The sequence below is a fragment of the Rhynchophorus ferrugineus genome, unplaced genomic scaffold (assembly GCF_030347505.1).
Source record: "Rhynchophorus ferrugineus isolate W39M unplaced genomic scaffold, kcgeb_rfMv2 rfM1, whole genome shotgun sequence".
Classification (NCBI taxonomy): Eukaryota; Metazoa; Arthropoda; class Insecta; order Coleoptera; family Curculionidae; genus Rhynchophorus; species Rhynchophorus ferrugineus.
The window spans coordinates 45008430-45912800 of NW_027472580.1; the positions used below are offsets into that span (position 1 = coordinate 45008430).

At 31.3% G+C, this 904371-nt stretch overlaps 19 protein-coding genes and 1 non-coding gene across 29 annotated transcripts; 11 read left to right on the plus strand and 9 right to left on the minus strand.

Moving 5' to 3' along the window:
• Positions 1-407: 407 nt before the first annotated feature.
• On the minus strand, positions 408-558442 carry LOC143206852 (extracellular serine/threonine protein CG31145). Of its 3 annotated transcripts, XM_076419661.1 has the most exons (11): positions 558175-558441; positions 512846-512886; positions 428246-429277; positions 371176-371457; positions 270541-270665; positions 234978-235056; positions 174564-174656; positions 126557-126800; positions 106041-106234; positions 102160-102300; positions 408-1782 (listed from the first exon to the last, which is right to left on the minus strand). In XM_076419661.1, exons 3-11 carry the CDS (start codon positions 428470-428472, stop codon positions 1584-1586), a joined length of 1584 nt encoding a protein of 527 aa, XP_076275776.1. In that variant the 5' UTR covers positions 428473-429277; positions 512846-512886; positions 558175-558441; the 3' UTR covers positions 408-1583. The 3 variants fall into 3 exon arrangements, with proteins under 3 accessions (XP_076275776.1, XP_076275775.1, XP_076275777.1); XM_076419660.1 differs by lacking the exon at positions 512846-512886 and having other exon boundaries at positions 558175-558442; XM_076419662.1 differs by lacking the exons at positions 428246-429277; positions 512846-512886; positions 558175-558441 and adding an exon at positions 424382-424625.
• On the plus strand, positions 150555-283900 carry LOC143206854 (uncharacterized). Of its 2 annotated transcripts, none has more exons than XM_076419664.1 (2): positions 150555-150712; positions 283030-283900. In XM_076419664.1, the coding sequence occupies exons 1-2, from the start codon at positions 150694-150696 to the stop codon at positions 283893-283895; spliced, it is 885 nt and encodes a 294-aa protein (XP_076275779.1). In that variant the 5' UTR covers positions 150555-150693; the 3' UTR covers positions 283896-283900. The 2 variants fall into 2 exon arrangements, with proteins under 2 accessions (XP_076275779.1, XP_076275778.1); XM_076419663.1 differs by lacking the exon at positions 150555-150712 and adding an exon at positions 282881-282927.
• On the plus strand, positions 281828-282874 carry LOC143206855 (uncharacterized). Its single transcript, XM_076419666.1, has 2 exons — positions 281828-282148; positions 282433-282874. Exons 1-2 carry the CDS (start codon positions 281897-281899, stop codon positions 282823-282825), a joined length of 645 nt encoding a protein of 214 aa, XP_076275781.1. The 5' UTR covers positions 281828-281896; the 3' UTR covers positions 282826-282874.
• Positions 453271-453375, plus strand: LOC143189385 (U6 spliceosomal RNA). The gene has a single exon (XR_013003844.1). It is a non-coding gene; the product is annotated as a U6 spliceosomal RNA (small nuclear RNA).
• Positions 497937-566431, plus strand: LOC143203609 (uncharacterized). The gene is made up of 4 exons (XM_076415872.1): positions 497937-498148; positions 498433-498928; positions 499018-499339; positions 566257-566431. Exons 1-4 carry the CDS (start codon positions 498092-498094, stop codon positions 566429-566431), a joined length of 1050 nt encoding a protein of 349 aa, XP_076271987.1. The 5' UTR covers positions 497937-498091.
• A 1267-nt stretch (positions 566432-567698) lies between these two features.
• LOC143206866 (trehalase-like) lies at positions 567699-594724 on the plus strand. 2 transcript variants are annotated; one of them, XM_076419688.1, is made up of 9 exons: positions 567699-567820; positions 573347-573551; positions 575793-575928; positions 579184-579335; positions 587725-587980; positions 591973-592259; positions 593899-594083; positions 594209-594363; positions 594415-594724. In XM_076419688.1, the coding sequence occupies exons 2-9, from the start codon at positions 573349-573351 to the stop codon at positions 594574-594576; spliced, it is 1536 nt and encodes a 511-aa protein (XP_076275803.1). In that variant the 5' UTR covers positions 567699-567820; positions 573347-573348; the 3' UTR covers positions 594577-594724. The 2 variants fall into 2 exon arrangements, with proteins under 2 accessions (XP_076275803.1, XP_076275802.1); XM_076419687.1 differs by lacking the exon at positions 567699-567820 and having other exon boundaries at positions 573153-573551.
• Positions 594725-596292: 1568 nt separating this feature from the next.
• On the minus strand, positions 596293-600109 carry LOC143206862 (pyridoxal-dependent decarboxylase domain-containing protein 1). The gene is made up of 12 exons (XM_076419680.1): positions 599948-600109; positions 599509-599852; positions 599223-599464; positions 598943-599172; positions 598820-598891; positions 598374-598625; positions 598250-598321; positions 598048-598191; positions 597730-597958; positions 597349-597633; positions 597085-597300; positions 596293-597017 (listed from the first exon to the last, which is right to left on the minus strand). Exons 1-12 carry the CDS (start codon positions 600053-600055, stop codon positions 596836-596838), a joined length of 2376 nt encoding a protein of 791 aa, XP_076275795.1. The 5' UTR covers positions 600056-600109; the 3' UTR covers positions 596293-596835.
• A 251-nt stretch (positions 600110-600360) lies between these two features.
• On the plus strand, positions 600361-605702 carry Ptpmeg (Protein tyrosine phosphatase Meg). Its single transcript, XM_076419673.1, has 17 exons — positions 600361-600750; positions 600902-601063; positions 601188-601344; positions 601405-601618; positions 601682-601802; positions 601860-601947; positions 602026-602178; positions 602240-602485; positions 602536-602678; positions 602741-602970; positions 603024-603206; positions 603307-603414; positions 603465-603629; positions 603733-603849; positions 604437-604669; positions 605129-605413; positions 605468-605702. The coding sequence occupies exons 2-17, from the start codon at positions 600942-600944 to the stop codon at positions 605558-605560; spliced, it is 2658 nt and encodes an 885-aa protein (XP_076275788.1). The 5' UTR covers positions 600361-600750; positions 600902-600941; the 3' UTR covers positions 605561-605702.
• Positions 605703-605780: 78 nt separating this feature from the next.
• LOC143206882 (neuropeptide CCHamide-2 receptor) lies at positions 605781-614255 on the minus strand. The gene is made up of 7 exons (XM_076419726.1): positions 614123-614255; positions 613785-614004; positions 611754-611860; positions 607212-607468; positions 606580-606700; positions 606233-606398; positions 605781-606017 (listed from the first exon to the last, which is right to left on the minus strand). Exons 1-7 carry the CDS (start codon positions 614140-614142, stop codon positions 605913-605915), a joined length of 996 nt encoding a protein of 331 aa, XP_076275841.1. The 5' UTR covers positions 614143-614255; the 3' UTR covers positions 605781-605912.
• Positions 614256-623038: 8783 nt separating this feature from the next.
• Positions 623039-642663, minus strand: su(r) (dihydropyrimidine dehydrogenase su(r)). 2 transcript variants are annotated; one of them, XM_076419667.1, is made up of 18 exons: positions 642349-642663; positions 642175-642285; positions 640662-640805; positions 640421-640609; positions 636329-636513; positions 636086-636269; positions 635800-636029; positions 635493-635737; positions 633532-633716; positions 633270-633476; positions 633053-633217; positions 629895-630047; positions 629598-629838; positions 629401-629543; positions 623961-624134; positions 623624-623872; positions 623332-623489; positions 623039-623271 (listed from the first exon to the last, which is right to left on the minus strand). In XM_076419667.1, the coding sequence occupies exons 1-18, from the start codon at positions 642382-642384 to the stop codon at positions 623193-623195; spliced, it is 3078 nt and encodes a 1025-aa protein (XP_076275782.1). In that variant the 5' UTR covers positions 642385-642663; the 3' UTR covers positions 623039-623192. The 2 variants fall into 2 exon arrangements, with proteins under 2 accessions (XP_076275782.1, XP_076275783.1); XM_076419668.1 differs by lacking the exons at positions 642175-642285; positions 642349-642663 and having other exon boundaries at positions 640396-640609.
• Positions 642664-644840: 2177 nt separating this feature from the next.
• LOC143206858 (scavenger receptor cysteine-rich domain-containing protein DMBT1) lies at positions 644841-825532 on the minus strand. Its single transcript, XM_076419672.1, has 13 exons — positions 825289-825532; positions 709161-709381; positions 696760-697010; positions 693240-693457; positions 689498-689653; positions 685777-686011; positions 683031-683243; positions 666761-667013; positions 658957-659133; positions 646815-647035; positions 646515-646753; positions 646047-646271; positions 644841-645148 (listed from the first exon to the last, which is right to left on the minus strand). The coding sequence occupies exons 1-13, from the start codon at positions 825386-825388 to the stop codon at positions 644982-644984; spliced, it is 2676 nt and encodes an 891-aa protein (XP_076275787.1). The 5' UTR covers positions 825389-825532; the 3' UTR covers positions 644841-644981.
• Positions 825533-833142: 7610 nt separating this feature from the next.
• On the plus strand, positions 833143-841536 carry AQP (aquaporin). Its single transcript, XM_076419727.1, has 5 exons — positions 833143-833302; positions 840505-840701; positions 840759-840951; positions 841040-841260; positions 841318-841536. The coding sequence occupies exons 1-5, from the start codon at positions 833235-833237 to the stop codon at positions 841512-841514; spliced, it is 876 nt and encodes a 291-aa protein (XP_076275842.1). The 5' UTR covers positions 833143-833234; the 3' UTR covers positions 841515-841536.
• Positions 841537-841977: 441 nt separating this feature from the next.
• Positions 841978-843881, minus strand: LOC143206871 (uncharacterized). 2 transcript variants are annotated; one of them, XM_076419697.1, is made up of 4 exons: positions 843243-843877; positions 842845-843158; positions 842617-842783; positions 841978-842568 (listed from the first exon to the last, which is right to left on the minus strand). In XM_076419697.1, exons 1-4 carry the CDS (start codon positions 843787-843789, stop codon positions 842226-842228), a joined length of 1371 nt encoding a protein of 456 aa, XP_076275812.1. In that variant the 5' UTR covers positions 843790-843877; the 3' UTR covers positions 841978-842225. The 2 variants fall into 2 exon arrangements, with proteins under 2 accessions (XP_076275812.1, XP_076275811.1); XM_076419696.1 differs by having other exon boundaries at positions 842075-842577; positions 843243-843881.
• Positions 843882-844497: 616 nt separating this feature from the next.
• On the minus strand, positions 844498-876750 carry LOC143206863 (atypical protein kinase C). Of its 2 annotated transcripts, none has more exons than XM_076419681.1 (13): positions 876646-876750; positions 873553-873898; positions 873226-873491; positions 861250-861300; positions 857106-857191; positions 851562-851835; positions 850731-850912; positions 849422-849609; positions 849084-849364; positions 847900-848029; positions 847091-847229; positions 846920-847035; positions 844498-846038 (listed from the first exon to the last, which is right to left on the minus strand). In XM_076419681.1, exons 2-13 carry the CDS (start codon positions 873810-873812, stop codon positions 845951-845953), a joined length of 2061 nt encoding a protein of 686 aa, XP_076275796.1. In that variant the 5' UTR covers positions 873813-873898; positions 876646-876750; the 3' UTR covers positions 844498-845950. The 2 variants fall into 2 exon arrangements, with proteins under 2 accessions (XP_076275796.1, XP_076275797.1); XM_076419682.1 differs by having other exon boundaries at positions 850731-850903; positions 876646-876748.
• Positions 876751-878095: 1345 nt separating this feature from the next.
• Marcal1 (SWI/SNF-related matrix-associated actin-dependent regulator of chromatin subfamily A-like protein 1) lies at positions 878096-881344 on the minus strand. Its single transcript, XM_076419683.1, has 7 exons — positions 881301-881344; positions 880813-881245; positions 880535-880754; positions 880351-880485; positions 879623-880300; positions 879283-879565; positions 878096-878551 (listed from the first exon to the last, which is right to left on the minus strand). Exons 2-7 carry the CDS (start codon positions 881183-881185, stop codon positions 878225-878227), a joined length of 2016 nt encoding a protein of 671 aa, XP_076275798.1. The 5' UTR covers positions 881186-881245; positions 881301-881344; the 3' UTR covers positions 878096-878224.
• Positions 881345-882143: 799 nt separating this feature from the next.
• On the plus strand, positions 882144-884055 carry LOC143206879 (glutaminyl-peptide cyclotransferase). 2 transcript variants are annotated; one of them, XM_076419722.1, is made up of 6 exons: positions 882144-882285; positions 882340-882670; positions 882998-883322; positions 883374-883510; positions 883566-883765; positions 883830-884055. In XM_076419722.1, exons 1-5 carry the CDS (start codon positions 882205-882207, stop codon positions 883721-883723), a joined length of 1032 nt encoding a protein of 343 aa, XP_076275837.1. In that variant the 5' UTR covers positions 882144-882204; the 3' UTR covers positions 883724-883765; positions 883830-884055. The 2 variants fall into 2 exon arrangements, with proteins under 2 accessions (XP_076275837.1, XP_076275836.1); XM_076419721.1 differs by having other exon boundaries at positions 883566-883707.
• Positions 884056-884884: 829 nt separating this feature from the next.
• On the plus strand, positions 884885-886429 carry LOC143206884 (kynurenine formamidase). The gene is made up of 5 exons (XM_076419728.1): positions 884885-885108; positions 885270-885391; positions 885450-885632; positions 886056-886229; positions 886283-886429. Exons 1-5 carry the CDS (start codon positions 884930-884932, stop codon positions 886372-886374), a joined length of 750 nt encoding a protein of 249 aa, XP_076275843.1. The 5' UTR covers positions 884885-884929; the 3' UTR covers positions 886375-886429.
• A 39-nt stretch (positions 886430-886468) lies between these two features.
• maf-S (MAF bZIP transcription factor K) lies at positions 886469-887303 on the plus strand. Its single transcript, XM_076419729.1, has 3 exons — positions 886469-886625; positions 886684-886837; positions 886912-887303. Exons 1-3 carry the CDS (start codon positions 886590-886592, stop codon positions 887121-887123), a joined length of 402 nt encoding a protein of 133 aa, XP_076275844.1. The 5' UTR covers positions 886469-886589; the 3' UTR covers positions 887124-887303.
• On the minus strand, positions 887190-888561 carry Mt2 (tRNA (cytosine(38)-C(5))-methyltransferase). Its single transcript, XM_076419723.1, has 4 exons — positions 888402-888561; positions 887881-888350; positions 887629-887824; positions 887190-887577 (listed from the first exon to the last, which is right to left on the minus strand). Exons 1-4 carry the CDS (start codon positions 888454-888456, stop codon positions 887288-887290), a joined length of 1011 nt encoding a protein of 336 aa, XP_076275838.1. The 5' UTR covers positions 888457-888561; the 3' UTR covers positions 887190-887287.
• An 8738-nt stretch (positions 888562-897299) lies between these two features.
• On the plus strand, positions 897300-899483 carry LOC143206874 (uncharacterized). 2 transcript variants are annotated; one of them, XM_076419703.1, is made up of 6 exons: positions 897300-897621; positions 897682-897862; positions 897929-897991; positions 898160-898244; positions 898313-898624; positions 898673-899483. In XM_076419703.1, exons 1-6 carry the CDS (start codon positions 897508-897510, stop codon positions 899025-899027), a joined length of 1110 nt encoding a protein of 369 aa, XP_076275818.1. In that variant the 5' UTR covers positions 897300-897507; the 3' UTR covers positions 899028-899483. The 2 variants fall into 2 exon arrangements, with proteins under 2 accessions (XP_076275818.1, XP_076275817.1); XM_076419702.1 differs by having other exon boundaries at positions 897929-898244.
• The last annotated feature ends 4888 nt before the right edge of the window (positions 899484-904371 follow it).

A 904371-nucleotide genomic window follows, 5' to 3' on the forward strand; every position in this document is an offset into this window, starting at 1 on the left:
CGATTACTGTTTCTTTCTATGTTGACGACAATCTCTTCGATCGCCAAATTTGCGTAAGAACTTAAAAATATTATTTGAATATTTTATGTAGTTTTTGTAGTAATTTCTTTTAAGAAGCAGAATTATAGGCCGATTACTTTTGGTTTTCGCCACAATAATTTGTTTCATTGGTCTTTTCCGACTTTTTTAACAAAATTCAACTCATATCATGGCACAACCGTCAGATTGGCCTGATTTAGCTCTGCCAGGCATCTGGTTAATATTTAAAAAACTAATCTCAAAACTATTTCACATAATCACACCATCATATCAGGAAAAGACCATTTCAGGAAATGTTTTCAGTATTATAAAAGAATATTAAACGTAAATTGTGGAATTCTATAAGGATTTGAAAAGAAAATAACATGTTTGAAATATAAATTATATTAAAATATTTGGTAACAACAAAACGAGAATGATTTGGTATCTAGTATATAACACAACTTCTTCGTTCTTACTAATTATGTCGATATTTTTAAAACAAAGACTAAAACCCAAAACACATCACAATATATTTTCAGTATCACCACCTTAGGAGAAAACTAGCTACAAGATAAAATAATTAAAATTATTATAAGTTCTTTGGTCAATGATGATATAATATTTATACAAAGAAGAATTTGCAGTAAGATATTTACACAAAAGTGTATTCGTATTTATATCCTTAAAATTATCTATTAGGTTGTATGTATATATTTATATTCACACATAATTTAATTACGTTATATTTTGTTACTTTATTGTTCTTTTTTTTATAACTTGTTTTGGCTTGTTTATTATTTATATATGTATCATTCCTAACTATTTTAATTCCCTAATAAGATATAAAATAAGATAATCTTTATTTAAATTAATCTAAATTCTTGTTTATCCGGCACCCTGTTTATTATATCTTTGATATTCATTTGAAATATACCAAAAATATTTAACAAAGACGTTTCGATTATTAATAGTATTTTGAGCAATACATTTTTAAAAAACATATGGTTCTAAATTAAATAAATATGTGGTGAATATGATTACAAGTTATTTCTGGTATATTAAGTAGTTTTTACACGTTAAACGCTGTGGTTTTGTTAAATTAATGTACAGTTTGGTTTCATCTTCTTACTGGCCGTTTCTTAATTCTAGTGCATATGTTAATTATTCTATATACATGTACAGTCATCTTCGTTAACATAATGATATAACAGTTATATATAGTGTGGCAAATGCTGCATTAAAAATAATTAATAAGTTAGAAAGAAATATTAGTTTGGTTTAATAATTCCTATTATATACATAGCCTGTTAGATTATTACACTTTTGCATATATACAACAAACATCATCTATATACGTTCGTAGACGTTACATATTTTTAAATTGATAGCATTACGTATCCAATATAATTGATTTTTTTTAAATAAACATGAACAGCAACAATAAACAATTATATTGAATACTCTTTGTTTCTTTAACATCTTAATCTTAAGTAACAACATAATATTGTTGTTACTTAAACGGTATTCAAATATTGTCAATCCTGTTCATGTTGGTTAGACTGCTATTGAATATCGTCGACTTTATTACTCTCTGACAGAGGATCTTCACCTTTCTGAAGGCAATCTCGTATGCCTTTGAGGATAATTTCAACTCGTCGATCTAATGCCACCAGATGGGGTTCCCAAAGGATGGGAGTAATGGGGTCTGAGTTCATGCTATCTTTCAGTGCAGCGCTTAGTTTTGTTGGACCATTATGGAATCTGAAAACGAAAATGTATTAAAAAGTATAGTTTAAAATTTGCGTTGATTTTCTATGTGAATTTGAGTAAAAAGTGTAAATAGATTTATTATAAAACTAAATGGTTGGTGGAAATACCATAAATTGATTTTAATGAGGTGTAATATAGACGATTTATTATTGATTGTACGATTGACGAGATTTTGTTCGATTTTTTTTATTTTAAGGTCTCCTTTTACCAATCAACTATGGGTTTATCTGGACCGGACCTACAGTTTAACGTGGGCTCCGAACCACGGTCCTCAGCATTAAAGCCTACCGACTGGCGAGTTACCAACTTTAGAAATCATCCCAGAAGACATCCGGTCTTATCCAGACTGATTACTGGCGTGACTGGGATCATTTTCCTTGTCGGATTTTACACTCTTGCCTACAATATTCACAAATTTTAAACAACCACAAACATAAATTTACGACCATGCCCCAGCAGGATTCGAACCCACGGCTATTCGAACAATAGGAGGACCGTCCTGTCGCCTTTACCACTGCGCCACCAAGCCGGCTGTTCGATTTTTGTTTTGATTTGCACAATTTTGACGTATGCTTAGTTAATACAAATTTTTATTGATTATGATTAATTTAACATGTAGCAATTTACTATATGACTTACGACTGTATGATAGGGATGACAATTTTTGTGATAAAACATCACTAATATATTTCTCCGTCTTATGGTAAAATCGGGTGACAATGTAATATTAGGTGCTTGTATATGTAGCCACCGCTATAACTTTTTAGGCCAGCAGAAATATATTCACGCTGGATTATATTTGGTTGTATCGATATTTTTGCCCGATATTCTATGATCGATATATCGATAATCGTTTAAAAAAATCAAATACATTTCTTAAACATTATAAAAAAACCATTTAAATATTTTAAATAAACCTTTTAAAAAGGTTTGGTTATTTCGGTACTTGATTTTGAATAATTAGTATATTTTTGTACTTAATTGTAAGGGTTTATTAAAAATATCAATATATATTACAAAAAACTATCGATATTTTTTTTTCGACACGATCGATATTATTATAGTATAAAGACCAGCAATAGCATAAAGTAGTAGACAACCAATAGTATACAACCCCTTCTCTCACTCTCTCCCTTTTTCCTTTGTACTATTTCATTTCCATAACACTTCCGTATAATCTTGACCTAACATAATATCCTGCCCATCCTCCCGTCGACTACATGTAACTTTATCACATAAATAAAGAAATTTAAATTAATTCCTGTTTTTTGTTCCCGTACAAATTCCTTCCACGGAATCTTACCGAGTTACTGAGTGTTCAGATGAACATGCATTTTGATCAGCCATATCTATTGGCGAAAATATGTATTAAATAAGTATTAACGTAAAATATGTTAAACAAGCTAAGCAAAACTGTTAATTTCGATGGCTTTGACATTACATAAAATAACAGATTTCCGTTTGGTGTTATTGAATCTTTCTCTGTCTATACAGGCGCTAATTATAGAAAATTCAAAATTGCATTTTTGACATTCATTACTTTTATTGTTCGATTTGAAGAAATCTGTTACTAAAATCCATACTCCCTTATATCCTAATGGTCGGTTTTGGTTTCAATGATTTAAAAGTGGTGATTTCAATGATATTGTGAAAATGCCCGGTGAAAACCCAGCTTATGCCCTCAAAGAGTTTTCGAATTCCTGTATTTAACAAATCTTCCGAAATCAAAATCAAATACTTCTTTATAATAAATTTTTAATTATTTGAATAAATCAGAATATAGATAGAAAGTATTTATTGATCTCTATTTAAAGAACTTTTTCAATATATTTTATATAATTTATTTATATATTTTATATTTATAATTTATTAATTCCATGATAATTTATGTCTTGACAGGTTCAGACACGCTAAATTCTTCATAAGAAAGTCATTGCGGTTTGACGCTAATTAATGTAAACAATGATGTGCGTAATTATTGTAAAACTGCAATGACTGAGAAACGAAATAGGTATTCCCATAACTGTCACAGAAAACAAAAAGAAACATTAAATATGTAGACGAGAATGTTACAAGGGAAAACAGGAATCGCTATAGCTTGAGGTTTAAAAAATAAATTCCGAAGAATGTAGTTGCGTTTCGATATAGAGGAATATGTTTCGAAATGATTAAAACAGTGTCGTGGCAAAAATATGACAATTGAAGGTCTTATTCATCAAGAAAAGGTTCAACAATTCACAATAAAAGTAGGACATATAAGATTCCGTGGTAGCAAGGGGTGGCGTCATAATTTAAATAATAAGAAAAGAGATTATTTTTTTAAAAATATGCGGCAAGTGCAAAAGTAAATGAATAAGTATGTAATGAGTGGAGAGACAAATATACAAAGCAGACCGAGGGATATGACACCGAAAATATCTTTAGCGTTGATGAAGCAGGACTTTTCTATAAATGTTTACCGAACAAAATCTGATCAACAAACAATACCGGTACATACAAGCTTAGCTGCTCATCTTTGGAAAATACAAAACACCGTCAATAATTTGTTAACAGAGTACACGTCAAAAACTAGGGCTTGGATGACATGTGATGCTTTAAATGATTGGGTTGATAAGGAGATGAAGAAAAAAAAAGGTTTATAGTCACAATTAGACCCGGTAGGTGTCTGCGATAAAGTTATCCATTTAACTTTATCGCAGACAAAAAGGAATTTCGCGTGTTGATAAAATATTGCTTTTTGAAGGGAAAAAATACAGTAGAAGCAAAAACCTGGTTTGATACCGAGTTTCCAGACACTGTCTTAAGAAAATCAACCATCAAAGATTGGTATGCTAAATTTAGAGGTGGTGAAGTGAGCATCGAAGACGGTGAACGCAGTGGACGCCCAAAATAGGTTGTTACCGACGAAAACATTTAAAAAATCCACAAAGTGATTTTGAATGACCGTAAATTGAAATTAATGAAATAGCAGACACTCTAAAGATATCAACAGAACGTGTACATCATATCATTCACGAATATTTGGGTATGAGAAAGCTCCGTGCAAAGTGGGTGCCGCGCGAGCTCACTTTTGACCAAAACAACGACGAGTTGATGATTCGGAGCAGTGTTTGAAAATGATCAAGTACTAAATCCGAGTTTTTGCATCGATATGTGACAATGAATGAAACATGGCTCCATCATTTCACTCCGAAGTCCAATCGACAGTCATGTGGACTGCATAAGACGAACCCGCTCCAAAGCGTGGGAAAACGCAACAGTTCGCTGGCAAGGTTATGGCGTCTGTATTTTGGGATACGCTTGGAATTATTTTCATTGACTACCTTGAAAAAGGAAGGACTATCAACACCAAGACAATTCACCGTGCCACAAGTCAGTGAAAGCGATGGCGAAAATCCATGAATTGCCACGCTTCCTCATACACCGTATTCTCTAGATCTGACTATTTCCTTTCTAAGATCTTAAAAGAATGAACGAGGTGATCGCCGAAACTGAGGCCTATTGTGAAGCAAGGGACAAATCGTACTACAAAAATGGCATCGAAATGTTGGAGGATCGCTATAATAACTGTATCATCCTTGAAGGGAATTATGTTGAATAAAAAGAACTAATTTTGCCAACAAAATGTGTTTTACTGTGGCAGGCCGGGGACTTTCTAATTGGCCTGTTACAATGAAATAAAGGTAGATTTATTATTTGAATTTGTGTATCTTGACGATACTTGAATATTTCAAAATGGTACATGGGGCCCCTCTTGGCAAGACCCTAACAGAAAGAGTGTAAAGAGAGCAAAATTTGACTGAAAAAGGTAGATTGGAATAATATTTTATTAGGTTCTGTTGGTCATAATAGTTTTCATTCATTTATTACAGATATATTGTTATTCATTCTGGGTACGTGAATGGTTTTATACCTGGAGCAGATTTAGTGTTTTCACGGGCGACTACCATGGAAAAATTAAGCATAACATATTTTTGCTGTGGTTTGAAAATCAATTGTTAAAGAACGTGGAGAAACCATCAGTTATTTTTATGGACAATGGACAATATCGTAGCACACTGGCGGAAAAAATCTCAACAAGTGCATCAACAAAGACTTTCAAAACATGGATTAAGTTTTGAAGAAATTATGTTAAAAACTATTTGAAATTTTTGTTCGGCAAATATAAATGACATGTTTATTTTTTTAGAAGTAAGCCTGAAAAAAAATACACAGTAGATCCGATGGCTGAACAATATGGTCACACACTATTAATCGAGTTGATTTAGGGTGTGGCAAAGAATTATTACAACAGACATGCTGGTGGAAAAGGATACCTAAGCAAGAACTGTTGGGATATGTGGAAAGAAGCATAGTCTACAACAAAACCTTCGGTTTGTATGCACTCAGTCAGACACACAGAGGAAGAAATTGACAAATGGTAGAATCGTGAAAATATTTTAAATAGATTGGAAATTAACAGCTTAGTGATTTGCTTGAACAGTAACTCAGAAAGTGACAATGGCTAAATGAAACTCTCGAGATATGTGATAATGATGCAATGCTGACAAAGTGATGAGAGTGGAAACAACTAAAGCAATAAATATATTACTTAGAAGAGAACTGTAGAAAATTTTATTCAAGGGTGTGAAATATTTGTGTGCATAGATATGTTTGTGATTGTTCAGAATTATACATGAGCAGAATGTATAAGGTGAGGGTAGAGTAAGGTTAGAATGTATGAAGGGCGGTTAAATACTAACTGCCTTGAATATATGGTAAATGCATTAGAAATAATTCACTGATTAATTTTATTAAGAAGGGTGTACACAGGTAGTACCAGTAGAAACAAAAAATACAGTGATATTAAAATGACTTGACAGGGAAAGACACCATCGAAAGAAACAAGCACTCAGCGTAAAAAGATAAATTACTCTCTAATGTAAGTAAAATACATTACTAGGATATACGCCTGGAACTCTACCGCATGGGTGGAGTGGAAAAGAGTTCAATGTAAATATAAAATAACTCTAACCTAAAAAACGTATGAACTTATAACTGTATAAACTATTGTGGCTGTATAATTAACTGTAGTTTATTATTCGATAATATATGCATTAGATGTACCATAATGTTAAAATAAATTATATTTGATAATATTTTTGTTTCATTATTTTACTTAGCATTTTTAAGAATTAATTCTCAGAATTTTGTTATATGTCAAAGACAAAATAAATTAAAACTCATAGTTGATGATAGTTCACTGCTACTTTGGGTAGACTATATACTCATACATAATTGATAGGTCAAGTTGTGATAACTGTAGATTTAGATTTACAACCTGCCGCAATCACCATATAATATTTATTTTAGTTCTATTTAAATGTTATCCGAATGTTCGGGCAGAAAAACATCTGTTGGTTCCGCTAGTAAAGCTATAAGTTAATATTTTGAGGAGAGGGAGGATTTAAAAACAAAGTCATGAATGACGAGATTGCTATTTTTCGGCATAATAACCTGAATTAAAATGTATATATTATCAGGTGGTGAAAGTAATAGCTGGACGTATCACGTTCGTTTGTGAATAAAAAATAAAAAGTAATCGCCTGCGTTGATCCTCGACTATGTTGGTAGTTCCTTTTTGATTGTTTTTTTTTCAGTTATCGCGAGTAGAACACGATTCACTCTATTTCCTTCTACAACTTCCCGAATAAAAAGTTTGAAATGATTGGTTCCATTTTAAAAAGGCCCAAATAAACACATAATTTCATTTTGATTCGTAACATATTGATCGGAATAGTTACAATTATTGTACTAATATCTAATATTAAACAATGTGAGTAAAGTATGTTAATTTGGTATTCATTTAAGAAATTTAAATTACAAATTGCTGAAGAATATTAATTTACTCATTGCTTTTATAGATTACCTAGAAGTGTGCCAATTTTCCTTATTATTTAATATATCTTTATTTAAATTTAGATTAATTTTTATTAATTAGGGTTTATCAAGACTGACTCACCGCCATTAGTGAAAGATCATCCAAAAAGGTAAGCGTTTTTACCCAGCTTTGTTGCTAGCCTGACTGAGATAACTGTTCCTTGTTGTTGGGTTTATACTGTTAATTGTTACATTGGTATTTACAAATGTGAATACCTCTAGCGGGATTTAAACCTACTGCTATCGACTGAGTACGACTGCGACGTCGCATTTAATATCAAGTCACAAACATATATATGCAGAGGTTACTCCTTATACCTTATACAGAAATTGACTATACTAGGTATGCGTGTCATAAATAGAGTCATCAGAGTCCTAGCATATTAGAAATAGTCATAGTCAGTGGCATCTTGGACAGTGATATTGTTTTTTTACCTCATATAGAGACTCTAACAGTTGAATATAGATTAATAGTGAGCTACCCAATAAGAAAATGGAGAAAGTCATTATAATTTATATGCACCCATCAGCTAAATAATATTTTTAATGATTGCATAATACACTTACATTTAGATGGTCAAAAGATTAGTAAATTGGTTTATTAAAGTTTGCAAAGGCAGCAGAGTCATATAATTACATATGTTGTGTTACATTTTAACATCGTTGAATAATAATATTTTATAAATTTACTAAAATATGGCGTTAACTAACACATAATAACCTAGTGCTGGTACACATACTATTTTTTCACGAATTTTTAAGTTACTGATATTGCCTACAATATTCTACGGGTGTTTTAGTTCTACCAGACAGACAGAGGTATAAAAGTAAGGATAACTGACATTCTTATTTTATTGTTCTTAAGAGTTGGTTTGAATTTTATAGAAAATTTTAACTAATATTGTTTTTATAACTGTATTTTAATAGCATTTACGGTAAAAAATGTTTTGTTATATAAAAACAAATAAAAGTGTTGTATTACAAAATGTGAAGGTTCAATTAGAGTGCATTCCTTTCCAAAGCAACCTGCTCCAGTCTATAAATAGTTTTTACAGTAAAAATTGATAAACCTAAGATAACATCTTGTGATTTCTTACATATTCTTTGCATTTCAAACTAGATGATTGCAGATCTAAAAAAGCATTACTTAATCAAGATGCAAGTCCTAATAGTAATCTAAATTTAAGTTTGTTTATGTCTAATGTACTTTGAATTGAAATACAGAGATTGAATCTCAGAGATTTTCTCAAAGCTAAATTAAAATCTCTAAAAGTAAATAAAAATAAGTGCCAATATTTTTTTCAAAGGAAAATTCAATTGAAAAGTTTGAAAATTGGAAATTATAACATATGTGTCTTCACTGAAACAGAAGATAATCGTGGTTTCTTCAGGCAAGTAGGAACCAGGTAATATTGTAAGCAAAAATTATTTTATATATTTATACATTGAATAGACCTTACATTATATGTCAGCAAATGTCTGTATTTTTTAGTACATTAATTGTCTGGAGTATCATCAGCAGGACATTGTACGAAGAAGAAAATTAAATAATTCTAATTGGTGTTATGTTGTAATTATTAATATTAATCAAGTGTAATTTGTTTTGCTGAATGAAAAAAGTTACTAAAATTTCAGAGGGCAAATTTGCATCCATATATATTAAACACTAAACATCACCATTCATATATTTTATTAAATCATATTAAATGCTCTTGCAGAAAGGGAAATTATAATTGAATGAAGTGTGTTTTTAAAGAACAAACATTTCAGCATCTTTCAGTTTAAAATAATAAAGTTTTGGTTATAACTTTATAAATGGGATATATAATTGCCTTCTGTGTTTTTTAGTCTATGGGAATTGCATTATTATTATGAAGCTCATTCTATTATTGCGATAATTGAGGATTCAAATTTCGTTATACGGATGTCATTGTTTCTCAGAATCACTATTCAAAGGCAAGATTGTTAAAGCAAAGAAGAAATTTAGCAAGATTGGTGGGATTAATGTCCAGGACTGTAGCTGGGACCCTACATTAAAACAGAACGTCCAGTCACTAAAAGACTTCAAGAGGTTAACATGTATAGTTACCGATATTTCTTAGACAAAGGACTTTGAATTAAATTCACTATAGCTTATTTTCTATAATGTATAGTTTTGAACTAACAAAATACCATTTTAAGAAAATTATACCTGTCCGTATTTATCTATGAAAATGTTAGAAGTCATCGGGTGGTGTTCAAAAAGATGTTCATAGTTGAAAGACAAATTGTTATAGAAAACAAATGCGACAAAGTAATTTTGTAACATGACAATGATTGCCATATATATATATATATATATATACATATATACATGTATATATACATATATATACTATATATGAAGTTCTGCATTTTTCTAAGGCATTTATGATATATATTAAGTTCGTGCTAATGTATTCTCAACAATGTCGAGTTTAAGCTATTTTGAATAACTGGTTTTTAATGCAATACAAACTTGCGATAAAAAAAACTTTTAACGCAAAAAGGATCTGAAAAAATATTTTTTTACCCTGTTTATATTTGAAAGAAGAATTAACTGAAAGCTTTTTCTCTGACATTTTCTCATTGATATTTAAACGCTACTGGAATTATTCAGGATCGAATAAAAATAAATGGGCAATGCTCTATATCGTGAATTCGAGCAGAACTGAGTGACACTCCAGCCAACATTCGAAGCCTTAATAATTTTCCGATTTTCACGGGAAACAAAAGAGAGAGTAACAATATAATATTTGGGATTGAGACAGGAGTTGCGTTTTTAGATTTCCGCTTGAGTTTAACAGCTCAATATCGTTTCAATTGATTTATTTCAATATATCACCAAAGACATGTTTTTTAATGTCGAAGATCGTTACTGTATCAATTTACATACTTGTAATCAGCAATATTAAGTAGTAAATTATTTATGATGTGTTTAAAATGATTTAACTTTGTCGTTAACTTTTTAGATATTTATAGATACTATCATGACCTAATATTGTTGTTTATAACTCCTACATTTCTTTTTTTGAAATATATTTTAAAGTCTCCTTTTACCAACTAGAGGTTTATCTGGACTGGACCTACAGTTTAACGTGGCCTCCGAACCACGGTCCTCAGCATTAAGCCTACCGACAGGCGAGTGACCAACTTTAGAAATCATCCCAGAGGACATCCGGTCTTACCCAGCCTGGTTACTGGCGTAACTGGGATCATTTTCCTTGTCGGATTTTACACTCTTGCCTAGGACAATCACAAATTTTAAACAATCACAAACATAAATTTACGACCGTGCCCCAGCAGCATTCGAACCCGCGAAATATTCGAAACAGTAGGAGGATCGTTCTATCGCCTTAACCATTGCGCCACCAAGCCGGCTCCTACATTTTTGATCATCACTTCAGAGTAAGATAAATTATAATGATATAAATCCATGTATGTGGGTGTATCATAAGGTAGTATTCTTGGGTCAATGTTGTATTTACATTACACCAGTGATATCCCTAAACGAGAAGTAACAATGGTACACTTAATGATATTATTGCCTTACAAGTTACAAGTAGCAACATTGAGACAGCTCTAAATATATTAGTGTATATATAGTTAATAAAATTAAATGCTACAAAGCATTAGCAAAGAAATTAAATGGTTTGCAAAAAAAAATACTGAGACTGCGCAAATACAAAAACGTCGAAATACTACAGCTACTCGATAATAGAGATCTTTCACGGCGATTGCAGAGACAAATATTTTTTGAATTGGTATAGTTATGTGTGAAAAAAGTACCGTGTTGTAAGCTGATATGGAGTAAATCAATACATTCATGAAAGGTTAAGTTTTGGTCTAAAATCTTAGACCTGGACTTCAAGAATTAAGAAAATATTATGAAATTGTCAATAACTGGTTGTGATATGTGTCATATGCTTTCTATATTAAATTTTATCTTGAATAAGTATAAATAACATTTGTTTATATAAATAACATTTGTATAAATAACATTTGTATAAATAACATTTGTTTTAACTACAAATAATTCGAGTCAATACATTACTTATTAAATATTCAGTTTTAAATAGTGTTTTTTGTTTGCGACTTTATTTAATAATATATTACACTTTTCATCAAGAATAATTCTCATCTAGTGGATGATTTTCTACGATACAATACTTGTCGTCAATAATGCACATACACTGTGTTGTAAGGATGGAAGGCTGATGTAAGGAATATTTTTAATTCGCTAAAAGTTTTCCGAACGGTGCTCAACGATTTGTTATTTTGTGTTTTGGTGTTCCAAATCAATGCTTTGAGTTAACATGTGTCTCATACAACTTTACGCCTTCTAAAACAGTGTGCTGTGCTTTTTTATGTTTTCCATGTAACAACTGCTGATTAAGTGAGTCTTAAATTTAGGATATATTAATTAACAAATATATCCGGATCACTATTTTGTATAGAAAAGAATAAACTATATTGTCTTCCTTTTATAAATACATCTAAATGCGGTACATCATTTTCAAGCTCCATACAGATTCATACAGTCGATCGAGAGAAAACAACAAAAAAATCTAGAATATGTAGATTTTGTGTTACATTCATAATTATATAGAAATAATAATTAAATTATTGTGTTATTCTTGGTGGTTTAACATACATTGGTTTTAAAATATGGAAAAACAAGAGTAAGTGCAGAATGTAAGGTTAAATTTTTAAATATTATAAAATCCAAACAGCATCAATTTTATTTATAGTGACGACGACATTGAATAAGTATCAACGTATGCAAAAATTTAATGATAACAAGAAGAGAGAAGAAAATGATTTTTGTTGTGTTGGAAGTAGTCAATTCATTAATGAGGTTTGTCCATTAAGAATGGTAGCAAAAATTGTAGTAACTAGTAATAATTAGACATTTATTTTAATCATGATATATTTTAGTAATGATTAATAATAACAAATATAGAATTTGTTGAATGAAATCGAAGAATGAGATATTGAGAGATGAATACGTTACAGGATTTTGCTAGGAAGCAAGAACAATGGAGAGTGGTACTATGAAATAAATTAATTTCCTAACAAAAGTAGACCTGTATCAAATAAGCGAAATATAAAACTATCAATGATGCTCTAATGATCTAATAGCAAATAACGAAATGAGAACGCATTATTATATAAGAGTATAGGTAAATAAATTGTTGTTTTGTAAAAATCATTATGTATTGATCGGATATTCCTTTCAGCTAAAAAGTATGATTATCCATTTGTTTTAGGCTAGTAAATATACAATTTGTTAACTAAAAGTTCGAGGTAGTCAATTCATTAATGGAGTTTGTGTATCAAGGATAGTAGCTGGATTTGATTTAAAATATTTTGGTTTGTATATGGTATTTATTAGTATATTTGTATTTGTATTATTTGTATATGATGTTTATGTATATAGCAATTATAGTGTTTTTAGAAAAATACAAAGGCTGGACATATAGTAATTATAGTTTTATTATTTCATTTTATTCAATAATTTCTAAAAACCAAATGTATTATTTCATAAATTTTTCAATGTTTATTTTTCTCTTTATATATAGTTTCAACATTAAATCAAATATTTATCAAATTTGGGTATATTTATTTAAAAAAAAATTATATATAAAAAAGGAGTAAGTAAATGAAGCTGTATATATGCATGCGCCAAACATGAATTATTCATTGTTTCAAAAATAAATTTAGGCCAAAATGCGCATGCACCAAATACGGAGCTCTTAAATTTAGTATATCAGTTAATAATAGTTGATTTATACACGCTCTGAAAGTGCGTGTCCCATTGACGCGAAAAGTTGATAATCGGACGGGGCAAGGTCTGGAGAGTACGGTGAGTGTTATAACATGTCACATCCAAGTGCTTTAACGCTTCCTTGACCGGTTTTGATTTATGAGACGGCGCGTTATCGTGCTGTAAAATCACTATAGCATGTCTTCGGACGCATTATGGGCGTTTCTCGATTAACGCAAGGTTCATACTGATGATTTGTTGTGGGTAGTGATCACTATTAACTATTTCACCAGGTTTCAATAGTGTGTAATATATCAGTTCACTTTGATCCCACCAAACAGAGAGTATTGTTCTTAAACAAAATGTATTATTTCATAAATTTTTCAATGTTTATTTCTCTCTTTACATATAGTTTCAACATTAAATCAAATATTTATCAAATTTGGATATATTTATTTAAAAAAAAATATTTATATATAAAAAAAGGAGTAAGTAAATGAAGCTGTATATATGTATGCGCCAAACATGAATTATTCATTGTTTCAAAAATAAATTTAGGCAAAATGCGCATGCACCAAATACGGAGCTCTTAAATTTAGCATATCAGTTAATAATAGTTGATTTCCTTGACATATAGTCTTCATAATGTTTATCAAACTGGCGTTCGCCTTTTAACAATATTTTTCCTCGTCCAAAAATACTGTTTAATCAAAATATAATAAGTCACTATGTAATTTGTAAACATATATTATTGGAAAATTTTGATATGATTGTAGTTTAGTATTATTCAGATTATATAGGTCTGTCAAGTAGTAGTATGGAGATGTCAGATTCGAAACTTATTGAATGGCCAACAAAACATTAGTTGCACTTAGTTTTATTTTTCGGGATTAAGTAAAAAAAAAACGATATGAAATCGAAGTATTGATTTTCCCATTTTGATCACAGCAAATTCAAAAACAGTGCAATTAATGAATGAAAGATTCAATGAATTGAAAATTTAAGATGGATGCTTCTGAGCAGATCATTGATAAACGAAAAAACTGTTATGTGAACATGAAGGTAACAAAGGAAGATGTACTCTATTGATTGGGTTATCCAGAGATTTTTGATCTATGGTCTGATTAGGGAGCTTTATTTTTATGAGAAAAACAGTAGAATTTTGAACATAATACTTCACTGTGCCGGGAAAAAGAGTGAAAATGTAGCTGACAATATTGTAAAGAATAATAATGTACACGTTTCCACACAATTTCCCTCTTCATAAAATAATCCCCCAAAATTAATCCATAGTCCTTTTTTCAATTAAAATTAAGAACGATATTAGATTTATAAAATCGGCGGAAAACCTGTTAATACCGAAAGCCTTACTCTTGCCTCAACATCAAATATTATTTTGTTATCCTCTCTTTTGTTTTCCGTGAAAGTCGGAAAATTATTAAAGCTTCAAGTGTTGGTGAAGTGTCACTCAGTTCTGGCTGGAATCACGATCTAGAGTACCTGCGATTTACTTTCTATCCGATCCTGAATAATTCAACCGTTTAAATTTCAATGAGAAAAAGTCACAGAAAAAGCTTTCGGTTAATTCTTTTTTTTAGTGTAAGGGAAAAAACTACGTTTATTCGAATCCATTTTCAGCTTGCATTTCAGTTTTACAACGTGAAACGTGATTGAATTAAAATACATCAGAACGAAAAGTAAAGAACGAAGTTGATATAAATAATGCAAAAAACTAGAGTAATATTTTAATATTTATTTTGGTTTCTATATCTGAAAAATCTTAAAAAACATTGACGTTAATTTTCAGTTAATTAATGCATTATTGGATGATTGTTACTTGAATTTCATGCGTTTTTCATCAAAAGGTCGATTTCGTCACAGAAGTATATGAGGAATTCACCTTTCACTCTACAGAAATATCCAAAATTTTGTGATCCACGCATTTATATCTCAACTGGGTACTAATTGTCACATTTTAAGCTAATTATTTCATTTCTTATTCAATTTCCGGGAGATACGTATAGAGTTTGTCTTAACTATCATATTTGAGATACTTCAAGCCTACAGACGAAAGAGTGTAACAGTATCCAAATTTCCATTGTAATGTCTCTCTTGAATACGCGCCATCTTAAAGAAGTAAAAGGCTTTTTACTTCAGAAGTAGATGCCACTTTCTTCTCCTGCTGTACTGATCCTAAATATTTGAACTTCTGCTCTTGCACTAACTAGATCTCGTTACGATTTACAATAGCATCTGTATCAGTGAACATTGGATAGGTTAAAATGTTCGTAGTACCATATTGATTGGAGCATGGCCTCTTTTTTAAAATAATTTTGCATTCATTACTATGTTGAAAGGCAGTGGGAAGATGTGAGATGATGACGATTACCCTTTATAAACTGGAAGAATTCAAGAGATAAATGCATTACATCGCATCTATGACAAATTAGACTTTGAACATCAAACTGCACATTGCAAGTGCAAAAATGTGAATATGAAACACTTTTTGTTTGTCAACTGGATGTCAATATCGGGACTATTCAACAAAACAGCGTAGAAATGAAAAGTTTTTGCAATAAAGTTAGTTACAGTATCACAGTAATGCAACTTGTGCTTTAACAATATAGTAGAAATTGAAGAGAACATTAAGTTAACAATTTTAGTTATAAAATGACACGGTTGTAAAATAATTCATTCAGGGGTAATTGGTTCATTACACTGAAATCATATACAATAGTGAGGATTATACTAACAGTTAATATTTTCGCCACTATAATTATGTTTTACTAAAATGATTATTCTTTCGTTTGAATAGACATTTGATATGTCTGGAAATGTGATATAAAGTTACTGTGTAAGAGTATGACTTACATGGTTGTTATTGTTATGGCTAATCTTATTCATTTATGAAAATTAGTTAGTTATCATCGGAAGACTTTGCCAGACTCATATAGTTTTAGTCACTCACAATAAATAATTTTTGATCCCAGAAAATACAGAGCGTAGTTGTTACTGTAGTTATTTCATTTTTGCATCGGTGAAGATGATATTGCCCCCTTAAGAATTATTTTTTCACTATTCTTATATTTCTATTACTAGGTGTCTGGAAAGTCATTACCGTTTTTTTTTATAAAAATACTACAAATAATTTAAAAACATGGAAACATATATTCATTCAAAGTATTGTCCATTTTTCTATACATCTTGTCCACCTTTTAGGCAATTTGTGGATGCCATTTCAAATAAAAAACTATTTGTCCCTTGAGCAAAACCATCCAACGAGCTATTTTATAACTTCTTCGAAATTGGAACTGCTCTGAAAGTGCGTGTCCCATTGACGCGAAAAGTTGATAATTGGACGGGGTAAGGTCTGGAGAGTACGGTGAGTGTTATAACATGTCACATCCAAGTGCTTTAACGCTTCCTTGACCGGTTTTGATTTATGAGGCGGCGCGTTATCGTGCTGTAAAATCACTATAGCATGTCTTCGGGCGCATTATGGACGTTTCTCGATTAATGCAGAGTTCATATTGATGATTTGTTGTCGGTAGTGACCGCTATTAACTATTTCACCAGGTTTCAATAGTGTGTAATATATCACTTCACTCTGATCCCACCAAACAGAGCGTATTGTCCTGCAACCAAAAGGATTTGGCCTTGCAGTCGACCAGTCGGCTTCGCCAAGTGATAACTACGATTTATTGAGAAGGCGAAAGAAGAGAAAACAAATTCACTTTTCATCACCTGTCACTATTCGATGCACAGGCGATTTTTCGATTTTCCATTTGCCTGTCATTCAATTGATGTGGATCTTTCCATATTTTCGATTATTCCCATTGCACGTAATTGGATCGCTAATTGTTTATTGAACCACATTTAATTGATTATTGAGTTTGGGCTGGGTCTTCATCCAACAACTCTTGCAGATTCGCATTTTTGAGCTTTTTTCGGTCTACCAGAATGTTCCTGGCTTGCACATTGAAATTACCACTTTTGAATTTTCGAAATCATGTCTCATATGTTTTTAAGGTTAGAGCATGCTCTCCGGGGGAAGGCGCAAAACGTCATACCCCTCCTAAAGTCAGCGGAGACAGGAACTTTCGCAGTCACCGACCACGAAAAAGCCGAGCTCCTCGCTAAAACCTATGAGGCCCAAATGGAACACCTCCCTCCTGCTACAAATATAAACTTATAAAAATATAAACTCCGTTCGTTCTCAAGTGCCTCCGAGTTATTTTTTAAATCATCTAGTCATTCCTAAAATACTCACGCAAATGATCAAGCAAGATTCGGAACAAGAAGGCCCTGGGTTTCGATAATATTTCGATAGCTCAACTCAAAAATCTTCCCTACAAGCAGATCGCCGAATTAAGTAATATCATCAACGCCACTCTGAGGCTGCAACACTTTCCATCCACATGGAAACATGCATTCATCGTAGTTATCCCCAAAAAAGGAGCTAAGTCATCACCTTCTGTCTACAGACCTATCAGCCTACTAAGTTCCATTTCCAAATTTGCTGAAAGAGCAATTCTTTATGCTCTTAATGATTTTACGAAGACAAACAATATCATTCCAGATGAGCAATTCCACAAGGCTCCTCCCTGGCACCCGCTCTATTTAATATTTTTCTTTCAGATATCCCTAGGAGCCCACAAGTTGAAGCTGCTTTTTACGCAGACGACACTGCTTACTTTGCATCTTCAAGAGTAGCACCGCACATCCGAAGCAGACTCCAAAAACAACTCGATGAGAAGGTCCAGTGGTTACATTTCTGGAGATTGCAGGTCAACCCACAGAAAACCCAGGCCATCTTCTTCCACAACAAGCGTTTTGCACCGAGCATTTCGCGTCTTAAAATCGAGAACGCCGAAATCCCATGGTCAGAAGAAGCCACCTATCTCGGTCTTGTCTTCGATCGCAAATTTAGGTGGAATTCCCACATTCAAAAGTCTCTCCATAAAGGTCAAGGTATTGTTAATTTTGTGTTCCCGCTTATTAACCGGGTCAGCAGGCTTCCTCTATCTATAAAATCTCTCCTGTACAAGATGCTGGTTCGATCAGTCGTTCTATACGGCTCCAGTGTCTATCTAAACTACGTCTCACCTAGCCAGGTGGAACGTCTTCAAGTCTTTCAAAACAAAATTCTCAGGAGAATAATCAATGCCCCCTGGTTCGTCAGGAACAATCAAATTCATAGAGAAACAGATGTCCCCCAAGTTTACGATTTTATATCCGAGGTTTACTCGAGATATTTCTCCACTTTTCGTCTCTCGGACAATAGATGTATTACCGAGCTGGCCGATATTTTAGGCCAATAACTCATTCGGCTCTTCGTAGCCTTATTCTATCACAGCCTACACTACCCCGTCGTGCTTTAACTCCAAATTGTCTGGACCTTCTCCGGCGAGCGATTAACTCATGTACCGCAAGCTGCGTGGTGTGATAACGACGCCACATCCTTGCCAGGCCGTTGTGCCTCTTAACGGTGTTACCAGTTACGATCACCCTCCTTACTAACAGTAACAAGTATCAGTTAGGGTCATTGGATCAGCTGATAGGGTGGGGTTTAGTGGTTAGCCCAGAGGCAGTCTCCACATAACAGGATTCCCCTACCCGGTTCCAGGCCAAAAAAAAGCATGCTCTTCGTAAGTTTCTACCAGCAAACGAGGACTTTCGGCAGTTTTTTTCTTTTGATTAATTAAGAAAAGCAATTCATGCTGCAAATGCACGTTTTCAGGCACGAAACTGTAGGTATACATCTATGACGGTGTTACTTTCGAAAAATATAACATGTATAGCTTTGAAGCTTGATCTCAGCAGAGTAAAATGACATATGTGGCAAATCATAACATTGCATACTTAAAACTAGCGACATCTGTTAGAAAAAGCGGTAAGGACTTTTATTTTAATGGAAAATAATTCAAAGTTGGAACCACTATAGAGACAACACTAGTGAACCAGTGGTATTTCAATGAAAGCCAAACTTCAAATTTCTGTACAAATCACTCATGAGGTGAGCATCTAAAATAAGGAAATCTATTTTTATCGGTTGTTCGATGTGCAGTCAATTTTATTTTATGGGCATGATGAGAGTATTGAACATAAAACTACGTTTCTATGACAAATATAGAGGAACTACAACATCGAATGGGCATATCTGAACCCAAAAGCAGGCAGGCAGGATATGTAAATGGTCACGATTAAATATTTCTTATAAAAATTATCTAAATTATTATATTTATAATGAAAATATTTTCGTTGATTATTTTGCGACATAATCGTTTATTTTTAAAATAATATATTGGTCTATAAGATCTACGAACTTCAAATGAAACCAATGAAAGAATATCTCCCGACTAAGTGGTTTTCTAAAACCCAAATAAACCGTTTCAATCTCGCAACGGGTGGTTATTTATTTTCTCGGCGTTCGTTTGTTTTTCTTTATGGGTGCGGAAATCGAAAAATTATTAAAGCTCCAAGTGATCGTCGAGTGTCACTTGGCCCTGTATGCATCTACGATCCGAAGCATTAAGCTATTCGTCGTTTATTTTCGATTGGGCTTTGAATAATGCAGTGGATGTTTAAATTTCAATAAGAACAGAGTTGAGCCGATTTCGGTTAGGCTGGCGATGAAGTTAAATGCAATTTAACTAAATTCTTCGTTTGAATAATCTTTTACTAAATTCTAAATGAGTTCTAGCAGTTCTTATGAAATATTGAAGTATGAAATATTTGTGTATCATTGGCAATAAATAGATGAAGGAAATTTCGATATTTGATATCAGATTTACTTTTTTATAGTTGTCTCTTACATTTTAGAATATAAATGATTAAACATAATTTTAATAATATATATGCTGTAGTATTATAGTAAGTCAAAATAAATAACAAATAACAGTTACGGTATTGAAATATTTGGAAACTAAGAACGCGCTGTTATTAATAATGTAAATAGAAATTTAATTTCATAGGCGAGTTTGGAGGATAGTTTGACGTCCACTATCCAGGTGATATTGAAATCTCCTTTTCGATCCATTTTAGTGGTTTGTTTCAATCGTTATGTTAAAATACGTGAAGGCATTTGATTGCTTCTTTTCATCTTTCTGGTGTACATATCTTATATAATAAAGCTCAGACCATCTAGTTTAAAACTACATGAATGGCGAACGGGTGAGGCAGAGGGGTCTGTTTTCTAATAGATAAGAATCCTCAGTGTCGATTTGTATCGCCGTTCAATCAGTCGTTCCTTATTTCCATAATATAAAACAAGTTTTTTAATCCCGATATTTGAATGGCGTCGTCAGTTTAAAAAGAAGCTTATGCAAGTTTACAAATTCGGGTTAACTTTTGGACTAGAGCAGATGAGAACTATTATTAACTTATTTGAGGTCTTGCACTCAGATCTTCAATTCGTGTGTCAAGATTGCGTTTTGTTTTAGATTTTTTCGTTCAGATGGCCGCTAACAGGTCAGGTGACAACATTGCATTGGACATCACTTTATTTAATTCAATTTTTTTAAATTTTTATTGGAATTTATTTTTGTACTTTGAAATTCGGAACGTGTGAAAATGTATTACAGTTCAAAGTAGATATAAAGTATTTTTGTTACGTTTGTGGAAGTTATATGCTCGATAAACGTGGAAAAATAATGAGAAATCCACTCAAAGATGCGTAATGATTTACATGTTTATTACAGGTTATTAGTATATTGGTTGGGATGTAATTTGGATTCATTAAGTTTTATTATTTTTTGTGTCTGCGGAGCTCATTATGAGCCAAGACAACAAGACGTGATGTCTATACCTCTTGTGAGCCTACAGAACGTTTTATTACCACCTATAATGAATTATGAATTATAAATAACGAATTTATTAAATATTTCGAAAAGTAAAATATGATTAAAAAACGGTCTGCTAATTTGGATTTAGTTCCCCCAATTTTCCTCATAAACAGCTACCAGTCGTATATTTGCAAATGAAACGCGGTCCCACTGAAACTATTCCTTGCCTTCTGAAAGAGTATTATAAAATTGAGAGATATTTTCTAAAATTTCGACCAAGGTATGTACTTACAGATGGTGAGAGTTACTCCAACTCTTGAAACCAGACAAGCATCAAGTCAGTAAAAGGCTTTTAAGTAACTCAAATTAAAAAAAAGCAACACAAAGAGGACGAATGTGAAGGTGATGATAACTATCTTTTTTGTATTCGTGGAATTGCATATTGGAAATTTATTAGCCTTGACCAAAATGTTAATTTTACTAAAACACCCGGGGTTTTGGAGAGCAGATGACCGGTTCCAACAATTACAAATAACAAAATCGTCAAAATACATAACAAGGTCACATATCACAGGAATCAAATTCTAGTGAAGCTCAGATATCGTATTTATCATATACTTTAGGTGATTTTGTGATTCAAAACGTTTTAAATACCTATTCATCAAGATGGAAATCTCCAATTGCAATAACCAATGCACATTGCCTAACGAACTAAAAAAAATAATTGCAAAAGGGGGTATCACAAATAAAAGCTGACGTAACCGTCTAATCAGGACCAGTGTGTTATTACACTTCTAATAAAAGATAAATATTTTAAACTAAATACGTCTGTACGCCTTGTGTATTTTAAAGTAATATGTATCCTATCTTAAGCACTTCAACAACAATAGATTTATTTCATTGTTACTAAATCCCAGTATATATTCTTTAAAGTTTTAATATATATAAATACACTGAATACTAGAATAGAAAGACAACAATTCTTGATAAAAAATGGCCCTAAAAAGGTCCTATTTTCTTTTAGGCAGTTTATATTCCAAAGGAGAATTAACCGAAAGCTTTCCTTTGACTTATTCCCGTTGAAATGTAAACTCAATTTTCTGGAATTAATCAGAATGGATTGAAAAATTTATGGTCAATGCCCTGGATTGTTAATTCAACTAGAATCGAGCGATATCCGGATAGCATTGAAGGGCTTAATCATTTTTTAATTTAACAAAATCATTTGATTTAAATGTGAGTCACGTTATTGCTTTTAATAGATAGTCATGTTCATTTCCGGTATAGATTTTTACTACTAGAATTTAATAGTCCGATGAAAAATAGTAAGAATGAAGAGCCATGATTTCATTATGATTTCGGCATGGCTAAACTGTGAAACAGAAATATTATTTGCGTGTATGTTATATCTTGTTTACGCTGTTTGTTTTAAGAGTTAGGTATTATGGGTTAATAATCATGAATCTTCATGATAATTGGCCTTCTCCTATAGTACTGGTTTTTCGCTATCTTAGCCATTCAGAAATCGCTATATTCGATTTACCTCAGTTGGAGGTAAATGTTTTCTACATTCCAAAGGCTGCGCTCAAAAATCAAAAATCTGTATATAGGATATCCTTTTAAATAGGGGGTTAAAACAAAATAGAAGAAGGCTTTAAAAGCCAAAGGTTTGAAAGACTTGCATAAATGAATTGTTATTTGAAATGTTTTATTATTTCTTGATTACAGTATATTTATCGATATTGACAAGTAGTGAAATTTTAATTATATTAGCGGTCAACAATGTATGTGGGGCTATGTAAAATAAGGACTTGGTAATGAAGATGGTAAGGTACTTAATTGATAGACAATTAAAACTAATATTACTCAATAAACTAAATTACATAGAGAAATCCAATTTTAATTAATACTATGGAATAATGCACATAATACATAATAATTATTATTCAATAAATAGATAACCCGGTGAACTTCGTATTACCTACATCTATATTGAAAGTTTTCTCCAACAATAACTATAGCCACTCGTCGATTGTCGCTTAATTAATTCTCTTCGCATGATCACCGGCAGGTGTTTTGTCAAGTCCGATGATAAATGTTATAAATATTTGCAATGCTATTTTGAATATTTTAACCAAATCGTTGTTCTGATGAAGAAACGTTTGTAGTTTTTGGACAATAGTTTGTACTGGTGGAATGTGAGCACAATGCCTACCAATTTCCGCACCAGAATTGCCCGCTACCAGAAAGAATTTAAAATAAATTTGTATGAATTGATTACTTTTATCTAGTAGTGTTTATCACGCCTAGTAATTGATAAGTTCGTCCTTGTATCTCTAATTCCTTAAGGTTTGTTAAACTTTTTCTGATATAAATTTGAATACTTGGATTTGCTGCTTTCTTTTAGAGCTTTACAATGTTGATAAACTAGTGTCATTTCCCCTATTGTAACTGATTTGTTGCTATCAATATTCATTTCAGATCGTAGTAGAATGCTGATCTGTTGGATCACAGGAGCACTGAGTCTGTAGAATAGCTCAATTTCATTATATCGTTGTATTTGATATGCACGAACTAGTTGCATTCTAAGCCTATCAACTTCTTGTTACTCTCGAATGCAATATATTATAACGACTATTAACATTTTCTGTCTCTCGCTGGTTATTAATGAGGTCATTAGCACGTGAGGTAATTCGTCGCATATTTGATTTTGAGAACCTAATTCAGGTTGTCTTCTCCTTAGCGTTGTCAATAAAAACGCAAAGAATGTTCTCGCGCAGTAAATTTGTGACTAAATATTAACAATCATGAAATACTTTTACAAAGTATGCTTTACCATATATAGTAACTCTATTATTGGAAAATGTATGCTCAATATAACTCGAAATTACCATTATTATTTTTCACTTGATTTACGTTATCGAATCGATGCACCTACCAAAAATTACTTCTACTTGGATATGGAATATAAACCATGGTGAAGTATTACATGGTCAGTACCTAGTAGAAATTATCTTCAATATTTAATATTTTATATGTCCAATAATATATATTCTATTCGCGGTTTGATGATAGTAACCTGTAGTTTTAATCAGTATTGAACATTTTTAGTCACAAAATAAATTTCCGAACGCACCCATAAATATTTGACAACCTACAATAATACCAATCCTTTGTAACAGAAACAAAGACAGTGAGACAGTCACATTTTGTATAAGACATTGTTGTACAAAATTGTTGTTTTTACTAGTTTGCTCGCAATTATTGAAACACTCAGCTAAAAATTGCTCATACTGTTTAAAATCTAGTAAAGCTCCCTTAATGGAAGATTTTACTAAATTGCTTTTTCTTTCTATATTTCTCTTGATTTATCGATTTGACATTCAAAATCAAGGTAAAACATAAACAAATGTAATAGTGCCATCTTTTGTCAACTACAAAACTTATTGAACAACTTTTTACTGTATAAATATAATAAATAAAAATAAAAAAATTGCTCAAAAATTGCTTTATTTCTTTTTACGTTTGATGTAAAAGTTGCATGGGATGTTGTTATTTATTGAAAAAATTAATAAAATTTGAAAAAAACGATTCAATTTAAATGATATTATCCTTAAAAGGTTTTGATAGAGTCATGGATTGGAATCAAAGATAATATCAAAATTAAGTACCGGAGTGTAAATCATCTTTATGAAGAAGTTAAAGAAGAATTCTAGAAGTTTTTGTGCTAATGAATTATTGGTAATGCAATTATCAAACAAAAAGATACAAAAAAGAAAAAACTGATATTAATGAGATTGTTTTTGGTGTAAAAACTAAATAATCACAGAACTATTTACAGAACTAAATACATAACTGAAAACTGTTTATTTTATAATATTTCAGAAAACTGTTTCTAGAACATAAAAAAAACGAAAGCTTTTCTTCTGTCCTCTTTCCATTCAAATTTAATCGGCCATCGCTGGAATTATTCAGATTCGGATAGAAAATTAATGGTTGGTGCGTTGGCTGGTGAATCCAGCTCGGATCGAGTGACATCGCACCACACCCCAACATTGAAAAACTTTGATAATTTTTCAATATCAATTCAGGGAGAGAAAAAAATACAAAGGGGAGAATAACAAATTAATATTTATTGTAGAGATATGTGTAGCGCTTTTGTATTCATCAGGTTTTTCTTTCTTTTGATGGCTTTAATATTACTTAATTCTATTTGTTTTTATATGTAACTTAGTACTAGTCGTTATATTCAAGAATGCGACAAGATTTTAGACTTACATATCATAGAATGCTTTTGAGAAATGTTGTATTTTGATTTATAAAATAATGTTCTAAGATATAATTTAATTTATTATTTTAACTTAATTAATTTAATTAACCAATAATATTAATAATTTTAAAATAAAAATAAACAAAATATTACATTTTACAAGTAAAACAAGCAATAAATAACTGCCAATGTATTTTCATTCTATGAAACAGTTATTGAATTAAATTTTTCAAAATGAGTTTGAAAGCCTTATTCTATTCGAAAAAAAAAGTTTCAAATGATTTAGGTGCATTCATTTATTACGTAAGACGATATTTACCAGAAAAATGAAATTAAGGCCTTTTATTTGAGGGTTTATTTGTACCTATTAAGGGTTTAGTATTTTCTACTCTTTTGGTACTGTCTTCTTTTTCAATATTTGAAATATAGCCATTCATTTTTATTTATGAAGTTACATTGCCCTTTACGATGTATTTATGTTGTTGATGAAATTGTATTTAGAACATACTAAACAAATTCTTCCTATTAGCGCATCTTGTATAGAGGTATAGTAAAAATCGCAAGAAGCATTCTTGAATGGGGTCCTAATATTCATGTCTAAACACTATGGTACCAACAGAGATGCAAAGTGATCTGATACATTAACATGCCTACGGTGGCTTCGCGCATATATTTTTATAACATTTCGATTAACACTGTTTTATATATAATACTGTTTTAGGTGTTCTTGTGTTTGATTTTTATGTTCTTTCAACTTTTTATTTTTGTTATTACCTCTGGTTAATAGTTATCATAACTTGACCTCATATCTATTTAACAAAACTTACTTAATAAGGACGTAAAAAACAAACCTTCCATCGTACAATATTTGAGACGTTTAATTGAGAATGTCTCCTTCTTCTTACTATTTAAGTCCCGAGGCTCTTTTTGACGGGCGAGAGGAGTGACTCTGTTACGGAGAAAAAATCTCGCAGCTTACAACATCCTCCGGCTCGGTCGGAAGAAACAAGAAGTAATGAAAAAGTTTACCGAACAAATTTAAGATTAAATCCACAGAGTGTTTAAAAGAAACTTTGTTTTTTCTCTTCAAATAATCGAAAGTTGTTTGTAGTTGTGAAAAAAAAATTGGAGTTCTTTTTTTTCTGTTTAGAACGGATGAATGGATGGGTCAGATAATTTTTTTGGTTGTTGGAGTATTGCTAATGCATAAAATGGAAAATCCGACTCAGGAGATTAGAAAGTATTAGCTTATTACATAATTATTATGAAAGTTTGTTAAAAAGACAGTAGAAATTTATGAATTACTAGCTGACCCGGCAGACTTCGTACTGCCTGAACGGATAAATAAAAGACCTAAATAATCCGTAATTAATAAAAAAAATGCTCGGTATGAATGAGTTTTTATTATTATTTTCGATTAATTACACATGATATTTCATACTTAAAAAACAGTGTTTTCATGAAATACTGGCTATTTATAAGGTTATTCAAATAGATATTTACAGACACACACAGTTATGATACAGTTTGTCAATAAATTACGTATAGAACACGCGACGTATAATTGTCCATGCGCAACACAGGGAAACTCCAAGTTGATTCCGCATACTTCCAACGACTGGCCTTGATATTTATTTATGGCCATCGCAAAGGCCAGACGTAATGGAAATTGTAAACGTTTAAAATCGAATGGTAAATCCGTTCGAATCATCGATATACGCGGGATCAAAACATCCTTTCCTTTGTATTTTCCCTTTATGATTGTTGCCTCAATGACGTTATTCATCATCTTTTTCACAGTCGTGTTCCATTGCACAGTCGAGGTAGATTAATGTTAGGCAGCCTGATGACAACTGAGCCTACTTTTAACTTCAAATTGTGAGGTGGTAATCCAGGCAATTCCAGTGAATTTAAAAACACCGTGGGATAGTTGACTACATCGTCCTGGTTCATAACGGTGTCGACTAATTTCAAGGAAACCAACTGTCCCGAAAGAAAATTCTGAATGGTGGCATTGAGATCCTCGACAATCTCGAATCCTCGACTTTTTTCCTCCTGGCCATTTTCTAAGTGGACTGCCAAATGGACTACTGTAGGGTGTCTTTCATGGATCGCAAATGAAAAGATACGCTAAATTGCTTCGTTGCAACTTACATAAAGACTCATCTGGTACTATGATATTTCATCATTTGAATTGGTTACAGTGGAGATGGCCATATCGCTATCTTTGTTAACATATTTACATAAGTACTTTATCGACTTCACAGAGTTACAATATTCCACATTGATGTGAGTCTCAAAAGCTTTAGATAATATTGGCAAGTTTGGCACGATTCAACGATTGCCTATATCAACACTTAGTCCTCTCACCTTCACAACTACCGATCGCCCATTGTCCGCAACTGATCGCCGACGATATAATGGGTATCCATCATTTCCCGTTATGGTTTCAGCAATTAGGTCTCTTGGGTATCGCTTGAAACACTTGCCGTCCACTATACAGGGTGAATTGTAGTTGAAAACTCCGCAAGGTTCATGTATCATGTGTTTGGTAACTACTGCAGACAATTTTGGGTTAACTGTGTGAGAGTGGGTATGAAATTGTCCTGTATAATATGTGTAGCACCAAATGATGTCATCTGGAAACAGCTGTTATATTTTTGACCAATTGTGGCAATTTTACCTCCAGCAGAACAAAATCCTGTACATTCACCACTGTATTTTAACGCCTTGAAATTTTTACAAATTATTGTCATTTCCCCAATTAATACCAATTTGTCGGCACAATAATCTATTGGCGCATCATAGTGGAATGCAGCTCGTTCCAAGATAACAGCAGCACTGTGTTGCGGAATCACTCAATTTCATTATGTTGTGCTCGCTGTTGTTGTGTTTGATGTGCACGAACTCATTGCTTTATAAGCCTATCTACTTCATTGTATTCTCTAAAGTTATCAGTGTCTGACATAGAAATACAACTATTTTCTTGATCTGCTTCTCTCTGGTCATCAGTGCGGTTAGCACGTCAGGTCACCTTCTCCTCGGTATCGTAAATTGTAATTAATCAAAGTGAGAAAAGTTCTCGCGCACTTAGCAGTAAAGTGTCACTATTATAAAAAATCAACAAAAAAAGAGCCCATAATTTAAAATGTCACTATCACGAATGATCACCGAAGTTAAGAAAGTTCTCGCGCTGTAGATGCATGTCGGATTCGATCCTCGACATCAAAGAAAAAACAAAATTGTGGTTTTTATTTAATTTCGAGCATCTTCATACTTATTCACCTTTTAAACCTTCCCTGGACTACCACAAATACAGTATACAGTATTTGAGACCAAAATTATCCAAATTGGTCCAGCCGTTCTCTGTTAGCGAGACTAATAATGAACAACGATTCATTTATATATATATATATATATATATATATATATATATATATATATATATATATATATATATATATATATATATATATATACAGATTATTATATTACAGATTGCAGTATTGCATAGCAAAACTAAAGTTAAATAATATAATAAGGGAATATGTATTAATGCCTACTATGTATTTTTATGAATATTTCTATATTTTTTATTAAGGTATACAATTTTACTACTTGATATAAATAATGGGAAGGAAGTTTAGGAAGTGTTAAATTATATCCAACTATAGCATTTTCTTCTGCTCGATATTATATACTTTTATTTTAACACAACTAATTCGTACTTATTTACTCCAATCGTCAAGTTTGCTATATTGCTTCAGTTCCTTTAAATTAATAATTTAAATATAATTCCTTTTGCATCGAGCCTCCTTTCTAAACCCCTCATTTATAAATGTGTTATGTCACCATCTGCCATAATTAGGAAGCAAATTATTCTCAATATACGTGTGCATTTTAGTGGTAAGAACATTATTCTGAAGAACTTAATTATGACAGACTGGTTAAGTACGTGTTAATATTCTTCGGCCATGATATATGTTTCAGCAAATATTTCAGATTCTGTACACATTTTTTATGGAACTCATTATAAAGCTATAGTGTGCGGAGAATGCCAGACCACTTAGTGAGATTATAGATTCATAGTTAATAAGAATAAATTTATTCTAGTTATTAAAAATTTAATTGCTTTAATAAGCATTAAATTATATGATCTATTTTAATTAAGGATCAGTAATTAAATTTTATAATTAATATCTATGGTTTAATTAAAAAGTGACATTAAAAAATGAATCTTCCGCGAACTGAAAACATCGAATCAAAATGCTATTAATAATTGATTAAATTTCCAAAAAACAGGACTGTTCCATATAATTTCGGGCCCCATTCGCTGCTAACGTCGTTTTCTATGACTGTTCTAAATATTAATACGTCCTGGATTATTAATGACTTAATCTGCTAGTACTCCCTTTGTGTAATATAATGTTCTTTCATTTCAGTCGTCTTCACAGAGGAAAAGACAAAATCTTTTGCTTATTTAATGAATGTTTTTACTCCGCACTTGCCTTGTAATTGTCAGCGTGGGCAAATTTTAGCACCTTATTACATCATTTAGGATTCTATTATGCGATTTTGAGTTCCACGGGTTGAATTTGCCTTATAATCCGATGGTTGAATGCCTATTTTATGGAGCATTTTGATATTTTATTAATAGGTGAATAATTATTAAAAATTTTTCGTCTTTTTAACTTCTTGAAAAATAAATGATGTACATAGTTCACAATCAAGAGATAATACCAGTATTAATGTTGTTTTGACTATTTGGTATGGGTTTTATTTGGTACTAGATTTTATGACAATAAAATATTAGTTTAAATAAGAGTTGCTGAGTGAACATAGTAGTAGAGGAGTAAATGAGACAATGACTGTAATCGCTTGTTTCAGATAATGGATATAGCAGATATATTATGTTAGAATATGTATTATTATTAATTTTTAGCAATTCAAGTTATAGCTGGGCAAATGTGTTGCAGGTTTGCACATTTATATAGAGACTGTCAGGGACAAATTAATATTTTTCTGCATCGTATTGTGACCGGCATTTAAAACTATAGTTAGTCCAATTTTTTGACGCTGTATCTCCATGTTACCGGAAGTATGGGAGAAAGTTGATGAAGTGATGGTGAAATTTTTCTCCAAAAATGTATTTTTAAGCAAAAACTAGTCGATAGTCAAAAAACTAGCTACTGGAAATAGTAATTACTATTTCAGTCAAATTCACGCTTCAACTGTTTTTCTATTTGTGATAACAGCCGGGGATGCACGAATTCCTTCCCGTATTAATTTTGAGAGAGAAAAGGACGGAGATAATTGTTTGATTCTCTGTGTTGTATAGCTCAGTTCATTTTAAATAATTTTAAATTGGCAAGTGGCAGTGTGACAAATGAAGTGGAATAATGATCTCAAATATGTTTCATCGCATTTTAATATTCCGAAAGTAACCATGACATAATATAATTAATGTAATTGGTTTATTTCTATTTCATTCCAACATGTGCTTACGATTTTTTTTTGCAATCATGTCATAAGTGAGATGGGATGTATGTATTCGTTCTCAAACTTTCTTTGAGAAAGAAACGAGATAATTTCTGGATTCATTAGATTAAAAAAAACAGTTTCATTTTGAATTATGTAAAATTATGTTTATGTTTTATATATCAATAAAATTGGAAATACTACTTATCCTGTGTATATATTTGAATTGATTATAAAAAAGAATGCGGTAATGACCACTAAATATTCGTATCGAATTTTCGCAATCAATCTTTAGCAAGTATTTAATCATCGCACTTAATTTTATTTATCGTTTTAATAAGATTTTAACATTCAAAACGCTTGAACAAGCATTGAGAGTCATACTACGAAAAAAAAACATAAAACCACATATATTTCAAAATAATTAATAATTCATAATTAAAAAGTAGTTGAATGAAACTAGTTGAACCGAAAATGGCAATTGAAAATGAAAGTACTCGACTGAAACAGTTGATAGTAAAAAGTAGTTAAATTAGTCGGACCGGAAATAACGACTGAAAGTAGTCGACTCAAACAGCGGATGGTAAAAAGTAAACAATTACTAAACAAACGATAGTTTCCAACGTTAGTTATAATATAATAATAAAAACAAAAAGTATCGTAATTAATTAACACAACAGTTTCGACTAGAAGATGAAGTTACCGCCGAGCAACAAGTTAATCAAGAGAGCAAAATATTTGGTCGTAATATCCAGCTGAAAAATGTAAAATCGAACCGACCATGATACAAAGCGGAAATACCGTTATCCCACCCCCGATCCTGAAAAAACATTGTATAACGAACGCGGGCTAAATTGGGTACCGTTACGTTCTCTTTAAATAAAAAATACTTCCTGAAAACTGCTTTTTACTGACGCTAAAACGCCAAACCGTATATTTCAAATGGAAATCGTTCGGGATGCGTACACCTTCCGAAACAAAATATGTTTCTTAATGACGAGAAAAACAGAAATAATGGCCCTTTCATTTAATATGAGTCCCGTATTAATGTATTTACCTGTTTGCTTTTTATAAGAAGGGGAATTTATATGTTTATATATGTTTATATATATATATATATATATATATATATATATATATATATATATATATATATATATATATATATATATATATATATATATATATATATATATACTTGATATATACTAAATCTACTTTATAAAGAGAAAAGGCATATGGCTCATACTGGACTCTGGTGACTACATTGACCAAACGAGTCACTTGAGCCAATGGGTTATACAAACCTTTATATATTACAACATATGAAATACCATCTACATAACCATAATAAAACATAAAACCATTCTCTACTGCTAGCGCATTTTACCGACTCCTCGTTTGGGGGACTGTCGGAACAGAACTCGCACACGCGAGTAGCGCACACTAGACAAAAATAGTCATCCTCCTCAGTGTCTGAAGGAACCTGCCAAGTTTTCTTTACATTCTTCTTGTTAACTTTTTTATTAATTATCTTAAGAGAGTGGTTCTCTATTTTTTTCTCCAATTTTTGCGTTATGGGATGTGCTTTCCACTGAGAGTCTATTGATGCAGAAATACATAATAATTCAAACATAGTTTAACTAAATATTTTGCATTAAAATCAAATAACATAAGTGTGATGATAGGTTGTTACGATTTAAAATTATTGGATCGCTGCTAAAGCAACATCGTCCTTTCAACACGATATCGTCATAAATTATATATTAATAAAAAGTTAATAGTTAAAATATATTTTAATTAATTTATATTCTACTAATTTTTTTCAATAAATGTGAATTTTTACAGTGAAAAAAATTCGCAATACATGAATACCTGGCTTTATTAATAAATGTCTGTAGGTCTTTCTGGGTGTTGTTCTGGTGCCAATTTTAGCATCATATTTGGCATACAATATTACAATAATAATCTAATTTTATTTATTTTAAGTGTGTTGAAGTTATTCTGAATAATAAAATAATTTTATTATACATTTGTTTTTTTATTCCTGTTTTATTTCAATGAGCTTATTGAAATATCTAGCAACAATGAATAAATAATCCAATGTTTTAATCGGCTTTAGTTTAGAATTATTATTATTAGTTACAGAGTCTACAGAGGAAAGCACACATTTCAAATTATTAACAGGTCAACTGAAAAGTTTTTTGGCAAAATTATTTTTTTTTTTATTCAACGTAATTCCGTTCAATGGTGATATACTGATTATAGCGACACTCCAACTTTTCGATACAATTTTTGTAGTACGATTTGTCCATTTCTTCAAAATAGGCCTCACTTTCGACGATCACTTCTTCAATCGATGAAAATGTTTTCCCAGTGAGCATTCATTTGAGATCTGAGAACAGGAAATAGTCACTGGGGGCTAGATCTGGACAATACGGTGGATGAGGAAGCAATTCGAAGCCCAAATAATGGATTTTTCCCATAGCTTTCAATGACTTGTGACACGGTGCACAATCCACCGTGTCACCAGTCTTGGTGAAGCAACACTTTCTTTTTCTTCAAATGCGGCCGTTTTTCGGCGATTTCGTTCTTCCAACGATTCAATGACGCTATGTAATAGTCGCTGTTGATGGTCCTTCTTTTTTCAAGATAGTCAATGGAAATTATTCCATACGCATCTCAAAATACAGACGCCATAACCTTGCCAGCCGACTGTTGCGCTTTCCCACGCTTTGCAGATGGTTCATCGTGTGCAGTTTACTCGAATGACTGTCGATTGAACTTCGCAGTGAGCAGATGGAGCCATGTTTCATCCATTGTCACATATCGATACAAAACCCACTTTGCACAGAGCTTTCTCACACCCAAATATTCGTAAATGATATGATGTACACGTTCAGTTAATATCTTTAGAGGTCTGCTATTTCATTCAATTGCAATTTACGGCCATTCAAAATCATTTTGTGGATTTTTAAAATGTTTTCGTCGGTAACAACCTCTTTTGGGCGTCCACTGCGTTTATCGTCTTCGGTGCTCATTTCACCACGTCTAAACTCTGCATACTAATCCTTGATGGTTGATTTTCCTGGAGCAGTGTTCGGAAACTCGGCATCGAGCCAAGTTTTTGCTTCAACTGTATTTTTTCCTTTCAAAAAGCAATATTTTATCAACACGCGGAATTCCTTTTTATCAGTTTTTTTCACAATAACAAAACTTGCTTCACTCAAAATGCTATAATTCACAAACTAATGATCCGACTGATGTCAAATTTATACAAGCATCTTTTGAGGTTTTGATTCTAGTAGCGCCATCTATGTGTCAGGCCGGGGACTTTTCGATTGACCTGTTATTGTAAATATACCCAAAAATTTATATGAAAGTGAAATAAATATTTTAATAAAGAGAAGGTTAAGTTGGTTTGACCATTGTTATCTCTACCAATAACGAAATTTACGAAAGTCGAATGCAAATTTAACGGCTGTTATTTAAACGTTCTCGCAATTCTGAAGAATCTTCGGCGCCCAACCGAACACTTGGTGGCTGTTCCAACATCTAACTGGATTAATTCGGATTATGTTGTTTCGGCATTTTATTTAAAGGATGCGATAAATACGGCCTCAATTCCGCCACGTACATTACTGGGAGCGTTTGGTGGCGCATAACGTAAACCGTTGTTGAATTTTAAACAGGCGAAAACGCAGACGGTTTGATTGGTGAGCGGCGGTTGCTTTAAACATTTGTTGCAGTTTGTTTTACGTCAACAACTTTAATATTTATGCATAGTTAAGGTCTAGGGTTATCAGCTCTGTTAATTGAGAAAACTTTATTGAATTCTTTTTGTTTATCACGGGCGTACTATTCAGGTACGGTTACTAATTAAAAAATGAATTAGTTTTTTATTTATATTTTAGTCTTTGGTGAAAAACACTCGGTTATTTTTCTTTGTGGTTAAAATCAATCTTAGGAAACATTTAGTATACAATATCAGCAAATTTTTTTTTGTATTCTTAATTCATCGATGATACGTCACCTATTACAATGTTGTATATATGTTATAGAATAGTGGTTAAGGCCTAAACGGTGAACGAGTGAGATGGATTTGGTCTGTTTTCGAATAGATAAAAATCTTCGGTGTCGCTTTATATCGCCTCCTCTTTCTTTGAATAAAACAGTTTTTAGGCTAATAGACTTGGGTATGGGGAAGAACTGTGATTATCCTGTGAACTGAAACAAACCCTTTCACATATTTTAACTGGCGTAGTCGGTAGGATTCCTCTTTTGAATTCATTCAATTAATCAGTATCACATTAATTATCAAGAAAAGAAGACAGATCAACACTGAATTGACAATCATTCTGCAGTTACTCAAAATGTTCCTTGGTGTAGTTAAGTAGAGTTGGGGTCAAAGTATGGCTGCTGAAGCTGTAAGGTCACAACAGGTGCTCAAAGACTCCTAGCCATAATCTATTCCAATTAAGAAACATTCATTGGATTTGAAAAACATCCCTATTCTATGGATTTCCCGCACATGCATCACAATTCAAGGTGTAAGGCCATCAAAGTAGGATTGACGTTGCTGTGAATTAACATAGTCTAGGGATTGTAGTAGTTCAGTTTCTCAGCCGTAGACTATTAGAATCTGGAGTCATTAAAAGTTGGAAAATTATACTATAGAGGAACTCTATGTAAATTTAGGTAAAAACAGTATCATTTCGAAGATATTCGAAAGAAAACTGGCGGACGAAGTAACGCAATCGAAACTCAAAAACAATTTTTAGAACTGTAAGCTGTAGCGTTGATTCTTGTGGCCGTTTCTTTTGGAGGCAGTTATTATATAATGCTTGTTACGGCCCTGAATATTGCGGTCAGATTCAAAGGCTGTGTAATTTAAATTTAAGGTCCACATGGATGGTGAGATAGGTATTATCTGTTTTCGAATAGATAAAAATTCTCAGTATCGCTTTGTATGGCCGCTCAAGAGGTCGGTTTTAGTTTGAATAAAACAATTTTTAAAGTAAAATAATAGTTTTTTATGTCAAAACCTTCAACTCCATTTTATAACTTATATACATGTATTGAACTATCGCCACTGTACTTTTTAACAATTTTTTGTCATCTTTTAGTCTCCTTTTCCTAACTCGGATTTATCTGGACTGGACCTACTTCTTGACGCAGGCTCCGAACATTGGCATTAAGCCTATCGACTGGCGAGTGACCAACTTCGAGATCATTCCAGTAGATATCCGGTCTTACCCAGCCTGATTACTGTTGTAAATGCGATTATTTTCTTTGACGGATTTTACGGATTGTCAACTAAGCTGGATTTTTAACTATTTATTTAAATGCTTAGATATGATTACATCTTGATATATTGATTTTTTAAAGAGGATGAACAAAATAATGCAAGTTATAAAATATTGTAGAACAACTAATTTTTGACGGCTTGTACGACTATCGCCGGTAACATAATATCTTCCATGATTGAACGTCTTTAATAGCAGTATAGAATTGTAATTTATAGGCAAAAGCAGAAGTAATTTAATCGATACACACTTATTTTGATAATCTATGTTGAAATCAATAATAAATTCAGTACTTGTGTACTTTATCAAAATACAAAAGGATGTTTTCATATTTTCAAAGATTTGTTAGGATGATTTATCCGACAATATTTTATATTGACTTCATAGCAGTGACTGATTATGTCAACTTGTCCACTTTTTGAAAAACTATTGTCTGAGTTTATATATCAGATGTATAAATCGATGATGATCGTCATCAGTAGTAGAGAATAGTTTAGTAATAGATCAATGGATGATAATTAAATGGAATTAAATTGAATAGTGATGTATGATTGTATTTTCTCCTTATTTTTGTGAATCGAAATGGAAGAAAATTTTTTACCCGGATTTTGTCTACTCAGCTATTATGAGTTTAAATAAAAATATTATAAAGATGGTAACTAGAGCCACATTTAGTAACAAAACTATTAATTTTAGAAAGATTCTGAATTAACCTCTAGTTTAACATCAATCTCAAAACGACAGTGCAATTAGAAGAAGAAATGAAGAAGAAGTGGCTTATCCAACTAGTAGCATAAACATATAGCAAAGTTATTATATACTTGAAACAAAGAATCCTACAGACAAGAATATACTTAGCGATAAAACTTCTTACGTTAAGAGCTCTTAACATATAGCAACCTCCTATAAGAAGCAATAATGGAATATGGGCCTGAGATTGCCTAGAACAATTATATCAATATATTTAACGCATCCTTTAGACTGAAGCATGTATCTGCGTAATGGAACGTGGCGAAACTGATCTTTAAATTGCGTTGGAGAGTATTTGAGAAAAAGGTTACTTGAGAATAACAATAAAAAAACTTGGACTACCATTTTGATTTTAGATAAAAAACTCTACAACTAACCGAATCTGTAGAATAACGAACAATATCAAATGTTTTTGGGAGGAAAATAAATATGCTATGCATTTTTCGTCGACATAGTAGAAGCCTAAAACAAAATATGTCCACACTATTAGCAGCGAATAAAAATTAAGAAGCATCTGTAAAGAAACTGCAGGTAGCTAGTGTTAAAATAATAGAGTTAACCAAACAATTGCTAATAAAACTACTCGAGCTCAAATTAGTCCCACCAATTTGACTAACAATTTATTAAATAAATCGCCTTACTGTACTGAAAATAGTGTCAAATAATTAGATATGACGTTGGATGCCAAATTAAAATGGAAGGGACATATAAAGAATAAATAAAAGATATTGAAAGTAAAATATAGAAAACTATGTTGGCTTCACAGACGAAAATACAAAATGTCAATACATAATAAGATTATAGTTTACAATCAAGTATTAAAATCGCCATGGCTATGTATGTATAGAGATAGATTTACATCAATTATACAATATAGGATATCATACGTTCTTTACAACACAATTAACTAAAATTGCGATCTTTATGTAGGAGGAATAAAACAAAGGATTTCTATTAAGAGGCCAGACCCACCAGGACCCGGGGGAAATCTTAAATCTCGACAACTTTCCCAGATCATTTTATAAACGAGATCTTCGTAGTTTGTTGCAAATCATTACGAAAGTTTTATGTTTAATAATAATGTCTCTCGAGATCGTCAGCAAAACTATCCACGAACTAGAGATATAAGAATTATCTATTCCTTATCGCGGAACTTTTTTATGAATATGTTTTAAATAATATTATTATCGGTATGTAAAATATCTTATATAATTATATATTTAAATGTATAGAGAACCTTTTTTATTATCAATGGGCAAAGCAGTGTTTTATAGCTTTTTTTGGTAGTTTCTTTGATAGCTAACTAATAAGTGAAAAAAGCTTTTGGCAATACAATCTGTTATAAGATCTCCCCTCGGAGCAACTACCGCTGACTATCTAATGGAAATCGTTTACCTTAGAATAGAAGACCTTACGCTTGTATCAGTTAATTGTATGTAGAAGAAAGAACAATATCAATGTTGTTTAAGTGTTATTATAACGTACAGAATATTTTTGGACTGACTTGGATACAAAGCAGGGTTTTTAAAGGATAAAATCTGTAACATAATACTAAAGGAATACAGATGTAAATTGCATTCGATTTAGAAACTTGGAGGAATGGTGTTATTTTTTATTTAATTTCTCTCATTTTATATTAACTACGAGTTTAAGGATAAATTGAACATGGTTGTAGAACACGAATAAAAAGTATTTAATGCTATATAATATCACCATTAACACTAATACATTTCTTCTAACGCATAACCTTTTTTTTCATTCTGTTGGTTAAGTTTTTATTGTGTAGAGAAAACAAAATCGTACAATGCAAAATTGGGGGAGTAGAAAATGTGCGGAATCAGGTCAAGCTTCGTAAAGACTCTCAACTATTCGTGAGATATGTACATTACTACTTTCATGTTAGATCTAAAACTACAAACTCAACATTGCAGGTGTTTTAAGTTATGTATGCAGTACTATATTTTTTTTGTTATTTAAAATGTACTGGATAAACGCGGGCCTTTCTAAATGTATATAAATATTAAGGCGAAATGTTTTTTATACGTCGAAGATCACGTTTACGCATACTCGCTTGTGTTTGATTTATTACATTTATTCTTTGATTTGAAGAAATGCGATGCTGCAGTCCATCAAATACTTTGAGAAAATTATGAGTACGCCCCTCAATTATATCCCAATAGCTAATATTGGTTTCAACGATGTGAAAGTTCTGATTTTATGTCAATGACAAAGAACTTGCTGGAGGATTAAAATAGATCGAAGATAATGAATTCCATAATTTCAGGACTTTTATATTCTATGGATAAAATGGCAGCTGCCTGAATTAAATGAAAACGTAATTTTGAATCGTTTCAACGTCACAGTTTTATCACTTTCGCCAAGAAGAAAGTAGAGGTACAACGACAATTAAAAGTGAAAAAAGATATGGGTTGATCCAGGGAGGTCCTTCATATAGACATTGAATTGTAATATGCATAGCCATAAAATCTTGCTGTGCAGATGGTGGTATCCGTAAGGTGCAATGTGTATTACGAGCTACTAAAACCGAATGAAAGTGTTACTGCTGATGACGATTGAACTTGAATAACTTAGTTTTGCAAAAATATTAAAAATAACAAGTAACAGATGCGAAGTCATGCCTTTACATGACAAAGCTCGCTAACACGCCGCAAAAGTTTTTAAGAATACATTGTTGTAGCTCAAAAGGGAAGCTTTTTGCAGCCTACACGCTAGCTCATCAAACATAACGCCTTCAGACCTATAGAGCATAGCATGGATTATAAAAAATGATGCAAACCATTTTGATTAATATCTATTGTTCAACTCGACAATTTTCCTCTTCACTACATAGTATAAAACAAAGTCGCCTTTTCTGTCCCTATATCCCTATGTGCGCTTAAATCTTTAAAACTACGCAACGGATTTTGATGCGTTTTTTTTCAATAGATAGAGTGATTCAAGAGGAAGGTTTATATGTATAATACATGCATAATATACTAAGGCAACATTGCTAATTTTAGAGGTTTCTAACGTGATGTCGTAAATTAACCTATTTTTTAGGCTTATTTAGCAATTAGCAAAAACGCTGCCTAACCCTACGAGTTAGATCAAATTAATGTACTACAGTATTGTACACCATAAAAAGGTCTACAAAAAAGTCCGCGATGGTATATGTTTATCTTTTAGGGATAACCCACTTTAACCATTTTTATTGTTTACTTTTTACGTGAGAAAATGGCTTATTTACGAAGCTATTTTAAGCAATACGGCATTAATCCTTATCGAATTAAGTACCTTAAATACAGTGTGCAATTAATATAGATCAATATGGTTCCTTACAGCATGTAAATTAAACAAATATTTTCGGAAATATTACAAATTTAAAATTTGCGTTTAAAAATATGTAATGTAATAAAAATTGTATGAATTTAGATATTCCAAAGATAGCAGGAAATCTTCATAGTAAGTATAGGGGAAGAGGAATTGTTTTACTCCAAATTTAATGCATGCAGGCCAAGGGCAGTAATGAATGAACCAAAAATACTGGATCGATTTTAATCATGTTTTCATTGAGTGACATAGGCATATATATTTTATGCCCGTGCAAAGTCGGAGCGGGCCGCTATGTTTTTATATACAACGTTCATATTTTTTCTGTAGTGTATTTAATTTAGTATCAGCATTGCACCCGTGCGAAGCCGGGGCGGGTCACTAGTTTATTATATAACGTTCCTAAATTTGGATGGATTAACTTTGGCAGCCTATGGCGGTTATGTCGTCTTGAGAATATTCGTAAATGTATATATTGCACTGATCGTGCCCATTTTATGATAGATGATGTAACTTTTGGAAGTCTACTCTTCAACTACCTCTTCTTCTTCAGATAGGAATTTAGAAAACTTATATGCGAAAAATTAATAGCCGAAGGTTTTTTCTGCACAGGACCACACAATGCATCCAGTGGGTGCTATACAGAGGATACTAGGATGGATACTGCATGAACAATTTGAAGGTCACCAACATCACACAAATTGACTTCGATAGACATTTTCCTGTGGGATTCTCTGAAGTTGCAAGTCTAAAAATAACAGATCGTGTCTTTAAAATCAACCAAAATTTGACTGGATTTATGCTGCAGAGTTATTAAAAATTGGACACATTGAATGGTCACTACTGTAAAAGTATATTTGAAGGATGCTACATTTTAGACATAATGTAATATATAGACCTTTCAACTAGAAAATATTAAAAAGACGTAGAAAATATTACAATCATATAAAATGTATTATGGTGCAATATTTACAGGCGTGTTACATCAAAATGAAACGCCTATACATGAAATTTTAAAATCAGTAATATTCTTTCAAAATATCGATTTTTATTATTCCTTGAGTCTTCCATTTTATATCAGTTGTATGCCAATTCATTCGCGGGACAATGAAATTATAATTTTTATATTTTGCTACTGTTTCCGCAAGATATTATTGATAATTCATTTTTTAATTATATCGTGGTATAGTTCATCAGTTGTTTGATAATATATGTATCTGAATAAGTTATGTATAAAATTACTACCTGTATTAACTTCGAAATATAGTGTGTCCATCTAGTGGGAAAGTTTAAACTTCAAAGAGTTCTGAATAAAAGAAAAACAGTTATGCATAAAAATATTCCTATTTTCAGCAGGGTTTATTTTTTGCATAAAATATTTCTCAAAAGCATTTTATCGGTTATAATACATTCTTCTAATCGAAATTGTAAAAATGTGAAGTAACAGTTACCTTTGGAGCATTTTCGATGTTTCTCTTTTTTTGGATTAGTAGCGGGCCAGTATATATCCAACTGTACTTTTTATCCTACATTATTAAATCGTTGACTAAGAAATACCTAAATATTTACGTATTCCATTAATATGTAGGAGCGGAATCCGAACTTGTTTCTTTGAGTGCAGAACCCGCTTTACCAAACTTATTTATCATTTTCTTTATCAAATTATTGTATATTTATAATAATGTAAAAAACAGAGAATATTAATTTAATATCCTAATATAAATAGACCCATATTGAACTAAGATAATTCAAAAATCATTTATTATTGCCGTTTCTCAAAAGCTTATCTTTATTTCGTTTATATTCGTTTGAAATTTAAAACTTCCAAATAACAATAAAAATGTTCTCTGGCTTTCGCAAATTCCATTTAACCTCAAGTATCAATCAATCGGCTTTTATTTTTACCGTCGGCCTTTTTTGTCCACAATTCGTTGGCGTATTATTTCATGTTTTGATTCATTAGAGACAATTTGCAAGCGAAAAACAAAATTCAAACGAGTGATTTAATTTTTTTTAGTAGTAGTTAGGAGAATACCAGGGTATTCAGTGAGTTTTGATGAGTAATTTATGGGAAGAATACACTTTAAAACTACTGAAGAAACATCTGATTACAATAGTAATGTGAGTTTGTTTTATTCGGAGTAGGGATGCAGAAAGAATATCGATATATCGATATTTTCTGAAAAAGGTATCAATATTTTTGGCCGATATATCGATATTTTTTTATCCGATATTTATTCAAAATAAATTAAATATAATTTCTAATAAAAAAGTATTAAATAAAATTCAGTACCAATTTTAAATTGGTACTATTTTTTTTAGGAATATCGATATATTTTTTATAAAATATCGATATTTTTTATACTTGTTGCAAAAAATATATCGATATTTTTTTTGTCCGATATATCGATATATTTAAAAAAAAATATCGAAATACCGATATTTTTTCGGTGGACAACACCCCTAATTCGGAGGTTATGATCGTTTAGGCTCATATTTTGACTTTCTCACACTTGAGGTGAAATTTTAGGTTCATACCATCCAGCTTCTTGTTTTAATTCTTGGCAACAGTGGTATGATTAGCGATGAGATGATATTGATATTGAGATAACTGCTTAGTGTAATCCATTATGCACCCAAAAATGAAAAGCTTTTCTCCAATTTTCTGGTAACATTTGAATATTATGTTTATCAAAACTCTGAAAGCTTATAATTGCCGCAATGTCTCATATATTGAATAAGATTAGCTTTTTCTTCCAATAAGCAACTAAATCAAATTAAATGTAATCGACTGCTGTATTTTCTAATGATGTTCTTCATATTGGGTACCCTATAATAATCTACACGTTATTAATCCAATTAAATATATAATTATTATATTTGAGCCATGAATCAATTTTGATCAGTTTATCGTTATCGCTTGCGACATCATTTTCCCTTCCAATAAATTGTATTTGAAAATCTCTTAAACTCTTAATAATTCTCTTAATCTACTGGCTTATTTACTATATTGATTGCATTTAAACATTTCGAAACTAGGTTTCTAGGGGACTTTTGGGTTAATTATAGATCAATCGTTCGAACAAATCTTTAATTAGAAAATATTTATATTCTAATTAACATTCTAAATATATACTTTAACGAAAATGTAATGAAACATGAACAAACAACTAAATTTTACGTATTGAGAAACGTGTAGTAGTTATAACGATATATATTTCAAGTGTAAAAAGCAAAACGTGTACAGTTTTCGAAGCGAAATGCTTGCTCTTAATGAGGAGAAAACAGAGATAATGGCCATTTATTTAGTCTGCATGGAAAATCGTTGTTTTTACAGTGGTTCGCATTTTATTTTAGATCCATGCGGAGTGCGGAACAAAAAACCGTTCTTAAATTTAATGTGGGTTTGTTGCTTTTATTGAAACGAACAATTTTGTCGATGGAAAAGTTTTAAGAGAATCTTTTAACTTTTGGCAATGGGTATTGTCTAAACACATTAATTTAGGTACTATATATACGAATGACTATTAGTCTTAATTGACTTTAAATTATATTTTAAAAAGAGAATTTGCAGTTGCGTAAAGTGATTAACTTAATATATTTAGTGATAAAATAGAGAATGAGGTAGAATAATAAAGATGAATTAAATTTTTTTACGACATTCTATAGTAGAAGAAGAAGTTCCAACCTTTGAGTATATAGAGTTATCGTGAGCTGATACTATTATAGATTATTTTACCTTTAATAGTAATTTATTAAACGTTGCAATTATAACCAGGTAGTCCTATAGTTTTTTTAATATAATTTACACGCTGTTGGAGAAAATCCAAGGTCTTTTCAAGAATGTTTTTCAAAATAATTTAGACTTCCTAAATTATTATTAAAATTATTTAAAACAATTAAACTATTTCCACGCCATTTTTTATTTCTCTATCGAATACTTATTGTACCATACCTTTCATTCTTTCTCATAGATACAAATTCTGTCTATGATATTTCTTTTTTTTGGTTTAACTCGTGTGCTATCCTTACATCGAACTACTTTTATTTAATATCCAACCTTTTCCTAATGGTACTTTGAGAAATTACTATTATTGAATAGTAGTTTAGATATTATTAAATACATGAAACCAAAACTATGCTAAATTGACTGTTATAGTATCAGAATTCGAATGTATTATCTATTGCAGTTAGTAAATTTATTTTATTAGGTATTAATTTTTCAAATCGGATCCTATTTTTCCTTCCCGTTTTATTCTAGTTAGAAAGAGATACAATGCTATCTGATGCGTCCGAACATGTAAACCGAATTAAAAGAATAGAAGAAAAGGAGAAATATACTCATGTCAAAATGACTTGATAAGGAAACGTGGAATGGAATCATACGCCTAGAACCCGACTTCGTGGTGTGGAAAACAGCAGCAAAGAGATTCAATGCTATCTGGTGTATCCGAACATGCAACACTGAATTAGGAGAAAAGAAGAAAATGAAGAATGTACTCATATCAAGATGACTTAACAAAGAAACGTGGGTAGTTCAAAGTTTATTATATTCAATAATATAACTCTAACTACAAACTATTGTGGCTGTATAATTAACTGTAGTTTAACTCCTTCAATAATATATGCATAGATATACTACAATGTTACAATAAATTATATTCATATAATAGCTTGTTATATATAAGCCAAAGAAATTTAAAAATCAAAATTGATGAAATAACATTGCGACGTTCTGACGACATACATTTTCATGACTATATTGTAAATAATCATGTAATTCATATGTTCAGCCACCTGGCTTGCGTTTTCACCCTTGCGCAGAAAAACTGTAAAATATATCGTTTCCTTTGCTGGTCTCCATCTGTAAAGTGACTTCAAACAAAACTGTGTTAACCATTCAAAACACTGTCAAACAGTTTCTTTTTGGTAGGAAATGTGAGCTTTTAATACATCTAGCGTAAACCGATCGGACTTTTAAGGCGCCAGATATAATTTGTTGAAGCCACCTATTAGCAAATAAATACATTTCTTTTTACTAGATCTAATACTACTTTAGTAATATATATTATGGTCTATCCAAAGTAGCAGTGAATTCAAGTCATATTAATTCAAGACGTCAAAAGGTCGCAATGTTGCCGAATTTAACTTTAACTTTTAGTTTATTTTATCTTTTATATATTACAACATTCTAGTGAAAATAAAACATTGAAATAAAAATGTTATAAAACATCATTTATTTTAACATTATCGTACACTCTTGAGTGTTACTTTGGATAAGCTATTGTATTGTCTTAATAAAAAATTGTAGATTTTTACAAATAAAAAGTATGAATGTATTAAAATGTGTAGTAAAGTAAACATACAAACTACAAACAAGTAGATTCTTAATGTAGATCATTCTAGGATCTATTTGGCCGCATCCTGTGCACCATTTGTTCATTTAAATGTCAAAAGAATCAATTTGAATTTGGCAAAGGTTTTGGCAAGCGTCACAACTGTTACTAAAAAACGTATAAACATATATATAACTGGTCGTAGAAAATCGCATAAATAAAATCAGAAAACAACATAATCCGAATTAATTGTGCTTGGTTCTTAGGCTACGGACCGAGTGGAGAAAAGTTAGAGTGGCTCCGGAGTTGCAAACTTATTTAAATAACGACCGCTAAGTTTGCATTTAGTTTCTCGGCAACTTGGCTACTTCAGATGTAGTGATAAATAAAGATTAACATGGCCGATTTTAATTTTTTTTAAAAGTGTTTGAGCATATACTGGCATTTTGAAATCATTGACTTTAAAATGTATATTTCCTAGTCATCTTTTTCGCTACTGAGTCAATTATTTTAGATTGCATATTGATTTTGATATAACCTGTAGTTATATTAATACAAACAAATAACATTTACTAGCCGAAGCTTTTCTTTTATTGCTTAATTTGTTCATAACAATATGTGGATATTGGTTTTACTTTTATAAATTATTGGAGCGCAAATGACTACCTACAGTTAAATAAAATAATTAACTTATATAAGATATTTGTAAAAATAGGTGACTTGTATAGCAAAAACACATGTTCGACGATGTTTTCACACAGCTGGCGATTATAACAATACGTTAAAAATTAATCATATATTAATATTATTTGGTAATAAATAACACTCTTAAATTTGAGGCACTTCAGTAGGTACTCTAAAATTTTAAAACACAATAAATTAATAGGCGAGATGAAAAGTTAATATATAATATTGTATAATACGAATTTTATGTTCAAAATTATATATTATTTTATGTTCAAATGAGATAAAAAATATTTTACAGATAAAAAATAATTGTCTCGTACAGCTTTACATTTTTTATCACTCATAGAGACTAAAATTAGTTTATCCCGAGTTGATCCAGTACAGTTGTGCTCTAAGTCGAGAGCAAACCGAAAAAGCACTTTTGGACACGAAACTTTTGTAATTAATTGTTAAAAACTGGGAATATTTCCTTTATGAAGCTGTTCGGCGAAGTTGCTGGAAATAAGTATTTAATATCTCTCTTGGGAATAACTTCGAAGGTCTGTTATAAGTCTACACTTGAGAACTCGACAGTATTGATATCTTGGTTTATTATTTTTGGAAATTATTGGCGTTATTTACCGTTTTATATTAGTTGTGTAACGATGTAATTATATGAAAATTCTTATAACCTCTTATTGAATATATAGTAGTTTTGTCTTGCTGTGTTTTAGATATGTCTTATTTGTGGTACTGTTTTAAAACTTACATTAATCTTTGCAGGATAACAGCTGATTCGACAATACTCTGGTTTTAATAATTAACAAAAAATTGTAGCTTAGACAGCCTATCAAGCCTATTCATAAAAAAGTCTCAATTCAACAAACAATAACAACAGCTCTTTTAACAAATCATCGACATTAATTAAGTTATATGGATATTTTGATGTCAAAGATTTCTTCTGTATGATGTCCAAATTGATAAGATAATAAACTTTAATAAATATTTTAAGCTTTTGTTATCATCTGAGTGTAAAAATGTATGATAAAATACAGAATACAAATGTAAAAATCATTTTACATTATACAACGAATCCTCTCCTATAGCTCATACTATTGCAGTGCAAATATGGGATTGCACTAAGACATCAAATCAACTAGTATTCCAACGCACTAAACAAAGTTCTACGATTAATTACGAGTGCTTATATTTTGCCTTGCAACATGAAATAAGGTTGCTAAATCACAGAAAGCGGAAGCAATACAGCTTCCGGACAACACACAAGAAATCAAAAGATTGAGGCGAATCAAACCACACGAAATTGTTTAGTTTATAAGTGTATTTTTAATTTTAGCTTAAGTAGTTTCAGTAGATTAGTTTTATTTTAATTTGGGAAATACACATTGACGTATTAATCCCGTACTAGCCTGGCTTGTGTATTAATGCAAGTACAACAGAACAGTATTAATAAATTAATTGTAAAATAAGATTGTACTAAGCATATCTAAGGTAAGATGTAATTAATAAAGAAAAATTACTAGACTATGGGTAAAAAAGGATTTTTATTGAAAGTCTTCCGAATTCCCGTTTCAGATTGTTAGAATAGTTGAGATGATATGGTACTTATATAATGAAATTGGATTAACGGTTTCATAAAAATGTTTATATTTTTATACCTAGGTTGAGATTGATTTAATTAAATATACTAATAAAAAATTACAGCAATCAACCATTAGATCAGAATAACTTGCGTCAATGTATACTGATGGAAGCTATAGCTATATAAAAGTTATAGTTATAAGCTCAAAGGATCAAAAAAATCCTTGGTCAATCGAATCAAGTTGTTAAAAAATATTAGTTTTGATACATTTTGGCTATTGGGGAAAATACAGATATACAATATCTTTATCGATTTTATAGATATATCAGTGTTTTATCAAGAAGTCTACGTCATGCAAAAGTCATTTTCTTCCGTCCGAAATTCTTCGCCAAAATAATTTTTGGGCTTTTTAATCGATTCATTGTGTTATTTGCAGTTGGACGACACATCACTTTATTTGTTGATTACCTACTGTATACTGATATTATATACCGGTGAGAATTTCCAGGCAAAAACCATATATGTAGCTTCGAATGAAATTATTTATGTTCAAAATTTGAAGAAGTAGTAATTTATTTATAAACTTTTTTCAAAATTAAACATATATATAAGCACTGGATATGTTTAGTATTTTTTTAAATTTACTAATTTATTTACTACCATTGTTTTGTTGGACTTGCAACAATAGACACATGAGTACGGGATAGATACATCGCTATGAATTTCCTAAAATTATTTCACCAACTTCACATTCAGTTTTATAAAAGTATTTTGGGTTTGGTAAATAATTATTCAACATTAGAGGTAATTAGATTGATTGGTTATAAACTAATGTTCAATAAATAGTATTTAATAACGAAATGTAAATAAACTAATGAAATTAATTGACCATAATTTGATCATTTTTATTTTAAAAATTATGTATGCTATGAACATAAATTCTTATTCAGTATAATTGTGAAAAAGTAATGAAAATGTGCAGTAAAATCTGAACACGATTAAAGTTGACTAATTTTTAGGGATATGCAATAATAATCGTGTTACTTACCTAGCTAAATACCAACGCAGATAATTATCTTTCGGCATTAGTATTGGAGATTTAAAAATTAGAAAATAAACAGTTTGTGTATTTGTTTTACATAAAAATTGTATATCTAATATAATGAACATAAAAATCGTATATAAGTTAAAAGTTGGAAACGTCAAAACCATATGTTTTTTTATCCGTTTTTTCCAGAAAATGTAATTGTCTAACATTAATTAATTAAATCGCCCGTCAAAATCAGGATTATATTCAACTCAGAGGTTTCCGCAATATTTGGTTGATGTCTAAGACGTAACTTGGGATCCGTTGGAAACTTTGGAACGCTTGGTGCATCATATAGATTAATGTATCGAATTAATGCATATTTGATGGAAAATTGATTTTGTAACTTTCGCTACGATCCATTGGCCCGAACTACCGATAAGTTTAGATAGTTTTGACATTTACGAATGCAGTTTCATTGCTAGTTGGAGATGTAGATTGCTATATCTGTACTGTAATATCTATAGTTGTTATCTATATATCTATATAATTTTTTTACACGTGTGTATGTAACTGAAACTATCATCCTAAACCGTTGGATCGATTTTGATGCAATTTTTATTATGTGTTTCAGTGGACCTGGGATGATTTATATTCACAATTGGATCGGTAGGTGACGGTGTGTGTTTCAATTTTATGACACAGCATACAGAAAAATTAAAGTGTGAGAACAACGCCGAGTTAATCATGTGCACGTATATTATTTCTAATTCAAGTAGAGTTTGTAATTATAACCATTGACAACATAATTTGTTATTAGATAATCTTATATTATTTGTTTTATTGTTAAAATACATTATTCAATCGAAAGGAAAAGTCAATGTTCGGACAGGAGAATGTCTGCGGAGTGTGTTTGAATGTTAAAAATGCGAAGTATCAACGTTATAAATTGTAACTTATCCTGCTATATTCAATGCTTTTGGAATTTTTATATACTAAATAACGGTTTTACATTTCAATATTATTGGGTTGTTCCGTTCATAAAGACGCTAATTAAGGAACGCTGAAAATTACATTTTCTACATTTATTACTATTGCTCGATGTGGATAAAACTATCGACAAAGTCTATCAAATACCAGTAAAAATGTATACTGACAATCGATTGAAACTGTTACTACAGACGTTTATCGATGTCACATAAACAAATTGACATATGTATTGTTGAAAAAAAGGATCAGAAACAGCGAGTAACAGAACATAGAGTAATAGAGAGAAAACTCAATAGGGGCCTCTAGAGAAAAATTTTGCTTTGCCCATCATCCAGATGGAGCTTCAATCGCCCATTCACGTAATTTAATTGGTCAATTTAAATTTCCATTATAGGGATCAGGACGAAAAACATTTTGCTGTGAAAACATTTGATTGGCTCTTTAACAAAGTTTGGCATGTGACAGCCTTGAAGTCACGTTTAATTGGCCAATAAAATTAAAATAAAAATTAATTTAAATTCTGAAAAAAATATATTAAATAACATCTCCTGTGTTCATATAGGAAAATCAGTCAAGTTGCAATTTCTCAATTCGTGGCATATATCCCTAGTTAGTATGGAATGTAAATTATGTAAGAGGCCCTCATATTCATCCTCTTCATATTATACTATAGGCCAATGATATGAAAAAAAAAACTTATGATGATAGATTAAAAAAAATGCCTAACTATCTTGGTTAATTTGCACTTACTTGGGCAATAAAATAGAAGCACTATTTAAGTCCTGAATCGCTTTGCACCAAAATTCCTAGTGTATTCAACTTCGGTTAATCCTCTCTTAAAAAGTTTGCATTCTGTATATATTATTTTAGTGGAGTTGCAACCATCAAATAATTGATCCAAGAATAAAATTATATCGCTGTGTGTATAGCTTGTTTCGGAAGGCTATTAATTTCTAAAATTAAAAATTAAATATTTCATATTTTATACGATTATTAAAATTACTCCAACATACAACAACAAAACAAGCTGTAATGATCATAAATTTCTTTTATACTCAATCCAATCTGTTTGAGATTTTTAACATTAGCAATCATTTTTTAAAGACAGCCAAATATATCTTTCAAGGAAAACAATTCTGCATTTATTTACTATCTTTAGATCCGGGTACACAACACTTTCTGGATCGAGAATTTACTCTACTTATTGTACTACCAACTTATATATACTACTGAACTGATAATTTAATAAACGTTATAAAAATCTAAACACGCTGTATGTCAGACACACTGAAAATGTTGTCCGAAAGCAATAAACAATAAGCGCACTATAGCAACGAAATGAACCAATCAGATCCCGTCGCGGCTCTTAGCATAGCGAGTAAAGCAAGTAATAAGTTAAAAGTAGCGACATTTAAATGTTGCACGTCGCAAAACATTTCTCCAAAGTTTCCTATAAAGTCAAATCTCTATTTCTCTGTGGCAACAGAATTACAAAGTTGTGAAACATGCACTGTTGCAGCTTAAATTGTTATTTCCATCTTACCCAGCGTACTCACTAGATCTAGATATAGGAGGTCTACGTTTTGAAATGGTGAAAAAATGTGAAAACACAAGATGGCTCTGTGGATACAGCATTGATATGTAGTCAAAAAGATAGTATAAAAGATATTGTATTAAATTTGGTTCAAATGCCTTTTCAAAGTGAAAAAAATTATCAGAATTCATGCAAGTGCCTAATATTTCTTCATAACACTTTACCTGGTTTTAGAATTAAATGTTTAAGCTAGATTTACAAGCTTTACAGCTTCATAATAGAGGTTTAAGAACAATGGATTACGATACAGACACTTCTCACTTTCTCAACAAAAAATCTTTTAACAGGTCAGTCGAAGTTAGGCCCGAGGGAGATATTAAATCCTTATTCACGGCAACTTTCTTAGATCACTTCATAAAAGAAATCTTCTCAGTTTGTAACAATTAATTACAAAAGTTTTTCGCCAGAAAACTGTTTTTTTTTTCGGTTTGCTTTCTCTAAGCTCTAAACGTTCCTCGCCCTGCTGCTGCAACTCCAGGAACATCCTAGATTACGAGGTTTACCTTTCTAATGTATAAACCGTCGTTCCCTTTCTCTCAGCGCCTCTCTCCCTCTCTTTTTCTCTCTCTTTAAGAGGGATAAACATAAAACTTTAAAGTTGTTGCTGAAAGGCTTTCTTTAGATTATTTTAAAAATTTCCGACTCGAATGTGTTAAAGATGCTTTTCTGTTATGGTTTGTTTCGAAGATGCATTCGATTTAGCTGATAAAAAGGCAAGACGCGAAATCTTAATATGCTTTAGCTTAGTTTAGTAAAGAACGGCCAGTACGGTTTTTCGTCTATCTTTAAAATTCTTATAGGGTCGTTTATGTTTATACTCCTCCACTATAATGGGTTGGCCATTAAATTTTGTTCCATAAAAGGCAAAAATTGTGTTTAAACTACAGTTTATGTTAATAGTGCTTTTCACATAATTTAACCTTACAAAAATCGAAAAAAGTGAATTAAAGTACGCATTATTACTACATCCACCTTATTTAACATAAATTAGGCCCATGTAATTTTATAAATATATACGTGTACATTTGGATTCTGAATTAAAAAATAAATTGTAAAAATCCGTTCAACTTAATTCATAGTGTTTACATTAGAAATAAAATAAAATAGATTAAACATATTAATAAAATAAAGTAGATTAATTTGGATAATTATGATTTTTTCAGTAAAAATTCGTAAAAATAAAGTAATGAAAATAAATTTTCAATTTATGTTTTTATAACTTATTATTTTAGTTTTATATATCATTGTCATGTCAGTTACAATACCCAAATTAAAGCACTAACATGCACAGCAAGAAATTTAACTAAAAGAAAATTGTTATTGAACTTAAACAGCCATAATTAAGGTAAGTAGCGATACTAAAAGAAGTATTACTTGACGGGATTGAAATACAATTTGTTGGGACACCATAGTAAAGCAAATAATGAGAAGTGATTATTTATATGTATGTTTAATATAAGTTAATATGCAAGTTCCTTCTCTCACGAGAACATGAGTTTTAATAAAGTGTTATTGTACTAAAATCTAATATTTATACAAATACATCTGCTGTTATAGGAATTAAACATATATTTTAATAATTTCAACTGTGATTGTGTTTAGCAAGTAAATAATAAAAAGAAAATGTTGAACATAAATTGCAATTGTTCTGAAATTGTGCTACATAAAATGAAATAATAAAAAAATGTTATTGGTTTATTAAAAAAATATCTCACATATACATTTATGACTGTAAATAATACTATGTCAATAAATATTTAAATAATTTTATTTAAATATATTTATGCAAAGCCTAGTTACATAAATTTACGTTCTTACAAATAATTTTTCAAGTGTAAATAGGGACAACGCCACCTGTCATCTGAAAATCAGTGGAAAAGCAAAACTTATTGGAGAAGGTTCTTTTTTTTTTCTTTTTCTTTGTAGAAAATTTTATATTTTTTATATACGTACAGTATATCTCTATAGATACATTATTAATATACCTAATACATTATTATTAAAATAATGTTAGTTTAACAGTACAAACATTCTAACATAAAGGCAGATTAATTAGTAAAATTAAAACGAATATAACTGATATTAATTAGAGAGAAAAAGTTTAGAAGTGAAGAGAAATTCACAATAATATATTACCTGGATCTAATTTTGCAATATTATTAGAACAATTAAATTATATTTCAAAAATAGGCAATGATAATAATCGTTATCTGCTCTATAAATATGAATGCATACTGTTCGTAGTAATCCAAATCTAAAATAAGAAGCGTTTTCTGAATTAGGGGGGAGATTATATTGGCGTCTTTTTAGCAATTTAATACGTTTTGAGCTTAATTATTTTCTTACTGAAAGAATCTGTTTTCATTATTGGTAAAAGCTAGGATGTCCATACCCAATAAGAACTATTTTTAACAAGATGTACTTTAAGTACGTCAGTGGAAAAAAAAACTTAAAACACTAATTTAGATACTGCTTCTCAACTTCCTCCCCATGATAAACTATACATGGCGTTTTGGTATTAATTAATAATAAAAGTTATTGGATTTTTAAACGAAAGTCCGTTAAGACCTCAATTTTGGCGAAAAATTCATGTTAAGTTAGAAATCCTCAAATATAGACACATAAGCTCTTCTCCTGTTTAACTTAGACCTAATTGTAAAAAAAAATATAATAAATTAAAAAAGAAACATGTCTGTTTTTTTATAAATTCTATAAGAGTAAAACGCTAATCTAGTATTAATATTTAATAGTCTCAATGTTCAATTTCCTTATGGTGTGTGTACAGAAAATGATTCTTTAGAATATTCAAAACGTACAAGTACGATATGACGTTAGCTTGAAAATCGATTCAGTATTACGAAGCTATTTAAATAACCGCTGTTCAAATTTACATCTTTGGCTGTCTAAAGCAAGAAACACGGCAACAAACAAGACAAGTTAAACAGACTAACCCTTATTACGTTATAATATTAAGATGTAATGTCTTGTAATATCAGCCAATTTTTATAATAGTTATTTATTAAAAATTTCGTTAATATTTGAATTTTAATACCTTAATATTTTTCGATTTTAAAGGATAACAAACTTAACAACATTTAAATAATTGAAATATTTTTTTACAAGTATGTGTATAAGTTCGGAACAAAATATGTTGTTAGGTTTGATATTCAATCCGATTTCCATTAATTGTCAGCAGCTGTTATCAGTTCAGGGACAGGTGTTTTTGTGCTCAGCTAGTCCAAGCTAATATTTTATTACAATTTTAATCTGGACGTGGTCCCCACAATGGACCAATAATATTTAGAAAGCACTCTTAAATGGGTGATCTTGGGACCATGTTTATATCGTCTTCAGAAACACTAAAGAGCCGGAAGTACAAAAGTTTTAAATTGACAGATATATTTTATTTTAAAATCCTGTGAAACCAACCAAACCAATTCAGATTTGGATCGGATGAAATTTAATCAGAGATCTTTGGTGACATTAATTTATTTGTATTTTGCTTAATATTTTAATATATTTTGTAGTGTCTATTAATTTTAATTCTATGCAATATAATTTTGTAGCTTTTACTAAGAAATCATTGATTGTTAGAACGCTATTATATTAAAACATACCGACAAATGTATCTATAGGTTTTTACAAACTACAAGCATTTTTGACATAATCAAGAAGTTCTTTTTACATAAAGTCTTCGAATAGAATTGGAGATAAGTACGAATATAATATATATATAAATTTAAGTAATGAGCTGTAAGCATGTTCATTTCATGCCTGAACACTAAAGAGGTTAAGAGATTAGTTGAATTGTTTCTTTTTAAGGAAGTAATTTGTGATATTTTAATTGAAGTAAAATGTTTATTGTAATTTTAAACCAGAAAATAGTGATAGTGACATGGTTAAAACAATCAATTGTGTAGACCGTGCTGAACAGGTTAGTGTTAAAAGAAAAATAATAACTAAGCGTTGCTTGTTTTTTGTCGATGAAGAGAGTCAATAGAACTTTAAAGGACAAAACTTGAAATATCTGCATTGCAAAATCTAAATGTGTGTATATAAAATGATATTGATAAAATGATATACAATTAGGAAATAAGTTTTCATAAACCAAATTACATGTTACAATGGTACATTACATATAAATATATGAAATGTGAAAAATTTTAAATTAATGTTTACAGAAGATGATATGTTTCTGATATGTTATAAATTATAATTAAGTTATTTTTTGTTATTTAAGTTTATTATTTTATTTTAGTCTTCAATTATTCCAGTAGAATAAAAAAAATATAATTTAAATAAAACTTTAAATTATATTATTATTGGCCGGCTTGGTGGCACAGTGGTAAAGGCGATGGGATGGTCTTCCTACTGTAGCGATAGCTGCGGGTTCGATCCTGCTGCGAGCATGATCGTAAATTTATGTTTGTGCTCGTTTAAATTTTGTAAATGTTTTAGGCAAGGGTGTAAAATCCGACAAGGAAAATGATCCCAGTCACGCCAGTAACCAGGCTGGGTAAGACCGGATGTCTTCTGGGATGATTTCTAAAGTTGGTCACTCGCCACTCGGTAGGCTTAATGCTGAGGACCGTGGTTCGGAGCCCACGTTAAACTTTAGGCCCAGTCTAGATAAACCAATAGTTGGTAAAAGAGACTTTAATATATATATATATATATATATATATATATATATATATATATATATATATATATGTAAATATATAAATTATATTATTAGTCTAATGAGTATTTGTTAAACACTAATTGTTAGATAGTGATTTTTAATGTTTTTTTATTTTGTGCAATGTTGGCAATTTTAATTTATTTAGATCACAAATAAAGGGAGTAGCCTCTGACCGCGTACAGTTTAAAGCTTTATCTAACGATGATATTAACGTAACCCTTAGTAATGAAACGGATTACAGGAATGTAAAAATGTATCTCATTGAGATGAAGAAAAACAGTTCATTCAATAAACTCGAATACCAGACTTATCAGTTAAAAAGTGATAAGTGGTATAGAGTAGTCATTAGAGGATTATCGTCCACAACAAATCAAGACGATATTAAATCGGAATTACGGGCTTGCGGGCACGTAGTAGTGACCGTCACGCCTTTAGCGAAAAACTAATGTGGCGATTGAAATGAAATGGTGAAAAACAAATTAAAACTTTTCCGTTGTTCTACGTAGACATGACACCAAACGAAAATAATAAAAATATATATGACATAAATTATTTACTATACTGTAGGATAAAAATGGAACCTCTGAATAAAAATAATAATATACCACAATGCACAAACTGTCAAAATCTTGGACACACTAAAAATGTTTGCAGTAGGGAATCAAGATGAGTGAAATGTGCCGGTAAACATCACACAACTCAGTGCAGAAAACAAAGCAATAGTGTAGCGACATGCGTGTTGTGCAATGAAAAAGGTCACCCTGCCAATTATAAAGTATGTGCAGTATATCAAAAAAAAAATAAAATAAAAGAACTCCAGCCAAAGAAAATTACAGCAGAACAACGCTTAAGACAAATTGACAAAGCCAAAAACTCTGAAACGAGCCAACTATCGTCGACATGATGAAATTGCTTAAAGAATTCCAGACTGAAAAGATACAGAAATTCAGTCTGTTAGCAGACAGGGTAGAGAAATTGGAGAAATCCGGATTGGAGAAAACTACCCAAAACAAGTTAAAGAGAAACAAAAATGAGTAATTCGTTTTTAAGAATTATAACTTGGAACGCAAACGAACTAAATCAAAGAGTCCGGGAAATAGAATTATTCTTAAAAACAAATAACAAAGATATAGCTGTCATATTGGGAACACATTTTTCTAAAAAAGAACTACATTAAAATACGGGGTTATGATGCTTACTGGACACTACACCCCAGTGAACGGACTCGACGCGGAACAGCTTTAATAATTAAACAAAATATACATTTCGAACAAGAAGAGATTAAAACTGAAGAAATACAAGCTACGATAATTAGTATCGAAAAAAACGGGACTGAAATAAATATTGGCACTATATACTGTCCACCAAGACTTAAAATAACACAACAACAATAAAAATGACTGAATACACTATAGAGGTTAAGATTCATTCCAATAAAAATATTAACATTGCATTGGTGATGAAATGTTGTAACGAATATTAAATATCATTGTATGATTTCAAAATTGTAAATGTTAAAATATATTAAAAATAATGCATTTGTATGAAATAGGCCTAGTATATATCAAAACATGTAATGGGATGGATATCACCTCAACTTATATTTTGATTTGAATTATAATATCCATCTATTGCAGTTAGACGTAGTTTCGCTTTGAATGTGTTAATTTGCGAGATATAGTTGTGTATAGCGGTTTAGCGGTTTGAACTTTGTTCACAATATTTTGATAAAACTAAATATGAAACAGTTGTAATTTTTAATATATTTGAACTTAATTAGTTTAATAATACCTGTAATGAAATGTATAGTTGTATAATTTGAACACTAAGCCCAATATGTATATTCGCGTTTAATGTATCAAAACATTTAGTTAAAAGGCACATCATTAGATTAAATGATGATGAGAAATCCTGTTCGCGTTCCCAACGCAATTTATTAACCTATTATCATTCTTTTTTATATGTTCGCATCGTCTAGTATCCCTTCCGAAACATCACTACTTCTAAACGACTAAGGCGTTGAAAAGGACCACGTTTCCCTTCTTCCGAATCCTATTTGCCAAAAAAAGAATTTGTATTATCTACAAAAATAGCTATAAGAATATCATTCATAAAATTAACTTTATTGCAATAAATCTTTTTAAGTAGTATATTTCAATTAAAAATAATTTGTAGCGTGAATTAGAGTCAAAAATTAAAATAGAGGGCTCATTAAATATATTGGATAGCATTTCAGTGTTGAAGTTTTATACGCTTTTCAGAGACACCTGAACATTGTTGATTTATAGGTTAGTGGATTAAAAGGAACACATCTTTGATTAATAATGTAAATTTATATAAATAAATTATATTTGAATAAAATGAAAGAACCGGAATTATTATTCTTCAACTAATCATCAATAGTATTACTATGATCAAAAAATAGTAAGACTTTGACTGTGCGTAGTTCGAAGTAAGAGTTCGCAAATATATTACCACCAATCCAATTTTCGAAATTGTTTTCAATTCAATTCATCCTTCTTCTGCATGCCTTCTTCAATTCGATCTTCAAATATTCCGTCGATGCACTTGTTTGAGTTTAACTAGAGAAAGATATAACTTTAAGATTATAAGATTAGATATTTTAAGTTGTCGAAAGTTTTTTGATAGTCAGAAATTGTAGTTTTAAGAATATAATACGACTTAATTTATATTATTGGCATGTTTGACTGTAGTATATTACAGTTTGATGATAATTCATCTTGATTTTATGATAGATTATCTCCCAACAGTTGTCTTTGGTAAAAGATAACTTGGATAAGAGAGCAGACAGTATTCAAAGTTCTTTTTGGTATAAAAAAAATATTGTTAGTGGATTATCTTCAGGCTGGTAAAACAATTATGTTATAATTGTAATTTTTGAGCTAGCAAGATGACAAAATTTGTAACGAAAGAAGGAAATATTTGTTTTTTATCAAGACAGCACACTTTTCCACCCAATTCAATAAACTATCCCGGAAATCAGTGAATTAAAGGATACGTTGCTACAAAATCCACCCAATTTTCCAGATTTATCTTTATTTGATTTTTAACTTCTTCAAATGTGTTCGATATTTGTACTGCAACCGTTTACTAGTTTCATTGATTTATTGGATTTTATATAGCATTCATAAAAAATTATAAGATCCTTAAAATTGACTTTCAGCGAGATTATATTGAATTTAATGTGTTTCATTCTGGAATCGTTCCAAGTATATTTCTCTATATATTTCGAACCTAGAGGCTTGTTCTTAAGCCATTTAAAATTCAACAGTGGTTTCAGATAATGTATGTTCCTGAACGCTGCCTCTATTTATTGTATGGTGTACATAAAATGTAAAACAATCTAATCTTAATGAATTGCTTTATATTCTCCGTTCGCCGAGAAATCCAGAACGAGGACTGTAGTTGCAAAGTTGCTTAAATATTAAGCTTAAATTTGCATTTAACTTTTACGATTTGGCAACCTCAGATAAAAATTCATCCATATCGAACGCACTACATATATAGTATATAAAAAATGTAAAATTATTTCATCCGCAACATCCCTTTTTATCCTCCCAGTGTATCCACGGCTTTTGAATTATTTACCAAATAGGTAATTTAATCGGAAGAATAAAGTGGCGGAGAACATGAAAAATATTTGGACAAATCGCTTCAGATTTTACTTTAAAATTACTTGGCCCCCTTTCTTGTAAAAGGGGTGATTTATAACGGTACGAGAGAAAATAAAATTTCATATTCGGGTTCAATTTTTAAAACCAAAGGGAAAAACAATACGAAAAATAACTTTCATATTGGGAAGAGGTTACAAAAATTTGAATCCGTTTCTCAAAATCATAAAAAATACATCTCGCTCTAAAAAAAACTTTATTTTACTTGATATAATTTTATACAGTAAATATGTAAATTAAAATTCAAGTTGTTAGGTGTAAATTTAGAGATATCTTTAGTTTATACATAGTGTGTTTTTTGTATTTTTTTCCAGTTGTTTGTAAACCGCGCATTGCTGTTATTAGGATTGGTTAAATATTAAGTTTTACATCTATTCTGATCGATTCTGGTGATATTTTTCACTTTATAAATGCATTTATCGAGAAAATTTATCTTATGCAACTTTTTCCCATTATTCTAGAGATACTGTTTCGAAAGTACTATATTGGTTTGGTAGAGATCCAATTTCTGTATGGATCTAAACAATTTCCAGACTCACTGGACTTATGGACTAGTGAACTAATATAGGCCTTTTGTGCTTGAGATTATCGTAGTGGGTCCATTTTTCATCACCGTAGTCAATGTATACCACCGAAAACCTTTATTTTTAAGCAAGCAATTAAATCGCGATGTTGAAACAGTTCAATTTTCAATTCTTGTGATAGCCATTTTCATGACATTAAACTTGCTACTTTTATATCCTGCTTTGGATAGGCTGTATATGTTTCTAAAACTTCTTTACGGTCATTGGCAGCAGATCTTTTCAAATCAGATATTAAAAGTAATGATTTTTGAAAATGCAATTTTAAGCATTACATGATTAGTGTCTGTATATAGTGAATAAATCAAAATAATATTAAATGGAAATCTGTTATTTTTTGTAGATAAATGGGAAAACCATCGAATGTAATAGTTAGTTTACATTGTTTAACAGTTTGATTTGATAGTTCGCTTTTTACCTATAGATATTGCTGATACTATAATGAAATGCATACCAATATGTCTCTCAATGTTGTCTCAATGCCATATATCAATAGTAAGTGCACAATATTCTTAGCTAATCCATTATTTGCGTTTATATAGAAACTCGTTGTGCTAATCTAGAATACGTAATAACTAAGATTTGTTCACAGCTTTGTTGATAGATTGAAAATTACTCATATATATGTATTAATATCATGTATATGTAATTTTGATCGATGAAGCTAATGTTATTCCAAATAATAATATTTAGGCACAGAATTATGACGGAAATGTCGTGGTCCTATTTACAATGAATTTCTTCCATCAAACTGAACCAGTCACTAAATAACAAGAAAATATTGCAAATAACAAGAAGTGATAAAGTGATTTAAATAATGAAATAATATTTTATATCATGTTAATAATAATATATAGTTAATAATAATATAGTTATTAATAATAATTAAATGTAACTTAATTGGTAGATTAAAAGTATCTCTGTTTAAATTTAAAATCGAATAAAATTTAAGTGAATTCAAGATTTTTTCCATTTTCACAAGTCCGTAAAGTAATCTTATTCGTTTTCAGGCTGTCGTGCCAAAGAGTGAGCCATCTCTAAAAAGGGCCGCTTTTTTTTGTTATGCTTATAAGCCCGTAATAAATTAAACCCTCTTTTGTTTGCGCAATCATTTGCGATGGTTACACTGGCAAAGAGCGTACAAATAAAAAGTGAGTTTTTCTGTTTGTTAAGCGATATTTCCATTCTATGGTTTCGTACTTCGGTCGGGGGGCGCAGGGGACAGGTCGGTTAACTGGCGAAAAGGGAGAGAGAGAGAGAGAAAGAGTGTGCGCAGGGTGACGCTTGGAATGGCAGCTTAATTAGGAATTTACCTCGGTAATATAAATGTTAGGTTTGGCTTTCCCTTTGACACGGAAAATATTACTTTAATTGCTCGGAGGTCTAGGAATCGACCAAGTAATGTAATGAATAATATTTTACCACCTACGATCGTGTGTAATTGCTTTATATTATGTCAATAATATGTGACATAATTGCCTTCCTATAACTAGGATGTGGAAGAATATTTTTAAATTAAACAACTGGTGGATCGTTTTAGTTAACGGAGAAGGCTCATCGTCTGATAACATAAAATAATTCAGGAAATCCCGTACATTACAGTAGTACAGTCTCGGGTTTTGCTACGTACACGTTACTGCAATTTTTATTCATAGAATTTCACGAATTGCTTTGTTGTTTGTTTGAAGTGACCTTCTCTTTTATCAAATACAGCATGTAAAGTGGAAAAGTTTTCATTTTTAAGCATTTTAAAATAACAAAATAAAGACAGTCTGAACCAAATGGAAAATAATGTTGACAAAAAAAATAAATAAAAAAAAAGCAATATTTAGTTATTTATATATACAACTATATACAACTATTGCTGTATCTAAGCTGCATTTTTAATGGTCCTTAAAGCAAGTAAATATACAATTTTTATAACATTAATCTATCCTTTTAGTGTTAATGGAAGTGGAGCGCCTTTTTTCCATCAAATCAAAATCTACGTAAAAGTCCAAGCATGGATTTTATTGAAAATTGCTCTTATCAGAATTTATAAAGAATTCTTCGTCAGAATTGATAAAAAATATCTCTTATCAAGAACAAGAATGAATTTAATAAAAGCGAAAGAATATATACTTAGCAATAGAGTATTGCTTATTTAATTATTTGAGTTTTTAGGTTAATCCTAGCGAGGCCTATCAATCTTAGTGGCAGGATCTCCCGCGTTGCCTACCTTGATCTCATTGCATGTCCATTATTGTTATTTTTTTTGGCCTGGAACCAGGAAGGGAAATCCTCTTACGGATACCTGGTCGGGAAGACCAGCAGGAATAAGCGAGTTGGACTGGTTATGTGGAGACTGCCTCTGGGCTACCCACTAAACCCCACCCTATCAGCTGATTCAGTGAGCCTAACTGATACTTTTTACTGTTAGTAAAGAGGGTGTTAAGTTCCACCTGGCTAGGTGAGACGTATTTTAGATAGACACTGGAGCCGCATAGAATGACTGATCGAACATCTTGTACAGGAGATATTTTAGAGGGAGAGGAAGCCTGCTGGCCCGGTTGATAAGTGGGAACAGCAAATTAACAACATCTTGACCTTTATGGAGAGACTTTTGAATGTGGGAATTCCACTTAAATTTGCGATCGAAGACAAAACCGAGATAGGTGGCTTCTTCTGACCATGGGACTTCGGCGTTCAAGACGCGAAATGCTCGGTGCAAAACGCTTCTTGTGGAAGAAGATGGCCTGGGTTTTCTGTGGGTTGACCTGCAACCTCCAGAAATGTAACCACTGGACCGTCTCATCGAGTTGTTTTTGGAGTCTGCTTCGGATGTGCGGTGCTACTTTTGAAGAAGCAAAGTAAGCAGTGTCGTCTGCGTAAAAAGCTGCCTCAATTTGTGGTCTCCTAGGGATATCTGAAAGAAAAATATTAAATAGAGCTGGTGCCAGGGAAGATCCTTGTGGAACTCCTGCGTAGATGGTTTTCCGGCTAGATAGGATAACTTTAATCTTCACCTGGAACGATCGTCCTGACAGAAATAATTTGAGCTGTTAGGTCATCAGGTAGACCTAATCGGATGCATTTCGCCACTAAGCCTTCGTGCCAAACCTTGTCAAAGGCTTTGCTTAGGTCCAAGAAGACCACTCCAAGTCTTTTACGTCGGCTAAAAGCACAGAGTTGATTTTTGCGGCCAGCCGATGAGCCTGATGAACGCCTGAGTGTTTGGAGCGGAACTCGAATTGCTCATCTGGAATGATATTGTTTGTTTTTGTAAAATCATTAAGAGCATAAAGAATTGCTCCTTCAGCAAGTTTGGAAATGGAGCTGAGTAGGTCTGTAGTCAGAAGGTAATAAGTTAGCTCATTTTTTGGGGATAACTGCGATGAATACATGTTTCCATGTGGATGGAAAGTGTTGCAGCCTCAGAATGGCGTTGATAATATTACTTAGTTCAGCGAGCTGCTTGTAGGGAATATTTTTGAGTTGGGCTATCGAAATATTATCGAAACCCGGAGCCTTCTTGTTCCGAGTGTTGCTGATCATTTGTGTGAGTATTTTAGGAATGACTAGATGGTTTAAAAGATAACTCGGAGGCACTTAAGAACGAACGGAGTTGGTATTCATAACGATTTCCTCGTTCTCAGCAGCGTTTATATTTGTAGCAGGAGGGAGGCGTTCCATTTGGGCCTCATAGGTTTTAGTGGGGAGCTCGGCCTTTTCGTGGTCGGTGACTGCGAAAGTTCCTGTCTCCGCTGACTTTAGGGGGGTATGATGTTTTGCGCCTTCTCCACGAGGCTTTTAAGGAGTCGCCAGAAAATTGCGGGGCCATCTAGCCTTTGGTCCGATAGAAATGAGTTCCATTTCTTGGATCGCCAGGCAATCCATTATTGTTAGTGTTAGGATATAAGCTGGTACGTCGTGCATTACCATCCTTTCGTACCATCTGCATATGTCATACTTCATCCTAGCACAGTTTATAATTGCTATCAATTATAGCTATTATCGATTATATGCTGCTTATAGATTATTTGTTGTTTATAAGCTATATGTTGTTTGTCGATATATGTTGTTTATTGGCTAGATGTTGTGATTATGGTTTATTGACAATCAGAAACATACATGAACGCCACTAAATGTGCTTCCTGCCTGCTTTTGATGACACCGTATCTAGCATGTTTGCCTCTGAATTTTTTCTTGTACGCATTGCACGTTCATCATAGTCGGAGTTAGGAGAAATGAGTGCACAATTCCGACAGAATTACTTATTTATTTATATATCTACCGGTATTTATATACTTATTTATATATTGAAAATTTCAGCTTTCGAGTTGTATTAACCCCTGCCATTAGGGTTAATAGTACTTGTGTTTCCCTTGATATCATTGCACGTCTATTATTGTTATTATTAGAGTATGAGCTGGTACGTCGTGCGTTACTTTCCCTTCGTACCATGTGCACATCCATAGGTGTACCATCGCTCATAGTCTAGTTGATTTTATAATGATTGCCCGTCAAGGTTAATGACTACTATGTACTTAGATTGTTGTTAACCATCCAGGTTATTCCATCGTTATTATTGACTACCATTGTCATCGTATATTTATTGATTATCAATACCATCCATTATGAGTATTTGTCGATATATTTATCTATCCATACTATTATTTATCAGTATTATGATCCGCCAGCATAATTAATTACCTCTACATTTATCTGCCAGTATTTTAACTGTCAGTACCGTCATATTTCAATATTACCTAAGATTGGAAATATCTATGGTAATAATTACCGATCCCTACTATATTTGAAATATATTTTAAATTGCTCAGGTACTCAAATGAAGCTGTTTTATTTGCTTCATTTGCTTTTACGCTTGAACAGCGACAAAAACTGCTCTGGAAGTTGTCACACGGTTGCGCTTGTTGTTCCGAGTGAACAAATGCGGAACCCATGTACCGACATCTTTATCATGCCTAACATTTCATGCAGGATAACCAAACCTAACCAATTTTTCACGGTTGCCATCGAAGGAGAAGAGTCACCGAACACATCGTCTAAGCGCTCTTTGATTGCGATGCGAGATTTCTCTTCCAAAAACAAGAATCAGCGACCAATATTGCCCTTTTCCCATTATTCTAAAATCCGCTGACACACCCGTTTCTACACGCAGTCAAAACAAAACTAAGAGTCTGTTCCGGATGAAATTTTCGACTGTAGCTGTCTACGAAAAAATAATACACGATAGTAAATCTCTTGCGTTAGTGGCGTCACCGGGCGATGAGACTAGGTTTGTCGGACCGCCCTCGTATAGATTTTCCATTAACTCATTGAATAAAAATATTAATAGTATTGAATAAAAAGGTAATGATATTACGTGAAAAATGATTTTAATTTTCAAATTTTTGTGATATATACTTGAATTAGTTCATGACGTGATTATGGTGATCAAATTTCTGTTGTGGTTGTTTTTTAAACTACAAATATGGATCCAACATAACAATCTAAAGTAAAAATATAAAGAATTATAGTAAACAATAGATATACATTATACTGAATTTTTTATAATAATCTCTCGATGCCTTTATTGGTATTTGAATTACTTATTTTATGTTTGTTTTCGAATATATATTTCAAATAACCGAATACAGTAAAAATCAACGAGAGAAAGAAAAACAGATTGCCTCCCACAATCGCATTCTTTTTTTGTGAAAGGGGACGTTGTTATTGGAAAAGCCGCGGGTGTTTTTTTTATGTCCGATTCTTCCACTTTACATTCGCGGAAAGAGTTTTGATGATAAAACAATACCAAGAAGCTTGCTGATTAATTCATACAGGCCTTAGGATATTATTTGCATTATGATCACATATCTGTGAACTGGTATGGTAAAACTGGTAAATACATCAGAGGTTGTCTTTGAAGTTACTCAGTTGATATCATGAATTTGAAATGTGTTGTTTTATTTCGATTGAAAATTTGGACGACAAAACATTGCGATTTAAATTTTCCTTTACCTTTTTATATTTAAGTATAATTTTATTTGATATTCATCTAAATATAGCATTTACTCTGGTGCATTATTTAAAGGATAATTTAATAAATAATTGTTTATGTTTAATGTTTAAGAATCGTTATTTATTGGGCTTGATATTTCTTAGCGTTTACAAAATTGTAAAAATGTTATCTTAATCTTAGTCTATAAAAATTTCTTAAAAATATAATATTAAAATCCAGACAAAGTGAACGAATTCTACACATATTTCTGTGAAGTTCTGCTGCATAATGGTTGCGGAGTAGATACTTCCCGCTAGCGTAGGCGTAGGATTTATAGTGATAGTGATAGAAGAACCAAATAATTTTATTGAGATTTGTTAAAAAATGTATTTAACTAATTTCATGTTAGTTCCTAAATTAGGTGTAATTAGCAGATATAAAGATTAAATATTATAGTTTTACTTCTTCATGCTGTAAGAGTTTGATAATTTACAAATTTATTCTTCTGACCTACCTAACCATGCTTCTTATGTTACTGAATTACCAGTTACGAATTATTTTACACAGGTACAAAACATGTGCGATGAGCTACTAAAAATTGCAAAGTAAGGCTAATAAGAGTAGAGTGTGTGACAACGAAATGAATGAATCTAGAGAGTAATAAAAAGTGAAAGCTTTCGCTATAGCGTATTGTTAACGCAATTAAAGAGTAACGAGAGCGGTTGCTACCGCTGAACCAAATCTAGTTATCACTTCAATTTCTTAAAATAAAAAAAATGTCTTAGGTTTAAAGCAAATTGAAATTTTGTATTTTATTCCTGCAACTAATTTCAATTTGAATTATTGTTTGCGGACTATTTTATTATAAAATGAAATTATAAATGAAAGTCCATCCACGCATATTCTCTCAGATTGAGAGAATTAAAATGGCCAGAGTATGTTGTATTTTTCAGATTTTGTTTTCTTTAGATCTTGGAATTAAAACTTTTTTAGGGGAGATAATAGAACCTACCAATAGAATTCTAGGAGTGAAGAAAAGAAGTATATTAAAGGTATTAGAGCTCACTAGAGTACCGTTGGCTTGGTTGGCGCGGTGTTCAAGGCGACTGGACGGTTATTTTACTGTTGCGATAGTCGCGGGTATGAATCCTACTGGGGCATGGATGTACTTTAAGTTGTAATTGTAATTGTAAATATCTTTATAGCCAACAGCAGTAAATCCGACAAGGAATAATCATCCCAGTAGCGCCAATAACTAGGTTGGGTGAGACCGGATGTCTTCTGAGATAGTCTCTAAGCTGGTTACTGGCCAGTCGGCTTAATGCCGAGGACCGTGGTTTCGAGCCCACGTTAAATAGTAGGTCCAGTCCAGATATACCCTGATTGGTAAAAAAAGTCTCTAAAATATAACAAGTTTAGAAAAAACACTAGAGTACCCACCTCATACTTATAATGTATTCTAACGATACATGAGATCTTAGATCATTTATAATTCTTATATGTAAATAAAAAATTGCAAGATTATTAAATTAATAAAATAAAAATATTTAATTAACAAAATATGTTTAATATATTTAATTAATTTGAGGCTAAAGACACTTAAAACCCTATTGATGTTTTCTCTCCATATAGTTGAACGGCTAAAACTTCACGTACACGTCGATGATTTATTACGCTTAATTTAATTATTCATATTGCTACTATAGGTAAAACTTAGGCGAAGCTCTTTATCCTAGGCACTTTATATAAAACCATCGATTGCAGATTACTTAGTTATGATAAAGAATGAAGGGTATATCAAAGTAATTGCAATTGAAACTAATACCTTTCAGTAAAAATCTGTGTCTAAAACATGGAAGTGGACTTTGAACGGTCTTAAGCTCCAACCAGTCCTAACGCCGATCAGTATAATAAAACCCTAATTAAATAACTTTTTTCTGGTCCTTTCCTATCTGCCCTTAAACAAATTCGAACTTTCCGTTGAGAATGGCTTGTCTTTGGCGAGTAATTAAAACGATTTGCATACCTTGCCGTTTAATCAAATAAAAGAGCGAAAACGGTTGTAAGGCCGAGAGAACAAAAGAATGTCCCAAAAGAGAGGCTGTAAATTGCTGAATGTCGTTTAAATGGAGCCTTTCCAACTTTACCAACTGTCTATAATTACCCTTACGAGTTCCGAACAGGTATTTTAGGTACTGGTGTTAAATACTTTTTGTTAAAAACTTGTCGCCTAATGTTGAAATATAACATAAAACTATACTAAATAGCCATCATTAGAATAATACTTTTGGACTAATTTTTTTAGGTTTATCCAGAAGATATTTTCAGACATTAAAAAACTGCTATATTTGCCATGCTATATTCGGATTATCGGAGCTGTCGTAATGACACTTTCTACATTCCTTTTCATGTAAACTCAATTTACCAATATTCGTCAGCAGATTCTTAAGAATTAAACCTGTTTTTGATAATATTACTCGCTACTGTTTCCTTCCTAAGTGCTCCTCTAGATCTCTATGCCCTTATATTGTTTTAGTGTGTGTAATAAGTAGGTTGCTATTTTTTTGGAATGGAAACATCAATAAGTACTACATTTTTTCTTCCTTATCAGTCACTGTATGCGTAGTCTATTAGTTTGGACCATTGGTCTGTGATCATCAGATCCTTAACTAACATTAAAAACTAACCTTTAACTAACCTAAACTTAACTATCTGTGGATGAAGTTTAATTTTTTCTTTTAGAAAGTTATTTTTGTATTCTGGTTAATGGATTTGTATGTTTTGTATTCTGGATATTCTGGTTATTCTGGTACTAATGACAGAGGCCTTAACTTTATTATGAACTCGCATCGAAGATCAGTTTTCATAAATTTTTTGTCAATTCTCTCGGCCTGTTTTGTTTTTAGACTCTATATTCCTCCATAGCTCCGATTGAATCGATTAATTATACTGACAGTATGACACCTACCAATATCAGTTGATAATTATATACAATTTTGAGCATTTATATTTATTATCATTACTATTATTATTATCATTACTATTATTATTATCATTGAAGAATGTACCTATTGACACTCACAATTGTAAATAATCATGAACATGAACTACATTCATGTCTATATCGTCTGGACCATTTCGGTTAACAAACCGGCAGGTAAAATTATTATTTATTTTCACTAAATTTTTAACATATGTAAACTAATAGTTGAAATTATATGAAATATTGACAGTTTAGTATAGTTTGAAAGTTTAGCATTAAAAATATTATCGAGAAATCGTATGGGTCTGTCAAATTATTAAATAATTAACATCAACTTTTGATAGAGTGAAAAAACCTAATACGTACAAACCAATTTGGGTTTATAAACAAGCATTTAACAAATGACCATAGAATAAGAGATATAATTAAAAAAAGCTATGAAGGTAAAAATGTAATAAGCTTTCGAAAATGTTACCGAAACATAAAATAAGCTAAAGCAGGTGTACCATAAGAAAATGTATTGGGGTCAATATTTTACCTACTCTACACCGATGTATATCACAAATTAAAAATATCACGATGCCTGTATTTGCTGATGATACTGCGATTCTTGTTTTCGGAGACAATAGCGAAGAAGCCACAAGAAAATTACAACAGGTAAGTAACAGTGTAAATAATTGGACCTAAACCTGGAAAATAAAAATTAACAAAATTAATATTTACAGTTGCAGTTGCAAAGTACCAACAATAAATATCAATTCATACAGCAAAAACGGTAAGTATCTCCGAATGAACATTTATGCAAAACTTCGATGAAAGGAACATGTATAAAGAAAAGGAAAGAATTGGAGTTTAAATATAAGAAAATATATTGTTTAATTGATAGAAAATCACAATTATTAGTACATAATAAATCGCTGGTCTACAGTCAAGTATTAAAACCCATATGGTAATTTAAATGCAATACAAGTTTTCCAGAACAAAGTCCTGAGATTTACTTACACTGAGAGGTTAAGATACCGACTATAACTTAGAAAATCAAGAGAATCGTAAAGATAATCAAAGAGACATAAGGAGAGACTCCATTGTCATGTCAATATCGAAGTATTACAACTCTTGGATAACACCAGAACAGGACACAGAGTCAAAATAATCAAACCATTTGATTTTCTGTAGTGTTGTCTAATAAGATACATTTAAGAGAAAAACAGTGGGTTAATATATATACCTTATACATTATTACACCAGAGATCGAGGTAGTGCTGAAGGGTCCTCCTACATATACACCTAGATCTAAGCAATTTTAAAGATAAATTGTAAATTATTAGGCAACGACTAGCAACAATGTCATAAATAAATAATAAAAATCAATTTCTGAGTCTAGGGATAATCAAATTAATTAAAATATAGCCATACATTAATGACCAAATGCACAATAGGACACCGATTCTACTTATTGTAAAATGCATGTAATTTTCATTCCTTTAGTGTACTCTTATTCGATCCCATATGTTTTTTTGAAAAATACATTAATCGCTACTGATTAAACTCTGCTATTCCATTTGTTTAACTTGACTTAATACCTATGATACATATGTCACTAATACACATGATACTTTTATGATTATATGAGGCAAAATGGTACGGTTTACCATGGAAGAGTGTCTGCTAGATATTGCGTATTAATAGTGTTAAATCCTGCCTTTGAATATTTTAAAATAGAAGTGCGGCTAAAACCTGCAGTTTTTTACATACAGTACTGTAATAAATATATGTTACATCGCGTGACTATTACGGCACTGGCTACGGATTGTACTATATTCGAGGAATTCCGGCCATGTGCAAGTGCTTTTGTTAAGATTGGATCGTGTAACGAGTGCTGAGAGTACTTGGTTTGTCTTCTGATACATAATATTCTCATTGGTATTTATTATCGCTCTTCAACAAGTTACCTTTTGGTTCCACGAAATAAAATAGTATTTTAAAATAAATTAATATTTTTTGGCGTTTAAACCAATTCACGTTTCATAACTTATGTATTCTGTTTGGTGTGATCATTATAAAAATTATTTACAGGTTGGGAATTTAGAGATATTGAATTTTGGAATTTGTTTATATAACTTTTATTTTAGATATGCTAATAAGATATTTAGTAGTAACTTCTATTGTTTAGTTGTTAAAACAAATGCAAACAGAACATTGATGCCTGAAGATTTCGTGTTTTTGCCCCTATAAATTGAAACACTTTAATGTTAATAGCAGTAGCTTGTTTTTTTTTTGTGATTATTATAATACCATTTCTTTATAGGAAGTTGTTCTCTTTCTTGATAATATCACACTAAACATCGATACTAAAATCCTTAAGTCACTGGTGATGTATTGAATTTCATACAAAAATACATTTCAACAAGATCATGTAAGATAACTTGATAAAATATTTGAATATCATTTACATTTTTATGATGAAACAAGAAAATTATTCAATTGTTGGATAACTTCAATACATTCCATTTTTCAGACTTACAATTATCTGGCTTTGGACAACATTTTGAAAATGATAGTTTTTTTAGACATAATTTTTCACAATAATGCATTGAAAACATTTAATTTAAATATGTACCTAATAGAACTCTTAAGATGTTATTTGAAACTGCTGTAGTTAACAATTGCTAATTGTAAAGTTGAGTAAATAAACACAAAATGAAAATAACAACCGGCGAAAAAAAAAAGATAAAAAACAAGAGTAATTCGCCATGTAATTGTGATCGAGTCCGTTGTTTTTGATACCGGTAATTGACTGTTTAACAAGCGATTGATTCGTTTAATTATTCAGTGTCTTAATTGGGGTGGAAAACGAGACTTTAATTATTTTTAGCGGAGGTCCGTTCTTCAGAAAATAGATGTCTCGGAACGTAGTTTATTATAAATGAGGCTCAAGCTCCTTGTTGTTTGTTTTGTTAATGGATTTCGTCCAGGCCATCTGGATAAATTAGCTTCGCGTCGCATTCAACGCGGTATCTATTTAACTTCGACATTGTGAGAAACCATTAAAACTAAGCTAGTTAATAATGCAAAATAATTACTAATGTAGTAAGAATATTATATTCGTGTAAATTTGTCCATCGTAGTACTACTATATACACACACTGAATAATTAATATTAGAAGATTGTTATTATATTTAGATAGAAGACAAATTTATCTCATATCTTCTCTCCTATATATTTATCGGCTTAGCGAAAATTTTGGCTTACATGATGGTTTTTGATGAAAACGGGAACACCTGGAGGAGTGAAATTTGGCACGGTTAAAGCCTATATCGAGCAAGAATTTTATAAAAATTTTGTGTAATATGGGCAACAAATAAATACTCTATATAAAAAATACTATGTCAATAGCCTTTCAGGAATAGCCTTTCAGATCGGTGACACAAAATATATAAACAAATATTTTAGACATGGTCCGTGTAGTTTTCTATTCCTAAAAAGCAATGTTTATTGCTAAAATAATAGGAACAAACTAAGCGGTTTTAAAAGAGTATCAAATTTTTGTAAGTACGGACTGTAACATAGTAAACAAAGTTATGATAAGGAAGAAAATACGAATAATATTGAAACTGAACTTGTTTGAAGATTATGGTAAGAATATGTCATAAAACTTTTATGTTTAAACGACTTTGGTATTCTATTTATATATTCCTGAAGATAATTCAAACATTTACAATTCTGTAATGATTACCAAATAATCCAAAATCACCAGAAAATATACAGTCCCAAGAGAAAATCTTCCAAACATTCAGGCAATTCATCCGCCATCCGGCAATGATAGAGACAAGAATTATATAAACAGTTATGATTTTGTATTTACAGCATGGTGTATGATTATATTCTAGAAATTTAATTTTGATGGTGAAATATTTGTTAACTGTGTTTAAATTATTTCAGACACAACGGCTAAGTAGTATGAAGAAATAAAAGCTAACAAGTATAAGACTACTTGGATGGAAGAGCCACAGTCTTTATAAGAGGATCTTATGCTAGTATCCTTTAAAAATTTTTTAAAGTAAAAATTAAACTTGCTAACAGCCACATTTGGGACACACCTTGAATAAACCTTGAGTAACACCTTGAAACCGCAGTCATATATCTGCTATCTAAAGAATAACATAGGTAAGCGACTCTTTTCTAAAATTACTGTGTTTAATGAGTTTTGCTTTATATTTTATGTCGAAAATATCACAGTCTTTTTGGAAAGAAGCTAAAAACTGATTGTTGGGTATAATGCGATTAATGGATGGTTATTTTTATATGTTGATATGTTCGCTATTTTTTAAAATGTTTGCATTATTCTATGAATTAAATAAAATTAGTAGTAATATGACATTATTGAATTTTTTCATTTACTATTTTTAGTATTTTCACAACTTTCGTATATGTTCTGTACAATAATATATCGAAAAATAATGTTCCAACAACCCTTGGTAAACTTAATATGTTTATGTTGTTAATAATTATTTTATTTCTGTCATCAGTTGTGAAACATTTTTTCCATATTATTTGATAAGTTTTATACTATGGAGTATCAAGAAATGTAATTTCCTTGAATGAAAAATAAGAAAAACAACTCATTTTTATGACACGTTTTTTTAATTACCATTTGCAAAATAAAAATAAAATTTAAATATTTTTTAGTTTTTTAATGAAGTTTTTATATAATTATATGTATTAATATTAATCATTAACAGATATTAGACACATATTTATTATTTAAAATATTTTTATAGTAGTAATTAAATTACAAGGAAAAACAGGGTTATTTTCTGGAAACCAAAACTTAAGTCCATAGAAAAATGTCATGTTATTCATAATCCAGACAATTTTTCCTACGCTCGCTCAAATTTGTTGACCTGATCCGCGGCTCCTAGAACAGCGTTCTGTTCTTCGCCAAGCGCTGCAAGTAATGCGGCGAACACTGGAACTAAACAAAGCCGAATCGCCGAACTCAATTCTGCTCATGCGCATTTTCAATTTTCTCTTGAAATTAGTTCCGAATGCTCAGGTCTGTACCCACCGTTATACGGTGGATTATTCGTCGTTTCTGTTATATTTTAATCAACTCAGGATAACTCAGCTCGTGTACACGGTGCGTAATTTTTAAAATCAAAATATGACATTGTGGTACTGTTAAATGCTGACAGGTAATTTGAAATCGGAAGACAAATCCTTATAAAGATATAAGGTAATGTAAGAACATTTGAAATCGTATTAAAAGGGAAAGTGAGTGTGTTAAAACATTATTAAACAAAGTTATTTAATTTTATGTAATGTTATTTAAGATTTTCTGTTACTTTCGGTTATTGCCGCATTGTTGAAATTATTAGAGAATTTTGGCAAGTTTGGATAAAAACCGATTAAGAATTGTATAGTACCCTATATTTTACATTATGTGTCCGCTTTATCGGAAGGTATATACAGCTGTGATAAAAAAAACTTGACATGTGTGAAAATTTCATCTCAACATATATTAACAAAATACGAGAACAAGAAACGACTGTTTTCTTTGCTTACAAGATATTTAAAATTTCGCCGAATGTCTAATGAACACAGAACACCTAAGAAACATTGTTCTTACTTAAGGACTGATAGTAATTGATATGGTTCTGGAGACAGTTTATCATTGTACTATAGGTAATTCTAAAGGTTATTTAGATTTTTCAGTAAATTTTACTGGTATTAACTTCTGATTCATTTTCGATTTCTTTAGTAACCTTTTAACAAAGCACTAACCAAATATTGCAGATAATAAATACATTCAATTATGCATCAAGAGTTAAAATGAATTTTGCAAAGAATATTAACAATTATACAACGCTTCATATAATTTTGATTCCTCAAAATTGTTAGTTCCCGTGTGGGACATAACGACAAATTAGAAAGCAGTAAATAAACGAAAGTCATAGAAGGCGAAATATGTAAGAATGGAATAAATAAGCAAATAACGATGCAATTTTATTTAAAAATGTAGGTAAAGAAATTATTCTTGTAATCAGTCTGGTGTACTTATTGTTCTTGCAATGTATATTTTAGGTGAGAAATTTGAAGATAAAGATTATATGAAAACATAAGCGAAGTAATGAAAATATGCAGTAGTTAAAATGAAACTAACTACATAATTTGCATAGATGATATACATAGGGACAAAAAAATTATTAATTAAGAACAATAAATTTCCAAATATTTTAAAGCATTGATAAATATTAAGGTATTTAACGACTAATGTTATAAGATATGTGACATTTTATTGTTTGAACTTGAAAAATCAATAGTAAATTTAATGACTGCAAATACATCCCTTTGATATACATTGATATATATTTGATTACATTATACTAATTTAATATACAAACATATATTACTTCATTTATTATTATATATTAATGTTTATAACATAAAAGTAAAGAAATATGAGGTATATTTATAATTGATGCTCTGAAGATGTTACAGCTCTGAAAATAATCTTCTTCTAACCTAATAATAATTGTGCTATAACGTTCATTGGTGTAGTATTTTAAACTTATCATTACTTTGTTGACTAATGAAACTTGTATATTTTCAAAATTTGCGTTGTCTTACCAGGAAAGCGCAAAGAACGCGAGAAAATATGAAAGTTAAAGTTTAACTTTGTTGACCAAATATTGTGTATCCACCTGTGTGTAAAAGAAGATAAAACTTTTTTTAAATGTTATGGATATTATTTTATATAGATTTATTTATATATAGTTTAAATTAACAAGGATGATGGAGTTGCAATGCAAACTTATTTAGAGAAAATAAAAAAAGTCTGAAAAAGAGTTTAGTTATTTAAAAACACAAATTATAAGGAATACAATTTCTATCAGATGCGGACATAAGTTTCGTCTCTTTGACAGAATAATACGTCAGATGTAAAATAATCTTTTCTTTACATCGTTTTTGGTTTTCTGGCGAGTATGCATAATTATTCCAGGATTTGTAACTTTTAAGGATATATTTTTAGTAACTTTTCAACAAATATATATTAATTTAACCATTACTGTTATCAATAATGTTAATTAAATGTTTTAGTGGGGTTGAATATCTTGGTTCTATATAAATTGGCCTTAGATTCAATCGTGAAACTTTAACGATATATCATAACAGTGCAACATAAATAAACAAGCCGAAGTTCAAGTTTATTAGCTCGGGCCGCTACGCCCAAGAAAACATATTGACGCATACCTAACACAAGCAGTTTCCATATTGAATGAAGCAAACCTGGAAACTATACGACTCAGATCCACCATCCCCTGTTTATTGCATAAACGAAGTCTCTGTCAATCTGCTCTGCAGGCATTAACTAATGTATGAGATGTTTAGAACGTCTTCTGACCTGCCGCTGATGAAATAAAACTGGACAAGAAACGTCAATAAAGATTGCGGTTAATTTTTAATTCAAATGGAGGACATTGGGTCCGAATTTTCTCAGAGTTATGATCCTTTGAGAATACATGATGAGGGTAAGGAAATGTGTAGGAATAGCTAAGCCACAAGAAGCTTTTACGATATTAATTTTTTTTTTAATTAGAGGCAATTAATTTTTGCTCACATTCAGTTCTTACTGATTTGAATTTAAACTCATTGAGCTTTTATTAGTTTTGCAATATATTATATGTATAAGTTATATCGCCGGTTTGGTTACGAAGATCGCGTGTTTATGTTAGATAGAAAGGTGTGTTTGGTTTATATTAGAATATTGAACAGTCGCTATTTTGTTTTTTAAAATAAAACATTTCTTAAAGTAAAATAAAATATTTTGTTGCCTTATATATATTTTATAACTGACGCTGTCGGTAAGATTCTGGGAAGGTCATAAAACTGTTCTTTATTGAATTCATTTAATTAATCGGAATGAACTTCAATTATTATCAATCAATTTCTTATCAGTTTATTATAATTATAACTTATGATTTTCCAACCGTTTCGCAATTCATAGTTCCTTGGTGTGGTTAAGTGGAGTTGGATTTGGGTTAAACGTTGTGCAGCTGAAGTTGTAAGGTAACAAAAGTCAGATTGAAGGTATTCAGAGAACCTTAGCGATAAACTATTACAATTATGAAATATCGGATGAATGCTTTGTTTTCAAGTTCAGGGTATAAACCCATCAAAGGCGGATTGAAGTTGTTGTGAACTAACGAAGTTTACTCGAATTTGGACAGAAACTTGCAGGTTGTGCGGCCACCAAAAGCGGATTGGTGTATCTCAGTCTCTCAGCCGTATACTATTAGAATTTAGACTCACCATGCCGTGGAGATTCGTTTAAAAACAGAGCTATTTAGAAGATCAATGCAAATGGTGGTCGAATGTAAAGGCGATAGTCATAAATAATTTGATTGCAAGTGTAATCTGTCCAGACAGGACAACGACTACTTACATCCCTACACACGATCGTTTCTTTAAGAGTGAAGTGTTATAAAGCGTGCATAATATCAAGCTCTTGTCGTGAAAATGGTGAATTCATGTTAATCTAGATGTTGTGATGAGTGAGACGTCTAGACAAAGGATAGCGGTTTATATTAGAATAAGCTTAACGCGACAGCAATCATTTGGTGTTCGTAGTTTGACAGCTGCCTATGCTCTCCGTAAAATAAAACAGTTTTTAAAGTAACATAAATGTTATTGCTGTTTTAAACACTTCATATTTTATGACCAATATCAATGTGAAATGATGTTGGCAGGGTGTATAGTAATTCTGCATACTTTTTAACACTCAATATTTTAATTGCTGATAATACACATTCAAGTTAACTGTATATATCAATTGGTTCAATAATTACATTTATTTTCTACTTTAATTACATTGGTCTTCTTAATTACACCTAGGATGGCTGTTAATTACTGCATTTTACATTTTTATTTATAGATAATATTATAAATGTGACGATGACAAATATTATTAACTTTATTTTAATGGTGGTTAATACTTAATAGTGACAATTATTATATCAATTAGTAACTGAATGTTCTAATAGGAAACTGTTTTTTTCTTAGAACTGAAAATTATATTTATTTTTAATGACAAATATTTTCGTTGTTTTCGCTTTAAAAAAAAGTAGTTTGGTGGCCAACTACCCGAGAGACTGCTTTTGTTAGATATTCTGTTAGCGTATTTTTAATTTCTGCAGATTTAAGAGCATTTTCGTTATTAAAAGGTTACTCCTATCAATTAAATCAGTTTTACAATTCAAACCTCAGTTGTATTGTAAATCAAAATCAAAATAAAGAAATAAATAAAATGAATTATTCGATTAAAAAAAGAAAGGTAAAGATTCAGTTTTAGTTTTGATGAATGGGCATTCAATTCTAATAAAAAAATTATCCACATAAATATTATTTCAGATAAGATACATTGGAATTAATGCTTCCCATTGATGAATAATTGACAGTCGATGTGACATCTCACTAGATAGATATATTGTTTCAATAATAAATGAGGGTCTCAATTTTATGCTAATATTGGGAAATCTGATCTGACTGACCTTCTAGACCATTATTAAACTTCATACTTCGTTCCAGTGAAGGATTTAGGTCCAAAACCAAATCCTGCAGTTCATGAGCAGATAACAAAATCTTATTTATTTTGTCTCAAGTTAAAGACGTAGTTGATTTTCTAATTAATTTTTGAGAAGTATCATCTTGATTTATTGAGACATTTGATTCATTATTTGTATTGTTTTCCAAAATTTCAATGAGTTAATCTATGAGTTGGTTGTCATTAGCGGCTAAAACTTCAAAATCTGTTGACTGAAAATCTTCAAAACTTCTATGCATTTGATGCATAACTTGTAAAATGTTAGTGACTTCGGCTTCTTTGTCCGGCAATGCTGAGATATCAATAACAACTTCCGGCACTAGGTTTTTCCAGCAAGTATTTATAATTGATGGTCTTAAGTCAATATTAAACTGTTTTCAACTTCAGGTAACAGTCAACGAAGGATCTGCTTCCATACATTGTAAGATGCGACTAAAAGTACGCCCTAGATAATATCGTTTAAATGTTGCTATTATACCCTGATCTAATGGTTGCAGAAGCAAAATTGAGGTAAATATTGTTAATAATAAATATTTAAGCTTCTCAATTAGGTTCACGCACAATCCTGTAAATAGAGGGGGTGCTTTATTACGAATTAAAAATTGGTCAGGCACCGAACATGAAAGCAGAATAAAATGTAGAAATAGATCAAAAGAATTGACAAAGTGAGAATATGATTAGGAATGTATCGCATGTCCTTTACCAGGCAAAGAAACAGGCGGCATACTTTTAAGTTCAGAAGTTCTCACGTCCGCAGTATATTTACTAGTTTTAGTCGAATGCCTCGAATCCTACAAGATTATTTCGAGATAGTATTCGTGCAATGTCACAGAAAACAATGGATAATCTCTTCAATATTAAGTTTGTTGTTCTTTATTTGTTATATGAAATAAATTTAGTGAAGAATTTCATTCATCTAATTTTGTGAAACATGTGGAATGCTGATATTTGTGTCCAAATAAATTCATATTTGAACACGAATATGCGATAACCATCGATCCGGATAAATTATGCGCGGCTATTCCTTGCAGACCTGATGGTGTTAAAGTTACGGGCGTGACAAGCCGCATCTCCAGCGACAGCGGCTATTTTCGCGCCGTCAAACGAAATGAAATTTCGGTTGGGCCTTGCTAAATTCTGACAAGTGGTTTACAATGCTAAGAGCTCGGAGCGAAATTGATAACGACTCTACAAATTGCTTTTAATGCACGCTCGGTAATATTTGTCAAGGTGTTTAATAGAAAAATATCGTTTAGAAGCAATAATGATCTTTTGGCTCGTCACTAGCGACTGCTTTGCTTATAGCATTTTATTTTCATCGAAAAGTTGTTTCAGTAATATTTTCGTTTTTGAACTACTAAATTTCTATAAACTTACATAATATTGATAATAGAAAGTACAAACAACAGTTGTGTATATTTAGGAAGAAACAATTGTATTAACATAAAATAATAAAACTATTATATAAAATAAAATTGTTAGTTAGATAAAATTCAATATATTACTTTGACATAGTTATATTATATTAGGTATTTGCTTGAATTTTGATATGTGATATCTATTGGTGGTAATCCGAAGAATTACAGTACTACGACAATTCCAAGGGCAAGAAAACATGGGTTAGTCCAAGAGAGCCATTCACACTAACACTAAGGTGGAATGTTTATGGCCATACATTCTTGCTGTGAATCTCGTTATCATGGCATCAGCAAGGTGTTGTATATTACGTAAACTGTATAGCTGTTTAACCCAAATGAATCTTATTGCAGATGTCACCGATGTCACTCGAACCAATTGAACGACGTTTTGTTGTAAAAACCCCAAATATAGACGACGACAAAGGCAGATAAGCCATCTTTTTATATGACAACGCTTGACCACGCGTCCTAAGAAAAGTGAAAGATATACTGTTATAGGTTGAATGAGAAATTCCACAATATCCATTGTACCTACCAGATTAGCGCCTTCTGATTGCCATCTCTATAGAACGAACAACATGGCATGGCTAGTACACGAATTTGATTGATTGCCTTTTTAAAATGAAAACATGATAAATATAGATTCTTAATATAGATTTTTAATTTAAACGGACAACGGAAAGACTACGGGCAATTAAAAATATATTTTGTAAAGATAATTTGGGTAATTAAACAAAATTTTCATTTTGTTAATTTAAGGTGGTAATCGGAATATCGTTTGTTTGCTACATTTGTTTCGATGACAAAATAAAACGATATCTTCTTAATAATCCTAATTCAACATAATCAGAAATTGAGCTTGACAAACTGAATGAAGTGAAGCACATGATGAAAACACATTTTACTGTAACTTTTATATAATGAAACAAAAATAAAATTGTATATAATTAAAAGATATATAAAATAGAAACTGATATTAATTGTTTTTTAGTGTTAAAGCTCGAAAATGTTATTATCGTGATAAATCATTTATTTTAGAAGGTTTGTCGGTAGCTTATTTTCCCTAAGGGTAATTATATTATCGATGATAATTTATATTTGCATTTGATAATTCAAATATGGAATTTTTTTTCGTATCTACCATACCATAAAAGTTTGTAATAAAACTTGCTAACTAATACTTAAATTACTATTGGCAATGTTGTGAAGCTGCTGTGCTGATCTATAGAAGAATGATGTAATGCATTCTGTTGAACTATAGGAGAAGACATAAGTTGAGTTTCTGTAGTAATGACGTATTTAGAAAAAAGTTAAATTAAATTCTAATATAAAATAACTTAAATTAATTATACTAAATTGATAATATTATATAAATTATGAATATTATGGTTCAACTCGCGAGTTCAGATGACGATAAATTTAGACGTTATGTCAGGACAGAGTCTATCGCACTGAGTTTGGTATTGAGAGTGTGAGAGAGATTGCTTGTTTTTCAATTTTAATTAGAACAGTTATTCTTTGAACAGTTTTGTTACAACTAGTATGCTACATGTTTCTCAGTATTGCTGACAGTACGATCCTTTGTCAACTGATGATGATAAACTTCTTGCCCATTTACCGTGTACAGATACCTAGACTGTACCTGGACACTAATGATTGCAAGAATGTGATAATCTTATAACATGCCTACCATTCGGACTGCCTGCTGCCTACAATCATGCATGGAGGATGTTATGATTTTGGCGACAACACTGGTCCTCTCATCCTTATTACTGGCTGGATCATTGCGAATAAATATGTAGACATCTTCAGTGATGAAGTTCTTACTATGACTAGCATATTGCTGCCGAACTCTGCCATATTCCAATATGATAATGTGGCCAGCCATAAAGGTTCAGTCTTGAGTTGGGGAGCATCAGAATATCTTCGTCAGATCTCAATATAATTGAACCGTTAAGGGGAGTTTAGGGCAGAAAGTGGGGCAGCAATTCCAGCTGTTTTAGCTGAGCAAATACTTTTTTTAGAAAATGCTGGCTCAACATCCACTTATTAAATAAATATTGAATATATTAATAAATACATTTGTATAATGAATTGCACGGATTACTGTTGTGAGAACGAAATGCTTAATATTTTCAGAACATTGATATGCACGTGTTGTAACTAAGCATGAAGAATATATTTTTCAAACTGATTGTTACTAAAAAACTAGTTCTCTCGTCGTCGTTGGAGAACTTCTTCGGTGGCTCTCGTAGCAAACTGCCATTGGAGCCATTTTATTTATTTACATTGCGAGCACCAGCAATTCACAGACTCAAGCTAACTTCAATTGGATGTAAATAATAACGCATTCACTGTACTTACTACTAATTTAGTACATTAATTATTTATATTGAAGTAAACCAAGGCGATGGTTTTTCTGGGTCTTTCAACCTCTTGAACGACCTCTTGAACCTGAAGGTTTTACCTTTATATTTTCACCCGGTGCGTCCGCAACGTCCGCCCGCAGATCGTATCATATTACATAGGTATATTGCTCCATAAATAAATATCTTTGCGTTGTTAGGTAAAAAAAAATAATACAAAACTGTTAAGAAGTCCTAAACAGTGACCTATTATTATATTTAGTTGGTGTGATATTAATTTTCAACAATTAATAGTCTCAATTATTAATATAGCCTTTCTGGAGGATCTGTTATAATTTGAGCGACAACATGGTGGTATTCAGTTGGTCTTTTCATTTACATCGCTGGACGCGGATCACTGAGGTACTCTTTTTATGGCAAATTTTTTTTTAGCAAATTGCTGTCGAGCGCTGCCATATTTCAAGCTGATAATACACCTATACGCACAGCAAAAAAGTTCAGTCTTGACTTGAGGGGCATCAAAATTTCATCAAACATCTTCCCTGGCCAGACCAATCTTCAATCCTATAGACAGAGAACATAACTGAACCATTTTAGAGCAGAGAGTGAAGAGTGGATTTCCATCTCCAACATCTTTGAAGCAATTATCAGATGTTTTGGTACAAAAATGGGACAACATTCCGTTGAAAACTATTCAGAAATTCTACCAATCTATTCTGGGAATAAATGCAGCTGTCATAAAAGCAAATGATGGTTCAAAAGTTTATTAATAAGTAACTAACCTGTTTACTTATTTAAAATATTACTGCGCTAGAAATATTACTCACACTAAAGAACTCCACAGTATGAAGAACATTTTTTATGAACTCATCTATTATTCTACTTAGTTGATGTGATCTTAAGTTTCGTCAATTAATAATCTCAATTAACAAGATTAATCGCTAAGATATAAAAAATTAGGATAGTATCTCTACGCTTTAATAACGTGTAACTCAGATGAAGGATTACGTAAAGGCGTAATAAGAAAGCACAACAAATTGTTGAGGTTAATTGAACCAATTAAAGGGGAAGCACTGTGCGCAGGTCCCAGTTGGCAGGTTGAAGCGATTCATTCCCTGATAACGGAGCCAAGATATTTGCACATTAGCCCACTACGTTTTTTTTCCGGTGCGTCTTGGCGTCGGCTATATTAAAATTTTTGCCATCCACACCATCAGAGGGGTGGCGTGAGATTGCGCTTTGTGTACCCAACCGGGGAACGTGATTAAACCCCATTTTTTTGCGCTCGGGCACGGCAATTACGCGACGGCGAAAGTCTAAAATTACAAGATATTAAATTTCCGGGGCCTGCGAGATGCGGCGCCGGATCCTCCGGCCGTTGTCATTTAAACAAGTGTCACTTGCTCGGCCTTAATTAAAACAAAACGGCTGCCGCTTTTTCCGCTGACGCGATCTGGCGTCGCGCGATGCAAATTGTCGCGACGCCGTTCGATCAACTTAATCCGCTCGACTTTTCCAAATCCCTCCGACGAGATCTGTCTTTTGTCTTAAGGGTTCCGCGGCGCGTTTTTACGGATACGCCTCGTCGTACATCGCTAAGACGGCATTACCGTCAGATTGTCGTTACGCAGGATCATATTTCTCGCGATATCCTACGGGAATCCCGCAGCTTTCGCTTACTTATGTTGTATGTACTGCCTGTCATGGAAATTCCACACGTTAGCCCATATTATATAATTAGTTTAGTTAACGCGTAACGTATTAAAGGGGCGTTCTCTTCTAGAAATTTCAAAAACCCGTTTTTTTATATTTCCAAAGCTACAGGATTTTTCAGACCATCTTAAGATAATGTTTCAACTCCATAAAGTGGACGATGTTAAAGTTAAATCATTACCCTGCGCTATTGAATAGGAAAGGATGAAAATTCTACTTCTCACTTTGACCGAGGTTAAGAAGGAAATTGATTGAAATTGTCTTTTTGTCCTTTTATTGAAAAGGATAAAAAGAATCATTGATGAAAATTATCTTATTCCGGATCATTTTTTCAGGAAACAACATTCGATTATTGATCAGGTTCACACAAACACCAATATCGTAGAAAAATCGTGCAAATAAAGTTATTTTTATTTGTTGCTCAAATTTTTATTTGAGTGTTATAGTGAGTGAGTTTATAAGTTTCGCATGCGTGCTTAAAGCATAAGATTAAAATTCTTTTCCATGACCGATATTCAAATATTTTCATATAAAACTGATCGATAATTCAGTCAAACTAAAAGATATCTACTCTGACTTGAGGAAACTACAAGCAGGCGTTGTTATACACTCGCGACTTTCCTACACTCAATAAAAATGTTGCTATTACATTTGCAGATCGCACTGCTATCCTAAACATTGCAGATAATAACACTAAATCAACTGAATAGCTATTGCTCAAATACAGTTCTGGGTTGAAAAATGACGCATCAAGCACAGTCAATTGCTTGGGGTTGTATCAGACAAAGCAATATAAAAATCATATAAAGATTTCAAAACAAGTTACTGAGGTCTTATTAATGCTTCATGGTACATTTATAACGACGATGTGCATAAAGACATGAACCCAGAAACTGTCGATAATGTTATCAAAGAAGTATGACCAAAGACATGAACACAGGCTCCATCAATACATCAATGTTGTAGTTTTCCAGCTCCACATTATGATGGCTTAATCAGAATATTAGAGGGAGTAAAACCACTTGAAATAATTCAGTGAAGTATAAATAAATCTGCGTTCAGATTAAAACCAGTGATATAGATGTTAATCCCAAAGGTGTCTATCGTAAATTAGGTACCTACATTAGGCAATAATAGATTAAGTGATTTTAAACCGCAAGAAGATAGGATAAAAACAAATAGCTAATTAGTGTTAATTTGATAGATAACTATAATAAACAATGAAATAATATATTTCCAAGAATGAGCCCATTAAGAATATTCCCTTAAGTGAAATTTTCAAAATTAAATTATTTTCTATGATAGAGATGTTTTAGTGATGCGGCGCTAAACTGCTGCACCTAAAAACGAAACTTGCTACGAAATAAAAAACTCGCTGTTTTTTTAATTTATTTTTACCATTTAAAAGTTCAACAGTGTCGAAATGACGATATTGTATGAACCGTCTCTAAAAAGCCAGTTTCGAGAAAAACGCGTTTAAGGTTTCGTTTTTAGATTCCGTGGTTTTCATGTCGCGTTATTAACACAGCTATATTTCCGGAAATAGTTTGAATTTCGAAAATACTCTTAAGGACATATTTTTGAAAGTTTAATCTCTGAAAAAAACTTTTAAAAAATCGATTTTTTCAAATTTATAGACTAGAATACCCGCTAAGTATAAGTTTATGTCAATCCAATCCAAGAATGAAATTTAAATATTATTTTTGAAGAAAACTTTGATAGACAACTTTTATGTCTTACTTTTAACGCTAATTGGTTTTAAGGGATTTATAACAGATTGTGTTAAGATTTATTAAAGCGAATCGGGCATATTTGTAACCAACTTAATGTTGAAGCCTCGTCGAAATGTGAAAAAACTATTTTTTCAGTTCATTGGAAATATCTGAATTTGTACTGAATAAATAGAATTTGTGAAAAATTTGATTGAAAAAGACTATGACGAAAAGGTTTATGACAATAACACTCTATCGATTTCAACATGCGAATACTGATTTTGGCGTTGTAAAAGTGGTGATTTTGACACCGAAGACAAAGAGCGTTCTAGAAAGCCAAAAAGTGTGAAAAGAAGGATTTCAAGGCATTACGCGATGAAGCCATCAATGGGGATTATCGACTACTATTGATGCTTTTGAGCCGAGTACCGCGCGAAGTACGGGCGGAATACCATCAATTGGAACTCAAAGAAAGGATCGAACTCAAAGCACGGACAAAAGTACACTTTGAATGCTCAAAGCTAATATTCATGGAAGAGCTGCTAAGAGAGCCACTGCCACTTGTCACCACTTAGTGGGTCACTAATAGAGAATAACATAATTTTTAATTAACAACATAACCCCGGCACATCAATTTGGCTTCAGAAAATACTATAGATATTTTCATAAGAATGGAAGCAAGATGTTATACAGTTAAAATCTTATACTTCAGATAAAGCCTCCATGGTTAAGCATGACGATGCCTATTCGGAAAGAAATAATAGCAGGAGCGTTACAGGGTAGTGTGTTGGAACCGATCCTTTGACTGATGTACAATGAATCACGTGGAAAGAGAAATGGCACGAGTACAGATAACTAACAACCCAGCTATATATGGTTTTAGATTTTAGCAACTAGAAGCTCTTAATAAGGTAAATTGCTAGGCTCAATCCAAATCAGCAACTTATTTTATAAAACTGCTTCTGCTTTTAGAATTATTCGATAAATTAATTATTTTACTACGTTTGACCATTACCGGTCATTTATTGAGTTAAAAAGTATAAATCAGAAATTAGCAGATATTTTGAGTCTTTTATGCTGCTTGGGAATCTGTTTCATGCATTAGGGTCCAACAGTAAACGGTCATTATGCCTTCGTCCCAATATCCTTGGAATGACCTTGGCGATTTTTACTATATTATCATGTAGCGCTTGTCGCTCGTGTCCCCAAAATTTTGTGGGAAAATATGAATGCAGAAAATATACTCCAAGAGACATTTTCTGCATGTAACGTGCTTATAATCCAGTGCTTTATGGTTACCGACAAAGTTGTGAATTACACTTTGAAATGATACCCATGCTGTTGCTTCATTAAGCTTTAGACATTTTGTAAACTTTGCGCCGGCCTATAGTTTTCAAATATCAGGTCCGACAAATATTTCTTCTTCGATTTTTACGTATGACAGTTTTGGAAACAACGTTTGGTTAAGTACTAGAAAACCGAAATCCTTCGTGATTGAGCTTGGACGACTTTATTAATAAGGCCAAGCTTAATGTGAAATGGTGGCAACCAACCGTCCTGTCGATTCATAAGTGCTGTTAATTCCAAGTGGGACTAGTAGAATTGGAATAAAATTGATTTGGAATCAATACAATTAAATAGCTGATTCGGATGATTTTACAAAATTTAAATTTAAAAAAATTTTCCTGTTAAAAGTATGTCTGTTTATAAAAATAATGTTTTTAAATGTTGAATTAATTTGTTTTCTATTAACATGAAAATGACATGAATTTTCAAGTTAACTTTTTTACGTTATTATTCAGTAATAAATAATAACTTTAATATTTTCAATAATGAGACAACAACACCTCAAAACTATTAGATTCTAATTATTTAGTCTATATAAGATGAAATAGCATCTGATTTTAATTATCACCTTATAATAACAAAATCATTATGCATATCCAGCGAACTTTCGAACCTTTCAATTAATCCCACTTTGCCGCGTTCCCAACGCAAATCAATTAAACTTCCTTAATCTCCCTAAAGTGTTAAGTAGGCGGAAGTCAAAGAATTTAACTTGCTAAACTTACTGGGTGTTCAATATTTTTATAAAAAACTATTTTGTCTATATATAAAACCATCTTGCTTTAAGAAAGACAATAATGGAACAGATAATACTGTAAATATAATCCTATTTAAATTTAAACTGAATTCTTATATCTTAAAAATATTACAATGATTTCTTAGAATATCCAGTGCCATGTTCAGGTATATAGTCTATCCAAAGAAGTTTTGTACATACGTCATCACTATGTTTAGTGTATAGCCTGCCGCAATTTATAAATTCGTTTTAGAATAAAACAATATTTTCTTTTTTATTTTATTCTAGTTATAAAGAGACACAATGCTGTCTGATAAGTTCGAACGTGTAACCGACCTAGCCTGCTAAAGTCGTCCGGTTGTCAAACGTATGCAAAATTCTTCCAAACAATGTAATTTTAATGCTTTGCTTGTTTTGAAAAATTTCAAATCGCTGCTAATTATTACTTTTATTGAAGCCAGACAGAACAAATTGCGTCTCTAATGACTAACTTTCAACAGGACCCAGATAATGGTGGCCCCCTCTTGCCAGTAGTATTCGTTAGAGAGGTAAGCATTTTTGCTGTTAAATATTAATTTGCTGCGATTTTTATTAGACATATTTTAGCGTGTTGCAGCTGCACTGAATATTAGTATGGACACGGTCACTGAAATATCTCAGAAAATGAAAAATATAATCTTGAATTCGCCGAAAAAAACTGCCCTCATACGAAGCGTGTGACAAATCAAGATCAGCTTGATGTTAGGTTTATCAGAGATTAAATATGGTGAGTAGTTTTTCAATACAAACATAATTTAATAAAATTATTTCAAAGGAAATTGTTGGTCTAAAACGTATCGAAGTGGTCTAATGGAACTTCCGGATATTGCTTTTAAAAGAATACAATTTTTAAAAGCATATAATGAAAGGAAGGAAGATTATTATTTCTTAGACTCATTATTTACATTTATGTATTTAGATTAGGCATGGATATTTCAGAATGGGATCAATATACCCAATGGTCACTTGTCAAGATGATAATAAAAATAATGTTATGACAATAAAAGTTGATGGAACAAGATAACGTTAGAATAACAATTAATTATATGTGTGTAATTGTTCAGAATATACATGAGCGTTTGCATAAAATGTGTCAGGATACACAGAATATTAACTGTTTTGCAGATATGGCAAATGCATTAAAAAGGATGCAGTGATTAAATGTAGTTTTATCAAGAAAGATGTATACATGTATTAGTAGAACAATCTAAGGAGAAATATAGTGATATCAAAATGTCTTTACAATGAAACACTGTACCGAAGGACACAAGACCTAAGCGTCAAAGGTAAATATGCTCCCTAATGAAAGTCATATATATTACTTGGATATACAATTGTTAATTAAGTGGATTAGGCCTCCAGGGGATACAACTATATAACAAACGCGTCTAGACTCTAGCTCATAGGTGGTATGGAATAGAGTCCAATATAAATACAATAAAACACAACCCTAATCTACAAACTATTATAACTGTGTACTTGATTGTAGTTTAAAGTCCTTCGATAATATAAGCATTAGATTTAGTATATTGTTAAAATAAATTATATTTCATAACATTATTTTTGCTTAATTATTTTATTTAGATTAGAATTTTGTTGTATGTTAAAGTCAGAGAGTGAGTCTGTAGAGAGTGAAGTATCAAATTTTAAGTTGATAAATCTAAATGAAACGTTTAACTGTGTTTTATGTAATGAACTTTTTTAGAAAAAGGCTTGAAAAAAGATACACAGTAGATCAGATGGCTACCTCCCTATCACTGCATAATCAATGAAATCCAAATGTTTTGGGATGTGGCAAATAACTACTACAATAGATATGCAGGTCGACAAAGATATAAAGGCAAGAACTGTTTGGATATATCGAAAAGATTGTCTGCAGTGAAACTCTTTGGTTTGCATGAACTCCATCAGACACACAGAAGACATTGACAAATGGTGGAATGTCGCAGTTAGTGAATGAAACTTTCTGGATATGGTATTATGATTCAATGCTGATAATTGTTGATAGCTCAGCTATAATTTAATAATGACAGTCAGTTATCAGCCTCCTCGGTGCACGATATTATGCACGAATAAGCGAACTCAACAGATAATTCTTTCTTTCTAGTATACAAATCTTATTCAATTTTAGTTAAAGCTATTTTATTCAATTTATTAGTCAGACCCATTTATCTATGTGAAATTTAAGTACAATTTTAAGTTAAATTGGTAGCAATCAATTCGAACATATTCAAATATCCTGATTAAACAAAAAATCCAAATTCTGTGAATGTTCCTAATCTATATCAGAAACGTCTAAATCTACAATGAGGTTCATATAAGGATATTTTTATATTCTGGAATTCATAAACGAAACGCTTAACAATTTAGGAATTTTAATTCAGCACCGAGGTCAATAATTAGAATCTTCGAGTAACTTTTTGGAACATATTCCCAATAAAGGTTTAATATACATTATTTTAGACAATAAAACAACATAAACTTGACTAGATGACTTGAGATCTGAATCTGAATAGTTACAAAATACATAATAATGTAATTTCAACAAGACTTTAACATTTAATATGCTATATATATATATATATATATATATATATATATATATATTGTTAATGGTTAATGGGTTACAGTAATACATGTATATATATATATATATTACATTCATTCTCTTCTTCAACGAGTTTTTTTTATATATTATTCATAGCATTTTTTAAAATTAGTTCTATATAAATTAAATCATTTAATTAATTTGTATTATAAATAGTTTGTATTGTATTTAGAACACCTCTAAATATTTTAAAATACTACAAATTAATACTGTTTTATTCAAGATTTGTTTAAATTGGCTATTGAGATTGGAGTTTGGAAGGCTCAAAACATATCAATGGGTATTTTCTATAATTTATTTGAGGGTCGTTGTAGTATATCTGTAGCGTAACTTCCTAATATGCAAATTAAAGATGTGCGTCAACAAACAGTGTTGGTAGCAAGAAACGTCGTAAAACAAGTAATAGCGTGATTACTGACTTAAAAGGAAATATGATAGATTGTGTCGTAGCTGCTGTAGCTTACTGAAGTAGATTAGATTGTGTAGATATATCCTATTGAAATTGTTTATCTATAGAAAAAAAGTTAATACAAGTATAAATTGCTTAAGGGGATATTCTAGCCTAGAGATTTCAAAAACTCTTTTTTAATGTTTTCAAAGCTTAACTCCTTAAGAATAGGACATAAGGGATTTTTTCAAAATTTAAAGTATTTTCGGAGATACATTTGTTTTAGTGACGTGATATCTTAAAACAGAACATTAAACGCGTTTTACTTGAAAGTACTTGTTGCGACGATACATCAGGTTCTACTAAAGCGATTTACATGAAATTTTTTGTGAGGTTTTTTGATACATTTTTCTAGGATATCCTCTTAAGGAATACTACAGTAAGTGTGTTTCTGTAGATCCGCTCCATTTATAATAACACTGTCACTATTTTCATTTTGAAAAAGGTGCTATTTAATTTAAATAGTACTATTCTAAAACCCAGAGCCAAAAGTTGGTATGTCAAGATGTGCTCTGTATATGAGTATCCAAAATCTATGTCTTGGCATTTATATCCAATATCGAAGCTTTATTAAGATGATTTAGCGAAATAACATTTCAAAATATACTATGTATAATTACTTTTAAGTCCTTCGATAATATATGTATTAGATCTACTATAATGTTAAAATAAATTATATTTGATAACATTTTTGTTCAATTAGTTTATTTAGATTAGAATTTTCTTGTTCTTCAGGGTTGATGCGGCAATATTTCTATGTTTCGACGTCACAAATATCCATGACGCATTAATAAAAAACGTTGAATAGACTATATAAATTGTTATACATGAAAATCCTATATAAATGTCGAATGGAGTTAGTTATGTATATAATCTTATCCCGGGTTCAATTTTATTTAAACAAGATTCACATCAAAAGTATTAAAAAAATGCAATACTATAAATCGTGGGTTCTTGATATTGTTTAGAAAATAGTATAATAATTCACATACCTTAACTGCCAGACCTGTTTAGACCTAAATTCTACCTGCATTACTTTATGGAGCTCGAATTGTGTATATGTTATTTCAGCAACTGTTTAAGGCTGTTTTTGAAGTAACCAGATTGACTCGTAGGCTCCGTTTGACTTAAATCTTCTTATAAACATGACTGAAAACAAACTATAGGTGCTAGCGCAAAAATATACAAAAAAAATTGCAAAAAATGAACACAAACTATTTAAATCAATACCACGCGTTCAGCCCTATTCTCATATCAACGTAAATAAAAACAAAAAAATCTAATTCAATCATAACATAAAGCGTTAAACTTCGAATTGGATGGGAGATGGCACCGAAGCTCCCTGCACAAAACTTACAGACCCATTCCGAAGTCCCTCGGTATCCACTGTCGATGCTCTCGTTAAAAAGGTTTCGAAATGTCCATCGAGAGCAATATTCAGGACGGGCACCTATCTCGAATATCTAAATCGTATTTTATTTTATCGGTATCGGTAAAAGTGTGGAGCCGTAAAAGCCATCTCCACTCCATATATCATGATCTTTGCCGGGTATCACTCCACTATGTGAGTGAAATACTTAATGAAAGCAAACACTAACCGCTAAAGAACAATATTACTTTAAAACATATTATACTTTGACGATTTGCTTATGTTTAATGTGTTTTTCATCAGATCACAACGAATACGTTTTTATAGATTTTAGCAAAATATAGGTTTATTTATATTCAAAATTAATTTATAATAAATTAATTTATAATCAAAATCAAATTAATAACCCATGAACTAATAATTTAAGTATTGTACGAACATAAAATAATTGTTTTCACGCATATGAAGTAACGTAATCTTCGAAAGATTTTTGTCAATTTATGTTTGTTTAATTTTTCTTTGATATTATCCACTTTTTAAGATTCTAACCTGATCTTAAATTGGTGTAGATATTAACTAGTATTGATAGTTGTTGATTGTTGTAGAGAAAGATCAAATACTACTTAGCACAAAATTTAGACAACTATTTGTTTTTAATATTTAATATAGACAAAGAATAATTTTCTTATTTACTAATATTTTTTTGCTGGGGTTGTATGTTAATTAAATGCAACGATACAGTACTCTAAGATTTAGGCCCACTGCTTGATTTTATTAAGTATTTTTTTTTAAATTGGAAGCTTATAACCATTAATATGTTGTTGGGTTTTGGCACGATTGCGTTGTGAAAAATGTTATTTCGTTTACCTTATACGTCATTCCTTTAGTCGTTTAGGTTCAATTTTATGTAATGCATAATGTAGGATTTTTATGTCATATTTTATATTAGATATATAGATTTAATACATCCAAAAAAATAGAACAGTCATAATAAATTACTGATTGAATTATATGGTTTAATTATTTTTGAGCAATTGAATTATTTGATTCAATAATATATTATATATCTCGAAAACTACATAACATAATACATTACAGATATTTACAGTTTTACTATAACTTTTGAACAAACATTGTGCAAATAAAATAAAATTGTACTTATGCATCATTTCAAGTACTTATTCATCACACAAGCAACAGCTTTAATGCAAATCTGGGTTTTGTTTTTTACGAATAAAGATAATATAAAAACATCAAACCAAATTTGCCTTTCCTACACATTTATTAGTATAAAATATTTATATATAATATGAAAATTGTATATATCCATATCTAACAAATAACAAGCTTTAGAAATATCTTCGTTTCATCGTATCGTTATATAAAACTCGTTAAATATAATGAATATGGTAATTAAAAAAAGAGGTATAGAAAAAAATTTAAAAGGTACATTTCCTTTTCAAATTAAATATTTTTTCTGGGACAGAGTTTTTTAGGGCAACTTTTTAATTGTTTCGTTAATTTTTATACATGAATGCAATTTAACACAAAAAGAATTGTATCTCGAAAAAGGTTTTTCCATTTTTGTTTAATTAGTTATATTTTAAGGGTTAATTACAATGACATTCAGTATCATAAAAACTAAATCAATAAATGCAATATGTGTATTTTAACGGATTAATTATTTACACTATATTCATTTTTTATTCCTTCAATAATTCTAACGAAGCCTATTTAATTTTCTTAAATTAATTATCAATCATACTGTTAATTAGTTAACTTAGGATGATCTATTACACTTAATTTTATTTTATTTATCAAGTCATGTATCTTGTATCACGTATCATGTGCTTCGCTGACCAATATATAAAAAAATTATAGTCATATATAACTGACCAATACTTCAGAGTTAAACAAGAACATGCCTATATATAACTTGAGGAAAATACAAGCAGGCATGTCACAGAGAAGTGAATTGGGACCGGTCCTTTATCCATTTTACACTTGGGACTTGCCTAAATTCAATTTAAAGGGAAATAACAACACTAAATTAACTGAAAAATTACAAAGAGCCCTTACTGAAATACAATGCTGATCAGAAAAATGATACATTAATATGAATCAAAATAAAGCAGTGCATATTGAAATCATCACCAAAGGCCTCAAGTATAAGTCAGTATATAGAAATTAACAAGTAGTTCCATATCGAAATACAGCCAAATATCATCTCAGCATGACTCTTCATGTTGAGCTAACATGAAAGGCGCACGTTAAGAAAAAATGTGAAGAACGTAAGCTTTAATATATAACAAATGCACTGGTTAATAGGTAGATATTCAATACAATCAGTATATAATAAACTTTTACTTTACCAACATGTTTAGTAACCAATGTAGACTTAACTTGTTCAACTCTGGGGTTGAACCAGTCAAACCAATATAAATATTAAATAAAGATCCAAAAACAAGGCACTGCTAGGTATTGGTGATGTTACATGGTACATTCGTAATGAAAATCTGCATAAGGGTCTGAAAGTAAAACTATAGACTCGATAACGTTATCAAGGACTATGCCCAAAGACATGAACAGTAGTTTACAAGCACATGAATGTTGAGGATCTTCACCTCCTAGATAATGATGACTCAGAAGATTAAAGAGAATAAGACCATTCTTGTACTTTGTAATTTTAAAACCGTAGCAAATTAGGATAAAAACAAATAGTTTATTAGTGTTATTTTACTAGACTGGTATGATATAATAACTAATAATGAAAAATATGTATCTTGAAAAATTCTCTCAAAAAACTAACGATGTACGGTATATTCGCAGTGTGTTGCTCTTTGTTACAAAAATAATTATTTTTTTCAATAAATAGCGTATAGTTAGTGTGTAATAGGTTATGATATCTATTTTTTTATTTATATTATTTATTTATTAATTAAAAGCGTCGCCTTTTTACCAACTTGGGTTTATCTGGACTTAACTTACTGCTCAATGTCTGATCGGTACCACGGTTCTCGGAATTAAGCCTACCGACTGACGAGTGACCAACTAAGTGATGATCATCCCAGGGCACATCCGGTCTTACCCAGCCTGGTTACTGGCGTGATTAGCGTAATTTTTCTTTTCGGATTTTAAAATGTTATCGTATGTAAAATCAAAATGATAAATAATAACAAACATACATTTAAAATCATTTCACAATAAGAGGAGGAATTCACTAGGATGAATGTCCCCTTGACCATTGCGCCAATCAAGTTAACATTTACTTATTTAATAAGCTTATATTTAATATCCGATTATGCTCTTAACAATGTATTAAACCTTGCATTATAATATGTTACCTATCCTGAAAATTATAATTATATTAAAACCGACAAAAGATTTTATCTCTTTGTTGCTGCTGTTTACCCGTTTCGCAAAATTTAATCCCCATTCGGCTCACGCATTAAGTCTTATATGACATCAAACATTCATAATTAACTGTTTTCGTTAATACGTCGGGTGATGTAATGATGTCACTCGAGGTTCCGTTCGAGAAAATTGAGCTGCTAGACCCGAATGATATTACCCCTTGTTTACGTGAAGCACAGAAAGACGGGAATGACTAAGGCTAACTGCGGAAGGTTTTACAATTTGTATTTCAATTCAATTTGTTGCTTTTTTTTAAGAAAATCATTAATTACAACATTTTATTTAATATTACTAATTAATTGAGTATGCGATTGATTAATATTGTGGTTTAATGATTTCCCAACGCATTAGCATTTGGAAAGCTTATAGTTTTAAACAAAAAGTTAAGAGTCTAAACTCCCTCTATGTATTGCAGTTTTAAAATATAAAAATAATAAGATACAAATAAATTAATGTAAGTTTAACAATAACTACGTATTATATTAAGTAAATAGACAGTAAAAAATCTGTAAATAAAGAAATTAATTAATATACAATTTACTTAATTAAATAATTAATAATTAAATTTTGTGTCGATAAATGCCAATGTGAAACTAAGCCAATGTAAACGATAACATGAAATTTTCAAATAAAAGCCAATTTCACTGACGAAATCAAATAATTTCCGCAAATTTTGTGACAAGAAAATACTCTGCTATGAATCAGATATCTTTTAATAGTAATTACATTGCTGTGAAAGATAGGTTCCTCACATTGGAGACATATGATTATATATCATCAAAACGAAATTTTTTAAAAATGTATCTTGCCAATTCCCTTCTAGCAAGTTGCACTCAAACTGAAACAGTATCCATCGTATAATCTATGAATGGGAAAATATTTAATATTTTTATAACGAAGTCATATAAAGGAAAATAATATATTGGTGATAAAATTTTGATTGCAGGTATGAATGCAGGTAGCCATAATGTACCAATCAAGAACTTGTGAGAGCTTGTCAAGATAGTCTTCAGAGAGACTAAGGTATTATTTAGTGCCTACATAGCTATAGAAAATAATATTCTAAAAATTATTGTCTTTAATATAAATTTATTGCTAATACAATAATCCCCATATATTAGTCTATTAGTGCATTTGGTCATTCTCTACATCTTCAATATTGTCACTATATTATTATCTTCAATTATTTCAGCGATTAAGGATTGTACTTTGGATGCAAATTGTAAGTTTAATAATAGAATAAGAGTAGATTTTGTCACTATATTATTATCTTCAATTATTTCAGCGATTAAGGATTGTACTTTGGATGCAAATTGTAAGTTTAATAATAGAATAAGAGTAGATTTTGTCCTTTGTCAGCAAATATTTTAGAATCTGCGACTATATAGTGGTCAATAGTTCAGGCAAATTAAGATCCTTAGTCGTTCATGATGTAAGGTCCTCAATGTGTTCCTCTCAAGAGAGTAGTCTATTTTGAGGTCTGGGATCATATCAGATGGATTTATTGGTTAATATTGTTTTGGAAAGTGTCAAATCCGACGATTTTCGAAATCCGACCTATAGCATCAGTGCGACATATAAAACGACGTCAACATATACGAGAATCGCCAGGTGGCAATACGTTTACAAAATGTATCGTTTAGTGCCGATTTTAAACTGGTAATGTCATTGATACTTAGTAATGTGCAATAAAATCAATCGTTCGTAAGATTATCACCATCAATGGAGAACGATTTCATTCCTCAGGTACCTATTTACATATTCACATTTTTATTTATAATATGAGATCTTTGAATTTTAATGATACACATTTGATAAATATATTATACCTTTGCTTGCTCTATCAGTAAAATCATACTAATTATCTTGGGTTAAATGATTTCTTAAGCTCATAAGAAGCCTCTGATATTAATGAGTTTTATTTGCAAATGTCTCTCTTTAGCTAATGGTTGATTGAATTTTATATAATTAATAACTTTAAATAATAAATAATTAATGTAACAATTAAGAAACTAATGATTTACAGATCATAATAAAGGATTTTGTTAGAAGTGTCACGATATTGCTCTTGAAATAAACACTACAAATTAGGAAACACAATATTTAAATGCGTATTTTCAATTATTTATTAAATCAATGTAAATAATTTGCTTCCTGCCTTACTGAGTAAATAGCCTAACGAAATTATCACTCAGCTATACCCTATTAATAGAAGATATATAACTTTTCCTGATTAGGAACATCAAGTTGTATTTATAAGTTTAACGTTACATCATCAGAAAATAACATTGTAGAAAATTCCCTGATACAAATCAATATTCCAGTGATCTGGGTAATTTATTGCATCTAAAGTAACTGATTCTCAAGATTCATTAATTATTACAGTCTAAATAAGAGTTCTCATATATTTTTTCTACATTCCACAGTATTTTTTACTTATTCTTTCAATACAAATGATTAATTATTAAAATAACCAAATCTTCAATAATAGATCATTGTACGGATTAAAAAGAACATTAAGATTGTTGGAAAGGTTCGTATTTAACACGACCTCATGAAATAAGTATGTTTCCATTAATGGAAAACGTTGGCAGGAAAACGAATTTCCTCCGTTTGGCACTTCAACTAGTTTAACACAAATAATCTATTAGTCGAAATAAATTGCATTTTAATGTCGTGAAGTAGTTCAGCCTTGTCTTTTTTCCTTTCAAGTTTGACCTTTTACATTTATGTCGAAAGGAAACGATTTTATTATTTAGTTTATCAGGCAATGAAATGTTTAATTATTTTGTTTATTAAATTACTTTGTTTTTGGTTACTATCGCAACTTAGGTATCTTCTATATATTAATCGGCTTTGCGAAAATTTGGCGTCCCCTTTTGAGGAAGATGGGGACACCTGAAGGTGTAAAATTTGGCACTGTTAAAGCTTATATCGAGGAAGAATATTTATGACCAACATTTTTGTGTAATATGCACTACAAATAAATAAGTTCCCATAAAAAAACACACCCAAATCAAGCAGTCACGAATAACGTCAGATTGGTGACACTAAATATATAAACAAATATTTTAGGTCGACGTGCAGCCTGCTCCAATTCTTATACGATTAGATTTTCTGTTGTCCGTAAATCAAAAAGGGAAAAGGAATTTGTAAAATCAAAATTTGGCAACGTTGTACCGCAAAATGCCGGCAAGTAATTTTGAATCGGAAGACAAATTTCAACATTTTACATATAAAACGATAATAAAGTAGAAAGTGAGTGTGTTAACATTATTAAACGAAGTGTTATTTAAGATGTTATGTTATTTTCGGTTATTCCAGTATTGTTGGAACTATTAAAGAGTTATGTAAAGTTTGGATTAAAAAAATTATAAAAAAGAAAAATGATATATAAATGATACATTTTTTGTAGAGAACAAATTAATGTGTCCGCTTTATCGGAAGGTATATACAGCTGTGAGCGAACAACCCGACATATGCGAAAATTACATCCCAACATAGATTAACCAAATTGGAGAACAACAAGAATCAACGAGTTTGTCCTCTTTGCTTACAAAGTATTTAGATTTTCACAAGCAGCTTTTGATTTAATTTGATATCTGGTGAACAGAGAACAGCTAAGAAAAAATGTTCTTGCTTAAGGACTGATATGGTTCTGGGGACATACTATATTATTGTACTAGAAGTAACTCTAAAGGTTATTAAGATTTTTCTGTAAATTTTAGTGATATTAACTTCTGACTCATTTCAAGTTGTATTAGTAAATGCATTTCTTGATAAAGCACTAACTGAATTTTACGGGTAAAAAATATGTTGTATATAATAAGTAGTAATAAATAATTTATGCATCAAAAGTTAAAATGAATGTTGCAAAGAATATAAACAATTAGAAAATACATTCAAAGAATTTTAAATCGTCATTTGTTGGTGAGTTGTTAGTTCCCTCGTTGGAAATAATCCTACAGAAAGCAGTAAATAAACGAAGGGCTTAAAAAGCAAACTAAAGATGAGCCATATGCACGGGTGAGATCGACGAATGGAATAAATAAGAAAACATTTAGGTAAAAAAAAATTTAATCAGCCTGTTATACTTATTGTTTTTAAAATATATATTTTAGGTGATATATACGGATAAAAGATAATTATAATATGGAACACAAGGGACAAATAGAAGAAATTATGAATTATTAATAGTATATTTGAAAATATTTTAAATGATTGATAAATACTAAGATATTTGACGATTTATATTCTGATATATATGACATTTCACTGATTCAACTGTGTATCAACTATTTTGATTATTTACTTTATGTACTTAAGTTTTGAAAAATCAATAGTTAATTCAATAATTGTATATACATTGCTTTAATAAACATTTTTAATTATAAAAAATAAATTACCTAATTGTGTTTCTTATTGTTTTACTATATATGCTAAAATCAAATATCAATTTCAAAATCGTTTTATTCATATATTCTCTTATATTATCTTAACTTATCTTATCTATCTTTATTTTAATAACTTGTATTACTTGATATATTATTCTATATATATATATATATATATATATATATATATATATATATATATATATATATATATATATATGTTTATAACATAAAAGTAAAGAAAAATAATGTATACTTATATGTGATGCTCTGAAGTTGTTACAGTCAAATACCATTTGAGAAGTTTAGTGGGTGTTAGTTTTTGAGTTAGTTATTTTATATGTTCTAATATACAGATATTTACTATTTTCATTAATGTTATATATCAAATAACTACTGATATTGTGAGTGGGAGATTTTTTGGAAGAATATATGCATTTTCTCCGTTGTTTTAAAATAAAATTATTATAATTACTGTAACTAACCTGTAATTGACAACCAACATAAAACAATTTGGGTCGAACCGCTGAATTGGTTTACTATCTAGGTATAATATTAGATATTTACTACGTTATAAAATTCATACTCTGATGTTTTAAAACTGGTTAGGCAGGATTAACGATTGATGAGATATTGAATGAAATGTATGGTACCAAATAAATCTTAAATTGATTCATAGATGGCAGCAGTTTATAGCGGTCAGAGGGCAAGTCTGCCTCCCTTTCTCTCTCTCTTTCTCTCTGTCTCCCTCTATTTATTTCTCTCTAATGAAAACGCGAACTAGATTAGAAAATAATAATCAAGGTTAAAGGTCTTTTAAGTTCTCCGATAAAAAAGGGATCGAAAAGCTAGAGGAATATTGGATTGCTCATATTACGCTTTCTCAATTCTTGAGTGTTCAGGAAGTATAACATTTAATGAAGAATCTTCCATTATTCATAAAATTATTAAAATTGTAAATTCCATGTACATGTTGATTGAAAATTTACAAAGTTAACCTATTGTCTCGTTTTTAAGCCATTATGGCTTAAAAATGAAACAAAAATAATGGATAATCCTTTGATGATTAATAACAATCGTAAATATGTGATATGAAACGTAATTGTGTAATTAACAATCAGCAGCTCCGAATCAACAATTAAATCGAATTCGGCTGAAACAATAAAGATCAGAAATCAATTTTTTGCCAGTAATACATTTACAGATCTATAAATTATTAAATAGCGCTATTTCGATTGTTCGCTTTATATATTGATGCAAATAATTAACAGCCTATTATTCGGAATCATTCCAAAGCCAATCCCATTTATAATGCTCGTTATTTATTTAGCGATAACGAATAACTACCACTGGATATTTTACAGGTCGCAAATGGGCAGGTGGCAACAGTTGTTCGGATGAAAATTATCGCTATTTAGATGGAGATTAAGCAAATACTGACCTTAATAGGGTTTCGAGAGTGGCCTGTCTAATCATACAGCATTGTAGTACCGGAGCCAGTATGGAAATTTCGTCATGGAAAGGTTTCCCGAAACCACGCCCATGATCCAGATGAAGGGTGAAGGTATTGTTACCAAATAATCTGGAAAAAATATTCGAAATAAGGTACAGGTGTAATATATTATATCACTATCATAATATATTAGATATTATATCACTATTATAATATATTAGATTTAGATAAATATGCAGGATGAACAATATATAGATACAGTAATATTTTCTATTCATACTTCTGTCTAATTTTAATGTGTTATATTTATTCATTATATCTTAAAGAGCAGAAACATTCTAGCATAGTCCCATGAATTGTAACTGCGTGACACCTACTGAGATGTATCGTTTACAAGGTCTACTGTAATTTGTGCGTACAAGCTTGAAAAAATTATACATCTTGACGAAGTATGCAGTGGCCGCCCGAATATTGCCACATATAGTTAAATATCGCAAACATATCGAAGATTTGGTACAAAATGATTGGTAAATCATGCAAAATATATGAAATTGTGATTATACAGTTTTTTTTTGATTTTCCTATTAATTAGTAGACATTAGTTTAGACAATGAAATATAAGTTGATTTGAATCTAAAATTGTCTCATTTTTCTAGTAATTTAGGTTTCTCATCATCATGTGATTTTATTTCCTTAGACGCAAACAGAAGCGAAACATTCTGTAGTATATATAACTGTTGACTACATTGGTTAGACAAATTAAAATTTTAAATTACATATGTCGAATACATGTTTTTACATTTTATTTTCAGTTATATGATTTTCAAATATTTTTTTAAAAGTCTAGCAACATGAGATCAAGTTGTCAAAATAGTTCCGTTATGTGTGTTCCGCCATTTGAAAAATATTTCTTTTATAGGTCGCTTCAAATGTATAACTAGAACTAAACTACTAACTACACCAAACGTTTTGCAGATATGTCAAATGCACTAGGAATTATATCTAATTTTGTGAAGGAAAATGTACAAAAGGAGTAACAGAAGTGATGTCAAAGTGACTTGACAATGAAAAACAGGAATGAAGGAAAGAGGAACAGAACGTCAAAACGTAAATACGTTCTCTAATCTCAGCGGCAGTTGAGACGTTGTAACGTTGTGACGTAATACATTTTAATAACTATTTTATTGGAAGGACTATATAATTGATCTTGGTATCATCATGGGTTTACCTAATGCATAATATAGTAGGTCTTAGCAGGTTTAGTCTAGTAAATATGCCTGTTTAGCTGTGATAAGTATCACTGTATGCCTTAAGTTTAAATATTTTTTGAAACAATCGTATCTTATCCAATGTTTGTTCTATTTTTGTAAAATTTTCTGTTTCATACAATTTACTTAGTATCCAATGTACTTGCTTTTGAAGTATTTTTATCATCTTTAAATTGCATGAAATTCAGGTGCAGTAGTGCAATCTGTTTTTTGTTATATATTTTTAGCGAGTAATTCCAATTCTTTAATCTTTTCAACCAATGCGTTGTTGCTGCTGCAAATTTTCGAATATTCTTTACCAAATCTCGCAGTAATTGACGAATGATCGCATTTTTATGATATCTTTCACTTTTGAGATCGCTTTCTATGATATTGAACATGATATGATCATATGTCTATGATATATATCAGGGTTGATCAACAGGACAAATGCGAGGACCATTTTGATCGATGGTCGATCACATAAAGTAACTACTGCATCATTCAAAATATAATATCTAGTATCAAAGTAGCTTATCCCTTCATAAAAACTTAAGCCATTTTCCGACGGTAATAGCAAAATATTTATTTTGGGAAATTTCAGATTTACTTTTTAACGATTTTAAGAGTGAATGTGGCCAATTGAAAGGATGAGTAGGTATGTAAAAGAGCAGTTATGTAATGATATTAATATATGCTCCTATTTTTCCCTTCATTGTGATAAATTGACAGATATAAGTGATACAGCACAATTACTTGTTTCCATTCTTATGAATTTTAAGGTTTTTACATCTAGAGTAGAATTGCAGGGTATGATTTGTATGTGTTTTTATGTAAAATATCCCATTTTAAATTAGTTTCAATAACAGCGGTTGGCATGACTTGGTTGCACAAATGGTTTTATAATCCTATATTAAAATGAAGCGTTTTTGAGCTATTAATGCATAACTTAGCACTAAGAGTTAGGTAGCAAGAGACATAAAGAGGTACTGGGCATAATATTTAAAATTATTATAATTCAATTCGAGGAAGTTCCCTCAAATGGCGTCTCTACCAACTGCAGCTCGATAAAGGTTAATCTAAATTATTACTACATACTGTTCTCAGATAAGCTAGGCTAAGCAGAGGTAAATTTCTGCACCGATTTTATGATTTATTGCCCGTAATTATAGATTTTCTTCACGAACAAGATGGAAACTGTGATGATTCAAATGATGAAACTTGGCTTGGTGAAAAATTTTACTTCATTAAAATCATTTAAGTTTATAATTACAAGGTAGAAATAATAACAGTAATAAACAGTAAAGTATGGCGGATGACCTGCAAAAACAAAAAAAGTATTAGTAATAAGATCGACAAATAAGTCGCGGAAATCCAAAAAGTAATTAGGGTTAAAATTAAATAAGATTGCAGGAAATTATTATTATTATTGCAGCGGGAATTAATTGCAGAAATTTGTTGAATTCATATCTTTTCCTTTTAAAAATATTTCAGTGTGAAACTCATTAGCCAAAAGTTCCAGAGATATTTCCAATGAATCAAAAGGCAAATGAAATTATATTTTTACCAACTCACTTACGCGTAACATATTTAAGCTAGAAATTCTGAAGAATATTTTTGCAAATATATCAACCGAGAAAAATATTCCAAAAAATTACCAATTGTGCAGAATATGTCTATTCTTATTTGGAATCTGCATACTTACATAAATCGCTATTTTTTTTTCAACCGGTCAAACGAAAACTAAGCAACGTTTTGTCCTAACTGATTTCCACACTGAATACTCATTATTATTATCTTTGTCAGGATATACACATAATTCTGATTCCTTGGGTAGAAACATGAATACTGAGTCTTCCGATTAAATGTTAAGGCAAAAAAGTAAATCCCAAATCTGTCTTTATCTGTAGCTACTTTGAATTAATACATATTGTTAAGAATTACCTATGTTCATTAAATTCCCCTGGGCGTGACTTTTTGGCCATTTAAATAAATATTGTTTTTTACGCAGGTAGATAAGGTGCATTTAATTTAGTAAAAATATATAGTGAAAAGCGCTTGTATCAAAAGTTAGGTCAGTAAATATATTTTCATATATCGCTGGAATTCACCTTATTCTGAAACACAGTGTGTAATCATTTATGCATTTTATACCCCTCTTTCACCTTAGACTACACCTATGACAACAACTCGACCGTGACACATTTTTAAGATAAAAAGTAGATGTTATAAAAGTTGCCCATCACTGATATATATCACATCATGTCGATATGTCGGAGTTATACATTAGCATTGAGAGGATAAACACTCGAAAAAGGTGGATTTTAGCCTTGATTAGCATAAATATAAATATATACACTATATAGTAATATATAATATATGTATACTACATAAATTTATGTTATATACGATCCAGAATATCAAAAACGCTTTATTAAATTAGTGAAATTCATGCTAGAGGAATTCCTTTTTTCAATGTCACTTTCTAACAATATAATTTACTATCAGATTAATTATTGCTACATATACATTGAATTTTATTTAATGTTTTCCCAATAATATATGACGTATTATTATAATAACATTAATATTGATTAATTAACAAGCAAGCTAAATATTTACCTAAAAGTTTCATAGTGATGACGGTCCATATTACCGATCAAAAAATCAAACACGGACATGTCCATGAGATCAAGCAACCTGCGGCCTTTGTCGTACGGTGGGATTTCACGGACCATCTGACAGTAATTGGGATCTGTCTCCCACTGGGCTTTTCGGCGCTTGTGGTAAGATCGGCGCCATGGATGTCTCCATACCTGTAACAAGTTATTATGAATAAATATAAGTAAATGCACTTCGGTTGCTATATTGTTATTTGATTGTTTGACAGGAGGGGTGATCCATTATCGGATATATCTTTATTTTACTAAATAGTTTACGTAACGATATCGATTCTAATAAAGGCTTTAATGGCAGAGATCTTCGAACTATGTTTTTGAATTATTAAACAATGAAATTGTTCTTGTCGATTTATCATAAATAGTTGAATATTCAAAATCAATGTTGATTGTGTTATTCATCAAGTTTTGTTTAGTTTCTGTATTTATCGTAGAATTAAATAATGTTATAGTGATACATTTGTTTCGTTATGTTTTCTTTAGTTATTCGGCCAAGATAAACAAATGAGACTTCAAGAGCTTGCGAAGAGATAAGCTCAGAAGAACAGGCAGGATTTAGGCTCAATTTCGGTTCTTTATGGAGTAACGTATTACATGTGGAAAACGAGCAATTGTCGTATTTATTCATTTTCGTTCTGAACTCGACTGCATCAACTGGCGCTCATTTTATTCAGGCATCTTGCGATTGGTTTATTAGTAATGTGCGAAATAATTTTCAAATTCCTTTGAGATCCGAGCCGGTGTTGGCCACGAAACTTTAATTTCTACACTTTCTTTAATTTCTATACTTTTCAACATAGAAGTAGATGTAATTATGCGAAAAGTTTTTCAAAAGATATATGACATTGAATAGACACTTTCAAATTTCTATTTTGCCAAATTTTTCGTAAGGTTTCGAAATTTTAATGCTGCTGCAATTTGATATTTACAGATATTAAATGGCGTCTTTCTCTTTCTGAGTCTGCAAGTTTTTCTCTCAGATTGAATTAGAAATGAAATCATTCGCTTAAGAAGCGACAATCTGTTGAGGAAAAAATTCAGAGACGTAGATAACAATAGTTTGGACATGTCTATTGAATGAAATATGAACGAATTCCTTATAGAATTTTGTGGCGAAATCGACATTTTGGCTAGAAGACATGGATCAAGCCATCTAGAAAATAGGAGAATAACATTGTCTGGTGTCACAACTCATTCGGTTGACCGGCAATTTCGGCAAGATCTATTACTTCAGCGCAAGTTTTTCTTAAAATATGATCATTTTATTTTAAAGCTTTTATTAACTGGATTTGTAACATCGAAAATCTATTTTTCTCTTCAATGATAGGTAACGCGTTGAATAAGCAATTCCTTATGCAGCTGAATGTTTATGCAGATAAAACCGTTGATCTGTAATAATAAAACTACGGGCTCTCATTTCACCAACCGTTTTACGAACTAAAAAATTAACACTAGGATGATCTTGTCTCTGAAAATACAGCACTATTTAATGTCTTTTTTCACTACATCGCATTTCATCTTATATTAAAAAAAATTCTTCATAAAGTCAGTCTGCATTTTAAATAGTACGACAATAATGTAATTGGCTATTAGTATGAAGAAATTTATTAAATTTAGTTTCTATGAAGTAGTAAAATATTCTTAAGAAATAGGTTGTCGAAATAATTCAAAGAAATAACAATATCTTTTAAGGGTACGTTATTTTCTGTTTCCCATAAAATGATTTTTACGTCTCACAAGCTTTTAACCCGGTAGGCTTTTGGGATTAGTCTACAATATGAGCAAATTGCTAAAGCAAAACTGTAATCAATTGCTGGAGTCTCGCCTGAATGGCCGTTCTCAACACTTTTTTGGGGCCATCCCTGTATCTGCTCTACACTGCTAATATCCCAGCAATAATAGAGACAAGACTTGTTACATTTGCTGACGATATAGCTATTATGGTATAATATATATTTCGGCCTGAGGTTGTAAAAGAGTACAAATGGCTGTGAACAAGATCTGCAAATGGACTAGAGAGTGAAACATACAGCTCAACAGCTCCAAATCTGTCCACGATAACTTTGCTACTAAATATTTGGGAATCCATCTTGATGGCAGGTTAAATTGATAACATAATGTTAGACAAAAGGCAGAGTAGATCGTATTCATAATAAAGCAACTGGTTAGTCGGAAGATACTCTCAATTTGACCTAAAATATATTTGTTTATCACTCAATCCGAAAGCTAATTTTGTGGTGCAAATATAACGTTGCACTAAAACATCATACCAACTGGTCATGAAATGCTGCCAAGACAAAGTTCTGCTGTTAATTACCAATGCTTATCGCTACGTAACCATAGAGAAGCTGTAGTATGACCTTAAAATCAAATGGATGTACGAAATTTTTCGTCAAGATTTCGCCTTAAAACATGAAATAAGGTTACTAAATTACTACAACCTGGAAGCAATACAGCTACAGGACGACATGCAAGAAATCAGAAGAGTGAAGCGAACCAAACCCCATGAAGTTCCATAATGTAAAGTGTTAAACTCTTAATTTTAGCTTAAATAGTTTAATTTTATTTCACTTTGGAAAATACATACTGATTTATATATCCCGTACTCGCTTTGCTTGTACATTGATGCGAGTATAACAGAACAACAGTGATAAACTAATTAGTAAATTAAGATTGTACTAAGAATATTTAATATGAGATGCAATTAGTTAAAAAAATAATTTTTTTTGAAAGAAAAACTGATCGCTTAAATGGTCGAAACTTTTAAAAATTATTCAATTTTATGAAAGTCGCACGTAAGTTAATTTAAGAAGAAAGCGCGTGCACAACAAAGAGAACGGTGCTTTCTGCGCGTCCAGATAATAAAAACCCATTCTTCTTTTATCTTCGCAATATCTTCCTATAAATTAACTCATTAAAGTACGCTCGCAAAGGTTCATTTTGACGAAAACATCTGTTCAGCATGCCTTTCAACGTAACGTTCGAAAATTTTATTATTATGGAAAAAAGCCGCCTTCCATCCGATAGAAGACAAACAAAAGCGCCGGATTTTTAGCTCACGAAATTGTCGACAGTTTAATCGTGGATTCTTAACTGTTTTAGAGGTGTTTGTGTTCGGAAAAAGCTTATTGTCGATTGTTATTTGCACGTATACACTAAAACCTCCTTGTTACGATTCAGTAAAATTATAGTATATTTTGTGTTAAATAAGAGAGAAATATAAAAGGAAAGATCACGATTTCAAATAAACTATTTTGACATGACTTTAACGTTTATGTCAGTTAATTTTTAAAGTGTTCACCTGTTTACTGACTCAGGAATACACAGTACTAATTCATTTAATGAATTAACTAACAAAACATTTAGTTCGAGTTAATTTGACTTTATTCAGCAACGTACTACCATACCACAATATCAAGAGAATATTCATTTCATCCTCTTTTTCTTTAATTGTTTTCATAGGACTTGTTCTTTTTTAATTTTTTTTAAATACCTTTCTGGGGCAACTACCGATTTTCGAAGAGAAAAATATTTAATATATCATCGGTGTTTTTATAACTTTGATACAAAATTCCCTGGGTCCTTATATCCCAGACTCTTTTTACTTATTTTGTGTCCTACATATGCTCTATAATCGTCTCCACCTACTAAGATATTTTATGTTTATGTACTCTTTCACGAACTTAATATTGAAATAAATCCCTATTTGTTATCCATCTATCTTTGTTAATTTCATGTATTTAATTTCTACTGATTTTCTCTTGCTTTTATCCCTGCTTGATAATACCCACATCTGGCAACTGAATATGAGAGTTGGTTTTCATATTCTCTATACACTAGTATTTTGGTTTTGCTTGATATATTTTTTTTTGTTAATGTTGTTAATGTTTATTATCTGCTACTGATTTTCATTTTTATGGCTGTGAATAACATACTAATCCCTCTATAATTAATACAGTTCCCTTTGTCTCCCGTTTATGAACCGGAACAATAAGCATTATTCACCAATCCTTTGGAATCCGATTCGTTATACTCTCCATACTCTACTATACATTTCCATTAATAATTCAGTTTCTCTCCTGATATATTATTATAAATATTCCGGTACTACTTTTTCTTAGTCTGGTGTTTGCTGCCCTTTGCTCCGATTTTCTCAGTACAATCTGTAATTCCTCATTTTTTATACCCTTCGTGCTCTCACTATCTGTTCTTCTTATCGGTATATTTGTTCATATGTTGATTCCTATGGTCAAAGCAATTCATAAATCTTATGTTATTTTTCTCTTCCGGCAATTTTTCTGTTGTAGTTGTACAGGTTTGATATTAATATTATCTAGAAATCATATGGATCTGCCAACAGGAGTTTCTTGAAACTTACTGAGTGACAGTTCTAAGCATGAAGTGCTGTTAAATATTGTGCTTAATAAAAATACGAAGAAATAGTGAAAAGTTTTTTTATAGTGCATTTTTTTAAATTTAAAACTACACATATACTGCAACATGTAACAATCGACGCAGCATCATAAATAGCTTAACTATAGAATAATATATACATAATATATAAATATAAAAATTAATATAATGCATATATACTAAAATTACATCTACATTTCCATAAAGTTGTATCACGTTTAACTTAATTAAACATAAAAAAGCTCTATTCAGTTAATCCTGAAAAAAGGTAAAATAAAACGATAATTGATTGACTGATATGCGGGTTAAGCATAAACTAGGAGGAACAAATCGATAAAAATTGAAATAGTGTATAACCTACTTAAAATCATTTTCTAAATTTTTTTCATCCTGTTCAAAGCAATCATCATTAGGGATTTGTTTTAATTAAATTTACATTAAAAACATTAAAACCTTCACCGTTTCTATTTTAATCTCTCCAATCAATTAAAATTATATTGTCGAAGATATTATTTGAGTCAGAAAGTCCGATTTGATTACATGCGGAATGATAACAGTTGAATTCTTATAAAAAAGTTAGTGAAAGAGAAAGTGATCAACAACTGCAGTAATTGCTTGATTAACATTGTGTCAAAAACGTTATTCTAAACACTATATAAGTAAATGAAAGTTGATTTATCCATAGTGGGCAAATGCTTCAAACTGGTAACCAAATATATGGAAAGAAATTCCTAATCGTATCCTTTAAATATTCGATTATTATTTTATAAATTTAGATTAATGGGCATGGTCGGTCGAGGAAGAAATAAATTATATCATCTAAGTACACTGGGAGTGGAGGAGAAAATAAGTAACTGGCTGTCATAAAAAATTGTACTAATTAATTCCGACACTTAATAAAATTCGCTTTGTTTACTTAACCTGGCACTATGTGACATTTGGCAGTTTTACTTCAGTGTGAATATATATTTGTAGCGACCTTCAGATGTTTCGAATTTTCCCGCAATTCTCAGCAGCCCACAGATCTACTCGAGGCGTTGCACATACCTGAAGTTAGCACCCACGTGTCGACTGTTCGTAGCACCTGAAGGTAACCCTGCAGCGTGCATTTCTTTCTTTTTAAATTATTATAGTGTGATTTTGTTTATTGTTAATATCTTGTTCATTGTTTATTAGTGATATCTGTTCGTCTAAAAATATATATTTTTTCTGCATGTAATTAGATTCCATTCGTTCCTAGCCTAGTATTTTGTCTTTATCTAGCCGCACCTGTATCCTAAATATTAAATGAATAATTTTGAGCATTGGACCAAACACACTTCTTTATTGCCAAAGATAAAAGGGAGATTTAACTTTAGTGGCAATTTTGAAGAAATATTTCGCGACGTCTAATAGCAAGATGTTAAAATATTTTAAACTTATAATTTGTTTTAATCGCTATGCTCAGATCCGCGAAGACATTTGGTTGTTTATTTCGTTTATATGGTGCGTTTGTTGTTCATTTGTTTATGCGCCATTTTCACTGTGCGTTCCATAGGGAAGAGAGTGTTCAGTTTTTTATACGATTTAGGGATTAAATTAACCTAGGAACTGTTGTATACTCGGATGCACAAATTTTAACAAAGAAATGCAGCCTCGTTTTCCTTTGAAGAACTATCCGAATGTCTTAAAAAAATGGGTTGGATATATTAAAAATACCAAACTGACTGGATTAAGCATGAAAGACAATTATGATCGTTATCGTGTGTTTTCTTGTTGTAAGTTTTCTTGTGTAAGTTTCTTCATTTTTATAATCATTAAAATATTTACTTTTTAATTTCAGAAATTAATTCTCTTAGGAATGAAGCTATGTAAACAGGAGATATTCTTTATAATTGGATTAACTATTTAATAGTTGCAGTTTTAAGAGAGGATTAACCGTAAGTTCAATACACGAGGAATTTTAGTACAAAGCGATTCAGTACTTAATTAGTGCAACATTTTATTGCCCAACTAAAAACGAATTTGTTAAAGTACCATCAATTAAAAATTTAATAACGACTTCAAGGGGTTCATTTCTCTAATGAAAAATATATTCTTATTAAATTCTTATAATTTTTCAATATATTGGCCTAAGGCTACTTAAACAAGATAGTTTGAAATTTCTTTAAAGCTATTAATCTTGAAGCTATTTCTCTTAAATTCAGGAATATACATCCCGCAACAAGCATGTTTATAAGAATAATTTAAAACGCTCATCATAAGTTTTTCATCTCATTCGCCTTTAGGAAATTATGAAGAAGATGAACACGAAGACACTTTCCAAATGATCCTACACGAATAAACAATATTTTATGTTGTACCGTAGTATATATTTCAGATTATTTCGTAGTCTCCTTCTACCAACTATGAATTTATCTGGACTGGACCTACTATTTAACGTGGGTTTCGAACCACGGTCCTGGGCATTAAGCCTACCGACTGGCGAGTGACCAACTTAGAAATCATATCAGAAGACATCCGGTCTTACCCAGCTGTGTGACTGGGATCATTTTCCTTGTCGGATTTGACAGTCTTGCCTAGGACAATCACAGATATTAAATAATCACAAACATAAATTTACGACCATGTTCTAGCAGGATTCGAACCCGCGGCTATCGCAACAGTAGTATGACTATCCCATGGATGTCTGGATGTCTTCTGGGATGATTTCTAAAGTTGGTCACTCGCCAGTCGATAGGCTTTAATGCTGAGGACCGTGCTTCGGAGCCCATGTTAAACTGTGGGTCCAGTCCAGGTAAACCCATAGTTGGTAAAAGGAGACTTTAAAATATATAAAAAAAATATTTTAATTCAGTTTAAACTTTTAGTAAAAAATAATAAGGGGCGTCAAGATATTTTATAGATAAATTTACATTTTATATACATACGTTACGAATATTTATTATATACATATATTTATTTATTTAATTTCAAATATAATTATATATTTTTATATTTTTATACGGAATTTTATCTAATAAATTTTGTCAGAAATTAAATTGGTTTTTATTTAAATTCAGACTTGCCATGTGATCACGAGAGGCATCTGCGTGGAAAACTTCTTCGAATAACCAATGAAATGTCTTTATAGCAAAATGTTTTCGTTACAGTTGCTTGTAATGGACATTTAACCTGACCAATAAGATTATTTGAATGGGTGATTAGATGTAGATATTGGATTATCCTATTTGTAATACCCTATCTAGATATTGGATATAGCGAAACTTTTCTCCAAAGACCCCTATTGAGTTTTATTTCTATTTTACTATTATCATGACCTATCTATGCCTTATATATATATATATATATATACACCATTTTTGTTTCTTTGAACTCGTTGAAATCAAAATCGACAATCGTATATGACGGAGTAGCAGCATCTGCATAAGTAAATAAAATTTCGTAATACTAAATAGAAAAATGTTAATTTGTTAACTGGTGTTTGATTCTTGATTTATTTCAAATTTATCAAATGATCTGGTTATTAAGAAACTAAACGAACATTTAAAATTGGAAAATTTGAAAATATGTTATATATAATGTATTTAACATGTAATTAATTATAACGTTCGACAGGCTCTCATTTTGCGGAATAAATCAAAACATCATCGTCGACGGTTCAAAATATCCGGCTGTTATTTAACGTGCCTAACGTTTTTTCCTTCCCTAATAGCGGCGTTTTCAGAGGGCGGTCCCGAAATAAATTAAACACAGGGTGTTGATGGGGACGTTAGAAAATCAGGGAAGGTGCCGACCAGACATTTTTAAACCGAATTATTCATGATATAATGAGCTAATTTACGATTACCGAGCAGTAAAAGGGAAAATATTTATGAGCATATTTCGCGAATGTAATAAAATTTTACGTTTTTATTATATGGGAGAGGCCCGCGCTTCTTCTGTAATATTATTTTTGACATGGCTATATTTTTGATTCCCTCTTTATAAAAATAAACATTTAACTATATTGGCAAATATACTTCCGGTAAGGAAGAACGCGGAAGAAAATTATTTTATACGTGAGAATATTGAGAAGAATGGCAAATTAAATGGTTTATGAAAGCGAGGTGAATGAAGTAAAAAGCTGACAACACAGCCTCCTTCAACACATCCATATTTTAAGACACCATTCAAGGACGACACTTCGAAAAAGCAGTTGGATCAGGCGGTCAAGTGTTTTATATTCTGGAGGGTGTAAATCAATCCTCAGAAAACCCAAGCCCAAAAAGCATTCTGCATTGCGCTTTCAACGGATGGTTCTGTTGGCGATCTCAAATCCAGAAGGCTATTTAGAAAGGTTCGGGCGTAGCAAACCTGCTATCTCCTCGGCTCTGCAAAAACACCAGACTCCCAATCTCTATCAAATGCTTATTGTACAAGACAGTAATACGATCCGCCTTTCTCTACCGATGTGTGCTTCAGTTTTTTGACACCAAACCAGGTGAAAGGGCTTCAAGTTTTCCAAAATAAGTTTCATAGGACGCTTCATGCTTGATAGTCCTTTGCGAGCTCATTGATATATTGGGCTTTAGCACCTGTCATCATCCTCTCTTCAGGCTGTAACGACTTTTTTCCGTCGTTGCAGTCCTTACTTTTGCCCCACGTGGTACTAGCCCGTCATGTGTAAACTAAACTTTTTTTTTGTTTACTAGCTAGATTCCGCCAGGTCCTTGTGTCACACCTGATTGGTGGGCGCCATACCCCAAAATTAAGCTGTAGCAGTAATAATGTCTTGTAATTAGCTGTGAGGTGGTTGGTTTAGTGTTATGGTAAGCCCAGAGGCGGTTCCACATCACCTTGTCAAACTTGTCACTTCAAGTCCAGTCTTCCCGGCCGGGTATGCGTCAGGAATTCCACCGCCTGGTATCAAGCCAGAAAAAAGAATGATGTATGACATTACTACTTCTAATGCTTAAACAGTGTTTCGGTATTGCACATATTGCTTGTTTATGTAAAAGCTACGATTATAAATTTTGCAATGAAATGTCCTTACATTATTGAGCCCACATCTAAATTTTGACAGATTTTATAGCCAATTTATTTCATATATCCTTTGATATAAGTTGACAACAAATGTGGATAAATAATATACTTAATATTGGAAATGTTCAGGGTGATTAAATAATTAACCAATTTATGCCTATTGCTTATTGTTTTCAATTGTTTGTAATTAGAAGGGCCCAAGTTTTATTAATATTTCGCATGTGGTAAAATTGCGTTTATATATTAAGAAGGAGTTTTTGTCCAATAAATTACTTTTTTGATATCAAGACCTTCGATCAGATTGTTGAATTGCTTAATTCTGCTATCCTCTTTTGGTCAGTTTGTAGAAGATTGTAATAAAGTACCGCCTTTATGGCCTACTAGATATACAGGAGATGCTTTTTTGAATACATTGCCTATTTTGCACCAATATACAGGCTAAACCTACTACTAAAAATATGGTTTTTACCATTTTTTTCGGCCTTAAGTGGAATATATCAGGTTTTGATAAGTCTGATTTTTCTTTATCGTACTGTTAGTTATAGATAAATCACAATTATAAACAATCATAGTCATAAAGTCAATCCATGTTCTGCAAAATTCAAACCCACAACAGTTACAAAGAACGCGAATACAAGTTAGCTAATTAATTAGCTGGACAAATGAGTCATATTATTAAATCCTGCATCTTTGAGCGTCATTTCAGAGTAAGATAGAGAGGCGAATATTCAAAAGTTAGTCTGCTTGGAGCAATATTGTAGCTGTTCCATACCAGCGAAATCCCAGATATAACGCGGGAATAATAGCCACATAAGTTTTTCAGAATGTAGTTCAGAAGTCCTGAGAAGTATTGCAGGTGCACTCATATACTATAGGACTGATTACTTATACCAATATCTTCAAATACCGATTGTGGCTTAAGAAATTAGAAGAATCACAAGTGGACATGAGGAGAAGTCATAACATTCTTGGAAAACTCCCGAACAAGGTACAGACTTACAATAATCAAACCACTTGATCTTGTGTAGTGTAGTGTAGGGAGATGCATTTAATAGGAAAACAACAGTCTTAATACATAAACATTATTACGCTAGAAACTAAGATAGGGCGCATGGGGCCTCCTTAGATCTATACCTATATTGAAGTTATTGTAAATATAAATTGCAGGTTAGTCAGCAACCAGTAGTAACAATGTAATAAATAAATTTTAAAAAATATATAATCACCAACATTACGAGCTTTAACAATGTTTAAATTTGTGTTTGAGAAATTCGAAGTGATATTAGCAAATAGAATGAAGGTTAAAAATTATCTTTATGCGTTTCTAGGAAAGAGAAAGAAAATTTAAGAGAGTCTGAAGATAAAGAGTTACATTCGTAAACTATATGAAACACTAGAAAATATTATAAACGCGCGGTGATTAATACTTAGAATCACGTATTCGAATAAAACCATATTTAACAACAAACATTTAATGAGGCCTTTAACATATTACCTTAGAGAAACCGTTTTATTGAATTAAATTGAATTAATTGGATTATTAATTGGATATTATTAATTAAATTGAATTATAGTATATTCAGTTCAAATATATAGTATATTTATAGCATACTGTATCGAGCGTATGTGTATACACATATAAAAGATAATTCAAAATCTTCGAGGTTAAATGGCCGAAAGTTTAGAATTCTGTTATAGTAAGGATGTTAGGCGAACAACATTCCAGAATAAATATTTAGCTTAAGAATGCGGGTTATCGGGGAATTTAATATGTAAGGATTCTTTCAACAGAAGATAAGTTTGAATCAAGAATCTCTGAAATAGTGCTCTAAAATATATATTGGAACTAGGCTTTATTTCATAGTAGTTGCTTTGTATATTCAAAGAAAAGTTAAATTTAGTTAAAATATAGCCTATATATATTAATTCGTACGAGTACTACGATACTGGTAATTCGTTTGTACGATTGTTTAAGGAATAATGGTTAATGGTTTCGTTAGGTTTTGATTATTTTAGGATACGATTGGATTGGCAGTATCGTTTGCATGGTGGTTGGTTTAACATATTCTTATCTCTTATATTAAGATAAATGAATGAAATGAACAGCGACGCAGTTGATTGTGACCACTTTCCATTTTTTGAAAACACGTATTGATGAAAACTAGAACAATATATATTAATAAAAATATTTTCCATAATTTTCGACAACCTCTTTCCTTCTTTCTGACATGACGATGCTGTGTTGAAATAACGACAACAAGTGCTTCAACAATGGCTGCAATTAAGAATACATAAAATAAGTTTCGAAAAAACTATGTTAAACAATAAACTATTTCAAATTGTTACTCGGTAAAAATAAATGAACTATTTAATTGCATTTTATGTAATTTACTTTTTTTAGAAATAAGCTTGAGAAAAGATACATGGTAGATCAGATTGCTGAACGTTATGACCACAAATTATTACGTCTTCCTCCCTTATTACTACATATTTAATTCAATTGAATTGATATGCGGTATTGCAAAGAACTATTACAATAGAGATTCAGGTCGAGAAAAATATCCAAACCAGAACTGTCTCGATTTATGGAAAAAAGCATTCTTAACAATAACACTTTCGGGTTGGATGGGCTCGATCAGGTATACTGAAGAAGAAATTTGTAGATGTTGGATATATGAGCAAGTTTTTGATAGATTGGAAATAAACAGCTTAGTTGTTCACTTGAGTAGTAATTCTGTGATTGTGACAGTGATTGAATAAAACTATTAATGTTGGTTTAAGATTCAATGCTGGCCATTACCAAGATAGTATGATGACAGAGGAAACAACTAAAGGTCAGCATATAATTAATATACTTCATGTGTAGGAACTTATATTATAGAGTGGGAAAGCTTTATGTGCATGTGTGTTATTGTTCAAACTATACATGAACGTTAGATTAATATGTATGATGAGAGAAATAATACTAACTGTCTTGCAGATATGGTAAATGCATTTAGTAGAATTCATTGATTAAATCTAGTTTTATCAAGAAATATGTCCACAAGTATTAGCATCACAAACTAAGGAGAAATATTGTGATATCAAACTGTGATGACACGATAAAGTATTATTAAAGTATTATGATAAAGTATTGTGGCTTTACAACGAAACACTGTATCGAAGGACACAATAACTAAGCGTAAAAGGTATTAGACGTAAAAATACGCTCTCTAATGAAAGTAAAATACTTTACTTAGACATAAAATTGTTAATTAGGTGAATTAGGTCTTTGGGGGATACCACTATATAAAAAAATCGCCTAGAACTCTACCTCATGGAAGGTGTGGAAAAGAGTTCAATGTAAATATAATAAAACAACTGTAATCTATAAATTATTGTTGCTGTATAATATATGCATTAGATGTACTATAATGTTAAAATAAATTATTTTTGATAACATTTTTGTTTAATTAGTTCATTTAGATTAGAATTTTGTGATATGTCAAAGTCAAAATGTTCTAAAACTCAGAATTGATGCGGCAACATTGCGTCATCTTTTCAGAAGATGCTTGCTAAGAAGTTTACTGCTGTTTTGAATAGACTACATACTACTACATGGTTCACATATATACATAATACAAACAGTATACACTTGTAAAACTGAAAATAGATCCTAAATAGCCCAGGAGGTTGATGGGTCATTAGTAAATAAATAATAATAATAATAAAAGCCGACTTAATTGACGCAGTGGTAAAGGCGACAGGGCGGCCCTTCTGCTGTTGCGATAGTCGCGGGTTTCAATTCTGCTGGTGCATGGTAGTAAATTTATGTTTATGATTATTTCACATTGTGATTGTCCTTAGGTAAGAGTACAAAATTGTATTAGGTCCAGTACACTTAAACCCTAGTTGGTAAAAAGGAGACACTAAAATGTAACAAAAACAATAATAATAACAAAAGAAATATCATATGTTTTTATTTTGATAATATCACAGCATTTTTATACTTTTTATACCTTTTTATGTTAAAATAATTTAATTACATTCCATACAGGAACACAGTATTTGCGGGAAGTCTTATATATAAATACGGTTTGTTTTTTGAATATTTCAATAACAAATTATCTTGTTAGAGTATGAATTATTCGCTTAAAAAGCATCTGCTCAGCATCTTTTTCGGCTGACTTTTCGCTTTTCCGTCGGCGTGGCTCGGCTAATTTACGGCGCAGCGTTCGAAAATGTTATTATTATGGAAAAAAGGCCCAACCCTACCGCAGGGAATGAAATAAAAGCAGCGGGATTTTATTACGGCGTCAAGGAATTATCGACGGTCGATTCGTAGTAGGTAATTCTTTTTGGCATTCATCGTTCGATGAAACCGCTATATATACATCGCGCCACATTCTGGAATATATTTGAATATATTTTCGTTTACGTAGATTTCTATACTTTTATATAAACGATGTTTTATTTATTGTCAATATTAGCAATATTGCTTTGGGTGAAAGCCATTTTGACAGTTTTTAATTGAATTTTGACTAGTTTGGTTCATAGAAAAATTATATATAGAAAAGGATCTTAAATGAGTGACCTAGAGACCATATTTGTATATGCTTCAGAAATTCCAGACGGACGCAGGTATAAAAGTTGGTGCAATTAACAAATTTATATATTTTGCTCTATGCTTGGTCTGGAATTTAACCGGTTATCTTTGAGGACAAATTTTGTGTTTTTTTTTTTGTATTTTTGTTTATAATTTTGTGGTATTTATTAATTCTAGTTGTTTATGATTAATTTTGTAGCCTTTACTAAGAAAGAATTGCTTGTTAGAAAGTTTTTATATTAAAATATACTGTGTATATAAGTGGTTTCGTAGGAAGTATTTTTTTAAGAACTTTGTTTTATCAAGTCATTTTGCATAATATTTTCATGCATAAAAACGAAACAAAGATCCAATAGGATGCATAGTTTTCTAAATGAAACTGCTCTAAGCAGAATGACAAAATGAATTGAATCCCTGGTAAGATTTTAAATGAGCAGAGAAGGGTTTGTTGATTGTATTTCAGACTGAAGGACTATAGACTCAGACGTAGAAGAGCATTGCTTAATAAAGACGCAATTTAAATAGTCTTTTATTATGGCCTATATACATCGAATTGAAATACACAGTCTATCTTCATTCAAAAATTCTTTTCAAATTGGAAATAGTACATATGGGATTTTCCAGAAATTATTTCTACAATAAAATCTACAAATAGAATTAGAGGTAAGGACCAATATAATGTTTTAAAACGAAGTAAACCGTGATATTTAAAAATTGAAATGAAAAATGTAATATAGATTTTTCTATATAGATTATATGGTAACCTAACTTATAAGTTCGGACAGGAAAATAATATGCACTACAATACCAAAGAGATCTAAAAGTGAGTTGAATTGTTTTCTAAGAAAATAAATTGTGAGATTTTAATTGAAACTAGATGTTTATTGTTAATTGTTATGAGCAAATGACGACAATTTTTAACAAAATTAATTGTGTAGACCATGTTAAATGAATGGTAATAATGGTGTATGAAAATGTAGCGACCTTGAGGCATGTCGAATTTTACATAGTGAAATAGATATAATATAATATAATCCCAATCTAAATCCAATAATAATAAATATAATCCCAGATGTTAAACATGGGCGGGGTGTCAGCAGCGCCAACTAGAACCCGATAACGAATAGCTGGCAACCTCGAGACGTTTATCTGGGATGTTATTGAAGGGTATTTCCATTAATTTCAGTACCCGACCATCGTTTGGTTTAGACGTGCCACCATCGACTGCCTCGTCTCCAAGTAACACCCTTTCCAACCTTTTTTTTATCATTTGCATTTTTACATTGTTTCAATAAATAATGGTCACATAATGTAAACACACTGTTTAATTTTGTTTTACCTCCATTCAGCGATCCACATCATTTACCCTAAAGTGGTGACCCTGACGTGATATTTCGCAAAATTGGGTTTGGACTCGTGAATGGAGGGTACGTGCAACATGGTGTATATTACGTGGCCGTTATATTTTTTGTTTCAACATTTTCAATATTTTAAAAACTATTCTTCGATTTTACCTTTGTTCGTTCAGCATTACATTCATTCAAACATTTGTTCCTCATTAAATTTTATTTCAGCGCTGGAACAATAGACCTTAAATTTCATTTCATTATTTCCATATCATTTTTTTAAAATTTTTTTGACCAAATGTTATTTCTTTCACAATCTTTTGAACTCTTAGAGATGTTTACATTACTGTTTAACCATCAGCGTCTCGGCTAAACATTTCTTTCGGCGCTATGTTTAAATCTTAATGTCTTCCTTCGCTCGCCGTCTCCGTCATAATGGCAGACATTTTGATATGAAAGGTTTTGTGCAGCTTCAGTCGGATACCGTCGTTATTTGTTTTTTTTTCTGAATTACCGTAACGTATGTGACTACGGATTAGTCACAGAGCAGCTCCAGAAGCTAGGTACCGATTGCAGTCACCGTAGACTCGTCATGTCTTCGCCGAGGTACCAGAATTAACGATGTCTCGTCGTCGAAGAAAATAAGCTACCACGTTGTCAAACAATCGATCCTCCCACAGCGTCGATTACGGCAGCCCTGTCCGAAAAATAGCTTGTTTTTAATGTCGTGGATGGACCACATTTAAGTGCCAAAGCGACGATGAAGCAACGGTATCTGTATCAACGGAAGATATCAACAGCCGTACCAGATCGCAACCGTACCAACCACAACCGTTTCGATTTATCATATGTTTCAAAGCCCTTTTCATGCAGCACATTTTGTTTGGTACATCAGAATTTTTTCTAAAAAAATTTTTTCTTACATTTTTGTATTTTTATTTGATTAAAATAATTGAATGTAAAATTCTGGCAGGGTAGTATTGTAGTAACCTTGAGGCATATCGAATTTTACATAGTGAAATAAAGATCTACAAAATACCCCGAAATATAATCCCAGATGTTGAACACGGGCGGGGTGCCAGCAGCGCCAACTAGAACCCGATAACGAATAGCTGGCAACCCCGAGACGTTTATCTGGGATGTTATTGAAGGGTATTTCCATTTATTTCAGTACCCGACCATCGTTTGGTTTAGACGTGCCACCATCGACTGCCCAAGCCTCGTCTCCAGGTAACACCCTTGCCAGCCTTTTTTTATCATTTGTATTTTTACATTTTTATATTACTTCAATAAATAACGGTCACATATTGTAAAGACCACTGTTTCATTTCGTTTTACCTCCATTCACCGAGCCACATCATTTACCCTAAAAAAAGAATCAATAGAACTTCAAAGAGAAAACATTTTTTAAATATATATTAAGTATTAGTAGTTAGTTGAATAGAATATGATTTACATACATTCTAGTATATTAATTTTTCCATATTTTTTATATGTTGATTGCCATAATGATTGCAAAATAGTATTTATATTGTTATTATTATGTATATATAATATTTTTATAAACAAAAAATTTCAATTAAATATATTTTTTTAGCTTTCCCGCTTGTGGCACTTTCTGCGGTTCTGAAGTGTATAATTAAAACATTACTTTTCATATAGAGATCGCTTTATATGCCTGATTATTCTATGGTTTGGTTTATCATGTCATCGTAAATAGACTTACGTCGGAACAACACTTGTAAGGTGTGTATATTTATTTTGAAAATCTTAGTTCCGTTCGTGAAATACATTACGCCCATTTTATGGTTGGTATAATCCTCAATTAAAACAATCAATTCGATTAATGAAAGACCATTTTCGCAATGTGTTTATTCTAAATAAAAATATGTATACATAAATAGGTTGTACGTAAAATACTTTAAGGATATTGGATATGTTTGAGATAATTGACATATTTCGAAAGGACGCTATTGTGAAGGCAATATAAAAAAATGGATTACACATAAATATATTTTGAGTTCTTTATATCTTGAATAATCGATTGCAATTAAAGCTTTCGAGCGAAACATTACAACTTGAGACGGCCAAAATGATCTGAAATGAACAAACCTAAATAGAAACACATAAATCCACCTTATAATATGTTCCAACCTATTCGTCTTATTTATCTTATTTATTGTTACTTCTGATATTCCTTTGTTTCGATTACGGCCACATTATTTGGCCGAATAGTACACCAAGAAGTTTTTAGATTCGAAGTAGGTGTTGTTTTGAAGTGTTAAAATGTCAGAAGAATGAAAAAAAGGTCACTTTCAACACTTCACGCTATTAAGTAAGCTGGGTAAATTAAAATGTTTTCGTGAATTATCTTTAACTCGCCAGTTAGTATAAAATATAATTAAAACATCAGGATATAAAGTGTTATTAAAACATCCGTATTCCTCATCATTGGATCCAGAATATGCAAACATATTACTGAAAGGAACTTATAACAATGTTTATTCTATAATCCACAAACGGTTTAACAATCTAATGCCGACCATCAAATCTCAGCATATACTTTTCGAATTAGCCTTTTCATAAAACCGTCTTTTGTTATCTCAAACTCTGAAAAGTATTCACGACTAAACAGCCTAGAGTATACGAGGCTAAAAATACATCGCCCTTATTTAACTTGCTGCGGTAGGGCTGGGTCGTTTTTTTATCCTATAATAATAATATTTTCGAACCGAGCTGATTGAAATGAATTAAGGTCCATGCCGAAATATCGTGGGTGAAGGTTTGCTGAAAAATGTTGAGCAAATGTTTTGAGGCCATACAGTTTATAAAGAACCGTTAATGTAAAAATAATTGAACTCTATTCTTCTTTATGCTATTTAAATTGTTATGTACATGTATTGTACCTTTGATATTATTGAGTTATTCAGTGTATACAGACGTTAATCATGCAACGCTCACAATTGTATTTTTGACATTTATTTTGTTGTTTAATTTGAAGAAACTCGGTGCAGAAGCCCATCAAACACTTTCAGAAACTTATACTATGTTACTCCATCTTATCCCATTTTTGGATTTCACTTAAATATTTGAAAGTAATTATTTAAATATCAATGGTAAAAAAGTTAAGTTAATCCGTAGTTAATCAATCAATTGCTTTTAAACGTTTACATGCATAGAAAAATGAAAAGCTGTGATTAAAATTGGAAATGAAAAGTTTTAACATTGGGGTTTCATTTCTTACCAGAAAAAAAAGGTTTCTGTAGGATATTGTGTCTGACGACCGAAAATGGACTTACTACATTACGACATACAAATTACGACAATTAGCATTGCTAAAAGTCATGGATTCGTCCAAGAAAGCCATTCATATCATGACCGAAGTGGAATATTCATGGCCATAAAATATTGCCATAATATATGATGGTATTATTAAGGTGTAGTATGTTATGAACTGAAACCGAATTAAACTGTTACTGCAGATGTGTATCGATGTCAATTTTAATGGAAAAATTGAATGAGATATATTGTTGTATAAAATACTAGGAATAGCAAGTAGCAGACAAGTCATCTTCTTGCATGATAATGCTCGGTCGCACATTGAAAGAGTTTTGAAGAATACATTGTTGCAGCTCAAGTGGCTAGTCATATTAGGGATGCCGAAAAAACATCGATGTATCGATATTTTTGAAAAAAATGATATTTTTTGCTCGATACATCAATATTTTTCGATATTCTTCTCAAAAAAGTGTAAATAAAGATAGTAGTAAATGAAAGTATCCAACTTTTGGATGCAAAGTAAAATATAGATATGAAAAAGCTAGGATTTTTGAAAAAAGAGTATTGAACTTTTGTTTTGGAGTTTCTCTCTCCTGATCATCAAGTGAATTTTGCATGGCTTGGTATCCACATTGGTGTTCCCTGATATATCGATATTTTTTAAAACACCGATATATCGAAACATCGATACTTCACGGTCGACATTCCTAAGCCAGAGTCCTCATCAGACATATCGTCTTCAGACTACCATTTGTTCAAATCGATGCAGCATGGCTTAGTTGACGCAGAATATCGAAATACTGATCATTAAGAAATCAAAATCGTTCTTTTGAAACAGTATCCCCATGTTGCCTGAAAGGTCGGGAAATGTTGTAGAAATGGAAATATTTTGAATGAATATCGATAATTGATGTTGATTACAAATGATCACAATACATGAAAACAACTAATACATGCCATAGATAATGGCATATTTGGATCCTTCAAATGATATAGAATATACAATATTATACTATAGTTTCAGTACTGGATGTTTTACAAATATTTTGTCATAGTACTGTCACCAATAAATATTTAGAGCCGACTTGGTGGCGCAGTGGTAAAGGCGATGGGACGGTCCTCCTATTGCTGCGATAGCCGCGGGTTTGAATCCTGCTGGGGCACGGTCGTAAATTTACGTTTGCGATTGTTTAATATTTGTGATTGTCCTAGGCAAGAGTGTAAAATCCGACAAGGAAAATGATCCCAGTCACACTAGTAACCCGGCTGGGCAAGACCGGATGTCTTCTGGAATGATTTTTAAGTTGGTCACTCGCCAGTCGGTAGGCTTAATACTGAGGACCGTGGTTCGGAGTCCACGTTAAACTTTAGGCCCAGTCCAGATAAACCCATAGTTGGTAAAAGAAGACTTTAAAAAAATAATAATAAAAAAAATATTTAGACTTTTGTCTAGGAATCCGGATTATATATTTTTAATATTTATTTTGCACCCTTCAAAACATCTTCCTTGGACTCAATGTATTTGGAGTTGTTTCCAGTCTTCGAAATAGTTGTTAAGTTCGATTTTTGGAATGGCCAATCTCCTTAATATATTTAAAACGATAGCCTCGAAGTAGTTTTCACTTCAGAACATTAATTAGAAGTCCGAACTACGCCCAAGTCGAATGGTTGCGTAATCATATTACTTATATTTCTCATAAAAAGATCGTCTTACAAGAAGTGTAAATCATTACTTCTTATTGACAGTTTTGGCTGATGGAACGATCTTACAATTGAATTAATATTAATTATATCAACTTATTCATTATTCGATAATATTTTAACAAGTGGTACCTTTGTTGGTGCTATTTTACTGGAGGGTAAGAACGCTGCGAAACTCCCTTCCAGCATGTCTGGATTACCGCAGATGGCGTGGGATGTGTCACAATAGTAGGAGCATTTCCCATGGAAGCATAAATTGTCTGATGGCGAGACGAAGAATGTATTCAGCAAATCTCCTTCGGCCTTCTGATATAGTTCTGTAGTCATGTTGAGGAGACGTCCTGTTACGGGCATAGCTCTACGGAATCCCATTAATCTGAAAAAATAAGCAGTTCATTATTAATCTTGCTATCATATGTTATTATTATATGTTATGTATTATTATATTTTATTTAATATAATTTATTTAATTTTGTTAACTCGATTTATAAACATACTAGGAACAATTCTAATCATTTATAGTATTGGATTATCTTATTATATTATGTTAATTCCATAGAAGCATGACATACTCAACATGGTTGATATATTTTAAGTTCTTATTGAATCTAATAATGTTATTTTTAATAATATTATTATTTTATAGTTAGTAATTGTGTTTTAATGTCGATTAAAATAAAAATAAAAATAATATATTTGTGTAATCTTTAATTATAATTCTTAAATATTTCTTATAATAATGTTTTAAATGTTTAAATATATAATATCTGTACGTATGACAGAGTAAATCTATAAAGGTTTTAGGTTAAAAAGGTGTATGTATAAAAAGCAACGCAAAATGCAAAAAAATAACTTATTGCATTTTGCAAAGTAAATTTTAGTAACATAATCCGGTATTATAATATTTCAAATAGTTTCTTTATTTATTATTTTTTACAAAAACTGTAATCATTCATTGGGAAAGCGAGTAAAACATTTAGTTTCCAAAGCTTTATACACTATATTTTGCGAAAGTAAAATAAGTTCCTTGTAAAACACCCCGTAATTACATATTTGTTGAGACACAATGTCGATACCAAGAACACTACAATTCATATTGATTGCAGTGTCGAAAGTACTTCTTATAAGTTGCCTTATACATCTCCGCCATCCTGAGAGGTTACGTAACTTTCAAGGCAATAACAATCCAAAAAAGAATTAAACTTTTATAATGAATATAATTTTAAGTTTGACGAAACAAGTTCTATATTAAAATCGTGTAAAAATGGAAGGATCGTGCTGTGGTTTTGTGGTCGATAAGTTAAATTATATATAAATAAGTTTCTCAATTTTATCGGGCGTTATCAAAAAGTCCTAAATAATACAAGTATTACAACAAAATGAAACTTATTATTATTAGTTTCGCAATATCTACATAATGTGGCAAGCAGAGTGTCGTTATTTTTACTTACTGTATATTATGAATTATAGACGAGTCAATTGTTGATAAGTTGATATACTTATGGTAAAATAAGAAGCTATGAATTAGGTTTTGGTCTATTTTTTATCTAATAAAGAGCCTATTAGAGCAGATTAAAATAGCTATGTGCGATCTTGTTTTTCTACATATAGAAGATTGAGTGGTAGGAGTAACTCTATCAATGACATCATTCAAAAATCACATGAAGCATACGTAAATCGCACGATGAGAGTCTCAAACGGGGGAGCTCTATAAGTATAATCCATCGCAGGGTCTAGCATTTTATTTCCTGAAAATCATTACGGTATGGTAAAACCGCTGGAATCGATTAAATCATGACAGAAATGATTCAGTCCGGCAATGCTGCTCGAATAATTTTAGCGATCCGAAAAATTATCCTCAGCATAGAGGAAATCTGTAATTGTACCTACGCTGTAAAAAGGCGACAGTAAAAATTGTCCAGGTATAAGTTTTCTATCAATTGTTGGAAAGGTGTTTATGAAGATCACAAAAATGGAAGTTCTCTAGTTCTCTAGAAGTCATATTAGTACTAATTTTACTTAATTTTGTCATAAAACTTAAAGAATAGAACAATGCAAACATTTTAAAATGTATTAAACGTATCGACGTGTAAAAATAACAAACCATTAACCGTACTAAGCTCAATATTTGTTTATATAGCTTCTTTCAAAATAGACTGCCATATTTTCGACCCAAACTAAAATAGAACTCATTAAATACAGTAATTTTAGAAAAGTGCCACTTAACTATGTTATATATTAGACTTCAGTTATATCACTACGGTTTCAATATGTTACTCCTTCATTATTTCTTCTTCATAAGATATTCCTTCATAAGATATGTTTTAAATGTGCTTGTTAGGAAGTTTATTTTTTAGTTTATAACTTGAAAAGATACTAGCATAATATCCTCTTATAAAGACGGTGGCTCTTCACGAAGCTTTCTGTACAGATCAGCTTTAATTTTTTCATATTACTTATACTTTGTCTTAGGTAATGGTAACAGGTAATATTCTTAATTTATGGTTTTATTATGTCTACATCAGAGTGAAATTTCTACATATATAATCATTACTGTGAATTTGACTGTGAATGTTTGAAATCTCTTCAGGAATCTATAAATAGATTACTATAGTTGTATAAACATAAGAGTTTTACGGCATATTCTTAACATAATTTTCAAACAAGTTGGATTCTAACATTATTCGTATTTTCTTCTCTATCATAACTTTGTTTATTATGTTACTGGCTATACAATAATTTGATACTTTTTAAAAACGCTCAGACGGTACATATTATTTGAACAATAAACATTGCTTTTTAGGAAAAGTACATTACACGTAGCGGCGAAAAATGATTCACAAGACATTTCATTTTGGCTTGATGATACCACGAATGGAGAGATACTCTCTCTCGCGCAGACTCCAAACGATTCGTTCATGTCTGTACTCACCATAAGGTATATTCCACAGATTTCTCATCAATTTGGTATTAGAAATGAATATGCGACAACCAGTGCACAATTGAAAAAAACTTTCAGAGACGTACGTTCTAATGGTTTGAGATTCCAATAACAGCTTATTGGTTGAGAAGTAATCATGAGTAGAACCCCGAACGCCGGCTATGGATTGATGATGATCATATCGATCGTTTTTTTTACTTATTGATGCTGATAATTATCTTTAATTAAATAAAATATATAACATCTTTATTACATTATATTATTTACACGATTAAGAGTTTTTAGAGAGTTGCCAAATATTTTTTCTCTTGATAATTATAGCGAATGGAATTTACATGTGAAATGGAATGGAATAAAATTGCTTTGATTTTGAAACGTTAAAATTTGTGGTTATTTCTTTCAAACAGCTACTATATTACTTAATTTAATTAGTGTCATACTTGCATTGTTTAAATTTAAACCTGTGAAGTTAAATTGTAATCTGTACAACACGATTTTTTGCTGTTGAAAAATAAAAGCCGCATCCCGGGCTATTGGTATACGCGCTCTTAATTTCGGACATAATTAAACTATAAATATTAACAGCGCCGGACCGGACAGAAGCTGGAATCAATTTGGCTCAAGTGAAAAAGTTAAATCCGCACTGAATTATTTACGCTACCGCGGTGGCTCTGCTTTGGCCATTGCCGTTACTCATCGTGATCTCTGGGGCTCTCCTTCCCGGGACATCTCGTTGGGGGGAGGGTTTGGCGGAGTGCCGCCGCGAATTTTCCATCGGTTTCTTTCGCGACGACGACGCTCGACTAATTAGCAGTGATTAAAACTGAAAACTTCGTCTAATTTATTCCGATCTTGTATACGAGTTTTTACGAAAAAGAAGGATCAATTAGTTTACTGCTCTAATAGAATTGTTTAATTTATTCGACGCACTTCAACTGCCAAATTTAAAGATCTAAAATGATTTGTTGATCACTGATCAGCTTTTAGTTTGTAAAAATATTACAAATTGGCTCTGGTATATTAGAAACCTTATCTTGTTAGAATTTATATAGAATGCCGAAGGTATTACCGTACCTTCTGTTATCTTAAGAGGTTAAATTCTGATTTATTGAACAGGAAGATCTATTCTTTGCATATCAGACTGAACAGATGATTATAGACTCAAATGTGGAATATCATTGCTTATCTAAGATGCAATTGCTAATTGTAATTTTAACAGAAAAGTTAACAGTCTTTCATTAAAATCTACATCGATAATTGAATTAAAATACATAATAGGTATATTCATTGATCATTTTCCTTAACCTATCGAAAAGGAAAATAAGGCTACAAGTTAAATGGAAATATTGGAACAAGCAGTGGCTCGGGCCACATTAGGATCTTCAAAAAGGATTATAAGTGAAAATGTAATATTTATTTTCAAAGAAAGTAAATTGGGAAGTTTGAAAACTGAAAATTATAACAAATGTTTCTCCGTAGATTCTTTTGAAATCGACGATTATGTGCCTTCAAATTCATGCGGGTAAGGACCCGATAACATAACAGCAAAAAGACTAAGGACTAAGTGTATATGTGGTAATATTAAAACCAAGAATTGTTACATATATTTATATATTAATCAGCTTAGCGAAAATGTTGCCTCCCTTTTTGAAGAAAACGGGGGCATATGGAGGCATGAAATTTTGCTTATATGCAGGAAGAAGTTTTAGGCTTAATATTGTTGTGTAATATGTGCTACAAATAAATATATTCCAATCAAATCAAAAACGCCCAAATCAACCAACCTGGTTTAGCTGTCAGATAGATGAAACAAAATATAAATATAAATGCCAAGCGGGTGGTATTGTGTGCTAAGCTCTTGGTGCCTGATAATAACGTTCTGGGATCGAATCTCGCTGAGAATAAGGGTTATTTTAAGTTTATAAAGTAAAATAAAGATAGCGTTTGTTAAAATTAAGTGAATGTTTGGTTTTTACATTTGAAACGATATTAAAACAGAAAGTGAGTGATTAATATATTATTAAACGAAAATATTTAATTTTAAGGATTGTTTTGTGTTACTTTTTTTGGCAAATTTGGATAAAAAACGACTAATAATAGTATAGTCATGTAAAATTATGTTTTACATTTTTTGCAGAGAAAACAAATTAATGTAACCGCTTTATCAATAGGTATATACAGTTGTGCAAGAAAAACCCGACATAAGTGAAAATTTTATCTCAAAATAGATTAACAAATTCCAGAATAACAAGAATCACCTGTTTTCTTTACTTGTGTTCAGATCTTTAAAATCATTATATTGATTTAATTTGATGTCTGGTGAAGAAGCAGAAAAAAGAAAAATGTTCTTGCTTAAGGACTGTAATTAATTGATGGCTAGGTTATTAAGATTTTTCTGTAAATTTTATAGCACAATGCATAATTTAAAAGCACGAACACTGCATGTAATAAATAAGTTAATTTGTATATCAAGAGTTAAAATGAATATTGCATAGAATATTAACACTTATAAAATAGTTCCTTAGAATTTTAATTGGGACACTTGGGATATAAGACAAAGTATAAAACAATAGATAAATTAAAACTATAGAAGACAAACTAAATATGATGCTATCTGCAAGGGTGAGATCGAAGAGTGAAAATAAATAAGCAAAAAACAATGCAATTTGATTTAAAATTTAGGTAAACAAATTATTCTTTTAATCAGCCTGGTGTATTTAGTGTTGGTTGTTATATATATTTTTTTAGGATTTAAAATGAAACTAACTACATAATTTGCATAGATAGAACGCATAGGACAAATAGAAGAAATTATGAATGATTAACAGTACATTTGGAATCGTTTTAACGCGTTGATAAATATTAAGGTGTTATTTTGGTTATTTACTTTATGGATATTATAAGTTTTGGAAAATAAATAGTTAATTTAATGATTGTAAATATAATCTTTTAATATATATTTTTAAATTGTAAAAATAAGTTACTTAATTGTCTTCCTAATTGTTGTACATTTCTGATCTTATATTGAAAATGTTGCGAAAACCAACAACATTGGTAAGACATTATTTTTAAATTAGATCTTTACTATGAGAGAAACATGATTAATTGAATAAATTGTGTTCAAATTTCGACCATAGAGCGATCCCTAGTTTTAATTATTCTGTTATTATGTTACATTATCTAAACGTTATTTAACGGTACTAGAGCCTATTTTAATTCGTTTGTATGCGAAGCGATCTTTAGACTTACTTTTTACTTTTAGAAAAGGAATGTACAAAAACATATTTTACGAAAATTCTCATTCGGATGTTATGTTAGCAAATGCTGATAAAACGATTTGCAACATCCTGAGCAAAGGCAATGCAATAAGAAAAATAATAATTAGGTGTTGCTTACTCTGGTGGATGAAAAAGAAAGCATTCCAAAGGGAGAAAATGAAGCATTTTGTGTTGCTATATATAATATGGATAAAGTCCGATTAAGTACCTATTAAAATATATGAAAAGAAAAGGAGGTTCCGTAATCGGCATTGTAATATGTAGTTACTATATTCAGTAAATTCAAATATTGTACAATTATAAAATAAGTTATCAGTTTTAGATTACATATTGTTTTTTTATGTATTTTAAATGTTTCATATAAATGTTAAGTAGTATTTAGTTAAAATGTTTTTCTAAAAATTATATTTTTTAACTTCCCCCTGTAGTAAATAAACCCACTTGGTGCGCATACAAGTGGTTAAGAGATGTGAGAATCCAGTACTTCGACTTCAAAATAAGTGAGTGTTTAACCAATAATTTAACATCGATCGTCATCGATAACATCATCGATTCTTAGGACGCTATAGGAATATTTTATGTACTTCCAAACAAAAGACGTGATGTAGAAATCCTGAAGACATTAGCTATAATATATCCTAAATAACAGTGAAAGCATGGCATCACGTCATAACAATTACTGTTTCAGTCAAATTCACGCTTCGAGTGATTTTTTATTTGTGATAATAGACGGAAATGAACGAATTCCTTCCCGTATTAATTTTGAGAGAGGAAGGACTGATCTAATGTTTCATTCTCTGTGCTGTATAGATCAGTATATTTTAAGTAATTTTAAATTGGCAAGCGGCAGTATGAAAAAAAGAAAGAAATAATGAGCCCAAATATATTTCATAGTGTTTTAATATTAGGAAAGTAACAAAGACATAATATTATAAAAGTAATTGGTTTATTTCTATTCTATTTTGTTCCAACGTGTGCTTACGAATGTTTTTTTTATAGTAGGTATTCCTTCTTGGACTTTCTTTGGGAAAGAGCAGATATAATTGTTGGATCCTATTATGTTCAAAATAACAGTTTCGGCTTGAATTATGTAAAATTATTTTTATATTTTATGTATTTGAGTTGATTGTAAAGAGGAGTCGAGTAATGATCACTAAATATTTGTATCGTATTTTCTCAATCAATTGTTATCAACCGTTTAAACATAGCACCCTTTTTAAATTTAATAATAATTTTATTTGTCGTTAATCAGGAATATTTTAAGATTATTATTCGTTGAAACTTCAATAAAAGAAGTTTTAACATTCAAACAAATAACGACAGATTTAGAAAATCGAAAAAGTCAACCAAAACACCTAATAGTTGCTAACATAACATAAATACAATAAAACTTTTATTTAAAAAGGGTTTGGTAGTTATTGTACTATAATTTTTAGGTTCATCATGGATTAGGTTTTTCAATGATTAGGTATACGTTTACATTTTATTTAGTAGTTATGGATACTGAAAATCTTTAGTATTTATTTAAGTTGTATTGTACTATTTATAATCATTATGCTATGTTATTTAAAAATAGCAATGAATATATTAAAACACGATAAAACATTAGTGGTGTATTATTCCTTTTTACACATCCACAGAACATTCAGTATAAACGTAATTCTTTTTTCCTCCTCTTTTTTAAAGTTATCACGTGAATGAATACATCTCTGTCTCGCTTATACTATCATTTATTATCTATCATTAAGTCCTTTCCTATCTCACATTTTATACAGACAAGAAGTCGTACATCTTCGTCTGGCATCACGAATGGAAAAAAACAGTCGAACCGTGCATTTCACTGAAAATAGTAATTATTATTTTCAGTCGCTATTTTATTGACTATCGACTGTTTCGACTATTTTGCGACTATCGACTGTTTCGACTGTTTTCAGTCGAGAGTTCCCAACGCTAATATAAATCTATGTAAGCATAAATTCGGCACATTATTTTCAAGGTCATGGCTAGAACGGCATAGCCAGAACGTTAAAAACTAGTGGAACCGAAAGTACTTGATTAAAATAGTAAAAATAGTAGTAAAAGTAGGAAAAAATAGTTTAACACGTTTGCTGCCGATAACGAGCTATCGCGTAATGTGTAGCTTTCACCGGACGCCAATTACGCTCCAGCGCGTTATATGAGCGATAATCTTTCTAAGCCTTGTATTTAGTTCGGCATTAGCAATGTGCCCGTATATATATATATATATATATATATATATATATATAACAACTAATTCTTATATATATATAACAACTAACAGTTAATTCTACAACGCCTTAATTATATCCTATAATGCCCATTTTATCTCGCGAATAGTGGGACCGAAAATAGCGGCTGAAGATAGAAACAATGAATAGTAAAAAATAGTCAATTACAAAATAGTCGATAACGTTATGACGCTTAGACGTCATAAAATAAGGTAATATGAGTTCACTGTTTCATTAGATAGACTATAGTCTATAGAAGAAATAAACATATTTCATCACTACTAGCATCCCATTCGTTATCTTAAGATCCTCTGACATGACACTTTTTACTTCTCAAAAAATTAGCGGAAATTATTAACATAATTTATTATGTTAATTATTTCCGGATACTAATTTACGATACAACACAGTTTCTGATGGATTTTATTAGGAGCTGTCCCGAAATAAATTAACGTTTGCCAACAGAGAAGCAAATCCGATCGAAAATAAAGAATATTTAAGGCCCGACCGCCGATCGTTTATTAATTTTAATAACGCGGCAGTTCACCTTGCGCCGTAAATCTTCTTAACTTGTTGGCGGAGGCAGCCACGAGCCCCGATGTATAGATTTTCTAAGCCCAGGAGTATAAATTAAGACCCAATGAAAAATGCGGTTATTTGTCTCGAGAAAGAGTATTTGTCTTGATACTGTTTATAATCATCAACGTTTAATATAACTACCCTTCTAATGTTTAACAAATTTAATATTTGTCTCATATACCACAACGAGAGAACAAGGATACGTTGAAGAAACCAGTGTTTAAAAAGGTAAGGAAATTTTGGTATTCAGTTTATGTATTATAAACAATCACCAATGTTTACCTATCAAACAGCTAAATAAACACTATCTACTTTTATGATTCAGTATAGATAACTATTTCAAAAGATACTTCGGGTTCATCAATTTCATTTCAATTTCATTTCAGTTCAGTTTCAGTTCATTCAATTTTAACAAAGCAGATTGTTACCACTAGAGAGTCTTGATATTTCTGAGTTACGAACCTAATTAATTAAGAGCATAACTTAATTAAAAATGTTAATGTATTAATCTTAATTACGAACGTACAGAGCATAGACAAACTGATTTCAACTCTCGACATATATACAATATTTATTGATGAATTAGATACGTAGCCAACATTTGCTTTTAAAACGGCTGTAATCCGTTGCGGAATACACTCGTAGAGTGTCTGCATAGTTGCCAACGGAATGTTATCCCATTGCTAAAACCATTGCATAGAATAACCATAGAAAAACCTATTACCAGTGATTTTGGAGGTTAATACTATTCTCTATGCTTTAAAACTCCCCATAACGATTAAATTAAGTTGAGGTCTTGCGATTTGCTGGCCAGCAAAGATGTTTCATAGCATTTTGATGCTTCTAAACCCAAGAGGGAACTTTTTTGTCTATGTGCATGGACGTATTATAATCTTGGAATATGACAGTGTTTGGCAGTAGCATGCTCGCCATATTCAGAACATTATTATTGAGGACGCCGAGCAATGTGAATGAGAAGACTGGCTGAATAACACGACATTAACTTCTAAATCTGAGCGGAACCTCCCCAGTGCTGGATTGTAGTAAGCAGCCTTCTTTTGAGGTTTTCCGTACATAATTCTCTTTAATGTCCGCCTGTCTGTGCCAGTTAATTTTAGGTTTCGCCCACCATTCCTTTTCGCCTATAAAATTTAAAAATAAAAACTTTTATTTTCCATCATAAACGACACTGCCTGGTCACTTGTATTATAAAGTAAAGAAAAATCTTATGTGTAGACATCTCGCTGATTCCATCACCCAGTCTAACAAAAATACACCATTCTTTATTTTGAACCGACAGGCCATATCGGCCGAGTGATGAAACATATATAGGGTAGGCAATGTTTTAGAAGGTCATATTATTTCGACTTTATCAATACTGCCATGTTTAACATAATCACATACAGTGTCTAGACGGAAAGTATTGTGTTCGTAATCGACTGTTGCATGTGGCAGTGTCGAGAAAATGTTTCTATTCTAGCAGTGGACTTTTTAAGTGACTACTTCCCTTGGTACCATATTTAGTTGCATTAATGGTGTCACCAGATCGGCCACCATACTTGACAACTATTGAAAAAAAGTAGTTCAAATAATATTGTAAATAAATAAATACGTTTAGATAGGTATTATGCTAAATAGTCTGTATATAGTGGAATATAAAATACTTATAGTAGGTAGGTTAAATAGGGTTTTTGTCTATTTTTATTTAGTTATTACAACGATTATTATGAACATATTTTATTTTAAAATGTTTTTTTATGTTAAAAATCTAAATAAAGTTTAAAAATAAAGAATAAAGTTTGATTATTTTTAATTTTGAGTGTGTTCCTTATTTATTTTTTGAAGTTGGTTCAATTTTTTTGTTAAAAATATTTTATTTTTATTTTTTTTATTGTAAGATATTTATTCAATAAATTAATAAATTATGCAGTTATTTTGTTTAATATTAAAATGGTAGGACAAGTAAAGGTGTAGCCCGTATGAAGAAAATGATTGAACTATGAGTGAAAATAAAGAGGGCTTCAGGTCCCGGGGTGTGCTACCTCCGTTTGAGAGCTAAATACTTTAACCCACCCCATTCCACTAAAGAAGCAGATATCTACAACATTTCTAAGAGGTATTATGTATTATTATATGCTATTATATTACGGTCTATAGTTAGTGCTTAAAAAGCACACTGAATTGTTTCTGCAGTGAACGAATTCCGATTTTCTGTCACATCAGATCAGCAGTGACATTATACACAAATATCTGATTATTTTAGATAAAAAATATGTGAAAACTTTGAAAATTGACCCACAAATGACAGAGAAATCGGCGAACATATATTAAGTATATATATAAATAGAAGGCCTCCGCAAAAATGAGTACCACTTTTTGCAACTGATGCAATTTTTCACATCTCACTGTGTTATATTAATATATAATATATTAATAATTAATTATATTAATAATTTAAAAAGAAACTATTTTGATATTCGATTACAGTAGATCACTTGCTGAAGTGATCTATTACATGTCAGGATAGTTATATTATATAACTGAATTTATATAACAATACTTATTGCCCCCGGGCAGATTCTTGACGTTCTAGCAGATTAATAAAAAAAATATTCGACTAAAAATACGGTTGCGAAATTGTAGAAAATATATATGAGAAAAAAACTATTTGATTCTGAAAATGTTGCTGGGCGTGAATTTAGAAATGGTGGTTTTGGCTGAAAATTAAAATAATAATCAGCTGTTCTGGAGCCATCCGTTGAAAAATATAATATCCAAGAATGCTACATTAAAGATATTGGGTGTTATAATAATACGCTTTAAACCAGTTATTAAACATTGTTTATAAAATTTTTAAATTACCAAAATAAAGAGAACCATAAGTTAATTAAAAATATATTAAACTAAATAAATAATTAAATTAAATATATTATTACAATTATTATATTGTTACAAATTCAATTTTAGATTCTCAGATTCTCAGATATTCTAAGATTTTAGTAAACAAACTGAAGAGGTTACTGATCCTGCAAGATAAAAAAAAATTAACGGATATTGATGGGAGAAATCTAATGTTATTAAGGGAATATTATTTTAATTTAATCTTGAAAGTAATTTCACACTTGACGTCATCTTTTAGAAAGTAAAAGGTTATAACTCTATGGTAATTTCCATCTTCCTTTTGCTTGTAAATTATTCAGGAACACGTCAGTATCCTATGTCTAACTCGGTTATCCTTCGGAACGACGAATATCGTTCTGAAACTTATATTTCGTTACCAAATCTGGAATCTCGTGAAATATTTTTTTTTCCATGGTTTATTGACTTCGAGTTTTTGTCAAAGTAATAATAAGAATTGCATGGATATTTTTAGAACTTACGATAGTTTAAATAACATTAAAACAACTAAATTTATTACTCTAAGTTTCAAAATGATTCTTATAAAAATATTGGATTATTTATTATAACACTACTTCAATCCAAATGATCTAGCCGTTTTTTAAATTGTTTTAATCTAGTTTTTAACCATTAACTAATAATAAAAGCTTTATATATTACTTCCTTTTTTATATATATTTTAAAGTCTCCTTTTACCAATTATGGGTTTATCTGGTCTGGACCTACAGTTTAACCTGGGCTCCGAACCACAGTCCTTAGCATTAAAGTCTACCGACTGGCGAGTGACCAACTTTAGAAATCATCCCAGAAGACATCCGGTCTTACCCAGCCTGGTTACTGGCGTGACTGGGATCATTTTTCTTGTCGGATTTTACACTCTTGACTAGGACAATCACAAATTTTAAACAATCACAAACATAAATTTACGACCGTGCCCCAGCGGGATTCGAACCCACAGGCAGCTCAACAGTAGGAAGACTGTTCTATCGCCTTTAACACTGCGCCACCAAGCCGGCTTTATATATTACTTTTTTAATAAGTACCATTTCAAATAGAGAATTAATAGTATCGTGACTGAATTTCAAGATAGTTAAAATGCTCTATAGCATCAAGCCTTGTATAATTTTTTTCACTTTAAAATGGTCTTTTTTAAGTTGGTACAATATAATATATTAATCAAAATATGTTCGATGTTGGTTTGGCAGTAGTCTGACAGTCGATCTATTTTCGCATTTCTTTAGCATTTCGAAACCGTGTGTCAGCCCAGACATGTTGCATAGATCTGAAGAATTGGTAATTAGAAGGTGATATGTCTGGTTAGTTTTTTATACGCTGGGTGCAGCAGAACAGTGTATACATACATAGTGAACATATGCTGCAACATGTGTTGCCACGGGCGTTGTGTTTGTCTGTGAATGTTTTTATTTTGGTATTGCCATGAAATCACTTTCTTTTGACTTTTGCTGTATGTATTATACTAGAGAGTGATCAACAGAGTATACTACATTTTTGTAACTTGATAACCAACTGTACTAGCTAATTCATCGCTAAAGTAGAATTAATAATGCACAATGAATCATCTACTTAATTAATTAAGTAATATGTTCACATATCAGATCACGTCTAGAACTATAAGATAACCTGATTACTTTTTTTTTGTCATGTATTACCTATTATTCGGCTGAGGTTGATTAGAAGTAATAAATGTAAGCTTAATATAGTTTTATGTCACCGTTTGGTCGTCTCTCCACTACCCTTTAACATTGTGGAAATATTTAAAAGGAGGCAGACAGTCCAGATCATGATGATGATGATTGATGCTATATTGTTGCCATGTAATATCGTCGAGTATGACTTTTTTAGATGATAATAATCGACCGCTGGTAAGCCTCAAATATGAGAATTTCTCATTCTTTTATAAGCATCGGAGCATATGGTGGCTTTTTATTGTAGATCCTCCTTTATTATCAACGCGTATGCGGTATGAATCTGTTGGAACCACAGTCTTTGGTATTAAATCTACCAACTTAAAGACTATTACCAAAGCTGGTTAGATAATACTTAGAATTTTTTTACAACAGTTTTAATTTACTAAAAAATATATGACTGAAAAATGAGTCTAGACTTTTTATGGTACCATGTATCATAAATATTTATCACAGTATTTCTAGATGAACAGATACGCTTAAACTTTCTTTTAAATTTTTTATATTTAGTAGATAACAAGAACTGTCTGCTGCTTTCTACTTGTTTTTGTGGCTATTTGATATCAATACAAAGTAATCAAAAGCGATCTTTTTGATGAAAATTTACACGCCCAGGAAAAAAAAACGTAATTGCAGCTAGGGGATATTTTCCAAGCACCATTTCCCATGCCAATTAGGTGAAACAGTATCGGAGTAAAGCTAATGGACTTTTAATTCTTATTCTATCAGCTGAATATATCAGGTAATTTCACTGACAAGCCAGATATGCTTAGCTTTTGTAAATTATCAACTTATTTAAATATAAATATGTACACACTAATTAATACAATTAAAGTAAATATGAAATTATGATGATTGTTATCTATAGGAATATTTTATTAATTATTATTCCATTACTCAAGTATATGCTCATCTATAATACGTATTCATTATTACTTAAGTTTAGCTTTAAATCGGTTATTTATTTGTATACTATGTATTTTTTCCAGTGTTTTTTGTCAGCTTTCAAAATGTATTGTGTGATTCAGTTTGTGGAATTTTCTCTCCAAAAACCAATCCAAGACAATTCTTTTAAACCAATTTCATTTAGTTTAGAGCATAGCCAAAAGTCACGAGTTCAATGAATGAAACAGGCTGGTTGCCGAATAATACGAAATCTTCAGGAACCTACGCTGTGTAAGAAATATCTTTCTTGAGCATAATGGAAATGTCTAGAATTATAGGCATATACATCCGGGCTCTTGAGATGAAGGCCATTAAGCAAATAACTCAAATAATATTATTTGTAAACAATTTAATCCATCGGAAGAAATTCATTATGGGGAATATCATTTAAGTCTTAGTATATTTTGAAGTTATGAAGTATTTTGTTTTATTTTAAGAGAAATTGGTTGTTCTATCCCAGCTGGGAAGCTTATTCTTATAGATACATTGTTGTAGTATTGTTGTGTTACAAATTTCCATAGTATAGCCTGTACTGAATGATTTTTCAAATGATGGTGTTTAAAAATTCCAATACTTTACAGATGAGCAATTGAACTACTACAGTTAGCCTTTCGTAGTCATACACCCTAAACAACAAGCTTCCACCTAAATTTCAGTTTGCTAGTTTACGATAAATTTAAATCGCCTTTAGTCACCTTACACCCTGAATTACGATGGATATGCTAGGAATTCATAGGCAAGGGATGGTTTTCAAAGCATGATTGTTCCCTAATTCTAATAGTTAATGTTAGTAATAATTTAATCAATCCACTTTTGGTGACCTTACAGCTTGAATTGCGATATTTTTGCTGAGGTCTACTTAATTGTGCCACAGAATGCTGAAACACGCATTTGAAATACGAAACACCTGAGGTTTATAAACAAAAACTTTTAATTTACTTTGAAGCTTGTAACTTTTTAGGAAGTTGTCACTTAGTGGCTCGACAATAGATTTTGGTACAACGGACATGCTTTATAATGAATAATAATATGATTTTCATTCATTACTATTTGTTATTTAGAGGTATAATACCTATTGCAGCCGGCTTGGTTGGCGCAATTGTAAAGGAGACAGGACGGTCCACCTAGTGTTGCGATAGTCGCGGGTTCGAATCCTAGTGGGGCATAGTCGTAAATTTATGTTTGTGAGTGTTTAACATTTCTGATTGTCCTAGGCAAGAGTGCAAAATTCGACAAGGAAAATAATCCCAGTCGCGACAGAAACCAGGCTGGGTAAGACCGGATGTTTTCTGGGATGATTTCTCAGTTGGTCAGTAGCCAGTCGGCAGACTTAATGCCGAGGATCCTGGTTCGGAGCTCACGTTAAACTGTAGGTCCAGTCCAGATTAACCCTCGTTGGTAAAAGGAGACTCTAAAATATAGACAAAAATACCTATTACATTAATATTTCTACCAAGTATAACCCAGAATTATTTTATTATAAGTTTCAATTAATAAGTTTAGTATTTATATATTATTAAATAGTAATTTTATTAGTTAATTATTAAAATTATATACGTGCATTATACATTATACAATTGTTCTTAATTTCTTTAAAACGCACCATAGGATTTTCGGTGCTTTTTCAGGTTAAATCAAAAACTTGGTCTAAGTAAAGAAACGAGAAGGAAAAAAAGCTTTTCACAAGATTTCAGTTCTGATAACGAAATATAAGTTTCAAAACGATATCCGCCGTTTCAAAGGATAACCGAGTTACATATAGAATACTGACGTGTTCCTGAATAATTTAAAAGTAAGAGGAAGATGAACATTACCATACAGTTATAGCATTGTAATTCTTAAGAGACGACGATGAAGATTAAATTAAAATATGAGTTGCCTAATAATATGATTTTTTGAGCAAAACATTTACATCTTAGTTTACTGAAATTTTAATAAATTTTTCCTAATAAGTTGTTAAAACATCACAAAAGCATTAAAAAGGGACTTCGAATCCCTGGAATTTAAGGATTTCCTATCGATAATATATAATATCTTATCTATTGATTTTTAGATTTATTGTTGTTGTATTTGAGCTACAATATTAATTTTTACATTAAAAAAAATTAAAATGACGATCTCTTACTTGAAAAACTGCAAGACAACCGATCTTGTAAGTCTGGTAAACGTTTTTGTTATCTACATATATTTTTATCTTCATATTTCCATATATTTTACATATCTTTTTTTGCTTAAAAGGGAAAAGAAAAAAACATATTAAATTGCCTTCTAATAAAAAGTTCCTATAATTTTAGTCGTAATTTAATTCTAATACAGCTGTTGCTGTCAATTAGCCAAGAATCAAACAATTATTTTGCAATATGAAATTAATTATCTTTCATAAAAGAAACTCTTGGATAGCCTTAAAAATAGTGGTTATTGATGGATAATTTTTTGGAAAATAATAATATAGACAATAATTCACAATAAAGTTGTACAATTTGTGTACATTCTTTGATAAGTAATGTGTTGTTCATGGTGTTGTCGAAAAACATAATTAATGGAAATATCGTTTCTCATAGCTTCTTTAGGATCGTTTTTTACACATTTATACATTACAATTTTTCTTTTATTATTGTTGGCAGACATATATAAGAAAATTCCAATTAAATAACTATACAGCATTAAGTATGTTAAGCTAAGTCAGTTATACCAATATGATCACTATATATCAGTAAATATATACTTTTTATATTTGTTAAAAAACTAAATACACAAGACCCAAGAAATAATTTAATAAGCAGACGTATTTTTTCCTCTCACATAAGACATGGCGCAAGATTGGATTTCACACATTCGTGAAATTACTTTTAAATTACATCTGTAACTTCATTTGCAAACACGCTGAGGGGTAAACAACTTAGGACAAATTGTCTCCGTCGCTTGTCGCGGAAAATAACATTTACTTAGCCAGCGTTTAAAAAAAGTTTAATTTCTATCTTCGATTCTTGTAATTTAATTAATTAATAAGCTTTTTTACAAACTACTGGACATATTTTATGAAATATCCTTTAATAAAAATAATTTTTCATGCTATCACAAATGGTACTATTTTAGTAATTTATATAATAGGTGATTCTGTTTGTTTAATTTCCATAATACTTTCACAATAAGTAGAAATGGAATAGTAAATGGAATTCACTTTTAGCGATGTAAAAATAAAATTAGAACGAGTATACAGCTCTGCAACAAAAAAGCTGTTTGAAAATGTTCATCTGATTTCTAGGTATTTTGATATGCTCGAAACGAAACTAATATGGGAAAAATCCAAGACGACAGGAATTGGTTTTATTACATCAGTAAGGTTTGATGGGTGCATTTAAGATCCAATTCGATACAGCACAATGGTTTTTTATAGATTCATTAAACAGAAGAAACCTTAAAGCAGTTCTGTTCGACAACGGTGGTTTTTATGAGAGCTACGGTAGGCAGGTATGCGACTATTTCAAAATTTTGTGCATGTTGTTCGGACAACAAGCTGAATTTGTAAAATTCCATTGTTTTATGTCTATGGAATAGCTGAGTCTGAGGAAATTATCACCAGAGGACCAAAAAGAGTCGGCCACCGTGGGAGCTTAAAGTAGGTGGAAAGAGCCTTCACCAAGTAACATTGGTACTTCCATAGAAAGTACGTTTACTATGAATGATGAAACAAATTGTAAAATCATACTTCACAAAGATGAAGATTAGTTTAAATACATGATTTCAAAGTTTTCTGGCCTCTTAGAAGCAAAAATAATAAGAGTGAAGAGCAAGGTGAACTATATCACCAGCACATTAATGAGATGGTGAAAAGATACCAATGAAAATGGAGAATCTTAATAACATCAGAATATTGTTGGATGCTTCAGAGTAGCCGTTGCAAAATAGGCGAAACTGTATAAAGAGCAGCCTCATTGAGAACATAATAGGTTTTAGTGTGGCTAGTGAGCTTGTATTAGGTAAAAAAATACGTATCATTAATGATGTGTAAACAGCATATTTTTCAAGTCTAATCTCTTTTATTTTAATGTAATAATTCGTTTAACATATTTACCCAAATTATCGAGACACGTTTTGTCGTATGACAAAAAGAAAATCATTTTAGGAATCAACACACCTAAAAACATAAAGATTTTGTCACAAAACCTATGCAGCTCCTAGTTTTTTTTTGCAGACCTGTGTTAATCGTATTGGTTCGTAAGTGTTGAAAGAATATGCTAATGTACACCAGAAAAAGGATAATAGTATTTAAAAGAGTACCTAGAATATATGAAAAAGCTTACTATATGTAAAAATCAAAAATATTTCTCATATATATGGATATCTTTTGATATTTATAGAATTTGCACATTATTGCTTTAGAAATCGGGATATCAATCTAATATTTTATTTTTCTTAAATTAAAGTACAGCTTATCGACATTAATAATGGCAAGAGAGCGATGTAGGGCATATACGCCATTGGTATGTTACCTATTATTAAAAACACATACAACTACCGTTTTAGAGGTTTTAAATGCAGCTAATTTGATAACAAAACATTTAAGTTGAACAAATGAGTTTTTCAGATTAGTTTAGCTATTAAAGTTTCGAAGTAATAACCAGATTCGAACAGAGGTAAATATTATGTTTGGGTTTTATTCAAGAAAACTTACCACTTAGTTCAAAATTAAAAATCATTTTTCATGTAAGTGATGCTCCTAAGTCATAAACTGCTCGTCGTTGTGTTATTAACACTGCGGGGCATGAATCTTATATCACCCAGCGTTGAAAAACAAAATTTGTGATTGTTTATAATAAAAATGAAAATTTTTATTCAGAACGGTCACTCTTCTAAAGCTCTCTTCAGAGTACCTGGCTTCAGTAATAGATTATGTATAAAATATATATATTTTATACATAATCTATTAATTGGCTCACTCATTGAAAAAATTTAAATATAAATATAAATATAATATAAAATATAAATAACAACAAATTAAATATCTAAAAACCGAGGTTTAAAACCAGCAAAATGACAAGTTGATGCATAAATATTTTTTAGATAATCAGACTTTCGAATTAGGATTAGGAATTACAAATTGATTTTGCTATTAAAGGTAAACAAAACTTGAAAAAATTAATTTGATCAGATCATGGTTCATCATAATCAGTCTAATTATGTATGAGTGTTGCTATTTATATTGCGAACCTAATATTGAAAAGACTGAAATTTATTAACGAAAATAGCATAGTTGTTTTTCGAAGTATTCTTAATAATGATCAATACACTTTTATATTCGCTTAAACCAACCTTAGTGTACCATTCAGAATTCACAGATCTACGTTATTCTAAGGGCATGGTTGCTACACGTCCAGTTATTCCGAAGAAATAGGTGATTATATATCGGATTTGGCCTATACTGTGGATTGTTGCTTTGTTGGGGGTTCATATGAATAGATCGAAAATTCGTTGCCTGTATAGATAGTAACACAGCTATTGAAGTACTGCGATTTTATTGCACCGTTTCTTTGCTTATATAATATTTATTATATTATTGCTAATCCACAGGAGCATCTTTTTGAGCTTTAAATGAACAACTGATTCTCGATGATTTTCACGATTTTCGTCGCTGAGCGAACCTTCGACCATGGTTATACCACGATTATGTGAATGTGTTTCCATATATATGGCAAGTAGTGCAACCGCATAAATGCTTTTTTGAGTTTGTAAATACAGCAAGCTTCTTGTATGGGAGCTGTTTATACTGAGTTACCGAAATTTCATCATATCTAGATGCCTTTTTTCAAGTAAGTCTGTTGGCCTATCTGGTGACAATTTTCTTTCTAGTGACGCCCTTGCCTTTTTTGAATAAAATTAAATTTGTTTTTGAAAGAACTTGGCGGGAGCTCGGCTGTTTTACGATGAAAGACGGCCAAATTTCCCGTGTGGTCTGATTTGAGAGGGATCACCGTAAATAACAGAAGTTCAAATGACAAAGGACAATAGCGCTCAAATGATACAATGTCTTGAGTAAGACATATTTATTAGGGATAATCTACTAATAGGAAATACTAGATGGAGCTTGACAACACTTAATATTGCCAAGACCCAAAATAAAAATAGGAGGAGTAATCAAATATAAATCAATGGTATACACAAACTAAACATTTAGTATTTTTCAATGTAGTCATCTCCGTGCTCTATATACTTTTGCCACCGATTTGGAAGCTTGAACATTTTTCATAGATTCTTTTTCATAGAAAGTTTGAACACGCGTCGGCCAATTGTGCACATACTCCTCTATTTCTTCATTGCCTTCAAATCTTTTGATTCTGAGTGAAAGTGAAAGTGATTCTTTCAAGGGCAAAATGTCATCCAATTCATTTCTTGAAATTCAGCCAAGTTGATGAAAAAAACACTTCCATAGCTTATACCCAATTCTGATGAGATATTGTAAGTCCTTATCTGGCGATTACCTTCAATAAGGTCTCGAACAGCACGAGTGTTGTCATTTCTAAGAATTGTTCGTGAGCGTCGATCATAACTTTCATTGCCCATCCCTGACTGCTCTGACCCACGTATACACTCGATTCTGAGACAGTGTAACATCTCCTAACTGTGCTTTCAAACGAGTGAACATTTCCGATTGTTCATCGCCTTCATTGGTTAAAAACTGTATGGTGATGCGTGGTGTAAGAAACGAAGATAATCGCGCTCAGTCATGGCTGTACTGCGGACAGAACCCAGCACAATTACTACCCACATCGGTGTCCTCATTCCTCATAAACCAAATAACACTTGAGCATCGAATTTTCTAGATCGGACTATGTGTTAAGGCAAATAGTAAAATTACCGTTGATATTTAATTCCCCTCGTGGCAACTCTCGTATCTCGCCTGCCATAATAAAAACAAACTTGCAATTAGTTATAATATTGCGATGATTTATATTAGGAAAATATTAGGATAATATAAACGACATATTTAATTTCTCTATATACTGTTACAAAATAGACGAGTTTCTATATATTTGTAATTGAAGTATTGTAACTGAATTGAATATAAATATATATATGTAGTTGAATACAAAAAGTAAACGTCATTCGCATTTTTCAAAATTTAATAAATTTTATTACTCTATGACGCGACAAAGGCTTTTTGTTGCAATCTCGAGGAGCGGCGGACTTTTCCTCGCGGAAATTTTTGTTCTTTTTTCCGCCTTGCGTTAAACTCCCTGGAAGAAATGGAGACCATCGGCACTGAGCGGAATGCAATTATGACGGCATGTTGTAAGGAAAGTCTTAAGGCTATTAAGTTTTAATATAGCGTACCGCAGCGTTTTTCGAAGCTGTTTTAATATTGTAATGTCGTGCACGAGTTGTACAACGTCCCCGGCGCCAGATATGTGTATTAAAAATACAAAATTACCTTAAATAAGCGACTAACGGTTCAACAACGGAAACATTATGACTAATTACTTTAAAGACACATTTATGGCGAAATATACAAGTTTAATTATAAAATATACAATGAGTATTGTGTATCTTGACTGTTTATATAAAAATGTTGTATAAAAATACACGTTGACAAGTTATAAAATGTGTAGGGTTTAAAAATAAAAACTTACTTTGTCTTCCTTTAGAACGTCTTAACGAAAACCTTATGTAGAGACACATAAATAAACAAATCTATAATATAAAAATGAATCGCAAAATGTGTTGGTAAGCGCATAACTCAACAACGCCTGGACCAATTTGGCCAAATCTTTTTTTAAAATGTTCGTTGAAGTTCAAGGATGGTTTTTACTGCGAGAAAAATTAGAATTATTGCTGGAAAAACCCTAAAAATAGCCCTTTTCTTTTTCCCATACAAATGATTTGTAACTAAAACGTAGTCAATTTGAGCTTTATTGCTATGGTATAAAGTTCATATTAAATTACAAGCACTCACTGTTGTCTAAGCAATGTAGGTGTGTTCCTAACGTCAAAGATCATATCTATCAAAACAATGTGCGTGTGTGCATTGGAGCACAGAATACATAGTTGGAGGAGTTTAATGTCGCGTTCCGAAACTCGCGTTTCTTTTGTATTAGTTTCGGCACGCGAGATAAAATGCATCAGTTTCCACGTCATTACATCAGTCAAACAAAAATCGCGTTACAAACAGTGTTTTATTATTTTTAATATCCAAATTTTAAATAAATAAAACAATTCGTACGGCTTAAAAGGATTTGACTTCAAGTCATAACAAATTTAAAAAAAAAAAAAGTTGTCTGTTACCTAATCTACTGAGTTTGCTTTTGTCAACTGATACACGAAACAAATTCGTATATCGTGTTTTGTGCAGAGTGTTTAGTTAGTTAGTGTTTGTTTAGTTCGTGATTAGTGAAAAAATAATTTATATTTGATATGCCTCCTATAAGACGAAGCAATTTAGGTAGAAGAACCAGAAATGCTATAAACCAAGCTAATTACCGATCTAATCGTACTGCATAAGAACGTGACGACGGAAATGAACGTGAAAGAATTCGGATATCACAAACGCGTGAAGCGCGAGCGCGACATTCAACTAATAATCGCGCAAGTTTGAATCGAGCTGTTTTCAGTTACGATGTGTCAATTGACTACAGTAACTACCAATGTGTTGTTATTGGTTCTATGAACTTGGTTTGCTCACACTGTAAGGCATTAAAATACAAAAACGAAGCCAATGGATTGTGTTGCGCAAATGGTAAAGTGAAACTGATACCATTGGATCCACCACCAGAAACATTGTACTCATAGGTTTCAGGAATAGGAATAGATTCTATACACTTTTTGACACATATCTAACAATATAACAATTGCTTTCAAATGACTTCATTTGGGGCAACAAATGTAGTTCGGGAAAATTTTATGCCAACTTTCAAGGTATGTATTATAGCAGTTACTCATAATTATTTTAGCGAACAAAATTTTCTGTCACCAAAGTTAAGATGTGTTACTAATCTTCAATTTCTTAATCATTACGAAATATATCACTTAGTCATCATATTATATGGTGATTCAGTTTCAGTGACACTTTTATTATATTTTATATTTGATAGATATTAGTTAAAACTAAATATATACTTTTTAAGATCAAATATTATTTAAGTTTGATCACTGACAATCCATTAATTAATACCACACCATAATTTTTTTTATTTATTTACAGATACAAGGGCAAATATATCACAGAGCAGGTTCACTGTTACCAGTGTCAGATAGCGACAACAAATTCCTGTAAATTTATTTTATGGGCAATTCACCATAAGAAATTGATCTCCGTTGTGCACATAACAATTTAGTAAAGAGGTCTATTGTAGAACAATTATAAACTTTATTTCATCAACACAATCAATTGATTATATTGTTTAAAACTGCCCTGGATCTGATGCCATCCGATAATCACAAAATTGTACTCAGAGCTGATAAAACACCTGCAGGTCAACATACAAGACGTTTTAATGCACCAACTATTGATGAAGTTGCTATCGTTGTAGTTGGAGAAAACTTGGAATCCCGTGATATTGTTTTACATCGTCGGAATGATCAATTACAACGTATAAAGGAAACACACCGCTCATATGATGCACTGCAATATCCCATTATATTTTGGCAATGTGAAGATGGCTACGATTTATCAATAAAAATGATAAATCCCATTACAGGTAACTAAAATATTAGTTTAGCTATGGCGATAATATCTCAGTCACTATATTATGTATTTTAATTTTATATTTGAATGTTATTAAAACAAAATCTATTTACAGGTTCTGAAACCAACAAAAAAGTCAGTTCAATGAACTATTATTCATACCGCCTAATGATTCGGGAAAATGAAGATAATCACATATTGAAATGTCGGCGATTATATCACAAATATGTTGTTGACATGTATGTTAAAATTGAAACGGAGAGATTAACATTCATCAGGTTGAATCAAACCAAACTCCGATCTGAAGAGTATATTCACCTTCGAGATGCGATTAATACTGATGGAAATGCACAGAATGTCGGTCGGATGACTATTCTACCAGCAACATACATCGGAAGCCCTCGACATATGCACGAATATGCTCAAGATGCCATGTCGTATGTTCGTCATTATGGTACAGCAGATTTGTTCATCACATTTACATGCAATCCGCAATGGATAGAAATTAAGCAGGAGTTATTCCCTGGGCAATCACCCATTGATCGTCATGATATTACAGCCAGAGTCTTTAGACAAAAGTTGAAATCTTTAATGAATTTCATCGTAAAACATAATGTGTTTGGTGAGACACGCTGCTGGATGTATTCTGTGGAGTGGCAGAAACGAGGATTGCCACATGCACACATTTTGATTTGGTTGGTTGAAAATATAAGGCCTAATGAAGTTGATGTAGTGATATCAGCTGAAATCCCTAATGTACAAGTAGATCCTGGATTGCATGAGGTAGTTATCAAAAACATGATACATGGTCCCTGTGGAACTCTTAATCAAAATTCACCGTGTATGATGGATGGTAAATGTTCAAAACGATATCCACGGACATTAATATCGGAAACAATTACTGGTAATGACGGTTATCCATTGTATCGTCGCAGATCGACAGCAGACAATGGAAAATCAACAATTGTCAAATTAAATCAACAAGATATTGAAATAGATAATCGTTGGATTGTTCCATATTCACCCATTTTATCAAAGACATTCCAAGCACACATCAATGTTGAATCTTGCCATTCAGTGAAATCGATTAAATACATTTGCAAATATGTAACCAAAGGGAGTGATATGGCTGTGATTGGAATTGGTGCAGAGAATTCTAATGATGAAGTTACCCAATACCAAATGGGCCGCTATGTCAGTAGTAATGAAGCAGTTTGGCGAATATTTTCTTTTCCTATTCATGAGAGACACCCTTCTGTTGTTCACTTAGCTGTGCATTTAGAAAATGGACAAAGAGTGTATTTTACAGCACAGAACGCAGTACAAAGAGCTGCTCAGCCACCATCTACTACATTAACCAGTTTTTTTGAGACATGCCAAAACGATGATTTCGCACAAACATTGCTATATTCTGAAATGCCAAAATATTATACCTGGAATCAATCCTCAAGGAGATTTATACGACAGAAACAAGGAAAACCAGTTCCAGGATATACAGATGTATATTCCACCGATGCGATTGGCCGGATTTATTCAGTACATCCAAGCAATGATGAATGTTTTTATTTACGACTGCTATTAGTCAATGTACGTGGCCCAACATCATTCCAACAGTTACGAACTGTTGATGGTGAATTGTGTGGATCCTACAGAGAAGCCTGTCAACGTTTGCAATTGCTTGAAAATGACGCTCATTGGGATCAAACTCTCAATGATGCTGTAATATCATCACACGCTCATCAAATACGAACATTGTTTTCTATAATCATATCTGCATGCTTCCCATCAAAACCAATTGATTTGTGGATCAAGTACAAAGATTATATGTGTGATGATATTTTGTATCAAATACGGAATAGAATGCGAAATCCAAATATACAAATCAGTGAAGATATTTACAATGAAGCATTGATTTCAATTGAGGACATGTGCTTGATAATGTCAAACAAACTATTAATTCAATTAGGCCTGACCACGCCCAATCGTCCAATGCATGGCGCTTTGAACCAAGAGTTGCATCGAGAAAGACTGTATGATCTCAACGCTTTGAAATAATTAATTCAAACAAATCTTCAATTGTTAAATGAAGAACAGAAGTATGTATTTGAAACTCTTATGAAAGTAACAAATGATGAAACTGGAGGGATTTACTTCTTAGATGCACCTGGTGGTACAGGAAAAACTTTTTTGATTTCATTAATATTAGCAACAATTCGCTCACAAAATAAAATTGCACTTGCACTCGCTTCGTCGGGAATCGCAGCAACTTTGCTTGAAGGTGGTCGAACAGTCCATTCAGCACTAAAATTGCCATTAAATACGCAAAGCAATGAAACTCCAACCTGCAACGTTTCGAAGAACTCTGCAATGGCAAAGGTTCTGCAGCAATGTAAATTGATTGTTTGGGATGAATGCACGATGACATTGACAACATCTTCCCGTGTTGGAAAACCATCAGATTTGTTTATCTATGCGCCAGGTAATCAAACAAAATACATCGTATACCACAAAGCACTACAATGATAATAATAATAATAATTATGATTCACATGATTAACAATAAAGCGATTACTTACTTTTAAATCCTTATATATGTTTTATTTAATTATTTTTTATTCACAACGCCCTATCACCAGGGTGATGGTTCTGTTCAGGAGAATTTTTTAAAATACGTAGGCACAAAAACTGCCACATTACAAATCTTTTTGACAGGACGAAGTCTGTCGGGTCAGCTAGTAGAAAATAAAGAAACATTTTATTAAAGGTAATTTGTTGCTTTATTGAGGGGCTCAAATAATAAAATGCAAAAAAACAGTAACTAAATTAATATTAAAATATTTTCGTAAATTACTACTTAGCTGGCTTGGTTGGCGCACTGGTAAAGGTGACAGAACGGACCTACTACCGTTGCGATAGCTGCGGGTTCTAATGCTGCCAAGGAATGATCGTAAATTTATAAATGTGATTGTTTGTAATTGTATATAAATATGATTGTTTGAAAGAAAAGAGTGTAAAATCTTACAAGAGAAATGATCCCAGTCACGCCAGTAACCAAGCTGCATTAAGTATGTTTTCTGGGATAATCTCTTCTAAAGTTCGTCACTGGCCAGTTAGTAGGATTAGTGCTGAGGACCGTAGTTCGAAACCCACGTTAAGCAATAGGTTTAGTCTAGATAAAAAAATACTCACAGTAGGTATGAAGCAGATTTTAAAATATATATAAAATATAATATACAAAAAAAGCTATTTATAATACTACGATTTTTATCAAAAATGAAAGAAACTAGTGCCTTATAAGTGAAATGGCTAAAACAAACAGGACTGCTTTTAGATACATAAATAAATTTGGCCGTTTAAAAAAGTAAGAGTAATTTGCTAGTTAGAGACGTCGAAAAATCAAACTAAACTAAATTATTATGGGAAATCATTATAATTTGAAATAGGTTTTCAATTTTATATATTTTAATATTTAAAAAAATAGTTATCGAATTAATTAAACAGTTACTAGTTTAAATAGTTAAATTATGAATTTTGTATGTAAAATTAACGTTAAATTTGATATAACTAAATTATTTTTTTATATAAAATATTTAATTAGTATTAATTCATAAATTCTATATCTATTCATAACTTAATTTTCCTCCGAATTTGGTTATTTAACTAAAATAACTTAAATTCTTAAATTACTCAAAATATTCAGCTTATTTAAAAAAATGCATCTATTTTTCGGACATGTATAACTACAGTTGGTAAATATTTTAATTTAATTTCAAAATTAAATAAATAGAGTGCAAGTAGTATATCACTTAGGAATACTCACTTTTAGTTTATGACTAAATATTTATATGATTCTGGTTTAAAACCTTAAAAAATCTTATAATAAAAATTATTATTGCGACTATGAATAAGCTCTTGATGTATTGAAAATTTAAAAAAATATTTTAATATCTGATAATAATATTTGTGGATATTTTTATTACATTTCTTAATTTCATTCACTTTACATGTGGGTAAATATCGTCTTTTTTACTCATTTGATGACAATTATGAACATTGAAAGTGTTGTTATAATATTTACTATTAATAGTTAAGAAAAGTATACAAAAGTTACAAGCAAGTTAAGCAAGTTGCACAAAAAGGCTGTCCATTTCATGTCATTTCAATAAGAAAAAAATATTTAGTGTTCATTATATTAGTCTTATATTATAAGTTAATATTAATTTTTTTGGATTCAAGCGTCCGATCACTTAAGTGAATTAAATTCATTAATAATTCTTTAGTCGGTTTGGTTGGCGCAGTGGTAAAGGCGACACTACGGTCCGCCTACTTTTACCATACGATTGCATTTAATGTTTGTGATTGTCCTATAAGTATAAAGTGCGACAAGGAAAATGATCCCAGTCACGCCAGTAGCCAGTCTGGGTAAAACCGTATGTCTTCTTGGGTGATTTATAAGTAGGTCACACTTAATACCGAGGACCATAGTTTGGAGCCCACGTTAAACTATAGCTCTAGTGCAGATAAACCCTCGTTGGTAAAAAAGGAGACTTTATATAAAAATTATTAAACAATTTATTAAAAATTATGTTATTGATTCAGTACTTCTAAAAACCATATTCTAAAAAGTGGTACATATGTAAGTGCTTATCATATTACATATAAAAAACATTAGTATCATGATATAATACATAATGTAATATTATTAATTTTGGGGCAAGGCCATTTATAAGCGATCGAATTTTTTTTTAATTCAATATGTTATATATAGTTATAATAGTTATAATAGTTAAGAAACTTTCTTCATATTACATTTCTTATTTTATAGGAGACTAACATTGTACCAATAAACCTAGCTAAATTTGATCTTGCGTTTTAATGAAAATTTTAGATTAATTTGTGAATTCAAGATAATCTATTCTATTTATATTATATTCTTCAAATATACGTATAATTTGTTAGAACTGGCATCGTCGTAAATTTAACTTTTGGTATACAGGTACCAAAATCCTCCAAAATTAGACTCTTAGTCCTAGATAGGGCAGATCATATTTTAACGCTTATATACGATCATATTCAATTACATAACAGGTCATTGAAAAATACTATGGTAGGCCGGGGCTTCCATAATAAAACACATTTTTTAGGCAAAATTAGTTTTTTTTTATTCAACATAATTCCCTTCAAGGGTGATACATTGATCATAGCGACCCTCCAACTTTTCGATACCATTTCTGTAGTACGATTTGTCATTTGTTTTAAAATAGGCCTCAGTTTCGGCGATCACCCCTTGATTCGACGAAAATTTCTTCACAACGTGCATTCTTTTGAGATCTGGGAACAGGAAATAGTCGCTGGGGGATCTGGTGAATGCGGTTCATGAGGAAGCAATTCGAAGCCCAATTAATGGATTTTTGCCATCGTTTTCACTGACTTGTGACACGGTACATTGTCTTGGTGAAGCAGCACTTTCTTTTCCTTCAAATTCGGCCGTTTTTCGGCGATTTCGTCCTTCAAAAGGTTCAATAATACTATGTAATAGTCGATGTTGATAGTCCTTCCTTTTTAAATCAATAGTAGTAAGCCTTGCCTTGCCAGCCGACTGTTGCATTTTCCCACGCTTTTCTTATACCCAAATATTCGTGAATGATATGATGTACATGTTCACTTGATATTTTTAGAAAGTCTGCTGTTTCATTCAATTTCAATTTACGGTCAATCAAAATCATTGTGCGGATTTTTTAATATTTTTGTCGGTAACAACCTCTTTTGGTTGATAAATCCTTGATAGTTGATTTTCCTGGGGTAGTATCCGGCATCTCGGCATCAAGCCAAGTTTTTGCTTCAACTGTATTTTTTCCCTTCAAAACGCAGTATTTTATCAACACGCGAGATTTCTTTTCATCTATTTTTTTTTCACAATAACAAGAGTTGTTTCACTCAAAATGCTATAATTCACAAACTAATGATCCAACAGCTGACAAATTTGTATACGCGTCTTTTGAGGGTTAGGGCTAACTAAAACATATATGGATTTGATTATATTAGCGCCATCTATGTGTCAGGTCGGAGACTTTTCAATTGACTTGTTAGTTTTCACTGCACAATACATCTGTGCAATAGAGTAATAGGGTCTAGTTTATTCTAACCTTTTAACAATTTCGAGTGATAAATATACAGACAGTTTACCACATAAATAATATCCGATACACAACAATCATGGCTGCTGGCTTAGTTGGCGCAATGGTCCTACTACTGTTGAGATAGTCGCGGGTTCGAATCTTGCTGAGGCTTAATGCCGAGGGGTTCGGAGCCCACATTAAACTGTAGGTCAGGTCTCAGATTAACTCCCGTTGATAGAGAAGGTTGGAGACTTTAACATATTTAAAAAAAAACAAAATCATAGGTGATTATTTTTAATTGCAAATTATGTTTTGGTGGTGTCCATTGGGAAAAAATTAGCATTAATTTTTCAACTTGATAATACTCGGTTACATTTTACTAATTCCGTCAAAATCCAATTGGAGGCTTTAACTGCATTATGACACGTCTGATTATCACTTGTTTATGTTAATTGTCCATGGTCTACTTGGCGAAATTAATAGTGAAGTCTCATGGGGTGAGTTGGCGCTCGGGTACAAATAACGAATAATACCAATGATGTAAGGAAATATGCTAACTAGTATTTAATAATCTACAATGCATTTAATATTTTTTAATAACTTTTAAAAATAAAGTCTTAATATATCCGTGAAAAAAGGAATGAAATGAATGTTATAACCGTTTCAAAGGAACATGATTTATAACAACAGATATAATCAAATGGCGAAAATTTAATTTGCTGTTTAAATTTAAATTTCATTTCAATTCGATGGTTATTGAAATGTCGAGAAATATCGGGTTTTATTTCCGCATTTTTTTACATTTTTTTGATAATCTTCTCCATGGAGAAGGAGACCGAACGACTGAAAGCGAAATGCAATTACAACGGCATGTTGTAAGGAAAACCTCGGGGCTATTAAGTTTTAATATAGCCAGCCGCAACGTTTTGTGAAGTTATTTTAATATTGTAATATTGTGTCCTGTGGCTGTCGTGTAATGCTAATGGTCTCAGGCGGCGAGTACGATGGAAATATACTACATGGAAATATACTGAAATCTAGTATACCTGTCTGAAATTTTAAAAAGCAATTAGAGTTAAAATAACTGTATTATTTACAGAAAAACCTAAATTTATATAAACTAATAAACATATTTTTCAAAATGGGACTTTAAATATTAGTTTAAATTAACTCAGCCTGTTTTTTATCTTGATTTGAGATAGTGTCCAGGCAAGTTAAGCGTATGAATGAAAATCTTTCAGCAAGTAACGATGACAAAAATGAAAAAGAAAAAAGTAAAGTTAATATTTATATTCTAGAGATATCTTCAATCTTATAATGTGTTTTTCATTAGATAATTGGGATGATGAAAAATTATCGAGAATGATATTTTTTCACCATCAAGGTTTGATATTCTATGTTTAGATTTGGTCAAATGAGCACCGAAGACGGTCAACGCAGTGGACGCCCAAAAGTGGTTGTTACAACGAAAACGAACCGACGAAAACATTTTAAAAAAATCCACAAAATGATTTTGAATGACTGTAAATTGAAATTGAATGAAATAGGAGACACATATCAATATCAACTGAACGTGTACATCATATCACTCACGAATATTTTGGTATGAGAAAGCTCTGTGCAAAGTGGGTTCCGCGCGAGCTCACTTCTGACCAAAAATAACGACGACTTGATGATTTGGAGCAGTGTTTCAAAATGATTAAGCATAATAAACCTAAGTTTTGCATCCATATGTGACAATGGAGGAAACATGGCTCCATCATTTCACTCCGAAGTCAAATCGACAGTCATCCGAGTGGACTGCACATGATGAACCCGCTCCAAAGCGTGGGAAAACGCAATAGTCGGCTGGCAAGGTTATGGAGTCTGTATTTTGGGATGCGCATGGAATAATATTCATTGACTACATTGAAAAAGGAAGGACCATCAACAGCGACTATTACATAGCGTTATTTTACCATTTGAAGGACGAAATCGGCGAAAAATGGCCGCATTTAAAAAAAAACAAAATGCTGGTTTACCAAGACAATGCACCGTGTCATAAGTCACCATGAAAACGATGGCAAAAATCCACGAATAGGGCTTTGAATTGCTTCCTCATCCACCGTATTCTCCAGATCTGGTCCCCAGCGACTATTTCCTGTTCTCAGATCTCAAAAGAATGCTCGCTGTGAAGAAATTTTCGTCAAATGAAAGGCCCATTTTGAAGCAAAGGACAAATCGTACTACAAAAGTGGTATTGAAAAGTTGGAGGGTCGCTATAATCAGTGTATCATCATTGAAGGGAATTATGTTAATGTGGTAGGCCGGGGACTTTTTAATTGACCTGTTATATCCCAGGTCTAAGAAACATTTGCATCATGAAATCAAAATGAGTCGACGTTGGACTTTCACCGAGTAAAGACGTGTTCGGAAAGATGGTCAGTGAAACGAAACAAAAGTGTAACATCTGTGTTACAAATGCGGAGTTAAAAAAAGTCTAACAATAACGTTTTAAAGAATGGTGAAAAAGTGAAAGTGCGATCGGAAAAAAGAGCAGTAGAGTAGAAAATAAATGCAAAATGCCATAAAACGTTAAGCACAAATGCAAATGCAGCGTAGGATAATTTGAAACATAAAAATAATAATATTATTTCAATAATACGTAAAAAAATATATGGAGAAGAACACTGCACAAAAAACGAATAAAATGGAAATATCGACATCAGTGGTATCACATATTGCAGTTTTGAATCTAGTGAAGACAACTAGAACCCAGAACAAACAGGCACTCTAAAATGTGTGTATGAACGAAAAGTCGGCATGGGAAAGTCTTGAAATTGCATTAGCCAATATGCAAAAACAAATAAATTCCGTCCAGTTACAACTAAATAAACAAAGCTCTGAGAGCAAGGACAAGACAATGATAAACAAAAAAGCCAACAAAAGCAGTCCAATTCCACCAATTCTAACATATGTAATAGATGAAGAAGAACTGCAGAAGGAAGTAGGCTGGATAACGGCTAAAAATAAAAAAAAGAAAAGCAAATAATTCCCCTAAGATCTTCACCACAGCAAATAAAAATAAAACAAAACAATGAACAGAATAAAGAAATTAGAATGTCCAGGCTACCCCCAATTATCGTAAGTAATGTTACCGACATTAACTTGCTTTACAAAACACTGAGGTCCAACTGTATAGTATTCAAAGCAACGGTACTAAACAATGGACAAATAAAATTTAACGCCGAATGTCGAACAACATTCACCATTCATAAAAATAATGGATTACTTAGAGTTGCTAAAACTGCGATGGCACTCTTATGAAGACAAACAAAACCAGAGACATCAAAGTTATGGCAAGAGGGCTTCCATAAACAGCTAAAAGTAAAAAAATTATCGCAGAACTAAACCAAAATGGGCTTAAATGCTTAAATGCAACAAATATTTAAAAAAAAGAAAAGACCAAAAATAACAAAGGAGACATTTTAGCCCACAGGAAGCCATTACCTCTGTTCATGTTAGCCTCTTAACATGATACGGACTCAAAAACCATTATTAGTATTAAAGAAATTTTAGGGTTCGAAATAAAAATCGAACCTCGAAAAAAATTTAACTTAATACCGCAATGCAAAAGATGCCAATTGCATGGACACACACAGAAACTCTGCAGAAGTGAAGCTAGATGTGTAATATGTTCAGATAAACAGATAACTACAGAGTGTAGAAAACCCAAAGAAGCTAAGCCGAAATGGTTAAATTATAATTAAGCGCATCCGGCAAGTACTAGAGGATGTGTAGTTGCTAAAACACTAGAAGAGAGGAGAAATAGAGTACCTCCTCAAGTTAAACCAAGAAACTATGAGTGAAAAAAGAAACAACCGAAAAAATATAACAAAGTTATTGATGAAATGACTTATGCCCAAAGTATCAATCAAAATAACCAAAAAGACACAAGGGAAGATGAAGCAACCACCAATTGCTACTTAAACTAATAGGAAAGCTGGACAGACAAAAAAAAGATCGAATATTTTTCCGAAAGGATTGAAAAACTAGAATTGAAAAACATTAGGCCAGTGGCCCCAAAAACCCGAAATGGCAAATAAAGATATCCGAATAGCAATTTGGAATGCTATCGGAATCCAACAACATCACGCTACCCTATAAGTATTCCTAGATATGCAAGAAATAGATATTTGCCTAATATCAGAAACCCATTTAACAAAAGAATTCTTCATTAAATTTAGAGGATATACATTTTATCATACCACATATACAGCCAACACCGCAAGGGGGGAAGTGCAATAATAATAATAAAGAATATTTCTCACCATCAAGAACCCGGGCTCAGTCTATCAGTATTGTCCTCCAATATACAATAAAAAAAGGAATATTATTTGAATGTCCTAAGCAACCTCGGAGAAAAATCTATAATTGGAAGTGATTTCAATGCAAAAAATACAAGATGGGGATCCAGAATTACAACAACTAAAGGCAATGAACTGCATAAAGAGGCTGCTGAACTAAGATGTAGTTACATATCAACTGGAAACCCAACTTATTGGCCGACTGATCAAGAGAAAACCCCAGACCTGTTACATTTCTTCATAGTAAGAAACATAACATCCAACTATATAAAAGTCGAAGAAAATTTTGAGCTAAGTTCATATCATACGCCAGTGATTCTGACGTTGAGCGAAAATATAATAAGAAAAAAAGAAACCCAATGTTAACAAACAAAAGAACAGGGTGGGAAGGATTTCCTGAAGAATTGAACAAAAGAATTCGACTAAATGTACCCCTTAAGACAACTGAACAATTAAATTTTGAAGCAGCAAAATTCGTAGTAGATTTTCAACAAGCTGCTTGGAACAATACTCCAGAAATTAAGAGTACAACTAAAGGAATTAATTATCTCAAAGAAGTGAAGGAAATGGTAGCTGAAAAACGTAAATTACGAAAAAAGTGGTAACAAAACAGAACACCTGAAAATAAAAATAGTTTAAACAATATAACTCAAAGACTGAAAAGGGAAATACTGGAAATTAAAAACAAAACCATAAATGACTATCTGAGAAATTTAACAGATGATAAAGAAACTGATTACTAACTCTGGAAAGACACAAAATATGTAAAGCGCTCATGTCAACACAGTCCACCTATAAGAGACCTATGTCGGAATTGGGCATGTGACAACCACCAAAAAATAGAAGAATTTGCTGAATATCTAGAAAAAACTTTCAAACAAAACGAAACTAATATTGAACATAATTTGCCGGACATAGAAGCTGAAAATTCGATGATTGAATTAGTCACACCGAAAGAGCTAACCAAAGTTATTAAAACTGATATTAACCCCAGGAAATCACCAAGCTACGATTTAATAACTGGAGAATTACTGCGAAAGCTACCAAGAAAGGGAATTATAAAACTGACCAATTTGATCAATACAGCATTTAGATTAAAACATGTCCCAGACATTTGGAAGATGGCGGAAATTATAATGATCCCAAAACCTGGGAAGTCATCAAACGAAATAGAAGCCTATAGACCTATATCACTGCTGCCAGTAATATCTAAGGTTTTTGAAAAGCTCCTGTTGAAAAGAATAAAACCGATCATAGAGAGAAAAAAATTAACAGTCAACAATTGACCAGGTCCACAGAATGACACATGTTATTGAAAAAGCCTACGAAAGTAAAAAAGTATGCTCAGCTATATCTTTAGATGTAGCACAAGCTTTCGATAAGGTTTGGCATGAAGGTCTTGTTCGTAAACTACAAAGAAATGCTACCAAAAAAACACACTGAACTATTAAGATCATACATTACAACCAGAATGTTTAGAGTCAAACAAGACAATCTCTACAATAAAAGAAGCTAAAGCAGGTGTACCACAAAGAAGTGTACTGGGACCAATGCTTTCTGTTTACTTTACTCTTGTGATATACCACAACTGAAAAATATCACGATGGCTACATTTGTTGATGATACTGCGATTATAGCTGTCGGAGACAATAGTGAAGAAGCCTCACGAAAATTACAACAGGCAAGTGACAATATAAATAATTGGACACAAGCTTGGAAAATAAAAAATAATGAAAGTAAATCTGTACATGTGCATTTCACCTATAAACAGACCGTAGAAGCACCAATAACATTAAATGATACTATCATTCTATATAGCAACAACGCTAAATATCTCGGAATGAATCTCGATGCAAAACTTCGCTGGAAGGAACATATAAAGAAGAAAAGAAAAGAACTGGAATTGAGATATAGGAAAATGTACTGGCTAATTGGAAGAAAATCACAATTGTCAGTACATAATAAATTGCTATTATATAAGCAAATATTGAAACTTATATGGACATACGTTAGTTAGACATATACAGAGTTCAATTATGGGGATGTTCTGCAAAGAGTAGCATAAATAAAATATAAATTTTTCAGAACAAAGTCCTGAGGGGTATTGTGGGTGCACCCAAATACTATAGGACTGATTACCTACATCGAGACCTTCAGATACCCACAGTCAGCCAAGAAATCACAAGAATTACAAGGGGGCATGAGGAAAGAGTTTATTCTCATGAGAATATTGAAATATTGCAGCTTTTGGATACCACCAGAACAGGACACAGACTCAAAAGAATCAAACAATCTGATCTTGTGTAGTGAGGTGCATATATTAAAAAATACAGCAGTGACATGTATAAACATTATTTCACCAGAGACTGAGATAGGGCCGATGGGTCCTCCTAGTTATATACCTAGTTTTAAGTTATCATAAAGATAAATTGTAGGTTACACGAAAACAACTAGTAACACTCTATTAATTAAATAATAAAAAAAATGAAATCAAGATACCTGATTGGTGTTCAAATTATAATGTTGGATTGCCCTATTATCTGCTTTCTGCTTTGCTATATTTCATCAAAAAAATCAAATCAATTATACATTTATGGATTCTAGTTCATTAAATAATTACAATATTTTTATCAACGTTATTTACTTTAATTATGGGCATAAATCATGCCTACTTATGTCTGTTTAATATACATGAGGGTGATATGTAATAATCTCATCTCTCATCGTCATTAATTAACAATAATAATATTATTTTTTGTAATAATTTCTTTTCTTGGTTTATAATTATGTGCATGTACACATTTCGTAATGGTTTCAGTTTAAAAATACTACTCTATTGAGAACAATTGGTACAATATATATTAACCAAAATATTTTCATAATTTTCTTCTTCTGCCATTTTTGCCAAGAGGTTGATGTCATATCGAAGTAACGATGATCGTTTGGCAATTATTCAAGCATTCATTTATTTTTGTATTTCTGAAGTATTTCAAACCCGTTAAGAAAAGCCATGTCGATTTTATATGAACAAATGGTAATGACATGACGCAGGATGGCAAAAATGCCCATTCGAGCTGCGACAGTGTATATACAACTTTTGCAACGTGTAGCCGAGAGTTTCAATGCAAGATGATTATTTTACGTCCCTTACTCGCTATTGCTGGTCTTTTTTTGCAAGATTATGTTTATTCAAATGGCGTTGGTAGATATTTCCCATAATAGTAACATGGTTATAGCAACTTCTAATGTACCAGAACTTGCTGATTCCATCTTTTGCACGGCAATACTTTATAGACATGAATTCCGCCTCGGTGCTGATGTGGATGATTTTCGTGGACTTTTTGCATTTGAAATTATCGTAGTAGAAACATTTTTCATCAACAGTTACATTATATTACGGCAAACTCTTTTAATCTGTCTAGAAAGCACTGAAACCGCAATGTTGAAACGGTTCGAAATGGGATTTTCAGTCAAATAGTTTGATAGCCATTTTCCTTCCTTTTGGATCCTTCCCATCATATGGAAACATCTAAAAACAGTTATTCAACTGCTAAGCTCTTTGGAAGTTCTTTGAGAGTTTGAGCGGAGTTTTTGTATGATAACTTTAGCAATTCTTGTGTTCGAACTCTTTTGGTCCTCCAGGTCGTTTTGTATCATTCACATTAAAATCACTACCTTTAAATCGTTCAAGTCAAAACCCAGATATCGGCATCATTATAGTAAGTTTCTAAAACTGATTGATGTGACACCACATTTATTCAAATAAAAAAATGTCACTATCACAATTTTTTTTGTGGTCATGATTATTGTCTGTCTATGGGAAAGGGAAATAAGTTGTAAAATGTAAAGAAATGTCAAAAGCATCTAATTTAACAGTTGTTTGCATTGATATTTTGCATTTTGCAAAAGGTATTGCTTATTTTGATATTGATATTAATATTGCTTTTACTGTTTGTTTTTACTATATACGAAGTATACTGTTGTGATAGTCGCGGGTTAGAATGCTGCTGGGACATAGTTGTAAATATATGTTTGTGATTGTTTATAGTTGTGACTGTCCATAAGCCAAGAATGCAAACTCCGACAAGGAAATTGATCCCAGTAACGTCAGTAACCAGGCTGGGTAAAACCGGATGTCTTCTGGGATAGTTTATTTCTGGGATAACTAGCCAATCTGTAGGCTTAATGCTGAAGACTGTAGCGTGGAGCCCATGCTAAGCACCGGGTCCAGTTCAGATATACCCTAGTTGGTAAAAAAGACACTTTTTTCTTTCACTGCTCTTTTTCGAAAATTACCTTTTTACCGACAGGCTCTTATTATTAACGGCTAAACTGATACGAATATACAAAAGATTACAAAATTTGTTAACTGGATTTTCCTATTGCCGTATTATAAATTGAAAATATAAAAATAAAGGAGGAAAAGCACGTGGAAAATGTTTAAGGCCTATCTACCATCGAGATAGTTGTGTGGGTTGATGTTTTTAAGTTTAACAGCAAATAGACAACGTAAACAGTAAAACCATCAGGACGATAAAAAAACGTAGCACTTTCGAGAAAACCCTATAAATCCCGCGTCTGTATAAACTGAATTTCGATCGATTTCGTCGCAAAATGCGAAAGGCTCTCGTCTCGGTTTCATTCCGCCTCGAGACCTCTAAGTCTTTATAAAATTCGACGACGATATGTTTCAAGATCGCAACTGACTCTCTGAATACGCAATAACGTTCCTATTTATTTCGAGATTTTCCGCCATTCTCTTTGCCCTTTTATATTTAGGATATTAAAATATATTACGTCGCCAAACAAGGATTTAATGATGTAAGGAAAAACTGATTTGTGATCCTGCAGATATATATTGCTGGGAAGAAAATGACATATCGCATTAAACGGATGTAATGTTATTTTCGAGGTTTATTTTAGGTTATACGTAAAAAATTATGTGGCATCAAATGTTATATTATTATTTTTCAGGGCGCCATATATATATCTCGGTTTAATAATATAAATTTAACACCTCACTCAATTTTTGGGCTAAATTTAATTTTATTCAGTAAGGTACTCTTCTTCAAGAGTGATACATCCAGTCAAGCGCACCTTTAATTTTTTATACATTTTTCGTGGAACGCTTTGCAGCAGCGGCAGTGGCGTCTTCATTTGGACCAAAATTTGCAGTACTCTTTTGATATAGTTAAGTATCAAACCAACTCGAAGTGTAATTTTTTAAATTTGACTAATGTTGTCATAGATTTTTGATATGGTGCACTGTTTAAAAATGGAAAAATTTAATTCAGTAAAACTACTGTAACTTTTGTGTTAAACGCCAAATTGATTGATACGACGAGGATAGGAAACCCTATCAATAAGGCACATTCAGTTCAACCTATTCTGCAAACTAGTGTTTGGCATTACGGTTGGGCTTGGATTTCTTAAGAAGAGGCATAAATATTCGTGAAGCGTACATCTCTCTCTCGCTCTTTCCCATTTTCCTAATCTACGATATATTATAACCATGCAAATATCAAGACTTCTGTAAATTTTAACTATAAAATGGGTAATACTTGTCAATCAATAATCTACAAACGTTATATAAATAAGTTTATTTTAATTTCTTTATAAAGTTTCGGGTTATTCTAAGTTTATCAAAAATTCTCCTTTCTCCAGTATCGTAACTCAACATTTGAATTTATCTTCTGAAATAATTTTTAATGCGCCTTCTTTAATACCACTATTCATTCTTGTTTTTATTAAATTCTGATCGGCTTGATACTGGTAAGCATATAGTTAAATCTCTGCAAATTTCTTCAAAGGATTAGTGATAATAATTAGAGGCTACAAATCCGCAAATTTTGTAAACCAAAAATCAAATTCTATCCGCCAATATTGCGACGTGTTGACATCAAAAATTTTGATAATGTGCATTGGCTGTTTTATTGGATGATCTATAGGTAGGCAATATAATGATTGAACGTCAAATTTTGATCAAACTACCTTGCGTAAAAACCGACAATGATAATAAAGAACGGATTCATCTAGTTTGTTAAGACTAGGACAGCATCGTGTATCATGACGAAAGCTATGGATATCTATCGAAATGTACGACATTTGAGATCTGTCGGAAGCAATGGTCTGTTAAATGGCCCACAAACTATGCAATCTGTAGCACGATAAGTTGCACAAAATGAGTCCATTCGATAGTCGAAACGATAATTGATTAGTCTGTGACATTATCGTACAATAAATCGGACGATGCAGTCAAATTGTTTGGAAGTTTTCCAGCTAAAATTTTGTTTTGCGTTCGAAAATCGTGTTTGATATATGATGAATCGCCAAGCATTCAAGAGAGCATTTGATTTGTTGCTACAATTTCAAATTCAGAGCGCTGATTGTTGACGTTACAGTGCAGTGAATATCTAATAATGTGGCAACATTAAAAAGAGTAATTAAAAAGAGGCCAAATTAATGATATCAAATTTTATATTAAGTACAATATTCGAAAGGCTCAGGTAAAGGAGGCGATATATATATGACCCGAAATTATGGTCCTTTTATTTACTTCTTTGATTACTTTTCTTTTTTCTATTCACTTCCCAATCAGAAACCAGTAGCAATAGCTACAGATGAAATAGCTAAAGAAGATATGGATGTACTGATACTTATGTCCTAATAATAAAATTGTCAGTTCCTAAATAATTCAACCTGATGATTAATGTTACTTCTACATTAGTTTCCTCCCTTAATTTTGTATCTTGTTCTGTTATTAGAGAACAATTATTTCAGCAAATATTATATATGTGGGTGTAAGTCGCTGCTTCTACTTCTAATTTATCATCTAATAAAGCGACGACTCTTGTCACTATAGTTTGTTTGTTATATTAGGTGGCGATGTTGATCTGCATGCCCAACCGGACCCCTTGAAACGTATTATAAAACTTTACGACCGATTGATATTCAGGTGTTTTAAGTGTATCACCAAAACTCAAAACGACTGATTGCATCGATTGTCCGTCCAACTTGTAGTACAACTACAGATTGCATAGTACTTTAGACATTTATTACGATAATAAATATCTATATATTAATGCGGCTTAGCGAAAATGTTGCTTCAGTTTTTAAGGAAAACGGCAGCACTTTGGGACGTCAAATTTACCACGGTTAAAACTCATATGAATGAAGAATTTTTAGGCCTAAGATTAGTTTGTAATATGCGCTACAAATAAGTTAATTTCAATAAAATAAAATGCGCTCATATCAAGAGGACAAAATATATAAATAAACACACAAAATATATAAATAAATATTTTATGCTCTATTTTCATTCGATTTGGGCGACGCTCTGCCCGCTCTAACTCTTATACGGAAGGTTATTCACCGTTTCTGTTGTACGTACATCAACCAGGGACGCGTAATTTTTATATCAAAATCTGGCAGCAGGATACTGCTAAATACCGGCAAAGCAAGTCTAAATCGGAAGACAAATTAAATTTTATATTTGAAACGATATTATAACGGAGAGTGAGTGTGTGAAAACATTATTAAACGAAGTGATTTCATTTTAAGCAGTGATGTTTAAAAAATAAATAATAATATGATCATGTAAAGTTACATTTTACATTTTTGGTGGAGAGAACAAATTGATGTGTCTGCTTTATTGAAAAATTTCATCGTAACATTATTTTCATTATAAATGCATTTCCTAACAAAGCACCAACCAAATATTGTAGGCAATAAATACGATAATTTGTGCATCAAGAGTTGAAATGTTGAAATGAATATTCTAAAGAATATTAATAATTATGAAATAGTTTCATAGGATTTTAATTTCTCATTTATTGGTGAGTTGATAGTTCCTACGTGAGAAATAAAACAAAGTAGAAAGCAGTAGATTAACGAAAGCTGTAGAATGAAAACTAAAAATGAGATGATAGAGATTTTTATAAAATACATAAAATAATAGCTTGAAATAAATACATTTACTGGCAGAAAAAAAACGCAGCTACTATTTTAAAGATCAAACATTTCAATGTCATAAATAAGCAAAGAACGATGTAATTTTATTTGGAAATTTAGGTAGTTAAATTAATCTTTTAATCAGCTTGGTGTATTTATTGCTTTGCTATATATATTTTAGGAGATAAATATGGATAAAGATAAATATTATATGATACATAATTAAGTAATGAAAATATGCAGCAGTTAATATGCAACTAACTATTAATTTTCATAGACTGATCACACCGGACAAATAGAAGTTAGTATCAATTAGAAATTTTAAGTAACAACAGAACAGTAAATTTGCAAATATTTTAACGGATTGATAAATATCAAGGTTTCTAACGATTAACGCAATAAAATATGTAACTATCTCATGTTTTATTCTTTGAACCTTGTATTAAGTATATTGATTATTTGATTATTCATCTAGATAGTTTTAAAAACTCGTTAGTTTTTGTATCATACTTAATTTAATGATTGTAAAAACATTCATTTAATATACATTTTTAAATTGTAAAAAATAAATTATCTAATTCTGTTCGTTATTATCTTAGTATAGAAGCTAAAGTCAAATATCGATTTCAAAATTGTTTTATTTATATATTATCTGTTTTAAAACAGCTTGTATTAGTTAATTTATTACTCCCTGTTTATGTTTATGATACAAAAATAAGGAAAGATCATATATACTTATATTTGTTGCTCTGGGGTTGTTCTGGATCTTATGTTGAAAATAGTGTCAAAACAAGTTGTAGTAACAATACTATTATTAAATTAGTTTCATTACTCTATTATTTCAGAAACATGATTAATTTAATAAATCGTGGCCGAATTTCGCACACTGGGCGATCACTAGTAATTTATTGTTATTATCATAATTGTTGTTAGCAATCTATCAAGCTTAAAAATTGTAATTTAATATTAATACCCAGCTTGACTATACCATAAAAGATTATTTATATGCCTATATACATTTTAAACTCGTATTCTTTCTCTTATATATACATATTTTTTATATTATTTTTATATATTCTGTAATAAATTAAATTTAATTTTCCACTGAACTTAGAAATCTGAAATAGCAATGAAACGTACACTATAGATTGTCTTTTGATTACAAACTACACGAGTAATTTTGTCTACGTCAGAAAATAGTTGTTTAACTGCGTTTTGATTTAATCAAGTTGAATTTAAATTCCAACAAGTAAGTTCAGGTATTTAATATAATGCGATAAGAGCATAAACGGGCAAATTATCGAATCGATGAAGTCGATTCGAGTCGAGTAAAAAACTTTTAACTCGAATTAATGAGTTATCTGGTCGGTTTAGTTGCCAAAGTTCCGAACCAATTGCCGGTATCGATCAAAGCCAATTATTACCGGAGGATTTCGACAACACACTAACTTATAGAAACAGATAATTAGTTTGGAATTTCGTTGAGAATAAGTGGTATAAATTGTAAATTAAAAATTATGTTTCAATCATAAAGTTATATTTCATATGAAGGATTATTCTCAGAGATGACTGCGGAAAAGGAAGACTGACTAGGAAATACCTATTTTAGCTACTATTCTAACATAATAGCTACTCTATTTGAAAAATTGTTTAGCGTTTACTTAACCGCTCTCGGATCGACACCTTTAAAAATATTATATCAAATAGCTCGTTTTAGGTTATGACTTGTCGTTGTTATTCGTGGTGATCGTTTGTCTTATAAATTGATGCATTCATCAAGTAACAACAGAGGCAACTAAATACAACTGAAAAATCTGTTACTGTAATTTGAATCGAAGTAATATATATATATATATATATATATATATATATATATATATATATATATATATATATATATATATATATATATCCTCTTTAATATGTGAAAAGTATAAAGATAGAAAATATCACAGTCCTCCTTTGTTTAGCCTGTCTTTATAATATTTGTCGTTTATCAATATGTATTTTTGACATATTTAATAGAAATTATGCAAAGATCTACTATAGACAAAATATATTTAACCATTTCAATTACTCTATGGTATGTATGTGACTGAATTCAACGAACAATCTGAAATTTCGACATGAAGATCATCCCGTTAGCGTTGAGTAGATGCGTTGATTATGACTTATTGGCATAAACAAGAAAACCACGCAAGCAAAAATTAACCACGGTCACATTGCACAATTTTGTTGGCCAATTTACTTTATACCAAATGAAGATAATAGTGTCATCAAATGCAACCAGCTCGATTCGTGTTAAATATGACTTTTTGACACAAGTTGTAGCAATAACAAACACTTATTTTAACAATAAAACATTACCATTTGTATGTGCTCATCAACTGTGTAAGTTGTGACAGTGAATTTTGAAATTAATGGATGAATAATAAATACCATATTAGAGTTTTCTAGGTGTTACTCAAACTGATGCCAAAAACAACGGAAAATATGGCCACCGCCGGCTGTCAACATCGAAAAGTTCTATAAAAGCTGCTTTGTTCCTAGATTATTAATAATCCACCGTAATAACACCGTAATAATTGATCTTTGAAATATCTAATATAATATCTATATTATAGTATTACAATATAGTATAATGGAGTACATTAGTACCCTGGTGCTTTGTGATATACTCCTGTTTCAAACCGCCACAAAAACTCATTCAGATTGCGGTTGAACACCGCTAATTACTCCCTGAAAGAGGTTGCACTTATGGCCGAGTATGAGCAGCACCTGTTGTACGGTTAGCTTACTTAAAATCTCACAGTCTATGAATAGATGACAGTTAAACGGACCAGTGATGAATTTAAAGCTACTGCGCTGAATATTCAAAAAATCGCTGATAAAACAAACTGGTATAAAAGATATAAGCACGTGCTTTCTTTAGCGTTCATATACATAAACAAATTAAGTAAACATTTATTCATATATATGATATGTGCATTATATATTGTATTGTTACGTATAAACTTATTATGTCTTAGACTCTATTCAATTTTATTGAATATATATTGAATTGTATTTAAAAACAATAGAGAAATATTGCTTTTGTAAGTTACTAAAATTTTTGTCAACTATGGATAAAACCGGGAACTATTCAACCTAGTCGGAACAATATTTTAAAACAAATCTTTATTTCTGTCGTAAATTTTATCACACCTTACATCTCAAGACTGTATTTAAGTTACAATTTACGTTTGCGCTGAAAATAAATCTGACAAATTTGAATTTAATCAGGTTAAATAATTGGGACGAAATAATTGCAGATTAGAGTGTGCTGAATTTATGCCTGAACGTTTCTTGTTTTACGCGTATTGTCTTAATTCGACGAAATGACGAAGAGGATCGTCGAAAATGTAAAGAGGCAGCGAGGAAGAGGCGAGAAAAAATGTATCGTAATACCTAAAAGTTTTACCGACCTGTATAAATGAAAATCGGCAATTTATGATCTGGTTAAGCGCTATGATCTAATTAAGTTACAGCGCAGATAATTCAAAAAATTATTGACAAAATAAACTGCTCTTGCTCTTTTTGTAATGTTCTCTGGAATAAACGAATTACAAATTTATTCGGAGATATGCTATATGCATTATATATTTATGGTTGCGTATACAATATATAATGCATTAAACTTATTATATGTTAGATTATCTTGAATTATATTCTACTTGAGTATATATTAAAATATATTGAAAAACAGAAGAAAAATATTGTTAATATAAGTGACTAAATTTGTTGTCATTTGTGGATTCGAAGCAATTATTTTTTGACATAAAACTTTAGTTCTGTCGTAAATTTATTGAACACACCTCACATCTCAAGATTGTAATTAAGTTATAATTAACGTTTGCGCTGAAAATAAATCTGACAAATTTGAAATTAATCAGGTTAAATAATTAAGACGAAATAATTGCAGATTAGAGTGTGCTGAATTTATGCCCGAACGTTTCTTGTTTTACGCGTTTTGTCTTAATTCGACGAAATGACGAAGAGGATCGTCGAAAATGTGAAGAGGCAGCGAGGAGGAGGCGAGAAAAAATGTATCGTAATACCGAAAAGATCTACCCACCTGTATAAATGAAAATCGGCAATTTATGATCTGGTTAAGCGCTATGATCTAATTAAGTTACAGAGCAGATAGTTCAAAAACTTATTGACAAAATAAACTGCTCTTGTATTACTGCGGTTTTTGGTATGTCAACAGATAATATCATTTTTGTAACGTTTTCTGGAATAAACGAATTACACATTTATTCGGAGATATGATATATGCATTATATATTGTATGGTTTGGTTTGGTTTGCTTTGGTTAAAGAAAAGTTAAGAAAACTTAATCATCATATGAAAATAGATTTTTTAAAATTTTTGTTAAAATTGAGAGGTTGTCGACATTAAACGACACAGCTTGCTCAAAATCTTACGGTAGTCTATTAATAGATAGCAGATAAGGTAACCAGTGATGCATTTAAAGCTACTGTGCGGAAAATTCAAGAAGTCACTGATAAAACAAACTGATATATATATGTTTTGATAAGGTATCAGCACGTTCTTTTTTTAACGTTCTCTAGAATAAACCAATTAAGTAATCATTTTCATATATATGATATTTGCATTATATATCGTATTGTTACGTTTAAACTTATTATGCCTTAGAATCCTTTGAATTCTATTGAATATATATTAAATTGTATTGAAAAACAATAGAGAAATATTGCTTATGTAAATTACTAAAATTTTTGTCAACTATGGATCAAACTTGGAACTATTCAAGCTAGTCGAAACAATTTTTTTAAATAAAACTTTATTTCTGTCGTAAATTTTAACACACCTCATATCTCAAGACTGTATTTAAGTTATAATTAACGTTTGCGCTGAAAATAAATCTGACAAATTTGAATTTAATCAGGATAAATAATTGGAACGAAATAATTGCAGATTAGAGTGTTAGATATGTTAGATTATCTTGAATTATACTATACTTGAGTATATATTAAAATATAATGAAAAACAGAAGAAAAATATTGTTAATATAAGTGACTAAATTTGTTGTCATTTATGGATCAAACCGAGAACTATTCAAGCGATGCGAAGCAATTATTTTTTGACATAAAACTTTAGTTCTGTCGTAAATTTATTGAACACACCTCACATCTCAAGACTGTAATTAAGTTATAATTAACGTTTGCGCTGAAAATAAATCTGACAAATTTGAAATTAATCAGGTTAAATAATTGAGACGAAATAATTGCAGATTAGAGTGTGCTGAATTTATGCCCGAACGTTTCTTGTTTTACGCGTTTTGTCTTAATTCGACGAAATGACGAAGAGGATCGTCGAAAATGTGAAGAGGCAGCGAGGAGGAGGCGAGAAAAAATGTATCGTAATACCGAAAAGATCTACCCACCTGTCTAAATGAAAAGCGGCAATCTCGGCGTTGTGCCTCTCGTAGTCCGTGAAGTAAAAGTGATTGGGAAGGGTCTGCTGCTCCCTGGGGAACCTGTAAAAGAACAGAGGAGAGTTTATTTAAAAATCTGGCGTGTTTTTTTGAGTTATCAACGTGTACAATACGTGATTGTAACAATAATTTAATGGTAATTTAATTATTTTGGACAATAATGAGTTAATAATTAATCAGCTCAATTTTAATTTTCAATAGAAAGTAATTTTTAATAGGAATTATTTATTTATTTAGTTAAAGTAATTAGAATAATTATTAGTAAAGTATATTTTTAATTATTTCAGTCACTATTCTTCATAGGAGAAAAGATGTGCATTTTGAAGCTCTCTTATAGTAATTTTCTGTTATCTATTTCAATTAGACTACGTCTTATCGATCGAAAAAAGTATTAATGGGAAGGAATAATTTGTGATGAATATGAGATACTATGTAGATCGAAATATAATTTAAATGGGGCACATGACTAATTAAATAAGAAAATTTAAATTTTCCACACAGGTTGTTTTCGTAGTAATTAGCTAGATTGGATTAAACACGTACGTCGCTTGAGCAGAGTGTCTCAACTAATATGATGCTGTTGGTGCGCCAGGACTTTCTTCACAATATTTTTCACCAAACCTTGCTTTTCCCATTCTGACTTCGGACAATGTTGGTATCCTGTTTTTTACTTTCATGGTCTTGAGTCATGTCTTGTCTGGACACTTTCGTCATTTTTAACCGAATAACTTAATTTCTAATGCCAACACGGAGAGAAGCAAAATACATTACATAGCTTACATGTGTTAAGCTGTAAAAGTCTCGGCCGATCCGACATTTTACTTCAGTAGTAAAAGTCACTTTCTACTACTGAATATTTACAACAGTAGTTGATTCGTTAGTTCTACTTTCTTAAGTCTTTGTTAGGTCTTTTTTTTAAATTCTCAAACTATACGGGTTTGCAATGCAAACTATATCATGCAGAATGCTCGAAGTCTCCTTATATATATCAGCGTATATGGCGTTATCATATATAACAAATGTGTCTATATTTCTTGATATTTACAGTAGACTGACTTTATTGGTTTGAATATTCCAGCTAAATACAGAAATAACTTGTAATATTATTTATGTTTATAAAAGACCTACGTACTTTGTTAATATCAGATATATCGAAGATATTAAAACTATTGAAGGACGTTTAGTGCCATATTCACGATTTTTTTTTTCATTAGATTAGATCTTATAATATAATCTTACATTAGATATGCTTAGTACAATCTTAATTTACAAATCAATTTATTACCACTATTTTGTTGTACTTGCATTAATGCGCAAGCAAGGCGATTAATACATCAGTATGTATTTCCTAAATTAAAATAAAACTAATCTACTTAAGCTAAACTTAAAAATATACTTATATACTAAACAAGTTCGTGTAGTTTGGTACGCTCCAATCTTCTTATTTCCTGCGTGTTGTCCAGAAGCAGTATTGCTTACAATTTGCTGTGATTTAGCAACTTTATTTCATGTTTTGTGGCGAAATCTTGGATCACTTCGTGTTTGCATTTAATTCCGAGGTTATCGTGCAGCTCATCGTTGGTTATGTAGTTCATAAACATTGGTAATTAATCGTAGAACTTTGTATTGGGTGCGTTGGATTACTAGTTAATTTTATGTTTTAGTGCAACCTCATATTTGCATCCCATAAGTCCAAATTGGCTTTATGATTGATTGATAAATCAATATTTTTTTGATATTATAACATATCAAGTTGAGATTATCTTCCGACTAACCAGTACAGTTGCTTGATTTTGAGTCTAATCTGCTCTGCTTTTTGTATAATATGATATTTGCAATCTAACCTACCATAGAGATCTATTCGGAGGTATTTAGCTGATTTTGCTTGAGGAATCGGCCATCCGTCAAGTGATATAATTAGGTTTTTGTCATTTTGCCGCAACGTAAGTTAACATGGGCAGATTTGGATTTAACATTTTTAATAGTTTTGACCAGCAGTTTCTCAAATAATTTTGATATCGCAGGTAGCTGCGAAATAGATCTGTGAGATAAAACTTGTTCAGCCGATTTGTCAGGTTATATTCACCGAATGCTGCTACTTTTGATTATCACTTATATCAGAAGCATATTTAAATAGCAATTTTAAAATGTTACCAACTTTCCCAAAAGTTTTATAGACAAAACCAAGGTAATTCTAGAAAATGTTTATCAAAATAACCATTTCAATGTCCCAGTCTTTTCGATGCTATTCCTGTTAAACCGTTTACTTTTAGTGGCTTTAAACCATCGTCACCAGGCATCATTCATTCATGCATCGCGGTTTCGTGCTTACCAGGCCAAAAAATTGCTGCCTTGGCACACGGTTTAGAAATGCACAAAAGTGTGAAAATGAATTGGTGACTGGATCGCTATCAAACCAATTTTCCAATAAACAAACCCTCATCGGACACAATTTCGCCACATATATGAGACAACTTTATACAAAAAATATATAAAAATATATATAAATATATATATATATATATATATATATATATATATATATATATATATATATATATATATATATATATATTTAACCAACTAATAACTTTAGCAAACCACTGCTACAAACACAGAAAAAATATATATATACACAATAAAAGATACAGTGGGTAGGCAATTTTATGATCACCATAAAAAGCTCGATATAACTCCGATTTACCATTTCCGCAACGTGATATGTTTAATACGAAACGTGTCCTCATTCCGCTGACTGGATGATACAGTAAAATTACAAACGCAATTTCAAATAACTTTCTTTAGCTCTATTTTAAGCTCTCGTGATATCGGGAATGTGAATGGAGAAGAACAGCACGAGGTCGTATTATAAAAATCTTGAATAAGAGCTACCCCATATATTTTATAGTTATTTGGAAAGTAATTGCCATTTTTATTCGTTTGTTTTATTATTTCAGTTTCCTTTTTCTTCGTTATATTATACTATGTGAAATTTTGATAATGTTTATTCTTTATACAATTTTCGCGGTATATAATATCTATGAAACAAACAATGCAATCAAAATATGCTACATCTGGTAAATTCGGTGAGGATTTATGTACATTTTCAGATTCATTTTCATTCTTTCTTCGTTTAAAAGTATGTTATAATCGATAGCTATCTTCATTGGTGATTTTATTAATTTGAAGTTCAAAATTCCTATTCTTCGGGACTTTTGATTTAATTCAGACATCTTGATTAATTATATGGCACTAATCAATTGACAAACGTCTTAGCTAATTGTCCCATATTTTAACTGCGAATTACCTTTATACAAAACCGCATTCCCTTGAGATCTGAGAACAGGAAATAGTCGCGGGGGGCCAAATCTGAAGAATACGGCGGATGAGGAAGCAATTTGAAGCCCAGTTCATGGATTTTTGACACGGTGCATTGTCTTGGTGAAGCAACACATTCTTTTTCTTCAAATGCAGCGGTTTTTCGGCGATTTGGTCCTTCAAACGGCCCAATAACGCTATGTAATAGTCGCTGTTGATGGGCCTTCCTTTTTCAAGGTAGTCAATGACAATTATTCCATGCGCATCCCAAAATACAGACGCCATAAACTTGCCAGCCGACTGTTGCGTTTTCCCACGCTTTGGAGTGGGTTCATCGTGTGTAGTCCACTCAAATGACTGTCGATTGGACTTCGGAGTGAAATGATGGAGCCATTTTTGACCCACTGTCATAAATCGATGCAAAAACTCGGGTTTATTATGTTTGATCATCTTTAATCTGTTTTTGGTCGAAAGTGAGCTCACGCGGCACCCACTTTGCACAGGCCTTTCTCATACCCAAATATTCGTGAATGATATGATGTACACGTTCAGTTGATATCTTTAGAGTGTCAATCATTTTGTGAATTTTTTAAATGTTTTCGTCGGTAACAACCTCTTTTGGGCGTCTACTGCGTTCATCGACTTCATGTAAAATGATGCTCATTTTACCACATCTAAACTTGATTCAGCATACCAATCCTTGATTTTCCTGGGGCATTGTCCGGAAACGCGGCATCAATCCAAGTTTTTGCTACAACTGTATTTTTTTCCTTCCAAAAGCAAGATTTAATCAACACGAAAATTCCTTCTTATCCATTTTTTTCACAATAACAAAAGTTGCTTCACTCAAAATGCTATTATTCACAAACTAATGATCAGACGGCTGTCATATTTATACATGCATCTTTTGAGGGTTAGGGCTAACTAAAAAACATATGGATTTAATTCTAGTAGTGCTATCTATGTGTCACACCGGGGACTTCTCAACTGACCTGTTAAAAAAACAAATAACCGTTCAGGCCAAAATCAGAGAAATAGTATAATAGATTATCTTTCAACCAAGGTAATAAAAAACATGTTTGCATTTATATGTTGTATTAACAATGATCTATCTTGATGGATGGCTACATAAATGCTAAATTCACGCTATGTGACTAAATCAGTCTCATCAAATTGATTAAGATATATGAACAAATCGGAAAAATATTAAAAGAAATCATTTATGTAAATAAATTAGCTGACTCGAGACGTTCTCCTGTCTAGGCTATGAATATCCAATTCGAACTGGAATAAAGAATTTTATTTTTTTCCCCAAAATATACTGTTTATTGTAATGCTTTTTGATATACAGTATTTTTATTTAAAAAATGAAATTAACGAATTTTTAATTAAACGAAATCGGAAAGGTTACTCTCGGCATATAGATAAACAATAATGTTGATTAGGGTTCCTGTGGCGTGCTGACGGCAGGTTAAAATTATGCTATTAATTGAGTGAGTTAAAAAAGTACATTTTATGTAAAGTTATTCTCGGAATGAACCTTAATGCCAGTGAAGTTTTAGTGGAAGGAATATATAAAGAAAAAAATTGGAATTGAAATATAAGAACATGTACTGGCTCATTGGAAGGAAATCACAATTATTAGTACATAATAAATTGCTATTATATATACAGAGTTCAATTATGGGGATGTTCTGCAAAGAGTAACGTAAACAAAATACAAATTTTTCAGAACAAAGTTCTGAGAGGTATTGTGGGCGAACCCAAATACTATAGGATTGATTACCTACATCGAGATCTTCAGATACCCACAGTCAGTCAAGAAATAAAGAGAATTGCAAAGAGGCATGAGGAAAGACTCCAGTCTCATGAGAATATTGAAGTATTGCAGCTTTTGGTTGCCAATAGAACAGGACACAGGCTCAAAAGAATCAAAGCATATGAACTTCTGTAGTGTTGTGTAGTGAGATGCATATAATAAAAAATACAGCAGTGACATGTATAAACATTATTTCACCAGAGACTGAGATAGGGCCGATGGATCCTCCTAGTTATATATCTAGATTTAAGTTATCATAAAGACAAATTGTAGGTGAGTCGGAAAAGACTAGTAACAATGTAATTATTAAATAATTGTAAAAAATGTAAAGCTATATAAAATTAAAGCGAAATAAATCATGAGTTGTTGGCTAGATCATTAACATCAGTGATAGAATTAGCATCAAACTCAACAGTTATAAAAAAGTGAGGTAAAATATAGGATAAGAATTCTCCTTAACATTAAAGTTATGGTGATAAAGATGGAGAAAGTGAACATATTCCTTGAAACTCCTCGGCATGGTGAAAAATATCCGGAGGAAATAAATCAGTGGCATGTCGGAAAATACGTCCGGGACAAACCGAAAAATTCGCTTATTTTTCGCGTGATTTCCCGTAACACTATATTTAAATTCGACCGCAAAAGGTGCGATGAATACTAAGCGAGTCACATACGTGAGAAACACAGATTTTATAAAGTGCTAAAACGGTTCCAAACCGTCGACTGTGATTTTGGCCGTATGCTTTTAAAATTATTTACCTACATAGCCGATCTACTTAAATCTAAATTTTCTTGTTGACACTTCAACACAAAATCACAAATTTACATAATTCTTCTGTCCTCGTGTATCTAATTAAACTTTTCATAAACGGTTCCAGTAGGTGGCTGCAATAAGGTTCCTCGATATTTTGAAAATATTTCTGATTTCACCAGGTGTATATCTATCAGAATGCCATTTTGATGGTAACCGCCGCAATAATGGCGGTTGCTATGTAATAAATTAAATTTTATATTATATTAATATATCATTGTAATATTAAAATTAAAACGTGCTCAACTGAACTTAATTCCCATAACACTCATTTATCCATCCATACTCCTCGATATTTGCTGGCCCTTTCATGGGATGTACAGTGTCTTACATTATAGAGTATGTGTTAATTCAAAATTTATTTAGAATAAGAAGAGGCTCGTCGCGTTCGAATATGATGCCGAAATAGTACAAAGGTGATTTAAGTCCAAAGATGAGTCGGCCGGTCCTTCCTCTGCGTCAGGAAAAGTTTCACTTCTATTATTAAATCTGCCACAAAGACCATTGAAAACACTATTAACTGAAACCATATTTCAATAGAAATTGTTTTTGCGTAAATTTAATTCTTCTGTGCAAATAATATCATTGGAGCAACAAAAATCGTTCAAAATGGGAATGATCATAATTTTGAATCAACAAAATTCAGGGCTAAGTGTATAATTAAATTGTTTTTTTTTCAATGCTTGTCGTTTTTGAAAATATGTTCTATGGGTGACGAGGAACAAAAATTAACATACGTTGAATATACAACCACATCTAGCAGATGGAGGTGAGAGAAATTGTGACAACTTTGAGGATACTTTTTCATCAAATCAAAGTAAATTGATCCAGTTGTACAGCACCGTTTCCAATAGATTACAAAACGATAAACACGTTATTATCATTAAACCAGGCAAAGTACAATATGGAGAGCACTTACGAAGATGCCGTCTAGCAACTATTAATGAAGTTGCACTTGTTATTGCTGGCGACCCATTTTAATGTCAAGATATACGTGTACAATACAGACATAACACTGTGCATATGATCCAAGGTAATCATCGTTCTTATGATGCTTTGCAATATACATTAATATTTTGGAAAGAAGAAGATGAATATCATTTAAATCTTAAATACAGAAATCCAGTGACAGGTACAATATATATATTATTTGATTTCTTTGTGGAAATAATTTCTTTTTTATCTGATTTATCTTTCTATTGTGCTTTTTGTTGTTTTTCTGAGTACCATATACATTTGCCCGATTCTGTCATCAGTAACGTAGATTGAGCAACTGATAAAAACAACATCATACCCCATATATTCCGCAACATATGTAAGAATATATTCAAGGCGCCATGATTTTGGTGCTTACATACTGTCGACCAGATCTATTCATCAGATTTACGTGCAATCCAAACTGGGATGAAATTAAAATTAAAATTAATTTTAAAACAACAACAAATCAAAAATTTCAATTCAAATATTTAAACATCAATGCATCGCCATGATACTACTAAACGTGTGTTCAAACAAATTTAAAATTGTTGATAAACTTGATTACACATCACTCGATATGAAAAATGACATTGAACAATACAACGTCTGTTCAGTACTTTATTTATGTTTTATTTCCGTATATACTGTAAAAAATATGTTAACATTTGATAAATATAATAGATACATGATACTTTGCAGAAAATAAATTAAACCAAACTTGCAATGAAATTATTATTAAAATTTTGCGATCTAATAAATTTATTACTGTTTCAAGTCAACAGGTAAAGGTGATTTTTTTAAAGATCATTGCTTTATGTTAGATTATATTTTATATGTTAAATATCGAATGTAACCCAATTATGCTTTCATCATTATGAATACATTTTTAACCTGCCATCGGTGCCGCAAGGAATATTCTTTATATCTCAGTTAACAAATCCCTTATTTTTCAGACTGCTCTCTATTATCTTAATATATGTGTATGTAGGTACCCGTTGCTTCTTTTATCCAAAAGGCCCATTTTGCTAAGTCGAACAACCGAAAATTTGGTCCATCTTTCATTATATATTCATATATCATTATATTATATTATATATCTAAACCATCATAATCTGCGTCTTTGTTTCGAATTTGTCAATATTTTCTTGAACCACTACTGATTGTCGTATCTTAATCGAATAACTACACTTTAACACAATCTTGGACAAACCCGTTGAACAATCTCCTTTGAAATAGTTTATGTTTATAAACTCCTGCATTTGGTTTAACTGGATGCCATTGAGATATACAATAGCAGATTGTGCATTAGATCACACCGCGTTATTGAAATTTTAATTTGAAATTTTTCCTTTAAGCTCTTCGATTTACTCTTTGCAAAAAAAATGATCATTTATAAACAAAATAACAATTTTTTTTCTAAGCCTTTTTTCTTACTGATTAATAAATTAATAAAACATCTAGAAACTAAAATTCTAATCGGAAAACGGATCTCTGATAAACGGTTTAGCTTTAATAAGGATACGGTTTGGCTATATGTTAACTCAAATCTTTGATATAAACATATGTATAAAACATATGTGTAGGTTTAATATAACTTTATATCAAAGCGATAATTTTTTTTATAACATCTTTATTAGATACGCTTAGTACAATCTTAATTTACAATTAATTTATTACTACTTTTCCTATGTACTGGGATTAATTAACAAGCAAAACGAGTGCGAGAAAATACATCAGTATGTATTCCTCAATTATAAAATTATTATTATTTATTAATTATTAACTTATAGCTATAGTTTACACTAAATGTATATACTTTATATAAGTTCGTATGGTTTGGTTCGCTTCAATCTCGTGACATTCTCCTGCGCGCTGTCCAGTAGTTGTATAGCTTCCACGTTAGTATGATTTAGTAATATTCTGTCGTGTTTCAAAGCGAAATCTTGGATAACTTCGCAAATCAGTTTGATTTCCAGGTCATCGTGCAGTTCTTCGTTGGTTACATAGCGATAGGCATTGGTAATCAATCGAAGAACTTTGTTTTGACACCGTTGTATGACTAGTTGATTTGATTTTTAGTGCAACCCCATATTTGCACCCCATAGCTCCAAATTGGCTTTGTAATTGTATTATAGATCAACCTCTTTGATTTTAGATCAAGTTGAGAGTATCTTCCGACTAAGCAGTATAGTTGTTTTATTTTGGTTCTAATCTGTTTTACTTTTTGTTTAACGTGATGCAATGCGATAAATGTATTGTTTTTAACGATATCATCTTATTTGAGTTTATCCTCTGGCTTCTTGGTGGTTAAACTAACATTTATTTTGCTTGCTTTACTAGATATTTTGAAGCCTACTGTTTCTACTTCTTGCTTGATGTTATGATATGATTTTGTGTATAAAATTAATATTCTATATACATTTAGAGTTTAGCATATTAACAACTGTTTCTGATTATGGTGAAATTAATCATCTTTTATTTGAATATAATTAATTATTTAAAAATGCGATATTATGTATAATTAAACAGTATGTGTATATACGAACTTTCTAGTTAGAAAACTTTATAGAATAAGTTTTCCAAGGATGTTTTTAAAACAAACGTCATAAAAAATCCTTTTATCTCACTAATAATCCCATAGCGTAATGTAAGTTAACCATTAACTCATTAATGTTATGTTTTAGTAAGTAAAATAAAGTTTGAAAAAAAATTCAGGAAGTCAAAAAGGAATTATTACTGCATAATATCGCTATGGTAACTTGAAAACATCCTTTGGGCAGTTTATTATTTTAAACATGCGTTCTATATATTTTCGCCCAAACTAATTTACCCGTGAGTATAATATTCAAGATGAATGTAAATATAGGCATGAATATGCATTTTTTCACAATTAAAACTCAAGATAATAAAACTATTTAATCACAAAACGTAAAAATTAAACCTAAAGGTAACGCTGTAATTATTTATTAATTTTATCAATGTTTTATGCTAACTATAGTTGAATCGGCATTCATTCTAAACTTTAGACAGGTCAGGTTTATTCTATATGTCCTTACTTTGCACTAAAAGCAAATATTTATCAATATGTCCTTTTTTATTAATTACATCTTACATTAGATATGCTTAGTACAATCTCAATTTACAAATTAATTTATTGCTAATTTTCTGTCGTACTTGAACTAATACACAATTAAGATGAGTACGGGATTAATACCTCAGTACGTATTTCTCAAACTAAAATAAAACTAATCTATATAAGCTAAAGTTAAGAATATATTTATACACTAAACAAGTTCGTGTGGTTTGGTACGCTTCAATCTTCTGATTTCCTGCGTGTTGTCGAGTAGCTGTATTGCTTCCATGTTGCTATGATTTATCCTTATGATTAACTGATAAACCAATCCCTTTGATTTTAGTAACTTCTGGCTAACCAGTACGGTTGCTTGACTTGAGTCTAATCTGCTCTGCTTTTTGTCTAACATGATGTTTCCAGTTTAGCCTACCATCAAGATATATTCCGAGGTATTTGGTTGATTCTGCTTGAGGAAACGCGCTTCCGTCAAGTGATCCAATTAGATTTTTGTCATTTCGCCGCAACGTAAATTTAACATAGACAGGTTTGGTGCTATTAAGCTGTATTTTCCAGTCTCTGGTCTATTGTATTATATAGTACAGTCTATTTGTAGATTTTGTTGGCCACTATTTGTACTTTCTTACAGCCTTAGACAGAGATACAACTTTTACCATGATAACTGCGCATCGGCAAATGCATCAAGTAAAGTTTCTTTTGTAAAATATCACCCTTGAGGATTAATATACATAACCCCTTGAATAAAACATCCGATACAGGCCGTAGACGAATATTTTGCCAACTGCAGTTTGTAAAAATGTAACCGAACCAGTTTATAAAATTTGATTTGAGTTGGTACTAGTGGGCTATGTTGCCAAATGCATATAAACCGGCAAACGTTTTAAACCAATATTCTAAGTTGATGCCATAACATTGCGACATCATGAATTTTTATGACGTGCATTAGCTGGAATAATAATTTTGTATTATTTATTGAAACATTTTTCTTATTATATTTCCCTCATTTGTCATATTATATATTTATTATATTTGGGATTTATATATATATAATATATAATATATAATTTATATATATATATATATATATATATATATATATATATATAATATATTATATATATATATATATATATATATATATATATATATATATATATATATATATATATATATATATATATATATATATATATATATATATATATATATATATATATATATATATATATATATATATATATATATATATATATATATAATATATTATATATATATATATATATATATATATATATATATATATATATATATATATATAATATTTTAAAAAATTATGTTCCATATATTAGAGGGTTGTTGTTAATAGTACAACCATAGTAACTTATAATATAATCAAGTGGAGATTCTTAAAGTGCATATATTTTCGACATTGGAATGTAGTAATTTTAAAAACTCGATGCAATTCAGAAATATAAAACCACCAAAGATTTGATTCTAAAATAATTTCTTGCAAATGGTAGTAAATAACAAATAATTTATTTCTTTTATTTAAAATCAATATGCTTTAATCGTAAAGTTTTTACACAATTGTTCACCATTTTTAATATTAATTACAAATACTCAATATAACATAACTATAATTTAAGAGAACTATAAATGTAGTAAAACTATAATTAAGTATTTTGTTTATTAATATGATTTATTTGTATTTCTAAGTATTCATAATGTATCTTTTCACGACTCGCATTTTGTTATATAAGGTTTAAATAATGCAAATTTATATTCAATGTTATTCTATATAAATGTGTATTTTATATAAATGTGACGTAATATATATTATTATTTTATTGAATGTATTTTATTTGACAGACTGCTTAGAAAGTTATGAGTTAGTAATTTGAATGATGAATTTGAATAAGTAACGTGAATGATTTAGATTAGAAAAATTTTTATATCTTAATTAATGTTTATATTCTTAATTAATATGTATTTAATTATACAAAACAATGTGTGCAATGTGTTTTATCTGTGCTAGGAAAATAACTCTATAACTATAACAAATTTTTGTTATAGAAAGGGTATGAAATTGTCATGAAATAATTGTTGGGGTATATAGGTAGTACCTAAACGAAATGTTAAGGAACGTATATGAGATTGCAACTCAGTTTGTTACAAGAGAACAACTGGAAAATCTGTAACACTTTATCTCTGAAAATATTACTGCAATAAAGTAGATGATGGACGTGGATCTATACAGTGCTAGAGTCCCAACTGAAGATCGGGTGCTTGTGAGTGAGATCGTTATAGCACGAGACATGGCGTCAAAATTGCATTTAATAAATGACAGTTAGTCTGTATGTCATTATTTGACGGCTTCACATAAAGCTATGTATGAGACACTCTAATTTCCGCGGTATCTTTTTTCCATCTCTTTCATATCCTGGTGAAATCATTCACCTTGCTCTTTACTCACATCTCCCAAACTTTCCGGAAAACAATCATCGAGATGGAAATGAAGAAAATTAATTTTTAGAATCAAAAGACAACCTAAAGCTTGAAGTGCTTTTAGCTTTGACGACTTTTTTATAGCTAGGATTTCTATAGTGACCTATAAATCTTTCTATGACCTTCTTCCAAAGTAATCCACTCCTTTTTTAGATGACCAGTCATAGACCTGATTAATTGTGGATGAGTCATAAGCCGCCTAATGTCTGATTATTGAAACTATGTATTTGAAGCAATCTCCATCTTTGGAAAGTGATGTTATAAATTGCTTCATCAATCCCAATTGTGGTAAAAGAACTTTATGTGGAGGTACCAATATTTCATGTATCACGTTCTTTTCACCAACCTTAAGTTGCCTCAGGGGCTAACTCTTTTTGGTTCAGTGATTTGCTCACTCTCTGCTATCCCACAGTCATAAAAAGCAAGGGGCTCTTACTTTTATTATAACAAGAAAACTAAAAGATTCCTTATTTTTATAACAATACTGACATACTGTAAACGTTTCATTTTCATTCAAAATACATTGAACTCAGGACTTCAGTTCATTGAACTTGTTTGATGCAGAATCTTGTTTGATGCAGACGTGTGTAATTGTAGTAAAATTCAAAGTTTCGAAAGCGGCTCTTTCGTTTTTAAAAGAATAACAGATTACATTGGACCGAAACATCATCAAATTTATATTAAAATTACACAGGAATATGTCCCAGAAGCTTCCTAACCCCAACTATAAAAGGGATCTATGAGTGTGGGAAAGTGTACGGAAAAAATATAGGTGAAACTGAGTGGATGATAAAAACACAGAAAAAAGAAGAACAACGGTGTGTGAGATATGGACATATGGTACAGTAAAGTTTGAACGAACAATGTACGGATACAGGCTACAACATTTATTTTAATAAAATTGAGGTTTTATCCACTTAACAAGACTATTTTGAGAGGGTTTAGAGATTTACAAACGTCAAAACAATCTCGATAAATACAAATAACTTTAAGACTAATTACTTAGCGAATCAAGAAAAAGATTGCGAAACGTCGGCTAGATTAACTTACTAAACACGGCTCTAATACAGAAATCAATATTTGATTTATGTTGTAGTTTCTATAAATAAGAAACATTTTTCGAAAATACGAGTTTTAATGGTTATTATAATAAAAGCAGAGATGGTTATCGTTAAATGGTATGTTAAAATTTTTATTAATATTTTAATTTTTTAAAACTCTAGCTTATCTTTCGTGTTAAATTACACATGCATTATTACAACTAATTGTAGTAAATAAAATAAAGCTTCCGAATATAATCCAACGAAATAAAGACAGAAGTTGGACTTGGAAACATCACGATATTAACTTACAATATACCCAGCATATTTTATTATTCTAAAAGTGTATCCTATATATTTCTGGACAAACTAAATTACCCTGGAGTATAATATTCGACAAGAATGTAAATAGGCGCATGAATATGCAATTTTTTACAACAAAAAGTTGATGTAATAAAACAATTTAATTCAAAATCGTAAAAATTATACCTCGAAGCCATGCTGCTATTATTGTATCAACATATTTTGTGATCTATCGGTAATTTAATGAACAACGTTTTATTATGTTCTCTAAATTATACATAAATTCAATTCTGTAAACATAATTTACGTTTTTGCAGCAATATATTATATTATAGAATTGGGGTGTGATTTTACAAACAACTGATGTGTAAAAACAAATATTTATATATTAATATAACTGTTGTACGCTTCACAATAATGTTATATATATTTATAAGCATATAAAATAGTTTGAAATTATTTTTTTTTAATTTGATTGTGAAGAATCGGTACAATTTATTTTATTTAAAGTATTGTCCATCGACAGACGCTACTTTTTCCAATTTTTAGACAATTTACGGATTCTATTTAGAAAGAACAATGTATCTTTTGAGATTACCCATGAACCGACTTATTTTTTGGTATCTTCATAAGTTAAGCACTGCCCAGACAGGTTACGACTCCATTTCGGATTAAGGTAATAATTAGAAGAAGCAAAATCTGGAGAATACGGTTCTAAGTATGTTTTCAGCACTTTTGCAACATGTGGTCCATCGTTGTCATGGCAAAAAATAACATTGCATCAATTGTAGTCAATAGCGATCCCCATTGATCCTTTATCTCAAAATACTTTCATATATTCGTCTTTTTTGGCTATCCAAAATGGTCTCCTTTATCTGGAGTGTCAAAGTCACTACATTTAAAACGTCAAAATCAGTATTCACATATTCAAATCGGTAGAGCGTTGTTGCCCTAAGCTTCACACAGTATTGAATGGCATTCAGGTCACTTTTCCTTCACAATGTAGCAAAAAGTAACACTTCCCGCAAAAGCGATTTACTTGGTACAAATTCATATATTTTCAATGCATCGCAAAAAATGTTTATACACACTTCGACGAAATGGCACATACTGAAAAGTAACACTTGTATAGAGTAGTGTATAGAGGGTTAACTGAACGAATATAATGCATTTCATTGGTTAGTTTAAATTACCATTTACCTGTAAAGGAACTATTTTATTATTTATTTTATTATCTATTTTATCCCTGACCTCACATTCTTCAGGCCAATTCATTTTGAAATAAAATCCAACTATAATTTCTCATGATATATAAATAAAAAATAATTAAATGTAAATATAAAAAAGCTGCAACCTAATCGAGAACACATCATATCTTCTGGGAAATATAATAAAAATTGTCTATACCGCCTTTTCCCTTTTTCATATTTTTAGTGCAATCAATTTAAATAAGATGTATTAAAGTTCCTATCTTTTTATTCCTTGAAACTGAAAACAGACTAAGTATATGTCTTTTAACACTTTATTTACTTGTTCTATACAAAAATGTAGGTTATAATTTGCCTCAAAAGTTATAATTATTTTTACAATGTTACACATTCCACAACAGTGTGGAATGGATATTAAAACGGTTAAAGTGTATGATAACATATACATCAGAATTGAGAAAACATAGGAAAAAGTAATACTTTAAAGAACGGCAACCAAAAGTAATTTATATGATATATATAAAAATTACTAATGTGCTCTTATTATGAAAATTTTTTTTTAGGATTTAAAGGGATAGCTTAAAGATCTATTAACAATATAATAAAACAATTATGGGATACTATCTTGTCTATAAAATCAGTTTCAACTTGTTGGTCTACGAATTGTATTATTTTATTTTATATTAATGTATTTTGTAAAAAAATATGTGTTTAATGTATAGATGACCATAGAAATAAACAATCGCGTTATAAAAATGAGATAATCAATTGTTTTTCTAGGGCAATTCAAACGAACCAATAAAAAAAGTTGTCTCAGTGCTTGTGTTGGTGGGATCACCCGAAACATTTTCTCGGTTTCGCCTATCAAAGCTAAACCTTTACATAATACTCTATGACGCCTGTCAGCGTGGCTCCAACACAAAGTTTGTTACAAATCTACCCAATGTGATTTTGTAGGAATGTTCGTTTCGTCGGTCTTAATGTGTGGCTGTCGACTCGATTGTTTGTCCGAACACTCACTACTCTTATTGTGGAAGGAATTCGCACGGGAATAGAAAACACCGGCTGAATAAAAACTTGTTTAGTTCGATCTTAAATACCACATGTGGTCGACGGGAGGATGGACAGGATATTTATTAGGTTAGGTTAAGGAAGTACGGAAGCGCTATGGAATTGGTACTGTTACAAGGGGTAGAGAAAAGAGAGAGCTGCATCTTCGTGGTCATCTTTTATAGCCGGGAACCGCATGGTACCAATCCACCAGCGTTGCCAACCTTTGAACTTAATGTAGATGTACATTTGGTGGCTTAAATGAACTCAGCGGTCGCTACAATATAATAACATCATTTGTTATAAATTATTTAAACTTAATTGATAGGTAAATAATAATCTAATTCTGAACTAAATAATTTAATGACTAATTTCTGAACTATAATTTTCTTTGGAAACAAAGAGAAAACAAAGACGAAGACTCTCTTTATATTTAAATACCTATTTTAATGAGTGCAATTAGTTTTTCTATGAGTCTAGATTCTTTTGGCGATTGTTCAGATCATCTTTCGTACATTTTTTCTAGCAATAGTGTATTCAAAGTTTTTTATTCTTGGAGTATGGTTAACGGCAATAGAACGTGAAAAGTAATTTAGAAACGATAATATTCCCTTTGCGTTCCGTAGAAAATGCATTCGTTCAGCATGCAATTGTAAGAAATTTTAATGCATAAAAATGGATCTAAAATACAAAGCTTCATAAAAATATGGTACCGTAATTGTTAAGTGAATACTGAATTATAATATATTGATTATAATTATGTTTTTTTACCAAAAATATATTTACGGCATATTTTGAATTGGTATATAATGATAATAATAATTTTTAGAATATCTTACTTATATATTGCTAGAAAATATAGTTAAGGGGTTAGAACTCATTTCAGGAATTTTTTACAGAAAAATATACAGTTTCTTAATATGGGCTGATCGATCTTGAAATTAATTTGAAAGCCTCGCATCTCTTATAGTGGAAATATGACATCAAATGACTTCTACGAGTTTTTGGTATTGTTACGAGATTCTAACTGGTTTTATTTTGTTGACTTGTAGCTTACTGGCAAATAACTGCTAGTTCAAAAAATCGTACAGGAGCTAGTTTAGAGTCGAGTTTTATTATTTTCGTGTCTAACTCACATTGTTTCCGTTGTAAGAACTATCCCCAAATTTCTCGTATAGAAAGTAGAAATTCTTTGTAATTATATGTATTTTACGCCCGTTTCTACTATAAATATAATAAAGCTGTAGTTAAGGATAATATTGGATTAATTTTGTTGCCATGTCAATTAATTGGCTTATCTGAACGTTCATAATTCATCTTACAACGAATAGCATTTTGTTATATATTGCTCAAATATATAAATTCAGTTATAGTCTATTCAAAATAACAGTGAAATCACGTCATCAAGATGATTAATGTATTGCCTGGTGCAATTTGTAAATTCGTTTTAATATCAGACAATATTTTGCTTTTCATTTTACTCTAGTTAAAAAGAAATACAATGCTGTCTGATACGTTCGAACGGTTGTCAAGCATCTGCAAGATTCTTCAAAACATTATTGATAAGAGGTTACAAATCGGTAAACATTGTTTTGGCGCTTTGCTTGTTTTGATAAATTTCAAACCGCTGATTAATAATTGTAATTACTTTTGAGAATTACTTGAGAATACCGAGGCCGAATAAAGTCAGCCAGAAACAGATTAGGTCTCTAATCAATAACTTAGAACGGGATGAGTTAATGGGGACCCATTCTTACCAGTAAAATGCGTTAGAGAGGTAGATAGGTTGAGGAGATAGATAGGTTGAGAGGTTGATACTGCTGAACTGTATGGATATTGTATGGTATGGATATATTAATATTAGTATGGACTCTGTGAATAAAACCTCTCAGAAAAAAAAACAATATAATTTTGTTTCTACATACCTTAATCTTTTATTCATAATATAATATAATTATTTCAGAGTAATTTTTTAGTCTGGAAACTATTCATAGAAAATTTAGGAATATGCAGATCTTTGAGTATGTAGAATATCCCTTTATACACTGTTGGGTAATATAGGACTTAAATAGTGATAAGATTTTTTTTTATTACTCTTCGTGAGTCCACAATCTGCCCTATTGGCAATAAGTATTTCTTCTGTTTATATTATATATACATGGCATGTAGAAAATCACTTCATTAAGCAATCTTCTGTATAAAATTTTATCTTAATTAATTAGTCTTATTCTAATGCTTATTCTAAACTCTACATATGTCCAGTAATCAGATCAGGTGGTGTTAAACGTTTTAGTCTACGCACTTCACTATCACGTCGCATATTTAGCTGGTTAGCGAGTACATTGGGATGCACTGACACTCTTTCGAAGTACTTCACACAAATACGTTGGATTACAATCGTTATAGGTTCTAGAGGAATATCGCGTTGTATCACTTTATTTGAAATATAGTACGGAGCATCAACAATGGCACGCAAGACCTTATTTTGGAACCGTTGAATGATGGATATATTAGATTTGCTAGCGGTACCCCATAGTTGAATTCCATATGTCCAAATGGGCTTGAGTATAGACTCATACAGCAATACCTTGTTATCTAATGATAACTTGGATTTGCGCCCAATGAGCCAATACATTTGATATAATTTTAGTCCTAGTTGTTTCCGTTTAGAGAGTATGTGCTTCTTCCAGGTTAGGCGTGGATCTAAATGCATACCAAGATATTTAACATGCTCTGCTTGGGGGAGTTGACGATGATTGATATTTACTGGTGGACATGTTCTTCTACGCAGGGTAAACGTTATATGCGTGGATTTTGATTCATTGGCTTTAATGCGCCATGTTTTCAACCATAATTGTATTTGCTCCAGGTGGGTTTGTAGGTTTATTGATGCTGTGACTGGATCTTCATGGGATGCCAAGATTGCTGTATCGTCTGCATATGTTGCACAGTAGTTATTTTTGTGGTGGGCAGATCAGCCGTATACAGAAGATACAGTACTGGACCCAGTACACTACCTTGCGGAACTCCTGAATATATGGGATTTAATTCGGTATGTTCATCGCCTTGATTTACAATAAAATGTCTATCAGTGAGATACGATTTTAGCAGCTGATAGTCCGGATGAGGGAGAAGTTTCTTTAGTTTAACCTGCAAGCCCATATGCCATACTTTGTCAAAAGCCTGAGATATGTCTAGGAAAGCAGCCGAACAATATCTTTTGGCATTTAGGTCAGCGTTTATTTGGTTTACAAGTCTATGCACTTGTTCTATAGTCCCATGCTTATTGCGAAAGCCAAACTGATGTTCTGCAATAATTTTTCTTTTTTCTATTATATAGTTTAGTTTTTTTATGTATAATTTCTCGAAAACTTTCGAGATTATTGGTAATAAACTTATAGGTCGGTAGAAGGTCACATCTTCTGGTATTTTTCCTGGTTTAAGTATCATTAATATTTTAGCTACTTTCCAGATACTAGGGAAGTAATTAATTCGTAGCATAGCATTAATGTTAATAGTTTTATAGCCTTTTCTGATAGTTCTTTTAAAATTTTGGTCATAACCAGGAGCTTTTTTAATATTAATCTCTCTCATTATTGTATGTTTAACTTTTTTGACCGTTAATTTCTCGTGCGGTAAATCCATTTGAAATGGCGAATCTAGAAAGCTAGTAATTTTATTTTCGTCATCTTTATGTAGCTGAGACTGGAAAGGTTTAAAAACATTTTTTAAGTGTTTTGAGAAAATGTCGGCCTTCTCTTTATTGCTTCTCGCCCAATTATTTTCGCTTGTTTTAATAGGTGGGTTATGCTGCTGGGATCTCCTAAGCTTTTTTGTTGTTTTCCACAACGAATAGTCTGTAGCCTCAGTTGATGTCAAGTTTTCTAGGTATTCTTGAATGCCTTGGTTTTGTTCAATTTGGATTAGATCTCTCAGCTCTTTTATGGCCCTATTAAATTTTCTTTTATTCTCTTCAGTCCTTTGCTGTTGCCAATTTCGTCGTAACTTTCTTTTTTCTGCTATCTTTTTCTGTATTGTACATGATATATGTGTATTTTTTCTTGGAAATGTTTGACTGTTAGGAGTCGCGGAATATGCTGCCTCCTGTATATTTTTTGTAAGATTTATTGCTGCTATTTCTATATCCATTTCAGTTTGTAACGGTAAGTTTAGAGAGATATTTTGGTCTAAGTTTTCTCTAAATGAGGGCCAGTTAGTTCTATTATTGCACAGAGAAGGGGGTTAATCTTTGATGGTAATTTTTGAAGAAATTGTTACTATTATTGGTGAATGACCAGAAGACAGGTCGAAACATGATTCTGCCTGACACTTTTTTGGATCAATATTTTTTGTAATACAGAAATCTATTGTATCTGGTTTTTTATTTCTGTCTGAAGGGCAATATGTTGGTTCACCAGTAGAGATATGTTGTAAGTTATTTATCCTTATGGCTTTTAGCAGTTCTCTACCTTTTGAGGTTATTATTCTTGAACCCCACATTAAATGTTTTGCATTATAATCTCCTCCTGCTATAAATCTATTACCTAGCGTACTGAAGAATTTTTGAAATTGTTTTGCCTTGTTATTATGTTTGGGTGGGCAATAAATCGCAGAAAATGTTAATGGTCCATGGGCTTCCTCTATGGTTATACTGGTGGCTTGAAGGTAGTCTTTGCGGAATTTTTCTTTTTCGAAATGCTTTATATCATCTCGAATTATTATGGCTGTACCTCCATGTGCTTTATCATCAGGGTGATTTGTATGATAAAGCTTATATTTAGGAACTTTCAAATAATTTTTGTCCGTAAAGTGTGTTTCGGAAACCATCATAACGTCAATATTTTGTTCAATTACGAACATTTTTAGTTCCCTGGCGTGTTGTTGGAGCCCATTGGCATTCCAGACGGCGATTTTGTAGCTATTGGTTTCAGGCATTAGGCAAGTTTGCTTATGACGTTTGTGAGTAGACCAAGCATCGTACTCATTTGATCCATTAGTTTGGCCATCATATTTTCTAATCTTGAGATGTTGCTAGTTTCAGTAGGTTGAGATATTGTCTCTCGTTTTTGTGCTGAACCATTTTCAACTATTTGGGCATAAGTTATGTCTGGTTGACTTATTCTGGTTGGTAGTGGTAGATTGGTAGTAGTGGATTGTTTTTGTTGATGCCTTTTTTCCCTTAAGGTAGGATAGAGTTTCTGCTGTAGTTGCTTGTGAACTGCGCAACCCTTGTAGTTCGCTGGATGATTTCCGTTACAGTTAGCACATTTCACTTTTTCTTCGCGAACTTTACGAGTACAATCTCCTGTCTTATGTTCTCCTGCACATTTTACGCATCTATATGATTTGCGACAGTAAGTATTTGTGTGCCCGTGCGCTGGACACCTTGTGTATTGTGGTATAATTCTTTTTATATGTGGTGGTTCGCATTTAATAATATTATTTTCCAATTTGGTGATTTCATACACCGCCTTATTATTTCCATTAGGTTTTATATCTATATAAAACATAGGCAGTGGTTTTTTTATCGTGTGATGTCGTATATTGTGAATATTTACGACCTCGTGACCTTTTTCAGCTAGTGATACCTTGATGGTGTTAAAGTCCGTCCCGTGATGTAATCCTTAACACGAATTTAAATGTTCTCTCGGATTTTGGCCTGAATGTATGGTATTGGGTGTTTCTTTCATCTAATTCTTTTATAAGAACTTTAAAGTGATCCGCTTCGAACAATTGGATTTTAATTGTTTCATAGCTCACTGTTTTAATTGTGTAGTTCGTAGTAATGGTTTTCAATAAGTCATGGATGTTTTTTATTATTCCTACCTTATAGACTGTTATTGGTGGTGGTTTGGGAACAACTTTTTCAGGGCTTGGTTGTATGTTCTCTTCAATTTCTTCCGACAGGTTGCTAAAACTGTTTTTTGTCTCTCTCGGTTTCTATAACCAATGGTCACTGATTCTTGTTTGTTTCCTCGCAATTTCTTCTTCTGGACTTCTCAGTCGTTTTTTGTTAATGACTGTAGTCCATTCTGATGATGGAGTTTGCGTTATTGCTGTTTGTTCTAATCTTATATCAAAGTGTGCAGGTGATTTGGTTGAATCGCTATGGTTTGCCATTTTTTAATTTTTATTATTTTATTTAATTTACTTCCAGGGGATAAAAAAATAAAATAAATACATTGTTTATTTCACGCACTTCATTTTTCACTTACGTTATTTTAGCACTAGTTTTTGACCAAAAATACTATAAATGAATTTCAAAAGGACTGTTGTAAAATAAGATGAAGTAATTTTAAAACACTAATAAAAATGAGATGCAGTCCTTTTGTCTGGTCACGTAAACACGTATTCACTACACTTTAGGTCCACTGAGAGACGGATACCCGCATCTGTTATGCGTTTTTAACACTCACTTAAATAACCGTAATAAAATACCGTTTTTTTTTAAAGAAAGGTATCTTTTTATAGCTTGGACTGTATTAAAAATACGTCTTCACCATACGAAGTTTGGAACTGAACTGTCAGTGATAGGATAACCATGAAGAATTTTAGTAAAACTTCCAGACATTTACTATTTTAAAAGAATACAATTTTTAAAAGTATATAGTAAAATCAAGGAGGACTTGTTAATTGAATTTTAGTATTTAGATGAGATATAGATGTTATTGAATATTATCAGAATGGGACTAATATACCAAACGATCACTCATGGCAAGATGATACTAAACATTGTGTTAAGACAACTAAAGTTGATGGAAAAAGGTAAACTTTGGAATAACAATTGATTCGGATTAATTAGTCATAATATTTTTAGAGTAAATTATATAGCTTCGAGAATACGAAATGAAACAGTGGTTATTTACATGATGTGACCTTTATTTATTGACGTTGAAGGTTAAACGGCGATAAAAAAGTTGAAATTACAAATAGATAAAAGAGACGGCAGCGGTTTTACCTGGAGACGAGGCTTGGGCAGTCGATGGTGCCATGTCTAAACTGAACTATGGTCAGTGACTGAATGATCGGGAGTGCCCTCAATAATCTCCCAGATAAACGTTTCGGGGTTCCCAGCTATTCGTTATCGTGTACTAGTTGGAGCTGCTGGCACCTCGTCCGTCCGCCCGTGTTCAACATCTGAGATTATATTTCTGGGTATTTTGTAGACCGTTATTCCAGGATATAAAATTCGACATGCCTCTAGGTCGCTACACATTTATTAGTAATTCATTCCGGATATATTGCTGTTCTTGATTGAATAAAACTTTCAGGAAAGTGGGATCATGATGCGGAGTGATGAAATTAAAAATAACTAAAGGTTATAATTAATATTAAATAACAGTAAGAAGTTGTATTCCAGAGTGGGAAAGATTTATGTGCATAGACTTGGGTGTAATTTTTAAGAATATACATAAGCATTTATAAGCAATACATAAGCAAGAATATTAACTGTTTTGCATTTATGACAAATGCATTTTTACGAATGCAGTGATTAAATCCTTTATGAAGAAAGATGTATACAGGTAGTGACAGAACAAACTGAGGAGAAATAAAGTGATATTAAAATGACTTTACTAGGAAACACTGCACCGAAGGAAACAAGAATTAAACGTAAAAGATTAATAGACTCTCTAATGAAAGTAAAATACATTACTTAGATATACCACTCTAGATTAGACCTCCAGGGGATACCATTAAATAATAAAATACTCTTATATATTAGATCACTGATTCATAGGCATGGAAAAGAGTACAATATAAATACAATAAAACTAACCCTAACTACAAACTACTATGACTGTATTATTAATTGTAGTTTTAAATCCTGCGATGATATATTCATTAGATGTACTATAATGCTAAAATAAATTAAATTTGATAACATTTTTTTTCATTATTGTATTTAGATTAGAATTTTGTTGTCAGAGCCAAAATGAACTAAAACTGGGAGTTGATGTGGCAACACTGCAACGTTTTGACGTCATCAATTTAGATGACGTGAGGTTACTGTTTTATTCAACGGACCATATATAACTGGATATATTATATGACTATTGGGTAATATATTATATGTTGTGTAATATGCAATATTATTATATTATATATACAACTATATAATATATGGGCAAAATAAATCATCTTTCTGTAGCGCTAGTCGTTGAGAGTCTCAGTCTTAGGTCGTGGCCTCACAATACCGCTTTTGCAAACGAGTGACTTTTTGTGTATACATTGTCACTAAAATGAGTCTCGTCAATAGAATTATTTTTAAACTAATGTAGGAGTCTTAACGAACTTCCGTTTAAATACTAAAGTATTATCATTTGAATGTATTACTCAATCGTGTAACATGGACGTGTCTCTTCTGATTTCACCTTTCTGGTCCCACCAAGCAACATATTGGATTTGCAACTGATATTGATTGTCTTGCTTCATCTATAATTGTTTAAGCTTGAATTTATTTCTAATTTCTTATTTGTAGTCTCATTTATGATATATGTAGTTGCTTATTGTTGATAAGTCAAACCTTAATAACTAAGATAATTCTTGAAATATTTGACCTGAGTTTTAGCAGAGAAATTTCTTCAATTTTACATTAATAAATTGTATTTGCCTTCTCGTTCTTTATGTTGCAAAACAAATAAACGCGAATTTTAGTTGTGTATATTTTCTCGATATTTTTTACCTAAAACACAGACAAAGATATGTACCATACTATCAAGGAAATCATAAATCGTTCAGAATATCTATGGTACTATATGGTACTCCATCTGAGTTCGATATTTTAGACCTTTTAATTTTGGGTCGTTTAATGTTTGGTTGTAAAAAAGGTTTGAACGATAATGTAAAGGAACTAGGCGGGATTGTCACTTCTTTTTAATAGTGTGATCTGTCGCCGTTGCGAATAATTACCATGAAGGGCAACATTGTTAATATTTCTTCGAGGGTTGTATTTTTCAGATGTGATCGCATCCTAGGGATGTTAGAACTTCATAAATGTTCATTTCTAGAGATGCGATTGCTAGAGTCACTACGTTCATTGTACTCAGTTTATTTTATTGCGTTTCATCAAATGGTGAGTTTGTTCGCAGAGTGTTCCAGTTTTCTCTTTTTAATTCTCATTTATTATTTATTAAATCTCCTTTTATTATATTTTATTTATTACTTTATATTTATTAGTGTCCATCTAAAATATTCTATTGACAATTTTCCATTTTTTATTCTCTATTTATTATTTTATATTTATAATTCTCGATTCATTATAATACTTACATTATTTCACTTATCTATTTATTTGTTCATTTATCATTACCTGTTTTACCGTCCTCTATTTTATTAATTTCTCGAATCGTTGTATGGTCTACAGAATTTTTAAATGATGGCAAATTAAAGGTAATAGTTTTAGATAATGGTTGCAACTGTAATTTGTATTTATTTAAAAGTATTTTATAGTCCCGAAATAAACGTCAAAGTGGCTAAAGTTACTGATGCGTAGTTATGATTTATGGATAACACCAAAAGTTGTTTCGGTTGGCTCTTCGTGACAGCGTATCTAGCGTGTGATCTTTTGCTTTCTACCTTTTATGCATTGCACATTCATCATAGCTGGAGCTAGAGAAGTGAGTGCACTAGCAACAGTACTGTTCATTTATTTATTTGAGAATTTAGCTTAATCCTGGCGAGGCCTGTTAATTTTATTGACAGTAAATATCTCCTGTTTCTTCCCTTGATCTCATTGCACGACATTATTGTTAGTGTTAGGACATAAACCGATACGTGTGGAAAACCCTTCGTCATGTCATATATCATCCTAACATAGTTTTTCATTGCTATTAAGGATCGTTATTGTCTGTTTTATAATAATTGTCCGCCAATTATTGACTAGTATGGAGTAAAATAATTGCTAACCATCCTGGTTATTCTATCTTTGCTATTGCCTACCATTGTCATCGTCTTTTATTGATATTATCAATACCAACCATTACTAGTGTTTGTCGATACATTTATTCATTGTTCATTCATTAGCTGCTAATATTTTAATCGCCAGTGTCGTATATTTCAATTACCTGACAATAGAAGTATCTATCTACGTAATCTTTTTAATTATATTTTAATATAACCGTTGTGATGGAAAATTGGTTTCTTAGATAGTTTTTATTATGTTTGCAGAATTACCACCCGACCATGTCGACATCAAGATCTCGAACGCTTATCTATATTATATATTTTGCCATTTATTGGGTAAGAACCTGTTTTATCAATTATTTTGATATATGTTTTAATTTATTTAAGATGATAGATTACTTTATGTTGCTTTATTAAATATAATTTTATTCTACGTCCTGGGTTTAAAAACAACCCTACAAACAAAATGATTATTTTTAAAACGCGTTAAATACTTTTAGCTGATTCGCTCAGCTGAAGGACATTTAACATTACTTTTATTAAATAGTGATATAATTTTAATTCGAACGGAACGGAAGTTGAATTAAAATGAATGTATAATAAGTAATAATGGAACACCGTAAACATACGGCATCTTTTGTACTACGAATTAATTTCTATACCTAATAACAATTTCATTTAAATTAGAAGATAATTACTGATTGAAGCAAATGTTTAAAAATTAAACCCAAGATAATTCTATTAATGTTACGTTCCACAATATTGCTATTAAATAGGGGGGCGCGTTCATACGTATTAGAAGATAAATTTCCAATTTATAATTCAATATGGATAAACAAAGAGTTTACACAAATGCCGTTATCCATGTAACAAAATTGCAAAACTTATTTTATGTATTTCGATGTTTGTTTGATTTAATGAACGTGCTCAAATAATCCAATTTTATTTATACGGGCAATATTTCAATATTTGACCCGACGTAAAACAACAAATAAAAAGGGGTACGTTGAAAAACAAGTCTTTGCCGAACTAATTTCGGCACTAAATATTTTTACTGATTCACAGGCTGCCATATATATATGGGAATCGTATTGTTTTACTATGAGTTATTTTCGAATTGGAGTCTATTGTTTGGATATGGACATATTTTTGTATGCGATATGAATGATGCATGTGCACGTTAATGAATTTAAAGTTAGCTTTAAACCAGTTATTGTTTGCTGTGTTAAATATTTTAAGTGTTCGATTTGTTTAAAGATCATTTTTGTTACTTGTTCCGTATTACGCAACATTACCTATTACTCAACATGAAGTTCGAATTATGGTAGTTGGTAAAAAATGGACCTACTATTTTTAAACAATCTGATGGTGAATGATCCATTTAAAAAGTCGCCCGAGAATATATACTGTCGTACTAGACGGATATGTCGGTGTATAGACGTACGGATATACTGTAGACTGATTATTATTTCAAAATCACGTTCCACATATATTACAACTAGTTTTTACAATCTAGTTTTTTTTAGTATTGTTCTTAGTCAAAGACCTTAGATCCAAACTTTCACTATCCTAATTGTAATACTTTGAGGTTTTCATGTTCATGCACTCTCAGTGTTGCTCCGAAGAAATGAGTTCTGATATGGTTTTGATTACATTAATATTTGATGGCTTTGTTAAATTCCAATTGTTATCCACTGTAGGTCTACACATACTTCAAGATTTCTTAAAAATTCGTTTTTAACATTTAAACTTGCAGTTTTTCAATGATAGTTGGGACTGTTGCCTTAGTCACCTCTATTTATTGAGCCTTTTATAAAGTTATGCTCATTTCTTCCTAATATGTTACTTCCATATGAGCTTGTTATGCCCAAGAACTTTGCTGTGCTTCCATAGGGAAATACACTTTAATATTAGACCCTTTTAGTACAGTCAGATGAATCTAACTTACTCACGATTAAAATCCACATGTTGAGAATTCGTGACATATTCCGTATTTCCTGGTCTAATTAGTCAAGTTACTTACAACTGTTTGTGATTTATTTATAGCTGTTTTATCATTTTCATGTTATGTTTATGTTATTTATTATATAAATATATCTCATATATTTATCAGCGGGTGTAGCAGTTATTATTTCTTTACATTTAGATATATTACTGGAATAAAGCAAGTACAAGTAAGATATAAGGAATGAATAGTCCTTTGAAGTGATGATCAGAAAATAATTTGGGGAGTCTGGCTCATATGTTACATTATTTATTTGCTAACTTGAAAAGTCAGGTCACTCAAGTAAGTGGAACGGTTGTCTTTTGTAGATTTGCCCACATGCATTAGACATACACCTAGAGCTAATTTTAAACAAATTTTAAAAAGCCCATTTAGATATATTCCAACCAGTGATGATTGCATCAGCAAAAGAGTCGTTCTGTCGTCTTGAGAACTACACTATCAAACTAGCTGAATTTTTAAAATAAATTAAGTAGGTACAAAAGGAATGTAGGACTAAGATTGAACTAACAATATTTTCTGTTAGGTTTATTAAGTTATTTTATTTATCAGAGAATAAAAACATTTTATCATCACATTTATTTAATCAATGTAGTGACTTTTATAATCACCTTTTATGGCAAACTTTTCAGCACTGGTCAGTTTAGTAAGTCAGAGCCTGGTGCCTTCTTTAGACTGATGTCATTTTTTATAACTTTGGCGACTTCTTTTAATGTAACATGTTTAATAAAAATATTTTCGCGCTCGCTGATCGCTAGATTATGTCCAAGCCCAGGTTCCTTTGGTTTGAAGTTTTGTTTTAAATAATCGGCGAATGCTTCAGATTTTCATCTATACAAATGATTACAAAAACACTTTACTTGTGACTACTCCATATATACTCAAATTGATTTTATGTTGTTAAAACAAACACTTTTGTTTATGGACGTACTAAGAAAAGGAAATACTCTTGCTGAATTTTTCACTAATGTCTATAAGTAGAATGTTTCAATAATAATATGCCCAGTTCAATAAGAATAGTCGCTTTTGAAATAAAATGGGTTTGCTAGGATTCTTGTTTGAAAAATATGGATCAATGACATCGCCAATATGAAATTGGAATCAAACAGTAACTTCTGGTAAATGCATTGCCACCTGGTGAATCTCGTATGGGATGGAGTCATTCCATATACTTTCATTGTGTTTGTTAATATAACTCTTTGTCAAAAAATGCTTCTAATAATTTCTATTCCTCCATGTTAATGTCCTTATATTAATTGTGATATCGTACAAGTGTTATATTATTATATATCATCCTTACTATTTACAATAATAAAAAAATATCTGGGGTTGGTAGACGCAGTGGTTAAGGTGGATAGTCGCGTGTTCGAATCCCGGAGTCCATTGATATACTTATATGTAATCGTAATTGTAAATAGCTCTAGACAATAGTGTGAAATCTGACAAGAAATAGCTATAATCATAACACAGTCGTGCTAGTAAGTAACCAGATTGTGTAGAATCGGATGTCTTCTGGGATAGTCTTTAAGTTAGTCATTGCCCAGTCGGTAGGCTTAATATCGACTACTGTGGTTAGCAGTAGGTCCAGTCCGGATGAACTCTGGATAGTAAAAATCTGAATCAAATATTTCGAATTAGATCAAGTTATGTTATGAAACAAGAAAATAGTATGACTTTATTAACAAAATAGTTTAAAATATTAAAAAATTAAAATTTATAATTTAAATAATATATATGTGACACAAGAATTCTGATGACAATCAATGTTACTACAATTTTGACGCCAAACAAGATAATAAATTAAACGCGATTGATTTTAAAGAAAAAAAAAATAGTATTATTTGTTAAAAATATTAACGAATTTCGGCATATTTACAATCACATCAATAATGTTAAAATATGAATGAACAATATTGAATATACAGCAACAACGCTACTAAAATAACAACTCGTTTATCAGATAAATAATTGATTTCACCGGTGCACTGATTTAACACATGTACCAACGAGGGAATATAAAAACCCGGGGATGTATTGAAAGGAAGCACCACTTGTTACGGTTGTCTAAATATGTCGACGTTAACAAACTGCCGGTAGACATCATTTAGGGGTGAAAGGACGGCGGGGACGTCGGACTTCCCCTTTGGACGCAGGGTATATATAATGGCGCCGGAGATGTCCTTAATGTCACTTAAATGTATATTTTAATGAAGCCAAGGCCTATCTCGGCATATTAACACACCGTAACATATATAATTAAGCTGTTGAAATGTTTTAAATTCATTTATAATTGTTGTTTTAATATATATTTAATATATATATATATATATATATATATATATATATATATATATATATATATATATATATATATATATATTGTATTTTTTGTTTAACATTATAATTTTTTTATTATTTTAATTGTTAAATCTATTAAAATCAGTTTACATCAAAGAATTGCAATCTGCAACTGATCAATGTATCTTTTCCTTCACAAATCCGGGATTCCATTGTTTTGGGTCTGTAATCTAAACGAACAAAAATCCCTGTAATACAAACCAAGGAGATGCCTATTGCATCTGCAAATGTAAAGCCTAAAACAAGTGAAGAATTCACTAATAGGTAATAAAATGTGGTAGAGTAGACCTTAAATACTAATACCAAACAGAATTACAGTACTTCACAAATTCACTTTCATATCCTTGGGGCTTGATTTAGGATGTGTTTACTAGCACACATGAATATTCACCAGTAATTAGTATACAGTAAAAATCATCGTGGTCCAGAGATTCGGCTGCTTTCGGTACTATTCGTATATCGTTTGGCACAATATACTCCTGGGAGACCAAAATGCTAAAAGTCCATGTTGCCAAATTTACCGTTAAGCTATTTGTTTTATGCATGTAATTAATTTTAGTAAAATCATTTATTTAACAAGACTTTCTGAAATTAACTGTTATATTTTGTTGTGAAATGAAGAGTCAAAGGTAAGTTTAGTTTCAGTTGTTACAAATAAAAAAGTAAGTAAATTAATATGTCAAGTTTGTAATAAGATATACTTAACAGCAAGAGAAAGAAATATGGGAAATTTTCACCATGAGCTTGCTGCACAAAGCCGATGACAGAAAGGATCATCTGCTCTCTCTGTGTCCTCAACTTTATGATTTTAGTATCCATACATACTGAATTTCGGAAGTATCTCTGTCGGATCCATAACACAGATGTTAAACAATCTAAGCTATATTTTAGGAATTTGCAGGACTTGGAAATCTGGAAACCACAGAACGATAATGAACGAATAGTATTCTTAAAGAATTTTTCAGAGAACAAGAAGTTTCAAAAAATTAAGAAGTTTTATATAGAACAACGGTATAGGGTGCAATTGTCAAGGTAGTAAGTTCATAAAAGTATCGATGTGATTATTATCTTAAGAATTAATTTTAGGTAGACTACGATAAGGCAAGATCTGTGTCTTAATTATAGCCAAACTGATAGATTAGATCTCACAAAACATCCTATATACTTATCTTCTAGATATAATTGTAGTAGCTGAATTATGACTTTCGAATTGGAGCCGCGTTTATTGATATCAGAAGGATATCAAAGTTTTACAATCGTTACAGGTTGCATCTTTAGGGCCTGAGCTCAAGTGTCATGTCTAAAATTACATATGTTTTATTGACATTTATATCTGTATATTTAAACGAATAGTGGAAATATGTTATTGATAATGTAAAAAGAATCAATTCATTATAACAATATATCTTCCATCATATTATTCCGTCTTCCATCGTAGTATATTCCACACTTTGCTATATGGCACCCTGGTTTTCTTAGGGGCTCTATAATATTTGTACCAATCAATATGTTTGTTTCTTACCGACACTCCTAAATCGAAGATCTCAATAAACAGGGCCATTCCCATAAGTCTAGAGAATATGAGAGAAATTGCGGGATTTTACATCATTTAATGTACTCAAAATAAATATTAATATTCTCTTGCTTCACCCTCGTAACCTAAAGGAACAAAAAGTAAGCGATTTAAATAACATGTCAGTTTTTGTCTTAATACATTTGAAAAATACAACCCATGCAAAATAATCCACTAGCAATATAATTCTAATTAAGTAAAATAATATGCGCTAGCGTTATAAACCATCATCATATGAGACTTTGTATTTTTAGATTCTAGTTTTTCTAAATACATGGTAGGTGGTTTTAGAAGTACAGAAGTTTTGAGTTTCAGGGTGTTATAATGTGTTCTTTTCGGTCAACATCAAAACTAGAAGTTATAAAACAGAGATAATAATTACTTCTTGAAAAACTGAAGGAATTTGACTAATAGCTGTATAATGGGTATATGTCAGAGTTGCAAATATATTATTCAGTTCTAGTTGGATAACACATATTTATTTTCTGTTTGCCTACATTATAAGCCACATTAATGATGCACTTGGCATGAAACTATTTTTGTGTTTCTTTGTAGCGGTTATTGTGGATTAGTTTTCTAACATATTAATTATATACTAACATTACTAAATGTTGGCACAAAGACTATGAGTGCAGTACAAAAACATTAATGCAAAACTTATATCGGTAAGCATTAATTAATTCTCAAAGTATAGGAAGCATAGTTGTCGTTTTATGTAAACGATAGGGCACAAATTTGTATAAATATAAAGGACTCTGAAATAATGTATGGAGCAATTAGTAACTTTAATTGCGATCCAACACAACACCATTTGCAGTTTGGAGTTACATCAACATCATTGAACATTATTGAAAACTTTTAATGATCATTTTTTAATGTTTTATAGATCGCAATACATTGTAATGAGCTAAACACTATCGAGGATGAGTAAATTGAAGAACTGAAAATTATTTCTCTAACATCGAAATACCGACGAGAAAATGGAAAACACTAGTATGTACTGTTGAGTAACATTTTAAAACAATTACAAAATGCATAATTTTTGACAATAAGGTTTTGTACTGTATGTATTTGTTTGTATTTTTTGTATTATATTATAATAGGCAAGTTATATTTTAAAATTTATATTTGTATAAACATTTATATTACATAATCATTTTATATGTTTATGCATAAAATTATTACAAATTTAAGCTATTTAGTATCATATAAATAATCTTTAAAACTTCATAGATATTTTCCAGAATCCTCGCAGAAAGAAAACCAACAGAGAAATGATTTTTGTTTTAGGTCGCATTGTTGACGTTTTATAGTACCAAAGCGCGATATAAATTTGGCCCGAGATGAATCCCGTTGAAAAATCCTCTACAAATAATCCTTCTTCTAAAGTAGCATTTTTTCCAAATATAATTTATGTCTGGATCTCCCCTACATCGTGCGGTTTAAGTAAAGGGACATCCAGACCGAGAATATATTCTTATTCATGGCAAATAAAGATGGTCCCTGGAGAAATTTAAAATGGGATTTTTATGTATGTCAGAAGAAAGAATGACATTATTCTGGCGCCGCCAATGACGTACGCCTCTGATAGATAACGAATCGGTCCAGATGGACGTGACTGGTGTACGGAACGTCTCCATATCGGCCCCGTATGTTTGAATGTAGGTGGATGTTCATTTTTGTTTTTGTATTGGCCGTGACGCCATTGAAATCAAACCTGTTAAGAGAAATAGGTTTATAGGGTTTTCATTGCTATTGATATCACTGTTAAGTGAATTATGACGTTAAGTGAACCAACCTATATCACGGCTTAGGAAATCATTGAAAACAATATATTATTATACAATTAACTGAATAATTTTTTAATAGTTACGTTGATTTTAAACTTTTAGTGTAAAATATTTTTAATATAATATACTTTAGATGTGCACCTAAGTAACTTGTATATGATAAAAGGTACCACCACCAGCTTAGTAATGTAAAATTATTTGATCATGATCCAAGATTGTGCCTGCACAAAAAATCGCGAGAACATTCGGAGAAGATTCTCTGCTCAAGATTCAGCTCTCTGTATTTACTGGTGATCGAAAGAACGTCGTGACGCGTTCGGTCCCTGTAGGAAAGTCTCAGCCCCCAACAACCATTTGACGGTTTTCATCGTTTGGTTCAGATAGAACGTGTTGTTTATAACCATACTTATTAACCATTAACCATGTTAATGACATAACAAAATAAAATAAATGTCTTGTGAATCACTCTTCGACATTACGTGTACGGTGTTAATTTCCTGAAAAGCAACGCTTATCGCTAAAATAAAATATACCGTGTGAGCGTTTCTTAAAGAATATCGAACGATTGTAAGTTACGATAAGAAAAAAAATACCAATAAAAATTTAAGCTTTCCTTGAATATTGTGGTAGGAATATTTCATGAAACTCTTGTGTTTATACAGCTTTAGTATTCTACTTATATATTTCTTAGAGAGTTCAAGGATAGAAACAAGGATTATATACACAAGTACAAATTTGCATTTACTGTATAATGTATGGTTATATCCTAGTAACTTGATTACTGTTTTGAAGATGAAGTGGTGATTAACTATGTTATACTGAAATTATTTCAAATACCGCTAAGCTGTATAAAAAATAAAAAATTAGTATAAGATGATTTGGATAGATCGGAAGATATTATGTTATCTACATAGTATGATATTATATCTTTTAAATTAATAAACTAAAAAATTAACCTGCTAACAATTAGGACACATGTTGAAAAAAATTTAATAAATAAAAATGAATAACATCTTGATACCGATCAGGCAAGTGACTGCTAGTCTATTGTCTAAAATTACTGTATTTAACTTCTATTTATCTATTTAGGTAGAAAATATGGTAGTTTCGAAGTCCTTTTAGACTAAATACATTGATAATTAGAAGGGATGGGAAACAAACTAAAAAACCAGTTGTTGAATACAGTGCGGTTAATGGGGGGTTATTTTTACATGTTGTTATATTTGATACAAGTATTTGCATTGTTTTATGATTTAAATAAAATTAATAGTAAAATGATATTATTGTATTGTTTCTTCTTCTTTTTACTAGTACCTGTACAATTTTCATATATGTTCCGAACAATATTGAAAAGTAGTGTTCCCACAACCCTTGCTAAACTTAATTTTTTATAATGTTAATAATTATTTTATTTGAGATTATTATTGAATATATTTTCTCTTGCTAGTTGTCAAATAGTTTTTCAATATTATTCGAGAAGTCTTGCGCTATGAAGGGAAGGATCAGTGTATAAAAATCAAATTTATTTGTTAAAAATTCCCTTCAATTTGATGAAAAAAAAACATAACTCATATTTTTAAATATTATTTCAGATTTCATAACAAGATTCTTGCAAGGAAAATAAAAATATTTTAAACACATATTTAATATCTAAAAATATTTTTGTAATAATACTTAAATTATAAGGAAAAAACAGGGTTATTTTCTCGAAACCAAAACGTATATCATTCATAATCTCGTCAGTTTTTCCAGTTATCGCTCGAATTCGTTGGCCCGATTCGCGGCTCCTGGGATATGATTCCGTTCGTCGAGAAGAGCTGAAAGTCATGCGGCAAACATCGGAACTAAGAAAAATGCACGCGCAATACAATTTTGAAGACATTTTGAAAAGCGTTCAAATCAAAAGTTCGCCGAATTCAGTTCTGCTCATGGGCATTTTGAATTTTCGGTCTAATTTCGCCCGGAATGCTCAGGTCTGTATCCACCAAAAGAGCTGTTTAGGTTTTGCGATGTAATATTTATGTTTATGGATGTGCTGAACAACTTCCTTTTGTTAGAGGACGACACGTTTCTTGACAATATGGTTAAATATGTTAAACGAGATATTACAGTAAAATAAAAGAGACTAGGCTTGAAATATATTATTTTACTAACAAACCATTAATGATGCATATTTTTTACATAATATACGTCCAGTACACACAAAACCTTTCCATAACATACATTAAAATCTTTCATTTTTCCTGGTGGAGCTCTTCTTTGTACATTTTCGCATGTGGGAAGAATCCGGAAGATCTCTCTGAAACGTTCAACAATAGTCTGATATCATTGAGATGATGCATTTGCCTTAATATTTTCTTATATTCTCAATGTCTTTAATGTCCTACTAAAATCCTTTATGTTACATTTCAGGCACCTTTTCCAAACTTTCCGGAAAGTAGAGGAGATGGGAATGAAGAAAATGTACTTCTAGGCACATTAGGCAACCTAAAACTTTCATTCACACATTCACTTACATTCTGTTGACGATTTGTTTATATTAATTCTCTGTCTGTCATGGTCGTAATGAATTATGGATGAGTCATAAGTTGTATAATGTCTGGTCCGAGCACCGTCCCTTACCTTATTTTTTGATAGGCCTTGAAAAATTGAAAATGTATTTCTGAAACAATCTCCATCTTTGGGACGTGATTTTATAGACTGTTTCATCAATCCCAAATTAAATCAGCAGCGATAAAATAACTTTATATGGAGATAACAATGTTTCTTCGAGGCCGTCCCCTTTGTCTCATTAAAATTAAGCTCCCTCAGCAGCCAACACTTTTTGGTTACGTGATTTTCTCGGTCTCTGATAACCAATCAAATTCGTGTAGGATTATTTGAGTTTTATAGACTGATCTACAGGAATGGAAGCGAATAAAATCGTCAATGTGTAGCAGAACTGCTTTAAGGCTTCTTTTTGGTGAATCTATGAAAATACGCTATTGTGCTGAATCATATTGGATCTTAAATCTATAAAAAAAATCTGACATCCTGGAATTTTTTCCATGTTGTTATCGTTTTCAGCATAACAAAATACAAAAATATGAGTTAAAATGCTTAAACATTTTTTTTTGCTGCAGATCTGTGTGTATCTGAAGGACAGATCTATGTCCTTCACTGACTATGTACCAACATCACACATTTTATCTTCTCTTCTATACACATTTTTCCTCTATCAAGAAATCGTTAGTTATATGCTGGCCCATCGAGTGTAATACCTAATCACTTTATGCCACATTCTATATCTGGTGGGCCAAGTTGGTGTAGTATACCATGAACTATTAAAACCTAGAGAAAGAGTTAACACTAATCTGTGTTGAACTAAGTATTCATCATAAAACATCCACAGTACGCCAAAGGTATGATTTAATCATGATAACGTCTCATATATCAATACCAGTTTAAGAAGTGTTGATTTTTTTGTTATAAATTGCCTAAAATATGTACAAAATGTATAAAACCAATTGGCCAATTATTTTTATAAAATTTTAACAATTCATTGTAAATAGCGTGTTTTCTTTAGGACAAGAATCAGAAAGTGTAAGACACTTGGTACACATAATATTTTAGGGTAGGTTTGGTTTGGTGAATGGAGGTAGGTCGAAATCAAACAGCTATAGTTTACGTGATGTGGCCGTTATTTATTGAAGTGATATAAAATGTGGAAAATAAAAATATATAAATGGAAGCGGTGCTGGGTTTACCTGTAGACGAGGTTTGGGCAGTCGATGGTGCCACGTCTGAACTGAACTATGGTCAGTGACTGAATGGTCGAAAGTACCCTCAATAATCTATCAGATAAACGTCTCGGGGTTGCCATATATTCGTTGTCGTATACTAGTCGGCCATGCTGGCACCACGCCCATGTTCAACATCTGAGATTATATTTCTGAGTATTTTGTAGATCGTTATTCCACGATGTAAAATTCGACATGCCTCAAGGTCGCTACAATACTCCCCTGCCAGAATTTTACTTACAATTATAGGCAATAAAAATATAAAAAGAGTATGAAAAAAATAAATACGATTACGAATAAATGATGCATAACGGACTTGTTAATCAACCTAGTATTATATATAATACTTTTTATGTTAGATTTTGATTGACTCAGTTGTTGTAAATAAGTCCTCTTTTACTTCTGTAACAAAAACAACAATACATTTACAGTATACATTTTATATTAGGTAAAATATCTTTCCATTTTTCATGCCTTCATCAAAAAGTGAGTATTTTACTGTAGCTGTCAATATTTCTTCTTGCTATGTGACCACCCCATTTTCAATTTATTTTGTTTTCTTATGATGTTACACACTTTCCGTTGTTATTTGATGTATGTATTTTTCACTTATATTTCATCAAATATATTGGAATTTTATATTAATTGTCTATCCGAAGTGCAATTATATATGGTTGGTTCAATCTATTTTTTAGAGCATTTTGTTTTGTTTGTGAAATATAACAATAATACTGTTTCAATCAACGGCTTGTTATTTTTCCTGTAGTTTTGTATGAATTTTTTTAAATTTCAATTTCAATATTTTAATATATATATATATATATATATATATATATATATATATATATATATTAAATGTTTTCAATTTTCAAGATTCAAAATGTTATCAATTATTAATTGTCTCGATTTTATTATCATAAAAAGTACTTACATTTCACTGTTGAAATATAAGTAATATTAAGTAACTAATGCTAATTACATTTTTTGTAAGTAAATTATAACAGAAGCACTAATCTACAGCAGATCCTATTAATAATCAGTAACGAATCCAGGATTTTGGTTTTTACTTCATTACGATATTGAGTTTATAATTATTAATACAATAATAGAAGTGTAAAATTAACAAAGAAGGTTTCTACTTTTCAAGGATTATTAAAATACAATTCATGGTATGCTCTGAGAGACTTAATGGTATAAGGACATTATTATTGCGAATTACCTAAAAAGAACTTCCAGCATTGATAATATAACTTCGACAATATAACATCTTTAAATTCACATCACTATGCCCATTGATAATTAATAAATGTTTTAAAATTTAAAATGGTCTGGATAAATTCCTTGAGTTTACTGTTAAAAATTCTATCTTAATGAGTAAATTACTCAGTTCAGCAAAAAAGGGTATATATAAAAATCCATTGTTAATGTGAATTATTTTTAAAAAGACAGCAACCTCAGCCTACTATTCAATGTTTGCATGCATTTTGATCATAGATTAATGAAAATAAGTAAAAAAAGTATCAATATAAACAACTGTTAAATAAACTATTCGGCTTTAGTAAATTCGATGGTTTTGGATAAGAAAAATATTTTTTCCATAATTTTTCATACAACTGAAATATTTATGGGACATTCAAGATGGAGTTTTGGACAATCATTACTTTAGTTGTTTTATTTGAAAAATCCAATGATAAACACATTAAATACTTTTAGAAACGATTTAAATGTAGTGATATTGATGTAAATTATAAATTGTTCGTGCATATTGTCGACCAGATCTGTTCATTACATTTACGTGCAATCCAAACAGGAATGAAATTAAAATTTTATTGTTGGTCAAACATCAATGCATCGCGGTGAAACGTAACACCGCACGTGTCTTCAAACAAAAATAAAAATCGTTAAACATGATTACACATCACATTTTTATACATGAAAAATGACATTTGAATAGGACAACGTCCGTCGGGTAGCTATTAAACATGCAAAGTTTAATTTAGATAAAATAATTATTCATGTCTTTATTTTTGGACTGAGCTTTCCATATTTTCCAAATACAGATACTTTAGTGCATACATGTCTATTAATTTAGTGATATTTTCATTCTTTCAAAATGTGTTGGTTTTTTTTTAGTGAGTTACTATGTTTTAATAACCATTAAAAAGACAAATTCTATTCAAGTAAAGAATGAAAGGAGGGATGTTTTGTAAGACTAAATACTGCTAGATGAAACGTTAAATTAAAAAATATATTCGATTTAATCACATATATATTGATTATTCTATGTTTTGGCGAGTGTAACAAAAGTATAAAATGGGCAAAGCAATTTCCTTTATTTAAGTAAAATATGATATTCGATAAATATTTACTTAAATAAAACACAATTTAAAAAGTGAATTATTTTTTCATACCCCTGATGTTTTTATATAATATTACTTTAATATTTCAACCCTATTTTATTTATGTTAGTAATTTCTTTTCCGAAAGTGAGAATTTAACAGATTGATATTACGTACAACGCATCATCGAAGCCCCTGTAGAACGGACGGTACTACGCCGGCTCGTAAATTCAAGTTATAGACATTTGCATATGGCGTTATAAACCGAGAAGCTGACATTATTACGGGGGATGGAAAGGTGTATTCCCGGATTATATGGCTCCGATGTTCAGAATGATGGCTGTAAACTTTAGACCAATTTACGAGACAATTAAGTATGCAAGCCAGCTCGCGCAGAAACGAAACTACGTAGTTAGGTTTTATCTTTCAGCGCAAAATATCTTTCGCATCCGAATAACGACAAAACAAAAAATAATGAGGAATTAGACGGGGCTCGGACAAAAAACAGTTTATAAATGCAAGCATTTCTACCTCTTCATTATGAAAAAAATATAAAATAAACTGCGATAAAGCTGAAAGTATGACTCTAATTTTGTCAACAACTATATAAAATATATTTGAGTTAAAATGTTTTAATGATATTGTTGTAATAGCCCTAGGATTGTTGACATAATATTGATACATCAACATAATTTTTTATCTATATATTAATCGGCTTAGCGAATTGTTTTCGTCACTTTCCAATAAAATTAAATACGCCTAAATCAAGCAACCATGAATAGACGTCAGATCGGCGACATAAAATATAACAGTTCAACTGAAAAGTCCCCGGCCTACCATAGTATAACACATTTTCTTGGCAAAATTAGTTTTTTTTATTCAACATAAATCCCTTCAACGGTGATACACTGATTATAGCGACCCTGCAACTTTTCGATACCATTTTTGTAGTACGATTTGTCCTTTGCTTCAAAATTGGACTCACTTTCGTCGATCACCTCTTCATTCGACGAAAATTTCTTCCCAGCGAGCATTTTTTTGAGATCTGAGAATGAACAGGAAATAGACGCTGTGGGGCAGATCTGGAGAATACGGTGGACGGCCCAATTCACGGACTTTTGCCGTCGTTTTCACTGACTTGTCGCACGGTACATTGTCTTGGTGAAGCAGCGCTTTCTTTTCTTCTTCTACGGCCGTTTTTCGGCGATTTGGTCCTTCAAACGGTCAAATAACTCTATGTAATAGTCGTTGTTGAGAGTTCTTCTTTTTTCAAGGTAGTCAATGAAAATTATTCCATGAGCATCCCAAAATACAGGCGCCATAAACTTGCCAGCCGACTGTTGCAATTTGTTGCGACTGTTGCGATTGCGATTCGTGTACAGTCCACTCGGATGACTCAATTGTCACATCATTCATTGTCACATATCGACGCACAAATTGGAGTTATTACGCTTGATCATGTTCAAACATTACTTCGAAACATAAACTCGTTCTTTATTATCAAAAGTGTGCTCGGGCGGCACCCACTTTGCACAGAGCTCTCTTATACCCAAATATTAGTGAATGATATGATGTACACACTCAGTTGATATCTTCAGAGTGTTTGCTTTTTCGTTCAATTTCATGATTTTCCTGGGGCAGTGTCCGGAAACTCGGCATCAAGCCGAGTTTTTGCTTCAACTGTATTTTTTCCCTTCAAAAAGCAATATTTTATTATCACGCGAAATTCCATTTTATCCATTTTTTCACAATAACAAATTGCAAGTTGCTTCACTCAAAATGCTACAGTTCACAAACTAATAATCCGACAGCTGTCAAATTTATACACGCATCTTTTGATGGTTAGGGCTAACTAAAAATCATGTTGATTTAATTCTAGTAGCGCCATCTATGTGCCAGGCAGGGGACTTTTCAATTGACCTGCGTAGATAATTCGTTGCTTCTGTTGTATCAAATAAAAATTAAAATTTGGCAGCACTGTGTCGAGAAATGCTGGTAGGAATTATTTAATCGGAGGGCAAAACCTTAAATTCTAAATTTGAAACAATATTAACAAGTTATTTCATTTTAAGCAGTGTTATTTAACGATTTTGTGTTATTTTTGGTTATTGCTGTATTGCTGGAACTATTAAAGAGTTATGGCAAGTTTGGATAAAAAAACGAATAAGAATAATATGACCATGTAAAGTTATATTTTTTGTACAGAACAAAGAATGGTGTCCGCTCTATCGTAAGGTCCAGAATAATAATACTCGTCTGTTACAAGATACTGCTTACAAGATATTTAGATTTTCGAAATCAGCTTTTCATTTAATTTGATGTCTGGTGAGCAGAGAACAGCTAAGAAAAATTGTCCTTACTTATGGACTGATATGGTTCTGGAGCCATACAATATCATTTTACTAGAAGTAACTCTAAAGGTTATTAAGATTTTTCTGTAAATTATAGTGGTATTAATATCTGGTTAATTTCAGGTTTCATTAGTAAATGTATGTCCTAACAAATCACTACCGGATTGCAGGTAATAGATACGTTAATTTGTGCGCATCACGAGCTCATTTGTTGGTGAGTTGTTAGTTACCATGTGGGACATAAGATAAAGTAGAAAGTAGTAGATAAACGAAAGCAATAGAAGCTAAATTAAAGATGAGCTATCTACAATGCCGATTATATACAAATTTAGGTAAAGAAATTCTTCTTTAAATCCGCCTGGTGTATTTATTGTTTTTGCTAGATATATTTTAGCTGAGAAATATAGATAATAGCTAAAGACTATATGAATATATAAATGAAGAAATGAAAATATGCGGAAGTTAAAATGAAACTAACTACATAATTTGAATAGATGAAATGCATAGGTCAAATAAAAGAAATTATGAATGATTAACAATACATTTCTAGATTTTTTAAAAGCATTAATAAATATTAAGGTGTTGAACAATTAATTCAATAACATGCTTTTATCAATTATTTTCTTTATTTACTTTATAGAAATCGTTAATTTAAAGATTGTAAATACATTCCTTTAATATACATTTCCAAATTGTAAAAAATAAACTACCTAATTGTGTTCGTTATTGTTTTAATATGCATGCATGTGAAGAATTTAAAGATTGTAAATACATTCCTTTAATATACATTTCCAAATTGTAAAAAATAAACTACCTAATTGTGTTCGTTATTGTTTTAATATGCATGCTAAAATACAGGTGTTAAATTCTAATTGATATGTCAATTAAAAATTGTTTTATTCGTAACTCTGTTTTAAAGTACAAATATGTATTAATTCATATATTATTCCATAGTTATGTTTTATAATTTGTTTGTATATTTGTTGCTCTGAAGTAGATACAATTCTGGAAATAATATCTTAGTTTTGATACTCCATTATAATGTTCAGTGGTATAATAATTCACACTTCTTAATACTTTGTTTTTATTGAAACTTAATGGAAATTGGATATAATTAAATTCAATTTAAAAAGGTTAGTGAGTGTTGTTCAGATAGTTTGCATATATTTTTAATGTTTTGTATGCAAACATTTATTATTTTAATTAATATCATAACATAATTTTTAAATTAGTCTGTTTATTACAAGAGAAACATTATTAACTTAATGTTGAGATTATTGTTGTTTTGTCAATCTCAAAATATTGCGAAAACAAGCTAAATATTTCCTTAATCATCCTCAATAATTCACAGCTGGCTCTCGGAGGGAGTGTCTAATTCTCAACCAAAACGCTGCTTTTTATGCTGCAGAACTACATCTTCTGGCCTTGGAGAATATTTAAATCGCAAATTTCATATCCCTTTTTATGATATCGATCCATGTGTCTTCCAAGCTGTTTACTTGATCTTCCACCCAAAACATCAATTTCGCCACAGAAGCCTAAGGGGTTAGTTCACCTTTCATACGAAAAATATGTCCAAACCACAGCAATCTGCATTTTTGAATCTGAGTCTGCAAGTTTATAAAATGCAAATGTAACTGCAATTATTATAAAATATCCTCTCCTCCACACTCTCTGCCTCAGAAAAGTAAAAGACCCTGCAACTTGGCCGGTTGGTTATTTTAGCAATAAATGCCACTTACTGCTGCTCTATTACTGACTTTGAGCACCTGATTTACAATTGCATGATAATTTACATCTAAAACGTTCTTCCACAAACTAGTGGAATGCGATAATCTTATCTATACAATGTTAATACCCTTAATTTAAGTTATCTCATATGTTCCTGCTGAGAGAGAGACGAATAATAGCAGATTGTTCCACTGAAATAGCATTACTACCAAAAGTGAGGGAAAAGTAATGTCTAACTGGTCTTATGAAATGGATATTTTAAATCCTAGACAGTAGACACAACCAATGAATGATTATTTTAAGGCAGAGCTCATGTTTGGCTATGAGCCGAATATATGAATATCATCAGTAAAACCGGAAATGTTAATATTTGGACATATGGCATAGAAGATGGAACTTGTATCAATATTAAATTGTGTAGAGCTAAAAACATAACACCAATTTATTGTGTCTCCTATTACTTAATCTCCTATTTTTTAATATTTCCAAAGAGGAGAGAGAGTTGGTCTGTGAGATTCGCAGAGTCTGCAGTTGTCCGGATCCTATATTTTGTTTTAATGGTGGAAGTTTGGTGGTAAGTATATAAGGTAGGCCATCTGAGGCCACTGTAGGTGATCTATTTTTTTTTATAGAGATACATAATGGCAAATATGGAATTGATAGGTCAAGAAAAATATGGAACGCTACTGAAATCTGCGGATCTACTTGACGCAAAGACGCTGCTAGTAATCTCTTTATCGTACTAATTTTGGTGTATATATGGAAATAAATAATAAGTAATCTTATGTTACGGGTATTTTATGTTACAACAAAAGTCATAAAATTGAATTGCAGTTATTACATTAATTATTGTTAGTCTCGCTAAAAATCAAGAATGGCTGAGCCGATTGGGCTAATTTACATTTCTGCAATATATGTGAAAGTCCAGATAGGGTTTCTCTTGTGATAAAATATGGAACAATTGGAAGAAAAATAGTCACCGTGGCTGTCATCATTAGTTTCACTGTCACAAAGGATCGACATTATTGTATTGGTCGGTAGTAAAATTGTATAACTACAAATTTTGAAAACTCGTTTAAACTACCAGCTACTATTATCAAGCCACGGTAGAATATATGGTTTATTCAATGTTGAAGATAATTTATCGACATTAGCCGTTTAACACATTTTCTATTTTACATGAGCATTTCACATTTGTCATTATTTAGTCGCAACAAGTTCGTGAACACTAAAGTGAGCAACACTTCGTGTACATGAAAGTGCACAACAGTGAGCACAATACTACGAAATTGAGAGATTCTGCAGGCGCAGTGCTCCATGAACGTACAGCATTGCTCTATGATCTGGAAATAGATTATGATGCCAACAAATCAGTTAGAGTTAGGGAAATACCAATCGTTTATCAATATAGTAAGCCATTAAAATTCACCGGTGAATTTACTGGGCCATGTTGTCAAAATTGGTCCCACCACCATATCATTAGGCTTACTAGCTTCTGGGTAGGAAATTATTTTAGTTTAGTTATTTTAATATAATAGTTTTTTACAAATGAGGTCCTTTGGCGCAACGCATATTGCACAGGACAATTGCATATCAACTTTCAAAGTAATATACTATAAAAGTTCTTTGGTAATATTCCAATTTGTATCAAAAACAAATTAACAAATTCTTAAACAATTGTAGATACAAGGACAAATTTATACTTGCTAGGGGGACTGTTATTACTACCAGACACATATAATCAATTTTTACAAATTTATTTTATGCATATTCCGATGCTGAAATTGATAGGCGTTGTGCTGATAATCCAAGAGTGAAGAGAAAAGCATCATTACTAATTTTTATTACAAAACCATAACTAACTAAACTGTTAATAACCCTATTGATGGCAATAAAAAAAAAACAATGGCAAAAAAAAGGTATAGTTATTAAGTTTACGATGTGAAAAGACAAATTGCATCCTTTTGTATGGTGACTATTTTATTCTGAAGCAAACGTGTCTGATCTGTTTGAAATCAGAAAACGAAGATAAAGAAACAAACTGGTGCTTTCAATTCAGTTCTAAAGACTCCGGGGCTAATTGCACTGTGTTACGCGATCGAAACTCATTGTGCATCCAAATGTTTTGTTGGTAATCGCTGACGTATACCTGCGAGAGGGTAGTGTTGAAAGGCAGCACTTGTATATCGCTTAGTTTTACGCCTGTCTATTTAATACAAAGCAGGATATGCTTCTACTAATTAAAAATTACGTACGTATACTAAAACTGAATAGAAATAATAATTAATATAAATTATAAAATTTAATTGAAATATATATAAAAATATATTTAAGAAGAACTTTTACGTTTGTTTATAACTTGTTTTTTCTATCAATTTTTCTTATACTTTTAATATTTATTTCAATTTTTAATCAAATCAATTATTTACAGATATATTTCTATAAAGCTATAACTGACCTCAGCAAAGAATGGGGTCATAGGTAAAGAATCAATAGTGCAGATTATTCGAATATTCTGGCAGGTCAATATTTTCATTTTTGAAATCTACAAGAATTGCTCCATTAGTAGTATGCAATTTGTATAGAATATTTTATTGTATATCATGTTGTCTATCTTTGGAGCTTTTGAAACTGTCAGTACACTGAACGATAAGTCTACCTAATTTACACAACCATTTGTTTGCGTAAAATGTCATATTCGCCACTGCATTCTGTATCAATTATAATAAGGAATAAACCAATCTAAAATATGGGAATAAACTTGTAGTATTCTTGGTGACGACATTGTGTCTATAATATGTATTAGATCATGTAAATTTGGTTACGGCTACTCTAATAACATCGTAGCATTTAAGATATCTACAGTCTTAGATTTGTCGGCCCAATATACTTTATCCTGAATATTGGCTTTTTGTTCGGTTGGAATATACCTATAGAATAGGCACAACTGCAACAATTGGTTATGACTTTGGGAAAATGTCCTGGATATGGTTGTATAGACACTGTGTGTATTTGTTGATCTTCGTTACCCAAAAAGTAGATTTGAAAACAAATTACATCGCTATCGGTAATTGAAAATAGAGAATCAATTTGATTGGTACAGTCACATATATTGAATATTCAGTTTCAAATTTCAGATTCAAAATTATGACTATTCTCATTCTGAACCAGCCAGGAAGCAATAATTGAATTCGATTTATTAATTGTACAGAAACACACTTTCGATTACTAGCTCTGGTGGAACATTTAGTGATGAAAGTGAAATGTGCTCTGATGCACAGCAAAACCGACTGATTCATCTTCATAATTAAATGCACGGCACTGTTAACATTTCTTCCATATTCTAGATAGCGACTTGTGCATATGATAAATAGGCCATTTCGGCGTCTATTCGAACGTTACGTATCTTTCGTTGTTTTAATCTATTAGATCTAAGACGTTCATTGTGTTGTTATTCCATTTAAACGCGCGCTTGCAACCTGGTCTCTTAAATTTACATTATCCGTTAAGTGTTTTTCTATAGTTCTATTTAACCCATGGTTATGGACTATTTCTGTACTATGTGCATGAGTATTTTGTTAATAAACAACAAATAAATATAAATAAGTTAAAATTTACAGGAATGTAAACATTATTTAATTAGTGTAAATAGAAACGTTGGGAATAAAACAAACAATGACAATTATTATTCAATATATTACTGTAAATTAATACACACTGTATAATGTAAGACCCACACTATATCCCATGAAAGTACTTAGTACTTTCAGCAAATATCTATGAGGTCGTATGAATACATCAGTGTTATAGGTAGCGTTGAGAATATCGACTAAAAACGACCATCGACTGTTTAGTATTTGAGTACTTGTTACGTCTCTCGATATTTGTTCAGGCCTTTTGTTAAAACTTGTCTTATTGAAGTTTCAACTAATAATAATCTTAAAATATTCCTGATTAACGACAAATAAGAATTCAAAAACCGACAAATAAACTATTGTATTTAAAAATGTTAAATTAAAAAAGAGTAATTGATAAAGATTGATTGAAAAAATATGATGCAAATATTTACTGGTCATTACTCCATTCCTCTTGACAATCAAGTCAAATAAAAAAATATATAATTTCCATCATCCATTTTCCAACATTCAAAATGAAACTGTTCCTTTGAACATAATATAATTCAGCAATTATCTCATTCTTTTTCTTTCGCAAAGAAGGTTAGAGAGAGAATATGTGCATCTACGTCTCACTTATGGCACGGTTTAAAAAAATCAAAAAAAGTAGAAACACATTGAAATGAAATAGAAATATACCAGTTACTTTTATTAGATTATATCATTATTTCATTCCTTTTTTCACACTATAACTTGTCAATTTACGCATGTTCAAACCATTGTAATCTATGTCTCTGAATTTGATCTTCAGTTAAGCACTGATTGTCGCATCTTGAACGATCCCGGAGAGAAACATGTAGAATTTTCCTTAGACATCAAATTTGAAAGACCTCAAGCTTAGATATATCAGACCCAGTAACAACGTCAAAGCCTCGAAACCATATAGATATGTTGACAAGATAGGCGTTCAAAAGAGGCAAAAGGTCATTTTGCACTCGCACACAGCTAACGGAATCAATGTAGGACCCCTGAAGGATGGCATTACATAACTTCTAGAGGAATGAATGCTTCCAAAGCTGCCAAAAGTGAGGGCCAGTATATACAGTCGAAAGCACCGCGAAAATCAACAATCGCACTCTTTCCACATCTAATACCACAGGGTACAAACCAAGACATACCGATATTCTCAGCTTTTTTCCTCGCAAACTATTTAAAGGTTCATTTATGTTATCTTTATCCTTCGTAGAAGAACACGTCCACCAGTGAATATCAATCATTGTCAACTCCCCCAAGCAGGGGATGTTAAATATCTTGCGTATGCATTTAGATCGACGCCTAACCTGAAAGAAGCCCATACTATCTAAACGAAAACAACTTGGACTTAAATTATAACATATGTATTGGCTGATTGGGCACAAATTGAGGTTATCATTATGTTAGATGTAAGTCTATAATCAAGCCTATTTGGTCATATGGAATTCAACAATGGGGTACCGCTAGCAAATCTAATATAACCATCATTAAACAGTTATAAAATAAAGTATTGCGTGCCACTGTTGATGCTCCATACCATGTTTCAAATGAAATGATACAACGCGATATTCCTTTAGAACCAATAATGAGTGTGATTCAACATGTTTGTGTGAAGTACTTCAAAACAATGTCAGTGCATCTCAACGTATTCGCTAATCAGCTAAATATGCGACGTGATAGTGAAATACATAGACTAATTATATATATATATATATATATATATATATATATATATATATATATATATATATATATATATATATATAAATATATATATATTGCCTATTGGGCAGATTGTGGAACCACCAAGAGAAGAGAAAAAGAACCACCAAAGAAAATTGTGTAATCTTCATAAACACCTACCCGACAATTTATAGGAGAGTTATACTTCGATTTGCTTTGTTGCTCTTTTTCAGGCTATGTACAATTATCGCTTTCTAACATGCTGACGATATTCTATCTGATCATAAATTTATGTTAGCAACACATGAAGCCGTTGAATTAATTGAATATCTAAATGAATATTCTAAATCAAATTTTACAATATCATTAGCTTAACTTTACTTTTAAGACTAGTAACATAATAATAGCCTATAAATATGAAATAAAAGACCTAAAAAATATAATATTTTCTAAATCGAGTCCCTTATATATAAAGACTCAACAAACATAGCAAGATAAAAAATTGTCACACATATATAAATAGATACTTTGATTATTAAGCTGATTGAAATTTTTAAATTCATTTATAAGGTCTCATTGCTTTCTGTGATTATAATATTTATTCAAAGAGACAAGTAATTTGGAGTAATAGAGTAGATATAATTAAAACATTTAAATTTTTTGTATATATTTTAAAGTCTCCTTTTACCAACAATGTATTTCTGGAATATCTGGACTGGACCTACAGTTTAACGTGGGCTCCGAACCACGGTCCTCAGCATTAAAGCCTACCGACTGGCAAGTGACCAACTTTAGAAATCATCCCAGAAGAAATCCGGTCTTACCCAGCCTGGTTACTGGCGTGACTGGGATCATTTTCCTTGCCGGATTTTACACTCTTGCCTAGAACATTCACAAAATTTAAACAATCGCAAACATAAATTTACGACCATGCCCCAGCAGGATTCGAACCCGCGGCTATCGCAACAGTAGGAGGAATGTCCCATCGCCTTTGCCACTGCGCCACCAAGCCGGCTTTTAATAGTCATGTTCAACATAACTCATATATTCTGACAACAATAGGGAAAATAATCAGGTTTCGACGTTGTTTAAATAATTATTCTGTCCATCTATATGTAATTGAACTCCTCTTAAACAATTGGACCAAATTTAATGAATTTTTTGTATTCTTTTATGTGGATTCGATAATGGTTTAGATTCACGGATCACAGATCGTGTAGCAATATGGTTATAGTTCTTTAAACATTTAAACATTTTTTGATTTCAAAAACAAAATCACTAATTGGATGTTACTATGGTCATCTTATAGAGTTTTTTTCTATTGCCGAAATCAATTATTCCATCCAAACCAAAAGACAATGTTAGAGCAGGACACCGTTTGTTGGCGGCTCCGCTAGTAGACTAAATAGGACTTTAGAATGTGGAGTAGCTGTAGTAAAAGAACACATTAAAAACTAATTGCAAAAAGTATATTTTTCATTATAATTTAGAAAAGTATTTTGGCATTTAGTTGAACGAAATCCTAGCTTAAAGAGCATTAATTCTCTCGAATAGAATCTAGTTCGCCAGAAATTTACGACACTCTAGGAAACGATTTAATACAGATAAACCTTTATCATTTCAAAATAATTAAATATGCTCTTAGAGTCGAAAGAATTTTTGAAAAACTAAGTTATCTTGTCAGAGAATAAAGTAACTTTAACTAAATGAATAGTAATGGAAATTAGTAAACATTATCAAATATCATTCCAAATAAAAAATTTAAGGGGGTAACATTATGTTTATTGAAGATATTAGCATCGATGTTGATTGATAAAATTATTAGGTTCGTTTATTTCTTGTTTTACTTGGTACGACAATAATTTTCTATGAAGAAGTTTCGACGTAAATTTGATAACTCGTTCATATATTTGTTATAAAAGGGGATTGATATGGCCCTGGTTCTCTAAAAAACAAGACGGTGTGATTATGTTAAAGTGGAAGATGTGATGAGTGAATTATCTATAGGAGTTTTGTTAAGTAGGCCGGCAATATCGCTCATGAAGTTGTGAAGGTTTTTGTATGGCATAAAGTTAAAATTTATAGATTTCATAATTGGCGTTCGAGGAGAATATAAAACTGCTCCATTTTAATTCATTCTATTAATAGGAATCAAATTAAATTAACAATCTATGCTTTGACCTTAGACACAAGCTTTGCAGTTCAGGCTATAAGGCAAGGTACAAGTTGCTGTGAAATTTACATAATTTAATAACATAATTTACTGGAAATTGGATAGTAGTCTACAATCCAGTGTGTCAATTGTACCACCAAATATGGATTACAGTAGCTTATACCATACAGGGTATATCATGGAAGTTTTGATCAAACAGTGTTATTTAGAAGATCATCAAACTGGCGTCGCTTTGACAAGTTTTTTAATTAAATTTTAATAGTTAAATAAAATTTTTAAACCCTACACATTTCATCATTTATTTACACCTAAGATGAACTGATGAGTTATAGTGTTCTTTATAATGAAAAAATTGATTGTGTGTATTGTGCAAAAATGTATTGTGTAATAAAGTCTAATTATAAGAGTAAATATGTATAAGTATAAATTATTATTATCAGAAGGTGCATGACGAAGCGCGAGGAAGATGTGAAGGGCGTTTTAAAGCTCTACCGACATAAGAAAAGAACCGTCAGATTTTATAAACCCTATATATCGCGTTAGACGTCTTGAGCTATTATTTTTAGATTTTAGTGAGTAATGTGCATAATTGGTGTGATATTCACTAATAATCTACCAGTATTTCATAACGCAGTACTTTAATAGATTGATTTTGATTCAAAAGGCAGACTAACTGAATTAAAGAACCAGTAATTAATATTGCATTTGGAAGATATTAATTACAGTTTTAAACTCTCATACAATTTCTATACAAATGGGAACAAAATATTTAGGAAGAATTTAATGAAGAAATGATAATTAACATTTTTATTTTACAAGTTTTAATATTTTATCTATTTTATTAATATCTGCGTCTAGTTATAGGATGTAATATTTCTATTTATATAATTGTAAATCAATTATTATGGCAAACGACATATTTCTGTCTCGAGCAATAGAAAAAGTACAAGTGGCAGTCAACAAAATCTACAAATGGATGAAAGATTGCAAAATTCGACTAAATAGCTCCAAATCTGTCCACGTTAATTTTGTATTGCGCGAAATAATAAAAACTTAATTATATCACTCAATGGATGCCCGATTCCTCAAGCAAAATCAGCTAAATACCTTGGAATCCATCGTGACGGCAGATGAAATTGGAAACATCACATTAGACAAAAAGCAAAACACATTAAAACCAAAATAAAACAACTATTCTGGTTAGTCGGAAGATATTCTCAACTTGGTCTAAAATCAAGGAGGTTAGTCTATAAGACAATTATAAAGCCCATTTGGACCTATGGGGTGCAAATATGGGGTTGCACTAAAAATTCAAATCAACTAGTTATACAACACTGTCAAAACAAGGTTCTTCGATTGATTACCAATGCCTCTTGCTACGGAACCATCGAAGAACTGCACGATGACCTGGAAATCAAATGAATTTGCAAAGTTATCCAAGATTTCGCCTTGAAACACGAAATAATATTACTGAATCATACTAACGTGGAAGCAATACAACTGGACACTGCTGCAGGATGTCAGGAGATTGAAGCTAACCAAATCATACGAACTTATATAAAGTGTATACCTTTAGTGTAAACTATAGCTATAAGTTATTATAATTTTATTATTGAGAAATACATATTGATGTATTTTCTCGTACTCGTCTTGCTTGTGAATTAATCCAAGTACAAATGAAAAGTAGTAATAAATTAATGTATAATTAAGATTGTACTAAGCGTATCTAATAAAGATGTAAAAATATATATAATTGTTAATATTTGATAACGCCCAATAATATATCCAAGAATATTTATAATAAATACGTAATTTGATTATAAATTATTTAAATATAGATGTATTGTCTTGAAATACACAGCTTTAAATTATAACGATAAACAACTTACTATTCAACGAAAATGCAATTATTATTTACTCTACCACTTTACATCCCTTATTCGTGCGTCAGCAATAGCGAATACAATATGTTTCCTGGTCTATAAACGGGCATAATTAGTACAGCAATATATACCGAAGGCGCTCTGTGTCTTTCTTTGTCAAATATGAGTGGCGCTTTATTTGATTCAAAACAGATAAGACACGTTTCCAGGAATTTCTATTCAGTACAATAGAAAGCGAAGAAATGCATTTTTTATGTATATAAGTTTAAAATTCAGCGTAGTTTAATTGCTAATTAATTCGGTCAATTTTATTAAGTAATGATTTATTGTGAAATAATGGATACAACTGATATATTATTTGAAATATTATAGTTTTAAATATACCAAATTAAATCGAGATTTTAGACAAAAACTAGTTATAAAGAAACCATTGGAATAGTGTGGACGGTGATTTGGATTTTACTGCCTAGAAACCGCAAAAATGGACGAACAATGAATCTAAATAAAATCATTATGGTATGATGAGACCGCTGGAGTCGCCAAATAATAACAGAAGTAATTACGGTCCATGAGGAAACATTATTACAACGGCTTCTCTTTCTTATGCGAATCTAGCTGTCGGAGAGAGCATGTTCAGCATGGAAAAAGGCAATAAGTGTTTCCATATTTAAAAAAGGAGAAACAGATTTTTCATTCACCTGTCGATTTTGGGCTGCTTTAAAAGTTCCAAAAATCATTAAACTTCTTTAGATATCTTTGGAAGATTCCATTGGTTGCGTGCAAGTGTAAAATTATTTGTCAAATTCATTTAAAATCTGAGCAGGTGTTCGACAAGTAGACCTCATGTTTTGAATACTTTCAAATAATGGTGAATGGAATTGGCCGAAAATAACATTACTTTTGCATTCTAAACAATTGGCGCAAAAGCTTTCTTAGTTGGAATTTATCACGACGAGCCTATCTCCAACAATTTTAGCCTATTTTTTGATTTAAAATCATAGTATTAGATCCGAGCCCTATTCACGGTTTTCTGTATGTATAATATTATCGAAAGATATTTAATAAATCATGATATTTGGAACATGAAATTGAAATGTTAATCAAATTTCTAGTTCTCTTGGTGCTGGTAATCCGGGAATTTACTGAATAATCGAATAAATACGTAAAATTAAAATTGAAATAGAAAATATACACCACAAGGTCATGTTATAATCTACTGCTGGAACTTGAGGGAACTTCATAAACCCTCGATCAATTATAACAGGTGTTTTACAGAATAATGTATAGGGGCCGATACTTGAAATGAAATAGCAGGAAGGCGTGATTGTAGCCTTTAATGTTGACGAAGAGTAGTGGTTCTGACATTTTCTATGTATGGGTGAATATGTAATATGTTACGATAACAAATTAGTACTAAAAGCAGAAAGAGTATTTTATTATTTTATTACTATTTGTTTATAATTATGTGTTATTATAATTTCACTTAAATGGGAGTTAAATTTAAAAAAAACGTGTGGCTATGAAAAAAATAGTTTTTATTTGGTGGTTACTTATCTACCTTGCTATTGGTGACAACTGTTTCTCATCACAAATGGCGATGCTATTTGGCTTAGGACAATGTTAGTCTTCTATTATTTATATTGATTTCTATGATTTTGATTCATGTCTTTTTCAGAAGTGTTCAACTATATGCGATCCTGTTCGAGCTGGTTTTCCATGCGAATGGTCGACCTTCAATTTAAGAGACATAACCAAATTATTCTAATATGAGTTTCTAGAATTGTTCTAGAACAGTCAGTTGATTGTCGCATCTTAAACGACATTAAATGACATTTCCACATTAATACCTCAATTGAGAGAAACCTGTACAATTTGCCGTAAATATCGCATGGGAAAGATATGCATTATAGTTTTGATTATAATATTTCCTCTTTTGCGTACGCAGCAATTCAGAAAGGCAAAATCTCCTTTTGTTTGCGATTTAACCTTATAGTTACAGTGCTATATTCATGTCCTTCATTACTAATTAGATCTAGCTTGCTCTAATTAGATCTCATTTAGATTTACAATAACAAGCTATCCATCATTACTCATTTTTTTCTTCATTCTCAATCTAGATAGCTTTGGAGTGTAAACCTATATCATGAAGAATGTTATAAACTTCAGTTGTCACCTAACTATATTGAAAATCAGCGGTGATACATCTAATTGCCGAATACCGGCTCGGATCTCAACTGAATTTAAGAAATCATGTCGAAATCGTACACAGGTGTATTTGCTACAAAATTATTAATATTCTGAAACTTTCATTCGTGCACCCATGGAATCATGTAGAATCATGGTGTAATAAAGATGTTTGCATAACGAATGATTAACTTCTTATACCATTCTTGATGACCTTGGTCGCTTAGCTTTTCCCAGTATGACATCAGTCTTTATGCAATTTGCGAATAAGAGGAATGCTGGAAGAGGACACATAATTTAAGTGAAACACGCCATAGCAACCATTTTCCAAACACAGTAGCTAAACCTAAAGCTAAAGAAATATAATTATTCTTTTGAGATACTTTCTAGATTTAGATTTAGTTCCAGAAAATCAACTTTAAGTAAATTTTCGAATGAAAACTAAATAGCATCCGCTTGGTAGCCATGGACATGAAGGTATTTTATATTTGTGATTGTGATTATAAATGTCTATATACAACAGTATAAAATCCGACAAGGAATAATCATCCCAATTACACCAGTAACCAAGCTGAATAAGACTGGATGTTTTCTGCGATGGTCCGTAAGTTGCCTAATGGTCTTCATACCGAGTAGTAGCGCTACGTTGAGTAGTAGGCAGTCGAGATAAACTATGGTTGGCAATAAAGAAAAAAATTGGTAACAGAAAAAAAGGAAACCAAACTGACTAAAAAGGTACTTTGTTACATAAGTATTAAAATCTTGTGAAACTATTATATCAATCATAATTAAATATTTTAAATATATTTATATCAAATTTAAATAAATTTAAACCAAATATAATACCTAATATATTATAATTTAATTTTTTCTAGGAAGATTTATAGTTGGAATATTATCAACTCTCTCTTAATTATGCAGGACTGTATGTATGGCAGGTGAATCGATGATACTCATCAGGCTGTTTAATATGTACCATATTTAAATTGAGAAAAACTGTTTAGTTGTATTTGCTTTTAAAGTTTTAATATATTAAATAAATGAATGTGTTTTGCTGGCATTATTCTGGTTTATAAATCGGTAATGACGTATTCGATTTTTTAATTTGTTGTTCTGAATAAATTTCAGTAAAACTTATTGATGTAACAATAGCAATACTTGGCAAGAATTGTGTTAATATATACGTTACAAAGAATATTATCTGAACCAGTCAATGGTTGTAAATATACAGGAGATGGAAATAATAATAACAGCTGACATATACCTAATATTTATCTGTTAATAAGATGTTTTCTATTAATAAGTCGAGATTTTCTTTTTAGAACAGATACAAAAATACTCCTCATCATCGGCTCTAACACTTCCCATAATAGTTTAGCTATTTGGTGACATTCTGATGCTTCTCAAACTAAGCATTTTACTCATGCAATATGACAGTGTTTGGCAGCAATATAGAGTTATAGTAATAAACTCATCACTGAGGATGTTGAAATATACATTGGCAGTAGTCCCACCAGTGATGTGAATAAGGTCAGCTAAATATATCACAATATTGCAGCCCAAATTATAAAGGATTGATTCTTGACCCAGGTAAGTAAGCAGTCCGAATTGGGGCTCTCCATACATAAACCCGACCGTTTGTAGGAAACAATAATAAACAACAATAAACGATGATACCACATTCTTCTAGTTCTCAAGTATTCAGGTTTTATGGTTAGCGTAGGTTTCCATTATAAAGGATTTTGCAATCGCATACCATCCATGAATATTAGTTTTGTGGGACTCGCGCCATATTATTTTTGTCGAAATAGTATTGATCAAGGAGTATTGTGATTTGCTGTGACTCTTGCCGCAGCATTTTCATGTTGTCTGGCTACGTTCTTTTTTAATGTTCATTGATCTGTCAGTTAACTGACTCAAACGAAACTAAATCGAAGATTCAGAATTGGTCATACTCGTATGCTGATATTAATGATGCAGTAAGCAGTTGTTCGGTTACTATAAATGTTTCTATTTTCGATAATCTGGTATTGAGAATTTGAGCGATTTTCACTTAATTATTCATGATGGAAAATACTTTTATTTGACATATCGACGACTCATAAGCTTTGTTTCAGTATTTTAAATTTTGTCTTACTACATCCCATATTAGATACAATTAGTAAACTCTGACATTAACATTTAATTAATTACTAATATTCTATTGTATTTGCATTATTTTATGCTGTAGTACGAGTGTGAAATAAATAAATTAATACATATTTCTTAAAACTATAATTAATAACTATAATAACTTTAATTTATTAATAAAATTAATATATGTTACATCGGCAGTATCGTTTCCCAAGAATAAAAGTTTCTACTGCTCTAAATCGGGCACATTTTATTTGATTTTAACTGGAGCTGTAAATTCATTCATATAACTGGAATCAAATTACTTATCAAGAAAATAAAGCAGTTTGGCATTGGATTTCCATTCGTTCCGAAGGCACTCGAAGCATTCGCTTGTGTAGTTAAGTGGAGTTCGTGTAAAAGTGTCGTAGCTGAAACTGTAAGGTTTTAAAAGGTAGATTGAATGTACTCGAAAATATTTAGCCATGAATTATTACAACTAGGAAACATTCTTCTTTTGAAATATGCCCCTAGTCGGTGGATTCGTGCATCTCAGTTCAGAGTGTACGGCTATCAAGAAGATTGAAGTTGGTGGATACAAAATCAGTTTACTATAATTTGGGCAGAAGCTTGCAGCTGAGAGGAATCTTGGAGAACTACTCTATATAGGAATAGCGGACGCTTAGCGGGAGATGCCTAGGCGAGACAAGGACGATGCACATCACTTTGGCTACTTTTCCACATTTTTTTAACTATCAACAGTGATGCAAAAAGTACAAATTAAATAATATGGTTCATAATAGCATTCAGCACTACATATATTATTGTCTTTCTATGAAATAAGTAAAGAGCATATTACAAAAAAATGTAATCTTCGTTTGCACCGAGGAATTATGCTTTTTAACAATTTCGTTTTGTCTCATCGAGATGGAACAATGTAAGATATCATGGCCGATCAGCTTAGTGATCCAAAGGATGTTTTCATCCACTTCTAGGTGTATAAATATAGGTTTAATAAATAATTTTATCGAAATTATAAATCGAGCTTTTAAACCAACTTTTAACAGTTGAGAGAAAAAATTAAACATTAAGTAAATGGTGAGTTAAGGAAGCTATCTTTGTTGGGTCCCAAATACATTAAATTGCAGAAATCCGTATATTCTTTATTAATGAATATTTACAGAATAAAAAAGCTGATAACTCATATGAGCGTTTCTCTAAAAATCAATTTTCTATACTCCAATTTAGATTTTTTTTAACTTAGTTGTAGAGATCTCAGTAAAGAGCCGAAGAGTGTCATCAACATATTTTCATGACGGGACGGATATGTAAGAGCCACAAGAATGACGTAATGCTTGTGGATTTACTTACAGAGGATACCTATAATGTAACATCCAAAAGACAGCGATTTCATGAGCCACCAAATGTTTTGTAGATCCACTTATCTGGTAAGTTTTTTTTTTAAATTTGGAATATCCTTAAACAAATAACAGCAATACTTTAAATGTGTGTTTGATTAATATTTGTTGTTTAATGTTTAATTAATGTATTTAAAGGTGTAATGTGTTTAAAACTAGTTCGTAATTTCATAATTTTCACAAACCAGAAGCTAAATTGGATAAAGGAACCAAAGGAAACAATATTCTTGACTATATTTATTTCCTTTTATCTGTGTCTTGCATTTGGGACTAATCTGTAAAATGAGAAAACTGTGATCACAGAATACTGTCAATTACTGTAGCCATTTGATTTCGAAAAAAAATCATACGAAGGGGGATTCTCAATAATTAAACTTATTAACTTATTCACTTCTTAATACTGATACCCCGACAATAAAAACAACCGTATTTGAAACATTTCCTGACGACTATAGACAAAATACAGGTAGAAGCCAACAAGATGGACAGGTGGACTAGAAACTGGAAAATACTGCTCAATAAGTCTAAATCTAGCATTGCTGCGAAATGAATGAATGAATGAATGCGAATGAAAACCCTATAATAAGTAAAATTTCTCGACATTTAACTCGATAGTAGGTTAACTTGGAAACATCACGTTAGAGCAAAACAAACCAGCTGAGACTCATAATCAAAGAATTGTACTATCAAATCACAGCAACTTAGAAGAAACATAATTACAGGCCAACGTGCAGGAAATCAGAAGTTGGAGCGAACCAAACTCTACGAGCTTGTGTAGTATATGAGTATTACTCTAACTATAGCTTAAGAAGTCTAATTTAATTTTAATTTAGGAAATATATACTGACGTATTTATCCGTCATTCATCTTGGGTGCATACTAATTTAAGTATAACAGAACAATAGTAATAAACTAATTTGTATATTAAGATTGTACTAAGCAAATCTAATGTAAGAAATAACTAAAAAATATATCTTCTCCTTGGGGAATGAGTAGTTAATAGAATGAGTTATAAATACGCTTTTTATTTATAGGAAACATAATATTTACCATTCATGATGTCTTACCTATACATTTGAAAATTTGCATCAATTTTGATGTATCTAATAATAAGGTACACAATGTTTATGATAAGGCTTTGAGTGTACAGAAAAAATTTAAAAATTAATTTATGGTTATTATAAAACAGACTAGTGCTAAAATCCAAATTTCCTACTAATAGGAAAATTAAAATTAAAATATTAAGTTAAGTTAAAATATTAAGCCCTGATCAACGGCAAAACGGGACTATTATATTGGGCGCGTACTTACCTCATTGGCTTGAACAAAGCCTGCAATTCATTCGGATAATCGATGATTAATTTCAGCTGTGTTCCCCCGGACTTTTGAGCTGCAACAAATAAATCAAAGCGTTAGACAGGTCAATGTAAATGGGGCGTGGATGAAGCGAAAGCACGCCGACTAGATCAAGTCGCTAAAATTGTTCGCTCCGGTACCCATGCGGTTTTCCAATCAAATCCTGAGATATCCAGGTGGGCTTTCCGTTTAATTATATCGGCGGCGCGCGTTTGAAAGTAAAAACGGTCCGAATTTTATAATGGGAAATATTAATTTGTGGAATTTAAATGTAAAACTAGATAAATGTTAGGAAATATAAGTAATGTATAGTCTATATAAAGTTATTTTGTACATACGTCATTTAAATTTGTGACGTTAAAACGACGCAATGTTGCCGCATCAACTCTGAGGTTTAGTTTAGTTTGGCTTTGATATATAACAAAATTCTAATCTAAATAAAATAATTGAACAAAAATATTATCAAATTTAATTTATCTTAACTTTATAGTACATCAAAAACCTACAGTTAATTATACAGCTACAATAGTTTATAGGTTAGAGTTAAAACCTCTTATCACAATTGCTTTCAAGAATTTTGCATACGTTTGACAACCGGACGACTTTTACCGGCCCATTCATTTACGTGTTCGAACTAATCAGACAGCATTGTGCCCCTTTTTAATTAGAATAAGATGAAAAGGAAAATATTGCTTCATTCTAAAACGAATTTACAAATTGCGGCAGGCAATACATTAAACATCTTGATGACATGTACAAAAAACTTTGAATAGACCATAATTCTTATGTTTAATACAGTTTCGGTTTTTTGAATGTTATGAAAGTTTATTTAAGTTAGAAAAATCACCGGTCAATATGATAAGAATAAGTTTATCCAGTAATTTTTAATTTACATATAAGTAACATCGAATTTTTCAATATTCCACAGAATAATGTTTGATACATGAATAAGATGGCGTAAAATTTAGATATTAAATATTGTAATATGATTAAAAGTATCAATGATAATTCCTCGTTTTGTAAAGATCAGTTTGATATAATAGTATGTTAAAGAAATATTTTTATAACAAATTGTTAAAAAATTTCTCAGTCAAACTAAGAAACATATATTTTTTGAGCAAGAATCATTTTATTTATCTATATCATCTCGGTTTTTTAAAATGTCTGTCGAAGAATCGCAGACGTTAAATATGATATGACGTATTTATAGGCAAGTATGATGAACTTTATCGAATTATTTTAAATATTTATATATATATATATATATATATATATATATATATATATATTCGTCTCATTTAGTCGATTAAACAGTTCTACCTGTTGAATCTACAAATTAAAAATGATTCAGTGTTCAAATAGTTCAATAGAATAGAATTTCACGTGTATTTCGAAAGTTTGACAAAAATGGCAGCAAACTGTAAAATTTGATCAAAACGTTCATTTTATATATTTATGCTATCACTCTCATCATACCGCCGCTATTATGTTTAAACTTACCAACCAGTTAACTTAGCATTCCCAAATTATATAGAATATAATCAATAATAATTAATAGACTATTACTCTATAAAAGGTTTTTGAAACAATTAATGCACTTTAAAAAACTTTATGTTTCTTACTTTCTCTTTCTAGCAAATTCAGATATTGATTTATTAAATTTTTACCCATAAGGAAAATATCATATTGGTGGATAATGCAATAAAATGCAAGTTTGTTCTAACATAGTTCATTCGTTCAGGAATTTATCACTATGTTGGATAGAGAGACCAAAGTCACACTGAATGAAGCTACGTCTTCTAATACACAGCTTTCGCAGTCAGGTCCGTAAATAGGCACGTGATATAATTTCTCTTCTAAAGAAACGACCACAGGAATGTACTTGGTCATTGTCTGAACAGCTTATATTTGTTGTAAAAATATGTTTGAGTATCGCCTGTAGTTTCGTCTGATAATTTGCCTCTGCTGGTCTTTTAAGTGACTTGGTTTCTACCTAAATTTCCATGGTATGCCCTATATGGAATGATTCCAATAATCTACGGCTGAGAAACTGAGCTACTACTATCCGCCTTTGGTGGTTGTTCACCATAAACTGCAAGATTTTGTTGAGATTTTAGTAGACTATGTTAATTCACGTCAACTTTAGTCCACCCTTGATGGCCTTATATCCTAAACTGAAAATGTTTATGTCGGGAATACACCAGGACTGTTGTCAAAGCTTGAATGTCCACTAATTAGAATAGGCTATGGCTAGTCTTTAAAGCAATTTCCGAGAACCTTTAATCCACCTCTTGTGACCTCTTGAACCCTGTTTTGTTAAATAAAAATTTAATTACAAAATATTTATAAATAGTTTATATTTATCATTATTTATCATTCTAAGTTACTGTAACTAATCAATAACATTACAACTATTTTTAATCAAACTATATATTTATAGCGAACGCATGTTATATAGTAAATAATTATTCTAACCATTCCCTCTTTAACCTTTAACTCCAGATCGTATTTATAACCGTCGACCTCTACTTCCATACGATTGTTTTCTTTTTAATGGATTTCGATATTAAACTTTTCGCAGTTCGGGAGTCTTTAACAAAAGTTATATGATCATATTTGAAAAAGTTTTGATGACGAAAAGTTCCTTTTATTCCGCTGATGGCCGGCTGAAAGTTTTATGGCGAAGTTTACGAGTTTTATTGCTTCAATTGTAAACATGTAAGTTTGGGAAAATTTACTTCTTTTGTACACGGATTGCGACGTGGGGTTAGTTACAGGAAAGTATTTCAAATACATTAGGCCGCATAGGATGAAATAATAGGTATATTCTTGAAGAAAAGTTAATTTAATATTAGACGAACAAGACCGATTGCGAAGAAATGTAAAAAAGTGTTTATATTTAGGGTCTCCTTGTTACTAACTAGGATTTATCTGGACTGGAATCTGGTAGTCTCTACGATCATCGGTATTAAGTTTTAGTTATAAATAACTATTTTAATTATTTATTCTTTATTATATGAGGACACAAAAATTGCTGAGATAAAAATACATGATATCTATAATTGTTTGTTTTTTTTATTTGTATCTATAATTGCACTAATTTTAGAAGTATGTCAACGTGAAAGGATGGGGCCTTGGATTTTATTAAATATAATTTTATTTAAAGTGATTTTCCAAAGTAAAACTGTCAAATGTAAAAAATGTTAACCGATAAAGTTGGATGAACAAAGTCATGACTGTAGCGTTTTGGATAATACACGTCCTTCCTTGCATTTGGTGAAGAGAAAATCCTCTGTAATCAAGTTTCTGAACGTCACTCTGTAAGTATAAGATGAGCTATCTGTTAACTTGTTATTTATAATGCTGTTGAAACTATACTTGTAAATACATGTTAGAGTTCACAGTTGATTGGTCTATTGATGGTTTACTACCTTAAAACATTAGTTATGATATAAGGAAAGTGGCATATGGGCTCGGTAGGTAGCCGTACCATAGGTTTGATAATATTGAACGACAATGACAGCGCAAACAGCACCAAACGCTAAGAAAGTATGGTTAATACCAAGAGCGCGAGAGTGGGTAAACAGGTCCTGACACATAGATGGCGCTACCGTAAATAAATCCATATGTTTTTTAGTTAGATCTAACCCTCAAAAGATATGTGTATACATTTGACAGCTGTTGAGTCATTAGTTTGTGCATTATAGCATTTTGAGTGAAGCAACTTTTGTTATTGTAAAAAAATGGATAAAAAGGAAATTCCCGTGTTAATAAAATATTGTTTTTTGAAGTGAAAAAATACGAGAGATTTAACGATTTTAAGATTTAAACGAGATTTTTTATTTGGATTATTTCATGTTTAATCTAATTTTTATTTCACGAGCAGCCTGATGCACATTTTTGTTAAATACTTCAACTGTTATCATTGGATTAAAACTCTGAGTCATAACATATTCTCATGAAAAATAAATATATATAAATCAAATATAAATAAATCCTACCCAAAAATTATCTAACCCTGCCGCACCTAATATTTAGTCCAAGTATAAAACAATAAGACAAAAAGGATAGTTATCAAGTCTCCATTATGTTTACCGTAAGATTATATTCTATATATTTTTCATTTTGATTTTAGAAAAAAGTAGGACAGCACGTAGTTGTATGTGTTACGCAGTGGTCCTGAAAGACGATGAAACTGAGATATGACGGAACCAACAGTTTCTAAAAGTATTTGATAAGCTTCAGCAGCATTTCTTCAAATCAAATAATAAGAGTAATGAATCTCCATACAGTTTTTTCAGCGTTCTATGATTAGTATCTGTATGCATTGAATAACTTAATAATACTAAATAGAGAAGTTATTTTAGGTAGACGTATGTCAAAACCATTGGAAAAAGCTATAACCGTAAAGGTTTAACAGTTGTTTACATAGATACTTCACATTTTCACCAATAAATATCGCTCAACAACATAAAAGCAATCACCTATTAGTTCAAAATCCCAACAAAACTTCAATAATGACTTGAATGAATTATAATTATATGTAAGTTTGAGTAACTGGGATTTCTGTTTGTTTGCGTAATGTCGAGAGGAAAGATTATTTTGCAAACAATATTAATAGGAGTTACTTCACAATAAATAACTTTGTCACCGGGTTGGTAGCTTTTAATACCACCCTACCTCTGTTCATGAAGTTATAATATTAAGTTCAAAATGGGATTGGAATTCACAAATAGGACTTTCTCGGAAGGAAATAAACACAGTAGTTATTCTAATTTCATTCCCCATTAATACTTTAGCACTGGAAAAGAGAGCACACTCAACACATTTCTATGTAATTTATGTTTTCATGCAGAGTTCTATAATCAATAATGCTGCGATATTTTGTAATTATATCTACGAGTATAATCATTCCAACTTCCTATTTCGAGGGACTTATGTAAAGACACATGGTCACCCATTAGTTATGAAGTCTCACAAGCTATATAATAACGTCTCATAACTTCGCAGCAATACGGGCATGGTTGGTATTTGTCACAACAGAAAAGCAAACTTAGTATTTAATATCATACAGCATTTATCGATCGAGCCATAATCGCACATATACATGATTCTTTTAATCCAGATGGAAGCTAATTTTAAATTTAGAATCAGAATAGCCAAATCGATCTACTATAATAAAATTCGTAAAATTCAATAATAGTTTTTGTAAACGAGTACATTTTTATTCTATTTTGAGTACATGTTTCCAACAGCCTTCTGAATTCTCCAAATTATCGCCTTTCGTAATTATGCATGAATGCGCATATACCAAATGAATCGATGATACGGTCTATTTAATATGTACAGTATTTAAATTGAGAAAAGGGGTGCATTAGTTTATGCTTTTAGAGTATAAATATAATAAATAAATTAACATGTTATGGTCCCGTTATTCCGCGCACGTAAATCTGTAATGATGGATTCGATTTTTCAATGTATTGTCCTATTTTCATAACACATGTTAAATTGGTTTTTGATTATATTACAGAGTTTGCTTTGTATAAATATATTTAGTTTTTATTTGGTCCATAGGGTTATTGTAATTTGTATTAACATCGATATATGCTCAAGTATTTATGCATTTTGTTCTTATTCATTATGTTAAGTATTCATATAAACCATGATCTATTTAACGAGTATTTCAAAGCTTTCTTTGTAATTATATATAGAACTTCAATTTACACATTTATTTTGGAAATAAAATAGATCTGCTAAAGCCAAATTCTATTTTATTCATAATGAATTTTTATGGATTTTACGAAGCTTTTAATTTTTCAAGTCACAGAAAAGTATTTGTAAAAACTGTATGGTCACTGCTGATTATGTTTTGTTACGAAGAAAAGATTGTGGCAATATTGTAATAGGATGTCCATCGCATGTGAGTAATGTTTAGTAAATCTGGCGTTATTAACCATATACATATTTTTTAACGTATGGGAAAGGTATGGGAAATATTATTTTAAAATTATATACATCATACATATTGATTAGATTACTTATTATGTGTTGCTAAGTGAGATTATCCAATGGATCTGCTTACATTTCGAAGTTATGCAGAGATTGACCAACAAAATTCAACAAAAATGCGTGGAAATAATTGTCAGTTTCTTAAGATCCTATAAATTGATAGACCGTGATTTTCTTCATCCATTATAATCATTTGGATAACGGCAAAAACAAATAAGAGGATGTCAAGTTAATACAAAAATATACATTTCAACTTTGATTCTAAGCGAAATGAAAGCCTCTATGAAATGATAGTATTAGTTAAATTGATGAGGAACTTTTAGAACAAAATGAATTAGGGGATACTGTAGCCTAGAAAATAAAGAAAATCGATGTTTTTAATATCTTCCATGCTTAATCTTTTAAGACTATACACTTAAGAGGATTTGTAAACCATTAAATTATTTTAGGAAATATAGCTGTTTTAGTGATTTTAAAACCGTTATTGTCGGGACTACTATTTTTGAAACAAATTCAAAATGTTTACTATTTTTAAAAAACTTGGAAATATTAAAAGAAAATTCGGACAGCCGTAATTTGGCCAGCACCTACCATGATCTGCTATTATTTACCTCGTAACTCAATAAATTATTCAACTATGTAATTATAAATAAAACTTCCTGATTGTTATTTCAACAATCCTTCAAGGTCATGACCTATTTTTTTCTGATGAATACTATATTTTGCTGTGTTTCATAGCTAAAGTTTTTAAATACAATTATACTGTTAATCCTTAATTAACCTACCTTACCATCACATATATCGCTTATTCATAATTTGTATATTAACAAGGTAAAACAGACTCTTTTTTATCGCCATCTCGTACTGAAAATTAGTCTAAATTCCGGTGCGTTTAATTCCATGAAGGCTCATTAGTTTATTTAAATTAAGACCAGGGGATAAAACGCAAAGTGGTCTAACGGCATTTACATTCATTTGCATTGTTTCCTCTTTCTTGTTGGAATATATCTTAGCAGGTCTTTCGCTGTTAGTTAGCCATCTATTTCTTTATATCATCCCATAGTTATTGTTCCATATTTAAGTTATGGAATTGACAGGGATAAAAACAAATAATTGTATTTTAATTGAAAATTAATTGTTCAAACGAGAATAAGTACTGACTGAATGGTAGCTAGTTCTAATTTTCAAATATGACATGACTTACTTGAAATATGGTTTAGCCTTCTCTATATAATTTTTCAACGTATCAAATTATAACAGAATTTGGTTTTTTACTATTATTTAAAATTTGGAAGATCGATAGCATCACTTATCTAGGTTAAGATTTTTCTTTTTTTTTTGGTTTCAGATTTTTAGGAAGGATGTAATACAATTAACTAAAATATTAATATTTATTATATTATTATTAATAATTATTATAAATAAAATTTATCAATAAGTCTGACAAAATTTCTTTGACTCCCATTTTTCTGAGACCACCTACTTCATCAACCTGGAACTGTTTGAATTTTTTTTTTCTTTTTATATGTTCTTTAAGCAATAATGAATATCTAGTAAAAAATGGATGATAAAAATATTGCTTGTGTTTTGACAGCACCTTGGCACCTTGGTTGGCGTAGTGGTCAAGGTGACAAGACGGTCCTCCTAATGCTGGAAAAGTCAGCGGGTACGATTCCGGCTGGGACATGGACGTGAATTATTTGCTGGGTAAGACCGGATGTCTTCTGGGATCATCTCATCGGTTTTCTCGTCAATGGGCGGTAGGCTTAATGCCGAGGACTGTGTTTTGGAGCCCACGTTACGCAGTAGGTCAAGTCCAAATAAACCATAGTTGATAAAAACAGACACTAGCATATAACAAACAAGCACAAATACATTCTGATACAAGCCATTTATAGAAAAATTATGAAAAATATGTTTTTAAATGCATTGCTATTGATCTCTGACTATTATGACCTGGACCCGAACTTTTCAAGGAGAGTATCAATGACGTATATTTTAATTTTTTCTAAGATTTATTTTAATAGTTAGGCCCGATATTTAACATAATTAAAGATGTGCTTGAAATGTGTTATGATGTGAGTGCAGCCATGATTCAGAAGCAACTAAATCTGTTGAGTAGTGTAATTATTTTAATAATTAATATATTATTCACTAATATTTTCATCTCTTTTTATGAAATTTTCAAGATGTTACACAGCCACGTTTTATTACATACATTTTTCTGTTACATTTCTAATAATCGTTGCTAAATTTCCCAAAAAAAGACTTAGTTACTATATTAGTCGTCATTCTTTTAGAAAAGGGAGATCAAACAGTTGTTTGGGTATTTGTTATTGACACAAATAACTTCATAATATATCCATATAATACTAGTACCATAAAAAATAAAATTGCAAGCTTAATCTCATTTAATCTTATATAAATTTACCGATCTATTGCGAGTGCTATAAAATTCATTTAGTCAAAAAGTGCATGTATACCTCCATTCATTCGTCTATGCTCTAAAAGAGTTAGATACTCTTTCTTATAGTTGCTTGCTTTTGGTAAGTCTTATCTTGGTTACGCATATAGTTCAGCAATGTGGCAGTAACTTATAGTGAAGAATATAACTAGCAGCGACTGGTATGCCTCATATAGTATACCTCATTTCAAACTTTCATTTAATTTCCCGTTTTAATTTCATTTCTATATCAAATATTAAATAATTATAAATGTTATATTGCTTTATGGTAAAATTTGAACTATTTTTTAAAAAGTTATTTGAAAGATCTCTCTTCTTGCGATTATAATTGCCTGCAAAAGAAAAGCAGTTATTTTTAATTGATTTCTATGTATTTTGGTATACTGAACATGAAAATACAATCACTACACCCGAAGATAAAAATTACTTCAAATATATAGTTCCAAAGTTTCTCCTCTAAGAAAAAAAGAAAAGGAAGGTATTATCATCGGGCCAGATATTCGAAGGTTTATGACTGAATCACATTTCATCAATACTATGACGAATCCTTAAAAAGAAGGGTGGATTGTTTTAATAAGGTGATAGAGGAACTTTTAGGCAATCATAAAGACACTAACTATAAACAAATTTTCAATAGAATGTTAAAAGTATTTCAAAGTTTAGGTTGCTCAATGTGTAAGTAACTTTTCTTTATCCCCATGTCGACTACTTTCCGAAAAATTTGGGAGATGTCAGTGAAGTGCAAGGTGAACAATTTCACCAAATTAGAGAAATGAGAAAAACGTACCAAGGAAAATTGAAAACATCTCAACGATACAGATTACTGTTGGACGCTTCAAAAGACCTACTAGATTCTCCCACAAGCCAAAATGTACAAAAAAGAGCCTCACTGCGGAAAAGAAAAGGTTTTAGTGTGTACTAGAAAACCTACATTAGATAAAAAAAAGTGTATCGTTCATGGTTTGTAAATATAAACATATTTCATATTCAAGTTTATTCTTATTTATTTTACTGTTAGTTCTGTTCAAATCACAGCAGAGTGCTGTACCCTTCAGAATGCTCTGTTCTAAAAAACATCTGAGTTACTATTGGTGTCGTAAAAGTGTCGATCATAGAAATGAAAACCTAGTCTCAATCATTGTAGGGTGAGAACGTGATTTAAAGCGTGAACTTTTGAACGTAAAATTAAAAATTAATTTTTTATAAACAAGGCTCCATCTCAAGGAATTTTTTTTGTTATTTTCGAAACGGTAGATCGAACACGTAAAAAATGGGGAGTGTAAACTTAAAAATTTAAATTACAGTTGATTACAATTGAGCTACAATGTCATTAAATGTGGACCACCATACACAAAAAGGATCATCCCACAATGCGCCAGATGCAATACATATGGGCATACCAATTGTCGCAAGTTATACAGATGTGTCAAATGCGCAGGAGAGCATGCGACGAATGATTACATACAATACACGTGACGATAAAGTAAAATGCATCAACTGTAACGGTGACCATCCTGCAAATTATAGGGGATACCTAGTCCACAAAAGCATTGTAACAAAAACTTTATACAGTACTGGGAGAAAAAAAGAAACTTACAGCCACCAAGACAGCCTATACCATTTAACCAATACAACATCCTCATATATCATACGCACACGCACCAATGTGACCATTGAAGAAATACGCGGGCCATTAACAATGAGTGATATGTATTGTCCAACTAAACACAATAACAAGACAGAACAACACCACGGATTCTTTAACACGCTGGGTAATAGATTCATTGGCGGATGATACTACAATGCAAAACATGTAATGTGGGGTTTTAGATTAATAATACCAAAAGGAAGAGAATTGGTTAAAGCAATGAAAACACATAATTTACAGCATATCTCTGCTAGTGAGCCATATTAATCGTCTTCTGGGGCCATACGCACTTTCAACTACATACGAAATCATACCTCACAGACAGACATTTTATTGTGAAACAGGATGATGAATATACTAACTTACATCCAATATATCCGTTCCGCAAGGTATTCTTGGCCCATTGTTATATCTATTGTATACAGCAGACCTACCGACCTCAAGAAGTACTACTGCTGCAACATATGCTGATGATACAGTGGTTTAATCGTCACAGAAGGATCCAATATCAGCCACAAGAAACATCCAACTTCAATTTCATCAAAGTCCAATTGTGACCGAAAACGTGGCGTATCAAACAAAAGGGACAAAATCTACCCATGTGACATTCGCCCTTTGTAGAAGAACTTGTCCCTTAGTAAAAATGAATAATTATAAACTCCCTGAAGCAGCCAACGTTAAATATCTGGGAATACGTATTGATCGACATTTGACATGGAAAAAAACATATAGTATATAATACATATACTACATAGTAACAAATAGTACAAAACATAAACAGCTTGGGCTTAAACTAAATCAAATGTATTGGCTGATCTAAATTATCAATAGATAACAAGATTTTGCTGTATAAGTCAATACTTAGGCCCATTTGGACATATGGTTCTGAACTGTAGGCTACTACTAGCAAATCTAACAGAGCAATCCTTCAGAGGTACCAGAATAAAAAAATTCGAGTCATCGTCGATGCCCCATATTACGTCTCCAGCAAACTAATTCAGCCCTTAGAACCTATAACGAGTGTGATTCGAAGTGTTCTAAAAGACTGTTAGTTCATCGGAATGCACTCGCCAAACAGTTAAATATGCGCGATGACAGTGAAGTGCGTAAGCTTAAACGCAAACTACCGAGCTGATAAAAGACATATAGAGTGAGATATAATTATCTCTAGAATAAGTCAGAATAGTCTTTAGAATAAGTTAGGATATACTTTAAAATAAGTTAACAAAACATAAATAAACAAAAAGGAAGGCGTTTTCGGATTCAGCACACCCAAAATCACAAAGATTATGTCACAAAATCTAAGCAGTTTTTAGAATGTTTTTTGAATACTTATATTAGTGTTTGCTGAGAGATCACCGGTGACGCACAATTGTGCAATATATTTATTGAATTTTTATGAATTTTTAGCCGTGCTGGAATCACCGCTCCAGTCATATGTTTAACGGCATAAACAAGTCTTCCATCACGAAAGCTGAGGTTTTCTCGCTATGTATCCTCTTAAGAAATGCCACCATTCAAGAGCCGTTAAAAGGTCAATGACGAACGATCTCATTTCACCGAAATACGGACTGGAAAATATAAAAACGGCATTCGCAGTTTCCTCTCAGAAAAAAAGGGGGGAATCTTCCAGACATGCGAGACCAGATTTTTTGGGCTCGTATACTTTCAGTCAGTTGTTTGACGTTGTATAAAATTGAAAACGAAAAAGAGAGACACGAGGTGATGATGAATGGCGTCAGGGAAACGCTTCCCCATTACAACATGCTGATAAATGGACGTAAATGTTATTAACCTGGTGTGCATTTTATGCCGGAATGGTAATTCGGCTGAGATAACTGGAATTAAATGTGTGGAGCAGTGAGAGGATGAGATGTTACATGATGGTAGAAGGTTTTTCACTTAAGTATGGGAATAAAATCAATGTAGCCTAAAATTGAATTAAACTACTAGGTCTAAAGAAAGGAATGATCATAGCGGTTCCTGAAACACATAAAATTATTATTTAAATTTAATTAAAGAAATTATATATATATATATATATATATATATATATATATATATATATATATATATATATATTTAAAAAAACGTTATTGTAAATAAAATTTCGTTAAATACTTATTATTTGCTGAATTACCAAATAGCTCAAATATAAAAACGATTTATGTTTTAGTGGGTAGGCCCATTTTAATAAATAAAATAAAATAAATATGTAATATACTTGAATTACGCCATTAAAGGAAAAGTAATAGATAGGTTGCGGAAATAAATTATTCCGCAATTTGAGAAAATGTATTCCTGATGTCTAACTGATTGAAATGTTGTCGAAAGAAATAGTTTGTGAGGTGTTCACGATAAAGTATATCACATACATACAACTTTGTAAAAACTAAGAGAAATTTGCTAGGAAGTTTTAATGCATCCACCGTATAGCGCCGACATTGCACCAGCGGTTATCATTTTGACCAATCTTTGCGAAATTTTTAATGGCATAAACAAATTTATAATTTAAATGAATGGGAAAAAGTTGATACTGTGTCGTTGAGATAACATACAAATATGACAAATGTCCTTTGGATAATTACCAAATGAGATCTACTCGAATTTTGTTGATGTATCAGCTATAAAGAACAGCATGAGACTAATAGACAAGTTTCAAACTTACTTAAAAATAATAAAAAAATTGAATAGATCTTTCAAGAATTAGATAGATATTAGATATTTTCACTACAGTTCGCAAAAAATCTACTTCTTTAAAACAAAAAGGAAACCGACTTTATAGCAAGGGCGTATATAATAATGTATAAAATAATGGGTCTTTAGATAAATAAATGTTTTGTACGGTTTCTTTTGAAAAAACCCTTCAGCCATAAATATTCCCACGCCCCGAATCTAATATTTAAGATTTGTTAGTCGCAAATTAAACAATCACAAACATAAATTTACGACCTTGCCCCATCAGGATTCGAACCCGCGACTATCGCAACAGTAAATGGATCATCCTGTCGCCTTTACAAATACGCCACCAAGCCGGCTATTATTTATTTTGACCAATCTATTAGTATATATAAGCAAATATTGAATATTTTGTAGATACCTTGAGGCATGTCGAATTTTATATCATGGAATAACGGTCAACAAAGTATCCAGAAATATAATCCCAGATGTTGCGGCAACTAGAATAGCTGGCAACCCCGAGTGGCAAAGTTTCAACTTTAGACGAAATGAGAATTCTTATATTCAAAAACCAATTGCAACTTAGGGATATTGTCCTGTGACTATTTACTGTGAATATCTTTAGTAAATTTATCTATAAGTAACAGTAATACAACTAACGTTGGAAGGTGGTTAAAGATGTTAGTATATCCACATCCATTTCACGTCATATTCATGTTACAGGTTAGATCTCTATCTCAAAGGTCCCTTCAAAGGCAAAAAAATATAACAAGTTTTAATTTTTAAGTTAATAATTTTAAGCTAATTAATATATATTTATATATATATTAATATATATATATATATATATATATATATATATATATATATATATATATATATATATAGTATATATATATATATATATATATATATATATATATATATATATATATATACATATTTGTATATAGACCTTTAAATTGTATGTATTCTTAGAAACAAACAGGAATGGTTTTATTCTTGAAGCAGAGTTAATGTTTTTCTCCAAGCCCAAGAGCGACTTCAATGGAGAACTGAACCAGAATATATGTTTCCCTGGTCAACTATTAATTAACTTAAGGAAATATTATATTATTATTGTTATGGATAATGCATAGCATAATAGTGGAAAAGAATAAGTGGGTCGATAAAGCTTGCAAAACATAAATTGAATTTTGAAGACACCATTTTGAAGAGTGAACTATTTTAAATTATTGCTACGTAAATAAAAATGAAATGTTTAATTGAGAGATGTATATTTATATTTTCAGAAATATGCCTGCAAAAAGATACACTGCAGATCAGATGTCTGATCAGTTATGCATTCTTGATAATTTTGTGATAGGCTTGAACAGTGAATCAGATACTGAAAGTGACAGCGACTGAATGAAATTTTTGACATATGAGCTTATAACTCAATACTGGCAATTGTCAAGAGATGAGAGCAGATACAACTAAATGTGAATATTAAAATATTAATATAGGGCAACTGTAGAAAGTCGAAAGTAGATTGTGCAAGATTTGTATGTATATATATATATACATATATATATATATATATATATATATATATATATATATATATACTCATTCCTTTGCAGATGATATGGCAAATATATTAGGGAGAATGTAGCGGAATGTTTTCAAGAAAAATTTACCCAGGTAATAACAGAAATAATAAGAAGAAAATAAAGAATAATACATAGCTATACATATACAAATAAATTACTTTATACGAAAACTTCAGATAGAAACACAGCAACGAAGGAAACAAGAACTAAACATAAAAAAGTAAATATTCTCTCTAATGAAAGTAAATACACTTGGATGTACAATTATTAATTAAATTGATTAGGCCCCCAAATCTACTACTACTTAAAAACACGCCTAGAACTCAATGTCATAGGTGGTGAGGAAAATAGTTCAATGTAAATATAATAAAATAAATCCGCAGTACTGTAGTTACAGACTGCTCCTTATAAGAAACATGTGCATTAGATATACTATAATGTTAAAATAAATTATATTTAATAACATTGTTTTTGTTTCATTAATTTATTCATATTAGTAATTTGTTGTTAGAGTTAAAATAAACCAAAAGTTAAATTTGATTCGGCAACATTGCGACTTTCTGACGAAATTTTGATGACGTACATTGGCTGTTTTATTCAGCGGGCTAAATACTTCTATTTTAATTAGTCAAAAATGTGTATAATTAACTTTTATTATTTATCTATTTTTCTATCCACTAATATTAATGGGATCGACTATTACTTATTTTTCATGCATAAAATGTTCTTATGTTGCTGATTTCTAATTATTACAGAAACATATTAAAGAAACAAAATACATTCACATAAATCGGCATGATTTTTCGAGCAAGTCATCACTCCACAAAGTCAAACCAATCGGGCTAGAATCAATTTAAAGGAACACAAAGAGGTTTGGCGTTGTAAAATTTGATTTATAGCTCGCGTTAGAACACCCTTTACCTCCCCACATATATTTTTTCACCGTAAAAATAAATAGAACCATATTAACGTTTTATAAATTTCGAAATTACATCGAATTCGTAATAAAAGTTGTGCCGCATCATCAATCACAAAAAAAGAGGGCCGAAAACGTAAAACGTCACAGCGGCATGAAAAATTATTTTTAACGAGCGGAATTATTTGTAAAGCTAATCAAGAAATATTGAAAGCTTTGTTGTGACGCCCGGCTCATAATTTATCAAATTTAGACTAAAAGTAACTCGGTTTGATGGCGAATGCCCCGGTGCCGCGTTTCCAAATTATCGGAAAAAGCTGCACAATGTGTTTTGATTAAAACGCTTTATCTGTACTTTTCAATTGACTGCCAAATTGATTTTTGTGTTTCGGGTTTGTTAAGGCGCCTCATTGTTGCCGTTGTTTGTCGGAAATAGTCGATATTTGCCTTTTTTTTTCGTTAGCCCTAATCAGGGCCATTCAACTTCCAATCAAAACGATCGACACAAAACAAAGGTTCTATTTTGGTCATCTAATTCCGAGTATAGATGGCGCGCAATCGTCATCCTAAATAGATTATTATAATAAATATCCTACTGCGTTTAGGTAATTATAGTAAATACATTTTTATAATTATGATATATAACCCATGAAAATTATTGACATTTTCATAATATATATAATGTATAAGAGTATAATATATTATTAAATCTTTTATATATAATATTTGTATATATTTTATATATAATTTTCTATACATGTGTATGTAATTAAACTCCTCGTAAAAGGTTGGAATTTTTTTAAAAAATATTTTAAAGTCTCAATTTTACCAACAGCGGTTTATCTGGACTGGACCTACTGTTTAATGTAGGTTCTGAACCACTCTCCTTGGTATAAAGCCAACCGACTGGCGAGAGACCAACATAGAAATCATCCCAAAAGATATCCGGTCTTACTCAGCCTGATTACTGGCGTGACTGAGATCATTTTATTTTATCGGATTTTACACTCTTGCCTAGGACAGTCACAAATATTAAACAATCACAAACACACATTTACAACCATGACCCAGCAGGATTTGGACCAATTTTGATGAATTTATTTGTGTGTATATGAATTCGAGAAAGGTTTTAGATTCAATTAGATCTGGTATCACAGCAATTTTTGAAAATATTTTTTAGATAGAACAGAAATTAGATAGAATAATGGGATTGTTATATGTAGAATAATTTAAATATTACATTATATTGATATATTACTTGTAATATTAAAAGTAAAACGTGATCTCTTAGATACTAATTTATTTATCTGGCCTCGTATATATCAGCTGATTTATAGTGTGTGTCGCATTATACAGTGTGTGTTAATTTCTAGTAATATATTAAATAATAAAAGTAACATTTTCAATATATGGTAATATTTTGAAATATTGTCATTGTATTCCTAATCTGTTTATAGTTTGCCCAATAAAACAGTCAATATACGTTATCAAAATATATGACGCAACCTCGAACTGTTATCAGTAAACTAACATTTTGACATCAGGGTCGACTAGTACCAACACAAATTAAATTTAATAGATGGATTCGGTTAAATGTTCCGTAGCATCAAAGAGCATTCTATCTCTTTTTAACTGGGGTAAAATGATAAGTGAAAGTTCTCTACCACTTTAATGACGGATAATGTAAATTTAAAAAACCATGTTGTAAACACATATGTGAATAAAAATAGAGAACAACGCAATGAACGTCTTCGAGCTAATAGATTGAAGCAACGCAAGGGACATCAACGAGACACTGACACACACAGAGCACTAGATCGATAGCGCGTGCAAGAACGTTGCGCATTTACACGCGCATCACTTTATCGTCTTACGTTCAACTCTGAAACTATTGTCATGCATTTAAGCAAAGTAGGTGAATCAGCCGGTCTTTGCTGCGGATCAGAAAAGGTTTCACTTCTATTATTAAATATGCCAACAGAACTATTGAAAACACTTTTAGCTAAAGCCACATCTCACCTGGAAATTATTTTTGTGTAAAATTGGTCAAGTCAATTCTAGCTTTCAAACGATATCATTTAGAGCAACAAAAATCGTTCAGAATGAGGATTATCGTAATTTTGAATCAACATTCAAGGCTTACGGTCAAATGTACAATCCAATTGACTCTTTTCCTTCATTTCCTGACGCAGATCTAAAATGTCTGCAAATCTATTTTACGTGTAACGAGAAGCACACAATTGGTCCAGTTGTTCCACACCGTTTCCAAAGATTAGACGATGGATCAAACGACAATAACTTTTTTATCATTAAACTGGACAAATTACCATATGGGGAGCAAGTAGAGGGAATCAATGTACGAAATACTAATTATTTTTAAGACTTATTTTCACATATATATTTATCTAAACAGCTCGAACCAAAAAAAAAATTTCGAAATTTTTCGAAAAACATGGCAAAATTATTTTTCATACGATAACGTGTATGTGTAACCTGATAACCTCAGGGTGTATTTAGCTGGACAATATTTTTTCTGATTGTGAATCTCACGAGCTTTGCACAATTTAACCAGTAATGTATTTCACAGAAACTGAAAGTGTTGTCCCAACTAGGATCACTTTAAAAGAAGAGACGTACACGCTGTCAAAAAGTAGTTGAGTAATAAAATAAAAACTCTAAATAAATACATTTTACCTAGCGTGACAGGCGTAATTGCCATTCTAGTCACGCTGGTAACCAGGCTGGGTAAGGCCGCATATCTTCCGAGATGGTCCCTAAGTTGGTCACTGATGGTAGACAGTGGGTAGATTGAATGCCGAGAACTGCGGTTCGGAGCTCACATTAAGCAGTAGGTACAGCTCAGATAAAACCGAATTGGTAAAGACATACTCTTTCTCACTGAAGATGAATTTAACTAGAATGTAGAATACCTTCAAAGAGAAAATCACATAAAATATTAACATTACGATGAAATCTACTAAGCAAATATATTTACTAGTTATATTATTTGTAATATTAATTATATTAATATATTTTGTATATTCATTACTATTAATATGTTTAATTCTTAAATTATATCTGTTCTAAATTTCGCTATAACGGCTCAATTATTTTGAGGTCGGGCGATTGTGCTGGCCAGTGAATGTTTGTGATATTTGTGACCAGTGATGTTATTTACTTCAATTTGAAGAGGAAAGCGGTTGAATATCATAGAACGGCATGTGTGAAGACTATGGCAACCATGCTCCATCGATTTAAATATGTGAATATTGGTTTCAACGTTTTAAAAGTGATTATCTTTACACCTCATAGTATTTGACGAGTATTTGAAGGCATAACTCGATAAAACCATCAATGGGGCTCGTTATCGACTACAATTGATGCGTTTGAGCCGAGTACTGTGGGAAAACTGCCGGAATAGACCGAATACAACAATATTAATTAACAACAATACGTTAACCTAATTTATAGGCCGAATATAGTATTATAAAAATTAAGTAGTACAGTGCACTAATGATTTTTTGGTTATTTTAGTCGCAAGTCTTTGGGCGTAATGTGAAATAATAGGAGTGGATTAATGAATACGAAAAAAACAATACTAATAGGAGTTTAATTGATTCTGTAATGAAAAAGTTTCGGACGAAAGAACCTTCAGACGGTTAAACTAATATCGGAACTTTCTATCTAGAAAAGGGCAAGCTAAGAAGTTTCATTCTGACGGCAACTTTAAAGTTGGAGGGGGTTTTGCCCCACCCAAGGAACATTTATCATAAAATTAAATGTCGATTTTTAAAAAGCTGCAAGCGTTTAAGTTCAGCAACTATGAAATTTCTCTTAAAAGTTCAGACACTACGTATTTGAAAAGTATAGTTGATGAGTTGAGAAATAATGCATAAATATTCTTTTAAAGAATCTTTTCATCTTCCTCAATCTTCTAGTATATTATTTTTATTGTATTTCCTGAAATAAAATGAGGAATGAGGGCAATTATTTGAACATAAGGAAATTGTTTCAAGCATTTTTATATATTAATTGGTTTTTATTCCAACGGGTTAAAAACCAAATTAAGGTTTTCTGAAAATATTCATAGGTCGGAAAAACAATACAAATTTTCAAAATCAGCAAATGTTTAAAAAAAATGTTTTCAAATGTTTAAACCATCTCAAAACTATGGATATATTTGCAAAATGTAGATATTGGATTCCCTATGAACTTAAGTCGAGAAAAGTTAAACGAGTGAAGAAGTGGCTTGTCTCATTGCTCCATTATAAAGAAAAATTTATTCTTTTTGCATGGAATTATGGTGGATGACAAGTGGATCTACAACGATAATTCAGCGGACAAAAAGCAAATATTCATGACATTAAGCTAATGCTGTGAAAAATCTACTACTACTATTCTAGTCAACAGAAATCATTACTGAGAAAAAAGTTACCAACGATATATGCAACGGAAATGCTTTGCTGCGAATGATTGACTGAGTGACATATAATAAGAAAATCTGCGAAGCTATACACCTGATTGATGTGAAATTTGACATAATCACTTGTTTCTAGCCGTAAATACCCAATAATAACACAAAACATTATTTAGCAAATCCTATCCGAAACAGAGCTTTTAATATATTTTTAAATGTATCAGAATTCAACTACCCTGTTTCCAAGTTTTTATAACGCCGTTTTAATTGCTATTAATTTTATTTTTCTTATTCTATGTTATTATTTTATTAACGTTAATACCTTGGCTTTAATTAAAACATTTAAGTAACTCAATTTTTCATTTGTAGTATTTAATTTCTTATTATGAACGTAGATTATTATTTCTCTTATTCTCTAACTGAATCATGTTAAGATTTGCAATAACAGATGATCCGTCAGTAGTCAATACTTTAGGTAGGTTTTGAAATTATAACTGCTCTATTTTGTAATTTAGCGCTATATTTAATAATTATTATAAGTAAATAAACAGGTATGTAAACATTTTTCATGGTGCAGACTTAAGGGAACCCGCCCTGTAAAGTAGCGGGAACCCATCACGCTATAGATTACCTTATGGTTGATGTGGAAATCTATGTAATGAGATAATACACTGATAATACCAAGATAACAGTAAACTGATGGATTCTGAATAATCAAATACTATACCTATAGTCAATTCAAAACAGCAGTGACACGGGAGACCTGTCAAAACATCGCAATGTTGCTACTCTGAGTTTTAATACATTTAGGCTCTGACATATAACAAAATTTTAATACAAATATGATGATTGAACAAATATTCTATTAAATATCATTTATTTTAATATTATAGTGCATCAAATGCTTTTATTATGGAGGAACTTAAAATTACAATTAATTTTACAGCCACTATAATTTATAGGTTAGAGTTGTTTTATTATATATACATTAAGTTTTTTTCCACACTAGTATCAGTAGGGTTTTAGACGCGTTTTTGTATGTAGTGGAATCCCCCGAAGGCCTAATCCACTTAATAAACAATTGTATATCTGAGTGATGTATTTTACTTTCATAAGAGAGCATCTTTATATTTTACGCTTACTTCTTATTTCTTTCGAAGCAATGTCTGTTTGTAAAGTCATTATTATATTACTATATTTCTCTTTAGTTTGTCCTGTTACTATCTGTATACGTCTTTCTGATAAAACTACATTTAATCACTGCATTCTCCTTAATGCATTTGCCATATTTGCAAAACAGTTAGCACTATTTCTCTCCTAATATATAAAGCTTTCGCACTCTATAATACAATTCCCTATAATTAAAGTATATTAATTGTCTCTGACCTTTAGTGGTATCCTCTTTCATCACCCTGCCTTGGTAATCGTCAGCATTGAATCATAAACCAACATTCATAAAGTTTTATTCAATCACAGTCACTTTCAGAAATACTAGTCAAGTTAATAACCAAGCTATTTATTTACAGTCTATTAAAAACTTGGTCAAGATTGTACCATTTGTAAATTTCTTCTTCAATGTGTCTGATCGAGCTCATACAAACAGAAGGTATTATTTTCGACAATTCCTCTTTCCATAAATCCAGACAGTTCTGGTTTGAATATCCTCCTCGACCTGAATATATATTGTAATAATTCTTTACAATACCCCATATCAAGTCAATTGGATTAAAAATGCAGTGATAGGGAGCGTAATAGGAACGTAATAATATGTGGCCATAACATTCAGTAATTTCTACTAAGTATCTTTTCTCAGGCTTAATTCTAAAAAAGTAAATTACATAAAATGCAATTAAATATTTCATTTATATTTACCGAGTAATAATTTGAAATAGTTCATTCTTTAACATGATTTCGTCGAAAACTTATTTTATGTACTTTAAGCCATTCCTTAATTGCAGCCTTTGTTGATGAACTTGTTGCGATTTTCTCCACCAATGTACTATAAATATATAGCAATACTGATAGTTCCTCCAAGTTCTTTAAAAGCTGATTTTCAAACTACTGCAAAGACAAGTTATGGTTCATTTCTTCATGGTAATCACCCTTGGACTTAGAAAAACACTAATTCTGCATCAGGAATAAAACCATTCCTGTTTCCAGCATGAAGAAATATATGTCTGCAATGCACACATGTTATGACTAACAAAACCTAATAGGTCGTTATTCAAACGTTTACCTTTTGCTATAAACCTTTGTTGTTTTTACACTATATTTATTATCATCTTGCTATGAGCAAGCCAACGTACCATTCTGAAATATTCATGGCTCTTTTAAATATATAAATTGAAATAATTCTTCCTTGATTTTGTTATATGCTTTTAAAAATTGTATTATTTTAAAAGCAATCTCTGGAAGTTAAACCCCTTCGAGGGTTATCTTTACTCCACTTAAGTCCTATATTATCCAACAACAAACGGATGTTCTACATCTCTCAAATAGCTGTATATCTTTTGGATTTTTGTGGATACTTTCCAGACTAACAATTTTCTCTGGAATAATTGTATTAAATTAAGTTTCGATTGAAAAAACCACTTACTGTTTTATACATTTCGTATATTTCATCTCTGAAACAACAAGATTGATCTTAATTCGTCAGTGTAGCTGCAAGGCGCAAAAAACATTTTCAATAAAAACCACGGCGATTTAAAATTTATTAAAACAAAGCGTTAAAGCAACGTTTGCCGGTTTATAACCCGTAATTATAATATTTTGAAGAATTTTCAGACGTTTGGCAAACATAAAACTTTTGCAGGCTCACTCCGTTACATGTTCGAACTTCTCTAACAGCATTCTATCTCTTTTTAAATAGAATAAAATGACAAGGATAATATTGTCTGACTGTAAAACGAATTTACAACTTTAGACAGACATATATTGTCACTTTTGTCTCATTGACTCGTGTCACTGCTATTTTGAATTGACTATATATACTTTAAATTCCAAGTTCGGAATCCAAGAGCAGCAATTTATTTATGTTACCTCCAATCAAGCAGATATCAGTTATGTTAAATAAAATCGGTTCATTATTATTTTTAAGTTAATAATATTCTTTAAATTTTACACCTAGTTTCCACTATAAACTTCTAGCCTCTGCTTGTATGTAATAAAAACGATATATATTTTAAAATATAATAATATGACATAAAACATACAATGAAACATAATAAATATAATAAACGTAATAAATGCTTCTCTTAGTGACGTAACAAAAATCTGTTTTTGTTTAATAAATCGATGGAACAAGTTAATTAGCGGCTTCGTCGACAATTTATCGAACCATTGAACTATGCCAACATGTTATCTCATCCTAATTAGATGTTGGATGTATTCCCTGATGAGTGAAACTAATATACCAGAACTGGCAATTTACTGCAATGATTTGTCGAACGGTCATTATCGGGTTGTTGCGGCGAATAAGAGTGATAATTGAAAAAGTCTTAATTGGTGTTTGTGCGTTGTTTTCATTTCTTCATTCAGTATTGGCAAATACAATTTGGTATTAATATCCATATATTTTAACACATACGGGGATCAATTTCTAGTAATTGAAAATATAAACATCTGGTCAACTATATAAAATAAATAGTTGTTTTTTAAATAACATAAGGGCAGAAAAGTTCTGAGCCTAACACAAGGATGGCGCTAATTTTATTGCATTCGCTTTTTCAGTTAGTACTAACCTTCAAAGAAAGCTTTTAAAAAGTTTATAACATTCTACTGTTAAGTTTGTGAGTTATTAGGCTAAGAGTAACATTACTTTTGTTATATTCAAAACAATGGATTAAAAACAATTTCGTGTTTTAATTTAATTCTTCTTGGCGGAAAAAATACAGTTTAAGCGAAGCAATGGCTTGAAAAGTGTTGCAAGGACTCCGCTCCATCAGAATCAACAGTAAAACATTGGTTTGCCGACTTCAAACGTGGTCATACAGACACCGATGATGTCGAATGCAGTAGACCTCCAAATGATGTGGAACCACAAACTATTTTTAAAAAGCCACAAAATTGTTTTAAAGATTGAAAAGTGAAGTTACGTCAGTTAGCTAACATCGTAAATGTATCAAAGAACGCGTAGGCTTTATATTGGATGATCATATGACTATGATAAAGTTCTGTAACTGACAAGACAACAAGTAAAAACAGGAACGTGTTGATGATTCTGAGCAGTGTTGTGCCATGCCAACAAACCGGAATTTTTGCATCGATATGTGACTATGGATGAAGCATGGATCCATCACTTCACTACGGACTCAAAATGATCGTCATCTGAGTGAACAGCAACTGATGACAGATCTATTTTGAGACAAAAGATAAATCGTTCTATAAAAGTGGTATTGTGTGGCTCTTGATGGAAATTACATTGATGAATAAAGCCAATTTTGAACAAAAAAATAATCGCGTTTTCTTCGTTACGTCCTGTACGGTTCAGCATCTGTGTTAATACAGTCCATTAATAGTTAGAAGATTAATAAAGATCGAGGCATTATTACTAATTATATAAGTCCGAATGAGCGTGGAAAAACCTTAAAATCGATGTTTAGTGAGGATGATAGCAGAAGGCAATTGAAAACCCTAGAGTATATATTAACTAATGGAATTTTTAAATGACAAAATTCAGGATAGTTGTAACTCTTTTATACTCCATGATCTCTGAAACTTTAAAAACTGAAAAATAGTTTGTCATCAAACTTTACATATCCTGAATGCAACAGGCCATCCTATTTTCAATGAAATCTTTATTTTTTGATGAGATGAAAATAAGAAAATTTTTATAGCGAATAAAAATCAATCACTGAGTAATAGAAACAATACAAACATATTACTTTTTAACGTACAGGTCTAGTTGGATTAGAAGTATGGAAGACTATTGGTGCAAATGGTATGGATTATTATTTGCTTAGTGTGTTTGGTAGTTATAAGAGATATCTGAAATGTGGCAACATGACGATATCGTGTCGAAAAATTTTGGTTTGTTAGCGATATATTTTTGATATATTTTCACACTCCTTGGGTATTTAAAAAACGTGTACAACCAAACCATGCTGCATCGATTTGAGGGAGTAGTAATCAGAAGAAGAAAGCTCTTCTTTTTTTACTTGGAAATAGTTGATTCTACAATTGTTAAGCTGTCTGAGAATAATTTGAAAGTTGGATCCGAATTTCCGTCCGATAAGTTTTGCAATTCATTGTTTTCGAACTTTATTGATCCTCTAGGTCGTTTCTTTTTGTCATTGATATCAAAATAACCACTTCAAATATTGAAATCAAAACCGACAATAGGAAAGTGATGGATAAATATCACTATAGGTCTCTAAGAGTGTTCGATGGGCTTCCGCATCAAATTTGCTTCAAATAAAGCAACAAAAATAATGGATATCAAAAATGCAATTTTGAATACTCAATTATTATCAGTATATAATGAATAAATCAATAATATTAAATAGAAATGAACCATAGTTAGATTAGGACAGTCGAACAAATACTAACTAAGCTAATATTTAAAAGCAATAAATACGAATTTACATTACTACGTATAATAGATATAACAATAATAATTCCCAGCCACATGTCAACGATTATGTACAATGATTATTAAATCAATTAAATAATAATACATTTATTATTAGTTTCCTTTATCCATAGTTTATTAAAATATTCCAGTGATTCCGTTCTTCAGTAAGAAACTACAACCTCTTAAGGTCATCCTAATTTAGATTTCGATTATTTATCGGTTTAATGGGAATTCAACGGGAAGACATTCGAGCTCGGGGATCAGTAGGTCTCGAGAGTTTCGATTAATTTGTCGGAGAAATTAATTTCGGAGTTCTAAGGTTTAAGTCATTTTAAGCTATGTGCAATTCAGATTTTGATTATTTATTTATGTGGGGAATGTAATAGAGAAGCGAGATCCAAATATATTCCTATTTACATTTTCAAAATGTGCTAAACTGGAAATGTAATTTATAATTCTATTAAGATTAACACTATGAAAATAAAAGGTGTAATATTATTGAGCATTTTCCTAATTTGATAAAATTGTTTAATATTTCATTATCAATTTAAAAATATAATCTTCTGTACTTCTTTGTGAAGTATGTCTTGAAAGTTTGACAAAAATGGAAATCTACAAATTAACAAGAATTATTTTAAAATAAATTGCATCTTCCTGTGTTACTGATACTTCCTATTAACGATGGCAAGAGATGATTTAGTATTTAGTGTTCTCGTTTTAACAAAAATTAAGTTTGAAGATGAGAAAATCAGGCCGAAGGAAACTATGATTGGAGGCAGTACTCGTTATTCAAGCATACGGTAAATAAATACAGACAGAAATGCCTTCTATAATTACTTCCAGCATGGAATTCAAAGGTCGTAAAAATTATCGAGAAAAGTACTATCTAGTAATGGACAATATTTTGAAAATAATGTAGCACTAAAATTAACCTATTCCAAAAGCGACCTCTAGTTTTACGAATGGTTACTTGTATGAAATAAATTAATACTCAAATTTTAGTCTAGTATATTTAGCATATCTATAATCTAGTATAGGCATAATATACTTTACTTCGTTTAGCAAAGTAAAACAATATTCCTCCTTTATATTAAGCCCCCTCCCATCACACATCAAACAATGCTTGTGTATCAGATAAAATATAGTTCTTGTGTATCACGTAAACCCCCTATAATAAGAAAACTGCGTGTTCAAAAATAAGATGTTGATGATGACTCTCTATCTGTTCGAATTGATTTTGCATAAAATAGAAATACATTTCTATAAGCGAATTTACGCTGGAAAGCTGGAAGGTAAAGAATAAGAAATTCCTCCCTGTCAATATACTAATAAAGCACTGTTATATGACAAAAAGAGCAATTTGGACATAACAAGTCAATTGAAAATTCCCCGGCCTACCATAGCAAAACATATTTTTTGGGTGATACACTGATTATAGCGATCCTCCAACTTTTCGATACAATTTTTGTAGTACGATTTGTCCTTTGCTTCAAAATAGGCCTCAGTTTTGGCGATCACCTTCTCATTCGATGAAAATTTCTTCCCAGCGATCATTATTTTGAGACCTGAGAACAGTAATTAGTCGCCAGGGGGGCCAGATCTGGAGAATACGGTGAATAAGGAAGCAATTCGAAGCCCACTTCACGGATTTCACTGTCACGTTTTCACTGACTTGAACAACGGTGCATTGTCTTGGTGAGCAGCACTTTCTTTTTCTTCAAATGCGGTCGTTTTTGATGGTACGCCGATAAATAATGGAGCCATGTTTCATCCATTGTCACATATCGACGCAAAAACTCGGGTTTGTTACGCTTGATCATCTTCAAACACTGCTCCGAATCATCAACTCGTCGTTGTTTTTGGTCAAAAGTGAACTTGGGCGGCACCCACTTTGCACAGAGCTCTCTCATACCGAAATATTCGTGAATGATATGATGTACGCATTCAGTTGATATCTTTAGAGTGTCTGCTATTTCATTCAGTTTCAATTTACCGTCATTCAAAATCATTTTGTGTGCTGTTTTCGTCGGTAACAACCTCTCTTATATATATATATATATATATATATATATATGCTATTGATTCTAATAGATTAGATCTGCTGTTTTTTGGTTTATTTTATTTAATATACTACTTATTGCCGGAACCTATAAATCCCGTCTCTTTCTTGAATTCTCAAGAAAAGCTGTTATTTTCTGTTATTTTCGTATAATATCAGTACAGAAAAAGTGACGTAAAAACTACTACTAAATTTTACCTCGACGTATTTCAATGTAGAAAGTATGTTGTTTTGCAATTTGCCCATTGGAGTAGGGAATATGGTAGGAAACCCAAAATAGGCATGTCGTCCGCTGAGAAAAATATCGTTATTTTCGCAAAGAAATTCAGGCAAGTAAAAATATTGATATTTTTTAAACACTTTAAAAAGTGTCAATATTTTTTAAATATTTAAAGTGTGTAATTTTTTTTTGACAAAAATATCGACATATCTATATATCGGCCAAAAATATCAATATTTTTTCAACATTCTTAACCCAAAGGTTGAATGAGAAACTAATGGCATCACTTTTTTCTCAATGTATTTTTGTATTAAAATATTAAAATATAAAAAAAGTTCATCAACTTTTTACGTTAATATTAACGGATAAACTAGCGCTGTGCTCTGCTTTTTAATCCTCTTGACTCGCCTTGTCCGATCCATGCCATCAAAAAGCCTTAACATTCAAAATTAATTCCAAAACTCTACCGATATCACTATTTCTGAAATACCATTGGGCATTAACAGCATTCCACAGTACTTTCTTCTGGAACCTGAATTAACAGGTCAATTGAAGTATTCCCAACCTGACATATAGATGGCGCTACTAGAATTAAACCCATATGTTTTTTAGTTAGCCCTAACCTTCAAAAGATGCGCGAATAAATTTGACAGCTGTCGGATCTTGGCTTGATGCCGAGTTTCCGGATACTGCCTCAGGAAAATCAACCATCAAGGATTGGTATGCTAAGTTTAGACGTGGTGAAATGAGCACCGAAGGCGGTGAACGCAGTGGATGCCTAAGAGAGGTTGTTACCGACGAAAACAGCACACAAAATGATTTTGAATGACGGTAAATTGAAACTGAATGAAATAGCAGACACTCTAAAGATATCAACTGAATGCGTACATCATATCATTCACGAATATTTCGGTATGAGAGAGCTCTGTGCAAAGTGGGTGCCGCCCAAGTTCACTTTTGACCAAAAACAACGACGAGTTGATGATTCGGAGCAGTGTTTGAAGATGATCAAGCGTAACAAACCCGAGTTTTTGCGTCGATATGTGACAATGGATGAAACATGGCTCCATTATTTATCGGCATACCATCAAAAACGACCGCATTTGAAGAAAAAGAAAATGCTGCTCACCAAGACAATGCACCGTTGTTCAAGTCAGTGAAAACGTGACAGTGAAATCCGTGAAGTGGGCTTCGAATTGCTTCCTCATTCACCGTATTCTCCAGATCTGGCCCCCCTGGCGACTAATTACTGTTCTCAGGTCTCAAAATAATGATCGCTGGGAAGAAATTTTCATCGAATGAGAATGGTGATCGCCAAAACTGAGGCCTATTTTGAAGCAAAGGACAAATCGTACTACAAAAATTGTATCGAAAAGTTGGAGGATCGCTATAATCAGTGTATCACCCAAAAAATATGTTTTACTATGGTAGGCCGGGGAATTTTCAATTGACTTGTTATGTCCAAATTGCTCTTTTTGTCATATAACAGTGCTTTATTAGTATATTGACAGGGAGGAATTTCTTATTCTTTACCTTCCAGCTTTCCAGCGTAAATTCGCTTATAGAAATGTATTTCTATTTTATGCAAAATCAATTCGAACAGATAGAGAGTCATCATCAACATCTTATTTTTGAACACGCAGTTTTCTTATTATAGGGGGTTTACGTGATACACAAGAACTATATTTTATCTGATACACAAGCATTGTTTGATGTGTGATGGGAGGGGGCTTAATATAAAGGAGGAATATTGTTTTACTTTGCTAAACGAAGTAAAGTATATTATGCCTATACTAGATTATAGATATGCTAAATATACTAGACTAAAATTTGAGTATTAATTTATTTCATACAAGTAACCATTCGTAAAACTAGAGGTCGCTTTTGGAATAGGTTAATTTTAGTGCTACATTATTTTCAAAATATTGTCCATTACTAGATAGTACTTTTCTCGATAATTTTTACGACCTTTGAATTCCATGCTGGAAGTAATTATAGAAGGCATTTCTGTCTGTATTTATTTACCGTATGCTTGAATAACGAGTACTGCCTCCAATCATAGTTTCCTTCGGCCTGATTTTCTCATCTTCAAACTTAATTTTTGTTAAAACGAGAACACTAAATACTAAATCATCTCTTGCCATCGTTAATAGGAAGTATCAGTAACACAGGAAGATGCAATTTATTTTAAAATAATTCTTGTTAATTTGTAGATTTCCATTTTTGTCAAACTTTCAAGACATACTTCACAAAGAAGTACAGAAGATTATATTTTTAAATTGATAATGAAATATTAAACAATTTTATCAAATTAGGAAAATGCTCAATAATATTACACCTTTTATTTTCATAGTGTTAATCTTAATAGAATTATAAATTACATTTCCAGTTTAGCACATTTTGAAAATGTAAATAGGAATATATTTGGATCTCGCTTCTCTATTACATTCCCCACATAAATAAATAATCAAAATCTGAATTGCACATAGCTTAAAATGACTTAAACCTTAGAACTCCGAAATTAATTTCTCCGACAAATTAATCGAAACTCTCGAGACCTACTGATCCCCGAGCTCGAATGTCTTCCCGTTGAATTCCCATTAAACCGATAAATAATCGAAATCTAAATTAGGATGACCTTAAGAGGTTGTAGTTTCTTACTGAAGAACGGAATCACTGGAATATTTTAATAAACTATGGATAAAGGAAACTAATAATAAATTTATTATTATTTAATTGATTTAATAATCATTGTACATAATCGTTGACATGTGGCTGGGAATTATTATTGTTATATCTATTATACGTAGTAATGTAAATTCGTATTTATTGCCTATTTTGGGTTTCCTACCATATTCCCTACTCCAATGGGCAAATTGCAAAACAACATACTTTCTACATTGAAATACGTCGAGGTAAAATTTAGTAGTAGTTTTTACGTCACTTTTTCTGTACTGATATTATACGAAAATAACAGAAAATAACAGCTTTTCTTGAGAATTCAAGAAAGAGACGGGATTTATAGGTTCCGGCAATAAGTAGTATATTAAATAAAATAAACCAAAAAACAGCAGATCTAATCTATTAGAATCAATAGCATATATATATATATATATATATATATATATATATATATATATATATATATATATATATATATATATATATATATATATATATATATATATATATATATATATATATATATTTAGTTACTTTAGATTAGATCTGCTATTATAGTATTTTGCGAAATACCAGCGCTTCAAATCTTAATCGCAACTGTTCAAATTACATTATAATTAATACCTCTCCGAGCTCGCTGAATCTGCCGAAGACCTGCCGATTCCGCCACGAGACCGGATTCCGATTTCTGACCCCACTGGCTTTGTAATTGAATGCAGCGCCAGTCATTCATCAACGTCGACGTCGCGACACAACAATTTTGCTTTGAAATGAGCTGCATGGTGACTAAATAGACTTTAACTTATTCACGAGGGATACAGTGGATTCATGCAGTTGGAGATGCAACTATTAATAAATGATTTCATCACTGATATTATTGTAAGAGATTTTTAGGCACAATAATTAAGAAAACGTTGTTGGCAAAATACAACCTACAGGATCAAGGAGCTAATTTCTTAAAAATAGTAAATTTTTCTTAAAACATATAAATATTTTAGGATATCACAAATTTATTCAAAATAATTTCTCTCGGATGCTCTTTTTTATTTTATTATTTATATACTTTTTACCATCCGTTCCCAGAAGATATCCGGCCTTACCTAGCCTGGTTACTAGGGTAAGTGGGAAGATTTTCCTTGTCGGATCTTACGCTGTCACCTTATGGACAATCTCAAATCACCAAATAAATTAAAAACTATGCCCCAGGAGGATTCGCACCTAGGACCATGGCAGCAGTAAAAGACTTCCTGTCACCGTCTGCGTCAACCAGGTCGATACAATGCATTTCTGCACATATTGTATCTAATTGTAAGAAATATTGAATATTGTATTTACTTTAATCTACTTAATCGACCCACAAGACATAGGACGAGCCAAGAGAGCTAAATCATGCGAATAGAGCGATTATAGAATCATATGGAAGAACAAATAATTTAGTGTTGGAAGACACACTACAGTGATAAAATAACCAAAGGCTGTGAGTTTAAAGTCTTTTTAAATAAATAATTTCAACGATGCATAATGCTGAAAAAATATTTTTAACAAAAAAATTTAACTGACTTCAAAAAATAAATAAGAGACTATAAAAAATCAAAAAAAAAAACAAAACATTTAAAAATAAAATATGTACATAATAATCGTTGTAATAACTAAATAGAAATAATCAAAAACCTTATTTAACCTATCTACTACACGCATTTTATATTCTTGAGACTGCCTAAACCTATTTATCTATTTATAATATTATTTTAACTACTACCAACTGACCACTTTGAAGTCGGTGCCGAACCCAACCAATTATTAACAATTATTAACAATTATCTTAATTTAGATTTGTTTTGTTGGTAATTTAATTTTTTGTATTGTCGCAAAATTATATTATTATTGTTGTATTGCTTGGGCTAAAATATGTACATTATTATGTACATAATGTATTTTAAAATGTGATGATTATTTTTTAATTTTCAGTGAGTTCCTTATTTATTTTTTGAAGTCAGTTAATTTTTTTGTTAAAAATATTTTATTTTTCTCATTTTAGTGTCAGATATTTACTTAAAAATTACGCAGTTAATATATTTAATATTACAGTGGGTAGGCCAAGTAAAAGTGTAGGCCGTATGAGGAATAATAGGAATAAAGAAACAATGATTGAAAATAAGGAGCATTTCAGGACCCGGCCTACGCTACCTAGCCTAGGTGATTTGACAAATGTTCGATCTAAGCAACAACAAAAAGTTATCGTCCCCGCCGAGAATAGAACTCGCGACCTCCGTTTGAGAGCTAAACGACTTAACCATTACACCAAAGAAGCAGCGTTTTACACTGTTTCTACGAGGTCTTATACGTTATAGTTTGTATTTAATAGCAGACTGGATGGCTTTTGAACTGAACTACTTTCGTTTGTCCGTCACATCAGCTTAGCAATAGCATACACAAATATCTAATTACTTTGGATAAAAAATATGTGAAGATGTTGTACGTGCCTTTGAATTTTCAGTGTTTCCCTCGATTTCTACCCCTTCCTCCATCAGATATTGATTTGGTTCCAATGGGACCACCTCGGAAGAGCACTCTTTCGAATAAAGAAAGAATTTTGAAAATCGACCCACAATTGACGGAAAAATCAATCATTTAAAAAATATATGCAACCGAACATAGAACCTCCTCGTTTCTTGAAGTCGATTAATAATATTTTTTTAACAGTTGGCCTTAGTGAAAAGGGCAACATCACGATTAGTGAATTGTAATATGGCATATATATTATTTAGTGCAACAAGTGACTGAAAAAACAAAATGAACCAGGGTCCTCGAAGAAGAGTAAAATCCATATTAGTAGATTGAAGTTGTTGGTATAAGATGTCTGGCTAACGAAGAAACAATCACCAAATCTCAGTTTTTTATATGATAAATTACTCCGCGAATATCTGCGGAATTAGCGCATGTGTACTCACCTGCATAGAATAAACCGTAGATAAGGATAAACTGTGTTGCCTTCCTTTTCTAATGGTGGTACATTCATTTCGAGTCGATCAAGTCAAAACAACAAAAAAATTTAGAATATTTAGATTTTGTGTTACAATAATAATTCTGTAGTTATAATAATTAAATTGTTATTATTATTTACTTTTTTAAATAATATGTGTTAATTCCAAAATTTTACCATTTTTGTTAAACTCCTAAAACTAAAATAAATCTAATAATCACGATAAAAAAAATGTAAGTAAATAAAGTTGTATATACGCATGCGCCAAACTCGGATTATTCTCAGTTTTAAAATTAAATGGAGCTCAATATGCGCCAAATCCGGAGATATTTATGAAGTAATGTATCCAATTTTCTATGGTTATATAAATATTAATTTTGATTAACCAAACGAGCGTAATTAAATTGATTTCAGAGACTTATATCTGATTTCACCACATAACTTTAGTGTTTTATCGACGCATCATGTAAAATAATTGTATAGTGTAGGTAATACATGAATCCTTATAAACCAAACAGCATTGCAGAGAGTGAGAATTAGAGTCTATTCAATAAAACTGCCAGTACGCGTCAACAAAATTAATTATGCCAGCACGTGGCAATGTTGTCGAGTCAACTATAACTTTTGACATTTGCAGCTATCTAACCTATAATTATTATCACTAATGCTTTGACGAAGTTTGTAGACTTTTGTCAACAGTATCGATCAATACCAACGCAAAACGAATCAGTTCATAAAATGTAACCTAATCAGGTCATAAAATAACTGTTCTTTTTTGGTTACATGTTCCGGCGCATCAGATAGCTTTCTGTCTCTTTTTAACTAGGAGACTATAACTAAATGAGAAAGAAATCCACTACGAGTTTAAAAAAAATTTTACATTTTTACAAACTGCACTTGGCAATATATTCGACGGCATCTATAACGGGAATTGGATGTTTTATGGCAAAGACTACACATACTATTTGTGAACAATGATAAAATAATCATAATAAATTAGGATAATAAAAGCACAAAGGATATTAATAATTATTAATTCGATATCATATTATTAATTGTCCTAAAAATAGGTAATCAGTATTAATATTGCATTACAGCAAAAATAAATAAATGAATTTCTCCTCAAGTAACTCCTTAAGCTTGTTCCGCTCTCACGCAGTCTTAAGAAAGTGAAATTATTCGCCTCGAAACGATATAAATAAGCTCTGGATGTTTCCAGCCAGCTAGGTCGACGCTACCACTTTAAATTTGGTTTTAATTATGTATGGAATATATTAGTCGAGGTTTATGAGGTGAAAACATTAAGATTTTAGCAGGGCCAATACAATTTGGGGGTGAGACACGTTCGAATTAAATGGGTGTAAAAAATGTAATTGACGTTTAGTGTCATGATAAGTTGTCTCTAGATCAATAATATAAATTTAAAAATTAATTTTCCTAATACTAACTAAGTTGTTCTTTGTATACAAGCTAGGTAATATTGAAGTGTCACTATATCTTTATATTGAACACTGTAATTGAGGTAACTAAATTACTTAGAAAGAGTTCATCAAAAACAATGATTTAAAGCTGGCTATACAAGCCTTCATTCATATGAACGGACCAAGGTTATTGCTGAACTAATTAAATGCAAAAAGTTGTGAAAATGAGCCAACTTAGTTTCATTTAAAGCTTCCATACTTATATGCACTTGATGAAAATAAAAAGAAGGAACTGATTACGATGAATCTGGATCAATTTGGTTTTGGTAAAAAATTAACCACCAAGTTATTAATCACAATATATAACTGAAACTGTCCTGTGACGCAAATGGCAATTTATTGATGTGTTCGACAAGAAGTCCATTTGTATGTTTGGATTCGGTGAGCTCCAATAAGATGGTTTCAGTTTGTGGATGAATTGACACTGACGATTAGACTGAATTGTTTAGATTTTGAGCTTTAGTGTTTTATTTATTAATATCTATAAGATGGTACCGAGCTATTTCTCTTAGGTTACTTTGTAATTGTCTTAAAAACCACCACCATTATCATTAGCCACTAGCCTTATCATTTTATTCAGGTCTGAACTGAATTATTCAAATTGTTTAATTTACTAATTATATATTACGAAAATGGTCTTAATATTCGATAAGATTCATATAATGAGAAATATTACTTTTTATATAATGGTTAGTTATAATAAACAATAAAATTCTGAAACGCTATAACACACTATTTCCTAATAAATCTAATATGTTAAAGGCAAAAAATGTTGACAGGCAAAATTGAAACTTACCAACATGTAAAACTGGCTCAGTTCTCATTTCGTGAAGAATCTGTTCTACTAACGGAGTATCCTTGGTATATAATTCGTGTTGGGAAATCTGATAGTGAAAAAGTTCCAATGTGGTGGCATTTTTTCTGGAATAAAAAATAGTAATAAGAAAGGAGGTATTCTTCAATATTTATCTTGTAGCTTAGCGACTAAAATTACCTTAATAATAAATTAAAATAATAAATAAAATCATAATACCCATATCAATAATACCCATAAAAGTCATTAAAGTTACTATAAACATGAGGCAAGTGGCACCACTATTTCATTGAATAATTAATATTTTTCGATAAAAAATACGTCCTACATTTCTTTAATTTGCTTAGGCAGTATAACCCCTTATTATAAAATTTTATCAGGTCTATACATTCAAAAAAGTGATTTACAACAGACGATGTTACTATGTATTAAGCGCAAAAAATAGGGAGCATCTTGTCATGCATCAACATCAACAGCATTTTGTTTATAGGTCCAGCTTGGTGTGATATGTGATGAGTTGCTAAAATGTAATGAAACCACTAATCACTAGCGAGCCGACCACTGCGCGAAAAACTGCCGGATTATGAGCAAAAACGCAACAATGTTATACTTCATCATGACAGCTCGCAACTACATGTGAGAATCGATGAAAACATGTTTGTAAAAATTAATGTGGAAAGTGCTACCATCCGTCACATTATCCAGACTTTGTTCCTTCTGATTACTACTTGTTTCGACATACGAGTGGTAACCTGTCACCGTCAGCGCTTCACGTTTTAGGAAGATACTAAAATGGGTCGATACGTGGATAGGCTCAAAGGATACATTATCTTTTCGAGATGGAATTCGTAAATTGCCTGAAAGTTGGGAAATAGTACCCTATCGATGAACAATTTTTTGAATAAAATACATTCTACCAATTTTGGACAATAAGGCTTAAAATTAAAAAAATCCTTTAAAACGAATTTATAGGCCCTATATTACAAAATTATGCTGTATGTAATAGTAGTAGTAGTTATAGTTATGAGTCAACACGTTTAAGAACTATAACGATACGTTTTAATATATCTGAAAAATGTATATTTGTGTTTTTTAACTAGAAATGTGCAAAATCTAATTAGGAACACATCTCAGTCATATTATTACCCACATAAGATAATTTATATTATAGATTTTAAACTATCCATATTACAAATAGATCTAGTCCAATATTATTTGAATGTGGCTAATATTTAGTAAGTATACTTTTTATTGTAAACATATTAAATTCAATATCTAAATTAAGTTAAGCCAAAAACATTTTAACTTAATGGGAAATTTAAATATGCCCTACATTTTGTACTTTATATTTATGAAAGATTAAATAAAAACAAAAATGTTATTACCGGGAGAAGAAATTATAATTTTGCTCCATATTGTTTTCGGAAATATAAAGAAGAAAAAAATGTTTTAAAAGTAAATTTTGCTTTTTTGTTGCTTCATAAATTAAAACTGATACAGCTATTTGATAATTTTTATAAAACATTGCTGGTTCTTTATAAATTTATGTTTGTATATATTATAAGCATAATTATGAAATAATGGATATAATTATTGTAGATAATCATTAACAAATAAAACGCAGATTCTTCGAAGGTATATAGCATTCTAATCATTGATATCTTCCTATAAGTCAAGAAATGAACTGAAGGCACTAAGACAGTGTAGCTTAAAACGGCTAATTCTAAATGTCCATTTCATTTTGATCAGCAATTTGTATTGGTAAAAATGCTAAATTAGTTATCGGATGGTTATGACAATTCGATACATAAAATAACATATTTCATATACAGACGCTAATCATGGAATGCACTTCAACTTTCATTACTTTTGTCGCTTAATTTGAAGGAATCTGTTTGTTACCGAAACCTATGAAACAATTGTTTCATAGTTTCGAACAATCGTCGGCTTTGGTTTAAGCTACTTGAAACATGGCATTTTATGTCAGTGAGAAAGAAAGGCTTGAAATTAATGAATTGGAAGACCTGTTAGACAAAAAGCTTCAGATAGCTTAACAGTTGAGGAATCAACGGATGGGATTGGACATATTCAAGCGTTTTATTTTACGTATTGTACCAGGCGATGAATAGTGTAACTTTGACGATAATCCCAAGCGCAAAAGTCATGAGTTAATCCGGGAAATCCATCCATATCGATACTGAAACGAAATATGCACGGCCATAAAGTCTTGCTGTGTATGGGGTGGGATCAGCAAATAATAGTATATTATGAGCTTAGAACCAAACGAAACTGTTTCTGCAAACTGCAGATGTCTACTGACTTAATACCTGACTACTACTTAATGAATTAAATAACGAAATTCTGCAAAAAGAGGATCCCCACACAAGGTTATCATCAGACTTAGCGCCTTCTGATTATCATTGGTTTAGATTAATACAGCATGGTTTAGCTCTCAGATAGTTACGATATACTAAAGGAGTGTAAAAGTGAAGTATTGCCATTTTGTCGGAAAGGTGAGAAAAAGTTTTAGATAAGATCATAGAATATTTTTATTAATATACACTATAACACTTCAATTCAATAAATGCCATTTTGAAGTGAAAAGTAATTAAAATACATGCCTAATTATAATCATTCAACATATCGCTGCCACATCGAAGTAGAAGTAGTAGATCATGAATAGCACATCCCCAAAATAACATTAATAAAATTAATGGAATATAATTAATTATAATTATTAATAAAAGAAAAAATAATATTGTTTTTAATGTTAAATAACAGTATTACTTTACATCCTGCAGCCAAATATAATTCTACTATTTTATCAATAACATATCTACGAGTTTAAAAACATATCCTGTTAAAACTTACGATAACCCTGCAGTAGCCAATATTTTTCCTTGATTGTTTATGTTTCCCATCACGTTTCACTAAACCCAATATATGCATTGATTTGTATTAAATCAGATGTTACTCCTGTTAAATCCGCTCTGTCTATATAAGAAAAAACAAGTTGAAAGATTTAATGTAAGTTCTTAAGCTATCTAGGTTGGCTCAATAAAAGAAAAACTAATGAATCAAACCACCAATCTGAGTTTCTCCTAGTTCATTTATATGTTGCTTATGAAAGTGGAACCCAAAAAAATCACGTCTAAAAATTTTGGAAAATTATTTATTTTCTACTGTTAACTAAATGCACATTTGGTGATATTGAAGATGAACTTATATATCTACAGTACATACCTATACGTACACACAGTAGTCTATTCCAAATAAAAGTGAACTCAAAACACCATGAGGTTTAAGTTAAAAAGAGACATAATGCTGTCTCATACGTTTGAACATAACCGAATCAGCCTACAAAATTCGCTAAACGTTGGCAAAATTTTTCAAAATATTAGGAGATATAAGCTACAGGTTATAAGCCAGCAAACGTTTAGCACTTTACTTGTTTCGATAAATTTCAAATCGCTGATTGAAAACCGAGCCCATACAAAAAACCCTAAATTACATTATTTTAAATAACATGAGTTTACTATTTTATTGAACGGGCTATATGTTCAAAGTTCATCCACATTAAAACACGCATATTTTTCAGTTTTCAGTTAGTATTACAACTGTAATAGTTAAAAAGGTTTGGCTTCATTATGTCCTAACGTACCAAATGTACGCAGAGTCGGACATAACACTGAACTAATTGTCTCATAAATTATTTATAAAACAGTGCCACAAATTGGTTCTGCAAATTAAAATGTATGTTAAAGAATATAAGTGCTGGGGATTTAGTGAGTCCTCTGTTGCCGGAAAAGTTTAGAAAACCCTGTGCTAGATGGCCATCCATCTCTTGAATATTGAAACAATTCATTCCAAAGAATATATGCATACGTACCACAAAAAAAAACAAAAATAAACTCTTCAACGATTACTTTATTATTCCATTATTTTTTGAGTATATCGTTAAACATTCAGAATATAATTAAACGTGTAATTACTTGAAAATGCGAAAGGTAACGAACAGTTTACGGGCTATGAGGAATTCACGCTCCGAAACTTGTTTAAGTCATTTCGGGTTATAATTAAGAAGTCGGTCTGACGTATCTAAATGACTCGGAAGAGATTTTTTAATTTTGGACGGGATTTAGTAGAAATAAAACGACGTGGAATGGGCGAGGAGGAGCCAGTTTGTCTTTAACTTTTTTTATTTGTTTTCCACTGTTCTTGTCAGTTATGAATTGGAGGTGTTATTATGCTCCGGAAAACCTCAGATTAGATGGTTTTTTGTCTAGTTTATTGGTGTTTTGTTTATCTAGGCTTCACTTAATTGACAAAATAATTCTTTTACAACTAAAACTAACCTGGATTAATAAGGGTAGATTAAGAGAAAAAAATGTTATTCACTAATATGGAACGTTACTTTTTTAGTTGAAAAGAACATTTAGTAATGTTTGAGCTTCAATTTTTATATTAATTTAAATTTTTATAAAACTATAGGAAAAAAGATACATTATTATTTAAAAATTTATCATATGGAAAAAGAGTGAAACTTTAGTCAGAGATAGATAGATCTGGAGAATTAAAGTTACACCAACTAAATTTCTTATCTGTTTCGAATTTGTTTACCTAAGGGAAACTTATGACTTTATTTGATTATGTTTTGATGACTCTTTTATTTGGTGACTCTTAATTTTACATATAGGAGAATATCATGTTAACTATTGTATTTAATTATTTAATTATTACAAAAGGTTTAATTTTAGATATTAAATTAAAACAGTTATTATAACATATTTCATTCTTATCTCATGGCTCTTAAATATGCGCAAAATATATACCAAATATGAATAGTTTGGAGTTACCAAAAATGTACGGAAAAGACGATATAATGAAAGCAAATGACGATATAATATGAACTAGAAAAATCTGTAAATACCAAAACAGTCGATTAAATATGACAAATAAAATTTTTAATTTTTTATTTTCGAGTGAACAGAATTATATTCTATACATGATTATGAGAGCCATATATTATTATATATTATAGTATTATATAAGAACCTATATATATAATATTATAGTTAAAAAGTCTGAAAATACCCTATTTTTATTTGACATAAAAAAGTAAGTAAAGTCAGAAAATATGTCTTATCACCACAAAGGTTATCACTGCGTTAATTGTTGATTTCTTAGAATTGACGGATTTAGACTTTTTAATGGAATATAGTCTAAACTTTTAAATGAGGGTTTACAATTTCAAAAATTATCAGTAAAGTCACCTTTAAGGTGTACATAATAAACGAAAATGAACTACTGGAAAAAAAGGAAATCAAGACCTGAAGTGATCAGAATTTCCATCACACATTACGGCTACTTTAAATGAAACAAATGTTTCCAACTAAGAAGTAAGAGAAGTATCATAAGATAAATAGACTAAAATGAGCTAAAACAAATTAAAACTGGACAAATTAAAACTGAAAGAGTGTCCTATGAACGGATGAGGACAATTTTCAGGTTTTTGGAATAGACGCAGTTTTGTTTGCGAACTAAAAGTCAACAAGCCTTATAATTGTACAGTGTGCAGACTGTTAAGAAGTATAGTGATGGTATGGGGATAATAAGTCCGTCCATATTATTAATGGAAACTGACTAAAGATGGCTATCTTCAGGAAAATGCGATTCCCTCTAGAGTGTAATTGGCGGAAATTTTGTTATTCAACGACAATGATCTTAAATATTCATTGATATGGTATTAGTAGTTTCACTTTTCTCCTGTAGAAATCGAACTAGTTCAATAGAAAAGTGAAGAATCGATGTCCATCGATCCACAGTGGTGGGCCTACTTACAAAGTGAATAGAAGACTCGTGAAATGACGAATAGTTAAGTAAGTTAATAAAAATTATGAAAATATAAATGAAATAAGTAATATGTAAATATATAATGAAAATTAAGAGTGTAATAAATAGTGTATGAGTGTGTATGTGTAGGGGGTGGAGAAAAGATTAGATATAAACCTTTCATTGTATGAGAAAAAAAATTAAAATTAACTATACCTATTAGAACTTCATATGTTTAATTAGTCTGATATGCAGATGTATAATTTATGAGTTTTTGTTGAACGACGCTTGTTTTTTCCTATTCATGTGGGAGCCTAACGAGATCTGTGCGTGCAACAGTATTCAAATAAAAGTGCTTCCACATTATGTGAAGTTGGTGTTGAGGTATTCCATCATTAATTTGAATAGGATAAAGACTATTTGGGGACGTATGCGAATTTATTCATTTAATTACAGAAACAAAAAGATATAAAATTATTTATCATATACGGTACATCACTGAATATTAATTAAGTCATATACTTTCTAAAATAAAAAATAGAAACCAGCATATAGACATTACTTGAAATAAAATGTTTTAATGTAAAATGATGAGCTTTAAATATTAGCTACTAATAAATACTTTATAGTATATATAAATAATACTTTTAACATCCAAAAAAGATAGTTGGATTGTGATTGGTGACGATAACTGGATCTATTTTGACAAACCTACGCGCAAGAACTCATAGGTTATTTCAGGGCAACTATCCATATCGAAACCAAAGCGGAATAAATTTAGTTATGAAGTCTTGCTATATGATGGAATCAGCAAGCTGTAATGAATGGCGAGCGGCTCAAACCGATTGTACAAATTTCTCAATAAGTACTTTTCTAGAATGAAAAAATTAAAAGAATACATGCAACCACCAAATATTTAACAACCTGGTATTTTGAAAATATAAACAATTGTATGTAGACAAACACAAAACAGACTCAAGTTAGCTCTTATGAATCAAAATATAATTTACGTTTACATTTTGAGCTAATAAATAACATAGATAATTAAAATATGTTTTAATTTTCGACAACGTTTAAATTAAATTTCAAAATTAAGCGTTTGCAATAATTAACACAAAAATCCAAATCATTTCTAGTAATAATTACAATTCATTGATTAGTTATTATACAGTTGTTTAATTATATTAAAAACGATAATATCCCAAATGTAGAAACAATATATTTCCGGATATTAGTAATTTAGTAACGAAATTAAATCGAAAATATTAACGTACTGTTATTTTGAAATGTGATAAAATGGTTTAAAAGAAAAGAAATGGTTTAAATCGAGTAAATTTCGAATACTTATTTTTTATCGTAATTTGTATTTAGCAACAAGAATATATTTCTACAAAATTATAACTATTACGTATATCCGGAAACAACTATATATAATATAAAGTTTGTTTTTGGGATTTAATTTTAATTAATTCATCAATAAAAACGAAAGAGATAAAAGGATAAGAGAAAGAGTGATTCTATATTTTGTGCGAAAACAGATATGTAATCGTTTGTTGTCTAAAATATTTATTGAAATAGGTCTGTTATTAAGAATAACAATAAAATCTTAATAACTACAATAAAGTCATTATTTTACACAATCTACAACACTAACACAAAAGTCATTTTTTAATTTATTCCTTATTAACGATTCAAATGGACTGTTCCGATCTCTTAACATATTTAATACCGTTAGTACGACTACGAATTGTTAGAGAAATTACGACCAAAGTTAATCAACCAGAACTAGGATTGAAGGTCTAATCGGGTCTAATCAAATATCAATTAAAATGCGAGAATCGACACGGTCCCAGAAAAGGCACGCCCTTTCATTAGGGTTAAAATTTGTCATGGTTTCGAGTGGCTAGTTGTAGTTGTTTTAGTAAAGTGGTGTCGAACTGCGGATGTTAATTCGTCACATATAGTGTACGACTGAGGATGAGTTAAATGAAAGTTGTTGTTGTAGCGTACAGTAACACAATTTCAAAAACTTCTCAAAATATTTTTAGTATGCTACTTTAATCTCATTTGTCTCTTTTTTCAGTTCATGTCGGCACATATCTGTTATAACAGTTTAATTCTGTTGAGTCTGTTAGCAAGACTTTATTATATTACTTCAGCGTCCTTGAATACACGGCCACAGTCCACGGCATTTAGCCTGACCAACTAGCTAGTGACCTACTTAGAGACCATCTCAGAACACATCCGGTCTTACCCAGCCTGGTTACTGGCGTGACTAGGATGGTTATTCCTTGTCGGATTTATTCTGCTGTTGCCTATAAAGACATTTACAATTACAGTCACAAAACACATCCATGTCCCAGCAGAATTCGAGCCCGCGACTATCGCAACAATAGGATCCTTAATCATTCCACCACCGGCAATACGCTGCGTTGAAATGGTTTGAAATTGTATTATCAGTCAATTCGTGTGGTTAGTAATTTTTCCTTTTTTTTTAATCTTTCTGGTCACATCAACTTCTAAGCTCTCTGAAAATTCTTTGATAGGTTAAGCTAGATTTTCGTTCAATAAAAAATAATTCATTGTCCTCGACGTTTTGGGTTGTACAGGCTCTTGCAATCAAAATCACCAAAAAATAAAACTTTGAAAACGTTGAAATCGATTGGGATATGACGGAATAACAACATCATAAGTTTTTTGATATTTAAGATATTCGATGGAGCAAATTTTTTTCTTCTCTATTCTGCACGAAGGAAATTTGTCTCAAAACGTGTGAAGTTGGACTGCTTCTTTTTTGTTTTTATTTATAGGAGAGTTTCTATATGTAGGCACCGCTCCTCTAGCAACCCTTTACGTGAATCTATTGTTGTGACTGGGGATGTAACATCTCTTCCGCATTGCATACTGTTGTCCTCCTACAGCACTCAGCGCCAATGTTACCAAAGTAAAAATCGTTTGTATATTGTGTCAGTTTCCTTTGATATTTCATGTTATGCTGAATTATATCCTGCTTCATTGTTCTCATATTGAAATCTAAATATATGTAGCTATTTATAATGCTTTGGGTAATACTGAGCATGTCTATTAATGCTTTGTTCTGGAATATTTCTAATACTCCAATATTTCTGTTGCTTGCTGCGCCCCATAGTTGAATTCCGCATGTCCTATATACACCAAAGAACTCAATAATTTTAAATAAAAAAGTACTGTTTTACGTGAATTGATATTAAAATCATTGAATTTAATTGTTACCAATAGAGATTGGGTTGTTTAACAGTTTATTCCTTTGATAAATCATATTTTAACCAATAGATTCTGACTAAAATACATGCAAGCATATCATAAATAGCTTATTATAAAATACAACCAATTGAACATTTGAAAGTACTTTTTGCTATAAGTATTATAATATCACCAGCTTATCTCAGGGTGATCAGGCTACAACTTGTTTTTCACCAAATCTATCATGGAAAAATAAATAGTGAGCCCATTGGAAAAATTTCAATTACAAGTGATAATACAAGATAAATGAACTTCAAATAAGGTTTATTCGAGAACTAAAAAACCGATAAAAAATAATCATTAGACTAGAATACCGATAAAAAAAGGGTAAAACCCTCCGATCCATATGCATTGGCAGCAAGGTGTGATAGTGGGTGTTCGGGACCTTACCCGGCGATCGTTTGATTTGCTGGCGTTACGGCCCGAGGGATTCAAGACACCCCTGAAACGCAACTATGTCACCCCTTGTTTGCCTTGAATTACTACCACGTATCTGACCGGTAACCGTAACAACGGGGGCCCATTTGTGGGTCAGACAAGGACCAGGATCTGCGATTAAGCCTGGGAAACGAGTATTTACAGTTAGTATTCGTTAATTGTTTATAATTGCCATGTAAGGTACCCTTTAGTTGAACCGAGAATGATACTGTTGTTGTATTTTCTCAATTATCACTGTTATTTATTAACCGAGTTAAAAAAAGGAGAAGGTTCTATATTCGGCTGTATCTTTTTTTTTAATGTATGTTCGCCGATTTTTCCGTCAATTATAGACCGATTTCCAAAATCCTTTTTTTTTTATTCGAAAGAGCGCTCTTTCGAGGTGGTCCCATTGGAAAAGAAGTTAGGATGGGTTAGCAGGAAGGGGAGGAAATAGGAGGAAAACCTCAAGTTTCAAAGGCACGTACAATGTTTTTACACATTTTTTATCTAAAATAATCAGATATCGGTGTATAATTTTATTGCTGAACTGATATGAGGAAAAATCGGAAGTAGTTCAGTGTAAAGATCAGTCAGTTTGCTTTTTAAGCACTAAACATTTCATATAAGACGTCGTAGAAATGTTATAACAACTGTTTGTATGGTGTAATAGTTAGAACGTTGAGCTCACACGCGGAGGTCATGGATTCATCAAGCATTCCTTATTTTCAATCATTGTTTCTTTATTACTTTTTGCTTTACTACTTTTTTGCCTCTCAGGGGCTTTTAATTTCTATTAAAATAACTGCGCAATGTTTTGAGTAAATATCTAACTTAACGTAAATAATATTTTTAACAAAAAATTTTAACCGACTTAAACCTACAAAAAAATAAATAAGGAATTCAATAAATAGTAAAAAATAATCAAACTTAGATTTTTAACACAAAAGAAAAGTTTTAAAATAAAATATGTGTATAATAATTGTTGTAATCTTATATATAAAAATGAATCGCAAAATATGTTCCTAAGCGCATAACTCAACAACGCCTGGACCAATTTGGCCAAATCTTTTTTTAAAATGTTCGTTGAAGTTCAGGGATGGTTTTTACGGCGAGAAAAATTAGAATTATTGCTGGAAAAACCCTAAAAATAGCTCTTTTTGTTTGAATTTGTTTCGTGTATCAGTTGACAATTCATCTGTCATCTGTCAAAAGTCATCTGTAACAGACAACTTTTTTTTTTTAAATTTGATATGACTTGAACTCAAATCCTTTTAATCCGTACGAATTGTTTTATTTATTTAAAATTTTTTATTTGTTTAAAATTTAATTCAAATTTTAAATAAATAAAACAATTCGTACGGCTTAAAAGGATTTGAGTTCAAGTCATATCAAATTTAAAAAAAAAAGTTGTCTGTTACAGATGACTTTTGACAGATGACAGATGAATTGTCAAGTGATACACGAAACAAATTCGTATATCGTGTTTTGTGCAGAGTGTTTAGTTAGTTAGTGTTTGTTTAGTTCGTGATTAGTGAAAAAATAATTTATATTTGATATGCCTCCTATAAGACGAAGCAATTTAGGTAGAAGAACCAGAAATGCTATAAACCAAGCTAATTACCGATCTAATCGTACTGCACAAGAACGTGACGACGGAAATGAACGTGAAAGAATTCGGATATCACAAACGCGTGAAGCGCGAGCGCGACATTCAACTAATAATCGCGCAAGTTTGAATCCAGCTGCTTTCAGTTACGATGTGTCAATTGACTACAGTAACTACCAATGTGTTGTTATTGGTTCTATGAACTTGGTTTGCTCACACTGTAAGGCATTAAAATACAAAAACGAAGCCAATGGATTGTGTTGCGCAAATGGTAAAGTGAAATTGATACAATTGGATCCACCACCAGAACCATTGTACTCATTGGTTTCAGGAATAGGAACAGATTCTATACACTTTTTGACACATATTCAACAATATAACAATTGCTTTCAAATGACTTCATTTGGGGCAACAAATGCAGTTCGGGAAAATTTTATGCCAACTTTCAAGGTATGTATTATAGCAGTTACTCATAATTATTTTAGCGAACAAAATTTTCTGTCACCAAAGTTAAGATGTGTTACTAATCTTCAATTTCTTAATCATTACGAAATATATCACTTAGTCATCATATTATATGGTGATTCAGTTTCAGTGACACTTTTATTATATTTTATATTTGATAGATATTAGTTAAAACTAAATATATACTTTTTAAGATCAAATATTATTTAAGTTTGATCATTGACAATCCATTAATTTATACCACACCATAATATTTTTTTTATTTACAGATACAAGGGCAAATATATCACAGAGCAGGTTCACTGTTACCAGTGTCAGATAGCGACAACAAATTCCTGCAAATTTATTTTATGGGCAATTCACCACAAGAAATTGATCTGCGTTGTGCACATAACAATTTAGTAAAAAGGTCTATTGTAGAACAATTACAAACTTTATTTCATCAACACAATCAATTGATTATATTGTTTAAAACTGCCCTGGATCTGATGCCATCCGATAATCACAAAATTGTAATCAGAGCTGATAAAACACCTGCAGGTCAACATACAAGACGTTTTAATGCACCAACTATTGATGAAGTTGCTATCGTTGTAGTTGGAGAAAACTTGGAATCCCGTGATATTTTTTACATCGTCGGAATTTTCAATTACAACCTATAAAGGAAACACACCGCTCATATGATGCACTGCAATATCCCATTATATTTTGGCGAGGTGAAGATGGCTACGATTTATCAATAAAAATGATAAATCCCATTACAGGTAACTAAAATATTAGTTTAGCTATGGCGATAATATCTCAGTCACTATATTATGTATTTTAATTTTATATTTGAATGTTATTAAAACAAAATCTGTTTACAGGTTCTGAAACCAACAAAAAAGTCAGTTCAATGAACTATTATTCATACCGCCTAATGATTCGGGAAAATGCAGATAATCACATATTGAAATGTCGGCGATTATATCACAAATATGTTGATGACATGTATGTTAAAATTGAAACGGAGAGATTAACATTCATCAGGTTGAATCAAACCAAACTCCGATCTGAAGAGTATATTCACCTTCGAGATGCGATTAATACTGATGGAAATGCACAGAATGTCGGTCGGATGACTATTCTTCCAGCAACATACATCGGAAGCCCTCGGCATATGCACGAATATGCTCAAGATGCCATGTCGTATGTTCGTCATTATGGTACAGCAGATTTGTTCATCACATTTACATGCAATCCGCAATGGATAGAAATTAAGCAGGAGTTATTACCTGGGAAATCATCCATTGATCGTCATGATATTACAGCCAGAGTCTTTAGACAAAAGTTGAAATCTTTAATGAATTTCATCGTAAAACATAATGTGTTTGGTGAGACACGCTGCTGGATGTATTCTGTGGAGTGGCAGAAACGAGGATTGCCACATGCACACATTTTGATTTGGTTGGTTGAAAAGATAAGGCCAAATGAAGTTGATGCAGTGATATCAGCTGAAATCCCTAATGTACAAGTAGATCCTGGATTGCATGAGGTAGTTATCAAAAACATGATACATGGTCCCTGTGGAACTCTTAATCAAAATTCACCGTGTATGATGGATGGTAAATGTTCAAAACGATATCCACGGACATTAATATCGGAAACAATTACTGGTAATGACGGTTATCCATTGTATCGTCGCAGATCGACAGCAGACAATGGAAAATCAACAATTGTCAAATTAAATTAACAAGATATTGAAATAGATAATCGTTGGATTGTTCCATATTCACCCATTTTATCAAAGACATTCAAAGCACACATCAACGTTGAATCTTGCCATTCAGTGAAATCGATTAAATACATTTGCAAATATGTAACCAAAGGGAGTGATATGGCTGTGATTGGAATTGGTGCAGAGAATTCTAATGATGAAGTTACCCAATACCAAATGGGCCGCTATGGCAGTAGTAATGAAGCAGTTTGGCGAATATTTTCTTTTCCTATTCATGAGAGACACCCTTCTGTTGTTCACTTAGCTGTGCATTTAGAAAATGGACAAAGAGTGTATTTTACAGCACAGAACGCAGTACAAAGAGCTGCTCAGCCACCATCTACTACATTAACCAGTTTTTTTGAGACATGCCAAAACGATGATTTCGCACAAACATTGCTATATTCTGAAATGCCAAAATATTATACCTGGAATCAATCCTCAAGGAGATTTATACGACGGAAACAAGGAAAACCAGTTCCAGGATATACAGATGTATATTCCACCGATGCGATTGGCCGGATTTATTCAGTACATCCAAGCAATGATGAATGTTTTTATTTACGACTGCTATTAGTCAATATACGTGGCCCAACATCATTCCAACAGTTACGAACTGTTGATGGTGAATTGTGTGGATCCTACAGAGAAGCCTGTCAACGTTTGCAATTGCTTGAAAATGACGCTCATTGGGATCAAACTCTCAATGATGCTGTAATATCATCACACACTCATCAAATACGAACATTGTTTTCTATAATCATATCTACATGCTTCCCATCAAACCCAATTGATTTGTGGATGAAGTACAAATATTATATGTGTGATGATATTTTGTATCAAATACGGAATAGAATGGGAAATCCAAATATACAAATCTGTGAAGAAATTTACAATGAAGCATTGATTTCAATTGAGGACATGTGCTTGATAATGTCAAACAAACTATTAATTCAATTAGGCCTGACCGCGCCCAATCGTCCAATGCATGACGCTTTTAACCAAGAGTTGCATCGAGAAAGACTGTATGATCTCAACGCTTTGAAAGAATAAATTCAAACAAATCTTCCACTGTTAAATGAACAACAGAAGTATGTATTTGAAACTCTTATGAAAGTAACAAATGATGAAACTGGAGGGATTTATTTCTTAGATGCACCTGGTGGTACAGGAAAAACTTTTTTTATTTCATTAATATTAGCAACAATTCGCTCACAAAATAAAATTGCACTTGCACTCGCTTCGTCGGGAATCGCAGCAACTTTGCTTGAAGGTGGTCGAACAGCCCATTCAGCACTAAAATTGCCATTAAATATGCAAAGCAATGAAACTCCAACCTGCAACGTTTCGAAGAACTCTGCAATGGCAAAGGTTTTGCAGCAATGTAAATTGATTGTTTGGGATGAATGCACGATGATGATGGCACATAAAAAATCTTTGGAGGCTTTAGACAGAACCTTAAAAGATCTACGTAGCAATAATAACCGATTTGGTGGTGCAATGATTTTATTAGCAGGAGATTTTCGTCAAACATTGCCAGTGATTCCACGATCAACGCCAGCTGATGAACTCAATGCATGTCTAAAGTCCTCCAATTTGTGGAAACATGTTAAAGTACTTCATTTAAGCAAGAATATGCGTGTCGAGTTGCAAAATGACCAATCTGGAAACATATTCTCTAAACAACTCATTGACATTGGTAATGGCAAATTTCCTATAGACATGTTGACGGCTTGCTTTTGCTATGACTATAAACAAGTCCCAGGGGCAATCATTAAGTGTTTGTGGTATTAATCTAGAAAACCCATGTTTCTCACATGGTCAATTGTATGTTGCCTGTTCCCGTGTTGGAAAACCATCAGATTTGTTTATCTATGCGCCAGGTAATCAAACAAAAAACATCGTATACCACAAAGCAATATAATGATAGTAATAATAATAATTATGATTCACATGATTAACAATAAAGCGATTACTTACTTTTCAATCCTTATATATGTTTTATTTAATTATTTTTTATTCACAACGCCCTATCACCAGGGTGATGGTTCTGTTCAGGAGAATTTTTTAAAATACGTAGGCACAAAAACTGCCACATTACAAATCTTTTTGACAGGACGAAGTCTGTCGGGTCAGCTAGTAAGTAAATAAAAATAAATAAAAACCTTATTTAACCTATCTACTACACGTATTTTACGTATTTTCTTCTATATACACACCATTTAGCTTAATACCTACCTAAACCTATTTATCAATTTACAATATTATTTAAACTACTACCAAGTGATAATTTTGGTTTCTTCTAATAGATAGCTTTAATGTTGCACTATAATAGTACATAGAATTTCAATCAAAAATTGCATTTTGAAAATATAGATTCTAGAAGATCATTTTCATTATATTTTACTTTTTACTTCCGAAAAAGAGAAAAACACAGTACAGGGTTATCGAAAATTGTGTTGTGTTTATGGTGATATGTGTATGAAGTAAAGTGAACGACAGTCACAATACTCTGCAAGCGCTTGCCCCATCGATGCGAAATTATTTATTATTGGTTTCTGTAGCGATCAGAATTTACTCTTCCTCCAGGTTTCAACAGTTTGTTGTATGACAGCAACCTGGTCTCACCAGACACAAAACATGGTTTTGTGAAACAAAATAATGGGTCTTTGAGTCGATGAGAGATCCAGTCTCCATTGCCAGTTACTATCGGATGCAGAAATATCATCTCATACATTTTAACTAGCAGTTTTTCCAATTATCTGTTATTCACTTCATGTGGCACCCATCATACCATCTTTGTCACTGCTCAGAAGTTGCGTCTCGGTTCACATTTAATTTTTCTGCCAATTCCTTATGAGTTTCTTTTGGATCGTCACGCAATAACTGTTGCAATTCCGTATTTTCAATCTTTTTCGGTCCACCAGCACGGTAGAACGGTACAAACCTCGCGCTGGGCGCTCAATCACTAAAGAAGTTTATGAAATCCTAAGACATATTGAGGAGACCTGACACCTTTCATCTTATGATGTCGCTACTTAACTAAACATCTATCACGAAACCGTTTTAACTGTGTACATAAACTCGATATCCCCAGAAGATCAATGACGAAACATGAATAAAAAACATGAACACATGAATGAAAGTCATTGTGACTAAAACTGAGAAAATAAAATTAAATGTAGCCATTTTTAAAGAATATTAATAGTTACGAGCGATTAAAACTGAATTACGTGCGATAAATCATCATCATCTGAAAAATATTCATAAAAGATTGAAAAACACATATTCATATTCATCGAGGAAGGTGGCAATAACCGCTTGGTGGGGTAGGAAAAGAATTATTGAGCATGTGTTCTTTTAACTTGGACAAACCATCGATTCAAATTTTTATATTCATCATAATTTAACACATTAAAGTATAACAACGTATGTGTTATTAATCAAAGTAGATGATTTATGACACAATAAAAATACAGGGGTTTCATAAAAAGAAATATAGTCGTATACTATTAGGAAAATATGGTGAGAAAAAATATGATTTTCATAATGCATAATATTGACTATAGATAGTTAACGACCGAATTAAGTTCGTAGAGAATTTGTAACAGGTCAGTTGAAAAGTCCCCGGCCTACCATAGCAAAAACACATTTTTTTGGCCAAATTAGTTTTTTTAATATACACTGATTATAGCGACTTTTCGATACCACTTTTGTAGTACGATTTTTCCTTTGCTTCAAAATAGGCCTCAGTTTCGGCGATCACCTCTTCATTCGACCAAAATTTCTTCCCAGCCGGCATTCTTTTCAGATCTGATAACAGGAAAGAGTTGCTGGGGGCCAGATATGGAGAATACGGTGCATAAGGAAGCAATTCGAAACCCAATTCATGGATTTTTGCCATCGTTTTCACTGACTTGTGACACGGTGTATTGTCTTGGTGAAGCAGCACTTTCTTTTTCTTCAAATACGATCGTTTTTCGGCGATTTCGTCCTATAAACGGTCCAATAACGCCAGGTAATAGTCGCTGTTGATGGTCTTTCCTTTTCCAAGGTAGTCAATGAAAACTATTCCATGCGCATCCCAAAATACAGACGCCATAACCTTGGCAGCAGAGTGTTGCGTTTTCCCACTCTTCCAGTCCATTCGGATGATTCGATTGGACTTTGGAGTGAAATGATATATCGATGCAAAAACTCGGGTTTATTACGCTTGATCATCTTCAAACACTACTCCGAATCATCAACATAATGTTGTTTTTGGTCAAAAGCGCGGCACCCACTTTGCACAGAGCTTTGTTATGCCCAAATATTTTTGAATGATATGATATACACGTTCAGTTGATATCTTTAGAATGTCTGCTATTTCATTCAATTTCAATTTAAGGTCATTCAAAATCATTTTGTATATTTTTTTAATGTTTTCCTCGGTAACAACCTCCTTTGGGCGTCCACACCGTCTTCGGTGTTCATTTCACCACGTCTAGGAAAGTGTGTCCGGAAACTCGGCATCAAGCCAAGTTTTTGCTTCAACTGTATTTTTTCTCTTCAAAAAGCAATATTTTATCAACACGCGAAATTCCTTTTTATTCATTTTTTTTTCACAATAACAAAAGTTGCTTCACTCAAAATGCTATAATTCACAAACTAATGATCCGATAGCTGTCAAATTTATACACGCATCTTTTGAGGGTTAGGACTAACTAAAAAAACATATGGATTTAATTCTAGTAGCGCCATCTGTATGTCAGGTCGGGGACGTTTCAATTGACCGATTACCTCTTAACTAACCCGCTGCTGCTGTAGCAATCCTATTGATGGTGAATCCCAAAGATTGCTAGACTGATCTAAAATATTTTTTGAGGCTGATGATCTTCCATTCCGGACTTATATCTACGCGGTTTTGTTTACTGATAGTGCATTTTTGGTCATTGTTGACCAAATAAGAGAAAGATTATTTGTCCACATTTAAACTACTCTGTTATTTCTGCATATTTAGATACATCATTTTATCAGCAAAAGAGCTATCTGATGTTGGGCCGTTAAAATACTTGAACTAAACATCTTTAAATTTTACCAAACCCCCTTCTACATGTTTCTTAACCCTATTCCCATCTTCGTATACATTATTTATCATACTAAAATATTTAATAATTAAAATGTATACTTATTTTTAAAAAGTCTCTATTACTTTATATGTTATGTTACAACACAAATTTATAATAGCACCGTAAACTAAAACTACTGTTATGCAAAGCAGGAAATTAAATGACACAAGTTAGAATGAAATTTAATGAAACATCCATTACGTCGTTGGCTATCGTAATAATCGATACACATTGAGTATTATCGAACAAAATCACACTGGTTAAATCGCCGAATGTACCCACGCTCTGTACAGATTTTAATTGGTACTATGCCAATTTCCATTGTCTGAAAAATAATTTCCTGATCTGATAGAGGAAATTTAAGTTTTCACACTATTTATCCGTTTAATGGATATTAGCCTCGCATTTGATTGTGGCCGATATTGAAACTATAAACATGTTTGGTGTAATTATATTCATTAAGTACCAATATTTACTTCGGCAAGTTTCCTCTCTACTGGTGCTAGTAATTATATCTGGTGGCAATTACACAAATCAAAATGTTTGGAATGTTAAAAATGAGTCAAGCATTGATTACCAAGAATACTATATCGATTTCATATTATATATAAATTGATCGTAATTAATTCTAACTAATTAAAACTACAATTACTATACGTAAAACTATTTATCAGCTTTCCAAATTACTTTTCTAAATATATTGAGAAAAGTTAATGCGAATCTTAATAGAAGTATAAATATAGAGATTATATTGTAACAAGTGATAAATAATGGTTGGTAAATGGTAAATAATTTATTGCTACAATATAATAGTATAATAAAATGAAGTATTGTAGTTGTCTTTAACCTTTCGATGACATGAACTAGTTTTTGTATATAAAAAAAATTAAAAATGCCTCAAAAGCCTTCACAGTTTAATGCTACAGTTATCAGAAGACGACAGAAATATGTACCATGAAAAGAGAATATTTATTTCTAATGAAAATACAATTCTAAAAGAGTCGTAATAAACATTAATCGCTTTCATATATTAGTGAATAAAAACCAAAATGATCTCAAACTTTAAAAAACTATATCAACAAATTATAAAATTGACTTTACTAACTTTTACTTACTATTTTTCACAATAAATTTTACCATTAACTGGGAACATATTTAATAAGTATTATCACTGATCAAAAGAAAATAGAGTAAATTAAAAGAAAACATATCTACGCCGAAGAGTTTTTCCATTCTTCTTTAACGTAATACATTGTTTAATTAAACATAGTTACGTCTTATAACATATGTATTAATAATGTAGTTATGATCAAAGGTTCAGTTATATTAATATTTAGGTGGTAATTTCTTTTATAATTGAAATATTAGAAAACATGTAACATTAAGAAAACCATCGACATATTCCTATCATTAATTTTTTGTTAGCCTCAATATATTTTGAGGGCTCAAGAAAGTGACCCCGTTTTCAATTACTAAAAATTCTTAAATGTACGTTTAACTTAAATACGTGCTTTAAATTTAATTAAACAGTAGTCAGGTGGTATGGTTTATTTCTGATAACCAAATAAGGTATTTTCAAAAATGGTTTCACTTAATGTATTAAAATGTTTGAAATAAATGACAAACCTCATGAAAATATTTAAATTTTATAATCAAACGTAACAGGCCAATTGAAAAGTCTCCGACCAGCCACATAGATGGCGCTACTAGAATTAAATCCATATGTATTTTAGTTAGCCCTAACGCTCAAAAGATGCGTGTATGAATTTGACAGCTGTCGGGTCATTAGTTTGTGAATTATAGCACTTTAAGTGAAGAAACTTTTGTTATTGTGAAAAAATGGATAAAAAGGATTTTCGCGTGTTGATAAAATATTGATTTTTAAAGGGAAAAACACAAAAACTTGGCTTAATGCCGAGTTTCCGGACACTGCCCCAGGAAAATCAACCATCAAGGATTGGTATGCTGAGTTTAGACGTGGTGAAATGAGCACCGAAGACGGTGAACGTAGTAGACGCTCAAAAGAGGTTACCGACGAAAACATTTAAAAAATCCACAAAATAATTTTGAATGACCGTAAATTGAAATTGAATGAAATAGCAGACACTCTAAAGATATCAACTGAACGTGTACATCATCAACATCGACTATTACATAGCGTTATTGGACCGCTTGAAACTAATTTTGGCAAAAAAATATGTTTTACGATGGTAGGCCGGGGACTTTTTAACTGACCTGTTATAATAAAAGAATCTACACGTAGAACTTTTTTATTGTTAGGATAAAGTTATTATATATTGGTGGTATTGTTTTCGGGGATGCAAACTGAAACCCATCATTTTATTAAGAATGGCCCATTTAAATCGCGGACTCAAAATTATGAAAAGGAATTAGAGAGATTATATATACAGTAGATGGTTTTAATATTATTTTCAGCTAGATGTACGGGGGATAGGAAACATGAATACCATGCAATTTAGTATATTTTGTTACGTGTTGAAAAAACTGCTTCTGTGTATATAAATAATGCGGCGAGTATTTATTGCTCAATTTTCATGCCTTGTAGTCTTGTAGGTTATATTTCAGTGCATTAATCACTTTGTTCTGTGACGCTTAAAACCAATGATCTGTGAAATATGTGATCTCTCAAATATTGTTTAACGGTTCAGGAGCGATAGTGTGAGATCAATAGTAGGCGAAACCGAAAATTTACTAACATATACTGAAAAGCATTGAAAAGGATTGTACATTTTGCCCGGTCAGAAACTTAAAACAACTGCGGTAAAAGTAGCAAGAGAACTCAACACTCACTTGAATAATACTGTTTCGATAAAAACAGTAGGGTGAGCTACACAAAGCTAACCTTCACGGAAGAGTTGCAGTTACAACAGTGAATCTTCGTATGAGAGAGCTTCTGTTATGATTTGGGCGATAATATCGTGGTATACAAGTTCTAAATATAACTAGCATATTGCTGCCAAACACTGCTTATTCCAAGATAATAAAGCGCTCAAACGTACAGCGAAAACGGTTCAGTCTTGGTCTGAGAAGCATTAGAATATCGTCAAACACATTCATTAGCGAGCATAGTCGCCAGACCACAAAATAATTAAATCTTTATGGGAGGTTTTGGAGATCACTTGGAAACTATTCATACACTATTCCGCTATATACACTATTAAATTTCAGCTATTTTAAGAGAAAATGGTAGCTTAACAGGTGTGCATATTATTTTATTCATATTATTGTAATATAATTTTATACTCAATATCAATCCATATTTCAGTGTAAACATATTTCTAAGTTTGTAAACATGACTGCAAACCCAACAAGTACCGGGAAGTTTTGTATTTTGCCTTTAACTGTCCAAAAATTTCATTAATTGCTGCTGAAGCGCGTATAATGATAATGAATGAACATGCTGGGAACGGTGTCAGATCAAATCATTATATAAGTATTAGAGTCAGTATCTTGTAGTGCCTTGGATCAGTAATGAAATTTGAGAACTCGGAATTGGAGAAGCTACTAACAGGTAGCGTTGGGAACTATCGACTGAAAATAGTAATTAATATTTTCAAATGTCAGTTCAACTATCTTTTTTTTCAGTTCGTACGAATCCTTTCCTGTATAAATTGTGAGACAGGAAAGGACGGAGATAATTGCTTGGGGCAGTTAATTTTATATGTAAGTTATATTTTCCAACGGTAGTATAAGCGAGACGAAGATATATAAATTCCTTCACGAACTAACTTTAAAAAAAAAGGAAAAAAAATAATTACTGATTTCTATTATAATAATAATACATAACATGCAATTTATAATTTAATTTTAAATGAGGTAGAATTACTTTAACTTTTATATTTGAATTTTCTGTGGACCTGTAACAAGGAATGGAATTTGTCTATGCTATTTGAAAATACCCCACAAATATTTTATTGCATTTTAGTGTGTTAATTGTAATTTTTAAGTAATATACTATAATAAATATAGACAATACAATAGAACTGAAATAAAATCTAAAAAGTAAAGATGTACAATAACCATATATACTATATAAAAATTAAACATATACCTAATCTTTGAAAAAGGAACTGATCCATGATATAATTAAAAATGATCTCAATGAAATACTATAAATGCTTTATTTATTATTGAACGGAAATATTTTTAACAAAAATCGAGAGAGTTATTGAAATATTACCTATTATTGCCATAAAAACAGTCAAATTTTTTTACTATTTATCATTCCCAATTTTAATCTTTTTCCCAATTATATATTTTTTGCCCCATTACATTAATAATCTACAGACAATAGTACCAAAATGCTATAATATTAATATACAATATATCATTAGTTACAAGCATACCATCAAAAAAATCATAAAACTACATATATTACATATAAATCTATAAGTATAAATTGGGTACATTTTTGTCAAAGTCGCGCCTAGGACGACAGAGCTCGAACGTTACAAATCAGTCGAATGAAACTAGTAGAAGCAAAAATAGTAACTAAAAGTATGAGTGAAACAGTCGATAGCAAAATGTAGTCAATTACTAACAAGCCGTTTACCTCGTCTCGTTTACATTAGAGTAAGATTAACATTAGTGAATATGAACCTGCGTTATTGGAGCTCCTTTTCTTATCATTTAAATCAAATAAATACAAAGTTAATTAAAAGTTTTTGTTTTCAAACACTAAAAATGATTCAAAACCTAAATAATAATATTTAATATTTTAATATAATGTATAATAATTTTCAAATTCACATTTACAAATTATACCTAATTTGCCCGTCAAAGGATTGAGGCAGTATTTCTTTGCCACCTATCTATGGAAGGATTTTACGTACCCTCGAGAAGCGTACAACACCAGAGACAGTAAATACCCCCCAGATCGGCACATTCCCTAATTAAATTTTCATATTGAATAATAGCGGAGATCCGGCGGCAAATTAGAGGCGTCTTGCACTCGGATGCTCCGTAATGATGCGTCGAGGAGGCTTAGGAACCGGGGAACGCCTACTACGCTTTATAATTATCGGTGGTGAGCTCTCGTAGTGGCGAAATTCGGAAGGTGAAAGTTGTACGATGCAGTGTATAGGCCAAAGTATAATTTATTGCTCGATAATGCGGCCTTGTATTAGTTAATTGTAGGTACACTGGTTAAACGATAATTATCGGTATATAAAGTTAAGCCCGGCGAGGCAGCGTCTTCAATAAATATGTTTTAGTAATTTCGATATTGAAATTCAATGAAGTAGCATAAATTAGTATTAAACGTTGTATTTATTATAATTGTTTTAACGCAAAAATTATTTTATAAAAGATAAAGAAAGATGGAAGAAAAAGAAAGAAAACTGTTATTTTTAGTCTTAAAGTATTTCAGTTCTTAAACTTTCATTTTTAAAAGTGTTGTACAGTGGTAGTATGTAGTGCAGAAGCCGACCCTCTTACTGCTTACTGTTTTGGCAGTCCTAGTATTGAATCCCACAATGACATAGATGTAAATTTATGTTTATAATTAAATATAACATCGGGATGGATAAAATAATATTAACCTGACATATACACAAAAACTACCATATATACCTTAATAAGGTGTCACTATTTACTTTTAAAACAGATGCAATTCTTAGCTTCCAAAGGAATGGTGTCCCATACTTATACCAAAATATCCGCCAATTGATTCATTTATGTTGGCCATAGAAACCTAAACCTCACTCACTTTATGAAACTCCCCATAATGGTTCAATTATGTTAAGGTCTGGCCATTGCGCTGGCTAAGACAGATGTTTGACGATATTCTGATGCTCCTCAAACTAGGAATAAACCTTTTTGGTCGTATGTATGGACGCATTATTACCTTGGCATATCGCAAGACTTGGAAGAAATATGTTAGTTATGGTGACAACTTCATTGAAGATGTCAAGATATTCATTTGCAGTTATTGCCAGTGATGTGAATTAGAAGAGCAGCTGAGTATATATAGCTACTATATATATTGTAGACCGTAGAACTCTTTAGTGGTTGTACATACATAAACCCGGTCGCTTTTAGAACAATGTAAATGATGTTTCATCTATTCTACCAGTTTCTTTGAGTCATTAAAATTCTAGGTTTCATGATAATTGCACAACTTCTTTCGCAGCTTAGCCTTGGCTTCCGTCATAAAGGGTTTTGCAATCATGAGTGTTAGATTTATGGAACTCCCGCCGTACTGTTTTGTGGAAACATTATTACACAAGCAAGTATTAATATTTGTCGGTCCCTGTCAGCTAACCTTGGATTTCGGTCACTATTTTTTTCGCCGGTGATGTTTTATTATATTTTGTGTATGCTGTCTTCACCGAAGATACTGTCATTCGTGGAATGTTGACGAATTCAGGTGTTTTCGTAACATACACTCGCACTAAACGATCACCGAGGATTTTACCTACCCTCCACTCACTTTAGAAGCCTACGAGATGTCACATTTCACAGAACAAAGCGTAAATTCACTGAAATATAATAATATACGAACGGGAATCAAATATAAACGGTAATATTTTAAAATAACTTTATTGATCAATATACACAAACTAAATATTTCACATCCGTGCTCTACACACTTTTTCAATGATTTGGAAGGTTGAATATTCCTTCTTCATAAAAAGTTTGAAGGCGACTTGTATGCCAATTGCGCATATACACATCTGTTTTTTCATTGCTTTCAAATCTATTGCCTCCAAGTGATACTTTCAAGGTAGCAAACAAAACATAATCACAAGGTGACAAGTTAGGGCTATAAGGGAGGTGATCGAAGGTCTCATAGCGCATTTCTTCTAATTTATTCCTCTTCAAAACTGCGGTGTATGGCCTGGCGTTGTGAAAGATGATGACGTCTCGAATGAACATATCCCGTCGTTTGCTTCGTTGTGGACTGTAACAACTCAGAATAGTAAACTGGATTCACTGTTCGTTGATCGTGAAGAAAATCAATAATAAGTAAAACTCCACTTGAGCCAAAGAAAACCGTTGCAAGCACTTTACCGGCTGAGGGGCGGGTTTTGCTTTTGACTGGGCAGCTCTCATCCTTTCTTCACCATTTTTGATTCGGGAGTGTAATATGATAAATTTCCGATGGTTTAACGACTTCATTGGTTAAGAACTTTATGATGCGTTGAGCAACAGACGAAGATATCTCGGGCACACTCATTCATGGCTGTACTGTTGACAGAACCGAGCACAGCTGCTACCCACACCGATTTTCCCCCTCGTCATACACTAAAGAGCACTAGAGCATAAAAGTAAAATTAGCGTTTATATTTGATTCCCCCTCGTATTCCGTATTTTACCTATAATATTTTTTCGACTTATATGTTAGGTGTATGAAAAATAATTCAAGTTTATTGTTAAAAAATTCTTATCCGAAAGCCTATTTTGCCGTGGCTCTAATTATAAATGTTTTCATTGAATTCCTATTATCATCTAAAATAAGCGAAATCATTGAAACTATCGTTCTTGCAAGCCTCTATTATCACTTCGTTGCCTTCTTTAAATATATTCATAGATGCAATTACATATAGCTTCGCAACATGAATACCTTTAAAGTCTACCTTTAAATATATTTTTAATTATTTAGTTAAGTATTAATGTATCAATTAAGTAACAGTGGTCCTTAACCATACCCTTATTATATTTTTTATGACACCTATCCATATTATCATTTTTAACTATTTTTTCGGATTGTATGTAAATATTAGGCAGTTCACGTTGAATATCACTTCACCAGTGAAAATTATATTAAAAACTGAATGGAGCCATGGCTCTAACACGTCTGTAAAATGAATGATGATCATATTTCGAAGTTCCCTACCATACTCCATCTAGAATGGAATGATATATATATTTGTCTGCTTCTGAATTGTTGGTAAATATACTGTTCACTTTATTGTCCCTTTATTTTAGATAATACCGCAATATTAATTAAAATATTACACTAATAATTTTTAGTAATATAGTCTATTCAAAATAACAGTGAACTCAGGTCATCAACATGTGCCTGGCGCAAATTATTTTAGATTTACACTTCTTATTTTAGTCTATTTAAAAAGAGATAAAACGCTGTCTGCTAAGTTCGAATATCTAACCGAATCAGCCTGCCAAAGTTGTCCGGTTGTCAAATGTCTGCAAAATTCTTTAATATATTAATTATAATAACTACAGGTTATAAACCGGTAACCGTTATCCGAATACTCTGCCTATTTTGATAAATTTTATATCCCTGCTTATTTTTACCACAAAATATTTAAATATTGATATTGAAAGCCTGTATATTTTGTGATTATTACTCTGACTCGAAATGCCGAAGCCAGACAGAACAGATTGCGAATTAGTTATTTCGAACAGGCACGAGATAATGGAGTAAATAATTGGCGGTAAAATTATGTAAAGAGGTAAGCATTTTTGCTGTTAATTATTAAGTTGCTGCGGTTTTCTTGAAAATATTTTAGCGTTTTGCAGGTGCACTCAATATTAATATGGACAAGGTCATTGATATATCTCAAAGAATTAAAAATATAATCTTAGATTCGCCGAAAAGAGATCGTCCTTATATAAAGGGGATGACGAATCAAGATCGGCTTGATGTTAACTTTATCAGAGATCAAATATATGAAATATAGAAACAGTGGGCAGTTGTTTTCATCACAAACTTAATTTAATACAATTATTTCACAGCAAACTGTTAATCTGAAAAGTATATAGAAATATAGAAGGCTTAGAGATATCTCTCTGAGGGATGTAGAGCATCCCTTCATAGATTACTAGGTAATATAGGATTTAAATAGTGTTAAGATTCCACACGAAGGGGTCAAATGGAACAGCCAGACATTACTTAAAAGACTATAATTTTTAAAAGACAACAAAAATTTATTGAAAAAGGTTGTAATAAAAATTGATTAGGTTTTATTAGCCACAACATTTTTAAAAGTTCATTGCAGATATATTTTTCTTTATGCTGGAAACAGGAATGGTTAATAGCCCCTTCGGTGTGGTATGTGTGACCAAATGTAGGATATAATTAACATATGATAACTGTAGGAAACCTTATTGTAGAATATTGAAAGTGCACATATGCACATATATGTGTGTAACTGTTCAGAATTTACATAAACATTTGCTTAAAATGTGTGAGTAGAGATAGAATAATAATCTTTTTGCAGATATGTCAAATGCATTAATTAGGCAGAATGCAGTGATTAAATCTAGTTTTATCAAGAAAATTTTATACAGGTAGTAACAGAACAAATTAAAGAGAAATACAGTGATATCAAAATGAATTTGCAAGGAAACACTGTACCGAAGAGTTCAATGTAAATGTAATAGAATACAACTCTAACGTACAAACTATCATAACTGTCTAATTAATTGTAGTTTTAAGTTCTTCGATAATAAATGCATTAGATGTACCATAATGTTTAAATAAATTATATTTTATACCACTATTTTTCTTTAATTATTTTATTTAGAATGTTGTCGTATGTCACACCCAAAATGAAATAAAACTCAGAGTTCATGCGGCAACATTGCGACGTTTTGACCTCATCAATTCAGATGACCTGAGTTCACTGTTTTATTGAACGGACTATATATTACTAGTCTGAAATACGAAAAAAATATATTCGTTGAATTAAAAGAAAGAGAATTATCTACAAATAAGGGTTCATTCTATAATTAATATATAATAAGATGGTCGTATTTTTAATGTAAACCTTGGAATATTCAAATCGTAATTAAAGTTGATATTGTTGGGAGATGCGAGATTCTCGGAGGATTTTACGCCTGGAGCGTTACGCTACAATCTGAAAGTTAATGAAGTTAGCAGATGAAAGAAACTAGTACCAAACAAAAAATAAAATCCAAAGTAGGAATACAAAATCAGCGTTGTAGCTTTTTTATACATTGCTGCGTTCAGATCAGAAAGGCTTATGAAAATTAAACTTCTGGTAGTATACATAATTCATATTATTAGCACATGCAAGATCATATCATTTAATATGTAGGGTTTTAATATACCGTAGGATTTTTGAATAAGTAATTTCGCTTGTAACATAACGTCATAAGATATAAATTTTCACAAAACCCTCGAAACTGATTAGTTTTAAGTCAATTTATTGTCGTACGCTGCCGAGAGTTTGTAAATATGGCCTGGGACTTGAAAAATTCTTCGGTCAGTTTCTTAGTCATTTTTGTCTTTTAATCAGTTTTCAAAAAAATTAGTTAGACTTTATATATTAGATGAACCAAGAGTTTTCTTTTAACGTTAATACAAAAATCAGATTCTAAAATGTTTTCTTAATTGTTTCTTTGGATTCAATGAACAACAAGCTTTTATAAGATTGACGATGTTATGTCGGCATTTTCTGTAAAAACACCGCTTGTTACTGGGACCAAAACTGCATCCAAAATGCTTCTCAACTTACCTAGTAAGCCTATTCTATTTCTATAAGCGTCTTAATTAAAATGTTTAAAAGTTAAAATACTGATGCAGTTACTAACAATTTTGATAAATTTGTCTTGTCATCAATTAACAAAATACATAATAGGAGGTTTCCCAAAGAATATTGTCGGAATGTCTCTAAATTTAAGACTCGGTATAGTAACATTGTTGGAACTGCCGGTAATCATTATTGGGTTATTAACTCAACTAAAATTGGTTGGCTAGAGATATCATCACACCTATTAAGGAGTATATCTCTTCTTCATTGTCACTATCATTGACCTCTGTTCGTCCAGCAGCACATTCAATAATCTAGACAGAGGCCGAATACTTACAGTTTACACAGGACAACAGAAGGTCTTTTAGTTTTTTTGCATGTGTTTTCTTTGCATATATATATATATATATATATATATATATATTGTATTTGATATATTGTATTTTTCTGCATACCTTTACTATTTGCCTAGAATTGATTTATAGACGCCATTTTCAACCTTGTAGCTAAACCAGGTGGAATTAAATATTTCCAAAATACATGGAGCATAGACATTTGACAATTTTTATATTATAACAAAAATTAAAATGTTTAATTAGTCCAATAATATAATGTTAAATATATATACATTTAATTTTTCATTATTTTATGCTAAATACGATGTAAATCATTCAATACGAATGAAAAAATATCCTATATGATTTCCTACTTCTATATTGTTATGACCTTAAATATAACACCAAACATTATCAGTAAAACGTAGCACTTGTCCTCGGTTCTACAGTTTGGGGTGCTACACTGTCTCGAACTACACGAACAAGTCTCACAAATGACAACATTCCTGTTCTTCGAGAGCTTTCTCAAAATGATTGCCGGTTAAAGGTTGACGAAATCTAATCAGAATTGGATATCAGTTATGGAAGTGTTCGTGACGTTTTCAGGTTTTGCCAAGGAATAAATTGGAAAAAAATGCGCCGGGAAACCCTCGAGCACCCTCCTTATAGCCCTGACTTGTCACCTTATGATAATTTTTTTGCGCCCTTGATAGTATTACTTGACGCAAAATATTTGTAAGCAATCAAGAAGTAGAGGAGCATCTACGCAGCTGGCGGTAATACGCCTTCAAACTGTTTATGAAGAAGGAATTTCAAGCTTCTAAATCAGTGACAAAATTGTATAGAGTACGGAGGTGTCTATATTGCAAATATGTTTGCAATATGTTTAGTTTGTGTATACCATTGACTAATAAATCTATTTGATAAAATTACCGTTTATGTTTGAATCCCTATCGTATATTTGTTCTAAATATATATTTATATATTTCATCATTGTTCAAATTATATTTAGATTTAGCTTTGAATTTTCTTAAAATTCTCGCTCTTTTTCTTTCTTTCTATATAATTTGTTTTGTTTGTCGGAATTCAGTTTGTCGGAAGACGGTTTGCTTCTGAGAGTTTACTGACTGAAAATGAAAATGAATAAAAAATGTTTAATTAGTCCAATAATATGAAGTTAAATATACATACACTTAATTTTTCATTATATTATGCTAAATATGATATAAATCATTCAATGCGAATTAAAAAATATCCTATATGATTTCCTATTTCTATATTGCTATGACCTTAAATATAACACCAAACATTATCAGTAAAACGTATATTAAAGTACCGGCAGTTCAATGTAATTGGTACATTCAAAACACTTGAAATGGAAATATTACTCAACTTTACTCAGGATATTATATGACGCAAACACTAAAAAAATAGTCTGAGGTGCCATGCATTTATTACGTTAAATCATTGAGTTAACATTACTCACTTATACGTTTCTAACGCATCCCCCGCCCTCCCCCTATGTAAAGAAAAATAAGAATAGATAGACCCCCTACAATATTATAATATTTTTGTTATATCTTAGAATCTACCTTTTACCAACTAGGGTTTATCTAGACTTAACGTACTGTTTAATGCAGGCTCTGAAACATGCCTACTGATGGCACTGGTGAGTGACCAACCTAGAGATAATCCCAGGAGACATCCGATCTTATCCAGCCTGGTTATTGGCGCAACGGGAACCATTTGCTTACTTGTCGGATTTTGGACTCTTGCCTTATGGACAACGACAATTACAAAAACAAACCTAAATTTACGACCATATCCCATGAGGATTCAAACGTGTGACTATTGCAAAAATAGGAATTCGTTTCACCTGAACCACTTATCACATGATCTAAAGAGAATAAAATAGGCATTTGGTATGTGTCCCTTTTTATTTTTCAAACAAACAAAAATTTTAGTACATTTATTTGTACTTACAAAATAAGACATGATCGAACCACCCCTCCTGTCAAATATCTCCTGTCTTACGAATATAAAAATAAATAAGTGGTCCCTAATTTATGCTGATGCTTACTGAACTGACTTTTACGTTGGTTACTGCTCAATGGTAAATTTGTGGTTATTTAAAGTTAATAAATGAATTACTTATCAAAAAAATATTTGTTCATGAAATATGTATTATTTAATTAGTTAAAAAATTAATTGATATATCTTTATCAATTTGCATGGAATACACAACACGGTCAAAAAACGTTAGCCAAAAAATGTATACAATTAAAATATTTTCCTTTGTGACATCTCCGACAAAACTCACCCTACGGTGTGAAAAAATGTAATTAAGAAATGCAAAAAGCTTAATCTATATGCTGATTAATTTTCATCAGAATTAATAACAGGGGAACACATTTAAATTAATTTTAATAACCAGATTTTCTGATGATTATCATTATAAGAACAGATAATTTTGCCGAATTTTAATTAATATAAATTAGATGAACGCTGTAATACCCAAAATTTCTTAATTCTTCCGTAATACTTAAGTCATAGATACATTTTACAATTTATGCTATTTTCGCATTTGTCTTTCCTTTCTACTCTTTTGCATTTTAATGGAACTTTATCCTTTTGTTTCGAAGTAAATATTGTGCAGCGCAACAGACAATATTACTTCGACTTGGAGTCAATATACTTATTCGTTTATAGCGTTGTTTCGCTGTATTTAGCCAAATATTGAGTTAAATTACAATTTGCGAAATGTATTGTGTCAATTTAAGCTATTTTAAATACATTTAAAATTGTAATAATATAGTTTAAAAGTTCGTAAAAATAATACAAGTTTGATTTCTTGCAGGAACATGCTGTAGTAACAATTTTAATAATAAATAATTCACTTGTCGTTTATATAACAGATCAATTGAAAATTCCCCGGCCTACCATAGTAAAACACATTTTTTTGCAAAATTAGTTTTTTTATTCAACATAATTCCCTTCAAGGGCGATACACTGATTATAGCGATCTTCTAACTTTTCGATATCATTTTTGTAATACGATTTTTCCTTTGCATCAAAATAGGCCTCAGTTTCGGCGATCACCTCTTCATACGACGAAAATGTCTTCACAGCGAGCATTCTTTTGAGAACAGGAAATAGTCGCTGCGGACCACATCTGGAGAATACGGTGGATGAGGAAGCAATTCGAAGCCCAATTCGTGGATTTTTGCAATCGTTTTCACTGACTTGTTACACGGTGTATTATCTTGGTAAAGCAGCACTTTCTTTTTTCTTTTTTTTTTCTTCAAATGCGGCCGCTTTTCGGCGATTTCGTGCTTCAAACGGTCCAATACGCCACGGTCCACGTTATGTAATAGTCGCTCTTGAAGGTCCTTCTTTTTTCAAGGTAGTCAATGAAAATTATACCATGCGCATCCCAAAATACAGATGCCATAAACTTGCCAGCCGACTGTTGCGTTTTCCCATGCTTTGGAGAGGGTTCATCGTGTGCAGTCGACTCGGATGACTGTCGATTGGACTTCGGAGTGAAATGATGGAGCCATGTTTCATCCATTGTCACATATCGACGCAAAAACTCGGGTTTATTATGCTTGATCATCTTCAAACACTGCACCGATTCTTCAACTAGTCGTTGTTTTTGGTCAAAAGTGAGCTCGCGCGGCACCGACTTTGCACAGAGTTTTCTCATAACCAAATATTCGTGAATAATAAGATGTACACGTTCAGTTGATATCATTTTGTGGATTTTTTAAATGTTTTCGTCAGTAACAACCTCTTTTGGGCGTCCACTGCGTTCACCGTCTTCGGTGCTCATTTCACCACGTCTAACCTTAACATACCAATCCTTGATTGTTAATTTTCCTGGGGCAGTGTCCAGAAACTTGGCATCAAATCAAGTTTTTGCTTCAACTGTATTTTTTCCATTCAAAAAGCATTATTTTATCAACACGTGAAATTCTTTTTTATTCATTTTTTTCACAATTACAAAAGTTGCTTCATTCAAAATGATATAATTCAAACTAATGATCCGACAGCTATCAAATTTATACACGCATCTTTTGAGGATTAGGACTAACTAAAAAACATATGTTCTCAGGCCGGGGTCTTTTCAATTGAGCTGTTAAATTTATTCTGAGTTCAACATACTTTATTGAATTTATCTCTATAGTTTTCTTATTACATACATTGCATGTTGCTATTTTATTTTCAGTTTTTACATTTGTATGGATCTTTTTATTATGGCAATTGCAGCTTTATCCATTAATAAAGCACCATTTGGTTTTAAAAAAGCTGTAATTCTTCGCGAAATAGCTTCGTAGAATGTTTGAATAGTCTCCAATAGAACTTGGTCTCTTTCTTATTAAAGTAGCTGTATAATAATTCAATAAAACTCCCTATAATTGGTATTCTGATACTATGTGTATATTCGTATTATTATCATGCAGTATGACAATGTTTGGCTGCAATATGTCTTTGGGGTTCTCCTTACATATAGGCGGCCGTACTGTTTTTGTTTATACAGTATTAGTTACGTGAGTGTTGACTTCTTTATGTTATCTAGCCAAGGTCTTTTTTAGTATTCGGTCAGTGTCTGTTAGTTAACTTTAGGTTTCATCCATTAGTCTCCTTCGCCGATGATATTTCACCATGGATATACTGCGAATAATGTCGTTATTACTATAAAACGTTAGATAACACCTTCAAGATCAAATATTTAACAGATCGCTTGTTTTAACCATCGTAGAAAAAAACGTATAATACATTGAAATTCAACCTACAAGACCTGGCATATAAACTGAGTAATATATAAGGGTTGCACTATTTATACCAAAACAGTATTGAATAAAGTCACATATCTATAACTATAATTATTCAATAAAGTTATAATAAAGCGTGTTTAGAAGATCTTATATAAATAGCTTCATTAGACAAACACAAAAGTTCTTTAGGTTTGAAAATTGAGATTCCTAAAGGTTATTTTTGTCATATTTTACTTTTTATATCCAAAACCGACACAAATACACATAGTATCAGAATATCCAGCTACTATTTGTGGTGTTATAAAACTGGCTTTAAAAAGGCTTGTTCAAATTAATTGGTTCATAACAAGTTCAACAGAAAGTACCACGAGTTTCTTCTACCCACCTTTAACAATATTGTTAGTAATAATATTGCACACCTGTGTAGCTGCATCTAGAATTATAACTGAGCTGTTGCGGTCTTGCAGATGCGGTAGTATAGATAACTACGAGAAATTATGGGTGTAGTCAGCAAGAAGTACATATTGGGCGCATGTTCAGTGCTTTCGTTGATTAACCAATAGGAATATTGACAGGCATAGGCACTTATCAATAGTTACAACGTATGTAGACACTTGTTTAATGTTTTTTACTTAAAAATATACATTATCTATTAAAAATATACTATTATCATATAGTATCTAGTTTCATTTTTGACATTTTAGTGTATAATGTTAAGTATTTTATAACGATTCTGTAATTGTTTAAAAATAACTGGAAACAAAACAGAGATATATTCATTCATCTCAGTCTTAACAGTATTCCTACATTGTATCGCAATATAGAACGGAACCTTTTAAAAATTTTCGACACCGTGAACATCGATTATGCATCGAAAGGCATACTTAATAAGAGATGCTATCATACTTGACAATATTAACCATAACAATAAAAAAATATGTATATGTATAAAAATCATGTAAATTTAACTCTATTAGTTATCACTTTAAATTAGTGTTTAGAAGTGTTTTAAATTATGCTCATTGGTCTATGAACACGTAAACAGGTCGTTTACACGTCTACGTTTTTAAAATGTAAATTATCGCTGTTATTCAACTATCGACTGATATCATATCATCGAATTTTCAATAATATTATTATTTAATTTGAACGAGTAGCACACACGACCTATCGGTACCATGGCAACCATAATACTTCGAGAAAGTATGATACAAAGGCTAAAGCTATGCATAAAGATCATCATTTTATAGTAAGAGATAGTGACTCAGAATTAAAATCCATCTATACGGTTGTACCACAAGATAGTCTCCTCGAATCAATGTTGTGCTTGTTCTGTAGTAGTTATGGCCCTATCTGTTAAAAAGTAACAACTCCTACATTTGCAAATCATATTTACTTGCTCGCCAAATGCAAAATATTAAGGCAGCAACAAGTAAACTGTGAAAGGCTCTCAATGACATTATGAATAAGGCCAAGAAAAGGCAATTGAAGCTAAAGACCATCAAATCTATACACGTACATTTCACTTATAGAAAGATAGATTAACTGCTCGTGATACTTGCCTTCAAAATAAACCCCTATGCGAACAAATCAAAATAATTGGGCAAAATATTGATTTGGATTATAAATTTGTACCAAGAAATGCTGTAAGCAAGAGTATGGCACATAACCAGAAATGCTATGGATAAGACAATATTAATAGGATTAGTAATCAGACAAATCAAAAGATTAAATGATATAAACAGAGTTTCTTCGAGAAATGTGTAAGTGAATTAAGCCCGGAAGATAACTCACTATGGAAAGCAACTCGGATATTTTAAAGACCAATTATTGGAGTACCGCCTATTAAAAATGATCAAAATGCATGGGTTCTAGGTAACGATGAAAAAGCTGAATTATTCGCAGAACATTTAGCTAACGTATTTCAACCGAATGATATAGAATCTACAATAGATTAAAGTTTATCAGCCTGATGAAGCTGTAAATCTGATATCTCCGATGGAAGTTGCCACAGAAATTGACAAAAATTTCAATCCTAAAAAGGCTCATCGAATTGATGATATTTCACCTATGTTATTAAAAGAGCTGCCACGAAAAGCAATAATCATATTGACATATATATTCAGTGGCTGTTTGAGACTGAACCATGTTCCAGAATGTCTTAAATTTGCTCGAATAATTATGTTCAAAAAACCTGATAAAACAACAGAACAAGTTGGATCTTATAGGTCTATTTCTCTGCTACCTGCGATATCAAAATTATTTGAGAAAGTACTGCTAAAACGCATGTCCGCATGAGTCCCACATGAAGGGGCATTCTCAACACTTGAACTTATTTCGGCTGTAGTTGCACAAGGTAGTGTCTTGGGGCCATTTCTATATTTTCTCTATATTGCTGATATCCCAACAACAAAAGAAACAGTACTTGGAATATTTGCTGACGAAAGAGTTATAATGGAAAAAGGGATTATAAAAATGTATCTCTATCTAAGGCTATAGAACAAGTACAAGTAGCGGTCAACAAGATCTAAAAATTGACTAGAGACTGGAAAATACAGCTTAATAGCTCTAAATCTTTCTATGTTAATTTTGCGTTGCGGCGAATTGGCAAAAACTTAGTTATATCACTAGACGGATTCCCGATTCCTCAAGCAAAATCAGCTACATACCTCGGAATATATCTCGATGATAGGTTAAGCTGGAAACTTCATGTGAAACCAAAAGCAGAGCAAATAAGACTCAAAGTCAAGCAACTGTCCTGATTAGTCGGAAGATACTCTCAACCTTATCTAAACTTAAAGAGATTGGTTTATCAGTCAATCAGGAAGCCTATTTGGACCTATGGGGTGCAAATATGGGGTTGCACTAAAAGATTAAACCAACTAGTAATCCAACGCACCCAAACAAGTTGTACGATTAATTACCAATGCTTATCGCTGCGTAGCCAACGACGAGCTGCACCATGGTTTTGGAATCAAATGGATATAGGAAGTGACGCAAGATTTTGCCCTAAAACATGAAACCTGGTTGCTAATCACATCAACGTGGAAGTAATACAGATACTGAACAACACGCAAGAAATCAAAAGATTGAAGCAAACCAAACCACATGAATTAGTTTAATGTATAAGTGTATTTCTAACTTTAGCTTAAGTAGATTAGTTATTAATCCCGTACACGCCTTGCTTCTATATTAATGCAGGTATAATAGAACAGCAGTAAAACATTAACTTGTTAATTAAGATTGTATTAAGCATATCGAATGTATGATATAATTAATAAATAAAAATGATAGAAACATATCTAAACAAAGTGCTTTGCAGCAGTGTTAACACTTCACGCTATTTAAAAGGGAACATTAACAAACACAAGAGTACTTGAGGTAAGCCAGAGACATTGTATGAATATAAAATGCATTATTCGATAACAACGGACTTATTCAGAGTTTGGAAGAGCAAGAACTCCTCGTAGTAGTATAGTTAAGAGAAACTATATGTGAAAAAGTATTAGAGAGTAGAGTTTTAAACATGTGCAGGTGTAGCCATAGACCTGAACATCAAAGACAATAAAACAAGATAAACTAAAAAATAAAATTATTATATAGTGGAAACTAGTTGTAATATATGCCTAGTTCTTTTAAATAAAAAATAAAGATTCTATATATATATATATATATATATATATATATATATATATATATATATATATATATATATATATATATATATATACTCCAAGCTACGTACACGTAATACCCCTCGTTCGCCTGATAATTTGCGGACAGTATCGAGTTTAATTACCATTTGAATATTGCAGCACACACTTTAAAAATAATAGAATAACGAAGCGTATTTAGAAGGGTTTGTTTTTGTTGATTGTATTTTGTCGTGCTGCAATTTTCATGCGGGCTCATGGGAATACATCAAAAAATAAATCTTTTTGAAAATTTGAACAGCTGACTCGTGTAGAAAAAAGCAACAGCTTTTTTTCACACCGGGATGACTTTTTAATGAAAAATGGAAACCTTACTTAATAATTCACGATCTAATTTAAGTTTACCATTGCTGCAATTTAAGCCGGTATTTTTGGTTTATTCATAGAAAAAAATTTTTTTCATTTTTTTTCAATCAAAACATGAAAAGTATATTATTTAAGGTGTAGTTGTTTAGTTGATATGATAAATTAATTTTGAAAAGGTCGTTCTCATATAGTTACCATATCACAATTAGTCTTATCGAATAGTAAAGATTTGTGTTTTAGATTTTATTATTGGAATAAAACTTATTTTAATTGGTCGTTTCGACCAAAACAAAAAATTGTTGCAAATTAATTCAAATTGGACATTGGATATTTTCGTGTTCTCTATGAATTTGACCTCTATGAATTTGAGATGATAGTATTTCCATTTGAATAGACGTACATTAATTTTGTTATTTAATTGGAAACAATCTTCTGTTGAGGCACATTAAACATTTATATTAAATGGTCGATTTTGACGTTAACTCTTTAAAAGGGCCGGTACTGATATGTCAATGAGAAAGAGTCTCATTCTTGGAGAATAAGAAAAGGTTATTAAATAATCAAAAAGACATGTAGGAATGTTCGTCCGGTCGGTCGGTCGGAATGTTTGGCTGTCGGTGCGATTGTTTGTTCGAATACTTACTACTATTTTGTGGAAGGAATTCGCACGGGAGCTGAAAACACAGGTTGAATAAAATTTGTTTATTGCGATATTAAATGATACATGTGGTCGACGGGAGAATGACCAGATAGGGTTAGGTTAGGTAAAGGAAGTACGGTAGCACTGTGGAAGTGGTACTGTGACAAGGGGAAAGAGAAAAGAGAAGAGAGCGAGAAGTCGTCGTGGTGGTCTTTTATAGCCGGGAACCGCATGGTACCAATCCACCGGCGTTGCCAACATTTAAACTTGCTGTAGGTGAATGCGTGGTGACCTAAAGGGTCGTAGCGGTCGCTACAGACAATTAATTGGGAAATGTATTGAAGAAAACCCTTAGACAGCTTAGCAGTAGAAAAATCAACTATTTCCTGACGTTTACATGCGACGGGAATTATCCAAAAGGAGAAAAATTGGTTACCACACAAATTTACTTTCATTGCTGCTTCAATTGTTTTAGCGTATTGTGCGATGTAATCGATGTAATCTAGGCCATCCACATCCACATAAAGCCTTGCAGTACATAAGGAAAAGCACAGTGTATTACGAGTATTAAGAGCTGCTAAAACTGAATGAAATATATCCTATTGCATGACAATTTTAGGTACTGCCGCAGCTCGAATAGGAAGTTCTGCTACACTCAGCCTACACACCAGGCACTTTCTGATTACTGTTTGCTTATATCGGTGGATTTATAGCTTGGCTGGAACACGATTTTGAAATTTTGGAGAACTGCAAAAATGGATCGATACCTGGATTGCAGCAAAATCAACATGATTCTTTGGAAATGATATCTCCATGTTGCCAGAACGAAGAGCAAAAGTTGTAGAAAATAATGGCATGCAAGTACCCAATATCAATAGACGCACACACTTTTTCTTTAGTTAAAATATTTCAAAATTTAGAAAGATTAGTTCAAGAAAAAGAAATCGAGATTTCTTAGGTCGGAATTGGCCATAATATTTGCAGTTATGCTTAAAAGAGGACCTTCATACGAATTTTACCAAATTACTAGTAACATAGTAGTAACACAACTAATTTAACTAAAGCTAATATGAACTATAGAGTAAAAACCCTACATTTTACAATCATCATAGTAGTGTTATCTCAAAACACTTTTGTGTATTCCATTGCTGGATATTACAGTTTATCAACAGCTGGTTTTAGTATTTTTATATATGACATTTAACATTTTATCTACGCTTTTATTCGCTATCAGTAGTAATAAATTTCTTTAAAAGAATTTTATAATGGGTTGGGACGAGAAGCACAACGTCGCTAGGATAGTGCGATATGGAGAATATCTAATGATACATGCGATAAGAATTACTATTAAAACACATATAAAATTATATTTCGCACATAATCATATTTCACACATCATATTTCATCATGGTTCATTAAAATAATGTATGCGATTTTTATTAGATTTTATTAAATAAATCTGTATTTTGTACCATTGTTTCTTTATAAGACAAATGCCAGAATACATTTTAACTGATTAAAAATTACACTGAATTTGAATAATGGAATAAGAGAAGACTGTAGTTAATGGAATGGGAGGGTATATATACTTTTATTACACCTAGTTAGAAGAATAATAAATGTAGTTTAATATTTATCTTACTGTTATAGAGATGATTCGTATTATATTTTTCAGCTTTAGTTGCAGCCTGCATCATTTTGTACAATTTGCGACTGGTCCATTTTGTGATAGAAAAGCCGAAAGACCTTTTAACCTGATTGTTGCTTTGGTAGTAATATTAACTTGTTTTGATTTTGATTGTTTATTTTTTTAGGTACTGAGTTGAAAATATTTATTTCTTTTCAGCTTTTATTACAGCTTGTATCATACCGTACAACTTGCAACCTCGTGATATAGAAGCCGAAAAACTGTTCCTAGCCTTTTAGCCCTATTTTTGTTTTTGCGGTAATACTAACTTGCTTTCAATTTAATTGTCTTTTTAGGTACAGAGTTGAAAAAATAATAATAAAAAAGTAATATTTGTAAGTCATCATCTTTAGGTATAATTTACTTTTTTGTTCTAAATAGCATGGGTATTTTCACATATCCCTATATAACAAAAAAACTTCAATATTTATGCAATCATATTATCAATTAGATAACATCATTGTTTGTTATATACTTAAACTTAATTAAACAATTTAAGATTTATTTAGATGAAGCAATATAATATTTTTCATTTTAATGGTTTAATTTTTTTCCTAATTGCATATTAAAAAAGAATTTTTAGTTGTGAGTCTGCTTCGAGACACATTGCGATGCATCAGGCCTAATTATAATAAAGATGTATTTTTAATTTTTCACTTCATATACTTTTCTGCGATTGGAGTTAATATCATTTAAATATAAGGATATTATATATTGACACTGAAAGTTATAACTAACTCAATTTAAATTATTTAATTTATTTAATTTAAGACGAATCTCATCAACTAATTACTATATAATTTAGAATTTCTTACAAGGTAAGACTATTTTACTTGTCAAAAGTTTCGTGTTTGCCCGTCATTAAAATCCCCTTCGCTCATCGTAGACCAGGCATTTTTTGATTAGACCTCGTGCAAGCTTCATTTACACGATCTAACTGTTTCAAACTCAACGAAAAGTTCGAGGGGAATCAGGTTAATTTTTACGACGCACTAAAGGAATAAAAATAAACGTGAAAGAGAAAGTTACGAGGGTTTAACTGTTTCCTATCCTCTTCGGCGTGTTTCCCTTTGCCGGCAAATAGGCACGGGCCATGCTGAGTTTGCTTTGGCACGGTCCAGTTACGAACGATTTGTGTCCGTCACTGTTGTCCGGGATCCATTTTATTGCCCTTTTTTCTCTGCCGCCGACCGATGGAACGAACATCGCAAATTTACTTACAAGACAAATTTCCAGACCGTTTGTGTGACCGCTTTTTCAACCTCTCCGCTCTCCCCGCCAATGTCACCCTCTGCCACCCTATCGTTCTGTTTTTCATTTTATTGTCGACCCATCTTTAAATTATGGACGTTTTGGTCGACCGGAATTTGCCCGGTTTTTTATTTACTCTCGCCCACTAGCCGAAATGTATCAAAACTTAACTAATAAAACAAGTTTTTTATTTTCATGTTTATATAGTTAAAATTAATAGTAAATATTGTCAAAACAAAATCGCTTCTTATCCATTGCTTGTATTGCAATTATAGTTGTATGTATATTATATCCCGAAATATTTTAATGAAGTAATTTATTAAAGCAAGTGCAAATATATTAATAACATTTCAACATCGATTGTTGCCTCAATGACGTTATTCATCATCTTTTTCACAGCCAGTCTTGTTCCATTGCACAGTCGAGGTTGATTAATGTTACGCAGCATGATGACAACTGATCCTACATTTAACTTCAATTTGTGAGGTGGTAATCCAGGCAATTCCGGTGAACTTAAAAACTCCGTGGGATAGTTGACTACGTCGTCCTGGTTCATAACGATGTCGGCAGATTTGAAGGAAACCAACTGTCCCGGAGGAAAATTCTGAATGGTCGCATTGAGATCCTCGACAATCTCGAAACTTCGACTTCTTTCCTCCTGACCATTTTCTAAATGGACTGCCAAATGGACTTCTGTAGGGTGTCTTTCATGGATCGCAAATGAAAAGATATTGATCCGTTGCTACTTACACAGCGACCCATCTGGTACTGTGATATTTCGTCATTTGCATTGGTTACAACGAAGACGGCCATATGGCTACATTTGTTAACATATTTACATATGTACTTTATCGATTGGACAGAGTTACAATATTCCACATTGATGTGAGTCTCAAAAGCTTTGGAGAATATTGGCGAGTATGGCACGATCCAATGATTGTCTAACATTTTGTCCTCTTACCTTCACAACTACCGATCGTCCATTGTCCGCAACTGATCGCCGACGATACAATGGGTATCAATAAATTCCCGTTATGGTTTCAGCAATCAGATCTCTTGGGTATCGCTTGAAATACTTGTCGCCCACCATACAGGGTAAATTGTAGTTTAAAACTCCTCAAGGTCCATGTATCATGTGTTTGATAACTACTGCATGCAATTTTGGGTCAACTGTGGGAAAGTGGGCATGAAATTGTCCTGTATAATATGTGTAGCGCCAAATGATGTGATCTGGAAACAGATATTATATTTCTGAATGTTGGCCAGGAAGTGCTTAGAATCATTTCCAGTCCCAGAAACTAAAGAGCGTCAAGGATCTGGTTGTGGCAATTTTACTTTGCCTCCAGCACAACATAATTCAGTAGATTCACCACTGTATTTTAACGCCTTGCAATATTTACAAATTATTGTCATTTCCCCAATTGTTACCTATTTGTCGGCACAATAATCTGTTGCCGCATCATAGTGGAATGCAGCTCATTCCAGGATCACAGGAGCACTGTATCTGCGGAATCGCCCAATTTCATTATGTCGTGCTCGCTGTTGTTGTGTTTGATGTGCACGAACTCGTTGCATTCTAAGCCTATCTACTTCATTGTCACTATTTAAAGAACGCAATACTGACATAGCAATACGACTATTTTCTTGATCTGTCTCTCTCTGGTCATCAGTGCGGTTAGCACGTGAGGTAGCTCTTCGCACATTCGATTGACTGCGACGACCTAAATCAGGTCGTCTTCTCCTCGGCATCGTAAATTGTAATTAATCAAAGTGAGAAAAGTTCGCACTTAGCAGTAAAGTGTCACTATCACAAATAATCAACAAAAAAAGAGCACATAATTTGAAATGTTACTATCACAAAGGATCACCGAAGTTAAGAAAGTTCTTGCGCACGAAGATTGTCGGATTCGATCCTCGACATTACATTACTGTCGAGAGATTTGTGTTGCAAGTAAATTTGTGATGTTCGCTATTGGATGGGTTATTCTGTCGACCGTAGAAAAAGGGCAATAAAATAGATCCGGGGCAACACTGACGGACACAAATCGTTCGTAACCGGGTCGTTCTAAAGCCAAGTCAGCAACGACTCTAAAAGGAAATAAGGGGAACGTATAACTTCCCATGCAAACACCACATTTACCCTCGATTTTTAGTCGTTTTATTATAAATTAAAAAAATCCCTTAACCTACGCAATACTTTACCTCAATTTTAGTCGAGAAAATATCAGTTAAATTATCACATCAATTATCTATTTCTCTACCAATTTAGTAGCCATCGATTACTAAAAAAAAAACAATTTTTTTTCGAATCCGTTCAAATCAATAGAACGAATATGTTATGAACAGTAATTATAGAGCAGTCGTTTTTATCGCTCAATTATTGGAGCCCTTTGTAAAAGACCACAATTTTTACCGATAAACGAACACGAATCGAAATGTATGTAATTTCTGTCTCAATCTAATTGACATTTATTTGAATAGGAAAGTGTCGTAGGATTTGATTAAAAGGGATAACGATTTCTTTCGTTGAAAACCAATAATTTATGCCTAATTGAGTTCATCGTTAAAATTGATGTTATATATTTATATACCGATAAGAAAATTGACTATTAAAATACAAAAATACAAAGTACAATTGATTTATTTGTTTCCAAATTAATTTCACCCTGTTCAAAGTAATATACTTCAATACAATTCATGTATGTCAACTTTTTTCCAACTTTATAAATACTGTTGGTTCGTCCATCGATCGATGGACGAACTTGGATTTGACTTCGTCAGAAGGAGAAACCTCAAAGAAAATAGGGCGATTGGGAAATGAGTGTAACGAGTTGAATTTTTAAAGCAGGTTCACGAAAAATCTGTGCCAGAAGGCGCATTATCCTAACAAAAACATGAGGCTACACAAAACACCCAAATGATACTTACTGTCAACAATCTGACCTAAGAACAATATTATGATAGTCGAGTAAATTATCTCATCAACTTGAATTTTAACTTTCTTTGAATGCTGATTGCATGTTATATGATTGTTATACTCATTATAATACGCTTGGTAAAATTTTAATAGTCAGCAGTTATAATTTCATAAAAATCGAAAACTACCCTTTTGTTGATGAATAAAAGTGAATTTTAAAGTCTTACCATAAAATATGGTATGTGGTAGTTCTGTCATCCTATGATCAGGTTATATAGTTCAAAAGGAAGTTGAACACCAACAAATCAATTAGCTATTTAGAAATAAATTATAAAATGGTGGATTTTTTCTGGCTAATATTTATTTCTGTTTAATGTAGATTGGCTTTAAAGATTATAAATAAGCATTCTTAATGTATAATTCGTTAAAGAATGTTAAATTAAAAACAATTGTGTTAGTAATAAATTACATAATTATTTTGCAAAATTCGGGGGAGTACGTTAATATTTGAGAAATTAACGTTAGAATATTCCGGGAAGAGTATCTAAATTAATCGTGAACTACAATATATTGTCGAATGTGTCAGAAATGCAAACTGAAATAATTAAGTTAATTAAAAATAGCAGTCAAAAAACAATGAAGAGATAATCTTGATGAAACAATCAAAACATCAAAAGAAACATGCTATATTTTCTTGCTTTGGTATATTTATACAAAAAATAAGAATTTTCCATTTAGTAATGTCGCAATATTCAGTGCATAGAGGCGCTAATTATGAAAACTCAACTATGAACTCAAAAATGTATTGTTGATATTAATTATTTTTGTTGTTTGATTTAAAACACTCATATCACAATCGGGTTCAATTTAAATATGATGATTAGATGTCAATGACATGAACAGCCCGGAGAATCATGAATTAGGAAGCAAAATGGATTAAAGAGTCAGCAATACCACCAGCAATAGCGAGTAAAATATCCAAAGGTTAATCCCTCCATGACACCTGGCGGCCTCACATTGCGTTAAAAGCTGTGAGAAGTACGCTGTTGCAGCTCGAATGGTTCTGCCGCATCCTGCGGACTCATTTGATATACCGACTTTTGATTGCCACATGGTCAGATCGATGCAACAAGGTTTGGTTAACACAAGGTTTCTAAATACTAAATAACTGCAAAAATTGATTAATGATTGGATGATTTACCAAACAAACATCGTTATCTCGACACGGTATTACTAGGTTGCTAAAATATAATACCTTTGAATAAAATTGTCATTATGTCAGTATAAAAAATTCATGCACCCAACAGCCAATTTCATCTTAAAACTAATTTTTCAATATAATAATAGATAAAAAGCGTCTTAAAAACAAATTCATTTTTAACTTTAAAGTTAAAAACTTGAATACTGCGATTTATCCACAACATGGAACCACTTCCCATATCCTTTATACCTTTCACTTAAGATTCCCTAGTTACCAATATGATATTGAATTACCACCGTGAAATCCAGATTTAACGCCTCCTTTATTTTATGAGATTCAGAACCAAAATTCTCAATATATTACAGAAAAAATTCCAACAATTAACCAATCAATTCCGTGTGCAAGTTGGTGAAATAATAGTTTTCTCTAAATATAAATGTAACCTTCACTCTTTGATCTTATATTAAGTTCATTATACTTTAGCAATTCTTAGAATTTAATTTTTGTATTATGAACTATATTTCTTTACTTTTGAAATTATTAATATTCCGAAATTTAAGTGGTTTGCAGTTCAAGGCTTGGTTCTCCTATTTCCTTTCATAAGTATCAAATTTAATAAATGATCTAAATAATAAGAAAGTATTAAAAAAAGTGAAAATACATATTATTACAAGTTATATTTTAAAAATAGATAAATAATACATTTGTATATCTATATATTGTATATTATTTCCTTCAAATATAAACAGTCCTGTGCAGTGTTATTTACAACTATTTGTCCTTCATACTTGAACATTTGTTTGACGCTATCGACCGTGCTGTATACTCCACCTGAAAAAATATTTACTCGTTCTCAGTGTTTCCCACAGGGAGGTCCCGACAATGTCTGGAAGACTCTCGCAATCGTCTTGGAAGGGTATTGACTTTAGCGGGAAAATCCGAAAAGGAAAGCTGCAAATAGCGGCTGCAGAATAACGGATTAAAGTTTTCAGTGATTCTCTTCGCCCGTTTTTTTGTCTCTTGTCTATGGGGAAAGTTTGTCGGCGCAGAAAATTGGAAAATTAAGTTCTTAAGATGTAAGCATATATATATATATATATATATATATATATATATATATATATATATATATATATATATACGTATATATCTATATACGTATATATCTATATACGTATATATCTATATACGTATATATTTATATACGTATATATCTATATATATTTCCGTTAAAATAAGCCGTCAGTCAGGCGCAGTGGTTAAGGCGACTGGACGGTTCACCTACTGTCGCAATAGTTGCTAGTTCAAATACTGCTGGAGCATGTTTGTAAATGAATGTTTGTAATTATGTTTGTCCCAAGAACAATGGTTCAAAACCCGATAAGAAAAATGATCCCAGTCACACCAGCAGCCAAGCTGGGTAAGACTGGATGTCTTCTGGAATAATCTCTAAGTTAGTCACTTGTCAGTCGGTAGGATTAATCCCAGAACCATGGTTCGGAGTCCACCTTAAGCACTAAGTTCTATAATAATTTGAACTAAAATAAACCCTAGTTAATAAAAAGGAGACTTTAAAATATGACAAAAAAAATTAAACTAAATTCAAAAATGTTATTAAAAATGACACGGTTGATGGGCTGAACAGGTGGTAGGATTTTAAAAAGATTATAAGGCTGTGAATCATTCTACATGTAATTAAACCATTCTACAAATAGCTATATACACATATGCTAAGTTTATAAAGTAATTAAATAACATTTTACATAAGCATCAAATTTTCGCTGTATTCTTATAGAAAATGCTATATTCAGAGAGTCCAATTATCTTGTTATTTTGTTAGTGGCTAAATTGAGCTCAATGAACTTATAGTAACTATTTATTCCAACTGCATTACCACAAGAAATAGTCAAAAATAGTGTGATGTAAAAATCTTGCTGTTCATTATGATTTGTTTCTGGATGCGAAATTGTTGAAAAGAAATTATTCCTTTATTGAGCATCATTTGCCTTTAGCTATTGGTTTTAAAAGTTCCGAATTATGGGTTGATTGGCTTTTATTCGCTACACAGATTCTTAGTTCGCTTATACAGCGTTGGCTTTAATATTCGCGACTTTTTCATCAAACATTCAACTCAGATTAATCTCGAAAAAACGTTTCGTAAAAAATAACGTTGGGAACTATCGATTGAAAACAGTCGAAACAATCGATAGTTAAAAAACTAGCGGCTGAAAATAATAATTACTATTTTCAGTCAAATGCACGGTTCGACTTTTTTGTCCTATTCGTGATATCAGACGATGATGTACGAACCCTTTCCTGTATAAATTATGAGAGAGGAAAGGACGGAGATAATTGCTTGGAGCAGTTAATTTTATTTTTAGTTTAGCACTTGGAGCAGTGCTTATATTTTCCAACGGTAGTATAAACGAGACGGAGATGTACCTTCACGTACTAACTTAAAAAAAAAAGAAAAAAAGTTACTGAATACTATTAATATGCAATTAATAATTTCAACTTAAACGAAGTAGAATTACTTTTATATTTTAAAGTTCTGCAGATCTGTAAAAAGGAATGTAATTTTTCTACAAAATGGAATATTACCCCACAAATGTTTTATCGTATAATCGTATATCGTATATCGTATTTTAATATGTTAATTGCTATTTTCAAATAATATATTATAATAAACTAGCTGACCCGACAGACTTCGTCCTGTCAAAAAGATTTGTAATGTGGCAGTTTTTGTGCCTACGTATTTTAAAAAATTCTCCTGAACAGAACCATCACCCTGGTGATAGGGCGTTGTGAATAAAAAATAATTAAATAGAACATATGTAAGGATTGAAAAGTAAGTAATCGCTTTATTGTTAATCATGTGAATCATAATTATTATTATTATTATCATTGTAGTGCTTTGTAGTATACGATGTTTTTTGTTTGATTACCTGGCGCATAGATAAACAAATCTGATGGTTTTCCAACACGGGAACAGGCAACATACAATTGACCATGTGAGAAACATGGGTTTTCTAGATTAATACCACAAACACTTAATGATTGCCCCTGGGACTTGTTTATAGTCATAGCAAAAACAAGCCGTACTGGAAACTGTAGTCGTTTAAACTCAAATGGCACATCAGTCGGAATCATTGGGATGCGCGGTATGAGAACATCTTCTCCTTTATACTTTCCTTTGAGTATAGTTGCTTCTATCACATTGTTTAGTAATTTTTTATCGCTAACCGTGTACCGTTGCAAAGACGCGGTTGGTTGATATTTCGCAACATTATAACCACCGATCCAACCTTTAATTGAAGATTGTGAGGTGGCAATCCTGGCAAATCCAGCGAGTTTAAAAATTCCGGTGGATAGTTGACTACATCATCTTGATTAGTAGCCGAATCAACTGGTTTATATATCCTCAATTCGCCTGTAATTTGTTCTTGAATTTTGAAATTTAATTCATTTACATCTATGTTTTTGCAGCCAGTATAGCTCGTTCGCTCAACCAATCATGGTTTCTGTAATTTTGAGAAACATCTGGAAACACCTTCTGAATAAGTTCATCTTTTGATCGAGTTAACTGACAAAACCTTTGAGGAAAGTTAATGCAGCCAGTCAACATGTCTATAGGAAATTTGCCATTATCAATGTCAATGAGTTGTTTAGAGAATATGTTCCCAGATTGGTAATTTTGCAACTCGACACGCATATTCTTGCTTAAATGAAGTACTTTGACATGTTTCCACAAATTGGAGGACTTTAGACATGCATTGAATTCATCAGCTGGCGTTGATCGTGGAATCACTGGCAATGTTTGACGAAAATCTCATGCTAATAAAATCATTGCACCACCAAATCGGTTATTATTGCTACGTAGATCTTTTAAGGTTCTGTCTAAAGCCTCCAAAGATTTTTTATGTGCCATCGTGCATTCATCCCAAACAATCAATTTACATTGCTGCAAAACCTTTGCCATTGCAGAGTTCTTCGAAACGTTGCAGGTTGGAGTTTCATTGCTTTGCATATTTAATGGCAATTTTAGTGCTGAATGGGCTGTTCGACCACCTTCAAGCAAAGTTGCTGCGATTCCCGACGAAGCGAGTGCAAGTGCAATTTTATTATGTGAGCGAATTGTTGCTAATATTAATGAAATCAAAAATGTTTTTCCTGTACCACCAGGTGCATCTAAGAAGTAAATCCCTCCAGTTTCATCATTTGTTACTTTCATAAGAGTTTCAAATACATACTTCTGTTGTTCATTTAACAGTGGAAGATTTGTTTGAATTAATTCTTTCAAAGCGTTGAGATCATACAGTCTTTCTCGATGCAACTCTTGGTTAAAAGCGTCATGCATTGGATGATTGGGCGCGGTCAGGCCTAATTGAATTAATAGTTTGTTTGACATTATCAAGCACATGTCCTCAATTGAAATCAATGCTTCATTGTAAATTTCTTCACTGATTTGTATATTTGGATTTCCCATTCTATTCCGTATTTGATACAAAATATCATCACACATATAATCTTTGTACTTGATCCACAAATCAATTGGGTTTGATGGGAAGCATGTAGATATGATTATAGAAAACAATGTTCGTATTTGATGAGCGTGTGATGATATTACAGCATCATTGAGAGTTTGATCCCAATGAGCGTCATTTTCAAGCAATTGCAAACGTTGACAGGCTTCTCTGTAGGATCCACACAATTCACCATCAACAGTTCGTAACTGTTGGAATGATGTTGGGCCACGTACATTGACTAATAGCAGTCGTAAATAAAAACATTCATCATTGCTTGGATGCACTGAATAAATCCGGCCAATCGCATCGGTGGAATATACACCTGTATATCCTGGAACTGGTTTTCCTTGTTTCCGTCGTATAAATCTCCTTGAGGATTGATTCCAGGTATAATATTTTGGCATTTCAGAATATAGCAATGTTTGTGCGAAATCATCGTTTTGGCATGTCTCAAAAAAACTGGTTAATGTAGTAGATGATGGCTGAGCAGCTCTTTGTACTGCGTTCTGTGCTGTAAAATACACTCTTTGTCCATTTTCTAAATGCACAGCTAAGTGAACAACAGAAGGGTGTCTCTCATGAATAGGAAAAGAAAATATTCGCCAAACTGCTTCATTACTACTGACATAGCGGCCCATTTGGTATTGGGTAACTTCATCATTAGAATTCTCTGCACCAATTCCAATCACAGCCATATCACTCCCTTTGGTTACATATTTGCAAATGTATTTAATCGATTTCACTGAATGGCAAGATTCAACGTTGATGTGTGCTTTGAATGTCTTTGATAAAATGGGTGAATATGGAACAATCCAACGATTATCTATTTCAATATCTTGTTGATTTAATTTGACAATTGTTGATTTTCCATTGTCTGCTGTCGATCTGCGACGATACAATGGATAACCGTCATTACCAGTAATTGTTTCCGATATTAATGTCCGTGGATATCGTTTTGAACATTTACCATCCATCATACACGGTGAATTTTGATTAAGAGTTCCACAGGGACCATGTATCATGTTTTTGATAACTACCTCATGCAATCCAGGATCTACTTGTACATTAGGGATTTCAGCTGATATCACTGCATCAACTTCATTTGGCCTTATCTTTTCAACCAACCAAATCAAAATGTGTGCATGTGGCAATCCTCGTTTCTGCCACTCCACAGTATACATCCAGCAGCGTGTCTCACCAAACACATTATGTTTTACGATGAAATTCATTAAAGATTTCAACTTTTGTCTAAAGACTCTGGCTGTAATATCATGACGATCGATGGGTGATTGCCCAGGGAAAAAACTCCTGCTTAATTTCTATCCATTGCGGATTGCATGTAAACGTGATGAACAAATCTGCTGTACCATAATGACGAACATACGACATGGCATCTTGAGCATATTCGTGCATATGCCGAGGGCTTCCGATGTATGTTGCTGGAAGAATAGTCATCCGACCGACATTCTGTGCATTTCCATCAGTATTAATCGCATCTCGAAGGTGAATATACTCTTCAGATCGGAGTTTGGTTTGATTCAACCTGATGAATGTTAATCTCTCCGTTTCAATTTTAACATACATGTCAACAACATATTTGTGATATAATCGCCGACATTTCAATATGTGATTATCTTCATTTTCCCGAATCATTAAGCGGTATGAATAATAGTTCATTGAACTGACTTTTTTGTTGGTTTCAGAACCTGTAAACAGATTTTGTTTTAATAGCATTCAAATACATAATATAGTGACTGAGATATTATCGCCATAGCTAAACTAATATTTTAGTTACCTGTAATGGGATTTATCATTTTTATTGATAAATCGTAGCCATCTTCACCTTGCCAAAATATAATGGGATATTGCAGTGCATCATATGAGCGGTGTGTTTCGTTTATACGTTGTAATTGATCATTCCGACGATGTAAAACAATATCACGGGATTCCAAATTTTCTCCAACTACAACGATAGCAACTTCATCAATAGTTGGTGCATTAAAACGTCTTGTATGTTGACCTGCAGGTGTTTTATCAGCTCTGATTACAATTTTGTGATTATCGGATGGCATCAGATCCAGGGCAGTTTTAAACAATATAATCAATTGATTGTGTTGATGAAATAAAGTTTGTAATTGTTCTACAATAGACCTCTTTACTAAATTGTTATGTGCACAACGCAGATCAATTTCTTGTGGTGAATTGCCCATAAAATAAATTTGCAGGAATTTGTTGTCGCTATCTGACACTGGTAACAGTGAACCTGCTCTGTGATATATTTGCCCTTGTATCTGTAAATAAAAAAAATATTATGGTGTGGTATAAATTAATGGATTGTCAGTGATCAAACTTAAATAATATTTGATCTTAAAAAGTATATATTTAGTTTTAACAAATATCTATCAAATATAAAATATAATAAAAGTGTCACTGAAACTGAATCATCATATAATATGATGACTAAGTGATATATTTCGTAATGATTAAGAAATTGAAGATTAGTAACACATCTTAACTTTGGTGACAGAAAATTTTGTTCGCTAAAATAATTATGAGTAACTGCTATAATACATACCTTGAAAGTTGGCATAAAATTTTCCCGAACTGCATTTGTTGCCCCAAATGAAGTCATTTGAAAGCAATTGTTATATTGTTGGATATGTGTCAAAAAGTGTATAGAATCTGTTCCTATTCCTGAAACCACTGAGTACAATGGTTCTGGTGGTGGATCCAATGGTATCAATTTCACTTTACCATTTGCGCAACACAATCCATTGGCTTCGTTTTTGTATTTTAATGCCTTACAGTGTGAGCAAACCAAGTTCATAGAACCAATAACAATACATTGGTAGTTACTGTAGTCAATTGACACATCGTAACTGAAAGCAGCTCGATTCAAACTTGCGCGATTATTAGTTGAATGTCGCGCTCGCGCTTCACGCGTTTGTGATATCCGAATTCTTTCACGTTCATTTCCGTCGTCACGTTCTTGTGCAGTACGATTAGATCGGTAATTAGCTTGGTTTATAGCATTTCTGGTTCTTCTACCTAAATTGCTTCGTCTTATAGGAGGCATATCAAATATAAATTATTTTTTCACTAATCACGAACTAAACAAACACTAACTAACTAAACACTCTGCACAAAACACGATATACGAATTTGTTTCGTGTATCAGTTGACAATTCATCTGTCATCTGTCAAAACGTACATCTGTCATCTGTCATCTGTAACAGACAACTTTTTTTTTTAATTTGATATGACTTGAACTCAAATCCTTTTAAGCCGTACGAATTGTTTTATTTATTTAAAATTTGGATATTAAAAATAATAAAACACTGTTGGTAACGCGATTTTTGTTTGACTGATGTAATGACGTGGAAACTGATGCATTTTATCTCGCGTGCCGAAACTAATACAAAAGAAACACGAGTTTCGGAACGCGACATTAAACTCCTCCAACTATGTATTCTGTGCTCCAACGCTCACACGCACATTGTTTTGATAGATATGATCTTTGACGTTAGGAACACACCTATATTGCTTAGACAACAGTGAGTGCTTGTAATTTAATATGAACTTTATACCATAGCAATAAAGCTCAAATTGACTACGTTTTAGTTACAAATCATTTGTATGGGAAAAGAAAAGGGCTGTTTTTAGGGTTTTTCCAGCAATAATTCTAATTTTTCTCGCCGTAAAAACCATCCTTGAACTTCAACGTACATTTTAAAAAAATATTTGGCCAAATTGGTCCAGGCGTTGTTGAGTTATGCGCTTACCAACACATTTTGCGATTCATTTTTATATTTAAGATATAGAAAATATAATAGAACTTAAACATATACCTAATCATAGAAAAAAATCTAATTCATGACATAATTAAAAATGATATAAATATATATATATATATATATATATATATATATATATATATATATATATATATATATATATATAATTGGGTACATTTTTGTCAAGGTCGCGGCTAAGATGACAGAGCCACATTAAAAATCAGTCGAATGAAACTAGTAGAACCAAATATAGCGACTGAAACAGTCCAGTAAAAGGTAATCAATGACAATTAAATGAGATGAAATATGTTAATTATTAATTTTAGTCCGTTTTAATTATATTTCAAAACTCTTCGTATTCTTTGATCACAGAATAAAAACTAGTACCCAACTGCCCAATTATTGTATACCAATAAAACATTTTATAATAGAAAATTAAAAAAAAATAAGTACAAAACTCAACTTTCCTAGAAAACCTTAATCTCGTAAACCATACACTCAGTTTGTCATCTTTTTAAAGAGCTAAAAATCGTGAACAGCGGAGATCGTATCGCTGAGAGACAGAAAAACAAGATTTATATATATCCAGCACTATTTTTTATAGTTTTTTTACGAGCACCGTTCATCGTAATAAAAATTCGACTTCTTTACCTTGTAGAGTTAAAACGGCCCTCGAAATGAAGAAAAACGCAGCGAAGGAAAAGCGCAGAATATGAATCGTCGTTAATAGACCGTTATATCGACATTATAAGGTTACGATCCATTTTTATATGACACAAAATTATCTTTTAAAGAATGCATCAATAATTCATACAGAAAATCCAATTCTTATATGTTTTCTTTGTTCGTTTCCTTTCTTTGATTTTTAAATAAACAATTTCATACTTTTTTACAAGATTGTGAACTAATTTTGAGGAATTTGAAACATATTGTGAAACTTTCCACTACAAAATGTGACACCGCATAGGACGCTCATACAGTCTAGTATAGTCTATTCAAAATAACAGTGAGCTACGTCCAATTGTTTAATGTATTACCTGAAGAAATTTATAAAATCGTTTTATAATCAAACAATATTTTCATTCTTACTTTATTCTAGTTAAAAAGAGGAACAATGATGTCTGATACGTTCCAACATGTAACCGACTGAGGTTACGAAAGTCTGGTTGTCAAATGTCTGCAAAATTCTTCCAAATACTAGTTATTATAACTAACTTAAGTCATAAACCGGCAAACGTTGTTTTAATGCTCCGCTTATTTTGATACATTTCAAATCGCTGCTATTATTACTCTGACTAAAAATGCCGAAGCTAAGCAGAACATGTTCCGTCTGCAATCAATTACTTCGAACAGGAACGAGAAAACGGAGGCCTTTTTGCCAGTAAGATGTATTAGAGAGGCATTTTTACTAGTAAATATTAAGTTTCTGCGATTATTACCGAAAACATTTTTGGCGTTTTGCAGCTGCACTGAATATTAGTATAGGCACACACTAAAATATCTCAAAAATGAAAAATATAATCTTGGGTTCACCGAAAAGAAACTTCATTCCTCAACCTCAAACTCTTCATACGAGCGGGTGACATATCAAGATCAGCTTGATACTAGTTCTATCAGAGATCGAATATATGAGATATATAAAAACAGTGAATAGTTTTTTCGATAGGAACATAATTTAATACAATTATTTCATAGGAAACTGTTAGTCGGCAAAGTATCCATAGAAATCTTAGATAGACGCAGCTGTTTGAAGGATGTAGAACATACTTTCATACACTGTTGGGTAATAAAGGATTTAAATGGTGTAAAGATAACCCTCGAGGAAGTCTAATGGAACTTCCCGACATATTTAAAATAATGCAATTTTTGAAACAATATAATAAAATCAAGGAAGACTTATTTCAACTTCAGTATTTAAAATGGACATGAATATTTTATAATGAGAAATTGCGTCACTTATGGCAAGATGATAATAAACATAATGCTAAGATAACAAAAGTTGATGACATAAGGTAAACGTTGAAATAACAATTGATTAGGTTCTATTGGTCATAACCTTTATTAATAATTCATTGCAGATATAGTGTTCTTCATGCTGGAGATAGGAATGGTTAATAACACGTTCGATTTGGATGAAGTCGATCAGACACATGGAGGAAGAAATTGGCAAATGATGGATGGCACTTGAATAAAACTTGCTGAATGTGGGATTATGATTCAATGCTGACCATTTCCAAGGTGATGGAACAACTAACGGTGAGCATATAATTAGTATCTATACATGTATGTATGTAAGATATCGTATTGTATAGTGTAAAAGATGTATATGTATAGATAACATATGTGTGTAATTGTTCAGAATACGCATGAGCATTTGGTTAAAAATGTACGAGGAAAGAATGAATAGCAACTGTTTTGCAGATATGGCAAATGTTTTAATTCAATTTTATGAAGAAAAATGTAGACAGGTGGTAACAGAAGCAACTAACTGATATAAAATGTACTTGACAAGGAAACACTACAACGAAGGAAACTAGAACTAAACGTAAAAGATAAATATGCTTCATAAGGAAAGTAAAACACCTTTCTTTGATATAAAATAGTTAATTAGGTAGATTAGAGATTATAATCAATTGTAGTTTAAATTCTTCGATAATATATGCATCTGATAATACTTTTATTTCATTATTTTATTTATATTAGAATTTTGTTAAGCCAGAGCTAAAATTAACTAAAACTCAGGGTTAACGCGGCAACATTGCAAAGTTTTGACTTCGTCAATTCAATTTTGACGGCATGAGTTCAATGTTTTGTTCAACATACTATATATTAGGTATATCAATACGTTTATTCCGTTCAACAAAGAAAAACGTACGAAGTAAAGTAAAATTGTCTGATATAAAACAACATAACGTAAGATTGGATATCTGTCAACAATATTGTTATATAAATATCAATTTTTTTTTTCTTATATTTAAGTTAGCGACGTTTTGTTCTTTAATTCCAATTCTGCATCTGCAGACATATTTGTTATTGGAACATATTTGATTATATTTAGAAGCACATATAATAACTTAAGTTGAAAAAGAGTTAAGAAGAAGTTAAAGAAGGGTGAATATGGCGTCTAAGGCAAAAGATATAGAGAGAGATAGAAAATGTATATGTGTTATATTACGCGACTGTTGACGGGCCTGACTACGAAAATTGTATATTTGAAGACGAAACGACATGCTTATATGGCCGAAGTATTGTGATGAGTGAAGCGCTTAGATGTGGGTAGTTTGGTTCATGTTCGAATAGATTTAAATTGTTCGTTCTTTCCTGAAATAAAATAGTTTTGACGTTCAAATTTACTTTCTGTATTTTTTTGTATTTTCGGGCCCTTCATATTTTCATAACTTATATTTATGATACCACCTTCTTAAATCTAGTAGTATTAATCTGTAAAAGACATGATATTCTAAATTTCAACTTAAAAGTCTCAGTAGTTTCTGTGAAGCAACTTTCCATATTTAAAAAAAAGCACTATCTTTGCTTTAACGAAAATGCAAGCGGGCTGGTCTGCAATGTATCGATCAGAACTCGAATCTTAAGCAAACTGAAAGTATTAGATGATTCTCTTGAACATCAATCACCGACCGAATCTAGGATTGACAGAATCGCAGTCGTTATAAACCATAAATATAATAAAGTAGCAGTGAAAATACAGAGACACAGAGACAGTAAAAAACGATATGGGATGTCACTTAAATTAAGGAAAGTACTACATTTTTAACAGTGATGTAATTTGTATTAATATGATATAATATTAGATCTGGTACCCTGAAATCAAAATAACTATTTAATAAGATTAAAATATCTCAATAAAACATTTAAATACGCTTTAATATTTAGAACGAAATTTGAAACAGAGTGATGCGCGTACTACGCCAAATATATTCAGATGTTCCTACTAACCTCAGGGTATCACCGTAGCAGAATACGCTAACGATATGGCAGTGATATATAATAACACGAGAATCCAGTATCAGCTACAAGAAACATTCAACCCTTCTAAATAAAATCCAAATTATATGATTGAAAATATGGCGTATTAAAATGAATGAGACAATATATTTGCGAAAAAGTACACGTGATCCAGTGAGCATTAACAATTACCAAATCTCACCAATAAAAATGTCAAATACCTAGTAATATTTTTAGATCAGAATAGGGGTGATGTATATTTTAAAAAAAATCGATATCTATTGTGATATATCGATATAGCGAGCAAAAAAATATCGGCCAAAAATATCCATAGCTTTTGCAGAAAATATTGATATATCGATATTTTTTCTCCACCCCTAGATCAGAATTTAGTTAAGAGATGACTTGTAAGAAACATATATTTACAGATGGTAAAGAAATTGAGTTTAAACTAATCCAAATGTATTAGACATTAGTTGAAGTTATCCTTAGGCTAGTAAAGTTACTAGTAAATACTACAAAACTCTCTTTCAGAGGATCCAATATTAAGTGCTATTATAATATGTTTGCAATAAGCCCGATCATCGTGAAATAACCCGGAAAACCTACAAAGAGTAGAACTTAAAGTGATAATCTCAAGTCGGTACGTCCTAATGCACTCAATAAACACTTAAATCTGCGTCATGTCTATGAAGTGCATAAGTTACCATTTAACAATAGTGTATTAGATTTAGATATAAGTTTGTATCGATCAATTACTAAAATAATTACTGGCAATAATTCTAAAAAAAGTAAAACTTTTCATCAAATAATGATAGTTCCATCAAATAATGTATTAAAGAAAATAACATAAAATGGGTAGCAATGAATAATATTTTGAAAAAATTTAAAGAAGAAGATATTGTATCTAAGAATTACAAAAAATTCTCAAAATTAATTATAGCAATAACTTATATATATTAATAAAATTTATTATTACATGGCCTAATATTAATCTAATTCTATAGCAGAAATTAAATAATAGTGTCTAGACTTCGTTTTTCATCTGTTCATATTTGTCCGTCGAAAAGAAACACACGAGTATATAAGTGAAAGAAATTTTTTTCACTGATAGTAAAAACTAAACAATGCTTTTTATTGTTCTATTAGATAAAAGTCAAACAGACTAAACAAAATTCAAATATAAGCTATATAACTATATAACTTCAACTTAAATAAACCAGCTTCATATAAATCTACAGGGATAGGGTGAAAGTAATATTTAAAAGTGCATTAAAGAAGTTAACAATTATATCTCACCATTAAATATTCGTGAATTATGGTATTAAAATATATTAGAAACTGACACGTCCTTTAGGAGTGGCACAAAAATATTTAAACAACAGCAAGGTTCCTTGAATGTTCCAGCATTAATTATTATACGTTTTTAGGTGATTGTTCTTCGATATATCTTGAATAAGAAAAATTGGGAAAAAGAGGGCCAAAATGATATAGATATTTTCAACACGAGAGGCGTAATTGTATAACTGGCTGGATAACAAATGTAGTCTAGACACCATACTTGGTATATATGAATTCCTCCCTCTATGAGTATAAGTGACTTCTTCCTGTTCTCACGCATGTAATTACATTTTTTGGAAATAATTTTGTGATAAATAACATTATTTCACAGAAGAAGCTTAAGAAGATTTCAAATTCGTCATATGTTTTGATTGGAAATGTGTGTTAATTTTAAATCAAATAGTTCTTCATTGATCGACAGGATTTGGCTCTTTTTTAACATATGGTTGTTTTAACGACAGAAAATTCAATTGGGTCCAGTTCCAGACCAGTCCAGAGAATAGTCAACATATTTTATTTAATATATTCTAGTTTATATATAAATATCAGAGTTCTGCAGCTATTGTTAATATAGCACTTCAAGTATGCTTCTTATCCGCTACAAGCAGAAGCTTTATCTTCAAGAAACATCCTCTCTATCTAAATTTAAGCTACGGTACAACAGAACAAATACACAGATTAGTCAACCAAATTAACAAAAACTTAAATAATTAAAAATATTGCTGCGTTGCATTTCTCGATATATCTCAAGCCTGCGGCAAGGTGTGGCACTCTGCACTACAGGTACTCACTCAACTACTGAAATCATACCTCACACACACACACATACTTTATTGTGAAACATAATGATGAGTAAATTGATCTATATACAAAAACATGGCGTATCGAAGCAAAGGAGACAAAATCTACCCATGTGACATTCACACTTTCTAGAAGGACTTATCCCTCAGTAAAATTGAATAATTATGAACTGCCGCAAGCAGGCAATGTTAAGTATCTAGGTACGTATTTTGATGGACGTTTAACATGGAAAAAACATATAGTGACAAAACGCAAACAGCTTGGGCTTGAACTAAAGCAAATGTATTGGCTGATAGGGCGTAAATCTAAATTATTCTTAGATTTTTTTTTTTATTACTCTTCGTGAGTCCACAATCTGCCCTATTGGCAATAAGTATTTCTTCTGTTTATATTATATATACATGGCATGTAGAAAATCACTTCATTAAGCAATCTTCTGTATAAAATATTATCTTAATTAATTAGTCTTATTCTAATGCTTATTCTAAACTCTACATATATCCAGTAATCAGATCAGGTGGTGTTAAACGTTTTAGTCTACGCACTTCACTATCACGTCGCATATTTAGCTGATTAGCGAGTACATTGGGATGCACTGACACTCTTTCGAAGTACTTCACACAAACACGTTGGATTACACTCGTTATAGGTTCTAGAGGAATATCGCGTTGTATCACTTTATTTGAAATATAGTACGGAGCATCAACAATGGCACGCAACACCTTATTTTGGAACCGTTGAATGATGGATATATTAGATTTGCTAGCGGTACCCCATAGTTGAATTCCATATGTCCAAATGGGCTTGAGTATAGACTCATACAGCAATACCTTGTTATCTAATGATAACTTGGATTTGCGCCCAATGAGCCAATACATTTGATATAATTTTAGTCCTAGTTGTTTCCATTTAGAGAGTATGTGCTTCTTCCAGGTTAGGCGTCGATCTAAATGCATACCAAGATATTTAACATGCTCTGCTTGGGGGAGTTGACGATGATTGATATTTACTGGTGGACATGTTCTTCTACGCAGGGTAAACGTTATATGCGTGGATTTTGATTCATTGGCTTTAATGCGCCATGTCTTCAACCATAATTGTATTTGCTCCAGGTGGGTTTGTAGGTTTATTGATGCTGTGACTGGATCTTCATGGGATGCTAAGATTGCTGTATCGTCTGCATATGTTGCCACAGTAGTTATTTTTGTGGTGGGCAGATCAGCCGTATACAGAAGATACAGTACTGGACCCAGTACACTACCTTGCGGAACTCCTGAATATATGGGATTTAATTCGGTATGTTCATCGCCTTGATTTACAATAAAATGTCTGTCAGTGAGATACGATTTTAGTAGCTGATAGTCCGGATGAGGGAGAAGTTTCTTTAGTTTAACCTGCAAGCCCGTATGCCATACTTTGTCAAAAGCCTGAGATATGTCTAGGAAAGCAGCCGAACAATATCTTTTGGCATTTAGGTCAGCGTTTATTTGGTTTACAAGTCTATGCACTTGTTCTATAGTCCCATGCTTATTGCGAAAGCCAAACTGATGTTCTGGAATAATTTTTCTTTTCTCTATTATATAGTTTAGTTTTTTTATGTATAATTTCTCGAAAACTTTCGAGATTATTGGTAATAAACTTATAGGTCGGTAGGAGGTCACATCTTCTGGTATTTTTCCTGGTTTAAGTATCATTAATATTTTAGCTACTTTCCAGATACTAGGGAAGTAATTAATTCGTAGCATAGCATTAAATATATATGTTAATAGTTTTATAGCCTTTTCTGATAGTTCTTTTAAAATTTTGCCAGTAATTAAGTCATAACCAGGAGCTTTTTTAATATTAATCTCTCTCATTATTGTATGTTTAACTTTTTTGACCGTTAATTTCTCGTGCGGTAAATCCATTTGAAATGGCGAATCTAGAAAGCTAGTAATTTTATTTTCGTCATCTTTATGTAGCTGAGACTGGAAAGGTTTAAAAACATTTTTTAAGTGTTTTGAGAAAATGTCGGCCTTCTCTTTATTGCTTCTCGCCCAATTATTTTCGCTTGTTTTAATAGGTGGGTTATGCTGCAGGGATCTCCTAAGCTTTTTTGTTGCTTTCCACAACGAATAGTCTGTAGCCTCAGTTGATGTCAAGTTTTCTAGGTATTCTTGAATGCCTTGGTTTTGTTCAATTTGGATTAGATCTCTCAGCTCTTTTATGGCCCTATTAAATTTTCTTTTATTCTCTTCAGTCCTTTGCTGTTGCCAATTTCGTCGTAACTTTCTTTTTTCTGCTATCTTTTTCTGTATTGTACATGATATATGTGTATTTTTTCTTGGAAATGTTTCACTGTTGGGAGTCGCGGAATATGCTGCCTCCTGTATATTTTTTGTAAGATTTATTGCTGCTATTTCTATATCCATTTCAGTTTGTAACGTTAAGTTTAGAGAGATATTTTGGTCTAAGTTTTCTCTAAATGAGGGCCAGTTAGTTCTATTATTGCACAGAGAAGGGGGTTTATCTTTGATGGTAATTTTTGAAGAAATTGTTACTATTATTGGTGAATGATCAGAAGACAGGTCGAAACATGATTCTGCCTGACCCTTTTTTGGATCAATATTTTTTGTAATACAGAAATCTATTGTATCTGGTTTTTTATTTCTGTCTGAAGGCCAATATGTTGGTTCACCAGTAGAGATATGTTGTAAGTTATCTTTCCTTATGGCTTTGAGCAGTTCTCTACCTTTTGAGGTTATTATTCTTGAACCCCACATTAAATGTTTTGCATTATAATCTCCTCCTGCTATAAATCTATTACCTAGCGTACTGAAGAATTCTTGAAATTGTTCTGCCTTGTTGTTATGTTTGGGTGGGCAATAAATCGCAGAAATTGTTAATGGTCCATAGGCTTCCTCTATGGTTATACTGGTGGCTTGCAGGTAGTCTTTGCGGAATTTTTCTTTTTCGAAATGCTTTATATCATCTCGAATTATTATGGCTGTACCTCCATGTGCTTTATCATCAGGGTGATTTGTATGATAAAGCTTATATTTAGGAACTTTCAGATAATTCTTGTCCGTAAAGTGTGTTTCGGAAACCATCATAACGTCAATATTTTGTTCATTTACGAACATTTTTAGTTCCCTGGCGTGTTGTTGGAGCCCATTGGCATTCCAGACGGCGATTTTGTAGCTATTGGTTTCAGGCATTAGGCAAGTTTGCTTACGACGGTTGTGAGTAGACCAAGCATCGTACTCATTTGATCCATTAGTTTGGCCATCATATTTTCTAATCTTGAGATGTTGCTAGTTTCAGTAGGTTGAGATATTGTCTCTCGTTTTTGTGCTGAACCATTTTCAACTATTTGGGCATAAGTTATGTCTGGTTGACTTGTTCTGGTGGGTAGTGGTAGATTGGTAGTACTGAATTGTTTTTGTTGACGCCTTTTTTCCCTTAAGGCAGGATAGAGTTTCTGCTGTAGTTGCTTGTGAACCGCGCAACCCTTGTAGTTCGCTGGATGATTTCCGTTACAGTTAACACATTTCACTTTTTCATCGCGAACTTTACGAGTACAATCTCCTGTCTTATGTTCTCCTGCACATTTTACGCATCTATATGATTTGCGACAGTAAGTCTTTGTGTGCTCGTGCGCTTGACACCTTGTGCATTGTGGTATAATTCTTTTTATATGTGGTGGTTCGCATTTAATAATATTATTTTCCAATTTGGTGATTTCATACACCGCCTTATTATTTCCATTAGGTTTTATGTCTATATAAAACATAGGCAGAGGTTTTTTTGTCGTTTGATGTCGTATATTGTGAATATTTACGACCTCGTGGCCTTTTTCAGCTAGTGCTACTTTGATGGTGTTAAAGTCCGTCCCGTGATGTAATCCTTTTAATACGAATTTAAATGTTCTCTCGGATTTTGGCCTGAATGTATGGTATTGGGTGTTTCTTTCATCTAATTCTTTTATAAGAACTTTAAAGTGATCCGCTTCGAACAATTGGATTTTAATTGTTTCATAGCTCACTGTTTTAATTGTGTAGTTCGTAGTAATGGTTTTCAATAAGTCATGGATGCTTTTTATTATTCCTACCTTATAGACTGTTATTGGTGGTGGTTTGGGAACAACTTTTTCAGGGCTTGGTTTTATGTTCTCTTCAATTTCTTCCAACAGGTTGCTAAAACTGTTTTTTGTCTCTATCGGTTTCTGCAGCCAATAGTCACTGATTCTTGTTTGTTTCCTCGCGATTTCTTCTTCTGGACTTCTCAATCGTTTTCTGTTAATGACTGTAGTCCATTTTGATGGTGGAGTTTGCGTTATTGCTGTTTGTTCTAATCTTATATCAAAGTGTGCAGGTGATTTGGTTGAATCGCTATGGTTTGCCATTAGTTTCACGCACTTCATTTTTCACTTACGTTATTTTAGCACTAGTTTTTTACTATAAATACTATAAATGAATTTCAAAAGGACTGTTGTAAAATAAGATAATAAGAAATAATTTTAAACACTAATAAAAATGAGATGCAGTCCTTTTGTCTGGTCACGTAAACACGTATTCACTACACTTTAGGTCCACTGAGAGACGGATAGCCGCATCTGTTATGCGTTTTTAACACTCAATTAAATAACCGTAATAAAATACTGGGTTTTTTTAAAGAAAGGTATCTTTTTATAGCTTGGACCGTATTGAAAATACGTCTTCACCCTACGAAGGTTGGAACTGAACTATTCTTAGATAACAAGGTTTTGCTGTATAAGTCAATATTTAGGCCCATTTGGAACTATGGTATTCAACTGTGGGGTGTACTAGCAAATCTAACATAGCTTCAGTGGTTCCAGAATAAACTGTTGCGAGCCATCGTCGATGCAAAGTAGTCAGAAAGAGTTAGTGCGTCCCAATGCACCCGCCAAACAGTTAAATGTGCGAGGTGACAGTGAAACACACATAAATTGAGATACAATAATTTATAGAATAAGTTAAAATAGTATCTTATCCTAAATAAGTTGGGATAAACTTTAGAATAAGTTAGAATAGTGTCTAGACTAAGATTTAGATTATAAGTTTGTACAGTAGATCACTTACTGAAATGATCTTCTACATGTCATTATAGTTATATTGTATAATGGAAATCGTAAAATAATACTTATTGTCTACGGGAAGATTGTTGAAGCTTTAAGAGTTTAATAAAAAAAAATTTAAGGTTCAGATTTTTCCAGCATTAGCAATATTTTGAATAAAGTTCTTAATATTTTATTTCACATATATTCTATACCTGGCTATAATATATTATATTAACAATTAAATTGACTATGTGGTTGTTAACATCAATTGATATCGAAGATAGTTTAAATATTTTCGGAACCCTATGGATATAATTTTAAATTTAAACCATTCTTGAATCAACCTAAATATATTAAAAAACTTCCATCAATATCGGTTTAACTGCTTAAGAAGTGTTCAATTACATATATACGGACAGGAAAATTATATATAAAGTCATACAGCAGTAATTTTGATTGCAGTCATTAGCTTTTTTATTGTTGCCATTAAGTAAAAGGCTGCCTCAATTTTACAAGTTGAACAACAATGTCAAGTTCACACACAAATCATCTCCTATAAGTACCACTGCCTCTATCAAATTGTAGGATATTATCGTCACGTATTACATAAAAAGAATACATGATACATAATAATAATTTGTCATTATTACCAATATTACTAAAATCTGCAATGTAAAAAATATTTAACTAAATTGCAATTACAAAATCAGAATTATTTTAAAATCAACATTTCCTTGATGTTAAAGTTTATCTGAATCCGAAAGTTTGACCCATAACGAGAAGTTTTGATTCTCTTTAATTTGGAGACATTTAGGAAGTTTTCCACAAATGTCCACATTTAAACAAACCTAATTTCCAAGCCCACCTAGTCGGCGAACGGGAAAAGTTCTCGCCTCGGAAAATAGGAAAAAAAAAGAAAAACAATATAAACTCTAATCTATTCTTCTGCAGCGAGAGTTATTTGCTGCTTTTCTTTCTCGATTCCTTTACCAAATTCAATGACCTTAGAAAGGGATTATATAGGGCTCCCACACAATGTCAGTCTCTCCCTCCGGAATTGACCGAGATAGTGTCGGTATATATTTTTTTAAGGTGAAGTGGAGCCAAAGGGGATTTACAGTAAACCTTTAAATTTTGATACTGACAGTCCCGAGAATATTGTCATTTGTGTACACCTTTTTGACTCTATACAGCCACTGCTATCGAATAAAATAAGAAGAGAATTGTCATGATTTGGATTTTAAAAGTATTTCATATAATATTTTACAAAAAAAAATATATAAAAAGAAGATTTAAAATATATTATGCTTATAAAATAGTGTCACAGGATATTTTTTTTATTTTAAACCTTTATTGTGAAAGTTTGGTACATAACAGGTAAATTGAAAAGTCCCCGGCCTATCGTAGTAAAACACATTTTATTTGTCAAAATCTAGCAAAAAAGAACTATCTTTTTATTCAACATAATTCCCTTCAAGAGTGATACACTGATTATAGCGACTCTCCAACTTGTTGATACCATTTTTGTAGTACGATTTGTCTTTTGCTTCAAAATAGGCCTGAGTTTCACGATCACTTATTTCTCTCGTTCGATGAAAATGTCTTCCCAGCGAGCACCCTTTTGAGATGTGAGAACAGGAAATAGTCGCTGGGGGCCAGATCTGAAAAACACGGTGGATGAGGAAGCAATTCGAAGCCCAATTCAAGGGTTTTTGCCATCGTTTTCATTGACTTCTGGAAGGGTGCATTGCCTTGGTGAAGCAGCACTTTATTTTTCTTCAAATGCGGCCGTTTTTTCAGCGATTTCGTCCTTCAAACGGTCCAATAACAATCGACTCGGATAACTGTCGATTGGACTTCGGAGTGAAATGATGGAGCCATGTTTCATTCGTTGTCACATATTGGCGCAAAAACTCGGGTTTATTATGCTTGATCATCTTGAAACACTGCTCCGAATCATCAACTCGTCGTTGTTTTTGGTCAAAAGTGAGCTCGCGCGGCACCCACTTTGCACAGAGCTTTCTCATACCCAACTATTCGGTAATGATATGATATACACGTTCAGTTGATATCTTTAGAGTGTCTGCTATTTCATTCAATTTCAATTTACCGGTTATTCAAAATCATTTTGTGGATTTTTTTAATGTTTTCGTCGGTAACAACCTCTTTTGGGAATCCACTGCCTTCGGTTCTCATTTCACCACGTCTAAACTTAGCATACCAATCCTTGATTGTTGTACTTCACTCAAAATTCTATAATTCACAAATTAATGATTTGAGAGCTGTCAAATTTATACACGCATCTTTTGAGGGTTAGGGCTAACTATAAAACATTTGGATTTAATTCTAGTGGCGCATCTATTTTCCCACCTTTAAGGCAATTTACGGATCTCGAACGAACGATATATCTTTTGAATTTATCCATGAATCGACCTATAATACCTATAATAAATCCTTTTTGGTATCTTCATAAGAAATAAAGTGCTGCTGGTAAAAAGTATTAATCAGAACAAGCAAGGTCTTGGCAAAACGACATATATTGAAAATTGAAGCTCTTTTCAATGGGGCTCCAACATGAAGTTAATTAAAAATGTACCTGATGCAATTTAATATGCAATAGCGCCAACTGTTGTAAATCCTTTAAAATTGTATAGGGTAATAGTAGAATGAAACATTTAGACAGGCTCTAAGTTCGAATTCGACTCGAAGTGCCATTAGTACCAACATAATTTAATAGAGGCTGTAGTTGGCGCACTGGTCAAAGCGACAGGACGGTCCTACTGTTGCGATAGTCACGGGTTCGAATTCTGCTGGGGCATGGATTCACTTTATGTTTGTGATTGTAAATGTAAATTTCTTTATAGGTAACAGTGGAAAAATGGACAGGGAATAATCATCCCAGTCACGCCGATAACTAGGCTAGGTAAGACCGGATGTCTTCTGGGATAGTTTCTAAATTAGTCACTGGCATCGGACGTGGTTCGAAGCCGACGTTAAACTGAAGGTACAGTCCAGATAAACCCCTGTTGGTAAAAAGGAAACTTTAAAATATCAAAAGAAAAAATCAATATAGCTCCTATAATAACCAACTATACTAAAAAGCTTTTGATCTAATATGTTAGTCAATCAGCCATGGAAGTTAACTAATAAAACAACTGCTTTTAGTTAAGATTCAACTATTATTTTAGACATTTTCAGATTTTTTTATTGGAAAGACTCTCTCATTCAGTCCAGCACTCCTGTATTTTATTTATACCTTTTGAAGAACAATCTGTATTTGCCTTTTATTGAATTAAAAAAAAAGTAAACGCTTTTAACATTTTGTGTCCGCTGGCCTTTATTAGCTCACCATCAAACATCATGCGTCGCTGCCTTATATATTATATGATAACAAATTATAAATAATACAACAATTACTATAAATATCACTATACTTACATTTAAACTTTCTATCAACATAATATTTGATTATTGAAAAATAACAATAAATTGAATGCAAAAATTTTACAGATATTTAAAAAATATTTTGGGGTCCAAAATATAGTACTTTTGAAATTATTATAAATTTAGTAGAAAATGAATTATATTTATATTAAAATAAAAGTCACACTAGTAGTACTAATTTAATGAAACCATGATATAATGCATTTGAAAAGTAATGGTCACTGGAAAATTATATACTATCTAATTTGTTTTTTATTGTCTAATTTTCGAGAACGTGAAAAATGCAGCACAGACCCATCGAAAATCATATGGTGATGATTAAAACGCCAGAAAAAATGATGGGTCGAAACCCGGATGAGATGGACAAACAGTTATAAAGTCACCGCAATCGTCAATGAAGGCGATGTATTTTGTGCAGAGCTGAAACAGAATATTTCATTATAAATTGTTCCAAACTGGCTATATCATTAATTAGACTTTCTGCTGTCGACAACTAACTAGATTGAAGCAGATGCCAAAAAAAAACTCTGGACAAAAATTGAGACAAACTGTAAAGTTGGGTTCAAATTTGTCTTGTGGTAATTATTTGGTTCAATTTTTGACTCAGAAATTCGACAGTGATTACGACTTTAACAGAAACGTGGAGATGTTATCGATCAATAGGATGAATGAATGATGATGATGATGATCAATGAATTCACTTTCAAACATATTAGAAAACTGAAAATACTTTCCCCTAACTCATGCTTCTGTTTCAAAAGTATGTAAGAAGTTAATGTAACAAGTAACAGATATCCCAATCAGATGAGAGATCAACGAGGACCAAAATGGATTATAAATTATGAAAAGCCCATGTTAACATTCATTCACAATGTCTGAAATCCTTCCTACGGACTTTATGCTAACCTCTAAAACCAAATTGTATGGCTTACTATTTTGATGTTACTTTTGTAAATAAAATAAATCAATTAAAAACATTTTTGAATAAATTTTTATTTAACAGTCATACAATTTTTAATATTTTTTCCTATAATAAGACACGAAATACAAATCCTACTGTATAACAATGTCGGATAATTTAAGATTTTAATAAATTGATGCGGTAATAACATGGTTTTTCAGTCAGAGTTAATATTGGAAATAATACTGGAATAATATTAGAATAAAATTGGAATTGATATTGAAGTTATTTTAAATATTTAATTTAATTTAGTTAGACACTAATTAATTTCTAATTAACTTGTAGATTTAAATACACATTTATTATTTATTACATTTAGAGCTATTTTCAGCAGGTTTATATATATACTTCGCATAGAGATAATGCAAATACAATTGCAATAAATCCTATTGAAAGTTTCGCATTCTAATGAATCATTTGTCAAGTTGCCCATAAATATTATAACCCACGAATAGAGGTCTACCTATCTCTTATTACGTCATTACTTGTCTCTAAGGATTCTTAGTATGTAATGACTAAATCATTCTAGGCACTATGTTGGGATTTTGAATAAACTTTTACGGTTTAAATATGAAAATTACCCTTTACAAAAAGTCGAAAAGTTGTTCCATCTTTAAAATTTTAATATCGATAAAAGCATATGTCAGCAATCAATAGGATGGTACATATAATACAATAATCGGAAAACACAGAGATATAAAAAATGGCAATGGTAAAGGAATACTTAATTTTTGTCCCCCGCATAACATGATAATTTCAAATACATTATTTGAAAATCATGAAAAAATCAATATATATTGATAGAAAGAGGGAAAAAAGGTTATTGATATAAGTCTTGTGCGTACATAGGGTCGACCACATCACATTTACGAGCGCTCCAAACTGGGATGAATTTTAAAAAATTTTACCAGATTAAATATCAATACAGCGCCGTAATTGACTTTAAAGTCCTGGGCCTGGGCAATCAAATAAATTGAGTTATTGTGCTAAGAGTGACACCACTTTTGTTATTTTCAAAATAATTTCGTGTTTTAATTTTATACTGCTTCTTGATCAAAACAAATACCGTTCAACGAAGCAATGGCTTGAAAAGTGTTATAAGGACACCGCTCCATCAGAAATAATAATAAAACATTGGTTTGCTAACTTGAAACGTGGTCATAGAGACTCCGATGATGCAGAACACAGTGGACATCTAAATGAGATGGTAACTTCAGGAAACATAAAAAATCCACAAAATCGTTTTGTATAATCGAAAAATGAAGTTGCGCGAGTTAGCTAACATCGCAAATATATCAAAACAACTTGTTGGTTTTATAATGCATGAGCATTTAACTCTGTTAAGAAAGCTCTGTTCAAAGTGGGTGCCGCTCACTCACTCTTTTGCTCACTGTTGACCAAAAACAAAATCATGTTGATAATTCTGAGCAGTGTTTAGTCATGTTTAAACGTAACAAACCGGCATGGTTGGAACATGGATCCATCGCTTCACTCCAAACTCAAAACAATCATCTGAGTGGACAGCAACTGGTGATAGGCCTATTTTAAGGCAAAAGTTAAATCGTTCTACAAAAGTGATATTAAAATATTAGAGCGGCGATGGAGTGATTGTCTGGCTCTTGATGGAGATTACGTTATTGAATAAAACCAAATTTGAACAAAAAAAACACGTTTTCTTTGTTACGCCGTGGACGAAAAATGGCATCTGTCGGGTCTGTTAATATAATTATTCATCATTTATAAATATGATAGTATATGAATGGCGAATAAAAGTTCTCTAGTAGTATGGATTTTACAACATGTCCATCAAACCTTTTTTTATTTGAAAAAATAAACTTTTTGCACGTAATCGATCCTGAAGAATGAATGAAATATTTCGAGTTGATTTAATATCATTCACGTTTCTTGATTTGTCAGATGGTTTTTGCAATTTTGTTATACGAGGACCGTAAAGTTGTAAACGTTTCCCTGTAAGTAATTTGCTAAAACAACATGTAGTTAAACGGTCGACAGGAATCTAATTAAATTTTCAAATTGGTAGTAAAACTCGAGATGAGATCCCCGAAATTGGACGTCGGAATTTGCGTGAGTCTTACCATTGCGAAAGTCTTCTCAACTCCTTCAATATTTTCTCGACGAATTCATAAAAATATTTATTAAAAAACGTACATAGTGCGTTCGACTAAATTAAATATTTTAATTTTTAGCAATTTATTGGGATAATTCGTCTCACGTGGCAAGAAATGATAATTCTAATATAAAGCCGACCTAATTTATAACATTTTGTTTGAAAAATTAAAAAAGCTGTTTATTTATCAAGATGGTTAAATAGAATTTTATTAACATTAGAAAGTAATTAACGTAAAGTATGAAAATTTACAATATACATGTCAATCATACTAAATGCGTCATAAAGAAACTTGGGAATTATATAATATAAGTTGTGCAGTTTAATAAATATCAAGCTGAAATCATACCTAGATATCTACTAAAAGAATATTTTTACATTATAATTTAAAAAATGGAGTTATAATTTAGTACATGTGATATGAGGTTTAAACAATATAGTGCCACCGGCCACATAACCCGTGAAATAACACATGGACTGAAAATTCATATAGATTGTCCCAGTTTTATTGCATTCATCGCTTTTTCAGTCAGTACTAACCTTTAAAAGAAATTTATTAAAATTTGCGAATGAAGCGATGGATCCATGTTCCAACCATGCCGGTTTGTTACGTTTAAACATGACTAAACACTGCTCAGAATCATCAACATGTTTTTGTTTTTGGTCAACAGTGAGCAAACGCGGCACCCACTTTGAACAGAGCTTTCTCATAGTTAAATGCTCATGCGTTATAAAACCAACAAGTTGTTTTGATATATTTGTGATGTTAGCTAACTCGCGCAACTTCATTTCTCGATTATACAAAACGATTTTGTGGATTTTTTATGTTTCCTGAAGTTATCAAGAGTGACAGTACTTTTGATATTTTTAGAACAATTGATCAAAAACAATTTCTTGTTTCAATTTTACACTGCTTCTTGATGGGAAAAATACCGTTCAAACGAAGCAATGACTTGATAAGTATTATATGGACCACTCCATCAGGAACACCAACAAAACGTTGGTTTGTTGACTTCAAACATGGTCGTAGACACACTGATGATGCAGAACGCAGTAGATATCAAAAGAACGTGTTGGTTTTATATTGCATGAGCATTTGACTATGAGAAAGCTCTGTTCAACGTAGGTGCTGCGTTTGCTCACTGTTGACAAAAACAAGAACGTGTTGAAGATTCTGATCAGTTTTGGCTATGTTTAACTGTAACAAACCGGAATTTTTACGTCGATGTGACAATGGATCCAAATATCGATCCATTACTTCACTCCGGAATCAAAACTACCGTTATCTGAGTAGACAGTAACTGGTAAACCTCGTCCAAAGCGTCCAAAAACACAACAATCGACTGGAAAAGTGATGGAGGTATTTTGAGGTATGCGTGGTGTAATATTCATCGACTATCTTTAGAAGGAAAATGCCACCAACAGTAAATGTTATATAGCATTATTCTAACGCTTAAAGGCCGATACTGCAAAGAAACGACGGCATATGATAAAGAAAAAAAATTTAGTTTCATCAAGATAACGCACCGTGTCACAGGTCAATCAAAACAATGGCAAGACTGCATGAATTAGACTTTAAAATCCTCCCAAATCCACCGTATTCCCCAGACTTGGCTCCTAGCAACTATTGGCTGCTCGCAGACCTCAAAAACTTAAAACTGTTGAATCTGAGGCCTATTTTGAGCAAAATGATAAATCATTCTACAAAAGTGGTACTAAAATGTTAGAGCGGCGCTGGAATTACTGTGTGGCTCTTGACGGAGATTACTTTGACAAATAATTTTGAACAAATAAAACGCGTTTTCTTGGTTACGCCCGGGACTTTTCAGCTCATGTGTTTACATTGGCCCCTTTAACAACACTAGATTTGTCTTTATGTGGTCAATTTCTAGATAAGTCAAAGTTATATGAAATGATGTCCACAATCACCAGTGTATGGAAGGAGCATATTTAATGCAATATCAAATAGATTCGGCCGAGTTTATGTAAAATGTCACTTAAATATTTGGGCAAAGTAGTGCATAGGTGCCATTAAAGTACCCTTTGTGCTATTCCATACATAACCGAATGATTTCTGGAATCTTCTCTAAATTAGAAACCTAGATTAAACAGTAGATTCGATCTAGATAAATCAAAGTCGGTAAAAAGCAGACTACAAAATAAGGGTGTTTTCCTTTAAAAAATAATCCTAGATACAATTTCAGATACCTTACCAATGTGGGCCTAGGATTTTGGTTAGTGGAAAAAGCCGAACTCAGTAGCCGATACGAGATTTTGTTTTAGAGACTGGGGATTTTAATACTATTGTGAGTAGACTTCTATCAAAATAAACACTAAAAAGATCATGTAAATGAACGACTTCGATGTTCCCTTAACCTTAGTCCCTTAACCCCCCCCCTTTAGTAAAAACTGGATAAATACTTATTTTATATTATATGGTATGTCCGAAAATTTCTGTGACTTTTCTGTATGCTAATATATCGACACTCTACTATATTATATAATTTAGCTTTACTAAAAATCTAAAAAAAATTACATTCCTTTTATTTTATGTACAAGTCTTATATATTATCGAATGATGAATTTTGTTCAGATTATCAACGTCAAAGTCACTGTATTTCCTGCGGCTTTCAATAATGGAAGAAATGAACAAATTATAGCGAAGCTGAGATGATAAGTAAGGTTTATGAATATATATTAACGCCAGTAAACATCTATTACTACACTATATATTGCCGGTACAAAATTAATTCGACAATGTAACTAAAATTAAAATTATAACAAATTGTAGATGTCACAATACCAACAAATTACTAGGATAAGGAAATTTTCAAATCTCACATAGTGGCAGATAACTTTCAATTCTATTAATTGTCCTAAAATATTGATAAACGCAACATGTGATGAATCATTTTTCAAAAAAAAAGAAAAAAAAAAAAAAATATATATATATATATATATATATATATATATATATATATATATACGTCGAACATAACCAAACTGAATTGAAATGGTATTCATTTTATTTAAGTCTGCCTGCTCTCCACCGGTCAGTCATAGATATCTTCTTCACTTGCGTGTAATTTATAATGCTAATTTAAGCGGACGTCGCATACTACTAACGTTCTTTATTAAAACAGTACTATATCAAATAATAAAATATATTTCTACTTTCAATAGTTTCAAATCATAGTAATCGATATGTTGAAATATCTAGGTATCGTATTCAAAACTAAATTAAAACAAGCCCCAGAACTTTATCATTCAACACATATCGAAAATACATAACAAAATGTTCAAAACATTTCATTAGCGAAACACACAGCTCTGGATACATACAATCGCATTCACATTACCGCTAACTATATGCGGTATAAATAATAATTTCGAAAATAGATCTAAAGGTAATAAATTCGTAATACTCATTTAAGCCTAGGGATTAACCGGGTACAACTAGGGATCAAATTGAGAATATTAAATACGCTTTTATACATTCGATTGAGTATTTTGACAAGAGCTTTCTATATTGCTCATTAATTGTTTACCTGGGTGGTGTAGTAGGATACATTTAGAAATTATTAAATGTTCGATTTAATGTTACATTAAAAGTATCTTTTACTGGTAGTTTAATAAATGTGTAATAAAAACTAATAGTTCAACGCCTACAAATACGTTTCGGAGCCATTTACAGAAAAAGGCACAACACAAATATTGGTGAAAATACCAACCTTAGACAACCTAACTCATTTCATATATTAGATGGTTTTGAGATTTTTCTACATAAAATAATATTTTGCCATTTAGTATTATTGGACTATCCAGTATGCACAGATGCTTATCATGAAATTCTCAAAATTGCATCTTCGACATTCATCACTTTTTTGATTTATTTAGCATATCGAGATGCTGTTACATCATATTTTAATTATCTATTTTGGCTTCAAAGATTTGAAAATCGTAATTTTGTTGTTAATAGAAAAAAACGGTCTGGAAGATCAAAATAGTTCTAATAGATTGAATTGCTTATTGGTCGAAAAGCCAGTTTAAACTCCCAAAAGGCTAAATACATGGCTTAAAAAATGGCTGCCAATTATTGAATTAAACTAAAAATTTAATTTCAAACCAAACCAAACCGTTTCAACGTCAAGGTTTCATTGCTTGCTGAACAAAAAGATTAGTCTTCTATGATGCATTGTATCTGACGGTTAAAGTGGATCTAGTGCGATACTCCAGATGCAAAAAGTCATGTGTTAATCAGAGAAGGTCATCTATATCCACACCAAAGCAAACTATTCATGGCCATTAAGTCTTGTTGTGAACATGCTGCTATTAAAATGGTGTAGTGTAATTTGAGCTGCTAAATTTGGATAAAACTGCTACTATAAATAAATGCATGATATAAATATGCCCTCAAAAGTCATCTTCTTACATGACAACGCTCGACCACACGTTGCAACAGTTGTGAAGGAGACACGGTTGCATCTTGAATGGGATGTTCTGCCGCAACCAGCACCTGTTCTAGCTTTTTAACAAACAGTTTTTAAAGCAAATTAGTACTTTTAACCTTTGCAATTTTATAACCGACTCAGTCGGTAATATGCCAGGGTGATTGAAAAGCTGTTCTCTTTCGAAATCAATTCCGGAATTAAACATCAAGAAAGAAGACAGGTTGACGTTGGATTGACAATCGTTTCGCAGGTACTCGAAGAATTTCTTGGTACACCAAGCATGCGAAAAGTGTTCCAAACTTGCGATTCTTGGCACATGCATCATGTGCAAATCAAGGTGTAAAGCCACTAAAGGCGGGCTGAATTTACTATGAATAAACATCTAGTCTAATGGAATTTGGACATAAGCCTACAATTCAGCAACCAAAAACGGATTGTAGTATCTCTATTTGTTAGCCAAGTCTGATATATATATATAGAATATAGAATCACCGAAACTTGGAAAACTTCATAATCTTCATAGGCAAACTGGCGGGCGAAGATACAATCGATACTCAAAACAGTTTTACAAGAACTATAACCTGCACAGAAGGAATAACGACCACGTACATCCTTGTAGCCGTGTATTATGAACATCTTATTAATAAATAAATACTGTGTATATGTCAGGTGTTCAAATTATTTTGACTATCCCCTCCATGAATATATATTATACCATGCAGCTTTACGTCCTTGGCCATCGAGGCCATGTGCAAAGATAATTTGTTTCAAGACTGACTAATTGGTGGATGAAATGAAATTAGTTCGGTTTGCTTACTAACAGATAAAATCCCCAGTGTTGTTTTGTAGCGAGATTCAAGTTAAGTTCTTTCTTTCTTAAAGTAGAATAATGGTTTTGTATTCCAAACAGTTTCGTATTTTAAAATTTATATAGGTATACAAGTAGATAAAAATACACACATGAACGTACATAAGAACATAAATAGATTTATATAAATAAGCATATGTAGATTGATAATTAAATATAGATAAATATTTTCATAAATTTGGGAATTTTAAAACTTTATCATTAAAAAAACATCTATGAGCATCTTACTTTTTCTCTATAGTATTACTATTTACTTATTAATTAATACTTGTATTTCTTTTACTGAATGTAAAACCAAAAATTATTTGATTGCTGTGAGCCGGGGTCGTACTTCAATGTTAACTAAGGATAATAATACCTACTTTGAGTGGCGTGTCATTTCCTGTTAACAAATCTTATAATTCGTTTCTTGGATTTTGCACCAGAGCTAATTGCAAGATAATTTTCGTTGTTGCTACACTTGGTTTGCTTTATTAACTTTTATTTTTTACTCAGTCAAGTCTTAGTCAAACTATTAACATCTTTATTTTCATGTTTTCTTATTGCTAAGTATTCTCACTAAATGCAGCTATAGTGGTAACTTCCATTAATAGTATAGAAAATTTGTAGTATAGTATACACTTAATATAGTTTAATATTTTATGTATTTTTTTAAAATGGATTTCATGATTAATTTTAAAATCTCGAAATAAATCTACTTTCAACACCCGTTATATAATCGCTGGTTTATGCTAATAGCTATATCATTGGAAAATAAACGAAATCGGATATTTTTAATTAAATTAAATCACGTCCATACAAACCAACTCCGCTAGATTACAACCTTATCCGAATAATTCCATGGTCAATACATGGACGAAATACACAACATTCACCCTTATTTGTTTCCCTCTATATATGTTTTTTTAATATTTTAATTTATCCCCACCGGTTGAACAGGAAATAACCGATTGTATAGTCTCGTCCCCTTTTTCGTGACCAGGAAACTTTCACGCGTAAATCTTTTTCGGTTGACACAGGATATAGGGAAAGAGGGCCGGTAAGATTTACAGAACGCGAACCCCAAAGAACATATGCAAAATATCCACGATGGAGAGAAACGGCAGCGTATTAGTTCAGCTGTTTAAAGTGCCATTTTCGCGAATTTATTCTCTTCTAGTGTGTTTTTAAACGATGATTTATACTCGTTCGTCGTCTGATGGTTGGTTATTCGGAACTGGTATTAATTGAATATGGTCAAGGTTCGTGTGTTTCGTTTATTGAGTTATGTGGAAAGTTTGGAGTATATCCATTTCGATATATCACGATTAGGAGGGCCGGCGACCTGAGGTATTTTCTGGTTATCGCATTATCTGTTGCGTTAGATAAATAAATTGATGTTTAATTCAGTTGTAGTTACATCCTGATGGAATATGTACTGTTATTCTAATCCAAATAAAAATAGACGACAAAACATAACGATACTTGTGTTTTCTGGACTTAACAACGTAAACGAACTAACATGGAAATAACTATAGCCAAACATAATAGAGACATCAAACAACCCTATCGCACTCAAAATGTGAACAATGATAATAGACGAAATAGAGGTAAATATTGACGTAAGACAAGGCGATAACCTTAGTCTATTACTTTTAACATCATAATGGACAAAATAGTAGAAAAAGTGCGTATAGGACATCATGCATATAGCAAGTGAAGAAACGGCTTCCAAATCTTATGTTATTCTGACGATCCAACATTATTCGCTGACACAGAAGGCGCATTACAGTGGTTCATACAGGCTTTTAAGACAGAGACTGAAAGTGTCAACATGGAAATATCGACCTCTAAAATAGAAAGGATGGTAATATCCAGAGAACCACGCAGATTCAAACTGGAACTAAACAACCAACTAATAAAACTGTCCAAATACAGCTATCTGGGAACAGCTGTATTCCCTTGTGGGAATCTCATGAACAATGTGTGTAGACAAATTAATAAGTCAACAGAAACAAAAGTAAGAATTTATAAGATATGGGTAAGGCCAGTTATGACATACACAGCTGAAGCATGAGTTGGCACAGCCGAAGCAGAAAGGATAGAATGCCCTAACGAAATGAGAGTATAATACAATGTAATAACAATCACACGATATAGATTAAGATATCTAAGAAGGAACAGATATATTCGCGAGGAATGCAACATGGAAGACGTATTAAGATGGATACGAGGCACGAAGAAGACTCTTGAACGAACACCTCTCCAGAGTGGAAGACAGCAGAGTGGGGAAAATAGCGAGAGATGCCAAACCATTAGCCATACGGCCACTAGGACGACCCAAAGAGGTGGAAACACTGTTGAAATACTCAGGCAAAATATATGATTTTACCCATATTAGGCTTCCAAGCTTCCAAAAAGAGGAAAAAGAAGAAGAAGAACAAAAACAGAAAAATAAATCGATATAATAAAAATTTAAATAAGCATCCAGGTCCAAGTCCAGGTTAGTCAGCTAGATATGCTGCGTATGGTTAAAACAAGATATTGCAGTGTTGTCAAGATACAATGAAACATCTCAAACAATGACTCTCTCACACCCACAATTTCTCACTCTCTCACACTCATATTTGAATATATTTGGGCAAACTACTTCAGTAGCTTTCAGAGGGTTTGGAAGTTTCATGTTCCTGCGGAATAACGGAAGTAGCTTGTTCTAACTGTCAACACCATTACCTAGGTCTCCTGTGTTGCCAAAGGGTTTTATACAATCAAGCATAGTCATGAATCATTGTATTAGATTGGTTTAAGCGCTTGGTTGTTTCTTGTCGAGCCTTTGTCTTTTGTCTTTGTCCTTTGTATGCCTTTGTCGAGATTTTTAGATATATTTTATCTTTATTGCTTCCTGTATTTTCGATTTCTTTTGTATTCCAAGTTATTGCTATTATTTTTATGATGTAAAAATCATTCAATCATGTGAAGTAATTCTTACATGTTATAGGAGAGACGATGGGCTGTAAGACAATGTATTGTAACGATAGCTTCCGTATTTTGGTGTGATTACTTATTCTAATTGTGGATATTATATTTTATTATTAGTAATACCAATTAAGCTTCTTGTAAAGAAATAATAAAAGAAACATAAAATATGGCATTAAAATAAAATATGATGAAAACGCAAATAACGCATTTCGAAATACTTTGCGACTCACCATGTGTAGATTCACCGTTTATAGATATTAAAGTCCTGCTCAGGTAAAAGAGGTTTAGCCTAAACAAGGAAGTGATGGAAGTTGATGCCGAAATCAAAGACTATGAAAAATAATGGAGAACATAAAAATAAGATGAATCATATTTGTCATATAACCCACGCCTTGGAGTGGGTTCATCGTGTGCAGTCCACTCGAATGACTGTTGATTGGACTTTGGAGTGAAATGATGGAGCCGTGTTTCATCCATTGTCACATATCGATGCAAAAACTCGGGTTTATTACGTTTGATCACTTTCAAAGGCTGCTCCGAATAATCAAGTCGTCGTTTTTGGTCAAAAGTGAGCTCGCGGGGTAACCACTTTGCACAGAGTTTTTTCATACCCAAATATTCGTGAATGACGTGATGTACACGTTCAGTTAATGTCTTTAGAGTGTCTGCTATTTCATTCAGTTTCAATTTACGGACATTCAAAATCATTTTGTGGAATTTTTAATGCTTTCGTCGGAAACAAACCAACTTGATGGTTTGTTTTCCTAGAGCAGTGTGAGAAAGCTCGGCATCAAACCAAGTTTTTGCTTCCACTGTATTTTTTCCCTTCAAAAAGCAATATTTTATCAACACGCCAAATTCCTTTTTATCCATTTTGTTTTTCACAATAACAAAAGTTGCTTCACTCAAAATGCTATAAATCACAAATTAGTGATCCGACAGCTGTCAAATTTATACACGCATCATTTGAGGCTTAATAACTAAACTAACTAAAAAAGGCTACCTAAAAACATATGGATTTAATTCTAGTAGCGCCATCTATGTGTCAGGTCGGGGACTGACAATCAATTGACCTGTTACCATAACTGTATATCATATTTACTCTATTCCATAACTTTCCATAATAAAGTACCCAGTAATATTAATTAAAACCTTGAAATACTTAATTAACATGGTCGCTACATATTTTTAATTATTTCGAGTACGTCTACACCGTTAAACCTTTAATAAAAATGGAATATAATATTGGAATAAATTGTAAAACCTGAAATTAATATTTATATAAACATAAACAAGTTAATTTGTAATAAAAAAGGCAAATACAAAGGTATTACAATAATACCTAAAATATAAAGATAAATAATAAGATAAGAAAAATAAAATCAGATATGCAAAAGCCTTCTCAATTACTTCCTTCTGTGAGTTACTAAATACTTACTAATATTCGATATCGTTTATTGTATCAATTTGAAAGGTTTATTAAAAATAATTAAAAGGTTTTTCAAATCTTTAAGATATAACTTAATAGCTAACAAAATATCGATACATCGATGTATTTTATCGGCATTCCTACTTTGGACCACAATCATCTAACAATAATTGGATCCACAATGACTATTATTCAATCAACCGACGAAATCATATGACACCAACAAGAGATTTACACATAAAAGTTTCCTGACGGTCGAGGAATTGGGAAGATTATTCATTTGTTTATTTCCTGCTATGCCCGTACAGTTTTATTCAAATGTATATACATCTAAACGAGAATCGTGACAGCAGGGTTATTTATAATAATCAGATTGTAAATATGTCAAGATTATTTTGTGATAATAAAAACAGTATTATTAAAGCATTATTACAACAAACACATTACTAGGTTTTATTCATATCATTAATATATTAACATAGCTCGACTTGTAATAAATTGTTCACCATGACATATATACTTTATATTTTATTGTATTTTTTCTACATTAAAAATATCAAATTTCGTCAGTGCAAAGAATATTATTAATAAAATAACCAAACCAAATTGATTTCGATGATTCAACCATAACGATTTTCGCGCGTAAGAGAATTTTCAGACGAGCCGCAAAAACATAAAAATGGAGATTTAGAGGTAGTACTGGATGAAGATTCATTGAATAAAGAAAAAACAAATCCTTATAAAGAGATAGTTAAACAATTTTTAGATGTCTAAAGGTCCGTGAAATGAATGGAATGTAAGGAAATTGTTTCAATGCCAAAAAAAAAGTTTTCCATCTTATTGTTGCCTGATATACTAATAAAGTAAAAGGATCGGACGAAAACGGTTAAATTTGTTGATCACTATAATTTTTACCATGATGTTTGCTAATTTATCTGCTAAAATCGATGAGCTTGATATTAATCTATGTAAAAATTAATATCATTTCATTTAGTGTTATTCTAACGGCTCTTCTAATTACCTTTTCGGCATTTATTACGAATACGTTGTGGTAAGTTCATCAAACACTTTTACCACTCAATAATTCGAGAGTATTGATTTTGATGTCTAACTGGACCACAAAACAAGTTCGAAGACAATAAATTCAAGAATTGATTTTTAATACTAAATCTTTCTAGACATTTACATACTATGAGAGAGACCAATTAGTAAGAAAAATACTTATAATGACTGGCGATGAATCTGTTATGACACAGCTCAGAAAATCATGAGTTTTTCAAGAAGAGCTATCCATATCGACAACCAAATGGAATATTCATGATCGTAAAGTGTTGCTCTACCTATGGTGGGGTAAGCAGGCTGTAGTATATTACAAGCTATTACAGCTGAATAAAACTATTACTGGAGATCCTTACTGACGACACCTATCGTAGTCACCATACATAGCGCCTTCTGATTACCATTTGTTCAGATAAATACAGCATAGCTTGCTACCCCACGGTTTCTAAACACTTAAGAAGTGCAAAAATGAATAGATGATTAGATCACTACCTAATCAACACCATTGGTATCGTCATATTGCTGGAAAGATGGAAAACAGTTGCAGAAAACTAATATATGCTGTACCAAATCTTGTTAATGAATGTCGATTCAAAGTAAAAAAAAACATACATGCGACATAATCATCAGGAGGACTTATTTTTTATATTGTAATACATTTTATTGCCGTGTATTTTAGGGAATTTCAGTTGAATGCTTCAATTATCATTGAGAATCATCTTCAGATAATTTGGCTGCCACATAACACAATTTGACTATACGCTTTTGAACTCACTAAATATACATATTAGAAATGAAACTGATGTTCATGGTTTTGTCGGACTTAATGCGTTCTACAGTTAGACGGTTTTTGTTTCTTTTTTGATAGAACTACAGAACTACTATATAACAAATTTTCATTTCAAATGGATTTTATTTTTCATAATCTCCGTTTTCTTCAACACGCTTTTTCATTATCAGTTTTGTAAAAGTACTCTAAGGTATTTTTCGGCGGAAAGTAGATTACATCTAGGCTATTATATTATTATAACATGCAAAGAATTCCTCTGTAGCGACCGCTACGACCCTTTAGGCCACCACGCATTCACCTAAACCAAGTTCAAAGGTTGGCAACGCCGATGAATTGGTACCATGGGGTTCCCGGCTATAAAAGACCACCATGACGACCTGTCGCTCTCTTTTATTTTCTCTACCCCCTTGTAACAGAACCACTTCCATAGCGCTACCGTACTTACTTTACTTCAACCAAATATCCTGTCAATTCTCCCATCGACCACATGTATCGTTTAATATCGCAATAAACAAGTATTTCTTCAATCAGTGTTTTTAGTTCTCGTGCAAACTACTTCCAAAAATAGTAGTGAGTGTTCGGACAAACAATCGCATCGACAGCCACACATTTCGACCGACCGACCAGACGAACATTCCTACACCTCTATTGTCCTTGTTTCCTTATTAAAAGCTTAGCTCTGATCATGGTTTATTATTTTTATTTATTAACTACGTAAAATAAACAACCACATTTTAAGCAAACATTATCCCTTATTTAGTATTAAACAATCTTAACGAACATTAATACCAGTTAGATTCGATCCTAGTATGTTAATGTAGACAAGCTGAACTCTGATACTATTAAAAAGGCTTATCACACGGAGTCATCATTTGCTAGTGGATACACTTCACAAATTGCTGACAATGCAAAAAACTTGGACACCATAGGCGTCACGTGGATACTCTGTCCTTATCGCTTTCACCACTCCAGTATCGCTAAATCTGAATAAATATGTTCATTAAATAAACAAAAAATCCCGATTTAACGAAATAAATTAAAACAACAATAAATCGCATGTAATTAACGAAATCAATTAGAACGACTTTTAAACCAAACTAGAAAATTACACACGGATCCCTGTTGCTAACAGACCACTCAATTAACCGAATTCCCTTGGAGTCCGTCCCGGATATTTCCTGCTCATTCATGTGGGGTTCGTTTTAGAATCCTGTAAATCTTACCAAAACCGAGATCATGTGTCAACAGGAAAAGATTTACGCATAAAAGTTTCCTGGCTGCGGAGGATCCGAGGAGATTATTCATTTGTTTATTTCCTGCTCCACTGGCAGGAATGTATTAAAATATACAAAAATCTAAATGGAAAACATAAACATGGGTGGATGTTGGTTTTTGTTTCGGCCGAAATGGCCAGTGAGGGAAATTTAGAAATCGACCGCGCAGTAAATACGATAAGATCTTAATCCGCATTTTCCTAGATCCATTTAATTAAACGAAAAAATCAAGAACTCTTTGTTATTTCTGGATAAATAAAATTCCAAAACATGTACAGATATAATGTAATTATCTTTGTGTTTTTTTTAATTTTTGGGGCAATATTGTATTCGAATATACGACTCTTTTTACATTTTTTATTATATAAATTAAAAAAATAACTTCGTAAATCTCTAGTAATAATTATAAAATGAAGCCTAGAATCAAACTAGTCTAGAGTGTTTAATCCACAGAATAATATTAGCCCAAAGCAATGATCCATAGAACATTCTAGACATAAAGAAAACGTCGTTATTTTACTCCATACCAAATTATTGCGCTTTGAAAATGGAGATACCAGAAGGTACTTTCAGTCATAGTTTCTTCATTATCTCCGCGTGGTGTTCATGGTGATTAGTGGTTAAGTGGAAAATAGTGTCAGAAGTGGTTTGGTCTTTTTAATTCCGGAAATTTTTATGTTAAATATGATCTTCACCCTGATCGAAAATTCTTTAATAAAATCGATTAAATTTTTAAACATATGCCGGTAGACTGACATTACTTTGTCTCGCGACATTGTTACACTAAACACCTAAATTACTTCTCAGTCAATTACATCAGACTGTGTACCAAAAAAAGCTTGGAATTTCGTAAATCGCTCATCTGAAACGAAACGAAATTAAGCCAAACCGAGAAACATCTGAAAATGTTAAGTATTTGGAGGAATTGAAAAGGAATTTATCATCTAGCTGCTCGAACTTGGCTAAACGTTAATGGTATCTATTTTCAATTACTAACACAATTGAAGTAGGTGATTAAAAAGACATCCGAAATCATCAAATCAAGTACGACAACGCTAGACTACGTAGATTTTTATTGATATGACATATATTTAGAGTATTATTGATTCGTCTTTAGAACATATGTGAATAAATTCGCTTTAAGAAAACATGATAAAACTTATTTCTTCACCAACACATTATTTGACAATTTAGCATCTATAAAAATATTCTTTTTCATTATTTGCTCTCAAGAGTAATTGAACTATGATGTAAATCGGCCAAGTGTCTACAAAATGATGATGGCGGGTTTATTGTTTAGAGCCTTGATAATCCACATTTGTAGAAAATAAACGAATGTATACACTTTTTTGCTTATTGTTTTATGTAAGATTCTGCGTTACAAACTGAAGATCTGCTCTCGGAACGATAATGAATCCGTATTTTTAAACCTTTGTTGATGTTCATGATTTTTCAGGTCAACAGTTCAGTTTATGTTACATTTGGTTCCATGGACATATCCTAAATCTCCAATAACATATTCACATACTTCAGCACTAATGGGGTTTGGGTTAATATAAACATCTTTTATTAAATAATGCCATTTAATATGATGTTATCAATATCATTTGTTACATTATAAGCGGCTTGGCGCTAACATATTTTACAATTTTTACTATCTTGAAATAAAATTTCGAAAACAAACAACAATCTTTAAAGGGTTTATTTTAGCTTTTGGAACTTGGAACAATTCACTTCACTATAAAATTGCCATTAAACATCAAAATCATTGCAAATATTGCTCCACTATCTTGTAGAAGATTTCAGGGAAACATTGTCTTAGTTCCTTAATTCACACTTATAGTAGTAAATGTTTGTAAATGATTAAATTTCCATACCAGTTAAACAAAAATGCTCTCTGCAAAATGAACGAGCATGTACTGGTTTACCAATATTCAATACTACTATTCAGTCGAAGTTAGAAAAAAGTGGCGTCATATAAAAACTTTTTAACTTTGTTATGGCTACAGATAAAATTATTATTCAACAAAGATTTTGTATTTACTGTTCATCCCTTAAAAATTCTAAATAAAACTGATCACTGCAACTAGAACCCTTAAACATTGTGACATATACCATATACTTGATTAAGTCTCATTCCAACATAATATCTTATCAATACATCTAATTAACTATTACTTAATGACACTATCTCTTTATTACTTTCAAACACAACGAAATATGTTCCAAACATGTGAAATTTTATTATGTACGTATTTTATGAATGTGTATTTAATATTTTACAATATAAGTTTGATTTTAATATAATTAAAGGTTGTATGTCTACAGAAATTATTCCCAATCTATATTTCCTATTAAATTCAGCGAAAGCGAGAAGAAGGAAATTAATTTAAAAGCAAGATAACATTATTTTTCATGATTCTTTGTCGTTGCATGAGTTTATCTCTATATTAATGGAGGTCCCATTCAGGCCCAAACAAGGCTCGATTTTTTCGTTTAATTAAATTCGAAAAGGGAGCGAAAAAGAGGGATTAAAATCTTATCCTGTTTGCTCTACGGTCGATTGAGTTTCCCATAATGTCGATTTTCGACAAAATTAACAATGTTCATCGTTTCCGTTTCAGGATATTTTCTACATTTTAATGTAATATTGCTGGTTCGGCCAGGAAATGGACCATTCTGTCGATTCACGATGGAAATTATTAAGATATTATTAGTAACTTGTAATTCCATGGGGCCTTTTATAATAATCTTATCATTTAGTGTCGAAAAAAATTGAAAATAATATTTATTATTTTAGTATAACTACAATTATTTTAAGCTACATCATCTTGACATAATAGTATAGATATTTATTTTGAGACTTACTAAAACGTTTTACTTAAAACATAAAAAAAGTTTAAAAGCTGTAGAAATTCTGAATCCCGTTAGAAGAAATTTGGCCATGAGAAAATCGAAAAGTAGATATGGAAAAAATTGGAAAACGTATATAGTAATATTTTCGAATTACTTTGTGCTATTAATTAATACATTATTTATTATGTATATTATTTTTACCAGGTCTCTGGCAGGACTTGAAGCCTGTTTCAATTTCTATACATATTCAACATAACTATACAATATAGAGACATAGCATGGGGATCTAAATATGGACCATCCTAACCATGTGTGTGTTTATATATAATAATATATATAACTGTGTTATAACTGTGTTTTTTAGCCACCAGATATACTCGAGATATAAGAGCATGAACAGCTTATTACCTGCAAGAAATTTACATGAAAGAACAAGTAAAATTCGATAATCTTTATGTTGAAGCCTCACTGACAGGTTTCACTTTATAGTATGTGCCATTTCGTCGAAGTGTGACATTATTTAACAATTTTTTTCGGTGCTTTCAAGGCACATATCATATCTTAATTTGTACCGAGTACATTGCATTTGCAGGAAGTTTTACCTTTTTATTACAGTTTCAAGAAAAAAGCGGCTGGAGAACATCGAATGCTCAATTTAACATTTTGACAGTGGTAATTTTGAATCTTGACCTTGCTCTTTCTGATTACTACTAGTACCTGTGAGTTACAACCTGTCTGATCAACACTTCACTTCTTATTAAGATACCACAAAATGGATCGATTCGTGGATAGCATCAAAAGATACATCGTTCTTACGAGGTGGAATCCGTAAATTGCCAGAAATATGGGAAAATGAAGTCGTTATCGACAGACAATATTTTAAATAAAATACATGGCACGGATTTTTCACAATATAGCTTCAAATTAAAAATAAATATTTTATATTAATTTATAAATAGTATAAATATAATATTAGTGAGATAATATTCACTCTTTAAGGGTTTTAGTTAAATTTAGAGAAATAATATACTATAATTATATGAAATAAAATATGCAAAGTAATGTGTTACAACAGACATCATAACAAATACACGTCACATTGTTTACAAACTAAAAAGTTATAAATTACTTCTCCGGCAAAATGCCCAACGCCAAAGGCCACATTACAGCACCCGGGCAAAACGGCCCACCTTTTGAGGGGTTATCTAAAATTGCGTGACTACAAAGGCTTAACGGAACTAAACTTAGCGATATCCTTTACAACATTATATAATATCACGAAATTCTCAACATTTTCTCAGTAATTAAGACCCTTCGGAATGATGTTTACATTGTTTTTTCCATTATAACATTAAATTATGAAAGTATTAATATAACATACAACTCAAAGGTTAATATATTAGGTTTTGTATTGCGGTTTTAATCATTTTATATCAGGCCGCTTCGGTATCTTTTTACTACACGCAAAATATATCCTGAATATCGTAGTATTAGATCCAAATTAAGATAAAAAAGCAAATTTTTAAGTTCGGCAATTATTCTTGACTGTTCTTTCGAGTCCTAATATCTTCCAGACACGAGATAATGCATACCTTATACAAAATTTATATAACCCTATTTTTTCAAAACAGCAGTTAAAGCTTTTAAACGTAAATCATATTATTGTAAATATCATTATATAAGCAGTAAGAGAACGTAGCAGAGAAGAATCGTGTTTTTGAAACCACAGAAAATGTCCGTTCAGGAATACTATTTCAGTAGTCGTGGTGTGTGATACACCGCACTACTAACGACATTTATTAAAAATAGTCGTTGTATTCACACAACGATAAATTCAGAATCATTTTAATGTTGAACGGTATAGTCGTGTTTCGAAATGTGATTGTGAATGAGAGTTTATTCAAAGTTTTTTTGTACATACGTTATCAAGATGCTTAATGTGTTGCCTGCCACCAATTGTAAATTCGTTTTATAACAAGGCAATATTTTCTATCTCATTCTATTCTAGTTAAAAGGACATAATGCTATCTATAAGTTCGAACATGTAATCGAACTAACCTGGCGCAGATTGTCAAACGTATACAAAATTCACCAAAACAATAGTGATATAAGAGATTATTTCAGAGAATTGCTGCTTATTATAACTTTTATTGAAAATTCCGAAGTCAGACAGAACAGATTGCGTCTTTAATCAGTTATTTTGAACAGGGACGCGATAATGTATAATGAAATCTTGCCAGTAATATTCGTTAGGGCATCAATAGAGGTAAGCATTTTTACTATTAAATATTAATTTTCTGCCATTTTAAGTGAAATTATTTTTAGCGTATTGCAGTTGCACTGAATATACATGTAGTATGAACACGGTCACTGAAATAATTTAAAAAAATGAAAAAATGATCTCGGATTCATCCAAAAAAAACCATCCTCATACGAAGTGGGTGAGAAATCAAGATCAGCTTGATGTTAGCTCTATCAGAGATTAAATATATAAAATGTATAAAAACAGTGAGTAATTTTTCAGTACAAACATAATTTAATACAATTATTTCAAAGGAAACTATTAGTCTGAAAAGTATCGAATAGGTCAAATGGAACTTCCGGATATTGCTTTTAAAAGAAAAAAAAATGTTTAAAAGCATACAATAAAATACATAAAGACCTATTATCTCAATGTATGTATTTAGATGAGATATGGATATTTCAGATTAGGATCAATATATCTATAGTCAGTCATGGCAAGATAAAAATAGTGTTATGACAACAAAAGTTGGTGGAAAAAGGTAAACGTTGGAATAACAATTGATTAGGTTTTATTAGTCATAACATTTATTATTAATTCATTGCAGATATATTGTACTTCATGCTGGAAACAGGAATAGTTAATAACACCTTCAGTTTGGATGAACTCGGTATGACACATTGAAGAAGAAATGGACAAATGCTGAAATTGTGATCAAATGTTAGATAGATTATAAATTAACAGCTTACATATCCACTTGAATGAAACTTTCTGAATATTTCAAGATTCAATACAATTCAATTTCAAGATTCAATACTGCTAATTTCTAAGTCAAAGTGACGAGAATGGAAACAAGTAAAGATGAGTATATAATTAATATAATATAACTGAAGAAAATCTTATTGTACAATGTAAAAGATTAATAATATAAAAGAATGCAGTAAGTAAATTTAGTTTTATCAAGGAAAATGTATACATGTGTTATCAAGACAAACGAAGGAGAAATACAGCGATATAAAAATGTCTTTAAAAGGAAGCACTGTAAAGAAGGACACAAGAACTAGGACTAAAAGTTAAATATGCTCTCTAATGAAATACGGAATACAACTACAAACTACTACAATGTAAATGTTGAATATACGACACAACCCTAACCTACAAACTATTATATACAATTTTGTTGTATGTCAAAGCCAAACTGCACTAAAACGCAGAGTGTATACGGCAACATTGCGATGTTTTGACGTCACATAGACGTCACGTACATGACCTATGTACAAACAAACTTTGAATAGACTATAATTAAGAAGTGATGGAATAAAGTTTAAACAAAAAGATCACTGAGACCTGCGACTAATGACGCGACTAAACAAGGAGGTTATCAAAAAGCACTAACTTTGGAAAACAATGAAAGAGTGCCACAAGACATGGAAAATTACATCAGAATGGTTTTGTCGATATAATAAAATGAAATGTCCAAATGATGTTGACATAACAATTAAATAACAGCATTTTTTTTTTGTTTATAAGTGACCATTTTGGTTTATCAGGAATAGTAAAAAAGACGAGAAAAAAACATCTTAAAAACTAGGGGAACTACATGAGCAACTTCTACACTCCGAGAGAGTTTTTTCCTGAAAATGGATGCACATTTTTTGGTTTTGTTACCTGATTATTTTTGCCAAGACTAAGATGATAACACATTAACCACAATATGGTAAAGTTGTTCAAGAACAACAATGACATTTGTAAGAAAACATTTTACTGGGCTGTTATTTTGTTTAGTGACTCTGTAGAATCGCCTTCTTGATTAGCAGACATTTCAGCTTGTGACTAATTTTATGGCTACTTGACAGCTTGAAATCATAACACGTGGAATTGGAAGAATTCCTCCTGCCCTCTAAAAGAATACCTCGGCAAAATGGACAAAACGTAGTAAGTCATTTATTTCTCAAAAACATCATAGTTCCCTACCAGACCCTATGTAATGTTAAACCATACGGTTTAAACATATTTTATTGTAATTCGAACAATTATCTCAATAAATATTTAGTTTTAAAATTAAATAACTGGTTAGTTCTTAATAAGTAAAATAATACGAAAGTTGTTATCGGGTTTTCGGACTGCAAAAAGATCTCATGGAACATTCTGGATATAAAGGTAACATCAATCGTTTACCTGGCCAAACCTTATTACATTTTTAAAACAAATTGAACAGAAGATAATATTCGGACTTAAATTAATTGATATATTACAGGAAGGGTTATTTAAGGTTCTATAGAAAATAATCCCTCTCTGACATATTTAAACTTCATACTATTTTTGACATGATATGTTAAATATTGTATATAGATATGTTATTGACATTTTATTGAAATGATGAAATTATACTATATCTAAAGGTTACACACCCTAGATCGACCATACTCTTGAACGCCGCAAAACGGAATAAAGTTACAGGACATGTACAACACCTGACATATTCAAAATATTTATTTACTAATAAGTTGTTGAGCTATTATATACTTTTAGAATAGATGCAATACTTCGTGGAATAAATTTGTAGATTTTCTAAATTCTAATAAAATGCTGTTCGATACTTGTACCAAAATATCCACCAATAGCTTCAATGATGTTGGAGATGGGCATCTAATTTTCATTATTTACTCAAAAACTCCTCATACCGGTTCAATTATTTTGAGGTCTGGCGATTGTACCGGCCAGTGAAAATATTGGATTATATTGTGATGCTTGATACCCAGACTGAATCTTTTTGAACCAAAATGTATCAGTGTTTGGCAGCAATAAGGCAATGATAGTAAGGAGGATTTATTATTGAGGATATTCATTCGCAATAATGGGGCTAATAAATAATGTAGTTTTGTGAAGCTCCCCCCGTACTATATTTATCCAAACAATTTTATTCTCGAGAATGTTTAGTTCTGCTGTCACTTTTGCTGCGGTAGTTTTATATTCCCTGTCCACAATCCTTTTAAATGTTAGCCGGTTTTTGTCAGTTAACTTTAGTTCTCGCCTTATTTAATATTTTTCCTCGAAATTTTAATAAACTCAATTATAAATTAAAGGAAATTATTGCACAGTTAAAATATATATTGTATATTTTGTATTTTGTTTGTGTTAAAATCACTTTTTTTAATTAAAATTTTACAAAACATCCAAAGTATGTACATAGTGAGAGGATTACAACGAAAGACAACATTATAACCCTTCATTCGGAGCAACCCCATTTAAAGGGTTTATCTCAATTCGCGTGACTACAAAGACTTAAAGGAACTAAACTTAGGAATATCCTTTACATCATCGCATAATGTCACTAATTTCTCCACATTTCTGAGTAATTAAGACCGCCCGAAACGATGTTTACATTATTTTTGTCGCTATTAAACTAAATTATGTAAATACCGGAATGATATACGACTTCCTTAGTTCAGCTTTATTACCAGATTCTAAAAATAAGCTAATATGGTTCCATTTAAAATTATTTGTCCATTTATTTTAATGCTATTTTTGCACATCGACAAAATACTACAATAAATTACAGATAATGACCGAAAAATATTCAGTTTAGGTATCGTAGAAAGATTTTTTAAGCCAAAATTATTTGTTCTTGAATTTTTCCGAAAAATAGGATTCCTTTTACAACGTTAGATGTTATACAATGTTTCAAAGACAGATTCATATTGCTAAGAATAGCTACTAATCATTATGTTTTATTTTGTTTCTTATAATCACCTTTGGAAGATACGGACAACTAACAAAGAGACAAATAAAACATATGGTAGAAATAATTCATCATGGTTTTATTTTAATAAGAAAATAACGATTAATAAATGTTACATAATAATAAGTCTAGAAAGTACTAAACATATAACAAATATATTTTAAAAATATAAAATAGTTTTAAGGAAAAATAGCAATCAAATATTGACATAATATTATACAACAATTCTAACATATCGATTATTCACTAATATGTGCAAGATAAAGTATATTTATAGTAGATAAATGAAGGACAATTATGTTTATGAAACATAATAAACACATAACATAAGGAAAGTTATGTGGTATTATTAGAATGATTATGTTCTATGAAAATCTTAAGCTTAAAGAATAGGTGGAAAGGAATGGAAGTTATGGTAACTTAGGCTAAATACATTTTCATTTATAGGGTTATCCAACTAACTCACTAAAAAGATACATCGAAGATTACACAGTTCAAAGGTAATTCTTTAGTAAAAAGTAATATGTAAGAATCAGTTGCTTTTGTTTTATTTATAAGATATTGTAATTTGAACTTTCCTACTGGACACATTGTTCTTATGTTATATAAATTGAAAGTTAATAAATAGTTATAACTCTATTTTTCAATATTATCTCGTTTTAAAAAAAATTAATTTGATTTGTGAGTCACTTCCAAAAACTTACAATTTATTCCAAAGCAAGCTGTCAGAGAAAGGCAGTAAACAGTAAATATTTTTTTTATATTAAATTGTAATTTGGGAAAAAAACGGAAGCAAAAAATTTTAATCTATTAATTAATAGTGAAAATGTATAATAAATAAGCAATAATTAAACAGGTAATATTAATATAACTTACAATGATGCTATTTGGAAGATTGAAAATAGCAAACGTGAAAATATAAAATGTCAAATATTTTCCAGAATTTATAACTGTTTTAATCTGAAGTTGGTTTAAATGAAACCGACCGTCAAGTTTTAGTTGAACAGTGATAAATGGATGGATTGTCTAACAAGTTTTTACAACCAAGGAGGTTAAATGCGCGGGTATATTAATCTAATGTCGACTTGTCTGATAATCGCTCATATCTCACTTTGGGCTATCGCACACGAAGGACTGGGAGGAATCATTAATCTGATAGGCTTGAGCTAATCGCAATCTGTATAATAAAATGACATAATAAAACCAGATATTATTATCTTAATTAGAGCCTGTAATATAGATATAGAATTTTTGTATATAAATATATAAATATGTTGATAAATAAAATTTCTTCAAACACAATTGTATCGGGCTATTTACACCATAAAGGATTGCCTTATATAATATTCTTAGTGATGTGACTAAGCAAGTGCTTCTATTTAGCAACTAACGTTTATCGAACATTATATCCAGAGCGTTTAAACAAATATTATGAATTACCTTGCTAAGGGTTAAAAACTAGATACTCATTATTAATGGTCATTAAATAGGTTTTGCGCAAACATACTTCATGATTGTCAGATTGTCATTATGATTATTATTATACAGATTATATTAAAATATTAGAATTCGCCTGAAATGAAAGTAAACAGAAGTATGGCTCTTTCAAGGTGATACGACATCTTTCTAATATTCTCATATAAAACGTGGAGCAAAAGTCCCTCTACTATTTTGATTGCCTATAAATTTGCTCAAAGAAAAAATAAGTATGTTTGGTTTTCATGAGTTTCAAGTTTATTTGGCCTTTACATTTTTTTTCGTTATGATTGAAAAATTATATCGGCTAAATGGTGACCGTGATTCAATGGTGTTTTATGAATAAATTGACGATTCTGTGTTCCCCAAAACAGACTGTTCTGTTTATTGACATGGTCACTGAGAAGAAAATGGGCTTCATCGCTTATTATTAATTTAGACGAAAAATCTTCACCAGATATCCTTAGAATTGCATTACTGTACTCAACTCGTTGATCAGGATCGCTTAGATCTGATCAGAACATCAGTTTTAAAAATTTGCCTTAAACTGCGTGCAGAAAGGTGTAACTGGTAACCACGTCTCCGAATTGATCTTTCTAGAGACTCTTCAACACTATCGCTGACCAGAGCCGTGTTACGAGACGTCCGTTGTCTTCCAGAACGACGCCTGTCTGCTGTCGTGCCGTACTGTCAAAAATTGTGGTTTTGTAGGGCATTGGACGAGGATTATTCTTGACGCAATTTCCCCTGAGTGGCAATGTAACGATTATTTTCAATAAATATTGTCACTATTTCTGCTCGTTCTTGGGGCGTATATTTATCCACAGTAAAATTTGAACTTTAGTGATTAGAAAATTTTAGTGATTAGCTTAAAAGTGGAAAAGGAAATGATTTCACATTACAATCTCATTCTAATATCAAATATAGTTTTTGTTTCCTGATTATTTATATATTGATTTTGATAAAAACGTTGAAAAGTTAACAGTTGTTTTATTACATATTTAAATGCAATAATAATAATAGCCTGACACTCAACAATTCATATATAGTTCTTTCAAAATAACAATAAACTCAAGTCATCACGACGTTGAATATATTGCCTATGCAGTTTGTAAATTAGTTTTAAAATCAAAAATAGTAAAATAAATAATTTATTTAATATTATAGGAAACTAGAACCATTTTTGAAACACGGTCTGATTATTTGGATTTAACCCCCCACATTATAAAAAGCTTTTTATTGATCGGGTCTAAAATCGTCTATACTGGTGTTTTCAATAAATGTTAATAAAACAGAAAATGGAAATATTATGGTATATCGAAAACAATTTAGCGACTGTTTACACTTTAAGAATGGTTTCGGCAAATGTCATCGTAAAAAAGCAGGAAACAGCAGCACAACACGACCATTAAAAGAAGCGTCGTAAAAAGCGGCGAATCATTAACGCGCGAATTATGAAACAATCAAATATTTCCGTACGGCGGGTCCGGGGCGGCCAGGAAAAAATCGGCCGTTTTAAAGTCAGTCGGCGTCAGGTCCGAATAAAATTTGTTTGCGAGAAGGAGGCCGCTGTTTATGATGCGATAAAGTGGATGGCAATCCCGTCAAAATTTATGCAAGCCCGGAGGGAGGCTCGGGCGCCCGCCGAATAAGGCCATGAAATTTTATCGTCGAACACGAAAAGAAATTTAAAGCTCTGTTATCGCCTCATATTTTTTTAAATTAGACGTTTCGGCTATTACTTAGTATTAGGACGAAAATATTTATGGTCATTGTCGTCGAAGATTTCGCGCCCGTAACGGCCATTTTCGGTTCGTCGTTGATTCTGGTCCTGACTCCGTCAGGTTATTAATTTTCCATTAATTTTAAAACGATTTTAGTCTTTCGGACGAAGAATACTGGTTACCAAATTATTAATCAAAATCGATTAATATTTTTTTTTTATTATAATAGGCATCAGACATTATAGTTTTATGTGCCATAAAATAATATGAACAGACGTCTTAAAAATTAATTCGCTGTAATTCCTAACCTCAATACTTTCTCAACTTGAACAACACATGGCAATGCTACATACAGCATTACTATTTCATCAAATTCTGCCAGTAAACATTAATTAAACATAAATTAATTCTAAAGATTTTTGTGAATTTGAAGCTTTATTGAGAAAGATCTGTACAATCTATTTTATTTAAAGTATTGTCTATCGATAGCGCCTACTTTTTCCCATATTTTAAGCATTTTCAGGATTCTATCTGAGGCTATTCATGAATCGACCCATTTTTTGATACATTCATAAGAAGCGTAGTGCTGCTCAGAGAAGTCACGAGTCATATGTCTGAACAAGTAGTAATTAGTAGGAGCCAGGTCTGGAGAATACGATGGATAGGGTTTTCACCTGTTTTGCAATCTGTCCCTGAAGTATTCCGGCTATTTTTCGCGCAATTCTCAGCTCGAACGCATCAATTGTAGTCGATAGGGATCCCATTAATGGTTTCATCAAGTGATGGCTTCAAATCCTGGTCTTATTAGTTTGTGGCTGTCCAAAGTACTATTTGCCTTCGGTTCAAGAACAACACTTAATACTTAGAAATTGGTACTCCCATTTTGAAGTGGTTACCATACGCATTCAATGACCTTTAAACGCCCTTCTCGTCAAATTGAAATAAAAAGTAAAATTTTCCGCAAATGCGATTACCTCAGCACATATTCACGATTTCAACGCAATGAAAAAAAATGTTCGCCGTTCAGCGAAGTGACATATATCGAAAAGTCAAGCCTATTATTGAGACTTTAACATGAAGTTGGTTACTAATGTAGCCGATACAATTAATAACGGCATCTATTTTCAACCACTTAAAATTATTTTATAAGCCTGATATATTTGCACAGGACATAAAGTAAACAATGCTCAATGCAATGAAAAATGGAAGGCATTAAAAATGTGAACATATCCATTGAATACATATTATCTATCAATATATGGATAATATTGACATATACATTACATATACATTCTTTTTAGTAAGCATAATTCTAAAATAAAGTATTTCATACAGATGTTACAGATCCAAAAATAATTTAAGGTTCCTCTGTATCGCTATGTTCGTGAAGTTAATAGAAGAAACAAAATCCATTGTATGGTATGAGTTAATGAAGGAGGACATTCTGCAAACAAAAAATTGCTTTGGAAAATAATATAAAATTATAAATAATGTGAATATTTTGAATCATATTGAATATCACGATGTTTTTTATTGTTATTGGTTTCACTATAGGAAAATAATGTCCTATCATATTTCAGCAAACTGAGGAACTTAATTATCAGGATCAATACTTTTTATTAGATATACAGAATAGTATATATTACTCATCCCATTAACAGAAATACCATTTAATAAAAATAATTATCAATGAAAATAAAGTTACCATAAATTTTAAGTGGAATCGCAAATAAATATATAACAATTATCTTATCTCACCCTATACCTTTGATTTAAACAAGTAAAATAAATATGGTGCATGCATTTACGAAACGTGAATATAGAACATTCTAGCAAACACTTAAGAGGGTGAGCGGCAGGAGTAAAGCCATTAACTACAACATTCAAAAACAAAGTGAACGTTCATAAAGTCATACGATGAGAGTATCAAGCAATGGAGGGAGTTATTCAAGTAACTATACAATTATGATCCACCATAGGGTTTATAACGAGTAGACGTAAAAGCGTGCAATTGTCGTTGTTATTGAATTTCGAGCTGTTTTCGACTGTCTATACCGGCGTTCACTTTGAATAGCATTTTATCAAATTATCTTCATATAAAATGAATGAAATGAATACATACAAAAAAAATGTGAATATTACAAAACTCATTCAATAATCATTACAGCTCATTATAGATCTTAAAGGATAACATTAATTTCAATTGCGGATGAAAATCGAAATGTTTCTATATATTAAAGAAATTGGTCATCGATATACCGAAAGTATTTTCCCGTAATGTTCTTCGTCAACTACTTCTCCAAGTATTTCCTTTCAGTTTTGCTTTAGTTAATGATTATATATAGCACTTCCTAAAAATTACAAATTCCGATAAAAACATATTCATTCTATTAAAACTTGGTTGAAGTAACATTAGTAACAATAATATAATCCTAGTAGATAATATTTAATTATATTGAATAGCTATTTTACATAAAAAAATAAATCCGACATATCAAATTGCTGCAAAATAATTTACAAGATGACCTAAAACTAATCACTAAATAATTCCAATAAAAATGTTTTTAATTAAACTGCCATTAGCAACAAATAACTTTATAATATTATTTAATTTCTAGATCTCTCTTAGTAATTATTAATGATGTTTGAGAGGATATTTGAAAATACCAAGACCTTTTAATTTTATATTTACGCTTTATACAAAGTGTTCATAATTTGACTGTAAATGATTCACCGCCTTTTATAGCTCACAATTTTACGGGTTTGTAAGCCTGCTTGCAGCACACTTTTTATGACGACATTTCCCAAAACTTGTCAAAGTTTATGACAAACAATGGCCGTATAAAAATTTACCATGATTAAAATTGTAATTTTTATAAAGCACAATTTTTAAAGTGAATTAATATAAGACCCAATATATTGAATTATGTAAGAGCAGAAAAATATTAAAGACTTCGTAGTGTTTTATACTTTAAATATTATATCCATTTTAAGTTAAAAAACATATACACATATATTTAATTTAGTTTTTTTAATGTTTATGTTCATTTAGGTATAACTTCTCTAATATATTCTAATATATTATCAGAACAATTCAATTCTGCATTATAATTTTTTATCCTCTAAGGGGTAATGAAGTAGAATTTGTCTCTCTTGCTTTAAGATGAAAAAAATTACATGGCGAATGTGAATCGAATGCTCAACATTTTCACTTAATAATAGAAGATTCATAATTTAGCTGTACATGATATACCTTTCTTTATATTTCTAATGGTATATTTTGGTAATTTTAAACATGTTTGGCGCTTTTCACGGCCATTCTTACAAGAAATTGTTGAAGTTGATGATAAATGATAAACGCATAAAATATCAATTACATTCTAATTAATTTAATAAACTATAAATAAGTAACAATGAAAAACTAATCCAAAGGCATAAACTTGAATCGGTGGATATTATAAGATATTATAAGTACTGTTCTCAGATCACACTAAAGGTTGTTACCTATATTAAGTCAAAATATACTCCAAACTGCATTTATTCTAATATGATTTACAGAGGAAACCCTGCAAATCAAACTAATCCAATTTTCAGATTCATTTGTGGATACTTTTAGCAATAAACCAATCTGTATGCAAAATGTTGGGACTTTTGCATATAGATATCTCACGGATCGTAAGACGTTTATAAAATACAACTATTCAGGACTTTCTAGTTATTTGTAAAGAGATGCCCCAAAACGCAGATATTATAATTCCACCATATTTGTAAAATTCGTTATTTCCGTTATTTTTAAGTAGAACTTTCCTTTATTTTTAAACTATATATTGAGTGTTTCATTACACGAACCATATTATTTTTAACAATTGAACATTATTAAATATAAATATGAATATACAATATGAATAAAATATATTATGAAAAGAACATTAACAAAAAAATATACTTACTCCAAAATGATACTCTTCAATTCCCCTAAGCTAGGATTCTCTTGATCGTCGACCTCAATTTTCTTAATGACGCCATGGGTTCTACCGATTTCCAGTTTATATTTTTCTCGTTCCATACTATCCAAAGCCAGGTAGTCAACGAGATCGTTGAAGCCATCGAACTGCTCTTTTATTCCGAGATTCTTGATTTTCTGTGATCCACTTTTACCAGTTGATTTCGCGGCACTATGCACAATGGTATCATTTGGAAGACTTTCTTTGGATATATTTCCGCTCACAGCACTGAAAAATATATATATATTGTTAGAGGATTGTATTATAATAGTTAAATATTAAATTTAAATAAACTTAATATTAGAACAAAATTATCACTAAAATAATTTCAATTAGTTGCTTATAATTATTATTTAAAATTTGATTCACATCCTAATTTTTTTGAATATTTATATGAAATGCAACAGCAAAACTGAGTGTTTTAAAATAAAAAATGCATCGGATTCTGCACTTTTGTAAGAATAATCAGAAATGTTAAATAATCACAAACATAAATTTATGACCATATCCCAGTAGGATTTGATCCAACGACAATCGCAATATCAGGACACCATCCCGCCGCCTTTACGACAAAAAACATTTTAAATAATATTTTATAGGTAATAATTTTAAATAGGACAATAAATAAAATATTAAAACACAATTCAAGTAAGTAATAAAGCAGTTTTCCCTCTAATATGACGTAACAAAATACTTAAAAATCTTAAAAAATGAATTATAATAATACAAACATAAAAGTTACTAGCGTCAACATGATAAACTGAAAAACCCATAACTTAAAAAGGGAACTAAATAAATACTATTACAAAAACAATATACTTTTATCATTATATTATGAATTATCATAGATAATTCATTTATTACACATATGCAAATTTGAGGAATAGTTGAAATTATTTACAAAATGACTGAGTCAAATTTGGCCTCAAAATAAACGATACGAAACGAACAGAAATGTTGGATCTGGGGTTATCGATAAATACATCCCGATAAATACACCTACCAGTAGTAGAGATGTCATACTGTCCTACTGTCTGGTGTGAAATAGTGCCATCATTGGTGCTATGAAAATAGTATGGTGAAATAAAAATGGTGAAAACTGTATTAGAAATGTCACGCAAATGTCATTAAAGGGGTACGCTAGCCTAGAAATTTGAAAAAAATTCGATAATTTTCATATTTTCTCAAAGATTAATCCTTTAAGAGGATTTTTCAGAATATCAATTACTGTATAACTTACGGGTATGGTAAAACAACCATAACTCAAGTTTTACCGGACTGATTTTTTCAAATGTTGACTTCAATCCCACCTTAACAAATTGAGCTTCTGTCAAACCAGTCTGGTTAAGTACAAATGTTTTAATTCATTAGAATAAAACATTAGCATAATAAAAAGCAGATTTTAAAGATATTAGGAAAAAATTATCAAAAAGAAAATAGATAGTACACCCTAATCACATAGTCAATTCAAAATAGCAGTGACACGAGTGTCAATATATGTCTGTCTAAAGTTAACCTCGCCATTTTATTATATTTAAAACGCGATAGAATTCTGTTAGAGAAGTTCGAACATGTAACGGAATGAGCCTGCAAAAGTTGTCCGTTTGCCAAACTTCTGAAAATATTATAATTACGGGTTATAAACCGGCAAACGTTGTTTTAACGCTTTTAATAAATTTGAAATTGTCGCGGTTTTTAATGAAAATATTTTTTGCGCCTTGAAAAAAAATATATATATAACCATAAATTCGCCAAAAAAAACCTTGTTTATGCGAAAGAGGTGACGAATCAAGATCAATCTTAGTGTTTCAGAGATCAAATATACGAAATGTATAAAACAGTAAGTAGCTTTTTCAATCGAAACATAATTTAATACAATTATTTCAGAGAATATTGTTATTCTGGAAAATATCCACAAAAATCCAAAAGATATACAGCTATTTGAGAGATGTAGAACATCCGTTCATACATTGTTGGATAATATAGGATTTAAGTAGTGTAAAGATAACCCACGAAGGGTTTTCATGGAATTTCCAGAGATTGCTATTAAAAGAATAGAATTTTTAAAAACATAAAACAAAATCAAGGAATAATTATATAAATTTACAAATTTAAAAGAGCCATGAATATTTGAGAATGGTACATTGGGTTGCACATGGCAAGATGATAATAAATATAGTGTAAAGACAAAAAAGGTTCATGGGAAAAGGTAAACGTTGGAATAACTATCGATTAGGTTTTGTTAGTCATAATATTTATTAATAATTCATTGCAGACATATAGTTTTTCATGCTGGAAACAGGAATGGTTTTATTCCTGGTGCAGAATTAGTGCTTCTCTAAGTCCAAGGGCGACTACCATGGCAGTAATTTGAAAATCAGCTTTTAAAGAACTTGGAGGAACCATCAGTGATTATTATGTACAATACACCATATCTACCTAGGAGAAAATCCTAACAAATTCACCAACAAAGGCTGCAATTAAAGAATGGCTTAAAGTAAATAAAATAAGTTTCGTGGAAATCATGTTAAAGAATAAGCAATTTCAAATTATTACTCGGTACATATAAATTAAATATTTAATTACATTTTATGTAATTTACTTTTTTAGAAAAAAACCTTAGATTACTGAGTATTAAGGCTACAGAGTAGTATGTCTCCCACCCTATCACTGCATTTTAATCCATATGGGTTGATATGGGGTATTGCAAAGGATTATTGCAATAGATATTCAGGTCGAGGAGGATATTTAAACCAGAACTGTCTGGATTTATGGAAACAGGCCTTGTCGAAAATAACACCTTGGTTTTCTATGAGCTCGATCAGACACATTGAAGAAGAAATTGACAAATTGTAGAATCTGGAGCAAGTTTATAATAGATTGGAAATAAACAGCTTGGTTATTAACTTGACTAGTATTTCTGAAAGTGACTGTGATTGAGTAAAACTGTATGAATGTTGGTTTATGATTAAATGCTGATGATTACCAAGGCAGGGTGATGAAAGAGGAAACCACTAAAGGTCAGTATATAATTAATATACTTTAATTATAGGAAATTGTATTATAGAGTGTGAAAGCTTTATCAGCATGTGTTTTATTGTTCAGAAGATACATGAATGTCTGGTTAACATGTATGAATAGGGAAATAACACTAACGGTTTTGCAGATATGGCAAATGCATTAAGGGGAATGCAGTGATTAAATGTAGTTTTATCAAGAAAGATGTATACAGATATTAAACTAAAGAGAAATATAGTAATATCATAATGACTTTACAAGGATACATTGCGTCGAAAGAAACAAGAACTAAGCGTAAAATATAAATATACTCTCTAATGAAAGTAGAATACATTACTCAGATATACCATTGTTAATTAAGTAGATTAGGCCTTCGAGGGATACCATTACATATAAAAACACGTCTAGAACCGTATCAATATTAGTGTGGAAAAAAGCTCAATGTATATATAATAAAATAACTCTAACCCATAAATAATTGTGGCTGTAAAATTAATTGTAATTTTAAGTTTTTCGATAATAAATGCACTTGATGTACTATAATGTTAAAATAAATTAATTTAATAGAATATTTGTTCAATAATTTTATTTATATTAAAATTTTTAAATATGTCAGAGCCCAAATGTACCAAAACCCAGAGTAGCTGCGGCAACATTGCGACGTTTCCCGTGTCACTGCTATTTTGAATTGACTATATACAGTTATCTGTATAGCTAGCACAAACAATGGATAAAAATCAATCAATATTATTTTAAACGATATTTTAAAAGATCTGGTAAATGATATCAAATACAAATATGTTGTTACTATAATATAACATTTTCTATTTGCTCTCAGATTACTTATCATTTAAGTCAACTTTGAACCAATGTTAACAAATGAAATAAAAATAAGAATAAATAATGCCCATTTAAAGAGCTTATTGATATGTGAATATTTTGGTGAGAAACCTAATGTTTTCGATCTATAAAAATTTACCAATTGAATTCAAAACTTATGCGAATTATTGGTGTAATGAAAGAACGGTTGTTATAATTGTTCTCCACTATTTAAACTACTTATTAAAATTGTTCCTTCGTACTCTATATTGAATATTCTTCACTACAATAAAACCTATAAAGCATAATGAAATTAAATACTATTTGAGAATGTCGGTATATAAAAAAACAAAGTTAAAAATAATTAAACGTGATACTACCAATCCATGTTTTGTTCGATATTATATTTCATATAACGCCTATAAATAGAGCTTATTAATAAGCTGAACAATCTTGTCTATATTATTACAATCTTCCTTTTCTAGCATTACCAAAATAAATGAGTATTTATTTTTTTTGATATTGGGTAGTTTTTATGAAGAATGGCGATATTTTTCTATATATATTTTTTACGAAAATATATATAAAGATTGCTAATTAATTTTGAAGGACTTTTGCTGAAAATTAAAAAAAGAATTTTGTTGAATTTTCTGCAACATGTAATAGCAGATGTCTTTTCAAACTATAATTTGAAAACCTCTCAAAACATGAAAAACACGTCAAAGTAATAGATATTATTATTATAGTATATAAATATGTTCTTTCAGTTTTAATTTATTTTAGAGTGGAATGTAGGGAATATCAAAACAAAGTGAAAAGAATGGATATTGGAATGCATGAACATACTTATTAAATGAAATAATAATCGATGATAATTATACAAATAGAACATATATTTATAATATATATATATATATATATATATATATATATATATATATACAAACATAGTAAGATTAATCAATACAATTTTCAGAAAACAATACCACTTTACTGGTCAAAATAAGCAACTAAATATTATAGAAAAATAACTAAATGCAACATTAAACTAATTAATTAAAGTACCCCAGAGACTTAGCTTTGCTGGGGCCACCGTAGGTTTGAAAGTTTTTACATGTAATACTAATTAAATTTACTTTTTTAGTTTAATTACTCTGCCTTTCCTTCGTTTACATATATAAGTTCTTTAAATTAAGTTTAACTGCATCTATATAAAGGGAAATCTATGATGGAAGACTATTTTAATAATATGATTATTCAGTCATAAAATTAATCATTTGAGTGATACGCTTTAGCATATTCCAGTGAAAATTTAACTAAACTGTTACTTTAAATATCTGAAGTATGGTTTGAATAGTTATAGTAAAGAGCTTTCTTTGGATAGGTTTGCATACTCATTTGATGAAAAAGTTGTCCGCAAATAATAAATGTATATATGATATATCGCCCGACTGGTGGTTGAAGTAAATACGGTTCATTTATCTCAGGCTAAGAGACCAAACGAGAGGCGTGACTAGACGTAAGAGTTTCGTTAATATTAGAATTTAACTAAGCTGAAAGTATCATTTGGGATGACCAACATATCATATCATTTGAATCGCCAGTGCTTTCCGATAATTAAAATGATTTTAAATCAAAATATAAGCTTTTGTTTTTAAACACACCACATTTCATAATTTATATAACTCTACCACTTACTGTATGATTATATATATTTTATTGTAATAGATTAAAGAATTCCGCGTCTTCCAAATTCAATATCCTAAATAAATTTATTTAAATTAAAGACGCATTAGGTTATTACAAAACAATGATGGATTTATCCTGATTTGCCCGCATATACAACAGTAATTAAAATAAAAAATTCTAATTTACATAATTACTAGCATATTTTTCTAGAATATGTAAAGCGTCACATTGAGCATATGAAAATTCAAGTGATCCCATGCTTTAGTACAGCAGTGCTGCACCCTTCTAAAATGCTCTATACTTCTAAATCACTACAGTACGACGACATAAGACATTAAAGTCTTTGATCTTATAATCGCCACTTTTATTGACCATTATTATTGTTTTTATTGACTTTTATTGACGCCATTTCCAGACTACTGTCTGATATCTTCTAATTGAAGCTAGCTTCATCGGCATAGGTTATAATACGCGTTGTCAGCTGTAACACTTTGTACCCATTAACGTTCTCATAGAGTTTATGGATCCTAATATTAACTATGAGAGAAAGATGAGTTAAAAGATAGTCAGTTGGTGAGAAATCAAAAGAAATATTATAAAAATATGTATTGTTAAAAGAACGAATTTGCAAGATAACAAGCGCTACTTGACTGTGCGGACAATAGAAGTCAAATAGAGAATAGAGCATAGTTCATAAATGAAATTTAAGCATATAGAATCAGTAGACTTTTTAAACTATATCAACTATTAGAACATAAAATTAGCGAAATAGAACTTTCATAAACTTGATATTTCATTCTATAAAGAACAAACGAACAGTATCTACAAGTTTAATAACACAAACTATCTATATAATGTTACAATTTTTAAAAACTTCAATTCAATTATATAATTCTGAAAATTTTGTCAAATATTGATTTAATAATTTTCATACATATCGATTATCTAGTTATCTTGGCCCTATATGATATGGCTAATAATAATATATTATCATTTTAATTGGCGCCTTGGTCGCCAGATAGATAGAGATAAAGTTATAAGTGTAATGTTATTTACATTACAGCTATAGAGCCAAATGTAGAAGAGTATAGCTTAACCAAAAAATTCCTAATTTTAATTAATATAGTAATTTTTTGCATTACGGCCGGTGTATATAATTGAATTTGCTGAACATGTGCTTGTTAAAAGAATTTTTACCGTAATCATATATTTTTATAATATACAGATATATAAACAGTTATGTAATTTTAGACTTGTTTTGTTGATAATTTAATTTTTTATATATGTCATAAAGTTATATTATTATTTTTGTACTATTTGGGCTCGGCACCGACATCAAAGTGATCAGTTGGTAGTCGATAAAATAATATTCTAAATAGATAAATAGGTTTACGTAGGTATTAAGCTAAATTGTGTGTAAAACATATATAGTAGAATATAAAATACGTGTAGCAGATAACTTAGGTTAAATAAGGTTTTTGATTATTTTTATTTAGTTATTACAACGGATTATTATAATATGTACATATTTTGTTTTAAACCGTTTTATTTTTTATTTATCTAACTTTGATTATTTTTTAATATTCAGTGATTTCCATATTTATGTTTTGAAGTCGGTTCAATTTTTTTGTTAAAAATATTTTATTTTTCTCTTTTTAGTGTTAGAAATGTATTCAATATATTACGCAGTTGTTATATTCAATATTACAATAGGTAGGCCAAGTAAAAGTGCAGCCCCTATGAGGAAAAATAGGAATAAAGAAACAATGATTGAAAATAAGGAGTGCTTCAGGCTCCGGGGTCCGTTAACTAGCCTAGGTGATTTGATAAATGTTCTAACTAAACAATAATAAAAAGCTATTGTCCTCGCTAGGAATCAAATCCGTGACCTCCGTTAGAGAGCTAAACTCCTTAACCATTACATCATAGAAGCAGTTATTTAGAATATCTCTACGAGGTCTTATATGCTATAGTTAGTACTTAAAATGCAAACTGAATGGCTTTTGCATTTGCCTCTGAAATTTAAGCGATTGACTCAATTTCCCGCCTTCCCCCAACTTGATTGATTATCTTGATTTGGTTCCAATGGGACTACCTTGGAAGTGCACTCTCTTTCGAATAAAAAAAGAATTTTGAAAATCGGCTCACAATTGACGGAGAAATCGGCGAACATACATTACATATATATACAGCCGAACATATAACCTTCTCCTTTTTCGAAGCCGGTTAAAAATAGCAAATTCTACCGAAACTATAGATCAACGAATTTTATAAATAACTACAAATGCTGACTCAATCAGATTCTTTATAATTACAAATTATTTTGAAACAAATTTGCACATTGAACGAACCGGTAAATATTATTACATTAGGCGCAACTACCAAGTAGTGATAATAGAAATGTTTAATTTTGTTATCTGTAAAGTTCAAAGTATCAAATATCAGAAAAAAAACATACACCGAACATTGTTAGCCAACACAAAATGCATACAAAACATTGCCCCATTATAAAACAGAATATTAATATATAATAAAAATAATATCTGAATAAATAAAGATGAAATTACGATCAAATAAGCATTGGTTTTTATACCAGTGCAACCATAAATAACCGATAACAGATTTCTATAAAATTACAACTGAATAAGCCTTAGTACAATCCTGCCTATATTGTCACATTCTTCGTTTACTTTTCTATCGGTATCGTTGGCCATAAATATCGCAAAGCTCAAACGTCTTCCTCCATTATTCCACTGACAAGCTGATAAAAAGTCGAATTAATTTCAAAACTGGCTATATAGACTGTCTCGTCAAATTTTTATAGCAGCTCACGATGTATTTAAGGGGTGGATACGGCTTGTCGTAGACCTGCAATATTGCCTTTCGGCGGTCGAAAATCATTTTATTTTTAACGTTATTGAATTTGCGATAGGAATTCCTAAAGATCGCTATTGATTTCGTTCTATCGTGATTGTGTATCGTGTTTATCATATTTATATATGCGTAGAACTAATAAAAGATTGATAAGGGTTTTTTATCTGACCCTAACAAAACATACAAGCAATAATGTGGCCTTGTGATGTTAACACTGAACTTGATTATCGACCCTATATTAAACATTAGATTCTTGCAGATTTTGTGCAGTCCCTATCCTCGTTTACAAGTAAACTTTCTCTTTTACACTCATCGAAGTTTTCTCACAATCATGGTATTGCACATGTAGTTAGTTTAACAGTACAAAAGTATACAACAAAAAATAAAGGTTGATGGGATTTTATCCAACAGCATAGTTAATTAATGGGGAAGGTAGACCTTTTGTTCCAAGTAGAAATAGTGTAGAAAATAGTGTTACAAGATAATGAAACTAATAGACTACGAAGATGAGATACTAAGGACTGATAAAGTTGCATACTCTTCTTCGGATTATTTTTATAGCATTTTTCAGAACGTCACTTATTCGCAACTATTATAATTAAAGTAAACATTTAATTATTTAAATACTTCACTAAACTACACTGTGCTAAATAAGATGGATATGGTAATTGATAGATGATTAAAATATGATTGATAACTTAACAAGAGGTTTGTATTCTCGAAATTCTCTTTTGTAAACAGAGACTTTGTAACTTTTGTCGTTGAGACGCAAATTTATTATAAATGGTTGGGACAGCCATGTAAAATGTAAATTACGCTAATTGTAGAATCATTTCGGTTCTAATGTTAGAGGCTTCAATTTATTAGACCTTTTAACTGAAGTTTTCAATATATATGACATGGAAAAGAATTATGACCTGATAAAAAACATAATGTACACATTATATTGAACGTCTGGTAAATATAAACAGGCAAAAAGATACCAAGTAGACAAAACAGACGTCTTCAACAAGGATGATTCCCATCGGCTCGTTGTCGAGTGTTTAGGATAGCGAGTGTTTAAGTACCGTGGCTAGACGAAACGTGTCGAATGGTAGATCTGGTAGAGGACTCCTTGTGGCGCCTATAACCATAAATACCAAGAAGACCCGAAATCGTGGAAATGAACAGTCTCTAGAAGACAACAGTCTCGAGCAACCGTCGGTGCGTGAACACTTTCAGACATTCGCGCTACCTATTTACCCTACCTGCGTCCAGCACGGTCAATTCCCCGAGTGGAAAAATCATTCGAAACAAAAGGACCAACAACCCAGTGAAAACACCGGTGACTGATGGCAAGCCAAATAGGCTTGCCAGAAGTAGCCGACGATAATCAGAATAATCATAATCAAGTCAAATGGAAACAAATGTACGAGGAGTCGCGCAAGGAGAGTGCACGGGTCCAGGAACAAGTATCCCATCTCTTCACACAAATAGAAGTACTGACAAAAACAATCCAGGCCATGAGCAATAACTACCCAACGAACAGGAACCAACAAAAACCAGTACAGAAAACCATAACATCTAATATCAACTTGAAAGCAATGAGCGATCAAGAATACATAGCGAGAAAATAAACAACAGACGACGAAACCAGATCCGAAGAAGGGTTCCCAATGCCCAATAGCCGAAAGAAAGAAAGGCTATCACTAATGAGTAACCAAGGGAAGAAACCGAAGTTAACCGGGCCGGCTGTGACAGATAATGACACCAGCAATCCACCAATAAAAAATAAACCCCTGACAAGACCATGGCTAACTCCCACACCAAACACCAGCGAAGCAGCTAAACCGGACAACTTCAAGACACCAAAGCAGCCAGTTCCAAACTATCAGCTGAAACGACGGAGAGCACCGTAAATAAACGTAAGCGTAATTTTCCCAATCAAAAGTCAACGAATTTGCGAGTTAAGATGAATAACAAGCCAACACGCCATTCAAATAGGCATTACTCAGACAAAAAAGGAGGGTGTATTCTTTAAAACAGAAAAGGATTTCCATGCGTTGACTAAAATTTTAGACGAGCGGAAATATTAATACCATTCGTTCTGCCCCCCGGAGGAAAGATGCCTCCGGGCAATCTTCAGGGGTCTGGCAATTTTTGTAGCGACAGATGAAATTAAATTTGAGCTCGAAGCTCTCGGGTTTCATCCCAAATTTATCCAACGTTGGAAAACCAAATCAGGCAACCCAATTCCTATCGTAAATGTGGTGGTTCCGAGAGAGGAACGCCATATTTTTAACTTAAAATATTTCATGAACCAATCAATCAAGGTCCATGCTCAACGTAGCTCAGGAAAACCAACTCAATGTTTTAACTGCCAAACTTTCGGCCACTCCGCAAAACACTGTCACGCAAGCCCCAGATGCCTAAAGTGCGCAGGGGAACACGAGACAAGGGTCTGCGAAAAAGAAAAGATATCTCCAGCCAAATGCAGCACTTGCGGTGAACCACATACAGCCAACTTTTCTGGCTGTAGCTGCAGGCCGGCAAACAAATCAGCAAAAACAAGGTCGTCAACATTTCCAGCACCATCTACCTAGTCCGCTCCACACCAGACATCAGTCGGGGGAAACGAGGGAGGTAGGCGACTCGCTAATAACCTGGCTAAGCCCGGACAGGCAAGCCAACTGGCAAAAATTTGGATTCCTCAAACGCAGCTTGAGGAATCCATCTTCCAAGCGCTTTCCGCGCAAATCAATTCATGCCCATGAATGGACACTAGGCTCCTCAGATCCCTAAACATAATGTCCTGGAATGCACAATCAGTACGCAACAAGAACGAGGAACTTGTCGACGTACTGACCAGTCACTACATCGACATACTTCTGCTCCAGGAAACATTCCTCAATCCATCCATCCGTTTTCCGATACCGAATTATAAAATCTACAGAAACGATAGAACCACTGGCAATGGTGGTGGAACCGCAATCTTAATTAAAAAGGTAATCCGTCACTTCTTATTACCGTCACAACATACGAACAGTTTTGAATCAATTTCCATCTCAATTGTTCTATCAGACAGGCCAGTCAAAGTAATTTCTATGTATCGGAAATGCAGGTATTACGACCCCTACGAATCCAGGACCGTATTCGATGGAGACGTACCCAAAATTATTGGCGGCTAATCAGGCAGGGGTTGATACCTACCGACTGAGTTCGGATCTGGGTCTAGGACTGATAATCCCTGGAGAACCGACACACTACCGCAACCTGCACACACTTCCAGCAACCCCGTTGACGTACGAGTTCTCGATGAAATGGACTCCGATCACCGCCCGATTACTCTGACAGTGGAAGACTCCCAGATGATCGAAACCCCGTATGAAAAACAAACCCGAAAAACGGACTGGAAAATATTTAAAGAGATCCTACTGAAAACAGCTCCAATCCCCAAAATAAACAACCGCGAACAAATGGAGGAACCAATTACCAAGCTCACAAATGATATTCAAATTGCTCAGAAACAGGCAACGGTCACAATTCCACCTCCGCAAGGCAATTACAAGACAGCATTGCCGCCAAATATCAGGGAATTATTCGCCATGAGAACAGACTCCACAGAAGAGCTGGTGTAACCTTAGACCCCAACGTTAAAAGGGAGGCCAATGAGGCATCCAGTCAAGTCCGTGAGACAGTCAAAGTCTGGAGAGAGGAGAAGTGGGACTCACTTCTCTTCAGTCAAAGACATATGGAGAATCTCGAAAAGTCTAACGCGGGAAGTCAAAAAAGACATTCAGACAGCAGACCCCCCCCCTGAAATCTGAAGGGTCAGGTAACTTCGCAGTCTCAGACAGCGAAAAAGCCGAGCTCCTGGCCAAATTGTTCGAAAAACAAATGGAATGCCTACTGTTTAAAAAGGGAAGTGGAGCCACTCGAAACAAAAAAGTCACCAGAGAGGCCAACAATCTAACGAAATAAGCGCCTCCAAATTATCTCCAAAACCATCTAGTTTCACCAAAGGTGTTACAAAAAATCATCAGCAATCTTAAACCCAAAAAGGCACCTGGATACGATGAAATTTCAGTATTCCAACTCAAAAAGCTCCCACACAAGCAGCTGTCGATATTAACCAACATCATAAATTTCATCATGCGGCTGCAACACCTCCCAAAAATTTGGAAACATGCACACATAGTTGTGATTCCGAAAAAAGTAGCAGATTCTTCGCCTTCAGACTACAGGCCCATCAGCCTGCTTAGTTCAATGTCGAAGATTGCTGAAAGAGCGATCTTTTTTGCAGTCAACCGGTTCACTGAGCAGAACCATATCATACCAGATGAACAACACGGGTTCAGAGCCAAACATTCACGTGCACACCAGACCACTAGATTGGCCGCAGAAATTCACTTCGCCACGAAGAAAAAGCACAAGCTCTGTGTGATCTTTTTAGACCTAACAAAAGCGTTTGACAAAGTTTGGCACAACGGCCTAATACACAAAGCCATCGAAGCAGGTTTACCCAAAGACCTGATAATTTTACAGCGTTCCTTTTTGTCGGATAGATCCTTTCAAGTAAGGATCGGTAATACACTCTCCAATCCTAAATCAATCAAAGCAGGAGTTCCCCAAGGTTCCCCATTAACCCCAGCATTATTCAACCTCTTCATGTCACACATCCCAATGAAGAAAGATGTGTAAACCGCCAAATAAGCGGATGACACAGCTTTCTTCACCAGTTCCTGTTCTGCAAATGCTGCTCAGAGAAAACTTCAAATTCAATTAAATGCCACAGTCCAATGGTTAAACTTTTGGTGGTTGCAAATCAACCCCCAAAAAACCCAGGCCATAATCTTTCACAATCAGAGAGACATCCGCGCCTACCAGCTGAGAGTGGAAAAAGTCTCAATCCCGTGGCGACAAGAAACCACATATCCCGGCCTCATCTTTGACCGTAGATTCCTATGGTCATCACAGATAAATAAAGCAATCTCCAAAGGCTACGGTGTCGCCACAGTGCTTAACCCTCTCATTTGTAGAAAAAGTAAATTGTCCCCGATGATTAAAGTTTTGCTTTACAAGCTGATTATCAGACCCGTCATGTTATATGGATCTAACACTTGGTATCGGTTTATCAGGCCGAAACTAGTGGAAAAGCTTCAGGTAATGCAAAATAAACTTCTCATGCAAACTCTGAACGCGCCATGGTTTGTAAGAAGTACCCAAATTCATCGGGAAACTGACACACCAGAAATAAGACAGTTCGTTTTCTCCTTATACAAGAAATTCCATGCAACCTCAGCTCTCTCCAACAATTCCCACATCAGATCCCTATCAGAGGCGTTCCCAATCAGGTAACCCCGAAAACTATCCCCCCAAAAGCGGTTCTTCATCCCAATCCAAAGAACTCATCCCGCCAAAGGTTCTCATACCCCAAAATAAAGCGCCTTCACGGCAATCCTCTCTTATAAATTGTGGAATTTTTTGGGAATTCCCTAAGAGTCCGAAACGCACATGTTTTATCAGTGTGAGAAGTTCCTAGTTGGAGGAGTGTTTCCCACACCGATATTCTCAGCGAATCGGGATACAGAAAAGGGTTTCTTAGACCAGCCTTGTCCACCATCACCAAGAACCCTAGGGAGGAGGTTCAGCGTTAAAACACTGTGCATCCACAACGAGAACATAGTCTGAGAATGAAGAAGAAATAATTGAATGAGCATTAATTGAAGAAATTATTGTATTAATTGAAGTATTATTGAAAGTATAGAATCCCTGTCTACATTAGCCAATCTACACTTTTCGTTAATAGTAAATACATGTGATTTGAATCATAATCCTTTTCCAATGACGTACTAATTAATATATTTTAAATGTATATATATATATATATATATATATATATATATATATATATATATATATATATATATATATATATATATATATATATATATATTCTTTATTATCAATTAAATTACTCGTCTTTGGGTATTAATTTACTCAAGGAAGAGAGAAAATAAATTGTATCTAATTTACAACTTTATTTTCTCTCCCGCATCTCAACAGTTACATAGTCTCCTTCTGATTATTTACTATAGCATTCTTCTGAATCTGGCATATATGCAAATGTTATAATATAAAGGAACAACCCTTAATTACAAATATACTTTCCACATATTATAGAAAATGCACCGTTTTGATTTTTTCGAACAACCTAGTGGTTCTATATGTAAATATGTCTTTGAAATTATCAGATCTGATAATGTTTTTTTATTTCCCAAATTTATTTCACCTTATAAACAAAACTACATAGTGCTAAGTGAAGTGATTCAAATACAATTAATGATTTTACAGGAGTTCTTTGAAAATTCTGTTTACTTTCATTTGTATAACGTTTTAATTAATGAAGATAGTGATGCAAAATATCGATATTTTTGTTAGCCAAAATTTTTCGATATGTTTTCAAAGGAAGATTAAAAATATTTGTAAATATAAATACTTATATAACGATATTTTTTTAAAAACATCGAAGCCGACATATTAATATTTTTTAAAATATAGATAATTCGAATTATTGAAAGTTTCCTTAGCGGCCAACATCCCTAGATGATGATTAACTGATGTTTGATACATTCAAGTTTATGAATAATTAACGCAGTTTTTAGGACATTTTCAAAATAGAAGTATATTCATCTTTGTGTAGTTATTATTACTGTTACTTATAACACAATATAAATACTCGATTTCTAGTCGTAGGTTGTTTATAACGATACATTGCTGATTGACAAGTAAAGTTATAGTTCTTGTAGCGACAAATATAAACTTTAACTTAATTTAATTTATTTCAAGAATAAGAAGTGGTGATTTGCTGCACTCATCTACGCACTAATAATAGTGCCAATATGTTCGTGTTGTAATCACAGAATATTCCACTTCGCTGCCGATGTGAATTGCAGATAAAGCCGTAATATTTTTGAAAGAAAGTTAACATTAAAAAATATATTTATAATATATTTAGAAATTGGAATTCATGAATAATGAATGACCATTGTAGGATACCGTGTTTTCCTATTTTAAGAAATTATCTATAAGCTGGAATTAGTATGCTGTTAAAAGTACCACCCAGTTTGCACATTCAGTTTAGCGTAGCTTAACTTTCGATATTTTAGCAAATCTCTATGTATGAATCAATTCATATTCATATATTCGTATAAATACTCGAATACTAGCCTAAAAATATGAATGTTTCCTTATTTTGATGCATTTATAACGGTATTTTTGCTTTTATAATGCCTATTATTCTTCAAAATAAGGAAATAAATTAATATCAAATCAACTAACACCTTTAAAAACCCAAATCATTATCGACTTTTGAACTCGATATGAGTCATACTTTAAAGGCATATACAACGTAAACAGATTGCGTTTTTATAAACACATGCATAAAACTCAGCAGCGGCACTAAAATATTTTACATCAACGAAATAATAATGAATTTGTATGACACAACGTAAAATAAATATAATGTAATAGTATATAATATACAATTTCAACAAATATAAGAAAGGTTTTTGAAGAACTAAATAGATTTTGAATAGCGTTGGGAACTATCGACTGAAAACAGTCGAGTAGTCCATAGTCGCAAAATAGTCGAAACAGTTTATAGTAAAAAACTAGCGACTGAAAATACACGGTTCGACTGTTTTGTTCAATTCGTGATGTCAGACGAAGATGTACGAACCCTTTTCTGTATAAATTGTGCGAGAGGAAGGGACAGAGATAATTGTTCAGAGCAGTTAATTTTATTATATATGCTTATAGTTTCAAACGGTAAAATAAGCGAGACGGATACGTACATATTCCTTCACGTACTGACTTTAAAAAAGAAAAGGAAAAAAATAATTACTGAACACTACTAACATGCAATTAGTAATTTCATTTTAAACAAAGTAAAATTACTTTTAAATTTCAATGTTCTGTGGATCTGTAAAAAGGGAATGGAATTTTTCTATGGAATGGAATAAAACCCCGCAAATGTTTTATCGTATTTTTATATGTTACTTGCTACTTTCTAATAATATACATACATACAATTAAAATACCATAAATATAGACAATACAATAGAACTTAAACAGTACCTAAAAACTAAAGATGTACAATAACCACAAATACTAAATAAATTTTAAATATATATCTAATGATAGAAAAAAATCTAATTCATGATATAATTAAAACTGATCGCACAATAACTACTAAAGCTTTTTTAAATAAAGAAGTTGCTTTATTTGTTATTGAACGGAATTTTTTTTTAACAAAAATAGAAAGATTAATCGAAATATTACCTATTATTGCCATAAAAACAGTAAAATATTTTACTATTTATCATTCACAATTTTAATCTTTTTACGCTATTACATTAATAATCTGCAAAAATATCGTTCCAAAATGCTGCTATATTAATATACTATATATTGTTATTTACAAAGTACCAAAAAAATTACAAAACTATATATATTACATATAAATCTATGTAAGCATAAATTGAGTAATTTTTGTCAAGGTCGCGGCTAGGACGACAGAGCCAGAATGTTAAAAATCAGTTGAATGAAACTAGTAGAACCAAAAAAAGTAACTAAAAGTGCACGACTGAAACAGTCGATAGCAAATACTAAAAAATCAGTCGTACAGAAAATAGTGACTGAAAACAGTCGACTGAAACAGTCACTGATAAAAGCAGTAAAATCAGTCGAACCATAAATGGCGACTGAAAGAGTCTATAGTAAAAAGTAGTCAATTACTAAGCAATCGATAGCCGATTTCAATCGATAGTCCCCAACACTAAAACTGTGCCTCAATTATATTCAGAGTAAACAATTTTCGGTGAACGAATATTTTATTAAAAGCGTTGAATATAAATAAGACTGAATAAATAAAATTAAATGTCTCTAAAAATTATTTCTGGTATTGTTCTACAGCTATTGACAAAAATAGATTGAAATTGATCACAGCGCAGATCAAAATCTACGACAGAACAAACTAAGATATCTTACCGTATAATTCCATCCCATAATTCCAAGTTAATACCACTTTTGAAAAATTAAATAGGTTAAAATATATGGTGGGTAAACTTAAAATAAAAAATAAACATCTGGTTAAAATAAATAGTGTAATATTTTTTGTTATATTTTAGAGTATTCTTTTTATGGTATATTTGCTGATAAAAAAAAGTCCGAATTAGTCATCGGTATAAGCCTACCGACTAGTGAGTAGCCTTACTCATTCAGCTACCAAGCCGAATATTGTATAACAGTTGCATAATTCTTATTTTCTTAAACTAAAAAAGATATTTAATTAAATAATGTATTAATTTTATCAACAGCTTTAATTATATCTATCTGAAGATAAAATATGTTAAAAGCAAATAAATCAACAATTTTACTGAAGTAGATAAGCACTGATTGAATTTCTGTAGGATTCTGAAGGGATTTTTTTGGTATAAAACTTACAATTCTTATCTGGCAGGATTTATCCTTCCTTGTCACGTTTTCTGTTCGCTGTTCTATCGATACCCATTATTTTACTTAAAAGCGGATAAATAAAATCAAATTAATTTGTGATGGCCTTAAAAGTGATACTTTGATTTTAAAAAATAATTGGTAACTTTACTAATATTTACTAACATCTTACATCAATATTAATACGCTGCTTTATTATTTAAATACATTTTAGTACAACAAAATTTCCGAAAATAATATTTTTACAATTCAATCAGAAAGTGAGTCGCTAAATTTTTCTCTTCATTAAGCGAAACATATTGTGAACGGATGCTGCAGATTTCTAATTGTAAACTCATCTCAAAAATTTTTAAAATATCGGGAACAATTTCCATATTATTATAACTTTTCATATTGCGTCGAAAAAAGAATGCTGGTTTAGCAGCAATCCAATTATAGATCCATTTTCGCTCTCTTTCCGCATTTCGAAACCGTGTTAAGCAACAGCCTCTGGTGAGCACTCCTCTGCTCTCCTTGGCGAGCACATAAAATGCGGCTGAACTTCCCATTAGAGATGCTACAGTCTGATCTACAACTCGTAATCAACATGCTGGAACACTGTCATGCAAGAGGAACTTTTTTGTAACAATATGTCATTCAGTTTTCTCAGTTAACGTCAATAGACACCTGTAATTCATTTGCACCATATGCAGAGCAAAAGAAACAAATCTCATGAAGATTCAGTTCCTTTGTCGATATGGATGGTTCTCCTGGACTAATCTATTAACATTTTGCTCTTGAATCTTTCCTCTCGCATGTAAACATCTAGAAATAGTTAATTCATTAAATGAAAGCTGTCTGAAAGTTTCCTAAGAATTTTAACTCGGTTTTCATCAATTAAGTTTTGAAATCCAATGTTTTCGAACTATTTTTGTTATCCAAGACGTTTCTTATGATCGAGCAGCATCGCCATAAAATTACAAAAGTGTTTAGTGATAAAAAGATGAATAAAAGTAATGTCGAAAATGCAATTTTAAGGTTTTGCAAGATTACTATCTGTATACACGGAACTCAATAATAGTATTCTAAAAGGAAACTATTGAATTTAATAGTCGTAGTTAATTGCTTAACAGTTATTTACAATAATACTCTACAGTTTTACCAATGAATATCACTGATAAAAATGCATGCAAGCACCTAATATATTGTCTATAATGCCAGATACATCTCCACCTACATCGGATAAGAACCCCAGCCAAACACAGAGACGGTTCCATCACCTTGATAAGGCCAAGTACAGGGTAGTACAAACAATTATCCTCTTATCATCATGAGAATGACATCAGATCTCCCTCTTAGTTCCATTAACCCTAGCTTCCATTCTTGACTTGAATCTAACAATATTATTTTACAGAAAATCTTTAATAACTTTTCAAAACTTGTTTCAAATATGTTACTTTTACCTCGAATGTTTACCTTTCATCAAAAAAAGGCGGACTATCTGTAATAAAAATTTGTTATGTTTAAAGGAACTAGAGAGACAATATAATAATATTAGTACATCATTATATCTGATAAAATAGTTACATTAGGCTCCTATAAATAACAATTAATTAAAAATTAAGCAAAAACACATCCCTATTCACTAGATTATCCATTGTTTTTACAATTAACACATGATTTAATATAGTACGTTAGTACGTTCCGTCTTATGAAGCAGAAAGATGGATTTTTTCAGACACATTGGTTGAAATTTTACACAAATTATAATAATATTTTCTATATAATGAGTGCTTAATTTTCATAAAGTGTCTTACATTGAAGTCTGCGTTAGTGCTATTTGCACAAATAGTATGCAATTATTTATAATGTTAAAATAAATTCGCCAAAAAAACTGGTTGAAAATAGTATAGAAATTCAGTTTTTAAAATATACTTTAGATTTCAGGATTATCAAAAATATTATAAAATGTTTTCTATTAAACCAAATTTTTTTTTATTTTCTGAGGAAGCCTTAAGACAAGACGTGATAACTAACTGAACATAAATGTAATTCTGAGAATTTAATAAATAATATGTTAGCGATACAAAGAGTATTTCTAATCAATAATGTATAGTTGATAGATATTCGCATCACAAATTTAATAAAGTGAAAATGAAACAGTTTTCCAGCAGCAGCTCGAAAAGTAATATAGCAAAGTTGCTGACAGATTAATTCCTCCCCCTTTAAGAGTCGGTAAAACATCATAAATATTTGACGATAAAATCTATTTCTGCAGTTTATTCTCCGAAATTAATTCGACTTTTTATCAGTAACTTTGGTAACTGTCATATTTGTCAACTATTTCTACTTTTAATTCAACGGCTACAGAAAAGATGATTTTTATTAATCCGATTATATTAATCCTTATACAAGAATAAAGATTATTGAAAGAAAATAGATTGGTACCAAGATTTTCTTAAATTTTAAATATGTCCAAATTAATTCTTACAATTCACAATCGTACAATTCATTGGTTTTATCTTCATAGTTATATTTTGTGGAGCGGCTACTACTGAATGCAATAATGATCTATTATGATGCAACGTGTTTTCATTTCTTGGCATTTTATTTTCAATATACTGTACTTGTCTTCAATTTTTCTAGGTACTAAACCAGGATTTCTAAAAAGTTCCGCTTATAATAATAACAATAACTAATAACTAATCAAGCTTCTGGATATTTTAAGATCCAACTGCAATACTTTTATCTGAAAGGCTGGATAATGTCGAAACACTGACAGTGTATAGCATAAAAGTAATTACAAACCTAACGTAGCTATGTGAAGATACAAAATTCCCCAGAATGGCCAAACTTAGAATAGAGAGAGAATAGTGGGTATGCAAAAAGTTAAGGATCTGCAGGCAGCTCATAGAGGCAGTAGTGGTAAATACTAAGCTAACGCTAGTTCTCCTAGTTATTTAACATTAATTTTCGTACATAAATATCAGGGTATTTTTTGCTGTTTTATCATGTCTAGTCCAGTTAAAGGCTTTTTCTTGTTTTAAATAATTCTAAAAAATGGTTACATCTGTACTATATAAAAGATATCTTAAAATAACCCATAGATAAATTAATTCACTATACTTATTTCTACACTATTGAGCTATTATTGGTCGGATTCTTCCTTGTCCGTTAAATTTAATTTAAAAACAGTTTAGCTAAAATGTAAATATCATACTGTAGCGACCTTGAGGCATGTCCAATTTTACATCGTGGAATAACGGTCTACAAAATACCCAGAAATATAATCCCAGATGTTGAACACGGGCGGGGTGCCAACAGCGCCAACTAGAACCCGAGAACGAATAGCTGGCGGCAACCCCGAGACGTTTATCTGGGATATTATTGAAGGGTATTTCGATTCATTCAGTGCTCAACCATCGTTTGGTTTAGACGTGCCACCATCGACTGCCCAAGCGTCGTCTCTAGGTAACACCGCTGCCATCCGTTTTATCTAATTGTATTTTTCTCATTTTTTTTATATTCACCGAGCCATATAATTTACCCTAAAATACATATGTGTTTGTTACATACAAGGTGCACAGTACTTTTTTCGTGACTCTTGTTCGGACTTGCAGTGTGCAATTTCCTATTTAGAATCGGAATTGTGGTATTGAACCGAAATGATAAATCAACTATTAATTTCTGGACATAATATTTCAGGAAAGGCATAAAGAGCTTTCTTAATTACTAATCACGACATTATGGAAGATGAGCAGGAATTGAATTAAACTATTATTGTTACCGGAATTGAAGTTTTCGGTGATTATATTTGAGAATTCAGAAACGAATGATACCTCTGCCCCTGGATCTATTTGATTCTTTCTGACAGACCATGGAACATTCATAATGATCCCCAATGCTTAGTTTTGGGACATTTATAGATTTTTATAAAAATCGGCTTAAAGAATCAAGATCGTACGTTCGAGTCACATAGAACAACAGAATGAGCCATTGATTCATACACATGGATTTTAATTAAAAACAATTACTTGACCTACATAGAAGAAGGAACAGTACTATGCATGTACATAAGTTAAAATATGTGAAAGTATTAATCACAAAAACTAATAATTTACATTAAAACTGATTTATACAAGGAAAGGAGAGGCGACTGGTTGAATGGAGATCTAAAACGATACTGAGGGTTCTTATTTATTAGGAAACAGAGCCCTCCGTCTTACTCGTTCAGCATCACGTAGTTTAAGTAATAGTAACACTAACAGATGACCGGATAGTTTGGACCCTATTACATAACACCTCCCTCCCAAAGCAACGATCACACGGATGTACGTGGTTCTCATTCCATCTGAACAGCTTATAGTTGTTATAAAAATTGCTTTTGAGTATCGAGTATTACTTTGCTTCGCTAGTTTAACTTTGAAGAAACTCGAAATTTCACTGTTTCCACCAAAATTTCCATGATACCCCTCTACGGAACGATTCTTCAAATTGAGGTGACACTAGACTCCAATAGTCTATGGCTAAGAAACTGAGTTGCTATAATCCGCCCATCTCCCTGATCTGTAAGCTTCTGTTTAAATTCTAGTAAACCACTTACACTCCACTTAATTACAGAATAGAATAGAGTATGGCTGAACGGATGATTCGTATTACAGAGTCTCATTCGTATTACGTAATAAATATAACAGAAATAGCAGTGCATCCTGTGGAACGAAAAATGTTCTCTGATTTTAACGTAGAATCTCGGTTTTCTAGATATGAATATATCGGGATTCCAAGGTCCCTGAATATACCAAACTTTAATGCTTTGAAAATTATTTTATAATGCCACACTGTGACAAAAAATTCTGTTGGATGAATAATTTAACAAAATCACTTTGAAAATTCATAATTTATTGATATACTCCTTAACACCTGAGCAATACACAGTAAAGTTCAAAATTAAGAAATATTAAAGCCAAATATTTTCATAGAAACACTATACCGACATTTCCAATAAACCGGTACCAAAAAAAGCCAAGTCGTATATATAAAGAAAACCAGAAAAGTTCTCATAATACAAAGATCAACGGGAAACGAAATAAAAAAGGCAATACCTTTCATTTTATCTAACTTCTATTGAATCCCACTTGGGTAGAGGCAAGACAAAAAAAAAGAAGACAAGAACACAATCGACGATATGGTCGGCAACAGGTGACTCGCCAATATTGCCTCTGCGAACTTTTTGTCAATCGGTTATTCGGTGTTGCTTCTTCCTCCGATATCGTTCTTAAATATCGCCCGCTCAGGAAGTTTCCTTCTATTATTTACTTGACGGGCTGATAAAATGCCGAATTAGTTTTCGGGATGCTGAAGTTATATATTGTCCAGTAAAATATGAGGTTTAGGGAGACATATATATTAAATATATTTTTTTTATTTTTTACATATATATATATATATATATATATGTATATATATATATATATATATATATATATATATATATATATATATATATATATATATATATATATATATGTGTGTGTGTGTGTGTGTGTGTGTGTGTGGGTGTATGTGTAGAGAAAACAAATGCATTTAATTTTTTCCAAAATATTTCAGGACTTATTCTAATGTAAACGAACCGATATTGTAAACACTTTCAAATTAGTGATATATATTTTTAACAGTTATTAACTCAATTGTGTTGATACTAAACTCACCTATCGTCTGCTTGCGATACGATATACAAGTCCACTGTACAGTTAAGTTCACCAACTGAGGAGAGAGACATCTACAGAGAGCAGTGAATGAATTATCGGTATGGTCTTCTTACACCGGGTTTCACATCACCCCTCCAAACTCCTCAGTCGTCCATTTCTGTTGTAAACACAGATGCTCTCGCATTCATCATATCAGTGTTAACAATATTCCTATACCTGCAGTCGATCGATTTAGATTCCTGAGAGTCATATTTGATTGGTGGCTCACCTGGAAGCATCACATTACCGGAATGAAAAACCGGATTTCTGGTGATCTTTTTATGCTGCAACGGCATCATCGCACAGGTGCTAGCCAGAAAGCCATATTGAAATCTGGTGATATGTGATATCTATCGACCATCCTCCCAAAAATGGATTATGACTGTCTCCTATACAACGTTGCCTCCAACCTCAAGACATTTAGATATTATCTAAATACACATATATATAACTAAAATATAACGAAAATTCCTATGCAGATAATGTTTAACGATAATTTTTAAAATGATTAATTGTGCACAATATACTGAACAAATGCAGTGTAGTAACAAAATGTATAACGTCCTGATGGATAAAAAATAGGTTTATATATATATATATATATATATATATATATATATATATATATATATATATATATATAATGTCAGCAAATGACGATAATTTTTATAATGATTAATTGTACACAATATACTGAACAAATGCAGTGTAATAACAAAATGTATAACGTCCTGATGGATAAAAAATAGGTTTATAATAGGCAAAAATTGAAAATTTTCCATGGCAAAATATAAATGTTAAATGTTATATTGCTTTTAGTCACGTTAACCTCTTGGATTTTTTGGTGACTGGATCTATAGCTTAACGTGGGCTCCGAACCACGGTTCTCGTCATTAAGCCTACCGACTGGTGAGTGACCAACTTTAGAAATCATCCCAGATAGTCATCCGGTCTTACCCAGACTGGTTACTGGCGAGAGTGGTGTCATTTCCCTTGTCGGATTTAACACTCTTGTCTAGGACAATCACAAATATTAAACAATCATAAACATAAATTTAAAGCAGATTTCGAACCCACGACTATCGCAACAATAGAAGGACCGTCCTGTCGCCTTTACCACTGCGCCACCACACCGGCTCATAGTTACATATTTATAATATGGATAGAAAATGAGGTTTCGTCATAAAAATTGTAACACGTATTCAGTAAATTAAAATATTGCATTTCCCCCTATAGCAAATAAACCTGCTTGGCGCGCCCTCAGATGGCAAAAGCTTGGAGGAACAAAATTTGGTTACAAGTTTATACCATACTTTGTAGATCATATTCTAAGCCTATCTATTTTGTAATCGGGTGTGCTAGTAATTTATATAAAATTTACTTGCTGGGAATCTCCAAAAATATTACCTATTTTTATCTCATGTAACAATATAATGTAAAAATTACTTTATGACATGGTAACACCTTCTAATCATCAGTCAAATCAGAAATTTAACGACATCAAAAAAACATAATATCGCCTATATCGCGCATTTCAATTCCTCCCCCAGGCAAATAAGGCATAAGCCCCGATAAATATTTGACGACGCCACCTATTCCGCCACCAGTTTCAAAATTAAATCGACTTTTTATCAGCTTGTCAAGGAAATAATGGAAGGGGAAACGTTTAAGCTTCCGATATTTATGAGCCAATACTGTCTGAAAAAATGCCGGTAAAATTGGTGACGATAACATCAGTAAGACTTGGCTTGTTGCTAAAAATTTCTGTCGATGGTTTTTATCTTTATTACGGCTTCCATTAAACATGAGATAATGCTATGATATTATGTGTACATTATAATGTTTATTAATTCACTATAGTCACTCGACATTATCTACACTTTGCATTATTTGCAATATGTATCTGCGATATCGTTTATTATTTGTATGTTATAATATTGTATATAAAAACCATACCTAAAAATTTAGGTTATACTTGTCATGTGAGATAATTTGTTGTTCTATATGGCTCACTCTGCGCATACGCATTTCAATAATCAGGATGTGTTTATTATTCGCTGGTTATGTTTTTACTGACTTATTAATTTCTTATATTTGATTATAAAAATTTGGTAAAAACAAACATAAACATTAGCTTTTTATTGGTAATTAAAAAATTATTGTGAAACGGAAGCAACAAATTGAGTTTATGATTATATATTAACACCAGTAAGTATATTATATAATATTTGTACAACATTCATTAAGCGTAACTAAAATTACAATATGAATAACTATATGTGACAAAAATATATATTATACATATTATATATAATTATATATAATTATACATATTATATATAATATACATATACATAAATACATTTAATATAATAAAATATATTTAATATTTAATAATAATATTTAATTTAATATAATTTTTTTTAATATATTTTAAAGTCTCCTTTTACCAACTATGGGTTTATCTGGACTGGGCCTAAAGTTTACCACGGTCCTCAGCATTAAGCCTACCGACCGGCGAGTGACCAACTTTAGAAATCATCCCAGAAGACATCCGGTCTTACCCAGCGTGGTTACTGGCGTGACTGGGATCATTTTCCTTGTCGGATTTTACACTCTTGCCTAGAACATTCACTACAAAATTACAAATTTACGACCATGCCCCAGCAGGATTCGAACCCGCGGCTATCGCAACAGTAGGAGGGCCGTCTCATCGCCTTTACCACTGGGCTACCAAGCCGGCAATTTAATATAAATGAAGGCAATATCGTACATGTTTGGAATATGCAAAGTACATAGATGATACTAGATAAAAATATAAATTTGCAAGGAAATAATTCAGACAAGGTACATTTAGAAGAGTATTGGTGATGTGAAAAAACCAAATGCAAAAAAATACATCAATAATATGTGAATATACATAATTGAATAAGTTGATGTTTTTACGTGGATATTAAAATATCGTATTTAACGTCAACTTTGATTTGTTTCGTTCGGTTTCATTAATGTTTTCAATACCCCAATAAAGTTCAATGTTTTTATTTTAAATTATTTAGTAGTTTTTCCAACTTTCAATTCAACTGTTCTGCTAAAATATTGATAATTATAAATCACATTGTGATGAATTATTTTTCAGGGAAATCATATCCTTAAGTAAATTTATTTCTCAACGAGACAAAGAACATAACCAAACTAAAATAATATTTTAATAATTTTATTTAAGTATACCTGCGTTAAGCTATCGAATCATGTGCTACATTTTGTTCACTTCCCTGTTGTGTGAGATTTTGAGAATGTTATGTCAGTTAGTTTGCTTTTGACAGCCATCAACAGTAGACAAACTCCCAAGGAAAGGCTTGATAAATACTATGAGGATAATATAGAATTAATGTAATATAGTTAAGAAGTGGCATAAATATCACTGAATGTTAAGGTCGCCCAAAAGAGAATGCCAGAAATCGTCAATAAAATCTATAAAATAGTATTGGATGATGCGTGAGGTACCTGAGGCTGTATGTGTCTCAAGCATCACAAATATTAGTCAGTGCTTTTGGATAGATATGGGATACGAACTACCAAGCATATTCTCCAGATATAGTCCCCTCTGACTATTTCCTATTTTCAAACCTAAAGAAATGGCTGAGTTATAAGAGACTGAGCTAACATATTATTAAGAAGGAATAAGAAACATAATTATGTTGAGAAATGAAACGTTTTTAAGTCACTGACTTATCAAACCGTCCTCGTATTAACTTCAACATAATGAAATAAAAGTTAGTGAAATTCAATGTATTGTAATATGTGCAACACTAATTAGCTGCTATTGCCCACCCCCCAGATTTTTGAATCATTAAAGATAATAATAAATGACAATAAATAAAAAATTAGGAAAATTCTATTAAGATATGTCATCAAGATAGAATTACTTTATTTAAAACTATGTAAGAAATTATATACTTCCTCATTTCTAAAATTTAACCCAAACCTTGAAAAGGAAATACTGGAAATTAAAACAAAATCCATAAATAACTATCTGACAAATCTAACAAATGACAAGGAAACAGATCATTCGCTTTTGAAAGCAACCAAATATTTAAAACAAACATATCTACACATGCCACCTATAAGAAACCTACGTGGAAATTGGGCATGCAGCAATAGACAAAAAGCGGAAGCATTTGCTGGTCATCTAAAAAAACCTTCAAACCATACGAAATTCATATAAATTAGTCACACTGAAAAAATTAAGCAAAGTTAACAAAAGTCTACACTAATTCAAGGAAATAACCAGGCCATGACTTCTTAATAGGACAATTGCTGCAAGAAATATTAAGGACTATATTATAATACTATAACTATATTATAGTATATATTATGAATATAACAATAATACTACTAACTATACTATGACTATATATAATTATAATTAATTTTAAAATTGACCAACTTGATCAATCATTAAATCACTTGGAAAATCACTAAGAGATATAAAAGTCTATAACACTACTTCGCTGCTACCAGTAATCTCTAAGATATTTGAAAAATTCCTGTTGAAAAGAATAAAACCGATTATAGAGAGAAAAAACATAATACTAATACACCAGTTTTGGTTTATTAACATTCGACCTGAACAAACCTATGAAATTAAAAAGGTATGTTCAGCTATATTCTTAGCTGTAGAAATGTATGGCAGGACGGCTTTATTCATAAGCTACAGAAAATGTTACAGAAAAACACAATCAAATATTAAAATCTTATAATGCAGCCAGAATATTTACCAAACAAGAGGAAGGCCACTATGTAATAAATGAAGCAGGTGTACCACCAAGAACTGTATTGGGGCCAATTTTTTACCTATTCTACTCATGTGATATGCCACAAATGGAAAATATCACGATGCCTACATCTACTGATGACACCGCGATTCTTGCTGTTGGAGACAATACCAAAGAAACCACACCAAAATTGCAACAGGCGTGTGACAATATAAATAATTGGATCCAAACTTTAAAGAAAAATTAACGAAATAATAATATTAACGAATTATGAAAGCGAATCTGTTCAGGTGCAGTTCACGTATACAGACCGCACATGCACCAATAACAATAATAAATAATACCATCGTTCCATATAGCAACAACGCAAACATCTTGGAATGATACTGATGCAAAACTTCGCTGGAAAGAAGATGTAAAAAAAGAACTGGAGTTGAAATATAGGAAAATATTTTTTAACTGAAAGAAAACAACAATTATCAGTACATAATAAATTGTTGGGAATGGGGATGTTCTGCAAAAAGCAATGTAAATATAGCACAAGCTTTCCAGAATAAAGTTCCAAGAAGCATTGTAGGTATAGCCAGATACTGCAGGACTGATTACTTACACCAAGACCTTCAGATATAGACGGTCACTTAGGAAACCAAAAAAATTGCAATTGAGTCGAGCAATTCTCATGTCGATATCAAAATAATACAATTCTGGGATAGCACCAGAACAAGACCAGAAAATAATATAGGTCCAATGTGTCCTAGATATATACCTAGATTTAAGCTATTGTAAAGACAAACTGTAAGTTAGTCGGCAACGACTACTACCAATGTAATATATAAAAAAAATAGTTTGATCAAGAATCGCCGGCTTTATGTCCATGTAATAATTACTGTATTCAAAAACAAGAAAGCGTTTCGAAAGCGAAAGAAATCGTAATCGATCATCTAGTGGGCCTCAAAATTCAAGTGCAAGGATTGTTGTTTGATTGTTTATATATTTTCTCTAAATATAATTTTTTCTAGAGGCCCCGAATTATCAGCGGATAACTCCTGTATCTTGAAGACTGTAATACATATAACATAATATGTGTGTAATCAAAATTAAATTAACACCAAAAATCCAACTCATCAATTTCCTAAACCGTCCTATTCGTATAATTTATGTTCATTGGAGTTTTGAGACGAGTAGCAATAATTGTTTCCTTAAGAAAGCTGGAAAATCGCTTGTCCATAAATGCAATGCTTAAAGCAGTCCGCTAAGTTGCGTTTCATTTCTAGTGATTCTATTTTTAACCACAACACTACATATTATTTGGAGATTATTGACTATATATCATCTGTTTCATATTACTTAAATTTCCAATTAATAAGCGCAGTATCATTTATAAACCTCGTATTAACAATAATTTTAATTCGAAATACATAAATCATTGCTTTATGATGCTTCCGCATTGATTTGAATAGGTATTGTCATTATTTAACACCATAAACTCCATTTGCATTGTATTATTTAACAATTATATATGAGGCACTGTTTAGGTATATCCCTTTATTTTATTCGATAATCTAAGATATTATTATATATTTTGTGAATCCGCAGAAAAGAAATGAATACATTTTTTAACCAAATTCCATGTGCTCAGGCTAACTTCATTTCACTTGTGTTATTTACATCGGAATTTAAATATATGAATTAGGTTTAAATTTTTATTTACGGGTATAGAGTTAACTCTTTAGTAATTGTTAAATGTGGATAACCTCTATAATCAAGTATTTTTGCTTACAACGTACATGCTTATGCTCTTCCAACTACCCTACATAATAATCGCGTTAGTTAGAATAATAAGTGTTAGTATAAATTATTATAGTATAATCTTATCTTTTTGTGACACTAACCCTAAGATTTTAAATAGTCTGAAAATACAATTTACTTGAGACGGCTTAATTGACGCAATGGTAAAGGCGACAGGACGGTCCACCTACTGTTGCGACAGTCGCGGGTTCGAATCCTGCTGTGGCATGGTCGTAAATTTATGATTTTGTGATTGTTTAATATTTGTGATTGTCCTAGGCAAGAGTGTAAAATCCGACAAGGGAAATGATACCAATCTCGCCAGTAACCAGATGACGACCTTGGATGATTTCTAAAGTTGGTCACTCGCCAGTCGGTAGGCTTAAAGCCGAGGACCGTGGTTCGGAACCCACGTTAAACTGTAGGTCCAGTCCAGTAGCTTTATGACTCTTGGTTATCTATATTATGTGTCACTCTCATGAAAATGTTATTGCAACAAATGATATGATCTAGACAAGGTAACTCTTAAGTAAATATGAAATACTTCAGCAAAAGCAGTACAAGTTTTTTAAAATATTCGCTTGCGTTTTGTTTTTTATATCACTCAACACAATAATGAAGCCCACCATCTGTATTTATATATCGATTGATGTGTACATATTGAATTTTCATAAAATAAATCTTAATATCTTTATATATATATATTATATATATATATATATATATATATATATATATATATATATATATATATATACATATATATATATATATATATATATATACATATATATATATATATATATATATATATGTATATATATACATATATATATATATATATATATATATATATATATATATATATATATATATATAACTTTTGAGGATATCAATAAGTCGACCAATTTTTTGATATCATTATAAGAAGTAAGGCGCTGCTTAGATAGGACACGCCTCGTATGTCGGAACACGTCAATAGGAACAAGGTGAAAGACATCATGGGTGAGGCAACACTTCTTATTTTAACATTTCCAAGTGTATTTTCACCGGTTTTGCAATATGTGACCAATCGTTGTCATGCTGAAGAATAATATTGTTGTGGTGTTTGCTCGTATTTCGCCCGTTTTAATAGTTCCCGAGCCGAGTAATGCCGAGCAATGCCTTCAAATCTTCATCTTCAATTTTTTTTGGCTGTCCAGAACGCTCATTGCCCTAGGTGTCAAAATCATCAACTCTAATACGTCGAAATCAGTATACACATATTGATATCGATGGAACATGGTTGCTATAAGTTTTATACGATATTCGATGACCTTCATCCGCATTTTTATTTAAATTGATGAAAAAAAGTAAAGCTTCCAACAAATGCGATTTACTCGGTATAAATTTAGATATTTAAATTCATCAGCGCATTGAAAAAAATTTGTTCACTCTTCGACGAAATGATAGATACCTAAAAAAGAAGCCTGTCAAGGAAGGTTTCAACATGAAGTTCGATTTAATGCACAGTAACACTATTTGTCATAAATCCTTTAAAATTAGTTTAAAGGTCATCATATAATTTCTAATTTTGTTGTCATATTAAAATTTTTTTCAATGCAAACTATATTCTAATTTAGTACATGAGTTAAAAATAGTGTTCGAATATCTGAAAATATCGTATTCAAACCAATCTTTGAAATCATTTAAAACTATCTCATAGTACAAAAATGTTTTGCGATTTCTAGATAGAAAGAGCAACAGTTATTGCTTTGCTGAGTGTAACTGACAGGACATGTCCCGAGAAAGCCTTCTCAGTTCGCGTAATATAGCCATGTGTTTATTCCTAAGCGTATCCTGTTGTCAATATACTGCTGTTTTCTGAACGACAAAACAATTTTAGTTATTACAGAAACCTATTCGAATTTCGCCATGACGCCGACAAGTTATTAATCATTTAGGACTGTCGAATATATATCTGTTATAATAGAAATCGAAAAGTTGCGAACTCCATAAAAACAATATATCACTTTTCTTTTATTCTCTATAGTTGACAACAAGACATTTATCTTTTATAAATAAAAAAATCGATATAGACATTCATATAATTATTTAATCTTAATTGTTATATATTGCATAACTGTTTGTTGTAAAGAACTTTGTTCCCGTTTCCACCTACACAATTTAAAGGAAAAGCAGTCGATAGAATAAGTTTCTGATGCGATCGAAATACATACTTTGTAGATATATCATTAAACGAAAATTGCTAAACTTCAACAACCACCTGAGCTTTTGTAAAAGTGATCATAATGGAGAATATTTTGAACTTTGAACTGATTTTAAATTATAAATCAGAACTCCAAAGGTAAATAACAATAAACATATCCGTAAAATTCAATACACTTCAGTACCACGACAAAATCATAAAATATATTCCTGTACGACAACTATTACTTCGCCATTGAGGAAACGGGGAACAAAATCTGAGGAAAAAACGTATTGTGTTTTTAAAACTCTCTCCCTCGTTCGCACTTTCAGCTACTCTAAAACAAGGTGAAGAAAATATTTAACTATAGGCTATCCAAAATAATAGTAAACTCATGTTATCACGATATATAATGCATTGCCTGCCGCAATTTGTAAATTCGTTTTAAAATCAGACAATACTTTCCTTCTCATTTTATTATAGTTAAAAGGAGATACAATGCTCTCTGAATATTTGCAAAATTCTTCAAAACAATAGTGATAATATGTTATAAACTGACAAACGCTGATTTGGAGCTTTCCTTGTTCTGAAAAATTTCAAATCATTGCTTAATATTTATGATTAGTCTGATTGAATATACCGAAGCTAATAAATATTCAGTCCGAAACAGATTACGCCTCTAAACAATAGCTTCGACCAGTAACCGGATAACCGGGGCGGGGCCCCTTCTTACCATTAAAATGCGTTAGAGAGGTAAGAATTGATACTATTAAATATTGAGTTGTTGGGATTTTTATGGAAATAAATTTAACCTGTTGCGGCCGCACATATTAGTATGCACGCTGTGACTAATTCTTTCAAAAAAAAGAAAAACAATATAATGTTGGATTCACCAGGTCTACATACGAACAGAGTGCCGAATCAAGACCACTTTGAAGTTAGTTCTATTTGAAATTGAATTTATGAAATGTATAAAAACAATGAGAAGGTTTTTTCAGTATAAACATAATTTAATACAATTATTTCAGAGGTAACTGTAAGTCTGGAAGGTATCCATAGAATACTGAGGAATATGCAGCCCGTTTAGCTCTTTCAGCGGGATGTAAGTATTTAAATAGTGTAGAAATGCACCACAAAGAGGTTTAATGAAACTTCTAGAGATTGACTTGTAAATAATACAGTTATTAAAAGTATATAATAAAATTAAGGACGCTTTATTATTTTCTTACATTATGTCTTTCTCCCTATCACTGCATATTTAATCAAGTCGAATTGTTATGGGGTGTGGCAAATAATTAATACAATAGGCATGCTCGTCGAGGCAGATATACAACCAAGAACTTTTTGGATATGTGGAAAGAAGGATTGTTCACAAAAACACTGTTCGGGTTGGATAAACTCGGGTTGGTTGATATCATACACATAGAAGAAGAAACTGAAAAATGGTCGAATTATGAACTAGTGTTAAGTTGGAAATTAACACTTAGTTAATGACTTGAATAGTGGCTCAGAAAGTGACAGTGCGTGAATCAAACTTTCTGGATGTAGGATTTTGATTCAACGCTGACAACTACCTAGACAGGTGAAGGTGAATATATAATTAATGTAGGAAAACTCTAGGAAGGTATATTGCAGAGAGTAAAGATTTGCATAGATATGCGTTCTTCCGAAAATATTTGAGAACCTGGTTAAAATGTATGAGGAGAGAATGCATGAGAATGCATAAGATGAGAACTCTTTTGCAGATATGGCAAATTTATTAGAGGAAAAGCAGTGATTAAATCTAAATTCAAGATAGATCAAGATATCCATCAAGATAAATGTACAGAGACAGTAACAAAAGCAACTAAGGTGAAATGAAGTAGAGAGAACAGTGATATCAAAATGATTTGACAAGGGAATATAGTAACAAAGGAAACTAAAAAATTAAACAAAAAAGTCAAACATGGTCTCTAATGAAAATAAAATACATTACTATATGAATATACAATTTTTAATTAGGTAGTTCAGAAAAATATTCTATGTAAATATATAATATATATAAAAAACAAAACTATAGTAGCTGCAAAATTAACTGTAGTTTAAGTCCTTCGAAAATATATGTATTAGACTGTACTATAATGTTAAAATAAATTATATTCGGTTATATTATATTTGTTTCAGTATTTAATTTAGCCAAAATAAACTAAAAGACAAAGTCAATGTCTTGACGTCATTAAATTAGATAACGTGACTTCACTCTTCTATTCCATAGACTATACAATACATTCAGGATTTCCACAAAGCAGCATACTAGGTCCGACGACCACAAAAATTACGACTACGGCAACATGAACAGATGACAAGACAATATATGCATCTCATGAAGGCCCATAATATTAAACATTAAATATAACATAAAAAAATAACATTAAATAAATAAATAATTATATTATATATTAACATTAAAAATTAATATATAATATATTATATATAACATTAAAACATCCAAACACGCCATAACAAAATACAACTGAAAATTTAAAAAGTAAAAACGTGTATAAACTCTCTCAGGCGGAGGATGTTAAATATACTGGAATATATTTATAACAAAATCTAACTTGGAATAACTAAATACTTGCTAAATAAAAACAACTTGGATTTAAATTCATCCAAATGTGTTGGACATAGGTCGAAGTTATCATATAACGAGAAACTGTTCTAGAAATTAATACGCTTACAGGCCCATTTGGCCGCATGGGATCCGACTATGGAGTACTTCTAACATAGTATCATTCAACGGTGTGATTCAAAATATTGCGTGCTAAACTCCATGCTCCATAATATGTCTCTAATGAAGTAATATAGCGCGATATCGTCTAGAACAATGTACTTGTTAATGAGTTAAATGTGTGATGGCAGTAAAATGCATAGACTAAACCATTTTCTTGTTATACTTTAGAGAGGCTTCTTTTTACCAAGTAGAGTTTTCTGATTGCTGATTGCTGATTGGGATGATTTTCTTTGTACGATTTTGCACTCTTGCCTTAAGGACTTATAGTATTTTAAATAATATATTTTACACAACATAATAATTATTGAAGTGATATTTTACATTTCATGTTTATAATAATTATCGTAATTATTGCCCTTTGGTCAGATTATTCGAAATACTAAGGATAAAAGATCGTCGAGTATCGTCCTAGAAAAATAAACAATTTATTAAAGTATTTTAAGTAAGTCTTAACGTCTAACGTCTTAACCGAAAAATGATTCCTTGCCAATTACATGAAGGAATATAGCTTACATTGAATAAAGCAAAAGCCATTAAAATTTCCATTATAAATATTATATCACCTTATATAAAGAGAAATTATTTTTAACTAAATATGTATGAAAGGCAGAGTCTTGGTAATTAATGACTGCCTTGTTCTATTCCTTGGTTATCAGCCCACCTCTTTAACTGACAAAATCAAAAAAGTTAGATAATATTGGTGTTGCCCAGTGCAATGTTGGTGCCATTTTAGGGTTAGCCTATGTTTGAACATTAGGCGAGATGAAGTGCGGAATGTAATTAATATTTTTGGGATCAATTTTGTTACTAGATCGGGAGATAAAGGAATAAAGGAATGAAATCATGTCTACAGAAACAAATTTTCTTGACAGATCACTTTAATTACCGTGGTGTGACCCACTCCAAATTCCTTCATGATAATGGCATTTGCAGTATACTTTACGAAATTATATCGATATATCAGTATTTTTTAAAATATATAAATATAGATATAATACTAATATTCCTAGCAAAAAACGCGTATTCACAACAACAAAATAAACCTTCACATCATTCTAAAAGCTCAGCAATCACCTGATATTATTCCCTGTTCGCATAACTCAAATTAACACTTCACAGAAGACATCTCAGAAGACAGAGTAGCTTAGTAAATATTTAATTTTTTAAAAGCTATCTTAGTACAAAAAGAATTTAATTTAACACATTTACTATACTCCATTAATTGATTACCAATAATGATCTCGCGTGATACACACTAATTTTCCGTTCCTTTATATAGAACTTTTCGGGGTTTATTCAATTAATGACTGTTATATGTAATTCATAACGAGCCAGGCTATTACGGCACAATATTCAATAAAACCGAATCTTCATCATTTTTTAAGCTGACGCTCAATAATGTTACCGATTATTCATATTTAATTTTACCCGTTCTTTTTTTTGCTAACCTAAGCTTGTTAAACTTTACAAAATTTTAACTAAAACATTTACAATTAAACATCAATTTAAAATAAATAGCCTTGGTAACTGGAATTGACCGGGTTTGAACATAAACTGGTAGATGATTGGCGATTTTATTATTGTAATATCAATAAACAAAGATGAATATTATTGTCTAGAAATAGAAGAATACAATTTAGCTCCCTTTAAATCTGTTGGTTACATTTTGAGTTCACTTGATTACCTTCTAAAGCTATAAAATATATTATTTCTTATTTGCTACATTTTTATGAAATTTATTTAATTTTTTAAATCTTCTAAATAATGAATAGCTTATTTAGCTTTTGATTAATTGTGGAAAATAGTCGATAGAATTGACACCAGAATAAGTCTATGTGAAGATAGAAATAGATAGAATTTTTTAAGTAAAGAAGAGCAGTTTTCAGAAATTTTAAGATTATTTCGCTTTCCTGGAATTTCCAAAATTTAGTGTTGTTATTTTCTATAGGATCTTATATAGGATATAGGACAGATTTATTATAGGATCGAATATTTAATTGATATAGGATGGAATAGATGGTAATTCCATGTAAAATAATTTGTTGGATAATAGTTTACGATCAAAATTGTTACAACACTTAAATTTTGCTTCTGAAATGCAATACAAATTGAGGTAAATCTTTGTTATTTTAGGACATCCCTAGAAAGTCATTGTATTTTTCAGAAAATGTATGGCAGTCCGAAACCACTAATATGAAGAATTGAAGACGTTAGTAGATAAATATCAATGCCAAAGACAAGAAGAATCATTCCATTACGGAATCATCACATGTTGATCGATCCATAATTTCCGAAAGTTTGAAAATCGTAGGAATTATTTAAGCATAAGAAAACTTAATTTAATGTGAAATAAATTGAAGCCAAAGGACATCGCGAAGCGATGTTGCTTATATAAATTATTGCTTCAGTATCAGAAATATAAGTTGTTTTGCGCCGTAGTGGTAGACTGTGGTTGTGGACAAAAAGGACATATGCAATTTTCTTTTATGACAAGGCCCTAACACGTTTTATTAGGCGACTGCTTAAAGAATATAAAAATTGCTGTATATTTCAGATCTACACCTCTATTTAAATCTTTACAAAATTCCCCTAAAAGAATGCGCCATACTTCACTTGAAGGAGACTTGGAGAAAAAATTATAGCTTCTAGTTGAATAGGATATTTTGAATAACATCTTCATTTATATTATTATTGGAAGTAAGAAATAAAATGTAAATGTAAAAGTCACTACAAGGAATTTAAAATGTATTATTAATATAGATGTATGTTATGTTTTTTTCACACAATGATATTGTGCGATTCCGCAGGCGCGATGCTCCTATGATCCAGGAACAAGCAGCATTCCATTATGGCCCGGAAATAGATTATGGTGCCAACAAAGCAGTTATATTTGGAGAAATTACAATCGTTTCTCAATATTTTATGACACCTGCGGATCTACCAGGTTATGTTGTGCCCGTGAAAAACTAACATTTCTACAATTGGATCGACCACTTAATTCATTACGCTCTTTAATGTCTGAGATGGGAGGTGGTTCTAACGTCTTCTCCTTGGCCAACATTTGAAAATATAATAGTGGTTTCTAAATGCCTTTGACTGGCGCAACGCAACATTCAAATTTGCATGAGAAATAAATTATCCCAACCTATAGAGGATTACACAAGGATAAGTTTATCACTTACTAACGAGTGTTGGTAACCACTACCACATGCAAATAATCGATTTTAATAAATTTATTTTATTAGCAATCCGGACGAGGAAATTGTCAGGTGGCTTAAGATCTAAAAAAGAAACAAACTATTATCCAAAATTACACAACTTTATTCATCATAAAAATGATTTAGACAAAATGTTCAAAAGATCTCTGGATCGAATGTTATCTGACAGCCATAAAAACATCATCAGATCTGATAAAACATCGGTGAGCATACGAGGAGGTGTAGTTCGTCGACAATCGATGCAAGAGAGATTAAAGAAGGTATTGATATTTTCGGAAAAAAATTGTAAGATAGATCCATAGAAAAAATAGAAATTTCACGGTATAGGCGACCTTGGGAAATGTTTTGTTTAGTTCAATCAACTGTAGCGCTGCGATCGCAAATTGTGATTGGCTAGTTTAAATTCTGGTGCCGCCACTAACATGAAATGTGATTGGTCGATCAAATTGTGTGAAATAAGCATTTTCTATGGGCGTCCATTTTTATGTTTGTTGTTTGTAGGTTATGGTTTTTGTTTAGATCACGAAATTTTCGTTTTACGTTGTGCATATTTTCTGTTTTACTATAATTATTATAGAGTAATAATATAAAAATTGATGACAATGCGTCAGTGTAGTAAAAGATGTAGTGTACCGGGGTAAAATTCTACTACGAAATTAGACATCGTTTCCCAAAGAATGATCTCGCTCCTTTCCAAAAATGGGTTGATCAAGTAAATAGTAGTAAGTTATCTGGATACACCACAATGTAAATATATCAACGTCATGGTGTTTGTTATGGACATTTTAGTGAAAAATTTAGAATTATCCTTCCTTCACGAACAGGTATTTGGGTAAATACATATCCATCATTGGTTTTATCAGGTACGTATAAAATTATCTATTTACTTCATGTCTGTTTACATATTGTTTGTTTACAGAAATTCAAAACCTTATGAAGATGTTAGTAGTAATAAAATTCAATTAATCTACCAAGTTCTTCATATGCTGTCAGTGTGATGTCTCTACATAAAGAAGTCTTACAAGAAGGTAACAATTAATATAACTGGATAATTAGTAGTAATAAATACTACTTTTAATTGTAAAATATCCCCAAAATATTTGCAATACTTTAACTTTTTAGAACAATCAGTGTTCAATCATTTTATAGTAGAGGAATTATATATTTAAATTTGATTGCCTTGTTAAGAAAATATTTGTTATAGTGCCATCAATTAAAAATTTAATTGCTACTTTTAGGGGATTTATTACCTTAAAGAAATCTATTTTGTCTAAATTTACAAATAACTACATTTGTTTAACAAATCTTAACCAAGATTGATTAAAGATTTTTGTTGGATCTATTAGAGGTCATGGAGGTAGAAACAGCATCCTTCCCCTAGTATGTTCGAGAAATTTTTAAAAGGGCTCATCACTTCAATTTTTTCATATCATTCTCCCGGAGAAAATTGTGAAGAAGATGAACATGTTAGATAACTTATATTCTCTTTTAACGGAAGATCTAGTACCACTTGAGGTTGTTAAATCACCAGTTGAGTCTATATTTTCAGTTCCAGAGAATTTTGCTCTGAGGAAAACAAGAGTATAATATTGTATTTTAGTCTTATTTCAGGCTATTTAACAAAACTTTTGAAAAAGAGACAGCATGCAATATTTGTCTATATTCTATATTAAGTAGTTCCACAGATTAAATACTCTAAAATCTAAATATTTTTAAAAAATACATAAATTTTTAGTGTTTCGACTGTCCAGTCCATAATGATTTTCAAGACCAAATTTTAAGTTATTATGAGGTGTGATTGTATTTTTGGTTTAATGAAGTTAATGTAATATCAACAGAGAAGGATTTAAAGTTTACTTTCACTATATCAAGATAAGTTAGAACTCTAATAGATCTAATAGATAGAAAATTGATGGCACTAAACATATATGGGAAGGCGTTATAGAAGAATTATAGATATTTTAATATTGCCTATAATAGAGTTCATAATTGTTTTTTTTTTGCTTTTTGTTTATATGTATTTATATAATTTACACTTATGTATATTTGTATAGGATTTTATTTTAATAAATTAATTTTAAAATTTAAATTTTATTTTTATTTAAATACTATTGGCCAATAAATGTGACGTCACAAAATAATCAGCAGACCAATCAAAGCAAAGTATTTTCCTTACAGGTTTCTACATAACTATTTTAAACTAACCAATAAAATTCGCGTTGTCAGCGCCGCCAATGATTGGACTAAGCGAAACTTTGCCCCACTGCTTACCATTGCAGTTGCACACCCTTGGATAGATCTAGGTGATGTGAAATTCACCGGGTCATCTAATTATATTTCATAATTCAGTATACAATTAAAATAAATTAACACATAAAATCGTTAAAAATATACAAAGGTCTGAATCAGCAATTTAGCATGTTCTTCGAAAACTTTAGAAAGATATTAAACGTTAACCTAATTTTCAGGCTGAACATAACCTCATTAATTACCTCCCATTAGCAACATGGGAAATAATATATCTTGATAAGGTAATAAGAAAATACCTTTTATTTATCATTTTAAGCTACTTGTACAGTGTTTAATAAGTTCGGCTGTTGGTTTTTTGTTACCGAGAAATGCCTTTTACGTTCAAGAGCGTTCTCACCGGCAATTCAATTACTCCATTTTTCTTTCCAATGTTTTATGCGGGACTTGTTAAAACACCTCGCAGGTTATAAGCCGACGAAATGGGTGAACGTGAAACGATCATTAAATATTTAACAACACTCCAATGAAATATCTTTCATACTGTTTATTTAATTTTCTACATAAATCTCTCGTTATTGTTTGAAATTTCGCCGGGATCTACATATTCATCTTTTTAATTGCTCCTTGTTCCGTTTCGACTCTTTCGCGGCGTCAGAAAAAAGAAACGTCAACGGTTTTTTTCTCTCTCGTTCTCTCCAGTCGTCATTGTCGAACGAAATAATGGCGACGCATAATCCGTTTAAAATCGAAGGTTCTTTTTCATCTCTCGCAATGAAATCGATATTACAGATCTCTTAGACAAATATTTCCCTTAGTTTAAGAACAAATGTGTCAACTTTGATGTATATCAGTTATGAAGTGTAAAAAGATCAAAACAACAAGAACTTTTATGTTACTTTAAAATTATCTTATTTTGTGGAAAGTAATGTTAAAGTGAGTTAAATTTTTTTCAAGGAAATCATAAATCCTTCGGGATATCTATGGTATTTACTATCTGGTAATTCCATATTTTAGACCTCTTTAAATGTGGGTCATTTATGTTCGATGTTAAGGTTTGAACAATAGCGTAAAATTAACTAGGCGGTATTGCCGCTTCTTTTTAATTATCGGATTGATGAATGACAATATTGCTGATAATTTTTCGTGGGCTGTATTTGCCAAATGTAATATCTTAACGTTTACAAGGAACGTCAGAATCTCATAAGTGTTCATTTGTGAAGACGCGACGCTTAGAATCACTACCTCTTTTATTCTGTTGATTTGACTGTGTATTTGTGCAGTACAACCTGACTTTGCTCTCAAAGTATTATTTATTTATATATCTGAACCCAGTCTAGATAGATATTTATGATAATATCTAGATAAATATCCAATTATATTTACCTATTTTATTTTCCTCTCTTTTGTTATGTATTCGTATATTTCCCATAATATTTAAATTACTGTAAGTTAAAGACAAAAACATTTATAATTATGAAGTATTAAATTATAACCGTACGCATATGATATATGGTCTATTCAAAATACCAGCGAACTCACATCATCAATATGTGCCTGTCGTAAATTGTAAAATAATTTTAGAGCCAGACAATATTTTCCTTCCCACTTTATTCTATTTAAAAAGAGACACAATGCTATCTGATAAGTTAGAACATCTAACCGAATCAGCCTGCTAAAGCTATTGTCAAACGTGTGCAAAGTTCTTCAAAATATGAATTATAATAACTACAGGTTATAAACCGGCAAATGTTATCTGAACGCATTTCAGTTTTGATAAATTTTAAATCGCTACCTATGATTACTTTAATTCAAACTGCTGAAGCCAAGAGAGAGCAGATTGCGTTTCTAATCAGTTATTTCGAACAGGAACGAGGTAATGGAGTAAAAAACTGCCAGTAAAATTATTTAAAGACGTAAGCATTTTTACTGTTTATTATTTGTATAAGTTGCTGTGGTTTTTACTGAAAATATTTTAGCATATTGTAGCTGCTCTGAATATTAGTATGGACAGTGTCACTGAAATATCTCAAAAAAATTAAAATATAACCTTAAATTTATCGAAAAGAGACCGTCCTTATATGAAGGAGCTGTCGAATCAAGATCAGCTTAATGTTTGTTCTATCAGAAATCAAATATATGAAATGTATAAAAGCAGTGAATAGTTTTTTCAACGTAAACTTAATTTAATATAATTATTTCAGAGTTATTAATCTGAATATTATCCATAGAAAGTTTAGAAATATGGAGCCCTTTGAGGAATGTAAAACATCTTTTCATAGACTGTTAGGTAATATAATATTTAAATGGTGTAAAGATAATCCACAAAGAGGTATAATGGAACTTCCAGACATTGCTTTTAAAAGATTGCAATTTTTAAAAGCATATAATAAAATTAAGGAAAACTTATTATTTCAAAATGTGTATTTAGATGAGACATGATTATTTCAGAAGGGGAACAATATCCCCACTCATGGAAAAATGATAATAATAATAGTGTTAAGACAACAAAAGTTGATGGAAAAAGGTAAAATTTGGAATAAAAATAGATTAGGTTTTATTGTCCATAACAATTATTAATAATCCATTGTGGATATATTGTTATTCATGCTGCAAACAGGAATGGTTAATAACAACTTGGGTTTGGATGAATTCGATCAGGTAGATCGAATAAGTTATCGACAAATGATGGAATTGTGAACAAATGTTAGATTGTAAATTAACTGTATTAATAATAATTGTAACAGCTCAGTTATTCACTTGAATGAAATTTTCTGAAAATGGGTTTATGATTCAAAGCTGAATATATCCAAGACAGGATGATTAGAGTGGGAAAACTAAAGGTGTGATATAATTAATATAAAATAACTGTAGGAAATTTTACTGTAAAGTGTGAAGTTTTATGTGCGCAAACACGTGTGTAATTGTTCATAATATATATATGAGCATTTGGTTAAAATGTGTGAGGAGAGAAAGAATACTAATTATTTTGCAGATATGGTAAATGCATTAGGGAGAAAGCAGTGATTAAATCTAGTTTCATCAAGAAGGATGTGTATACAGGTAGTAACAGAACAAACTAAGGAGAAATACAATGATGATTGAATGATGATCAAAATGACTTTACAAGGAAACACTACACCGCAGGAAATAAGAACTAAGCAAAAAAGGTAAATATGCTTTCTAATGAAGGTAAAACATATTACTTGGATATATAATCATTAATTAGGTAGATTAAACCTCTAGGGGATACCACTACATAAAAAATGGACCTGAAACTCTAGCTTATAGGTGAAATGGAAAAAAATAAATGTAAATATAATAAAGCACAACCCTAACCTGCTAACTATTACAACTGTATAATTAATTATAGTTTTAAGTCCTTTGATACAATATCCATTGGATGTATTGTAATGTTAAAATAAATTATATTTGATAACAGTATTTTTTTATTCAATAATATAGTTTTGTATATTTAGCAGTTAAATTATTTAAAAATTTTGTTTTTAATTCCACCAAATTGGTTACTCAGGTTAGGGGTGTTGGTCTTAAAATTTCGAATATCGATTTTTAAGGAAAAATAGTGAAATATTAGTCTAAAAAAATATATGTATTCTCTAAATTTTTTAAAGATTAGTGATATTTTTGATAAACCTTTAAAATTAAGTTTCCATGTTATTAAAAATTGTATTCTGAAAAAATATCTAAAAATATCGGCTCAAAAAAATATCGATATATCGATATATTGGGCAAAAAAATATCGGTCAAATATATCGATCTTTTTTTCAGAAGTTATATCGATATTTTTCTGCATCCCTAGCTCAGGTGCATATTTATTTAGAGTTCAGAACTGTCACCTCGACATCAAGATAGTGCACGCTTAGAATTTCCTTCATTTGTTTTATCGTTTATTGTGTGTATTGAAGTAGCTGTTATGTAATTTATTTTCATCTCTGTTTTGTCTATTTGTTTAAAATGTTAAATTATTTTTTATAGTTTTATTTAAATATAATTTATATTTAACGCCCTGGGCGTAAATTTAGCCCTACAGTAGTTTAGGAATTGGACCTATTGGACTTATTGGACCAACTCTTTATGTCTAGACGTCTCATTGATCAGACTTTTTAGTCTAAAAACACTACTTTCGTAACCAATGCCGTATCAATCTCCCGATATAAGCAAAGTTGAGCACAATTTGAATTACTTGTAATATAAAAATATCATAAGGTTATTTTGTTTTGAATTTATTCAATTAAGCGGAATCAAATGAATTACTAAGAAAAGAAGACGGATTGACTTTGGGTTGGTGACCGCTGTTACTCGAAGCATTCTTTAGTGTAGTTAAGTAGAGTTCGGGCAAAAGTAACGCAGCAGTTTATGGTCAGAAATGTAGGAATGAATATGTCCAAAGACCCCTAGCCATAAAATATTTCAAGTAATTTCACATGCATTGTGACGCAAACACTTGCGAACACGCTGTGAATTAATATAATCTATTGGAATTTGGACGGAAGCTTGCAGTTCAGGGTGAACGACCACCTGAAGCAGATTGTAGTAACGTAGTTTCTTAGTCGTAGACTATTGAAATCTTCAAAGGCAAACTGGCGTGCAAGGTACAATCCATACTCAAAAATAATTTTTGCAAACTATACACAGTCCACACGAAATAACGACCACGTACATCCTTGTGGCCGTTTGTTTAGGAGAGAGGATTTGTGTTACAAGGTACAGATAAAGTAAGCACTTTGGCCATGTTTTAACACTATCTTAACGGTGAATGAGTGAGACGGACCTACCCGTCTGTTCTAATAGATAAAACCCTCTGTGTCGCTTTGTATCGCCGTTCAAGTAAATTAAGAGATTTTGTGTTTAAAATTATTTCCCATTTTATATCTTTTATAAAGCATAACATTAGACCCAAAAAAAGATGCGATAAACAGATAAACAAAAAAACCAATCCGATCAATGGCTTATAATACGGCGATTCGGACATGTTTGCACAAGGTGGAGTGAACGATATTCTTACAGACTTTTGTAGCGAAATGAACTATTTGCAAGGAAGATAACATATAAATATCGAAAAAACATGAACTATCGAAGGAAAAAACTTGATTTGCAATACATACATATGGCAACAACGGTCTATATATTACCCAAAAATATTAAATAATAAATATTGCTGACTCGATATATTGACCTGGAATGATACTCACGAATTTGTACTAGGTTTTGTTCACTGACCACCAAAATATAGTGATGTGTATCATCCGTCAGTCATTTCCATTTTCTCCTTCCAACTTATGATCTACACTTTGAGCAATGGTGCTTCAATGTTATTAAGGGGGCAGTCACTCGTAAATTTAAACGTTACTCCGTAAATATATTTAATTCAGATCAGATTTTACGTATTTTGTAGCTTTTCACGATTTGACGATTACAAATTCTATGTGATAAAACTAATAATAAGATGGAAAATATTTGTATACCTAATACATAAAAAATAATAACTTGGAAATAAAAATGTGTTTAGTTTTACTTCGTAGAGCTGAATAACCCTCTAAAAACTATTGTTCTTCTTTTTTTACTGTACCTACAAATGATTCATTGTATCAATAAGAGAGAATTTTGAAAATGTCTTGTTCAATTTAGAACGCAACTTGATGTTGCCATTTGTTCACAATTTTAGTATTCTAGGAACTTCTTGATAAATGCTCTATCAAACTTAAAATAACATTATCTAATTCCAGCAAATATATTTTAAAATATTCTATTTTAGAAAATATGTACTGCAATCGATTATTATGATAAATGTTATAGAAAAAAATATAACTAAAATTTTATTGTTAATTAGTTCAACAAATTCAACCAGGAACAACTCGCTTAAAGTTATCGTAAAATCCAATATAGTTTGAACAGATTTAAAAAAAAAAACATTGATATACTTTTTCCACTAAATACCCAACACAATGTCAAATGACTTGTTATCAATGTATGTAAACTCCACATTATAAATATCAATTGGACATAATCTATAAAATTAATGGATTTAACAGTCTCACCTTTAAATTAAATTTCAAAACGCTACTTAATAAACAATAAGACAAAAAAACATATTATGTTTTCGCAAACAATTTCGAGAAAACTTCAAGATCCTGCAATCCATATACTTGTACAAAATTTATCTCCGTAGGCTTATCGAATAAATGTCTATTCAAGAGCAATCTAAAATTAAGCAACCGGATCTAGATCCCAATATTGTGATAATATTACTAGGAATTATATTCAGATAATTGACATCACAATATTAATTATTGTTAAATTTTACTTTAATTATATGTCTATTAGGGGCGTGCATGTATTTTAGTAAGCATTAAATTTAAAGCAAAGTCCGATGCAGCAATGTAAATAGCTATTAAATTCAATGTTTTTAACATATTCATGTATAGAATAACATCACGTTAGACAAAAAGCAAAACACATTACAACCAAAATAAAACAACTATACTGGTTAGGAGATACTCTCAACTTGATCTAAAATCAAAGAGGTTGATCTATAATACAATTATAAAGCCAATTTGGACCTATGGGGTGAGAATATGGGGTTGCACTAAAAATTCAAATCAACTAGTCATACAACGCTGTCAAAAGAAGGTTCTTCGAGAAGTTAATAATTAATAAATAATTATAATTTTATAATTGAGGAATACATATTGTTATATTTTCTCAAACTCGTCTAGCTTGTTAATTAATCCAAGTACATAGCAAAAGTAGTAATAAACTAATTGTAAATTAAGATTGTACTAAGCGTATCTAATAAAGATGTTATAAAAAAATGTATAGAATAACAGTTTATCATTAATCATCATTGAAGCAATGAGTTGATTAGCAGAAGCTAATCAAAGAACGCTTAAAATTATATTTGCGATTTCAACAGCTAATTTTTAGAAGTTTTAATTTTTTAAATTTTTCTCAATTGACAAAGTCTCCTTTTACCAACTATGAGTTTATCTGGACTGGGTCTAAACTTTAACGTGGGCTCCGAACCACGATCCTCAGTATTAAGCCTACCGACTGGCTAGAACATTCACAAATTTTGAACAACACGAACATAAATTTACGACCATGCCCAAGCAGGATTCGAACCCGCAGCTACCGCAACAGTAGGAGGACCGTCCCATCGCCTTTAAAACTGCGCCACCAAGCCGGCTCCCAAATATATTTAAAAATCAATTACTATCAAATCATCATCATCATTAATCACCTACTATTTAATAAGCTAATAAAGATCAATGTTTTAATAATAGGTATATTAAATTCCTCGATTTTTACCTTTGACTTGAACAGCCTATTTCGCGATGCTCCATTGTTAGCCCCCCACTTGATATCAAAATAGCATCTATTAACTATTTTTATATATATATATACATATTTTAAAGTCTCCTTTTACCAACTATGGGTTTATCTGGACTGGGCCTGCCTAAAGTTTAACGTGGGCTCCGAACCACGATCCTCAGCATTAAGCCTATCGACTGGCGAGTGACCAACTTTAGAAATCATACCAGAAGACATCCGGTCTTACCCAGCCTGATTACCGGCGTGACTGGTATCATTTTCCTTGTCGGATTTTACACTCTTGCCTAGAACATTCACAAATATTAAACAAATACAAACATAAATTTACGACCATGCCCCAGCAGGATTCGAACCCGCGGCTATCGCAACAGTAGGAGGATCGTCCCATCGCCTTTACCACTACGCCACCAAGGACTATTGTGTTGTGAGGAAATTTTAAACATCAATTTGTTTTCGATTTAATGTTTATGTCATACAGTAATTACATACAAACAATTAATATGTATATATCTACTTGACAAACTAGAAAAATGAAATATATAAGAGAATTAAACCCAAACAGTACCTGAATTACAATATCGAAATCCATATTCTTACAAATAAAACAAACAACATATTTAACATAAACTAACAAAATTTTCAGAAAATTTAATATGTAATTAACACTGTTTACCCTTGCAGATAGATATAGAAGATAAACAGAATAAGAAACCCTCATTACATAATATCAAATCATCAATTCGGATTAATATTTTCCTAATCGTTCAGCATTTCGTATAAAAATAGGCTTCAAATGCAATAGCATACATACATAATATGATGTAGCAGAATAACGAACAGAAACTACTTAATTAAACTAGGTCGATCCAATAAACCCCTAAAGCATTTTGAAAGCGTTATCCTACTATGGCCTTTTGAGACTTAATAATTATCTTATTTCTAATTGCAATAATATCCTTTCCTCTCAACAACTTGAGGATATTCTAAGAATACTAAATATTTACTGATTAGACTTTTAGGTGTTTTATTATTGCTTTAAATTATTTTGATTTTTAATTTAAAAGAACTTTCTGAAAATAAAATCATAATATTTTCAATTCAGTTGAATTTAAAAGGTCTCAGGAAATATATCTTTCGTATTATAACTCAGGGATGCGTAAATGAAATATATAAAATATTTATATAAGCAAAATTCATTTCTTATCAATTTAAAATATTCTTTTACAAACAGTACTATCTATTCCCTCGTACAAATTATATCATTAAATTTCAATGATACATCATCGTTCCAAAACCTGTCGCATATAAATTTTTGCTCCCAAAAATAAAACAATTTGACCTGCAGTTCAGCTAGATAAATAACCAATAATTATTTTCATACAGTTGGGCTACAACTGTATGATAACATGCAACAGTCTGCGTTACAAGATAAATAATTTCGATTTCCCAAAATATTCCAATGTATCGTAGTATTTTAGAAATAAACTAAAACAGCTTATTTTCAAATAAAATAATTATTTTGAAATCAGAACGGGGATACCACAAAGTAATGCACAAGGGCAAATACTACATCTACTGTAAGTCAGTCATATCCCAAATCATAAATATGGAACTATGGCAACTTTTACTGACGATACTGCAGTCATTACCTGTTGTTTTTATAGGCTGCTGAAAAACTTCAAACGTCCATTGATAGAATTAACTAGCGTTGGTAACTATCGACTGTTTAGTAAATGACTACTTTGTACTATCTACTGTTTTAGTTGCTATTTTCGGTTCTACTGATTTTATTACTTTTTACTATCGATTATTTTACTTTTATATTGACTATATTGAATATTTTCTTATTGACTTTTTGGTTTGGATCTAACTCTCTCGATTTTTGTTAAACATATTTGCGTTCAATAAAGCATTTATTTTACATAAAAAGCTCTAGAAATTATTGTGCGATCATTTTTAATTATGTCATGTATTAGTTTTTTTCTATGATCGGATATATGTTTAAGTTCTTGTATTGTATTGTTTATATTTATTATAATATATTATATAAAAATAGCAATTAACATATTACAATACGACAAAACATTTGTGGGGTATTATTCCATTCCATAGAAAAATTCCATTCCTTTTACAGATCCACTGAACACTCAAATATAGAACTAATTTTACTTCCTTTGAAATGAAATTACTAATTATATGTTAATAGTATTCAGTAATTATTTTTTTCCTCTTCTTTTTTAAAGTTAGTACGTGAAGAAATATGTACAAAAATATAAGCACATATAAAATTAACTACCTCAAGCCACTATCTCCGTTCTTTCCTCTCTCACAATTTATACAGGAAAGGATTCGGATATCTTCATCTGACATCACGAATTGAAAAAAATAGTCGAATCGTGCATTTTTAGCTCTAGCCAGTTTTGCAATTTCGCTAGTTTTTTGAGTATCGACCGTTTTGCAACTATAGACTGTTTCAACTGTTTTCAGTCGTTAGTTCTCAACGCTAGAATTAGCACTCGGGCTAATACCTTACATATTTGAAGAAATGATAGAACATTAGATCCTTTTTGCTAATTTAGCTAAACCCCTGGGAATGACATTGACGGTAGACTCCACTGGAAAGTTCATGTAAAAAAGAAAATAGCAGAGCTTAACATCAAACTGACGAAAATGTAATTGGGTACTTGAAGAAAATTTCAAGTTATCTACAAACTGCTGCTGTATAAGCAAATTCTGAAACCCGCTTGGATTTATAGCATTCAACTCTGGGGTTGTGGCAGCAAGAGCATCATCTAACTAACACAGCGCTTCCATAACAAAGCACTTAGGAATATAGCTGACGCGCCCTGATACTTTCGCAACATAGACATCCACCGAGACCTTGAAATGTATATTATTGACTAAACTATCGCCAAATTTCTCACTAGCCACAAACAAAGATTACGCAACTATATGGAGGCTATTCAACTCCTGCACAACAAAAACCGCATAAGATTGAAGAGGATGAAGTTCAGATGAGTTAGTGAAACCGTGTTAGTGTAAAGTATTGTGTGGGATGTGCTACATGTAACTTTAGTGCAGTTAAGTTACTAAAACACAAGGCGAACTAGCGAATAATGACATTAGTTTGACTAATGTGATATTCTTAAAAATATAAACATTATATATAAATGAAACAAATACATATTAAATATTAATATATCAAATTATAATAAATTAAAACAAGTTTGAATCTTCAAGGATAAGTTCTCACTCAGTGTGTAAGTGAAAGATTTACAAACTATGGATCAACCAATATAAAATCATATCTATCTTCGACCACCTTCACGACTGATGTAATAATATTAATGTTAAAACGTGAGCTTTCAACATGAAGCATGCCACCATATTGCAAATGTGGTCATGGAACTTTCGAAATACTTCAATGGGCTATTCTACACTATCCGCTGTATACAATACTTTACATCTTTAGAGTAAGATTTTTCTTTCTATGATGAAGAGAAATGTATAATAATTACCTATATAAAGCTTGAAAGATGAGGAAAACGTGAATAATGATATAAATTTATTTGAATAATATAAATTAATTTATATAATAAATTAAGATTAAAGTTTCAAAGTTGCGAAATAAGCACTGTACACAGATTTTTAATGAAAAATACAAATATTTAGACCGTCCAATAAAACAGCCAGTGTTCGTCATAGACGACGTCGAATATATTGCCAACTGCAGTTTTTAAATAGATAAAATTCGTTTTAAGCCGGCAGCGGATTTTTCATTCTCAATTTATATAAGTCTAAAAGCGATATAATGCTGTCTGATGCATTACAACTTGTAAGAAAATTCGATTTATGTTGCGATGATAATTAGGGAATATAAGTTTTATTGGACGAACTATAAAAAAAATGCTTCACTGTATTAGAACTGACTAATTTCAAATCCAGTGTCGATCAATCTAGGTCAACTATTTTTCCTTAAATTAAGTATGAGGGCAGCTTGACATGTTAGTGAATTTTTGAATTTCGTGTCATTTTATGCTTCAAATCAAAATCCATTATGTCGCCGGTGATCGTTTTCCGTTTCAAGGTAATCAATCGATCACTGACTGACACCGCGTGCATCCCCAAGAACTGTAGCCGATCGACAGACACAACTTGACTTTCCTTGGCCACGTTAATCTACAGAAATTGACTAATCTGATACTTCTTTAGTCTCTGTGATGTATCTTTGATGGTCTTTTGTGATGTATCCATGTTTCGAAATGATGCTAAAACTCGCTCGTATTGTGGCTGAACATCGCCAATCACATAGTCAAGCGTAAATAATCGCTGCAGACATCACAGGGATAGCTATTTCAGCTACTATATGATGTACTCGCTCATTTGAGATGAATGCACTCTCAACCACCGTCACGTACTTTCATTTCTCGATCATACAATATCAATCCATTAATTTTATCGACGACTTCTAGCGCGAAGCCCTCTTTTAGCAGCGTGAACGTTCGACCACAACGGAACTCACTAAACTACTTCTTAACCACTATGTACAATCCTCATAGTATTTACCACAACCTTCCTGAGCTTCGGTGGTAAATTTTTGCATGAAACAATGCTTTGCACACGAAAATCACATTTCAATTTTGTCAATGGTCAATGTCAATGGTGGTCAAACACAAGCTAAATTGCACAGCTTACTCAAAATCTCACTGAGTAGTTTATGAATAGATGAGAGTTGAGGGCAATAGTGATGCATTTAAAGTTGCTGTGCCGAAAATTAAAAAAGATATGAATTATCAAACTATCCTCATTTAAATATGAACAAAAACCATCAATCGAATATTGCAATTGATAATTTGAAAATAATTACATATCTAGATTTGATCCCCACAAAACTATTGTGTGAGTAAAAGATTTTAAAAAATCGTTAATTCGGTTCACACTTCTTATATGTAAATTATAACAGTTCTTTTGAGCGTCAGAATTATATTCAAACATTGACATGAAAGTTCGATAAAAATATTTGTTTGTTAACGTCTCATGTTGTTGAGTGGTATACTAGAACAGACTGAGCAATACGTGATTATAAATAACTTGGCTAATATTTTTAAAGGTATTGACCTAACTGACAAATAAAGAAAAATACTTACAGAGAAAAATATACAACTGAATTAATACAATAATCAAACTACCTGCTTTTTTTCTGTAACATTCTCTTTCTGAACGTAACATAATGCTTTTCGGAATCAGATACACTTTTCCCTGTTGCTAGTATATCAATCTGTATATATATCATCATTAATACTATTAGGAAAAGCACAGTCATTCCTCCAAAGTACAGTTTGGCACGCTTTCTCCGAACTATCCACTCAAAATAGGACATTTTAGATTATCACTTAAAACTGCGACAGTTTTTCACTATAAAAACCGAAAACCATTCGCATCCTCCTAATTCAGAGTATTCTCAAAGACTAAGCCATTAATTTTACATTTTATCTGTAAAATAAGATAAGAACACTAGCTCTCAAGATTATCAAATGTCGTATATCTTATTGATAAATATTTATACAGAAAAAGTTATTCAATCAAGACTATATATATAATAAAAATGCACTAAAAAATATCAAAACAATACAAGAAATATAATTAGATCTAAAAAAAATTAATTTTCTTTACAAATAATTACGTCTTTTTTAAAACAATATTAACTTTAAGGCTTAAATTTGAGATTTCTTAACAATTAAGTACATTTTAAAACCATTGGCCATTTTTTTCTATGGTTTTACATCATAGTTCAACTCGAGTGATGGCGTGAAAGCAATGATGCCAACGGATTCCAATAAAAACGGATTCTAAGTTTAATAAAACCATCAGTCGTGTCACTAGCAATGTAAGATCCATCCTTGATTTATCTCAAGAATTATACTTTTCAACAGCTCCCACAGTTTATCATTAGGAGTATGCATAGATTCTGGTCATATTCAACTCAAAAAAGGCACTTATTAAGGTAAATTGGTAAATTATATATATTTGCACTCTTTCTACTACTATAATTTTCTAGAACTGTTTCCCATCTTTCTGACGACCTAACAGTACCGTGTCGAAAGAACGACATTGGTTCGGCAGCGATCTATTAAACGGATCTATTTTCATGCTTATTCAATATCACAAAACCGTGTGCCATCCAAGACAACCTGCATAGATCTGAAAACCTGATAATCAGAGTGCGCTATATCTGTTAGACATCTGCAATTACAGTTTAATCCGGTTTTAGCAGGTCGTAATACACTATACCTTGGTAATCCCACCACATGCACTACAAAATTTTATAACCATGAGATTGTCGTAGTAGATCCACTTTTCGACGCCAGTCACCATATACCACCGAAAACTCTTCTTTTCCACCTGGTAAGTAATGAAACCACTATGTAGAAACGGTTTAAAATGTATTTCAGCCAAAGTCAAAGTTGTTTGGTAGATATTTTAGGTTCCCTCTAGATCTCCTTAAATGTTTTTCCATCTCATATTTAAGTAAATACGGATATATCTCATTCATCAACTGTTAAGTTGTTTGAAATTTTTTTTGGGGGTTTAAACAAGGTTTTCATCCAATAAGACTTAAAATTTATTCTCTATGAAATGTTATTGTCATCCAGACTACTTTTTTATAATAGGCATCAGAATACCCACCATCAGCATATGTTTCCAGAAGCCATAAGTGTTTAATGGGCTTCGGCAGAAGATTTCTTTAAATCATACAACAAAAATAAGAAATATTGAAAATGCAATCTTAGAAATTAAACAATAGATTAACAGATAAGTTTAATAGTTAAATACATTATTTTTAATACTCTTGGTCACCTTTTCTTTAACTTTCAAGCGGCAAAAGCTGGTCTGCGGTCTAAGCTGGTTTCAGAATTTGCTTATATAGGAGAAACTTATAGACAACTTGGAATATTATAAATTGAATATATCATAAATTGACACATAAAACAGGTTGATTACATTGATACTTCTTCGGCATCTTCATCAATAAATGTCGGCTATGTGAATAGTTAGCAAAAAACCTAGTTGACCTAGATTATATTTTGTTAACGAAAATATTCGAAATCTATATTCAAGTTTTTGAATGCCTTGAGAAACAGCTACTTTAACAGACAACCAAACTTACAATTATGCATCTTTAAACTTAGAGGACGCCCAAGACGAAATTCCCAGATTCTCAGATAAAAATTATTGCTTCTAAAACTTTACTATGGAAAATATTACAATTTGATGTACCTGCTTTGAAAGCATTATTTTTCTGAGCTAAGCTATTTCAATTAAATTTTTGTCTAACTTAATTCACTTAAATTTAAATACGGTTTGAAATTTAGCATTCGATTTTCTCAAAAGACAGCTAAAATATGTTTATTTTTAACATAACTTCTTTTCACTGAAGCTTTGGATTGAAATAATGTATAATTCGTATGTATGCAACTTTTGATCGAGATAAAATAGATATAACTTTATTTGCTATTATATTGTGTATGGTGTAAAACAGAAAGGCAGTTTGTGTCCTAGCTTTAAGTCATGTGATACATGGGCTATATCATATATGGCTCCAGTTTTATGGCATTCACCGCTTTTTCAGTTAGTATTAACCTTCAAAAGAAAGCGGTTAAAATTTCATGATATTCTACACATAAGTTTGTGAATTAAGAGTTTGTGCCAAAATTGACACTAGATTAGTTATTTTCAAAACAATGGATCAAAAATAATCTCGTGTTTTAATTTGACAGTGATTCTTCATGGGAAAAATATTATTCAAGCGAAGCAATGCCATGAATTATGGTAAAGTTTTATAAGAACTCCGCTGCATCAGAAATAACAATAGAAAGTTGGTTTGCTCAGTTCAAACATGGCCTTAGAGACACCGATGACGCAGATATATATGGACGCCCAAAGGTAAAAAAGGACGCGCAAAAAAGGAGGTGGTAACACCAGAAAACATTTTAAAAAACACAAAATCGTTTTAAATCATGGAAAAGTAATTTTGTATGAGTTATCTAACAACGTAAAGATATCAAATGAACGTGTTGGTTCTATATTGCATGATCATTTGACTATGAGAAATCTGTGTTCAAAGAGGGTGCCGCGTTTGCTCACTGTTGACTAAAAGTAAGAACGTATTGATGGTTCTGAGCAGGGTCTGTCTATGTTTAAACGTAAAAATCGAGATTTCTTGCATCGATATGTGACAATGGATGAAACATCGATCCGTAGCTTCACACCGTAATCAATACGATCGTCATCTGAGTGGACAGTAACTGGTGAACCTCGTCCAAAGCGCCCGAAAACACAACAGTCGGCAAGAAAGGATATGGCGTTGGTAATTTGGGAAGTGTGAGATGTACTATCTATCTTCAGAAGGAAAATATTATATAGCGTAATTGGAGCATTTGAAGGCCGAAATTGAATAGAAACGACCGCATATGGCAAAATAAATATATTTGTTTCATCAAGATAACGCACCGACACAAGACAGTCGCAAGTCAATCAAAACAATGGCAAAAGTATATGAATTGAACTTCGAATTGCACCCACATCCACCCACACCACACCACCCAGATTTGGCTCCCAGCGACTGCGACTACAGACCTTCAAAAAATGCTCATCAGTAAGAAATTTCGCTCGAATGAAGAGGTTATCGCTGAAACTGAGGCCTCTTTTGTGGTAAAAGATAAATCGTTCTACAGAAGTGGTATTGAAACGTTAAAGCAGCGCTCGAATGATAGTGTGACTCTTGTTGGAGATTACGTTGATGAATAATGCCAATTTTAAACAACAAAAACGCTTTTCTTTGTTACGTCCACAACTTTTCAACTCATGTGTTACTTATATACTTTAGTGCTACTATAAAAAAAACTTGAGAAACGTAAGAGGAATGAAAAATTAACGAAGTATCAGATATCCATATTTGTTTTCTTTTATATTTTACGCTGAGTATTGAATCTTGTGAAACAATATTTCGTGACACTTATAATATAAACAAATATATTAAAAAAAACACTCACCTATTAGTTTTCTGCAACAATCTGTTCTTGAAACTGTTGTAAGCCGATCCGGGACCATCTTCACCCACTACATATTTGATCCTACCATGTGAAGGCATCAGATGTTTCCTAGATACTCCCAAATCCATTTGAATATCCATCACCAGCATCAACGTAAACAACACGGCCACAACACTTACACACACAACGACGCGTTCTCTTAACTTGAATCCAAATCGCAACATCATCGATGTTTTAACCGATCGCTCCTCGACACAAGAGTTTACAGTACCACTTTGGCACACAGGTGTATCTACGCGTTCCTTTACGGTGGAGACAATCTGATCGGGAGGAGGACTGTATTTTGTTTTCGTGCGATTTTTGACCTGATAAGATTTAACCTCGCTACCGTTCACCTCTTGATGAACAGGCGGTTTTCTCAGTACTAATTCGCTGACGACAAGCGCATTTCTCTCACTATTGGTATCAGATAAGATCGAATTGTTATCTAACAGTCGTAAATTACCGTTCTGATTATGTCTGGGTTTCTCGACAAATTTCGATGTGTATTTCAACAGGGTTTTATTAGCTTTATTGTCTAACTTCCTCAGAAGCTTGTGAACGGAAAATCTTGATGATTTCTCCTCCTCGTTCACATCCTCAGGAGATGATTTGAAATTATCCCTAATGCATAAACTTTTCTGATCGATTCTTTCTCGATGATTATGATCGAACGATTTGGTTTTCCAGAACGGTTTTCTCTTATTCTTCCTAACTAGCACTGGGCTATAATGCTCGTGTATGTAACCGATTTCTGGTGTGGTAAGATCGTCGGATGACAACGATGGCACTGCCTGGGTTTGATAGGTGTGGTTTTGAGAATATCGTCGCGCTAAGATGATCGAGTTTTCTGGTCGTATCTCCGGACGATACTGGGCATCGCACTGATCGTGATTGGTCGAGATTACTGCTGCAGTTCTGAAGCATTGCAGCTGTGAGTTCGTACTGGGCTCCAGTTTAAGTACTGCCTGGTTGTATGTACCTGATCTTTACCTGAAAAGGAAAATGTAATTAGATAATTTAACTATTTAAAAAATATTACATGTATCTTATACAGAGGATATACAAAATAATATGAACATCATGCAATATAATATATTTTGTTAAAAGTTGGCAACGCTGCTTTCCGCTTGTAAGTCTTGTAGGTTATATTTCAAAGTATTATACGATTTTTTTTCTGCGAGTTATAAATCAAGCGACACAGACATAAAGCTTCAGTCACACGCCTTCTCTGGTCAGCACAATCGCCGGACCTTAATACAATTAAACTGTTATATGGAGATTTGAAGCAGGACATAAGGGGTAGATTGCCAGCTCTAAAATCATTGAAGCAATGAGCGGAAGTTTTTGTATAAGAATGGGCGACACTCTGTTGGAAAACTATTCGCTTTACGAATATCTTCCGCGAAGAACTGCAGTTGTTTTAAAAGATAGCTCAACATCTTATTAATAAATAAATATTGTGAATATGTTAAATATTCATATTATTTTTCTCACCTAAACTATATATTACAAAAACAATATATTCTCCAGGCTGATTAAAATAATAACTTCTTTACCTAAATTTTTAAATAAAATTGCATTGTCCTTTGTTTATCTATTTCACTCTTCGATCTCGCCCTTATAGATATTATTAGCAGCTTATATTTAGTTGGTCTCCTATGGCTTTCATTTATCTATTACTATCTACTTTGTCTTATGTCCCGTATGGGTTCCAATTGAAATTCTATGAAACTATTTTATAACTGTTAATATTCTATGCAATATTAATTTTAATTCTTGATGTACAAATTAACATATTTATTACTTGCAATATTCGGTAAGTATTTTATTCTAAAATGTATTTACTAATGAAACCTTAAATTAATCAGATGTCAATACCACTAAAATGTTTTAAAAAAATCTTAAGAATCTTTAGAATTACCTTTAGTACAATGATTTACTATGTCTATAGAAACAATATCAATTAACAACAATCCTTAAGCAAAGACAATTTGTGTCTTGTTTTCTTCACCCGGCACCAAATTAAATCAAAATTATTGATTATTATTGGTTTGATAAAAATTATCAATTCAAGTTCAATTATTTCAATTCGAAGAAAAAGTTAATTTTTCGCTAAAAACTTTAAAAATATGCATTACCTTATAACAGAAATCAACGTTTCATATCTCAAATCCATCATTTAATAGCAGCAAGAAATCGTTTCCAGTTCACCCGCCATGAATTATGAAACAAATCGTAGGATGTTTATGAGACACTCAGAAAAATCCCGTTTTGTAATTCTTAAATCCACAACGGAAAATATATCGTTGCGCGCCTCTTCTCCATCTACTTCGCAGGACGAAAAAAACGAACGGGGGACCAGAAGAAAAAAGAGAGGGCTCTGAACACCCCCATAAAATATGTAGGACGTTTCACGTCGGCAGACGCTGAAAAATGATCCTCTTAAATGTATAAAAACAAAATAGTGTAATCTGACGTTTATTTTCTCAAAAGTTCAGAAGGCAAATTTAGTTAAGCCGTCCTCTGTGATGGCCGTTGTTTCCGACACAGAGAAAAATCGTCTTATTATGCGCCCAAAGTGTCTCGAATAAAACGCATTGTGGGGCCAGTTCCGTCGACAAAAGATCTCAGTTTAAAGTCAATCGGTTTTGAACAATACCAAATCGAATACGCTTAGATCAAGGCAATATCGCGATTATCAGCGCTATATATTATAATAATTTTTACTATAAACTAAAGATTGGCCAATAGGCATAATGATATAATAATTTAAAAAAACTATATCACGACATTACCTTAGTCTGTCCGATAAAACAGTGAACTATTGTCAACTAAATTAGTGACATTAAAATGTCGCAATCTAGTCGCATTTATCTTTTACTTTTAGTTCCGTTTGACTTTGGTATAATAACAACATTCCAATAGAAAAATAATAAAATGTTACAAAGTATAATTTATTTTAACACTATAGCACTATATATCTGATGCATATATTGAGAATTAAAAGTACAATTAATTCCGCAATAGTTCGTATGTTATAGTTGGTTCATTATGTTGTTTTATTATATCTATTTTGAATTCCAAACCACCTATGATAACCTCCGCAGGTCTAATCCAGCTAATTAACAACTGTATATGAAAGTAATGTATTTTACTTTTATTAACCGACTTCAAAAAAGGAGGAGGTCCTATGATCGGCTGTATATTTTTTTCATATATGTTCGTCGATTTCACCGTCAATTATGAACCGATTTTCAAAATTATTTTTTTATTCGAAAGAGTGCACTTCCTAGGTGGTCCTATTGTAACCAAGTTATCGAGGGAAAACATAAAATTTTAAAGTCACGTACAAAGTTCTCACATATTTTTTAATCTAAAATAATCAGATATCTGTGTCTAATGTTATTCCTGAAATGATGTGACGAGAATCGGAATAAAAGCCATTCAGTTTGCTTTTTAAGTACTAACCATACTATATGACAATCCCTAGAAATACTGCAGGGAACCGCTTTAATGGTGTAACGGTTAAAACATTTAGCTTACACGCGGAGGTCGCGGGTTTGATTCCCAAAGGAAGCTGCAACTTTTTTGTTTTAGTTTGATTGAAACATTTGTCAAATCACCTATAATTGGTAGCGGACCCTGGAGCCTCAAGCGTTCCTTATTTTCTGTCATTGTATATTTATTCCTATTTTTCTTCATACAGGCTGCACTTTTACTTGCGCTATCGATTCTAATACTTATAGTGAATATCTAACACTGAATAAAGATAAAATATTATAATATTATATATATATATATATATATATTATATAAAATATTATATATATATATATATATATATATAAACGGTATATATATATATATATATATATATAAACGGTATATATATATATATATATATATATATATATACGTTTTTTGTTCTAGGAAAGTTAACCTATTATGAAACTAGTTACCAACAAACGGGTAACAGTTGTAAATCTATTGGCCAAAGTAAAAGTCTAAAAGGTGCTCAAATGTAACAGTATCAAAATTTTAAAAAATAAAATGTACCAATAGATTTTTACCACAAACTCGCTCAATATTTGAATAGTGTCAAATTATATTGGATTTTCACAAAATATCTATTAAATTTATATGCATTATAAATTCTATCAAATTTATTTACAATACAATTTATAAAACACACATCAAGTAAATTTTTCTACCTACGTTTTATAGACAAATCATTATTATCATTGCCTTGTTGTTTATTAATTTTGTTTGTAGGATATTTGTGTTGATAGATTGGATTATCCTTTTTAACAAATATAAATATCACTGTAATATAATAATTAAAAATTTAAAATGTAGAAATTTGTTTGAATATTTATTATACGTTCGTGTTCAAGGACATTTCCTTGATTATTTTATTATAGTAAAAACCAAACAATTAGAGCCAATAAAATAAAACCTTTTACAGTCAAATTTCAATAGAGTACAAAAAGTCAGAAAAAGAATAATTTTAACTCAGTTACAAGTAGATCCATACCGGCCCACGTTACGTGTTTAAGTTAATAGAAACAAAGAATTATAAAATGAGTAATAACGATAGTGTAGAGTTAAGAACGTAAGTAGTTCAGATTTCACATAAAAACTATATATAACAATATAAACTCATTATACACAAAACCATGTATTTAAATTTCAGCGAACACAATGACCAGGATGGACAATGGAAACACTTGGAAAAAAGGCGAGAGGTATTACAGAAAATGTAAGTTTTCAAAATATTTTGAATTGAACATATTCTTGCATATTTGCTTTGATAAATTAGCTAACGCAAATTATCTTTTAGACAAGATGTTATGCGTAAAACAGGGTATTGCCCCTGTAGATTCGGCGCAATTGATCTCGAAGAAGGAATTTATCAAAGAAGTAAATCAGGGAGCGAATATGCAAAGAAATTGGAAGAACTCATAGCTAAAATATATAGTGTACAACAACTACCGATACCAAAAGAACACTGTAAATAATCTCAATCTAAACATATTTAAAATATATATACTAAAATTAAAAATATTGTAAAGCATTTTCTTAATTTTATTTATACTAGTGACCGCCCTATAGCCGAAATTCGACCACAATTAATCATGTTCCTCTAATAATAAAGTGAATAACTTAAAACTTATGTTCACAGTATCATAAATATATTTTATATATAACATTAATTAAAATAATAAATGTTTATATATTAAAATAACTATCATGTAAGTATACCTAGTTTCTATTAACTTTCAATAATCAACAAAGTATTAATAAGTTTAAATACCACTGAATATTACAAGAAAGTATTATAAGTAAGATTATTTTCAGAGCGCCCAATATGGTCTATTTTTACTTTTATTAGATAAACGTAAATAGAATATATATATAATAGAGAATATACGAATAAAACTATTGACTATTGACACTGATATTTGACATTAGCATGTGTATTAAAACAATAACGAACACAATTAGGTTATTTATTTTTTACAATTTAAAACTACAGTATTTACAATAATTAAGTTAACTATTGATATTTTAGAACTTATGTCTATAAAGTAAACAATCAAAATAATTGATACATAGTTCAAGAAATAAATCCTTATAATATTAAATGTTAAACACATAAATATTTATTAAATTTATTGTTAATAATTCATAATTTCTTCTATTTGTTATTATTTCATTATAATATTTATTATATTATTTGCATATTTTCATTACTTCATTTATGTATTCATACAGTTTTTATTTTTATCCATATATCTCACCTAAAATATATATTGCAAAGACAACAAATACACCAGATTGATTAGGAGAATAATTTCTTTACTTCTTCTTATTTTCTTTCTTCTTCTTATCCTCGAATTTTGTTAATCTATTTTGTGGTGAATTTTTTTTCACAACAGTATGCAATTTAAAATACACATTTATTTATCTAAAGTCGTCCCAACAAGTTTCTTATTTATTAATTTGAAACACTATTTTAATTTTTACGAACAATATCCTTTATATTATATTAAGGCTTTTTTAAGGTATAATAAAAAGCTTATCTCCAGGTAGATTCGACCCTAGTTATGTCATTGTCGACAAGCTAAACTCTTAGCCTGGGCGGCTAGCCTTAAGTGCAGAAACTATTTGTTTAGACATTTTATCACTGATCTGACAGCTATATCGAGTTGCTTGATTTAGGCGTATTTCGTTTTATTGGAATATACTTATTGGTAGCGCATATTACACAAAAATATTAAGCCTAAATCATATCAAATTTCAAACCTCCAGGTCACCCCGTTTTCCTTAACAAGGCAAGTAAAATTATCATTAAACCGATTAATATATAGGCCTATCAAAAAGTCGTTTTGTGATTATTATATGTTCTAAAGCGCAGAACCTAAAATCAAATCTATATGTGTATTATTAAACAAAAATTGGAAGTTCGGTGGTATAGTCGTATATCTGAAACGAAAATTGATTATATATTTCCCTTGTTTCGGCAACATTATTCAAGAACGCTTTGACGAAAAAACGTCAACGGCCAACAATCATTGATGCATATTTTGTATTTGTTCTTCAATTCGACAACACGTGCCAAACAAGCCACGCTGTAATAAGTATGTTAGGTTTTCTTCTAATAAGTGTTACTATCCATTGTCTTCGAAAATAATTCTTCCTCTAGGCCTTTCATTCCATTAGCATCAAAATCAAAAATGCTAAATCGTCATAAAACTAGTTTATAATATATATATATATATATATATATATATATATATATATATATATATATATATATATATATATAGATATATATATATATATATATATATATATATAGATATATATATATATATATATATATATATATATATATATATATGTAGATATATATATATATAGATATATATATATATATGTATATATATATATATATATATATATATATATATATTCTAGGACGTATCCACGAAAGCCTCTCTAATTTCATTACAATCGAACTAACGCTATAGGCTCACGTGGAGTATAAATGAACATATTTTTATTTTTAATATATTGAAAAAGATAATAAGGATCATTAGTAGAAGGAGTATTGGCCACGAAAACAGCTAAACATTTTATTTGTTTACAACGCTTTAAGCTGGGTTTAAGTATTACATATTTGTATAAATAAAAACCAATGCGTTTATTGCGATTAGATAATTCAGTTTTCTTAAGTTATATTATCCCATTTTATTGCGGTCACTAAGGTGGTATGAAAAAGATAGTTGAATGTAGGGTGATGGAAATACTAAATATTGTTTGCAATATTTCTTCGAGGTCTTCTATGGTATAGTTAGTGCTTAAGTTACTATTTCCGATTTTCCGTCACATCAGCTCAGCAATGACATTATACACAAAATCTGCTTATTTTATATAAAAATTATATAAAAAATTTGTACCTGCCTTTAAAACTTGAACATTTCCCTCGATTTCCCCCCTTTTCCCCAACAGATCCTGATTTGGTTCCAATGGGAGCACCTCGAAAGTGCACTCTTTCGAATAAAAAAAAATTCTGAAAATTTGCCCAACATTGACGGAAAAATCGGCGGACATACATTAAAAAAAATATACAGCCGAACATTGACCTCCTTTATCGAAGGTTAAAAACAGTAAAAATAAAGCATAAGAATTAATTGATACTGGTGCTTATTGAACCCGGTATATTTACACTGTGAGCTTTTTCATAGTATTTCGGTATTCGCTCCTTTGTACACGTTTCCGATAAATAGCTTCTTGGAAACTACCGGCAATAATAGGCATGTGGTTAAATTTTATGACGAGATGTACAATTAGTGATAAGGAAAACTTTCTACCCCGAAAGGAGTTGTATAATAATTATAATAAATGTAAAGGACATTGCAAAAAATGGAATTTTTATTATCGTTATTCAAGCCGTTAGTTTCTTTGGTCCCATTGTCAATTATTTAATTTGATATACTATTTATTATTTTGATACTTCAATATATTATTAACTTGCCAATGGACTTTAGTTACGTCAACTTCTTAGATTTATCAGTGATTTAGCCTATTATTTAACTTTGGCTACGAACTACAGTACCCCATTCCAAAAAAAGATCTGATCACCCAGTTTGGTTACTGACTGGACTGGCCAAACTCCCTAACCGAGAGATTCGGGGAGCATCGAGGAGCAATGAGCTTATTTACAGTTAATGTATTTTCTTCAACCAAAACCGAATTTGTTTGAGTACTATCCGAGAAAAAAACAATTACATTTTATTGAATTTAAATGTATTCTATCTTAACATTTACAAGTTTTATTGAGAAAAAATGTCAAAGGACACGTCATTGTACAGTTTTGTTATGACTGTCCTTCACTTCACCAGTGAGTACAAGTAGTTCTGCTGGCACCGGAACTTCTTTTTCCCGGTACATTGCCACTAGGAAATCTGCCAAAAGTGTATAGTACTGCAACCTTGACTGGCTGTTTTGATAAATACTCTCTTCGAAATCAATTTCGTCTGTATGAGTGGAGTAAAAACATGTTTCCCGCATGGTATGTTTTCTGAAAAGAAAATTACTGTTATTAACTTATAGAGGCAAATCTTGCTATAATAAATTGAAATTAAGAATATTTAAAATGCGTAATTCGGGATGACTGAAAAATACTATTATGTCAAGCAAATGTTTGTTCGTATATATTGATCGTTTATTCTTTAAGCGATAGATGTGGGATACTCAAGAATCTGTTTTCAATATTAATTTCAATTTAGAGCCGGATTATCAATATGAAAAACGTAGAAATAAGTCAGAAGATCCAGATGGAGTGACTGAAGTTTAGATAGAAGATATTAGATTCGATATAAGAAAAGGCCCCAAATAATAACATGAAAAGAATTTAACATATTTCAGTAATGTATAACTATACTTACATTCGCCTTGCAACATCTAGTCGATTGTCTAAATGCTTCCACTCATCGTCGTTGATGTGATTACTATATTTAAAAGACATATGTTAGTGTCGGTATTTAATGTACTATATTTATATAATGTATAAATTAAATTACTTACTACGTAGTTTTCTGTGATTCTGGTATCGATAAAGTGCTGGGGATCATCTTGTACATTAAGAAACTCAGAAGGAAATGTTGAAGTATACGACTGATGTACTAGGTTGCAGTGTATCTGAAAGCGTTCTAATAGAATTTTTCACTCATACCTTGTTTATAAAGTATTGTGCACTGACCATCACCCTACATTCAACTATCTTTTTCATACCACCTTAGTGACCGCAATAAAATGGGATAATATAACTTTAAGAAAACTGAATTATCTAATCGCAATAAACGCATTTTTTTTTATATTTATACAAATATGTAATAGTTAAACCCAGCTTAAAGCGTTGTAAATAAATAAAATGTTTAGCTGTTTTCGGGGCCAATACTCCTTCTACTAATGATCCTTATTATCTTTTTCATTATATTAAAAATATGTTCATTTATACTCCACGTGAGCCTATAGCGTTAGTTCGATTGTAATGAAATTAGATAGGCTTTCGTGGATACGTCCTAGAATATATATATATATATATATATATATATATATAGAGAGAGAGAGATATATATATATATATATATATATATCTATATATATAGATATATATATATATATATATATATATATATATATATATATATATATATATACATAGATAATATATATATATATATATATATATATATATATATCTCTCTATATATATATATATATATATATCTCTCTCTCTATATATATATGTATATATATATATATATATATATATATATATATATATATATATATATATATTCTAGGACGTATCCACGAAAGCCTATCTAATTTCATTACAATCGAACTAACGCTATAGGCTCACGTGGAGTATAAATGAACATATTTTTAATATAATGAAAAAGATAATAAGGATCATTAGTAGAAGGAGTATTGGCCCCGAAAACAGCTAAACATTTTATTTATTTACAACGCTTTAAGCTGGGTTTAACTATTACATATTTGTATAAATATAAAAAAAAATGCGTTTATTGCGATTAGATAATTCAGTTTTCTTAAAGTTATATTATCCCATTTTATTGCGGTCACTAAGGTGGTATGAAAAAGATAGTTGAATGTAGGGTGATGGTCAGTGCACAATACTTTATAAACAAGGTATGAGTGAAAAATTCTATTAGAACGCTTTCAGATACACTGCAACCTAATACATCAGTCGTATACTTCAACATTTCCTTCTGAGTTTCTTAATGTACAAGATGATCCCCAGCAATTTATCGATACCAGAATCACAGAAAACTACGTAGTAAGTAATTTAATTTATACATTATATAAATATAGTACATTAAATACCGACACTAACATATGTCTTTTAAATATAGTAATCACATCAACGACGATGAGTGGAAGCATTTAGACAATCGACTAGATGTTGCAAGGCGAATGTAAGTATAGTTATACATTACTGAAATATGTTAAATTCTTTTCATGTTATTATTTGGGGCCTTTTCTTATATCGAATCTAATATCTTCTATCTAAACTTCAGTCACTCCATCTGGATCTTCTGACTTATTTCTACGTTTTTCATATTGATAATCCGGCTCTAAATTGAAATTAATATTGAAAACAGATTCTTGAGTATCCCACATCTATCGCTTAAAGAATAAACGATCAATATATACGAACAAACATTTGCTTGACAGAATAGTATTTTTCAGTCATCCCGAATTACGCATTTTAAATATTCTTAATTTCAATTTATTATAGCAAGATTTGCCTCTATAAGTTAATAACAGTAATTTTCTTTTCAGAAAACATACCATGCGGGAAACATGTTTTTACTCCACTCATACAGACGAAATTGATTTCGAAGAGAGTATTTATCAAAACAGCCAGTCAAGGTTGCAGTACTATACACTTTTGGCAGATTTCCTAGTGGCAATGTACCGGGAAAAAGAAGTTCCGGTGCCAGCAGAACTACTTGTACTCACTGGTGAAGTGAAGGACAGTCATAACAAAACTGTACAATGACGTGTCCTTTGACATTTTTTCTCAATAAAACTTGTAAATGTTAAGATAGAATACATTTAAATTCAATAAAATGTAATTGTTTTTTTCTCGGATAGTACTCAAACAAATTCGGTTTTGGTTGAAGAAAATACATTAACTGTAAATAAGCTCATTGCTCCTCGATGCTCCCCGAATCTCTCGGTTAGGGAGTTTGGCCAGTCCAGTCACTAACCAAACTGGGTGATATCAGATCTTTTTTTGGAATGGGGTACTGTAGTTCGTAGCCAAAGTTAAATAATAGGCTAAATCACTGATAAATCTAAGAAGTTGACGTAACTAAAGTCCATTGGCAAGTTAATAATATATTGAAGTATCAAAATAATAAATAGTATATCAAATTAAATAATTGACAATGGGACCAAAGTAACTAACGGCTTGAATAACGATGATAAAAATTCCATTTTTTGCAATGTCCTTCTTTACATTTATTATAATTATTATACAACTCCTTTCGGGGTAGAAAGTTTTCCTTATCACTAATTGTACATCTCGTCATAAAATTTAACCACATGCCTATTATTGCCGGTAATTTCCAAGAAGCTATTTATCGGAAACGTGTACAAAGGAGCGAATACCGAAATACTACGAAAAAGCTCACAGTGTAAATATACCGGGTTCAATAAGCACCAGTATCAATTAATTCTTATGCTTTATTTTAATTGTTTTTAACCTTCGATAAAGGAGGTTAATGTTCGGCTGTATATTTTTTTTAATGTATGTCCGCCGATTTTTCCGTCAATGTTGGGCAAATTTTCATAATTCTTTTTTATTTGAAAGAGTGGACTTTCGAGGTGCTCCCATTGGAACCAAATCAGGATCTGTTGGGGAAAAGGGGGGAAATCGAGGGAAATGTTCAAGTTTCAAAGGCAGGTACAAATTTTTTATATAATTTTTATATAAAATAAGCAGATTTTGTGTATAATGTCATTGCTGAGCTGATGTGACGGAAAATCGGAAATAGTAACTTAAGCACTAACTATACCATAGAAGACCTCGAAGAAATATTGCAAACAATATTTAATATTTCAGGCGGGAACTATAACATTTTGTTGTTGTCATTGTTTCTTTATTCATAATATTCCTCATGCTGGCTGCCTCTGTATTTGGCCTACCCATTGTAATATTAAATAAAAAAAATATTTTAAAATAATAATATTTTAAGTAAAATATTTTTTAACAAAAAAATTTAACCGACTTCAAAAAGTAAATAACGAAATCACTAAAAATTAAAAATTAATCAAACTTTAACTTTTTTTGACACAAACAAAACATTTTAAAATAAAATATGTACATAACAATCTCTGTTATGACTAAAAAAATAATTGAAAAGCTTCTTTAACCTAACTACTAGACGTATTTTATATTGTAGTAACAAGTCAATTGAAAAGTCCCCAGCCTACCATAGTAACACACTTTTTTTTGGCAAAATTATTTTTTTATTCAACGTAGTTGCTTTCAAGGGTGATACACTGATTATAGCGACCCTCCAACTTTTCGATACCATTTTTGTAGTACGATTTGTCCTTTGCTTCAAAATAGGTCTCAGTTTCGGCAATCACCTCTTCATTCGACGAAAGTTTCAACATTCTATTGAGATCTGAGAACAGGAAATAGTCGTTGGGGGCATATCTGGAGAATACGGTAGCTGAAGAAGCAATTCTAAGCCCAATTTATGGATTTTTGACACGGTGTATTGTCTTGGTGAGGCAGCACTTTCTTTTCCTTCAAATGCGGCCGTTTTCCGGCGATTTCGTCCTTCAAACGGCCCAATAACTGTTGCTGTTGATGGTCCTTCCTTTTTCAAGATAGACAATGAAAATTATTCCATACGCATACCAACCTACAGACGCCATAACCGTGCCAGTCGACTGTTGCGTTTTCCCACGCTTTGGAGCGGGTTCATCGTGTTCAGTCCACTCGGATGACTGTCGATTGGACTTCAGAGTGAAATAATGGAGCCATGTTTCATCCATTGTCATATATCGACGCAAAAACTCGGGTTTATTACGGTTTTGTTATTGTGAAAAAATGGATAAAAAGAATTTCGCGTCTTGATAAAATATTGCTTTTTGAAGAGAATAAATACAGTTGAAGCAAAAACTTGGCTTGATCATCTTCAAACACCGCTCCGAATAATCAACTCATCGTCGTTTTTGGTCAAAAGTGAGCTCGCGCGGCACCCACTTTGCACAGAGCTTTCTCATTCAGTTGATATCCTTAAATTGTCTGCTGTTGCTATTTCATTATGTTTTTATTCACGGCCATTCAAAATCATTTTGGGGATTTTTTAAATGTCTTCGTCGGTAACAACCTCTTTTGGGCATCCACTGCGTTCACCGTCTTCGCTGCTCATTTCACCACGTCTAAACTTAGCATACCAATCCTTGATGGTTGATTTTCCTGGAGCAGTGTTCGGAAACTCGCCATCAAGCCAAGTTTTTGCTTCAACTGTACTTATTCCCTTCAAAAAGCAAAATTTTATCAAGACGCGAAATTCTTTTTTATCCATTTTTTCACAATAACAAAAGTTGCTTTAGTCAAAATGCTATAATTCACAAACTAATGATCCGACAGCTGTCAAATTTATACACGCATCTTTTAAGGATTAGAGCTAACTAAAAAACATATGGATTTAATTCTAATAGCGCCATCTATGCGTCAGATCGGGGACTTTTCAATTGATCTGTTATATACATATAATTTAGATTAATACCTAAACTTATTTGTCTATTTACAATATTAAGTTAACTACTACCAACTAATCACTTTGAAGTCGGTGTCAAGCCCAAACAATACCAAAACAATAATATAATTTTGTGACATATACGAAAAATTATCAGTATACGTAGCTCCGGGCCATCCTTGTTCATGTCTTGGAGGGCGTTTATCCTTCCGTCCTTCCGTATAACTTTATCATTGAGTTTTTTGATTGTTATATATGGGCTTTTACTATACCTAGATTGTTCTTGTCGTCGAATATTCAATTACGGAGAGGGTGATCTGATTATGATTGATCTTCCGCCTTGTTTTCGATTTCCATATTAAATTGCCGATTGCCTTTATTGATTTTAATTTCTTTCTTCAAATCTTCGGTGACTTCTTTACTGGGTCTTTCCTGTATACGCATTCGCAGTTAGACCTCGCCTTATATGTTAAATAGTTGTCAATAAAACCGAAGCCAGCGGCCCGAAAGCTGATAATAAAAATCCCATTTATTTGCAAATGTCAACCGAAGCAATTACGAACAATAAACAAAATGCCCGCCCCTCCGAAACCAAACAAAACATGTATATTTAATCTTTGCCGACACCCCTGACCAAAACCCCAAGGTCCGTCGGGAGTGTACCGCCGTCGACTGGTCGGGGTTGTTTTAACCTCGGCATCGCATTAAAAGGGGGGGGGGACAAATCGTAAACCGTCCGTCCAACCAACCCTCAGTTCTACCAACGGCCGAAGAAAGAACGCGAAAAATAACGGAATGAGTAACTAATTATGAAAAATTAAATATTGATGCCTCATTTGATGGTGTCCGAAATTGGGGACATCGTTTACTATCCTGATGGATTTTTATTATTTACGATTCTCGTTCCGAAGAGAATAGCTGTGAGTTTGTTGAGGCATTTACCACTGAGGATTGATGTTACAACATTAATATTTTTACCGTGTTAATGCAGTTTATAAACTTATAAATAAATTACCACTCTAAAATTAATTATTATTTAATATTTATTACTTAATTTTTACTAGTAACTCGGTGAAGCTATGTTAGTCTTAGTAGAGTCGGGTACATTTTAAAGACGATTTTAAACGACTAAATGTGTGCGCACCGCTAGTAATTGTTTATGAGAGTTGTCATTAGAAGGTATTAATTCATTTGTAGATGATGTACCTAAGAGAGAGTACTCTAGGAGAGTGTGGTGATTAAATCACAAGATAAGGAAGGAATTGCAAGAAATATACAGAGGGCCTAGCGGACAAACCGAATAAAAACAATGACATTGGCAACAAAAGTATAGTAACAATCGATCAAGAATCTGAAACAGACACAGTTAAGAGTATGGAGGCGATGCTTCAGAGATTCCAACAAAAAAGTGATTCAAAAGGAATACGTAAGATGGTAAACGTGAAACACAACAATACTGTCCAACAACGAGAAGAAATGTAGAAAGTTAAATATATTATAAGATTATATGATACCAAAAGCGCTATACCTCATTGTTTCCCTCACACAGGATTAAATATCAGTCAGTTATTAGTCAGGATTAGGTATGAGTATCTCAACATCCTTAATGATAATGTTACGGTCAGTAAAATAGGGTCATATTCTAAGATGATGTACTCATATACACAAATGACAATAAAACCTAGATATTAAAACCATAATAACTATAATTTTAACCAGATAGGCACCCATAATCTTGTTCTTTCAAAATTATCATTTCAAAATCTTCAAACGCGTAAAATTTTAATGCTTCTTGTTCAATTTTCTCAACTAAAGCTTATCGAATGACATTTCTCTGAACTTTTACTCTCGTAGTTTCAATTTTGTGTAAAAAACAATGAATTTACTATAAAATTGAATCAATCTTATAAAATTAAAATAAATAATAGAACACAAACTCATGTGGATGAAATTTACCGAAATGTCTGTTCAACGTTTTGACAATAGACACAACTAAATGACTTATGGATATATTATGGATGATATTGGATATCAGTTTCACGTCCTAGACCAAAATGAGGACGTGTAGGTGATTGGATTGTACCTACCCATCGCTTAAAAATGACAACGTCGAATAATAACCCGAAAACTGCCGAAGTTAAACAAGCACCAACAATACATCACTGAAAATAGCCGAAAGAGATATTAGCGAAGCGGCTATTTCAATTTTGTTAATAAGGTTAATCGAAATTGTTAAACCACTGTGATATTTACAACATTTTAATACATTCACGATAAATATTTTGCTGCTTAAGAGGCTCCCAGGGAACAGATATTGTTAACTATCAACAATATAGTTTAGCGTCTGTGAAATACGAAGGGTTGGAGTTATGACCTGAATTCCTAGACAGTCTTGATGCCTGCTTACGTGCCTTGGTGGATTTTTTATATTTGGTATATGATTCATATGCATCCAATAATACAATATAATTCTCCTTTCACAAGGAAGTAAAAATCTGTATCGCATATACTTCAAACAAAGAAACAACTAAAAGTCTTGGTGTAAAATAATTTCTATTTAAATAACAAAAAGAAAATTAATTAAACTTAGTATTTTCGTTATATCTAATCAACGATATATGTTAATTCTACATCGTGAAACTCACATGAATTACTTAAATAACTACGAGTCCTTCGTACAGTAATCGTCCTTCGTACCATAATAGTCGGTTTTCCTAAAACTTTAGTTGCCATTATTATTTGTTTTGTAAAATATTTTCCTTATGATTGATATTTAATATCTGAAAATTAATAATAATCACTGGGATGAAATCTAGTGAACGACGACAACAATAGGTAAGCAAAGATTTAAATAACTTCACCATAAAATTCAACAACTGCATTTCAATTGCGCTTTATTTTACATATCCATTGTTTTTTAATATGCTCGGTCCCGACCTTCATAGAGTCAAGACGTGTTTTTTCTTTCCCGAAAACGAGTCTCCGTAAATATCAAATAAAAATATATCTATATATTTTTTTACGGTCAATTTCGGTTAACGGTTTCAAAGAACTCCCAGGTACGGGATACGGCCAAACGGCCAACCCAAAGTGAAGGAAATACGTGCTCTCAAACAAAAGACGTTCTACGTTTTCCAAAAAGGGGAAAAAGTGAAAGTTAGTGAAAATAACATTTAATTATAACATCATGGACAACAACATGGATTTGAATATATTATTGAAAGAAAACAGGGAATTAAGAACGAATAATGAGCGTCTGAACCAACAACTGTTGCAATTATCTAAGGATATGGCTGCTATCCGTTTGCAACTGCAAGGTCACACACAAGATACACCAAAAAGGCATACTAATTATGCAGAAGACTACTACACAGATGAAGACGAACTAGCATTAGAGGTAGGGGAACAGTCTGACTGGACCGAAGTAACAAACAAGAAGGATAAAAAGAGGAAGAAGTCTCAGATGACGCCTTCGCCAATCGCAAAAAGTGGTATAAATATTAAAAAAAAAGCAAGAAAACAAAATTCCTCTGCCCCCTCCGATCAAGGTAAGCAATGTTGGCAATTTTAATTTATTTAGATCAGAAATAAAGGGAGTAGCCTCTGACCGAGTGCGTAACCCTTAGCAATGAAACAGACTATAGGAATGTAAAAAAGCATTTCATTGAGATGAAGAAAAACAATTCATTCAATAAACTCGAATATCACACTTATCAGTTAAAAAGTGATAAGTGGTATAGAGTAGTCATGAGAGGATTACCGTCCACAACAGATCAGGACGATATTAAATCGGAATTACGGGCTTGCGGGCACGAAGTAGTGAACGTCACGCCTATAGCGAAAAAGACAACAAATGTAAATGGCGGAAAACAAATTAAAACTTTTCCGTTGTTCTATATAGACATGACACAAAAGGAAAATAATAAAAATATATACGACATAAATTATTTACTAGACTGTAGGATAAAAGTGGAACCTCCGAAAAAAAAAATATACCACAATGCACAAACTGTCAAAATCTTGGACACACTAAAAATTTTTGCAGTAGGGAACCAAGATGTGTGAAATGTGCCGGTAAACATCACAAAACTGAGTGCAGAAAACAACGCAATAGTGTAGCGACATGCGTGTTGTGCAATGAAAAAGGTCACCCTGCCAATTATAAAGGATGTGCAGTATATCAAAAAAAAAATAAAAGAACTCCAGCCAAAGAAAATTACAGCAGAACAACGCTTAAGACAAATTGACAAAGTCAAAAACTCTGAAACAACATCTACCGTTGAAAATAAAAAAACCCATGAAACCGTAAGACTATCGGTCAAAAATATAAACGTCAAAATATCAAATGATAAACAAATTGATACGAAACCGCAGAAAGCTGCGGCCAACGAGCCAACTATCGTCGACATGATGAAATTGCTCAAAGAATTCCAGACCGAAATGAGACAGAAATTCAGTCAGTTAGCAGACAGGGTGGAAAAATTGGAGAAATCCGGATTGGGGAAATCTACCCAAAACAAGCTAAAGAGAAATCAAAATGAGTAATTCGTTTCTAAGAATTATAACTTGGAACGCAAACGGACTAAATCAAAGAGTCCGGGAACTAGAATTATTCTTAAAAACAAATAACATAGATATAGCTCTCATATCGGAAACACATTTTTCTAAAAAAAACTACACTAAAATATGGGGTTATGATGCTTACTGGACACTACACCCCAGTGAACGGGCTCGAGGCGGAACAGATTTAATAATTAAACAAAATATACAACATTTCGAACAAGAAGCGATAAAAAATGAAGAAATACAAGCTACGATAATTAGTATCGAAAAAAAACGGGGCTGAAATAAATATTGGCGCTATATATTGTCCACCGAGACATAAAATGACACAACAACAATAAAAGATATCTTTTCAAAATTAGGCCCACGGTTTATTATTGGTGGAGACTTTAATGTTAAACATACAGCTTGGGGTTCACGAATAATAACACCTGGAAAAGGAAACGAATTACTCAAAGCCATTAACCTTACAAATTGTAATTATCATTCAGGGCGCGAAGCCACTTACTGGCCCACAGACAGTAATAAAGTCCCAGACCTGCTGGATTTCTACATTACAAAAGGCATCTCATTAAATCAAATTACTATAGAAAGCTTGTGCGATCTAACATCTGATCACACTCCAGTATTGTTAACACTGGGCGCGACAATCCTAAGAAAAGCAAAAAAGCCTAATCTTACCAACAAATATACTGACTGGGACAAATTCAGATTAATACTGCAGGAACAAATCAGTTTAAAAGTAAGACTTAAAACTATAGATGATCTTGAGCAACAAACCAAACATATAACTGAACAAATTCGGTCAGCTGCAAAAGATGCTACCCCAATTGCAAGAGAGAAATCAGAATATGAAGTACTTTACCCCTTCGAAATTAGAGAAATGATAAAAGAAAGGCGAAAAGCTAGAAGAGTATGGCACAGAACCAGAAATGCTGCTGACAAAACCACGTTTAATAGAATTAGTAATCAGACAAATCAAAAGATCAAAAAATATAAACAGAATTGCTTTCAAAAGTATTTAAGTGAATTAAGACCACAAGCAGATAAAGATTATTCGCTATGGAAAGCAACTCGAAGATTAAAAAGACCAATTATTCAAGTACCGCCTATTAAAAATGATCGAAATGAATGGGTTCGACGCGACAATGAAAAAGCTGAATTGTTCGCAGAATATTTAGCTAACATTTTTCGGCCTAATGATATAGAATCTACCATGGATACATCTCCTATTTATCAACCTGATGTAGATCTAAATCTAATTTCTCCACTGGAAGTTGCCACTGAAATTGATAACCTCAATCCTAAAAAGGCACCTGGTATAGGATGGCATTTCACCTGGATTATTGAAAGAACTGCCACGAAAAGCAATCATCATGTTGACATATATATTTAATGCCTGTTTAAGGCTGAAGCATGTCCCGGAATGCTTTAAAGTTGCACATATAATTATGCTCAAAAAACCTGACAAACCTGCAGAACAAGTCGAATCTTACAGGCCTATTTCGCTACTACCTGCAATATCAAAGCTATTTGAGAAGCTTATATATAAACGTGTTAAACATTTGGTAACAATACCAGATTTCCAGTTTGGTATTCGAAATCACCATTCAACTATCGATCAAGTGCACAGAGTAACTGCGGCTATTGAAAGAGCGTTTGAAGAAAAGAAATACTGCCCTGCAATATTCCTGGATGTCTCACAAGCTTTTGATCGGGTTTGGCATTTGGGATTAATCTGTAAGATGAGCAAATTGTTACCGCGTAACTATTGTCAATTGCTGGAGTCGGATATTTATTCGGAAGAAAATTTAGAGTATCGCACGAAATGGCGTTCTCGACATTTAAAAATATCTCGGCTCGAGTTGCACAAGGTAGCGTCTTAGGACCTCTCCTGTATCTGCTCTACAGTGCTGACATTCCAACAACAAAAGAAACACTTCTTTGCTGAGGGACCTTTGCTGAGGACATAGTTATTATGGCAAAAGATATATCTCTGCCTACGGCAATAGAAAAAGTGCAAGTGGCAGTCAACAAAATCTACAAATGGACCAAAGATTGGAAAATTCAACTTAATAGCTCCAAATCTGTCCACGTTAATTTTGCATTAAGGCGAAATAATAAAAACTTAATTATATCACTCAATGGATGCCCGATTCCTCAAGCAGAATCAGCAAAATACCTTGGAACCCATCTTGACGGTAGATTAAATTGGAAGCATCACGTTAGACAAAAAGCAAAACACATTAGAACCAAAATAAAACAACTATACTGGTTAGTCGGAAGATACTCCCAACTTGATCTAAAATCAAAGAGGTTGATCTATAATACAATTATAAAGCCAATTTGGACCTATGGGGTGCAAATATGGGGTTGCACTAAACATTCAAATCAGTCATACAGCGCTGTCAAAACAAGATTCTTCGATTGATTACCAATGCCTATCGCTATGTAACCAATGAAGAACTCCACGATGACCTGGAAATCAAATGGATTTGCGAAGTTGTGCACTTGAAGTAATGTACTCAAACCGAGTGAAACCGATTCATTTAAATTAAATATTGAGGGTTACGTGCCATTGTCGATGCTAAGTACTATGTTTAAAATGAAGTGATACGACGCGATATACCTCTAGGATCAATAAGAAGTGCAATTCAACGTGTTTGTGTAAAGTACTTCGAAATAGCGTTAGCGCCCAACGTACCCGCTAATCAGCTAAATATGAAAAGTGATAGTGAAGTGCGTGGACTAAACGTCTAAAACCATCCGGTCTGATTATTGAACATATATAGACATATGCCATGCCATATATAATATAATATAATCATAACAAATACTTATTGCCCTCTGGGCAGATTATGGAACTAATGAGAGTAATCAAAAATATTGCTAAACACAATGACCAAAAACTATACATAAAATAAACTAATTTTTAGGCATTTTATTAAATAAAACGTTAATTTCCACATAAAAAATATTGAACACCGTTTAAGATCAACAGAGAAGCACACAATGATAATAATATTGGATTAAATAAAAGTTACTGTTGTCTTTCTGAACGTACATTCTGTTTAAAAAATATCAAGTGAGCATGGTGAACGTTTGATAGATTCGTAAGCAATTGTTATAAAATTAATGAAAAAAGATGAAGCCGTCAAAAATTCTAATATATTAGATTAGAAATAATATCTTTTATAAACAACCCTATTAAAATTATAAACATACTACATGACCTTAACTTTGCATTTAATATTGCATTTTCAATTATAAAACATAAACTGTATATAATTTTGTATTCAAACGCTTCGAAAATTATGTTGTTATTACTGGATTATCGGCTACACAAAATATATCAACCAAAATTTTTTTTTTGTTATTATCAGTCGCCGTTATTGATAATTGTCATTATTGCCTAATTATTAGATTACTTAAATTTATTGGTTTTTATGTCATATTGATATTCATACATTTATAATAATTTGTATTTCTACATCTTTTTTAAGTCACTACTAGAAAATAACATATATTAATTAATTCTGCATAATAATATATAGTGCATAATAATTTTAAATATCGTTCCACAATTAATATTAAAATATAAGTAAATATTTGAACTATTAGAATAACTAGACCGTAAAAATGAGAATAATAAGCGATATTTTTATATATTATCAAGTACGCACCGTATTTCATAGTCTGTTAATAACAAGACCATTTCTAATTAAAATAAATTAAGCATTACAATAGGATTATTGCGGTTTTCTGTAAGAAATGTGTTCAGTATTATGTATAATTTTGACGAATACCCTCAATTATCGATGACAATTTTACAAGGGAAAAAATTCAATGAAATGCATGTTATTCAACTTTTTAATTATTTCACAGATTCTCCTTTATGTCTAAACTACTGCCTTCTGTAATATACTCGTCACCATTATATCTACGACTCGCCAATTAAATTAACAAACTAAACTAATCTAAACATTAGGCTTAAATATTCATATCAATATTCTATCTTAAATATAACATAATATCGATAGTTCGGATTAAAACACTCAAAATGCCTACATATGTATCTACATAATTATTACAAAATATTTTTAAGGTTACTTATGGATACCGTATAACCCTCAGAAATATGTTATTGATGTATATATTAATCTTCAATATTATGTGTAATATCAGCCATGGGAAGATTTATCAGAAACTTAACAGCTACCAATTAAATCACTAGTGCTAGTACTGAAGTGATACGCAATCCTTCATAAATAACAAATCAATGTCCCCGGCCTACCATAGTAAAACACATTTTTTGACAAAATTATTTTTTTTATTCAACATAATTCCCTTCAAGGGTGTTGATTATAGCTAGCATTTTTATAGTACGATTTGTCCTTTGCTTCAAAATAGGCCTCAGTTTCGGCGATCACCTCTTCGACATTAATTTCTTCATTCGACGAACATTTCTTCCCAGCTAGCATTCTTTTGAGATCTGAGAACAGGAAATAGCCGCTGGGGGCCAGATCTGGAGAAGACGGTGGATAAGGAAGCAATTCAAAGCCCAATTCATGGATTTTTGGCATCGTTTTCTCTGATTTGGGACACGGTGCATTGTCTTAGTGAAACAGCACATTCTTATTCTTCAAATGCGGCCGTTTTTCGGCGATTTCGTCCTTCAAACGGTCCAGTAACGCTATGTAATAGTCGCTGTTGATTGTCCTTCCTTTTTCAAGGTAGTCAATGAAAATTATTCCATGCGCATCCCAAAATACAGAGGCCATAACCTTGCCAGCCGACTGTTGTGTTTTCCCACGCTTTGGAGCGGGTTCATCGTGTGCAGCCCACTTGGATAACTGTTGATTGGACTTCGGATTGAAATGATGGAGCCATGTTTCATCCGTTGTCACATATCGATGCAAAAACTCGGGTTTATTACGCTTGATCATCTTCAAACACTGCTTCGAATCATCAACTTGTCGTTCTTTTTGGTCAAAAGTGAGCACGCGCAGCACCCACTTTGCACAGAGCTTTCTCATACCCAAATATTCGTGAATGAGTCGATGTACATGTTGAGTTGATATCTTTAGAGTGTCATTTTCTGTATTTTTTTAATGTTTTCGTCGGTAACAACCTCTTTTGGGCGGCCACTGCGTTCACCGTCTTCGGTGCTCATTTCACAACGTCCTGATTTTCCTGTGGAAGTATCCGGAAACTCGGCATCAAGCCTAGTTTTTGCTTCAACTGTACTTTCCTTCAAAAAGCAATATTTTATCAACAAGCGAAATCCTTTTCATCCATTTTATTTCACAATAACAAAAGTTGCTTCACTCAAAATGCTATAATTCACAAACTAACGATCCGATAGCTGTCAAATTTATACACGCATCATTTGAGGGTTAGGGCTAACTAAAAAAACATATGGATTTAATTCTAGTAGCGCCATCTGTATGTCAGGCCGGGGACTCTTCAATTGACCTCTTATGCTGTGCTGGATTTGGAGCAACATGGGTTTGAAATTCAAAAGATAACATTATTGGTAACTGCTATTCAGGTAAAATGTTTCGCCTTAAAAACAGTTAAAAACATCAAACATAACAATTGTGATTGTGACGTGTTGTGTGGAATTGTGTTGGAATTGTGGATTGTGACGTCCTTACTACTGCTATTTTCGAAAGCATCAGCAGAGCGAATATTCAGTCTGGTTAAAACATTTCATAATAAAAATTCGGCTATATGCAGAGGCTATGGTGTAATTTAACGGCAATAAAGGAGGGTATTACGAAATTTGGTGGCAGTCTTTAAGTTTAACCAAACAAGCAAAATGCTTGCCAGAAAGATATGGAAAACATGTAACGTTATAATTCATAACATTACACTTTGGTCCTCAAAATCAAAAAAAAATTACTTAAATGGTTGAAGCTTGTTTAATGTCTTAAAATAATGTTTTAATCCCAAAATGGACTATTTGGCGTCGATTATTGGGGAATCGGCGTGAGTAACACAAGTTCTAATGTTCTGATTGTCCTGTTGTAATGAAACCAAATCAGACATGATGAATAAAATCAACGAATAATCTTAATAACAAAATGAAATTTTATTTACATTCTTATGAAAGATATATTAAAATATTTTATTATTAAAATAACATTAAATATTTAGTTGTGCTCTTGACGAATAGATGAACGAACTTATTGAAAAACCTGGTTTATGGCAAGTTGAAAATAGAACTTCAAGAAAATACCTTAGAGATGTTTAAGAGTAGGGAATAGAATGTAAATCGTATCAATCGATTTAGTAAGACAAAGGATCAAACCGCTTTGCCTATGACTCTATTCCGTATTTGATTTTGTTTAGGATGAAAAGGAAAATGAGTATCTCACAGTATTTATGTGATTCGTAGAGATAAAATAGACTGCAAATTCGAAAATTTCTATTTATCTCGAACAAACTCTTATTCATACAATCGATAAAATTATTTAATGAATTTAATATTATTTAAACGTCAATGTACATTATTTATTATTAAATTGTAAAATCTACTTACAATAATAATATAATTACAGATTTAGTTAAGAAAGCATACAAATAAAGAAGAGTTTAGTACTCGGTTAAGCGGTACATATACTAAAATTGGAACGATACAGAGATTAGCATGGCCCCTGCGCAAGGATGAACACGCAAAATCGCGAAACGTTCCACATTTTTACTATCCAAATCATCTTATCATCTACACAGATGGTTCAAAATGAGAAAACTTTGTGGGTGGCGCTTACACGTCTAGCCTACTTGAGAGACACCTTCGGCTTCCACCACTAACTAGCGTTTTCTCCGCGGAGCTGCTGGCTATCTATACGGCCTTATCTGCCTTGGAAGAATCATTATTTAACGGATCAATACTAATTGTATCGGATTCTATGAGTTCCCTATGGATCCTAAGATCGGTAAGGACAATCCACCTTCTGGTCACATATATTAGAGAGCTACAGACAAAACTACAATATAGGGGAACAAGAATCACATACCTTTGGGTCCCCTCTCATGAGGGAATACCCGGTAATGAAAAAGCCGACCACCTGGCAAGCAAGGGAGAGTCAATCAAATTAAATAATCTATTTAGCAAAACAGATGCCAAAACTTATATGAAGGACCTCTATAAGCAGTTTACCCAACTGAATTTGGACCACAAAAAAAAACAACAAATTATGGGAAATCAAGAAAATATTTTATCAGTCATAACATCCGTAGATATAAGTCAAGTATCTTCGCACGACTACAAATAGGGCACTGTAAAGTAACTCATGAATATTTGTTGAAGGGACGGAGCCCACTCTTGTGTGATCTATGCCGGACTGAGCTTGGCGTCAAACACACACAGAAACATGGTGATCTGAGGAGACAACTAAAAATACCGAGAATATTGGAGCAATTGGTCCAACCTGGGCAGCTTAACCTGCTGATTAGCTACCTGAAGACCGCAGACCTACTTCAACATTTATAACATCCATTAAGAAAATTACTATTTAAAAAAAAATATGTAATTTATATATGCTGTTAATGTTCTTAAGCACATAATGTCTCATAACTAAATATAATAAATAAATAAAGAAGAGTTTATTTTATTTTACTATTCTGGCCTTTTTCTAGATGTTAAACTGTGTTAAAGCATGAGAGATTTAATTAAAATGCTACCCTGACAACTTGCACGTCCAATGGATTTGAATCGTCCAATTTTTATTATTTGGATAAATCTTTCGGGGTTGAGCATATCAGGCATGAGAACGTCTATTTGGAATTGAAAGTAATGAATGCGGAAGTACCGCAGGGTAGTGTGTTAGAACAGGTCTATTTTTGATGATGCTGGCCTATCGACTGTCGAGTGACCAACTTAGAAATCATTCCAAAAGACATTCAGTCTCCCGAAGATTCCCAATACAATTCCCAAGACAATCACAAATATTAAACAATCACAAACATACATTTATGACCATGCCCCAGCAGGATTCGAACCCGCGACTATCGCAACAGTAGGTGGAGCCAACCAATCCGCCTACAAATTAGATTCATTTTATTCGTAATTTAATTTTGTGTCAACATATGTCACAAAAATATATTATTATTATTGTATTGTTTGGACTAGGCAGCGACTTCAAACTGATCAGTTGCTAGTAGTTAAATTAATATTGTAAATAGATGAATATATTTAGGTAGGTATTAACCTAAATTGTGTATATATAGTGAAATATAAAATAGGTTTAGTAGGTAGATTTTTAGAGATTTTTGTTTATTTTTATGTAGTTATTATGTTTATTTATGTACATATTTTATTTTTAAACGTTTTTTTCATATTAAAAATCATTTGATTGTTTTTTACTTTTTAGTTTCCTTATTTATTTTTTCGAAGTCACAATTTTTTTGTTAAAAATATTTTATTTTTGTCTATCATTCACATCAAGTTCACTAAAAGTGTGAGATATTTTCTATTTACTATTAATGAAATACGCTGTTATTTTATTTGTAGCGACCTTGAGGCATGTCGAATTTTACATCGTGGAATAACGGTCTACAAAATACCCAGAAATATAATCCCAGATGTTGAACACGGGCGGGGTGCCAGCAGCGCCAACTAGAACCCGATAACGAATAGCTGGCAGCAACCCCGAGACGTTTATCTGGGATGTTATTGAAGGGTATTTCCATTCATTCAGTACTCGACCATCGTTTGGTTTAGACGTGCCACCATCGACTGCCCAAGCCTCGTCAACAGGTAACTACGCTGCCATCCATTTTATCATTTGTATTTTTATATTTTATATTACTTTAATAAATAACGGTCACATAATGTAAACACCACTGTTTCATTTCGTTTTACCTCCATTCACCGAGCCATATCAGATTACCCTAAATATTTAGTATTATAATATTTATTTATTTAGTATTTAGTAGGCCAAGTAAAAGTGTAGCCCGCATGAGGAAAATATAAATAGAAAAACAATAATTGAAAATAAGGAGGCTCCAGGGTTCGCTACCTAGTCTAGTGACAAATGTTCTAACTAAAGTAGAACAACAAAAATTTATTGTCCCCGTCGGGAATCGAAACCAAGATCTCCGTTTAGGAATTGAACGCTCTAACCATTACACCATAGAAGCAGTAGTCTACAATATTTTTACGAGGCCTTATATTCTATGGTTAGTATTAAAAAGCAAACTGAATGGCTTTTACACTGAACGAATTCCGATTTTCCGTCACATCACCTCAGTTGATATGTGATGTATAATGTTATTGATTATACACAAATATTTGATTATTTTAGATAAAAAATAAGTGTAAACTTTGTACGTGCCTTTGAAATTTGAGGGTTTTCCCTCGATTTTTGCCCTTTAAACCGATCAGATCTTGACTTGGTTCCAAAGATACCACCTCGGAAGTGCACTCTTTCGAATAAATAAAGCATTTTAAAAATCTGTTCACAATCGACCGAGAATTTGGAGAATATACATTAAAAACATATATACAGCCGAACATAGTAACCTATCAAAGAGTAACCTATCAAAGACGAATTGAAAGCCAACATAACAATTGCTCCGAAGTTATTTACAGTTCCCCTAACCTTGTACAACCTACGATTTAACAAATTTTCATGTTTTTCTTATGATTTTACAATATTGAGTTTCAATAAGTTTCAGTAAAACTGATAAAAAGGAACCGATAAAGTAAAAGCATCGAATTATTTCCAGAAAATGTTTAATATATTTATGTCATAATGTTTTTATCAAAACTCATTCATGAAAAGACATACAGACCCAGCTGTAATAGATTCCGAGTCTCCTCCACCAGGTCATTTCTTTATCAAATTAAAATCTCATACCCTGTCGAGGAAGGTAAATTATGATGCAGTAAATTCTCGGACGACATAATGTAAATATCCCTCTGGAGGTCATAATTCTCCTTTAATGTCAAACAAATCATTTTTTGAAGTGCATTACCGTTGTTCTTTTATCGTATTTAAATTGAAATCGTTTCAAAATCGATATAGCTATCATTTTATTTAGCAGCCTTGTTTATAATATGGATGTTAAAAAAAGGTCACAATAACAATATAATTAATTCTTACAAATATGACAGTGGCAATACGTTAAGCAACCTGTTATAGATTTATTTTTCAATGGTCCGTAATGAGGCAAAAATGAGCGTTAGAATAAAATATATTGTTTAAAGAAAGTTATAAGGAAACCAAGAATAAATGGCAAACTTGAACATTGTTGATGTTGATTTAACCTAATGATGAACCAACAGAAAATGGATTATGGATACAATTTTTTTTCTCGCTTTTTGAAATTTGATTGTTTTCTCTTTTGTGAAGCTTATCAGAAAAACATTTGGTCAAATAAAGTTTAATGACAAAAAAAATTGCTGAATATTTGCATATATAGGAACGAAAAATGTATTTTCATCTAATGTATGCTGTAGTGAACTGGCAGTATTCGTTGCTCAGTCATTCCAACAAGTTTCCCGTATTTCCGTAAAATAAAATAAAAGTTTTTATTTCTAGGCTCTACACCTTTCCTAACTTATTTACATATTATTTCAATTATACGTCATTTGTTTAGATGACGAAACAGATATTGAGTTTACCAAAATCAAAGCAGTTTTACTACGGGCTATATCGTTTTAAGGTCGAAGCCAACGCCAAGCAATAAATATTTAATGGACGAAAGTTTTAGTTTATGACTGTAAAGTTGGTGGATTATTAACATAAACTTGGGAATTAGCTGCATAATCCTCAGGATCTGCCGTAAACTAGAATAGGAACGACGGCCAAAACGTAATTGCAACACTTTGACTAAACTAGCTTCTTGTTGCTGTTTTATGAATGCATTTTAATTTATAATTGAGACGTGTAGCTGTTTGACTCGGCAAAATTAAATTCGTACAAGGATGGAATATCTAATAGCTTATGAATATTTATCGTTCAATTCCAATAGCTTCCATTTTTTCCTTTTACAATGGGTGCACATCTTTGCTTCTGCCGTTTTTCCTTTGATGGATGGCTTTACCTGCAAAAAATCATCCAAACAAACAAACACATAGTACAATAAAATTAAAAATTAATTAATATACATTTTAACCCCCTTAATCATTATTATTCTGTCTATTTACTATTGAGGCTTTTAATGTGTAGGACAATGAAAAAAGTGAGAAAAACTCTGAAATTTGGCCATAGCAAATCAATTGAAAAGTCCCCGACCTACCTTAGTAAAACATATTTTTTTGGAAAAATTAGTTTTTCAAGGCTGATACAGTGATTATAGCGACCCTCCAACTTTTCGATGCCATTTTTGTAATACGATTTGTCCCTTGCTTCAAAATAGGCCTCAGTCTCGGCGATCACCTATTCATTCGACGAACATTTCTTTCCAGTCTCTGGGGGCCAGATCGGGAGAATACGGTGGATGAGGAAACAATTTGAAGCCCAATTCATGGATTTTCGCCATCGTTTTCACTGACTTGTGATACAGTGCATTGTCTTGGTGAAGTAGCACTTTCTCTTTCTTTAAATGCGGCCTTTTGCGGCTATTTCGTCCTTAAAACGGCTCAATAACGTTAAGTAATAATCGCTTTTAATGGTCCTTCCTTTTTCAAGATAGGTAATGAAAATTATTCCATGCGCATCCCAAAATAGAGACGCCATAACCTTGCCAGCCGACTGTTGCGCTTTCCTACGCTTTGGAGCGGGTTCATCGTGTGCAGTCCACTCAGATGACTGTCGAATGGACTTCGGAGTGTCGGAGTCGAAATAATGGAGCCATGTTTCATCCATTGTCACATATCGATGCAAAAACTCAGGTTTATTACGTTTGATCATCTTCAAACACTGGTCCGAATCATCAACTCGTCGTTGTTCTTGGTCAAAAGTGAGCTCGCGCTGCACCCACTTTGCACAGAGTTTTCTCATACCCAAATATTCGTGAATGATATGATGTACACGTTTAGTTGATATCTTTAGAGTGTCTGCTATTTCATCCAATTTCAATTTACGGTCATTCAAAATCATTTTGTGGATTTTTTTAAATGTTTTCGTCGGTAACAACCTCTTTTGGGCGTCCACTGCGTTCGCCGTCTTCGGTGCTCATTTCGCCATGTCTAACCTAATTTAGCATACCAATCCATGGTGGTTAATTTTCCTGGGGCGGTGTCCGGAAACCCGGCATCAAGCCAAGTTTTTGCTTCAACTGTATGTTTTCCCTTCCAAACTGCAATATTTTATCAACACGCACAAATTCCTTTTTATCCATGTTTCTTTTCACAATAACAAAAGTTGCTTTACTCAAAATGCTATAATTCACAAACTAATGACCCGACAGCTGTCAAATTTGTACACGCATCTTTTGAGGCTTAGAACTAACTAAAAAACATATGGATTTTATTCTAGTAGCGCCAACTATGTGTCAGGCCGGGGACTTTTCAATTTACTTACTTATTTACTTTTTAATTTTTACAATAATAAAAGTCCATATTAAAACTTTGTAAAATTTTGTTTTGTGTCATTGTGGTAAAAAAGTTGTTCTTAAAACATCTCAACTCAATTATCAAAGAAAATCAGCTGATGTCGGCTGACTAATTTTGAGTAAGAAATAAACATTCAACAATTTATTAAATACACCATATTACGGCCATTAACGAAAGTAAATCTCTGCATGTGCAGTTCACCTACAATCAGACCGTACAAGCACTAATAATATTAAATAATAATATCATGCCATATGGCAACAACGCTAAATCTCTCGGAATAAATCTTGATGCAAAACTTCGCTGGAAGGAACTGGAATTGAAATATAGGAAAATGTACTGACTAATTGAAAGAAAATCACAATTAACAGTACATAATAAATTGCTATTATATAAGCAAATACTGAAACCTATATGGACATACGGAGTTCAATTATCGAGATATTCTGCAAAGTGTAACATAAGCAAAATACAAATTTTTCAGAACAAAGTCCTGAGAGGTATTGTGGGTCCACCCAAATACTATAGGATTGATTACTCACATCGAGACCTTCAGATACCCACAGTCAGTCAAGACATCAAGAGAACTGCAATGAGGAAAGACTCCATTCTCATGAGAATATTGAAGTATTGCAGCTTTTGGATACCACCAGAACAGAACACAGACTCAAAAGTATGAAACCATCTGATCTTGTGTAGTGTTGAGTAGTGAGGTGCATATAATAAAAAACACAGCAGTGAAATGTATAAACATTATATCACCAGAGATTGAGATAGACAAATTGTAGGTTAGTCGAAAAGGACTAGTAACAATCCAATAATTAAATAATAAAAAAAATAAAAACCATATTACCGGTGTAGAAAAAGCGTTTTGAAAAAAATCCATAATTTATATGGAATGCCATAAAACAAGGCATCGAAAACAAGTTAGCAAATAAATGATGAGAGATATGAAATCCATCTATGCGTATGTATGATTAGATAGTGTTCTTGGCCGAATATTAAACTTGCTTTATATAGTAATATCCCTAAATGTGAAGGAATAACAACGGCTACATTTCTTGGTGATAACATTATCGATCACTACTTATTGGGCCAAGAAATGACTTTAGGGATTATGGCTCGGTAAACGGAGGAGGTAGGACGAAATCAAACAGTCATGGGTACATTATATGATAGATATTTATTGACGGCATATGACAAATAAAATTAAATGTCATGAAATCCACACACATGAATTTCAGCTACAAAACTTTAAATCAATCCTAAGTCGCACTTCATACTTCATAAATTGTACAAACAAATTTTGAAACCTTCTGAGCATTCGCAACGCTCCATTGTATACTAAAAATGAGGATATCCAGTAAGTAAAAAAATTGAAAAATCTACGAAAAAAGACACTATTCCGTAAGCATGATAATATATATCATTACTGTTTAATAATGGACTGCCTTAGAGGTTGGATGGACAAAAACCTTAAAACTACGATACCTATATGTGAAAAAAATGCTGCATTTTATTCGGAGTGCACCAGAAGAGCACGTACATTAAGCGCCAATTAAGTTTGAGTTAAATCTAAAATCTAAGATTAGATAACCTTAGATCTGCACATCAAGAACTTCAGATAAAATTGCTAGATAATGAAGATTATGTGAAAATATCTACCATACGTTGTTTAAAGGAAAAGTTGTTTTGAAGTGGAAAAATTAAAACAAATTTCTACGAATTTCATATTTTATCGATTAAAGATGTTCTTCGAGTATACCAATTAAGATGTTAAAATTTCACATAAAAAATTGCATTTATTTTGTCTCCTAAGATAATTTAAGATAAATCAATTCCAAACTGATAGAAATTATTTTTATTATAATTGTCTGGATTAATAGGAAATATAACATGTTAGTGTTTGTAACAATTTTGTCACATTAAACATAAACTGAAAGGCATAAGTATACCAATTAAGATGTTAAAATTTCACAAAAAAAATTGCATTTATTTTGTCTCCTAAGATAATTTAAGATAAATTAGTTCCAAACTGATACAAATTATTTTTATTGTAAATTGTCTGGATTAATAGGAAATATAACATGTTAGTGTTTGTAACAATTTTGTCACATTAAACATAAACTGAAAGGCTATATCACATGACTTTGTATAGAATTATTTGATATACTGTACAAAAACAAATCTTTGAATAATGTATTACCTTAAATCGATAAAAAATTAACACAGTCCAGCCTGTGTCTGTTAAGTGTCTCAATGTCATCACCAAATGTATTAAATGAACAGGGACAGAGAGGAAATAACATCATAACAACTAATATATGGATAATAAATAGTGAAAATAATTGGCATTGATAACATGATAAAAATAAATTTAAAACGTTCAAAAAGTTTCAAAAAGTTTCAAAAAATCCATAAAATATTAATAAAACCCACATAGAAAGATAAAACTAAAGGGTATATTTAATAATGGATGTACGGTTTACCACAAAATATTCTCAATTCAGCTTCCAAATTAAGAGTAAATATTCAAATTCTAAACAAACCCATTAAAACTTATCCTTCCACATTTCATATATCTGGTTCCTAAATATATCGTTTTTCGCCCTAACCATTAAAACATCAAAAAATAGACGTTCATTAATTCTGTAATTAATTAGTGGAAAAAACAGCTACATATGTTTTTTTTATTTTTTTTTTCGACAATTACTACTTTTTAAATAGTCTTACATATTATGATCAACCAACTTGAAATAACAGTGGCGTATTTATTTTATATAATTTGAATTAAACTTGATTATATTAAAACATTATCCTCTCTAGATGGAAATAAGGATAAAGCATTAAGCAGAGGATTCCTGATGACCCATCGATCTAGGTAGACGAGCTATCAAGCCTAGGATGACAAAAAAGATGTAGTATGTAATTGGTTCGTTCTGCGCATGCCCATTTCGGATAACCTTCATCTGGTTACGCTTACTACTTTCTAATAATCTAATTAAAATTTTACTTACAAATTAATTTGTTATATACGTAATAGCGACACATTGTGATAGAGTACAAATTGAGTTTGAATAAATCCCAATAAGTATGTTTTAGTTTACTTTAACAGTACAAAATTCACTGAAAGACAGAACTAACATATATTCTAGATGTGACGATATCCACAAAATTACTAGGTTATAGTAACAAAAAGTTTCATTGCTCACATAATAGCATAAAATGCAAATAAAAATATTATTTAATTCAGTTTTGTAGGTTATGTTAAATTTTTATATATCACTATTATTGTCACTATTCATAGTGGCTATTAAAAATATGTGTAGTTATCATGTATATATATATATATATATATATATATATATATATATATATATATATATATATATATATATATATACATTTTTATATACATATATATACAAGTTTTTCGACTCTCAATTTCACTGATTATCCTAAAATATTAATCAATGTAATAACATTCTGATGAACGTTGTTTCAAGAAAAAGAAACAACTTAAATGATAATGTAAACATTATCGATAACTCAATAATTCGCAATGAAATATGAATATTTAAATAATTAAAACGCCATACAACAATAAATCAAATATAGTTTTTGGATACAAAGGAGCCTTGATTGTGAAACTTAAATGTAGTATCTTAAAGTTTCGCCAAAACATAGTCCCGACATATGATTTAATATAATTTATAGGCGAATGTTATTATAACCATCACTGTAGTACCTTGTATACTATTAATATAATGTCTATTATAATGATTTGTTGAATGTTTATATTTTACTTACTAAAACTAAAAGTATTTTTATAAAACGCTAGGTTATCTATGACTATAACAAAACACAGTCTATGATAACAAAGGGTAACATAATAGGGCCATTGGCAGTAAACATTTAAGTGAATATATGTAAGTAAGTTATATATTCAAACAAACACAAATTAATTCCAGTGTAAGATATCCTCAGTAATCACAGTTTAATTTAAAAAATAATTTTTGTTAATTAATGAAAAAACGAATTAACTATATTATTAAACAAATGAATGATAATGTAATGTTAATTTAATAAATGTAAAAAATAAGTTTAATTTCCCGTTTATTCACCAAGGATATCTCAAAATATTTTCAAGCACTATTAGAACATAAGCTATGATATCGTTATATAGAAAGGGATTCTCCACTTATATTATATATTCATAAGGAATATAAATACGTAACGAATAAATGCCAATGGAACTGCTTCGGGCAATCCTTGAGCTTCAGCATATTTTTACTAAACTACACAACCTTGAAATGACTTGACGTTACCAAGAGTATTTCTAGTTTGTATGTATTAAAATATACAAACAAACGTATACTTAGGAATAATTAATATTGGATATGATTCTAAAATAAACACAAATTTAAATTCAAACAAATATTAATGTTTAATAATAGACCTTAAATATTAACGAATTTCTCTTAAATTCTGTATGTGATTTTTAATTAATACTAGCTTTAGTCAACTTTTTAATTAGGACTTATAGATGTGTCTAGTATAATAATTAATATAGCCCAAAGGCTAGGTTAGTAGCCGCAGTGGTCAAAACGACAAGTCTTCTTACCGCAGCGATGGTCACGATAAATGCAGGTTTGTAATTATATGTAGTTGCAATTGTCCTTAGCTAAGAGTGTAAAGTCCGACAAGAAAAGTTATCACAGTTATGCCAGTAACCAGGCTGAATAGGACCGGTGTCTTGAGGAATGGTCTCTAAGTTAAGTAATTCCGAGAATTGCGAATCGGAACCAAAGAATAAATAATAATAATAATAATAATAAGGCTAAATAGGTTTGCAGTTTGCATTTTAGGTTGACTATAAGTTTAACAGTTAAAGTGGTCTTCCACTTCCGCTTAAACATTTTGGGTTAACAAAGATGCAGGTGTCTACTTATAATTTAAATAGTCCGTATCTTTTTAGATTACCAATGGAATTCGGAAACGAAAATATGAATACAAATTCAACATTGGCATCAGCAAAAGTCATTATGCTTACATTAGTAGGACAGGAATCTGCAAAAATAACAAGTGAGTACAAAAAAATGTTTTAAAGCTAGTCAATAGATTAACTAGATAGTTAAGAGAATAGGTTTCCAAATTGAACTAAAGTAACATAGCATGTTTTTAATTACAGTTTCTTTGAAAATATTCGAGGCAGTTCGACATTAGTAAGAAATGATACCGAATATATTCAAATACGCTAATATAACATCTATGCATTCCTAAACCATTGACATTGATATTTTCCAAACTATTTGTCAAACCAAGGAAAAGCTTATATAAAGGTATTCAAAGTTTAATATCTAATTGTACACGTAACTCTTATATCGATGGTAACTGTTGCAATGCTACCAAAGTATAAAGTGTTAAATGGTTAATAAGAAATAATAATGTAACCATATAATAAATAACGATAAACCAAAGGTACAAAACTGCAAAGGTACAAAATAAAATATTTGAATATATCTCAATCAATCTCTTCAACTCCGTAATTTCCAGAAAATAAATGATATTGAAATATGTGAAATGCTTTTGGATGAACTTGTACTGAAAATTTAAAAAGTTTCGTAAGTGTTAAAAAAAACATGAAAATTTTATAAATAGTTCAAATATTGCTTGAAAAAATGTATTCAAATAATTATGAATTTTTAGTTCACAATATCTAATTTTTTAAAGTTAATTATGTGATATATTTTTGCTAAATATTCATTAATTCCAATAATATTTTTCTTGTATATTTTATGTTATATAATAAAACATCTCAGAGCTTCGTATAAAATTTTATAGATCAATTGATTCTTAAAATGATTTTAAAATACTAAAGGCAGTCCAGCGTATTGCCACGTTTTATTTAAAAAAGGGACAGATAAAAAAATTCCAAAACGATTTTCGTTTTGGCGTGCAACACCATCTGGTTTAATTCGTTAATGTTCAGCTTTTTCAAGCGCAGGCAGTTTAATTTTGATACATTTTTGGCCGGTCTGCGTTGACTATTATTTGTAAAAATAGAAACTAAAAAAACATAAAGTAGCCTATTTAATATAATTTAAATAAAAGTATTAATTAAGTAAAATTATATATTACAAACATTATTTCTTCATTAATTTTAAATTTACTTTGCAACTTTAAACATGTTTGCAAACATTTTGCCTCAAGTACGAAGTTAATTACAAAATATACGTTGAATGTTTAATTGTTATGCTCTATTATTAGTTGTGTTATTCGGTTTTCGACACTTCGAGCTGCAAAATAATATCATTTTTGCCTTTGATATCAAAAAGCACAATAGAAATGAATTAGGAATTCATTTATATAAAAAAAGAATTCTCAACTTTCGTATTATGGAAATAATGTTTATTATAATAAGGCGACAAGTTATTAATCATTTACACATTTTGATATAATTTATACATTAACTCTCACAAAATAACATTTTAAACAAACAGTAACAAAAGGTTTCTTTATTACATTTAGTAGTCTAACAATAGTCTGCCAAAACGCAATAAGCATTTCTTATATTCTTAATATATTTCTGTATTTCTTAATATAGTGTATTCAAAGTTTTTTTAGTAATACATCATGGATATTTGTGGCGTCGAAATATTGCAATGTTGTCGAATTAACTCTGAGTTTTAGTTCAGTTTGGTTTTGACATAAAAAAATTCTAATCTAAATAAAATAATTGCACAAAAATATTATGAAATATAATTTATTTTAACATTATAGTAAATCTAATACATATATTATCGAAGGACTTAAAACTACAATTAAGACACAACTATAATAGTTTGTAGGTTAGATTTGTTTTGTTTACATTTAACTCTTCTCCACACCATCCACGAGGTAAAGTTTCTAGTCACATTCACTTTCCCACTCATTGTCCAATTCAATCACTAAACTGTTAATTTCTAATCTGTCTGAAACATGTTCACAATTCCACAATTTATCAATTATTTCCTCTGTATGTTTAATCGAGTCCATCCAAACCCAAGGTGTTATGGTTGACAATGCTTCCTTCCACATATCCAAGCAGTTTTTGATGCAATATCCTTTTCGACCAGCAATATATCTGCAATTAGTTATTAATAAATATAATGATCAACAAAACCTAATCGAATGCTATTGTAACTTTTATGCTTTTCCATCAATTTTTGTTGTCTTTACACTTTTTTTGCTACCGTGTTGCCAAGAGTGCCACAATGAACCGTTTTGAAATATCCAAGATACACAAATTCAAATAGTTTATTTTCCTTATGCTTTTAAAAATTTAATTATTTTCAAGGTAATGTCTGGAAGTTCTATTAAACCTCTCCGAGGGTTATCTTTACATCATTTAAACCCTATGCCCTGTAAGAGTGTATAAAAGGAGGTCTTACATCCCTCAAAAAGCTGCATGTCCCTAATTCTTTTATGTATACTTACGGACAAACAATTTTCTCTAAAATAATTTTATTAAATTATGTTTATATTGATAAAATAGTTTGTGTACTTACTGTTCTTATATATTTCGTATATTTGGTCTCGAATAGAGCCAATATCAAGATAGTCAAGATTTGTTACCCACTTTGTATGTAGACGGGTTTCTCTTGTGTGAATCTAACGTATTATTCTTTATTTTAATTTTTTGTAAGTGATGTTATTCACAGTACCTACACTAATATTTGGAGCGGCAGCAACCCGCTAAAAAATATTTTAAATAATATTATAGGGACTTATATTATTTAATATCGTCAATAACTACCTCTCTAACGGAATTTATCAGCAAAAGGGGGCCTCCATTACGTCTCTCCTTTATGAAATAACCTATTGAAGCCGTAATCAATTTGTGACCCCGAATATCTATTGTTTTCGGCATTTTCAAACAAAGTAATATATATTACGGAGCAACTTAAAATTTATCAAAATAAAGAGCTAAAATAATGTTTGCCGGTTTATAACCTGTAGTAATTATAACTAATATTTTGAATAATTTTCAGATGTATAAAAATTTTTTGAAAGCAATAAGAGATTTTAACTCTTACCTATAAATTATTGTGGCTGTATAATTAACTGTAGTTTTTATATATGCTATAATGTTAAAAAGAATTATATTTGATAACATTTTAGTTCAATTATTTTATTTAGATTAGAATTTTTTTGTATGTCACAGTCAAACTGAACCAAAATTCAGAGTTAATTCGGCAACACTGCAATATTTCGACGTCGAAAATATCCATGGTGCATTACTAAAAAAACTTTTAATAAACTATAGTTAAAGTTTTATTCTACAGACTTCACTCCTACCACTCACATTTAGCTAATTGGTAAGTATATTTGGGTGCAATGACACTCTTTCAGGCACTTAACACAAACACTTTCAATTATACTCATTATGAGTTCTGTGGGGATATCACATATTAACACTTCAACATGGAACACATTGTTTGTAATCGACGAATAATGGTTATATTAAATTTGCTAGACGTACCCCATATTGGGTTCACTAGAATTATTGTTACTGATAATGGTGAATAATCAACTGATACTTATTTCTAAAATATAGCTATATAACTTATTTTGAAATTCACAGATAGCTTTTGTCAATCTTTTTTGCAAATAGAAAAATTAGCTGCAACGGTTCTTATTCAGTTCAGATCCTTAGCATTCCAGACGGTAAATATATAATTTAAGTATTCAACCATTAAACTAAACTGCTAATGGTAGTGAGTAGATGAAGCGCTTCACCCATTTGTTCCAGTAGTTTACTCCTCATTTTTTCAAGTTTACTGATGCTACAGGTAGATTCAATAAGTTCAGCCTGTAGGAAAACTAATTAATCTTTTCCAATTAATGGTCAAATTAATTAGAATCGGCCCTCCTACTGTTGCGATAGCCGCGGGTTCGAATCCTGCTGGGGCATAGTCGTAAATTTATATTTGTGATTGTTTAAAATTTCTAAGACTTCTAAAATTGGTCACTCGCCAGTCGGTAGACTTAATGCTGACGACTGTGGTCCGGAGGTCACGTTAAGCTTTGGGCCCAGTCCGGATAAACCCATAGTTGGTAAAAGGAGACTTTAAAATATATATAAAAAAAATTATTTATTAGGGTACTCTTAAAAGAGAATGAATATTTACTAAATCAATATCATATTTCCAATAATATACAATAACTAATTTAAAATGCTGTTTGCTGTTTGTGCTGATAATTAAAAAATAAATGAATAATTTGCCTCTTCCTCCTACCATGCGCTCGGACCTTGTATAAAATGCAACACAGTCAACTATCGCTCGCCCATTTTAATTTTAGAAAGAAGCCTAGAAATCAACTATCGGTAATATTTCAGCATCATACGAGATTCTCCTATATATCAAACGAACATTAATCAAATTCAAATTCGATGCGAATAAATGTCAATGAAAATGCCACGCTTAATCAAAACGTTTCACTATATTTTTATTAAATGGCCCAGCCTTGAGTGTGTATGCTTGGAATATTTACATAAATTCAATTAACATAAAACAGTTTACATACAATTAATTACCAATTATCACTTAGTACAATGACCAAATAATTAGAGATTCCGATTTGACCGATGAGAAAAGAGATATGCTGATTTATGTTAAACTTGTCTCCATCATCATAGACTTAGCTAATAAAAAATTACTTCTAACTTCATTAAAAATTATAATTTTTGTAATATCACACATATCGTATTGTCACGCGACACTTGAACTATCTAAATATATTTAAAAGCTTTCTTGGCATAAAATTGCTAGAAATAAGAATCTAGAATCTACATAAGCACGCCGAATTCTGTTTTGTGATGTTGAAAAAATTTTCGCAAAACCAAAGAAAGCTCCAGACTATTACAGATTCATTTTAGTAGAAAGAAAAACTACTTTTTACTCGAAGACAAAAATGAAAGCAAAGCGTTATAGAAAAGGGTATATAAGAAACGATAAAATATCAATGAGATTTTTTACAAAATATCAGTTTCTGAAAGTCAGAAAATAAATCATATAATTGTGTAAAAGGGCAGCTTTTACAATTTGTGGAGGGCAAGTATTTTTAATTGATCTTATTATGTTTAATAAATATATTGAATTGAATATAATTTATTTATAGTACAGAACTAAATTTGTCAACTCTATATAAACATAAGGTTTTTCAATAAGGACCATAAGGATAATAAGGTTAACCTTAAGGATATTAACTGAATAAAATGAACTGTGTGTGGCGCTTTAATGATTTTTTGAATATGAAAGGTTTACCAAGATATATGGAAGAGGACATTGTTTAAACACCCATCACGACTTCTCGCGGTGATACAGATCTGAATTGTTCAATTTTCGATGATCTGGTTCTAGTGGTGCCTTGGCTCATATTGACTGTAAAAAACTGACTTAAAAAACCCACAAGAAATACTCCAGCGTAGGGACAAATCACACAATATTGGTGTTAGATCTCCACATTCATGTCTTTTGGACCAAAAAATTGATTGATCGCCGTTCTGTAGAACTCGCAATTAATATAAAATATGTCTATAAAAAAAATTCAACCGACTTCAGAAAATAAAAATTGAATCCACTAAAAAGTAAACCATAATCAAGCTTAGATTTTTAAGACAAAAAACAACATAATAGTTGTTGTAATAACTAAATAAAAATAAACAAAAACCTTATTTAACCTTCCTACTACACATATTTTATATTCTGCTACATACATACAATTTAGCTTAATACCTACCTAAATCTATTTATTTATTTACAATATTATTTTAACTACTACTAACTAACCACTTTGAAGTCAGTGCCAAACAACAAATTAGATTTGTTTTGTTCGTAATTTAATATTGTGTATAAGTCACAAAATTATATTAATATTTTAGTATTGTTTGGCTCAATATAAAATATGTGTAGTAGATAGGTTAAAAAAAGTTTTTTGTTTATTTTTATTTAGCTTTTACAACGACTATTATGTAATATTTTGTTTTAAAACGTTTATTGTGTTGAAAATATAAGTTTGATTATTGTTTACTTTTTAGTGTGTTCCGTGTTTATTTTTTGAAGTCGGTACAATTTTTTTTTTTAATATTTTATTTTTTTCCTTTTAGTATTAGATATTTACTCAATAAATTATGCAGTTATTTTATTAAGTATTACAATGGATAGCCCATGTAAAAGTACAGTTCGTATGAGAAAAAATAAAAATAAAAAATGATTAAAACAATGATTAAAATAAGGTATGTTTGAGGCCCTGAGGTCCGTTACCTAGTCTTGATTTGACAAATGTTCCAATCAAACTAGAATAAATTAAATTGCGATACTGTTGGGAATCAACGTTCTAACCATTACACCATAGAAACAGTCGCTTACAATGTTTCCATGAAATCTCATATGATATAGTTAGTGTCTAAAAAGTAAACTGGCTAACTTATACACTACTTCCCATTTTTCGTGACATCAGTTCAGCAATAATATTATACACCAATATCTGATTATTTTATATAAAAAATATGTGAAAACATTGCGTTTGTACGTGCCTTTGAAATTTGAAGTTTTCCCTCTATATATATATATATATATATATATATATATATATATATATATATATATATATATATACAGCCGAACATAGAACTTCCTCCTTTTTTAGAGTCGGTTAAAAATAGAAAAATTATGGACCTTCTCAGCCACCAGATCCAAATTTGCATCAAACAGTAAACCTCTGCGGACGCATTGCCACTCAGTGAATCTCCTGCAGGTTGACACAGAAAAAGTCACAATATACGACAAATTAAAGAGATGGTGCCAAAAAACCTAGTCACCACGGACTATATTAAACCGGACGGACGGATATTAAACCTTGTATTAAAAAATATTATGATAAATCAGCTAACTTTGTAATATGAGGCTCAGTAGTGCATAACGTTATCATGGTAAAATATTATCAGAAGACAATAGTTATAATAATAACGTTTGAAATATTCTACTGACTAAAACAGAAATACGTAAGTTGCACTCATTAATAGCTATTTCAAGTCACAAGATAGAACACACGGTCTTTATGGTACAACAGATTTTTACACTTTTAAAAACGATTGGCATAATTTTAAAAACGAAAATTTGGACTCCAAACTAGCGAAATGCTACAAAAAAAAAACTAACTAAAATACTAAAAGAAACCTACTACAAAAGTTAGAAAAACAGCATGTATAACTAATTTTTTCTTACGTCAGGAATTTATTTTCACAAAAAAAGGCATCTTTCATGAATGAAGAATTGTTAAAAAATAAAAATATACATAGTAATCCAGTAATAATTAAAGTATTATAAAGGAGGTGAAAATATGTAGAAGTCTAAAATACTTTCCATCTAAATCAGAAACTTTCACCTTATTAAAATGTACACCAAAATGAATGAAACTAATTGATAAACATTCAATTCAAAATTACGCAAACATCTGTTTAATTATATTGTTCTGAAATTTAAGCGAGTCAGGTAATTCGATCAACAATTATTTACTTCACTGGTCCAATACTTTAAAACAACGGACCAAAATAAATCAAAGTGGAAGTACTTGGGCATCCAAATTATCAAACAGTATAGAATTATATTTAAGTCAGATCCCAGAGAAGGCTAAATCTCGTAAATAAACTGGATACTGAAATAATTCATACTTTCAAATACTGATGATGGATAAAAATTGAGCCATGTGAAAAGCTGTATTGTTTCGATGAAATTTTTTTTCTTCTTTTTTTTACGAATTCTTGCATCCAATTATTCTAAAAGTCTACAATAGTAACAATTGAATATTGGTGTAACACGCGTGTACTTTTTAAAACTTTGAAATTCGGAAAAAATATTAGGCCGCATGAAATTGTTAATAGATTTAATATGAACTGTATTCATTGAAATAACCTAAACTGCTACAAGCAGTAAAAACAATATTAAAGAATAGGATAAAGCAAGATATATCTGGAAAATAAATGACATTAAGGTTATAATATAATCATAGAGTAAGTAGTGATTTAACTTCATAGGCAACTTTACAGAACCGTTTTGCGACTTCCAATATCAAGATGACACTACAATCACCATTTCGAGCTATTTTAGTGGCTTACTTGAATCGATATGCTAAAACCCGCAAAGGCCTTTAATTGCTTTATTTTATTTATATGGTGCTTTTATTTGTTTGTTTGTTATGGGAACCATTTTCTGGGTTTCTTTACTGAAATAGAATAATCAAAATATATAGAAAGAATAGTTTTCCTTTCAGGAATTCTCGGACTCTATTTTTAAAAAAATCCCGATCTATCTAGAGGGCCTTTGTATATTAATATTAGCATACAGTGTTCAGAACATTAACCTGTTTTCCACTTAGTTGCCAACAAATTTACGATGATTGTGAAGAATATTGGCCGAGAGCCTATCGAGCCGATCAAGACTATAAACCTAAAATCTATTTAAATAGAACCATGTCAAAATTGTCAAAATGTCACTAAGCTACAAAAAAATGTTCATTCCAATGTCAATCAACTTTTGTATAATACCAAATAGTATTGCCTTTTATAAATTGCCTCATGTTCCACTTAGCAATTCCGTCAAGATTATTTTATTATAGTGCGTTACATAATATATGTCTTCCTACTTACTTTACACTAGTTTGATAAATTAAATTAGCAACATTAGATGGTTTAATAATGTTTTTCGTTCTAGAAGAAAAAATTATTTTAAGTTTTTAAATATCTTTTAGAATACAATACAAAATTTTAATATTTCATGTAATTTTTCATAATAATTTTTCTTTTAATAATCATATAATATTTAATACTTCCAATACACTTATTGCAGTATCTCTGAACTCGGAAATCGGAAGACTTTTAACGTATGCTCCTATAGCTGCTGTTATGATCGATAAAAACCACATTTTCTTTTTAATTAATATAAAAAACAGCTAGAATTTGGAAAGATTTATATTTGTTGAATATATCAATAATTGAAACAATATGTACTTTAATTCACTGATATTGTTTAGTGTTCAAGTAAGTATTTTTAGGTGCTTTTCGAAATCGATCGATAGGGAACTGGAAAAGTTTGTAACTGGAATTATGAATAGGGAAATAAATCGGCCGCTTACATATAAGGTGAATAAGGTGCTCGTTTCTCGAACAAGCTGAACTTTTTATACTACTTATTCTATTGAAAACATCTTAAAAGCAAAAATTATTTATTTAAAATATCATATTTAAATAATCGAAATAATTACCTGCAATTAAATGAAAATTATTAATAAGATATCTAAGACTTATACAAATTATATTATATTACAATTCAATGGACTTCAGAAAAGAAACAATCAATAACTAATTCATTACTATATTATCACAAAACAAATATACAGCCAAACATGGAACCTTCTCCATATTCTATATCTGTTAAAAAATAAGTCAAAACCGCTGGTCAAATAGGCAACCACTCAGCGTAGAATACCCAACAGTATACTGCGATGGATTTTATCAGGAAAATCTACGAAAAAAGGCAACCAAAGCGAACACAAAAATACGCATGTAATGTGTATTTAAGTTTTTCGCTTTGGCGTATAACACAATCCTGGGTTTAATTAGCTAATGCCGGCCCTTTTTTCCGTCAGACGTCGACTGTTCGATCCTGCAACTGGTGCATTTTTTAGGCTGGTGTAAAGGCCTGTATTTGCGTAACGATATACGGACGAAAACCGCAAAATCTCATTTTAAATTTACAGTTTACAGGCATTTTAAATTCAAGATACAGACCAAAATCACTAAATAATTGTTTAAAATATTTTTATAATTAATTATAGACATAGAGTAATAGACAACTCTATAGGGATCTCTGAAGAAGAGTTACGTAACGTCCAATAACTAGATGGCATTAAGATCGTCATTAGAGAAATTTGATTGGTTAGTTTAAATTTAAATTACAGTACCTGTAAGGAAAATAATTTGTTTAGAATTCTTCTTGGATCTCTTTAACTATATCTAACGATTAAAATCAAGTTATTATGACCATTAACTACCGTATATCGGTAAGCTCTTAAAAAAAGTCCAGTTCTTTTTAATTTTAATTATAGTTTTTTTAATGTTCCATTTTTTTATATAATACCTGGCAAATCTCTCTTTCATCACAAATATCGAATTATGCGAATAATTTGTAAATATCTACATCACAGAAAATGTTAAAGTTTTTAAAAATATCAATAAAATGTTTCAAATTATAATAAACTAATGATCAAACTTTATTAGAAAATTGTTAAATTTGATAATGTCAATATGATATTCTTTGATGATTTCGCAACAGAAGTTTGGGAGGAATTAATTCACTTTTCTTTAGACAAGCATATTCAAATAATTGTAATCTACATTTTTCAATTGGCTCTTCAATTGTGCACTGATTGTCGCAACTTAAACGGATGACTTCACTTCTAACATGATCTCAGAAAGTAACATTTGGAAGTTTCTTAAAGCATCGTATTTGAATGGCTTACAGATATCAGACTGGAACAATGTCCAAGATAAGCTTTTGAAAGAGGCAGATTGTAATCTTTATTGTAATAATTTTAGCTTAATCGATTAAAATTATTTCGACGGTAGATGTCGTTTTCCTTCCCTGTATTACTGAAATACCACTGATAGCTATCATCATCATAACAACAGAAAAATATAGTTCTATTGGAGAATATGAAGGTTGTTTTTAACTTTTATAACATTTTAAATTAAAAAAACGATTCATACTACTACCACAAAACGAAAATTAACGTTTTAATCAACTAACCACATGACCGGTTTCAAAACATTTCCGTAATAATACGACAAAGTTAATTTTGCCCTATTGTTCTTCAACATACAACAAAATTCTCAATAAATAAACAAGGGTTTCAATAGATTATAATTTAAAAAGGTTTTTGCGAAATAATTATTTTAGTATCAGGTATTTATATGATATTGTTTTGCCATTTTAATGAATTCACATTTCACCAAGTCAATGTTTGATATTTCATTCTTATACTCATACTTAGTGTTTTATATATATTAAATATATTTAAGTAAAATCAAAATAATGAAAGGAAAATTTTCGCTAGCTTGAATAGCTATATTTATTTCCCAAATAGTCATTAAATAGTTAGAGAATATAATATTCTGGAATAGTTATACATTAGCTGACGGTAATTCAGTAGGTAATTCTGAAAGGAGGCTAGTAGTCCCATTAACACGGATCGATCCATAACATAATAAAATTGCCTTGATCCATTATAAATAATAACATAGAATTGTTATTTGGATGTTGTTGATATAATAAAATATACTATATAAAAATATATGCCATATATAATTATTAATATAAAATAATAAAGTTATTTATTCTTCAATACAATTACCAATAAAAGTTTTATTGTAAAATTTGTTAAATGCTTGCATGTATTCCAATTTCTTTTTCACTCTAACAAAGTCTTTATTCAGAAAAATTAGTACAGTCCAAATATTTTCTATTGTAACCAAGTTTCCTACAACTTTTCAACATGGTGTGATACAGTGGCGAAAGAACAAGTCGGTTTAGTAACGATCCATTGTCGCACTTCTTCAACATAAACAGCAAGTATAAAAATATCGATATTTTACATAAAATATATCCATATTTTTAAGAGAATATAAAAATAATAAAATATGAGCTCACAAAAATATATTTATTTTTTCTAAATATTACAAAACAAAGTAACAAAAGTTAAAAAAGTTTAAAATTAAGTACGACTAATTCACCAATAATATAAATAAAACCAATACTAATGTACCTACCAATAACATGAATAAAATTCGCCAATATTAAGTAATATCATAATAAAAAATATCGGTTTATCGGCCAGAAACATCAACAATTTTTTTTCAAAATATCGATATAACGATATTTTTTTTTTAATCCCTTGTCTGAAGGCGCCATATCAGGAGTACGCTGGATACAACACAAATTTCCATTCGCCAAGTCAATGTTTGATATTTCATTCTTATACTCATACTTAATGTATTACATGTATTAAATATATTTAAGTAAAATAAAATTAATGAAAGGACAATTGTCGCAAGCTTGAATAGTTATATTTATTTTCTAAATAGCCATTTAATAGTTAGAGAATATAATATTCTAGAATATCGATATAACGATATTTTTTTGAATCCCTTGCCTGAAGGTGCCATATCAGGAGTATGCTGGGTACAACACAAATTTCCATTCACCAACTCAATATTTAATATTTCATTCTTATACTCATACTTAATGTATTACATGTATTAAATATATTTAAGTAAAATAGAATTAATGAAAGGACAATTGTCGCAAGCTTCAATAGTTATATTTATTTTCTAAATAGTCATTTAATAGTTAGAGAATATAATATTCTAGAATATCGATATAACGATATTTTTTTGAATCCCTTGCCTGAAGGTGCCATATCAGGAGTATGCTGGGTACAACACAAATTTCCATTCACCAACTCAATATTTGATATTTCATTCTTATACTCATACTTAATGTAGTACATGCATTAAATATATTTAAGTAAAATAAAATTAATGAAAGGAAAATTATCGCAAGCTTGAATAGTTATACGTTAGTACGCTGGATACAACCCAAATTTCCATTTGAGCTGTAACAGCGAATCCTTTATAACTTTACAAGCTCAAAAACACAACAGACGCTCTTTGAGCAAATACTTCCCGTGAGATCATTCGTTAAAGACCATAGTCCCTCCTAGAGACATCCAGCTCTCAAGAAAACGTCTATCTTCGAAAAATGCTAACCATCTGAAAAACATTACCAACAAGCAACTTTCCGAGCTTGCCAATATCATTAACTCCATCCTAAGGTTAAAGCATTTCCAAAAAATTGGAAAGATGCTCTTGTCGCTGTTATTCCTTAGAAATAAGCCAAGTCAAATCCTTCCAACTATAGGCCCATAAGTCTCATTTTTTCACTCTCTAGACTTACAGAAAAAACTATTTTACATGCTCGAAATTGTTTTACTGACGCCCACCACATAATTCCTGATGAACAATTCGGATTCCGTGCCAAATACTCAAGCCTCCATCAAGCTCTTCGCGTCGCAGCAATCATCGGTCAGACACTTAAAAAAAGGAGCAAAACTGGAGCCATCTTTATAGTTGTATCCAAAGCTTTTGATCAAGTATGGCACAACGGTCTGATATTTAAAGCAAAACAACCAGATCTACCGGCTGACTTAATTTCCCCGATCCACTCATAATCTCAAAACTCATAAAATATTATATGTTGTACTTATTATTAGGAATTATGGATGAAATAATCTCAGAGTTTCAATTAGTTTCAATTATACCATCATTTTCAAAATAGATTTTAAAAAACATGCACAAAAGTATTCTTTCTAATGTAGTTTTCTTAAATATACAATTTTTTATCAAGACTTTTGGTCTCCGCTCAAGTTCGTAATCATCAGACTTCATCAATCAATATTTCTGCGGTACTATTCAAAACAATGTTCTCAAATTTTAATAGGCACTTTAAACATCATCAGAGCGAACTACTATTCGATACGTCTATTCGCTCTTGGTGGTCATACGCCTGGAACTGTTAGTAGTTTCATTTTTGTTTGATTCATATTAATTGAATGCATTAGTTTTACGTACAACGTGGAAACATATATTTTTTATATTCATGTTGAATTTGAAACGGCGATGGAGTCGCATATCGTAATAACCGTATTTGTAGACTATTGACAAGCATTTATGTAAAAGTATTTCAAGTTAAGTGGATTTTTAGTAGTTACATAGTACATTGATGAGAGGTTATTCGACATTAATTACTTATATCAATTGTGACTTATTTATCGACAGTATGGCTTTTATTAAGAAATTATTCAAGTTTGAATGTATATAGGTATATATTTTACATTTTTACATAATTTTTAACAAATCCGATTTATTAAAAAACATTTACTGATTAAGAATCATATCATTAAAAATATAACGACGTATTGTTTTCTAATCTTTTTTCAAACCATGCAATATGTAGCGAGTATTGTTAGCAAAGAATTATGTTGTACATCATATGATCGATATCATAATATTTCCGTATCAATATAGCAAGTTAATTTTGTTCTATTGTTCTTCGGCGTAATTGTTACGTTTCATCAGGATCAATAATTCTAGTTTGAATATAAAAATTACACTGCGGTTTATGAATTAATTTTTAAAAAAATGTATTAATAATTCTGATTATTCTTTGTGAAATAGGGTATTTCCGGGGATATTAGGTTGGTTGCATCATGTACGGAATATACCAGGTATGTTGGTAATTGCATTTCGATTTTAGTAACACATTTCACTACATGAATATGCATTTTTCTGATTTGATATATGTATTATTTTATTCTGTTGACATCAAAACTACACTAGTTATGTTGTATCAAAATAATAGCGTTATAGATGTTTAATTTTTTTTTATTTTGAATTTTGTACCTGAAAGCGTACATTTGTAGAATGCGTTACATTTCTTGTTTCATCAAAAAACAATGCTACTGGAAGGCATGATTGGCATCGGAATATAAGGATATTGACTGTTTACATTAGGAATTATATAAGGAGACTGATTATATTGTATGTATATATATATATATATATATATATATATATATATATATATATATATATATATATATATATAGATTTAATTAAAAATTACAATAGAATTATATATAACGAACGCGTTCGATAGATTGGCAATATTGTTAAACAAAAGCAGAATATAATCAGTTTGTGACAACACTTTAATTAATGCAATCGTAAACAAAATTAAACGTCTGCTTTTATAACATTCTAATAAATTGGTTTATTATCCTGGGCAGTTCTATTATTTCTCGCCGAGCGGCATGCTAAATTTTAAAATATAAAATTCCCTACAACAGAGATAATTTACCGTAGGAAAATACGATATGGCGTTGTCAAAATAACTAATAAATATATTGATTCAGTTTTATGTACAATAAACGCGCATTTTACAACGTCCACGTACACATATATCTAATTCAATTATGTTTATTTATTAATTAATACAGCATATTCAAAAACACAGACAATGAATTTAAAATCGAACCCAGTCGTCAAACATATTAATTTTATTTTAATGGTGTATAAATATGAGAAATATTTCAATAAAATGTTCATTCAAATATTAGTTGCCATAATACATATAACAAATATAAATTTTGATAGTCAGTGAGATAAAAATAATACTTTGCACTTAAATATATTGGTTTTAGTTCAGGATTGAATAAATATTCGTTATAGGATGAGCACACTGAGGTTTAGGTTAGGTTAGGTTTGAGGTTAGACGTCATCAATTTCTACTAAAAACCAGTCTCATTTCATTGAATGTGAAATCAGATTCTATCTATGTTGTGATCCTAACCATATCAATATTTATGTAAACAAAGTGCAATTCATGGGAAATCCTGCCTTTTATTTTCATTTGAAGAAGAGTGTATCGATTTGTAGCGACCTTGAGTGATGTCGAATTTTACATCGTAGAATAACAGTCTACAAAATACCCGGAAATATAACAATCCCAGATGTTGAACACGGGCGGGATGCCAACAGCGCCAACTAGTACACGATAAAGAATATCTGGCAACCCCGAGAGGTTTATCTGGGAGATTATTGAAGGGTTCAGTGCAGACATGCCACCATCGACTGCCCAAGTCGCGACTTCAGGTAACACCGGTGCCATCCGTTTTACCATTTATCTATTTGTATTTTTCACATTTTATATTACATCAATAAATAATTTTCATATCAACCAACATTCACTAAGCCATATATATCCCTAAAGATTGCTATATGAAACGTAACATAAGCAATAGAATGATCTAGGTAATAATCCCAAATTTTTGAACTTAACGATTTTTATATTAAAGACAAATAATATAAAGAGTGGTCAGGGTAGTTGGGAAAGTTCTGGGAAGCAGTGGTGCAATCAACACAACCCTTCCAATATAAATTTTAATATATTCATAGATGACCTATATATCTATTTACAATGATTTAATGTATCAAATTAATTGATACTATTTATATATTATAGTAATCTTGGAGTTTGAAAATTGAAAATCAAAAATTTTAAAAAACCAACATTAAAACCCCAATCATATTATCCCAAATATAAAGGTTGCTGCTACTCAAGACGAGTAGTTCTTTGAAATCGTCGAAATACTACTCTGTAAGCGCATGCCCAATCGATGCCAAAAGGTAGCAGTCGGATTTAGTAAGGTCTAGAGAGGATACGATATATTCCCATTCAAGTGATTTCAAAACTTCTTCGACTAGTTATATATTTGAATGTATTGTGGAGTGTTTCGATCAATGCACAGCTCAAAGTGATCATTCGTTACGGGTAGCGCTCAGTACTAGCTGTTTCTCCAGGTTTCAACAGTTCATAAGGTACAACAGAAACCTGGTCGCGCCAGAGTATGTTATAAAACGATTTGACATTGCAGTCGATGGCCGCCTTTGTAAGGTGATAAACATGATTTTTTCGCTTGGGATTTTCACAGTAAATACATATTTCATCATCCATTACTATTCATTGCATAAATTACTTCTTTTCATAGCTTGGAAGGAACATTTCACTAACCATTTGATAAATAACACAATACAAAAATAACAAAATGACAAATATATCAAACCAGAAAAATACATATTCATGTAATGAAATGTGTTACAAAAACAGAAATGCAATTACCAACACACCTGGTATGTTCCATATATGATGCAACCAATCTAATATCCCCGGAAATACCGCATTTCACAAAGAATAATCAGAATTATTAATAACATTTTTTTTAATTAACACATAAACCACAGTGCAATTTTTATATTCAAACTGGTATTATTGATCCTGATGAAACGTAACAATTACGCCGAAGAACAATAGAACCAAATTAACTTGCTATATTGATACGGAAATATTTTGATATCGATCATGTGACATACAAAATAATTCTGTGCTAATAATACTTGCTACATATTGCATGGTTTGAAAAAGGATTAGAAAAGAAAACGTCGTTATATTTTTAATGATATTATTCTTAATCAGTAAATGTTTTTAATAAGTCGGATTTGTTAAACATTCTATGATTTTTCGAAAAATGTAAAATATATTCCTATATACATTCAAACTTGAATAATTTCTTAACAAAAGCCATGCTGTCGATAAATAAGTCACAATTGATATAAATAATTAATGTTGAATAACCTCTCATCAATGTACTATGTAACTACTGAAAAACAACTTAACTTGAAACACTTTTACATAAATGCTTCTCAATATTCTACAAATATGGATATTACGATATGCGACCACATCGCCGTTTTAAATTCGACGTGAATATAAAAAATATGTGTCTTCACGTCGTACGTAAAAATAATGCATTCAATTAATATGAATCAAAGGAAAAAGGAAACTACTAATAGTTCCAGGCGTATGACCACCAAGAGCGAATAGACGTATGGAATTATAATTCGCTCTGATAATGTTTAAAGTGCCTATTAAAATTTAAGAACATTGTTTTGAATAGTACTGCAAAACTGTAGATTGATGAAGTCTGAAGATTACGAACTTGGGCGGGGATAACACAGTTCAACTTGAACGACTATTACCGATCCAAAAGTTTTAATAAAAAACTATATATAAGAAAACTACGTTAGAAAGATTACTTTCTAAGATCTTTTTTAAAAATGATGGTATAATTGAAATTAATTAAAACTCCGAGGTTATTTCATCCATAATTCATAATAATAAGTACAACATAAAACATTATCAAGTACTTTTGATTTTGAAAATAGCTAAACTTTCAAATTTTGAAAAACAGTGATTTAAAAAATTATATTTTTACATTATTCTTTTTAAGATAATGCTTAAGTTTTTAAAATAATTAGGTATGAATAAACAAATAAGCAATAATATCGTATAGCTTTTGCTTTTTTAATATAGTTCAATAATACATGTTTTTATTATTAGGTAATATTTCAGTAATATTACTGAAAATTACAATCTAAATTTAATGCTAAAATTATTTATACTAATATTAACATATAAACTAGTAATGTAGCCTGCTTTTACACTAACATCACATTATAGCACCGCGATTTGCTCCTACAGAAGTTTATTGATTGGATAGAATTTCTTTTATTGGCCAACATACATCTTATCAACATTTTACAACATATCTTTTAAATTTAATATCCAGTTATTCTTTCTTCTTCTTTATACGAGCTTGCCAGCTATGTTGTTTCTAAATATTTTGCTGTGTTAGCAGACGGTACTTGGATATTATATATTCGGATAAGGATTTGTTGAATTCCCTAATGTGTAAAATTGACGTAGACAGATTTATTATCACTCAAACTTATCCACTGCTTAGTCCAATTCTTCATTTTCTTTACCGACAAGAGAAGTAACAGTATTATGTAGTAATTCAAGAAGATCTAGTCATCTCAGAGACCTCACCCACATATTATCCTGCGGGGTTCCCACTTTTATTTCTTTCAATTTCGAATAGGCATCCTCATGCTTATCTTTCAAAATTAATCCCCTCATGATACATCTTATCTTCTAAATGTCCAAATTTAGAAAAACGGCTTTAATCCATAAGTCAAAAATTCAATAGCAGCATTTATTTCAACTCTTTTCTCGTTTCTTACTTTCCTCGTATCCTCAGATTCTTGATTATTGCATCTATTTTGACATTTAATAAGCTACTCGTATAAGAATCGGCATAATCATATCAATTGTTAGCTGTAGGACCGGAATGTTTCTGTAGCCATGGAATATTATACATAACACCTCTTGATCACGGTATTGAACTAAATTTTTATCGATTCTTGAAAACACGTATTTGAGTTGATTTATTTACAAATTACATTTAAATATATAAAAATGAATCGCTATTTATCTTGGTCACGCCATAACTTGAAAACGACTTTACCGATTTTATTCCTTTTTTTTAAGTTCTGTGATACTCTGCAGAAAATTCTTACCGAAAGACAAATTAAGAAAATTACGCAGTTAATTAGAAAATTTCAAGTACTTCAATTTCAAGCGATTGATAGTTTGATAGTGACAGTTTGCAAAATGTTAACAGCTTTATTGGTCAGCTTATATCGATAAAAATGCATTTATTAATTTCTTAGTGCACAAACAATTAGATCTGAACGCTTTTACTGAGCTTTACGTTTGTTGTGCGGGTTTTTGTTCACGGCAGTTAGTTCACCGCAATCACGTCATATATTAATATTTTAATTTAATATCTTATTTTTAATAAATTTTGATAGACCAACATGTGGTATATATAGCCTATACAGAAACATGGAGGGAGCCTATTTTTTATTTTCATTTCAATTTGGTTAATAAAAATGCGATCTAATACTAATCATAACTAAATATACCAACCAACTTAGGTCGTAAAATTCACAATGCTGCAAGTCAAAAATATATATGAGCAGTTTAAAATGATGGACAATGTGAAGCGCGAAATGAATTTGAATGAAATTTATGGAAATGATTAACGTAGACAAGTAGCATTTACTCCCCAGTGCAATCGTTCCTTGTCAAAACCAATGATATTCATGTCTCAGCTCTCGATCAATGATCAAATTTGAAAACACAACCATTGCATTGCGCACACTATATTTAAAAAAAAACCTCAGAACCACAGTCATCGGTATTAGGCCTACCTACTAGCCAATGAGCAACTTAGAGATCATCCAGAAAACATCCGGTCTTACGCAGCCTGGTTACCGGCGTGACTGGAATGATTATTCCTTATCAGATTTTCCACTGTTGCCTATAAAGACATTTTTAGTTACAATCTCAAATAATGAGTACACCCATGCCCCGGTAGTGTTCGAACTCGCGACTACAGCAACAGTAGGAGGACCATCTTGTGGCCACCTTCACAACCATCTTCACAACTGCGCCAACCAAGCACCCAGTACAGCTAGTTTATAATAAAAATCATTTTTTGTATGTTAATACCGCCTTAGTTCGGTCTGAAAATTCTCTCACAATCTCTCAAAAAGAAAAGCTAAATATTGACAAAATTTATTAAGTAAACAAAAATGATATAAGAAAAGATAATTGACAGATTTGATTTGAATGATGAAATCGAACCACGTCAATGACAACGCTGACTATTGCCTATTTCAACTGGACTCGTACTGAACCCGTCCTGTGCAGGCATCAAGCAAGTTGACGTTGTCCGAGGAAATCCAACCCGTGTCCGATTTGACGGTTTTTCGAGCGTCAGCCCTTTATGCGGACCAAATGATTCGTAAACGAGCTATGCGTCGGCCTAATCTGATTTTAATTACGGCTTTTCACCGCCGAAATATTCGACGACCTTTTTTGCCCAACGTCCGACCGATTCAGCCATTGTCGTTTCGGCCAATTTTTATGTTTGCATCGAACGTTCGAAAAAAAAAAGAACGCGAGCACGATTGGAACCGATAACAAACTGTTTTTAATGATGATAAACGCCGTTTTGTGCCGATTTAAAAAAAGCCGACATCAAACCATTTTTTACAACTATGCAAACTGATCGGATAATCCCCGAAATTACAACCAGTTACGCAAATCTAAACTAGTAATATTATAAACAATGCTGCTAACATAATGCATACCGTTATTAAATAATTAGCTCTATTTTGCTGCTTATACATTGATCATACGTAGTCTATTCAAAGTAACAGTGAATTCACGCCATCGTCGCATCATGATGTAGAATGTATTGCATATCGTAATTCATTTTAAGCTGAGACAGTATTTTTTCTACTCATTTTGTTGTAGTTAAAAAAAGATAGAATGATACATCCGAACATTAAACGAATCACTCTATAAATTTCACCTGGTTGTCAAATATCTGCAAAATTTTTCAAAACTTCACAATAATTAAAAGTTATAAACAATCAAATGTTGTTTTAGCGCTTTACTTGTTTAGCTGCATATCAAATTCCACAAATATGTTTTGTGATTACTACGATTGAAAATGGCAAAGCTAATAAATAGTCTGAAAGAGAGTGCATCTCAAATGAGTTATTTCGAACAGGAATGAGATGGGTCCCTCTCTTGCCAGTAAAAGCATTGACACTATAAAATTTAAGTTGTCGCAAATTTATTGGAAATGGTTTTAAGATGTTGCAGCTGCTTTGAATATTAGTATGGGCACTGTGACTAAAATCTTTCGAAAAATGACAACAAATATAGTGAATATAGGATTCATCGAAATAAAAGCGTCGACATACGAGGCGGGTAACGAATCAAGATCAACTTAATATTAGTTCTATTCAAGATCAAATTTATGAAATGTATAAAAACAGTGGGTAGATTTTTTGAAATAAAATTAATTTAATGCAATTATTTAAGAGACAAGTATTAGTCTGTGAAGTATTCATAGAAAACTTAGGGATATGCAGCTCTTTGGGGGTAAGTCATCATTTCATACACTATTAGGGAACATAGGATTTAAATTGTGTAAAGATAACCCACGAAGGAGGGTCTAAGGGAACTTTGCATTGCTAAAAGAAGTATATAAAAAATTAAGAAAGATTTGTTATTTATATTTGTGTATCTAGGAAAATGGTACATTGTGCCAGTCTTGGAAAGACGTTAACATTTGGTTATGTTCTTGGTCATAATATTTTTAATAATTTTTACTCTTGTTTGAAAATCAGCTGTAGAAACTATCAATTATTGTTATGTAAAATGCGCCATACCATAGCACAGTGGTGCAACAGATATTAACAAGTAGATCGTATTAACAAGTAATTAAAGAATGGATTGCAAAACATAAGTCAAATTTGGAGATGGCATGTTAAAAAGTTATTTACTTTACTTAATATAAAGGGGATATTTAATTGTATTTTATGCAATTTTATTTTTTTATGAAAATGGCCTAATTCTAACACTGTATGTGGAGGTGGCAAAAAATTACTATAATGGACACGGAGGCCGAGAAGGATATATAAGTAAGAACTGTTTGGTCATGTGTAAAGAAACATTGTCAACAATAACATATAACACAAAAAAAGAAGTTGAGAAATGGTGGAATCATGACCAAGTACTAGATTGGATATTAACAGTTTAGTTATTGACTTTGAAAGTGACTCAGAAAATGACCGTGACTGAATGCTGAAAATTACCAAGATAAGGCAATGAGAGTGGAGCCAATTACAAGTGAGTATGTAATTAATGTAGGATAACTGTAGAATATCGTATTGTAGAATGTGAAAAATGTATGTCCATAATTTGTGTATAATTGTTCAGAATATACATGAGCATTTGGTTAGAATATATGAGGAGAGTATGATTACTAATTGATCTGCATCTATGACAAATACATTATGGTAAAAGCGGAGATTAAAACGGCTAAAAATAACAGAAGAGACACAGTAACGAAGGAAAAAATAACTAAAAGTAAAAAGATATAAATGCTCCTTAATGAAAATAAAATACATTGTATGGCGGTGTGGAAAAGAGTTCAACATAAATATAATAAAACAACTTTAACCAACAAACTATTGGGGCTGTATAACTAACTATATTTTAAGTCCTTCGATAATATACGTTTTAGGTGTACTATAATATTACAAGAAAGTATATTTGATAACATTATTTTTCTTTCATTACAATATTTATATTAGTATTTTGTTATATGCCAAATCTAAAATAAAGTAAAAGTCAAAGTTATTGCGGAAACATTGCGATGCTTTGTTATGAATTGATGATGGCACGACTTCCATTTATCCACAATTTTTGCCCCAGATATCTCAGAAGTTCTACACTGACAAAATTATGGTTTTACCAAAAAAGTGGCAAAATGTGAAGCAATGAGGCAATGGTATGGAGTATACATCATTGATTAGTGTTTAAAATATTAAATATTTAAAAAACAAATGTTAATAATCAAAGAGTTACTTAAAATTTAATAAGCAACAGAAGCTGTAAAAATCTGTAAAAACAGAAAACAAATAATAAATTACAAAAGCCACACTAATTTAATTATATAGCATCAAATATTTTTTTATGGTCTTCATACTCATCAGTCTCCCCAAACAAAATGTTAATAAAACAAATGAATTTTTAAATCTAATTTTAGAAATAATTATAATTAAAGTAAGGAGTCACTCCAGAAATAGCTTGAAACTGTTACCGACTACAAAAAAAAAATTAATATTAGTTATTATATTATTATATTTTTCTAGAATTAATCGCCATATATTTTAAATGTACATAAAATTTATATCAAAAACTAATAATTTTTCTGCCAAATTTAATATAGATGAACAACTATTATATTTAACAATATGAATAGTTAATATCAATAAATAATAGCATATGATAGAAAAACAAATACTAATTCATTACTTAATTAATATTTCCGTAAAGGAAGTATTACGACGAAAATTATTCAATAAGTAATAACTTTTTACAAAAAAATTTAAAAAACTGTAAAGAATATATTTCTACATCAAATTAACTTCTATTTAGAGAAATATTGTTTCATAAAATATGACCTTATTACCGATTAAGAAATTCCTAAATTTTTGATAAATTTGGTTTTCATTATATTTTAAATTCTCTTTTTTACCAAATAATATTTAACTAGACTCGATCTCTCTGCTGCTTGACATAGGCTCCGAATAAAGGCATTGGGTAATAAACCACCTATCAACTTAGAGAACTCCCCAGAAGATGATCAGCTTTACCAAGACCGGTTACTGGCCGGACTGGAATAGTTGATCCTTGTCGGATTTTACCTGTTGTAAAACTGTTGCTGCACAATTGCAATGAAAATGATATACAACACGTGTGTTCGACCAGCGAGCAAAGTTCATTCTTCTCGAGAAATAATTAAAATTAAATTGAGATGTTGGCAAGAACTAAAACTAGAAAGAAAAGCCTGCTGGAATGGCCGCGATTTGGAAGTTGCTGCATTGAAACATATATAACATACGAAACATATATATCAGACGTGGTACTATGCAATATGTTCGCTGATACAGCTTTCAAACCCAGTTTGAAATTATCTTTTTCCATTTTTCAATCGCATAACATAATCCTTGAGTTTCGAGAACAAGTGAATTCGATGAACAGAAACTGAGAAAGTAAATTCTAATTAAGAGGCAGATAATATAATGTTGCATAAAGTTCCAGAAGCACCTAGCGAAAATGATCTGGCTGAAGATACCAGGTCGATTAGAGTCAAAAACAACAACAAAAAAAGGAAAATAGCGGAAACCAAATTGCTGAAACCCAATGTTCCGTCTGTTTAAAATCTACCCATAAACCACCGATTATAGTTGTAGGTGTCAGGAATCAGTAGAAACTATATGCAATGCTTAATTAGGCAATTGGGACTAAGCACGTCCAAACTAAACTTATAAAAAATGATACGAGTAAAATAAATGTATCCAGTAAGCACTCATGGGATTCTTATGAAAACAGACAGAATAAAGGCATCAAAGTGACACCTTCATCACCTTCATTCTTCAATCATCATCCTTTCGACCAATAAACATTATAATAAACTAACTTACGTAACCAAGGATTGCAAGCCCAAAATGTTACGCCTAAACGTAAATGGAAAACAAAAGAACAATTAGATATGTTTATTGTATCATTTACAAAGAAAAAAGATGTGGGTAAAATATACAATATTAATATGATCCCTAATACAAATCTTACCGTTGAGGCACTAAAAAGTAATAAATTAATATTCCAGTGCAAATTTGTACGCAAATCTAACTTAACATCAACGTGCAAAAAATCGGAAAATGTACCATCAAAATGCTGCCATTCTGGCAAAAAACCGCCCTGTAAACTATCGAGGATGTGAAGTTATTAAAGAACTCCAAAATGCAACAGATTCTAAAATAAACCTAAAATAGTGGCAAAAGCGTCTAAAACCCCCAATAGGGCCACGAAAAATGGGACTAAAATCTAATAACGGAGTGGAACGCTAACGAGTTGATGCGACATCCACAAATGCAAATGTTTGGACATAATTCAATTCAATAAAAAATAGCTTAGTTGTTGCTGTTTGTTAGTAGATTAAGTTAGATTAAAGTTAATTGTTAGTTGTATATATGTTTTAATAAATAAATTAATTAAAAAAATCTGTTTTCGTTTTTATAAAAACTAAAAGATTCCTACTTCCATCGATAAACAAAATGAAATCATAATACCTTGTAGTAATATTCGTCTGGTCGGTCAGAATATGTGGCTGTCAATGCGATTGTTAATCGAAACACTCACTACTATTTTGTGGAAGGAATTCGCACGGAAAATGAAAACACTGGTTGACAGTGTGGTGGACGGGAGAATTGACAAGATATTAGGTTAGGTAAAGGAAGTACGGTAGCGCTGTGGAAGTGGTACTGTTACAATGGGATAGAGAAAAGAAAAGAGAACGAGATGTTTTTTTTCTTTTTCCATGATTTCCGTGACCAGTTAGAACCAAATGGGCTTCTGCTGATTTCGCTTCGGGTTCGGGGTATGAATGTTTAGCGGGCAACAAATACCCTGGGTTACGACTGGGATTGTCGTAGTGGGTTTACTACCGAGGTTTGTGGATGGGTAGGGATTTAATCAAGGTGTTGTCGTGTTCTAAGGCGCCTATGGAGAACCTTGCACTGAGCATGTTCATGAAATTCTTCACAAACGGGATGCCTGATTCGAGGTGTGTGTTGACGTTCCTCATAAACCATGGGGCATTGAGTACCGGGCGGACTTTTTTGGATTGGAACACTTATAGTAGTTCAAGTTGTCTCTCAGACACATATCTGTGCTCCGTTGAGGCAGACTGGACGGACCAATATTTTATGCAGAGTCGCTTTCTGGGAGATTGGAAGAGAACGAGATGTCGTCGTGGTGGTCTTTTATAGCCATGCCAATCCACCAACGTTGCCAACCTTTGAACTTAGTGTAGGTGAATACGTGATGCCCTAAAGAGACCATTTTTATTTGATTCTATGACCCCATCTCTTGAATTTTCTGAAGATTTATGAAAAATCCCTTATAGTAACAATATTTACGCGTTAAAGGTTTCCGGAAAAAATGGACAAAGAAAGTTGATGAACAAAAACATTTGCGCTAATCTTAACAAATTAATTAACCCTCTACATCGACATAATCGCTAATGACATAAAACAAACCGGATAAATCCGGTGATAAGACCGATGTCGTCACAAACCCTAAACCCCCAAAACCTATAAAAAATCGAGCCACTCTATAACCCTTACAAAAGACTCAAAGAAGCGGAAGAGATAGACGTCGAAACAACAAGCAGCAAGAGCGAGTTTGCACCTTTTTGTTCGCGATAACCGCTTAATATCGTATCGGATCTGGTGCGGTATTGTGACGGGCGACGCCAGAGGGCGCATATTTTTTTGTTCTTGCTTTTCAATAAATTCCCGCAATATATAAAAAATAATCGCTAATGGTGTATAGAACACTCCATGCGTCTCTTGTAGAGTCAATCCCATTGTGCAAGCGTTAGCTTCTTATCAGACAATTTCTGGTATATATAGGTGGGAAAAAAGTAATTTCGAATTTTTTCACTTATTTAGAAACCCAATAATATTAGAAATTAATCAGGCCAATTTACAGGACTACAGGGAAATTGAAGAATTATTGGGCTGATTATAATTTTCCTTACAACAAATTATATTAACTAGTTACTGTGGTCGAAATTCGACCACAATGTATTAAATTAATCATGTTAATCTCATAATAGGTTTAAAGGACTAATTTAAAAATGATATGTTACCAAACTTGTTTTCACAGTATTTTCAATATAAGATAACAAATTTATTTGAGGCATAACATTAATAATAAATGTCTGTATATTAAAATATATTAAAATATATACAAACTATCTCAAGACTTAATACTCACTAACATTCCTTAAATTGCTTTTAATTACATATAATTTCCATTAACTTTCAATAATCAACAAAGTGTTAATAAGTGTATATTACTACACCACTATACATTATAAAAAGTAAGATTATAAGTAAGTATCATAAGTAAGATTAATAATCACAACCAAGATTATTTTTAGAACTGTATGTTGACAACTTCAGAGCATCACATATACATGATCTTCCTTTACTTTTATATTATAAACATATGTATGGAATAATAAATTAACTGAAGTAATACATGTTTATATATTAAAACAACGAATATATAATTAAAACAATTCTCAAATTGATATTTGACTTTAGCATATATATTAAAACAATAATAAACATAATTAGATAATTTATTGTTTACCAGTTAGAAATGTATATTAAATGAATGCATTTCCAATAATTAAATTAGCAATTTCCAAAACTTCTGTAAAGTAAATAATCAAAATAATTGATACAAGGCTCAAAGAATAAAATGTTATATAGTTATATCTTACTGCATGATTCATTAAACACCTTAATATTTATCAATGCTTTAAAATGTTTACAAATGCACTGTTAATAATTCATAATTTTTTCTGTTTGTCCTATGTCTTCCATCGATGTAAATTATGTAGTTAGTTCAATTTTAACTTCTGCCAGTCATTATCTTTTATCCATATTTTTTACTTAGAGTATATATCACAAAAACAATAATTACACCAAGTTGAATAAAAAATGTGTGTAATTACATTTTTAATAAAACATTTATTTTACTCGTCGATACCGGCCTTGTAGAGAACTCATCTTATTGGTTTATGGTTTTCATTTCAACTCAAAAACAAATGGCGAATTAAAACTCTATGAAACTATTTTATAACTGTGAATATTCTATGCAACATTTATTTCAACTCTTGATGCAAAATTAATTAATTAGTATTTATGATCTGCAGTATTCGGTTATTCTTTTGTTAAGAAATGTATTAAACTAAAACTAACTAAACCTGAAATTAATCAGAAGTCAAAAACATTAAAATTGACAGAAAAATCTTTAAAATCTTTGGAATTATCTCTACTACAAGGATATAATATGTCTCCAGAACTAGATCAATTAATAAAAGTCATTAAGCAAGAACATTTTTTTTCTTTTTCTTTACCAGATATGACATTAAATAAAAAGCTGATTTGGAAAATCTAGATATGTTGTAAGCAAAGAAAACAGCCGATTGTTGTTATTCTTGAATTTTGTTAATCTATGTTGAGATAAAAATTTCACATGTGTCGGGTTTGTCTCTGCAAAATATATAAAATATAATTTACGTGACCATACTATTCCTAATCGTTTTTTATCCAAACTTGCCATAACTCTTTTATTATTGTAACAATATAGGAAAACCGAAAGTAACACAAATTCTTAAATAAAACTGTTTAAAATTAAATAACTTTGTTTAATAATTTTTTAATCACTCAATTCATCCGTTTTAATACTGTTTCAAACATAAAATTTAAGGATTAACGAACATTATCTTTTGTTTTATTTTATGAACTTAAAAAAATACTTTTAGCCTCAGGGAGAGTCAATCCCAGTGCGTTATTGTCGGCGAGCCAAACTCTTAGCCAAACTTAAACAAATAATAATTATGTTCGGTTAATAATTATTAACAATATTAGAAAAAACATGTCTATATATTCCGAATTGCTTAAAACTATTCTACAAATTAAATCAATGTAATATGAAAAAAAATTAAAAACATGAATATTTCAAATATTCTACTAAAAATATACGTACGCAAAACGATTTTCTATTTCAAATTATGCTGTGTTTTAGCTACAAACTCTCGTCATGTACGCTCGTTATCTATGTTAAAACCTTTTTTTTTCGTTCTGAAAACAGATTCCGAAACAATTAGTTTAAATTTGCGCAATGTTCTCACGTACATAACAGACCATTGTGAGAACTTTTTAGGAGTCGCGATTTTTTTCTGTTACAGTTGAAAACAAAAAGGTATGAAAATAAGTCTTAAAATAATTTTTCAAATGATTATATTCGTAATAACAGTCAGAAAAAGAGATTTAAAATATCAACGAAGTTTTATAAAGAGTTTTCGAAAGATAGGTGAACAACTACACAATCATAAAGTGTTTTTGTTTGTAATATTGTATTTTAGAACTAACTGCAGCAACAGTTAATATGGACTATAGTTTATAGCCTACATTATAACAATATTAGATCTAATGCAAATGAGACGAAACTCCACCAACACCAACTTCATCATGTCAGACAAAGTTATCACATATGTTTATTTCCAAGAAATGTTTTTTTACCATATAAGGTTTATCTGGACTGGACTTACTGGTTAAAGTTGGCTCCGAACCACGGTCCTCGACATTAAGATAGGATTCGTTGTTCTGCTGACCCTATTCGTTCGGAAAAAACGGAATCAGCATTCGGAAATGATCCTGTTGTACTCCCTGCATCCTAGTGGTGTAGATCTCTGAGGGCATATTTTTAATAATAAAAGCTATAACAATTGGTTTAAAACAGGAAGTCCTAAAATAAGTACCTTTTGATTTTTTATTGATTTTATTTTAATTATTTTGAATACATTTATTGAAATAAATATTACATTTAAATATTAGCTTTATAGAGAGAATTTACTGTGTTAGTTCCGCAAGAAAACATATTCGTCGGAATTATCCATTATTTCAACTAAGGTTATGAAAAAACATTCGCAGTACGTCAGCAACCAGCTCGAGGTAGTCAATTCATTAATGGAGTTTGTCGATCAAGAATAATAGCAAAAATTGCAATCACTGGTAACAATTAGAACTAAATTTAATGTATCTTTTAGTAATAACACCTATTTTAGGTGAAGTATCCGTTGAATATATTGAGACACATGTGGAGCATAAAGATGAAAATGGTTACAAAAGAGTGACAAAAGTCGAAGAGAATAAAATCAAGGATCGATTGGCTGCAAGTATAAAACTTTTTTTGAATTTTGCAGAATGTGGTTTTGTCAGAGAGTAGTGGAGAATAATAATCTTAAAAAGATAAATGTTTTGACAAGAGTCGATTTAAATCGTATCAGAAAAAACATATAATATTATCAAAGACACCCTAATGATCTAACGGCTACTACTCTCAAGGCAGAAAAGTGGAAGAAAGGCAGAAGAAATCATGCCTTATTTAAAAAAAAGGTAATGAGTTGATGTTTGATACAGTGAATATATTGACTAATAATTCAGTTACTTTTATAGATTAGATAGAACTAAAAATATTCTTGTATAGTAATTCTAACAACCAAATTGGAAACAACTTAGGTGTTAGTAATTACATATTATAATTTATTTAATGTCACTATTTATGCAAGGCTAACATTCATGAATCTGAAGAAGAAAAAGGCAGGAAAAGTAATAAGGTATGTAAGCAAAAGTTCTTAAATATTTACATTATGCGTCTTACAGATAAAAAATGGTATCTCCAGCATTAGTGCTAGGCTTGATTTCAGTGAACGGAATAAGTATTATGATAATCTTGAGTAGGTTACTACAAAATATACCCATATTCCAAGTCTACAAACATATCACTTTAATCCAATTCCATCTATGTTTACGATTTGACAAATTTATGGGTCTTCATGTCTTTTATGATCAATTTATTTATGTTATTACCACAAAAATGGAATGTTTATATACTACTCTAATTGTTGAACTATATCAATGCCTATAAATCAAAGACTATCAAACATATTTTTAAAAAATCAGATTGATATATTACCTTTGCAACAACCTTCAAATTCATTGTCTTGATTTTTTACTATATAAAACCTCCATTTACTACCTAATTCTACCAATAAATTATTTTTACAACTTTCATAACTGATATAAAAGACAAGGTTAGCCCCAAATACTCTAAAAAATTGTTCATCAACATTCTTCAATAAAATTTTCATATTTTTTAATTAAATTTCAACTAACCAAGTGGTTAATTTAAAAATACTCGTCTTTCCTTCTTCAAACATGATTAATATTCAGTCACTAATCTAATACCTACTAGCATGCACGCAACAAATAATAATGAACATAGAAAAAATAATGAAACAACAGTAGACAACTTTTATTATTAGAAATATACCCTCAACGATCTACACCTTTCGAATAAGCGTCTAAATGCTGGCCATTTGGCATAAAAAGTAATTGGCGGAATACACGATCATAGCCAAAAGATAATTCTGATTATATCCGAGGGCATAGGGATTGTAGAAAAACGATTGCTCATTAAGACTACCGACTGCCGAGTGACCAACTTGAAGAATCATCCCAGAAGACATCCGGTTTTACCCACCTGCTTAATGACATTATTGGAATCATATTCCTTGTCGAATTTTACGCTATGGTCATTTAGACAGAATTCATAATTCACAAACATACATTTACGATCATGCCCCAAGAGGATTCGAACATGCGACTATCGCAACAGTATGAGGAAAACCGTATATTTATCAAAATTCGAACACTTAGAATTTATTAACAATACACTATAAATTCTAATAAATTTGATACAGGTCAATCCGATACAATAATATTATAGTAAAAATATAAATAATAATATTAAAATAATTGAAAACTATAAAAGAGATATAAAAGTTAGCGTATTAATTATGGATAAACAATTGGTAAAAAAAACAAACTACATTACAAAAAGTATTTCCTACTTCCAACTATTATGTAGTTTATAATCAATAATTCGCTCACACGATTGATTGATTCTTAAAAATGATACGGGACATTTAAAGAGGACTGTCAACAACACAATTTAGCTTTTCCGCTGATCCCTGGCTTGTTGGAAAATAGATCTTGATCCATTTAAGTCGTATCAAGATGTCGAGGGGTACTCAAAAATATTTTTATATTTTTCCGGTACGATGATTCCTGTCGGAAAATAAGAAATCATCGTTAAAATCGAATTTAAGCGGACTGGAAAATGCGCATAATACGGTAACCAATTTGATTTCCTTAAAGAAAATGCCGTTTGAACGTAACCAGCAAATGTAATATAAAACATCCCAATAATGTTTCTTCTAATCGATTGTATATCGGTATTGATTGACATAAAGAAGGATATATCACAAAAAAAATGTTCCTAGTATATATTAGCGATGGGAACTGTCGACTGAAAACAGTTAAACAATCGATAATCACAAAATAATCGATAGTCAAAAAACTAACGACAGAAAATGGTAATTACTATTTTCAGTCAAATGCACGGTTCGACCGCTTTTTCCAATCGTGATGTCAGACGTAAGATGTACGAAACCTTTCTTATACAAATTGTGAGAGAGGAAAGATAATTGCACGGAGCAGTTAATTTTATATTTGTTTATATTTTCCAATGGTAGTATAAGTAAGACGGAGATGTATATTCCTTCACGTACTAACTTTAAAAAAGAAAAGGAAAAAATAATTACTGAATTAACATGCAATTAATAATTTCATTTGAATTTCACATATTTGAATGTTCTGTGGATCTGTAAAAAGGAATGGATTTTTTCTACGGAATGAAATAATACCCCACAAATGTTTTAGCGTATTTTAATATATAAATTGATATTTTTAAATAATATACTATAATTAATAAAGACAATACAATAGAACACAAACAAAACCTAAAAACTAAAGATGTACAATAACTATAAATCTTATATATAAAAATGAATCGCAAAATGTGTTGGTAAGCGCATAACTCAACAACGCCTGGACCAATTTGGCCAAATCTTTTTTTAAAATGTTCGCTGAAGTTCAAGGATGGTTTTTACGGCGAGAAAAATTAGAATTATTGCTGGAAAACCCTAAAAATAGCCCTTTTCTTTTTCCCATACAAATGATTTGTAACTAAAACGTAGTCAATTTGAGCTTTATTGCTATGGTATAAAGTTTATATTAAATTACAAGCACTCACTGTTGTCTAAGCAATGTAGGTGTGTTCCTAACGTCAAAGATCATATATATCAAAACAATGTGCGTGTGTGCGTTGGAGCACAGAATACATAGTTGGAGGAGTTTAATGTCGCGTTCCGAAACTCGTGTTTCTTTTGTATTAGTTTCGGCACGAGAGATAAAATGCATCAGTTTCCACGTCATTACATCAGTCAAACAAAAATCGCGTTACAACAGTGTTTTATTAATTTTAATATCCAAATTTTAAATAAATAAAACAATTCGTACGGCTTAAAAGGATTTGAGTTCAAGTCATATCACATTTAAAAAAAAAGTTGTCTGTTACAGATGACTTTTGACAGATGACAGATGAATTGTCAACTGATACACGAAACAAATTCATATATCGTGTTTTGTGCAGAGTGTTTAGTTAGTTAGTGTTTGTTTAGTTCGTGATTAGTGAAAAAATAATTTATATTTGATATGCCTCCTATAAGACGAAGCAATTTAGGTAGAAGAACCAGAAATGCTATAAATCAAGCTAATTACCGATCTAATCGTACTGCACAAGAACGTGACGACGGAAATGAACGTGAAAGAATTCGGATATCAAAACGCGTGAAGCGCGAGCGCGACATTCAACTAATAATCGCGCAAGTTTGAGTCGAGCTGCTTTCAGTTACGATGTGTCAATTGACTACAGTAACTACCAATGTGTTGTTATTGGTTCTATCAACTTGGTTTGCTCACACTGTAAGGCATTAAAATACAAAAACGAAGCCAATGGATTGTGTTGCGCAAATGGTAAAGTGAAATTGATACCATTGGATCCACCACCAGAACCATTGTACTCATTGGTTTCAGGAATAGGAACAGATTCTAAACACTTTTTGACACATATCCAACAATATAACAATTGCTTTCAAATGACTTCATTTGGGGCAACAAATGCAGTTCGGGAAAATTTTATGCCAACTTTCAAGGTATGTCTTATAGCAGTTACTCATAATTATTTTAGCGAGCAAAATTTTCTGTCACCAAAGTTAAGATGTGTTACTAATCTTCAATTTCTTAATCATTACGAAATATATCACTTAGTCATCATATTATATGGTGATTCAGTTTCAGTGACACTTTTATTATATTTTATATTTGATAGATATTAGTTAAAACTAAATATATACTTTTTAAGATCAAATATTATTTAAGTTTGATCACTGACAATCCATTAATTTATACCACACCATAATATTTTTTTTATTTACAGATACAAGGGCAAATATATCACAGAGCAGGTTCACTGTTACCAGTGTCAGATAGCGACAACAAATTCCTGCAAATTTATTTTATGGGCAATTCACCACAAGAAATTGATCTGCGTTGTGCACATAACAATTTAGTAAAGAGGTCTATTGTAGAACAATTACAAACTTTATTTCATCAACACAATCAATTGATTATATTGTTTAAAACTGCCCTGGATCTGATGCCATCCGATAATCACAAAATTGTAATCAGAGCTGATAAAACACCTGCAGGTCAACATACAAGACGTTTTAATGCACCAACTATTGATGAAGTTGCTATCGTTGTAGTTGGAGAAAATTTGGAATCCCGTGATATTGTTTTACATCGTCGGAATGATCAATTACAACGTATAAAGGAAACACACCGCTCATATGATGCACTGCAATATCCCATTATATTTTGGCAAGGTGAAGATGGCTACGATTTATCAATAAAAATGATAAATCCCATTACAGGTAACTAAAATATTAGTTTAGCTATGGCGATAATATCTCAGTCACTATATTATGTATTTGAATGTTATTAAAACAAAATCTGTTTACAGGTTCTGAAACCAACAAAAAAGTCAGTTCAATGAACTATTATTCATACCGCCTAATGATTCGGGAAAATGAAGATAATCACATATTGAAATGTCGGCGATTATATCACAAATATGTTGTTGGCATGTATGTTAAAATTGAAACGGAGAGATTAACATTCATCAGGTTGAATCAAACCAAACTCCGATCTGAAGAGTATATTCACCTTCGAGATGCGATTAATACTGATGGAAATGCACAGAATGTCGGTCGGATGACTATTCTTCCAGCAACATACATCGGAAGGCCTCGGCATATGCACGAATATGCTCAAGATGCCATGTCGTATGTTCGTCATTATGGTACAGCAGATTTGTTCATCACATTTACATGCAATCCGCAATGGATAGAAATTAAGCAGGAGTTATTCCCTGGGCAATCACCCACTGATCGTCATGATATTACAGCCAGAGTCTTTAGACAAAAGTTGAAATCTTTAATGAATTTCATCGTAAAACATAATGTGTTTGGTGAGACACGCTGCTGGATGTATTCTGTGGAGTGGCAGAAACGAGGATTGCCACATGCACACATTTTGATTTGGTTGATTGAAAAGATAAGGCCAAATGAAGTTGATGCAGTGATATCAGCTGAAATCCCTAATGTACAAGTAGATCCTGGATTGCATGAGGTAGTTATCAAAAACATGATACATGGTCCCTGTGGAACTCTTAATCAAAATTCACCGTGTATGATGGATGGTAAATGTTCAAAACGATATCCACGGACATTAATATCGGAAACAATTACTGGTAATGACGGTTATCCATTGTATCGTCGCAGATCGACAGCAAACAATGGAAAATCAACAATTGTCAAATTAAATCAACAAGATATTGAAATAGATAATCGTTGGATTGTTCCATATTCACCCATTTTATCAAAGACATTCAAGGCACACATCAACGTTGAATCTTGCCATTCAGTGAAATCGATTAAATACATTTGCAAATATGTAACCAAAGGGAGTGATATGGCTGTGATTGGAATTGGTGCAGAGAATTCTAATGATGAAGTTACCCAATACCAAATGGGCCGCTATGTCAGTAGTAATGAAGCAGTTTGGCGAATATTTTCTTTTCCTATTCATGAGAGACACCCTTCTGTTGTTCACTTAGCTGTGCATTTAGAAAATGGACAAAGAGTGTATTTTACAGCACAGAACGCAGTACAAAGAGCTGCTCAGCCACCATCTACTACATTAACCAGTTTTTTTGAGACATGCCAAAACGATGATTTCGCACAAACATTGCTATATTCTGAAATGTATTTTGGCATTATACCTGGAATCAATCCTCAAGGAGATTTATACGACGGAAACAAGGAAAACCAGTTCCAGGATATACAGATGTATATTCCACCGATGCGATTGGCCGGATTTATTCAGTACATCCAAGCAATGATGAATGTTTTTATTTACGACTGCTATTAGTCAATGTACGTGGCCCAACATCATTCCAACAGTTACGAACTGTTGATGGTGAATTGTGTGGATCCTACAGAGAAGCCTGTCAACGTTTGCAATTGCTTGAAAATGACGCTCATTGGGATCAAACTCTCAATGATGCTGTAATATCATCACACGCTCATCAAATACGAACATTGTTTTCTATAATCATATCTACATGCTTCCCATCAAACCCAATTGATTTGTGGATGAAGTACAAAGATTATATGTGTGATGATATTTTGTATCAAATACGGAATAGAATGGGAAATCCAAATATACAAATCAGTGAAGAAATTTACAATGAAGCATTGATTTCAATTGAGGACATGTGCTTGATAATGTCAAACAAACTATTAATTCAATTAGGCCTGACCGCGCCCAATCGTCCAATGCATGACGCTTTTAACCAAGAGTTGCATCGAGAAAGACTGTATGATCTCAACGCTTTGAAAGAATTAATTCAAACAAATCTTCCACTGTTAAATGAACAACAGAAGTATGTATTTGAAACTCTTATGAAAGTAACAAATGATGAAAATGGAGGGATTTACTTCTTAGATGCACCTGGTGGTACAGGAAAAACTTTTTTGATTTCATTAATATTAGCAACAAATCGCTCACAAAATAAAATTGCACTTGCACTCGCTTCGTCGGGAATCGCAGCAACTTTACTTGAAGGTGGTCGAACAGCCCATTCAGCACAGCAAAATTGCCATTAAATATGCAAAGCAATGAAACTCCAACCTGCAACGTTTCGAAGAACTCTGCAATGGCAAAGGTTTTGCAGCAATGTAAATTGATTGTTTGGTATGAATGCACGATGGCACATAAAAAATCTTTGGAGGCTTTAGACAGAACCTTAAAAGATCTACGTAGCAATAATAACCGATTTGGTGGTGCAATGATTTTATTAGCAGGAGATTTTCGTCAAACATTGCCAGTGATTCCACGATCAACGCCAGCTGATGAACTCAATGCATGTCTAAAGTCCTCCAATTTGTGGAAACATGTCAAAGTACTTCATTTAAGCAAGAATATGCGTGTCGAGTTGCAAAATGACCAATCTGGAAACATATTCTCTAAACAACTCATTGACATTGGTAATGGCAAATTTCCTATAGACATGTTGACTGGCTGCATTAACTTTCCTCAAAGTTTTTGTCAGTTAACTCGATCAAAAGATGAACTTATTCAGAAGGTGTTTCCAGATGTTTCTCAAAATTACAGAAACCATGATTGGTTGAGCGAACGAGCTATGGCTGCAAAAAACATAGATGTAAATGAATTAAATTTCAAAATTCAAGAACAAATTACAGGCGAATTGAGGATATATAAATCAGTTGATTCGGCTACTAATCAAGATGATGTAGTCAACTATCCACCGGAATTTTTAAACTCGCTGGATTTGCCAGGATTGCCACCTCACAATCTTCAATTAAAGGTTGGATCGGTGGTTATAATGTTGCGAAATATCAACCAACCGCGTCTTTGCAACGGTACACGGTTAGCGATAAAAAAATTACTAAACAATGTGATAGAAGCAACTATACTCAAAGGAAAGTATAAAGGAGAAGATGTTCTCATACCGCGCATCCCAATGATTCCGACTGATGTGCCATTTGAGTTTAAACGACTACAGTTTCCAGTGCGGCTTGCTTTTGCTATGACTATAAACAAGTCCCAGGGGCAATCATTAAGTGTTTGTGGTATTAATCTAGAAAACCCATGTTTCTCACATGGTCAATTGTATGTTGCCTGTTCCCATGTTGGAAAACCATCAGATTTGTTTATCTATGCGCCAGGTAATCAAACAAAAAACATCGTATACCACAAAGCACTACAATGATAATAATAATAATAATTATGATTCACATGATTAACAATAAAGCGATTACTTACTTTTCAATCCTTATATATGTTTTATTTAATTATTTTTTATTCACAACGCCCTATCACCAGGGTGATGGTTTAGAATTTTTTAAAATACGTAGGCACAAAAACTGCCACATTACAAATCTTTTTGACAGGACGAAGTCTGTCGGGTCAGCTAGTACTAAATAAAAATTAAACATATATCTACTCATAGAAAAAAACTAATCCATGATATAATTAAAAATGATCGCACAATAACTACTAAATTAACTACTGAGTTTTTTTAAATGAAGTAAATGCTTCATTTATTATTGAATGGCTAAGATTAAAGGGATCGATTTATTAAAGGATAATACTTCGATTAATTAAGTAATCCGCGTAAAATTTCACCTCAAAATCAAATGGATATATAAAGTTATAGAAAATTCTTCCTTTAGATTTAGATGATCTTTAGATGTTAAATCGCAGCATCGTGTAAGTAATACTGCTACTATAGTCCAAGAGCTAGCCACGTTTTTGAGAGAGAATTTCAGGTAAACTGATCTTTTGGCATATCACCTCTTTCACTCTCTCGGTCAGTACCCGGCCCCTTTGGCTGACGGTAGGGATTGCGTTTACCATCGTACCTGTAAACTAACTACTAGGTAAAATACCCAATTTTTAAATTAATTAAGAATGGATAATTTATTTTAATAAGTTTTGATAGGCTTAACATATATCGCAATATTTTTCAATATTTTCCTAAAAAAATTAACTATATTTCTTTAAAATAAACAAAAACTACTTTAATACACTTTTTAAATTGGTAATACTTAATTAAGGTCTGGTGTAATTCTGGTACTTAATTGTAAGGGTATAATAAAAATATCCATATATATTTTGAAAAAAAATATCAATAATTTTTATTCTCCGATATATCATATCAATATCAATATATCGATTTTTTTTTAAATATCGAAATCGATATATAGATATTTTTTAAAATATCGATATATCAAAATATCGATATTTTTCTCGGCGGCCGACACTTGCCAGTAGGATTACTCTTTTTAACATACCATTTTTATATTCCGGACTTAATCAGTGTTCCTTATTATTTAACAATAGAACTATTGTCTGGCATATTAATTTTACATATTTTGACACTTAAATAATATCATATAAAAATTACAGCGATACTGAAATAATATGACATTTTTTTGATAAATAAACAGTAAAGTCTGGCACATTATATACAATCATAAAAATGTCTGGCAATGAATTAAATATTTTTGTTAAGCTTGTCAAAAGCCATTAAAAAAATTATCCATTGTTAATTAATTTAAAAATTGAGTATTTTTACCTGTACATATACGGTGAGCACTGGTAAACGCAACCCTCTGACCTGACCGAGACAGTGAAAGAGATCAAATGTCAAAAGATTAGCTTACCTGGAATTCTTGTTTCCTCTACGTCGCTAACTCTCGTACTACTAGAAAACGCTCAGGAAATCAGAATATTGAAGCGAACCCAACGATACGAACTTGTATAGTATACAAGTATAAGTGCCACTCTTAACTTCAGATTAAGCAGTCTTATTTAATATTAATTTATTCATCCCGCTCTCGTCTTACAAACTGATGTAAGTAAAAGCAAACGATGGTAATAAATTTATTTGTAAATTAAAATTGTATAAAACGTATCCAAGATGCAAAAAAAACTAAGTCGATAATAGCAATACTCCAACATATAATTCTTTGGAGCTATGTAATTTCTATATTATGCTGCAGACACGTGTATTGTACATATTAGTTCAATATATAGAGGTATTTATTAACATATTACAAGAGTACATTCATTTTAAGGAGGTCCTGAAGTACACATATATCAACCTTTTATAAATATATTAATACCAAAGTACGGTATATTAATAAGTAAAGTATATTAATACCAAATAATATTTAGGTTTAATTATACTATTCTATCAAAATATAAACAGCATATATTAACCACGAATGAGTCGAATTATCAACTAACTTTTTAATAATTTTTAAATAATATTATAGTTTTCTTTTCAACATTAATTAAAAAAATCAAAGAAGAATTCTACCACTACCAGAGGGCCACCGTGCACACTGGCCACACAAGTGTCGTTACAAATTTTCTATACGCCTCAAAAGATATCCATTAGTTAAAAACTCTCATGACTTATAAATAAAAATTCATATTATAATTCAACGTTATTATATTTGTTAGTTGTTATATTTGTTAGTTAGTTGTTAGTTGTTGTTGTTGTGTTATTTTGTTGTTGTAAAAAGGGTTTTGTGATTTAATTAAATATTATTTTTTGATGAAAAACCACTGGCAAAACTAAACAGTATTTTGATAAATGTTATGTTAAATTTAAACTCAGTTATACAAACATCGATGATAGATGATGGTCATATAAAATGGGCAGTTATTACAACATAAAGAGATCCCCAAAAATAATTCTCGCAAACCTTCAAGACCCAGGTTTCATGAGGTACCAAACACATTTATCTGACACAGACATCTCACAACTCCTCACAAACTTTTGATCATTCTTACGTTGTTTTCGAAGTGTAACAACGATTGTTCTACACTGGACCAATAACAACATACTTTAAAACTTCAGAGAATGGAGCTCTACAAGCGAAATAAAAAGTTTGTACATCGGCTGATAAAAATTGCCAGCTGAATGGGAACTACCTCTTAAAGACAACCAAGGCTATTAAAAACAAATCGTTCTTTTGAAAGAGATTGCCTTTTAAAAGTAAGATCGAATGTATAAATGTTTTCTTAATTACATTGCAAAACTTATTGAGTTGTCTGTTAGTGCTCAAAAATGAATAATGAAAAAAATTGAGGCTTGTCGAATTTGAGATCACTCAAAAACGGCCTACAAAATACACAGAAAAATTATCTCAGATGTTGAACAAGTGCAGGGTACTAGCAGCGACGGCCAGTAGACGATAACGAAGATCTGGTAACCCCGAGAAGTTGATCTCGGATATTATTGAAAGGTAATCAGTGTGCTGCCCGAGCGTTTCTTCAGGTAACACTGCGCTGCCATCTCTATTTATTATATATCTTCTGTATTTATATAAAGTTAATAAATAATACATCACGTCACCATCACCGTTTTATTTTCGTGTACCTCCATACACCGCGCCTTATACCCTCAAAGTGGTGACCCCGACGTAATTTTTTCGCAATATAGGAACTAGTGAATGGAGGTTTCGTACAATGATTTATTTTAAGTGACCGTTTACCGAAAGCATTAAAAGAAATAGGCTCCTTTTATTACATAAGTAAAAACAAGACAGAGATATTTTATATCATGAGAACGACCATTAAAATTATAAAATCCATGGAAACCGATTGTAGGAATCACTGCTATTTGATCTTACTGGATAACTCTATCTCATGAATATATAAATTGGAAAATAATAATGAACATTTTTTTTTCTAAAGTACCACAAATTAAATCATAGTCCTTGTATCAATAAAACAATTTTGAATTTTTTCAAGAATTAGAATTACGTAAAGGTTCTAAAACCCCACCTACTACTTGTAAAACTCAAAAGTGTACTTTTTAAAGTAAAAACTTTATTTCTATCTCACAAACATCAAAACATGCATGACAGGAAGCGTACATTGATTATGATTAGTATCAATACGAAATAAATTAATCTACACAAGGCCAAAAAGTATGCAACAATCATAGGCACAACAGAGTACAGGACGGAAGTGAGGGACCAGGGGAATGACGGTACGTCCATCTAAACGGTAGCTGAGCGAGACGACAGAATACAAATGAATGAGCTTTATTATTACATAAATTCAATAGACGAAAGGTCATCAAAGGTCAAGTTTAAATACTGCGTTCCGTGACATGATTTATATATTTTTTGCTATTCGAACTGTGCATTCAGCTGTATATATTTTACTGCATATGCAATATTTTCTAGCTGACTGTTTTTTTCGAGCTACCAATAAATATTTAAACATGATTTGCACATAATGCGTTTTGGGTTTAGCAACTAATACATGGCAAGAATTACACTCAGTGACCTACATTTAATGCATTTAACCGACTTATTTATATTTACGCTTAATATCATAACCAAATACAATATATATGTTACGAAAAGTACATAGTTAAAATTAAACCTTTATTTATTAATAACCAGTGTTGGGAACAATCGACTGAAAACAGCCAAAACAGTAGATAGTCGCAAAACAGTCGCAAATAGTAATTATTATTTTCAGTCAAATGCACGGTTCGGCTGTTTTCATTTTTCAATTCGTGATATCAGACGAAGATATACAAATCCTTTCCTGTATAAATTGCGAAAGAAGAAAGGACGGAGATAATTGCTTGGAGCAGTTAATTTTATATGTGCTTATATTTTTTAAGGGCAGTATAAGCGAGACGGAGATGTATATATTCCTTTACGTACTAACTTTAAAAAAGAAAAGGAAATAAATAATTACTAAATACTATTGACATCCAATTAATAATTTCATTTTAAAAGAAATAGAATTACTTTTACGTTTGAATGTTCTGTGGATCTGTAAAAACGAATAGAATTTTTCTATGGAATGGAATAATACCCTACAAATATTTTATCGTATTTTAATATGTTAATTTCCATTTTTAAATAATATACTATAATAAATATAAACAATACAATAGAATTTTTAAAAAAAACTCAAAAACTAAAGATGTGCAATAACCATAAATACTAAATAAAAATTATACATATACCTATGAATCATATATAATCATAGAAAAAAACTAATCCATGACATAATTAAAAATTATCACACAATAGCTACTCTAACTTTGTTTAAATAAAGTCAATGCTTTATTTATTATTGAACGGAAATAATTTTAACAAAAGTCGAGAGAGTAATCGAAATATTATCTATTATTACCATAAAAACAGTCAAAAGTATTTTACTACTCATCATTCTCAATTTTAATATTTTTAACCTATTACATTAACAATCTTGTATAATATATATAATATATTTTACATACAAATCTATGTAAGCATAAATTGGGTACATTATTGTCAAGGTTGCGGCTAGGACGACAAAGCCAGAACGTTAAAAATCAGTCGAATGAAACTAGTAGAACCAAAAATAGTAACTAAAAGTACACGACTGAAACAGTTGATAGTAAATAGTAACAAAATCAGCCGGACCTAAAATAGCGACTGAAAAAGTCGACTGAAACAGTCACTAGTAAAAAGTAGTAAAATCAGTCGAACCAAAAATAACGACTGAAACAGTCGGAAGCAAAAAGCAGTCAATTACTAAAAAGTTGATAATCAATTTCAGTCGACGGTTCCCAACACTACTAATAACTATTAACTATTAATTAAGTGTAGAGACAATTCTGCCCATCCAATCCTATTCTAATACAAACTAAACCCTTATAGTATAAATCACTTGTCATATAGTATCACCAAACATCACACCGATTTCTTATAATTCTATGTGCCGTAATATTAACGCTACATAACCTATACAAACCTATTTTAGTTCGTAATAGTCTATTTACACAATTATTTATAAGTCAATAATTCCACATTTATTGCAGATTTTATATGGCTTCCCAAACATTTTTAGAAGCTCATTTTTAACACACATTTATGACATTCTATGTTGTATTCAAACCCCTTAAGACTATTTTTCAACATCCAAAATAATTGACATGATGTCTACATATACAAACTACAGATTAATATGAAGACTGATACTAGATAAATATGAGATGGATTGATATTTCTATTTCAATTTTATATAACCTATAAATTTGATGGTCAAAAATTATAAGATCTTAATTTGCTTATTTGTTTTTAAAGCCAAACGAAAGAAGATGCATTTGAATCTCAAACTGTTTTTTAAAACAAATAGAACTTATATGAAGTATATATTGGTATGAACACATTTATTATATATATAACACACATTATTTGCTTTTTATAATAATATACCAACAATTAATACCTTTACCTGGATAAAGCAACATTACCAAATATTTTTTTTATTTCTAAAAATGTTTACTATTTTTTTTATAACAGTAGCATATATATTGCAAATACAGGATATAAAAAATAACAAGATAAAGTATATATGTCTTACATATTAGTTTACAAATTAATAACAAATACTTTATAGTTTATTATTACGTTATTAAAACATTAATACTTTTGTAATTATATATATATATATATATATATATATATATATATATATATATATATCCTAAGCAAATGAAGGACATATTTGAAGCTGACACTGCCTTTTAAAATCAATCGAATTTATTCAAATGATAAATTGCATCAAAATGCTAAGTTTTACTATTATTTTTATCACAGTAATATATAATAACTAGATAAAGTATATGTTATATATACTAAATACAAAAATAGACATTATTATAAAAGTATATAATATAACACTATAAGGAATACAGAAATATGAAGTAACAAAATACAAAACACAAAGTAAATAGAAAACAGTAGATTTCTTTCAACCAGGCATTGATACAAGTATTAAATGAATATTGGAATAGTTAAGTGGTTATCAAGGATTCTCAAGATATGCGCGCGTTTTAATGAAAGCCATGTGATCTGTCTGAATCGAAATTTGCTTTATAAGATAAGGTCTTGTTTGTATCAACACTTTTTATTAGTGCTGGCAATCATCGAATGACATCGAGTCCGCGAATTTTCATTCGCTACTAATTTGGTAGTTTCCAGTTTTTAGTGTGTTAACATCCACGTGCAACCCGTAACCTAGTAGCTAAATCTGCGAAAGGCTCTTTGTAAAAATGCTGAAAAATGCCTGAAAAAATGAGTTCCTTTTTTCACTGAAGAATAAAGAATTTTTGAACTGAGGAACGTTAACGACTGAGGTTGGTTAGCCAGCAAGCCGTTATAATGGTTAAGATGACAGTCCCCACAACTGTATTAGGTGCGAGTTGCAAATTTATATTTATGATTGACTATAGAAAATAAAATCCGGCAAGACAAACCAGTCTCACCAGTACCAGGCTGGGTAAGAGCAGATATTTTCTGGCATGATCATTGATCTTCTGATGGCCATTTCAGAGTCGGTAGATTTAATGCCTAGCGGTGTCGTTCGGAGCCCACGTTAAGCAACAGATCCATTCTAGAAAAATCATTAACTGGTAAAAGGGAGTGTTAAGATATAACAATAAAATTCTAATAATAGTAACAACAAATCATTAAATTTAAATTCCATATCTATAGATATTCGAAAATATACCATTTATTATTGAAGGGTTTGGTTAAAAATAAAACGATATTAAACAATATTTTATTTACTTTAGTAATAATAGCATAGATTTTAGGACATTATCAACAATAGTTAAAGTCGATTTTACGATATATATAACAGGAAAAGGTTTCTAAGTATGTTCAGAAGCAATCGATCGAGACAAAAAGTTTTCAAATGTAATCGTTAGCAATTTGCTTGGCACAAAAGAAGATTCCGAATAAATAATTTTTTAATGTTCGTGTTCTCGACCGACCACAATGGTGAATAAACTCATTATTCCTGCCCTTTTCCTATAATTCCCGTCAGTCTATGTTCTACATTTAACAGTATAAAACACATTATCCAAACACGATGCTACTCAAGACATTCAATAATAGAATAGGCTTTTTTCGATCTCCCATGCAGGTCTTTTTTATCAGGTCGCCTATTGTTGTCGTTCTACGTAACAGGCAACGAAATCAATACCACGACGCTGAAAATTAGTTTAATAGTTCTATTCTGTCGACAAAAATTGTGGGAAAATTAATAGCTAATACGGTCGCGTGAAACGATTTATATTGGGCGTTTTACAGGAATAGAAAACAGCGGATATGCGAAGCCGTTTAAAGGTGAATTACTTCAAGACACACATAGATGGTGCTGTGATTTTTTCTACTAGATGCTACCACTAAAACTGTTATAAATAATCCAAACATAGAAATATAGAATTTGAACTTAAATTGTTACTTTTGCAGCATTTAAGATCAATATTATTTGTTTAAAAGCAAAGATATAATAAAAATATTGTTTTTCAGAATGTGAAGGTTCAAATAAAATTAATTGTTTTACACAGGATTCTATTCTAGTGCAGAACAATTTTTAATGGTAAAAAATGATAAACTTCAGAAAACCCTTAATCAGCAACATTTGAAGATTATTATTCCTTTAAACTTAAAATTCTTTCATTGAAGTTTCAATGTTCAAAAGGCTTGACAAGGAATTGACAGACTTCGAAAAAATTACTCAAAAAAAGACCTAATAGTTGCCAAGATAAAACCAATTCCAGAAAGTATCAGAGCAGCGACTGAAACAGTAGATAGTCAATAAAACATTCGGTAGTCGTGCTCAGTCAATAGCTCCCAAAGCTAGACCCAAATGTAGAAGATCACTCAGACAGCAATACCTAATTATAACTTTGATAATCAGTCTTTAATTAAAATCTACATAGATAATTGAATTGACAATTCATAGATCACATCCCTTAACCTATCGGAAAGGGTAACATGACTGCAAGTTAACTATTGGAATCAGCAGTTGCTCAGCACAAATTAGAATCTTCAAATAGACTTAGAAGTAAATACCAATACTATATTTTTCGAGGAAAATAAACTGGGAGATTTGGAAACTGAAAATTATGACACATTTTTCTTCACAGATATTTTGAAACAGACGAATCTATGCTTTCAACTTCATGCTGATAACAACTAGATAGTATAATAGCCAAAATGACTAAGAACTTATATGTAGTAACATTGAAAGGAAGAATTGTTATATATATTTTTATGATTCGGCTATTATGTTATAATATATAAATGTTATTTAACATATCTTTTTGTGCGAAGTTATCTCTAGAGTGTTTCTATTTATTGGCAAAAGAATTTACAAAAACAAAATTCTCACTCAAATATTATATCAGCAAGTGCATCATTTTAAAAACAAGTAATTGTGTTCGATATCATCAGCAAAGGCAATCTATTAAGAAAAATAATAATTAGGTGATGCTCGTTCTCATAGATAAAAAAATAAATATCATTACAGAGAGCAAAAATGCACAGAGCAAAATTTTGCATGACTGCATATAGAATGCATAGTATCCAATTAAGCAGCTAAAAAATTATAAAAAAAGGGGTTTCGTCAAAATTGTAACATGTAGTTACTCTATTCAGTAAATTCAAATATTGTATATTAAATATATTTTGGACAAATTATTTTTTAATTTATAGTATTTATAATATTTAAGACAATATTATTAGAGTTGTGAAGGAAACATTGGTGCAGTTCAAAAAAGTTAAAAGTTCTGCCGCACCCTGAGTATTTACCAAATATAGTATCTTCTAATTACTGCTTGTTCAAATCGATGGGGCAGAGCTTGCCTGGCACACGTTATCCGAATATATGCTAACACTTAATAAATAAAAATTTCCAACGATTGCAGTTGCTTGAGCATCGACAATCTTTAGCTGCAATACCGAAATCTAGTTAACAATAATTCTAGAAAACTATAAAACAAATAAATAAAACGATAATTATTGTCTGCTGTGAACATGAAAATTTAAATATATCCACTTTAATTTATCTAGTTCTCATTTATTAAAAGACATTTAGGACGAAATACTAACTAGTTGAAATTTTCAGGTTTTCAAGGAACACTCTAACTGCAATTATGATTAAAAACAACAAAGTAAATAAAAGTTTTGTAATCGAGGTTTAGAATATTAAATTATTTTTAAATCTTAGTTTTAATTAATAGTTAAGAAATTAGTTGTTTTTGGATAAAATAAACATTACTTCTAAATAATATGTGTTATGTAAAACAATCATAATTTATTCTACACAGTTATATTATCATCGAATAAACTTAAGCATAAGCAAATTCAAATACAAATTCATATTGTTTGAAAGTTTATGACCGATATTCTATGTTACTTTTTTGTAACAGATTGTATGTATTAATTCTGTGAAGAAATATTGCTTTTATGCGAAAATATAATAACTTTAGACAAACAAAAGGCGTCTAAAAAATGAACTATAATAATTCGTAGTCCTATCTGGCCTGTTTCCGATAGGGATGAAAAATTCAGCAGCACTATCAAGTCCCTAGATGAGAATCATAAATTCTGTAATCATCGACCGAATATTTCTTTCTTTTGTTCCATTCTTATTAGTCTTTAGTAAACAGATACGTAAAAGAATAATTCGTTGGCAATTTCCATTTATTTACCTTTGTTTAATTATAAAATATTCTGAAAGAAGAAAATAAAACCATAATAAAGCAAAAATGCATATAAATAAGTTAGTTTAAAAAACACATGAATCTAATCAACTGAAGCAACACAAGTTAGTATTGTTATAAATTATAAGTCAGCTGTTGTCACATCAAACTGGTAAATTACCTTTCGTGTTCCAAGATTCTACGATACAACAATTAGAAATCCTACACAAATAAAGAAATATAGTATAATATAACGAAGAAAATTTAATCAAATATGATTAGTTAAAATGAAAACAAGCATAATTAATTAAATATTTACGTTTGTTTGTAAAATTATAACCGAAGGAAATGAAACGAAAATTTCTATAAATGAAAAAAAAATTGCTGTTGTAAAAGTTATTTTCAGAATAATTTCCCTCGGCTTCAATACACTTATTCCAACAGTCCTTCAATTTATCTCCAATAATATATTTATTTCCATTAATGTATCCTTATATTAGTGTAGTGGATTTCTGGGGATCCGTTGAATACCTCCGTATTACCCCTTCTTGCCATGACAATTATTTTCAACAAGAGATTCATTTAAAATATGAAAAGTTACAAAAGTCAGAAGGAGTTAAATATACCGAATAAGTTGGAAGTTGAAACAATTTGAACTTTAGTTTCATGATTTTCAAACAGAAATTGTTACATAAAATTGATTTAAAAATGTACAGTAGCAATATGGGCATGTTATTTTGGAGGTACTCCAGAAGTAAAATTTATACAAACTTATGCTTACGCAAAAAACGCAAAAAATGTATATTATAGTAATATATATATATATATATATATATATATATATATATATATATATATATATATTAAAAATATAATATAATTAAAAATATTAAAGATGTTAAATATATTAGAGATATCAAAGATATTAAAGGTACTAAAGGTATTAAAGATAAAAAAGATAATAAAAATATTAAAGATATTAAAAGATAACAGAGACATTAAAGATAAAACCAAAATAATTTTTATTCAACAATGTAATCACTATATAAAGAACAAAATTTTGCTAATAGTTTTAAAGTGACAGTATCAAAGGTTTAGAGTTAAAACATTATTTTAACTCATTATTATTTTTTAAAATTCATGTAATCATCAATTAAAAAAGAATACAACTCAAAACAATTATAAAATATTTCATTTGCATTTCATTTTATAATTTAGAACAACAGGTGTATTCGAATTAGAAAATTCCAATAGTAATGGCATAATATTTAATAATATTATTATAATCAATCAATTAAACAATACATTAAATCATTAAAAGATAGAAAAACCTCTAAATGATCTCGTTTCTGTGATATGGATATTAGTCGAATACAATAAAACAAATCCTCTTTCTGATTTTGGTCTGTGATTTTTTTTTCAATTATTTTCGTATCTAAACCGTTTCGTATCTGATGGGATATCAACCGTTTCGTGTTTTGTTCGAGAAGTGGAATGTGGGAAAATACTGCTCCCGCTACGAAATTACTAGACAGAAGTGTTTATTAAACTAAACATCAACAATAAACAATACGAGAGATTGTGTTTTAACAATTTATAGCTCTTAAAGTACAGTTAATGGTTAATTATGTTTGTATTACTTCCATGCATCAGGTAATAAAAACATTTATTATATGCCGAAATATATGAAAAAGAATCCAAAATCCCCTTTTAGATTATTTACAATTCATTACTATGTTTCATCATTACCAATAATACCAAATTTCCCTTCTCGATTTTTCCATCTTATGAAAAATTCTATTTTAAACATTTCCACTCCATTTGATAAATTTAAGTATGTTATATGCTTGCAGCTAATATTCTTCAGAGAACATTATAAATATTAAATTATACTGTCAGAAAATAACATAAAAGCATATAATATGTATATATGTAGCGACCTTGAGGCATGTCGAATTTTACAACGGGGAATAACGGTCTACAAAATACCCAGAAATATAACTCCAGATGTTGAACACGGGCGGGGTGCCAGCAGCGCCAACTAGAACCCGATAACGAATAGCTAGCAACCCCGGGACGTTTATCTGGGATGTTATTCAAGGGTATTTCCATTCATTCAGTGCTCAACCATCGTTTGGTTTAGACGTGCCACCATCGACTGCCCAAGCCTCGTCTCCAGGTAACACCGCTGCCATCCGTTTTATCTAATTTTTCACATTTTTTTTCTCAGTCACATAATGTAAACACCACTGTTTCATTTCGTTTTACCTCCATTCACCGAGCCACATCATTTACCCTAAAGTGGTAACCCCGGCGTGATCTTTCGCAAAATTGGGTTTGGACTCGTAAATGGAGGGTACGTGCAACATGGTGTATTTTACGTGGCCGTTATATTTTTTGTTTCAAAATTTTCAATATTTTTAATTTGATTCGTTTTCGATTTTACCTTCAATATTCCTTTTCATTTTATTCCTATTCCTTTTCAAATTCCTTCTATATTACATTCATTCAAACATTTGTTCCTCATTAAATTTTATTTTAGTGCTGGAACAATGAGGCTTAAATTTAATTTCATTATTTCCAATTAATTTTTTTAAAATTTTTTGTCAAAATTTTCTTTCAGAATCTTTTGAACTCATAAATATTTTTATATCACTGCTTAATCATCAGCGTCTCTGCTAAACATTTCTTTCGGCGCTATGTTTAAATCATAATGTCTTCCTTCACTCGCCGTCTCCGTCATAGTGGCAGACATTTTGATTTGAAAGGCTTTGAGCAGCTTCGGCCGGATACCGTCGTTATTTGATTTTTCTGAATTACCGTAACGTATGTGACTACGGATTAGTCACAGAGCAGCTCCAGAAGTTAGGTAGCGATTGCAGTCACCGTAGACTCGTCATGTCTTCGCCGAGGTACCAGAATTGCTAACGCCTTGTCGTCGAAGAAAATAAGCTACCACGTCGTCGAACAATCGATCCTCCCACAGCGTCGATTACGGCAGCCCTGTTCGAAAAATAGCTTGTTCTCAACGTTGTCGATGAACCACATTCAAGTGCCAAAGCGACGATGAAGCAACGGTATCTGTAGGACCAGAGAAGATATCAACAGCCCTACCAGATCGCAACCGTACCAACCACAACCGTTTTGATTTATCATATTTTTCAAAGTCCTTTTCATGCAGCACATTTTGTTTGGTATATAATTTTTTTTGTATTTGATTTTTCTTTCATACATTTTTGTATTTTTGTTGCTTAAAATAATTGTATGTAAAATTCTGGCAGGGGAGTATTGTAGCGACCTTGAGGCATGTCAAATTTTACATCGTGGAATAACGGTCTACAAAATACCCAGAAATATAATCCCAGATGTTGAACACGGGCAGGGTGCCGCCAGCAGCGCCAACTAGAACCCGATAACGAATAGCTAGCAACCCCGAGACGTTTATCTGGGATGTTATTGAAGGGTATTTCCATTCATTCAGTGCTCAACCATCGTTTGGTTTAGACGTGCCACCATCGACTGCCCAAGCCCCGTCTCCAGGTAACACCGCTGCGATCCATTTTATCTAATTGTATTTTTCACATTTTTTTATATAGCCAATAAATAACGGTCACATAATGTAAACACCACTGTTTCATTTCGTTTTACCTCCATTCACCGAGCCACATCATTTACCCTAAAGTGGCTACCTCGACGTGATCTTTCGCAAAATTGGCTTTGTGTACATAGTACATAGTAGACCAGATGGCTGAATAATAAGGCCACAGAGTCAGATTATTCATAACAGAGAATGTCTTCCTCCCAATAAGTGTATATTCAGTCCACTCGAAATTATATGGGGTGTAATGGCAACCAATTATTACAATGAACATGCAGATCGTGAGGGATATAGGCACAAGCAAGAACTGTCTGGATATATCGAAACAAGCATACACTGACGAAGTTGACAAATGGTGAAATTGTGAACAAGCGTTAGATAGACTAACAATTAACAGTTTAGTTATTGATTTGAACAAAGTTACTCACAAATTGACAGTGGCTGAATGAAACTTTTCGTATGTGGAATTATGATTCAATGCTAACAAACACAGTGATGATAGTGGAAATATCTAAAGGTGAGAATATATTTTTATGTTTTCTATGAATATATTCATTTATGTGCATAAAAATATGTGTCATTGTTCAGGATATACATGAACATTTGATTAGAATATACGAGGAGATAAAAAATACTAACTGTTTAGCAGATATGACAAACGTATTACGGAGAACGCAGTGATTAAATCTAACTTGATCAAGAAAAAAAGATACTAAGATGATATTAAAATGATCTGACAAGGAAACTGCAACGAAGGAACCAAGACACCGGAATTAAACGTAAGAAGGCAAATATGCTATTTAATGAATGTAAAATACATTATTTGTACGTACATTATTCTTAATTAGATAGTTTAGGCTTCCAGGGGATACCACTGTATCAAAAAAACGCGCCTAAAACTCTACCGCATATATGGTGTGGAAGACAGTACAATTTAAATATGGTAAAACAGTTCTAACTTAAAAACTATTATGATTATATAATAGTTACACACAGTTAGTTTAAACCTTTTGATAGTATAGGAATTGTATCTACTATAATGTCAAAATAAATTATATTTGATAATATTATTGTTGTTTCATTAATTTATTTAGATTAGAATTTTGTTATATATCAAAACTAAAATTAACTAAATTCAAAATTGACGCGGCAACGTTGAGACGTTTTGACCTCATAAATCTAGATGACATAAATTCACTGTTTTATTAAATGGACTATAAAATTTCACTTCGACCATAGCTGTAAGCAATCCCTTTAAATTTCTACAAAGACATTATTTTGCGTACTGAATACTACTATTTAATATATACTACTAAGTACTAATAGTACTAAGAGCTACAAAATAAAATAAATTAAATGTCGTTTCAAATATTGGCTATAATTTTTAACGAACCTTTAATTAAATTATTTAAATACTTTATTAACTTTCATTATTACATAAATTCGAAATACGTTTGATTTTGTTTCATAACAATTTTCAATAATATTGACAAAACGCTTCATATATTCAATGTAATTTTTTGCGAAATTTTGTTATAATCGTAGAAATATGCATGACTGATTTTAATTAAGCAAATGACCTCGGACTCTTTTATAACAGATAATTTGTGCAACGCGTCTATATAATTCAGGGATTTTCTCAAAAAAAAAAAATACCCAGTGTTATTGTTATATTCATCCATTGGAAATATTTGAACAACAGATCCCTTTATGTTTAATGTCATGTTTTAATACAGTAATCAAAATAATTGTGAAATTAAATATGACATCGCGTTTATTTATTATACTACTTTAATAAGGCAATAATATTATAATATTGACAAAAAATATACGGTTAGAGTAGAAATAGGGTATAAAATATGATTAACTAATTGTGGCAATATTATAAACAATAAGAACAAAAAATATAACAGTTGCAATAGTCATTGGCTCAAATACCTAATTCTTATTTATGCTTCCTCTATAAATGTAAAATCCAACAGAGAACCATTCTAGTCTGTCCAGTAACCAGGACAGATAATGCCTCTAAGTTGTCCACTCGCCAGACGCTAATTAGCAACAATTTAGACATGATTGTCGAATGAAATGAGAACGAATGTTTCGTTTGAAAATGAAAATTTGGAAAAGACATCAATTATAAATTCTGCAGTATCTTAAGACTGACATACAATGAGTGGATCAAATAATAAAAAAGGAAGAAAATAGAAGTTTTATATCAGTGTGACATTTCTGAGTTATTGAGATATAAGTTCATTTATATTCTATTAAATACAACTTTATATTGCTCTGTATAAAATAATAGTTCATATTTTAGCATTATTGAGCTAATTTGTGTATACAGACGCCAACTTCGAAACACTCATAATTATATTTTCGACATTCATTCCTTTTGTGGTTTAATTTGAGAAAATCTGCTACCAAATCCCATAAAATACTTTTAAAAACAAATGGTGATTCAGCTCCTTCATATCGAAATTGGCGGTTTTAGTTTCAACAATTTAAAAATATAAGAACATCCGGGAGGATCAGAAAATCCCAGGACAATGAACTACAAGACTAATCGGACGAAAACGAAGCTCAAACTACAAAAGCTTAGTAGTTGATATATCATCAATCAAAAATCAACCGTTCCCAGGCCTTCAAATGCAATGGAAAAGATATAATAGTAGTTGCTTCCCTAGTAAAAATTCCAAATACAAAAAATAAAATAATATATTTGAAAATAAAATATTGTTATATAATATTATGGATATATAAGAAAGCGGTGTAATAATGGAATAAATTGAAGAAATTGAAGAGAATATTTCTCGATCAGATTTAACACATATATTAACTAAGACAATAAATAATAGGGCGATACAATAATTAAATAAAAATCAAGAGAAATATTGATATTATTTGTTATTATTATTGAAAATTAAAAACTGAAACACCAATAAGGATTTTCTGGAGTGGACCTACTGTTTAACGTGGGCTTCGAGCCACGGTCCTCGGTATTAAGCCTACCGACTGGCGAGTGACCAACTTAGAAAGCATCTGGTCTTACCCAGCCTGGTTACTGGAGTAACTGGGATCATTTTCCTTATCGGATTTTATACTCTTGCCTAGGAAAATCACAAATATTAAACAAACACAAACATAACTTTACGACCATGCCCCAACAGGATTCGAACCCGCGACTATCACAACAGTAGGTGGACCGTCCTGTCGCCTTTATCACTGCGCCAACCAAGCCAGCTGAAATATTATTGTAAAAATGATAGAAGACAAACATAAGTACAAGACAGAGCTATATCCATAAATTTCATTTATTTTCCACTCTGTATCGCATTTTGTTGTGTTTACTTTAATTAATTTTACAGCCCTATAAAAGAAAATTAAATTAATTAATTTATGGATTGTACAAAATTTCCGGCATATCATTAACTCTCATTTTACAAAGAAAATAACAAGAAATGCCGCGAGTTTCAACTATTTATCCTAAAACAATAAGACTTAATCCTCTAGACGACAAACTCATACGAGTTAATTATAGCCTAACCATCAGCACGTCACGTAGAAACGAAGCATAGAAAACACGCGTATACTTGAAAATATAACTTAAAAATAAAAAATCGTTCGACATCGGCAGTCGTCATCGTTCGGCCTGGCGAATCTAAATATACGACGTTTGTTGTCGACCTGTAGGCTTCATCTCGGAACAGTCACTCATTTATTAGGTCTATTAGCAAATCCGCAGAAACCTTGGCTGGTGATTCCGACACGTTTCCGATATTTCACCGCGCCATGTTTTCGATTCGGAGTGGGTTAATTTACTTTTAATTATCTAACACCAGAAATTGTTGGAGCGCTGCCGCCAAAATGTTGTGCGAACCGAAGACAATAAACATGCTGCAAACATCCGCCAAAATATTGTTCGCTTCACTTACAAAGACTATAAAGATAATTAAAGAGACGTGAACACATTCCTTTATGTAACAGCTTAATCAGATTTATTATGGACTTTTCAAATAGGTTTTTAAGGGGTTTGCAATATAAAACCGAATATTATCATGTAACATAATATTTTCTGTCTATTTATGTACAGTGTTAGGCTATACGATAATTTCTAATATTTTAATATTTAAACTTTCATAAGAGTATAACTATGATTAAATTTAAAAAAATTCAATTTTATGCTGCATTCCTTAACAGCAGAATGAAAACAAAATTAGTACTACTTTAAAATTATCTTGTGTATTGTTTCATTGCTACAGTTGAAAGTTAGATACCATTTTGATTCTGATTCAGGACAAAAAACTAAGCAATGGGGTGTTGTAGCTACCTCATCGACTCGATTTTTTTTTAAATTTAATTAATACATTGTTTTCGTTTTCAACTAGTCGTTTCCGTTTAACCAACAATTTGTCTTTATAATAACTTAAATCTAGGTATATAACAAGGAGGACCCATCGGCCCTATCTCAGTCTCTGGTGAAATAATGTTTATACGTGTCACTGCTGAATTTTTAAATATATGTACCTCACTACACAACATTACACACGATCAGATGGTTTGATTATTTTGGGTCTGTGTCCTGTTCTGGTGGTATCCAATAGTTGCAATATTTCAATATTCGTATGAGAATGAAGTCTTTCGTCACGCCCCCTTGCAATTCTTATGATTTCTTGGCTGACTGTGGGTATCTGAAGGTCTCGATGAAAGTAATCAGTCCTGTAGTATTTGGGTGCGCCCACATTACCTCTCAGGACTCTGTTCTGAAAAATTTGTATTTGATTTATGTTAATCTTTGCAGAACATCCCCATAATTGAACTCGGTATGTCCATATAGGTTTTAGTATTTGCTTATATAATAGCAATTTATTATGTACTGTTAATTGTGATTTTCTTCGAATTAGCCAGTACATTTTCCTATATTTCAGTTCCAGTTCTTTTATTTTTTTCTTTATATGTTCCTTCCAGCGAAGTTTTGCATCGAGATTCATTCCAAGATATTTAGCGTTGTTGCTATATGGAATGATAGTGTTATTTAATGTTAATGGTGCTTGTACGGTCTGTTTATAGGTGAACTGCACATGTACAGATTTACTTTCATTAATTCTTATTTTCCAAGCTTGTGTCCAATTATTTATATTGTCACTTGCCTGTAGTAATTTTCGTGAGGCTTCTTCACTAATGTCTCCGACAGCTATAATCGCAGTAATACTCGCTCGACTCGAAATGAATTGGTTTATTAAAAATCGAGCCAGAGTGTTAGTGTTAGCTTTTAATGATGTAAAAGGAATTTTATTTGTAGATTACATCCAAAATATAACAATAAATAATAAGCTTAGATTAATGTTATAACCTTTTTGAAAAGTATTATGCACAAGTTCGTGAAAATACCTAATTTACAAAATACTAATAAATTATTATGCTCGTATAGCTCAGACAACTACTCCAAAAATCTGTGAATTAATGTATATTTTGTTTCCATATCCAACTAATTCATTTAATTAGCTGCTCTTAATTAATCCTACCTATAGCAATAAATCTCATCAAGAATTCCGTGTCATTCAGCTTCAGAGCTTAACAAAAATTTCTCACTAAGAGCATACTTATTAATACTTAAGGAAAGAGATCATTACCACCACTGCACAGTTAAGGAACAAACTCGGAGGCGCAGATTGCAATGGCCAGTCTGTCAAATGAAAAGTAAACGAATTCCTGCGACACTAAGAGCAGGGTATTGGTTAAGATATATACACTCTCCCCAAGCGTCGGCTATTATTTGATGATAATGACCATCATAAAAAGAATCCTAAATAATATTGAAATACCTCAACTTTAAATATGTAACAATATCCAGCAATATAAAACAAATACAAAATTAATACAAAATAAGAATATTTTCATATTAAACAAGTCTCTCATAATAATTTGCTCATAAAAAGATCATTTTCTTTTGTAAAGTAACTGTACTGCACATAATACTTAAACTAAACAGATTTTATCTCGGAGATGTATACTATCTAGCGTTATCATTATGAAAAACAACTTTCGTTAGATTCAGATTCGTTGAGTCTATAATAATGTTTGTCTATAGATTTGTATAAGATTATTTGAAACATATCAACATACTGATTGCCTAGTCTGAGATTTTCTTAAATACCAATATAAAACATAGATACTTTAACATAAAGATTTCTATATAATTGTTTCTTGATCTAACCTCCTCACCCTGACTATAAATTTTCCAAAAATAAGACATATCTGAAGTTTGTATTGATCACTATTAGATTCTAAGCTGGTAAGACAAAATCATGCTGTTTTTTATATAAAATTCAACTGATTTTGTTATAGCGTAAATAAATTTAAACCAAATCTACTGCATTGTTGTAGACAATATTTCGCACCCGTCAATGAAAACTAAAAAAACAAGTTCCTTTGTGAGAAACCTATTTCCATTAAGGGAATCCTGCAGAGATTAGAACAAGTGAAATACAAAGGAGACAATGATAGGGTTAAACACCTTTCCAACAAATAAATTCTATATCATCCTTTTTCGCTTCTCAAATGTTCTTAAGGGTTCACTGCTTGAACACTTCCTTTAATCTGATTCATTTTAATCAGAATTCCTTTATAAGACACGATTTAATTTAGTCCATTATTATAGAATTTATTTATGAAACTGGAGATTCCCTATAAACATTTATGGTCCCCAATTATGCTCCTCTATTTATCACCATTACCATCATACTATCATCATATATATCATTACTATCATATTTATCCATCATTACAAACCCAACTAAAATTTAATAGGATTATTGAGAAAAAGGATATATATTGGAAACATATGCATTAACCATTTGTAGTCTTATGTTTGGTTTAAACTAGTAGTCACGAATATAGCAAGTTAAATCTTTATTCCTAATAAACTAATAAAGTTTTATACAAAAATGCGTATGTACCAATATGATAGATATATTTTAAACCAACCTACAACCTCACACTGTTCTATTCAGAGATAAACTATATGCAGCTATCAAAAAACAGTGTCTCCATATCAATAGTTGCATAACTCATATGGACTAAAAATTCCTACAGCGGAAGAGCGTAATTTGACGATAATGCACATCCTGCAGTTATTTACTGCAAGTCGTAATGATATGACTGTATAATTATCTGTAGGCTTTATGGTTTTTTTTCTGTTCTCTAATCGCAACTGTTACGTAACAAACCTAAGACCGTAAAAAATTATAGGTTAACACAAAATAACAATTAAAACGGTTCGTGAATCATATCTTTTTACATAACCAGCATAATAAATACGTGAAATTCTTCCCGCATAGGTGACTCGATTAACAACAGTGATAACAATATGCATTGGCCTCTATATTAGCTATAAAAAATAAAGATAGTATTACTGCAAAAACTTTTTTTTATTTGCGTAAACGTAGTGAAAACTAAATATATTTGTGATAAGACTAATTTCATAAAGTGGAATTTCATGCCATCTTTATAATAGGTGATTGCATATATTTTCATCATCATTGGTGAAAACATTGGTAAACAACAATTTTTAAAGAACCTAACGTAACTATAAAATTCGATAGTTTTGGCAAGACGAAGAATTACAAGATTTATTGGTCGAAAACGTCAAACTCTCAAATAACTTTCAGGCAGGTACTAGTTAATAAATGAACTGTTTATAGATGTTTACATGAAATGAGAGAAAAAGTTCCAACATCGAGATTTCATTTGCTCATCAGACAAAAAAAGATTTCTGTCCCTTATTGTGAATGGCGATGCAAAGTGGATGAAAAATGATTACGTCAATTATAAGCAAAAAAGTCGGTTATTCAAGGACATTCATCCACATCGCCAACAAGGCGGAATAGTCATGGCATTCAAGTAATGGCATGAATATATTAAGGAAAGTGTTGTCTATTATGAACTACTAAAACTGGGAGAAAGTGATACTGCGGATATCTACCCATGTCAATTGAACAAATGTAATAACGTATGTTGCAAAAACGACCAGCAATAGCATTTTTTTGTTTTATTATTTAATTATTACATTGTTACTAGTCGTTTCCGACTAATCTACAATTTGTCTTTATGATAACTTAAATCTAGATATATAACTAGGAGGATCCATCGGCCCTATCTCAGTCTCTGGTGAAATAATGTTCATACATGTCACTGCTGTATTTTTTATTATATGCACCTCACTACCCAATAGTACACAAGATCAGATGGTTTGATACTTTTGAGTCTCTGTCCTATTCTGGTGGTATCCAAAAACTGCAATACTTCAATATTCTCATGAGAATGGAGTCCTTCCTCATGCCTCCTTGCAATTCTCTTGATTTTTTGACTGACTGTGGGTATCTGAAAGTCTCGATGTAGGTAATCAGTGCTATAGTATTTGAATGCGCCCACAATACCTATTAGGACTTTGTTCTGAAAAAATTATATTTTGTTTATGTTACTCTTTGCAGAACATCCCCATAATTGAACTCCGTATGTCCATATAGGTTTCAGTATTTGCTTATATAATAGAAATTTTGTGTAAAATAATTGTGATTTTCTTCCAATTAGCCAGTACATTTTCCTATATTTCAATTCCAGTGATTTTCTTTTCTTCCTTATATATTCCTTCCAATAAAGTTTTGCATCAAGATTAATTCCGAGATATTTACCATTGTTGCTAAATGGAATGATGTATTATTAGTATGTAAATATTATTTAATGTTATTAGTGCTTGTAGGGTCTGATTGTAGGTACTGCACATGCACAGATTTACTTTCATTAATTTTTATTTTCCAAGCTTGTATCCAATTATTTATATTGTCACTTGCCTGTAATTTTCATGACGCTCCCTCACTATTGTCTCCTACAGCTATAATCGCAGTATCATCAGCAAATGTAGTAATCGTAATATTCTCCATTTGTGGTATATTACAAGTGTAGAGTAGATAAAGCATTGATCCTTCTATACACTTCCTTGTGGTACACCTGCTTTAGCTTCTTTTATTGTAGAGTAAGCTTCTTCTTGTTTGACTCTAAACATTCTAGTTATAGTTAAGGTACAATTTTAATAGTTCAGTGTGTAGTTTTGGTAAGGTTTTCTGTAATTTATGAACAAGGCTTTCATGCCGAACCTTATCGACGGCTTGTGCTACATCCAAGAATATAGCTGAGCACACTTTTTTACTTTCGTAGGCTTTTTCAATAACATCTGTTATTCTGTGGACCTGATCAATTGTTGAATGCTTGCTAATAAACTCAATGTGGTGTGTAAGTATTAGGTTTTTTCTTTGTGTGATCGGTTTAATTCTTTTCAACAGGAGTTTTTCAAAAACCTTAGATATTACTGGCAGCAGTGACATATGTCTATAGGCTTTTATTTCGTTTGGTTACTTCCCAGGTTTTGGGATCATTATAATTTCCGCCATCTTCCAAATGTCTGGGGCATGTTTTAATCTATATGCTATATTGATCAAGTTGGTGAGTTTTATGATTTATGATTTTATGTTTTTATTATGTTTTTTATGTTTTATGATTCCCTTTCTTGGTAGTTTTTGCAGCAATTCTCCTGTTATTAAATCGTTGCGTGGTAATTTCCTGGGTTTAATGTCAGTATTAATAACATTGGTTAGCTCTTTCAGGGTGACTAATTCAATCATCGAATTTTCATCTTCTATGTCCGGCAAATTATATTCAGTATTAGTTTCGTTTGGTTTAAAAGTTTGTTCTAGATATTCAGCAAATGCTTCTGCATTTTGGTGATTGTCGCGTGCTCAATTCCCACATAGATCTCTTATAGGTAGACTGTGTAGACATGAGCGCTTTAGATATTTCGTGGCTTTCCAGAGTGAATAGTCAGTTTCTTTATCATTTGTTAAATTTCTCAGATAGTCATTTATGATTTTGTTTTTAATTTGCAGTCTTTCCCTTTTCAGTCTTTGGGTTATATTGTTTAAAGTATTTTTATTTTCAGGTGTTCTGTTTTGTTGCCATTTTTTTCGTAATTTTCGTTTTTCAGCTACGATTACCTTCACTTCTTTTGGATAATTAATTCCTTTAATTGTACTCTTAATTTCTGGAGTATTATTCCAAGCAGCTTGTTGAATATCTACTACGAATTTTTCTGCTTCAAAATTTAATTATTCAGTTGATTTGAGGGGTACAGTTAGTGGAATTCGTTTGTTCAATTCTTCAGCAAAGTCTGTTGTCTTGTTTGTTAACGTTGGGTTTCTTTCTTTTCTTATTATATTTTCGCTCAACGTCAGAATCACTCGTGTATGATCTGAACTTAGCTCAAAATTTTCTTCGACTTTTATATGGTTGGATGTTATATTTCTTGCTATGAAGAAATCTAACAGGTTCAGGGTTTTCTCTTGATCAGTCGGCCAATAAGTTGGTTTTCCAGTTGACATGTAACTACATCTTAGTTCAGCAGCTGCTTTATGCAGTTCATAGGCTTTAATTGTTGTCATTCCGGATCCCCATCTTGTTTTTTGCATTGAAATCACCTCCAATTATAAATTTTTCTCCCAAGTGGCTTAGGACATTCAAATAATTTTCTATTTTTTTATTGTATCTTGGAGGACAATAAATTGTGGCTATGGTAACCCTGTATCTGCTTGATTTAACAGTTACTGCTGTTACCTGATGTTCTGCTGTACTGAGCCCACGTTCTTGGTGGTGGCAAATGTTCTTTTTTATTATTATTGCACTTTCCCCTCTTGCTATATTAGCAGGATGTATCGTATGATAAAATGTATATCCTCTAAAAGGATTCTTTTGTCAAATGCGTTTCTGGTATTAGGCAAATATCTATTTCTTGCATATCTAGGAATACTTGTAGGGTAGCGTGATGTTGCTGGATTCCATTAGCATTCCAAATTTCTATTCGAATATCTTTATTAATTGCAAATAAAAGATGTAAAATCATCAGAAGGGCTATGAAAGATCCATTTTTGCAGATCGAATATAAAGTTTTGCTGCACCAGACAGCGATAATCTATGAAATCTATCAGAACACATGTAAGAAGCGAAGAAAAAACAAACCATTTTCGGCTTTTTGCCTAAATAATTGATTGAATACAATTATTCGTTGTGTATAATAATTGACCTTAATATATTTAGATTGCATTTTGATCGACGTCTGACTTGCAAAAAACATATAGTGACAAAACGCAAACTGCTTGGGCTTAAACTAAACCAAATGTATTGGCTAATAGGGTGTAAATCTAAATTATCATTAGATAACAAGGTTTTGCTGTATAAGTCAATACTTAGGCCCATCGGGACCTATGGTATTGAACTGTGGGGTACTACTAGCAAATCTAACATAGATATCCTCCAGAGGTTCCAGAATAAAGTGTTGCAAGTCATCGTCGATGCCCCATATTACGTGTCCAACAAACTAATTCAACGCGATATCCCCATAGAACCCATAACGAGTGTGATTCGAAGTGCTAGTGCGAAGTACTCTGAAAGACTCTTAGTGCATCCTAATGCACTCGCTAAACAGTTAAATGTGCGCGATGACAGTGAAGTGCGTAGGCTCAAACGCAAGCTACCATACGAACTGGTAATAGACACATAGAGTGAAATTTAATAATTTCTAGAATAAGTTAGAATAGTCATTAGAATAAGTTACTGAACTGAATCACTTACTGAAGTGATCTTCTACATGTTAGGATGGTTATATTATATAACAAAAATCAAACAGTAATACTTATTGCCCACGGGCAGATTGTTGACGTTCCAAGAGATTAATAAAAAAATATACTTAGATATGTTTTAAAAACTAATAATCTACTGGAATTCAATTAAACATCTAATGTAAAATTGTTTAAACCTAAAACATCCTATTGTAAGATTAGCCATCAGTATAATATATCTCACATTTTATTAATGAAATTAATATCACATACATTTTCGTTCTTTCTATTCCTTCTATTCTTTCCTTCTATTCGAGTTTTAAGTCGAGTAACCGTCACTTACAAATAATATAGAGTTATTTAATTCTGTAACAAATTGTCATTATGGGCTTAAAAAATTTAAGGAAGCAAAAAACCGAAATTGTGGAATACCAAAAACGTATGATGACATGAGACAAGCCAAACCGAATCATCATGAGAATTGTTTTGAATTAAAATCGACCCGTTTGACTTATGCGTTAAATACGATGTTACTTTGTTTTTACAAACGACATTGCATTATAAAAAATCCGTCAAAATTGAAATCGAAAATGCTTACATATAAACCAATCCTACCCCACCTTATACCACATTCACCTTAAAAGAAGACGAGGATTTTTTAATACGGAATACATTGAAATATGGAGGCAATGTATAATTAGATGTAAGAATTACTTCTATTTTTGGTCTAAGCGCCTTAACTAAAGCAAGAGCTGACTTCTAAAAATATGTATCTATTGACTATTGTCTAGAGAAATACTTTTAGCTTGAAGATTTTGCTTTGATGAAATATATATGGTCTTTTTAACATAAAAACATTTCAATAAATTCATTTTTTTTCGATCAATTAACAAAAAATTCCTTCTAAGTAGTTGCGATGAAACCGTTTTATATCATAGTACATTTTGCTTAGAGTAACTCAGCTTCAATCTAAATGTTATATAAATCTGCTAGAAATTATTGTAACCGCATCTTTGATGAAATATATAACTTTTGATAAAATCATTGGATAAATTCTTGGCCACATACGAATAAATAAATAAAAATAAATTCAGAAATAATCGTCTTTCCCTGTGCGTAATAAACTTTTTCAATTAATATAGTATTTTTACAAAAATATGGGTATAATACAATATTTTCGTAATAAAACAAAAGTAACTAAATTATCTTTATTATATCGAGTTTTTATTCCAATAAATTATTTGGAAATAATAATTTATTATTTCGTGAAAATAAATGAAGTTAATCAGATCTAAAGTTCCACAGAACACTGTAAAGGAATTATTAAGAAATATTGCCATGTTTATTTTTTCTATCTGGATAATAGTACGTCCCTATAAATATTTTTACTTATTTTCAATATTTTTCTGATTTACTCTCTCGCCTAGTCTATTTAAAGTACCATCGTATTTGAGATGAAATAACCAGATCTATCCGTTAACGATTCTATTCAATTCAGATTCCATCTCTGGGAAACTGTTATTAACAATTCCTGGAAAAAGATTTATGTTCTATTATTATGTTTTGTCCTATAAATTAGTTAGAATCTAATATTATGGAACTATTTCCACCTTTGTTAATAATATGAATAAAACACATTTTTTATATATCAATAACTATTATTACAGACTTTCGGGGACTACATATATATTAAAATAAATACAACAATAAATCACTTATACTTCAAAAAATATATTTGTACATATCTATTTGCATACTGTTTAATTTTGCACCGGCTTTCTACCACAGGTCTTCTTAAATTCCAACTTCTCCAGAGAACAATCAACTCGAACTTGAATTTTATATGTATGCCGAACCAAGCCAAGTTAGTGTCTTTAGTAATCTAGTTCTTGGACATCACGAGAAAATGCCTACCTCGATTAATCTTGCATATTTTCATTAACCGAAGCAATATTTTTCAGGCCTGCAAGTAGACATATAAAGATAGATAACATATAGTTGTACTAGTTCAGTAATTAAATCAAATGTAATCGCCAAACGACGTACGTAGCATACCATGCGTCATAAACTAAGAAAACACAAACATAACAAACTTTGTATAGGATTCTTCTCTCCAGTACAGATATCGATGCATTTTTATGCAGATATTGCAATATATTTTGGTAATGGTGACCACTACTGTAAACTTATCTTTATTCTGGTGTTTACAAACAATAGTACTATATTAATTAACCCAAATAATCAGACAATTAGTATTTAAACTATTATTTTACTTAGTATTTAATTTGACGAAACTGGCAACTTATTGGACTTCCGCGAAAAGCGCTACTGCCGAATCAATAATATTCTAATGTAAACGAAACCTTATATTTCACTCATCACATCTCTAAGTTTGACGTATGTATTGTATAGTAATAATTAGCGTTGGGAACTATCGACTGAAAACAGTCGATAGTCGCAAAATAGTCGAAACAGTCGATAGTCAAAAAACTAGCGACTGAAAATAGTAATTACTATTTTCAGTCAAAACTGGCGAGTGACCTATCTAGATTATTTCCCAGAAGACATCCGGTCTTACCCAGCCTGGTTACTGGCGTGACTGGCATCAGTTTCCTTTGACGACCATGCTCCAGCAGGATTCGAACACGCGCCTGTCGTGACAGTAGCTGGACCGTCCTATCGCCTTTACCACCGCGCTAACCAAGACAGCACGATGATTTTTAATATATCCTGACATCAAATAGTTTCTTAAAGTCTTTCGAAGAGTAACTTGTTGACGTTGTTGTTAGACGAATGTTATTATACCTTCTATATTATTAAAATAGTGACTATTATAATGCCTTGTTGAATATTTCCATTTTATTTACCAATAAAGCATTTCTTACAATTTATATACTAAAATGCCTACTTAACTTGCTCAAAGAATTATTTTGTAAATTTTTCCTGTTTCTCAAACATTTTCAATACATTAAAAATAAATGATATATCAATTATTTTATTCAAAATATAGCGCAATTAAACATATTATTAAATACTACGTAATTTAAACGATAATTTTTCTGTTGGGACATCATAGATATCAAACAAAGCAAATAAAATAGTTGGTACGTTAACGATAACCTTTCGAATGTTTACACGCAATTTAACGATATCAAATTTAATGCTGGCTGTGACTTTATTTATCTTTTTCTTTTATAAACGTACCAACAATTAAAATAAATTCATTTACGAGTTTATATTAATTTATTCGTAAAGTCCGATGAGATTATCGACACGGTTTTATTAAGATTTTGAAACTGAATTTAGATACAAAGATTAATTAAGACTTATTAAGGGTTATTTCCTTAAGGGCTAAAGTGTTTAAACAAGGCCTAATCCTCTGGACCTTTTCAATTATGTTTACAGTAATAACACCATAAAGTATACGTAAGCCAGAAAGTTATATCGAACCAGTGTCTAGAAAAATATTTGTAGGAAAACCATCCGATGATGTCTTTTTTTTTGTTATTAATTCTATTTTAATCGATTATAGTTAGCTGTTTTGTTAGATATATTTACTATTTTAATCAAGATTTTTATCACAATCACCGAGTATTTAAGGAAAGATCAGATGATTTCAAGTCCAGATAGTTGGATGGAGGAAGTATTATGTTTAAATTATCTGTTGTTGGGGTGCTACAGAGTTTGATGAAAGGACAGATATTTTTGAGAAAGTTAATGGTATAAATTATAATAAATTGACTTCTGTGAGTAGTTAGCATAAATATAGAACATATATTGCCGAATTATTAGGATTTTATTTTTCACCAAGACATTGCTGCTGTTTATACTGCTCATATTATTCAAAAATTGTTGGAGTAGGCTAGCACGTGATATGTACTCAACTTATAATTCATTTAACAAAGTTGAATAATTAAAAAATGTTATGCATGGTGAACAAAAAAAGTTAAATCTAGGTTATGTTAAAGATTAAAATGAAATAATTTCGAAGAGATTGCTGATGTTGGGAAAAATAGTGGAGGATGTACCTATAACTGTACTATAGCTTTGTCGCGGCGTTCGAGCGGCAAACCTATTGTTACGTACAAGTTTTACGTAAAGAGTCTATAAGTAAAGAGTAAGTTAAAGACAGTGTGTCTTAGTAATGTTTACATGAATTGTAGAATCTAAAAGCTAAAAATGTATTTTTATTTAGAGTAGAAATTAAAAATCTGCTAATTGTCGCGGAGTTATTTGGTTTGGTAAAAAAAATCTCTTGTTTTCCCAACAGATGGATTTAGTATATTGTAACTTGCACTATTTTATAGTCTCCTCTTTACCAACTTCGGTTTATCCGGACTGTCCATGTTTTTTCGTTTAAAAAATTGATACGTTATAATGCATATTCGTTGTAAGAAGGATAACCAGGTGTACAGAGGGCAAAATAATGAGACATCGTTTTCCTTTTTAAGAACTCTCCAACTCTTATTTAAAAAATAGATTAGATATGTCATATAAAAAATCCAAAATTATCTCATAATGACTCATTATTTTTATCTGATATAATTATATATACTAATAATATACCTGCATAAATTATATACATAGAATTTTCTATACGTTCATAATAGTTACGGAAGTATTGGCCAAAATATAAACCTAAAGCATAAATGTATTCAAATTAAACAATGTCAAAAATATGAAGCTAAATATGAATACACCACAAAAGATTTCTATCGCAATTACATCATTGCTCTCATCGCAATGCATTTTAAAAATATGTTATAAAAGTAAAAATATAAATAACAAGATTAATATTAATAATATTAGTATATAAATAATAAAATGCTCTTAAAGTAAAATTAAAATTTTAAGGGGTTAATTTAATAAAAAATATATTTTGGCAAAGTATCCAATTCAATATGCTGTGACTTAACACTACTTTTCGATTTTTTGGCCGTTTGGATTTTTGTATGGATCTTTTCGTTGTATAATACGTATATTTTATATATTTATGTAAAAAATATATGTATATATATTTGTGTATATACCTATATACACTATTCAAGTTTTTATTGAATTATATTTAATAAATCTGTTTTGAGAAATTAAATTTAGTTTATTTTAATTTTGTTTATCAATAAAATGTGATGTCATAAACTGAATTATCATCTGTGAATCACAACAAAATAGACCTACTTGTGAAGTGAATCATGACTAGCGAAAATAGTGGATAGTTACGGCAACGAAGCGAAAAATTGTAGAGATTCAAGCAAGGTGAGCTGGCGAAATTGTTAGCAAAGCAAGGATTGACGGCCAAAAGGCTTTTCTCAGCGTTTGCTGGAACCACCTGAGTAAATGAGTAGCCCAGAACCAACCAACGTTTACCATTATTACAGTAGTTTCATCAAGACAATGCCAGATCATACATATTGATGGGATTTTCCAGAAGCTATGAAAACTTGATTATGAGGCTTTTATGTATCCACCTTATAGTCCATGCCTGGCATCCCAAATCACCATCATCTTGTCCATGGCGAATTAATTTGATAGCGAAAAATTCAATTCAAAAATTCTTTCTCGAGTGAAGCTTTTGAAAAACGGTTGTCCCAGCTTTTGGAGAAGAACTGGAGAAGGATTTCTATGAGAGAAATGGCATTAAGTTATAGAACAAAAATATAAAAATATTGGATTTGTTTTTATTTTTACTATTAATAATTTAATTTTTGTATATTTTTATAACATCTTAATTTGATACGCTTAGTACAATCTTAATTATAAATTAATTTATTACTACATTTCATTTGTACTTGAATTAATTCACAAGCAAGACGGGTGCGAGAAAATACATCAATATGTATTCCTCAATGAATTTTATTTACTTATTACAACGATTATTATGTACATATTTTATTTTAAAATGTTTTTTTTTGTGTTAAAAAAGTTCCTTATTTATTCTTTGACGTCGGTTCAATTTTTTCGTTAAAAATATGTTATTTTTCTCTTTTTAGTCTTAAATATTTACTCAATAAATTACGCAGTTATTTTATAAAGTATTACATAGGTAAGTCAAGTAAAAGTTCAGCACATATGAGAAAAAATAGGAATAAGGAGACAATGATTGAAAAAAAGGAACGCTTCAGGCCCCGGGGTCCGCTACGTAACCCAGGTGATAACAAATGTTAATGAAAACTGACTAAACTAGAACAACAAAAAGTTATTGTACCCGTATTATACCCAAATATCTGATTATTTTAGATAAAAAAATATGTGAAAACTTTGTACTTGTATTTGAAATTTGAGTGTTCCCAACGATTTTCCCCCTTGTCCCATCAGATGCTAAACTTGATTCCAATGAAACCACCACGGAGGTGCGCTCTTTTGAATAAAAAGAGAATTTTGAAAATTGGTCCACAATTGACGGAGAAATCGGCGAATTTTTAATGTATAAAATTGTACAACCGAACATAAAGTCTCTTCCATCGTCGAAGTCAGTTAACAAAAACAACAACAAAGATAGGTGAAACATTAGGAAACAAGCGGCACTACAGCAATATGCATTATAGTGTATACAGTAAAATTAGCACAGTATCTAAACATGCAAATGTCCACTACCCCTCCACACCATAACACCAACCAACTGTAGGAATGTTCATCGGGTCAGTCAGTCAGTCGAAATGTGTGGCTGCCGCTGCGATTATTTGTCAGAACACTCACTACTATTTTTGGAAGGAATTTGCACGAGAACTGAAAACATTGGTTGAAGAAATACTGTTTATTTTAATATTAAATTATACATGTGGTCGACGGGAGAATTGACAGGATATTAGGTTAGGTAGAGGAAGTACGGTAGCCTAAAGGGTCGTAGCGGTCGCCACATAACTCCCCTCCTAGTGAAACTGCCGTTGAACGTACCTCTATGTGGTGCAGTTTCCGGAGTACACCCGCAATCACGCAAACAAACGTCCAAGGACTGCTGATGAGATGGGGATCCCAACCTGAGCGAGGAGTTTTACGGGATCAGCTGCCATCGAAGTTGTAGCAGGACGTCGTTCGTCTCTTGGGGCGTTTAGCTTTGTTTGAGGGTACCTATAAGTGTGTTACGTGTCCCGTTTCGTGATGCGAAGGTGTTCATGTGTTGATGGTATACATGATGGGCTTCTGTGGTTTTCGTCCATCAGGCTAGTCTCGTGGGATGTCGTCGACCATGTGATGTTGATGGATTCCGTTCCTCGTGATATCCTTCCATGTACGTGTCAAGCACCTGTCGAGTGGCTTATGTTGAGTTGATTTACCTGTTAGGCATTTTGATCACGTCGGGGTCACCACTTTAGGGTAACTGATATGGCTCGGTGAATGGAGGTAAAACGAAATGAAACAGTAGTGTTTATATTATGTGACCGTTATTTATTGGCTATATAAAAAAATGTGAAAAATACAAATGATAAAACGGATGGCAGCTGAGTTACCTGTTGACGAGGCTTGGGCAGTCGATGGTGGCACGTCTAAACCAAACGATAGTCGAGTACTGAATCAATCGAAATACCCTTCAATAACATCCAAGATAAACGTCTCGGAGTTGCCAGCTATTCGGTATCGGGTTCTAGTTGGCGCTGCTGGCACCCCGCCCGTGTTCAACATCTGAAATTATATTTCTAGGTATTTTGTAGACCGTTATTCCACGATGTAAAATTCGACATGCCTCAAGGTCGCTACATAGCTATCACAAAAAAAGAACAAAATCGACGATAAAGAGAATAGACCAACTGAGGAACCATCTAATGATAATCTGTTCCTGTTATATGAATAAAATGTGATCATTAGAAATATTAGAAGATTATAGTAAATGAAATAACCAAGTTATAGTAGGGATAGCCATTATATTGAAAACATACATATGAAAAATGTTTTACCATTATCCAGGGGAGTTTAGTTTTCATTTTTGTTAAATAGATGCCGTCGTTAGCTTGGCTCTAATTTTACACATTGTCATAGCTCTATTTATACTTTTGTTAACTGTATCAATTGTAAAATGTGTTGGTGACACATTGAACCTAATACAACCGTAACCCACATGAAGCGGTCAATATATCAGAGCATTTTTGTAATGAATTAATAGACATAAACATCGCAGTTATTATCAGCTGCTCATGTTTACTTCAACGCTAGAAAACACATGTTTAATACTAATTATTTACACTATCTCTAATTTTAATAGATTATTAGTTACAGAGAAATAATTTTGATTGAATTCTGCAATTATTATTTTAACCAGCCCAATGATTAAATCTAAATATATATTCTGTTTATATTTACTTTTTTTACTAAAGAGAATTATGCATAACGTCTGATAGATTTTTTTTTTTTTTTATAACATCTTTATTAGATACGCTTAGTACAATCTTAATTATTATTATTATTACAATTAATTTATTACTACTTTTCCTATGTGCTTGGATTAATTAGCAAGCAAGACGAGTACGAGAAAATACATCAGTATGTATTCCTCATTTATAAAATTATAATTATTTATTAATTATTAACTTATAGCTATAATTTACACTAATAATACACACTAAATGTTCACACAAGTTCGTATGGTTTTGTTCGTTTCAGTCTCCTGACATCCTGTGCGCTGTCCAGCAGTTGTATTGCTTCCACGTTAGAATGATTTAGTAATCTTCTTTCATGTTTCAAGGCGAAATCCTGCACAACTTCGCAAATCCATTTGATTTCCAGGTCATCGTGCAGTTCTTCATTGGTTACATAGCGATAGGCATTGGTAATCAATCGAAGAATCTTGTTTTGACAGCGCTGTATGACTAACTGATTTGAATATTTAGTGCAACCCCATATTTGCACCCCATAGGTCCAAATTGGCTTTATAATTGTATTGTAGATCAACCTCTTTGATTTTAGATCAAGTTGGGAGTATCTTCCGACTAACCAGTATAGTTGTTTTATTTTGGTTCTGATGTGTTTTGCTTTTTGTCTAACGTGATGCTTCCAATTTAATCTACCGTCAAGATGGATTCCAAGGTATTTTGCTGATTCTGCTTGAGGAATCGGGCATCCATTGAGTGATATAATTAAGTTTTTATTATTTCGCCTTAATGCAAAATTAACGTGGACAGATTTGGAGCTATTAAGTTGAATTTTCCAATCTTTTGTCCATTTGTAGATTTTGTTGACTGCCACTTGCACTTTTTCTATTGCCCTAGGCAGAGATATATCTTTTGCCATAATAACTGTGTCATCAGCAAAGGTTCCAAGAAGTGTTTCTTTTGTTGTTGGAATGTCAGCAGTGTAGAGCAGATACAGGAGAGGTCCTAAGACGCTACCTTGTGGAACTCCAGCCGAGATATTTTTAAATGTCGAGAACGCCTTTTCGTGCGATACTCTAAATTTTCTTCCGAATAAATATGACTCCAGCAATTGACAATAGTTACGCGGTAACAATTTGCTCATCTTATAGATTAATCCCAAATGCCAAACCCGATCAAAAGCTTGTGAGACATCCAGGAATATTGCAGGGCAGTATTTCTTTTCTTCAAACGCTCTTTCAATAGCCGCAGTTACTCTGTGCACTTGATCGATAGTTGAATGGTGATTTCGAAAACCAAACTGGAAATCTGGTATTGTTACCAAATGTTTAACACGTTTATATATCAGCTTCTCAAATAGCTTTGATATTGCAGGTAGTAGCGAAATAGGCCTGTAAGACTCGACTTGTTCTGCAGGTTTGTCAGGTTTTTTGAGCATAATTATTTGTGCAACTTTAAAGCATTCCGGGACATGCTTCAGCCTTAAACAGGCATTAAATATATATGTCAACATGATGATTGCTTTTCGTGGCAGTTCTTTCAATAATCCAGGTGAAATGCCATCTATACCAGGTGCCTTTTTAGGATTGAGGTTATCAATTTCAATGGCAACTTCCAGTGGAGAAATTAGATTTAGTTCTACATCGGGTTGATAACTAGGAGATGTATCCATGGTAGATTCTATATCATTAGGCCGAAAAATGTTAGCTAAATATTCTGCGAACAATTCAGCCTTTTCATTGTCGCGTCGAACCCATTCATTTCGATCATTTTTAATAGGCGGTACTCGAATAATTGGTCTTTTAAATCTTCGAGTTGCTTTCCATAGTGAATAGTCTTTGTCTGCTTGTGGGCTTAATTCACTTAAATACTTTTGAAAGCAATTCTGTTTATATTCTTTGATCTTTTGATTTGTCTGATTACTAATTCTATTAAACGTGGTTTTGTCAGCAGCATTTCTGGTTCTGTGCCATACTCTTCTAGCTTTTCGTCTTTCTTTTATCATTTCTCTAATTTCGAGGGGGTAAAGTACTTCATATTCTGATTTCTGTCTTGCAATTGGGGTAGCATCTTTTGCAGCTGACCGAATTTGTTCAGTTATATGTTTGGTTTGTTGCTCAAGATCATCTATAGTTTTAAGTCTTACTTTTAAACTGATTTGTTCCTGCAGTATTAATCTGAATTTGTCCCAGTCAGTATATTTGTTGGTAAGATTAGGCTTTTTTGTTTTTCTTAGGATTGTCGCGCCCAGTGTTAACAATACTGGAGTGTGATCAGATGTTAGATCGCACAAGCTTTCTGTAGTAATTTGATTTAATGAGATGCCTTTTGTAATGTAGAAATCCAGCAGGTCTGGGACTTTATTACTGTCTGTTGGCCAGTAAGTGGGTTCGCGCCCTGAATGATAATTACAATTTGTAAGGTTAATGGCTTTGAGTAATTCGTTTCCTTTTCCAGGTGTTATTATTCGTGAACCCCAAGCTGTATGTTTAACATTAAAGTCTCCACCAATAATAAACCGTGGGCCTAATTTTGAAAAGATATCTTTATATTGTTGTTGTGTCATTTTATGTCTCGGTGGACAATATATAGCGCCAATATTTATTTCAGCCCCGTTTTTTTCGATACTAATTATCGTAGCTTGTATTTCTTCATTTTTTATCTCTTCTTGTTCGAAATGTTGTATATTTTGTTTAATTATTAAAGCTGTTCCGCCTCGAGCCCGTTCACTGGGGTGTAGTGTCCAGTAAGCATCATAACCCCGTATTTTAATGTAGTTTTTTTTAGAAAAATGTGTTTCCGATGTGAGAGCTATATCTATGTTATTTGTTTTTAAGAATAATTCTAGTTCCCGGACTCTTTGATTTAGTCCGTTTGCGTTCCAAGTTATAATTCTTAGAAACGAATTACTCATTTTGATTTCTCTTTAGCTTGTTTTGGGTAGATTTCCCCAATCCGGATTTCTCCAATTTTTCCACCCTGTCTGCTAACTGACTGGATTTCTGTCTCATTTCGGTCTGGAATTCTTTGAGCAATTTCATCATGTCGACGATAGTTGGCTCGTTGGCCGCAGCTTTCTGCGGTTTCGTATCAATTGGTTTATCATTTGATATTTTGACGTTTATATTTTTGACCGATGGTCTTACGGTTTCATGGGTTTTTTTATTTTCAACGGTAGATGTTGTTTCAGAGTTTTTGACTTTGTCAATTTGTCTTAAGCGTTGTTCTGCTGTAATTTTCTTTGGCTGGAGATCTTTTATTTTTTTTTGATATACTGCACATCCTTTATAATTGGCAGGGTGACCTTTTTCATTGCACAACACGCATGTCGCTACACTATTGCGTTGTTTTCTGCACTGAGTTGTGTGATGTTTACCGGCACATTTCACACATCTTGGTTCCCTACTGCAAAAATTTTTAGTGTGTCCAAGATTTTGACAGTTTGTGCATTGTGGTATATTATTATTTTTTTTCGGAGGTTCCATTTTTATCCTACAGTCTAGTAAATAATTTATGTCGTATATATTTTTATTATTTTCCTTTTGTGTCATGTCTATATAGAATAACGGAAAAGTTTTAATTTGTTTTTCGCCATTTACATTTGTTGTCTTTTTCGCTATAGGCGTGACGGTCACTACTTCGTGCCCGCAAGCCCGTAATTCCGATTTAATATCGTCCTGATCTGTTGTGGACGGTAATCCTCTAATGACTACTCTATACCACTTATCACTTTTTAACTGATAAGTGTGATATTCGAGTTTATTGAATGAATTGTTTTTCTTCATCTCAATGAGATGCTTTTTTACATTCCTATAGTCTGTTTCATTGCTAAGGGTCACGTTAATATCATTGTTAGACAAAGCTTTAAACTGCACTCGGTCAGAGGCTACTCCCTTTATTTCTGATCTAAATAAATTAAAATTGCCAACATTGCTTACCTTGATCGGAGGGGGCAGAGGAATTTTGTTTTCTTGCTTCTTTTTTTTAATATTTATACCACTTTTTGCGATTGGCGAAGGCGTCATCTGAGACTTCTTCCTCTTTTTATCCTTCTTGTTTGTTACTTCGGTCCAGTCAGACTGTTCCCCTACCTCTAATGCTAGTTCGTCTTCATCCGTGTAGTAGCCTTCTGCATAATTAGTATGCCTTTTTGGTGTATCTTGCGTGTGACCATGCAGTTGCAAACGGATAGCAGCCATATCCTTAGATAATTGCAACAGTTGTTGGTTCAGACGCTCATTATTTATTCTTAATTCCTTGTTTTCTTTCAATAATATATTCAAATCCATGTTGTTGTCCATGATGTTATAATTAAATGTTTTTTTCACTAACTTTCACTTTTTCCCTTTTTTGGAAAACGTAGAACGTCTTTTGTTTGAGAGCACGTATTTCCTTCACTTTGGGTTGGCCGTTTCACCGTATCCCGTACCTGGGAGTTCTTTGAAACCGTTAACCGAAATTGACCGTAAAAAAAATATATAGATATATTTTTATTTGATATTTACGGAGACTCGTTTTCGGGAAAGAAAAAACACGTCTTGACTCTATGAAGGTCGGGACCGAACTTCTGATAGATTTAATTAATTAATTTGTCATTCAATTTATCAGATTTATTTCGTGATCTGTTTTCTAGATCATAATACCATTTTATCGCCGGTTTATATTACAGTGTACATCATTGTATAGAAATACCAAGTAAAAACACTGTTGCACAAACATTTTATTAAATTAAAAATGTTTAGGTTTTTACTGATTTTAAATAGATACAGTATATTCCGAAAGTCTAATGGTAGATAGATTTTAAAAGTATCTAGTACATATATTATTTTTTATTAAGAGAGTTGCAATTGAATATTGAAATATTGCAACTATTGGATACCACCAGAACAGGACACAGACTCAAAAGAATTAAACCATCTAATCTTGTGTAGTGTTGTGTAGTGAGGTGCATATATTAAAAAATTCAGCAATGACATGTATAAACATTATTTCACCAGAGACTGAGATAGGGCCGATGGGTCCTCCTAGTTATATATCTAGATTTAAGTTATTATAAAGACAAATTGTAGGTTAGACGGAAACGACTAGTAACAATATATTAATTGAATAATAAAAAAAGAGAGTTGCAATGAAATATCACAATTAAATAACACAAACTGAATTGAGTGACGAGCCAAAAAATAGTTTCAATCTATTTACAGAATAGGTAAGAAAATAAGATGCTTTTACTTAATGGCCAGAAGTGCTAGTGATGACGAATAGACTGCTGGCTTTAGGACTAGTACATTAAATACACTTTTAATCAGAGATAATCAATAGTTACTCATTCATTAAAGCCCATATAATCAGTAAAACATCATTAAATGATGCTACATAATGTTTTGTAATACAAAAACTCGTTAACAATAGAACCAAAAATTCAACGCACTATATATCTTACGAGAAATTACTACACTTTCTTTTCGATTTTTCAATTTATTCTTTAAAATAGCAGCTATTACTAAAAATATTTTCCAATTCATTTTTATTTACAAGTATTCAAAAACTGCATATTATTCCATTTTTATCAATGAAATAAATTGAGCATCTAACAAGTAATGAATTATTTGTAAAAAAACGACATTCATGTTAAAATGGTAAATGTGTTAGAACCACCTACTATATTAAAAAGAGTAGTTTGTAAGTGAACGAGTGTGTTGAAAAGTGGTGGTACAAGCTTTGAAAATAATCCACGTAAAAAAACAAAAATTGCATCATAACCAGAAATAGCTGCAAAAATAGGTATATCGTTTATCGATTGGGCATCGTTTAATCAAACGATAAGGCTTGGATCTATAGCCTATCCAAAGTAGCAGTTAACTCAAGTCATCTCATTTTAAGACGTAAAACATCGCAATATTGCCACATTTAACTTTGACTTTTAGTTTATTTTAGCTTTTATATATTACAAAATTCTGATGAAAATGAAATAATGAAACAAATATGCTAGAAAATATCAAATATTACTGCTACTATGGATAGAATGTACCAATGTGGTCATTCATTAAAAAAAGAGGCAAAGAATTGTTAACTTAAATTGTGTTAACCCAACTCTTTGTTTCCAAAACGTGTTCGTTTAGAAATCAACCAGAAAATATCGACGTCAATTCTTTGGAGACTATAGAGAAACCAACAAGATTGGTTATTTAAGCAAATAAGCAGTTAAAATGAGTAATATTTCGTAAATAAATTTAGTTTGGTTAAACATAACCTAAGAGCTCTTATTTCGTTGAGAAGTAAATTTGGCTAAGAGCGTTGTTTACATTATTATTTAAGCTGTTTTCTTTGAAAATATACTCCCAATGCTATTACAATTATTAATATTCTAGGACAATTAATGGAATTGAAGGTTGAAGAACTTACACCAAAATAAAATCAAATTTGTATCAATAGGGACTTATTATGTTTATTCGTCACTAAACAACTTGAAATAAAATAAATAAAAAATTTTAATTGAGGCTAATGCCTCAATTAAATTTTTAATAAAACAATAATGAAACTGAAAGCAGTAAAGAACATTGATGTTAAAATCGATATTGAAGTAACAGCATCGATATATTTAATTAGTTTTATTATCACGCCACCTATGAGCTCTAAATGTAACTTGTTTGGCTAGACTCTTTTCATGTGTTTTTATATTTTTCATCTAGAATCATCTATGTACTCCAAACACATTAATGTCCGAAATTGTAACAGTATTCATACATAGGTCAATTAGAAAATCCCCGGCCTGACACATAGATGGCGCTACTAGAATTAAATCCATATGCTTTTTAGACTTAACTCTAAAAATATGCGTGTATAAATTTGACAGCTGTCGGATCATTAGCTTGTGAATTATAGAATTTTGAGTGAAGCAACTTTTGCTATTGTGAAAAAAATGGATACAAAGCAATTTCGAAATGTTGATAAAATATTGATTTTTGAAAAATTTGGTTTGATGCCATTAAGGGTATGCTAAGTCTAGACGTGGTGAAATGAGCACCGAAGGCGGTGAACGCAGTAGATGCCCAAAAGAGGCTGACGACAACATTTTAAAAATCCACAAAATGATTTTGAATGACCGTAAATTGAAATTGAATGAAAAGCAGAGACTCTAAACATATCAACTGAACATGTACATTATAATTCACGAATATTTGGGTATGACAAAGCTCTGTGCAAAGTGGGTACCGCGCGAGCTCACTTTTCACCAAAAACAACGACGAGTTGATGATTCGGACCAGTGTTTGAAGATGATCAAGCGTAATAAACCCGAGTTTTTGCGAGGATATGTGACAATAGATTAAACATGGTTCCAGTATTTCACTCCGAAGTCCAATCGACAGTCATCCGAGTGGAATGAACACCATGAACCCGCTCTAAAGCGTGGAAAAACGCAACAAAGTCGGCTGGCAAGGTTATGGCGTCTGTATTTTAAGATGCGCATAGAATAAGTTTTATTGAATACCTTGAAAAAAGAAGGACCATCAACAGTGACTATTACATTGCGTTATTGGGCCGTTTGAAAGACGAAATCGCCGAAAAACGCATTTGAAGAAAAAGAAAGTGCTGCTTCACCAAGACAATGCACCATGTCACAAGTAAGTGAAAACGATGGCAAAAATCCATAAATTGGGCTTCGAATTGCCTCCTCATCCACCGTATTCTCCAGATCTGGCCCGCAGCGACTATTTCCCGTTCTCAGATCTCAAAAGAATGCTCGCTGGGAAGAAATTGTCATCGAATGAAGAGGTAATCGTATTTTAAAGCAAAGGACAAATCGTATTACAAAAGTGGTATCGAAAAGGGGACTGGTCGCTATAATCAGTGCATCACCGTTGAAGGGAATTATATTAAATAAAAAAAAAATTTCCCAAAAAAATGTGTTTTGCTATGGTAGACCGGGGACTTTTCAATTGACGTGTATAAATATCCTTATATATTCTTACCAGATGTACATTCTTACAGATCAGAACCTCTAGGAAGAATGAGACTAATATTAATATAAAAACCAACTAAACCAAACAGTGCTAGGTCATTTTTTACATTCATGGTAATTTTATTACATTTTTTACTGATATTTACATTTTAGAATAAATTTTATTGTAGTAATATATTGAGAATAATATATATGTTATAAAAAATTGTTGGTTGGATTATGAAAATCAATTAGTGTTTCAAGATCAGTATGTTATGTTCCTAATCTTATTATATTTTTATATTATTTATTTATTATATTACCCCGGTATATTCTCACATACTAATAACGCATCACTCTTCATTAATATTCAGAAGCAACTGTGGTTGGTCATTATGCATACCATTTCCTAACCGTAAGACTTACTCAAGAGGTTCCGAAATAGCTCACCTTGGACCGCCTGGTAATTTTGATATCGAAAAACTTTTTCTTTTATTTCTTTACTGCCGAAACATTATCACCACGTCGCTTTATAATCAACTTCTGTCACCGAATACCGAACTGATGTTAACGCTCAGGAAGAAAGTATGCTGGTGGTTATTTATTTTTTGTTGTTTTTTTTCAAGATGTCGAAACTTTTTTGCGTTCAGTTCCTGAGGTTAATTTTTGATTGTATTAACATAAATTTTAGCTTATCTGATAATAGTTTGAACAATTCCTCGAATGTTTAATATATGAAGCAGAATACAGCAAAAACTCCGGAAACGTCTAATATCCAAATGAATTTTAATAATTTTATCTACCCAATAGTAATATACTTGAAGTGTCTAAAATGAATATTTAATGTCTAGCAATTAGAAGTTGGTTTTGTTACTATACAAAAAACATTTAGTAATGCTTCAAAATCAGTAAATCAGTAAAAAAACTTTGTCTCATTCAGAATTAGATTACTTACTGATCTGTAAAGAGGTGAATTAAGAATAAAAATAAAATAACATTTATCCTGAACTAATGCAAAGGCCTCCAAAACTCCAAATTATATAAACTACTTTTAAACTGGATATTTTAACCTTTTTCATCAATAAAAAGCTTATTCGTGATATCTAAAATACGTATAACTAATTTTTATTTTAGTTCAAGACCAAGTCACACGAAAAAAAGTATGAAAATTTATTAACATTATATATCAACTAATGCCAAATAATTTCCAAAATTTTATCAAGCAACCGGAAAAATCTAATAAGAAGTCTTATAAAAGTTAATAAAATTTATATTTAAGGCCAAATTACGTCTAAACTACTTTCTTAGCACTTCAAAAGGGTCCCAAATCATTATGTTTCACAAATCAGGAAAAAATCAAAAGACGTTTTTTCCTAGTGTTCTAAAAGCCTCTTAAGTGTGATATTCAAGGTTCTCAAGAAACTATACTTTAAGAGGATCAATGTAATCACAAAAGGAAGAAATATTATTCCGGAGCATCAATTTGGTTTCCGTAACAAACATGGAATAATAGAGCAAGTTCACAGATTGGCCTATCACATATATAAAAAATTAATCGATAAAAAATATAATATTTAGATAATATGTGGTACACTGGACCTGAAATTAAATATTTTGCCCCATCCGCGCTTTCAACTAATAAGGTCATATCTGACATATATGCCTTTTATTGTGAAACAGTATGACGATACAATGAACTACATCAAATATATTCAGGTGTTCCACAGAGCAGTATCCTTGGCCGCCCGCAAAGACCATTACTGTGGCAATATATATTGATAACAACGAGATTTTATCATCTCACGAGGACCCAATATCCTTCACAAGAAACTTACTGCTTCATATAAACAAAATGCATTTGCGATTGAAAATAAAATATTGAAACTCCCGCAAGGAGATAATGTTAAATATCTGGGAATACATCTGGATCGACGCTAACTTGGGAGAAACATGTACTAATAAAGCATAAACATCTTAGGCTTAAACTGAACCAGATGTATAGGGAGTAAATTCAATTAGTGCTCTCAGTATTCTGAAAAAGTGTCAGTACACCCGAATGCACTCACCAAACAATTAAACGGGCGCAATGGCAATAAATTATATAGTTAAAACATTTACTACCCATACAACATAATTAATAGACAAATAGAATAATTTTTAGAATAACATAAAATAGTAATAAAGTTAAGTATAACACTAGTTTATAAGTGTATACACAAGATCACTTATTGAAACGATCTTCTATGTCATTGCATAACATAAATATCAGCCTATACGTATTGCCAATTGGGCAGATAATGGAATGCCAAGAGACTAATAATTTAAAAAATACCAATTGTGTATGAATATTATTGGATTTTACCAATATGTCCTTCATACTTTAACAAAAGTTAAAACACCTACTAAATATATTAGGCAAATATTATGTAAGAGCTAACGATATACTGAAAGATTATCACATGTATTATAAAGTAAACAAAAATGTGAATGCCACCAAAAGAATGAAGCATCTAAAATGTAAATGGGCGGATCGCACAGAATGAAGAAACGTTGAATATGCACATTATAGTACAGTATATATATGCAATAATTCTAAAATGTTTAAATACTGTAAATACACTGTAAATAATTATAAAAAATTAAAAATTAATTTCAATTTAGTCTGAAAACCCGTCATATTATGGATATCAGCAGGCCTTTGTCGTTGATTCTGAATTATAAAACTATAGAAAGTGTCATTATTATGGTTTAATGTTCCTTATTACTCTCGAAACCGACCGAGAACGACTGAACTTGAAAACCACGATGATCATGTGGCCTTTCCACTTAACACGTTAAACCGCAGATTTTTAGATGGAACCGTTAGAAACAAATAATTACCATTATTTATAGGAAAGATTTAAATGTTATAAAGGTCTCTTTGGTAAAAATAGTTTTACAGTTGCAATGTATATATGTATGTGCGGGACTGACACGGCATCGGTTGTTCGAAAAGAAAAATAAGGTATTTAATCTGATTATAAAAGATGATGTGTGAAATGTTCAGAATTAAGGGTTTCGCATTAACCAGGATTGGATAGACAGTATTCCTATGCCGTAGATTCAATCAATTGCCCCTTCTTTGTGTTAAATAATTTGCTTTCAAGTAATTTTTTTCTTATTTTAAACTATAGGTTCCTTAACTTTCTATTTAATATAATTTAATAATATAACTATTTCCGCAGCTCCAATACAATTACTGCAATGATTCTGAAATTAATTTATTGACTTTAGTGATAGTGCCTAGAGCCGTGTGAGACATTACATTAAATTTATTAAATGATTAATTGAGTTTTATGTAAACCGGGACTTTTTGAATACCATTAGTCAAATATAATATGAGTTAATAATAATATGACAATATATAATACACAATAATAACATAACAGCTAACGTCCATACATTATTGGCTTTGAACAACTTGTCAACTTGTGTTTGTTATAACAAATAGACTAAATAACTAACAATAAGCTGAATAATCTCTACTAAAGAAACCAAGGTCAGCGACTCACTTTGAGCTTTCATGAACGATCAACCAATTCGTATGAAAGATATATTAGTATAATACATTGGAATTTAAGACTTATTCCCACTGATGGTTATTCAGAGGGAGATTTCTATTCGAGTCTTGTGTGCAGAAAAGTGGGCTTTTCTGAGTTCAACATTACTAATAATATAACAGCCTATAATTGATAATAATAACATAATAGCTATCGTTCACACATTATTGGCTTTGAACACGAATAACTTGATGTTATAACAAATAAAATAAATAACTAACAATAAACTCAATAATCTGTACTAAAGAAACGAAGGTCAGCGACTCACTTTGAGCTTTCATGAACCATCAACCAATTCGGATAAAAGTTATATTAATATAATATATTGGAATTTAAGACTTATCCCCAATGATGGTTATTCAGAGGGTGATTTCTATTCGGGTCTAGTGTGCAGAAAAAGTCGGCTTTTCTGAGTTCAACATCTCATTAGATACTTATAAAACAGCATTAGTGAATGATGATTCAAGTGTTATGCTAAAAATTGGAAATTATCCTTACCATCAAATTTGTTTTGTACACTCTATTCATTTCATTTAGCTGTTTCCCATTTTTACATAAAAAATATCTAACATTGTGGTAAATGAGCTTATTACTTAATCAAATAATGATAATGATGATAGTGATACGGAATAGGAATTAGATATTGAAGCAGATGAAGCTTTTGAGATCTAACAGATGACCAAAATGTTAAAAATATAATTAAAAAACTTCGTCCTTATGTTCAAAAAGTATAAAAGTTTCAGTAAGAGTATTGAGTTCAAGAATCCATCCAAGCCTTTTAACTCATTAATGAGATGATTAATGTCTTAGCCCCTGATAAATTCATAACAATCATTGCTTTCGATAAAATATTGTTAAAAAGCTAATATTTGCAAAATGCTCTGATTTGGCTATAAATCCGGGTACTCTACCAGCTTACTTATTCCGATCACAGATCACCGATTGTTCTCCGGTAATGATTCACCATATTTTATGTAGTTCATTGCTGTTATTTATGAAACATTAAATACTTCTACGGCGTTATAGATCATTTCCTAACCAAATACCGAAATTTTAAATAAACACATTTTTGGACGAGTAGTACTTCACAGCTGTTGATAGTCGAATAATTGGCTTCCAGCATGGAGCCAAACTAAGAATGGGTACCCCTGTTAAGTTTAAAAAAAAATTCTGATTTTACAAGTCAGATATAGTCCGAACCAATTCATGAGGTCCTTGATATTTCTGACGTAGATCCCATTTTTATAAAAACCCCTATCGATGAGACATTAGAAATAGTCTAAAAATCAGAAATCTTCCAAGCAACTGTATCTTATAGTAAATTTGCCATATAGAAAATTGTCTTCATATAATATATGGGCTAAAAAGTACCAGGCATAATAAAGAAAACGAGTTTTTTTTGTTCAAATTTGGATTCATTCATCAACGTAATCTCCATCAAGAGCAACACAATCATTCCAGTGCCGCTAAAACATTTCAATACGATTTTTGTAGAACGATTTATCTTTTGTCTCGTCCTTTCACCAGTTCCAGTCCACTCAGATGACCGTTTGATTCCAGAGTGAAGTGATTGATCCATATTTCATATTCATATAGGATTCCATATTCGCAAAAATTAGTGTTTGTTACGTTTAAACATGTCCCTCCAAAGACTCCTCAGGATCATCAACACATTCTTGATTTTGGTCAACAGTGAGCAAACGCGGCACCCACTTTGAACAGAGCTTTATCATAGTTAAATGCTCATGCATTATAAAACCATGTCCTTTTGATATCTTCAATAATCATCGATCGAAATAGGCTTGAATACAAAATATAGTTAATTTTCCTTGACCCAATATTAACACTAAATTTTTTAAGTAAAACCTAATAGTTGTGTAACAGATAAACTCTATTAATTACATATAATAATAATTAATTAAGTGTACTATTAATATTACTTGTTTTCGCGTCGTTGAAAGTTCAAAATAAATTATTGTGCACTGTGAAAAACAACTTGAAAAATAAGCAATTTCCAACAGCAGTTTGTCTCAAATACTCGCGCATTTTTAGTGGAATTCGCCAAAAAGCGTGTTCATATTTATTTAACTTTCTGACGAGAAATAAACGATCTAGGACTTTACTGTAGTTTATGATTAGAGAAATTTTCATCAAAAATTGTTAAATTTGCCCAAACAACATACATTAATTATTATAAAACTATTACATGGTTTTTGGTGCTAAAATAATCTTTTCGGGCAATTTTGTTTATAAATGGATTTGGAGTTCGGCGGCAAAACTAGTGTGACTAAAACTCTGAAAGGGTGATGATTTGTTATGGTTTTTGGAATGGCAGTTTTAAAAATGATAATGGCGTTACATCAAACGGAACATACTACAAAAACTTTCTAAATAATTTCTGTGACTGTTAGATGCGTTATCAGAGATTTGGAATATATTGATTCGCATATAAATTAATGACTTCCTCATTGGAAGCACATTTATTGACTAAAACTAGTCTAGATCTACTAATAATTTATTTTCTTCTTCTATTGTGTTATTTAAGCTTATTTAAGCAAGTGGAAGAGATAATGTCAGTATTTTTCCATTATTCGTTGAAAATTTTAATAATCCGGATCGCCATTGCCTTTGTTCGTATAATTTTTATGTTTGTATATCTTAAATGGCTTTCGATATTGCTTTTTAAAATAAGTTGTAGAGGTATTAAATTCTCGAGTTTCTTGAACATAATGCTGTGGCCTTATATAGTACCTATCCATGTACGCTTTCCCACACTCACAGAGGTCGTTGTAATACGTTTTACCTTTAGTAGATCATTTTTAGCTTTGGAGTTTAAGAGTGTCAGAGACATATCTCCCTATGTAGTTTGATAACTTTGATGTTGTGTTTTTTCAGTACTCTTCTATGCGCTTTATTGTTCCTTGAACAAACGGGGACTGCTAGCGCAACTTTTTCACGTCTAAGGATACAAAATCTCATTTTATAGAAGGCTCTAAAAATTAAATAATTCAGGACGGATAATTTCTGAGAAGGGTGGAGGTGTAATGAAGCTTATAGGTATCAGTCTCTTTAATGGAGTGTTGGCTAGTGCCTTTTTTAAAATATATTTCAATAAAATGTTGATAATAAATGCGGGGTAACCCATTGCGGTGCCAGATATTCATATACTTTTATAGGAATTATAACATGGGCTTATTGACATGGTTTTATTGTATTCACCGCTTTTTCAGTTAATACTAAACTTCAAAAGAAAGCTATTAAAATTTCATGATTTTTACATTTGAAATTATCGCAGTAAATCAAATTTTCATCGCCAGTCACATTACGTTATAAAAGTTCTTCTTTTTATACCTGGCAATTAAAACAGTTAAAAAAGTAATTTTCAGTAAATTTATATAACAACTATTTATTCTATCCCATGTAAACGTCTGAAAATAGTTAATTTATCAACTATTACGCTGACTGAATGTTCTTCGAGAATTTTATCAGGATTTTCGCCCAACAAGTTTTGCAATTCATTGTCTTCGAACATGTTTGGTCCTCCAAGCAATTATTTATCATTGACATCAAAATCATCATTTTTAAATGGTTTCAACCAAAAATCGACGATATGGCGAAATATCACCACCATAAGTTTCTAAAAGTATCGATCTTCGGCAGCAGATTCTTCATTCAAGCGTCAAAAGTAATGAATATAAATGATGCAATTTTGAACGTTCAACGGTTAGCGTCTGTAAAAACTGAATAACTGAATAGTAATTTTGTGTAGAGAAATGTCAAAACTATCGAATTTAATAATTGTTAACGTTGATACTTCGCCTTTTAACCAATATATACCGTCCGTCAAAATATATGCAAGCACCTAATACAATAATGGCAATTTTCATATTATCCATATTTATTTTTAAGAGACAGAAGGATTGCCTAAAAATCAAAAATTTACAACGGCCTTCTTCAGCTGTCAAAATGTATACATTGAATAGGGAGGTGAAATAAAATGAAGCCTCTTGATATTTCATATTTCATATATATTCCATTTCTGTCAATTTCAAGTCTATATATTATTTATTATTTATAATTTTATAACAAAATATGGCTATACATATCAATTATACTTGAAATAACTTGCCGCTTGTTCTTTGCCTCTACATATATAGACACAGAGTCATAATTATGTAGTCTACACTTTAACATTCATGAATATTTTACTAAGCATCATTTGCTTATACACCATATGAAAAGAAGAAAAATTAAGCTAATAGAAAAAACTACTTTATTATTTATTAATTTTTGACTGATCATTGAAACATAAAAGCAAAAACATACATTAGAATATTTTATACATGATTACATATGGTCCACAATAACATTTCGTTTATATTGGTAATGTGAAAGAAGAAAAACGGAACAAAACCCGACCAATTCCATTATTTCCGATATTTACTCAAGCTATGAACGATATTTGCTCCTAACTTTTTCTGTTTATTACCGGCAAACATTACAATTTTCTTTTACTACGGGAAAAGAAACTGAAACCAGGTTTAATCTTTTAAATACAGCAAACTATTCTAACAGAAAAACAACGCTTCAGAGGAATACTGCCACTGATTTTATCTCACGTTTGCGTATATAAAAATTGCTAGAAATAATTAGATATTTTTTTTACTTACTACCTTAGTGACCATTCCCGAAGACATCTAGTTTTACCTAGGCTGCTAACTGATGTAGCAAAGGTATTTGTTCCTATCAAATATTTACAGTTTTAACAACTTTTAAAAAAATTACCATTAGAATTAAGTATAAATGTATAAGCATGATCGGCTAAAGCTCCTATTTGCGATTGTCGTTAAAGCAAGACGGTCCTCCCATCGTTTTGTTCCCTGCTACAAAACCGGCAATTAACATTTTCAGTACAAATATTCCTATTACAATGTATGTATTCCTAAATCAAGTATGCTAGTGAGTCACGCACGACACAAACTAAACTTCTTCCGATTTTTTTTTTCATATAAACGTACAATACTAGAATATTTTCTGTATAGATTTTTTTCCGTTATTCTCTAACGAATTAAATATATTTTTAAAAGCAAATCATTATTTATTTATAAATTATCAACAACTTCAACAAATAAATAAACATAAATTATTACGATTCATACAACATTAGTGGAATATGTTTCTTTCATTATATCAGCAACACGAAACTTTAAACGAGTTATTCCTAAAAATACTTTTTTCTAGGCGGTGTAATTTCTAATCCTCAAAATGTCAAAATTGCTAATAAAAAAAATCTTGCTAATAGTTTAATCTCGATATGATGATGATTCTCAGCAATTGAGTAAAATAAAATACATTTGAATACATACATTATTAATTATTGTTAATATTATTTAATTTATCGTTAGTTTATATATTGTAGCGACCTTGAGGCATGTCGAATTTTACATCGTGGAATAACGGTCTACAAAATACCCAGAAATATAATCTCAGATGTTGAAGACGGGCGGGGTGTCAGCAGCGCCAACTAGAACCTGACGACGAATAGCTGGCGGCAACCCCGAGACGTTTATCTGGGATGTTATTGAAGGGTATTTCGATTCATTCAGTGCTCAACCCTCGTTTGGTTTACAAGTGCCACCATCGACTGCCCAAGACTCCTCTCCAGGTAACACCGCTGCCATCCATTTTATCTAATTGTATTTTTCACATATTTTATATAGCCAATAAATAACGGTCACATAATGTAAACACCACTGTTTCATTTCGTTTTACCTCCATTCACCGAGCCACATCATTTACCCTAAAGTGGTGACCCCGACGTGATCTTTCGCAAAATTGGGTTTGAACTCCTGAATGGAGGGTACGTGCAACATGGTGTATTTTACGTGGCCGTTATATTTTTTGTTTCAAAATTTTCAATATTTTTAATTCGATTAATTTTCGATTTTACCTTCAATATTCCTTTTCATTTTATTCCTATTCCTTCAATATTACATTCATTCAAACAATTGTTCCTCATTAAATTAGTAATTTATCATAAAATTTATTTTAATGTTGGAACAATGAAGCTTAAATTTAATTTCATTATTTCCAATTCATTTTTTTTTAATTTTTTGTAAAAATTTTCTTGCACAATCTTTTGAATTCATAGATATTTTTACATTACTGCTTAATCATCAGCGTCTCGGCTAAACATTTCTTTCGGTGTTATGTTCAAATCATAATGTCTCCCTTCGCTCGCCGTCTCCGTCATAATGGCAGACATTTTGATATGAAAGGCTTCGGGCAGCTTCGGTCGGATACCGTCATTATTTGTTTTTTCGGAATTACCGTAACGTATGTGACTACGGATTAGTCACAGAGCAGCTCCAGAAGCTAGGTACCGATTGCAGTCACCGTAGACTCGTCATGTCTTCGCCGAGGCACCAGAATTGCCAACGTCTCGTCGTCGAAGAAAATAAGCTACCACGTCGTCGAACAATCGATCTTCCCATAGCGTCGATTACGGGAGCCCTGTCCGAAAAATAGCTTGTTCTCAACGTCGTCGATAGACCACATTCAAGTGCCAAAGCAACGATGAAGTAACGGTATCTGTAGGACCGGAAGATATCAACAGCCGTACCAGATCGCAACCGGACCAACCACAACCGTTTTGATTTATCATATTTTTCAAAGCCTTTTTCATGCAACACATTTTGTTTGGTATATCTTCTTTTTTGTATTTGATATTTTTTTTCATACATTTTTGTATTTTTGTTGCTTGGTGTAATTGTATGTAAAATTCTGGCAGGGGAGTATTGTAGCGACCTTGGGGCATGTCGAATTTTACATCGTGGAATAACGGTCTACAAAATACCCAGAAATATAATCCCAGATGTTGAAGACGGGCGGGGTGTCAGCAGCGCCAACTAGAACCCGACAACGAATAGCTGGCGGCAACCCCGAGACGTTTATCTGGGATATTATTGAAGGGTATTTCGATTCATTCAGTGCTCAACCATCGTTTGGTTTAGACGTGCCACCATCGACTGCCCAAGCCTCCTCTCCAGGTAACACCGCTGCCATCCGTTTTATCTAATTGTATTTTTCACATTTTTTTAAATAGCCAATAAATAACGGTCACATAATGTAAACACCACTGTTTCATTTAGTTTTACCTCCATTCACCGAACAACATTATTTACCCTAAAATATTTTAGTTTATCGTTATTATTAATTTTATCATTCAGGGTTTATCAAAAGTTTAAGAACATTTATTACAACTTTTTTTGATATTTCAAGCTAATTGTCAGTACACTGGATTTAGATACAATTATGTTTTTCCTGTTATCATTTAAATGATTTATTGTTCTAAACAACAACAATTCTAAAATTTTATTAGATAATTATGTATTTTCCTGGCTGGAATGTTTTTATAACAAAACAAAAATCATCACCAAATCATTTACCTAAATAATTCAGTTTTTATTTGCTAATTTAATATTGACTACTGGAATGCTGTGTTAAAAAGTTTTAAATTCATCTTAAAAATATTTTATAAAAAAATATTTCTTTATTTGTAATCTGAATTAATTCGTACAAACAGCAAAAATAAGTTTGTGATAATATTCACATTTTAGTCATACTACTGTTATACAATACTTGTTTTTCTAAACTTAAAACTAACTTCATCACTTGAAATTTATGTCTTCACCTTCATTTAAAGTTTTCATTTATATTAGCATACTTTTATTTAATATTTTTATAATTGCTCTAAGGAAAGTAAAATCACTTATATATTATGTCTGTTATATGTTACTTAAAACAATTAAATAGTCTAAAAACTACAAAAGTAGCTTAAAATGAATTTCTTCGACATTTCAATATTTCAAAATTAACTTTAGGAGTACATTTTAAATACATATTAAATTAATCTGTATTTACATGATGTCGATGTCGTGAAACTCTCTCGATAAACTCTTAAACTAGAATACCTCTGTCACTAAATACATTGTTAGATTATATTCCACGCTACTAAGATGGTTCTTGTTGATATTCGGCTGGCTTTAATTATGTATTTGTTTACATGAAAAAATATACCACACTAAGGATAGCCTACTGCCTTCTGGTGAGTTCTCAATGAAGAACAAATATCCAACGGAGGTGTTGAGGGAGGAGAAACGGTATCCGATAACTGTAATTCACTTAATCTCATTTACAGCCCTGTTCAAAATAACTACATTTAGCTTAACTGATAAGTACGTAAAACAAATAGTTTAAAAATGCCTAAACTATCTAAACAACGCATTTTTAATGCCCCCCTCCTATAAGGAACTGCTAATTGGTTCGAATATCTAACGAAAACCAAACGTTATATGACTGCTTTTGTAAACAATACGTGATAAACTGGTTTAAGTTTAAGATAAAGCGGTACCACAATTCTTTCACGTTAAATATTTCGTTTAGTTAAGAATATTATTTTATATTATACATGTGTACCACTATTTGCATGTGCACTAAAAATGATTTTACTGTATACGCAAAACACTGATTATAATAACAAACCTATCTATTTAAGAGCGATAAATACAAAATAAGTAACAAATATTTTATATCAGGTAACGAAAATTGCATCTTAGGTAGTAAATTTCGAACGTTATTGATTCCAGTGTTATGAAAGACCATTATTTTCTTCCATATTTCAAGCAGAGTTATAACTCAATCCAATATCCAATGATGAAAACAAATGGTCAAAAGGACCAATTTATGGCCAATATAGCAGGTAAGGTAGAAGTGAGTGAGGTGAAAATTCCCATTTGAGTCTACACCATTCTGCTTCAAAAACATTCAATCAGCCTTGGTTACAAATGTCTTCATTATAAGAAGAAAACTAACACATTTTACAAATAATGATTCCTTATGATATGGTAACAAATTGACTAATAGATATATGAAGTTATGATCCATGTCGAATTTTATTGCATGACATCCACACTATTCGACAGATTTAGTTCCCTCTAAGTTTTGGTTATTTCCATTAGTAATGAAAGTCGTGTATACTCGGAGTATCGATGACAGGTTCTGGCAAAATTAGAAATACTTTCAAAAATATTGTTAAAATTTTAATGCATATTTATTACTCCAAAATAGCTAGATATTATAAGGTTGAAAAATATTCTTATATAATATAAAATGAATTTATGTAAAACAAATGTTATGATGTAACTTAATGATACAAGTGCATCGAATTATGTAATAATTCTCGAAAACCATATAGAAAGTAATTTAGCAAATATAATATATTTGAATATAGAAATTAGAAATTAATATTTCCGATATAAAACCGTGTATTTCTATAGCACATTTTATAGTATAGGGTAAACAAATAAATAAATAGAATAAATAAAACGTGAGCTACTGTTATAATCAAATTTACTTTTTACAGATAATTAATGTTTATGATGAAATCATATATAGAAGAAAAAGATATTTTTGTAGATCTTTTAATATTGTTAGTAAATTCCTCTTAAATTATTTTAGTTCTTTCTATTAATACAATTAATGTAAACAAATATTTTCTGCAATTAAAACTATTTTAACAAATACATATTAATTGTTGATATTTTTAAGTTGTAAAATATTTTTAAAAATAATAGATTTTATCTCTCTGTGTATTATATTTTCATATTATTGTTTTGAACTTTTTTAAAATTACTTTAGATTTTCCTATTAAAGCAATTAAATTAAATGTTGTTAACCATAATTTCATCAACTACAGCCACTTTCTGTACAATTAATGTAAAAAACACATTTTTCTGTAATTTACATATTAATTGTTGATACTTTGCATGGTTTGATTTTATTAAAATGTAATTTCACATTATCTAACCTCCTTAGAAATTAAACTTTTATTTCTTATCATTTACTTTTCTTATGATATTATATTTATCTTTTATTTATTATAAATAATAAATGGAAACAAAAAAATTAATAATTATTATGTTATTATGATTATAATGTTATTAATTTGTTTCATATTTTTCTATTCTGTATAGGTCTTAGTAAATTATGTTTGTTACTAAACAATATAAAAACAGTATTTTATTTAATATTTATAATGTTAAATACATTTAAAAATAGTACCTGATTATGAAAAAAATGTGTTAATTGACATTGGTATCGTACTAAACGATTTGTTTACATCGATACAGCTTTCATAATAATTGAGTCGAACCTTTTGGCGTCCGTAACATTTCATTGTTTTGTTATTAATTGAGTTCGGTGACGACACGATACGACGAGATAAATTATTAATTAAACTCATAAAGATCGCAAAATCATAAAGAGGAAACAAACCCGAGCGAAACATTCCGTTTCATTTTCGAAAGCTAAACGATGATAACAACACATCGAACACGTTCCGTGCACTCACCTTTATCCAAATCATGACCATGGACCAAAAATAACATCCAGGAACGGAAATACACAGAAAAAAAAACTGCACCAAAAACAAACAGGAACTATGACCACCGTTATCAATCGCAGATCGAAACTGTTGAATTAGCCGCGGCTACTATTATCGACAGAAAAAAAATCGGACCAAGAATCGTCCTCGCAGTCTCGTCGTCGTCAATTTCGGTGTCGATGTTTCGTTGGAGGAAGCGACGCGACACGATGCTAAAACGGTCGGCACATGACTGAATATTCAACTGTTTGAGTCTGTACGCGGCCCACTTGATAAGAGAATCGCGGGAAATTTAATACTGTTCTGTTTGGCAGGCGCGCGCCTTTTCGGTCTCCTCGCCCCCGCAATTTTTCCAGCTTTGCCGAACGAAAAGCGCGGTATGTGTGTGTGTGTGTGTCTGTTTTTTTTTCTCGCGCGACAGCCCCGATGGTCAGTTAGCCGCGCCGCGACGTCCCAGTTGGGGCAGGTTAGTTTCGACGAAAGAAATGGTGATTAATGTCTTGATTATGTTACGTTTTACGCGAGATTATGAGATTAATGCGTTAAATGTTTCTGTTTTCGGCGTGTTCTGTAATCGGTCAGACTAAAGGTCATGTTCTTTTAACTCCTTTTAGTTCATGTTTTTAGCCATAACATTATCGTTAGGAACTATCGACTGAGAACCCTAGGAACAGTCGATAGTCGTAAATCATTCGAAACAGACGGTAGTAGGATACATCGTTATTTTTTTCAAGTATTTTGAGTTTTTTGGCCGATATATCGATAAGTCGGTATTTTTTCAAAAAAAGTTAAAAATATTTCTTAAACATTATGAAAAAGCCTTTTAGTTATTTTTAATAGATCTTTCAAATTGAAACTTTATTTTAAAAATTTATTAAAAATATCGATACTTTACAGTATTTACAGAATATCGACATAATTTGGGTCAATATATCAATATATTTATTTTTTCTTAAAAATATCGATATGTATTTTGTAAAATTTTAATATTTTTCCTAGTTGTTCCATATTTTTCTTTCCAATATATTTTTAAAATATCGAAAACGATATGTCGATGTTTAGTTGATAGTTGATAATCAAAATACTAGTGACTGAAAATAGTAATTACTATTTCAATCCAATGCACGCTTCGACTATTTTCTATTCCTAGTAACAGACTGAGATGTACGAATTCTTACCTGTATTAATTTTGCTAGAGGAAGTGACGGAAATAGAAAAGAAACGGAATAATGATCCCAAACATGTTTCATCGTATTTTAATATTTGGAAAGTAACCATGACATAATATTATTAAAGTAGTTGTTAAGTTTGTAAAGTAGTTATTTCTATTTCATTCCAATATGTGCTTATGAATTTATTGTTTTCAGCCGTGCCATAGGTGAGACGAAGAACATGCATATCCCTTCTTCAACCTTCTTTGGGAAAGAAAAGGAAAGATATGATATCTAGATTCTATTACGTTAATAAGTTCAATCCAATTTCGAATGATGAAAAATCATTTTTACATTTTATATATTTGAGTTTATTATAATGAGGAATAGGGTAAAGACTAACTAATTAACTAACTATTTGGATCGTATTTTCTCAATCAATTTTTACCAACTATTTAACTATCAAAATACTATTTTTTTTTTATTACTCTTCGTGAGTCCACAATCTGCCCTATTGGCAATAAGTATTTCTTCTGTTTATATTATATATACATGGCATGTAGAAAATCACTTCATTAAGCAATCTTCTCTATAAAATATTATCTTAATTAATTAGTCTTATTCTAATGCTTATTCTAAACTCTACATATGTCCAGTAATCAGATCAGGTGGTGTTAAACGTTTTAGTCTACGCACTTCACTATCACGTCGCATATTTAGCTGATTAGCGAGTACATTGGGATGCACTGACACTCTTTCGAAGTACTTCACACAAACACGTTGGATTACACTCGTTATAGGTTCTAGAGGAATATCGCGTTGTATCACTTTATTTGAAATATAGTACGGAGCATCAACAATGGCACGCAACACCTTATTTTGGAACCGTTGAATGATGGATATATTAGATTTGCTAGCGGTACCCCATAGTTGAATTCCATATGTCCAAATGGGCTTGAGTATAGACTCATACAGCAATACCTTGTTATCTAATGATAACTTGGATTTGCGCCCAATGAGCCAATACATTTGATATAATTTTAGTCCTAGTTGTTTCCGTTTAGAGAGTATGTGCTTCTTCCAGGTTAGGCGTCGATCTAAATGCATACCAAGATATTTAACATGCTCTGCTTGGGGGAGTTGACGATGATTGATATTTACTGGTGGACATGTTCTTCTACGCAGGGTAAACGTTATATGCGTGGATTTTGATTCATTGGCTTTAATGCGCCATGTCTTCGACCATAATTGTATTTGCTCCAGGTGGGTTTGTAGGTTTATTGATGCTGTGACTGGGTCTTCATGGGATGCTAAGATTGCTGTATCATCTGCATATGTTGCCACAGTAGTTATTTTTGTGGTGGGCAGATCAGCCGTATACAGAAGATACAGTACTAGACCCAGTACACTACCTTGCGGAACTCCTGAATAAATGGGATTTAGTTCGGTATATTCATCGCCTTGATTTACAATAAAATGTCTGTCAGTGAGATAAGATTTTAGTAGCTGATAGTCCGGATGAGGGAGAAGTTTCTTTAGTTTAACCTGCAAGCCCGTATGCCATACTTTGTCAAAAGCCTGAGATATGTCTAGGAAAGCAGCCGAACAATATCTTTTGGCATTTAGGTCAGCGTTTATTTGGTTTACAAGTCTATACACTTGTTCTATGGTCCCATGCTTATTGCGAAAGCCAAACTGATGTTCTGGAATAATTTTTCTTTTTTCTATTATATAGTTTAGTTTTTTTATGTATAACTTCTCGAAAACTTTCGAGATTATTGGTAATAAACTTATAGGTCGGTAGGAGGTCACATCTTCTGGTATTTTTCCTGGTTTAAGTATCATTAATATTTTAGCTACTTTCCAGATACTAGGGAAGTAATTAATTCGTAGCATAGCATTAAATATATATGTTAATAGTTTTATAGCCTTTTCTGATAGTTCTTTTAAAATTTTGCCAGTAATTAAGTCATAACCAGGAGCTTTTTTAATATTAATCTCTCTCATTATTGTATGTTTAACTTTTTTGACCGTTAATTTCTCGTGCGGTAAATCCATTTGAAATGGCGAATCTAGAAAGCTAGTAATTTTATTTTCGTCATCTTTATGTAGCTGAGACTGGAAAGGTTTAAAAACATTTTTTAAGTGTTTTGAGAAAATGTCGGCCTTCTCTTTATTGCTTCTCGCCCAATTATTTTCGCTTGTTTTAATAGGTGGGTTATGCTGCTGGGATCTCCTAAGCTTTTTTGTTGCTTTCCACAACGAATAGTCTGTAGCCTCAGTTGATGTCAAGTTTTCTAGGTATTCTTGAATGCCTTGGTTCTGTTCAATTTGGATTAGATCTCTCAGCTCTTTTATGGCCCTATTAAATTTTCTTTTATTCTCTTCAGTCCTTTGCTGTTGCCAATTTCGTCGTAACTTTCTTTTTTCTGCTATCTTTTTCTGTATTGTACATGATATCTGTGTATTTTTTCTTGGAAATGTTTCACTGTTGGGAGTCGCGGAATATGCTGCCTCCTGTATATTTTTTGTAAGATTTATTGCTGCTATTTCTATATCCATTTCAGTTTGTAACGGTAAATTTAGAGAGATATTTTGGTCTAAGTTTTGTCTAAATGAGGGCCAGTTAGTTCTATTATTGCACAGAGAAGGGGGTTTATCTTTGATGGTAATTTTTGAAGAAATTGTTACTATTATTGGTGAATGATCAGAAGACAGGTCGAAGCATGATTCTGCCTGACACTTTTTTGGATCAATATTTTTTGTAATACAGAAATCTATTGTATCTGGTTTTTTATTTCTGTCTGAAGGCCAATATGTTGGTTCACCAGTAGAGATATGTTGTAAGTTATCTTTCCTTATGGCTTTAAGCAGTTCTCTACCTTTTGAGGTTATTATTCTTGAACCCCACATTAAATGTTTTGCATTATAATCTCCTCCTGCTATAAATCTATTACCTAGCGTACTGAAGAATTCTTGAAATTGTTCTGCATTGTTGTTATGTTTGGGTGGGCAATAAATCGCAGAAATTGTTAATGGTCCATGGGCTTCCTCTATGGTTATACTGGTGGCTTGCAGGTAGTCTTTGCGGAATTTTTCTTTTTCGAAATGCTTTATATCATCTCGAATTATTATGGCTGTACCTCCATGTGCTTTATCATCAGGGTGATTTGTATGATAAAGCTTATATTTAGGAACTTTCAGATAATTCTTGTCCGTAAAGTGTGTTTCGGAAACCATCATAACGTCAATATTTTGTTCATTTACGAACATTTTTAGTTCCCTGGCGTGTTGTTGGAGCCCATTGGCATTCCAGACGGCGATTTTGTAGCAATTGGTTTCAGGCATTAGGCAAGTTTGCTTACGACGGTTGTGAGTAGACCAAGCATCGTACTCATTTGATCCATTAGTTTGGCCATCATATTTTCTAATCTTGAGATGTTGCTAGTTTCAGTAGGTTGAGATATTGTCTCTCGTTTTTGTGCTGAACCATTTTCAACTATTTGGGCATAAGTTATGTCTGGTTGACTTGTTCTGGTGGGTAGTGGTAGATTGGTAGTAGTGGATTGTTTTTGTTGATGCCTTTTTTCCCTTAAGGCAGGATAGAGTTTCTGCTGTAGTTGCTTGTGAACTGCGCAACCCTTGTAGTTCGCTGGATGATTTCCATTACAGTTAACACATTTCACTTTTTCATCGCGAACTTTACGAGTACAATCTCCTGTCTTATGTTCTCCTGCACATTTTACGCATCTATATGATTTGCGACAGTAAGTCTTTGTGTGCCCGTGCGCTTGACACCTTGTGCATTGTGGTATAATTCTCTTTATATGTGGTGGTTCGCATTTAATAATATTATTTTCCAATTTGGTGATTTCATACACCGCCTTATTATTTCCATTAGGTTTTATGTCTATATAAAACATAGGCAGAGGTTTTTTTGTCGTGTGATGTCGTATATTGTGAATATTTACGACCTCGTGGCCTTTTTCTGCTAGTGCTACCTTGATGGTGTTAAAGTCCGTCCCGTGATGTAATCCTTTTAATACGAATTTAAATGTTCTCTCGGATTTTGGCCTGAATGTATGGTATTGGGTGTTTCTTTCATCTAATTCTTTTATAAGAACTTTAAAGTGATCCGCTTCGAACAATTGGATTTTAATTGTTTCATAGCTCACTGTTTTAATTGTGTAGTTCGTAGTAATGGTTTTCAATAAGTCATGGATGTTTTTTATTATTCCTACCTTATAGACTGTTATTGGTGGTGGTTTGGGAACAATTTTTTCAGGGCTTGGTTGTATGTTCTCTTCAATTTCTTCCGACAGGTTGCTAAAACTGTTTTTTGTCTCTATCGGTTTCTGCAACCAATAGTCACTGATTCTTGTTTGTTTCCTCGCGATTTCTTCTTCTGGACTTCTCAATCGTTTTTTGTTAATGACTGTAGTCCATTCTGATGGTGGAGTTTGCGTTATTGCTGTTTGTTCTAATCTTATATCAATGTGTGCTGGTGATTTGGTTGAATCACTATGGTTTGCCATTTTTTAATTTTTAATATTTTATTTAATTTACTTCCAGAGGATAAAAAAAATAAAATAAATACATTGTTTATTTCACGCACTTCATTTTCCACTTACGTTATTTTAGCACTAGTTTTTTACTATAAATACTATAAATGAATTTCAAAAGGACTGTTGTAAAATAAGATGAAATAATTTTAAACACTAATAAAAATGAGATGCAGTCCTTTTGTCTGGTCACGTAAACACGTATTCACTACACTTTAGGTCCACTGAGAGACGGATAGCCGCGTCTGTTATGCGTTTTTAACACTCAATTAAATAACCGTAATAAAATACTGGGTTTTTTTAAAGAAAGGTATCTTTTTATAGCTTGGACCGTATTGAAAATACGTCTTCACCCTACGAAGGTTGGAACTGAACTGAAAATACTATTAATAAAATAATAATTTAATTGATCGTTAATCAGGAATATTTTAATATTATTATTCGTTGAAACTTCAATGAAAGAAGGTTTAACATTCAAAAAGCTCAAACAAACATCGAGAAAATCGAAAAAGTTAATCTAGTAAAGACTTAACAACAGGTCAATTGAAAAGTCCCCAGAGTGACACATAGATGTCGCTACTAGAATTAAATCCATATGTTTTTTAGTTCGCCCTAACCCTGAAAAGATGCGTGTATAAATTTGATAACTGTCGAATCATTAGTTTGTGAACTATAGCGTTTTGAGTGAAGCAACTTTTGTTATTGTGAAAGAAATGGATAAAAAGGAATTTCGCGTGTTGATAAAATGTTGTTTTTTGAAGGGAAAAATACAGTTCAAGCAAAAACTTGGCTTGATGTCGCGTTTTCGGATACTACCCTAGGAGAATCAACCATCAAGGATTGGTATGCTAAGTTTAGACGTAGTGAAATGATCACCGAAGACGGTGAACGCAGTGAACGTCCAAAAGAAGTTGTTACCGACGAAAACATTAAAAAAAAAAAAAAAATCCACAAAATGATTTTGAATGACCGTAAATTGAAATTGAATGAAATAGCAGACACTTTAAAGATATAAACTGAACGTGTACATCATATCACGAATATTCGGGTATGAGAAAGCTCTGTGCAAAGTGGGTGCCGCGCGAGTTCACTTTTGAACAAAAACAAAGACGAGTTGAGGATTCGGAGCAGTGTTTGAAGATGATCAAGCGTAATAAACCCGAGTTTTTGCGTCGATATGTGACAATGGATGAAACTGGCTCCATTATTTCACTCCGAATTCCAATCGATAGTCATCCGAGTGGACTGCACACGATGGACCCGCTCCAAAGCGTAGCAAAACGCAACAGTCGGCTGGCATGGTTATGGCGTCTGTATTTTGTGATGCTCATGGAATAATTTTCATTAACGACCTTGAAAAGGAAGGACCATCAACAGCGACTATTACATAGCGTTATTGGACCGTTTGAAGGACGAAATCGCCGAAGAACGGCCGCATTTGAAGAAAAAGAAGGTGCTGTTTTACCAAGACGATGGCAAAAATCTATGAATTGGCCTTCGAATTGCTTCCTCATCCACTGTATTCTCCAGATCTGGCCCCACTCTCGAAGAGAATTATGTTGAATAAAAAGAACTAATTTTGCCAAAAAGATTTGTTTTACTATGATAATCCGGAGTCTTTTCAATTGACTTATTACTTGCTAAGATAACACAAATGCAATCAAAGTTATTTTACTATTTATTAATCAAAAAAATTTTTTACCTTATTACATTAATCTTCAATATAGTTCAAAATTGCCATATGAATGTACAGTATATTGTTATTTACCATCATACCACAAACAAAACATAAAACCATATACATTACAACTGAATCTGGGTAAGCATAAATTCGGCACATTATTTTCAAGGTCACGGCTAAGACGGTAGATCTAGAATGTTAAAAACCAGTCGAGTGAAACTAATAGGACCCACAATAGCGACTGAAAGAGTCGATAGTAAAAAGTAGTCAAATACTAAATAGTCGATAGTCGTTTTCAGGCGATAGTTCCCAACGCTAATTATAAGTGATCATTAAATGAATTAGAAAAAGTCCCTATTTATTGATTGCTTTTTTTTCGAAGTGCCTTAACCGATTACGAAGGTATTACTCCTTTTGAAATATAGAAGAAAATAGTAAGCGATTGATATTACTTGAGCCAATAAAGTTTTGAATTTTAGGGAAAAGTCTAAAACAGTTACGCACCAATAAAATTACTACTTAATATTGTATTTTCGCTTGCTCAATATATTGGATTTCCTGCTTCGTCGTGTCGCTGGAACTTGGTTGTACATTTATGTTTGTGACTTATTTACCTTAGATGTTAGGATTTGTTTATGATTGTGATTATAAACAGGGCAAAATCCGACAAGGAAAATGATCCCAGTCACGTCAATAACCAAGCTGCCAGACCAAATGTCTTCTGGAATGATCTCCCCAAGTTGGTCACTCGTCAGTTAGTAAGCTTAATGCAAACGAACGTAGTTCTGGAACATACGTTAAGCACCAGGTCCAGTCCAGATAAGGCCTAACTGATAAAAAATAACACAACTGATTTGATCTGATGGACCATACCGATCAATTCGAAAAGATTGGACCGATTAGAAAAGGAAGACAATAGAGTTTATTCTTTCTATGGTTTATTCTATGCAGGAGGTGCGCATACGCTAAATTTGGAGATGTTTTGGAATAATGTATCCTCAAACCGTTCACGGAAAATATCCATCGTGGAATTCCAAATGATGATCCATCCAAAATGATTTTTATCCAAAAAATTAATTTTGGAAATAACGTGTCAATATTATCCAACGTTATTCAAGTGTACCACGATTCATTTAAGTAGTAACTTCTCTTATATCCATGTATAAATAAATATTGAACTAGCAAGAAAGTAAACTGACCTGAATATTAAACTATAATTGATCATATCCTCACAAAACAATTGCAGATAAAATTCATTAGTGAAGCGAGTTATTTTTCAGGAACTACAAACGTTTCTTCATCAGAACAACGATTTAGTCAAAATGTTCGATTTAGTATTGGATCAAGTCATCTAATCTTATATATAAAAATGAATCGCAAAATGTGTTGGTAAGCGCATAACTCAACAACGCCTGGACCAATTTGGCCAAATCTTTTTTTAAAATGTTCGTTGAAGTTCAAGGATGGTTTTTACGGCGAGAAAAATTAGAATTATTGCTGGAAAAACCCTAAAAATAGCTCTTTTCTTTTTCCCATACAAATGATTTGTAACTAAAACGTAGTCAATTTGAGCTTTATTGCTATGGTATAAAGTTCATATTAAATTACAAGCACTCACTGTTGTCTAAGCAATGTAGGTGTGTTCCTAATGTCAAAGATCATATCTATCAAAACATTGTGCGTGTGTGCGTTGGAGCACAGAATACATAGTTGGAGGAGTTTAATGTCGCGTTTCTTTTGTATTAGTTTCGGCACGCGAGATAAAATGCATCAGTTTCCACGTCATTACATCAGTCAAACAAAAATCGCGTTACCAACAGTGTTTTATTATTTTTAATATCCAAATTTTAAATAAGTTCATTAGTATATATAAGTCGGTAGTAAAGAATGTAAAGTGAATTATTGATCTAGGAAGTATTGTGTACCCGGATGCACAGATAGTAAAGAAATGCAGAATAGTTTTTGTATTTGTATTGTATTTGGCTGTCGTTAAAAGAAGTTGGGGTAAGTTTATTCATATATATAACTATCAAATATTTTTTTTTTAATTTTAGAAATTAATCCCCTTGCGAAAGAAGCTATGCAAACGGCTATATACTTTTCCCTTGGATTAATATTGCAGCTCCAATAAAAGAATAGCTACTGAATGCAAATCTATTAAGAGAGGATTAACCGATATTCAATACACGAGGAATTTTGGTGTAAAATTTATTGCCCAAGTAAGAACAAATTTGTTAGAGTGTCATCAATTTAATAACTACATCGATGTGCCCATTTCATTAAATAAAAAAGAAGTGTAATTATCCAAATAAATATATTTATTTGGTTCTACCTCATGGCTTCAGGAACATACATCCTCGGCTAGTATGTTTTAAAGATTATTTCAAGCGCTCAAAATAACTTAATTTTTTTCATCATTGGCCTTTAGGAAATTGTGAAGAGGGTGGGCATGAAGGCTCTTTAAATAATTTACATTATATACCAACGGGGGATGACTTAATGGCACGAAACAAATATAGAAAAGGGGAAAGACTTTTTTTTTTTTTTTTTTTATTATTACTCTTCGTGAGTCCACAATCTGCCCTATTGGCAATAAGTATTTCTTCTGTTTATATTATATATACATGGCATGTAGAAAATCACTTCATTAAGCAATCTTCTGTATAAAATATTATCTTAATTAATTAGTCTTATTCTAATGCTTATTCTAAACTCTACATATGTCCAGTAATCAGATCAGATGGTGTTAAACGTTTTAGTCTACGCACTTCACTATCACGTCACATATTTAGCTGATTAGCGAGTACATTGGGATGCACTGACACTCTTTCGAAGTACTTCACACAAACACGTTGGATTACACTCGTTATAGGTTCTAGAGGAATATCGCGTTGTATCACTTTATTTGAAATATAGTACGGAGCATCAACAATGGCACGCAACACCTTATTTTGGAACCGTTGAATGATGGATATATTGGATTTGCTAGCGGTACCCCATAGTTGAATTCCATATGTCCAAATGGGCTTGAGTATAGACTCATACAGCAATACCTTGTTATCTAATGATAACTTGGATTTGCGCCCAATGAGCCAATACATGTGATATAATTTTAGTCCTAGTTGTTTCCGTTTAGAGAGTATGTGCTTCTTCCAGGTTAGGCGTCGATCTAAATGCATACCAAGATATTTAACATGGTCTGCTTGGGGGAGTTGGCGATGATTGATATTTACTGGTGGACATGTTCTTCTACGCAGGGTAAACGTTATATGCGTGGATTTTGATTCATTGGCTTTAATGCGCCATGTCTTCAACCATAATTGTATTTGCTCCAGGTGGGTTTGTAGGTTTATTGATGCTGTGACTGGATCTTCATGGGATGCTAATATTGCTGTATCGTCTGCATATGTTGCCACAGTAGTTATTTTTGTGGTGGGCAGATCAGCCGTATACAGAAGATACAGTACTGGACCCAGTACACTACCTTGCGGAACTCCTGAATATATGGGATTTAATTCGGTATGTTCATCGCCTTGATTTACAATAAAATGTCTGTCAGTGAGATACGATTTTAGTAGCTGATAGTCCGGATGAGGGAGAAGTTTCTTTAGTTTAACCTGCAAGCCCGTATGCCATACTTTGTCAAAAGCCTGAGATATGTCTAGGAAAGCAGCCGAACAATATCTTTTGGCATTTAGGTCAGCGTTTATTTGGTTTACAAGTCTATGCACTTGTTCTATAGTCCCATGCTTATTGCGAAAGCCAAACTGATGTTCTGGAATAATTTTTCTTTTTTCTATTATATAGTTTAGTTTTTTTATGTATAACTTCTCGAAAACTTTCGAGATTATTGGTAATAAACTTATAGGTCGGTAGGAGGTCACATCTTCTGGTATTTTTCCTGGTTTAAGTATCATTAATATTTTAGCTACTTTCCAGATACTAGGGAAGTAATTAATTCGTAGCATAGCATTAAATATATATGTTAATAGTTTTATAGCCTTTTCTGATAGTTCTTTTAAAATTTTGCCAGTAATTAAGTCATAACCAGGAGCTTTATTAATATTAATCTCTCTCATTATTGTATGTTTAACTTTTTTGACCGTTAATTTCTCGTGCGGTAAATCCATTTGAAATGGCGAATCTAGAAAGCTAGTAATTTTATTTTCGTCATCTTTATGTAGCTGAGACTGGAAAGGTTTAAAAACATTTTTTAAGTGTTTTGAGAAAATGTCGGCCTTCTCTTTATTGCTTCTCGCCCAATTATTTTCGCTTGTTTTAATAGGTGGGTTATGCTGCTGGGATCTCCTAAGCTTTTTTGTTGCTTTCCACAACGAATAGTCTGTAGCCTCAGTTGATGTTAAGTTTTCTAGGTATTCTTGAATGCCTTGGTTCTGTTCGATTTGGATTAGATCTCTCAGCTCTTTTATGGCCCTATTAAATTTTCTTTTATTCTCTTCAGTCCTTTGCTGTTGCCAATTTCGTCGTAACTTTCTTTTTTCTGCTATCTTTTTCTGTATTGTACATGATATATGTGTATTTTTTCTTGGAAATGTTTCAATGTTGGGAGTCGCGGAATATGCTGCCTCCTGTATATTTTTTGTAAGATTTATTGCTGCTATTTCTATATCCATTTCAGTTTGTAACGGTAAGTTTAGAGAGATATTTTGGTCTAAGTTTTCTCTAAATGAGGGCCAGTTAGTTCTATTATTGCACAGAGAAGGGGGTTTATCTTTGATGGTAATTTTTGAAGAAATTGTTACTATTATTGGTGAATGATCAGAAGACAGGTCGAAACATGATTCTGCTTGACACTTTTTTGGATCAATATTTTTTGTAATACAGAAATCTATTGTATCTGGTTTTTTATTTCTGTCTGAAGGCCAATATGTTGGTTCACCAGTAGAGATATGTTGTAAGTTATCTATCCTTATGGCTTTGAGCAGTTCTCTACCTTTTGAGGTTATTATTCTTGAACCCCACATTAAATGTTTTGCATTATAATCTCCTCCTGCTATAAATCTATTACCTAGCGTACGGAAGAATTCTTGAAATTGTTCTGCCTTGTTGTTATGTTTGGGTGGGCAATAAATCGCAGAAATTGTTAATGGTCCATGGGCTTCCTCTATGGTTATACTGGTGGCTTGCAGGTAGTCTTTGCGGAATTTTTCTTTTTCGAAATGCTTTATATCATCTCGAATTATTATGGCTGTACCTCCATGTGCTTTATTATCAGGGTGATTTGTATGATAAAGCTTATATTTAGGAACTTTCAAATAATTTTTGTCCGTAAAGTGTGTTTCGGAAACCATCATAACGTCAATATTTTGTTCAATTACGAACATTTTTAGTTCCCTGGCATGTTGTTGGAGCCCATTGGCATTCCAGACGGCGATTTTGTAGCTATTGGTTTCAGGCATTAGGCAAGTTTGCTTACGACGGTTGTGAGTAGACCAAGCATCGTACTCATTTGATCCATTAGTTTGGCCATCATATTTTCTAATCTTGAGATGTTGCTAGTTTCAGTAGGTTGAGATATTGTCTCTCGTTTTTGTGCTGAACAATTTTCAACTATTTGGGCATAAGTTATGTCTGGTTGACTTGTTCTGTTGGGTAGTGGTAGATTGGTAGTAGTGGATTGTTTTTGTTGATGCCTTTTTTCCCTTAAGGCAGGATAGAGTTTCTGCTGTAGTTGCTTGTGAACTGCGCAACCCTTGTAGTTCGCTGGATGATTTCCGTTACAGTTAACACATTTCACTTTTTCATCGCGAACTTTACGAGTACAATCTCCTGTCTTATGTTCTCCTGCACATTTTACGCATCTATATGATTTGCGACAGTAAGTCTTTGTGTGCCCGTGCGCTTGACACCTTGTGCATTGTGGTATAATTCTCTTTATATGTGGTGGTTCGCATTTAATAATATTATTTTCCAATTTGGTGATTTCATACACCGCCTTATTGTTTCCATTAGGTTTTATGTCTATATAAAACATAGGCAGAGGTTTTTTTGTCGTGTGATGTCGTATATTGTGAATATTTACGACCTCGTGGCCTTTTTCAGCTAGTGCTACCTTGATGGTGTTAAAGTCCGTCCCGTGATGTAATCCTTTTAATACGAATTTAAATGTTCTCTCGGATTTTGGCCTGAATGTATGGTATTGGGTGTTTCTTTCATCTAATTCTTTTATAAGAACTTTAAAGTGATCCGCTTCGAACAATTGGATTTTAATTGTTTCATAGCTCACTGTTTTAATTGTGTAGTTCGTAGTAATGGTTTTTAATAAATCATGGATGTTTTTTATTATTCCTACCTTATAGACTGTTATTGGTGGTGGTTTGGGAACAACTTTTTCAGGGCTTGGTTGTATGTTCTCTTCAATTTCTTCCGACAGGTTGCTAAAACTGTTTTTTGTCTCTATCGGTTTCTGCAACCAATAGTCACTGATTCTTGTTTGTTTCCTCGCGATTTCTTCTTCTGGACTTCTCAATCGTTTTTTGTTAACGACTGTAGTCCATTCTGATGGTGGAGTTTGCGTTATTGCTGTTTGTTCTAATCTTATATCAAAGTGTGCAGGTGATTTGGTTGAATCGCTATTGTTTGCCATTTTTTAATTTTTAATATTTTATTTAATTTACTTCCAGAGGATAAAAAAAATAAAATAAATACATTGTTTATTTCACGCACTTCATTTTTCACTTACGTTATTTTAGCACTAGTTTTTTACTATAAATACTATAAATGAATTTCAAAAGGACTGTTGTAAAATAAGATGAAATTATTTTAAACACTAATAAAAATGAGATGCAGACCTTTTGTCTGGTCACGTAAACACGTATTCACTACACTTTAGGTCCACTGAGAGACGGATAGCCGCATCTGTTATGCGTTTTTAACACTCAATTAAATAACCGTAATAAAATACTGGGTTTTTTTAAAGAAAGGTATCTTTTTATAGCTTGGACCGTATTGAAAATACGTCTTCACCCTACGAAGGTTGGAACTGAACTAGGGGAAAGACTGAAGAAGTAATTTTGATTAATTCCAAAGCTCTTTGTTTATGATTTAATATATATACAATATTTATATTTTATAGATATATTTATTTTTTCAAATTATATTTATTTCATTCTTCAAATTAATAAATTCATTACATAAATTAAATTGTTTTTTATTTAAATTTTATTGGTCAATTAAACGTGACGTCAGGGCTGTCACGTGCCGCACCTGCGTGGCAAACTTTATTAAAGAACCAATCAAATGTTTTGACAGCGAAATGTTTTTTACAGGTGCCTATAATATAGATTTAAATTGGCTAATCAAAATATTTGAATAGCCGATATAGCCCCATCTGGATGTTGGACAAAGCAAAAGTTTTCGCCAGAGATCCCTATTGAATTGACTATTACTCTATGATTATTATTTATAAATTTAATTAATATGTTTACATTTAAAGAGCTTGTTTTATATTGTAGTTTGCTTTATTACCGACATTCTGCCAAAAATGTACGTTGAATGAATGACATATAACACTTATATATATTACAATGACATATTAAAAATTTTCAGTATGTTTCACATTCAGAACTACAAACAATATTTTTTACTACTTTGTTTCTTCTATATTTGTCCGTTTGTTGTACAAGCCACAAGAAGGTCCTGTTCTAGTCCAATATATTGCGAAGGGGAGCTTCTCCACTTAGTACAAACAGCCAAGATATTTAATGATTCAAAAACCTTCGTAGACATGGCAATGAAGTACCCTATGAACAAAACTCTTCAAAACTTCGATGTATTTATGAGGAAATCCGACCACAAACCCACCACGAAGCAAATTGAAGAATTCGTATACCAAAATTTTCAAATGGTTGGTGAAATGGAAGACTTCTTCCCCAGAGATTGGAAACCAGAACCAAAGTTTGTCAAGGAAGTTAACGATCCTCAAATAAGGCAAAAACCACTTGTTATTTATATTAATACTGCTTTAAAAGTAATATAATCGATATCATTCAAGACTAAGATAGATTTAAGTACCCAATATATTTTATTGGTTTCAAATAAGGTCCTTCCTTTTTTAAATTTAAGACGATATTACTTCATGGTATGATATACTAGATTATTCAATAAGGCATAAAGAGCCCGACCGCTATTGCTCTTTGTTTAAAATGTGTTAGTCTCCTATTTATCAACTATTTGGGTTTATTTCAACTGGACCTACCGCTTAACATGGGTTTCGAATTCGAAAGATTGTAGTATCTATGGGGTAATAAGTTAAAGGTTGAACCAACTCCTAATTTAACGTACTTATTTTTACAATGATTGTTGACTTATATCAGGAGGGATACGTTATTTTAACAAATATTTTTTCTCCTATACACTAGATCAATTTGTCGAAAGTATCCAGTTGATAAATTATTATGATTAAATTATCTTATTATGAAAGGTAACATGTCGTTGAATTTTTAGTTCCATTGTAAAAGAATAGGTGGTATCCACTATTATAGAACTTATAGAAAAATCTAATATATTCCTATATGTCAATTTTTTTTGTAAAATTAAAAATAAAAAAAATAATAGAAAGATGAATAATGAAGACGAACGTACAATTTATGTTTACAATAACTTAAATCTAACGACCCATCGTCTCTATTTTAGTCTTATACTTATGTAATAACACTGCTAGTTTTCTATTAAAAGTACCTCACTAAATTACAGTACACAAGATCAAATAGTTTGATTATTTTGTGTCTATGTCCGGTTCTGGTGTTATCCAGAAGTTGTATTACTTCGATTTTAACATGGGAATGCAGTCCCTCCTCATGTATCCTTGCGATTTTTTTTTGATTTCCCGAGTGACTGTGGGTATTTGAAAGTCTTAGTATAAATAATCAGCCCTGTAGTATCTGGGTGCACATACAGCGCTTCTCAGTACTTTGTTCTGGAAACCTTATATGAAATGATATTGCTTTTCACGACACATCCTCATAACTGAATTCAGTATGTCCACTTTAATTTTTATTTTCTAGGTTTGTTTGTTATCGTTATCTTTCACAGTGTCAATAACAAATGCAAACCACACGTGTAGAGTAGATAAAGCATTGGTCCCAGTACACATCCTTGTGCTACACCTATTTTAGCTTCTTCTATTGTAACATACGCTTCCTCTTGGCTGACTCTAAACATAGTGGCTGTAATGTATTATGTCTATGTCTATAGGTCTGTAGACTTTTAATTATTTTAGTGATTTTCTAGATTCTGGTATCATGATAATTTCTGTACTTGAACTGAACAATTTGGTGAGTTATATAATTCCTTTTCAGTAGCAGCTTTTTTTGCAGTAGTTATTAAGTCCTGTTATTAAGTCATAGCCTTTAAGTGATAGACTTTGATAACTTGGTTACTTCTATTTTTTCTAGATGTTTAGCCAATACTTCCGCTTTTTGTTGATTGCAGCGTGCCCCATTTTGACGTAAGTCTCTTATAGGTGAAGAGAGAAGTCTAATATTGCCCAGACTAACATTGTCTGAGACCAGAACACTGAACCGATCGCCAATTGTGACAACCTTTAGTGGACAGTATTTGAAGTTCTTTCGCACCAACAGCACTGTATTGGTTGAGAATAAAATGAAAATACGGTCTGATACTTCTTATGTCTATATTTTTCTGTCTATACAAGGAGCATCTTCCTTGTCGAATTTTGCACTCTTATCTAGGACAATCACAAATATTAAACAATCACAAACACAAATTTAAGACCATGCCCCAGCAGGATTCGAACCCGCGACTATCGTAACAGTAGGTGGACAGCCTTTACCACTGCGCCAACCAAGCCGGCGATGTTTACACTTATTGTATTTTAAATAATTCTTCCAAGCTTTATCAAAAGCCACAATTTAATACTCTTAAAAGTATATTAAATTTAATTATACTGACGGATAATATGGTTCTGATATATAGTTAAATGGACTTATTTACGGCAATCCTTATTATAGCAGCATTGTTTTTCTATAATAAATAATATTTACATATCATCTGTATATCCCAGACGATAATAACGATATAAAATAATTCGAATAAAAAATTCAATAAAATATACCAATATTACTTTCTGTCTTATAAAACAGCATTTGACAAAATACTGCAATGGTACTATTGAATCTGTATAATCTGACGGTTTGTATACTTTTTCAGGAACTTTTTAAAAAAGCTAATAGCGATATGGCCTCAACTGTCCAGAAAAATATCCCAACACGTGTTCGATCAACCAGACACTTTCTCCCTCATACCAGTGAAGAACGCTTTCATTATTCCAGGAGGCCGATTCAAGGTAACTTGATAAATCTTATTTATATTTTACCGTACCCGCTAGTTTGCGTCTTGTAATGTTTCTTGGGAATCGTACATAATGGATGCCAGCAATATGCGGTTTTGTAATACAAATTAATATTGTATATTAATGTATATCAAACAACGCATTTGTATTACTTCAAATATAATAATATATATCGACTATATATCGAAAAAAAATTAAAAACTAGTTTATTTGATTTTAAAAAATGTTTGATAGGTGATGTATTGCATGAGTTAATGCATCGCTTTTGAAACTTTGTTTTGCTAGAGTAATGTCAAACTTTATATTTAATTGTTTGTTATTTTGTGGAAATAACCTATAATAAATTTTGGCATGTATGTCGATCAATGATATGTTTTGGTGAAAATGCATATGCGTATATTTCTATAATCTATACTATAATCCTCAAAGAAGTTCTGTCTTCATATTATTTAAAACAATATAACATTGTCGCATAGCAATCTAAAAAATTAGAGTTAGAAATTTATAAAACTTTATTAATAATTCATGCCCTATGCACGTATTTTCGTCTTTTGGTTATTTTCTCTATTTAATAATAAATAGTTATATTACCTCAACAAACTTTTGAAACATAAAATTAATCTAAAAATTACTTCCTAATCACAACTCTTCTAAATAATAATAACGACAACGCGTGTCTGTAAAGTTCTACCCAATCCGCACGCACGTCAATGTCATTTTACTCTCGTCTGTACTCCGTAGACAAACGTCGCACAATGTAACAGGTATAGTCTATCCAAAGTTATTTTGTACATAGGTCACCTAAATTTGTGAAGTCAAAATTTCGCTATGTTACCGTGTCAACCCTGAGTTTTAGTTCAGTTTGGCTTTAACATAAAACAAAATTCTAATCTAAATAAAATAATTAAAAAAAAATACCGTTATCATATATAATTTATTTTAAGTATATTTAATGCATATATTATCGAAAGAAACTACAATTAAGTATACAGTTATAACAGTTTGTAAGTTAGGGTTGTATTTGATTAAATTTACATTGAACTCTCTTCCATACCATTTATCAAATAGAGTAGAACGTATCAAGTAGGCGCGCTTTTTTATGTAGTTGTATCCACTGGAGGCCTAGTTCACCTAATTAACAATTGTATAACCAAGTAATTATTTTACATTCATTAGAGAGCATATATACCTTTTAAGATTAGTTCTTGTATCCTTCGGTACAGTATTTCCATGTAAAAACATTTTGATATCACTGTATTGCTCCTTCGTTTGTTCTGTTAATACCTGTATAAATCTTCCTTGATAAAACTAGATTTAATTACTGCATTATCTTTAATGCATTTGCCATATCTGCAAAACAGTTACCATTCTTTCTCTCCTGATACATTTTAACCAAACGCTCATATATAATTCTGAATAATTACACACATACATGTGCACATAAACGTTTTACACGATACGATCACATTTCCTGCAGTTATCATGTATTAATTATATACTCACCATTAGTAGTTTATACTCCCATCGCTCTGTCTTGGTATTTTCAACATTGAATCATAATCCCATATTCAGAAACGTTCACTCAAGTGAATAACTAAGCTGTTAATTTCCAATCTATCTAACATTTGTTCAAAATTCCATCATTTATCAATTTGTTCTTCAATGTGTCTGATTGAGTTCATCCAAACCGAAGGTGTTATTAACCATTCCTTTTTCCAGTACAATATATCTACAATGAATTATTAATAAATGTTATAACTAACAGAACCTAATTAATTGTTATTCCAACGTTTACATTTTTCCAATTCATCAACTTTTGCTGTCATAACATTATTTTTATTATCATCTTGCCATGAGTGGACCATTATATATTGGTCCCATTCTGAAATATCCATGTATCATCTAAATACATAAATTGAAATAATAAGTCTTCCTTAATAATTATTATATGTTTTTAAAAATTTTATTCTTTTAAAAGCAATATCCGGAAGTTCCGTTAGACCTCTTAGATATTTTTCAAACTAACAGTTTGCTTTGAAATATGTATATCAAATTATGTTCATATTGAAAAACTGCTCACTGTTTTTATGCATTTCATATATTTAATCTCTGATAGAGCTAACATCAAGCTGATCTTGGTTCGTCACCCGCTTCTAATGAAGACGGTTTTTTTTCGGTGAAGTCAAGATTATTATGTATTGATTGCGTTCAAACCAATATTGAGTGCAGCTACCACACGCTAAAAACCTCCACAATCTCGTTCCTGTTCAAAGTAACTGATTAGAGACGCAATCTGTTCTGTATGGCTTCGGAAGTTTCGATCAGACTAATAATAAGCAGCGATTTGAAATTTATCAAAACAAGCACAGCATTAAAATAACGTTTTCTTATCACTGTTGTTTTGAAGAATTCTGCATACGTTTAACAACCGAACCACTTTGTCACGCTAATTCGGTTACACGTTCGAACTTCTCAGACAGCTTTATATCTCTTTTTAATTAGAATAAAATGAGAAGGAAAATATTATCTGATTCTAAAACGAATTTTCAAATTGGAGTAGGCAATATTTTAAACATCTTGTGACATTTACAAAAAGCTTTAAATAGACTATACACACTTTATATCCCTATTTGTGTGCAAATATACATGAACAACAGAATTACATGTAATCAGTAATATTCCTAGCAAAAAAATATATTTTACCCACACATGATTAAGTACCAGACATAATAGTTATTGGTAATATATCAACATTTCCTTATTTCGAAGAATATTATACAAATTAAATTCACCAAAAAATAATAACAGATGCAAAAAAATAATAATGGCCCCTTTTTATTTCCGAAACTTAATATTACCCATACAGTCAGACCATTATTCGGATCCACGTTACGAACAACCGTTAAATCGAAAATGGGAACAACCCCGACTCCTCTTCCATTATATTATATTTATTCAAACTTTATTTCGTTTGCGCCATAAATACGAAAAAGTAAATTTATAATTGCGAACCACCCGCTCCCGATTCTCGGTCTGATTTTATTCGAAAATATGGTAAAAGAAAGTTGGCCGCTTGTAAATTGAAATAAAACACGTTTTAATTTTATTATGGGAGGGGTAAAGGGGGTTGCGCGTTCGTGGTACGGGGGCAACGGTGGCGGGACGGTCTTCCGAAACGTAACAAAGTTACTAAAACAATATAATTAAAGAACAACAGGGCCTGCTCAGATTTTAATTACGTTTTCGCAGGAATTCTACTATTGGGACTCGTACTGGATTTTGAAGGGTTTGCTTCTGAGCGACATGAAGGAAACCGCCAAAGGTATTATCGACAATTTCATTTATATGGTCAGCACTTACGGGTTTGTACCAAATGGCGGCAGAATATATTACTTAAATAGGTAAGATATTATTCAAATAAGTTCCCAAAGTAACTTAATAATTTAGATTTTACTAGACTTCTTTAACAAGCCGTATGTATTGTTAGACACATTTGAAAACACAATGCAGCAACAAATCACTTTAATAAGAATAAGAATAATCTTTAATAAGAATAATCACTTAAGTAATATAGAAACCTATTGACGATCTTGAGCTACAAACAGAGATTTTTTTATTAATCTTTTAGAACTTCAACAATCTGGCCGTGGGCAATAAGTAATATTATGTGATTTCCATTATATAATATAACTGTCCTGACATGTAGAAGATCGCTTCAGTAAATGATCTGCTGTACAACTTATAATCTAAAAATTATTCTAGATAAAATTCTAACTTATTCTAAAGTATATCCTAACTTATTCTAAAGACTATTCTAACTTATTCTACAGATTATTGAATGTGGTCTATGTGTCTGTTAATCAGTTCGTATGGTAGTTTGCGTTTAAGCCCACACACTACACTATCATCGTGCACATTTAACTATTTGGCGCTTGCGTTCGAATGCACTAATACTCTTTCTTCTTCTAATACTAATAGTACTTCGCACTAGCACTTCGAATCACACTGGTTATGGGTTCTAAGGGGATATCGGGCTGAATCACTTTGTTGGAGACATAATATGGGGCATCGACGATGACTCGCAACACATTATTCTGGAATTTCTGGAGGGTAGCTATGTTAGATTTGCTAGTAGTATCCCACAGTTAAATATCATAGGTCCTTAGAATAATTTAGATTTACGCCCTATCAGCCAATACATTTGGTTTAGTTTAAGCCTAAGCTGTTTGCATTTTGTCACTATATGTTTCTTCCACATCAAACGTCGATCAGTTCATAATTATTCAATTTTACTGAGGGGCAAGTTCTTCTACAAAGGATGAAAGTCACATGGGTAGATTTTGTCTCATTTGCTTTGATACGCCACGTTTTGAACCACAATACGATTTTGTTAAGATAAAGTTGGAGGTTTCTTGTTAACCGAAATATAATTGAACAAATTCGGTCAACTGCAAAAGAACGTACCCCGCTATCAAGGGAGAAAACTAGAATATGAGGTAATTTATTGAAATTAGAGAATTGATAAAAATTGAACTGAGAAATGCTAGAAGAGTATGGTACAGAACCAGAAATACTGTAGACAAAACCATATTTAATAGAATAATAATCGAGTTGCTTCTAAAAATATGTAAGTGAATTAACCCCGGAAGCAAACAAAGATTACTCGTTATGGAAAGCAACTCGGATATTTAAAGACCCATTAGTAGACTCCCGCTTATTGAAAATGATAAAAATGGATGGGTTCGACGCAACGATAAAATATTATGCGAATAATTCAGCTTAATTATTCGCATAGTGTTTAGCTAATATATTCCAACCTAATGATATAGAATCTATAATAGACAGTTTTGTTTATCAGCCCGATGTAGTTCTGAGTCTGATTTCTCGAATGGAAGTTGTCACAGAAATTGACAACAACAATATTCCTAAAAAGGCTATATGAATTGATAACATTTTACCTGGATTATTAAGGTTATTAAGAGCTGCCACGAAAAGCAATAATTATATTGACATATATATTAAATGTCTGTTTGAGACTGAAGCATGTTGCGAAATATTCTCGAAATATTGTATCCAACCTTACAGCAACAATGTAAACAAAGAGAGACTTGAATAACATTTAAAGAAAGATTTAGACAATACGAAAGCCACTGATTATAAAATTATCATAGCTAGTATGACAAATAATCCACTTTTTGCACAACCATTTCGTTTTATTCCTGGGAACATAGATGATGCAAATAAAGAGCAAGAGAAACAGCTTCATCAGGACAGAGGAGATAGAGAAACACTACCAAAAATGATGAAATATCAGGGTGATTACTCTTAGTTACTTCATAAAGATCAACAAAATGCATAACAGATCAGGGACAGGGAGAAATCATATATGCAAGAAATTTCAAAAAAGTATATACAAAAAATAAACTAGGAATTTTATTTTTTATATATAAAGTATTTCCTATTTTTGAGATACATAATCGATGTTATATTGTGAAAAGATTATACATAATAAAAAACTGATATCAAATACAACTTGACCACCCAAAACTACATTTACTTAAATAAAATTTTATAAAATATTTTTTGGTCAATGTCCCATAGATCTATGCGCTATGTCTGTTAAGCACGTTGGGTGTGATGTTCGAACTACAGCAGTGTATCTTTCGCAATGTTTGCGCTATTATTTTTGCAATACTATGTCGTTCAATCTTTATTGACAGTCCCAATACGTCACAGAAAACTCTTTTTGCAAAGCTGCGATGTTGAAACGGTTCGAAACGGCATTCTTAGTCAAGTTCTGTGATAACCAAGTTCGTCCCATTTGGTTTTATCAACTTTGTTGACATTCAATTTTGATGGTTAACAACTTTGTTGGTTTTTGTCCAATAAGTCTTGCAATTATCTTCTAATTTTTAGTTCTCCAAGTCGTTTCCTGACATTGATATCAAAAACACCACTGTAAAATAGCTGAAACTAAAAGCGACAATTGGGATATAACAAAACAGTATCGCCTTGAAAATCGTTTCCTAAAAGTGATGAACTTCGACAAAATACAGTGAAGCAATCGGTAGACAGATTTTTACAAATCAAACAAAATGTAGTGATTGAGCAATTTCTAATGATCGATGATTGATGTCAAATTGGTGGTAATGTCAAACCCATTGAATTTAACAGATAGCCTAGAATGTTTAACATACATACATAGAGATATGTTTCAATACATAGAAACATACAAGAATAAAGTTAAATAGCAAAAAAATTCCCTCCAATTTAATGGCAACATGATTACTATACATTGTTTAAATGTTTAATAATATTTTACCCTGTTAAATATGACCAGTTTTGAAGAAAATTATTTCAATTCAAAAACAAATTTACTCAGCCCGTTATATTTAACAGACGTTGCCATTTCGGATTAATAGTTTTCCAACAGATATAAACTTTCATTGTTTCTATTATTGATATATTCCTTGTCCAACGTAAAACTCAAATTACCTGTTAAAATCATACCATAGAGAAAATTACTGTCTATTGATACAATAGTGATTTATATAAGGATCATATAGAGGAGAAAACAAAATAATATGTACTCCATGAAATATATGCCACATCTTGTTACATAATTGTTTCCGTGTAAATAATGCGACGCATATATATATATATATATATATATATATATATATATATATATATATATATATATATATATATATTGCTCACTTTACATTCGAAGTTTGATAGGTTATATTACAATGTATTATACGTTTTATCTTGAGATGGTTAAAATAAGCGATCGTTGAAATGTGTGATAACTCAGACTTCGATACGGAGTTAATCAGTGATGTTCCGATAACGGGGGCCTCTGTGACGAAATCAGCTTAATTTTTTAATGCTTAACTAGCGAAAGTATCAACGATAATAACAACATACACAATACATTGTAAAATATAATCGGCGGTGAGGAATAGTGGGCGAAACCCAAAGTTAAGTGGCAGAAACCGATGAACATTAAAAATAATTGTGATCAGACAGCAAAAAAACTACCAGTGCCAAAAGTGACACCATAACTCAACAAAACAACAGTTTTAGCAACAACAACAAACAATACAAGAAGGTCCACAAAGCTAACATTCATGGATGGACTGCGATTGCGGAATCCTTTATAACGCTAAGCTGCGAAAAAAGTGGAGTTACAATCATATAACCTGTACACTTGATGATAGGAATGATGTTTCAATGTTTCATTGTTTGTCTGATATCGTTTCCTACAAATAACCAGGATTACGAGCGGAAAACCTCAAAATATGCTTACGATGTAAAACATGGGAAATGTTCCCTTAAGATTTGGGCGGCAATATTGTGGTATTCTGTTGATACTCTTACTAGCCAGATTACTGTGAATAAATATTTCGTTATCCTCAATGATGAAGTCTTACTATGACTAGCATATTGCTACCAAACACTACCATATTCCAGATTAATAATGCGCCCTTACACACAGCAAGAAAGATTCAGTCTTGATTTGATGAGCATCAGAATATCATTAAACATATTCTGGCTAGCACAATTGTCAGACGTCAACATAATTTAATCGTAATTAGAAGTTTTAGAGCAGAAAGTGATGAATATATTTGCATCACCAACATTGATTGAAGCAATTGGCATATGTTTTGGCATAAGAAAGGGACAACATTCCGTTGTAAACTATTCAGATACTCTACGAATCTACTCCATCAAGAATTTCAGCTGTTTTAAAAGTTGGCTCTTGATTATCTCAAAAATAAATAATGTGTATATGTTCATGTTATTTTTTCCACTCCCTGTATCTCTACACCTCTGAACCTATACCAACATAATTTAAATATGCCTCTCAATAAATCAAATATATGCATTTAAATCAACATGCTCAATAAATTATCGAAAAATATATAAGCGTAACTAAACTGTACCGAAAGCCTTTATAAATTATCTGGAACGTCAATGGTTTGCAAAAATATTCGTGTATTTTTAAAAAGCATAAAGTTGTTTAATTTGTGATATTCAAATACATATATTTCTGTATTTTGAGTTCCAACATCAATACTTACTCTAAATACAACACTCTATATTTTACTTGTAATGTATGAAAGGTTACTGTGGTTTAACATTATATTATATTATATTTTGACAAAAACAAAATACACCCATGTGATAAACGCTAAAACATTAAGCATGAAAAAAATATACATCTTTATATATAAAGCATACTAATTAAAACCCCACAAAGATGTTTGCTTCTCAGCCCATTAAAGTAAATATAATCCTGTATAAAAGAAAACGTTTAAATTTCTATTTAATCTTCGTGTACAAAAGATTTGAAGGATTTTCTTCATGGTGAATAGAAACGTTTTTACAAAACATAAACATCTAATTTTATATAGTGTAATAAAAATATTTACCAAAATGGTTTGAGTAAAAAAAATAATTAAGGCTCGTTATAGTAGGTTATAAAAATGTTATAAATTAATTTTAAGATATTTCGTAAATTAACAGTGGTTATAGGAGAGGGCCAAATGTTTAAGATATTGACATGGCATAACATAAATTAACATAACATGGGACTAATTTACAAAATGAGAAAATTGTTACAACGGAACTATTATAAATTGCTGAAGTATTTTCTTTTCGAGTAAAAACATACAGATTTCACATTAAAAGCATTGCACATTTTTAACATTGAAACTTATTTTAGCTGGAGTTCCACCGGGTAGTGCTTTAAGACCACTTCTGTAATTGATATACACTGCTAATATCTCAACAATAAAAGAAACATTGGCTGAAACATTTGCTAGCTACACAGCCATTATGGCTAGACATATATCTGTCTAGATCTATAGAAAAACTACAAGGGGTAATAAACAAGATCCACAAATAGACTAAACATTAGAAAATAGAAATTAGAAAAGACAAATTGATAGATCGATATCTGTCCATGTCAATTTTTAAACGCATTGCAGCGTAAGAACCAAACTTGATTACATCACTTCAGGTGTGCCCAACTTTTCAAGCAGAATTAGAGAAACAACCCAGCATATATCTCGATGGTAGGTAACATCACGTTAAAAAAACTGGGCAGATCAAACTAAAAAATAAACAACTGTACTTGTTAGTAGTAAAATACTCCCAACTTAGTCTAATGTTAAAAACCGAGAAATGACAATTAAAGTTATTATTAATCAATAATAAGGAAGCCTATTTGGACTCGTATACCGTAGACCAAAAGATCTAATGTATTTCTCGCACTTGACGTACTTATGAGTTGATGCAAGTGCAACTGAAAAATGCTAATAAATAAATATACTATTTAAGATTGCACTAAACGCATCTATTGTAAGATTTTATTAATTAATTACATCTTATATTAGATATGCTTAGTACAATCTCAATTTACAAATTAATTTACTATTACTGTTTTGTTGTACTTCCATAAATACACAAGCAAGGCGAGTACGGAAATACATCAATATGTCGTTCATTATCAGTATTAAAATAATATTAAACTAATTAAAGTAACGATTAGAATTAAGAATAACACTTTACATTATATCATACAACCAGTGTTGTCTAGTATCTATTGCTTCCAAGTTGCTATGATTGAGTAAAGTTATTTAATATTTTAATTTGGTTTCTTAGCAATAAGCATTTATAATTAACCGTAGAATTATATTTCGGCAGCATTGGATTACAAGTTGATTTGATTTTTTAGTGTAACGTCACATTTGCACCCCATAGGATCAAATTGGTTTTGTGATTAACTGATAAACTAATCTCTTTGATTTTAGGGTAAGTTGAAAGTATCTTCCGACTAACCAGTACAGCTGCTTGATTTTGAATCTGATCTGTTTTGCTCTTTCTCTAACATAATATTTCCAATTTAATATCCCATCAAGATCGATACTGAGGTATTTAGTTGATTCTACTTGAGGAACCGTGCATCTATCTAAGTGATTTAATTTTTTTTTGTCATTTTTCCGCAATGCAAAATTAACATGGATAGATATGCTGTTTTTTCGGTCTCTAGGCCATTTATAGATATTGTTAACTGCCACTTGTAATTTCTCTCCATCTTTATGCCGCCTACTTTATTTCATTTTTCTGGCTCCGTTCGAATTATAATAAAGAACAAAGTTCCGATCAAGCAAATTATGCGACTTCAGTTAAAACAAAGAATAATGAATAGAAAATAATATCCGATAAATAAAGTAGAGAATTGGTTATAGGATAATTAAAAATCAATTTATACATTTTAATATTTCCTTTTTCACAAGTATATAAAAAAAAAGTCCATTTGTTGTCTATTGGCCATACATAGAGTTAATGTTTTTTTAATTAACATCGTGTAATAAATCTTAAGAAGAAACATCTAAAGGTTGGTTTCTAAGTCAAGGGCTTTAAAAAAACATAACATGGTTTTAGAAAATGTTCGATTGACCCAAAAAGATTTTAAATAACTTGAAACAGAATTTTTTTAAATAACTGAATGAAACACAAATACGTTGAAATGACACTTATTACTCAAATGATACATCTTATCCAACATATTTTGTACATTATTACATCAGTAATAATTATTACATCATAAGACGTGGGGCTGCCGTCTTGATCCTGAACCAAAAAAAAATGGCCAACGAGTGATCTGAAATCGACAATTCGAATTTAATATTTAGAAATTAGTCAAGAAATCATCGACGCCGCAACAATTCCATGGCTTCGACCGACGATTCGGGTGGCATTCTCAAATCCAGAAAGCAATCCAGAAAGGTTCGGGGATAGAAAACCTGCTATCTTCTCTGATCTGCCTTTCTAGTAGACTTCCCATCTCTATCAAATACTTATTTTACAAGATGTTAATTCGGTCCGTACTCGTCTACCGATGTAATGTCTACTTCAAATTTGTTACAACCAACCAGGTGAAACGGCTCCAAGTTTTCCAAAATAAGCTCCTCGGGAGAATCTTAAACGCTCCATGGTTTTTCAGAAATTATCAAATTCATAGAAAACCTGACACTTCAAAAATCAAGCACTTTATATCTCAATCATTCCACAAACAACAACTCAGCTCAAATTCTTCTGAAAACGCTCTTGTTCGCGAGCTGGTCGACATGCTGGGAGCCTAGCACCGCGTCACCGCTAACCTCCCCCTTTTCCAGGCTGAAACAACCTCATCCGTCGTTGCACTCATAACCTTTGCCCCCAGTATCCAGTCGTGTGTTAACTCAAGTTCGCTAATCTATAGTTAGTTTCACCATCTGTTATTTCGCCGAGTCCAATAACGGCTGCCTAATTTGCGGGTGCCATATCCCTAATTTATTTCAGTAGCAGTAGCGACCCACAGGAGTCAACTGTGGGGCGGTTTCGATTTAATGTATTAGTAAACCCAGAAGTAGTCCCACATAACCCGGTCCAACTTGTCACTCCATGGCAAGTCCTCGCGACCAGGTATGCGTCATGCATTCCACCGCATGGTTTTAGACTAGAACAAAAAAGAAAAAAAACGAGCTGCAGAAAAAAATCATCAATACACCACAGAACATTTCACACAACTCCAAAACACAGTCCTAAAATCTGTGAATTAAAACATAAATTGTTTAAATATTAAGGTCATTTACCAGTTTGAGTACTTCTGACACCTCAAAAAAAATATTTTCACAAAAGAGGAATCTGACACAGAAGGGTATTATGCGATGTATTGAGATTGAAAGAGTAATTATATCAAAATTACAAATTTTTATAATTACAATTTATTTTTAGGTCACAACCGCCGGTATTAACACTTATGATGAAAGATTACGTTCAATACACCAATGATTTCGTCTTCTTGGCAAAACGTATTGACGTGCTGGAAAAAGAGCTGCAGTTTTGGTTGAAAAAACGTGTTACCAAAGTAGTGAAGGACGGAGAGTCCTATCACTTGGCCCATTTCGACTCGGAAAGTGATACGCCAAGACCTGAATCGTACTTAGAAGATTTAGAAACATGTTCAGTATATAACACGACCGAACAACAAGTAAGTGGATAAACATTAACTGTTATATTTAATATCTAGATAAAAAAGAAATTAGATAAAAAGAGCAGCAACAAAAGAGTTGCAGCACTTCGGTTTTTACAAGGGAGTGGAGTATTTCCCCATGTCTTGTCGCGAACCTCTTAATTTTCTCCATAACGCAGGTATCGATGTGAATAACTGTTCTTATAATATCGGTTGTATCCACAATACTTCTCGGCACTATATTCTAAAATATTTATATATACTCTTAATATTACTTCTCGCAGATCATCCCCCAAGCTGAATTCCATAGGTGCCTATGGGTTCTTGTACCTGCTTGTATTGTAACAAATTATTATTTACGGGTAGTTTCGATTCTCTTCCAAATAACCAATAATTTTTTTTTTTAATTTTAGTTCGAGTTCTTTAACTGACTTCCAAAAAGGAGAAGGTTCTATGTTCGGCTATATATATATATATATATATATATATATATATATATATTAAAATGTATATACACCGAATGAAATGTATGTTCACCGATTTCTCCATCAGTTATGGACAGATTTTCAAAATTATTTTTTTATTCCAAAGAGTGCACTTCGCAGGCGGTTGCAAATTTGCAAAGGGGGGGAAATCAAGGGAAAACTTCAAATTGTAAAGTCACATACCATGTTTTCACATAGTTTTTATATAAAATAATCATATTACAAGCCCAAACAATACAAAAATAATAATATAATTTTGTGACATATACACAAAATTAAATTACAAACAAAACAAATCTAATTTGTTGCTCCTTACTGACTTCAAGGTGATCAGTTTGTAGTAGTTAAAATAATTTTGTTAATAGTTAAATAGGTTTGTTTAGGTAGTAAGCTAAATTGTGTGTATATAGCAAAATAAGAATACGTACAGTAGATGGGTTAAATAAGTTTTTTGTTTATTTTTATTTAGTTATTACAACAATTGTTATTTACATATTTAATTTTAAAACGTTTATTTTCGTATTAAAAATCTAAATTTGATTATTACTTGATATAACACTCCACGATATACTCCACGATAACACGAACTAAAAGAGCATGGTATATATATATATATATATATATATATATATATATATATATATATATTAAAGTCTCCTTTTACCAACTATGGGTTTATCTGGACTGGGCCTAAAGTTTTTAACGTGGGCTCCAAACCACGGTCTTCAGCATTAAGCCTGCCAACTGGCGAGTGACCAACTTTAGAATTCATCCTAGAAGACATCCGGTCTTACCCAGCCTGGTTACTGGCGTGACTGGGATCATTTTCCTTGTCAGATTTTACACTTGCCTAGAATATTCACAAATTTTAAACAATCACAAACATAAATTTACATCCATGCCCCGGCAGTATTCGAACCCGCGGCTATCGCAACAGGAGGAGGACCGTGCCATCGACTTTACCACTGCGCCACCAAGCCGGCAATTTAAATTATTTGTTTTACTAGCCGTACTAAGTACCTGATGTTGTTGGCAATTTAATTTCTGTAAACAAGGAACGACAAGGAGATAAGGCTATAAACTTAATTTAATATTTATCATAATATAATTTTGTTTTTGCTTGTGATTACCGTAATAAATAAACTTTTCAACGCCAGTTGCTATACGCCACAAGAAATTCTTCGTTTTCGTCTGGAAAGCAATGAAGTCGAAAAATTCAAACGGTTCGAAATAATATTTTCAACAAATATGTATAGTAGCCCTTTGACTTTCTATTGAATCTTTTCTATCGCGTCTAAACGTCTGGAAACATTTAATAAGTTGAAATTCATTGTTTTCAAACTTTTGTGAACCTTCAGACCATTATTTTTATATCAATGACAAGTCATTAAAGCAACATTGAAATCACTGAAATCAAAACATCATTATAGGTTTCTAAATGTGATGGGTTCCAGCAGCATATCAAATAACAAGAGTAATGAACCGACAGGTGTCATTTTGCGCATTCCACGATTAGCCTCTCTATACACCAAATATATCAATAATGCTAAATTGAAAACTTTGGTATAACTTCTTTGATATAATTTTCTTATCATATCAATGATTGAGCTAAATTTTCAATTGACATAAAATAGCCAGTTTATAATAGCCGCACTTCCTGAACCCAGTGTATGAAATTTTTCCGCATAAAATTTCGATAAAATTCGATAGAGTTGCTTAGGATCTTGATATTTTAAAGACTTAAAATATAAGAAATCATAAGTTATTTACAGGGTAACCATTAACATCGACTTCAAGACCAAATTGCTTTGGAAAGTTTATTTTTATCAACAATTTTCCCAGTGTGTAATAACTATTTCTTATAATAACTAATATATACATGTTATATAGAAATAACTTCACTAAATGATTTCCTGAATAAAATATTTTATTCTAAATCTTACTCTAAAGTCTATAAACGTCTATCAATCAGATAGGATGATATTGAACATTTACACACTTCACTACTATGTCGCACTTTTAGCTGATTAACAAGCAAATTAGGATGTACTAATACTTTTTCGAAGTACTTAACACAAACACTCCTTATTAGGTTCTAGTGGACTATCGCGCTGTATTGCTCATTAGATATATAGTACAAAGCATCAACAATGACACGCAAAATTTTATTTTGGAACCGTGAAATAATAACTTCCATATGACCAAATAGGTTTAAGTATTGATTCGTACACCAATAGCTTGCTTGATGATATATTTCCTGTCCAAGTTATTTTCGTTTTGCAATTGTATGCTTCTTCTAAGTTAGGCGTTGATTTAGATGCATGCCAAGATACTTGGCATTCTCTGCCTGAGGAAGTTGATTCACATTCACTGAGATGTGCACAGTTTGCACATGTGTACATGTACATGTGCAGAGTTTGTTTCGTTTCTTTGATCCCCCATGTTTTAACCACAGTTATATTTTATTTACGTACATTTGAAGATTCTTTGATACTGGATCTTTGAGTGAAATTAAGACTACCATGCCCTTTGCATATATTGTCAGAGAAGTGGCTTTTGTAGTCGATAGATCAGCTAAACATAAGAGATATAATATTGGACCCAGTACACTGCCTTGTGGAACTCCTGAATATTTTGGATGTAATTCGTCGTGTCTTGTTTTATGAATCTGAGATAAGATTGTAGTACCTGAAAGTGAGGCTAAGAGAGATGTCTCATTAATATAACGTGCAATCTTGTACGCCACACTTTACCAAAGGTCTGAAATATGTACAGAAATGTTTTTGGCAAGTATAGAGCACTGCGGATATTCGAATACCAAGGGAACTTCTTAAATTAGGTGTATTAATCGATACAATTCGCTACAACAATGCATGTATTAAAGAATGGACAGAATTTAGGACATGCAATAATGAAAAAGACAACATTTCACATTTATTACAGCTTAATATTTTTTAACCGCCACGACTAGTAAATATTTTGAGGCTTATCTTAAAATGTAATTTTCATGATGATGAAAACGGCTTATGTCTAGTTTTTATGATCTATCAGCTTCAGTAAAGATAATCTTATTTTTAATTGAGTATTCAGCATTCAATTACATTAAAGTGTTATTGTCTATCAAAAGTTGGGTAAATCAAAAACAGGATTATTGCACACTCTGATTTACGTTTATAAATCCTTCCAATAAAACAGTTAATGCACGTAATAGATGGCATCGAATATACTACCAAATAATTTTAAAAACACAAAATGTGTAAAAAACATGTAATTTGTGATTAATCGTTTTAAATTAAAATAGATATATATGTTTTACTAACTTTAGTAATGAATATTGATTTCTATTGAGCTTAATGTTAGATGGAGATCTAAAAATATATAAGAATATAAATAAAATAATAGTTATATATTTCTATAGCATATAATTGTAATCAATCTAAAAGTCCTTTATTTCAAATAAAATAGCAGGTTATAGCTTATATAACATATTAATTAATTAACGCTCCCTATCACTGATATTTCCAGCATGAATGTTACACTGACTTGAAAAGTGGCGCTGAAAGCGGATGGGACTTCACCTCAAGATGGATTTTCGACTACGAAGGTGAACCTGACACCGACCTGACGAAAATATCCACACGTCGAAATATTCCTGTCGATCTCAATGCTTTCCTATATAAATCGTTCAGACAAATGCAATATTTTTATCTGATACTACGGAGACATGACGAAGCAAAATACTGGCAGGACAAAGCTGAAGAATGGAAAATTAACATAGAGAAAGTTCTCTATAATACAGAGGATGGAATATGGTAAGTTGGAAACTATTATTTGTGTTGCTAGCTTTATTAATTCAAGATACAGATGAATACTAAAATAAAATAAAAGTTCAAAATTAAATTAAATAAAATTTAACATATAGCTAGTAAAGAAATATAGGTATTAGGAACAGATATTTATTTTTATCAAGAATTAATGAGTATTAAAGTTAACTCATACCGTTTCTTAATACAAAAGATAGTTTAAAATAAGATTATTAATGAATATACAGAGGATATTTACATAATATGAACACCATGCAATATAATATATAGTCTATTCAAGTTTTTTTGTACATGCGTCATCAAGATGTTTAATGTATTGCCTGCCACAGCTTCAAAATTAAATACCAAAATGCATTAAATCGTTAAAATTAAGTACCAATTTTAAAGGTTTACTAAAAATAATTTAAAATTTTTTATAATGTTTAAGAATTTTTTTTTAATACTAAAAAATATTTATATATAGATATTTTTCGTAACCAGATAATATAAAACTACCACGGCAAAAGCGACAGCATTGTTCAACACTAAAGTAATACTCTTTCGGCAAAACAGCACTGTGGAAGCTCCACAAGTTAAACAAACCTTTTATAACAGAAGTCAACGCTAAGTTGCGAAAAAAATCTGGAGACTTGGTTATTGGAATATGATGTGGTCTGATGAATCATCGTTTATATTATTTTCTATAAACGGCCGGATGTATGGAAAACATCAAAAACAATATCGTGGTGTTCAGCTGGTCCCCTTATTCACATAACTAATAGGATTACTACGAATCAATATCTCAACATCCTCATTGAAGTTCTTCTATTACAAGCATATTGCGGCCAATAAGACCATTTTCTTACAGCTAGAATAATCACGCATTACTTTACCGTATTTCGGAGAAAGCCTTAAGCACTAAGCATTGTCATAAAAAATCCAAGAGGTTAACGTGACTAAAATCCATCGACTTTTTCAAATAATATGTTCGAGCTTTCCATTTACAAACTAGTGCTTAACGTGGGCCGAACCACGAACATCGGCATTAAGCCTACCAACTGACCAATAATCATTATAGAAAACATCCGGTATTATCAGCCTAATTTATGGCATGACTAGGAGGGTTAGTCCTTATCGGATTTTACACTATTGTCCTTAAAGATATTTACAATCATAAACAAAAAGTGCATCCATTCAAACCATCGTTTTTAACTTTTCCTAAACCAAATCTCTTATATTTTGTTATACCAATGAACTCTAAAGACCTATGAATGACTTTCACCATAAATATGGTTGTTTTCATTGTATTAAGTGTGATAATTTCATAAATATTATTAGTCTCTATTTATCATGCTTATCCTTCGATAAATAGTTACAGCGTTATGTTTTTGTTCCATTTGGAAAACGGTCAACTCTTTTTATAACCTGGCTAGAAATTTGCGTTTGAAAGAGGGCAGATTTAAGTTTCTAGCACACTTTTTTAAAGAATTTTGACTGAAGATAAAGATTAATGAAGATTTTTTAAAATAAGATTATTTTAATTTTAAAAAATATTAGTTAAAATCTAAAAATTAAAAAAATCACAAAACCCAAAAAAAAATTGTGTCACTTTAAAAATTGAAACTAAAATGTTCAAAATTAATTAAAGGTATGACTACGATTTAAAGCTCAACAAACCCAGGAGGCATTTTGCAGCCAGTAATTTTGCACCCTTGTGGGCCAACGCTATTGACGAGGACTTAAAGAAAGAACGTGGTCAAAATGCTGCACGTTACTTGAAAAAATACGGTATATTAGAGTTTCACGGTATACCTTCAACGTTATTTACTTCAGGTAAGATTTTCATTTATGACATTTACTAACTATAAATAAATTTGTCAGATTTAAAGGTATTAGGTGTGATACCAATAAAGGTTTAACCTTATTCCTTTAAAATTAAATACCAAATAATTCAACAGGTCTCCAGTGGGACTTTCCAAACGCCTGGTCCCCTTATCAAAATATAGTGATATTCGGACTGGAACGATCTGGTGATCAAGAAGCTCAAAGTATAGCCAAAGCATTGGCGCATAAATGGGTCCAATCTAATATGAGAGCCTTCGATGAAAATAAAGTACGTATATTGTAAAACGGCTGTAAAAAACTAGTGCATTTTCTTTGACAGGTTATGTTTGAAAAATACAATTCATTAATAAGTGGTCAATTTGGTGGTGGTGGAGAGTATCACATCCAATCAGGCTTTGGATGGACAAACGGTAGTATTATGGAACTTATCGATTACTACTTTCGAGTGAAAAGTAGAAAGCACCGACCAATATATGATTAAAAAACTTTATTTAACAATAACGATAAAACAATTATTTATAATTAATGTATACACACCATTAAAAACTAAATATATATGATGACTTGATATGAGAAAATTTCATGTACTTTAAAAAAAATCAGTTCCAGAGAGTATAGGAAAAAGGTAATTTTACTTAAACCGCTTATCGTAAAACGAAACCACATGCTTACAAAGCTATAAAATATCTGTAGACTTTTTTTTAATAGCAACCATTGTTATTTCAGTCTAACACTGCTACAACAGGTGACAAGAGATGAATTCCAGATCTATTATATATTACAAATTATCTAATAATTAATATTCCTTAGAAATTTTACCTATAAAATATTTATGCAATTATACATCCAATCTAATTTAATACATTCAATTCAGTATATTTCATTATTATTATACAATCCAGAACATGCCCTGTAATAATAAACAATGATATTTAAATATATTATGTTTTCTTTTTTTGACGATTTAGTGCAGTAAATAACTGATTAATTGACGAGTTAATATTTTTTTTTAAAAAGTTTTGCCATTAGGAACTGAATTAGTAACATTAACACTTTTATTCTTGTGAAATAGACATTTCATTTCTTGTCATATTTTACTTAGTTGGTCTTACCCAGCTTGGTAACTATGGTAACCGGTCTATTTATTCATGTTCGGATTTTACGCTTTTGTGCCAACAGAGGCATTAGCGGCCTTCATTTGCAGTGAAATCGGCACTATCGCAGCTGTAATCTTCTTAACTTCAACTTACACTTTTCTGTTTTTATAATTTCTCAATTTTTTATTGTCAGTTTGCACTATTACGAAATATCAGCTTAGTCTCTGGTTTATATAATTGATTCTCATTAAACCAACATTTCCTTTCATTGCTGCATCTTGTCTCTTACTATTATAGTATGGGTGCATACAATTATGATTCTCAATCTGTAGTACAGCGATTTCAATATATTTATCAGTGCAATAACTGTTGAATGTAGTTTAATATATAAATATGTATAATGATTTTAGTAATGTAATACATTATTGCTTGACTTTTGAACATTTATTTTAAGTCGCATTTTTTCTTTCCTTCCAACACTTACACATTCACTTCCAACAGCTTTAAAAGATAATTTATCACATCAAGACAATTTATAATATCTATACTCAATAGCTATTTTTATTAAAAGCAAAAGGAAATATAGTCTATGGAAAGTAGCAGTGAACAATATTAAAATAAAAGATATTTTATAACATTTTTGTTTCATTATTTTATTTGCATTAGAATGTTGGAATAAATAAAAGTTACAATAAATTAAAATTCAAAGTTAAATGCGGTAACATTGCGACATTTTGACGTCTTAAATTGAGATAACGAGTTCCCTGCTACTTTGTATAGATTATAGCTTTGTTACTGCGTTAATGTTCAGTTATATTCCAATAAAGCAACCAAAAAGAAAGCTTTAGCATTGTTTACTATTTTTAAAGAAGGACCGGTTTTACTAAACACATTATCACAAATGGCCCATAGGTCACTTAAATGTAGAATAATATAGAATATTTTTAAATGAAGTTTTCTGTATATTAATTCATTACTACAGCCAATAAAATTTTGTGCCCAAGTAATTAATTTTTCAAAATCAGCCATCAAAACATTAAAAAGAAATGAGGCAATTTTTCAACAATTATCCTATTTTTTTGGGTTTAAATGAAAAATATCTTTTGGTTTACTTACATATAATTTGACAGTTTCTTTAAAAAACCATAATATTACATTTCACAGTTTATCATAATTTAAAAGTACTACCTTTAATGTAGTTAGGGCTAAAACTAAGAGCTTATACATCATAAACAACAAGAAATATAACAGCAAATGTCTTTGTAACAAGACAATAAAAATAAATTTCAAAAATGCATTTTTAAATATGATTTGGAATATTTGGAAAATCTTCACAAAAAAATTAAATACTGATAATAATTAATTTAAAACTGGGACAATGAAAAAAAAATTGACAAATTCAGTTATGGAGAAATAAAGAAATTATTGATTTTTTTTGGGTTTATGTACCAGTTTTCTACAATATAAACTGTGGAGGCTTGAATGAAATCTGAATTTTATTGCACATACTTGGAAAATCTCTGAAGAATCTCTCTGAAGTCCCAGCGACTATTCAAGCATAAATTTTATTTGTGTGGTAATGTTAAGACAAAATACTCGACATTGTTGTTTAAAACAATTCTATGGTCTTTTTGTCATATTATTCACTGAGCCGCTTCAAGTTTTGTATTGACGATCTTTTCCGTCAACGAGTCCTTCTTCTCTGTTTCTTTTATACTTTGACTAGATGCAGAAGCATGACTGCTAGACCTTGAATGGCTAGCACTTACTGGCGTTTGAATTTGAGGCGTCGGGGGACTTTTTGATCCACCTGTTGAGGTCATACCTAAAAATAATTTATTATTTATTCCCAAAATAATTGTTAATGTTCTTTGAGTTAAAATAGTAAGTACCTGATTGCATTTGCATGTGATATTTATAAATATTCTCTGTAGATTCTACAATGCCTTGAGTCAGGTTCAAACTGCGCCCTCTGACTCCGGTCTCTTTGGTTTTAGGAGACCACCAATTGACAATATTTCCAACAATCGGAACATGTCTGATTATACCTTCTTGCCACAGTCTTTCCTCATTTTCTTTTTGAAGATCCTTTGTCGCAGTTTCAATACCTGTAGGTTAAATGTTACAATTCGTTCTCGTTCAAAAAATATGTATACCTTTCTTCACTATTTCACTCATAGAATCTAAAACCCTCGAATTTTCTTCAACTGACTGTCCTATTCTTATTACTAGGTTCAATAACTCTTCAACGTCTGACTGAGGGGTGAGCATACCAAAGCGCACACACATTAGTCCATCCTGACCTTCTCCCAATGAAAATGCAGAATCTGTTGATCTCAAGGCGTCTACTAATGCAATGTTCAAGTTATTTAATTCTTCTTTTGCTTGAACAGTTAACAATTCTTCCCAACCCTCCGGACAGTATCTTACCCCTCCCATTCCTTAAAATAAATAGTTGTTTCTTAAATTAAATTTACCCAAATAGTCTAGTCTAATTAATCTACATTAAGAAATAGTCAATAATTAAAGAAAATTACCTGCCCAATCAGGTAACTCCACAATTTTTAAAACAGGAGATGCTTCAACTAATTGTTTAAAAGTCTCTTTATGATGTATTGTAGCTCTTAAAATAACTAACTGTTGTTCCAAACATTGTATGAAAGTTTTGAACTCTTCAAGTGAAGGCTGGGTACCACTAATGTTTTCAAAAGGACAAAATCTCAATACTACACCTACATTTTCCAATTCACATATGTCAATTGGTATCTGAAATTAATTAAGTGTAACTATTTCAAATCCTTAAGAACAATTATTTTTTTACAAAAATATTTCAATTACTCTAAATGAATACTTACCTGAGGAACATCAATTTGTAAAATTTGTCCTAACCAGGAATTGAGTTTATCATAATATGGAGGGACTTTAGTTAAAACTTCATCTTCTTTTACTTCTGGTGTAAATTGAAAAACAACACAACATGCTGTTGATTCAAACAACATCTAAAATAAATTATTATCATACTAATGAGCATTAAAATTTGCCTAAAAATACACTTACAGCTAGACTAGCAGGTTTCGATATCAATTCAGTTATAGTATAGGCACCACTTTGTCCACCTGGTTTTGGACTCTGAAAATAATAAGATATATAACAAATTAAGTAATATATTATCACAACATACCAACACTCGAACATGCCTGAAAACATCCAGAGCCGAATATAACCGCTCACTTGCTAAGAAGTTTTCCCTAATTCTTGATAAAAGGCCTTCTTTACCTAAACTTTGCAAAGCTGCCCAAAGAGGCAATGATATAATTCGTCTACTTTGATGGTCAGTATTTAATCCTGCTAAGAGCGGGAGTGTACTCTCTCTGGATACACCCACCTGTCTACTTCGATTTGTACTGGTTGTATCCCATAATCTGTATAATGTCTACCAGTTTATTTTAAGTTAAACACATTTTATTCTTAGAATAAGAAAATAATACACAATATTAATTTTTAAAAGGGACAAATGGTATTTGTGATAAGCATTTGCATTAATTAGTAATAAATCCTAATATTAAATCAAATGATATTAGTTCTTTGTAAGATATTAATGTAAATAAAATTTTCTAAAAAGGATACGACATTTGGAAGTCCAGATATACCCAACCAACTCCCTAAAGTTAATGTAAAACTGTCTGCTACTGGGGATACCTAGAAGATACAATAATAAATTATATTTTAAAAAGTAGCTGTTCTACATACATGTCCATTACGTTGATGACTTGGTAGGGTTAGAGCAGCTAAATTATGACCCCTAAGATGTAACCAACAACCATGGGTCTTACTTAACTCTTTTATCCTGGTAACATTATCAACATGACCTGTTACTGGAGTACCCACATCAGCAATAATTATCACTGGAGTTCTACCAGTTACACTATCATCTGCCAACATTTTTTGGAGGGCAGCAACATCCATTGTGTACTGTGACCCTAAAAACATATTATAATTTCATATGTTCTTGTATAAAAAAATAATTTACCAAAATGGGTATTCACAGGCACTGGTCTTATACAAGCTAGAGGCAATCCCAATTGTCTGCACAAATGTTGTATAATTCCCAAAGGACTTGATATACTGCTATAAATAGTAGGTAGAGATGAAGCAAAAGCTAAGACCCCATCTTCTAAATATCTAGGATATTTATAGTGTAAAATCATTCTTGTAATCCTTACTAATCCTTCAAACTGATCTTCATGATAAAATGCTGAACTATCTAAAAAACTACCAGACAATATATTTTCATTACAACCTTTTATTAATGTTACCCAAATAACTGACTGATCCATCGTGTTGTATCAGTAGTAAATCTTGTACTCAATTTTTGTAGTATAGGCCTTTCTAAACCTCCACAATAAGCTGCTAAACTATGTGATACCATAACCAATTTGGTTAATGTGTCTAAGTGAAGTGCAGCGACTGGTTCGCCGTCATCATCGGTGCTTATCAATCCTTGAATAATTTGTATAATTTCATCAGTGTGTTTTTTTTCCAAACCCAAAAATACAGTTGTTGGTTTCCTCAAATTTTCTATATCAACTGGAGCTTCAACAGCCTGCTCTAAGCGACTCACTATTTCGGAAGCTTCAATTGCAATTTCTCCTAGATTAGGCTAAAAGGATTGGCCACATCAATAGAAACAAGTGACAATTATTATTGTTATAAAATATGACATCATCCCATTTACTTAGAAAACTATAAACTCACCATTATCCTTTCTGGAGATGGAGCCCTTTTATCATTTTTACCATCCATATTAGAAACATTCTCTAAATTGTTCTGTGAATACAACTTTGTTTGAGGCAAAGAAGCCATCGTGGCAAAAGTGATACTACTGTTTCCAATGTAAACATGATTCAAGTTCAGACGGAAGTGAGCGGTTTTGTCGATAAAAATGTATATTAAGTTTGTCGTTACTTGATTCGAGTTATTTAACGATCAGCTGATCGAATTGTCACATCTGAATTATTATTTATGCCATAAATAATATTAAATTTAGAATAATTTAAATTACAGTGTATAATGTTATATAAAGAAGTAAAACAGAATAAAAGCAATTAAAATATAAATAAATTGTTAGTTTATTCACTCCCAATAGATGGCTCTGATTTAATATTTATGTAGATAACTTGAGTAAACTAAAATGAAATCAATTATTAACTTTAATGAGCCATTTAGTCAATTATTTAACTTGCTCTCGTGCGGTAACAAGACACTGGGTGTTCAAATTTGATTGATTTTACGTACTTTTTTAATGTACCTATACATTTCTCAAGATTGAAAAAAGTGTTCTGTAACAAACAGCTTCTTCAGCTTCAACGACAGTACGATGACCTTAAAATGATGTCATAGATGTAATTGCGTTAGCACATAGTCTGTTTACATATAAACAGTACCCATTTTTTATATGGTTATATTTTCTATCGAAGTTTTATATAAATAATAAAATGATAAGTACAAACTATTTTTAAAAGAGTGATATAGTGGGTTAAAACGTGGAACTATTTCAGGTAAAACGCAATCTTCCTTTTCTAATCAGTATTTTAAATTACAATCTTATTTGATTTATTATATAGATTAGATGTATCTTTATGAAAACGATATTGTTTTATGAAATGACTAATCTATAACATATGCAATTTTATTCCTAATTTGTTGTAGCTTAGAATGTGTTTGGTTAATATAACATATAAAATAGAGCATGATAGAGGGTGTTACCAAAAAATCATTTGGAGGAAGTTCTAGTGGTACATATAATGTACATGCTTTAGAACTGGCTACAGTAAGAGATAGAAAACTTAAGGGTCTTAATGTGACCGTTAGGTATGTTATATTTTCATTTTTCTTATTGTAAATCGCAAACCAAAATTTGATTTTTAGTATTTTGAATAATTTTAATAATGTTAAAGATATGATGCATTTGTATAGGTTATAATTATTTTATCAGGTTTCTAGATGATACAGAACATGAATTTTATGTGGAAAAGAGAGCTAAAGGTATTGAATTATTGGAACAAGTATATCAATACTTAGAATTGGTTGAAAAGGACTATTTCGGCTTACAGTACCCAACTGAAATATGTAAAGAAAAACCTTCTTTTTTGGTAAGTTAAGTTTTTTAATAGTTACTCCTTTCATCATAATATATGTGTCATACATTTTAGAGATGGCTGGATCCGTCCAAATCAATTAAAAAACAGCTAGGAAACTGCCAAGAATTACATTTTAGAGTTAAGTTTTATGTATCCGATCCCAGTAAATTACAAGAAGAATATACTAGATATCAACTTTATTTACAATTAAGAAGTGACATATTTGAAGAAAAATTATATCTCCCACCTCCCACAGCAATTTTATTAGCTAGTTATACCGTCCAATGTAATAAGTATTTTTGATTGAATTGAAATTGTTACTTATATTATGCTTTTATTTACTCATTAGCTGAATTAGGTGATTTTATTCCTGAAGAACATAAACCAGGCTATTTATCCCATTTACAGTTAGTTCCCAATCAAAATGAAGAAATTGAAAGCAAAATTTCAGAATTACATAAACTTCATAAGTATGCTATAATTTTATTTAATTTTTAGTAGATTTGTGTATGTTTAAAATATTTTAGGGGTCAAACACCAGCAATGGCAGAGAGTAATTTTTTAGAACATGCCAGACGTTTGGATATGTATGGAATTGAACTTCATAATGCAAAAGTATGTGTATATATAAAGCATTTTTTAAACGTATTACTATTAGTCTTATTTTATAATTTTTTTAAATTTATTTTTTAGGATAATCTGAACAAAGCTATACAGTTAGGTGTAACTCATATAGGTTTAGTGGTTTTTCATAACAATATCAAAATTAATACATTTTCGTGGTCCAAAATAATGAAAATATCATTCAAAAGGAAACAATTTTTTATACAACTAAGAAGAGAGCCTGTATGTTTTATATACTACATTATATTTTTTTTTTATATATAATTTTATGTGGCTATTTTAGTCAGAAGACTATGATACTTTGCTTGGCTTTAATATGGATGACTATCGGTCGTCAAAAACTTTATGGAAGACATGTGTTGAACATCATACCTTTTTCCGACTTGATTCTCCAAAAGTTAAACGAAAATATTTATCTCTGGGATCTAAATTTACTTATTCTGGAAAGACTGAGTATCAAACAGTTCAAGAAGCAAAGAGAAGGGGCATTTTAGAAAGAAAATTTGTTAGGTCCCCAAGCAAAACACTGGTTAGTTTATTATTTCTTTATTATACATATGAGTAAAATTTCATTTATAGGTGAAAGAAAAGGCTACATCTCCTTCAGTTGAACCTACATCAGTGCCTTTAAAACCATCCCGTCCCTATGACACACACAAAGTCACTTCAACGGTAAAAGAACCAAAGCAAGCTTGGACAGAAGATTCCAAAATATCAGATGAGTACGTAGTTTAGATTAAATTTAGTACCAGAATATATTCCAATTGTTCTCTTTAAAATTTAGTGATGGCGGATTTATAGAGAGGGTGTTGGAAGCACCTTTTTCTCCAAGTATCGCGGGAAAGGTCATGAGTTATGCAGATGAAGAAGTTTTAACACCATTATCCAACGATGTTTATGAAACGCCTCCATATAGCATAAGTCATTCACCAACATCTCATAGCATTGAAGAAAATGTAGTAACTATAACACTGTATCCTGATGAAGATGGCAAATATGGTTTCAATGTTAAAGGTATTTTTAATGCATTTATATTGACATTAATTACTCAAGATGTAAAATTTCAGGTGGTAAAGAAGTTAGTGTTCCCATATTAGTATCGCGAGTAGCGCTCAACACCCCTGCTGATAAATGTATTCCAAAACTATCAGAAGGAGATCAAATTCTACAGATAAATGGACATGACGTTACAGAAGTCCTTCAGAGCACTGTTATTGAATTAGTTCAAGAATCAAGAGCAACAGAATCAGGTACTTGTGTATATTTAGACAATAATGTTACATACTATGTTACTTTTAAAAAATTGTCAGTTATAAAAGTGGTATTAAATATTATTTACTTAATTTATAGGCAAACTGGTTCTAACTGTTAGGCCAAATGTTGCATTTCAAGGTATGGAAGAATATGAAGAACCCCCATATCAATATGTGCCTGTTAATGATGTTGAACCTTCAATAGGTAAATATAAAAGTGATTGAAATGTTCAATATTAAGATACATTTTTACAGGCAATTTGCTAGAACAGAGTATGTACTTTTTGGCAGATGGATTAGCCAGTGGTGCACTAATTGCTAGATATGAAACATTATACAGAAAACACCCTGATTTAACATGCAATGAAGCTTTAAAACCATGCAACATAAATAAAAATAGATATAGGGATATATTGCCATGTGAGTATGTTTGTTGATGTTGAATTAACAAAATTTGCATTTCCTTATAATACTAGTAATGGTACATTAAGATAATGGAATTTGTTTACTTTTATTATTTTAGATGACGAAACGAGAGTTATTCTGAATAACGGGCCTAACGGCGATTATATCAACGCAAATTTTGTCGATATGCTGATACCCAATACTGAAATCAGGAATAGGTATATTGCCACACAGGGTAAGATCATTATCCACAATTATACATAGGATGTTTTCAATTCAATAAGGGCGGATCGATGTTGAAATGGAACGGTACCAGTTGTGTGAGATATTAAAGAAACTTTTCTTTTAAATGACACTTGTATGCCATTGTATATGTTTTTTATGATAGGCAATTCAATTTTTAATGACTCATGCTCATATGCATATATATGGCTGAATTTGAGCGATGGTCTGGGGTATATATGGTTTTAAGTCCTCCAATTAACCACGACTTATTAGCATAGCGCTACGACTTGTGACCTGTTGATATCACCTTTACAACAGTTAACCATTTCCACAAATTGTTCATATAAAATGCCCATCGTGCTTTCCACTGTGTAACACATAACATACTACTAGAAACACATCTGTTGACAGTATAGTTTTATCATTTAGATGTTCAGCTCCATCATGTAACTTACCAGGATGATTTAACTTCAGTCATTGGATTATAGAAAACAAATTAAACATATACCCCTAGACATGATTGTTACAGGCTAACAACGTCGGGCCGTCCTAATTAAGGAACTCTACATAACACTTGTTAATAATTTTAATTTTTAGGTCCCTTACAATCTACAACTGAAGATTTTTGGCAAGTGGTGCTTGAACAAAGGTGCAGTTTGATAATAATGCTGACAACAATAATAGAGAAAGGAAGAGCAAAGTGCCATAAATATTGGCCCGGCCTGGGCGAAATTTTAACAATGCAAAATGCCATTGTTAAATGTATTAAAGAGGAAACTGATGAATCAGGTAGTTTCGTCTTTCGCGATTTTACTGTTCTTGATGTAAAGGTAAGAAATTTTTTTATAAATAGTAACAATAATATGTATCATGTTAATGAATATTAATATATGCGTATTTGTATCAGGCATTTTATGTGCTTATTCTCATCAAAGATATCAGCAAGATGACGTTTTTCACGTTTTCTGTTAAATTCAAGGCAGTGTTACTAACAGTTATGGGGAGCTGCTTTTGAGGAAATCTTTTGAAATTTCTTGAAGAAAAAAATTTAATCATTCTATTTTCATGGTTTCTGTATTCGCGATATATTTCAGAACAGATACCCCGCGAATAAGAGGCTTATTATGTACTATTTGGGAAAATATAATGGCTAAAGATGCACAACACTTTGAACAAAAAATAATGTATATACATAATTTTTCATAATGATTTTTACAAAGAAACTTACCTAATAATAATTGAAAGATATTTTTATAATTTCTTATTAAAATGTTTAATAATCATTTCAGAACAATCAAGAGTCCTGGAAAGTAACTCATATGCAATACATCGCATGGCCCGATCACGGTGTGCCAGACTCACCCCAACAATTCTTGCGTTTTACCCGTATTGTACGAGAGCATCGTGTACCAGATATTCCGGTAATTGTGCATTGCAGTGCAGGAATCGGCCGCACCGGTGTTCTAGTATTAATGGAGACGGCCTTGAATCTTATCGACGTGGGGGAGCCCGTTTATCCCTTAGAGATAGTGAAAATTATGCGAGAGCAACGGGCTATGATGGTTCAAAATGCTGTAAGTATTTCGAAAACCAATTTTAAGCATTTTAATATATGTTGTGTATTTTAGAGTCAATATAGGTTTGTATGTCAAAGTGTTTACGAAGCTTATTCAGAAAGTGCAGCTATAGAGAAAGAGTCCCAGGAACAAAAAAGTTCTTAAAGATATATATAAGACAAAAAGGTCCTCGATGTACAATAATTTTTAATTTATTTTATTAATGACAATGAGTAGAAGTACTTTCAATAAATCTACCTAAGCCATTTGGAAATATTTTATTAATTAAAATAAAAACTGTTTGATAGACGGCGTTTTATTTGTACATATAACATTTACAATACATGACGTGATAAATATATAGATATTACATACTATTTTAATATTGACATTGACTCAATAATTAATTTCAAGGAAAGTATTTCTCTTGCGTGGAATGTAAAATAGTGTCAAGGCACACATTCACAGTACAAACACGTTTATAAAAAAAGATACATTAAAAACCTATTTGAGATATTTAAACTAAACTTGATGGATGCTTGTTATATGTTGATGAAGATTCTTTGAAATTGGTTTGATCTAAGTGTAGTTTACTTTCTGCTGTATCGCTAATCTCTGAAAACTAACAAAAATCTTAATATAACGAGAATATATAAATCGCTTTAAATTCAAACAATGACATTAATACAGGATATATATTATCCTACTTATATATATTCAATGGTTTTGTGATTTTTTAAAAACAAACATAAAACTGTATGTCGCATTTTCCTTTACTTTTCAATTAAATAGTAATATTGTAACTAGACTGAGACAATATGGTTGCTGTAGAATTACCTTTGTATGTTTTTGATTCATCGAATTGAATGTAGATTCTCTAGTTCCTGAAAGTGTGTTTCTTGACCATGCTGTAGTTCTGCAGCACAGATATCGATTATAGTAAGCTCTGAACACACCACTTACACAATATAAAGCCACTGGATTTACACACGAATTCAGGAAACTGCAATATTTATATATCATTAATAATAAAATTAGTAAATAAATAATATTAATGTAAATATTAATATTGAACAAATATATTTTGTAATTTATATGAGATTACTTTAACATTTCTCATTAATTGTATTAACATTTCAGTGATACATGACGATAATCTAAACAAGCCTTACGGCAAAACGTACCTTAAGCAAAATCCAATAATTCGTATTGCGTGCCACCAATCGTTATAGTCGTCTTGCGCAGTCGGTGTTAAATGAACCCATAACATAAAAACATGATGGGGTAGGAAACAGATAAAAAATACTGCAAATTAATTGATATCAAAATTATTCAAAAAATTAAATTATTAAAAAATTGATTTCCAAAAACTATTGCTAAATTAAAATAGTGAATCGATTTCATCAATATACTATTTTGATCAAAATATTGTAAGATGTACGAATCGCGGGTTTATTATAATTAAGAGTTTCTTTCACCGGGTCAAATTCTCAACTTAGTTTTGCATTACAATAACGCGATTCTCGCAAAGCATTGGTTTTTTCAGCAAATTTCTCATTAACATTCAACTTATTTGCTTGATCTAACCCGCTCGGATTGTGATTGTTACTTAATTTCCAAAAATAATACTTCGAGCATATCATGTTCACTAGATTGTTTAAAATAGTATGGGAGAATAATTGTTTCGAGAAACGGAGGGAAAGGGAAGGGATTGGCATGCATTGAAAAAGGTGAAATATATTTGGATAAATAAATAATAATCCAAAGCACTTTTGCGCTCACTATTTTTTTTATCACAATAGTATAAAGTACTCACAAAATACAAAAATAAGGACCATTCTTGCTACGTGCTTCCTCGACTTAGCTTGAGCGCTTCCTTGCCTACACCTCCCTTCATCAGGTATATCATTGGCACTATTATGAAGTCGAATGGCCATTAACACGTAGAAAAATGCAATGATTGTCAAAGGGATCAAGTAGTATACCAAGGACTTGAATACTACGTTGTATTGAGCGTACGTTTGGGCGTTAGTAATATTGGGAAATGGATAACAGTAGGTAATGGTTTCATTGCTAAAAAAATATGCAAAATATAATCACTATAAAATATAAAAGTGTAGTTAGCATTTAATTAAAATTTTTTAATAAAACGAATTTTAAGTAGTAGTGTGAAATTCAATAAATTTTAATTTAACATTATAGATAAAAAGTAATAATGGGAAAAACATATTCACTACATTGCATTATAACGGTAAAATTTTTATATAGTTTTTATATCAAAATTCTGCCGAAAACGAATATTCTAAATGATTTTGCATAACAAAATTTGTCACAGCTAAGTTATCCTGGTAATTTTTATCATATTTGAACATTAATTGAACAATGCTTTTTCTCGGTAAATTTATATTCACCAGAATACTATTATTTACTCTCTTAATAATTAATATAAGTCTGAACTACAGCAAAGTGTGACGAGTTTATTTAGCATCATAAAAAAAATCGTTAATTATTTAATGACAAATATTAGGTATTTAAAATAATAATTCACGTTTTTAACATCTAAGTATAATATCATAATTAATTGATAATGATATTTGCGAGATTATAATAATGTTTTTATAATATACCTCTAGAATCTCTGATTCTGACCAAGATTACTAAGCTCCATCCATTTGAATGTATGTATTAAATTGATCAATTAAATGTTTTTTTTTATTAAAATGTTATGCTTAAAAATCAAATAATTTATAATAGTAAGGCGCATTGTTTTGTTTTCTTCTCGTTGATGAAGTTATGTTTTGTTTCAGTAAATATAATAAAACAATTGGCGAATAACATTTTTTTATACATGTGTGACATTACTAAAAATAGTAGAATAAAGTAACTATAAAATATAGAAATCTTGGACTACGATTTTTTACGCCCCTTGTATATTACCCTCTATTACATTTCCATATTTTTTAAAGAGACAATTTTATCTAAATTTATCTAGTTACTATCTTAACGTTGCAGTCTATTAAGGGATAAAACAAGGTCGTGGTGGAAAATTGCCAATTAAAAATTCATTTTCTGGTCTGCAACGTCAAAATTGCGAATTTCCTCATGAAAAAAAGCTCCTAGAATCCAAGATGCAAAAATAGCCGTTGCGTCAGATTTAAGCTATTCGGATTTAATCTATTTTACTGCGAGGCCTCATGAATGATCATATAACATTTATTTATTTCTTTATAATCGCTCCAACATTTCATGTATGATATATATATATATATATATATATATATATATATATATATATATATATATATATATATATATATATATATATATCTAAAATTGATATATGTATATCACACATTTATTTTTCAAAATAATTGTAATTAAAAATAATTTTGTTTATGAACAAATATATTTTGCTAACAAGTAAATAAATATATTGTTGTAGCCTTTATTATAGAATAATTAATTCGTAGCATTTCGTAGGTAAGAACACGTCAGTAACCAGATTGGGTAATATTGAATGATTTCTGGCTTAGTACAAACCGTAATTTGGAGCCCACATTTCGAAATTGTCACAGATTATATCTTGCTCCAGATGCCTCCAGATGTTCTACTTGGGTAGTAGATCGACCTCATATTTCTTAAGGCTGCGGAGTGCTAGATATTTTTCTCTGCTCAAGCCGGAAACAAGATGTTTAACTTGTAATAATGTCGACCATAATTCCCTTAATCTATAGGATCCTCATCACACGGAACCAGAGAATGAACTTAATCACCTCAAAAGCGTTCTTCCTCATAGTGGATACAGCTTGAGGGATATAAATAAAGACATCCTTCAGATTAGCAATAAAATCCAATGTTCATCTTCTGTAAATACAAGAAAATATATTGGTTCTTGAGAAGAAAATCAAATTTATCCGTACATAATAAGTTGCTGCTGTACATGTACCGTACCTATATGGATGTACGGAATTGAGTAACGGGGATGTTCTGTAAGCAGTAATATCAACATAATGAAAGTATTTCAGAATAAAGTCCTGATAAGTATTGGGGATGCATTCAGATAATATTGGAACAGTAACTTACATCGGGATCTTTGGATTGCAACTGTTATAAAGGAAATTAAGAGATTCGCAACAAGATATTGTTATTTTTAACTCTTGGATAATACTGGTTCCAGTCCAGATCGCAGATTAAAGAGATCCAAATAGTGTAATCTTGTTTAGTTACGTAGTGAAGTATACTAAATAGTAAAAACACTGATTTGTCCTATTAACAGTTATATTATTTTATTAGATACTAAGTAAGGATCAGTCTTCCTAGATAAGTACTTAATTTCACTGTAGAGACAGATTGTAAGTTCTGTCGGCAATAATAATAAAATATTAATAAATAAAAACAAATATGCTAGAAAGAAAACAGAAGATGATAAGGTCGAGGGATTTCCATAGATGTTTCTTTTATTTTTTGTAGATAAAACAGACCGCATTTAAAGAGCACTAAAGAAATACCACGTCACATACAACATATATTCGAACCACACAGGAAGATTTTTCAAGTGCTTCCTAATATCAAAGCTAAAATAGATCTGCTAGAGGCGACAGATAGTTACAAAGTCACATGTAAGTGTGGAAAAGTGTACATAGGGAAACTAGATGAATAGTGGTCAGATTATTCAATTCAACAAAGGCGAGGTTTTAGCCACTTCAAAAGGTTATCATCGAGAGGAGTTTGAGATTTATAGGCAGCAAATAATCTCAACAAAGACAATATAAGACCGATCCTATCTGGCGTACTCCCAGTTTTTATTTATTGAACCGATCTAGAAAGTATAGGGTCTTTGAAAACGCAGTTGTAAATAGAGCCATTTGATAATACCGAAAGGAAGCATCAGTATCAAAGCTCCGATTGCGCAATGTCAGTTTTAGTTAATGAACGGCCCCAATCTGGAAGCGACTTCCCAAGGCTCAAGTTTAATACAATTTATATATACAGAGGGTCCAAAAACTGCATAAAAATTGTATTTATTCTACCACCAAAACATTGTGCCGTAATAAACTTTTGTTTTATAAATATATAATAATTTTATATGTTATATATGTTTATAAACTTTATTATCGGATTCTCCATGTCTTTATATACCATTGTGTTAAATTTCCACTCTATAGTAACTCATTTTGTCGTGTTTTTAAGATGTCAAAGAAACGTAGTGCCATTTTGGCGCTGTTGCACTAAGGAAAACGCCAATGTAAAATTGTTCGTTTGCTCAATATTACGCAGTCGAATATTTATCGCGCCATCAATCATTTTAAATAGCTTGGTCATGATGGGCGGCGTACAGAAAGTTGAAGAAAGTGCACCGCCAACATTTTTGCCAACCACAAGATCAAGAAGTGAGTGCAGCGAAATTCGACAATCTCCATGAGAAAAGGCACTCGTGAGACTGGTATAAGCAAGTTATCTGTTTATCGAACAGCCAAAAAAACCTCAAGGTGTACAAGTTCCAAGAAGTTCAGCTTCTCTCAGATGAGAAAAAGCTAGGGTATTGGTCGAAACATGTCGCCAACTCAAGCGTCGGGCCGCTGCTTAAGGATTGATTACCATTGAGTAAGCGCACAATCACCAAAATGGCAGGAGCTGGTCCGCTGAGGCTTTCGACACGTCGGCCATCGTCGAGCACCGCAAAAATCCGCAATCCGTTATGGTATGGAAAGGAATTTTGTCAGCAGCTAAAACCCTCTCGTTTTTATTTATCAAAGGGTAAAAATCAATAAAGACGTGTATCGTCGCCGTTATCGATATTCTCATGGCTATTCATTCCCATTCTCCGTGGGCACAGAAGTACTTCAGATATGCGAATTGGATGTTCCAAAAGGACTCCGCACCTGCCTATAAGGCAAAAGTGACGTAAGATTGGTGCCGAGTCCATTTTCCTGATTCATTACGTCGGCTGAATGGCCTCCTTACTCACCGGATTTTAACCCGATGAATGCGCTGAATGAGATGAAGCGCCAGGACTTCGTCAAGGCAGGCGAGGCGTCGAAAATGGGACCGATTGTCGCCAGAAGACCTGCGGACCATTGCCGGAATTGTTAAGTTTAAACGTGTATATCACCGCGAGAAGAGGCCATTTCAAAACTGTCTTCGAAACCGAGTATATTATTACTAAAAGTCCATGTTTTTGTTTGTTTTGCAAAATTGTTCAGATTTAATTAAATTATCACTTAAAATGCCTCATGCAGTTTTTTGGGACACCCTGTTCAATTTAATTTCAAAACGTCACGAATTAATTCACTTCTAATATGTTGTTAAATTGTCTTACGGGTACAATAGAGATACAAAATAACATGAGTTTTCTTACTTTTGAATTGTGGCGTAGGCTAGTCTAGAAAAAATAGCATCAGGAAGGGCAAATCCAGTAGCTAGAATCCAGATCATAATGGCACTGAATGCTGTTAAAGGCTTTGTCTAAAAAATAAATATTATATACGTCTGAGAATTTATTTATATTTATGTTGTTTTCATTTATTATTGTCAATTCATCATCATCAATCCTTCTCTGATCTACGATCCAAGATTTGCTACTGTTCAAGTTCAAGGAGGTCGTTTATACTTTGATACAATTCAGGGATATAAATACGTTTGTTCTGTCTCTAGTTTTTTTGTGATTTGCTCAATTGCTTGACTGCTTAAGCTATTTGACAGTTTCGTCAGAGATTATTATATTTAGTCTATTCAACATAACAGTGAACTCATGTCATCAATATGTGTCAGTCGCAAATTGTAAATTCGTTTTAAAGTCAGACAATATTTTCCTTCTCATTTTATTCTATTTAAAGACAGATAGAATGATGTCTGATAAGTTCAAACATCTAACCGAATAACAGCCTGCCAAAGTCGTCCGAGTTGTCGAACGTCTATAAAATTCTTTAAAATATTAATTACAATAACTACAGGTTATACGCAGGCAAACGTTACCAGAACTCTGATTTAAAATGCTGAAGCCAGACAGGACAGGTTGCGTTTCTAATCAGTTACTTCGAATAGGAACGAGATAATGGAGTAAAAATTAATTAAAGGAAAATTATTTAAAGAGCATTTTTACTGTTAATTATTAAATTCCTGCGGTTTTTATTGAACATATTTTTAAGTGTTGCAGTTGCATTAAACATTAGTCTGGACAGAGTCACTGAAATATCTCAAATAATGAAAATTATGATCTTTAATAGAATTATTTCAAAAAAAACTCTTAATCTGAAAAGTATCCATAGAAAGCTTAGAGATGTGCAGCTCTTTGAGGGATGTAGAACTTCCCTTCATAGACCGTTTATAACCTTCGAAGAGGTCGAATGGAACTTCCAGATTTTTTAAAAGTTCATTGCAAATATATTGTACTTTGCGCTGGAAACAGAAATGGATAATAACTCCTTCGGTTTGGATGATTTGAATCGATCAGGGAAACTAAAGACGAAATTGACAAATGATGGAATTATGTACAAATGTTAGATAGATTCGAAATAACAGCTTAGTTCACTTCAATTCACTTGAATGAAACTTTCTGAATATGGTATTATAATTCAATGCCAAAAAATTCCAAAACAGGCTGATGACAGTGGAAACAACTAAAGATTGGATATAATTAATATACGAAACCGTAGGAAATATTATTGTAGAGTGTGAAAGTTTTATGTGCACTGATATGTGTGTAATTGTTCAGAATATACATGACCATTTAATTAAAATGTGTGAGGAGAGAAAAAAATCTAACTGTTTTGCAGATATGGTGAATACATGAGGGAGAATGCAGTGATTAAATCTAGTTTTATCAAGGAAAATATATACAGGTGGTAGCAGCACAAACTAAGCACAAATACAGTGAAGGAAATGTGTGAAGAATTAAGCTTAAGAGGTAAATATGCTCTCTAATGAGAGTGAAATTAGGTGTATTAGGTATCCAGGGGATACCACTACATAAAAATATGCGCCAGAACTTATAGCTGGTATGGAAAAAATCAATGTAAATATAATAAAACACAACCCTAACCTACTGTATAATTTATTGTGGTTTTAAGTCCTTTGATAATACATGCATTAGATGTACTGTAAGGTTAAAATAAATTATGTTTTATAACAGTATTTTTTAATTTAATAATATAGTTTTTTGTTTTTAACAGTTTAATTATTTTATTATATTAGAATTTTGTTGTATGTCAAAGCCAAAGTGAACCAAAACTCAGAGTTGATGCGGCAACATTGCGACATTTTGACATCATCAATTCATATGACATGAGATCACTGATTTATTAAACGGACTATAGGTTAATAGTGTATTAAATTGTTATTGTTTATTGGGTATTGTTAATTTGTCAAAATAGTTTTAAATCGCACTTACCTGTAATCTTCTTAGTGGGTTAACGATCGCGCAGTACCGTTCTGCTGACAGAGCAGTGAGAGTGAACACAGATACGCCTATGCTGATATTTTTTGCTGTTTCAGAAACTTTACATACCACCACGCCCCAGGGCCATGATTCTACTGTATATAAAATTGAGGTGAATGGGACACAAGTTATAATAACCAATAAATCAGCCAGTGCCAATGAAAATATGTAGCTGAAACAATGATAGGAAGTTTTGTATATTTCTGCTAAATATTATAAGTTTAAGATTCAGATTTTTCAATTCAAACTCAGTAAATTATATCATACAGTTTTTTTATTGTTATACTTACATGTTGGGTACATTCCTCATTGCTTTATGTCGTAGAAATATGATGACCAAAGTTCCATTACCAAGAACACCTACCACAAATATTATTAGAAATATTAAAGGAACAACATAAGTTTCTGGACGTTTGTCATAAGGGGTATATTCGCTTTCTGCTGTCAATAGTGATTTGTTGATAGTCTTCACAATATCGCCATCTGGAAATAATTTGTGTTATTTTAATAAAAATATGTGAAACTATTAATAATATTAATTTAATAATAACAGTAGATCACTTACTGAAGTGATCTACTACATGTCAGGATAGTTATATTATATAACTGAAATCATATAATAATACTTATTGCCCACCGGCAGATTGTTGACGTCCTATAACAATTTTCTTTTCTTATCACTGTTATCAAAGAAAACAAGACAAAAGAATCAAGGTCATAAAGAATCAGCATTTTTGTTATTTCCCAAATATTTATGGAAATTTGTTTTGTAGTGTGTGTATTTTTGAATATAAACCGCTATTAGAATATATAACGGATTTAACAATAACATTTAAGATAATTTCTTGCCATGAACCCTTTAAGGCTGCCAAAAATTATATTTCACAAATATAGGTAATTTTTGATAAGTACATCGATTCGATAACGTCCAAACCAAGTGAAATACAATGAAATATATATCAAATACAGTATAATCAGGTGATAATGGTAATTTCGAATCATATTATAATTGAGATATGAGCAAATATTTCAAGAATATTGTTGAATTAGTGACTAATTCTGTCAAATTATTATTTGTAAATGTATTTCACATTTATTTTTATTTAGTGACAAATTTAGAGTGCGAGAACTTTCCTTAATTTTTATTAGTAATACTAGGGAGAGGACCAATCATATGGGCGATGAACTAACTCACGTGTTAACCGAACTGATGACCAATGATAATAGTCGTATTGGTATGTCATCATTGCGTTCGCGAGTGACTGGAATCTAAATGAATAGGATTATAATGCAATGAGTTCGTACAAGCATCAAATACAACAGCGACCCCTACACGATGAAATTGAACGATTCCGCAGACCCACTGCTTCTGTGATCCAGAAAAGAATAACTTTACACTACGATCTGGAAATACATTATGGTGCCAATAAATCAGTTACAATTAGGGCGATGATAAACAATTGTCAATATTTCATTCATTGTCATTATAATTCATTAAAATCAGTGGTAATACAAGTGATACGAAGTTTACAGGGTCATCTAGTATTTAATAACTTTTGTGTTTTTAAATTTGGGTAAATTAAATTAGGAAATAATGTTAAAAATATATGGAATGATTTATAGCTAACCACTATTTTGTTTTATATGTTTCGCACACGGGAAAAGGGAATTTTGCGTCTTAAAATCTATACAAGTCTTGACAAGCGATATCGAAGAAGTACAGTGGACTGGGTAGATATTCCTATTTGAACATTTACACATATTCTACCAGAGTCTGCCAGTCAATATACGGTTCAATCTCATCATTTGAGATTATCACAGCAATATAACTGAATAAAATATTGTGTTTATCTATTGAAAACGAATTCATATCTTTATAAAAATCTATTTAATATCATATTCAGGCCGAGATTAATAATTTAGCCATTCAATAGCTTATTCGCCGTGATAAGTTCAGTAAACACCAATCAATGCGAATTACGCCATTGTTCAGTGACAACAAATATCTATGAATCGTTCTTTAAAAAATATATTAAAGATTTTCAATGTTGACCACAAAAAAGTATTTTACCCGAAAAATACGTCGGGTTGTTCGGTTAATTTATCTAACTATACCACTTATCACTATATACCACTATATATATTTCTAATCACTAGTTTAGTGTCCAAGTAATGGTCGCTGCACCTCTTCTTTCGCAGGCTTGCGTTGACTTTCGTTACAAGGGGTCAAGATCCACTTCGCAAACTCATGAATATCAGTTCTGGACCTCGAAACGTACTGTCTTTGTCGTAACAATATTATAGCAAGTGAGTGTTGAGTTCTGTTGTCTGGTTTTAGTTTTGCCGCGCTAGTTTTCTGGCCACAATAATTTTTAATGCTCGTCGATCTCTGTCAGTTAAGTTTGGGTTTCGACCATTATTCCTTTTCGCACATGATTTTTTACCATATTTTGTGTATGCTATCATTACCGTGGATACCGTCGCTCGTGAAACGTTAAATAACACCTGAATGATCACACCTTTCACCGATCGCTTGTTTTAACCATTGCATAACAAAGCGTTTGATACATTGAAATACAATCTACAAGACTTTTTTTACACGAAAGCATTGTTGCCTACATGCCAACACGTCCAGTCTAAATCACCAACAAATTATTATAAATGTAAAAATTATTGTCCCGCTCAATGACCATTGCCGGTAAACGTTTTTTTTTAGAAAACCTTTATTTCTTCCAAAAATAATAGATTTATAATCTATGGATATATTAGAATAGTATACATAGGCTTTTCAAAATTAGTTATAATCCTAGTTATAATCAATAACGATACCCAGACTTTTTTTCCATGTTTTATCAAACACTTAAAACATATGTTATAGTATATAGAAATATTTATACCATCTTTTGTAAGAAGTTGCGAATTAATTTCAACATAAAATAATATGACTTCATATATTTAATGATATATCTTATCTATAATAATTTAAAATGTGTTTGTAATTGCTTGAAATCTCTTATACTTTTGTTGTGGATTTTCATTATTTACTTTATATTCTTAATAAAATAACGTTGAAAATTGTAATAGCACGCAATTCAACATATTGGCTGCTCTATATAATTAAATAAATACAAATACCAAATTATTGACAGACATGTCAATATACCACGCGGAAAACAAACACATCATTATAATTCGTATGTTCTGTGTTGATTTAGCACTTGACCATTCTGGGACATAAGAGCCAACACTACATATATATTATTTTGAAATATAATTTCAATTTTAATTTATAATATGTTGTAGATTATAAACCATTTTAGACTTTATATATTACAGAAAATATTAGGTGAAAAAATTACTTTAAGAAACATTAAAAAAGCATTTGTTGACACAAATTGGTAGAATATATTAATCAAAATATTTTTCATCCTTTTGTACAACCATTCGTCATCTTTTGAGCAACATGACGATATCATGTCAAAAGAACGATGTTGGTTTGGCAGCGATCCTATCATCAATCTATTTTCGCACTTCTTCATCATTTCTAAACTGTTTGCCAGTCAAGCCAAGCTGTGTTACCTTGAATAAATGGTAATCAGAAGGCGCTATGTACGGTGTGTATGTTGTGTGTGGCAATTTCCATTCCATTCGAGCTGCAAAAGCTTATTGTTCATAAGTTTTGCAACATGTGGCTTAGCGTTGTTATACAAGAGAATGCCTTTGCATCTGTTATTTAATTGTTGTTTAATTCGATTTTAATAGCTCAAAATATAGAAATTAATATTAATTAATATTCCTTAGGTAAACGGACCTTAGGTATGGACGTGGATGGTTACCTATAATATAAATAAATTAAGTTTAATATTATTGTACTAGATTTACTTTTCACCGCCAATCAGAATACGCCACAAAAAACTGACAGCAACATCATACAGAGCAAATCAAACAAGAAAAGTAACGAATGTCGAAAAGGTAATTTTGTGCTTTCTATTATTAGCATTTATCTAAAATGAATAACTCAATAATTCTAGATGAAAAACAGTTAGGTTTGGTTGATTAATATATATTGTATCAATTTTGCCAAATACATGTCATTTCAATAAAGTTTAATTTATAAAAATATAGATACAAATAGGTAAAAAATTGTGAAATGGTATGATTATAAATAATAGTTTAACTTACGATAGATTTGATAAGAAATAGTAAGATAATTTTTATGAGAATCTATTGTTCCAAGTTTGATACGAGATTTCTTACTTGTCGTCTTAATCCCAATGATTGGTGCTTGGGATTTTGGTACAGACCGTATAGTTCCTTGTAATCCTGACCTGAATGAATCGTTGAGAGCTAATGTTATGACGGGAGTCTTTTTGTTTCGGGTCTGATCTGTATATGACTGCTATGTTTCAACCACCTGTATATTCCATTTGATGAGAAGAAGACTACCGGTTTGATCTAACACTGGTCTTTTAACTGAAGAACATCATATCATAACATGAACATGATATTCTTTGATAGAAAACATTACTTGCAGACCCTCGGAGATTCAGATAATTAACAGCGGCAGATTTTTTCGATATCTTTATTGTTTATTGGGCCAATTGCGGATTTCCGCCTTGATCAATATGTACATAAATGGGTTCGAATATGTTTATCTTGAAAACGCGATAAATTATATAACAGCCATAAATTCTATAAACGAGTTGCTCTAGAAGTTGGCGCGTTTTTGTTTCTCTTAATGATTTGTATCCCTTCAGTAATTCACCTAAAACTTTATATTTTATACAAAAAAAATCTGTAAAAAAACATTTTAGATACATTACAGATAGATGTTACAACGAACTAAACCATAAATAAATATGAAATTTAAAAATTAATATAATATATAAACAATGTGTATTGATGTTGTGATTGATTCCCTGTTAAGTAAACTATCAACTTTGAAGTGGGTGAGCTAGATTTGGAAAATAAGTTACCCGAATTTTATTTCAAAGGTTTTACTAAAATATTTTAATTTTTCTTTGTTTTCATAGTGAACAGAGTATTTTGCACATTATCTATTATATCTAACAGTGTTAAACTTACCCATACTGACCACGTGTATATTGTTTCTTGCCTAACGGTGCAGCTATTAAACGTCTTTATGGTCACCTATTAACACCTGTAAAAATAAGTTCGAGCTATGGCACGATCTCACGCTTACTAAGGAAAATAAATCTGAACTTCCCTAACTTCGACAACGACATAAACCTGACCGATCTTGCGCGAAGGTAAATATTTAGAAAACATATATTTTAATTGGAAATTGGCAATGTCTGCAATCTGAATAAGACTAAATATTGGAACATACCTGAGAACCATTGTTATTTTTGCAATTAAAAAAAAGAAAATCTGAACTTCTCGAATATATTAGGACCGTGCATTATTTGTAAAACATTTTTAAAAGTTTTGTTTCAAAACATTGTACATGTTTCTATATAAATGTATTCATTTCGATATTAATGTACAGGGGATGGACAAAATAATATGACTTGACGTATTGATTTATTAATAAGATGATGAGCCACCATTTGATTTGGATTAGCTGAATTTAGATTGATTGATTCGGAATCTTGGAAATAGAAATATCCTCCTCACTCTTTGCTCTAAAGCTTCCCATAACAGTTCAATTATGTTGAGGTCTTGCTACTGGGCTGGCCAAAGAAGATATTCGACGATATTCTGATGTTCTTCATACTAAGACTTAGCCTTTCTGGCTGTGTGCATAGGTGCTTTGATATCTTGGAATATGGCAGTGTTTGGCAGCAATATGCTAGTCACAGTAAGAAGTTTATCGTTGAGGATGGCGAGATATTCATTGGCAGTAATCCAGTCAGTTATGTGAATGAAAAAATCAGCTGAATACTACGACTGTTAAACTATCAGTGGGAGTTCTTCTTTTTTTTGCGTTCTCCATACACAAACACGGCTGTTTGTATGAAATAATGTAAACGATGATCCATCGGACTATGTCATATTATTTCAATCATAAGTATTCATGTTATATGATCGTAATTCTATATTATTGCAGCTTGGCGTTAGCTGTTATAAAGGATTCCACAATTCCATTCATGAATATTAGCTTTGTTGAGCCCCCCCGTACTGTTTGTCGTACTATTGTCGAAACTCAAGTATTACTCAAAAGAATGTTGTGAGAGAGTTTCTAATTCACCAACTGCCATTGTTGGCCACGTTTGTATAGTCTATCCAAACCTGCTGCGAACATACGTCATCAATATGTTTAATGTATTGCCTGTCGTAATTTGTAAATTCGTTTTCGACAATACGACGAATTCGAATCAGACAATATTTTCCTTCTTATTTTATTCTAGTTAAAAAGAGAGACAAAGTCGTCTGGTTGTCAAACGTATGCAAAATTCTTCAAAACAATAGTGATAAAAGATTATAAGCCGGCAGGCGTTTTCTTAACACTTTGCTTCTTTTGATAAATATCAAATTGCCCCTTATTATTACTATGATTAGAAATGCCGATGCCAGATAGAACAGATTGCCTCTCTAATCAGTTACTTCGAACAAGAACGACATAATGGAAGCCCCATCTTCCCATAAAATTCGTTAGAGAGATAAGTATTTTTACTGTTAAATATTAATTTGCTACGGTTTTTATTGAAAATATTTTAGCATGTTACAGCTGCACTGAATATTAGTATGGACACGTCACTGAAATATCTCAAAAAATGAAAAACATAATCTTGAATTTACCGCAAAGAAACCGTCCTCATACGAAGCTTGATGATAACTTATTATTTCAATTAGTGTATTTAAATGACACATAGATATTTCAGAATGAGACCAATATATCCAACGGTCACTCATGTCAAGATAATAATAAAAATAGTGTTAAAACAACTAAAGTTGATAGAAAATGTATTGTAGATATATTGTGCCTCATGCTGAAAACAGGAAAGGTTAATAGCACCTCCGGTTTGGATGAACTCGATTAGACACATTGAGGAAGAAATTGACAAATGATGGAATTGTGTGAGTGAATTGAGTGAAACTTTCTGAATATGGGATTATGATTCATTGCTGATTATTTACAAGAACAGGGTGGTGAGATTCGAAACATTTAACGACGTGTATATAATTAATATACGATAATTCTAGGAAATCGTATTCTAGAGTATAAAAGTTTTATGTCCATTAGGTATGTGTGTAATTGTTCAGAATATACATGGGTATTTGATTTAAATGTATGAGGAGACAAAAAATACCAAGTATTTGTATTAGCAAATGTATTAGGGAGAATTCAGTGATGAATTTTTCCAAGAAAGGTGTACACAGGTAGTAACAGAGGAAACAAAAAAATACAATGATATCAAAATTACTTGACAAGGAAACACATCATCGAAAGAAACAAAAACTAAATGTAAAAAGGTAAATATGCTCTCTAATGAAAGTAAAATATATTACCTGGATATTCAAATGTTAATTGAGTAGATTAGGCCACTAGGGGATACCACTATATAAAAAAAACGCGCCTAGAACTCTACGTCATGGGTAGTGTGGAAAAGAGTTCAATGGAAATATAATAAAATAACTCTAACCTATAAATTATTGTGGTTGTACAATTAACTACAGTTTAAATTATTCCATAATATGTGCATTAGATGTATTATAATTCATTATTTTATTTAAACTAGAATTTTGTTATGAAAGCCAAACTGAACTAAAACTCAGAGTTGATACGGCAACATGGCGACGTTTTGACGTCATAAATTTAGATTACGTATATCCACACCAACTCTGGATAGATTATAGATTTATATTGAGCACATAGAGTACTCTTTTGGTACATTTTTTATCACCGCCGTTTTACTCCAAATCTTAGTTATTTCACGGAAAATGTTTCCCAGGAAAATCCGTTGATGGTGTGAGGTTCTTGGAAAATATAATATTCTCTCAAGATGGGGAGCCCACCACGTTACGATGCATAGCTAGATAGCATAATATGAACCATTCACGACAATTCATATTAACGTTCTAGAGGTCGAGTTGAGAAGACCTAGAAAAATCATCGTCTTAACAATATCCAAAACCATAAATTAGTAGCAAGTACAGTAAGTGCTTTATTATTTACATCCAAGATTAGTTGAAAACGTTAGTTGTGAGAAATCAAGTCGTATTGAGGTTAGTGTCAGTCTGTGAATGGCTGGAACTAATAATAGAAACAAGGGCTCCAAAGGCAGTTTACTATAGGAGCTTTCGACGAGTTCTCTAATATCGATAAGAAAACTAGTTTTATTAAAAAGTGTCGAGTTATGTTGTTACTTTTGCCGCTTTACTTTTATATTTTCTACCGACACTCTTTTTAATGTTCGTCGGTATCCTATGTTTACCATGTTTTTTGCTGCAATTACCGTGGATACCGTCGCTCGTGAAACAATAAATAACATCACACATTTTACAGATTGCTTGTTTTAACCGTCGCAAAACAAAGCGTATAATGCTCTGAAATGTACTCTATTTAGTTTCATTGAGTTACTCAAGGTATATAGACGTGGAGTGGTATCATGGAGTGCTCAAAATGGTATTTTTGACACTCATTACTTTAGTTGGCCGATTTGAAGAAATTTAAAGTCCATCAAACACTTTTAGAAACTTATGGTGATCCGTACCATGATCCTTTTTCGTCATATATCAATTGTCGGTTTTACTTTTAACTATTTGAATTATTTTTTTATCAACGACAAAGATCCGAGCAGCCAATACCAAATATCAAAACCAACCGAACAATTCGAAGACAATGACTTTTTACTTAATGTGCGAAAACCCAGCTCAATCTCCCAAAGAACTTTTAAACATCTTAGTAGTTGATGTGTCTAGACGTTCAGCATACCATGAAAATATATTTCAAGAGTTATAGTGTTATATTGAAGTGTTTCAAAATAGTGGTTTCATTGCTTTCAAGGTAAAAACCTATAATCTAGAAAGGTTAGAAAATTATGTAAGGTTACGGGGAGCTTAAAAGGGGGTATAGGTTAAAATGTAAAACATGATAATATGATAACTCTTTAGAGTTCGTGACTAGAAAGCCATGTTCAGTTATAGGCTTTAGTTAAGACCATATATACTGAAGTTGATAACAAGTTCAAGCAAACATATTATGCTACGGATTACGTGTTGCTGGAAAAATTAAACAAAATATATTGACAATCGATTTTATTAAGGTGTTGTAGTGGTTTTATATAACAATCTTATTTAAATCTTTATAAAAAATCAATTTATTCATAATACAATCATTATTAATTTGAATCAAAGTTTAAAAAAAAACATATAAAATTTTATAATGGAAAAATATTAATTAAGAGCGTGAACTCCCTGTATTAAACCAACATTGCCCCTCTTGATTACATGTGGTATAGTTTTAGGAACCATGCTAAATGTTGAAAAAATAATAATTAATAATAATATATCAACATATGTTGCGGATACCTACGTAATACAATCTAAAATTGGACAAACTGACATACAAAGAGTACATCCAGTACAGTCATCGTTAACAAGCGGAATGTGAGTATTGGGATCGAATTGTATTGCTTGATATCCTGAATCATTACATGCCATATAACATTTTCCACAATTTATGCACATATCCTGTAATATAATTAAGATGTATAATATCAAGATGGTTTTTTCACACAATATTAATATTAGCTATATATATAGCTCTAGTATATATACATTTTCATACAAAATCATTTTTAAAAACAAACTTAACTAATACTTACATCATCTATAAGAGCTACTACTTGTTTAGTATTATCCAACTTCTTATAGGGCCCGATATATTTTAACGCTCTACCAACTATATCTTTCACTTTTGGCACTGTACAATTTGTTGGGCCACACAAAACATCATATCCTGTCAGCTTACCATCATGATGAAGGATCACATCATCTGGATATTTTCCATCTTTGTATAATTTTGATGTTATCTCGTCAGCTTGTTTTTGATATAATCCGAAGTGAGCCAACTTCTATATGGACGAGTATAAAAAGAAATTAACTACTGCTTTTCTAGAGCCCACATTAATTCTTTAAATAAAAAATATGTAGAATACGTACTTGACCATTGGCATCGTAAATTGGTCGTACTGGTTTGCCTTTTTGATGTTTTGGCGTTGGGGGGCTCTGCCCGTTCCATCCTGCTAAACGACCATCTAAATATAGCAAGGCTTTCAATCCAGTAACATAATCATTAATGAGGGTATAATCCTGGTTTTGGACAGCGCTACAAATCTATAAAAAATATATCACTCTTATAAATGAATGAATCAATTTATTTTATATGATCATTTAATTTGGATTAAAAATTGTATGATTGTATGATAGTTGGTGAACCAACTGTTTTTAGATATTGTTTACATGCAATGGAAAAGATCGGAAAGAATGTTATTTCAAACCGTTTCATCATAGCGGTTTCATAATTTATTTGTCAGTCAAAAAAGTAGAGTTTAGTAGCCAAACTGAAGAATAATATTCATGTCCATAAAGTCCTACTGTGCATGGAGTAGCGGGGATAAGCAAGTATTGTTATGATGATGATGTACCGATGTCAATTCAACAAAGTGAATGGCATTACAACAATATACATGGAGGCTTCTAATAAATTAGCATATAATACTTTTTTATGCACTCTACTGATCATAATACTTTCACAATATTTAGTGTAAGTATTTTTATAACTGTACTAAAATCTCACTCGGTATGTAATGGCCAAAACTGAAATTTTAAATTTTAACAATATTCCTCAATGTTGTTCAATAACACTAGCCTATCTGTCAATGTAAAGATCGATAGTGCTAATTTGGAACAAAACGCTTTTAAAGTGACACTAATGTGGTGATTTTGCTAATTTACGCATGCATTAAAATTAAAATGAGATTCAGCGGAACACCAGTTGTACAATTGTTTGATTTATGACATCAAGCCACATGTTGGTATTCTGGTAATTTAATTACTGCATCAAATGAATTTGATTTTTATTGATTGACACCACCTTTTTCGATAATCATCGTTTTCCGTATTTTGAAGGATAAATGAGGAAAACGCTTGGTGTATCATCACCGGTCCCGGAAAATATTTCACAGCGATTTAATTGTTAAGAATTACGGTACCAATTGATATACCAACAGTGCCTTTCCAATTCGTTAGGTTCATGCAGTAAACTTAGCAAACATAGACTTTTTCTGAGACACTATGAGATTTCTATGCAATTTTTTAATCTGGTCGATTTTTTATAGTATAACGTGAGACGAAAGTCCCGCTACTATCTTGTTTATCTATAACTTTGCTCAAAGAAAAGATAAGTAAAGTTGGTTTTCATAAGTATATTTGGTCTTTACATTTTTTTTCGCTGTAATTGAAAAATTATATCGGCTAAATGGTGACCGCGATTCGCTATGCTATTTTCGGCTATTTTTAAGGCATTTTTCATGACATCCTACAACATCAGAGGCTGAATTTTTTCAGTTTCGTGACGAAAATTGTGTTTAAGATGTTGAGTGGTCATTGAGGAAGAAAATGGGCTTCATCGCTCATTATCAGTTTAGACGAAAAATCTTCAATTTCACCAGACAGTCATAGGATTGCATTATTCAACTCGTTGATTAAGATTTCTCGGTAACAATTTTTGGACTAATTGAATTTTGTACGGAAACATTTTCAAATCAGTTTTCAAAATTCGCCTTGAACTGCGTGCATAAATTTGTAACTGGGAACCACGTCTCCGAATTGATGTTTCTGGTGACTCATTTTCAGCGTTACGAGACGTCCGTTGTCTTCCACAATGAGGTCTGTTTGCGGTCGTACCGTACTGTCGAAAATTAGCATGTAAACGAAATTGTAGTTTTGTGAGGCACTGGACGATTAGGATACTTTTGACGCAATTTCCGTTGAGTGGCAATAATGGAACGATTATTTTCAATAAATATTTTTACTATTTCTGCTCGTTCTTGTGGCGTATCCATAATAAAATGTGGACGTCTACACAACACAGTGGTTAAAGCGAAACTGAGCTAAACATCACATAACTAAGATTGCGTGTAATCAAAATGGTAGCGGCACTTTTGCCGCACCTTTGTACCACCGCATCGTTGTTCATTGAACGTTTATATTACACGAATAATGTAATATATATGCATGCATCGTAATAATATTTGCTGAAAAAATTACTTATTGAACAAAATATTTTGCCAATGCCAAGCATTTTCTTTTGAGAGAAGAGAAAACTTTTTTTTTGAGTTTAAAGAGGAAAGGGCGCAAATAATTAAAGAAATAATTTGTATATTGTAAATATATTAGAATATAAATGTTGGAATTTGTAGCGTTTCATAAAAGGCGGCGTAGCAAATACAAATCTTATTTGTTCTTCGCAAAGTAGTTCATAAGCTGTTGTTGCAGTATATTTTGTTAGGTTCAAGAGTAAATAACAATAAATTAAAGAAAGAAATTAGCTGCGTAACGAATTGAAACTTATAACATACTCAATTCAAATCTATATATTAATCAGCATATCGAAAATTTTGACTGCGTTTTTAAAGAAAACGTGGGCACCTGGGGGCGTGACATTTGCCACGGTTAAAGCTTATATCAAATATATGCGTATGTATAAGCGAAATGTGTATGTATAAGTGAAATATGTGCTACAAATAAATATATTACAATAAAACGAAAAATGCCCAAATCAAGTAACCTGGAATAGCTGTCCGATCAGTGATAAAATATATAAACAAACCCAGCGAATAGCCGTGCAGACTAAGAGTTTAGCTCGCTGACAGTAACGTACTAGGATCGAATAACCCTGGGGATTAAGTTTTTTTTTTAAGTTTATAAAATAAAATAAAGGATACTGTTCGTTAAATTTAAGTGAAGGTTTTAAAGTTATTAAATGAAGTTATTTAATTTTAAGCAGTGTTTAGTCTTATTTTCAGTTATTCCCGTATTGTTGGAATTATTAAAGATTTTACATTTTTTACAGAGAAAACAAATTAATGTGCCCGCTTTATCGAAAGATATATATAGAGTAATGAAAGAAAAACTCGACATATATAAAAATTTCATCTCAACATTTATAATAATATATAATAATTCTTCGAGAATAACAGTAATCGTCTTTTTTCTCTGCTTACAATTTGGATATTTGAAATCACAATATTGATTTAATTTGATGTTTGATGAAGACAAATAAAAAAGGAAGAATGTTTCTTGGTTAAGGATTGTTATTAATTGACATGGTTCTGGAGACATAGTATATCATTGTACTAAAGGTAATTCTAAAGGTTGTTAAGATTTTTCTGTCAATTTTTGTGGTATTGATAATTCATTTCAGGTTTCATTAGTAGAAATGCATTAGTGCATTTCTTAACAAAGCACTAACCGAATATTGAAGGTAATAAAAACGTTTATTTATGCATCAAGAGCTAAAATGAATATTGCATAGAATATTAACGGTTATAAAATAGTTTCATAGAATTTTGGGACACATGGGATATAAGACAAAGTAGAAAGCAACAGATAAATAAAATGCATAGAAGACAAACTCGGAAGAAAATTTAGAGTATCGCACGAAATGGCATTCTCGACATTTAAAAATATCTCGGCTGGAGATCCACAAGGTAGCGTCTTAGGACGTCTCCTGTATCTGCTCTACACTGCTGACATTCTAACAACAAAAGAAACACTTCTTGGAACCTTTGCTGGCGACACAGTTATTATGGCAAAAGATATATCTCTGCCTAGGGCAATAGAAAAAGTGCAAGTGGCAGTCAACAAAATCTACAAATGGACGAAAGATTGTCCACGTTAATTTTGCATTAAGGCGAAATAATAAAAACTTAATTATATCACTCAATGAATACCCGATTCCTCAAGCAGAATCAGCAAAATACCTTGGAATCCATCTTGACGGTAGATTAAATTGGAAGCATCACGTTAGACAAAAAGCAAAACACATTAGAACCAAAATAAAACAACTATACTGGTTAGTCGGAAGATACTCTCAACTTGATCTAAAATCAAAGAGGTTGAGCTATAATACAATTATAAAGCCAATTTGGACCTATGGGGTGCAAATATGGGGTTGCACTAAAAATTCAAATCAATTAGTTATACAGCGCTGTCAAAACAAGGTTCTTCGATTCAAGGCCTATCGCTATGTAACCAATGAAGAACTGCACGATGACCTGGAAATCAAATGGATTTGCGAAGTTGTGCAGGATTTCGCCTTGAAAAACGAAAGAAGATGACTAAATCATACTAACGTGGAAACAATACAACTGCTGGACAGCGCGCAGGATGTCAGGAGATTGAAACGAACAAAACCAGACGAACTTCTGTGAACATTTAGTGTGTACTATTAGTGTAAACTATAGCTATAAGTTATTATAATTTTATAATTGAAGAATACATACTGATGTATTTTCTCGCACTCGTCTTGCTTGTTAATTAATCCAAGTACATAGGAAAAGTAGTAATAAATTAATTATAAATTAAGATTGTACTAAGCGTATCTAATAAAGATGTTATAAAAAAAAGACAAACTAAAGATGAGCTACCTTCAAGGGCGAGATCAACGAGTCATAAATAATTCACCCTTCCTATAATGCTATTTTATTTAAAAATTTAGGTAAAGCAACTCTTCTTTTTATAAGTACTTTTTGTAACATATATTTTAGATGAGAAATATGTATAAAATATAAAGACTATATGAATACGTAAATGAAGTAATAAAAACAAGCAGGATTTAAAAGGAAAATAACTACATAATTTGCATAGATGGAACACATAGGATAAATAGAAGAAATTAATTAATATTTTGTTGATTATTGAAAGTTAATGGAAATTAGATAAATTACCTAATAGTGTTCGTTATTGCTTTAATATGCATGCTAAAATATGTTGTTTTGTTCATATATTCCATACTTATGTTTATAACATAAAAGTAAAGAAAGATCATGTACACAAAAATTTCATGCTCTGAAGTTATTACAGTTCTGCAAATATTCTTACTTATGATACTTTTAATGTAATTTACACTTATTAATACTTGATTATTGAAAGTTAATGGAAATTATATTTAATTAAATTCAATTTAAAAAATGTTATTAAGTGTTAGTTCTTGAGGTGGTTTATATATATTTTAATATGTTTTAATATACAGATATTTATTATTGAAATTAATGTGATGACCTTATAATATTAGTACCAAAACACATAAGCTACAATTCTCGAGATGTTACTCCGTTTGACCGTTCTTCGCCGAACGTTCACATTTCATGAAAATAATAATTTTTAAATTTCAAGATATTTTATAAATACATTGCAGCTGCATACCACATATTTCGTAATAATATTATTGAAAAAAAAAATGAAGGATTTATTGAAAAAATATATTGAAAAGGCCAAAACCTCCAATATGTATCAAAAATACCAAAATAAAGGTTTTGGCCTTTCTTTTGAACATATTGGCATTGAGCATGACCAAAAAAGAAAACAACGTTCTTACCTGAATTGCCTGAGCACCGACTTGTAAATATTCAAAAGCAGTAAATGCTGATTCAATGCCACCAATTCCTAGTATTGGAAAATCAGGTAAACATTGAGCTATAGCTGACACTGCTCTTAATCCCATTGGTCTAGTGGCATTTCCTGTAAATAAATACTTCAATGAGTAACAGCAATTAATTTGCCGGTTGAACTGACCTGATACACCACCATACGTCGTTCGTCGATTAATTCCCACTCTTGGCCAAGCTGTTCCTTCTGCGTTAACTCCCATTAAGCCGGAAACTGTATTGATAGCGGAAACTCCGGATGCACCACCTTTGTGAGCTGCAGTAGCTATTGTTACTATATCTGTTATATTTGGTGTTAATTTAATAAAGAATGGTATCTTTACGGCGGAACGCACCCATTGGCATATATCATGGACCAGTTCTTCTTTCTAAATATATTAAATTATATTAGACGCTATCATCTCATACTTTAATCTAAGTTTACCTGACCACATGCTAAACCCATTCCTGATTCACCCATACCGTGAGGACAACTCAAATTAAGTTCCAGCATGTCTGCGCCGCTAGCTTCGGTTTTGGTTGCCAGTTCTCTCCAGTCTTCTTCAATATAAGCACACATAATTGAAGCTATTACCACCTACAAAAGCATTAATTAGTTCAAGAATCAATACGTAATAAATCATATTGTAACTATCTGATCAAAAAATAATTAGATAATGCCTACTTTGATTAGTACCTTGGGTTTGCAAGACTTTTCATTCTCATTGAAGATGAAATAGCGTATATTTCACATCTTTAACTACAAGGGCTCGATAATTGTTATACAAGAGGATGGCTTTACTTATGTTATTGGTTATTATTTCATTAATGACAATGAAATTATTAAGTGGTGTTGCTGTGACGCTAGCATTTTGTTGTCTCCAATGTTTTCAACTGTTTTTATTTTGACATACGAGGGTCACTATTTATATTTCGGGAATTGGCAACACCGTTGTCATGTGAGTCCATCTGACGGTTCCATCGTAAAGTTTGACGCTACCTCATTTGGAATGGAATAAATGCTTTGAAATTGGTTTAAGTGTATGCAAAAGTGTATCGATCATCGTGGCGAGTACTTTGAAAAACAATAAAAATATATTCGCAGCTTAACCATTTGTTTTTTTTTCTATTCCCGAAATATAAATAGTGACCCTCGTATTATAATAATAACCTGGCATATTATAATGAAATTTCAAGAAGTGTGGACAATATTTCTCGTGGAAGACATAAGAATATGTCTTAATGATTAATGCTTTGAAAATTGGTTTAAGTGTATGCAAAAGTGTATCGATCATCGTGCCGAGTACTTTGAAAAACAATAAAAATATATTCGCAGCTTAACTATTTGTTTTTTTCCTATTCCCGAAATATAAATAGTGACCCTCGTATTATAATAATAACCTGGCATATTATAATGAAATTTCAAGAAGTGTGGACAATATGTCTCATGGAAGACATAAGAATATGTCTTAATGATTATGATTTAAGATATTAAAATTACGTCTGTTTATTGACAGTGATAAAAAATAATTAATTATCTGTCGTAATATTAGTGCGACTAATTTAATTCAAATCAAATATAAATTTATAATTAAATATAGATAGATATAAAATTAATCTATAAAATCATTTTTGATTACAAATATTTTACGTTGTTTTAACCTTAAGATACAGGGCAACGAACAGCTGATCAATATCATACTAAATTAATCCCTTTGATGCTTCTAAATATATGGAATAAGTTAATGATCCCCTTATAATAATATAATCAAGAATAGCGTTAATTCATAAGAAACCGTCGAATGAATATTGCTAAACTAGATATGTTTATGTAAAATCATGTTAATGTTAACACAAAATCCAGAAAACAATTTTATTGGCGGCAGTTCCAAAAGTCTAAAAAACTGTGAAGAAGACGAGAAGAGCTTAGCCTTTTTGATAATACAAATATCTCGAATAAATCAATGTTCCCCTTCGAAGGAGTAAAAATATTTTTTGGTTAGATTTATAATAATAAATTTACAATAAAATATGTTACGAATAAAGTTAACAAGAGTAAAAGACTTAATAAATAACAACTTTTTAAGTTGCACAAAATGTAGTGTAGATAATACAGTACAACATTGTTCGCCGGAAAGTAGTTAAGTACTTATTGTAATACATTTTGTTAGGTTCAGTAGCTCAGTATTTATTTCGAATAAAGTGCCCTTGTAGGTATTTTACTCCTATGACTATCCATAAAAAATAAAAATGAAGAATTAGAGCAATTGTTCGATGAGAACTCGTATCAAATGCTTCAAGAATTATCAAAATTACTGAAAGAGAAATTATCAACAGTAAAAAATGTCTAAAGACCTTGAAAATACTAAACAATCAAAGAAGAATAAATTAACTCGTTACAAATTGAACATACTTTATCAGTTTACATCAACTTACACCATCTTGAACTTACTACATCAGCAACATAGAAGGAAGGAATTTTGCGGAATCAGCTTACCTCCTATGATGATCTATTACACAATCCCAAGCGTAAAAAGTCATCGGTGTTGAACGTTTAATAGTTAGACTACCATTTGTTTCAATCAATAGCACATGTCCTGTCGGGATTATAAAGATTGCAACGAAATTGAAATTTATTAATTACATAAAATAACGAGAAGTTCTTCCAAACGTCGGGTCTTGACAGAAAGCAGCAAAAAAGTAAAAGTTAGTGATGGACAAATACAATTTAATAATACTTTTATAAATTTTATTTTCGTTGAATTATTTTTTAAATAAAAAAAACCAGTAGTGGTGAATAGTAATATGAAGTGGTGGGAGTACTACAAATGAGCTACCTGCAAGGGCGAGATAAACGAGTAATAAATAAATAAGCAAGGAATTATGGTATTTTATTTAAAAATTTAGGGAAAGAAATTATTCCGGAGTTTTGATTTCGGAGTGAAGTGATGGATCCATGTTTCATCCATTGTCACATATCGATGTAATAATTCCGGTTTGTTACGTTTAAACATGGCCAGACACTGCTTAGAATCATCAACACGTTATTGGTTTTGGTCAGCAGTGAGTAAACGCGGCACCCACTTTAAACAGAGCTTTCTCATAGTTAAATGTTCATGAAATATAAAACCAACACGTTCTTTTGATACCTTTACGAGGTTCGTTAACTCACGCAACTTCACTTTTCAATAATTCAAAACGATTTTGTGAGTGGTTTTGATGTTTTCTGGCGTTACCATTACGTTTGAAGTCAGCAAACCAACGTTTTATTGTTGTTTCTGATAGAGGGGAGTCCTTATAACACTTTTCGAGCCATTGCTTCGCTTGAACAATAATTTTTAACACCAAGAAGCAGTGTAGAATTAAAACACGAAATTATTTTTGATCCATTGTTTTGAAAATAACGGAAGTAGTGTCACTCTTAGCACAATAACTCACAATCTCACGAGTAAAATATCATGAAATTTTAACAGCCCTCCGTTGAAGATTAGTGCTAACTGAAGAAGCGGCGAATGCATATAAAACTAGCAATATCTGTGTATTAGGCGCGGGAATTTTCTGTGATAAGAAGTTACTCAACTCAATTAATAAAGCGGTACTCACTTTTGTCGGAAAATCTTTTTTCAACTCTCTGATACCCTGCAACCAAAATTCACAATACTTTTCGGATATCAATTCTATATTTAAAAACGATCCTTGCTGAGGGCCATACAATTGTCCGGATGTTGTACCCCTTACTATTCTTGGAGAAACATTGGTTACCATGTCCTAATATTGGAAAATGAAGGTGTTAAACTCCAAACTAATTGCAGAAATTTACCTTATCAAGACAAAATGTTTTTGTAACTACAAAACCCCATCCTTGTTCGAAACAGCGCCTTATCATGGCCGGTGAAGTTACTGGTGGCGCTGAAGCTAAACCAAATGGATTTTCAAACGGTATTCCGCATATCTCCGTTGATATATCTACTTCGTCAATGGCGGTATGGAACAGAGGTAGTTTTGGTTCAGTATTTTCTGGAAGACCCTTAAAATCATCCCATAATTAAATGTATAAAGTTATATATAAGATGCTCTATTACCTCTAAAGCGCAATGAATGTACCACGCAGCAGTTTTGCCATCATTCACGGATTCAACTGTGGTTTCTGCTATTCCCGCCATGTCACCGCCTACCCAAACTTTGGGATGGGAACTTTGAAGCGTTTTCTGATTCACAACAGGTAAATTCCGTTCATTTAGAGAAAGGGGCTGTAAAGCATCCACAACTGTAACAATAAAATATTATCATTATCATTTGCTTAAAAAATGCTGTGATTATATAGTAATAAATAATTATCAATTCTTGTAGTGGATACTAGGTTGTTTAATAAGTCCGAAAAAGTCGGTTGTTACCAAACCATCTATTAGACAACGTAAAATTAAAAATTCGTAGCCATTCCAGCAGCGTTCATAATAACATTTAATAATACATTTTATTTATTGAATATTGCTTAGAATATTTGTAAGAATGGCATTAGGCACAGTTAACAATATTATAACTCAAGGTTTAAGTTTCAAAAAGTTCAGCAGAAAACACAATAGATGCTACATTATATACCAGTGGAAAATTAAAATGCCTCATTATGAATGATTTTTGGTGGAGGGATTGTTGGAGTTACTTCAGTAATCAGTTAAAATGAATTAAATATTTTTAACAAAAAAATTTAACCGACTTCAAAAATTTAACAAAGAACTCACTAAAAAATAAAAAAATAATCAAACTTGGATTTTTAACACAAAGACGTTTTAAAATAAAATATGTACATAATACTCGATGTAATAACTAAATAAAAATAATCAAAAACCTTAGTTAACCATCTACGATAGGACAATCACCAATTTTTAACAATCATAAATATAAATTTACGACAACGACCCAACCAAGCCGGCTTTTTACAATTTTATTTAAACTACTAACAACTGATCACTGAAGTCGGTACGATTAACAAATAAGTTTTTTTGTATTTTAATTTTGTATATATGTCACAAAATTATATTATTATTTTTATATTGTTTGGGACTTTTTAGTGACTTCCTTATTTATTTTTTGAAGTCGGTTCAATATTTTTGATAAAAATATCTTATTTTTATCTTTTTAGTGTCAGATATTTACTTAATAAATTACACAGTTACTTTTATTAAGTATTACAATGGGTAGGCTAAATAAAGGTGCAGCCCGTATGAGAAAAGATAAGAATAAAGAAACAGTGATTGAAAATAAGGGGTCCGCTACCTAGCCCAAGTGATTTGACAAATGTTCTAGCAAAACTAGAACAACAAAGAAAAAGTGTTGCCGCCGACGGGAATCGAACTCGTAACCACTGCATGTAAGCTGAACGCTTTAATCTCTACACCATAAAAGCGATATCCTGCAAAATTTCTATAGCTTCTCATATGAGATACATGGGTATCAAAAAGCATACTAAACGGCTGTTACACTGAATGATTTCCGCTCTTCTGTCACATCAGTTCAGCAATAACATTATACACATATATCTGATTATTTTAAATAAAAAAATATGTGAAAACCTTGTACGCGCCTTTGAAATTTGAGGGTTTTCATTGATTTCGCCAGATTCTACCATCAGATCCAGACCTGGTGCAATGGAACACTCTTCGAATTGGTGCACTCTTTCGAATAAAGAAGAATTTTAAAAATCGGTCCATAATTGAAGGGGAGATCGGTGAACATTCATTAAAAAAATATACAGTCGATCATAGAACCTTTTCCTTTTTTGGTTAAGTAAGATAAGTCGTAAGTTTTGGTAAGTCGGTTAAAAAGTAAGAAGGGAGCGACAAACTAGAACTAGTGATATATTAATATTTTGGACAACCTTTGGATAAAATGTGTTACGTTACGAAACATTTGCCCATTTCCGCAAATTTCTTGAACAACCTAATATACATATTTTGTTAATTGAAAATGAGAAATATTGAATATGTGTACATTTTAGGTATTTTAAACGAATACGAACTTTCAACAATTTTTTTTGATAATTTACCTTTTTGATCCTTTAAACTAGATCCAAATGCTGATATCACAATATCGGCCTTAATGGTGGTGGTTTGTTCTTTATCTTGAATCCATTGTCCGTTTTCTAACTGTTCTGAACGACTAAACGTTACAGATGATATTTTGTTATTTTTCAAGTTTATTTTCAGTGGAGACAGGAAACCTATCAATTCACAACGTTCCTCAACAGCTACCGATACTTCTTCTGGCACTGCTCTAATATTTTGGAAACCCCTGCAAATTATTATTTAGTTATATGCTACACCTTAATAGTTTAATAATTAATTAAAATGTACCTCCTAAAAACTACAAATACTTTTTTAGCTCCACAACGAAGAGCAGATGTGGCACAATCAAAGGCAGTATCACCAGCTCCTAATACTAATACTGTTCCATGTAAATTTGGTAATTGACAACAGCCACCAGTCGAACAAGTATTTTTCGATGCTCTTGAGACAGCAGGTAGGAAACTTTTTGATGTATAGAAGCCATTAGAAGCATCTAGGTTAGCAAATATTGGATCAATCTAAACCAGTTATTATTAACAAAAGTAAACATATACATATAAATAAAAATAGTTACTTTGGACTGGGGTAAACCAATGGCAATAAAGACGGCATCAGTTTCATTAACCAAATTAGCGACCGTCAAATCTTTGGTAGATAATGATCTTCCATATTCAAACTGAACCCCGAGGTCTCTGACCAAGTTTATTTCAAAGTCAACAACTGTCTGCGGTAGTCGGTATTGAGGAATCTCCCATGTGCTGTGTATAAAAAACAGTTTAATTGTTATTTTATCTAGCTTCACTCGAAGCCATTATACCTTAAACCACCTAGTCTCTTTTCTTTCTCGTAAATGGTGATGTTTTTATAACCCAGTCTACCTAAGAATGTGGCACAAGATAAAGAAGCAGGACCACCTCCAAGCAATGCTATTTTAGAGTTAGATTTGCATGGTACTGGTAAACTTGGATCTCTTTTTTGTGGTATACTCATTCTGCTGAATATCTAATAATACATCATATAATGTTTCAATTTAGATATTTTAAATAACATAAATAAATATGTTTGAATTGAACAATCAATTAATTTTGATGGATCTGTTAATAAATTCAAGGCCTTGTTGTGAAAAAAAGTTGAGATATTTCTGTATTTCATTTGATTAAAAAATAAATAACAATAATAATTCGTGTAGAATAAAATGGTTTTATTTTATTCTTTCAACATAAAAATTTGGGATAAAAGTAACCGTATATCAATAAATAGTCGATTAATAATTGGATTAATTATACAGTTATTACAGTCATATTTACATTATAGTTAATTAATAAATATGTCCAATAGAATAGAATAGAATAAAATTAGAAGACCCTATTGGCTATTTGGCACAAAGTCTACACATATGGACATGGAGTAGTGCCAGAAAGAGAAATCTGGGCATAAATCAGCGGTTTCAGAACAAATGTATGTCCCTTGATACTTCAGGTTATGGTCTCGCAGTCGGGCTCGACAGCTTAGATCGGATAAAACGACTTGAGAGTACTAACACTTTTCTGCTGATATAGGGTGATAATACAAAACCAGAGCTGCTAGTGTACACATTAATATTAGTGTAAAAAAGTTAATAGAACCTAAGATGTTTTAATATGAAACCTTTATTTATTAAATATGGATTGTTTAGATTGTAAATTTTAGTAATATCGAAGATTTCAAGAATTATTTAAATCATCGAGAGTGATTTGGAAATCATAAGAGAAAATTAGTTCCCTTATAAACCTGAAACCTAGACACATTGTAATGTGCTCTAATCAATATCACTTCTAAATCAAGTATATTCTGTGGAAAGAGAAGATTGTTATTTATTATGATTGCTAAAATCAGATAAAACAATAATTGAAGATTGTTACCTACAATTACTGATGATCTTGAACCTTACATTGAATTAAAAATTCATAGTGTGCGCATATCTTAAAACTGATATCGGAAACATTCGATTCACCTACTGTATTGTCCAGAAGTTGCTCTATAGTACTACCCTGTAAGGACAAGGAGTTCTTTCGATGCGAAATTCACATTTTATTCAAAAAATTGACAATATATTTAAGGTTGGAGACAGTTTTTTTAAATTATAGGTTGCATCAATAAACCTACAAACCCACCTAGAGCAAATACAATTATGGTTGAGGACATGGCGCATTGAAGCCAATGAAACAAAATCCACGCACGTAACGTTTACCCTGCGTAGAAGAACATGTCCACCAGTGAATATCAATCATCGTCAACTCCCCCAAGCAGAGCATGTTAAATATCTTGGTATGCACTTAGATTGACGCCTAACCTGGAAGAAGCACTTTGCTGTACTATTGCTGTATGAGTCTATACTCAAGCCTATTTGGTGATATGGAATCCAACTAGGGGATAGCGCTAGCAAATCTAATATATCCAAAATAAGGTGTTGCGTGCCATTGTTGATGCTCCGTACTATATTTCAAATAAAGTGATACAACGCGATATTCCTCTAGAACCTATAACGAGTGTAATTCAACGTGTTTGTGTGAAAGAGTGTCAGTGCATCCCAATGTACTCGCTAATCAGGTAAATAAATATGCGACGTGGTAGTGCAGTGCGTAGACTAAAACACAACCTGATATGATTACTGGACATATGTAGACTTTAGAATAAAGCTTTAGAATAAGACAAATTATTTAAGATAATATTTTATACAGAAGATTGCTTCATGAAGTGATTTTCTACATGCCATGTATATATAATATAGACATAAGAAATACTTATTGCCAATAGGGCATATTGTGGAAACACCAAGAGTAATTAAAAAAATTATAGGTTATGGATCGGAACTACATATATAACGGTGACATCTATGTTGTGTTACGAAATATGAAATAAAATTAATTATCGAATGTCTAGTAATTTAGTATTTGTAACAATAGAAAAGTTAGAATGTTTGAATAAAGTAATTTTGACCGACATAAATTGTAGATATAGTAAAATTAAATAAATAAATAACTTTTATATTTATTAATTTAATTATTTATTAAGAAAATTTGTATGAATAAATATATAAGATTTTCTTTTTATATCATCTTGACAACTATTAGATAAATGCTCTTATTCGATTTCTGGTACAAGTTTATTTTAATTGTAAAGGCTTATCTTTTTAATTTTGATTTGCAAATATATCATACATTTTTAGATTTTTATTAACCTTTTTATATTAACTATGTTTTATTATACTATACAAGGGGGAATCAAATATAAACGGTAATTTTGTTATTTAGGTTAGCACGTAATCAAATCTAGTGGATTCAATGCTCAAATGTTACTTGGTTTATTAGAAGGGGGGAAACCGGTGTGGGTAGCAGCTGTGCTCGGTTTTTTGTAAATATATTAAAGTCTCCTTTTACCAACTATGGGTTTATCTGGACTGGGCCTAAAGTTTATTTTACACTCTTTCCTAGAAAATTCACAAATATTAAACATGTGCTCGGTTTTGTCCGCAGTACAGCCATAGCAGAGCACGAGGTACCTTAGTCTGTTACACATCGCATCATCATAAAGTTTTTAACGAATGAAGGCGTTAAACTCTCGGAAATTATCACTCATTTGAAGCCACAGTTTGGGGATGTTATACTGTCTCAAAATTGAGTGTATAAGTGGGTCAAAAAATTCGGGGATTCAGGGAGAACGTGTCGAGAATGAAAGTCATGATCGACGCCCACAAATAAGTCTCACAAATGACATAAATGTCTTATTGAAGGTGATCGCCGGTTAAGGACTGAAGAAATTTCGTAACTTGGTTTTAAAAAAACAAACCGCAGTTTTGACGAGGAATAAATTGGAAGAAATGCGCTGGAAAACCTGCGAGCCTCCTCCTTATAGCCCTGACAAGTCAGTGTGATTATATTTTGTTTGCGCTTTGAAGGAATTACTTGGATGCAATGTATTTGAAAGCAATGAGGAACTAGAGCAGTATTTACGCAATTGGCTGACAACTCACCCTCAATTTTTTTTATGAAGAAAGAATATTTAAGCTTCCAAATCGGTGGCAAAAGTATGTAGAGCACAAAGGACATTACATTGAAAAATGTTAAATGTTTAGTTTGTGTATAGCATTGATCAATAAATTTATTTTTCAAAATTACATTTCATTACCTAACCCTCGTAATATCATCACTATCAAAATAGTATTAAAATATGACAAAAAATAATTGGGATTCTTGTTTCATAAATTTTTAAAAATGTAATATAACAGTAAAATATAAAATTAATTTGATATTGCTTCTTGCTAAATTAAAATAATTTAAAATGAACTCTTTTCTACAACCTATCGTATCCAACAATTATGTCATTCCTTTTTTCTATCAAATTTAGTACGATATCCTTATCCATGCATCTCCATCTTACTTAGAGATACAGTTGGAAAAAACATTCGTAAACATACAATCAAATAAAATAACAAGAACTATTTTCATGCGACTACTTGTTTGACTATTAAACGGTTAGAATTTTTTTCTATTATCGACCGTTTTCATTCTATAGTTCCCAACATTACATTTAAATCCGATTGATCAGATTTTTTTTTATCAAGTATTTTATTTTTACTGTAAATTTCCAATATAGAGAACAACATTAACAAAACACTCGACTTTTTCATTATTGAATACTCCTAATTTGATATGTTAAGAGATACATTTTTAAAAATGTAAGCTTACTGAAAGTGGATCATGATAAAATATAAATAAACGATTAGTAACAGAATATTAACTATATGACAAGGTCATTTGTGAATCCATCAAAATAAATTTACTGTTAGAGTAATTCATCATTTATGTATTAACTTTAAAAAAATATTAAAACGATTTATACTACCAATTGTGGTGATAATAACACTAACATCTACAGCAAATTGTTGTAAACCTCCAATATTAATTGGCCCTTCTTCAACTGCGGTTAAATTGCATCCTCCAACGCATAGGTCACTAGTGGGACAAACCATCCCACAAGTGAGACCTAGTGGGTTATCGCTGAGTATAGCTTTAGCTGCACCATAGTAGTTTCCATTGGCAATTGATGTTATAAATGACTACAAAATAAAACAATGTTGAATTTAAAAAAACTGTATATGTCACTATCACCTTTATGTCCAGTTGTGTAGGACAAGACTTTTGACATGGAGCGTCTGCACATTTTAAACAGCGTGCTGCTTCTTTCAGTGCTCCTCGTTCTGAGAGTGTGGTTGGTTTGATGTCGGAAAAATTATTTTCTAGAGACGTGCATGTCTATAAATATACAATTAAAAATTAATTATCCCAGAATAATTTAATATAAATCAGGTAATTAAAGTATTAGGTGCGTACAATTTTTATGTTACAATATTATGTTTTTATGTACAATAATTATGAACTTGTAGGTTTATAACGTTAGCCGATTTGTAACATTTAATTTTTATCACTAATATTTTGAAGAATTTTATAGACATATGACAACAGGGTAGGCGCATCACACAGCATCCTGCCTCTTTTTAACTAGGGTAAAATGAGAAGGAAAATTCGCTCTGAGTTTAAATCGAATTTTATCTTTTTACAAAGTGTATTAGGCAGTATATTTTTTTTGCAATATAATAACATTTTAATCTAAATAAAATAATAAACCAAAAATATACGTTATTAAATATAATTTCGCAATACATTATTATTCATTCTAAGATTATATCATATTTAAAGCATATATTATCGAACGACTTAAAGTTGTATTAACTATACAGCCACAATAACAGATCAATTGCAAAGTTCCCGGCTTACCATAGTAAAACACATTTTTTTGATAAAATTAGTTTTTTTTATTCAAAATATTTTCCTTCAAGGGTGATACACTGATTATAGTGACCCTCCAATTTTTCGATACCATTTTTGTAGTACGATTTGTCCTTTGCTTCAAAATAAGTCTCTTTATTAAGATCATAAGAGATAAGAAGTTAAAATCTGTTATCGACAAGAAAATAAAATTAAAAATATTTATATAGATAGAATACGGAACATCCGTCACAAATTAAATATGTTGCGAATTATTACATAGTTCTTGTGAGATCCTTTTCAATGGTTATAATGGCTGTTCTTAAAACTTTACATTTATTTTAATACGTTTTAAATTTTAAAAAATAATAAAATTGGGAACATTTCAAGAAAACCTATTATGAATACTTGAATTTATTCAAGTTAATTTTGAAAAATATAAATGCTATCAAAATATTATCTAGAACTTATCAAATAGCCTTCAAATTAAATTAAAATCTTAAAATATAATCATGTAAAATGTCTTTGAACTTTGACATATTCTGAGTGTTGAAATATTCAAATCTGTTAAAATGACAAGGAAACAAAGATGTTGTTATATGCCGTGTACTATTTTAAATTTTATGTTAAGAAAATTAAATAGAATCAATTCAACTCAAAGGCGCATTTCATTTGTGTAATTACATTAGTGTTTTTACTTTACACATCAAATTATATCGATATAAAGCAATTAATCAATATTTTGTTAATACATACGTTTGATATACAACCAAAAATACGTAAAATATAAATTATTAACCCATTGAGGTTAAAAATCTCTTGATGCATTTATACTCCCACATACAAAAATACTAACTTGACAGTGCTTATCTTGGTTTCTTTTCCACAACGCTTTGTTTCGTTTCGTTTCACTTGATGGAACGACGGTAGAGTGTGTTTGAACTCGGGGATTCAATGTTAGCAAATTCTTAAAAACAAATATTCTCATTTATTAACAAGTATTTATAATTTAATTTACCAATATAATTACCTCGATATCCGGTAAATCTACACTGACTTTTGCCATGGTAAAACGCACTGGTTTCGACGCAAATTGCAACTGAACGCCAGGCTCTCACGCTCACTTGTTTATCCACCCAAATGTTAATACGATTTCGGTAATTACTTGATTTGATAAGATCGCAGTGTACTCAAATGATAATGCACGAATATACATTTATTTATTTATATATTTGTTATTTAATTTTAGGGGAAGACACATTTTTAGTAAGTTAACCTTGAAAAATATGTTATAGCATAATGCATTTAGTGTTATACCGAATGACCTAGAAAGATCTATGTCTATGTTTATGTTAACAGATTTTCTGTTACTCTATGATTTCTATTACTATTCATATTTCATATTTGAAATACCCGTGGTATTATATATGTTTTCCAATTGCAGTCCAACAATAAATTTTTTAAAATCTCCAGTAATCTAAGGACCTAGCAGCAATTGAAGCTGAATATTGAAATAAATTTCAAGACAAATTCTTACAAAACGTCTTTCACACTTTTAGAATTATCTTACAGGAAGTGTTGTAACTACCAAGGCCGTCATTTTGATGATTTGTTTTTCAAAAAATATGATTATGTTTAATTAACATTAGTTTTAAATTTTATTCAAGTTATTTTGTAAAACTTTTTCAATTTTCTAAAATGAATTTTTCTTTGTACGACACTGTACTTATAGTTAGATTAAACTGTAAATACTTGATCAAGTTATAAATAAAATTGAATTAAATAAAATAAATAATATATCGGGAATTTTGAATAAAACAATAATTAAAACAATTCATTTTGCTTTATTTTGTATCACATGATCATGTGAAATTCAGTATATTATGTACAAGTTAAAATGACAGGTTTTACGTAAAGACGAACAAACGTAATCGTGATTAATGTTTTCTGTATTACATTGTAAAACCTGCGCATTATCCTAAGTGTTTTTCTTTTCTGGACCTTGAACATGCTAGAGTAATAATATCCTATATTAAAAGCTTACTAATATTATCTTATTAGTAACTATCTAAATCAAACGTAATAGTTATTGCTTAAAATACTTGAAATGATAGAAAAAAGCTAGTAGAAACAATATTGGGAAGTATATATATTAATATAGGACAGTCTTACTCTTAAAAAATGGTTCCTAACTAGTTTGCTTTTTATAAATAGAACCATTATTTCCAACATACTAAATTGTGCTCGAAATAGTATACAACATAGTCATTGCGGGTCAGGCAACCCATTATACTTATAGAAACGTATCTCTGGTACAGCCAGTTAAAATACTACGCTCGTATACTATTAGCAAAATTCGTGTTCATTTTGATAAAATCGGTTCATAAAATGGTAAAAATGATCCGTAGTCTACAAATCCTAAAATTAATGGGGGATTCATACAAATTTGTGGGACTTTCTACCCACTCCATTGTTTGGAGCTGTTTTAGGGATATTGTTACGTATTAGTATCACATTAATTTCACTTAGCATCGCTGTCAAAATTAATAAAAACTTTGAAATATTAAAAATTAACGTCCTTAATTATTTGTGTTAAAAAATATAGTGTTTTGGCAATATTATATAACCAGAAGAACAGAGAGTTATTATATTTGTTATTAGTCAGCAATATATTTTTCTTACTGTTTTTATTGTTATGAAAATATTCAAATTCAATGTAAAACAGCCAGGAAAAGAGTCTAAAACAGCTTCAACAGTAAAGATTATCGTAACAAAGATTACATCATTATAAGGCTACGACAATAAATGGGTAAGAAAGAGATTCAACCAGAAAATGAAGCTATCAGCTTTAATGCCCTTCGGATGTTTTAATCGAAATCTGGAACGAAAAGCTTAAATATAAAAAAGCACATTTTATTATTTTAAATTAATACTAGATGAGATTTAGAACTTCAGGTCATTTAGAATTGCTCCTGATTATAAAATGTGCTTTTCTATAAGCTACTTTATGTCTTAATTTATACTGTTTCATATTAACGGGTTATTCTTAATGTTTTTATAAGAAATTATCTTCTCCTAATGCATCGCTTACTTTTTTATAATTTACACTAGTTTACAAGACATATTTAAAATATATAGAAATATTATAAACATGATAGACTTGATTCTTTATTCAGATATTCTAAAATAAATGTTTAACATATGTTGGCGGATATACTGCAACCTAATATACACTCTATCATAAAAACTGAATAGATATTTTGTTATATAATAAACTAAATTAAGATTGTACTAAGCATATCTAATGTAAGATGTAATTAATAAAAAAAAATTATAGAAAAGTAGATATTGAGTTTTTAATATTCCTATATATTTTTAATATTTTATATTAAAGAAGGTTTCAGTAGAAAAAGAAATGATTTGCGCACGAGGCGAACGTGCTTGCGAAACCAAAGTGATGCCGCTAAACATTCTCATAGTGCAAGGATTGTCTAAAAATATTGTGTGATTTCAAACTTATCCTCTACAGCTTTATACAACATCACAATATATATTTAGAAAACGAAATGATTTGATCTAGTAAATGTCGCATAGCGATTGTTTTTTCCTACCCATTTGTTACGTGTCGTGATAAGGCTTCTTAAATTGAACAGTGTTGATATCTTAGTCATTCGAGCAGCAATACTTGCAGCACCGCCTGCAGAGGAATATACAGCACCCGCACATGAACAACACCACGGAGACAGTGGCGGCTCCAACATAGAACCAATTGATTTTTGGATCAGATTCTTGGATGCACAGCTCTGGTGCTTCATCATGTAGACCATTCCCTGTAAAAAATATAATTATGTCGTGTTAAATGTAATATTAATAATGTATAGTAATTTATATTTTTTTGAGGCAAGATAACAAGACGCGATACAGTGTAGTTTTAACTATTGCCCTATCTTTCTCTCTTGATATTATCAAAACAGAGTTCCATCACTGGCTTTACTCTGACAATAAAATTAAATTCTCTCATCAGTTCCTCTCATTCTCATTCTGCCTTATATATTAATTGATTTGATTTTCAATTTTTGATATTAAAAGCACTTTACTACACTACATTAATCAAGATCAAATGGTTGATTCTTTTGAGTCTGTATCCCGTTCTGGTGTTATATAAGTTCCGAAGTTGTATTATTTCGTTATGGACATGAGAAAGGATTCTGTTCTCAGGTCTCCTTACAATTTTCTTGATTTCCTGAGTGATCGATCGAGTCGGTATTTGAAGCTCTCGGTGTAAGTGATCTATCTTGTAATATCTTTGTACATGTACACTACTTCTCAGGACTTTGTTATAAAAAACTTATATTGATAATTTATATTAGTTTTCACGGAACATCTCCATAAATGAATTCCGTATGTTCATATAAGTTTCAATAGTTGTTTGTACAATACCAATTTATTATGTACTGATAATTGTGATTTTCATTTTTCAATATATTTTCCTATATTTTAACTTCAATTCATTGCTTTTCTTTTGTATCAATATTCATTCCGAGAAACTTATAATTTATATATATTAAACAACGAAAGGGGCCAAATCAAGTAAAAAAGACGAATCGACGCAAGGATCCTATACATTTAATAAGCTATATCAAGTTTTGATTCTATAATTCTATTCAAGCATAAATAATAACGATTTAACTTAAATAATGAATTTTATAAATAATGATTCCGACATACCTCGGTGCTCCGAAGTGTTTGGGCAATTTACCACACCATTGCATACCAATCGGCTGGGTATACATAGTCCTTGATCGCCTGGGCAAGTAAATTCACAGCCATCCACATCTCCTAGCCCACCTTCAGTCAGGCGAGAGGTCATCAAAGTGCCATCGACATTCCTGGGAAGGTGGAACAACTCATTCCAAGTTATTTTAAACGCCGCCCTGGTTGGTGAAGTACGTCCTATACAAATATGTACCAATGAACATTGCAGTATAGCCACAACAATAAACACAACCACAAATTATATGAATACTAATAAAATGCTATGGTTTTATATAGTAGTTATGCAACCAAAAAATCCTTAACATAATTAAAATTGTAAAATTGCCGCGACGGCCTAGGACGAACAGTTCTACAATTTCAAATATTTCAAGTAGTTATGTCTTTTATAGATACATCTAAATCAAAATAAATATATATTACCTATAAATTGTATGGTAACAGAGGGATCGTTACCATCTAAACTAAGCAATGGGGCAGTGAGAACTGGCAAGTCTTTTACAAGAGATACGTTTTCACCACAGAGCGACAAATAAGGATCTATTCTTCCTTTCAAAAATATGTCGACGATACCATCGTCGCAAGAATTTGAACTGAACTTAATCCGGTCAAAATGCAGATACAGATCCCTGTCCTTATTAATCTTAATCTCCCATATACACCTGAAACAGGAAGAAAACAATATCTTTATAGATATTGAATAGTTTTAAATGATCACTCTACCTGATAGATTTTGGTGGTTCAACAAAACCTATAGCTTCATAATAGGGATAGTGAATTTCACCGTCAGTCGACGGATACATGATGGCTGGTCCGCAAAGTGGCCCGTGAACAAATTCATAGTGGGCTTCAAATAAGGGATTTGAGTGCTTGAAATAACTCAGAGCACTGTGGGCACCATCAACAATTAGTTGGAGGTTTAACTGTTCTCCTTTTGATATAACCTGCAAAATACATATTTTTAAAGTTTCTCTGTAAAACATAATTTGCTATAATAGAAAATTACTCTTAAATACAACTAAAAGCAGCATTATTAGTAAACAATATTTCGCCTCCATTCTGCCTCTGAAGTACACAAAGAATCCACTACACCGTTCAGACAGCCTTCAGAACCCCATCGCTACCAAACTCTTAACTAACTTCCCAGAATTTGAATTTTTCATCGTAATAAACCTCTCGCGGCCTATTAATCGTTATATTAACAAGTCGTTTTTTTGATCAATCTATATTCTTTGCCAACACTAATGTTAAAAAGGCTTCAAAAAAATCACATTTATTATAGCAGATTAAACAATAAGCTCCTGGTCTGATATATAGATGGCGCTATCTTGTTACGTTCCTAAGCCTAACCTCTTCCAGTCCATCCTTTTTAGCAACAGTAGAATGACTTCGCTATAGATGTTGATTGGCCAGAACTGCAAATCCGCATTTATTCTAATCTAGCCTGACAGATTTCACAGCTAAGCGTCCTTTTCTCTGTACATAGGCATTGTTGTTTAGGAGGGTTGTGGTTAAAAAATCATTTTTAAGTTAATGTTACATTTACAACATTTTAGTATAATAGTAAAAGACAAATGTATGTCAATATTACCTTCGCGTTTTTAAAATAATGCAAAATTTTTCCCATTTGGGAAATTATGAATTTATGAATAGTGGAAGAAAAATTTAAAAGGCACTCAGCTCCATATAATGCATGGATGACACCCATTGAAAGAATACAAATGGACTTAACCGTAATTTTAGTTAAAAATGGTAGATATGCTGTTGTATGAATATGATGTTTATATCATGAAGCCTAGGAAGTATTTTTAGTTATTTACAAAAGCTATAATAAGTGCTATTTAATGTTTTCAATCCATTATATGGAAGATTAGCTGTTTTAGAATAACTTAAGAAGAAATCTAGAAAGAAAAAGAATCTGGAGCTTCATATCAATTATTTTATGGATAAAATTATGGGATTCAGACCACAAAAGTTCTTACGTTCAAGGCATGTTATAAATAATTGGAATATTCAAGAATATTCAAGAATATTCAAGCAAAAAGAAAATAAAAAATCTCGAACACAGAACGAAAATGAAAGAAGAAATGAGGAAAATGATTAAAGAATTAGATCCAACTAAATTTATGCAGCTCATGGATCTTTATATTATAAAATACAAGAGGCTGATGAGCGAGTGCTCTAGGAGAGAAGGCGGTGATTAAATCACAATACGAGGAAAATAATTAAAAAATCGTACAAAAAAAATACATAGAGGGAGCAGACGAACCAAATAAGGAAAATGACATCAATAACAAAATAGATAATACATCTAAAGATTCGAAGTCAGTTCAGTCAATCAAAAATCTCAAATTGAAATTGATGAAGAGTCATGTCATGATTAAGAGATTTCAACAAAAGCGCAATTCAAAATAAAATGTCAGATAAGTTACTTTTATTCAAATCTTTGTTTTAATATTTTATTTATATCGTTTGTTTGTATACTTCTACATGTGTATTGCTTAGATTAGGTTTTCTTTATAAATTTTATTTAATTTATTGCAATAAAATTTGTTATATGATATAATATTTCTGCATTATTTATCTGCTTCGAGGAGTTATATAAACCGAAAGGAATAATAAATCACAAAGCTTCAAATCCTAAGTTATCAATTTATTCCAACGACTTGTTATTACGTACATCTTATATTTACATAATCCTGAAAATTCATGGCACTTCATTTAAGCATTTAGCTTTTTTCATCTTTTGAAATATCTATAATATCAGAAAGATATAGGTGTAATAACAAATAAACAAAAAACGTATACAAGTATGACCATTTTTCATTCCTACCTTTAATACAATCTTCAAATAAGTTCTGTTTTCATATTATTTAACATAGAAATATACCCTTTGTTCCATAACAATCTACAAAACATTTAACTAATTATTCATACTTAGTACACTTATTTTCGTATTATCTGCTGCTAATGTTCTTTATGAAATAATAAATACTTATATTACCTCAACAAAATGTTGTTAATAGAAAATTAACCTAAAATGACTTTTTAACTACAACTCTCGTAAACAACAACGCGTAAAAAAGGAGGCGTAGCTATGAAATCTGTCAGGCTAGATTAGAAAAAATGTGCATGTGCAGTTTCTTGTGTCAATATTTCATAACATAATGTTGTTTTCTTTAAAAATAATAATAGTTTAAGGATAATAGGTTTTTATTATTTTGAAGATAATGTACTGTAATGAGTCAAATAAAGGATTGATTGATGAAAATGAAAATTATTTTGAAATCAAAGACAATTTTTTTTATGAAAGAGGTATAAAAAATAATAGGACTAAACTGTACAAAGCCATCGACCAATTTTTGTATCGTTTTTTTTAATTTTAGGACACTTATCCATAATAATTCGCTTCAAAAATAGTAAATACAACTTAGCCGCCTCAATTAGTAAACCATTCATTAGTATAACATATAAGTTAGGTAATGTCACATCTATCTATATCGCTAAATTAGTGGCTATTAGTGGCTTAACAAGATGATCTCAAACTCTTGGATTCCTAGATATATGGCTGACCAAATGATTAAAGAGGTTATATCAAAAGAATTCTTACTTGCTTACTACAAATTAAAGATATATTCCCCTTTATAATTTTTCTATATACATACATACATACTTTACCATGATTTATATTTTATTCCAAATGTATATAGATTCAATAACGTGGAAATAGCAGTAAAATATAGTCTAGTTGAAGGTCGAATAAACCTTTATCAAGAATGGAGTTAAATATGTAATGATTGTTTATAGTGAAAGAGACTTTGAAAATATATTTCACATTTGTTATTAGTTAATTTTCTTAAACTTTACTTTCTTCTTTCTTTACTTAATTAATACTAAGTATTATTTTCTTTACTTATTAATAGTAATTATTAACTTAATCAAGGATAAGACGATCTGAACTTCTGGCCTTCTGAGGTCGTCGAAATTAATCAAATGTATAACATATAATTTTATATGTATACAATTTTATGTGTTCGTCTTTTTTTTTACCTTTTTTATATACTTTATATACTCAACATTTTGTTGGATTGTTCCACTCTGTGCGCCGTTTTACTTATACGTCTGTGAATATTCAGAAAGAGATTCAGAAAAGTCGCAGCCCAAGTCGCATAACTCTGTTGTGGCTATTAAAAAAACTGTTATTCTATTGATGCATACTTAGCAAATATTCATAAAATATTTTTAACAAAAAAATTTAACCGACTTCAAAAAATATATAAGGAACTCGCTAAAAAGTAAAAAATAATCAAACTTAAATTTTTAATACAAAAATATTTTAAAATAAAATATGTACATAATAATTGTTGTAATAACTAAATAAGAAAAAAACAAAAAACTTATTTAACCTATTCGCGCAATATATACCAAAACCAATTTATCCATTTACGATATTATTTTAACCTCTACCGACTGATCACTTTGAAGTCGGTGCCTCTTTTAACCCTGTTTTAAAGCCTATTAAAAAACAGTAAACAGTTGCCTGTAATATGTCTACGCCTTCTCATATGATTTGGATGGATATGTGGTTTATATGTGGATAATATGGTTTGTGACATTCCCTCAATTTCTCCCCTTCCTTCCATCAGATCTTGACTTGTTTCCAAAGGGATCACCTCCGAAATACACTCTTTCGAAAATCGGTCCATAATTGACGAAGAAATCGGCGAACATACATTAAGAAAATATATATAAAGCCGAATTACGAACCATTTTTTCAGCAGTAAATATAATTTTCTAAAACGGTTATCTAATCTCTCAATTTTTAAAAAATATTCATTCATTTGTAATTAGTTTCATTTCAGCCATAGGAACAATTTTCGACAACCTTCTGAATTATAATTTCACTGATGGAGTCTATACATTATAAAATGAAAACTATGTTTACATGAAATAATAAAAATAATTGTAATGTTTTTAAAACCATAATATCTAAAGACAAAAGTTATTGACCAATTTAGTATTTCTAAATGTAATGTTTCATGAATTTTTAACACACCGCAAGAATATTAGTATTCCTGTTAAACATTCTGCATATTGTTAGCATCTGTTATTGCCATATTTTAATGTAATGGCCGGAGCGTAATTTTTATAGTTTAGGACAAAATCTCGAAATTTAAGGGGATATAAAGCGTACTAGCGTACTAAAATTAACGAGCAAGCATTATTCGTATATACCCACTTTAAAAACAGGAAAATATCTTTTAAATAAGATAATTTGTATCTTCATACAAATACAAATACAACAAGATAATTTGTTCATATTAAAATAAAGTGGATTTGTTATATATTCACACTAGGAAGTGTTGTGTGCCCGGATGCACAGGTATTGAAGAAATGCATCATCGTTTTCCGTAAAAAAAGCTATCTTTAAGAAATGAGTAGAAAACATTAAAAATCCTAAACTGGTTGGGTTAAACATGAAACAGATTTATGATCGTTACCATGTGACATTTTTGTGATACATTTAAACTTTCCTTTAAGTACTTAAGAACAATTTAGTGATGGTGAAAATAATACCACGAGCCCAGAATATGTACAAAGGGAAGTGGATCAAAATAAAAATTATATAGAAGGTAAATTGAAGAAGTCAGTCACATTTCTGTTCATAATTGTGACCATTAATTTCTAAACTGTCTTACTATATTTGTAGTGCCTATTTTGATCGTTCCAGACCCACAACCAGGGTGTTCGAAGCAAGTATCATTGACATTTGAACAAACTCCAGAAGGTAATGGTAAAGTTTGTATTCATTCAGCTAGTATCAGCCTCTCTGCTCATTCATACTGGTAATTACTTGAGTCTATAAGTTCAGTCCAGATGTTGCTATAAGAGTAAACAAAGTTTTACGTTGTACATCTCAGGTTATTTAGTAAAACTTATTAAAAAAGAAATTAAGTGTGATTTTTGTTTACATACAATTATAAATAAATCAGTAGACCCACAAATTGAGGCTGATTTTATAGAGACAAGACAATATCTCGTGCCCCAGACTTTAACAAAATTGTTTTATTATATTATCAGTAGGTTTTTGAGGTATGTCTTATTTTATTCAGCGATTTTGCTACGTCTATAATATAACAAAATTTTTGTCAATTGTTTAAAAAAAAAAGTGAATTTAAAACCGTTCAATTGTACATTCCATAATGATCTTTTGGATAAAATATTAAAAGTACTAACGAAGAGACGGAAGAGAAAATTTTAATAAGTTTTTTGCTTATGTTTTTATATGTATGTATATAATATTTATATTTTATAGATATATTTATTTTTATATTATATTTATACTTTGTGGATTAAATTTATCCATTATAAATTTATATTTATTGTTATAGTTTATATTTATACTTATTTATTTTTACAGATTATATTTATATTGATTTATTTTTAAATATTATATTTATAAGTATATTTAATTGAATTTAACTTAATAAATTTATTTCAGAAAAAATAGTTTTTTATTTAAATTGCATTGGTCAATTAAACATGACGTCAAGGCTGTCACGTGCCAAACATTACTAATGAGCCAATCAAATGTCTTCACAGTAAAATATTTTTCTTACAGATGCCTATAATGGAGATTTAAATTGACCAATCAAATTATTTGAATGGCCCTTTATGTCTCCCTCTGGATGTGGGGTATAGCAAAACTTTGCGCCAGAGTCCCCTATTGAGTTGCATCTCTATTATTCTATGATTGGTTATTGTTTTATTTATACAATTTGTATTTGCATCATTTATTTATTTTATACATATTTTCTATTTTGTTTTTGTCCACTAAGCATAATTTAAATTATATATCAGAGTTCTAATTAAATAAATATTCATTTAAAGTCGCTAAACTATGCAAAAGTGTTGAAGCGACTATATTTTAAAAAAAATAAGTGGAAGGAACACCAGAGGGATTAATTTAGAGATGATAAATGTAACTGATATAATTCGAAATATGTTACGATTAGAATTTAAAGTATATTTTTTAGATAGCAAAAAAATGTAATTAATATTATTTCAATAAAATTATATTGCCCACTATAAATTGCTACCAGTTTCTAACATCAAATGAATTCTAGTAAAAAATCAAATATCCTTCGAAGAAATCTAACCTTTGATCTATTTTTTTAGCTTACTTTAAGTATTTAAAAATAAGTACTATGTGATTTTTTAAATAAGGGCGGGTCGATACCGAATGCAATGAAACAAATTGTGGGTGAAGTGTTCGAAATTCTTTTTTATCTGAATAAACCATGTATGCTAAAATGTATGGCATTTTTGTATATAACGTCGTTCAAATGTCCGTCTTTTTCTCACACTGGCATGGATATGACTGCTCTAATTATCAATGACACTATCATATAGATCAAGATGATCTGAATCGAATATTGGCCTATTGTGTTATATACCTTCTTTAATCGAACAATCCTTGTGGTGAACTCAAGTAATCACTGTAAGAGATAATAAGAAGGGATGAAAAAATATAGATCAATGACTTAATGAACTTTTACTGGATGAATTCCATTTGATGAACTTTATGTGCACCGTTCTAATAATTCACCATCTAATAATTCTAATATACCACGAGGCGTTGATAATTTTGCGGAGAACTTAAGTTTAACGGTTAGTTTGGATCGTTAATATTGCATTTCCTTGAGCAAGTCCATAATTGAATATCCTAGGTCTACACTGGTTTCTAGTTTTACTTTTTCAATAACAATTTATTGTGGAGTATTGATTCAGTTTGCCATCCAAGCAATCACCACATTTGATTGAGCCTGAATGAAGGTTTTAAAGGATTTTCAATATAGTTTCCTATCTGGACAATTAAATAGATAATAAATATTTAAACCAACAGCCAATATAATCCAATTTTTTAACACTTGATAGATTTATAATAATTATCCAAATGATATTTTTTTGGACATATCTGTATAATTCAATGTTTACAAAATCTCAAATTTCACTTATAAGAATCAGTCGTTAGTAGTTCCACTGATAAAGTTAAATATAACAGTTATAGGATCTTCGAGTTTAAAGGAGATAATTAAAGTTTCCTCCGAATTATTTATACTACCTATAAAATATAGCAAGTGATAGTGCGAGATTTTCAAATGCCATTTTAAAAAGCTTTCATTACACTCATAAAATAACTCAAGTTATATTGAGGCATTTCATTGAGTTAGTTCAGAGGTATTTATTAAATATTATACACTCAAATAAACTAAACTGACAGGAAAAGATAAATTAATTTAATATTTAAAACACTATTATATATATTTTAATAGACTTCAACCAATTTAAAATCATATTGACTTACTTAAATTGGGAATAACATTAAGTTTAAAGATAATTTAAATCCTTAAGAAAATGGTTCTAAGTAAATCTAACTAAAATCTTGTTCTTGTCCTGTACGAGGGAGTTTTTCCGTTAGATGGATCTAGTAGTACTTTGATATAACAACTGCTCAGATATTAGTTTATGTTTAATAATAGTAAGTTTAATCGAAGTTATACCTTGGCAAAGGTACATTTAACAGAACCAAAAGTGTGTTGATACTTTTGTTCTTGCTTGAAAAATCATACATACACTTATGCTTCAATGGTTGTGAAGTGTACGTAGTGCAAAAGGATTTTAACTGAGGAATTGCAAACCATATGTGTTTCTGCAATTTATGCAAAATCTTTTTCACCTTCTTAAACGTAAGCAAATAATATTCAATGAAATTTGGGCTAGGGCTTGAAAAAGTGATGCAAAATATTTGACCAAAGACATTACTGATTACAAGAGTTATGATTAGACATATATGTCATTTTGTTTTGTTGGCATCAAGCTTCAAAGCTATACATGTTATATATTGCGAAAGTAACACCATCATAGATTTATACCTTCTCGAAAATGTCAAGTTTCGTGCCTGAAAACGTGCATTTGAAATCAAAAGAAAAAAAGTTAAAGTTATTGTTTGCTTGTAGAAACTTTCGGAGAGCATGCTCTAATATTAAAAATATGTGAGGTGTGGTTTCGAAAATTTAAAAGTTATGATTTCGATGCGTAAGGCAAAGCATGTTCTGGTAGAACGAAAAAGTTTAAAGATGCAAAACTGCAAAAGCTATTGGATGAATACTGAACCCAAATCCAAAAACAATTGGCAAAAATATTAAATGTGACCTAAGAAACGATTAGCGACCGATCAAGAGTAATGGGGAACATTCTAAAGATGGGAAGGTGAGTACCACATCAATTAAATGATACGCAAATGGCAAAATCGTCTGTGAAATCTGTCTGTCTGCAAATGGCAAAATCGTCTGTGAAAATTTTTGTATCGAATAGTGACGGGTGACGAAAAGTGGATTTATTTTGAACATCCTAAGTACAAAAAATCATGGTTATCACCTGACGAAGCCGTCCGATCGACTCCAAGGTCAAATAGTGTTGGTCGCAAGACAATGTTCTGTGTTTGATGGGACCAGAGTGGCGTAGGGTATTACGAACTGTTGTAACCTACAGCAACCGACAACAAATGAACAATTTGAAACATGAATTCATCAAAAATCTTCCAGAATGCACCGTCTCATAAAGAAAAACCGGCTAAGCAACCGTTTAAAGTAGTTTAGTGGGACATATTATGGCAGGCGCCGAACTCTCCAGATCTTGCTCCGTCCGACTGTCAACTTTTCGCATAAATGGGACACGCGTTTGCACAGCAGCCCTTCGCTGATTTCGAAGATGCTAGAAAATGTCTGGATGAATGATTTTGCTCAAAGGACAAACATTTTTTTTGGGATGGCATCCATAATTTGTTTAAAAATGGGAAAGAGGCCAATTAGCATCAAGTGGCCAATATTTTGAATAAATTAATTTCCTTAAAAATGAAGTATTTTTTCAGAAAAAACTGGTAATGACTTTCCGGTACACCTGGTAAAAACAGGAAAATAACACCGAAAACAACAGAACAAACAACCACAAGAAAAAATCACTGTACCTTATAGTTTTGTATTAGATTGGCAAAAATAAACTTCATAAATTAAACCAGATTAAAAAATAAATATTATTTTCCAAACGTAATGAAGGTGCTTTAAGTTTTATCGTTAATTTTGCACGTAAATAGAAATAATACCTTTTGTATTAGTCTAATATCAGTTTGTATCAGAGAATAGAAATAATTTAATCAGAACAATCATTAACTGATCTGGTTATTCCTGGTTTAATCTTCTTATATTCTATCGTTTTAATATAATGCCTTTTGTATCAATAAAAGACATTTTTAAGGCAGAAGACGACAGAATTCGCTAAAGTAATATATATAAACTGAAAATAATTGAATAGAATATGTTATGAGTATATAAAAACTTGCAAAAAATAATTTGTTTAAATTTAGTGAACTAAAAATGAAAAAGCTGTTTTTATCCTACAAAAACATAATTTTAGAAAGAACACAAAGTTAAAATAGATGTAGTTTTTGCGTGTGAAACTTTTTCATGGGAAATTCCTAAACGATCGTATTTTAACGAAAGTAGTAAATTGTCGTACACAAAAAAGCCATTATGTTCCTCATTCATGGTACACAATGACGATAAAATTTATGTTTAATAACCACTGGTAGCTCTACAAAATACCATTTGTTGGTAAGAGTGTGCCACTTGATAATAAAAGCTGATAAACTTGCGCTAGTACCATAATAATTAGTGCTGATATCTATGTTTATATTAAGTTATTATTTTGTGTATATGCGTCATCTAAATTTGTGACGTCAAAACGCCGCAATGTTGGCATATCAACTCTGAGTTTTAGTTCAGTTTTAGTTCACTATTGCTTTCAAGAATTTTGCATACGTCAACCAGGCGACTTTGTCAGGCTCATTCAGCATTGTGTCTCTTTTAACTAGAACAAAATGAGAAGGAAAATATTTTCTGATTCTGAAACCAATTTACAATTTGCGGCAATCAATACATTAAACATCTTGATGACGTATGTACAAAAAACTTTGAATAGACTATACTATTATGGCTGCTTCGTTGTCGATATGGATGGCTATCATGAACTAACCCATTACTTTTGACTCTTGAGATTGTCATAGTGGATGCACTCTTATCGCCAGTAACAATATGCTAAAGAGATCGCTTCTTTTCTTTGCCTGGCAAGCAATAAAATTACGTTGTAAAAATAGTTCGAAATGAAAATTTAAATTAATTGTGTGGTAACCGTTTTCCTTCTTTTTGGATCTTTCCCATCGTATGGACGTTTATGGTAGTACAGAAACACTTGATTCATTAACTGCTGAATTTTTTTGAGAGTTTGAGTTGGCTTTTAATCCAATAAGTCTTCTAATTTGAACTTTTATGGTCCTCCAGGCTGTTCCTTGTTATTGGTATTAAAATAAAATTATGTATTATATAATGGGCTTTGGCAGGAGATTCCTTCAAATGAAACAACAAAAACACTGAATGTCAATATGCAATTGTGCACATTCTATGATTAGTGTCTGCATAAAAGTATAAATAATTCAAATGTAAAATTATTATTTTATGTAGTGGAATGGCAAAACTAATCAATTCGAGCATTTCTGTTGTTAATATTGTGTAACGTCGCTTACATTAATATTTTCCAATGTATTTTTCTACGTATCTATGCATCTACGTATCTTAGCGGTTGGTGCAAAAATTGGTTTGCAGGCGACATTGGGCTTCAGTTCTTCGGAAATAAGGCTTGTCAAACAATGACTGCTACAGATACTCGATATCGCTATATATACATGATATCCAGATATCCGTATTCTTTCTACCTAAATAATATTGAGGTCCACATGGAGTTTCAATTAGACGATGCTATACGCAATACAAGCAAGGGAGGCAATTCAATTAATATTACAAAGGTCTATGTCAACAAACCCACAACCACTTACGCATTAAAAGATGATATTTATCTAGAAATTAAATTAATGCAAAATACTAATAGAAAATTTTGACAAAATAGTGAGTGTATACAGATAGTGCAAGCTGGGGGCAAAGAATACTGAAAAAATATTGATATATCGATATATTGATAATATTTTTGCCGATAATTTTTGGATAGTTTTTCAAAAAAAAAAATACAATTTTTAATAAACGTTTAAAAATTAATACTTAATTTTAAATATTTAGTGCCTTTTGGTACTTTATTAAAAATATTTAAAAATATGAATATTTTTTTAATATATTTTAAAGTCTCCTTTTACTATGGGTTTATCTGGACTGGGCCTAAAGTTTAACGTGGGCTCCGAACCACGGTCCTCAGCATTAAGCCTACCGACTGGCGAGTGACCAGCTTCAGAAATCATCCCATAAGATATCGCGTCTTACCCAGCCTGGTTATTGGTGTGACTGGGATCATTTTCCTCGTCGGATTTTAGTCCTCTTGCCTAAAACATTCTCAAATTTTGAACAATCACAAACATAAATTTATTTGTCCCATCGGCTTTACCACTGCGCCACCAAGCCGGCAATATGAATATTTTTTAAGGCTGATAAGGTCGATATATTTTTTGTAAAAATTCGATAATTTTCATAGTTGTTGCAAAAAAAACTATTTTTTTTCTGATATATAGATATTTTAAAAAATATCGAAAAGGATATATCGATATTTTTCTGTTTCTTACATAACTCCCTATGTACTTTTATGATTCAATAAATCTACAATTACAAAGTATTCTAATTAATTGAACTCTTGCGTAAGAAATTGTGTTGAAACACCTTATATTAGAAACATGCATTCGTATTACAAATTATTTATTTATATATAATTTTATTCATAATTAATAGATGTAATTCATAATTAATACCTGCGTGGAAAATGATTGGCGATTACATATGCAGGTTACATCTCCAGCTTGTGCGGCTTTGCTCAATGTAATTGGATAGGAGGAATTTGAACCTGGAGCTACTGGTTCCCATACCACCAGTTTATCGACCCGATCTTCTAGGCAGTTCGTACAAGGCCCGGAATTGTATGGATGATCCTAAAATTGAATAAAAAGGAAATTCTGAAATAAATGACAAATTTTATATGTGTTATAAATATCTAAACATATCCATAAAAATCGATCTAAGTCTAACATATTTCCTGAAAACATTATGATATTGCGATTTCAACAATGAAAAAAATAAATAACGGTATTTTCTTGAAGTACCGCACAATTAGTTAAAGTAAGAACATCGTTAAAAACACATACTGATTTAGATTAACAGGTGTTACTTAAATAAATGAAACTAAGTCAAAAATTCAAGTGCTCGACGAAATAGTATTGGTGTTGCATTAGAACCTCATCTCAACTAATTGTAAATAGAAATTATGGCATGCAACAAGGACTCAATAATGAAATTAACTATATACATATATTTTTTCATAATTAGAATTATACATTCTGTAGGATGTTGTCATGAGAAATATTATTCAACTGATGTTATTGCAAGATTGGCTTTTATTTGAAAAATAATAGAAGAAGGAGAAATGTTGTTTTTGTATTTTAACAACCCTATATCAGCAATATATTTATAAGTGACAAATAATGAGAGTTGAAATGCATTAAATAGCTATATATATACATATATATATATATATATATATATATATATATATATATATATATATATATATATATATATATATGTACATTATATATCATCCTTGTTAAACTTCTTTACTATTATTTATTCATTTAATTATTTATTACTCCAGACACTTCCCAAAATAAAATATGTTGTACAATAACGAAGAAAGTAATTATCTACGGTCGTTTGGCAGCTATGAAAATGAAGAACATTATCTTAGATAAGTAATTTGTATCTTGAGCTTAAAGTTTGCCAATTAACGGTGTATTCTAGTCAATAAATGTGAAAAAATCGATTCTTTTCATATTTCATTGTTCTCATATTCTCAAATCTTAACTCTTTAAGAATATGCCCTTAAGAGTGTTTTTTAAATTTTAAATTAACTTCGAAGATATAGCTGTTTTAGTGACGTGACATCTAAAAACGAAACTTGAAAAATGGTTGACATGACATATCAAGTTCTAAACTATTCTAAACCAATTTATTTAAAATTGTGTGACTCTTCTGTATATATTCCGCCGGACAAAATAATTCTATAACAAAATTTATCATATATAACAATATTTTTACTATTTTAGGAAAATCTGAAAATATCAAAAATATTGTAAAAAAATTCTCATTTTTGCTTGTTGTTTGATTTTTTAACATTTTTTGCGGTCAGATTACTAATACGGTTGCAATCGTGTTAAGCCGGTTACTTAATTTTAACTATAATGAACATCTGGCAACAAAATGGATAATAAAAATATCGTACGTTTTTTTAATTTATCTTCAAAAATACCAATCAAACCGCTCTTTTTTGAAGAAAGAACTTTTTTCAAGAACTGAGGAAGAAAATGTAGCACCGAAATCTAATTTCTAAAACATTGAAGTTATGTACGCAAGTGATTTATACAAGCATTTCAAGCCAAAGTGAATAGAAAATTTATTCATTTTGGAGTTGCATAAGGTTCCCTACTCATCTTGGCTCTCTCTAATGATCTATATTCTCACAGCTAGGAAAAATTTGCGTTTTACGCGGATGATGATATCATTCTACGCTTCTAATCGTTCAAACTTATACTTCGCAAACTGCCAGAACAGTAAAATATAAACTATATGACGAAATTTCGAAAGCAATTCGATTCAATTTAATAATCATAATAACAAACGATAATTGTAAGATCAGATTCAGAAAGCTCCTGGGAAGAATAATTTATTTTCAAAAGCTATATTTATATAACGGTCCTTAAACTGAGTCTCGATTTTTAGAAGTTTCATATTTCACTTTTTTTAAGCCTGTTAGCTTGATTGTACGAAACTGCTGGTGAGGTGTTTTATGACGATGAGGTGCAGATAATTTTAACATCTTCAGTAATGCGGCACACCAAAATTATTTAAAACACAAAATATATAACGAACAAAATATAAAAATATGTTTTCATTATAAAAGTATATGAGAATCAGGCCGAAACTCGAGCTTCAAAAGACATTAATATAACTAAATAAATTCTTTTATTTCGGCGTATAAAAGAGCCATCCCATTTGGGTCTATTTTTTAACAGCTTTCGGGTAATGCACTGCCATTTTCGTTGAGCATAAAACGCCCATTAAGAAGGCGACGAAAAAAATCACAATAAAACGGCCAAAAGTCAACTTTTGAACTTTGCTCATTCTAAATAACTTAAAACATACCGCCGTAATCCATGAAAAGAATATTCCATTAATGTAAATTTAAAGGAAATAAAAGCCTTAATCAAGACATTAAAATTTATTACGCTCTGCATTTAATAACCATCAGACAGACAGCTTTTGTTAATGTTAGAGAACGATTTTTCCCAAGTAGGAAATGAAAAATGATAAAGTAGCCAGCCGACTGTTGTGACGAATAAGAACGCATTTATTTGCTCCTAACTTGTTATTATCCAAAAGGTTCAAATATTTTGTCGGGACAAAACTAGAGCCATTAATTTTGAATCAGGAAATAATTGTATATAAATTAAATTCTTTTAAACGAGTTAAATTAGAATATTGAAGATGTTCAGAAAATAAATTTGTAAACAATTTAATCAAAATGATTTATTAGTTTGAATTTGAATATGAAATAAGTAATAAAAGAAATTATTACAAGCATTATTAATGCACATCAATACCAACAGCAACAGTAGTAAATAAGTAACTAAAAAAAATAATTAATTAATTAACATTCTCGTCTTGGTGTAAGCAATTGTTCCTGTAATATTTAGGTCCATCCATAACAATTCACAGTAGTTTATTCAGAAATAGTTGTATTATGTTAATATTAAATCTCTCAGAACATCTCTATAATGGTATTCTGAAAGTCTATATACGTATTAATATCTGCTTGTACACCAGCAACTTATTTTATTACTTATTTATAGCAACTTGATGATATGCTCTTATGTGAACACAAAACTTGTCATATCACATTACCGGATACTAAACCGGTTTCATAAAATATTCAGTGCTGTATTAATTTTGATATTTAAGACCTCTGAGATGTATGTGGTGGTTATTCGGTTTGGACAGCTTAATTTAAGATATTAATTAAATCATAGTTATAAGCTTAAGTAAAATTATATGTAAGTATTTCCAGCAATACTTGTGTCAGAAATTCAAGGGTTAGGTGTGTTTTTCAAAGCATGGATGTTTTCATAAATAGTTCATGAGTGGGTGCTTTGAGCACTTTCAATCCACGTTTGGTGATCTTACAGCGTGAACTGCGATATTTTTACCCGAACTCCACATAATTATGCCAAGAAATATCTCACATAACTGTGGAACTAACATTTTTTAATTTAATTGAATACTATTTTATTGACGACACTGAGCAAATACTACTACGTTTTACTTAAACGATAACTACTACAACTCGAATAGTTACTTTACTTTAGTAGAAAAATCTTAGAAAAAGAGCAGTTTACATTAAAATTAGTGGAAAAAAATTACAATTGTTTAAAAAGAAGCGAATTATCACATCGACATAAGCTAGCTCAAATAGCTTAATAAAATTAATAATAAGCCTCGTAAATCAACTTCAGCGATGTTAAGGACGATTGGAGGGTGGCGAAACAAAAAATCAAAGTATTAACATCTGAAGTTAATATTGATGTTGATTCTATATTTGGCAACCGAATTATGAATGTCATAACCTTTTTCATCACATTGTCCCCAACTGCAGTATGTAAAAAAAAGAAGCAATGTTGCTCGAAGTCAAGCAAACGTGATTTTGAATTGGGACATTACTGAACTACATTTAAAAATTACTGGAGCATTATTATTGAAAGTAATCCTGTAATTTTATAATCGTAGTTATGCTCGTAAATTATTGTAGTGTCCCACTTTTTCTATAATATTAATTTGTATAATGATATATGAAAATCAATAAATAAATGGAATTTGTCTTCGAAAATCAGTACCGGAAACTTTATCTCACCTAGAAAGTAAGCCGAAGAGGAGAGTATGGATAGATGGACAGTTACAGGATACTGGAATTGCAGAGTAAAAATTAAAAAATTACATATTTTTAAACTTTAAATGTTTTTTTAAATTATAGCTCGCTCAGTTTTCATCGATGAATGGCCTAACTTTTTAATTGTAATTTCTCTTCTATCTGTAAAAGAATCATGATTAAACGAATTTTTAGCAATAATTATGCAGTTCTACTGTTCGTGAATATTCGATAATTTTATTACATATTTATGAGGGTACTCCCAGATGAAATCGTACTAATAAAGAAAACATAAAATATTTATGGAAAATATATTTATTTCTCAGGGTAGTCCCCGTTTAGTTCTATATACTTTTCCCAGCAGCCCTATTTATAGTGAGACCCGTCAAAGTTGTTAAAATAACCTTCAGCAGCAGAGTTCATTTTTACCGATAATAATCCGATCTGTTAAATCTGGGAAATAGGGTACAATTCAGACTTCAAACTTACTTAATTTGGGTGTCACTTTAACGCGCGTGCATTTTTGAAGAAATAACACACATTTTTAGTAAATACGATAGTTCTTTTCAGATTTCATCAATGGGGCAATGTTGTTTTCAGTGTTGCTTTTCCTTTCTTAAGACACGAAACTACGAGCACTCTAAAGAAAATGACATTATATGACTGAATGTGAATAGATTAATTCACGTTTGAAAATGTTGACTTAATATGTGATGCAGTAATGCAAAAAGATATTTGGAAAAGCCTACCATGTTAATGTCATTTATTCTATCATTGTGAGGACTTTCTTTCTCATTCTATTGTGGTCATCTCATGTAGTATATCCTTGCGATATTCGTTTTGTTGGGTTAGACTTCTTAAGAGTATAATTTAGATAAATTTCAATATTGGTTTCACTGAGGTCTTTCAAATAAAAGTAACATGTAGCGATGGCCGATAATTTCTGTATATGGGTTTATTAAAAGCGCAACTCTGAAACAACTAAAACAATAACTTTATATAGTTATAGGATTTAAGTTCACAATTTTAATACCTCACTTATAACTTCAACTATAAAACACTATAATTTAGAAATCAAACAAATATAAAAAATACCCCTATGAATATAATGACTGGCTTTTGATCAGTTCTCTCTTAATTTTAATTTCCATCACCAACTATTATTAGTTAACTTCTGAATTATTTGCCGACCTTAAAAAAGTTACACATCATATATAAAGAATAATATAACTTCTCCAACAAGAGTAGAATAACTTGTTATTTAAAATAATATTAACACTACGTAGAAAATATTAAAATATTTTTTAGAAGAATGGTGAATGCGCAATGATTAATAAATTGATTGCAATATATATTATAACTAGCGACCCGCCCCGGCTTCGCACGGGTGCAATGCTGATACTAAATTAAATACACTACAGAAAAAGTATGAACGTTGTATATAAAAACATAGCGGCCCGCTCCGACTTTGCACGGGCATAAAATATATATGCCTTACGTCACTCAATGAAAACATGATTAAAATCGATCCAGTATTTTTGGTTCATTCATTACTGCCCTTGGCCTGCACGCATTAAATTTGGAGTAAAACAATTCCTCTTCCCCTATACTTACTATGAAGATTTCCTGCTATCTTTGGAATATCTAAATTCATACAATTTTTATTACATTACACATTTTTAAACGCAAATTTTAAATTTGTAATATCTCCGAAAATATTTGTTTAATTTACATGCTGTAAGGAACCATATTGATCTATATTAATTGCACACTGTATTTAAGGTACTTAATTCGATAAGGATTAATGCCGTATTGCTTAAAATAGCTTCGTAAATAAGCCATTTTCTCACGTACAAAGTAAACAATAAAAATGGTTAATGTGGGTTATCCCTAAAAGATAAACATATACCATCGCGGACTTTTTTGTAGACCTTTTTATGGTGTACAATACTGTAGTACATTAATTTGATCTAACTCGTAGGGTTAGGCAGCGTTTTTGCTAATTGCTAAATAAGACTAAAAAAATAGGTTAATTTACGACATCACGTTAGAAACCTCTAAAATTAGCAATGTTGCCTTAGTATATTATGCATGTATTATACATATAAACCTTCCTCTTGAATCACTCTATCTATTGAAAAAAACCGCATCAAAATCCGTTGCGTAGTTTTAAAGATTTAAGCGCACATAGGGATATAGGGACAGAAAAGGCGACTTTGTTTTATACTATGTAGTGATATATAAAATTTAGCTTCCTACATCTGTATATAACTTTTAACTATGCGAGACCACGTGCTCGCAATATTCTTTAAAGAAGTTTTTACTGTTCCACGTATTACTTTTAAGATAATTTATTTCATATTACATTAGAAAAATCTTTAAAATATGTTTTCTGATAGAAAAATTTAGAAGTAAACTCTTTTACGAAATTAGCTTCCCGGAGTATTAAGAAGCACTAGTTCAAAAAATATGATTTTTTTGTTTTTTTTTTTCTCATCAGTATGCATCTAGAAATGAAAATATGCACTTTTTACTATTACTAAAATACGATAATTATTTTTGCATTCTTAAATCAAATAATATTCCGAATACACTCAGTGTTAAATCTATAACTATTTAATGTATAATTTTAATAACTGTACTTGATTTATACAAAAATCATTTGTTTCACAACAAGATATTATATTGAACAAATACCGAATTTATAATAATTCACAGATGTTAAAATTGAAGTTGTAATTGAATATAAAAAGATGGATGATTATTGTAGCTTTCATTCCTTTAACATAAATTCCAAGTTTTAAAAAACACTAAAATAACAAAATTATACTTAATCACAAGTAGTAACTCAATCAAAAAGAAAATAATTTTAGGATTGATAGCAATGTCTCCAACAAATCAAGCGATTGTTGTACTATGCGATGCTTATATTAATATTTAATATTAAATTTTTCATCATTAAAAACTTGCACGTTTCAAACCATTGAGCTTTCCTTTAAAAGAATATAAACTATGTAATATGTTCAATGGATCCGGTTTCAAGTTTCTATAATTATTTTCTATATTATTTTTGATGGCAAGTTTACTAACATTTCCTGGATAAATAATAAAAATAACTTTTGAAACAAGCAAAAAACTTTTAATTATTTTAAAGAGTAATTTGACAGTATCGACGACAAAGTTTTATAATGTCAATAATACAGTTTCTTTATGATTATTAAAAATGGGCAGAATTATATCAAGCAAATTTGAACAAAAAAATATTTTTCAATAATTCCTTAAAATGTCCGAATAATATAAAATATATGAAAACTATAACCTTATAAAGACCGTTAATTAATTTTAACAGGTTTTTCTTTATTGTAGGCTATGAAAAATATAACGAAATATACTGTATGAATGTGACAGTTTGAGTAAAACTTTCTCTTAGTAAAAAACTTGTAAATCTCACTTTTTACGAGTGAAATTAAAAAAAGAAAAAAAAATCACAATTTATATGAAGCATTTAAATGAAAAAACTCAGAAGAGTGTTGGTTAATTCCGGCATCCATTCATCAATATTTATTAAATAATGTTTAACTTACCTTAAAATTAACACAAGTTATAGTCAGAATAACTCTAGCGAATAGTCGTTTATCAGTCACAAACCGATAAAGACAGGTTATGTCTTCGCTAGGCTGGTTTTGTTTGTAGACTAAAGTGTTAAGGGGAGATCGCAGAGTGCCCTTTTTCTGTTTCCAAGAGGCGAATACTTCGTCGCATTGCTTGCCTGGAACTGGTTCACCTAACTTCGTGTTGTTGAAGAAATCGTAATGCGCCCAATAATACAATGAAGACCTTAAACAATAAATACATTTAAATATCAGTAAAACATCTTTATTTGTGTACTATATTAGTGAAAATCAATATATCTCTGAATCAGTCACAATTTAATTGTTAAAGTTTATAGGAGAGATGTTTAATGTATTGCCTGTCGCAATTTTTAAATTCGTTTTAGAATCAGCCAATATTTTCCTTCTCATTTTATTCTATTTAAAACGAGACAGAGTGCTGTCTGATAAATTCGAACGTGTAACCGAACTAGCCTGCCTAAGTTGTATGGTTGTCAAACGTATACAAAATTCTTCAAAACAATAGTGATAAGTGGTTGTAAATAGGCAAACGTTGTTTTAATGCTTTGGTTGTTTTAATAAATTTCAAATCGCTGCTTATTATTATTCTGATTGAAAATTCCTAAGCCATGCAGAACACATTGTGTCTCTAATCAGTTACTTTTTTAAACAGAACGAAATAACGGAGGCCCCCTCTTGTTAGCAAAATTCGTTGGAGAGGTACGAATTTTTGTTGTTAAATATTAATTTGTTGCGATTTGTATTGAAAATATTTTTCAGCTACACTGAATATTAGTTTGGACACGGCCACTGAAATATTTCAAAAAATATATCTGTAAAAATATAATCTTGAATGCATCGAAAAAAAAACCGTTCTCATACGAAGCGGATGACGAATGAATATTTATTTAATGAATGATTAATGAAATGTATAAAAAAATTAGTAGTTTTTCATTACAAACGTAATTTAGTACAATTATTTCAGAGGAAACTGTTAGTCTGAAAAGTATTGAAGAGGTCTAATGGAACTTCCGGATATTGCTTTTAAAATAATACAATTTTTAAAAGCATATAATAAAATGAAGGAAGACTTATTATTTTCATTTATGTATTTAGATGAAACATGGATATTTCAGAATGGAACCAATATACCCAATATACTTATGGCAATATTTACTTACCTACCCACAATGGTTAGAAAGGTGAATGTAGGAATAATAATTGATTAGGTTTTGTTAGTCATAACATTTTTTAATAATTAATTGTAGATATATAGTACATCAGGTTGGAAACAGGAATAGTTAATAACACCTTGAGTTTGGATGAACTCGATCAGGCATATTAAAGAAGAAGTCGACAATAGATTGGAAATTAACAGCTTATTTATTTACTTGAATGAAGCTTCTGAATATGATATGATTCAATGCTGCCAATTTCTAAGACAGGGTGATGAGAGTGCAAAAACAAGTCTTTGTCACCTTTGTGAGTACATAATTAATATATGATAACTGTAGAAAATATTACTTTAGAGTATAAAATATTTATGTGTACATATATGGGTGTAGTTGTTCGGAATATACATGATCATTTAGTTAAAACGTGTCAGGAGAGAATGTATAGTAACTGTTTTGCAGATATGTTAAATAAATTCAGGAGAACGCAGTGATTCAATCTAGTTTTATCAAGAAAAGTGTATACAGGTATTAAGAGAACTAACTAAGGAGAAATATAGTGATGCCAAAATGTTTTTTACAAGGAAACACTCTACCGAAGGTCACAAGAACCAAGCGTAAAAGTTGAATATGCTCTCTAATAAAAGTAAAATATATTACTTGGATATACAATTGTTAATTAATTGGACTAAGACTACAGGAGATACAACTACATAAAAAACGTGTCTAGAACTTTAACTCATAGGTGGTATGAAAAAGAGTTCAATGTAAATATAATCAAACACAACCCTAAAATAAAAACTATCATAACTGTGTACGTAATTCTAGTTTTAAGTCATTCGATAATATATGCATTAGATCTGCTATAACATTAAATTATATATATTTGATAACAGTATGTTAATATTTTATTTAGATTAGAATTTTGTTGTATGTCAAAGCCAAGGTGAACTAAAACTTAAACTAAAACTAATAGTTCATACGGCAATATTGAATGAAATTAAATTTAGATGACGTATGTTCAAAACTTTATTGGATACACTATATAAATATATTCTCTCTATTTTACGCTTCGCTTTTAATTCGCTTTAGCTGGAAGACTTCTGGAACAAAGAAAAAAATCTACAAAGAGCGAAGTTTGCTTGATAAATTTATTTGTTTTGATCGAAAAACCTAATTGAATGAGCTTAATGATTACCGATGAGAATGTAGCTATTGAATTTTAACAATAAATAAGTTAAGTATAATTATATCGCAACACCCCCGATTTTTTTCTTCCAAACAAAAAGTGACAGTGAGTTGCCAACAATGAAATGTCTTTAACTAAGACTAATGAAGGTAATGGTCGTGGTAAAGATCAATCGAGCCAATTTAATGTTAGAATTGTTACAAATGGTACCGACTGTGCGTCGTAAGACGATTGTAATTTGATTTTGATTAGGCCTTATCACTGAAGTATCTGTACTTGATACAACTGATGATTACTGATGAAAATCTACTGCTCTAACTTGAAAACGAGATTTCCCATCGGAGATATATATAAGGAAGAAAAACCAACAGAATTTTATTGGCTCAACAAGAAACGTCTATAAAATTTTAGAGATGAATAATTCCCTAATTTTTCAAGGACAGCGTAGTTCTTAATATTTTTCTCGAGTTGTTCGAAACAAGCTTCAAGTTGGCTACACAAAGTATACCTTTAAAGCTTTAAACGATTGCTACACCCTTTATAACTTCTATTATCTCTTCGTTCGATGAAAATCGTTTACTATGTAATCTCGAAGAAATTGTTTTGCTAGTTTGAAGCTAATTCACGGATAAAATTTGATATGCAATTAAATGGTAACTTCCTCACTCGACTTCTATACTGGCAAACCATAGACATATTATACACATAACTTACCGCGTCTTTAAAATTTTTGAACTAAATTTAGTTTAATCAAGAAATGTTGGTGATATGATATTTTCTACTGTTGAAAATGTGTGCATAGTGATGGTGTATTATTAATTATATCATCTTTCTAAGTTATTAGAGTACTACCTCGAAATATATTTGTTTTTGAAATTTTGTTTAATATATAGGCTTCTATTTTCATATAATAAAAGTGTTTTATTTATGAGACATGACGAATTTTACTCCTTACAAAAACAGCCTCTAAAATATTCAGAAATATTATCCCAGATGTTGAACACGTGCAGGGTGGCAGCAACAACGACCAATGAACGATAACGAAGATCTGGCAAACCCTAGACGTTGATCACGGGTATCATTGAAAGGTATTTGACGTACCACTATCGGCTGTCCAAGTCGTCCTCTTCAGGTCACACTGCACTTCTCTCCCTTTTTCTATACTTATATTTTTTCACATTTTTTATAATGTCAATATATAACGGTTACATTACGTAACACCACTGTTTTTTTTTCATCCTATTTCCGAGTCAACCACCTCCAAACTTACAATATCTAACACAAATTTCACTCACAGAAAACAGAGCCAGATTATTTTTATAAATTTTTCCTTTCAAGGTTTCATAGTTTCCACTAAATTACTGGATAAAACTTAATAATATGATTTTCAAAGAGAAATATACTGAAGCATATTTGAACGAATAATTTTGACATGTAAAATTAAGCGTTATACACAGAATTATATCGGGTTTGGAGAGTCTTATAACTTTTTGAGATTATATTATTTTCAATATCAAATTCTAACACATTTCTGCGATGTCTATAGAAAACTTCATAAAATATATTTGAAGTTTAAAATACCTTGTCGAAAGAAAGTTTAGAGCCTCGCATAAAAGGGCATTCTCAACACTTACACAACCTATTTCTGTTGGAGTTCCATAGAGTAGTGCCTTGCGACCTCTCATGCCACAGTTATCATGCCAAAAGATGTATCTCTGTCTAAGGTTGTAGAAAAGTACAAATAGTTGGCAACAAGATCTACAAATGGACTAGATACTGGAAAATATAGCTTAATAGCTCCATATCTGTCCATGCTAATTTTGCCTTGCAGCGAAATGGCAAAAGCCTAACTATATCATAATCACTTAACGGATTCCTCAAGCAGAATCAGCAAAATATATCGGAATACCTCCTCGGTAGGTTAAATTAGAAACATGTTAGACAAAAAGCAGAGCAGATTAGACTCATAGTCAAGTAAGTGTACTGGTTAGTCGGAAAATACTCTCAAGTTGACCTAAAATAAATGAGATTGATTTATCAGTCAATCATAAAGCCAATTTTAACCTATGGGGTGCAAATATAGGGTTGCACTAACACATCAAACCAACTAGTAATCCAACGCAACCAAAACAAAGTCCTGCGATTAATTACCAATGCTTATCGGCACGTAACCAACGTACGTATGTATATGATCACCTCGAAATTAAATGGATATACGAAGTGATCCAAGATCTCGTCGTAAAACTTGCAATAAGGTTGCTAAATCGCAGCAGCGTGGAAGCAATACAACTACTAGATAACATGAAGGAAATCAGAAGTTTCAGAATCAGAAGCTAACCAAACGGCACGAACGTGTTCAGTGTTAAATGTGTTCTTAGCTTTAGCTTTTTAAGTAGATTAGTTTTATTTTAATTTGGGAAATACATACTGATACATTAAGCCCGTACTCGTCTTACTTGTGTGTTAATGCAAGTACAACAGAACAGTAGTCATGACTACTCTACTGGAAACAAAAAACTAGCATTCATGCATAGTAGTTTAGGAAACATGATTTAACTTATATGTTTTAAAGCGAATATATTCATAAAAAATCAAACAAGTTAATATTTCAATGATATATATTCTTGATCGGTAATCTATTGCCACTTTTCTGGTAAAAAAATATTTCCGTCGCTGAAAAACTTTTGAGATGCTTCTTTTGAAACCAGCTTCACATAATTAAGGGAATTTTATAGAGATCAGAAATAAATGGTAGTAGGATAGATCGAGGTCCATACTATACGGTTGGTGCATTAAAACCAGCCAGTCTCTGTTAAATCTTGCTTAATATTCAGTAAGGATGTAGGTAACCTAGTGTTACCGTGAAGTTGAAGATAAGGCCATCCCTATCGAACAATTCTAGACGTTTTTTAAACGACTGCTTTACTTACATTCTTTTCTGACAGCAGGTGAATTAAGATTTTGGCTAAGTTCGAGCACCTCATGATAAAAAACTCCCTTCCAGCCCCAACAAACATTTAACATTATCTTCCTTGATGCCAATGCAGGCTTTGAAATTGCACTAAAGCTTCTCCAGGTCTCGCACATGCACATGCTTATAAATTCAGGTTAACTTTTCGACTCGATCAGATCGGAATGATTCTTAAGGTTATTTGATGCCCTGAACTCAGATCTTCAATCTATATGTCAAGATTGGTTCCAGATTTCGAGTTCGCGCATTGTTGCAACACTGTGCTCTTATAATGGCTGTCAGGTGATGATATTACATTAAAGTTGTGGACACGTGAAAATGCAGATACAACGTTGCAAAGTCGATTCAATGTGTTATTGTTATATTTGTGCATGTTGACATGACAACTACAGTCAGGGATGGGTATTGGCAGTACTTTGGTTTAGCTTTAGTAAATACTGACAAGCGAGGGATACCTATTTTGTTTTATAACGTATGAAGAATGAAGTTGTCTAAGAGGTCACTTGGTGATAATGTATATTTTTCATTTCTTGTACCTGTCACGGACAGAACAGGAAAATTATGTAGATCATTGCTACTCTCGCTCGACGAATGTTGGCGATATAAATGCAAAGAAATAACATAGTATAAATAATCCTATGTATCATCAGTCTCGAAGCCAGTTCCACATACGCACAGTGGACTATTTCCAATTTGTCCAGGTGCAAGCGCAAAAAATATTCTAGCAAATGTGTTCATCATTAGCGAGCAATGAAATATATTTCAAAAAGAACATTTAATTTATTAAGGAATATTTGTCATGCCTGATATTCGAAAACTAATGGCTAACGGAGAGTTTTCAAATTGTTGAACTTCCGATGAAGCAGTAGCATGGACATCGTTTCGAAGTATTGTTCAAAATTTTCTGGGTAAACACAAATCACTGGATACCGGTACCACAATATTGAAGCTTGAATTTCTCTCAAATATATTTTCTACATTCACATATTAATTTTTTCTCGCAAAACATGGTCTGCACGAAACAGATCCCAAGCAGTATAAGAGACTCAGTTTAACCTCTGCTAATTTTTATATTTATACTATTAAATTCAGTAAATGACCGTTAACGGTCAATAATTGTAAAATAATACATTAGTTGAATATTTCGAATACTGGAATTAATATAAAAGAACGGGCTGATGATTTGGATTCAGTTTCCCAGTTTACCCAGCTTGGTAAAGCAGTTTCTTTTGGTTGTTCAGGTCCAAAGCCGATTATAGTTGTATTATTTTTATACTTCAACCTTTTAACCTCCGTATTCATTCGTTCTAAAGTTAACTCGATTTCGTTTCAGCTGCAATTAACATATACACACTCAGTCTTTTAAATTATTCCCTCTTTCTCACATGGAACCTAAATATCAAACATTATTAATTAAATATCAGTATTTTGGTATCCAGTTGGTATATGTAAATAATTAAAAACTATTTTATGATACCTGCTCTTTACCAGAACATAAGCAATCTTGATACAGTCATTTACTTAACCACTTACCATCATAAACCCGACACAATTGGTTCAGTGTTTAATTCAAACATCATATCCCAACTATAATTTTCCCTCTGGTATTACCCATAACTTGAAATTATAATATTTTCAGTGTTTTTCTACAAAACTGTTGTAAATTTTAATATTATGTTTACACGAGCAGAGCTTAAAACACCAAAATCCGATCTTATAAATTATGCTAAACCTCACCAACTACAGAGGTTTTTTTTCATTTTCCACATTCAGCGAAAAGTTATAAAGCGGCAGGAGTCCTTTACCAGCAAGTTTCGGTTCGCGATTGTTTTTCCATATACTTTCAAGACAATTTTACAATCATAAAACAAGTCGGATCAGTCTGTTTGCGGAAAATTAGGTCGCCCTCATAAACTGCAGTAAATCTTCTCTCGGATAACTTTTGATTCTGTTTGCCAGAAAGTTCGACACGAATCGACCGACGTTCCGACTTTCGTTCGATGCTTAATAAATAAAAGAGAAATTCCGAATCAGTTTCCGTCATCTCTTTTTTATTATTTGACGGTACTGTGTCCAGAAGAACGATTATTAAATAAATTCTCAATATTTTTGGTAAACATGGAATAAACGTACATGTTATATGTGTATGTTATTTTTGGTCTTTTTTTATTGGTATCGCTATACAATTTATACAAAATACTACGAAACCTAATTAACATAAATAACAGCTTTCCTTGCTTTAGGATAAGTTTTACAAGACTTAGTTCACACTAATAAACATTGGTTGCTCTTCGCTATTTCTTACGCAAAGTTGATGTTGATTAATTTTGATGTTGATTCTGCAATTAAGTTTCCTGTCATTATTGCAATATTGTCCACAACTAGACCAGTTTATACATTTTAGTTACTGACAAGTCAATTATATATACACTATTTGTATATTACTAGCCTGCCATTAACAATTGTTCTATTGCATATTTTATTTTACGTTTACAACACATTAGAATCTTAATTTATATACTAATTTAGCAGTATTTTTTGTACTTGGATCAATTCACAAACAAGACAGGTGCGGGATAAATATATAAATATGTATTTCCAAAATTAAAATAAAATATAGATTGAATAATTCCGCAGATCCATTTAATTTCCAGGTTATTGTGTTGGTATGAAACGATAAGCATAGGTAATCGAAAAATATTGTTTTGGCTACGTTTAATTACTGGTCGGTTTGATGTTTTAGTGCAACTCCATATTTGCACCCCAAATCCTAATAGGTCTTACTATTAACTAATAAATTAATGGTTTTGACCTTAGGCTCAATTCGGAGTATTTACCGATTAAGCAATACAGTTGTTTAATTTGTACTTGATTTACTCAGCTTCTTGTCTAATCTGATGTTTCCATTTTAATTCATCACTGAAATGGATACCGAAGCATGTCACTGATTCTGCTGGAGAAGTTGGGTTAAGGCGTCAGAACGGTTTTCGCATAGACCTTGTGTTGAAGGTTTTGATAGTGGCGGGTTGGAATTCCACTTGGGTATGGTTGTAAATTTACGTTTATGTTTCTGTGATTGTCCTTAGGCAACATACCAGTCACGTCAGTAACCAGACTGGGTAACACCGGATGGTCTCTAAATTGGTTTTTCGCCAGTCAGTAAGTTTAACGCCTAGAACCATGGTTCAAAGCTCAGATTAAGAAGTAGGTCCAGATAAAGCCTTAGTTGATCAAAGGAAGACTTTGAGATATAAGAATAAATATTAATACTGGTTAATACTTAGGTCTTTTTATTATTTTTGGTTATTGCCGTATTGTTGGAATCATGAAAGAATAAAGTCAGGTTCTGATCAAATAATTCTATCAATATTATAAGAACATAGATATTTACTATCATAAAGATTTTATATATTCAGTAATGGCAATAAATTATTGTACCCGTTTTTCGAGAGGGCTTAGAAAACAAAAATTATTAATTTACTTCAAAATATTAGTTTATTTAATGGAAAAAAGAGGCGACTGAACTGAAAGCTGAACGACAATACAAAGTGACATTGAGGGTTAAAAACAGAGCAGCCTGTCTCACTTATTCACCATTCAGGTAGTCAAAAGAAAAAACAGATAACTGGATGGTTTGGGCCGTATTAAATAACACCTTTCTTCTAAAGAAACGGCCACAGGGATATACATGGTCTTTATTCGTCCGCCAATTTGCCTTTGAAGATCTTCGATGTGGCATTGTTTCTACTCATATTTCTATGGTATACTTTATGGAATGTTTTCCCAGGTTTGGTGACTATATATTCCAGTAGTCAACGGTTAAAAAAACTGAGGAACTGCAACCCGCACTTAGTGGCCGTTCACCCAGAACTGCAAGATTCTGCTCAATTTCGAGTAAGCTATCTTAATTTACAAGTTCAGTCCGCCTTTGGTAGTCCTACACCTTGAACTTTGATGCATATGCCGGGAATACACGGACTGGAGTTGTTTTTAAAGCTTGAATGTTTTCTGAATGTTACTTGGAACAGTTTAAGGTTAGGGGTCGTTGAGCACCTTTAATTCACCTTTAGTGATGCAACAACTTGAGCTGCAATACTTTTTGCCGAACACCACTTAACAACACCAAGAAACAATACGAACAAATTGATTAGTTTATGGCTAGAATTCGTTGAGTACCATTAGTCCACCTTTCGTGACCTTACAGCTTCAGATGCGATACTTTTGCACAAATTCCACTGCATCAAGAAATGCTTCGAACAACTGCGGTATAATTTCCAATCCAATATCAACCTGTGTTCTTTTCTTGATAATTAATTTGATTTGATTGAATAAATTAAAAAGAGTTTAAAAGGTTAATATGTGAGAAGTCTAGAAAACAAAAACCAATAATATATTAAAATATTATTTTAATTAATGGAAAGTGGAGTCGACTGGTTGATCAACGGACACATAATTCCCAAGATGAGGAGAGCTCAGTTATGTCGAAATTCCGAAAACATATTCCAGATTGATAATATAAATGTTAAAGATACAATTTGAGATTTAGTGAATTATAATTTGATGAATTTGATCTTAGGCGTAGAATATAACAAATCCGCTTATAACCTTAAAAACAAACTATTACATCAAAAAAGAATAGAAATTGATTCCTTGAATTTTTAATATGATAGTTATAATAGAAAATTAAGGGAAATAGAAGCGAGTGATAAATCAGTACATGCAAGCATGTTCAAACCATCTGCGTCTCTGAGTTTGTTTCTCAACTGATTGTCACAGATAAAAAACTTCATTCTTAATAGGATGTCAGAGCGGTTTTTGGTTGTGATTTTAACATTCCCTATCTTCCATAGGCACAATGTTAGTGAAGCAGAAACTCCTGAAGCATGGTCGATTCGACTTATTGTTTGGCATTATTGGCAGTCGATGCCACTTTACCGATCCCAAATACTTGAATTCCTACTCTAAATAGATTGCGAAAATTACCGACAATATTTTGGCTTTTTCTTCATTAATTCTCATATGCTATACGGCTTTGCAGTACGAACTATATCATGAAAAATGCTAGAAGCGAATATGGCCCTATCATCAAATCGGTCAATGGAAAAAAAATTTCAAATGATAAATCATTTCGCACTCGCACACAACTGACGGAACCATGCCAACAAGACTCCTGAGGAAATTTAATAACGTTTCATAATTTGTTCAGCTTCCAAAACAATTTCGACAAAAGCGTTTTCAAATACTAATGTTATATATTAATTGAATTTTCTCTGTAAAAAAAAGGTGAAATAAGAGTTTAAAATTATAAAAGAGTTACTTTTTTTACGTTTCCTTTTAACGAGCGACCTATATTTCATTTGCCAATTTCGCTTTCTGCTTTCTTAATGAGATTTCAATTATACGTCTGGCAATTGGTTCTTATAGATTGTTTTCGACCTGATGTCGCTGTTCTCAATGGAAAATTATTATTGATTTGAAGTTTTTCATTTTAATTTGGGAGTGCTGAATATGCCACTGAAAAAATTCAACAAAAATTCAAGGAGAGAAAATGGGCGCAAAAATAATTGACTGAAAATATTATTTCGAAACAATACCTAGAATTCACTGCCTGTCAGGTAAAAAAGAACTGGAACTAGAACATTTTTGTTACTGGTAATAGAAAATTAATGTACTATGATTGTCGAAGAGCAAAAAGTCAGTCGTAAAAAAGTTATTCCAGGAGAGTCATACACATCGATACAGAAACGGATTTTTCATGTCCATATAGTGGGGTAAGCAAGGTGCAGTGTAATACGGGCTGCTAAAACCGAGTGAAATGATTACTGCAGATGCCTGCCGATGACAAATGAAAAGATTAAACCGCTTATTCTCTCTAAAAAGACCAGCAATAGCAGGTAGCAGATGGAATGTAATCCTCTTTTATAATAATGCTTGCTCAGACGTTGCAAGAGGTGTGAAAGACACTGCTCCAACTTGACTAGAAAGTTCTGCCGCATCCAGCGTACTCACCAAACTTATCGCCTTTTGATTACCGCTTGTTTAGATCTATGGCTTGGCTGACAAACGGTTTCCAAATGTTGAAAGAGTGCAAAAGTATATCGTTAAATAGAAATATTGAGTAATATGATCTATAGTAATTATAATATCATATATTTCATATTAACATTGATAAATTTTGACACAAAAAACAATTATATAACTGAACGTAAAATTTTCATGAAATATATATATATTTTTAAATCGAGTGCAGTTTACAAATTGCTCTTGGGCTAATGAATATTTTGTAATAGCGTTTTTGCTTAAAATATATGTACGGATAGAACTGCGCAATATAAAATAATTGTTGAAATTATTAAAATACCCGCGAATTTTCCAAAAAGCACGACGCACTTTATAAAGCGAGAAATATATATTCCAAACGGCTATTAAAAACTGCTTTTGAATAAAATGAAATAATATGCAAATACAAATTCGCCTTTCTATGAATAATCATGAGCTTAATTTTTATCATATCAAAATCCAGGTAGTCGTAATTAGGATTATCCAACGGAAAGAAGTTTGTGTGCGTGGTTTTATTCTCTTTTTGTATGGAAAAACAGTTTATTAATATATTTTTTATTTAACAGTAAGCCAGCAGCATTTATTTTGCATAGGGGCTATTAATTAAATTGAAGGAATTAAATTAAATAATTTAAAGATTTGTTTTTAATTTTAAATTTTATTGTTAATATATATTGAATTGTGTAATAATTCATACAAATTATTATTGTGGATGGATACCAACGTTTTTTTGACATCATACAATATAAAGTGTTCAACATATCATATATAATTATCAGAAAAAAATATCACAACTGATAAATATACTTTTATATTAATAGTTTCTGAACACTTTCCACAAATGAAATTTGACCGTAATGACATATAGTAAAAGAGAATCCTAATAAGAATGTTTTGACATGAATATAGCTATAGAAGTGTTCAATCCAATATGGCATAACTTGTTATTAATATCTAAATTAATATCAGGCTAATATAACAAAAAGAAACAAAAATATTGGAAGAAGATATATATATATATATATATATATATATACATACATTTATATTGTATTTATTATATATTATGTATTTTATATCTTGTAAACCTTTTTTGATATTGGGTTAGTTTCTATTTAAGAGAAAGGAGAACTCTCTTCTGCGCCATGGCAATCCGTTTCGGAACAATAAGCCACTGAGTAGTCCATCTTCTAGACCGTTTATTATTGTCTTTTTTTGCTGAGAGCTTTAATCTGAGGTCGCAGCTCCCATCCTTCTGTATGAAAAATTCTTGAGCCTAACGTGCTCATTGAGGAATATTGAGCATGCTCCTTAAAGCTTTGCTCTGAAACCTTTCTAATATTTCTATATTGCTATTGCTTTCTGTGCTCCATAATTGAATTCCGTATGTATAGATTGGGCTGATGATGAATTTGTAAACCATCATTTTCCTCTCATTGCTTAAATGGGACTAACGACCTGTTAACCAATTCACAATATGAAGCCAGCTGTCAAATTGTTTACGTTTCGCCAAGATTCGCTTCTGACAAGTTAACTTATGATCCAAGTAAAGTCCAAGTATTTTGCGTATTCCTCTTATGAGATGTTTTCGTTTTATAATTTTACCGACAGACAGGTCTCTCTTCTCAGAAAGTAAGTAACATGAGTGGATTTCATTTGGTTTGCCTTTATTTTCGATTAGTTAAACCGTTTGTCGATTTTATTCAGATATCATGGGAGTTGGAAAGAAGCAGTTATTGGGTCAGAATGCACCGAGAGGACGGCGTCGTGAGTGACTCTGTCGTCAGCGTAAGTGGCAGTCATTGCGTCCTTCCTAGTTGGAAAGTCCACGGTGTAAATCAAGTATAACTTCGGTTAAAGTTTCTACTGTTCAAATATGATATAATGAGAATTTTAAATTAATGCGTATGTAATGCATTAGCAGTATAGTAGTATAATCACGAAGTATAAGTAAAAGTAGTTAGAAACAGTTAAACGGATGCCCTTTTATATTTCTTTACATAAAATAACAACTTTTCTTTTAGTATTGCTGAGTTATTTATTGTATATAGACATTCATTCAGAAATAATATTTTATGCAGCTGCTCCACCAACCCAAATGTTGGTTTTGGGTTTCAGTTATTTAAAAGTGGCGAGTTTGATGTTACTGCTAAGGAATTTCGAAAAAAATTTGACGACAACTAATTGAAATACTTATTTGGATAACAACCCAGCTGAAGCTTTACCAGCTACCCAGATAAATAAATGTATTCTGTGACGTAATTGGCGACGAAAATGGTTGGACAGAACCACTACGACAACTCCTAGTGCTAAGTGTTAGGTCAGGAGGTCATCAACTAAAATGGTATCTTCATGGTCATAAAGTCTTACTGTGTATATAGCGGGATCGTCAAGGTGTAGTGTGTTACGATCTGCTAAAACCCAATGAAACTGTTACTGTAGAAGTTTACCGACGTTTACAGTAACATTTTCAATTGAACAAATTGAACCTATTGTTATCAAACCAACATCGTCCTTTTTTGACATGGTATAGCCATGTTGAGAACCAAAACACAGGAAAGAAAATTATTTGAAAGGCAAATATTTTGCTTTAAAGAGATCAAAAATCTAATCAAACAAACAAAAATCTAACAAATTATGGATGTTTCTCTGCTAGATTATATTAAAGTGAGCCGATTAAGATGTGACAATCAGGGCACAGTTGAGGAATAAATCCAGAAACACAGATTACGGTAAAAGGAAAGGTCAATTAATTCCTCATATACTTAAAGGGCGAAATTAATCTTTTAGCTGAAAGAGGTAACAAGAGTCTGGTACTGTCCAAGCCAGAACATTCTTAATCCTGTGACAACAGCAGCGTCTAAACGGTGGTTGAAAAACTCGACTATTGTTGTTTGACCGAAAACCCGATTTTGTTTTCAATCTACTCCTTTGGCAGTCAATTTATCCTTTCACCATTGTTGTCCCAAATGTTGATTCAACTCATAGCACATTCTCAACTTCTTTAAGAATTGGAGGGTTTATATCAAATAATACTTGCAGTTTTTGTCTTGAGCCTTTTTTTGATCCTATTTATTGTTTATCATTAATGTCAAAATAATTATTTTTAATTACGAAAGTAGTGTTGGAAATCAAATATTTTCGGCAGTTTATATTAGCGTATGTATTAAATACAATATTAAAATAATTCATCACAGATAAATATAGAAATATGAAATTTGATAAGGGCTTCGTAGACATCACAATATTAACCATATAACCAAATGCATTTAATAATATTATGTATTTATTATATTGATATATAATTATTGTACTGTATTAATAATATAATCATATTGTATTGTATTAAAAAGGCCGTTTCGCCTGCTTACCAATTGATGTTTGTCTGATGACGATATTATGGCTATCAAATGGCATTCGGTTAAATTCTGTTTTAATCATTTTTGTATGATTGTGTGTATTTTGATTGTGAGCACAACGCTTATGAATTTCCGCATCTGTATTACCCATAAAATAAATTGAATTGTGAGAATAGATAATCTACATCTGGTAATGGTAATAACGCGCTCCTAGTAAGAGATACTTTTGTCGTTGTAACTGCAATTGTTTAAGATTGCTTAAGAACTTATTTCTGATACAAATTTGAATAATACCATTGTGTATGTCAGATTGGATATGTGAACGGGTATATATGAATAGTTATATTTTAGAATTTTGGCCAAGAAGTGGTCATTATATTCATCCCAAAATGTAATGAACGTAATAAATCTGGTGGTGGGGCCTATTGTGATAATATTAGTTTTCTATTGGCACAACATTTTGCAGTATATTCACCGCTATATTTTAACAACTTACAATATTGACAAAAGTTTGTCATTTCCGCCCATGTAACTAATTTGTTGGCATCACATTTACCGGACCATGGAATGCTGCTTGTTCTTGGATCGCAGGAGCATTGCTTCTGTTCAATTTCAGTACTCCGAACTCGCTGATGTTGTGTTTTATGTGCATAAACTCGTTTCTAGGCCTAACCATTTCTTTTCCAGCCACTCTCGAACTCAGTTGTGAGATACTCTCTGGTCATCAGGTAGCTATTTCTACTTAGGTAGCTCTTCACACATTTGGAGGACTTCAACGATATAAGTCGATATACGTGAAAGAGAGCTCTGACGAACTAAATTCCTGACTAAATAATAACAAATGTGAAATATTTCTATAAAATATGCTCTACCATAAATAGTCACTACATAATTCAACTCTATCCTTGGCAAATGTTTACCTATTTTCACTTGATTTTCATGTCATCGATGATCGTTTCTGATCTAATCAGGAAATAATTACATATTTATGTAATATAAATCGTCATTATAGGTCAACATTTTTAGTCACAAAATAAATTTCTGGACGCATCCATAAATAAATTACAACCAACAACTATGTTGCTCCTTTGTGAGAGTGAAACCCTCGAGGACAGTAACACTTTGTTCGGGAAAGTAAAATTGTTATTTCTACTATTTTCCTAACAATTATTCAATATTTTTCACCACATAAACCACATAAACACGAATATTGCAAGGCTGGAATTAATCAAATCGGGCCAGTCGTTCTCGAGTTTTAGCGAGTCTAACGAACAGCAATTCATTTTTATGTACACAGAAGATTATCATATTTTTAATATTTTTAAGTCATTTTAACAGAATACTCAATGCATTATATTATACGTCGTTAAAAATAAGTAGTTTCAAGGGGATTAGTGGATCCTAGCGGATCGAGTTATAATCAAGTAAAATAATTCTCAGCTATCCCGAAACCACTCGACTCGCAATTTGAACGACACGATTTCCAACTTACCCGCTATAACTGCCCGTTTTGCTCTCGAAGCGAACGTAAAGGGAATTCCCGGTGGACACGAAGTCGTGCTTCTCCATCGCCTTCGAGAAGGTGTCGCAAAACGTCTTGATTATCTTGGAGTCGTCGGCCCAGGAAGCGTCGTAGAGGGTCAGCGATTCGCCACAATCGCCATCGGTTGGCTGGATAGGCGACTCGATCCGATTAATTCGGAAACTGAAAATAGTTTTAACGGTCAGAAATTGTATATTAAAAACAAAGAAATGAAAGAAAGTATAAGGCAGATAAAATGTATTTTGTTACTACTACACACAATAAAATGACTGTGGCTTAAAATATCGTTTTAAATAAATTATTAATTTATTTATAGATAGCTCTAAGAAAGATTTCTTACGTGTCAAATATCGATATAAGTTACGTTATATGGTGCGATTAATACGGCACCAGACGTTATAAAAATTCAGCTTGGCGTCTGGTGGCGTGAATAATCTCGTTTACATTAGGATAGGATTGAACTTAATGCCAATAAACCATCACTTCTTTTCGTTAATATAAAATAACTTTGAAGTATTTTTTGTTGTAAACCCTATACGCAAATATATGTAGGAGATGAGGATTTTGGCTAAACGTTGTCATGTTTCAAAATCGATTCTCCGTCTTTTCATCAATATCTTGCTTCTTGTGCAGTTTTTTTTTAATTATAGGCACTTCAACAGTTTCATATTATTTATCGACTTTAAACATATATTTATTTAATTAGGAAATTGATACATATTTTAAATTATACTTTGTCGACGAAAACAAAATATAATAAATATTTTTATACGATACAAAAAAATTATAAAAAAAAAACAAAAACCAATCAATATATAAAATGAGATAAAACATAAATAAATATTATACATTTAAAATTAAATAGACAACATATTAAAATATAATAATATTAACAGAAAACAGATATAAAATAATAATAATGTAGAAATTATAGTTCATAATACATAATATATTGACAAAAATAATTGATAAAATTTAACGTAACGATTATAAAGATAAAATAATCTGGTTTCTCTGTTCTGGAAATTATATAGATTATTGTGAATGGATTTCATGTAAATGATTACGTTTATCCATGTGGTTTATATCAAAGAGAGCTTCGATATTTTGGATTTGATAGTCACACGGTAGTACAACATGTCGGATCCTATTTACTAGACCACAATAATCACACAAATGAGGAAAGTTGTCAGTCATAAGATAGGAATGTGAGATCATTAACCTATTGACAGGACTTTTTAGTAGAGAAAGTTAAAGAAGAAAAAAAACTTGCTTAATGAACCATAATTTATTAACGCCCTCCAGCAAGTACTATTCCAGTTAAACAAGGCTATTTATTTTACCTGCAATAATAGGATATAAATCCATATAATATGTGAAACTAGAACTATCTCGGTCACTTAGAGTGGTTTATTTAGGTGCTGAGTATGCTGTCTCATTACCCTTTATGTCCACATTACTGGGGACCCAGAAAATTTATATTCTTCTCTATCTATATTATAGATGCGGACGATAATAGGTTATCTAAAAGATGCATCTTCAGTTTCCAGAAAAGAGGTCAGAAATCAGTGGAAATCAACCAATCAACTAAACTCCAGGACAATTACTACAGGCTTCCAGATAAATGTCCACGAAGCTTAATTTGTCCAAGATAATTTATTTGTGTCAAGGTCGATAATTTCTAAAACCTTAAATAACTGTTCTTTAAAGATCGTGCCCTACATGATGGCGTAATGGGTGTCCTTCTAGTAGAGAGATTTAGTATTTTTTACTTGATAATATGGAGCAAGATTTGTAGGCTGCTCTAAGAAGTAACTTGAATCTTTTGTACAATTTTTATCCAGCGATTGATTCAAAATGTACCAATTTCAATTTATTTATATTGAATTATTAACTTCATTTTCCGCGGTTATTAGTTTATTGTACACACAAAGTTAATATCGCGAAAATGTTTTATTATTGCCCTTTCTGGTTGATATTTTTTAATATCCAAACTACAATATTTTAATTTGACGTACACTAAAAAATCTATAAGACTGCTCAAGTGATGAAACCGTCAGAAAAATTGATTAATGGATCGTTAATATATCCTGCTAAATGTAACTCTAAAAATGCCTCAATATACATCAAAATTTGAACGCCAATCTCAACATATGTTTCTAAACAAGTAGAAGAAACATTTGAAAACTCTATTTGAGATCATTTAGTTCATTTGACGTATTCACCAAAAGTTTATCTTTTTGGTCTATTAATTATTTCGAAAAGTGTATTAAATATTAGAGTAGTAGAAATATAACATAAATATACAGACCAATGAAAACAACAACAACAGTTCAAGAAATAAAAGTCGCAAAACGATTTCAAATTATGTTAACGATATTCTATACAAACTGTCCCTTTCAAAAAAAAACTATTTCTTATTTTAATTAGTAAACAACTTTAATTTGCTGTGATTTTGCTACTGCTATAAAGAATAAACATCTTTTTGAATATATTAATTTTAGTTCGATAGAATTAATATATTTTGGGGGTAAAATCATCTTAAAGTATTGCAAATGAAACTAAAGAATAATAGATATCAGTGAGTGAGCCAAACAGATCACGAAGTTTATAAATAATTGTTAATATCAAATAATCATGAAAAAAATAAACAAATATTTAATTATATTTAGAGTCATATAAGAAATGACCTTACCTTGGAAAATATAAGCGAACGATTTCGCCTTCTTCGCCTTGCATTAGGTAGGTGCATATGGTGTGAGGTGGATACCAATGTGCTACAGACAAAAATATACCCTCTGAATCACCGGAGGCCCTAAGACTTTCAGATGATAGCAACCAGTCGCATGTTCCGTTCTTGCTTCCAGCAGTATCAACATGACCTGGCCAGTTCCCGACGTTGAAATGGAATCCAGTACTCAACAAAGGCCCTATAGAAGAATGAAATTAATTTTTAAAGTTATTTAATATGTTTAGAACATGATATAGAACATTTTAATATAAGCTTTCTGAAATCAAACAAGTTTTTTTTCACGGGCAAGGTAGTAAAACAGTAAATTCAATTTATGATAATATTGGACTAGCTAGATATATGGTAGAAGAATATTTGGTGTTGATAAATTAAGGTTAAAAAAGAAACACAAACATTTTGAAAATATAAGCGAATTAAAGTTTATATAAAATGAACTGGAATATTATAAAATGTTATTTTTATTATCAAATGATAAAACCTATTGAACAATTTCCGAAGTATTCGAAACATATAGTATATATTGGAATAAAGCATAAATTATGTAATCAATCATAATTTCTTTAAAATTAATTTACATCTCTAAAATTATTTTACCAATTAATATTTAATTTTTAAATCTCCTATTATCTATTTAGGAAACTTTGTACTATATTGATCTTATTTCATCATCATCATTAATGCATAGCCGACGCTTAGAGAATGTTACTTTTCAACCAATATACTGCTGTTGACATAATGTATATAAAAGTATTCTTCACTAAATATTAGTCAGTCGCAACCGTTTTGGTTACCGTTACTCTTCAGAATTGTAATCTGCGTCTTTACTGTTTAAGTTCAGAGATTGCTCTAACTGAAGATTAGAGATTTATAATGGTAGGTGCTCCGGTTGTCAATTGATTAGATTTTATTAGTCATACCATTTATTAATATTTGCTAGAATCAACGATAGTTTTATTGCTGGTACAGAATGAGTGTTTTCATTTAAGTCCAACGGCGACTACTATGGAGAAATTAACTATAACATCAAATATTTTCATTTTCGGTTTTCTTATATAGTGTAACATTAATCATTAAAATAGAAATTAGATTAAGAATTAAAATCAAGTTAGATTATGAGTGTATATTAATTTATTTGAGATCAGGTTATCACTATAACATGTGGGCAAAACTACCGCTACTATTTTAACCATTATATTATGTAGACATCCAAATTTTATTATGGATAAATATACGCCACAAGGACAAGCAGAAATAGTGACAATATTTATTGAAAATAATCGTTCCATTATTGTCACTCAGCAGAAATTGCATAAAAAAATTCTTAATAGTCCAGTGCCTCACAAAACAACAATTTATCGTTTATATGCGAATTTTCAACAGTACGGTACGTCAGCGGATTGGCCTCAATCTGGATGATAATGGACGTCTCGTAACGCTGAAAATGTGTCTCTTGTGAGCGATAGTGTTGCAGAGTCTCCAGAAATATCAATTCGGAGTTCCCGGTTACACATTTCTGCACGGCGGATAGTATAAGGCGAATTTTGAAAACTAATTTCAAAGTGTTCCAGTACAAAATTCAATTAGCACAAAAATTGTTACGGTGAAATCCTGATCAACGAGTTGAGTAGAGTAATGCAATCCTAAGACTGTCTGGTGGAATTAAAAATTTTTCGTCTAAATTGATAATGAGGGATGATTCATTTTCTTCTGAGTGGCCATGTCAATAAAGAGAAAAGTCAGTTTTGGAGAGCACAAAATCCCCAATTAATTCATGAAAAATCATTGCATCGACTAAAAACAACTGTATGGTGTGGTATTCATGCTGGAAGCAACCGCCTCACAGTTGACCCCTGTGAATCACTACTGCTACTGCATTAAATTTGGGGATATGGCACCCGCTGATCGGGCAGCCGTTATTGGGCACGAGGGCCCGGCGATTCTGCTAATTCGCGAACCTTAACTTAAGTTAACACACAACTGGGTACTGTTGTATGGGGCAAAAGTTATGACTGTAGCGACGGATGAGGTCGTTTCAGCCTGGAAAAGGGGGAAGCTTGGCGGTGACGCGGTGCTAAGCTCCCAGCATGTCGACCAGCTCGCGAGCAAGCGCGTTTTCAGAAGAACTTGAGCTGAGTTGTTGTTTGTGGAATGATTGAGATATGAAGTGCTTGATTTCTGGAGTGTTAGTTTCCCTATGAATTTGATTATTTCTGACAAACCATGGAGCGTTTAATATTCTCCTGAGGAGCTTATTTTGGAAAACTTGAAGCCATTTGACCTGGTTGGGTGTAACAAACTTGAAGTAGACATTAGATCCGTAGAGGAGTACGGACCGAATTAACATCTTGTAAATTAAGCATTTGATGGAGATGGGAAGTCTGCTAGAAGGGCAGATCAGAGAAGATAGCAAGTTTGCTATCCCCGAACCTTTTTGGATTGCTTTCTGGATTTGGGAATGCCAACCGAACCGCCGGTCGAAGTGAAGACCTAGGTACGTGACGTTATCCAGCCATGGAATTATTGCGGTGTCGATCTTAAGTTGCGACACGCGCAGTGCGTAACGCTTCTTATGGAAAATGATGGCCTGGGTTTTCAGGGGGTTGATTTGCAACCTCCAGAATTTGAACCACTTGACCGCATGATCGAGCTGCTTCTGTAGACGTTCATGAATTGTAACTTCGAACCTAGCGGCCGTGAAGAAAGCAGTGTCGTCAGAGTAAAATGCGACGTCAATGTGCTCTTTTCTCAGCAGATCTGAAATAAAGAGGTTAAATAAGATATGTTTACGACTGGAAAGTGATACCCTGATCTTGACCTGGAAAGATCTGTCCGAGAGATAGGACTTGATGAGAGCGGTTAGGTCTTTTGGGAGGCCTAACCGCACGCACTTTGCGATTAATCCGTCGTGCCAGACCTTGTCGAAGGCTTTGGTTAGGTCCAGAAGAACTGCTCCAAGCTTTGTGCGTTGGTCAAGAGCATGATGGATGTGTGCGGCCAGACGGGTGGCCTGATGGACGGATGAGTGGTGAGCGCGAAAGCCGAATTGTTCATCTGGAATGATGCTGGAAGCATCACTGATCTCTATTTTTTGAAAATGACCAAGGTGTTATAGTTACTGTTACTGCTAAATAGCACCAAGACATGATTCGAACTTTTCTTGTGCCTGAAATGGAAGACTAGAGGATATGCGGTTTTAGCAAAATGGGGCCACAACACACACAGCTCGTTCAACAATTAAATTATTGAATGACGTGTTTTCACGAAGACTAATTTCGCGAAGTGGCGATTTATCATGGCCAGGGAGATCTCCGGATTTAACAGCACTAGACTTTTTCTTATTGGGGTTTATAAAATCAAAGGTATATGTCAAATGATTCAACATCTTAAAGACAATATTCGTCACAAAATTGAAGTTCAGTCTCAGATGTTGAGGATGTCATGAAAAATGCCTTAAAAATGCAAACCGCGATCACCCTTTGGTCGATATAATTTTAATCATAACGAATAAAAAATGTAAAGACCATATAAACTTTTAATGAGAACCAAACTTTCTTATCTTTTATTTGAGCAAAGTTATAGGTAATCAAAAGGATAGCGGGACTTTTGCCCCACATTGTATATAGGATAAATATAAAAAAATTATAAATTTAAAGTTTTAGCTTACCTGCTGGAGAAGAAACGAACTCGACAAAAAGATCCTGCGAAGTCCCGATTATCGAATAAGGAAACTTCCCCATTCCGCAAAATATTCCAATCACTGGACTGAACTCGTTTTTGCCATCGTAAATCTTGATGTAATCGTACGGGCAATTCTCTTGTCCTGAAATATTCAGTACACGAATCAATATTCGGCATACATAAAGCACAGACGATCGGCCATTTTCACGTTTATGAAAATATCGGCCGCTGTTAAACTCAGCCCCATCCCTCCCCCGGTCCCCTCACGCGCTCGCTCCGTCTCTTTTTTCTATCTTTTATGGAAATTCGGTTATTGCGGTTAAAAACATAAAGTTAACAACAGAAGTTTTTATGGCAGTTTAAGATGGGCAAGGGTATGGACTTTTACATAATTTTTGCATTTGGAGGGATGCCTCAGTCGACACCTACGCGAACGTAAACAGATACACCTGTTTAATATTTTTATTAAAAGATTAGGCGGGTTTTCGCCTGGACAGAACTGCGTTATAAAATGCAAATTATGGATTACATTAACTTTCGAATCGTTCACCATTACACCAAACCGGTGTTTTTGGCGTTATATTGTCTAAATAAAGTGGTGATAATTTTATTTATAACCGAGTAACAAAAGTGTTCAATTTTTTAATGTTAATAGACTGAATTATAATTTTAACTTTAATAGATAAGAGATGGAAATATACTTCTAAATATGATATTATTATATATGCCTGCATGTATTTTAATCAATAATATCTATTAGAGAAAATGCAAAGTATCAATATGCATGTGAGTGTGATATCAATTTGAATTGGCCTTTGGAAAGAGTTTAGTATTTCCCAGGAGACAAAAAGTTTTTACAGATTTATGGAATTTCCAACACTAAAATAGGAAACACCCAAGTCCCGCCCTCAATCAAAGACCCAAGAATGGAGCCGGACCTATAAAACCCCCGGCACACATACTCGACCGTCTCTCACTGGGTTCCATCGAGTATTGTCAACTGTAAAATCACTTCATCACGTACCCATCCTCAATTCTCATATGTATCTAAGTTATTTGTGTCCGTTGTTTGTTTGTGTTAAGTTTATTTATGTCAGAATTATTTGCGCCAACAAAAAATTCTCGAAACACATATACATTAGTTCTAAAGATTCAGATAAGGCAATTTGTAAGATTTCAATTCTTAAGAGTGTGGAAAACTAGGTGGGAAACCAGGAATAGTAATCCATTATATTCCGAGAAGTATATTGGCTTTGTAAACCCATGGGAAAGGTGTATTTCAGGGAATTTTTGGGTATATATTTTTTAACAAAACGAAACAATCATCGTTGGATAGGTCTTTCTCTCCCTAGAAGTAACAGCCAATCAAGTGGCGGGAGAAATAGGGCTTATGATAAACATCGAAGACTTGCCTTGCTTTGTTTCAACATATATCTTGAGAGTAATGTAAAAGTTTCCAACTCAATGACTGAATGTTAAATAGAAACAAACATTTTTAAAATACACATAATTTTTGCAGCTCAACTAAATCGATATAAATTCACACATTACATTTTTTTAATTAATTTATACACATTTTATGAGAGTAGCATTACTTTGACTCAAAGCCTGTTCATCAATAATCACCATATGTTATTTTACTACATAGTACCTGTACCAGTAATATTTCCAATAAGATTTATTGAGTTATCCCAAGAAATACAAAACAGAAACCAGTGACTCGCATTATTACGGACCTGGTTAGTCTATAGTCCAGAATGCTTTACTGCAGTTTTGAAATAGTTAAGATTGATATATAACATTAAATGAGTGAATAACTCAGTCTAATCTTAGTATTTCTGTTGCATTTTCTTAAATCAACATCAAATCATAAAATAATATAGATAATTTGTTCGCCAATATAAAACTCTGAGCGTAAAAGCCATGCATTAGTCAAGATTAATTATGGATTATATCTCTCAAATTAAGAAAAAAAAAACAAATTTCAAAAGTAAAACAAATATGTCGATACTCTTAGAATCGTTTTAAATCAATATCAAATTAAGAATTGCAATAAAAAAACTTAACTGTAAGAAAGTTCCTGGATTGAACTTGATTATAGTAGAGATTCTAAAGCAGTTTCAACGCATAACTGACACATTTAATGAATGTTTCTTTAAAGAAAATAATAATTCTTGAGGGAAGTAATCTCGCGTAGAATTCATAGAATAGCGGATATCTGTTATTATTATTATTGCTTCAATTATATATTGAAATGTCCTATGAAGAAAGAAAAGTTGTTCTATTCTGTCATTTTGCATGATGTGGCAGTGCCTTTTGATAAGGTGTGCTATAAAGGACTTAATTACAGATTAAATGAATTAGATGTTTATTAAATTAAATGAGGGTTAAACATGAAGATAGGTAGTCTGAATTAAAGGTAATGAAAGCGGAGTGTCCAGTGCTGAGGCCTTTCCTGAGTAACAACATAATACATTAATTTTTTTTAACGATAACGATAAATTATAAATGTCGAAAATCATTTCCAAATAATATTGGACAAGAAGCTACACTAGAAAGATGATTTGAAGAAGAAATAAGAAGAACTAGATATTAAATTTAGAAATGCACAAACTAATTGAACAAACATCTTAATGTGTCAGCATATAATAACATATTGCTGTATAAATAAATCCTGAAACCTATAAAGATACATCACAACCAAATATATAATTATGCCAAGAGAAGCAATTCGGACCAAATTCGACAGTTGTAGAACAAAGTACTCAATACTCCAAAAACTCACGAAGACCAAACCTTTTAAGTTTCTACAGAGTGATGTTAGTACAAAAGCAGAGCGCAATCACTCACTCTATACGTCAATTTTAATGCAAACACACATTTAAAAGATTTTAATGGAAAAATATTTAGTTTTTTATTTGTAGAAAATTTAGCAATTATTTTGCATTAAACAATTATTTAGCACATATTGTCATTTTGGTCATATTAGACGATATTACTTTAAATGAGTATATTTTCCTCCGATCTAACAATATATTATTGAAAAATAAATTCCAATATTCGAAGCCTTTGAAAAATTATTATAAAATTAAATTAAAATTATTACAAAGATATATATTTTACATCTCTAAGAAATGTGCTTTAAATCCGTAAAACGTAAAAATATATTTTTATTAAATAATAGCACCTCTTCAACCTTTTTCCCAACCTATATCTTCAACTTTCGATTTTTAATGTGTCATAGAGTACATTAATTAAATTAATAATAAAACAAAAAGTAAACATTTTGAAGAAAAATGAGAGAACTGTCATATGCTGATGAATCGCATACTAATTAGGCAACAAATCACATGAATTAATCTGGCAAAATTATTACACTATTGCAAACTCAAAACATTAAAATAACAGGCTTTAATATTACAGACAAATTAATCTCAATTATGAATCTAAAAGATTATTAATAACTCCAAACATAAAAGTCAGACAGTCTAGTTAATCCAATTAATATTTTATATTTTTCTGTGACTTGCATATTTATTTTAGTAGAAATTGTGCAAATTTTATTGCTAAATAAAATTACAGTACAAAATATATAAAATAAAAATATATGGTAAAAAAAGCTTTATGTTGAATAAAGCATCAGAAAGTTAACGTCTCCCAAAAATTACGTGAACATTTTTCAGGTAGCGTGCTGAATAAGGCATGACAAAGTAAACGTGTAACATTACCTGATGAAATAGGTCGCATTGGACAGGTCATGATGTTTTCGCATCTCTGTCCGTCTATGTTGAATTCCTCGTTCTCTATGTATAGTTTAATGAAAGGCAAGCGGGTGTTGAGGTAGTATCTGCAATGCAAATTCCTAGGGTATACGCCAGGATAAGCTGGCGATTGAACGTAGCAGGTCTGCAGGCGACAGTCTCGAAATATCCGTTCACAATACGACCTAAAGAAATCAACAGGATTTTGTTAGATTAAATTTTAAATTTTGAAATATTTGCTTATTATTTTTAGGTTTTAAATTTTTTTTATGTGTTATTTTGTACATCAATTATATATTTTTTACAACTCGTTTTACAAATCCGAAAATGTTAAATTACCAGCTATTTTCTTTGACTTTTGCAAAAAAGAGTGTCGATGAAAAGAAAAAAAATCTCAGATTTTTATATTCATAGCTTGACTAAAAACGGTTTTGAACGTGAGCAACGGAAAGCTGTTTATAAGGTAAATTGGACAGAAAATTCCCGGACGTAACAAAGAAAACACTTTTTTTTTGTTCAAAATTAGCTCTATTCATCAACATAATCTTCATCACGAGTGACACATCATTTCAGCGCCACTCTGACATTTCAATACCACTTTTGAAGAACGATTTAGCTTTTATCCCAAATTAGACCTGTCACCAATTGCAGTCCACTCAGATGACAATCATTGTCGCACATCGACGTAACCCTCTTTGAACAGAGCTTTGTCATAGTCAAATGCTAAAAGCATATTTATGTAAACGGTGTTAGCTAACTCATGTAAACTTCTCTTTTCGATCATTCAAAACGGTTTGTGGATTTTTTTTATGGTTTCCGGTGTTACCATCTCATTTGGACGTCCACTGCGTTCTGCATTATCGGTGTCTCTACGACCACGTTTGAAGTCAGCAAACCAAAGTTTTATTGTTGTTTCTGAAAGAGCGGAGGCCTTATAACACTTTTTAAGTAATTATTTCGCTTGAACGATATTTTTTGCATCGAGAAGCAGTGTAATATTAAAACACAAATTTGTATTTAATCCATTGTTTTGAGAATAACAATAAATCATTATAACTCACAAACGGAAACAAACTAAATGGAATATCATGAAATTTTAATAGTTTTATTTTCAAGGTTAGTACTAACTGAAAAAGTGGTGAATGTAATAAAATTGTCGCCATCTATGTGTTAGGCCCGGGACTTTAACAAAAGTATTAAATCAGCAGCCCATTTACTAAATTGGTTTTAGTTTTCGAAATATTCAATAAAGTCATTATTTTACTCTTTTTGGCCATTAATGCTCATTTGTTGAATTAACAACTATACATAAAAAATGAGCGACCTAGTCTTTTAATCTGCTACTCAAAATCCTTGGTATCGCCTTTCGATTTTCGCTATATCTTGATGTAGCCGTTTTCCTTGCTCGTCGCTCAAAAGTTTTATGGGAAAAAATCAAGATTTGAATGCAGAAAATATATTTTTACAGGCCTTCGCGCTCCAACTTTGTAGCCATTTTTCAACAAGTTGTCAATTACTTACTTGTAATCCGATGGTTTATGGTTACCGAGAAAATTGTGAAGAACACTTTGAAACGATGCCCATGCTGCTTCTTCATTAGGCAATAAACATTCTGTAAATTTTGCATCAGCGTTTGGTTTTCATTTGACCGATTAAAGTTTTTTATAGAGCCCAGTTTAGTACGAAGAGGTGACAATAAAACGTCCTGCAGCAATACCTGCTTTAGCCGAGTAAATGGCCTTTCCTAATCAACTTGTTCAATTTATTCAATTGTTGACTATAATATTTCTTAGTAATCGATGAGCTAGTTTTCGAGAGTTTATTATAAAGTAACTTAACTGACATAGTTTATATACTCAATACAATACAATTTTCCCCAAAAGTTCTTATAAACAACACGCGTGAAACTCAACTTTCACTTTTTAATTTTTTTAATATAATTTTTAAAAAATTTGTTTTGATGTAAAATTGGCGTTTCATAAATGAACATTTTCTTGAATGACTACTTGCTGAGTTAAAAATTGGACTGCTTAAGTCCTCATTCAGCAGCTTATAATTTGCAATAATGTACTTAGAATACTATAAACTGATACCCGTATTTTAGAAACATTTATCCTAGTAAGAATTCCTAAAGAAGAGAATTCCTTTCGTACGTAAGATGCCATGCAATTTATATTTTAGAAACTTGCGTCTAATTCTTCAAAAACAATAGACTCCAAAATTATTTCTATTTTCTAACGTTTTATGTCTAATAATATAACTAATAAAACCTTAAATAAGCAAAACATATTTAAAAATAATTCACAGTTCTAAATTTCAAGTTAATTTCTTTCAACTGTTGCTGTGTGACTAAAGATGTATGTGTCTTAACGCCGCCGTGATTGAAGACATTTCTTTTCCTATTAATCAATTCCAGCAGTTCTCTTGTCAATCGCCTGCTTCTTCACATCGGTCCTTGACAGTAAAAAATTGAATCCAGGTTCGAACAGATCGTACAATTCCTATCCTATAGCACCAAATATTTAGCCACCATTTGTGAAGTTTCTCTGGATTTGGACCACCATGGACTTTTTCGCCCATTATGGTCCTACATTATCTAATTTCCATTATTAGAGTCAATTTTGTCAATAGAGTCTAGTTGAGTTCTGGATTCACATTTATATCTGGAGTTAGGGATGCCGAAAAATATCGATATAAATTAAAGATATTTCTTAAACAACCTTTTGTTTTTAATAAGCCTTTTAAATTGGTATATAATTTTAGAAGTTTACTGCATTTTGGTATTTACTTTTTAAAATATTTAGATAATATCGATATTTTTATTTTTCCTTAAAAATATCGATATATTTTCCTGATTGTTACAACAAAAATCGTCGTTAAAAATTTGGATTTCTCTTCAAACATCTATTATAATATAAATGTGATTATATGTGATAAATAGACTAATAATGGATATAAATCGGATGCTAAGCAATATCGTGAGATATTCCATTATTGAACCAGATATTATGATGTTATTCTGTTCAATACAATTTTCTTTCAAAAAGAAAATACATGAACTAATTATAATAATTCGAATCTCTAGGCAATATCTAACTCAGGATTATGAACTAACATTAGCTCAATAGTATGATCAAAAATAATTTTGACAAAATATTTGACACTGATAACAATAAAATATATTTCCAAGATTAAGTTTTTACTTCTGAAAGATCGATACAAAGTAAGTCACTTTTTTAGTTTTTGGCGAACATACAATACCCTGTACAAGGTCAATTATATTTTTTTTAAGAAAAATCTCATAAAAGGCACAAGTCTGTCTACTGGTACTTTACCGCAGTATATTCTAGTTAATTTGAAATTTTAATTAAAGTTTTGGAAAGCCTGATGGGAAGACAAAACACATTAAAAGGTTTGTATTAATAAAACGAAAATGTATAATAAATATTAATGAGTATTATATAATACTATAATTCTGTTTACGTACCCCTGTACAATTTCACCACGTCGATTTGGATAGAGCTCAGGATGTTGACCATATCTCAGATAAACGACCAGCTGTTGTTCCGCTCTGGTATCAAAGCTGTAGTATGTCTGGTCGGTGAAGTTTTCGACGTGCACCAGAACCTTAACGAAAGAGGTCTCCGACATGAAGGTTTGTGGCTGCTCGGTTTCGCCGCAGAACATGCCGGGCTCCTTCCGATTCGAAACGTCGGTCTTCGCATTGCCGTCGACAATCTGGAACACGACCAAAATCAGTCACGCGGTTTCAGAATATTGAATTAATGTTAGCTAAAGAGAAATTTAATAAACATGATTATTTTTATCCTCCAATAATGTTAGATAATGACAATTTTATCTTCTTACATCAAATACTATCTAACATATTGTTTAACAATCTGCCGAACTTGAAATTGTTTATTATAAATTTGAATTATAAATTTTAGCTAATTAAGGTTAATGTTATATAATATTTTTTTATTAATAGTTTAATTTATAAATTCAAATCCTACATTTCTATAGACAAGTGATCCCATGCATTTTAATCATTTTTTCTCTTCATTATGTTTTTGTTAGAAGAATTTACACAATATATATTAATCAAAATATTTTCCATTATTATCTACTACTGTTTTCTATCTTTCTGGATACATGAAGATACTGTATCGGAAGACTGATAACTTGGCACTGACCCAATCATTGATCCAATTTTGCAATTTTCTTGCCTTTCAAAAACGTGTGCCAGCGAAGCCATGCTGCATTAATCTAAACAAGGATCAATCACAAGGCACTATGTCAGGTGAGTGCGCCGGGTGCGGCAAAGGTTCCCATTTGCGATACTACAGTATATCCAACAATTATTACAACGTGCGATCGAGCATTATGCAAGAGGATCATTTTGCGTCCGTTACTCGCTATTGCCGTGTTTTGCAACAGTACGTCCTTCAATTTAGTCAATTAACGCCAGTAGTTTTCCCCAGTAATTACCTCATTCTATTACACTTCGCTTATGCCACCACATACACAGTGAGCTTTTATTCATTCATCATTCCTCCTCGGTGTATATATGGATAACTTTTATGGACGAGCTTATGGATTTTGGCACATGGGATTGTCATAGTTGATAAACTTTTCATCGTCAAACATAATACGATACAAAACATTCTTCAGTGTCTAGAAATAATTGATTCATCAGTTGCTAAGCTGTATATCTAAATATACTAAGCATTATCTTTGAACTTTTTGTTCCTTGGCCAATTGGCACTAAAATCACCATTTTTAAAACACTGAAACCGAAAGTGATAATTGGGATAGATATTACAAAACAGCGGTACCATCAATTTCTTAGAAATATTTCATTGGCCTTAGTGTTTCACCAAATGAAACAATAAAAGTAGTTAATGACAGAAATGCCATTTTGAGCATTAATATAGCCATAATATTAAAAAGAATCTGTTTTTTTATTTTGAGAATGACAAAACCACCAACAATACAATTAGGTTGAATTATTTAACAATTGTTGATACTAACATTTGGCATTTTTGAGAATTGCGAAAATATCTTTCAAAATTTGATTGTGCCGTAACATGGTTACCGTGGGATAGGTCTCTGTTGATAGTAGATCTGCTGGAGTCTTAATCAATATACCTTCTTTTTTGATGCTATGCTACAGCCAAAGTTTATAGCAACAAATCACAAACAATAAAAGTCACTAAAACGTGAATTTACGTAGTGTGTAAGAATAGATGGTAAGGTGGTGGACAAAGTTTGGGTGGTTTAATGAAGACATTTGTATTTTATTGTAAATAAAAATAAAAATATTCCCACTGTTTACACTATACAACAAGCAGCTTTCAAATTTCTTCATATACAATATGGTATCAGCCATCTAGATCTAAGAGATTCCTTCAAATCAATAGTTTTAATAAATTATAGAATGTTTTAAGAAACCCATGGAAAAGCAAATGGAACTTAGTAAAGTAAGTGTTGTTTTATGGTGGAAAATATCATTTGTTTACTATTTTCAGTAGCTTATTGGGGAGCATTGTTAAATTTTCAGAAATTATTTCTGTTGTGTTTTCTTCTTGCTTGTATAATTATTGTTTTTCTTAAAGCTCTACTCAAAGATCTCTCAATTCATTCATTTGACTTCGAATTTCTTCATATGGCTAGTAACTAAATTATTCCTAAATCATAACTTTAAAACATTTAAATAGTAAATAACATTTTAATGTTTTATAATTAGATATCTTTGGAGTTTTACAAAAATACCATTTGTTAAATATGAATAGCTAATGAAAAGTGTTTGACGTAACATGAATTTTTAATGAAACACATTTTTTTGTGCTTTTAGTTTCACTTATTTTTCAAATATTTGAAATGGAAATCGAAAAAATCGAAACAATATTGTTTTATTTTACCTTTAATTATGGTCTGGAACCAAATGAAGCAGCATGAGACATATACGATCTATACAAAGTGAAAATGGATTATAGCTACGGTCATAGCTCCTCTTTCCCGTTTTCACATTAAATTTGGACTCCCTATTAACTACCGGAATTAAATTGATAGCCAACTGACAGAACAATATGCTTAAGTAAGTTATATATCAGAGACAAAGATTAATTTAAGTTTTAATTACTTCCCTATTAATCTTATTTTATTTCACTCAACAATAGGCATGATAACTACATTTAAAAATCTATTTTATGACAATTCGATATATTTTACTTTAGCCGAAATAAAAGCTGACGTTGAAAAAATTACGTTTTTAGTAGTAATCGTGATAAAACGCTCTAAATCTGTTTATGGAATAGTTATTCTGGTCGCACTAAACACTTAATTTTTATTATATTGTTTTAAAAGTCTTATTTATGCCTTACTTAAATAATTTTGTATTATAATTAGACACCCTAATTTGTACCGATGTTATAAAGTTCTCTAATATTACACATTTTATATTGGTAAAAAATCCAAACGAGTTGTACATTTTCGTTATAATGTAGAAAAAGTTCGAGAAATGTGGTTAAATCTTGCGAGGCTTGAACCAGCAAATACAGCAATCGGTACTTTATTTCTGTGGACATTATTATGGTGTAAGTATTTACTATTTTTACAATATTTATAATGTTTAATATTTCTTATAAATGTAATATCAAGGAAAATAACATTGTTGATACGTTTTTAATTTATGTTTCATATGTTTTGTTTATTGTACATATGAGTAATAGGTTTATTCTTGTTCATCATATGATGACAGAGGAAAATGGGCTTCTAATGTTACCTAATGATGATATATTTTGAAAATAACATTAAATATATTAATTAAACACGTGCCTGCAAAAATTTGATTAACCAGTTCAGTCATGGTTAGATTACAAAAAAATTAACGTTATCAAAAATGTGTAATCTTATATATCAAATAGTTCGATTTTATCAAGTTACAGGCTGGTATGTATATGCATAATATTTCAAACATGACTTTCATATAATATGTTAGATAGTATACTCGTACCACCTCGTGTTGACTTCAAGAAAATCAGACACTTAATATAGTTTCATATATTAAAGTATCCATACAGATTTTGTAATATCACTTCACGAAGTAGTATTATTGCATGTATTCTTATAAATGGACAAGTTATATTAATAAAGTAAATTAAATGTTAGTATATCAAATTATTTGTAATATTGTTGTCTATCATCTTATAAATAGACAAGTTAATATTCGCTCGTACATATATTCTCTGGAATATTCTCTTGTATTATTAATAAAGTTAATTAAATGTTAGTACTGTTGCGATAGTCGCAATTTCGAATTCTACTGTGATATTAACGTTAACATTTGTGATTATCCTAGGCAAGAATGCAAAATCGGACAAGGAAGACCGGATATCTTCTGGGATGATTTCTAAGTTCGTCACTCACCATTCGATAGGCTTAATGCCGAGGACCATGGTTCGGAGCTCACGTTAAACAGTAGGTTCAGTCCATATAAACTGTCGTTGGTGAAAAGGAGACTTTAATCCCAGTTTGATGCAAAAAATGCAGTCAAATTTATCTTGATAAATACATTTTCCAATTTTCCATACTGACGGTGGCACAAAACCAATTTTATAACTATGAAATGATAAGATACGCAATGTTAAATGTAAGATAAATAATCCAAATTAAATCCAAACGCTCCAACAATTTTATACGCAGAAACTCGCTATCCTATATTACTATTAAAATTAAATATTTTTGTCATTTTTTGTTACCGTCATCATATGTATTATTATTTCAAAAACATTTTATGGACCTTTACTTGATTATTTACTCGCGTAATTAGTATATTCAATATAAAACTATTTAATTTATTATAAACAATTTAGATCGTATATATATTATTATAAGAAATAATAATCTGGCTTGTTTGGCACAGTGGTAAAGGCGACAGTACGGTTCTAATACTATTGCGATAGTCGCGGGTTCGAATCCTCTCCGTCTGTGGCATGGTTGTTAATTTATGTTTGTGATTAACATTTGTGATTTTCCTTAGGAAAAAGTGTAAAATCCGAAATGAAAAATGTCATGCCAATAAGCAGGCTGGGTAAGACCGGGTGTCTTCTGTGATCCGGCTCTCGAAAGTAGATCGCTTGCCAGTCGGTAAGCTTAATGCCGAGGACTATGTTTCGAAGCCCACGTTAAACAGTAGGTCCATTCCAGATAAATCCTAGTTAATAAAAAGGATACTTTAAAATATGCAAAAAACAAAAATAAAACAAAACCAAAAAGAAATAATAAAATCAAATTTAATAAAAGGAATATAAAAAACATTTCATTAATACGATTCATTATTTTAATCCTTGACCTAGATAGAGGATATTGAAACAAACCCAATATAAACATTAATGACCCTAAGAAATGTAGTTATAACAACTTTACAATAAATGGAAAAATTTCGGGATGAAATATGGCCGCGCATTTACTTTTAAACTTTTCGATTCCCTTCTAACGATAGTAAAATGAATTTTCTGACCTTTCCTAGCGCTGTTTCCGTTGACGAACCAAAGCTTCGAACGCGCGGCGATTTATAAAGTTAATTAATTTTTTCCATCCCATCAGAAACTTTCAATTTGTTCATCACAATTTCACTTAATAACAGCAATTTTGTTCTCGTAATGCCCAAGAAACGAACCGTAGAAAGTTGGCGTTCAATTGGCGTTTTAATTCGTTGGGCAATTTGTAGAGGAAACATCAGTGGAAAAGAAAATCATCTAAGAAATTAATACGAATGATGGTTTAAATAGTATTAAATGTTGCACAAACTATTAAAATATGTTTATATGACTTCTATGTGTAACTAAACTGCGCTTCATTATTTTAATATATAAAAAATTACATTTCGAATTTGAGAGCAACTTATAGACCAGAATCAGTGGAAACAACTTGCTGTTTTTGCAAATGTGAGGGTAAAGAACGGAGGCAACTCCATTCTAGGTAAATTTTTTGATAGAAGATTGCTGATTATCTTTATAAGCTTGCGTTGCCTAGCGTTTCCCTAGATAATAAATAATGATAATTGAATGCTTATTTAAAATTGTACTACCTAAGCACTTCTTGATAATTTTGTTCTTAATCAAATATTTCTTTCATCCAGAGCGCGAACCCACTTACTGGCCCACTGACAGTAATAAAGTACCAGACCTACTGGACGTTTAATTTCGAAAGGCATCTCATCAAATCAAATACAAATTGAGAGCTTGTGCGAACTATCATCTGATCATACTGCAGTAGTGTGAACACCAGGCGCAACAATTCTAAAAAAAACAAGGAAACCTAATCTTACAAAAGGGACACGTTTAGACTAATAATGCAGGAACAAATCAGTTTAAATGTAAGACTCAAAATTTTAGACTATATCTTCAGCTGCAAACTCGAAATAGAATTGAACAAATTCGGTCTGCTGAAAAGAAACTAGTCCAACATCAAGGGAGAAATCAGAACATGAGGTAAATTACCCCATTGAAATTAGGAAATTAATAAAAGAAGGACGAAAAGCTAGTAGAGTATGGCACAAAATCAGAAATGCTATATTAAAAAACAATATTTAATAGAATTAGTAATTAGACAAATCAAAAGATTAAAGAGTTGCTTCGAGAAATAGCTAAGTGAATTAAGCCCGGAAGATTACTCCACTATGGAAAGCAACTCGGAGATTTAAAAGACCAATTATTAGAGTAGCGCCTATTAAAAATAATAAAAATGATGAGTTCGACGCAACAATAAAAAGGCTGAATTATTCGCAGAACAATTAGCTAATGTTTTCCAACCGAATTATATAGAATCTACAATAGATATCAACCATTGTTTATCAATCCTGTTTCCAATCCATCAATCCTGTTTATCCGCCCGGTGTAGCTGTAAATCTAATAATTTTTCCAATGGAAGTTGCCACAGATATTCACATCAACTTCTAAAAAGGCTCCAGAAATTGATGATATTTCACCTGGGTTATTAAGAGCTACCACGAAAAGCAATAGTCATGTTGACATATATATTCAATGCTTGTTTGAGACTGAATTATGTTCCGGAATGCCTAAAGGCTGCTGGAATAATTATGCTTAAAAAACCTAACAAACCGGTAGAACAAGTTGGATCCTACAGGCCTATTTCGCTGCTACCTGCTACATCAAGATTATTTGAGAAACTGCTGTTAAAAACATTAAACGATTTATAGAAATACCAGATTTCCAGTTTGGATTTCGGAATCACTGTTTAACAATCGACCAAGTGCATATAGTAACATTTGGGATTAATCTACAAAATTAGCAAAATGCTACCGCGGAATGACTGTCGACTGCTCATATCTTTTCGAATGAAAATTTAGAGTCTCGCGTGAATTAGCATTTTCAACACTTAAACCTATTTCGGTTGGAGTTCCACAAGGTAGTGTCTTGGGAATATTTTTATATCTGCTCTATACTGCTGATATCCCAACAACAAAAGAAACAATACTTGGAACACTTGCTGACACAGTTATAATGGCACAAGATGTATCTCTGTCTTAGGCTATATAGAATGAAAAAGTAGCGGTCAACAAGATCTATAAATGGACTAGAGACTGGAAAGTACAGCTTCATAGTTCCAAATCTGTTCATGTTAATTTTGCTTTGCAGCGAATTGACAAAAACGTAATTCTATTGCTTGGCGGATGCCGAATTACTCAAGCAGAATCAGCTAAATACCTCGGAATATATTTCGATGGTATGTTAAACTGGAAATCATATCAGACAAAAAGCAGAGCACATTAAACTCAAAGTCAAGCAACTGTACTAGTTGGTCGGAAGATACATTCAACTGGACCTAAAATCAAAGAGATTAGTTTTTTAGTAAATCATAAAGCCTCTTTAGACTTAGGGGGGGGGGGTGGAAATTTGAGGTTGCACTAAAACATTAAACCAACTAGTAATTCAACGCACCCAAAATAATGTCCTACGATTAATTACCAATGTTTATCGCTACGCAACCAACGAAGAGCTACACCATGACCTCGGAATCAAATGAATACACGAAGTGATCCAAGATTTCGCGCTAATACATAAAATAAGGTTGCTAAATCACTACACGACAACGCGCTGCTTCTGGACAACGCCCAGGAAGTGAGTATAAGTGTATTTTTAAGTTTAGCTTAAGTAGATTAAGTAACAAGTGAATTTATAAATTCAGATTGTACTAAACATATCGAATGTAAGATGTTATTAATTAAAAATGTTTTTTATCACTACTAATTATTTATTCAGAAAATTATCAGTAACTGAGAGTACCAAGTTTTTCTTTCAAAACATTGAGAGTGTGCATGCATGTGTAGTTTAATAACTCTATCCATTGTTTATTTATATACACATTCTTTAAATGAAGTTTTGTTTAATATTTATTTCCATATGATATTTCGACTTTTAAAGTTCTATGGTTATAAGAGTCCTTAATGTCATTTTCTAAAATTATTTATTAGGCCTTAGAGTCTTTTAGGTCTATGTAATGTTGTGATATTATCTAGAGTGCAAGATATTATGAGAATTGAGTATCTCCTCAAGTCTCGCGATTCAGCTCTTGTTATACTGGCTGACACTCGGTATCTGAAACTCTCGGTGTAAGTAATCAATCCTATAGTTTCTGAGGGCTCTTACTTGTTTCTTAGGACAATATTATTAAAAATATTGTAATATATTTACATTGTTTTTCGCAGAACAATCCCATAACCGAATTCCGTATGTCCATATAGGTTTCAAAACCTGGTTCTATAGTAGCAATTTATGATGCACTGATAATTGTGATTTTCTTCCAATTAACCAATACATTTTCCTACATGTCAAAAGTCCTTCCGGGATACTTAGCGTTATTGCCCTATGAAATGATAATATGTATGTGTGTGGCGTCGAAGACATTTTCTGTAGCTTCAGGACGAGACCATAATGCCAAATGTTATTGTTATTGAAAGCTTGTGCTGCATCTAAGAATATAGCTAACATACATCTGACCAATTGCTGAATGTTTGTTAATACATCCAAACTGGTGTGTTAATATTAAGTTATTTATACCTTATAATCGGTTCTCTTCTTTTCAATAGGAGTTTTTCAAATGCTTTTATCTCCGGCCACTCAATAAGTTCTCCTGTTGATATGCAACATAATATATCTACATCTTAGGTCCGCATCTGCTTTATGCGGTTCATTGCCTTTATTTGTCGTCATTATAAGTCTTCATCTCGTGTTTTTGACATTGACATCATCACTAATTATAAATTTTTCCCTCCCATAAGTTATTTAGGACAATATAGATTGTGTCTTAAAGGCAATACATTTCAGCTAATGTAATGTTTTCAGCTAATGTTTCTAAAGTGAGTTCAGAATCTTATAGTGTTAAATATTTTTTAAATTGTTATTGCACATCTTTCTCTTGTAAACTAGCTGGATATAAAGTCTGACAAAATTATAACCTTTAAATTTAATAATGAATACTTTTGTCAAGCGGGTTTCAGATATTCGACAAATATTTATTTCTTCTAAATCTATAAATAGTTTTATGTTAGCATGATATTGTCAGATCCCATTAGCATTTCAAATTGTGGTTCGAATGTCTTTATTTGCCATTTCTAGTTCGTGAGGCCTCCGCCCTATTGTTTTAAATAATGTGAAATAATATACCCGATCTTTACTATCTACCATCTATTAAAAAAGTGTTAATTTAAATACTTAAGAGTTAATGGTATCATTCGCTTATTAACAGTGACTGTACGACAAAATTGTCAATCAATGTAATATAACGTAATCAGTGTGTTCTCGTAAAATGAATGTTTTAGTATACTAGAATTAGCGCAAAAGATACATTTGTTCTTCCTTATTTGTGTTATGATTTTTTTTTGATAAATAATAAATTAAAAAGAAACGAATTAAGACGAGTAATTAAGAACCAGTGATGGTTTTAGTGCAATTCTTAAGTATAAACAAAAGTAATAAAATAATACATTTTTCTTACATAATTAGTTGCAGTGAATACATAAAATTTAGAAAGATTCCAAACTTAAAACCAAATATAGCTTATCTATACCTTTCTAAAACTCTCTATCCTTCTAAAACCCTGGCATAATCATTATTTTTTTGATCTTCTATGCGCCACTTTGACCATTCGCTGTGATTGATGTACGCTGTTGAAAATTTTCAAGTCGCTCTTTGCTCGACAGTTTCATCGGCTACAGGCTGTGATATGCCTCGCCGCTTTGCAGGTTTTGCGTCCTCCTTTCACAACTTTCAGTAGCCCTTCGCATTAAATTACGTTCTGATAAAATTTATCAACCCTGTAACAATTTTGAATCAGTAATTTTTAACATTGTTTTAAATTGATATTATGAAATGATTGTAGTTTAATATAATTTTGAGTAAACTTGTGCACAGTCCTCCCTTAGAGTGTTTTGAGTTACTTGATGTTCGATAATGAAATAGTATGCAACATTTACGTTAATATTATAATATGACACATAACGTCACATTTTTTGTCTTTTTGATTTGAAAATGATAATAATAAAAAAGAAGAAATATAAATAGAAATGTGTGTGTTCGAGCTAAAATGCTGCCAATGTCAATTTTCATGCCAATTCTCTACTTAACCGCCAAATAACTACGATTTTTATGCTCGGTTGAATAATAAATTACTTTAAAGCTTTTCTAATGAATTAGTTGGTTAACAAATGTTATTTATCAATCGCTTATTAGCATTGGATTAATTCACATAATTGCCAACATATGGACTCGTAAGTAAAGTAAATAAAACACAAAGTAAAAATATTATGATATTAGTTCGAAATTTTAATCTCGTAATTATTTTAAATATGTTATTTAAAACAGTTATAAAAAAATGTAATTGAAAATTTAATATGTCCTCACAAATAAATTACTTATTTTTAATTCATACCTTTTGCCGTAAACAAAAGTTTTTGCATCACTATATTATAAAACTAAATGTTCAATAATGAAATCAGATGTACTGATATTGAGCATAAAAGTACCTCAGCTTATTATATTAATAAAAAAGGATATGACAATGACAATAATAAGACAGCACAATGTGATCTAGAAAAGTGAAGTGTTGCCAAATTATGCCAAAAAATTTAACTATTTGAAATGGTCGAAATTAAAACATCATTATTTGTTCATTAGTGCTTCGTCAAATTCAGATAAAATAGACATCTGCAGGAGATATTACAACTTCAGGCTTGATCTGCCTAAAGAATATTTTTCATTAACTAGTTGAAAAAAGAAAAAGTATCAATGACCAGTACAAAAAACTTCTGAAGAAAGAGCCAAAAATTTATTTCGATTTTTAATCAACAATATTACTATGAACATCAACAAGTATAAACAACAGTTATATAAGTCTATCAATTATTTTGCTTTTCTTTGCAAGTAACGAAAGTAAATATCTGCTTGTGCAGTTCACGTATAACCAAACACCACAAGCACTAATAACAATAAATAATATCATCATTCCTTATAGCAATAACGCTAAGTTTCTCGGAATGACTGTTAATATAAAATTTCGTTGGAAGGAAGGTGCAAAAAAGAAAAGAAACGAACTGGAGTTAATATTAAAAAAATCACATTCGTCAGTACATAATAAACTGCTATTATACAAGCAAGATTAAAACCCTCATGAATAAACTGAATTCAATTATGGGGATGTTCCGCAAAATATAATATAAATATCTAAGTTTATTATTATAAGATAAAATATAAGTTTCTAACATAAGTTTTCCAGAACAATGTCTTGAGAAGTATTGAATATTTACACCTTAAGGTACCGATTATCATTCAGGAAATCAAGGGAATTGCATGAAGACATGAGCACGCACTTCATTCTCATGTTAATATCAAGGTTATACTACTCTTAAATTTGCAGGACACAAACTCGTAATCAAAACAATTTGATCTTGTGTAATGTAATGGAGTGAGACGCATTATATTATTTATATATTGCGACGTTCTGACTTCAGGAATTTAAATGACGTATGTACAAAACCTCTTTGGATAGACTATATATATATAGTAGAACCATTAGGTACATACGTGTATTTTGATAAATGATGTTTCAGTGAAAGTAAAATTTATCAATGGAAGCAACTGTTAAACAACCTAACTGTTAAATTTGATGGTTTTGCAATTTGTCTATGTACAGCTAGTTTTCCCTATAACAGTTTATCATTGAGATACTCAGTGTATACAGATCCTAACGCTCAAAATTATATTTTTGGCATTTCTTACATTTGTTACTTGAGGCCCATCAAATGCTTTTAGGAACTTAGGCTGATGCTGCTCCATCATATCCTAATTATCGGTTTTCGTTTGAACGATTTAACTGTAGGACCAAAAAAGTTGGAAGATAATGAATTGCAAGACGTATTGGACGCTTTTGCAATGTTGCCAGAAAAGTGAAAAGAAGAAACCGATGAAAAATACTTTCCACAAAAATGTTCAAAGTGAAAAAATGATCAGTATATATAACAGCTCCTTTAATTAACATAATTTACTTTATGTTAATATAGATGTGTATTCCTAAAATAACTGTAAGCTTGTTAAATATCCCGAATAGTTTAAAATTAACACATTAACAAATTGGTATTTGCTCCAGTTATAACAAGGTGTAATTGGTTTGAATGATTCTTTAAAAGGAACTGTCTATAAAATATTCGTTGTATTTCAATTTTAAACCATATATTTTAATCCCGTCTTGGCGAGTTCGTTATCGATTGCATGAGTCTAATTTCCAACGCCGGCCAAAAAATCGAAATTCGGAAACGATAAACTTCCGACCGCACGTGATGCCGTGATGCCAAAAAACCCGCCTACTCACCTGCATAAAACCGCCTTCGCAATGGCTGCCATTCAGCAAGGTTCCCACTTTGAATTTGTTAAACTTTATCCGCAGGATCCAGTCCTTAGGCGTGCCTCGAAAAGATCTGAACCGATACCAGCATGTCATGGGTTTGCCGAAATTGTCGTCTGTCACCTCTGGACTAGCGACATCCTCATAAACATCCACCGTTTTATTACAGTGGTCTTTCTTGAGATCAGCTGGAAATTAAAATAAAACTGGTTTAGTTACGGAAAATTAATTATAACACGTATTCATGTTCAATATATTAATATTGTACTTATTATATTTAGATCGTATTAAAAATAAAATGTTTTAAAGATACATCATCAAATTTTCAATATATTGTTGGAAGACTGCTTGTTATTCGGATCACGAATGAATGTTTGCCAGTAGCATCCATTGTTTATAATACAAAAATACTAATTGTAAAGACATGCTTAATGCAATTTAAATGCATATAGAACAATGTCAATAATTCACAATTCGGACAATGATCGGACTTGCCACAATTATTGACCAAAACATAGGTTTGGTCTGATGTAATATTTTAAATTTTTCCAAAATAAATAAAACAATGAGTATCCCAGAGGACTATTGACATCGAATCGAAACTCGAATGAAAAACTACGATGAATTGATAGACAACAAGAGTCTTACATAGTCTTATTAGTGTAGAACATACTATGGTGGTATAGAAAGATGGGAGAAAGTTGTTTAAAATGCCATAAAATATTTTATGATTAAACCTATACAAATTTATTTTAATGAATAAATATTTAAGTGAAAACATGCTAAGAATAAATAAGTATGGTAATACTAATTAATGAATCAAATAATCGCATTCTAATACGTCACTTAATTGTGAGTCACAAATAATTATTTTAGCAGAAAAGTTTGAAGATACCAAAAGTACGTTTTTAAAATCAAAATTTGACAGTTACAATGCTGTCATGTGTGTGTGCGTAAAATACCGGCAGTGCAATTTTCAAACGTAAAATAAATCCTTAAGTTTTATACTTGAATCACAAAATAATATATAGAGAATATACTCTCTTTGTCCTGTAATTTTAAACGATACTAAAATGGATAGTCAGTGTATTAAAACATTACGAAATAAGTTATTCAATTTTAAGTAGTGCTGTTTAAGATTTTGTGTTCATTTACGTTATTCCCGTATAGTTAGAACTATTAAAGAATTCTGGCTATTTTAAATAAGAAACAATTAAAAATAGTATGATCATGTAAAGTTAATCTTTATATTTTTGTAGAGAGTACAAATTAATATGTCAGTTTTAAATTAGGTTAGCAACATTTGAGAATAACAAGAATCGTCGATTTTCGCGATGAAGTGGCTTTTGATTTAATTTAATGTCTGATGAACACAGAACAGCTAAGACAAATTGTTCTTGCTTATTATATACAGTGTATCATTGTACAAAAGTTAATTCTAAAGGTTATTAAGATTTTATATACATTTTAGTGGTGTTAACTTCTAATCCATGTTGGGTTTCATTTGTAAATATATTTTTTGGATTAAAAAAAATCACTAACCGAATATTTCAGATAACAAATACGTTAATTTGTGCAACAAGAGTTCAAATTAATGTTGCAAAGGATAATAAATAGCTTCATAGAATTTTAATTCCTCATTTGTTGGTGTGTTATCAGTTCTCCCATAGCACAAATAGAAAATGAGAGACGTTTGTATCAGATACACAAAATTAAATGACAAACAAAACAAACATAATTTGTTGCTCATACACTAAATTCCTTATTCAGTTTTTCAAGTCAGTTAAATTTTTTTGTTAAAATTATTTTATCTTTCTAGTGTTAGATAGTTACTCAATAAATTACGCAGTTATTTTATTAAGTATTACAATGAGTATGCCAAGTACAAGTACAACCCGTATTAGGAAAAAAGGGAATAAAAAATGATTGAAAATAACGAAGGCTTCATGCTCCAGGATTCGCTACCTAGCCTAGGTGATTTGACAAATGTTCTAACCAAAGTAGAACAACAACAAAAAGTCGTTACCCCGCCGGCAATCCACAAGCTCGGTATGTGTGATGAAAGCTCTAACCACTACACCATACAGGCAGTTGCCTGCAACAATTCTACGGCTTCCGATATGATATGGCTAATACCTAAAAAAGCAAACTGAACGGCTTTTGCTCTGAACGACTTTCGGTTTTCCATTACATCAGCTCAGCAATAACGTTATACCCCAATATCTGAATATCTTAGATAAAAAATATGTACGTATCTTTGAAATTTGAGAGTTTCCCTCGATTTGCCCGGATTGCACCATCAGATAATGACTTGTTTCCAATAAGACCACCTCGAAAGTACACTCTTTCGAATAAAAAAAGAATTTTGAAAATCGGTACATAATTGACGGAGAAATCGGTGAACATACATATAGAAAAAAATATACAGTCGAACGTAGAACCTCCTACTTTTTTAAAGTCAGTTAAATAATATGTTGAAATATAAAACCATTGACCATATATTTATATTTATATTATATTAGATCCATTAAGGTATATTGTCCCTTTTCTAAAACATCTATTAGTAAACATGCATAATAATATACGGTTTTTCAATAAAAGCATGGTGCAAGTTAAATAGACGTCGGCAAAACGAAATGGCCACCAAACCCTATAAAATATAGTTAATATTTAATCTTCATTAGTATTATATAAATTATAAACAGCATAGACTCAACTATACTGGAGCAGTACAACATTTTTGATTCGATTTTTATTTAATGAATGGAAACGAACAGCCCACTGCTTTGAACCCCTTTAACATTAAAATGTCCTTTTATAAGACGCTACTAAGCTTGATGAATAATTAAAATAACAATTTAAGATATTTTAATGGTTCTTGAATTAATCCACTAATCAATTAAATGTTTGTGTTCTTAAATTAAAGGAGTATAGACGAGTTTAAGTTATAACCGTATAAAACTAATTTTAAGTAAAGATTATCTCTTGGTTTAGATTAAAAGTTGGTATTATCTTGACATCGGGATATTGTTGAGCTTCCAGTTAATAAACACGTTAGCGTCAAAGCCCATACCCAATGTCTTAAATTATTCTACTCTTGGACAATGTTACAAAGTGATATTGAAAAGGATTACATTGATATTAGTCCCAAAATATTCTTCTTCTCAAGGAACAATCAGTTTCATCTTATAAATATTAGAAAAATATGCAGATTTTGTATCCCAAATTCATATGTAATGCCTAAAAAATATTTTGAAAGGCAGTTTTCATTATGTCTTCAAATTGTAGCATTATTGGTGACCGCACTAATATGTTTTTACGCATTAAATTAATAAATACAATTAATAATCAATTCGCATGCTTTATTTGCTATTAATATTATTTCAACGATCCATGAGCAATTCATGTACTTCATCAAACATACTAATGCAATCAAAAATTCCATTTTTGATCTTTACTTATCAGAGTATGTAGACAAGAGATTGGCGACACTTTATATTTTCCTACTACGAACAGTTTTTTACAAATGTGTGTTTTAATACAATATTTAACATGGTATATCTTTTACCTTAAAAAATAATATAAAAGTTACATGTTTATCTATCCCAAGAGTATAATCTATCGATCATTCAAAGAAAGGAGAAGAAGTTAAAAAGTAGGTTAAATAAACGAGATACTAAAACATCCTTAATTGATAAATTGGATTACACAAAAAGGGTAGGCACACACCCAAGCGTATTTCTTTCTATTATTTTCTAATAAAGCCAGTTAACAATTTTAAAAAATGACATTCCGATATTTTTCATCAAAATGATCGGGTTAGCTATGGTTTCAATTCATAGCACTCATTTCAGTTCTAAAAGCTAGTGGACTGCACACTTTATTTTACTAGATAATCATCAATTAATTGAATTGAATTTCTTAAAAACAAGGTATTGTAGATTTTGTTATTTCATGCACTAATGAACATTTTGTCGTCATAATTAATATTTTACTTTTTAAACGGATAATTCAATTATGGTACTATTATAGCATAATTTATGTGAGTGCTAGTATTAAAACAGCTGCTCTTGAATATTATAGCGAACAAACTCTTCTAATTAGTAAATAATAAACTACTGTATCAATATGTCTTCAATTTAATACATAGGTAGCATCATTGTTGATAGACAATTTTATTTAACATCATGACATTCGATTATTAGATTATAATACGTAAGTTTTGGCATGTTTTAGTTTTTCTGTGTTGGAAATTACCGTCAGCATAAGTAGCTGATAAGCGTTTGAGAAACCCCAATATATGAATTATTTTTGACAGGTATACTGAATTTAACCTGTCCAAAAACAACAACGCGTTAACAATTCCGAGAGCAGTTGAGGTTTGTTCAAGCGATTTAAATATCATTTGTTACTCCAGTATATGACAATGGATATAACACGGATCTACTACATACATGAAAGAACAAATCGTAATATCCTGAGCAGACAACAGCCGGTAAAGGTGGTAAGAGAGAGGGCCCTTAAAGATGAAATATTAAAATTTAATTCTACTCTTGACGAATGAATGTGCTTATTTACGAACTTATTTAACAACCTAGCATATAGAAATTTTCAATAATCATAGCAGCCGTGATTCTCGATAGGAATTGTATATACTTCAGCTGTAGATTTTTAAAATAAAGTAATTCAATAAAATTCACTCATTCAAATAAAATATCTGCTTGCACTTAATAATCAAATAATATTATTTTTGACGTAAATATATGAATGTTAATAATAAATATCCAGTCTAATAATTTCAATTATTTAGAAATAATATTATATAGAAATTGTTCTTCAGCTAATGCAAGTATTCCTTGACATACTTAAGTGGAGTTCGAATAAAAGTATTGCACTTCAAAGTTTAAGGACACTAAAGTTGGATTGAAAATACCAACAAAAAATCCACGAGCCATAGACTATTTGAGTCAGGAGACATCTGTAGATTAATGGCACAGGTATCACCAGTTTAAATTGTACGGTCACCAAGTTGCTGTGAACTAACATAATCTACTGAAATTCGGACAGAAACTTGCAGTTTAGAGTGTACGGCTACCAAATGCGCATTGTAGTAGTTCAATTACTCAGTAGTAGACGAAATCTGAAGTTTCCAATACTTGGACCATCATGGAAATTTGGGTAAAAAAAGCGTAATTCGAAAAATCATCAGAGGCACACTCGTCACAAGGTACACAAATAATTTTACTACCGATTTAATCTATCCAGACTTTTTCAGAAAGAAGATGTTATATAGCTCGATTAATAATATTTAATAGATAGATAGTAATAAATAGATATAATTCTTCTATTACTCTTGGTGGTTCCACAATCTGCCCAATAGGCAATAAATATTTCTTATGTTTATATTATGCATATACACGACATGTGCATGGCATTCATTAAGTAATCTCCTGTATATAATATTATCTTAATTAATTAGTCCTATTTTAAAGCTTATTCTTAAGTCTATATATGCCCAATAAACAGATCAGATAGTGTTAAACGTTTTAGTCTACAAACTTCACTATCACGCCGCATATTTAGCTGATTAGCGAGTACATTGAGATGCACTGGCACTCTTTCGAAGTACTTCACACAAAGACGTTGAATTACACTCCTTATGGGTTCTAGAGGAATATCGCGTTGTATCACTTTATTTGAAGCATAGTACGAAGCGTCAACAATGGCACGCAACACTTTATCTTGGAACCGTTGAATGATGGATATATTAGATTTGCTAGTGGTACCCCGTAGTTGGATTCCATATGACCAAACAGGCTTGAGTATAGACTCATAGAGCAATACCTTGTTAACTAATGATGATTTGATATAATTTAAGTACAAGTCGTTTTCATATAGCAAGTATGTGCTTCTTCCAGGTTGTCGATCTAAATGCATATCAAGATATTTAATATCCTCTGCCTGGGGGAGTTGACAATGACTGATATTCACTGATATTCACTGGTGGACATGTTCTTCTACGCAGGGTAAAAGTTATATGGATGAATTTTGTTTCAATGACTTTAATGAGCCATGTCTTCAATCACAGTTGAATTTGCTTCAGGTGGGATTGTAGGTTCATTGATGCTGTGACTGGATCTTCATGAGATATTAAGTGCCGTCTGCGTATGTTGCCACAGTAGTTATATTTGTGATGGGTACATCGGCTGTATATAGAAGATATAGCATTGGACCCAGTACACTACCTTGCGGAACTTCTGAATATATTGGAGGTAATTCAGTATGTTCATCGCCTTTTTTTTACCAATATACCGGATAACGGAGAAGTTTCTTTAATTTAACCTGCAAGCGCGTATATATAATATAATATATAATATTTAAAACAGCGATATTCCAAGATATCTGTATAAGTTTGATGATGTAACGTGACATGCTATTCTCTCTAAAATTAACTCAATTTATCGGAACTAACTTATTTTCCAAAAAAAAGCTTTTCAAACAGACAAATTGACATAAGGTTGCCAATCGTTCTCCAGTTACTAGAAGCATTCGTTGAGTTTAGTAGACTTCGGGCAAAAAAATTGTAATTCAAGCTGTATAGTCACCAACAACCAACAATTTGACAAACTAGTAATTTTAAAACCAAAAAAAAAAATTTATCAATTTTCTTCGCAAATTATGACTGAAAAGAATTTTTTAAATTTTTTTCTTGGTATTTCCGAAATTTATTTTTAAATAGTAAAAATCTGAAATTTTTATATTAATATTAAAATTTTGTTATCATTTTACTTACCACGTACGATAGATAAATGTATGTTATATCAAACGACTGTTAACAGGCATCACTACTAAATCTGTACATTCTAAGATGAAGCGGTATTCTTATTTGACCGAATGGTGGTGGTGAGTGAAACTTCTGGATATAGATAGTTTGGATTATGTTCAAATATATTTAAATTGTCAGTGTCGTTTTGTATCGTTGTTGAACAATCCCTCGTCGTCTCGTCTCGTCTTTCAATAATATAAAATAGTTCTTTAAAGTAAATTAATAGTTTTTGTGTTATAAACCCTTTCATGTTTCAAAACTTGTATAGAGAAGGGTCACACGAAATTTGAAGTAAATCGGTTCAGTAGTTTCAATTAAAAATTAATTAAAGTTTCGGTTTAGTTTAGGTGCAGTTAAGTCTTATACTGAATATATTAATATAGACATATATTAAGCCTTCCTCTGCTTCAAAACAGCACTTTCCGAACTTCTTCCATTCAAACGAACCGTTCTGACCTACTTTGATGCGTTAGAAGCTCATATTTCTGAGAGTTCAATCCGGGTTTTGTTATATTTAACAGCAAACGTATAGGCTAATTGTTATTCCCATTTCTAAGAATTACCATTTTCAAAATGGGAATGAAGCAGATATATATGAATTCAATGAATTCACAGATTAATTATATTTTTGGCATTCTGAACCCAAACATCTAGTCAGTAAGAGCTCAGATGGACAACTCTCTGAAGTCGGTTTTATATAACACGATCGCAGATAGACGGATCCCTAACGTCTATTCCTCGATCCTTTCCGGCCGAGCCGGTTTAGGTGCCGCTTTACTAAAACAGCTATATATCGGAAATAATATAAATTTTGAAAAATCCCCTTATTGGTATATTCTCAGAGAGCTAAGCTTTTAAAATATAAAAAAATCGTTTTTTTTTATTACTAGATCAGAATACCTCTTTAACATAGAATTGGCTCGGAAATATTGTCTGTACTTTTTTCCGTTAAAATAAAATAATTTTCAAACAAAATAAATGTTATATTATATACATTATATTATCTATTATATACATTATATTATCTATTATATACATTATATTATCTATTATATACATTATATCATCTATTATATACATTACAATATATAAAATATACGTTGTATAATTTAACCAATTAACCATATTTAAATAATTTAGCCATTTAAAATGTACGAGAAACAATATGTAAACGAACAAATGAACGCGATATCGCACTGGCGCTGATTAAGCCATTTTTTCCACGTTCTGAATCTGTTCCGTGCCAGATAATGAACGAGCAGTTTTATCTGCACAGAGCGCAGAATGACAAACAAAAGTATTACGCCGAGACAACTTCAGACAACTTCCATTATTCAGACGGTATATTTATGTCCGTGATGTTATGTACAAAATCATTCTACAAATCAATCCATCGGACAACGACGCTATGGATTTTATTATAACGAATTGCGTCGAATAATAATATATAGCTAAAGGGAGTGTACATTGAAGACAAAAGGTTTATAAAAGGCTTTAAATATAATCGTTGCACGTTGTTATATTTATATATGGGTTTATATGGACATTTAATATTATTTAACGTAATGTTTCAATGTTTCAAATGAAGTAATACAATGCGATAATCCTCTAGTACCTCTAACTAGTGTAATTCAACGTGTTTGTGTGAAGTATTTCGAAAGAGTATCAGTGTATCCCGATGTACTCGCTAATCAGCGAAATATGCGACGTGGCAGTGCGTCATGCGTCGACTAGTGTGTAGATTAAAACGTTTAACACCAACTGATCTGATAATTGAACATATATAGCCTTTTTTATACAGGGAATCACTTAATGAAGTGATTTTTTACATGCCATGTATATATATATATATATATATATATATATATAAACATAATAATATAAACATAAGAAATATTTATTGCCTGTTGCTCAGATTGTGGAACCACTAAGAGTAATCATAAAAAATATTTTCTTCAAAATTATATGGTGTTTTTGAAAGTTTGGCTTGACTGTAATAATTTGGCGAACATACCTTTGTTATATTATTTTAGTTCATCAAAAATAACGTATTATTATTTAAGATTAAATTGCCTAATTTAAGGAGGGTTTAGAGGCCTTAATTCACATAACCAGCTTTTGCTTTGATAACGGGTGTTTAGAACTATACGTTTTCTCTATGACGCGATGTAAAATTTCAATCGTGTTTAAGACTGTCCTCTTTCAAACTCTTACCTTTCCAATGCTTCTAATATGGTTCCGAGACTTGGACACTGTCACAGTCTGACATCTGTATGCGTCAGATCTTCCAAATGCAGTGTTTAAGGGTAATTCTACATGGTTCTTTCCAAGATCGTATTAGAAACTTATAATGATTTGGACATGGCTGTCGAATTAATTAAAGGTGAACTTTCTCTTTTTGAGAACAGTTTTTGTTTTTGTTATCTGCCCAATGCTATAATAGTTGCAGTTAATCGCCAGTTCTGAACAGATTTAGTCAATAATATTCCAAGCCCTCTGAAAGTAATAGCAGCATATCGGTTGAGAAGTAAGCACTCTCTGAACAACGGCTACTATTATAATCAGTGAATTATAGTTATTGATTAAAAACTGCGTATTATCACATTAGAAAAAATCATTGTTATCAAATACTCCTCGTATAATTTTGACTAATAATGTTGAGGAATTGGGAAAAAGACACACTGTTGGCGAACACCGACTTTCTCCTGACTGAAGTTTGATCTGTGAAAACCTAATGGGCTAACCCAGCGATAGCGCTTCAACCAGTAAACATTTATATTTCTTGTATGAGCACACATATCATTAATTTGTATGACAAGTGTAACTAGTTCTTTCAAGTAGTTTGTTTACAGTAATTTTTGCAGTAAAAGACTTGCGTAATTTTGTCTAAAATTTATAGTCTTCAAGTGGATTGTATTTTTAAACATACTGAGTGTAACCACAATATAAAAGTTTTTTGTGGGGTCTCTAATTACAAAACAATAATAAAGTATTATTTTGTGCAAATTTGGTTTTACTGACTATATGTAACATAGCCAATACCTGCTTGGCTTGGTTTGAACTTGGCTAACATACAACATTCATTACTACTTCTGGACTCGAAGTTTGGAATTTAAAGTATATATCGATAGGTAGTTTAAAAGCTGTCTTGCCTCCATCAATCAAAATAACTGTAATCTCTGATAAAGCAAAAGTTACAGTGATTATCTTCCCACTTATAATTTTAACACTCTTTAATACATTTCCTTCTGTTGTTATTATAACACGTCCCATCACCACATTTTCAACAATTAAAAAAAGGGAATAAAACTGACCGTAAACTAAATAAAATATTTTTACAAAGATACTGAACCGATTTAAAAAATAAATAAGGAACCCATTGAAAAGTAAAAAATAATCAAACTTAGATTTTTAACAAAAAAAAACATTCTAAATCAGAATATGTACATAATAATCGTTGTAATAAATAAATAAAAATAAACAGAAAACTTATTTAACCTATCTACTACATGTATTTTATATTCTCCTATATACACCCAGTTTAGCTTAATACCTACCTAAACCTATTTATCTATTTACAATATTATGTTAACTACTACCAACTGAACCGAGGAGGATTTCATAACAATGATTTCTTCTAATGAGACGATTCACAGTTTATAGCCCATGACTATAATTCACTAACTATGACTCTCGCCGTTGTTCAGAGAGTGTTTACTTTTCAACTGACATGATGACTTTCGGAGGGCTTCGAATGTTTTTCACTAAATCTGTCAACAATTGACGATCAACTGCAACTATTCTAGCATTGAACGAAGAACAAATTCGGTAGCCGTGTCCAACTCATTATAATCTACATCTCAGGGTGTGATCTTCAACTGTGCACTGTTGCAAGGAGGATCTTAAACATGATTGAATTTTTTTAACGCGTCATAGAGAGCTCGTATAGTTACACCCGTTATCAAACCAAAAACTGGCCATGCGAATTGAGGCCCTTAAACCCGGATTAAATTAAGCAATTTAATATTAAATAATAATACGTTATTCTTGATCAACCAAAATAATATAACAAAGGTTTATGTTCGCCAAGTTATTATAGTCAAACCAAACTTTCAAAATCGCGCACATACCAATTAATAAAATGTAAAGTATTAATCTTCAGAAATCCGTTAAGCCCGATGTGCTAGTTAACGAGTGATCAACTGATGTAACTGAAATAATTACTATATGACAGATATGCAACACAGCAATTATTCTTTATCACAGTCGATTAGTTTGGATTGTTTGCTAAGCCGTACGTTTGTAATGGATACTTAATTGATAATGTTTTAATTATGGACCGTTGCTTACAATAAAACCAAATATATCATTCGATTTAGTTTCATTCAGATGCTTGTTTAACTTGTATGTAGTTTAAACGTTGTAATAGTACAGTATAACTCGCAAATATCATTTTTAGAAAAAAACTAAAATTTATTACAGATTAAAAGAATAATCTTCTATATGTATATAAAAATGAATTACTGTTCGTTAGTCTCGCTAAAGCTCAAGAACGGCTAGGCCGATATAATTTTGAAGAAAATAGTAAATACAAAAAAATTGTTGCAAATACAAAATGTCACAGTCATTGTCGTAAATTGTATGACTGTCACAAAGGATTGAAATTGTTTATTGTCAAATATTTATGGGTGCATTTTCAAAAATATACTATTATCACAATTCTCAAACCGCGATTAGACTCAACTTCAGACATCATCCCAGGAGCCATCCGATCTTACCTGGGCTAGTTACTGAAGTTACTGAGACATTGTTGTTTGTCGCGTTTTACACTCTTGCCTTAGGGGCAATTACAATTATGTCAAATTTCATTTCTAACGTGGTCTTTAAGGCCTTCGTCGTATCGCTTTATTCTTCTTTTGTTTTTAATTTCAACTGAAAGCAGTTACTTTGATTGTAGGAAATGCCAAGAAGATGTATGGTGATAATCTAGCGATTATAAAATATGATGAATGTAATCTTTTGATACAAAATTATTTGATACAAATTACAAATTAGCTGATGATATGTAAGAAATAAATCAAATAAAAAAGGAAAAGACCAGTAGAAGAAGGCCAGGGCAGTGCTAGGATCACTTTTTGGAATACAAAAGTAATGTTATTCGTGGATTAACTCCTTATTGTCAAAACAGTATAGTAATACTATTTTTGAAATCATATTGAATAAGTTGGATGCCAATATTATCTCGATTGATACTTCGTACAAATGTAGGCTTTTACATGCACATCGATCGTAAAAATCATAAAATGTTGAAATATGGAAGACATCTACAAACAGACAAAACAAAAGATTGCCAAAATTCCAGTTAACTTCTCTATCATATGTTTTATTTCAAAGAAACCATAGATCACAGAAGTTTGAAATAGGATGATCCGCAATAAAAAAAACCCAGAAAAATTCATGAAATATAACCATATATTTTAAAAATCAAATCTTATAAGTTTAAAGTAGTCTACGAGACCTAAATCGGAAGTCCTCAGGAACTAGAATTTGACTGATCATTCTTAAATTAACTGAGTTATTGTATAACTTAACTCACTCAAGCATTTATAAGCTGTAACTCATATAATTTTGACGTTTTAGTTGAATTGAATAGAAAAAGAATGAAAAAGATGTCGGGTAGTCATATAAACCTGTAGTCACAGAAACCAAATTGGTGATCCGAAATAAAGACGCTTTCCTCAATGATTTTGGTCTTTCAATAAAACTTTTTAAAATATTTTGGACGTCGTTCTGATTTAGAAATCATGATAACTTCAACCACCTTCCACAGTTATGTTACATATTGTAGTCTGAGTGAAGTATATATTAGGTTGATGATCTCAATTAGAGCTTTGTAGTAAGTTCATTTAATATTCTCTCGGCAATAAGATCAAAAACCATGAGCCCTTTTTGCGGAACTATTATTTTTTATTTCATTTTAACTACATTTTGAGTGACAAAGTGAATTTTCATCCTCTCCGGTCTCATAACTCATCTCTCATCTACTGAATCAGATTGAAACATTCTCCCAGCACAGTCCGCAAATCTGGTAGCCTTCTCCTAATTATTTTTGACTCAGCTCTCATCATTATTTTTAACGGAGGTCATGATAGGTAATTAAAATGTTAAGTTTCTGACGGCTCTGCACCGCAAATATCAGCACTAGCATTATTAGTAAACCTACACAGAATTGGTGCAATTTTTTAATTATTTAATTTCGTGCATCAGTTGGGATGTAAGATTATGTAACATAGTTGCTGTTACTTGGTATAATACTATTTCTTTTTCTTTCTTCTCTCCTTCTTTTTTCTGATATTAATTCTAAAATTCCTTTAGGGTAGCTATTGCCTTTTGGATCCCTTTTGATTTCTGTGTTATTTTACCATGCGCACTCAGCATGCGTAATGAATATCCAAGTTGGTCAACTTCTCCACCTCAAAATACAGTTCTTCTTCATTTTGTATCTCGTTTTCCAAGTTGAATTTTTCCTTAATACTTAACAAATCAGTTTTTCGATTAACCAAACAGAAATTACTTGAAATATTCCTAATGATGTAGAAATAGAACAGGTCTGCGATCTTACTCGTTTAAAGTTTTTTTTTATATCTTCATGTTTCAAGGAGCTTTTTTTTCCATAGTACTTCCTTATGCATACTAAATTTACAATGATCTACGTATGTGCTACGCATTGATACCTTGCTGTATTTCCTCGTATTTCCTTAATACATTTATAAGTTAGAAAGAATAAATTTATTTTCGTGCCCAAATTAGGATGGGCCTTAATTAGCGATGTTCTTAATAAATAATTCTTAATTATAATTAATAATTAATAATTATAATTATAATTATAATATTAATTATAATAAATAATAGATAGATATACTGCGTGTTTAAATTCGTTCCCCGATTGTGCGCTGATTGTCGCATCTTACATGATTGAGATTATTTCTAATACGATCTCTGAGAGAAGCATATATAGTATTTGCCTAAAACATAGCTTTTATAGGATCGGCTTATAACAGGTCAATTGAAAAGTCCCCGGCCTGACACATAGGTGGCGCTACTAGAATTAAATCCATATGTTTTTTAGTTAGCCCTAATATGACAGCTGTCGGATTATTAGTTCGTAAATTATAACATTTTGAGTGAAGCAACTTTTGTTATTGTGAAAAAAATGGATAAAAAGAAAATTCGAGTGTTGATAAAATATTACTTTTTGAGGGGAAAAATACAGTTGAAGTAAAAACTTGGCTTGATGCTCAGTTACCGGACAGTGCCCCAGGAAAATCAACCATCAAGAATTGATATTCTAAGTTTAGACGTAGTGAAATGTGCACCGAAGACAGTGAACTAATTTTGAGTGACCGTAAATTGAAACTGAATGAAATAGCAGACACTCTGAAGATATCAACTCAACGTGTACATTCACGGATATTTGGGAATGAGAAAGCTATGTGCTAAGTGGGTGCCGCGCGAGCTCACTTTTGACCAAAAACAACGACGAGTTGATGATTCGGAGCAGTGTTTGAAGATGATAAAGCGTAATAAACCCGAGTTTTTGCGTCGATGTGTGATAATGGACGAAACATGGCTCCATCATTTCACTCCGAAGTCCAATAGACAGTCATTCAGGTGGACTACACATGATGAACTCGCTTCCAAAGCGTGGGAGAACGCAAAAGTCGGCAGGCAAGTTTATCGCGTCTGTAATTTGGGATGCGCATAAAATAATTTTCATTGACTACCTTGAAAAAGGAAGGACCATCAACAGCTATCACATAGCGTTATTGGACCGTTTGAAGGTCGAAATCGCCGAAAAACGGCCGCATTTGAAGAAAAAGAAAGTGCTGCTTCATCAAAACTATAAACCGTATCAAAAATCTATGAATTAGGCTTCGAATTGCTTCTTAATCCACCACCACCCAGCGACTATTTCCTGTTCTCGGATCTCAAAAGAATGCTCACTGGGAAGAAATTTTCGTCGAATAGAGAGGTGATTGAGGCCTATTTTGAAGCTGTTGGAAGCTCCCTATAATCAGTGTATCACCCTTGAAGGGAATTATGTTGAATAAAGAAAACTAATTTTGCCAAAAAAATATGTTTTACTATGATAGGCTGGACTATGATGGACTTTCCAATTGACCTGTTAGATATTAAATCGTAAGTATCTGTAGCCTTATAGATAACTGATACCAAGTACTTGACCCCTATACATGCTCCAACTGGTTGTTGTTATTGTCATTTCCAATAAAATTGAGATTTGGCTTAGGAGGCGATCCATGAGTTATCAATATTTTGGTATTTTCCTCTTACATTATTAAGCAATATGGTTCTTCAGTGGGAACCATATAGTGAAGATTGGTTGAAGCCTCAAATATAGAAGTGGCCTTTGTCAAATTTGCGTAAGCGAAACCTGAAACCGCTGAAATAATAATTCCCTACTGGAGCTGTTGGTTTCTGCTGTCACATGATTGATACCAGCGGTCTTACCAGACATTAATGATTTTCATGCTGTTGTCATGTTTACACTGGGTCCTCAATATCCCAAGTGTTTAGTACCACAGAAATACAACAATATTAGACATAGTTAGCTATGAAAACAATTGTTATTTGTATAACTTTTATCTTGTTATTTATTCTGAGAGTCTTAATATTAATAAATATACGTTGAGATATACTATTTCGCATCTCAATGGAAATAATATTTAGAAGAAATGTTATGTTATACAATAAAGTTCAAATATAAAAAACATCCGATGTTATCCTTACATTGTATGACTGTTATACAGTCTGTTTTTCATAGTTGTTAGTGATGAGAAAAAAGAGCCGTGTAAAAAGCTCGGGAATGTTATAAAATCCAGAAATTTATTCCAAATATCACGTTATAAATCCCCCTGCGCTAAGAGCCATATAAATCCCGGCTAGTATCTCAATTTTTTTTTTGGCGTTTTAGAAGAAAACCGTTTTACTTTTTAACATATTGATTCGTCAGCTAAAAGCTAGGATGTTTTTTCGTTACATTCATATATAAAGTTATTCGACGAAACTGAAAAATATATCTATTTTTGGACATTCCTACTTTCTATAATTTTCCATTCGTGTTGTGAAAAGCAGAAAGTAAAATTATACAAGGAATGTGAATTAATTTTAGACAATTATTTTTTTGCAAATTTTAGGCATAATAAATTTTTCCTTGATATTACAATATCACTTTGTCACATTTTAGCTTTATAATGACCACATTTTTTGAATATTTACTTCTAATGTAATCCATACTATATAATTTAATGATAGTTTTAATCGATTAACAAGAAGGAATTTTATAAACTCTATTGAAATAATGAGTTCCTAATATCTTATTAAACAATTCAACTTGTATAATCTGAAGTAAAGACATATAAAAATAAGCAAAACCTGATAAAAAATCAAGGTTGGGCAAAGTGTAAATACAATTTTTCCTAATAATTGAATTTGAGTAGTAGTAATATAGTTAATAATATTTATTCAATGAAACCACATAATAGCATTTGAAACGTAATAACCTCCTCTTCTATATCTTAGATTAAAAGAATTCTGTAGAAGATGACAAAATAATATGAGCACCATGGACTATATTACACCTTGTTGCATGTTATCAACACTTATCACAACTTCATTATAAATAGCGCAACGCGTATGTGTGGCTCAATTCACATGCCAAGTCTTGCAGATCATATAGACTTGAACGAAGCGAACGGGTCTAAGCGAGGCCATGGTCGAAGATTCGGCATGGATTCGGCGGAAATCTCTCCATTCGCGGTGATCGAAATCAATTCGAGGCGCATTCGTTTCTTCTCGGAAAGTTTCGGTCTCCAAAAATCATTTAACTTTTGTTTCTAACCATACTTTTCACAATGGCGTGCCAAAATAAAATGTCTGGTGAATCATTTTGACATTTCGACTGTACGTGTAGTGTTCTTTTCCTAAAAAACAATGATTATTGCTAAAATAATATGTACCTTTTAACTGTTTTTAAAAGAGATTTAATTGTATGGCCAGTAACATAATAAACAAAGTTATGATAAGGAAGAACAAATAATATTGAAATTCAACTCGTTTGAAGTTTGTGGTAAGAATATAACATAAAACTCTTATGCTTTTACGGCTTTAGTATTCTATTTATATATTCCTGAAGAGATTCAACACATTTACAATTATGTAACGATTACAAAATTATCCAAAATCACCAGAAGATATATTCAGTCCCAAGAAAAAATAATGTATATATGTAAATTTCACTATGAAGTAGACCTAATAAAACCTAAAATGAAGAATATTACCTTTATTTGGTGGCACAAAATATATAAATGGGATTATCACGTAATTCATCCGTCAATTAGAGAGACAGAAATTATATAAACAGGTATGAATTTGTATTTACTGCATGATGTATTTTACATATATTTTATTACTATTTTGAAGGTGAAATATTTGTTAGCTGGGTTTAAAGAATTTCAGACACAATGGCTAAGTAGTATGAAAAAATAAAAACTGACAAGTACAAGATTATTTGGATGGAAGAACCATAGTCCTTATAAGAGGATATTATGCTAGTATCTTTTCAAATTATAAAGTAAAAAATAAACTTGCTAACAAGTACATTTGAGACATATCTTGGAAAAATGAAGGAGTAACATTTTGAATCTAGTGATATATATGCTCTCTAAAGAATAACATAGGTAAGTGACCCTTTTCTAAAATTACTGTGTTTAATAAGTTTTACTTTATATTTTATGTCGAAGATAGGGTAGTCTTTTTGGAAAGAAGCTAAAAAGCTTTTGTTGAGTATAGTGGGATTAATGGGTTATTATTTAAATATATTGATGTGTTCGTCACATTTTAAAATGTTTGCATTGCTCTATAAATTAAATAAAATTAGTAGTAATATGACATTAATGTATTTTTTCAATTTCTATTTCTAGTATTTTCACAACTTTCATATATGCTCCGAACAATAAAATATCGGGAAATAACATTCCAACAACCCTTGGCAAACTTAATATTTTTATGTTGTTACAAATTATTTTATATGAGATTATTATTAAACATCTTTTCTCTAGTTTCACCAGTTGTGAAATACTTTTTGCACATTATCGACGGTGACATGACCGACGGTTCGGTAGTCGAAAGGAGGTAAATCTTTGGTGCTCGGTTAGCAGAATATTCTATGTCAAAAACAGCAAGATTAAAGCAACAACATTGAAGCAATTGGCGGGTGTTTCAGTAGAAGAATAGGACATTCCTTTGTAAACTATTCCGAAACTTTACGAGTTTATCCCGTGAAAATGGGAACTATTTTAAAGGCAAATGGTATCAGAACACTTTCTAATAAATTATTACTATATATATATCCATCTTTTGAAGATGTCAAGATAAATCCGTCGTTTACTCACTCAAAAGTTGTTCAGCTTTGAAAATATTTCAGAAGGTTATTCTCGTCATATTTTGCTCTTTTATTGTTACAAATTTATATTGACGTCAAAGAAAGTAATGCTAAGTGTTTGATGTGACTGAATTTTTTATCATGAAGTATTCAAATCTAAAAATAGCATTAATTTGACTTTCCAGTGTCAGAAAAAAATCATCACAACACACAAAAAGTCCCGACAACGCTAACTCTAGTCCATACATATCTTGAGATTCAGCAAAAATTAAACTAGATTGACTTAGAGGTTTTAAAAAATCTCTCTTAATAATGCGACCTTAGTGTTTTACCCAAAAAATCTAAAGAAAGTACTAGCGTAAGGGAATTATAGTTTTATCAAAATACGACAAAAGTGGCAATAATAAGCAGTACCAATTCGGTGTTGCTTGAAAATGCATAAATTAACTTGGAATACTAATAATTTTAGAAAACAAACCAATCAAAATCAGCAAAATATAGTTTTTATAGTTGTTTGTTAATTATATATAATATGAATAATTTACACTGGACTGATTCTAGAATTCCTTATAGAAACTGGTATTATTTAATTCAGGACAAGAATATGATGATAAAATACATTAACAATGCTATGAAAATATTATGTTCTTCATACGATGAAATTAATTACTTACTAAAAAAATAAATATAACAATATAACAACAAAAATTCTTACACAATGAAAAACAACTGTTCACTTGAAATATTTGCTGAACATGTATGATTTAAAGGCGACAATATATATATATATATATATATATATATATATATATATATATATATATATATATATTGATGACGAAACACGGTGTGAGGTAAGCTGTCGTTCATTTAACCAGAATGACGATCTAATTGGCATGTAGCTTTGCTTAATTGGGACTGTTGTTCGACCGAAAGGACAGTGCTTACTTCACAACTTTAACAATATAACAGAATTTTCAGCGATTGATGGTTAATTAATTAACATTTTAGAACGATTCAGTACAATCGACGGTTTCCAAGTTGACTGAACAAAATTTCATTTTTTATATGATCAATACATATAAAAGTTAATATTATTTTATTATATTACATAATTTTGAGATGAAAGGCGATATAATGATAATGATATTAATGATAAAAGATATTTTTGCAACATTTTTTATCTTTACTTTTTCAGAATATCTAATCAGAAAATTTCCCAAAAAAATCAACAATTTTATTTTTTTCAATATGTTTTCTTTACAGTAACAAATCTATAAAATATCGATTTTTTTTCATTTTCAATATTAATATTACTTAACGAGGACAAATATATAAGTATAAGGCCAATAAATTTAAACACATAAACAAGAAAAGTATCAATATTAAATATTTGTTGAGAATCTATTTATTAACTTATTCTTCTTTTTGTAAATCAGATGATGGATTACAAACTGACTAAACTTTTGAAAATGTTTGTACAATACTTATATCAGCTACTAGAACTTAATCAGTAGTTTTAACTGATGATTACTTACCATAGCATAGGTTTTAATTATAATTTTATTGCAACAATCTTTTTCGGGATTAATCACAGTTAAAGGAGAACGAATTGCTTATCTGAGTACAACCGCGTTCAAATTATTCAATCAGTCTATAAGCTGTATTTCATGATAATGATAGTGAAAGATCTTCAATGTCACTTCAAACCATCCTCATAATTGAGGTTCATATTTCTTGTTAGAATTGCGTCTTCTTCGACAAAATGCGTTTATTCAATTAATTATTTATCAAAAACTATTTGCACAATGCCTACTAAACCGAACTAAACTTACATAGACACATAACAGTTGTAGTATTCTAAAGAAATAACAATTTATTTTTCATAAAATTGTTTTTTTTTTTAATTCAATACTGAAAGAGAGGCGTGCCAGCACCAACATCAACTTCAAAATTAAACATTTAAACTAATACTGTTACGCTATATAATCAAAAGGGTATGTTATTTTATAAGCTGTTAATTTCTGGTGAAACTATAAATAATAATTAATCAGATTAAAGCGAGTCTTGAACGAAAATAGCCTGAAAATGTCAAAAAATAACACCAAACATTTGTAAACTTATATAACACCTCTATATTATCTTTAAATATTATAATTAGTAGTCTTAAATGTACTTATTTTGTACATGTCTCAATTTTACACCGTCTTGAGGATCTTTCGCCTAACAAAACTATTGAACCTATACGATGTCGTATCTTAGATCTCTTTTCAAATGATTCTTGGTCACGAAAAAACGACCAACTTAACCTATTTGCTATTATTTATTTCTGCCCTTTATTACATCACTCCTGTTTTCAGTTATATAATGCAAAAACTGCCCAAAACAAAGAAGTCACGTTTATATAATTTTAAACCTATAATCAGTACAGTCTACTTTTATATAAGGTATTCAATCAATTATTGCATGATTTACTTGGGAAATGTTTATCATCAATACAAAAAAAGTTTTTTTGAGAATACCGTAGAATCATTTTTTTTTAATTAAATAATGTATTATTTACTTCAGTTTTTTCCAGAACTAACACAGATACCAGATGTAACATATAATACCAGCATAAATATATCATGTATTATATCATGGATTATGTTGATAGATATTTGATTTGTTTCCAATTTCTGTAACAACAATAAGAACACATTTTTGCAATAGATCATTATTGACAATGAAAACTGGAAATCAGATTTTTGAAAATGCATCCATCGACATTAGTAGTCGCAAAGTAATGGGATCAGAAACAGTAAGTGACGATCGCCACCAACAATAATATAAAGTTCAAGAGTGCCAATCTTGAACAAAGCATAAAAATTTTCCCAACGAGTATGAGAATTCCTACCTTATCTGGCAAATAATCTACATAGCCTAAAATTAACGATACATAGCCTAAGAGCTTTTTTTTTATATTACAATAAATATGCCTATTTATTAATTACATTCAAAGACAAAGGTTTTTTCCGAAGCGAAATTTAACTTTTTTGTTAAAAAAATCAAAAAATTGTAGAATTATAGAATATATATATATATATATATATATATTTATCTGGATTGGACCATGGTCTTCAGCATTAAGTCTACCGACTGGCGAGTAACCAACTTTAGAAATCATCCCAGAAGACATCCGGTCTTACCCAGCCTGGTTACTGGCGTGACTGGGATCATTTTCCTTGTCGGATTTTACACTCTTGTCTAGAAATTCACAAATTTTAAACAATCACAAACATAAATTTACGACCATGCCCCAGCAGTATTCGAACCCGCGGCTATCGCAACAGTAAGAGGACCGTCCTATCGCCATTACCACTGCGCCACCAAGCCGGCCCTTTGTTTATTTTGTTTTATAGCTTTTTGCTAATTTAATTGTATAAAATGTACAACTTAACAACTTTTTAACAACTGCACGAGATATCTGCAATCAGTTAATAATTGCTGTACCAAGCAAGTGAATACCAATCGCAATCAGAACTGAGGTTTGACCAAGAAGTCTGTGATATTGTTTTCATTGTATCTTGACAAGGCGAAGATATTCGCGATGGTACGACACTCTGAAATACGTTTATTATTTTTTAAATTATTTTTTAACTTAAATTACATATTGGCGACTGTATAGTATCACAAGCTTATTTCTGATGACAATCATTGAAAATTAAAGAAATCTCACATTTAAAATTTGTAAGCCTCATCGCAAGAAGTTAACTAGGAAATGAAAGTGAACGACCACATCCAATCCAATAAAACGACAAACGCAACGACAGACTTTAGCATAATGACCTCTATTGGGTCAGCTAGTATTTAATTACGAATGTTATATTATCGAATGTAATATTATCCATCAAATATATCATTTGAGTTCAATATGCCATAGCGTCTATCTATTATACATCCAAACAATATTCATTTCACATCTGTTTTTTCACAGATTATTTCAAATTATTATTTAAAATATGGTTTATTATTTTAGAGTTGAGATTCGGTTTGGTTCGCTACAATCTTCTGATTTCCTGTGCGTTGTCCTGTAGCTGTATTGCTTCTACGTTGTTTCGATTTAATAACATTATTTCATATTTTAAGGAAAACTCTTGCATTTTTCATAGAACCATTTCATTTCAAGGTCATCGCATAGTTCTTTGTTGTTACGTCATAGTAGCATTGGTAATTAATAGAAGAATTTTGTTTTAGCAGCTTTGCATTACTGGTGTTCTTAATATCTTAGTGAAACTCTATATTTGCACCCCACAAATCCTGATAAGCTTTATAATTGACTGATAAACCCTTTGATCCTAGGTAACTGATAAATCTGCTAATTCTCCGTCATGATCGTAGGTCAAATTCAGAGTCTCTTTGGACTAATTAATAAACTTCTTTAACTTTGAGTCTAATCTGCTCATATTTTTAACTAACGTAATTTTTTAGTTTAATTATGAATAATGTAACACCTTAATTGTGAAAATTTTTTTGTATTACGGAACTATCTTTACCAACGTTTTGAAAACCTTTAAATCCTACTTTAACAACAACTTACAAAGCTTATGCAGGGGTTTCAAGTATTTACTCATTTTAAGGTTTTTAAAAGCTACTGCGACTGAAAACAAATTACGACTTAGCTACATTACGTACATATATAGATACATGCAAGATAACATAACTTTTTTCTTTTGAAAACTGTTGTTAAATATGTTAATGTTTTTTTGGTCTTGTAATTCCACATATTCAAAGACAGATATTTCAGACAGATTCAGAGACGATTCTGTTCTCTGAAATTAAAACATTTAATAACAGATTATTCCTCACCTTATATATTTTTGTCTTTGGTTTTTATTGTTAAGAATAAAAAATTGTGAAAATGTTGAAATGTTAATCCATTTTTAATAAATATCATACATTAAAATTACGTTACTTTTAACTTATCTAATAACATTTCATATTACCCATTTATATATAAAAATAAAATATCATAAACAAAGTTTATAAATTTCAGATCCAGTATTACGGTCGCAGTTTATGAATAGTAGCGGTAATTTTTAGATAAGACTCTTTTATTTATATTCTCTGCAAGACCCCTAAGACATTTGGGACCACCTCATTCTCTGAACTTTTCAAAAGTTGGGACATTTTGATTGACGCCTACATCTAATCGTCAGTTATAAACTCCAGAGACATGGGTTCGACGAAACTTGGACCGCCAGAGGAGTTAGGAAACTTCCCGGGCAGCGAATATGGAAAAAGTTTTGCGCGCATACAAAAGCATATTTTTTAAATTTCAACGTACCGACATATTCGTCTCTGTACAAATTAAATTAAATGAATAAAAGTGCGTGATATTTTATTTGTCGCTCTTACAACTTTACTCATATTTTTGCCAACTTTATATTATGTTTGGGATTTTCTTTAGGTGATATGTGACTGCTCACAAATTTTGAAATAAATTTCTAGAAAATCTAATAAATAAAAAAAACAGAAACAGCATATATACAGCAGACACATATTTCTACAATGGTGGTATTTGGAGATTGCATGTATTTTGATCATCGATATTTATTGGTGAAGAATAATGGTAAACAAATGTTAGGTAAGTAGTTAAACTAAACGTTTTAGATATTTATCTATTTATCTACATACATTAACTGCTATCCACAGAGCCGCCAATCATGTCACGCTCAAAATTACGTTTTTGACATTCGATTTCTTTCTAATAATCGTTACGGTGGGTGATGACTTGCGCCTGGTATCTATCTGTATAATTGAAATTTTCTGTAAATCTCATCGACAAATAATTTTTATATACATATTGAAGCATACATTTATCAATGATAACTAACTTTTAATAAAACGTGACAAGGATAATAATTGGTTAATATAGCAATTTTCTGAAAAGAAAAACTTATTTTTAAAATCATCTACCACCTAATATATCCATCGAATTTATTCCATCTGAAAAACAAAACAATGATAATACTTTTCAAATAAATATTCCAACATGCTTATTATTAGGCAAAAAAAGATCTAGTTCGTGTTCATGATAATGTTCATGACTGTTCATGATAACAATATTAATCGACAAAATCACTGGTCATTTTCTAAAAAACAAACTCAAAAATGCCCGTTTTCTCCAACAAAAACTTATATTTACCCGTTAATCGAAAAAATATTTATTAATAATCAAAGATCATAATTGGCGAATTAATTTTTTTCAATAATGACGAAATATAAACCTCATATTGAAAAAAGTATTAATTATTCGTCCATACAATATGAACTTCAGGCGAATAAAACACCTTAACGAAGTTATCTCCAAAAATTACCAATAGGCATATTCACTAATTCTTACGAACTTATTTTGTCCAGACAGTAAATTAAACAAATAACAGGTCAATCGAAAAGTCCCCGATCTGACACATAGATGGCGTTACTAGAATTAAATCCATATATTTTTTAGTTAGCCCTAACCCTCAAAAGATGCGTGAATCAATTTGACAGCTGTCGGATCATTAGTTTGTGCATTATAGCATTTTGAGTGAAGCAACTTTTGTTACTGTGAAAAAAATGGGGAAAAATACAGTTGAAGCAACAACTTGGCTTGATGCCGAGTTTCCGGATACTGCCCGAGGAAAATCAACCATCAAGGATTGGTATGCTAAGTTACGTTATTGGACCGTTTGAAGGACGAAATCGCCAAAAATCGGCCGAAGAAAAAGAAAGTGCTACTTCACCATGACAATGCACCGTGTCACAAGTCAGTGAAAACGATGGCAAAAATCCATGAATCGGGCTTCGAATTGCTTCCTCATTCACCATATTCTCCAGATCTGACCCCCAACGACTACTTCCTGTTCTCAGATCTCAAAAGAATATTCGCTGGGAAGAAATATTCGTCGAATGAAAATCGCCGAGACTGAGGCCTATTTTGAAACAAAGGACAAATCGTACTACAAAAATGGCATCGCAACGTTGGAGTGTCGCTATAATGAGTGTATGATCCTGAAAGGAAATTATATTGAATAAAAAAAACTATTTTAATATATTTTACTATGGTAGGCCGGGGACTTTTCAACTGACATGTTATAGACATTCGTTTGAGATACTTTGTACTTCATCGTTGCTGTGTTCTCTTTAGAATCATCGACGGACTTTTGCCTCATATAGATATTTCCCCGAATTCTTCCATTTCAATAATAAAAAATGACAATACTTTTCAAGACCCACAGTCCAATGAGTAATCTAAAAAGCAATTTAAAATTCAACAAAATCATTTTCGCTTCATTTGCATTTTAAATTAACAGAAATCGAAGAAACGCCAATAAATATTGACAGCGATGCTTTCAATACGTAAATATTCATTGAAAAAAATAAACCGATTCAATATTTGAGCTTATTTAGCAATGTTTGCGATTTCGCAATATTCTGAAACGTTCGTTTATGTTACCCTGCATCCCAATAAGAAAGTAAAATTTGCAATAGATAATGAATATTAGGAAATAATATTTCATACATATACTCCTATAATACCGCAGTCGCAGATATTATATTAAAGATACAGCGAATAGTCATAAAATTGCTTAAAACTTTTACAAAAAATTATTAGGAATGTAAATTAATTTTAAGGAAATTTCTGAAAATTAAAGATTTTGTTGTACATATTATTTTTCAAAATATAATTCATAGCTATATAGCTACTACTGTATCACATTTTCTGAGACCCTTTAAATTTCACTATAAAAAAAACATGTTTTAAATACATTCTAAAAACTAAAATTGGAACTTCATGGTCTAGATAATGTGACATCGATCAAAGTAAATAATAACATATTAGAATAAAACTTATTAGACTGTGAACGACGTTATTGATTGTTAGTGACTGGAGGAATATTGACAATACTTCTTAGTACTTGATTCTGAATCACATGGATACCAATATTTGACAGTTACATGTCGACACCAGTTTCAAAGTTTGTTTCACCTAAAACTTTGATTTATATACATAGGAAACTTCTCTTTTTGACTTAACTGCCTTTGGTGTATTAATATTTTGCTTTATATCTGGTATAAGAATTTCGGGTCAATGGAAAGGTTTTGTGGAGACTTTTCGAAAACCAACTCTTAGCTTAAATACTTTATATGGCGTAAGAAGTGTCTTTTTTTAATTAATTGTGTAGAAGCCTTCAGACAGTTCATACTCAACATACCATATTTATCACTTTCACGAATCAGGATCATATACAATCAGTTTTTCTTATTTTCTCTTTAGTATTTTTTTAAATAATTAACAGGCTTTAGAAGCTTATTTATATTCTTCGCGGGTTTGCCATCTAAATTAGTATTTGTTTTTATAGTTGAATTCATTGTTATATCTAGTTAAAGAGTTTAGTTAACAGTAGTTAATAGTAGCCCAAGATACAATCTAGTAAATATTCAAACTATAGTTCTTCCATTGACAAAACCTGAATACGAATTCTCCCATATGTCAGAACACTTTGAGTCGATAATATAACAATTGGAAAGATTCTTACTATTAAACTCCGTGTTATATATATCTATAGCAGGACTGACGTCAGAACCGTCATTGTACAGTAGAGTTTGACAAATTAACACCTAATAAAAAATAAACCGAACTTTATTTTAAGCACCTTATTAAAAGTTGTTTCCAGGTAGAAAATATATGAATTAATGTATTTTGTAATGTTACGTGTACAGATATAATTATTTAGTTTAAATATTTCGACTATATTATTATATCCAAATAGCCATTAAATATTTTATTAAAAAACTAATAAAATAAAAGTACTGTAAAACTCTATTCTTAAATATGATAAGTGCTCCATCAATTTCAAAATAAAAAATATCTTCCTGTAGTAATAACTTTTCCATCTCATAGAGTTCCAAGTATTCTTCTACCAATTTGATACTCTATATTACCCGATGTCGTCCATTAATTTTTCTTTTAGCCCTTTAAGTGGCTGATCATCAGCCGTCCGTTTTAGCTTCTCGACTTTCCTGAAAGCGTATTCTACTCTTTCTTCATTTATTTCAACCCGTCTCCCCTGATTTGATATACGGGCAATATCAGGCAACTTTTATTCCATATTATTTATACAATGTGTGTTATTTATGTTGTATCATAAGTTCACAAAAAGGAATTTTTATATGTACATTTTCTACTAATTATTTCCTAGTCTCAAGTCTTATATATTAGGTTGAGGAAAAAGTAATCTGCGTTTTCCTAATAAATGTCTCTAATATCCCATATTTTTGAAACTATTTATATATTTCTCCATATATTTATATTACATAATACATAACCTGGTGAACTACGTATCATTTTACAAATTTTCTCCGATAATAAAAATAATCACTTAATTGTTGCTGAATTAAACCTCATCACGTACTCATCGAAAGATGTTTTGTCGGGTCTGAAGGCTGTCATATGGCAACAGTGAAATTTTGAACATTTTGACTAAATCGGTCTTCTCACGAAGAAAAGTTTGTAGTTCTTGGACAACAGTTTGCTTCATTGCTGGATCATGGCCACAACGCCTATACATTTCCGCATCCAGGTTACCTATAAAATAAATTTGTAAAAATTGAATACCTTCATGTGGTCGTAGCAACAGCGCACCTAGTAAGTAATATGGATAAACCCGTATCTAAGTCTATCCATTTTGTTTCCAGTCACTCTCGAATTCACTTGTGATAGACCAATATGACTATTATCATCTCCGTCATTTTCTGTATTTCATCATTGTGTGTTTGAAATGGTTTGTCGCATATTTAACTGACTTCAATGACCTTAGTATTCTCCTTGATATTGTTAGTAAGAAAATAAACAAATTTATCTATTACTAAATTTCTGACTAAATAATAACAAATGTGAAATTCACTTACAAAGTATGGTTTATCACAAACAGTCATTACACATTTCAATACGATTGGTAAATGTCTACTCGGCCGCAATTAAAATAAAATTGAAAATTACCGTTATCGGATAGTCATATAATATTTGGCATGTATGCCTTCATTTTTCACTTGCATTTTTCATTATTGAATCGATGTACCTGTCAAGAAATACTTACATTTGTATGAAATATAAATCGTGGTAAAGTATTAAATGGCCAATGCCAAGAAATTATTTTCAATTAGTATTCAACATTTTTAGTCACACCCGTAAATATTTGGCAATCAGCAACAATATCAATCCTTTATGATAGTGAAACTGTTGATGAAACTTACTCATCCGTCCATCAGGCTACCCGCCTGGCCGCATACATCCACCACGCTGTTAACCAACGTAAAAAGCTTGGAGCAGTTCTTCTGGACCTAACCAAAGCCTACGACAAGGTCTGGCACGACCGATTAATCTCAAAGTACGTGAGGTTAGGCCTCCCAGAAGGCAAGTCCAGGAATCAAGTCCTATCTCTCGGACAGATCTTTCCAGTCGTAAACAAATCGATGCTGACGTACCTCAAGGTTCCCCGCTGTCCCCAGCCTTATTTAACCTCTTTATTTCAGATCTGCCGAGAAATGGGCACATTTACGTCGCGTTTTACGCTGACGACACTGCTTTCTTCACGGCCGCCAGGTTCGAAGTTACAATTCATGAACGTTTACAGAAGTAGCTCGATTATGCGGTCAAGTGGTTCAAATTCTGGAGGTTGCAAATCAACCCCCTGAAAACCCCATAAGAAGCATTACGCACTGCGCATCTCGCAACTTAAGATCGACACCGCAATAATTCAATGGCTGGATAACGTCACGTACCTAGGTCTCCACTTCGACCGGCGGTTCGGTTGGCATTCCTAAATCCAGAAAGCAATCCAAAAAGGTTCGGGGATAGCAAACCTGTTGTCCTCTCTGCCCTACTAGCAGACTTCCCATCTCCATCAAATGCTTATTTTACAAGATGTTAATTCGGTCCGTACTCCTCTGAGGATCTAATGTCCACTTCAAGTTTGTCAGAAAAAGGTCAGGTCAAACGGCTTCAAGTTTTCCAAAATAAGCTCCTCAGGAGAATATTAAACGCTCCATGGTTTGTCAGAAATAATCAAATTCATAGGGAAACTGACACTCCAGAAATCAAACACTTCATATCTCAATGATTTCACAAACAACAACTCAGCTCAAGTTCTGAAAACGCGCTTGTTTGCGAGCTGGTCGACATGCTGGGAGCTTAGCACCTCGTCACCCCCCCCCCTCGGTTTCGGTTTAGTATTTTGGTAACCCCAGAGGCAGTCCCACATAACTCGGTCCAACCCGTCACTCCAGGGCAAGTCTCCGCGACCAGGTATGCGTCATGCATTTCACCGCCTAGTTTTAGGCCCGAACAAAAAAAAAGAAACTAACCCTATGTGAGAAAACAAAAATTGTTGTTTTTACAATTTCCCCAATTGTTCCGTATTTTCTCACCATATACACCTTCCCTCGACTTACACAAATATTTCAATATATATTCAACCTCTATACTCGATGCTACGATGTATCATCAATGAAAAATTTTATGAATCGCTTTCCTATGTTTTAATCGCTACCGAAATTAACCGCAAATTATGGCAAAATCAATTTTATTTAGTAGTATTCGAAAGGAATTATTCATTATGGCCTTCTCGAAGCAACAATGGGACAAACGAAAAAAAAACAACCAGAGTTATTTAATAGAAAAGGTTATCTTCCATCACAACAATGCTAAACCTCACACATATTTATAGATACCGAATAAATTCAGAATAAACTTAAAATAAACTGTAAATTCGTTTTAAAATCTGACCGTCTTTTTTTCTCATTTTACTCTAGTTAAAAAAAGATACAATGCTGTTTGATGTGTTCGAATATTTAACCAAATTAGCTTATAAAAATCCCTAGTCAAAAGTCTGAAAACTTAGTGATAATAATTGGAGGTAATAAACCAACAAACGTTGTTTTTGCGCTTTATTTTTTGTTCGATACATTCCAAACCGCTGCTTAATAGTTGTGATTACTCTGATTGAAAATGCTACAGCCAATAAATAGCCAGAGTCAGAAACAGGCTGCGTCTCTAATCTGTAGCTTCGAAAAGAATAACGGTCAAAGTTGATGCGACAACATAGAGAATTTGTAACGTCATATATTTTAATGACGTGATTTCACTATTATTTTGGATGCAGTATATGTATGCCTACTAGTGGCACAACATATAGCGGAAACAATATTTTTTACATAAAATCGTATTCGACCAGCCGTCTTCACCATGTTTTACAGCTCCTTACAATTACTTACTTCCACCGTTGTTACATAGCTTGCCCATTTGTTCTGTTTTATTGAATAGTCTCAAAAACTGTTATTTTTGCTTATTAATTAATAAATTTCCAGAAAGGGAAGAAAACTACTGGCTAGTTATTACAATATTTTAGATAATCGACTACATATTTTTTTAAATAAACTACTGGCCTAGAATGGGTGCAGTAAATTATATTTACGCGAGTTATCGTTCCAACGTGTTTGTTTAGTCGTATATTACACGAAAATTTTACCACATCATTGTTTACAATATGGTATGAAAGTTACAAATACAATATTCAAAAAAATCAATGAATTATCTTTGATTATCTTTGAATGTGAATGAATGTGAAATTATCTTTTCACCCGTTAACCTTAAACTAGAATTTTGCCCATTTCCTCGAAGAAAATAAAGTACGTCTTTTACCGTGCCTGATATTAATAGAAAATTTTATATGAATCAATACACGAAACATACGTATCCAAATACTCGAAACGATAAATCAAACGTTATTGATAATTATTCAATGAATGTTTCCCGATGAAATAAATTTTATTGCGTTGTTATTTATTCATCGAATATGTTCGATAAAAATGTATTTATGCTTAAAACGCATTATTATTCATCGAAAAAGGTCTCGCAAAATTTATGTCCTCATAGTGTGCCTTATCTATTCATTGATTCGTCAAAAAATAGAACAGACCGACCTCGTATATTCCAAAAAGGTTTTTTTAATTCTTTTTTTTGTTCGTTAGATAAAATCTCAAGTTTTATTCAAGAATATATTTAGGCTATAAATTTACAGGAGCTATAAATAGAGTTGTGATGCAATAACACCAGAAAAAAAAATGCAAAACTAAACAATAACATTTTAAAATAACGCTTGATAAAATAAATTTTGAAAGGCATATATGAACAAAAACATACTAAGAGTCCTACTTGACGTACTCTTTAATCGTAATAAATGCTTGTTATTTGCCAGACAATAGTAACAAACTTAGAAATACTATATACAAAACATAAATTTTCAAAAATACAAGAAGGTTTTAAAATGTTTATTTAAAGCTGATGGAATATAAATAAAATAAATAATGATTATAACAAAATAATTTTATGTGAAAATAAATGTGTACGTAAATATTATTATGAAACTTGGCGTAAGGATGCGTGAACGTGCTGGTAGAATAACAAAAAGATCCATTCGGTGTCGTTAACCTCATACTTACTAACGATATCGTCTCTATGTTAACTCAGTTAACACTGATGATGAGAATCGTTAAGTTTCAGTAATGACTACACACAAAGAGGAGCATTCGTTCAATAGTTTATGACAACAAGTGAAAGGAGAATAAATTATTCGAGCATGTTTACCTTGATAGCTTTGTTAACCATCGAAAATGTCGAATTTTGAGTTTAGAGAAACATGTTACTTAGGCGCGGATTTTGGAAATCAACCAGGCATCATAAAATTTTAAAAAAATACGCTGATCAAGCATTATCGATTACCGAATTTTCTGTTTTTATATTAGATAATGTCATGTTACATAACCCGTGACAATATTTAATATCTGCATAGCATGAAGACATTTTCCGATCGTGAACCCGTTCCTTTCGAAGATCAGAATTAGTTTTCCAGGTAATGAGATTAAGAACTACTCAAGGATCTAGACCAACAACCCCACAAACCCCTTGCGTATTGAAGGAAAAGGTTAAAGACTGTACCGAGGAAATTCAAAAACATTTTTCAATATAATCATAACAATTTTTCGCCATATGCTGAACCGGGTGACCTCTTCATAGGGGTGTTTGACAATGTTTAGCTGCAATTCAAACCCTTTGGTGTCGTCTTTTAGAAACATGGATACATCACATAACACCAGAGATCAAGTACCAATCAAAAGAGTGAGTGTCTCAGGGTGATAATAATGCTAATAATGCAATAATAGTACAAATAATGTGCACCGTAGGCCAAGTTGTGTCTGTTGGTAGGAATTCATATCGATTATCTTGATAATGATAAAACGATCACCTCCAAATATTAGTCAGGGATTTTTGACAGATTTTATTATGATTGGAAGCAAACACGATCGTATTTGGCATTAAAAAATTAGTTGTCCCAAATCAAGACAATACATGGACGCACACATGTTTAGTCACCATGGTAAAATCAAAAAATTAGACTACTCCATCCGACATATTCTCCAGTTGTACCCATGTCTGTTTTCAGTCTCCAGTTTGTACTTAAAAAATATTCACCATCAACAAACAAACGCAAATTATTCGCGTATGAATTGATTGATATATCGATTAGGCAATGTTAACTGATATAACAATATTATGAACAATATTCCTAATAATTATTATAGTGGTTTGGGTAGCTTTAATAAAATTAAGGTCGACTTATTATTTTAATTTGTATATTTAAATGAGACATGAATATTTTATAATGGGACATTGGGTCACTCATGGCAAGATCATAATAAAAATAGTGTTAAGACAACAAAAATTTATGGAAACAGGTAAGTATGAGTAGCTGATAAATACTAACTGTTTTGTAGATATGGTAAATAAATTAGTGAGAATTCAGTGATTAATTTTATCAAGAATAGTGTATACAGGTAGTAATAGAAGAAACAAAAAAATACAGTGATATCAAAATGACTTGACAAGGAATTATACCATCGAGTGGAACAATAACTAAATATAAAAAGATAAATATGCTCTCTAATGAAAGTCAAATACATTACTTGGATATACAATTGTTAATTAGGTGGATTAGGCCTCCAGGTAAATCACTACATAAAAGAACACGTCTAGAATTCTACCTCATGAGTGGTGAAAGAGTGAAACAATTTAATGTAAATATAATGAAACAGCTCTAATATATAAACTATTGTGGCTGTGTAATTAACTGTAGTTTAAATTATTCGATAATATATACATTCGTTGTAATATAATGTTAAAATAAATTATATTTAATAAAATTTTTATTTCATTATTTTATTTGGACTAGAATTTTGTTATATGTCATATATAAAATAAACTAAAACTCTAAGTTGACCCGGTAACAATGCGACATTTTGACGACATAAATTGAGATGACATATGTTCACAACTTCTTTGTATAAATTATATATACATATGTTTCAGTAATATCGAACTTTTGAATTTGAAGTTGGATCTACTGTTGAACTTGGGATTTAAACTAACTACCAATGAGCAAATAAATTAATGCAATGACAATTCTTGAAGTTCTTAACTAATATAAAAATAATTACAAAAGGTATCCAACTGGTGAATGATATGATTGGAACAATTAATTCATATCAGGTTTTAGACTCAAATCCATAAACATTTTCGGAGCAATACTCGAACCCACCACTTTCTTGAGAACAGCGATATAATCGTTTAAAATTACGTTTGTTGTAATGGGCTCTTTCACATCGTCAGAAGCTTGTGCTCCATAACGAGAAATCAATTACAATATATTTTCTGTATAGTATTAATTAAGGTACTACTACGTTTATACTACTTTAATTAATATTATATACAAAATACATTTTACTGATACATTACACTGATTTTACGTTGAAAATATTGTCAAAATAAGTTTTAGTAGCATAACATATCGTTTATAAACTATTCCCTTTACTCTATTATCGATCGACTACTGAACAGTCACTGGTTAATATTTCTTGTCTGTAGAAATATGAGTAGAAATAAAAAGACAATATGCAGGACAGAGTTACTTAATGGACGATTGGATATTTGATTATGGTACGTATGTTCAATGTACGTACAAATGGCAAGTAGATGAATAAACAGAAACTCCTAAAAGATATCTGAAATCAACGTCTTGGAGATGCTAGTCTCTGGCATCTAGGACAATTTTGCATAAAATAAATTACAAAAAGTATTGTAGTAAAATGACAAATACAAAATGCAAAATATAATAACTTACATAGGCTGCTATTGATACCGGTATTTTATAGATGCTCCGGAACTTGACAAAGCACTATAAACGATGTTGAACTTTTCGACGATGTTATAGCGCATTCCCTTCTAAGGCAAGATGCACATTTTGCAGATATGGCGAAGATATGACGAATCTACAATGAGTACAAATGTATCTAGCTGCTATCCTCTAGCTTCACGGGCTGCGCTATGACCAATTCATAGCTATACCCTTACCTCTTTGAGTACGAATCAAGAAAGACAAATCTGAACAAACATAGTTTCGAAAAATATATTTTAGTGGAATAGCGAAAAGCGAAAGCTAATGAGACTTAAATATCTAAAAATTATCTGAAATATAACGTTTAAAAAAGAAATTAAACTTAAGAGTACACTTTCCCAGCACGAAAACTGTTTAATGGGGAACGAAGTCCAGTAAGAATGTAATAAAGTATTAAACTTACATATGGTCGTTATTAACTATTGTTACAGTCTAAATTGTATGTCTATTAATGTACATATTAGTAGTAATAATGTATATATTATACCTTTTAATATGTTTAATATATTTATAGCTAGCCAGCATCAAATCTAAATGAAATCCTGGTGTAAGAAAACTTTTAGTTTTTTGAGATATAAATAGTTAGTTGAGATATCGTTTTTCGACCTTATTTTTCAAATGCCCTCACAAAAATTATTAAAAAAATCTCAAAAAAATCGATACAGAATAAATTTAGGGTTTACTATAGTTTAATTTTAAGTAAGTTTTAAACTGTACACTATCTTATCACGATGTCATATCCTTATTTTAAAAAAGGTATAATAGAAAACATCTGTCTATACTTTACGTGATAATTAAAATTTACTAATGCATGCACTCTTTTAGCATTTTTCACTTTCTTAAATTATATTAATTCTGTAATTCTGACTTATATTGTAATTGATTTCTCGTTATGAAGCACATGCTTCCGACGATGTGAAAGAGCCCATTGCAACAAACATAATTTTAAACGACTATATCGCTGTTCTCAAGAAAGTGGCGGATTCGAGTATTGCTCTGAAAGTGTTTATGGATTTTAGTTTAAAATCTGATATGAATTAATTGTTCGAATCATATCATTCACCAGCTGGATATCTTTGGTAATTATTTTTATATTAGTTAAGAGCTTTACGAATTGTCATTGCATTAATTTATTTGCTCATTGGTAGTCAGTTCAAATCCCAAGTTTAACAGTAGATCTAATTTCAAATTCAAAAGTTTGATATTACTGAAATATATGTATATATAATCTATCCAAAGAAGTTGTGAACATGCGTCATCTCAATTTATGTCGTCAAAACGTCGCAATGTTACCGGGTCAACTTAGAGTTTTAGTTTATTTTATATATGACATATAACAAAATTCTAGTCCAAATAAAAATTTTTTTAAATATAATTTATTTTAACATTATATTACAACTAATGTATCTAATCCTCCACCTAATTAACAATTGTATATCCAAGTGATGTATTTGACTTTCATCAGAGACTAGAAGCAGCGGCATCATAACCAACAGAAACATAGAACTAGCATCTCCAAGACGTTGATTTCAGATATCTTTTAGGAGTTTCTGATTAATCATCTACTTGCGATTTTGAACATACGTACCATAATCAAATATCTAACGATCTATAACACACATGTATACCGATATTTTAAAATATTTACAAAATCACCGTTAATAGTTCATAATTTCTTCCTATGTGTTCATATCAGTCCTATGTGTTCCCATAATTTTATTTAAAATATATATTTTCATTAATTCTTTTATATACTCAAATTATCTTTATTTTTTATCCATATTTCTCACCTAAAATATTTGTTGAATAGTTTTTGAATAACAATAAATACACCAGGCTGGTTAGAAGAATAATTTCTTTACCTGAATTTTAAAATAAAGTTGCATCATTTTTGCTTATTTATTCTACTCTTCGATCCGGGAGCTGTAACTTTTTTCCAATCAATAAATATGCTTTCATTTTATGTATTTTATGGAATTCTGCATTTTTGCTCTCGCAAGTCATTAATCTTTAATTTGCCTTCTATGGCTTTTATTAATCTACTCTTTTCTAATTTGTTTTAAGTCCTACATCGGAAATTAATTTACTAAAGATACCTGAAGTGAATTAGAATATAACATGATCTACATTTACAGAAAAATCTTAATAATCTTTAGAATTGCCCCTAGTACAATAATATACTACGTCTCGAGAACCATATCTATTATTATCAGTTTTCAATCAAGAACAATTTTTCGTAGCTGCTCTGTGTTCACCAGACATCAAATTAAATCAAAAGCTGCTTGCGAAAATCTAAATACCTTGTGAGTAAAAAGAACAGATGATTCTTGTTATTCTTGAATTCTGTTAATCTATGTTAAGTTGAAATTTTTGCATACATCAGGCTTCTCTATCACAGCTGTGTATATCTTCCGATAAAGTGAACGCATTAATATGATCTCTATACATAAAATGCAAAATGTAACTTCACAAGATCATAACATTTTAAATCGTATTTATCCAAACTTACCATAACTTTAATAGTTCCAACAATACGAAAAATAACCAAAAAAAAGTAATATAAAATCTCAACACACTCACTTTCCGTTTTTATCATCGTATCACATTTAAAACTAATGGATGTGTCTTTCGATTTAAAATTGCTCTACCGGAATTTTGCAGTACAGCGTTGACAGATTTTGATATTAAAACTTACGCATCCGAGGATGATTTACGTAATACAAGAGCGATGAATAATCTACCGTATAAAAGTTGGAGCTGGCAGCGTGTCGGCCAGGTCCAGTGAAAATAAAGCCTAAAATATTTTTATGTTTTGTGTCAGATCGGCTATTCCTAGTTGCTTGATTTGGGCACATTTCGTTTAATTTATTTATTTGTAGTGCATATTACACAAAAATTTTAGGCATTTGACAATTATTAAAAAAATTTAAAAATAAAAGTACAATTTTTTTTTAAATTTTTTAAATATATTTTAATGTCCCCTTTTACCAACGAGAGTTTATGTGAACTGGACCCACAGAACGTGGGGTCCGAACCACAGTCCTAGGCATTAGGTATATTGACTGGCGGGTGATCAACTTCAGAAATCATCCCAGAAAACATCCGGTCTTACCCAGCCTGGTTACTGGCATGATTGGGATCATTTTCCTTGCACTCTTACCTAAGGACAATCACAAATGTTAAACAAACACCTACATAACTTTACTACCATATCCCAGCAGTATTCGAATCATCAACTATCGCAACAGTAGGTGGACCGTCTTGTCGCCTTTACCACTGCGCCAACCAAGCCGGCCTAATTTATTTAGTATTGCTACTTTTTTACAAAGTTATTATAAAAATTATCATTATTTTAAAAATTATATTTAAAAAGAAAACTTATTTAAAATATATAATAATAATAATAATGAGCCTATTTGCAAATTTTGCGAAATTTTAAAAACATCCCATAAAGCTTCATTTAAATCGGCCTTTTAAAATTATAATAATATAACAGAGTCAATTTATACATCCACCTACGGTCTGGTAAGCTGTCTGACAAATAAGGCCGTTATAGCGCAAACTGTTTACCGCAAATATTATTTTGAAATATGGTTGCGGTGGCGACATGTGACTATATTAAATTAGAAACGCAGTTCTCTCTAAGCGGCTTAAATTAAAACTTTGATTATTAACTTCGATGTCGTGCTGCTTTCATTATTCTCAGTCTTATATGACTGGTGCTTAAAATCTAAATAATGAAATGTACAATCTGGAAAGGCAAATATTGAAAGTTGTTTGTGTGTTGACTGTGACGTCCAGCATATATAATTCATTTGTTTTTGTGTTTTGATGTTATTGTATTAACCTATTCAGTATCAGTATTATAATATTTTTCTTTGTTTAAATATAATTAAATAAAATAATTAATATAATTAGTTAATTATTTTATAGTATGGTCTAATATAGTATAGTATACTATAGCTATGGTACTAATATGCATAAATGCACTCTGAATTCAAATCTTGTCTACAATTTAGGTTTACAATAACTTAAATTTAGGTATACATCTAGAAGGATCTATCGGCCCTATTTGAGTCTCTAATAATGTTTATGTATCATCACTGCTATTTTTCTGTTAAATGCAACTCACTACATTACACAAAATAAAATGGTTTGATTCTTTTGAGTCTATGTCATATTCTGGTGTTGTACAAGAATTGTTTAGTGTGTTAGTTAAATATTGATATGCGAATGGGGTCCCTTCTCATATTTCCTTGCAATTATCTTGGTTTTCTGTTTGACAGTTGTTATCTGAAGGTATCGGGGTTAGTAGTCAGTCATGTAGTATCTGGGTGCACCTACAATGCTTCTCAGGACCTTGTTCTAGAAAACTTGTATTTATCTTTATTTTCGTGGAACATTCCCATAATTCAATTCCCAATGTCTATCTATATAGGTTTCAATACTTACTATATAATAGCAATTTACTATGTACTGATAATTGTGGTTTTCTTCCAACTAACCCAACACATTTTTCTATATTTGAACTCCGTTTTTTTTCCTTTCTTTTAACATGTTCCTTCCACCAAAGTTGTGCATCGAGGTCCATTCCAAGATACTAGCATTGTTATTATTAAATTTTAATTTGCAAGTTTGGGACGAATTATTTAGATTGTTACTTTCCCGTTATAATGTTCGTGTAACTTCGTTGCTATTGTTTCTGATAGACATTAAGAATAACAGTATCATCAGTAAATATTACCATTGTGATATTTTCAACTTGTGGTAAATCACATGTGTAGAGTAGGTAAAGAATTGGCAATACACTTCCTTGTGGTAAACCTACTTTAGCTTCATTTGTTATAAAGTAGGCTTTCTCTTGTTTGACTGCAAAGTAAGGTTTTAATAATTGAGTGTGCTCTTTCGCTCATATTATTGTCATACCTTATAGAAGGCATGTGCTTCATTTCTTTCAATTACATCTGTTATTCTATGCATCTCGTCAGTTATAAAATATTTGTTAATAAACCCAAATTAACAAGTGGGTATTAAGCTGTTTCTCTCTATAATTAAAAGAATTAAATAAAATAAATGTACATACGTATAATAATTAAAATTCATATTATATATAATATTATATAGACATATTTTAATTTCAAAAATAATATTCTCGTCTTTCTCACATATTTCATGTCTTGGTATATAATGTCTCTATATATATGTAAAATAGATAAAACGAATGACAAAACATTTAAGATGTTTGTTGTATTTAGTTTATGTTTGGCATCGCGTCAAGAATGCAAAAGAATGTGAATATCCGAGAAAAAATGTAATATCGACAGGACTGCTGTTTTTTGACCTTCAACCGAATAACAGTAGTAAACTAAACAGTAGAAAGTGCAGATGGCGTATGGCTCGTGCGGTATGGGAAGGCGATTCCCTTTTAGAATAAAAGAAAGCAAAGACAAAAAACACGAGGGAGAGAGGAGAGAGATAAGACATGGATTGTTTCCCTTACATTTAAGATGTAGTGCCTGATTTTTAACTGTCTGACGATTGTTAGAAAGACCTAGAAAACGTCTACGGAATAATCCCTCTTATTCTACCACCTGGAAATTTTCTATCAATCCAAACTTAAACAACAATGAAAAATCCTACAGGTGTCTGAATGAGTTTTGCGAACCACTCTGGTTTCTCCACGGGCTTCGGTCATCGATTATCACTCTTTGGTGGATATTACTATTTGGTATAAATTAATTAAATCATTAAAGCCAGAACATCATATCAGTTATTAGTACAAAACAAAATAACTTTTCCAATTCAGATTGTATATAAAAGGTCTTACTCCAAACTTCCTTCATTCCTCCAATTTCTACTAGCAGACACCCAACATACAATAATGAAAGAACTCACAAAAAATAATATGTCCAAGAACACACGATCATACCCGAAGGGTAATTCCGATCGGAACCAAGCGCATGATTTATTCAATTTAGCGTTTACTATCTGTTATATAGCTATCGATATCCCTAAAAATTAATTTCCATGTTTCTTAAAATTATATTAGCCTATATTACAAGATTATTATTTATGCAATCTCTTAATCTTCATATATTTTAATACAGCTCATAATTTTACAGATTATGATTGACTCCTTCTTTATTAATTTTCTATATCACTAAATTTTTATATAAAAGTGATATTAAAATATATTATGTTTAATCATAATAAGGTCTAAATATCTGCTATTTAGTAACATTATATTAATTTATATTACAGTTTTATAGTTAACACAAGCTTTGTATTTATTATTGCGGCAGAATTACCACACCCCTACCCGTGCTCAAACCTTTCATAATTATCATAACCATTTTTCATCGTTCATTCAGAAATAAATTCATCAAAAAATGGGCTAGTGGACCAACAAGATCACAATTGAAAAAAACATTATTTTGTTTTATTCGGTTAAAAACAGTTAAAATCATTCCAAATTCTTCATAATTAAAACATTATAACTCCACGGTCACAATACCACTTTCTAAAAATACTAACTATAGCACGTCCAAGATACTACTCATCTTCCAATTATTGTTATTATTAAATTTAATTGTGTAAAAGCTCACAATTTTTATTTTTAATGCAGTTAGATATGTCTTATTTTAATGAGATTAAGATATGATTAGGATATTAATAGCCCATTATTATGTTACTTCTTAGGTACATTAAAAAAAAAGAATATTTGTGCGTTGGCTGAGGCAAAACTCGAGCTTAGAGTGTGCAATATACTAGTTAGAATCTGGACTCTAGTAGGAAAACCAAAGGAAGAGTCATTTAAAGGCATTTTCTTAATTTCTGGACACGATTTCCGAGTCAATTATTTGAAGGTTTTCTTAATTACAAATCCGTATAATATTTCAGAATGTGTAACATAACTACGGAAGCATAGTCGGAATGGACCACTTATTCTGGAAGTGATTTTTATTCACTTTTTTCTGGCTGAGTTTGAGAATTTAGAAACTAATGGAATCTCCGTCTCTCGATGTATTTTTGACAGTTGTTTCTAATATACCGTGGGGGAATTCAGAATCGTTCCCAACATATCTTATTACAGAACACTTGCAGTATTTTATCTTAGTAGATTTAAAGAAAACAGAAAAACGGAACTTACCATAGCTTGATACTCAAGGATTTTAATTGAGAGTGATAATGTACTTCACTTACACAGAAGACGGAATAGTGTTCTGGACACGCCGTAACCTTTCGCAATAACTTTTTGAATTTAACCAGCTGGAACGGCAGTTGAAGTATGTAATGAAAAATTTTTCTATAAGTAAATTATTTTCTTGGTAAGGCAACTTTACATTAATATCATCATGATGGTAGATTATCGTTAGTTTAGTAATCAGTATGAAACTCAAATTGGTAGATTCTCATCATAAACGAAGCGTCATATATTTTCGAAAGTTATATACATAAACTTTCACCAATGTTATACCAGTTCTAACTACATTTAATATTATCTATTTAGTAATAGTAATTCAGATTTTTTTAAATATGTTTTTAAGTCTCGTTTTACCAACTAGAGGTTTATCTGGAGTGGACCTACAGTTTAACGTGAGCTCCAAACCACAAACTTCGGCATTAAGCCTACCGACTGGCGAGTGACCAACTTAGCAATCATTCCAAAAGACATCCGGTCTTACCCAGCCTGGTTACTGGCGTGACTGAAATAATTTTCCTTGTCGATTTTGCACTCTTTCAAATGACAATCACATATATTAAACAATCACAAACATAAATTTACGATCATGCCCCAGCAAGATTATTATTATAAATAAATTATAAATTTTAATGCAATTTAGTTCTCTAAATAAACTGTTTTGAACCTAATTTCGTTCTTGAGGATTAATTTTTAACGTGTATCCTCTCCTACACTTTGTTAACACTGGTGGATATACATCCTACAATAAAAGTTATACTTTAAAATTAATATAATTTATTATATATGTATTCGCTTCAAAGAATTTTGATAATCCTTTTTTTTTGTCCAAATAAATGACAGATATCCTGATTTGTTTTGCGCCAACAATAAAAGAAGATTTAAAGCGTTGTCTTGTCGTATGAAAGTTGATTGGCCAATATTTGAATACAAATCCGGTTTGTGATGAATATTTCTGTTCGGACGTTCGTTACATATTTATCGATATAACGAATCATGGCAGAACTCCACTGGCAGCTGAATAATGTGCAGGAATATCGAGTACGGCATTCGAGCACTACGTTCGCAAATTGCCCGACAAACAACGGCATTATATCATCCACCATCATCACCGTTTATATCACTGTGAAATACGATTTCAATCGCAGTTTGTGATTGAATTAAGGGGGCTATACCAAGTCAGCAAACCCACTACGAGATATTCTGCTTTAATTCATACCATTTTATACAATTTAATTATTTTTGTGACTTTAAGTTTCAATGTGTAAGTTTTTATCGAACGATATATGTTGGCTATGTCTATGACTGAAAAGATCCAGGTCGAATTGATATGATTCTTACTGTCGAAAAGGAATTTGGGACGTACGTAGCTAATGAAATTTTTTCGTCCGCATTAATTTTTTGTATTAAGTCGTTTTAATAATGTTCTATAAAGTAGCTGTAATCAGATACTTTTCAGCCACCGCTTTGATTTCAGTATATGATATTGCTGAGCCCAAATTCCATTAAATCCAACTAAACATTCTGAGATATGTTCAATTATTCTGTAAAATACAATAAACGCGCTATACAGATCCGATGTAAACGTTTATTTAAATTCTGAATTTAGCTTCATGCTTTACCAGGATTCAAATACAACTTATAGACCATTTGCATTTTTGTATCTTTTTCGTTAAATTTTAAATTGAACTTATTCCATTGTTTAGACCGTTGAATTAACAATAATTAACTAATAATGGTTAAAACATAATATTTTCAAATTATTTAATATGTACGTGTTAATGTAAACAGTAATGTTATTAATATATTATTATAGATAAAAGAAAATAATGCAATAAGGCAATTCTATTGGAAATTATATTATAGGCTCCTTTATAACCTATTAAAGCTTCTCTTTCCATTCAAACATATTTAATAATACGAATCCTCGGTCTATGTAACTTAAAATCTTCTAGATGGAACATAATATCCTTCCTCTATATTCCCAATCATAATTGCACTTCCAGTAATGAAATAAAGTATTCAAGGTCACAAGGTTAGCTAATTCCGGTTATGTTGTTTTATAAATATCTCTCTTCAGTTGTCGATAGAGTAAAATAAATAACGCATTACAACTAGAAAGGGACCTCCTTGCATGTGACCTCCTTGTGGCCCTTTATATAAAACACATTAAATTATATTAAAGAGACTTCTAATTGGACACTGTTATTTCACACATTCGTACCTCATGGATCGATACCCCGATTACTCCGCATCCTTCCAACCAAGATTAGCCAAACATAAAATCTAAGAACTTTAACTGTACATAACTTGATAAAATAATAATAAATAATAAAATCTTTGTATTATGATTACTAATTTGTATTGTTTAGTTCCTTCTTAGATGACATAACTGAATAGAATCTATTTAGCTCCCATCCAAGCTGTATTGTTACAACAAACATATTTAGAGCAAAATATGTCACTTCAGTCCCGAAAATGAATGTTGAAAGTCAATAAAAAAAAGTAAACAATAAACTTTCGGCAGAAAAATTTGATGACGAACTGATGATTCACTAGAGGTTTGCGCTAAAATAATAAGATATTTCTTTAATCACATTTACTTAACTATTACATATTATTATGCGAAAAAATTCTATTCAATTTGACATAAATTGAATAATAAATATCGGTATAATATATTTTTGATAACGGAGAACTAAATTATAGACATAACCATACCACCACATATTCTGAATATTTCTAATACCTACACTACATAAACTGGAGTATCTCGCCTATGACAAGGAATAACATAACATTATAATGATAAATTAAGAACAAAATATTTAATTACAATAATATAGTGGAGCGTATAAAGTAACAAAAATGTGAATAATATTTTAACACAGTATAAAACATTTAAGGTCTCTGTACAATATTTTATTCAAATTAAATTAAAATTATAATAATTATAGGAGTCATATAACAAATTATTTTCTCCACAATACATTCACAAATCATAACGCCTAATCTTTTATTAATAAATATTTCCCCGCTGTCGCTTTATATTATTATTGAGTAACCAATATAACTTCATATTAAATGCAAATTTAAATTATTAAAAATAAGCGAAACAAGATAAAATAAGCAATAAGCAATATCGCTCATTTGCGTTATATACAACGTGAGCAAAAGTCCCGCTACCATTTTGATTGCCTATAACTTTGCTCAAGTTTGGTTTTCATAAAAACTTTATTTAGTCTTTTTTTTTCGTTATGATGAAACATATATCTGCTAAATGGTGACCGCGATTCGCTATGCAAATTTCAGCTCTTTTTAAGGCATTTTTCATGACATCCTGTAACGTCTGAGGCTAAATTTCTTCCATTTCGTAACGAATATTGTCTTTAAGATGTTGAATCGTTTGGGATTTATTCACATAAACTTTTGATTTCAAACAAACCCATAAGAAAATATCTGCTGCTGTTAAATCCGGAGATTTGGCTGACTATGCTAAATCGCCACTTCGCGAAATTAGTCTTCGTAGAAAAACTCATTAATTGAATTGTTAAACGAGCTGTGTGTGCCGTGGCCGCATCTTACTGAAACCACATGTCCTCTAGTTCTGGCTCTTCCATTTCAGCCACAAGAACCGTTCAGAGGTAACAGCAACTGCAGCACCTTGGTAATTTTCAAAGCAATAGGGACCAATAATGTTTCTAGCATGAATACCACACCATAGAGTTGTTTTTAGTGGATGCAATGATGTTTCATTAATTAATTGAGGATCCTGTGTTCTCCAAAACCGACTCTTATGTTTATTAACGTGGCCACTGAGAAGAAAATGGGCTTGATCGCTCATTATCTATTTAGACGAAAAATATTCAATTTCACCAGACAGCCTTAGCATTATTGCATTGCTGTACTCAAACTCGTTGATCAGGATCTCTCGGTAGCAATTTTTGGAGTAAATGAATTTTGTACGGGAACATTTTCAAATTGTATTGTTTTTTTCTATAGAGCTCGTTTATTTATATTATGTTGTTATAAACATATAGTAATATTTCAAATGATTTTTTTTATATTTTAGAGTCTCCTTTTTTCCAACTAGGGTTTATCTGGACTAGACCAACTACTGCAACGTAGGTTCCGAACTACAGTCCACCGAATCAAGCCTGCCGACTGACCGGTGACCAATTTAGACATCCCAGACGACATCCGGTCTTACCCAGCGTTACTACCGTTACTGGGATCATTTTCCTTGTCGGATATTGCATTATTGTCTTTTGGGCAATCACAGACATATACAACTTATCACAATTACACGAACCCGCGACTATCGCAACAGTAGAGAACCGTCCTATCCCATTGACTACTGTGCGAACCAAGTCGGACTAAATGTATTATTGTAGCTTCTCTCATTATTATAATTCGAAACACGTATTAATGTAAATCAGAGGAAGCTAAATCTAATGAATAAGCTAGATATTGAAACAACTCGTGCTTTGATTAGTTGATATTAGCCATGAATGTTTTAACTGTATGAGCAGGTTTATTTTCTTGACGTAAAATTATATTTTCTTCTATAACCCGGATATCATCATCATCATTAGTGACAAACGCATTATATTAATTATACGAAGTTAATATTTTAGCAGTTTGGATATAAAAACTAATACTAGAATTTTTTAATTCATCAGAAAATGAACTGAAAACCATGCACTGGAAAAAGAATTAGGTTATATCCATATATCCAGCCAGTCCCCGGACTACCATAGTAAAACACATTCTTTGGCAAAATTAATTTTTTTACTCAACATAATTCCCTCCAAGGGTGATACACTGATTATAGCGAACCTCCAAATTCTCAATACCATTTTTGTAGTACGATTTGTACTTTGCTTAAAAATAGGCCTTAGTTTAGGCGATCACCTCTTTATTCGACGAAATTTTTTTCCCAGCGAGCATTCTTTTGAGATCTGAGAACAGGAAATAGTCGCTGGGGGCCAGATCTGGAGAATACGGTTGATGAAGAAGGAATTCGAAGCCTACTTTATAGATTTTTTCCATCGTTTTCACTGACTTGTGACACGGTGCATTGTCTTGGTGAAGCAATAAATTTTTTTTCTTCAAATGCGGCCGTTTATCGACGATTTCGTCCTTCAAACGATCCAATAAAGCTATGTAATAATCGCTGTTGATGGTCGTTCATTTTCAAGGTAGTCAGTGAAACTTATTTTTATTATAACCTTACTAGCCGACTGTTGCGTTTTCCCTTCCTTTCAAACGCTTTGGAGCGGGTACCTCATGTGCAGTCCACTTGGATGACTATCGATTGGACTTCGGAGTAAAATGATGGAGACATGTTTCATCCAATGTCACATATTGATGCAAAAATTCGGGTTTATTATGCTTGATCATCTTCAAGCACTGCTCCGAATCATCAACTCGTCGTTGTTTTTGGTCAAAAGTGAGCTTGCGCGACACCCACTTTGCACAAAGCTTTCTCAGACCCAAATATTCGTGAATGATATGATGTACATGTTCAGTTCATATCTTTAGAATATCTGCTATTTCATTCAATTTCAATTTACGGTCATTCTAAATCATTTGGTGGATTTTTTAAATGTTTTCTTCGGTAACAATTTCTTTTGTGCGTCCACTGCGTTCACCGTCTTCGGTGCTCATTTCACTTCGTCTAAACTTAGCATACCAATCCTTGATGGTTGATTTTTCTGGGGCAGTGTCCGGAAACTCGGCATCAAGCCAAGTTTTTGCTTCAACTGTATTTGGCCCTTCAAAAAGCAATATTTTATCAACACCCGAAATTCCTTTTTATCCTCTTTTTTTCACAATGACAAAAGTTGCTTCACTCAAAATTCACAAACTAATTATCCGACAGCTGTCAAATTTATACACGCATATTTTTAAGGTTAGGGCTAACTGAAAAAACATATGGATTTAATTCTAGTAGCGCCATCTATGTGTTAGGCCTGGAATTTTTCAATTGATCTGTTATATAGATCTAAAATCAATAAACTATTGTTTTCAACGCCAAAAACACTGTCCAGCAAACAAAACGTTTTTTTTTCTTGACTTAACATTACTAAAGCCAAAATAGTGTTACAGGAAGCAGCTAGATGGGAAAGGTTTGACTAAGTGTAAAAACTGGAAATTAATATTATATTAGGTGCTTCGCTCATTTTGACTGTATTTTAGTATAAAATATCTTCTCTTATTGTCAATTTCGTTTTCTCCCTAATTTAGTGTCAACCACCATCCCCACGTTATTATTACTACTCAGGAGATACTATTATAAAGGTGTGAAGATTTAAACCTAAAATGAACACTGAATTTTAATTTTATGACGCGAAGAGAGATACTTCTGGGTGTTTTCTATTACTGTCTATATACCGACAAATAAAAACACAATTAAATTTTTATTTAGGCTACGAAGAAGTTAATTAGACCGCTTTTTATTTGGGTGGCTTTAAAGGGATAGTCGTTAACGGGATAGAAGGCGGACACTTTTCTGGAATACACGAAGCTTCTATAAACGCTATATTTAGTTCTGCAAATTAAAAGTTTTTGAGGTAATGGTCGTAAACTTGGTTTAAAAAATTCATTAAATTCCAGGCAATACCAAATATATTATGCAAACAGTTTTATAATTTTACAGACACGTAGTTTAACCGCAAATAAGTAAATAATTTAGGTTTAGGTTGATTATCATTATATATATATATATATATAATTCTATCCGTTTGTATGTAATTGAACCCTCCTAAATGATCGAATAGATTTCAATGAATTTTTTGTTTTTGTTTATGTGGATTTGAGAATATATATATAATAATAATCTTTCAGTTAGACCCGATAGGTGGCTGCAATAAGATTCGAGGTACTTATTTTATTCGACAAAAATATTCTTGATTTCAACTGGCGTATATCTGTCAGAATAATGTTTTCATGGTGACCTCGAACCATAAAGTTATGGTTCCCAATTATATTCCCAATCTTCTCTTCTTTAAGTCTTTAATTATTTTAGTGAAATTTAGTCTATATTCCTGTTAAATTTAACTTAAAGCCGGCTTGATTGGTGTAGTGGTAAAGGCGACAGGGAATAATTTTAATAATTTTGATAATTTTAATAATTCCAATAATTTTAATAGTTATAATAATTTTAATTATTTTAACAATTTTAATAATTTTAATTATTTTAATAATTTTAACAATTTTAATAATTTTAATAATTTTAATGATTTTAATAATTTTAATAATATTAATGATTTTAATAATTTTAATAATTTTAATAATTTTAATAATTTTAATAATTTTAATAATTTTAATAATTTTAATAATTTTAATAATTTTAATAATTTTAATAATTTTAATAATTTTAATAATTTTAATAATTTTAATAATTTTAATAATTTTAATAATTTTAATAATTTTAATAATTTTAATAATTTTAATAATTTTAATAATTTTAATAATTTTAACAATTTTAATAATTTTAACAATTTTAATAATTTTAATAATTTTAATAATTTTAACAATTTTAATAATTTTAATAATTTTAATAATTTTAATAATTTTAATAATTTTAATAATTTTAATAATTTTAACAATTTTAATAATTTTAACAATTTTAATAATTTTAATAATTTTAATAATTTTAACAATTTTAATAATTTTAATAATTTTAATAATTTTAATAATTTTAATAATTTTAATAATTTTAATAATTTTAATAATTTTAATAACTTTAATAATTTTAATAATTTTAATAATTTTAATAATCTTAATAATTTTAATAATTTTAATAATTTTAATAATTTTAATAATTTTAATAATTTTAATAATTTTAATAATTTTAATAACTTTAATAATTTTAATAATTTTAATAATTTTAATAACTTTAATAATTTTAATAATTTTAATAATTTTAATAATCTTAATAATTTTAATAATTTTAATAATTTTAATAATTTTAATAATTTTAATAATTTTAATAATTTTAATAATTTTAATAATTTTAATAATTTTAATAATTTTAATAATTTTAATAATTTTAATAATTTTAATAACTTTAATAATTTTAATAATTTTAATAATTTTAATAATCTTAATAATTTTAATAATTTTAATAATTTTAATAATTTTAATAATTTTAATAATTTTAATAATTTTAATAATTTTAATAACTTTAATAATTTTAATAATTTTAATAATTTTAATAATTTTAATAATTTTAATAATTTTAATAATTTTAATAATTTTAATAATTTTAATAATTTTAATAATTTTAATAATTTTAATAATTTTAATAATTTTAATAATTTTAATAATTTTAATAATTTTAATAATTTTAATAATTTTAATAATTTTAATAATTTTAATAATTTTAATAATTTTAATAATTTTAATAATTTTAATAATTTTAATAATTTTAATAATTTTAATAATTTTAATAATTTTAATAATTTTAATAATTTTAACAATTTTAATAATTTTAACAATTTTAATAATTTTAATAATTTTAATAATTTTAACAATTTTAATAATTTTAATAATTTTAATAATTTTAATAATTTTAATAATTTTAATAATTTTAATAATTTTAACAATTTTAATAATTTTAACAATTTTAATAATTTTAATAATTTTAATAATTTTAACAATTTTAATAATTTTAATAATTTTAATAATTTTAATAATTTTAATAATTTTAATAATTTTAATAATTTTAATAATTTTAATAACTTTAATAATTTTAATAATTTTAATAATTTTAATAATCTTAATAATTTTAATAATTTTAATAATTTTAATAATTTTAATAATTTTAATAATTTTAATAATTTTAATAATTTTAATAATTTTAATAATTTCAATAATTTTAATAGTTTTAATAATTTTAATAATTTTAATAATTTTAATAATTTTAATAATTTTAACAATTTTAATAATTTTAATAATTTTAATAATTTTAATAATTTTAATAATTTTAATAATTTTAATAATTTTAATAATTTTAATAATTTTAATAATTTTAATAATTTTAATAATTTTAATAATTTTAATAATTTTAATAATTTTAATAACTTTAATAATTTTAATAATTTTAATAATTTTAATAATCTTAATAATTTTAATAATTTTAATAATTTTAATAATTTTAATAATTTTAATAATCTTAATAATTTTAATAATTTTAATAATTTTAATAACTTTAATAATCTTAACTACTAATCTTAGACCAACTGTATCCACTGTGTGAAAAAGTGATAATTTATTTTTCACTCACTTAAAATGAATTATTACAAAAAAAATATATTAAATACATGTCCCATTTCAAATCAATATTATATTGCATTATTTTACTACCATATTTAAATTTTAAATAACATTTAATATTTCAGCATTTTATTCCATTCGTCAGAATACGACTTGTATTATATATGTATTTGGATGCAAAAGTTCTGCAATAAAACTTTTACCGGTGAAGCATCAACACGTCGAGATGTTTATTAATCGATCCGATACTATTTTGAATTATGAAGCCAAAGTTAGAGCGTCGTTCGGGAATTTTTGACATTTATTTTTCATGAAACGCCCGTCACCGTCAATAATAATTGAAAAATGAACGTGATATGAGTACAGACAAATTTCTATCGATATATTTTCGCTGAAAAGGTATCTTATATTTAAGTATTGAATATGGTACTTAATTAAAATAAATTGCTAATCAGTAATACTTATGTATGTAGTCGAGGTGATAAACGCGTGTAATTCGATAAATACTTAGTCTAAAAAAGAAAAACGAAAAAAAAAACCTAGTCATTTTAGTTCGATACACTTGACCCAGTGATGTTCCAATTTTTCTAGCCCGTCTAAAAAATATGTTTCCTCGAAGTATGCAAAATACAAAATCGCGCAAACTCCTCTTCTGACTCAGATTTCTGACCATCGAATAGCTTTTCCAAGTTCAGAAAGAAAAAGAAGTCACACGGTGCTAAATCTGGAGAATACGTTGGATGGGGCAGCAGTTCGTAGCCCAATTAGTCCAATTTGCCATGACGAGTTCAGACGCATAAGCCAATGCATTCTCATGGTAGAAGAGTATTTTTTCTTCGCCAAATGAGACCGTTTTTCCTTCAGTTCGGCGTCAAATCGGCCCAATAATTCAGCATTGTACAACTGTGTTACCGTTTTTCCCTTTTCAACGTAGTTCATATAGATACTTTTTGTGAATAACAAAAAACGGTGGGCATCACCTTTCCGGCCAATAGGAGGGTCTTCGCCTTCTTTGGAGTAAGTTTGCCCGGTGAAGTCTACTGTTTCAACTGTTCCTTGGTCTCTGGGGTGTACCAATGTATCCATGTTTCGTCGGCGGAGTCGAGAAGGGTCACCATACACAGCATCCAAGCACTCTTTAATTTCGCTGTACAACCTCCTTTCGAAAAACAAGAATCGAATCACCGACCGGTATTGCTTTTTTTTCATATTTCTAAAATCAGCGGACACACTGGCTTCCACACGCGGTCAAAACAAGACTACCGGTTCAGCTGAAATTTCAACAGCAGCATTCTATAATAATGAACTACACGATAGTCAATTTGTAGGAATGTTCGTCTGATCGGTCGAAATGTGTGGCCATCGATGCGATTGTTTGTCCGAACATTTACTATTATTTTGTGGAAGGAATTTACACGGGAACTGAAAACACTGGTTGTATAAAAACTTGTTTATTTCGATATTGAATGATACATGTGGTAGACGGGAAAATGGACAGGATATTAGGTTAGGTAAAGGAAATACGATTCGTAGCCCTGTGGAAGTGGTACTGTTACAAGAGGGTGGAGAAAGGAAAAGAGGAAAAGAGAGCGAAACGTCGTCGTGGTAGTCTTATATAGCCGAGAACCGCATGGTACCAACACATTAGTGTTGCCAACCTTTGAACTTGATATAGGTGAATACGTGATGGCCTAAAGGGTTGTAACGGTCGCTACAAATTTTGCCATAGAGGCGCCATGGCGGTGAGGCTATATACCACATGCTTCAAAAATAGCTCTAGTCTGTGGATTCTTAGTAGAAGTTAAGGGTGTTTGGAAATCAAAGATGGACACCTTGCTGTTCAGAGTGAACAGGAACAAACACTTAGGAAACTATTCCTTACAGGATATAACATAAGTATAGGTAAAAACAGTGTTATTCGGAAGGTCATCAAAGATAAACTGGCGGACATAGACACAGGCAATACTCACAAATAATTTTACAACCATAAACTTCTCAAACGGCATCAAACATCAATGACTTCTTGGTTATTTTTTTAGGGAAGAACTGTTATATCGCGCGGCTAATACTGCTCTAGTTGAAAAATTACATTTTTGTCATGTCAATGAATGAGATGTCTAGACATATGTGCTTGGATTACATAGAACAGATTTGGTCCAGCAAAGTATCACTTTATATTGCTCTTCAATAAGTGCCCTATTTCTTGCGTAAAATAAAGTATGTTAATTTCAAAATAAATTTTTTTTTTGTTATTTTACTTTCACATGTAATAATTTAAACATATCAGTCTACTGCAGAAGTAGTACAACATTACGTATTCGGAAATATATTGAATGTTGGATCGAGGGAGATAGAAAGAGGTTGTAGACAGTTTATAATAGATTCAAATAGAAAATAATTTAATTTCTGAACGTTTTAATAAAAAATTCTTTAATCTATTTTCAAATAAAAACATCCTTAAATTTAAATATACATTGAACGAGAATATTATATCATATTTTTTCCGAAGAATATATTAAAACGGCTATGTAATAAAAAATATATATTACAGCGAAACACTCAAATTCTTCATACTTTATTATTAATAATTCTCTATTATCCTTTACTACATACTTCCTCTATTCTACCTACATTATATAAGATAAAATACTAAAATAATAATGCTCTTATACTTTAAAATCTAAGCTCAGGTCATGAAAAACAAGAAAAAAATAAAAAGTCAAAGCTTATCATGCTTGTCATATGGGCCAAATTAAACATTGTAAATTTTTATCACACCTTATGCACAACCAAGCATTTTAATATTCTTTAGGTGTCGACTTCTTGCGCTTAGGATTGTTCTAGTATATCCATCCTTCACCACCATCTCCGATATGTTCCAGGAAACTCTTATTTGCCTTAATAATTCGTGTATTAGCCATTTTCCCATTGCATATAAACGTCCCAAAAAATATACATATACTGCTAAGGTTTCTGAAAATTATTTGAGAGTTTTGCCTAATAAATGCTGCAATTCGTTATATCTGATTTGTATGCTTTTTATATTACTACTTCGCATTTTCACCAAGAGATATCGCTGATTAAAATACATACAAATACCTAATATTATTTTAGTATATTATAGTTGGTGCTAAATTCGTTGTATTAGTATTGTATATAAAATTTATTATCCATATATTTATATTAAATATAGTCCAAATGTTATAAACAATGTATCATGTACATAATGTATAATGTACAACAATGTACATAATATATAATCATCTTGATTCGGAGATTCGGGTACTTTCGGAACTATTCGTACATTGGCCGGCGCAATCTATTCGCCGCAAGCCGAAAAGCTAAATGTCGATGATGCCAAATTTACAGCTAGGCTAATTGCTTTATGGATGTATTTTATTTTAGAAAAATAATATATTTAAGAAGGCTTTCTGACATTAACTTTTATATTTTGTTTTGAAAAAAAATAGAGTAGATACGTTTTTTTAGTATTTAGTACAATATTAGTCTTGCCTTTAGATTTGGCAACACTGCATGGTATTTTAAGTCAAGTGTTTCTCAAAAGAAATTGCGATGTACCGTATTGCTTTGATTAAATGTTGGGTATTTATTTGTTTAACTATTAAAGCGTTTGATATGGCATATTTAAAGTTATATTGTGATGTTCCTTTTGACTTAAAAAGAAGGCCTTTTAGTTTAACATTTCAGAGTTTTAACAGGATTACAAATATGGAGAGTAAAAGGTAGGCTTAGTTTCAGTTGTTATAAATAGGACAAATTAATTAAATTTTGAAGTGAAAGTAAATTAATATATTAAATTTGTAATACGACATACTTAGTAGCAAGAGAAAGAAAGTTTTCACCATGAGCTTGCTGCACAACTAAAGCCGATAATAAGAAGGATCATCTGCCTTCTGTGTGTCTTCAATTAAAGATTTTAGTATCCATACATACTAAATTTCGGCAGCATCTTTGTCGGATCCATAATATAGATGTTAAACAATCTAAATTATATTTTAAGAATTTGTAAGGCTTTGAAAGTTGGAAGCCACAGGACGACAAAAGAAAAAAAATGAAGATAATATAAAAATTTAGTATTTTTTTTACTTCTAAATTGTTTCATAAATTAATGTCACGTTCTTACTGTTTTTTTAAAAGTAATTTTTACTATATGTACATATGTATGATATATATAGCTTAATATAAAACTTATGAACATTACCCTTTATTTTAAGAACTAATACAGAGTATATTTTATGCCTCGAACACTAACACTATGCTGATATCAGAAGTTTGGTTATAGATAAGACACAGCCCTACTCATGACGTCCTAATACTGAGAATATTGCACTATTTCTAACACTGGGGATGCGCGCGTCAGCGCAGTATAGTCAATTGGAATAGTCTATAGTCTACCAGACCACGGTGATTTTTAATGTATCCTGACCATGTCAGTCCGGTCTTTGAAAACAGCGTAGTTTTTAGTATTATTAAAAATATTGTCCACAATGTATCGGTTGCTGTACCTTTTCATATCTCAACAATGTTGTCATCAATATCAATATTATTCTGTAACATTATATGCTTAAACTAAATATACCCTTAAAGCTTGCATTTCTCAAATTTGACTAAAAGCCTATGGAGCGAAGTGAGCATAATCTTCTGTAAGGCACATTTTATGTGGAAAATAAAAGCCGTACGATGCATTTTCTTGATATTATGAAGGAACCATGAAAACTTCATCAATCCCTTTGTATGAACTATTATCCAGACATATCTTCCTATATTGTGTATCATTTATTTTCGTTAATTAATAGTCTAGTAGACAATGTAGTGATCTTAAAAAAATTAATGAGCTTGGCTAGCGCGAGAAATATATGCCGACGTCAAGATCGAACTAGAACTGATCAACGATGAACAATACTTTGATTAATAAATATATAAACAGTTCTGAACACTATAAAGATGCCACTACCACTGTTACACATCAATCAATATAAAAATACATCTTCAAAAATATGTTAATTAAAATAACTAAAGAGAAACTTTTCAAAAACCGTTTTTAAAACCAATTTTAAAACAAATTCTCCTTTTTAGAAGAGTATTAATTAAAAACCATCCTAATAAACCCACAGATTTTTAAAAATAATTATCGGTTCCGGTTTCATTGAAGTTATGGTAAAAAATATACACGTGAGCGTAAACACAAAAGGTACAGGCAAAGCAATCGTCAAAGACTTTTCGCGTACACTTTTCCAGATACGGCACGGCAATGTCTGGGCGGTAGGAAGCGACGTAATTAGAACCCAACGCGTATCCAGATCAAAACAAATCTTTTGATGTTATTCGACTGGGCGAAAAACAAACCGACAACGATTCACCGGCTTCATAAATCATTTTGCGAGATTAAATAGAAAATCGGAATGGTTGCTGTATTTACTGACAGTCGGCAACAATGGACGAACGTTGTCGTAATGGAGGAATCGGGGAAACAAAAACAACTTTTTAATGGATACGACAGAATTCGAAAGGTAAATTAATAGTTCTCGGTGTCAGTTTACTTATTTAGATTCATTAACTTTAAAAAATTTCTATAGGAAAGGGTTTCCTTCAAGGATTATGTTTAATTAGAGTTATTAATTCGGTAATTAATTTAATTATATATATATATATATATATATATATATATATATATATATTCATTTAACTTTAGTATAAAATTTTACTTCAAGAATAAAAATAAGCAACTTGCTTGGTTCACGCTGCCTATTGGTTTAGATAAATTTTTTGCCACTATATATCAATAATATTTTAGTTAATGTAACTGACTTTTTATGTTTAAATAGTCATTAGCATTATATAACATATATAGACAGTTTAGGTGTCCATTTATAGACAATATTAAAAAAAACTTATTAACTACACTATGAAAAGTGTCTAGAGCCGGCTTGGTAAAGGCGACAGGACGGTCCACCTATTGTTGCGATAGTTGCGGATTCGAATTCTGCTGGGGCATGGTCGTAAATGTATGTTTGTGATAGACAACAATGCAAAATTTGGCAAAGAAAATGATCCCAGTCGCGCCAGTAACCAGGCATCCAGACCGGATGTCTTCTGGGATGATTTCAAAGTTGGTCACTCGCCAGTTGGTAGGCTTAATGCCGAGAACCGTGGTTCGGAGCCCACGTTAAACTGTAGGTCCAATCCAGATAAACCCCTAGTTGGTAAAAGGAGACTTTAAAATATAGAAAGAAAAGTGTCCAAAATATTTATATTTTTTTCTGCATTAATGATTTTATAGAACTGATAATTAAATCTATTTGTTATTCTTGGTGGTTTAACATGCATTGCTTTTAAAATGTGGAGGAACAAAGGTAAGTGCAGGATGTAACCATACATTTTTAAAAGTTATAAACTCAAATCAAATTTATTTATAGAGTAGTTTTACATGAAATGGGAATTAACATATGCAAAATTTCACCCCAAATTAGCTGCAGATTTCAAAACGATATCAAGATGCAGATAAGAAAATTATTCTTGTTGTTCAAATTTAAAAAAATGTAAAGGCTATCCGAGTAATATTTTACAATTATACTAGAAGTCATACTAAAGGTAATTATAAATTTTATACACATCTTGTTCTAAATAACAATACGTCAACCAAAAGTAGTAAATATTGCCGATATATTTACCATATCAAACAGAGTATTCGTACCAACTGCACATAGAGCTAACAACAACGTATTTGCACCAGTACGGTCGATTCTCATAATTAACAAATCATATCAAGAAGAAACTCTGTTCAATCGCATATCAATCGCGTACCAGCTCAAAACGGTAGATTGTCGTCAACGCCACATTTTAATCACCAGGGATGTCAAAGAAGGGTCGGTAAATTCGGAACAATGGATTCTCATACAAAATCGAAAATTAACTTAAAATATTTTATGTCGAGTTATTTCCGAAAATAAGTATTTTAAAAGTAATTATATTTTTGTGGATTAATTTGTACAAAGAAGAAAGAAATAAAAAAATACTCATCACCATTTCCCAGGCTTTTTCCCATTTCGCTCAAGATACCTTCATATCTCAATTTTTAAAAGCATCAACGGTTTCTTTTGCCATATTTTCTACTTGTTATTATAATTTTAGTATTAGTTTGCCCCAATAGAGACGAGTATCTTTTTGACTTTTTTTCAAATTAAGTGGCGCCCAACGATAAACCTTCTTCACAGCTGAGTGATCAGCATTCAGCACACCGAATAGCGGCCGCAATTGACTTGTTAGGATAACTTTTTCACAATGACAAAGGATGGTTACCAACTTTTGTTCCTCTCTGATAATATACGTTAATAAAAATCGGAATTTGTATGTTTCTATGGAAAAATTTTTCTTACAGTGGAACTATTAACGTAAGCACTATTAAATCTGAAACAACTGTTCAACGTTATTATGGATTAAATAAATGAAATCTGTTCAAAATTATGGTACTTCAACATCTGAAGAAGGTATCTGAAGAAGGAACTTAATATCAAGATAAACTTACTTTTACATACCAATGAAGAATATAGTCAGTCGAATATGGAATCGAAATATTTGAATATGATTTTCACTTGACAACTTTTATGCATATTTTTATACAAATATTTATATATTGACAACTTCAACTTTTTCAAGATTGGTCGGCATGTGCATTAGAGAGTGTGAACAATAACTTGTCTATAACTTATTCGCTAGATATAGCTTCCTAGATATATTGGCACAAAATGCCAATAAATGCTACTTGTATCATAACTATTTTATGATATAACAAATTTCAAATTTGAATTGAAAGCACAATAAGATATCATAGGAAGCTATATCACTCACAATAATTTAATATATTAAACCATTTTTAAACAAAATGTTGAAAAGTACTCGATAAAATAATGTAATTGCGCATACTCATATAAATGTGTGAAAAACTATTGTTAAAATAAACTTCAAAATTACGCAAATTTATGCATTTTATTTACCCAAATATTACAAAGCATGTTGATACAAAACTGGATACACATTTCCAATCCATAGACCGAATAAAAGTTTAACTTCAACGTAACTTTAAAAAGAAAATCAAACATCCATCATCAAATATATATAATTTAAATTTTGCGTTGTAGTTACTATCAACTATGTTAAAATTAAACTTTTCGTAGCTCTACAAATACACTTGCATCTGCATATTAAAATTATCACCATATAATGTAATTTGTCACGGATACAACTTTCATACGACTTGCAGCAATTGTGGGAATCTTTATCTCAATATTATTATTGCCACAGCCCCCCATTGGTGCTCGTGCTAGGAATGGGTACTTTTAGACTGTGTGAAACCGCACTTAATAATTTTTTTGGCAAGTGTTATACTGATAGTATTTTGTACTTAATTTTCTTCAATATTCTACCACATTTTATGGCTAATGTTTCTGGAATAGATATAATCATTATCAGTTCCATGAAAATTCCATTAATCTTTCGATTTGCAGACTGCAGTCACCATCAACAAGTTGACTGTGGGCAAATTTAGGTTACTTGCCTTAATTTATTCCCTTTTTTCGTCTATTTATAACTAATGGTATATAAGATAAATAATTCAAAAGAAAAAAATAGGGTGCCTAAACAATCAAACATATATAAACGATGAAATACGAAAATGATGGTTAGGAAACGTTAAGTGACGTCAGTGTTTCGCAATGATTTTGATTGTTGTTTGACTTATTATGGCGATTTTTCAATTTTGTACCTTTATTTCTACTAAAATATTAGTAGTTACTCAATAATAATTTTAAAATATGGTTTTATGAACTACTGTTCTATATTATTATTATAAATTTATATTTTAGTGTTTCTTTAGCGCTCTCATCAGGCCCATTAAAAGAAATGCAGTAAATATATAGGGATACCAATAAATGATGCTTAATCATTAATATGTTAATTAGAATAATATAAAAACAACAAATTTAATAGTACCATCTATTATCAGACACAAAACTTAATAAACAACGAATTTATTTATAACAATACGGACGCAATATTTGATTTACTTTTTGAATCAAGTTTCAATTATCTAAAACCTATTTCGGTTTGTGTTTTTACCAAATGTCGGCTTTTATTTCGCATTGTTAGCTGACGGATTAACAGTAACAAGCTGTTCGACGGTTAAAAGTAGAAACAATCGGAAATGCGCGCTCCCCTCCCCTCACTCCACGGCCCAAAATCCCAATTTAATTAATATTGGTTTTATTGGGTTTACGTAATCTAAATTCTCGATCTTTTTTCCGACCTTTGGAAATAATTAACATATTTGTCATTTTTTCGCTTTGTTTTCTCAATATCGAACAGTAGTGGTCCAGCTTGTAATGTTTTATTCGAGGCTTTGTTAAAATTGGCGTATAAAAGTTATGCGATTTTATAACCATATTATCGGGCAAAAAGATTCGGAAATATTTACCACATTTTGGAAGTTTCAATTATGCAAACTGAAATCCAATATTTGACTAAAATTTAATTAACACACGGATTCTAAACAGATGTTATTCACCTGAATTTCACTAATACTTAAAAAGGCATTTATTAAGAAAAATTAGTATAATATATATTAATTTAGGAAATGCTACTATTTTCTTCACTATTTCCCAAACTGACAATATGGCGATACAATTTCATAGGTACTAATGATTTAGCTACAAATTAATCATCGATCTATTTTCGAACTTTTTCAGCATTTCGAAACCGTAAACCAGCAAAGCTATGTTACATCAAACTTTACAAGTGGTAATCAGAAGACGCTATGTTTGGTAAGAATGCTGAATGCGGCGGAACATATTATTAGAGCTGTAACACTGGACTATTCACAACTCTAATGCGTGACCGAGAGTTGTCATGCAGGAGGATGACTTTCATCTGTTACCAGCTATGCTGGTGATTCTTTGTGACAATACGCTTTTCACTGAGATTTAGTAGCTCATAATACACTACACCTTTTTGATCCCACCATATACATAGCATGATTTTGTGATCACGAATATTCCGTTTCATTACCGATATGGACGGCTCTACTGGACTAACCCATGATTTTGTTGCTCTTTTTGAAATAATGATATTGTAGTATTATTAAAATTGAGAGTGTATCACAATACGTGAGTAAAAACCTGCAAAACAATGAAGCTGTGATGTTAAAAGAAACGGCATTTCTCCTTCTTTTACATCTTCCCCATCGCATATAAAGGTCTGAAAACTATTAAGTCAACTGATAAGCTGTCTGAAAGTTCTTTGAGACTTTGGGCTGGGTATTTGTGCTGTTGGAACGTGATTACATCTATCTATATTATTATATATTCTAAGAAAGCTGTTTAATTTTAAATTTAGCAATAACATAATAGTTTTTATAATTTAGGTGTCTAATTTATGAGACCATTTAGCTGTTTTCTTTTTGTAATATTTGTGACATGGAAAAATAATATGACTTGATGCAATATTAAATATCGTATTATATCGAATAACTAGTGAAGCCAGACCAAGACGAACCGTTTAAAAAGTTAGACTTGATAGAAGACCAATTTTGGTAGTTATAACCATAAACTTCAAGCAGACCCGAGATAGCGGAATATTCAATGATTTTTAAGAAACTGTAATGCACGTGTTCAATTCGCGTGAAAGGGTCCTAGCAGGAAGAATCTTTTTCTCTTCAAAATTTTGAACAAATCGGGATGCAGGAATGGGTTTCTTGAATCAACCTTTTCAGGCATCACCAAGAACCCCTAAGAGATGCCTCGACAATAAAACACAATGCATCGAGAGTGATAATCAGAATTAGTCAAAGAACTAAAAACAGAACATATCAGTGTAAGAAGCAGATCGCTTCAATGGATTCGAATGGATTAAAATCCGAGCAGAAACAAGCATCAGGATTAAGAAGAAAGAAAAAGTCAAGAAAGACAATCAAGAATAGAAACAGAATAGTTAACTGTAAAAAAATAGTCAGAAACGAATCGCGATTTACGTCAGAGTACAAGCTCAAATCAAGAAGAACAATAGAATTCTTATATGTCGTTTGTATAATCATCAATTGGGTCCTATAACGGAATCGCCAAACGATTCATACTATTTAGTTAATAATTTCAAAATTCCCTTCACCCTACGTATCGATTTAATATTATCTCTATATTATTCGTTTAAATAAATAAACTTGTCTTTGTACGTAAATTTACGCAAAGAGAGAAAATAAATCGTACTCTATTTACAACATTGTTTTCTCTCCTTAACACTCAACACGTGCCGTAAGTCTTGCAATTTATTACTTTCAATCGCTTTTCATTCTTCGGACCCTTTATTGCCACTAATATAAAATCACGACATTTAAATCATTGAAACTAAACCAACAAGATATGATGGAGTGGAGTCACCATAAGTTTTTAAAAGTATTAGATGGGCTGCGGCAGCTAATTTCTGCAAATCCACTAACAATAATAATGAGTGTCGAAAATCCAATTATGAGCCAATTATGAACTTTTAAATGACGGGTTTTCACCAAAATATATCAATAATCAAAATGCAAGTCTAATATCTAATATTAGAATATATATTATCTAATCAGATCGTATCCACTTAAAAATTAGATTTTTATCCTTGCTTTCCTATTATCACATTTATCACTGGCCACTGTCGGTAAGCGCACTCTCGTTCCCATTTTCTATCTAATGTTAGGATATAACTTATAAAGCCAGTGAATCATTGTCGGTTTGTTTTTCGCCCAGTCGAATAACATCAAAAGATTTGTCTTGATCCGGATTCGCAGAGGATTCTAATTATGACGATTCATGTGGCTCATGTCAGACGCTTACTGCTTCACAGTCGAAAAAACAAACCCGAACGAAATCTCCGCTTTATTTCATCATAGAAACTCTAAGAAACTTACTAACTTCATTAAAATGAATACTAATGAGATATTCTAATTCGCATAAAATAATTGCAAAAATGTGATTAATTGTATAACAAACTTTCTATAATACAAGGTATATATTTCAAATAAAATTTTCAATATTTCTACTGACTGCTCAAGTGAGTATATGAGTATTTTTGAATATCACTGAACGTAGTTTGACTTTGCGTTTGTTATGGTGAGTACAGAGTTGAACGAAGCGAACGTTCGGGATCTACGCGAAGATTCGGCATGGATTCGGCGAAAATATCTCCGTTCCGCGATGATCGAAATCAATTCCTGGGCCGTTCGGTTGTTTTCGGAAAGTTTCGGTCTCCAAAAATCATTTGACGGCTTTCTTCTTTTGGTTCGGAACCCTGTATTTTTTTGTTTATAACCAGACTTTTCACAATGGAATGCCAAAATGAAATGTCGTGTGAATCATTTTTCGAAGGTACGTGTAATGTTCCTTTCCTAAAAAGCAATGTTTATTGCTGAAATAATATATACCGTCTAATCGTTTACAAAAGAGTATCAAATTATTGTAAGTATGGCCGGTAACACAATAAACAAAGTTATGATAAAGAAGAAAATACGAATAATATTGAAATTCAACTCGTTTGAAGTTTAAGGAAAAATAAAACATAAAAATCTTATATTTATACGGCTTTATTATTCTATTTATTGATTCGTGAAGAGATTTCAAACATTTACAATTCTGCAACGATTACAAAATGATCCAAAATAACCAGAAAATATATTCAGTCCCAAAAGAAAAGAATGTATATGTGTAAATTTCACTATGAGATAGACATAATAAAACCTTAAATTAAGAATACTGACTTTATTTGGTGGTACAAAATATATAAATGGAGTCATCGGGCAATTCATCCGTCACTGATAGAGACATAAATTATATAAACAGGTATGAATTTATATTTACTGCATGATGTATTTTGTATATATTTTATTACTATTTTGAATGTGAAATATTTGTTGACTGGATATTTCAGTCAACAAATTTCAGACACAATGGCTAAGTAGAATGAAAAAATAAAAGCTGACAAGCTCAAGGTGATTTGCATGAAAGAACCACAGTCCTTATAAGAGGATATTATGCTAGTATCTTTCCAAATTATAAAGTAAAAAATAAATTTGCTAACAAGCACATTTGGGACATATCTTAGAAAAAATGAAGGAGTAACCCGTTGAAACTAGTGATATATCTACTATCTAAAGAATAACATAGTGTTTAATGAGTTTCACTTCATATTTTATGTCGAAGATATAGTTCTTTTTGGAAAGGAGCTAAGAAGCGATTGTTGAGTATAGTGCATTTAATGGGTGGTTATTTTTACATATTGATGTGTTTGTCACATTTTAAAATGTTTGCATTGTTCTATGAAATAAATAAAATTAGTTAGCAAACACAATATTTTCATGTTGTTAATAATTATTTTATATGAGATTATTATTAAACATATTTTCTCTCATCAGATGTACAATACTTTTTCCATATTATTTCAAAAATTTTGTACTATCGAGAGTATCAATAAATGTAATTCCCTTTAATGAAAGATAAGAAAAACAATTCATAATTTCGACACGTTTTCTTATAATTACCATTTGCAAAATAGAAAACAAAGTTAAATATTATTCCAGATATCATAACAAGATTTCTGCAAATTTTACTTTTTCGTGCTTTTTATGATGTTTTTATATAATTATATGTATTATTATTAAGCATTAATGGATATAAAACACATATTTATCATCCAAAGATATCTTTATAGTAAAAATTAAACTATAAAGAAAAACAGGGTTATTTTCTCGAAACCAAAACATATGGCATTCATAGTCCCGCCAATATTTCTCACGTTTACTCAAATTTGTTGGCCAGATCCGCGGCTTCTAGTTCTGTTCGTCGCCAAGCGCTGAAGGTCATTCTGGCGAACACTGGAACCAAGAAAAGTGCATGCGCACTACGACTTAGAACTAATTTTGAAACCTGTTCATCACGAATGTTCCACTCATACGCATTTTCAATTTTCCCACGAAGTTCGCCCCGAATGCTCAGGTCTGTACCCAGCATTCTAGCCCAACTAAAGAATTCATTTATAAGTCATTTTTATTCCATCAAATCACCTAACATTTTCATTTGGTTTTGTTTTTTACTTGGTTGTTCTCTATAGACTAAAGGTAAATAACGATTTAAGTTTATAAATAATCTTCGAGAATTGTTTCACGACATCCACCATCTAGATGGTACTGCGCGTTTTCAAGCCATTTTAATGAATTACTTGATTTAGTATACCAAAATGCGGGAAGACATTTGCTTTAATCACTTGAATGTCAATTGTGAACAATATAAATTAATTATAATGCATCCTCGATCAAAGTGTTCGAATGTATAGAAAGCAAGGAAATGAGACAACCTTTTGCTACAAAGAATCCAGTTCTATTTAAAAAATGACTTGATCCAGTTGAATATAGTAAATTGTCTGAAACGATTTTAAACTTTCCGTTCCTTCACAAACGGATCTTAAAGTATTTATATGTACTAGTGGTTGCCCTGTGGTCGATAATCGATCACAATGTATTAAATATTTCTCTCATAATAGAATAAAAGGACTAATTTAAAAATGACATATTACTCAAACTTATTTTTGCAGTATTTTTAATATAATATCAGAATTATATTTCATATATAACATTAATTAAAATAATAAATATCTGTATATTAAAATATATGTAAACTATTTCAAAACTAACACTGACTAACAATTTTTAAATTGCATTAAATTAAATCTAACTTCCATTAACTTTCAACAAAGTATAAGTGTAAATTACTACGAACTTTATAATAAACTATCATAAATAAGAAATAATTTTTTTCAGAAATTTAATAACTTCTGAGCATTAAATACAAGTATACATGATATTTCTTTGCTTTTATATTATAAATATAAATAATAAATGAAGTAATACATGTTTGTATAGTAGACCTTGAGGCATGTCGAATTTTACATCGTAGAATAACGGTCTACAAAATACCAACGGGCGGGGTGCCAGCAGCGCCACCTAGAACCCGATAACGAATAGCTGACAACCCCGAGACATCTATCTGAGATGTTATTGAAGGGTATTTTCATTCATTCAGTACTCGACCATCGTTTGGTTTAGACGTGCCACCATCGACTGCCCAAGCCTCATCACCAGGTAACACCGCTGCCATCCGTTTTATCATTTGTACTTTTACATTTTTATATTACTTCAATAAATAACGGTCACATAATGTAAACACCACTGTTTCATTTCGTTTTACCTCCATTCACTGAGCCACATCATTTACCCTAAAGTGGTGACCCCGACGTGATCTTTCGCAAAATTGGGTTTGGACTCGTGAATGGAGGGTACGTGCAACATGGTATATTTGTTTTCGATTTTACCGTTATTCCTTCAACATTACATTCATTCCAACATTTGTTCCTCATTAAATTTTATTTTAGTGCTGGAACAATGAATTTTAAATTTTATTTCATTATTTCCAATTCATCTTTTTTTAAATTTTTTGTCCAAATTTTATTTCTTTCACATTCTTTTGAACTCTTAGAGATTTTTACATCACTGTTTAATCATCAGCGTCTCGGCTAAACATTTCTTGCGGCGCTATCTTTAAATCATAATGTCTTCCTTCGCTCGCTGTCTCCGTCATAATGGCAGACATTTTGATTTGAAAGGCTCTTGGCAGTTTCGGTCGGATACCGTCGTTATTTGTTTTCTCTGAATTACCGTAACGTATTTGACTACGGATTAGTCACAGAGCAGCTCCAGAAGCTAGGTACCGATTGCAGTCACCGTAGACTCGTCATATCTTTGCCGAGGTACCAGAATTGCCAACGTCTCGTCGTCGAAGAAAATAAGCTACCACGTCGTCGAACAATCGATCCTCCCACAGCTTCGATTACGGGAGCCCTGTCCGAAAAACAGCTCGTTTTCAACGTCGTCGATGGCCACATTCAAGTGCCAAAGCGACGATGAAGCAACGGTATCTGTAGGACCGGAAGACATCAACACTCAACTAGAACCCGATAACGAATAGCTGGCAACCCCGAGACGTTTATCTAGGATGTTATTGAAGGGTATTTCCATTCATTCAGTACTCGACCATCGTTTGGCTTATTAAAGGAATTTATTTACAATCATTAAATTAACTATTAATTTTTCAAACCCTATGTCTATAAAGTAAATAATCAAAATAATTGATACAAGTTTGAAACAATAAAATGTCATATATCCACATATATTATTGCATTAATCATTAAACACCTTAATATTCATCAATGCTTTAAAAAGTAAATAATCCTGTGTGTTCCAACTATGCAAATTATGTAGATAGTTTCATTTTAAAACTTGCATATTATCATTACTTCTTTTATGTATTCATAGAGCCCTTATCTTTTATCCATATTTCTAACCTAAAATATATATTCCAAAAACCTCCTTGCAGATAGCTCATCTTTAGTTTGCCTTTTATGGCTTTCATTGATCTATTGCTTTCTACTATGTCTCATGTGCCTTACGTGTCCCAATTAAAATTCTATGAAACTATTTTATAACTGTTAATATTCTATGCAGCATTCATTTTAACTATTGATGCACAAGTTAACGTATTTATGCATAAGTTACCTACAATATTGGGTTAGTGCTTTGTTAAGTAATGCATTTACTAATGGAACCCGAAATTAGGAGGAAGAAAATTAGATTATATCAGAAGTCAATACCACTAAAATTTTAAGAAAAATTTTAACAACCTTTAGAATAACCTTTAGTAGAATCTCCAGGACCATATCAATTAATAACAGTCCTTAAGCAAGAATATTTTTTCCCTTTTTCTTCACTAGACATAAAATTAAATCAATATTGTAATTTCGAAAATCTGAATATCTTGTAAGTAGTGAAAACAGACGATTCTTGTTATTCTCGAATTTTGTTAATCTATTTTGAGATAAAAAATTATGTCGGGTTTTTCTTGCACAGCTGTATATACCTTCCGATAAAGCGGTTACATTAATTTGCTTTCTTTTCAAAAAATGTGACGTATAACCTTACATGATCATACTATTCTTAATCGATTTTTTTATTCAAACTTACCATAACTCTTTAATAATTCCAACAATACGGGAATAACCGAAAGTAACAGAAAACACTGGTCAAAAAAAAACCTAATTAATTAAATTAATTAATTTCGTTTAATAATATTTTTATTACTCATTTTAATATCGTTTCAAATGTAAAAAGCATTCACTTAATGTTAAGTAACGCATTATTTTATTTTATAAACTTTAAAAAAAAACTTTATGCCAACAAGATTCGGTCCTAGTACATTATTGTCTACCCGCTTGATTGGTACATATTTTGGTCACCAATCTGACGGCTATGACAGGTTGCTTGATTTTGAGCATTTTACATTTTATTGGAATATATTTATTTGTAGAGCATATTACACAAATTCTTCCTCGATATAAGCTTTAACTGCGCCATATCTCACGCATTCATATAGAGAGGTTTATATTTTTTAAAAATTGATATTATTTATTATTATTAATTATTGTTGAATTATATAATTTATATTTTTGGATAATTAGAATTTTATCGATTTTTAATCATTTGCGTATTAGCCTATTTAAGAACTAATCAAAGGCTTCAACAACAAAATATTTGCTGTTCAAGTGCTTATTTTATAAACTTAAACTAAACAGTCAAATTCAAGTCCTTGAATGTTAATCAAAGTATCACCTAGTTTCTGAAGGTTGCGAAAATTCCAATATCCATAGTAGCGATGAATTCAAGCCATCTCATTTTAGGACGCCAAAACGTCGCAATGTTGCCGCCATTAACTTTAACTTTTAGTTGATTTTAGCTTTTATATATTACAACTTTCTAATATAAGTAAAATAATGAAACAAAAGTGTTATATCTACAATATAAATGTATGTAAAAATATCATTTATTTTAACATTATAGTTCACTGTTCACTGCTTCTTTGGTTAGACTATTAATATAACAGGTCAATTTAAAAGTCCCCGGCTTGCCATAGTAAAACTTTTTTTTTGGCCAAATTAGTTTTTTTTTATTCAACATAATTCCCTTTAAGGGAGATACACTGATTATAGCGACCCTCCAACTTTTCGATACCATTTTTGTAGTACGATTTGCCCTTTGTTTCAAAATAGGCCTCAGTTTCGGCGATCACCTCTTCATTCGACGAAAATATCTTCCCAGCGAGCATTCTTTTGAGATCTGAGAACAGGAAATAGTCGTTGGGGGCCAAATCTGGAGAATGCGATGGATGAGGAAGCAATTTGAAGCCCAATTCATAGATTTTTGCCATCGTTTTCATTGACTTGTGACACGGTGCAATGTCTTGGTGAAGCAGCACTTTATTTTCCTTCAAATGCGGCTGTTTTTCAGTATGTAATAGTCGCTGTTGATGGTCCTTGCTTTTTCAAGGTAGTCAATGAAAATTATTCCATGTACATCGCAAAATACAGACGCGATAAACTTGCCAGACGCCTGTTGCATTTTCCCACGCTTTGGAGGGGGTTCATCTTGTGCAGTCCACTCGGATGGCTATCGATTGGACTCCGGAGTGAAATGATGGAGCCATGTTTCATCCATAGCCATAGCCATATTGTCATATATCGACGCAAAAACTCAGGTTTATTACGCTTGATCATCTTCAAACATTATTCCAAATCATCAACTCGTTGTTGTTTTTGGTCAAAAGTGAGCTCCCGCGTCACCCACTTTGCACAGAGCTTTCTCATACCCAAATATTCGTGAATGTTATGATGTACACGTTCAGTTGATATCTTTAGAGTGTCTGCTATTTTATTCAATTTCAATTTACGGTCATACAAAATCATTTTGTCTTTTGTCTTCGGTGCTCATTTCACCACGTAGAATACCAATCCTTGATGGTTGATTTTCCTGGAGCAATGTCCGGAAACTCGACATCAAGCCAAGGTTTTGCTTCAACTCTATTTTTTTCTCTTCAAAAAGCAATATTTTATCAACACGCGAAATTTCTTTTTATCCATCTTTTTCACAATAAAAGTTGCTTCACTCAAAATACTATAATGTACAATGTAATGTAATGCAGCTGTCAAATTTATACACGCATCTTTTGAGGGTTACGGCTAACTAAAACATATCGATTTAATTCAGGCAGCGCCATCTATGTGTCAGACCGGGGACTTTTTAATTGACCTGTTACGTAGTCTACTTAATATGCACGTTTCTAAACTGTTAATCTAATTGTCATAAAATTTTGGAGGGCTATACAGTAACACCGAAAATTCTCCAAAAAACTAATCTATAAAAAATTAGTTTGCATATTAACTATGAAAAATAAAGGTCATCTTGGATCTGTGGAGTGACATCAGAAACATAAAACTAAATATTTAACTGTACCCAACATGTATTACAACTGTGTAAAGTAAAAAAGTGTTTGGTTTAGTGAGATGATTTAAGCTATACATTATTTGAGTTTCCGTCTGATGCATATACGAATAAAGCAATTGATTTCCCAACCTGTGAATAAGCTACATACACATTTCTAAGAGCTCCACAATACTTAATAGTTCTTTTATAGTTGGTAGTTGATGAAATGCCAATAAATTTAAATATATATAATAAAATCATGATAAGGGGTAACAGGCTGTTGTCAACAGTCATCATCTAATGTCAACATTTGCTGTATTGAATCGCTTCAACAGTTATTATATCATCGAATTTCAACCACTGTTAAATTTGCGAATTACAGACAATATATTTAAAACCTAAAATAATATTGAAAAAGTTTCATAAGAATAAATCAAAGGAATTTAAAGAAAAGCTTTCTCAAAAGAATTATGTCCCATTAAAAAACCAATCTCAAAACAGAACTTTCAACTTGCAAAAAAGTTGAAATTGTCGATCAATATAAAGATAATGAGAGTAATAACAAACATTAAAAATTCGATTTTTAGATAAACTAAGATTTTTTTAGAACAAAAGTGTATAAAACACTAATGAATGTGTTATATTCATTTGTTTAACTATAAGGGAGATGAATAACTTATGAATAATATATAGGTAAAATAAGATAAATGAAATAGTAAACAAACTAGGTGTATTTATAACGTCCTATTTTATTACATTATAACTAAAAAACTAAACATTTTTGAGTATATGTAGCATAGCGTGATGGCTATATATTGTATTTATAAAATATTTATACTACTGTTCTTTCAATCTTCTTCTTATTGTTTTATAATTACTTATTTACATATTAAAAATTAACCATAATATTATTTGCTTGAATAATTTCCAGCGCAATTAATTTTTAGAAGTCATTAGAAAATATTTTTATTATTTTAAAGAAATACCCAATGTTATATAAGATGAATTACATATATTGTAAAAAATAACAACCAAAATCAACTCCTTAAGTGCTCCTAACGACTTATTATTTATATCTCAGGGCAATTGTTTTTATACAAAATCATAAATTATGTTCTATAAATCCAGAAACATTAGAAATATTAGTTCCAGCATAGTGAAAGTAAAAATAAAAAGCAATAATTGAACAAATCAAACTATTTAAACTTGTATTATTGAACTGCTTTTAAATATGTTGAAAACAACATGCCGTTTCAACATTAATTCATGTTTTTAATTTGGAACTTCATATCACAACAAAATCTGGCAAAACGTTTTTTAAACAAAGCTGTTTTGTAATTTGATCAAAAATATGAGCATAACAAATCAACTCGTACCCCGCTAACGACGTGAATGAAACCTTTATGTCCGGTATTTTGCTTTGGTCTTTGAACCGATTTTCAATTATCTAAAACCCATTTCCGCTTCGTATTTTTGCTCAATGTCGACTTTTATTTCTCGTTGTTAGCTGACGGATTAACGGTAACAAGCTGTTCGACGGTTAAAAGTAGAAACAATTGGAACAGCGCTGCACCCCCGGATCTACCACCCCGATTTAATTAATATTGGTTTTAACATCCTCCCGCAGTCCAAATCCCCGCTTGTTTACTTTTTTTCTTCCATCGTCTGAAAAAATTTAACATATTCGCAATTTTTCAATTTTATTCGTATTGATCGTCTACAAGAGAAGACAATCTAATTCAGCCCATCGAAAAAATAAATGTTAAGTATTACTATTTTATCGAAAGATTTATCAATAAATTTGTTTAAGATAAAAAAAAATTGGTAAACAAATTATTCCATTTATGAGTGTGAATAGTGATTAAATGTGAACGCGGAAGTACAGTGTGTCCAAAATATTTTGTATCCATAGGCTAAATACCTATTTTTGAAAAAATACTTATGACAATTCTACGCCTTTTGAAAAATATGAATTTGAAAGAAAATTAACGTTTAAAACAGTGAAATTTTAAATGAGCCTTAAAACCCTTAAAAAGTAGTTTTGGTCGCACTGGACGGTTTATATGGGTGCAGGTATTATTTATATGTTATTTTAATATTTTTGTCTTATCATTAGATATTCTAATATAATAGATTACTTGAAAAGTCCCCGGCCTGACACATAGATGGCGGTACTAGAATTAAATCCATATGTGTTTTAGTTAGCCCTAACCCTCAAAAGATGCGTGTATAAATTTACATATATATTTTGAGACAGCTGTCGGATCATTACTTTGTGAATTATAGCATTTTGGGTGAAGCAACTTTTGTTTGTGTGAAAACAAATTATAAAAACGAATTTCGCGTGTTGATAAAATATCGCTTTTTGAAGGGAGAAAATGCAATTGAAGCCGAAACTTGGTTTGATGCCGAGTTTCCGGACACTGCCCCAGGAAAATCAACCATCAGGGATTGGTATGCTAAGTTTAGACGTGGTGAAATGAGCACCGAAGTCGTCTAACGCAGTTAACGCCCAAAAGAAGTTGTTACTGACGAAAATATTTTAAAAATCCACAAATGATTTTGAATGACCGTAAATTGAAACTTAATAAAATAGCAGATACTCTAAAAATATTAACTGAACGTGTACATCATACCATTAACGAATATTTGGGTATGAGAAAGCTCTGTGTAGAATGGGTGCCGCGCGAGCTCACTTTTGACCAAAAACAACAACGAGTTGATGATTCGGAGCAGTGTTTAAAGATGATCAAGCGTAATAAACCCGAGTTTTTGCGTCGACATGTGGCAATGGATGAAACATGGCTCCATCATTTCACTCCGAAGTCCAATCGACAGTCGTCCGAGTGGACTGCACACGATGAATCCGCTCCAACGCGTGGGCTTCAAATTGCTTCCTTATCCACCGTATTCTCCAGATCTGAGCCCCAGCGACTATTTCCTGTTCTCAGATCTCAAAAGAATGCAGGCTGGGAAGAAATTTTCGTCGAATGAAGAGGGGATCGACGAAACTGTTTTAAACGAAACAATTTTAAAGCAAAGGACAAATCGTACTACAAAAATGGTATAGAAAATTTAGAGGGTGGCTATAATCAATGTATCACCCTTGAAGGGAATTATGTTGAATAAAATAATTAATTTTGCCAAAAAAATGTGTTTTGCTATGGTAGGCCGGGGACTTTTCAATTAACCTGTTATATCGATAGTATGAGGACCCGTAATGTAATTATACATCGACAAAAACAAGTTATTTATTTTTGTTCCAAGGCATAAAGATGTGGTTAAATATTTGGAGGCAGGAACCAACCAGCATAGTAACTCTTTAAAGATTATTCTAATATAAGTATTTACTATTTTACGTATTTTTAATTATGCCTACTGTAATGTAATATCAAGGTAAATATTAATTTGTAACACTCTTGATAACATTTCTGGTTAGGCCTCATATGTTTTGTTTATTGTGTATATGAGTCCTAATAATCTTCTTTTTTCAGTTATTAAATAATATAGACAATAATATTTAATATAGTTTAACTGATTTAATCGTACAAGTGTGCATGAAGTCAGTATGTTTCGCATTCAACTAGACCAAAAAAATTAGCTTCTAATTTAACATTCACTGCTGTTCGCCACTCGTCCATATATTATCAAAATTCAAATAAAAAAAGTAAAATAAATCTAAGCCTTTAATAAATGTCAATCAGATCCCATCATGATTAGATTACGGAAGGTCAGTATCAAATATCTTTCTTGATTCTAAATTGATCTAATTCTAATGATCTGATTCTAATGATCTTTCTAATTGTTTCTTATACATCAAATAGTTCGATGGGATAGATTATGGGTAAGTGACACATATTTGATTGCACAATGTGATTTTATCAAGTTTTTACAGAATTCTATGTGTATTATGGTAATGATTTTGTAAAGTACTTGATGAAGTATTGTAGTTGCACATGCTTATAGAGCCATTATTAAGATAAATTTAAAAATTACAATTTACGTATTTTATTAACCCACAATACAAAGTAATTTGATACAATACCGCATATGCCTTTTCGTTTGACAGAGCTGCTAATATTTTAAGAAAATTAGCACCCATCATTAAATGTATATAATTTAAATATTTTATTTTGTCTATGAAATATAAGATAAATAATGCAAATAAAATCGAAGCAAAAAGTTCAAATGTGGGAATGTAGAAATGATGATTAAGAAATGGCAAGTGACGTCAATATTTCTTAACCCTTCTTACTGGGGTTTGACTTAACATGACGAATTCAAAAGTTCTGTATTTTTATTGTAATTTTATTTCTGGTAAAATCTTAGTAATCACACTTTTATTTTTAAAATAGATGTATTTTTGATAATCTATCTATAGTATTTTATTATTATAAATCAATATTTTTGTTATTATTTAGTCATCTAGCCTATTCTTAAACCTACTTTCCTGCACAGTTGCAGAAAAATGTTGATTTTTAAGGAATTTTAAGTTTTTAAAGAAAAAAATCATAATGAGTAGGATCAGAAGAAAGACATCCTTAATATTACACGCCGACTTAATTGTATGAATTTTGTCAAATCTTACTTACTTCGACATTAGTGTTAAAAATACAGACCAAATAAGAGTATGACACAACAGTTACCTTTGGACTGTATAATAGTTTTTAATGGTATCTCTACTGAGTTAATTGTGATATAATATCTGAAGTTTTACTGATTACATAACCTTTTAAATGAAAACGGGCTTCGTCACTGAAGATTACTTACTTAATGCCATGTAAACTTGAACTATTTAAATTTTATGAAAGGTCAACTAAATCTAAATGAAAAACTGAACTTAAGAGTGAACCAAATTAGCTCAACTTAAAATTACGGAATGTTTACGTAGAAAATATATTATAAATTGCAATCAACACTACAATACGCCTCTTTTGAACATTTATCTTGCCAACCCGTCTGTGTGGTTCCGAGATCTAAACAGTGTTACAGTCAGGCATTTACAAACTTACCATCGTATTAGAAATGAAGTCATTCGTTTACGATGCGACCATCAGTACACAATTCAGGAACAAATTCTGCGACGAAGATTACAATTATTTAACCATGTCTGTCATTATATTTAGCCAATATAAAAAGTGAACAAATTATTCAAAGACTTCTTCTCGTATTAGTTGAGAAGGAGATATTCTACCCCTCAAGTGCCAGGTACAGATTAATGATGATGATCTTCTTGAGATGACATATACCCAAGAAATTAATTTACCAAAGCGTACGCACAGTATAGGCAATTAAAAATAGTTTGATAGTTTAAGGTAAGTAAAAATGGCGAACTATACAAGAAAACAATGGGTTTTTATTGGTAAGCAATATTTAAAAAAAGTATTAATTGAGATTTTGGATTGGAGAAATCAGGCAAAACCTTATTTCTTCAAAAATTAGTGTTCTTTATAACGTGATGTGATAATTGAGTTGTTTTGAAACATTGCATAAGACATTTCCTGATGTATATTATTCTGTTGCTGTGGCCTGCTCAATTATGCAATATTTGATTTCTATTTTATGATATAATTTGAAATGCAGTCCAAGACTTAGAATATGTCCTTGGAGAAGAGTCAGCAGGACTATATATGGCCCGTGAAATAAATTCCTATCATCAATGTTCCCTCACTATTACTTCTTTCAATGTAATTCGTACAATTCAAAATAAATATATTATTACTGTTAGTTTTACTATTGTAATTAATATGATTAATAAGTTATATTTAATAAATTGTTGCATGCGTTAAATAATATGTCAAATACGTTTTGTCAAATGTCAAAATGACCTCGCCGGGAAAAATTATTTGTTAATTTCGGATGCCAAATATATCTGTCAGTTCAGTTAACTTACAGCATTAAGATAATCCTAAACCTTCTAGTCTCATTGGCTCATTGACTCATTGACTCATTGATTCAAATTTCTTTCCTGGAAACATTCCTTTAAGGACTTCAAACAATCACTGAAGGAGTCTGATGTCAACTATATAGTTACTGACAAGGAAATGCAAAGTGTAATTCTGCTAATTTGACCATCTACTTCTCACGGACATTATCTAGCAAATGTTTTTATAACATCCTTATTAGATACGCTTAGTATAATCTTAATTATAAATTAATTTATTACTACATTTCATATGTACTTGGATTAATTCACAAACAAGACGAGTGTGAGAAAATACATCAATATGTATTCCTCAATTGTCTTGCAAATGTAAATACAAAATATTGAATACGCTACTTAAATTAAATGTCAGATTCAAATTTTAGTATATTGTTTGAAGGTTAGGACTATTAGATTAGGTTTAAAGAAACTTAGGAAGTGGCTTCATAATAATTGTAATTTAATAAGTAATCTGCTACACATATATTATAATCTGGTATCAGTAATATGGTTTTATAATTGGAGAATATATATTAAATATATTTCAACGCAATGCGGCGCACTATTGTTAATTATTCAGATATTTATATATTTTTTAATTTTGGACTTTCTTTACTCTCTTTCAGTAAATAAGATAATACAATAATAACTTGATGAAAAATCATCAGTACATCAATATAATGTTCTACCTTCGTAACACAAATACTTCTATGCAAGCGATATATTACACTCAAATAATATTCATTGTTACAATTTGACTAGGGTCTAATTTTTAACAACTACGGTTTATCAGGACTGGACCTACTGTTTAACGTGAGCTCCAAACCATCGTTTTTGCGTTTAAGTCTACCGACAAGCAAGTAACCAACCTATGGTCAACTTCTAGGACATTTATAATGCATAATATTCAATATTAGGCTTCAAGTGATATTTCTCTTATTGGATCGCTGACATTAGCAATAGGAAGACGCCAGCAAAATTAATTCAGTATTAACAACACTACGATATTTTCGTCATACTTATGTAAGAATTATAATATTTCAAATTCAACCCTTTTATCGAAATGAGAGTTAAAAACCATTTCGATTTGATATTAATAACGTTAATTTATAACATCGTTGGCAAAACCCGGGTAATATGTTTTTGTTATCTAATTTACTCTTTATAACTTCATATATCACCGAATAATCGCTGGGTATTATCAGTTTAACCGCTAGCCAAAATATTTACGAGTAAAAATTCGTCCACAACTTCTGATGCTTCGGGCATTCGATGTTACAAACGAGTAGCTCATCAAGTTCCTAATTAAGTTTTCGTTCGTTTTCGACTGGAGTGGCGTAATTTTAACGCTTCGAATTCCGGCTAATTTTGCTTGTTTCCCTTTTTTAAGCAAATAAAGCAGATTGCCAACATTATACTCCTACTGTTTACGAGCTTCTCGAATGAGATCGACTATAAAAGTAAATCCAATGAGCAAAAATTTTATTCAAACGATTTTTAACAACACAAGAACATTCAAGTGACCTAAGGTTATATATATATTCATTTTTTAATAATTATATCTTAATTTATAAATTAATTTATAACTACTGCTGTATTGAGCATACAGTAATCCCCATCGATTCCATACTCTTACACATTCTCAGATATTTTATATATATTTTATTTTTATATTTATAATATATTATATAATTACTTATTACTTAACAGAGAAAAGTAGCAAAACGCAATAGGCGTATAAAGTATAAATTATAGGTAAACTGTTATAATAACTAATAGTAACGGTAATTTTGTAGATTGCTAAAGAAGAAAAGTTTTTTTTTACGTTAAATAATAAAACACTACATCATATTGTAGTTTCAATAAGTGCAATATGCGAAAAGATCTGCCGAGTAATGTACTACTACAAATACAAAATATGTTTAAATTTATATAATTGGCCGTGCCCTGAAAATAATATCAAATAGGTATAGTGTATAAACACATTCATGTTATCTTATTTTTATGACAAGCTGCCTTACCACAGCTATAATAGCAAAAGTAAGTAGAATTGGTAAATATTACTCTATACTATTCTGTTGTACTTGCACTAATACACAAGCAAGGCAAGTACGGGATTAATACATCAGTATGTTAAAATAAAACTACTTGAACTCAAGTAAAAATACACTTGTATACAAAACAAGTTAGTGTGCTTTGGTTCGCTTCAAGCTTTTGATTTCCTGTATGTTGTCCAGTAGCTGTATTGATTCCAGATTGTTATGATTTAGTAACCTTATTTCATATTTTAAGCCGAAATCTTGGACCAGTACGTAAATCCATTTGATTTCGAGTTCATCGTACAGCTCTTCATTCGTTACCTAGCGATAATCATTGGTAATTAATCATAGAACTTCGTTTTTGCTGCGTTGTATTACTAGTTGGTTTGATGTTTTAATGTAACCCCATATTTGCACCCCATAGGTCCAAATTGGATTCACGATTATATTATCTCTTTGATTTTACGTCAAATTGAGTATCTTCCAACTAATCAAATCAATACAGTTGCAACACGATGTTTTCAATTTCAGCTACCATCGAGATATATGCCGAGGTTTTTAGTCAAGTCATAATTAGATTTTTATCATTTCTATTTTTAGCTCTATTTTCCAGTCTCTAGTCCATTTGTATATCTTGTTGACTACTACGTGTACATTTTCTACAGCCTTACGCAGAGATATATTTTGCCATGATAATTCTGTTGGGGACAAATGTTCTAAGTACTATTTCTTTTTTTGTTGGGATATCAGCAGTATAGAGCAGATACAGTAGTTGTCCCAAGACACTACTCTGTGGAATATATATTAATTTTATGATATAATTTTCTTAACTATTCAGCAAATGTGTTTTGATATTTCCATGACGCAAACGCATGGCAATTTTAGGTTACTTCTGGCTGAGGTGAAAGCTTTTGTTCAGATTTCCGCATGTTACTTAGATTTAAATCAAAATCACTTATATTTGTCACCCTATATTTTAATGCGTTTTAGAAATATCATTACTTCATTTTCGCTCTCATGATACGAACTGCATATTATTAAATATTACGTATCGTGAATAGGTCTATCTAATAGATGCCAGTTCAAATGTTAGCAGTTGAAATTAGGTAAAACCAGATATCTGTATATAGACTTGATACATTCCCTTATGCTATGAGCGTTATCCCTTATGCATTGCCTTATGCTCGCATATGCTGATTTCCGTCTTTCTGACAACATAGTAATATCGTATCGAAAGAAACATATTAGTTTAGCAGTGATCTAATAACGGATGTATTTTTGAAATCCTCAGCATTTTAAAACCGCCATCCGAGCCATCTTACAATTCACTCACCTGTTACTGGGTATTGTCGATCTTTTTTGCACCAATACATATGTCATTCATTTTATATAATTGACAATATATATCTGCATTTTCATCAGCCCGTAGTACATTACACCTTGCTGACCCCACCATATTCTGAGCAAGGTTTTATGGCCATAAATATTCCACCTGGGTGCTACTATGGGTGACTCTTTTGGACTAACCCATGACTTTTTGCTCTTGCGATTATCGTAGTAGATCAACTTCTTATCGTTAATTCAATATGCTTCAAGAAACTGTTCCATTTGCATGACAAAAAATAAAACCGCAATGTTTGAACTGTTCAAAATGATGCTTTCAGACAGGTTTCAGTTTCGTGAAGAACCAATTTTCTTAGACCGTAATCAATTTTAAATTATTCAAACCAAAACCGACAATGGCGGAACAAACAATAGGATCTAAAATAAAATTTTAAGCGTTCTATGAATAACGACTATAACTCAATAAACTAAATATTTATTTTATGTGGAAAAACGTTAAAACAATCGAATTTAACAGTTAATTTAGGTTTTTCAACAATTATTAACTTAATAATACTTCGTATTTTCACCAATACATATCGCCGTTAAAAATGCATGTAAGTAGCTATTCTTAAATTATATTACATATATCTAAAATATAGAACTGCTAAAATTTGCAGATGGCTACTATATATGTTTGTTAATCAACTTTAAAATATGTTTTACAATAATTCTTAAAATCAGATTGAAATAAACATAAAAAATCAAAAAAAATCAATCATGTAAACACCTCCTTGCTGATGATCGAACATTAATAAAACACATCATTCAGATAAAAATAATTTCCAATGTGTGCCTATGATAAGAATAACCAAAATACATTTTTCCTCACGAGAGGCGTTAAGGAAAATCTTTATTTCCATTTTCGACGAGCTCATTACGACGAAAGGAACCATTCGCCTGGAAAATCTTCAGACAATTTATTGATATACGGGACCGGGATTATAACTTTATTCAACGACCTATGGAAACCTCTAAGGCAACCGTTCGACTGTAAGAATATATCAGCCAGGATACGTACGCCGTTTAACTAATTAATCGATTTTTAGATGCACAGGTGAATTTTAATTTTCAATTAGGTTTCGAATATGTATATATCGAATATATAGAATATCTAATTATTAATAAAAAAATGGTTATTCCGTTGTATGCTTTTTTGTATCTTTATCTCAATATCTGATTTTGAATAAGCGTCTATTTGAATCGTATCCTGGTAATTAGTTCACATAAAAAAAACCATTTATTTAGAAATATTGGCACAATATATATTAAACAAAATAATTTTTACAGCGCTTTCATATTTCTGGAAATAAAGCGTTACCGTATCAAAAGAACAATGGTTTGGCAGCAACTAAAATTGTCACCGCACTTCTTGAGCATTTCGAAACCGCATTCAGCCACCCGTGTTGTACGGATCTGAACAAATATTGGTGATAATCAGGAAACGTTATGTTTGGTGAGTATACTAGGTGCGGTAGAACTTTTTTCCCCTTCTAGCTCCATTAGTATACCCTTCACAACTCGTGTGGGTTATGACGTGTTGCCGAATTATATCGGTATTACCGATCTTTTTTGCAACAATACATAATTTAATTTGTTTAGCATTAATTAATCGGCAGAAATAGTTCCATTCAATTTTAATTTCAACAGCTTGTAATACACCACATCTTGCTGATCTACTTCGGTGTCTATATGGATGGCTTTCCTGAATTAGCCCATGACTTTTTGCACTTGAAGTTGTTGTGTACATCTATTTTTCACAGCCAATCACAATACACTACAGAAATATTCTTCTTTTTAGGCTGGCAACCAATGAAACAACAAGTAAACGTCTGAAAATAGTTGAATCATCAACTGCTAAACTGTCTGGAAGTTTTTTGATACTTAGATCTAAAGACTTCGTCCAATAAGTTCAGTAATTCATTTTCTACGAACTTTTGTGATGCTCCAATCTGTTCTCCGTTTCAAATCACCGCCTTTAAATCATTGAAACCAAATATGACAATTAGGATGTGATAGGCCAACATCATTGTAAATTTCTAATGCGATGAACTTCACTAACAGATTTATTCAAATCAAACAATAAATGTAATGAATATCTAAAATATAATTTTGACCATTTTCACCATGGTTAGTGCCTGTGTAGACAGAATAATTTAATAATACTGAATGGAAAGCTATTATTTTATGCAGCGAAGTGTCAAAGTAATCGAATTTAACAGCTAGGTTAGGTGTATTTAACTGTCGTATACATTGATAATTCACATTTTAACCAACAGATATATGTAATCAAAATACGTGCAAGAAACATTTTATTCGTCATGGCTGAGTCTAGTTATTTATATTGATATGTATTAGCGCATTTTGTGGTTGCTTTTTCTCTATTATCTCGCAATGTTAAATATCGCAGGTTCATCACTAAACGTATCCGTAGTAATATTTTCTATTTTTAGTATGCCACATGAGTAAAATAGATAAATAAGTATACTCAATATACTTTACGGTACACTTGCTTTAGTTTCCTCTTTTCATACATTTGTACATTTGGAAATAAGTCATTCGGTTAAACCTGTTAAATAAATAAATAAATAAATAAATATATATATATATATATATATATATATATTAAATATATAATTTATATCGATACAAGAACCAGTATAGGAACGAAGAAGAAGAGTTGATAAAGGGCGCTGTGATTTGTACTGAGACTGTTCAAAATTGCATAAAATTCCAGAAATGTGAATAAAGTTTCTCTTTTGTTCCAAAGCCATAAATGGTGTTATTAATTCCGTCCCGTCCCAAACCATACATGATTCGTAACAGGTTATGAACCCAGATTTCTCTGTATAAATGGGAAAAAGCCGTGGACTGACGACGGAGGGAAATGGAGGTTACGTGGAACTACGGTTACACGAAGGAAAAGGAAAATAGGAAGAAGTCTGTATGCAACCGACATAACTAATGTATGGAGTACTAGAGCACTAGAAACTTTGTAATCAATGTAGTAATTAGTAATGGAGTAAATCAAGAGTTTAGTAACGCAGTCGTGTATAATTTACAAGGTTTAGTGAAGCAATAAAAAATAGAAACATGAGAAGCAATAGAATTATAAAGAATAAAACAAAAAGAGTGCAACCAATGGAGAAATGTTTAGTAACTCAGCTGTTTAAATTTTACAATAATCAGTGAAGTATTACAAAATTAGAAACATGGGGTCCAACATAATTACAGGACCAGTGAAATACTAGTAAACTAGAAACATGATATCATACAAGTAAGATAAAAGCTATTGAAACCAATGAAGAAGAGTTTAGTTACACTGTATTAGAATTTGATATAAATATCAATTCAACACAACTGATTCTAAAGTGGAAGATAAAACAATAGATCTAGATATCTATACTAGGAAAATGGAGGATTTAATTACTGAAACAGGATATCAACAATTAAACCAAGCATTGTTCGGGTAAACTAGATTCAATAATATGACGAACAAGTTACAGTTGGGGAGATAAGATTATGACTATTGTTTTTTCACAAAAGGTAGTCATTATTCGGTAGTACTCAATGCCGATGCAATAATAAAAGGACATCAAGTTCATCAAGAGCAAACAATGGATTTAATGGAAAGTATTTATGAAGTAAAACAGAAGTAGAATGCTTACTTGGAAAGATTAAAGATTCATCAAAAAACACATCATTTAACGATTGCTTGAGGAATTCAACATGGGAAATTGTTACACCGATCGAAAAGAATATTAACATCAGCAAAAGTGGAAAAATAATTTAAAGGGTACTATATGGAAGATTAAAATGCAGTTTAATATAAATTTCATTTGTTACAAAATCGTATATAAACGTAAAAGTTCAAGTAACATAGAAATATAATTGTTCTAAGTTCAAACAAATTTGTATGTTTAATGTAATAGTTTTGTTCTGGCAATTTAAATGTATTTTTGTAATCTTTATTTATAATGTTAAGTTAACCTAATGGGTTATTAGGTACATTTAAATTGAGATGGAGTGTTAAATATATGATTTATATGGATACATATATAAAAGCCATTGTAGAAAAGAAGAAGAAAAGTTAGTAGAGGGCGCTGTAATTTGTATCGAGACTGTTAAAAATAGTATAGGATCAGGGCTGTAAATAAAGTTTCTTACTTTGACGGTAGGTCCTTTCAATTGAGGATCGGTGACACAGTCTCCTCTGGTAAACAGATTTCCGCAAGAGCCCCGTAAGGTGTTCCACTAGCCCCAGCAGTCTTCAATCTCTATATGGCTGATTTCCCACACAGCATTTTATGCAGATAACACCGCTTTTTTCACAACCGGTTATAGTCCCGACGCTATTTTCAACAGACTTCAAGGCCGGCTAAACCAGGTGATTGCGTGGTATCAATTCTGGCGGCTGCAGATAAACCTGAGCAAAAATAGGGCTATTCTGTTCCACCGCAAGAAGTAGTTCCGCGCATATCGCCTCCAAATTCATAAAATCCCCAACCCCTGGCTCCAGAAAGTTTCATACGTCGGTCTCCAGTTCGACCGCAAGTTCCAATGGTCAGCTCAAATACAGCACGCTATTTGCAAAGGCAATAGCGTATACAGCCTTCTATTTCCACTCCTCTGCAGAAAAAGTAAACTTCCAATACCCCAGAAAGTGACTTTGTACAAAATACTAGTCCATCCAATCTGCCTCTACGGAGCACAGGTTTGGTACTGTATGTCTCTGAGAGCAACTTGAACTGCTCCAAGTGTTCCAATCCAAAAAAGTCCACGCGTTACTCAATGCCCCATGGTTTATGAGGAACATAAATACACACCTCGAATCAGGCATTCCGTTTGTGAAGAGTTTCACGAACAAGCTCAGTGTAAGGGTGTGCAAACCTCGGTAGTAAACCAACTACGACAATCCCAGTCGTAACCCAAGGTCTGTGTCGCCCGCAAAACACTCACTATCCCGAACCCGAAGCGACATCAGCAAAATACCATTTGGTTCTAGCTGGTCATCATGGAATAAAAAAAAAGTTTATTTTTTTATATTAATTCCGTCCCGTCCCCAATCATAAGTGATTCGTAACAAAACCTTGCCGAAATTTTGGACTACGTCAAAGAATATAGCAGCAGACTGGTTTTTGTAAGCTGCTTCAAAAATGTCTGTGATTCTACACAATGGGTCAATGGTTGAATATTTGTTTAAAAACACACGTACAGGTATAACGTGTTTTATCTCTGTAATTGGTTTTAAAACATACGATCAGTCCTAGATATGTAATAACAATATGTATAGGGTAACAGTAAAAGTTTAGCTGAAAAGAGGATCACAGTGATGAAATTTTGTTCATCTTATTTGGCAATATGCAAACTCAAAAACAATTTTGCAAAGCTGGCTGAACACTTAATATATGAATTTAAAGAATGATTCTGTATATTATTGTTAATAGCAAATAGAAATTACTTTATTTCGAAACTTTTAACAAAAAACTTTATTGAAAATATACAAATTGTAACACTTTGATGCTAATATTATATCTACTATTTATAGTAATTTAAATTAATTATCAATCAATTGATAGCTTATTTAAAAAATAACACATGGCGACAATATTGAGATAGAAAATACGAGATAGATACTGGATCTACTGAAGTATCGATAAAATTCCATTAGAGTTGTTTTTTTCCAAGCATTTAGGTAATACAATGCTGATATCAAAGTGGTTAAAATAACCCTTTGTTGAACTTATTCCTATTGCACCTATCATTATCGACAGTAATTTTATAAAATTACTTCAGAAACCAACTTCTTATTTCTGCCACGAACTCGTTACAATTCAGTCCTTCATTTTAAATTTAAATTTAATTATTTTAAAGTTACAACAAGCCCTAATACAAATATAACAATTTTCTAATATATCTAAATATATTCAAATAACAAGTATAATTTGAATTTGTATTGGCTACATGTATTTGCTTCAATTATCTACTATTCTCTATTTCTCTAAAATATTCCGACAAGATTTTGAAATTATTACTTGTTACATTAATACAATACCAAAAACTATTTTCAGAAAAAAAATCGTTAAAGACTGACTTGCTTACCATGGTGATTACAGTAATAGTCAATAATGAAATAAAATTAATTATCTTATTATATAGCATCACCTCAAAATATTATATCGTAATGTAAACAAGAATGTCTTAATTACATACATAACTTAACGAAAATTGGACAATTCAGTATATTTAAGTAATTCCTCACGATAAATATCATATTTAAGCTACTTAAGGTTCATAATAAAAATTTGTCCACAGAAAATCTTGAAAAATGTTGATTCTTAAACATTAATTTATAAATATTTTTCAATATTAATTTATAATATTACTGATTATTGTCTTAAACAGTCTAAATAACAAATTATTTTCCGATTATACCATTTATAGAGCTTAATAATAAGGATGGTGGTTTGGTGTGCTTCGTTTTTTTTACAATTTTGCCCAAAGACGTATCCAAAAATGAATTAAAGACAGTTAGAACAATTATTATTATTTTATTTATGACACTTAAAAATTTAAACATGTACGAGTCATTATTAACATTAAACAACCGTTTTGAGAAAGGTGATATTATTATTTATATTGTTATTAATCGTTATCTTAAATTATAGATAATGAACAAAATAATATATTTTATCAAAATAATACGATTATATTATTATTAAATATATATAAAAGTAATATTATTTATTATTTTAAGGAATATTGTTTTTTATTCTTAGAATAAAGCCTTGTATAAAAGATAAACCTTATTTGAAACAAGTTCATAATTCTATTTATCCAGAAATTTAATTATACGAACGCTCTCGTTAATATTTTGACGGTTTAAAATAATGAAATACTGAGTTTAATAGAGACCAGGCTGTTACCAACAAAAAATAAAACTAACCACATTGGCTACGGAAAATAGAAAATTAAATTAATTCCTGCTAGCTAGCAGAAAAGTTAATTAGATATACAACGAGACAATAAAGTTTATTAAAGTTAAGCATAAAACTGGAAAATAACAAAACAATTTCTATTCAGATTAAATAAATACTCATTAAATAACATTCAAAATAATGAATTACAAATTACAAAATATCATTATAATACAAAAATTAAGATGGCCGGTCTCGTGTCTCCTAAAATATTTTAACTCAGATTATTATGTTGTTATAGACTAATTCCAAACTAAATAAAATAATTCTTGAGTTTGGTGAAGCTATTTCCACCACAACTGTTATTATCGACAGTATTTTTATAGCTTATTCTAGAATAGGGCTAATCTTGCCAACAAAGTCGTAAATTTTTTCGGCTTGAATAAATTTAAGTCGTCAGGAACATCGATTTTCTATTACCATAACGTCAGGCTTATTTGTCAATATTTGTCATTTCATTTATAAGTAATCAGTTCACTTATATGTATATTTCGGAAGTCAAAAGAGGAGAAACTAGATAAATTACCTGTCATCAATCAATCAGTCTTTAGATATTATTTTTGATAAAACTGGTAGCTTTCAAATCAGAAATAAACTGAACAGTGTTTTTAATGTGATTTTCAACTAATTTTATACTGAAAACATTACAATTATCCAGGTTGAAAACAACTGATGATAATATAATGATCTTAAAGCAAGTAAAATGAAACCTCGATATTCGATTTTGGATACTCTATACAATTTTTTTAAAAGCAGTAATACTCATTCATGGGGTGTTAAACAATTCATTTATACCTTTATTGAACATTATCTATTTCTAATATGTCTTCGTCCAAAAACATCTTTCCTCTGACGAAATTAATCAAAAATATTTTTAGCTCTTTATATCAATGAGAGATTCACAATTATCAATTATTACAGGATAATATCTAATTCTTAGATTGAAGGATGTTATTAAAATTTTATAGACCAGCTGTTCCTGCCCTAACCAAACCTTAAGCAGGATTGATAAAAATAAACCTTCGAAAAAGTCTGATTTTTGTCATAAATATATAATTAACGATATAAATGACTCTAACTCTAACGATATAAATAACTTTCCTACGGTATCATCATCATCGTCAAGTATGACATAACTGTAGGCATATACTGATGTTGGTGCCACAGTACCTAAAAAATTCTGTCTTCACTGTGCCTTCTATAAAAAGGTCGATTTTCATTGGACATACATGTCGATTCACATAATTGGACGTACATGTCAAAACGATCGTAATAGGCGTCTCTGAATGTGTTCGTCAACTGTGCACTGATTATCACGTTATGCACGTTAAGAACATACTTAGTTTCTAATGCGGTCTCAGAGAGAAACATGTGAAATTTTCTTAAGCACCGCATTTGAAAGACATAAACATAAGCTTACATATATAAACATAACACAGGCTTACATATAATCTATCCAAAGAAGTTTTCAATATATATTATCAAGATATTTAATGTATTGCTTGCCGCAATTTGTAAATTCGTTTTAGAATCAGACAATATTTACCTTCTCATTTTATTCCGGTTAAAAGAAGACACAATGCTGTCTGATAAGTTCGAAAGTGTAACCGAACTAGTTAAACGTGTGTAAAATTCTTTAAAACAATAGTGATATGAGATTATAAACTGGAAAATGTTATTTCAATGCTCTGCTTGTTTTGATAAATTTCAAATTGCTGCTTATAATTAATCTGATTTAATATTCTAAAGACAGAACAGATTGCGTCTCTAATCAGTTACTTTGAACAGGAACGAAATAATGGAGGCCCCCTCTTGCCAGTAAAATTCGTTAGAGAACTAAGCGTTATTATTGTTAAATATTAATTTGCTGCGATTGTTATCGAAAATATTTTTAGCACGTTGCAGCTGCACTAAATATTACTATGAACACGGTCACTGAAATATCTAAAAAATGAAGAATATAATCTTGAATTCACTGAAAAAAAACAGTCCTTATCGAAATCGCTGTCAGAGATTAAATATGTGAAATGTATAAAACAGTGAGTAGCTATTCAATACAAACATAATTTAATACAATTATTTCCGGATAAACTGTTATCTGAAAAGTATCGAAGAGATCTAATGGAACTTCCGAATATTTCTTTTAAAGGAATACAATTTTTATAAGCATATAATAAAATGAATGAAGACTTATTATTTCAATTTATGTATTTATATGATGGATATGTCAGAATATGACCAATATACCCAAGGGTCACTCATGGCAGGATGGCAAGAATAGTTTAATGACAACAAATGTTGATGGAAAAGGTAAACGTTTGAATAACAATTGATTAGGTTATATTGGTCATAACATGTATTAACAGTTCATTAAGATATATTGTACTTCATGCTGGAAGCAGGAATAATTAATAACATCTTTAGTTTGGTTGAACTCGATCAAACACATTGAAGAAAAATTGACGAATGAAATATTTTATTTGGATTAGAATTTTGTTGTATGTCAAAGCCAAACTGATCTAAAACTCAGAGTCGACATTCCGACGTTTTTCGCCACAAATTTAGATGACGTATATTCAAAACTTCTTTGGATAGACTATATGTCAGTCTGAAGCACTGTGTATATTTATTGTCTTCCACGCGCACTAGAAATACTCCTGCTTAGCCGAATTTGCTTAGTAGTTAAACAATATATCTGCTCCTGTATTATTACTAAACTTGAATCACCCTAATTGAATCGCATTGAGATTTACAAAAAAGATGATGCCTCAACTGGCAATATTTTGGTCTTTTCTTCATTCATTCTCGATTTATAACCCTCTGAATTGCGAACTATATTATGAAGACTCTAAAAAACTTTTTGCCAAATCATATTTGCCTCAACTGCTATACTGAAAAGCAGTCGAAAGGCTCGGACCACAAATGAATGTGACTAACAATTTCGAAAAAGTTTAATAATTTTTATCCAAAGTGATGACTGTGTACCCGAGGTATACAGTCAAAAGCAAAACGAAAATTAATTACAAAACTCTATCGGTATAAATAATACATACAAAGAATTTCTACGGAATTGTAATGAAGCCGAATTGATGAGTAATTGTATATACTTACCCTATATTTTAGGTTTGAGTGATTTACAAAAGATGGCACTACTAGTAAATTACAATATTGATAAAATTTCAAAAACATAGTACACGCAACTCATAGTATAGTGCAATATCAATAAAAAGATGCTGCTACTGGTTCTGGCATCTAAAAAAATGATTTTGCCACCAACGACCAAAGCAAAGGGCTAATAATATTTAGAGGCAGTGAATTGGACGTAATATTGCATCATGCCAAATTCAAATGAAGATTGCTAAAATGTTAACAATGTCCCAACAAGCTATTTCATATTGTATCAAGGACATGGATAAACACAATGCAAAACAAACACATTACAATCAGTATGAATTTAAACCCCGAAAAGTACAATTAAAAAAAACATCTAATAGTAATGAGGGGTAAGAAATAAATCTACTACGATAAGCCAAAGCACAAAAATCATGGAGTAAGCCCAATCATCTTTAATCATCAATTAACTTTAATGGTCAAACCAAGTGTTCATAACAGATAGCAAATACAATAGTACAGTACATCTAGAGGAATGAATTCACCAACTTGAAGTCATTTACTATGTAGTACTCCAGCCTAGCAAAACCATTGAAAAGACCAACAACTATGTTTACCAGTATAAATTCCCCCAACATGCCCAAAAAGCATGACAAATAAGTAAATATTCATCACAATATTGGGCCACATGTATGTGAGCATACATCTTTTATCAGAACGAAATCTGATAATAATAATTTGCATCAAACCTCTTAAACTTATCTTCATGGCCTTTCAAAGGAGGGATTTTTTTTTAAAACACAAAGATCAAGAGTACCGACCTTTTTCAATAAAATGCGCTGGAATGGTTCGATCGGGACAGTATCGATAGAGTCGTAAAACCTATGATATTGGTTCAATTCTTATTCGGTTATGATTCGATGAGGTTTTGATCCACATCATTGTTTATATATAAGTCACTCGAATAAACTATTAATCATCCCAATAATTTTATTTAAAAATACCACGTATCCTAGATCGTATATTTTCACATTTAAATGTCGTCAAGGAAATTTTGAAGACGCTTCAGTTGGACATCCTACCATCTATAATTCCCAGACATCGTCCTTTGAAATAGCCACTTTTCTGTCAAAAACCACAGAAGGCGTTCACTTATAACAAAAAAAAGACTATTTTAATAAACCTTCAAAACATAAACAATATTGATCCGAAGTAATCAAAGGCCAATTATACATAAAAACAGAACGACATCGTCAAAATACAGATGCGGAACGAACAAGAACATATTATATCAACGTCCTTTTGACGCAGAATATTTGAATAGCCGCCTATCAAAACGCATAAACAAAACAAAATCACTTGGCGTGATTTTACCGCAAACATTGAAAAAGCGCTTCCGTTTTGCACGGGGTCGCGTCTTTAATCAAGCTTTCGAGCAATTTCAAAAAGTTATGCGACCACCGTTTGAATTAATAGCGAAACTTTCTAATTACTCAGCGAGTGCAAAATTGAACGTTCATATAAAACGTTTGGCGAGCGGCTGACTTCGCATACTGAATAATATTGCTGTTGTGCCTTATGCTACGGCCTAGATTTTTAGTTAATGTTAATCGTACTTGCTAATAATATATCTCACTTATGGTGTAAGCCGAAACGACTTTGAAATATGTTCCCTTGAAGCACTGCAACCGGTTAGCTCTATGTATGTATATATATATATATATATATATATATATATATATATCGAATAACAGCGCACTAAACATATTCCATTGACTTTTTTATACTGCTCTGAAATTGATTTATTTATAGATTCAAGCAGCTCATGATGAGCAATTCCTCACCAATTCCGTAAAACAAATACAACGATTTATTTTGCAAAAAATTGATCCATTTCGTTTCATTTCAGTGACCATTTACAAACAGAAACTCTTACTGTCTTAGTTAATTAAAGATTTTGCTGTTAGGTTACTGTGGACCTCAGATATCGAGCTTCTTTTGGTACCAAGTCGTGTGTAAATGGTTTATACTATTTTAAAATCTATGTTTGGCTTTGTAGCCATCTGACGAGACGGAATATGTCAGTCTATTAACTTTCTTCAACGATTGATCGACTTCATTCTTCCGCCTTCCGAGATTTATCTCTAAATTGATACTTCGCGACAAGAAAGAGCTAATAATGATATTGGTATTAAGTAACCATCATTATAAACACCTCCTAATTTTATAAATCTAGAAAAAATAATTTAAGTTTTTCCTAATAGTTCTACTGGAAACGAACTAAATAATTAATACAACTCTCTACAGTCAAGAACTAAAGCGATTGAAGCAAGTGATTAAAAATACATCAGAAAATATCAAGTGTTGTCTTCCATCACCACAGTACTAAACCACACGCATCTTTAGTGTCTCTGCAAAAATTGAGACAGCGGAAGTTTTGATGCTTCCCTCGTATAGCCCGGGTCTTAATCCGTCCGACCGCCTTTTCTGTTCTCTGCAAAATACTCCTAATTGTGTATAGATAGCTTACAAAAAGGATTACTTAACCAAATTATTAATTTTGACCAAAAATCTTATACAGTTATCTTAATCTTACACAACGACTTTTTAATTTAAATACATCTTGACACATATTTTACAACTAGTTGTTCACTAGTTGTAATTTTCCCTATATATTGTTTTTAAACTCCAAACCTAAGATTTCACTGAAGGTTTCATATCTTCAATCCCCGGATAGACCCAATCTTATCGAACAGTCTAATTTCTAATACAGCAAACTTGAACATTGTCTTGATAGATTTGAATCATATTTAATTTCTTTGTGCAATCCTATAGATGCACACCGTAGGTCCACACTCTCTTCAAAATATGTTTAAATAGTGATAATTTCTCGCTGAGTAATAATCCTATATATATATATATATATATTAATTGCCCAAGCAACCATCATATTTTTTGAACCATATATGTACAGTTATTGGTAGCTTTCTATAATCAGTGTACAATTATCTCAGCGTTGTTACTTGTAGCGAGTAAGGCAATCCGTTCATCAGCAAACGGTTTGGCATATTTAGGGATATTGAAGGTATAATGTAGACTCAATATTGGGCCAAAGACACTATCTTCTGGTAAATCCGCGTAGACGGATGTCTAATATATTAGTTGCAGTACCTTATTATAAAAATGTAGGATGTGAAAATCTAGGTTATATGACTAAGTAATTTGCTTGCCAAATTGAATTCGGAATCGGTGTCAGAATTATGGGTTTACCAAAGAAGAGGCAAAAGAACATCTATCAAAACAGTAACATATATCACTGGTTCATATTTCATAAATATATTCGCTCTGAAAAAAAAGAAATTACTTTTTCCCCAACCCAAGATATAAAATTATTTTTAACCGACTTCAAAAAAGACTTCCGTTCTATGTTCAACTGTATATGTTTGTATGTATGTGTACCGCTTTCTCCGTCCACTCATTGGAACTCGAGATAACTCAGGATTTGAAAGTCAGGATCTGATGGTGGAACTCGGGGAAATCGAAGAAAACCCTCAAATTTCACGTACAATGTTTTCAGAATTTTTTTTTATCTAAAATAATTAGATATTTGTGTATAATGTTATTGCTGAGCTGATGTGGCAGAAGACACAACTCCTCAAAGGTTAGGAGTTAGAGAATATTTTTTTAATATTATGGGGACATACAGACACCTAATTGCATACTTTGAAGTTATTTAGATAAACTGATGATGAAAGCAAGGACCGGACCGTTATACCCTCCAGGGTTATTTGAGGAGATTTTAGTAGGGGCTTGGTTACCAAGGTCGTTGAATACAAAACCAGTTTAGATTGCTTTTTAAGCACTAGCAACATCGTATGGAAAGCTATAGAATAATTGTAGGCAACTTCCTCTATAGTGTAGTGGTTAGAGTGTTTCTGAACCAAGCAGAGGTCGCGGGTTGAATTCCCGGCGGGGGCAACAAAAACTGACTTCAGTCAGTTTGAAATAGCTAAAATAATATTGGAAAAAGATAAATAGATTTAAGTAGGTATTAAACTAAATTGTGTGTATACAGTAGAATATAAAACACGCGTAGATAGGTTAAATGATGTTTTTGTTCATTTTTTGTTTAGTTATTACAACGATTATTATATACATATTTTATTTTAAAATGTTTTTTTGTTTAAAAATCTAAGTTTGTTAAACATTTTTTTGTTAGTTCCTTATTTATTGTTTGAAGTCAGTTCAATTTGTTTCTATATTTTATTTAAATATATATGTTTGTGATAGATAAACTTAAATTATCATGCTATCCTATATACAATATCAAAAAATTAATCATCGTCAAAGTATGACGTTTTTTCTTTAAAATTTGGTATGTCGTCTTGTCATTTCAAAGACCCTATAATCGACTTGTCGAAATAGCTGATTGTTCTAACATGGAATAGTAGAGCTCCATAGAAGTTAATTATATAATATGTTGATGAACATCATGTAAGATGAAACGACGAACATAAAGATCTGGGTTTTTAGTTAATGTTAAATGCCCTTACTAATAAACATTTGCGATGTAATACGAAACGGGTACGAACTCTGTTTGCTTAGTCCCTACAAAAAGGTCGTCGTCTGAAATAAAATCGTTTTTTGTTATATACACAAAATAAACTCTAATCATTTTCATATTTCCATTTTATGGTGGCCTTTTACGGCCTTTCTGACAACTTAATTCCGTGCTCAACTTCTGATAAATATTAGCAAAAAACTGAATCTAATTCGAATATAAGTCGCCATAATTAACATAGATTTTCACACTTAAGACGTAATAAAAGCTCTTTTCCAACATTGAGTATCGATTATTTAAATACTACAAATATTATATATTTAAGCTCATACTTTATATGTTAAAAGCAATATATTAAATAACTATTAAGATTGACAAAAAATATTGACAGTGAATGGACATGGAAAGTTAAATTCGAATGCAGGGGTATGGACATATAGATATAAAGAAACATTGTTAAATATTTAAATAATATAATAATATATAATAATTATAATAATGCAGTAATAATAATAATATAATAATAGTAATAACATATCAAAGAAGATGTCAATATCACAACGACTCATTCAATTAAAATAGTTTTTATTTATATTTTAAGTATCCTTCTTACCAACGAGGGTTTATCAGGATTTGACCGTGGGCTCCGAACCACGGTCATCGGCATTAAGTCTACCGACTGGCCAGTGACCAACTTAGAGACTATCCCAAAAAACATCCAGTCTGATCCAGCCTGGTTACTGGCATGACTGGAATGGCTATTCCCTATCGAATTTGCCACTGTTACCTATAAAGAAATTTACAATTACAGTCTGGAACATAAAGTATATCCATGCCCCAACAAGATTCGAACCCGAGACCATCACAACAGTAGGAGGACCGTCCTGTTGCCTTAACCACTGCACCAACAAAGCGGGTAATTAAAATAGTTATATTTATCGGAAAGTATAGCACTGAGGCCGGAGTACCATTATAATTAACGAATAACTAGAAGTTGTTTGGTTGTTACATTTTAGAATATCCTTTTTACCAGCTAAAATATATCTGAGCTGGACGTAGATCGCAATGCAGTAAGCTTAATGTGGACTCCGAATTACGGTCCTCGGCATTAAGTCTACCACCAACTGGGAAGTGACCAATTTAGAGACTATAATAGAAGACTTCGGGTCTTACCCAACCTAGTTACTGGCGTAACTGAAATGATTGTTCCTTGTCGAATGTTACACTCTTACTCATCGGGGTTACAAACATTCAAAAACAAAATTGGTGCAACAATAAGAGGACAGTCCTATCGCCTTGATCGCTGCTACCATCAAGCCTACTAAATTAGAAGAAAGTAAACAGTTTTCGCGATCCTTTGTTTATATTACAATAATAAATAATGAATTTATAGGTATCATAATTAATTACAACTATTCTAATTACAATATTTTAATGTTTAATTCAATTAAAATTGCCATTAATATCAGATGTACAATCATGAGTACAATTGATATACTAAAAATAGCTTCACTGAACGCCAGATATATACTGATGACAAAAATGATCAAATTGTTCTCTTAGGCTCGAATTTAACGTATCTTAGAGTGACTTGATTTCAAATGACATCCAAAATAATTCTGAATAATTTTAGAAAATAATAGTGAATAGTTTTATTAATATATATTGTACTAATTATTCTTAACAAATGCATTTCTAAGTGTAAAGTGAAAATTTAACAGAGCATGCAGGCGTTTAATATTTACCATTTTGATATGGAATAATATGGCCGTTAGACCAATTTTTGTAAACATCTTAATCATTCCATTAAATTTATGTTAAGAAGTAATTTAAACAAACTGTTAAAAAAAAGTTATACATAAAATTGTTATCATATTTATATCTACATATAAAAATTAATTGCTGTTTGTTAGACTCGGTAAAACATGAGAAGGGCTGGATCCATTTAGCTAATTTTAATTTGAAAATATATACAGAAATCCAGGGAAGCTTTATATGGTGAAAAAATAGATAAGAGTTGCGAATAAAATAGTAAAAACAGCAACCTTGTTTTCCCATACAAGGTATTGTTGTCACTGTCAAAATGCATCGACATTTTTATTGGCTGTCAAATATTTATAAGTGCGTTTGGAAATTTATTTTGTGGCCAGGAATTGTTGAATTAAACATAATTTACAATTACGAAGAATACTGTTTATGTTAAAGTATATTTTGAAAAATGTATTCTACTGTTCTTTATTATTAACAGTGCCAATTAGAAAACAACCTGGTCGACGAAGTTAATGAAATTTGCAGAAATTTGCAACGATAGCGAGCATGACACAATAATATTCCGGGTACGATCCGGAAATAGATTATGGTGCCAACAAATCAATTAGAATTAGGGAAATGACAATCGTTTGTCAATATTTTAAGGCATTAAGATACAGCGGTGAATCTACTAAGTTATGTGGTGTCGGTGCAGAAGTAAAATTGCTACAATCGGTCTCACCACCAGATCCGTTATGATGATTAAGAAATCGTCTCTGGGAAATGATCCTAACTAGTTATTTCTTCGCTATCGCTCAAAAATGTAATGGGTATTTCCAAATGAGTTGGTACAACGCATATTGTTTTCACGTCTATTTTCAAGGTATTATAGCATAAAAGTTTTTTGCTGACATTCAAATTTATATCAAAAATAAATTCCTTTCTTACAAATGTATTTTATGGACAATCCGAATAAGGTAATAAGCATCGTGCTCACAATCTCAAGAGTAAAACAAAGGATCGTCTAAGTACTACAATTTTTTTCTAACGAACTAATCATTTCGTTTCTTCATCAAAACTACTATTTAGTCAAAATGCTCAAAATATCATTGATCAGATGCCATCTGAGATAACACCTACCAGTGAACATGCAAGGAGGTTTAATTAACTAAGAATCGACGAAGCGGCTACTATTATTGTCGGAGTAAATTTGCAATAAAGTTGTAAGTGATACGAAGTTTACCGTATCATCTAGTATTAATATAATTATTACAAAACATATTGAAACTATAAATTGTCTTCAGGGATGTACAATATATTGCCCAAGTCAAGTCTAGTCTACTATATTTACATCAAGTATATTTAAAGTTCAGTGAAAAAGCTCACTGTTGTACATTAAAAATTACCCTTAGTGGTAAAAAATTAATAAACACCTAAATTATAATAATTTGTCCAGTGTAGTAATAGGTAAGAAGTTGGTTATTCGGTTCAATAACCGTGCGCGATGTTACGACAACGGCTCCATATCACCGGCATCCGTAATCACCGTAAATATTGCTGTGAACTACAGTTTCAGTCCCGGCACCGAATTAAATTTGGAACACGGTTCCACAAGCGGTCTAAATTAAAACTTAAATTATTTAGCCAGGCGTCCTGCAGATTTCATTATGCTGCTCTTTAGTTTATCAATTTACATAAGCGAATTATAAATAATAATTAATGCCTGAACTTAGAGAATAATGCTGAGAGATAATTTAAAAGAACCTTTACCAGATATTGCTCAAATGCTAACGTTGATGAAAAAATGGACAAAAATAAAAAAGAAGTTATAATTCTAAAAACGAATTTTCATATAATTTAAAAACACTCTAATACTCCTATTTATACAGGGATTTTTTTACTTTCTATGAAAGATTTGGCTTCGCTAATCAAAGCTATATTCAAACCACACAGGAAGATGTCTCAAGCGCTCCATAACCCTAAAGCTAAAAAGGATTCTCTAAAGGTAACAGTTGTGTGTAAGGGGCAAGTCCAAGGGTGACTAATATAGAGGCATGGACCATAGCATGTTTTCTGTTGTGATTTAAAAATCAGCCGTTAAAGAACTTGAATGAACCATCAGTTATTGTTAAGGGCAATGTACTACACCATAGTACACTGATGGAAAAGATCCCAACAAGTGCACCGACACACAAATTAAGGTTTGAATAAACCATATTCAAGAGTGAACTATTTCAAATTGTTACTCGGTAAGTATAAACTAAATATTTAATTGAGTTTTCTGTTTTAGGGTATAAAATACTCGGTGGATGGAGGTAGACCAAAATCAAACAGTTATGGTTTACATTATGTGATCGTTATTCATTGATGTAATATAAAATGTGGAAAATACAAAATAGATAAAACGGATGGCAGTGGTGTTACCTGTAGACGAGGCTTGGGCAGTCGATGGTGGAGCGTCTAAACTAAACGTTGGTCAGATACTGAATGATCCAAAGTGATGATCTTCAATAACATCCCAGATAAACGTCTCGGGGTTGCCAGATAATCGTTATCATTTCGTAGTTGGCGCTGCTAGCACCCCGCCCGTGTTCAACATCTGGGATTATATTTCTGGATATCTTGTAGACAGTTACTCCACGATGTAAAATTCGACATGCCTCAAGGTCGCTACATTGTAATTTACTTTTTTAGAAATCGGACTAAAAAAAGATACCAAAAAGATTATGTACAATATAGCCACAGAGTATTACGTCTTCCTCCTTATGATTGCAAATTCAATTCAATCGAACTGATATGGGATGCGGCAAAGAATTATTATAATAACATGTCGAGAAGTATATACAGGGAAAAACTGTCTGGATATGTGTGAAAAAGCATTGCCTGCAAAAACACCTTCGATTTGGATAAACTCGATCAGGCACACTGAAGAAGAAATTAACAAATGGTGGAATCGTGAGCAAGTGTTTTAACAAAAATTAACAGCTTAGCTATTCACTTCAATAGCAATTCTGAAAGAAACAGACAGAGGCAAAGTGATGGGATTTGAGACAAATAAAAATAAGGATATCATTAAAAAGATAACTGTATGATAGATGTGTGCATAGATATGTGTGGAATTCTTCAGAATATACATGAGTATTAGAATATATAAGGAGACAAGGTTATAGAAATATGTATATATGTAGAAACAGAACAAACTGAGAAATACAATGATATCCAAATTACTTGACAAGAAAAAATAACTAAATCTAAAGGGTAAATATGCTCTCTAATGAAAGTAAGATACATTACTTCATTTATACTTCGTATTCACTACTATTCATTCATACACAGGTTAATTAAGGTGTACTTATGGCTTTATAATTAATAGTAGTTTAAATCCTTCGGTATTATATACATTAGATATACTGTAATGTTAAAATAAATTATATTTCATAACATTATTATATCTTATTAAACTCAGAGTTGGCGTTTTGACGTTACATAAGTTTACTTTTTATTAAACAGGCAATATGTACCCATAGGGTTTTCAGTTTTTATACAATTAAGAACTTAATCCTAAAATTTATTCGAAGAACACTCCAAAGCTTTAGCGATCAAAGGTTTTTTCAGTTTTTTTATCACAGGTCATTATGCGGCATTATATTATTTCTAATAACATAATGAGATGCTTCATACATATTATCTACTTTTTACAATATTTACTTTTGACAGATTATATATAGATACAGACCGTTAAAAATAGATATAACAAAATAAGTTAACATTTTAGAGTTATAACGGGTATAAATTATTTTTTTAGTTGTAAAGAAGAAATCTAAAAATATCTATAATTTGAAAAAAAAACGCCTACACATTTTTTGTTCCGTTTTTTGAAAATAATAGCCACTTTATCGGAGGTTTAATAATTAATTTTAGTTAAAGGTCAACGTCAATAAAAGAAAAAGGTCTCATTATGTTGTTATGTGGTTAATTAATTCGGGGAACTAAATTAAATTTTTGTTTTTCTAAAAAAGAGAAAAAATAAAATTTTACCTCTTAATTAGATGGTAAATTACCAACCTTTCTCTATGTAGAATGACTTTTTCGACTCTAAACAATATAACAAACAACGTTAAAAATAATAAGAAATACCAAAGGGGACATTTATTTGATAAGTGCTCATTTCCTCCTATATTTTATCCCAGTATAGCACATTAAATAGATAAAGGAATGGAAGTGAATGAACGATGCTGTTAGCTAATACAATAAAATAATTTGGATACAAAAGTAATAAACAAGGAAGCCATTTAAAAAAAGGAGTGCAGATTCTCTTTATATATATGAATGTCATGTTGTGTTTTTTCTATTGTTAAGATTTCTTTCAAAAACAACACTTATCTAACATGACAAAATATTACAAAAAAAAAGAAATATTATGAGGGTTATAAATTAATTTTGAAACAATTAGAATAGATAGTGTTACTGTGTTTAAATCTTATCAGATTAATTTGTAGCCAACTTCATGTTGAAGCGTCACAGATGTATTTATTAATGACATGTCTGAATCTATAAATAGTAAATTGCATTTGCGGTAAGTTTTATATTTTTATTTCAGTTTGAAGAAAAAGGCGATTCAATGTTATTGAATGCTTTGTGAAGCTTACAACAACTATGGTCCATAGATTGCAACGTGTGAATACTAGTTTTAACTTTTTAAAAGCGATAATTTTAACACCGAAGGCAAAGAGTATTCTGGGCAGCCAAAAAAACTTGAAGACGACGATTTGAAGGCATTACTGATGAGCCATCTAAAACGCAAAAAGAATATGCAGAATTATTGGGAGTAACATAATAAACCATTTTCAACCGTTTAAAGATCATGGGAATGATCCAAAAACCTGAATATTTTGTGCTGTCATGTTTAAATTGCTGCTTTAACGGCAAAATCGGCATTGTTACTGGTGATGAAAAGTAGATCCTTATGATAATTTAAACTGAAAAATATCATGGAGGCCTGTATCAACATCAACGGTAAAGGCAAATATCCATGGCTCCAAGCTAATTATCTATATTTGGTAAGATTCGCTTGATTTTGTAAACTATGAACTGCCAAATTCTAATAAAACAATCAATGGAGATCGCTACCAACTATAATTGATGCATTTAAGCCGAGCACTGTACAAAAAAAAACAGAATACGATCAAAGACACAATAATATTATCCTTCAGCATGACAACATAATATGCAATATAACATGACCGTATAATATAAACACTTATCACCGCTTGTCACATCTTCAGGTAAGGGTGTTATCGAATTACCAGTGAATATATACATAACGAATACACAACGCTTTTCTGGCGAAATCGACATTTTGGATGTGGAATGTAGAGAGCAGCTCCAAAAAGACGTTGATCAAGATCATAGAAAGAGATTTAAAAAATAGGAGACTATGTATGGAACATTGTCTGAAGCCATAACGGTCACTGCCGACCGCCATCATTGGTGAGAAATTCTGCGAAACCTATAGCAGTCTCTAAAACTAACAAGTCAATTGAAAAGTCTGCGTCCTACCATAGTAAAATACAGTTTTTTGGCAAAAATAGTTTTTTGTATTCAACATAATCCCCTTCGAGGATGATACACTGGTTATAGCGACTCTCCAACTTTTCGATACCATTTTTGTAGTACGATTTGTCCTTTGCTTCAAAATAGGCCTCAGTTTCGGCGATCACCTCTTCACTCGACAAAAATGTCTTCCCAGCGAGCATTCTTTTGAGATCTGAGAACAGAAAATAGTCGCTGGATGCCAGATTTGGAGAATACGGTGGATTAGGAAGCAATTCGAAGCCCAATTCATGGATTCTTGCCATCGTTTACACTGACTTGTCACACGGTGCATTGTCTTGGTGAAGCAGCACTTTCTTGAAAAAATTATTTCATGCGCATTTCAAAATACAGACGCCATAACCTTGCCAGCCGACTGTTGCGTTTTCCCACGCTTTCGAGCCGGTTCATCGTGTGCAGTGCACTCGGATGACCTCATTTGGAATTCAAAATAAAATGATGGAGCCATGTTTCATCCATTGTCACATATCGACGCAAAAACTCGGGTTTATTACGCTTGATAATCTTCAAACAATGCTCCCAATTATCAACACGTCGTTGTTTTTGGTCAAAAGTGAACTCAAGCGGCACCTACTTTGCACAGAGCTTTCTCATACCCAAATATTCGTGAATGATATGATATACACGTCAGTTGATATCTTTAGAGTGTCTGCTATTTCATTCAATTTCAATATACGGTCATTCAAAATCATTTTGTGGATTTTTTTTCAAGCCAAGTCTTTGCTTCAACTGTATTTTTCTCTTCAAAAAGCAATATTTTATCAACACGCGAAATTCTTTTTATCCATTTTTTCACAATAATAAAAGTTGCTTCACTCAAAATGCTATAATTCACAAACTGATGATCCGACAGCTGTCAAATTTATACATGCATCTTTTGAGGGCTAGTTCTAACTAAAAACATATTAATTTAATTTTAATAGCGCCATCTATGTGTCAGGTCGGGGACTTTTGAAAGATATGACATATGTTAATCTATATCTATTGAACAGCGGATAGCAACATCAATTTATTAACAATAATTGAATAATATATACGGCTAAATTAAAAAATCTCATAATAAGATCATTTAACTTCAAAAAGAACATTTTCCATTGTCTAGCAACATAAAATACTAACTAGTAATTGATCAACGTAAGGATAATCTGAGAAGTTAGGTCTTACCCAACTGGAAGTCCAACAACCAATGAATATTTTAATATACTTATTGAATATATAATTATTATTAAAAATGTTAATTATGTTTGATATGTATGTTCATGTATATGTCTAAATTACTAAAAAGTTGAAGAACGGCTAACAACAATTATAGATTTATCTAAAATTCTCACTGCAAGATTGAGACTTCATAGTCTAAGGAGATGTAGGGTCCTGCGATCGCTTGTCTATACGGGTCATCGTCCGCACTTATGCATACCTCATGTTCCAATCTTAACCCAGATCGCGACGCTCGCAAGCCAAGATGGGTTTATCTTTGGATTGTGGCTGTAGTGTTACGTCTTGACATGTTCTCACCACCTCTCGTTCCTCCTTGACGTTGCTTATCCCGTCCGTTGTATTACCACTCCTATCTGCAGGATCCGAAAAAGATTTACAACATTTTTCCGCTTTAAAATTGTTTCCCTGTATATTTATTCCCATTTTCTTTAATGTATAATTATCCACCTTAATTTTAACAGCACCGAACGCATTACGAAGCGCTATGAACTATCCTATTGAACATTATTAATACTTTATGCATCAATAAAAAGAGGACAAAAAATATATTGCTACGAATAAATATTATAATATTAATTATATTACATACCAATATTTTAAGTAGCTTACGATGTCTAATTGGAAATTATTGACTTTAAGAGAGTGTACAGTGGATAAAATTGTCTTTTATTATTTTTCCATATTAAAATTCGACATCTTTAAACTAGTTTGACTATCTGGAAAACTAAAATCAATGGTTAAAATCATCATGAGCAAAATATTATTCCTAACAGACAAATATCAAAACAGTCGAATGCTATAATATAAATCCTCATAGAGTATTATATGTCTCCCATTTTACTAGATCAATTTGTGGTGAGTATTCAATTTGATAACTCCCGCAGTTTGCAGGAATAGCCGAAGAGTGTAGAGAGCCACACGAGTTTCGTGGCAAAACTACGAGAACTGATCACGTCGAAGATAATTGGAATGGGCCATACACTACAGAGAAACAAATTGTTGCAATTCAAAATAAAATCAAACTTCACCATTGAGTATCCATTATTCGGCAGCTTAAAGTGATTAATATACATACGTTTTCTTCTTCACTAAATAACTTAAAGTTTATAAAACAAAGTTAAAATATTACTATAAATATTTACTTTAGTTCAACAATTTAATTAAGGTAAATAGAATATGAAAATGAAAGATATAAAACAATATTGGTGTCAAATAAAGTAGATTTCCTGTATATTATGTTATAGTAAACAATATCACAGAAAATTGATGGAAGTATAAACAGACTGAATATGTGTTAGCCTCGCTATTATTTTTCCATTATGAATAAAAACACTACATTCTTAATTTACTTCTACTTTCTTTTGCAAATAAAAACATAACTTAGAATTAACAAATAATAATAGATGGGCTGAAAAGTTCCAGACATAGCAAAAAAAATGCGGTATTTTTTATTCAAAATTGGCTTTATTCATCAACGCAATCCATCCAGCACTGCTGTAATATTTCAATACCACTTTTGTAGAACGATTTATCTTTTGCCTCAAACTAGGTTTGTTACCAGTTTCTGTCCACTCGGAGGACTGTCGATTGGACTTCGGAGTGAAATAATGGAGCCATGTCTCATCTATTGTCACATATCGACGCAAAAATTCCGGTTTATTACGATTAAATATAGCCAAACACTTGACTACACTGCACCCACTTTAAACAGAGCTTTCTCATAGTCAAATGATCATAAAATATAAAATCAACACGTTCTTTCGATATCTTTACGATGTTAGCTAACTCTGGCAACTTCACTTTTTGATCACTCAAAACGATTTTGTGGATTTTTTTGATGTTTTCTGGAGTTAGGACCTCATTTGGAGTAACCTCCACTGCGTTCTGCATAATCGGTGTCTCTGCGACCACGTTTGAAGTCAGCAAATCAAAGTTTTATTGTTATTTCTGATGGAGCGGTGTCATAACACTTTCCAAGCCATTGCTTCGCTTGAACGGTATTTTTTCCCTTCAAAAAGCAACGTAGAATTACAACACGAAAATGTTTTTGATTTAGCACAATAATTCACAAACTTATGAGTAGAATATCATAAAATTTTAACAGATTTCTTTTGAAAGTTAGCACTAACTGAAAAAGAAATTAATGCAATAAAACTAGCGCCATCTAGTGTTAGGCATGGAACTTTTCAACCCACGTGTTATAGATAACCAGATGAATGTTATAGAAATGAGTATGCACCCAATGAACAAATATAATATACTACATCATATTTGTTTCCCTATTGTATTTAAAAGAACCCTGAACACGTTTTCCCGTAAGAACGATATTTACAAAGTATTCTGCGAAAGGATAGAATAACAATTACATTGAAATAATACCTTAATTTTGATAATTATATTTGAAAATTTTATTTTTAAACTGCCCTTTTCAATTATTTTAATTTAACTACTAACAGCAGTAATATCGTCGACCGAATTTTCGTCAATTTACGATGCAAGTTTTACCAGATTTACTAACAAAACGATTTCTGACATCTGTGCATTAGCTTTACCACAAACTATTTTTTTCCGTGACAAAATAGAACGAGTGCGTTGTACCAAAACGAATATAGTCAGAAATGGCAACGTCTAGTGATTATGAAAATTCAGATGGCACATTTCAGCCAACCCCTTTAAATATAAACCTTTTCATCGTAATCATAATTGCGATTTTCTGACCATTAAAAAAAATTATTTTAAATAACAACGGCACTGTATGTCTTTTAATTTTAATTGCACTTGTAGCAAGGGAAAAGTTCTCTACCTGGCAGAACACGAATACATGCTTCTTATCTGAATACACGTATGGTAACATGATTAGTCTAATTTGTTCTCTTTTAAACTAGTTTGCACTAATTTTTGCAGTACACTTCTTGCATGTTTTTATGAATAAACTTGATTATCATGCGGCCATAAAATATTTCATTTTGGATGTATGTCAACTGTTAAAAATTGAGCATCTAATTTTAAACACAGTTGTACGTCTTTCTTTCTTTTTCTTTCTATTTTTTCTACTCACGTGATGTACGACCAAAGATCGCACCTAGCGCAGATCATCAAAAGAGTGCATGATATCATATTGAAAATCAGATGAATGTTATAACTGAGGCTGTGAAGATATCGGAAGAATAGTTGCGATACATCTTGTGCAAAGAATTAGGGATATAAAAGCTTTGTACGAGTACCCTTGAATGCCCATCAAAAGCAAGTGTCTAAATGTTTTTTGCAGCAATCTTTGGATTTATAGTAGAGATAGGAACCAGTTTGCGCCGCGATTTTTCACCATAGAGGAAACATTGGGCCATTACTACCCACCAGCAACGAAAAACTAGTCGAAGCAGTGAGTGAATGCCGGTGGTTCGGCACCAAAGAAGTCGACCACATTTGATGGGTATTACTGGTATGTGGGTACCACAAAAGGGATATTACTAATTAATTATCTTTAAAAAATACAGAACAAATAAACGTAAATATTATTTTAACCTTCTTACCTAACTGGATGACAAAACTCACGAGAAAAGTCTGGCTTGAAGACGAAATATAATCTTTCCCCTCTTTTCCACTCTCGAATCAAGAGAAGTCATTCTCCCGCCCTCAGGTCTTATGGGGCCATCTGTTCCGTGAAGGAGTATCAATATTGGTAAAACTCTGAACCGAGTGCGTTCAAGCCAAGTGAAAAATAGAAAAATAAAATAATTTTTTAAGAAAAAATCTCAGTCTCTCATTGTCAATATTCATCCATTTTGTTAAACAAAATATTTGTGACATTTACGTAGAACTGTTTCATACAATAAAAATACAACTTGTGCCTAAACATATTTAGAAAAATAATTCAGATTTGATAAGAGGCGCAATAGTTCTCATTAACACCTCTTGGTGGAGGGACTAAACATTAAACTTCACATGTTTTCACATGAAATACTCAACATGTTTAAAACGCCTTGAATAAGTCGCATGTATAGTCCTTATATCTTAAATATTTGAACCTCTTAGCTTTAATTTTCTAATAGCAATCTACGATATATACTAAGGGGTTAACATTTATGTCACTATTTTTATTGTGCACTGAGTTTTACTAATAACTTCGTTGAGCTAGAACAAATGGTTTTACTCTCTTTAATCTTCTGACTAAGCCATCATTAACTACGAGTTGGAAAACCCCAACATTGATGTGCTGATGTCTCTGTTCATGTCTTTGGGCATAGACCTTGATAGCATTATCGACAGTTGCTACTATTAGATACTAAAGCAGACTATCATTATGAATGTACCATGAAGCATCAACAATACCTCGCAGTAGCTTGTTTTGGAATGTTTGTATAATATTTCTATTGCTTTAACTGATACAACTCCAGAGTTGAGTACCATACCTCCACACTGGCTTCAACACTTGTAGTTAAAGTAAAAGCTTATTGTATACTGACAGGGCTATATATCTACCTATCTTTTGTTTGAATTCTTCACATCTGTTCTTAACATGTGGCTTGCAGATGAGTATAACACCAAGGGTCATGCCATGATATTTTGCTATATTTCCATACGGAATTTGATTTATATGATATTTATATATGTTGATCTATATACTGGCATGTGATTGATTCTACTGTTGGTTAAATCAACATGGACTGATTTATTTTGATTCATTTTGATATTAAATTTTTCTGTGCAACTTTATATTTCGACAATAACTATTTGTAACTTTTCAGTTGATACAGTATTGTTATCTCTAATACCTAGGAAAGCAGTATCATCTGCAAATGTAATAACAGCATTTTCATTGAATGTTCCCAGTGTACAGCAGATAAAAGACCGGTCCCATTACAATTCCCTGTGGCATACCTGCCCCAAATTATATTTGCCTCAAGTTGGAATAGACATTTACTTGTTTGATTCGGAAGTATAAGTCAATTATATATGTTAATATTATGCTTTGAACCCTCCCGCCAACCTTTATCGAAAGCTTAAGAAACCTCTAATAATTTTGCAGAACAAATTTTCTTGTCTTCTAATGATTTTTCTATGATATTGGTGATTATATGAACCTGATTAGTGGTAGAATAATGTTTCCTGAGACCGAATTTGTGATCTAGCCTTTCTTCAGTGAATTTCAATAGAAGTTTTTCAAATAATATGGACATTTGGACATTGTCGATAATAAGGTTAAAACCAGGAACCTTCTTTGCGCTAATATTATTTTTTATTTCTTTTTTAACTTCAGTTAGAGTAACAAATGACATTTTCATCCTATCCCATTCAATGACCTCCTCCCGAGGTGGTCTGTAAATGTTATAACCTTCTCCTTATTATATCTGGCTAAACGCCCATTGCCATTTTTTAACGAAAGCGTTTGCGCGATGAGTCCTTTTAGGTTTCTGGTAGCTCTCTAGAGTCAATATTTAGCACGAGCATAATTAGCAAGTAGTAAAAAATACGCTAAATACGCTAAAATTGCTTTAAGGTAATTACCCCTTAGTTTTGCCCTGGTTTCTAGGCTATTCTTTCACGATGAATACTGAATATAATTGATCAACTTCTCCATCTCAAAACCCAGTTCTTCTTCAGTTTGTATCTGGTCTCCTAAGCCGATATTTTCTTCTAATATTATTCTAAAACTTATTCAGTCGGTTTTTATATTAACAAGAAACGAATTACTTGGCTTTAATATGATATAGTATACACTTAAAATGAGCACAAATGGTGAATGATCTGATTTTAGTTCTAGATTTTGAAATATTTCTAATGATGTAAAAATCCAGCAGGTCTGGAATCATATCTGGATCCTTCGTTTGACAACCATATGCCTGAAGAGTCTTTAAACATTCTCTATCCTTGGTTGTAATCAGTATTGTAGTTTGCATTGTAATCATTACCTATAATAAATAAATAAATGTCCCAGATACTGTACTTTGGTGAGCTATATAAACTAGTTACTTAGATTTTACCGTTCTTAGTCATAATAATCACATCTATGGCCTGAATATCTTCTGCAATTTGGAAAATATCTAGAACAAAGCCATTCAACGGCTTGGTGTTGCTATGGAATTATTGCTAAAATAGTTTGTTGATACTAGTGAAATTATATTATCTTCCAGTTCACAAACTAAACATAATAACAATTATAGTAAATATTCTTTATACTAGTATTGTAAGTATTATAGTAAGTTTTTATAATGAATGTAACCTAGCATTATTTAGCTTCCAACAATAATATTATAATAACTCTAACTGTATTTCATGATATACTACGACTATAAAAATATTACCACTATAAAAAAACAATAATGAAGACCTATACATTTCATCAAACCTAAAATTCCATTACAATTTGATCCTGGTCAAGCAGAGCTGTTCTAGAAATAATGGTAATATCACCACAACAATGCATTTAAAATCGATAGACATCAGAACACTGCTATGGTTCGAAACGAGAAATAAAGAAAACCCCGTTTTCCATTAACGACAAACATTGCCACGTTTCGGAAAAGCCGGTCGCTTTTTTTATTGTTGCCAGTCGAAACTATTACAAGAGCGTTTTTTCCTTCACCACTCATAAATGTGGAACATCGCCAAAAATTCACCCTCGAACATTAGGAAATGTCAGCGCGTTCATTCGCTTCAACAATGATCGCACAAGAAAAATCATTTATTTTAAATTTAATTGAAAATGCTGATAGGAATGCAGCATAAAAAGACTTTATAATAGAACGACAAACGTTTAAAAAAATTCTTTTCTTTTTAGTTGTCGTTGCCCAGATAACAGTTCCTGGTGTTGATGAATGAAGCTGACAGGAGTTCGTAGGGAAAACAAACAAATAAAATTTAACATTTTTTGTTTAACCACTTTTTTGTGTTTTTTTTTCTTAATATGATTATTTTTGTTCATTAAAACTAAAAAATATTATAAAGTATTATTTTTCATAAATTTAATATATAGTCCTTTCAATGAAGTTTTCAACATACATCATCAAGATAATTAATGTATTGCCTGTCGCAATTTGTAAATTCGTTTTAGAATAGGACAATATTTTCTTTCTCATTTTATTTTGGTTAAAAAGAGACACAATGATGTCTGATAAGTTCGAATATGTAACCGAAAGAGCCTGTCAAAGTCGTCAGGTTGTCAAACGTATGCAAAATTCTTGAAAACCATAGTGATAAGAGGTTATAAACCTAAAATAATGTTACTAAAATAAAAGTTGTTTCAACGATTTGCTTGTTTCGATAAATTTCAAATTGATGCTTGTTATTACTCTGATTAAAAATGCCGATGTCAGACAGAAAATATTGAGTTTCTAATCAGCTACTTCGAACAGGAACGAGATAATGGAAGCTCTCTCTTGTCATAAAATTTGTTAGAGAGGTAAGCATTTACTGTTAAATATTAAGTTGCTGCGGTTTTTATTGAAAATATTTTTAACATGTTGCGTTAACGAAATTTTGTGGAAAGTATCCATAGATAGCTATGACATATGACCCTTGAAGCATGCAGAACATCCATTCGTACACTATTAGGTAATATAGGATTTAAATGGTGAAAAGATAACCCACAAGGAGGTCTAATGGAACTTTCACACAGTGTTTTTAAAATAATATAATTTTTAAAAGCATATGATAAAGCGTACTATTATTACATTGGATAATATTTACATTACATAGTAATATCTCAAACATTGTGACATATACTTATTCTGATATATGCATGTTATGTCATGAAACTGTAACATTACTACAAAAGCGATAATTGATTTTTTTTTATAAAAATACCTAATGTCGAATCTAGATTAGGGGGAATTTACGTATAGGAATATGGTTAAATGTATCACAGTTCAAAAAGTATACATCACCAATAGCTCATAGTTACTCAAAACATAATTTACTAGCTATTGGAATTAGGAAACTTTGACATGACATAAAACTTTAAAAGAGCACACACTCTATGTATACCCTTAATGACGTGTACTCTGCTTTGGACAGAAGGATAGCCGGACAGCAAAAATAAAACTAAGAAACCAAACAATTCCTACGAACAACCCCTTGATTATCTACTTCAAGATAATCATTCAAGAATTCATGAATCATCAGTTATTCTCTTCTCATTTCAAAAATTATTTCCTGCAGATCTATACATATACAGAACAACGTTGGCTCATTATTACTTATTAACATTTTTTTCTTATAATATATTTTTTAACTTTTTTTTTCATTATGTTTAATAACGTATTTTTTTCCAAATTTAGTTAAAATAATTAACATTTCTTAACGTTAAGTATTTTAGTTTATTTATCAAGACCATTACTGAAGGATGCAGAATCAACTCATTAATTCAATATTAATACAAATTATTTAAATTAATTTATAACAAATTATATATTCTTCGTTTCTCTTAATATTAATAAATAATCATAAATAGATAATACAAAATAATTGAAATTTAATTTAAACCTATTCCAAAAAAGGCAAATTATAACAATTATAATGATTTAATCGAATATATTAAATTTGAATATACTAACATTAAATTATTTATGAAACCAAAAATATTATGGTAATTGCTCTTTCTTTAAAATAATATATCTTTATTCAGTTTTTTTATATAACAAATATAATTCCCAAAAACCGTAGATATTTTATATATCAAATTTCTACACTTAAAAATAATATATTTTTATATATATACAAATATTAATATACGAGCATGCATATAATCTAAATCGATCATAAACAAGAATTCGATTCCTTTCCAAACGATTGGCTACTAAAAAGTATCAAACTGACAGGATGTCCACATTTTTGGATCAAGAGAGAAAAAGGCATCAAGAGAGGAGCAACAGAGAACCATATTCTGAGGCTTGTTATAGCTTTAATTCCTCTTACATTAACCCTAATAAAGCTATGTCAAAATATTAATGTCAAATATCAGAAACATGCACTAAAATCAATAATGTGTTTTACATAGATCATTTCAAAATTATATGGCAAAACACGGTAGGAAACATGGTAGGAAATATCAACAGTGGTATTGCCGACGAAGTCGGATTAGGCAAATGCGCGTCCCTCAGTATCAATAAACGAAAAATAATGGAAACAGAGAAAAAGTGCACTAGGTATCTCGGAATTTTACATACGCATAATATCAAACATAAGGTAGTGACAAATCAAAGTAAATACAGAATACATTAAAATGATAAATAGCACTAAAGTCCTACTAACTAAAAGATTTCAGTATTTTAGCACTACAATGCTAAAATAAAAATGAAAAGTCTAATCTGAACGATAGAAATAACATCCAAGCCACAATAGTTTGGACGTCCCAGTCATCAGATTATACAGGTGTCCTTAATAGGAACGATTCCGACTTAAATTTGGAATAACATTGAAGAAAAAACAAGAAAAAAAACTGTCGACCAAAAAAGGACATTATCACCAAGACAATGCACCACAAGTGTCACAAGTCAGTGAAAACGTTGGCAAAAATCCATGAATTGGGCTTCAATTTGCTTTCTCATCCACAGTATTCTCCAGATCTGGACCCCAGCGACTATTTCTTGTTCTCAGATCTCAAAAGAATGCTCGCTGGGAAAAAGTGTTTGTCGAATGAAAAGGTGATCGACGAAACTGAGGCCTATTTTGAAGCAAAGGACAAATCGTACTACAAAAATGGTATCGAAAAGTTGGAGGGTCGCTATAATCAGTGTATCACACCCTTGAAGGGAATTATGCTGAATAGAAAAAACTGATTTTGCCAAAAAAATGTGTTTTACTACGGTACGCCGAGGACTTTTCAATTCACCTGTTATATAATAACGAAATATAATAAGTTATTTCAACATCTAATAGCAAAAAAATCGAAAATTATTAACGTTAAACTATAATAATAATTAATATAACTTAATTTAATTATTTTAATCTTAATCATAACAATAATTGAAAAATTATATTTTATATTTACGTTATGTGTAATAGATTAATTAAAACTAAAGTTAATGAAAGCAACTATAATTAAAATTGGTAACATCAATATAAATAATACAAATCACAATGCTGAAAAAACAAAATATAACAAGGTTAGAGTTGATATTTACGACGTATCAAAGCACCCTTAGAAAGGTCAATACAAAATTCAAAATAACTTTAGGAAAAACATGCTAACTGTTAAGCCTCGTATAAGTTATAATTTTAGCAATCTTGTCATAAAAGTCCCGGCTCTTGATAATATATAAAGTTGTATAAGAGAAAAATAGACCAAAAAAGAGACCTATTTCCTAAGAGCAGGAAATGATATATTACAGTATGTAAATATAAAAGGACACAAATTCGTATATTTTTATTTTCTTTCTTTACTTTTAAGAATACTTTTTCCTTTCTTTTATTTATATCTATCATATATTGTTTCTCTAAAATGTTCTTTGTACGTCAGACAACATTACTAGAAAATACGTAAAATAGCGAACCTAGTCTATAATAACACATCAGTCAATATGCCCTAGGACTGACATATATATGTTGCCAGCTCCTCCTCCTCCTCCTAAAGTCCTAAAGTTCAAACAAAACCTGTCAACATTTTATGACAATCTGATCTTAGTTCAAAAATTACAACGATTTTAATGAAATTGCTTTCGTTATATTTAAACAATGTAATAGGTCATAAATCTGTTTTGCTACTATATTCCAGATGGGTCACCAGTATAATCATGCCAATAAAGAATTAATTGACAAAGTTTAAACCTATTTTGAAACCAAAAACAAGTCATCTTCATGTAATTTCTGTTAAATGTCATTATATATTATTAAAGGAAACTGTCTTAATATAGGAAGCTGAATTCAGCTTAAAAGTTATAGTTTTATTAGTTAGCCCTCATTAAGTATTAACGTTATTGAAATTATATTCGAAAATAATTATTGATTTATTCAACACAATACAATTTCCCCTTGTTTATGGAAAACAATTGCTCAACAACAAAAATTTAATCTAGCCTGTTCAGACATAAAGACCGTCGGACTGTATTTGCAGCCAATTCTCTTAAGATAATGTATTGGCTAATATTTTATAACACATTTTTTGGGACTCAATTTCACAAATAGTTGCTATTTCAGAGACAGCCACGATAGGCTAAAGTGAATACAAAATGGAAATACCAAGATAAGCTTGAAATGAAGAATATATTGTGGGATCAATAAATTTATATATTAATTGGAATAATTGTTATTTTACCATTTTGGAAATAATCCACGAAAAAAATGTTTATTGCATCAAAAATGACTAATATTCTCTTAGTAGATTATTGAATCTAAATTTGAAGCCGAAGAACTAGTCCCAAACAATTAATTAGGTTTTTATTTTTCTTATGTTTTAATTAACGACATCGAGGAACATTCGAGAAACTCATCGAATATGTAACTATAGTATTGTTGAAGAGATGGCTTCCTGCGAACATATTGAGCATATTGTATGTTATCTTGCGTTCACCATCTTACTTATCGTCGCATAGTTCGATATTTTTGTCTGTTTTAACGCCCTACGATTTCTAGTTATTGGGAATCAATGTGTTTTGAAATCATGTCTCCATTACCAACAGATAACACGTTTGCGCCCTTCTATAAAATTCAAACATTTAAACAAACAAGACATTACCACACATGAACTAATTCTTTTAACTGTAACCAGTCCTAAAAAAATATTTTATTTGCCGGTAAAAGTAATGGATAGTTATTCCTAGTAATACTTATTCACTGAACCCATAATGTGGTGCGTTTGAAAAATAACAGTGCATAGAATAGGCAACATATCAAGAGAGCGTCATTCGCTTTACATATTGTGCTTTGAAAATGGAAATGTCAAAGGATAATTTTCATCATATTTTGTTTTTTAATGAAAAACGAACAATATAGGGCAGGTTCATCAAATTTATTAATTTGATTAAATTATTTATTAATATTTAGTTACACATGGGACAAATCTAACGTGCAAATCTTATTTCAAAACAAATGCGTTTTCATTTGTGAATGGCTGCTAAAACGAGGACAATGATGCTAGTTTTGAAACAAATAACAAATAATTAGAAATAGATCTCCTAAGATTTCAAGGCCCGCCTTAATGCCAAAGCATTAAGTCTGTTGTTAATTGTTCATCATCACAGTGGTCTCCCTTTCCATGACGCCAACGCTAGACCACATATAGTTTTAGTTATTAACAAAAACTTAGACAGATCGGTTGGGAAGGTTTGATGTATCTGTAGTATAGCCCGGACCTTGCCCCGTCTCACTACCATTTACGGGTCTCTGTATACCACTTTTAAAATTGATTTCAAAAGATGCTTGGTAAGATCACTTTAACTTATTTGTTCATTAATCTCAGAAGTTCTACAGTGACCAAGAATAAATAAATTTACTTTGATATTCTTAATTTTAATATTTTCTACTTGTTTCTACATTCATTGGTTAGTTAAAGTAATTCCATTTATATAAAATATTCACTTCTAAAAAGCCAAAATTACCTTTATTCAGTACATAACGTCTTTATTAATTCTATTATTTAATGAAAATTATTAAAAACCTAATAAATATATCATAACTAAAATTATAAATTCTCAACTCAACAAAAAAATACACATTAAACCTCAATTACAATGTTAATACATTTTTCCAATATTATTACCAAATATTCAAATATATATTGCGGAAATGTTAATTAAAAAATGTATTAAATTATATTTTATAACCTTATCATTTTTCTGACCGTATATTTTTTCAACATTTATTTACATATATTATTATAGCTATTATAAAAAACAAATAAAAAGCGACAAAATAATGTTAGAATCTAATAATTACAATGTGATATTTTATCTTTGTTTTCCTTGTCTATGGAAAGTGACAAACTGATAACCCCATACTAATCCCATACGTTTCTTGTATGAAAATTATAGAGGAAGGTCAACAATATTAAACAAACGAACGAATAAACGGTTAGATATTACATCTAACTACTTACTTCTTTTAATAGGCGAAGGACTTGCAGATATACATGGAATAATCGTCAACACTATCACACTGTAAATCACCAAACAAAACTGTTTAAATTTCATTGTCATTGGTCCATATTTCTCGCGTCCGATAAAGTCACTGTAGTCATTCCTCGATGTTTCCCATGTTACCTTTCAGATTTTATCCATAATCCAGCCGAACTAGCAATAGCCCCAGGCCGAATGCATCGTAACACTTGACAAGAAACAAGAACGGACCGACTGACAACCTTAACAGCCTCTCGTAGCAATGATGCACTGCTAATGAGGCATTTGTTTCATTAAAACGTGTGCAGAAAATCGATGGCGGTCATCCAGGACGCTTCGGAACGATATAGAGCTGGCTCTATACTGTCTACGCTGCTCTAGAGTGGTCGGAGCTTTCAGGGCCCGCGACGAAGACGCCCGAACGCCACCGACTCGGAGCGAGGCGCTTTACCGGATTTGCAGGATAATTTTTGCCTAAGCAACAGGACCTGAATAATCTCGGTAATAAAAAGTCGCGTGTGGTCGATGCAACGTATCGAGGATCGTTAACTTTGTTACTATTAGACCGGTTGAATATCTGCATTCGGCCAGAAAGCCACTATTTCCATGTATTTATCATGTAAAGCATGTAATCATCGTGTGAAGGTAATTTATGACCATCAAAATCATCGCCACAACTTTCAAACCTCCTCAAGTTCTATAAAAAATAATTGATGTTCTTTAAGTTTGCTAAAACCCAAGAACGAAAGCACTGATTAAGCTGATTTTGGTTCTAAATATGAAAGTTAATTGAAATTTGAAATGTGAAAGTCAACGGAAGGTTTATATAGTGAGAAATATGGAATAATTACGAATATTATAGCAAAAATATTTTTTTTACTCATACAAAGTGTCACTGTCAGTGTCATCGATAGTTTCACTGTTATAAAGATATTTTTTGGGGCCGAAAATTTATTTTATATTTAAAAATTTGAATAAATCTGCCGGCCACTAGTATCAAAACGCGATTAGAATATGAAATGTATTTAACATTGAACATAAGTTTACCACAAAAACTTTTCCACGATTTATATTTCACAAATATGTGGATAATTCGTTAGGTACATCCATTTGATAATATGAAAATAAAGTGAAAATTAACGACAAATATGTCATATATAATATATGTTTACTATGTGGTAATTTCGAATCGTATTCTAATTACGTCCAAGTAAACATGTACCAAGAAGAATGGAAATATATAGTGACTTCAGTAAAGCATACTTTGTAAATATATTTCAGATTTTATATTATTTAGTCACAAATTTAGTACGAGAGAACGTTCTTTAATTATTAACAATGCCAATGAAAAGACGACCAGAGTTAGATCGTCGAAGTCAATCAAATGAGCATCGAACTATCTCACGTGCTAACCGCACTGTTGACCATCAAGACATACAAAATAGATTTTCTTCCAATTAATTACATCTAACATTAGATATGCTAAATGCAATCTTAATTTACAAATTAATGTATTGCTACTGTTCTGGTGTTCTTACATTAAAGACAATCAAGGTAAGAACGGGATTAATACATCAGTATGTATATCCCAAATTAACATAAAATTAAACTATAGTCTATTCAAAAATAATTTATAATTTTTTGTATATACGTCAAGATGTTTAATGTATTGCCTGCCGCAATTCGTAAATTCGTTTCAGAACCAGACAATACTTTTTTCTCATTTTATTCTATTTAAAAAAAGACATAATGCTGTCTGATAAGTTCGAACGTGAAACCGAACTAGCCCGTCAAAATCGTTTAGCGTGTTACAGCTGCACTGAATATTAGTACAGACACAGTCTCTAAAAGATCTCAAATAATAAAAAACAATATAACTTTAAATTCACCAAAAAGAAACTGTCTTTATAAGAAACGGGCGATGAATCAAGATCTGCTTGATGTTAGCTGTATCAGAGTTCAAATATATGAAATGTATAAAAACAAAGACCTACAATTATTTCAGAGAAAATTGTTAGTCTTGAAAGTATCAATAAAAAGCTGAAAGATATGTAACTATTTGAGGGATGTTGAACATCCCTTCATACACTGTTGGATAATATAGGATTTAAGTAGTGTAAAGCATGAAATGGTTTAATGGAACTTGCAGACATTGCCTTTAAAATAATACATTTTCTGAAAATATAACAAAATTAAGGAATAATTATTTCATCAATTTGTATATTTAGTGGATATTTAAGAATGGCACATTGAATCGCTCATGGCAACATGACAATAAATATAGCGTTAAGGTAACAAAAGGTAAACGTGGGAATAACTATCGATTAGGTTTTGTTAGTCATAACATTTATTAATAATTCATTACAGACATAACTATGTCATGAAGAACTACTTCATGCTGGAAACAGGAATATAAATGAAATATTTTTATTCCTGTTGCAGAATTAGTTTTCCAAGGGCAACTACCATGGAGAAATGAACCATAACTTGTTTTTGCAGTGGTTTGAAAATTAGCTTTTAAAGAACTTGGAGGAACCATCAGTTATTGTTATGGATAATTCACCATATCATACTACCACTGTATAAAAGAAGGATACCACTGTATAAAAGACGCTCCTAGAACTCTACCTCATATGTGGTGTGAAAAGAAGTTGAATGTAAATATAATAAAAGAACTCTAACCTACAAACTATTATACCTGTGTTTGATATACCTGAGTTGATGCGGCAACATTGCGACGTTTTGACGTCACAAATTACTGTCATAAATTACTGTTACTCTCTGCACTTGCATCCGACAAGTTATAGAGGATGTGTAGTTGCCAAAACACTAGAAGAGAGGAGAAATAGAGTAGTTCAAGTTAAACCACAAGAAACAATGGTTGAAAAGAAACAACCGAAAATCTAACAAAGTTAATGGTAAAATGACTAATGCCCAAAGCATCAGTCAAAATAACCAAAGAGACACAAAGAAAGATGAAGCAACCACCAACGAATTGGTACTTAAACTAGTAAGCTGGACAGATAGGAAAAAAATGATCGAATATCTTTCCGAAAGAATTGAAAAACCAGAAAAACTATAAAAAAAAGCTAGAATTGAATAAACATTTGGCCTGTGGCCTGTGGCCCCAAAAACCAGAAATGGCAAATAAAGATATTCGAATAGCAATTTGGAATTCTAATGGAATCCAGCAACATCACGCTACCCTACAAGTATTCCTAGATATGACTAAACATTTGACAAAAGAATCCTTTATAAAATTTAGAGGATATACATTTTATCATACCATACATTTCCATGAACATTTCCCACCCTCAAGATCCCGGGTTCAGTACAGCAGAAAATCAGATAACAGCAGTAACTGCTAAATCAAGAAGATACAGGGTTACGATAGCCGCAAAGGAAAATTATTTGAATGTCCTAAGCAACCTGGGAGAAAAATGTATAATTGGAGGTGATTTACATGCAAACAATACAAGATGGAGATCCAGAATGATAACAACTAAAGGCAGTGAACTGCATAAAGCAGCTGCTAAACTGAGATGTAGTTACATGTCAACTGGAAAACCAACTTATTGGACGACTGACCGAGAGAAAATCCCAGAGCTGTGAGATTTTTTCATAGTAAGAAACATAACATCCAAGTATATAAAAGTAGAAAAAAATTTTGAGCTAAGTTCAGATCATACGCCAATGATTCTGACGTAGAGCGAAAATATAATAAGAAAAGAAAGAAACCCAACGTTAACAAACAAGGGAAAAGACTGGGAAGGATTTGCTGAAGAACTGAACAAACGAATTCAACTAAACGTACCCATCAAGACAACTGAACAATTAAATTTTGAAGCAGAAAAATTCGTAGTAGATATTAAACAAACTGCTTGAAATAATACTCCAGAAATTAAGATTACATTTAAAGGAACTAATTATCCAAAAGAAGTGAAGGAAATGGTAGCTGAAAAACGAAAAAAATGGCAACAAAACAGAACACCTGAAAATAAAAATAGTTTAAACAATATAACCCAAAGACTGAAAAGGTAAATACTGGAAATTAAAAATTAAACCTTAAATGAAAATCTGAGAAATTTAACAGATGATAAAGAAAATGATTAACTTTACTCTGGAAAGCTACCAAATATCTAAAACGGAACTTGATGCAAAACTTCGCTGGAAGGAACATATAAAGAAAAAAATAAAAGAAATAGAATTGAAAAATATGAAAATGTACTGGCTAATTGGAAGAAAATCGCCATTATCAGTACATAATAAATTGCTATTATATAAGCAAATACTGAAACCTATATGGATATATAGTTCAATTATGGGGATGTTCTGCAAAGAGTAACATAAATAAGATTCATTTCATTCATTTCATTAAAGGTTCATTCAGATACCCACAGTCAGTCAAGAAATCAAGAGAATTGCAAAGGGGCATGAAGAAATCCATTCTCATGAGAATATTGAAATATTGCAGCTTTTGGATACTACCAGAACAGGACACAGACTCAAAAAATCAAACCTAGATTTAAGTTATCATAAAGACAAATTGTAGGTTAAAGGTAAGCGACTAGTAACAATGTATTAATTAAATAATAAAAAAAATGGTGGTGAATTTGATTCATCCATATATATAAACAAATATTAATTTAAAAAATCACCACTTACATAATTACTAACGTGTTTCTTCAAACAGCGAGCTTTGCTTTTTCCAAGCATTACTTTCATTGATAATCCGCTGTGATGATGCTGTCGCAAATCTAGTCACCACTCTTCGCTCACCGATTTCATTGCCTGTAATACGCGTCGTGGCTCAGTGTATTTACACTCCCCTTTCACATTTTTCACTTCGCACCCAATTAGGTTCTCGAAAAACTTGTGAAAAGTATATCAATTTTGAATTTATACTTTCTAACATTGTTTGATACCATCTAAACAAGACCTAAATAACAAGAAAACGCATTAATAAAAACATGGTTAGAGAATGGGAACTTATGGTATCATTAAATAGCGGGTCGAAATATCTTCAAAATTTTGATCGTAAAAGAAGTAAATCTGCATGTTAATATAATTCCGGCTTTTTCGTAGACATCCTCTAAACATATTGCGAAAATAAACTTTTTAAATTATATTAACCATAACAACTATGACATCATAAAATTAGTTAAATGGAGTTTTCAGTAAACATTAATAGTTTCTCCTTAAACTGTATAGACATGTTGATTACTAGTCAGTAGGTAAAACTCCAATTTTTTTATCACAGGATTTCCCAACGATACGTTACCAGCAGCAAAGCACCGTAATTTTTAGAGATGTCTATTTTTCTGATAGGAATTTATAAGAATAAATACTAGTACTATTCCAGCGTCCAACGATGGACCATCCTACTATTCATTCTATTTTATAACTAAGCAAACTAAGTAACAATAAAGAATAACACAATGACTAGTTGTTTATCTTACCGTATTTATATCATTTCGTTTAATTTTCTTTTGTTTTTTTTAAATCCCGCAATCTTTTCCTAAGACATAGTAAACCTAGTTACAGCGTCAATTTACGATAAAACAAAAACAGTAAGTATGACATTATTTTATAATTGGACCTATCTTCTTGTAAAATATAATGTTAAATATAAACTTGTATGTAGAAAGAACACATTCATCGAGAACAGAGTTCAATCCGTACGTTGATGTGTCCAATACGTATATCGTTTATATAATTTGAAATAATGAGATAACTATATTTGTTCATTCCGTCCCTACGTTCACTATTCAAGTGGCGTGCATTTTTAACCGACTTCGAAAAAGGCTGACGTTCTATGTTCGGCTGTGAATATTTTTTTATGTATGTTCGCCGATTTCTCCATCAGTTGTGGACCGATTTTCAAAATTCTTTTTTTATTCGAAAGAGTGCATTTCCGAGGTAGTCTCATTGGAACCAAATCAGAATCTGATAGGGAGAATCAGGGGAAATCTAGGGAAAACTTCAAATTTCAAAGGCACGTACAAAGTTTTCACATATTCTTTATCTAAAATAATCAGATACTTGGGTATAATGTTATTGCTGAGCTGATGTGATGGAAAATCGGAAGTCGCTCAGTGAAAAAGCCATTCAGTTTGCTTTTTAAGCACTGACACTCCCAAACGAATGTTGCGGATTTGATTCCCGACAGGGACAATAACTTTTTGTTGTAGTTGAGTTAGAACATTTGTCAAATCTCCTAGGTTAAGTAGCGGACGCCAGGGCCTGATGCGGTATGTTAAGTTCGTTGAAACTCGAGGCAAATTTTTCCTCTCCATAGATAAAAAAAGATAGAATGCCTGCTAATGTGTCGGAACATATAACCGAATCAACCTACAAAGTTCGATTTGAGTTGGTATTAGTGGACCATGTTGCCAAGTATATGCATTTTTTTTAAATAATAATAATGATAATTAGGAATTATAAACCATTAAAGCTTGTGCACATTCTAAATTGATGCGGCAACATTGCGATGTGCTAACATCAGCAATTTTGATGACGTATATTAACTATCTTATTGGATGAAGTATATATAAAAATAAGGTAATTTATTACTAATTTGACTAACTTTGTAGTATATAATGTTTCCACAAATTTACACATAGCAGTAACCGATTCCCTGACATATTTATATAAGAAAACAAAGCAAATGTTCAAAATAATATACTTTTTATGATTTTTTATTTTACTTAATAAATTTATTAAATTTGTAAAATCCGGTCACACCGGTAATCAGGCTGGACGAGACCGGATCTGCTCTAAACAAACTATAGTAAAATTTCCAATGATGACCTTTTATATCGATATAATTATTTTTATTTGTGATTTTTACTTTACCTAAATTTTTGAATCTTTTAAATTTAATATACATTATTCTGTATTATTATAAAAACATTTAATCAGACCTAACTTATTTTTTATTGGAATATTTACTTTTCAGGTAAAAACTAACCAAGATTAATATTGATTTTTACAATAGAGCAATCATAAATAAGTTAATTTATTTGAAAAAACGACATCTTCGTGGAAAAATCAAAATTACACATCGAATAACTCGATAACAATGAAAAAAATAATTTTTTGAAAACAATGTACTCTCTTAATAGTAACCAATACAGAATAATTTTAGCTAGTAAATTCACAGTGATTTTTGTAGACGATGATGATGACACTTGATTAACCATGTTTGCTTCTCTTACGGTAAATACATTTAAACAGAATAAGAAGGGTGCAAAATTAATTGATTACTTCCTATATTTATTTGTCTGTGATTTTTGCTTTACTTATATTATTAAGCTTTTTAAATTTATTGTACATTTTCCTACATTATGCTAATAACAATTAATAATAATAATAAGTTTATTTTTATTTGAATATTTACTTTTCAAATTAATTATTTACTTTCAAATAATTAATTGACCAAATTATTCTTATATTGATTTTCACAACAGAGCAATAATAAATAAGTTACTTTATTTGACAAGAAACGACATCTTTGCGGAAAAATCAAAATTACACCCCGAATAACTCGATAATAATGAACCACTTAAATCGTATAGGACCTGGTCCAACGAACGATTCGACTAACGTGAAACGAGGTTATAAAAGAGGATCATCATTCGTGGTAATAAAAAAGTCGAACTAAGACCATCACTAGCAATAGTCCATTGAATAATTCATAATGAATTTCGTCCTATTGCGGAAAAGTTGCGGCTTTTCCCGTCTCGCTCTACCCGAGCAACTATTCTTGGTTGCCGTAAAAAATCTTGGCAAAACACCGTTATTAATGAACTATTAATAACTCACTTTTCTACATTTATTTTAAAGTTCCTGAACTGGTTCACTACAAACTGTTACTACGGTTGTTAGAGTTGTTTCGTAACATTTGGTGTATAAAAAGTTAGGACTTATGGCTAAATGGGCGATTGATAGGAGTATAACGAGGATATTAAGGAAAATCGGGATATTAGGATTCAAGTAGGTCACGATTTGGATTTCAAATTAACTCATTATCTATTTTTGTCACAGATGTCATCCGAAACAATTAATTTTTCTGTTTCCCTCAACTATCTATTTTTGTCAGTAACTATATTTAAAATTATAATAACGAATATTAAAAAAATCATTGATAAACATGTAAATTAGGTTTTATTGACAAAAATAAGATGAAATAATCCTCTACACAACTTAGCCACTATAACAATTCATAATTAAATATATCCACACATACACAGTGGTATATGACATACATTATATATAAAAGAACCTCAGATAATTTTCAAAATTTGTACAAAACTTAATATATTCATAAAAATAAATTTTTCTCATCAATCTAATAAGTATTTCCACTGAATGATACTGTTGATTCAGTACACCTTCCTCGGTACAGTGATTTTAAACTGACTGGAACAGAAGAAAGTAAAAACGGGTCATGTCAGATCATACCATATATTAAGTGTTTAATTAAACATCTTTATTTAGTCTTTTATCTGCTTTCGTTGGTCGATTCAGTTCCAATCTTGCTGAGCTCATTCAAAATCATTCAGAATAAATCTAGAATAAATCTTGAGTCAACTCTGTAATAATCATAGCATGGCATCTTTTTTTTGTTGTTTTGAATTTGTTGATGTTTGTTGGCGCTTATGAGCCGTTTATGGACGAATACGAACAAAGAAATATAAAAACTGAACCAATTACGAATCACCTCTCAACAATCTTTAAATGTTTTAAAAACAAACTATTTTCACTCTCTTTTTATTTTTTTATCGAAAACTTCTATATTTCAAAAAGAGATTGTTATAACGTAAATGGAAAGCCTGGCTCTTAAAGATCTAGGCTTTTATTTCGTAAGAACCGCATAAAATATTCGGCAATATTCAAGGTATTTGCCACTTAAATAATACGCTAAACATACTAGATGTACCGGAAAGCCATTACCGTTTTTTTTTGGAAAAAAAACCACTACATTTTGACGAAATTGGAAAATTCCAATTTATATTTATCCAAAGTATTGGCCATTTGTTTTTATATACCTCTTGCCCATCTATTAGCCAATTTATGCATGGCATCCCAAAAAAACTATTTGTCCTTTGAGCAACATCGAACCATTTTCTTACTTCTTCAAAATTGCCCAAGTGCTGCTATACAAGCGGATGTCCCATTGATGCGAAAAGTTGATGGTCGGACGAGGCAAGGTCTGGAAAGTACGACGGGTGCGATATATGTACCATCCAAGTGTTTTCAACACCTCCTTCACCGGTTTTACTTTATGAGACGTTATTGTGCAGTAAAATAATTTTACAGTGCCTTCGACCCAATCTGGACATTTTTTCGATCAATGGTTTAAATTGATTGTTTATTGTCGGTAGCAACTGTTCGTAATACGCTATTCTAGCACCACCAAACACAGAGCATTGATTTAAAACGATTTGGCGTTGGAATCAATCGGCCGGCTTCACCAGGTTAATGATTTTTTGCGATTAGGATTTTCAAAATATATTCATTTTTCATCACTTATCACTATTGGTTAGAGAAATGACTACCTTTGAAGCAACATTTCACACACGACTTTTCAATTTTCACATTTCCTGTCATTCTATTAATGCGACACCTGTCTTCCTATCTTTTGGATTTTCCCCAATGCTCATAATCAGTCATTAATAGTTTCTTGGGCCACATTTAATGCTTCTGCCAATTGTTTTTGAGTTGGGTGTTGATTTCATCCAATAAATTTTGCAGTTTCGCATCTTTTCAGTCCACCATAATGTTCTTTTCGTTTTTCACCGTAAGTTTCTTTTTCTTTTCATTAATTAAAAGCAGTAATGCGTGAGAAAACTGTATGTATAATGCTGTAACGATGTTACTTTCGCAAAATATAACATGTATACCTTTGAAGCTTGATGTCAATGTTGAGATTTTACGGTTATTATTTGATATACTGAGAATGGTTGACGATTCTATATAAACGAACTAATGAATTAATCTATATACAATAACAAACAAAAACAACGTACAACATTCTCTTGACTTAAACTTAGACTGACAACTACATAACTCTAAAATCCCTAAAAACTAGTAACATTTCCTTATTGTACTTAACATAGATTCCTTCTTTTAACTAAAAAATAAATATTTACTTTCCCTTGTTAACTACTCATATAATAAATAATCAAATAAAGAAAAAGAATTCAACCCTATAGCAACCCTAAACTAAATGTCTACCATCTGCTGCTCCGTCGAGACATGTTGAATTCCGTCGTTAGTTGTCCTTGACTGTAGACCAGATCGGGTATGGTCCCAAGCATTAGATACATTAATGCTCCAACTTCTCAGTTTGGAAACTTCTGCTTTGTATTATTTTCTTTCCCTGATTGCAAAGAATATAATCATTCAAAAACTGAGGCTTTTTTAAGGTTGACCGATCTCTTAGCCTGGCATCTAGTCTCTCTTCTTGAAGCTCTCAAAAAACTTCATTAAAGTCTTCCTTTGAACTGCTTCTCTCACAATCTTGCGACTCATCATTAACAGGCATTAACTCTTCTGGTTTCACATTTTGAAATGGTAGTTTAATATGTGCATTGCAACATCCAGAATTCTCTTCAAATTGTACATCTGTAGACAAAATAACGCTTTGATCCTTTTCAATCCGAATTCTAAACCGTTCATCACCATCATATCCTATGAGGCACCCTTTTACGGCTTTTCTATCCATTTTTCTTCTTTTCTAACTAGACATTTGGACATAACATATTGAACCAATGACCCTTAGATGTTTGGTTCGCGGCTTCCTTCCATTCCATAATTCGTAAGGACTAACACCATCTACAGATTTTTTATAATTATTTAATTAGTACATTGTTACTAGTCGTTTCCGTCTAACCTACAATTTGTCTTTATGATAACTTAAATCTAGGTATATAACTAGGAGGAACCATCGGCCCTATCTCAGTCTCTGGTGAAATAATGTTTATACATGTTACTGCTGAATTTTTTAATATATGCACCTCAGTACACAACACTACACAAGATCAGGTGGTTTGATTCTTTTGAGTCTGTGTCCTGTTCTGGTGGTATCCAAAAGTTGCAGTATTTCAATATTCGTATGAGAATGGGGTCTTTCCTCGTGCCCCTTTGCAATTCTCTTGATTTCCATCTACAGATGATTTCCCCGTTCTCTTGAGAATATATACAGCGGTGTTAACTAACTCAGCCCAAAATCCTGCTGGATAGGTAACTGCTGGATTTGAATATTTCAAGGTCCTGGCCATTTCAACTACTGTTCTATTGTCTCGCTCACAAACTCCATTCTGCTCAGGAGTCTAGGGTGCCGTCAACCTTTGTGTAATTCCGTTTTTGTGTAAGATAGATCTAAACTCTCCATTGTCAAACTCCTTACCATTATCACTCTCCATTGTCAAACTCCTTACCATTATCACTCACCATATCCTTTACTAAATGTTCCAATGTATTTGTGTACCTTAGAAAGTCCTTCAGCGCTTCAATTGCCTCTGACTTTTGTGCTATAAAATAACCATTTCTAAATTGTGTATAATTATCCTTAAACGAAACAAAGTAACGCTTCTTTCCGAATGATTCATCAAAAGGTACACACACATCTGTTGATATTAGTTCACCTGGAGTTTTTGACATCTCCCTTGTACCAAATGGTAAACAATATGCCTTTCCATATGTACGTGGTTCACAGATTTCTGCTTTATCTATCCTGACATCAATACAAAAATACTTTATGAGCTTTACTTTCACATGACGTTTATCTTGGTGACCCCATCTCTCATAATACAACTGTAATAGATCAGATTTACCCTCGACAACAGAACATACATCAACTCGATGTTCAGGTACTAATGGTTTAATGGCTGTTTTGTACAGAGTACCATTTAGTGCACGAAAACCATATAACTTCAGTTGACCATGAATCTTTATAGAACAGGACATAGGCGTTGACTCAAACTTACTATTCTTATTTCGGTCATGAGCAGCTAGAACAGAAAACAATTTTTTTTCTATTCTAACAATATTCGGTACATACCAGATATCCTTCAATGTTATTTCCTCACATCTGCCTTTAACTGTTGATGAGAACCGAATTGTTCCTTTTCCATGAGCATTTATAAATTCTTTTCCAGCACATTGAATGCATTGTGGTTGACTGAATGCTTCACAGCTGACAAAAATAATCTGGCCTATTTGTTACATGCTTCGTAGCCCCGTTGTCAATCCACCAATTGTTTTCGTCCACTTCTGCAGAAAAAATCTCACCGCATGTCGTTAATAGCACTGTGTTTATCTCCACTATCTTGTCCTTTTCCTTCCTCAGTGTTGCATTCTTAGATGGTCGTCTATCAGCAATCCACTTTTGATATTGTCTAATCCAATGGCTCGGTTGTTTGTAGTTTTTACAAGTACTTTTTCCTTAAACTTATTTCTAATTCTGTTACCCTGATTTACTTTACGTGATTCTACCACTAAAACTTAAAAATTAATGAATAAATCCATCTTTAGAATCTATAATCGTATGATATTAAATGATAACTACTACTAATATGGACTACACATTTGCAAGTTGATATCGCTTTATCATCAAGACTGAAGTAGAAGTACAATTATTTTATACCAGCAAAGATCTAACAACTAAGAGAGTTAACATAATTAAAGGCAAAATAATAAGAACTCCTGATATATACACAATATTTATTTATTAAAAAATTTTAAAAATTTAAGCCGCCATTTTCTTTTGAAACAGTTCCAATTTTCCTTATCCTCTGCTCTAAGACGGTACCTCAAAATGGTACAATTATGTTGAAGTCTGGATATTATGCTGAACTGAGATGATTTTTTTTCTGATGCTTCTCAAACCAGGACTAAATATTTTGGCTGTGTCTATGGGCACGTTATCATCAAAGTGATAGTGTTTGGCAGCAGTATGCTAATCATAGAAATAATTTCATTATTGAGGATATCGAGATATTCATTCGCAGAAATCCGGCGGGTGATGTGAATGAGAGGACCAGCTGAATACCACGATATTACCTCCCAAATCATAACGGAACCTCGCCTATGCTTGAGTATAAGAAGCAAGTAGTCCAGATCTTAGGCTTCTTCTGGGATTCTTCTTACATAAACCTGGCCATTTGTAGGAAACAATGTAAACGATGCTTCATTGAGTCATGCTTCATTCCTCCAATCAGCAAGTGTCTAGGTTTTATAATCGTTGCACCACTTCTTTCGTAGCTTAGCGCTGGTCTCATTTATGAAGACGGAACCCTTCCATGAATATTAACTTTGTGCAGCCTTCACCGTACTATTCTTCTATTCACTATTCCTCTTCGTCGATGATGTTTCACCATGTTTTGTGTATGCTATCATTACCGTGGATACTATTATTCGTAAAACTTTAAACAATCCTTGCACTAGAGATCACACATTTCACCGATCGCTTGTTTTAACCGTCACAGAACAAAGCGTATAATACACTAAAATATAACCAATAGTCTATCCAAACAAATAGCTAATGCACGTCATCTTAATGTTTTCATATTAGCCTCTAATTATTATCACTAATATTTTGTAAAATTTTGTAGACATTTAACAGCAGTGTCGAACAATACAAATCGAATTTTATAGACTGATTCGGTTACATGTTCCAACGCATACGTATAATAAGTATAATTCAGCTAAACAAAATATTGAAACGTTCATTACTTTTTCCCGCGCTTAATCATCATGTATAAGTAACAGTGCAATAATACGAAAAGTATAGTCTACATTTTAAGCGAAGAGCTTTACTAAGTTGCTCAATAAGTCTGCAGAATAAAACGTAAATGAAAACGTTCTTAATGAAAATGACTTTATATTTCATTTTAATTTCTCTTAACTTCAATGTAATTATTCTATCAGTATAGTGATTTTAACAAATGCCGGCAAAATACGCCTATACGGCACTTTTTTCATTTGATGAGCCAAATGTTATGAATAAAGTGAATATAAAAAAATACTTGAAAGATCTTATTTCGACAATGGTTTTTTTGAGCCCGGTAACAGATGTGTTATTCTAATATTTTTTAACTAGGCCAAACCCACATATTTTCTCATTTAAATAAAAAAAAACTGACGTTAACCCTTTCTTGGTCGATTTCTGATTACGAACTTACGAAATAGTGATGAAACATTGTTAGAAAATACGGAAAGAATTGAACGAAAATGGCGTCGATATGTTAGTTATGCCGCTGTAACATGACGATTGTTCGTATAAAACATCTAATACTACTAACTTTTTAGCACCTCTACATTATGGTTATGTTTCGACATTAAATTGCATAAACTCTAATATAAACTTATATAACTGGCAAATAAAATAAAAATTAATAAGAAATCATAAGGAAAAATAACGAATTTTTCAGTAATATTAGAGCTATAGGAAAAGTTTTTTTTGTCGTGTAACTTCTAATATTGAATATTACAATTTTTCAAAATAACAAGAAAACTGTATTATCAATTATACATAAAAAACAGGTAGGAATGCCAGACAGTACACAAATCACATTGATATTGCGATCATTTGAATAATTTAAAAGCAGCTAAATAATCTAAAACCAAGTAGTAAGCTTTTAATTCTCCTAGCAGTAAATTGTTATTGCACCAGTCTTAATAGACTGGTGTAATTATCTTGTAATCAAGATAATGATAATATACTCAGCAGAAAATATTTTATATTAAAATATTTAATTCAGAAAAAAAATTATTATTGTTGTCATTAAATTCTTAATGCATGGTACTCCAGAGTGTATGTTTTCTTAACATCATTGTTTGGCGAAAGTTGCATTATTTTACTGGAACACCTTTGAAAGCACCCTAAATATAGGTCGTGAAGTTTTAAAAACAAATTTTATCCTTAATACTGTACATTAATAGTTGTAGATACGGCGAGATACCTTTTTCTGAATTCAATAAATGATTTTATGTCTAAATCATTTTTCTATAAAGATTTACATCTTTTTATATTTAGATTAAAACATTAAGTAAAGTACAAATTTAAGTTCGATTCAATTTTATATATTTAGATGTCATAACAAGATGTCATATAAAAATAGATGTATATATAAAACTTTTGTTACTAACCACCCAACTGATTAATATATATATATACTAATTATTTTCAGCAAAAAAAGAAATATATATGGAATAAATCCCTTTCTAATTTCCACCAGTTATATTTTGTTAACACTAGCATTAGCCCATTTAGCTAGAAGGTTAGTCGAAAAATATGTGGATGATTCAAAAGAGACTATAAAAAATCTATTATTTGAATTTATAGCAACACTGGAACTATGTAGTTGTTGTTTTGAATTAATCATTGGTAAATAACTAAATATAAGAATAAAACACGGTATCAGAAGTACATGTATATATTTAGTTGCAGATAACTGGGGCGTTTTCGCTTATGCGATTTATCTTTTATTATTAACAATTTGGTGGTCAAGCAAATGGGGAAATGCATCTGCCTGCCCTTATGCACCAGTAGAAGAGATCTTAGAGGGTAATCGTTGTTTAAAAGATGCTCTGAAAATAATATGTACCCAACTGGCTGCTGCATTTCTTACGTTTAGGTAAGTTTCATTTTATAGTCTTTATATTCTTTTATACTCTCATTATATACTCAAAAATTATAGCATTCAGAAATTACACTATTTTTAGATATATTCAAATATTATGGTCGTTTGAACTTGTTGAGACACATATTGATAAAGCGTATGAAGAATGCACAGCTGACCTTCAGGTTGATATGATATCTGGGGCTATAGTTGAAGCTACTCTAACATGCTTTTGTCGATTAGCTTCAAAAATTCTAGGAGAGACTTCTTTAAAGTATAGCAATATTGTAGATGCCATCTTTGGTACATTAATGGTTGTTGCTGGTAAATTTTAAATTGTTGCAAGATACTGTAATGTGTTTTACATCATAATTTTTTAAGCTTTCAACTTTTCGGGGGGCTATTTCAACCCGGCACTCGCTACGTCTTTGAAATTTGGCTGCATAGGTAATTCCTTCGCCGAGCATATAGTGGTTTATTGGATTGGTGCCTTCCTAGGGTCAGCAATAGCAATAATAATTTTTAATTCAAATATTGTTCAAAACAAAATAAATGCCTGTAAGTCCAAAGAGGAATAAAACCTAACTTTGTTATAAAATATGTATAATAATTTTCTCTGCCATGCTTCACCACAATCCTTCCTTTACACAATATTTCTATTACTATCTATCAATTTTATCACATTTTTTAGATAGAATATAACATAAAATAATTTAAGCAACAGCATAATTCTGCTTCAGCATATGTTACATTAAGAATATAAAAAATGATTAAAGTAACATCTACTCTATTAACAACTCCTTTTTCAAACAACTCATTTAGTTTTCCCTTTAAAGTAATGGGGTACCAGCATTAAAATTAAAAATTATCTTGAGGATAGATCTGACAAAAATTACATTTACATAGAAGTTTTCATGGATACTTCAAATATAATGGTAAAGATACTTGTTTTTATAACATCGCAACACATAACAGTAAAAATAATTGACATAAAAATAATAAACCCATAAAAATAATTACAAATGTAAAACAAGTCCCAGATTTATTATTCACTTTATTTCAACATTCATATGAATATGAATATAAAGATGTATTAACAAGTATGTCTTATTATTTTACAAAAAAAAAACAATTTATATATTTATGTTCAGTTTATATATGTACATATAAAAAGAGAATTTCATATTTCAAAGAATATACATTAAATAAACTACTAACTCTTCTAATTTCTTATGGTTGCAACCAAAAACCTAAAAATACCTCTCTGGCTAAATTCACATATCTCTTAATTATATTCTAATTTTACAATTATGACCCCATCGCTGATTAGTAAGTACAAAAATTGGGAATGATTCCTTACATTTAGCACATAACACAGGTTGTTCCAACTTATGTTCATCTTTAAAATGATTAGCCAACAAACCAGCATTTGTGTAATTAGTTTTGCAAAAACTACAACTGAATGTGATTTGAGGTAATGAGTGATCAGGGGGAATACCCTTATTTATATCTAAAGTCCTCAAAACATGTATATAATTCTTCAATTCTTCTACACTGGCCATGTTAACAAGAGCTGTTTCCATTTTTGGGATCACTTCTTCAGTATAAGTTATTAGTTGCCTTGATGATGACCTGAAATATCTATTATATTAATTAGAAATCACATTAATGCATTATTACCCTCTGGATAACTTTTTATTTCGAAAATATGACTTCTTCCCAATATTAAATAAAACAGAAGTATTGGATGCTATAGAAGGATTACCATTTGTAAAAATATTAATCTCTTCTATGTCTGTTAAAAATTCATCAATAACAGTTTGAAAGGCATCTAATGCAGGCGATTTCTAAAATAATATTCTTTCTAATATTTGGATGCAAATAAAAAGCTTACATAAATACACTTACATAAATATTTGATAAAGCTTCAACAAATTCTTTTGCTATTGTTTTCATACAGTCCAAGCTAATACAACTCCTCGGCAAATTTTTGTTGATAATTTTAACCGATTCAATATATTTCACTTTAGCATTTAATAAAGGTGCTCCAACAAGATTTACAAATCTTTGGACATCATGTAAATTCCTTCTTGAAAAGGAAAACACTGGACAATACATGTGAACCCCCACATAAGGCCAAGAAATGATTTGTTGTAGTGTAATACTCTCTAAAATAGATTTTTCCCATTCTAAAACCTCATGTTGTTTTAACACAACATCATCTAAAATACAAATATTATCTTATATGTATTTTAATCACTTCTATTTTATATTTACAATAAATTTTCAATATAACAAAAAATTACCTTCTTGATTATCTGTAAAAACTAGCGTATTTAACAATAGTGGCTTGCAAGAAATTTTTATTTTGATTGGTGACAGAGTTTTAAGTGCCAAACTATCGGTTTGTGAAACTTTGGAAATTAAATTACCCATCTCAAATTTATTTTTTATTTCTTCTAACTTTTCATCAACTGATTGTTTTAAAGTCTCTTTGAAATGCACAGTAATGACTTCATTCAATTTTATCGTAATAAAATTGAAAAATTTGTCATACCAAACCTTAAATTGAATGTTTCCAGAGTAATACTCAACACTTTTCTGCCATCCAGGCCAGGTCTTGATATAAAACACCAAAATATATGGTAAAACATCAACTAAACGAGGATTATAAGTGTCCAAACTCAGATGCAATTCTTTTTTGAGCATTAATATTAAAACATCTAATTCAAGATTTACTTGTTTCCTGTCCACCAAAGCCGCAAAACATTTTCGCAAACCACAATTTTTTGTGTCTTTAGATTTTTTCTTTAAAGAATCTTCTGATGTAACTGTATCTGAAGTAGAATTCATAATTAAATCGAAAAAATAAACAAAAAACCTAAAGAATAACGTTTTGTTTACAAATATATAACCATTGATTACTTAGAAAAAAAATGACAGTATAGAACACTAGCGATTAGGGATAGTGAAAAAATATCGATAGAAAGTTATATTGATATTTTTGGACGAAATTTTTTTGAACAATATATCGATATTTTTTTCAGCTAATATTTTTCCATATTTAAAAAAAAATAAAAGATAAAGATATATCCTAAACATTAGAATATACCTAATATAATAAAATATGTATATATATATATACATATATATATATATATATATATATATATATATATATATATATATATATATATATATATATATATACATATATAGTGTATCGATTTTATTATTTATATTTTTTGATATCGATATTTTTCTTGCCGGTCGTCCCTAATAGAGATGTCCAGAAAATGTAACCTAAAAATGTTCTTCTTCGTTTTTAGATATCAGACTTGTCCCCAATAATTTTAGGAAGAGTTTTAGAATAGGGATATCGGTATCGGAAAAATCTTATAGCGATATTTTAAAAAATATCGATATATCTGCTTCAGTACAAAAAAATATCGATATTTTTTGCCTATCTATGGATGTTGAAAAAATTACAAATATATTTTTGGCTTCAATATTTAAAAAAATATCAATATATTTTTGGTTTCCCTAGCCGAAAAGAAAACATTTATTTGAGTCACAACAATCATTTAATTATATCTCTATATGTGTTAATACAGAAAAATTAATGTATTAAAATATGTTCAATAACAAAATAACTAAATATATTTCATTCTATTAAAAAAACTAAACTGCAACTTAGTAATAGCAAGACTAGATACAATTTCAATTATACAATATATTGTTTATAAATAGGCTTGTATTAAAATAATACTGAATAATACACAACAGTGTGTATCAGTGTAGTTTCAATATAATATATTATCACACAAATGTCTAATCGTTTGCTTTAGTTCAATATAATGCGGAATAGTTTAATAAATTGATATTTTTTTCTTATAAGGATAAAGATTAAAGGGAATATATTTTATACGATCTGCCACATATGGCCTAATAACCATGATGTCCGTGACATAATTGATAAATTGCTTATTTAATTAAAAAAATTGATTTTTTAACTAACACAATTAAGAGAAATTTTAATTTAAATAGGTAGGAAATAGTGTAAAAATAATATAAATAAATATTTTATAACGAAAAATAATGCTTACCATATTATACAGATACCGTCAAAGATAATATTCTTTATTTTTAACAGTTTTTTATTATCAAGAATATATACCTTTCCAAAATTATTCTGGATAATATTTAAGAGAAAAAACGAAACATGGTAAACTGTCATGTTATAGTAGTCAATAATGTTTAGAATGTTTCTCACTGAAGGCTTAATTATAATTTTAGAGATAGAACAATATATGTTTTACGTTTGAAAAACTTATCACATAAAATGTGCGCAATCTGCATTGGTAACTTCCTTTTCGCGCTTGTCTGACATAGAAAGAAGTCCAATAGTTTCAAGGCTAAAATATGCAGGGTCAAAACAAATGTCTGGACCCTGTATATTATATCGACGTTTGCCAATCGTTAATTATAGTTTTTAGCTAAAGAACTTTTAACGCAACAGTCAACTGTTTACGACGTATCCAAGACAGGTTTATTTTAAAGCAAAACCACATTTTCGCTTTTACTCTAAATGAGTATTGTGTACAACACAAGAAACAAAACGATTAATTATAAGTAGTTATTGAACTACCGGTATTTGTCATCTAAATATCAGTAAACAAAATGTTTTTTAACAAAACGCACGTCCTGCATTTTTGAGGACCGCTTTAATTTTTCGAAACTTAGCACAGTCGTGGATACGCCCAAATCATCTAAACTACCTAAGTACAGCTTTTAAACATGTCGAACATCTTATATAGTACAACCTTTAGTTCAAAGGAAGGCAAAATATATTTTGAAGCACCGATTTTGCTTGAGGCCGAACTTCTACCGGATAGTAGTCCCTGCCGTAGTTGTCCAGGTCAGGGGGCGGAGGAGGCGGCAGTACGGGTGGCGGGTAACGATGCGCGGGCGGCGGGGGCAAGTTGTTAGGATGTAGAGCGCAAGTCACGTTATGTCACACGCAGTCCTCCAGGGACATCAGCAGGGGATTGACATACTCAAATCCTTCAAATTCCGATTGGTCGATTTTTTCAATGATGCGTCTTAAAAGAAAAGGACCATGTCAACTCTGGTAAATGAATATTTAATTAATTGTCTAAACTAATAAAAAAGAATCTTATTTTTTGTTATTAATATAGTAGGTTATTCATTTAAGTGCGCAGAAACAACACTGATTTTTCTTCAAAAATATAAATAAAAAATTAATTTATAGTTTTTTTTTATATATTTTAAAGTCTCCCTTTACCAACTATGGGTTTATCTTGACTGGGCCTAAAGTTTAAGATGGACTCCGAACCACGGTCGGACCGTCTTGTCGCCTTTACCGCTGCGCCAACCAGGTCGGCTCCATCAAAATATTAATAAAACCATTAAAATTATTTACTTAAAAAAGTAATAATACATAACATCCTCTTTGCTCAGCAGACTTTGCTATGTATAACTTCTGGCTATGTTTAGAATTCAAAAATATTTGCGAATGAAAAGTATAATACCCAGAAAAAATACCGATTTTTAGTTTATCTTGAAATTTGAAAAATTATTTATTGTTAATTCCTATCCAATATTAATTTATAGTTGTTCCTAATGTTATATATTAATTGAATACATAATATGCTGGATTTGAAGAATTATCAGTCAAGGAATCTAATTAAGGATGAAATATAATGTAAACAGAATTGTCATTAAAATGAAGCAAATCTAGAACTTCCACAATATCATAGACCAGAAATGATTAATATTATTTTATATTTCAAACTAGTATTGTGTAGATTTTAGTGTTCTAGTTGAAATGTCTTAATATAAAAATGTATGTAAATGTAAATTGTATAACACATTATATTATATTAAATGATAATTTGTGATATTAAGCCATACATACATTTTATTTTGATTTAATCTATGAGATTATAATTCGAAAACTTACGGATCGTCAGGGGTAAGATGAACGGGCTCGTCTGTGAATTCCGGCGGGAAATTCGTCAGGTCTCTATCGGAATCCAATCTGGGTTTATAAGGAGGAGGTATTTGTTTGTGTTCAAGCTAAAAAACACATTTAATGTATTATGTTTCTCTCTAATTTAATGGTAAAGTTTACCAATTCCCAATCGATAGTTTTGAAGAATTGATGATTGGAAATTTCGGTAAATGAATCAGTTCCTTGACATCCTAAACGGTCACATGGGTTTTTATTGAGGAATCCCTTTAGTACGTTTGCTGCTTTCACACTTAGAGACCTATAAAAATATTTACAATTTATTAGACTTATTGTGTAATACTAAAATGACATTTCGACGTACTGGCGCCATACATTTTTAAGTTTCTTGGCTGTTTTATTGAATTGGACTATAAGCCAATTATCTATTAAAGCACTTCGGAAAATTTTGTGAAAGGACCAACGAATGTTTGAATACTGTCGTTCCATATGATTTATCCATCAAGATCGATTACATTGTTAAATGATATTGGATTGATTGTTAGATAATAAGGGTATTTGAACTTAAGATGAATTCAAAATTTTTTTCATGGTTTTTTGTTTGTTTGTTTCATGTGAAGTTTCAGCTGACAACTGCTTGTTTCTACTGGTAAATGAAAAAGTATGGTATATTAATAAAGTTGGCCCAATAAAAGATACAGCCCTAGTCGTTCTGAATAATCGGTGTTTGCTTCAATCCCTACATCTTTCATAATTCATATATCGGAAATTATATACTTTGGCCAACTATAACAGTTTATTGAAAAGGCAGAAGAAAGTATGCAAAATAAAATACGAGTATTAAAAAAGTAAGATATCAATAAAATAATGGGTATATGTTAAACAAAAAGATAAAACCGAACTCCGACAAATATGAATGAATGCCTACAACGGTTGTAGTGTTTAGATTTACATAATATCCTTCAAATTACCTTGGAATGCGTATTGTTTTTTCTAAAATAACTTGAAATAAGAAATCTTCTGTGTTTTGATCAGGATTCTCTGAAGCTCCAGCAATATCAAACGGGGACCTGCCGGCTAGCATCTCGTATAATAACACCCCTAAAAAAATAAAAAGTTATTGATATTCAATGTATCACTAATCATTCAACATTTCTACTAGAATTTAATAAGTTTTATTAAACAACTAATTAATAAAAAAATAAGATCGAAAAAATCAATGATGTGGAATTGAAAAAGAACTGAGGCGCTTGTATATTTCTAGGTATCTTTTATTGTTAATATCAGAAATCCGTCAACGTGTTTTTTATAATATTCAAAGAACAGTCTCCGGTTTTGACATTGATGCAAAACTTATGAAAATGCTTAAATGATAAATTCTGCTCTGTTCTCCTTATTCACGACATGGTGCTACTTTTAATCACCACTTATCTAATAGACATCGCTTAGTCTAGTTGAGCAGATCTTCAATTATCATCATTATTATTATTGGTTTTAAAATAGGTTTTCAATAATCAGTTAAAATAATACCAGAAAAATGACAAAAAGTTGAAAGCACTCTGTTGGGATTCTGGGTTATATCTCATACACTCTATTTAGATGTAACTTCTTCATTATCACTTGGATAATCGTTAATAGGATATCGGTACTATGAAAAAGTATAAAATATATTTCTATCGATATTAGGCATCTAATTTCAATACTACTTTTGATTTAACCTTTTATAATAAAAGCTCATAAAGATTATCAGAAGTATTTTAAATCAACTCTTGATCTCAGTGCCAACTGTAGATAAGAACAAAACAAATTTAAATAAAAATAATAATCAAAATAAGAAAATCAGCAAATCTTAAACGATTTTTTGACAGGTTTTTGTATAACATTCTTATAGCGAGATTCACGTTACTTATTACCATTTGAAGTTGATGTCTTTGGCATAAAGACTTCCATTATAAAGAAAGAAAATACATCAAATATTTCAGATATTTATGGTTGCCAACTTGCCAAACAATTGACATGATTATACCCAATACGGATGATAAGAAACAATAAAAACATCTGGCCAAGTTTGGACGAAGAATGTTGTCAAAGAAGAACTTATTTGTTTGTTCCACAGTACTATAACAGTTTTTATACACTAAATAATGATTCTTACCTAAAGCCCACCAGTCTACTGAAAACCCATAATCTTCTCCACGCAATATCTCTGGAGCTATATAATTAGGCGTGCCACAAAATGTCGATGTTGTATCTCCAGGACGAATACCCTCCTTACACATTCCGTAATCAGTCAGCTTGATATGGCCTTCATGATCCAACAGAACATTATCCAGTTTCAAATCCCGATAAATAATGCCCTTGCAATGAAGGAAGTTTAGCGCGAGTGCGATCTCTGCCGAATAGAACCTGGCATGGTCCTCAGGTAATTTCCTTTGCCTAGAAACAGATTCAATATGAGTTTCGAGCCAATTTAATACTGGAAATATACAGCACCTTTGCATGTGGAACATTAGATCGCCTCCTCTGACGAATTCGATAACGAAAAATAGCCTGGAAGGTGTCTGGAAGCAGGAATGCAACCCGACGAGGAACGGATGATTAGAGGCCGTTTCAAATACGTGTTTTTCTGTCTGAACCCAGTCAATATCTTCGTCGTCTGTGACAAGAGCTTTTTTTATCACCTATAATCATATAGAAATAGTGTGAATATTGGAAGATTGTGAGTTTCTTGTAATGATGGCAGTCTGTAGCGGTCATATGGTTTTGTTTAGTGTTCAGTGAGGAAGCACATCCAAATAATAAAACTCAAACGAACTCAACATAACTGATAACCATAGAAAATTAACTATTGCAATTAGAGATCATCACTACAATTAGGGAAAAGACGGCCTGAAGTTGCTGTGAACTAATATAGTCAAATGGAATGTAGACAAAATGCGAATTGCGATAATTCAGTTGTTCAGCTGTAGACTGTTGGAATCTAGAGTCACTAAAACTTGGGAACAGTAAAAAAAGATGCTACTGAGAAGATAAATTTTTTCTTTAGGAAGATGTTATATCGCGCGAAATTAAACTAAAATGTGCTATGAATAAGACGTTTAGATAGAGGTTTAATTTATATTAGAACGGTATTGAGCTGGCAGTCATCATTTCAACATCAACTTGTCCAAGTTGCCACTTCTTTCAATAAAACAAAATAGTTGTAGAGTAAAATAAACATTTTTGTTGTTTTAATCCCTTCATATTTCAGAACTTACATAAGCCTTTCAAATAAAAAATAAATAATTTCGTTAATAACTCCAACACAACTTGTTTTACTAATTTTCAACATAGACTTGCTCTTATTGAAAAAATCGTATTATGTATGTTATTACATATATATCTTACATTGTCTTGTTAACTTTGTATTCTGTTTGGTAATATTGTTTATTTAGTTTATAATAGCTTGCTGTAAATAGTCTTTCCAATAAAACAGCCAATGCAGATCATAAATGATGTCCAATATATAGCTAAATGCAGTTTGTAAAAATGTAGTACTCGTAGCGGATTTGTCCTACTCATTTTACCCCAGTTAAAAAGAGGCAGGATGCTCTGTGATGTGTCAGAACATGTAACGGAATCAGTCTATAACATTCGATTTGTGTTGGTACTAGTCAAACCTATTGACATTTTTTTGTAGACATTACAATATTCTAAGTAAAAACGACAAAATTGCTACGTGATAACATCATACATTTTGATGACATGCATTGGCTGTTTTATTGGATAAAGTATAATAATGTCAAATTTAACAATATTTTACCTTCATTGCATATATACGTTTAGTTTTCTTTAATTCAACCATGAGAACCTTAGCATAAGAACCTCTTCCTATAACCCTAATTAATTCGAAGTCATTCAGCGAGTACTGACGTCTTGATTCATGATCCACGTCCTCTGGCGAACTACATGTATGATCCACTGATATGGCATCACCTAAAAATGCTAAAATATTAAAATTACATCGAGTAAAAAATTCGCCAATCTGACATATATCGGACATGATAACATTTCTGATAAAAGTTATATGTTCTTATGGAAAAATTCCAATTTTCAAATATAACATAAAGTTTCAAAAAATGTTAATGATCGAACATTCCATGAAGAAGATTCATTTCCATAATGGATAGATGTTATGATCATCTCTAAAAATGATCATGCAGAACAATCCAAGAAAAAAAGATTTAATAGTATCTGAAGCAGTCCAGCACGCCAGCGTTAAGTGTGATAACATATTCAAAATAAGTGCTGTGTATTCTTTGACCAAAACCAGTATACCGATTGGTCTTGTTAATTACACATGAGCGAATCGCTTTTAAATTTTTTATATTATTTCCCAATCTACCATCCTTGCAAGATTACGGCAGATTTATTATTGCCAGAAAAGAAAATTTAATTGAATCGAAAGAATCAAAACGAATACAACCGCTTTTTAAATCCTCTAAAATACTGGAATAATTGCATATCAATCATATCACATTGCAGCATATCTGATTACAATGCTATTCCAGGAATATATATATTTTTAGTTAAAATGAGAACTTGAAATGATATGTTCAAAAAATAAATATCAGGAAAAATAATTTTCAATCACCTGTAATATCCGGTTGGGGTTCATCATAGTCCCGTTCTCTCATATCCCTCATGTTATCTGATAATGAGTCATTAGTGGGTGTTCCAACGAGTATCTGTTGCATTTCACCATTCCGTTCATTGCGCGTTAGGGTATCAACGCTGTGATCGCTTGTGCATGACACGTTGACGGCCTTATGACACTTCTTGTGCACCAACAGCTTACATTGGATACACTTGAATCCCTGCCTTCCCAGACCCCATATACGGTCATGGCAATAAGCACAGAAAGCCTTCTAAAAAAGACAATTTTGTAAGATTTAAAATATTACTTCTATTTAATAAAATATTGAAATAATAATAGGAGAGAAAATTGTGAAAACAATTTTCAGAGTATATTACTTCACGGAAAAATATTAGTCATATAAAGCAAAAGGCATATAATAAAGTTGGTTACAGTTTAATAACCATCTTTTAAAACATAAACACAACAAATGGCCATTTATTAATAATTAATATAAGATTAGGTGCACGCAGGTATTTTGATCTATTGGTGAAAATGTGAAATATAAATGTAAACAACTGTTAAATAGACTATCTACTGAATTCGATGGTATTGACATTTCTATATATAAATTAGCAGATTTCCCCGATCAATCATTACTTTTGTTGTTTGATTTCAATAATTCTATTGCCGAAGACCATCAAACACTTTTAGAAACTTGTGATGTTGCTGTCATATGCCATATTATCGGTTTCGGTTTGAACGATTTAGAAGATGTAGTTTTGATATAGTTTGTCACAAAGAGTCGCTTGGAGGGCAAAATTGGAAGTCAATGAACAAGACTTATTGGACGAAAATCTAGTTCAAACTCTCAAAGAATTTTCAGACAGTTTAGAAGTTGATGCATCGACTGACTCCAGACGCTATTGGAAAAATCCAGAAGAAATGACTGACTTTTCGAACTCAACATCGTTTCAACATCATTTTCTGTAGAATATTGTGGCTGGTGCTTTTTTTCAACAATCCCAAGCGTAAAAACTCGTGTATTATGAGCTGCTAAAATCGAATAAAATTGTTACTGCAGATGTCTACCGACACTATTTGAACAAAATGACCACAGTATTAACTAGTGACAGATGCAAAGTAATCCTCTTGCAGGACAACACACCTTCGAGTTATTCACCAGACATAGCGCCTTTTGATTACTACTTGTATAGATCGATGCACAAGGGCTGACATATGGTTTCGAAATGCTAAAGGAGTATGAAAATAAATCGCTGATAAAATAACATCATTATTTTAACACGGTATCGCCATGTTGCCAAAAAGATGGGGAAAAGTTATAGAAAATGATGGAAAATATTTTGATTAATATATTATATCGCTATATATTGCACCAATTTTCCCAATAAATGCCTTTTTAAAGTGAGAACATGATCAGAATACACATAAGCATTTAGATGCTAATAACTAAGTGTATCCACATTGAAAAACTACTACATTTGCAGAAAAAGCGTAATTTTTCATGGACTTAATGCATACTTAAATATTTGGTATAATCTAAAAGAGCATGAGAAATATGAATGTACAAATAAGTTTCAAACATTGGACAGCGACGGCATCACCAATAAATTATGTAAAAATTGTCTCATAAAAAATGCTGTATTGTTAATCTGCATATGTGTTAAGAACACAATATTAACTTTTTTGTACCAACGCATATTTTTTCTTTTTTTTTTTCTTTTTTTCTAGATTTTGGTACATAAGCATAACACAACTGTATTTGATCAGCATTAACTCTAACCTATAGAGAGAATATATAGATGAGTTTAACTTTAGTGTCATTAACACTTAAGTTAACAATTAAGAGTTCAAAAAAAGTAAAAAGAAACAAAATTGTGGTGAGGGGTATGAGAAGTTTACGCACAGTGAATTTAATGTTAGTAAAATCACTAAAATCAGTAAAATAATTAATTGAGTTTTCTCTAAACAGACTCACATATATCGACCTATAAATTAAATTTAAAGAATTTGTAACAGATGGCATTATTGTGTATTAAATAGCATCGGGTATATTTGTAACCAACTTTATGTCGAAGTATGGACATTTTTTCAGTACGTTGTAAATTTCTGAATTTGTACCGAGTAAACCGCATTTGCGGGAAGTTTTACTTTTTTACTGAAGGCTGAAGGTAATCTAATGCAGTATGAAGCTTATGGCAACCACGCTTCATCGATTTGAAGATTTGAATAGTGGTTTCGATATTTTAAAAAGCAGAGAGAGTTCTGGACAGACATAAACATTTGAAGACGAGAAGGATTTGAAGGCATTAGTCCATCAAACCATTAAAGGGATAACTGGCCAAATTCGAGCAAAGAAATTTTTTTATAATATCTTTATTAGATACGCTTAGTACAATCTTAATTAAAAATTAATTTATTATTACTTTTCATTTGTACTTTATGTAAGTATATATATACTTTATATAAGTTCATATGGTTTGGTTCGCTTCAATCTCCTGGCATCCTGCGCGCTGTCCAGCAGTTGTATTGCTTCCACGTTAGTATGATAAAGTAATCTTCTTTTGTGTTTCAAGGCGAAATCTTGGATAACTTCGCAAATCCATTTGATTTCCAGGTCATCATGCAATTCTTCGTTGGTTACGTAGCGATAGGCATTAATAATCAATCGAAGAACCTTATTTTGGCAGCGTTGGATGACTCGTTGATTTGAATTTTTAGTGCAACCCCATATTTGCACCCCATAGGTCCAATTTAGCTTTATAATTGTCTTATAAATCAACCTCTGATTTTATATGAAGTTGAGAGTATCTTCCGACTAACCAGTATAGTTGTTTTATTTTGATTCTAATGTGTTTTGCTTTTTGTTTAACATGATGTTTCCAATTTAATCTACCGTCAAGATGGATTAAGAGATATTTAGCTGATTCTGCTTGAGGAATCGGGCATCCATTGAGTGACATAATTAAGTTTTTATTATTTCGCCGCAATGCAAAATTAACGTGGACAGAGTTGGAGCTATTAAGTTGAATTTTCCAATCTTTTCTTAGATTTTGTTGACTGCCACTTGTACTTTTTCTACTACCCTAGGCACAGATATGTCCTTTGTCATAATAATTGTGCGGTCAGCAAAGGTTCCAAGTAGTGTTTCTTTTGTTGTTGAAATGTCAGCATTGTAGAGCAGATATAGGAGAGATCCTAAGACGCTACATTGTGGAACTCCAGCCGAAATAGTTTTAAATGTCGATAACGCCATTTCGTGCGATACTCTAAATTTTCTTCCGAAAAGATATGACCCCAGCAGTTGACAATAGTTACGCGGTAACAATTTGCTCATCTTACAAATTAATCCCAAAGGCCAAACCCGATCAAAAGCTTGTGAGACATCCAGGAATATTGCAGGGCAGTATTTCTTCTCCTCAAACGCTTTTTCAACAGCCGCAGTTACTCTGTGCACTTGATCGATTGTTGAATGGTGATTTCGAAAACCAAACTTGAAATCTGGTATTATTACAAAATTTTTAACACGTTTAAATATTAGTTTCTCAAATAGTTTTGATATTGCAGGTAGCAGCAAAATAGGCCTATAAGATTCGAGTTGTTCGGCAGGTTTGTCAGGTCTTTTGAGCATAATTATTTGTGCCACCTTACCGAATTCCGGAACATGCTTCAGTCTTAAACAGACATTAAATATATATGTTAACATGATCATTGCTTTTTGTGGAAGTTCTTTCAATAATCCAGGTGTAATGTCATCTATACCAGGTACCTTTTTAAGATTGAGGTTATCAATTTCAGTGGCAACTTCCAATGGAGAAATTAGATTTAGATCTACATAGGGTTGATAAACAGAAGATGTATCCATGGTAGATTCTATATCATTAGGTTGAAATATGTTAGCTAAGTATTGTGCGAACAATTCAGCTTTTTCATCGTTGCGTCGAACCCATTCATTTCGATCATTTTTAATTGGGGGTACTCGAATAATTGGTCTTTTAAATCTTCGAGTTGCTTTCCATAGCGAACAAACTTTGCTTCTAGACTTAATTCACTTACATATTTTTGAAACCAATTCTGTTTATAGTCTTTGATATTTTGATTTGATTTGATTTGTCTGATTAATAATTCTATTAAAAGTAGTTTTGTCTGCAGCATTTCTGGTTTTGTGCCATACTCTTCTAGCTTTTCGCCTTTCTTTTATCATTTCTCTAATTTCGAGCGCTAAATTAGTTCATATTCTGATTTCTCTCTTGCTATTGGGGTAGCATCTTTTGCAGCTGACGAATTTGTTCAACCATATTTTTGATTTGTTGCTCAAGATCATCTATACTTACTTTTAAACTGTTTTGTTCCTGCAGTGTTAATCTGAATTTGTCCCAGTCAGTATAATTGTTGGTAAGATTAGGCTTTTTTGCTTTTCTTAGGATTGTCGCGCCCAGTGTTAACAATAGTGGAGTGTGATCAGATGTTAGATCGCTTTCTGTACTAATTTGATTTAATTAGATGCCTTTTGAAATGTAAAAATCCAGCAGGTCCGGGATTTTATTACTGTCTGTGGGCCAGTAAGTGGTTTCGCGCCCTGAATGATAATTACAATTTGTAAGGTTAATGGCTTTGAGTAATTCATTTCCTTTTCCAGCTGTTATTATTCGTGAACCCCAAGCTGTATGTTTAACATTAAAGTCTCCACCAATAATAAACCTTGGGCCTAATTTGGAAAAGATATCTTTATATTGTTGTCATTTTAGGTCTTGGTGGACAATATATAGCGCCAATATTTATTTCAGCCCCATTTTTTTCGATACTAATTATCGTAGCTAGTATTTCTTCATTTTTAATCGAGCAAATACATAACAATGTTATTGTTCAGCATGATAGCGCTCGACCACATGTTAAAAAATGTGTGAAAACATACTTGGAAACATTAAAATGGTAAGTCATTCCCCACTCGCCGTATTTTCCAGTTCTTGCTCTTTCTTACTACTTGCTCTGACATATGAGTTCACTTCTTATAAACATAGCAAAAATGGGTCGATTCGTAGACAGCCTCAAAAAATACATCGTTCTTTCGAGATGTTTTATCGATAGACAATACTTTGAACAAAACATATTGTACCGATATTTTACAAAAAAGCTGAAATTAAAAAAAATCATTTGAAACTAATTTATAGGCCTAATATAATAGGAAAGATTTAATAAGATGATAAGATAATTTCATACTAATTACGATATATCTCGTATAGTTATTAAACGTAGATAAAAATAAAATTGTATTCCAACTGTATGCCCGAGGACCCATAAATACCCAGAAACATATGTAAGTTATTTCATCAGTTCAACATTCAATACAAGCAAATGTTGGTCGAGCCACTTTATCATCAACAATTACAGACATTAATTGTTTATATAGTGACGCATCTCTCGATTATTTAAACTAAACACAACATCGGTAGATCTGCGGTTATAAATATCTCCGGGAAAAGATTAAAGCAATTTGCCAAACCAACAAAAAAACTGATAAATATATTGAAATGAACTTACCCTATTAAATCGTTTAGGTTGAAAAATATGACCATTGACCCTATACAACTTTCTCCATCTTCGAGCCCCTCTTCTATAAATGCTACCTGAAAACAATTTATCGTATTTATTAGTAAATTGCTATATTTTCTGTCATGTAAGACATAAATGATATATATATAATATTATAACAACTATATTATATATATACAACTAATACAAATTTTAAAAGGTTAAAATTTTTAACAAATTTTAACCTAGAAATAATAAGATGTACACATATATTAATTTTAGTTGTTTCTTATAATTATTATTAATTTAAAGGTTTAATGTAAATAATAACAATTATAAAGGATTTGCAAGAAAATATCAGTGATATTCAAATATCAGCGTAGTAAATACAGATACTAACCAAGTTTCTCTCGGTGGGCGTTTGTACAAAACAGGAAACACTTGATCACCTGGCCCAGGATCATTTTATTCCTGGGATGTCCATGTATGTACATTATTGAAGACAATTCACATAAATTCGGAATAAAGATTTAAATTCGATCAGTCAATTAACCATCGAAACCGGGAAAAAACAATTTGGAAACCACATTCGGTGCGGTTCACTCATGAATGGGCAAATAGATAGAATTCCAGCCAATACTGACATGCGTTCATACACCAAGTTGCTTGTTTATATTGTAATTATGGCCAACAATCGAAAAGTTAACGGTCATATCGTTCGTTTACTAATACATAAGACAATAAGTGCATACAACCATCGATGACCTAAGATATAATTAAATATTAATAAAATCTCGACTTTATAGATCGCGACAGAATACTCTGAAAAAGATTAAAACGATTTCATATTGTTGGTTGTTTGCAACACAATATTCATAAATTTTTCAGTAAAGAAAATAAAGCTATTTTAAAATTTCAATATGTTTGTTAATATTAAATAGTGGACTTTCAGTATCCTTCAGTAGTAGCTTTTTAATCGTGCAATATATTAATGATAATATTTAGGTGTTTGTATCCTACTTCGGTATACTTGGTATATAAAATACTACCGATTATAGATGGCAACATTTTAAATATTAAGATTTTATTTTTATGATCATTCAGGCATTTCCAAACTGGATATTTTTCTTTTCGTTCGACTGGTAAGACCTTAACTATTATTTGTGTTAGTTATTAAAGTTCATTCGTATATAAATATGTATAAGTGCGTTTTTGGATGTTTAACAGTGAAACATTTCAACAATAAAGAATATATTAAATCTTATGTTGTTTTCGGCTTCTCTAACTTTGAAATGGCAAAAAAAACTTATTTGGTAATAACGCTCTATCCAGGGTAAGTATTTTTTATTTGTATAAATTGTTCAAAAGTAGAGAGTCGTCCTCTTATCTTATCAGTTTTGATGCAAAACACTCAGTTGTTTTCAATTAAAAGCATCGTGTTAATCACTATGTAACCATAATTTACAACAAAATGTCATCAAGTGCGTTATTACTTGATACGAGATGTAGATTTACAGCAACAAAAGCCGAATATAGTGCTAAAGGTGAGCCCTTTATGTACCCCTCCGGACTGTAAAAACCAAAGCAAGTCGAAGCAAGCTCTAAATAACATATGGGCTGAAAAGTCCCAGAAATAACAAAGAAAAATCTTTTTTTTTAAATAAAAATTGGCTTTACTCGTCAACGTAATCTCCATCAAGAACGACACAATCGTTCCAATGCCGTTTTTCAATTTCATTTCAATACCACTTTTGTAGAACGATTTATCTTTTGCCTCAAAATAGGACTATAGTGAAATTTCTTTCCGGTGAGCACTTTTTAAGGTCTGCGAACAGCCAGTAGTCGTTGGGAGCCAAATCTGGCGAATACAACGGATGTTAAGTAGATTAAGTAGGTTATGTTTTCACTTTAAAAAGATATTTATCGAAAAAAATTGGTACTATATATATTAATTAAAAATATTCTACTTGTTCATTTTCTACAATTCTTATTTAACGATAGGAAGAAGTAAACTTATGTTTCCTCAATTTATTTTTAAACGTATCAGTATCAGTTTTACATATAAATGTTACCCTTGTAATGAAAAATTAATTACGGTATAATTTAGACCACTGGGTATTCGTAAGTTTTTCTTATTGTGTATAGACAGAAAGATTAAGTAAGTAAGGATATCAAAATATCTGTTCAAAATAGGTGCCACGTTTACTCACTGTTGACCAAAAACAAGAACGTCTTGATGATTCTGACCAGTGTTTGGCTATGTTTAAACGTAACAAACCGGAGTTTTTGCATCGATATGTGACAATGGATAAAATATGAATCCATCATGAAGTGGAATCCGGAATTAAAATGATTATCATCTGAATGGGCAGCAACTGTTGAACCTCGTCCAAAGCGCGTAAAAGCACAACAATCGGCTGGAAAGCTTATGACCTAGGTAGTTTGAGATGTACGTGGTGTGCATTTGAAGGCCGAAATTGCAAAGAAACGACCCCATATGACAAAGAAAAACATTTTCACAAATAAATCAAAACAGTGGCAAAACTACATGAATTGAACTTCGAATTACTCCCGCATCCGCCATATTCGCCAGATCTTGCTCCCAGCGACTACTGGCTGTTCGCAGACCTTAAAAAATGCTCACCGGCAAAGAAATTTCCCTCAAATGAAGAGGTTATCGCTGAAACTGAGTCCTATTTTGAGGCAAGAGATAAATCATTCTCCAAATTTTTTTTTATAAAATCTTTATTAGATACGCTTAGTACAATATTAATTTACAATTAATTTATTACTACTTTTCCTATATACTTGGATTAATTAACAATCAAGACGAGTCCGAGGAAATACATAAGTATGTATTCCTCAATTATAAAATTATAATTATTTATTAATTATTAACTTATAGCTATAGTTTACACTAAATGTATACACTTTATATAAGTTCGTATGGTTTTGTTCGCTTCAATCTCCTGACATCCTGCGCGCTGTCCAGCAGTTGTATTGCTTCCACGTTAGTATGATTTAGTAATCTTCCTTCGTGTTTCAAGGCGAAATATTGGATAACTTCGCAAATCCATTTGATTTCCAGGTAATCGTGCAGTTCTTCATTAGTTACGTAGCGATAGGCATTGGTAATCAATCGAAGAACCTTGTTTTGAATTCTCCAAAAATGGTATTGAAATAAAATTGAAAAACGGCACTGGAACGATTGTGTCGTTCTTGATGGAGATAATGTTGACGAGAAAAGCCAATTTTGATTTAAAAAAAAACGCGTTTTATTTGTTAGGACTTTTCAGCCCATGTGTTATTTAGAGCTATTTATTATCTTACATATTTAGGTTACAATGGATAAATCTACCATTATATACTGGAATTAAACAAATAGTCAGTTCTCAGTCTGTGAAAGCTGCCCAAAGCAGCCCAAACGAAGAAATCGGCTAACTAGATTTTGGAATCCACATATTAGGGGAGGCGAACGGTATTTTATATATTAAATAGAATGAATTGCCATACTCCAGATTAGTGCAAATAAAATATTAACTTAGATCTGTTTTGAGAGCAACGACGGAATAAAAAAATTAATAGAGTTTAAATCCGAACGTATCTCTCGCAAAAGAAGTATATCTTAATGAAAAAAGTCGAATTACTAAAAAAATTTAATTGTATATTACAGCGAAGACTTAAACCTTAAGAGTTCTATAAAGTGCTAATAAATATTCATATACTTTGTATACAAAAACTGCCTTATTTACCAGGAATAACTTCTGATTATTACTTATTTCAACGACTGGTCAATAATGTAAAACTGACAACACTTTAAATGCTATAAAGAAGTAACAGATTAAAGAAGAATAGATTAAAAATTAATGAATTGTTTTCAATATTATCTAGCTTTAAACAGCAATGTTCTGAAATAATAGATATTTTCAATAAAAGTAATTTAAAATTGAAACCCCAATTTTTGAAACACCATGCAGAAAACTTAATTTATGTATTTGTTTGGTTGTATAAACCCAATTCAAAATTTCTTAAAGAGCGTAAAAAAAGATATTGCATGTTGCATATATACGAACATTATATATATTATACTAACAACAACAAACATTTACACATATCTAAACAAAGTATAAATTTTAGTTAATCTAATACTTACGGTCATCACTCTGACATGGTATTCCTGATTGTGGTGGAGTATTGGGAAACACTGCAGAAAAAACAAGTTCGAATAAATAAAGTATTTTTGACATTTCAATAGCCAACAAAATGCGGAACGTTTGAACAAGTATTTAATATCGCATTTTTACAAATGTATCTTGATAAAACAACCAAATGGCACACCACTTGATAAGATAATGGTTTATCACATACTGATAAAACGATCTAAATTTTAATCCATTTCTTAAATATTTTTATTGACAATTTTTATTTCTCTTAAATCTTAATTAACCAATAATTTATTAAATATGTATTGATATTGATTGATTCGATTAATGTAATCAGGTTAATCAATCAAAATTATTCGTAATATAAAATAATCCTTAACTTATAAATAATTTTAGAGATTACTTTTTTCATCAAATATACATTGTCTTTCAGTTGTGTTTCCTTTGCTTGTGAAACATAATACCAAAAATAAAAATATTTGTCTCAAAACAATAAAAAAAACAGGAAATGGAACAAAATAATACTTAAAACTGATAACTGTTTTTATGCAAAATGAATCACGTAAATTGTGATTCATCAACAATCTTACCAGTGCAACCTAATAATTTACTTATTATTATCAATCTTCCCTTACCAATATCATATATCCCTGTTTTTATTTATTAATGTATTTCTTTCTATATATCAACAGATTAGTTGTACTTTCTTCAATCTCTGGCAAACATTATAACTCGAATGTCGATTAGTATCGGCTCATTTAGGAAATAATCAGCTCTTGGTCTAAATATTAATTTTAAATTTCTTGCTATCGAATATAATCATAAAAATAAAAGAAAATGTTATTTTTAACGATAATAAAAAAAAGTGAAAAAATTAGAGAGTATTAAGAACAAAGTTGTAAAATTTATTAATTATAGTTATGGTTACATTTATTTTCTTTTTCTACCACAGGATTTTTTAAATGGGACGGGTCGACGTTGACAACAGGGACAGTTTACCTTATCATTTACTATTCAGTTATTGATGCCAAATCGCCATAACAAGTTATACGATTAGGCAGCATGCCCAAATAATAAAACTTTACTATCAAAATTTTTGTTAATGCAAGGCATGTCCGTGTTGTCCAACCACTCCAACCAAAATTCGGCACAACCTGTTTGATAAATAATCATTAGCTAACATCCGCACATTAAAAAAAATGCCAGATCGGGTCGAAAGGATCTAATAGAACCCGAAATCAATCAATTTTCTACCGTACACAAGAAATTTGGCCTACCTTTGTTTAGTTAAAGCACAAAAGAAAAAATAAACAAAGTAAAGTCTTCCTAGATCTCACTTTTTTTTAAAATAGTACTTGGAAAACAGGCCGTTACAGCTCCCTTAGGAAATAAATTATAAACCAAAACACCTCTCCTAAATCCCCTCTTACACTGCAGCTCTAACTGAATTAAACTGTCACATGGCTCAGATTCGGGAGATTCCAGGTTATTCCAGCGACTACCCAAGCAATATATTTCCACCGTAAGAAGAACCTTCTAATAGCTAGAGTTTATATCGACAAGGTTGTAAACCGTCACATATCTCGGTTTATACTTCGACCATAGATTCAAAAGGTCTGAGCAAATATAACTGGGGATTTTTAAAATAAATGGAATTTAATTTTTTTTATAAATGAAATTTAATATAATTTATATTAATGTTATTGCTAATCTTTATTTACCCATAAATTAAAAATACAAGTAAGATTTTCCTAACCAAGGCTCAACCGTACAGTACAGTACAGATCTGGTATAGTCTGATATTCCCGATATATCTCAAAAATATATCTGTATGTGAAGCAAAATATACTACTACCGATGAATGCTAAATGACCTTCATCAAGAACAATCTCATCTATAAGGTAACTAGCAGGTAGCCAATTTCCTAGAGAATAACCAAGCTAGATTTTTGAAGAACGCCAAGCGAATATAACTTATCTGGCAGATATGTGAGTAACCGACGTAACAGCCCATCCAGAATGAACTAGTATCAGTGCTAGAGCTATAAACAATGTAAGCAAAGTGTAAAAAACAGTAGTTTTGATTAAGCATAACTTTTTTAATAGGGGAAATAGGTGTAGAGGCTTCAAAAAAAATTTTTTTTGTTTCACAAATCGATAATACAACTATTCAAGAATATACTCTGGAAATTTCAAAGTACAATTACAAACCATTTAATAGTTATAAGCGTTTTAGTGAGCGTTCTTCGGTATAGTGGGTGGAGCGCGTGACGTAATACGGGGTGGTATTGGAAGGATGCTTTATTTCTTTTAACAATAGAGATTTTGAATATAAATGAATAGAAATATTAGTTATCAAGCTAGTATGTTTACATTTTAAAATCAATTCTAACTTAAGTTTCATAGATGGCATAGAAACCATTTATACAAAAATGTCTTCGTATCCGAAAAACGAGCATGGTGATTCAAGCCGTAGTACTAGGTCTCATAAAAGATCATTTCACAGAAATCCAATACGAATCGGTAGTCAAATAACTGATGTGAAAATGAAGAAAAATAAGTTAAAGTGAAAGAATTAGAAAAGAAATAAGAGAAAAAATGAAAGAAGAAAATTTACTCGAGAGATGCTTAGACGGTCACACTCAATATGGATATGAATGCTTCACTTCAACAGTTTGGCAATTGGTTCCAAAGCATTTGCATTAAAAAATGTTTGACAGTAAAGAAGCTCGAAAAGCTCTAAAAGAACAGTAGCAAGCCGAAAATGACTTTTTTTTCTTTATATATATATATATATATATATATATATATATAGTTTATTTGTAAACTAGAAACCAAGAAAAATTTTCATATTTTTTATTGCATGTAAATGTAAAAAATGGTAAAAAAATCGTACTTGATTTTCATATTCCTAAAAAAAAATTAATTTTCGTTTTTTTTAGTTTAATCTTAGTTCATATAGAAGAGACCCTTTTAAAATTTGAGAAATTGTGACATTCATTCAAATCAAACTGAATGAATATGTGTGATTAAAAAAACTTTTGAAAATTTGTTTATAAACTCTTAAATACATGTACAAGATGTTCTCAAAATACAAATAAAATAAATATATTCTTAATTGGCTAAAAAAAATCATGTCCCGAAATACTCCGTTTTACAACTATTTCCCCCCTGAAGTAAATTAGATTTAAAATTTAGTTGAGTGGAGTTTGGGCAAAAGTACCGCAGTTCTAGCTGCATGGTCACCAAAGGTAGTTTGAAAGTGATCAAAGCCCTTTAGCGCAAAAACATTAAAATTATGATTTAGGATGTTTATACAAAATACCCTTAATTTGGCTGACTGAAGTTGCTGTAAACTTGCTACAGAAGGGAGGTGAATCGGTCTGGTGTTTGGTAACGTGATATGATGAGTGATATGTTTACATGATAAAGCTAAACAAGCATAAAAATATGATTGAACATGACTGTGTGAAAAATATGAGTGTGCTGCCTATGCTGTATGCTGCGACATATCATTCAAAAGCGGATTCAAAGCGGTTGATATTAAGATTAAAACATTAAGGTTTAGAAAAAAAAAGAAAATATTTTATGAATGCCTATCGCAAATAGGAGAATAATATTAAGGGGATGTCTAGTGTAGAAATGTGTAGAAATAATGGTTTTTTGATGAAATACTTGATGGATACTTGATGAAACCATTAATGGGATCGCTATCAACTACAATTGATGCATTTGGGCCTAGTGCTGCACGAAAAACGGCCGAAATACGATAACACACACGGAAACATTAAAATGGAAAATGTTATCCCACCCACCGCATTCTCCAGACCTTGCTCCTTCTGATTATTACTTGTTTCGACATATGAGCTGTGATGTGTCTGGGCAGGGTTTCATTTCTTATGAAGATATTAAAAAATGGGTTGATTCGTGGGTAGTCTAAAAAGATACATCGAAGAAATTGAAATGCGTAATTTTAATTATGTAATATTAATTAAAATGTATGCTTGAATTGCCCGAAAAATGGAAAAAAGTAGCGGCTATCGACGTATAATACTTTGAATAAAATACCAAGAGCCAGAGTTAATAACCATAGACTAGTTTGTTCGCTAATTATGATTTTTAAATAAATAGTTATGCTAATAAGTATAATTGCCGTATATGAAAAGCATGACTATCTTCCGTAAAGGTGACGTGTATTGGTCAGTAATATAGTGCAGTTTGACCACACTAGACTTTTTCTTGTAAGGTTTCGTAAATCACAAACAGATGCTAGTAAGCTGCAATTGACTGATGATGATAAAGTTAATATAAGGCCCAGGCCATCACTCTAATTCAACCAGATCTATGCAGTCATGATAAGCCACGGAGGGTATTAACTTCTTTCAAATTTTCTCTAACTATAACAAAAGTCACTTCGTCAATGGTCGGCAAATACTTTGTCAGACCTGATGACAATATTATAGCTGTCAGATGGCATTCGATCCAATGCTATTTTGAACATTTTGACTAAAGCATTGTTCTGATGAAGAAACATTTATAGTTCCTGAACCATAGTTCGCTTCACTGTTCGATTGTGAGCACAATCACTATCAATTTTCGTCCATTTACATTGTCCATAAAATAAATGTCTTATTGATGATCTGCATCTAACAGTCGTAACAGCGCTCCAAATAAATGATACGCGCTGATACAAATTTGAATGTTACCAAAAATCTTGTGACTGTGAGGCTATGAATTTGCCCTGTACAATAAGCGTTTCTCCAAACGACGTCATTTAGGAACAATTATTATGTTTTCGAACGTTGGACAAGGAGTGTTTAGAATCATTCTCTCAGAAACTAATGAATGTAATGGATCTGGTAGTGGGGCCGATTGTGGCAATTTTACTTTTTCACCGGTATATCCACCACTGTATTTTAATGCCTTACAATATTGACGAACGATTGTCATTTTCCTCAATTATAACTGATTTTCATTTTCACTGAAAATCCATTTCTGGATCGAAGTGGAATGCTGCTCATTTCTGAATCATAGGAAGACTGTGTCTGCCAAATCGCTCAATTTCATTGTGCAGCCTCGCCGTTGTTGTGTTTGTGAACTCATCTGAACTTATCCACTTCATTTCCATTCACTCTTGAATGTACCATACCAATACGACTATTGGCACCTAAATTAACCCGTTGCACATTTTATTGGGTCGACCTAATTCAGGTCGTCTTCTCCTTGACGTTATTTATAATAAAAGTAATAATTGTAATAATTATATATAATTGTGTAATTCTAATAATTGGCATTCTCTAATTGGCTAATAATAAAAGTAAAGAAAGTTCCCGCAAATTTGTAACTAAATAATAACAAACGTGAAATATATTTACAAAGAATGCTTTATCATAAACAGTTCCTTCATATTTCAACTCTATTCCTTAAAATATTAAATATTATAATATTTACTCGGCCGTAATTCGAAATTACTGTTAGCACATAGTTATATCATATTTGATATATATGCCATAATGTGAAAGATAAGATTGATTTCGCATTATCGAATTGTTATATATTCTAAACATGGATTGACAAAAGCGGCCGGTAGTTTTAATCAGTATTTAACATGTTTAGTCACAAAATAAATTTTGGATGTATCTATAAATATTTGACAATCAACAACGATGTCTTTATGACAGCGAAACTATTGATGATAGTGATAGTGATAGATGGTATGAGAAAACAAAATGGTTTTTTTACTATTTTCCTCGCAATTATTCCATATTTTCTCACTATATAAACCTTCACTGGATTTCTGAAAATATTTCAAAACTAAAATTAACCAAATCGGTCTAGCCCTTCTCGAGTTTTAGGAAGACTAACAAACAGAAATTCATTTTGATATATATAGAAAATTTTATTAATATTTGGATGTTAATGATGAAGTGAATTTTATATACTTATAAAATATTTTTGACAAAAAAATTGAACCGACTTTAAAAAAATAAATAAGAAACTTACTAAAAATAAAAAAACAATCAAACTTGTATTTTTAACACAAAAAAAACATTTCAAAATGAAATATGTAAAACCAACCATAACCATGTAATGTGTTATATAATGAAAAACCTTATTTAAACTATCTACTACACGTATTTTATATTGCGTATATATACTATATACGCACAATTTAGCTTAATACCTACCTAAACCTATTTATCTATTTACAATATTATTTTAATTACTACCAACTTATCACTTCGAAATCGGTGCTGAACCCAAATAGTTATATTAATTTACATTTGTTTTGTTGGTAATTTATTTTCTTGTATGTAACAAAATTATTTACCTAACCTAAACTTATTTATCTCTACTACAATATTATTTTATTTACTATCAACTGATCACTTTGAAGTCTGTGCCGAGCCTCCTACTGTTGCGATAGCCGCGGGTTCGAATTCTGCTGGGGCATGGTCGTAAATTTATGTTTGTAATTGTTTAATATTTGTGGATGATCTAGGCAAGAGTATAAAATCCGACAAGGAAAATGATCCCAGTCACGCAAGTAACCAGGTTGGGTAAGACCGGATATCTTCTGGGATGATTTATAAAGTTGGTCACTCTCCAGCCGGTAGGTTTAATGCTGAGGACCGTGGTTCGGAGCCCACGTTAAACTTTAGGCCCAGTCCAGACTTTAAAATATATATAAAAAAATATTATAATTTTGTGACATATACAAAATATTAAATTACTAAATATGGATGATGTGACATGAGTTTTGACATGATATGACAATGATGAGTATAATGATGTGTATATGAGTTTTGATTACCTTGATTAAAATACTTTTATTTCAAAAGAAAGAGCCGACGACTTGCTAAATCTACTGAAACGCGGAATCTCGTTATATTGATATTAAATTATCAGTGACCTTCAAAAAAATAATTTCGTTAATACCTCACGTAGAGCTTATTTCAGTCCATTTCAATATTGACCCGCCCTTATTAATAAATCTTATATAAAAAAATCAAACAAATATTTTATTAATTAACTAAGTATGCTACATATGACTACGTGCTGATATGTCGATCTGAACAGACGGATCAACAGTCGGATTATAATCAATATTTATAGGTTGTAAACGTTTCTCTTCCGAGTAAATTAGTTCATTTACTATCAAATCATTTATTGCTTAGTATGAATGATATAAGTTCTTGAAATAATTCAACGTAAAACATTCAAGGTTTGTATATTGATAAAGTAGTATGACATTTATACTTTAAATTGACCTTAATTTGAATCAAGAATATTATAACTGCATAAGAGTGGAATATCCACAGCTTTGCTTATTTATTTATTTAGTTAAAATGAATATGTTAAAAATATTGCAGAATATTTTCACAATAATTACATACAATATATATTCCATAATTATTTAAAAGTGAATAAGTCACTTTCTCCGAATCAAAATAATTAACTTCAAATGTAAATAATATCAATAACAACATAATAAATAAAAATTTTCAAAAATGCAAATAGCTTCCACATCAATCAAATCTTTAATCAGATATAACGACAGAAATATTAATATAATGTAAACGAAATAAAACGCTGTAAATAGAACATAACAAACAATACAAATCAGCCGACAATAAGAAAGTGATTAAAACAGATAACATTTTACAAGTATCAAATTTGTATCGATATTAATAATTACGGAGCATGACATGGGTGGCATAGGTGAATGCCAAATCCTGAAAGTTCTCCACCATGTGCGATATCCACGATCCGGATTCCATTCTCGATATCTCACTTATCACTCTCAACAAAGTATTAGAAAAACCTGCATGTTTTTTTTCTATCGTTCACTACACCTTTATAGTACAAACTGATATGTCGTATTTATTTTCGTATTTTAATAATCTCGTATAAGCTATTTGTTATCAGCAGCGTTAAGATTGTGTCTTATCATTTGTCTTTCTAATCATTTACATCAGAATAGTAACTATAATTTGAATTTAGATAATAAAACGTATTCACCTAATTCACGGGATCCAAGTGATTCCCTTTAATAGAAAACTACCGATAAAATTATTAGGACCATCAATAAGTTGCCGCTATTTTCCAACAGATAACACTACCAGAAATATAATTTGTGACCATAGAAAAATTTTGGTTGTGCCGGATCAGTGTGGCGCCCTTCGATATTGGTAACCGGTGCTTGATAAACGTATTTCGGTTGATTTATGCATGTCCACCCCCTTTAATGATGAGTGTTTGAACTACGTAATATAGCTATATCTATTCTACAATGACCTTTTCGGCTTCAACAAAACGAAACTGAAACCATAACGAGAAATTAATATTGAATAAAAACGAATTAATATCGCTAAAAAATACAACAAAGTAATTTATTAAGTTTCTGCATGTATTCTAATCATTTTATTAATTTTTATCGCTTTTATCTCTCAATATGGCGATATCGTATCAAATGAATAGCAATCAGAAGGCGATATACCTGGTGAGTATGCTGGGTTCCTAGACTTCAAACTGCAACAGTATATCCTTTACAACTCTTGCAACCTGCAATCGAGAACTGTCAGACAAGAGCAATTAACAATTTTATTCAGTTTTAGCTGTTAATACACTACAGCTTTCTGATCCAACTGCATGCACAGCAATACCTTATGGTCATGAGTATTCTGCTTCGTTATCGATGGCTTTCCTGGACTAACCCATGACTTTCTGCGCCTGCAACTGTTGTTGTAGATCCACTGTTTATCGTTAGTCACAATACGCTACAGAAAACTCTTCTTTCTTTTGCCTGGCTAGCAATGCAACCGCGATGTTAAAACGGTTCGAAATAGCATTTACAGTCACCTCGTGTAATAGCCATTTTCACTTATTTTGGATCTTTCCCATTACATATAAACAGTTGATTCATCAATTGCTAAACTGTCTGACAATTTTATGAAAATGTGAGCTGTGTTTTCGTCCAATAAGTGCATAATTAATTGTTAATGCTGTTCCTTATCATTGATATCAAAATCACAAATTGGAAATAATTGTAACCAAAACCGATAATTGGAAATGTGCGGAGCAGTATCATAAATTTCTAAAAGTGTGTGATGAGCTTTCGGTAGCCGATCTCTTCAAATCAAACAACCATAATAATGAAAATCGAAAATGCAATTTTGAGTGTTCCATGGTTAACGTCTGTATACATTGAATAACAATAAATGGAATAATACTAAGTGGAAAACTGTTAATTTATGTAGAGAAATATCAAAACCATCAAATTTAACAGCTAGGTTAGGTTATTTAGCAATTCTTTACTTTGAGAGTGCGCATTTTTACCAATATATATACCACTGATCAAAATACATGCAAGCAGTTATAAAAGCTCATTAAGTGGAGATTCCTCCTAAAGAATGACTTATAGAAATGATTGACTGATAATTCAACCAAATTTATACGGTGCGATTTTTCGTTCAAATGGTGGTGACAAGCTTTTATTTATAAACTTTCGTTTATATTATAAAATGAATAAAATCACTAGTACATTTGTACCTCGGTCGATCACGCAACTCTTACTGACGTGCTGACGTCACAAATTTTGAATGTTGGGATTCGACGTCGTCTATGACGCGCATTGGTTGTTTTATTGGATGGCTGTATAAAATTAGATTTGGATTGGTACTAGTGGATCATGTTGCTTGGATATGTTTACAATATACTTTAAACATTTAGTGATAATAATTAGAGGTTCTAAACCGGCAAACGTTGTAAATCAAATGTCAAATTTGATACAGCAATATTGCAACATGCTGGTGCTATAAATTTCCTTTGTTGTAATGCGACATTGTCTATGACGTGCATTGGTTATTTCATTGGATAGAGTAGACCTGTCTGAGATTAGGGATCTCCTTTGAACTATTCCTTTAACCAGAATCGAACAACCGAAGTTACTACTCGGAGCATTCCATAACCTAGTCTACTGAAATTTGGACAAAAGCATCGCAATCCAGAATGTACAGTCGTCAAATGCGAATTGAAGCTGCTCAAAATACCCCCAACTATCGACTATTGGAATTTGGAAATATTGATTTTAGGAATTCAGGAACTTACCACTCTTAGTCCGTGGAATCGTGGAATTTTGAAAATCTGAAGACACGGATGTAACCCCACGTTGAATTCGGACAAACGCATCCCAATTCAAGGAGTAAAGCCACAAAAAGTGAACTGGAATTGCTTAAAGCGCTTTTAGCTGTGAAATTTGGGAATGTGAAACCACTTCATATCCCGTATGCCATGGAAATTTTGGTAAAAACATTACGGTTCAGATGGTTTCAAAGATTAATTGACAGACGAATACACTCAATAATCACCTATAATTTTGTTAACGGTTGTCCAAGTGTAAGCTACATAGACTGGATTACCATCACGACTACCTTTTGATCATTTACATCAAGAGGGTCACTAGAAATTCAATAAAATCTATATAACGAGATTCACCGTTAACATTTTATTTAGTTCGTATTTTACATATAGCAAATTCAGTTGTTTGAATCCATTGCTGCGTTCGAAAATTATTTACCATTAACTGCCAAATATTAGCACAATCTTCTTTATATATAAAAATGAATTGTTGTTCTTTAGTCCCGCTAAAACTCGAGAGAGACTAGACCGATTTGGCAAATTTTGGTTTTGAAATATTTATGTAAGTCCAGGAAAGGTTTATAAGGTGAGAAAATATGGAATAATTGCGAAGAAAAAAGTAAAAACAACAATTATTTTAGTTTTCCCTAACAATGTTACTGTCACTGTCACAAAGGATAGACATTGTTGTTGGTTGTCAAATATATATGGGTGTATTCTGACATTTATTTTATGACTAAAAATGTTGAAAACTGATTAAATTAATTTGACATTGACATGGATAATTTCTTGGTATTAACCGTTTAATAGATTCGATTCGATAACGTAAAAATCAAGTGAAAAACAATGACATATATGTCAAATGTGATATAACGACCTACTAAATAATTTAGAATCATATTCTAATTTAGATCAATTAAATATTTACTAAGAATAGTGTTGAAATATGTAATGACTGCTTATGGTAAAACATATTTTGTAAATGTATTTCACATTTGTTATTATTAGATCAGACATTATGTGCTCGAGAACTTTCTTTACTTTCATTATTAACAATAGGTAGTAGGACTTAAGTCGTCGAAGTCAGTCAAATGGGCGAAGAGTTACCTCGTACGCATATGTCATATGTCACAATTGAATTCGAGAGTAACTGAAAATGAAATTGATTGGTAGACCTAGAAACTAGTTCGTGCATATCAAATACAACATCAGCAAGCATAACACAATGAAATTAAGTGATTTCGCAGACGCAGTGCTCCTTTAATACAGAAACAAGCAGGTTTTATACCATAAATATTTTTGGTAACATTCAAATTTTATCAAAAATAAGTTAACAAAATATTAAAAAATTACACTTATTAGCAATTCTTACAAATCTATTTTATGGGTAATCCAGATGCGCAAATTATGAATCAAGAGTGCAGCGGAGTGTTGCTCAAGAACTACAAATGTTTCTTCATCAGAACAGGGATTTAGTGAAAATGTTTAAAACTGCATGGATTCACAGCCATAATATCGTCATCAGCCCTGGCGAAACACCTGACAATCGACAAAGTGGCTAGTGTTACTGACGGAAAACATTTTCAAAATAGATGTACGTGATACAAAGTGCACAGGGTAACTAGTTATGAATAAAAGCTGCTCTAATAAAGACAAGGCCAATTTTAAAAGCTTTTCAAAGCCGACAAATCATCGTTAAACAGTGATTTGTAATAGTATATTATGACAAAAGTCCACAGAAACGCAGATTATCACATAATATAACACCACCCAAAAATATAAAAATAAACCTAGTAAGTAGTAAATATAAACTAGTGATAATCTCACCTGATCTAATAGAGTCGTATCCAGGTTCAGAACTACTATCATCATCCGACAGAGAGAGGTGGCTTTGATGGTACTCTACGTAGGCATGATGGTGATGAAAATGATGAGGAACCGCGTATTCCACTGCTGTATGCCGACTACCCATTCTGGTTAGAGTGTTCCCAGCTGACAATGTCCCACCATGCCTACTGCCATGGGCATGACACATGATACCAGCTAAAGTGCCCTGTGGAACCATCATCGCAGCTAAATCTAAACTAGGCCTTCTAAAAAAGAAAACAATGTGAATTAACAGTTCAGCGATTTATTAAAAATGTTGTATATTACCTAGATAATTGATGATCTGGAAGAACTTCTTCCAGTTCGGCAGGCGCCATCTGAGCGGTTGACGTGTTGGCAATTACCGTTGCATAGTTTTGATGAGCAACCGTAGGTGGCTCTTCTAAATTTTTTATAACGGTTTGCGGTTGGGTTTGTGCTATGGGCGGTTGGGACGTATGAATATTAGACTGAGCGGGTTCTTTGTTCCGTCTGGGACTCCTTCCTCTGTCGGACACCGACGTGGCACTCCAATATCCCCAAGCCATTTTGAGCGCGTGTTGTTTGTAGCACTGTGTAATGTGGCTATGTAGAATGGCTAACGTTGCATGATGGGATATATATTATCACAAATCTAGTAAATGTAGTGGTATTTAAGCCTTATATAAACGATTATCTCAACTGAAAAGTAATTAGTTTTATATTTTATTTTTATACGTCTTATACTAGTGGGTTCAATAAGTTCGTAGGACTGATAGGGACGCAAGGCATCAAATATTCTTAACCATATCTCGCCACAGTCGGCAATCGACAGTAACGGTTCTGGCCTCGAACAATGTTAGTCTCCTATTTTCAGATCGCATTCTATGATCTTCATCCATATCTTTTTTAAATGTTCAATCCATTGTAATCTTTTTTTTTCGGTTTAGCTCCACTACTATCCACTGATTGTTGCATCTTAAATAAATGACTTTTTTTTCTAACGTTTATCTTAGAGAAAAACATGTAGAATCGGCCGTAAGCATAGTATTTGAAAAACCTCAAGCTCTCAAGCTTTAACAGTATCTGTCTCGGAGCCCTACAGACAGATTGAAAACGAGATTCGAAAGAGACACATTTTATTCTCAATTGTAACATTTCCTCTCTTCCTCGCACACCGTCTTAGAGAAGTAAACGCAACTTGGCTGATTCTACTTATTAGTTCAGTATTAGATGGCACTTTCATCTCTTGTGTTACTGATCCCAAGTAGATACTTAGGGAAACTCATGTCCTTGCTTTAAATAGACCCTGTCAAGATTTACAATAGCAGGCCTCAATTGTCTATACTTTGCCCATTTCTTTATTTATTCTCAATATAGCGATATAGCTCCACAATGCGATCTATATTGTGTAGAATGCTTGAAGCTTTAACATGTAGCATCAGCGAACATTAGGTTGATTATAAAGTTTTTATCACCATAATGAAAAGGCAGCGCAGAGACGACATCTCTTTAAAGTCTGATTTGTATGATTTTTAGGGATGCCTTTTCAACTGTCTTCTACTTCCTACTGTTGGTAGAAGACTTATTCCTAAATAGTGTTGACAATGTTTACTATCTCCTAAATATAGGAACAATTGTTGCTTTCGTCTAAGCTATTAAAACAATATTTCACCACTGCCTTTATCATTTTTGCCATCACTTTATCGACCCTAGCAGCCTTAGCACATTTTTTATAGTTGTCGTTGGAAGATTTACTCCTACCTCTCAACTTTCTAAGCGTAGCGTTCTCAATATAACATAACCCACAGAAGACGTGTAATATACGAGAATTTTTGAGGAGGAGTCTAACGAATATGCTGGTTGTTAAAACATGTTGTACTTTTGTTAACAAAACATTTTTTTAATTATGGTTTAATCAAAGTTTTTGAGATATGTGAGCAACTGGTTTACTTTAATGTATTTTTTTTTCTATTTATCTAGTCTAACAGGTTTCTAATAGAGAACTAATCCAACAAAGTCCATTGACATATCAGAAAAACTGAGGCTAACACCTTGTTAGTCCGTAGTAATGAAATGACGCACAAAATTGTTTTAATCCTTTTTTCGTAATGCACAGTTGAGAAATAAATTCAGAGCACAGATTACAATGTTTTAGACATTTAGGCAAGCCACCTGAAAAATAGGAGCCCCGGCTATGGGCTAATGATGATGACGAATCCAATAAGAGACCTGAAGTTTAATTGTTGGAAAAGTGTCAAATGTACTGACAATGCATGGCCTCCGCAGCAGAAAAAACACTCGTTTCCTATGAGCAATTATGGCAAATATTCCGTCATTAAAAAAATGCCGTGTGTGTATTGTTAAATATTATAATTATATTTTAACTCAAATTTCACTAAAAATTACATAATTGTAATTGTTAATGATCAGCATCGCACCATCGGAAAAGGGCTCTGAAAGACTACGTCGGTTAAAAAAATGTCTGAGGAAAAAAATACCAGCATGGAAGAATAGTTCAGTCAGTTAGTTAAGCAGAATTCACTACATTGTACAATTTTTTTTCTTAAGTAAAACAGTGCGGTTTCCAGTGCTTTCACTGGTTTTTAAGTTCAAAAGGCATATACAGTAAAAACTCAATATTTCATTTATATTCATCGAACAGTTTTCCAGAAAAATGTCCCCAAAGAAAATTTGTTATCAGGGCACTACTAAGATTACTACCACTTAAACACGCTAACCGCTTAAATGAATTTGATGAAAACTGACATTCAAAAACTTAAATTGATTGAACACACTCGATTTTGAAACCTAGTGTGGTTTTCACAAAAAATTATCTTGCTTTTAGGAATTGTTCACTATAGAGAAGACTATATATATATATCATATATATACAAAGTAATTATATTCTGTTATAAAGAATTGACATTGTTTCATTAACGATTTAACGAAGAACCAAAACATCAACACTGTACGTATAAACACTTAAAAACTGAAAAGCATTCCTTAATTTAATATCATGCAAATATGAAAATATCATATCATATCAAATCGTATTAAAGATATCATCAAAAATTTCTGACTATTGTCATAATTAAGACATCTTGCCCGTTAAGAACAGCTGTTGCCCTTTCGTTCTGCTTTGGAATAATTGGACAAACATAATACTTTTAAAAAAATAAATTGTCATTTATGTTATTTGTAAAAATCCACAAATGTGATCCAAACGGGTTAATATAAACTGCAAAACAAGCTGTTTTTGCCATATAAGAAGTAATACCGTATCATCTGGGGTGCTTATTCCACTTTGATTACACCCACTTATATAATATATGCCACTTTAATATAGATAGACCTATCTTTATAACAAAATAACCATTTGTAAACATACAGCAAAATTACCTCAGACTTCTCCGATAAAATATAGTTTCTTAACGAAATTCGATGTAACTAAACCTAATACTAAACGTAATTTCTAGGCTTGACACTGTCTGTTCGTAATTTGTGAGAATCACGGGGTACATTTAGAACAACCTAGTCACAACACCAATTTTTGCCGTATAAAAATCTACACAGACACCGAAAAAAAAAGGAAAAAATAAAGGATCTATTACGGTTACGTTGTCAAAAGATTTTCCAACCCGCGATAAAACCATAGTGAAGGGAAAACTGACGTTGCAGCGTTGCTAAATATTACAAAATTTCAAGTTTTCGGAAATGTCTCAAACCAACTATAAAAGGCATTTAATTCATTTTTGAATTATAACGTTAGGCTTATATAACGAAGTGTGTTGAATTTTAATAACTTATGAATTAGCGCACAATATTTTGCTTCTAGAATATAAAGCAAAACAATTATGAAATATATTCCCTCGTTTAACGAATTAGCTTTATAATATGCATATGTAAAATAAACGCTAAGAGATATATAGTCAAATAATATAAAATATTGTCTTAAAAATAACATAAAAACTTTTTTTAACTCCGTGCACGATCATGTTTTAATAACATTAATAATATACTTTAAAATAAAAACGTTTTTGGCATAATTGAAGAACGCCATTGTTTAAAAATATGTTTATTTAACATTTAAAAGATAGAAACAGTAAAATAGGCGAAAAAATTGGCAACATCGCTGAACGTAACAGCAAACGGCACCTTAAATCAATAGTGAAAAATTCAAAGCCAGAAATGTATAATAAGACAAAAATAAAAAGTCCTGGGTAGAAACATTTAAAATAACATAATAAAACGTTAGTTCATCATCTGACACTTTCATTGTCTCCGGTATAAATCTGAAAATTACTTCTTTTACTGACCCCAAGGCGTTTGCGCGTTAAATAATCACTGCAGTTTTACAGCGCATTCTAAAACTCTAAAAGGATCGTTACCATTACATTTTGCCTTCAAAACAATCTAAAACCATTTTATCTAAAGATGCCCATATAATTACCACGATTTTCAATTTATGCAGCTGGAGTTATTAAAAAATGTATAAAATTTTATCCTATAATATATTATAGGCATATTGTGAATAAAAACTCACTTAAAATATAACAAAAGTAGAGTATTTCTAGTCTTTTAAAAACGAAATGAAACTTTTAAAAAATCATTTTATCATACTTTTAGAGCTTGATAATTGTAATAACGTATTATTTCTACTTTTAAACAACCCAAACAAACTTTAAATGATTTACTTTATGAAATTGAGTATAGAAAAATTATAATTACCGTTTTTTATATACATATGTAAATATATTTTAAAGATTTTTTTTCAAACTGGACAAAACATTAGTGTTATACCTTTAAATATCTTAAAACAGAAAATTTTGGTAAACAGTAAATTAAACAATTTATATTCAAAATTTATTAGCAATTATATAATAGACAATAAATTATAAAATACTAAACAAAATTCCTTACTAAAATCAGGTGAGAGAAAAACAGAGGAAAAAAGATCCTATAAAAAATGGCATCTTAATTACATAGCCATGTTGCAAAGCACATCATCAAATTCATCATTCAGTACATCATCGAAATTATCTGGTATATCTGCCTGTTTCTTCTCTGGACTTAACCATCTGGACATAATTTTAGCGGATGTAATGGTCTGTTTACTTTGTTGCTTTCGCTCACTGATATTTTTGAAAGATGACTTACATAATCCCACTTCATTTAAAATATCTTGTTTGGACTGAAGTAATGGCCATATTGAATCATCAGCTGTTCCATGAGCTAGCAGGTATTGAATAATCACAGGATTTTCCTGGCCAATTCGATGTGCCCGTGCCTCGGCTTGGCTTAATATCTGTGTAACATATAATAATAATATATTTTATTTTTGTAATATATTACACCTATATAAATTTAAAAATCAAACAAGTTGATATCAACTAAATAACTTCTATATCCCTTGACCCTCAGAAACACTTTTAAAGTATATTCAATTTGTATTATATTTTTATGAGCACTGCATCTCATTTGTTACTTGAGCAACTATTTAAAACTATTTTTCAAGCAGAAGGTTTCAGTTGTTCTAGCTCATAGTGCTTTTGTATATGTTTGCGGGCGCACAAATAGCTAATCTACAACAATGTCAGACAGAGGATTAAGTCAAACAGAAAATATCTAACTGCTTGAACAATAGCTTCAAATTAGGTTTTATAAAATAACGTTAAGTTCAGTTATTGTTCAATATATTTTAAACATGTCCTTCAACAAGGTTACCTCTATTTAAAATGTATGGCACTTCAGAGCATAAATTATCCATCTTTATGAAATTATCATCTCATAAACAATAACTCTGACATGTATTTGTACATTTTATTTGTGAAAGCTACTAGCTCTAGTTATTATTAGCTGTATGTTCTATTAGTAATGTACTTTCATAGAAAACATAAAATTAGGCAAATCTGGTGCCCAAGGACTCATTGATCTTCAACTATTTATAACATTAGTTATCAATTTTAGTTCATCAATTTTGACATAAATCAATTTGAAATATTTTTAAAAAACTGAAATAAATATTGTAGTACTTACACTCGGATTCCAATGTAATTCAGCAAACACTACAATTTGAGCAGCTGTTAATGTAATACCGGCATTTGCAGCTGTTATAGACAAAATTGCACAAATGTAATTGTCATCTGTTTGAAATTTATCCACAAAGTATTTTCTTTGATCACCAGTTGTGCTACCATCAATTCTTATGTATTTACGATTTTTACTTTTTAGCACATCCTCAACTGCATTCAATACGATTAAATGGTGAGCAAAAACTAGAAATTTAATATTTTTTTCCAACATACTTAAAATATAGGAACTGAAATTATACTATATTAGATAATATATCATTTGAATTTAGTACCACATAACTTACCATACAGATGGTATTTTAATTTTGGCTGTTTCTGAAAAAAATGTTAACAACAGAGAATGTTTCTCTTTCGATTTTTCTGTTGCAGCATATCTGTTAGCTAAAACCTCTAAAGATTTTCGCTCAGTTTCACTAAAATTTTGCAGCTTCACGTCTAACCTAATTATCTCCTGTGTTTTTTTTGGCATACATTTCATTACATCTTCTTTTGTTCTTCTAATCATAAATTTTCTAGTGAGAATTATATCCAGCTCTTGAAGATTAGATTTCCCAGAAGAATCTAAACCAAAATGTGTTTTCTGTAAATTACAATATCTGGTAGCATATTCAATAAAAGAACCAAAAAAATTATCATCTATAAGGCTCAACTGGCTGTATAGTTCACTAGGGCGTGAAAGAGCTGGAGTCCCACTTAACAATACAATTCTTTTTGCTCTCTTAGCTAACTTGGTTGCAGCTTGTGTAATTTTGGCTTTAAAATTTTTTAATGTGTGCGACTCATCAATTATGATACAACCAAAGTTTCTTTCTAACAATTTATCACAGCATCTTGACATTAAATCATGACTTATAATTAAAATTTTTGCATCTCCTATATAATCTTTACTTGCAGTCATATATTGTACTTGAAGTATTGGAACAGAAGTTAAATATTTTGTAATTGTTTCCTCCCATACATGCCTAAAAATAACAAAATTAACTTAATACACTAGTTCTGATTGATCACCTACTTCATTGAAGCTGTTGTAACTATTAGCAATGGCCAATCATCTGCATAGTAATTCATTATTGCTAAGGCTTGAAAGGTTTTACCAAGTCCCATATCATCTGCTATAAGGCACCTACCATTTCTTTCAATACCAAATCTAAAATAACAAATTTATTTTAAATATTAATAGTATATTAACATATTACCTTAAACCCTCAAGTTGAAATGGGAGTAAAGTTTGACTTAATTCTGTATCTAACCTATTAATATCAATATCACAATTCTTTGTTGGCTTCTGTAAAAAACTAACTACAAAAGTGGGTAATTTTTCTATTTTCAAATTATATTGAGATTTTATTAAAGTCAATTTTGAAAAAATAAGATTATAATCTTTAATATGGAAGAACCAACTCCGACTATTGGAATCTAAAAAGAAGTAATGTTTAATGCAAAAATGAAACACAAAATATACTTGCATCCTAACCATAATTTTTTGATGGGATTTGTTTAAAAACATCTATGACAGCATTACTATAACTGGACATATTTACACTAAACTTCTCACTGGATATTAATGAAAATGTTAAAGAGTTCACTTTATTAGCTCCATAAAATTCTGAAATTCCTTTTGCAACTTTATTTCCGTTGAATCTTTCTGAAGATCTTTCATAAGGCTTTTGATTATGTATAATCACTTTAGAAGGCGTCTTTATATTTGGAGATATTGGAAAATTAGCACAATTTGTTACACTATTACGAATCTTGCTATCGCTTTTGATAGGGCTTAATCCTTTTTTTGCCAATTTCTCTAATGCCTCCTGTCGTTTTTTTTCTATTTCTGCTCTAGAGCATATCATTATAGATTCCCTTATATTTTAATGTTGATTATTTTGTGATTATTTATAATGAAAATTTTACTAGAAAAATCTGTTTTGTTTATTTTGAATTTTACGTTTAGAATATACAATATACAATTGACATCACATGACAGGCATATGACAGTTTTTTCTATGATGACAGCATAGTGAATTTAAAATAATTACCATCTTAACAGAGTCATGAGTACCAACAATGATATAAAAACAAAAATCACCAAATAAGAACAAATATATGCAAATTATACGATTTGCAAAATACATTACTGCAGATTCATCCCATTAATGTTACCCATAGAAAAAATGTTACCGGCGTTTGGTTCTGAAAGGAACTTTTAATATTTTCGACGACGTTTCGATAGAAGAATATATCTTCAGGTTTTGCTTTCTTTTCGATTCCTTTTTTACTCAATTCATAATTACAAATTATTCAATTTCAAGTTAAATTTATAATTTTACACTATTATCATGAAGATATCCATAAATTTTGTTGCCATGCTTTGTTAAAAAAAATTAATATTATCTTACTTTTAAAAAGAAACCAAAAAATGATATAAAATACGTATCTATATATAAATCATAGAGTAAATATATTACTCTATGATATAAATATACCATACTACACATAAATTGATGTTATAATTTTATTCATTACAACCCAGCAGTAAATTATATTAAAAACCCACGCATTTTGTTTACAACAGGAAATCTAATTTATATGAATGACATGAACGTACACATTAAAACAGAATAAAAGTACAAATCGATAGAGCGGCAGCCTACTCTTCCAAGGCTACAATTTTAGAGTATAAACAAAAAGGATATTCCATCACTCTCATCAGATCCCTCTCAGATTCTTGTCGAACACAGTTTATAGATTAACTTAATCCGCGTTTTACCTTGATATCCGATAGGTATCGTAACTCTAATTTAACACAGGTTGTCGATGTGGTGTGAGGTTACAGTACATGGTATTTACTTGAGTTGATATTTCACTTAATATGTTTTCTATTTTAATCGGTTTTTTTATTATTACATATGCCATTAACGTAGATTGTGCTAGTGAATTAAGAAAATTACAGGTTGAGTAGCATTTGCTTTACTTAACTTTTGTTTTATATGTTTTTATATTCTAGCTTAATCATACACCTCAACAACTGACTAATGGAGATGTCCGGTATTTAGCTAGATTATCCAATGTAAAATATTTCCATGAAGTCATAGATAATATTCTTGTACCTAGAGTAGTAGGAACTGATGGGCATGAAAAAGTTTTTAAATACATAGCATCAGAGCTTAAGAAGCTAGACTGGACAGTAGAAGTAGATGAATTTGCAGATGATACTCCTAACTTTGGACGTTTGGTTTTCAAAAATATTGTAGGCACATTAAATCCAAAGGCAGATAGATATCTGGTTCTAGCATGCCATTATGATAGTAAATACTTCCAAAATGAAGTGTTTGTAGGTTTGTAATATTGTATATTACTTTTTTCCTTAATATTCAACAGTTTATGGCTAATTATTTCAGCTTTGCTTAATATTTATTCTTTTTAGTCTACATATTTTTCAAACTAACACTTAAGCAATCAGGAAGTAACCTTAACATCAATAATCACTTTCATTTTCTAACTACTTGGTTTGTTAAGCATATGACCTGATTAACTATCATTGCTGTTATTTAAAATATATTTAATAATTAAAATTGAAATTATTTTTCTAGAATGATGGTTTTATCAATCTTTATTATTATTATTAAAAATTATACTAAAAAGGTATGCATTTGTTATTTTAGGAGCAACTGATTCAGCAGTTCCTTGTGCAATGATGCTCAACATAGCAAAAGTTCTTAAGAAAGAATTCGAATCTATTAAGAACAATACAAATATAAGTTTAATGTTGCTATTTTTTGATGGTGAAGAAGCTTTTGAAAACTGGGGTCCAAAAGATTCCATTTATGGAGCTCGTCACTTAGCCAAAAAATTTGCCGATAGTAGAAATGTTGCATCAACTGGTGAAACTGTATCGCAGATGCAGAAAATAGACCTCTTGATCTTACTGGACCTTTTAGGCCATTCTAATATGAACTTTTATAATTATTTCGAGAATACTGGTCGATGGTAATAAAGAAAAATTAAATTTATGTTTTTGTAATTTCGTTCATATTGTAGGCATGAAAAGATGGCAAATATTGAAAATAGATTAGATAAACTTAGATTACTAAATCCAAGACTCACCAAGTACTTCATTCAGAGAAATTATTTCAATGGCAGAATTGAAGATGATCATATACCTTTCTTAAAAAAAAGTAAGTGTAAAGTTTAAGTTTTTTTTAAATTATAGAACTTATAATATATTATTAGATGTGCCCATTTTGCATATGATACCGTTACCGTTTCCTCCCGAATGGCATACTCCAAAGGATAATCGAAACATCATTGATATAAATGCTGTGGAAAACATTAACAAGATTCTCAGGATATTTATCGTCCAGTATTTACATATGTCAGTAAATAAATAAGATATTTTTAGATTGTATAGTCCCTATTGATATTTAGATCTGGTATATATTTTGAACAATCTTTAAGTTTTTAAATGGTTTTAACTTTGTACTGTTATTACTATAGTTACCTGCCTGATAATGAAGAACCACTACCAGAGAAAGAGTTGTAAAACAAATGAAGAATAATGGATATTATGTTGAATATAAAATAAACTCTATAGGTTTCAATGCAATATAATTTGAAAAAAAAAACGTTAGTTTAATTATTAATATTTGTACCATCACAAAACTTTATTTATTTATGAGTTGTGTATTATGTAATAAATTGGAATATATTTATTTATAAAACACTAGCTATTTTTATTTCCTCTTATAACAATATTTTACGGCTATTATTATTTGTAACGTTTATTTTATTATTAAGTTGAATTAGTAAGAAATTTCAATCAGTAAATTTTGTTTATAAATTTGTGTTGAAAACAATAATTTTAATGTTACCAGCTGACGTAACAATTTTTCTATAATGTTTTTATGGATCCATTTTGAGAATCATATTTTAGTCATCCATTTCTGTTATAGGAACTTAATTGTGAAATATAAAAACAATTATGTTATGTATATGTAATCATAAAATAGACGCTTAACTTATTCATCGCAATATAAATAGGGTTAAATATCATGAAAAAAACAGGAAATTACTTTCTGGAATTTCAATGAAATTGGATGCTTTAAATATTGAAATCATTTTCTAATGTCTAAATTTACAAGTGATTACAACGAAACTACCTGTAATGCAATTCAACGGCGGTCCATTCCACACATACAAATATGCTTTAACAAAAAAATACATTTAAATTTGTCAAGGTTATTTATAATATATTATACCTTAGCAGGATATTACAAAGATGATGATGTCTAAAACCACGACAATTAGTAAATATATGGTTTAGAAATAATAAACCGACGCTTTTATCAAAGAAAATTCACCTAAATTACTAAATTTGATATAAGCCTAATCATATTAAACTTAATTAAAACAGTAATTTATATAAGTAACTTAAGGTTTGTTTGAAATTACTCAAGAAATTGTTATGCTATACTTATTTATCACATATCATCGTGTTATAGAAAAATATTTTTAAATTCAGGAGGCTATCGTTTCTGATTGATAAGATTTATTAACAAAATAATGCGCAAACAGACCAGTTTTCCTGAGTTTTTAACATGAGGACGTTTATTTTTGCTTTTATAGGTTTTATTTTTCTTCTATTTCATGCAAATTGTTCTTCATCGCAAACCATTATCGATTTGACTTGGAATTTTAACAATGAAACTATTTACTGGCCTGGACAACGACAGTTTCAAATCACTAAGGCAACCGAATCAGAAAAACGGGGTTTTTGGTAAGCATTATTTTAATGACGCCCTGAAAATCTATATATATATATATATATATATATATATATATATATATATATATATATATATATATATATATATATATATATATATATATATATATATATATATGTATATATATATATAAATTAATTTTCCATTCGAGGTACTCTGTGAAGGAATTCTGTGCTGCAGAGCATGGTGGAACACATTTTGATGCACCTTATCATTTCTATAAAGAGGGTTGGAAAGTATCCGAAGTTCCTGTAGATAGATTATTTGCAAAAGGTTTTTTTATCATTTCATATTTAAAACAACTGACAATATAAAAGGGTGAGTGTTTCAGGAGCACTTATCGAAACCAATCAATCAAATTTGTATGCAAAAGATTTAATAAAATGGGAAGAAAGTAATGGGCGTTTTGATAATGGAACAGTCTTATTAGTAAAGACAGGGATGGGGAAATATTGGACTTCAAATAAGACAAAATATCTAGCATTAGATACACAAAATCGGATGAATTTCCCTGGTAATAAAAATCAGTATATTTAATAATCAATATTTAACTAGCATAACATTAAAAATATTACTACTATAATTTTTGATCAATACTATTATGGTTATAATGGATTTCCCATATTAATCAATGATATATTGATTACACAAATGAGTATAAAATATTTTATTAACATATTTGTTAAAACTAATACTAAACTATTCTTATTTGTTAAAACTATATGAACAAATCTAAAACAAATCGTTAGTATAGCTAAATATTTTATATAACATTCAATATTACTGCATTTAAGCGTATTATAAACCCAAGTATTTTAAATATTTTGCAAATTATTAATTATATATATATATATATATATATATATATATATATATATATATATATATATATATATATATATATATATATATATATATATATATACTGCATTTTTAGGGCTTTCTGCAGATGCTGCTCTTTGGATAGCTCAATCCGGACAATTTTTTGGAGTCGGAATTGATACTCCAAGCATTGATCCTGGAAACAGTACTGATATGGCAGCACACAGAACCCTTGCAAGTGGTCAACTCTTTAATTTAGAGAATGTAAACTTACAAGAAATACATCTAAGTAACTGCTTTATCACTTTAAAAGGCAATGATATTTTTATAAAAAAATTTCAGGAAAAGGTTTCGATATAATCATAGCTCCGATGAAACTGGAAGAAGGGACGGGAGCACCTGTTAGAATATTTGCTATATTAAAAATATCATAAAATATATTTTTATTGTATGAAATTATAAATTATTACAATAAAGTTATTTTTAATAGGCGTATATTTCGATTACAAAATAAAATTTTCGATTCTCATTATCATATCTAGAGAACACGTTAGGTGTGACATCTGTCATAGGAATTGACGTTGTTAATGGTTTGTTTTATTATAAAAAGACAATAAGTAATAAGAAAATTCAAAGGACTAATTTCAAAATGGGCCCTGAAGCCAGAAAAGGGGAACGTAAAGTTGTATGTATTAGAACAAATAATGTTGGTGCAGTGGTAACCAAGTATAAATAATTTGCAGGCACCATTATCTCCACCGCCGATCATGGATATCTCGGATGATGAATTGGTATCCATATCAGTAAGGGATCTTAATCGAACGTTAAAATTAAGAGGTTTATCTCGTGAAGAAATCGTAAGAATGAAACAAAGGAGGCGAACACTTAAAAACAGAGGTAATATATTTGAATGAGAAAATTAGGGAGCTTATTTTCTAAAAAATATTATAAACGAAAGGAATTTGTTGTAGGATATGCAGCATCATGTCGAATAAAGCGAATTGAGCAGAAAGATGAATTAGAAGTTGAAAAAACTCAAGAGTGGAGAGATACAGAAGTTATGAGGGATGAATTGAGGAAAATGAATGAAGAAATGAGTCAAATTAGTAATCGTTATGAGGCATTGAAAAGGTTTGCCATCAATAGTAAAATTCATATTCCACCTGAATTAGAAAACTTGTGATATAATTACTTTTTACCATACATTTGAGATACTAGATGATAGTTTTTACAAAATTATGGCACACAATTATTTATATCACTAACTTGGTTAGGCTTTGTTCTATACATTCCTGTTATAGTTTAGTGCTTTATTAGAAATATATTCCTTGAAGGGTGTAAATAAAGCTATATAACAAAATAAGCTGCTAATAATTTTATTAAATAAGACACTACTGTAACATTTATACTATTACCAAGTAACATATATTTTTGTTTTTTGGTTATATATGAAGGAAAACTGAAGTATTTTGGAAAACACATTAGCTTTGCAATTTCTGTAGGGGTGAAAAATCTTAATTTCAAAGATCTTGCAATTTTTAGGTAAGTTTCATCATTACCTCGAAATGTTTTTAATATTTGTAATTTCTTGATAACATCTTGTTCTTTTAATTCAGTAAATATACTTCCTGTACCTTCTACAAAAAAAGCTTTAATAATTAGATATGTTTAAACTAACAAATGGTCACCGATGTATCTTCCATATGCTTTTGTAAAGCAACAAGACATCTCTGATTCTGAATAACATATATCAACAACATTGAGTCTTTTTTTTAATACATTATCTGGTAAACAATAATTTTCATAGTCTTCATCTTTATCCAAGATATCTTCAATTTTAGCATATATGCTGTCACTAGGGATATTCAAAGGTAACTGTTCCATCTATAAGGTTAATATTTAAAAGAAAAGTATATAAATTCTTATATAAAATTACATACCAATGAGGTTGTTGGAAATTTGAAAGCCTCTTTCTTTGCCAAACAGTAATATCTGTGCCTGCAGTTGGGAATATTAAACTGAGATGGGCTTAAGATAAATTCTTGATAATGATAATTACATTCAACAAGTGCATTAATTAGAATATTCCTCATTTCAGATACTTCAAATCCCTTAACATTTTCAATTAATAAGTTTTTAATGTTTATTAATTTTGGAAGCAAGTTTAGTATATGTCTAAAAGAGTCTGTTCTATGATCATTGACATCATTTTGGTTCCCATTTCTGCTAAAGGGCTGACATGGTGGAGACATTAGTATTGTATCGACATCTAGCTTTTCGATTATTTTTACTGTCAATCCTTCAATGTTTAAATTTAGTAAGTTGGTTTCTGGAAAATTGTGTTTGTATATTTGGTTAGCCACATTGTTAATTTCTATTGCGGCTTTTACTTCTCCTTCTACTCTACTTTCTGAAAAAAGTATGCTGAATAAATATGATATAAATGATAATTAACTTTTACCAGTAAAGGCCATATGCATACCACCAATACCACTATATAATTCCAAAATTTTCATTTTATTTAATGAATAAGACCTTATTATAAAACTAATTATTCTAGGTTAAGTAATTTATTCTCAGCAGTAACTGATTTTACTAGCGTTGGGAATTATCGACTGAAGACAGTCGATAGTCGCAAAACAGTCGATAGTAAAAAAACTAGTTACTATTTTCAGTCAAATGCAGAGTTGGACTGTTTTTTTCAATTCCTGATGTCAGTGAAGATGTACGAAGAGATAATAATTGTTTGTGGCACTTAATTTTATATCTGAATATATAATCCAAGGTTAGTATAAGAGAGACAGAGTATAAATTCCTTCACAAACTAACCTTAAAAAAGAAAAGGAAAAATATTATTACTGAATACTATTATAATAATAATACATATCATGCAACTTATAATTTAATTTTTTAACGAAGAAGAATTACTTTTATATTTGAATGTTCTGTAGTTTTGTAAAAAGGAATGGAATTTTTCTATGGAATGGAATAATACCCCACAAATATTTTATTGTGATGTAGTGTGTTAATGCTATTTTTAAATAATATACTGTAATAAATATAGACAATACAATAGAACTTAAACAAAACCTAAAAAAGATGTACAATAACCATAAATACTATATTAAAATTAAACATATACCTAATCACAGAAAAAAATTAATCCATGATAAATTTAAAATGATCTGAATGAAATGAAATAAATGCTTTATTTATTATTGAACGGAAATATTTTTTAACAAAAATCGAGGGAGTAATCCAAACATTACCTATTATTGCCATAAAAACAGTCAAAATATTTTACTATTTGTAATTTACAATTTAAATCTTTTTGCCCTATTACTTTAACAATCCTGAAAAATATCGTACCCAAATGCTATAATATTAATATAAAATATATTGTTATTTACAAACAAACTACCAAAAAAATCATAAAACTATATATATTACATATAAATCTATGTAAGCATAAATTGGGTACATGTTTTTCAAGGCCGCGACTAGGACGATAGAGCCAGAACATTAAAAATCATTTGAATGAAACAAGTAGAATCAAAAATTGTAACTAAAAGTACGACTGAAACAGTCAATAGTAAATAGAAGGAAAATCAGTCGGACCGAAAATAGCAAATGAAACAGTTAGTCATAAAAAGTAGTAAAATCAGTTGAACCAAAAATAGCGACTGATACAGTCGATAGTAAAAAGTTGTCAATTACTAAACAGTCGATAGTCAATTTCAGTTGATAGTTCCCAACATATTTATATGTAATATATGTGGTTTCTTGTTTTTTTTGTGGTTTGCTTGTGAATAACTATATATTGTAAATTAATATAGCAACATTTTGGAACGCTAGTTTTCGAGGGCAAAAAAATAAAATTGTAAATGATAAATAGTAAGATACTTTTGACTGGCATAACAGGTAATACTTTGGGCTGGTATAATAGGTAATACTTTTTTGATAAACTTTCACAATTTTTGGCCAAGCCTTTTGTTTGTCAAAACTTTTTTCCTAAAATCTTGAAAACTAAAATTAAAGGTTTCAGAAATTGTATCGATTCGAAAAGATTTGAAAAAATTTTTGCAGTAGCAGTTGTTAAATTTCTTTTAAAAATATTAACGGTAAAGAGGTGAATAAAGTATATTAAATATTTGTAATAAATACATTTTTTGGAAGGAAAACTCTAATATTCAACAATTTATTTTTTTGGCTATTAAGAAGAGCACCACAATTTTTATTTGTTGACGAATAGACTATCTTAACAGAATGTGTTCAACTTTTAAAGCCCATTGAGATAATGACCACCAAGTTAACTGGTGAAAGACATCCTGGGATATCTTTAATTATACTGTTAATAAGAAGACTGCAATATTCCATCAAATCCAGAATTTTAACAAGAAATGGGGGAAAAATTTACAAAATTGTCAATTAGATGTCATCAATAAAATACTTGGTTTAAAATTATATTATTTATTACATGTTAATAGAAATTAGTGATTCTTTTTTTCCTTTTTTTTAAAGTTAGCACGTGAATGAATATATATACATCTCTGTCTCTCTTATTCTACCCTTGGAAAATATATACACATTCAAAATTGACAGCTCCAAACATTTATCTCCGTCCTTTCCTATCTCACAATTTATATAGACAAGATTTCCTACATCTTCACCTGACATTACGAATGGGAAAAAACAGTCGAACCGAGTCGAACAGTCGATAGTAAATAGTAATAAACTCAGTTGGACCTAAAATAGCGACTGAAAAGAGTCGAACCAAAAATAGCTACTGAAACAGTCGACAGTAAAAAGTAGTCAATTACTAAACAATCGATAGTCGTTTCGTCGATTGTTCCCTAAACTAGTCAAAACTTTCACTTGTCAAACGTTTATGTTATATTTTGACATTTGAAATTCAAATCGAATCTCTCTGGCGGTGTGACAGTACACTGAGATCTTGGCTACGGGTGTGCTCATTTAAGTTCCCTTTCTATATTTCAATGTTTTGTGGCTCTGTTTGTCGCCAAGCGCTGAAAGTCACTGTGGCGAGCACTGGAACTAAGCAAAGTGCATGCGCACTACGACTTTGAATCAATTTTGAAATGTGTTCATCACGAATGTTGGCTAAATTTAGTTTTGCTTATGCGCATTTGCAATTTTCCCACGAAATTCGTCCCGAATGCTCAGGTATGTACTCACCATAATATAATACTAATTTAACATATCGGCAACGTTGCAGTCGGTCTAACGTCATTTTACCAGAAGTAGCTACTATTACCAATTTACTGCGGTCGGAGACGTGCGGCGTTGCCAATTATGCTCTCCAAACTATTATTTCAAATACGAGTAGGGTTGGAAGATTTGTTAGCGGATTTGTAATTTTGGTAACATTTGGGAATACACTGTGCATTTCGCTTTGTGTTCTTAATGGGAGAAGGCGTGCTTATAAAAATTCAAGTGCAAACGCTAAATTTTGGTAATCAAATTATTATTTAATTAGTCATTCTCTTTTTTATAAATTTAGATAGTTTAATTTACAATTCTATAGAAGTATTGTTGAATTAGTTTTGATTTAAATATTTAAGAAAAAGCGCCTAGAACTCCACCTTATAGGTGGTGTGGAAGAGAGATCATTTAAATATTACAATTTATTGTGAATTATACTTTCATAATAACATAACATTCTACTATTGTCCTTTTTATTAAAATAAAATATGTTTATTGTAATATTGTTGTTCTGTATTTTCCCTAATTTCAGAAGTAAATGGTAGAAATTTTTAAAACTATATGTATTAGTATTAGTGTATTTAAAAATGATAATAATTGTTATTTTATTAAAATAATATTATGTGTCAATTTCATTTATGAAGTCTAATTAATAAAAATCCCAAATGTATTTTAAGGTGGTTGTTGAAATAGTACTGGATAAGGGTACGCTTTTGGCCATAATATTGAATTTATCAGTGTCATTTTAATACGAAATTGACCTTACAATATTTATATTACAAATAAATCAAGAGTTTTGAAGGTGTAGTTATGCAGATCTTAAATATTTCTTATACTTAGAGCTAAATATCATTTCGTTTAGTGTTGGGAACAATCGACTATCGACTGTTCAGTAATTGACTACTTTTTACTATCGACTATTTCAGTCGCTATTTTTGATTCGACTGTTTTTACTAGTAACTGTTTTCAGTCGCTATTTTCGGTCCGACTGATTTTATTACTATTTACTATCGACTGTTTCAGTCGTTTACTTTTAGTTACTATTTTCGGTTCTACTAGTTCATTCAACTGATTTTTAACGTTCTGGCCTTCCGTCCTAGCCTCGAACTTGAAAGAAATGCGCCGAATTTATGCTTATATAGATTTATATGTAATATATGTGGTTTTATGTTTTCTTTTGTAGTTTGCTTGTGAATAACTATATATTGTAAATTAATATAGCAGCATTTTGGAATGCTAGTTTTCGAGGACAAAAAATTAAATTTTAAATGATAAATAGTAAGATACTTTTGACTGGCATAATAGGTATTACTTTGGACTGGTATAACAGGTAATACTTTTTTGATAAACCTTCACGATTTTTGTCCAAGCCTCTTGTTTGTCGAAACTTTTTTCTTAAAATCTTGAAAACTAAAATTAGGTTCCAAAGGTTTCAGAAATTGCATAGATCCAAAAAAAATGAAGAAATTTTTACAGTAGCAGTTGTTAAATTTTTTTTTTAATTTTAACCGTAAAGAGGTAAATAAATTATATTAAATATTTGTAATAAATACATTTTCTGATAGGAAAATTCTACTTTAATATTCAACAATTTATTTTGTTGGCTAGTAAGAAGAGCACCACAGTTTTTATTTGTTAACGAATGGACTATCGTAACAGAATGTGTTCAACTTTTAAAACCCATTGAAATAATGACCACCGAGTTATCTGGTGAAAGATATCCCAACGATGTCTTTAATTATACGGTTAACAAGAGCACTGCAACATTCCATCAAATCCAGGATTTTAACAAGTGAATGGGGAAAAAATGACAAAATTGTCTATTAGATGTCATCAATAAAAGACTGCCAATTTTAGAAATGAATATGATATGCGGGAAATCCACATTTTTAGATCCTAGATTTAAAAAAGCAGGATTTGGTATTGCAAATAATACTGAGGCGATACAAAAAGTTATTACAAAAGAGGTATCTTCTATTTTAACTTCAAAAAATACAAATATAGTTCCACAACTCGAAATTCAAGATAAAAGTACTGACCAAGAAGGTATTGACATTTGGAGATATTTTGATAAAAAAATGGCTAGAATTAAAGAAATAATTACTCCAAGTACTGCAGCAACTTTACATATTTAGCAGTTTGGAAATTCCATTTATTGGGCGTTTAGAAAACCCATTGGATTTTTGGCAAACCCATAAAATGAAACTACCTGAATTATATCAGTTACACGTAAAGGTTTTATTTAAGTTGTATTGTATTATTTATATTTATTATGCTATGTTATTTAGAAATAGCAATTAATATATTATCACAGGATAAAACATTTGTGGTGTTATTATTCCTTTTTACACATCCACAGAACATTCAGTATAAAAGTTATCCTACTTCCTTTAAAATTATATTATTTATTACATGATAATAGAAATTAGTATTTTTTTCCTTTTCTTTTTTAAAGTTATCTGGTGAATGAATATATATACATCTCTGTCTCGCTTATACTACCATTGGAGAATATAAAAACATTTAAAACCGCTCCAAGCATTTATCTCCGTCCTTTCCTATCTAACATTTTATACAGACAAGAATTCGTACACCTTGACTGACATCACGAATGGAAAAAAACAGTCGAACCGCGCATTTGACTGAAAATAGTAATTACTCGCTATTTTTTTAACTATCGACTGTTTCGACTGTTTTCAGTCGATAGTTACCAACGCTAATTTCGTTATTACATCAGCATTACTGATTGTATGCCACCCGAACGTATTCTTTCCGTGACGGTGATGATCAAAGCATCAAAAGAAGGCTATAAAATAAACTTATATATAGGTGCTGACGATGCAGACTTCCCTTAAACTGGTCCACAAAAAAGGAACCATTCAGAGCGTAATATTGAAATGGACATGTGGCTCCGTCAGACAGACGGAACAGGTGTCGTTCTCTACATATATAGGAATAATTAATGACCGGCAGGCCTTTTGTCGGATCTGATACAACTATCTATCAAACTATCGTCATACCGAAGAACTAACCGTCAAACTGTCGATAGAAGGGTGTAAAATTAACTAACTAAAATTTACCCCGCCTAGCACCCTATCCCCTACCAGAGCCTCTTGAAAAATGTTCACACTTGGCTAATATAAACAGATCTCATATCTAGGATGAAATATGACCGCCCGCCGCGGGAAACGCAACATATTCTTACTACGAATAGCACCTTAAAAGTGGCCACGAAATTTCGCTGCACAATGTGAGTACACCAAGCAATGTTATTTGAAAATAACTATTATGATTTTCAATATTGGCCAAAAGTTATTTCGCACTCCAGAGACTAATAAGAGTAATGGACTTGATGGTGAAAACAATCAGGTCGTCTTTTCCTCCTTACAATAACTAAAAATAAAAGTCAAGAAAGCTCTCGTACCCTAAATTTGTGGCTAAGTAATAATAAATGTGAAATAAGTTAAAAAATGGTGTATTATAAAAAAAAGTCACCACACATTTAATGTTTATTCTTGGTAAATCTTACTGGATCTTAATTAGGATACGATTCAATATTATTGTTAACACATATTTACATCATATTTTAAAAATATATAAAATAACACATTTAAGATAGAACAGTAAAGTTTCTTTCTAATGGAATTGTGACGAAAACGGTAGTATCTTTCATACCACTGTCAATCCTAGTCTATTTCTAATTTTTAAATAAAATTGTTTTGTTGAAGTAAAGCTGTGCTTTTATCTTTACGTAAATCAAAACACGTGAAATCGATAGAATTCTGAAGAGATCAAGAGGTTATTTTCATCTGAATTTAGTTAATTTACCAGAACCCAACAATTATTGAGAACAGAAGATGGATCAAAATTGGACTGTCAGCTCTTCCGAGATTGTTTAAAGTGCCGCTAACTTGCTCATAATTAGAATTTGGAAAATATACGAAATTTGAAACCAACGAAACTTTGGCAAAAGCATAGCAGTTCAAAAGCTCTACAGATAGTAGAGTCGGACTGACAAATGAAGCTGTGATCAATACCCACAAAGAGAGAGTTTTTTGGTAAGTTAAATTATATATGAAACTCAATTTTAGTTTTATACCTTTTATATTATCTTGATTCATTTATCAAATTCTATTATTAAATAAAAGTGAATAATAAATTAAGTTAGTAAAATAATATGAAATATCATTTAATTAAATCCTAATAATTAAATAACTGGCCATACTTTATATTTTGATAAATCAGTTAGTGTATTTAACATTTTTATTCCTTAAAACATAAATATTCTTAAATATAGAACCTACAATACAATTAGACATAAATCCGAAAATTGTTATTAAACATTTAAAATTCAAGTTGGTCTCAACGATTCTTTAAATGAAGAAAATGAAGAAATAAAATCAAGGAAATTGCAATAGAGCTAGATCAAATTTTTACCCCCAAAACTTTACGGTAAATGAATATTCTCAGACGGCATTACAATCTTTCACATGAGTAGTCAATCGCTATATACCTTAAATATAAAATTATTTGTGAATTAGGGAGCTTCTATATTTTGAATTCTTCTTTTTTTTATTGTAAACTAACTAAAGAAAAATGTAGTATATTTGGAATTAACGCAACTTATATTACATTCTCTCATAGCATAAATGTTAATATGTTTTCACAAATCCTTTTTTGATGGTATTTTGGGTTTAGATTTTCTTAGAGTAATGAATGTATTTTAGATTTTGAATTATCATCGCTTATAAACGAAGAAAGCTATGAATTATTTTCAATCAAAAACAATCCTCATCCAAATATTCATCCATTCATTATTAAAGACGCAAAGAAACAAATTATGTAAAACAAATTTTTAACAAAATATGTTAATTTTGATTTACAAAATAAAATAAAAAATGTACGTATAGAATGTTTTGGCATTGTTTTAGATAAAGATGAACCTTTAACTTTCAGTTGTAAAATAAAATATCACAAATTCAGAAAATCCCATAATTGCAAAAACTATGGGTACTATTATGGCCAAAAATAAGAAGATAAAAATTAATTTCAAATGATACTTGATTAGATAATCATAGAATATCGTCATGGAATTCTCCAATTTGGGTAGTGCCGAAAATACTTGACCAACTAACAAAATGAAATCCATGGTAGATTTCGTATGCCAAGAAATGAAAATGAATTAAAATAAAATTATTTATAGCTCTTTTTGAATATTATAGATTTTATTAAAAATTCGATGAAACTGTGAAACCTCTTTGAGTATAATACTAACTTTGTATCCTAACTTTGATAAATAATTCATATTAACAACAGATGTTTCAAATTTTGTAACTTGTGTAGTTTTTTCCGACTTGAGGGATAATGATAAAATTGAATGACCGAAAGCTTCTCGAATATTAGCAAACACGGAAATAAAATACTCAGTAACCGAAATAGGATCATTGTCAATTGTTTGGAACACTAAATCATTTTAGACCTTATCTTATTGGAGTAAAATTTTAATTAGCCATCGATCACAGAACCAGAAATAATCAAAATCTTGAAATACAGACATGTGAATAAACTCACAGTAGTTGTTATCGGCGAATCTATTGTAGGCAAATTTAAATTATTTGCCTTGACACATTTTAGTCCAATTTATTAATTTATGTTCTTTTTTGGGGTTGGTTGCACAAAACCGATTTTTTTACAGTCAAATATAATAAATAATCCAAATAAAACCGAAGCGCCCTAAAAAATTTCATACAAATCTTACTACTATGCAAAACTATACTTTATTTAATATTGGGATACTTTAGTATTTGCGAAAACTAATTAACAAAAAAAATTATTTAGTATGATTATGAATTAGGTTAACAGATTGCAGACTTCAGATGAACGGCAAAATCTTAATATGCAGCTGGCGGCAAATGTGTAAATCCCCCACCATATCAACGCTTATATATATTTGCTCTATATGTAAATACCAATTTAACATATCGGCAACGTTGCAGTCCGTCTGACGTCATTTTGTCCTCGAATGACAGAGGTTGAATGGTGTTTCCATCTGCTAGTCATTTTGCCCTGGAATGACACAGGTTCAATGGTGAAACCATCCGCTAGTGTTTAGAGAGCATAACTGGCAACACCGCATGACGAAGTCTATATATACAGTCACTTCTATATTTTCTATGTTCGGTACATACAGGTGAATTAGATAGTATTCTGTCCACAAAATACGGAAATACTACTTGTTTTGCGGTTTTATCTCTTTTTAGCTAGAATAAATTAGAGATTATAATCCAGCAAACCTTGTTTTGACGCTTTGTTTATTTTGATAAATTTGAAATCTCTGATTCAAAATGCCGAAGCCCTTAAATAGTCAGAGTCAAAAACAGATTGCGTCTCTAATTAATTATTTTGAACGGGAACGAGATAATGGAGGTCCCCTTTTGCCAATAACATGTGTTAGAGAGGTAAATATTGATACTATTAAATATTAAGTATTTGGGGTTTTTATTGGCAATATTTTTTAGCGTGTTGCAGATGCACTGCGTGTTAGTACGGGCACTGTGAGTAAAATCTCTCAAAAAGTGAAGAACAACATAACGTTAGATTCGCCAAAGAAAAAACGTTCATATGCGAAGAGGGTCACGAATCAAAATAACCTTGATATTGGATCTATTCGCAATACAATTTATGAATTGTATGAAAAAAGTATGTAGTTTTATTCAAAATTGTGTTCTTTATATAACCATAATTTAATTAAATTATTTTTTTCAGGAAAACCTGTTAATCTGGAAACTATTTTTAAAGAGCTTAGGAATAGGCAGCTCTTTGAGGGATGTAAGTCATCCCTTCATACACTATTACAAGATATAGGATTTAAATGGTGTAAAAGTAACCCACAAAAAGGGCTAATGGAACTTTCAGATATTGCATTTAAAAGGATTCAATTTTTAAAAACATATCACCAAATTAAGAAAGATTCTATATTTAATTTTGTGTATTTAGATGAAACATGCATATCTCAAAATGGAGCATTGGGGCATCCATGGCAAGACAGTATTAAAAAGACAACAAAAACTGATGAACAGAGGTAAAAGTTAGAATAATGTTTGGTTAGGTTTCGTTAGTTACAATATTTTTTATTAATTAATATTGCAGATACATCATTCTTCATGCTGGCAACAGGAATGGTTTTATACCAGGAGCAGAATTCGTGTTTTCCTCCAATGGTGACTACCATGGAGAAATGGACCAGAACATTTTTTTGGACTGGTTTGAAAATCAACTCTTAAAGAATTTGGAGGAACCATCAGTTATCATTATGGACTATGCACCATACCATAGCACACTGGTAGAAAAGATCCCAACAAGTGAATCGACAAAGACTGTATTAAAGGAATGGCTTACAAAACATGAACTAAGTTTTGAAGATACTATGTTGAAGAGTGAACTATTTCAAATTGTTGCTAGGTAAATATAAATTAAATTTTTGTTTCATGTAATTTACATTTATTTTAGAAATAAGCCTGAAAAAAGATACGCTGTAGATCAGATGGCTGAACAATATGGCCACAGAGTATTACATCTTCCTCCATATCACCGTATATTCAATCCAAATGAATTGATATGGGGTGTGGCAAAGAATTACTACAATTGGGATGCAGGTCAAGAATATACAATGAAGAGTTATTTGGACAAATGGAAAGAATCATTGTCCACAATAACACCTTTGCACTGGATGAATGCAATCAAGTATACGGAAGAAGAAATTGACAAATGGTGGAATCGTGAGCAAGCGTTTGATAGATTGGGAATTCACAATTTAATAGCCGACACGAACACTGACTCAGATAGTGAAAGTGAGAGTGACTGAATGAAACTTTGTGTAATTATTAATTTTTAAGTAATTATACATTTCCTCTGTGATTATATATGCATTAGATGTGTTATATATGCAACATTATTTATGGTCAAAGTTGATGTGACTCTGTTGGTACATCATAAATTTTGATGATGTGGTTCTCTGATTTTGGATGGACTATACAATTTAATGATATAGAAATTTGTTTGTTATGTTTTATTATTTTCTGATATAGAAATTGCATTTAATTCTTTGATTGAGCAAACTTTTATATCAGATAGTGATTTAATATTTTTATACATAAATGTCTTAAAAATTATCAATTTTAGTGTGATATTGTCATTCAAGAGTTAATTGAGAAGATCAGAAATCCATCTATAATAGGGTTGTTGATTAGTTTTGAAAACCCATTCTATAAGATGCTAATGTGTTAACTATTTCTTAAAAATATATTATTTTTGCAGAAAATAAGGATTTTATCTTTTGGGAAAAAATCCCCTTTCGCCGTAAAATCGATCGAAATCTATAGATTGTTTTCCGAATATCCAAAAAGTATCAAAACGAAATTTTTTCAACAAATAGAATAGAATACATAGAATTTTTCAAACCAAGGAACTTAGTAAATTTTCAATATGTATGTTCAAAAAACGATGTATCAATATTATGTGAGCCGCGGACAGTCCTTCAATATGTGGTAGACTAAAATAGGGGCACGGTGACAAAACTCACAGTGAGCAGGCGGGCTCGAAGTTATCAAGTGACCATGCGAGAAAGGACATTGGCCCAACGTCAGTCGATTCAAAGTCACGACATAGTGATGTCGGTCTGGACCAGTGGTGTGCAACTCCAATGGTAAGTAGTGGGGCAAAGTTTTGCTTAGATCAATCATTGGCGGCGCTGACAACGTGAATTTGATTGGTTAGTTTAAAATAGTTATGTAGAAACCTGCAAGGAAAATACTTTGCTTTGATTGGTCTGCCATTTCGCCTGATTACTTTGTGACGTCGGATTTATTGGCCAATAGTATTTAAATGAAAGTCAAATTTAATTTTTAAAATTAATTTATTAAAATAAGATTCTATAGAAATATACATAAGTGTAAATAATATAAATATATATAAGCAAAAAGCAAAAAAAAACAATTATGAACTCTATCCTAGGCAAAATTAAAATATCTGTAATTTTTCTATAACGCCTTCCTATATTTGTTTAGTGCCATCAATTTTATGGAATCTATTACAGTTCTAACTTATCTTGATATATTAAAGGTAAACCTTAAATCCTTCCCTGTTGATATTGCATTAACTTCATTAAACCACAAATACAATCACACCTACAATACATAACTTAAAATTTGGTCTTGAAAATCATTACGGATTGGACAGTTGAAACACTAAAAATTTATGTTTTTTAAAGATATTTAGATTTTAGAGTATTTAATCTGTGGAACTACTTAATATAGAATGTAGACAAATATTGTATGTTGTCTCTTTTTCAGAAGTTTTGTTGAATAGGCCTGAAATAAGACTAAATTACAATATTAGACTCTTGTTTTTCTCAGAGCAAAGTTTTCTGGAACTGAAAATATAGACTCAACTGGTGATTTAACAACCTCAAGTGGTACTAGATTTCCTGTTAAAAAAGAATATAAGTTATCTAACATGTTCATCTTCTTTACAATTTTCTGCGGGAGAATGATGAAAAAATTGAAGTGATCATGTGCCCTTTTAAATATTTCTCGAACATACTAGGTGAAGGATGCTGTTTCTACCTCCATGACCTCTAATAGATCCAAGAAAATTCTTTAAGTAATCTTGGTTAAAATTTGTTAAACAAATGTAGTTATTTGTAAATTTAGACAAAATAGATTTCTTTAAGGTAATAAATCGCCTAAAAGTAGCAATTAAATTTTTAATTGATGGCACCGTAACAAATATTTTCTTAACAAGACAATCAAATTTAAATATACAATAGCTCTACTATAAAATTATTGAACACTGTTCTAAAAAGTTAAAGTATTACAAATATTTTAGGGATATTTTATAATTAAAAGTAGTATTTATTACTATTAATTATCCAGTTATTTTAATTATTACTTTCTTGTAAAACTTCTTTATGTAGAGACATCCACTGACAGCATACGAACAACTTGGTAGATTAATTGAATTTTTTTATTACTAACATCTTCATAACTAGGTTATGATTTTCTGTAAACAAACAATATATAAACAGACATGTAGTAGATAGATAATTTTGTATGTACCTGATAAAAACAATGTTGGCTATGCATTTACCCTAATATCTGTTCGTGAAGGAAGGGTAATTCTAAATGAATGACTAGAAAATGCTGACTTCACACAATTTGATCAACCAGTCACGTTCCATGTTAGTGGCGGCACCAGGAATTTAAACTAGCCAATCACAATTTGCAATCGCAGCGCTACCGTTGATTGAACTAAACAAAACATTTCGCCAAGGTCGCCTATACCGTGAAATTTCTATTTTTTCTATGGTATCGACACAAACATTCATATGGGGCTGCCGATTTAACCATACTATCCGCGCGTTCATTTCCCGGTATATCTACGTGAGAAGGGATCCAGTAAACTTGTCCTGATCCCATTCAGATAGAGGGTGCGAATAATTGACAGTGAGTCGGTGACCACAGGTTGAACTTCTGTTCCAGGAAACAATCGAGGGCATTTCGGGAGTCGGTCAGGATTAGCCGTTCTTTGAAGGTTTGTGTTGAGATGCACGATAATGCTTTGAATATCGCAAAGAGTTCAGCGGTCAAACTGAACTCTGTTCAGGGAGCTTGAAACGGAATGCCCGGTTGTCCACCACAAATGCACTGCTAAACTCGCTGCGAGTTTTGGAGCCATCGTTATATATGTGCTTGCGTCCAGAGTAAGAATGAAGAAGTTCATAGAACTTGGACCGAATAATGTATAGACAATGCTCTTTTTTATTAAATTGACATAATCATATGTTTATAAAGGGGGTAGTGAAGGTTCAAGGGGGAAAATTGGGGTAGTGGACCACGAGGGATGCAACAAGCCAATTCCAGCCCTGGACAGAAGATCTGTAATTATGTGGAAGGTACGAGTGGAATATCTAGGGATAAAACGGTCCAGGACGGGTGGATGACTCCAAGTGGAGATCAGGTTTACGAAAGATGGTAGAGCAAGCGAATTTCAGTGAAAGTAAATCCCTACGATAAGAAAGTGGGGAGGTGGATGTAAGATTGTACAAGTTAATTGCAGTGGAGGATCGAAAAGCACCCAGCGGTATTCTGAGTGCAGTATTTTGAATGGCTTCTAGGGATTTTAGGTAAGTTGGAGCAGCAGCGGCGAACAGTAGGGAGCCATAGACTAATTTAGGAAGGATTATAGAGGAATATATTTTGAGTATAGTTTCCTGGTCTGCACCTGTGTACCGGTTAGATAGCCAACGCAGCATTTGCATGCCTTTGGAACAGCAAGTTTTAAGATGATATTGATGTTGACAGCTGGCAGTTGAAAATTAGTCCCAGGAACCTTATACGATCAACAGTTTTGATTGGGGTTTCATTAAGAAAGAAGGAATGGACGCGGGTACAGTTACGCCTTCGACAGAAGAGGATTACAGAGGACTTTGAAGGAGAGATAAGAAATCCGGTGGAGGAGGACCAGGAAGGAAGACAGTTTAATGCTCCTTATAGGAGCCTCTCTCTAAAGTTTGGAGACTTGACCGAGCAATAAATATGTTGTCCGTAAAATATCGATAGGTGAGCCTTGAGACGAGGAATTTAGTTATTGAATCAAGGGCTATTATGAAGAATGTAGGACTTAGAACTGAGCCCTGAGGGACTCTAGTCGAGACCGGGTAGGTGGAGGAGAGAAAACCTTCCGAACAGACTCGGAAAAATCTGTTGGGATCTTTCTCATAGATCACTTGGGAGCAATGTTCATTCCACCAAGGAACGTAATCCCGTTCCTTATCCGTTATAATCCGGGATTACGTGTACGATGAGATCGATGTAGTGGAATTGAGAGGGAGGCTGCGTGCTTTATTGCAGCTATGAATCTGATTAGGTTTACCTTCCCAGGTGATCCTGGTAAGCGGGGTGAACGAATATTGATATAAGGGCCAATCGGCTTTGGCGATATTATACGATTGTCTAGAGGGAAGATAGGAAATTGGTGAAGAAGTGGATAGGAAAGTGGTCGCTACCATGATCGGGTATAGGAGACCATGTCAGGGAGGGGAAAAGGGTTTGTGAGAGTAGGGTGAGCAATGCAAGAAAGGCTACCCGAAGCAAGGAAGAGGTGGGTATGAGCCCCAGTATTAAGAAGGTGGAGGTCCATATACTCTAGGAGTTCAGAGGTTACTAATCCTTTCCTATTTGAAGTATTAGAACCCCAAAGTGGGTGATGAGCCTTAAAGTCTCCTCCTAATATGATAGGAGAAGGTAGTTGGGTAATGAGATTAAAAAGTTCATCGAGGGAGATATCACTAGAGGAAGGGATATATATATATATATATATATATATTGCAGATGGTTATGGGGTAATGTAAGTGAGTGCGTGTAGCAACAGCCTCAACATTTGTATCGAATGAGAGGGAGTGGAAATCCAGAAGAGAAGAGATTCATGGATCAAAATTGAAGTTTCCGTTCTGTCCTTTCGCACGACAGAATATCCTCTGAATGATGAAAGGTCTGTAAGGGAAAAGTTTGTCTCCTGGAGCAAAACAAGAGAGGGTTTATGGGTACGACATAATATTTTTAGCTCGGCGAATTTATGGTGGAAACCACACAGGTTCCATTGAATAATACGGTTGAATGGGAGCAAAATTTATAGTCTATAGGGTCATTCTCTCGGATTCAGAGAGGTGTGATTTTGACGCTGAGTTGCGTGGCTTGGATTCACGTGAAGTCTTGCAACTTTTGGCGGGTGGGGCTTTAATTGGGGGAGTTTTAATGGGAGGGGGTGGGTTCAACTCGACCATAGGACTAGGGGGTCGATCTCGTGGAATGGGAAAGGAAGTTATAGAATTAAGAGGCAATTTCTCAACTCCTGGTAATACATCCCCCGTTAGAAAAGACTGTAAATTATCTAAAGCGCCTTCATGTTCATTCTCTTCATTATTTCCTAATGGTGAATGAGATAAAAAGAAAGAATTTATAACGAGCGTTTTAAATGAGTTCTCAAACATACTAGACGAAGGATGTACATTCCTGAATCTATGAGCTCTAATAGATCCAAAAAAAATCCAAGCTATCTTGGTTAAGAGTCCTTAAGCTAATATATTTGCTTGGAAACTTACTCAAAATTTTTTCTTTAATAAAATGAACCCCCTCAAGGTAGTTATTACA

Bases quoted from the DNA above. Each gene is read 5' to 3' on its own strand.
- LOC143206858 (XM_076419672.1), bottom strand. From the start codon at position 825,388: ATGACAATGAAATTTAAACAGTTTTGTTTGGTGATTTACAGTGTGATA. The intron at 683,244-685,776 runs GTAAGGTCATTT...AACTATTTTCAG, and splicing joins GTTCGCTTATATTTTCCAAG to TTTCCGAATTAATCGGATCG. The intron at 659,134-666,760 runs GTAAGTTAAACA...ATTCAATTTTAG, and splicing joins TAACTTGTGTTAATTTTAAG to GATCATCCATACAATTCCGG.
- LOC143206871 (XM_076419696.1), bottom strand. From the start codon at position 843,789: ATGAATTCTACTTCAGATACAGTTACATCAGAAGATTCTTTAAAGAAA. The intron at 843,159-843,242 runs GTAATTTTTTGT...TTTGTATTTTAG, and splicing joins TTTTACAGATAATCAAGAAG to ATGATGTTGTGTTAAAACAA. The intron at 842,578-842,616 runs GTAATAATGCAT...TTAATATAATAG, and splicing joins AATAAAAAGTTATCCAGAGG to ATATTTCAGGTCATCATCAA.
- LOC143206884 (XM_076419728.1), top strand. From the start codon at position 884,930: ATGAGGACGTTTATTTTTGCTTTTATAGGTTTTATTTTTCTTCTATTT. The intron at 885,392-885,449 runs GTTTTTTTATCA...TGAGTGTTTCAG, and splicing joins AGATAGATTATTTGCAAAAG to GAGCACTTATCGAAACCAAT. The intron at 886,230-886,282 runs GTAACTGCTTTA...AAAAAATTTCAG, and splicing joins CTTACAAGAAATACATCTAA to GAAAAGGTTTCGATATAATC.
- LOC143206855 (XM_076419666.1), top strand. From the start codon at position 281,897: ATGAACTTGGTTTGCTCACACTGTAAGGCATTAAAATACAAAAACGAA. The intron at 282,149-282,432 runs GTATGTATTATA...TTTTATTTACAG, and splicing joins ATTTTATGCCAACTTTCAAG to ATACAAGGGCAAATATATCA.
- LOC143206866 (XM_076419687.1), top strand. From the start codon at position 573,172: ATGTTTCACATTCAGAACTACAAACAATATTTTTTACTACTTTGTTTC. The intron at 573,552-575,792 runs GCAAAAACCACT...ATACTTTTTCAG, and splicing joins GTTAACGATCCTCAAATAAG to GAACTTTTTAAAAAAGCTAA. The intron at 575,929-579,183 runs GTAACTTGATAA...ACGTTTTCGCAG, and splicing joins TTCCAGGAGGCCGATTCAAG to GAATTCTACTATTGGGACTC.
- AQP (XM_076419727.1), top strand. From the start codon at position 833,235: ATGGCTAAATGGGCGATTGATAGGAGTATAACGAGGATATTAAGGAAA. The intron at 840,702-840,758 runs GTAAATAACTAA...GTATATATTTAG, and splicing joins TTGTTTTGAATTAATCATTG to TTGCAGATAACTGGGGCGTT. The intron at 841,261-841,317 runs GTAAATTTTAAA...TAATTTTTTAAG, and splicing joins TACATTAATGGTTGTTGCTG to CTTTCAACTTTTCGGGGGGC.
- LOC143206874 (XM_076419702.1), top strand. From the start codon at position 897,508: ATGCCGAAGCCCTTAAATAGTCAGAGTCAAAAACAGATTGCGTCTCTA. The intron at 897,863-897,928 runs GTATGTAGTTTT...TATTTTTTTCAG, and splicing joins TTATGAATTGTATGAAAAAA to GAAAACCTGTTAATCTGGAA. The intron at 898,625-898,672 runs GTAAATATAAAT...CATTTATTTTAG, and splicing joins CTATTTCAAATTGTTGCTAG to AAATAAGCCTGAAAAAAGAT.
- LOC143206862 (XM_076419680.1), bottom strand. From the start codon at position 600,055: ATGGCTTCTTTGCCTCAAACAAAGTTGTATTCACAGAACAATTTAGAG. The intron at 598,322-598,373 runs GTATGTTGTGAT...TATTATTTTCAG, and splicing joins TCAGGCATGTTCGAGTGTTG to AGTCCAAAACCAGGTGGACA. The intron at 597,301-597,348 runs GTATACATATTT...TTTAACCTACAG, and splicing joins GAGTGAAATAGTGAAGAAAG to GTATTGAAACTGCGACAAAG.
- Marcal1 (XM_076419683.1), bottom strand. From the start codon at position 881,185: ATGATATGCTCTAGAGCAGAAATAGAAAAAAAACGACAGGAGGCATTA. The intron at 880,755-880,812 runs GTTAGGATGCAA...ACTTCTTTTTAG, and splicing joins AATCCCATCAAAAAATTATG to ATTCCAATAGTCGGAGTTGG. The intron at 879,566-879,622 runs GTAAGTTATGTG...GTATAATTTCAG, and splicing joins ATTAAAATACCATCTGTATG to TTCCTATATTTTAAGTATGT.
- maf-S (XM_076419729.1), top strand. From the start codon at position 886,590: ATGGGCCCTGAAGCCAGAAAAGGGGAACGTAAAGTT. The intron at 886,626-886,683 runs GTATGTATTAGA...AATAATTTGCAG, and splicing joins GAAAAGGGGAACGTAAAGTT to GCACCATTATCTCCACCGCC. The intron at 886,838-886,911 runs GTAATATATTTG...AATTTGTTGTAG, and splicing joins GCGAACACTTAAAAACAGAG to GATATGCAGCATCATGTCGA.
- LOC143206852 (XM_076419660.1), bottom strand. From the start codon at position 428,472: ATGATGTTGCGATTTGGATTCAAGTTAAGAGAACGCGTCGTTGTGTGT. The intron at 102,301-106,040 runs GTAAATATTTAG...TATTTTTTCCAG, and splicing joins CATCACTATGAAACTTTTAG to ATTATTTGGTAACAATACCT. The intron at 1,783-102,159 runs GTCAGTATTTGC...TTTCGTTTTCAG, and splicing joins ACTCTCGAAACCCTATTAAG to ATTCCATAATGGTCCAACAA.
- LOC143206879 (XM_076419721.1), top strand. From the start codon at position 882,205: ATGTTTTCTATTTTAATCGGTTTTTTTATTATTACATATGCCATTAAC. The intron at 882,671-882,997 runs GTTTGTAATATT...TTGTTATTTTAG, and splicing joins CCAAAATGAAGTGTTTGTAG to GAGCAACTGATTCAGCAGTT. The intron at 883,323-883,373 runs GTAATAAAGAAA...TTCATATTGTAG, and splicing joins TTCGAGAATACTGGTCGATG to GCATGAAAAGATGGCAAATA.
- Ptpmeg (XM_076419673.1), top strand. From the start codon at position 600,942: ATGATAGAGGGTGTTACCAAAAAATCATTTGGAGGAAGTTCTAGTGGT. The intron at 601,619-601,681 runs GTAATAAGTATT...TTTACTCATTAG, and splicing joins AGCTAGTTATACCGTCCAAT to CTGAATTAGGTGATTTTATT. The intron at 604,670-605,128 runs GTAAGAAATTTT...TAATCATTTCAG, and splicing joins TTACTGTTCTTGATGTAAAG to AACAATCAAGAGTCCTGGAA.
- LOC143206863 (XM_076419681.1), bottom strand. From the start codon at position 873,812: ATGGCTTGGGGATATTGGAGTGCCACGTCGGTGTCCGACAGAGGAAGG. The intron at 851,836-857,105 runs GTAAGTTCATTT...TGTCTTTTTTAG, and splicing joins AACCTAAACGATTTAATAGG to AAGGCTTTCTGTGCTTATTG. The intron at 847,036-847,090 runs GTAAACTTTACC...TGTGTTTTTTAG, and splicing joins AAACTATCGATTGGGAATTG to CTTGAACACAAACAAATACC.
- Mt2 (XM_076419723.1), bottom strand. From the start codon at position 888,456: ATGAAAATTTTGGAATTATATAGTGGTATTGGTGGTATGCATATGGCC. The intron at 887,825-887,880 runs GTATGTAATTTT...TTAACCTTATAG, and splicing joins AATTTCCAACAACCTCATTG to ATGGAACAGTTACCTTTGAA. The intron at 887,578-887,628 runs GTGACCATTTGT...CTTTTTTTGTAG, and splicing joins AGCATATGGAAGATACATCG to AAGGTACAGGAAGTATATTT.
- LOC143206882 (XM_076419726.1), bottom strand. From the start codon at position 614,142: ATGAGGAATGTACCCAACAT. The intron at 606,399-606,579 runs GTACGTTTTGCC...TAAATATTGCAG, and splicing joins ATTATTGGATTTTGCTTAAG to TTTCCTGAATTCGTGTGTAA. The intron at 606,018-606,232 runs GTAATTCTACAG...GATTTTTGTTAG, and splicing joins TGAATCAAAAACATACAAAG to TTTTCAGAGATTAGCGATAC.
- LOC143203609 (XM_076415872.1), top strand. From the start codon at position 498,092: ATGACTTCATTTGGGGCAACAAATGCAGTTCGGGAAAATTTTATGCCA. The intron at 498,929-499,017 runs GTAACTAAAATA...ATCTGTTTACAG, and splicing joins AATGATAAATCCCATTACAG to GTTCTGAAACCAACAAAAAA. The intron at 499,340-566,256 runs GTATGTTCGTCA...GATTATAAACAG, and splicing joins TATGCTCAAGATGCCATGTC to GGCAAAATCCGACAAGGAAA.